This window comes from Ochotona princeps, chromosome 7 (assembly GCF_030435755.1).
Source record: "Ochotona princeps isolate mOchPri1 chromosome 7, mOchPri1.hap1, whole genome shotgun sequence".
In the NCBI taxonomy this organism is placed as follows: Eukaryota; Metazoa; Chordata; class Mammalia; order Lagomorpha; family Ochotonidae; genus Ochotona; species Ochotona princeps.
This window is the reverse complement of record NC_080838.1, coordinates 86,022,729-87,176,161: the sequence shown is the minus strand read 5'-3', so window position 1 is coordinate 87,176,161 and position 1,153,433 is coordinate 86,022,729. Positions and strand designations below refer to the sequence as shown.

General features: G+C 44.7%; 1 protein-coding gene and 1 pseudogene across 1 annotated transcript; both read right to left on the bottom strand.

Annotated features, from left to right (window-relative positions):
• Nucleotides 1-183,367: 183,367 nt before the first annotated feature.
• Nucleotides 183,368-836,282, bottom strand: CSMD1 (CUB and Sushi multiple domains 1). The gene is made up of 66 exons (XM_058666667.1): nt 836,134-836,282; nt 821,857-821,969; nt 769,711-769,788; nt 677,296-677,383; nt 663,692-663,816; nt 657,728-657,849; nt 594,437-594,540; nt 566,363-566,475; nt 515,988-516,170; nt 513,917-514,243; nt 511,705-511,899; nt 501,640-501,778; nt 498,845-499,032; nt 491,817-492,005; nt 483,599-483,715; nt 481,662-481,877; nt 474,533-474,721; nt 462,600-462,769; nt 458,148-458,304; nt 433,555-433,746; nt 433,060-433,186; nt 419,428-419,630; nt 398,306-398,497; nt 392,773-392,911; nt 388,802-388,989; nt 386,281-386,475; nt 381,407-381,523; nt 377,395-377,508; nt 375,890-375,985; nt 370,665-370,868; nt 368,973-369,097; nt 368,254-368,350; nt 357,131-357,235; nt 342,283-342,401; nt 339,826-339,895; nt 335,592-335,708; nt 327,286-327,495; nt 315,137-315,325; nt 304,436-304,613; nt 302,918-303,063; nt 302,126-302,206; nt 300,987-301,106; nt 294,910-295,098; nt 290,993-291,139; nt 289,497-289,685; nt 260,501-260,686; nt 241,144-241,338; nt 238,315-238,488; nt 228,187-228,360; nt 226,961-227,134; nt 217,346-217,534; nt 214,836-215,009; nt 214,077-214,259; nt 210,762-210,938; nt 210,052-210,231; nt 207,981-208,154; nt 207,592-207,765; nt 205,984-206,057; nt 203,809-203,920; nt 202,384-202,563; nt 200,864-200,908; nt 197,427-197,588; nt 195,977-196,089; nt 193,156-193,243; nt 186,523-186,655; nt 183,368-183,637 (listed from the first exon to the last, which is right to left on the bottom strand). Exons 1-66 carry the CDS (start codon nt 836,280-836,282, stop codon nt 183,478-183,480), a joined length of 10,032 nt encoding a protein of 3,343 aa, XP_058522650.1. The 3' UTR covers nt 183,368-183,477.
• On the bottom strand, nt 791,273-791,443 carry LOC118759080 (U2 spliceosomal RNA; annotated as a pseudogene).
• Nucleotides 836,283-1,153,433: the final 317,151 nt, after the last annotated feature.

The window sequence follows — 1,153,433 nt, the reverse complement described above, 5'->3', positions numbered from 1 at the left end:
TGCTGAGGCTGCACTGCTGTCTGCAGTCTTTCTCCCACTTCTGGTTGGAGCAGGTCCCAGGATTAGGGAGATACCAGGTGTCCTATATAGCTAGGATGTTGGTGGCATTGATCTTGCCGGAACCTGTTGGACCTTAGGTCTGGGTGCCACAAGGAGCTATTTTGACCCATATGATGCCACAGTCAGTATTATTTTCCTGTGGGACCAGTGCAATCCTTGAAACTCAGTGAGTTCTCGTGAGCTCAGCACATGCGCAGTTCATTGTTGTCCCCTGCAGTCGTAAAGCTTTTGCCACAATGTACAAAATGACACCTGATGTGGGGAGCAGAGGGCTAAAGCCACTCCTTGGATTTGGAGGGGCCATTGCAAGATGGCGGCTGGCCCAGGGCCAGGAGGCAAAGTTGGTCTCACCAGCAGGTAAACAAGAAGTCACAGGGATAGGCTAATGCCCTCGCTGCGATTATGTCATTGCTACTGGCCTATCACATAGCGCCAAGTGGACCCACTGGGAGAAGTGATTGGTGGAGAATGATATAAAAGTAGCCAGTAAAAGCTAGGCAAGGAGGACGATGACGAGGACAAGAAAGATGGAGAGACCATGATGGAGAAAGACGGGACGAGGAGAAGTACGGACAGGAAGAAGGGTGGCAGAGAGAGGCCTGGAAAAGCACGGAGGGAATCTAAGGCCAATGGGGAAAGGGGCAGCAGAGAGAAGGGTTCAAACGCAGCTGCTTTTGGCAGTGAAGGGTCCAGTTGTGGTTTCAGTTTTTCTCAGACCCTCAGAGTATGCCTAGTCATTTTAGTGTCACTGCTGGGTGGCGACAACCTGACATGCTGCTACTAGAGTTCTTGATCTGCTGGCCATCAGGTCTGAGGCTTACCCAGACCTGTCTTGGGTGGAACCTGTAGAATATCGTGTTTATGCAGTTCACTGAGTCAGAAATGAGTTCACTCCCAGCTCCATTTATGCTCACTCCTTTCCCTTGCCTTTGCCTCCTTAGACAAAATGGCGCCCAATTCGGCTCTAGGTGGCTGACTAGGCTGTGAAATCCACACTGTTTTTGCACTGCCCATCTGGAATCTGCTGCTTTGTCTCTGCTCCTGGTCAAATCAAACGGACCAGCAGGATGGACAGTTCTTTGGGCTCACCTCCCAAGCTCCCCATGAAAGTCCCTTCCCAGCTGGTTGCTGGTGGAGTTCCAGCTGGTGGTGGAGTTCAGATCGCCATTAGCTGAATGCCACTTGAGTATCAGTCACTGCAACACCACACCGTTATGTCCACTGCTTTCCTGTGTCTGTCAGTCTCCAGGTACCCCTCTGCTGTTGTTCTGTCCTCTCCTATTTCCTGGAATGTGTCCTCTCTGCTTCATCCTGATTAAATGTTTTTCTATCTGTTTAAATGTGTCCTTACTCTATTGTGCAATCTTGATTCTCCCCTAATGTGTTGAATTTAAACAGTGCACAAATGCAGTGTTGCTTTTATTACAACTTTGTGTCTAGATGGTAGATAAAAGGAAAATATTGGAAAAAAAGTCTTGTTAAATGCATTTTGACAGATTCATGAAAAAATATGCTCAGGTTCTATAGTAATGAAAAAATACAAATGAAAACCACAGTGAAGTTTCACCTCACCACAGTTTGAATAGCTCTCATCAAACAAAGAAAACCGTGAATGCTGACAATGATGTGGATAAATCAGAACCTTAATGCAGGGTTCATGGGAATGTGAAGGAGTCCCACCACTGTGGAGGGCGACTGGAGACCCGCACAGATCTGAAAGCAAATCCAGTCGTGTAAGGAGACCTCCAAATTAACACACCTCATCATGAGCTACTTCAAGTCCCTGAAGAAGGAGATACAACATACAGATAAATGATTCTTCCCTGGGAGAGAAAAAAATAGAGGAAGACTTTGGAGATGCTCAAGATGGTGAAAACACTCAATTTTTTTCCAAGAAAAATGTCAATGTCAAAATTGGAGAGGCTGTGTTTTGTCCACTTCCTGACGGCAGCATGCCCTACACCTACAGTTCACCTGTACCTGTTTGCCTGCTCTGCGTATCCCGGTGACAGGCCTGAAGCAACCCCAGGAGGAGGGCAGTGTGCAGACTCCCCCATCCACAGCAGGGCCACGTCAGCCCCTGAGTCCAGCTTTTGTAAGAACACTCAGACCGTGCTGGGGCCTTTGGGCCCCAGAAGCAAAAGCGGGAGGAGAGAGAGGACCACAGGAGCACCTCCAGCATTTCTGGTGGAATGTGTGATTATAGATTATAGATAAGGAGGCACTAGTACCTCTCTCTGTTTCCATACCCTGAAGGGGTCACCCCACTTGGATGGTTGAGACTGTGTTGGCCACAAGACAGAAACAAGTGAAGACACAAGGGAGGCTCCATGACTTAGTAAGCTAAGGCCCCTCCTGTGGTGACAGCATCCCATATGAGCATTGACTGGAGTCCTGGCTGCTCTGCTTCTGATCCAGATACCTGCTGATATCCTAGGAGAGCAGCAGAGAACAGCTTAAGGCCCTTGGGCCCCTGAATGCATGTCAGAAACCAAGATGAAGACATTGTCTCCTGGGTTCAACTTGGCCCAGTCCTGGCTGTTGCAGTCATTTGGGGAATGAATCAACAGATGGAAGCTGGCTCTCTCTCTCTCTTCTGCCTTCTCTCTGTAAGTCTGCCTTTCAAATAAAATAAACAAATTATTATTATTATTATTATTATTATTATTAATAAAGACATGAAGTTTGGAAAGTGCTAGATCAACAGAGTCTGCTCTCTCTTTAAAGCCTGCTGAGGAGACTCAACCCAGTCCACTGTATCCTACAGGATTTGTGGCCTGGGCTCCCTTCCTCTTGGGTCTGCAGTGATCAGCCCTGGGCTGTCCTTGGTCCAGCAGCACCCAGATAGATAGCACAGCAGCCAACACAACCAGATCTGCAGCCTCGTGAGAAGCTGGCCCTGCCTCCCCAATCAGACATCCCAGAGAGCCACCACACAGGCTGTATGTAAGAGAGTGGCCACAGGCAGAACCAGGGCCAGGCCAGGATGCTGAGGCATGTGCTGTGAGATTGGGTGAGGGGCCTGAAAGGAAGGAAAGACACAGCTTATGGGCCGTGATTCAGTGAGCAGAAATCAGCACCATGGCGCAAGACACAACTGCTGCACAATGGGAATAAACCACAAGTCTGAAAATGTAATAAACTTATATGCCCACTTTGTTTCTGAAGGCCCAGGAGCTGAAGGGATAATAAATACTTGCCTTGTAATTTGTTTTCTGGAAATAGACACCAAAGATATTGAAAAAAAAAAAACCTTCTGCTATTTGCATACCTAAGCAATAACTGGGGCAGTGTTGTATTTACTCCTCTTGTTTTCTGTGAAGGAAGTGTTACAAAATTCAGCCAGTCCAAACAGCAGGGTCCTGGCTGAACACATGGGATACAATGTAATCTGTTTAGTAGTGGGCAGAAGCTAACAGAATCTAAAGGTAAGGAAATGTGTGAGTAAAACAAGGGTTAGCAGACCAAGCACGCTGAGTCCTGGCATCAGATGGATGTCTGTGGTCACAAGTCCTGGTCCAGAATCCATTCAAAGAACTCCTGCAGGCTCATTGTTGTCTGGCAGCTGCAAAGAGGAGGGTGTGAGAACAGAAGGGCAAATGGTGGTGTGTCCATGCAAGTGGGGGGAAGCTAGTGGGGAGGGAACTGCACACACACAGAGCTGGGGGCAGAGAGGCGGAGGACGGCAGGACGGCCAGCTAGTGGGGAGGGAACCGCACACACACAGAGCTGGGGGCAGAGAGGCGGAGGACGGCAGGACGGCCAGCAGCAGAGGTCGGGGAAGCAGCATCAAATCTGCACAGAATGCTTGAGGAGGGACAAGAAGAAAATGCACATGGGCAGTGGAAGGATAGGAAGAGCTCTTATACCTGGAGCACAGGCAGAACTCAATAGCAGAGAACACGGTCAGAGAATGGGCTGTGACTAAATGACTCCATGACTGTGGAAGGATGCCACCTGGATGCCGGGAGGGTGCACACGCTGGCTGCCCCTCCTGTGTTGGTGGGAACCTAAGTGATGCTGCTGCTGTGGAGTTTCCTTGGACCCCATGCACACGGAGGTCACAGGAACCAGGGGCTGCCATGGCCGGTGTTTGTCCCACATCCATCGGTGATGGTGCCACGGGGCCGCTCATGTGAGATTTATTAAACACATTGCCCTCCCTGAGGGAAGCCCAAGCACCTGCTTCAACACAGGTAAACACTGTACCTATAAAGTGGTTGCATGCACACTGTACAAGAGTTCACGTGGGGACCGTCACTGCACAAAGCACTGGGCTGGGCTGCTGCCGTTGCACTCAGTGACGGAGAACAGGATTCCATTCATGGAGTGTCAAAAGATCTGGACATGGAGACGGATCCGGGCTCTCCACGGGTGGTGGAGGGAGGGAGGCTGGCAGGGCAATGGGAAGGTTTCGGGCAAGGATTTTCTGAGTGGGGTCTGGGACAGAGACCCACACTTGCATTATAGCAGTAGTATAAGCACACAATGATACATGAACTTTTTTTTCTGAATGAGAAAATATTTAAATGGAAATACTCACTGTTGACTTAAATAAGTGGCATGGGCAAATATTTTAAAAGTTTAAAAATTTGATATCATATTTGTTATATGTTCTGTATTTTTTGGTTGTTCATTCTGCAATGAAAGTTTGCCTATCTCTGTAGGTGATGAATACACACCATCTAATTCCAGCATTCCTACATCAAAAACATTCAGTAAAAAAGGAATTGAGGAGTCCTTTCTTTTAAGAAAATTTGATCTGCTCTTATTTTTTTTTTTAATTGGAAAGGCAGATATGCAGAGAGGAGGAGAGACAGAAAGGAAGATCTTCAGTCCAATGATTCACTCCCTAAGTGGCCACAGTGGCTGGAGCTGAACCAATCCAAAGCCAGGAGTAAGGAGCTTCTTCCAGGTTTCCCACATGGGTGCAGGGACCCAAGGCTTTGGGCCGTCCTCGACTGCTTTCTCAGGCTACAAGTAGGGAGCTGGGTGGGAAGCGGGGCTGTCGGGATTAGAACTGGAACCCATATGGGATCCTGGTGCATTCAAGGTGAGGACTTTAGCCTCTAGGCTATCATGCTGGGCAAGGGGTCCTTTCTTAACCTTCTAACACATCTATGTATGAGTTCCTCAGAAGGGAAAGGACAAATCCATAGCTTGGAGCTGCTTTCTTAGAGTGGCTGCAAGGAACACACATGCGAATAAGTGAGGTTTGGATGACTGGTCATCTATTAAAAATGTTTCAAACCTTTCCAGAATCCTTAGGATATGTATTTTTTCAACTCCATGTAGAAGGAATGGAAAATCCTTGCACATGGATGGGCTCCACTGATGTGCAGCTAACTGCTGTTTCTCTGAGAATCTAACACGTCCTGCTGTGTGTCACTGAAGTGAAAATAGCAACACCATGATTTTCGAGTAGCATTGAAGTCAGCAGTTTTGCTGCCAAGTTATGATTGGCAAGGGTGTGCTTCTCAGCCCCACATCTGTTCCTTTATTCGACTCCAAAATTGGCAGCAGAGCCTTTAAGCCATGGCCAACCGTAACAGGAGCTGATTAAACAGGAGCACTGCGCACGGAAGGGTCATGCAGAAAGGACAGCTTCACAAGCTGCCTCTTTGACTCCAACAACCACTGAATGTCCAGCCCAATGTTGCATTTACTATGAGTGGAATTTAGTGAAATGCTTACCCATAGGACCAGGGACAACAGGGCCGAAGGAGTATTCAAGGAACAGTCCTACATTCACCTCAGACATCCCGTTTCTCCTTGGATAAGCAGAAAGAGCTGGGTGGTCGTCCAAAAGTTCAAGCTGGGTCACCGAGGCATCATTCCTGCCCCAGCCTTGCTGAGCCACTTCTGAGTCTCCTGACCACTCATTGTCCATGTCGCCTAGCAGGGTCAGTAGTGCATCCGCTGAGTTTTCCTGGATGAAAGGACAAATGGAATCTCGACGCTTGAAGAGGTCTGTGTGTAGCACAACACCCATTAGGGAAGCTCAGGGAATCTCTGGTCTGCTGTCTTTAGATACCAGAATTTGATTTCTCATGCTGGTGATGTCCAGTTGCTACTGGCAGGGCTATGGGTGTGGGAAGGAGCTATTTCTTAGGGTAACCCTGGGACCTAGGCAGCCCTGAAAGCTTCTAAAATCTCCCTGAGAGCAAACACCATCTAAAAGACCAAGGGAGACAGATACAGGGAAGCTAAGAGTGACTTTAAGAAGAGCCATAGGAGTTCTGGATCTGGTGTCATTCCAAGGAGAAGTGGCTCTGAATGCTCCCACCCTAACCTTTGATAGTCAGAAACACAGACACCTGTTTGGTGCCAGCTGGTCTTGGCTTTGCCAGCGTGTAAGCTGGCAGTCTTTGGGCCAGGATTGACACATGTAGACTGCTGACAAGCGCTCACACTCAGACTGGACTACAACCCCTGCTTACGGAGCTGGAGGCAGGGGCCTCTTTATTCAACAAAGGGGCTGGTTTAGGATGATTCATTCTGGTTCAACTTACTGTTAGATGATGGAAGCAAAGGGATGGGGGAGTACGAGGAGGATTTTGTGTTGATTTTCTTCATCCTGTTTCTGTTCTGAATGCTCATTATCTTGAGCAGCATGGTACATGTATTGCTGAACCCCAAGTCTGAGAAGAGGTGAAGACAACATAGTGTGAAGGGGGGCTATGTGTCCCTGGAAGGAACACGGGTTGTTGAACACCCAGTGCAGACTTCCAGGGCACAGACATCCCCTAGAGGCTGGCACCCTGTGGAGCTCAGCTCCTCAGCACAGCATCTGACACAGTTGAGATCTATAATGTCCTTTAACCTTTTCCTTGAGCCCAAACACGCGGGACTCCCAGCTTTGCATGGTTATGAAAGACCTGCTCTGGTCATTGGCATTCTCCTCCGTTCTCAGTCACCAGCTCCCTACTGCCCAAACATGCAACAACTGCCTGGGAGGTGACCCCAAAAGCACAGCACCCTGGCTGTGCCTCCCTCTCCCCTACTCTAGGTTGACTTCCACACCTGGATGTCTAGCTGCTCAGGGACAGGTCTGCTTCTCCACACAGTTGCATGAGCTCGCCGTTCCTGATTCAGAGTCAGGAATCTGTAGCAGGCACACTGTGAAAAGCAGATTCACTGTGTTCTCTTTTCCTAGCAACTGTGGCCTTTATATTCTGGTGGCTCTCAATGATTTGATAGTCTTTGGGCAGATGTTTTACTCTTGTTAATTGCCTGTCCTTGGTCTGTGCTTTTGATGAGACATTGATATGAGCACATGACTGTGTGCCTGTATGAACCGTGCACAAGTGTATGTGAATGTGAGCATGTGTAGGTACATGAGGGCCCAAGCATGAGCAAATATGTACACATGAGTTCCCAAGTATGCCTGAGTGTGAGCAGGTGTGTACACAGGAGTGCCCGAGTGTCAGCAGGTATTAGCAGATGTGTACACATGAGTGCCAAAAGTGTGAGCAGGAATGTGCTCATGAGTTTCTGAGTGTGAACACATGTGTACATATGAGTGCCTGAGTATGAGCAGGTGTGTGTACATGAACTTATGTGAGTCCACACCCACAGAGGCCTTGCGATGACTGTTGTAGAGGGAACTTGGGAAAGGTGTAGTAGACTCAGCCGTTTGACATTGCGCTGACCTGAAACAGCATAAAATTTTGAACATTAGATTTCGTTTTCAGGTTATTGAAAGAAACACAAGCCTTAAAAGCTTCCTGGCATTACATTTTTGGCAACATTGTGAATAAACCATAAGCCAACCAAAGTTTCAAGGTATTCTTTGTAGGCTGACAGAGGTGTTTGTTCACTTTATATTCTACATGTCGGTATGCATGGACAGAAAGAGAAAAATGTTATATCCAGATCTTTATAATAAGTGTTTACTCAGTTCTGGTGTGAGCTTCCTGTCCTGCAACTGGGCATCCTGCCCCTCACTGGCTGGCCTAGGCTGCTGACCTGCTCCTCCCCTGTGTCCTATGGTGGACGTGTGATGGGCGGGGAGAAGCTTGGCTCTCACTGGCAGGGATGCTCAGGCTGCTGACCTGCTCCTCCCCTGTGTCCTATGGTGGACGTGTGATGGGAGGGGAGAAGCTTGGCTCTCACTGGCTGTGATGCTCAGGCCCCTGCTCCTCCCCTGCATTGCGTATGCACAGCTTTCACAGGAGGTGCAGAGACCTGGGACTTCTGAGTCCCCCGAGGCTCCACAGAACCTTTGAAGCTTGCACTCTTCGCACCATCTCCCCTTCACTTTCTGTTACTCTTCCTCTGTGGAGTTGGAGCTAAGTCTCTGTGTTGAATGCTGGATACACAGTGCCGTCCTGCCCTGTTCTGTGGTGTCCCGCCTTGTTGCAGCTTTGCACCTGTGCTCAACACATTCTTGGACCTCTATGTGTTTCCAGAACTCAGGTTGAGGTTTGTCCCAAGGGGATATTCTCGTTGGTTCTTTCCCTAAACACACAGGCACAGACATGTCCACACACAACAGATACACTGCTAAATTCATGCACGTCTTAGTCAGATATTTTAAGCCAACAGTGGAGGATCAGGTGGAGAATGCCCGTGAGCATTTCTGAGCCATGAACTCCAGAACCAACATTCTATACTGCTGGTCAAGGCCTAGCCCCCTTGGTGGGGAGCAGAAAGTGATAGGATGAAGACACTTACCCAGCAAGGCTCCTTTCTCCAGCCCATATTTCCTATCTCCAATAAAATCAAAGGAAGAAAATATATCTATTTTTGTTTTAAGATTTATTGTATAGGGAATGATAGGAAGGAGGAGAGACAGAGAATCTTCCATCCGCTGGTTCACTACCCAAATGGCTACGACAGCTGGAGTTAGTGTCTCCCATGTGAGTACAGAGGCCCAAGCACGGGGGACATCTTCTGCAGCCTCTCCAGGCACATTATAAGGGAAGTAAATAAGAAGTGGAGCAGCTGGGACGTGAATCAATGTCTATGTGGGATGTGGTGCTACAGGCTGCAGCGCAGTCTACAGTGCACAGCAGTGGCTCCTAATACTTATGTTCTTTAAACCAGATGCAAATTGTAATCATCTTGCCTACTTCGTCATTTTTCTGGAACAAAAATGAAGAATTCAGAAAGAAGTGCTTCGCGCTCTGTGGCTCCTGAAGCTCCTGAGCTCAGCTCTGCCTTTGGGGACTTGGGATAGCTGCAAGACCCCAAAACATCAATTCAGGAACACAGTCAGGGTGCTAGGAAAGCGGCCTGCAACCTCCTCCTCCAGCAGGCTCCCCAATCTCCCTGCTGCAACCACCCTTGACTCCGCTCTGAATGCTTTGTACCTACTGGCAGTGACTGAAGAGAGGTCCTCTGTCACCCTCTGATGTGTGTCCAACATGAAGTTGACTACTCCAATCATGTGGGGACATGTCAGCATCTCTACCCAGGTCTTGGATCACCTGTATAGTTCAGTGGAGAGGGAGGGAAAGAGAGAGAGAGAGAGAGAGAGAGAGAGAGAGAGAGAGAGCATACAAGTTCAGTTTCTAAGTTTCCACATGTCTGTAACGGCCCACAGTTGAGAATGAGGTCAGGTCAGGAGCTCAAAACCCAGGAACTGTGCCCGGCCAAATCTTGCAGTCAGAACCTTAACCCAGTTCTCCTGAATAGGTGACAGGGACCCGACTGTCCTGCACATCTCTTCTATCTCCCAGGATCTTCACTGGCAGGGAGCTGGCATCAGGTGGCAGAGCCAGGATTCCAGTCCAGGCACTGCGACAAGGGATATGCGTGCCTTAACAGCAGACTTTCAGTTTGCTGAAGAACTTGCACTTCATGCTGTTACCTGTGATGAATGCAGCAGCTCCCACTCACCAATAGTGAGCACACATTCCCTCTCTCCATACCCCCAAGTCTTGGCATGCTCACAGAGTACCTGTACTGGCTTACTGCAGCTGGATTGTCATTCCCCTGATGTTGAGCTGTTGAACACTTCTGCACATATCTGTTAGCTCTTGACTGAGGCTAATAGTCTTATTTATATTTATGTGTCTGTAAATAGAGACACATCTATAGGCATATTTGCTATTGAGTTGTGTGAGTACTTACATGTTTTAGGACAATAATCCACCATCAGATATTCATTTTGCAGTGATGATTTCCTGTCTCACAGGATGTCTTTGCCAAACAGAAGCTCTTTCCTTTGTGGCAGCCCCTCCTTTTTTCTTCTTGCTTCTGTTGCCTGTGCTTTTGAAGTCATACCTACTTAGCCATTGTCAACACTGATGTCACAGGGTTGTTTCCCATTTGCTCTTCAGTGCATTTTATGATTTTAGACCTCATGCTGGAGTTCTTAGCCCATGGTGAATTGATCTTTAGTAAAATGGCCAGGCATCCACTTGCGGAAAGGAGAGGCATACATGGGGAGGAGGTGTGTGGTGTGGTGCTGAACACATAACTTGCGACCTTAACATCCCGTATTGGAGTACACACAGGAGTGTAAAGATTTATGTTCTTGCTTGACCTAACATTGGCTTCCTGTTAACTACACTCCAGCTGTTGGCAGTGAAGGCTCAGCTTCCTGTTAACTACACCCCAGCTGGGGGCAGAGAAGGCTCATCTTCCTGTTAACTACACTCCAGCTGTTGGCAGTGAAGGCTCATCTTCCTGTTAACTACACTCCAGCTGTTGGCAGTGAAGGCTCATCTTCCTGTTAACTACACCCCAGCTGGGGGCAGAGAAGGCTCATCTTCCTGTTAACTACACTCCAGCTGTTGGCAGTGAAGGCTCATCTTCCTGTTAACTACACTCCAGCTGTTGGCAGTGAAGGCTCATCTTCCTGTTAACTACACTCCAGCTGTTGGCAGTGAAGGCTCAGCTTCCTGTTAACTAACTCCAGCTATTGGCAGTGAAGGCTCATCTTCCTGTTAACTACACCCCAGCTGTTGGCAGTGAAGGCTCAGCTTCCTGTTAACTATACCCCAGCTATTGGCACTGAAGGTTCAGCTTCCTGTTAACTACACCCCAGCTGGGGGCAGTGAAAGCTCATCTTCCTGTTAACTAACTCCAGCTGTTGGCAGTGAAGGCTCATCTTCCTGTTAACTACACCCCAGCTGTTGGCAGTGAAGGTTCAGCTTCTTGTTAACTAACTCCAGCTGTTGGCAGTGAAGGCTCATCTTCCTGTTAACTAACTCCAGCTGTTGGCAGTGAAGGCTCATCTTCCTGTTAACTACACTCCAGCTGTTGGCAGTGAAGGCTCATCTTCCTGTTAACTACACTCCAGCTGTTGGCAGTGAAGGCTCATCTTCCTGTTAACTACACTCCAGCTGTTGGCAGTGAAGGCTCATCTTCCTGTTAACTACACTCCAGCTGTTGGCAGTGAAGGCTCATCTTCCTGTTAACTACACTCCAGCTGTTGGCAGTGAAGGCTCATCTTCCTGTTAACTCACTCCAGCTGTTGGCAGTGAAGGTTCATCTTCCTGTTAACTACACTCCAGCTGTTGGCAGTGAAGTCTCAGCTTCCTGTTAACTACACTCCAGCTGACAGCAATTATGTCTCAAGTTCTTGCATCAAACATTTGTCGCCCTAGTAGGATACATGCAATGGAGCAAGTTTCCAGCTCAGATTTCATCCTGGCCCAACTCTGTCAGCCGTGGGCCTTTGTAGAACTGAGCAATGAAAGGGAGATCCCCTCCACCACCTTCTCTCTCCTTTTTTTTTTTTTAAATAAAAACTCAACGTTAACAGTGAATGGTACTGCAACTAGTTGGGGTGTGTATACACAGAATGGAACCAGAACCTCATCCTAAAACCTTGGAGATTGATGAATAGCTTCCTCTTGGATTTTTAAAATAGCATCCCACCATTGCTCCAACTCAGGCCAAAGCACTGCTGACATAGATGCATACAGGTAGTGAAAAACCTGTGACTTTCCTCTGCTCATTTTTCAGAAGCCAAAATACACATGAAATGCAATGATTTGAAATCTGGACTTGTAACAGCTCTGAATTTGTGTCTTTTTTCAGGAGCTGGAGTCTTCCATGCAGTTGCATATGAATTTCAGGGTTGTGTTCTATGTTTCTACAAAAACTGTCATTGGGATGTTTACAGCCACTGAATTAGGTGTAGATATTGGGTGGCTTGAACATTTGAACATTCAAAAGTCTTTGCACGAGAGAGAAAAAAATGGCCGACCATGGAGGGTTGATGTAAGGGGGAAGGCAGAGAGAGAGGGCCAAAAAGTGCCAGAAGAAGGAGCAAGTCTAGTTAAAAATAGTATAAGCAGGTGTGCGAACCTCCCAGGACACTGCGGAATCAACAAGATCCACGCAATCTGGAGAATCAACCAAAAATAACAACAACAAACAAACCAAGGCAGCGCTCGGCAGCTCGGCTTAGCGGCGTGGCTTGTCAGCTCAAAAAGGGTGAGTTAAGAACCCAGCAGGGGAAAGGCCGGCGGGAATTTTAACCAGAGGATATACAGGCAACTTTAGGAAATCGTTGCACATAGCCCATCCAGTGGCAGCTAGAAATTGCAGGAGTGCTGAAACCTCTAGCACTGGTGGCGATATTAATAACCTTGGTGGGACCCAGGCAAAGACAGGGACGGCTACCTAGCACACACTCCCCCATAATGAAACACCACGGTACCGGGAGTGCGCTAGGACCCTGAAGTGCAGTAGCCGGCAGCTGCAACAGCGAGGGTGAAATCCCCAGGATCACAGCTAATCTAAATTCTGGGCCAACCCAGTCCGGGGAAAGAGGCGGTGGAGTGGGGTCCGCCAGATCCTGTGCCTCAGACAAAAAAAAAAAACCAAGAGACCGAGACCGGGCGCCTAGGCACTGAAACCTGAAACCCAGAAGGGGAAGAAAAAAACAAAAACTCCCTGGTCCAGAAGGAAAACAAAAACCTAGGCCAGCAAGACCTCAGGCCACCCACTAGGTGGCAACAGAGGTCAAGGGTGAGAATCCAGCAACACCATGGGCCACAAGTATGGGACAGAATAAGAGAATTAGTTAAGTAGAAACAGCTAGTGCCACCCCAAAAAGCCACCATAAAGCCTGGTCAATCACAGAGATTACAGATGAAGAAATTGAAGAAGTCTCTGATAAGGAGTTCAGAAAAATAATTATAAAACTCTTCAGAGACAATGGAAAACTATGGGACGAGCTCAAAGATTTTGAAAGCCACATAATCACAGAAACAAAATTACTCAAAAACGAGATCCTAGACTTGAAGAACAAAGTCGAGAGCTTAGCCAACAGAATTACAGCAGCAGAAGACAGGATATCTGACTTGGAAGATTTCCAGAATAAAAGCAGGCAGATTATTAACCAACTAGAGTCACAACCACACAAGGTGACCAAGATGACCCAGGAGATGAATGACAACATTAAGAAGTCAAATATCAGAATCATGGGGCTCCCAGAAGGAGTGGAAAGAGAGACAGGCATACAACCAGTACTTGAGGAAATTATGCAGGAGAACTTCCAAAATACCTGGAACATGAACCCAATCCAAATTCAGGAAGGCCAGAGGACTCCCCACAGAGTTGACCCAAAACGATCCTCCCCAAAACACGTGGTAATCAAGTTACCCTCCAATGAATGCAAAGAAAGAATCCTAAGGTCAGCACGAACCAAAGATAAGCTTACATTTAGGGACAGGACCATCAGAATCACTGCCAACTTCTCAGAACAGATGCTCCAGGCAAGAAGGGAGTGGAACAAAATCTTTCAAGTACTGAAAGAGAACAACTGTCAACCAAGAATACTCTAGCCAGCAAAGATTTCATTTGTATACAAGAACGAAACTAGATACTTCCACAGCAAGGAGAAATTAGAAGAATATGCCAACACAAAACCAACTCTACAAAATCTCCTTAGACATGCGCTAATCCCAGAGAAGAAGGAAGCAAGCCATAAGCAAGGATGGCAATCTGGGAGATCTCAATAAAGTCCATCCACAGAAGCGACAGTCAATTACCAACAATCTCAAAAACACAGGCATATGGCACGGCAAAATTATACTTTCTCAATATTAACCCTCAACACAAATGGCTTAAATTCATCACTCAAAAGGCACCGATTAGCAGACTGGGTTAAAAATCAGGGCCCAACTATATGCTGCGTGTAAGAAACACATCTAACCAGAAGAAACTCCAAGAAACTAAAAGTGAAAGGGTGGAAACAAATATTCCATGCCAATGGATGAGAAAAAAAGACTGGTGTGGCAGTCCTATTCTCAGATGATATGGACTTCAAAGTAACGAACGTCAAAAAGGACAGAGAAGGGCGGTACATCTTCTTGAAAGGGAGGATCCAACAAGAACCAATCGCCATTCTTAACATTTATGCTCCTAGCCCGAATGCACCCAGCTACATGAAACAACTACTTTTGGACTTAAAGGGAGACATAGATGAACATACGATAATTCTGGGAGATCTGAATACCCCACTAACACCAATAGATAGATCAACGCAGCAAAAGCTCAGCAGAGAAGCCACAGAACTCACACAAACAATAGAACAACTGGATCTAGTAGATATCTATAGAATATTTCATCCTAAGGCCACAGACTGCACCTTCTTCTCAGCAGTGCATGGCACCTTCTCCAAGATAGACCACATAATAGGACACAAAGCAATTTTAACTAACTACAAAAATATCAGAATCATACCATGTACCTTCTCAGACCATCACGGAGTGAAACTGGAAATCAACAACTCAAAATGCCCCAGGAAACATGTAAACTCCTGGAGGCTGTACAATATGCTATTAAACGAACAATGGGTCAGAGAAGAAATTAAAGACGAGATCAAAAAATTTATGGAAACCAATGAAAACCCAGATACAAAAGTCCAAAACTTATGGGACACCGCCAAAGCAGTGTTACATGGAAAGTTTATTGCAATTAGCGTGCACGTCAAAGCCCAAGAAAGGCAACAAATGCAGGAATTAAGCACACACCTCCAGGAACTGGAAAAGCAACAGCGTAAGGACCTCACAAACAAGAGAAAACAAGAAATCATCAAAACAAGACAAGAACTAAATCAGAAAGAAATTAAAAAAACCATTCAGAAAATAAATGAATCAAAAAGCTGGTTCTCTGAGAGGATAAACAAAATAGATACCCCACTGGCCCGACTGACAAAGAAAAAACAAGAAAAAGCAAGAATTAGCAGCATCAAAGATGAAAAAGGCAACATAACAACAGACACTACTACCATTAAGGAAATAATTAGAAATTCTTACAAAGAACTATACGCCAACAAATCCGATAGCCACTTGGAAATGGAAAGATTCATAGACTCCCACCACTTACCAAAACTCACCCCACAAGCAACAGAAGACCTGAATAAACCCATTACCTAATCAGAAATAGAATCAATGATTAAAGACCTCCCAACAAAGAAAAGCCCAGGCCCATATGGTTTTACCGCAGAATTCTACAAAACATTCCAACCAGAGCTAACCCCAATCCTTTACAAGCTCTTCAAAACAATAGAAAAGGAAGCAACTCTTCCAAACTCATTCTATGAAGCCAATATCACCTTAATCCCCAAACCGAATAGAGAATTAACAGAGAAGGAAAACTACAGACCGATCTCCCTGATGAACGTTGACGCTAAGATTCTCAACAAAATCCTAGCCAATAGAATACAAAAAAACATCAGACAGATCATCCATCCAGACCAAGTAGGTTTCATCCAGGGAATGCAGGGAAGGTTCAACATAAGGAAATCCATAAATGTGATACATCACATCCAAAAACTGAAAAACAAAAACCATATAATAGTATCAATAGGTGCAGAAAAAGCCTTCGACAAAATTCAACACCACTTCATGTTAAAAACCCTAACTAGGGTGGGGATAGAACGAACAATCCACAACATAATCAAAGCAATATATGAAAAACCCAATGCCAGCATCATACCAAATGGAGAAAAACTGGATCCCTTCCCACTGAGATCTGGAACAAGACAAGGCTGCCCACTATCACCACTGCTATTCAATATAGTCCTAGAGGTACTTGCAGAAGCCATAAGACAAGACAAAGAAATCAAAGGACTCCAAATTGGAAATGAAGAAGTCAAGCTTTCACTATTCGCAGACGACATGATTCTTTACATAGAAGAACCAAAAAGCTCAATACAAAGACTCCTAGAACTCATACGAGAATTTGGCCGAGTGGCAGGATACAAGATAAATGAACAAAAATCAACAGCCATAATGTATGCAAACGGCCGCAAGATGGAAGAAGATCTAACCAACAAGCTACCATTCAAAATAACAGAGAAAAGTATGAAATATCTGGGAATAAATTTAACCAAAAGCGTAGAAGACCTTTATGAAGAAAATTACAAAACACTCAAAAAACAAATAGAACAAGACCTCAAAAGATGGAGCAACATCCCATGCTCCTGGATAGGCAAAATTAATATCATCAAAATGTCTATACTACCAAAAGCAATATATACATTCAATGCAATCCCAATCAAATTACCCACAGCATTCTTCATCGAACTGGAAAAAATGATACACAGATTCATCTGGAAACACAAAAAACCACAAATAGCCAGAACCACTCTGAAGAACAGGAACTTAACAGGGGGAAATCACAGTACCAGATTTATGGACATACTATAGGGCGGTGGTTATCAAAACAGCCTGGTACTGGCACAAAGATAGAGAGGAAGATCAGTGGAACAGAATAGAAACAACAGATGGAAACCCACACAGATACAATCAACTAATCTTTGACAAAAAGACAGAAAACAATCCAGGTAAATGGGAAGGTCTGTTCAATAAATGCTGTTGGGACAACTGGTTGATAGCCTGCAGAAACAAAAAGATAGACCCACATCTCTCACCATACACTAAAATCAAATCTAAATGGATAAAAGACCTAAACCTACATCCAGAAACCTTCAAACTTTTGGAAGAAAATGTTGGAAACACACTGCAACACTTAAGAGTAGGCCCTCACTTCCTAAAAAAGACTTTAAAAGCAGTAGAAATCGAGACCAAAATAAACAATTGGGACCTCATCAAACTAAGAAGCTTCTGTACAGCTAGAGAAACAATCAACAAAGTAAGAAAATAACCTACAGAATGGAAGAAGAAAACAACCTACAGAATGGGAGAAGATCTTCGCACATGACATAGGTGATAGAGGGCTGATATCCAGAATATACAAAGATCTCCAGAGAAACCAAAACACCAGAACAAACAAACTGCTCAAGAAATGGGCATGGGAAATGGGCAGACATTTCATAAAAGAACAAACCCAAATGGCAAACAAGCATATGAAAAAATGCTCAAGTTCCCTGGCAATAAGGGAAATCCAAATGAAGACAACAATGAGGTACCACCTAACTCCAGTAAGGATGGCACACATACATAATACCACCAACACTTGCTGGTGAGGATGTGGGGAAAAGGGAACCCTTCTCCACTGCTGGTGGGACTGCAGACTGGTACAGCCTCTATGGGAATCAGTTTGGCGAATACTCAAACAACTGAAAATCAACATGCCATATGATCCAGCAATAGCACTCCTAGGGATATATCCAAAACATCTCCTACACAAGAAACCAACATGCACGCCTATGTTCATAGCAGCACAATCTACAATCGCAAAAACCTGGAAGCAACCAAAATGCCCATCAATAGAAGACTGGATAAGAAAGCTATGGTTCATCTACTCTATGGAATACTACTTAGCTATTAAAAAAAACAAAATGCAGTTCTTTGTGGTCAAATGGGCCCGACTGGAATCCATCATGCTAAGAGAAATGAACCAATCCCAAAAGGTTAAATACCACAGGTTTGCCTTAATCTGAGATGAAAGGATGACAACTTGGGAGATAGTACCTGTATATTGTAATATTAGTGCAATCTCTAACAACCTGTATCCAATGCAATAACATAATGCAATATAATCTATAAAACAACAATTAATGTCAGAATACTTAAGATCTACATCGAAAAACTGTAAAACCTACTATACCCTCAATATGCTATGTTAATATGTAATGGGGAGGGAGTGCAGGGAAGTCTTTCGGGACCATAAAAAGAGTGAGGAAAAAGTACAATATAGCCTATCAAGATCAAATCTGGTAATTCATAGACAACAGACTCAAAGCAGCACTAAACAATAGTAAAACTACTATATCAAAGCATGAGGGGGGAATCGGGTGCGATCCTGACAACCTCTTAACAGGAGGTCATGTGCGTGGAGCAGGGGAGCACTCCAGAGTGGAGCAGGTGGTAAGGAGGAAGCTTGGATCCCAACCATGAAGACTCCCAAACCTTCACCACAAACTATTAATACGAGCAACAAGGACTATATCCCAACTGCCAAGGAGGCCACAGGGAATTGGATGCCCTCGGAGGCCGAGTACTCTGAGGTCACCCACCCCCAACCGGAGCTTGCGCAGGGGATGGAAGAAGTCCAAACACTACTGCGCAGAAACCAACGTCATTGGAAAGACAACCAGAAGCCCTGAGCGGTCCACAGAAACAGAAGAACAATAAACGTCCTTCGGGACCAGGGAGGAGAGCTTTCTCTGGTCCGAGCCTGGCTCCACCTCTGGACCCCCACCCTCCCTCGCAATGACCATCAGGATCGCTCCGAAAACCCTCATAGCAAACAATCATACAAACTAAAAAAACCTAAAATAAATAGACAAACAACAGAAAGTAGAGCTTGGAATCTGACAGGAAAGAACTGGCATGGATTTGCTCATGCCTCGCTGGGTGGGACACAAAGATTAGTCACTCCTCACCATGGTGTTGAGGATTTTCCCGCACACCCCCACCCCCAAAAAAATGTTCTGCACCTTAATTGTCGACAAATGTCTTGTTAGAGTTACAAGCCAGTCTAGAAATGGCTAAATACTAAAATGAAATAGACACGAGACAGCTGAATGGTACCTTATAGCCATTTTAAGGTATATAGCAGCCGGTCCTGTATATAAACTAAAATTGAAATGTCAATGAGCTAATCAGAGGTTGTGGTTAAGAACTTGCTGCTTCTTCTTCTTTTTTTTTTTTTTTTTAACATACTGGTTACTCAAAACCATGTCAATTCCATAGTGTTGCAAATTGCTGTTAATGTTATATTGGGACTCTTAATTGACTGGGATGATATTCTACCAGCTCTAACTTCGGACCAGAAATGGTCTCCCCAAGAAGCTGTTCAACCCATCTGGACAATAAGTAGCTGGACTCTATGCTTGGTATATGTTTGCAAGGAAAGAATCTTGATTGAATTTGAACTGTAATACTGCACCAAGGTGGAGGAATCCACCAGGGGGGAAGGGCGTGGGGAGGGGTCGGGGGATTCCCAGAGCCTATGAAACTGTCACATAATGCTAAATAATTAATAAAAAAAGAAAATGAGAGAAAAAGAAAGGGGGAGAGGAAGAAAAAAAGGCAATAAAAAATCGGAAGGTTAAAAAAAAGTCTTTGCACACGTGTAAACCTATTTCAGTTCTTTCAGCCATCAGTTTCAGACTGTAGGGTAGAGACTTTTGCCTCCTGAGCACGTCTTCACACTGTTTTAAAAGGCTTTGTTGCTAACTGAAGAGTTTCTTGGTGGCATATAGAGGTACAGCTGATACTGTTACGTGGGATCTTGTGTTCTGCAGTGTTGCCGAATCCATTTAGTGGCTCTAGCAGATTTTCATTTTGTTTTGTGGAGACTAAGACTGCTACGATGACATTCTGCCATCACCAGTTTTTCCTTCTTTGTGACGCTGGGACTCCCAGCACTGCGTGACAGAAGTGGGGATAGCAGGCTAGAGGAGTTCCTGGCAGCTCACCGAGTGGAAGCTGCTGTGGCCTGTCCCAGATGCTGTGCGTCTCTCGAGGTTACTCCCTCAGCATCTCTTTTGTCAGGATTTCTTAGTATCAAAGAATAGTGAGTGTTGAATATGTTTTCCCTGGATCTCTCAAGATCATCATGCTGTTTATTCTTCTCTTTCCCTTCACCATATTCACGTATTTGTGCATAGTGAGCACCTGGTCCTGTCCTCTCAAGCACATGTAAAATGTCCTCCAGGATGTGCTGGACACTGAGACATGAGGGTGTGGGGAGCTGGGTGCTAAAGCCGCTCCTGGGATCGGGAGGGGCTGTCACAAGATGGTGGCTGGCCCAGAGCCAGGAGGCAGGAGTTGGTCTCGCCAGCAGGTAAACAGGAAGTCACAGGGATAGGCTGTCGCCCTCGCTGCAGTTATGTCATTGCTATTGGCCTATCAGGTAGCCACAGTGGACCCACTGGGAGAAGTGATTGGTGGAGAACGGTATAAAAGCAGCTGCTAAAAGCTAAGAGAGGACGGACTGGGAGAGGAACGAGGGCCGGAGTGAGAGGAGGGGGACGACGAGGAGAAAGAGGGAGAAGAACGAAGAACGGAACGGGAAGAATGGGGCAGCAGAGAGGGGAAAAGGGGCTAAGATCTTCGGGTGGAAAAGCTAAGGCGTATGGGGAGGAAAGGCAGCGGAGAGAATGGTATAAACGCAGTCGCTTTTGGCAATAAGGGGTCCGGTTGCGGTTCTGGCTTTTCCCAGACCCTCCACAGTGTGCCTCGTTGTTTGTGTCGCTGCTGGTCGGCAACATGAAGCAAGTCAGCATATCCAAACTGCAATTTATAACCAGCACATTTATGAATGCATAGGTGTGAAACTTGAAATAAATCACAGGAGGAAAACTGAAAACTTCTAGGTACATGAAGACTGAGCAACACACTCCTAAACAGTGGGTTAAAGAAGAACTCAAAAGAGAAATCAAGAAATACTTAAGATAAATGAACAGGAAAACACAATACTGCAAAGCTTAGGGGAAGGAACGAAAACAGTCCTAGGGAATCTATCAATAACTCTGTCATGGAAAAGAGCAAAGTATCTCAAATAAATAAGAATATAACTCTACACCCCAAGAACCAGCAAAGCAACAAAAAATTGAGTGCAAACTTAGCAACAGAAGGAAGAAGCAGCAACCAGTGGAGAAATAAGTGGAGGCCAGGGAGGTAGTGGGTGAGGTGGATGAAGCTCCCACAGCAATGCCAGCACTCAAAACGGGTGCCAAGTCATGGGCTGCTCCATTTCTGATTCAGTCCACCAGTAATGTACCTGGAAAAGCAGTGGAAGATGCCCCTGCAGCCCTGTGGGAGATGCAGCTGGCATGTGGGCTCTTGGCCTAAGCACAGCTCAGTCCCAAGAATATCACATGTTGGAAAGTGAACCAGCAAATGAAAGAGAGAGAGAGAGAGCGTCCACCTCCCTCTGCAACACTGCCTTTCAAATAAATAAATTGTCGCTGCTCCCTCTTGTTGTCTTAGGCCTGAAATTTCCCCATATGGGCCACCAGTTGTCACCGACCAGCAGCGACACTAAAATGATGAAGCACACTCTCCAGGGTCTGGAAAAACAAGAACCGCCACTGCAACTGGAACACGAACGAATGAATGAACGAACGACCTTCTATTGCCGAAAGCGGGCTTATATACCGCTCTCCACCAATCACTTCTCCCCGTGGGTCCACTGGGCGCTGCCTGATAGGCCAGTAGCAATGACGTAATCGCAGCAAGGGCATCAGCCTATCCCGTGCTTCCTGTTTGCCTGCTGGCGAGGCCAACCCCGCCTCCTGGCCCTGGGCCAGCCGCCATCTCGGACCGGCCTATCATATGCGTGGGGTCAGCTCCGGCACACCGCTCCCCACAATAAATGTTCTTTGGGAGCAAGCATAAAATTGGACAACTTTTAGGTAAACTTATAAAGGGAGCAGAAAAAAAAAAAAAAACCAGCTCTACATGAAAGTGGAAATCTGGCCTGATGCCACAGAAACGTAAAGGATTGTGCAAGATCCCTGTGAACAACTGCACATCAACACAGTGGGTCATTTCGAGAAAAGGATAAATTCACAGAAACCTGAAGTATCCAAGATTGAATCATGAAGAAATAAATACATGAATAAACAAAAAAGCCAACAAACAACTTTCCAACAAAGAAATTCCAAGATGAAACAGCCTCATTGGTGAGTTCTATCAAATATTTCTAAATTTTTTTAAAGACTTATTTATTTTCATTGGAAAGTCAGATTTACAGAGAGGAGGAGATACAGAGAGAAAGTTCTTCATCTGCTGCTTCACTCCCCAAGTAGCCTCAACAGCCGAAGCTGAGCTGATCTGAAGGCAGGAGCTTCTTCTGGGTCTCTCACACAGGTACAGGGTCCCAAGGCTTTGGGCTGTCCTCGACTGCTTTCCCAGACCACAAGCAGGGAGCTGGAAAGGAAGTGGAGCAGTTAGGATTGGAACTGGACCCCATATGAGATCCTGGCACATGCAAGGCAAGGATTTAGCCACTAGACTATCACGCCAGGCCCACTATCAAATATTTAAAGAAAAACTAGCATCGATCTCTTTCCAACTAACTCCCCCACAGCACTGAAGAGGAGGCAGTGCTTGGAAATTTGTTGCTAATGCCAGCAGTGTCTCCATATAAAAGTCGGACAAAGATACTTTAATAGGAGAAAACCACGGGTCAATTTCTGTGGAAAACGTTGATGTGAAAATCTTCCAAATGCCAGCAAACTGATTTCACCGCACATTGGAAAGAGCATGCACTACAACCAAGTATGACTTAGCGCTGGGCTGCCAAAATCAAGTTTTTTTTTATAAGAAAATTCTGCTTAAGTTTTGTGTGTATAAAGATGAAACTCAGTAATGAGAAACTAATGTATCTGTTACAACCGTAATGACATGTGTTACAAAAATTCTGTGGGTGGAACTAAGGTTTAAAAATATGTGTGGCATGCAAAATATATGCATGGGTACTTCACAGGGCTTGTGGAAAATAGAATGGACAGATAAGAATTTTCTGGTGCAAAGCAATATTGATGCTTATGCTTGGCTTTCCCATAATACACATTTCCATAAAGGTGTTTGTTTTTAGGATTCCTCACACACAGGGATTTCCAAATCCTTTTGCAGCAGGGTGAACTGACTTTCTCTTCCATTTTGATGGGTGCCCCGCAGCAAGGAGTGGTAGCCAGTGAGGCTTTGTTCCCCCGGTGGCTACGTGATGGATGACTGTTAACCAAAAATTCTTTACACGTTGAAAATAATTTAATGTCTACAACTGTTTCAATATGTTTAATGCTTTCTCTTTCTTGTCTGCCTTGCATTAAGCCCAAAACTTTTTAGTACTTGATAGCTCATCATTTTTGCATATGAAATTAGTTGGATAATGTGCCCATTCATTCACTCAAACAATATCCATTACCTATTTGGTGAACTGGGGAAAAATACATAATAACTTCCCTTGCCCCATGCCTGGATTTGCAATGGTGTCCCATGAACCGGTCACACTGAGGAAGACAAAGTGGAGAGCAAATGGCCCAGCGGTGGCAATACAAGTGACTGGAGCTCACCTGTAAGTCACACGGTAGCCCTTGAGATGTACCTGCTAAAGAGGGGAGTGCAGACCTGGCTGAAGACAGCAAAGAGGAGGGGAAAAACCACCAAACAAAATACAAGATCACACCTGGGGATAAGACCTGGAGTTGTTGTTTTCTTAAGAGTGAAAAATACCCAAGGCTTGTGAGAATGCTGGGCATACCTAGTCTGTTGACTTACCAAACATTTTGGGGGGGTATTTTCTGAAAATACAGAATCAGCAAAGATTCCCATGAACCTTTTGCCTTTTGTTCCAACAGGTAGGATGACAAGAAGTTGGATGATTTTTGTTGCTCTAAGAAGTGAAAAACTTCCATCTTATTTCTTGCTGCTGCTGTTTCCTGGATTTATGGGAGAACATTATTGTTACCCTCCTTTATTACCAGGCAGGCTTTCTGCAATATCTGCCAAGCATTTGCAACTCCAGTTCCAGGGCTGAATCAAGGCAGCCATGAGAGTGTGAACAAGTATTGGAGCCTACCACCCCTCACTTTCTAACAAGTCTTCCACAGCTTTCTGCAAGGTTGGGCTTGTTGGTTGTGTATTTAATTTGTTTCTATTAAAAAAAATTTATTTATTTTTATTGGAAAGTCAGATTTGCAGAGAAAAGCAGAGACAGAAAGATCTTCCCTCCACTGGTTCACTCCCCAGGTAGACACAATGGCCAGAAGCGAGCTGATCTGAATCCAGGAGTCAGGGGTTTTTTCCAGTTCTCCCATGCAGGTGCAGGCTTTGGGCCACCCTCTGTTGTGTTTTCAGCCCACAAGCAAGGAGCTGGATGGGATGTGCAGCAGCTGAGACATGAGCCGGTAACCGTGTGGGATTTCAACTCTTGCCAGTCGAGGGGTTAGCCACTGAGCCATCGCATCAGGCCTGACTATGTATTTATTTTCAAATTCATATATAATAGCCTGATTTAGGGGCTCAAATCACAGGGATGGCCAAGAAAAAAACCTCTGTGGTGATGCATTCATAGCCACTGAAATCAATAACCAAATTCTTAACTGGAGTGTTACTGGAATTTCTCAAACTCTCTGAGAAACAATTCTTACATGATGAGGCTTACAGTGCTGTGTGCTGTTGCACCAGCATGCCCAGGTCTACAATAGAAGCGACACTGGGCAGTATCTGCGAACTGTCGAGATTGGAAAAAGTCACAGGAGAGGCACCCCTGCTAACCCTTCATTCCTTCAGATGTAGTGACAAGTGCTGATGGAGGCACTGTCTGAATTCCCCCAGCCAGGGCAGGCAAGGCTGGGCTTGCACATCACCCATCTGTGCTGACAGAGGCACTGCCCGAGTTCACCTGCTGCAGACCCCGCCACACACTCTCCCCAGGTCCTTGCTTTGCCCCCAAAGCGCTTCCCATGGCCCCTGGGAGAACACACAGATTGCCAGGATGCCTCTGTTAATCTGAAGAGTAAATTTGTGGTGCACAAAGTGGAGAATATCACACCTCTGTGTAAACCTTTCCATGATGCACTTCTGTGTATTGCATCACATCCCCTTCACGTGTACCAACAAGCAGCACCCATCCTCTTCTCCCTCAGTCTTTCTCCTCTGTCTATGGCCACAGTCCCAGCAGCTTCCACCGCCTGCAGGGTTTGCCCCTCCAACTCCAGCCGGGGCATCCTTAACTGGTGCCCACAGACCCCTTACTACCAGGGGTCTTTTTCATCCACCCCCATGACTAGCCAGAATATCTTACATAGCAACCTGTGAGTTCTCATGAGAAATCTCCAAGTCTGTGCCTGACTATAAACATTCACACCCAGGAAGTATGGCTGTTCCTCTTGGCTCTGAAATCTGGCACCTTGCTGGCCCTTCAGAACCCCGAGCAAGGCCTGAATGACTGGTGAGGAAAAGAGTAGAACCCCGCTTCAGTGAATGTCACCTGAGAGAATTCAGGCACTTTAGGAAGCCAAATGCAGGGTGCACCTTCCTGAGGGAGATGGAGCTGGCAGAGGCGTGTTCCAGGGAGGACAGTAGAGCCGCTTGATGATGGAAGTGACAGCAGCCGGACACCTATGATCCTGAGCCCAGATGTGATAACATGGTTTCACCTACCATCTTCCCAGGTCTCCTGTGGATCCAAGCCTGTCCATGGAACAGGCACCTAGAGGGGAGACAGGGAGGAACCCGGCCATGACCATTGTGACTGTTGGCTCCCTTACCCTCCCGTGTCCCAGGGCCTCTGACTACCAAGTCAGTTGGTGTAGTTTAGATGTGGATGTTCACCCACTTGAACAGCACGATGCATGTGGCCCAGGTGGCTCGGAGACCCCGAGACCAACAAGTCCTCCAAGGGGAGCTGGCACCGGCAGGCCCAGCTTCCATGTGGGGATCATCTCAGGAACAAGGACTACTGGGGGGAGTGTTCAGCCAGTAAGCTCTGATTTCTAACACCCAGCAGGTGAGGCAACTGTTAACACCCATCTCTGATTTCTAGAAGCATACTTGGGAGAGTGGATCCCAGTTCTTCCTACATGAAACATTAATGAGGCCTGGCACCATAGTATAGAAGGCCAAGCCTCTGCCTGCAATGCCAGCATCCTATCTGGACAAAGGTTCTAGTCCTAGCTGCTCCACTTGTGATCCAGCTCCCAGCTTATGGCTTAAAAAGCAGCAGAGGCCCAAGAGCGTGGGCCCCTGCACCCACATGTGAAACTAGGATAGAGATAGGGTTCCAGGCTTTAGCCTGGCTCAGCCTAACTCTGGCCACCGTTTGGGGAGTAAACTAGGAGATGGACGAATCTCTCTTTCTCTTCTTCTCTCTCTGCATCACTCTGACTTTAACTATGTTGAATCTGGGGACTTCTTGTCACACCTGCCACCTTTTGTTGCTGAAAACCGGTGGATCTGTGGCTCAGTTGCCAGGCACCTGCCTGCCTTGGAGGCTTCTTAGGGGTCATGGGCAGGCTTTGACCCTGAGCAGGAGTGAGGTCAGAGCTGCAGGACCCCAGACAGGGGCACTGGTTCTAGTCTTGGTGGCCCCGCTTCCTATCCAGCTCTCTGCTTGTGGCCTGGGAAAACAGTCAAGGACGGCCCAGAGCCTTGGGACCCTGCATCCATGTGGGAAACCTGGAAGAAATTCCTAGATCCTGGCTTCGGATTGGAGCAGCATCGGCCATTGTGGTCACTTGGGGAGTGAATCATCGGACGAAAGATCTTCCTCTCTGTCTCTCCTCCTCTGTGTATATCTGACTTTGTGATAAAAATAAAAAATAAATCTTTAAAAACAAAAAGAAAGACTGAGAATGTGTCAGCAAGTCTTTGCCTCATCTAGAATAACAGATTTTTCAAAAAATCTCTAATAGATTTAATAATTTTTTGATCTTTTAGATGTTCAACATTATATTTCTCAATAAATATGAAAAAGGATTTTCACAGAACATTCAAAGTCAAATGGTGACTTAAAACTGATGAATTGTGTGTGTGGATGTTACTCTGAGTGCACCTGCTAAGGAGCTATACAAAGTTATATCCTCACACACTGTGCACAGTGCCCACACGACCTCAGGTTCAGTCAAAAAACACACATACCAACTGATCGGTTCTCGCTTCAATAACTGGACTCTGTGCTTGAAATCACAGGCCCCTAGTTGGAATAGTTGACATTGCAAAATTATCAACTGACTCAGCATTTGCAAGGTGCATGAAATTCTTACAAAAATCTTAGCAATATGTCAGAAAAGACTGGAAAATTCATACTTAGAAGTGATGGGACTAGAACAGAACAATTTTGACAGGGTGAGGGAGGTTTGGGGAATCAGGCTGCCCCATTTTGAGATGTGAAGCTGTTGCCTGTGTAGCGTTGGTGGGGAGCCAACAGGCATGTCCTAGGAACACAGCAGAACCAACAGAGCAGTTCTTACTTGGTTGCAAAGATTATTAAACATGTATGTGCTTTTGGAGCAAGGAAAATATTTGACCAATGATGCTTGAGCTTTATAGGCAATGGGAGGGAGATTCTTGATCTAGATCTCACAACTGGTACCAAAGTGAACCGAATGTTGGCTGCACGTACAACTGTGGGGTGCGAAGCAAGCCTGTGGGGGAACAGCTGGGAGAGTCATGAAACCCATGGCGCAGAAAGACCAGGTCCAACTAGAGCTGACTGCCAGTGCAACAAATAACTCTTTCACAAGCTCTCAGGAGAGAATGACCCAGCAGAAAGCCACACTCTGCACTGGGAGAAGCTTGAAGACCACATCTCTGCCAAACGCAGATGCTCTCGACGGGGCAGGCTGGACTGACATCCTTGAGGTCACACTGCGTGAGGACAGATACCTGAAAAGGACCAGCCTCCTGTAAAGTGACTCAACTACTGGGAGAAGTTGGTGGCTGCCTAGGTTAGAGATGAAGGAGGGAGACGCAGGACTGAAGGGTAGCAGAAGGCAAGTCTTCGAGGTCATCGGCACATCCTGCATGCTGCTGTAGCGTTAGTTTCACCATCTACACCCGTGACAGGTGACACGAAGCACACACACTCAGTGTGCCCGTACTGATTGCCTGGTTGGACAAGGTGGTGTCGTCACACAGCATGCATTGGGGAGACTTGTGGAAGGCTGCTTAGCTCCTTGTACAATACGTTAGCAATCTCCTGTGATCTATTAGTGACTAACTCAGCACACAAATATGGAAACATTTTTTAGAAATATAAATTTGGAGAAATACTCAATTGACTTTTTGACCTAACCCAGACTCTTCTGACAATAGAAACAAAGAACGATCTATTCAATACCATCTTATTGATCATTGTAGAAATCGTTAGTTTGGATAGATTTTTCATCAGCCTCCTGAAACAGCCAGTCATGGCTCACTTACCTCAGTTTTACAAAAAAATAAACTACGAAGACAATATTGTTTGCCAGTCTGAAAACTTGTCACATGTTCTGAAAGGAGCAGGATGGTGGGGATGGACAGTTGCTTCCAACCAGGTGTGCGTTTTGGAGAGATCCTTTAGGCGGTAGAGGGAGAGCTAGCGTGAGGTATCCAACTCACTCTGCCCATCACCTGGTACAGTTAGGATGAGGCCTTGGCAGGTAAGTGGTCATCATTCAAGGCTCAAAGGGACCATAGGGGCCAAGCGTTCCTGGTGTTGCAAGGAAAGGTATGTAAGAAATCATGTCCCCCTACAACACCCGTTGGTTCACGAGGAAGACAGGCTGGAAACAGAACAGACCCAGCAATCTCAAGGACCAGCATGTGCGTAAGCTGATTGGTGTGACGGACGGTGTTGGACTCTGTACCAGCAAACTCATGCAAGAACCAGGTCTGGGATCATCTCAGGTGAAATTTGTTCGGAGATCCCTCCAACTGAACTGCTGATCTTAGAACCCCAACCATGAAGAGACTGTCAGCCAGTGGACTCTGAATAGGGTTCATCGCGATTGGAATGGCGAGATTGGCAGCAATCCAGAACTGATGAACTATCAAAACTGCTTGAGCAGGACCCTCGGAGCGCGCCTCCCGTTGGGAACCTGGGATGGGTGGGACGTTGGGTGGGGCTTTTCCCTTTGTTTCTCCCCTGACCCCAGATACAGGGAAAATGATAATATTAGTGTGGAAACAATGGTCTTACCCACTTTCACCCTATAGCCCTTGACCCTTTGTACCCTAATCAACTATGTAAGATGATTAAAAATTAATTTAAAAAAAAAGAAAAGAAATCATGTCCCCCTCCCCTGCAGAATAATCCTCTAGATGGGGGTGCTCCTGCAGGACATGTGAGGAAGAAGAAGGGCCTCACACTTTTGTCACTTTGCCAGTACTCTCAGGCACAAGAATCCTGGGAAGGTGAGTGGACCCTCAGCCCAGCACATCCCCTTCATAGTGCCAGCAGTGTGGCCAATAGCCCCTAGAATGGAAACAAAGAGCATCTTCCTTATGGCAAACCCCAACACAGCTGCCTCCTGCAGGTGAATGTCTTGGTCAGGTCCGAAGCTTGGAAGCCATTTGGACTATCAGTGTATTTTCACACACACACCCTGGTAAGGGGGCAGAGGTGGGGAGGCATCCAACTGGCAGCATCCATGTCCTGTCAGGTCCTTGGAGATGACTTGCCATTGATTGCATTGGACACTGGGTGTCACTGTTGCTGTTTTATAAGAAGCAATAATCTGTAGGAAGCAAGACCAGCTAAAGACAGCAATGGGCCTTTCCTGTTTTCTTATGAAATAAAGGGGCATACTCTGGCCTCCTGGCTTCCTAGTGACCTGTTTATGAAGAGCAAACCTGGAAAGTGTGTGCCCTGGGTAGTCTGTGCAGCAGAGCTCCGCTCCCAGTGCAGGAGCAGGAACGGGCAGGGCTGCACTTCGCTGCAGTGGACGAGGCAGCCTGCACAAGCACGAGTCCTGCTGTGAGAACAGAGACTCTGCCAGTGATGACAACTGGCATCTGAAATGACAGCATAGCTGCCCTGGGTGTGTCTCCGTAACGGATGAGCAGCGTGAACTGAGTGCCGCCACTCTGTACTGGCTGAAGAATCAGTATGCATCACACCACGCAGAATCCAAAATTTTCCCTTGGATTTGGACTGGACATGAATATGGCAGTTTCGGGGAAGTCTCAGAGGGTCGGAATGGGCCAGTACTTCTGTGTCGCTTGCTCCATCTCCTAGTTAGCTTCGAGGTGGTACTGGACCTTCAGGAAGTAAGTCAGAATAACCTGATGATAGCATGTGGCATAGATGGCTACTAGCCTTCTCAAAGGGCATTCACAAGAGGGTTTTCTCTAAACAAATTGAATCAACCCAGCCCACGTTTCCAAAGCACAGCTACTGAATTGACATTTTAATAAGTGAAGCTCTGTAGCTATTCATTACATAAAAAGCTAGTTATTAAAGCATGTTGTCAAAACATGCATTTAATTAAGCTCCATAGAATCATATGCAGTCATGGTTTGACAATTAATTCAGACACCTCGTGTCTCTCCTTTTCTGAGGCTTCTGCTCCAGTGTCGCTTGTGATGCAGAACCCACCCCTCAACAGAAAAGTGACCCTGCTGTCCCTTGTCCTGAGGCCCAAGCACTTGTCAGAACAACTGCTCAGTGGCCCCCAGGCAGGAGGTAAGAAGCCATGGCAGAAGGGGCCCCAACACAAAGTCAGGCATGGCCGAGAACATTTCCTGGAAAATTGCATTAAAACAAAATGTGCCTATTTTTGAAGCTGCCTAATGGAGTTAGTTTCCAAAAAATGTGGCTTTTATCAAAGCTTTGATAAAAAACATTGGTCTTCAGGCAAAAAAACAAAAAAAAGCAGCAACAACAACAAAACAACAGCAATCAAAACAAAACAACAAAAATGACAAGCAATGAGAAAAGCCCAAGGACAAACAAAGTGAGTTACCAGTGGGGTGGGTCTTTGGTCAGATTATGCACTTAGCACATGTGGGAAAACCTTAAGAAGAAATGGCAGGAGAACATGGAACAAGAGAGGTTCTATATAGTTTCCGAATGTGCTAGGTTTTTGTTTGTTTTCTTCTTGAATATTATGACTGAATTTTTGTCTTTCTCTTACAGTAGCAAATATAAATGAGCAACAAATGCTCATGATGTTGTATAAATACGTGGTGGCTAAATAAACACCTTTCATTTTCGGGAAGCAAATTATGGTGTTGGTTCCACCAGAACTTGAATTAAAGCTGTTTATTTCCATCTCAGAGAGCAGGTTCCAGTCCAGCTGTTCCACTCCGACCCAGCTTCCTGCAAACATCTGGGAAGGAGACAAGAGGTGGCCCAAGTGCCTGTTCCCCTGTTACATGTTTGGAAAACCTGCATGCATTCCATGGCTCCTGCCTACCCAATCTGGTTTTTTTTCAGTCATTTGGGAAGTGCACTAGTGGATGGGAGATTCTCTCTCTCTCTTTCTCTCTCCTGCTTTCACTGCCATATACTCTTCCCAATAAAGACATCTTAAATACTTGAAATGATTCTTGCCTGCTCTCTGATGACAATGGGCTTCTAATGATGATGAGATTACTGGACACCACGGACTACCTGAACTTTGTGTGTCAAACCAAAATACCCAGGATGTAGCAGGTTAATCCCCAAACTGTGGTGCCAGTATCTCATACGGATGTCGTTTTGAGTCCCAGCTGCTTTACTTCCGATCCAGGTTCTGTGTCTGGTCTAGAAAAGCAGCAGAGGATGGGCCAAGATCTTGGGCATCTGTGCCCATGTGAAAGAACCTGAAGAAGCTTCAGGCTCCTGGCTTTGGATCAGCTTAATTCCAGTTGTTGCAACCATTTGGGGAGTGATCAAATGGCTGGAAGTTTCTCTCTCTCTCTCTCTTACTTCAACTTTTAAAAAAGTAAACTCTTCAAAAATCCACAGTACTCAGCTCACAGTGAGATCTGCTACACGGGGGCTCATGGATAGGAATGAATTGAAAACCTGGAGTGTCTCTACATCTCCATCCGTGCCAAATAACCCCACAGATCCACCGCCTGGTGACCAAAGTCAGGTGCAAAAGCCTTCCTTAAGCACTGTGATCACCAGCACAGATCAAACATTTGTGTTCTTGTTGCTTTTTTTTTTTCTAAATAGTAGTTTTAGACATAAAATAAGGCAGAAGGTACAGTCCCCATTGAAATCATGTGTGAGTTTTCTGTCATGGTTGGCGGCTGCCTCTCAGAACACACCGAATACCGATTGTTAAAGAGAACAAATCTGTCCTAATTAAATGGGAGCCTTTACAGCATAAGTATGCAAATGAGCAGGGTCCATTGCGTAGAGGATGGCCTCTGAGCACCCAGTGCACCAGACAGAGTCTCAAAATTACCATTGTAAAATATTAATGTATGCTAACACATGCTTCAGATTGCCAGCTTTGGGTAAGAAAATGTGTTCTTGTTGTTTTTAGGTAGAATTATATTTTAAGCACTAAAGATACTAATCTTTTACCTACAAGATGAAGTGCAATTTCATTTCTGTCTCTCACCAATGGTTCTTTTAGTTGATTTTCATGAATAAACATTTACAGTGAAGTTAAATTTGAGTAAGTGAGATGCATGCCTATTCGGGTGCTGCGATTTTTGTTGCATTTTGCTCTTTGCAGCCTTGGCGTATGTTACTAAAACCTACAGAGAATTGCAAATGTAACTTTTTCTGAATTTATTTTTCTGTTATACCTGGTTTGATATTGAGACTATTAATGAGAAATTAAGAGAGGAAAGCTAGCAGAATTTATAGGTCAGATGCAAAGTACCTTTTAAAAGCAAGTGCAATTAGCAGAGAAGTCTGGCTCTACACCCAGGACAAGTGAGAGAGGTGAAGCTGTGTGGCTAAGCTTTAGAAAGTTCACCACAAATCTTCAAACGCCTCCAGTTACCATCACCGAGATTCAGATGGCTGAGATTTTACCATCACTGCTTGATGTCATAATCTTCTCGCTCACTTACGGAAGCTTTAACATGACTCCCGGACTCTGACCCTTGGGTGCGAGGCACGGCAGCAGGAGCTGTCATGAGCCGGACATTTGAACATACGACCATGGGGACGCGGCACTTGATGCTTATCTCTGACTTTCATGACTATCTCAAAAGCAACGCAAAATTGTTGGGTGTTTTCAATGAAACCAAGGGTGGCACCAGATGCTAGGCTGCGCCTCCACATCCTTTCACCACAGAGGGCAGTCGTGCCCAGCGTATTAGCACAGCCCTGGCTGGGGCAGACATCTGGTCTCATTCTGCAGCTCTACTGCCTTCTTGCTGAAATGTTTTACCACTCTCTGTGGGGTTCAGTTTTTAAATACTTGATCTCATTTCCGAGTTCCCCCACCTGTACCCTAACCACACACGTTTTACAGCAAGACAGGAGGGAGCACCTATGCAGGTGGTCTCATCTACCCACCAGAGACCTTCAGGTGTGACAGTCTGGTTCTCCTAACCCGTTGACAGCATGCCAGACTCATTGAGCCCAAAGCCCTCGCTGCACCTGCTCACAGCCCCTGCATATCCCAGTCAGCATCACATCACCTTCCCTGTGTTTGTTGGAGAAGCTCCATGGGACTCTCAGCTGGCCGTGGCATTGAGGGGCATAAATATCTGTGAACACAAAGCAGCAATGGGTCCACATACCTCAGTTCTGCTCTCCATCACATGAACAATTAGTTCCCTGGGAAAAAAAGTCTCACAAGTCTCAGTCCTTCTCTTACCTGATGCCTTCCTGACTAGCATGACTTGGACATGGGTGGGCAACAGGTCACCCCAGATGTGCTAGACCCTGAGAGACTCCTTACATGACATGGTCACCTGTTCTGTTGATTTTCCATTCTTTGTTGCATTCTCATGAAGACTGTGCAGGTAGGAACCTATGCAACTGAGGGAGGGGCCCAGCATTCAGAACTCCAACTCCAAAGGAATCAGACACTACAGCCCTGGGCATGCCAGATGACTGATGCCTGCTGCTTACACAACATGTACCCTGAAGAAGGAGCCAACACGGGATTTGCTTTGAACACTGGAGTTTTTCCTAGGATTCCTAGGAGGGTACTCATAAGATTTGTCTTCCTGATGCTGATGGGAGTGGTCCCTAGACTGGCAAGGATGGAGCTGAGACTAATGACATAGACTGGGCAGTTCCAGTGGTTGGGTTTACCAAGGAGATTGGCTTTTGATGGACAGTGTTGGCTAGCTTGCAGTCTGCACCGGGTCGTCAAGAAGTGGCTCCTGCAGGCCAGTTAAACAGCCCTGAGAGTGCACTGCTGGAGGTCCAAATGGAAGCACGCCACAGGGACCTGGGCCGCTCAGCACACCCCCTGGATGGGCATGCAGCACAGGAACAACAGGTGCTTGAGCAAAGTCATAGCTGGCACCAACCCTCTTCATTGTCTTCCCTCTACCCTGTCCTTCAGTGCTGGATGGGAAATGCAAAACTGAAAAATAGTTGGCAGAGGAGCTATTGGGATTCTCATCTGGCCCAGTGAGATGGAGCTGGGAGATAAGTTTTAATGATCTGGAAAATAAGGAAATTTGAAATATTTCATCTGAGTGCCATGAAGCTAATCTACCTTGGCTGAATTCTCAGTCTTCCTAACATATCTTTAAAATGGACACTGTTGCTATGAATGTAGAGAAAAAGGTTGAATGCAATTAATTTTACTGAAATCATGTAATTGTGAGAAACAGAAAATCAGTTATAGATAGACATATTTTTTTATTTCTTCTTTGAGAAAAAGGCCAAGTTTGAGAGTCTGTATTTTGATACCACTGGGGGAAATTGCATGTTTGAATCATAGCTCCTGAGACAAAACCTGAAGAAGTGTGTGGTTAGTCTGTGTGGAGCATGGACCAGGACCAGAAAGACCCTTTTCTGTGAGTGGCCACACAGGGGTGACACGTGCAGATCCCTGTTCCTGCTGGAGCCAGGACACACGCTAATGCATGTCCAGCAATTGTCCAGGAATGAAGGTGCTCTAAAGCAGGAAAAGTGGGAGACCTGTGCTTTCAGGCACGTGGGAAATCACCAACGCACGTGAACTCCACATGGATGCAGCAAGGAGCTTAGAGGGAAGACATCAAAGTCGTTCCCACTCCCAGGACTTTGGTTACCAATGGGAACTGAGTAGCAGTGCTCTAATAGCAGTTGAGGATTTGGCTGTTTCATGATGATACCTTTCTGGACCCAGTGAGAACTGCGGGAGCCTCTATTGATGGAGAGTGATTATTTGTCTTGAAGTCTATTTAAGTTTGTTTGAAACCTAGTTCTACATTTAAGGTATCAGCAGGGGGATGTAGAAAGTAATTTAATAATTGCTGAGTTCCTAGATGTTAGTTCCTGCTAACATCTGATACCTTGGATTTTACTCATATAAACACCACAGTAAGAATGCCCCTATGCGGGTACTTGGATTCCTGGTCCTCTGCAGCTACTAACTGCCAACACTTGACCTTGATCTGCAGGGAGGCAAAGCTGACACGTGCTCACCAGCCCACAGCAATTGCGAGTTGCTGCAAACTAAAAACAAAAGGAACAAGACTTGTGGGCTGGATGCTTCCCATACACACTGCCAAGACCCGGCCCTGCCCTGGGAGAAAACAAAGCACCACTCAGCAGCAGCAAAGAACGCCCGGGAATAAAAACGGCCAGCCTACATTAGCAGATGGGGTTTCTCTGATTTGTGACTGGGCTGAAGTTTTAAAATATTTTGGAGAACAAGTCTCAGGACCCTAATAGATGAGTGACAGGTGGAAGATTGGACCCTCACAGCATTTTCCATGAATGACTTACCTCTTTTTGTACAGGAATCATTAAATCTATTCTTAGAATTTCAACAGTTAATCTTCTTTTCCCCAAATCGTTGATTTGGATTTGTAAAGAGAAACATCTTAACTTGACTGACATTAATTTTGGAAGACTAGATATCTATGCAGAAGGCTAATGTGGATAAATCTGACCTCAAAAATAGGGGAAAATTAGGAAAAGCTGCTGTTCCACACAATAGTATTAACCTCCAAGAAATTATCTTTTCCCTCCCTTTGTGATTTTCTTGCTTTCCTATTTTCACCCAATGTAATGATGTGTGGAGCATTCTCTAAAGACACAATTTAAGGAAATACATTTAATTAGTTAATTTTTACTGCTATAAAGGGAAACTCCCTCCTCCTTCTTGTCTTTCTTTTCCTTCATTGACTGCCTGAGGTGACATGGTTTGGATTTACTTTAGAATCACAGGTGTAGTGCTCCACTAAATAAAGTCTTCAACAAATAAACAGGAAGAACCGCTGTTCCACAAGAAATTTAGGAGTGTTCTGCCTTCAAACCAGAGAGGGTCTTCCTAAGAAGCCGTTGAACTTGACTGGACAATAAGATGCTGGACTCTATGTTTGGTATATGCTTGCAATGAGGGAATCTCAACTGAACTTGAACTGTGGTTATGCAACAAGGTGGAGGAATCCACCATGGGGGAGGGTTTGGGGAGGGGTGGGGAGAATCCCAGTACCTATGAAACTGTGTCACATAATACAATGTAATTAATGAATAAATTTTTGAAAAATTAAAAAATAACAAAAAAAAAGAAATTAAGGGGTGATATAGACTATAATGAAACCCAAGATGTTAATTTCATTCCTATACATTAATGTTTTTTAATATACTCTGTATAGTAGCTATTACTGTTTGAAAAGCTGAAAACTTTTCAGTGAATGTATATATGCACATTCTAAGTAGATTCAGATTAAGTGATCAGAAATTGCTAGAATGTACACAGCCTGGTCACTCAGGTAATGTGCCGGGTGACCGTCACTTCACAGCAGTTCTAAGTCAGGACATTCACGGAGAGGAAGCGCATGGAGCTCCTAAGCATTAGAAAGCATCATCACCGCAGCACATTCAACAGTAAAATGTGAAGATTCCGACACGTGCCCAAGAGAAATGCCAAATTACCTTCAGAGGATTCCCAGTTAGAGTGACAGCTGATTTCTCAACAGAAACTCTATAGGCTAGGAGTCCAACTCCTAAAAAACAAACAAACAAATGAACGAACAACAACAAAAACTTACAAACAATAGTCTTCAATGTAAGTAACCTGAGTTTTCTCCAGCTGAAAGAGACAGGATGGTGCAATCAATCAAAAAGCAAGACCATTTATTTGGTGACTGCACCTTACCAAGAAAGAAGGTTACATACAGGCTAATGGTGAGAGTATGGAAAAAGATATTCCGTGTTAAGGAAATCTAAATGGGCTGTAGAAGTCATCCCAATAGCAGGGAAAATCGACTTTAGATTGCACAAAATTATAAGATGAAGAAGTTCATTATCTACTAATTAAGGGGTAATACAGACAGGGTAACTATGATATATGTGTGTACATCCAATGCCAAGGCACATGCCTGTTTAGAACAGATGTTAATAGAGTCAATGCAAATAACAGGGGACAACACTTCACTTTCATCAATGGGTAGAGTGCTAGACAGAATCAACACACATGGGCACTGATCTAGACGAGGTAGCAGTGTACCTGTCTTCAGGACAGTCTGTCCACAGCTGCAGAATGCTCATTCTTTCATTAATGCATGGAACGTTCTCTAGGATGGACTGTTACGATAGGCCATAAACTGAGCTCAACACATTTTCAGAGAAGTGAAATATGTGTCTTTTCTGACCAAACTGGAATGAAGCTGCAAAATGTAAAAACTTCTGAAATTCTAGCAATTATGCAAACGCCTGCAGAATGAAAGGCCCTGGAATGAACAGTGGATCACAGAAGAAATTTTAAAAAATGAAAAAATTCCTACAAACAAATGAAAATTATAACAAGACACGTGAAAACTTATGGGATACAGCATAAACAGTGTTAAGAGAAACTCTGCAGCGACTATGGCCTATATCAAGAAACTAGGAAAATTTAAAATAAATATTCTTTTTTAAAAAGATTTGTCAAAAAAATTTTTTATTGGAAAGTAAGGTATACAAAGAAGAGGAGAGACAGAGGAAGATCTTCCGCCCATTGATTCACTTCCCAAGCAGCTGCAACCACCGGAACTGAGCCAATCCGAAGCCAGGAAGCAGAAGACTTTTCGGGGTCTCCCATGCAGATGCAGGGTCCTAAGGTCTTGGGCCATCCTCTACTGCTTTCCCAGGCCACCAGCAGGGAGCTGGATGGGAAGCAGAGCTGCTGGGACTAGGACCAGCCCCCATATGTGATCCCAGCATGTTCAAGACCAGGACTTTAGCAGCTAGGCTACTGTGCCAGGCTTTCAAATCAATATTCTAACAATGTATTTGAAGGACTTGCAATACAAGAACAGACAAAACTCCAAAATAGTAGGAAAAAAGTAATAACTAAGATTGGATAATAAATAAAATAGAAAGAAAAAATTCAAAAGTGTGGTGAAATGAGTTATATATATATTTTAAAAATTAGACAGTTTATACAGTATATGTCGCACTGACCCCCAAATACTAAAATTAATAAAGTCAGACATGAAAAGAAAATGCTACAGTTATTAAGTAAATAAAAGGAATCATGAGAGCTAGAACACATACCTGTATGCCAACAAACTGAAAAATTCCAAAAAAAAGTATGTATTTCTGGACAAACACAATCTGTAAAAATTGAGTCACAAAGACATAGAAAACCTGAACAGTTAAATAATTGAGACAGAGCTTGAATCAGTATTAAAAACGCTCCAAGTAAACAGAATCCCAGGACCAGATGGATTTACTGTTGAATTTCATAAGTCTTTGAAGAACTAATTCTGATTTTTCACAATCTATACAGTTGAAAAGGATTTGATACTCCCCAACTCCTATGAGGCCAGCATAACTTTAATTCCAAGACCAGAAAAAGATAGAACAAAGAAAAATATGTACAGACAGATATCTATAATGAAATTAGATGCAAAGTTCTTAAATAAAATACTAGCTAATCAAATCCAACAATACATGGGAAAGATCATTCACCCGCATGGAGTGAGACTTATCCCTGCTATGCAGGGAAAACATAACTTATATAAACCAATACATGTGATACCTAACATGGCCAGATTGAGTAAAACTCATGCAATTATCTCAATAAACGCAGAGAAATTATTCAGTAAAACACAACATCCTTTCATGAAAAGAAAAAAAGAAGGAAATCTAAGTAAATTGGTATAGAAGGAGCATTTCTCAACGCAATAAAGGTGATATAGGACAACCCCCAACCAGTACCATAGTCAGTGGGGGAAAGTTGGAAGCATTTCCACTGAGGTCTGGAGCCAGGTAAGGAAGGCCACTCTCATCATGGCTGTTTAATATATAATTCTGGAAGTTTCAGTCTGAATTATTAGGCAAAAAACATCAAAGTGTACAAACTGAAAAGCAGGAAGTCATGATATCACTGTTTTTAGATGACATGATCCTCTCTGTCAGAGAACCAACGGCTTTACCAAGAGACTATTGAAACTCATAACAGAGTTTGGTAAAGTTTCAGGACATGAAATCAACACTCAAAAATCAATAGCTTTTGTATACACAAATAATGCCTGAGAAAGAACATGCAAGATCAGTTCCAATCACAATAGCTATCAAAAACTTAAATACCTTGGGTTAAGTTTAACCCAGGATGTGAAAGATCTCTACGATGGAAGTGACAAAACATTAGAGAAGAAAATCCAGGAAGACTCCTTGGTGGCCATGGATTGTAATAAAGTCATCAACATCTGCACTACTCAAAGTCTTTGCAGATTCCACGTGACCCCTCAATGTGCCAATGACATTCTTCTCACACACAGAAGAAATGATGCTGACATTCACGTGGAAGCACAAGACTGCACAGCGGCAGCAATGGGAACAGCGTAAGCAAAGCCGGAGCCATCACAAGAAGCAGACGTCAAGACATTCTACAGGTTGGTTTTAATCAAACAGCCTGATAGTGGCACAAAAACAGGAAAGAACAGAAGCCCCAGATTAGCCTACACCTGCACAATCGCCTGATCTTTGACAAATGAGTTAAAGTTGAACCCTGAAGAAAGGACAAGCCAGTGGACAAAATCAGATCTATGCAAGCGAGGGATGGAACAAGACCCCTTCCTCACGCTGTGCACAAGGACGACCTCACCAGTTCTGGGAATATATCCAAAGGAAGAGCAATTGGCACATGAAGAAGTGACCTGTAAGCCTGTATTTACAGCAGCGCAATCTATAATAGTGAAGATATGGAAACAACCCAAATGCCCATCAGAAGAGGAGTGGATAAAGAAACTGTGGTACATCTACTCCACATTAAAATCATGAAATTCTACCATTTACAATAAAGTGGCCCCAACTAGTGATCATTAGACTCAGTGAAACAAGCCAATCCCCAAAGGACATTCATATGTTCTCTCTGATATAAGGCAATCTTCAGGCAAAATACAAGATCAGTAATAGATACATAGATAAACATGCATATTCATAAGTCGTATTGAGGAACTGTATAGTAGAGACTAGCATATCAAGAAGTGAAGATATATTGCAACTCTATTCCCAAATCAAAGATGGACTCCCAATGCGGAAATTTCTGCCATTGCCTATAACTGCATATTTAGGATACACTTAAATGGCAGAATGATGGACTTGTGACTGTTGCTGCAGGACTCTCCCATTGTAACAGTACAGCAGAAATCATAATTGCAGGGAGGGGCATAGGGAAATAGGTAGAGAAAATCCATGAGCTTATGGAACTCTATCATAAAATAAATAAATTTAACAAAAATGATAACAGTGGATCAAGGATATAAATGTACGATCTGACACCATAGAATCACTAGAGGAAAACATTGCTAAAGCTATGCAAGATATTGACATGGGAAAATACTTGCTGGAAAAGTAACAGACCCAGAAATACGATCAATAAAATTAAACAAAATAGAGAAAAGAGACTACATCAAGCTAAGAAGCTTCCATACAGCAAAGGAAACACTCAGCAAAGTGGCAACTGACAGTATGGGAGGAAAATATTTGATAACTGATAGAGAATTAATATCCAGGATCTTTAAAGAGCTCAAGAAACTCGACAACAAAAGCAAAAGTTCAGTTAGAAAATGGCTAAGGAATGAACAAGTATTTTTCAAAGAATGAAATACAAAGATTGACAAATACATGAAAAAATGCTCAAGATCACTACCCAATATGGAAACGCCAATAAAAACCACAGTGAGGTTTCATCTCCCTCAAATTGAAATGACTGTCATCCAAAAATTGCATAGTAAACACTGAACAAGATGTGAGGACAAAGTTGTCCTAATGAACTGTTGGTGGGAATGCTAACTAGTATAACCGTTATGGAGGACAGTGTGAAGACGTCTCAGGGATCTGTAAAGACCTCCACTGCAAGATCCACTCATCTTATTCCTGGAAATTTAAATCGCCACATTCAAGTGGTATCTGTATCCTCGTGTTCACCCATTTCATACTAGCTTATTTATGGAGTCAACCCCAATGCCCATTGTCTGGTGGACGGATAAAGAAAACGTGATATGTATATACAGCACACAATGCTAACCAAACATCCAAGACAATACAACGCTGTCTTTTGCAATGAAATGAATGCAGTTGGAAGTCAGTATGCTCACGAAACAAGTCAGTCTCAAAAAGACAAGTGAATTTTCTTATCTTTATATTGATTATAATAAATATACAAACTTGATTGAAAAGCTGAGAACGTGTGTGTAGACAGGCTACAGAGCTATTCTAAGTAAATTTGGAATAGATGATAGGAAATGCCCGGAACGTGCCCAGCTTGGTCGCTCAGATACAACAGCAGCTACAACCGTCACTTCAATTCCAGGGCGAGCCAAGTGCACCGGCTGGAGCACAGCGCAGAGGGAGTGGCTGGCTACCTTGTCCTGGGCCTGGCGGAGCAACTGGGTGTGCGCTCCGGCCCTGGTGGAGGTGGCTGGATACCGGCTAGGGGCCACGTACTCTTTCCCTTGCCTAGCAGGCTTATCCGAGACTCGGTTCTGTGTAGGTCCGCGATGCTCTGCCTTGGTGGTGGACGCGGTGATGTGGCCTATGAAGACGGCCTGTGATAGCCGTCTGCCTGCACTTCAGCATCGGCCATTGAGTGAGGTGTCGAACTTCTCAGCTAGAACTAGAGATCTCATGGCCTTCGTGGGATCTGAACCCGAAGTAACTGCAGAACAGCTGTGTGGGAAGTGGTTAAAGAGGTTATATTTTGGATGGGCTATTTCAGTAGCCCCCGTGGTTTCACTAGCGGAGGTCGCACATTCCGCTGCACCAAGCCCTGCATTTCTCACCTATAAACAGGGTGGTGACAGTCGCTCTTTCTCGTTTGGGAGCTGCTCTGGGCTCTGAGGTGATTTATACAGGTCAGCCATCACCTTTGTTCCAAGTCCTGAACCTGGACATGGAAAGGATGGGAAGAATCGGAGAAAATGTCAAAAAAAAAAAAAAAAAAAAAAAAATCACAAGGCAATCCAGACTTGTATTTTCTGGTCAACTGACTGTGAGGGAAAGTTAGTGCAGTCCACGGCCAGGAGGCTCGGATGGGTCTAATACTCTCACGTTCTTGGAGAAAAATATGGCGAATCTTCAGGCCCTTGGCTGTCAGCATTCAAAGCATCGCACAGAAGCAAGCCTTGAGTGAGTCCAGGCAGGCCACGGCCTCCCAGCCAACCGGAAGGAGCATTTGGTGACCACAGTTCCCTAGGGATACAGGAGGGCATCTTGTTTGGAGAAATGCGGGCCGGGTTAGAGCCCTTCCACTGTGTAGGGCAGTTCTTCCATTTGGTGCGGTGATCCTGGCCCCCACTAGCTTGTATTCCAATGCATGTCAGCATTCAGTCATTCAGGCTTTCATCACGATAGCATGGGGTGCTTCTATTTTGCACAAGAACATCTTTAGGAAATATCAGTAGAAATGGAGAGAAAAAAACATGTTTAAACACCAGAGGGTAAAATTTTCCATAATGTTCTATGTTTCTCATACTGGAAATGGATTTCAGATTCTGAATAATCAATTCAGTGTGAATCATAATCCAAGTGGAACAGAGTTGCACAAGATTCAAGTGTTAAAAAATAGTTTCTTTACTTAGCCCCTGACTCAGGTGGTGGCTTTCTGTCCAGTGCAAGCAGCCTTTCCTGGTGTCTCCTCCAGTTTGTGAGTCGAGGCTGGAAGGGGGAGTGGTCATTGCATGAGGGAGGTCACTGATGGATCAGGTGGTGTGGTCGTTCCTGTCTTGGCAGGAGCGACCGCATGCCATGGCGTTGGTGCTTCTGTCTCCAGCTTCCAGGTTGGTCCAGGCATTGGGGACGCAGTGTCCCACTAATCCAGTAGAAGCCATGTGAAGCAGCACGTTTGACTCAGAGCTGGTGTGAGAAGGACAGTGAGCTGTGGACCAAGGGGTGGTGAGTGAGAAGCATAGGCCCTGCACTCTGGGTCGTGCCCGGCGGCTGACTGCTCATCAGTCGCTCAAATCCCCGCAACTGGGCCAGGTTGGAGCCAGGAGCTTGTGACTCCTTTGTCATCTCCCACATGGGGCCCTCAGCCTCAGAATGTGTTCTGTGCTTTCCCTGGATCAGAAGCAGAGCAGCCAAGACTCAAGCCAGCTGCCATGTGGCATGCTGGTGTCACTGGCTGCAGCTTAACTCCTCACTGCCACAGAGTCCCACATTTACACAGAAACATCTTATGTGAATGGGCTTCTCCAGGCGCTTCCTTTGTGTTATTTTACTGTATGTTGAAACTCACCTTTTCAAATATTCTATTTTTGAGACACTCTCAAATCCAATCAGTCATTTTCTACAATTTTTAAGGCCTGTTAATTTCACTAAAACTCCTCACTCACATGACCTGATTTCAAAGGGAATGGAGTTGCCTTCTCTATGTTTCTGTTCAGTATGAAGGTGTTGACAACTTCCCAGAGTTTGGGTACAAAATCACGTAGCAGCATCAAAAAAGATCCATGGACTGTCAGGAGAGAAGTGGGGAGCTTCCAGCCTTGCCAGAACTGATGTTTTCTCCCAAAGACCTGAGCACAGAATGTCAGATTCAGCACAATCTGGGATATAGTCTGCTAAGGGAACCTTCAGAGAGAGAGACAGGATGTTCAGTGTGCAGTAGAGGGGAACATGTGAGCTGGGACTCTGCATGTGGTGTGCGTGGGGTGGGGAGCAACCTGGAGAGCGCGGGTGCCGTGGGTCCTGGCCACAGGAGCAGGAATCCTCTCATTGTTGCTGCTCTATGGCATCCTGATACTATGATTAATTTACCTGTTTGATTGTTGATAGCCACTTGCATTGCAATATTGTTCAAAAGCAATGCTGTGGTAAGCATTCGGGCATAGGACACCTGGTATAGCCAGGGCAATATTACCAGTGTCTTTCCAGCCTCCCTCAGGCATACCCAATACAGAGAAGTACTGGCCATAGAGTGCCAGTCCTTTAAAAGCTCAGGATTCAGGCGGAGGATACTGTGTCTACACTCAAAAAACTGCCAACAGAATTGTTTTAATGAAGTTTGGGGAAAATTGGGCAGCATAAAGGAGGTATTGTATAGTTTACCTCTCTCCCATGAGTGTCAATATTTGCACTCAGAAAACAGAAGCAAAAACAATGGATTGGGACCAGTGTTTTGGCTTAGTGGGCTGCAGCCTGCAGTGTTGACATCCCATTTGTGGGTGACTGCAGTTCCGGCTGCCTGACTTCTCATCCAGCTTCATGCTAATGGCCCAGATTTAGGCCTACCCAGTCTGCAGTCCTTGAAGAATGATGTGTTGTGTTGGCTCTCTAGCCTCTGGGCTTTCCAAACAATATTAACCCCGTTTTTAGATCTTGGTGCTGACTGGTGGACTTCCTGGGGTTCAGTGACCCAGTGGATCCTGGCCTGACAGAGGGGCCCTCTGGGGTTCAGTGACTCATTGGATCCTGTGCTGACTGCTGGGTCCCCTGGGGGTTTCTGATGTACCAGTGTTGGAGGCCAATGTTGAGATCCCACAGAATCTTCTTCCAAAAGGACAGTACTTGGGGGAAGTCAATGAGGAGATGAAGAGTCTCCTCTCCACTGTGGATGCATCCTGCTTACCTCAGCAGCCACTTGATCGTGCTAATGTGCTGGACTGCTAACCAATCATCTGAAAGTTTGTTTCCAAGTCTCCAGCCTTTGAGTGCCAGGTTGAGAAAGGATCTCAACAATTCACTGAAGGAAGTAAGGTTATTTTTCTCACTCTAGGCTTTGGCGAGGAAAAAGAAAACACAACACGCCTGCATATTAAAAACACTACAACTTCTTACCAACTCACAAATCAACTTCATGAGGAGGTAGATTTTCTGATTTTAGAAAAGGATTCAAATATGATTTCTGTTATGTTACTGGCAAAGCTCTATGGGTTCTTCCCCACACTTGGTATAGAAACAAAAGCTGGGAATCATTTGCTCACAAAGGAGTTTTCTTTGTGAAGCTCGTGAGTGAATGTAAAGATAATGTTATATTGGGACTGTTAATTGACTGGGATGATATTCTACCAGCTCTAACTTTGGACCAGAAATGGTCTCCCCAAGAAACTGTTCAACCCATCTGGACGATAAGTAGCTGGACTCTATGTTTGGTATATGTTTGCAAGGAAAGAATCTTGATTGAATTTGAACTGTAATACTGCACCAAGGTGGAGGAATCCACCAGGGGAGAGGGACGTGGGGAGGGGTAGGGGGATTCCCAGAGCCTATGAAACTGTCACATAATGCATAATAATTAATTAAAAAAAATAAAAATAAAAATAAAAATTAAAAAAAAGAAGGAAGGAGAGTGTACCTCCCACAGTGAGGGAGAGACCCTGGGGGTTCTGGAGGAGTCTTGGGTATTTCAGGGATTCCTAGAATCCTCCTTTCTGGGCAGGAGCTGGCAGAAGACCTTGCCCATTGGTGGTCTCTCATCAGTTAGGAAATGGCTGGGCAATTCTTGTGCTGCCCACTTGAAGGTGTTATCCGCTGAGTAACAAATGATACGTTTCCTGACAAATAGCCTATGTGAAAACGTAGGGCAGTAAGATGGTGGCCCAGGGAGAATAGTCTCACAAGGCTTGCCCCTGGACCCGACTCAAGATTTCAAAAGATCTCACAATGTGCTTTCAAAATTGCGAAATAACTGGAGCGCACTCCATTTTCCAAGAGTAATGTTTCTTCGGGGCCCTCAGTAAAACTGTAATTTCCCAGGAGGACACAATGTCCCTTGCTCTGGAAAAATACACGTTATTTTTAGATTAAAGAAATAAGAAGTATTTTCTTTGTGACTGCCCCTACACCCTTCAAGTGACTGTGAAAACAAAGTGAAAAAAAAGTGCGAATTCCAACAGATGTATTCCCTAAAGCTCGAAACTCATGTGTTTTAGAATTCAATCTTGTCAACCGTTTTTTAGTTAAATGTTTTATGCCTCCCTTTTGTCTAGCAATGTATGATGTGGGTATTTGCATGATTTTAATTATCTGTGTGTTCTGTTTCATAAGTGGAGTGACGTGAAGTCCTAAGACCCTGTGTAGATCTGTATGGACGGGTTTTGACCCACACTCTCCTGGTGGAGTGAAAGCTATTGGGAGTCATCCTGAGAACTTGCCTGGATCTCAGGGGCCGGTGGAGTTCATGAAGGGCCAGCCTGCTGTGCCTTATGGGATTGCAACGGTCCACGTGGGCTCTCCAACACACACACTGGGAGGTGTCACTGGGGTGTCATTAATAGGACGCCTTCTCTGGAGCTGACATCTAGGCTTTCACTTGGAAATCTCTTCCACAAGTACAAAGCACCGCCTCTCTCTCTCGTAACACACTGTCTTCCAGGCTATGTGGCTGCCTGGGTAGCTAAGGAGACTCAGTAGACACTCCACTCATGCTGCAGACCAGTCCTACAGCCTCCCCTCTCTCTGGCTATTTCCTGGAGGGCACACCAGCCCACATCTGTCTGCTCAGACACCCTCTGGTAAGTATTTGGTTGTACTGAATTTTGGTTCCTTGAGAGGACTCTTTCAGCAACATATCTGTGCACATGTATGCAGGTGATTTCCACAGGTCTCTGTTTGCCTACTACAATCCCCATGGCCTGCTTGACAAGACTCAATGGAAGTTATCAAGAAAAAGCAGACCTGAAAAATCCAAGGTGCAAGTTATAGTATTGCAAGTAGTACATGCTGTTAAAGCCACATTCTGCTTGGCCAGTGGTCAGCTGTGACAGCCACATCCGGAGGGAAGCTTAGATGGCCCCCACTGCTCTACTGACAGTTCAAAGTACGGGGCTGGAGACAGCATCCTGGGGGATGTTAGAGCTGCCCTGCTTTCAGGGAGCAGTCGAACACCAGTCCCTTGGCTCACTCCTTTGACTCCACAGTGTTACCGACCTGAAGTCTGGAAGCAGCTGGTTATCAGATGGAATAATGAAATTATTTCAGCATTTAAATATGGAGTCCAGGAAGACGCCTAATTTGAAATGGAATAAGAGGAAAAATGGCAGACATTATGATCTTTTTATTTAAGTTCCCATTCATTCATCACTCAGAACTTAGGCTTTCTGAAAATTACACTATTTTTAGATAAGATTTTTTTTTTCTTCTCTCTGTAGAAAGAGAATCTCTAGCTGTCAGCTGCTCAGTTGGGCCCAAACTGCCAAGCTGTTGGCTCTGTACTTATGCTTTGGTTCAGAATGACATTGAAACCCTGTGTTTGCTTAGTTTATAAACTCCTATGCCACACACCATTTCCCACTGTCATTGCTATGTCAGGAACATGCAAGGCATGTCTGGTCCTGAGCTTGCTCTGCGACCGTCTCAGGAGATGCAGCTCTGTTGTGATGGTCATTGAATCTGTGATGCTGTGGGATTTAACTAACTGCATGGTTTTCACAATCTGAATCCTAATCCTTGAAGTTAGTCAGAATTCTTCATTTATGTTCCTGTTACTTCCAAAATTCAACAGTGTGTTGTATAGTTACAGCCAAGGTGCACACAGACAGCTTAAAGATGCCAGGAAGTGCCTCCTGCCTTGTGATCTGACCGGAGCGCTCATTAGAGACCTGCGCTCGCGCAGGCTGAAGATGGCAGGTGGATTTCGGGAGTGCTCAGCCTGTCCGCAGTCAAGCGCTTGCTTCTCCTTCTTGTCTCTCTCTTCATTTTTCTGATGGTATGCACATTGCTTCACACCCGTCATCGCTGACATTCCCAGCCAAGACTTCCATGTCCTTCTCCGTCTTTTACTTCTCATTCCTCTTTTTCTCTTCTTCCCCTCATTGGCCTGAGAACTAATTTAATGTAATTTTCCTAACATAAGAATGTTTTTCTAAAATTCACAGAAGACAGAATTAAAAGAAAAGCCTTCAGTACAAAAATTATTTTTGACATCCACACATTGTCTTCAAAATGTTAATGAATATGCACTTCACTAAGAAAAATAGCCATGTGTGTATTTGAAAAAAAATTCCTTCCAAATAACTTACCTTTTGATTCATTTTCCATGAACATCTTGAGGCTCCCTGGGATTTCCGGATGTTGGCGTGCGACACACTGACCCTCAGAAACAGCACATGCCAGCAAACGCTTTCTCTTACAACGAGATCTGGAATCAGTAGTTCATTAAAACATTTCTTTGCATGGTGGCTTAAAAGCACAGAGGACTGTCCTAGCTCCTAGAACTGCAATGACACTCCTGCTCCAAACACGATTTTTTTGCTGGTGCCACCGGGTTTTACAGTATGTAAACCTATGTGATTTTGATTCCATTTCTCAGGTTTCAGAATACCCCAATATATTTAGATTATTCGCAAAACTTGTTCTATTGGAAATATCTGTGATTTTCTTTTGGTTTGAAGACAAGTTTTTTTTTTTTTTTAACCCAACAAAACTGTTTTGTACTCTTGGTTTAATACTTGTCTGATGTTTCTTTCTTCACACTCTGCAATCCATTTCACTTCTGATTGATCTGTTTCTGATGAATTCCACAGAACCATGTCTTTGATCACAACACCTTGAGGATTGTTTCCATTTGTTTATTAATTTTTCAGTGTCTGTCTTGAGTCTCTTTGCTTCTACTTCCTTTGTATCTTTTCTTTTTCTTTGTTGGTTTCCTGCAATGCTGACCCTGGACCTCAGGGGTTTCCTCCAATGCCGGGATCATTTGCTCATTCTCTCCTGAGAAAGATGTGGGAGTGATGTGAAGCTAAGTGTGAGAAGTGAGTAGCCACCTGCCTGGGGAGCCCCCTTCGTGTGGGGCTGGGAGGCCCCTGTGATTGCTCAGTCTGCACACAGAGGCCACCTACCCTCCCCCACTGGATGATGAAACAGGAACTGAAACACCTGCTGTAAGCTGACTCTAAAGTTTCAGTAACTTCCTGACTAAGCTCCCAGTCCCCCAGTTCAGTGCTAAGCATCATGGAGTGGTCGTGGTGTGCAGTGACGTCACAGCAGTGTTCCTTGCAGCACAGTCAGCTTGAGGCCAGCTTTGTCTTGTCAGCAAGCTGTTTGGTGCCAGGCCAGGAATCCACACTGCCATCAGTTGGTCACTCTGCAAGAACTGCCTCCCAAGTGCCCACCCACCTGGAATGCATCTTGCCCTTGTGCACTGGAGAATCCCCAGCTCCCACTGTGACTGTACTTGGGCCTGAGGTTATGACAGAGCTGATTTACGGCTCCAGGATGATGTGTGGATCTCGCCTGATGGAAGAAGGGCTTCCTGTCTCTGCTGCTCCCCAGGGAGGAGACGGTATCTGCAGCCCACGAAGGGCCTTCCCCAGAAAGTGACTCTGGGGCGACCTGCACGTGAACTTCTCAGCTCGGCCCTCTGCCACCCCATCTGGAGCATTAAGGGACGAGGCGAAGCGTGTGGGTCTCTCGAGCAGGAGAAAGGAGAGAGAGGAGAGAAGGCTCAGAAAAAGCGTTCTCATCTTCTGAGAACTGCTGTTCTTGACAAGCTGTCTACCCGAGCATTGCTCTCTGATTTCTGAAAGTTAACAGCAGATGCTAGGCTCTCTCTGCTTACAGAAGACAGGGTGATGATGTGGTATTCTCCAGTGGAGATTGGTTCACTACTTCAGTTCACTTGAGTTCACTGTTTAGCTCTTGCCCAGCAAGAAAAGCAAAATGAACCAGCATCTACATTTTTCTGGAATTCCTAGGAATATAGGTAGTTTTACACAGGTTTTCTTTGATATTCCCTCTTTTTTTCCTGGATTTATCATTTCTTGTTTTTCTCCTCACTATCAGCTTTGTTTCTTTGTCACACACCAAGTACAAGTCAAGGTGTATTAAAGATTAAATGAGCAGGATTACACAATGCACGTACAAGTATTATGAGAAAACATTGCAATCTCATGACTCAGATATATAGACTATTTATTTGAACATTTTATTATTTGTCATTATTTTCTAGATACTTAATTTCCACACATCAGCCTAGAAGATGTCATCTGTGTGCTCTTCCATGTGAATCAATCCAAGTTGTTTCGATCCATTCTACATTCAGAGTTATTCAGTTTACTGCACCTTGGGGACATCTGATACGACAACCTTCTGTAAGACATGGGCATTTTTTGAGAAATGCAGGCACAATTTCTTTCAAATGTGGAATATTTTCATTGTTAGCACTAGTACGAAGAATGACTTCTCACTGGCTAATCTGCCATCCATCTAAATACTGGCTCCACACTCGGTCTCGATAAATATATATATAAACATATATTTATTGTTGATTTCAATTGTGATTATTTACAACTGAATTTTTTTATTGTTTTCTATTGGTAAGCAACAATAACAACAACAACAAAAAAATTCCAAATTTCATTGCTTAACATATAACCATCTTGGCATTGACATTTATCATAGAGATTACGAGATTGCTGGAGATGCCCACTTGCTGCCCAGGTGCCTGCCAAGACCCGACTCTGCTTGCTTTCTAGTTTCCAGCAATGGGCACTGTAGGAGGAGAGGCCATGGATCAGCCCATGTGGGAGACAGATTTAGCTCCATGTGAGTGGTTTCTGCTCGGGCCGACTACGCTGCTGTAGGTGTTTGGGGGAGTGAACCAGCAAAGGGAAAATCCCTCTCTTTCCGCTTTTCTCTGTCTCTTTTATTGTGACTTCAGAATAAATAAAAAAGCAATAAATACTTTAAAGTCCCCTGAATGGGATGCTGGGAATGTAACGGGACACTGAGGACTGGAGAATGGAGTTCCAATGAAGCGTGAAGTGTATGTAAGGGTTACAACAGCACCAGGAGCTCACCATGGCAACACACGACAGAATGCTGCAGTGGAAAACCGGGAGGTGACGAGGATCTGGCAAATCTGATATTATTTTAAAACTGAAGTTTATTTAACAAAAGTGAGATTTGTGAACTTTCCCCTCCAAATGTTCCAACGCAGTAGCAGCAATGTTTTATCCGGTTGCGATACAATGTGAACTCGGAAGTGGAAGCCATTAGGAAGACCACACTGTCATCGAGCCTTGTGGAAAAGGTGTGGGGTGGCACGTCTGCGTTCCAGCACCGCCTCCTGCGGCCCTGGCATGTGCCAGCTGAGCTTGCTAAACACACACACTGAGACCTTGGGGAAAAGAAAGAGCAAGCAAACAACAACACACAAGGATTACTCCACTGGTTAGCTTTAAACTTCCACAATAAATTATTGAGAAATTATGATGTGATGGGAGGATGTTCAGTATTTCATAACTGGGGAAAACAAATCAATTTTTAATCATCATCAGGTTGTAGTGAATTTCTCCCAGTTAACTTCCTATACTGCACTGTTGATGAAAACTGTTTTGATTTAATACAGTCTAGCTAAAGGGGTCAAGATGCTGAAATAAAAGTCAAGTTATCATTTAATGTAACTGAAGTGTGGTGTGTGTGGTTTTTCTTCAGTGCTATGTTAGTACAGCCATAAACTATCACTCAGCCTCACACATTCACTCACTCACTCATAATTCACTTATTTGACCACTAGCAAATCCTGGGGCATTTTAAAATGCTCCTGGAGAAAATTAAAGTGAAGTTTAGGGGAAGGCATTTGGCCTGGCTGTCCTGGTTCTGGTGAAGACAACACATTCCACATCAGAGTCCAGAGGTTCGGATCCTGGCTCCGGCTAGGTGAGGGTGGTTCCTGTAACTGCTTCCTGCCGCCAGCGTGGGAGGCCAGGGTTGACTTCTGTACTCCTGGATTTGATCTGCACCTGCCCTGGCTATGGCACGCACAAACGTATAAGAAAACTGAAGCTGAACAAATTTCAAGGTGTAAAGAGAAAAAAAAATGTCATAGCAGTAGATTCTGTCAGTCTCTGTGTCTCGTTATCTCATGAACCAATCGTTCAATGAAGAAACAAAAAGGTATGTTTGACACACACAAAAAATGGAAATTCATGCAAAGGTTTCGCAAAATCTGTGTGTCAGATGACACAGGGGATTGTTTGAGGAAAGCCAGGAGAGTTTCAGATACTCTCAGGCAGATAGGAGAGCTGGCAGCTGTTCTGTTTTTTAGATAAAAATGTGATTTTTGTAATCATGGACACACATGATTGCCAGTTCTTTGCATTTTCTGCAGCAAACCCAGGTGGCATCCTGTGGCTTGGGGCACCTTCCAGGGGGTCCCAGGAGCATAATCAGGTGGCATCCTCTGGCTTGGAGCACCTTCCAGGGGGTCCCAGGAACAAAGCCAGGTGGCACATGTGGCTAGGAGCACCTTCCAGGGGGTCTCAGGAGCAAAACCAGGTGGCATCCTGTGGCTTGGAGCACCTTCCAGGGGGTCCCAGCTTGAGCTTCCTGCGGACCTCTGCATTAAACTGTGAATCCTGACAGTGTGAGAGGAGTCACTGGGCCCTGGTGCAGCTCGGCTGCGATGTTCTTCGTTGTCTTTCCCTTTCAAGACCACTTAATATTTAGCCTCATGATGAATTCCCTGAGTTCTGCAAATGATAGCGCATTTAATAATGTTAATTGTGTGGTACGAGCTTATTGTCGCCATTTTGTACACCACGTAATTGAGGTCAAAATGGCAGAATTATCCCGTCCCAACCTGTCAATGTGGAAACGTTTATTTGCTACAAGTTTTTCTTCTATGTTATTTTATATGCAGAAGGTGACATTATTTGATTTCCTGCGATTAAAATGAGTTAATTGTTCACATCTGCATATCAACTAGCATTTGCAAATGTTTTTCATAACACTAGGTGGACCTATCAATTGTTTGGCATGGTTGCAGGCCAAAGTAAAAGCTAAGGCCCTCAGCCTAGCTATTTTTCCTTTCAAGATCACAGAAATATCAAATGCACCCATAGAGTGAAATGCATCAGGCTCTTGTCAGTTTCCTAAACTTTTCATTCTCTGATGGCACTGTAGGCTTGGGGTCAAAAAACTCTCCTGCAAGGGAGCAAAACCCTATGCCAATCTCAGAGTTAACTGAGGAAGACATCGAGAAAATGGGGCATACAGAATCCATAAGACTCATTTTAAAGATTCTGATCAACAATGAGAAGCTCATGCAAGAGTTCAAAGAATTTAACGAAGCAATAAAGCAAATCAAGGCTGATATATCACAAATTAAGAACACAGTAGAGCAAATTAAGAGTACAGTGGAGAGTCTCCAAAACAGAATGAAGCAAGCAGAAGAAATAATCTCAGAATTGGAAGGTATTTCCTGTCACCAGGGGGAAGCAAACAAAAAGCTGGAAGCAGAGCTGGATCAGGCCAAAAAAAGTATTCAAGAATTGAAAGACACTATTAAGAGGCCAAATCTAAGAGTTATGGGAGTCCCAGAAGGTGCAGAAAGAGAAGCTGAGTTTGCAAACGTATTTAATGAAATAATAAAGGAAAATTTCCCTAATCTAGAAGAAGAATTGGGAAACAAGTTGCAGGAGGGGCACAGAACTTCCAACAGGCTTGACCGAAAGTGATCTTCACCACAACATATGATCATCAAGCTCTCTTCAATTGAACATAAGCAAAAGATCCTTAAATGTGCACGTGAAAAAAATCAATTGACATATAAAGGAATGCCAATTAAACTCACAGGAGATCTCTCACAGGAAACTCTACAGGCAAGAAGAGAATGGAGTGACATAGTCCAGATTCTAAAAGAAAAAAAATTGTCGGCCCAGGATAACATATCCAGCAAAGCTTTCTTTTGTCTTTGAAAACGAAATAAAATTCTTCCACAGTAAAGAAAAGCTAAAAGAATTTGCCTCTTCCAAACCTGCCCTACAAATGATACTTCAAGATGTTCTCTTGACAGAGGAGAGGAATAGCACCTACCAAAACCAAAGGCAAACGGGAAGAACATCCCAGTAAAATGACAACAGAAGACTAAACCAATGAACAACCCATTGCTAAAATGACAGGACCAACGTAACACCCATGTATATTAAACTCTGAATGTAAATGGCTTAAGCTTAATCAAACATCATAGAGTAGTACACTGGATTAAAAACAAAACCCATCTGTTTGCTTATTGTCTGGAGGAGACACACTTCAACAAAGATTAGCGGAAATTATATCACATGGGTTTTGTTATTCTCTGTTAGTTTCATCTCTTCAAAACACTTTCTTCTGATTAAATCATTCAATGACTCGTATATCATATGGTAGCATCATTTTCTTTAAGAAGGTTCTTGATTTTCATTTCTTCAGCTACACATTAGTCATTTAATAGCATGGTATTTAACTTCTTGGTGTTGTTAATTTCTTTTTTCTTCCTGTTGTTGATTTTGTTTTGTGGCTCTTCATTTAAGGGGATGTATAGTAGCTGTGTAATGGAGACTGTCATATCTAGTAACATGTCATTTAACTTCAGGCATTGTAAATTTCTATTTGTTGATTTTGTATCATGACTTTTCATTTAAGGGGATGTACAGTAGCTGTGTAATGGAGACTGTCATATCTAGTAACATGTCATTTAACTTCATGGCATTGTAAATTTCCTCTTTTCTTTCTATTGTTGATTTTGAAACATGACTTTTCATTTAAGGGGATGTACAGTAGCTGTGAAATGGAGACTAACATTCAGATGTGAGGATGTAGTGTGGTATGCATTTCTGCTTCCAGACAAAGATGGACTTACAATGAAACTGTTTACTATATCTTAACAACAGGATTCTGGACTCTCTGCCATTGTCCAGGCCCGCAATGATGGACATATGACTGAGTATGAAGAACTATATGTTAGTAATGATATAGAGGAACTGGGGGGGGGAGGGAACTGGGGAGAGGATAAGGGAATATGAAACTGTACTATAAAATAATAATAATAATAAAATGTGTAAAAAATCATTTCTAACATATTAACAAAAAATGTGTCACATAATGCAATGTAATATATATATATTAAAAAAAGAAATAAGATAAAAAAAAAGAATGTATATGTGATGCTGCAGACCAGGAGTCATTGCAAATCCCATATGATGCTTTGATGGAGGAAATTTAATTAAACAAGGATAGTACACAGCCACCTATAATGTTTAAATATATATGTGTATATTTATATATTGATTTTTAACCCTATATATTTTTATAATTTATATACAATTATCTACATCTAACTCTATACAATATACATATTATATTTAATATATGTAATTAAACCAACCAACATAACATGTACACAGTGCATATACACATACATACATAGTGTAACAAAGGGAAAAGTCAAATGAATGCAAACACGTTCCTGGAGCTAACAAGTGTCTTGAACAGTTCTGTGTGCCTCAAGAGCACATTCGTTTGCGTGCTGTTATTTTCTTCTGTGATTCATTTTTCAAACATCACCTGAGAATACACAGACACAAAGACAACACGCTGCTCCTGGTTCCTGTCTTGGTTCCTGTCTCTATCTCCTCAGCAGGACTAATGTCCTGGTGTTTCACTTGTTGATGTTATGGGGAGTATGTGCACAGGAGGTGGCTGGGTAGTCCACACCAAAACAAACAGGATGCTCTTAAAGAAGCCACTGCTGCTATTGTTGCACATATGTGTGGGGTCCTGCAGCACTGCCTGGAACAGGGGCACTTGGAACAAATCAGATTGGGGGCCACGGAGGGCTTATTGGACAGGTGTAAAATGATGCATGGGGCTTCCACAGGCCAGGCCACTGCACCTTCAGGGAATCAAATGAGCAGGGACAGGGGGCAGATCAGATAGTCGGATCTGGAAGTCAAATGAAAGCAGAGTGCAGAGTCACTCTTGGGGATCAGGGCACGAGCCCCACATACTGACCATACGCAGCCCTGAACATGCTGGAAAGGAAGACATTAGATCATGTCTCCTCTGGAGCCCCTGGAAGAAGCACTGCTGCCCTCAACAGAATCAAGAGAATAAAGTGTTTTGTGTTGCTGTAGGGCATCAGGTGCACAGCGTGGGCAGCAAAAGGCAGAGTGGGACCCCACGTCTATTATGAATCCTTCAGCGTCACTGCTGATACAGTTTTCTGGTGAGTGGTCCCGGCAGGTGGGTGTCACACTGCAGGATTCACCAAGTTTAACTGCTTGTCACAGTCTAGATGCTCCTTGCACTCAGTTGCGAGTTTTGTTTTGTTGTGGGAGTGATGGGTTTTCATTTCTTCTGGATAAACATCCAGCAGCATGCTTGCTGGATCCCATGAACATTGATGTTTTCAGGGTGCAGACCAGACGTTTTCCAAAGTAGCGTTTTCAGGGTGCAGACCAGACATTTTCCAAAGTAGCTGGGCCATTTTCCCTCTCCATGAATCACCTGCACTGCTTTGTCAAGCACATGTCAAGCACATGTCAAGCACATGTCAGTTCTTTTTTTTTCTATTTGTTTTCTGTGTCCTAATTGTCTTTGTGTATCTGTGTGAGAATCAATTTGCGTTTTGCGACTTATAAATCAGGGTTTTTGCTTTAATATCTGTGACATCTACAGTATCCACAGGCTTGACTTCTGTTTCAGGTTTTCAAACGTGAGGGGCAGAGATCAGCCTGCAGACAGTGCCAACCGAGTAAGCTGATGTAGGCGAACAGCCGGTGCTTGCTGCCAGCTTGGTGGCCCAGCAGTGATGCCAGCGTCCCACACCAGAGCCCTGCTTCAATGCCCAGCTGCTCTGCTTCCCGTCAAGCTCACTGCTGATGGCAGTGGTTGCTGCCACCCACGTGAAGACAGAAGAGAGTTCCAGGTTCAGGAACTCCTCACCCAGCCCTGGGCAACTGAGGCCACTTGGGACGTGACCCTGTTACTAGAAAATCACTCTTTCACTTGTCACTCCGCCTTTTAAGTCAGTGAAATAAACCTTTAAAAAGAAGAAATAAAAGTGTTGTTTCACATGGAGGGAGGCATTTGATAAAGGCCAGCTCATATTTTGAATTCAAAGGTAATTCTAAGGTGTTCACATTATGATATAATAGCATACTTACTGTACTGGCATTTACTTGTGTCCTATTATGAAATAAAAAATTCCAGTTATGACATTTATCACCAAAAGTTCTATCAGGGGTTTTCCCTGATTCCTTCCAATTTTAATATTATAACTCATTGAACTTAGGAGTTTGATGTTCTGCTAGCAGGAGTTACACTATCTTTAAGCAACTGATGGGTATAATTGTGATTTCCAATAATATTATTAAAACTGAAGTCCTTCCAGGATACGGTTGTATATTAAACCTCAGGGAAAGAAATCTTATATTTCCTCAGCACTTTCTCGGGGACAAGCACTATGTTAAACACATGGATTATGTCATTTAACTTTTATGGAAGCCAATATTGCATTGTGTGTTCTACCCATTAAACTGGAAAAGACCAATATTTCTAACAGCATCTGGATCAATGTCACAAAATTAGTTGAATTACAAGACTCTGCATTGAATAAACCAAAAATTATGGAAAGAACATTACTGATAGAATATTAAGAGTTGTAAATTAAAAAAAATTATTCATTTTTTTTAGCAATTTCCAAATGACTGCATCCAGGGAAATATAAATAACTAGGACAGGAATTCTTGAAGCAGTACCTGGTGCCGCATAAAACAAGCACAGCAAATCCACCTGAAAGTGGAGCTATGACTGGCTCCCAGAGTCTTGGTGTTTTGGGAAGCTATGACTGGCTCCCAGAGTCTTGGTGTTTTGGGAAGCTATGACTGGCTCCCAGAGTCTTGGTATTTTGGGGAACTACGTGCTGACACCCCAAGTCTTCACACCAAGCCCTGGAAGGTTTAGTTATTGCTCCGTTTTCAGATGAGTAAACCAAGCTGTGTAACTACACAGCCCTGCCCTCATGGCACTGACTTGTAATCAATTTGACACATATGTAGTGGGAAGCACCGGTTTGTAACTGATTTTAAAGTCCCAGAACAGAAAAGTGTAGAAAACTAACCAGGATTGTGGTGTCTCCAGGTACGTCACTGTGTGCACACAGGCATCTCATGGGAGACCCAGCTGTTTTGCTTCCAATCCAGGTCGCTGCTCAGGGGGAAGCAGCAAGAGGAGCCCAATGCTTGGGTCCTGGTCACGTGGGACACCGGGATAGAGCTCAGAGCCCTTGGCTTCAGCCTGGCTCAGCCTCAGCTATTGCAGCCAGCTGAGGAGTGAGCCAGCAGACAAAGAATCTCTCTCTCTCTCTCTCTCTCTCTTTCTCTCTCTTTCTGACTCTCTTTCAGATAACTAAACATCTTTAAATGTATTGCCATTTTTGGCCACAGGTGTCTTGGAATGGGATGAGCAGGTTGGGCAGCATGAAGGGCACAAGGTGGACATCCCCAAAAGCCATCTGAGCTTGTCCCTTACGGAGACTGCTCTGAGATGTGAACCATGACCTCTGTCACTGGCAACATATGATGAACAGCTGCCAGGCAAAAAGAAATGAATTGATGGACAAATAGATAGGACCCTGCCTTACTGAATCTTCCTGTAATTTCACTCCATTTCAGGGGGAAAAGATCCCTTATGTTCACTACACCCTGACTGGTATGAAAGAAAGGCAAAATAATCCTGTGTTCATTTATCTGGCAGATTTCTACAAATGCAGGAAACAGAACAGTTGTAAGGTGAGCAAAAACAATAGAGATATTGAACACTATCTGAGGCAAGATTTGATGAATGTTGTGCTCCTTGATGGTGCTGACGCACACACACTGGCTTTTGTTTACCCAAAAGTCAACTACGTGGAAACTGGGGAGAATCCATACGTTGGATATCTGACATTCACTTCCTGTTACTCATAGAAGTGTGATTGAAATGATGTGCTGGAGGCATCACTGAGCTACAATCCTTGGTGCGAAGACCCTCAGCTGGGGGGAGCCATGCTGACAGGCTGAGCTGGAGAGAATCTTGGGGCCAGAGTGTCCACCTACAGTCCTCTGCACTGCAGCTCTTGGAGACACATTTCACAACTATTGTCAAAAGCTGAGTCGTTGCGAGAACTTATGGACAGACCTTTTCAAAGGTGACACTTCAGGGTTCTGAGCCCTGGTGAAGTCAGATGAAATGTTAAGGCCCCACAGTTAATCTGCACAGAACGAAGCCAGTACTGCTTTGGTTTTTCTGTGTTTCATAGTTTTCTTTATTTCTTTACACACACATGGGAGAGAAAGAGAGTAACAGAGAGCGCACCTTGAGGATGCCTCCATTTGGCAATCAGTGAGGTTTTCAGAATTTTGTTCTGTCTGTGAACATAGTCTGATAACTCAGGTAAGGGAGAGTATATGCAGAAACATAGAGTCTCTGACACACAGGAAAATGCCTCGGAGTGGCTGTCCATCTCTGATTCCACCAGAAACATGGACCAAGGCAGCAGGAGAGGGAGGAGGCCTTCACGTGACTTCACAGGTGGTCCTCACACCGCTGTTTCTGAGCAGAGTGGACATCACTGAAGGTAGCTGAGCCAAGGCTTGAACCATTTCAGAACCGAAGCATTCAGGACTGTTAAAGCAGTATGTTGCAGCCAATGTTTTCGTAGAGAATTTGAAGGCATTACTGCTTTGGCCACAAGTTGTCCTCACAAGCATGTCAGCATGTTAACTGATGCGGGTTCATTGCTCTGAGCTATGCCAGTCAGGATAGGAAGGTCTTTACTGACCCCAGCAGGTGCACTGGAGCTCCTTTCCTGCTACAAGTTAGAAGTGAAACAGCTGAGGCAGGTGAGCTGTCTGTTGCTGCCTGCACAAAGCCTCAGTGCTAGGGATGCCACCCTCATGTAGGTGGGCAGGGGAAGAGGGTGTTGGCCGCGGGTGCTACACTTGGATCAGGCACCAGTGTCCCAGAGGCTGTGCTGCTTTCCTCTGATGCAATGCCAGTGTCCCAGAGACTGGGAGTCACATGCAAGCATGTGCAAGTTAGCATTCCTGTACATGTGTGATGGTGTGTGCATGTGTAAGCAAGTATGGTGGACCCTCTGCATCCATGCACCATGATGCCATTTTCTGTGAAGCCGGTCGAGGCTCTCCCATGATGCCCGTCTCTGCGAAGCCTGCCGCGGCTCTCTCCAGTGTACACAGGCGACATTTCCTTTTCGAGACACAGAGGCTTTCTTTCTGTGGTCTCTGCATGATTAAACAAAGCTCTAGGTTAGGTAATTGCCCGTGTTTCTGATAATTCTGCATAATTAAGGCTAAGTGGAGAGGCAGCAAGAATGACGGCATTTATTAAGTGCTCTGCAGGTTTCTCTTTCCTCCTTGGGAGTCACTCCGGACTTCCGCCATCTTCCTTCCCAGAACTGCATGTGCTCGACCAGGTGTGTGTGTGGAGGAGTGGAGAGAACAGCTGACTTCCAGCTGCAGGTGGAGGACCTCCGACCTGCAGGACCCAGCTGTGGGTGTCTGCAGGAGAGGTACCTGGGTCTCACCAAAGGCTCAAACATTCTTGATAAAATCCACACCAATCCTCCTCCCACCAGGCAACAAACGCCAGCAACCCTCGACCCCTGACTCATTACCAAAGGCCAGTAGCCTCCGTCTCCCAACGTACTACAAACCCCAGCAACCCTACTGCAAGCCCCCAGCCCCCCTACTACAAGCCCCAGCAACCCTACTGCAAGCCCCCAGCCCCCCACTGCAAGCCCCCAGCTCCCCTACTGCAAGCCCCCAGGCCCACTACTGCAAGCCCTTAGCCCATGCCCCATTACAAAAACCAGCAACCCCAACCCCCATCCCATTACAAAAGCCAACAACCCCAACCCCCACCCCATTACTAATGCCAGAGATTGGCACCTGTGGCCCCAAGAGCCCCTCACTCCTTCATGGGTGTTCAAGCATGCTTTTTTGCCCAGTTGTACCTGTCTTTTTGCCAAGGCAATTTAGCAGAGAGTCACAGTGGGTGTGTCTGGCTTGGGGGCAGGCCCACATGGGGAAAGCAAGCTGACTCTCCCATAACACTGACATTTTGAAGGTTTTGAATATTCTTGCACCTCATGGTGTCGTGTGTACACCTGTACCTGCAGCTACAGGCTTCACATTGGGATCTTGGAGGTCACAGGACACAGAAAGGCCGCCTGTGCCCATGGCTTTCGTTTCGTCTCCTTAACAAAATCTTTAATGACACTCAGTTGACTCCAGATATGAACTGGTCTACCAGGGTTTCTGGCTCATTCTCCCCATGACAGTACACACCAGGAACACGCAACCTGTCAGCTGAAATCCTGGCACCTTTGCTCCATTTGAAAACTTCACTAGGTCAATGAGATAGGCTGCTGGAATTCTAGGTACCCAAACAGAATAATCTGTGTGGATAAGCTAATGGCTCCGGTAAACTGAACTTACTTCCCAGTCCCAGATATTGTGCTCACAGCGTGTTCTTGTGTTTCAAGGAAGTGCAATTTCCAAAACCTATCTTATGCTTTCAGAAGGTAAAATGATTAGGACTGACAAGCTTTCGCTGGACACAGTTTGCATGATACCATCAGGTGTGCTGCCAAAAGAGGGACCAGAGGAACCACAAGACACAATTCTGATGACAGACAATGACATGAAACAGCAGTTAAGCACATGAACCATGGAGAGTTCAGGGACCAGCAGCAGGACACTTCCACTGCTGGAGTGAGTACAATCAGCCGGCTCTTCTCAGTAAGTCTTCATTCCTCATTTTCATTTCATTTTATTTTATTTGAAGCAAAAAACAGTCTTTTTCTGACTTGGGCACAATAAACAACATTTCTAAAACATCATGGATGACACTTTAATTACCTAGGAAAGCATTGCTGTATAATGTGATATTTTGCATAAATATAAGATGGTATATCCAAGCTAATGTGTCCAACTTCTTCTTGAATTTCAAATTTTCCAATTTGTTTATGTATAACACCAAGATAAATTTCTTAGATGGTTGAAGAAAGAGCAGTTATGTTTATTAGACCCTGTGTTCTCAGAAACCTCAAGAGCTAATACTGTCCTTACTATTCTCATTTTGACCAAAAGCACTAACCTGAGAATGGTTAAGCAGCTTGCCAGCAACCCTTGCAATTTTTGTATGGTGAAACCTTTAGTTAAAATCTAAATTGGCGAAGTATAATAATCTGCATGGGAAGAAACACGGAACAGCATCTGTAATTCCAGATGAAAATAAGTATAAGCAACCATGACAAATGAACAAGCAGTCCTTGGCATCTCCACATTCACATGTCAGTAACTTTCAGAAAAAACGCACATGGAGAACACAGTGCTGTCTCAAAGGGTGTGGCATTTCCCCTAAGCAGGATTCTTGGTAGTTCAGGGAGCCTTTTTGCTTTTATTGTATACATGACTTCTTTTTTTAGCTTTTATTATAAGGTTAGATTTATGCTGTGCATATGAAGAAAATGCTGGTAAATGGTTCCACTTCCCGCCTACTAAAGCATTGACCCAACCAAAGCAAAACTGACTGCTCAGTTTATTATGTTCTCAGAGTGGAAAATAGGTGCTGGAAAGAAAAGGCAAAACCCCTTCTTGTTTGAACAGAAGCACTGGAACCCCAACTCATCCAGATGTTTATGTCCCAAAGCCGTGAGTTGATGCGACTTGCAGAGTGGATGGTGTGAGGGTGGAGCTCCGGGAAGGGTTGGGCTGGACTTGTCGGCTTACGGAGGAGCTGTGGTCTTGTTGTCTCTCATTGCTTGCTCCCAGGGGGCTGTGCCCTATTGACACACAGTCCCAAGAGTCCGTAGGCAGTCAGAAGCCTGTGTGACTATCAGGCAACGGATTATCCTGGAATAAAGATGTAGTTCTGTATGAGAGACAAAGATAATCAAAGGATCAACCTCAGCTAACTGGACAGAAAATGACTTTATTCATGGTGAATTTTATTAATACAGGTATACCCTGAAACTATGAAGGTTTTGGACACAATACAAAAAGAACTGAAGGTAAAAGGTTTGCCAGCCAATGCTTCCTTAAATTAATAGCTAGTGCTAGAACCCAGCTTCCACCTACCCACTCAGGGCTATTTGTATGAAAAATACACACAGACAGTCACAGACAGGGCTGAACGTTTTCCCAAGCATAGCTGTGGTTTACTGGTTTCCGCTGAGGAAATGCAATAATCTAAGACAACATTGCTGGCAAGCTGGTAGCTCACAGTGTTTGCCTGCCATTTCTCATTTGCCAGTGTTTCCAAAGCTGATAGATTTTTTTTTTTTGCAAAATATACTGTAAATATATGATTCTAAACTCTCCCTCAAGTTGACATTTGACAAATGACAAGTCTTACAAGAATAATTCTCTTAAAGATGTATGTTCAACCAGAAAGGTGTGCCCGCAAGGTCTGTCACACATAGACGTGGCAAGGTCTCTAAACCTATGGGTATTGGGAGATAAACTGTAGGTATTTATAATCAGAGCTGTTCTCTCTATGTGTGCTAAGTGAATCATAGAAACCAGTCATCTACCCAAGACAAAAGGCTCTTGGTTAGGCAAGTGCACACCGTAAGTCATCGGGAGAGGAGATTGGGGCTGCTACCGATGGATGGCAGTTGGGAGGGGAGACAAAGTGACCGTGAAGAGTGGGCATAAAATTAAAAACATTTTCATTTTCTTTGTCATTATTTAATCTTCTAGGGATTGTAATTGCACCAGCTGTTTCTATCAACAATAATATTTATCTAGGAAAAGGTTGCGTTTCTATGACCTTCATTTCATCCTCTGTGCTCCACTACATACCATTCAAAAACTGCCTCTGTGTGTGCTCCTTCCAGCCCAGTTTTGTCATTATTATCCCCATCCCTGGATTCAATTTCCTAAAATCTGTGTCCCCCTGACCACGCACTTTCCATCAGTCCTCCTTGCATTTAAAAATTAAAGTGGAAATGAGGAAATTATTACTGAATACAGTCATAGCATCTAGAATCAATACCCGGGAAGCAAGGCCTCATGTGCACAGTATCCAGACCCTTGGCTCTGATGTTGAGGTACACAGCACAGTGTCAGTGTCCAACTGCATGGCCACTATTCTCACACAGCACTTGTGTCTCACACACATTTTTCAACAGTAAGTCCTTCTGTTGACGGAGGACACCTGACACAGGTGATGTTGCACAGCAAAGGTGGGCTTCTCTGTGCTTCCTTATCTGTTGCAGAGACAGCGGAGGGAGTGGTTGGGTCCAGCAAGGCCGTACTGCCCGGGTCCAAAGCAGCAGGTACAGCAGGGAGTGTGTGAGCCCTGCTCCTCCTGCCAGAGGAACCAGATGGCTGTGCCCCTTTCCATGTCCACAGGCCTTTTAAAAATAACAGATCAATAAAGAGTCAGGGAGCCCTTTCTACCACTGGGGGAACCGGCTATGGACCATCCCTCAGCAGAATCACAAGGAGTCCGTAGAAGAGAATGCTATTTTCCATCATAAGTCCTAAAGGAGAGAAAAGCAGCTATGGTCAAAGTACTGCTATGTACATCAATTTAAAAATAAGGTAGCAATTCTACCAGTTAGTGTTGTGAAAATATACCTGCTTTTATTAAAACATATTGCCTGTGTTTTTCTTTCTTCTTTATATTTATCCTACTCGGAACTCCCCATGCTCACTGCCATTCGAATGCATCTACTCGGGGCGGCCCATGCTCACTGCTGTTCGGATGCATCTACTCGGGGCTCCCCATGCTCACTGCCATTCGGATGCATCTGTCAGCAAAGTGACTGGTTTTCCAGGTAGAGTCAGAGGCTCAGCTGTACAAACAGGGATGCCACCTGCTTATGCAGCCGGTTGCAGAGCCAACTCCAGGAATTACTTGTATCTCAGATGTATACCCAATCTAAGAGGAAAAATAGCCTGACATGAACAATTATTTGGGATCCTGATAATCTTACAACACTTCTCTTTTTTAGTACCAAAATTGTGAGTAAAAGCCTTTTAATGCTACTGTTGTCAGGGAAAACAACATATCAATGAGAGAATACATGTTTCACTTCCCTTTATGGATATGTATTTGTGATTCGGGAAGTGGAGGTGATCCCTGCTCTGTCAGCAGGACACACTCTTGGTTTTGTTTTCTTCATGTTCCTGCTGTTTCCTGTAGGTGCCACACTCATGCATCTCCTCTATACATAGACCTTCAGCTGACTCAGGCATGAGATAACAACTCTCACCTTTCTTTAAGTGAGCAAGCATTTCTGAAAAGCAGCCCTGGAATGCAGAGTTGTGTGCAAGCTACCATCAAGGGACTAGGCTTCATTGTCAAGCTGATTAGAACTCAATGTTTGCATCTTATAATCTGGACTCTATGCTTGGCATATGCTTGCTAAGAGGGAATCTCAAGTGAACTTGAACTATGGTTACACAACAGGGCGGTGGAACCCACCATGGGGGGAGGGTGTGGGGAAGTGGGGGGAGAATCCCAGTTCCTATGAAATTACAACACAATGTAATTAATGAATAAATTTAATTAAAAAAAAGAACTCAATGTTTGCTCAGCAGTGGTTGACAGCAAGGGACCCTGTGAAGACTCAGTCACACAAAACCTGCCACACAGAGCAACAGTTAGACCCAGAGTGGCAGTGCCAAGGTAAGAAAATAGGGGCTAGGGCCAAAACCTATGAGAGAGAGAGAGAGAGAGAGAGAGAGAGTCTCCATTCAACGAGTGTTCCTCAAATGATCAGAGGTCCAGGCTGCAGCCTAGAACATTCAAACTCCAGTCAAGTTTCCCATGTAAGTCCATGTGCTTGAGAGCTGTCTTCCGTGGTTTTCTCAGGTGGTATTAGCAGGAAGCTGGCTCGTATGTGGAGTAGCAAGAATCTGCACTCACATGCGATACTGGCATTGGAGGTGGTGGAGAGAATGACTGGGCCCAAGTGTGGTTCCTTGATGTGGTCATACTTCTTTAAAGATTTTCTTTATCTTTGTTGAAAAGGCAGATCAGATTTATGGAAAGATGGAGAGACTAAAGATCTTCCATCTGCTGGCTCATTCTCCAAGTGACTGCAGCAGCCCAAACTGAGCTAATCTTGAGCCAGGAGCTTCTTTTCCATCTCCCAAGTGGGTGCAGGGTTGCAAGACTTTGAGCCATCCTCTGCTGCATTTCCAGGCCTCCAGCAGGGAGTTGGAAGGGAAGCAGAGCATCCAGAACATGAACCAAAACCCATATGGAATCATGGCACTTGCAAGGTGAGGATTTAGACATTAAGCCATCACACTGAGCTCATGATACAGTCATTTTAAAAGCAATTGGAATGATACAGAAATGCCCAACGATTTTATAGGCATAACAGGGTTTGCTCAGCTACAGCATCTGGTGTGAAACCACACGATGAAACCAGACTTGCTTCGTCTAACATCTTTTGGTGGCGGGAAAGGGTAGTAGCCTGGAGTAAAACGCACAGAGTATGCTGAGAGGGTCAGCTGGATGGACGTTGCACCTGCACACGCCTGTGGACTAGCCAGATGGCTCCGAGGGGACAACATTCCTGATCTTGGACCTTACCTTCATGGTCTGGTTTCTCTGAGCCAATCACTTGGGCTCTGCACACACTGCATTCTAATGCCTTCCTGTTTCTCGCCTGCTCTTGACATTCCTACCAATGAAGCCATTCAGCCTGTTCTCACTCACGCCTGGCCTCTCATGGCCCACATGAGTCCTTATAACTATGCAAATACATAAGTTGGTCTTCACTGATACAATCTCACTGTGGTCATTTTGTTCTGTTGCGTCTTCCTGTGACGTGATGTGATGACGTGACATGATGACGTGATGTGCTGGGAAAAGCCGACACGAGCCCTCTTGTATGTGTGTTCTTATTGTTCTTGAAGCTGTCAGTCCGTGGTTAAGTCTGTTTTGACTGTAATTCCTAACTCCTATTTACTATGCTGGATCAGCCGTCAGAGCATCCCGGGAAGGCCATATCTCCTGGCTGACACATTCACCTGCGTCCTGGTGCCAACTGAGCATTTGCATACAGTGTTCTCCAATGGCTTCACTGAGGCGGTATTCTACTCATATTTTGTATATTTAAATCTCTTTGTGGTTTGTAGAAATTCTTCAAATGTTCATAGTAGGGGACTCAGAAGCATTCACTCAGACTCTGTCATCACAGAAGTTGGAGAAAATCCCTGGCAGAAGACCCAGGACCACGGCCATGGTGGCATGGAGGGGCAAGAGGAACACCATGGAGGGCCTGGCCACAGAGATTCAGGACCACTCATGGATGACATGGCCATGGAGACCCAGGGCCGCCCATGGAGGACATGGTCATGGAGACCCAGGACCACCCATGGAGTACATGGCCACAGAGACTCAGGACCACTCATGGATGACACAGCCACAGAGACCCAGGACCGCCCATGGAGGACATGGCCACAGAGTACCCAGGACCACCCATGGAGAACATGGCCACAGAGACCCAATACCACCCATGAATGACACAGTCACAGATATCCAGTACCACCCATGGAGGACATGGCCATGGAGACCCAGGACCACCCATGGAGAACATGGCCACAGAATACCCAGTACCACTAATGGATGACATGGCCACAGATACCCAGGACCACTCATGGATGACATGGCCATGGAGACCCAGGACCACCCATGGAGGACATGGCCATGGAGACCCAGGACCACCCATGGAGGACATGGTCACAGAGACCCAGTACCACTAATGGATGACACAGCCACAGATACCCAGTACCACCCATGGATGACATGGCCATAGAGACCCAGGACCGCCAATGGATGACACAGCCACAGAAATGCAGGACCAGCCATGGAGGACATGGCCCCGAAGACCCAGGACCATCCACGGAGAACACGGCCGTGGAGACCCACCTCTCACAGGTGTACTCTCTTTGGTCCAGGACAGGTTTCATGAGATGTGCACTGGATGGCAAGTCCTGCCACATGGGAAAATGTTCCAATTGTTGGATTATTGCAATTCTGAGTAAACATTACCCTCCCATGTTTCTGTTTATAAACTTAAGTGGATTCACCATGTTTGTAATTTAGAGCAGTGCTGTTGAGTTGTTTGGTTAGAAGATTTGCTGGACTATGAAAGACTTTCTCCAAAGCTTGAAACAGAAAAAACACTTCTCTGAAACTCGACAAAATGGGGTGCCACCACCCTGGTGCGACTCTGGGCCCTGGACTTGGCACGTTTCTTCCCGCCCAGCTGGGATTACCCTCAGGACACACCCACAAAGACCTGGGGAAGATCATTTCTAAGGTTTCTAGCTTTGTAATCAGGGATTAATCAAACCCTCCCAGCTCCCTGCTCCAGGGTAGTGCAACAACACCAGCCTTTCTCTTCCTCTTGGAAGATCTGTGGCTTGCACAACTAGGCAGGAGTTTTAACTGGACATTAATAGTCCAGCAGAACAAATTGCCTTACATGAACAAGTTTTATTAAAGCATGGATCAGTGACAAATGAGCCAATCAGGGTCCAACCAGAACACAAAAGTATTTTTTGTAAATCAGAGATCAGCCAATATGTTCTGTAAAGGGCCAGACAGTGACAATTTTTGTATTTGAAAATGAACAGGCTTGGTTACAGCTCAAATATGCCCCCATAGTGCTCAAAGCAGCTTCTAAGCAAATGCGTATGGCAATATTCCAACCAACCTTTACATTCCAGTGTAGGCTGCAGGCCGGGCTTGGCCTGCATCTTGTCATTTGATTACCTGTGATATCAAAATCACTAAGCAATGATGGGAGAGTAACTGCAGAGTGGAAAGGGAAGCTTCCACATGTCCCAGGACAAACGGAGGCAAACAGAGCAAGAACGCATTTGGCAGGGGCTCATATCCTCCAGAATAAAGGGGTTGACGGAGTCAACAAAACAGAGGAAAAGCTTCTGGGAAAGCAGGAACCAGCCAAGGTACCTGAATAAGCCAAGGCTGAGAGGAAGTCGGGCAGAGAGAGCTGCTGGGAAAGCCCGTTCTGAGGGGCGTCCTCTGCTCTGTCAGGGGCTCCCAGGGGAGCCTGGGTCTGGAAGGGCACACACCCGGCCCCGTGCAGGAAGAAAGTGCCCCAGGAAAACTGTCCCAGGACAGCGGTGCTGGGGTACGGGAAGTCAGAGCTGTCCTCTGCCACTCCAGGGAAGGGACACGCTAAAGCAGGTGGGTAAGAAGGACGGTCAGGACTAAAGGAACGAATGGAAACCAGGCTGAGGCTGACACCTGCATCAGTGTGGATCTTACCTGTGCCGTCTGCCCCCTGGCTTCTCTGTTTCAGTCATTTCCAACCCACACAGGAATAGATTATATCCCCCGCATCAGTAGGAGCTGGGTGCTCTGATGTCTAGCTTTAGATTTAGATCCCAGGGGCTCACAATGGAGCCAAGATTGGTTGATCTCAGTCAGAGGGTCCAGTGCCTTCCCAGGGACTTAATCCAAGTGAAATACAAATGAGTTCTTCCCCTTCACATGCAGTTGAGCAGAACTGGCTGACAGAAGAGAAGCATAAGGAGACTGCAGACTTACAGAACAAAGCCAGGGGTAAGCCACAAGTCTAGACAGGTGAAAAGACAAGCATAGCTGGAAGCAGGTGCACAGCCATGACTGGAGTCCAGTCTCTCAACACATCACCCTACTGCAGACTGATTCCTGCCCCAGGATGTTGACGGCACCAGGACCCACAGGACCCTTCTACAGCCACTGCCAAGGGACTAGCCTCTCTAGGGACCAGATGCAAATTTTCCATAGAGTTCTCATCACTGCTTCCTGCTTAGGCTCAGATTCTTTGAGCTGCTTCCAGAGAACGGAGGGAGCAAAGCAGGCCATTGCTGGTTAGCTAACATCCACTGTGCTTTTCGGGGGTAGGCAGAGGCACACCCCCAAGGAATTGCTCCTTGTTTGGTGACCCCTGGACTGCAGCTGGTGCTGACTAAACCTGAATTCTGAAACAAATGCGGGCTGACACTATCCCCTGCATCAGAGAGTGGGACACAGAACTTGGTCCTGGCCTTTTGCATCAGGCCAGTGGACGCTCTAGGGACATCCCCACAGGCCAAATGATGCCCAGCTCTTCCCAAAGTGTGCACTGGTCTCTGGTTTCAGTAATGCTGAGCCTGTCCTCTTTGGCCGAAAGGGAAGCCCAGGTTGTGTGGCACAGGGTTAGGAGGACTAGGCTGCGGTGTGTGAGTATGAGTGTGTGTGTGTGTGTGTGTGTGATTTTTGCAAAACAAACTGGCCTGTGTGTTGGGACCTCATTTTCAGAGAGCCAATGAGCTGGGATGAAACAGAAGAAAATGTGTAGAATTCATATTTTCTCTCCTGCGTAAGATCCTTGTTCCCTCTCCTGCATGGAGTCCACATCCTCTCTCTTGCATGGGATCCCTGTCCTCTGTCCTAAAGCCAGGGTTGCCTTCTTGTCTTGTCCTTGGACATCAGACCCCAGGCTCCACCACCTGAGGACCAAGGCCTTGCACCAGCAGCCCCTCTGCGGTCTGAGATAGAAATGGACACAGCAGGCTTTCTGCTCTGACATCTTCAGATGTCCATGGAGCGGTGAGTTGGTCTGGGTGGACCTCCCAGGTTCCAGGCCACAAGAGCCAGTCCCCTGCTGTCCTCTCTTTGTGTGTGTGCTATCACTCTGTGCTGCTGGAGAACTACAGCTCACACTTTAGAATCACTATACAATCTCTGCACCCTGAGGAGTGAGGTCCAGTTCACAGTGCAACAACCAAGAAGAGATGTAACATGAGGATTCTTTGCATTCTAAACTTAATTTCAACTTATTTAATTTTACAACTTAAGGTAAGACTTTTATACTGCCTTTGCTTAACAACAGGTTCACACCATTGCTGAAAGCCAATCATCAGCTCTGGTTAACCTTGTCACGCTACCTGAGCTGTCCTGGCAGCCTCAGGTTCTCTGCTTAGGAGCAGAGATACAGCTAGAGAATAAGAATGTGGATTTCAAGAAGTTTTGCTTTTAGAAGTGACATGAGAAAAAGTGGAGAAATATAACAGATTTCCCTTTCCATGACAACCCAAGGTGGTTCCCTGGCATAGGTCTTGGGCCTCTGCTGATGGGTGAAGCCTGGAGTTGCAAAGAGGCTGAAATAGCAGTGTTTCCAGAGGAGCGGCCGGCAGTATGGATGGCCCAGGACATTTGTTATGGGTGCAGAACCGAAATAAAGTTTGTGTGGCTGGCGAGCTATGAGCCATGACCAGGGGGAGTGTTTCCTGGGTGCACATACGGGAAAAGATAGGACAGAGTTCACAGACACACCTGCCAACAAAGAATGCGCTCCAAATTCAAGGTGTGATTCTGATTGGCATGTATTAATTCACTTGTTGATCACAGTAACTTTTTGACATTGCTTTGTGCTAGGTCAATTACCCAAATGATCTGAGGCCCAGAGACACTAACTAAGAGGTCACTATGAGACTAAATTGGATGTGTTTTGGCCAGGTGACAAACTGAAGGTAGGGAAATAACCAAAAGAAGAAACCCAATAGAAGGATGATATGAGGATGGAGGGCTGAAGAAAAACCAGCTGCTGGTTAACAGTCATAAGAACAATTAGATCCCAGGCACATCGTAACACAAGCACACAGAAGGTTCTGCACCCATTGGCTACCTTCAATGCTTTCCATTGTATACTGAGTCCATGCAGTTACATACACAAGCACACAGCCCTCCACCCTGCTCCCTGCCCCACCCCCAACCCTACAGAGAAAGCCCTGAGGTTTCACAGACAGCCACGGCATACCAAGAAGAGATTTCTCTCATTCTGAGAAAATTACTCCACCTGGAAATCAGCTGAACACACAGCAGTTGAGGAACCAGTAAGTGTGTGCCTGGCAAAAACTGAGCTGAGCCAGAAAGACACAATGGTTTAAACAAGAGAGAAAGAGAGATCATTCATTCCCTGGGTCACTTCCTAAATGCCCACAAAATTCAGTCCAGGTATCTCATGGGGGTGACAGCAGTCCAAGCTTTCAGACCATCACAGTTGACTTCAAGCATGCACCAGCTGGTTGCTGGGATCAAGAAAGCATGGCTGGGACTCCAACAAGGGCTGCCAGCCTCTCCGGTGGGGTCTTAGCAATGGGATTGAGAGAATGACTGGCACTCCAACCCAGGAACTCCAACAAGGGCTGCCAGCCTCTCCGGTGGGGTCTTAGCCATCTCCAAGCCTTCTCTTGCCTCTGTCTCTGTGTCATTCTATATGTGTCTTTCTGTCACACTCTCAAATAAGCAAAGAAGCAAATGAGTGGTGGAAGAATGGCGGCCAGGCAGGAAAAGTATGCCCCTGTGGCTTCCCTTTCAGGAATGCCCTCACACTCAGAGCAAGGGGGAGCAGTTTTGCTTTGCTCTGGGTTTGGAGAGAACCCAAAGACAGGCGTGAGTGGGAGCAAAGCAAGGGGGTAGACTGTCCAAGTAACTGCCCTGCTGCTGATGCATCCTTACTTGGGTTGGGAGACACAGATTTGCACAGATGCACACTGGCTTAAAGGCCTTGACATCGGCGACCTTACATAGTACGCTGGATAATTATTTTGAAAACACAAACAACAAAACAAAAACAGGAACAAAGCTCCAAATCAAACATGTCGGGCAAACTGGAGGGCTTTTGTTCTTGTGGCTGAGCTCTCTAGTGGATTTCTTTTGTAAAAAAAGTCAATAACAGAAACTGTGGGCAACAATAAATCACTCACACTGAGACAGAGCTGAATTAACCTTGCTCCTAACCTTGGTCTCTTTTTAGAGATGTTAACTTTTCCAGTTCTTTCCTGAAAGATGTAGAACCTTCAGGTAGACAGGATCTTTCATAAAAAAAAAAAAAACAGAAAACCAAACAGCAACAGCAACAGCATAAAATCACTGAAAAGTGAATTATAATGATGAAATTACTTGGAAGTTTAACATTTAAAGATTTATTTTTTATTTCTGGCTTACAGGTTTTGTGAGATGAATGGATTTAAAAGGTTAAAATCAGCAAATAACAGTTGCATGAATCTTCAAATCATGCAAAATTTGAAGATGGTTATATCAATATATATCTCTCAACAAAATTTATGATAAGGAAAAAAAAAGGAAAATATGCTACTCTCAGGCCAGAAGCAATAGCCTAGTGGCTATAGCTCTTGCCTTGCATGCACCAGGATCCCATCTGGGAACCAGTTCTAATCCCGGCAGCCGCGGTTCCCATCCAGCTCCCTGTTTGTGGCCTGGGACAGCAACTGAGGATAGTCCAAAGCCTTGGGATCCTGCACCTGCATAGGAGGCCTGGAAGAGACTCCGGACTCCTGGTGTCGCATCAGCATGGCTCCTGCCGTTGTGGCCTCTTGGGAAGTGAATCATCAGGCGGAAGATCTTCCTCTCTATCCTTCATCCTCTCTGTGTATTTGACTTTCCAATAAAAATAAAATAAATCTTAAAAAAAATGTGCTACTACATGCATTGTTTAGGGGAAATCATTATAAAAAGGGATTGTATTCCATGGAGTAGATGAACCATAGCTTTCTTATCCAATCCTCTGTTGATGGGCATTTTGACTGCTTCCATGTTTTTGCAATTACTGATTGTGCTGCTATGAACATGGGAGTGCATGTTGGTTTCTCATAAAACAAGTGTTCTGGATATATTCCTGGGAGTGCTATTGCTGGATCATATGGTATGTTGATTTTGAGTTGTTTAAATGTTCTCCATACTGATTTCCATAGAGGCTGTACCAACCTGCAGCCCCACCAGCAGTGGAGTAGGGTTCCCTTTTCCCCGCAACCTCACCAACAAGTGTTGTTGGTGCTTTTATTCATGTGGGCCAGTCTTACTGGCGTTAGGTGGTACCTCATTGATGTTTTAATTTGGATTTCTCTTATTGCCAGGGAACTTGAGCATTTTTTCATATGTTTATTTGCCATTTGGGTTTGTTTCTTTGTGAAGTGTCTGCCAATTTCCCGTGCCCATTTCTTGAGTGGCTTGTTTGTTTTGACATTTTGGTTGTTTTGTAGCTCTTTGTATATTCTGGAGATTAGCCCTCTATCACCTACATAGTGCGCGAAGATTTTCTCCCATTCTGTGGGTTGCTTTTTTACTTTGTTGATTATTTCCCTCGCTGTACAGAAGCTTCTTAGTTTGATGAGATCCCATTTGTTTATTCTGGTCTTGATTGCTATTGCCTTTGGTGTCCTGTTTAGGACGTCGGGACCTACCCCTAGATCTTGCAGAGTATTTCCAACATTTTCTACTCAGCTATTAAAAAAAAACAAAATGCAATTCTTTGTGGCCAAATGGGCCAAACTGGAAACGATAATGCTAAGGGAAATGAGCCAATCCCAAAAGGTTAAATACCACATGTTTGCCTTAATTTAAGATGATATGATGTTATGTATAACATGTTATGTATGTTATATGTTGTGTATAAACTAAAATTGAAATGTCAATGAGGTGGTCACAGAATGTGGTTAAGAGCTCGCATTTATTTTTAACATATTGGTTACTCATTACTATGTCAATTAATTCCATAATGATGTAAATTTTTGCTGATGGTATGTTGGAGCTTTCAATTGACTGGGATGATACTCTGCTGACTCTGCCTTCAGACCAGAGAGGGTATACCTAAGAAGCCATTGAACTTGATTGGACAATAAGATGCTGGACTCTATGTTTGGTATATGCTTGCAATGGGGGAATCTCAACTGAACTTGAACTGTGGTTATGCAACAAGGTGGAGGAATCCACCATGGTGGGAGGGCTTGGGGAGGGGTGGGGAGAATCCGAGTACCTATGAAACTGTGTCACATAATACAATGTAATTAATGAATAAAATAAATAAATTAATTAATTTTTTAAAAAGGGATTGTAGATGTGAGATTGAACAGAAACTACAATTTTTGGGTCGCTCTGCCCAGGGAGTCATAGACACTGACCACAGGCCACAGCCTTTGACTGGCTCCTCCAAGGACCCCACGCCTGACCTAGTGATGCTGACAATGAATGTGTCCATGTCCAGGTTTCCTCTTGGTAGAATGGGTCACCTCATTTTTCAGTGAGGAATGTAATGACAATGGTGATAGGGCTCTTCCTTGCCAGGCATCCAGGCTGTGCCTGCACGCTATCTTTCCCTCGTGCAGTTCGCTTGATGTGGCATTTAGTGGAGCTGCTATGACTATCTCTCCACTGTTGTAAGGATTAAATGACAAGGCCTGCCAGCACAGTGGCATAGCAGGATAATCCTTTACCCTGTGGCCCCAGCATCCCACATGGGCACCAATTCTGTGTCCTGGCTGCTTCAGCTCCGTGCTTATCATCTGGGAAGCAGTAGGAGATGGCCCAAAGTCTGGGGACCTTGCAGCCACTTGGGAAACCTGGAAAAAGTTCCTGGCTTTTGGCTTCTTGGGTCAGTGCTTCTCCAGGGTGCCACCTGGACGTCTGGTTCCATCAAAGGCAGACCCAGAGCCAGCCTGCTGACAAGTTCCCAGGCTACAGCTCCCCTGCCAGTCCCAGAAACCCCTTCATGAGCAGACATGGACACCAAGGGAGGACAGTGAGAAACCCGCCCAGATCACCTTATACTTTCACTGACAGCCAGTCTGCAAGAAGGGGCAAGTCGTGAGCTAGCTCTGGAAATATCTTCTCTGGCAAGCCTGACGGGGGACTCTGCTCCCCGTCCCCACTCCTGTAGTCCCCAGAGGAGCGACCCAGGGCATGTTTACCTATAGCATGGACCTCAATCTCCAAGTCATGGAGTCTCCAGCCTTTTGCATCCTCAGCATTTGATGCAGATCTGGCACAAAAGCCGGTTCAATAATGAGCAATTGAGCCTTCTAAGGTGTTCAGACATAAATTAAGGATTTATCAGGAACAAGCAAAAAGGAGCTATTGAAGGGGATATAAAATGTGCTGACAGAATCAACACCAGAGTTCTTTCTGGAACAATCAGAGTAAGGTTGAGTACTGAACTGTGGCAGTGGAATAGATGTGATTCTTTGTGTATCTCTTCTTCACTTCAGTTACTGAAAGCAACAACTGCCGCTGAGCAGGCAAATGCTCGATTATAACCAGCAGCACCCAATCAAGGTATCATTTCAAAGTAACTCAAGACACATAGCATAAATCAGAAAAGGATGACATGGAAGTTGTTTTAACAACATGACGAAAGTGTGAAAACAGCCCTCGCCAGAGGAAGTGAGTTGTTCCACATACAGTGAAATCTAGGGCTCAGAGAGGCAGAGGGAGCGAGGCCTGTGGGGAGGACAGTTCCAGGAGAATATGTGTGCAGGTGATCTGCTGCTAAGCCCAGAGTGCAGGGTCCACCAGGTGCACTTGAACCCTGGCTCACCGAATTAGCTGGCCTGAGAGGTGGTAGCAGCACGGATTTCTGTGATTCTTCCAGGGTGGAGGGATGTTTGGGGACTTGAGCCAAGGGCTGATTAGACAACCCACTATTGTCTCCACTTGGTGTACAGAAATGTGGAACTCTGGACGGATTCTATTTGGGGCTCCAGCCATGGGTCACATTTAAAAGTGTGGCAGGCAGGGCCGCCAGGCTCCGCTGTGGCCCTGCCACAGGGCAGGTGACACCTCAATGGAAAGAGCTCCCTGTGACTGGGGAGGGCTTTCTCCAGTGGTTGGCCCCTCGGACGGCGCAGGCAGTGCCTGGAGGGATGCAACACCGCTGCCCTTCCTTGTCCACTTGCACCGCTCTCATCACTGTTCCGTGTCATTCTCTCTGAGCGTCACATTCCAGTGATCCCACATGGCTCACAGAGTGTTGTCTTGTGTTACTCGTTATAGTGCTAAAAACACTGACACCACGGGCTCATAGATTTTTTAAAAGATCTTTTCATCTATATTGGAAAGGCAGACCTACAGAGAGAAAGAGCTGGAGAAACATCCTCGGTGTGCGGGCTCACTCCCCTAATGGTCACAATGGCCAGAGCTAAGCAGATCTGAAACCAAGAGCCAAGAGCTTCCTCCATCCTCCCACATGGGTGCAGGTGCTCAAGGCCTTGGGCTATCTTCGACAGCCTTCCCAGGCCACAAGCATGGACATAGATGGGAAGTGGAGCAGCCAGGACATGAACCAATGTCCATATTTGATCCTGATGCCTGCAAAGTGAAGATTTAGCCACTGAGCCGTCACGCTGGTCCCAGCAAGTAGCATTTGATAATAGAATATGAAGAGCTGTTTCTTGGGTTTCTATTGGTCAGGAAAATTGTATTATCTATTTATGTTCTTATCATAAATTTGTAACTGCAAAACATTTTATAAGTAAGCAGATTGATGTTATTTTAAAAATGTAATGTTCTATTTGTCATAGTTTGTAATAGTGTCTGTTTGACACTATTAATCGAATCAGTCTGTGATTTTTCTAATGACAAGAAATAAAATTTACTCATAAGCCTTGTGTAGTAATTGAGCTTAGGCTCCCTGACCAATGAAGAAAGGACATTGAGTGTAAACAGTCTGACAAGGAGGGTACACTATGAGGAATTGTGCAGAGCTCAAGAGGCCTGAGTTAGACAATGCAGCAGCCCCAGGGGAAGGTGCAGGAGTAGGCTGTCATTGCAGGTGCTGTTAATGGTGGTCATGTTGGATGTGGTGTCAGAACCCTTACTTTAGGACGCATCTTCAGCTCCTGCCTCACTGTGTCAGCTCCCAGATGTCCAAACCTCCTGCTTATGCAGAGCCGGGGCTTCCAGCCAGCAGCAAGGTCAGAGTGTCACCAGCACCCAGGAGCAGCCAGTGTCCCTGATTAGGACATGAGGGCAAAGGACAGGCCCACAGCAGAGGCAAACATTACATCTTTAACCATTGGGGGACATACCCCAGTTTCAGGGAGCAAACTTGAGGGAGCCAGCCTGGCAGTGGACATCGTACATAATGGCTTTTCCTGCAGGCTCTGAGACACAGGAAAAGGCAGTGTGACCAGCAAGGGCCTAGTCAGCAGTCAGGGGAAGTTTATCTTTTCCTGAGACCAAGTTCCTGCAGGGTAAAGTCTTCCTGGGCTGTTTCAAAAGACACAAACACTTGCCTAAGAGACCTGGTTGTTCCTGGCCACCTGGTAAGTTGAGACCTGTCCCAAGAAGCTTGGGGTTTCTACATTTTAAGTTAAGAGTCATGGGGAGCTCAGACAGCATGAGGACTGCAATTGCATGAGGTCTCAGGGCCTGGAGACTGCTCAGCCCTTCGCAGGGCAACAGAGTGCCCACCGTTCCCATTGTCTAAACACAAACTGGATCTCCCCCTTCGGAAAATGAGTGTCAGAAAAGTCGTCTGAAAATTAGACAGTTCTGGCTTGATTTGATGAATGAGCTATTTACAAATTTTTGGAGAACAGTAATGAATGGTAAGGCTTATTATCATCTTTTTTGGTAGAGATGCAAATAAACTTCATGTATTGGGAATGATAATGAAAAAGGTGATTTTTGGTTTTCCTGTGATTTTTTTAATTAATTAATTTTATTTGAAAGTCATAGTTACAGAGAGCTGTTCTATCCACTAGTTCACTCCCAAACAGTCATACCTGGGTCGGTTTGATGTTGGAAGCCAGGAACTTCCACCAGGTCTGCTATGTGGGGGCCCAAGGCCTTGGGCCATCTTCTGCCTCTTTCCCAGGCCATGAACAGGGAGCTGGATCAGAAGTGGAGCAGCTGGGACATGAACTATAGCTTGCATGAGATGTTGGCACTGCAGACAGCAGACAAGCTTGCTAAGCCATGGTGCTAGCTTCATGAAGCAAGGTGCTTTCCTTCAGGAAACAGTTTGAGTTAATAGAGACATCTCATCTTTCTTCCTTCCATCCCATAATCTCTGCTTAGCTCACTCCCAAATGACGTTGGAGCTGGTTTTAGTATCTTGCTGTTTCACTCAACTTTTGGTATGGGCTCATTTTGTATTTGCATGAAGTGATGATCTTAATCATTTGCAAATTAAAGTAAATCATATTTGTGTCAACCTATTTTAAATATGATGGTCTGCCAAGCTTCTAGGAAATACTCAGGAGCCTCTGTACTGACCGATCCAACTGGACACTGCTGTTGATTACAGAATACGTGATCTTTCTAAAGGGAGAGGCTGATGGCTCACAGCACAGCCCAGCATGTTCAGAATGCATGCATCACTAATGCGAGACTCCCTCTGGCCCCACGACAGCAGATGTTGTCAGTTAAAACCCATGTGTTCATTCCAGAGTGAGAGGAGCCCATTATGAAAAGTGTGAAAGTGATCCCATGATCGCCCCCACAGATTCCTTTAGTACCCTGTTGCTTTAGTGACAGAGTCCAAAGAGATGGATGAAATAACTGATAACTTAAAATATTACCATCATGGTGCTTAAAGAGATACAAGAGAATACAAACAGATTATTGAACAAATCAAGAAAACAGTGCAGGCTGCGAATGAGAAATTCAGTAAAACGTTCTTGAAAAGGAGCCGATAGGAATCTTGGAATAAAGAACTCAATAAACAAAGTAGAAAACATACATAATAGGAAATCCTCAGGAAAAAAAAAAAAACTTTCAAAGTGCTCCAGAGCAAATTTAGAAAAATTATTAAAGAATTAATAAAATCTTTAGGAACTCATGGAATGCTTAAAAAAATATTTTAATTGTGCAGATGCCTACAGGTGTGAAGTAAAATAGAGGCTTAGGAAACATTTCCAGTGATACAACAGCTGAAAACTTCCCCAGCCTGGAGAAAGTGTTGGCACTGGTTTGAGTCCAACAGCTCCAGCTCCCACTCAGCTTCCTGATAACAGGCCAGAGACGATGGCCCAAGTGCCACTCACATTGGAAACCTGGGTGGAGCTCCTGGCTGCGGACTCCACTGAGCCCAGTCTCAACCATCATGGCCACTAACAGTGAACCAATGAATGCAAAAATCTCTCTCTCTCTCTCTGGCCTCTCCCTCTTCTCACTCTGTATCTCTATCTTTCAAATAACCAAGTAAATAAATATCAATAAAGTGAAATAAGAGATTCTAACATTTTCAGTAGGCAAGCACTAGATCATTTTAGCAAAATCCCCATTAGAATCACAGCAGCTTTTTCTATAGAAATCTGAGAGGTCAGAAAGGAAAAAGATAATACATCACAGGAAATCATTGACAATCAAGTGTGTATTATGCAGTGTAGTTTCTTTCACAAAAAAAAAAGATAATAATAAGAAGAAAGGAAGACTTTGTAAGATAAACAGAAGCTAAAGGAGTTCCCCACCACCAGGCTGGCCTTTGAAAAGATGCTCAAGGGAGTCCTAGGTAGGAAGTCAAAAAAAAAGGAAGAAAATAAACCTCGTTGTCGTAGGTTTTTGACCCCGAATGCAGCAACCTCAATTCTTGTCTCGAAAAAAGAAGAATTTTCGTGCCGACACAGTTTAGTTTAAAAGCAAGATTTATTAGAAAAGCTGAGAAAGGAGACTCCCGTCCTAGTGACAGGAGGGAGCTTTGAAATAGAAAGGACCCTTACCCCTGCCATAGTGGCAAGAGGAAAAGTGGAAAAAAGAGACCTTTATTAATGGTGGGGAAAGCACCTTTTAAAGGTTTACTTCAAAGGGGCTCTCCAAGGACAAAAGGAAATTCCCTGTGCCCCTGGTATCTGGCTTTGGGGTGTAAGACCCCCCAACAGGGAAAAACCTTACCAATTGTCTCGAGAGAGTGAGTTTCCCCAATGACCACTGAAGACGAGACTTGATGCAAAAGCAAGAGGCTTTATTCGATCACCAGCGCGCTGGGGCCGGGGCCAGTTCCTCACGCAGGAGGTAGGCATCGACCCCAGTCATGGTATGGCATCATTTTAAAAGGCTAAACCAAGGCTAAAATCACAAAACCATAAAACCATAACCATGAACAGGGAAGGGGAACCCTAAGCAAAAACAGGGAGGGGGAACCCTAAACATAAACAGGGAGGGGGAAGCATAAACATAAACAGGGAGGGGCTATGCAATTAGGGGTGGAGGCTAGTTGCAGGTGCCCCTTATCTCACAGGCTCCCAGGCTCTATCATGAAACGTTCGTTCAACTATTCACTGTCCTTTACCTTCACTGTCCTTTCAATCCTAAATGTTCCTTTTCAGGGGCAAAAGACCCGACAGGTGTCAGACACTGGACATTCCTGGCCTTGGACATGTGAGTACTACTTCCTCTGGTCCTCTTTCTAATGATAAGGAGACCAGCCTGAGGCCCTCTCACACAATGGCTGGAGATAATGGCTGATACTTCAGGTGGGGAATTGATATGCTAATGTCACCCTTGTCCTGTGGAAGAGACCAGCTCTGATGAATCCAAGATTTGGTGGGGAAAATGCTATTTTATCTTTGAGAAGAAAGTGGCTCAGGGACCCAGAATGCCCTAACTGCCTACTACCCAGTCTGACTCCTCACACATCATGAAGTCTTTGGAAAGCTTAAAATCCACTAGAAACAGAAAAAGAAAATTACTGAAGACAAAAGTGGCAGAACCATGCCATTAGTTATCAATGATAACCTTGAATGAAACCAAACTAAATATTCACATGAAAGATACAGAAGGGCACCCTGAATAAAAAAAAAAGTGACTTATTTCCAGATAAAGATACAGACAGACTAAAAGTGAAAGTATGGAAAAGTATATTCCACTCAGGCACAGGTAGAAAAAAGCTAAAAGTAGACAGGAGTGGCTGCAGCATATGTGAGGCATAACCAACTTGTAATTAACACAATTCTATAATGATCATAAGATCAATGCAACACTATCCAGTGCCAGGAGCAAGGCAGTGTTGTAGGGTTTTTTGACCTCGAATACTGGAGCAACTTGTCTTGTCTTGCAGGAAAGAAGAATTTTCATGTGGACACAATTTAGTTTTAAAGCAAGATTTATTAGAAAAGTTGAGAAAGGAGACTCTTGTCCTAGTGACAGGAGGGGGCTCTGAGATAGAAAGGACCCTAGTCCCCTGCCATAGTGGCAGAAGTGGAGAAAAAAAGAGACCTTAGCCCTCTGCCATAGTGGCAGGTGGAAAAGTAAAAAGACCCATAACAATGGTGGAGAAAGCATCTTTTAAAGGTTCCCCTCAAAGATGTTTCTCCATAAACAATGAAAATTCCTGGTTTCCATGGTACCTGGCCTTGGGACAAAAGACCAGAAAGGTGTCACTGGCCAACTTCCTTGTTCCCTTTCTAATGATGAAGAGGCCAGTCTGAAGCCCTCCCCCTTGGCAATGGCTGGAGACAGAATTGGGTGGAGGCTTCAGGTGGGGAATTGATATGTTAATGTTGCCCTTGTCTCTTGGGTACTATGTTCCTGATAAGTTAAGATATGTACTTGTCTTGGGAGAGAAGGTAAGTTGTTCAGAGTTGTAATGGAAACTTTATTGGAAAATCCGCTCCTGGGCCCCCTTCGCACAGAGCGGAAGGAAGAGGGAGGTGAAAAGGGCAGCTGAGATATGTGTTGAGCAGTTTTATACTCCTCTAGACATGTGGGCAGGCAAAGGGGCTGTCTGTGCCCCAACTGTTACCAGAAATGCCCGGTGGGTTCTTTCCTCATCTTAGTATAGAAATAAAAAGCCGGGAATCTGTTGCAAACAGAAAAGTTTATTTGTGAAGGGACCAGGTGAGCAGGGAAAGGAGAGGAAGGAGAAAGCACCTCCGAAGAGCCGGGAGGTGGGGTGCCTCTCGAAAGAGGAGGGAGAGAGACACACCAAAGGGGTCTTTGGAAGTGTCCCAGGATTTTAAACCTTCCTTGACCCCTCCTGGTTGGGCGGGGACCTACAGGTAAGATGTTCCCCATTGGTGGTCTCAATTAATTAGAAAATGGGTGGGCAATGCTGGTGCCGCCCATCTGAAGGTGTGGCCAAGACCTCAGAAGACCTGGATGGTCTCAGTCCCCCCTCTTGAAATCCCACATCCTACTTCTGTAGGGGTAAGGGGCGACGATGTCCTCTGGCTACTTCCTGCTGAATCGGGTTGTCGTTTGGGTAAGGGGTCCCAAGAGGTGTGGGATTCACAGAGAGATGGTCTGGGTCATCCAAGCTGCTGTGGCTGAGGTTGGTCGTCATAGAAGTTTGCATGTTCCAGGCCACTTGGAGTCTGAAGACTCCTAACGGGAGAACAAACACAAGACAAGTTAGTAAACAATTTGCTGCATTGAGGGCCTTGGGTGGCGAGATGGGTGGAGCACATGGGAAGCACTTATCTGTTAGGTGCCTTTTTGAAAAGCAGCTTTAGATCCTCCAGTGCGTCCCAGGTTGGTTCTGCAGAAACTGGTTGAAAGGGGATGCTGACCTTAGACCATAGTCAATATCTACCCCAGGAGGGAAAATAACCTGGTACATCAGGGGCTGAGATTAAGCCTACAAGGACCTTCATCAATATATCTCATCCCCAATAAAGGGGTCAGTTTCTCTGGAATAACAGGGATGGAGTGCTAGAAGTGGAGATGTCCCCAAGTACACGCCTATGGCCAGAGATGTCTCAGTCACTTTAAATGGATCTCGGCCCAGGAGAGAAGGGCAAGGCAGAAAATCGAGCACCTGTGTCCAGCAAGAAATTGACCTTTTGAGAGCTCACCATCAGGGAGACCCGAAGCTCCTCAGTATGAACCCAGGTGGTAGAAGCCTAGATAAGAGTCCCTGGGACCTGTCACTGGGGGTCCTGGTCAGCAGACCCCTGCTCCCTCCGGAGCTGGGGACAGCCCATTTTCCAGTGATACCCCTTGCAGATGGGACATGGTCCCAGAGGAAACTCCTGGCCTGTGGTTCAAGGGCACTCCCTCTGAAAATGGCCTGGCTTCCCATAGTTGTAGCAACACCTTGAGGTTCTTTTCTCTAAGGTGGATGCACCCATAGTGGCCAGCATTTCACTGTGGCGCCTGTCTTTCTGCCTTTCCTTCTCTAAGTCTCGGTTATAGTAAACAGCATTGGCTGCCTGGATCAACTGGTTCAAGGAGGACTTATCAGGGTCTGGCATAAGCTTTTGAAGCTTTCTCCTGATATCTGGGGCAGATTGCACAAGGAACTTGTCCTTGAGGATCGCTCCACCCTCCACTGTATCTGGGTCTAAGTTGGTGAACTTCACAATTGCCTCATTGAGGCATTCTGGAAAGGTTATTATTGGCTCATTCTCCCCGATGAACAGTGGTGAGTTGGCTATAGTTTAGAGGCTTAACTTTTGCCCTTCTTAGTCCTTCTAAAATACAATAAATGAAATGATTTCACTCCCACTCATGTCTTTCATACTCTGGATCCCAGTTGGGATTCTTTTGGGGCTTGCCTCTGCTCCAATGGGGATGTTTGCCTTGTTTCTGATGCTTTTCCCCTGAGCTGCATAATAACTGTTTCCAGCCTCACGGGCCTTTTCCAGCACCCTCTCTTTCTCTAAGGAAGTCAGAGTGTTGTCTAACAGTAACATTACATCCTTCCAAGCTAGGTCATATACTGACTGGAGTCGTTCAAAGGTTTGTACATATTGATCAGGGTTGTCGGTGTAACTGCCCAAATCACTTTTTATTTCTCACTCTAGGATAAGGCCTAGGAGCCTTTTCCTTTGATGCCTGTGGATAAGGGGGACAGGGCTCCTCTGGATGAGATAAGCAGAGACTAGGTCCCTGTGGAGGAGGGGCTGAGGGAATCTCTTCAGGTGATTCCTTCAATAAGGGAGGAGACTATTCACTTGCAAATTATCTTCTTCCTTTGAATCTGAAATGGCCAACTCCCCAGTTGTCTGACTTAGGTTTTTTCCTATTCTGCCATTCTTAAGGTGATCCTGGAAGTGGAGAAACATTCGAATATAGGAGATTTCTACCCACCTTCCCCAACGTCTACAATAATTGTCCAATTCTGAAATAGTATGGTAATTAAGACTCCCTGTGGGAGGCCAAGCTTCACCATTAGCAAGGGAATATTTGGGCCAAGTCTTCATGCAGAAAAAGATCAAATCCTTCTTGCTCACAATCCACGAGCCAAATATGTCCCAATTTTTAAGGATACAACCAAGAGGTGTCCGGGAGTCCACTCGCGAATTTTGAGATCCCATCTGAACAACAAAGAGACAATGAACAGACTAGAGGAGACTTGCCCCCCTTCTCCCTTGTCTAGCCTATGCCCAAAGTGTATGTCAGAGCTGGGGGCAAGTCCAGTCTGACCCCGTACGCAGTCATTACAGGAGTGGTCCTGCTGTCTGCCGGGACAGGATCCATGAGCTTGGGGACTACCACTATTACCCCTGCCTCGCCCCGCCTGTCCGTGCCCATTGCCATTGTCTCATACCCTGTGCGCAGTCATTACAGGAGTGGTCCTGCTGTCTGCCGGGACAGGATCCACGAGCTTGGGGACTACCACTATTACCCCTGCCTTGCCCCACCTGCCCGTGACTATCTCATCTTCAGTGGAGGCTCCGTAACCTTTGGTAACCATTTCTCCCCCATGATTCTTTTCCTGAAAATCTAAAGTGGCCCCTGGAGTTGAGGGACATGACTGCTAATGTATATTGCTTGATCTTTCTTCTCAGCCTTCAAAATAAAAGCCCACAGAAATGTGCGTGATCTCAATATGGCTGAAAGTTGGCAAGACATGGAGCCTGCCTTAAAATAGGCTTACCCCAAAACAAACTGGGAAGTGGCAAGTTTCTCAAATTACCTTGAACTAGCTCTAGCTGATTTCGGAAATTTTCCCCATCTCAAAAGGAGGCAGAAAAGAATCACAATAGAAATGCAAACAGAACTTTGGTCCTAAATTCCTCAACAGCATTCTCCAAGCCTGCCCCTTCCTTTTCTATGGCTAGTTCTGGCTTCAAAGGTGATAAGATTACTACCTGGCTCAGGTTCCCTGGATTCCTGAAAGACTCCCTGTGGCTACTGGAGCTTCTAAGGGAACAATCTCCTAACAGCACAGATCCAACTGCGCTCTCCCATTCTAAGGCTGTTTGGGTTTCAGAGGGGAGAAGCTGCTTGGGTGATAGAATGGAGGGCTGCTTGGGTGATAGAATGGAGATGGGGGGGCAGAACAAAGGGACTGGCCTTTTCTTAACTCATCTGGAGGAGTACAGAGGGGTCGTCCAAAGCTCCGCATGAGTCACTTTAAGGGATCAACCCAAGTTGCACACTCGTGGGGGTGACCAGGAGTCAAACTGTTGTAGGGTTTTTGAACTCCGAATACTGCAGCAACCTCAAATTCTTGTCTCGCAGGAAAGAAGAATTTTCATGCGGACACAGTGTAGTTTTAAAGTAAGATTTATTAGAAAAGCTAAGAAAGACTCCCGTCCTAGTGACGAGAGGGGGTTCTGAGATAGAGAAAGACCCGTGCATGGGGGGTGTTGGGACCTTTTAAGGCTTTAGTTCAAAGAGGGGGTTTTTCCAAGGGCAAAGGAATTTCCTGGTCTCCAGGTATCTGCCTTTGGGACAAAAGAGACCAGAGAGGTGCTAGACAGGACATTCCAGGCCTTAGGCATCTGCATATTACTTCCTGCCCTCCTTTCAATGATAAAGAGATAGGCCTGAGACCTTTCTACACCTTGGCCGGAGGTAATGGCTGGTGCTTCAGGTGGGGAATTGGTATGCTAATAGCACCCTTGTCCCTTGGAAGAGACTGCTCTGGTGAATCTAAAATATGGTGGGGAAGTTCCCTTTTATATTTGGGAAGAAAAATGACTTGGGGACCCAGAAAACCCTAACTGCCTACCACCCAGTCTAACTCCTCTCACATCACCCCTCCTCCACCGAGGAGAAACCAGCCAGAAACGTGGCTGGGAGCTTGGCACTAGGGTACCCATTCCGGCGGTCGGCGTTCAGAATCCACCTGGGGAGTTTCTAGTCACGCAGAAGTGTCGCCTCTGCCAGAGACTGTCAGTCCTCCTCCAGGTTTCCTCCGAACACATGCACCCACGGCCTTGCTCCCGAAAGGAAATGGAAGGTGATAGGAAAGGGCAAAGAGGTGGTTATGTGAGAAGAGTTAGACTGGGTAGTAGGCAGTTAGGGTTTTCTGGGTCCCCAAGTCATTTTTCTTCCCAAATATAAAGGGGTATTTTCCCCACCATGTCTTGGATTCACCAGAACATGTCTCTCCCAAAACAAATGCATATTTTATCAGGAGTGCTTCCCCCAGGAGACAAGGGTGGCATTAACATATCTATTCCCCACCTGAAGCCTCCACCCAATTCTGTCTCCAGCCATTGCCAAGGGGGAGGGCTTCAGACTGGCCTCTTAATCATCAGAAAGGGACCAAGGAAGTTGGCCAGTGACATCTTTCCGGCCTTTTGTCCCAAAGCCAGGTACCATGGAAACCAGGAATTTTCATTGTTTATGGAGAAACATCTTTGAGGGGAACCTTTAAAAGATGCTTTTCCCCACCATTGTTATGGGTTTTTTCTCTCTAGCTTTTCCTCCTGCCACTATGGCAGGGGACTAGGGTCTTTTTACTTTTCCTCCTGCCACTATGGTAGGGGATAAATGTCTTTTCTATCTCAGAACCCCCTCCTGTCACTAGGGCGGGAGTCTCCTTTCTCAGCTTTTCTAATAAATTTTACTTTAAAACTAAACTGTGTCCACATGAAAATTCTTCTTTCCTGTGAGACAAGAATTTGAGGTTGCTCCAGTATTTGGGGTTCAAAAACCCTACAACAGTTTGGGTTTAGAGCCTCTGAAGGCCTAAACAGCCGCCCTTCCTTACACCACCCCCCTAATAATACAATCCCTCTGAAGGCTCGACCGTAGCTAGGCCATGGCCGGGGGTCCTTCGTGTTCGTGCAGAGCCATGGGGTGCCAAGCGTCACTTCCATGGGTGCAGTCCCACTTGAGGGAAGGCATACAGACCTTATGAAGTCTTCTCTCGGTTGAGTTGGGCCACGTGGCTCCCGTCTAAGTCTCTTTTTTTCACGCCCCACGTTGGGCACCAGGGAAAATATGTTACCAGAAATGCCCGGTGGGTTCTTTCCTCATCTTAGTATAGAAATAAAAAGCCGGGAATCTGTTGCAAACAGAAAAGTTTATTTGTGAAGGGACCAGGTGAGCAGGGAAAGGAGAAGAAGGGGAAAGCACCTCCGAAGAGCCGGGAGGTGGGGTGCCTCTCGAAAGAGGAGGGAGAGAGACACACCAAAGGGGTCTTTGGAAGTGTCCCAGGATTTTAAACCTTCCTTGACCCCTCCTGGTTGGGCGGGGACCTACAGGTAAGATGTTCCCCATTGGTGGTCTCAATTAATTAGAAAATGGGTGGGCAATGCTGGTGCCGCCCATCTGAAGGTGTGGCCAAGACCTCAGAAGACCTGGATGGTCTCACCAACTATGTAAGGAATGTCCATTCAGGTGTACCATTGGTCAACTGGAATCCTGCCAGGTTGGTGACATAACTGGCTCTTGTGGCCCCTCCTGTTCTGGGCTGAAGCCTGGGAGACATGCCGGGTCTGGAGCAGACCAGCCCCTCCAGTGCCATGGGCAGCCATCAATACTCACAATGTTATATCACTCAACCATCAAGAGCAAGCGTAAGGCACCCCGACAGGGAAAACCCTACCGTCTGTCTCAAGAAAGTGAGTTTCCCCAATGACAGCCGAAGAAGAGGCTTGATGCAAAAGCAAGAGGCTTTATTCGATTACCAGCGTGCTGGGGCCAGGGCCAGTTTCTCGCACAGGAGGCTAGGCATCGACCCCGAATCATTGTACAGTGTTCTTTTTAAAGGCTAAACCAAGGCTAAAACCATAAAACCATAAACCGGAAGGGCAAAGGCTAAGACCATAAAATCATAAACAGGGAGGGAGCCAGACAATTAGGGGCAAAGGCCAGTTGCAGGCTCCCAGACTCTATCTAAACTTAATCATGAGATGTTTATTTGGCTGTTCATGATCCTCCATTGAAAGCAAAGTACAGAAGACAAGAAAGCAAATTAAATCAGAAATAAAAAGCAAATTAAATCCCTCTGTCCTTTTAATCCTAAATATTCCTTTTCACAAGCAGGCATTGTGCTTCATTGCCTAATTGTGTGAGGAGTCAGACTGGGTAGTAGGCAGTTGGAGCATTCTGGGTCCCTGAGCCATTTTCTTCTCAAAGATAAAACAGCATTTTCCCCCGCCATGTCTTGGATTCATCAGAGCTGGTCTCTTCCAAGGGACATGGGTGACATTAGCATATCAATTCCCCACCTGAAGTATCAGCCATTATCTCCAGCCATTGTGTGAGAGGGCCTCAGGCTAGTCGCCTTATCATTGAGCATGTCTGACACTTGTCTGGTCTTTTGCCCCAAAGCCAGATACCAGGGGGACAGGGAATTTCCTTTTGTCCTTGGAGAGCTCCTTTGAAGTAAACCTTTAAAAGGTGCTTTCCCTACCATTAATAAGGTTTTTTTTTTTTTCCACTTATTCTCCTGCCACTATGACAGGGAGTAAGGGTTTTTTTCTATCTCAAAGTTCCCTCCTGTCACTAGGACGGGAGTCTCCTTTCTCAGCTTTTCTAATAAATCTTGCTTTTAAACTAAACTGTGTCGGCACGAAAATTCTTCTTTTTTCGAGACAAGAATTGAGGTTGCTGCTGCATTCGGGGTCAAAAAACCTACAACATAATCATCTCACAGATATGACTTTAGCCCAGAACCAAGATTTGTGAGGCGGGAGTTAGCTTTTCATTTTCTGTTCCTAGGGCGAGAGTGCTGACTGGCCATGCTGTAGGAGAGACGGAGAAAGGCATGAGTGGTGAGAGCAAGTCCACACTGCTGGAGCTGTTTCCAAGCCTGGTGTTGTAATGACATAGTGACCAGTCCCCCAGCCAGTCACCACCTGCAAGACGAAGATGTGGCAGGCTGATGAGATCCTGACTGCATACACACAAGCTCAGAGGTTTTGTTCTACTTTTAGGTTCTCCCTGAAAGGACACAGTCTAAAAGCGAGGTATTGCTGTCTGGTTGCCTCTATGACCTTGCATTTAGGGTAACAGCTGTGTGTGGAAAGCCTGTGGCAGAAGGACAAGGCTTACTTTTCCCGACACTGCACAGAATGTGGCGAGTCTGCTGTGCTTCAGTGGATGCAACAGCAAGCTCTCTGGCTCCAAGGGTTTGTGATTTTTGTTACAGATTGATTCATGTCTGCCCTGATGGACTCTGTAATCTTTGCACTAGAATAGGCTCCACCATTTCCCCAGGCTCCTAAGTAAAATGGAAGTACTGCTCACCTGCTAAACACACTGAGTGATGTCATGCATTGAGAGCAGAGCAAGCAGGCAGACTCCCTGCTGCATGACAGTGGAGCCGAACAGGAAGCTGTCGCTGACAGGCTGAGTGAAGGAAAGCTTTCTGTGTGCTGAGCCGGAGGTCGGGTCATCTCTCGCCCTCACCACATGTCAGGAAACCTGGGTCAGGGTGGGGGGTCTTAACATAAGACCAACATGCACAGCAATGTCCCAGAGGCACAGCCATCACAGCATGTCTGGGACTTCAGCTCCAGAAGATTTGAGCGTGCAGGATAAAATAGGGGAGCAGGACGGTTAAGATGTCACTTTGTGCAGCTGGTGTCGTAATGGCATAGTGGGTGAAGCTGCCATCTGTGAAATTAGAATTCCTTATAGGCACCAAGTTCTAGTCTCAGCTGGTCTACATCCAAACCAGCTCCCTGACAATGGCCTGAAAAGACGGTGGAAGGTGGACCTTTGATACTGGGCCCATGCCACCCTTGTGGGAGACCCCAATGAAGCTCCTGGCTCCTGGATTTAGCCTGACCAAACCTTAGATGCTGTGGACATCTGGAGAGTGAATCGGGATCGAAGCTCTTGCCGTAGCACTCTCTCTCTTGCACTAACTTTGCTTTTGTCCTCAGGTGCTCTTATTTCACATTAGAATTCTGGTTCTTGTCTGACGTCTGCGTCCACTCTGACTTTATGCCAGTGTGCCTGGGAGCCAGCAGATGACGGCTCAGGCTCTGGGTGCTTCGCTCAGTCTTGCCCATGTAAGAGATCTGAGTGTTGTTCCTGGCTCTTGGCCTCAGCCTTTCTCACTCATAACCATTCCAGGCATTTGGAGAGTGAACCAGCAGATGGGAGACATCCCTCTCTCCATTGTCTGTCATTGTCTTTCATGTAAATCAGTAATAAAACTTTGAGGAAGATAGCACAGACAAATAAAGATAATTCTCACTTCAGCCTTTGTTCCCCTAACATTAGTACTAGAAAATACAATATGGCTTTATTGTGGCTGTGAGGAGGTGTATGTAGCCTAAAATACAATATTCAAGCCATAAAGGTAAGAGCCTTGTTAGGTTTTTTTGATTAGCTTCTTAAAATTAGGCTTGGAACAATCAGAAGAAATTTTATGAAAAGTTGGAGCTACACGATTATATACCAAAAGGAAAATTATTTTAAGGGAGAAAGAAAACAATAATTAATCACTTGACATGAGTGCTAAAATGAACATTTATAATAAGCATCAATGCTCAAAATGAAATACCTGTATGAAAACAATTTTTAAAATACACCTTTAAGGAAAATTTCTGCCTTTCAATAACACATTTTAAATAAATAAACATTTTACCCCACATGGCCTTAAATGCTAAAGCTGCAAGAACGTATTTGTTTTTATAATAAAGCCATAAAAAAGGCAATTTTCCTGGATAGTTGCACATGTTTTTGTCTCATAGCTGTACATGCTTGGTAGGGTATCTCGTTAAGACATTTAGAAAAGAAATAAAAGTATAATTGATGCAAACTACGATTTCTAAGAATCTTAAGGGGAAATGACGTTTGCTTATTGTGAGCATTTCCCTGTCAGACATGCAGCATTTTGTAGCTCCTTTGAAGCTGGACATGCTTGGTGTGTGGACTCTGAACTTTGTGAGGGGTTGCTGGGCCCGGTCTCCCAAGGGTTAACTCCACAGCTTAGCTTGTTTCTCTAGGGGTAACTGGACAGGCACTCTTGGCCTGATACATTTAGCCCCTGGCTTGACCCCAAGTTCCCTCTTCCCTGCTTCCTTTTTCTTAAGATGCCCCCAGGGGAGCTTAGGAGTTGCTTGAGCATTGGGAAAATGCTGGGAGGAACTAGGCAGACTATAAAAAGGCAGGCCAACTTCGAATAAACTGCATTCTCTTTACAAGAATGACCCACTGCGTGTTGTCTTTTTTGTAACCCTAGTCCCTCCGCTCGACTCGGGGTATGCAGCAACATGGGCGTTGCCGACATTATTCCAAGCTAGGGGGCAAAACTGAGGTTTGCTCTTGTCCTGCAGATTGAAACACCATAGGCAGTTCTGGAGATGCAGATCTAGGAGAAGCCTTCTGCAATGCAACCAGCTAGCGTGTGCTATCAGGCTGGAGCTGGAAGCCACCAGGGCATCTCACAGACAGACATGGTGCTTTTCTACCAGTCAGGCCCTATTTAAACTTTGCCACCTGTCTGCGCTGTCCTGACTGCGAAGCCAGGGAGCTGAGGTAGTAGGTTGGTGATGGGAGTTCTTGCTTGTACTGGTGGTGAGCGGGCAGCACGAAGACAGGCAAGACAGGAAAACAGGAAGACAATTTTCCTGAAGCAAAAACACTGTGCTTGAACCTTTAGCACCTTAAGAGTGAAGGATGACTGTCCACCCAGGAACAGGGGGCAGTGAGTATGTGGGAAGAGCAGGAAACCCTCAGAAAGGCCTGGAGACGCACGAGGAAAGGTGAGTGTATGAGACATGGAGCCTCCATGCTACAGACTCCACATCTGATCACCACTGTCCTGTTTAAGCCGGAAGGTTCAGCAAGAAACCATAATAATGCTACATCCTTACTAATGAGTTATTAAAACTTTGAATGAGCTAAGACCTAACTGGAGAAAGCTGTGATTGACAGATATGCTAAAATGGGTCATATCAAATGAAGGCTCAGGGATTTGTTTTCAAACCTGATTTTTAAAATGAGGAGATTTCAGAATAATGTCCTAATGAATGTGGCTCTCCAGATCGATTTATTATGCATAACTTTGACAAATCGTTATAATGGAGTTAAGCTTCTGCTTCAAGAACATATTTAATTGAATTCTAAGAGGTCATGTTTCCTTAATCAAAAGTCTCTGGACACCCTCCTTGCTTATTCTGTGTGATTCTATTAACCCCAAGTTTGATCCGGGACAAGATGAGCTGAATCACAATTGACGTTTCCTATCTGTATCCCAGCAGGCTGTGACCCACTTCCTCAGCCCTTGCCTACCCAAGGGGAATTTAAAATGCTTAGTTGAATAAGACTGAACTCAAAATTGGTGTATTTCATCCTATGAGTGACATTTTTACCTCTTATTGGAAGATAGAAAAGTCTTCAATTTGTGAAAAACAAACCCAGTTGACCATCAGAACTGGCTAAAATGTACCTCATGCTGAACACCATTTGATGTGTGAAACCACTGACGGGTTAAGGGTATTAACCCAGGCAATGAATATAAACCAGTTACGGAAATGAATGCCACTTGAAAGCAAGTCAGGCTCCTTACCTGCTTCTGATACACCTACTCATATGATACTCCAAGAAATTGTCTCTCAAGATCAAAAACCATTTTGTTCTCTTTCAAAGATTCTTTAGCATACATTTAGGTAGAAGACAATGAGAAACAATTTTATTTTTTCTTTATCACTCAGTGAAGTTAGGGAATGATGGGTAGGTGCTAGTGGGTACAAGAGCAAAATGCCAGACACTTGGAGACTAAGATAGATGATACACAGAGAAAATGGCAAAAATGATAGAAGATGGGTAAATATTTTAACTAATGTTTAACTAAGTGACTCAGAAAGCAGTTTTACATGCATAAAATGTAAGGAAACCACAGGCAAGTGACAGGCAAAAAAGGACAGGTCAAAGACTCCAAGAAAACAAATGATAGCTGGCTTTGGAGGATGATGACAGATTATCAAACCTCAAGATCACGTGTTAGTCAACATCACTCAATGACATAAACAAGTTCTTAAGGATAACTGTGAGATAAAGCTGAAACTAGAAGAATTTTACTACACTGTGACTTTTTCTGTCACACAGTAAGATTCTCACATAAAGTCAAGAAGGGAGGTCCTTTCATTTTCCCAGGGACTCAATGAGCGGGCAGAGCAGGCAAGTCTGCTCTTCTTGCTTGGGGAACATAATATTTCTGTGATCCATTTCCATATGCCATCTCAAGTTTCTATTCTGTGTATGATGGAACCATTATTGGGGGAGACACTTCCCAGAACAGTCTTGCTGATTGAACTTCTACAGTGCATAACTCAGTGCCTGAGGCTGAGAGCAGGCTGCACTCCCCACTCCAGCTTCCTGCCAGTGTGTACCTGGAAAGGCAGAAGGTTATGGCTCACAGAATGTTCCTGTCACTCATGCGAAATACCAGAGATGAAATCTTGGCTCAGTGCCAGCGGTTGCAGGCATCTGGGAAGTGAATTAGTGGATAGGATGTCCTTGTTTCTTCCCATTCCCTTCTTGACTTTCTGGAATAAATAACATACAAAAAGAAGAGTAAGTGGCAAGTGAATGCATGCAAAAAAACATAATGACTGGCAGAAAATCCCTGGTTTTTTTGTTTCATTGATTTATCCTTTAATCCATATTTTTTTCCTGTGTCAGCATTTTATTTTTTTTCTTGAGATCTTTCTAAAAGTTTAGGCACTTTGCTTTCCCTGTCCTTGAAACCATGTCTTATTCAAACCATGATGTCACCTTTGTATTAGCAGAAAAATCTTAACATGCCTTTTGCTATGATATATTATCTTTTAAATTTCATGTAGTTATTTCAAAGGTGGAAAGAAAGAGAGAGAAAAAGAGAGGGGTGGGGAAGAGGGGGAGCACCATGGCCCACGGATTCATGTCCCAAATGCCTGTGTTTGGACAAAGGCTACTGCCTTGTGATAGGAACTTAGTAGATACCCCTCCCAGTGAGCGATTCCCCTGCCCTCAGTACAGACACCCAATCTCAGTGAGTTCCCTGCCCTCAGTACAGACACCCCATCCCAGCGAGCCATCCCCTGCCCTCAGTACAGACATCCCATGCCAGCGAGCAATTTCTCTGCCTTCCTGCATTATCAGGGAGTTGGAGTCAGGGACTGTAAGCAGACATCAAATTGGGGTACCTCAGTGTGGGGCACAGATACCCCAGAAGGCATCTTAAATGTCAACCCCATGCTATGATTCACATAAGAATCTAGAGGTGACCTTTACTTCAGTCGTTGTCCTTATAAAGTTTATATCAAAAATAATTTCCTGTACACACACAAAGATGCTCATATGACAGACATATCACTGTGTGTTTATTTAGATGATTTTCTTGTGTGTAGAGGCGCATATGCTTTTCCTACTGGACAATTACTTTCACCAGGGAACACCTGTCTTCTGAGAGTTGGCCTGACCCTTCTTCAGGGCAAGCTGGCCTACATTTGTCTGCCTGTTGGGCATGGTATTTTGGTACATCATCTGTGCTCACTCGCGTCTCAGTCAAATCCTTGAAATGCTCAACAATTTGATCCCTGCTGACTCAGCATATGATGACCGCGCAAACTTGTGGTTCCCGAGAGCTAGCCTGCCAGGTCTCATGCTGTGTGCACGTAACTCTGAAGCCAGCCCCAGCGAGGAAGACGTCCACCCAGACACATGGCACCCATCTCTGTGACTGCCCCCTCCGGCCATGTCCCCCAGGTCTCTTGGCCCTGTAGGTCTCCATCACCTTGTCTCTGCCTCCTAGCTTCAAGGCTTAGAAAACACGACCTGATAAGTTCTGTGGACAGAACAAGTGAAGTCCCCTACAGCTTTGCAGGCAGGCTCTTGCTGTCCATGCTTTCCTTTTCTGCAGATAACTGCACACAGTCTGCCCATGCTTTAAGTTATTTAGTTTCAAAGGCCAAGTCTGATAATCAGTACTTCATTTCAGTCAGAAACAGAGGCTCCTCAGAAAATGTCATTGGAATATTATGCAGCTAAGAAATAGTTGGGGTCAACTTTGGCAGTATGGGTGAGGTTGGAGAACACAATGCTAAGTGAAGGAACTCAGGAGTAAAATGACAAAATCCCACAGGATCCTAATCTAAGCACTGCACATTATAGACAAGTGTGGCAATATCACCCAGTGCTCTGTAAACTTATGCGGTTGCTATGTGTCAACGGAATGTTGAAATATTTTCTGTGGGATTCATGTGGTCTCTACCAAGCAATCAGAATGCTTTGAAAATGAACAACTTGTTGCATTTTCAACATGCATCAGTCTTTGCTCTGATTGGTGCTGCTCTGGGGAGTCAGCCATTGCCTTGCCTACCTGGAGACCCACATGCAAAACTGCAGGGGTGCTTCCAAATCCAGCTATCCTTCTACCTTAGTCCCTCAGAATAAGGAGGGAAGTTCCCAGCTCCTGCATACCAAAAGTCTCCAAGAGGGGGAATTTGCACCCCGGAAAATGTGACCAGGGCTCTGACCCTCATCATCTTCATCAGCAAATCCATACACTTAGAGAGACAGATCCCTCCATCCCAGCAGTATCCCTCAGGCCTGTCCTGGAGTGGGGTTCCAGGACAGTATTTTCAGAATGTCCTAACCAGGCAGAAATAGTGACAGCTGCACAATTCCTTTGTGACCACTGGCATTGCGGTTTTCACTTTGTCCTCTATGATTTCCAGTAACTGGCCTTACACAGGTCAGTGCAAACAAGGTGGACAGAATGGGCTGGGCTGGTACTGGATAGAACAAGCTAGGTTGAATGGAACTATATTAGGTTGGATGGAATTTGATGACATGAAGAGAACTAATTTCAATATCCCTTTTTATTATTTTTTTAAACATCTGGTTGTCTTTTACTTACAGAATCAAGATCAAAAATTCAGTTTTGTACAAATTTCAGCATTTGTTTTAAAAAAAAGCCAAATGCAATTATAGCCTATACTGGATGTGACCGCAGCACCCAACCAGCACATGTGAGAACCAGGAAGGGAAGGGGCAGAGCCAGTAGGGGGAATAAGGGGGTGGTTCCCTTGCTGGACAGCTACTTCCACTGGAGAGCATGAGCTGGGATAGGGGCAGACCAGACTAAGCAGGGTGTCAACATCTGTGCTCCTCATGTGGACTAGATCAGGGAAAAGCCAGGCTGGACAGATTATTCCTACTAGTGCAAGCATAAATTAGAGCGGGTAAGGGTTGTTTGGGCTTAGCCACAGCATCAGATGGCAGAAGCTGGCACTGGGGGCTAATTCTGTCAAGTCAAACCACAGAACCACCCTAAGAGTGCATAAACCGGGATTGAGAGAGACCTGGGAGGGAAATAGTGGCCTCTTCCCTCTTGGGTTACTACCCCCGCAGGAGGGCACAAAAACTAGGACAGGGACTGGGGTGGCTAGACAGAGAGGCACTCAACAACATCCGTGAGGGCTGGATAGTTGAGCTGGTTAGATGGAACTAAGCTTTAATACCCATTGACATGTACGAGAGCCGAATGGGGTGTGGGACAGACTGGACTACTGCTACACATACTGGCAAACCAGGGCAGGGGGCAGGCCTGGTGGGGGTTATTGTGGGTCGCTCCAACTAGGCTGCAGCTCCCACTGGTTTATGTGAGGGTCGAGTAGGTGCTGGGAAGAACCAGGTTGGACTGCAACACCCATTGGTTCCAGTGGAAGTCAGGGCCAAAAACAGAACCAACCCAGCAATTGCAAACACCAGCTGATCGTGGTGATGGACTGTGCCGGGCCCTGTGCTTGCAAGAACATACAAGAATCTGGGAATACTTCAAAGTTTCTTTGGGGATCTCCCCAATAGAAATGTCGGACTCAGAACCCTAGCCAAGAAAAGACAGAAGACAGAATAAGTCAATCAACCATCTCAGCTATATGTTGGCAGTGAAATACTGGGCAAATGGAGACTCTATGATGGACTATATCAACCAGTGGATTCTTCAACGACCTCATCGTGCTCGGAGTGGTGAGACTGGCAGTGATTCATAACTGGTGAACTATCAAAACCACCTAAGCAAGTATCTCAGAGCATGCCCCACATCAGGGACTTGGGGTGGGTGGGAAACTGGGTGGGGCTTCTCCCTCAACTTTCCCCTTTACCTCAGATACATGAAGGAAACAATATGGAAATAATAGTCTTACCCACTTCCCTATAGCCCTTGAACCTTTTTAACCCTAATTAACTATGTAAAGATTGCCCAAAATATGATAAAAAAGAAAAATAGATAATAATGGCTCCAAAATATTCCATATCAAAAATGATTCCTTGGCTTGTGTTGCAAGAGTTAGATCAGTTCTACCCTTTCTGGCCACATCTCCCATTCTGTTTCATGCCATACATGTGGCCCATTTAATGAATTAAGACTTCCAGGTTGCAGTTCAGTCATAGGGACTATCAGCATACTGTGTATTGTAAAACTTCTTTGAACTTCTTTGAGAAGAATTCAAATAACATTGAACAGAGGGAATTTTCAGAACATCCGCCAAAGTGAATATTCAGAGCTTCTGCTATGCATTTTAAGGAAGTTGGTCTATGAATTTTCAGATGAAAGACTTTGCTCAGGATCTTAGAAATATAAATATAGAAAAAGAGGAGGAAGGCAAAAGGAAAATCTTTGAGTTAATTCCATATCCAATAGAGATGAAAAAGGCACCACTGAGTTGAAAGACTAATTCCACCAGAAGTGCTTTGACCTCTCGTCTGCTTGATTGATGGAGAGAAACATCCTGGGCAGCAGCTAGAATCTTCCAACTCAGTGGAAGGGAAAACAAATCCACTCTCTAAATAGTACGTGATGGATTGTGGTTTCCTCCTTCTTTGTTGCGAAGTCAGGACTGTTGCTATGTGGCCAATGGGTGGACAAACTCAGATGCACTGAGCGGTAGACCAGCTGGTTCTGAGAAACTGCTCACCCTACAGGAATGGGACTGTGGAATCAAGGGGTAACTGCTACCTCTGCAGTGGGCAGGGCTGCTGCATTGTTCTCCTCCCAAGAGCTCTAGAACACCCCTTGTGCGTGGGTTCCCAGAGAACACAGGGAAAGCCTTTCCTCCTAGTTTCTTCCTGGAACCTGCAAGGAAGTCCTCCTGGAAAACATTTCTCCAGCATGAAAGAAAATATGTTTTGTTTCGTTTTAGAAAATGGCATCTTTCTGAAATACTGTTATAGTATTAAAAATGTGTGTATGCTATAGATTCTTTCCAAAACAAAGAAATAATTAAGTAGAGTATAAAACAACAGAAAAAACCAATTCAGTAAAAGACAAACAAGTTCAAGGAGTATAAAAGTCAATTGTCAACTCCATAACTTTCAGTGATATTAAACTAAATCAAATATTAATATTTATAGTACTTGATGCCTGATTTTGTTTCCTTATTTAAACTCAATCCCTCAGCAGTATGAGATAGAAAACATTACTTCAGCTTTTCAATTTTAAAAACATTATCATTTATCTATGTTGAAAGAGAGAGACAAAGAGCAAGAAAAATGAAGAGAATACTCCTACCACCTGCTCCAGCTCCCTGATGTCCACAATGTTTGGAGCTAGGCCAGGGTGGTGACCCAGAACCCAGTCCCTTGAACCAGCACCACTGCCCTCTGAGGTTTGCATCAGAAGGATGTGGGAGCCATGAGGCTGAGACAGACAATGAACGTATGTCCTCCCATGGGACACGGGCCACATAATCAGCTTCTGAGAGCCAGGCTCAATGCCACGCCACCGCCAATGTTCTCTACTTTGAACAAGCACCTCATTACTCTGAAAGTGCTGAATCCCCAAGAGTGATACTCCAGCTGATGCTGAAGCTGTACATTGTGCCCAAATAACAGCCACTAGTTCAAGACCCATTAGTTATTATCACCTTAAGTACCTGCATCTCACTGACTCGAAAGACAGGAAACATGACCAAACTGGCTAGCTCTTCCTGAATGTCTGTGTCCGACATGTGGCTGCCACTCAGTAGGCATTGGAATGGGCTCACTGGCTTCATGCCTGGGGACAATGTTCTTCTATCAAGAGAACCTAACTTCTCCAGTTCACACCTTCAGTTCTTTTACACACCGAGGTCAATGACGTTTACCTTCTCATCTCTCACTGGTAGTAATCAACTTGATCTGCTGCACTCTTAGCCCAACCGGTACTGGAGAGCAACTTGAGCAAACTTGGCACCTGTCAGAAGCAGCCTGGGCCTTTGCCCAGTGCAGCGAGGGGAAGAGTCCGTCTGTTTCCAGGAATCATACATGATCTGGTCAGGGACCACATCTGCTTAAACTTGATGGTTCAAGAAACAAGCACTCATGGCTTTGGTTTCAATTTGTTTCAGGTTTCAAAGAGAAAACCCATGTCTATCCTCACTCTTCTTTCTGAATAGAGAAGAGTGTTTGCCACTGTCTTGGTTTCTGTTGGGACTGCCAACATCCTCAGCCAACCATTCCCCCAACCCAACTTCCCAATTCCACAAGCAAGACACTGTGTGTTGTCCTAGTTCACACTCACACATGAATACACACATGCACAGTGAAGGTACTCACTTCTCACACACACATCTTCACATGCACACATGTTCATGTACACACATCCTCACACAACCTCACATACATGCACACACTCAGTCATAAACAACCTGATACCTCACACGTATCGCCCACTTTGAGTAACAAGATATCAGGGCTTCTTTCAGTCACATTCGATGAACTGGGGAACTACACAGCCCACATGCCCCTGCTCACAGCACACCTGAGTGGCGCGTCATTGCCTGTAGCCTGCATACAGCCTCCCCTGCTCCTTCTACAGAATCTGGCATCTGACAGGCACCTGTGTAGACCAAGCAAAGCTAAATGGGTTAAATCTCATCACACATTTTTAAAATTATGTTTTCTATGAGAAATTACTGTCTTTTTTAATCTGTCTCATTTCAAACAACACAAAAGCTTTTGGAAACGCATTCATTTTAAATTGGAGATTTTTATAGTAAAAATAATGAAACCTGATTAGAATATCTGATATGAAAATGTTATTGTATTCTTTAAGGCATGTTTGCAAAAACAATGATGATATTATGAGATACCAGCTACCAAATATTGATTTATAATATATGCTGGTGAGGAAATTTTCATATTGTTTATTTAGCACTTAAGGAACTTGGCTATAAGCAAAGCATTGAGATCTGGAAAGAATAAAACAAATCAAATGGAATCTCTGCACAAAGGTAGAGCCCAATGAAAGGAGATGGGGTCTGAACTGTCGGTTAAGATGTTGCCATCCCACAGGGTATTGCCTGCATTTGGTTCCTGGCTCTAGCTCCTCACCCGGGCTTCTGGCCAGGGCAGTCATGGGCAAGTAGTGGGCACAGTTCTGCTGGGGCAAACGCAGGGAGGCAGTGGGCACAGCTGTGGGCACAGGTTCCTGTCACTACGTGAGGGCTCTGCGTCAGGTTCTCATCTCCCAGCTTAGAACCAGGCCCAACCACAGCCATTGTGTACATCTGAGAAGCAAACACGTTAATGGTTGGATTACTCCCTCTTTCTCTTTTCATTTCTCTCTCAAAACTACAAAGTAACAAATATGAGGAAATGTAGTCGGTACGTGAGCTATAGAACCATGTAATGAGATGCTCACATGGGGAATCTAAGAAGGATGCTCACCTCAACGTCGCTAGCCTCTGGACCTTGCAAGGAACACAGGATCCCTTTCTCGACCCAGCCGTGCATGTGGCCCCACACCCCACATGTCTGGGTAAGGAGGGCTGCAGCGAGCTACCCATGTGGTGCTTACAACGTCATTAGGGGTAGGAAGCAGAAAGGTCTCAGGTTCCTGGAATGTTCTCGGACCCACAGATGCTCACAGAAGCTGCAACCCGGTAAGATAAAAGCATTTCACCCATTGCCAGTGTGAAACCGAGTGCTTCTAGAGAGAGCGGACAACAACTCGAGGTGAAAGTGTTACCATGCACCAAGGTGTTCCTCTCACAGCTCAAAACTCTCAGCCCTGATCCCAGCTCTGTAAACGTGGACAGGGCTGGAGTCGGGTTCTTCGAAGGGAGAATTTTGGATACGTGAGTCCACATGGATGGTGTCCTCTGGGGAAACTTGGACACAGGGAGAAGCCGTGAGATGATGCCATGAGGAGAGAAGCGGCACCTGAGAACTGGGCAGAGGGTCCCAGGAGAACCCGACAGCCGATCCCAGCTATCCAGCCTGCACAACAGGAGGAAGTAGCCTCCTGCTCTTGGAGCCGGCAGGCTGCAGCGCTTGTTCACAGCAACCCAAGCACAGGGACATAACCACATCCTGTCTGCCTGACACAGTGCACGGTGCCCACAGCACACATGCAGGTGACGGCCGCTTCGTTTGCAATGACACCAATAGACTGTGCTTTGTGGAGTAGAGCAAGTGTGAGAGCCACAGCCCAATTCCACCCTCTGCTGACACCGCCCAACCCACGGAACTCCTGTCAGAAGTTGCAGTAACTGCGAAAACCCTCGTCACCACCACCTTCTCATTGTCCCAGCCAAGCCATCCTCCCTGTGGCTGGATGCCAACAGCCCACCCCCCACTTGGGCCAGCTTCTGGGAGCCACTGGCCTTCTGTCTCATTGTTTGATGAGCACCTGTTCTGACCTTTGCTCTATGTGAGGGGTTTGGGATATCAGCTCAGAATAAAAGGCCATTTCATACTTCAAGAGAATTCCAGCCAATCATGGGTAACTTATCACACACAAGAACATCAAAAATAGGCAATTCAAAGTCGATACTTCATTAAGGGACAGACTTTATTCAATAAATCAAACTTAAATGACTCATCACTTATTCTAGCTATTTTTGGGGGGAGATTAATTTAGAGAATCTTGCTCAGTAAAGAATTTCTGAGAAAGCAAGTCCCATCCATGGAATATAATAGGGAACAACCCAGCATTGTTATAGAGCATCCTAAAGCTGTGATGCTTGAAGAGATGGCCATGATGTAACAGGTGAACACTTCTGTTGGCGCAGGCTCAGGGAGGAAGCTGAAAACCCGGCCTGTGAGATGACCTTGTCCTTATTCTCCCTCGGGCACCATGGCTGTCACTGGCCCCACTGCAGTCACTCCCAGCGTGCTGCACTACAGCCCTGCCCATGCTGCTCCTCAGCACTTCTCTCTGCAGCTGGGGTCTTAAAGGCCTCTTCTCCTCGATGTCCTTTCCTGGGGGCTTAGCTTCACATCTGTGCAGCTGTCTCACCACATCCTCGACACTTTCATGCTGCCCTGGTACCAGCTGTGGCTCTTGAGTGTCTGAACAGTGGCCCCTGCCTCCTCTGGGGACCCTGCCTTCTGGAGTCACTGACAGCACGGAGCCCTGTGTCCAGCAGGTCCTCGGGCTCCCTGCACCATCTCCCCGTATTTCATTTATGTTTCTCGACAGTGAAGTTGAACAACACAGTAGCATCTATCCAGGTCTAGGGGCGTTCTGTGCTTTCCACATGCAGAGGCAAGGCTGGCAGACACAGACTCCCTGCCAGGCCTTCCATGGTGTCTAGAGGCCAGTGAGCTGGCCTGTGGGGGAATGTGTGTTATAACACCTAATTCACAATTCCATACTTGGTAAGTTCTCTCAGGAGGGGAGCAAGGCATTGCCCCATATCCCAAGAGTGTGAGAAAAAGACACAGATGGGCTCAATTCAGAGAGTAGGTCACACACATTCCTGCTGCCTCCCTGCTCTGGGTGCTGCTTGCTTGCAGCAGAAGGGGTAGAGGGCGCTGCTCCAGCTAGATGCTCCTGGGAGACTGCCGAGCAGAGCTCACTGCACAGGAGTAGGGGGGAGAGGGGCATATTGGCTTTACATTGAGTCAATTTCTCTAAGTCCCTCAGCTCCCAGCTGCTGCAAGACACCCTGGAAAGGGCCCCAGCACTGAGGCTGAGCAGGGCTGACACCAAGTGCAGTGTTTGCTGCTCCTGGCTCTCCTGCCCCCCAGCTTGCAGGTGGACACACAGAGGACAAGCAGAAGGAACAAAGAAGGCAGCCCTTCTGCGGAAGGGGACCCCAAGAGTTGGAGCAGAGGGACAGGCCTGCATGTTGCCACACAGGACACAGAAGATGTGTTGTCTGTTGACTTTGTTTTGGTTTTCTGCTCTGGAAACTCCTGAACAAAAATTAGTTTCTTATTTCATTTTACCTTATGTCTTTTTCCACATTCATTGACATGTAACAAGATGAGCTTTGTAGAAATTCATTTGAATCAGAGAGGGAGAGAGAGAGAGAGAGAGAGAGAGAAAGATCACTCTCATTTTCTGGTTGTTTTTCTAAGTGCCCTGAATGGCCAGGGCCACACTAAAGCTGGGAGCCAGGAACTCAATCCAGGTTTCCCAGGTGAGCATCAGAAACCAGCTCCTCGGGCTCCATTTGCTGTCTGCCAGGATCCGAATCTCCCGGACAGTGGGGCAGGAGCCAGAGTCAGGGAGGGGACTAGGTCCTCCATTGTGGGATCCGTGGGTCCCAACCAGCAGCCCAACGGCTAGCCAAAAGCCTGCCGCATGACAGAGACAGGGAACACAGACTGACTCGCAGCGTTAGCTGGGAAAAACGCAAAACTGAAGGAGAAGTTCTGGCTGCAGGGGAGAGCTCGTCTCTGGATCTCATCCTCCCACTTCCCTGTTTACCTTCCTCCACTTGTGCAACCATATCCTCTGCTGGCCTCCCTGCTCTCTGCTGGCCTCCCTGTCCTCCCCTGGTCTCTCTGCTGGCCTCCCCGCCCTCCACTGGCCTCCCTGCCCTCCACTGGCATCTCTGTCCTCCGCTGGCCTCCCTGTTTTCTGCTGGCCTGCCTGCTCTCTGCTGACTTCCCTGTCCCCCGCTGGCCACGCTGTCCTCCGCTGGCTTCCCTGCTCTCTGCTGGCTCCACATACTCTCTGTTGGCCTGTCCATTCTGGCTTTCCCAGTGAGTTGGTAGCACATCGTGTGCTCTGCCCAGGGTCTGGTGCCTCTGCGGGCCTCTTCCTGAATGCTGTTACACCGTGTGTGCATGCCAAGGCCTTGGGGTTCACGGGACTCATTGGCGGTGTCCTGCATAGCCCAGTGTGAACGTGTTGCATTCCCACATTTTTCAGTCTGGATATTAAAGTACTGACACTGACGTGCAGGGAGCACTTCAATTGCCTGTTGTGTCAAATGCATTCACTTGCTTGTTTCAGTAACTTTTCACGTATCCATGCATTCAGAGGCCTTTAGGGCACCCCTGCTGGTTCCAGGCTCTGCTTTGTCATGAAGAGGATTCAACAAACAATACTTTAGTGCAGCAGAATCCTGCTGGAAAAGTGGAGAGCAGGTGGAAAGGAGTGTGTCTTCTTCATTCTTCTTCCAGAGGACTGTGCAACTGGCATCCATCTTCCTGTAATCACTGCCTGCTCCTCTGTGTCTTCTGCCTCTTGCACCTTGCTCAAAGCACTCACTGGAGGTTCTCTCGGACAATACTTTCTGCAAAATCAGAATCTGGAGGCTCAACACAGAAAGGCTTACTATATAACAGGGTAGGCAGTCTCCTGTTAGAATCCTGCTACAAGAAATATGTAGGCAAATCAACCATAAACATGTAAGTCCAACCCATGTGAACCCAAGTCAGGGTCGTTCAGCAGAGCCAAACCTGCAACAGCTCGCTCTTTCTCTCTCTCTTCTCTCTCTCCCTGTCCCTGTCTCTCTTTCTAATTTTACATGTTGGCTCCTCTCTGGCTGATTCTCCTATACAGGTTGTCTGTTCACAGGCTTCCCAGCTGTACTAAGCCTTCATTCTCCATTCTTCATACATAAGCAGAAAAGTATTTGTTCAAACAATATCTCTAGAAGAGGAAATGTGGAGTCCTATCCCAGGTAGAAGCCCATGCCCAGCCATTAGACCATAATATTAAAATTACAAAGCATTTCTCAGCCATGGTTTGGCTTCTGTCTACAAAAGATACTGAATTTTGTGTGTTGACTTTATATCTTGTAATGTTACCAAACTTTCTTATGTATTTCACTAGTCTCTAAGTGAATTTTTTGGTTCCCCTAGGATAGTTTGGCTTACTAATTTCCCAGTTGTAGTCCCGTGGTTTCTTTGACTTGCCTACTGATTTTGGCTAAGATTTTCAGAACTATATTGTGTAACAGTGGTGAGAGTGGGCATCCTTGTCAAGTCCCAGGTCTTACTGGAACTGCTTTCAATATTTCTCCACTTAATATCATGTTTGCTTTGTTGTGATATGGATTTGTCATATATCACCTTTGTTGTGTTGAGAAATGTTCCTTCTATACAAAATTTGCTTAAGGTTTTTGTTGTGAGAGTATTCTGTGTTCTATCAGGTGCTCTCTTTGCATCTAGCCATGTAATCGCATGGCTTGTGTTCTTCAATTTGTTCATGCGAAGCCTCACAGTTATTGGTGTGTATATATGAACTCTTCCTTGCATAGCAAGGATACATCCTTCTTGGTGTTGCTGAATGATCTTTCTAATGCATTTTAGACTAAGTTACATGATTTTTTAATTTTTTAAATTATTTTTTTGTTTGTTTGTTTGTTTTTTTTTTTTTTAAATGTTATAATTTGGTTTATTTGCAATTATAAGTTGGCTGCTCTCATTTTCTCTTTTTTTTTTTTTTTAATTATTTATTATTTAACTTCAGTAATTACATTGTATTATGTGACACAGTTACATAGATACTTGGGTTCTCCCCACCCCTCCCCAAACCCTCCCACCATGGTGGATTCCTCCACCTTATTGCATAACCACAGCTCAAGTTCAGTTGAGATTTCCCCATTGCAAGCGTATACCAAACATAGAGTCCAGCATCTTATTGTCCCGTCAAGTTCAACGGCTTCTTAGGTATACCCTCTCTGGTCTGATGACAGAGCCAGCAGAGTATAATCCCAGTCAATTGAAAGCTCCAACATACCATCAGGAAAAATTTACATCATTATGGAATTAATTGACATAGTAATGAGTAACCAATATGTTAAAAGTAAATGCGGGTTCCCAGCCACCTTCTGTGACCACCTCACCTATACTTCAATTTAGTTTATACACAACATGTAACATTCAAAACATAACATGTTATACATAACATCATATCATCTTAAATTAAGGCAAACATGTGGTATTTAACCTTTTGGGATTGGCTCATTTCCCTTAGCATTATGGTTTCCAGTTTGGCCCATTTGGCCAAACTGCTTAAAAAAGAAATTGAACAAGACCTCAAAAGATGGAGTAATATCCCATGCTCCTGGATAGGTAAAATCAATATCATTAAAATGTCTATACTGCCAAAAGCAATATATACATTCAACGCAATCCCAATCAAATTGCCCAAAATATTCTTCATGGAACTGGAAACAATGATCCAAAGGTTCATCTGGAAGCACAAAAAACCACGGATAGCTAGAACTATCCTGAAGAACAGGAAGTTAGCAGGGGGAATCACAGTTCCGGACCTCTGGACATACTATAGGGCAGTGGTTATCAAAACAGCGTGGTACTGGCACAAAGATAGAGAGGAAGATCAATGGAGCAGAATAGAAACGCCAGAAGGAAACCCACACAGATACAGCCAAATAATCTTTGACAAAAAGACAAACAACAACCCAGGCAAATGGGAAGGTCTGTTCAATAAATGCTGCTGGGACAACTGGTTGATAGCCTGCAGAAACAAAAAAATAGATCCACATCTCTCACCATACACTAAGATCAGATCTAAATGGATAACAGATCTAAACCTACATCCAGAAACCTTCAAACTTTTGGAAGAAAATGTTGGAAACACACTGGAACACTTAGGGGTAGGCCCTCACTTCCTAAAAAAGACTCCAGATGCAGTAGAAATCAAGACCAAAATAAACAATTGGGACCTCATCAAACTAAGAAGCTTCTGTACAGCTAGAGAAACAATCAACAAAGTAAAAAGGCAACCCACAGAATGGGAGAAGATCTTTGCACACGACATAGGTGATAGAGGGCTAATATCCAGAATATACAAAGAGCTACTAAACAACCAAAATGTCAAAACAAACAAGCCACTCAAGAAATTTTTTAAATTAGTTTTGCATGTGTGGTCATCAGGGATGTGGGCATTTCAGTTTTTCTTCTTTGTGTCTCTCTAGTTTTGGAATTAAGGCTATGCTGGCTTCATAGAAGTAGGGGAATTCAGCTTTTTAGTTGTTTTAACTAGTTAGTTTAAGAACAATAGGGTTTACTTTTCTTTAAAAGCTTTGTAGAATTCAGATGGGAACCATCCAATCCTGGGCCTTTCACTGTTGTTAGGATCTTTATTATTGATTCAGTCTCCATCTTGGTTATTGGTGCATGTTTTCATAATTCAATTTTGACAGACGGTATGTGCCCAGAAATCCATTCACATCTGTATTTTCCAGCATGTTGGCCTATCACTGTAAGAATTTCTGACAATTCCTATTTTTGTGTTATCCTTTACAATATCATCGTTTTGTTTTTTGAAAAAAGAAAATTGTTACAAGTTGCATTTAATTATACAGACAGATACACACTAGAGCAAGAATAAAACTCAGATTTGATGACAAACTCATGCTGTTTCCACAGTAGGCTGCTTTTTAATGCCTGATTATATTAACTTGGGTTTTCTCCTTTTTTTTTCCGTTGCTTGGACCAATGTTGTGTCACTACTTGTTATTTTATTTTTCATAAGCAAAACAAAAAACAGCTCTTTGTTTTTGTACATTTTTGTTTCAATTTTGCTTATTTATTCTCTGGCTTTAATCATTTATTTTCTCCTACAAATATTTAATTTTATTTGTTCTTATTTTTCTAGTGCCATGAGATACATTGTTAGATCATTCATTTGGTGCTTTTCCAACTTTTTTATGTAGTAACTATTTGATGTCACTTTTCTTCTTGACACTGCTTTCGTTGTAGCCTCTAACTTGGACATGTTATATAGTCTGCATTTCTCTGGAGCAGTGCTCCTGGCGGCGACACACGTTGTCTTTCTTATACCTCTATGCTCACTTTTCTGCATTTGAGGAAGCACATGCTACTTTTCTTTGATAGCTTTGTCTTTGTGTTTTAGTAGAGTGTCTGCCTTTTCAGGAGCTATCTGGAGGCATGTGATGGTTAGATATAGGGAGCTCTGGTCAGTGCTTGATATTGGGGCAGGAATCCAGGCTTACACCCAAATCGAGCCTGGCTGGCCTGCTCTAGTCTTCACTAATGAGGGTGTGATCACTTCAGCTGGTGTGATCACAGACTCCAGGTGATCAATGCCTGAGTGAGTCCACACAGTGACACACCCCACTCACACAGGCATATGTCCCACACCAAGGATCCTTCTACAGTGGCCCACCCAAGGCGCCCAGGGAATTTTCACCCTCTAAAGACTAAGTGATTTCCAAAACACATCTACATTCCACACCTTAGTGTGCCATCACAAAATTCCCGTAGTCAGAGTGTGCAACGCTTCCACAGGGATCAGGGGTCCAGTTTGAAGCCACTTGTCCACCCTGGCTCCCAAGTGAACCCAGGTATTCCAAGAGCCAGCTGTCTGTGGCTGTCCCACCTTAGAGAGTTGATTCCGGGTTCCTGGGATAGAGCCAGGGGGTGGGGGAAAGCATCTCCTTGGCCTAAGTGGGCAGCCTAAAGCTGCCAACCCCACAGGCCAGACCCCAAGCCAGTGTGGATCAGGGTTTTATCCCTCATGCACCTACTGCATGAGCCACTGTGGCTCTACTGCCTCAGCAAGCTGCAGCATCCTCCCCTGGTTGGAGAATGGTTGGAGAGCAATGTGCTGCCTCAGCCCGTGGTACACTTGGAACCACAGAATGTCATAGTGTCATCATTTGGGTGATGCAGCCACACAGAATCCTCAGTTGGAATGTATCAGTGAAAACTCCTTACTTTCAGTTTTGTGTCAACAATCATTTCGAAGAGGTCCTCTGTATTCTCCTGAAGTCAGGAAGTAGCACAAAAACTAGCCAAACCCTACTCACCTGGGGAGAAGAAAATGCTACTTTTTAGGATTAACTATTCTAGGAATTTAATTTCACGTCATGGATACTTTTCAGGTGAAACTCTGTTGTAATCATGGAGAAGATACACTAGCGTTCCATGCATTGGAAGTCAGTTTTCTTCAACCGCTGTTACTTCTCAAACACTCTGACTTAGTATTAAGAACCTGCGTGTGTGTGTGTGTGTGCTTACTGAACAACTTAACCTGACACAATCCACACCACCAGAGATAAGAGCCAGCTGGCTCTAACACGCTGGGACTGGCTCTCAGCTGTCTATACATGCTTCGTGTACACACAGTCATATGTATGTGTGATGTGCTTCTAGACTGTGAGTTCCCCCTTCAACATGTCATTCAATTAGATTAATTCAATTCAATCCATCATAAAAGAATCTCAACCTGTCAGGTACAAAGAAAATCTAAAACATTTGCATTTTTTCTTGCTTCTGAGCCCGGACACTTGCTGTCCATGTTCACCAAGAAGGAGGCTGGGGAGGAACAGACTCACTAAGAACCACCCTCAGACACACCAGAAGCTGCTGCTTTCCGCATGAAAGTCCTCACTCCCTTCAGAATGCAGACTGTTGGACAGTGGACATAAACTTATGACAGGGGCTGGCATTCAGTTAATGCCTCACTAGCTTGCCGTGTCAGAGAGCTGGTTCAAGACCGGGATGTTCTCTTCCAACACAGTTTCCTGATAATGCCCATGCGGAGGTCCTAAAGATGGGCCAGGCCTTGGACACCTGCCATTCATGAGGGAGACAGGTGGCATCTCTGACTCTTGGCTTCAGTCTGGGCCTCATGTGGCTGTTGTAGCTGATAAGGGAATTGGCCAGCATATGCAGAATCTATCTTTGTCACACTGTCTTAATGAGTAAATCTTCAATTTTTAAAACATTTATTTGAAACACAGAGAAGAGGCAGGAGAGGGAGAAATTTCTGATTGACTCCTCGGACGGCCACAAGCCAAGGAGCCAGGAGTTCTATCTTGGTCTCCTATATGTTGGTAAGGCCCCAAACACTTTGGCATGGTCCCCCGATTTTCCCAGGCCATTAGCAGGGATATGGAGTAGCCAATCCACAGGCCCATGTTTACATGGTATGGCATCTCCACAGGCAGTGTATTTACCTGCTGCCCCAGTTAATCATTTTATACAGAGATTCGTGATACAATTTTATAACCATATCTATATATTATTGCTTTGATAAAGAATTCCCCCCCCCCAAAAGAAACCCTACAGAATGTGTCAGACTCAAATACCCAGATCACTTATAACTAGTGGGATGATGACAGCGCATCATAATAAATGTGTAAAGTCATGTGCCATCCAAGGCGTTTGCCAGCAATTGCTACATCATCCTGTACTATGCATTTCTCGACTGAAACATAAGATTTGTACAATACTTAAACTTGGAAAAGTTGGGGTAGAAAATAGAGCAGAAATATCAACATCCTCTATTACTCAGACCCAGATCCAGCAAGGGTAAGATCATTGCCACATGGGTGGGGGCAGGGTCTTCATTAGGCACAACAAGGTAAGACCACTGCCACACGGGGAGGGGGGAGGATCTCCATCAGGCACAGCAAGGTAAGACCACTGCCACACGGGTGGGGGGTTCCCCATCAGGCACAGCAAGGGCAAGACCACTGCCACACGGGGAGGGGAGTCTCCATCAGGCACAGCAAGGATAAAACCACTGCCACACAGGGCGGGGGGGAGGGTCTCCATCAGGCACAGCAAGGGCAAGACCACTGCCACACTGTTGATTCATTCAAGCAGGACGAGGCTGAGGCTGTGCCCAAACTTTGCAGCCCAGCTTTGTCCAGGGCTTGGGAGAAAGGAGGGTGTAAAAACCACCTATGCAGATGGAGGCTTTAGCTCAGTGTGAACTTTCCATGACAGGCATGCCCGGACATGCAGAGGGGAGCAGAGGACAACGCTGAGGGACATGGAGTGTCCTCATAAGCAGCGTCCAAGAGGGGTGGGAATGGGGAGTTGGAGTCCACCATTTCTGGGCTTGTAAGGAACAGAAATTGAGAGAACATTCAGCTACCCTGGTTCTTAAGCCTCAGGATTTGATGAAAACATGTAGGGAAAGAGGGAGCAACAAGCAAGGGAAAGTGTGGGGCCCGGCCTGTGGCTGGGAAAGCAGTCGGGAATGGCCCAGAGCCTTGGGACCCTGCACCCACAAGGCAGAGACAGAAGAAGCTCCTGGTTCCTGGCTTTGGCTTGGCTAAGCTCCTGCCATTGAAGCCGCTTGGGGAGTGAATCAACAGATAGAAGATCTTGCTCTTCCCATCAGCAATGGCAGCTGCAACTTGCTCTGTCCCCCAGCCTTGGCTGGGCTCCCTATTCAAACCAGAGGTCTCAAAGTTGGCACTCACTCAAGCCAATCAGGATACAGTATTTTCTCCTCTAATATATATATATATATACACATATTTGAGGTATTTCTGTTTTACATATATGTATGTATGCATATACGTATTTCTTTCTGTCTTGAAAAAACACACTGCATTTTCATGTCAGTGATAAGCATTGATTATGGCCATGGAGAGCAATACAGATGGCTGACATTTTTCCCCAAAGCACTTGCAGCCTGCTCTGGAGTGTGATGGAGACTGGAGAAGAGGAAGCTCCCAGAGCGCGGTCAAGGCCGCCCCGTCTCAGGTGCCCGGCATGCATGTCTGCACACAAAGGGCAGACTCCTGCACCTTTCAGAGACCTGATGGCACTGGGCACCACTGGGATCCACAGCAGCAGGCATGCACTGGGAGGCAGCACTTCAGTGAGCCTGACAGCAACACCAGGCAGCACCCTTCTGCGAGACGACAGCTGGCAAGGAAGCTACTCTCACTGGAGGAGTGATAAGCAACGTGCTCGTCACGTTTTTCTATGTACTGTGTGCCTAAGCAGGGGACTGTTAAGACCACAGCAGGCATCTTGGGTATACCAAATGGGCTTCCCTCTGGTTGCTGTGTCCCCTGCTCTGAGTGAACATTGACAACACCTCACTTCTCAACGTGGCATGAGCTATGCTCACAGCCCTGGACCCTGTCATCTGGAACTTGGCTTCATTTCCAGTGGGATCATCCTGACAGGCTTGCCCTGGGTGACAACCCAATACTGCAGTCAGCAGCCTGGACAGCAGGGTCGGTGATGCACAGGAACTTCCGGCAGGTACACGGGGGTGGGTTTTCTCCATGCTGTAAGGGAGGGCAGGAAAGGGCCACAGTGTCGGAAAAGGGAACACCACTGATGCCTGCTCACCCATCATTAGTTAAGAAACAGTGCAACTCGGCACACTTCATGTTGTGACAGATAAGCAACAAGACTGACACTGGAAGAATATTCACAGGTGCTGCATTGCCCTTGGGGACACAGTGGATGCCTCACATTGTCTCGAAGTTCGCTGTCGTGGCCCTGGGCCTGAAGAAAACTGGCATCTGTACAAACATGTGCACATTCATGCAACACTCTCAGACTGAGCCTGCGCACACACACACACACACACACACACACACCCAGCAACATACAACAACCCCACGTCTTTGCACATTCATGCAACACTCTCAGACTGAGCACACACACACACACTGACACACCCAGCAACATACAACAACCCCACATCTTTGCACATCCATGCAACACTCTCAGACTGAGCACACACACACACACACACCCAGCAACATACAACAACCCCACGTCTTTGCACATTCATGCAACGCTCTCAGACTGAACACACACACACACACACACTGACACACCCAGCAACATACTACAACCCCACATCTTTGCACATTCATGCAACACTCTCAGACTGAACACACACACACACACACTGACACACCCAGCAACATACAACAACCCCACATCTTTGCACATCCATGCAACACTCTCAGACTGAACACACACACACCACAAATCACACAATGTAATACCCGCATACTGACACACACAGTCATATACAAACTCACCCAGCAACACACTGGAACACCTTATATCTTTACACATACTTGCACATACCTATGATATGTAATACTGTTTTCAGGGACTACTTCCTGCTAAAGAAGGAAAATTAAAAATAATGTAAAATCTTCTTATGAAAACCGTAATGGGCAGTTCTTCACTTCTCTTTCTAGGGTGATAAGATTTCATTTTGTCCCAAGATTGCTACTACTACCATGTCACCAGATGTGGACCTGATGGCCTTTCATTTGCCTTTTAGATGTGAATTTTGTCCAATTCTAATTCTTCAAAATAAAATGTTCATTAATATTGATACTACTTTATCTCATTATACAGTGTTGGGGATTCATCACAGTGGAAAGACCATACATGGATGCCAGTCAATTTTGGTTAAGTTAAAGTTAAGTGTATGAATAATAACCCATCTCCTTGCTTCCCGTGAGATAGAATGGAAGAAGGGTGATTTGCATGTATAAATGGCCATTCATTGCAGAAAAGCTCTAAAATGTCATTTAAAATATTAAAGATTCACAGGGAGGGGATCAAATAGCCACACATCTGGCTGACAGAGTGCCAGGTGCCATGGCACTTATTGTAGAAAGATTTCCATTTCACTAGATTAAACATGCATAGCAAATAGATTTAAACAATTGATTGAAATCAGAAAATGTCAAAGTTGTATTTAGAAAATTGAGTTATTTTGTTTAAACCAGTATTAAATCAAGGGAAAATCACGGACAAAATGGAATGATAATATATAGCTACATTCAGCTTGAAATTTGACATATGGTAACAGTTATCGCTAAATTACCCATTCTTAATCAGTCCTAAGCTGAAATAGACAATTAAACACAATGTGCTGCACAATTACATGCTTCATAGTTTAGGTGTTTGCCTGATTAAACAGTTCCTAAAATATCCATTTGCACTGGTTAATTTTATAGAACAGTCTACATGAAATTTTACCTTTTTTATATTTATCTTTCTAAAGTTATTTGCGTAAGGATATTGCCTTGAAGATCTGTATTCTATAGTAGTCATTACACTGAACATTTTAAAATTTCATTTCATAGAAAGTTTTATACTGAAGGAAAATAATCAAAATAAATACCTGATAATAAAAAGATTTTATACAGGAAAGAAACAAGATGCTCCATTTCTTACAGAATGCTAAATGTGTTAATACATGTCACATGTCACATGGACATATACATACATAATATATAGCATATGTATATATTATATGCACCTATATATGTGAAACTATGTACAAATACACAGACTCATAGTTTCTAACGAACTGTTACACATTTAGTCTCATATGGAAATGTGAGCTTATAGTCATTTACACTTTATATTTTTAGATATGATTTTTCTATACTGTGTATCAAATTTCAAAGGAAAATGACTTTCCCACTCCGAATCATTTAATTCTCAAGGTGGCTGCCCTAATAAAACCCATTGTACGTGTACTGAAACAGTACTTGGATGATACCAGAAAGTATATAAATACATTCAGGTCATAATAACCATTAGTCTTATGGAATGCTTCTTCATCTATCTTGCACTTTTTTAAGTCAATAAACTTTATTTCTATAAAAAAGATAAAGATTTTGTAAGTGACATACATACCTCATTTGATATTCTGCATGGCTGATGCTTCTCATCTCAGTGATAGTTTGCTTGTTATGTGATGGTGCTAGGGGACTACAAAATGAACATAAATAAACAGAAATTCCTCTACCGAGTGGCTGAAAGGCATCCATAATGAGACCCCGCAATACAGAATGCTGACCTCAATTCTGTCTCTTGTAAAACTACCATTTGAGAGAGACATGGAAATGAATAAATTGTCAGAAAAGGAAAAATTAAAATGAAGTGCTAACAGACATAGCCATAAAATGCCTGATTAAAGATTTTCAGTAAAGGGCCCAAGTGTGTAAATCCTTGCCTTGCATGCTTGGGATCCCATATGAGTGCTGGTTCCTGTTCAGACCGCTTCACTTCCATCCAGCTCTCTGCTTGTGGCCTGGAAAAGCAGTCGAGGACGGCCCAAAGCCTTGGGACCCTGCCCCTCCTTGGGAGATCTGAAAGAAGCTCCTGGCTCTTGGCGTAAGATCGGCTCAGCTCCGGCCATTTTGACCACTTGGGGAGTGAGCCAGTGGACAGAAGATCATTCTCTCTGTTTCTCCTTCTCTCTGAAAAAATCTGCCATTCCAATAAAAATAGAGAAATCTTTTTTTTTTTTTTTTAAAGATCTTCAGTAAAACATAGACAAAAGAAGAAATGTTGGAGTATCTGCCACGAAGAAGATGAGTGTGCACCATGGATGATCACCTTGTCTCTCAGAATCAGATCTCTTGTTTGAGCAGATGCTGGAAACAATAACACGTGGTATCTGGTACTGGTCTTTAAATTTGGAGAAAATGTGAACCTAAGTGGAAGTAAATTTTCTCTATCCCACTTGACATGAGCATCAAAAATTGCATCACTGCGACATTCTAAAGCTGCTGAAGAAACCAAAGAAAGGAAAGGAATCGACACCCAGGACGAGAAATGAGGATTAACAGACAATGAACAAGATGTAAACAAACACTAATATCTAATTTCTAATATCTAAACAAACACTAATATGATAATCCGCCATATGGCAAAGATTAGCAATGGTCAAAATAATTCAAACATGCCCTTTACCGAAAACAAGAACTGATGTCAAATTCAAAGACATTAGTGGGTTGGAAGAACGTATCTCCTAAAGATGTTTGTTAAAAAGTGTCTACTTCAATTTTAAATAAAGTAGATGTCAGAGAAAAGAAAATGGCTGGAGACCCAGAATGAAGAAAGGATCAGTCTTCCAGGAAGACACAGTGACCAGTGTCTTCACCGCAAAGTGCTCGGAGCAACACTCGACAGCAGAACGGAGAACTTGGCAAAATTGACAGCTGTAGTTGGGGACTTAATGCAACTAAAGCAAAAACCAGGTAGAGGACCATGCTGATGTTAAAAGATCTGAACCATACAACCGGCCAATAAGACCTGATTGTATTTATACCTACAGACATTGATACACTCAGGAAATGATAAGTGTCAATATCCACACACACACACACACACACACACACACACACACACACACACACACACACACACATATATATATATATATATATCAAGTCACAGACACCCGGGAATGATAGGATATGTGTATCTTTCAAAAACTCAGAGGCTATTGAACAAAACAAATCACAACTCAACCCATAAAACAAAATGTTTAAAATTAGACAAAATATGTTATATGACTATTTAGAATTCACAAAATCTCTAATAACATGGAAATTTAAAAACACTTATAGAAATAATTCATGAATAAAAGAATAAGCCTCACCCTCCATCAGAATGGCTCAAATTCAAATCACAGAGAGTGACAAGCGCTAGCAAGGATGTGGAGACAGGGGAACGCTTTGTTATTAGTGGGAATGTAGGTCAGTGTACTTACTGTGGAAAGCCGTGAAGATTACCTTAAGAGCCAGAAATACACACGTCGTATGACCCAGCAAGCCCATTGCTTGATGTAGACTCAAAATAGTTGAACACAAAATATTAAAGATATACTGCACCCCATGCCTGCAGTGGCAGTATTTATTATCAGCCAAAATTTGGAATCCATCATCAGATGAACCAATCAAGAAAATGTGTATATGTACAGGATGGGCTACTATTCAGCTACTAAGAGAGAATAGAATTCTACCATCCACAGAAACACAGCCAGAGCACACCGTGTTGAGTGAGATGAGTTGGACTCTGAAAGACAAATGCTGTGTCTTTTCACTTATATGTGGGAGCTAAAATCTAAACATCAAATGGAGAGAGAGAGCATGCAAGCGCACGCATGCGAGAGAGAGAGAGAGAGAGAGAGAGAGAGAGAAGGGGAGAGAGAGACTTATCACTGTTGGTATTAATCAAAACCATCCTAGAGAAAATGTACTTCCCATATCTTTCCGTGGTTATTTTCATTCTTCTTTCCTCTTCCACGTTGGAGAGATATCACAGGTCACAGGTCACAGTTACAGAGTGGGGGTTGATGATTCTCTTCTCTGCAATAAAACAAATTATTAAAGCTTTCTGCTTTGACAATTTGACTTATTTCTCTTAGCTATTAAGTCATTCAATTATTTATATTAGCATATATTCTCTATGTGTATTTAGCTTTTATTTTATACTTACATTTCAATACTGTCCTACTTATTTTCTTGCTCCAATCATTCCTTATTTGGCCACTAGGAGATCCATCAGGTGTAAAATTCTATACATTTCTTTTACAGTTTTTTCTCCATTATTATTATTTTATGTTACAGTTCCATAGACGCTGGGATTACTTTTACCCTCCCCTCATCCCTTCATCCCACACCCACTGATTTCCCTATATTATTAGAATACCATACATAGTTTTTCATAAGCAATCAGTCCATCACTGTGGAGTCAGTGGTGCTACCATTGCGCCACGAGGTCGGCCACACAATCAGTCCATCATTGTTGGCATAGACAATGGCAGAGTCCAACATCCTATCCTCAAGACGTATGGCACATTTTCGTTGGGAGTCCATTTTTGATCTGGAAGTAGAGATGGATACTGCATTGCATCTTCATATCTGGATATGACAGTCTCCATTACACAGTTGCTATACATCCCCTTAAATTAAAAGTCACAAAACAAAATCAACAACAGGAAGAAAAGTAAAAATTTATAATGTCATGAAGTCAAATAACATGCTACTGAATGACTAATGTGTCACTAAAGAAATGAACAAGAAAATCAAGAATCTTCTTGAAGCAAATGATGCTACTGCATGACCTATGAGTCAGTGAAGAATTTAATATGAAAAAATAAAACTGTTTTGAGGAACTAAAAATAAAAGCAAAAACATCAAAGTCTATGAGATATAGTTTCTGCTGATCTTTGTCAGTGAGATGTATCTCCTGTATGCAATAATTAGATGGGTTTTGTTTTATGTTTACATAAAATGGCCTACAAATCTATTACATTTGATTGATGAGTTTAAGCCATTTACATTCAGGGTTAATATGAATGGGTGGTCATTTGGTCCTGTCATTTTAGCAATGGATTGTTCATTGTTTGGTTTAGACTTTTGCTGTTATTTCACTGGGATGTTCTTCACATTTGCCTTTGGTTTGGGTGGGTGCTATTCCTTTTCTCTATCAAGAGAACATCTTCAAGTGCCATTTTTAAGGCAGGTCGGTCAGAAGCATACTCTGTGAGCTTTTCTTTACTGTGGAAGGATTTTTTTTTTCAATTTGCAGAGACAAAGGAAAGCTTTGCTGGTGATTTTGGACTGGCAATTTTTTTTTTCTTTCAGAATCTGTAATACGTCATTCCATGCTCTTCATAGCTCAGGAGATACACCCAGACCTCCATCAGAACCCCGCCAGGGCCACGTCACCTGTTGGGGATATACTGTTCTGTCTCTGCTCCTGGTTGAAGCAAACAAATCAGCAGAATGGGCAGTTCTTTGGGCACACCTTCTGAGTTCCTGGTGAACTCCCCTTACAGTCTGGCTGCTGGAGGAGCTCAGTTGCTGCTTGCTGACTGTCACTGCTGTATGGTTTCATTGCAGCACCATACCATTGTCTCCGTTGCTTTCCTGTGGCTTTCCATCTCCAGGTGCCCCTCTGCCATTGGCCAGTCCTTTCCCATTTCCTGGAATGCACACTTCCTGCTTCACCTTCCTTCTTAATTTCCCAAACTTTCTATAAGTTTTGACAAATTCATGATATTATGACACAAGCATACAGAATGATTTCATCATACTAAACATGCTCTCTGCTATACCTTTTTTGTTCCCTCAGATGAGGACACCATAAATCATCTTACCTACTGTCTTGCATTTTAAGAATCATATACACCTGAAATAATATAGCATACAACCTATTCAGATTTTTAAAAACTGTCAGAAATGCTTCTGCATGTCTTTTCATGGCTTGATAGGACAATTCATTCTCTTTTAGTGTTTAAGATTAGTCTATTACCTACATATGTAAGAAGGGTTTTTGCATTCACTCATCATGTAACATGTTGGTTGCTAACAACTTTCACTGATCAACAAAGCTTCACTAAACTCTGGTGCGAGTCTTGGAGGAATTGTGTTTTCAAGTTGGTTTCATGCACTCCGAGGAATGTGCTTGGTGATCGTACAAGCCCAGCTCTTCCTGCGAGGTACTAATCGCTGTGCTTGTGTGTCATTACACCCTCTGATCAGCAGTGAATGATGGTTTCTGTAGCTACACCTCTTCACTGCTGATTGTTTCTGGATGCTAGTCTGTGCCTGAAGACACGATGCCTGCTGCAGTAGCACGTTCTCTCGGCAGCTCTTTCCTCTTGTTGAGCAGATGTCTGGCAACCACACCACCACAGCAAAACACTGGGAAATGGGAAGTAGGACACACCCACAGCACCTGCAGGCCTGACAGCAAGTCTGAAGGAGGCATGGGCCAGCTCAGTGGGCAGCCAAGCATGTGTTCAAAGAATGGCCATCAACCTCAGACACAAGGCTGAGAGGACTCCATATCACTCCCATTGTTCATGAGCTTTATCCCCAGCAGTTCATCACATGCAATATGGCTTTATGAAGTCTGAGACAATATGCTTGAATGTAAATTCAGATTCATTGTTTACAAACAAGCCACTAAATGGAGAACAATGAGACACAGGAGGTGGGGAAAACACTGAATGTAGAGAGGTGGATCCAGATTAAAGACACAGTTACAACTTAGCTACCACCTGCAACATCTCCAATCCAGTTCAAACACGTCAACTTGGCATCATGACTCACAATGTCTGCATGCATCTGTGGCTGTGTGTGTGTTCACAAGTGCACCTCCAAAGCGTGGAGCTCACGGAACGCTCTGATACTGGGTTCTAATGCGATTTGTTACTGGCAGGAGCCAGAAGGTCTTGTGTACTCTTCTTATTTCCTAAAATGAGATTATTTCCTAACATAATCGTAGCATTTAATAAATCTGTTTACTAAATAAGGCAAATTTACATAATTAACATTATGAGGCTCACAATTTTAATGGTTTTTATAAAGTTTCAACAGTTCATAGGACAAAATAGATTGTTTTAGGGTGTCTTTATTTTTGGGAGGAGGGGTCTTTATTTCAAAGACAGAATTACAAAGAGAGGGAAAGTGAGAGGGGAAGAATCTTGTTTCACCTACTGGAACACCTCCAAATGGTCGAAATGCCATGGCTGGACCGAGTTAGAGACAAAATCCAGAACAACATCTAGTTTCCCTACATGAACATCAGGGCCCCAAGCACTCAGCCATCTTCCTGCAATACCAGGGAGTTAGAGTGGAAGCAGAACAGCCTGGACTCCAATCAGCTCTCACACAAGGTGCTTTAATCACAGGTGGTGGTTTAACCAACATGCCACAAAACCAGTTCTCTTCTATGTTTCCAAAAGAGACTTACAGCTTTCGTTTGTTCTTTTATTCTATAACAAAAAATGGTGCTGGATTTTTGTCAGTGGTGTGTTTCATGAATCACAATTCAATTTGAACTAAATAGAGTGGGATATATGTTTGAGCCTCTTCTATTCCACAACACTCCATTTCAACTTCAGGAGGTCATAACTAACATCACCACTATAGTTGTCATTACTAGCACGATCATCATAAAACAATCAACTGTAACTATAAATAAGAAAAGAAATCCATAAACATGAAGATAGCAATTTAGGATGTAGAATATCTGAAAACACCAAATAATGCTAAAAATGCATTTGAGGAACAGATGCCACAGCAGCTAGGACATGGTTTTTAAAAGTGGTACTGAGCAGGATGGCAGGAGAAACAAAAGTAGCTGAGAAGCAGCTCAGAGATAATACATGAAAATGGCCAAAAGTGGGCTGACTGCAAACACAGAACAAAGGAAGCTCTGGAGTTGCACAACTGGGGCTCCTAAGGAGGTAGCAGAGTGCTAGAAATCTGACAACTTGGAAAATTATCCATGATATGAGATGGTCAATTTAATGAAGGACACCCTTGAAGCTTTTTCGGGGAATGTTGGATAGGATGTGATGAGACTTCTCAGTTTCCCCATCACTGTTTCAAACCATGTTAAAAATGAGTAAGTGAGGTATTAGTCTGAAAAATATTTTAAAAATTCTTGGATAGAAATATCTCCTTTCTTAATGGGAGCATTTAGGAAAATTTAGAATGTTTTCTAGATGAAAAGTCAGGTTTTATTTAGCAAACATAAACTATCAACTAGAATATTCAATTTAGAAAATTATCCCTTTTCTACTGATATTCTAGTGGTAACAGTTTGACCAAAAATCTGTCACTGAAGCAACGTTCAATGAGTACAAGAAAAGTTGAGGTAGATAATTTGTCTAATTATAACATGCTATAATTACACATGACACTTGTGATAGAAGTGATAGACTAACGTGTAGCATAAATAAAATAACATTACATGAAAGTGATAATCAGAGACAGTAGAAAACCTTTGAAAAAGTTGGTTTGATAATGAAGTATTGCACAACATACTAAAAGTACAATTCATGACAAAAAAAATGACTCAAAACCTCGGAGTGTCAAAAACGTTAGCTCTGAGAAAGACATCATTGGAAACATTCACAACCATTCAACTGATAATGCACTGCTAGCCAAAAAAGGCAAGGAGATTTAAAAACCCACCCAGAGGAATAAAAAATATCCAATTTATAAAAGATGTGAAGAGATCCGCATTTCTCACCCATAAAGACATGCAGATATAAACAGGTGTACCGGATGGAGTAGCTTAGGCTCAGGGATTTTCCGTTCCATCCCACCTCCCTGCCCCACTGTTTCACCCTATATTTGAACAATAAAATGGTCCTTCAACAGCAGTCACAAGTCCAACGTTCTGCTGTTTAAGTGTATCATGACTTTGTGCATATAGACAACGGTAGGAAGTCCAGCCTCCTATTGCCAAGATATATTTTACAGTTTTGTTGGCAGTCCTTCTTTTATTCAGTAGACATGAATGCTGCAACGTATCTTCACCTCAGGGTATACTTGCCTCCATTATACAGTTCCTCTTGATAAATATATGCATATACATGTTTATCTGTACCAATTTTGTACTTTTCATGAAGGTTGCCCTATATCTGATAGAACATGTTTACCATTTTGGGACTGGCTTATTTCATTGAGATGGTATCTAGTTTGGATCCATTTTGTCGCAAATGGTAGAATTTCATTTTTTTAATGGCTGAGTAGTATTCCATAGAGTATGTTTACTGCAACTTCTTTATACATGTCTTTTTAAACGGGCACCAGGATTGTTTTCATTTCTTCACTGTTGCAGACTGTGCTGCTGTAAATATAGCATTATAGGTTACGTTCTTATATCCAGGTTTCATTCCCTTTGCATATATTCCCAAAAGTGGGATAGTTGGGTCATGCTATAGAGCAGTTTTCAGCTCTGTTACCACTCTCGATTCTGACTTCAGTAGAGTTGAACTAGCCTACACTCCCAGCAACAGGGAAGGAGGTACCTTTATCTTTGTATTCATGCCATCAAATGTTCTTAGTAGAATCCTGAATTTAAGCCTGTCTCACTGGAATTAAGTGGAAGCTCAATGTGGGGTTTTTTTTATATTTCCTTGACAGGTAGCAAGCCTGAGCATTTTTTCATATGTCTGTTAGCCTTTTGAATGTGTTCTTTTCTTGAGAAGTGTTCATTTTCTTTGCTCATTTCTTCACAGTGCTATTGGTCCTGCTGTCACTGAGTTTCTGAAGCTCCATGTATGCAGCAGAAGCTGTGAGCTCCACAGACTGCTTTCCTGCTGATGCACCATTACGGTGTCAGTGATGCATCCACACACCTCCCCTCCTGCTGCCTTCTTTACCACTTCCACATGACTCAATGAACATCACCTCCAAAGTCAAAAGGAGGTTACTAAAGCTGACTTTGTTATTAGTGGCTCATAAATAGAGATGTGCTTTAGCTTAATGTAAAATAATGGTCATTAAAAGAAATTTTGAAATCCTAGCCTACACTTCCACCATCAGTGAAGGAGATAACTTTCTCCCAATATCCATGCCAGCAGGTGTTAGTAGAGTTTTGAATGTAGACCAACCTCATTGGAGTTGGGTGGAACCTCAGTGTGGTTTTCATTTGTGTTTTCATGACAGCTAGGGAGCCTGGCATTTTTCATATGTCTGTTAGCCATTTGAATTTGCTCTTTTGGAAAATGTCTGTTCATTTCCTTCACCCATTTCATCACAGGGTGATTGGTTTTGCTGTCACTGAGTTTCTGAAGCTCTTTATAAATTGTGGATATTACTCCACTATTGGTTGTGTAGCGTGCAAAGATTTTCTCCCATTCCATTGGTTGCTTCTTCATTTTGTTGATCATTTCCTTTGCTGTACAGAAACTTTTTAGTTTAATGTAGTCCCATTTGTTTATTTTGGCTTTGACAGTCTGTGGTTTGGTGACTTTTCTGAGAATATTTCACGAATGCTTATGTCTTGTAAAGTATATTTTCCTCTAACAGTTTGATGGTCTCTGCAGATTTAGGTTCTTGATCCATTTAGAGCTGATTTTTGTATAAGCTGACAGGTAGGGATCTTGCTTCTTACCTCTGCAGGCTGCTATCCAATTGTTCCAACAGCATTTGTTGGAGAGACCAGGCTTTTTCCCTAGATTATTTTCAGTTTTCTTGTGGGCTCCCTCCTGGGGTTTCTATTCTCTTCCATTGATCTTCTCTGTTTCTGTACCAGTACCACACTGTTTTGATGATGACTGCTCTGTAGTATGTCTTGAGGTTTGGAATTGTGATATTTTTCCAGCTTGATTTTTCATTATTCAAGATGTTTTTGGGTATTCATGGTCTTTTTGGTTTTCCATATTTATGTTTTCAATATTTTTTCTATTTCTGAGAGGAATGCAGTTGAAATTTTGTTTGGGATCACATTGAACCTGTGTATTAATTTCATTAATATGGACACTTCTACTAATTTGATCCTTTTAATCCAGGAACATGGTAAATTTCTTCATATTTTAATGTCTTCTTCTATTTCTTTTTTTCCATGTTTTGCAATTTTCATCATAGATTTCTTCCATGTCTTTGGTTAGGCTTTCCTAGGCATTTAAGGTTCCTATCCACTATTTTAAAGGGAACTTTCGAAGCCATGGCATTATAGTATATTCTACTGCCATAAATTTATTTTTAGAATTTTTGTATTCTGTTTTCCTGCCAAACTCATTTATGAGTTACAATAGTCTCTTCATTGAGTCTTTGGTTCTCCTATGTAGATAATCATGTCATCTGCAAACAGGGATAATTTTAATTTCTCATTTACAATTTTAATTTCTTTTTCATTCCTAATAGCTCTAGCAAGGACTTCCAGCACTGTACTGAATAGCAGTGGTGAAGGTGGACATTCTTGTCTAGTTCCAGATCTTAACGCAAAAGCTTCCAATCTTGGGCCTGGCGGCTGAGGTCCTCGTCTTGAATGCCCCAGGATCCCATATGGGCACTGATTCTGGTCCCAGCAGCTCCACTTCCCATCTGGCTCCCTGCTTGTGGCCTGGGAGGGCAGTTGGGGATGGCCCAAAGCCTTGGGACCCTGCACCCACGTGGGAGACCTGGAGGAGCTCCTGGTTCCTGACTTCTGGCTCCGGGCTCCTGACTTCGGATGGGTGCGGTGGTGTCCATTGCGCTCACTTGGGGAGTGAATCATCGGAGTGAAGATCTTTCTATCTGTCTCTCCTTCTCTCTGTATATCTGACTTTGTCATAAAAATATTTTTTTAAAAAAAGCTTCCAATCCTTCCCCATTTTGTTTGTTGCTAGCTTCTAACTTTTCATGTATCACTTTGTGTTGTAGAATGTTTCTTCTATGTCCAACTTACTTAGAGTTTTTAGTGTAAAGTGATGTTGAATTTTGTCAAATGTCTTATCTGCGTCAATGGAGATGATAGTATGGTTTTCTTTCTTCAATTTGTGGACGTGGTGCATCATATTATTGATCTACATACGTTAAGCCATGCCAACAGGCCTTGGATGAATCCCCCCTGTTCTTTCTGACATTTTGTTGGATTCTGCTGTGGCCTAGAATGTGATCAATCCTGTTTGGGGGTATAAAGAAGCATATGTGCTCAAGAACAATGTGCAAACAAGACAAGCTGTGATGGCATAACCTACATCAGGAAAAGACCTCAAAGAGCAGTGTGTAACATCCTGCATGTGTATTTAAGGTGTTTTCTCGTAAGGAAAGCTAAGAAGCATCCCAGCTCTGCTGTGACACCCACAAGATGAGACTGTCTCTCCCACTTCCCTACCCTTGTTGGACACCTGCCTTTCTGTGTCCACAGAAAATCACCAGAAACCCACTGTCTTAAAAGAACAAGAAAAATCTGAATTGAGAGTCTAGAATAAAAGGCCAAATATGGGATCTGCCTGATTAAAAGGAAAAGTCCATGGATCAAGTTATGAGAACATCAGCTTTCTCTCTACCTGACTCCTATACATCTTTCAATGACACATCAAAGCAGGTGAATGGAGTGCTGTGCTTGCAAAAACCAAACCTGCTCATGTAGGCAAATTAGGTAGATGGATGGATGGATGGATGGATGGATGGATGAATGCCTAGGAAGACTGGAGACATATCTAGATAGATACAGATCTAATTCTTATTTATTATATGTTTTATAAACTATGTTATGTACATCTACATAATATACAGAGATAAGATATAGATGTAGAATATATAACTATATGGAAATATCATATAGATGTGTATTCACATCTAACATATATCCATGTGTAACATAGATGTATCTATTTAGGTAATACATATTTATACTGATACATAGCTACAGATATTTGGTAGAATAGAGAGGTGTGAATAGATGGATGGAAGAGTGGATTAGTGTGTGGGTTTTGGAACAGTTTGATGCATATATAAACAGATACTTGAAGGCCTTGTCATCAAGGACTAACCACAAAACAAGTTAATGAAACTACGTTCTGTTAATATCATGGAAAGTAACAGTTTTAATCACCTTTAGATTCTCTAAAGTGTGAGTTTAAAGTGAAAAAATTATCTACATGTATGAAAAAAACTTCAATATGGTTTCAGACATTAGTAAACAGAAAAACAATGAACTTGGAGGAAACAGACTCCACACAGAGAAGTGAAAGCAGAAAACAGAGCAAGCTGAGCATCACAGGTGTCTTTTGAAAGGTCAAAAAATAACACAGAACAGCGGTATCCGTGCACAAACACTCTCCCAAAAGGCTGGAAAAACTTTCTTTTTTTAAAAAAAAAGGAATACATTTGAGACTGTCTGAAAAGATAAAGTCAGAACTCTTAAACTACAGTGAGGAAATGTCTGTTAGAAAGCCCAACAGATCCCCAGCACAGTGTGAGAATGGACTCACATCAGAGCCTGCAGTTAGGACATATCAAAAGGAGCAGGAAAGGTAAGAGTTGAGACTGAGCAGAGCAGTTAATAGCCATACATACCGCCAAGCCCCAAGCATGGTTCATATCACTGCTGACAAGCAGGGAAATGAAACAATTTGTGAAGAGGCCTGATTTTCCCCCCTGGGCCAGGCTATAGCACCTGCTTTGGGGGGGAGGGGGAGTGGGAGAGAAAATGCCACCCCACTAATGGCTTTTGGTGTGAGCCAGAAACTGCTTTTTCATCTCACGTTGACCTCAGTCATGTCAGGATCTCAGCACACCTGTTACGTGACTAGACTACCCACACTGCTGACTTCCATGCAGAGAAGCCAACAACGTGTTAGAGCACAGGTGACAGTGCAGGGGACATGGCCATTCACACTGAGTGAAATTTCTCCAGCTCCCAAGAGGGATCCGTTAGATAAGATAGAATTCGGAACCTGGAACCGGCAAACTCCACATCCCTAATCAACAGGAAAGCAACTACAGAAAATGTGATGAATCTGCACCCTTCAGCAGCCTCATTAAGGGTCAGAAATCTCTGAGGGCAAAATGAAATGGGCCAGCTGGGTACCAAGTTAAAGGTAACAAGTGGGAAGAAGCAGTTCCCCTGCTCCATATAGATCCCACTCGCCCGTCACTCCAATGACTTCTCCCCCAGGAAATACTCCCCCTCACCAGAACTTGGGGTGATATCAGGAAGCTCCTCCCCTTCCCAGGCTCATATGAAATCTGGTAACACAGAGGGGCACTCTTACCACAGACACAGGATGGAAGCCGAAACACTCCTCCCGGCCTGCGCCTCTCCTATTTCAACCCCCTGTACTCCTGAATGTGGCCCTTGATGTGAAATGGCCTTCCACAGTATATAGCACTGGGCTTTCCTACATCACCGGGTGGGGCATGGGAGCAGGCAGCAGCTCCTCTGGCTGTGTATGTGATCTGTAGTGTGGGGGACTCGTCATGGCAGGTGTTGACCTCCTGTGCAGAGACAAAGTTAGAGTGATGTGGCATCCCAAACATTCCTGGATGACAGTATTGGCTTCACTTCTGGAGGGTGCTACAGTCAATTCTTTTCTGCCCAACCTAATACTCACCACTTAAATAAACTTAAAAAAAAAAAGGAAAATGTTTCTGAATTGAAATCAGTCCAACTATTCTATTTGGGACAAGTCTGAAAATTGATAGTCCTGGGTGGCCACACCTTGGGTTCTGTGGTGGGGAGGCACCACCCAAACAAGAGGGAGCCAGAATGGGAGTGATGGAAGCATCTGTAGAGAACAAAGAACCTCAGTATGGTGGGGAGGGGCCAGAGCAGCACCTGCAAGCCTGGTGAAAGAAAGATCCAAATGGAACACGGTAGAAATTACTGGAGAACAAAGGTCATAAGAAAGAAAAAAACTGATGGAAGTCACCAATGTGATAAAAATAGAAACCCAAGTCTAAGTGGAAGAGAAGTAAGGAAAACCCTAAAAGCTACAGAGTTATGCAGTAAGAGGACCTGAGGCTTCATGGTTACAATAAGCCAAATCTCCCACATCATACTGGGTCTGGCTCCAGCTCATCCTAAAAGCCAGAGCAGTGCAGCAAGGGGACCTGCAGCTTTGTGGTCACAATACCCAAGCCTCCAAATCGTGCTGGGTCAGGCTCCAGCTCCCGAGCCAACTTTTTTCTAATTAAGAGCCTGGAAGGCAGCAGCCCTGGCTCAGGTGACTGCCTGGACTGTGTCAAGGCTACAGGTGTCAGCCCTGGCCCAGCCCTGACTGTTGACAGAATTTGTCCTCTGTATCTGTGCTTAATGCACAGACGAATAAAAATTTAGGAGAAAAAGTTATTCAGGAAATGAAAACTTTCCATGTGTTGTATATAATTCAGCTATAGTAAACATTCTATTGACACAACAATGGAAATTAATAATGGTCAAAGCAAAATTATTATATGGCAGAACTTGAAGGAGAGATGGAATAGGGCAGGAGGGAAGAGTTGAATCTTCATTTTACACCTTTGCGATGCAGTAAATATTGGCACAACATGAAAATTAACAAGTAGTAATAAAATAAAAACATATATTCCCATAGATGAATTGTAAATGGAGACATATTCTGAATAAAGATACATTGCAGCTTATAACTCCACTCCCTGATAAAAGGAAGCCTCCCGATAAAATTGTCAAATGTATCTTGACAATAGATACTGGACTTTCTACCAGTGGCTTTACCTACAAAGTTATGATACACTTAAAGTGGAATGATGGGTTGCGACTGTTGTTGAAGCACTGTCCTATTGTAATAGAGGGGCGAGCAGTGTTGGGGTTAGAATGGGAGAGAAGACGGAATTCCTTTACCTATGAAACTGTATCATGAAAAGTAAAAACTAAAAAAGAAACTATTTGAGATTCTAAACACCAAAAGTAATATTAGTTATAAGGATTGAATATACTATCTTACAAGGTTTATGGCCTTTAAGTTATGGGCAAGTAACTTCCAGAACGAATAAAAGGCAAAATCAACATGAACAGTGAGGCAAGCACAGGATGACAACACAGTTGCTATAAAGTGTGTGTTCCCCAACCCTGATGTACCTCTCCAGTTTGAGGGTGAGCTGGGGCTGCTCTGGAGGGTAAGGCCTGCCAGGTTTGCCCCTCAGACCAGTGGGTCAGGTGAGCTGGGGCTGCTCTGGAGGGTAAGGCCTGCCAGGTTTGCCCCTCTGACCAGTGGGTCAGGTGAGCTGGGGCAGACCACAGACAGAGCAGGTCCAAAGCCATACCCTGCTAATGATTCGCCTGGTGATTGAAGTCCTGCTAATCTGAGGAGGGAACAGCATTGTTGCATGGGAGAAGCTTCTTATGGCAGGCCACAGCTCCACACAACCACGAAACTATCACTGTGTTTTCCTCCTGGACATCAGAGTCCCTTCAAGGCCCTTAATGTCATCAGCTGGCTCTACGCATAATTGCATGCCATGACAAATGACTGCGCAATCACATAAAGGTCACCTGATGAATAATGGAATCCTTCCATCTGCTGGCAAAGTGTCTCTTAGTGGGCATCGATTTCTATGCAGCATCGTTGAGACCACAAGCCTGGAAGCATCAGTCAGACTTCCAGTTCATGTGTACAAATGCTCATTCACCTCTAATTAGCTGACTGCAAGGTAGATTTGTAAAAACATGACCAGAACTGTGACTTACATGCTGAGCGTCCCCAGTCATTGGTTAACACAGGCAAGACAGAAACGACTCACAACACATTCCAGAGGCTCCCCAGGTGTCACTTGTAGTAACCAAGATCCCCAACACAAATAAGGCGCTTCATGTTACGCAAGATACACAGAGCATTAGGACTGTTGGATTCAAAATTAGTTTATTCTTCCTACGATATTTTGTAATACTGATGAAATAAGTGTTTCTTTATGAGATACTTTGACCAGGATTAAACAAGTTGAAATGAATCAAATAAAGAGGCTTACTGTTCCTATCCCATAGGAGACTGTCTCAATGTTTTCCATTTTTAACCCATCTAAGGACATTTCTTGTTCACAGCTGCAGAGGTTGTGCAAAACCGTGCCATGATTTGCAGGTCAGCGCAGTCAGTTCTTTCTTCCTGTTCTATTCATTGTCTTGCAAGTTGAGTGTACCTGGTCTGTAATGCAGTTCCCTGTGTTAGTGCTTGTTACAGAATTTTAACTCATTCCAATGTGATATCAATTGTCTTTGAAGAGAATAATTGCGGTGGCACAGTGGGTTACCTGACACCTGCAGTGCCAGCATCCCAAATGAGCAGCAGCAAGGGTCCCACTGCCTCACTTCTGATCCAGCTCCCTGCTAATGCACTTGAGCGCTGGAGGACGGTCTCGGTGCTTGGGATCCTGAACTCATTACGAGACGTGGATGGATTGCAGAGTCTCTGTCTTGGGCCTGGTCCAGCGTCAGCCATTGCGGCTATGTGGGGAGTGAACTAGCATGGAAGACACCTACGTCTTTTCCTCTGTCTGTAATCTTGCTTTTCAAGTACATGAACAAACCATTATAAACAGAAATATTAAATTGAACTTCAGTTGATTTAATACATAATTTTGAGTGGGTAATGTAGAACTCAAGAGATGTCATACGTGTAAGACATAAAATTTCACACATTCTATAATGTTCTTAACTTTCTAGCATCTTGATATGTCTGATGTTTTTAAAAAAAAACATGTCTTACGATCATTGATGTTTGACATTACTCTTACTTTGCACTTTTCCTTTTTAGTGGCACATGTGATATCACTGAAACGTGGAACCGTACTGACACAGGTCAGCGGCTTCCCAGCCTTGAATGATCCAGGAAGAGTCAGCGCAGCTTCTGCCTCCTGTACGTGCACAAATTCAGACTGCTTACACCTGGCAGCCAGCTTCCCTCTTCCTCCCTGTGTCTGACTTGTTCCACTTAACCCAGTGGCCTCCAGCTACATTTAATTTCTTGCAAGTCTTGGGATTTCACTTATTTTTTTCCACAGCAAGATAATGCCACATGGGATTCATCCCAGAGATGCAAGGAGGGCCCAATATAGACAAATCAATAAATAGAATACACCATGGTTACTAAATAAAGAATCAAAGCTATTGATTGTCTCAGCAACTGAAGAAAAAGCAGTTGATAAAATCTCTTGAAATTCAACCTGGAAAACAACAACTGTTAACTTTAAAAGTTAACAGACAAACTGACCAATCATGACTGTATAATTATATGGAATTGGCCTGAAATGTCTAGAAACCCTGAGCTGTTGAACCTCGCTCTTTTTCCCTCTTCTTTTGCCCCTACCGCGGTAGCTTTCGCTGCTGGTTGGGAGCCCTGTCTAAATAAACCACCTTTATGCGTTTGCATTAAAAAAAAAAAACAACTGACAAAAGAATTCAGCTCAACACAACAAACACTGTGAAGGACAAGCAGCCAACATCGCACTGACTGGGGAAGCACCAAGAACATTTGCTGTAGGATCCTAAGCCGGAAAACTATGCCCAATCTGGCCACTCTCACTCTCACTCAACACAGGACTGGGAATGTTGACAGGAGACATTAGGTGAGGAAAAAACTAAGGCTACAAATTGTACAACAGTCAGAGTACTCCTGTTTGTAGACATGATTCTGTACATGAAGATGCAAATGGAACTCTGGTAAGGTTGGTAAGAGTTGGTAAGATAATTCAATAGAATTACAAGAAACAAAATAAATCCTCAAAAAAACAAATTCACTGAGAAAGAAGCTATGAGAGAAGCCCCATTCACAACAGCTACCCAAAAAATAAATTTCAAAAAAGAAATATCTCCCAATTCATGCTTCGGAAGACTTTATACTGCTCAAATATCCATATTACCCAAATCAATTCACAGATTTAATGCAATTCCAATCAAGGAATTGATAGCGTTATTCACAGAACTAGAAAAAGCAAAACTAAGATTCTTTTTTTTTTTTGTGCAATTTTTTTATTATTATTAATTTCATTGCATAATGTGACACATTTGTTTTTATGCACTGGAATTCCCCCCACCCCTCCCCAAACCCTCCCCCCACCCCCACGGTGGATTACTCCACCTTGTTGCATTTCCATAGTTCAAATTCAGTTGACATTCTTTCATTGGAGGTTTTGACCAATCATAAAGTCCAGCATCTTATTGTCTTGGTAAGTTTTCTTGGTGAGACCATCTCTGGTCTGAAGGTAGAACCAACAGAGTATCATCCCAATCAAGTAAAAAACCCAACATAATATTTACAACCATTTACAACATTATGGCATTAATTGACATGGTATTGATTAACCAATATGTTACTAGAGAAACGCATGTTCTCAGCCACAACCTGTGACTTCCTCATTGACATTTCAATTTTGGTTTATATTTAACCATGTTCTATATACCTTAGAATGGCTATATATTGCTATTCAGCTGTCTCTTGTCTATTTCTATGTTAGTATTTAGCATTTTATAGCATTGAAGCATGATTTTGCTGAACCTGGTTGTTTTTCGGGTAGTCTAACTCTATAACTTTAACAGGACAAATGTCAACAGTTTAGGTGAACGGTTTTGGGAGGGGTGTGCAGAGAAATCCTCAACACCCCAGAGAGGAGTAACTGATCTTTGTGTACCACCCAGTGAGTTATAAGTGCATCCCAGCTGGCCGCTTCCTGTCTGTTTCTAAACTTTCCTAGTTGTTCTCTGTCTATCTATTCTAATTTGTTTGTTCATGTTTGTTTGTTGTGAGGGGTTTCTGGAGTAATCCTGATGGTCCTTACAAAAGAGGGTGGGGACCCAAAGTTGGAAGCAGGCAAGGGCCAGAGAAAGCTCCTCTCCCTAGTTCCGATGGAAGTTTACTGTTCTTCTGTTTCTGCGGACCGCTCAGGGATCCTAAGATTCTTAAGGAAACACATGACATTCATGGCTCGGTGTTCAGATTTGAGCCATTCTGACCTGGGAAGGCAACATCGTTATGTATTTTACCTGCATTTCCATGATGGCTAGTGATCCTGGACACTTTTTTTAGTATATTTATTGATCCTCCATATTTCTCCTTTTGTTAACTGTCTCCTGAAGTCCTTTGCCCATCTCTCAGCTGGGTTGGTGCTGAGTTTTTCGGCTTGCTGATATTCGCAGGATATTAATCATCTGCAGTTAGGTGGTCTGCCGCTCTTGTTCCCACTCTGGTGGCGGTCTCTTCACTCTGTGGATCTCTTCCTTTGCTCCTCAGTTCCACTTCTAATCCTTCCTGCCTGCCAATGCACACTGTGGGAAGCAGCAGGTGCCAGCTCCAGCTCCCTGCCCCCGCATGGGAAGCCGGGGCTCTTTCAGGCTCCTGCTTTTAGTGTTGGTCGACCCTCATCTGCTTTGGGTATTTGGGAAGTGAAGAATTGAATGGGAAATTGTCTATTTCAGTCTGTTTACTTTTCAAACAAATAAAAACAAATGTGGATTTTTAAAAAGTGAAATTCTTTCTGGAACAAATGATAATGACTCTATTCACTTGGCAGACAGCAATATAAGATACTACAGAAACCTGTGCCCCTGCCCCAAGCGGTCTCATGGCACCTACGTAAAGATTCTTGGCACCGCACTTGTTCTGCCCAGTACTGTAAGAGGTTGTTTTCTAGGTTGAATTTGGGATTTACAATCTTTTTTTATTTTTTTTTTCAGAGACTGAATTTAATAGCAGCTTGCTTCTTTCCTGCAGTCCTGCATAACCCTGGGCTAATTTTTTAAAATAGAATGTATTGTGTCTTTGCGAATGCCAGAGCAGAGAGGTAGGTATTGTGGAGAGAAGAGTCTTCAGTGAGTTCATGAATTCTGGGGATAAACATGCAAATCTCTGCACAAATAGCTTGCAGAGCAATGTGTGCTGTAAAAGGTAAACTCCTTGTTAACTTCTAAGAGAAAAGTTGCACCTATATGTGATTCTGGCCAGAGAAATGGTCCTGATTGTCCTCAGTAGAAGCGTGGACAAACAGGGCAGGCGAAGCATGCAGAAAAGCAGAACATCGCTATGGCTCAAGCTCAGCAGGCTCCCACTGGTTTCTGCAGCTCACCTCGTCCTTTCCGTGTTGGCTTTGCCAACTGCAAAGCCTAGCCCACTGACTCAACCTGAATTTCATATTTTCATCACCTTTTGGTTTTCATTTACTCTGCCAATCATAGGCCCAAATATCATTTTTCATGTTCTTAGAAATACAGATTTTAACGCAGCTGCTAAGATCCCAAGTCTAACGACTCTATGCTATATCTTGCATTTATTCAGGCAGTGGTCATGTTAATTCTTCCTGTTTGGTGTATTTATTGTCTTCCCTACCCAACTCTAGAATCCATCATCCCTTGCCTGAGCTTACTGGTTTTTTGGAGCATGCTGATGATACAGTAAATAAATCTTTCATCAAGTAGAAGATCACTGTGCACAGACTCTGGGGTGCATGCGGTGGGTGTGGAGGAAATAAAGGTGTGAAGAGAACTGTTGCATTGCAGGCAAGGACACAAGGAATTTCCTGCTGCATGGCAGGCCCAGTGGATGTCTCTGCATCCACCTGAAGGCAGCTCCACCTCCTTTTGCATGGACACCGGACAATACAGCTGAGAGTTCTGTAATCTATTTAGGCATTGTCTGCCACTGCAGAGTTGGTGCTTACTATCAATGTGAGCTTGGAAGCTGATGTTGCTGATAAGGTCTTAGCAAAAGGGCCTTTTACTATTCACGCTGTCTCTGCTGCCCCATTGATCATATGTTAATCAAGGATGTTAAGTCCCTAGGTGTAGTGGGAATCTATTCTTTTCTTGATCTTTAGGTCCCTCCTTCTGTGATGCACTTCCTCCCTTAACTGATTCAAGATTAAGTTGTAGAATGAGAATTGTAATAGGAATGTGTTATAGGTTGATATGTGCCATCTGTTGAGAACTTCCTGACCACAGGATTAGGATGGCTGATATCCTGCTTCAAAGTGAAACAAATGGCAGAATTATCCGTGGAAACACACACTTGACCATGGGTCAAGCTCTGTGCCAGAGCTTGTGACTGTTTCTGTATTAAGGGGACAGCTTTCTTGCATTGTCCATTATGATCCTGAATTTGTAGTGGTCCACTTACTTTCTCTACACCTATTCCATGCACCCTTCTCGAGTTCTGAATTCGCCTGGAGCTGGATTCTGGCATACAAATCCCAGATGAAGCCCCCATTCCCCTAGTGGCTGTGACCCCTGACCCCTCACTACCACGGTGAAGCCTGCTTTCCACTGCTATCATTCCTTCTGAGGTTGTAATCTTCAGAGTATTTTTAGAGACGAGTGAACTTCATATTTTTGAGCCAAACTCCTTGCTCAGAAGCAGGCTGTGATTTAACAAGGGAGGCAGCAGGCATAGCCACCTGTTTGATGTAGCAGCACTGACTGTGTCGGGGCAGCAGGAGTGGCAACACAGCCTGTTGCACTCAGACTATCAAGAAAACATTCTAAAGATATCTCAACTTCTGGTTTCCATGTCTTCCAGTCAAGTGCAAGATGAAGTCTCTGAGAGGCTTCCCATGATTTTTGTCCAAGAACAAACCAGTGGAAACAACTGTTGCTATGGTGCTCATGGATTTACACTCAAACTGCATCTGTTTATTCTTAAAGCATTTTTATAAATCTGGAGTCAAATGGAAATGACAACAGAAAACCAGCAGGATTCAGAGTGCTCTAAAGTTAAATACTTTATTCAGGGCTAGCTTAGGAGACATAATTCCAGAAGCTGGTTTCAACAGGGTATTTCTAGGAATTACTTAAGGCAAGCCTTTGGATCACTGGCAATTGGAATACCTTTATCCTAAACGAAGTCCCCAGGTTAGAGATCTGACTCCATCCCTGATTCTAGGTTCCTGTGGATGCTCACTCCAGGACATAGCAAGTGGCAGCTCAAGGATGTGAGTCCTGCCACCCATTGGAGGAGCCACCTGAGTTTAGGACTCTTGAATTTTGTCAAGCTGTGTCTGGCTGCTGTGAGTATTTGGGCAATCTGTGTGTGTGTGTGTCTTTCAAATAAAATTAACTTAAAATTAATTGCAAGCTGTGAGTAGAATTATCTGCTAAGAATGAATAAAATAATTCTGATAAACACAAGAAGACTCATCATGGTTTTTAGGTTTTGAGGCAATGCACCCACCACAGAGACAAAGCCCCACAGCTTCCATCGGAAGGACCAAAGCAGTTGCCTGGAGGGGCATCATGATACCCATCTGGGAAACTCCCCGCAGGTGCAGAAACACCCATAGCAGCACCCATAGCAAGCAGGTGGCAGAGGAACAATGTCCACCTGAAGAGCTCAGGGCAAGAATCTATTCCTCTTGCAGGGAGTGTCCAGAGCCCATTCTTTCAACACCTATTCCTCTTGCAGGGAGAGTGCATCACCTATCTACATAAGAAATTCCAGGAAATCTCATGCCTTCCCCTGCACCAGTCCATGGCAGGGGTGGAGAGAAGGGCTGTTAACTACAGCACAGACAGCCTGTGAGCAGTGCTACAGCACAGCCCAGTCCATGGCAGGGGTGGAGAGAAGAGTCGTTAACTACAGCACAGACAGCCTGTGAGCAGTACTGGCTGCACTTCTCTTTCTATCATAAACAAAGCACTATTTTGATACATTTTGCTCACTTTCTTCTGTCATCTGCTTTTGTTTGTTTGTTTTGCTATTTACTTAGTCATTTGATAGGCAGAAAGAGAGAGAGAGAATTCTATGCACAGATTTACTCCCCAAGAGGCTGTGATGGGTAGAGATAGGCCAGGTCAGAGCACGATCGCAGGTCCTCAGGCATTCTGGCTTCCACTGCTTTCCCGGCACGTGAGCAGGGAGGTGGATTGGAAGTGGAGCTGCTGTGTCCCACACCAACTCTCATGTAGGCCTGGTCTCTCAAGGGTTAACTCCACAGCTTAGCTTGCTTCTAAGGGGTAACAGAATGGGCAATCTTGGCCTGATACATTTAGCCCCTGGCTTGAATGCAAGTTCCTCTTCCTTACTTCCCCTTTGTTAAGATGCCCCCAGGGGAGCTTAGGAGTTGCTTAAACATTGAGATAATACTGGGAGGGACTAGGCAGACTATAAAAGATGCAGGCTGACCCCAAATAAACTTGGCATTCTGTTTACAAGAGTGACCCACTGCATGTTGTCTTGTGTTGTCTTGTGTGTTGTCTTTTTGTAACCCTAGTCCCTTCGCTCGGCTCGGGGTACGTGGTGACGCAGGCGTTGCTGACACTCTCAGATATGGAATGTCAATGCTCCCATAAAGTCTTCTTGACTTGCACCTTGTTTCCTGAGTGTTCTATCCAGGCTCATTGAACATTCTGTAACTTTGGTGTGTTCTCCTTCAGCAGGCATACACGATAAACACACACTGCCTGAGTCTGTAAGGCCTGCAGTTGCTGACTTGCAGGTCTCAGCTCCTAATGCCCCACCCCATGTAGACCAGCAAGCTGGGCTTCCTTTGTTGTTGGTGGGCATCAGGCTGTCCATACCTCCAGATCACCTCTAAGGCTGCTGCAGGAATATTCTCAATCCACTCACAGTCCTCAGTCCATTTAAGTAAATCAGAAACCTCATGGGGACATCTGTCTGGGCAAAGCAGGGGAGGGACTGATGGGTCCTGTAGAAGCTCAGGTCCCTGCCTCATCTGCTTGTTCAGTACTATGAGCAATGAACAGTACATGGACGAACCTTTCTTAGCCTTCAAACTAGCTAGAAGCAAGAACAAAAAAGTCTTTAAAAACCCACAAAATTTCTGTTAGTTATTTAAAACAGTTCAAGTTCTAGCTCATACAATGTTACGATATTATTATGCTCAGCTAATTCCTGCAACCTGGTTCTTTATGGTGAGCCAAAAACACCAGATGCAACGAAGTATCTTAGGAGGTTTATTCCAGTGGGGCAGGAATGGGGTAGAGGTGGTGGAGATCAGCAGGGGGGTGGGTGGGGAGGAGGGAAGGGAACATGGAGGCACCTGGGCCCTTCATGTTTAGGTAGGCCTGCAAGGTGTGGGGGGTGGGATTGGGAGGGATTGAGGGCAGGCCCCAGGGGATTCCTGCCTGCAGGTGAATGCCTAGGGATGACTGGTGAGTGGGCGGGGTTGGGGAAGGGGCTGGAAGATTGGGGGTGGAATTCTCAGGTGAAATGCAGGGTTACATCTGATTGGTCGATGACTGGATGGCGCAAATTTCGTGAGCTGTGAGGAAGAGGAAATGGTGCCGGGCCCAGGGTGAGATGTTCGAATAACTCTTTACAATTTCTGTCTGTTGTGAAGAACTTCTGATGGATCTGCAATGAAGAGCCAGTGAGGAATTCTAACCACTCTCCAGCCCAGATCTGCATGACTAATGTTTCCAAGGTTCCACTGAGAAGGAAAACTTAGCGGAAACAAAGTTACTCCAGCAGTTGTAACAGCTGTGGGACCCCTAATGGTGGGGATTGGGACAGTGATCATGGGGCCAACGGAGGAACTTGGTCTTTGATGTTGGGTAGGGGAATGGAGGGAAGGAGGAGGACAAGTACAGGTGTTCAAAGGGGCTGCCTGACCTGCCAGTGGTCAGCCCAGCTGGACATGTGGGCTCGGTGGTAATTTGTGACCACCACTCAGATGCTGGTTGCCACCTCCTTTCAAGAAGGTCACACCTCCTCCCAGATTTGTATTCTGGAGTCTAATCGCTGTTGCGAGGGCGTTAGAAATGGGACCTCTCAGAGTTGGACTCTGAAGGCTGCTCTGCTGTTAACGATAGAGGATACTCTGCTGGCTCTGTCTTCAGACCAGAGAGGGTATACCTAAGAAGCCGTTGAACTTGACGGGACAATAAGATACTGGACTCTATGTTTGGTACACGCTTGCAATGGGGAAATCTCAACTGAACTTGAGCTGTGGTTATGCAACAAGGTGGAGGAATCCACCATGGTGGGAGGGTTTGGGGAGGGGTGGGGAGAACCCAAGTATCTATGTAACTGTGTCACATAATACAATGTAATTACTGAAGTTAAATAATAAATAATTTAAAAAAATTAAAAAAAAAAAAAAAAAAGAAAAGGGCTTTCAGAGAGGCTTCAACCAGGAACAACTTACTGCCCCTTCTGCCATCTGCCACATGGCTCTCCTCGCATTGTCCCACCCAGCCAGCAGAGAGCTGACCTCATCAGACATGGAAGCTGTAGGCAGTTTGGTCTTGGAGTTCACTGTGAGAAAGAAGTGGCTGTTGTTGACAGACTACCCTGACTCAGGTATGGTCTTACGGCATCCTGGACAGACTGAGACCACCAGAGACTCCCGAAGCATAGGGCAGCGAGTAAGGAAATGACTCTCTGCCAGTGTTATGGGACTGCATGTTCAGCATCTCATACTGGAGAGCGCATTCCAGTCCCAGCCGCTCTGCTTCAGATCAGCTTCCAATGCACCTGGGAAGACAGCAGATGACAGCCCAAGCCTGTATGTCGCCGCCCCTCACCCCATGTGGGAGACCAGGGAGAGTTCCTGGTCCTTACTTCAACCAAGCTCAGACCTAGCCTTTGCATTCATTTAGGGAGTGAACCAACAGGTGGTTCCTCTATCCTTCCCTTCCTTCTTTCCGGTGCTTTACTTTTCAAACAGGTAATCAAAATCGTAAACAAAAGAAAATTCCTGATTGCCTAAGTTGCATGTTGACGTCTCAATGGAATGAATTAGTCACTTTGGCTATGCTTAATCAAACAGGAAGTAACATCATATGCAAAGACAGTGTTTAAAATGTTACAGGGTGTGCAGTGATAGTTCACTGTGTCTGCTCTAACAGACTTAATGCCCTGCTTGCCATGGAACATGGACAGGGAAATAGCTCTGTCGAGTTTTGCTGGAGGTGGTCACTGTGCATGGCTTGGAGCATTCCATTTCACGATGAGACAGGAGGCGGTCAGAGTGGGCCCTCGGCTTCTGGTCACTGGCTGTACTGGCCGTGTTGTGCGAGGAAGGGAAGATCTGCTCCTGGCTGTGGGCATCGCTTTCTGCCAAATGGACACCTACATGCTTGTGGAAAATTCACTCCAACGTTCTCTTCGAAAAATGAACAAATAGAGTTTAGCACTGTGGCTTTTGGTATAATTTCCCAAGGAGTGTTTGCTCTTTCACTTCAGCTCCAGTGGCTCAGGGTCTGAGAGAGGGTGGGACGTGCAGAGGCCCAGCAGCCGTCCCAGGTGCTGGCTGACCACTGTTTCCATCAAGAATTCCTCACAGCTGCTTCTGCATGCTCCAAGAATATTTAAAAATTGGTGTGATGATGATAGACGGCTACATTATAATTAAATAAGTTAGGGAGATGACTTCGAATTACTTGCTGTGTATTAGTTGAAGATCTTTCAACCTCAGGAAACAGGAAAGGCCGATCAACATCAGCTGATAACTCGAAGACATGCTCTGCTTCATGAAAAACAGTGGCCACCAATTCTTTGCCCTGATGCGTGGTCCAGCAGCCGGCCACTTCCGGCCTTCTGTTCTGATGCAGCTCTGCCTTCTGCGGCTGTCACATGCCCATGCCACAGCCTGGGCACAGGACAGAGGGAGATCATGCCACAGCCTGGGCACAGGACAGAGGGAGATCATGCCACAGCCTGGGCACAGGACAGAGGGAGATCTTCCATGCACGAGTTCACTTAGAGAATGGCTGCCGTGGCCAGAGCTGAATCTATTCAAAGCTGAGCGCCAAGAGATTCTTCCGGGTCTCCTACATGGGTGCGGGGGCACAAAGACATGGGCCATGCTCTCCTGCCTTATCAGGCCACAAGCAGAGAGCTGGATGGGATGCGGGGCGCCGGCATTAGAACTGGCGCCCATATGGGGTGCCCATGCAATAGGTGGAGGATGAGCAGGTCCTACCATTTCCAGAGAAGGTATAGTGTATGTATTCCTCTCTCTCTGTCTGTCTCTCTCTTATTTTCCTCTCTTTCTCTGACTCATGTGCTTGTGTGTGTGTGTGTGTGTGTGTGTGTGTGCATAAGGATTTTTGATATATTACTATAATAAAAAGTAAAATGCTTCAATAAATGTATTTATTATACTGACCCCAATTGGACTTACAGTACATTAATTAAAACAAAAATCACATAATACCCCACAAGTGTATACAATGTTTACATGATGGCTAAGCTGTTTTTTTTTTTTAACAATGACCATAGATAAAAAATCTAAATTACTTAGTATTAATTTAAGCTTCCAATTCATTCAGAGTACCATGACAGAGCCATGCAGCTGGGTCCTAAAATCTGTTGGACTGAGTTGGCTGTGAGTATTCGAGGGGTGCAGTATGTGAGTATCCCAGGGGTCAGTGTGTGAGCATCCCAGGGCTGCAGTGTGTGAGTATCCCAGGGGTGCAGTGTGTGAGTATCCCAGGGGTCAGTGTGTGAGTATCCCAGGGCTGCAGTGTGTGAGTATCCCAGGGGTGCAGTGTGTGAGTATCCCAGGGGTCAGTGTGTGAGTATCCCAGGGGTGCAATGTGTGAGTATCCCAGGGGTCAGTGTGTGAGTATCCCAGGGGTCAGTGTGTGAGTATCCCAGGGGTCAGTGTGTGAGTATCCCAGGGGTCAGTGTGTGAGTATCCCAGGGGTGCAGTGTGTGAGTATCCCAGGGGTCAGTGTGTGAGTATCCGAGGGGTGCAGTGTGTGAGTATCCGAGGGGTCAGTGTGTGAGTATCCCAGGGGTCAGTGTGTGAGTATCCCAGGGGTCAGTGTGTGAGTATCCCAGGGGTCAGTGTGTGAGTATACGAGGGGTGCAGTGTGTGAGTATCCCAGGAGTCAGTGTGTGAGTATCCCAGGGGTCAGTGTGTGAGTATCCCAGGGGTCAGTGTGTGAGTATCCCAGGGGTGCAGTGTGTGAGTATCCCAGGGGTCAGTGTGTGAGTATCCCAGGGGTCAGTGTGTGAGTATCCCAGGGGTCAGTGTGTAAGTATCCCAGGGCTGCAGTGTGTGAGTATCCGAGGGGTCAGTGTGTGAGTATCCCAGGGGTCAGTGTGTGAGTATCCCAGGGCTGCAGTGTGTGAGTATCCCAGGGGTGCAGTGTGTGAGTATCCCAGGGGTCAGTGTGTGAGTATCCCAGGGGTCAGTGTGTGAGTATCCCAGGGGTGCAGTGTGTGAGTATCCCAGGGGTCAGTGTGTGAGTATCCCAGGGGTGCAGTGTGTGAGTACACGAGGGGTGCAGTGTGTGAGTATCCCAGGAGTCAGTATGTGAGTATCCCAGGGGTCAGTGTGTGAGTATCCCAGGGGTCAGTGTGTGAGTATCCCAGGGGTGCAGTGTGTGAGTATCCCAGGGGTCAGTGTGTGAGTATCCCAGGGGTCAGTGTGTGAGTATCCCAGGGGTCAGTGTGTGAGTATCCCAGGGGTCAGTGTCTGAGTATCCCAGGGGTGTAGTGTGTGAGTATCCGAGGGGTGCAGTGTGTGAGTATACGAGGGGTCAGTGTGTGAGTATCCCAGGGGTGCAGTGTGTGAGTATACGAGGGGTGCAGTGTGTGAGTATCCGAGGGGTCAGTGTGTGAGTATCCCAGGGGTCAGTGTGTGAGTATCCCAGGGGTGCAGTGTGTGAGTATCCCAGGGGTGCAGTGTGTGAGTCCCTCAGGGATGCACTCTGTGAGTAGGCCAGTGCTTTGATTTCCAAGCAGTTGTCTGACACCATGTTCACCCTTAAAGGGAAGTAAATTAGGAAATGCAAAGCAATGATGCCCAGTGCAAAACCTCATCAGGAAACATTTTTCACTCAGATAATTTTAATATTGGCACCACTCTGGACCAAAAGTAACTATTTTCATCTGTTGTGATAGAGTTTACCTCCCACTATGGGAAAGCCATGAAAAAAACTGTTAAATATATTTAAGGTACATAGCATTTGTTTTGATTTATTTATAGGCAGTGAAACCGCTATCCTAATCAAGTAAATTAACACACCCTTCAACTCACATCATTAACCTTTTTGTTGTATGAAGAGCACTTAAAATGTACTCTCATCGCAATAACTGCCGATGCTTAGCGCACTGTGATTTAGAAAGCGATGTCTTCTGGTGTCTTAAACTCTATCTCTTGGTTTTCCAAGTGGGTTGCCATGCAGGGTATGTATAAGCACATTCTAGGCCCGTGGCTGGAAAATGCCAAGAGATAGGAAGATGACTCCTTTAACACTAGGCTCTGATGCCTGCGTTCCTCTAGGCAACAGAGAACCATGATTCTCGGAAGCCTCCCTGAGGAAGAGAATGCTAAGTTCATGGGATTCTCCGTGCGTTTCCTCACGAGGGAGCCTGCATGTGGACTTACATATCAGATCTACTTATATGTACCTAGCCACACCGTTCTCATCAGTTCAGTTCTTTGAATGTTTCAAAAACTGAACCTCTGAGTCTCTGAAAGTTGCAGGTGGCAATTTTTCTTCTACCTCTGACATTTTCTCCTTTACCCGTTGCATGGCATTCTTACCAGGTGTACCAAGACTCACAACTGTGTCCAACTCTAACCCTAACCCAAACCCTAGGCAGTGAGTTCCATTTGTCAGAAGCTATTTACCAGTCATCATCAAGAAAGTGTAAAGTGCAGTTGGGCTGACTATCCTGGCTGGGGTTCACCACAGAGGGACCCCACACCAGGCTAACCAGGGGGACTGTGCAGTGAGTACGGACATACTGAGCAGGCAATAGGAATGTCCTCAAATCCCCTCACAAGTGATACCAGTGGAACTCTTGGAATACCTATATCTTTTATTTAAATTTTTGAATTTTATGGTATGATTTTGTAGTCTGAGATCCACCCCCCAAAAAAACCTCCCACCCCTGACAGATTTTCCTCACATTGCTACAATAGTATAGTCCACACAGAGTCATGATTGCATCAGTCTGTTATTTAAGTGTGCCCCGACATTTCTGGTACAGATAATGTCAGACAGTCGAGCATCCCACTGTCTACACATTTCCAACAGTTTCATTGGGAGTTCATCTTTAATTTGAAAGAAAGCATGTATGTTGCATAACGGATACCTATATGTTGACCTTAGATTTGGACTAAGATCACACTGGTTCACCTACTTCTTACTGTTTGTTGTTTATAGTACCTGGCATTTTGTCAGTCAAACATCTACAAATGGCTTATGCATTGGGAAGGAGTAACTATATTGAACAATGTCTTTTTCTTCAAGCTCTGTTTGTGAGGACCCACAGGTGCTCAGCAGGCATGGGTGGTATGTCCTCAGGTGACTCACTCACACTCCAGGCATTCTGTCTCTATGACACCTGCTTTGCTCCTGCGGAAATTTGGCTGTGATAGTACTTCGTAGCGTTGTTTTGTCCGTGTTATGTATCATCGTTGCTTGCCTGTAAAATATTGCATCTCACTTTTCTTATTCACTTTGTGGATGTTTGAGATGTATTTTTTTTTAAATTTTTGTATAGAAGGAAGTTATAATCTCATCTGAGAACCTGGCTGTTTTAAAAGAGTATGTATATGTTAGCACAGAACAAAATGTTTGGTGAGTTTTACCAATATTTTGCTCATGAATATTCATATATTCTTTTAACACAATTCCTTTATTTTCCAGAAAGTTATAAAAATTTGGGTGGTTGGACCAGCATTATGATATAATAAGAAACATTGCCGGTGATACCTTAGAGTCCCACCTGTTCCACTTCTGATCCACCTTCCTGCTAAGGGTCTGGGAAAAGTCATAGCAGATGACCCAAGTGTGTTGATTGCACCCACATGGGAGACTTGGATGAGGCTCCTGGCTCCTGGCATTAGCCAGGCACAGTACTTGATGTTGTGGCCATTTGGACAGTGAATCAGTAGATGAAAAAATCTCTCGGTCTCTCTGTCTCTCCATCTCTCTGTCTCTCTCTGTCTCTCTCTCTCTCACACACACACACACTTTCTCTCAATAACTCTTTCAAATAAATAATCCTTTAAAAAATTCTGGTAGTTTATTTCTGAGATCCACTGAAAGTCAGACATTTGTTTTACCTAAGGTCTCTTAATGGTCATTTATTATTTCTTGAAAGCCAAGAGAAACACAGGGAACTTCACATTTATAATTTTTATTCCAGGGTAGGGATGCGTCAAAAACAATTTATTTCTAACCTGGTTATAAAGTGGAGACATTACTTCAGAGCAGAGTACATTTTACCTTCTGGAGTCTTGGCTCTTGGGAAGATTAGCATGGAAATGCCCACAGCAGGGCTTACTGGACATGGTCTCATGGAGACCCTGACAGCTCAACATTCCAATTTGTGAATGTGCTACAATAGCATTGAATATAAAAAAAAATGCAATCAGCAAATGCTGTCCAAATTTACAGTGTCAGCATTCTGCATTTACTCTGTGTAATTCATTTCTACAAACAGCCAGGCATCCAGCCTGCTGTGTCCCAGCTTTGAGAAAGTCCATGAGACAAATCAGACTTGTGGGTTTAAGCTGTGCGGCTTGATGCTTTGATCCCGGCATGCTTGGCGACTCCGCTGCCACAGCAAGCACGTCTGCACCCCTCCACTCCCTGTTTCCATTTCTGTTCATTTTGGGGTGAAAACACTGAAATCCATCCTCTCAAGAAACTGCAGTTGTGCACTATCTAGCATTCACTGCACTCGAAGACCACCCCCAGGGCCACCGACTGGACGGTTGACCAACCACCAGTCTAGAAAGAACTTGAGAGACAACAGAGGCATGCAGGTTGAGTCCCAGAAGACTAAATAAAGAAATGGCCAGAAAGCCAAGGCTTTGGCAACTGGTTCTCTGCCAAGCTGCAGGAAAGCTTTTTTGTTTCTCATTACAGGGTTCCATTTGAGAGCTTCTTTGTATAATTTCATCCTTTGTTTGCAGGAAATTGTAACCCTCTTGGGGAACAGTGGTTGTCATCTGCTTTATCTTATTAATTAAATTCTAATCATTAACAGCAACAGCAGGAAGTGGGTCTCCTATAGGCTAACCAGCACACCAGGTTTTGGAGTCTAGCTCTCCTTCCGTAGATGCACCAGACACTCACAAGCAAGGTGTGCATGAGTTTGGCCGGAGGGCATCTTCATGCTGAGGTGAGAGGCAGTGGAATGCCTGCCTGGTTAGGAAGATGAGTTTTCTTTGAAAAACTAGTGAATGAAATAGAAGAACATGGGCCTGAATTGGTTTTACCAGCGAGTGGAAGAAGTGATTTGGGAAGGCATAATGTATTTCCACTCCCGCTTTGCTAAAAATATGCACACTTTGGGGTAGGCCTGCTGGAAGCTATAGCAGGGGATCATTCATCCATTGTAGCACGATTTGCTTCATGACAAGTTTTGCGTGCTCATAGCTTTAAAAACATTTTTTGTATCTCAAAAGGAAGTTCTATAAAACTGCAGGGTTTTTTATTTAACATACCAAGCATGAATTTGGACATCCCTGATGAGCTGCTTTGGAGTGGGCATTAGCTTTTGCCTGAGCTCTCCTTTAGAGCCCAGGTATGCCCTTGGCAGTGCAGCCCTGCTGGCCTGTGAAGAACTGTCCGATTCTCAAGGGGACACTGCCTAGAACATGGTGCACAGGGAGAACACAGGAGCAGGACAAGAAAAGGAAAAGTTGCAGTCATGACTGTTGGAATTCTAAAATGCTCTCGGAGGGAGAGCAGGTAGCACAGGGCTTAGGTGCACACTGACCTATGTTTCTTTGGATTCAGTTCACTTTCTTTTCATAGGTAGTGTTTTCCAAAACTCACGTGCTGTATTCCAGTCTCTTTTCTGTGTGATCAGTTGAGTACTGATGACCTGGCTTGCATTCAAACTCAGACAGCACAGGCTAGTTGCCAAAACCACTAATCCAATGCTAAAGTTTTCAGCAGAAAGGACGTGAGGTTATGTGACACTAGAAGAGCTCTTCATGACAGAGAGCCCAGTGCCTTGCCGAGTCACGCGGGCCACCACCTGCCGAGGACGGCTGCTGTAAGATTAGCAGCACTGGGCCTCACCTGGGATGCTAAGGTAGAGGACTGTGGCAGCGCTTCAGGTGGAGGAGACCGGGCTCACAGTGCTGTGAGGAAGGCACAGGTGCTGCTGATAATATAGCTCCTCTTCCGTCTCACTAGGGACGGGGGAATCTCTCTCTCCATGTTTATTGGGTTCATGACAAGTTCACAAATAGGGCATCTTTTTAAAATTTTTTTTTAATTTATTGGAAAAGCAGATATATAGAGAGGAAGAGAAAGAGAGAAGATCTTCCTTTTGTTGATTCACCCCCTATGAGGCTGCAACAGCTGGAACAGTGCTGATTTCAAACCAGGATCCCAGAGCCTCCTCCGGATCTCTGACGTGGGTGCAGGGTCCCAAGGCTTTGGGCCGTCCTCAACTGCTTTTCCAGGCACAAGCAGGGAGCCGGATGGGAAGTGGGGCTGTCAGGATTAGAACTGCTCCCATATGGGATCCCAGTGCATGCAAGGTGAGGACTTCAGCTGTTAGGTCCCCGTGCGGGCCCGCAAGAAAGGCATCTTGAAAGCTTCCTGAGAGTGAAGAGCTTCGTCTTCCAAACAGCCAGTTGTGCTCTGTGCCTTCAGGACTTGGGGTCACATGTCTGTGCAGGATCTCCTCATTTCACTGATGAGTTTATACTTTGGGGGTCTATTGTAAATGAGGTGTTTCTTCCAACTTATTTTCTGGCTTCTCATTATTTTTAATGTAGGAAGCATATGGTTTCTTTGTACTTGTTTTATGCTTCACTAATTCACTGATTTCCCAATTGTTTCCTCATTGAGCTTGCAGAAGCCATTATATTTCATCTGTTTTCTGCTTTCTACTTTAAAATGTCCTCTCTGCTTTCCTCCCTGTCAGTGCCCTGGCTGCGCAGCTGCAGATGATGATGGTAACAGCGGCAGATCACCAGGAGGCGCCATCGAGTTCTGTTTGCACTAACACACTGCCAGGTCATCTTCATTGGCTTCGGTGTCAATGTGGAGACCCGTGGACTTACAGCAGCACTTAGAACAACGCAGGATGACCAGCAAGTCTGCTCGAGCCAGGATGGCGTGCTCTGTGCTCCAGCAGTTACAACAAGGCGCCCTGGCCCCACCAGCATGAGCAACATGGTCAGTAATGTCCACTCACGGGAGCAGATCCTGCTCCAGTATTAATGTATTCCACATCACAGGTGTGTAAGAAGCAGTTGGCCAGGCAGAGTGCATGGGATGCTGTGCCACAGGTCATGGCAGCTTAGAAGACTCCCTGTCTGCATTTCTGTTGTGTGTAGCCCAAGGACCTTCCCTGCAAGGCCAGGGAGAGAGGCCACTGTTGGCAAGGGTGGCCAAGGAAGAAGGCGCTCAGCACACGGGGCCCACTGACGGCCTCCACTGTTTTGAGACATACAGCGTTTAGGCCACCCACTTGAGGGACTCCAGCATTACACCGGGCATAAGTGAGTGCACACCAAGAACCAAACCTACTCAAGTAATTTGCACAAATCCGAGACTCCTTGTTATTAAGACTATGGGGCTTATAGAGGCAGGACTCTGGACTCTGTTCCTAAGTGACTAGTTATTCCGTCCAACTCACACCATCTAGAGAAGGAACCATCAACCAAGGCCATGTTGGGGCTGCCGCTGCTCCAAACGCTGTATCACACACTACACTCAATGTTTGGAGAAGACCTCAACTATTTACTTCAAATCCTCCCCATAAATGGCATTAACATGCTGAGAACCTTCAACGTCTTCATGGTAGTGAAAGGAAAGTTGCTTCTAGCTCTGTAGGCAAAAGCAAAGAGTTGTGGGTAGTGAGTGTGGGGCAACACTGAGCAGGATCCATGCACTCTGCCAAACAGAGATGACAAAGGGGAGACCCTGGGGCAGATTCCTCCAACTCCATTCTCACGCTGTTGATTAAATTCTCTTCCCTCAAAGCCCAGGGTCTTGTGTAGTTACAGTCCATTTCGGAGACAGAAACTCCATTGGCTTGGATTTGGCAGGTCCATTTGTCAGTGTCATGTGTGGTTTGCTATATCGATTCAACTATGGGCTCCTTGCTTTCCAAGATTGCAATAAATCAAACACAGTGCACACACCTAGAGAGGTGTTTGGGTGTTTAGGTGATAGGGGTTTTCTGCAGGCTTCTGTGTCCAATCTGCAATGGATACTATGGGGTAACTGTGAACATGCGTGCGTTTATGGATTCAGTACAAATAGATTCTCCATGTGTCTTTGTTGGTAATGACCTCAAAGGCCTCCATGCATCCTCTTTAGGAAGATTCTTCAGGAGAAGAATAAAACCAACCCGTAACATCTGCCATGATTTTGCCAGAGCTTAGAAATTTCTCATTTCTTATTGCATTCTTACCTCTCAGAAAGGTAGGTCATTCACAAATTGTTTTTTTTAAAAGATTTATTCATTTTATTACAGCCAGATACACACAGAGGAGGAGAGACAGAGAGGAAGATCTTCCGTCCGATGATTCACTCCCCAAGTGAGACGCAACAGCTGGTGCTATGCCAATCCGAAGCCAGGAACCAGGAACCTCTTCCGGGTCTCCCACGCGGGTGCAGTGTCCCAATGCATTGGGCCGTCCTCCATTGCTTTCCCAGGCCACAAGCAGGGAGCTGGATGGGAAGTGGAGCTGCCGGGATTAGAACCGGCGCCCATATGGGATCCCGGGGCTTTCAAGGCGAGGACTTTAGCCGCTAGGCCACACCGCCGGGCCCATTCACAAATTGTTAAACGGAAAACTTGTGGTGCTAATATTCCAAAACCAACTTTCAAAGGTGGGACGCAGACTGTGCAACTGCCACATGGAAGGTGGCAGCTGTGGGCCTCCCTCTGCAGCTCACAGGGTGCAGTGCGCCTAGCTTCTCCTTCACACACGTGTTCAAATACAACCAAACGTAGGGTTGGCAAATTCTTGAGCCGTTGGAAAGATGCGGCATTTGTTTTCCTTTATTTGTTGGCACACCGGAGACTTACAGGTAACTGCTAGGACACTTGATATCTATGTGAAGATCTGGTTTTCAACAGCTCCTTTCTTTCCTTTAACACTTTGACTGAATCAGTTATTCTATACATGGAATTGGGACTAGGTCTAGGCTGATTTATATGGAAATAGTACATCATTTTCTCTATAAACATGCATCTGGAGGGATACTAAGGAGACTGTTGGACTAAGGAGGAAACTGGTTACCCTCATTCCATCCCTTAGTCTAAGGCAGTCAGAGCAGAATCCGGTCTGAGGGAATCTCCCAGTTCAAACTCTGCTGTCTTCTTCATTGCTTATCCCACAGTTACCTTGGCAGATTTCAGTGACTCAAACCATGCTAGGATGCTGATGGTTCTCGCAGTCCATTCTGCCAACAACAACACAAGGCTGTCGGAGGGAAAGTTCTGGGCTTTAATTGAATAAGAGGAATTGCTCATGGCCAAGCATACTTGCTTCAGACAATTGATTTTGTCGTGTTTGCAGGGCAGTTTATAAAGATCTCAGAACACTATGAGGTGGACTCCGGTCACAAGATTCTTGAAATGCCCACCTCTGGCTGTGCGCAGCTCAGGGGCCAACCACTAGATCCCTGAACCTTCTGCTTCACTCTTATCATCGTGCAGAGTCCCCAGAGTGGAGTGGATCTGCATGCCTGCCCAAATTCAGAACACTCCCAGACTCTAATGGCACATGTGTTCTATGCCTTCAACAGACACAGTTTCCAAAATGAAACTGTATATTTCACTTAATCCGGTTTATCTCTGATTAGAAATTTTCTTTAGGATTCAGTAAAGTCAAATAGCTACCTGGACAGGTAAAATGGAATGAAATAGCATGTATTACTGTACATGGATGAAGAGGGCAGATATTCTCGCCTCCACAGGAAAAACAAATACAAACATTGACAAAACGATGATAGCTGACAAACAGCTGAGAGCCCTGGAAACTGACCAGGAGTGACCTAGGAACCTAGGAGGCTGATCCAAGCAAAGTTACTGGACTGTGGCTCAGAGAACAGAATTTGAGGACCTCACTCCAGAAGCACCCCTAGGCTCTATGCTACATACAACAAAACTGCTTTACCAGGAAGACACTGACCTGGGAACACCTCACAGCTTTGGCTCCAGGAGCAACGCACAGGTGTGGGGCCAAGACAGTGGCTGCAGTCCAACAGTCCTGGAGAAAAATGTGTGAACTCAGCAGACATGAAGTCAGAAAACATGGAGCAGCTCCTCGAGCCTGCCAAGCCTTAAGGTGAGTGCAACCATGCTATAAATTCAAGGGAATAGAAATCAGAAGAGTACAGAACACTCCCCCACACCTATGGCATTGGGGATCCAAGACTTATGCTTCAGGGTGCCTGAGCGGGGTAAGAAGGTGACAGGGTGCCAAGAGGGTGAGTCAGTGACTATCACCCTTCACACTACTAGTGAATAGCTGCCCTCATGCCCTCCACCTCCCATGAACCAGGGAAGCTGGGTGGGAGACCACAGTGCCTGTGTTTAGCATGATCCTAAACACGGATGCACTGGAAGCAAGAAGCACAGTTACCATGGTCTCTTCCTGCCCACCCACCCCAGCCCTCAGCTCTAAGCAGAGCACCTTGAAAACAGACTCCAGGCCTCCTACCTGGAGAAAACACAGAGAGACATCAGACCTGACACCACCAGACCCATCATAAAATCTAAGCTCCCTGGACCTGGCTCCCTTGACAATGACCACAGACTGAGCCTTTGGACCCTCCATAGCCACGTGACCCTTCAGAGAAAAGCAAGAGGCAGGAAGAGGAACAATACAGAACTGTGGTCAGTGTCTGGCCTGCTGTGATGAGCTCCAACAACAGAGGAGGCCCAAGGGCCTCTATCACCACACTGGGGCTTGCACATAGAGCCTCTTGCCATTCATACACCAACCAATCATGGATATGGAAAACTTTGGGGCTCAGGCCATTCAGTAGTGCTACAACATTACAACACCTCAACAGGACTTAAAGCAGCCCTTAGCTCAGTGCCATCTGATACTGAGTAGCCTAAGAGAACATTAGCAGCATGCTCAGAATTTTCAGAGAGCAGGCACAACACAAGTAAGATGACAAAGATTGGGGGGGGGGAGTAGAATTTCTATCCATCAAAGGATCAGTGACATCATCTATCAACAATATACAAACTTTCAGTCAACCAAGACCTCACATCTCCAACAAAATCAAGTATCAGACAACAAGCAATATTTGCCAATTCTTGAGTGCAGAATTTAAAGGAAGAGGTTTTAAAAAGGCTCAATGTGACTTAGGGAAAGATGGAGAAACAGAAGGAAAACGTGACTATAGGAAAATGAGATGCAAATCCTGATACACCAAGAACTTTAAAAACACAAGAGAAGGTATAGACAGTAGATCAGATCCAACAGAAGAAAACCTGTAGATCCAATTTCATGATATTTGAGAAGGTAGCCAGAGGAGACGAAAAGAAAAACCCAGGATGAAGAAAGCTGAAGGGCACTTTGAGCCAGCATCAAAGAGCAAATTCTAAGTTGTTGGGGTTCAGAATGGATCCAGGGACACCAATGCTGTGGAAAGCAGATCCAAAAAGATAAAAACAGAGAATATGCAAATCTAGAGAAAGATTCAACTGTTCAGACAGTGATATCAGCAACCTAGAGTCAAGTTTAACTCAGCCACACTACTCCAAGGAATACTGCAATGAGCTGTCTGAGGAAAAAGAGCCGATTCTCAAAGCTGTAGAGGAGACAAATGGCATACAAATCCAACTGATCCACCTGACGGCCGACATCTTAGCAGAAACCCCACAGGCCAGCAAGAAAGAGAATAATCCTTTAACAGCAAAAAAACCAAACCACCCAACCAAGAACACTGCACCCAGCAAAGCGATAAACTAATACCACCATGCACCTTCTGTAAGACATGCTAATGGCCAGCAAAGCCATCAACTAATACCACCAAGCACATCCTGTAAGACATGCTAATGGTAGTTCCTCAAATTGAAAGTGAAAGATGCTAAATAGCAAACAGAAAATAACAGAAGATAGAAAATTCACTGAGTTGACAGCCTAGAAATAAAAACTTCCAAATGATCCTTGATACAGGTGTTAAGACTACGAATTAGGCAGAGTTTTCTTTTCAATAAATAAAATGGGAAAAAGACTTGTCCACATGTGCATGAAACTAGATTCCTGTCTTTCTTTATGTGGGAAATCAATCTGCAACAAATCAAAGATCCAATTGTAAAGCCTGAAACTACAAAATAATTAGAGCAGTGCTTCAAAATATTGTAATGAGCAAAGATTTTATAGACAATCATTTTATTTATATAATATTTAATAAATGTAAATAAAATATTTAATATTACTTTTTAATAAGATATACTAAAAGTTTAATAAATACTCATTTTATATATAATTCCCCCATAGGAAGGAAATAAAAATGAAACAGACCATATGGGCTCCCACTAAACTAAGTGGCTTCTGTAGAATGAAGGAGCCAATCAACGGAAGAACGGGAGATTGGGTTTTCAAACTATGTCTCTGACAACAGATTTATACATGCAGTATGTAAGGAAGTTGCACATTAACTAGTTACAATATGGGCATTAAGTCTGAATAGATATTTTTCCCACAAAGACATACCTGAAAAAGGTACAAGATCACTTGCATTATGTTGACAGAAACCAAAGCAGAGTGAGAGACCATGTCACATTAGTTACAATACCTTTTATGAAAAAGCCGAAACAACAAGAGCTGGTGAAATGTGGAGAGCAGGGAATCCCAGCACAACATTGGTAGTACTGTAAATTAGTGCAGCCGACGTGGAAAACCATGGAAGTTCTCAAAAAAGTTGAAATTAGAACCAGCCTAGGATAGAGTGATGCCATTACCAGGTACATATGTGTAGGAAATGGAATTGATCTGTGAAAGAGATAGCTTTAGGCCCACGTTTACGGCAGCATTATAGCCAAGCAGTAGATAGAAGAAAATCAGATAGACAAGCACACTAGAATACTGTCATCATAAACATGATAAAGCCCTATCATTTGCAACAGCATGGAGATCATTACGTTTACTGAAGTTAGCTAGGCCAAGAAAAGAAAGTACCACAAGGTCTCCCTCATATGCAAATGTAGAACAGATGCCCTCATAAACTCTGAGAGTGGAGTGGTGGTTAGTGCAGTCTATTTTTACCAGGACCAGGGTGGGGAAGAGGTTGATGAGCAGTACTAAGTTATAGATAACAAAGAAAAAACCCTGGTGTCTTATGGTGGAGTTGGGTGACTTTAGAAAGCAATACAATACTCCATGTGCTGTTAAGAAAGGAGGAGAAAAAAAAATTTTTTTTTTACTCCAAAGAATCAGATGTTTGAGAATATAGTTTTGCTTATCCCGAAGGAAAAAGCATGTGAACTCACTCAATACCACTCTTAGGCTCGATACACAGAAGGGAGTAATTGAAATGTGAGACATGTGGGCAGAGCATCTGGCCCATCGGGGACTGCTCATGATGCTCAAAGTCTAAAAAGACCTTCACCTTACACAAAAGTTAGCTCCACGTGAATCAAAGCATAAAAATAGAGCTGTTGCAAAGGAGCAAAGTTTTCAATGATACTGTGTGTGGCAATGATTGGTTGGATATGATACAAAAATCACAGACATAGGAATATTTAAAATTGTCTTGTACAGAATCAAGGAGAAAATATTTGAAAATATAGATCAGATAAAGAATAAATATCCAGAATACATAAATGACTCAAGCATAGTGACCAAAAACCAATGAAAGGATGTCCATGCCCTCTTATCAGAACAATGATTCAGGAAATGAAAATCAAGAAACTTCTTGAAGAAAATGATGCTACTGTGTGATCTATGAGACCTTGAAGAATTTAATCAGAAGAAAGTGTTTTGAAGAGAAGAAACTAACAGAAAACAACAAAACCCATGCGATATAGTTTCCACTGATTTTTGTTGGTGAAATGTGTCTCTTCTAGACAGCAAATAGATGGGTTTTGTTTTTTAATCCAGTCTACTAATCTATGACATTTGATTGAGTTTAAGCCATTTACATTCAGAGTTTAATATGTATGGATAGTACGTTGGTCCTGTCATTTTATGAATGGGTTGTTCATTGATTTAGTCTTGTATTGTCATTTTGTTGGGATGTTCTTCACATTTGCCTTTGGTTTGTTGGGTGCTATTCCTCTTCTCTGTCAAGAGAACATCTTGAAGTATCATTTGTACTGTAGGTTTGGAAGAGGCATATTCTTTTAACTTTTCTTTACTGTGAAAGAATTTTATTTCATTTTCAAAGACAAAAGAAAGTTTTGCTGGATATGTTATCCTGGGCCAACAATATTTTCTTTTAGGATCTGGAATATATCACTCCATTCTCTTCTTGCCTATAGAGTTTCCTATGAGAAGTCTCCTGTGAGTTGAGTTGGCATTCCTTTATATGTCAACTGAATTTTTTCACGTGCACATTTAAGGATCTTTTCCTTATGTTCAATTGAAGAGAGCTTGATGATCATGTGTCTTGGTGAAGAATGTTTTTAGTCAGGCCTGTTGGGAATTCTGTGCCCCTCCTGGATCTTGTTTCCCAATTCTTTCTCTAAATTAGGGAAAATTTCCCTTATTATTTCATTAAATATATCTGTGAAACCAGTTTCTCTTTCTGCACCTTCTGGGACTCCCATAACTCTTATATTAGGCCTCTTAATAACTACACGTTAGTCATATAGTAGCATGTTATTTGACTTCATGGTTTGTTAATTCCTTTTTTCTTCCTGATGTTGATTTTGTTTTGTGGCTTTTCATTTAAGGGGATGTATAGTAGCTGTGTAATGGAGACTGTCATATCTAGTAACATGTTATTTAACTTCATGGCATTATAAGTTTCTATTTTTCTTTCTACTCTTGATTCTGTATTATGACTTTTCATTTGAGGGGATGTACAGTAGCTGTGGAATGGACACTGACATCCAGATGTGAGGACACACTGTAATACGCATTTCTACTTCCAGACAAAAATGGACTTACAATGAAACTGTTCACTGTATCTTGACAATGGATGCTGGACTCTCTGCCATTGTCCATGCCCGCAGTGATGGACGATATGACTGTGTATGAAGAACTATATTTTAGTAATGATATAGAGGAACTAGGTGGGGGTGGGCTGGGAATTGGGGCTGGGATAAGGGAAATGCCAGGAGCCTGTGGAAATGTATCATGAAATGATAATGATAATAATAATAATAAAATGTAAAATGTGAAAAAAAAAGAACAATGACTCAAAACCAGGGTTGATGTTGGTAAAACAGAAAGGTGGAAATAACATGGAGAAACTGGAACTTTCATTCTTTGCTCGTGGCAAAGGAGGATGGAAGATAAGCCTGACAGTTTCTCACAACCTTAAACCCTGAATTGCCTCATGTTCCAGCAATTCTGTCCCGGGTCTGTCCCCCTGAAACACTGGAGGCAGACGCAGGTGTTTGTAGACCAGTGTTTGTGGCAGTTGTTCATAGTCACCAAATGGAGAAACTACCCACATCTCCAGCACTATCAAGAAGTGAGAATCGTTATGTAATATACAGAAAGATATTATTCAGCCTGAAAAAGAACTATACTTCTGCTCCATGTTCCAATGTGGATAAACATTTCACGTGCAGACGATCAGCCAGAATCAAAGAACACACATATCCTACCGTTTCAATCTTGTAAGGTATGGAGAAAAACAGCATTCCTAAGGATGGGAAGCAGAATGGTAGTGAGGTCAGCTGTGGCCCAGTGGGTCCAGCCACTGCTGGAGATTCCTGTTCTCCATTGGAGTGCCACTGTCTGGCCAAGCTCCCTGGAATCCAGCGTGGCTCTCCGCTGATGCATCCTCAGCTGCGGCAGGAGCCATGGCCTGCCCAACTCCCGTGAGTCTAGTCTGGCTCCCACTGAGGCAGCCTCAGCTGTGGCAGGTGCCATGGCCTGCCCAACTCCTGTGAGTCTAGTCTGCTCCCCGTTGATGCGTCCTCAGCTGCAGCAGAGGAAGGCTCAGGTATTTGCGCACCTGCCATGCGCAGCACACACCCAAACAGACTTCCAGGTTCCTGGCTTTGGGCGGACTCAGTCCTGGCCAATGTCTCCATTTGGGGCACGAACCAGGAGATGAAAGATCTTTGTCTCTTCTTCTGCCTTTCAAGCAAGTAAGTAAATGAATGAATATATATCCATTCATTCATATGCATATATAGTGTGTATATATAATACATTTACATATATAAATCACAATGTTGGTTACCAAAGCTGCTGAGAGTTGGGGAGACAGGGAGTGGTTTATTAGTGTGTGTAATATCTGAGTAAACTACAAAGTTTTGGGAATATATATTGGGGGTAGTTACACATTAGGTCACATGTAGTTAATGCTTCTAAATCATATGGTTAAATGATCAAAATATCAATATTATGTGTCTGTTTTACTACATCACCCATGTACACACACACACACACACACACTCTCAATGTCCATACTCAGGAGAAAAATGGTACTTTTAAAAAAAAGAAAACTCCCTCTAAGTTGGCCCAGATGCTTAATTGAGCAGAAAATGTCTTGGGAACAGCTGTGGTAAATATGTCTCAGCATTAGGAGAAACCAGGCTTCGTGGATTAAAGGGGAATACTACGTGACTCAGCAAGCGTGGGATCTAGGATTTAAAATCATGACGTCCCCCGGTGAGCCACTGCCTAGCAGATCCCAGTGGGTGCGAACCTGAATGGGACACCTCAGCAGCCAGAAGGCTTGCATGGGAAGGTAAGGGCAACAGCAGCTGAGAGCAAAGTGCAGGTGCTGAGGGAATAAGGAAAAATTAACTGTTACCCTTACAGTTAATAATAAGAAAGCTCTAAATGCAAGTTTATTCTTTTAGGATCCTAAAGTGAGTACAAAGAGATCACAACTTCTGTGATCCGTTCCCGTGTGACAGTGAGTGCTGTGGTTCTGGGCAGCAGCCACACACCTGTGCAATCCACATTTGCCTGAGGGGTCCTCTTAAGGCAAATGTCCTTATGCCTGCCCCCCGCTGAGAATTAACTCGCCTGTAAGCAGGAGGTGACCTGCTAATGAAAAGCAGCTTTCTCTGGCCAACACCAAAGCCAGGAAGGCTACCAGAATCCAGAAATGTTCAGTCCATCTTGTGGGTTTGGCACAGCGTGGGAAATGAGGAGTGGAAAGAGTACTCAGCTCAGCTCCACAGGAGTGAGTGCCCCCTAGAACCACCACGCTGAACCACAGGAGTGAGTGCCCCCTAGAACCACCGCGCTGAACCACAGGAGTGAGTGCCCCCCTAGAACCACCGTGCTGAACCACAGGAGTGAGTGCCCCCTAGAACCACCACGCTGAACCACAGGAGTGAGTGCCCCCTAGAACCACCGCGCTGAACCACAGGAGTGAGTGCCCCCTAGAACCACCGCGCTGAACCACAGGAGTGAGTGCCCCCTAGAACCACCGCGCTGAACCACAGGAGTGAGTGCCCCCTAGAACCACCGCGCTGAACCACAGGAGTGAGTGTCCACCTCTGACCACCATGCTGAACCACAGGAGTGAGTGCCCTCTAGAACCACCGTGCTGAACCACAGGAGTGAGTGCCCACCTCTGACCACCATGCTGAACCACAGGAGTGAGTGCCCCTCTAGAACCACCGTGCTGAACCTCAGCAGAGTTCTGTGTTCACCTCTGACTGCTTCCAGGCAAACCGATGTGTCATGACTTCCTCCATTTGCGTCGAATGTGCAATCTTTTTAAGTTCTGGAATGTGGGGTTCTGCCAGAGAGTATAGATCTCCGTGGAGTTTTTAACTGCTTAGAGCATCTAAATAGGAAGCAGGTGCGCCAACACGCAGAGCATGCTGTGACCGAGGCCAACCCCTGGCCGGACACAAAGACTTGGGTCTGGCTTGACGTTGGTACAGTGGCTCTGAGCAGGAGTCATCCCAGCTGGGGCCTCCTTCCCCTCCCAGTCCTTGCCTGAGTCCTCTCAGGAGCACCTATCCTCCTGGGCTGAGGAGGAGTCAGGTTCTGGGAAGCCAACTGGCTCCAGCTGGGACCCTCCTCACACACCTTCCATGGCCTAGGGAATTCCAGAGACACAGATCAAAGTATTCCTTGAGGGAAAATTCACAGAGGACAAAACTACTTCAGGTCCCAGATGGACAGGCCCGTTTCACAAAGCAGTGCTGAGGTGATGTCAGATGCCGGATGTTATCTGTAAAACGACTTCAGCATGAAGCAAATGCTGAGCCTGGGAATACAGCGAAAGAAAAACTGAACCCTAGCCCAGGAAAAATTACTTAGAGCAGCTAAATTTCAAATTAAAAAATTAAGACTTATTTTATTTTATTTGAAAGGCAGAGTAAGAGAAAGAGAAATCTTCTGTCCGCTGATTCAGTCCCCAAGCGGCTGCAGCAGCAGGAGCTGGGCCGGCCAGCACCCAGGAGCCTGACAATACAACTGGGTCTCCAGGGACGGTGCAATGGCCCAGGCACTTACACTGTCTTTTTCTCAGGAAGCAAGTGGGGCAGCTGGGACTTGAGCCAGCGCTCGTGTGGGATCCCAGCATCGCGTGTGGCTGCTTGGCCAACTGCTCCACAACACCAGCCCCCAAAATCAAAATGCTTAAAAAGCATAGTTGCTGTATTCATTTTCCTTCATTAGGTGTATATATTATGTCAATATTTCTCCATATTTCATTGGATGATCATTTTAAATAACAGGAGTGTGCATATATGTTCAATTCAAAGATCAATTATGACTTTATCATTAGGAAATAAAATCATAATGTTGCATAGCTAATTCCTAAATTCACTCTTCCTTTACCCACTTAGTCATTCTAGGAGTGCGAGGGTGCACATCATGTCGGTATTTTCACTTCCGAGGATGCAGTAATGAATCACACAGCAGTACTGCATTAACTGAAAGATGAGGGCAGTAGCAAGCAAACACACAGCGATGTCCTGTGACAGGAGTTACAGAAGGAATCGGTCAGCAAGCACTGGCAGGTGGTTCCTGGGGAGCTCTGGACTCGGGCAAAGACTGGGAGGACCCCCAGAGACATGGCCATGAGAGAAGCAAAGGGACCTGCAGGCCAAATTGAGGGGACAGAAGCCTAAAGAAGCAGCAGAATGCAGGACCATGAGGAAGCCAGTGGGGTTGAAATGATGCAGTCCAGGACAGAGGGAGAGGTGAGCCGTTTGCTGGAGCCAGAGTGGGAGCAAACCACATGAGGGTCCATCCCTGGGGCAGGAAGGCCTTGTCCACGTGTTCTGCAATGTTGGGTGACTAGAATTCAGAAGGGCAGTCACAGAAGCCAACGGACACACCAGGAGGCTCCTCGGATCATTAGGTATCTGCTTGGAATGCGTGGCAAACACGGGGAGGGGAATGTATTCAGTGCACACCTGCCTGTTAATCCGCAGCCGTCTACCCTAGCACCTGAGTCAGTGGTGAACAGAGCATCTCCAGCCATGTTACACAAAAACTAAGTAACCTGACACGCAGCACACAAATGCTGGTGTGCTGTTGAGTCCTCATTTGGGGGGTCCGTAACCCATACCTGAGTGTCTGGTTTCCATCCCAGCTCCAGCTGACAGCTAGGCAATTATACCTCTGGCCCCCAGCTGGGAGACCTGGCTTGGCTCCCTGGCACCCAGCTTGGGTCATCTGATCTAGTCCTAACGTTGTAGATGTTTGGGAAGTGAACTAAGCAATGCAATTACTCTGCCATTTTGTTTTCAACTCAAATTAAAATCAAATAGAATTTTGACAATATTTAAAATATAAATTTAAATAGTTACATATTTATATTTTATAGTTATATATAGATATACTTATGACCATCTTATATGCTTTTGCATAGTTATATAATATATAAATGCATATAAATATAAAATAGAAATTTTTAAATATAATTTTTAAATACATAAGTATTATTTTTAAATGTAACATAACACAGATTACTTAAATTATTAAGAGCGAGAAAGCTGTATGGGTGGCGTATGGTCAAAAGCAATGGGAGAAATTTAGCCAAACTGATCTTGAATGAGGATCACTGCTTGGAGAAAATCAGAGCTTGAGGCAGTACAATTGATATCCAGGAATATTTGTGTCCCAATGAATAGCTGATATGGAAATGGCATGAGAAACCACCTAAAATGTTAGTTGATTTGAGTGTGTCATTGGAATGCGGTAAATCCCCAACAGTGAATTTGCTTTCTGTGTGCTTTTAAGTCTTTGATCGGGTGGTGGCAACAGGGCAGAATGGCACTTTTTGTTAGGCAGCCGTCAAGAAGGATTTCTGGCAAGACTGTGAAGATCCTGTTGATAAACTCAGGAAATGGGCAATACTGGGATGAATCAGAGGTTCCTCTAGCAAATTCTGAGCTACCAAGAATGTTGCATGGATTATGAATGCCAGGGACACGTGCGAAGTCAGACTGGGGAGGCTGATGCGGCGTGGGTGAAAGAGCTGCACCAGAGAACAACCTTATCTGGGTCAATGCACACTCAGTAGAAAGCCCAGCCACAGGGGTCGACATCACCAACTCCCATGACAGGTCAAATGACAGGATGCAGCTCTGAGCCTCAGCATGTCAATCAGAGAAGACGGGCCCAAGCTTCAGGGCGATTTCATATGGAATTGCTGAACAGAGGCCGGAATCACAGCCCTGACACTTGTATTTCTTAGGGTTTATTTATTTGGAAGGCTGAATTCAGAGAGAGAAATTTTTTATCTGCTACTTCAATCCTCAAATGGCCATAATAGTCGAGGCCAGACACGACAAAAGTTGGGAGACAAAAGCTTCATCCTGGCTCTCCACAAGAGTACAGGACAGAGTACTCCATCCTGGCTCTCCACATGGGTACTGGGACAGAGTACTGCATCCTGGCTCTCCACATGGGTACTGGGACAGAGTACTCCATCCTGGCTCTCCACATGGGTACTGGGACAGAGTACTCCATCCTGGCTCTCCACATGGGTACTGGGACAGAGTACTCAACACTGCAATGTGAAATGGTCGCCTACCTCTTGGGTAGTTCTCATGTTCTTGTGTGGCGCCTTGCACTGTCAGCCACAATCATGGCTTCTGAGTCCTGAAGCAGCTTGTGTGCAACCAGCTATATAAGGACCCCAACACTGCCTTTATACCTTCACGCAAGTTCTCCCAGTGTGTTGACTCAATGTGCTCTAAGCTGAGCTAATTTTACTCCATCTTGTTCAGAATCTGCCTAACTGCTACAGTTCTTTTCATTGTAACTGATAAGCTACCTGTGATTCAGAAGAGCTTGGTTCATGCAGTAGGCCTGCTGCTTTAAAACGATGGTGACATGGGCCCAGACCCACTCGCGGTGGGTAAAGAGGCAGGCAGAGCTGGGGTTTCCTCTGTAGACCATGGACCATTAAAACTTGCTGCCAAACCACCAGAAGCTAGCCAGAGCAGAGGGGAAACAATCAAAGCTGTAAAAAGAACTGAGTCAAACTAAGAAAACTATTCAAGAATTAAGAGATAATATTAAAAGACCAAATATAAGATTTATGGGAGTTCCAGAAGGTGCAGAAAGATAAGCTGGGTTTAAAGCTGTATTCAATGGGTGCGGGCCTTGGAGACGGGGGCAAGTGCCGCTGCTCACAGTGTGGCGGCTGTGGGGGTGCCCCTGCCGGGTCGGACCCAATGCTGGGGCTCATGCCAAAGACATTGCCGCAAGGCAGTGAACGAGTCCTCTGCCTCCCCCAGGACCCAAGAGAGCTCTTTCCTCAGGGTAAGTGCGCCATAAGGGAACTTGGGAACTGGGTTAAAATTCCTAGCTCCACCCAGCTGCTAATATCTTGTGGCTGGATGAGTTTGGGAGGGGTTCGGGCCTTGGAGACGGGGGCAAGTGACGCTCCTCACAGTGTGGCGGCTGTGGGGGTGCCCCTGCTGGGTCGGACCCAATGCTGGGGGCTCATGCCAAAGACACTGCCGCAAGACAGTGAACGAGTCCTTGGCCTCCCCCAGGGCGGCCAGTGCACCATGTGGTGCCAGGCTGTGTCTTCTGGCCGCCCGGCCAGGGAGCTCTGGGGTATTGGTTGTTTGAATCGCTGCTTAGGTAGCTCCAGGTTGATCCCACTGTGCTTCTGGGATCTCAGTCAATCCTTAACATTCCCAATGGCGGTAACTCTTCCTTTGAAGAAGTTGATAACGGAACAGAATGTACTGGGCAGGACTGAGCAAACCTTAGCCTACAAGCAAAACTAGAAACCAGCGTGGAGCACAGGTCATGCCAAGCCTTTCTCTGGCACCTACTGTTCTATTTGTGTCAAGGACACTAAGCCACACAGTCTAAGGCAGAGGCCAGGACAAGTGAGGGACTGAGACAAGCTGAGTCAGAGCAACCACTGGCAGGCGCATGATCTGCGACTAGGAACAGGCCCAGTTGGGGAGGTAAGGGGACACCTTAACTGGGTTGAGGTTCCCACCAAGGGACGTGTGTGCTGGAATGGGGTTGCGTTCTATCTAGGAAACAGTTGCAATCTCCCGAGGCACTAGTGTGGACTGGGATTGGATGCACCAGGCCAGGCCAGACCCCAACATCATCTGGTGTCCTGGAGAACCAGGGTGGATGTGGGACTGATTAGGCTGGGTCTCAACCCCTTACTGAGCCATGTGTGAGCTGTATGTGGGTATGGACGAGCCATGGCTGGGCTGAAACATCCAACAACAAGAACCAGAATGGGGTGAAAGCCAGCCAGGAAAAGCCACTGTTCCTGCTAGGACATGAGGTGAACTGAATAGGACTGGCTCAAGGACTCCCTGGTATGCACAAAATCTGGCATTGGGAGAGGTTCTGATGGAGGAGCCTGGGCAACTCCTCTGGCAGGACACAGTCCCTGCAGGTAAGCGCAAGAAGCATGATAGGAAACAGCCCAGAATAGGCCATGGAAAGTATGCCACTGGCATACATCTGGCATGGGTCAGGGGCAGACCGGGCTGAGTTGGTTCATGTCATACACTGATAAATCCAAACACCAGAACAGAGTGTGGGTCGAGCCGGGACTGGTCGCGACAAAACCAGTGCACACTATGGAACACTAGGGTGAGGTTGACTGTACTGGATTTGACTGCAGCACCCAACCAGCACACGCGAGATCCAGGAAGGGAGGGGCAGAGCCGGTGGGGGGATTAAGGGGCTGGTCCCCTCACCAGACAGCTACTCCCACTGGAGAGCTTGGGCTGGGATGGGGACAGACCAGACTAAGCAAGGCGGCAACACCTGTGCGCTGCACGTGGACTAGATCAGGGAAAAGCCAGGTTGGGTGGATGATTCCTGCTGGTGCAAGCATAACTTAGAGTGGGTGAGGGATGTTTGGGCTTAGCCACAGCATCAACTGGCAGAAGCTGGCACTGGGGACTAATTCTGTCAAGTCAAATCACAGAACCACCTGAAGAGTGCATAAACTGGGACTGAGAGAGACCTGGGAGGGAAATAGTGGGTTCCCCCCCTCTTGGGTCACTACTCCCGCGGGAGGGCATGAAAACTAAGACCGGGGCTGGGGTGGCTAGACAGAGAGGCACTCAACAACATCCATGAGGGCTGGAGAGTTGAGTTGGTTAGATGAAACTAAGCTTTAACACCCACTGACAAGTACAAGAGCCAAATAGGATGTGGGACAGACTGGACTAGTCTGCTATACATACTGGCAAACCAGGGTAGGGGGCGGGCCTGGTGGGGGTTATTGGTGGTCGCCCCGACTAGGCTGCAGCTCTCACTGGTTGATGCGGGGGCCGAGTATGTGCTGGGCAGGGCCAGGCTGGTCTGCAACACCCATTGGTTCCAGTGGAAATCAGGACTGAAAACAGAACCAACCCAGCAATTGCAACCACCAGCTGATCGAGGTGACGGACTGTGCCGGGCCCTGTGCTTGCTAGAACATACACAAATCTGGTCTGGAAATACCTCAAAGTTTCTTTGGAGATCTCCCCAATCGAACTGCTGGACTCAGAGCCCTACCCAGGAAAAGACAGAGGACAGAGCAAGTCAATCAACCATTTCAGCTATATGTTTGCAGCGAAATACTGGGCAAATGAAGACTCTATGATGGACTGTGTCAATCAGTGGAAGACCTCATCGAGTGAAACTGGCAGCGATTCATAACTGGAGAACTATTAAAACCATTTGAGCAAGGATCTCAGAGCATACCCCACATCCGGGACTTGGGGTGGGTGGGAAACTGCGTGGGGCTTCTCCGTCAATACCCCCCTTTACCTCAGATACATGATGGAAACAATATGGACATAATACTATTACCCACTTCCCTATCCCCCTGAACCTTTTTTTTTTTACCGTAACTATGTAAAGATTGTCAACAAAAATACAAAAAAAAAAAAAAAAAAAAAGCTGTATTCAATGAAATAAAGAAAAACTTTCCTAATCTGGAAAAAGAATTGGGAAGCAAAATACAGAGGGGCACAGAACTCCAAGCAGGTTTGAGCAAAACTGATCTTCATCACAGTACATGATAATCAAGCTCTCTTCAGTTCAACATAAGGAAAAGATCCTTCCATGAGCACATGAAAATAATCAGTTGACATAGAGCAATGCAGTTAGACTCACAGCTGACTTCTCACAGGAAACTCTACAGGTCAGAAGAGAATGGAGTGACATATTCCAGATTCTAAAAGGAAAATATTGTTGGCCCAAATCATGTACTCAGCAAAGTGATGGAACAAATTTGTATTCCACGTTTTACACAGGGGAATATTTATGGTTAGAATAATAAGATTATCCCATCATCTACTGTGATACTGAAAGGCTAATTCATTTTACATGAGACAGTGGCCAAATATGAACAACACTTAAGGTGGGGGCTTATTAGAAATAGTAAGATTGCTTGGAAGGAGTACATTACTGAGGATTTATGTAATCATAACGATAGCCATGAAATGCTGAGTGATGTGGGACAGCGTAGAAAATGTAGGCATCACAGGCTGTTGATCTGCAAACCAGCGTGAAAGTGGGACTTTGAACGAGGTTGTTAATTTTAGGAAGGAAGCATTTTGGTGCAGTGAGCAACCACATAGACTCCAGGAACCTCCTTCTTACAGAACAGAAATCATGAGATTGAAATCCTTACACTAAAAATCATATACTCTAATTTTTGCATGTTTACATTTTGGTAAAAGCCAAAGATTTGGAAGCAAGAAGTGGAAACCGTTCTCCTTGGACTGAGTTACAATACAGGCTGGGCAGGAGATTTTTCATTTGACAGTGGAAAACCTGAAGGGAGTCGGGTGCATTGGGAGGGGAACTTTGGATAGATTGTGGTCAAAATTAAGCTTAAAACAATAAGCTCTTCCAAGAATGGCTTCTTTCCACACCTTCTTGTAGTGGCAGAAAGGAGGCAAACTTTCCTGACAGTTGGATATTTGATGTTTGGCTTACTTGACAGTCTGAAGGACTGGTAAACCTTCACTAACTCACGATGATTCTGGGTGTTTTGTCAGTCCATGAAGCCTACAGGACCTGGGGGAATCCTGTATGCTTTTGTTGTTGCTTTTCCCCTCCCCACCTGGACAACAGCAAAGGCAGGGATGGTTTCCACACTCCGCAGAAAGAAGGGTTTCTCCACAGGACCCCAGGAGGTGTTCCACGGTCACGGTGCATGTGCTGTGCTCCTGGGCACCCAGGACCGTTTTGGTTGGGGAGGTAGTCTCACACAAGCCTCGTTCTCTCTCCCGCCTCACAGGGATCTGCCACGGGAATACATAACTACAGGAATCATGACAAACCCACATAGCCTTTCTCAAGACATCTTGGTCCTCTTTAACCTGCATCCTGATCTGTTTGTTAGGGAGAGGTGTGTGTGTGGGGGGGTTGATTCTTTTTTAAAAAGATTATTTGAAAGGCTTACAGAGAGACTAAGAGAGAGAAGGGCAGATTTTCCATCTGCTCCCTGACATTTTAGGCAGCCTCTGTGACTACAAGCTGGGCCAGCCACAAGCCTTCATCTCGTATCCCACACGGGTAGCAGGAGCCCAGACGTTGGGCCATCCTCTGCTGGGCAGAGAGCCGGATCAGAAGTGAAGCAGCCAAGACCTGAGTATTTCCTGTGTACAGGATTGGAATAAGGATTGGTTGTCTCCTTTACAATTTAAAAGAGAAAACAGACAAAAGAGCTTGTGAGACCAAAGTGTCATACTTCTGTTACACGCTGTTAGTTCCTGCACAGAGAGTGCTTCTGTTTAAAGAACAGAAACTCCCCTGGCAGGTGGTGCACAGAAAACATTTTTGTTCCAGCCCGATTCTGGCTGATCAGTGCTCCTCCTTTTTTCAATTAGCAAGAGCAGCCAAAATATGATTCCAATCTCTCCCACAGAATGAGGAACACGGCACAGCTATTACTGCCGTTTTTCTCTTGGCAGTAACAAGCAGTGGCATTAGAGAGAGAGTGGAAGATCAAGGCAGAGGCTAATGGCTGCACAACCAAATGAAGAATTCCTTCCACTTAGAAGCCTCTGCCTCCGTATTCACGATCTTCTGAAATACAGCTTGCAGGAAAGCCAATGAAATATTTGCACAAAAGGTCTTTACCATCCATGCTCTTTTAGCTTTCATCAGGAACATCCTTTGTCTCATGATAAACAAGCATTGGGATAGGTTCCATACCTTCTGTGGGTTAATATAATAATAAAAAAGGTGTAGCTAAGCTCACACAGCAAGACCATCCTATCTGCAATGTGGTTCTTTCGAACTTTGAAGACACACTTGGGGACCACATTCCCGGGGTTGGGGGGTGACGCAGCATGGGAAGAGGCCTCGCTGGGACCTGGCCCTAGACACTCAGCTGCTCTCTCGCTATCACTCACTGACCACCTCCTGGCCTGGAGGCTGCTGTCGGCCCAGTGACCATGCAAAGCACATGTGTAAGAAGTGTCCTCACCGTAAGATAGGCAGCCCGCGCTGATGTGTGCAGCCAGGAGCCCCAGGCTTCTCCTGTGCAGGCAAAGCAGGAGTCAGCTCAGGGAGTGGCAGGAAGCTGATTCTTCACAGAGAAGGTCACAGTTGACCTTTAAGTTAGGGTGACTCTTCGCAGTGGGTGACTGCCATCAGTTTGGGTCAGCACCTTCACCTTCGACTGCCATCATTGTTTTAGTCAAGTCAGTGCTGATCATGAGAAAGAAGATAGTAAACCTCATCCCATCTGTTAAGTAAACTTCAGTAAAGTGTGATTTATGCACTATCAAAATAATTATCTGGATTTTTAAAAGCATAATTGAGATCTAACTTAAGTGATGTTAAATTAACCCCAACATGTAGTCCAAGGAGATTTAGTAAAAGTCCTGATTGTGGAGCCCTTGTCATTAGACGGTTGGGAAGATAAGCAACAGACACAAGGAAAGGAAGTGCAGAGAGCTTGTAGGAATACAGTGTGGATCTCTTGCACTCGCAGTATAAGCCCTTAGTGTGCTGTTCTTCAGGGTCTCTCCTGAGACAGTTCCTAACTGCAGGCCATCCCTTGGCCATTCCTTGCTTCTCTTTGCTGGTGAAGTTGCTGGTGATATGGACGAACCCCATCTGTTTGATCCATTCACCACTCCACCTGTGTTGTCTATAGCTTGGGACACCATGGAGAGGGCCGCCATGAGCGTGTGCAGGGGACACTCCACATGTGTTGTTTGTGGCTTGGGACAAGGCTTCCTTGAGTGTTTGCAGCTGTTTGTGGCCTAGGACACCATGGAGAGGGCCGCCATGAGCCCATGCAACACTGCGTGAGAGCACCCACCGACGTTTCTCTCATGCACGGGACAGAAGGTGAGTATTTAAGTTACCAGGCGACTCGTAAACTGATTTCCAAACTGGCTCTACGGCTTATGATTCCCCCCAACGCACATGAGGACCGCAGCGCCTGGGAATGGCCCCGCCACTCGTGAGGGTGAGGCAGTGCAGCAGCGCTTCGTCCAACAGGCTCGTGCACCTGGAAGGAGAATGTTACAGATGTGCGTTTGTGATTCCTCCAATCGTGTGCAGAAGAACAGGGTATGTGGAGGGGAGAAGAACTCTAGAGCAAAACTGAGATTTTGCATTGTGACAACTAGATTTGGTAGTTGGAAAAGATAATCATTTTACTATTGTTTCTTTTAAAACTCTTACAACAAACCTCTTAACACATGGAGTAAAGGCAATTGCAGCACCCACGGTCTGTCACTATCGTCAAACCCAGGTGCTCATGGATTACATTGGCCTTCATGCAAGTCTGCGAATAATGGTTTCCCACATTTGACAGACTGAATCAGTTCGAGATTTCATGATGTCTCCTGACTTCGTTGTATTGCTACAGGGACTTCATAGCCAATGCTATTGTGAGTGTATAGCATTCCATTTTTCTAATTATACCTTCGATTCTGTGACATTTCCTACAGTTGACTATTTATTCTGCTTGCCTTTTTAATTTAGCATTTCAACTCCATGTGTGGAAATCTATCAGTCTTTCAATTTGGTGTGTGGACTTGGATTGTGTTTTTCTTCACTGAGCTTGGGGTTTTTTTTTCTACTCATTTATTCATTAATTACATTGTATTACATGACACAATTTCATAGGTACTGGGATTCTCCCCCCTTCACCCCAAACCCCTCCCCCATGGTGAATTCCTTCACCTTGATGCATAACCACAGCTCAAGTTCCGTTGGGATTCCCTAATTACAGGCTCACACCATACAGAGTCCAGCATCCCACTTGTCCAGTCGAGTTCAATGGTCTCTTAGGGAGGCCCTCTCAGGTTTGAGGGCAGAGCCAGCAGAGCGTCACCTCAATCAGAAGCTCCAACATATCATCAGCAACAATTCAGGTATGATGAGGCTGGTGCAGAGTCCACTGATTGACATAGTCCATCTTAGAGTTTCCCCTTGTCCGTTTTTCGCTGCAAACATATAGCTGAGGTGGTTGATTGATCTACTCCATCTTCTATCTTTTCTTGGTTAATGTTTTGATTCCTCCATTTTGTTCAGGGGAATCCCCAAAGAAACTTTGAGGTGTTCCCAGTCCAGGCTCCTACATGTACTACTAGTAAGCACAGTACTGAGCTTGGGTTTTTAGAACTCATTTTTTTCCTTAGTACAAGTTGCAGTAGCCCTTTGTGTTAGTCCATGCATTTTTTTTCTGAATTATGCTCAGGTTATGCACCTGTGGGCCCAGCATCTCTCAGCTCGGCAGCACCAGTGAGTACCGTGGGTGCTCTCCCTAGTCTCTCTGTCTCAGCCTGGCAGCCCCACTGAGTACCGTGGGTGCTCTCCCTGGTCTCTCTGTCTCAGCCTGGCAGCCCCACTGAGTACCGTGGGTGCTCTCCCTGGTCTCTCTGTCTCAGCCTGGCAGCCCCACTGAGTACCGTGGGTGCTCTCCCTGGTCTCTCTGTCTCAGCCTGGCAGCCCCAGTGTGTACCATGGTGCTCTCCCTGGTCTCTCTGTCTCAGCCTGGCAGCCCCAGTGTGTACCATGGTGCTCTCCCTGGTCTCTCTGGGTGTTAGCAGTGTGTCAGTATCTTCCACTTGTTTACCGCCAAAGTGGCCCTGTCACATGCTGACACGACAGACTCCCTGGCACCTTACCAGTAGTGTATGCTTCTTGCTTGTACAGTTAAATGTTGGCTTGGATGTGAATGCCTAAAAGCATAAAATATGTCTGATTAAATAGTTATAAAAGTTGCATTGAAAGACTTACTTAAAATTGTTAGAAAGCTCTGAGATTTGAATCTTACTCTTAGACTTGGGTTGCAGGTTCCTAATAGAGCCTGAGATTGTGTGTGAAGAAGAGACTCTGTTTTCCTACCTGTAACTAAAGGCAAATCTATAGGAAGCTACAATAGCCACTTCTAAAACTGACATAGTGGCAGCCACAGCAGCATATGTTTTATTTTTCATATTCTGCTAAATTGCTTTCTGAGTAATAAAAGCCATGTGCCAGCACCGTTCGGTATTCACAGTGGCATGTGCTATTAGAATGTTCTACTCTTATTTCAAAACATCTCCTGATCTTTAAACACACACATGAATCATTTCCCAGAAAATAAGGCATCATGACTTCCTCGCACATTATTTTTTCAACTTTTTTTCTGAGTATTTCTGTCTAATGAGGAACACCATAACATTACTGCAGTCCAGACTATAGTTTAAGTGAACTGCACTCATGGTCTATTTGCTGCATTCTCCATCCGCAGCTGGCCTTGTTGCCATCGTGGTGGAGTGTGCGTGTATTTGGGCAGATGTCTTTGGGAACAAGTAGGTGTGTCTATAGGAAGTGTTACTTAATGTGGAATAGCTGAGTTGAGAGAATGCTGATCTCTGCACTAGACTGACCAAAATGTCCTTCACAAGGCTCCATTCACACCCTCCCCAGGAATGTGACAATTCCTATTTATTGACCACACTTCTCCCACACATTTGTTTCCAAAGGTCTGCTTTTTATCAAACAATTAAATGAAGATACAGAATTAATATTTCAATTTTGCCTTTACTGAATATTTTTAAAACAGTTGAGGGCATGTGTGGAGGTGCAATAAGTGAAGACAAAGCCACATCTGGTAATGGTCCCCACATCTGGTAATGGTCTCCAATCAACTGTTCTCTGATGCAACCAGGTTCTGTTCGTGCTCCCCCAGCAGAAACTCTTTTCTGACGGTTTAAAATCTGCAGCCAATCCAGACAAAATTTACCCAGTAAGTCCATTTTGTGCAACTAAAAAAAGAGTTTGTAAATCTGGGTAATATACAAACATCATACGTTTATTGTCTTACAGTTCTGAAGCTTGCAAATCCCAGGACCAAGATACCAGCATCTGCTACTGGCTGTCTTGGTAGAGGATGCCCCCTGGACCACCATGGCCACTGGGCAGTGGCAAGGACTGATCAACTGAGCAAAGAAAATCATGAGGGCGTATCGATGGTTCCTGGGATGTGAAGGTAAAGGAAAAAATCCTGAGTAGTTGTTTTTATAATATGCATTTTGCACGAACCTTTGGACTCCTCTAGTGGCTAGCACATTTTCCAACATCAGGTGGCACAGTGACATGCCAAGGGTGGAGCCACACGGATTTTTCTCTTAGTAGCTTCAGAGCACATTAGTCATCTGTGTTGCCACGTGGTGCAGTTTCCTGCAGCTCTGCAGGGAAAGGAGCATGCATTAGCAGAAGGCAGGAGAGGCCCACATTCTACGCCTCCAGGTCTCTTGTGAGCTGGCCTCAGGATGCTAGCAGGCCTGTTGGCCTCAGCTCAGTGGGGGTGTTTGCACTGGGTTCAAACTCGTCCCCATCCTGTCCCTACTGTTCCCAACAGAGCCTACTACATTCAGCTGCTGAAGGGTGAACTCGCTGAGCAAATCAGCATCGTCATTGTTACTGGTTCTTAGAAATGCATGATCCGAAACCATATGTGCTAAATAAAGGACTTGTGCTCCGTCAAGTTTGGGACTGCAGGTTCCCAGAAAGACTTTCTTGGAATTTCTGATTCTTACAAGAATCTCATTGATTTTATTTTTCTTGCACCCAGCTTCCTCCAACCACCCCTGAGCCTGGAAGGGGAAGCTGTGCCTCAGGCCCTCCTTACAGCAAACCCCATAACCTTGGGCTTTGTATTCCTCAGCATCCTATGACACAGACACCCTTCCCTCCTAAACAGTGATAACCCTCAAACAGGGCATGTGCTGGGATGCATACCTTCTGATGGAGCCCAAGGTGATGGTGAGTGCAGACGGGAGTTGTGCAAGCAGATCAAGTTCAGACGAGGCAGATCCTGGGTGGGGCTCTGTGAGGGAGATCCTAGTGTCCTCCTAGGAGGAGGAATCAGAAACTCTTCCCTCTCTTCCTTGCAAGCACATGATACAGGGTCTCCTGCAACTAGGCAAGATCCACACCAGACCCTGACCACACTGGACCACCACCTGTGAAAATGCCTGTCTCCCTTGGGCCACCTGCTCTGTGCTATTTGGTTGTAGCTCTCTGAATCCCCCTTTATGGGTGTTCCCTGGTGATCCCTTCCAAGTTGCGTCCCAGATGCTCATCTCACAGGACTGGGAAGCGTTGCTGAGGGCAAGCACCATGTCCCCTTGCCTGACCACCTGTGGGAGAGCAGCATATGCTTGGTTCTCCTTCAGTGTTAGGGGGTCAGGCTGAGCAAGACCCTAAAAGGCGGCAACATTTTGCAAGGGTTCGGTGATACGACGGAGTAGCATAGCATGTCACACTGAGGGGGTATCAGCTTTGCCTCTATAAGTCAAGAAATACTGCATAAGGCAGCTGCTGAAGACCAGAATGAACCACCACAGTGCAGTCACCAACCCAGAAAGCCCACTGCTCTGGTACGGAGGGACCAGATGACCAGCACTGAGCAATACTGGCAGAAAGTGAGCCCCTGGCAGGAGATACATGCCTACTTCTAGCTTTACTAGCAGCCACTTTCTTTTTTTTTTTTTTAAATAAAAGCAATAGGAGTGTCCAACCAATGGCCTAGTGGCTAAATCCTCACCTTGCATGTGCTGGAATGCAGTAAGGATGCTGGTTTTTACACTGACTGCTCCACTTCCCATCCAGCTCCCTGCTGCGGGAGTCCAGCTCTAGCTGAGCCCGGAACTCGAGAAGGGTGCATGGATGAGGTGCAAAGAGGAATGAAACGGACCACTGTGACTCCAGGATCATAATGGACAATGCGAGAAAGCTGTCTGCCTTATCTGTACAGAAGCAGTCACAAAATCTGGCACAGACCTTTTACGTCATGGTCAAGTGGGTGTTTCAAGGATAATTCTGCTGTTTGTTTCACCTTAAAGCAGGATGTTATCCATCCTGACCCTGTGGTTAGGAAGTTCTCAATAGATGGTGCATATCAAACAGTAACAAATTCTTACTACAATCCTCATTCTACAACTTTGTCTTGAATCAGTTAAGGAAGGAACTGCATCACAGAAGGAGGGAGTTAAAGATCAAGAAAAGAGGGGAGAATAGATTCCCACTACACCTGGAGACTTAACACCCTTGATTAGCATATGGCCAATGGGGGCAGCCGAGACAGCAATAATAAAGGCTCTTTTGCAAAATGGTATCAGCAACATCAACTTCCAAGCTCACATTGGTAGTAAACACCAATTCTGCAGTGGCAGACAATGCCTAAATAGATAACAGAACTCTCAGCTGGGTTGTCCGGTGTTCATGCATAGGGAGGTGGAAATGCCTTCAGGTGGATGTAGAGACATCCACCGGGCCTTCCATGCAGCGGGAAATTCCTTGCAGCCCTGCCTGCAATGAAACAATACTCTTCACACCGTCGTGTGTTCCACACCCACTGCACAGACCCCAGCACCCTGCTTGTGGCCTGGGAAAGCAATAGAAGATAATTTAAAGCCTGGGGACCATGTACCGTGTGGGAGACCCTGAAGGCGCTCCTAGCTTTGGATGAACTCAGCACCAGCCATTGTGGCCACTTGGGGAGTGAACCAGCAAACTGAAGATCTTTCTGTCTCTCTCTCATTCTCTTTGTAAATCTGCCTTTCCAATAAAAACAAATAAATCATTTTAAAGTAATAGGCATATTAATTTAGGAAAATATTACTTAAGAAATATATCCAGAATATTTAAATATAATATTAATGTAAAAAATTAAAATTGATTTTATATTTTACCTTCTGTTCATGAACTGAATTTGTTTTAATTTAACCTGCATCTTGTAGTCACAGCAGTTCTCAGTGTAAGTGGGCAGGTGGCTGTGTGGCCACTGTTTTCTGTGTTGGACTAAGCAGGTCTTGCTATAATAGACAGTATGCTTTCCTGATGATAGATTTCAAGGAATCGTAGTTAAAACAAACTCAACGTTCAGTACTCACTCATTTAAATTAAATTCAGAGCATGGGGTGATATGGGGACTCCATGATCTGTAGGAGGAGGTCCCTGGCATGTTATTCTAGGACCTGCTCATGGCCTGTGATGGCTGTTCCCAGGTCAGCATTTGAATTCAATATGCATTTCTTCCAGGAGTGTTAGGGTCTGGTTTTGTCAATTTCCCATGAATGACAAAGAGCAAAAGCAAGCAGAGTTTATTGTTCCAGCATGCTGGGGTCAGCCAAGGAGGGATTGGACCCCAAACTAGCAAAACGCTAGAGATTATATAGGCCCCCTTTTGGCCATCATACACATCTTTCAAACACAGCAATCAGCATAAAGGCCAGGTGCAAACGGTCCACTCCATTCCCACACACATTGTCTTTAAGGCCCTTGGGTCTAGACAGTTCATTCTGATCCCACACACATTATCTTTACGGCTCATCCTGTTCCTGGGACCAAATGATTGTGCCACTGTCCTCCTGCACCTGGGAGCATTCTATAGATAAGGCTTGTAACCTGTTCATGAGAGGTCACAGAGGAACAACATTTATCGCTAAAGTGGAGTTTTCCCATGATCCAGACGCATCCCGACCTAGCAAAGCAGCAGCTTCTTGGCACAAAGGGGCCTAACATTGCCTAATGCTAACGTTCTAACATTCTAACATACTAACATTTTACTAGCACTCTAGCAAGAGCAAAGACAAAGAGCTGATGGACAGTTTACCACAGCTTAAAAACACCTGAGACTCACTTGAATGTGTCGCTTATGGGGCACCATACACGACTCAGATGCCACACTCAACTCTGGTGTGGTGTTTGCTCTTGAGAGCTAACAAACAAAGAAAGGAAGAAGTAGGAGCTTTTGCCATGCACACTTTCCTAACAGGATTAATAGATGAATGAAACCAATAAACTGTGGCAAAATATTTTAATCTTTACTTGTATGCTTCTATTATCTGGAAATATCTCCCTCCGGGTCACCTGAGTGTGTACTCTTCAAGCCTTCTCTTCTGATAGCAAGCAAGGATGCTGTCTATTGGAGGTCACTTCTCAGCAATTTACCTTGCTTACGTAAATAACAATGGCATCTGAGCTGCTTAGAGCATGTGCTGCTCTCAGTGTTCAGAACGTCCTTCTAAGAGATGATACCTTTAGCTGAAACTAACTGGCAGACATATAGAAAACAAAATGAAATATGAGAAGTGTTAAAAATTCAATGTTCACTAAAAGATATGATCAACAATTTATCTTTCTAAAACAGGCAAACATTAAAAAAATCTACTAATATTGTAGAGAAGGTAACAGCATATGTTTCCCACCCAGCACACAAATGGTGAGCATATTTCCACTGAGTCTAATGAGCCTAATTCAAACGATCCCATATACAGAATTTATGCAAATAAAATAGTTGAATCCCCCAAACAGAAGTAAACTAATGGACTGATAGCTTGCATAAAAAGTGGCTTGGATTTTGTAAAAACATTATTTGGAGGAGGTACTTTTAATGTAAGTGAATTATAAATTATAGGGATGCCTACACTCAGTAATGTTTTAATAAACAATGTACACAAACCAGCTCAAGAATTCTACAAAGTATGAGAACTCTCCCAGTGTGGTATGGTTATGTGATACAAAAATTATCCAGTCCTAGAGTCGGTGGGCTTGGGACACTCAGTGACTTTGATTCTTCATGTCAATAAACATAATTAAAATGTCATAGGAATTTCCAGGGAGCAAACTGTAGTCCCAGATGACCTCACAAAGATCAGTCAGGAAACACCTAGAGGAAGTGACATCAAGATGAACACATATTGTTAATATCAACTTATTTATTAGAGTAAGCACTTTAAAACTCTGCAGCAGAAGTATATCTTTGTTCTTCCTCATTAAACTCAAAATCGTATAAATACCAACATTTCTGAGACACTGCTGTTTCCCTCCTTAACTCAGAGTTCTTCCAGTCCTTTTAGGAATAAGTGGTTCAAGAGGTGTGCATTTGGCTTATTGGTATGGACAACAGGTACTAAGTCTGCATCCCATCTCTGAGACCCTGGGTCCATGTCCAGTGCTGACTCCTGACCCCTATCAGTATAGACAACGGGTACTAAGCCTGCATCCCATCTCCGACACCCCAGGCCCACGTCCTGCACTGACTCCTGACCCCAGCTGCTGCTAGTGAGAACTCTGGGAGGTAACAGGTGATAGTTCAAGTATTTGGGTCCCCGGCATGCACATGGAAAACCTGGGTTGAACCTTGTTGTGCTTCTGTTGTTGCTGTTTGTTTTTTGATCCAGCCTGGACCTGGCCGTTACAGATACTTGGGACATGAGCCAGAGGGTGGAGATCTCTCTTTCTGTTCTCTTTTTGCCTTTTTAAAATAAGCAGGGCCGAGAACATGGTTAAGAACTTAAGATCGGTGGTCAAAGCATGTGATTCCAGGTGCTTGCCCATCACTTACAACGTATATAAATTTACATGTGGATGTCCACCTGTCCCAGCATCATTTGTGAAAAGATTGTCTCTCTCCTCTGTGTTGCCCTTCCTCCCTGGTCAAAAATCAACTGAGGAAGCAACTATAGATGTATCAACTGCTTTGTCTTACGGCCTGTCTTCTGGAGATGTGAGCTTGCTAGCACAGAGTTCTGACATTGATCCAGCACATCATGGGATTGTCCTGTACTGCCCGAGAAGGTTACACCTGTGAACTCTGTGGCTTTGTGGGAGCAGTGCTTGGCACTAGACACAGATCTGTCACAACAGCAAGCAAAGTGGAGATTCATCTGTGTCCAGCTCTCAGACCACAGCAGTGCAGTTAGATCCAGTCAGAACAGGTGACTTGGTCCTGGAGTGTCCTGCTGCCCCTTGGACAGTGACAGGTGGGGTTGTGACTGAATCTCCCCATCATGAGGCAACAGGTGGGGCAGGGCTGGGGATGACACCAGTGACAGTTGAATCTGCTTGCTGAAGAAAAAGGAACCCCAAAAGGTGTGGAGCTGTGTGTAGGATCCTGCGCTGTCTTGCTTGGTGAGTCTTCTAACCCTAGTGATCCTCTGGTACTATAAGAGCATCCCCAACAATACTGTGAGACAGATAATATGTGCTTTGGGAAAGAATTGGTGCTTGCAATGGATTGAAGGCCAGAGAGAGGGATGAGAGAGAGAGAGAGAGAGAGAGAGAGAGAGAGAGAGAGAGAGATCTTTCTGCTGTCTTGGTCCCCAAATGCTCACCACAGCCAAAGCTGGCCAGACCAGGCCAAAGTCAGAAGCCTGGAACTCTGACTGGACCTTGCAGGTGAGTGGGCAGCCATTCTGTACTGCCTCCCAAGATCATATTAGGAAGATGTAGGACTGAAAGCAGAGTAGCCAGAACTTGACCCAGGCCCTTCAGAAGAGGAAGTAAATGCCCTGAGTGGTCACCTAACCCACAGCACTACCCTATTTTGGGTCCATCTCAGGCTACAGTAAGAAGGTGTTGGACACATTGTCACCACAATAGTCCACAGCAATGACTGTGAGAGCCACTCAGGCACTCTCAGTTTCTTAGAGGATCTACAATTGAGAGCATGCTGCTACCTGCAGAGCACATCGTATGTAGGAGGCAGGTGCAAGGGACCAGCCTTAATTACCAATCATCTTCCAAGATGTGTTGTTAGGAAGGTATCTTCAAAGTAACGTTTTCTGGAGATCTTAATGTGTACAGAGAGAGCCAGTCAGTGTAGAGATGCTGAGTTCAAAGAAAATTGTTAAATAATTCTTGAGATATTAGAATATTGGGACATCAGACTAATACGGTATGTCTCTTAAGAACACTTTGCAGTAATTACACTATTAAGCAAAAATGAAAACAAAAATATATGAAAAAACATGCAAAATGATAAAGACATGCATGGACATTTTAACTTCAGAACAAGGAATAGGATGAATTGAATGACTTATTTTTCATGAAGAACAGACTTTCAGAGAAAGAGAACCTGATGTCTAATATTAGCTCCTCCTCACTGTGCGTCCGTCGGGAAGCTAGCCACCTCTGAGCTTTTGCTTCTGCATTTAGCAAATAAAAGCAGAAATATCTGCTTTGCTAGAGATGACAATTCCTTGTAATGCCTGCGTGTCCTTCAGTGTCTCCAGCGGAGTGGTCCTCAGTGGCAGCTGACTGCCATGGTACAAACAGGCCAGTGTGCAACCCAGATGCCCAACTGTGCTGCCAGGTGGCTGTGTTTCCTTTTGCAGTCCCTTGACTCTCAGGGTCAGGAGCTATTGTCCCGCTCAGCCTTAGGACATTCAGCATGGAAGGGGGGTCTTGGGTGGCTTCTACAGCACTGTCTCCTCTTGGCCTTCAGATGACCATCCTTGGGACATCTTGAGGTGTGTGTTTGCTAGGAGCTGCTCTGTGAGTCTGTTGTTTTCTGCATTTCATTGTTCACTGGTGTAAAAGTTCCCAATGGGGCTCCTAAGTTAGACAGGAGGGGAGCACAGATCTGCAGATGGGCTGCAGAACCCAAAGGCTTTCATCGTTTTCCATGCAAATTATCAGCATGTGTGTGCTTGTCTGTGCCGGCATGTGTGTCCTGGCTGCCCTGGTACGTATGTCCTGGCTGTGCTGGCATGTGTGTGCTGTCTTCCCTGGTATGTGTGTGTTGGTTGCCCATGCGAGGCTCTGAGCCTGCCTCCAGGACCGCCCTGTGCCTGGAGCTAAACACAAGGCTCCAGGGGAAGTCTGCCCTCCCTCCCTCCCTCACAGAGCCAGATGGCACACCCTCATGCTCAAGGGGAGCCACAATGAAATCACACACAAGGTAGAAATCTAAAATTAAATATTTAATTAGAACTCTGATTTGCTTTAAAGATAGGTGGCATTGCACAGGCTATATTACACTCTCATTATAATTTTTTTGACAAAAAAGATACTTTTCATTTTTAACAGGCCACTTTAATATTAATACATGTGTAATAGGGTCATAACTGAAAATCAGCTAGTGATGGAACGTTGTACATTATTGGGGAAATTACAGTTTTTATTGTAAAAACATTTATTTTTTTAACAATTTACCTACATTAATCAAAAAATTACAGCATATTTAATAATTTTACAAATTCTTCATAAAAAATATATCTCTGTACAAAAAGGTCTTTTGCACCTACTTCGTGACAGCAGCGCGAGGGCGGGTGTGGGAGGGGCAGCCGGGGCAGGGATGACGATGAGTTTTCCTGATCATTATGCCAGCGTTCTTTTTCCCCCTTTTTTATAACAGCATTTTTATTGTTGTGTACAAAATATCTTACAGAAGAAAAAAAAATTATTGCAGCTAGCCTGAAGGAAGGCAAGATGTGTGACAAGCAGCAGCTTTGGACAGCTTGGAAGCAGGCCCCCTGTCCTGGCATGTGCCCTCCTGTCCTGGCATGTGGCCTCCCGTCCCCTGGGTGATGGTCGCCTTCGAGACCTCATCCCTCACCCCTCCCGACCGCCCTGCGTGTCCCCCAGCGCCTGCGGGCGTCCCGGTCATCACGGCACACACCATGGAAAGAAACTGGGCAGAATTCCCATCAGAGGATGTCACTGGTCTGTAGTTTTTAGTAACATGGTCCAAAGTGACAACGGTCAAACCGTTGGATTTGCACACAAAGGAAAATCACCTGGTCAGGTATGTGTGAGGGTCCTGCCGCTTGGGGAGCGGACAGCGTCACTGACCGCAGGCAGGCCAGGGTGGAGAGAGCAGGGACTTCAGTGGGAATTGCAAGTCAGCAGTTTGCACCTGGTCTGAATGACTCCAACTGAGATCTGTACAGTATATATATAGAGAGAGATATACACCTAATGTGTAGATGACCCTGTTCTCCGCATGCTCCATGGCCCCCATGCACCCAGGCACCACGTGGGCAAGGTCACCCGGCCACCTTCGGTTTGTATCCGGAAAGCTTGAGGATGTATCCCCAGGGCAAGGCCGAGGGAAGCGACAGTGGAGGGGTTGGAAGCAAAGAGCTACCAAAGGTTCCCATCAAAAGGCATGGGTTTCAGAGAACCGCCTTCAACCCACTGCATGGCTTTCCTTGCTTGTCACTTCCAAAGAGGCAGGAGGTGGAGACCTGACAGAGCAGGTGTGGGTCTGCGCCCAGTGCCAGGCGGGATGGGCCCTGCTGCCCTACACACAGTTAGCGCTGGCCATGTGTGGTGTGTGTGTGGGTGGACGTGTACTCCAACACCAAATAACAAAATAAGCATCATCTTTTCAAAAATATTTTTATCAAACAGTAGAAATAAAAATAAACATGATCTTCAGGTTGAGTATTTTACAGGAACATTCTCACGGTCACATCTTCGGCTCTGTTTCAAGTTGATCTGCACGGGGAGACACCTATCTTGCTTGTGTTGTGACTTACAATCAACTTAGCATAGGCTTTAGATTTGAAATCACTGAAATTGCCTTTCCTTCTGCAATTATAAAGCAACAAATGAAAACAGAAACACATGTGTAAATTTCCCTTGCCTCCCAAGGAGCGCGTGATCAGTCTGATCGTGAACCATGCCCGCTGTGTTAAGGTGTTCCTGGTAATCCCATCCATCCACGTACCGCCAGGGAGCAAGGGCGCAGCAGAGGGAAGGCTAGGCTGTGAGCCGCAGTCAGCCAGTTCAGGAGCTATCTGAACTCAATCTCTACTCACACTGCTCCATGGCTAACAGCCCCTGCTGCGAGTCCCACTGCCACACAGGAGGACAGGGCTAGACATGTGCCTGCAGGATGTGCCGTAAGGGAAAGAAAGCAGAGCATAGAAAAAGGCCTCTGAGGCTTCCCCGTCAGTGATGGCCTTGGGATGAATTCAACGCCTAACGCAGTGGACACGAGAGGCTCACTCCTCAGCTGCTGTCGTTTCAAAAGAGCCACACGCGGGCCTCTCTTCCCACTACTCGGACCTACTCACTGCTGGAGGGGAGTGTCACTAGCATGGTGATGTGGAAGGGTGTGTATATACATTGGAGAGTGTGTACCAACCCTGTGTGTGGAGTTTCATTGTTTTAATCAGAATGTGAGTCATTCGTAACACACTAGTGCAAAAAATTGTGCATTAAAAACTCTGCAATAGAACAGCTGACTGGAAAATTTGCAAAGTTCCCTGGGACTGGGCACTCAGGGAGCGCTGAGGTCCTTGCTGCCTGTCGGGTCTCAGAAGGGACATGGTGTGTGCCTCCACTGGAGCGCCGTCTTCTGTAAGGAAGCTTGTCTGATTCCCAGAGTATTCCTGCTCTCGGGATTTGAACAAAAAATGAAAACAAAAACACGTGTCGTGGTGCTGCCACTGTGTCACCACAGCCAAGCCAATGACCCCACGTGCCCAGGAGGCTCCCTGACCACATGGGACACACAGGTGCAAGGCGCCAAGTGCCCCTGTGGCCCTGACCCGCATTCTTCCTCGGGTGTGCCTGGGTGTTGAGCAGGTGCGGTGGGCGTTCAGGATCCGCTTTGGGAACAGACGCGTTGGTGGTTTGACCCTCAGAAGACAGCTGCATCTGAGCAGAGGCCCCACTGTGCTGGCCGGGGGTGTGGGGGGGCTGTGGGAAGGGCGGCTGCAGCGGGCAGAGGAGGCGGCGGTTTCTGGCACCAGAGCAGTCACTGCTTGTCCGTCGGAGGTATGGCTATGAATCGTCCTGTGAGCACTGAGGGCTATACCACTGTGCACACCGTGTTCAGAGTTGTGTCAAACCGCACGGCCTTGGCCTCTGTGGGCTTTAAGTTTGTGTCATACATGGGGTTTTCAAAGGATGCTTGTCCATTACTGTTCTCATGGCCAGCATAGCCGTTGTACTGAACTTTGGGTCTTGTTCTACAGGAAAATAAAGAGATAGGTGATGAGAATGCAGAATTCCAGTCATGGTGGCTGATGGCTGGAGCCTTAGGCAGGGGCTGAACCACTCAGAGCAGGAGGTGGTGGCTGGAGCCTTAGGCAGGGTGAGCCACCCAAGGCAGGAAGTGGTGTGTGCAGCTGGCCATAGCTTGGAGGGTGCACAGCTGCATGCCTGGCATACTCAACCATTCTTAAGTTGGTTGTTGAGATGGCTGAAATGGGTTTTAAGAACTGGAAGCAGCTGTCCACATGTAGGGATTGTGGATGCTCCAGAGGCGGAGTCACGTGGACCACGGCTTGGGCATGGACCTGTCACTGCTGGGCTTTGCCATCCTGTTAAAAGCAGGATGGTGATCATGACACCCGTCTATGGGCCGGCTCAGGCCAAACTGACTTGTATGCTTTTTTGGGGGGAGGGTCACTGCCTTCCTAACAGTCGCTATATGCTATCTATGCAGAGCTAACTATGAGCTTATTTACAAAAAAGACACTATGCCCATTATCAAGATGGTATCTCCATTTTCAGTTAAAGGAAATCTTCTCTTTACAATCACAACCAGAGTGACTGAGTGTTTAGATCAAAAAAGGTGTGAATATATCTGTACTAATTTCTCTCTTTATTCCAGAAGAAATCAGGGTTCAAGGCTGTACTGGGTGATATGCACACTAGCACATATATGGCTCAGTGGTGGACATGGCTGAGCACCAGGCTGTGCTATGGCACACAAGGCACTCCTCTAAGAACACAGGCAGGCAGCACAGCATCAACATGCCACTTCCCAGCATCAGGAGCAAGCTTAGATATTGAGCTGGCAGCATATTCTATCCAACATTAATAAACCAAGGATGTGAATGAGGCCACCATCTAGTCACATTGGCACATCGGCCATCTGCACACGGACAGCTGGCCATGTGGATTGCCACTGGGTTGTCCTCAACAGAACAATTCCAGGGAGACTCTGATTGAACAGAAGCGAGAGCCAACCAAGGACGCCTGTCAGAGATGTGTTTGTCTGCCAAGGCACTGGGGACCCACAGGCATGTGCCTTCCGTGCAGGGAGAAGGAGCCCTGAGCCTGTCAATGGGCCCCGGGGTGCCTGATATGCAACCATCCACACATTCCCCAAGTGCTCAGAAGCCATGCTGGCTTGCAGTTTTTGTCCAAGAATGGTCTTCAGCTGTGTGCAGGAGGCAAAGGCTGCATCCTTCCCGGAGCTGAGGCCAGTGCTCTGCTCCAGGGCATCACACCTGACTGCAGGAGTTTGCTGTGAAAGGCTTGCCGCTTCAGACACTAAAGCCATGAGGTGCAGGGAATGCCCCCAGGGAGACTTAGTTTAAAATGGACATGGTATCAGAAGTTACCTCTACTGTGTGTATCAGAATAGGTACACAGTACATACATACACACCTGAACACAATCATATGTACACACACATTCAAACGCACATGTGTGCATGTGGGAGCATGAATGCACCATCACATAAATACACATATATGCATGCACATACATACACATACATGTGGGGGCACAGTCTTTCAAAGGACAAGAGACCTGCAGACTGTGCTGTCTGCCTCTGTGAACCAGCCCAGAGAGCCCTCTAGATGCAGTAGCTGGCCAGCAGGGGCTTCAAGTGCCTGCCTACTGACTTGCAACAGCAGGGACACATCTGTAAGAGGCCATTTTACTTCCACTTTTATTTTCTGTCTTTTCATTTATTGAAAGGCAGAGGGATGTGGACAGGGTGGAGGAGAAAGGGAGGGAGGGAATGGGGGAGAAAGAGAGAAAGAGAGAGTGAGAGAAGAGAGAGCGAGAGCAAGCAAACTTTCCCTTTCCTTGGAGGTGACACAGAAGCCACAAAACACAGATGAACTTGCATCAACAGTGAATTCCTATGTAAGTGTCTCACTCCAAGGATGCTCATGGCTTGGAAGAACTTGAGACAACAGGTGTATTTTGCATTGCACCCATTTAGGGAAGGAAAAACTTCCAATTGTAGCGTATCATAGGAGCAAGGGAATGGTATTTTGAAGAGACATTTGAATGACATTTTGGACAGAAGAAATTTGAGGCTAGAGCATAAGAGAAGTGTAGAAAAAGGATACTCTTTAAAAATAATAAGAGAACTAAAATAGATAGGCTGATCATTTGTAAACATTGTCTCACGTTTCTTTCATTGAATTATGTTTTTAGCATAGTACACAAATGCAACTAATATAATTATGCATCAGCATCCTTGTTATTCTTTACTTTTTAAAATAAAAACAGCAGAAAACACACGTTAAAGATGCCATCTCATGACCTATTTAAAAAATAACAAACATTGTCACGTTAACTTTTTATGTAAAATCCAGGATTAAGCAGAAGCACATATTACTTAAACAGACATTTACGTTTTGTATACTTGAACCTTATTCCAGGGAATCATAATCGTAGCTTCCACAAGAGGACTTCAGAGCAGACTGGCCTATGCTAAATTCCTGCAGAGCACACAGAATGTATCAGGGCTCTGGAATGTGTAAAGCATACGGAGTGAAAGTGGGCGATCACTCCACCTAGCTTCCTACCAGAAGGGGGTGTACCACCTTCATGTCCTGCCAGTGGGACAGGAACCTGCACATTCTTCCTTACCCCAGTCACTTTCTAGTCACTCAATCTTTTACAGCTCAGATGCGCCCGACAGAGAGCAGGACAGCAAACACATGAAGGGTCAACCACAGTCGTTCCCAGGTGCTACACACAGACTATCAGCGATGCAAGCAAGCATACTACACTGCAACATAGAGCAGTTATGTGTGTGAGTGGGCGCTCCTGCCCGCACCCACACCACGCACACTGGCCCTCTCCCCAGGGGTATCTACAGTACCTGTGTTTGTAGAGGTAAAATGCGAACCCTGATAAAATCAGAGCAAAAAACGGAACCAAGATGGCAGCTGCCACGGAGCCACTGCTGGTGCCCTGGTGATGGTTTGAGGATTCGTGTTCGGAGCTCGAGGGATCTGGAAAAGTTGGAGTTTGAGGTTACTGGCTTTGCTGAGGCAAGGAACGACCTGGGATGAATTCCACAGAACTCAACGACGAGATGGAGCTGTAACTCCACAGGAACCAGCGAACATCCTTCCATGAACATTGTATAGCTATTTCATGACCCATTCCCTACCATGCTCAACAACACTAGGAGTGTGGCTGTGCAAGTGGAGCTGTGTTTTCAAATACAAGCTCATGGAATCCAGGAAGACCTGCTGAATGCACAAGGGTATTATTGTCTGTTGCCTATTTATATTCAATAGCATGCAATAGCTGTGTTTGCTGTTTTCTCCTGACCAGGGCCAGACCAGTAAAATCCCAGATTTTGTAAATATCTTAGTTTTCTGTTTGAGTAGCCTTGCATCTTCCACAAGTGAACATACTGGTGAAATTAACTTTGATCTGAGGTAGATTCCAAAACTGATTAAAAAGTTTAGAAATCCAAAAAGCAAAATAGCTAATTTCATAATGCAAGTTCCCATGTGGACAGAAAAGGATGCTCACCCGGGCTTCTTGTCCCTTACCAGGAGATGGGGCACTATGAGCTGTGTCCTGTGTGTGGCACTGAGAGCAAGCCAAGCACTGACATTCCAAGCTAGCACACTATTAAGGCACCACTGCCAAGGAGAGTGCTGGTTCTTAGAGTTTCGCATATGCGTTATGACTCTGAAGTGCGTTTGGCCCAGTTTTGGAGAGATACCCGAAGCCCCTGTGTACTGGATAATGGCTGGAGACACCTGAATACAGCAGTCGGCCGGAAGCAACATGATTCTAGAGGCCTCTCTCTAGAACTTAAAGAATGTCCCATGTGACAGGGAAATTTGAAGTCACTGAATTTCATAAACTATAAAAAAGGTAAAGAAGTATGCATTAAAATGTTTTAAAAACCCACAGAAAAGAATGCCTGTGTGTGTCAATTTTACAATCTATAGACTTTTCATCTCTTTGTCACACAAATGCTTAGGAATGCCATTGCCCTGCAGCTTCAGCGACCTGTGAAATGGGCACCCTTCCACTTGGCTGCTGTTTGTAGCCCTTGCCTACAGTTGCACAGAGCTCTGGAATTCATTCTTTGTTACATGCTCAAACCTTTACTTAGGGGAGCACACAGCCTTGGCTATAATGTAAATGAAAAATATGTTGTCTGAAAATTTTTACAAAAAAAGAGTGGTGGGAGAAGAGAGGGAAAGAGAGAGGCAGAGCATATTGTTACATATCTGTAGTTGTACTTTAACTACATTTGATTTATTTTTACATTAAAATGAAGTAAAATACACTTAAAATAGCACTGCTCATGTCAAAATTCCTGAAGCTTCACATAAAAACAGATAACTGTCGGCCACTTGTGTCAGCAGATGGGGGATTCTTTCTGCTTTCCATCTTCAGGTTAAAAACAGCAGGCCTAGAGCCAGGCTTTGTGAGCCGGCTGTACCTTGCTGCGAGCCCCCAAGGCTTCTTGTAGGCAATGTGCTTACAAGGTCCTCTCCACGTCACAGCACCCGGGCGATGGGCACATGAGCTGAGCTGAGTCAGGCACACCCTCCCCACAGCTGAGCATCCTGGGACAGACTAGAAGCTATCTCACTGGTCACCAGCACTGCTGGGTCTCTGGGAAAAACATCAGTGTTTCCTGTTGGTGGATCAAGTATTGCTGGGCAGCTACTAGGAGACCCAGAAACTGGGTGGGGCTGGGAAACAGTGAGCATACAGTTGGTGCCCTAGTGCACGGCCCGTGTGCCCTTCCTATGAGCAGGAGGTGTTTGTGCCTCTCAGAACAACGCCTCGCATGTGGGAAGCGGGTACTAGATCCCTCTCTCTTCTCTAGAACATTGGTTTCATGAAGCCACGGTGATTGTGATCCTCAGAACATGCAATAGAATCCAGAATGCAACCAGTGCCATACAACTGCATCAAATTCTCACTGACAAAATTCTGGAAAATCTGTATGTCCCAGGAACTAGCATATCACACACACAACAATAAAAAGGAGGGACTTACACTAGGAAATTATTATGCTTCCTGAAACTCCTAGTGGTTTCTAGTTATTTACCCAGGTTTTAAGATTGTAAAGGGCAATATGTGCCATGGCTGTACCGAAGATGGCGCAAAAGGATGTGAGAACAGATATAAAGGAAAGTGAAGGCAGACAGCCACGCCTTTGCCATAGGTCTGGTCTTCCTCTCGAGGTTTTCAGTGTCCCTGCCACAGTGGCCTAGCAGGGCATGCAAATGTTTCCCTGCCTCAGTTTTCTGAGGGCGGAGAATATTATCCTCCATAGATGTGAGTGGATCAAATTTCATGATCTGTACAACAGACAATGTGCCAGATATAACCAAGTTTATTTAGTTGGTCTACTCTAAAATATGCTTAGGCTGCTTGCAGCCATTCTCTGAGTAAGTCCCTCAGAGGACATCTAATTCACTCAGGGTCCACTCTAGGCTCTGCCTCTGGGAACTGGGGCTGTCGGTGTCATCCTCTCCCCTCCCCGCTGTCCCCTATGATCTCCTGAGGAACTCATGGAGCACTAGAGTGATGGGGGATCACCAGCAGCTGTGGCCCTCCTCCCTCTCCAGTCTTCACCTTACTGTTTCCCACAGCCCTCCCCTCTGTCCAACCAACGAACCAGCAAGAGTGCTTACTTACTTTACATCTACATTTCTCTGCTTAACAATGGGCAGAGCCTGTATTCCTGGCCATTAGCCTGCTTGGTCACATTACAACGGCACATTATGGAAAGAAAAGTATGTGCACTACCAATCATCCACCCAGTGTGAGTGGGCAGTTCGAAGCTTGCTGTTGTGCTTGGGTGGTGTGACCATCACTGCACTGCACCTTGGAGCATTCTCACACCCTGCAGAGATTCACAACGCCCACATCCCCACCTGCAGTGCCACTGGAGGACCCTGCATGTCCAGCAAGTGCTGGATCCAGGCGGTTCAAACAGAAGGAACTCTCCAATGTGGTCATCTGTGGCTGGCCTCTTTGAAATAACATCTAGTTTTCAAGCTGAATCAAGGCAGGTATGCATTAACAAGTTTCTGTAAGTTGAGTCTCATAATACTAAGGGATATTTAACTATATAAAGCTATTTCATCAATTATCATTTAATGAATATTTGTACTGTTTTCATTTTTTTGCATTATGATAATACTGCTGTAAGTATTTCTATGCAGGTTCTGGGGAACATATTTCTGTAATTGTGGGCTCCTCTCTTAAGACACATGTAAGAGTGGAGTTGCTGAATCTGAAAGCCAATGCATGAAAGGAATAGGGGGACAGTGACTGCAGGAGGACCTGCCTGGTCCCCGTGTGACTGCAGGAGGACCTGCCTGGTCCCCGTGTGACTGCAGGAGGACCTGCCTGGTCCCCCTCTGTGACTGCAGGAGGACCTGCCTGGGATTCTGTGTGACTGCAGGAGGACCTGCCTGGTCCCCCTCTGTGACTGCAGGAGGACCTACCTGGGTTTCTGTGTGACTGCAGGAGGACCTGCCTGGTCCCCGTGTGACTGCAGGAGGGCCTGCCTGGTCCCCGTGTGACTGCAGGAGGGCCTGCCTGGTCCCCGTGTGACTGCAGGAGGACCTGCCTGGTCCCCGTGTGACTGCAGGAGGACCTGCCTGGTCCCCGTGTGACTGCAGGAGGACCTGCCTGGTCCCCGTGTGACTGCAGGAGGACCTGCCTGGTCCCCGTGTGACTGTAGGAGGACCTGCCTGGTCCCCGTGTGACTGCAGGAGGACCTGCCTGTTCCCCGTGTGACTGCAGGAGGACCTGCCTGGTCCCCGTGTGACTGCAGGAGGACCTGCCTGGTCCCTCTGTGACTGCAGGAGGACCTGCCTGGTCCCCGTGTGACTGCAGGAGGACCTGCCTGGTCCCCGTGTGACTGCAGGAGGACCTGCCTGGTCCCCGTGTGACTGCAGGAGGGCCTGTCTGGTCCCTCTGTGACTGCAGGAGGACCTGCCGGGGTTTCTGAGTGATTGCAGGAGGACCTGCCTGGGTTCCTGTGTGACTGTAGGAGGACCTGCCTGGTCCCCGTGTGACTGCAGGAGGACCTGCCTGGTCCCTGTGTGGCTGTAGCATGGCCTACCCTAGTGTCCTGATGCTCCCTGGGAAATCGTTCAGTGATTCCCCTGGGCAGCTTTCTTGTTTCCCATTCCTTTACCCGGTGTCTGACTTCCCACTTGTCTACACAGTGCTGCCCCAGACTGGACTTTGCGACCGTGGCTATGCTGCTGGCTGGGAGTCAGCAGTACCATGTGTGTTGGTCAATAGCTCCCTGACTAATCACTCTCCACACCTTATCTGTAGGCTCATTCACCAACAGAAATGTTCATTCCAATTCTCTGTACGTTTTCCCAGACTTGTCTGCCCAAGTATTGTGGAGTCAGGAGTTCTTTGTACATTCTGGACACCAATTATTCATCACATGATCTGTTTTCATAGATTTTCTTTCTTTCTCTTTCTGCGTGGACCATTCTCTTTTAATTTAGAAACCGATTTGTTGTTGATTTCCTTACATAAGCTTTTGCATAAAGTTGTTGTTCAGATTAACTTGATTTCAACAAAGATGATCTTTTTTGCCTGTCAACTGATTGGGAGTAATTAGCACGATGTTTATTTTTAACCATAAAAAGGAATCTGCCATAAACAAATGGTTGTTGTGGAAGCATTACTTCACCACAGACTCTTATACTTAGTTGAATGGGAGACTTGTTTAGGATTCAAGTTATTTCATGAATCAAACTGATTCTGCAGGCAATAAGCTCATCATCACATGGGAATCAAGATTATTCATTAAAGCACGGGGTTGGCTGCCGCAGCGTGCCCTCAGGAGGAGGGAGGATGAACTCTGCGCTGCCTGAGGGTCCTCTGTGCTTGTTCTCTCACGCCCTCAAAGTTGGCACCACAATGCATAGCTCCTCCATTTAGTAGCACTGCTTGGAGTGGTGCAAATGTTTTATGAGTATTTAATCTTATTTATTTCAATAAACAGATCAGTGTCCATTTACCTGGGACTCCCAAGAGCAATCAGTTTTCTTTTTTTTTCTAACATATATTTTTATTGCATTTCCTTTTTTAAAAAAAACTAATTACATTGCATTATGTGATACATTTTTTTATGCACTGGGATTCCCCCCACCCCTCCCAAAACCCTCCCCCCATGGTGGATTGCTCCACCTTGTTGCATTTCCATAGTTCAAATTCAGTTGACATTCTTTCATTGGAGGTATTTACCAAGCATAAAGTCCGAAATCATGCTTCAATGCTATAAACTGCTAAAGACTAAAATTAAAATAGGCATGAGACAGCTGAATAACAATCTAAGCCATTTTAAGGTGTATAGAATACGGCTGAATGTAAACCAAAATTGAAATGTCTATGAAGAAGTCACAGGTTGTGGTTGAGAACCTGCATTTTCCTATTAACATATTGGTTAATCAATACCATGTCAATAAATGCCATAATGTTGTAAATGGTTGGAAATATTATGTCGGGACTTTAAATTGATTGGAATGATACTCTGCCGGCTCTACCTTCAGACCAGAGATGGTCTCACCAAGATACCATTGAACTTACCACGGCAATCAGTTTTCTAAAGAGAGATCATGAGTGACAATCCTCACACGGCCACCTCCTCCTGCTCCTAGGAAAGGTAGCCCTGCTCCCCAAGATAATGAATATGCTACACATCTTAAGTAGTGCACACAGTATAGCAGAGACCGTGTGCAGAGGCCAGAGGAGTGTGTGTGGTATGCCGTGGTGGCAGTGGGCAGCAGAAGGACATGTGTGGGCAGGGGTTCAGCCCCTGCGCTGCTCCCAGCTCAGAGCTGCCCTGGGCTGTCTGAGTTGCCTCCAGCGCCGGCCAACTCAGCAACTCCTTCGTTGTGGCAAAGGCAGCCCTGCTCCGAGCACACCTGAATGCTGCCCTAAAGCCACAGACACAAGATTGCTGGGTGAAGAAGGACTGTCAGGATGTACCTACTAACAGCAAGCACGCAGTGTCTGCTTACTCCCAAGCCAGAGCGACCTTCTCAAAAACCTCACCATTTTAACCAAAACAGACTTTTCTGCCTCACTCTGGGCAGACACCTGCTCCTGAAGATCACAACACACATTTCTTGGCCACTTATTAAGGCTCCATTTTTTAACTTTAAAAAGATTCTTAGTTATCTTTGGGTAAATACAGTTTGTTCAATTTTAATTGGGTCTTGCCTTCAATTTTTCCCCATTAATTTGAGTAAAGCTCTTGATGTGTCTGTGATGTTAATTACAGGTCTGACAAGTTTTTACTATATTATTTCCAGTTTTACACTTATGTTGTTATTCAGAATGCACCTACTTTATATCCTTGTAGGATATGTTGGTGCCTCCCACTATTTTTTGTTTAATACATATTTTAGAGTCCTTTCCATCTTTATCAGCTCAGTAGCTGAAAGGCAAATAGGCCCTTGCTAAGGAAAGTTCCAGAATTATTTACCTTGCCTTTCCAGCTTGAATTTTCCAAAGTCCTTGCCATGCACGTCCCCTTGGAAAGTGAACCCTCCTCTCTCAAGTCCCGAGGACACCTGGTGTGGAAGGAGAGAGAGAGGTGTACAGCAGGTTACGGCGACGTACTGCTCATTCACCCAAACACAGCTGCTGTAGCGTCTTCAGCTACAAGGTCAACAGTTGATCTATGCTACTCCTTCTAATAACACACCCACAGTTGCAACTGGACATCAGTGCAGACGTGCACCTCAGTGGACATGAACGTGCCCAAAGTCTCACTTCGATCTCTAAATTGGTGGTAAGCCTCACAACACAACTGTATGCTCACACCCTTTCGAGGGCCACACGAGAGCTGCTACGTACAGAAGCTGCGTTTCCTTCAGTCAGATCCTGCAAAAGAGCGACCAACTGGCAGGGGAGGGTGTTGGAGGACATTTCAATCTGGTTCATCTGGAAAGACCGAGAGTGTCACTGCGGCTGCCAGGGGTCTTGGGAATTCTTGCTTGCTCCACACATGCAGTGGACACGCACTGACAACCCAGAACCTGGAGCGGATTCTTGTTTTGTTCCAAACAGCAACAAACTTGTTGCTCCTGGCAACTTTATTCTCATCTCAGAGACTGGATTTCTTCTATTGAAAATAAAAGAGGGGGGTACAGGGGCAGAGACAGGGATGGGTCAGGAGGAGCGGGGGCGGAGCAGGGACAGGCAGGGCAGGGGCAGGAATGGGACAGGGCAGGGGCAGGGACAGGCAGGGCAGGGGCAGGAATGGGACAGGGCAGGGGCAGGGATAGGCAAGGCAGGGGCAGGGTGGGGACAGGGCAGGGGCAGGGACAGGCAGGGCAGGGAAGGGCAGGGAAGAGCAGAGGCAGGGCAGGGCTGGGGCAGAAGGGGCAGGTAGGGCAGAGACACTAAGGCAGTGGCAGCAGCAGGGACAGGCAGGGGCAGTGCAGGGACAGGCAGGGGCAGGAAGGACAGCGAGAGGGCAGGGCAGCAAGAGGATAAGGCAGGGGCAGGTGTGGGGGCAGAGGCAGGCAGAGGCAGGCAGGGGCAGGGCAGGGGCAGGCAGGGCAGGTTTAGGGTCAGAGGCAAGACAGGGGCATGGCAACAAAAGGGGGAGCAAAGGAGCAGGGTGGGGCACGGACAGGGGCAGGTGTGGGGCAGGTATCTGGCATGTTTTTTATAAAGATGTATTTGTTTTTATTGGAAAGTCAGTTATACAGAAAGGAGGAAAGAGAGAGAGGAGGAACTTCGTCCAATGATTCACTCCCCAGTGGCCACAACGGCTGGACCTGAGCTGATCCCAAGCCAGGAGCCAGGAGCTTCTTCCAAGTCCCCCTCACAGGTGCAGGGTCCCAAGGCCTTAGGTCATCTGACTGCTTTCCCACGCCACAAGCAGGGAGCTGGATAGGAAGCAGGGCTGCCAGATTAGAACTGTTGCCCACGTGGGATCCTGGTGCATTCAAGGCGAGTACTTGAACCACTAGGCCACCTGGCTGGGCCCTGGCACAGTTTCAACACACACTCGCGGTGCATGCGTCCTGTAATAAGTGTCTCAGTTTAGGCTCCCATCTCCAGCTTTCTGCTCACGCTCACCCTTGGAGGCAGCAGCTGCAGGCTCCAGTGCTTGGCATCCCTGTCACCCATGGGGGAGACTGGGAGGGAGTTCCAGGCTCCTGGCTTCAGCCTGGTTCACCTGGGCTATTGTGAACACAAACCTATAATGGAAGACCTCTCCTTATGCTTCATGGCTCTGCCTCATTAATTAGTTCAGGAATCCATGCCAGGTGCAAGAGTAAGACTGCTGCGTTTTCAAGGTCAGACACACAACCAAAACTCCTCAGCCGCCCTCCTCCCTGCACAGGCACACAGCCCAGACTCCTCAGCCGTCCTCAACCCTGCACAGGCACACAGCCCTGACTCCCCTAGACGCTCTCACCCCTGCACAGGCACATAGCCCTGCCTCCCCTAGTCACCTGCCCCTGCACAGGCACACAGCCCAGACTCCCCCAGCTGCCCTCACCCCTGCACACACAGCCCTGACTCCCCCAGCTAATCTCCCCCTGCACAGACTCACATCCCTGACTCCCTCAGCTGCCCTCCTCCCTGCACAAACACACATGCCTGACTCCCCCAGCTAATTTCCCCCTGCACAGACTCACAGCCCTGACTCCCCCAGCTGCCCTCCCCCCTGCACAAACACACATCCCTGACTCCTTTAGTCTCCCTCCCTGCATAGACACACAGTCCTGACTCCCCCAGCTGCCCTCCCCTCTGCACACACAGCCCTGACTCCTTAGCCGTCCTCACCCCTGCACAGGCACACAGTCCTGACTCCCCCAGCTGCCCTCACCCCTGCACAGGCACACAGCCCAGACTCCTCAGCCGTCCTCACCCCTGCACAGGCACACAGCCCTGACTCCCCTAGACGCCCTCACCCCTGCACAGGCACACAGCCCAGACTCCTCAGCCGTCCTCATCCCTGCACAGGCACACAGCCCAGACTCCCCTAGACGCCCTCACCCCTGCACAGGCACACAGCCCAGACTCCTCAGCCGTCCTCACCCCTGCACAGGCACACAGCCCTGACTCCCCTAGATGCCCTCACCCCTGCACAGGCACACGCCCCTGACTCATCAACCATCCTCACCCCTGCACAGTCACACAGCCCTGACTCCCCTAGATGCCCTCACCCCTGCATAGACACACAGCCCTGCCTCTCCTGGTCACCTGCACCCTGTACAGACACACAGCCCTGACTCCCCCAGCTACCCTCCCCCTGCACAGATACCAGGACCACAAGGACTTACGTAGCCATCCAGGCCCCAGTTGTCATTTTCAAAGTTGCTCACAAAAATGTCCGCTGGGCCTTTAATCTGAGAAGCCTTCAGGAGTAGGTGTGCCTCCTCCTTCTTGTAAACTCCTGTAAGAGAGCCAACAGTGGTATGCTGTGCACTCATGACAGAGCCACCCCTCCACTTGGTATGGAACATGGCACAGAGAATGTTATGTCACAGGCAACAGAAAAGTGAAATCAATTAACATCTTACTCTAAAATGTTTTGTTTCAGTAATTTTTCCCCTGAAGATATCACTACATATTATAGTCCTTTCTGCTTTGAATGGATGTGCTAATTTCACTATCTCTGTTTCACAATGAGAATAAAAGGAATATAAATCCAATTCTGACAAAGGAAAACCATTTTTGTAACTACAGTATATTGCTAAGGACACAAGCATGAGACCCTGAGCGCCATCCTGCCTCCTGACTGTGAGCAGCGTGAGACAGGACTGCCTGGCCAGAGACGCAGCATGAAGCGGCTCAGTGGTCCCACCTGTGAGCGGCCCTGCCTGAGGACGGTGGCTACCACTGTCCGGAGAAGAAATGTGACCCCACGGGAACCCACCAGACGGAGGAATCCGGGAACCGAACAAAGATGGACGTGAGACAAATGCTGCTGAGCCCGGTGCTGTAGGTGCTGAGCCGAGGGCTTCCAGGGCATCGCCTCGAGCTTCCCCACAGAGGCGGGGATGGACTCCCAGGGACTCTGAGCTAAGTAAGTTTCCAGCACTGCAGGGCAGAACCTGTGACTGATTCATGGAAAGCCCTAAGCCTTTGGCAGTTAATCGGGGGGAACAGTAAACTGTCGGAGAAAGTGGGGACAGTTACAGGACAGCGCTGGACTTGGGCTTGAAGGTGAGATTATGCTTGTTGGCTAGGAGTGTGTATGTAGGATTCTGACAGCAAGCTCAATGCTGCCCTTGGCCATGACTTTCTAGGTCACCTTAGGAAAGCTACTTACTATCCCAGGAATCTTGCCTGCTCTAAATTGGGAGGAACTTCCTTAACCAGAGTGCTGACATAAGACTACCATATGGTGAGCATGGTAGGATACACTAAGTGTGCAACATGGTGCCTGGCATGTAAACCAGAACTGTTGCTACTTCATTCATTGTAATGACCAAAAGCATCTGGTGAGGAGCAACTGAGTTCAGGAAAGAAGGTGACAAGGGTGACATTCGTGGAACACATCTGGATGCACATTTCAAACCTTGTCCTCTGCGTGCACAGATGTGAGCAAGGTACTTGTGACCACTCCAATGGGATGACACTGTGACCCTGCATGGCTGCTTAGAGGCAGCAGTGAAAACAGAAAATGCCAAGGTCACACACCACACCGTGCATTCAGTGAGCTAGACTGCCCATGAGCCAAGGCCACGGTCCACTTCTGCTCACCCTGCCACATTCCTGCCGGCTTACCTGTCAGTTTCAGCTCCACCTGCGAAGCTGCTGTGAAGGTCGCGTTCACCTTACTGCTGGTAGCGTTGAACCAGTCCACGACCAGGGTTGCGAGCTGTCTTTTCCCCAAATGTTCATAATATCCCTTCCACACAGAAGTGACAAAAAACACGTCTGAAGGAACTGCAGAAGGAAGGCAGGAGACACGCGTTAGGGCTCACACAGGGAGGCATGCCAGCATGTTACACTCAGAAGGCACAGCGGTACCCAGCGGGAGTGAGACAAAGGTAGCCTGATGCTGCATAGCAGTGGCGCAGGAGCAGTGCTACCGTGCTGTGCGGGGAGATCTGGTACTTTAACAGAGAAGGCGTTCAGAGGCCTAAGTACAGCGACTTGGACAGGCCTGGCAAGGCCAATGGCCAGTGCTGCTCAGGTTCAGTTTTACTGTGCCCAGATGTGCATCAGACTGATCCATGACATCAACACTGACATCTCCCCATCAGCCACGTCTGCTCTTAGACAGAGGGCCCCGTGGCACTGACAAGCAGCACCTGTCAGGATCACCCTGGCCTCCACAAGCCTGCCTTTCCAGGCACTGCCTTGACCGGATGTGCGGAGCTTGTAAAGACAAGGGTATTTTGTTTCTTCAGATTTTTATTATAAGTTGAGCCAGTCTCCCGCTTGCTGACTTCTTCATTCCACTTTAACCTTGCATAAATGTTCCAACACGATCAAGAGTGGTGGAATGAACAATCTCCCAAACCTCCCCATCTCCATCTCCATCTCTCCTTAAAGCTCACCGTGTATGTGGGACAATAACAACATGAAGGCCAGATAAGTTCCTGTTCTCACTCTTTTCAAAAATCCTCAAATAGTATATCTTTGCTGATAAACATATAAAATGGTGCATTTCCACAAAACTGATGTAAAAGTGAAGAGTGTTCTAAGGAAAAACAATGACACTGATGATGGTACGAAGGCGCACACTGCTTTTTGCCTCCAGATGTACTTGACGCGCGTGATTAGGTAAGATACACTGTAAGAGGATTAATCAAATAAGCCGTCTGATGTGCCGGTAGCAGTGAGGCTCAGCTTCTGGCCTAACGCACCTCCACAGAGCCACCACACTTCCTGGGAATGCACAGGTGCATGGGGCCCTGGGCTTCTCTTCCCCTCTCTCTACCTGAGGAAACCTGCAGGACTCGGCCCAGCAAGGAAGGGGCTCCTGAATCACAGCTGCAGTGTCCATCTTCCTAATGTTCCTCAAATAAAATCAGTGACAAGTGTTGAGTCCAGTGGCTAACACAGTGGCTTATAAATAACAGACATTAGATCTGTCTGTTTACCTAGCAAGGGCCTTGGGAGACTCCTGTTTCAATCAGCAACACCCAGCTGGTTTGTTTCTCTTAATAGACTAGCCTTGAAGAGGGCATTGCTCTAATCAGAATTTTCACATTCAGCTGGGGACACTACGCATTGGCTCAAGCCACTCACTGCAGTGGCCTGTGCTGGCATGCCCCAGGACTGGGCCCTGCCTGATGGAGAAGAGTGAGGGAGACCACAGCTTTGGCAGTAGATCTCTTACGTGCAAGTGTGGCCATCAGTCATGCTGGGGGACTATGGGTTTGGACCTTTGTTTTCTGACTTGTTGCTGGTATGGAACAACAAATGGCTGAGTCACATTAGGGTTTGTCACCCTAATAAAGAAGCAAGTTTAACTAGCAAGTCCCTCCAGGAGGAAAATGCTTGCTGCTACAAAAATACATAGATATTTCAATATCTGAAGAACAAAATAAGCAAACAGAAAGATGAACAAAGAATAAAAACAAAGTTTCTTTCCGCTGAAATAAAGTGTTCCTGGAATACAGAGTATTGCCTTTTGCAGTTGATTTAATATTCATGTAATATTGAAATGAGGTGAGAGTTTTTTAATCCCTTCACTGTGGAGGGTGTAGAAATTAAATCTGTTGGTTCATTTTGCCTCATCTAAGAATTAAAAGTGAGGGGTCAGCATGATGGCTCAACAGGCTAATCTTCTACCCTGTGGTGCCAATATTCCACCTGGACTCTTCCACTTCCAGTCTAGCTAGCTATCTCTGCACGTCCTGGGAAAGCAGTGGATGACGGCCCAAATCCTTGGGACCCTACACTCACATGGGAGACCCAGAGGAAGCTCCTGGCTTGAGACCTGGCCATTGCAGCCATTTGGGAAATGAACCACCAGATGAAGACCTTTCTGTCTCCATCTCTCCTTCTCTTTTTAATATTGCCTTTCCAATAAAAAAGATTAATCTTTAGAAAATGAATTAAAAGTGAAACAGTGTCTGCCTTAACAACAGTATAGACTCTCTTCATGTTGGCCTCCAAACAAGAGCTTCATGTCCAAGCAACCAATGAAAAACATGATTAAGGAGAATACTAGACAAATAACCTTAAATATTTGCAAAAGTTTTCTACTTCTGGAAACAATAAACAAATAAGCACACTTGATATAAATTAATGTAATTTGGAGACAAAGGTTGTTTAAATTTTTACCATGGATTCAAAATGGCAGAGGGTTTCCAGTACGACAAAGGGATAAAGGAGTGCATCATTTAAGTGCTTTTCAAGGTAATTTTTTTGTAAAAAATTTTGTTCAAATTGGGAAGGCAAATTTACAGAGAGAAGGAGAGACAAAGATCTTGCATCTGCTGGTTCACTCCCCAAGCAGCTGCAAGAGCTGAGAGGATCTGAAGCCAGGAACCAGGCCTCAGGAACCTCCTCCAGGTCTCCCACAGTGGTACGGGATCCCCAGGCTTTGGGCCGTCCTCGACTGCTTTCCCAGGCCACAGGCAGGGAGCTGGATGGGAAGTGGAGCAGCTGGGACCCAAACTGGTACCCACATGGGATCCCAGCACATGCAAGGCTAGGATTTAGCCATTGAGCCATTGTGCTGGGCCCTGTTTAATGCATCTTACAAGCGCTGACACAACACAAAGCCGCAGTTATCAGGTTAGCATGCCACGGCTGCCTGATTGACAGATGGGCTGGAATAAACAGTGGGTTCCGTCTTTATGCTTTCTGAGTTAACAACTTTCGCTGTGCAAATGCCTCATTTCCAAGCTCACACGTGTGGAGAAGGGACTGCAACCCTCTTTATAAGGCTCTCCATTATACCAGGCCATGTTCCCAAGGCCACACACACTGCAGCCTGGTCAAGCGCCCAGGCAGATATGCAAACAAAACTGAGAGGCAACACCAGAGGGCTGCCTCCTGGTGGTGTGATGGTGTACTGCTCTGAAAGACCACTCTAATGCAAGGAATTGAGATGGGCACAGACCCAGTCGAGTTTTGTGTAAGTTGGCCGTGGACTAGTGAATCCAAAATTCCAGTGTTAAAAATGGTTTCACTGTACAGAACAGAGTAGAGAACAAATGACTTAATTCGATGGAAATCTGTAACTGTTCTGGTATACAAACCTGGAGTTTTAGTAACTGTTTCATTAACTTCTCTCACTCCTTTACCTACAAGTAAAAAGACAAATTATCATTTTCAAAAGCTTATTTTTGTATAAGATTGAAAAAAAAATGTCAAATTGAAGCAATTTTCCTTTCTTCAATGTTTAAAATGTACCAAGCATGAGGAGCGTACATATATGCTTCGTAAACCCAGATTCACGTGGAGGCTTGTCTGTGACGGGAAGGGCCGCGTGTGCTGGGAAGACTGCCAAGGGCGGTGCCACAACAGAGAGCCTTGCAAACGGGGTGGCTGGGACCACTTGTCCAGCTCATCTATCCACGTGCACTCGCCACTTGCAATCAGGGTGATTGGGCTGCCTTCTAGCTACGTGCACTGGCTACTCATGGTGTTACAATGGAGAGCCTTGCAATCAGGGTGGCTGGGGCTGCTCATCGAGCTATGTGCACTGGCCACTGACGGGGCTACAACAGAGAGCCTTGCAAACAGGGTGGCTGGGGGCAGGGTTTTATTTATTTATTTATTTATTTATTTTGGCATGCTATCGGGGATATCCTGTCCCAGACAAAAAGGCAATATTTAAAAAGCTAAAAATTTTAAACTCTCTTAGACTTCCAATCCCTCATATGAGTGGATGACTTTTTAAGTCAATATTGAAGCCCATTAGATTGTTTCATTGTATTTAACTTAGTCCATCAAGTTAGATTTAACTCACAATCCTTTAGCATTTCTACTTTTATATCGAACTGCCAATTACTATTTTTCAAAGTCTCAGTTCTGCTGACAGGGAAGGTCAGGGAAGTCCGTGTTTCTCAAGAGTCCCTCACTTGCACATACAAAAAGACCCCAGGAAACTCAAAGCAAAGCCACTGGCTTTCTCACAGTCCATGGCTGTGTGCCATACGGCGCTCGACGCATGCCCACACTAAGCTGGGCTGGGCATGTGCAGTCTGATATCATGAAAGCTGACCCAGAGTTAACACTCTCATTAGCAAATTCACACAACTGTGAGTAATCAGTGCATCGTGTCCATGTTGATTTCTTTGGTAAATCAAAAAGATGGATCAGAATGAAGCACACATGATGAAATACTCAATCGCCAAACACTTGTAGTATTAAAAATACCACAGGTAGCTGACTTCACATGATCTCAGGTATTCAGTGCTGTCTGTCCAGTCTCATTTAAGAATAGAGTTTTCTGAAAATGCCCGACATGTTATTTTCTTTTTGACATGGGAAGATTTCCCTCAACAAGGTGGCTTTCCTCTTGGGCTTCCAACATAATTATAGAGCACTGAAGTCTGCAGGTCTGCTGGTCGTGCCTTCCAGGATAAACCCTGCTGCCCATGCACACACAGACACATTGCAAGTGCACCTGGGCATGGCCCAGGCGGTGAGAGCAGCAGCATCACTCCCACTGAGCGATACCTGTGCCCTCCTCAGCCTGGGTACAGCCTCGAGGGCAGCAACGCTTGTCCTTGTGAGTTAGGAACATACTTTCACTCCTTGGCTGGTAACTTACTTTTACAAACAGGTGACTTTCCTGTCCATTTCATGTCTGCTTTACATGTTCTGTGCTCTGAGCCACCTGCGAGGAAGAACCCAGGGTGGCAGGTGTACACTAAGGTGTAGCCGAATGTAGGGAGATCGATGGCTCGCACGTCGGCATGTGCTGGGGTTTCCGGCTGTCGGCAGGCGTGAGCTGGAAAAGCACAGACTTCACTAAGAAACACGGAAGCTCTGCTCACTATACAGTTAGCATGAGAGTCCCAAAAAGGGAATAGCAGCAAAAGTGTTTGAAAACGGATGTGATTATAAAGTTAGTGCATGTGTGTGTGATTTATGAATAGAGATTTAGAATGGTGGTCATAACTATGAAGTTACATAATGTATGGAACACCCTTAAAAGGTAAGTTTTATAAACTCAGATTCGTATTTCCTTCAAACACATAATTATGAATAAATGAGATTATAATGGTTATTTTATTTGAAGGAGCTTGAATTATTAATACAAAAGCCAAAATTTTTAATACTAGTTTTAAATGAACTTCTTGAAGGCCCCTGATATCTCAAATGACTTCATTTTTTATAAAGTTGACATTTTGTGTCTAAATAAAGGACATGGAAATTACAAAACAAATTTATAAGTTTTAAATGGGACAGCAGTTGCTTAAAATAGTGACAATATTTCACATATTAGCAAACATTCAAGCTGCCAATATGGTGAGGGCCTGTTATGAGTTTATTTCTTTTACACACATACATATATCCTATCCATACATAATGTGTATAATGACTTAGTGAAATTAACAGATTCATACCTGGCAATATTTACAAATACACAAAAGCACATCTTATATTGATTTTTACAGAACAGTCTACTAACATTTTTATAATTAACATAGGAAGAGTGACATGTGGCATTTTCCTACATTCATAGTCGATGGAATGAATGTCTCATGTACTAATATCACGTGTAACATCTTGTTAATTCTTATCAATAGGCACAAAATGAAATCTGTTTCTTTAACTATGATATAATTATATGCAATTTGAATCTACAGTAAGTGTAACAACTTAAGTACCCCACTTATTTGATACACCCATTTTCCAGGTCACCCTCGGATGTCAAGGCAAGGACTAACGTCTCCTGAATTTCAAATCTCATTTGGGTGTCCAGGCATTTCTCAGACATGAGTGTACCTCAATGTCACCCAGAGGTGGCTAAACTAGAGAAGCCCTCTCACCCCTAGTCCCGCCTGCCCCTTTCGCCAGAGCGAATTGCATGCCTGTGTGCCTTGAGAAACGGCTTCCCCTCTGGACCCAGCTGCCTGTGCTAGGAGCCCAAACTGCAGGACAGAGGAAGAACAGGATGAAGGAATCCAGCTAGGCCAGCTTCTCACTGTTCCCCATGACCACGAGCAGCTCCCAGACACTCTGCACTTACGTATGCATTCTGTCTGTATCCCACTCCATGTCAAGTTGGCCAGGCAAGTTCGCGTTGTTGAGCCTTGGATATGGTAACCCTTTCTGCACCTGAAAAACACTGTGCTCCCCACCTAGAGGCAGAAAGCCAACACAGGATTCAGAGTCAGGCAACCTCCTGCACCTGCCATGAGAAGGGTCTGTGAGGAGGTGCGACCTCCTGCACCTGCCATGAGAAGGGTCTGTGAGGAGGGGCGACCTCCTGCACCTGCCATGAGAAGGGTCTGTGAGGAGGGGCGACCTCCTGCACCTGCCATGAGAAGGGTCTGTGAGGAGGGGCGACCTCCTGCACCTGCCATGAGAAGGGTCTGTGAGGAGGGGCGACCTCCTGCACCTGCCATGAGAAGGGTCTGTGAGGAGGGGCGACCTCCTGCACCTGCCATGAGAAGGGTCTGTGAGGAGGGGCGACCTCCTGCACCTGCCATGAGAAGGGTCTGTGGGGAGGGGCGACCTCCTGCACCTGCCATGAGAAGGGTCTGTGAGGAGGGGCGACCTCCTGCACCTGCCATGTGTGGGTGTTCCAGGGTTCCTGGGAGAGGAGGGGCGACCTCCTGCACCTGCTTACTGACATCCCTCATCCCACACAGTGACCACAGTAACTCCAGGATTCAAAGTCACAACATCAGAGATCCAGTGACTTAATGGATTTTTAGGAAGGTCAAAGTTTTTATTTTATGCTTCCTTGCCTCCCATTTTAAGATAGTGCTCCGATATTAATGGAACTATGAATGAGCATTTTATTCAAAATCAAAGGTAAATTCCACAGTGATGTTCCTTGTTGCAATCCTTTACAGGGCTTTCAGAGTTCTCCTGGAAGACAGCTGCCACAAGCAAACTTAGAGCAAAACACTAGAAGATATTTCTTCTATTTTTCTCCAGAATGTTCTCTTACTGGCCCAATATATTAAGTCTGTGGGTGAATTCTTCAATGTCTAACTATTCAGAAACAGGTGACCTTGGTTTGGGAATTGCCTTGAGTGTAGCTGAGAAGCACTTGAGATTATGCATGCCTGCAAACACACATTTATACGACAGTCACTACCGTAGTGTTGAAAACACTAATGGTTATCCTGATAGTGATAGTAAAAACACATGTGGAATCCTCGCTGAACGAATCTTATCTGGGAAAACGTAGAAACTATGGCCTATGAAAGTGGATGTTGTCTCTGATATAAGACAACCTTCTTGCCAAATATGAGGTCAACAGATATGTAAGTAAACATGCATGTACATATATTCCTCTAGAGGAACTGTATGAGGGACTATCATACTGAGAAGTGAGGTTACAACACAGTATGCATCTCTGCTCCTGAATAAAGATAGACTCCAAATGAAACTGCTAAATCTATATTGACAATAGGATGCTGGACTTTCTACCATTGTGTATACCCACAATGTCATGCTACACTTAAATAGCAGAAATTATGGCTGTTATTGAAAGATTATGATATTATAATAGTACAAGGGAAATCAGTAGGGGAGAGGGAACAAAAAGGGAAAAGGGGAAACCCCTGAGTCTATGGGACTGTATCAAAGGAATTTTTAAAACTTTTTATATTATTATTAATTACATTGCATTATGTGACACAGTTTTATAGGTACTGGGATTCCCCCCCATGGTGGATTCCTCCACCTTGTTGCATTACCACAGTTCAAGATCAGTTGAGATTCTTTCATTGCAAGCATATACCAAGCATATACCAAACATAAAACTTGTTTTAAAATAAAATGGATATACAGAGGCCAGCATTATGGCACAAGGGCAAAGCCACTGGCTACAATGCTGGCACTCCATAGAGATGCTGGCTTCAGTTGCAATCCAGTTCCCTGCTACTGTACTTAAGAAAGCGTCATATACTTCTTGACTGTTTGGGCCCCTGCCACCCACGTGTGAGATTTGTGGATAAAGTTCCTGGCCTCTGCTTTCAGCCTTGGCCAGGCCTGGCCATTGCAACTGTTACGGGGGTGGGGTGGGCACGATGAGCTAGCAGATGAAAGATCTCCCTCTCTGTAACTCCGACTTTCAAATTTAAAAAAAAATCATAAATAAATGGTTAAAAACATAAAAAATAAACATACACATTTAAGTGTCAACTATGCTTTATATTTTGAAAACTGGTGAAATAAAGTTAAGTACCTCATATCCTCTGGAGCTGTTCTGTACTCCGAAGTGAGGAGTGCCAGGGTCTGGGCAGCTGTTATGGGCAGGATCTGAAAGGCACGAGGGCAGCCATTTCAGTCCCTGCAGGAAATCGAGGCTATTTTTCTAAATTCTAAACAAAATTGAGACTTTTTTTTGGCAAATGTCCAGGTTTCTTTTGTTGAAAATTAAAAAAATAAATAAAACTGGATGATGTTTTTGTTTATCTTCCAAACATCTTCTTAGACTTGCTCCTCGGCTCATTTTCAGACTTTCACAGCTTGCGTGTCTATTCTTTCCTACGTAAGAATGAGTGTGATCTACTCTCTGGTTTGCTTTCTGACACGTGCATGTAGCTGGTGAATGAGTCGCCTCCCGTAAGTACCTTCGGGTGTGTAACAACCCAGTTGCTCTCCATCTCTTTGGGTCTTCCACTGCATTGTTCCAAATGTCTGGCTGCATTTCTTTCCAGATTTCAAAATAAAGAGAACTTTAGTCCTTGCAAGAGGAAGGACCTTGGAAATGCACAGTGACCTTTGCAAACGCAACATCCCCGAGTCTTCGGGGATTCCAGCTGCCACAGGAAAACAAAGCAGGGAGCTCTTCACAATTGGCACCCCAGAGCAACTGACTCACCATGGAAAGAACAGTATTTTTAGCACAGAAATTGTTCCCATGGGCTAAGCATTGTTTTAATTAGAAATAATGCTCCTGTTATTTCTACTATTGTCCTTATTTTAAGTAGATATCACTCAATTATTCAGAAATTATTCAGGATTATAAATCATCACTGCTCACTGCATATTTGCCAAAGAAAACACAGCAAGGTGAGTCATCAAAATGAACCCTGAAAGATCTAGTGCTCTGTTGTGTCAGGGTAACCTGCCATCTGCAGGGTGGGCATCCGCTGTGGTACTGGTTGGATTAACCACTGTGGTACTGGTTGGATTAACCACTGTGGTACTGTGGTACTGGTTGGATTAACCACTGTGGTACTGGTTAGTGTGCCTGGGGAAGCACTGGAAAGGCCCAAGTCCTTGAGGTCCCGTCACACATGTGGGAGGTCTGGATAGAGCTCTAGGCTCCAAGTTTCAACCTGCTACAGCCCCGGCTACTGTAGACATTTGAGGAGTGAACCAGGGGACGGATCATCTCTCTCTGTGAGTCTGACCTTCACATAAATAAATATTAAAAACTAAGACAACAATCAAACTTGTGATAAAGCATCAGCTGTGCCGACTCTGTAATGAGGCTCACTTGTGGCTAGGACAGGAGCCCTCTCTTAGCTGTCCACAGTGCAGCGGCCGCTGTTAACCGCCTGCTATGCAGGTGGCAGACCTCAGCAGTGAGGCTCATTGGGGCTAGGACAGGAGCCCTCCCTTAGCTGTCCACAGTGCAGCGGCTGCTGCTGACCGCCTGCTATGCAGGTGGCAGACCTCAGCATGAGGGTGAAGTCACATTAACCAGTTTCTGTCTTAGAAGAGCCGTGTTCAGCATGGCTGATTGCTGCACAGGCCAAGAAACTGTGCCTATAGGATGTTCTCTATTGGCACATTATCAGCCTAACCCCACAGGGCCCAGTTTCAGGATGGTCCCAGCAGTTACCAATGCAGATGGGCTGCACCCCACTCCAGGAGCCATCAGCTTGGCACACTCTCCGGGAAGAGCCCACGAGGATGAAGGGAGATTTGCACTGGAAGAGGATTTCCGATTTGTAGGTAAAGCTCTTGCCACTCTGCCTCCCCTCGGCAGGGGTGCCTGGATCCCCGCAGAACACAGCTAGGGAAGCAATGAAAGAAGTCACATCACATGTGCCTGGGTCAGGCTAGACCCCTGAATATATCTCAGGAATGCCGCTAAACCTTTCGGGTCAGCAGTCACCTTTAAGGAAAGCACCTGTGACAGGCACACATGACTGAGTGCTGCTGTAGCTGGGGCCACACCTCCCTGTGCTCCCCCCACAGGCTGTGCCATGGGCTGGATTCAAAACTTACGCAGGCACTGGGGGACCTCTCCCTTCCATACGCCGTGCCCTTCGCAGGAGAGGATGGCCGAGTGAGAGAGCTGGTAGCCGTCCACACAGCTGTAACTGATGCTGGAACCCCAGTGGAAGTCGCTGCCCTCCACTCTCCCGTTGTGCACCTGCGGAGGCTGGCTGCACAGCACAGCTGTTTCCAAGAGCAAGCAGCATCAGTCCATGTTCCAGAGCATCCAACATGACTCCACTACTCAGGTCACCCATGCTGCCACCCACCTGAGGTACACATGGTGTCTACACAGGCAGTTTTAGCAAGGGAACTACTGAAGAAGTAAATAAAATAGCAGTTGGACATGGGCCCTTCCCCAGCTACTCATACTCTCCCCATCTACGCTTTCATGTGCCAAATAGTCATTGAGAGTGCAAGTACCCTAACCAGAGAGCAGGAGGTATGAGTCAGCTGACAAGCTGGGTGAGAACTGGGAGAGAGGTGTGGGCTTGTGGGACTCGCTGGCCATGCCATTTCTGACAAGTACAGGGAACGTTAGGAAGATGAGCACAAGCCTACAAAGGCACATATAAATTCCTCAAGTCCAGATCACCTTACTGGAAACTTCCACCATCCCACTGAGCAGGAGCTGTCCAACATAGAGTGAGTGACATTCACCCTCAGTAACGTAGCACCTCTTAGGTATCAGGGCAGTGTTAGGAGTTTCAAGAGAAAGAACACAGAGATCCTCAACCTCCTTGGAGAGAAAGGAGGGTAGAGTCCATGTCACAGGCAAGGGAGAGTTTGAAGCTTGTAGGTTACCAGAAACCAACAACAAAAACCCATTCATACAAAGCCGTGGTCATCTTGAGCCCAGGGAAGACCCCACTGCCTCTTCCCTGAGGATCCTCCACCATGTCGGTGATTCATAGGCTCCCTATCTAATACAGTGCCTTGATGTCAAGCCCCGGCCCATCCCTGCCCACCTCTAGTACACCTGCTCACAACACCTGTGCAACTCCTCCTTGGAGCCCTGGGGTCCTGACCATGGAAGTCCTCACTCCCGGAACCAGCTGCTGTGACACCCTCCAAGAGCCCCCTGCAGCTCTTCCACCTATCTCAACATTCCCACCCCTTGGTCCACCATTGTCTTGGCCTGGAATTAAAAGACACTGCAGAGCTCTGGTCTTCTGCAAGCACAGCCTCTGGAAGAGGCAGGAAGAGAGCCATGTCCTGCTCTCCGACTGAAGGCCGGAGGCTATGGGGTATTTACCACATCTCTCTGTGGGGCAAGTTTTTCCATCTGAAAATCAAACTCAAAATGTGAGGGTCGAGCTTTGGATGTGGCAGCTCAGGAGATACGTAGTGTGGACACATCCCCCAGTGGAGGACGTTTGTTCAAGGCCAGGCTCAGCTCTTCATCCCCGCCTCCTGCTTTGGGCTCCCTGAGAGGCCCTACGGATGGATGGGTCCCTGCCAGTCATGTGGTGCCCCAGATTGAGTTCCTTGCTCCTGGCTCAAGCTGTTCCGGGTATGTGGGGAGAGAATCAATATATGGGAGATCTCTGCTGCTCTCTTCTGGTCTTTAAAATGAACGGATTAGTTAAAACATAAAGCAGCGTTGCCTTGTGCCAGGGTGGCAGCTAGGTCCAAGGAAAATGTATTGATAAAGTCCTGGGAAGAATTTCACAAATCCATGCTCAGCCCTACAGCCACCAGTGTCCCCCAAGAGGAGGAGGGGAGGAAGACAGTGGGACATGTCCACCGCTCTGAGACACTGTCAGGATGCAGCTTGGGCTCTCATGGCTGAGATGCGTGCTGGCCTAGTCAGCTTTATTTCCTTCACTGCATTTTGGTGCCTCACTAATTGCAAACAGATAGATAGATTGATAGATACATAGGTAGATAGATAGATAGATAGATAGATAGATAGATAGATAGATAAAGATTTGATGTCGAGCGATTTAGTGTGGTAGTGTGTTCTCGAGGTTCCTTGGCCCATAGAAAGGCTGTGTAAATACAAAAATGCAAAAGGAAGCAAAATGTCAGTGCTAAGCCATGCTGCACAGGCCCACAGGACTGGCCAGTGGAAGCCCACCTTTGCAGAGGGGTTTGCTCTGGTTCCAGGAGCCGTCTCGGGTGCAGCGGATCGTGGAGCCTGTGGCAGGCTCCATGAGATAGCCAGGATTGCACTGATAGCTCACAGTCTTGTTGAAGGTGAAGTCGATCCCAAACTGGATGCCATTGGCTAGTGTGCCAGGATCCCCACAGCTCACGACTAAGGGAAAAAGCAACAGAGAAAGTTACAGCCAGACACAGGGCAAGCGGCGGCCTCTGTCCCAGTTCACCATCCTGGAGCTTCCCTCCACAGCAATATACCAGGGCTGCTTCTCTTTGCCTCCTCCTCTGCTCTTAGGAACACTGTCTCTGGAATCACCTATTTCTGCTGTTCTGGTGAGAGCCTGTGTGACCCTGCCCAGGTTCAAGGAGCTGGGCTCAGGACAGAACATGTTACCGCTCTGTAGCCCAAAGGGTCTCCAGACAGAAAGGTCTTGGTGAGATCTTTCAGCCTCCAACTAGAAGCTCTAAGCAGCCTTAACCACATAACATGGTGGAGAACTTCTACACACTGAACAAAGAAACTCCAGTCAAACACAAACAACTCACACCTGTAGGTTTTCTTGCTTCACTGTGCGATAAAAAAACAAATAACAAAGCTCTTGAAAGTCACAATTCCTGCTTCCCCTTGTCACAGCAGAGGGCATTTACCCTGCTATGCCAGCATCCACCATGACACCAGTTACTCACTCGTGCAGTCTGGAGCCGTGCCCGTCCAGGTGCCGTTGGCGGTGCAATGCCGAGTCATGAGCCCTGCGGTCTTATAGCCCTCCCAGCAAGCGTAGATGACCGAGCTGGAGAAGAGGACGCCATCGCTGCTGAGGATCATGCCGTTGGCGGGCGTGCCGGGGTTCCCGCAGGACACAGCTAAGAAGGAAGCACACGGAGAGGCGCCTGTGACCTCGGCGGCCATGACCGCAGGGGACAACGTTGTCCAAGGTTAGCAGGAGGCCAGTTCACAGGAAGTCATCGCCATGCTACACTGTAGGACTCATGGGCTGCAAGCTTGGAAGCTGTGTCCTCGCACTGTCCTCTAAAGTGCGTGACTTCCTGTCACATCAAGACAAGAACGAGGGCACTTAAATTCAAAGCTGTGCTAAACTGGCGTTGAGCACATTGTTTACACCAACACAGAATCCTGGTGACCACATTCAAGCAGATACATTGCACGGGCAATTTGGAAGCTGTCTCCTGTGTATGATTGGCTGTGTTTCTGAACTCAGGGCATGCCAGACTCAGTGCTCCATCTCAGGGTGAATTCATTTTGGAAAATAGAGAGTGCCTGAGGAACCCGAGTGGTTATGCTTAAGCGGTTTTGAAATTCATCTCCTTTGTGACAGCAAGGCGATAGCCAAGGTGATTGGCCTGGGGATGGCTCTCCTTACATCCTCTTGAACTGTATCCTCAGGCTTCCTACAAGCTTTCAGGCCCAACGCTGCCGGTCAGTGCTGTAGCTCATGCCAGGCTGTGTGCGCTCCAGCTGGCTGACTGTACCACAGCCCCTGGGTATATTTCAGGATGATGCTTCCATTCAGTGATTTTTCTTTGATGTTTTCAATTGAGCAAGGTTGTTATTTCTTTTTACTGTATCATTTAAGGATACAATAGATGAATAAAGAGTGCAGTGCTTGACTGCAATTTAATTACATAACTGAATCAGAGGACTACCTAAAACTGACCAACTGGTTTAAAATTGTTCTTGCAAAGTTATTTGTTCCACTTCCAAACCTAGTCTGAAAACAAAATCTGCTCAAAAACATGTTAGTACATAGGCTGCAAAGCTATGTAAGCTTTGAAGTGATTGCACTGGCAATTTGTGAGATTCCTTGCCTTATCAGCATGAAAAGTGCTTGCCCAACTTTGCAAGGTCTTAGCATTGTGCAGCGTAGTGTGGACATGCCCAGTTCTGTGTGGCACAGCATTTTGGAAAAATATTGTCAGCACTGCAAATTTTCCTGACACTTTTGTTAAAAGATTTATTCATTTTCTTGAAAGGCAGAGTTAAAATGAGAGGGAGGGTCTTACACTGTAACACAGCGAGTATTGTCACAACCTGTGATGCCAGCATCCCACACTGATCCCAGCTTGAGTTCCAGCTATTCCACATCATCCGGCTGCCTAACAATTCCCCTGGGACAGCAACACAAGGTGCCCCATGTCCTTGGGTGCCTGCCACTCTTGTTGGAAACCCAGAAGAAACTCCTGGTTTGAACTTGGCTTCCCTGGCTGTTGTGGCCATGTGGAAAGTGAACCAGCAGATGGAAGACTCTCCATTTGGTTCTCCTCTGTGACTCTGGTTATCAAATAAACAAGCAAAATATTAATAAAAACAATTGTTTCTATGTTCCCATTTCCCTCTCTCTCTCTCTATCCCATCTTCTCTTAACATGCATACATTTTCTAAAATATTTGCAAATGCATTGTAGACATGTTGACCCTTCACAGTTACATATCTCAATGTCATCACAACATCATCAGTAGACCCTGGAATCGGACACTGACACAATGTGTGACCTAACACACACTCATGACCTTCTTCACTTGAGGTGGGTGAACAGTACATCATCACCTGCTCTAAAGACTTCTGTGCTATTTCCAACCTCTGCGGCAACTCAAGGTCAGAACCTGCTGCTCCAACAATGTCATGAATGACTCCCTTTGGCCCAGGGTAGGACCTAATGTAGGGCCACAGACTGGTTAGATTAGAACCTTGGCATCTCACAGACACTCAGACCTTGGCCTGTCTATAGGCGTGCAGGCAGTGAGTTTGATGTGGAATGCTCAATTTTTCTGCTGCCTCTTCATGACAAGATTCAGGTTGTGCCTTTTGGCTGTTCTGCTGTAGAAGCAATGGCATCTTCTCAAGGCACATGCCATGTGTTTGTAAAAATAAGACTACTCATTGAAGATACTTACTGTGGAACAGAAAACCCCCAGTGCTAGGCAGAACAGTCTCCTGTCATGAAAATTGTAATTGTAATCATATCTCAAAAAAGCAGGTATAAAACATAAAAGTTAGAATTTGAGTAAAATAAATCTACTCCTTTATTGTCAAATGCTTTAGGCAGCTAGAAAAAGATAATCTTGTAATTCATAGTCCCGAGTGCCACGGCTGGTAGTAGTTGATCATATTTGGTTTACTAAGGGCCTAGTCTTTACAGTTCAGAGCGAGACCTGCTCATGCATCAAGTGTTTATGCACATGCTTGTGTGTGTGCCACAGGCATGACTCCATAGGGGGTTACCATATACCTATGAGTGTTGCATACATCGCACATGTGTGTGTCCATGCCAATGTGGATACGTGTTATCACATATGTAGGCATATTCATACATATCCTGTACACATTGTGACATATGTTTATTTCTGTATATATTTATGTCATATGCATTCTCACCTGTGTGTCTATGCATACATATGCATTTGTACATAATATGCATGAAATACATATATAAATCCAATATAATCTTGACTCTAAATGAGAATCAATATACACACATACATTTGCTAACATATGTAGGCATTTACAAGTTTATATTACAAAAACTCACATACATATATGCATATACAGCATTGCTTCTTCATATCTGGAATTCTGTGAAGATAATATATAATATTGGATATATACATACTACTTTCTACTTATCAAACATGTTACAAACTAGGAGAGAAAAATAATCATGATAAGACAAGAAACACTTAAAGCTTGAGGAGCCTTTATTTATATTTCTTATTGCAATATTGTGTGAGTTTATAAAGTTGACCAAATTACATAAAAAGTGTTTCATATGTATCAAACACATATATAACAGACCCTGCCAGCAGAGTCTCTCCTAGCACCAAGCCATGACGGCAGTGGTGTGCTCTCTGAGGTGTGTCCAGGGGCAGGTTTAATTGTACATATTGAACACACCTCTGGGGTTGCTGTGGAGCTTTTCCAGCCTTGTTCATAATACGTTCCACAGTCTAGCTTCTCTGAGACACTCCTGAGTGCAAGCTACTCACCCTCACACACAGGCTGCAGTCCTGACCATGACCCGTTGCCCAGGCACGTTCGCTCGGCGGAGCCCCTCAGTTGGTAGCCCACCTCACAGGAGAAGCGGAGGAGACTCTTGGTCTTAAACTCATCCCCAAGCCGAGATCCATGGGCTGGGGTCCCTGGGTCACCACAGAATCCAGGATTGTTTCCTGTGGAAATAAACACAAGTGGCCATGCACAGCTGCATTAACCTGGACACAAGCTGCTGAGCTTGAAAAAAGAGAAAAAACGCTGAACAAAATATTCAACATGGTGTCAGTTGTATGGAATTCTGGCCATCGGACAAGGAAGCTTTCTTTAGGATGAGCCAAAAGTGCAAGAACATAAGACATTGTTCTTGTGTTGCTAACCAATTTGGCCTATTAAACTGCCATTGTGAGAGTAAATGTTGCACTTCTGGCAGCAGCATAGGCGAATACATGGTTGTTCCTGGAGGGCTGGAGCAGGCAGTGGCAGGGAAAGCAGGAGCAGGGGTGTGCAGTGGCAGAGGAGAGGAGGTGAGCGGAGTGGGGAGGAGGCAGATGAGAGCGGAGACTATACACAGCCATGTCCAGAAGTGCTAATGCACTGAAATGAATTCCTATGAGGGCAAAATGTGGAAAAACTGAGAGGAAGCAGAGACCAATACAGCACCAACCAGGGCACCTGAGCAGGGAGGCAGGGACATGCGTCCCTGGCCATGGGGGCGGGAAGTGATGGGCAACTGTGTTGGCAGCAAGCCTCACCTGTGCAGTGGGGCAGGGCCCCGCTCCAGTGACTGTCCTCCTGACACACCCGGGTGCTGTTGCCCACGAGGCTGTGGTCCCCGCTGCACGTGTAGTGAACTGTGGCCCCATAGGTGAACCGTTCTCCAATCAGCACAGCATTAGCTGGGACCCCTGGGTGTCCACATGATATGGCTTAAAGAAGATACAACACAGAGAGGTAAGAGAGCAGTGTCCCCCACGGCCAGATTCCAGAGCAGGTGCCCCAGGACAGTCCACAAACACTGCCCATGAAAGACAGAGGCGCGCAGTGGGGGTCTGACCCCGTGGCAGTCCCTGTCAGAAGAAACAGCAATGTCAGCTTGTGCCACTTCTCCAGTGCTCGGTTACAAGGGCAGAGGAGAGGCCAGACAGCAAGCTGCCTACCAGACCTTAACACACGCCATGCTGAAGGCAGGACAAACACACGTGATTTCCAGGAGGAAGTCACTAGCCTCAGTGATTCCACGCATGCTTCACTGGTTCCAAATGGTCAGCATCTCAAGGACCCACCCAAAGTATCCCCACCATTTCTTCAGGCAGCAGCACGGTCACACACTGTCAAACTCACTTTGTCTGCAATAAATGTGCCTATGAGGACTGTTTTAGCAATTTCTTTCTAAACAAGTAGCTGTCTAAACTGTGTAAGTAAAAAAAAATGACAAACTTCTTTCTTTCCTCCCCCAATCACATGATAAAATATTCACTGTTTTTCCATCCAGTCCCTTAAAATTCTCCTGAGTCAGTTCCAGTTTGTATATAAACGTCCCTTGAAATGGCACATTCTGGCAGAGTTGACCTCTCCTTCTTTTCCCACAAGCACCAGCTTCCTGTTAACACTGGTTATTTTTATGCAAAGAACTAACTGGACTGAGGCTAATGATGGAGTGGTCACAGACCATCGACTAGATGGCCTGTACGGACTGCCTAGGGTCACCAGTGACCTGAGAGCGGGAGTGAGAGTGTCATGTATCCCTGGGTCCCATCAGCCTTTCCTGCGTGTCACACGCTGACACTCCTGTCTGCCTAGCACATTCCATCTACACAGAGGAGCGCATCAGACTGAATCAGAGACCCAGTGGGGGAGTGACCATTGGCAGGCAAAATGTAAGAGAAAAAGAAAACCATCAGTTAAACAATGACACAATGGAGTGCCTCCCAGGCCTCTGCATCCGCGCGTGAAGGCAGCACTGGTGAGGACGGCTTCTGGACACACTCAATCCACCAGGGCCTGTGCTTACTCTCACTTTCTCTCACAGTTCTGTAGCTACAGGGCTTCTCCCCTTTCCTCCTCTCTTCCCTCCCCGCTGTCCTGGGCATTTCACAATACGTGCCTGAGTTTGCAATGTCGTGACACACAAACACAGCAGAAAGCTGCAGCTGTGGGTGCAGCTGAAGGGTGTCAGCATCTTTACACAAAACAGCGCAACCATCTCAGAGGCCAGGGATGACTTCAATGAAATGTGTTGGAAAAGCTGATGTTGAAGCGAGGTGCTCACACATGTGCCTGCTACCTCTCCTTCTCCATGGAAATTAACTCCATCGTTAAAGGGAGAATTATTTGAGATGTTTCCCTGTAGATTCAGGGGCCTTGGGAGAAATCCAACCAGATCATTCTCCACCTGCCCTTCCCCTAGGCTCCCCTGGGAAAAGGTCAGCTGGATGAGCACTGCACGCGTGCATCGTCCCCTCGGTCCTCTATGCAGGCCTCACGGTCTGCTTGCTTCATCAACATGGAATGTGTGGAAGAAAATGAAGTTTGGATTTCAAGGGAGGCTCACAGCCTTTGCTTGATTATCAAAAGGCCAAAGCAATGAACACCTGTTCCTCTAATTCAGACAAGGTCTGAAGAGGATGAGTCTCCTGGAGCTGGTGGAAACCGAGAGCCTGGCCCTGATGCTGACGTCTCACCACCTGTGATTTGGTGTGCTGTGGAAAGCCCCTCTGTTTCACAGCCCAGCATCCCGTCCCTGATTCCTAGCAATGCACTAGGGGGGCACTATGTCTTTCAGTATAGCCACCCCTGGCTGCACCTGAGGTTCTCATGAGACCCATGTGGGCCTCCAGAACTCTGCATCCTGCTGACCATGGATGCTGGGTCACTTGATGCAAGTCAAACTGCCAAGTCTTCTCCTATGGTTCTGGACCTGGGACCAGAGACAGTGAGGGATCTGGAACCACACAAAGCCTGTCCCCAGGAGTAGCAGCTACTCAGCAATAAGCACAGGCAGATGGGCTGCTGTAAATGGCACCCTGAGGACTGGGCCAGGAGGCCAGGTCTGTGAGCACTTTGGGGTTCCTTTTCCCCTTAAAGTGAACCTGAGCTGCATTGGGTGCTTTTTGATTCTTAAGAACTAACATAATTGGCAGTTGGAGAGACAAGGAACATTAAAACCCAGCCCTTTTCCTGAAGCTATGACAAGCGTAATGTGTCCTGTCCTGTTCCTTCAGGACCCTTGTGGCATGGACACACCAAGATGATGTCCACTCACCCAGGCACTTCGGCAGAGAGCGGTCCCACAAGCCACTTGCCGTGCAGGTCAGGGCAGATGACCCCAGAAGGTAGAACCCTTTCTTGCAGTGGTACATGACGCCCACACCATACTGGAAGCTTTCTGGGAAGCTGCGTGGCCCGTGACGCACGGCGTTATCCACAAAGCCAGGGTCAGAACAGTTCACCACTGCAAGACAAAGCATCCAGTTTAGACCACGGCCAGCAGACCAGGACTGGGGGTGCAGGCTGGAAAGGCAGTCAGATTCCTAGTGTCCATGTGAGGGCATCACTCCGAGCCTGTTTCAGACCCCCCTTGGGTGAGTTCTGCTGACTGTCCTTGGGTTATGCGGTTTCTAGCAATACCCAACAGGAGTCCTGTTCCCATGGCCATCCTAAGTGTCCTGCCTGAAGAATTTCCTAAAAATTCCAAAATTTTTTGTTGAGTAAGGGTGCATGATCTAAGAACAATGAGGTGCCACTGATTAGAGTGGACTGCCTTAATTAAAGTGTGGGGTGTTTCAGGGAGTGTGCAGCATAGTCATGAATTCATCTGCACCACAAACACACACGTGCATACAAACAGGGTCCTCTGTGTGTCAGTGCTTTGACCTGTATTCATGTAATATCAAATGCAAGGAAAATGACATTTCTTCTGTTGACAGACATGGGGGTGCAGCCAGGGTCTTCAGTGAACTCCATTTCCCATGGGAAGGGCCTGTCAGTGATCATGCTCTGTGGCTCGGCTGTTACTCTTAAAGACACCTACTAGACCAGATGTCTGTGTGTCCAGGCCAGGGAAGATATTTTCTGGGTGCTCATGTGCCCAGGACAGGAAAGGTATCTTTTGGGTGCTCATGTGCCGAGGACAGGGAAGGTGTCTTCCTTCCTGGTGCCCATGTGCCCAGGGCAGAGAGGGTGCATTGAGCCTGTACAGAGGTGCAGACGAGGGCCAGGGGAGGATGGTTTTATTTTCGGACCCACCATGCCAGGGCCTGAGGCAGTTGCAGCCAGGCTGCCCTCGCCAGGTATTTCTGGCTCAAGGAGGCCTTCTCAGGCAGGTGTCGCCCACTGTGGGCCCCAAGATGTGATTCTGGAGCAGGCAGGATGTGGGAGGGCAGCTGGAGCTCTAGAGAGCCCTGTGGGAGTGGGAGAATGGTGTCGTTTGTAAGTAATCCTGGCTTTGCAGAGGAATGTCTCAAGGTCTTCTGGCTGCAAAACAAGACAAGTAAACACTTCCGTGGTGCCATCCTTCCTGTTGTGTGGTGGTGCAGGAAATGTACAGGGTCACTAAGTAGACATTCAGGTGGGCAATGAGCACCACAGGACAAGGGGTGCTGACAAACAAGCTGCTGACCACAGTGAGGTTGAGTGTCCACTGTGACCCTTCCAAGCAAGCCTGGAGAGGAGCCTTGTCTGAGACTCCAAGGTGGAGCAGGAGCCATTGCCCATGTGAGCGTGGGCCCCAATGCCTGCAGGACAAGCTGCGATCTATGAATGATTCACACTGGGGCTCCACAGCCACGGCTGTGACCCTCCCCATGCATGGGCAGATGCACATGAGAGGTGTGATGCTCTCATCACAGAGAATCTGCTGGAACATTTGCCTGCTTTAGGATTATCTGGAAGGGACAAGACGTTGTTGAGCCTGGGACCTTCACACCCCCAAAATGCAAGAAAGCTGGACAGCAGCAGGGGCTCTGAGAGCGCCACCTGGGGGGAGGTTGCCAGTGTGCACGCAGACTATCAACTATAGTGCTGCATGCACCTCCATCAATAGATCCGGGACAGTCTTTCCTCTTCACCCCAGGCTGCATCAGAGACACTGCAGGCAGGCCTAGCCTGGCACGTTGCTCAGAGAATGCTGAAGCTTTGCAATTCCTTGCTGCAGACTAGGGTGTGTGCAGGGGCAGCATGCTGGAATATCCCTTAGTGCCCAGGCAGGCCATCTGCATTCTTCCTGCTGTTTTGTGTGCAAGCAGTTTTCACCTCAGCAGTGGTGCAAAGAGGCTGGCATGATTGACAGCTGGGCTGTCAGAGGTACATTCTAACAAGAGGCCATGCCTTTAAGCGGTGTGGAGATGGCAGGAAGGTAACGGTGTGGGGTAATATAGGGTGACAGCTGGCCCTGCCTAAGCCACCTCCTGCCCTTGTCTTGTGATGCAAAATCAGGTGTAAGGGAATGAATCAGGAGACCTGTGGGAGGTTTATCTCAGCAGCTTACCCTCAACCTGCCTGGACCTGGTTCCCAGGAGCCCAAACCTGACAGCAAGCTGAGCTCAAAATACTGACGGCTTACATACTCAGCCCAGCAAGCAGACACACTGAATGCGCTTCATGAATCATCTTGTGTATTAAGGCAAAGCGAGAACTTAATATACTGCTCAGAGCCAGGTCCAAAGTCAGGGAGACTATTGTGCTGGGAATAGGTAGGATTTAGGGCTCCTGGTGATGCGGCTGTTAGAGAGAAATCAACGCCAACATGACAGTATCTCTCGGTGCTGTCACCCCTCATCCTTTGTTCCTGTAGCCCTCCACAATACTTCACACATTACACATTAAATCCTTCACACACTCCGAATGCTTAACAATGTCTTTAAGAATGCTTTAGTTGGCATATAAATGTAGCCAAGGGTCTGAGCTCTTAGGATCACACTTGAAGGATTCTCTTGGACAATGCCAAGGACCAATAGAGCCATGAGATCCAATTATTGGCCTCTTCTCGGAGGGTGAACCTGTAGATGGCTGATGAATGAGACTTGGGGACTTTGCGTTTCAGAATTGATTGCTAATTACTTGAGCTGTCCTGTCTGTCCCCTTGACTGATGGCTTTCCTCCTGCAAGGCTCAGGCTGGAGGGCCGACGGCAATGATTCATGAACTCCCTGTGATGACAGATTTCAATTCCAGCTTCCCCGTGGGCCTTTCAAACAGGTCCCGAGCCTCCTCTCACACACGTGACCATCGGCACCCTGCGACAGAGGGCAGCGTGAGTACATGACGTGGTCTGACAGCTCCTCACTGTCTTGATTGCAGGGGCTCTGGGCTGTCAGACCACGCACCTCCCACACTAACCTCATAGATTCCTATGCATGAATTGCATCTAGGTATTTGGTTTAAAAAAAAAAAAACACTTCAATGATGTTTAGCTGATTCAAGTAATTCTGAGTCCTACCTATTGCTCTCAGAACACAAGAAGTAATTTCTTACATTAAATACACTATATTTCTCTCATGTATCTTTGTTCACTGCACTTAGTCATTAATCAAAACATTTAATATAATGAATTGAAATGGCAATCTCAGGCATTTATATAGTTTAGAGCCTCTGCAGTGAACTGTGCAGAATTTAGCTTGAACATCCCAAATCTTGGCTTGCCACAGAAGCCCCAGACCAAACCCTAGGCTGCTTCTGAGTGTGCATACAGCATCATGTCCCTGCAGCGCATGCTCTCCAGTTCCTGTGGCCCACCCTTCACTAAGAGCCTACTTCCCTGGGCCACTAGCGCTGTTCTTGGAGTTTGTTTGGAAAAGGAAATCATGGGGATGAATCTATTTTAATTTCAGACACAATTCCTAGGCAAACTGAAAAGGAAACAGGAAAAGTCAAATTAGACTTGAAACATGGAAAGCAGTGGACATGATGCTTGCCTGAAAGTTCCATGGCCAGGATTCAGTCAACAGGCAAAACACACTGCCCTGATTGGAGGAGGAGCCTGCTGTTCTGCAGCAATCACAAGGGAAATGACACTGACAGCAAGGGGGCTAACTTCATCAGGGCCAGTGGGTCCTGCGGACACAGGGCCTGAGGAGGGCAGAGAGAGGCCAGGGTGCTCACTGACAGGGGCCTGAAGAGGGCAGAGAGAGGCCAGGGTGCTCACTTCCAGGGACCTGAGGAGGGCAGAGAGAGGCCAGGGTGCTCACTGACAGGGGCCTGAAGAGGGCAGAGAGAGGCCAGGGTGCTCACTGACAGGGGCCTGAGGAGGGCAGAGAGAGGCCAGGGTGCTCACTGACAGGGGCCTGAGGGGACCCTGAGAGGCCAGGGTGCTCACTGACAGGGGCCTGAGGGGACCCTGAGAGGCCAGGGTGCTCACTGACAGGCGCCTGAGGAGGGCAGAGAGAGGCCAGGGTGCTCACTGACAGGCGCCTGAGGAGTGCCCTGAGAGGCCAGGGTGCTCACTGTGGTCCCAGCAGATGCCTGTCACTCAGGATGCAGCAATTTCCTGTCACTTCCAGTGGTGCCCAGAGAATGGCGACATGAGTGCGTCAGTGTGAGAGCCCTTATGCTGTTGAGATGAACTACTCAGGGCTTTTTTGCTTTCTTGCTGCTGGGGAGTAGTGGCTGGCATAATCTTTGAGCCACCTGCCAAGGGGAGGCACAGCGGCTGGAAGGCCAGCTTTCAGCTAGCTCCACACTTTGTGCTTAGAAATAAAATAGGTGCAGGCCTGAACTTGACCTGCCCCTTTACTGACATCTCCCACTACATGGAGGGTTTCATCCCCAGTTTTGAGAATGCACCGAGGACTGTATACAGCACATGGCCTCTAAGATTGGAATTTAAGAGCTAACTGTGAGCAGAGATATTAACTCGACAGAGCTTTACAAGTCTGCAGGGAACATCACGGTAACATGATCACTGCAGTGAAGCTACACAGGAGCAGTTAGTCCCAAACGACACAGCAATAGCGTAGAGAGAATGTGAACCTCGTGGTACAGGAGCAGATACCGAATTCATTAGGCTTTTGCCCATTTGCAGGAAGCCCCGAACAATGTCCTGTGTCAGCAGCTCGAACCCAGTCAGGAGCACGGAGCTACACCACATCCTGAGTGTACCTGGCCCATGGGGCCGGAGAGCAACACCCCAGTGGTGCACCCTGTGTTGTGATGAGTGCCCTGTTTGAAGACACACAGCCACTTGTAATGTTGGCCAATATTCCTCCTCCATCACCCTCACTTGAAGCCTGCATTCCTCCCCAAAAGGCTGAAAACCAACTCCCAGATTTGACGCAAAAGCAAGCAAGGTGTCCTGGGCTCCTGCTCACACCCACCCAGCTGCACGCCTCCAGGTCCTCTCTGCTCACACACATCCCTCTGCCTCCTGAGCAGGTGTTTCCATTTCTCCCCAAGTGCATTACTACTAACATGACATGAAGATTTCCTGACATGGGCCACAAATAATTCACATAATTGTATTTTACTTGTCTTAGGGTAGAACATGGAAGCATATTTCTCCTAATATTAACAAAGTCATAAAGTCCAGTTGGGGAGAGTTACTTTTTAGCCTTCTGTTCCTTTGACTTGCCAAACTATGGGTATATTTTTCTGGATTTTACTGACAGCAAAATAAACAGGCAATATTATGACACTCACTCAGTAGCTGAGATTTAAGCATAAAGGCATGTAAGTGAACTCCAGGAGGCATTAGATTCTGATTTAAGAGGCATTAAACTTGCACCGAAGGAGGAAGCGAACTCTGCACAACATATGGCTACATGACATGCCGTTTTTAAAGATTAAGTATTGGTTACGCTTAGGTCATACATACAATCATATGTAGATGATATATGGAAGAGCTGTACGGCGGTGGACATTGTGGCACAATTAAGTCACTGCCTGAAATTCTGACATCCCGTATAGGCGTTATTTGTGTCCTGGCTCCTCGTTATCCAATCCAGCTTCCTTCCAACACCCCAAGAAAGCAGGAGAGAATGGTCCAAGTGCTTGGGTCCCTGTCACCCATGTGGGAGACCTGGGCACAGTTCCTGGTTCTGGGTTTTAGCCTGACCCAGCCCAACTGTTGCAGCCATTTGGGGAGTACACCAGCAAGTAGAAGATGATTATCCTAATACACTCTCTCTCTCTGTCACTCTCACTCACTTTCTGTCTTTCAAATAAATGAAAAAAGCCATCAAGACAGTCAGCTGCAGGATGACTTGGAGATTTCTGTTTCCCTAGGACCCCAATACCAAGGTCTCAGCCCCAGCCCTTGCTTCATCAGCTGTATGTGGCAGAGCAGCTGTGTACCCAAGTGTGCTTGTGCTTACAAGGCAGAGTGGGTGAGGCTAGGACAGACCCCTTGGCACAGCTCTGTGGTGCTTGCTGAGCCAGCATCTCAACAATCAACAACTACTTAACTTCTGTCCTCTCTGAAGGCAAGTTCTAAGAAGGGGGGCACAGATACAGGCATGCCCTTCATAGCTGTACAAAACACACAATTCTGAGTGTACTCAGTCCTTTCAGAAATGAGCACACTGTGTGTCAAGAGGACACTTGTCTTAATATCCCAGATGATGGCCTCCCTGCTGAATTCCCCGGGTTGTCATAACATCCTAAGGTATGAGTCAGCAGTGCCCAACAAGGCACTGGAAAAGCAGTGAACACTTAATCAATGTTAAATTGTATAGGCCAGTTTTGGGGTATTGATGCAGAGAGCTTTAGTTACCCCAAAGGGATTGGGACACAAGCAAGGCTGCATCCCTGTGGGCAGACACTGCACACTGAACTTTAAGGGTGTTCACATTCCACCATTCCTTTGGTTGTATAATTTCTTCATCCCTTCAAGGGTGGGAAAAACAGTCTAATCTCTGCCTAACCCTTGACAGCTGCATGAAGCAAGAGGTGGACACTAAAGCTGTTGTCTCTCCAGGGCCATTGCAGACCTCATGTGCTCGGCACACACGTGTGTTCCAGATGACAGCATGTGGAGATGAGGGGTGAACTCACTCATGTCTGGTTCAGTATTAAGGAAACATGTATACATAGACATGTGTGTTTAATCATGGTGACATTTCTTTTAGTGCCCCCATCCGAGAGGCAAAGTTTCCAGAGCAAGTGCTGGGGCACAACAGCTGTGTCCCAAACTACAGTTCCTCATGATGCTGTGCACAATGGCCTAAGTCTTGCCAACCATGTGGGAGGTCTTTCCCAGAATCTGAAGGTGTGTTGCTACACACACTGGTTGGATTTCCACATCATTTTTCTTGTCCAGAGTTAGTTCATGAATCCCCAGGGTCATGGCAGTGATAGCCAAGGGCGCTTTCTGTGGGCCAGCATCATCCGCCTACTTCTGTCCATATGGAAGGCTTGTCGTCAGAACACAGCACTAGAATACAGCGTGGAACCAAGGACAGAAATGGATCCTACCTCCCAGTCCTTCCCCATGCCGAGTGAGTGTGTGAATTTCTCGGAAGTCTGTTTCCAATACACTTCCTCATTAAAAGAAAGTGTGGGACTGAAGTTTACTCACATTGAATGACACTTACAGGTCATTTTGGACTGGCTAGACCTAATTTTGTTGTGGTTTGCAATTTTTAGTGTATTTCATTTGTTTGCGTGGAGAGAGAGAGAGAGAGAGAGAGAGAGAGAGAGAGAGAGAGAGAGAGAAAGAGAAATATTCATTTCCCTGAGCGGCTGGTGACAGCCAGAGCTAGGCCAGGCTAAAGCCAGAGGCAGCAGTTTCAATGGGAGGCTTCCCTCAGCTGTGGGGCTCCAGCTCCTTGAGACACAATCTACTACCTCCGTAAGTGTCCACTGCCAGGAACTTGGCATTGCAGGGGGCATGTGATTCTGTCCTGGGCACTCTGAGGTGAGGTGTGGGTTTTTCGCATTTTTAAAGACAAGTGTGCAGGGGATGTTAGGATGTGCACTGAAGCTCCCTGTGAGGACTTGAACTCTCGTCCATAACCTTTGTAATCTAATTCTGGCCTGGAGTTCCCTCACTTCATTGAAAGTGATGTATGAACTCAATATGATACTATCTAGCTGTAGTTTGGACAGCCAGAAAACAGAATGGGCAGGTCATAGGAAGCAACACACAAAGTGACTAGGATGTGTGTAGTGATCGTCCATGAATAATCATTGTGGATTATTGTACTGGTTCTAAAATTAACAACACATCTAAGATAGTGTCTGACAATGTTTCTGAGTGAATATTAAGGTTTATTAATGTAAATTGATGATAGGAATTATTTTCAAGAGTGATGCTGCCTTGCAGTGGCTCCATTCTTGTCCTTTAAACAGAAGCTGACTCTGGAAGAACTGGTCTCGCGCTGTACACTCATTCAGGGATGCGGGCGAGGAGGGAGGGCTCCACAGAGGAGAGCCAGTTCCACACTCATCACAATCCTCATGCTATATCCCTGATATGTTAGAGCTGAAAACTAGTGTTTTCTGACCCAAATGTCTATGAAAACATGCACAAGTAAAATGTACCAAGTATACCACTGACACTAAGTCTCCAGGGAAAGGACAACTTCACCAAAAATATGGAGCAATGTTTTAAGACCCATTAAAGAAAGAAAGAAAGGGAGAGAGAGAGAGAAAAAGCAAAACAAGAATGAGAGGAGATTGCAAAGGATGTCGGCTCGCCATGGGGACAGCTATCTACTCAGCTGGGACTTGGATCTTCAGGCAGCGGAAGTCGGCCTGCTGAAGACACAGGTCCACCCTCAGGAGCACAGTGAGCTGTTGTCACGGAGATGTGATCACGCCACAGGCAGAGCATAGCAGAGGTTATTTCTTTCCACTCCTTACTAAGTGACAGAGGTCATGGGAGCCCTAACTCATCCCAGATCCTTCCCATTATCACAGTGACCATATTGTCCAAGAGCGAGCGGAGGAAGAAGGAAAGAGGCCACTCCTTGCTCTTCTTTGAGGGAGACTATGTTTAGGCAAATTGAAGCTGTTGTTGTGGCAACTCTGGCTTATGGGGTTGGCACCTGCCAGGGACTTCTGCAGAGAGAGGCTGTGTCCTCTGTAGTGAGCAGCCCTGGTGCTTGGCACTCATTCTCCTGGAAGCTGATCCACCCTCACCCTCACTCCTTGTTCTGACTATGGCTGGCTGAGTAAATGCTTCATCAGTGCCTTGGATAAACCCCTGGTGTCAGTATTTCAATAGAAAGTGGGATTAGCAGGTCTTCTGGAGCTTTGAACTTAAGCTAAGTACTGCAATTTCATCCTAGTACCAGAGCTCTGTGGCTGCACAGGCAACTCAAACACAGCTACAGAGAAAGCTGTAGACTTGCATCCTGCTGCTGTCTCCTTCAGCAACGGCTCCCTGAGTCCACGGATACGAGGGGAGTACTTGACAAGCTCAGGCTTTTCCTCCCTTCTTCATCCTCATGCATGCTACACCACTGATGCAAGCAATGTTGTCATGGGAACCACAGTAAAACCTTAAATATCTCAAGCTTAGACATCTAGAAATGCAGAAACAAAATTGCAGAATAGAATTTTCTTGTCAACTCAAGATTGATCAAAGTCCCTACGATGATTCTTAAAGAAACGAATCCAAAGTACATCGTTGCCATCTAATAGCAGTGAGAGCATTGTAAATGCACTTGAGGGCCAAGGAATGATAAATGCAGTTAGGTGGCATGAAGGGCTGAGTGGTGAAAGCAAACAGAAGAGGAGTGGGTTGGTTACAAGGAAGAGAATTCCATTTCTTGTCAGTTAAATAGCAATTACACAGACACGGGTGTATTACTCTCAGAAAATTTGCACACTATGAGTAGGAGAGCTAGTGCAGCCCCTGTGACCGAGGTGCACCCTGCCCTTGACTTCAGTGATTCCTCAGCCTGTGCCTTCACATCCACCCCATCCCCCAGAGGCTGTCCTACCTCGGCAGGTGGGCAGTGGGCTGCTCCACTGCCCATTGCTTCGGCACTGGGCTCTTGATGCACCCTGTAGCAGGTAGCCTGTGTTGCAAGTGAAGTTGACCACGTCATTGAGGTTGAACTCACTGCCATTGGTGTAGCCGTGGGCCGGGTTTCCAGGGTGACCACAGGTGATGGCTGTGGAGAAGGAAAGGGCAGCATGAGTGCTAGGTGTGAAACAGGTCATGCCATCCCCTTGGGCTTTCCCGGTGGCAGACTCTGACTGGGGGGGTGTTGGAGTCATCACTGCACATGCTCCATCCCCTTTGGAGGGGACACTGGCAGCTTGGGGTAATATGACAGCTGTGGACAACAACCACTTGTCCCAGTGGCACACTGCCTGACATGACATGCATTTGTGGGATGCTTCCATGTTCCAGAATCATGTTAAACATCATGAGATCAGCAGAATAGCTGTACGTGTTCAGATAATGCTGCCTTCAGGAACGGCTACTGTATGTACTTTTGACATGCAGTGAACTGTCACGTCCTGTAACGGCAGGACAGAGCTGCGTGAGATCCGGCAGTGGTCCCTCCAGAGCAGAATCATGACAGTGATAAAAGTGGCACTTTGCTCCCCTGTGCACCATTGCCCTGGAATTACACACACAACACAGCCCTGGCAGTGATAATGCCCACAGCCTTTGCTTACTTCATGTGAGAGCAAAGCACACAGTGGAAATGCTGTCCATTTAAGACAACTTCTGACACGGAGGATGCATACGCTCTACTACTGGCGGAAGAGGGTAGAGAGAATCACTTCATTCACGCTCACCACCTCTAGGGACAAAACCACGTCCTCATCAAAATGACAGCAAAGTTAAGGTGGGGGCAGTGGCTCTCCCGAGGCCTACAAATGTGACCCTAGAGCCAGGCTGGACAGGGTCTCCATCTCACACATCACCACACAGTCTGTCCTGTGACGATGTTGAGGAAAGGAACCCACGGCACCCACCCCTTCACCCACTGAAGTGAACAAATCAGTCTGCCTGAGCCAACAGGAGCTGAAGGCGTGCACTGCGGGTGTGTGAAGGAAACAGCCTGGGCAGAGCAGGGAGCCAGTGTGGAGCCAAGAGTGCTCGGTGCACAGGTCACAATCAGAGGGATGAGCGGCTCCTGTCACAGCTACAAACTGAAGAACCAAGAGCCGAGGAAGCCTCTGCCAAGCAGCAGCTCAGCACAGAACTTACGGACACAGACGGGAGTTTGCCCGGACCATTTGTGGTCTTGCAAGCAGATCCTCACGGAGGTTCCCACCAGCCGGAAACCGGGGTTGCACTGATAGACCACCGTGTCCCTGTAGCTGAAGCCATCGCCACTGATGTGGCCATTGACGATGGGGTCTGGTGAGCCACAGTGGCCGGCTGCAAGCAAGCAAGTCCAAGCTTAGATATTCAAGAGTGCAGAACTGTGAAAGCGAGACACCCATGATTCATTGTTTACTGACAGTCATGAATGATCTTGAACACACAACATGGAATTTCATGTTGAGATATTTTATATATATTTGTATTTTCTGCATTATTATATAATATATATTCTTTATCATTAGCTTTTTTCCCCCACTTGTCTAATGTTTCTGCAACAACCCTACAGTAAGTTAAATGAAGCTGGATCTGGAGTTCAGGGCAGAGAGCTTTCTTGAAGCTGGAATAGACTCAGCAGACAAGTAGAGGCTGGAGCTGAAATGAAAGGGTTCTGTACCTGCCTGTGGATCAGGCATCCACTGAGCAAAGGAAATCCAAGGACCACTTCAGGGGACATGAGAAGGGTTGACGCAGAGGGAGCTAAGACCTCAAAAAGTCTAATCCAGCCTGGTATCCCAAAAGCTCTAGTAGGGAGCTGCCAGCTGGGGGAGGAGTTTGGGAGGCTTTGACTTCTCTAGGCCCCAAGAGGACGCCCGTGGTTGGCACTACGTGCTGCAGAGGAGATGCGGAAAGGCAGGACTTAGTTCTCAACTCACGACAACTCTCCTGTCCATGTCTGTCCTTGCCTTCATCCACTTCCTCCTTCCTTCTTGCTTCCTTTCTCTTCATTCAGTTTCTCCTCTGCTCCCTCCTCATGCATGGAAAGAGTGTCTTACTAAATGAACAGAGCAGTCGCATTGCGAATAGCTCAGGATAAGGTTCTGTGTCTGGGACAGGTGAGAAGAAACATTCATTACAACCCCTGAGTCCTTTTTTCAGAGATGCGCAGAGAGAGCTAGAAAGGAGTCCATCAGATGTGAACTCCCACTGCCACTCACGTCCCTGCGAAAAGCCATAGCTGTCACACACCCAGAGCCTGAGCGAACTGCACAGCTGTCAGGATCTTTGACTTCCTCTCAACCTCATGCTCCTTGAGGAACTCAAGCTTGCAATCTGTATCTCTTCTGAAGACAATTTCAGTATGATTGTGTTCTCTGGATTTCCTGCTGGACCCATGATCAGCAAGGTGAGGCTGTGATGGGGAGAGCTATATTTAGAAGTTCATGTTTAGAAGCTGTGATGCTACCATCTAATACGGATCGCAGTTCATGTCCTGGCTGCACAACTTCCAACCCAACTCTCTGTTAATGCACCTGGGAAAGCAGCAAAAATGGCTCAAGTCCTCGGGCATGGCCACTCACGTGGGAGATCCAGATGAAGCTTCATCTGATCCAGACATGAGCATGATTTGGCCATGGCCACTGTGGCCGTTTGGACAGGGAACTGGCAGATGGAAAATTTATTGTCTTTATCTCCCTCTCTCTCTTTGTGTGTGTGTATGTATCTCTCCTCCAAGCCCCCCAAAACAACTGTACAATGTAAATAAAGAAAGAAATTTTCAGAAACAAGAATCTCCACAGTAGCTCTTGTCTGGTGCACAGCCACTGCAGATCTCAGAGGGATATGCTCTGAGCACGTCAAGGAAACAGGAAGTGCTTCCCAAAGCCACCTCAGTTACTTGAGTGGTTAAAATGAGTGGTAACAACATCACACCCTTAGCTAGCAATCTGAAAATATGGACATTGTGGCTCCCCAGTCTAACTTGATGTGGGCATGTGGATCCCCACATGGCTCAGTGTGGACATGTGGTCACCTACATGACTCACTATGGACATGTTGTTCCCTATGTGACTCAAGGTGGACTTGTGCTTCCCTTCGTGATTCAATGTGGACTTGTGGATCCCCACATGGTTCAGTGTGGACATGTGGCCCCCTACATGATTCAGTGTGGACTTGTGGATCCCCATGTGACTCAGTTTGGACATGTGGCCCCTACATGATTCAATGTGGACTTGTAGATCCCCACATTGCTCAGAGTGGACATGCGGCCCCCTACATGATTCAATGTGGACTTGTGGATCCCCATGTGACTCAGTGTGGACATGTGCTTCCCTACATGATTCAATACGGACATGTAACTCCCCACATGGCTCAGTGTGGACATGTGGCCCCCTACATGATTCAAGGTGGGCTTGTAGATCCCCACATGGCTCAGTGTGGACATGTGGCCCCTAACATGACTCAGGGTGGACATGTGACTTTCCAAGTGACTCAGAGTGGACATGTGACTCCCCACATGGCTCAGTGTGGACATGTGGCCCCCTACATGATTCAGTGTGGATTTGTGGATTCCCAATCTGAAGCCAATAGACAACTTTCACTTTCAAGGCCTCAGTGAGTTTCTTTTACAACATTCAAACTCTCAAAGCAATAATATGCTGTCCTTAAACACAGAATTTTGCTTATTTTGAAAAATAAGATGCCAAGGTGTTGTGGAAGGAAAAACTGAATGGTATGTAATTAAGTTTCTATCGCTCTATCATGCTCTGGTATAGCCTTTATACATAATTTTTAACATCCATACTGGAGTCATGGTTTTGAGTCACAAAGACACTGAGTGGAAAGCATTTTTCTGATTCCAATGTCAGGTTGGTGTTAAGCACTTCTGTGCTTCTGCAGGGTCTAGAACATGTCAACCATTGCTAAATATTTGCTGATATGAGTAGAAAGAAAGCAACTTTGATTCTTGACACTTTGTTCTCCACATAACTCCAAGTACATTATCTGCTTTGCACTCTCCTTTACTGGACAGGAATAGAACACCCTTTGCCACGGCTCAGCAATGCTCCTGGCCTGGTGATTAAGACTTGAATGCAAATACAGAAGAGACAAAGCACAAACCTCTCTCTTAGAGGTGATTTCTATGACCCAAAGGGTGGCAGAAAGATGCAGAAATTAGAAGCTTTTTACTTCTTGGCAGTATTTAGTTTTCTCTAAATGTGGGAGCATGTAAAGTTACGTGAACTTTACGAAGAGGGTAGGCACTTGAATCTTTTCAGTTTAAGACACTGTGTGTGTCACACTCCACTTCCTGTTAGTTTGTCTATCTAGAGGAATTCAGTTGTTACAATTCTTTTGTGCCTGAACAATAGAAGCCAGGGTAAGCGACACTACTTACTGGAAACTTGAAGATAAAGGAAAGACAAGCTCATTTGAGGTCAGTGCTGGCCACTTTAAAACAAACTAACTAGTAACTTAAATGAAGCCATGCGACTGTGTGGTGGATGTGGCACACCCTGATCCCCGTCCTCGGGGTGTTTTGATTTAATTTGTGTTCCCTAGTTTATTTTTTTCCCCAGGACAGTTGGCTTCAATTTAAATAGAGGTCACCTAATGTTTTCCTCAGGCAATTCTGTAGCAAAAACAATCACACTAAGGATATCACAAATCCTGGATTTCTTGAGAAGTGTCAGTTCAGAAATTGTCCTATTAAAGCGTGCGAAGAACATCTTGGGTACTAAGTGTCAAGGTCATTCCTTTTACCCTTGTATCACTTTCTCTCATCAGTTTATTAGTATGCTACTAATACAACCTGATAGCATTGGCAGGCAAGTGATTAAAGAATTAGGAGATGCTGTAAAATTGTAGCTGCATACTTCACATTTTTTCCCAATTCAATATATGTAAACAGGTAGAGCTGAAGAAATTGCTGAAGTTTTAATTCACACGCAAGTTAATCTGATTACTACCACAACTTTAGAAGTTTACTTGTTTAGTTCTTCGCTTTTTGTGCAATTCTTATGCTGTACAGAGAATAATTTGTCAAATGCTTGAAATTGCTACTGAGAGAATGAGAGGCAGAAGCTGTGCTCAAAGCCAGGTGCTTGGTTCAGGGTGGATACAGTACAGCACTGCTCCATGAGCACCTGCTCTGCAGGTCAACACCCAGGCCAGTGGAGGCAGTACGTCCTGCGGGTCACAGATTCTAAGGCGCGTCAATAAGCAAGCCAAGCTTTCTAAGAAGGAAAATTTGTACGTTCCGCTGCACAAGTGTTTTAGAAAAATTCTAAATTGTTCCTAGAGAACAAAACATCATCTCTTTGCTCCCAGTGCAGAACTTGACCATGTGTGGTTCCTGCAGTGTCCTAGTGTCATTCTTGGTTAGTTTGTTCCAGAATTTGCCTGCACCTCACAGTATATGCAGGGATAGGATGCCTTAAATGGAAGGAAGGTAGCTGAGTGCTTTCTAGAAGTAGATAGATGTGTGGAGTTTTAATACTGGTAACAGGATCAAGTTTCACTTTTCCTCTTATTCCAGAGAAAATTTCTACAGCAATGGGAATGTCTGGCCTTCCTGTTCTAGGACTGACTGCCTCCCTTTATGTGGAGTCGGAGCTCTAAGGGGAACCATGTCACCTGACTCCATCACCAGGCGTCCTGCACACACACAGGCACAAACCTGGACACACGCCTACCCATTCTCCCCTGATGTTGCTTACCAGCATGCCGCCTTGCCAGGCACCTGTTCCATCAGCACCAGTACTATGTCCCAGTCTAGAGATTAGAACCTCTCTACAGCAAGTCTATGGACCAAGCCATGGATCCTGGCATTGGTTTTGTGATTAATGCTGCTTTTTGCTGACTGTGAAGCACTACACACCCACATGTCCTGAATGTAGGAGACTGGCTGTGTCTTTTCATGCTTCTCTCCCCGGACAAAGGTGGGGTGATTTGGGCAGCAGATTCCAAAGTCAATTCTTAAACTCTTCTTGATCTTTAACAAACAGTAGTGAAAGGTCAGTTGGATCAGGTGCCCTCCTGTGCAGGGAAGACCATGACGAACAGTCAACAGCAGCGGATGTGTGCAAATCTTCACATCTGTGCACATTAAAGGACATATCTGAATACTGACCAGCAATGAGACTTATATTCTTGTCTGACTGAAATTGCTTGCAGCAGCCCTAAGCAACCTTACCTGCATCACAGAAAAATGTAGCATTGCCAAAGTGTATGAACTCCTTCTGGGTAGAGTCCTTGACTGTGTGGTGCTTCCTACACGACACATAGTGAGCTTCTGGCCTACAACATGATTTGCATCCTTTGGAGATGAAGGAAGTCTGTTGTCCACCTCTCTACATACCTCCAAACTGTGTCATGATTTGCAGTCTGATCTTTTGTATACGCCAAGCAAAAATTTGTATCTGAATTGCATCTTCCTGTGAATGCCTATATAACAGTCAAAGCTTGGGCCAGACCTACTCTTTGCACGCAACCTTTGACATATCCTAAAGTGATCACTACCTATTTCATGAGACACAACTTTCCTTGACATTCAGGGAACCTACTGTTTGTATTATCTGTTTAAAACACTCAGACTCCCAGAAATTTTGTTGTTTCACTATGTTTTGACTTCAACAGGTGGCATTCTACTTTCCCTTGCCTCTGTATCCTCACTGTCAGGTTGTGACAGCATAAACAGTGCAACGCTCCAGCAGCAGGACTCAGGAGTTCCCTGGCACATGGATGGCTTTCCACGATCCTGGCGCCATGTTCACCAGGCTGTCCTGGCCCTGAGCCTGCAGGAGACTTCCTGACAGTTCCCCCTGTGTCTGGGGCTTCAGCTTCTACAATAATTTTGTCCCATTTCCTCTGACTGAGGTTCCAGCCACCAGGAGTGACCTCCTATGTTCTCTCTTCTCTGAGTCTCGGACTCTCCTATGGCTACCTGGATATTTAAGGTTGTTTGCTTCTATCTCCATTTTGCCATTTGTTATTCTTGATGTTCCATTAAAGATACTTGGGTGGCTAGTGTCCTGGTGCAGAAGGCTGAGTTTTTGCCTACAGGGCCAGAATCTCACATAGGCACCGACTCATGTCATGGCTGCTTCATTTCCAATTAAACTCCCTGTTAATGCCTTGAGAAAGTAGTGGAGGATGGCTTAGCCACTTGGGCCCTTCTCCCACGTGGGAGACTCAGATGAAGCTCCTGACTCCTGGCTTCAGATTGGCCCAGATTGGCCCAGCTCTGACCATGATGGATTTTGGGGAGTGAACCAGTGGATGGGAGATCTCTCTGAGTTTCTTTCTCCAAAACTCTACCTTTAAATAACAATAAAATACATCTTTTTTTGAAAAAGGTACTTTGCATTTAGCTTATTTCTTCGATGATAAATTCCATAAAAAGAAGTGCTGTATCTTCTTGGTCTTCAGACACAGCAAAGAGGGAAGAGCCCTGGGGGATTATAATTTCTGTTCTAATGTCATCTTTTTTTGCTATATTATCATGTGAACCTTGCAAATAATATTAGTTTTATTCTCCAAGAACTATGGAAAAATACAGCTTAAAATCTTGTTTTGTGTCATACCATCTAGCTCTTTTAGCCACATGAATGTCACCATGATAGTCAGTTTATGAGAGAATTCATCTCCACAGAGGTCATTATAGTGTAGCAAACGCAAATTTCTTTCAAATAATAACACAATCTAATAAAAACAGAAAGTGTTCCCTCTGTGGGAAATGTCTCTATCAGTGACATCTTGAGTGCTACAGATTAAAGAGGTAATGAAACGGGAGAGATGATAGGTTGTAACGTGTTGAAATGTCTAAATGATACAAATGTTATCAAAAGATTAACGTAGGCTTCGACCACAGGGGACCTAGCTTATAGATATACAACCTTTTTCAAGTGTGTGTGCTCTCTGTAGGGTTCATGGCAAATTACCACTGGGAAGATGAGCGGAAGAAAATAATTAAGGGAGCGTAGGAACATATAGCTCCCCTGACACATTAGTAGCTCCTGATCGACTAGCTATGGGGTCAGCACTCCCAGCGCTTAATTCTGCAGCCCAGTGAGAGCTGTAGCATCCTGGGATGATTGGTAAATTAGAATGCTTCCTGCATAATTTGCAGACCCTAGGAGACCCCATCAAGACATCACAATGACAGCACAGATTAAGTATGTGTGGCACTTCTACGCGAATACACTCTGGCTCCCACACCCAGGCCTGTGCCTCGGACAGAGCTATAGTGAGCTTCATACACAGGCTCCACACTCTCCTCGACACAGCCTGGATTCCACTGCTGAGTCCAGGCAGGAAACCTCCCTCCAGTCCCTAAGCGCAGCATTCTGCACATTCGTTACAAGGTTCAGCTGCGACACACTGTCAGCTTCCAAGCTCTTCCAACTCCACGGCTGGAATCAAACCCCTGTTGGCAATCACTGGAAGCACTGGGAAAAGGATCCACTTCCCACAGAAATGAAGGAAAAGATTATCCTGGTAGCCCTCAAAACAAAATGACACCTCACCCGCAACTTGGAAAAATACTGGCCAAATACTCCTGTATCATGAGTACAGGCAGTGTTGTGGACATGAACTCAGTAAGGTCGAGTCCCAGGAAGGGGCCTCCTGCCTCTGGCAGTGCTGGGAGAACACCCTGTTACACACATGCACAAGGTGCATTTCTTATGTGGTGTCTAACTGGACTGTTTCGGTGTACTGTGTGCACTTTTAAAAAAAACAAGGTTTGGGCCAGACGGCATGGCCTAGCGGCTAAAGTCCTCGCCTTGAAGGTGCTGGGATCCCATATGGGCGCTGGTACTAATCCCGGGAGCTCCACTTCCCATCCAACTCCTGGCTTGTGGCTTGGGAAAGCAGTCGAGGAGGCCCAATGCTTTGGGATCCTGCACCCGTGTGGGAGACCTGGAGGAGGCTCCTGGTTCCTGGCTTTGGGTTGGCATAGCATTGGCCATTGCGGTCACTTAGGGAGTGAATCATCAGATGGAAGATCTTCCTCTCTATCCCTCCTCCTCTCTGTATATCTGACTTTGTAATAAAAATAAATAAATATTTAAAAAAACAAAACAAAAAAACCAAGGTTCGGGAACCTGCACCACTGACGTCAGCACCAACCTCAGATCCGGCCTGGACACAGGCATCCTATCAACTCTGCTGCCATTTCTCTGCTTCCCTCCAGACACCAGCACTGATCCCCAGGGGGACTTGACCGGTCCATTAGTGCTGGCGCTGGGTGAAGCACAATGCCCACAACTGGTCTACTGTTCATCTTACACCTCATCGAATTGCACATTCAAAAAATGGCTGTGGACTGCTTTGTAACCTTTCTGCAGGCCCAAAGCACATTCAAGTTTGCTAAAAAAACCCCTCACAGTCTGTGTCACCATGCCCATTGCAGTAGATGCACATGGGTTCTGGGACAGCCCATGTAAATGATTTCACACAACTGAGATGAAAGAAAATTTGCATGTGGAGCAGCAATCGGGCCAACTCAGCCTCACTCACCCACGGGGCCAGAGTTCCTTGCTCGGATGTTTTGATGTCATAAATTCTCCTCACACGCACATTTGAATTACTTCATTTGGTAAGTGGATGGGAATTTTACATTACTTTCTAACATTTTCTGATGCATTTATTACTTTATTAATGAGATTTTAAATCCATCTGCCAGTGTCATCTTCACTTGTTCAACTAGAATCATTACCAGGTGCCTCCCAAAAAGCTGAGTAAACCTTGAATTTAGACACACTACTTCTAATATCTCAGCAATATCAAGCAAAAATGCAAAGTATACAGACTCAGATTCAGTCTTGTGAAACTGTAATATGTGAGCTCTTTATAACGACACATGTTCAGTCATCTAAAAGGTATGTTTTGGGCAGGTGTGTGTTACGCAGCATCTTGGCATGTCCATGCCCCAGAGTGCTGGTTCAAGACCCGGCTACTACTTCCACAGTTTCCTACATTTGCGGAGAGGTGTAAAGGGGCTGCATGCAGCAGATGGTTGTCCAAGAACTTGGGTCTCTGCACTCATGGAAGAGCCCCAGACGGAGTTCCTTGCTCCTGCCTACTAGTTTCTGACTAAAAGCACGTTGCTAACTGTGCTGCCTTAATACTTCTGGACAGCAAAGACAAACTAAAGAGGCAGCTGAGGCCCTCTGCTCTGCTTCTCCCCCATCATTTTAACGTCAACTTCACTGAGTAAATCAGGTTCTGATTTCAGAAAACAAATATTAGTATTTTTATGGTCTCTGACACTCTTGTTTGTTCTCAGCGCCTGGTGGATTTATCCTTCAGGACTCTAACCTTAGAACCATATTTCACTGTCTTTGCTTGCAGATTGAATGTCTTCTAGAACATCCAGTATCACTGCCCCTGTGTCATTTCCCAGTTCATTCTCACTGATGTTTTGCTTTGGTGTAGGCCACCTCTTTCACCACCTGGTATGATACAGATTTCCTCTGAATTAAAAAAAATCTTCATCAACTGCTTGTGCATTAATATAAGTCATTTCCCCTGTGACTATTCATCCCCACAGGGTCCAGGTACACCTGACGGTCGCCGAGGGTTGTTCACGTTGGTGAAAACCCACACTGATCCTCAGCAGGGCTGGTCACAGCAATGGCAAAGCGGAAAACGAGGGCAGAAGCAAAGTGATCACAAGACAGATAATCAAGGGAACCGGAAGCCGCATGAGCAGGGCCCGGTCCTGGGTGGGCAGGGAGGCAGGCAACACAGCTCCAGCTTTTCCTTAGTCACCCAAACTGTCACGATGGCATAGGTGACACACACAGTGCTTTCCTCCCAAGAGATTAGATCGTTGCAAAAAACACAGAATTCACTTAGCAAACTAACTAATGACCCTAGCATTAAAAAGCCTGTGTTTCACAGCTAAGCTGCCTTGGTTTAAACTAGTGCACATTACACTTTTAAAACTATTGTGCTTACATTGATTTAGATTAATATCACTTGCATTTGATCACCCGATTTTTAAACTGGTAGAAAAACAAAATGCACAATGTTATCAGAGTTATTTTTTTGTGCATGTTAACTTTTGATGGCATTTGAGTGTGATTATATTCTTGGCACTCTTTGAAATGGTTTTTATGTCACTGAAGGCAGTAATGAATTTCATTGATTGCAAAGAAGTCCTACTGCGAATACAGCATTGAGAACCTGGGTAGGGCTTAGAAAAACTCTACTGAAGTGCTTTCAGCAAGACATCACATTCATTCTCATCATAATTTGAAGGTTGATTTGAGTTAGATAAGTTACCCAGACATCGAGTTTCAGTTCCGCTCCAGAGTCCATTTGCCAAACACTCCCGGACATGAGAGCCCACGAGGGTGTAGCCGGTGTTACAGGTGAATATAGCTGTGGCTCCGAACACTGTCAGTGTCCCAATCTTGTTCCCGTTGGGGGGAAAGGACAGGCTTCCGCACGAGATCACTAGAAGGAGAAGGGGTAGCGAGCATTAGTTCAGGCTCACTCAGGGGCTGATCAGCAGTGTCAGGTCTCTTTAAAGACAAACAGCAGACACATCTGCTTAGTGGGTGACTCACCAACCCTCCAGGAGCTTCCACCTCCAATATTGCTGTTATTTTTTTATCCTTTGCCCTCACAAGCAAGCTAACATGTTCTCAAAAAAGGATACAGTATCCAAATGTACTGACTCACAGGCATTTGGCTACCTGTCCACTTTTCTGTCCACATAAAAACCACAAGTGGTTTGCTCGTGGACATCTAGGACAGCCATCAGGAATTAAGAATTGTGAGCTCTCTTGATTATAGTCAACCTGTGAGGACAAAGAGATGTAGCAAAATCTAGGACATGTCCCTTTCCACAGTGGTGCTGAGTGTTCCTGGGGTGCCCTGCATCCAAAGCCAACGCAGAACAGGCACAGGAAGCTACAGCTTGTGCAGAGCTAGGCTCAGCCAGTGTCACCTGGCAGTGCCAGAATGAGAAAGGACCTACTGAGTGAATGTGTGAAAACCGTATGCACTGTTCCAATGAACAGAAAACCTACTGCATGTAGCTTGGAGGTCAGTTCGTGTATTTCAGCAGGTTTTGTCACAATTAGAGACAGCGGGCTGAATTTCCAGGACACAGGTAGACCCAGCTGTTGGGAGCATTCTCCAGGGCCCTCACTTTCAACATATCCTGGATGCCTGTCAACTGCTCCCAGGCCTTCCAGTTTCTGGAGCTGCTGAACCAGTGCAATGTCACATTTTGTGCCTTCAGGAACCATTGCTAGCTTATTTGCTGTGCCAAATGTTAATGAATTTGAGTAGATCTTTACAATCTGTTAGGGGACTTTTGTTAAGCCTTTTTCCAAACACAGTGTAAACTTCACTTTGACCCAGGGTATTTAAAGATTCGTTTGTAGTCATTTGTGATACCAAGATTGATCATGTGTGGAAATGTCAGTGTTCAGCAGAAATGAGTACAGATGCGGTTATATCCCTGTTAGAGGTTCCTAGGAGTCCCTGAGCTCTGAGCACAGCTTCCTGGGACCCTGGCCACACAGTGTGGTGTTCCCACCTGCACAGGCTGCACCTCTGAAGGCCCTCCCCACTAGGAGGCACCACAGCTCCTGGCTTGGGGAGAGAGCTCAAGGTGTGAGAATACTAAAGGACCATTTTGAGTGTGTTCAGAAGACTGAAAAAGGCAGCCATGCAGAGGGGATGGTCTTGTCCATTCTGTGACAACACAGATCTCTGAAACTGAATTTCTCAACGGTGAATACAAATGCTTACAGAATGGAAAGCTTTAGAGTCCAAGGTTGTGACCCAGCAAATGCCCACCTGGCATGGCTCTGCCTTGACACACAGGGAGAGTGGGAGTGAGTGTTCAGAGAAATGAGGACGATCTGAGAAAGCCACGCTGCACCTGTGTATCTGCAGGAACTCTAACGCGTGCCTGACAGATTCTGCACTCACTTTGAACCTGACCAACAGAATGCTGGCTGGGAGTGTCTGAAATAGGCCAAAGGGATCCCGTGATAGCTTGAAGGGTAGAGTGGTGTGTGGAGGACTGGCATGAGCAGGGGGAAGGTGGTCTTTCACCAGGTGACAGAGGCTCACTTTACTCCGAGCCAGCTCATCCATCAGTCACACCAGGACATAGCATGAGGGATTCCTTAATAATCAACCTGCAAAGTGGCCTCCAAACAGGGCTACTATTCACCTTGACCATGAAGATCAAGGGCTCCAGGAAGCCAGTGACTCTTGCTATATTTGCATTTGTGTTCCGGGAAGAGCTTGTAATACTTGTCTATTTAGCAGCTGTTTCATTAAAAATGAAATTAAAGCTGTGATCAAAGATAGCTCCACAGTCCTTCTTTTGTCTGGCTCCTTTTCACTCTGGTTTCTTCTTTCAAGCTGCATGTCCTATCAGTGTTGCACTGTCTGATGACTTGTTCTCATGCATGGGAATTCCCAATGAACAATCAAGATTGTATATTAAACATGTCTGGATCAGATAGAGCTTTGAACAATGCTGGTGTTGCTTTATTATTCTGTTTATTCATATTTATTATGAAATCCAAAGTCTTTGTTGCTTATCTTGTACCTAAGAGAATAACAATCTCCTTTTTTCAAGACAGTCATTATTTCAGAACACAATATTGTCAGCACAAACACTGCTTCCCACAATCCTAATTAGAACTTCTGAATAGCCAGCAAGCATAATGACGGTTAGCTTCTCACACACAGGCCTATGATTCTCTTTGAAGTGACTGGGGAGTATGTGAGTATTCTAATATTTCAAAGTTTACAAAATCTGATCAGTAACAGGGAAAGGCACCAACACACCATCCAGCTGTCACAATCCAACTGCACCACATCAAGACACAGGAGGAAGAGGAAGGGGAGGAGAAGAAAGGGAAGGATGAAAAAGAGGAGGAGGAAGTGGCTGAGGAGGTGAAGGAGGAAAAAAAGATGGAGGGAAAGAAGGAGGAAGAAGGGGAGGAGAAGGATGAAAAGCAGGAATTGGACGAGAGGGAAGAGGAGGAAGAGGATGTGGAGGAGGACAAAGAAGGAGCATCAACAGGAAGTGGGACGAGGAGTCCTGGGTACCCTGGAGGCGGCTCCCAGTTCACTCACCTTTACAGCTTGGTCTCTCTTCCCCTGTGTTCCACGTCCCATTGGCTTGGCACTGGAGGAGCCTTGGGCCCTCCAAGTAGTAACCGGGATTGCAGCTCAGGAGCACTTGAGCCCCATACTCATTCAGCGAGCCTGCGACCAGCCTCCAGATGACGTGCTCCGAGAGCTGAGTTTCAATGGCAGGACAAGGTACCGCTGGAAGAGAGACACACACTCAACATCAGCATCTTGTCTCCAGGCCCGGGCCAGGCTTGCTTGCAGTGTCCAGGGTTAGCTGTACAGAACTGGCCATGATGTGAGCAGAGGTTGTCACCCATTCCCTTGGGGCATCGCTACTGTACGCATGGCCCTGTGACAAAATCCCAATTGTAAGATGCATTCAGTCACATAGTTGCCAGGGCACTGCCAATCATGCCCTGGGTCAGAAAGCTAAGGGAGTAATTTACTTGCACCACGGCAAACCAGGGCAACTCACCTGCCACTAACTTAAAATGTCGTCAGGGTAATGAGCACATGCAAAATGCAGACATGCCTGTAAATTCTTCTCTCTCCCCTCTCAGGGGCGTGAAAGTTGACCATGTGATTGAAAACCAGCTTGACTTCCAGTTTTCAGGAAATATGGTGTTCTCATTATTCCTTCGCTCTGTAGCATCCATGTACTCACACACACACACACCATAATATCTCTGCACATTGCTTAGTTTATAAGAACACAGATGTATCTAGGCACATCGCATTAATTCTCCTAAGGAAAATAATCATATTCTAGAGGAGTAAAATCTATCCTTGCTTGCAGGAGACTTCTGGATTGTGGCAGCTATTTAGTAAACCTAAGCAGTAACCTTTGTAATAGAAGTTAGTAGTTGTGGTACTAGTAATTGAAGGTATGTTACAATATTAGCAGGTGGGTTGCAAGAGATTTAGGCATATGCTGCAAACATTTGCAAATTTTGGAGTACGTATAAATTTATACCTCAAAATCTTGTTAAATTTAAATTTGCAAATGCAGGAACCGTCAGCATAATATTAAATGTGAAACTTCCTTAGCTAACACCCATCACAATGGATTAACCACAGCAGTGAATAGATTAATGTATATATTTACTGGACCTGGAAGAATCAGACAGAACGGTTTTTACGATCACAATGCAGTTCCTTAGATTCTTTACAGGCTTGTTATGATTGAATCAGACACATCAGGGCATCACAAAGGTCTCATTTAGTTTCCTTGCAGTAACTCAGTACTGCCACATGCAAACACACTAACAAAAAGGCCTTGTAGGATATGATGACAACAATAAAATCCATGAGGCTAAAATAGGAAAAGTACTCATTTTGCTCTTTTTGGGAAATTTTTGGTATAGTAAGTATTCTAAACTTATATAGATATTCCAATGTTTTACCTAATGATGGAGTTTTTTCTAGCCAGGACACCTGAGAATTGTAGGCATGAGCGCCACTTCTTGCGAGTCTTTAAACTTCATATTTTAAATAAGATGCATTTCATTTCACCAATCTAAGAGGTGGTGGAATGAACTTGATTGTAGCATCTTTTCCAATTTATATTTTTGTCAAGGATTTCACTTCAGTTTCCAACAGAACTGGATCTTTTCTGTGGATGAATACCTGGGACAGCAACAACTCCCACGTTGTCCATGGTGACCTCTTCACTCAGGTCAAGGGTCATTTCAGGCTCTGTGTTACAGGACTGAAAGATAAATGCCTAAAGATTTCCTTTCAAAATACTTGCAAAATTTCCACTGCTGGATATGGGAAACAAGCGGCAGCCTGCTGCGGAGGAGGGGGCTCAGGCATTTGTCTGCAGAGTCAGCACGTCTACAGTGCTCTGGGAGTCCCCACACATACTTGTCCTGGTCTTTGTGCTTGACTGAGTCTCTGTCCTCTCAGGCAGCCATGACTTTAACGCTGTCTCATCTTCAACAATGCACTGGTAAAGCCGTATGCCACCTGCTGAGCCAATCATCGGAGGAAGATCCCAATTTCAAATATCCAGATGGCCAGATACAGTTTTGTCCTTCTGCACATTTTCAGTGAAATCTGTGACTATCCCTAGCACAGAAGAGATACTTACACACTTCATGTAAAAATCTATTATTCAAAAGAGACGAATGCTGGCGCCAATGTTACTGTTACTTTACAATTTGTAAATGTAATCCCTTGGAAAATTTATCTAAATGGGTCTCTAGCAGAGAAAATAATTTCATCATAGCAACAGATCTCAATGGTTTGAATAAATAATTGTCTATATATCAAACAAGTATATTGGCAAAAATGATTTCAGTTTGCCTGCTAAAGTGCTGTTGAAAACACAATAGTTGTCCCAATAGATGCCAGAAGGAAACACCAAGTATGCATTAATGTTGTCAATTTTTTCTTGTTTTGTGTTCTGGACATATTTTCATTTTGTTTTCTTATTTGATGGCAGCTTCTTTTGTGGATTTTTAAAGATCATTTATGTTAATAATTTATGGAAACACACAGAAAATGCACAAGTTGACATTATACATTGATTGATTTTTGGTTTGCGAACCCATTACTTTCTGCATTGAATTGGCTTTCAAGGTGTGAACACAGTGTGTGAACAACAACCACACCAACACCCACTGAAAAGACAACGCATGCTGTCTCAACCAGTAGCTCATTCCCTCTCTCCCCAGATGCACATTTCTGCCCAGGAAGAAAGAATGCCATTACATTTATGACTTAAGTCAAACTTCGAGTACTATGGATCACTGTGCATATCTTGCATTTATTAAGTAGAACTGCATAATAGCCAACATTGTAATCCTGGTTTCAACATTGTCCTGTGACAGTATCAATGTGTAGGTATTTGACGATGGTAAGCATTTGGTTTGATGTGTCTTTCATGGTACCCATGGACTATCTTATTTTTCCTGATGGCGAGCACTGTGGCTGTACCCCACTGCTTGCTTTGGCAGTGGAGCACTGGGAGTGTCATTTACACAAGTCTGTATGTCTGTTCTAAGAACAGGAATGTTGGTTTGTAAGCTCTTTTCACTTTAAGTGGGTTTTTCTAGACTACACTCTAACCAACAATGGAGTAAAGATCAAATTGCTGACCGTTTTTGGTCAAAGCCAGATATCTTTTCTTTCTGGGGCCTTTGCCTAACTGAAGCTCATACAGGTGGCTTCCAGAACACAAAAAGCTGTATTTATGTGGAATAACCCATTTCCCATGTGATATAAGGTTCAACTAATTATGTAAAGAAATCGGCTTCCTCACGGTGCTCTTCTCTCATCTTGGTCAAAATATTCCCTGGACGTTTCCCTGGTTCTGTATTTTCTACCACTGATATCCCTGCCCTTCCTTGTACAAGTGCCATAGACTTTTAGTTCTAATGCTTGAATGGTGACTCAGACATCAAATCCTGCAGAAACACACAGGCCCTCCGTGCAAAGCAGATTGAGGGGTCTGGGAGATGGGGAATGCTGAGCCCCTGATCTTGGGTGAAACACAGCTCGATTATCATTAAGAGGTGGGGGTGACTGCATTTGGGGGGCAGGTGCCTGGAGGCAGGATTGCTGGATCATGAGGTAGTTCTGCTTTTTAATTTCTCTAGAAACCTCCAAGAAACTCTCACTTCACAAAGATAATCACACTTCTGTGCTTATTGCAGTATTTTTTGCAAAAGCTCAGACATGGAATCAATGTGCCTGTGCACCAGTGAATGCTTACGTACCAATGTACTGTGAACCTTACTAGAAACCAATGAAATCCTGTGGATGAACAATGAAGACATTGGTAAGTGACGTTAGCCAAGCATGGAAAGAAAAACTGACCCCCCCCAAAAAAAAGGAAAAAACATTTTATAATGGAACTTACATGCCAAATCTTTCACAAAGGAAAAGAAAGAGAGTAAACAGACAGATATAGAGAATAAGAGTGATCCTCAGGGCAAGGCTCGGGGGAGGACACAGAAAAGTGGTTACAGGATTCAAAAATCTGTAGGATGAGCACATTTAGAGGTCTTACGCACAGAACAGAGACTATGGTAGAATAGTACTACACTCTACATGGGGTCTATTCTGAGGAAGTCGACCATAGCTATTCTTCCTACAAAGTGAAAGAGTAAGCGTGAGGTGATGGGATGTCACCATTTTTCTGTCTACCATACCCTGTTACATCACATTGTATATCTTTAGTGCATACAGCACAAATAATTTAGAGCTACTCGGATCTGGAGACTGATATTCATCACTCACAACATGTTGCGTGTGACTGGCAGTTGGAGGCCTCTGCTTCCTGGCCCCAGGTCATCGCACCTGTGGAGTCACAGGTGGGTTCTTGCACCTGCTGCTGCTCACAGCTCTGCACAGCTTTAGGTGTGTGTGAATCCTGCTCTAGATAGCCATTCCTCTGCGTGTGATGGCATTTAATTTCACTCCATTGGTTCTCACAGCCACACTGAGGCAGGAAATATGAGAATGATTGCTATTTTAAGAGTATTTATTTATTTTACTTGAAAGCCAAAATTATTGAGAGAGAGAAGGAGACACACAGAGAGATCTTCTATCCACTGGTTCAATCCCCAAGCATCTGCTCCATCTGGGACTGAGTGGTCCAAAGCCATGCACCAGGAGCTTCTTCTGGGTCTCCTGCTTAGGGCTTAGTCCATCCTTTGCTATTTCATAAGCCATTAGCATAGAGTTAGATCAGAAGTGGAGCAGTTGGGACATGAAACTATGCTCATATTAGATGTGCACAACACAGGTGGAGGGTTAGCCTGAAAAGCCTCGGTAGTGGTTCCATTATTTTCATTATTTGTCTTTCACAAACTAATAAACAGGCTCACACTTGCCCAAGCAAGGTAAGAATTCCCCACGGCGCAACCCAGGCTGGTATTTGGTGTGGATCTCGCTCCTTGACCACTGGAAGCAACACAAAAAATCAGACTGATTCCTTCATGACTCCAACGAGGAACACCACGGGTACATTTGAACTAAATTAATGAGGATTCCAAACACAAAAGCACAAAAATGCCCAACAGACAAAAAACACTTTTTGATAAAAATGCCTACAAGTCTGGGAAATATGGAAATGTGCTGAAAAAATAGTTGCTAAAATCGTATATTTCAAAATAATTTCTGAAAATATTTATTTGTTATTTTTTTGGATGGCAGATCAGATTTACAGAGAGAAAGAGACACAGAGAAGGATCTTGCATTTGCTGGTTCACTCCCCAGGGGCTGAGCTGATCTGAAGTCTGGAGCCAGGAGCCTCTTTAGGGTCTCCCAAGTTTTAGGACATCTTTTACTGCTCTTCCAGGCTACAAGCAGGAAGCTGGAAGGGAAGTGAAGCAGCCAAGACATAAACCAGTGCCCACATGGGATCCCAGCAACTGCAAGGTGAGGATTTAGCCCTTAAACCATCATGCCAGGCCTTAAAATAATTCTATGTGAATAAATTTCTAGGTCAAGTTCAGCAAAATTTAATTTGTTTTAAAAAAAAGCATGTGTCCCTAGTTTGATATTCAACTTGCCAGTTTATCTGATATTTCTCTTATTTAGTTTTGAGAAAATGCAGCTTTCTTTCCTTAACTGTAAGGACAATGACTATCCTGGAAGCACTTTCCCATCTCGGCACTCAGTGCAGTCCCTGCAGCCCACTCCAAAACGTTCAACGTGATAAACACGGGGCTACCTCAAAGAACAGGACTAAAAGGTAAGCTTATTTTAGTACAAAACTGTCGCCGCCCTGCAGCGACACTAAAATGATGAGGAATCTTGAGAGTCTGGAAAATACAGGAACCGACTGCAACCGGCACACACACACCGAATGAACACAAACACAAACGAACACACACACCGAACGAACACACACACCAACGAACACACACCCCGAACGAACACACACACACCGAACGAACACACACACAAACGAACAAACGAAAAGCCGAACCAAAAAGAAGGCGAACCAAAAAGGTTTATTGCCGAAAACGGGCTGCTTATACACCATTCTGCACCAATCACTTCTTCCCGTGGGTCCACGGGGCGCTATCTGATAGGCCAGCAACTGTGGGGGGCATTAGCCTATCTCTGCGACTTCCTGTTTGTCTGCTGGTGAGACAAATCCCGCCTCCTGGCCCTCGGCCAGCCGCCATCTTGTGACCACCTAACATACATGTGGGGTGGGTCGCTCCCCACACAAAACATTCTGAAACACATGTGTGGTTTCCTTTTTTATAAATGTGCCTTCCATGTACTTTTTGAAGACCTATCAAGGGCTTCAGAAGGTCTTTTGGAAGGTTTTTTTGCACCAAGATAAATTTATCTTTTAGTTCCATGTTCCACGAGCTTCTGAAGAGTCCTAGGATCACAGGATGGTGTTAATGTGGGTAACACATTTTGTTCAGACTCTCTGAATTCCATCTTTTTTTTTTAAAATCAGATCAGATGAGAGCAAGTGCAAGACACAGTTTGAACAAATGACACCATTCTATGACTTTCGCATGTTTCCATGAAAACAGAAAATACTTTGCATATTACTCAAAAAAGTGATGACTTTCAATTTTGCCACAAGTGGTTCTGAATTACGATACAGTAAGTCAGCCGGTGGCAACACAGGAAGGCTAGCTGCTGCTTTGTTGAAAATGTTCAGGCAATGGAAACGCTGCCCTCATTAAGAGAAGCTCTTTGGCATCCACTCTTTAAATCACAGACACTTGTCATAAATCATCTGTGAAACGCTCTTCAGCCTCCAGGTGTGGGATGCAATTGTGTTTTTGTTTAAAACATTGAATTTTGCCATGTCATAGCATTGCGGGTAAGCATTTTTTACCACCACATTATGTTCAAGCATATGCAATTAGATTTGTAGAATGTTGATTGGCAATGTGAAAGTGAGCTAACTGACCTCACAGTTTCTTCACACTGTCTGCTAAGTGGACAGGGGTCGCTGAGTGGACACTTGGCAGCGCCTGCCCTGGCACCCTGGCAGCCTAGAGCAGGAGGCCAGCTGGGCTGGAGGAAAAGATGGATGTGCAGAGATCAGGAAAAGCCAGGATGCTGGGACTCTCTTCACTTGCGTTTTCCCTCATTTGTCTTGAACAACCTGCAAAGAATGCCCTTCAGGTAGAGTAAGTCCAGAATTTGGGGGGATTTTAAGGACAAAACTTGCTTGTGAACTTTGTTAAAACCTTGGTGCTACAGCACTTGAGGATGATACACATTCATTGAAATAACAACGATCGTTGGGGGACAGGCTCCAAAGTAGACTTGCACAAATAGCTCACAGGCTCAACAAGATAGCCACTGGTTCTGTGTCACACTCACAGGCTCAACAAGATAGCCACTGGTTCTGCGGCACGCTCACAGCTCACGTGATAGCCACTGGCTCTGCAGAGGTGCAGGCAACATCTGAGGGCTGGGGTTCCTGGCCAGATCTGCACCCTGTGGCACAGCCACATTCCTAGTTCCTGCTCTTTCTCTGGCTCTTTCCTCATTCTTGTCACCACAAGCTTTTCCAAAACCTATGAGAGGCCAGAGGGTCCTTATGGGTCTTTTATTGTTTCAGAAATGTTTAAAGTTATGGATATTGAGAGCAGACCATCTACTATTGCCAATATCTACAAGGCCATGATTCACTGGATTAGCAGAATGTTGGACTTGTGACTGGCTGAAGGACTATGCTATTGTAATAATACGGGGGTAGTGTGTGGGGTGATGAGGAGGGAGCAAGGAGAGGTAGGGGGTAATCCTTATACCTACAAAACTATATATTGGAAAGTAATAATAGTAAAAAAAATAGGAAAACTATGAAGTCATGGATAAAGAAAGCATTTCTGCCTGTCGGAACAGTGGCTCAATTGACTAAATCCTCAGCCCACAAGGGCCAGATCCCATATGGGCACAGCCTGCTCTGCCAGCTGTTCCACTTCCCTTCCAGCTTCCTGCTTATGGACTAAGAAAGCAGTAGAGGATGTCCCAAGTCCTTGGGACCCTGCACCAATGTGAGAGGCCAGGAAGAGGCTCCTGGCCCCTGCCTTTGGATTGGCTCAGCTCCAGCTGCTGCAACCATTTGATAAGAGAGCTAGCTGATGGAGGATCTTTTCATCTCTGTTTTTCTCTGTAAAATCTGCCTTTCTAATAAAAATGAATACATTAAAAAGAAAGAAATTAAAAATTAAGAAGAAGGAAAAAGAAAGAAAGAAAGAAAGAAAGAAAGAAAAAGAAGAAAGAAAGAAAGAAAGAAAGAAAGAAAGAAAGAAAGAAAGAAAGAAAGAAAGAAAGGAAGGAAGAAAGAAAGAAAGAAGCAGCATTTGTGATGCTTGAATGGGCCCCAATCTATTTCCTTTCTGCAGCAACGTGAGTTCCTGAGCTTTAGGATTTAACTTATGAACACTATTTTGACAGCATGATTGCACACTGACAGACATGTTACTAATGACCAATTATGATAGGAATTTGGTGATCACCAAAATCAAATTTAAAGTAAGTTTTAGTTCCAATAAAAAATGAGCCTAGCTTTATCCTTTTATAGCCACAGAAGGGATTTACTTCAAAAGAAGCATGGTTTCTGAGAAAAGAGTTACAAAATATCCAAATATCCACATCTTATGGACAGCCATGATGAGAGCAGTTACTTGTGAGTAGGAACTGTCTAGATATTAACCCACAAAGTGGCAGCAATATAAGCCCGTGTACATAGGAATATACCCAGGCATCACAAATGCAAGTTCTTCCCTCTCTCCCTGCATTGCCTCCCACCCAGCACTGGGTAAGGAAAGAGGGGACAAACAGTGGGTTCTGGAACAGGGCCAAGTCCAATTCTGGCTCACGGTCCCAACCCCACTGCAGCCCAAATGTGCCTCAGGATGTGTCCATCTCCGTCAGCCTGCCCCTGCTCTGTTATCATTACCCAGGGTGTTGTAGCTGACCTAGCTCCGCCACCCCTCGGGCAAAGCCGGCCCTGGAACTCCAGCTCCAGCTCCATTCTAGCCGTGGGAAGAAGAGTTTGCTTAAAACTGTGGAAGGACCCAACCCCATGCCCCACGCCTCCTCCTTCCCTCTCTCCCTCTGCCTGTTCCCTTCTCCCTTGACCATGCACCTGAGCAGAGGACTCTCTTCTTCCTTCTGCTTCGGAGACAGCTGCCTTTCTGTTGGGATCAGACCTCCCAAGGGAAACACCGGTGGGACACATGCTCATGGATCTAATCCAACTATGGACCTGTGCCTTCCTGGACAGAATAAAATCTTAAAAGCCTCTCTGAGACTTAGACATTCTGCACCAGCCTGTAATTGCCAAATCTCCACTCTGAAGTAGGCAAGATGCCTGGGATTCTCTGTGCAAAGAGGAAGAAAACAGATTGAAAGAAAAAAAAAAAAGAAAACTATCAAAGCGAAGGCATTCTGTGCCTGCTCAGGCATCCCATGGACTATTCCATTCTGAGCATGCTGTGGGGTAGGCAGCTAGTTCAGGGTCTCAAGCTTGGAAGCCACTCATCCCACCACCTAGGTGTTTCCTCCTGCCCACCTGTGATGCTCACCTATCATCACCTGGAACCTGAGAGGGGGCGGTATTATATTGCTGTGCAATCACTCCCCTCACAAGCCCCCATAAAGGTTTGAGATAGGGAGGGACTCGCTCTCTTGGTCACATACTTCTGTCACTCTGATCCCTGACCTCCCCATTACCTGCTTATTCTCTGGCTTTCTTTGGACAGACTCCAAAAACAGCTCCTGAGCATGACCCTGTATGTCTGCATCCCTCACCCTCTGATCACTGCTGGGGCAGAACAGTGAAGATGTTAATGCTAAGATGCTATTTCTAATTTGTGTACTTCCAAGGGTCCCAGGAGAGGTAAGCCCTAGTAGTGGTGGAATGTGGATAGAAAAGCCAGGGAAAGGTGAATGTTTGCAGCTTTGTAAGTGTATCTGGTTGTTTGCTGTATGTCTCGTTGTATAACTTATGTTGTTGGGGAACCTGGGAAATAGGTCTTCAGCTTAATGGATGGACTTCAGGGTAATGACTGTTTGCTCCTCTTTGGGTTTCAATTGATTGGATAGCCATATGGACTTGTCATTTGATAATTTCTAGTGGGCTCTGTCATCAACAAGCTTGGTTAACAGAGACTCCTTAATATACCCTAGACTTGTCTGGTGTGATCTCAAACCCCGCAGCAAGCAGATTCCCTGATCCCAGTCACAGCTTCTACTTCTGACCCAGTTCTTGCTAATGCCTACTCTGGAGGCAACAACAGTGGTTCAAGTAGTTGCATCCTGAGCACTCACAAGGGCAGCCTGGATCCAGTGCTGGTCATCTGGCACTGACTTGTCCAGTGCTGGTCACCTGACACCAACGGATCCAGTGCTGGTCACCTGACACCAACTGATCCAGTGCTGACCACCTGCTACCAACTGATCCAGTGCTGACCACCTGACACCAACTGATCCAGTGCTGGTCACCTGACACCAACTGATCCAGTGCTCGTCACCTGACACCAACTGATCCAGTGCTCGTCACCTGACACCAACTGATCCAGTGCTGGTCACCTGACACCAACTGATCCAGTGCTGGTCATCTGCTACTGACCGATCCAGACTCTGCTGAAGGGGGCGGGGGTTCTCCAGTAAACCAGTACAGGAGCTCTCTCTCCCTCCTGGCATTCTCTTTCCCTACCTATCTATTTATATCTCATTCTATCTCTATCTCCTTACCTCTCAAAAAAAGCCTTTAATTAAAACGTAATAATAATAAATTGACAGCGTCAGCGCCGCCCACTCTGAGTCCTAGAACAGCAAGTATCCATAATGATAGGTATAACCATCTACCATATAAACCTAATGAGGCCAGCATCTCCAGGTTGGGGATAGTAAATGTTGGCAGTCATCAGTGCCAGTTAGTCTCCAACACAGAAGTGCAGCTGTCTGCCTAGATGCAGGGAAGGTGGCAGAGCTACCTCAGCTGGCCCTTGACTTCCACAGACTGGTATCTCCCAGGGTCCTGGGCCCCTCTACCCTCCACATTGGTGTCCCTGGGGCCTGGGTCCCTCTATCCCCCCACATTGGTGTCTCCCTGGGGCCTGGGCTCCTCTACCCCCACCAACCGGTTTCTCCCTGGGACCTGGGCCCCTCTTCCACTACAGACTGGTGTCTCCTGGGGCCTGGGCCCCTCTACCCCACCAATTGGTGTCTCCCTGGGGCCTGGGTCCCTCTACCCCCACAGACTGGTGTCTCCCAGGGACCTGGGCCCCTCTACCCCCACAGACTCATGTCTCCCAGGGACCTGGGCCCCTCTACCCCCACAGACTGGTGTCTCCCAGGGACCTGGGCCCCTCTACCCCTACAGACTGGTGTCTCCCAGGGACCTGGGCTCCTCTACCCACACAGACTGGTGTCTCCCAGTGACCTGGGCCCCTCTACCCCCACAGACTGGTGTCTCCCAGGGACCTGGGCTCCTCTACCCCCACAGACTGGTGTCCTTGGGGCCTGGGCTCCTCTACCCCCACAGACTGGTATCCCTGGGGCTTGGGGTCCTCTTGCTCCTGCCTCCCCTTTCAACAGGAGACACCCCTCAGACAGGAAGGGGAACACTGAAATAAGTGGGGATCATGAAAATCTTAGGGACTGCTTCTCTTCTGTCTGCCAAAACTTTTTCAAAATTAACATTGAAAAATTCACACATCAAAAACATGAACTTTTCAGACCCTCAGGCAATATGACTTCTGCAAGTTTTGATCATTATGGACAGAAAGGGACAATCAAAGCATGAATACACCAGGTAGATTTTTTTAAATAAGAATGGATAAAAAATCAATTGCAGATTTCACTGCTTTATGGACATTAACAATGTCAGAACATTTTTTAATTTAATTCCCTATAGGAAAAAAATGAAAGAAATGTTTTGTAACATTTTCCAACAGCTTGGAGTATGTTGAACTGTTCAACAGGAGTACCAATGCCATAATATTTTTGTGTGCTTTTCTCCAATACATTTTTTTTCTAATTTTTACAATATCTTTATTTAAATACACTTATTTTCTGACATAAGAGAAACTTTGACTTAAAATATCTGCTGATGAACAGTGATGAGAGTAGAAAATACAATACTTATTTTAATCCTCAGCTCATAAACTCCATCATGAGAAAATAAAGTGGAAGAGAGGTAACATCTGTTTGGAAAGATAAAGAATTTTCTTTTTCTTCATTAGAAATGAGAAGCTCATATTGATATCTATAAATAAATCCTGACACCTCTTTAGGAAGAGGTAAGTTTTATTTTATTTTATTTTTGACTGATATGAAAATGACTGAGTGACACATAAAGAAATGAAGAGCCCCTGACAGAGGGTGTCACACACTATGGCTAACACTGCCTGCACAGGTGGGTCATCATCAGATCACGCCAACATAAGGCAGGCAGTCATTAATTGAGCACCCACACTTGCAGCAGTAGAAAATAAAATCACTGTCTAATAAAATAAATGCTTTGTGAGTACATCCTTATTTTCTCATTTAATTGGCAATTTGATATTAATGTAGAATAAGTGAACTTCATTTTACAGGTGTCACATTTTCTAAGGTCTCATAGATTATGAATGTTATGTAGTATCATGAACATCCTGAGAAAATGGTTACATGGCTTACTTAGGTTTTTTTCCTAAATTTTCATTTTCAATGCATATTATTAAATACAATATTGGGTTATTTATTTCTTTTAAAATATCATGAATGATGTACATCTGAAAATACTACTTTTGGATACAATGTGATCATAATATTTTAAAGAAAGCACAATTTCTGTAGAGACATTTATCCCAAGAACTCTTTGGTTACAAAACTGTATCTCAATTTTCCTGTAAAAGCTTAGCATTACTCTAGGGAATACAAATATGAGCGTAGTTATATTTATAAAACCAAGTAAGTCAAATGTCCAATATAACATTCCCCAGAATAATTGGTAGTTTAAAATAATTGCATCTATGGGGTGAGGGAAATGACATGTCAGGCTAGTCCTCCCCCTACAACATCAGGCATCCCACATGGCTGCCAGTTCGTGTTCTGGCTGCTCCACTTCTGATCCAGCTGCTTATGGCTTGGCAAAGCAGTGAAGGATGGGCCAAGTCCTTGCGCCCCTGCACCTGGAGGGGGCTTCTGGTTTCTGACTTTGGATTGGCTCAGGTCTGGCCATTGCGGCCATCTGGGGAGTGAACCAGAGGGTGGAAAATCTCTTTCTCTCTCTCTGTCATTCTTTCAAATAAAAATAAATAAATCTTTTTAAAAACTTATTGTGCAAACAGGTCTTTAAAAGCATTTAAAATCATTTAATTTCATACATGAATTCCTCACAGCCACAATGCTGTAAGAATTTAGGCATGGCATACATTCTTTGGGACTATTCTGTTTCATAGATGTCTGTGTTGTGCCTGAACTGCACGCAGCAGCAGGCATCTGAGCTGTGACCCCAGTCATTTAAGGGTGCAGGGGCTCAAGCACATCCCCAGTATTAGGCCCTAGTGTGACTGAGTCCTTCCTATCGCAGTGTGGAATGCATCGTTGGCATCAGAAACTCCTTTCTTCACATTTTCCTGACACGGCTCAGGAGGTCCATTCATTCATTCTACACTGATTCATGAACATTCAGGAGTGGACAATGCATTGTTGCCTCACCTTTGTGGCCCTTATCTCAGACCTGTTATGCAGGTGCACACCAGGATGCTGGGGTCAGAAGTGAGCCCAATGAAACAAGGCTGCAGTTACCAGAGACAGGCACACATTAACTCTTTATGGTTATGCTGCCAACTGATGAAAATACAAACGGTGCACTGATTTTTGCAAGTGACATAAAGTAGATGGAAAAACCATATTGAAAAGAACACACTTGACTCTGAAGAGCTGAATCTAACGTAGAATAACAGATTCTATAAGGACATTTTAGTTAAGTCTCAAGTTTTCACAAGTGAATCACACAAGTGAAGATTGTATACTTGCTGGTTTAGGCACTGATGGCTTTGTCACTATTGATGGTGACCAGAGGAAGTCATCATGGGCTGGCAAAGGGCCTCCAGTACTCCATGCATGTTCATATCTGACATTAGGATCCAGGGTTCCCTCATCATGTGTTTGTATGTTGGCACCATTGGCAAACCTGTTTCCAGGACCTGCATCAGGCACAGGGCACAGGCAGCCATCAGGGTAAAAAGAAGGACAGTGATGAAGGACAGTCCATGGGCGTCTCAGGGTCTTTGTGAGCCAAGGCTCTGACATGACCTCCAGTATGGTCTTGAAAGTAGGTGGTAAATAGCCTTGCAAGACAGAAGTGGAGATGGACCTTTGCTGAAGTACACAGGAGTTTCTTTCCCTTTGATGTAAGAATGCGTCTTAGATTTTAAAAATGTGTCTAGAGATCACTGCACTTAGATCAAGTGGGGAACGGACCTATCTTGCCCACTTTCACAAATGCCTTAACTGGAATCCCTTGTCCACCTGCATTAAAGAGCTTTCAGGGGTCATCTGCACAGCCCTGTGGCAATGATGACTGCAAAGTGGCACCTGTGGCTTTGGGTCTCTGGTGACCAGGCACCACGGGGCAGTAGGTTACTTCACAGGCTGCTGGGGACTCAAAGGCTTACTGTCTGCAAGACATTGGAATTGAGCTTGGCATGTGAAGAAAGCAACTGATTTCATGACACTCCAGTATAATTATTTGGTTTCAGATAGGATGATCTTTATCAAGACATCCAATGAAAACCCTAGTAAGTGCTCTGTTTGGAAAACACAAATTGCAGATAAAGCAAACAACACAAGCACTTCCTAGGCCAATATCTAAGGGGCAAGAGGGCCTATGTGGACCCTAAAATACTGTACATACACCGTGTGTTATATCAACACATTATTAATACACATACATGCATGGGCACTTGGCTTATTTGTTTTAAAAACGTATTAATATAAAAAGAGCAGATTTCATGTATTCTGTAGATGGAGCTCCAAGAAGACAACCACACCTCCATCACTCCTGTACATATATATCCATCTCTATTAGACAATTATAGAAACTTGAAAACTGTTTCTGACCAACACAGTGTGAAGGGAAACTGACCTTGGGGAAATGCATACATGTATATATGCACAAGCATGTGCAAAACCATGCATAGAATTTGACATACACATGGATACGCATGTGTGCATGTGTTCAGTTTTCCCACTTCAGCCCTTTCATCAATTAAGGATGAAGTTGCCTCACTCAGAGCTTTTGCTTACAGCAGACGTGAAATGCCAGCTCTCTGCAGCCACCCTTCAGACTCGGTTCTGCATTAAGCAGTCAGCACAGGCTTGCTTCCTGCTTGCACACAGCACATGATGCAGATCCAACTGTCACCTTGTCAAACTTTCACCCAAGACATGCGTCCAACAGCCTTGCCATGCTGTATTGGATGCTGGCATGCAGCACATCTCCAATGATCCAAATCCAGTCCCAGTAAATAATTAAAATGAGACAAATGAGCCTCCAGACTCAGCCTGTGAGAGATGCGTGAGCAGGAGAAATGCAAATGGAGACGTGGTGCCTTCTGCCAGTCGGTGAACCCACAGGGAAATGCTCTCCTGTTAGCAGCCGTCCAAACCGACCCAACCCGCAGAGCTCGAGACCCTCAGCCTTATCCACATGTTACTGTAACTGTTACAGAAATCTAACCAGCTGTTTCCTACTGACAGTGTACAGAGAAATGTGTCCTTGGGAAAACACGTATTTAAAGAACTTCAGAGTGACCAAATCTCTACTAAAACAGGAGGCTTTATTCTTACTCTGCCAAATTTCTTTAAATTGTATCATCTGAATAAAATAATCCCTGAATAATAGTCAAGTGGATTTCTGAGCCTTGAAATGCCAAGGAATGTAATGAATACACATATCTATCTTCAATAAACTTGAACAAGCGTTGGGAAAAAGTGAGTGTTCATTTGGAAGTTTGAGGATTCTTACAAAAATGCTAATGAGGTTTTTCCTTTTTGCTATGAATGCTATATTTATTTCCTTGTATCACTGAACAAATAGTGATATAAAAATGGACTCTAACATGAAAATTGGCTTTTTGCTGTTTAACAGCCTTTTAATTGAACATACTGGGAAGTGATTTTGTTATTTAATTTTATTCATTATAAATTTAAAGCAATTGTACATCTAAACATGCATTTTGAAATCAAAATTTCAACTGCATATATAAATGAGACCATTTTGCGTGCTTTAAAACAATGTTTTATGCAAGCACAAAATACTTCTCCTAATGTGCCATTTCCCTTTGAATTGCAAAAGGTCCCTAGACATAAATATACATTGTGGGGAGCAGGGTGCTAAAGCCGCTCCTGGGATTGGGAGGGGCCCTTGCAAGATGGCGGCTGGCCCAGGGCCAGGAGGCGGAGCTGGTCTTGCCAGCAGGTAAACAGGAAGTCACAGGGATAGGTTAATGCCCTTGCTGTGATTACTGGCCTATCATGTAGCGCCAAGTGGACCCACGGGGAGAAGTGATTGGTGGAGAACGGTATAAAAGTAGCCGGTAAAAGCTAGGCGGGGACAACTACGGACAGACGGACGGACAGACAGATGACAGATGCCGACAGACGGACGGATAGATGGGACGATGATGACAGACGGAGGGACTGGGACGACAGACATATGGATGGCAGACGGAGAAAGATGGGATGAGGGAGAAGGAGGACGGGCTGGAGGAAGGGTGCCAGAGAGAAGAAGCGGGGAGGAAAGCTTAGACCAATGGGGACAGGAGCAGCGGGGAGAAGGTTTTAAACGCAGCCACTTTTGGCAGTGAAGGGTTCGGTTGCGGTTCCGGCTTGTCCCGGACCCTCAAGAGTATGACTCGTCGTTTTAGTGTCGCCGCTGCTGGGCAGCAGTGACAATATTTGTTGTCCTTGGAGCCAGGAGCTATGCTTTACATTCCAAGTAAAGGCAACAAAATGGCATTTGCTGTTAGAATAAGAAACATACTGGGGTCAAGTGTTTCCTTTTTATGTGTACATGCTATATAATAACACAAAAGACTCAAGCGTCATGAGAACTAATAAATCATAGTGCCTCAGTACCAGGGGGGCCCTGCAGGGTCTGCCCCCCTTCCCAGGCCACTCAAGCCATGCCTCCTCCCAAAGTTCACAAGTATTAAACAAGCACATTTGTAAAAAGTCATTCGAACCAAGCAGGAGGACAGAGGGGTTTTAGGATTAGTTTTAAACCTATGAATAAAAACACGGTATACAGGGATCCCAATACATACATGGACACAGGATGCTTATGTGAGGCTCCATACATACCCCCAATACATGCATGGACACAGGCACCCTGTGTGAGGCTTCGTATGTACCCCCAATATATGCATGGACACAGGCACCCTGTGTGAGGCTCCATATGTACCCCTACACAACCCACAGCTTCCCCCCTCCCTTGTTTAAATGGTGAACTCAAGACAAATAGTTTGGAAATTTATCATCATTACCTTAAGGACTCTCAGAACATTTTTAGCAAAGTAGTACCCTTTTTTCCTCTCCACTTTTCTTTTAAAAATTATTGTATTGGAAGGACAGAGAGAGACAAGGATCTCCCATCCACTGGGTCAATCCCCAAATTCATCAACAGCTGAGCCTGAACACATGTGTCCCCTGGGGTAGCATAGCAGAGCACTGCTCATGTCTCCAGCGGAGCATGTGAGCAGGGAGCTGGAACTGGGAACTGAGCTGACACTTGAGCCAAGGCACTTGGAAATGGGATGTAAGTGACCTCACTGTTCCCAATCGCACACACACACACACACACACACACACCCCAGTGCCAAGCATCCTCCTGCAGGACACACACACACACACACCTTTATATACTACTGGCTTTCAAATTGGGAAGCTGGGAAGCTACATTCTTTCTAATTTTAGGTGAATTTTAATTTACTTTCAATGAAAATCGTGCACATTTCTAATGTGCACGGATGCTTCTGTGGGATGCACAATAATATGTCTTTGTGTTCAGCTGTGCGTAGATGTTTGTTGTGGGGAGCAGGGTGCTAAAGCCGCTCCTGGGACAGGGAGGGGTCGTTGCAAGATGGCGGCTGGCCCAGGGCCAGGAGGCAGAGCTGGTCTCCCCAGCAGGTAAACAGGAAGCCACAGGGATAGGCTAATGCCCCCCGCCCCCGCAACACCTGGCCTATCATAGCGCCAAGTGGACCCAAGGGGAGAAGTGATTGGTGGAGAATGAAATAAAAGTAGCCGGTAAAAGCTGGAGGCGGACAGACAGAGGAAGACGGACAGAGGATGGACGGACAGACGGACGGAAGGAACAGATGACGAGGACAAAGAAGGACAGGGAGGGTGACGCAGAGACAGACTGGGGGGCAACGAGGAGACTGGGGAGTGACGAGGAGAAAGGCTGGGGAATGAAACAGAGAGTATGGGAAGAAATATGGGAGAAAGGGTGGTGGAAGAAGCAGGGAGGAAAGCTTAGACCAATGGGGACAGGACCAGCAGAGAGAAGGTTTCAAACACAGCCGCTTTTGGCAGTGAGAGGTCCGGTTGCCGGCTTTTCCCGGACCCTCAAGAGTATGCCTTGGTGTTTTCAGTGTCGCCGCTGCTGGGCGGCAGTGACAATTTGTGTCTTTGCATCACATGCTTTAACATTTTCTAAGATGAGACTTCCAGAATGAAGCTGCCATAACAGCTTTCAGGACTAGATGTCCCACTTCACACATCCAATTAGTGCTTTCCTAAGTAGCTCTGAGTAAATTAGGCACTACATTGGATCGCAAAGAAACACAAACCAGGCATGGGCTGAAACAGAATCTGGTGCTGTGCTTTCAATGTGGTGCATGGAGCACACCTGCTGGGGTGAATGCCACGTGGTGTAGGCACCACAGGAACCAATGGCACACACCTGACTGACTTCCAAAGATACAGGGCTCAATTTAAATGGCCGAGGGACTCCGTGTAGACTAAACTGGTCTCAGTGTCACTCCATGAGAGAGGCCACATCCACCCCAAGTATGGTGCCCTGTGCACACTGGGCCCTGCAGGCCTCACCCTGAGGCAGCCCTGTGCACACTGGGCCCTGCAACCCACTCCCCGAGCCAGCCCTGCGCACACTGGACCCTGCAGCCCTCACTCTGAGACAGCCCTGTGCACACTGGGCCCTGCGGTCCTCACCCTGGGGCAGCCCTGTGCACACTGGGCCCTGCAGCCCACTCCCCGAGCCAGCCCTGTGCACACTGGGCCCTGCAGCCCTCACTCTGAGCCAGCCCTGTGCACACTGGGCCCTGCAGCCCTCACTCTGAGCCAGCCCTGTGCACACTGGGCCCCCGGACCCCAGCCCTAATCCCAGGGCACTCACGATTGCAGGCAGGTGGCCTCCCTCTGTTGCTCCACTGTCCGTCCTCCTGGCACACTGCTGTTGCTTGCTGCCCGGACTCCAGCTTAAAGCCCTCGTTACATCCATAGGTCACTTTGCTGTCCAGTGTGAACTCGTTGCCTGCAAATGATCCATTCCCTGGAGATTCTGGGATGCCACAGGACACAGCTGGGAAGACACAGAAATGAGCAGTTTTATTTTTGTGAGATGCTTACTCCTGCTGTGCGTTCCTTCGCTCACAAGTGTAAAAATGGCTAATTGTGTTTCTGGGATGTGCTGTAAGTCTGTATATTACCCTAATCCTTATCATCAACATTTTTATTTTTTAAGACAAGATATCCCACCCTCCTGCAGATGAAGGCTCTAGTATCTTCCCCCTGCCCCTCAATGTCCTCTTCCCACTTTGTTTTCTATGAAGAATGCTGTTAAGTCACAAACAGCTGACGTAAAGTCACCCACACATCTGTAGAAAACAGGACATCCAGGGACCAGGGGCACAGGTGCAGCACTACCAGGGCATACGAGGTCAGGATACACAGGTGCAACACCTCCAGGGCACATGGGGACAGGGGACACAGGTGCAACATCTCCAGCGCACACAGAGGTCGGGACGCACAGGTGCAATAACTCAGGGCACACAGGGGTCGGGGGAACAGGTGCAACACCTCCAGGGCACACAGAGGTCGGGGGAACAGGTGCAACACCTCCAGGACACACAGAGGTCGTGACGCACGGGTGCAACACCTCCAGGACACACAGGGGTCAACAGGCACAGGTGCAGCACCTCCAGGACACACGGGGGTCAACAGGCACAGGTGCAGCACCTCCAGGACACACGGGGGTCAACAGGCACAGGCGCAGCACCTCCAGGACACACGGGGTCAACAGGCACAGGCGCAGCACCTCCAGGACACACGGGGGTCAACAGGCACAGGTGCAGCACCTCCAGAGCACACAGGGGTCAGGAGGCACGGGTGCAGCACCTCCAGGGCACACTGGGGTCCAGAGGCACGAGTGCAGCACCTCTAGGACACACAGGGGTCAGAACGTACAGGTGCAGCACCTGCAGGGCACACAGGGGTCAACAGGCACAGGTGCAGCACCTCCAGGGCACATTGGGGTCCAGAGGCACGAGTGCAGCATCCACAGACTGACTACCTTCAAGGTGATGAGACATGGGATGCCTAGGAAGTGACTTCCAATGAGGAAGGTACAGTAAGATGCAATACAGCTTTCTTGTCAAAGGTGAGTTGGCTGTACATGTGTGGGCTCACTTCTGGGGTTTCTATTCTGCTCCACTGATCTTCTCTGTTTCTGTACCAGTGGCAGACTGCTTTGATGACCACTGCTCTGCAGTATATCTTGAGGTCTGGGATATTGACTACTCTAACTTGGTTTTCATGTTTCAGATTAGCTTTGGCTGTTCGTGGTCTCATGTGATTTCAGATGAACTTTTGTATCATTTTTTTCTATTTCTGAGAAGAATGTTGGAATTTTGATTGGGATTGCATTGAGTCTGTATATTACTTTTGGTAATATGGTCATTTTGATTATGCTGATCCTGTCAATACAGGAAGATGATAAGTTTCTCCATTTTTCAATATCTTTCTATTTCCTTTTAAAATGTTTTATAGTTTTCATCATAGAAGTCTTCCACATATTCATTTAGCCTAATTCCTAGTTATTTAAATTTCCTCTCTGCTATTGTAAAAGGGACTGTACTTACAATTTCTTTCTCAGCCATGGAATTATTTGTGTACACTAGTGCCATCAATTTGTGTTCATTATTTTTGTATCCTGCTACTCTGTGAAAGTTTCTTATAAACTCCAAAAGTCTCTTGACTGAGTCTTTTGGTTCTGCAATGTAGAGAATCATGTTATCTGCAAATAAAGATAATTTCAGTTCCTGATTTCCAATTTGGATTCATTTAATTCTTTTTTCTTGCCTAATAGCTCTGGCAAGGACTTCCGAAAGTATACTGAAGAGTAGTGGCGACAGTAGACATCCCTGTTTAGTTCCAGATTTTAGTGGGAAGGCTTCCAATCTTTCTCCATTTAGTATGATGCTGGCATTGGTTTTTTCATATATTGCTTTGCTTGTGTTGTAGAATATTCCTTCTATGCCTATCTTGCTTAGGGTTTTCAGCATGAAGTGGTGTTGGATTTCATCAAATGCCTTCTCTGCATCTATTGAGCTGATTATATGGTTTTTACTTTTCAATCTGTTGATGTGATGTATCACATTTATTGATTGGCAGATGTTGAATTATCCCTGCATGCCAGGGATGAATCCTGCCTGGTCCGGGTGGATGATCTGCCTGATGTGCTGTTGGATCCTGTTGGCTAGTATTTTGTTGAAGATTTTGGATCTATGTTCATCAAGGATATTGGTCTGTAGGTCTCTTGTTCTGTTGTTCTCTGTCTGGCTTTGGTATTAAGGTGATAGTGCCTTCATAAAAAGAGTTTGGAAGAATTGCCTCTCTATTGATTGAAAAAGCTTGTAGAGGATTGGGGTAAGTTCCTCTTGAAACGTTTGGTAGAATTCAGCAGTGAAGCCATTTGGTCCAGGATTTTCCTTGGTTGGGAGGGTCTAAATTATTGATTCAATCTCAGTCCATGTTATAGGTCTAGTTAGATTGTTAATTGCTTCTTGACTCAATTTTGGTGGATTGTACGTGTCCAAAAATCTATCCATCTCTTCTAGGTTTTCTGAGTTGTTCCCATATAGTTGTTTGACAAGAAAACTGAAAACAATTACAGGGAAAAAGCCTGGCCTATTCAACAAATGCTGTTGGGATAATTGGATAGCAGCTTGCAGAATTAAGAAGCAAGACCTACACCTGTCACAGTTTACAAAAATCAGCTCTAAATGGATCAAGGACCTAAATCTACACCCCAAAATCATCAAACTATTAAAGGAAAACATAGGAAGCATGCTCCAAGATACAGGGCCAGGGAAATACTTCTTTAAAAGGCACCAAAAGCACAGGCAGTCAAAGCCAAAATTAACAAATGGGACATCAACTAAAAAGCTTCTGTACAGCAAAGGAACCAATTAACAAAGTGAAGAAGCAACCAACAAAATGGGAGAAAAATTTTGCACACTGCACAAGTGATAGGGGACTAATAAAAAAAAAAACCCTGTAAAAAAATGGGCAACGGAAATGAACAGGCATTTTACAAAATAATAGATTCAAATGGGTAACAGAAATGTGAAAAGATGCCAGGCAACCTAGTCAACAGGGAGCTACAAATGAAAAACAGGTTGAGGTACTATCTAACTCCAGTGAGGCTGGCCTACATTCAACTGTATATTAACAACACCTGCTGGTGTGTATGTTGGGAGAAAGGTACCGTCCTTCACTGCTGGTGGGAGTGTAGGCTGATACAGCCACTGTGGAAATGGAGCGTGCTTGGAGAATTGCAAATAAATCTGCAATATGACCCAGCTATCATGTTCCTAGGTATATACCCAAAAGAAATGAAAACTGCATGTGAGAAGGGGGTCTGTAATTCTGTATTTATGGAAGGACAATCTACAATAGCAGATGTGGAAACAATCCAGATACCCATCCAAAGAGGAGTGGTTAAAGAAACTGTGGTACATCTACTCCATGGAATGTTACTCAGCCATTAAGAAGAATGAAATTATACCCTTTGCAACTAGATGGTTTTGCAAGTAATGGCCCCAACTAGAGACCATTATGCTCAGTGAAGTAAGTCAATCTCAAAAGAACAAATACTATATCTTTCTTACATAAAGAAACCAACACGCAAGGTACAACTTCAATGACCCATTCCATACTGGAGTTTTTTGGCTGCATCCCATGTGTTTTGATGTTTTTGATTTCTGTTTCATGTCTTCCAGATACTTTCTTTTCTCTTGTCAAATTCATCACTGGCTCATAGATTATATGATGGAATCAGTTTACCCAAGAGAATATTGTGTTTTCTTTTTGTCACTCATGCTTTGGTTACTCAGTGGTATTGTTTTTTCATGGTGCTGTAATTTTGTTGTTGTTGATGATGTTGTTGTTGCTGTTCAAATTCATGCCAGCTGTTGACTTTATATCGTGGCTTCTTATTTATGGGAATGTACAGTGATGGAGTAATACAGACTACCATATCCAGATGTGGGGATATAATGCAATATGCATCCCTGCTTCCAAATGAAAGATGGGGCTCCTGGTGAAACTGTTGGAAATGTGTAGATAATGGGAAGCAGGGCTGTCTGACATTACACCAGCAATGTCAGAACACAACTAGCAGACTGAAGGAATCATGACTCCTTATTAAGGACTATTGTAGCAACGTGGGGAAAATCTGTTGCAGGTGGGAGCTTGAGGGGGGATTCCAAGTCTCTACGAAACTGTACCATAAAATTAAAAAAATTCAAAATAAAATTTTAACAACAACAACAAAAGATACAATGCAGAGAGATATGCCCTGCCAAGGCCTGTGTGAAACATTCTTCACAAATTTCAACGTTTCCACAAACTTTTGGGAATGCACTTCCCTGTTAAACATAGTCATCCTACTGCAGACAAAAGTGATCAGTTCCATGTTACCAATTCCAGAAATGACACAGAAGGTTCAGGTGAGGAAGAGGAGTTCCCTACATCTCACTCTCACTCAGCAGAGAAAGGATTTGCAAAAACTACAGGAAGGGCTTCACTCAGAGATTACTCAAGGCATGGATTTACATTTGAAAGTTGAACATTTTTCTTGAATTGAGCCCAATGTGAATATACATGCAACACACCAGTGCTGGAGGGACTGAGGAATGAGTTCCTATAAACTTGTAATTTATAAAGTCAGAAAGAATACAGCTGGCCACTGGCAACTCAATGGTGTTCCTTAAAACCCAAGTCCAAGGCTTGCTGATGAGTATGTGTGTGTGGGGGGTGGTTGTACCAGGGGTTGGGAGGCTGTAAATTATCCAGGGTTCTGTCTCTGTGTGTTTTGTGGTTTTAGTTTTTCGTCAACACATCATGAATTAGAGAATGAGAAATGACCAAGGAAGTAGAAGCAAAATTAGTGCTAAGAAAAATCAAGCTTCACGGAAATCCAGGGTCAATATTTTTCTTGTTAATTCTTTTGACCATCTGAAAGTGTGTGTGTGTGTGTGTGTGAGAGAGAGACAGAGAGAGAGAGAGGGAGGGAGAGAGAGAGAGCATGCACTATAATAAACCAGTTGCACTAGATGCCATGTGGACAGAGTATTTAAAATATTCTGTTACAATCTGGGTGTCCATGGTCCTGTAGCGTACCCCCTTGAGTATCCTAACTAACAACTGTTTGATGAGACTAGAGGTTAGTCAATCCAAAGCGAGCCATTGAAAGGTGGAAGATGTGAGGACACAGAGCTTTTCCCACTGCAACATCTGGGGCAGAGTCAGGCAGATGCCAGGAGCTGGAAATCTCTTCCACCTGCTGCTTCTTGCGGTGTGTTGGTAGTAAGCTGCACTTGGAGCAGAGCCAGGATTTCAATCCTAATCAGCATGCTGACTGCTGGATGCAGTACCCAGCCTAGTGGGCACCCAGTGCCATTGTTCCTAGCAAGTAATCTCAGGCTGATGAGATAAAGGTTGTGTCTTGCTAATTCAAAGCATTCATTCACCTACTCCCTCATTCTCAAATCACATGTGGCCCAGGACCACATATTTACCCTTGCGTGACCTTCTGTTTGAAGGCCCCAGGCCTCTGAATCAATCTGGCTTCATGACCTTAGTTAATTAATCAATGTCGTCTCCTTATGTCCTGGTTACAAATATCTACACCAGAAGGACATTTTTCAGGAAGAAGTAAAGCCACATGCATAATCACTTAATATTCAACAAATGACAGATTATTACCATCACATGTTTGTGTCTAGATTTATATTTACACAGAATTAACACTTCATTCTACTGCAAATAAAGAAGTGAGTTGCATGGATATTAAAGAAAACAGTCAGAAGTTAGCTGGAGTATTTCTTTTCTAGCAATAAAGTGTTGAGATGCATGCAGAGATGTTTTGCATGAACCTACGGAAGATTCCCAGTGTATCTCATGAAGTTTCGTAGTTTGCTTTTCAGACACGGAGTGGAAGATGGACTTTGACCTCCTGGGTCATGGGTCTCCTTAATACTGTGGTCTTCTTACTTCCGCCAGTGAGGCTTTCAAAGAGGAGAGACACCTGCCCTAGAAGGCTTAAAAACCTTCCCCCATTTTTTTCCCTTTTCCCTTTAAACAGTGGTTCTCTGTAACTTGGGAAGGTTTTATTTTTCTTTGATAATTCCCACACTTCAATGTCAGCCTTCACGTGACCATGTGACTTCCTTTTTTTTTTAATCTTCCGGACACTCCCTGATTCTTGGAGCTTCAGTTCTCCCCTTTCAGCCTGTGAGTTGCACACCCTGACATCCACTTGGCCCACATCAGCTGCCTATTCAGGCTCCCCTTGAGTGCTGGTTGCCAAGAGCCCAGGTAGAATGCCTTGGATCGCCCTTGCTCCATCCCTGCTTGTTCTGACAAAGCTTGTTCTCTGAAAACTCTCTCAGAGCAAGTGAGGCTTGGTGTTTAAGTCTCTTCCCCTTTGTTATGCTGCCCTGATTTGGTTGGTACTACTCACTGCTTCTTTGCAAAGTGTGCTCCCTCAATCAATAGTCACAGAATGAACTCCCCAGTCATCCATGATCTGCCCTGGCACAAAAGACTGAGGGGACCAGGGGGTGGCAGGAGCACCTTCAGGGTGAACCACAGAGCACAGAACACTCTACAATAGACTGACAATGACGGCAATCACAAGGCACGGTCATAATCAAAAACACTGAGCTGACCATCTGCTACATTAGAGGCAAAGCTAAACAGAGAACTACGGACACTCTCAGGTGCAAGGAGACAGGGAGTAGGTAAAGTGAACCATGCTGGAAGTACATATCCAGAGACAGGCACAGGCCACAGTGACCCACAGGACAGCAGGGAGCAGCTGGCCAGCCACAGGCCACGGTGACCCACGGGACAGCAGGAAACAGCTGGCCAGCCACAGGCCACGGTGACCCACAGGGCAGCAGGAAGCAGCTGGCCAGCCACAGGCCACGGTGACCCACAGGGCAGCAGGGAGCAGCTGGCCAGCCACAGGCCACAGTGACCCACAGGACAGCAGGAAGCAGCTGGCCAGGCACAGGGCCATTGTGACCACAGGACAGCAGGAAGCAGCTGGCCAGATACAGGGCCATTGTGACCACAGGACAGCAGGAAGCAGCTGGCGAGCCACAGGGACAGAATGACCCACGGGGCAGCAACTGGAGTCCCCACTGAGGTTTGCATTAAGTCCAATGAAAAACCAAACTTGATCACATCCAGCTTCTCAAGCTTTAGTCCCTACATTGCTAATGATTCTTAAATATACACAAAATATGCATGTATATGTGTGTGAATGTTCCAGGTAGGTATACATGTAAATATCAATTTATGAGCACTTAAAATATGAATGCACTCAATTATTAACTGTAACTCACCATATACTCTCAGGGTCTATACTTGTTTTGTGTTTATAATTTTTTGACATCAATAATAAAAATCTGTTTGGTGAAGTTTAAGTAGAAAAACATCTTACACATCTAATTCACATGTCATGGATTGTTTAGTTGAAATACAAACAGCTATATAGGAAGTACCTTGATCTAAGCCAGAAAAAATTGGTGTAACCAAAGGTTCCTGATTTCCCATCTGAAATCAATTTTTATCAGCTCTTAACTCTGAGCATGTGTTGTGGATACTGCTTTGAAAGAATGAGTGGTTAGGACTAGTGTGGTGTCACAAAAGGTTAATCCTCCCCCTGTAGAGCTACCAAACTTGCAGGGTGCTAGTTTCTGCCTGGAATGCTCTGAGTCTAATCCAACTCCCGCTTATGGAAAGCAACAGAGGATGTCCCTAAGCCTTGGGCCCCTGGACCACTGTGGGAGAACTGGAGGAAGCTGCTGGCTCCTGCTTCAGATTGGCTCAGCTCTGGCCACTGTAGTCATGTGGCGAATGAGCCAGCAGATCCCTCTCTCTGCCTCTCCTTCTCTCTGTAACTAAATCCTAAAAGAAAAGAAAAGAAAGGAAAGGAAAAGGAAAGAAAAGAAAAAGAATGGTTGCAAAAAGAAAATGACATGCTTAAAGTAAGTGTGAGGATCTTCTCACCCAAAAGGAAAACTAGGTGTGAACGAGCACAGGACTTTCAGGTCTGGTGTGCCCACTTGTCTTCCGATGCTAGACAAGCTTTCACGTTTCCATTCCCTTCCAACAAGCTCCGCTGTTCCATCACAATGAGCTCCATGCCGCTAGATCTTGATTTTGCACTCAACACTTCCTCCACGCCCTCACGTGAGTGAGTTAGATACTGTGCAAGGACCAGCACTGTCACCGTCACACAGGAGGAGCTAAGCAAGCCATCACCAGCACTCCTTCTGTTCTCAAGCTTGCTGTCTCCAACTGCGCACCTGCCTTTCAGGAGAGTTCTCGGTGCTCCCGGATTAGCAGAGTACAGGAGGAAGAGCAGCAAGGGGCATTCCCTGTGCAGACGGCTGGGGAAGACTCCAGGATGGCAAGAGGACAAGGGACGCTCAGAAGAGGACTCCTGCCTAAGAAGGCATTTCTAAGACACAGGGAAGGCTGAGCAGTCACCTCCTAGCATTTAGGGCAATCTGAAAGCCTGGTTCTCAGTGGACAGCCCCTGCAAGGAGCAGCTGTGTGAAGCAGTCTCCCTCCACTCTGACCTGTGGAATGAGGACCTGCATTGTTCAGTTAAAATGCAAATCACACGCTGAGAGTTCATTTGTTGCAGAACACAGGGCTTAATTTTTTCAGCTCAAAATATGTGTCTGCTCCCATCTATTGTGTAAATCTCACAACTGTTTTCGCTATTGGTGATCAACTTGTGGTTGCTGCAATTTTTGCTTTATTTGCTAGACATTGAGAATACTCAGAGGAAAGCTTCCATACACTTGCTTCTTTATTTGCTACTTTTCTGTTGTTTTCTTTCCTGGTGTTCTTAGTTCATCACCTTGTTTTGTTTGGGTTTGGTTTTGGAGAGTTCCTTTAGCCCTGGTTTTAAAGTAGATTTGTATACTCGCAGAAAATTCTTACTTTTGCTGTGTTTAAAAATGCTTGAACTTTGTCTTTATTCCAGAAGGACTTTCTCACTAACTGCAGTTTTCTGGATCGATGTTTCTTTCCTTCCAAACATCTGAGAAATGTGGAGTTATTCCCTCGCTCCCTCAGGGTTTCTGATGGAAAATCTCCCCTTTGAATCCTGCCTTTATTAGAGGTGAATCATTTGTCTCTTTTGCGATGTTCAACACCCTGACATTAGTTTCCAGAAGTTTGACTGTCTTGTCTACTGGTCTCAATTCATTTTGGTTTCTGGCATTAAATATGTAGATGGATGTAAACCTGGCAAGTTGTTTCTGGGAGTTGGCAGCCTCTCTCCTCTCTCCTTTTCTCCCTGTCCACTCTCCTCTTTTCCCTCCATACCTCCTATCCCTAGTCTCCACTCCCCATTTCTTTTCCCTCCATACCTCCTGTCCCTAGTCTCCACTCCCCATCTCTAGGATGTGAGTGGAGAGATCTCTGCTTAGGGTCTGTGGCTCCGAGCACTTGTTCTTTGTGTATGTCTCACTGCTGCTTGAGTTGCTCTGGCTTCAGATTCACCTGGCCTCTGCATTCTGCTGTGGAAGCTAATCACTGAGTCTTTTGTTCCATTTACTGTATTCTTCAGTTCTAGTGATTCCGTTCCATTTCCAGAGACAGGTCTTCTATTGCTTGACAGTGTGTGTAGGCTCAGAATTGCTTCCTCAAGTTTTTGTTTGTTTGTTTGTTTCCTGAATGAGGGCTGCTTTGAAATCCTGGTTTTGGGGAGTCCCCCTGCTGCTGGTCAGCATGATGAGAATGCAAGCTGCCTCTGTCTCCATGGTGGGATGAGTGGGACCTTCTCCTTGCTACTCCCCGTGTGGCCTCCAGTGATTGGGAGAGAGGGGCAGGAACAAGTCTGACTCTGCACTCTGCTTTCTTAGACAGCGATGCATCTGAACAGTGGAGTCCAGTGTACACAGTGACTTGTAATGTTCTGTCATGAGAAATAACATTTTCCTCCAGAGTTAGAGGATGGCATTCCCCAGAAACGAGCAGGAGAGCACAGTTTTCCCTTTCCTCACGGTTTATCTCTTGGCACCACTGTGCGTCCAGCAGCACCAGTCACGATGTTCCTGAAGAAAGCTGCAAAGTGTGCAACTCCTGCTGACTGCTGGAGGGGCCAGCAATGATTTCCCAGTCATTGTGACCCTGGACTCGTACAGATGGTGATGCCCAAGGCCTACTGACAATGCAGACCGCAGACTCACAAGAGGAGTTGGGAGGGACAAGTTCTCACTCACCCTCTGGATTTTCAAAGTTACCTGAATCAGAACAGTATCCTGGCATCTAATGACCAACAAAAACGGCAATGCCAAAAGTCTTCCAAATATATCATGTGATTCAATTTTGAAAATAGCACAAGGTGTGGATTTAATCCTTATTTTTCTAAGAAAAGCTGGCCCTAGAGACATGAAACCGCTCAGTTCTTGGGAGTGGCGATTGGTTGTCCTGGGGCTTGGATCTCAGAGAGACCAATGCCAGCATCTTTCTTTCAGTTATTCTGTCCTGTCCATAGATGCTACCTGCTGTACTTCACTGCATTTTTACTTATCCCTATTCCTAACACCCAAACACCTCCAATTCATCAATCAGAAGTGCACCTTAAAAACACAATTCTGAACATACAAAGGCCACACTGAATTTGAACACTGATGGTAACATTCATGGGATGTTGACTCCATTTCGTTTTTACTGTGATGTCCCAACCAGCTTTAGGAATACTTTGACACAGAGACATGGCACCTGAGGATGCCAGCACACAGTAGCTACTGATGCTGTGCTGAGTCAGGGCTGAAAGTGCCACAAGCAAGGACTGAGTCCTAGAGTCACCTCCTCCATGGCCTGCTCTTGTATCTCTTTCAGGGGACTGCACACTCTCGAGGGTTCAGAAGACACACCACAGCATGACAAGTACCCTCCCAGCCCTTGACTTCTGGGAGGAGGGCAGAGGTTCCTGAGACACCAAAGCAACAGACAGTGTGAATAATGCAAAGCAGGCAGGTCTGAAACAGAAAATGTGATTCAGCAGACAGCTTCTGAGCCTCTCCACGGTGTGCAGTGCTCCGTGGCCAAGATGCTGGGAAGGAGGGTCCAGGAGGGCTGCACACAGAGGCTGCTGTGTGACCAAGCCCCAAGGAATGTGCTGAGGAGAAGCTGCCACAGGAACTGATTTCTACCCAGAGAAGTCATAAGGAAGCACCGGTGTAGATGATGAAATAAAACCAATGACCTCTTAGGAATATGAAAGAATCAAGTGTCTGAAGAAGGCAAGCTGAGAGGACCAGAGCAGAACGAACACGTGCTGTTGGTAAAGGGACCCGTGTCTGTGTGGCCACAGTCTCCCAGGTTGGAAAGGCTCCTACGCCTGCTCTTGGGCACATAGTGGCTCTGTGAGCAGACAAATGACTTGGTCTGGTTGAGCCTGAGTTTTACTACGTGCGAAGTAAATCAGAAACTAAATTAGGGGCTAGAATAATGGCACCGTTGATCACGGCACCATTTGCAATGTTGACATCCCACATCTGACGGCTAGTTCCAGTCCCCACTGCTCTGCTCTGGCTCCCGCTCCCTGCTAGTGTACCAGGAAAGGAAATGGACGATGCCCTAAGAGTTGGATCCCTGCCACCGATGACACCCAGATTCATTTCCTGGATCCTGTGATTACTTGGGGAGTGAACCAGCATGAAAGAGCCCAGTACTCCTCATCTCTCTCCCTCAACCCTCCACTACTCAGAGGAATCCTCAGGACTGCTGGGCTGTGTATTCAAAGTAACAAAATGGTTGCTACAATAAATGTTATCTCATGTGTGTTCAACTACCATAGTTCTCTTGTAAACCTCAGCTATGATATCTACTGCATGGCCATTAGGATGAAGGTAGACAGGAAACAGCAGGCAATCAATATTTTCCAATTTTCATCCTCTTTCAATTAGAGGAGGAAAAATGAGGTAGGCAGGAAAGATCAGGTTCTTATTAAGGGCATGGGATGCTAGGCATGCTTTCAATAAATGAACTCATAGATCTAGTACATTCTCAAAACCACTGACCTGGGACTGGCTACACTGTAATCAAAACAGCAAACAGGATATACACAGGGGAAATGAGTGTGCGGCCCCAGGGAGGAAGACTGTTGAGGATGTGACACTGACAGCATTGGGAGAACCAGGCCTGGGAACGGGAACCAATGTCACGCATCAGCACACTCACAAGGAAAACAGCATTCATCCAGAAGGCGTGAGCAGGATGCTCAGACATTCTTCAATAAGAGTTCAAGCAACTGCCAAACTCTCAACCAATGGATACCGCAGACAAACTCAGAACTTTTTCTCAGGATCACAGAAGTAAAAATCTTTTTTTCTTTTTCTTTCTTATTTTTATGACTAGGGCATGAACATATCGGAAGGGAAAAATAAGGGGGAAAAAAAAGAAAAAAAAACTGAAGAAGAAAAGCCTGTGGCATTCATACTGCATAGGATGTGCCTGCTTCTTCTCTTCTCTGAGTCAGACTTGCCAGCTGCTCACTGGAAAAGTAAAAACCCATGGCCATGCTCAGAACTTCCCCAGCCATCTAGGTGGTCAATGAATTCCGGTCACCCAGTTCCCAAACCAGGCAGTTAATCTGCCTTTGATTTACAAGAAAAGAAAGAATAGATAACAGACCGATACATCCCTATGCAGTAATAGGTAGGTGCAGGCCGAATACATGATGATAGCTGATAAAGACTAAAACAAATGAGGAATTTCTTTAGCGATGAGCTGGAGTTTAGAGATTATCAGCCACTCGGGTGGCCAGATTCTTTCTCAGCTCACTAAAAGAACCACAGGAACACTTACTAATGACTGATCACTTGCTTAAACAGACATGATACCACACAGCCTCTCTAAACAGACTCTGCAAGGTCGATTACTAAAGCTGGCTGAGCACCCACAGGCACACGGGGCTGGACAGTCCTCTACTCCAAGGACTTCACAAGGCTTCTCTCAGTGCTTCGAGCGCCTCGGGTCCCTCCACTGCTAACAAACCAAGGGTTTCAGAATTCAGCCGCCAGTGTGAGCTGACACAGCCGAAGATGCACCACTATGGACTACCCCATGGCAATCTTGACCTTCGGTGTTGTGGAGACCCAAACATGGTCAGACACTGATTAAGACAACACGTGGGGGTGGACAAATCAGTGAGGTAACAGCTGAGACAGATTCTTTTCTGCGATGGACAGACCAAGTGGTCAGCGTGAACCCACTCTGCAAGAGGTTGGAGGCAAAGCAGACCCTGGTGATGCCTAATCCTTCGCCAACCACAGCTGCTTTGATACTTTGTCTCAGTTTCTGGAGAATTTCAGAAAACAATAACCACTAGCTTTTCACCTGTGAAGGGGTCCTGCCAATTCATGGGTGAACTCTGATTATTATGGACCAGGTCAACAAGTGAGCAAGGCAAGCCCCAAAGACCCGGAAAACAAGCTCACATTCAGGCCTTAACTCTCCACATTCTTCTGGCAAATACTTGGAATGAAGTGGCAGAAAAAGCTCATGTGCAAAGACCATGCCTCCTGTGTCTGGGTTACCCTCGTTTATGGAGTAACCCACAAAGAGGAAGCAGATGTGCAAATGTCCACCAAGGTTTCCAGAGGTAGACTGGGCTGTCAGTCTCTTAGTTCTGTGTACAAAGATAAGACCGGAGCATGGCACAGTGCAGCAGGACATAAAAGCCAGTCCGTGGAATGAGAGGGTCCCCTTCACACACATGCACACATGTGAACAGGTAGGTAGCTGAGTCCCCAGGCCAAGAACAAACCCTTTGGCAGGTGTCCAGCGTGTGCCTACGTGCACCTGGGCAGCAGTGTGGTCCTGTGCCCTGCACCTTCTCCCTCACCCCTCTGCAGCTTTCTTGCTTGAAATGTTTCCTGGGTTGGCCCAGGTTTTCTTTTATAAGTAAAATGTTGGCTGCAGAACACTATTTCTTGAGGTTGTGTAATGTAGAAGACTGCTAGGATCCACGCGTAGACAAGCATGCATTCCACTCATGGGGAAGCCACTGCCAAGCGAGGAGGGAGACGGGATACTCCTGGGGCTTTGCCATGTGCAGACGCTGCCTCCCTCACGGGACCAGTGCAGACACCACTGACACACACGTCAAATGGCATCGGGCAGTGAACTTAACGGAGACGAGTCAGCTGGTTCTGTTCTTACATGATCATGATGGCATCTGGACTTGGCTGAGACATGCTGCTGACAGAATGGTGATACAATTTGCTCACTGATTTTCCAGAAAGCTGCATCCACTCAAATTCAGAATGGGTATTACAATTTTGTTTTTCCAATTTGATGACTATGAGAGAAATAATGTTACCTGAGAGTGCAAGTTACTCTCGTGCCAAAGGCCTGGGATTTCATTTTTTTTATATTTTAGCTGTGAAATATAGTTCCTTTAAGCAGGACATTACACACATGCATGCATTCATTTACTTTCATGTAATAATGTGACTTCTTCACAGTGGGGTGTATAATATGATCAGGCTGTCAACTCTGGGAGTTCTTGTTGAGAATCCTGAAGTTTCTTGAAGTTCTAGAAGGATCTCTGGTTTTGTTTCTAACAAAAAAGCAAATGAGTTCTATGTGAGGCTGTAAGGGATGGATTTCTGAAACTCAAGAAATCATATGCAACAAAGAGAAGAAAATCTGGAACTAGGAAAGCACTGGATGAATACAACAATGACTCTTTCAAGGGACAAGAAGAAAATGCTAGCATGAGAGGAGAGGTAACTGTGCTGGCAAGACATGGGTATCTGGGTAAGGGTCAGAAATTGACAAGTCCAGAGACCTTAATGGTCCAGGATGTATTGATGAAATACCATATGGGGACATGGGAACCGCCAGACATTTCTCTTTACGTATTGCTGTGAGGAAATCATGCCCTGGCTGGAAGGGTGGATGTCTCAGTTAGGCGTTTGGGGCAGCAGGCCATTCCTGCTAGACGAGCTCTGAGTGAACTGGTGGGCACAGGGAATTTATGGGAAAGAGTCCATTATGATGATCCCTGCAGACCTGGCCAGGTGTGGAATATGAAACCAACTGAAACCTTGGGCCAGCCGACAGCACACATACCATGAACTTAAGTCAACAGCAAAAATTTTGACAGTTAAACGTTACCACCTACAAAACATAGCTAAGTACAAACTCTAACATTAAAAGTTAGGAACCAGTTGGGGCAGGCACTTGCCGAAGTGGGAACATGCACACCTCCTGCCTGAGTGCCTGTGGTTATGTTCTGGTCTTGCTCTCCATTCCAACTTCCTGCAATTGCACAGCCTGGGAGGCAGCAAGTGGTGGTTCAGGTATTGGATGCTTGCCACCCCTGTAGCAGCCATGGATCCAGTGCTGGGCTCCTGACCTTGGCCAGGCCCTGTCCTAGTTACTGTAAGTACCAGGTGTCCGTGTGCTTGTCTCTCTATGCCATCCAATAAATAAAAAAAGCTCATTGTCAGAAAACCAGTACCAGAATAAGCTGATAAGCTAAGGAGCATTACATTAAAATGATCCACAAAATGGTCACCAAATTTTCTATGTCACTTTATTGTTTTTTAAGGTTTAATTATTTTTATTGGAAAAGTCAGATATACAGAGAAGAGGAGAGACAGAAAGATTTTCCATCTGCTGATTCACTCCCCAAGTGGCCACAATGGCTGGAGCTCAGCTGATTCAAAACTAGAAGCCAGGAGCTTCTTCCAGGTCTCCCACAGGGATGCATGGTCCCAAAGCTTAGGGCTGTGCTCAACTGCTTTCTCAGGCCACAAGCAAGGAGCTGGATGGCAACCAGGGTGGCTGAGACATGAACAGGCGCCCATATGGGGTTCTGGCATGTGCAAGGTGAGGAGATTATCCATTAGGCGATCGCTCTGGGCCCCTCTATGTCACTTTCAAAATGCCGGGGAGCATTCCACCCCCAGGGAAGGTTTGAAAATGCAGGTACTGTGAGTTGTCTCCTCTATGTCTCCTCAGTTGCAACCCCAATGTCTCCTGTGTGGCTCTCATTGCTTCCTTATCTCAGTTTCGAATGGACTGTGGGGGCAGGTGAGGCAGAGAGGCAATGAGACCAATTCCAACCTCCTTGTTTCCACCTCTAGGTCAGCAAAAGGAAACTACTGACCTCAGCAGAGTCACCGTTAGGCCAGGACCTGCTGGGTGTCTGAGTAGCTGCCCAGGCACAGAACATGCATGCTTCTGAATGTGTGTTTTTGAAAATCCCTATGTCAATTTCCTAACAGGTAATTAAATATTGAAAGCCAGTCATCCAATCAGGTTTGTAAAAATGGATGGCGCCAGCACACACAATTCCAATGACAGCTCCCAGTGTTTGATAAAACCATACTAAAACTCATGGTGGAAGAAACACAAAGATCCCATTCCTAATGAGGAAGCTGTGAGCAGTGGCCACTGCTAGCCCTCGCCCACGACTGTGCACAGGAAGTCAGCACTCCAAAGGGAGCCCTGATTGGACATGTCTCATACAGAGATGTCCTAGAGGAAGGCCCCTGGAGTTTCATTTGGGAACCTCAATAATTACCCAATGATTGACCTTTAAATTACTGTGCAGTCATCAAAGAAGGGAACATACAGATGACTTCTTCCAATGCAAACTCATCACACAAAAACAAAATGTAGAGGCTGGCATTGCGGCAAAGTGAGATAAGCCACTGCCCAGGGTGCTGGAATCCCCTGTTAATGTTCAGGCCTCACGTGCTCCACTTCCAATCCAGCTAATGTGCCTGGGAAGGCAGTGGAAGCCGACCTAGGTGTGAGGGTCCCTGACACCCTCGCTGGGAACGGCATATGGCGCTCCTGGCTTGGGCCTCTGGGGTGTGATCGAATGGGAGGAATCCCAGCTCTTGACTCTCTAACTCGGCCTTTCACAAAACACACATATAAACAAATGCACAAATAAATATTTTCTAAAACAGTGAGACCAGGATTTAGCTGTGTAAAAAAAAGTCCCTTCAGTTCTATAAAAATAGATCAATTTTAACAGGAAATTGAGAAGACTTTTCTATTCCATACTATTGAATTTCAATTCTATACTATTAAAGATATCTACAAATCATGTGACTCACAAATGGTTAGCAATTATTGCATCAAGAGTTGGGAATTAAATGGAATAATAACAATACAAGGAGAAGCAAATATGAGAATGGAAACATTTTTAAAATACATAAAAAAGATAAATTATGAAAAAATAAGTAGTTTTCCCTGATTGGCAATGAAATTGCAAACACATTTTGTGCTTTTGCTTTGCTTGTTAAATGCACACGGGTGAAAGAGATGGATAACTGTGGTTTTTCAGCTGCTGAACACTGTTACTATGTTAACCCATGCTTATTTAGGGTGGGGATCCTGGCCAGCCTTGGGGTGCAGGTGTGGCTCCTGCTGTGGGAGTGAGCTACTCTCTCCTTTCCAAGGGCCCTCCGGAGTGGCATCACAGCTGCACCCCTAAAGTTGCCTCCCTAATTTTCTGTCTCAGTGAATGATTCATTTCATTTTGTTAATACTTATTTATTTACTTATTTGAAAGACACACAGACACACAGAGGCAGAGAACTTGTGCTGGCTAAATCTCTTCCCAGAGGGCTACTTTTGCTGTGGCTGCACTGGGCCACATCCAGGAGTCTGGAGATTCACCTGGGTCTACCATGAGATTGCAGGGTGCCATGCAGTTGGGGCCACCATTTGCTGATGTCCGAGGCATATTAATGGAGAGCTGGATCAAGTTAGAGCAGCCAGGACTCCTAACCACTGCAAACAGTGGCTTAGCCTTCCGTGCCACAATGCCAGCCCTGACCTCTTTATTTTCAAAGCCAGCAGCAAAGACAACTCTGGCATCAGAGTGTCCTCTCCCAGGAAGAACCCTGTCTGCCTAGGGCTCCCCTGTGTAGGTCCACCTGCTAAAGGTAACCTCACAGCACCATCTATGTCACAATGGCCCTGCACAGGGGAGCCCACCCAGGCAAGCAAGCTTCAGGAATGAGGTCTATACAAGTCTGACTGGGGAAGGACAGAGTCACAGAACACAAGAACCTCACGGTGATATACTCTCAGAGACGGCAGAACAGCTGCTCTCCAGCACACTGGCCAAAGAAAGGACAAGGACACTGAAGGAGCTTGCTAACACTAAGTCTGAGAAAGAGATCAAGACTGGGGCTGGATGGGACAGAATCCCTGGATGCAGGTATGTGCCCACTGATTTGTCCCATCAGCATTGGTCTCCACCTGTCAGCCACATCTACCAGATCAGTGAACAAGAATCCCCTCCCTTCCCCGCCCCAGAACCACAGGGCGAGGAGAACGAAAAAGAGGCTCTACAAGGACTATAGGGTTGAGAACATACGAGAGGAGAACAGGACAGGGAACCAGGCCCCCAGAAGAGACAGAAGGTCTTAGGGCAAGGTAAACTCTTCCCTGACTGGAACAGACAGGTGTGGGGTGGGCAAGGCCTGTGCCAGGGGCAGAGAAGCTCCAGGGAGGAGTGCAGGTGAGGCCTGGAGGTTTGCTGACCAGCAGTGCTGTCCAGGAGCACACAAGTCCAGAAGTGACCTAAGGCACACCCTGACAAAGGTGAGCCTGCAAAATCAGCTGTGCATGGACACACATGGTCTGAGGAGGACACTGGGCAAGATGCTGGGGTGTCAGATCCCACACACCAGCCGATGGGGCCACAGGCTGGGGCCCTATAGTCAGAAAGTAAAGAAGGAAGGCAGGAAGGAAAGAGGGCAGAGCCATGTCAGAGCTGGACCGGCAGCACCTGCTTGCCAGGAACACTGGAGAGCAGGAGCCAGTGACTGCAATGCCAGGAGGCAGAATGAGAAAGAGAGTGATTGTTTTGCAGAGAAGCAGCCATGCTCTCGGCCAGAACCAAGCACCCATGGAGCTCAGACGCCAGTACTGGCCCTGTGCAGGCCAGGGACAAGGTGGAAACAGCAAGGGCTCCTCCTGAGTTCTGCTGGATGGGCTGCAAGACAGTCTTCTCCCCAGCCTGCTCATACCGCCATTGACTGTGCCTATGTGCTGGAGACACACATCCTGCCAAACCTGAGGTGTGTGCACACGAGGGTGCAAGGTCTCACATCCTAACACTGAGGTGTGTGCACACGAGGGTGCAAGGTCTCACATCCTAACACTGAGGTGTGTGCACACGAGGGTGCAAGGTCTCACATCCTAACACTGAGATGTGTGCACACGAGGGTGCAAGGTCTCACATCCTAACACTGAGGTGTGTGCACACGAGGGTGCAAGGTCTCACATCCTAACACTGAGGTGTGTGCACACGAGGGTGCAAGGTCTCACATCCTAACACTGAGGTGTGTGCACACGAGGGTGCAAGGTCTCACATCCTAACACTGAGGTGTGTGCACACGAGGGTGCAAGGTCTCACATCCTAACACTGAGGTGTGTGCACACGAGGGTGCAAGGTCTCACATCCTAACACTGAGGTGTGTGCACACGAGGGTGCAAGGTCTCACATCCTAACACTGAGGTGTGTGTACACGAGGGTGCAAGGTCTCACATCCTAACACTGAGGTGTGTGCACACGAGGGTGCAAGGTCTCACATCCTAACACTGAGGTGTGTGCACACGAGGGTGCAAGGTCTCACATCCTAACACTGAGGTGTGTGCACACGAGGGTGCAAGGTCTCACATCCTAACACTGAGGTGTGTGCACACGAGGGTGCAAGGTCTCACATCCTAACACTGAGGTGTGTGCACACGAGGGTGCAAGGTCTCACATCCTAACACTGAGGTGTGTGCACACGAGGGTGAAGGACTCACATCCTAACACTGAGGTGTGTGCACACGAGGGTGCAAGGTCTCACATCCTAACACTGAGGTGTGTGCACACGAGGGTGCAAGGTCTCACATCCTAACACTGAGGTGTGTGCACACGAGGGTGCAAGGTCTCACATCCTAACACTGAGGTGTGTGCACACGAGGGTGCAAGGTCTCACATCCTAACACTGAGGTGTGTGCACACGAGGGTGCAAGGTCTCACATCCTAACACTGAGGTGTGTGCACACGAGGGTGCAAGGTCTCACATCCTAACACTGAGGTGTGTGCACACGAGGGTGCAAGGTCTCACATCCTAACACTGAGGTGTGTGCACACGAGGGTGCAAGGTCTCACATCCTAACACTGAGATGTGTGTACACGAGGGTGAAGGTCTCACATCCTAACACTGAGGTGTGTGCACACGAGGGTGCAAGGTCTCACATCCTAACACTGAGGTGTGTGCACACGAGGGTGAAGGTCTCACATCCTAACACTGAGGTGTGTGCACACGAGGGTGCAAGGTCTCACATCCTAACACTGAGGTGTGTGCACACGAGGGTGAAGGACTCACATCCTCTCACTCCCTAAAACGTGTCCATGAGTTTGCAAATTTTCATACCCTAATACTGAGTTGTTGTGCGCATGACTGTGTAAGGACATGCATGCTAACACTGAGGTATAGCACACGAGGGTCTAACGACCTGCATTCCCTCAACCCCTGAGATGTGTGCACACAGGGTGCTGTGTAGGTACCTTCATGCTCTATAGGCAGAGGAATGCTGAGGGACTCCTGTGCACGTGGACAGAGCACAGGCCTGCCACCTTGATGTTGGTTGGGTGGATGGGATTGTCCTCTGCCTGTTGCACAGCCAGGGAGCCTCTCTCAGCAGTCGCCTGCCACCACCCAGCAGCTCTCTGCACTCTGAGCTCTTGACCACGCTGCTTTACAACCATCTGTACCAGACCCTGACCAAAGCCTCTGCCCCCACTCCGCAGGCTCCACCTGTGCCTGCAGTGTTCACCCTGGCTGGCTCAGCCACTCCCACCCAGGGAGCACTGTGACCTGCAAGGCCCTGCATTTGCCAATGCCCCGCTGCACAGCAAGAAGCCCATGTGCTTGTCCAGTAAGACCAGCCTGCTGTTTGGTGTCAGCTGTCGTCACCTGTGCACAGGATGCAGAGCGCTCTTCCTGCCTCGACATCCTTCCCCATTAGAGGAAGCATCGGTTCAGGAACCATTCTTTCCAAACAAATGCCCATTCTGGAGTGAAAAATTCTGGGATGTATCCCCCTGCCAAGAGCTCTTACCCCAACCCCCACCTTTCAAAGTTCCAGAAGTGAGAGGACACGTGGTCCTTCCATTCGCCTTTGAAATACTCTGAGTACTCAGTCTCAGGCACATTAAACTCTGCCCCGGGCTTTTCTTTAATGAGAGAAGCAGTTCATCTCTATTGGCACTTGTATCCGCAGGCCTCAATTCCCTCATGGTAAATGATCACTTCATGTGTCCTGTTCAGCTGCTTGTCCTGGAGGGTCAAGGACTCCATGTTGCTACCGCTACACTCGAAGACCGCCCTGTGTGTGCCTTCCACCCACAGGGTCACAGACAGGGAAGCCTGGAGCTTGCTTATCCACAGGATGTAGGCTAAGCATGAACGGAAGGAACTCATTATTTACCTTAATGAATAAACATGCTAGGTTATAGCATGCAGTAGAGAAAAAAAATGACACGTTCTCTGGCTACTTGGGGAGAAGGCAGGCATCGTGTGCCCTATTTAGCCCCACAGCTGGCCCTGGCTCACAGAGGCCAGGAGTGCCGAACACTGACCCAGGCCAGCCAGCAGCCTGCTATGCTCAGCTCACAAGCTAATCGCAAAAGGCCATGAAAATGTACAAACCAAGAGTGAGAGAGAGACTGGAGGGCGAGCACAGGCCTGAGATAGACACCATGTGGTGCTGTGGGAAGCCTGTTTGTTCTGAGAGTCAATGCCACTGACTTGATGGCCCTGGCCATGCCCTGACAGGTGCTTTACAGAGAGGGTGTGTGCTGCGACTGTGCTGTTCGTATCAGGGGCTGCTCTCACCTGGTGCTCTGCTGAAGGCTTCATGCCACCCAGCGTTTTCACTTCATCATTTGGGCACAACAAGTTGGGGGCACAACAAGTTGGGGGCACAACAAGTTGGGGGCACAGCAAGTTGGGGGCACTCTGTCTCCACGTCCGGACGAGAAAGTTCACCCTCAGTGCAGTGCAGCCCCCTGTCCTGGGTGGCACAGAGGACCAGTGCTGGGGACAGAAGGGCTGTTGCTGAAGGATGGAGTTCCACTGTGTAATCCGCAGCCCTGCCACATGTTCCAGACCCCTTTACAGTAGGGAAGGAAGGAGGGATGAGTGTCCAGTGGGAATGGGATGTCTGGGCTAGTATGGATCTGATCATCTGCAGTGTGGCTGCCCTAATCACGAACATGTAGCACAGCATTTAAAACTCCAGAAAATTGGGCCTGGTGCAGTAGCCTAGCAGTTAAAGTCCTTGCCTTGAATGCACCGGGATCCCATATGGGTGCCAGTTCTTGTCTTGGCAGCCCCGCTTCCTATTAAGCTCCCTGCTTGTGGCCTGGAAAATCAGTCAAGGACGGCCCAAAGCTTTGGGACCCTACACCCGTGTGGGAGACCCAGATGAAGCTCCTGGCTCCTGGCTTCAGACTGGCTCCATTCCAGCCATTGCGGTCACCTGGGGAGTAAATCCATGGACAGAAGATTTTCCTCTCTCTCTCTCTTTCTCTCTCTCTCTCTCTCTCTCTCTCTCTATATATATATATATATATATATATATATATATATACACACACACACACATATATATGCACACACATATGTATATGTATATATGTATATGTATATATATATATCCAACTTTGTAGTAAAAATAAATAAATCTTACACAAAAAACTCCAGAAAATTCTACTTACATAGCCTAGATCTAAATTTGTCAAAGCACTGCATTGCTGTCATGACACACATACTGATAATTTTATAGAAACAAATAACTATGTGAGTACAGAACAAGAGTCGTAGCCACCTAAGCACCAAACACCGTAAGAGAAAGGTGCTTGGATTTACAGAACAGCCCCGTTCCTCAGGCTTGAAGCCTACCCCACTGTGATTCCTTGAGGTGCATTTTCTGTGGGTGCTAGTCTGAGTCACCATGAGGCACAAGCAGTTCCCCACACAGCCCTTCTCATCTACCTGCCAGGCTGGCTCCGGTCCATGGCATGCACAGAGCTGCCATCAGCACAGATCTCATCATCGTGATGTTAAAAGCAGAGACTCAACCATGTCATGCGCAGAAGGATTGTGCTGGCAAACATAAGAGAAGAGTCCACCCCGAGGAGAAGCTGCAGCTCACAGAAGACTCAGAGAACCACAGCCTTCACAGCAGCTCCTCTGAACACAGACACCCTGATGCAGTGCCACAGGAAACAGTGGCTCAGCGGGATCTAAGCATTAAGTCATGCTTCTCTACAGGTGATGCGGATTAGCACGTGGACAGGCAAACAGCTGCTCAGTGCAGTGCCCTGCTTGCCGGCGGGACACTAAGCTTGAAGGACCAAAGGGTCTTGGCACATCAAGGAAGAGAATACAGAGAGGGAACTTTGGGATGAGCCCTGTGAGATGCGGGCAAGCCCAGAGGGACAGCTTGCAGTGCTCCAGGACAGTAACAGCACCTGGCAGGCTACATGATTTGGATCTACTGATTAACTTGTGTGGTCACAAGGCCTTGAAGAAGTGGAGACGCCTTTGTTGTGGGGAGAAGCTGGGCATCACCACTTGGACTGCTATGATCCTCAGCGAGGCCAGAGGCTGCGTCCCTGCCCCTGCCCAACACCCAGTGGGCAAGGAGCCTTCAGAAGGCTGCATCCCTGCCCCATGCCCCATGCCCACACCCAGCTGGCATGGAGCCTTACAGAGGCTGTGTCCCTGACCCTGTCCCTCGCCCAGCTGGCATGGAGCCTTCCGGAGTCTGCGTCCCTGCCCCTGCCCGACACCCACACCCAGGTGGGATGGAGCCTTCCGGAGTCTGCGTCCCTGACCCTGTCCCAAACTCACACCCAGGTGGGATGGAGCCTTCACGAGGCTGTGTCCCTGCCCTTGCCCCACGCCCACACCCAGCTGGCATGGAGCCTTCCAGAGGCTGTGTCCCTGCTCTTGCCCCACGCCCACACCCAGCTGGCATGGAGCCTTCCAGAGGCTGTGTCCCTGCCCTTGCCCCACGCCCACAACCGGCTGGCATGGAGCCTTCTGGAGGCTGTGTCCCTGCCCTTGCCCCACGCCCACACCTGGTTGGCATGGAGCCTTCAGGAGGCTGTGACCCTGTCCAACACTTAGCACTGGTAAAGAGCCCTCAGGAATCTATGTCTCTGCCCCTGCCCGACACCCACATCCAGCTGGCATGGAGCCTTCCAGAGGCTGTGTCCCTGACCCTGTCCCTCGCCCAGCTGGCATGGAGCCTTCCGGAGGCTGTGTCCCTGCTCCTGCCCCACGCCCACACCCAGCTAGCATGCAGCCTTCAGGAGGCTGTGTCTCTGCCCATGCCCCATGCCCACACCCGGTTGGCATGGAGCCTTCAGGAGGCTGCATCCTTGCTCTGCCCCATGAACACACCCAGCCTGCATGGAACCTTCCGGAGGCTGCGTCTCTGCCCCTGCCCCACGCCCACACCCGCTTGGCATGGAGCCTTCCGGAGGCTGCGTCTCTGCCCCTGCCCCATGCCCACACCCGGTTGACATGGAGCCTTCACAGAACTTGGAAGCCTCATTCTGCAGTCTTGTGTGGTATTCTCTGTCACTCTGAGAGGTGCACAGCGACATTCCCATTTCACATGGAGATCTGGACTGTTAATGAGGTCTCTATCACAGAACCCTCTCCAGTCCTAGAGCCATACAGGATTTCACTAAGAACCCTCTTCTACAGCACCCCCAGCAAGAGAGCCATGGGAAAGAAGAACAGAGAAGCTGTGTCGGGGCAGCAAATCCTCTGTGGTGCAAACATGTCATTATCAGAGAGAGAGCCAAGGGAGCCACAGGTTGAAAAGTATGGATGTTTTTTTTCTATTTAAAACATTTACCACTGGCTACAGGTGACAGGAGTGGGCCCACAGTCTGGCAGGCGCAGGAGCAAAGACTATGTGACCAGGAGTTAGAACCTGGCAGGACACAACCCAGCACTCCAGGCTTCACAGGAAGTTACCTGTGACATCTCCGTTAACATCCAAGACGTTCTCCAGGACATTAAAGAAGGAAAAAAGATCTTCTTGCAGTTGGGGAATGCACATGCTGCATTTATTCTATAATCCAACACAGAATAATACTCAAATCACTAAGGAAAATGATAACATCAAGTGAAGGATAAATTAAATGTCACATTTATCAACTCATACTTTAAGCTTCCAAAGCCACAATGAGATATTTGTCTTTTTATTCATTTATTGTAAATTTTTATTTTTTCAATTTCCAGTTCTCCATTTTCAAAGAAAAAGAATTAAAATAACTATGATGACTTTTGTGTGTAGTAAACATTCAAAAAATTCAATAATTGCATCGGTTACTAAATTTCCAGTGATCTCAGATGCCTTCCACATGACAGATGACAGGATTTTTAACCTCCATTTGTTCAGATATAATCTGCTGTCCCACAGCCTTGGACATTCCTTATTCTGTGACAGAACTGTCTAATTTGAAATTTGCTGCAACTGACAACGTTTTTAAAAAATTATCATGATGTCATTCATTTGAACTGATCCCTATAGAGATTTTAAAACCCAAATATCTCTTGAAAAACAAATAATGTTGCCCACGACCTCTGAAAGTGTGCCAGATCATTGCTGACTTACTGAGAGCTTAAAAATCCCCGCTGCACAGCTCTACCCACAGGCCTGGACACAGCAGCCAGAGCCACATCCAGCACCTCATCCTAGGCGCATGGTCTGTACTTCAGCACGTACAACCAAGCCCTCCCCGCCTGCCAAATGAAACAGCGTGGGCAGCCCAGGCTCCGTGCCTCACAGCTTGACACACTGTCACTGGGGCCTGCTGACCAGATGGCCTAAGTATTTTCCCTGTCTGTTTTCTTGCAGAACCTGATTTCATGGTATTTCTCCAGGCCGTTCCTGGTTCACACGCATGTGTCTACAGCCACTGGCCAGGTGGGACCCACAGCGGTCATTCCACGCCCTGGCGAGCATCTGCCTTCCTAAAGTGAACACTTAATTGCCTCAGTCACAGGACAGAGTTAGAGCCACTCACTGGAGCTGACCCCTGCTGAGACCTGTCCCTGCTGCCACCCCCCTCCCCCTGCATCACAGCTTCTCCATCTCCAGCTCAGGTGTCCTTTCCTGGGACATGCAACCATGGCCTCCCATGCCACCTCCGCTGTGCGTTGATCTGCTCTGGCCTTCCATTTTAGGGAACTGCTGTCCCACTGGCTTGTCAGTGTAGGAGCTGGGTCTGTGTCTAATCTTTCTTCGTACCTTCAGTTCCTGTTTAACGAAAGTAGGCACAGCTTCCTCAGTGTGGTCTAGGCTTCATATCTAAACTACAAACACTGCAGAGGAAAGCTGAACTCGTCAGGGCTGGTGTGTGTACTAAGAGCAGGGAGCCCGCAGGCATGGCTGTATCAAGTCCCAGCTTGCCCCCCAGCCAAGGTCACCTTCTTTCAATGCACACCCAGCTGTGCAGCAGGTGACAGTCTGTGGGTGCAGGAACTCAGGAATGAACTAGAGGAGGGGAGTTCTCTGCATCTCCCCCCACCCCACCCCCACATTCTGTCTCTATGCATTTCAAATCAACAGGTGAACAATTAAGTATGCCAAGAAGTTAGACAAAATTGTTCCAAGTTGCATGTTTAGTACAGATGTGAGAGTTGGGGAAACAAGGTAAGGTGACGCTTGAGTTGGAATCTTTTGATACTGTATCTTCTCTTTCACTGATGTTAGAATTCTCTTTCCCATGCAGAGCTCAAAGAACCAGAAAGAGGCTCCCTGACTTTTCTTATTCTGTAGCGTTTTGATTACAACTTAGGATAACTGAGCTGTAATCCATCCACACACATTAAAGCACTAATTTATGTATTAATCTATTCTAATTTTAATTTATTTTCTCTTCTTGAAAGGCAAAAAGAAAACCACAGCCTGTCTGCATCTGCTGTCTCACTCCCCACACATGTGTAACAGGCGTGGACAAGCTGTGGCTGCTGAGACCAAGAACGTACAGCCCCATGCTTGCTGCCCAGGTGGACGACGGCCCAGCTCTGGGGTCCTTGCATTCTCCGTGACTGAACGGGGAGCTCCTGCCTCCTGGATTCTGACCCAGCTCTGGCTGTTGTCAGCAACTGGAGAATGAACCAGAGGATCAAATATTTCTCTGAATAAACAAATACATCATTATTGAAAACAGACTTACCAATAAATCCCTCTAGACATCATTTTATTCCCTCTCAAGTGCTCACTGAAAGAACGGCCACCTCCCACCATGCCATCCATATCCGTGCCCTTGAGCACTGGGAGGACAGCCCAGCACGTGCCTCCTAGGTACCCTGCAGCCTCACTCCTCACGTGAAGACCCCTTCTGTCACCTGTTTGCTACTGCCTGCAGAGCACACTCACTTTGAGTGCTCAGCCTCCAGAGGCAACAATTTCAGGAACGCCTGCTGTCTGAGCCCTGAGTCGTGGTTGGACATGGTCATGGGAGCTGTGTTTCTTGTCATGCCAGCAGGGACAGAGCGCAGAAGCTCTCTGAGGCCTGACCACAGGGTCCAGGCTGCTGCTGGGCTCAGACCTCGTCTTAGGAGCCATGTTCCTTGTCATGCCAGCAGGGACAGCCCACAGATGCTCTCTGAGCGGAAGCAGCAGAGCCCTCCTCACAGCCCGACCCCACTTCACTGTCACGGAGCAGAGCAGCTGCAGCACACGCGATTCAGAACTCCAAAGGAAAGGGCAGCTCCATTCATGTCTGAGGACACATCCTTCCTGCCCCTGCACAGGCAGAATGTTAGCAACGCAAGCTCAGTGTCTGATCTCAGACTTCTGGTTGGAGACACAGAAAAGAGTGACAGATGTCTGTCACTCTTTCAAGGAGCAGCACCAGGAAAGTCTGATGCAGCTCATGAAAAGACAAAAGAAGGCAGCCACAAGCAGACCCACTCACGAGCACACTTGAGCTCAGGAGGCGACAGAACAAAAGCCTGCAGTGTGCCACTGGAGCACCCCGCTGTACTGGAAAACATGCTTCTTACATCCCCACAGTCCAAAGCAAAGTCCATTTTAAAAAGCGGGCAGTCTGCAAATCCGATTCTGAACGTCCTCAGTGCAGATGACCAAAGCCAAGTGAGGGAGTTCACATCCTAAAGAGTGAGCTTGCCAAGTGTTGTAAGGAAGGCACGTCTGTCACTAACGCACTATTTCAATTATTACAACTATTGGGAAAGAAAGAAAGAAAAAGATGCCATTGGTCTTACTCAGAGGATGCTTGATTTTCCTTGGCATGTGTTGAGTATGCGTGTGTGCTAGAATAACTCTGCCCAGCACCCAATGTGGGTGAGCCACTGTCTGAATGTAAGGCAATGGCATGACACAGAACAGGGTGCCCAGAACCCAAGGTGGGTGAGCCACTGTCTGAATGCAAGGTGATAGCATGACCCAGACCAGGGTGCCCAGAACCCAAGGTGGGTGAGCCACTGTCTGAATGCAAAGTGATGGCATGACCCAGACCAGGATGCCCAGAACCCAAGGTGGGTGAGCCACTGTCTGAATGCAAGGTGATAGCATGACACAGACCAGGGTGCACACTAGGAATGTCTGCCAGGCCTGTGGCTTATGTTCTGATATAAAGCAACATTCAACATTTCCTTATCTTTTATCCAGAATCACTGCTTCTCTCTGTTTCAAAGCATGGTATCAAAATAGGAGCAAACAGTATGGCCCTGGGTTTGGGACAGAAAGACCCTTCTTACCATGGCAGAGCGGCATAAGGGAATCCCAGCGGTACACTCCCCCAGCGTCCCGCAGGCAGGTGGCGTTGCTGTGGCCAATCATCCGGTAGCCAGGCTTACAGAAGTAATGCACTCTGCTGCCCACTGTTCCCGTGGTCCTGTTGAAAACGCCCCCGTTCTTCAGGGTGTGCGTAACACTGCAGTAAGGTGCTGTGGGCACACAGACATGTAAGTCACAACTCAGGCTGTGGCACATCAGGTGGAAGTGCTGCTTGTGGCGTTACATCCTGTACTGCACAGATGCCCCACTGCCAGTCCAGCTGCTGCAGACACACCAGGGAAAGCACCAGAGGATGACCCAAGTGCCTGCTGCTCTACCAGCCCGAGGAAGGAGCTGGTTGGAGGTTTTCTTAGCTGGTTTCACCTGGCCCAGTCCTGGCTATCGCAAGAGTTTGCAAAGTGAATCAGCAGATTAAAGTTCTTTCCCTCTTTATCTCTCTCTCGCACTCTGTGTCTGCCTTCACATAAACACAGTCATTCAAAATGGAGGTGCAGACATTTCCATGGGGCTTGAAGACCACATCCTGTACCAAACTGCTTGAGCTTAGGGCCCAGCTGTGCTGGTTTCTCCCTAGTGTTCACCTGGAGGCAGAAGTGACAGATCACTAAGTCCCTCAGAACAGCTGTATAGAGGACCTTTGTGAATTCCCAGCTCCTGCTTAGTGTTCACCTGGAGGCAGAAGCGACAGTCAGGTTATTGAGTTCTGGGGCCAGCTTTATGGACGACCTTTCTGAATTCCCCGCTCCGGGCTTCAGCCAGGCTCAGCCTCAGCTGTAGACAGCTGGTAAGTGAACCAGTGAATGGAATCTCTCTCTCTCTCTCTCTCTCTCTCTCTCTCTCTCTCTCTCATGCACATGCATGCACAATCTTCCTCATGAATTACAGTCTGGACAGTATATGCAGGAGGGTCAGATTGTGTTGATACGTATACCGTAGATCGAATCAATCATAAACACAACACATGGCTTAACTGCTAATTAACTTAAATAACTGATAGTGCAGAATTATTAAAGTAAATGTAAAAATGACAATTCACATTTTGACCAGGAAACATTTACTTAAATGTATTTACTCTGTTCATATGTGCATGGATATTTGTGTATAAATATGGTGTGTATGCATAAATGCAGAGACCACACACACACACACACACACACAGCCATTCAAGACCTTGTAAAAGCCTCGTGCTTACACAATAAAGAGCCCTATTGGGATCATGGCATATTACCTACAGGGACATGTCTGTTCTTTATGGTATGTAACTCAATGTTCAACAGATTAGCAATAAATTAGAGGAATATGACTTAAAATTTCCTAAATTAACACCATTAAGAGTGATTGTCTACCATACTGTTTCCATTGCAATTAATTATTAGCCATCAGGAATTAATTTAAAGTACAAGTTGCTATTTAGATTCTTCCTATTGAATGAGGAAGAGCTTGGTCACATCCTCACCTGCGTACCGAATCTTGAACCCCTTCTTGGTGGTGGCGTGGTCGGTGGACCAGCGGAGATACAGCTGATGACTCCTGCTGGTGAAGTTGGACGGCTCTGTGTGGTTGCCACTCAGGACCACCAGCAAGGGGCTTTGTCCCGAAGAACCTAAGTGACACAGAAAGCAAAAACGTTCAGATGCGGGCTTGAGAGGAAGGGCCCGCTAAGCAGGCTGCTTGGAGCTTGTGATGCAAGCAGAGTCTGGGCATGTCGACACGGTTTATATGTGTTCAGAGGATTCCAGGGGCCAGCATAATAAGCATCTCTTCTGATAAACTTGAAACCGGCTAACGCAATTTCGGGTGTCTCTGCTGACTTGATAAAACAATGAGTGAAAAATGAAAATTAGCAGTATTTATTCTACCCTAGAGCTGCTCTCACCTTAACCACAGCAGATATCGCGTGGGTATCACCTGAAAGCACCAACTGTACCGAGCCCTCTAACGCCCACCATCTGCCGCGGCGGTGACTCTGACGGAACAAGGGCTTACAGCCCAGTCTGAGGCTTTGGCTCGTCACCCCAAAGGCAGAAAAGCTGTTCCTGCCATGATCTTCACAACCTTCACTGGCTGTCTCTGTCAAGAACGTTCCCTCTCCTTCTGAAGCAAGCGCTGGATGCTTCTCGGGCATTCCCCAACTGCCAGGACAGCCATTACTAAACGAAGCAGGGATTACTGAAGGCAAAGTCAGAGCTAAGCATCCAGGCAAGGCTGTGTGCAGCATGGAGAAGCCTGAGGCAGAGCAGGGTTCACATCCCAGGCGGGACAGAGGACACAGACTGCTCCATGTATCCATGCGGACAGTGAAGACTTTAAATCGTAGGAGCTGCTTCTTTCTCAGATTTTTCCGCCTAATATTTTCATACCACACTTTGAAACAGACACAGCAGGCAATGGAGGCTGCAGAATGAACCAGTGGCCGATGGAGTACCATGTACTTACACAGGAAAGTGCGACCAGCTGTGCAACACGAACAGAAGCACACCTTAGCATGATCCCTTTGTAAGCAATTCAGGTGGATCTAGTGAGTTCCAAGGCTCGGATTCACAGACATGATTTACTTAGCAAAAATAAGAGTCTGGTATCCTTTCCTAGTGGTTAAATTTTTGGCACCAACTACTGATGTGAAGCTGGGAAAAATTAGAAACGCCACGAGAAGGAAATAAGTTTACCTAACATCTACATTAATGGACTAGATATGAGTGCAAAGTCATCTTTAAAACCAAGGTGAGCAGGTGTCTCTCATTGCTGCTGACGCTACACACTGCATCAGGTGAGGTGGCACCTTGCAGATCTCTGCCTACTACCTGGTGGGCATGACTCACAGCTTCCCTACCTGTGACCACAGCTTCCAGCTGTGCATGCAGAATGTGACCTGTGATGTGACTGGAGGGTCTAAAGGGACAGACGTGCCTTCTAGCCAATTACAGTGTCATTGTTGCGTGAGAGGACTACTGGGGAGCCCCCTTCTGCCTTCTCCTTTCCTAGTCTATATAAGTTTGTACTTGCTTTACAATAAATGGCCCTGCCCATCAGACTGTCCTCAGTGGTTCTCGTGCCTGAAGAAGAACACTGGCTCGCCCATTCCATTGGTGGTCTTGGGGCCTACCAGCAGGAAATCCCTCTAAGAGCACCTGCTACAGCAGTTATACAGCTGGTGTTCACGCAGAGCTAACAGGAAAGCACGCTCCACGACTGTGTACCTACAGTCAGAGCGTTTCCACTCTCCCCAGAGCTGGAGGGCACAACTGAGGCCCCTGTCTGACATGTTGGAGACTTAATCCCCACAACTTCAGAGTGGCACTGTGAGAGAACTTCAAAAGCTCATGAAAAAAAGTGGAATTAACAAGATAACCTTATTTTGGTTAAAAAAATGCACTTGAATCCCACCTCTAGTTTTCACATAATGCACACTTTCCATGAACTTTGTGAAAATCCCTCTTGTGTTTGAACCTTCATAGAGACAAAGTTTACATTGGCTGACAAGGTGAAGTGTGATCCAACATGGCCGGTACCTCAGTGAAAAATGGCTTTGGGGACATAGTCGCATAGAGAAGGACCCCATGGGTTGATGAGGCAAGTGGGCACGGTACGAGCCCAGGGCCATCGGTAGACATGGTCCCTGTGGTCTGGCACATTTGGCAGCAGAACAACAAGGCACAACTCCGTTCAAGGCCCTAGTCCCACTTTGCATGGCAGACTTAGTTACCAAACCTGGAAAACTGGCTGATCAGGGAACAACACTCAAGGCCATGTCCAGATCACAGGACATCCTAACCCTTCCCAAAGATCTGGAAACTCTGCTAAAGGGTGGAGAGGATAGGTGTGTTTTGCTTAAATTAACAACTTGTATTCTGGGATAAAATAGCCCTGGGGAATGACCTGACCAAACTATATGAGTTTTATAAATTTAGGAGCCCAAAGAGCATCATTCTAAAAGAGAGAACTCAAGAACAAAGTGTTAGGTATCCTTGACTCAGTGTTCAGTCCCTCACCAATTTCCATCTGTTCAGTGATGCATAAAACACAAACTTCCAGAATTATTCTTTTTACTGAATTAGTTTAATTTTGTTTTATTTTAAAGGCAGGGAGAGAGAGAGATATTTCATCTGTCTTAGTTCACTCCCCAAGTGTCCATAACAGAAGAGGCTGGGTCAGATCAACGCCCAGAGCCAGGAATTCCACCTGGGCCTTCCATTCAGTGACACAGACCCAAGTACATCGTGGTTGACTGCCTGGAGCCATGTTAGCAGAAAGCTACGCTCGAAAGTGAAGTTGGGACACAAACCCAGGCACCCTGAAGGGGAAAAAGCATCTCGGGCAGTGTCCTAACTAGGCTCCATGGCTTTTCCTCTAGTAACACTCCTTAAAAGCATATGGAGGGCCTAGAGTGGTGGCCTGGTGGCTGAAGTACTAGCCTTGAATGCGCCGGGATCCCATATGGACACTGGTTCTGATCCTGGCAACCCTACTTCCCATCCAGCTCTCTGCTTGCTGCCTGGAAAAGCAGTCAAGAATGGCCCAAGGCTTTGGGACCCTGCACCTGCTTGGGAGATCTGGAAGAAGTCCTACCTCCTGGCTTTGGATCAGCATAGCACCGGCTGTTGCAGTCATTTGGGGAATGAATCATTGGATGGAAGATCTTCCTCTCTTTCTCTCCTCCTCTCTGACTTTGCAATAAAAATAAAATAATGTTTTTTAAGAAAAGAATATGGGGATGGTGAAAGGCCATGTTTGTGGCACAGCAGGTGAAGCCAATGCTTGGCTTTCATATAAGAGAGCCTGGTGGAAATGCTGGCTCTGACATGCCTAGCTCTAATCCAATCCTCCTCCTAATGGGCCCTTGGAGGAGCAGATGATGACCCACATGTCTAGATCCTTGTGTAGAGTCCCTGGCTTCATCCTGTCCCAGGCTTGGCTGTTGGGGGCATTGGAGGAGAGAACCAGCACACGGAAGACCTCATTATTGTCTCTCCCACCTCGGTCACTCTGTATTTCAAATAAATAAATACATTCATAGAAATAAAAGCATCTGGGAGTATTTTTTAATCTCATGGAAATTAGGATGGAAATAAAAGACATGTCTGTTTTGGTGCATGAAATTGAAATCACTCCCAGTTTTCTCCTGATATAGACTGTGTGACAACCACCTAAAGCCAAGGTGCTGTTTATAGGAAAGGGGCTTAGCCATAAGGCCAGCAGCCTTGTCGCCAAGAAAGCCGCTGTCACCCAAAGGAGCACAGCATGTCCTGGGTGCCCATCTTCCCTGAGACATCAGCTCTATGGAGTCTGATGATGGCTTCAGCCCAAGTACCTTTGTAACCTTTGTCCCTTTACTGCAGTGTAGGTCACTGTTGTGCAAAGAGCCAAGAATCTTACCGTCAAATATTTCCAGTGCATCAAACTGCTTTTCACTTTGAAACGTTTCTATGAAGATGGTGATGTTGAAGTTTGGTTCCACTTTGATGCTCCAGGAGCAGGTCTGGGAGTTGAAATAGTTGCCAGGATACCCAGGGCTAAGGATTACACCAGAGGACTCTGTCCGCACTTCATTAGCTGGGCACTGTGCTGCAGGGAGAGGGGCCAGAAAGGTTTGTTCTAACATGGTGAATCCAGCTGCAAAAGCAGTGTTCTAGTCCTGTATGCACATGCCAATGAGAAGCCATTTTGTAGAGTTCTAAGCTCAGGACAAGAGGCCATCACAGCAGGTGACCAGCCTTTTGCGTTCACTAGCCTCATGCAGCGTTCCCTCCACGCTGCATCTCCCACCCCCGCATGTTCTCTGAGATTCTGTTACATCTTAATGCACAGTAAGCAGGTGTGCTGTGGACTTCCTCACAGGGACCTGGGTTTCCCAAACATATGCAAATATAGACCTTGTCTCTTCTGTACAGCATTACCAAATTCTCATGAATTTGATGTGAGAAGGCAAATCATACTAGTCAGGTTCTTGTTCGTGCTGGAATCTTAAAGGTTACATGATTTATAAGTTTTCTTAGGAACCTGAGGATGGGATGAGTAAAGATCTGGCCCCAAAGGCATGTTTCACCCCTGGATTCTCCACATATGCAGCAGAAGCTGTGAGCTCCACAGACTGCTTTCCTGCAGATGCACCATTACGGAGTCAATGATGCATCCACACACCTCCCCTCCTGCTGCCTTCTTTACCACTTCCACATGACTCAATGAACATCACCTCCAAAGTCAAAGGAGGTTACTAAAGCTGACTTTGTTATTAGTGGCTCATAAATAGAGATGTGCTTTAGCTTAATGTAAAATAATGGTCATTAAAAGAAGTTTTGAAATCCTAGCCTACACTTCCACCATCAGTGAAGGAGATAACTTTCTCCCAATATCCATGCCAGCAGGTGTTAGTAGAGTTTTGAATGTAGACCAACCTCATTGGAGTTGGGTGGAACCTCAGTGTGGTTTTCATTTGTGTTTTCATGACAGCTAGGGAGCCTGGCATTTTTCATATGTCTGTTAGCCATTTGAATTTGCTCTTTTGGAAAATGTCTGTTCATTTCCTTCACCCATTTCATCACAGGGTGATTGGTTTTGCTGTCACTGAGTTTCTGAAGCTCTTTATAAATTGTGGATATTACTCCACTATTGGTTGTGTAGCATGCAAAGATTTTCTCCCATTCCATTGGTTGCTTCTTCATTTTGTTGATCATTTCTTTTGCTGTACAGAAACTTTTTAGTTTAATGTAGTCCCATTTGTTTATTTTGGCTTTGACAGTCTGTGGTTTGGTGACTTTTCTGAGAATATTTCACGAATGCTTATGTCTTGTAAAGTATATTTTCCTCTAACAGTTTGATGGTCTCTGCAGATTTAGGTTCTTGATCCATTTAGAGCTGATTTTTGTATAAGCTGACAGGTGGGGATCTTGCTTCTTACCTCTGCAGGCTGCTATCCAATTGTTCCAACAGCATTTGTGGAGAGACCAGGCTTTTTCCCTAGATTATTTTCAGTTTTCTTGTGGGCTCCCTCCTGGGGTTTCTATTCTCTTCCATTGATCTTCTCTGTTTCTGTACCAGTACCACACTGTTTTGATGATGACTGCTCTGTAGTATGTCGTGAGGTCTGGAATTATAATTCCTCCATCTTAATTTTTATTCTTAAGGATAGCTTTGGATATTCAAGGTTTTTTGTGTTCCCAGATAAACTTTTGTATCATCTTTTCTATTTCTGAGAAAAATGTTGGGATTTTGATTGGGATCACATTGAACCTGTATATTACTTTTGGTAATATGGACATTTTGGTGATGTTGATCCTGCTGGTTGAGGAACAATGTAAGTTTCTCTGTCTTTTAAAGTCTTCTTTTATTTCTCTCTTTAATGTTTTGTAATTTTTATTATAGAGGTATTCCACATCTTTGGTTAGGTTCATTCTAAGGTAGTTCAGATTCATCTACACTATTTTAAAGGGGGCTGTACTTACAAGTTCTTTCTCAGCCATGGGGTTATGAAATATATGGGTAGTTTTGTCATAGCATGTATTTTCCATAAACTTCTTGAAGACCTGTCTTGTGCATGGATTTCATATTTTTCTACCAAAACATTTTTTTAAATAAAAATATATTTTATTAACATTTAAGAAGAATTTTTAAGTTTCTAGCATGAACATGAGGTAATAAGCTTTTCTACACGCTCAGTATCCCATTGCCCTACATCTCATATTGGCAAATCTTTTACAGCAAATGAACGCCTCCCAACAGCCTCTTTGTAGCCATTGCACTCTGTCCAGTCCCCGCTACTCCAAAGTCTGTCTGCAGAATTAGTATTGTTTACATGTTAGCTCCCACACGTCAGAAAGAACATGTTGTATTTGTGTCTGTATTATTTCAGGTAAAAAGGTGTCATTTTTGCTGCAGAGGTCAGCTGAGCAGTATTCCATTACGTACACAGACCACATTTTCTTTATGGATTCACTGGACTGGGGGCACCTTGGCTGATGCAGGTTTTAACTAGTGAGAGCCATCTCCCAGACACAGTGAGTCCACAGGTTGCGGGCATATGCCTGAGAGCAGGATTTCTGGGTCCATAAAAACAGTGTCAATATGCCTATTTCTTAGTTGTATTTCCACAAACCTTTGCAAGTGCCCTTGTCTTATGCCCACTGACATGTGAGGAAGCCGTATTTTCTTAGGGATGGTTACAGAATGCAGACTGGAGTATGTCTCTCTCTGTCTGCATATACAGCCAGCACCAGAAGTGGAGAGGCCCAGGCCTTCCTGGACAGTACAATATGGGAGCTCCTTATAGTGCTGCTGGGAATGGGGGCCTGGGAGATTTCCTCTGCAGTGACCATGAGAGATACCATATACAAAACTTTTTCTTTCTTTGAAGTCATACATGTTAATTAGCACTTAAGTCTCGTGTACTTCATAGAGTTTGCAAACTGCAACAAGTACACAGGCAGCCACAGCACAGAGCTCGTCTGGAGAGCTTGGATCCTCACGATGTCCTGTTCCTTCGGCCCAGACAGCTTTGTTGATCCTGATGTCAGTGCCCGCATCTGCAGTCCCCATCTTCTTCAGGACACACCTGCATGTCCCTTGGAGTGCCCGCAGGGCCTGCTTCTTGATGCCCTCACCATGGATACACTGCTCGTTGCAGATGGTGGACTCAAGGGTCACTACCATTGAGTAGATGACAGAACAACCCTCCCTCTTCTCACTGGGCTTCTTAGCTTGAATCAGCGCCATCCACCAGGCCATCCTTAGCATGATGCTTTCATCTTTTACAGAAGAAAAAATGAGAATATAAGCAGTCATCTGCATGATTTTCTTGCAGCATTTCATTTTCCCAGCATATGTATTGTTTCAGTGGCATATATGAATCCATTTCCCCAGCAGCTGAAATACATCAATTTCATTCCCCATCCCTGGATCCTGGGCGCACTTGCTCCTCCGTGTTCACTGCTGTTGCTAGGGGCAACACCCATGGAGAGGCACAGCTACCCAACACTGCATGTGCTGTGGGGGAGCTGCTTGTTTCTCCAGCAACAGTCACATAGTAGAAACTGCATCTCCGTGGGGGTGACGCGAGCAACCTCTCTCCAAAGGGCAGCCCTGCCGCAGCATCCCGTCAGAAGCATTTCCGGAACTAGCCTGAATCTTCAAGACGCTGGCGTGGGCCTGGAGCCACCTTCCTTTGCACAGTTACCCCTCAGGCTTAGTTTTGAGGAAAAATCAGGTGTGGAAATAAAAACTCAAAGCACATTACTTTAATGCACTTGCAGATTCATCATCAATCTTCTTCTTCTAGAAAAGCTTCTCTTCCCTTGAGGGAAGAAAGTCACTTTCGTGACGCCTGTCATTTAGTCATCCTAAGCAAGCACAGGGATTCACGCAGGACCAAGAATCTAGCTGCTGTGTTCAGAATCACTCGGAGAACAATCTGCTCCCCACCTTTCCCCAAAGCAGGAAAGCTGCTCCTCACAGAACCTGTGACAGCATGGTTGTAAAGTGTGAAGGCACAGAAGTAAGACCAAATGCAATCGTCATCAAGGATTTATTGGAAGTTTTGTCCCCACTTGTGTCAACCAAATCAATCGAGTAACCAGATTGCTTAAGGAAGACTGGAAGTGAGCACGGAAGTGGTTAAAGATTCACTAAAAGTTGTCTGGCCTCCTGTGTGGTTTTCATCAGGGAGTGATTTGGAGAACAACAGCCTTAAGCACTCTGTTTAGTGGAATTTACTGCAGGTGGCAACCAAGGCGCCACGTGGAGGGGTGAAGGCGGTGTCCAGAGGCTGCTCCTGCAGGGGTTGTGGGGTTCAGGGGCTCTAGCGAAGCCACACACATGTTGCTGATTTACTCTGCTCTTGGACTAGGAGCTACCTGTACTGAAATAAAACCTCAGTGCATCCAGGCAGACCACACAGCTTCCCCCACTGACCCGTGAACAAGGCCTTTGCCTGAATGTCATCTACTTTGGGAAACACAAGGCAGTGTTTATTCGAGTTAAACTGTAGTTTAGGCATCTTCCCTTGTTGAGGAATCTACCTGCATGTGGCTCGGGGCTGCTGTCATGACATGGTAAGTACTTGTCCCAAAATAGTGATGCCTGTGGTGTGGCCCCTACTTTAGAGGCAGGCAAGGGATTCTGGGGCCCTGACCTGTGAGGATCCCCTGTGGGGCTGACTCCTCCATCAGGAGCCGCTTCCCTGCACCTGCTGCTTTCATGCCCGTAGAATCTGATGACATCTCTCGTGCCTCCTAAGCTGTTTTCAGAGGTTGAAATCTGCTTCCCTCTGTAGGGGAGGCTTAGAGTCTGCCTCATAGCATCATGAGGACATACCAAGTCACCTGACAGACAGCACAGGTGGAACTGCTGGCAAATCAATGCTTTCACAATACAAGGGAAACTGCCTTAGATAAAATGGACAGTGAACAGCACAGAACATTCGAGGCGATACGTCGTTTCATGTACACTGGGACTTTACTACAATGCCTGCCTCACGTAGCACGTACAGGGATTAGCAACATCTCCAGAGCCAACTGACACAGTCACACTCTGTCTTTAGGGCTTTTCTTCCTGTGGCTTTGTTCTCCCAAATGAACGACAATATCTAGACCCCTCACAACAGAAGGCCCCAGTGCCCCAGACATGGCCTCCACATGACTTGGAAGTGACACAATGGAAAACTTTGGAAAGTCTCCTGAGAGGGGAGCCAGTGACCTGAGTTAACGGAGTCATTCGAGTGCATGCACAATTTTTTCCACATTATTTTCTTCCAGTGGTCCTCCAGAGTATTGTCTAGCGAATGAGACCTTGAAAATGACCGAACCATAGTTTGACCTACTGACTTGAGCAGCCTCGGATCTGGTCCTAGTATGTTGCATTGTCTATGTTCTTGTGAAACGTTAAGATGTGTGCGTGTTCATGCATTTCACTTCCAAAGCAAACTCCAAACCGGCGTGCTGTTTCCATGCTGAACAGTTCAGGGGCAAGGGCAGCAGTGCCGGAAACCTGCCTTGAAATGCAACAACACAGCAGCTGCGTAAACGGCAGACAGCCGCTGGGAGTCGTGCACTGGTCTGCAGCGGTGTAAACAATCCTGCAGGACCTGGTCTGCAGCGGTGTAAACAATCCTGCAGGACCTGGTCTGCAGCGGTGTAAACAATCCTGCAGGACCTGGTCTGCAGCGGTGTAAACAATCCTGCAGGACCTGGTCTGCAGCGGTGTAAACAATCCTGCAGGACCTGCTGATGAGGTCCTTGCATCTTCATTCTACAACCATTACAACTTTGTCTTAAGTTTGAGAATTTTCAAAACCAAATTATTTGAAAAAAAACTTCCTAATGGGTATAGTTCAGATTTCCCAGGGACAGTTGAAAGTTTATCAGGTATTTCTGCTCTCTGGTGACTGTCACCACAATGGGGTCATGACACAGAGATTAAAGCAAGCCCACACGGAGCAGGAACCACTGTGCAAGGGAGTGTACCTTCGCAGGTCGGGAGCGAGCCTTCGAACTGCAGCTGGGAGCTGGAGCTGAGCTTGCAGGTGAGCGTGTCACTGCCCAGCAAGGTGTAGCCAGGACGGCACTGGAACTTCACAAAGTCTCCTGAAAGAGTGGACATGACATGTTAGGAAGCCGGGCTTTGGGACACTCCCTGTGCCACCACACATGATAGCAGCAGATGCTCCTTCACAAACGAAGTCAGCCTTAAGCCAGCTCTGCTTTCTGTGCCGGTTGGCTCAAAAACAGTAACATATTACACTCTTAACGTATAAGAGATGCTATCTGCAACCTCTCGGATGTTAGTACAGATCACGTGGCAGGCTTTGCTTCCTTGGTCGACGCTTGCCATTTCAACAAGGTTACTGTAGACTAGGAAGACACAAGGGACTCCTGACAGGCTTGCTGTGGCCTTGGCCTCATCTACACGTTGCCATCAACTAAGACATTCAGAACGTAACAGTAAGTGTGTCGTGGAATTTTGTTAGGGTTTGGAACAGCAGGACCGTGGAATGAAGTATTTTGAATGGAGACTGAGGAGCTCTGACCACAGCGATAACACTGGAAACATGCGCCAGGACTGCCTAAGGAACAGGGCAAGATGACGGCTTCATGAATTAGGCCATTAATGGAAATGGTAAACCAGATTTTCTAAATACAATTATTAAACAACTACCATTTTTACTCCCATTTCGATTCCCAGGTCAAGGTTACATGAATCACTCTTCTATTCACAGTAATAAAATCCTTTCTGTTATATGAACTTATTCCCAGACTAAACAAAATTACCTGCTCTGACAACTTCAAGTAGCAATCCATCTATGCCCTATGAATCTATATACTATCCATCCACCCTCCATTCACCCGCCTTTCTGTGTAGTAAATGCTTTAAGGAACAATAATGCTTAAAATGACAAAATGACAAAAACAGAATTCAAGCTGCAATGCAAGCAAAACAAATCACACATCTTTGCAAGGCATGGTCACTATGTAAGTCCCTGCCATGCTTTAGCACAGTCTTCTCTGACAAACAGCCTCACATCTAGTTTGAGTAATCGCTGCACTTTGGGTTGGGCAGGAGAGACCAATCTGATCTCCTGGTATTGCAATACAGAAAACTTTACCTATTTCAAAGTCCTCATCCTCAGTAAGCATTTCCGCTTGTGGGACCGCAGGTGGGGGCTGGCACTTCCTGAGCTGAAATGCTAAATGATTCATTAAAATTAATAATAATAATTACATGGACTACATAAGCAAAGTATTACAAAATCATCCCTCTCAAGTCATTACAATGCACAACAACACTGAAATCCATGTGCTTGTAAATTATCACACAAAATTCTATAGGATTATTTAGTGGCAGTGAATCTTAAAAGTTCAAGAAAAGATTTTAAAAATCACATAATTTTTTATTTAAAAACATGATATGTTAAATAAACCTGTGACAGGAATTCTCCAGGAGAAATGACCAGACCATGGCTTGCCCGGGGCTCTCTGTACATCTGATGAGATCCTGCCTGTCGGTGTCCTGAGGGGCGCCCCCTTGTGAGATCTGAGGCACATGCCCAATGCTCTTTGTTACTTAGAGTTAACTGGCAAGATGCAGAGAAGTTTGACCTTGCTTCACTGGCTGTCACTTGCTATTTGCTGTAACTTCAGCCAGGAGAGCAAATCTATTCAAGCATGGCACCAACGGGTAAAACTGCACTTCAACATCTGTTGGGATAGACCCCAAACATACACCAGAACAAGGCCTGTGAACTCTGTAACTAGCACTCCGGGATTGAACAGCATGGGCTTTCTAAAGCTGTAGAACCCTGCAGTGGGCTCTGGCCTGGGGGTCAGAGACCTGTACTACAACCATTGCCATGCCCCTCCTCCCTCCTCTGGGCCGGGCCACGGCACACAGCACGCACCATGGAAGTTGAGGACAAAGAAGCCGCCGTTGGAGAAGTCGCTGTGGAACCTGAGCAGGACCTGGCTGGTGGAGCTGTGTGCTGTCTCAAGCGCTGTGTTCCCACTGAAGACTCCGAGTGGGGGGGCCGTCTGGTCAGGCCCATCCCTGTGAGGGCAGAGAGGAAATGAGGTTGGGGTGGGCAACCGAGCAGTGGTGGCAGAGCACCCAGCTCCTGACAGGCAGGGGCCCCACAGCCCAGCTCCCACACGAGGACCAGAGGCTGGACCCACGGGACCACTTATCAGCTCCCTCCCCTGTTTCTGTAATTCCAAGTCTAATCTCAGTGATGTCTAACTTTGGTGACATTTATGAAAACCTTGAGAGATTTCCATTAATCAATATATTTTTAAATCAGCATGGATGAGCATTCTGACAAGAGCCTGTGGACACTGGGCAACCATGAAGGCCTTTGGAATCCACCTTCTCATTCTGTGGCTTAGCTGACATAAGATGGCTGCCACTGGGGTTAGGGTTAGGGTTTTAGTGCTGCAGTGGCTCAGGCCAATGGAAAACCTCAAGCTCTTGTTGATCATTCTCACCCCTAGTGGTCAGGGCATTGTCATCCCCTTCAGGACCAAAGCTGGACTCTCCCGATGAGACCCGTTCTCCCTGCCAGTGACCCCCAGGAAGATCCACAAAGCTCTGAGAAGGAAGTCTGAAATCCTTATGGCAATTTTCAGGGTCCTGTACCACCTGCTGCTGGTGTAGGTCACTTACCCACACCCACACATTCACGTACCCCATACATCGTGCCCTCACACTCATACAGACACACAGTACAAATCCCAGACAAGGCCAGGTCTGCCACCTTCCCAAAGGCAAAGGGACACATGGCTACACGTGTACAAATCCCAGACAAGGCCAGATCTGCCACCTCCCAGAGGCAAAGGGACACATGGCTACACGTGTACAAATCCCAGACAAGGCCAGATCTGCCACCTCCCAGAGGCAAAGGGACACATGGCTGCACGTGTTCTTTTCTTCAGCATTTCCCAAAGCTTCTAGAAACACACACACACTGAAGGATGTGGAGGCAGATAATCCTAGACATTAATTCTTGGCTTTTCCTAACATCTAACAAAACTCATAACATATCCCATAAAGCCTTCTCCACATCACCGGATTTCATTGATAAATCCCTTTTTTAATACCTAACTACAAGAGGAATAACTTCTATTGTCCCACAGCACGGTCGGATAACCATGCTTGACAACTCACTGACTATTTCAGGACAGCTGTGATAAGAGATCTGACTGTTCCAAGCACAAGGAGGACCTGGTCACATCTATCAGCACCCCTGTGCATGTGGGCTGAAAGCCACACTCCACTGCATGCATATGCACGACCTCTGTGTGCCCATGAAAGCTAGACTTAAACAATAAAGTGAGCTCTGACTAGTGAGTCCAGATCTGCATGCAGTGTGCGAGCCCTGAGGCACTGGCCACGGTGCAGGGGCTGGACTGGCAGGTTCTCTCACCACACCGCAATGTAGTCGTTCACAGCCTCCGTCTGCAGCAAGGTGAAGTTAATGTAGACACCGTGACCTGGCGGCACAGTGATCAGCCATGTGCAGTCCTTCAGGATTGGGTACTCGTCCGGAAACCCGGGTGAGTAGATGGTCCCGTTCTGAGCTGTCACGTTGTAGCCACAGGGAGCTGCAAGGGGACACAAAATCAACAAGCCCAATGCATTCGATGGTTAGGAAGCAGATCACAAAACATTACTGCCTCCAAAGATGCTTAGCCAATAACTTGAATAGAACAACCATGAGATAGTTTTGTGAGTACTTTGTCAAAATCCCTCACTGATATTTTGAAAATTTTACGAGAATAATGCTTCCAAGCTAAGCCACCAAGGTTTCATTTACTGCTTTCTCCAGGTCATCAAAATTCCTCAGGGTAAAGTCCTTCCCATGTAGTGAATTGAAATCCTGAGGCAGACATGAACAATAATGGGGCCCACAGTGTTCTGGACTCGCCCACACAAGGGACCCAGCAGGATTGGGAGCCATGGGGATGACTGGACGGAACATGGGTGAAACTGGGACAGCTCGGCTTCTGGAAGCCCCAAGTAACCCACAGAATAGAAGCAGGGCTTTGCTGAACCACTTCTGTGGCAGGCTTGTTTTGGAGAATCACTCCGATCTGTACTTTATAATTTACTGTTGCTATGGCAGTGATCTCGTCTATCGAAAAGTGATAAAACACAAATGAGTAGAATGGTCTAAAGACATACTTTAAAAAAATCAGTTGTAGTTAGCACATCAGGAGGACTGAGGGACAGGCCCTGAAGTCAAACTCAGTGCCAAGAGATGTTGGGGAACACTTGCTGCTGGAAGGATTCTAGGGGTCCCTGTGGAGGAGAGAAGAACGGCCCAACTGCAAAGTCGGCTCTCGCAGAAGCCAGGGTGATCCTTGCTGAGCAGCAACCCTCCACAGAGGTAGTAACAAGGGGCGACAGGCTCATCTAGTCAGAAGCCAGATCAATTCAGTGGACGCTCAGTGGACGTGGGTCAGTGGAGACGCTCAGTGGACATGAGCATGGACGTGGGTCAGTGGAGACACTCAGTGGACATGAATCAGTGGAGATGCTCAGTGGACGTGAGCATGGACGTGGGTCAGTGGAGATGCTCAGTGGACATGAATCAGTGGAGACGCTCAGTGGATGGAGCGTGGATGTGGGTCAGTGGAGACGCTCAGTGGACGTGAGCATGGATGTGGGTCAGTGGAGATGCTCAGTGGACGTGAGCGTGGACGTGGGTCAGTAGAGATGCTCAGTGGATGGAGCGTGGATGTGGGTCAGTGGAGATGCTCAGTGGACGTGAGCATGGATGTGGGTCAGTGGAGATGCTCAGTGGAAGTGAGCGTGGACGTGGGTCAGTGGAGATGCTCAGTGGACGTGAGCATGGATGTGGGTCAGTGGAGACGCTCAGTGGAAGTGAGCGTGGACGTGGGTCAGTGGAGATGCTCAGTGGACGTGAGCATGGATGTGGGTCAGTGGAGATGCTCAGTGGATGGAGCGTGGATGTGGGTCAGTGGAGATGCTCAGTGGACGTGAATCAGTGGAGACGCTCAGTGGACATGAACGTGGATGTGTGTCAGTGGAGACGCCTCAGGGGCTTCCTGTACAGTTATCACCAAGTCGGAGAACACAGGCTAACAAGCTAGGGTCTACAAGCCAGGAAACTGCGCACAGGGCACCCCTAGACTCTCAGTCCTTCAAAGGGAGTCTGCAGAGACCACTGTTTTCATGTCCTGCTCCTGATGTCCCGTGAAGATGCCCCTGCTCAACAGTCCAGCCTGCATGGGGAGCACAGCTGCTCCCCACCTCAGTCTGTCCCTGCAACCTGCAGCCTAGATGGGAGCTGTGTTGCAGAAGATGAGGTTGGCTTCCAGGGTGCCTGGATGCTGAGTCAGAATGTTGCTCCGTTTCTTAACCGATTTCCAGAAAACGCCACCTTGGAGGTAGTGATGGTGGTCTGACCACACAGGAAACCTGACTGGAACCCCACGTCTCTGGCTTGGGCTTGGCCCAGCCCTGGTGGTAGAGGTGACATTCTCTCGCTCTTCTCTATTGCTCAGCCATTTATGTAGATTAAAAATAAACAGTAAACAAGTGAGCTCAACCCAAACACCACCACCTCCACGAAGTTTTCCTAGGTTGTCTTAGTCTCTTAATTGCGCACTAGTCACTGGTTATAATTAGCTGCCATCTGTCCCTCCCTGTTGGACTGCCAGCTACCAGAGGGCAGAGACTGATTCCTCTTTACCATGACCAAAGTGACCCATTCACTATCTCAGGCCAGGATAAGCTTGAGTCACTAGCTAACAGGTGAACCAATGAATCCATGAAACGACCAGCAGAAGATACATTAGCCATAAACATACTGAAGTGATGAGGCTGGTGGGCCTTATCTGTGACGTGATGTCATCCATTTAGGGTTCATGTATGACTCTGAGGCTTTCTTTTTGCACATGAATCAGTTCTGTAACCGTATCATTTCTTGTAGAGAAAATAGAAAGGAAGACACATGGCCCCCACCTCTTCAAAGGCAGAGCCAACCACAGGGCGATTGCCTTGGGAGGGCACATCCCTGACCTCTCGCCTTCTCTGCATTGCTAAAAGCTTTGTGACTCTGAGCAAGTCAGCTACCGCAGACAGAATTCACCATGCTGTTATAGCACACATTCTCTTGATCTCTTGTCCAACAAGTACATCGTGAGGGCCAGCCCAATGCTTAGACTGGGGTGGGGCAGTGACTCTGTGACATCACTGTGCTGTTCTGCAGCTCACTAAACAGACAGTTCATTCATGTGTCATACACCCACAGCCCCAAGGCCCCATGGCCCCACATGCTCCATGGTGGTCTCATGAGATCCCATCGTATTGTGGTGACCCAGCCATCCTATTTTGTGTGAGTCACTCTGTGATGGTCATGCAACAGTAACACCACCTGCTAGTGCATTTCCCAGAAATGTTGCTGTGATTAATGTAGGACCAAAGAGAGAAAACACAACTGGGGTGACAACGATCGAGGGAGAGAATAGATCCTTTTATTGTCACATGAAAGAGGAAAAATCCCACTGCCCTCCTGCTGGGAAGTCTAGATACAAAGCAGAAAGGGTCCTGACAAACACATCACTTTGAATCTCCAAGGTCCGCTCCTGATCTTCAATCAAGCTTCCAAGAAGGCATCAGATGTGTGTGTGTGTGTGTGTGTGTTTAGAAGTGTGTGATTTCAGGGATATTTGTGTTTTTAGAAGTGTGTGTGTGTGAGACCTTCAGAGGTGGGCATGGCTTTCAGGATGTGTGTGTCTTTAGAGGTAGGAATGACTTTCAGAGGGGTGTGTGTGTGTGTTTAGAGGTGTGTGTGGCTTTCAATGTGTGTGCATGTTTTAGAGGTGTGTGGCTTTCGGGGTATGTGTATATGTTTAGAGGTGTGTGTGTGTGAGTGTGTGTGTGTGTGTGTGTGTGTGTGTGTGTGTGAGAGAGATAGAGAGCGAGAGAGAGAGAGAGATTTTCAGAGGTGTGTGTGGCTTTCCTTCTCTGGAGGCATCTCCAGACATTGCACCACAGAGATCTCCCTTGGGAGCACAGCAGGTGTCTTCCAGTTTCTTCCCTGCCTTCCCCGGGAGGCACAGGCTCCTGGCTGCAAGAGCATCCGTGCAGCACTTGTCCCAGCTGGGAGGGAGAGCGGCCTGCTCTCCTCCAGTCCGGCAGGCCACAAAGGAAATGCAGTTCTAAGGACGGACACAGTCCTCCCCCAGTGCAGACCAGAGGCATACTCAGTTACGTATGCCTGCCTGGGTGTGAGTGCTAAGAGTTAAGAGTCCTGGTTAGAGAAAAGATGATGATGCAAAGCCTGGTTAAGCAGAAAACCTTCTCTGTTATTTCTGAGAACATTTCTCTAGAGGGAACTCTGTAAAAATGATGAAGCTGCATATTTTGACCAAAATCTAGAATCTGAGGTTGAAATTAATGTAGGAGTGCCCAGCTTGAGTGTCACATCCAACGTGGTGCTGACTCCTGGGCCTGAAACACTGCAGTGGCCGCTACCCTGGAGTTGTCACCGCTGTGTTTGGGACGTGCTGACTCCTGGTGACGCACGCGCGCGCGCACACACACACACACACACACACACGGTGCTGGGTCACATGTGAAGACAGAGCCAGGGCAGACAGCGCAGGGGTTAGTGGGAGAGGCGGAGGCCTGCTCGAGGAGCTGCAGGTACAGGCTCTCACTGCTCTTCACTTCAGCTACACTTAGAACCACCAGTGGCACTGGGACTTCTCCTTAAGGAGATTTGTAGGATTACACCAATAACTCTGTAGAAACTCAAAATTGTAACTCCATAAGTATCACCAATCATTTACGGATGGCTTTTTCTAGGTTTATATGATGATTTCTGCTCGAACTTTAATAATGTGAGTGGAGGAGAAAGGAAACTGATGGGATTGAAAACCCAATAAATACAACTGGCATGAGCATGCATGCATTTTACATTCTCATATTAACACAGCCAAATGCTGAGTGCTTCAACCCACCCACTGAGTACGGACCGTCTTTCTCCTGATCTGACTGCTGTTTCCATTGAGTGATTTTCAGATAAAGACATGCAGGGCACTTTATCTCAGGAATTGCTGTCTGGTAACGGAGAGTTTCACAACAATATTTATGAATACAGTTAAGAAAAAAGAATTCTTTTGTACTCATATTTAGCCTGAGCCATGAAGAAAGGTTATTTTTACTTTGACCAGTTTGACATTCATCTTAAGAATATGTACATTGTCATATATTACCTGGATGGCTGGGTTTTTTGTCTCAATTTTGTCAACTATGCTTATAAATGTGAGAAACTCCGAGAAGCCACTAATGTACCTTCTGCAGTGAGTCCACACAGTGATAGACTGTCCAGACAAGTCTAAACCTCACCCACTCTAACGCAAGTATGAACAGGGCATCCTGGTAGGGCACAAATTCTTACAAACAAAAACGAAAATAATACCTTAAGAGTATATATAATATATAAGCATCGACAAAATATATAAACTAGTCAACACAGTATTTACACTAGTCAACAAGATATTTAAAACTTTAAAACTATGTTTGTGGACCCAGCATGGTAGCCTAACAGTTAAAGTCCTTGCCTTGCACGTGCAGCAGAATCCCATATGGGGGCCAGCTCATATCCCAGCTGCTCCACTTCCCATCCAGCTCCCTGCTTGTGGCCTGGGAAAGCAGTCGAGGATGGCCCAAAGCCTTGGGACCCTGCACCTGTGCGGGAGACTCAGCTCCTGGCTTCAGATCAGTTCGGCTCTGGTCACCACGGCCGCTTGGGGAGTGAATCATCGGATGGGAGATCTTCCTCTCTGTCTCTCCTCCTCTGTGTATATTTGACTTTCCAATAAAAGAAAAATCTTATAAAACATATTTGTAAGTGTGCATGCGCATTGTATTATGTAATTACATTTCACAAATCAAGAAGCCATAGCCTTCACCCTATTTTAACAATTACAGAACATTTCAATCTTAGTTTTCCGTGTGGTTGTGGCACTATCAGAAAAAAAAATGTCTTGAATTTCTCATGTCACATTCAGAATGAACTTATAATTTGTTTACCTTGATACATTTTTTCCATTGGAGTTTTAAAGAATAGGTAGACTACACTAATTTTAAGTCAGATTCCTAAGAAATTTAATATAGGGTACTTCAAAAAAGTTTCTTAAGAAACTGAATTAAAAGGCACGTTTATTTTGATGTGAAATGTTTACAGATTCATGAACAATTTTTAGACCTTTTTCATGAACCTCGGGACTATTTACACACCTGGATTTCAGAATAGTTCACCCCCAAATAAATGTATCTTCGAATTCTCTTTTCTGTGACCTTTAGGTAGCGCACTGTGTAAATGGTGCGGCACATAAACAGAGACGGACTTCAGGCACATGTGTAAAGAAAGGTACCTGAAGAACTAGGATTCTTGAATGCTAATCAGAACAGTTTGTTTTTGAAGACAGAAATTGTCCAGATTATCTATTTTTTTCTGATGCTCTTTGAACCGCACAGAGACAAATTTTGAAGACAGTTTTCAATGCAGTTGCCTTACATATTAGTCAGGAACCGGACATTATAAATCTGAAATGACACACCATGGCTGTTGGAGTGTCCTGCAAATGACCCTGTCCTAAAGGTTTGGTCCCCAAGCTCTTGCATTAATGGATTAATGCTAGTGGCTAACGGTTCAGGCTGTAACTAATCCAGTTACAGTGGTTGTCAGAGGTGAGCACTCTGGGAAGTGACTGGATTGGGTCTGGAGGGCAGAGACAAAGCACAGCAACGTAAAGGGAGACCACCTGGACACAGACTCCAAGCATGCTGACTGCTCCCCTGCCTCCTGCTTCTCCACAAGTCCCAAGCACACACACACCTGAGCTCCCAAGCACACTGCACACACACCCCTGAGCTCCCAAGCACACTGCACACACACCTGAGCTCCCAAGCACACTGCACACACTTGAGCTTCTAAGCACACTGCACACACACACACACCTGAGCTCCCAAGCACACTACATGCACACACACACCTGAGCTCCCAAGCACACTGCACACACACCCCTAAGCTCCCAAGCACACTGTACACACCCCTGAGCCTCTAAGCACACTACACATACACACCTGAGCTCCAAAACACACTGCACACACACACACACACACACACACACCCCTGAGCTCCCAAGCACACTGCACACACACCCCTCAGCTCCCAAGCACACTGCACACACACCCCTCAGCTCCCAAGCACACTGCACACACACCTCAGCTCCCAAGCACACTGCACACACACCTCAGCTCCCAAGCACACTGCACACACACCCCTCAGCTCCCAAGCACACTGCACACACACCCCTCAGCTCCCAAGCACACTGCACACACACCTCAGCTCCCAAGCACACTGCACACACACCTCAGCTCCCAAGCACACTGCACACACACCCCTCAGCTCCCAAGCGCACCACACACACCCCTGAGCCTCTAAGCACACTACACATACACACCTGAGCTCCAAAACACACTGCACACACACACACACACACACACACACACACCCCTGAGCTCCCAAGCACACTGCACACACACCCCTCAGCTCCCAAGCACACTGCACACACACCTCAGCTCCCAAGCACACTGCACACACACCCCTCAGCTCCCAAGCACACTGCACACACACCTCAGCTCCCAAGCACACTGCACACACACCTCAGCTCCCAAGCACACTGCACACACACCCCTCAGCTCCCAAGCGCACCACACACACATGACCTGCTGGTCCTTGGGGAAGCAGATCCTTTCCTTTTTGACTGATACTTCAGAAGTTATTCCAACATGAAAGCAATACTGAACACACGATGGTTCTTAAATACTTTACAGGACCAGTGCTGTGACATTGTGGGCAAGTGCACCACCTATGAGGCTAGCATCCCATATGGATGATGGGTTAAGTTCAATACAGTTCCCTGATAATGGCCTGGGAAAGCAGCAGAGGATGGCCCGGGTCCCTGGGCCCCTTACCCACATGAGCAATCCAGGGAGCTCATGGCTCCGGGTTTTGATCTGCTTCTCTGGCAACTGAGGCCATTTGGGGAATGAACCAGCAGAAGCAAGATCTTCCTCCCTCTCTCACACTCCTCTTCATGACACTTTCAAAGGAATAAAATACATTTTTAAGAAGAGGAGCAAATGCTTTGTATAGTGGATTTGATTGACTTTTGGTTTCCTTTATTAACTCATGTTCCAGGACTCTGATGTATTGTTTTGTTTATGACCCTCTTGGCAGGAAGGCAGACACCTGCAACAGTCCTTCCGTGGTAAGACTTGGCCTTGGGGGTCCTGCCCCTGGGACACCTGCAACCAATAACGATGTGCCAGGTAGGATCCCTGCTGGCAATTTAGGGACTGAAGCAGTGGACCTCTCTTTCTCTCTCTCTCTCTCTCTCTCTCTCTCTTTCTCTCTCTCTCTCTTTCTTTCTCTCTCTCTGTCTCTCTGCCTCTGTCTCCCATGCTGACTTTTAATTTAAAATCATCACTCTTTTTTTTTTATTTGGAAGGGCAGATATACAGAGACAAAGGGAGACAGAGAGAAACATCTTCCATCCACTGGTTCACTTCTTCAAGTGACTGCAATGGATGGAACTGAACCAATCCAAAGCCAGAAGCTTCTTCTGTGTCTCCCACATGGATGCAGGGACCCAAGACCTTGGCCATTCTGCACTGTTTCCCCAGGCCACAAGCAGGGAGCTGGATGGGAAGTGGAGCAGCTGGGCAGGAACTGGCCCCCATATGGGATCCTGAGACAGACTCAATGCAATGATTTAGCCACCAGGCTATCACTCTGGGCCCAGAGAAGCATCAGGCTTAAAAGAACAAACAGAAGTGTTGCCCAGTAAGGTGTGCTTTGTCTGGAAAAGAATCACAGAATAGCCGACAGGGGATCTTCCTGTGATATGAGGCTGGGCCCACCTGCCACGCCAGACAGACCCAAATCAGCAGCATTAGGGACCCTGCAGCCTGAGATCAGCCAGAGGACTCACCAGGCAGCAGGCTGCAGAGTCCCAGTGGAAACTCCAGGTACCACATGCCAGGCAGCCCCTAAGCCTGGGCAGCCCAGAGAGCTGCCGGGTGCCCTGCTTGACACCAGCCAGTTGCCTTTCCCCTGGAAGATTCCCTCTCACTCAGGTAACCCTGAGTACCATGGCTTTTGGTGAGCAACCCAGATGAGTGTCCACCCAGAGCCTTGTTGGAAGTTGGGGGTCCCTGGGTTAACTCTGGGTGGCACCAAACACCATGCAGGGACTGAAGAACGTGGTGTAGCCTTCCAACAGTGCTACACAAAGCTCGCTGGATTTTGTTATTGTCACTAAATCTAAGTCAACACAACCACCTCTGCATAAGAAGGCTGGGTTTCCAAAGTCAAGATCAAATTAAATATTTATTCTTTCCTATCAAGCCAAGTAATCTGCCATAAATAAGAAAAATAAACCTGTGATTATTTCAAAGTAATTTGTAAATATAAATGCATGAGTATTAATTTTAATAGCGCAGTACTAAAGGATTCTAGGAGTGTTTGCACGGAAAATATCAGATGGGCTCCTGCTATGGTTTTACAAAGTTGATTTATCAGATGCTGTTTTACATGTAATTAAATGAGTGTTAGACTAAGAATGGGTTTTTCTAACAGCTGCCAGATGGCTTCAGAGAAAGAGGGGATACCAAGCCCCGCATCTGGACCCTGGAACTTCTACAGTGAAAACCCAAGCACAGCCAGATCGCTGCCCCTCCCTGGTGGGAGGTCAGAGGTTGTCACTTCAAAGGGTCACATTGCTGTTCACTGCTTATTAAAAAAGACTGTATTCAAAAGGATGAAACAATAGATTTATACCTTTCTGATAGTCTTCAATTTTTTTTTAAAGATTTATTCTTTTTAATTTTTATTACAAAGTCACATATACAGAGAGGAGGAAAGACAGAGAGGAAGATCTTCTGTCCGATGATTCACTCCCCAAGTGACCGCAAAGGCCGATGCACCGATCCGAAGCCAGGAGCCAGGAACTTCCTTCAGGTCTCCCACACGGGTGCAGGGTCCCAAGGCTTTGGGCTGTCCTCGACTGCTTTCCCAAGCCACAAGCAGGGAGCTGGATGGGAAGTGGGTCCGCTGGTATTAGAACCTGTGCCCATATGGGATCCCGGGGCGTTCAAGGCGAGGAGTTTAGCTGCTAGGCCACCATGCTGGGCCCCAGCCTTCAATTTTAAAGAGAACTTTATCCAACTGTTTTACAGGGAACTAGGATAGTTTCCAACTGGTCATCAACATGGGCATTCCATAGGATATACAGCCCCGATTCCTGTGGAGTGGGGGCACCCAGGGACAACAGAGCCCCTTCCTGCTGCCCTGGAACCTGACCCAGGCCTCACCTCCTGTACAGCCCTGATTCCTGTGGAGTGGGGGCACCCAGGGACAACAGAGCCCCTTCCTGCTGCCCTGGAACCTGACCCAGGCCTCACCTCCTGTACAGCCCTGATTCCTGTGGAGTGGGGGCACCCAGGGACAACAGAGCCCCTTCCTGCTGCCCTGGAACCTGACCCAGGCCTCGCCTCCTGACTCTCCCTCACACTGCCTGGCCTGGCAGTCAAGTTAACCCTGTTTCCTCCCATCTGGGGTCTCTTCCATCTCACACCAGCAAAAGCGTAGGCCCTTCCAGGGCTCACCACCACAAACGGAATTCAGTTTTCTGAAACTGAGAAACAGGGATCACTGGGGACTTGAACAGATATGCCCAGAGCCCATCCCACTCACCCTGCAGGCAGGTGCTCTGCTGACCCCTTCCCCAGTGGCACCCTCTCTGCACCTGCTACCCAGCCTGCCATGCTCCTTGTTCATGCTCTTCAGTGGCCTCAGTACCGTTTATCAATTTTATTTTAGCTTTGTAATTTCCTTGGGAGCAAGGGCTGTTTTTTTTTTTTTTTTAACTTAGTGGTTTATGATATTTGCTGAGTACAAGAGATACCCTGTGAATACTGGTTGAATCAAGTAATTAATCATTGCCTGGTGGTTCCTGGCTGCCTCATACTCTATTCCGTCATGACCGGTCTGCTTGGCCCAAAGGGAAAATCATGAACCTACCGTCACATCGTGGAAACGGGTGGTTCCAGTTTCTGTTGATCCCATGCTGGCAGGTGAGCACAGGGTGTCCAATCAGGATGTACCCAGGATAGCACTCGAATGATATGGACTGCCCCACACTGTAGTCCGAGTTGATCATGTACCCGTTCTGGAATGGGGGTGGGTCCGGGCAGTTCTGTAACTCATAGGCTAGAAGAACAAGCAGACAAAACACTGCTCAAAAACCAGCAGCTGCATCGCAGGAACAGAAGAGGGACAGTGTCAGCAGACTCGCTTTCTGTATACAAATTTGAACAAAAGTCTTTCCCGAGTTGTCCATGGACACCCTGACAGAAACAACAGCTGGTACGGCCAATAACAGAGCTGCCACCATGCACATCTTACAAACACCAGACACTGCGGAAGGGGAGTCACACTCACGAAGCAGAGTTCTGACGTCAGCCTCACAAGACAAGCACCCAATGTGAACTGATTTCTTTAAGTTACACATAAAAATAATAAGGCCCATAAATAAGACTCAGTGAACCCACATCTGAAAATCATGTGAAATTAAGAACCACCAGCACCCTAAGGCTTTCCGACAAGCAGAGGTTTGTGCAGTCATTGGGTCTTCAACCTTTTCAGTGCAATCAAAATCAGGAAACCCATTCCATGCTATTTTTCCTAAGCAAACAGAATTGTAGAATTACTAAGCCAAGAAATCGCAGGTACAGCTTTTACAACATAAAGCATCCTGTGCTATTTTTTTTAAAGATCTATTTATTTTTATTGGAAAGGCAGATTGACAGAGAGAAGGAGACAAAAAGATCTTTGGTCTGCTGGTTCACTCCCCAAATGACCACAATAGTGGCTTTGTTCTCTACAACAGCAACAGGAAACAACAGGGTCATCCTTAAGGATACAGCCGTCATGCTCGGGGAGCAGCTTCGGCTAGCGCTGTGGGAATATCAGTTGTCACAGAAACCTCGTGATATGAGGCAAGGAAGTGTCCTCCCTAACTCCAAAACAGAGACGCTTACTAAGTCATAATCACACCGATGGAATCCCAGATCTCTTCAACACATTGGGCACAGAGGAGAGCAAATACTCTGTTCTTCCACTGCTGGAGACTTTGCATTAGCCAAATTTTACAGGAATTACACACATGGTACACATATATATTAGTCATCATGTATTTACTTATTTCAAAGACAGAATAACAGGAGAGAGAAATCCCATCTGCCGGTTGGTTCAGTGCTCAGCGCCTGTAGCAGCCACAGCTGAACCACGCTGAGGCCGGGAGCACTATGCAGGCCTTCCCCAGAGGGTGCAGACCCAAGCGCCTGAGCAGCTCTCATTCATTCTCTCTTGCAATGTGCATTAGCACAAGGCTGCGTCAAGCAGAGTCACATAGGACTGGAACAGAGAGAGGGCCTCTGACACTGGATGTGGAGATCCCAGGCAGACGCTGAACCTACACATGACAACACCCAGTGCTCACACAGGACATCTGGATTTTATGAAGGAACAGTGGATGAAACTGAGCACTTTCTCATCCAGTCAGTGCCTTCTCTGGTGCATAGAACTCAATATGGAATGCAACATTGTGGCACAGAGTGTAAGGTTACCGCTTGCAATGCACTGGTTCCTGTCCCAGCTGCTTTGCTTCCAATCCAGCTCCCTGATAATGGCCTGGAAAATGTAGTGAAAGATGGCCCAAGTCCTTGGGTTCCAGTCACCTGCTTGGGAAAGCACACAGAGCTCCTTAACCCTGGTTTTGGTCTGGCTCAGCTCTGGTTGTTACGGTCACCTGAGGAGTGAACCAGTGGATGGAAGATCTTGCTGTCAGTTCCTCTCTATCTAATGTTTTCAAGTAAAACACTCGAAGATAATTTACTGCCCAGATGGTGGCTGGTTCAGACCTGCCAGCTGAACAGCAACATCAGCAGCATTTAACAGACACATACATTCACACACCTGCAGACATAGTGAATTGTGATGTGCTACATTTCCTTAATTCCATTTTGCAGTCTGTTTGGATACTTTAGAAACCACAATCCAGTCTTCTTTAGGGGCACATGAAACTAGGATTGTAGGAACGGACCTTTCCTGCTGATGTAATTCACCCATATGAAAGGGAATGAAACTGAAATTCAACCAGTTTTCTTTCAGCTTCCACCTCCAGGGGCAGCTTCCACCTCCTGCTGACTGGGTGTGGCAGAATCAGCCACTCACAGACTGAGGGAACTGGAAGTCTTCTATCATCCGCTATGGTTTCAGGACCACCTACAGGTGCAGGAGAGGCACCAGTGGGTCTTGATCTCAGAAAGTCTGTACCCTCCTTCAGGAAATAGACACAAGTAAGTCAACAAGTGGTTCTCCATGAAAAATTGCTGTGAGCTGAAAGAGAAGACTGAAAGAGAAGCAAGGCAGGGTGGTGGCAGCAGGGGTGATGGGTAGCAGGTGTGATGGACAGCAGGTGTGATGGACAGCAGGGGTGATGGGTAGCAGGGGTGATGGGCAGCAGGGATGATGGGTAGCAGGGGTGATGGGCAGCAGGTGTGGTGGGCAGCAGGGCTGGTGGGCAGCAGGGGTGATGGGCAGCAGGTGTGGTGGGCAGCAGAGGTGATGGGCAGAGGGCTGGTGAGTAGCAGGGGTGGTGGCAGCAGGGGTGATGGGCAGCAGGTGTGGTGGGCAGCAAGTTTGGTGGGCAGCAGGGCTGGTGAGTAGCAGGGGTGGTGGCAGCAGGGGTGATGGGCAGCAGGGCTGGTGGGCAGCAGGGTAATGGACAGCAGGGGTAGCAGGGGTTTCAGGGAGCAAGGATGGTGGGCAGCAAGTTTGGTGAGTGTCGGGGTGGCAGGGAGCAGGGGTGGCTGGCAGGGAGTAGGGGTGGTGGGCAGAAGGGGTGGTGGGCAGCATGTGGGGCACCAGCAGGGGTGCCACACGGTGCTGCCTAAACTCTGAGCTGGGACTGCGACTCAGCCTATTTACGTGCGCAACTGCCAGGTGGGAGGAGCTGACCACAAAGGGAGATTCTTCATGTGTGTTACTTGGGAATGAATACATTTTGAAAACTCAGAGCCCATTTCATTCTTTGCCAATCCTATCTCAGCAAAGATAATACTCCCAAGTCCAAGACTTGTTTCAGAATCCTTTTAAGCATTTTCAATGTCAATTATTTTGAATACTGAGTTAGACGCTATGCATCAGGCACACTACGTCCAGATATTCTAAACATGTTGTCTAATGGACTATTTCGCTACTGCAATGCTAATATCAGTATTTCACACATGCAGTTATTTAAGCCACATTATCTTTTCTTAAATGCCTTTCCCAAATCTGAGTTCACTGTTACACATTACACGTGAGGCATGCATGGTTATAAAAAATCATACTAGAATCTGCATGATAATAAAACAATAAAAAGAATTGTTGGTGTGCTAAAACATGGATGAATTTTGGAAGATTTGTGTTCCCTGCTGCTCCACACAGGGGCAAGGAGTTTTCCCTGGTTGGCTTTGGGCACAAGTACCTGTGAAGCCAGCTCCAGAGGGCTGCGGCCTAACATTGGGCTCCTGGCCTGCAGGTGGAGCCAGCTCCCAAGGGCTGCGGCTGATGGCTGGGCTCCTGGCCCACAGGTGAAGCCAGTTCCACAGGGCTGCGGCCGAACACTGTGCTCCAGGCCTGCAGGTGGAGCTGGCTCCAGAGGGCTGCGGCTGGTGCCTGGGCTCCTGGCCTGCAGGTAAAGGGGCCTCCCTCACCGGCTCTGCACCTACTGTCAAACATTAGCTCCGAGATGCTAATTTAAATATATAAAATAGCTTAAGAATTAAAAGGTTAACCAGAAAAACTTCCTTAGTGTTTGCTTGATAGGTTGCAATTTCCAGATTATTTTTCAGCTGAAGATCTTCCATTTGCTCATTCCCTTGCTTGACAACAGAGGTCGTATCTGCTGACTCAGTCAGATTTGCCAGTCTTATCTTTGAAACACGGAATTAAAGAGAGAATCATCAACAGAGAAATCTACCCCTGAGAAGCATAGAAGGACTTTGAAGAGTCTGGCAGAACAGTAGGGACCCTGGTGGTGGGCTGACTGACATCCCAACATGATAACTGTGGGGTGAGGCCGCAACCTTGAGTTCCAGGAAGGTTCTGGGGGAGCACAGAACCCAGTGTGGTGATAAATGAACCAATAAGGTTCCATGACTCACTAGAAGGCTGCCACAGCTCTGACGGAAATGGACAGGCCAAGACCAAGGTGCCCTTGCTTCTCATGTCTGGAATTCCCATGCAGGCCTTCAGGAAAGCAACCTGGACCCAGCAGGACACAGGTGTGTGGCTGGCTTGTGTGTGGGGGACTGGGCGGGGCCTGAGGGAGCAGAAGGCTGAGATCCATGCGTCTACTCTCAGCAAACCCACAGCGTGGAAAACCATGCCCATTTGGATCCTGGTTTCCGGGGGGAGGGGAACCACAGGGACTCAGGGTACTCCTTGGCTTTGGATGCCACTTTCCTGCATTCTCTGGGGATGCCCAGGAGATGATGGGTGTGGCCATACAAGGCACCTCCCAGGGGCTGGTTTTTGGGAGTGAAAGCAGCTTCTTTATACACAATCTCCTATGAGAGCTTAGGTCAATGCTTAAGTAACAGAGGATGGGGCAAGACCCTTTGATATTTCCTGGCTAACCCTGCCTTGCTCAGGACATGACCTTGCAGAAAAGCTCAGCCTCGTACACAAAGCACCCTTGTCTCATGAGTGCCTGGTGCATTCACTGCCCCAAATGGGATGAGTTCTGAAGCCACTCACTCTACACACAGGCAGCATCACTGCTCCCTTCCTGAGGGGGAAAACCTACCATCACCACCTCAGCCTCTTTACTCATCAGTGCAGTTCAGGCAACCTCACAGTCTCACAAGAACCATGATGAATGGGTGGACTCAGCATGTGCCACTCTCTGCAGGGCCCGGTCTCCCAAGGGTTAACTCCACAGCTTAGCTTGTTTTTCAAGGGGTAACAGGATGCACAATCTTGGCCTGACATGTTTAGTTCCTGGCTTAACCGCAAGTTCCTGCTTCCCTGCTTCCCGTTTATCAGGATGCCCCTGGGGGTCTTAGGAGCTGCTTGAAGGGTGGAAAAATACTGGGAGGAACCAGAGAGTATAAAAGACAGGCTAGACTTCAATAAAGCGGCATTCTCTTTGCACGAATGGCCCAGTGTGTGTTGTCTTCTTTGTAACCCTAGTCCCTCCGCTCGACTCGGGGTATATGGCAACGCTGGCGTTGCTGACAGCTCTCACTAACACATGGTGTTTAACAAGCCAAGTGACAGCAACAGGAAAACAGTGGGCCTTTGGACTAAGATGTTTCCACCTCCTGTGGTTGAGGCACTAACAGTTCTCTTCCAGGGTTCAGCACTGGACAATCCCCTTTGCTAAATGGGTTTATGCTTTCAATGTAGGAATGTGCTGGGCAATACAAAGACCCAACTTCAATAAGGTTAACTTCAAAGACCAAAAGCAAGGCACTCATGTTCCCACACAGCAAACCCTCACGGCATTATGATAATCCATTCCAGTGCCCAAACCAACACAGGACTGAACAACTAAGACAGTGCCCAAACGCTGTCATCCCAGATGTGCAACTGGGAAAGTCTCTATTAAATTGTGTATTTTAGGGACCAGCATGGTGACCTAGTGGCTAAAGTCCTCACCTTGAATGTGCCGGGGTCCCATATGGGCACTGGTTCTAATCCCAGCAGCCCCACTTCCCACCCAGCTCCCTGCTTGTGGCCTGGGAAGGCAGTGGAGGACAGCCCTGGGACCCTGCACTCGTGTGGGAGACCCGTGTAGCTTCAGATCGGCACAGCATCAACCGTTGAAGTCACTTGGGGAGTGAATCATCGGACGGAAGCTCTTCCTTTCTGTCTCTCCCTCTCTCTGTATATCTGACTTTGCGATAAAAATAAAAATAAATCTTTAAAAACTATGTATTTTAAAGGTAATGACAGAGAGATGGCGGGAGGGAGAGAGAGTGAGAGTAGGCCCAAATGCTTATAACACTCAGGGCTGGGTCTGGCACCAGGAACTCAGCTCAAGTCACACATCTGTGGCACAAGGGCCCAAATCCCTGTGATCTCATCTGCTGCTGGCCAGGCTGTGTGTTCACAGGAAGCTTGACTCTGGAGCAGAGCCATGAGCAGACACCCTGATGTGGAAGCCTGCGATGCCACCCAGCCACGGCGCAGGTACTGAGCCTGACTCCCACAGCAGGAAAGCTGTTGCAGCATATGTTCTCACACACTGATTCACCTCGAGTGTGTCATGTGGCGCCCAGCGCTACCATGCAGTCATCTCTCCAGCATCACTATATTTCATATGAATATCTAGTTATAGTTGATAAATATCTTCATACACTCATCCATTTTCCTGTTCTTGACTTAGAAACAGAGCACGTGAACTTGATTTTAGTTTAAAAACTTCTGCATAAGTCATTGAACTTCAAGACAGATATGTGCACTGGTTGCATTTTTATCTTCTTGTGGCCATAAATAAATGTCAAAGCCCAAGAATAAGGCACGCAATGCAGACATCCCTGAGAAGGATGAGACTCGTGTGCATGATGGAAAGACCCTCCTGGGAACCGTAATGACGCCCTCGGCTTAGAAACCCCCCCACGAACCAGGGGAGGCTGCTGCCGCTACAAATCAGAACGAAGGGCCATCTCACCAATTCACAAAGTGGATAAAATGATCAACACTGACAAACTATCGTTAACTTTCATCTCTGGCAGATAGAAGGATCTACAAAAAATTAGAATTCTGAGCTTATAGCTAACTATATTACCTTTATCACACATATATGATTTGGGAACACTTTTTAAAGGTGGATATCTAGGGTCAGGTGTCCGGTATAAAACCTTTGCTTCACCAACCAGCGATGCAGCCCAAGTGAGGACTGCTGAGTCCCAATGCTCTTGGTTGGCTGCTGACAGGGGCATGAGCACAGGGCGGCTGTTGGATCCTGGATCCCACTGCTCTGCAAGGGGCCCTGTTCCAACAACATGGGACTCTTGCCCATGTAGGGACACAAATTCTAGCACATGAGAGAAGACTGGGCAGGGAAAAGTCACCTGACAACAGGTTCCAAATGCCAACAATTTAAGAATTATATCACCTCTTTTGAGCCAGCTATGGCAATCACATGACCCTAGTCTTCAGATCAGCGTAAGTGGCAGATTTTGAAAACGTAGATTTGGCCTAAAGAACCCTACCTGGAAAATATCAAGGAAAAAAAAAAAAAGATCCTGAAACATATTTTTACTGTTTTAAATGCTTCAAATATGGGTCCCTGTAGACATTTTTTTTGCAATGCCAATGAGGAAGTGAAAAGCTGAAAATGGGTGAGATGTCACAGAGTTATGAATCACTGAGCTGAAGTGCAGCTAGTGGCTTGTGATACACAATGCTGCATGTTGTTCCTACTGCTCAGATGTCAAGCTCAGGCTAACTGACATATGGGAAAGCCGCTGAGCCGGATTGAACGGAAGCTACGGGGTGCAGTGTTCACACTGTGACCGACCCTCCTGAAGCAGGACGATGCAAGCATAGGATCCTAGACATCAGAATGTGAAAGTGGAGAGGGGCTCCACCGCCCAAACCCCAGGCATAGCCAGCAAGGGCGACAGTGTGACACAGCACACTGTGACACAGCAGTGCTCAGACTGTACCTCCCTGCTCAGCCCCTTTCCACCCTGCTTCTCACCCGCTGAGAGGAAGATCCTCCGTTTGATGGTTCACTCCCTAAGCAGCCACAATGGCTAGAGCTGAGCCGATCCAAAACCAGAAGCCTCCTCCAGGTCCCCCACGCGGGTACAGGGTCCAAAGGCTTCGGGCTGTCCTCGACTGCTGTCCCAGGCCACAAACAAGGAGCTGGACAGGAAACAGGGCTCCTGGGATTAGAACTGGTACCCATATGGAATCCTGGCGTGTTTAAGGCTAGGACTTTAGCTGCTAGGCTATCGCATCGGGCCCTCTATGCTCTAATTCTAAGCTGATTGGACCCTGGGCAATCACATCTGTTAGTTTGATCTGATCAGATTCTGACAGTTGTTAGAGAGGTAATATTTTAGCAAATATTGAAAGAATCAATAACATATGTACACATTACAATCCAAACATAGCAGAACAAATCAAAGGAGTGTTTGAGATTCTAAAGAATAACCAAAATAACCAGAAAAGCTTGTATGTTTTCCTGTTTTCAGACAGATGTTGGCCTCCCTCTGGACGGGTGGGGCTCAGCATGGAGGAGGGAGGATACGTGCTGGGGAAGGGTAACTCCGGTCCCTGGTCCAGGCCCGAGACCTGGGCTCTGCCTGTACTGCCAGGCAGCATCTCAGTCTGTCTGTTCCCCAGGCTTGCTAGTGAAGCTGGAATCAGGGTGGCCTGCTTTGCACCTGCCTTGAGGGCTGGTGGAACGCAGTGTGGGACTGCTTGTTGGCTGAGTGACTGGGACAGCTGCTGATGTCTGCAGACTACAGTAGCAGGTAGTTCCAGAACAACCACAGTGGCCCTGGGACAGACGGAGGGGTCACAATGGGCCCTCCCTGGGAGAGATAGAGGGATCACACCTCCCTGGGAGAGACGGAGAGGGTGATACCAGGTGCTCCCTGTGAGAGACAGGGGGTCACGCTGGACCTTCCCTGTGAGGCGGAGGGGTCATGCCAGGCCTCCCTGCAAAAGGCGAAGGGGTCACAGAGCCCTGGGGTTGCCCAGGTTCAGGGCAGCCCCTTACATACAAATGCAGAGGCATTGGCTATGTGTGTTTCTGTCAAAGTCCAGGCTCAGGGAGTCACACAATTGCTTCAGCAGCTTCCTGAACATGGGGTGTGTGAGTTTACCTGTGACCCAGAGTCAGAGGTGCCGCTGGTAGCTAGGAAACATCCTCCTGCAGAGCTCTGAAAGCTAACGGCATCAGTTTGAAATCATGTTCCATACATTCGCATGGGCACCAACACACCTGACTCGGAGCATGACCACACGCCACCAGGGCTGCACACCTGTTGTTGGCTTAGCAGTTTTAATAGCAACTTCTGCATTCAGTAGGGATTAAGACAGACTGAATTCAAGGAAGCTTGTAGCTCCTGGGGTGACAGAGATGGAGACAGGGGCATAGGCCTGCAGGGACATTGTGCAATGCACTGATTGACAGGGATACAGGAAGGAAAGCTTGACAGGGAGAATGACTGGATCTGAGGGACGGATGCTTTCAACACCCACACAGTCCTCGCGCTCCAGGAAGGCTGGAACAGAGCCACACACGCTGGAGTTACCAGACACACATGCTGATCATGCTCACTATAGCCAAGAGTGCAGATAATACGTGGGAGAACATGTGAGGGAAGTATGAGGGACGCCCATTGAGCCCCGGACATCAGGCTGTCACCTGGAGGACACAAGGAAGCAGGGGCAGAAAGGACGGAGCCAACAGGACAGCAGAAAAACTGAGGGACTGTGTGCATCCTGTAGCTACAATCAAGCAGTGGGAGCCATGCCTGGTGTTGCAAGGGAGCACAAGCCAGGAGGCCAGCATGGCATACACACCGACAGAAATAGAAGACGATGTCACAGAATGGCCAGTAAACGCCAGGCAAGGATGGACAAGAGCCAAGGAAAAGGTGTGGAAATCGGCAGTGCTGGTACAGACTAGCCTTGGGGATACATTTATCATAAAATAGAAGCTGGAGGGCCTGGCACAGTGGCCTAGCGGCTAAGGTCCTCGCCTTGAACACTCCAGGATAACATATCATTGCCAGTTCTAATCCCGGCAGCTCCACTTCCCATCCAGCTCCCTGCTTGTGGCCTGGGAAGGCAGTCGAGGACGGCCCAAAGCCTTGGGACCCTGCATCCGCATGGGAGACCTGGAAGAGGTTCCTGGCTACTGGCTTTGGATCGGTGCAGCATTGGCCGTTGCAGTCACTGGGGAGTGAATCATTGGATGGAAGATCTTCCTCTCTGTCTCTCCTCCTCTCTGTATATCTGACTTTGTAATAAAAAATAAATAAATCTTGAAAAAAAATAGAAGCTGGAGCCCAGCATGGCAGCCTAGGGACTAAATCCTCTCCTTGAGTACCAATCCATGTCCTGGCTGCTCCACTTCCTACCCAGCTCCCTGACTGTGGCCTGGGAAAGCAGTATAGGGTGGCCCAAAGCCTTCAGACTCTGCACCCATGTGGGAGACCAGGAAGAAGTGCCTGGCTCCTGGCTCCTGGCTCCTGGCTTTGGATTGGCTCAGCTCCGGCCACTGTAACCATCTGGGGAGTGGACCAACGGATGGAAGATTTTTCTCCCTGTATCTCCTTCTCTCTGTATATCTGCCTTTCTGCTAAAAAAAAAATAAAGACAAAATAAATCTTTTTAAAAAAGTAGAAGCTGGAAGATCAGGAAACAAAGATGCCTTAAATACAACATATCAAGAGTTGAAGAGAGAGAGAAGAGGGGAGAGGGAGGGAGGGAAGATAGGAGAGAGAGAGAGAGAGAGAGAGAGAGAGATGAGAGCTCACTGGAGACAGTGCTTAGAAAAGTCCACTCAGCAGGTAGTGGCTGAAATCCTAGGAGAAGGTAGTCCTGATGCCATGCCTCTGTGACAGTACAAAGAGAGGGAACAGGCACAAATGGGCTGCCTGGGGGAGAAACAGGAAATAGGCACAGGTCTAAGTGGACCTGCCCCACCACCCCTGCAGGGAGTTGCTTTTGGCCTGGAGTTCCCTTTGAAGAAGTGCAGGTTCTGTTGAGGAAGGAGGATGGGTGAAGGGCAGAGTTGAGGAGAAGCAAGATTGGGCACAAGGCATGGAAAATTCCTGGCCATTGCTCAGCGCCACGGACTTCACTGCCTCTCTCCCCTCTCGCCTGAAAGTCTGTGTTTACATTTCCAGCTTCATGGAGGAATCTAAGTTCAAACACCTGAAAATTCCACAGGAAAAACCAGCTTCTCAGTCACAAGGTATTAAGTTCTGTTTCTGAGGTCAGGCTGAGGCACTGGGGAAAGCAAGTGATTCAGCCATGCCTGAAAAAAATCTCCTTGGATTTGGCATTCTAAACTTTGTTTGATTGAACAGTATTCAACAAAAGGCCAGCTAAATTATTTTGTGTGTAATGAAAATGTTGAACTCTTTCATGTGTCAAAATGGCTTTGACAACGGTTGGCTCAAACTTTTCTTAAGAACGTTCACATTTGAACGGAGGAACAAAGGTTCAAGTTTAGACGCTGAGCTTTTCTATCATCCTGGCATAACCTGAATGTGCTGAGAGCAGGACATGCAGCCTAGCTCTGCTGCTGGGACCACATCCCCATGGCCAAGGGACTCTGCCTCACCCTCGCCCCTTCCCAGCCCTCCTCTGTCCTGAGACTGGACAAGTGAACGAGGGAGGCTGAGTGACCGGGATTACATTCCCACGGCCGAGGGACTGCCTCACCCCTCCTCTGTCCTGAGGGAATTAGGACCAGGACACGCAGCGAACAAGGAGGAGGCTGAGTGACCGGGATTACATTCCCAGGGCCGAGGGACTGCCTCACCCCTCTTCTGCCCTCCCCTGTCCTGAGACTGGACAAGTGAACGAGGGAGGCTGAGTGGCTGGCAGGGGCTCTGACATCACCAGAGAAGGTGGGGTGGGAAGGCAGGGAGTGTGAGCAGATGTAGGGCTGCGCCTGACTGCACGCCTCCAGTCCCTGCCTTCATTTCGCTCAAGGATGGCCACGGTGAGAAGCCATCTTGGTACTAAAGGACACTCCTGTGGTGGGCATTTGGCATGAAGGTTGAGGCATCACTTGAGTACTGACATCTCCCAGCAAGGTGTCTGGGTTTGTTTGAGTCCTGGCTCCACTTCCAATGTCATGGTCTAACTGTGCACACCCTGGGACTCAAGTCCCCACCACTCACGAGAGGCTAGGGTTGAGTTTCTGGCTTCTGGCTTCCACTTGTTCTGTTTCTGGCTACTGCAGACTTTTGAAGGAGAAAAACCACTAGAAGGGAGCTTGATTCTCTCATATATATATATATGCCCTTCAAATAGGTTTAAAAGTATACAAATGAAAATGCCTTAACAATCTGCTCAGCTGTACACATCGGCCCTTGGAGGTGCGAGCCGCGAGTTGAGGGTTGCCGGGCACTCCTCACCTTGGTACAGGAGCTTGAAGCCTTGCCTGTTTTGCGAGTGGTCACTGTAGAAGTGGATGAGTGTCTCGTGCGTGGTGCTCAGCAGCGCTGCCGGCAGGTCGCTCCCACTGAACTGCCCGATCATCGGGCTGCTGTGGTGAGGGCCGTTCTGAATCTCAAGGTAGTCATGGTTTGCTTCCGTGGAGAAATTCAGAAACTGGATGTGTGCTCCTATAAAAACAAATGCACAATTAGTTACGTTTCATGTCAGAATGTGCAAAGTCAACACTCAGCAGGAGCGACAGGAGCTTGACCCTGCTGTGAAACAGGGCAGCTCAACAGTGGAGAGCAAGAACTTGCGGTTACAATGGACTTTGCCCGTTTCTTCTCTGCCTGGACCATGAACTCCACCCATGGAATCCCTTGGGCACCTGACATTGCTCCACAGGGACGCGGGTCGCAGGGTAACTAGAGGATGGTGCTCATTGGCACGCATGTGCAGGAATAACACTGAATATTTTCCATGATAAGGACCACAGCTGTGAAACAGCAGGGGTGAGCTGAAGGGCTCCATGTTGAGCTGTGCTCCATCTTAGGTGAGGTACCCCCACACCTGTGAGTGTGTAACCTGGCTGAGAAAACACATCTTGGTTGGCAAGGATGCTCAAATACCCTGATCAGGTTGTTGAAGCATGACTCAGAAAAAAGTGAGTTTCATTTGCCTTAACAATAAAGGGTACAGCAACAAAGGCTTATGATGTTAGTGATTAGTAGTTTTTCATCCCTAAGGTAGTTCCATATTAGCTCAGTTCCCCTAAACCCCTCCTGGTTTGTGTATTTTTTTCCCACCATAAACCTGCTGTTTTGTAGTCCAGGATCAAAAGGCCATCAGGCATGAGCCCTCATCCACTGCCAGAAATAAAGGGTTTTTTTTTTGTTTAAAGATTTATTTTATTTCTTATTGGAAAGTCAGATATACAGAGAGGATGAGAGACAGAGAAAAAGATCTGCTGTTTGATAATTTACTCCCCAAGTGACTGAAATGGCCAGAGCTGAGCGGATTCAAAGTCAGGAGCCAGGAGCTTCTTCCAGGTCTCCCATGAAGGTACAGGGTCCCAAGACTTTGGGCCGTCCTCAACTGCTTTCCCAGGACACAAGCAGGGGGCTGGATGGGAAGTGGGGTTGCCAGAATTAGAGTCGGCACCCATAGGGGTACCCAGGACATACAAGGCAAGGACTTTAGCCACTAGGCTACCATGCTGGGGCACAATAACGGATCTTCAAATCTTAATCAGTGTGTGTTCCTCTGTATTGGCTTCCTTGGGTGTAACAGCCATGAATGGTGTGCTATGATCCTATGCTACAACATCTGCAGGATAGCAACAGCTTCAGCAAGGATGAATCAGTCCATGCCCAAAAGCCTGTAATAAACTTACACGGTGGCTTTCATCCTTCCCGAGTGTCTCACCATTGCACACAGCATCTATCCCTTTATAAAATGACTACCTTCAATTGTGCTGCACATACAAGGATTGCCACTAATATTGACAAGTAGCCCAACAAGATGCATTGACTGTAAATCACAACCCAGTGACTGTTACAACTCAGCTTCCAGATATTGAAATACAGCTGCTCCTTCTGGTGGCATATTGATCTGTGGAGGAAATATGCTTTGGCTGGTAATTCAGTATAAGTCAAAACAAAAAATAAAGGTGATTGTTATAGTAGTACACGATTTTTGAAAGCATTGTTTGACTTATGTAACTTATACAGACCTCCAAAACTATTAGCCTTTGTATAAATTAAATTGCATAGGAAATCTGTACTGAGTATGTACGAGCTTCAGAATGTTCTCCCAAGGAGTAAGGACAACTCTGGGTTGTTCTTCACCTGTTTGTGATAGATGGTATATATTTTAGCTTTGTCTTCAATTATGTCTCTTACACTGAAAAAGTTAAAGATAATGCTTACATTCTATTGAAGGGTAAATGCAGAAAAAAGAAGTCTACATGTAAACCCATTTTCTCAGGAATTAATGGGAAGAGAGATTATCAGAATCCAGCAATCAGTGAATGAAGAAAGAGGAAAAGAGGGAGAGAGACAGAGAAACAAAGACTAGTGAAAAATCAGTAAAACCTCAAAGCATTCAGTCACACAAGTAAAACCATTTCATTGGGAATTAAAAAAGGGGTATGAAGAGGACCAAAGAGCAGAGAACGGCCTTGTCCGACCAGCTCCACATCTCATTGGCCAACAAACCTCTCCCGCACAACCACCCAGCAGAGTGGCCAATCCCGTCGGCACACTACAGAGATGAGCAAATGGAGGCTCAGCTAAAACAGGAGGGACAGAGTTATGCCCAAGTCTGACAATCCCCACTCCCTCAGATTCCATGATGATCAGAGAAGATCTAACAGGAGCTTATGTTCCACCACTTCCTGCAGTGACCCAGTTTGTGCTACCGTTTGGCTAAGGAGAGGAAAGGAACAACAAAGGGAAATCAGATGTAAAACTTTGGAGCAGGCAAAGGCAACGATTAAGTAAATAAAGATTTTGAGCAAATCAATTAGGCTTTGGGATGTTATTTAGGATGAAAGGTCAAATTCACATCAAATGGACACACATTGGAGGTGGTCAGGAGGTTTGCAGCACTGTGGATATCAGCTGGACGTAGAGTGAAGGGTTTGGTCCTCAGAGTCCAAGGAGAACGGCTCTAAGAGGTAAGCATGATGTTTAGGTGTGAGCCGTGGGGAGCAGACTGGTTGTTTGGGTGGAGCCAGTGATTAAGTCCCGACAGCATCCATAGGCACACCCATGCCCTGTTTCCTGTCATGTGACATCTCTGCCTGTTGGACTCTGCCAATCAGAAAGTCAGTACTGCACAATGAACCCACCGTGTGCCTTCATAATCAAGAATCAAAATATACTTCTTCACAGAGCCAGAAGCTACAAGTGCTTCTTTATGGTGATGAAAAGCAAATTAACACATCCAATCTAAAACTGTCCTAGCCATTCTGATACATGTATGTTTTAAGGACATGCAGAATGAATATGGTAAAGACAGCAAGCATGGGTTTCAAACACTTCCCACTGAAATAAAGATGTTGTTATTACCTTTCCATGAGCTTGCACATAACTAAGTAACCAAGAAAATAACTCCCTAGATTTAAAAATTCTATAAATATATGAAAATGTCAAACACAAGAATTGCTCTTTGTTGAATAGTCATCTGTGACCTGATTGCTGTTGTGTTGTTTTTCTGAAGCCCAGGAAACAGTGGTTTTTGGTCACAAGAAATTGTGTAAAGAGAGGAAGAAAGAGAAAATGGTAAAGGAGCAACGGGGACGGTGTGCTGAGAGAGCTAGTGGCTGCAGTCCAACACATGTGACAGCTGGCCACTCAGTCACTCCCCGGCCTGCTCCGCCTCCCACTGCCAAGCAGAAGCACAGCTCCCTATTGCAGCATGGCTAACAAGTCACATCAAAAAGTTTCCCTTCAATTGACAAATCACAGTAAAGCATCTGTATATGAATCCATGTGCATGCGTGTGTGTACATGAATCCATGTGTGTGTATGCGTGCGTTTATGCAAGTGACACATTTAAGTCACTAAGCCCACATGACATAAAGCTCCAAATATCATCACATCTGTCAAAAAAGACACTGACAGGAGCAACTCGAACAACCTGCGGAGCTCCTGACATGTCTACTGGTGTCCCAAAACAAAACCGGAGTAAGCCATGCTCATTTCAGGTATGGACAACTCAGACGTATCTAGAGACACGTAAAAGCTCTGTGAAGAGCTCTGTGAAGTGAAATCAAGGCGTAAGAGGTGGAGGGCAGGGGTGCGTGCTGATACAGCAGGGTAAACTTCCCCCACCACTACGGTGCCAGTATCCCATCTGGGTGATGGTCCGCATCCCAGCTGCTCCACTTTCCATCCAGCCTGGGAAAGCAGCAGGGTTCAAATGCTTGGGCCTCTGTACCCACATGGAAGACCCCAAAGAAGTTCCAGGATCCTGACTTATGATCAGCTCAGTTCTGGCCATTGCAGCTACTTGGGGAATGAACCAGTATATGGAACACCTCTCTCTATTTCTTCTCTCTCTGTAAAAATCTTCCTTTCAAATAAAAATAAATAATTTTTTTAAGTGGAGGACATTCAAGTTCTCAAAAAGTGCCAGACATGGAAAAAGCAGGCGTTAGCTGACACAGACTTGAGCTTCAAATGGGGACAGAATTATGACAATTGTAATACTGTGAAGAAAATTATCATTTTAAGCTGGATTAAGTGTTAAGCTATATATCGAACCACCTAAAACAGATCAGGAATTCGAACAGGGCCTCACTCTAATCTGGCTTAAAATAGAATGACTTTGCTATCTAATTTTCAGCAAATTGTGTTCCATCTGGCATCATAAAGTCCAAATGAAGGGATTAAAATAAGCATATTCCAACTATCCACTCTTTTATCTAAGAATATTTTAAAACATATTATTACAACTAGAAAGCTAATCTGAACGCTGATCTTTTATGGAATTTGTACAACATATTCCCAACTCAGCTTCGGGTACATACTAAGATTTAGGTGACAGTGACTCCCCTGCAGAAAGGGTTTTGCTTTGGGACTTCAGCAGAATTTTACAGAGGAAAGCAACATGACTTCACCATTAAATCCCCATTTCCATCCTTTTCAGTCGCAGAATTTGCATACATTAACTACTCCATTGTGTTTGTCCTAAGGGCAGGAAGCATTCAGCAAAGGTGAGTCATGACAGAACTAATCACACATTTTCAGAGATCTTATCCCTAAGTTACTACAGGGTCTGTAAGCATGATGGTTGGGTGCAGCATTAGAGTTCTGGCAAGGCAAAGAAATAAAACAAGGGTAATAACAGTAAAAATCTCTTTTTCTGTGAAGTGTAGTATCATTACACACTCAAGGAAACAAAGACAAAGTCCTGCTCACGAAGCTCTGCCGAAGCAACTCAATGTGGCCACCTGGGTCTGTGACAAATCATGGCACCCAGGTCTATGACATAACATGGCACCCGGGTCTGTGACACAGCATGGCCATCTGGGGTTTCCACACAACATGGCACCCGGGTCTGTGACACAGCATGGCCATCTGGGGTTTCCACACAACATGGCACCCGGGTCTGTGACACAGCATGGCCATCTGGGGTTTCCACACAACATGGCACCCGGGTCTGTGACACACATTCCCACCCGGTTGTGTGGAAAGGAAGAAAACCACATGAAATGACAGGAAGGTTTGCATTACCTACTATAAACTATTAACACTGGAATAAAGCCTTTTTTTGGGCCATGTAGTTGCAAGACTTTAAAACTGCCCCGTGAGACCGATATTTTACTCCATTTGTTTTCAAAATGACACCAAAGGCTCTAAGACCACATTGTAGTCATTAAGGGAGTGAACCAGCAGATGGTTCACTTTCTTTCTCGGTTTCTGTTTCTGTCTCTCTCTGAATGTCTCTCTGTCTCTAATAGTTTCTCACTCTTCAGGAAAAAGAGGTTATATGATAAATCACCCTACACACGTATTTACACTTGTCCATACAGTCATATATACCCAGTTACCCTACATACACACATCAAAGCTACATCTGAAGTCACACTCACATGTACCCATCACACTCCCGACACATAGTAACACACCTACACACACACAGTCAATCACATAATCACACTGACATGGACCCATCACCCTCCATACACCTACACACACACATAGTCACCCTCAAGACCCACACAGTAACACACAACCACATAGTGACACATGGACCCATCACCACCCTACACCTACACACAGTAACACACCTACATGCACACACACTCACATACAGTCATTACCCTACCTATACTTACACACCCACACAGCCAGTCACATAAACCTACTCACACCATCCGCACACTGCAAGACTTCAACCCCTAGAAGAAATCTAGGAGGGTGCAGGCAGGAGTATCCACGCAGCAGGTGGACACTCAGGAGGCACTGGGTTACTATGCATGCAAGCCTTCCTCGCATCCAGAGGAAGTGAATCACCCTGTATTTCCCCCACTTGTTTACGAGGTCCTCGTTGTGGCCAAGGCAGTTCCTGGAGGAGTACTGACAGCATTAGGGGAACACCCGCCTTGCTTCCCCTGGGAAGTAATATCCCAGGACTCCTCCAAGGTACTCATGGGAAACAATATAGGCATTCAAACAGGACATAGACAATCATTGAAAGATACCATGGTCAATTTGCTATACTCCTGGGTGTGTGTGTTTGTGTGTGTGTGTGTTTGTGTGTGTGTGTGTGCATGCTGTTTTGTAAGAAACCTCTGGGGTACTTGGTTGAAAGATGTAGGTCCCAGAATTCCAAAACCTTCTCCGACATATCCAAGGGCAGGAACCTGGCATTTGGCAGGAGTTGGGAGATTCTGGGAATTGCTTGCTACAGGGATAAGGAAAATGCTCAAAGGAAGGGACTTAGGGTAAGCTATCAGCTGAAAGGCACAGATGAGCCTCAACCTGCTGGTGAAATGCAGCAGAGCTGTGCCTCCAAGTTGGAGGGTCAGACCCGTGACATCAGCAGCATCCTGGGCAGCAGACAGGCCAGAAATGATTCTGTGATAGGTGTCCGAGACGGAGAGAGGTTGTGGAGGAGGGTGACTGTGTGTCTAGGTGTGTTACTGTGTGCAGGTGTGGGGATGGTGATGGGCAACCAAGGAGAGTTTCAACAGGACTGATTGGCTGGAGAGCGTCCAACTTCATGGGAAGTTTTCTCAGAGTTCACAAAATTCCCAAACATTATTGAAGTCCTTGAAAGAAGTCCTAGCAGGCAGAACAATTCCAAATGCTCACCATGTGGGAGATGGTAGCCCCAACTCCCACCCCAGCCAAATGTGCCTCATCACTCCTGCAAGTGCCTTTATAGGCTGCCTACCCCAAAAAAGGCAAACTGGCTCCAGCACTTTATTCTGAATCCTCATTGTGGATATTAGCACACAGGACTTCTTAGAATTCCCTATTCTGGGAAAGGACCAGTTTTTCAGAATAGCTTCTGTCTGGCATAGTGTAGAACCACAGCCCCTGAGCATGGGGAAACAGGAAGTACACGGGGTGTATGAGTTAGAAAATACAACAAAATGGCCAAGAAAGCCTGGGGCAAATACAGGGCTCCATCATCACCGTGTGCTAGACATAGCCTCCCCACTTCCTTGCTCTATTCATTAAGTCTCAACTCTTCAACTCTGCAACTCGTTTTAAGGACATAATCTTCATTCCAAAATGACCATGAATAGTAGAGCTGTTGCTCTATTGAGGTCTTCCAGGTGTCTTTTATGTAGGATGAGGAGACACGATGGGTTAATTCACGAACTAACCCATTGTCTCTTGGTGCTGCTCCACCAGCCTTCTCTTGCTGCTCTAATATTTCACATTGCCCACCAGCTTTTCCACCTTCACATACCTGACCCTGCCTGCCAAGTCCTGCTGTTGTCCTGGGAACAGCTTGCAGATGCTCTGAAACTTGAAAGCCACCCAGTGGTACTCAAGTTGATTTAGGACCTAAGTCCTCTACTGCTCTGCTTGGGCCCTCCCTGAGTACCTAACTTGGTATACCTGTGGAATGTGCATCAGAGAACTCCACAGCCAGGTAACCCAAGCAAATGAGCTAAAATACAAGCAACAGCATGAGGAAGATGGGAACAGGTGTGACAAAGTACTAAAATGTCATAGACACAGTCCAGAACACGCCAAGGACACAGAGCAACTAAAGTTATGAATGATTTCAGGTACAGAACACAAAAGTTTATAGCTTAATAAAAAATTCAGGAAACTAATTAACACAATATATCATCCAAAGTCTAAATATATATCTTATATTCAATTTTAAAAAGTCACAGCATAAAAAATAAAAAAAAGAAAAACAACTTCAAAACCACCCAGAAGAAGCAGTAGCCATTATCAATGAGAAGGATGACAAAGGTGCTATTGGCAATAAAGTGACTGATAACTGAGTCAGGCATGCTGCATTCTGCACTTCATGTGCTTCTGTATCTTCATTCAGCTAATTCAATTTGCCTTGGAAAGAGTTGCATGGCTGAATTGATTTTGCAAATAGCTCTCTGTTCTCAAAATTGTTCTGCCAAAGCTGGATTTGAATCTGGCAGCCACTATCAATGAATGATGATCCCATCTCAATAGGATAAGCTCAGCTAGGGTCTGCCAGAGAAAGCGGTGAGCAGGTGCCTCATGGAGAAGGGCTGGGGGACAACGGGCTGGGGGACAGCGGGCTGGGGGTGCGGTACATCTGTACTCACCATAGCCGACAGGCAGCATAATCTTCCAGGTACAGTCCAGGTTGTTGGGGTAGGCGCCAGGGAAGCCGGGGCTCAGGATTGCTCCACCCATGCTGTGCAACGTCCCCCCACAGGTGGCTGGAAAAAGACAAGGCCGTCAGCCCTGTGGGTTCCCGCTGCGTTCCAGGGGGCCTCGGAAGCAGCTGCCCTTATAGGCAGGGCTAAGCAAGACCACACGGTGATGACTGCTCAGTCCTGATGACCACTTGGCCTACCATGCGGTGTACCTGGGGCATCCACCAGCCTGACTCGCCCTTCTCAGGATGGGCTGCTGGACAATAAAGTCTGGATTTTCCAAGTGGACCTGCTGCTGTGCAGGGCCTTTTGGCTCAGTGGCAGGCGACACTGATGACCTCCTCATTGCCCACAGTGCCAAGGTCATGCACTGCACAGCCTCAGCTCTGACAACCAAAAGGTTGACACTGCAGCTTGGCCCATCTCTCCATAAGGAAGCCCTGACATAAGAAGACTAGGAAATGTGCCTGAGTCCCAGACTTGTTCAGACATGGCACTACAAGCTCCAGAACCCGTTTGTACTAGCACATTTGTTTGCAATTTCAGAATGCAGCTAGTGCAGGCCTCTCTCCCCAGGAAGTCCTGTGCTGTCACACTAGGCCCCTCTACCATGATGACACAGGGCTGGCTTCATCACAGACCCTAACACTCAAAAACTTTCCTCTAGCTGGAATTCATCTGGAAATCTCCCCTGACATCAGGTACTCTGACTTACTACCAAACCCAGAACTCATGTGCATTGTAAATTTGCATGCCTGAAATTAGTGCATGGTCTGAAAACTGCCTTGTAATGATAACTTGCAGGTTTGTAATAGACAAGTGAAAAAGATCAAAGGCCCCCAACTCCTTTGTGCACAGCTTAGTAGGCTAAGCTTCTACCTGTGGCACCTGCATCTCGAATGGGCACTGGTTTTAGGCTCAGCTGCTCCACTTGGAATCTGCTCCCTACTTAGGGCCTGAGAAAACAGCAGAGGATGGCTCAAGCACCCAGGTCCTTGAACCCACGTGGGAGATCTAGAGGAGGTTCCTGGCTCCTGGCTTTGGATCATCTCAGCCCCAACTGCTTTCGTAATTTGGGAAGTAAGCCAGCAAAAAGAAGACCTTTCTCTCCGTCCTTAGGTATCATCGCCTCTCAGATAAAAATTTAAAAGGTCAGGACTTAGCTCTTGGGAGAAGATTTCAGTAAACTATGCCTATGTAAATAACCTGCCTTTCCTCCCACAAGCCTCCAGTGCCATGGTGTCTTTACTCTGCTGGTTGTAGCAAATTGACAACAAACACCAACTGAAACAAGCCTGAGCATACAAAATTTCAGGATGTGACCATGTGTGACATATGAAAATGGTAGTGTCATCTTTTCTAAATCACAAAACAAACAAGCTGCCTTCGTCAGGAGGCCAGGTAAAATAATTATATTCATACACTAACAATGCAATGTCAGGCAAACCAGTGTTTGTACATCTACTGCCAAAGGCCCCTGAGACCTGTGGTGGAGCCCCCCAACTTTTTTTAGTTATCCAGTTGGACACATTTCCTGTTGGGGTGGGTTAGTGTGGGCCACCCTGGACCTTCTGGTCTGGTGCGTGTGGTCATTGGTCCAGCCTGGCAGCACAGTCTGGATTTCACATACTGTAAGATAATGAAGAAGTGGAACGTAAAGCTACTTGTGTCGTGTGAACTGTGACTCCAGGAGAGTCGTGGGCAACACTGGTGGCCTTCAGGGTGTGACTGCTAAGTGCCCCACGTGGAAGGGACATCTGGAGGCCTGTGAACACACCAGTGGATCCCAGGGTTGGATCCGAGTACACTGGTCGTGAGTCCTGTTCCTTCAGAGCTCTAATGCCAGCACTGAGGATAGACATGCACAGGAAAGCCATTTCTAAAAGTGTCAAACTGATGAAAAAAAACAGGAAAACAAATGACCAATAAAGATGATATTTCCAAAAAATAAAATAAGACTTGAGTCCTAGCATGATTTTTTACCAAAGACAAATGAAACAGTGAGGATCACACTCAGCTCTGGGGGCGCCCAGTGTCTGTCATCAGGGGCCCCAGAGAGGCGCCAATGTGAGAGATGCAGCCAGGGGAGCCTGGAAGTGCCCCTGCCTCCAGACAGATGGCATGTGACTTTGTATTGACGACGGCATGGGCTGCTCCTGCCACTGCTCAGCTGAAGCCCTGAGAGGACAGGAGCGAGGATAAAAAGGGAGCACTCAGTGTGGCCGCCACCTGCTTGTTGTCTGTGGGGTGGCTGAAGGACTGCACCCCTAGACTTGCACATCTTTCTGGCTCAGAGTTCGTGCGCAGTTCCACCTTCTTCCCAGGGTGCACCTGACAGCTGGCAGTCAGGACCTCATGATCTACAGCCACCCCCACCTATGAAAACTGGGACATGGATTTCCAGGTACTAACAAGGGAAAAGCTCTCTCTGTGGAGTTGTAATCCTAATGCTCTAATCCACCAGTTGGCATTCGACTGGAACCAGGGGTTGTTCACGCTTTTCACGCTCTTCCCTGCATGACTGGGATTTATCACGCGCCAGGTGACAAGCTTTCCAATGAGAAGTCCTTGCTAAACTTTGTCAGGAACTTCAGAAGCTGCTGTAGTACACTGCTCGTTAATACCCAGACATGCTAATAGAAGATGGGACCAATTCTATTTTATTGCTGTAATTACGTTCAGAGAAACATTTCATTGACCTGGTATACATTACCTTGATGGCCTCTGTCTGATACCTGTTGGGAATGTACCACATTACAAAGTAAAAAGTGTTTCTGTTCTCGAGCCCAGAATTGCAAAGCAGCGGCAAAACAGGTCTGTGGCCCTGAGCATCGGTGACTGTCCTGTCCTTTTGAATCAGTCCCAGTCTCCCAAGTGCACCTCTACACGACCCCCTCCATGCAGGTGGGGACCATTCTGGATGGTTAGGTGCACTCACAGCTAATCTCCACACAATCAGATATTGGGCAGTAAGGCACCATTCCTCGTGTGAGAACAGAGAAGTGTGCTCTCCCGCAGGAGTGTGTCACAATGGTGGACAATTTGTTGGCTTTGCGAGTTAGCTGTTTCATTTCCTCCACATACAATCTCACTCAAGAAAGCTAAACCAGGTGTGCATAAAAATCCCGGGCACCTAGCATTTGCTTGAGATGTGGGACATGAGGTTGCCAGGAGACCATGGAGCAGAGAACCAGCTGTGTCACTCTGGAGACGCACAGGCTCCTGTGTCCTGGGCCAGCAAATGACTCTCGGCACCTAGAAGGATGTGTGAGGTTTAAACCGTGCCCACTTAAGCCCACGGACTGCAACACTTTCTTAGAAAACCCCTCAGGCAAGCCAGCCGGGGCTGGCTGAGGTCAGCATCTGGGAGGGGAAGACCCTGAGGCCTAGGGAGGCAGTGGGAGCCACCATGACCACGGGGCTGCTCCTGAGACAGCAGCAATCTACAGTGGCTGTTGCTGGGGAGCTCCAGTTCGTAGCCACCTGCTACACCAGCAAGTGTGGACAGGCGATCCAGGCAAGCGCTAATCCCCAAGGGCCCAGGCAGCTAGAGGTCAGATGACATCAATGGAACTTTTCTCTCAGGGGCAAAACTCTCAAGATTGCACGCATGCCCACTACTAGTGTTTTACTATTTGGAAAAATGAGAACACACACACGTGTGCACGCCCATGCTGAATTAGAGCAGACATGAAAATGTTAATTAAGTAAAGGCAGGGTAGACATTGCTGATCTCTGCCAACCTCATGCTTATGACAAGACGGTCAAAACTCCACATGGACAAGGCAAGAAAAGAGAAACCTAGCACGGGGGTGCCGTGCTGCCCAGGCAAGCACGGGGCAGAGCCTGTAACAGTGAGTGCTGGGCAGGGGGTAGAGAACAGACAGGAGAGCCAGGGGATGGAAATTTACTTCCACACTGGCTGCCAGGGGTCAGGAATCAACGTCCACACTGGCTCTCTCAAGGCATGTTAGAGCCTGTGGAGCTGACCGCGACTTCAAGCCGAAGCAATGTGTGTTGCAAACTGCAGGCGGAGTCCTGGGGAGTGAGGGAGACTTCCAAGCCAATTTCCAGATTTGTATTTCAGGCACACCAGCTACATGCATGTGGGTATCTCTGATGGGCAGAGGGAGCCTTGCAGACACAGGGTGCAGCCTGCATTCACAAGCTGTGCTCTTACCGATGCAGAGTGGAGAGGGGTAGTTCCAGCGACGGACAGTTCCAGGCATGCAAGAAATGTGAGAGCGGCCCTGTCAAAGACAACAGAACAGCCTCACACAACCGCAAAGCTAGGATTCAAACATTCAGCATTTGTGACAGCACCTCTATTGCATTTTTTGTCCTTTTAAAAATGACAAATATAAACATTCAAAATTCTGTGTCCATTTGCAGTTTTATAATGAACCATAAACATCCATTTTCTTTGACAGATGGTACTCCTACCAGGTTCCTATCTTAATGCTTAAAGAAGATGCACTGACTTAGACAAAGTATGTCTTTTCTTTCTTCAGCATTACCACGTCCAGCTTTCGATCTGTGCGGATGGCCATGCTGAGGAAATGGCGGGTATTGGTGGGAAGGGGTGAAGCTGGGTAGCCCACGGCTGTGTGTTGCCAGCATGGGGCTGCCAGCCTGGTGGGAGCAACAGGATGACCCTGCCAGCCAAGAACTGCCATCATGCTTCCTTCTGAGTGGGAAAAGAAGCCTGGCCATTTCCTCCACTACCCCCACAGCCTAAAAGGCTAAGCAAGCCAACACCTAACAAAGGATCATTCTGGGCAATCAGTTAATTCTCGGTGCCAGAATCTCTATCCTTGAAATACAGGATGCTTCCGGCTCTGAAAAGAACTTCCCTCCTGGTCTGTGCCTTGTACAAATTAGACAGTAGAACGTGGAACGCAGAGAGCTTTTGTGCTTAAACTCCTCCTAATTAGGGAGGGGCAGCCAAGGGGTAACCAAGGTGGTCACAGTACGCTTGCACTTCTGGCTTGCGTGGCTGGTTAGGCATCTCTCCTATTCTTATTTATCTCACTGGTCTCTATTTTGCCATGAGAAAACAATCCGTAACTCATGGTGAGTGGTCCACAGCAGATGGGACCGCATCAAACAAGAACTGCATTGATAATGCAGTTATCAATGGCTAACTGATTCCCTGAGCTCAAAAACATTTCATTCTCAATTGGTCCACCACAGACCAAATTTATTCACACTTCTTGGTGTTTTAAAAGGTGGCTCCAGTACACAGAGAGAGAGACAAGGTTTATCTTTTAAGAAGACATTTAGACAATGTTTTAGTTCCTGTAGTTCATCTTCTGTGTATATTCATTCTCTGATCTATTAAGTTATCTTTAACAAGTTTGTTTAGGAAGTATGGATAAACATCAAGTGCAAAACCTGTTGGGTATTTATTGAAGACTTCCAGTGGAACAGTCACTTATTACCAATTTGCGTCATTTTGTGCTACTGAAACATCTCAGGTGAGTGAAATCTTGGAATGAATCAATGAGATAGGATTCTTTGTACTTACTACTTCCTACCCAATGGAATTTCCTTTGTCTGTTAAGGAAACATGAAAGCATGAAGAAGGCGGAGACCACTAGCAGGAATCACACATCCTCCAGCCTCTGCTGGGCCCGTGAAGACACAGTACCAGCGGCATGGCCTGCGGCTCTTCCCAAGCATCTACATCTGTAGATCCCCTGTGCAGGCTAACCCCAGAACAAAGCTTTCTCTGCAAGGGGAGCTCCAATGGAAGCAGGCTGCCTTGCCAAACATGTTAATGCAGTCATCGAATGCAGGGCTGTCAGCAGTTTTTTAAAAATCCCAAATCCTCCTTTACCCCTGGGAATCACAATAGAGGCTTGCAGACTCTCTGAGAAGTTGCCAAGAAGGAAGCATCATGGCTTACACAGAACAGAGTTGGGGAGCAGGCTGACTAGGTGAGGGACAGTGGGTCAAAGGTCTCCATGCCCAGGCTGATGTCAATCATCCACCCCTTAGGAGAAAAAGCTTTTTTTAAAAAAAATTCTTCCTTTTCTCTTCTCTGAGGTCTGCAGAAAATAGCGCTTATAAAAATGAGCAATAGCGCCAATGCATTCGCAGCCGTCAGTGACTACAGAATCCCATCTGAACATCACCCAGCTGCTTCACCTCCAGGTTCCACCTCTCTGCTAATGCTCAAGCAGGGCTGCGGAGTGCTCCCATGGGAGACGCAGGTGGAGCTGGGATGCTGGCTTGGGTCTGACCCAGACCTGGCTGTTAGAGTCTTTCAGAGAGTGAACCAGCTGATGGATGGCTTCTCTGTAACTCTGCCTTTCAAACAAAACCAACAACTCTCTCCTATTTAAAGGATGCTAAAAGAAACTGCAAAGTCACATCAACAGGAAGAGGACAAATAGCCACAAGTAAGAGCAAGCGTTGCAGTGTGAGAATCTGGGGGCAAATAGAAAACATATTTGGCATGGCATCCATTACTGTGAACATCAGTGCACAGTGAACTGCAGCAGCCACTCCTGAATGAGGAGCAGGATCGCCTGTGTGCCTGTTTCAGTCTGACCTCTCTGGAGTCACAAGCTGGGTGTGCTTGACCCACCCCGGGACTGCCACGTTGAACCTGTGCAATCACCAAGAACTCTACCTGCAAGGTGTAGCCCGGCTCACACTGAAAGGACAACACGTCATTCACCATGTAGCGACCTCCTATTTTGATGCCGTTGCTGGGAAGCGCTGGTTCTTGGCATGCGGCCAGACCCACAGCTGCAGGAAAGCAACAAGACTGGGAATTACACAACACCAACAATATTCTTATTTGAATAACAAAACAGAGATTTTTCTACTGTTCTTCTCCCATATCAGTAAACAAAGGCTCTAACCTTTTCCGTTGTCATCCTGCCAAAAACAGGCTCAGTAACATGACATTAGAGGAATGAGTTGTTTCTCAAATATTAACTGGTGAATTTCCACTAGGCCTCGACTTACCACTTGTCTACATGAAGCTGCTTTCACATTGGTGTAAAGCGCTCAATTCCAATACATGTATACTTCACAGCTCCTTCATAGTTGACTTCCTGCTTCCTGCAAAGCCCTATGGTATTACTGTCTTAGTTTTGGACTTTCACATACACAATAGCTGCCTTAACAAAAAAAATCACAATGTGTTCTGAGTAGAGTTTCCATCCATAAAACATGAGGACAAAAACAGTTCCATTCACTCTCCATGTCTCTATTTCTCTTTCTCTGCCTATTATTATTGTTATTATTATTATTATTATTATTTTATGTTATAGCTCCATAGGCTCTGGAATTTCCCTGATTCCCTCCCCAAATTCCCTCCCCCCTACAATGATCTCCCTATATTTTTACAATAGTATAGTTCTTCATAGACCATCATAAGTCCATCATTGTGGGCATGGATGGTAGAAGACAGTCCAGAATCCTATGGTCAAGACAAATTTAACAGTTGCATTAGGAGTTCATTTTGATCTAGAAGTAGAGATGTATACTGCAATGTATACTCACATCTGGATATGATAGTCTCCATTACACAGTTACATCTGCTTAAATGAAAAGCCACACACAATATCCACAACAGAATGAAAAGCAGTAATTTATAACACCATGAAGTTAAATAACATGCTACCGAATGACTAATATATCACTGAAGAAATGAAACAGAAAATCAAGAACTTTCTTGAAGAAAATGATGCTTCTGTATGACCTATGAGTCAGAGAAGAAATTAATATAAGAAAAACAACATTTTGGAGAAATGAACATAAAAAAACATCAAAATCCATGTTATACAGCTTTCACTCATCTTTGTTGGTGAGATGTGTCTCCTGCAGGAAACAGACAGATGAGTTTTTTTTTTTTTTTAAATCCAGTCTACTAATCTATGATGTTTGATTGATGATTTTAAGCCATTCACATTCAGGTTTGATATAAATAGATGGTAATTTTGTCCTGACATTTTAGCAATGGGTTATTCTTTGTTTGCTTTAGTATTCTGTTGCTATTTTACTGGGGTGCTCCTCACATCTGCCCTTGGTTTTGGTGGGCATTATTCCTTTTCTCTGTCAAGAGAACACCTTCAAGTACCATTTTTAAGGCAGGTCAGGCAGAGGCATACTTTCTGAACTTTTCTTTACTGGGGAAGAATTGTATTTTCAAAGACAAAGGAAAGCTTTGCTGGGTATGTTATTCTGGGATGGTAATTTTTTTTTCCTTTGAGAATATGGAATATGTCGTTCCATTCTCTTCTGGTCTGTAGAGTTTCCCTCAGAGGTCAGCTGTGAGTCTAATTGCCATTCCTCTATATGTCAATTGAGTTTTTTCTCATGCACATTTAAGGATCTTTTCCTCATGTTCAACTGAATAGAGCTTGAGTATCATGTGTTATAGTAAAGATTGCTTTTGGTCAATCCTTTTGGAAGTACTGTGCCCCTCCTAGATGTTGTTTCCCAATTCTTTCTCCAGATTAAATAATATATTATTTCATTGAATTCAGCCATAAGGTGAGCCATAAGGTGAGATAGATGTGTTTTTCAAATGGAGCTGCATTGACAGGAATATAAAAGGTTTGTCAATCGCAAATCATTTCTTCCACTCCTCCAATGTGTCTCAAAGAAACAGGAGGAGGAAGATAGGGTTCTCTAGAGTAGATCAAGTTTTTTATGTTGTTGCCATCCTGAGTTTAAGCTTAGGTTTTTGCACTACACACACACACACACACACACACACACACACACACACACACACACACAGAGTTTACCAGATTAGTGAAGCAGATTGGGGCAGGGTAGATGAGTAGGAGTCTAGTTAATTCACAGCAATCCCAAGGAGGAGTGGGAAGAAGAAATCAGTGTAGTGGTGTCTGTCACCGTGGCCCCACACGCCACAGGACACAAGCTACCTGCCCTACCCACAGGGTGATCCTTGTGTGTGGACACATTGGGTGGCAGACTCCCTCTGTCCCAGTGCCATCTTGAACTTCGCGTAGCAGAAACTCAAGTTCTAAGATGACAATGATCATTCAAGGGTGCAAGGGCAAGGATGGGGTCAGCATGACTCCACATGCAGCCTGCTCCTGCAGCAGGTGCTGGACTTGTCAGTGGAGCCTGGATGGGCATCTCTTTAAGACCAGGGTCCAAGGCACTGCTTCATGCTGCCTATATCCACCAGGCTTGAGCCAAATGTACACAGTGCTCTTAATGCACATAGGATGCCTGTGGTCCAGTGATTTGTGTCTGCCAATAGATGGAGGTCAAGAGAAGGCTCCTTGGTTGTCAAGTTGCAGATGGTTCCTTCAGGGGAAATTGCCCACCTTTGCTGCTTCAGTAAGCTGAGAGCCAAGTCCCCTCCTTCCCCATGTGAGAGGCTGAGGCAGGTGCACACTCTGGTGCCCAAGCCAGGTACACCAAGTCAGGGCCTGAGTGCCAACCCTGCCCCAGACCTGTGCTTGGGTGTATCACCTCTGCCACTCCTCACGAAAGCAGGAGAAAGCAGAGTCTCTGCTCATGCCATCTGAATTGTAGCTCTGAGAATCCCTCCATGTGGAATGCAAGCCAGTGGGAACCACTGTAGTGGTCTCAGGCCTCAGACACACAGAAAATACATGCTATGGGCAGGTGCGAGGTGTGTCAGAAAGTCTTCAAAGTTGATCCAGACCCCCAATGCAGGGATCAGTATGGTTGCAGTAGGTGAATAATCAATGCATATGCAGATGTATATCCTCATACCCACCTACACATGTATATAACCATGTACACATGTACCAGTCATATAGTTACATACCCACATATCCACATGCCCATACACATGTTGACAATATACACCTACAGGTGCATACACACACAGGCACATATACACATGTGGATACCATACACACACTTGCCACAGTCATGAAGATGCACACCCACATACCACATGCCCACACTTACTCATGTTGACGCATGCAACTACAGGTACATACACACATGCACATACACATGTATATACACATATGAATACCCACATATACATGTACCACAGTCATGTAGATATACACCCACATATCCAATGCCCACACATACACATGTTGCCATATACACCTACAGGTGTATAGACACACAAGTGTATACACACATATACACATGTGAATACCCACATATACACACGTGCCACAGCCATGAAGATGCACACGCACATATCCACATGCCCACACATTTACATGTTGACATACACTCCTACAGGTATATATATATACACACAGGCACATACCCACGTATATACACATGTAAAATCTCTTTCTATTTAAGGGGATATGTTATAACTGTGTAATAGAGACTATTACATCCAGATGTGAGGATACAATACAGTATGCATCTCTGCTTCCAAATCAAAGAGGGACTCCCAATGAAACTGTTGAATGTATTTTGACAATAGGACGCCGGACTCTGTGTCACTGTCCATACCTGCAATGTTAGGATACATTTAAATAATAGAATGATGAACTTATGACTGCTTATGAAGGACTATACAATTGCACTAATATAGGCGAAATTAGTGGGAATGTTGGAGGTTTTTGGAAGGATGAAGGGAAATCCCAGAGCCCATGGAACTATATCACAAAATAATGAAATGAATAAATAAATAATAACAGTCTCAAAAACCCACAAATACACACATATAGGTGTATATGTATACACATATGGATGTACAGCCATATACCTACATGCACATACACACAAATATGCACGTATGTAGAGGTGTGTACACACACACACGATGGATGTCCAGATACATACACATACATACAGATGCACATCCACACGCATAAGCATGCAGATATATGCACATGTACAAATACATACCTAAATAAATGCATACTCACACATATACATGCACACGCATATAGATGTATATATTCCCTACACACATATAAATGCATATCCCTACATGCAACATACATATATATAGATATTGGCAGATTTATACACACAGATGTAACCACCTACAAAATGCATGTATTCATATACACATGGATATTCCCCACAATATACATATTCATGTACACAAGCACACATATTCCCTTATACAGATGTATTATCCCTACACAAACTTCACCTAGAAAATGTACACTTCTTCATATGCAACATAGATACAAATGTATTCACAAAGAATGCAAATGTGCACCTGTAGGTGTACACACACATACATATCAGCAGTTAAACAGCTTGGCACTACATTTTAGGATAAGAGGCTTGTTCTCCAATTTTGAAAAGAAAATTATGTCGACCACACTCATTAATGTCGCTACTTAAAAAACCATTTCAGTGCAAAAAAATCAGGTAAAGATTCATCATTTTAATATGCATCCTGAAACAAAGTGCTGTTGCTAATCTCTATAGAATAATAAAATCTCTATAGAATAATAAAACAAGAATTGCACTGAAGTTCAGATCATGAGCTAGAAAACATGTGAAGGAAGATATCAAACAGTTCCGTGGGTAGAACTGAAGTGAGGCAGACAGCAGACGAAGGAAAGGTCAGATACTTCAATCACACGGATGCAGACATGAACTCGCCATCCTGAACACTCAGACCTCTAGACATGCTCCTTAATGAGCCCCTAAATCTTCATCACAGCAAAGATTATCTATGGGGAATCCTCGTTAATCAAATACTCTCCCAAGAACAGGAAAGGGAAACTTGTAGCTAAAAAAGACCTTATCCTTTCCATAAACTGTTCACAGCTTCATCACACACAGTAACTGCTATTTTTATTTCTTCCATTTGTTAGATAATGGGGTCTCTTTAAAGTACAGGAATTGTGTTTCCAGGGTGACAAAAAGCATTTGGAGTGAACTATGGTGTTTCTCTCCCTCCCTCTCTTCTGGAGGTTCACAAAACATGAATATTTAAAAGATGCCAAGGATCCCACAGAGATGAATGCTTTTCAACCCCATTCATCTTCTGGGCTGCAGAAGTCCATTTTCTGCAGGACTGCTTCTGCTGTGCACCACCCATTCCTAACAGGGAAGAGAATCTACAGAAGTCTGGAGAATCACTGATTTTGCCCGGCATGCCCCCTCCCACCCAGGGCTTTATCCCATGTGGCAAAGCCAGGACAGGGCACGGCCCATCACAGGCCAAGACTCCGATGCCTCATAACATGCATTGTGATGCCACTCTTCCACATGGCTGTTGGCACAATCCATGGGAGAAAACCTGCACGGCCACGAGGATGGTCTTCTTAATAAAATGAGGCAAATGTAAACCATACCATAGGCCAAATGATCATAAAATTGACTAAATCAAATAAATTCACAGAAGAATTATTTTAGTAAAACATAGCTACAATGGTATGGATTCCCCTTGTCTAATATCCTGGATCTGGATTTAGTCAATGTGGCTTCATGGGCAACAGCTAGGTCTTTTTGCTGCAATCCTGCCTCTGACTGCTTTCATGGAGTTCATACAACTGAGCATAATTGCCCTCATTTGTGAGTGCACTATTTATAGGATACTATCCTGTCTTCAGAATGGAGAAGTGGACACTTATCTCCAGGTACTGGATTATTATAAGCATAGTGTTGTTTCAGGGAGATGCGGAAACAAGAGACTACTACGAAGCAGCTTAGGCTGAACATCCATGTGATCAGAAGCCCAAGCACTGGAAGCGCACACACACACGTCAAGCAACGTGCAGAAGCAGGCGACACGGCACATCTGATGCTATTTCTAACTTGATGAGCACAACTTGTAAAAGCCTACACTAACCACATTGTCCAACGAGAATAACAAATGTGTACCTTCTAGCTAAACATATTCTTCATTAACCAATTAAGAAACACTTTGCACAGTAATAATGTAAAATGTATTTTAATTTAGAATCCTGTGTTCAGAGATGGACACTGTGGTCCTGCCTGTAAAGCTACATCCAATATTGGAGCATCTACATCCAATATTGGAGCATCAGTGTGAGACCCAGTTTCTTGGTGTTCAATCCAGTCCCCCTGTTAATGCGCCTGGGAAGGCAGCAGACTGTCCAAGCGCCTGAGCCCAGGCCACCCAGGCAGGAGGCTCCAGTGAAGCTCCTGGCTGCTAGCTTGGGCCCAGCCCAGCCAAAGCAGTTGTGGCAATTTGGGAAGTGAATCAGCAGATGGAAGACTCCAGTCTCTCTTTTTGTGATTCGGCCTTTCAAATAAATACATACAAAAATACCCTGTTCTTTGAATAATATCAAGTAACACGCCGCCTTTCAACAGTTTAACTTTCCTTTTACAAAATGTAAAATTTGTCAGAAAAGTGGTGGAACAGGAACTTCCTCCTGAACACTGAGACACCACCACAACAGAGAACACACAGACCAGTACTTGCTTAGCAATCCACAAGTCCATAAAGCAAGTAGCAAGCTGTTCTCCAGAGAGTGCTGGCACTCACTGCCCCAGCACCCTTCCAGGCACAGCACAGCCTCTGAGGGGAACAATTCCCCGCTGGTCCCATGGAGAGAGAGAAGAACCTGTGCCTAGCACTCCGACTCTCGTGTGCTGCCCACCTGGGCAGCGCCTCAGAGCGGACGCCACTCAGGGCCCTGGGTTGATCTGGTGGCCAGTCCTCACCCTGGATTTGGAGCAGTTGGGAGGCTGAGTGAGGCTCCTTCCCTTCCCTCCTCCCTTTCCCCAGAAACAGGAGGAACAAATAGAAAATTTGGAAACAATGTAACACCCAATTTTTCTCTCACCCTTGATCCTTCCCACCTTAAGCATCTATGTAAACATCATCTAAAATAAAAAAAATTAATGAAACATAAAGAAAAGAAAGAGGGGCAAAAGGCTATAAGTCAAAATCTAACAAAAAGATAACAGGAATTCTTCTTTATCTGTAACTATTTCAGATACAGATGGATTAAATGCCCCAATTGGAAGACAGAAACTGAATAAAGAGGACATTAACTGGGATAGAACAATAGGCTGTCTATAGTGCTTGCATTCTTGCACCAGCATGGGAAAGCCGGAAAAAACTCTTGGCTCCTGGCTTTGGCGGCCCGGCCATGGCTGTACCTTTCATTTGAGGAGTAAACAGTGGATGAAAGTTCTTTCTCCTCTTTTCATCCAACCCATCCCATAAGCCCGCCTTTCAAATAAATAAACAAACCTTTTTAAAAAATATAGGTATAATTTCCAAGAGGTGGCAACTGCCTAGATAAGACGAATTAGTGTTCAATGGGTATGGGGTTTTGCAACATAGAAAAGATCCAGAAATCTGTTATGTAACATTAAAAGTTTGCTTAATACAACAAAACAATACTCAAAACAAACTTTAAAACTCAATATTATATGTTATAAATTAAATAAGGAGATGAATGCACATGAACTCTATGACCAGATGCCTGGCATTATGGCTACTGGCTAATTCCTCGCCTTGCAACTGCTCTGAGCCTGTATAGGCTCCAGTTCATGTCCCGCCTGCTCCACTTTCCATCCAGCTCCCTCCTGCTTGTGGCCTGGGAAAGCAGGGGGGATGTCCCAGGGCCTTGGGACCACACACCTGCTTGGGAGACCTGGAGTAGGCTCCTGGGTTCGGATTGGCTAATCTTCAGGCATTGTGGCCATTTGGGGAGTGAATTAGATGATATCTGATATCTCTCCCTCTTTATCTTTTCTTCTCTTAAATTACCTTTCAGTAAAAATAAATAAATGTTTTTTAAAAACAATGTAGGGCAAGAGCCACAAACTCCAGATTTCTACAACACCCTAGACCTAGTGAGCCCTGCAGTGGTTCTCCCATGACCCACAGGATATCCTGTCCCCCGGCGTCACTCACACATTCCCACACAATCAACAGCATGTGCAGGAAACTCCAAGCAGGCATTACTACCACCAACTGATGTTAAGAAGTAACCCACAACTGGACATGAACAGCCCAAGCAGAGGTTAAAAACCTCCAGCACCCCCCCAACAGCAGATTTTTATTCACTCAGGGATTTTAAATGTTTAATCACCAAAACACAAGATTCAGTAAAATCCAAATCCTAAGTATTTGGATATTTATAAAATTTGAATGATGATATGATGTTATGTATAACATGTTATGTTTTGAATGTTATATGTTGTGTATAAACTAAAATTGAAGTATAGGTGAGGTGGTCACAGAAGGTGGCTGGGAACCCGCATTTACTTTTAACATATTGGTTACTCATTACTATGTCAATTAATTCCATAATGATGTAAATTTTTGCTGATGGTATGTTGGAGCTTTCAATTGACTGGGATGATACTCTGCTGGCTCTGTCATCAGACCAGAGAGGGTATACCTAAGAAGCCGTTGAACTTGACGGGACAATAAGATGCTGAACTCTATGTTTGGTATACGCTTGCAATGGGGAAATCTCAACTGAACTTGAGCTGTGGTTATGCAACAAGGTGGAGGAATCCACCATGGTGGGAGGGTTTGGGGAGGGGTGGGGAGAACCCAAGTATCTATGTAACTGTGTCACATAATACAATGTAATTACTGAAGTTAAATAATAAATAATTAAAAAAAAATTTGAATGAAATTCTGCTTCTCTGTTTCACCTCCCTCAGAAGACAGCTTTGAGTGTTTTGAGCAAGGTAAGCATGTTCCGGAGGGTGTTACTGGGATCAAAGGCACAATCCGCATTCCAGAAAACAGCTCTCTACCCAAACACCCTCCCTCCATTCTTGTGGCTCCGCCTCCAACAGGCTGACCAACCATCTCTAGCTGTCACATGAAGCTACACTCCTATGTCTGCTGTTGTTGATGCCACATGGAGTCCCATAGCCCCTGTGGACCTTGTGGCAGTGGCTGCCTGATGCCCCAAGTCCCTCTAGCCCCCTGCAGCTGGTGGCTGACCAGCAGCTCACCAGGTCCCTCCACACCCCTTCCCTACATAAAACCCTGCAGGACTCGTGACTGCTGACCGCTGTTAGAATGAAACCCCAGAATTTGAGGAGTTGCACTTTCTGACTCTTGCTCATGAGGGTTTGTCCTCTTTCCTGGCTGTGTCCAGACCTTTTTATCTTGGTGTTCGCCACTGTGTAATGCCCTTGCGTGCAGGCTTCCCTCTCCAGGCAGGCTCTGGGCGCTCACTGGCCTGGAGACAGGAGCCAAGACTGACATCATTGGAAACACCTCTGCTGGGCTGGCAGCAATCAAACCTTAGCAGGGAGACCTGAGTAATGACCAGCGCCCATGGGAGAAATTCCACAGGACATAGGGTGCAAGGCTATCCACCAAACTTGGGAGTCCAAAGTTCTCAGGAAATTTTTGAAATGAAATCAGAGAATCTGGCTAGTCAACCAACAGGTCATAAAGAGGTAGGTCTCAGGAGGGTGCTGAACTGAATAAGCGTGCTTACATGCTCAATGGGGGCTCACTTGCTGGTGGGCAGAATACTCTGGGCTGCCATCCCTGTGTGCACTCAGGGACAGCCCTGAGCACTCTTGGGGTGGCTCCATGCCTCCTCTGTGTGTGCTGCACTCACTCAGGATGGTAAATCCTACTGTGTTATTGGTGGGATACAGTGCCATTAGAACAAATAATGATAATAGGCCTGCTTTTTTTTTTTTCTTTTAAGGACTGAGGTAACTATAGTGGGATGACAGAAGTTGCCAATATTCAGTAATGGCCATGCCGCAATAACAATGTGTGGCACTTTCAAAAGGCATAGGGCACCACCCACAATCAGTCCTCATTTCAACACTTCCTTCATTTTTGAAAGGCAGACACATTGATAGACATTTCCCATCTTCTGGGTCACTGGCAGAATGCCACAGCAGGCAGCGGGGCCAGCTCAAACCCAGGATCCCAGACACTCAGCCTGGGTCTCCTTCACGGGTGGCAGGAAGCTACAAGTGGGAGTGGAATTGGCTCTCAAACTCAGCATATCTTCATGAACATTTCATCCAAAGCAGCCGCAAACTCCTGGCCCAGCGTGTGTGCTTGAGAATTCAGTATGCAAAGGAGCTGAAAATACAGTTCATGCTGAATCCCCAAGGCCAAGTCTGAGAGGGAGCTCTTGAGACACCCATCCACCTGAAAGATGGAGACGATGTCCTCACCTGCTCAGCTGCCTGCAGACATGTCATAAATGAACACGTCATGGTCCAAGGCTGTGTCAGGGCCAAGCAGATCTGTGAAGAGAACGGCATCACTTCCTAGAAAGCCTTTCCTACAGCATCACGAGCCAATGGGAAGCCTTAGGACAGTCAAAGCTCATCACTCTGCGAATCACTGCATCATGTTTCATAAAAAGAGTTACATAAATCTGCCACTGGATATTTTTCTTCTGATTCTGTAATTTTTTCTCTTGATTTTATTGCCAGGAAATTCAAACACAAATTTAAGGTCCAATAATAGCAATTAAGCTAGGTGATCAATGTATTTAAATCATTCTCTACAGTTTCTTCTAAAATTTTATTCTCCTTGTTGTACACTCTTTCTTAAGAGACTAAGTTCCATCAAATATTTAGAGGAAAGATAGGCTACTAATATTTTCTAAGATAGACAAACTTATTCACTCTATAACATACCTTTTTGAGTCAGATCATACTCATTTATATTGCTATTTTCACTATAAATCTAACAATTACATGAACACATATAACAGACTTAATCATGTATGGTAATATTTGCACTTGTATGTAAAAGCAGTAGTAACACTATGTCCAGATAAATCAATAACTATAAAAAAGTAAAAGCCTGAATAAAATCAGTTACAAAGATAAAACTTTTCAAAATTAATTTTACAATGATTTAAAATCATTTAATGAACAAAAATTGAGAGGCAACCTCAAATCAATACTATCTTATTTAGGAATATCTTTCAATGCAAATGATAAGAGTCGCTATATTTAGTATTCTATTGTTATTACTAGTTTTTCTCATAGTACCAACATTATTTTTTTCTTTTTATGATAATGACAAATCACAGACTTAGACCACTGGCACACTCCTGGCACACAGAGTGTGTGGTACCACAATGTGATTACCGCACCCCGCCCCAAATTGACATGATACCTGAGAACCACATGATACCCATGAGAGGGCTGCTGCCATCAGTTCTAGCTAAAGCCCTCCCCTTCTTGGAGTCTGCAGGCCAAAAGGCCTGTGCCTTAGACGTGCATGAACTGTGGCTGCCATGTGGAGCAGTGTCTACTGCTGGGTCACAAGTTGGAAAAGGGACAGATGTCTAGACTAGTTATATGAGAATACCATGTTATTGTTCCAGTTACAGAACACCAGATTCCTGAATTAGTTACAGTATAACAACATTTTTGTAACAGTTAGACAGTAATCATGTCTTTTTGCACTTGTTATATTAGAATAACAGATTTCTGTAACAGTTAGAATACTAGTTATAGAAGAAAAGCAGATTTCTGTACCAGCTAGAGAATATCAACAAATTTCTGTACTAGTCATTGAACAACAGATTTTATTCTTAGTTATGGTGCAACAGATCGCTAGTAGTTTCAGAAGAATGACTAATTTCTGTACCAGTTAAAAAGAATCTGTATTTGTGCTAGTTATACAAGAATGACACATTTCTGTACTATTTACGGGAGAATAAGATTCCCATACTAGCTATATCAGAGATTTGTGTACTAGTTATGAAAGAATGACACATCTCTGCACTAGTTTCAGAAGAATACCCAATTTTTGTACCAGTGAGAGAAGAACAGTAGATTTCCGTATTGTAGATACCTGAAATCCACCCAGACACAATGGCCTGTTGCAGTCATGTGCCTCCCAGGGCATGTGCTAGTTCTTTTGGATCAGCAGAGAATGCTGATCAGGAAAACATCTGTGGGAAGGCATGTCCAACAGCCAGCCAGAGCAGAGCTGTGCGGTGCTGTGCTTCGGTACTGACTGAACCAGATGAGGACTGAGCCAGTAGCAAGGTCGAAGCTAGAGGCGAAACCTGGTAAGGGACTTTACGGTACTAATTTTGGAACACTCGCAGTACACACAGGCCCCGGGGATCCAAAACATTCTAACTAAGTGAGGCTCAGTCACAGCTGAATTTTAATAAAGATGGCTAAAAAATAAAATGCCTGGCTGTTAAACAACCATCTCAAAGTATCTAAAAATCAAACACTTTTTAAAAAATCGTAAGCAATCTTTAATGAGATCAAACTTTCAACTTGAAATATACAGGGAATGGAATTCTGTAATTTATCTGTGAATATCTCTGGCTTTTCTGTGTTTGATGAATTTGTGAGCATCTGTGAGTTGGATAGAAGATAAACAGATAACTGCATTAAAATGAATGCTCCAGAAGGCCTTGTTGAGAGCTAGCCTGAAAGTTAATTTTAGTATTCATGTAACTATCCTTCAACTGGTGCATTCTCAAAATCCTTAAATCCCCAGAGCTGTTTTAAAATGCCTGTTTTTTTAAGTTAAAATAGAGCCACTGTGAAATCTGTATTCACTGAGATATAAGAATCTGCAAAACAAAACATTCCTCACCTGAATCAGCTCAACTAAAGTCATGACTTTTCAGAACCAAGCAGGGGACCTAGGTGAGGTTACCAGGTGGTCACAACTCCAAGGCACAAGACACTCTCTCTCTGTGACATCCGCACAGGAGTCCAGGGCCAGGAGGAGAGGCCAGCTTCCTGTGAGCAACTCTCTGGAGTCAAAGGGGCTCATGGAGCTCAGAGACCTGACAGCAGTCCTTGCTCCCCTCCCAAGGGACGATGCTCTGCAGACACAGTCTGAGAAATGTGGACAGCCCTGCCAAAGTGTTGGTGATGCCAGGATAGGAAGCACAGGCCGGCCCTCGATCCTGCAGGCAGGGACCCATGGTCAGCAGCCAGCAGGCCCTGGACTTCTTGTGGCCTCCTGTCATTGCAAAGGGTCCCTGAGGGTCACCTCAGTGAACCCAATCCTGCATGACATGGGGCTACTCCAGGGCACCATGTGGATGGCAAGTCTCTTGGCAGCCCAGGTCAACAGTCCTTGTACAATTGTAATGTTGATGGCATCAATGTTAATTCTACAAACAGGATGCAATCCACACTACAACTTCAGCATAGAAGGTTAGACCAGAGGCAAGATTTCCTCTTAATCTTCAGGGCAGGGACTATCAGAATGTGTCAAAACCACTCAATGAGAATATATTAAATGACCCATGTGGCCATTAGCCAGATTAAATCAGACTTTGAATTCTCCATTGTGGTCCAATTGAGTGAGTCTTTCTCTTAAAGACTCACACTGACTGGGAACACGATGGACTGCAGTTTCTCTTGTTGATGGAGCTGAGGCCTGCGGGATGAGGGACAACTGTATTCAACCATCCCCACAGTTAATTATTTCCTTGGCACATCTTTCTATGAAATATGAATGAACAGCCAGAATCTGCAAAGTGCTTTTCAGAAAGACAGTCTCAGCCATCCACTCCAACACTGCAAGAACTAGTAATGAATTTATTAACACTCATGAATGAGGCTTATATTTTCCATATAGAAATGTTTTAAAAAGTATCAAAAATAGCACATTTTTTAGACACATCCCATGTAAACAACATCCACAGAATCATCTCATACTGTCACCAAAATGTTCCTATTCATATAAATTGGAATAAACTTGCATACAAATGCCAGTAGCACTTAAGGAAACGAAAACTTGAAACAGCCCCGTGGTTTGCATCTGTTTTTAGACTGTTTTTCATCAGTAGGAAATCTGGCCTTTCAAAAGCATGCAGGTATCTACAAACCAGCAAACTGTTTATCTCAATTCCAAAGATCAGGCATTAAAGCTTGTTCATGCATTTGCCTATTTGCAAGTGCTTATTAAAGGAGATGAATATCAACATTAAGCACTTTTAGTGCTTGAAAACGTGTCCTAAAATAAACCTTACTCTCATAGAAATTCTCACTCTGCTTTCCCAAGGTTTACCTGCATAATCATACGCCAAGCAAGATCTGTGAACTTGGCCTTTGCCATCCCATTCATCAGACTATTAACTCAGTCTCACATCCATTTTTAAAAGGTTACCGTCTCCTCCACAATGCCGTCTCCCAATTAAAATGAATAATGCACCAGGGCCGGCTTGGAAGTGATGGCTCCGTGCTAGTTCTTATTTGAACAGCTTTGGAGGCCAGAAACAGGATATGCAGATGACTGTCATCTCTCTGGAAATTACGAGTTTCTGGTTTTGGAGGCAAATATGAATATTTATCATCACTCACCAGAACACCAGAGAGATTACAGATGGTTAGCTTTTGTGTTTTTTTGTTTTGTTTTGTTTTCTACTACGAACACCCTGAAATTATAGCAGTTTTTATCTAATTATTCCAGATACAAATTGTAACATTTCCCCATTCCTTAGTCTTTAATAACATGTGTTTTAAAGGACTCACTTTCATACAGTCTACTTCACCACAATTTGAGAACAATGTTTACTGGAGAAACGACTTATTTTTCCTTCAAGAAGCTTCCTCCATTTAAGCACATGCATTGAAGCAGAAACAATGGGTCTTACTTTTGTATTCTAGGCGGAAGCCAGCTGCTGCCACGCTGATGTCGGATTGGAAATGCAGGTAGAGCTGGTTGGACGTGCTGTTGAGCAAGGCTGGTACTGTGCTACCTGTGGGAGACAGCGGGGATAGACTGAGGGTCATCAGGCAGCCCCTTCTCTGCAGGACCGCCCAGGTCACTCACTGACTACTGGGAACCCTGCTGGTGTCTCAGCTTTGGCTTTGCTAGGGATACGTGCAGCCAATCTGTTTTTCTCTGTGCGCTAAAAAGTGACTCACTGTGTCCTCTGCTCTCCACAGATGTGTGTGATACCTCTGATTCCCCCAGGAAGAGGGGCACCGACTCTCAACAATGCAATCTTCTGGATTATTCTTTATTTTCTTTTATATGAACAAAGAAGGAACAAAATGTGAAACCCAAGTCAAATATCAGGGGAACAGCAGTCTAAATGCTAGAGCAATGCAGCAGTGCAAGAGTGACTTCTCGTTACACAATCCCTTTCTGTTCCCCTTGTGACTTACGCTGAGATATGAAATGATTTCAACCACATGTGTGTGAAAAAGACCATAGATGCTCATCTTTTCCTCAGTTTTCCTCAGTTAAAAAGATTCGATCTGTGTTACCAGAAGCAACACATTATATGAGGGCTACAGATCCAAGGATAAGTGTGTCAAAGAGGTAACGGGGAGTGGGGAGAAGTGCTGAAGAATACAGAGAAGTTGTCACCTGAAAGAGTGAGATCTTTGTTAAGGTTCACCACACTATGAAAAAATAATTAGCTTAAATCGCTTATTTTCCCAATGTGTCTGTATGTTTGCTATAAGACTGTATTGAAACTGACCTCTAAATAAGAAGCATGAACCTGTACTACCCGGAAGCCCACACACTGGCCCTACCCAGCATGCTTCCTCACTTGGTCTCACTCACTCCATCCTTCCAACCTCTCAATCATCACCCAGTGCCTGCCAGCATACCCTCAATCGGTATGTAACAATAAGCTTATGTTTCCCCGTGTCTGATTCTTTCCTAATCCAACTCAGCCACAGTTTGGCAGTCAGAAAGTTCTTATAATATTCCATTTGTGGTGATGTTATGTTACCAGTCTGATAGCCCTGGAGTCATTTCATGGTTAAATCTCAAACTTCTTCATTTTGCATAGAGACCCTGTAGGATCTGATGTCTGTCTACATATCTATTTTCTTCTCACTACTTTCTATTTCACAGCTCACATTTTTCTCATGCTTATAGACTTGAATTATCTTTCTCTGCTCCCCTGAACTACTTTGCCTTTCTTAATCTGATTTCTTTCAAAATTCTCCATTTAATTCCAAATTTATGCCCTCCACACAGCAACACTGTGTCCACCACAGAAGAATGACTAGACAGGCACAAAGCTCCAAAGAGTTGAGTTTGACTGAACCATCTCAGGGAGAAGAATAAATCAGTCCTGACCTACACACATGGAGCAGGTGGAATTGTAGTTCCACTGTTTGTTTTTCCCATCACTTGCATGTCTTCCTGGAATCTATGAAAGAGTCACCAGTTGATTTCCTAAATCATTAAATACTGGTTATTGCGTGCCTTCGATGTGTGCATTCCTTCTGCAAACAAAAACTTATTTTATTTTACAAATGGATAATAGCTGTAATTCTTCCAGCTTTCAACAAAATTCCAAACCAACTTCTGTAATCTTGTGATACCTGTGGTGCTGCGTCATTTAGCCTCTGTGATTAGGGATTTCTTCCTTGCCCTGAGGTCCTCATCACTGAATGCTGTATGCGCTCCTCTCCCCACACTCCCCAGTCCCAGCAGCTCCAAGAGCCTGGGCAAAATTCAGACAGAAGAGTACTTGTCTGTGACCTGGAAATAAGCGCAGCCTTTCCAAGTGCAGCAGGCTACCCTGCCATCCTGTGCCAATGCAAAGGAGCAAGAAGGTTTTTCACACACACTCCTTGTCATCCCCTACTCAGGCTTTCTGTGTCCAGTCTTCACTCCTGTGTGTCTGCCTTCAAATACTGGAGCAGGTGAGCCAAAGCCATTGGTGTCTGCTGCCTCTAGATCTGAAAGGTGGACACATGAATCTTCCTTGAAATGACCCTGGCTGAGAGGCTAGTGCAAGAGATGTGTTAATATCACACCAAGCTATCTGGTGACAAAGCAGATCCATTTTTGTTGGTTCCAATTGGAAGATGCCTTCAGGACTTGTATTTAAACTCAGATTTGCATAGAGAAACTCTCCCCTGAATTACAATGTTTCACATATTTGAAAATGTACCATCATAGGAATATTGGCATTTTGGGTAAGGGAAACTCAAATTTTCAGTAGAATATGTTTCAGAAGAGGAGTAACAAGAAAAATTGGAGGCAAAAGAGAATTTTAGATCCATACCTTAGAGATTGCATGTGTGTTTGTGTGTGTGTGTGTGTGTGTGTGTGTGTGACAGCTTTTGGAAGTTGGATCCCTGGGAGATTTAGAGAATTTTCCTTCAACCTATTTTGTATGGCTTCCTTAGGTGAGACACCAGTTTTAAAAGCTAATATAATTTTAGGACTAAATTACTAGTGTACTAAATTAACACATTTCACAGTAACACTGAGTGTCCACTGAGTGAGCAACACTTACAGACTCCTTGCTGATTAATCTCTGTTCTTTGACAAAGGCTCCATGCACAGATGGGCAGATGATAGGCAGACAATGAACAGGTAGGAAATGTTGGAGACTGAACCAGTTACGGCAAATAAGCAGGGAGTCTCCCTTTACTGCTTAGTGCAGACATGATAAAGAACATTTCAGGAGATGATGCAGTGCAGATGAGGGGTTTGCACAGTGATCTGGCCTGCTTCTCTCACAAGCGCATTCAGATGTTCTCCTCGTGGGGCACCCACGAGGCCTTGAGCAAAATGGGAGACCAATGATGGCAGAGAAGGGAGGCAGGAAGCAGAAGGAGCATTCACTTTTCACTCACGGGTATGACCCAGAACCCCAATGACCTCAAGATGAAAGAGACTTCGACCGAAATCATACATTATTACCTATTGTGTTTAACTCAGCATTGTCTTACCTTAGCATTAGTGGATTGTATACTAAATGTGTTGCTATGCATCTAACTGGCATAACCAGGTAAACCTTTCATTGTTCTGTCTGCACTGTTTTTATTTCTTGGTTTCTCCCATAAATATTGCACACCCCACCAATCTCTTCAGGTAACCAGAATCATTTCAGTAGTTCTTTCTTTGTTTGCTTTGCACCTGTGCGTCCCTTATCAAGGCCTGGAGAGTCACTTCAGCACCCAGGCTCCAGAGCAGGACAGCAACAGACATTTTATCTGAGTCTAAGTACTTGAATCTCCTTCTCAGACAGAGATCTATTCTTGGGTCCATTTCCACCCCCATCCTCTCTTTAAGAAAGGAAATTGTATCTTCCACATTACAACTATTTATAACTGTATTTCATTATTCTAGGGCACCAATTTTCAATGCAGCCATTCAATGCCTATTGCTTGTCATTTGCCTATGGTAGCTGTATTACTGTGGTATAAGAAAAAAATCTACTTCCAACTCTAGCCCAAATTCTATATTATAATACAACAATATAGAGGTTAGGGCCTAGAGCGGTAGCCTACTGGCTAAAGTCCTCACCTAGCACACACCGGGATTCCATATGGATACCAGCCTGATGACAGCAGAGAAGGCAGAACTTGAGCAAAATCCCATATAGATACCAGACCAATGATGGCTGCTCCACTTCCCATTCAGCTCCCTGCTTGTGGTCTGGCAAAGCAGCAGAGGATGGCCCAAAGCCTTGGGAACCCTGCATCCATGTGGGAGACCTAGAAGAGGCTCCAGGCTCCTGGCTTTGGATTGGCTCAGTTCCAAGCAATGCAGCCATTTGGGGAGTGAACCAATGGACGGAAGATCTTTTTCTCTGTATTTCCTTCTTTCTGTGTATCTGCCATTCTAATAAAAATAAATAAAGCTTTTAAAAAGTTGTAGGGTTGACCTTTTGGTGATTTAGACGTTAACTGCTGCTGGGGCTGTCTGGATCCTTTGTCGCAGCACCCATGAGCTTCAGCTAGCACTCTCCCAATCCAGTTTCCTGCTGACGTTGTATCTAGCCAGTTGATGATGGTCCAAGTACTTGGGTCACCCTCACCCACGTGGGAGGTCCACATGGAACTCTGGAATCCTGGTGTTGTCTTGATCAACCCCTGTTTCAGTCATGTGAAGGGTGAGCTATTGTATACAAGTCTGGACAGTCTCTCTCTTTCTCCCTTTCTCCTCCCTGTGAGCCTCTCTACCTTTCAAATAAATAAATAAATAAATAAATAAATAGATAGATAAATAAACAAATACACAGATAAATACATAAACACATAAATAAATAGATAAATAAATAAATAAATAAATAAATAAATAAATAAACAAACAAATTGTTTGAAAACTATCATGCCTTGTCTCCGACCAGCAGCGACATGAACAACGAGACACACTGTGGAGGGTCTGGGAAAAGCCCGAACCACAACCGGACCCCTTATTGCCCAAAGCGGCTGTGTTTATCCCTTTGTCTCTGCTGCCTTTATCCCCGTCGGTCTTAGCTTCCCCCCCTGCTTCTCTAGCCCTCTCTGCCGCTTTTCCAGATTCTTGTCCCTGTACTTTTCTCAGTTGGTCCTACTGCTTTATGTCCTGCTTTTGTACCCCTCTCCGCTGCCTTTCCTCCCCATACGCCTTATCTCTTCCACCCGAAGATCTTAGCCCCTCTTCCCCTCTCTGCCGCCCCATTCTTTCCGTTCTGTCCGTCCTTCTCCCCGTCCTTCTCCTCGTCGTCCCCCCTTCGTTTTTAGAGGCTGCTTTTATACCGCTCTCCACCAATCACTTCTCCCCGTGAGTCCACTTGGTACTACCTGATAGGCCAGTAGCAATGACATAATCTCAGCGAGGGCATCAGCCTATCCCTGTGACTTCCTGTTTACCTGCTGGTGAGGCCAACCCCGCCTCCTGGCCCTGGGCCAGTCCGATGGCCCTTCCTATTTCTGGGAGCCCACTCCCCACATGCCTGTCACAGATGAGTAAATGAGTTATACATGTGGAAGCGCGTTGTGAACTGCCATGTCCCCTCTAGATGTGTTCATTAACCAAGCAGTTGGCTTCATGAATCACAGTCCTGTTTGCACTTCTGTTATGAAATACATCTCGCAATCCTACCTGCAGCCTTGGCTTCTGAGGCCCCAGGTGGCAAACAGAACAAGCAGTCAGCCATTAGCCAGGAATGCCTGGCAGCATGCTGAGAACCTCAGCATCCACAGCGTCTAAGCCCAGCTGGACCAAAGGCACAGCTGCGCCTCTCTGTGCAGGGCCTTTCCCCTCGGCTCTTCTCAGAATTGACTAGGGAAGGAAGCTTATTCCCAACATACACAATGCAGCTGAGTAATTTTTTTTAATACTGCTACAGGTAGAATTTTGTTTTATCTCATTGCTTTCCTGACCTAGATAGGACAACACACAACAAAGGAAACAAAAATTTTATAATTGTCCCTGAAGATCCTACTCTCAGTAAACCAATATTTACTTCTCTTTAATATTGTCAGATACACATTCATATGCATTTTGCTCTATTTTATTCACTTATGATGTACAAACTGCCTGCACTCAAAAATGATTTTATGTGACTTACAATAAACGACCTACATAGGTGTCCTAGTGGAAAAGAAAACTCAAAATATTAATTTATTTGAACTGTCAATAATTTCTCCTGACTTATGTTCCCTCCATACCTACTCATTCTCCTTTCTTTTTACTCTACAACCTGTAAGGTGGATTTAATATCACCTTCATAAATATTTTAATGAGTATCACAGGATCTAAAAATGCTTATTTATACTTAAAATATTCAAAATTTATGGCTGAATTGTCTCTTTTACAGAATTCATTTTAAAATCATTTCTAACTTGAACAAAAGTTTCTAGTACCCAAAATACTGGTATATACCTATGATCTCTCTTTATGTGATATAACTTACCTACCTCTATATCTATTTATTATAATTCTGATGGTTATATTTGTATATAATTTGCATAATATGCCTATAAAGAACATTTTGTTCCAAACCATTTGTAAACTCATTGCAAGCACAGTGACTTATTTCTTCTAAAATTGTATCATACATTTCTTACAGCAAAACAGTTTTCAAACGACAATATTGACACCCAGCCAACACTGCCCCTTCAATCTGCAGCCCTCATGTAGATTTCAACCGTCTGCCAATGATGGTTTTGTACCCAAGGACTCCATTGAGAATCTCTGTGGGAACTCAGTGCCAAGTCCCTTAGGTTTTCTCTGTTCTACAAGAGCTCCCTAGTCCTCCCTCATCTTAGCACTTGTGAAAAAATGCAGGTCCATTTCTCATGGAACATTCTTTTGCACAACTGAACCTATTTTGGTCTAGGTAAGGAGTGCAAATGGACAATCCTCTGGTGAGGACATCTCTACTGCTGGCTCCCAGTCAGAGCAGAGGCAGCTGGCAGGAGCCAATCAGTGCCAGTGTTTCAGAGACACCCCAGGAACTGCTACACATCCACCATGGTGGGAGCACACCACAGATATCGTAAAGTGGCAAATGAAAAGGGATGCTCTAGGCATGTCTTGCCTCTTCATCTGTGATCATGCATGAGTCTCTTGGCAAAGGAGGTGTCCACACAGTGGAACCTCTGTGCTCATTGCTGTTCTTTATACTGAGTAAGGGATGGACAGGCACCCAGAGTGTGGATGCTCTATGCCTCAACAACATGCTCTTCCATTCATTTTCTTCAGTAATTTATTTATTTACATCAGTTTGCTATTTTATACTAATGCCTTATCTTGTATTTCCCCCCTGCCATAGTTTTGGAGTCAGCGTGTCTCTAAGAAATGATGGTCCCTTTAAGGGATGATGGTTTTCACAGAGATACTTAAGAAACAAGATTTACTGAGTAGAGTATCTGAAAAGAGAAAGGTGGAGAGCAAAGTATCTACACACACAATTTCACTTGTGTTTATGGTTGTGTGCATTTTAAATTCATGGGTTTTGTGCTGGAGTTGTGTGGCATCTAATGTCACTGCCTGAGATGACAGCACCCCTTATGCACACCAGTTCAAGTCTTGGCTGACCCTTTGATCCAGCTAGCTCCCTGTTAATGTGCCTGGGAAGGAAGCAGAGGACACCACAGGTACTTGAGTCCCTGCACACCTTGCGGAAGACCTGGAGGACAATCCTGGCTACTGGTCGCAGCCTAGCCCTGCCCTGGCCATCACAGCCACTCGGAAGTGAACCAGAGGATGGAAACAATTTTTCTCTCTTTCTCTCTATCTGCCCCTCTTTCTCTACAAGTCTGATTTTTCAAGTAAGTAAGTATTTAAAAACAAAACAAAACCAAAAAAAGCCTGAGGGCACAATATTGCAACTCAAATCCAGCACAGGTCTGTGAAATCTCCTGATGAAGTGTTAGTCATCTTAGTTCCTGTAAACACACTATTGGAGTCACATGACAGCATTAACCAATAATGCATTCCACAGAAATGTCCTCATTAGTAAGTGAAACAAATACATACAGAAACACAAATTATCAGAAAAGTAAAATGGCTTCTGCTCATCTTTCTAATATGTGGTTGCTACACAGTCTGATCCTATTCCCACATGCATGGAAGGAAATTTTGAAATAAATTTTTGAATTTTCCCAAAGATGTGAGGGTCTTTGCCATCTGTGAAGGCTCGTCTGACCCTCTGTGTTTATGACAACTCTGACTCCTAGGCTGCTAGGTCACATTAACCAGCTGGGTGAAGAGTTGGCGGCAACAATGCCCATGGTATCGGCCCAAGCCCCAAGCTCTCAGGAGGAAAGGTTGGAGAAAATAACGACTGGACCTTAATGCTCAGGCATGCTGCTGGATTGGCCTCCACCACAATGTGCCTGGGAGGTGACACACAACAAGGCCAGGTGAGTTCTGTGTCTGGGATCCTCCAGGAGTTGCAGTCTGAGTCCCTTCCCCTGGCATCTCCTGACTTGCATCCTTGATGACTGCAGTCAATGAGAATCAGGGATTGGTTGTACAGCCCGGTGAATGACTCTGGAACGTAACAGGATCCCAGGAGTCGTGGCTGACAGGCAGCCAGTTTCCAGTATGGCTGGTGGCCTAGAAACCTCAGAGCTTATAACTGGTTGGTTCCAAGGAGAGATGTGTGGAGAATTAGGACTGAAACATGAGAAGTCATTGCTAACTCCAGGAAATCCATGTTAGAACTGTATTTCAGGGATACACTTTCATCAAATGTTTGTTAAAAAATCATTTTCTTCTCACTTAAAAAGTCCAATAAGAGAGGGGGTTATCTTTGTTTTAATCAGTATTCTTGGTCAAATGCCACAGGAAGTGGCACAGGAAGTGGGCTTACCTCATTTATTATGGTGGTTGCTAACACTATGATGTCATTTCCCGTTAACATTGGCCACTCCCCATGCACCTGCCTCAGCTTTGCAGAGCTTCTCTGCTGCTGCTGCATGTGGTGTTATTCAGCTCTATAGGTATGTGTGAGCACACGAGGTGCGAGACTTAGCAAACCCTTTCCACTGAAAAACCCTAGCCTGAAACATGAAAATGCATACTTGAAGCCCGGTTGGAGAGTGGCCATTCTCCAGGGGGAAGCTTACTAGAAGGTTGCTGAGTGTGAGCTGATAAACACTCAAGAGATGTGTTTCTCAGACAAACAGCAACAACGGGCACTGTTAGCTGAGCAGATTTTAGTAATTCCACACATAGGCGATATGATAAGTGATAGGAGCTGTAAATGACACATGGAGATAAATGTGCATTTTCAAACATTTAAATATCTGGCAAGTGAAATAACACACTATGTGAAAATGAGCTCTGCAGGTGTCAATTCGATACACAGCAGACATGAGCACAGAGGCTCATGGGAAACTTCTTACACAGCTGACGTGAGCACAGAGGCTCATGGGAGACTTCTTACACAGCTGACGTGAGCACAGAGGCTCATGGGAGACTTCTTACACAGCTGACGTGAGCACAGAGGCTCATGGGAGACTTCTTACACAGCTGACGTGAGCACAGAGGCTCATGGGAGACTTCTTACACAGCTGACGTGAGCACAGAAGCTCATGGGAGACTTCTCTTTCTCTGGATTGTCTGAACCTTATTACTCTGCTCTCATGTTTTCATTTTTTTCAGAGTAGTCCTCATTTTTTTCAGAAAAAATTAGGCAAATCATTACTTTTTTTTAATCCTTTGCTACCTGTGAAACAACTGATAATACAACCACAATAAACTGCGTCACCTACACACATGCCTTACATTGTTGTGTTAATGAAACGGCTCTGTCCTTTACTTCAAACAACGAACATGGTGCCTGCTCTGGGGGTGGTATTTCAAAGTCAGGCATGAAACTGAACTGTTCTAAGAGATGCAGTCAGGTGACGTTCACTTTTGAGATCAAGCTTGCTGGACTCGGCTTCGCTTTTGAGGTAAAAATTTCAGAAATTTTAAATACTACAAAGACAAATATTGGTCATTAGTGATACAACATCAATGAGATGTGAGACAGGCACTCTTCTCACCCAGCACTGTAACTAGTGGTGGCTATATGGACAGGCACTGGTCTCACCCAGCACTGTAACTAGCCGTGGCTATATGGACAGGCACTGGTTGTACCCAGCACTGTAACTAGCCGTGGCTATATGGACAGGCACTGGTTGTACCCAGCACTGTAACTAGCTGTGGCTATATGGATAGAAACTGGTTGTACCCAGCACTGTAACTAGTCATGGCTATATGGACAGGAACTGGTCATACCCAGGTCTGTAACTAGCCATGGCTATATGTAAGATCAGACAAGAGACCTGGGTCATGCACAGTGGGAGAAGTAAATCAGATTGTGGTGGACATTCTAAATGCTTCTCTATGGAATGAACAGAAGTAATGCAGTGTCCCCTGTGTTCCCAGGGAGGATGTTGTACAAGGGAAAAGCAGACTAAGCAGGGAAGGGGTGACCCCTAGACAGTTACAAATTTGTCGTGCCATCTAGGCCATTTGTACAACATCTCATTCTTCATTAGGGAAGCCAGAGTGACAATAAAACCAAGCTCGACTCTGTTTTGGTTATTAAACAAGCCTGGTAGTCGCACTGCTAGCAACCATGTGGATGACAATTGCACAGGAGGTGATGGCATTATGGGTCACTGCCCCTGTGCTGTGCTGACACCTGACACAGAACAGAACTGTGTCACCTGTCAGGAGGCAGCATGACCTGTTACGGCAGAAGCCAAGGAAACCAAGAAGTGAGAAATACTCAAGGTGATGGAAGAGCAGGCTGGGGTGTTGTGAGAGAACGATCGTGAAGGCACAGGTACAAGAAAGAGTGGCCAAGAGCAGACTGATGCTTGTCTGCAGGTTCAGGCTGGGTAATCGAACCTGACTGCAGTTCTCCTAACAGACAGCTGGACCCCATGGAACAGAGGCCCCACACACAGGCTGACTGCCCCACAGGCAAACCCTTAAGATACCTCATCTCTAGAGTGTAGAATCGTGGGTGGCCTCCTCTTCAACTGAGCTCCTTTCCTATATCCCCCTCCCAGTGACAATAGCCTACTGCCAGCCTCAGGGCTGCCATGTGTACCGGCTGTGTCTTCTGGCATAGGCGGGGTACCTCCTGCTGACAGAGGCTCCCCAGCTCTGGGCTGGGCCAGGGGAGTCCTGTGGGGAGTCCTGCAGGGAGTGGCCACCAGACATCTTCCCTCACTGAGGGACCATGGTCTAGCTGGCACACGGCGGGCATAGAGGCTCAGGGAGCGCCCACCAGGACATGCTCCCTGAGGGTCTGTGGTCTAGCTGGCATGCAGAAGGCATGAAGTCTTGGGGAGTGCCCACCCAGATGTGCTCCCTCCCTGAGCGTCTGTGGTCTAGCTGGCATGCAGAAGGCATGGAGTCTTGGGGAGTGCCCACCCAGGTGTGCTCCCTCACTGAGGGCTCACAGTCCAGCTGGCATGCAGTGGGCATGGAGGCTGGGCCACCAGGACATGCTCCCTTACTGAGGACCCACAGTCTACCTGGCATGCAGCAGGCATGGAGGCTGGGGCTACCCACCTGAGAAGCTCCCCAGTCTCGGTGCTGACGCGTCGCCTCCATCATGGATCTCCAGGGAGTCCCAGTTCTGTTCTGTGGCAAAGCTGATCACCTGAATCTGCCCAGGTATAAGGTCGAGTTAAACTCCAATTTGGGGTGAGCAAAGTGAGTCTGAGCAGAAAGGCTTGGACATGACTCAGACACATACCAGTTAAAATGTATGGAGACAAAAAAGGACATAAGCCCTAAAAGGGGGCATCCAGAAATTTCTCTAAGGGGTCCTTTGAATAGGCTTAATTCAGGAGTTGGTCCTTTTTTATTCCAAAAAGAGAAACATGATTGGGAAGATTTTATAGGAAATAGTAACAAAGGAGAAATACCACAGTCTGTAAGTGAAGGAGAAATATAGTCTGTAAGTAAGTGCTAGGAGAGTAGGGTGGGAAAGAGCTCAGGGACTCCAGTGGGTTCTGGCATGCTCTAGCGGGCTCTGGCGAGCTCTGGCAGGCTCCAGTGGGCTCTAGCGTGCTCTGGTGGGCTCCACTGGGCTCTGGTGGGCTCTGGCAGGCTCCAGTGGGCTCTGGCGGGCTCCAGTGGGCTCTAGCGGGCTCTGGCGGGCTCCAGTGGGCTCTAGCAGGCTCTGGTGGGCTCCATTGGGCTCTGGTGGGCTCTAGCGGGCTCTGTGGGTTCCAGCTGGCTCCGGCAGGCTCTGATGGGCTCTGTTTCAGCCCCTGTAGACTCACCTGGATCCCCGACCCCTCAGTGACTATGATCTTCCAGACACAGTTGAGGTTGTTTCCATACGGCTCTGGGTAGCCTGGAGACAGAATTGTCCCTCTCCGCTGGGTGAAGTTGCCACTGCAGGGGACTAAACAGAATCAAGTTCAACAACGGTGAGGTATGATGAGGCTGCAGAGACCTACTGCTGTGTGATAGGCTAGGGGAAGCTTGACAATGACAACCACACTGTAAATGGCATGACCAGCCAGGGGAACATTCAGTCTGTTTTCACAAATTAGCGACACCAGTGATTCTTATCTATAATGACATTAAGTTTCAGAGTTTCTCCAAGGAAAGTCTGTACCCAGCACATCTGTGAAATGACCCTGTGCAGAAGGAGCATGGCACCCCTGACAGCATGGATGGGGCTGCTGAAGCAGCTCAGCCAACAGAAGAGCTGCTGACAATGAGTAATGGATTCAGGGCTAATCACGGGTGCAGGGTAGGTTTCTATACAAAATTAAGCAGATTAACCAATAGGGCCGTCGCCAATCAAGCTGAATTAACCTATTGCTCTGCAAACAACCTTTATCACAGCCTTACCAGGAGGGCAGCACACAATAATATAGCAAATCAGCATGATAATGAAATGATGTTGCACATCCAAGAGTTTAGAGTTGGTGGCATACTTAATATATAGCAGGAAAGCAACCATGTTTCATCCCTGTTAATGTGATGGCTTATGTTGTGAAATGAATATTCTTAGGGTTTAGGTGCTCCTTAAGTGGGTAACAAGTGGACGGGCCAATGAGTCCCAAGTACAATCCACTCAGGTGGATGGGGCAATGAGTCCTGAGTGCAATCCACTCAGGTGGACAGGGCAGTGAATCCCAAGTGCAATCCACTCAGGTGGACGGGGCAATGAGTCCCAAGGGCGATCCACTCAGGTGGGCAGGCCAGTGAGTCCCGAGGGTGATCCACTCAGGTGGACAGGGCAGTGAGTCCCGAGGGTGATCCACTCAGGTGGACGGGGCAGTGAATCCCAAGTGCAATCCACTCAGGTGGACGGGGCAGTGAATCCCAAGTGCAATCCACTCAGGTGGACGGGGCAGTGAGTCCCGAGTGTGATCCGCTCAGGTGGACGGGGCAGTGAGTCCCGAGTGGGATCCGCTCAGGTGGACGGGGCAGTGAGTCCCGAGTGTGATCCACTCAGGTGGACGGGGCAGTGAGTCCCGAGTGTGATCCACTCAGGTGGACGGGGCAGTGAATCCCAAGTGCAATCCACTCAGGTGGATGGGGCAGTGAGTCCCGAGGGTGATCCACTCAGGTGGACGGGGCAGTGAGTCCCGAGTGTGATCCGCTCAGGTGGACGGGGCAGTGAGTCCCGAGGGTGATCCACTCAGGTGGACGGGGCAGTGAGTCCCGAGTGTGATCCGCTCAGGTGGACGGGGCAGTGAGTCCCGAGTGTGATCCGCTCAGGTGGACGGGGCAGTGAGTCCCGAGTGTGATCCGCTCAGGTGGACGGGGCAGTGAGTCCCGAGTGTGATCCGCTCAGGTGGACGGGGCAGTGAGTCCCGAGTGTGATCCACTCAGGTGGACGGGGCAATGAGTCCCAAGTGTGATCCGCTCAGGTGGACGGGGCAGAAGCACTGAAAAGCAGGCATGCACACTGTTGGACCCTCATGCAGGGACTGCACCTTATGGCTCCCACTCACCCACACAGCTCGGGATGGTGTCATTCCACTGGGCCAGCGCGTTGGGCACAGACTGACAGCGGATGGCTGTGGAGCCCTGGAGCAGATATCCTGGGTTACACTCAAATCGAACGACGGAACCAGCTGAAAACTCAGAGCCAATTCTCCTTCCGTATCTGGGCTCAGGGACAGAGGTGCATTGGGTGTCGCTGGTACGAGGCACAGCTGGGGGAGGAACACACAACTTAGCTGTCTATCTCTTCGCCAGAAATCAAAGCCCTACACTACAAAAGGATCTGAGTTCAATAAAAGTTGACATCAACACAGAAATTCACAATGCATTGGACAGTGTCTGCAGACAACAATTTGGGGTCATTTTCACATTTACACCAAGTACTCACGTCAAGCTGAGGCCAACTCATTATCCTCATTCCAGAGGAGAACAAATGTTGGAGAACTGGCACCTTATGAGGACTTGTTGATACTGAGTTGCATGCAAAATTCTGTGCTGAATGGTCTTTGTAAAAACTGCATGTGTGTGCTCTTGACAAAAATGCGTTTCTCAGAAACAAAAAATCAGTTAAGTATTATGATTCATGCCACTTACAAGGGCAGGTAAATCAACCCAGACATCTCTCAGCCTGGGAAAGACTTCTAGCAAAGGAATTCTAGATTTCTACCTTTTCATCCAATTTGAAAAAAAGTGCCTCTTTGTTTTTAAGAAGGCCTTTCAATGAACTGTGATGACATGAAGTCACGAATGCCAAGGGCAGCAGGTCTTTGGAGGTGAGCACTGTGGTACAATAGACTGAATGAGACTATGGGAGATCTCTCTCTAAAGCAGAATGACAGGAGGGAGAGAGAGGGGCCATCGGAAGGTTCTGTTAAGGGAAATGTCTGAGACAGTGCGGAGCATGAGGTTCTATGGAAGTTAGGAAACTGGTGGTGTGGGTGAGAATAGAATGTCTGTTTAGGTAAGCAGAGTGTAATCGGAGAAGTACGGCGAATGGCCGACTGGCAAATGGAGTACGGCACACTATAGGAGGCATGAAACCAAAACTTTGCCTGAATTTCACCTTGAAATACACATTAAGTCCTGTAATTCACTAATTCTGGTGTGGAAGGTTATTCTGAGGGGACTGAGACCCATCACATTCAATATAGAAACAGATACACAGAAATAGGCAAACTATACAACAGCTTCCTTCACAATGATGGGGAGATGCACTAATCAATGATGATGCCCACATCCTGGACTGTGTGCACCACACAGACGGGGAAGGAGGGGCTACAGCAAGTGACTTCTTTTCCTTGGCCATTGACTAACATCTGCTTTAGAGTGAGCAGGAGGGAAGGTTGTGGACTCCATTTGAGTTGCCTCTGTTGTTGCCTCTTGATTCCAGTGTTGATGGCAATGTTACAAAGCAGGGAATGTGGACCCCACCCAGGCCACCCACTGCAATGCAACATAGGTTCTATATTTTTCATACAACAGAACCAGTGGTCTCTTCTAAAGCTGCAAGAAACAGACTGTATTGGATCGCCCAGAAATGCTTATGCGTGACTTTTGACTATCAAAGCAATCTAAAAATGCACTGATGTTAGGCACAAAGCAGCCTCTACAGAATGGCAGAAATCACTCAAATTCATTTAATAACACCAGCTGATCACAGCTTCTGCCAGTCTCTGCTTGATACAAAAATGTTGGAATCTTGGAAAGTGGAGGGGAGGCTGGCCAGGTTACTTCTGCTCTGGACAGTCAGCATTTCTTGGAGCTAGGAAACAGGTGAGCCAAACTTTTGTATAGTTCTTAAGTGATTTATTTATTTCAAAAGCAGAGAAGCAAAGTTATAGAGGAAAGATGAGGGTATAGGGGGAGAGAGGGAAAGGAGGAGGGAGGGAGGGAGGGAGGGAGAGGGAGGGAGAGAGGGAGAGAGAGAGAGAGAGAAAGAGAGAGAGAGAGAGAGAGATATCTCCCATCACTCCCCAGCTCGCCACAGTACGCAGGGCTGGGTTAGGCTAAACCCAGAATCCAGGAACTCCATCTAGGTCCCCATGTGAGAGTTGGGGCCCAACCACTTGAGTCAACAGCCAGTGTCTCCCATACACATTGGTAGGAAGTTGGTTGGAAGCAGAGAAGATGGACTTCAAACCAGGCACTCTGATACCGAATGGAGGGGTCATAAGCATTGACCTAACCTGCAATGCCCACTGGTCGGCTTGATACTTAGCAGAAAAGGCACGAATTATGACTTCTGAAATGTGTTTCTCACACATTTCCAGGGATGTTTGTTCCCTCCTGCAGTAGAATGTGTGATTGTGGCTCAGGACTGGAGTTATAACTGTTCTAGTTTCCCTCATACTTGGATCAGATGATTTTTCAGGGCAGATTCTCACGACCTTACTTCTAAAGTCTACTTGACTCACGGATGGGTACAGAGCTGGCCCTGGGGCCACAGCGATAGAGGTTAATCCAGATGGGTGCAGATTTGGCCCTGGGGCCATAGCCAGAGAGGCTAACTCGAACAGGTGCAGATCTGGCCCCAAGGACACAGCGGTAGAGGTTAACTCCGAGATGGGTGCAGATCTGGCTCCAAGGCCACTGTCATAGAGAGTAACTCCAAAATGGGTACAGAGCTGGCCCTGGGGCCACAGCTGTAGAGGCTAACTCTGAGCTGGGTGCAGAGCTGGCCCCAAGGCCACAGCTGTAGAGGTGTTTTGTTAATACTGAAACTCATGATTCCTTCCAAACCTGGGGCCCTGTGAATGTGCATACCTTGTGTTCTGTTGCACCAGGGATGAACTCCCCGAGTGGTCCTGAGACAGCACCACCCCACACGGAAACCCAACTCTGCATTGGCATCAGTGCATCTTCTCATAGATAAATCAACACTGAGGAGCCTGGAAGCAAGGCGTTACAAGTGGCCCTGGCTCTCAGCCCTCGTGGGAGACCAACAGGTCTTAACTTGTGCTTGCTGCCTGCTCTGGCTTTTCATTAAGTAGTGTGGAAAACAATTAGACGAGTTACAGAAAATGCTGACACTCAGGTTAATGAGGAGATTGACAACAAGAGTTCAGGGAGATGGGACCATCAAGTGATAGTGTCCCTGCAGCACCAACTAGGACATCCTGTGGGGACAGGGGACCAAGGACCAAGCACTACAATGTTGGCACACCTAGTGCCATATGCACGCTCTGCGCCCTGGACTGCACCCATGAATTTCATGGAAGTGTCCAGCAGTTCTTTATGTTGAACTGCTTGTTGACATGGATTCCAGTTCCTATAACAACAGACATCCTAAGGTTACTGTGTAGCTTTTGCCTTAATAACTTGGGGATGAACGAAGCTGCGAGGGGTGTAGGGAAGCACTCCTCAGAAAACATTTACACAATGCAGTCCCGATGACCTCTGGCCTCCAACATGACCACTATCCCCCAAGAAGTAATGCTGAATTCACCTCTTCCATTGTATTTAAAATGTTCCTTGTTGTGGTGAGTGATCTGTAAATTTCATTCATAACCCTAATTCTTTTAGTCGAAAGGATTTAGATTTGGTTGAAAAAATAAGGTTTTGGGGAGGGGTGGGGAGAACCCAAGTATCTATGTAACTGTGTCACATAATACAATGTAATTACTGAAAAAAAAATAAAAAAATAAAAAATAAATAAAAATAAGCAAATGTCGAAAAAAAAAATAAGGTTTTCGCATAAGCTTACCAATAGGAACAAGCAAGAGAAGATGATATAAAAAGAAGTTATAAAATATTGAGAGTGTTGAAGTCATTATGCATTTTTAAGTACAAGGAAAGTAGGTTCCTTCTACAAAATATTTTCTACCTTTCTGTATTTTACATATTTTAATAATAATGCAGTTTCAATGTAAAAAATTTTTTCTAAAATCCAGCTTCAAAGGATAGCATCTTAAGATGTCCAGACAATGGTTCATTTACATGAAATATTTTATCTGATTATGTTATTAATTTTCTAAACTTCATCAAAAACAAAGGCAGCCTTTTTTGAAGGCAGATAATGTCAGCCCCTTGATGTTCCCTAGGAGAGAAGATGTCGTTTAATGAGGCAGTACTCTTTCTATGTTACACTACTTGTACTTTGTGAATTTGCTTTTGCAAAAATAATATAAAATTTACTGGAAAGTAATTTGGCCTAGAAAGAGGTGATTTTTTTTTTAGGTTGGCCATTCTGTGATCATTCTAATGATTAACATCACAGATGATTTACATTGTAATTATCTTAAATACAACACATACCACCACAGCATTGCTTCTAACTTCACTGCTTTGTCATTGAAGCCATTGCCACTTGAGTGGGTTAGAGAGATTTTACCTGCTTCCAGCTGGCCAAGACTCAATCTCACCCTATTATGCCTCAGACATCTTTAGGCTGAAATCTGAAGGGGGTTTTAGAGTGAAACGTTTTGAGGGTGTAGATCTTACAAGGTGAGAGTATAACAAGTGATCTGTAAACAATAAGACATTGTCATTCTACACATTTATATATATTTTTTAAATAATGAGGTCGGAGCCAGTTTTTGCTGAAATCCTCAATCAAGGAAAAAAGGCAATGTCAAGAAATGCTTTCAGTCCAATTCTGAAGGAAGCTGAGTCGTTTTATGGACCATGAAACCTTGGAAGCCCAAGCAGTGCTCCTTTAGCTCAGCAGGTGAAGGCAGGTGGTGACAGTCCCTTTCGGGTCACAGCTGCCCGCCCCACTTTCCATGCCTGACTACTCCGTCCTTGGTGCATAAGCCGTCGCCATGGGGCCCTTCCCACGTGCATGTGAAGGATGGGCGACGAAAAGGCAAAGAACAGAGAGAATTCTAGTTTTCAGAACTTTTGAGCAATCTCAACATAATTTCCAGTAGTTTCCAGATCCAAAGCTAGGTACGGATGAAGAACTGTTAAAGCAGCAACCGTTGCACGGCCAGAATGGTAGGTTCACAAGTGATCCGTTATGGTTACCTGTTTGGTTTTTGTTTGACTTCCCTTTACAGTATTCTTATTTTTTTCATTATTACTATGTTTTAAAACATGCAAAGTACACAACGTGGGTTACATGCCTTTCATTGATCATTCACGATGACAGAAACCACTGCTAAACAGTTGACTTGAGAAAAATATTGAAGTATGTTTGAAAGCTTTTAGGACGTCATATTTCATTATCTGGAAGTAACAGAGCAAGCCATGCAACGGTCAGCAGTGGATTGCACTGGCCATCCGGGATTCTTACCTTGGTAAACGAAATGAAACCCTCGTGCGGAGGCACCACTCTTGGCACTGAACCGCAGCAAAATCTGATTGGATGTTGCCAGAGGCAAAGTTTCACCTAGAAACAAAAACAGAGCTACCACGTTGGCTGCAGAAGATGCACAGCACTGTAGTAGATAAAAGTGTTTGGGGATCACAATGCCAATATGGAATTTCCCATTCAATCTTTGAACCTTAAAACAACAACTTTGCTTGGGTATTTAAGACAAAACATTTTAATGAAAATTTCTTATTCATTTCTATGAATCTTAAATATATTTAACCTATTATTAACATTTAAAGGAAACACCAGCAGGATTATTAATGTGTAACACAAGAGTAGTTCAAAACACTTGTGTAAAATGGAGCTCATTTGGTACAAACCATGTTGAATTCCGGCAACATGGAGGGTCTTGCAGAAAGTCATAGAAAATGCATACTGTGAAAAGGCTATGCAATGACTCCAGTTTACTGTACTGAAGTAAAGTTATCTTCTCCTTCTCTATTCCAAGCACTGTCTGAAGTCCCCTTGTAGAGGAGACAGGAATCTAAGTGCTGGGTGAATTGTTCACTCAGTGACAGCTTAATTTGGTAATTACTCTCTAGGATTTTTACATAAAACTAAGAAAATGTCTCTGAATACCAAACTTTGGAAAAGTTTTCTGTGTTCAGTATGCATCAGTCTCCAGACGGAGAGGGCCTGTGGGTTGTAACTCTCAGAGCCGGTTCCTGAACTTGCAGTTCAATTGTCTATATGTTCTCATGCCTTCCAAAACACAGTTGCAAGGAGCAATGGCAGAAAACAACAAACCATAGGTGTTAAGAATTTTGACTGCTAATGAAATCACAAACAATTGGAAATATCCAAAGCTTTACCTTAACCAAAATTGTGGTATGCATGGTTAGTGCTACCTGGCAAATTTGCTCAGTGAATGGCAACCGTACCGGTACTTGCAGAAACAGAAGCGACAACCATGACACAGGCTGCAGCTCACTCGCTGAACCACATCCGTCCAACGCAGTGCTTCTCAGGGTATAGGTACCCAGATGTACCTGCACCCACACATGCACACTCAGGTATGTAGTGGCATGCATTAGATTTCTGTACTATATATTAGCAGATTTGGAATGATGCAGACCAAAATTTTAATAGTCTCTATCCAGGAGGAAGATTAAATAGCACAGAACAGAAAATAAGACAAAAAGAGTTCATTAATTTTCCTTTTTGTGGTATTTGCCTCTGTTATTCAGGTGGATATTATATTCTTCAAAATCACAGAAAGTAAAATGAGAAAAGCAGGCACATGGAGCAATGTTAAATTGTCTATTTAAAATAAATTTTAAATAAATTTGTTAAAATAAATTTCTACGAAAATCCAGGTATGTCTAAATTTCCCATTCATCAAAAATAGAAAGAAAGAGGCCATTTAAAGCAAATCAGCCAAGCATTCCAACAAGAATTCCCGAGTGAGCTCTGTGGTCACAGACCTGAGTGAGAGCCAGAGAGTGAGCTGAGCAACCGCGCCTGAGGGTGGGTCCCGTCAAACAGCTCCGCCAGGTCGTTGAGCGCCGTCTGGAAGTAGGCAAACTGCCCAAACACCACTGCAAGGCAAGGGGCAGCAACATGGGCATCAAGGCCGGCAGTGTCCACTAGAGGAGGTACTGTGCGCGTGCTTACTGATTCCTGCAGTTGACCGTTCTCCTAAAATTCCTCCCAAAAAGACTGACTCATTTTATCTGTTAACATTTTCAATTGCATTAAGTTTTTCCTTTTGATTTTTTGTTACGTAATGATAGGAGAAAACTACTTTGAGTTTTTTTCTAATCATGGCATAGAACCAAAATAAATTTGGGATAAACCAGCTTTTGTACCTGAATGATTAATCTGGCCCAATGCAGCCTGATTAACTGATTAACTAATTAATCAATTAATCTGTATACAGGAAACAGTGGAAAGTACACTGCAACCCAAGAGTATTTCCTTGTAACCAGGCAACAGAAGCCAATCAGAGGCTTCAAGCTGCCAATCACGCAAGGTCATGGTGATGGGTCCTTCTCCATTCGCTCTCCCTCACGTGTCCTGAAGCAGGTTTGAACCGTCTTTGGTCCCCAATGTTTCAGCTCAGCTCTACAGCTTCTTGCAGGACAAAACCCATAAATTTTACTTCATCTGCTTTCAACATCATACAAAAAATTCATATAACTGAAAATTAGTCTTTTTTACCATATAAAATGAGTGGAGAAATTTACAGATCTTCCATTTATTTTTTAATAAGTGACAGTTTAGTCAATGAAAACACAGCATATGAGTCAAATTGCATGATGAATTTGATGGACAATTTAAATTTTTCACAAAAACGTACTACAAAGCTACCTACATTTAACATAGTGACAAATTTATATTACTACATGTACTCCAACAGAAACATATGGTAGATATTACTTATCATGATTGAAATTAATCTTGCTTACAGATATTTAAGCTGCATACATACCTCCTACAAATAAAACATAACAGCACATTTTACAATGTCAAGATTAATCATTATTTATATATTAGAGAGGGCTTTACAATCTTCAGAAAGACATCTATTTATAGGCAATGGACGATTAATCCTTGCCTTATACATGCTAGAATCATTCTAACCTTTCCTGAACAAGGTTTCAGCATGACAACGCTGTGTGCGGTGGAGGCAATCCAAAAGCTCTCTGTCTCCATGCACATTGCATACATGTGTACACCACAAAGGTAATTAATATACACACACAGATAATGTGTCTTCTACTTTAGACTTCACAACTTCCTGGGGGAAGAGTACAGGAGGCATTAGCCTCTGGACTGCCCAAATAGATAGCGTGTTCTAAAAACTATAGTTCAGGTGTTGGAGAAGGGAAGGGCTATAGGGATTCCTCCCCAGTGCTACTCACACAACCCTCCCTCTCCACGACAGTCACAGAATCATTAAAGTTTATCATGCGAAGGGCTCAGTGCTTGCATCGTTTGATAACAATGTATCTTCTTCAAGAAAACACTTGGCAAGTATCATCTTTATGCTATAATAAACATGCTATTTGCTATTATAATGCTATTAATAAAGAAACCAATAAGAAAGTAGCTGTGTCCCAGGACTCACACTGTGATGAGTACCAGTGCTTCCCCCCAAATAAAGCTCCAGGACACACAGTCTCAGCACTCAAGGCTGAATTCACTCTGCAGAGAGACCCAGCTCCTTGGGGCTGAGCTCTAGCTGTGGCTGACACCGAACCCCTGAGAAGAGAGCATGCCCGAGATGAGCAATGTGCATGGAGGCCCTTGCTGCCACCAGGAGTGAGGAGGCCACCAGAAAAAAACACCAAAGGACTCTTTGGGTGTGGCAAGCGCCACTGCTGGCAGACTGTGCTGCGTCATGCAGGAGACACATCCCAGCCAGTCCTTCCAGAAAGCTTTGTCTCAGAATGGAATATGAGGGAACACACAGATCAGACTGTTGGAAGTAGCCAGTATGGCCAGGAGTTTGTTGGTTTGGTCAACAGTCCCCGCAGTAGGGGAGGGTGGGAACTGTAGTGCAAGGATCTGGGCAAGTCGAAGCACTCAGGTCCCAGGAAGGGTATGAATTGGGTTACAAGGATTGCCTTTCATTCTTCTGAGTTACCACTTTCAGCTCAATCAAATTTCTTTTAAATAGAACATGACATCTGTGTCACTGAACCTTTCAGATTAGGAAATTATAATCACTATTTATTTTGGCTGCAGCATTGCTCTAGTGAAAATTAAAATCACATTGTAACAACAGCACCATTTTACACCAAACTGCGATTACACACTGCTGCTGCTATATTCTATTGACACAAATCTACTTCTCTTATATTCATAATGAATGGAAGAAATACTAACTACAAAGTAATTGGATGAATGTTGTTAAGCATTTAGGTTAAAAATTAAAAGTTTTTTTTGTTGAATAAGGAATTAAGGGTCCAGCTAGAGAATCAAATCTGGCATAAAAAAGTTGAAATCTAAGGGTTTTTTTTTCCACTTAGATAAGAAGAAAGCCCCAACTCACCTCTCTTTTCCCTGAGAGTAACAGAATTGTTTCCAATTCCCTCACAAGATACTAAAAATGATCCACTAGTGTCTGGGGACATTGACCTCTGCTAGGGTGTCTACTGATTGTCAGGTTAGAGACTCTAATGAACACAGCAGGCACTCACGTCCACCCATCCTAAAAACACATCTGGGTGACAGGCCACGTGATACAATATCCAGATGCACTACTAGCTGTCCACAGCACGCAGAGAGAGGGCACACATGAGGCCAGAACAAGGGCTTCTTCACTCTGCATGTCCAGCACACTCTGTGAAAGGCACATACGAGGCCAGGACAAGGGCTTCTTCACTCTGCATGTCCAGCACACTCTGTGAAAGGCACATACGAGGCCAGGACAAGGGCTTCTTCACTCTGCATGTCCAGCACACTCTGTGAAAGGCACACCTAAAGCCAGGACAAGGGTCCCTCCATCCTGCGTGTCCAGCACACTGTGTAAGGCACACCTAAGGCCAGGACAAGGGCTCCTCCAGCCTGCGTGAACAGCACACTGTGTAAGGCACACCTAAGGCCAGGACAAGGGCCCCTCCAGCCTGCGTGTCCAGCACACTGTATAAGGCACACCTAAGGCCAGGACAAGGGCTTAGCCTGCGCGATTAGACTCAGAGTACAGTGAGACCACTGACATTGAGTCTCCCACACGTGAATTCATTTGTGCTATTTGAAATGCTGTGTCTTAAATAAACTTTTCCATTACAAGTCCTCCCTTCATTGTTCCTGAGTGGGTGACTGCTACTTGAAATAGAAAAATGAAACTATTGGCTATGTGGGGTTATGAATTTTATTCCTGGGTAAGGAAAAATAATATATAATTTTTGAGGCTATTATCTGCTTCAACTCAAAGAAGTATTCAGAACAAGGTGATTTTTTTTTCTGGCCATGATGGTAATCATTGGGCAGGTACACCCACACAGGCCCGTCCTGCAAGGAAGTCCTTTGGGAAAACATTCTGAAAGGCAGCCTCGGTTGGAAGCGAGGTGGGGGGTCATGGAGTGGGGCTTCTCTGGGCGACACAGTCAGGACCCCTCACTCACAGTTCCAGTGGCCTCCAACTAACTCCTGAATGCCATGCCCATGGTGCCCTGAGAGGTGAGCAGTGGTCTCTGGGCCCATCAGTTACTCTATGACCCCTTGATACAGAAAACAACCAATTGAAAGGAGACCTGAAGCAGAAAGCACAAAGCCCTGACTATTCCAGATCCGCCTCCCAGACGGGAATGTCAGTATTTAGTCCAGCATGCAGTGGACCTCATCTAGGGAATGCTTAGAGCACCAGTCACTTTCAGGGAGTTCCTCTACCCGATCGCCATTTTGATCTATTCAGGGCTATAAAATCAGTGCAATGAACAAAATAAAAACCAATGCCGAAAAAACATGACACATTAAAGAAAGTCTTACCGAATTCCTTTGGTACAGTGATTGAGTAAAGGCAGATTTGACCAGCTGTGTAGTTGTGAGGGTAGTTTGGTGACAAAACTACCCCTTCTGATCCCGTGTACTGGCCTCCACAGGGAGCTGCAAATGACATCAGCCAAGAATTAGGTACAGAATCATCCAGCCACTGCAAGTGATGGGGCAGTCGCCTGAAAAAGTCACACACCTATTCGGAAATTAGCAAAATATTAAAATCATAGTTTACCTTATTTCAGGTAATGGAAAATGAAAATAAAGGTTATCCAACTTACAGTAAAGGACTGATAATATTTTCAAGGTCTTTCTCAGTCATTGAAAACCACTGTGAAAATAGCTACGTAACAATATATCAGATTTGGGAAGATAAACAACTAACTCACCTTCACAATGCAGAAAGGTCTGGTTGCTACAAACTGGTACATGAGCTTAAGAGATAGAAAAGGTCAACTCTGCTTGCCATTGTCATGTTAATACAGTATGGAAAAGGCAAAAAGAAAATGTTTGACTTGTTCAATTTTGTTTGCCTTAGCTTTTCTTCTCACGGATTCAGAGAAATGGCATGGTGATAACTAGAAATACTTCAAGGGTCTCTTTCTAGGAATGCAATTTCAAGTTGAAGGCGCTGATCTTGTTAGAAAATTAGGGCAGATAAAATGAGTGTGTCTGTGTGAGTGTGGAAGTGTTTCTTGTGTTTCTTGATAGTTTCCCCTTGATTATGTCACTAACAACTTTGGTATAGCTCTGGATGAGAGATTAGAAAAAGCACCATTGCACATATATTCAATACCCATTTTGATAAATCCCAACATTTGCATTTCAGATTTAATGTAAACTACCAATATTTCAATGCCTCATGTTCATGGACAAAGGGTCTGCTCAAATTATTGAGTACCTGGACAGAAAGTACTTTCAGTAATTGAGAGTTTATATTTCAACAGCTCATTTCTTCTTGATATGACAGTTTAAAGCATTAACAAAATAGAAATTAGAGGTAATGTGTTAATTCTTTGAATATCAGTTAACACACTCTTAGATCCTAATTAATGGACAGAACATTCTCCATGCTTCTGAACCCCCTTAAAACATGCCAGTGCTAAATCTAAGGCAACTCTAATGATTTGTCAAGAGATTTTCCAAATCAATGCATTACCATGGCTTCCATAGTATTAAGTCATATTTTAAAGGTGAAAGAAAATCAGCTCAGATATTAAACAGCTTTGCTCTGTTTATGACCAACGAGTAGAGTTTTACTTAAATAAACTAAGCATACTTCTCCTGCAAATGTCTTCACTTAGAATTCATTTATCGTCCTAAAACATATTGAATTTGTTTTAACAATTTTAAGCAGCAAAGTTTTACTTGAGTTTTGGCTGGAAGGCGTTTCTTTATGCTAAGTTCCAAAGCCAGTGGTCCCCAGTGACACCGTGGTACTCATTTTCCACTTCAAGCTCAACCATACACTCTGTCAAAATATTCCAAACTTAGCTCTTCTTTTTCCTCAACAGCTAAAAGTTCAATTTTTAAAAAATAAGAACAGATTCTTGAATGTAAATTTGTTTTCCTTTAGTTCAGTCCAAAGATGCAAATAAATCATTTTACAAAGACCTATAAAACTTACCTATTTCAGTTTTTAAACAAGAATGGTGCACAAAAATTGAAAAAATAACCATGGGACAAATATGTGATGGTCTAATTATTACAGACCAGTATGCTCTATTTCTGAAGTGTAATTACCAAGTCTCATTCTGTTCAAGGTTGAGATCACAAGCTTTACTCCATGATGAGAGAACACTTAGAACTCTTCAAGGAGGAAACGTGGGAGCACTGGTTTTAGGAGTGTGCCTTCTTACTCAGCTTCCACGGACAGGCACTCGGACCACACAGCTTGTTTCAGACGCACTAAATATTCTTAAAATTCTCTAAGATATGTGGGGATCATTTATTTAATTGCTAGTTATTCTGTTCATGTAATAGTATTAAGCTATAAAGCCCACATGGCTTTTCTCATGTTAAAAATGACTTTATAGTAATGCGAAAATAGAAGAAAGATAAGTGCTCACTGCATTCTAATTACTATTGAACAAATCATTTTTAAGATGAGCAAAGACATGCAGGCAGCATTCACTGCAGATGGTGTAACAGCCTTCCTAACCCATTTAACTAATTAGAATTTAGCTCCTATTTAAAGAAAAGCAAATTTAATAAACAGAAAACAACTCCCACCAACAGAAGCCATCCACACCCATGAAAGGAACTTTGTAATTTTCAATTTTTGTTGCAATTATTCTACAGGAGGCAAAGGATAAACAGGCATGGAAAACTTACACCATGCGTCTGAAGTGAACTGCTCCAACACGTACTATGGCCTTATCAAAACAGCTGTAACAGAACAAAACTCTGCAAGTTGGTTGGGGAGCTGAGGGTTCCTGGGCAAGGATTCAGGTCCACGCGGCACTGAGAGGGCCCCCCCCACACACTGGAGGAAACCTTCTCTACCCATATTCTGGACAATACCCAGTTTTATTCACTGAGTTCTGGAAGAAGTCTGTTCTGGCGCCTACGCAGTCACTGAAGTCAACAAGGACTTCCCACATTCTCACGCAGAAAAACCAAACTCCAATTTAAAGTTGGAGTGTACCTGCACTGCTTCCATGCGGCCTTTTCCAATATTTCCACCAAGCCTGAAGTATTGTTACTTTCCCATACAGACTGTAATGGATTTCACTGCAAATCAAGATCCCTTATTTTTAATACTAGAAAGCTGTGTTCCTTCCCCAAATTTTCATGTTCCCCATGTGGATTCCTTCTAGAATCCCTTGAGAGCTGCTGAAGAGACATGAGCCCACCAGGGAGTATGCCCATCATTTTGTGGGATGCTAGGTCGATAGATAGACAGACAGATAGACTGATAGATTTTCAACTCCAACACACATATTGTAAACATGTATCTCTGTATGGTGTTCTCTTGTCTGTCAGGGTCTGGAAAACACTTGCATGGACGTTGGTCTGACGCCTATGCTGAAGGTTCTCATCACTGCCCTGTCTATCTGAAAATGGTTATTGAAAGTCACATCCATGCAGAATGGGGTTTGTCACTTACTGAGCCCTGAGAATGCTGCATTTAACCCCCTTCAGAAAGTCAGACTCAGCTGAGGCCTGCTGTCTCACCAAGGCAAAGGGAGGAGCTAGGAGTCTTCGCTGTGGCAGACACCATGGGAGGCTTCTGGGTCACACCCCTGGGCCCTGCCTATCGCAACCAGCCCTCACCCCAGAAGACGGGGTACCATCTGGTCATTGCTTCAAGAATTCGTAAAATGATAGTAAGCCCTTTCAAGTCTAGATCATTACTGGAGTAACAGTAAAAACCACCAGTATTTTAAGTATACTTATAATTAAGATATAATGTCCATTAAATGCCTATAAAACAATGAATATATGAAGTTTTTATAAGAAAATCTCTTATAGCTACAAATTCATTAAGCACAACCGTATTAGTTATGAATAAGAGTTGGACAAATATGGCGATTCCCCAGTTGGAGGAAGAGGAGATCCAGAGGAAGCAGTCATGACTGTGCGTCTACATTCAGGGGACCAAAGGAAGCAGTCATGACTGTGCGTCTACACTCGGTGGACCACAGGAAGCAGTCATGATTGTGCGTCTACACTCAGGGGACTATAGGAAGCAGTCATGCCTGTGTGTCTATGCTCGGTGGACCAGAGGAAGCAGTAATGAAGGCACATCTACACTCGGTGGACGACAGGAAGCAGTCATGCCTGTGTGTCTACACTCTGGGTGAGCAGCTGAGTCCAATCAGGGCCTTCCTGTGCCCAGCATCCTCTCCACCCTACCACTGCAGGGGGGCCTTGTCCTATCTGTAGTAAGATGCAGTGATGAAAACCTATAGAGATTGATCGTGTTTGGATAATCTCAGGACACCACATGCTTGGGGAGACAGGATTCTGAACCTGTTACAAGGGACATAGTAGGAATGTATAAATACAGGAAAGAGAATATAATGGCTGTATCAGGAATACATAAATGAATCTGCAGAAGAGGATTACACTGAACCTGACTGGTCAGTTGGACAGCAGGAAAAGAATGCAACGCCATGGGCAAGACAGCTCTTCCTTCTCCAGGCGTTCTTTGCCCTCTAGGACCCCTGACATGGGGGAAGCATCCGTACTGACACCTCTATAATTATTATTAGAGATCAAAATATGAAAGAATAGGGAGACTTAGGATGCAGCCATGAAAAATCATTTAACTTCCCCCTAATGGATTCACTGCCACTAGCCATAAGGACCGGTGTCACCTGGCTGCAGGGCTCTCCAGGCAGCCAAGGTTCCTTGGAGACATGTTGAATTTGAAGGCAGAAATGGCAAAACATGCAAAGCAATCAATCAATTTTGCATGCTTCTTGATTTCTATTTGCTTGTCTAGGTAGACCCAAATTTTGAGAATTTTTTAATGTTAATCTTAGATTTAACAGATGGTTTCATTAATCCAATCCCTAAATACGGACATAAAATGACAGTCTCAAGGCAAGTTGGAATATTCATTATATATATATACACATACATATGTATGCATATATAATATAGATGCATCTTATATGTATAATTTCTATCCCTAAAATATTTTATAAAGAATGTTAACTTATATGCTGATCAGGTTTAAAACAGCCCTAAATGAAAGCCAACGTGAGACAGTGAGGAGCAGAATAGCAGCCCTCCCCAGCACGGGGTGAGTTTTCCCAGGCTCAGTATCTGACTGTCCAGTCCAGGGCTATTGTAGCCCTGATCAGAGGGACAGTGCCATGGTGGGACAGCAATGCCCAACAGCCCCAGCCCACACGCACCACTGCAGGATGGCAGTACACCGTCCCAGGATGGCTTCCCATCGGCTCCAATCACACACGTGATGGATGAGGGGTCCACGATCTTGTATCCAGAGTCACACTGGTAGGTAACAGTGGAGCCCAGCTTGAAGTCAACTCCAATTCTTGTCCCATTCATTATATTTCCAGGGTCAAAGCAAGCTTCCCGGGGTTTCTCTGCAGAGGAAATAAATGCAGACACCATCACTTGGTCTCCTCCAGAGATCTACTGTATTTAAACATGCTATATACTGCATCTACCATGGCAGCATATGGTATTTAATAAAACATACTTGATGTAGTTTGGCTTATTATCTATAGCCATAATTGGAAAATGCTTTGCACAGGCTTGTATTGGTTATGGCTAGTGTCCAAGCGAGTTGTGTGGACACTGGGACAAGCAACCTAATTCCTTCAGTATGTGTATTTATATACTACTGGCATTTATCTAGGTGTTTCGCATGGTAGCTAACATGTTGAAATTCCATATAGAACCCACAACATTTATTTTGTGCAAATGCAAACCAGATAAACAGAGTTGCAGGTACTTGACACATTGCTCATCTCCCTGTTGCTTGCAGATCCATTCAATGCCATGTGCTGAGCCTGAGGTAATGGCACCCAGGCTCCATCATGTTAGCTTATCCTGTAAACAAGGAAGAAAGCCTTAGCACCATCCCTGGTATTGGCCTGTGGTGGACACTGGCCCTGAGTCTGGCTCACTCTTACCTGAAGCAGTACCATTCTGCTGCTCCGTGTTGCTCACTTGAGCTTGCCATGGCAGGTGTATAATATCTGAACCAGCTCATGATGACATGCTGCCTACCCAGCTGCCAATGCTGGCTGTTCCGTGATGATCATTGATACTTGTCTTATTTAAACTGCTCACGTTCCCTAACTAGACAACGTCATGAGGCACGTGTTTTGCTGTCATTGTTTCTTCCACTTCAAGCCCCAGGAGAGTCCTGCTCTGGACGGGGAAGGACAGGATAGGCTGAACCCTGCGCTGCTACACAGCCTGACTGCCCTGTGGCTCATCCACCACAGTGTCCTGAGCCTTGGCCCCGAGGCCAGCTCTGAGGGCAGCCGAGAGCTGATTCTCTGCCTCAAACTACAGCACCATCACTGCAGATGCCCCTGGGCAATATTGAAAATACTGCAAACCATTGCTCCTGCTTACACGGCAACACCACTACAAGAACATCCAATCCAAACACAGTCTGTCTGTTGGTCCTACCACATGCAACAGCATTCCACATGTCCATCATTCACTGAGCCAGTGACTGGCTTAACTTGAGACAGCCCACTTTGAGGAAATCACGAGGTGCCCCAAAGGGCCAAGATGGAGGACATGTCTCTCGCCTTAATGGGGAGTTTTGTCTGTTGATTTGGTTTCCTTTTCTGGTTGGCTTCTGTAGACCAGCTTCTGTTGTAGTCAAGTGTGCTGTAGTGAAATCCTGTCAATAAGGAATTGCCTGATGCTATAGCAAATCCTTCACAGTGCAGTGACCTAAATGGCAGAACATGCTGTCCTCTGATTGCTCAGGTGCACATGCTGTCATCCACAGTGAAGTGCAGGTTATTACATGCACAGAAATTGATCTTTTAAGGAAAACTGAAAGATATATCCCTAGGAGCAGGATAGCCGGGTCATATGGCAGGTTTATTTGCAATTCTCTAAGCGCTCTGAGTCTGATTTCCATGGTGGTTGTACTGTCCTGCATTCCCACAAGCAGGAAATGAGGGCACCTTTCAGACTCTATGGAATTGTACCATAAAATTTAAAAAAAATCACAGAAGGAAGTTTAAATCCACTAAGTAGGAACAAAGTCACACAATCCTTCTTTCCTTCACACTTTTTCTCTACAAGTTGAATATAAAATTTTAAATCATTGCAAAGGGTTTTATTAATTTTTAAATTAAACATTCAATTATTTAATCCTTTCTAATATGCACTCTTTGTTCTCATGACACACGTATTTGAAAATATGTATATATTTCCATGAACTCAACAGCAACATGCGTGTCTTCTCTTGGTGTCAATGGCCATGAGGGTGACCCTCTGTAATGCAGGGACATCTCTGCCCAGTGCCAGGCTCCGGGAAAACAGATCTGCTGGCAACAGAAACCATAGGAGGGCAACTGACACGTTTCCTCTGAAACTGAGCTACCCAGATGTCCTACCGTGTAGACATTCTGAAGAGAACGATGGCAGTAAAATACACCGAAAGTATCTCTGTGGGAATACCAATCAGCATGCACACGTTAAACGGTTACAAACGTGGACTGGAATTCCTCGGGATTTGTCTTCCTTCAGGTGAGGTGGGACTGCTTCTGTGGGATTTTCTTTCTCCTCCAGAGCAGGGCTCTCTCCCCAGCAGATGAGCCACATAGCTGCATTTTATCTATTACACAGACTGGCAAGACGTCATGCACAAGTTTGCACTGAAAATAATACTATAACACAAGTTACTTCCCACACAACCCCAGCTGACCACAGTACCTTTGAACTCAATGGCAAAGCCCGATAGGCCCACGGAGGCGTCACTTCGAAATGCCAGGAAAAGACTGTTTGCGCTGCTCTCAATTCTGTCTGGGGCCTGAGAGCCCTGGAAACTCCCGATGAGGGGACTGTTGGAGTCTGCCCCTTCATAGATGTGCAGGAAGTCGTAGCTGGGCTCCATGTTGAAGCTGCCAGGGAAGAAGAGCAAGGGTGATGCGCAACGAGTGTCCATTCCCCTGGTGTTGCACGTGCTCATGTCACTGTGTGATGCCATGAACTACTGCATTCCATCCGTGCTAACCACCAACAGCATCGCACAAACACTCTGCTTTTCGATAGAACATTTTAACATTAGTATAATCAAAAAGTTTGGGGTAACAATCATCAAAATGTTAAAATAGCCACAAGTGTCACCCACATCAATTACAAAGCATAATCCAGTGCTTTGTGTAGTGTTAATCACGATCCGGACAGCAGACAAGGAAGACAGAGAAACAAGATACCTTGTCACAGGCACACTATGTCTCTCCTGGACCTGGGAGTCAGGAAATGGAGTTCAAACGAGGCTCAAAGAGGATGAATTCTCACTGATATTTGCTGTGTATGTGAATGTGCTTACTATTAAGAAGGTTTAGCCTCAGGGTTACCTTTTTGGGCAATTTCTAAAATTCTTGATGTGTGGCTTTGCTTTAGAAAGGGACTCGCTCCTTCCTGCAAGCACGCAGGTCATCTGTAGCAGGACTGTGCTGGCACACGGGGGCGCCTTCTCACACAGGTCAACTGTAGCAGGACTGTGCTGGCACACGGGGGCGCCTTCTCACACAGGTCATCTGTAGCAGGACTGTGCTGGCACACGGGGGCGCCTTCTCACACAGGTCATCTGTAGCAGGACTGTGCTGGCACACGGGGCGCCTTCTCACAGCAGGCGTCACTGCACTGAGTGTTGTCTTGCCTCTGCCCTCCATCTGTCTCTCCTCTCCTCGCCCCTGTGTCACTCTGGAGCCACGGCCCACACCCAGGACTCTCAGGGGCAGGACGTGGTCCTCACTCTAGGTGATGTGAGTCCTGACGGAGTATATACATACATGTCACTCACACACATACATCCACACTCTCTCTCTCACACACATACATGCACACATACCACACACACACTCACACATATACAAACATGTACACACACACTCACACGTGCACTCTCCCATCAGACACTGACCATCTCTAACTCTGCATGTGATCAGACTCCACTGAGACAGCAGAAGAAGCACCAGCTGATGCTCACCTTTCTTTCTTTCTTCTGCTCCTGCGCTCTCATGTCTCCTAAGGCCTCAATGGGGACAGCTCCCTCCCCTTGACATGCTGAATGACAAGAACCAAGTGTATTCTGCTTGTGTTTTGTTGTCTGAATCATGCTATTTAGTAGCGCTCGTTTTTCTGGAGACTCGAGTCTCTGAGACCAGAAGGTCCCCACTGCGTCCTGCCAGACACTCAAAGATGGGCCCCTGGGGCCACCACCGGCCACATACTTCCCACATCCCGCTGATGTCCAAGATATGCTCACATATATGAACACACACATATACATATACACACTCACAATGTGTATGTGTGTGGGGGTGTGCATGTGTGTGAGGCCCCCTGGAGGATTCACTAAAGGATGTTGAAGCAAGTCTCTTAGACTGCTTGACAAGCTCTGGAATGAAATCAGAAATGAAGGAGATGCAAAGCTTGGAGCTACCATGCACAGTAACCAACAGGGACTGCGTGGGCCAAGTGGAGCCTCACTGAAGTCAAGGAGTTGTTTGGAGTACTTCCAGGATGGCATTAGTATAAAGTCACCTTGTTTCTCTACTATCTGGCATAGGCAATCATTAGTAAAGACTACATCTTGAGCGCTGAAAAAACTCAAACATGCAAAAGACACACTTGTCTCACGTATTCGCTGCTCTTTGGAACACACGATAACTCGTGGAGTGGAATTTGTGCACAAAATTACGGAATATTGTGTTCTCTTTCCCTCTGCTCCTGCATATCTGCACAGGCCTCAGCGGTCTTCGAGGCATCTTCTCTCTGGGGTCACATGTGGGTGTGAGCCCCACAGCTGGTAGGAATGTGACAGATGCCCCTGGTCAAAGACCCCAAGCCCCAGCAGGAGGCCCACAGCCAGCGCATGCTCCACATCCGGCCCCGGGTCTGTGCTGGATGCCTGTCCTGTCCCCAGAGCACCCTGGATTGAGTCTCACTCTTCAACAGGGCACCTTGCAGGGCCTGGGCAATCCAGCCTACATTACAAGCTTTTGTGCCCCCACCCAGAACTCTGACGGCCCCACCACCACATCAGAGCCAGTCACAAATTCCTCAGAGGAACATGCAAAGGGCCCGGATCTCAGCAATGGCAGGTGTGTCAAATGGCTGAGACATGAGGTCAGTCAGCAACTCACAGACCCTGAGAGCTGTGATACACTAGGAGAGTTGGCATTCCAACCTTCTTCCAGGCAGGGGCTTCAGGTGCAGGACAAGCAACATGCATAAAACTGCCCTGGTATTGTCAGACAAGCTGCGTTTCAGGGGCCTTGATAACTGGTCCAAGACCAGGGGACTGGAGGGAATTCTGAGAAGGCACCCTGTTCTGTTACTTTTAATCTCCCAGAACCAGAGTACCTGCAGGTTTTGAGAGAGACAGTACTAGAATATAACATTATCAAAAACCACAAATAAACCCCAAAATACAGCCTATAAATATTCACTAGTTTGGGAGGCAGCTTGAGTGGCATAATGAAGCATTCGCATGGCTGGCATGCCACTCTGGCATCCCACACAGGCATGGGTTCACGACTACACTTCTGATTCCACTGCATGCTAAGCTAATGGAGAAAGCAACTAAAGATGGCCTAAGTCTTTGGATCCCATAGCCGTGCGGAAAGCTGGAAGAAGCTCTGGGCTTTGCACTGGCCCAGCCACCTGGGGAGTGAACCAGAGGACGAAAATTCTTTCTCCTCCTCCTGCTCCTCTCTATGTAGTTCTGTCTTTCAAATAAAATAATAAAATGACTCTTTAAAAATGAATTATTCACACTTTGGTAAACTTATAGCAGTTTTGTAAATTCAGGAGATGTCGGTGGATCTTCCCACTGGAGATTCAAAATTACAGGTAAATGAATTCCCCCAACTTGGATCTCGTCAGGAGCAGAACACAGTGGAGGCAAGCTCACAACAGCCTTGAGCTCAGAAGTGAGGAGCTGTGAAAGGAACCCTGCCCTACTGACAGGTAAACCAGTCTCAGGAACACTCTGCCTTGGTAACCAAGAGATGAGCAGAAGGGTCGGGAATACCACTTATCTTGTCATATTCACATAGTCCCATATCCAAAATATAATGTTGGACATCATGGGATTCAGTAAAGTGGGATCATCACAGGCCTTGGATTAATCATATGATAGTGTTGTATAATTTATGTGCATTGGAAAACATGGTATTTGAACTTTTATGCTCTAGAAGCAAGTTTTCATATTTTAAGACTGATGTCTACTGGTTCATACTTTATAGCAACTAAGTGTGAGGGAGTCTTCATGACTACTGTGATGGCATATCCAGTGCCACCTGGGATGTCAGCCTGAATGCTATGGAAATGAAGGCATTCACTGGCTAGCAACCACACTAACTGTATTGCTGCATTGTTAGTGCTTTGCCTAAGTACTTTATAAATTGAGGCTTTCATGCAGACCCTGTTGTGTGGATAGCAAACAATAATTCAGAGTAACTTGTGTGTGCCTGTTCATAATTGCGATAGCCCTAATCAAAGCAACACACTCCCAGGCTTCTCACTTTGCAGCCAGTCACACTATCTGTTAGACATAAAACCCAGGGCTTCCTCAGATGTAAAACTGCAGACTGGGAAGTGACAAAGGAAGGCATTTCTGGGCGTGGTACTTGAGATCCTACCAAGACAAGAGGTTTGGAAAGAGATGGTACCTTTTGAATATCAAGGCAATGACAAAGTCCGGGTTCACATTGATTCTCCAGTCGCACTCCTTCCCAGGAGGGTAGGGCTGAGGGTAGTTGGGCGACAAGATGACACCTGCAGGGCCTGTCAGGTTCCCACCGCACGCAGCTGCCGAATAGCAGAATTCCCAAGGGCATGGAGGAGAGAGAAACAGGACAGTCAGTGTGGAGTGAGACAGCATGGAGGCCTTCAGAAGGGGTCCATCACCAGACTACTGGGGCTTCCCAACGCAGGTGCAATGCTAAGACACAGACAAGCTGCATGCTTTGTGGAAGTATTGATGAATTCTAGCCTGGTACAAGGTCCTGCCTTCCACAAAGGGAGAATTGTCACACTTTTGGCAAACGAAAGTTTCTTCCTGTAATCTTAAATGTTATCCAGTTCAGCTGAACAGGTCACTTAATGGGAACAACTCCCGACTTGCAGCAGTACACAGAGGAAACATCCCAGAACACCACCTCACGCCTGCTGGTTCTTGGGCCACTTCTTTGGGTTACAAGTAATTGCTTATTTATGCTAGAATGCATGTTTCCTGGGGTATCAACACCCCTCTATGATGGTTCACTCTTATGTCTATGTTCTCCTATATCTAGCATAATACCTGGATCACATTTATTACCCAGAAAATTCTTGCTTAAAAAATGAATCCATTTATCCAACATTTCACACATCCTCTGGTTCACACAGAGCCTGCATTATTTCTTCCTACACTTCAAAACTGCAAGAAATCACCGAAAATCGAATTGACATTGAGGGATAAATTAAGGAACTGAGATAGAACATTGACATCTAAAAAATTCTGTCATTATAATGATGTTTATGCATTATTAGAAAGACTTTATATGGTCTCAGTCATTTTACCTTTTAATACCATCAATTACGAATTAAATGTGTTTGAGTTTATGTCAGGCATACACAACAATGCTGTGTAACAATCCCCATTGTTGTTTCAAGGCCAGTTTTTATTACTGAATTTGCAAATGCTTTGAACTGTTCCTGTGAGTCTCCATCGCACAGCAGGTATCACAGCTTTGCTGGGCTCACAGACACGTGTTTTGTTTTTATCTACAGATGAAGATTCCGGGTGCGGGGTTAGTTACATCACACACTCTGGAGCGCCACCAAGTTGTTTCACCCAATCACCATAAATAAACTGCAACGTGCCCTTAAAGGTAGTCACAGAATGTGGTTAAAAACTTGCATTTATTTTTAACATATTGGTTACTCAATACTATGTCAATTAATTCCATAACGATGTAAATTGTTGCTGATGGTATGTTGGAGCTTTTAATTGATCGGGATGATACTCTGCTGACTCTGCCTTCAGACCAGAGATGGTATACCTAAGAAGCCGTTGAACTTGACTGGACAATAAGATGCTGGACTCTATGTTTGGTACATGCTTGCAATGAGGGAATCTCAACTGAACTTGAACTGTGGTTATGCAACAAGGTGGAGGAATCCACCATGGTGGGAGGGTTTGGGGAGGGGTGGGGGGAATCCCAGTACCTATGAAACTGTGTCACATAATACAATGTAACTAATGAATAAATTAAAAAAAAAAGAGAAAAGAAAAAAAAAACCTACAAATCTTACTTCACATCACTGATGGCAAATACATTCCAGAAAAAAACAGTGGTGGGGAAAAGATCTTAATTGTAGACATTTATATCAAATGGGAAAACATCCGTTTAAAAAATAAAAGGAAAGAAGGTGCAAGTGTGGGCTTCCTGCTCCGTGGGATGGATAAGCCCTCAAATGCTCATTTCACATCCTTAAAAAGGAACTTTTCCAGAAGAACAATGAGAATAATTTCAGTATTTTTGTGATAATCTTACAATATAATAACAGGCAGATTTATGGTACCACAATATTTACAGTTCGTTTCTGTAGAGGCAAGCCCAAGAGTCATAGGATAAAATTTTCATGCTCACACACAGCTCATTCTGTTTTTCCCCCAGTTTGTGACTTTATTTTCATAAGCTGTGTGGACACAAGTGTCTAATCAGCTCTCGCAGGACGAGAACTCCAGCAGTGGGTGCTGAGAGGACTGGAGTGCAGCCCGATTAGGGAGGAAGATGGTACCTAAAGGTCTAGAGGGTTTTACACCCTGTAGGCTTTGCAAGATGAAAAGTGACAGATCCGGGACACTTGCTTTAGGCTGTGACCGGCCGGGGACGTTAAGGGATTTGACTGAAATATTGCTTTAAAGGCAATACAGGGATACTGTCTTCATGCTGCGTGTAGCAGGAGGCACTTTCCACAAGGCGACGGAGGGAATTAGGAAGTTGTGTCTTGTTTGTTCTGTCTTGGAGTCTGGTATTCCTCGTTTTTGCTTCACTTGGCAGCAAAATATTTGATAGGGTTAGAATTTACTAGAAAATGCAACTCAGAGACTGGGAAACTCTTGGAAAGGGACTTTCTCTGTTTGGAGTTAGGAAAATAAAATAAAAACAATAGCCAATTGAGGAACCAAGGGGTAAAAAGGCACGCCTGTGCCCTGCTTCGGACGCCCCCCTCCACTTCTCACTCCAGCTTCCTCATCATGGGCACTTAGGGACGAAGCTCGTAATGATGGCTCAAATACCTGGGACTCCATCACCACAGGGAGACCCCAACTGTTCTCTGGAATCTTGGTTTCATCCTTGGCCCGAAATGCTTTGAAGCTTTTCAGAGAGAATTAGTGGATGGATTTGTCTATTTGTCTCTATTTCTCTCTGTTTCTCTAATCTCCCTTTCAAGTAAATAAGAAGAAAAAATCAAGTGAAACTCTGAAATAAAAGAAAAAAAGGGTGGGGTACTTGTGGCATCCCAGGAAATGGAAAATGCGGAGATATTTGAAGGACTCTGCACAGAATAAGGAAGTAGTGAGGTCTTCAGATCTGGAGACTGAGTGCTTGCAGACACAAAGGGAACAATGTTTGCAGAACTCTGCAAAGTATGAAAGACAACTGCCTGAGCCAACCACCAGCAGAGCTCACAGCAGGTGACTGCTGTTGGACACAAGGGATCCCATGCAACAGGGGACGGCCCAGACACTGAGCATAGTCAGCCGAGTAGGCAGCAAGAGGGACTCCTCCAGTAAGAAGAAATTAGCTTGTGGATCAGGAAGCAATGAATTCAAATGACCTATGGCCCCAAGAGAAGGAGAAGCTCGGCAACATGCTTAATTTGGGTGCCAGACATTTGAGAATCTGAGAAACAGTGTTTGTTGAAACATGGCATTCATCAATGGTTGTGCACGTGTTTGTAACAAAGTATGTTTGTTACAACTGTCTTTGACATAGCTCCCAAATGACAAGGGACTGGATAAATCATCTTGGTGGACCCCAGGTCGTGTAGGTTCATGGTGGTACGTACAGCTGCGCTGCAAAGGGAGTGCGTCAAAACAGGAAACAAAAGACGCTCACTGGTCAACAAACGCAGTTACAAAGCATTTCTGCACATGCTGCCCTTCGCAACACTTGGCAGATGGCAGACACATTTGCAAGATCATTATAGACTGCATTATGTATTCATATGTTAATAGCAATTGCCCCCAAATAAGCAACGGGGCGTTTCCTGCTGTAGACACTTCTGCAGCACACACACACATCTTTCTTGATAAAGTGGCAGAATGATTTAAAAGTGTGTCATGGGCCCGGCGGCGTGGCCTAGCGGCCAAAGTCCTCTCCTGGAACGCACCGGGATCCCATATGGGCGCTGGTTCTAATCCCTCCCGGCAGCTCCACTTCCCATCCAGCTCCCTGCTTGTGGCCTGGGAAAGCAGTCGAGGACGGCCCAATGCATTGGGACCCTGCACCCGCGTGGGAGACCTGGAAGCTGTTCCAGGTTCCCGGCTTCGGATCAGCGCAGCACCGGCCGTTGCGGCTCACTTGGGGAGTGAATCATCGGACGGAAGATCTTCCTCTCTGTCTCTCCTCCTCTGTGTATATCTGACTTTGTAATAAAATAAATAAATCTTTTTTAAAAAAAGTGTGTCACATTTCTAGAAACTTGTGTGAGTGCTAACACATGGTTACATGGGACTCAGCAGATTTCCACAGAGGACATATGCCTCTTTTCTCAGGGAAAAATTGATGTTGGTATTAAAAGATATCTTACACAGTCCCAAAATACATTACCGTTGTTCCATTCCACAATCCCTAAATGAGTCAGTGGGGTTAGTTGCCATTTAACTGCCCACGGCTGAACTCTGCTTGCACCTGGAGCTGTTTCTGTTTTCAAGGGATGAGAGTGGTCACCTACTGGTCAAAATGAAGAACTAGGAGATAAACGAACCAAGACTATAGATTGGTTGGAAAGATGGCCACACTTCTTAACTAGGTGTTGAAAAGCAACATTTGCTTCAAGAGCTCAGCAGACAGTTGCGTTGTTTTTGAATACTTTCCTCTGTAGGCTTGGTCCTCTTTGAATATTGGCCACTGGTCTAAAATGATCGTTGCATGTACAGGTAATTATTCCACCTTAAATAGAAACACGCAGGACTCTTGCACGTCTCTTGAAAACTCTGCTTGATATGACAGGCATGAAGCAATGATTACGGGAGGTAGACAGGGCATAGACCCCAGTCTACGCTGAAGCAGGAGTGCATCTGGACTTCTGTGAGGTTTGTGATAGTAGAAATCCTCCCAGGAGAGTAAATCCCCTCACGGCGCCCCTTTGCAAAAACAGCCAATCCACAACTACCATTTCACGACCACACCTTCCCTTTACACGTTACAGTTCAACTTCTTAAACAGATTATGAAGATGCACTAATGACATTGTGACAGTTCATTAAAGTACGAAAGTTTGATCGAGTCTTTTTATTATATTATGATGGATTACTCTCGGCTAGCTATTTTATGGTAAAATACTTACTTGGATAAAGAAATCAACTGCAGGAAATTGCAATTTCATATAAAAATGTATATTGCCCTGATCACCTTGATGGATATGCAAATCAACATCTGTACAATTGCTACCTTTTTAATAAGGCCAAACTATAAAATTTTAATGGATTTTAGAAACAAGTCTCAGCTTTCATCTCCATTTTGTCATTACTACTTCAATGTCTAGTTTGGGCGTTTTATTTAAAATGCGCTGATGTTATAGGGGAAAATCTAGGAAGAGAAAGCACTTTTCAGAGAGTAGGTTTTTGCTTAAGGCCATTTTCCATATTAAAAATGAGAGCAGCAATGGTATGTCACCAATTTTGAGTCACCTGGAATTTGAAATTATAGTAATTTGCTTGATCTATATTTATACAAGACTTGCTAAGGACAGGAAATGCTAGATAAATGTCAGTTACTATGCATTAACTAAACTACTTCCTTTATTTCCCCTAATAAAATAAAGTTCAAAGGTTTGCAATAAAACTTCAGGAGAGTCTCGGAGAGCCCAGGGACGTTAAACAACCTCTTTGGGCAGAGTTCTGAAGACCTGACCCCTTTGCAGAGCACTTTTAATAGCCACACAGTCACTTCCAGCAATTCAAGCCCTGCCTTCTACAGCACGGTACCTATGCACGTCGGAGGGTCCGGTTGCCAAAAGAACCTGTTGTTCTGCTGCACACAGGTGACCTTGGCTTGTCCTTGAAGCTGGTACCCAGGATCGCACTGGAAGGTGATGGTGTCGCCTGGCTCCCGGCTGTCCCCATAACGGGTACCATTCTGGGGCATCCCTGGGTCGTTGCAGGTAGACGCGACTGATGCTGAGGGAACAGACACCACAAGGTTAGTAAAAGTGGTTCCTACATGCCTACATGTGAGGTGTAAATGCAACCTATGCTCCCAGGGATACGTTCAATAACACGAATCCTGAGTGTGTTCACAGTGAACTTAATGAAATCACAGCCAATTACAGACCGCTTCACGACTGTCACCCATGCAAACACTAGCTGCACACATATCCATATGCACTCCTCTAATTGTACCTTTAGCAATAATTTAATGAAAACACATACTTAGAACTAACCGATCTCAACCAACCTTGAAAACAACAAAACTGGGGGGAAACAAAGGTCTTAAAATCTGCCACTGCAAGTGACCAATCACCTTCATTGTCATTCCAGAGACAAGGAAAGGGGCCAGAGGAGACCACTGGTCAGCCTCAGCCAAGACAACATAGGTCCCATGGGGGCCATCACCTCGGCAAAATGATCAATTACCTCATTTCACATCCAAAGGGCGTGCACACTACATTTTCACAACACATTGTATGGTCAACTAACCTTACAAAAAGCTGTATCAGCCATGTCTCAGTCCTTCTGGCAACAAATCAGCCGAGGAGAGGCTGACATCTGCCAAGCAGGTACTGAACATTGCATGCAATGTCCCTAACAGCATGTTGCTCTGACAGCCCCCAGCTGTGCCTGCCCCCCAGAGGCCGTGCACTGCTAGGCGATGCCTCCACACATACAGAACATTGTGCCCAATGCTCCTAACAGCATGTTGCTCGGGCAGCTCCCAGCCATGTCTAGCCACCCAGCGGCCGTGCACTGCCAGTCCATACCACAAGAAGTATAGAACATTGCTCAGGCAGTTCTAGCCATGCCTGCCACCCAGCCAGAGACATCTCCCTCCAGCTCAGACTTGGTATCGTGGTGCAGCCCTCAATGCCGGCCTTATACTAACAGGTGCCGGAAGGCAGAAAAAGAGGTTACTCCCACCAATTCCTATAACACTAAGGGCTGTACATTATCAGAAAAACTACACCAATACCCCGTAATAATCCCAAGCTTAGAAATTGAAAAATTTTAAAAACTTCCTTTCTTGCTTTCAGCTTAAATAATGAGCTCACTGCCCCTGCCCTCTGCTCAAGTACATTCCTCTTAGGGGCTGTGTCGAGGCAAGTCAGGCCTTGTGTCACACCCAGGGTGAACCTGCTGCATTCTGCCCAACAGAGCAGTGTCACATCCAGCCTAGCATCCTGCCAGTGCAGATAAAAGGACCTAGAGTCTTTGCTCATTGTTTTTGCTTTGTACATTCAGGAGTCTGGTTTGGTGCAGAGCCAGGTCAAGGACATGCATTCATCTAGAAAGGCAGGAGTTGGGAAGACCAACCTCTACTGCATGTGGCTGAGGACACTTCGTAAGAGAGTCGGAGTGGACGGAGTGAAATATTAGAGGACGCAAGCCACAGAACCAAAGGCCTGACAGAAAGTGGACCACACTCAGACATCAAGGTTCCGCTTCACACCCAGGCCCGGTGCTGAGAACTTAATTAGCACCAACAATCTCTTGAGCACACTGCTCTTCAATGAATAATGGGAGAGACCAGTCCTCAAGCCCATTGCCAAGACGCGGCTTGAGTACTGGTGGGCTGGTCTCCCTTCCCCATTGCCGGCTGAGCTGAGGGCAAAGGCCATCTGAACCTATCGCTCAGTGGTCTCCGTTACGTCTGTACAAGCATCTACCGCCTAGCAAGAACTGAATGAGCATCTGTGCTGCCTGCTTAGGATGTAAGAAACAGCATCATCAATGCATCAACACAGAGACAGCCCTGTGACTGCTTCCCCTGCCATCCCCCTGCACTCCACATGGCTCCATGTTGTCACTCCTTGGCTTCCTGACCACTGTTGTTAACACTACACATCCTCACAGCTGCTGTGTGGGCTCCCTGTCTCCTAGGCTGTAACTGATATTCACAGCACCACACAAGTTCTGGGAGTTTTCTGTCTCTGAGTCAGTGTGCTCAGGCATGCCTCTCAGGCTTACTGTCAGTGCTGTGTAGTTTCTCACTGTGTGTCTATGCCACCTCCTGCCCACAGGCACCTGAGCCACATCCCTGCAAGTCACAGGAATTCTTGTGCATGTGGCTGCTCTGCACATGACCTCCAAATAGAAAGGAGAGAGAGAGAGACAGAGAGAACATGCTGTCATCCATTGATTCACTCCACCAAAGCTTGCAATGATCTGGCCTAGTCTTGGGTCCAACTCGGACCTGGAAACTCAATGTAAGACTCCCACGTGGAAGCTGACTGCCTGAATCATCATTGATGACTTTCAGGAAGCTGGAATCAACTCAGGTACTTCGATGCGGTACACCCTACCAGGCTGAGCACAAACCCCTCAGGTGGTATTTTTAATTCAATTGGAAATCCTGCTCTCTAATGGTTGAGTTGTAGGAAAGCCACTGTCTCCTCCCCTCTGTTGGATTAACCAAAACCATCTGAACTTGTGCTGTGTGCGCAGTCCTGCTGTCCTCCTCTTCTGTTTGCTTTGGTGCTGGTGGGTTCTTCTACCTTCATTTCAATTCATATGTTGTATTTAAGCAACAGGAATATTGGTCTGTATTCAGTTATAATATCTTTCATCTCCCAAACCTTAGAACAGCTTAGTTTTTATTGCTTCTTCATGATTGACTAATTGCGTCAAGTCTTACAGTTTTATTAAAAGAATAGACATTGTCATTACCAATTAGCTATCATTAACTTTATACATTATAACATCATAGTGTTTTATATTGTTGAATATTATTTGTATCTTTGTGTTCATCAATTTGCTTACTTTATCTTCTTTCTCTTTTAATCTCACAGCTTTTACCTACCATAATTTTTATATTTTCTAAGCACCTTTTTTCTCTTGTAAATTTCATTTAGTAAGAATATGTGACAGTTCGGATTTTTTTTTACAGATTTATTTATTTTAATTAGAAAGGCAGATATACAGAGAGGAGAGACAGAGAAGAAAATCTTGTGTCTGATGGTTTACTCCCCAAGTGAGCGCAATGGCTGCAGCCATGCCAATCTGAAGCCAGGAGCCATGAGCTCCTCCGGGTCTCCACACAAGTCTCCACACGGGTGCAGGGTCCCAAGGTATTGGACTATCCTCAACCGCTGTTCCAGGCCACAAGCAGGGAGCTGGATGGGAAGCAGGGCCGCTGGGATTAGAACCGGCGACCACATGGGATCCTGGCATGTGCAAGGTGAGGACCCTAACCACTACACTATTGCTCCAGGCCCGAGTTCGGATGATTTTTAAACATAACCAGCCACTCATACAGTACATTGCTTTCTATTCATTCTTTATTACTTCTGAGTGATTCCTGTGGTGTTCCACATGTGATGATGCCATCATTGTGTAGACAATGTGTGTGACCCTCTGACGCTGGCACTGTAGCCACAGTGACTTTTGGATTTGAAGGCTCAGCTACCCCAACGGGGCTCACATTTGATTCTGTGATGTAGCAGGGACAATACAAGCCTTCTTCGCACCTCCTAGATAGCATCAGTTCACCTAAAAGCCAGTTTGTCTTGGTCAGTTATATACCTAAATGGACACAGACATCATATCTACATCTCTATGTATGTCCATGTGTATAACTATTTCCATCTGTCTGCCGACTACAATATCCACACACACTGCACCCAGTCAGGTTAGATCCATATCTGTCTCCATGCCCATATGCACACCCATATCCCTCACTATATTTTATCCATATCATATCTTTGTCTATATGTATATGTATATTGGGACCCACACCTATCTACTTCAATATCTATACATATACATATGCATAAGTGCAAGTATAGGCAGGACTTTAGACACATCTACTTATAGATTTGCACCTCTATCTAAATCCATATCTGCTGTCATAACCACAGTAACATTCATATTCATATCAATCTGTGTCCACAGCTATGTGTGCCTCCTTATGTATGCCTCCAGCCACATCCCCATCTGTAACTACATATGTTCTTTCTTACTCAGAGTACAGCACCCCAGGAGGGTAACAGTGTCTGATCTTCTCCCGTTGTATCTCCAACATCAGAGAAGCTCCAGACTTTGCTTTACTTCCTAGGGTCACACGACTCAGAGCGGAGTGCTCCTTGCAGTTCTAATAGTGTATTAACATCTTCTGGAGTTCTAATGGTGTATTAACATCGTCAACAGTAGAAAGGCACTGGGCTTCCCTTGTCTTCCTGGGTCACATGACTCGGAGTGGAAGCCGGATGTCAGCAGTGGTCGGCAGCGGCTGCCACACAAAGCCAATCTCCGTGGGTCACATGACTCGTAGTGGAAGCCGGATGTGACCTGTGGTCGGCAGCGGCTACCACACAAAGCCAATCTCCGTGGGTCACATGACTCGGAGTGGAAGCCGGATGTGACCTGTGGTCGGCAGCGGCTGCCACACAAAGCCAATCTCCGTGTTTTACATGACGGAAGCACTGTGGAATCTTCATTAGGATACCTTTAGAAAAGCTCAGAACAGTTCCATTCTGTATCTTTACTATGTGTTCACTGGATGGATTTTCAAAGGGTTTATTACAATATTGGGAGCAGAGCCCCTCAGTCCCAGACACAGCTTAAGCATGCAGTGTGATATCCAACACGTCACCTTTCTCATTACCATTAGAGCATTCGTGTCATTGGAATGCAGAATCCCCAGTGGAGATGGAAGGGATGTGCTGGTTCCTGCACGCACTCTGCAGCAGCAAGGAAGCTTGGCAGATTGAGGAAGGGTCACTGCTGGGGATGTTGGCACAGTTTCCATTTCCTCCGGGAGCTGCGGGGATGGGCACACACTGGCACAGTTTCCATTTCCTCCGGGAGCTTCAGGGATGGGCACACACTGGCACAGTTTCCCATTTCCTCCGGGAGCTGCGGGGATGGGCACACACTGGCACAGTTTCCATGTCCTCCCGGGAGCTGCGGGCATGGGCACACACTGGCACAGTTTCCATTTCCTCCGGGAGCTGCAGGATGGGCACACACTGGCACAGTTTCCATGTCCTCCCGGGAGCTGCGGGGATGGGCACACACTGGCACAGTTTCCATGTCCTCCCGGGAGCTGCGGGGATGGGCACACACTGGCACAGTTTCCATGTCCTCCCGGGAGCTGCGGGGATGGGCACACACTGGCACAGTTTCCCATTTCCTCTGGGAGCTGCGGGGATGGGCACACACTGGCACAGTTTCCCATTTCCTCTGGGAGCTGCGGGGATGGGCACACACTGGCACAGTTTCCATGTCCTCCCGGGAGCTGCGGGGATGGGCACACACTGGCACAGTTTCCATGTCCTCCCGGGAGCTGCGGGGATGGGCACACACTGGCACAGTTTCCATGTCCTCCCGGGGGCTGCGGGGATGGGCACACACTGGCACAGTTTCCATGTCCTCCCGGGAGCTGCGGGGATGGGCACACACTGGCACAGTTTCCATGTCCTCCCGGGAGCTGCGGGGATGGGCACACACTGGCACAGTTTCCATGTCCTCCCGGGAGCTGCGGGGATGGGCAGACAGGGACAGAGCGAGCATGTCCTGGCAGAGAAGGCATTGATGGCAGTGCTGTTCAGGGTGTGTAACTCGTAGCTAGAACATCATGAGATCTGAACCATAAGGCAACACTGACAGCAGAGTGAATTTCATGGGCTTCAATCCCCAGAATCACACAGAAACAGCACCTGCCCTGAGCTCCCGTGTCACCTGTGGCCACAAGCCTGCTTTCCTGCTATGCAACGCTCCTGTAAGTTCTAGCACTAACTAGGTCCGGTTCACAGCAAGGTTCCTCTCTTCAAACAGGGACAAAAACCAGTCGTAATAATCAAGTCCCATACACATGTACAACATCGTCCACTGGGCTGCCTTTCAAAAACAAGGCAGTCCTCTGTCCTTCTCAGACAAGTGGTCATGTTCACATCACAGTTTTAAGTAAAAGGAATATTTGTTTTTCAATTTGTATGAGGGGACTTCAAAAACTGGTAAAAAAAATTGGATAAAAATAGGTTTATCATGGTATAACACTTCTTGAAACATATGAATGATTTTTTTTTCAAAATATACTTTTCCATCAACTTCTTGAATTCCCTTGATGGGATTTAAAACTATTTATAGATAAGTGCAAAATGAGGCAAGTAGATGGCCCAGCAGTTGAGACTGCCTGGAACACCTGCAATCTATGCCAAAGTGTCCGAGCTGCTTGCTTCTGATCACAGCTTCCTGGCAGTGTGCACCTTGGGGGACAGCAGGTGACACTCGAGTGTCTGGGTGCCCTTAACCCACACAGGAGACCCAGGCTGAGTTCCTGCCTCCAACTTTTGGCTGGGCCCCCACCCTGACTGGAGCAGGCAATGGGAAGTAAACCACCATATGGAAGATTTCTTTTGTCTGTCTAACTCTTTCTTGGTCTGCCTTTCAAGTAAATGAAATGACAAATCACCTGAAAATTCAAAAAGTAAATAGTTCTAAAACAATCATTATATAGTAATAGGCATACTAAATATACCATTCCTTAAAAGAATCTGTAAAATATGGAATTTAAATAATTTAAGAACAAAAATTTAGAAAGCAAGCCAAAGAGAAAACAGAGAAAAAAAATCTCATTCCAATTTTATAACCCTACAGATTTTTTTATCAATTCCCTATATTAAATTTTTGACATTTATTAAAATCACACTTTGCACACTAGTTAAAATTTAATAGTGGTACCAGCCACGCAAACCATTTTTTTTTTTACAATTTGTTTATTTGAAAGTAAGACTTACAGGGAAAGGGAGAGAATGGGGAGAGAGAGAGAAAAAGAGTTCTTTTATCCACTGACTCAGCTCACAGATGATTGCAACAGCCAGTGCTATGCCAGGCCAAGGCCAGGCCTCATCTAGGTTTCCCAAGTGGGTAAAAGGGGCCCAAGCAGGTGGAGTGTCCTCTGCTGCTTTTCTCAGACCTTCAGCTAGGGGCAGAATCAGAATTGGAGCAGAATTTATTTTTAGGATTTCCCCTACTCCACTTCTGATTTTCCCTGAACCTGTGGAAATGCATTGGAGCCGCTGGGACATGAACCAGCAACCCGACAGATAGCAGCAGTTCAGCCAGCAGCTTTACAACGTTATGCCACAACTTTGGCTCCACAAATCATGTGTTCTGCAGAACTCATCTCTTAGAGTCAAAAGGAGCATGTGAACTTGGACAAGCACCTGCTAGGGACCCTGTCTCATTCTCTGGACTTACATTGCATGTTACTGTGGCAGGCTCAGAACTGTTCCTCAGTGAACAAACAAAAAACAAATAAATAAAAACAAAACTTGTGTATTGTTATCTGAGTTTTATTTACTATTGGTTAAACCAGTCTATCCTAAATTTAGGTAATCACGGAGCACATTTACTCCAGAAAGACCTCTTAAACTTCCAAGCAAAAGTGCCCAGAAAACCAGCAAGTGAGGCAGCAGGTGCACTAACAGTTCTATGTCCTTTGATAGTGTGAGGGTTTCATCAAGTTCGAAAGTAAGCTTTCAAATTCCCAGTGGAATATCATGATAATTTTGCAGCATGCAGGTAAGACACTAGGTCCTCCTGAAATCTGTGCTTTGTAATAAACAGCAGCCCTTTACCTGCAAAATCAACCGGACTTCATGCCAAGCATGTGAGAATGGGGCTTTTCAGTGTGTGTGTGTGTGTACATGGACAACAGGCATGGATTTGCTTGTATGCGTTCAAAGATGACTTGACATTAGCAGTAAGTCATAAACCAAGACTCACTCAACTTGGAGTGAACTCCTAACCCTTAATGGTTTTCCTTTTAGAAGTACAAAATAAAAATAAAAAGGTTCCAGGGTATCAAGAATGGTTTTAAATAAAGTAATAAGACATGGCTGGGTGGAAACAACTACGCTGTGAGAAAGCGCTGGCCAGGTCTCTGAAATAAATGTTGCCTTTTTCCTCTGGTTATGAACTGTGGGAGGGTGTTCACTGGGGCTGGGAACAGGGCAGAAACTGGTTTTCGAGCTCCAGGTCACAGCAGAGTCACCAACAAAGCCAGCTCCTCTTTCTCCCGTGACTGTGTCTTCTGTGGGTTACATTCTCCTTTGACTCATTTTTCTCTTAAATACTTTTTGTCCAAATGGGGTTTTGGTGACTGACTCATTCTCGTTTCTCGCCTAGGAGATGGAAACACTATTTCTAGCTGCATCGCTCTTCTCCCTCGGTTACTTTAGAAGACGGAAGGCACCACTCCTGAGGCCATCAACCGCGTCCCTTTCAATGTCCCACGGGATCACCTGCGATATTTCAGATCATAAAGGCACTTGCTGCAGGCGCACTGGTAGCTAAGGGACTGTCCTGCTGCCTGTTCAGCTGCATCCAGCCCAGATAATCCAAACTGCTCTGGTTCAGAGCAAAGCACACAGACCAGGTCTCCCACAGCACAGGCAGCCGTGAGAGCAGCGAGCGCCTGCGTGAGGAGGAGCTCTTGGGGATTCCAATCTCATGCCAATTAAAATAATCCTTTGATACTAAGAACCATGTTGCTATATCACTGCAATGAAAACTAAGGTGTAGGCCATCTCCTATAAAGTGCATAAAGTCTTCTTTGCATGTTTCCTGACGTCACTTAGACACACAAACACCTGTGCAGTCTGCATCCTGGGGCAGCCAACCCATGACAGAAAACAAACACAACTTGCATCTGTACTGAATATGGACACAGCTATTCCTTGCTATTATTCCATAAGCTCTTTCCTGAGCCACTGATTTAGCACTGACATTGTGTTAGGGGTTACAGTGATCCCTGGGGCACAGGTGTGGGCTGAGGAACTGTAGAGTGGCTGGTGCCATCAGCCCCGAGGTCCCCACCCTCCTCCTCTATCTCTCTCTGCTCCCTAACCATCTGGTCTTCCTCACAGCTTCCCCACTGCCTCTTCTATGCTCTCCTGACTTCTGTCCAGTGCTCAACCAAAGATATTCTTTCTAAAACACAAATGTTTTAGAACATCTCTCTCCAGTGCCATGGTGCAAACAGGAAGCCAACATGCAAAAGCTGACACATTTATCCATGCGAACTGTGCCAACCAATGGCAGTCCTGGTGGGAGAATTCATCATTTGCTTTGAGTTTCAATTCCTGTAAAACAAGATGTCACGAACTCTAAGGCAACTGCAAGAGCCTGCCCCAAGCTGGACACTGGTGGTCTCCACTCTAAATCTCACAAACATTAGTGGGTCAAGGGCACAGTCCCACTGCCACCCACTCCCTCACAACATGTCCCTGGCCGGCTCTGCACCAGCCAGCATCACAGGAAGGGCAGCCTTGGATGTGGGTCAACCCGAGGCAACCTTCTCAGCAGTCTCATTAAGATAGGGAGGATTCCCATGCCAACTTTCTCCTTTCAGACTAGTATGATCTGGTAGGGGACTCTTCAACCCTCGGACATAAAATTCACAAAAGCAAAAATCAGGGTTAGCTAAAAATATGTTTTTATTTCCCAAAAGTTAAGCAATTGCTAAAAAGAAGGCCCTTTTGGGGGCTGGGGGTAGGCATAGAAGAAAGTTGCACTGCACCCCCCCACAATTATCACATTCATGGATTCAAAAATGTTCCCAACAGCTCACAGTCTAGGTATACAGAAAATGTCTGTAAATGCATTTGAATTTCTGCTGTGTGGGGATCAGATTCCTCTGGGAGGAGATAAGAAAGGATTAAAAGGGAAAATTTGAGTATACTGGAAGGTGTCGCATGCCAGGAAAGAAGAGCACAGTACAGAATGTGGGAGTGTGGCAGGCAACTGGTTGAGATTTCATGTAATAGTTGGTTTTTCTTTTACTTCAGTGCTCATCTTTAACACATCATGGAGCACACCCATGACCACTTGTTTTCACACTATCTGGGCCTGGCTGGCACCGCTGGCATTGAGATTTGGGCCAGGGATGTGCTGGCATAGTTCCTGGCTCCTACGGTGCTGTGTGCCCAGCGCCAACAGCTTGGACACAAACCCTTTGCATGTAGTTTGCAAAACATTTGTCTTAGATTTTTTTTTTCTGCAGTCCTCCCTGTTTCTGAGTTAAGGCCCTTGAAAGTAAGGTTCATCAACTCAAGCCTCAACTCTATCAAAGTCTAGTGATCTGGATGGGAACACGCTGATCCTGCGTTTTGGAAAATGTCAAAAGGCCTCTGCCACCACAGACGCATGCTCACTGTGACTTTATTGACCACAGGACAGAGACTGTCAGTGGCACAAGCCCCTCATCAGAAAACAGACATTCTCAACCACACTCTGTATTTCCCAAAGCAATACATGAGGCTGGAATAAAATACCAAACTCGAACACCCACCGCTGAACTCAAAAGGATCATTACTTTAAATATAAAAGGCAAAGTTTTAAAACTACTTGAAAATCCTCAAGATTTTAGCCGAGGGTTTTTGGACATGTCAGCAAAAGCACGATCCACACAAGTAAAAAACAGTAAGTTAAACTCATTCAAAATTTACATAAAACATTTTTCCTTTGCAAGGAATTTTATAATGTGTACGGAAAGACCAAAAATGAGTGCTGAAATACACATGTCTACTAAAGAACCAGTGTTACAATGAGAACTGAGCAGCTTTCGATATCTAAAGTAATCACAGTTAAAAAACGAAAAACTAGAAAAGGACATGGGAGAAAATGGGCTGAAGGACTCCCCATGGGAGCACGGGAATGAAAAGGTGCTAGAAGTCACTGGCCATCAGGTCGGGGAGGCAGCATGCGCGGCCACCCACGGTCAGCACAGCTCAGCTAATGCAGATGCCCATGGCACCTGCAGACGGCACGAAGGAAGTGGGGAAACCTGAGCGGGTGCAGCCATGCTGGCACACCGGCGGACAGCTGGAGACCAAACATGGGCAACTGGAGGGCACACATTTAACCCAGCCACTACACTGCCAGCCATTTTGCCAGAGAAACAAACATGCAAACACTCCTCATGTGTGTTCACAGAAGCTTCCTTCATAGCTCACGCCAGCGGGAAACAGTTCAGGTGTTCTTCAGTGCAGGAAAGATTAGAGAAAGTCATTCATCCATTCCACAGAATGCTATGTGGGACTGTAACAGGACACATGTATGAAGAGGAAAAAGTGAATAAATTGATGTGTATGACAACAATGCACCTCCATGCATGCACGCCCCAGGAGACTGCATTTGCCTGTTTCTCTTCATAAACTGCTCCTGAATCAAAGAGAATGTGGAGACAGAGGACAGAGGAGTGGCCACCAGGGGTAACAGAGGAGTGTCCCAGCAACAGGGATGTGCCTGTAAGAGGGCAGCCTGAGGGACCCTTCTGCTTGTGGACATCAGTGGTGTCCATGTAGATGCCTGGCCTGAAGACAACGCAATCCAGTTTTACAATCGGTTACTATCGTGGGACAAAGGGTAGAGAACACACCGTTCTCTTGCTTTACTTACTGTAACTACAGGTGAATCTCCAATGATCTCAGAACAAAAAAGGAATGATTTTCTCTCTCTCTCTCTCTCTCTCTCTCTTCCTCCAACTTGAAGTTACTCATTTGAGTTACACATGGGGAGTGCAAAGTATTTTATTTCCAAACATTATTTTACCATACCATAGTCTATGAATACATATTTAAATCTAAGAGATTAAAGATTATCAGGGATTACCCAGAGTGCCCCTTCAGGAGAGGAAGCTGTGTGGTGGTCAGGGTTGTATGGTTCTCAGCAAACACTGGCCAGCATAAACATGCACAGTATCCACTGCCAGCATTGCCCCCTGCTGGTCAGAACAACCAACCTCCCTCCATGGTGCTGGTTTAAAAGCTTGATTTTACCAAGGCTGTCACTGTGAGAGGACAAGGGCAGAAGAGGCTCCCCAGGACACAGACAGCAAAAGCAATCAGTGTACAGTCACTTGCAGTCTGTGGAGGCGTAGGATTCAGGCAGGAGGGTAGACAGGAAAGAGCTGCCAGCTCAAGAAAACATGGCACACTCTGAACGGCCTGGCCTCAGAGTTCTTTGTAATGATGCTTCAGAGTGAAAGATCTGCTTTTATAACCTGGACATCTAATGGACATTTAATAGCTATGTAAAATGTCAGGAAGGAATCTATCATGCATAAATTTAAACTAAAATCTATAGTTAAGGAATCTCTGGTATGTAACAGAAATATATCTCCCACTTTGGTTTTGCACAACAGAGAATATGTGTTGTATTACAAGCAAAAACACTGAATTCCATAAAGCTTTTATACTAATTAAAATATCCAATAAATATTCAATAAATTGGCATCACAGCTATTAAGCTAAGGAAAAAAATCCTCTCTCTTTACATGTTTTAACTTTTGAATTCAGTTACACTTTACAACGACTGGTTTAATTTTTTCCCCTGTGGATTAATCACGTTTTATAGTTTATCTTTTTTAATTACTTATTTTACTTCATAGCCATGAGTTACCTAGGAAGAAACGGTGGAGAGAGATGTCTTCCCATTAGCTGGTTCCCTTCCCAAATGGCTACAGCAGTCAGAGCTGAACCCCTCAAAGCTGGGAGACAGGAGTTCCTTCGTGTTTGCCATGTGGGTACAGTGGCCCAGGGACTTGGGCACACCTCTTCACTTTTCCTGGCTGTGAGCAGAGAACTCAATTGAAAGGGAAGCAGCTGGGACTAGAACTGGCACCCATACGAGATACCGGAAGTGCAGGCAGCACTGCACTGGCCCATTATTGTAACATGGAATTTTTGGTTGTCTCAAATCATCGGAGAGACTGATTATTAGAAAGAAAGGTCCCTTTCAGGTCATAGTTTCCCATGTCTTGCAAATAAGTTAAACAAATCTGTAATTGTGATACATCCGTACTATATGGCTGCACCATGCCAGCACAGAGATGAACGATGCTCATGACACTGCTCATTAATTAATTACATCACTTATCTTAATTAAGCTGTGAAGACTGCACTCTGCACCAAACTAACCCTTCCTCAGTACATGCATTGTGAACACTCCGAGACAAGACCAACATTGGCAAATTTGCTTTCATCATGTCAAACATAGATAGACATTTGTGGGGAACATAAGTGTGTTTGCCCTTTTATGTTTAAAAATAGTATACTCTTTAAGGTTATTTTAAAACACTTAATGTCTAGTAGAATGATAATATTTAAACTTTCAGTAATAAAACTCACATTTTGGATGAAATTAAAGTTTTCATTTAGTGATTTAAAGGCTCCAATTTCACTGTAATCTATGAAATCAAAACCAAGTCCAAAACATCAACCAGAAGGAAAATGCATCATTGATCGCATCAATGATGGCTCAATGATCGATGTTATACTGAATGGGGAGGAGTGGAAGCTTCCTGTCAGCTCCTACCAAGACAAGGATGTCCACTATCACCTCTCTATTCAATACAGTGGTGGATGTAGGAGCAAGGAAATTAGGGAGAAAAGGAAATTGACATTGGAAAGATGGAAGTAGAAATGTCCATGTTTGCAGAGGACATGAATTTTTACAAATAAAAACATCAATATTCCACCAAAAGTGGCTAGAATTGATAAACCAATTGAATAAAGTTGCAGGTTATCATATGAACATGCAAAATGCAGTAGGATAATTATACACAAATAATGATCTTGCTGATAGTGAATACACACAAAAATAAAATACCTAGGGATACATTTAATCAAAGAATCTTTTATAAGAATTATAAAAGAAATCAACAAGATCACAAGTAAATGGAAAGATAACACCTTGCTGATGGTTTGGAAGAACTAATATTATTGAAACACTCATACTACCCAAAGCAATCTATAGATTCAATGGAATCTTTGTTTTATAAAAAGATTTAATTTACTTGAAAGGCAACTAGAGAGAGAGCTTTCCTTCTATTGGTTCACTGCTAAAGTGGCCATAAATGTCAGAGCTGGGCCAAGCTACTAACTCCATCCAGGTCTCCAGAGTGGGTGGCAGCAACCCAAAACTTGGGCCATCTTCCACCATTTTTGTGCAAACATAAACAGGGAGCTGGATTAAAAATGGAGCAGCCAGGACCCTAATGGGTGCTTATACATGGACACCACAGATAGTGGCTTAACACACTGTGAAACAATGTGAACTCCATAGCATTCTTTATAGACTTAAACAATTAAATTCCAAAATTTACATGGAGCTACAGAAGACTAAGAATAGCCAAAACTCATACGTGAAGTGAGAGAGAGAGAGAGAGAGAGAGAGAGAGAGAGAGGCTGGAGGCATCACAGCACCTGAAGCCAAAGCATAATGTCAAGCAAGCTATAGCAACTAACACAACATGTACTGGCAGGAAAACCAGCGTACGCATCAGTGGAACAGGAGAGACAGCACAGGAAGTTATCCATGTGCATACAGTCAACTGTAGTTTTGACAAAGATGCCAAGAATATACACTGGGAAAGGTAAGTCTCCAAATGGATGTCTATTTGTAGAAGAACGGAACAGGAGGCATATTTCCTCCACAAACAATGATCAACTAAAAATGGATGAAAGACCTACATCTAAGACCTGAGACAACAAAGTTTCTGGAGGGAATAGAGGAGAAACACTTCTAGACATTGTTGTAGTTGGTGAGTTCTCGAATGAGGCCCCCAAAAGCCATGTGACAGAAGCAAAACTAGATCACAGATATTCTATGCAAGTCAGGATCTTCTTCACAAGAGGGGAAACAAGGAATAGGGTGGAAAGACAACTGCCAGAATGGGCCTGTGCATTTGCAAGCTACTGAACTGACAAAGGATTAACATTCAGAAACAACACCAACTCAAAAATCTCAACATCCTGTAAGAAATGGGCCAGGGATCAGAATACATCACTAAATACCATCAGCCATTAGGAAAATGCAACTCAGAACTATAGGGAGCTTTGATATCATCCCTGCAGATCAGTGGTTACTAAGAAGACAGAGAGGAGCGCTCACTGTGGCCTGGTGTGCGAGGGCGTCATCACTTCAGTCCTAGCAGCCCGTGGGAGTGCCAACTGAAGCACTGGCTGCTGCCACCTCCAGTCCCAACTCCCAGTTCACACACCCGGGGAAGGGCAGACAGCAGCGCCAGGGCTCCAGCTGCAGCCACCTTGTACGAGACCAGCCCAACCAGTGTGGTCACTTGAGGAGGGAACCAGTGGATGGAAAGCTGATTTCACTCTCTTTCTGTAATTCTTCGTTTTAAATAAATAAATCATAGCATACACATGCACACACACACATAGAGTTGAGACAACAAGTAAGAAATATCAGCAAGGACGTGGAGAAAGAGGAATGCTTAAGCAGTGTTGGTGGAAATAATACAGCCACTGTGGGGAAATATTACACAGACTTACTCACAACTAACTAACTGACTGACTGACTGACTAATTTGATATGGAACTAGCATGTGATTTGGCCATCTCACTACTGTGAAAATACCCAAAGACAAAAATTCATTGTGACGATGAATGATTAATGCAGCACGGTTTACAACAGCCAAAATACAGAAACAACAAAAAGGTTTCCCCATCAGATGACAGGGCAAGGAAATTGTGCTAAATGCACATCATTAAATACTACTTGGTTATAACGAAGAACAAATAAAGATGAACGATGAAACTAAAGGACAGTCATTTAATTAGTCCAGCTGCAGACAGTCACACACCATGCTTCCCAGGGCACCCTCAGATCTGGGAGCCAACTAACATAGATAGATAGACAGATAGATGAACGCCTCAATATTAACAAGGAATGTTGAGTACTTAGGGTTAGGAGAGGTAGCAGGGAAAAAGGAATTTGGATTGCAAAATTAGGAGATGCTAAATGATGCTTACTAACTGTGACAAATATACTAATATATAAGATGGCAGTGATAGGGGAAATGGGACAAGGGGTATGTGTACTTTTCATATTACAATCTCACTATTTCCATTTTCCACATTTAAAACAACTCTGAAATAAAATTGTTAAATAGCAAAATAAATAATAATCTGTCTGTATTCTCAGAAGATGCTTTTCTAAACATCCACTCACAGCAGAAGTTACAGGTAAGCTAATTATCAGCTTCATAGTAGGTATAAACATTAAAATTCCACGCTGGCCTAGGACAGGTAAGGGGAGCACATGATTGCTTGGGCTCCTGGGACACGCCTGCAGGTGCAGCATCCTTTGCTGCTGACTCAAGCTGTGTCACTGACCCAGTGTGTCCCTCACCTCAGGGGCTGTCGCCATGCAGGGAACCTGTCACGTCTGGGCCTAAATGAATGCCCTGAGCCTCAACATGCGTGTTCTCTGTTCCAAGTCAGAACCACACGCCCTGTGCCCCTTCCTGCCACGTGGCTGCCAGGAGTATCTCACAGTGGTTCGCCGGAGCAGAGATGTGAGGTGGCAGGCCAAGGCAAGTGACAAAGATAATAGGAAAGTTGGGGCCCAAAATAAATACTTTCTTGAGATGTACATCTCTGGAACAGGGAATCAATCACCCAAATTCCTGTACTGAGAAAGAACCTGCACATGGAAGTGTTCTGTTTCTTATGAGGAAGGGCCACTGCATCAAAACTATTGAGTAGTGGAAAGGGTGCAGTGTCCTGACAGGGCCTGATTCACTAGGAAGTTGTTGCCAATAGTTCAACATTTATGTCTGGAGTTATTCAGCCAGTAATAAGCAGGAACGTGGCTTCTGCTACCTATTCTACAACTTCTATAACAATTTATTAGTGTGCACAACAATATCTGTAGGCATTCCTGGAGCATTTTCTGTGACTATGAACTTTTCCATACTTCAAGTGAGTTGTTTTATGCCCTTATGTTATCTATCATGTTGATAGTCTATGTGATACATTATCCATATTAATGATATATGCATATATAAGAGACCCCTTTCTTGAATGGATAAAACTAGCTCACTATCACTGGTAACGCAGGAACATCTGAGAAACAGGTGAGGCCAGAATGGGCCACCTCAATGAGAACGTAACTAATACCATGGGAAACGTTTGTCCACCACTGGAACTGACATTTGATGTCAATCTACCAAGCAGTTGCTTTGGCAACAGAAATCACCATAAGGATGGTGAATGTTAGTGACAGGAAACAAAAAATACTTCACACACGGAAACCTGAGTAATTACTAGGACCAGTAACTAAAGAGTAAGAAATAAACCATAAATCAACACAACAGTAAGAAACAATAGGAAAACCAACTCAAGAAGTGATGATGTGTCCGAGCTGGGATGGAGACAGTCAATGTGGAGTTCAGGACCAAGTCTCTTCGACCTCTGCACTCTGGGATATTCAGTCGTGTGCGGGGAGTATACGGAAGAGCGAGGTGTATGACTCATGGCTTAGGGGTGTCACACAGCGATTGGTAGAAGGGGAGAGCAAACAGCAGGTGGCAGAAAGTGGGGGACAAAGTCCAGGGAGAGGAAGAAACCCCCAAATGGAGAGAATACCTGTCCTCGTCAAGCATGCTAGGCGAGTGTGAAGGTAAAGAAGCACACAGAGTTGAAGTGAACTAACTGGAGGCCACTGAGACCAGAGAACTTCCAAAGCTTAGCTTAGCTTGGTTAGATTTGCTCTCTATTACAGTGGCTTTTCTTGAACTTGAACTTAACATCATGGAACCCCTGAGATGACCCTGCAGCATCTGGCTGAGTGGAGACCTGAGTGATGTGGCACCCATGTGAGGAAGAGACACTAACAGGGACCAATGGGCTGGAGTCGCATCAGATAACAGGGCCAGCAGATAAAGAGAGAACTCTTAGACATGCTGCTTTCATTGCTTTTGAGTGTATGTAAGATGATCAGTCGAGCTTACTTCATCAGCATCTCAGTGGTCCACAACACAGAAGAAAGCTGCAATGGAGAATTTTGCAAGTACCATCTTACAGATATTTGCCCAAGCCTGGGAAAGAACAAATTAGGAGGGCCCAGCGGCATGGTCTAGTGGCTAAAGCCCTCGCCTTGGGTGCACCAGGATCCCACATGGGCGCAGGTAATAATTTTGGCAGCTCCACTTCCCATCCAGCTCCCTGCTTGTGGCCTGGGAAAGCAGTCGAGGACAGCCCAACACCTTGGGACCCTGCACCCGTGTGGGAGACCTGGAAGAGGTTCCTGGCTCCTGGCTCCGGATCGGCGTGCACCGGCCATTGTGCTCACTTAGGGAGTGAATCATCAGACGGAAGATCTTCCTCTCTGTCTCTCCTCCTCTCTGTATATCTGACTTTGTAATAAAAGTAAATAAATCTTAAAAAAAAAGAACAAATTAGGAGGAGGAGGAGGCTAGGGCCAAAAAAGCATTTCCCCAGGACATCTGCCTCTGAGGGCAGCCATGGGACAACAGTGAGACAGGAAGAGACAGAGAAGAATCCAGAAAAGGTGAGGAGAGTCCATGGCACTGCAGTGGTTAGAGACCATGGAAGATGCACCATGTCCTCCAGTGTAGCATTGACCCAACAAAAGCAGAAGCGTCCTGCACAGAGGTCAACCAAGATATGGAAAGGTCATGGGGCAATTTGGAGATGAGGAAATGCAGGCACTGGACAGTCAGACCTGAGCATGAAACAGGAAGGTGGTGGTTTTCTGTGCTCACTGCAGAGTCCAAGTGATGCAAACACACTGAATGCTGGAGGAACACCCAGCCTGGGTCTTCACACACTAGAATGGACATGCCACTTCATCAAATGTGCTGCATGCACGAATCAAGAAAAAGTGCAATTTTCTATCTCTTGTGCCTTTCCCTCAATTTGTCATCTATTCACATAAGACAAAAACCAATCACAGATGAAATTCCAATGGGCCACACAAAGAATGGCAATTAACACACTAAACCAACACCGCAATTCCAGGCAATTCAACACACACTGTTCTTTTGTCCATCGTGGGCCAGGTGACAAGGGGCATCGAAGCCAAGCGTGCACATTGGCCTGGCTCTGCTCATTCTGCTGGCATGGGGACTCCATCCTCAGAGCCCAGGAGCAAGAATGAGAGTGCTGAGGTTCTGGCTCTGAAACTTGCCCAGCAGTCTCACTGGATCCTCACTGCCCCCACTGCCACTCTCCCCTATCAGTAATCCGCTGTGCCACCTCTTGTCTTATGAAGAACAAGCCATGTTCCCCAAAGGAAAAGACACTCTTAAATTACCTGTCAGGGCTGCGCACTGGGGAGTGATGTCTTGTCACCACCCACTCACCACAGCATCTGTGGAGACCTCAGTCACACAGCAGCCAAGCCAGGCAATTGGCAGCTTCCCAGGGCTGGGTCAGCAGTCCCTTCTCACAGCAGAAGCCTCGGCAGAGGTTTGTTCAGGCCCTGGCGTCAAGGTCAGTTCTGTGTGTTGAACTCCATTTTCTTGTGTAACATGCATGATTAAGTAGTAATTAAGTGTGAATGAAAAGTGTTCCACTGACTACAATCCACATAATCACAGCAGCAGCGCTGGCCAGACAATACACCTTCAGTGCACTTTCAGCATCAGGCCAGACTGTAGCTCATTTCCTGAGAGGAGAAAACTGAGTCTTTATGGGAAAGCAGAGCTCAGATGCAGAAAAAGAGCACTGTGAGATCCACGGGTGGCTCCAGCTGTGGCCGTGCGACACGACGCCATCTGTCCATCACACAGCACAGAGGAGAAGCCAGTGCCTTGCCATGCATTGTCACATAACCTGCTCTGAGGTTATTTTCAAATTAAGGAAAAAATGACAACATTATAGAATGAGGACTGTCACTGGATGCAGAATAAATTATGCTCTTTCAAGAAAAGGCTGTTCAATATAAAACAAGGAAATCCCAACTGCCTTGGTGTCAAGAAAGGAAGTCCTAAAGTAGCATCAATTCATAAAACACAAAAGTGAAAGGGTGAACAAATGTTCAGCCTGAAACAAGTGCTTGTCATGCGTCCCTTGGGAGGCAAAGCACAGTGTAGCAGCAGGTACTTTGCCAACAAGCAGGACGTGAGCTCTCATGACAGGGAAAGGATTAGCTCTTAAATATTGATTAGCTCAGCCTTTACTGTTGTCATTTTCTGAAGTCAATCTATTACAAAGCAATCCCCCAACAGGGGATGACATGGTCATCTAAGGCTTTCACAAATCACACACCTGGGAATTTCCAAGCATGCCCACTTAGTAAACACTTGTTAAGCCACACTATACATTATGATGAGAAATACAAAGATTTCCCACCCCCAGGTAGTTAGGCACAGTAACATGGAGATAAAAAGGCAGGATGTCCTGAGTGCTCCAACCGAAGCACTCATTGCTTGAGAGCCGACTGTCAGTCTACTCTAGGTAGGCTCTGTGAGGCTGAAGCCACAGGCTCTACAAAGTCTGCAATTCCATCATGAGTAGTAATGGCTCAAGTACTTGGACTACCTTCTGGTGCTTTCTCAAGTGCATTAAGAGGGAGCCGGCTGAGAAGGGGGACCACCAGGCCCAGGCTGGCACTCTATGAGGTCCCTGTGTCGTAGGAGAGGCTGCGCCTGCTACACTGCTGTGCTAGTTCCACAACCTAGCGCATCAGAACCCGTGTCACCTAACGGAACTCTAAGGGCACAGATGGAAGTCTTGTAGCCCTAGCACTCTGCACTGGCCACTTTGCTTCTGGTCCTGTCCCCTGCAGAGAGAAAGCAGCAGAAAAACAGCTCCTGCCATCCATGTGGGAGGCTGGATCGAGTCCCAGGTCCCTGGCTTCAGCTTTGCCCAGCCTTGACTGTTGTAGCTCTTTGGGGTGTAAAGCAGCAGCTAGAAGCTCCCTCTCCGTGTTCTTACTCTTCCCACGCCCCCTTTTTCTTTCTCTTTCTCTTTGGGTATCACTGTTTGTCTCTGTACCGCCCACTTGCTGCAGTTCTGCTTTTCAGGTAGATAAATACACCTTTAAAATAACGCCCAGAAGAGCCCTGTGTTTACCAGACAAAATGCAGACACGAGAGAGCAGCCACTGCATGCACCTACTTGAGAACTGGATGGAGAAGCCGGACTTGCTGATGAAGAAGTCGCTGTCAAACTGCAGGGTGAGCGAGTTGAAGGTGCTGTGGATGTCACCAGGGAGGGCCGAGCCACTCCACTCCTTCAGCAAGATGTTGCTGTCCACGGGGCCGTCCCAGACTTTGAGGATGTCATGTGCCGTCTCGGTGTCAAAGACAATGAAGTGTAGACTGCAAGGACAGAGCAGAACCGGGACTTAGCAGGCATCACAGCTTCCTTCTCCGCCACAGGTACGTGCACGTGCTGTCCACTGCACCACTACAAAGCCCTGGAATGTGGGCCTTGGGCGTACATGACAGCTAGGAGTGAGGGGAGCACAGAGTACAGCGGTCAGTCGCGCTGTGCAAGCTGGAACCAAGCCCACACTGCTGCAGTTCATCCTGGACGCAGGGAGGGCTGAGTGCAGGGCTCTGCCTGGGATTCACAGCTTTCCCAGAGCTTCCTCCTTGGAAGCCAGGAAGTCATCCCTGAGGCGCACCACCAGGTAGCAGCACACACACCTGGAGAAGGATGAGCACCTGAGGTGCTGTTACCCAAGGCACCTGGACCTTCAGCCCTCCACACAGCTTATTTGCAGAAACAAAACAAAGCAAAGCAAAAATAATTGAAACACCCACACCAAAGCATAAAGAATGATGTAGACCACTTCTCTAGAATATTCTAACATGCGCCCACAAATTGCAACCACTGCTCAGAGCATGGGAGCCTGGTTTGGCTTGGATACAGGAGTTTTCACTTGCTATTCCCTGAACAGCAACTGTGAGGTGACATAACCACAGCAGAGAAGGCTGGAAAACTGCTCAGAGATCTCCCATTTTGTGCAAGATGCATAACCACCACAGTATCTACCTTGCCCTGCACCGGCACACAATGTGTACAAATGTCCAGTGGGACACGCTGACCATGGAGAACCTGCAAAATGCAGCTGACCCGTGGCCTCCACAACCACCAATGCCAACATGGGTCCCATGGGCTCCTTGTCTGCTTAAAACCGGATTCAGAGATGCAGCCACATCTCCTACCAGAGCTCACAGCCATGCCTCCTGCCACGCCCCCACTCCCATCCTGCAGGTGCTCCAGCACCCAGCTATCACTTAAGTTTCCATGCTTCTCGTTGAGGACACACCACACTGCAGGTTGAACCACACAGTAGACACCACTATGGAGTGCAGCAACTTCCACTGTGTTCTTTCGTATCTCTATTAGCATGATGTAATTGTGAGGCTTTATAAAACAAAGTGCGGTAATTTGAAACGTATCCAATGTGTGGTGACCCACTAGGATAGTTTCCATGGCTATGATTTTCTTTTCTTCCTTTTTTTTAAAGATTCATGTATTTTTACTGGAAAGGCAGATTTTACAGAGAGAAATTCCATCTGCTGACTCACTTCGCAAATTGCTGCAATGACCAGAGCTGAGCCAATCTGAAGCCAGGAGCCTCTTCCCAGTCTCCGATGTGACTGCAGGGTGGCAAGGCTTTGAACCATCCTCCACTGCTTTCTCAGGCCACAAGCAGGGAGCTGGATGGGAAGTGAGGCAGCTGGGACACGTACCTGAGTTCATACAGGATGCTGGCACTTGCAGGAGGAGGATTAGCCATTGAGCCATCATGCTGGCCCCCACAGATATCATTTCTAAGAGTAAGGCACTAACTCTAAAAGCAATGGAGAATTTTGTTACTTTGTTCCAATCTTGGAATTTTGCTTGTATTTAATAGAATGAATACTGCTTTAGTTTTCTAGCCCATCCTCCACTAACACATCAATAATTTTTACTTTCTAGCTATGGCAATCAGTGCCACAGTGGACCTTCTACGTCGCAGGCTTTCAAGGCTGGCAACACAACAGAGAAAAGTGAATCAGCTTGCTGTCCCTTGAAAATACTGCGTTCCTCACAGCATGCTTGTGCCCTCGTTGGTTCACCGTTACCAACACGTTGTACCGTCAGACCAGCAGATGCAGTTGGATGGCTGTGGAACGGCAGTTTGTATATGCTTGAGCATCCCTGAGATTGGTCATTTGTTTGTGTCTATAAGACATTCTTGTTTCAGTAGAGTTCAACAATTCATTCAAAAAATTATCAAATTCAACGAATTTATCCAGGGCACCAACTGTGTGCCCAACACACTTCCAGGAACCTGGAATACATCAGGCACATGGAGAAAGAACCTTGCCCTCAACCAGCTCCTATTGTGAGACAAAGATGCCAAGCTCAACCACAACGCATGAGTAAGGAATACTGCAAGGTGGCACATGGTAAACACAACGGAAGAAAGAAAAATGTCAGGCTGAATGAGGAGCATCGGGAATGTCAATGCTTAAGGTTAAGTCATACTAAGGTGACACTTAAGCAGACTTAAAGGAGGCATGAGTTGTGAAACTGTACATGAAGGAAGAGTTAGGCCCAATGTGTGGGGAATTTCCAGGAACCCAGTGTAGCCACAAAAGAGAAACCGGAAGAGGAGCCAGAATAAACAGGGCTTGTGGGCTCTCATGAGACCTCATTTCTGATGGAGGTGGCTGTCAGTGTCATACTCTCAGAGCAGCAGTTACAACACCTGTGGTTGTAACGATTTGTCCTGCTGACAAGAGCTAGAGAGCACACATCAGTGGTGCAGGGTTTTTAGTCCATTTGGCAAGATGGGCTAGACAAGAGCGGCCACTGAGAGGGTGTCCCATTCCAGATACAGGTGGAGGGAACAGAAGAGATTGGATGAGCTGTATGAGAAAGAAGGTTCAAGGTCACACTAAGACCTTGGGATTTCTGTTGACTTCTGTTGAAGACACTAGAAAGGGGGATTTGCCACCAACCCAGCCTAGAAAGGGTGAGAGAGGGCACTCTGTCTTTGGCCTCAGAGTTGTGGCAACTGATGGACATGGAGCAGAGAAGGTGTGCAGGCTGCTGGGTGTGCAGGCAGAGCTCTGGAGGTAGTGCAGATGGAGGTGCCCGAGCTGTGCGCTTCTGGCAGGTACGTGGTGCTTGCCCGGGGGTGGGTGGGGAAATCACTAAAGGTCCCCGAGCAGAGACTGGGACCCCAGGTTGTGAATGACCTACATGCTCCAAGCATTTCCCCTTTTTAGGATGTATTGTTCACCTCTTTAATTATTGCTGCCATATTGTATTTTCTTTTTTTTTTTAAGACATTTTTATTTTGTTTGAAAGTCAGATCTACAGAGAGAAGGAAAGACAGAGAGAAAAATTTCCGTCTACTGACTCACTCCCCAAGTAGCTGCAACAGCTGGAGCTGAGCCAATAATAGGAACCAGGAGCCATGAGGTTCTTCTGGTCTCCCAGGCAGACACAGGGTCCCAAGACCCTGGGCCGTCCTCGACTGCTTTCCCAGGCCACAAGCAGAGAATTGGATGGGAAGTAGGGCACTGGGACACGAGCCTGGGCCTATATGGGATTCCAGCATATGCAAGGTGAGAACCTCAGGCACTAGGCCACTGAGCCAGGCCATGTATGGTATTCTTGCTGGAAAGTTTTGTTCTAATGCCTTCTAATGCATTTAGAAAAATCCCTGTTTATTTAATAGGCTAGGGCAGCTTTTGTCTTATTCTCTTACGTTATTGATTTTGAAAAGTATTAACTTCTGTAAAATTTTTATGGCATCTATTTGCCTACAGAGTTGTTTTTAATATATTAATGATATGAATTATAGAATTAAGTTCTCAGTTTTTCTTATGCTCTATTTGTCTTATGAAGTGCAAGTTATTTTAGGCACATTAAATAAGCTGGACCATCTTCTTAATTGTTTTCTTTGGTGGGGGAGATTTTTCCAAATACTGTATACTGGCATCAGATAATCCATTATTTTCTAAAATTCTCTAAAGTGCAATGTCTACTGTAGATTTATCTCTGTTTCCAATATGAATATAAATGATCTGAGGTCCCTGTACTTTATGTCAACAAATAGCAGTTGTATCCTCAATGGCAATTTTTTCCTGAATAAATGTTTGCTTTCAAACTGGTTTTATTGTTTCACTCATTATTCTACTGCACACATTTTCTGGAATGTTAATGTTTGAATATACTCTGATACTAACCTTTTAAAAAATGCCATTAGCTCAATTAGGCTTTTCTCTAATCACATCATTCTTTATATGCATAATAACACATAATAATATATATAATATAATATAATAGTAAAATGCATCATATTATAAATTGAACTATTAATATTGTATATTGTTATTTTATTATAAATTATTATAAATTAACCTATGATTATTCTATATATTCTAAATTAAGCTATTAATATTGCAAATATTATAAATTAAGCTATTAATACTGTATATTATTGGAGGACACATCTGTTACCTTTTTGTTATGGATTTCTACTTCTGTCCCTTTTGTCAGGATGAATGGTACGAAAGATTGCATCTTTATTTATTGAAAGTTGTTACCAGTATTTAATTACATTTGTATGTGTTGCACATTTACTTGAACAGAATCAGTGCTTCTAATTATGTCTCATGTATCTTTCAAATGAGATTAAAACAGGTACTTCAAATTTTTTAGGAACTTCCTAACTCACTATCTATCTGATCCATAATTTGTACAAATTAAGAGTATGATATGTACTCACCAATGTTTCTAGATTCTCCAACATTTGCCAGTGTATTCATTTTGAAACTCTGTTACTGGACACAAATTCCTATTATATTCCCAGTGAATATATGTTCCTAAATAATATATAGCAGTATTGCATGTATTGAATAATAATTTCACAGCAGGTGCCTCTACAAAGGACTTAAATGGGTTTGCTTATCAGAATCAGCACTTCCAAGATTCCTTAATTCTGGTCTCTATTGTTAAAGGACTCCTTCAGCAGGTGTGTCAGGATATGCTAATCTTTCTCCTCTCTATTTATTTGGCTGTTCCTTAATGTTCTCCTTGTCTAGTGTTTGTCAGTCTTACTAGAACGTGTCTTGGCATGCTCTAGTTTTTACCCAGTAAACTTATAAATGGAAAAATGATACTGTCCATCACATCTAGGGTTGTAGGTGAGACAGGCACCTGTTTAGTCACAGTCATCCATGTGGCATCATCTAGGGTTTTCTAACACATGCATAGTACTTAGAAGGAAGGACAAAGATGCTGCTCCTTGAACTATGTATAAAACGGCTTGCTAGAAAACATACATTATCAAAATTGACTCAGGAGATCAATTTAGACAAACACAGAGAAATAATTCTCAGATTTAATAAAACTATTTAAATTGATAATAAATTGAAGATTTCAAGCAACAAAGGAATTAAAATTCAGTATATACTGGTATGCACAGAGACTGACATGCTGCAGAGTGCAAATGCAATCATAAAATCTTGTCTCTATCTTGTATCAGTAAGATATTAATTCCAATTTGTCTTGTCGATTTTTTTGAAAATTTCTATTTTTTAAATTATGGGTTATGTTCTTTAATTGAAATGTCTGTTAAATGAGAAAATAGCGAAGACTTCGTGTTGGAGACCGGACCTGGAACAACAGGATCCTGAGTCCCAGCAGCACCTGTGCTGATCAACGTCCACCTGCCGCACCCAGCTACTGACAATGCAGGGCAGACACCTGCTTCTCCTATTACCTAAGGCAATGTCATTGTACATCTAGAAAAGATTAAAAATCCACAACTGTTAGAATTCAGGGAAACAAATAAAAATACACCACTCACTCTATATAGCAGCCATAAAGACAAAACGAAAAACAGCATTTAGGTTAACACCAGAAAGCACCCAATAAGTAGGGAAAATTCTAACCACAGATGAGGTGACTGTCCCACAGGAAACTCGGAAGCATTGTTGAAACAAATTTTGAGCGATCTAATAAACAACAATGGACCAATGGAACATATCAAAGATAAGAAATCCAGGGATACAAGAGGCATCGGTTTTCTCCATATGGGCCCAAGCAGTGTGATTTCAGTAACAGTCCCCAAATACTCTGTGGAATATAGCAGATGTTTCCAAACTTAATACGGTAACACAGAAGTTGAAACACAGCTCTGGTGATGTATGTAGAAAGAACACCAAAAGATTGTAGTACCAGAAGGCAGGAGTTAACAGTGAGAATCAGTAACAAGGACAGGGAAGAACACAGTGGCCGGAGGCAGGAGTTATTGTGAAGTGTGTAAGTAACAAGGATGGGAAGGGGCTACACTGAACACAAAAATACGGACAGATGAACAGAGCAAAGTTCAAAAACAAGCATAAATAGGCACAGTTGACCAAATTTTTAAAGAAGACTTGGGTTTCTCAATAGTCTGCTGAAATTCAGTATAGACAAACACCTTTGACCTCCACACCACGCATGAGAAGACAGCCCGGATCGATCGGAGATGTAAACGCAGAGCTAAAATACATGCAGAAGACAGTCCGACATTTTATTTTATTTTTTTAAATTATTGGGCAGCAATAAGTTTTAATATGTAGTTTTAAATCTAAGAATAACCAATAAAACATGAAAGCACTTCAAAGCACTCATGAGAAAAATGAAATCAGAAGTTTATTTTTTATATAAATTTTTTTGGAATATTTGAAAAACTTTTTCTCATAAAGCATATTTCTGTAAATGATTTTTAAGCTCTTCATACGTGACATAATATATTGTAACTACAGATAAGAAATTCACTCACATTAAATGAAAAGTCAGTAAAAATAAACGTGACTCATTGGAATTAAAAAACTTGTGCTTAAGAAATCATAATGGGGTGCCCAGCATGATGGTTCAATGGCTAAGTCTTCACCTTGCATGCACGGGGATCCCATATGGGTGCCGATTCCTGGTCTATCTGCCCCACTTCCCTTTCAGCTCCCTGCTTGTGGCCTGGGAAAGCACCAGAGGATGGCCCAACGCCTTGGGACCCTGCACCCATGTGGGAGACCTGGAAGAAGGTCCTGGCTCCTGGCTTCAGATCAGCTCAGCTCTGGCCATTACAGGAAGTGAATCAGTGGATGGAAAGTCTGTCTATCTATATGTGTGTGTGTATACACATATATATGTATTTATATATATGTGCACTTTTTCTGCAAGTCTGCCTTTCAAATAAAAATAAGTATAATTTTACAAAATCATGCTGAAATTTAAAACAATTTAAAAACAAGTGTATATGGTATTAATTATAAACAATTATATAAGCAACAAATATTGCATTTGTGATGTATAATAACAGAAATGAAGTAAAACATGAACAAAAGATGTTCTGTGGTCAAAATGAGCAAAAATTTCAAATTGGTATTTATAAAAGAGGATACTCCATGGCCAACAAACTTATTACAAAGCATATATGTTGATTATTCCTCAGAGAAATGCAAATAATAATTGCACAACACTAGAATTACTGGAATGAAAAAGACAGTCCTCAGGTGGTGTACTTGGAAGTCTCACAGCTCTTCTGGCAGGTCTGACACTGGGAGAGCCGATGTGGGAAGCTGTCTCATGGAGTCAGCCCCAGCTGAAAGACTCACCATACCCAGACACTTCAGTGCTTGGTGAATGGCGCCCAAGAGAATGTGGCAAAGATGTGTTCAACACAGCACCACTGGCAGTAATGCCAGCCTGCAGCCAACAATGCAAACAGCTGTCAACACTCAGAAGGACACGTGGATGGACATGAGAATCTGCCCACATTCATGAATGCAGACTTAAGAGAGGATGACAGGCACAAGCTGTGGCAACCCAACTCATCCTGTGTGGTGTTTGGTTTCAGCACACTTGTCTCACGCTATTCGTGAGGAGTGAGGATGCAGCAATAAACGTGGGGTCCTGATGACTTCCAGTTACTGGTGTCACAGGGATGCTCATTTAATGATAAAATGCACCCCGATAATTAGTTCAGGTTTATGAACATTTGCTGCATGCTGGTGAACAGCTCATGTGGACAAACAGGTACCCTGATTCCATAAGTTTTATCCAAAACCTGACTCCAACTGAAAACTTTGCAAAATCTAAGTAATGATAATGTAACAGCCATTATTTTCATGAAAACAGAAGTCGGAATGTCAGATGGTATACCACTAGGTGGAGGGGTTAAAAAGTTGAATAGGACTGTCTGGCATTGTGGCATAGCACATAAAGCTGCTACCTACAACACTGGCATTGCACATGGGTGCGAGATCTTCTCCTGGCTGCTCCACTTGCAGTCCAGTTCCCTGTTAATGGCCTGGGCAAAGCAAGAGAAGGTGCCCAGGTGTTCGGGGCCCTGCCATCCACACTGAAGACCAGGGTGAAGCTCTTGGCTCTGGCTTTAGCCTGACGCAGCCCTGGCCTAGCCCTGGATACTGCAGCCAACTGGGGAGAAAACTAAGACATGGAAGATCTCTCTCTGTCTCTCCCTCTCTCCCTGTAACTCTGCCACTCAAATAAATAAAATAAACCTTTAAAACAAGGATGAATAAAGTATGGCACCCTTAGGGGACTAATAGTTGAGTCAGATAATCACACACCACATTACACGGTGACAGCCACAGCAATGCTATGGACAAGGTATCAGGCGGCACACAGGATGGGTCCTGAGTCTGCACTGCTGCTCAGGGAAGGCTCAGGAAGCAAGGGGTGCAGGACAGTGGAGTTTCAGGCAAAGCAAAGGACACACAGTGTAATCTGGAGGCTGTTCCTAGGGATGGAATGCACACACACGCCCATATTCATACATCAGAAAACCAAACATATAAAAGCTGCAAACGAATGCAACAAAATCTTTTATTTTTTCTCATTAGATTGTCAGAAGAGTAAAATGATCTTATCCAGTCTCAAGGAGACTGTGGATCCACTGCATTTTCATGTATTATTCGTGGTCATATCTACCGTTCTTGGAATAATTTTGTAATAACTATAAAAATTCAAATGTGCACACACAGCAAGTCCAGCTAAAAATTCATCATAAAAATATAGTGAAGGTGATATGTTGGAAGGATGGTAGGATTATTTACAACAGTGAAAAATCCGGGAGCTCCTTCTGGGAGTTATGTCCCCAAAGGCTGTTCTGTAAATAAGTCCTGGTGGTGGGCTACTCTTCAGCAGCCCACCAGGCTGGGACAGAGCCATGAGAGTGGGCACAAACCCTACCATGTTCATTACCAACACAATCGGCAAGGCACTGTAATGTATGACAGTAGCTTCCTAAAAGTAATTAAATAGATGCACAAACATATCCATTTACATGCATTTATATTAGCAAAGAAAAACATAAAAACATATACATCTGGGCCCGGCAGCGTGGCCTAGCAGCTTAAGTCCTCACCTTGAACGCCCCGGGATCCCATATGGGTGCCTGTTCTAATCCTGGCAGCTCCACTTCCCATCCAGCTCCCTGCTTGTGGCCTGGGGAAGCAGTCGAGGATGGCCCAAAGCTTTGGGACCCTGCACACATGTGGGAGACCCGGAAGAGGTTCCTGGTTCCTGGCTCCGGATCGGCACGCACCGGCCCATTGCGGCTCACTTGGGGAGTGAAAAATCAGATGGAAGATCTTCCTCTCTGTTTCTCCTCCTCTCTGTATATCCGGCTTTCCAATAATAATAAATCTTTAAAAAAATATATACATCTGACTTTCAATTACATTTATTTCTGAGGGTAGGATTGGAAGAAGCTACTTTTAGTGTTTTATTGTTACACAACACTTCATTATTTTAAAAATTAAGAAAAGTGGAAGCATTGGAATGCCAAGGAAAGGAGCTTGGATCCATCCTGTGCATAATGAATTTCAGTTTTTTTTAAATGTTATGTGTAATGATCATCCTTACTTAATAGAACAATTTGTAGTAAGACACATGAAAATGTTCACATATCATTTCATGCAACAAATGATATTCTGATAATTTATCCTAAGATATTAATTATAAAAGGTAAACAGATATTATTTACGAGAGTATATGCTATAGGATTATGAATAACATCAAACATTAGAAGTAGCATAAACAGGAACCAGTTTTGCAGCACATCTGATTAAGCCATCACCTGCAATGCTGGCCTGCCATACAGGCACTGGTTCATGCCACTTCCACACCAGCTGTTTGAAGCAGCCCGGGAATAGCAACACAAGAAGACGGACCAATGATTGTGGCAGACCCAGATGGAGTTCCTGTCCATCAGCTGAGGCCCAGGACTCTGCAGGCAGCCCAGCAACAGAATAAACAACTGGCAGGCCTGAGGACTGAACTCGCCCTGACCTCACCAGTGCCTGGAACAACAACAGAACAAATCCAGGGCACGTCGCCTGAGACTGGCATTGTCCCTCCACACAGTCACCATCTTAAAGCTCTGCCTAGAGACACGTTTCTGACTCTGTCAGGAACTGGAGATGTTCCCTGAAGCAATTCCACCAAATGCTATTTCCTGTGGACAGAAATACACTCACAGTGAGGATGCCAAAAGAATGTACCTGCAAAAGACCAGCTGAAGGTACTAAACATGTGAACACACACACACATACACACACACTTATATGATACACAACTTCCAGGGCCACTAGCTAAAGATACACACAATATAACACCTTAATCACACAAGTCACAGCTGTGGTGCTCAACAGCACGAGCGGGGTCCTGCAGGGAAATGCTTAACTAGCACCTGGAAGGGGACATCTAGTACTACACCTTGTTATTGATTTTCAAGTAAATCCAGCCCAGATGGTTGTTTTATAGTGTGTGTTCGCATCAAACAGCTCCTCCAGACCCAGCAGCCCCACAACCTCCACCATCTTGGGTCCTCTATTCCTAGTACAGAAAGTTATAGTAACATCTGATCAGAAACTGCTCTGTGCCTCAACAGCATGACAGTCGTCCCCAAGATCACTGACCCAAAGTAGTGAAACCATACTCACATTTTTCAAGCTGCTATTTGTGAGTACAAAAAGTCTGCATTTACAACCTTGAAGTCCATTCATGTTAACTTTCCTAATCTCTAGACTCATGGTAGTATGAATGATATATTACTTTTTCAAAGTAAAATGTCAATTTTAAATATTGATCCTTCCTTTTTAAGGAAGAAATTCATGCCTTAGATTTAAAATATGCATTTTAAAATGTTTTAAACTTTAGTTTCACCCCTGAAAGATACTGTGAAACAAAAACTGCTCCAGGACAACACGTGACACACACTATCCTATGCCAGAATTCTAACTGATAAGACTCAAAGTCAGTCCACATTATAAAGTTGTATATTTTCTTGTTACTTCAAATCATTCTATACTGCTCTCTGGGATTTATAACACAAGAAAAAAACATGACAACCTCATAAAAGAAATAAATTCTATTTATATAAAGTCATTCTGTTAATTATACATAATTATTGCAAGTTTTACAATCAAAAAAAGTGATATTGTTTTTTTGGGGTTTTTTTTCAAGATTTATTTATCTTATTACAAAGTCAGATATACACAGAGGAGGAGAGACAGAGAGGAAGATCTTCCGTCCGATGATTCACTCCCCAAGTGAGACGCAACAGCTGGTGCTGCGCTGATCCGGAGCCAGGAACCTGGAACCTCTTCCGGGTCTCCCACATGTGTGCAGGGTCCCAAAGCTTTGGGTCGTCCTCGACTGCTTCCCCAGGCCACAAGCAGGGAGCTGGATGGGAAGCGGAGCTGCCGGGTTAGAACCGGTGCCCATATGGGATCCCGGGGCATTCAAGGTGAGGACTTTAGCTGCTAGGCCACGCCGCCGGGCCCAGTATTGTTTGTATATTACTCAAAATGGTATACAAGAATCCAAAGAGTTAATATTTGGTTCCCAGTGCTGTGCACAACAGTAACTCTGCATCCTTAATGAGCATGGGTTCAAGTCCTGGCAGCTCCTCTTCCCATCCAACTCTCTATTAATGCACCTAGGAATTCAGAGGAAGATGGCCCAAGACCTTGGGACCATGCTACTGACATGGGAAACCAGGCAAAGCTTTTGGTTCCTGATTTATGCCTGACCCAGCACCAATGACTGTGGCCATCGGAGAAGTAACCAGCAAATAGAAAGAAGATCTCTCTCCCTCTCCCTCTCATCGTGTGTATTTGTGACTCTTTCAAAGAAATAAATGAAACTTTTTAAAAATTCACATTTTTTAGTGAAAAAGGTGATTTCATTGATTTTTATGGGAATATAGAAACTTTGTTACTCAAACACCACATATATAGATTCAGATACATAGAGATACAGATATGGATATAGATATAAATTATAGATATAGATATATCTGAATTTATCTGTTATGAACACGTTGGCACCGAAGGAGCTACTACAAAGGAGTGTTTGCACCAATTGCACTGAGGACTAGTTCTTGCTTCTTTCTCTGGAGTCTGCCTGAGGCATCGCCCCCTCGGCTCCCCGCACTCCCCAGACAGCACCGTGACTGTGCAGACCAGAGGAGGCCGGCATTCCAGGAAGAACCACCGGAGGGACTGCACATCCCCCCGGCCCCGTGTAGCTTTCACTCAGTTACGCAGCTGTATGGCAGATGAGTCCATATGAGCTATAGCGCGTGATGGATGGGATGCCTTTATGAGCAAGCAAGGATGAAAGCCCCTGACGTGTGTCCCTCGTCCACACAACACAGGGTGTCATCAGGACTATGGTGCAGCGCCAGGGAAACCTGAAGATGCATGGCAGGTGCACACAGGCTGCAGGGGGCTGGCATCCCTGTAAATGAATCCTGTAGTGAAACTTAAGTCCAGCACAGGAGAAAGGAGCTGTTAAGAAGTGTCGTGGAGGACAACGACCTCTTCATAGCACAAAGGACTGTAATTAAGGAACTGACTTTACAATTACCTTTTGTGTTATGCACCACTGTTTTGGACACAGACTTCTGCCTAGAACACAGAGAACTCACTCTAAAAATACCACTTTCTTTAGCTGAAGAAACACCATAATAACTTGGTATGTTCAATTAAAACATAAGAGCTACTATTTAAATGTACATTTTTCTGCAACTTTTAATGGCTTTCTTTTAGATGTGTAACTTTAGGTCACACTAGCTTGTTGGTCTTGCTACACTGGCATTTTGTAAATGATTACACATTGCTTTTCCATCCTCATCAAGCTGCTTGCTCCTGGGCCTTTATTCTCTTCCCAAGGCATGGTGGCATACTTTCTCTGTATTATTAGCTGGAGTCTTGTCCAGTATGAGTTGGCACAATTGGCAAACACAACTCCCAAATCTGTCAGCTCCTCTCTCAAGCCTTCTACCATGATGAGCTGACCACATGGACAGAGGCTGGGATAGGGAGCCACCATCTTTCCCAACATCCCAGCTTGGCCTCCACACTAAACAGCGGTCATCTTGGACTACCATGCCCTAGCCAGGCTCACCCAGATCAGCACTGCTCAGGTAACTCAAAATGTCGTGAACAGATGACTCACGGTTTTACCTACTCATTTTTCAGAGAGGGAGACTAACTGGTGCACTCACTTCTTTTTTGCTTCCATTACACAGGGCTCAATGCAAAAGCCCAAAGGAATAGGGAAGCCAGGATGAGAGGTAATGGGGAATGGAGCGACAGGTGTTTGGACTTCTTCTGCGGGTCAGAGTACTGAGCAGGCAGCTACAGCATGGCCGTCTCTACCACAAGAAGAGAAGAAGCCTCGGTTCCCTGACCCCATGTAGTGGGACATCACAACTACCTGATGGTCTTCCCAGGGTCTGCCTCTATGATCCACGTGCAGTGCAGGTTGTTGTCATAAGGAGCTGGGTAGCCAGGGGACAGGATTCGTCCTGATGTGGCCGCGTGTATCTGGCCACCGCATTCCGCTGCAAAAGACACAGAAGAGGGTGTCCACTCTTGGGCTGTTTTACAAATGACCACCATCATGTCTGCGCATCTATGTCCATAGGAAACAGTCATGGTTCGTTCTCCTGCCAACCTGTATCCTAATGAAAGTCTGTCTGGCAGTTTGAGTGCATGCAGCCATGAAACATATATGTGATCCTTCCAGTCTGTGGTTTACTGACCACAGCACGGTGATTGAAATCTCTGCTTCATATCTGCACATGCACACACATGCACCCACAAACACATGCTTCAGGATATCTAAAAGCCCACGCTGGAAAGACCAGTAAACCCCCACCCTCTGCTTTGGCCTGCCTCTGTGCAGTGGTGGCAGCTGGCTCCAACTCACCAAGGCAAGAGGGCAATGGCTTGTCCCACACTCTCCGGTCTCCACTCAGACAGGTCAAGGTGCTGCTGCCATGCATGGCATACCCTGGGTTACAACTATACAGGACCACGGTGTCGGTAAAGTGACCTTCATCGCGGATCCTGTAGCCATAATTGGGGATGCCTGGATCCTCACACTTGACAAGATCAAAACCTAAAAGAGAAAGGAAAAAGAACAAGTAGAATTTTTATTCTTACAGCTAGATATACTAGTTATACATAGAGGTTAAATAAGGGCAGACAGGCTGCAGCTAAGAGCCCAAGTTCAAGTCTCGGGCTGGGTTCTAGCTCCAACTTCCATCTAAATCACTCCTTTGGAGGCAAAGGTGAGGGTGCAAATTTGTGCATTCCTGCCACTCACATGGGTACGCTGGAGTGAATTTTGGCCTCATGGTTTTAGCTGGTCTAGTTCTGGATGTTGGAGGCATTTGGAGAAGCAGAAAGAAGATGGGAAATATGTCTCTATCTGCCTTCCTAGTCCAGGTCAACAGAACTCCCAGGATAGATGATTGCACTGATGTTGCCAAACAAAGCTGTTCCATGCTAGAAGACTAGGCATGTGTGCAGTGCTGGGAGCTGTTCCCTCACTGCGGCGTGTGGAGACCAGAACTGAGTGTGTGTGCCATGCTGGGAGCTGTTCCCTCACTGCGGCGTGTGGAGAGCAGAACTGAGTGTGTGTGCCATGCTGGGAGCTGTCCCCTCACTGCTGCGTGTGGAGACCAGAACTGAGTGTGTGTGCCATGCTGGGAGCTGTCCCCTCACTGCGGCGTGTGGAGAGCAGAACTGAGTGTGTGTGCCATGCTGGGAGCTGTTCCCTCACTGCTGCGTGTGGAGACCAGAACTGAGTGTGTGTGCCATGCTGGGAGCTGTTCCCTCACTGCTGCGTGTGGAGACCAGGACTGAGTGTGTGTGCTGTGCTGGGAGCTGTTCCCTCACTGCTGCGTGTGGAGACCAGAACTGAGTGTGTGTGCCATGCTGGGAGCTGTTCCCTCACTGCTGCGTGTGGAGACCAGGACTGAGTGTGTGTGCCATGCTGGGAGCTGTTCTCTCACTGCTGCGTGTGGAGACCAGAACTGAGTGTGTGTGCAGTGCTGGGAGCTGTTCTCTCACTGCTGCGTGTGGAGACCAGGACTGAGTGTGTGTGCCGTGCTGGGAGCTGTTCCCTCACTGCTGCGTGTGGAGACCAGAACTGAGTGTGTGTGCCATGCTGGGAGCTGTTCTCTCACTGCTCGGTTTAGGTATCTCTGAGGACAACTGCATTTGTTTTAACATTTTCAAGCACAGGAAGAATTCAAACTTAGGTGGAAACAGAAGTGGGAACCTCATGTGGCCCCTCAGGAAGTCAGTTAGTAGATCATGTAGCAGTTCAGCAGCATCATGGCATGTCCCGCTTTGTTTCACATAGCCCTGCACCAGATTCCTAAGTGATTCTTATCTGTAGCCTAGCCCCACGTCTTTAGATGAAATAGATTCACTTCACTGCCATTGGTTGGGGCTTATTTGGTCATTCCAGCATTAATTTTCCCAAATTCACTGGACTGAAGAGGATTTGTTTTCCTGAAGCTTCTCATGTTTGGGCTGGCATCACGGAGCAGCAGTTTAAGCCTCCACACGCAGTGACCACTGGACTTCAGGCTGCTCATTTTCTGAACCAGCTTCCCGCTAATGCACCTAGAATGGCAATAGGCAACCCTTTGGGGCCCCAAAAGCCACTTGGGGGTCTTGATGGAGTCTAGACCCCTTGCTTCTGCTGGCCCCAGATCTAGAAATTGTTGCCATTTGGGAAATGAACCAGAAAATGAAAGACACATACTTACTCACTCTCTCTCTTTTGAATAAATCAATACATCTTTTAAAAGCAAGCCCCTCCTGAGGAGTAGTAATCCATGCACAGTCACAGCTGGAGTCCCACACTGGACATGATACTGACATGCAACCTGTACCAGAAGCCCTGGCCCTGTTCCCTGAGCCAGCACTATGGTGTCCGGAGAAGCATGAGTGGCCTCTACAGATTACACTGGCCACCCCAGCACTCCAGATGGACGTGACTGTGTTCTTACAGCAAGTTTAGACTGCACCTCAACCTCACAGCTAGGCAGCTGGGTCCCTCCACAAATAACATGAGAGTTGTTAAGTGTTTAAACAGCAACACGGAACTATAATCCCTTAAAAGCATCAGCATTGCCTTTCAAGTTTGATGAAATGCACTGACTTGATGGATATGTGAGACCTGGACTCTGAAAGGACAGCATACAATCTTAGGATACAAAGCCAGTGCTGTTTCAGGGAAACGCATACTACAGCTTCTTAGACTCTGAAGGTTTTTTTAAAGATATTAATATTACATTCAAATCTACAAAGAGAATCCTGCATAAAGGGAGTTATTTGTATGCTACTGTGAATTTGAAAGTCGCTGAGAGTTTTGGTGGAGTGCTAAGGAAGCAAGATTGTAAAACGACGGAGGCTCCACCTTCTCCTTCTTGAAGCCATTGACCTGGGGCAGAGGTGCTGACTCTGGCTTTGCTTCAGGTTGTGCAAACTTAAAAAAATGATGCAAGTTTTATGTGCCAAACAAAGAATGATGGCAGAAACAACTGACACTTGGTCATTTAGTAATTTCAGTGCTGCTGTTTCCACTGGTTTCATAAATCGCTAGCACAGTAAAGATGCTATAAAATGAATGTTCCCTTTAAGGCAAGCTCCGAACTGCAGGTGGATGAAAATACTAGTGCACATCTTTTGCAAGAATTTGTCTTCATATTTTTTTAAGATTTCCACCCCTTCTCCACTCTAAGTCAAACAGGAGCTCAGGATTATAGACAAACACTTCTTTCTAGAGAGGCCTTCATTGGAAGGGCTGTGCCCATGTCCAGGCCGAGCCAGGAAAGTCAGGGAGAAAAGGTTCCCTCCTCTCTCACCGTCCCTGCTGAGCAGAAGGCGTGCCTGGCTCAGGCAGCTTCAGGCTCCCAGGAGAAAATGCTTCTTCTCATCAGAGGCTCTGACAGCCTCTTCTATGAACACCTGGGAAATCCTGAAACTTGCACAGGAAGAAGCAGCTAATTCTCTGGGGTACTTTAATTAGGGGTGTGTGTGTGTGTGTGTGTGTGTGTGTGTGTGTGTCTTTTTTGTAAAAATTTTCTTAGTAATCTACAAAACATTGTCATGTACAAACACACACATATTTACTTCTTTGTATTCAGAAGAAACAAGACCTTATCGACCAACTGTGGACTCCATTCATTTGCCATTACCTGGAAAGAAAACGGGCCCAAGGGGGACTCACTGCTGTGAGTTCCCTTAAGAGGTAAAGTTGATGAGTCAGACCCTTAACTGGCAGGTACACACAAGAGTCAGGTCTGGGATCACCTCAGACAAGGTCTCTTTGGGGATCCCCCCAAGTGAACCCCTAGACTCAGAACTCCATTATTGGGGAGAACTGCAGGATTGGTGGACTGACTGTGGAGTATGTCAGAAATGGGCCTCCTCAGTGGCTAAGACAGAGCTGTGGATGGCATGCCCAGCAGTGGACAATAAGCCAATGGATATGGCAGTCCATTGGGAATACAGAACATCTGGTGCCATAGCAGAGGAAGGAAGACAGAATAAATCGGCACACTACCCCAGCGAAGTGATGACAGCAAATATCAGGGTGAATGGAAACTTTAGGGTGCGCTAAGTTAGCCAATGAACCTGGGAGAGATCTCCTGGTCCCTGATTTAGTGAGACTGACAGCATTTCAGAGTCATCAAAGCCATTTAGGTGAACCCTCGGGGACCCTGGGTTGATATCGAATGTTTTTTCCCCATCCCCGGGTACTGGGGTGGTTGAGAAGATGGTTGCAGCTTCTCCTCTTCTCTCTCCCTTTCCAGAAAAATAAATATTGCAAACAATGGTCTCAGCCACTTTGCCCTAACTCTGGATCCTTCCCACCCTGATCAACTATGTAAACACCTCAAATTTTTTTTAAAAAAGTTGAATAACAGTGAGTTCTTGTGATGCTCAGTTTGCAAATGCAAATCAGTTTCATCAAGAATGAGGTATAGGTGAGGTGGTCACAGAAGGTGACTGGGAACTCGCATTTACTTTTAACATATTGGTTACTCATTACTATGTCAATTAATTCCATAATGATGTAAATTTTTGCTGATGGTATGTTGGAGCTTTCAATTGACTGGGATGATACTCTGCTGGCTCTGTCTTCAGACCAGAGAGGGTATACCTAAGAAGCCGTTGAACTTGACTGGACAATAAGATGCTGGACTCTATGTTTGGTATATGCTTGCAATGGGGGAATCTCAACTGAACTTGAGCTGTGGTTATGCAACTAGGTGGAGGAATCCACCATGGTGGGAGGGTTTGGGGAGGGGTGGGGAGAACCCAAGTATCTATGTAATTGTGTCACATAATACAATGTAATTACTGAAGTTAAATAAATAATTTAAAAAAAAAGAAATATAGCTATGGTAATCAGAATAGCCAAGTCTCAATGACACACACACAAAAACAGGCCAATTGAACAGAATACAGCGTCATTTGAGAATATAACATATTGAAGAGGAATGATTCAAATATTCAGTCTTTCTCCTATTTTTTAAGAAATGATATCTAACAATGTTAGAGAGAATACAAAAGAAGAGAGAAGGATCACAAAGGATAAGGGAGAGAAAGGAAAACCACCGATAATCTGTATCTCAGAGTTTGCAACCATCTTCCATGCTCACATTCTCCTCGTTATATGAATGTCTTCATAACTGTAAAAAGGAATAAGTACATTTTTGATTCTTCATCAAGCATTACCCACTTCAATGCAGGTATAGTTGTTTTTTCAGGTGTTATGATTGGCATGGTTCTTACCATTCTTAGTGTCTCATGTTTATTAGTGCAGAGGAGTATAGATCACCTGGAACACTCTCTTGTGTACAATTTCATTGCTTTCCAATTTTTCGTAATGTAAATTGTGCCATAATAAATATGTCTTTTCAAGTAAAAAAAAAAAAAAAAAGAATGAGACTCTGGGTGCAGTGTGCTTTGGCCTTTTAAACTACTGAGTCCTGGCCCCTCTGCTGGTGCTGAGTTTCAAACTGGTATCTTAGCCACTATTTTCCATGTCTCCCGCATACTGGTTTACTAGTGATGGCAATACTTTACGGTACTGGAAGCAGAACCAATGGAAAGATGCTTCAAATCTTCCAAAAATAACAACAGTACACAGGATGTACATGATATTTAAACTTTAATGTGAAATGCCGAATCAGTTACCCCAAGTATTTATCTGTTTCTCTGCAACCATCGTATTTGTGTAATCAGATCAGTCATCACATCGTTATAAACTAAGCCACATCAAGAATCACAGCAGTCGATCCTGAGGCATTTCATAATTCTGAATTCATCAAATGAAGCCAAGTCTTCACTATTTGATGCAGTCTGTTCTTGTGCAGAAGTCCCAGTCATTCCTAGGGTTGCCATCCATTCCCATCCTAGCATTTGCATGGGAGGACACCAATCACTCTAGCCTCCATTAAGGTATTGCCAACTGAGGGATGTGGCATCTGGAGTGACTCAGCAAGAGCATGGAAGGGTACAGAACCCAGGAACCCACCCTCCGTCCAGCCAGTGTCCTGGAACACACCAAAGCAGGGACTAACCCGCCCTCTGTCCAGCCAGTGTCCTGGAACACACCAAAGCAGGGACTAACCTGCCCTCCATCCAGCCAGAGTTCTGGAACACACCAAAGCAGGGACTAACCTGCCCTCCATCCAGCCAGAGTTCTGGAACACACCGAAGCAGGGACTAACTCTCCCTCCCTCCGTCCAGCCAGAGTTCTGGAACACACCAAAGCAGGGACTAACCCGCCCTCCCTATGTCCAGCCAGAGTTCTGGAACACACCAAAGCAGGGACTAACCCGCCCTCCCTCCGTCCAGCCAGAGTGCTGGAACACACCAAAGCAGGGACTAACCCGCCCTCCCTATGTCCAGCCAGAGTTCTGGAACACACCAAAGCAGGGACTAACCCGCCCTCCCTCCGTCCAGCCAGAGTTCTGGAACACACCAAAGCAGGGACTAACCCGCCCTCCCTATGTCCAGCCAGAGTTCTGGAACACACCAAAGCAGGGACTAACCCGCCCTCCCTATGTCCAGCCAGAGTTCTGGAACACACCAAAGCAGGGACTAACCTGCCCTCCCTCCGTCCAGCCAGAGTTCTGGAACACACCGAAGCAGGGACTAACCCGCCCTCCCTATGTCCAGCCAGAGTTCTGGAACACACCAAAGCAGGGACTAACCTGCCCTCCCTCCGTCCAGCCAGAGTTCTGGAACACACCAAAGCAGGGACTAACCCGCCCTCCCTCTGTCCAGCCAGAGTTCTGGAACACACCGAAGCAGTGCTGCTGCCTACTGCTGTCACACTGGGTTCAGAACTCAGGAGCACCACGACACATGATAATCAAGCTTTCTTCATTTGAACATAAGGAAAAGATTCTTAAATATGCAAATAAAAAAACAACTGACATATAAAGCAATGCCAATTAAACTCACAGGAGACCTCTCACAGGAAACTCTACAGGCCAGAAGAGGATGGAGTGACATATTCCAGATTCTAAGAGCAAAAAATTGTCGGCCCAGGATAACGTACCCAGCAAAACTTTCCTTTGTCTTTAAAAATGAAATAAAATTTTTCCACAGTAAAGTTAAAAGTATATGCCTCTTCCAAAGTTGCCCTACAAATGATACTCAAAGATGTTCTCTTGACAAAGAAAAGGAATAGTACCCACCACAACCAAAGGAACATGTGAAGAACACCCCAGTAAAATAATTACAGAAGACTAAATCAATGAACAACCTATCGCTAAAATGACAGAAATTACCACCTATTTGTATTAACCCTGAATGTAAATGGCTTAAACTTATGAATCAAACATTCTAGATTAGTAGAACGCTGGATTAAAAAACAAAACCCATTTATTTGTTGCCTACAGGAGACATATCTCACCAACAAGTATCAGCAGAAACTCTATCTCATGGATTTGGATTTTTTTGTTGGTTTCATCTCTTCAAAACACTTTCTTCTGATTAAATTCTTCAATGACTCATAGATCATACAGTGGAATCATTCTCTTCAAGAAAGTTCTTTTTCATTTCTTCAGCGACACATTAGTCATTCAGTAGCTTGTTATTTAACTTCATTGTGTTGTTAATTTCTTTTTTTTCTTTCTGTTGTTTATGTTTTGTGGCTTTTCGTTTAGGGGGATGTATAGTACCTGTGTAATGGACACTATCACATTTAGTAGCATGCTATTTAACTTCATGACACTGTAAATTTCTATTTTTCTTCCTGCTGTTGAGTTTGTTTTGTGGCTTTTCATTGAAGGGGATGTACAGTAACTGTGTAATGGAGACTGTCATATCCAGATGTGAGGATGCAATGCAGTATGCATCTCTACTTCCATACTATATCTTACTATATCTCTGTGCTATTTTCCATGCCCACAATAATGAACATATTACTGTGTATGAAGAACTATACTACAGTAATGCTATAGGGGAACGCAGTGAGGGGGAGGGAATTGGGGAGGGGATAAGGGAAATCCCAGGGCCTATGGAATTGTATCATAAAATGATAATAATAAAAAGAAATAAAATTTTAAAAAAGAACTCAGGAGCAGCGTTTTTTTGTTGTTTTGTTTGTTTATTTGTTTTTTTACTTGGCTCTCAAAGTATTTATTATTGGTTTTGAGCCAAGAACTTCATTGTGCATTACGAGTAGAGCTGAATGAAACAAGGCTCCCGTTTTATACAGTCGGGTTAATTACATAAACAGGAAGATTAACAGCTGTGGGAAAAGGCAGAAAATACTACAGCAAAGGACTGGATGAAGGTGAAGAGAGGAGAGCACAGGGCTTTACAGAAGAAATAAAGTGTGCGTGGGTCTGGCTGGATACATAGACCAAGTCAGAATCCTACAGACAGAACATGCTCGACACACAAGTGTTCAGAGCCACTGGAGCAGGTGATCCTCTTACCTTGCAGGAGGGTGAGGTTTGTTTTTTCCAACTATTCATGTTAACTAAGCAAGGACTAGGGTGAGGAGGGCCCTGGATGAAAGATAGAAAAGGACTTTCCCATGGGAAAGCCCATTGCAGACTAGCGAGCAGCACAAGGAGTAGAGATCTCATTGGGACGTGATGGGAAACCAAGTAGCAGATGCAAGTATGTGCAGGGAGATGATCAGAAGAGAGACACCGGGAGGCCCGCATTGATGCTTCTTCAGCAACAGCAATGAGCCTACAGCAGCAGAGTACAGGGGCTGAGCGGGGTGAGAGTGGGTGAGGTGGGCAAGCTCGCAAGCCGGGCTTGGAGCTTGACAGGTTCCTGCAGGCTGATGGCCTACCTTGAGCAGACGAGGCAGGAAGAAGGCAGCTGGTGTGCCAGCTGCCGTGAGGAGAAGCACGTGCCCTCCTGGGCACACTGCTCCGGTGCTGTTTCAGATAGAATGCTGGATGAAGCCACAGAACCACAGAACCCTGTTGATGACTTCCACGAAGGAACTGAACACATTGCAGTGGTTAACAGTGTGTCGTGGAGGATAAGCAGTGACAAACACCATCTAACATAGCCACGAGCCAAGCCAGAACACCGAGAACACACGCGGGCACTGACCGTGAGACTCGAACCTCTGTGCTCTCTGCTATCTGAGACCCAGCTTTCCACCAGCAATTCTGGTCCCTTGTTAAATTTCTTTCTTTGGGGCCCAGCACTGTAGCCTAATGGCTAAAGTCCTCACCAGGATTCCATATAGGCACTGGTACTAATCCCAGTGGGGAGATCTTCCTCTCTGTCTCTCCTCCTCTCTGTATATCTGCCTTTCCAATAAAAATAAATAATTTTTTAAAAAAATTCTTTCTTTGTAGACTGGGAGGTCAAAGGCAAGGTCAACACCATACTCATACATAATCAAAACACAAAATGCTGAAGGGGAAGACTTATTCTTACCATAAAAGTCAGTATTATACTTTTAATTATGATTTCTGCTTCATGACAGAGCCAGTGAAATCAATGCGAGGGCTTCATCTACTACTTCATTTTTAGAGCTGCAATATATTTGAGAGGATGATTTCTTAATATACCTTGATCCAATATACGGATGGGTATAACATGAAAGAGAGAAAATCTTCGCACAGCTCTCAGGCTCATGCTCTGACCCCTGCATTCACTATGCATTCACCCTGCCTCACACAAGCTTAAAGTGCCTCCTCTGCCCCCCCCCCCCGCCAGAGGATTCACAGTCCGTACAGTGTGAAATAACATGTAGCAGTTAACACGCTCCATGGCTGAAGGACAAGTCCTGTGAATCCCACACACGTGTCCCATGGTTCCAGATCGCATCTCCATCTGCAGATGCAGGCCTGGTCCTGTGGACTGCTGGGGCAGCGAGTGCTCCATGCAGGGGAGGAACGTCCCTGCTGGCCTCGGGGCCATGCGGTAGCACAGGGCAGCCGATGTGCAGACAGCCTCGCACCCAGAGACAGAGAAGGCAGCTTCCATATGAGCTACCTGTCCTCCGCCAGGCATGCTGGCATGCTCCTCAGAGATGCTTCCTGCAGGGATGTGAGCACGTGGTTGTGTGTGCCCTGGGGCGCAGCAGTTTCCAGCAATGCTGCAGGACCCCTCTCCCCAGCCTCCCAGCCTGCCACACAGCATGGAACCTGATGACCTCCACAACGCCTGGCTAAACAAGGTGCTGGGTTTCTCTGCCCTTCAGACAAGCCAGCAAGTAAATGCCTCTCCAAAGAGCTCCCGCTCTCCTGTTTCATATATATAAATGTACCTTAAAGATAATGTTTCAAAAAATGAAACTTGATAGGCTTTTATTTTAAACCCTGATACTCTAAACTTGCTTATAAAGACCCTTGATACTTCTAATTATCCAAACAGCCAGCACTGACCTAAAAAAAAAAAAGCTGCTGTAAGCATCCATGCTAGCATTCAATCTTCATCAAATGTGATGTCCAAATCACACAATAGCTAAAAATAGCATGAATGTAGCGTTTGGTGTCTTCTGAAATTAAATATCAGCACAGAGAGAGCCTATCCTGAACAACAGGTGGCAAATGCTATAGTACTGACACAGGGCAACTCAGTGAGGGGGGAGGGAACTGGGGAGGGGATAAGGAAATTACAGAGCCTCTGGAACTGTATCATAAAATGATAATAATAAAAAGAAGTAAAAAGAAGAGTCCCCACATTGTAAACCAAATATCGTAACCGGAAAACATTTATAATACTGTAATCTCGGGCCCGGTGGCGTGGCCTAGCAGCTAAAGTCCTCACCTTGAACGCCCCGAGATCCCATATGGGCACCGGTTCTAATCCCAGCAGCCCCACTTCCCATCCAGCTCCCTGCTTGTGGCCTGGGAAAGCAGTCGAGGACGGCCTAGAGCACTGGGACCCTGCACCCACGTTGGAGACCTGGAAGAGGTTCCTGGTTCCCGGCTTTGGACCGGCACAGCACTGGCTGTTGCGGCTCACTTGGGGAGAGAATCATCGGACGGAAGATCTTCCTCTCTGTCTCCCCTCCTCTGTGTATATCTGACTTTGTAATAAAAATAAATAAATCTTTAAAAAATATTGTAATCTCAACCTTCACAAATGGTCACTTTCAATATTTTACATTTTTTAAAGAAACAACGTATTTATAAAACTGAATTTGAATTTTAAAGGTAGGGATATACTGTTATTTTAAGATTTGTATGATTTTATTTTTTATTTAGTTTTAGACACATAGTTTAAACCATAAGAAACCCATTCATTTTAAAGTGGACAATGGAGAAAGAGTGTTAAGAAAACAGAAATGAGCTATTTTTAAAATATCATTTATTTCTACTGTAGGCTTTTCAGTATAGAGTTAAAATTTCCATGGTGGAAAGATCTGTAATATTTACATTCATATTCATTTGGTTTTAGATAGAAATATCCAAATTGAAAACTCACGTTTCAAACATATTTTACTGTCACAGAGAAATACAAGCTGGGGCTCCTTCCTTATTGTCTGTCATGGATATTGGGGCCTAATGGCGGTTTAGGAAACAAGGACACAGACTGCGCCCAGCTTCCAGGTGTGTATGTCTGGGAGCAAGCTGGTGAGCTGCAAGCAGGAGTGACGGCCTCTTACTGGATGAGCATGCTACCCAAAGTTCATGGGACCTGCACAGTACGAATAAACCATTGCCTGGCAGTAACAAACCTCCCTGCATCCAAAGGAGCCTATCTGTAACTAAGAAGCGCAGGTGCAGTCTCTGCTGGCTGGGGCTTCAGGCTGCTGTGCTGATGCCATCACTTGTGATACACAGAATCATCTTACAGAAAGTGAAGGCCTGTGTGGCAGGAGCCCCACCTGAGGGCAGGAGCTCTGGAGCTTTCCAGGGTGCAGTCAGCAGGCTGCTTCCTTGGAGCAACCCCAACTTCAGACTGTCCTTCCAAGCGTCTGTAGGGGCACGGAGCCCAACAGGCAAGGAGACCTTTGAAGGACTCTATCTGCTCCTGATACAGTCCAGGGTCCCCACTTGTTTCAGCCCTGCAGGACTCAGGCAGTGGGAAGGGGGCACTCATCCCCGGCCTGGCGCTTGGGGCTGCGTCCTCACAGTGTTCTCTGGGTCTCCTGATTCTTCTGCTTCCCCAGGGCCTCAGGCAGTGAGCGACAGGTGGCACCCTTTCCTGGCCCGGGGCCTGGGGGCTGCCTGGTATCTCTTTGGGTTTCCTAACTGTTCAGCTTCCCTGGGGTTCCATGGGAACTACAATGCCTATTTATTCCTCCCCCACCAGGGAAAGGGGGGTTTTATAAGCAAAGCAAAGGATTGATGGAAGCATTCTGAGCTCCTCATCATGACACACCATCTAAGTGTAAGGAATTATCCACAACACTTGAATTTATCGCTGTTGCTCTGATTCATATGCTGCTACTTTTATTATCCTACAACTATAAATACAAAGGACGTGCCTCATTCTGGGCGGGAATGTGCCACCACAGGCAGTGTGGTGAGCTCATCAATAAGCAGGAAGTGATAGCCACAACCAGACCATGCCAGCACATCACGGTGGCAGGAAGTAGGGGTGCTGGTGCTCCCTCTCCATATCTCATTCTCCCTAAGACTTTTGCTGAGTGACTGCCATCCATCTGCCTAACTGCGGGGTGTGAGTGGCAGTCATCTTCGCACGGCTTGGTCTTGGACCTTAATGGATCAGACCACCCAATACCCGAACTTCGGGGTAATCTAACCCCATGGTACCCACAAGCCACTGTCCCTGCTGCCTACACAGGGACACATGAAGGTTCATGTACCCTGGGCCCTGTGCTGTGCTTAGTTGCAAAATCACACAATGCAGGCAATCAGAAAAGTTCCACAGATGCTGTGGATGCAAGCAGTCATAGGAGAGCGGCACATTTCCAGGACACCCTTAACACTCAACTGCACCTCTCCTCTCTTGTTGGCTGCCTGTGAAAGTGACCACCAGGTAGGGGGACCTGCCCTTGATGCAGCGCTCAGCATTTGTATGCCTCTGGACACATCTCCAGGATACCCAACACAACATCTTGAATGGCCTTCACCTCTCCTCTCTTGGTTGTTATCCATGAAAGTGACCACCGGTTAGGGGGACCTGCCCTTGATGCAGCGCTCAGATGTCTGTTCCCTCCTATGCTTCCTAAAGTGGTCAGGTTGGGTCAAAGCTTCCCTCCCTCCCAGGAACATGCCACCCTTCCCTGCTTGCTGAGACAGGTCCTGATGGTGTCACTAATGGGACTCCGATGAGCAAGGTCTAAGACTCTGGGCCTCTGAGCCAGGCTCATAGGCCTCCTCACTTCTGCTCAAACCCTTCCCTGCTGCAGGCCCAAGCTCCATGCTTCCGCCAGTCCTGGTCAGTCGGCAACCTGAACAACTTCACATTCTCATTAGAGCTGGAACAATTTCTTTCACTTGCTGATTAATAATTTTACAACTATTCTATGCCTTTAAGTCAGGAAACAGGTATTTCACATTTTAAAAACAAAGTGAGTAAAGATTGAAAGAAATAATGACACGAACAGTCAGCTTGCAGCAGGACAGATAAATGACTTCTTCTTGGTAAGAGGACCACCTCATGCAGGTGTTGCTTCTTCCTGAAGTGCAGGACTATTTCTGGAAGTTTCTTGAATGACAGCATTCCCTGTGCACAGAGGTTATCTGTGGATTATACTATTTTGGATCCTTAACCATTAGACAAGAAGAATGCACTGGATTGTGATAAATCAAAAACTCCGCCACAGAGAAATTTTTTCCTGTGTAACCTGCCTACACAATAATTTTATTTCTGATAGCACAGATTCCTGATAGGAAATGCTACAGTTTCTAAATGAAACTCTTGACCATGAGTGTTAGTTCTTGGTATTCACTGTTGAATGGTGTTAACCGTCTCTCTTCAGAATCTTTGCAAATTCCAAGCTCAGTATTACCAGTTAATTACCAGTTACCTCCATATTTGTTTCATATCCTTTAGTTCAATGGGTTGGCAATGGGATCTAACAAATGAAACTTTTTCACATCAGTGTTTCGAATATGTTCACATAACAAAAACATGTGTTTGACTACGGTGTCCAGCATCCAAACAGTCCACAAACTTCCTTAGGTGAGTCTGAACCTTCATCTATTTTGTCCCATGTTAACAGCATCTCACTTGTCATAACTCAGGATAGCAACTGGTGCAGCAGCTAAGAACCGCACTGAACACTCTCCTCCTCTGTCGGAGAGCACAGCTCCACTTCCAGCTCTGCCCCCGACTCTGGATTCCTGCTAGTGTGCACCTGTGAGCAGCAGAAGACCGCTCAAGCCTTTGGGAGACCCAGATGGAGTTGCTGGCTCCTGGCATCACAGTGGCACAGTCCTGACCCCTGTGGCTCTTTGGAGAAGGAAGCAAAGGATGGCATAACACGCTTCATTCTATCTCTGCCTTTCAAACAAATACACTTCTTTTAAATTTTAAAAAGCGAGTGCTGCAACATATGCAATAAAATTCAAAATGAGAATCAAGATGAGCCGGGACTCATCCTCCTGGTATTCCTTTCAGACAGGTGTACAGGTACCTGAGTGTCCAACCTTCTGCACCAAGGGTCTCTGTGAACCTACATGTCTAGGATGGACTAACTCAGCAGTTACCAGTTTTTATTACCTCTGAAGAACAACAGGCAGGAACCTGTCACCATTTCTCCTAACAGTTTAGATTTCATAGCAATTGGTGGTATCATTGGCCACCCTTAGTTTTATTTTACACCCAAGTTCATGGCCTTGGGTTGTGTCTCTCCGGATGCTTTCTTTCTCATAGTTACAATGATGGCCAATGACATATTCATCAACTCTGGCTGAGGAAAACAAGTAGTAGTGTGACTCAGTCTCAAAGTCTCCCTAAAACATCAAGAAAACCACTGACACAGTTAAAAGTTTTTGTGGAAAGTTGATCAAAGCTACATGATCAGTAAGCCCTGGCTGACTCCAGTGGGGCCAGGGGGTCATGACATCCGTTGCACGTTACAGGTAGCCTAGGACCCTATCAGACAATTCTCATACTACTGCAGAAGTCAAGCATGCTGTGGTTTCATGGGATTCTCTGCAGCCTTGCCAACTCTTAGACATTAGTCGTGATAACATGCATTCCTGAACATTAGGAAGTATGAGAATACATTTAGTTAGAAGGCAGGAGACAGACTTGCATGGCCATGTCTGCCTCTAATTTGCATACTGAAGTGGAGTAAATCCACTAAGCAGCGCTCCATAAGTTAGTTACAGCATATTGTCTGCCAGCCTCCCTCCAGAGCTGGGAGAAGATCTAAGGCAGCATCGCCCAGAGCAGGCTTAAATCTAAGGCTTTCACAGTGTGGCTGATCTATATACACAACTGCAAGTCTTCACAAGGCTGTCAAGAGGTAGGATGGTGACACAGATATTAGGACACTCTTAGGTTCAACACCTGACCCCAGTTCCTGACCCCAGCTTCCTACCAAGGCAGACCTTGGGTGGCAGCCATGATGGCTCAAGCAGCTGGGTTCCTGTCCACTTCGTGGGAGCCCTGGATCAAGTTCCTGGCTGCCAGTTTCAGTCTTGGCCTACCACTGGCTTTTGTGGACACTTGGAGAACAGAGAAGCAGATAGGAGCTCTGTGTCTTCTTGTCTCTTGGATTCTCAAATAAACTAAAGTAAGGACATCGTGCTTGACCCAAGCACTTCCTTAATGATGTTTAGTAAAACTATTAAGCATATATTTCATGGATCTCTCTATATGAAACGCCTCCCTTGTTACGTTTTGATTAGATTCCTCACAGGCTCCTTGATGCAACCGCCTAGTTGTTGTGTCCCAATGCATGCTCTATTGTATTCCGTCTGCTGAAAGCCACTACATTACAGAATGTACATGTACAACATGATTCTGTGGGATTTCCTATAGAGGCAAAGGCAGAACTCTTAACAGTAAGGTGCAGTTGATAAAGAAATAGACATGCATGTCTGCAGTCGTGGGTTGGAATGGTTTGCACATAGCAATCCCAGCAGCCACAAGGGTGACGAGAAGGTTTGTTGTTTGATTCATTCTGTCTCTTCACAGCGCAATAAATCCTGAATACACAATTCTAGCGTGTTCTAATATGCCAGTTTTTTAAAATATTAGATTGAAGCTGTTAGAGTTCAATTTATTGACTTCCTTTGTCTTCACAGCTCAATGTCACTATATTGACCTTGAGAACTCCTGTGAGAATCATTTCAGTGGCAGCCCTTGCACTACAACCTGGCTATAATATAGTAAGTGGTCTGCAGCTCAACATGAGGGAACGGAATTCAATATTAAAGCAAAGAGAACTAAGAACTATGGGCCACGGGGTTAAGTGTAAATACTTAGAGGTTTAAACATTGGTTCCCCTTGTGAACAAACTGTGAAACACGAAAGCTTTGTGACTTGATCTCAAGATCCAAGACCCTGCTTCCTTCTGTCCCTCCTGTGCACCTGGCACTCTGATGCTTCTTTTCTAACATCCAGCTCCTGCAACTGGGCTGACTTCCAGTCTCTAAGTGACAGATCACTTCATATTTTTAAGGATTGACTTACTTGTTTGCTTTCAACTAAGAAGGAGGGAGGAGAGAAAGAGGAGGGATGGAAAGAGGCAGGATGAGAAGGAGACAGAGGGAAAGGGAGGAAGAGAAAAGGAGGAGGAGGGAGGCAGGAGTGGAGGGAGGGAGGAGGAGATTTTTCATCTACTGGTTCACTTGCCAGATGACTAAAATCCCAGGGCTTTGGTAATGCTGGCAGGGGCCTAAGTATACAGGACATCTTCTGCTGCCTTCTCAGGTGCACCAACAGGAAGCTGGGTGGGAAGCAGGCAGCCACGACTTGAAGCAGTACTCCCATATGACATGCTGGGCTTAGGTAGCAGCTTAGCAACCCTTGTCACAATGTCACATGGACACTGGGTCTCAGAGTCCCTCCAGCAGACCAGGGTCCCAGTGTCTGTAGGGCATTGCCCTCAAACATGCACAGGAGTGTGTCAGCTTCTAAGACCCAATCCACAGTCATCCGTGCTGCTAGCTTAGTCCTGTAACAGAAATGCAGTGACTGACTAGAGCCATTTATTCTCCCAACATCAGTGTTCTGTTCCTCTAACCTACGTGTGTCTACTAAGTCTATTTCCAGCATCTGAGTCTCTGGTGTGACCCCTGCCTGTCTGAAGTTCCTATAAGCAAGGACCTGAGCCATCCATACTGCAATGATACCCAGACCCCAGTCATCCACCTTGGCTCAGCATCTGTCTCCCACTTTATCTTCTGACCCCGGAGAGTAGACTACATCCTCTACCACCTGTCAGATATAGGACCACATGGCAGACACTCAATGCCAAATACTTGCCCAAAATATCTTACAAAATTCTATTTGTTGTCAAACCTTTCAAATATCAAGTGAATACTATTAAATAAGCCTTTGTCTTAAGACCTAATGAGAAAAATCACTCTTTTGGCTCTCTGCTGTTGGCAATCATCAGCTTATATCCCAGTCTCTCCATATCGCACATCTTAACATGCTATGAGTCTGTATGCTAAAATCTCCTGTCATATCAGAGCTCAGCAACAGCAAACAAAGTGCAAAGCAGATGGCATTCATGGGAAATCAGCAAAGCAACACAAAGTGCCAAAGAAAAACCTTTCAAGAACATAGAAGTAAACAACTTGAATTAAGAGAGGGAGATATTGATTGAATAAAAGACATGTCGGGGTTAATACTGTAGCATAGCAAGTTAAGCCACTGTCTGCACCTCCAGCATCCCGCATCAGTTGGTTCATGTCTTGGCTGCTCCACCTTCAATTTCCCTTCCTGATAATGTGCTGGGAAAGCAGCAGAAGATGGACCAAGTGCTTAGGCTCTTGTTACCCGTGTGGAAGAATTGGGAGAAGCTCCTGATCCTAGCAGCTGTGGACATTTGGAGGATGTAGCAGAGGATAGAAAATCTCCCTCTCCCTTTTCCTCTCTCTCTTTCCCTCTCTCCATTGGTGACACTGCCATAGAATAAATAAATAAATAAATATTTAAAAGATAAGGAAAGTTATAAAACCCTTTTACTGACATCCACAAAGCATTCACTATATCACTTGTATTCATTATATGACTCTTTCAAAATAAAATTGCACAAATGTTTCTTATTACAACTGGCCCAGTTATAATAACTGGAAATTATAAATTATAAACCTGAAATTATAAATTTTCCAAGAATTGCCTCTGGTACATTAATATCTACTTAAGAACACAATTGTCCTCAAGGTTTTGTATTTATAAACTACACAGTGACAACAAAATCTCACATGATGAGCTGCCAAAGCAGGTCATGGCTCCAAAGCTCCTTTATGGTACAACACATGAAGAAAATTGAGAAGGCAGTGAATTCTACTACTGGAATGCTACAATTTCACTCTAATCCGGCATGCTGATATGTTACACAAAAGAATGTCTAGGAAAGTTGTAATGTATTCGTTATCTATACGACTAGATGGTAGGAACTGCATTTGTGGTCTGCCACTTAGAAACATTTGCAAAGAGGAACACCCTCAAAGTATGACATCGTCCTTTTCAGAACATCAGTCAATCCCACATAAGGCCATCAGCTACAAACTGTGTCCATGTGCACTGCACACTCCTGGCATCTCCGGGTTGTCTCAGCACTTCGAGGTGTGGTCTCAGTGACTACATACCGTGTCTGTGCACACTGCGCATTAATGGTATCTCCGAGCTGTCTCGGTCCCTCCATCTGTGTTCTCAGCAGCTACATACCATGTCCGTGCACACTGCATGCTCACAGTACCTGCTGTGGCAGCGCCTGGTATTTCTCGCTAGCATGTGTACACTGGGACACTCTTTCCTTTACAAGGGTGCATTCAGAGTTAGTGTCGCCGCCTTCCTGCAAGCATGTCCTAGAATGGGACAAGAGCCTCACACACCCCCAGCCTGCATAAGCTTTTCTCAATCAGCCACCTGTACCAAATATCCCTACCCCACCCGCGAGTCACCAAGGCAAATGTGGGATGGCAAGCAAAGGGGCAGCAGAGCACGGCCAGGGCACCCACTGTAAACGCCCTCTGGCTCTAAGACTGGGTGCCACAGCAGGACTCTCCCCGTGCTGTGAAGCCTGCTTATGGCCAGATATACACTGCAGGCACCACCAGACAACAGTGCACAGCCTGCTCAGATCAGCAAGCACCCTTGTAGTCATTCTCTAAATCCAACAAGGGATGTCCAGAATGCAATTTTTTTAAAAGATTTATTATTATTGGAAAGCCGGATATACAGAAAGGAGGAGAGAGAGGAAGATCTTCCGTCTGATGTTTCACTCCCCAAGTGAGCCGCAACAGCTGGTGCGCGCCAATCCGAAGCCAGGAACCTGGGACCTCTTCCGGGTCTCCAACGAGGGTGCAGGGTCCCAAAGCCTTGGGCCGTCCTCAACTGCTTTCCCAGGCCACAAGCAGGGAGCTGGATGGGAAGTGGAGCTGCCGGGATTAGAACCGGTGCCCATATGGGATCTCGGGGTGTTCAAGGCAAGGACTTTAGCCGCTAGGCCACGCTGCCAGGCCCCAGAATGCAATTTTTGGAACAGTCTCCCTTCCCCTCTGAACAGCAAGCAAATTGACAAGAAACTATGCTGACTTCTCTATCAGCGATGGTCTGCATCTGTGCAAAGTGAGCTGCTGATGACGGAGGGCAGGGAGTCAAGATGGTGCAGGTGACTCAGGCCGAGCCTGCTGCTGCCCTGCACTCGGGCACCTCATGAGCCAGGCCTGCGAGTTTGCCAATGGCCAGTGCTATGTGTGGGCAGTCTCCACACTCACACTCCTGGTTCTGTGATAACCACAGCGAAGAGTGGTGCAGCGGGACTGACAGGCAGTGGATGGTTTGTGTCCACATTAGGAAGCTCTGCACAAAATGCCCACAGTATCAGCAACTTGGACTCACCAAGGGTTCCCACCAAGGGAGCAGACCCAAGCTTGGCTGTCCTGATTCACCTTGAATGCTTACAGCCATTCACACAGTACCTTATGATACTTCCACCCTACCAGGTTGGAGGCTGGGGCCCAGAGGTGCAGAGTAACTCCTCGGAATTTACACAGCACAAGTGCCTCCGTCTGAGGCACTCTGTCCCCAGCCAGCTGTCTTCCCACTTCCTTCTTGTAGAGCTGTGTGTTGGAGTAGCATATGTACACAGAGCTAGAGGTAGTTTCTGAGCACAGAAAACACTTCTGCAGTCCCACACTGGCATCGCTGTGCACAGTCCCTGGAACAACCTAACTGAGGCACTGTCTCCTTTCCTTCTCAGCTGTGCCGTGGAGGGCGGCTTTCCTTCACACATTGTTCCCTTGCATCTATAGGACAGCTCATTATCATTTCAATGGGCTTCTCTAGCACCAAATCAGGCATCATGCAAAAGTTCTACCAACAAAACACATGCGCTATCTACCAGGCCCATGGCCTCTGGCCCACCAGGGCCAGCCCTGCCCATCTCACGGGTAGTCAAGTTTCGAACTGGAAGAAGGAGAGCGGGAGGACCACCCTTCACTACCTTGGGCATCCCCCTCCTCCGCGTCCTGCTCTTCCCACATGGAAGGCTGAAGCAACCACTCTCAAACTCATACAGCACTGAGATGCTTTCAGACAAGAGTCATAGGTTCAAGACACAAGTTGAAGATTCTGGAGGATCTGGTGGCTAGGATTCCATGGAGTTAGGAATTGTAGTGAAGGTGTCCCTCCTAACCTGATCAGTGTGGGGCAGGCCACACAGGAAGCCTCTTGTCCACAGTATTCTGGACATATCCCTGGTGCCTGTCCCTTGCCCCATGGTCTGGGCCAGAAAGATACAAAACACAAGTGAAACTCAGTGGCCAAGGGTGACAGCTGCTTTTCCAAAACCTCCCAGGATACTTCTGCAGGTCAGATACCTCGCACATGCATTGCATCACAGGATCACATGACTTCCTCACTTAGAATCACTAATGCAGTCAGTCTATGCGAGCTTCCCATGGTTCACCTTAATAAATCATCTCTTAGCTGGGAGAGCTGCAATGACACCAAAGCCTTAAGAGGATGTTGCTGGTATCTGCTGAATCAGAGTGAAGAGTTAATGAGATAAAGGTGAGGACACACTGAAAGGGAAGTAGGACTCGGACACCTTGGATGGCCCCTGCAAATTCTTCGTGATGTGCATGCCTGTCCCTCCAGGCCATGAACATAGCTTTCTCCTGCTCCTTCTGCTTTAGGATACACAGCACATGCTACCTGACGACTCAGTTTGTGAAGTCTGGTGATCACATTTCTGCTCCAGTCTACTGTGTTTGCCTGAATTCACAAAGTTTTCTCCAATTGTTCTCAAGTCACTGATGCACAGGTGACAGTGAGGAAACAGCCTTTTTGGGACCTTGTCACCTACTGGGTGCTGGAATTTATACCACTATTAGGTCACCCTTTTTAAGTCCCAGCTTTCTCTGTGATGTCATTGGTCAAGTACTATGAGTGAGTCTGCCTTGGTGTTGCCCAGCCCCTCTATTTGGTTTTCTAGGGCCTCTAAAATGAGGTCCCCCAAAATCCAATCTTGTTTCTCCATTTCTCCTTGACATAACCTCCATTCAGCGTAGACTTTTGTATTCATGCCTCACAGGTTCAATAGTCTCATGTGTTTTCCTGGAGACTGACCCTCCTACCCTGCGAATTCTAGGCCAGCTGGGCTGATGACCACTTATTCAGTGGCTATTTAGATGAGATGTAGTCTCATAAATTAAGACTCCCTCTGCGGACCTCACATTTCATTGGTGGAAATAAAAGAGGTAAAGAGGAAATATAAATAGGTGTTTGGATGTATAAGCAGAGATTGCTGTAACCTAGACAGCAAGGCCTTATTAGCAGAATGGCACTTCTACCTAATCTAGAGGAACAGTGGGATTCTAGAGTCTTCAATAATTGCCCTAAACAATCCTCAGACAACCCTAATTGCTACTTATCAAGCTAACTCCCTACCCCCTGCCCCATCTGTAGAAATCCTAACACATGAGAATTACCTTTTATGACCAAGGAGCCATACAGATTTTCTTTAGGAAGAGGATCAACTTAGGTAAAGAGGACACATTTTATGTGTCAAATTTAAGATGTTAAAGATTGAACTCAGTAAAAGGTATGAAGAGCCAAACGCATCAGTCCCTGCAAGCCAAGGTCATGAACTGGCTCCTTCAACATGCACAGCTTACTTCCACAGTTGAGAATATGATTATATTTCATTTCTATATAGCAATAATAGTCACATTTTTAGTGATCAATGTTTCACAAGTGCTAAATGTGACTCCTAAGTCACATTTATTACTAGAGACCATCGTGTCTGCCTTATTTCTCTCTCCCAAGATTTATTTTATTTATTTGAAAGTCAGAATTACAGGGAAAGGGAGACTTGCTGAGAGACATACCTTCCATCCACTAGTTTTCTCTCAAGAAGGCCACAATAGCAGGGCTGGGTCAAGCTGCAGCCAGGAACCAAATTTCATCTGAGTCTTTCTTTGTGTGGCAGGGGCCCACGCACTGGGAGCAGATTGTGCTGCTTTCCCCAGGCCAGTAGCATGGAACCAGCTTCAAAGTGCAGCAGTGGGGATGCCTCCTCCTCCACATGGGATGCCAACGAAGCAGGTGCTGGTTTCCCTGCTGCATCACGATGCTAGCCCTAACCGCCTTTGCTCCTGTGCTGCTCCCTTCATTGAGCACATGGATATACAATCCTACTGAACTAGGGTACTTGCATGTGTTGTTGTTGAACTTTCAATTTAGTGGGGCAATACTCTTTTGATAATGATGCAAACTAAAATATGTTATCTTAAAATCTAATAAATGAATAAAGAAAGGGAAGAAGGAGGGAAGGATGGAAGAACAGGGAAGCAGGGAGGCAGGAGGAAGGTAATGCCTTTGCGTTCTTACAACTGTATTTATGAATTACATTGAATCTGCTCTCTTTGTACTAACAGTGTATTAACTCAAAATATAATTAAAAACACAAGAAAAGGCAAAATGTGTTATATCAAAGAAATAAAAAATAAACAAGTTTGAAATAAAACATGTTTTAAAATAAAGGCGCACTTTTTATGTTTTACTTTGCTCAGAAAACAGTAGCTGCCTAACAAATGCATATTAACAAACATGCATGTTAATGAACATGCTTTATTCCAATCTGCACCAAAGGCAGCTTGGCTGTTTTTCATTTTCAGTGCCTATAGACACCTACACGCTTGTTAAGCAGCCGTGATGCCTATCAAAGTCAGCTCATACAAAATATTGGAAGACAAGCTCAACAAGGTTTAGCTTAGAAGAATCTAGATTTGGATTCCAGCTAATATGCTGCCTGTGAGAAAATGCAGGAAAAGAATTAACATTTCAGTGACTTGGTTTCCAACTTTGGAAAAAAAATATAAAAGGAGCTACTGAACAGGATCTGGATTGGGATGAGATGTGAAATGGAAAAGTATATGTGAGTATAATTTTTTGATTGATTTCAGAAAGTTTCAAGCATTCAATGACCTACATTTTACTCTGGGAACATTTTTAATTCACTCATGTACATACATTTATAATGGATCTGGATTATCTCAATACTAAATATTTCCTTACATAAGTCAATTACTTGCAAGAACAATTATAAAAACTTTTGAAAATAGTTGAAAGTGGTTTTACATAGTCTTAAGCTTTACTCATTTGTTCCAAATATTCTCTAACTATTTCTCATTTCTAACTTATCTTTTAGAGAAGTATATTGGATTCATGTGTAGGACTGTGTTTTGAGAGTTTTGAGATTTCTTCAGCTTAATTAGTGTTTAAATCTGAGAAGTCAATGAGAAGTTAAGACTATGGAGATCATATAGCCATCAGTACCATGAATTCAATATTGTAAATGTATTTCCCCACTGGGTAATAATAGCTAGTCCTGGCTATCAGATACTTTGTATGAAAGGCTTAACTGCCGAGTGCCTATGCTCTTGTGGTACAGATGGACTGTGACACAGGCAAGAGAGACAGTCACTCCTACCAAACAGGTTAGGCTAACAGCAATGATGCTCAAAGTATGCTGAGTGCCCAGGACAACCATGAAGTCACCACTGGAAACTGGGCACACAAACCAGGGGACAGTCCAGCGACCTCTGCTCTGACCTTGTTATGGTGAATTCCAGGATGCACAGGTTTCCTACTGGACACTTTTGCACAACTGTGATAATGCCAAGGGTTGCTGCAACAAGAAATTGCTGCAACAAACACTGTGGACTTCTTCTTCCAACCCAACTCTGATTTTGTGCCCACTAGTTCGGTGAGAATTGGTCCCCTGATGACTACAAACATAAATGCAAGTTGAAGGTAAAGACAGAATTGTTGAGACCCTGAACTGATCAGCACACATGCTGTGGGTATATTGAAATGTCACACTATACCCCCCAAATATGATCAATTAATGTTGATAAAATGTTTTACTTAAAAAAAATAAGTGTCATTCCAGCTGTACAGAAGTCAGAGATGGAATGTGTTTATGCAGACACATGGTTTGTACGTGTCACTTATTCAGATACACTCCTGCTCACAGTGTAGACCACTGGCTCTAACCGTGTCACTTATTCAGATACACTCCTGCTCACAGTGTAGACCACTGGCTCTAACTCTTTCATTCATGAACACATGCATATGTGTCAGAGTACACTCAATCACATTCAATATTTTTAAGCCAGAGACTCTTAAGTGCCATGACATGCTTTCCTTTTCATGTCCAGTTATTTTAGTATTAAACTGTGAGTACTTCTAACTATCTAAACTTCAAACTACCATTTTCTCATCATGCGTCTAAATTTACCATCTGGTCAACAGTGTATAGAACTACAGTGCAACTCATAACCCAGCAGGTGTCAAGGAAACCAATCAGTGTTCAAAACTGCTCACGTGAGATAAGGGATAGAGATACCCACGCACAACCATCAGGACGACACCTGGTGTACTCACTCGTATAGGTGAGCTGGAAGCCCTGGTCGGTGTCTGATCCATTGGTGTTGAATTCCAGCCACAGGTGATTGGAGGTGCTGTTCAGGGTCAGCCCCAGGAGCTCATTCTTGGTAAAGGCTCCCAGTGGCCGAGATGAGCTGTCCTTTCCATCGTAAACCTAAGGAAATCCACAGCGTGAGTGTCCCCATACCCTAACTGTGCTCTTATCAGAACATTCAAATCTTCAAGAAAAAAGAATCAATTAATATGAGTGAAACTGACACCCTGGGATCTATTTATTGTTCATAACCCAATGATTTTCTCTCCTGATTTACTTTCTGGAATTCTTCATGTGTTATTGAAAAAATTAAAAGGCAGAATGAGAGAGGAAACTGTCGTTATGTTGTTAAGACTGTGTCTATAATCTACATGGAATCAGCTCTTCTCACATTAGTTTAAAAAAGGAAGAAGGAAACAAAAAAGCCAAGAGGACGGTTAGTGCTGCTGAATCTTCTCTACTGTTAACCCTACAGACAAGTCGGCATCACGTCACAGTCATGATGTTCAAGCCCTCCTTGCCATCCATATCCTGAGAAAAGATGTCGACGGTGGGGAGGCTGGGAAAAGGGTCCCTGGGAAATCATCACACAATTCCACCACTTTTCATTCTGTACAGTGAAAACCATTCTGAAATTAAAAGTTAAAGAGAAGCAGCAAGGTGAAGTTGAGCAGTTATTTGCATTTCCAGGCTCCATGACCTTTCTTGCTGTGTCCCTCCTGACTATGGAGTTTAGAAGCTGGAAGAGGGCGGCCGTATTTTAGCCAGGGATGTTTTTGACCTGCCAGCAAAGTGAGAAAATACACTGTTCCCCCCAATCCTGTGTGGATGTGAAGGAAACTCGATACACTAAAATCTGGTCCTATTCCACAGTCTGCCTGAGAAGACAGGCTTGTGGCTTTTACAATACAAGAATCCCTCCTCAATAACAATAGAGCCATGCTGTCTTCCTCTTAGGTCCTCAGTGTCTGGCCTTCTCCAATACTTGCGACTCGATTGGTTACAGTAAGGATGTGGACAGCAAAGTGGAACATCTTGTTTGGGCCAGATGTTCATGTGAAACAGAGGATCATTTCAGGGACAGGCCCCCATCTTTGGGGGGTGATAGGAGCCAGTCCTTGCCCTGGAAAGGGGCATGAGTCAAGATCCAGGGGCTTGGCCTGGTGTGCCTTCCTGCAGTGTGCTTCCCTTGCGGCTGAAGTTCGGCTGGTGAAGAAGGCACTACCCCCCAGAAACTCAGAGCCTGACGAAAGCAGAGCACTTGTTGGAATAGTAGCTGACCACAGTGTGGATGAAAACGCATCACATTATGCCAAAGAACACGTGTTTCTTGATTTAAGAAAGACCATGACTAGCCTCTGTTAAGTTTTCCGTAGCTTCTTCCAATATCTGAATATCTTTTTTATACTTCTTCCTCATACATGTTCTCTTGTTCCTTTCCTCTCTCTCCTCTTTTTTAAAGATTTATTTATTTTATTGCAAAGTCAGACATACAGAGAGGAGGAGAGACAGAGAGGAAGATCTTCCGTCCGATGATTCAGTCCCCAAGTGACCACATGAACTGGTGCTGTGCCGACCCAAAGCCAGGAGCCAGGAACTTCCTCCAGGTCTCCCACATGGGTACAGGGTCCCAAGGCTTTGGGCCATCGTCGACTGCTTTCCCAGGCCACAGGCAGGGAGCTGGATGGGAAGTGGAGCTGCTGGGATTAGAAATGGCACCCATATGGGTTCCCAGCGTGTGCAAGGCGAGGACTTTAACCACTACGCTATCACGCTGGGCCCTCATCTCTCTTCTAACAAATACATAAACTACATATGTTGCACAATAGACTTCCACCTGTAATCATTAAATGAGAAAAAAAAACCCTTCAATACGTGTATGTAATCTCATGCTGGCATAGTAGGATCAAGTTGTTTCTGACTTCATCACTCAGAGCTACTCAGAGTTCTTGCTTAATGTATGTCTCCATTAGACACAGTGTGAGATTTTATCCAAGTGTAAAGCAGAGTTTGAGTTCAGAACAATTTGGATAAAGGGAGGTGGCCAGATCTCCCCAGAGGGTTCCTCTTAGTCCACTTGCAGGCCACTCTGTCACCCAGTGGTGGAATCCTTGAGTTGAATTCCTTCCGAAAAAGCACCAGGCTAGCCAGGTTCTGCAGGAAACTCCTCCTGAGCTGCAGTCCTGCATGTCCAAGTGCAGGGCCTCGCGGGGCTCTTCTCAAGGAGGAAGCATGTTTGTGGAGCCCTCTGGGTGTGAGAGGACTACAGCAGCACGCAGCACAGACTTCCCCAGGTTTGCGGGGCTCTGTTAGAGTCGGCCTCTGCACCCAGCACGCGTTCCCTTGCCAGCACTCTCACCGCAGTGGCGGTGCAGCTCTCACGTGGCTTGTCTATGTGAAGTAAGGAGAGGCCGTGTCTGTGCGTGGAGGGGCCATGCACACAACATTTAGTTCATGGCTGAATTTCAGAATGCATAAGTGAATCAAAGGGAACAGAATTTGTGCTCAGAAGTCAAGATAATTTCACTCAGTCTTTTGTAAACACTGAGCTACACATTAGCATATTCAATAAAATACGTGCCTACAAAATATCTTAAAATTTCATGTGACTGACAGTTTCTCTGCAAGTAAAAACAGCATCCACACATCACCTTTTTGCCATAATTAAAAAGTTTGTACTGCCTGCAGATGAGCAAGATACTTCCCTCTGTTTCCAATTGTATTGGTCAGGGTTCATTTTATGCAGTATTGCTCATTCCTCACCTATGCCAAAGTACAGTTAAGAGTTACTTAAAAGTTTTCTTTTAAGGCTTACTGACTTCTAAATTTGAAGTTATCAAAGAATTCAGAATACACTTAGGATCTAACATTACTTTTTTATGTTAGTAGCATTATGCTAATTTCCTGGCTGAAAATCACTTCTTAATTACAGTACTTCACACTGCCAGCATGTGCATTTAAAAGACAATTCAAATGGAAGAACAGTGAGAATAAAATCATGGTACTATATCCTGGCACTGAAATGAGTCAGTGTGGACATACGAGGCAGTCAGGTACTTGAAAGGTTCTCTTGACCTGCGCTCACCAGGTCTACCGAGGTCAAGGCCAGCTCTTCATGGCTCAGGGATGTCACACCAGGGGTTTCCACCTCCTCCCTTTTCATGGGCTGTGTGCATGGTCCCTTCACGCTGAGCTTCAAGTCAGTTCTATCTACTGAATATAAGACGACCAATCCCATCTGTGAATCCATGTATATGTAATTACAACGCAAAAGCCCTAGGACTTTGCAAAGTGAACCCTCTACGGCTACGCATGGGCATCGTGCTCAGGGCAAACTGCTTCCTTCACACCAGACCAAGCAGGTGGCTGAGGTGGCAGGGCCACGGCTTCCCCTCGTGCTGCTTGAACCCTTCTCTTTGCATGCGCTGGGGCCAGGTCACCACGGTCCTTTCCCTAGCTTCCTGAAGTGTCCAGATTTCTTGACACACTTACATGAGATGGAAACTGTTATGGATTCTAGGGCATTTAGAGTTGGAGTTTGTATTTTGTGAACGCAGACAGAATTTGGGTGCCTTGCTGTGTGCTGGTTTCTTCACATGGGCCCCGCTATGTGTGTGCTCCAAAGGCAAGATGGAATTGCTTCCTTTCTTACATTGCAGTCTGTTCAGCTCTCAATGTTGCGACCACATTTAAAAGGGGGAATTACTGTGGAAAAGGAAGCTGAGTGCCCTGCATGTTTTGATCGTCGCTACTATATGCTAGACACAATGAGGAAAACAGCCACATGAACTATAGGATTGAATTCCCAAGACTGCCCTTAACTAAAACCACTGCATATTCTCTTACATGAATAATACCAAACATTCAAACCATCTTGTCAAATATATGACTAAAAAAAGTTAGATTGAGGATTGCAGAGTTATCTCAAAGTTTGCACCTGTTCTATCATGTGCACTCCACTGAACTTGCCCAAATGCACCGCAAAAATAAACAAAAAATGTATATAGAGATACACAGGTTAATCTACATATCTATATTTAGTACAGAGATGGTGTAATGCCAGTGCCGTATGATAAACGGGCTCATGTGCTAAGCAGATGGACGCAGTAGGTGCCGGCTAGCTTTGAAGCTAGAGAGGGCTAATCCAGTCCTTTAGAGGAACAGACAGTGGGGGAGTATGGTAGATGGCAATCGCATGAGAGGACAGGTGCTAGGCAGACAGACGTGTTGGGTGTTTGCTAGCTTTGGTGACAGGGATGGTTAATACAGGGATGGAAAGGACAGTGGGAGAGTATGGTAGGCCAGGTACTAGACAGATGGACATGGTAGATGACTGGCAGGCTGGGTGACAGCGAGGTGAGTAACACGTGCCTTGGGAAAATGGGGTGTTGGGGTGGCAGTCAGATGACTCTTACCTTGAGAATGTCACCTTCGAAGAGCTGAAAGCTTCGGGCTCTGAGATGAATCCCCTTGCCCGCCTCTGTCTCTATCTTATAGATGCACTCGTGGTTATTATCATAGTTTGATGGGAAATTTGGGGACAATAACGTTCCCTCATTGCCTCTGACACTCGCACCACATTCAGCTAAAAAAAAAGGACATTGAGAAAGAGTATTCAAAAGTAGACTTACTGATTTTAATAGAGGAAAACTTCAAAGTTATGAAAGCCCTCGGTTCTGACAGGTCTGCTACGCATCTTGTGTTCATAGATTAACATTTTTTACAGCTTACCTAAGACAGAGAACAGCTATTTCATTCACCCCCTTTTTAAGATTTTCTCACTTATTTGAATACAATGACCTCTCCTTCCACAGAAGTAGCTTGCTGTCAAAAAAGACTTCCACAAGAAACTAGACCCTGCAAGCACTGTGAGCCCCTCACTGTAGCTCAGGGCAGTCTCCGCCTTGCTGCCTCACGAAATGTCCTCTGTGCCAATACTGTTATGGCATGGCTGCAGCTTTCCTACAGGGATGCATGAAGGGGGACCCGGTGATGGGAAAACCTCTGGGCTACTTGGGAATGCATCTCAGCCTTGCATTCACTTTCTATCTCAGATGGTAGAGTGTTCAACATCAGTAAATGCATTCTCTCCCCCATTTCCACCTGCAAGAAAGCAAAGCTGATGTCCAGGTTCAAACGTGCATAAAACAGCATGCCTTTAACCAGGGTGAAAGTGAAAATTACCCCAGCGGCACTCCTCTCTAATTCCCGTCAGCTCCAAGAAAAATTACCCAATTTCTCACCTGTGAACATGAGCGTGTTTCTGATCAAAAACTTCAGCTCTAAAATTCTGTGAGTTCAGAACAGCTCTGGTTCGTGAAGTTCACACACACACACCATGCACACACACACACACACACCACACCACACACATACTCACATCCATGTGCAAGTGAAAAGAGCCACAGGATTCTGCAATGAGTTTGTCATATTATGATTTTTAAAGTTTCAATATCAAGTGTAGTAATCAACAGAATAATGATAAATGTGGAACTGGATATCTGAAAAATGTGCCTTATGAAGTGGGAGAAGAGAAGGACTGAGCTGTGCTTAACTCAGAGTTAAGCTGAGGTACTGTACAGATTCTGAATGCCACTTCTGTGTCAACCCTAATACCGCTAACATCACTCCTCTTTGTCAATTAACAAATCCGTTCTGTAACAAGTCCTGATACCCAGCTTTCAGGACAGAGGGGAATCCTGTGGTTTTCCTGTTACTGCTGCTAACACTGTCCCAACATGGAAAGAAGTGGGAGATCATCAGGGAGGACAATGGCTCAGAATTTGGGTTCCTCTCTCCATCCCAGGCTGGGCCGATTGTTCCTACTGGTGCAATCTACAATTAGAGTGGGTGAGGGTTATTGGGGCTTGGCCACAGCATCAGCTGGCGGAAGCTGGCACTGGGGGCTAGTTCTGTCAAGTTAAACCACAGAACCACCTGGAGAGTGCATAATCCGGGAGGGGGAGTGGCCTGGGAGGGAAACAGAGAGCTCCTCTTCTTGGGTTACCACCCCCCATGGAGGGCACAAAAGCTAGGGCAGGGGTTGGGGTGGCTGGACAGAGACCCACCCCACAACATCCGTGAGGGCTGGGTAGTTGAGCTGGTTAGATGGGACATGGTTCTCATGCCCATTGACATGTATGAGAGCAGAAGGGGATGTGGGATAGACTGGACACACATATTGGCAAACCAGGGCAGGGGGCGGGTCTAGTGGGGTTATTGTGGGTCGCCCCAACTGGACGGCAGCCCCCACTGGTTGGGCGAGGGCCGAGTATGTGCTGGGTAGAGCCAGTCTGGACTGCGGATACCCATTGGTTCCAGTGGAAGGTGGGGCTGAAGACAGAACCAGCCCAGCAACTGCAACCACCAGCTGATTCGGGGCGATGGACTGTGACGGGCCCGGTTCTCGCTGGTACATACAGGAGTTTGGTCTGGGCACATCTCGGAGAAAGGCTCTATGGGGATTTCCCCAGTCGAGCTTTCAGACTCAGAACGCTAACCATCAAATGACAGAGGACGGAATAAGTCAATCAACCACCTCAGCTATGTGTTGACAATGTAAGTGCTGGGTAAATGGAGACTCTATGATGGACTATGTCAATCAGTGGATTCTCCAGAGACCGCATTGTGCTTGGAGTGGTGAGAGTGGCAGCAATTCAGATCCTTCGAAATGTCAAAAACACTCTACCAGCTCTACCTTCAGACCAGAGATGGTCTCCCCAAGGAACTGATGAACTTATCTGGACAATATGATGCTGGACTTCATGCCTGGTAGATGCTTCCAATGAAAGAATCTCAGCTGAATTTGAACTGTGGTAACGCAACAGGGTGGAGGAGTCCACCATGGAGGGGGGTGGCTGGGGGTTTGGGGAGGGGGGGAATCCCACTGCCTATTAAACTGTGTCACATAATGCAATGTAACCAATAAAAAACAAACAAATAAATAAAAGTTTAAAAAAAAAGAAAAATAACTAGACAAGAATTTTTAATTGTATTGTGGGAAAATAAAAATAATTTTAAATCATGAAAAAAAATAAATCTTTAAAAATAAATAAATAAATAAAAAATAAAAAATGAAAAAAAAAAAGCAGAGCCCAACCAGGCCCTGAAGCGGGCTCGAGAAGGTGCAATGAGAGGGAACCTGGGCTGAACACACGGAATTGTCGAATCAAGAAAACATCAATGAGATTTTGCACTTTTTTTAAAGCCACCGTGATACCTGCTATTACTATCTGAGTACAAGCACATGATTATCTAATTATAATAATCATTTAAATTATGTTTTAAAATATTTTGTGGAGAGCGAGGCAAGTGGTGTGTTTCATGCCCAATCCATGGGCTGTGGGACCCAGCCCTGTGTGCTCGTCCCAGTGGGTCACAATCCAAGGCTGAGAGAAAGGGGCTTTTCTCGGAGAATGCAACAATTGGCCTTTAAGTAAGCTCCATCGGGGTGGGGAGCTAGGGGCAGAAGGGGGAGAATTACACTGAATGATCGCAGACTGTTTTACGAACAGTGTTCTAAAAATAAAAGCCATAATGAATGGAGGGCAGATTGAGGCAGCACGGCAATGGGGATCTTTCCTCTGCTTCACAGAGGTGTTGGGGGGCCCAGACCAATCACAGTGGGAGCTGACTCAAGAAAATGGCTGGATTCTGACAGCCAGAACATAGTCCAGTCACCAACATCAGGAAGTTTTATTTAAAGTTGAATGTGATGATTATCCATCAAAAATACCACAAAGCTAATTCAGGGCCTTTTAAATCTGTTGTTTAACTGACTTGGAAAGAATTCATGTAATCAGAGGTGAAATATGCTGTTACAGTACTGAGAAGTTGCCTTCGATCTGAGAGAACCTTCCGAAGGAGTCTTCTGATGGCAACAGCTGAATGGGCGGAAGCACAAGCCATGTTGGGACAAGCGCCTAGCCAGGGCAATGCAGGATGGGTGAGTAACGGTGCAGGCTTCGGGTTACCACCAGGTCACCAAGACGCTTTTCGTCTTTCTTGGTCTCAAGGAAGACAGAAGGGACTTGGAGACAAGGTCGGTCACTCTGATGGAGCACATGCTCACCCACAGACCACCCCGACATCCCTGCAAAGCAGGTTTCTCTCCTGACCACGAGGGCTTTCCTAGGTGGTGCCCGGAGTGGTCTCTGCTGCTGCCAGCCAGCTGCAGCCCCCTGTACCACCTTAGGTAGGATGGCCTTCCTCTCTGGCTGTGCCTTTCTCCTTCTGGTCTAGGCCATCACACAGAGAACTGCGAGACTCCAGAATCTTGGACTTCATGGGTCGAGTCAGCCTGCGGGAAGGCTGATGTCACAAACTTTTCTAAGTTCTCTGCATTCATTAACTTATTAATACTTGCAGTAAACTTATGTGACAATTCCATAAAACTCATTTTTAGCTGAACTGAGGCACAGAGCAGTTTGTAAACAAAGCATCTTCTCCAAGGTCATGTGGCTAGTACAGATCATAGATGTTGTACCAACTGCCAAGTTCTAAGGACCTGAATCTCAACTTTCTTTCTATGCTGCGTAATAATAAATATACTTCTTAATTTAAAAGTCATAATATTGCTGATAATTATAAAGCCAGAATAATTTCAAATGTTCCAGAGGAGCACATGTCCTTAAGGACTTTTGTATGCAAAATAGAAAATAAGAAGTTACTTCCAACATTTTGTGGAAAATGGAATTAAAGGATTATTTGAGTGCAAAAATTTTGAAATATATAATCTCTTCAAAGTACTCATTTTCATGCTATGTACTTTCCATGAATGCTTTGAAGACTTTTCATACAAACTGAAGGGGAGAAAGTAATTTGGTATATCATTATATTAACAACTGGATACTAGCATTACTTTTTACATTGTAGATTATGACAAATGGTAGTAATTAAGTCTAACACTAGTAAAAATAATAATGGTGAAATTAATTGACATCCCTGAATGGACCGTTAAGCCAGTAGCCAGCTTCTAACTGCCCTGTGTCCCTCTTTACACTTGACCCTCAGAAGGAAGGTTTCCTACCAGCAGTGGAACGTCTAAGTTATCACACAGTAATAACCCACTGGTTCAAGACGCTTATATACCTGCATACAGACACACAGCAACTGTACACTTCAGTTTGAAAAGGAAGGTTCCCCCACTACAGGACAGTATGGTGAAGAACTCAGAAAACAATGTTTCGTCTCCAATTTCTCCTCCAAGAGTATGAAACTGCTTATACAGCATTCATCAAAAAATATTTTAATATATGTATAATAAGTAATAAATGCAACTGAGGCACACAGTACATGCACAATACATGTTTAAAAATATATACAACATATATCTTCAAAACTTCTGGGAAGAATATAGCATTAAGTTTATTTTTTCAGTTATTTCTTTTTGAAAGTTACAGAAAGAGAAGAAGAGACAGAGTGAGCTTTCAGCTGCTGGTTGCCTCGCCAGGCCTGGGCCAAGCCAAAGTCAGGGGTTTTAGCAAAGTCCTCCAGATGGCTACAGGATATCAAACCCTTGGGCTTTTCCCAGGGCATTAGCAAGGAGCTGAGTCACAGTGGAGTGGCCAGGACGCTAACCAGCCACCATATGGGATGCCAACAAGGCAGGCAGCAGCTTTGCCCACTCCCCCACAGCACTGCCTCCCATCTTTGACATTTGTCCTGGAGTTTGTTTCTTGCACTTCAGGCACTGTGACTGCCCTGAACATGTGTTGTCCTTGTTGTCATCACTGCTTCTCTGCTCATATCAACAAGCAAGCGTGATTCTGCTAAAGACAGAGCATGTGTCACTGCATGCTCAGGGCCTTGGTGGTTCACTCTTCTCCAGTGCCACCAAACCTATGGGGAGATGCAGGGTGGGCCGGGGAGAGGAGAGGTAGGGGTGGACGGGGAGAGGAGAGGTAAGGATTGAAGTGGAGAGGAGAGGTAAGAGTGGGTGGGAGAGGAGAGGTAGGGGTGGGCAGGGAAAGGAGAGGTAGGGGTGGGCAGGGAGAGGAGAGGTAGGGGTGGGCAGGGAGAGGAGAGGAGCGGTGGGCGGGGAGAGGAGAGGTAGGAGTAGGCGGGGAGAGGAGAGGTAGGAGTAGGCGGGGAGAGGAGAGGTAAGGATGGAAGGGGAGTGGAGAGGTAGGGGTGGGTGGGCAGGGGGAGGAGAGGTCAGGGTGGGTTGGTTCGGGAGAGGAGAGGTAAGAGTGGGTGGGAGAGAAGAGGTAGGAGTGGGCGGGGAGAAGAGAGGTAAGGATGGAAGGGGGAGGAGAGGCAGGGCTGAGCTCACTCATGAAGGACACAAAGCACCGTGGGAGGCAGTCACAGGCAATCAGCTGCAAACATGAGATGAATGAGGCCCCAAAGAGCTTGAGGCAAGGACATGCGTGGAGGAAAGTAAAAGAGGGTGCAGCTGAGTCCTGAAGAGCCTGGAGTGCAGGCACTGTGAGTGGAGAGGAGTATCCTGCACATTGTGAACAGGTACTACGACACTTGCAGGTTTGCTATGCTCCATTTCCTGTTGGACTGTGTGATGATGCTGACCTAAACCCAACTTAGGCAAATAGAACAACTCCAGAATGTAGGTACCTAGACCAAGCCCATTCTACAGGAGGACACTGAAGTAAGTTGCTATTACATATCGTGTTCAACACCACAGAAGGGGGAGTGGCAGGGCTAGGAGTTGAACCCCAGGCAGACTGTCAGATACTGTTCTTTGTTAATATATGACATTGATAATAATTAATTGTAGTTAAAAATGTTAGCTGCTCCATGCAGGTGGTGTGACTTTTGACTCAAGACAAAGTTATCACTCTGAAAAGGTAGAGATGTGAAGCAGTTTGAAAAGCATCTCTTCTGGATATTTGAAATGCTTCTCCAAGAAACTTCTGGAAGATGGAATTGGGTGCCAGCACTGTGGCATAGCACTTTAAGCCTATGTTGCCAACATTCCATCTGCGTGCTGGTTTGAGTCCCAGCTACTCCACTTCTGATCCAATTCCCTGCTAAGGTACTTAAAAAAGCAGCAGAAGATGGCCCATGGCCTTGGTCCCTGCACCCAAGTGGGAGACGTGGAAGAAGCCCTTGGCTCCTGGCTTCTGTCTGGCCCAGCTCCAGCCATTACAGTTACCTGGGGAGTGAATCAGCAGATGGAAGAAATCTCTCTGTGTCTCTCCTTTTCTCTCTGTAAATCTGCCTTTCAGATTAAAAAAAAATCTTCAAAACATAGAAAATAGAATGAAAAGTGAAGTCAATTTTGGTGCAAAAATATTTGAAGCTTTTCTACAGGTTTTGTGTATGCAGTTCTTCACATGGCTTTCCGGAGTAGCCTTCATTTATCACAAAGTTTCCTTTGATAGGATGCTATCTGGAGGCATATACCTCAACTTAATTTTGTTTTCTAATTAAATCTTGTGTACAAAATTGGACATGATACAATATATCTCATCCCCAACTCTGCAAAGATTTGTGCTTAAAATCCCTTCTATTTGCAAACTGAGTATATCCAGCTGTATGTTCGTTGCAGAAACATTGAAAAGTCACTTGTCAGTTTTTTGATGGCTCATTTCATTAAGATAGAAGGACATAGTCTACCAAACCACTTAGCTGTGTCTTATATGGGGAACACTGAAAGTAAGCAAATGCTTCATCTTCCTGCATTGAAATCTCCATTTTGTGCAGCTCCCGGTACATTATACTTGAAGTATGTTCTTTGAGTGGGGCTCAGGGCATGATGGGATGAGGACATGGGCACCATGGATGTGATAAATACTAATCAAAAATATTGCTCATTTGCAGATAAATTATAAATATAATTTCACATCTGAGCATCTTGCTTTCATACCTAAGCGCTTGTCAGTGTAACTAAGTGGATGTACCTCACTGGAAACACCACTGACCGTGTGTCACTGATGACATTGCACTCACAAAGCCAAACAGGAAAACGTGAAATTCTTCCTTCGTAAAATGCAACAACTCGTGTTTAAGCATTAACTTTGTTCATTTTAGTTAACTGGGAAGATTTTTTAAAATCTACTTAAACTACAGCTGTTTACTATCTGCAGTAAACATATGTGTGAACCTATCATGCTATGAGGCACAGTCATTACTCTATGAGCCTTTCATTTTTGGTAAGGTACATTAGCTCACAAATTCTAAAAGCAGAACTTTCATTGTCAACATGATTATAAATTGAAGCATTGCTTCATGAAATAATAATTCCCAAATATGGGATCTTTTTGTACCTTTTATTCATAAAAACAAACTAAGTTTATTTCTGAATGTATCACCATAGTCTTTGGCATAAGTAGATAAAAGATAGAAACGGTAACCATTATTAATAACACTCCTCTCAACTTTAAAAATAATAAAGATATAAAATAAGAAAAAAAAACAAAAGCATTAAAATACATTAAGAAAAATGAGAGATGTCCAGTAACCCCTCCCCCAACTATATCCTGGAGGAGATTACCAGGGAAAGTAAGGCAAAAACATGATAAAACACATGCTTCAAAAATTACAACATGAAGGGCAAGCATTTACTGCACTAGTTTTAAGACATCTCTTATAAATATCCCTTCCCGCAGCCAGTAAGTGCCTTGTTTTTAAAAGTTTTTTCAATAATTCACTTAGTGTTACTGTAAGATGAATGAGTTCAATTTTCCTTAATATGAAACAGTTCCTCTTTTGCAAAAAATTTACAGAAACTGTAATTAAAATTGAATCGTCATTTAGAGTTTTGCAGTAGAACTAAGTTAATTGGAATTATGCATAGAAACAGTAGAAAGCAGCCAAGTGACTGTTCTGTACTCCTCTGACGTGCAGTCACCTACTTGAGAAACTGACTACCTTCAAGTAGGACACTTGAGGAGACACAGGACCACAGCCTGGACACCCGCCACAACCAAAGTCCAGCGGCCAAAGCCCCAACAGCGTGGCCTACAGGGATCAAGCTATGTTCAGTCTTCAAGGTTAGTATTACCGAGACCACTAGAATGCTGCTTATTTGGCTATAAAACAATACGTAAACACAATTTAGCTTGTCAATACACTTTTAGAGTCTGAGTCTATTACTGAAGTTACAGACCCATTTGAAGAACATTGAGGCTCTGCAACTCCTTGCATTTTACAAAGAAATACCTTAATATGCTGGCTGTATGTAGAAGTATTCAACGAGCCTGGTGAAAATCTTTGAGGGCCCTTAGAAATTTCCTAAAGTTGTCCAAGGCATTAATTTGCAGTAAGTGCTTTCTAAGTGTTCTTTAAAGAGCACAGAAATAGACAATGGTCTAACAAAGAATGAGGGGTGGCAAAAATATACTGCCTTTCTATTTAAAGCCAAGTTAATTGTAGTTCACTTAAAAAAATCAGTAAATCTTGCTCAGAATAAAAATGTATATTTTTAAAAATGTACCAGTCTACATTAAAACACAAAGAATTTCTAAGACTTGCATAAAATGATTTTATTTATTATCTTCAAATCTTTATTATTGGATTGAATGATACTGATTATTCATTAATAATTGATAGCAATTAAAGTTTGGGTTTTAATATTGTTTTAGTTTTGTTGTTTCACTTTAACCAAGAGCTAAAGAAAACAAACACTATAGTTGACATACAGAAATACTGTTTAAATAGAATTGCTACAATGAGTTACAGCTGAATTTCATTTAGTGCTAAAGAAAATTTAATTAAAACAGAGTAGCAGCAGAATGTTTTGCCTCACTATGTCCCTTTGAAATAGGGGGAGCAGGGAGTGCCAGGTGCTCCGCCCTGGTTTGCTGGCAGTGCAGATGCCAACGTCAGAGCCTGGCTGGAACCCCACGTTAAGGTGCTCCCACCTCAGGCTTTTGGGCAGGCACCAACAGCCAGGTTGGGCAGCTCTTCATCTGCCTTCAGGAGTGAGAGCATGAAGGGTACTGCAAATGCCATGACGGGCCACACCGGGAGTCCAGGTGCTTCCCGGGGGGTGCATAGCACAGAGAGCGCAGGAAGCTACTTCCATAAGTGCATACAAAATATCCTAAGATGAATAACGGCAAAGAGAGAAGGCACTTGACTTCCATGTGAATGAACTGAAACAGACAGACAGAAATCTGACGTTGTCTAGAAATGCACTTCAGGACAGACAGCACAGGGCGCGAGTGCAGAGAATGCTCGTACGCCACTGACGTTCTTTGGATGCCATCTGCTTTCTTGGATATGGACTTGTGACTTCTCCCTGGGGTCAAATCATTTTCATTTCTACAGTTCTACACTTGATCTTAGCCAAAAGGCAGAGAAGCGATGTTTCTACAGTTCTAAAGGAGAGGATACAGAGCATCGAGACGTCGGTTTTCTGAGATCAAAGGATAGCTCTTGAGGGAATGTGTCTTCAGTAGGATGTGGGATGTGGCAACCCCACTGAAAAAGGGTTGACAGCCAACAAGAGGGCACAGAAATGGGAATGACCCCTCCCAGGGCATCTGCCTTCCGCTACAGGGCAGAGGACAAGGATGCGAGCCTGAGGGTCAGGGACTGTGCTGGCCTGAGGGAGAGAGACACTCGCCTTGGAGCTTCGCTGGAGCCAGGTAGAGGAAGATCTGGGGAAACTGCTGGAGAGCCCGGCCCAGGCCCATGATGCCGAACCTGGTCTCTGTGAGGCTGCCCACTATGGAGAGCAATGCAAAACATGTTCTTACGGGGCACAGCTGATGGGGTTTGCCATTTGGATGGATCATGGTGGGAACCATCACTCCCAAGTCAGTGGGGGAATGTCCTGTTGCTGGGGAAATCCTCTAGAGAGAAACAAGTGGATTCTGTCCCCAGGCTGTGTTTAGGAAACGTCTGAGGAACCTGACTGGGGAGCCATGAAGCAGGTGAGCCCTTCAGAACTTGAAAATAAGTTAAGCAAGGAGAATTCAATAAAGGCAGCAATCTGAGCCTGGCGCATGGGTCAACTGTGGGTTTTAGGAATACCCAGCCCTGTTTTTGTACAGGTGTCTGGCGGCAGATGGGTTAGAAGCGGAGTCAGGAAACACCAAGCTAAATACAACAGGCACCCGTCTGTGTGTGCCTGCCCTGCAAGCGCAGGAACGGAGAGCAGCATCACAGGCTCTCCGACCTTGGCTCAGCTCCCAGGGCCCACAGAGGCACCCAGAATGGCCCTGGAGCACGGCCCAAGTTCAGTAAGGACTAACTGTTGCTTTGACTCCTGTTACCCATGATCTCAGATTCCAGCAGCTGTAACAGTGCGGAGGTGATGTGTCGAGATGAGAAGGAGCAGCAGTCGAGGAGCCCCGACACCTACACGTCACCCTGTGCTGCTTATCTGGGGTGAGGCTGTGGTTACTGCAGCAGCCAGGGGTGTCTGCAGAGAATTCTAACTGGTAGTGCCTTGGGTCATCAACAAAACGCTCAACCTTTCCTGTTGAAACTAGGGTTCAACATGCATACCCACTTCTCAAGCAAACCTCAGATCCCTGAGCAAGCACCACTGCAAGAGAAAGCTGGCTTACTGGAACGTAGAGACGTTTGTCCAGCAGGACAGAGAGATGGCTTGACACAGGCTCACTCATTCCACTTTTGTTTTGGAGTGAAGGGCTGACTGTCTATCACTCCAAAAGCAGACTGAAGCTGGGGTCACAGTTATTCCTAACTACCCATGAGTCGGAGAGAAGTTGGCTCTGCAGGGTCCCTGCTCCTATCCATCCCCCTCTCCACCACCGGCTGAAAAAGTCAGCTTGTCAGACCTTGCCAGGTGTGCATGCAGCTGGGTAAGGTGATGCAGGATGCATCTGGCAGAAACCTCAGTTTGGAGGAAAAGTAGCCACTAAAATCAGCAGGTTCCAAATCCTAAATAAAAATATCCATCAGTGTTTGGGGTTACCTCTTGAATTCCCCCCAGAACATGCTGAAGATTCAGCATTCAGTGCCTAGAACACCTGGCATGCTGGAACAGGCAACGGTCACCCAAACATTTGGATCAGCTTGCCAAAACAGCACACAGGCCTTCCCGGTGTCCCCACCACAGTGCCTGGGAGCTTCGCAGCTTGCCATCAGTGAAGCTGTCCTCACGTGTGCTGCCATAGCTTGTCTGCCGAGCAACCTGTTTCTTTTGCTCCTGTTACATGTACAGACACATGTCTATACTTCATAGAGACGCTGAGTGGAGCTTCAGTTTCACCCCCAGTCACAGAATTTTAGAGCTGAAAGGCACGAATCCTACAGATGGATTAGGAGGTCTCCATTGCAGCAGAGCCAACAGATGTCTACCCAGGACCCTGGACCGAGCCCTGCCCTATCACATCTTCCCTGACTACTCCCTCCCTGGCTAGCCATGCCCTGTCCCCATGGATGAATGAAATGAAAGCGTGTGACCACCTACCCACACACCTTGGCAGAGGTGCACTCCACACACGGCGGCCCCCACCCAGGCACGTAAGCTTGGTTGCACCTTCTAAGCGGTATCCTGGGAAGCAGGTGAAGGTCAGTGCATCTCCCACTCCAAAGTGGAAGCCGATCCTCCGGCTGAAGGCAGGCACTCCAGGGTCGTCACATGGCTCCAGGTCGTATTCTGAGATGTGAAGACATAGGGTCATGGGTTGGAGCCTGGGGAAGCACTCAGCCACCACTCAACCAAAAAGAAACCAACATCAACCATCTCCCCAAGATTGATAAAGCACCTTGCTGTGCTTTCTACAATGAACTTTTGTACAATAAAAAAGCATGAGGTGAGAATTTAGAAAAATACAGACTCACGAGTGTCACATATTTTAAAAAATAGGAAAATTCATTTCAAAAGTGCCACTGTGAAAAGGTGGATTTATTCTCCTGACATTTATAATTGCAAAACTCAGCTACGAGCCCTCTGCAAGGTGCTTTTTGATAAACAAGACACGGAGCACAAGATAAAAGCAACATCAAAGGTTTGTGATGAAAGAAAGCTTATCACAGCCAATTTTACCTCTAAAATACACCCCAGTCTGGAACAATGGCATTTTCTCTGCATATTTTTTAATCTACAAATCATACTTTATTGAAATGTGATAAGAAATATTCTGTGAATAACAAGAAATTTCTATAAAATGTTCAGGAAGAAAGTGCTCAAGAAATATAATTTTAAAAAATATTAACTGTGGAAAAGGTAAGCTGCCTGGCACATTGTTGCATTTGGGGATTGTGTCTTCAGAATCTCAGCCCTCACAATAACCTTGTGCCTGTCTTGTTCTTTGACATCACCGTTCTCTGGTTGTTACTGGTTCCTGGCTCACAATGGAGCGATGTTAGAACCCAGATAAGTGGCAGATGCTGGAATCATACTTTCTCATGGTTTCCTAATTCTCTAGCACAAGTAATCAGTCAGTGGTATCAAAAGCCACACCATGTGCACAGGGGAAATTTCAAGAGGAAACCGGCAAGGGGAAAAGCTTGTGAGAAGGAAAGCACAGATCAGCTAAAACACAAGGTTACTGTACAGAAGAGCAGGGACAAAGTCCACTTTCCAGACTGGACGGATGGCAAGAGCATATAAAACTGGGCTGGTATTTCTTCAAAACACACAGACTTCCCTGGACCACCTATACAACCATTGTTCCCAGCAACTGACTTTTGGGTTCAGTATTTTCAATGAACAGAGGACATCCAAGCCCTCATACTTCCCTTCACCCATTTGGGGGACTTGATTCTTCTGGTTTGTGTAGTAAAACATGAGGTTAGCCAGGAGTCCAAGTCCTTCTTTGTGGTGCCTTCTGCTGACCTCCCTGAGCTCCTGACCACTCCCAGCCACATGCTTGGAGAACATCCAGAGGCCAAGAATCTACTCTGGCTCTTATATTTAAACAAGGCTCTTCATTTTACAAATGTACTTCAAATTTTACCCATTATGCATAATCAATAAATTAAAAATATGAAGAATACCACTTAATGGAACCCAAAAAAGCTTAAATTCATCACACACAAATAATGATATATTCTCTAGAGAATAGTGAAACGAGAATGCTAGAATCCAAGGAGCTTTATCTCACATCTGCGTGGCACTATTATGCTTCAAGTGGAGAGAAATTTCTAATATCAATTCAAATCATACATTGTCTCTTAAGCCTCTGAAAGCTCTTGTCAAGTTTGATGGTAAATTGATGTTCTTATAAGCTATAGCACCGTATTTCATAAAGAATCATGATCTTACGGATTTTTGTTTTGTATATTTTTTTATATCAGAGTTCAGATTATTTTCTCTAACGGATACCTGTGGGACTGGACAATCTGATACAAAACCATGAGATAAGAAAGAGTGTATTAGTTTTATCCACTTCTATTAGGTTATATGAGGATTCTCTATGTAAACTGTGACATTCACTGTTGAAAGATGTATATTCTTTCTGTGCTTGATGCCTATGGGATTCTATCATCTCTGCAACTCAAAGATGTTATTGTAGAAATTACCCTGCTTCTTTTCATTCTTCAATTCTTTTGGTTTGTTCTCTTCAGTATATAAATGCGTGCTGTCATCAAACTGAACCAATGCCCTGCTTCCCAGCCACCCGTCAGCACACATACTCTGGGGGTATGCATGAGGTAAGGCTCCCTCCTTCTCTCCCACTCCCCTCCCCAAAGCTATGTACCAACACCCCACCTCCCGGCTCCATCGTCAGCTGTCCCCTCTTGTCACTGTGTAGCAGTGTTGTCTCCGCATGCACCTCAGAGCCCCTGAAAGTCCTCCCCTTCCTCAGAACTCCATAGTCAGCTGTCCCCTTTTGTTGTTGTGTAGCAGTGTTGTCTCCGCGTGCACCTCAGAGCCTGTGAAAGTCCTCCCCTTCCTCAGAACTCCATAGTCAGCTGTCCCCTCTTGTCACTGTGTAGCAGTGTTGTCTCTGCATGCACCTCAGAGCACCTGAAAGTTCTCCTCTTCCTCAGAACTCCCTGTATTTCCTGTCTGTTTCCAACCTCACTTCTCCTGTGTCACTGACTTTCCCATCTTATCTGCCAACTTGGATTTTCATATTTCATCCCCAAATGCTCTACAGCTCAACTCTAGCGCACCAGCCTTCTGTTGCCACAGCAACTCTATGGAGTAGGGGGGGCTTTTGACCTTTTTCTTCAATGCGACTCTTCAGTGAGGACATCCAACAAGCTGTCTTGGATACTGTTACAGGTGCAACAGGACTTGTCTCCCCAGAATTTATGCAGACGGTAAACTCTGACGTCTTCATGTTGGCGGTTGATAGGTTAAGGGTAGAGGATGGATCTAATGGTGGCAGCTATGTGGCAGAGCCAGTGGGAGGTCTTTAGGTGAATGGAGGTTTGTCCTTAGGGATGGTTCTCTTGAGGGTCACTTATTACGGCACAACTAGTTCAATCTGTCTTCCTCTCCTTCCTGGCTCACCACATGGTTATTCCTCAGTATCCATGAATACCAACATCCAGAGCTAGAGTCACGCAGACCATAGGTTGATGAAAGGTAAGCTCCAAATTATGAGCTGAAATAAACTGTTTCTTTTCCAAAAGCTCATTTTGGTTATCCTAGTGAAAGTAATCCAAAGCAGACAATTACATATAGCGGGACTCTCCAGGTAGATAATTACACGTCTTCCTTGCAAACTTGTTTTAGTCCCTGTGTCTTTCATGGAAAAGGTTGTCCTGGCTCACTCAGGCTGGAAGTCCCCACCTGCTCTGTGGCCCACTCACACTGGGAGCCCCCATCTGCTGTGTCACTTCCACCACAGGTTCAATTCCAGCCCCCTGGTCAACTCTGTTCCTGCAACATCACAGTAACTGGACTCGCTAAGCCTTGCTACCTCTTGCTGGGACGGTCACAACAGCCTTCCATCAGGGTTCACACACCTGTCGATGACCCCTGACAGAGCACACCAAACTTGCTCCAAACCTAACACTCAAAATGCACATCAAAAGCAGGACCTATAACCTCACACCCCAGCATCCCACCATTTGTGCCTTCATTTCAGAGCGCTGGCCACCTTGACCTTCTTATCCATCCCTAACTCATTAGAACATACTGACTGTTGCTCTGTCTCTGCCAAGGAGTCCACTCACCTCCAGCTTGCTTGTGTCTCACACCTCAGCTCATCAATCATCAAAGCCTATCTTGGTAAGTCTAAACCATGTTCCTTCTCTCCTATATGATCCACTTTGCATTTTCTCACAGCATCCTCACTGTTACCATTGCACTAACAAGTCCCAAGGAAGACTCCACAAAGTCTGTCAACAGTCTTAGATGCACTACGATGTATCAGGGTCTATAGCAATGACACACATCCCGGAGACATTGAGTAAATATTCAGTGACAAACAAATCATAGTAAAAGAATTAATACGCACTACTGTTTCCAAGGCACTGATGATTTAACAGTGCAGGAAGACACTGTGCCTTCATTTGAAAATCCATGGCATAGTGAGGCAGACATGCACAGAAAAACAACATTAAAAACCACACAGAGCTGTGCTATATATATGGCTCGGGTATTCCCTCCAGAAGCTCATGTTGAGATGTTACTGACAAGAGGTAGTTGGAACATGCAAACATGGTCTTGTAGAGGGATGGACGCTGCTATCACAGGAGGGTTTCTGGGAGAAAAGGACACATGCAGCCTGGGTTCCTCTCCATGTCTCATGGGACTGCTCACCCCTCCTGTGTGTGGCCCAGCACAAAGGCCTTGTCAGGAGCCCTGCCATACTCCGGGGCTTCCCAGCTTCTACATCATGAGCAAAACAAGTCATTTTCAGTCTCGGGTATTGTGTACGAGCAGCAAGAAGACCTATTAACATCATATGGAATTCCTTATGAAAATGGAAGAAAAGAGTTCTGCTCAGGGAGAAAGCAAAGGTTGTGTACCTCTAACAACCCTGGGTCTGAAAGGAAGGTGTTTTGATGGTTTAGCATAAGGAAAGGACATTCTAATCATGAGACACTCAGGTATGCAAAGGAACACAATGGCCCAGGTTCTCACTTCGAAAGAGAATGACTAGGAAAGTGTGTGAATTTATTCTAAGTCAACACTCAAGAGAAAGAAATAGAGCAGATGTGAGAACGCAGCTTGCAGTACACTTGGTAAATGTCAGGGCCTGGTCACAGACAAAGATACACAATGAGGGTGAGCCCAGGAAGCTTTGGTCCTCAACATCCCATTAGACACCTGCGGGGATGTTGGGAACCACTTCCTTAGTAAGGTCTTGTAAAAAGACAGATGTTAACTGGACTAACAGGAAAGAAGGAGGACATAAAAAATTGGAAAAAACATTTTTGGTGAACATAATCAAAGTTTCCTGTGGATAAATGCTTTGTTTCTAAAATTAAGTTGCCGCTTTACACACACTTGAATAATGAATTCCATTGTGTTAGTGTCACTGGTGAGCATTTACAGCTCAGTTCCACGGCAAAGGAAACCTTCCATGAGCTTCTCAGGAATATACTTTCCTTGAAAATTGGTTTGGCAACAAAAACGTGCTTTTGGCTTTTTAAGGTTGCCCTGTACTTAGCGTGTGAATGCATAACTGTGGTTGCAGCTGCAAGCTTCATGTACTATTTTCTGTGGACTGGGTGCCAATCAACAGCAGCTCACAAGCTGCCACAGGTCAGTTTCAAGGTCCAAAGGTATTTTCAGAGTGGACCCAGAGAGCTGGGAGGACCCAGAGCAGAATGTTTTGCTGCTGGCAGCTGCTCACTTGCTCACAAACTTGAGGTACAAAGAAGCGAGCTCTGCAGTCCTTGTTTGACTTTTAGAAACATCCTTGGGTTGAACTGTACCCCAGATCCTGGCAAGTTGATACCCAGTGCAGGGGTGCTGGAGGGGCACGGTCCCGAGGAAGGCTGTCACAGAAGGCTTCAGGAGCAGGGTCACCCTTTCCTCCCTGCTGTGTAAGCACACAGTGCGTGGCCCTGGTCCTGGGCCTCTGCCTTCCTCATGTGACGGGGTAGGAAGAACTCGTCCCCAGATACCTGTACCTTTTTCCTGGGTTTTCCCCCAAAACCTTGAGGAACAAGTCTCTGTTTCCTGTGAATGACCCTGTCTCAGAGGCTCTCTCAACACCAAAGGGCTTCTTGTCGGCCCTGGGTTCAGAATTGCCGATAGGGCAGCATGAGCAAGTCTCACCCAGAATCGTGGGAGGCATCCACAGAAGAGGAACAGACTTACACTGCCGCAACTCTCCTTCTACAGAGGAGGCTGTTGAGACTCTTTCTGGATCAGGATGAAAGCTGAGAGAGGAGGCAAGGTCTCGTGAGGGTGCAAATTGAGATCCACCAGGGCAGAATACAGCAAGGGAGGGATTTAGGTATCACTGTGGAAAAGACATACGTCTTTGATATATAAAGTGGCCAATTTCATGATTAGTGCTGATTAAGCCAATTTTCCAAGAAATCAAGTAGGCTGTCCTGAACGCTCCACTTAGGCAGTGAAATAGCAGGAAAAAAAATCAACACAGCTAGATGAAGATGAATGGAAACTGGCCAGAGCTAAAGAGAGTGTGGATGAGTTCAGAACCTCTTACAATCTCTGAGAAGACAGCATTTAGCACTACAGAATGTTAATGATCACGCAGTATTTAGTGGGTAATCATTAAGTCCCTGCTTTTTAGAAGCTGTGGGAACAGAGCTGCTGCAGCCAATGGCAACCCTGCTGCGAAGAATCCATTCAGTGGAGGAGATAACAGTGCCAAACAGCCCAACTCAAGTCACAAGCAGCACTGATGGGAACATTCAGGAACCAGCTTCAGAACACTCCCTTCCAACCCAGCAAGGCAGAACACGGGGAAGCCTTTAGTTTAAAGCCTCCTATACACATACAAACTGACATCCACGTCGTTTGTGAGTAACCGGGCAGCAGTACTGCCTTCCTGCTGAAGAGAAAGGTACATGAAGTTGCTAGAAGAGCTATTTCATGTGCACTGAACTCTGCATGCATACAGGGTCAAGTTTATTGTCTTTGTTTGACCTGTTTCCCAGGTGTGCAACCATTGTTTCCCAGGTGTACAATGTTATAGAACTACACAAATTAAACAATCTAACCCATACAGAAAGTGTCTGCAACAATACAAACATGACACTAATAAAAACTACACATTGTAGCCACAAACGAAAAAGCTGGTTAACCCCAGCCCTGTTTATGGCACAGTCAAGGAACAGCTCATGTGGACTATGTGAGACCCATTGCGAGCATCAGCATCCACTGACGAGTGAGTACTACACAGCTGGGAAAGTCCAGGTGCTGAGCCTTCCTCTGAGAACTAGCACTGGTGAACAAAATGTGACAAGGACTTTGCAGTAGAAAATAGCTACGCTTACAAACTCCCAAGGATGGAATCATGCAGGGCGAAGTGGCATTTCCTGGCTGCTAGATGGGTGTCCTCACAAGAGGCCTCAGGCACCTCACTGGTTGCCAATTTGCTACCTCTCGTTCTCTCTCCCTTTCTCTCTCTTCCTCTCCCCCATCTCCCTCCCTCCCTCATCCACCCTACCATATTATCACTGCCAGAGAGAAACAGAAAAAGAGACCAGCATACCTGAAAACGTGATATTGAAGCCCTCATAGGAAATGGAGAAGTCTGATATGAAGCGAAGCTGGGCGGTGAAGTTTCCGAACAAACCTGCCTTAATTGTGTGAGGCAGAACTGACCCCGTGAGCCTGGCAACTGGCTCCGAAAAGCTGCCATCCTCTGTGATCAGCAAATAGTCATGGGAACTCTCCAGGTGAAAGGTGTGGAAGGTCATCTGTACCCCTGAGGAGACAGACCAGGAACAAGAGAGGCACACACACACACACACATGCACACACACAGTGGAGGGGAATTAGAGAGCGAGAGAGAGAGGTGGAGAGAGAGATGGAGTAAGAGAGAGGGAGAAAGAGAGGGAGTGGGAGAGACAGAGAGTGAGAGAGAGTGAGAGAGACAAGGAGAGAGAGAGGGAAGAAGACGCAGGGAGATATATATAGAAAAAGACAGGCAGGGAGATGGGGGTCAAAGAGAGACGGAGATAGAGGAGGAGAGATAACACAGAACAGACGCCGTTGGCAGAGATAAAAGAAGTAGAGACAGAAACAGATAAAAGATTTAGAGACATAAATGAAGATGAACAAGAAGAAAGGGAAAGAGAGATCAGAATTAGTCGTTGCCAAAATAATTTTTCTGGGTTTAAGAGGGATAAAAATCTTGGGTCCAAATACTAAAATAACACTTTAATATATTAGCCTATCTTGGATTTATGAGAGGAAAACCAGATAGAATTAGGAAGCCTTTAGAAGTGTAGGAGAGAAGAATCAGTCAACAACAAAACAAATAATTACTAAATCATATATAAGTAAACAGAGAATTAGCTTCGTAGATACAGATGTATATGTAGATATAGAAATAAGGGAAAATATGAACAGAGTCATTGATATGGACATAGCACTCACACGGATGAAGACACAAATAGCTATGCAAACATGAAAAAAATTATATACTTGTGGGTATGGCAACAGGGACCTGGGTGTGGTGAGTGTAGGGGGATGCAGAAGGACAGACAGGGACCTGGGTGTGGTGGGTATAGGGGATGTAGACAGACAGACAGGGACTGGGTGTGGTGGGTGTAGGGGATGTAGACAGACAGACAGGGACTGGGTGTGGTGGGTGTGCCATGGATGGACACAGGTACACACATGGACAGAGTCCTGATTTGAACACACATCTACATGTGGACAGCAGTAAAAAGGTAGACTAGGTTTAGCTGCAGGAGCAGATCTGGATACTGAATTAGATATGGAAGCAGAGGTTGACACATGTGTCTGTTTGACTGTAAAGATGTATGTGTGTGAGTCTCAGCTTGGGCAACAATGTGCATGTAGATAAAAACTTGGACACAGATCCTTATGTGAGTACACAGAAGGCAAGGATGTGGAAGTGGTTGCGGGGAAGGTATCACCCACCATCGGATTTTAGCACAGCTATGAATTTTCACAAAATGTAAGTGTTCCTCATCTTCACTATTCTCATCTATTGAATAAGAATCTTAATATATGCTAAGTAAACAATATATTATGTGTGATAAAATAGGCAAACACAAAATGCAAAAACAAAGTAAACACAAAACTAAAGTTATCTCAGAAATGAGATGTTTATCTAATCATATACTTCTTTTTATTTCATCAGCACTCATATTTTATTTCTCCAATGCCTCTATTTATCACCATCATGTCTAATTGCTAAGATTATATTAATGTGCATTTATCTAGTTTGCTCTACTAAATACAGAGCAAGCCTAACAATTTACTCGGGGTTTAGCTCCAATGTTTAAAAGATCATTTTTATTTCAAAATCTTATTTAAGAACACAAATTGACAGCTGAAAATGTTAGGAGGAACTTGCTCATATTACATGTTCACACACTGGCATGTCTTTCTCCGTTCCCATACTCTGATCTCACTGATTATTCTGTCAAGTTCCAAACCATGCCGGGTTCTTACCCTTCCCATGGGGCACTTCAATGGTCCACGTGCAGTTGAGGGAGTTTGGATAAAAATCTGGAAACCCAGGAGAAAGGATGGTCCCACTGCTCCCATGGATGTAGCCTCCACACAGGGCTGAACATAATAAAAAGAAAGGATTAAAGTTTTCATGTGATTAACACAATAAAGTACTTCCTAATGGCATGGAGTCTGTTCAAGGTCTAAAGGATTTGGAGTTTTTCACCTGTTACAGACCGAGCAGATCCTAAGGTGTCCCTGGCTAAGGGTAAAGCCTGCCTGTTCATAGACAGGTATTCCACTGGTAGAGAACCGTGCAAACCTCACACAGAACCAGGCCTCACGGTGAGCTGCAGGCTGTGGGCTGCCAGGGAGTGCCAGGGACACTGCCAGCTTGCACTGCCAGGAGCTGAGGTCACAGCAGATCTTCAGGTGTTGAAATTCCCCACAGTAATGTCGCCTACATTCAAAACTAACTCAGAGATGCATCTTGAAAACAGTATTTTATTTATGTAGTTTGAAAGACAGAGAGACAAGAGGCAAGAGGCAGTGTGCAAGAAATACTAACAGGGACTCCATCTTTCAGACCTCAGTAAGGTTGATTTGAATATATCTGACAGACCTGGTTCTGCAAGCACCACGGATAGAATCCTGATGTTTGCTTGCTGAATTTTCTAACTTTGCACCTTGAGTCCTTTCCCTCTTTGCAATGAATGGAACTTATCTGAAGTGCAGAGGCAGTGGTGCCCACAGAGCAGGAGAGGTGAGGGCCCTCAGTGCTCCTGGAATGAGGCCATGTCTCCTGCACAAAGACACCATTCATGAGCCCCTCAGGGACATCTTCTCCATCCTTCTGTGTATGTTATTTTCAGTTCCATTTGTTTAAGATAGATATGATTAATTCTCATCAAATAAGCAATCAGCTGGATAGCATTTTTATTTTTTTTCTCATTAAGAAACCAGTCTGACTTATATCTCATAAAGGTTAGGGTCAGGGCTAGGTATTGCAGTAACAATATTTGAGAAAGAATTAGTTTCTGACAGCTGTGAGGGGACTCATCATATTCACTAGTAAGTCACTTTTCATTAAAAACACACAGGGAAAGGTTTACAAAATGAGCAAAATAGAAACATTTCACCATGAGTGTTGTTTTCTTCATGAGTGTTGGTTTTTAGCATGGAACCTAGGCTTTATGGTGAACGAGGGAATAATCTCGCATTTGAGATTAGTTGGTCCTACAAATAATGACCAGGCACCTATTGCTCTCAGACACTCTTCTTGGCACCAGCAAGATGAGAACCAACACAAGAGACTCCGCCTGCTCATACATTCTAGGTGAAAGACCCAGCGTTAAACTTCTAACTAGAGAAATGATGATGACAGCACTAAACAATCACAGATAACTGTGAAGAAAGCTAAGCCAGAGACAGAGGAAAGGCTGAGCTAAGTCCTTGAGGGGTTTGGGCCTCTGGCACACTCAGAGACACAGCATTTAGAAGGCAGCCTGTGAAGAACTTGCAAGAGACAAAGGAGCAGCCTCTTGTCTGGGGAAGTCTCAACACCAGAACAGGCCCACTGGGGTGGGGTCAGAAAGGAGTCCAGCATGGCTCTGAGTACAAGAATGAAGACGAGAGAGGGTAGACAGCAAGAGATGGACCTTGGGCTGACACCTCACCGCCTGCTGCTTGGAGAGATCCACAGGGCACGAACAACCAGTGGGAAGCCCCAGTGAGAACATGTTGTGAATGGAGAAGCCATGAGCCACTCCATGAGAAAGACTGGGCATTTGATAGAGAAGGAGCCAGGGAGGCCCCAGAGGTCCTCAGCCTGGTGTGAACTACCTGAGGATGAAGTGTCCTTTGAGAGAAGCAAAGTGGGAGGATGACCCAGAAGTATGTGTCTGTACCTCAAAACTGGCAGTGCTATATAAACTGATCAAAATCACTTCACGTCCAGCTACACTAGCAGTTCTAACAGTCACCCATCTTACTTGAACTGTCTGCTTAGATATCATCCAGAACAGCAATGCGAGCAGATATTCTGGAAAGCCTGACCATTCCTGAAGTTATCCCCTCCACAGACACAGCACTAGAAAGCTCCAACACGTCTCTCAGGCAAATCAGCAAATCAGGCAAAAAGTTGCAGATAATCAGGTCTGATGCATATCCACCCTCCTGTGGTGGCAACATCATCTGATGAATAACCTACGGACACTCTTCAGGAAGTAGCAATACCCACAGACACTGCACATTCATTGTCCAGAACTCTGAAATGACACCCTCACCCAAAACTGAAGACAGAGAGGGGCTGTAAAACAGCTGACTGAATTTATTGTCCACAGATACACAGATCTACCTTCTTTCAGTAGAACTACAACTGCAGCTGCACATAATTTGGATTTCTTTAATTTATTTTTTCATGGGCTACAGAGTCCCCACCCCTGTACAGTTAAAGTAAAATTTCACTTTTGCTTCCCTTCAGCTATAATATCTTGAGTTTTACATCTCTATCTATATTGTATTCAGCATCAAAGGTCCACAGGTGTTATATCCGAAATCTCTTGGATGGGACTGACATATACAGGAGCGTGGGGAGGGAGAGGAGTGTCATCTGTTGAGATCATCTCCCAGGTGGGTTGAATTCACCATCTAACTATTGCTCAGGTCTGGTCTTTTGCCTTGTACTTTTATCCATTCTTCCATTTAACCATTTAACCATTTAACCATTCTTTCAAGTTTATTACCATTTCACAGCCACTGCTTTATGCTCTGGCTCATACAACAATGAGTAAGATGGAGAAGTTCCTCTTTTTCAACAGGTTATATACAAGAAGGGAAGGAAAATAATGTTAGGAAATCCAAAACTAGATTCAAAACTAAGATTCAGGTTCACCCTCCAAATTCAAAAGAAAGTCAATGTGAGTGGAGCACTTTGTGAGCACAAGGCAGCTGAAAGATGCATGTTGGTGTCCATTCCCAGGACGATGGATAGACAGCAAGCAAGTGCTAAGAGCTCAGAGGGAAAGCGAAAGCTTAGAACCCGGTCACTGACAGGCTGCAGCCAGGGCTTCTGTTGTTAGTCCATCCTGGGTTTGCCGCATTCCTACACACCTGCCCAGTGAAGACCCCCTATACCCTGTGGATTCTTGAGCTATGGTCTTCCCACTCCTTCCCCAGAATCTCTCCACACATTACCATAGTTTTCAAAAAAACCCTGAAGTTCTCAGGATTATTTAGTGTCTCACAGAACCTAGAAACAGGAACAAAGATTTGCAGCAAGAGTTATTGCACGCAGATAGTGTCCCTCTGATGTCCAGGATGGCAGTGGCAGAGAGCCACAGGTGGCAACAGACTCTATTGTCACATGGGAAATAACACCCGCCATTGCAGTTTCAGCTCTAACTCAAGGCTGGAGGGCTCCGGAACTCATATTTTAAACATGGACCTGGTCTTGAACCAGAAGAGAATTTCCATTGGCTTGCTCTGTATCTCTGTATCTCAGTGTTCCTCTGTGCCTCCTCCTGCTTCCCAGTGCAGCCTCGATTAACCCCATTGCTACTCATGCTCATGGCTGCTTTCAGTCTTGCTCATCTAGGCATCTCCCTTAACTAGACCAGCATGTGAAGCTATCATTTACTCTCCTTCACCTTTTCCCTTTTTTGTTATAAAATACAAATACGTTCAATCTACAGCAAATATTAAACTAGGTCATTTTTTAGTATCAGTAGAACTCACGGATATTACATGTCCTGCAGAAGTCACAGGTTTCCTTCATTCTCTCACTGCTTTATACTGCAGCCATTGTCTCAGAAATATCAAGCAGAGATTGTAGCTTTAGAGGGAGGCAACTTAAAACAACTCAGTTTACAGGGACTCCAGCCCCTCTCCACGGTCCCCCATCTCTCAGAGACCCTGACTCCAGAGAGTGAGGGCTTGTGGAACTTCTCTCACTGCCATCATGCACCCACATCCTCCAGGCTGCTTCTCCATCTGTCCTCTCCAACACACACCTCAAAAGTTGCCTCTTACAGCTTCTGGACTCTGTAACGTTTCTATCCCCCTCTCCACCATTTTTCCCCTTGTATCCAGTGAAGTACTTACTTCATCACGTGGTTCAGACATATTTCTCCTCTCCCCACATAAATGGACTGTACACCCTTCCACTGTGTAGTTAAAAACTCAGTGTTTTCCAGTGAATGCTTTTGTATTCATGCATGGACATATTTACCAAAGAAAATTTCCAAAATTTGTCTTGTATTTGTCCTCTACCGAGTAAGTGGAGGACAATTTACTCCCGATTTGTACCCCATTTCTTCAGAATGTGAGTGTGCTGAGGAATATTTTAAAAGCATCAATGGATACGATCGAGGTGAGAAAGCTCCTGATGGATTTTATTATTTATCGTGATGACATAATCCATTAATTCTCATTTATTTCTTCGTCTCTAGGAGCTGAGTTATTACAGAGCTAAATGTCCTATTGATCGTTTTGTTGCCGCAATAAAAACCTGCTGATGTTTTGATATTGCCGACGCTTTGAAAGGGCAACCAGAACAGTTATTGTCTTTGAATTAAATCAGTCATCTATGACTAATAAAACTAAGACATCAAACTCCACAATCCCCAAAAGTTGGTGTGCCTGCCTATTCATTGTCTCTGACCCAAACATTCACTGTTTCCTGGAACATCTTGCACTGTAGTCAATCAAATAGTATACTATCAATCACCTTTAATCTAAAGATGTAAACTTTAAATTTACATAAACTTAAATTAGTAGACAATAAAGAAACAAACTGTCCTAAAGTACAAGCTATCTTTATCGCCTATGGAAAATGCCAAGCCAGTAACTGCTCTCCTTACAGCAGGAAACATTTCACACAGCCAACAGGATTTTTCAAGCTGCCCTCACTCATCTGTCCTAAATCATCTCCTATTGTGCATGCTACCAGGATTCCACTGACCCTGCTTAACTCAACCTCCAGGGAAGTGTGCAATGTTTCCTGCCAATCAGCTCCTAATGGTTTTGCTCATTTCTTCTGCCACAGGGTGTCAGACCCCAGGTGTGCCTGTGTGTCAGACCTCAGGTGTGCCTCAGTGTGTCAGACGTCAGGTGTGCCTCAGTGTGTCAGACCTCAGGTGTGCCTCAGTGTGTCAGACCCCAGGTGTGCCTCAGGGTGTCAGACCCCAGGTGTGCCTCAGTGTGTCAGACCTCAGGTGTGCCTCAGTGTGTCAGACGTCAGGTGTGCCTCAGTGTGTCAGACCCCAGGTGTGCCTCAGTGTGTCAGACCCCAGGTGTGCCTCAGTGTGTCAGACGTCAGGAGTGCCTCAGTGTGTCAGACCCCAGGTGTGCCTCAGTGTGTCAGACCTCAGGTGTGCCTCAGTGTGTCAGACCCCAGGTGTGCCTCAGTGTGTCAGACCCCAGGTGTGCCTGTGTGTCAGACCTCAGGTGTGCCTCAGTGTGTCAGACGTCAGGTGTGCCTCAGTGTGTCAGACGTCAGGAGTGCCTCAGTGTGTCAGACCCCAGGTGTGCCTCAGTGTGTCAGACCTCAGGTGTGCCTCAGTGTGTCAGACGTCAGGTGTGCCTCAGTGTGTCAGACCCCAGGTGTGCCTCAGTGTGTCAGACCCCAGGTGTGCCTGTGTGTCAGACCTCAGGTGTACCACAGGGTGTCAGACCCCAGGTGTGCTCAGCACATTTGGTCCCTTGTACACACAAGAGACACTAACACTGACTTCCCAGATCCTGGCTCTAGTCCTGCTCAGCTTTGGTTAGTGAAACAGCAAACAGGAAAGCTCTGGTTGTCAATAAACAATATACACATACACGCATTATATTTTTTTTTAAAAAATCTTGTATTCATACTTAAAGCCCTAAGTTTTAATACTTTTAGCATAGTTTAATCAATGTGTATCATCTTTACCTTTTTAACCTTTTTAAAAGCAGTCAGATACACAATTTGATCAAGCTTGTGTAGAAATAGGACATCTTTCTGCTAGAATTCAAAACGATTTTTGAAAGTCTAGTTCCTAAACTGGCAAAATCCATTATTAGATTCTCTCTGTACTATATCCCTAACCATTGTCCAACATCTGTACCTTCCCTTTATTGTCTTCTTTATCCTGAAGGCTCCCAATGCTTTGAAGCCACCTGGACAGCCTTTCCACGTTATCCTAAAAGAATGTACATTGTATCTGCTTTTGTCATTTGCTCTGCCAGATTAGCTTTTAAATGTTCTAACATTTCTCTTAAAATAATACTTTAATTAGATCTTATGGAACTTAAAATTTTGCAGGCAAATTTTATACTTAAATTTAAATCTTCCAATCTAGAAATATACTGTTTCTGACATTAAGATAACCATTTGTGTTCTATTATGAATTGCTACATTTTTGAAACAAGAGTTTATATTTCTTCCTAGAATTTTCCAGGCTTTGTCTTTTTTCCCTCAGATGTAGTTACTATTTCTAATAAGCTTTTTTCATGTAGTAAGCCATTGCCCATGACCATACTAAAATCACCAACACAACAATCATGATTAAAAGTTCAAGAATCATTCTTTCTAATATTTATGATTTGCAACGTTTTTTTAAGTTGCTGAGTTGGTAGGGATCTCTGGAGCAAAGTGGATAATTCCCTGTCTTGTTCTTGATCCCACGGGGCTTTTGAATTGTTTCCCAGCCAATGGTGGCAATGTCATCATCTACACTGGTGAAGGTGATGTGTTATTTTAGACTTCACTTAAGGTCAGCTGTAAAAGAAGGAGGATAAAAATCCACGTATTTTCAGAAAGTGGAGACAGAACACCGTGCTCAGACTGTCACCCCTTTTCATGTGCTTTGGAAGGCTCCCTCAGGATAGATACTGTGGCCCATCCTGAGGGTGAAGAGTTCCAAGGAAGACCTGCCTTTGTCTTTCCGGCGGATCAGGGCCACCACACTCCCAGTCACCGGGCCTGTTCTGCATCCAGGTCCCCCGCTTCCCACCCCTCCTTGCTCAGATGAGCCGTCACCCCCGCGCCCACTCTCAGTGGTCTCCCTGGCTTGTACACAGCCCATCTGCCCACCTCCCTGCCTCTGCCCTGTTCCCACTGCACTCTTCAGATCCAATTCAGCCTCCAGCTCCTGCAGCTGTTCGACCTGAACTTCTAGGATCACTCCCCAAGCACCAGTTACTGCTTAGGTTAAGAATTCAGTGGCAAAGGTCAATGGCCCTTAGAGGTTCATATTAAACATAACTGTCTCATGAACCCTGCTATCTGGAATGCAATATTTTAAAGATATCAAGATTTTTAATGAATGCTTACAGTATGGTTAAAAAGAAGTGCTTATAATCTATAAAGGGCACTGAAATGGAACACACGCACACTCAAAAAGTGGGATTATTTGGGGGTTTTATTCTCTAGTCAAAGGTAAAATGTGCACTTTTTTTTACAAGCAAACACAAGTCCATTTTTACTGTAGGCATCCACTGCATGGCATGACACAGGGCAGTGCAGGGACATGTGACCATGGCACGACACAGGGCAGTGCAGGGACATGTGACCATGGCATGACACAGGGCAGTGCAGGGACATGTGACCCTGGCATGGCATGACACAGGGCAGTGCAGGGACATGTGACCATGGCACGACACAGGGCAGTGCAGGGACATGTGACCATGGCACGACACAGGGCAGTGCAGGGACATGTGACCCTGGCACGACACAGGGCAGTGCAGGGACATGTGACCCTGGCACGACACAGGGCAGTGCAGGGACATGTGACCGTGGCACGACACAGGGCAGTGCAGGGACATGTGACCGTGGCACGACACAGGGCAGTGCAGGGACATGTGACCGTGGCATGACACAGGGCAGTGCAGGGACATGTGACCCTGGAGGGTGCCATTTGTGTCTGAGATGCTAAACAGCACAGCTGCTGGGGCAAAACAGTAGATCACATGAGGCAGGGCCACAGAGGTCTGTGAGAGGCATGTTCTGGGGACAGTGCAGCTCCAGGGCACCTGTGAGACCAGAGGGAAGGTGCCACTGACCACCTAGGATCTCCATGCCACATGGTATCTTCAACAAATGCCATATGCAATGATGACACACACAAGGATAAGTTGGGTTGTTCTGAGCGTGAAATTCAGCAGCACATAATCCCACATTCATTCGTTCTCAACAGTTACTCTCCCGCAATGAGGACCTTGTGCAGGCAAACTCCTCCAAGACTTGACCTACCGTCACAGCTGGGAAGTGCGTGGTTCCACTGGTGGCTGCGGTCACACACCAGGGGCTCATCTTCGCTCAGCGTGTACCCTGGGTCGCAGCTGAATGTCACAGTGGCCCTGATGCCAAAGTTACTGCCGTGCCGACGACCATTCACAGGGATGCCCGGGTCCAGGCAAGAGTCTGACTCGAGAGTCACACCTACATGCACAGAAACACAGTGCGTGAGGGCCTTCCTGGTGACCTGGGAGCATTAGCAGCGAGCTCGTGCCTGGCCATCACACACTGGCACACAGCCGCCCCCTAAGGACATGCAGATGCCCACTCTGCTTAACAGAAGACATCTCAGTCCAACAACCTTAAGTAACTCACTGATTTCTATAAATTTTATGAGCCTTCATTGGAAAAAGAAATCCATGGACTTCACTAAATGAAGTCTGAGCTGTTGCTATTCTCTCAGTCCTGTTTGCTCTCTTTGTCCAGCTGGGTTTTGTCAGTCACTCTCTCATGTGTACGCATACCCATGGCACACACACAATTCAGTCTGAATCCTAAGACTGCATTCCATGAATCCACAGAGTTTCAAAATTCACGCTCTAGTCAGCCACTTTTAAGAAGCCCAAAATTACCCTATATTAAAACATACAAAAAATAAAATGCCGTATAAAGAAATTATGCCATTGTAACTGTTTCTTTTCTCTGTCTTTCACATTTACCTAGAATAGCATGAGAAAGTATTTCAAACAGTTCACAGGAGTCAGGTATTTAAATCATGGATCCCACAGCCACATCCCAAGTCACAGTGCCTGGGCTCAGCCCTCAGCTCGGGCTTCACACCCACCTTCCTGCCAGTGCAGATCCCAGCGGGCAGCAGGGACATCTGTTACCAACTTGGGAGATCTGAAATGCTGGTTTCATACCCTACTCTGCTCTGTGCATTGCACCTGTTTGTGGAATGAACCAAGGAATGGAAGCACCTCTCTGTCTCTGTCTCTTTGTCTCTCTCTCTCTCTTGCTCTTGTTCTTGCTCTCTTGTTCTCGCTCAAATAAGGGCAAATTTTAAATAAAAGTTTGTGGGAAAAGAATCACTTTTATCTTGATGAAATAAATTAAAATGGATAATTTTAATACCATTAGTATGCACAGATTCCAACTTTTTGGATGAAAATAAGCTTATCTTTTAATTTTATCTTGTAAGCTTTCTCAAGTGTGCTCATGTATTTTTGAGGATGAGGATAAGTGGAATGAAGGAGGCAACTGAGCCGCAATGTGGCCTGTGCAGAGAAATACAGTCCTTGCTGAATTCTGGACTGCTCTCCCAGGAAGGTTTAGGAACCTAGATTGAAGATCTGGAGTATTAGCTGAGATTTAAATGTTCTCAGCTTTCAGACTAACATGTCGCCCAGGGAGATCTGTGGGGTATCATTGATTGCTGCACGAATTTTACCAAAGCTTCTGTGAGACAACTAAAGATTTGGTCAGTTGTGCCTATGTAATGAGCTGGTAGAAATTAAGCAGACTCTACACCAAGTGTGGAATCAATGGCAACCAGTCAGTATGCATGGTGCACAGAAGCTGGAGGTGAGGTCATCCTGCCAGGACCCTGCGACCTTAGACGGAGAACTGCAGGCCTTGAACATGTCTCCCTGGACCCTGCGACCTTAGACGGAGAGCTGCAGGTCTTGAACATGCCTCCCTCCCTGGACCCCGGGGCCACAGACGGAGAACTGCAGGCCTTGAACATGTCTCCCTGGACCCCGGGGACTCAGGCACAGAACTGCAGGCCTTGAACATGTCTCCCTGGACCCCGGGGACTCAGGCAGAGAACTGCAGGCCTTGAACATGTCTCCCTGGACCCCGGGGACTCAGGCACAGAACTGCGGGCCTTGAACATGTCTCCCTGGACCCCGGGGACTCAGGCACAGAACTGCGGGCCTTGAACATGTCTCCCTGGACCCCGGGGACTCAGGCACAGAACTGCGGGCCTTGAACATGTCTCCCTGGACCCCGGGGACTCAGGCACAGAACTGCGGGCCTTGAACATGTCTCCCTGGACCCCGGGGACTCAGGCACAGAACTGCGGGCCTTGAACATGTCTCCCTGGACCCCGGGGACTCAGGCACAGAACTGCGGGCCTTGAACATGTCTCCCTGGACCCCGGGGACTCAGGCACAGAACTGCGGGCCTTGAACATGTCTCCCTGGACCCCGGGGACTCAGGCACAGAACTGCGGGCCTTGAACATGTCTCCCTGGACCCCGGGGACTCAGGCACAGAACTGCGGGCCTTGAACATGTCTCCCTGGACCCCGGGGACTCAGGCACAGAACTGCGGGCCTTGAACATGTCTCCCTGGACCCCGGGGACTCAGGCACAGGACTGCGGGCCTTGAACATGTCTCCCTGGACCCCGGGGACTCAGGCACAGAACTGCGGGCCTTGAACATGTCTCCCTGGACCCCGGGCACTCAGGATTCTGAAATCAGAAGACAGGGAAGATCACGTGGGATGTCAGGAGGGTGCGCTCTTGCAGTGCACCAAGGCCTCTACAATAAAGGAAAATCAGTCTCCAGGGACGAGAGTCTGCTTGGACGGAGAACTAGCACTGCATCTGCCAGGTGCTGATGGAGTTTCTCTCCCTTCCCACCCCCAGTCCTGGCAACACAAAGACAACCGTGCACCCACAGATTTCCATTGAAAGCTAGAGAAGTCTTTGGATTCTGTAACACTGCTTCTTGGCTTTAAAATCATGAGAGTATTTTTTGGGGGTGGAACTGATAGATTTTCTTCTGCTAGTCTTTTGTAAGAGAAAGGACTAACAGCATTTACTACTTGGTGAAGAAAAGGAGCTGACTTTGAAAGTCACCCATGAGCGGCTTGTCTTAAGTCACAATTGACAGGAACTGGGTGTGGTCCCGCTGGGAACCTTGACAAACCTCTTATCCAAGGGAGAGGTGGCTTCCCTGAACGCCTTTTATTGGCCATGGCATGGAGGCCACTTTTTACTGTCTCATAAATGCCTTGAAATATACTCAGTTATAGAAAAGGAACCAGGCCAAGAAATTATGCTGGTTGGTCATAATACATTTTAACTGTCATTCTAGAGTAAGTCCTTGCCTGTCCCTCACCTCTCTTACATCTGCATCCATGTGGTAGGATGGTGGTGTGTGAGACCCTCCATGTGTTTATCTGTGCATAAACCCAGCTAAATGGGACCCATTACCACTACGTCCCAAGTGTTCTTCACTCACAATCATAAAAAGATCACTACAACCCACAAAATGACCTGTGAGCGCATCTGTTTGTAAACATACAACCTGCTCCTTAGCCTGTCAGACATGTGGATAACATAGATGACTCCCACGGAGGTGTTTTCTAGTGAGTCTCCCTTCTTCCTTCTAATAGTATTGGAAAGCATAATTCTGAGAACATATTCAGGAAATGCTTTACAATGAAATGCTCCAAAGTGAAACAGAAAACCTGCATGCATTGGAAAATGTAGTTTGTAATTCTCCAACATTAAAGCTATTTTAAAATAGCAGCTGAAAGATTGGCCAATAAATAAAGAGAGGATTATTCCGTAGGAACATTTCAGGTGTGTTTATGTAAAGAAATGGTGCCCCCTCCCTCACAAAGAATGGAGCAATGTAAGAATAGGCTGTGACTGGACACCTTATTAGAGCAATGACCACAGGCCAGCCGGGGCACAGAGCAGAGCTGGGCTGAGAGCGGCGACCACAGGCCAGCCGGGGCACAGAGCAGAGCTGGGCTGAGAGCGGCGACCACAGGCCAGCCGGGGCACAGAGCAGAGCTGGGCTGAGAGCGGCGACCACAGACCAGCCGGGGCACAGAGCAGAGCTGGGCTGAGAGCGGCGACCACAGGCCAGCCGGGGCACAGAGCAGAGCTGGGCTGAGAGCGGCGACCACAGGCCAGCCGGGGCACAGAGCAGAGCTGGGCTGAGAGCGGCGACCACAGGCCAGCCGGGGCACAGAGCAGAGCTGGGCTGTACAGGTTTCCCTAGGCTTCAGTCTGCACTTCAGCAAGCCAAGCGGAAGTGAATAATGCTCACAGCAGCCTACGGCCTCTTGTAACCCCTTTGCCAAGGCCAGCAGCCGTCCCTGCAATCTTTCTGTCTGGAGAACACTGGTAGTAAGAGGGATCATTAGGAGCTGGACCAGCCAAGTATGACAGCAGGCCAAAGACAGAGGGGCAACAGTACGACTTGCAAAAGGCATAAAGACTTTGGCACATGTCATTCATGTGTCACAGGCAACAGATTCCTTGAGAATTTCTTCATGAGCAGATGTCAAATCTTTCAAGTGTCAGCAAGGTGGCTTTGAAATAATTCCCTGCAGGATGGCACGCACATGCAAACTTATAAAGGGTTCGTTCTGTCTTTCCCACATCATCACCTTTCCATACTCTTCTTTCCCCCTCCCTGTGCCTTTCTCTTGGCCCTCTCCCCCTGCAGCCCTGAGCCCAGGCCCTCTCAACCACCGTAGGTTCTCTCCTGGGACACGGCCCACATCTACCACTGCCGCACACAGCATCACCTTGAAGGCTTGGTGAAAAACCCAGCTTTCTGGCATTCACCACCAGCTTCCTGAATCGCAACACTGGGCCCAGGGCTCAGGACTCTGCTGAGATGCCTGTGGCAGAGTCCGCCTGCTCTGCAGGACAGCAGCCAAACCAAGAGCCACCTGTGGGCACGGGGCTCACAGGGAGTGCCTAGGCCCCTCCACACCATGGGATGCAGCACAGGCCTCCAGAGCATAGAGCGCCCTCAGACACCCATTAGGGAGAACACCAGCCAATGTCACTGCTCTGCAAGTCTGGGCTCTTTCTTATAAACACCACATCCTCTATCTCCTTTGTTTCTGTGGCTTTGATGATGAATCAATGAATAATAGGTGAGAACAAATCAAGGAGCAACATGACATCCCCGAGGGCAAACGTTCTTCTCCAATAAAGCTTGCAGACTTCGACTGGAGGAACACAAAATATGTTGGACTTTTTGGAAAGATCTCCAAATCTTACCGTGTGAGAATGCAGAGGACTTTAGAAAGCGGAGCTCTGAGGATGTGTAGAAGGGGGATCCCCACCCCCAACATACACACTTACCTTAACTATCAGGTGGCAACTCTGCCTTCCTTCTGTTCTACTGTTTTTTTATGCATTCACTTATGAGGCAGGGAGACAGAGAGACACACTCTCCTTCTCTCCTGCTTCATGTCTAAAATGCCCTCCACAAGAGAACACACTGGGACTCCACTGCTCGCAGCATCACCTGCTACCTCCCACCGTGCCTATCTGCGGGAAGCTGAGATCAAGAGAGTCAGGACTCCAGCACACACCTTTCTGTCTGGGCTGCAGGCCTGCCAGGCCTACCTTCACCGGTGCGATGGGCAGTGGTGCTCTTTTCCATGGAGACAGAGCTACCTCCATAGCTTTTCAATAAACAGAAGGAAAAGAAATGCTCAATTTCTAGCATGTCTAGAAGTGTCTAACACAGGGCTCCCAGTGCACTAAAACAAAACCACTGTCTTGGTGGACGTGTTCTTCCTCCTTCTGATCAAATGAACAGTGCCAGCGAACACTGCTCTGGCACCACCCCATTCGAGACACTGTCTTGGTGAACTACTCAGCACTTGAGGCACAGGGCAACTGAAAGAACCCCCAACATATGATTTTTCCAATTCACTTCAAACAATAAAGATTTTCGGGTGGTCTGCTGAGTGAATTATTTGCTCACTGAATTACTGCCTACATATGTGGGACTATCATCCTGTGATACTAGTGACGATGAGACACTAATGGGAAGCTGTGAACAGACTCTCATTCTTGGATTTTCTAGAAAGAAGAAATGAGAATAGCCTGCTTCCTTAAATGAGTTAGATGAGCAAATTCAATTCCCTTGCCTGCATGTGGCCTCTGGGATACATTTACTCAAAGTAGTCCAAGCAGCCACAGTGAACTAAAGCTGCTCCAAAGAGAAGCAACCTGGGTGCTGGCTGTCGCTGGTGCCTGGCAACGTTGTTCTCTGATTTCACTCTCTTACTGGACTGGCAGGACCTGTGCTGTGTGCAGGGTTTCACACACTCCCAAGGCTGCAGGTGATGATGTACTGCTCCAAAAAAAAGTCATTCTGATTGGACATGAAAACGGAAGGAAGCATAAAGTGCTTATGACGCTAAATCTAAATTTTGAAGATAATACCATGTATATGTAAGAAGCATGACTAATGGCATTGAGCTAAATCTTGAATTCCCTATAAGTCAGTAAGAGCCAGGATGTTGCTATTAGAATTTTGAGTATCACACTCTTCGTTCATCCACAGCCACACACAGTCTTGCACACACAGTGAGTCCATCTCCGTGTGATTATAGGAACATATGAGGGAAAGGAACTTGCACAGAAGTGACTAATCGGAGGGAGTGCAGGGAGGTAGAGGCCACGTGAAGAGCAGAAGGTGACACAGGGAAAAGGATATCACGTAAAACAAGCCTTGGGACTCAGCACACTGGAGAGCGCTCCTTTTGCACACCTGGAAGACCACACATGTGCTTGAGTGCCTAACCAGCATGTCAACATCTGTTATACTCTAGGAATCGTCATTGGGTAGTACTTTTTATAGTTTCTATATCAATTGTATTTATTTTGGGGAGGAAAAAAAATCCTGCCAAATAAGGGCTGGGTCTCTCCACCTAGAAGTCGCCATTGGGCAGCACTTGGTTGGGCTGTATTTCTGTCTTCTCTCTTTCTGTTTTTTCTGTAGCCAGGGAAATGCTCATGGCTGCTAACAGATCCACCACATCCTGGCCCTACTTGGCTGTAGACCTTCCCTGTCCAGCACGCGGGGGTAGGACTGTAGCTGTGCCTCCTAGGACACTTGCTGTCGGCAGCAGCAACTGAGCCCACGGCATTCTATGTAAACATGAATGTGTGGTCGACCACGAAGGTGAACTGCTGCGAGTCCCAGGACCCCTCGTCCTGGGCTCCCCAAGGGAAAGTGCCCGGCCCAGGCACGCGCGGGGCCACTCACTCTCATAGTGGATGAGGAAGCCCACACTGGAGCGGCTGTTGTCGGTGGTGAAGAGCAGGTACATGAAGTTGCCAGTGCTGATAAGGAACTGTGGCGCCTGCGTGCCGTGGTACTCTCCAATCAGCGGCGAGGACGCAGCTGGCCCGTCGCGCACCTCTAAGGTGTCATAGTTGACTTCAGTTTGGAACCTGTCAGGGGCGGGAGCCAGAGAAGAGGGCCAGAGCTGTGTCAGTGCCTTGCACGCCACTGAGGATCCTTCTACAAACCTGGATACACTCCTGCTCCAATCCATGAGAGCCACACACCCAGAATCCCGCAGGCTTCCCGCACACTCTGGTAGCAAGGCAGATGCCAGGAGCAGCGTTATGGAGCTTTGAGACAGACCGCGAGCCTGACCAGCTTTCTTGACTGGACCAACAGGCAGGCACAGTGATCAGCAGGTGGTAGACGACAGGTGGCCAGAGAGGACAGATAGCAGACAGATTCGTCAGTGGTAGACTGATAACAGAGGGTAAACAGAAGAAAGCACAAAGATGGGCGATAGCTCTGCAGTCTTCAATCAGCCTGGTCCTCTGCTTAACACCATCATGAGGCCCGAAAGGAACACACTGAAGACAGGTGACGGCTAAAGGCAGACGGGCTCCCAGCACGTGGCACGGCTCCCAGTGCTCTCCAAGGCCCAGGAGCTCTCTGGGCCCGCTTCATTCTCAGCAGCTCCTGCAACGCACTATTATCAAACTGAGTACAGTGCTACTTCAAGAACCAAATGATACTTTAATGATCTGAAAGATGTTACAACTGCTTCCAGAAGGTGCTTAACGCCTCTTGCGCTTCCAGAGAATCTGCCCAGGATTACAGTGACATGAAGCTTCAGCCACTTGGGCACTTTGGTGCCGTTCCAGGCACTGGGGTAATTTCTTAAATGGGTCTGTCTCGTCCTCCCAGAGCTGACCTGGTTTCTAAGTGCCTGATTCTGCCTATGGGGAGCAACTTTAGCATCCTGAGCCTGACTCACTCAGCGCACGAGAGCCAAGGACCCACACAGGAGCCCCGGCACCTCCCACGTGCTGTCCTGGATAAAGACAGAAAGCTGCCTCAACACCCTGGCTTGAGCTCTTCCCGCATCTAACTAAGGGACACTCCTCCAGGTGCCAACAGAAAAATTCTGTATCCTTTAACTATTTTCCTTGCAAGTAACAAGACTGGCACCCTGAATCTCATCCTTCATAAATAAGGACTGGCTGAGCACTGGCTGAGCACAGGGCGTGTGTGCAGCGCTAGAGGGCGCAGAACCCCAGGTTTGTTTCACAACTCCAGGCCAGTTTTGAAAGACTGTGATTTCTCCAATGTCTGAGTTCGAATTCAAGGAGCCTGGACAAGCATACCTGTATGCTTGTCATATCCAACTCTAGGAGTGACGGCAGGACTGACCCATGGAGCCTGTGGCAGCCGGAAGGTGCCCAGGACAACGTTGGGAATAAGAGGTCTCAAGTGCTCATGAAGGGGCAGCCAAGGTAGAACTGGTCACTTGCATGCCCGGCCTTGGCGAGGACTGCAGCTCACAGGCTTCAGCTGACGCTGCGCTTAGCACCTCATTCTCAGAAGAGCTGTTTACTGTATTGGGAGCAAAAACCTCCAGTTCAAAACATTAGGAGTTTCAGGTAGTTAGGAATGAATTTAGAAAAACATCAGAGTGAAATCATTTTGGAGACAAAAGAATAGGAAACTTTGAGCGTGCCTTCCTTCAGGTGAGTGAGAATGGAGTGCTAATGATTTGCACGCAGCCAGAATCCAAAACTGCTACTGTAGCAGCTGCCAGAGCCCTCAGCTGCCCAGCTTGCCGAGCAAGGGAAAACAAACGTGAATGCAAACCTAATTTACTAAATATTTACATTTAATTAAAGTTCCTAGTGATTACTATTATTTACAGAAATATATTCTCCAATATAGTAGACACACAAAGCAGAGTCCCTTTGTTGCTCTGAGAGATAATCCTGGGAGACATCACTGCCACCCAGCAAAGGTAAGCAATACACTGGATAATAATTTTAAACTGAAACATTTCCTAAGATGACACCACTCCTGTGGAAATCACTCCAGCCTTAACGTGTCACTGTCAGAAAATGACTGAAAAACACAAGAAATATAGAATATCTGGAGATATTCCAAAATTCTGAAGATTAGAACAGAACATTACCTAGGAAAACGCAGATCATGGTAGAGGAAGCACAAAGTGTGAAGCCATAAACAAAATGCTTTCTGACATTAAAGCTGTTGTGCCTTTCAATCATCTTACTGTGTTCATTCTGATCCTGCAGGTTTCTCGTGTTAGATCATCAAGTGCTTTGTCAGACAGCTACGTCAACACACGTGTGGATATAGCATCACTCTTATGATGAACACATGATGGGTCTGACACACCTGTTGCCATCTCTGCAGCCACCAGCAGGTGTCACCAGGCAGGACAGGTCTGTCTGCTCCCGCCGCGGCCTTTCCGGGGCCAGCAGCTGGAGCTGCCACTAGGGGCACTGAGATACCATGAAGAATTTCTTCCTCTGTTCATCCTAAAACCAGGGGAAAATCAGGGAGAGTCCCCTGAGATCGCCTCATTCTGCAGGGCAGGGAAGACCACGGGCTTAGTGGATAACATTCCTGAGCAGGTGTCTGTGTTTCACTCAGTGAGCGCCTCAGGGGACCCCCCCGGAACCCCTCCTCTGTTCTCAGCTTTGATACCCATGAACTTCAAAGCAATGTGGGCCTCAGACCCAAAGAAGAAGGAAAGCTTTCTTTCTTACCGATCAAAAGTGATTTTGATAGAGTGTCCAGGTTTTGCCTCGATGATCCATTCGCAATTTAAAGAGTCTTTGTAATACCCTGGCCATCCTGGAGGCAGAATGACCCCGCTGGCAGCAGTCAGGTGTCCACCACAGGGGGCTGCAGGAGGAGGCAAAGTGGAGGTTGGAGAGTCAGGCCTGATGATCCCTAGAAGGCCTTAGTAGAATGGGATCTACCCCCGGGATTACAGGCCTAATGTTCTCATTCTTCAAACAAGACGAGTGCCCCTAAAGCAGGAGTTCACTCAAAGTGAGGCCTCTACATTACACACATGGGCATTTCTCAGGGAGCCAAGCAAGTTCTTTCCCCCAACGATCTCAGTGCTGAGAGGTGCACATGGAGGCGCTCACTATATCATCCGTCAACCTCAAGAGGGACGTAGCCCCGGCACCTGTATTGCAGCCACATTTGAAATTCAACCAATACCAACTTGGGAGCAAGTTTAGAAGAACCTCACATATGGAATTTAAGTACTAGGAGAGATGTATGCTTATTCATTTAACTAAAATGATTTTCCCCATACAAATGGAGCCATAGATGAACGTCAGGAAACTAGACAGCTTTCAGTCAAATTCTCTAAGTTCCATCTGAAGGGGTGTGCAGCAAACAGTAGACAAGGCAGGCTGCAGAGATGTGGGCCCATCATGCGCTCCTGGGTCATGTAGGGGAATAGCTGTGTTTCACACTGCACCTACATAGATTTTTCTACCTGGATGCACTTTTTTTCTTCAGATTTTTATGTTTTTTTTTTCTTCCCACAAAGCCTACTGCCATTGATAAGCCTCCTTGTGAATCTACAGATATCAAATCACATATATGAAAATGTACTGAGATAAGAAAAATAAGCCCTTTAGCAAATTCTTCCATTTTATGGAGGAAAAATGGTGGCATGTATCACCAGGCTGGAGTACGGTCAAACACTGCAATGCCACTGATATATCTAAAAGGGAAATAATAAGTTTACAGTGGAACATTAACATTTGGAAAGCAGGGCAAAATGTATACATAGAATGTAATTTAAATTGAATGAAAGAAAATTTCACTTAGAAAACAGTGAGGAAGAAGTTTTTAAATTACTAATTAACTTTAGTAATGGGTAAGTCCTTAAATTTTATTTATAACATGAATAATCATATAGTCAAATGGGAAAATTCATTTCCACATTCTCTGAAGTAATATAACAAATTATATTTAGATTCCTGCCTAAGTAAAATTAAACATACTAACTTTACTTATTTCATTTTCAATGATCTAAATATACTTGCCTTTACATAGAGGAAGCACAGAATTTTAAAAATTATATGATAACATGAGGCATTATTCATGTTGCAAGGGGAGATATTTTCTAGTAGTTTCATTTCCTACACAAAATTATGAATTTTCTTTGATAAAGGTTTATATTCCTTGTGAGCCAAGCATTCCTTGGAATGTGGCTGAGTTGTCACACATCACCAGTTTTTAAAAACATACCTTTATTAGTAAGTTAGATTTACAGAGAGTGGAAGAGATACAGAAAGCACGTTCTTCCATGTGCTAATTTATTATCCAAATGGCGATGACGGCTGGAGCTGAACCGGCCAGGAGCCAGGAGCCAGGAGCTTCTTCCAACTCTCCCATGTGGGTGCAGAGGCCTGAGGATCTGAGTCACTGCTGCTTCCCTAGGCTATTACCAGGGAAGAAGATCTGAAGTGGAGCAGCCAGGACTTGAACTGGTGCCCCAGGGCTGTCAGCACACAGCACAAGAGGCAGAGGACTCGCCTTTTAGGCCTAGCACCAGCCCCGCCAGTAATTATTTTGCTAATGTACTGCCTTTACATACGTACCTGCCTCAGAACTCGAATGGCTTTATCCTGAGGCAATCAAGATTTTATTTTTGCCAGGACTGGAGGTCATGCTGACTCTAACACACTCCATGGGACCCTTAGCAGCATGCTCAGCGTCGGCTGGGTGACACTACAGTGTCAGGTAACCTGACTGCACAGCCACTCCACTGCAGAGGCTCAAAGCCACAGGCCCTGGGCAGGGGAGGAAGGTCCAGTGTAGGCAGGCACTTGGGCAGTTCATGCCATGGCAGGTGTCATGCCATAGCACGCTGTACAGTCACCAGTTCAAGTCCTGGCTGCACCATTCCAATCCGCTTCCCTGCTGATGCGCCTGGGAAAAACAATGGCGTTCGGGGCTCCTGGCACAGCCCTGACTACTGTGGCTGTCCTTAACTGTATCAACCAGAGCTTCCAGCTTCCAGGGCTCCAGGAGCTACTTCCCAACATCCCCATAGACAATACCCTGATGGCAGGCAGCAGTGGGAGCTCCAGGAGCTACTTCCCAACATCCCCATAGACAATACCCTGATGGCAGGCAGCAGTGGGAGCTCCAGGAGCTGCTTCCCAACATCCCCATAGACAATACCCTGATGGCAGGCAGCAGTGGGAGCTCCAGGAGCTGCTTCCCAACATCCCCATAGACAATACCCTGATGGCAGGCAGCAGTGGGAGCTCCAGGAGCTGCTTCCCAACATCCCCATAGACAATACCCTGATGGCAGGCAGCAGTGGGAGCTCCAGGAGCTGCTTCCCAACATCCCCATAGACAATACCCTGATGGCAGGCAGCAGTGGGAGCTCCAGGAGCTGCTTCCCAACATCCTGATAGACAATACCCTGTGGGAGGCAGCAGTGGGAGCTCCAGGAGCTGGTGCCTGTCATTCCCACAGGAGACTTGCTTGGGTTCCAGGCTGTCAACTCTGGACTGGTCAAATACCACCTACTGTGGACCTCTGGGCAACAAACAGGTGGCAGGTATGTTTGTCTGTCTTTATCTCCTACCCCTCCCCCAACCTTGCCTCACTTTCTCTCAACCAGGCACTCCTGTGTGGTATGCCAGCCTCTCAAGCAGCCACCATGTCCTTTCCGACGGTCTTAGCAACATGCTCTCTCGCCTTTTTGCCGACACTGGAGGTACTAGAGACCCAAATCCCCCTGGGAGCATGGGATCTACTCAGTCACAGTCTGCTTACTCTAAGGATTCCCCTTCCTGGGGCTGCTGGGGACTGTAGGACTTAAGGTACACGGCTAATCAGAATAGATTTTACTTCCTAGTCATTTCTTGTGGTTGTTTATTATTACATATTTATACAAAAGTAATTCAAAAAGTACAGGAAGAGAATTTAAAAGCATAGTGCTATAAAAGTTAGAAATTCATACATAGATTCACAATATGCATTTTTTGTGAACTTTTGAGGATCTCCTGAAAGCAATGTTTTGTCTTTCTACCCCAATAAATGTCTCTTTTAATTCTATTTTCCACACTTTTTGAAATGCCCTTGTAGCTTAATTGGAATATTATCAGAGCATATGACCTACATTTATTTAACCTGTTGTAATTCATTTCAAGCACATTATAGAACTGATAGAAAAAACAGTAAATGTACATTCTCTAAGTGGTGCGCGGCCCTGCATACATCTCTTAAATCCAGTCTTTTGTTCTGTAGCTCGCTTCTACATTACCACTTGGTTTTTTTTCCATGCTGTTCTGAACCCTGCAGGTCTTTTGAGCAGGTGCATTGATTAGGGGACCTGGTTAGCCACAGGAGGGTATCAGCCTCATCTCGCTGAGACTCATTTGCACTTGGTAATTGGGTTTTTCAGGCAGGTATAGTTCCAGATCTCACACCATCAATTATTCTTCTCTGCTAAGGCTGTTCTCCCCAGATGGCCAACTGCTGGGGTTTCCTCTGAGTCCACCCAAGGGGTTCTTCCTGTGGACATTTCGTGAGGGTCCCTTCCTCTGGTCCCTGACTGTGCTTCCTGTCCGCTTTCACCCCTTGGCCAGGTTCCCCTGCAGCTAACCCTTCAGCTCCTCCCACATCTACAAATGGCAGCGGGATAACAATGCACATGCAGAACCAGGGCCAGCAGAGGAGAGAGTCAGGTTCTGTCATTCTAAAACCTCTCTTGTGTGACATTTTCTCATGTAAAATGAATGGCGATCTGCTTGCTTAGAGCACTGTTCACAAATGCAACTCACTTTGCACCTTATTAGAATTGTCTACTGAGCATCCCACTTGCATTTACTGACCTATTTCTGGAGGATTGAAAACCAGTTAACTCTTCAATGCTTTATAAAATTCAAAATGTAAAGTCATGCATTTAAAATATGTAAGAAAATAAACAGAAATGAAAATTCTGTCCTTATCTTCCCAACCTTCAGTTAACCAACTTTGCACACGCAGACTGCTGCAACAGTCCTAAAGCAGGAGAACCAGGGCATCTTGTGGAACTGGGACACACAGACATGGCAGCAGAAGCAGCGGGCAGCAGTTGCTCCTTGGTGCAGTGGGGCCAACTCTGGGCTGGGGCTGGGGTCCTTGGGTTAATGCTCAGTATTTACATCCCTGCTTGGGAAGGCTGTGGGTGTGGCCAGAGGATGTGAAGACACAGCAGGTGGCAGAAACTCTCACTTGGATGTTGAATTACGACTGACTCCCCCATTGAATTACGAAAAACAATCAAAGCTTGTGGGGAGCGGCCCACCCCCCACACGGATGAGGGGCTTCAAGATGGCGGCTGGCCGAGTGCCAGGAGGCGGGATTTGTCCCGCCAGTAGGCAGGCAGGAAGTCACAGGGATAGGCTAATTCTCCCTCGCTGCGATTGCTGGCCTATCAGATAGCACCCCGTGGACCACAGGGAGAAGGGATTGGTGGAGAACTGTATATAAGCAGCCTGCTTCCGGCAATAAAGCTCTCTCTGCATTTCAGGACAATGCACTCAAATGGCATTAAGCATACAGTGTGAAGACATAGTTTGCTTGAGAGCTGCCTGTCAGCCTGATGGTGACAGGCACCTTTTCGTCTCACACCTTTTCGTTTGCCCTCCCTTTTTTCGTTTGTTTGTGTGTGTGTTCGTTCAGTGTGTGTGTGCCAGTTAAAGTGGCGGTTCCTGTTTTTACCAGGCCCTTGAAATTCGTTGTCATTTTAGTGCTGCTGCAGGGCGGCGGCAAAAGCTGACACAATGCAATTGAGGAAAAGAAATCACTCATAACACAAATCAACATTTTAACATTATTTTCTGTGTTTTATAAATTGTCACAAGTCACTATTAATTATGTCTAAAAAAAGTTTTTTTTCTAATGGTATTTCAAGCAGCCTGGCACACAGGCTAAACTGGCTAACCTCTACCCTTGTAAGTAAAAGGATCCCTACTTGGTGCCAGTTCATGTCCCAGCTGCTCTGCTTCCCATCCAGCTCCCTGCTTGTGGCCTGGGAAAGCAGCTGAGGATTGCCCAAGGCCTTTGGACCCTGCACCCGCATGGGAAACCTGGAAGAAGCTCCTGGTTCCTGGCTTCATATCAGCTGAGCTCCAAACAGGCATTGTAGCCATTTGGGGAGTGAACCACCAGATGAAAGATCTTTGCCTCTCTCCTTGTAAATCTGCCTTTGCAATCAATCAATCAATCAATTAACCTTTTTATTTATTTATTTTTTCACTGGCACTTCCAAAGGTTTGTGGAGTTAAAACATAAGTTTAGAGACAAACATGGTTGTGCAGCGGTGTAACCAATTCTGAGTCCCGGTGTCCACATTCTGCCCAGCTCTCTGATAACGCGCCTGTAAAGCAGCAGGTGTGGCCCAGGATCCTGGGCTCCTGCTACCAGGATAGGAGAATGAGACAAGCCCCCGACTCCTTGCTTGGACCCGGCCTGGCCCGGGCCATCGTGGCTGTCTGCTGAGTGCACTAGTAGATGGAAAATTGGTAGATGGATCTCTTGTTCTCGTTCTCTCCTGTCTCCCTGTAGCTCTGGCTTTTAAGTAAATAATTCATGTAAATAATTTATTGTAAAAATTTGAAATTCATGTACGTAAGGGGGCTTTAAGAATTTTACTATGAAACAAATTACTATGAGTTTGAACTGCAAGTCTACAGTTTTATATTCTCAATAGTGTGACAAAAAAAAGTCTTTCCATTCGGGCCTTGGGATCGGGGGGCAATTGCCGCTCCTCACAGTGTGGCGGCTGTGGGGGGTGCCCCTGCTGGGTCGGACCCAATGCTGGGGGCTCATGCCAAAGACACTGCCGCAAGGCAGTGAACGAGTCCTCGGCCTCCCCCAGGACCCAAGAGAGCTCTTCCCTCAGGGTAAGTACGCCATGAGGGAACTTGGGAACTGGGTTAAAATTCCTAACTCCGCCCAGCTGCTAATATCTTGTGGCAGAGTGAGTTTGGGAGGGGTTCGGGCCTTGGGATTGGGGGCAAGTGCTGCTCCTCACAGTGTGGCGGCTGTGGGGGGTGCCCCTGCCGGGTCGGACCCAATGCTGGGGGCTCACGCCAAAGACACTGCCGCAAGGCAGTGAACGAGTCCTCGGCCTCCCCGAGGGTGGCCAGTGCACCATGTGGTGCCAGGCTCTGCCTGCTGGCCACCCGGCCAGGGTGCTCTGGGGTATTGGTTGTCTGAATCGCTGCTTAGGTAGCTACTTGAGTCAAGGACACTAAGTCACACTGTCTAAGGTAGAGGCCAGGACAAGTGAGGGACTGAGACAAGCTGAGTCAGAGCAACCACTGGCAGGCGCATGATCTACTGCTAGGAACAGGTCCAGTGGGGAGGTAAGGGGACACCTTAACTGGGTTGAGGTTCCCACCAAGGGGCGCGTGTGCTGGAATGAAGGCTGCATTCTATCTAGGAGACAGTTGTGGTCTCCCAAGGCACTAGTGTCGGCTGGGATTGGATGTACAGGGCCAGGCCAGACCCCAACACCATCTGGTGTCCTGGAAAACCGGGGTGGATGTGGGACTGGCTAGGATGGGTCTCAACCCCATTCTGAGCCATGTGTGAGCTGTACGTGGGTATGGACGAGCCATGGCTGGGCTGAAACATCCAACAACAAGAACCAGAATGGGGTGAAAGCAAGCCAGGAAAAGCCACTGTTCCTGCTGGGACATGAGGTGAACTAAATAGGGCTGGCTCAAGGACCCCCTGGTATGCACAAAATCTGGCATTGGGAGAGGTTCTGATGGAGGAACCTGGACAACTCCTCTGGCAGGACACAGTCCCTGCAGGTAAGTGCAAGAAGCATGATAGGAAACAGCCCAGAATAGGCCATGGACAGTTTCCCACTGGCATACATTTGGCATGGGTCAGGGGCAGACCAGGCTGAATCAGTTCATGCCATACACTGGTAAATCTGAGCACCAGAACAGAGTGTGGGTTGAGCCGGGACTGGTAGCGACAAAACCAGTGCACACTATGGAACACTAGGGTGAGGTTGACTGTACTGGATTTGACTGCAGCACCCAACCAGCACACGCGAGATCCAGGAAGGGAGGGGCAGAGCTGGCGTGGGGATTAAGGGGCTGGTCCCCTCACCAGACAGCTACTCCCACTGGAGAGCTCGGGCTGGGATGGGGACAGACCAGACTAAGCAAGGCTGCAACACCTGTGCACTGCACCTGGACTAGATCAGGGAAAAGCCAGGCTAGGCGGATGATTCCTGCTGGTGCAAGCGTAACTTAGAGTGGGTGAGGGATGTTTGGGCTTAACCGCAGCATCACCTAGCAGAAGCTGGCACTGGGGACTAATTCTGTCAAGTCAAGTCAAATCACAGAACCACCCGAAGAGTGCATAAACCGGGACTGAGAGAGACCTGGGAGGGAAATAGTGGGTTCCCCCCTCTTGGGTCACTACTCCTGCGGGAGGGTATGAAATCTTAGACAGGGGCTGGGGTGGCTAGACAGAGAGGCACTCAACAACATCCGTGAGGGCTAGAGAGTTGAGTTGGTTAGATGGAACTAAGCTTTAATACCCACTGACAAGTACAAGAGCCAAGTAGGATGTGGGACAGACTGGACTAGTCTGCTATACATACTGGCAAACCAGGGTAGGGGGTGGGCCTGGTGGGGGTTATTGGTGGTCGCCCCGACTAGGCTGCAGCTCTCACTGGTTGATGCGGGGGCCGAGTATGTGCTGGGCAGGGCCAGGCTGGACTGCAACATCCATTGGTTCCAGTGGAAATCAGGACTGAGAACAGAACCAACCCAGCAATTGCAACCACCAGCTGATCGAGGTGTTGGTCTGTGCCGGGCCCTTTGCTTTCTGGACCATACAAGAATCTGGTCTGGGAATACCTCAAAGTTTCTTTGGAGATCTTCCCAATCGAACTGCTGGACTCAGAGCCCTACCCAGGAAAAGACAGAGGACAGAGCAAGTCAATCAACCACCTCAGCTATATGTTGGCAGCGAAATACTGGGCAAATGAGGACTCCATGATGGACTGTGTCAATCAGTGGACAACCTCATCGAGTGAAACTGGCAGCGATTCATAAGTGGAGAACTATTAAAACCATTTGAGCAAGGATCTCGGAGCGTGCCCCACATTCGGGACTTGGGGTGGGTGGGAAACTGGGTGGGGCTTATCCCTCAATATCCCCCTTTACCTCAGATACATGATGGAAACAATATGGACATAATACTGTTACCTACTTCCCTGTACCCCCTGAGCCTTTTTTTTTTAACCGTAATTAACTATGTAAAGATTGTCAACAAAAATACAATAAAAAAAATAAAGTGCATGGATAATTTAAAAAAAAAGTCTTTCCTATAATCTTGCTAATAAAGTAACTTACTATTTTCTTGGAAAATCAGGTAGACAAACCTGTTATTAAAATTTAACTCCAAATTTATAATTTGATAGAATTTACTGAATTTTTTCAAGGTTTGGGTTGGTATTAGTATAACCATTATTGAAAACCATTCAGAGATTCCTGAGAAATATGAAAATAGATTGACCATATGTAAGAATTATCTGTATCCACATGTTCATAGCAAGTCAACCCACAATATTAAACATATGGAGTCGACCTAAAAGTCCGGCGACTGATCACTGGTAAAGCAATTGTGTGTGTGCACACACTGGAGGTCTACTTAGCTGCAAGGAAAGCACGAAGTACTGTCTTTCACAAGAAGGATGCAGCCAGAAACCATTATGCTCAGTGAAGTAAGGCGTCCCTGAAAAACAAATGTCTTGTAGATTTCCTGATTTTTGGTAACTAACACACAGAGCTTAAAAACCTAAAGAGTCACAGATATTAACATGCTGAGATGTGTAGTTCAGTGCCTCCATCTATATTTTTCAGGAATGGTGTTTTTTCTACTTACTACTTGCTGAATTTTTTTTTTTTAATTTGATGGAAGGTTAACCTTGTTATAATAAAGTAACTGAAGAGTATGCCATTGCCAATATCAAAAGAAAATAGGAAATGAAAGAGGAGGGCGGGTGGGAGTGAGGGAAGGTGGGGGGCATCACCATGCTCTTGAAGCTGTACATATCAATGACATGTCAACTGTCCCCGTTATATAAGTCACCTTATTTATAGAGAGGAACTGAGCTCACTGTGCATGGATTACTGCGTAGGTGAACACTTTGAAAATGAGTCATAACTAAGGGCACAATATCATTGTCCTAAATTGTTTCTGATTTATTATATCAGCAGAAATATCAAGAAGAAAGTTACACTGTGCTTTTATTAAGTTCCATGAGAAGAAGAGAAGTAAAACTAAGTTGTGGTCACAGGTTGGACTGTGTGCCCTCGGAGTTCTTATCGCAGTGACTGGCAGTGGCCACAGAGCCACCGTGGACATCAGGGACCTGCTGGCTACAGGGACTGTCATCCAGCATGTGCAGTCCTTGTGAAGCGGGAATCTGGACACAGGGAGAGGAAAGCGTAGGGGCAGCGCCTTGTGGACAGAGAGACTGCAGTCAGGGGCTCTGCATGGAGCCCCACAGGGCACAGCCAAACCAGCAGAGAGGGGAGGCTGGGACAGGTGTCCCCTGCTGCATCTAGAGCAAACAGCCCTGCCCATGCCTGCTCTGGAACCCTGCCCTCCACACTGTGTTCACGTTTCTGCTTGCTGAGCAACCCTAATGAAGGAGCACGGTAAGTCTGCACAAATGAAGGGATGACTTCATAGAACGCAGGGGTGGGGGCGGGGCAGGTGATGGGGCTGGAGGTAGGGTGGGGCAGACGACAGGGTGCTCACCTTCACAGCGCGGCACGGTGGAGCTCCAGACCACGTTCCCGTCCTGCAGGATGCAGGTGATGGACTCAGACCCCTGGGTTTTCACAAAGCCATCATCACAGTGGAAAGAGACTGAGCTGCCAAGCAGAAACCTGTCGCCAAAGCGCCGTCCGTTAACAGGGATGCCGGGGTCGTGGCACTCATTTTGGCCAAATGCTAGAGAGAAGGAAAAGAATCAAACGGGTGGAATGTATTAAATGAGAAGGAAACTAAGCCAACTTATAGGGCAACTCTTGTCCAATTTTCATTTATATCATTAACAGATTGACAAATACATTAAACAACTAGAGTATCAATGTCAAGACACAGGGAGAAGCAGAGAGAGCAGCTGGGTACACAGATAGAATTATCATATATTCAGCGTTTGATGGTTTGCACAGCACTTTCCATCTGCATTTAGCAAAAGTGAAGCAATTTGGCTGGAGGGTACAGGAAAGCATTTTGTTTTGGTATCTGAGTTATAGTACTGTTATTTCTGCCTCTTACATGACATTGGTGACACTGGACAGACTCCCCTGATGAACCCCAACTATCTTTGTTTAAATATAATTGAAGTAAATACTAAATTCATACCTCAGAATCATCATAACACCAGTCCTTATTGGTATATTCTAAATCAGTGCCTGATAGACATAGGCAGTAAGTAAGCGATATGTCAGTATTGGTCAAATTAACATTTCACTTTAGTCCCTCTACAATTAATTAAAGCAGATGTTTTATCAAGTGCTTCTCAAGTGAGGAAATTCAGAAAAAGGAAATTAGTTTTGTCAAAAGTCACTAATTATATTAAAATTCTGGTGTTCTAATACTTCGCTTCTGAATTGTAAATCCTAAATCCTTTTTACTACACTCTTGCTGCATTGAGGAAAAAAGGTGAGTGGATTGGTGGGTGATGGATTGACTGCAGATAGATAGACATGTGGATGGATGGATAGATGGATGGATGGGTGGGTGGATGGATGGATGATGTGTGGATGGACGGTGGATGGACGATGGATTGATTGATGGAAGGATGCATGGATGGAAGGATGTGTGGATGGACGATGGATGGATGAATGGACAATGAATGTGTGGATAGATGATGGATGGAAGGTTGTGTGCAGAGATGTGTGGATGGATGTGTAGATGGACAATGGATGGATGGATGGACAATGAATGTGTGGATGGACAATGGATGGAAGTATGTGTGGAGGGATGTGTGGATGGATATGTGGATAGATGTGTGGATGGAGGAATGGACTGATGTGTGGTTGAATGGATGGGCAGATGGTTGGATGGATGAATGTAAGGAAGGATGTGTGGATAGGTGTGTGGATGGATGTGTGGATGTGTGGATGGAGGGATGTGTGGGTCGATGGATGGACATGTAGATGGATGGACATGTGGATGGATGGACATGTGGATGGATGGATGGATGTGTGGATGGATGTGTGGATTAGAGTGTGGATGGATAGATGTGTGGATAGGTGTGTGGATGGATGTGTGAATGTGTGGACAGATGGATAGAGGGATGGATGGAAGGATGGAAGGATGTGTGGATGGATGTGTGGATAGATATGTGGATGGAGGAATGGACTGATGTGTGGCTGGATAGGATGGGTAGATGGTTGGATGGATGAATGTAAGGAAGGATGTGTGGATAGGTGTGTGGATGGATGTGTGGATGTGTGGATGTGTAGATGGATGGATGGAGGGATGTGTGGATCAATGAATTGATCTGTGGATGGATGGATGGATAATGCATTAATGGACAGATGAATGTACAATTATATGTATGGACAGACAGAAGAATGAATAGATGAAATGATGGCAGATAGGACAGATCAATATTTGGATGAACTGGTAGATGGCTGAATGATTTATTAAATCCATGGCTAGATGAATGGACAAGTGAATTTATGGACAAGGGTGAAGGAATGATGGACAGTATAACTGACAGATGTCAGGTGATTATATAGATATTTGGACATATAGAAAACCAGAAAGACTGAGAGATGATATGAGGCCAGGTCCACTACTATATGGGTTGTAACTTAAATAAGTCTTCATAACGATGCTGTATATTTTGCTACTCCCACGAATTTGGCAACAATGAGATAACAATTGAAATCCAAATCCATATATGAGTTTCAGTATGGCAGCACAGACACGGTACTCATGCAGGTGTACTCACTGGTGTACGTGATGTTGAACCCTCTGCCAGTGGTCGAGTGGTCAGACTGGAATTCCAAGCGCACTACGTGGCCACTGCTGGCCAGCTGGGCAGGTACCTCGTTGCCAGAAAATGTCCCAAGGACAGTGATATCAGAAATGCCATCATCCTTGACTGCAAGGAAGTCAAACTGAGGCTCCACGTCAAAATCATTGAAGACGAGATGGATCCTACTGCCTGGCTCAGAGATAATCAGCCAAACACAGTTCATGTTGTTCCCATATTCCTCGGGGTAATTGGGCGACAGAATAATGCCAGATGAGGCCGTAAAGTTGAAGAAACAGGAAACTGTGGAGACACAAGTTTGCTTTCAGTTTTGCACATTTCCCAAGAACTGAGATAAAAAAAACCAGCACCACAACCCGGATAGCCGCCCACAGCTGTATGTGGTAACGATGGTTTGGCAATTTTAAACCTGGCCATTCTGGAGTGCAATGACTCCTCTCCCCAAATTTTAAACAGAATATGTCGGTAGCTTACGCACACCAACCACAGGCTATTTATAAACAGTTGCAGATTTTCTGCTTAAAATGGTTCTTTCAAGTTGTCTAACAACACATGCTTAATATTCTAATCCCGAGTTGTAGCTTCCTGCCTACGTGATAGAATGCTATTAATATGGAAAGACAGGTGTGGATTCTAAGAAAGTATTCTGTCTGTTCCTATATGATATCTTTTCATCTAATATTTCATGTGTCCTTTTAATGTGCATTTTTGAAAAATTTCCTTTAATGTATATTCTGTTTAAAATTATAAAGATAAATGAATAACAAATGAAATCAGAAAGTATGCTATAGTTGCAGAAAATAAAGGTCTTTGAAAATTTAATTATATGTGTGTGTTTAAAATTCACATTTGAATAAGTCACATGCACCGTATACAGGATACCTATGTCTTACAAACATACAGACACACACACAGACATAGACACACATGCAGAAACATACAGAGACACATACACAGACATACACACAGACACACACAGAGACACACAGAGACATACAGACACAGACATACACACACGTAGACATACACACACATAGACACACACATACACACAGACATACGCACACACAGAGACACAGAGACATACATACACACATAGACATACACAGATGTACAGAGACACACACAGACACACACAGATGTACAAATGCACACAGACACACAGATGTACAGAGACACACACACATAGATACACAAACAGACACACACACACACAAGACAGCACGTGATTTTTCCATATTTGGCAGGAGCAACTGAGCGGTGTAGCTGAGAAAATGGTCTTTCTGTTCCATGGATTTTCTCATTTCCTTTCAAGCTCTGGGACTTGTAATTACAAGTGAGAAGATGTCCTTCACGAGTGGCTCTGAAGGCATCTGCCTTTCCACGTGAAACTATCTCCATGAGCACCCTGTTCTCACGCAGGCCTGGCTGTGCCAGGGCAGGAGGCCCACAGGCAGAGCTTCGGGACAGGGACACACATCACAAGGCCTGGGCAAGTGTTACCGAAAACACCGTGTACTTCGCAGGAGACAGAGTCTGCTTTACTTTGTCTAGTAGACGAAGACATGCGTTTGTGTTAAGAGTAGAAAAGTGGGAAGTTAGTGTTGGAGGAAACCTTGGCTTTGGGTGTATGCATGTGCAAGTATATCCACCTGTGTGTGCTTACATGTGTATCTGTGTATATGTTTGCATCTATGCATATTTGTTTATATGTGTGCAGGTTTATGTATCTGTGTGCATGTGTACCTGCATAAGGTATGCACGTGTGTATGTATGTGCATGTGTGAATGTTTGTGTTGAGAGGGAGCACTGCCTCCTGCCCTCCTCCAGGGCCATGTCTATCTCTCCTTGCTGCCACCCTGTGACAGTTACACACGCAGCTGTGCTTGTGTGTACATCCGTGTACTCTGTGTGCTTGTATGTAGGTGTGTGTGTGCGCGCACGCGTTGTACAGTAAATGCTCCCCTGGAAGCTGTCCTCCCCCAGGGCCAGGCCTGCCTCTCTGCTGCCACCCTCTGGCACTCACACACGCAGGTGGGCTTGTTGCCGGACCACTGGTTGTTCTGCTGGCAGGTGATAACCCTCTCTCCCACCAGTTCAAAAGCCGCTTGGCACTCGAAGGTGAGTGTGTCTCCGTGGAGGAAGCTGTTGCCAGTCCGCTTCCCATAGGCAGGGATCCCAGGGTCCCCACAGCCTCCCTTGTCAATTTCTGCAAGTGGAGAAAGTAAAGGAATGCCGTTAGCTCTACAGTCCAGACTACTCACTGATGCATTCATGCGGACCTAAACACTGATTGTGCAAATTGTGTAAAAGTGTCCTGAGTTCAGCCAACATTTAATTACCAAAGCCACAGAATCTGAAAATTAAACTTGAGAGAAAAGTGCGTAATTTATTTTCTGTTAGGGCACACACATGGTGACACAGATGCACTGTAGGCGTTAAATGTAACAATTAACAGAACCATCTGGGAACGTCCAGTAACTTATCCCCAGTCCCTCGTATGAAAATATGAATAAGATGGTTCACTTCTCACTGAATATTTAGATCAATGTAATGCATTTGGAAATGCTTTCCCTTAAAGGAATGCTAAGACTCAAGCATGAAATGGATGGCTATATCTATGGTCTTTAGAGGCAGATGCCAAATGTCTTTCACTAAGACAGCATTGAACTCAAGTGCATCAAACACTTCTCTGATTCATCAACTAAAATATGCTATTTGTTTACTCCTTCAACACTTGTTTTACATTTAATAAATGTTATTTGGCAGCTAATTAGGTATTCGGCCCTCTTCTAGGTAACAGCACTATTTGAGTAAAAATGAAAAAAAAAAGTTTTAACTCATGGTGATTACATTTTACGCAAGAAAATACCTTTTTAATTTGGGCAGGTTAAAAACAGAAGAGAAAAACAGCCTGCAAAGCAGATCAACAGGCCAACCTTTCGCCTTGCAGCTCTGGTTCTGACATCCCATGAAGATGCCAGGTACTGTCCTAGCTGCTCCACTTCCTGTCCAGCTCCTTGTAATGACCTAGGAAAGCAGCAGAGGACACAGGCCTTGGGCCCTGAAGCCAGGCCGGAGACCTGGAAGAAGCTCATGACTTTGGATTGGTGCAGCTCTAACCACTGAAGCCACCTGGGAAGTGAACTAGTGGACAGATCTTTCTCTGTCTCTCCTTCTCTCTGTAACTCTACCATTCAAATAAAAATAAATAAATCTTTTAAAAGCTGATGTAGATAATTGGCACAATACTTAAAATACCACTTGGGAAGTATACATCCCATATAAGAGTTCCTGGGTTGGAGTCACACCCAGCTTCCAAATCTAGCCGGGTGCTTATGCATCCTGGGGTGCAGCAGATGGCTCAAGCACTGGGGTCACTGCCACCCTTCTGGGAGACCCAGCTGGGTCGTGCATTCCTGCTGCAGCCTTGGCTAATGCAGGCATCAGCAAGTAAGCCAACAGAAGGCAGATCTCTTCCTGTCAATTTGTATGCCTTTGAAATAAATAAAGAAGTACATTTTACAAAAACAACAACAACAAAACAACAATAATAATAATGAAGAATGTGATTCACAACAGTTTTGTTTTGAAACTGCCTAAAGGCACATCAAGAGAAAGAGAGAGACTGGCAGTGTTTGTGCCTGGAGAAGACCAAAGGCAAGCTTCTGAAGACACCAGTGTCTTGCAGCTGACAAGGTAGGAGGGATGAGGGCGGAGCTGACATGGGGGGCGGAGCTGGGCTCCTGGCTGGTGCCGAGCAAAGCGGCAGGGACGCTCTTACAGCTTGTGGATGTGACCTGTCACCACCTGAGCCATAGTCGAACAATCACTGTGCAGGGAGAGGCATGACTTCCAACCAGCACAGGGAGTTTTGCACAACACGTTATCTCCAACTCGCGTCCACCCTTTCTCTTTCCTTTTTCAATAAAGCCTTCAGATACACACTGCTTACTTGTTGATGTTCTTTTTTGTCTTTTGGCTTTCCTTCTGAAGTCTTCCACAGACTTGCTGAGACCCCAAGAAAATTCAAATTTATGCTTTATGAGAAAACTACCCACTCTCTCATGAGCACACCTGTAATGTGTGGATGGAAAACATGCAAAGGGCAGCGTGCGGCCCCAGGGCACACTCACAGCTGATGTGCAGGCAGCAGGTGTGCAAGGGGCAATGTGGTGCCCCAGGGCACACTCACAGCTGATGTGCAGGCAGCAGGTGTGCAAGGGGCAGTGTGGTGCCCCAGGGCACACTCACAGCTGATGTATAAGCAGCAGGTGTGCAAGGGGCAGTGTGGTGCCCCAGGGCACACTCACAGCTGATGTATAAGCAGCAGGTGTGCAAGGGGCAGTGTGCTGCCCCAGGGCACACTCACAGCTGATGTATAAGCAGCAGGTGTGCAAGGGGCAGTGTGGTGCCCCAGGACATACTCACAGCTGATGTGCAGGCAGCAGGTGTGCAAGGGACAGTGTGGTGCCCCAGGGCACACTCACAGCTGATGTATAAGCAGCAGGTGTGCAAGGGGCAGTGTGGTGCCCCAGGACACACTCACAGCTGATGCATAAGCAGCAGGCATGCGTAAGATGTCCCGAGGGATAACATACAGGAAACCACTCCCAGCTGTGTGCAACTCCAGTTGCACTATCATTTCTGCCAGTCCACCCTGGCTCTCCCATCTAGCCACAGAGGTAAGACACACACTGCCTCCCCTTTCTCTCTCTACACAGACCTCAGCAAGTCTCTTCCATGCTGATCTGCTTACTAACCTTCCTCCAGGCCTCAAAGGGCAGCTCTTTTAGATAGATTCTGGACGTTTTGATGGCCTGGCTTTTTCTCTGGTCACAATGTGTAAGCTTTCTCAGACCGACACCCATGTCATATCTTTCTCAGCTCTCAGTACTTAAAAGACAGCATGCATGGTTCTGCCTGCTTATTGGATGCTGGCCCACACACAGCTGCACAGTTCTGAACTAACACACAGGATTTTTTTTCCTCCCCAAAGAGATCCCAGCTCCTGCTTATTTCTTCTGTCCGTGACTAATACTGTGAACAACACTGAATGGCTCCGTCTTCTGGATCTGCAGAGGGAGCAACAGAGCAAGTCCTCGTTCCTACATGCTGGTCACAGCACTCAGCAGAAAACAACAGCAAAGAGGCATTTGCTCTGTTGCTGTCCTGTAAAGAACACAAATGGGAAAGCGAGCGAAGCCGTCAGCCGGGACAGTCCCTAACTCAGGACAGGAAGAACTCCTGCGCCAAGAGGAGACGAGACAACACACAGTGGTTTTCAGATAGCAGAAACCCAATGTCCTCTGGGCTGTGGCCCCAGGAGAGGCACGGGTGGCCCAGAGGCATCAGCAGTGTGAGAGGCACGAATGATGCCATGCTGCTCAGACTCCACCCGACCCCCAAGAAACACATGCTGTATTGCACCACACAGGCTTTGGAGTCCAGGTGCAGAGGAACACCACCCACCCTCCCACAGGCATGCTGGGAAATGGTCCGTTTAGACTGCTCATTGATGTCTCATAGTGACATGTAATGATAAACATGGGACATGTATGATAGAAGTGGGACTCCAAATTACAGCTCCTAATTTAGACCGAAGCGAAGACATATCAAGTGGGGCACCAAAGTGGACTTGCTGTGCTTTCCCACTCAGGGATAATCACCCACATGTGATTTGCTGATTTAAGGACTAAAATAAACACAAGAATCAGTTGTAATAAGACCAGCTACCCAAGTCACAGCATAAGGCAAGCAACCATTAGCACAGGTGGCAGGAACCTGTGGCAGTCAGGAGGGCATGACATGGCAAGCAGAGGACAGCAGCTACGTTGGTCAGCCCCACCTGCTGCCCTTCTCAGTGTGTCTAGTGGGCTGACCAGCAGCACATGGGCTGCCACCTCATGTCATGGAAGGGCTGATGGACCCCAAGGTGGGCAGAAAGCTGAGCATTCCAGATCCTCACGGGGAAGCCAAGTAGACTTTTTACATAGATGCACATTTTATTTTCTTTCCTTAATTTTCGTTCAAGAGAGCAGTTTTACGTTCACAGTAAGTAGACTGGATGGAGCAGAGTGCCCTTCAACTCGGTCTCTCCCATCGGCCACAGCCCCACAGAAGGCACTTACTCCAGAGTCCCTGGAGTGCACGGAGGCTTCACAGTTGGCTAGGGATTTTGTGGGTTTGGACGGAAGTATGCTGACATGTGCTCCCGTTAGAGCAGTCCCAAGAGCCGGAGCACTACCCTCAATCCTCAGAGCTCTGCCAACCATCCTGCCCCACCCGGCTCCAGCAGGCCACAGCAGCCCTGGACAGCCGCTCCTCCTCTCTGGGCTTCTGCCTGTCTTGCCGTCCACCTGTTGCTGTGGGTAGAGTCGTGCAGTGAATGGTCTGGCCTTTTCCCACATGCTTCAGTCACAGTCTGGCTGAGCTGTTCATCTGTAAAAGCTTCCCTGAGGGCTGACCCAGTGCTCTCTGCTGTACCGTAAGGCCAAGCCTGGGCTTCCCACTTCTCAGGGACCAGGATGAGCAGCGTTACAGCTTCCCAGGCCCTGCAGAAGTTGACAAGTTCAAAGAGTTTCATTGTAAAATACCCGGGTTGCCTCACATTTAGTTTTCTAAGATAGTTGTTACAAACTTATCTCTATTTTTATTTCTGTACTCAATATGTTATTATTTCCAGGAACTGAAAAAAATATGGAAAATGGCATTAAAGTACACAGTTTGGTACAAAAAATTGAAATTTCCCCAGATTCTAAGTAATACCAATTTTCCATGAACATTTTGAAGGTGTTTTGCATGCAACCAAATACTGTGCATTCAATATGCTGAAAGTAAATATTCCGTGCTCACTTTACTTAAGTTTACTCTATAATTGAAACAGACGCTGAGGAACATACAAGTTTTCTTGGCGAATTTTTCAGCTTTCCCCTACAATTAGGCACAACATTTGGGCCCTGGATTATCCAATTATCTGCTCATCAGAGCAAACCCCAAAGTGCTTGCAGAGAGGATTGCTGGCACTTTCTGCAGGCCTCGTTATCAGTCCACGCATGTACTCCGGCCTGACATTCCATCTTCTTACAATCACGTCATTTCCTCCACGCATACAAATGAGCAACATGGGCTACCCCAAGCAAGCAGTCACCTGGGAACCACACTGACCACTCATGTGGGTTGAGCTGCAGTCTTTCAAAATTCTCACATTGACTCCCTCATCTCACAAACTCAGAACATGAATGCATTTCAAAAAAGGGCCTTCGAAGTTACTCAAAATGAGGGGATGGTACCCTGGTGTACAGGCTAACCCTTTGCCTGCGGCACTGGCATCCCACACAGGCACCAGTTCAAGTTACAACTGCTCCATTTCTGATCTAGCTCCATGTTTGGGCCTGGAAAAGCAGCAAAGACAAAGAATGGCCCAACTCCGGGCTGCTGCATGCATTTGGGGACTGAATCGGTAGATAGAAGACCTCTGTTGCTGTCTCTCTTTCTCTCTGTAACTCATCATTTCAAGTAAAAAATAAGTAAACCTGTTAAAAAGAAAACATCAAACTGAGGCCGTCAGAAGGGGCCCTGAATCAGCCTGCTCTGTGTCTCTGTAAGGAGGAGGAACACGGGGGCAGAGGAAACATCTATGCAAAGTCACAGCAAGTAATCACATCCACAAGTCAGGGAGGTAGCCTTGCAGGTGACCGTGTCTGCTGTTACTTCATTGCCAGGCTTCCTGCCTTGAGGAAGTTGTGGCATTGTAGCAAAACAGTGTTGTGAATCCTACAGGAACTGAGTGATGTGCAATTAGGCTACCAGCTTCGGGAATTGGTACTTGATTCTGTGCAGCCACTCCTCTGTGGCTACAGCTCCAGGGCTACTTGACCGTAACCTTGTGCTGCCTCCATGGCCACACGAGTCAATCTGCACTGCACCCATGCCCCTGCCCAGAGCATCCACACCCACACATCCTGACACTTGGCTGCCCTGAAGAACGCTAGCCAGGACAATGGCTATGTCAGGATGAACAACGTGCAGGGAAAAGCTGGAAAGGAGGAAGTCTGGCATGGGAACCGAAGGCACAGCAGTGTGCAATCAGAGCAGAGGATGGCAGCCGAGCTTCCAGCTACGTCGGTGAGCTGTGAGCGCCCTAGGACAGGTTACAAGCCAAGTGGTAGGATCTGCAGAAGAACCTTGCCGGTTCTTTAGCATTACCATATACCCAGAGAGAATCCTTCCCAGACCAGCTATTTGCTGAGAAAGGGTGGAATAGCAACCAGCACTTCCTGTCTCCCTGACCTGTCCTGAACCATCACTCTGAGCCATGGTTTTGCTTACACTTCTGTGAGTAGGCCTCCCTGGGAGAGGTACAGAAACCTACACATTCCTGGGGGGTATGTGTCCACCCAAATCTCCACCACCACAGAGTGAAAGATCTCTCACCCACCAGTTCACTACCCAAATGTCCACAATGGCTGCAGCTGAGCCAATCCAAAGCCAGGAACCAGGAGTTTCTTCCAGGTCTCCTATATGGGTGCAGGGGCCCAAGGTCTTAGGCAGTCCTGCACTACTTCCCCAGGCTGTAAGCAGTGAACTGGATCTGAAGTTGAGCAACTGGAACACAAAAGTATGCCCATATGAGGTGCCAGTGCTGCCGACGAGTATTAATTCTGTGCCACCACACCACCCTCTGCTGCCTTCTGGAGTGGTTTTCTTCGTCACTTTTTTCCTTGCTCCCATGTCTTACAGGATCCATGTCCTTGCTGTGAACACTTCTTCCTGCCCCTTCTGTGTCAAGCACAACATGCACTGTCAGCTTCCCTACTATCTGGCACTTGCAGAGACGCCTGCTTCGCACAGGGCTCCAGGTCCCCCTCTCCCTAGCGTCCACTGTGTTCTGTTCCTTGTGCACTTGCAGGGATGCCTGCATCGCACAGGGCTCCAGGTCCCTCTTTCCTTAGTGTCCTCTGTGTTTTGTTCCTTGTGCTCTAGCAGAGACGCCTGCTTCGCACAGCGCTCCAGGTCCCCCTCCCTCTAGTGTCCACTGTGTTCTGTTCCTTGTGCTCTAGCAGAGACGCCTGCTTCGCACAGCGCTCCAGGTCCCCCTCCCTCTAGTGTCCACTCTGTTCTGTTCCTTGTGCTCTAGCAGAGACGCCTGCTTCGCACAGGGCTCCAGGTCCCCCTCCCCTTAGTGTCCACTGTGTTTTGTTCCTTGTGCACTTGCAGAGACGCCTGCTTCGCACAGGGCTCCAGGTCCCTCTCCCCTTAGTGTCCTCTGTGTTTTGTTCCTTGTGCTCTAGCAGAGACGCCTGCGTCGCACAGGGCTCCAGGTCCCCCTCCCTCTAGCGTCCACTGTGTTCTGTTCCTTGTGCTCTAGCAAGTCCTCCACTGGTCACTGGTCAATCTGCAGCAGGTTTCCAAGTGGTCACATTGCAGGTGATGCTTCCACCATTATTATCATCACTACATTTGCCACGTAATGACACTGTATTGCTATTGGATTCTAATTCTGCTTGGCAAATTATATGCATTTATTTTGCATAACATATTTGGAAAAATTGTCAGAGTTAAGTTACATAACATACACAGCACCTCAGATGTCTTTACAATAACTAAAACACAGTAGTAGGAACTTGCAACAATGTAATATAAGCTGAATGATGACAGTCATCCTGCCACACTGAAGACCTCCTGAACTCCTCAGTCGGTTCTGTCCTTTGAGCAACTTCTCATTGGAATTGTCCTAAATGAATGCTGAGAAAGACAAATCCATGTGTGCATTCATAACCACACTCCTTCCTCATCACACACTCACTTGTGAAGCACTTTTCCAAACTCTAAGTAGGCTACATGGACTGTAAAAAGAGGCTGTGGGACTCTTGCTGTGGCAATAGGTAAAGCTGCTACCTGTGGTGACCCATTTCATACAAGTGCCAACTTGTGTCCCAGCTGCTCCGCTTCAAATCCAGCTCCCTGCTAGTGGCCTGGGAAAGCTGTGAAGGATGGCCCAAGTGAATGGGTGCTTGCAGCCACGGAGACCTGGATGAAGCTTTGGGCTCTCGGATACCGATGAGCTCAGCTCTAGCCATTGCAGCCATTTGGAGAGTGAACAAGGAGATGGAAGATCTCTGTCTCTCCCTGTGTGACTCTATCTTTCACATAAATAAATAAATCTTGGGCCCAGCAGCGTGGCCTAGCGGCTAAAATCCTAGCCTTGAAAGCCCCGGGATCCCATATGGGCACCGGTTCTAATCCCGGCAGCTCCACTTCCCATCCAGCTCCCTGTTTGTGGCCTGGGAAAAGCAGCCGAGGACAGCCCAAAGCTTTGGGACCCTGCACCCGCGTGGGAGACCCAGAAGAGGTTCCTGGTCCCGGCATCGGATCAGCATGTACCAACCCCTTGCAGCTCACTTGGGGAGTGAAACATCGGATGGAAGATCTTCCTCTCTGTCTGTCCTCCTCTCTGTATATCCGGCTTTCCAATAACAATAAAATCTTTAAAATAAATAAATAAATAAATAAATAAATAAATAAATAAATAAATAAACCTTTTTAAAAGGTAGCAAAAGATAAAGTTATTTTGTATTGTATCTAATCAACATGTGTGTTATGAAGAAGAATAAGCTGACCTGGATGATTCTCATTTCTTCAGAGGATTGGCTTGAGCCCAGTCACCATGTGCTCCTGGCCCAGACAGAGGATGGGACCTGACTCTTAAATGTAGGAGAGGTAGAACACCTTGAAAGCATTGCATTCTTTACTGTTAACACAGCTCTGCTGTTTGGAAATAGTCACATGACCCTGAGTTTTTATGTTGTCAAGTTTCATTTCAGAAACTGAAATTGCCAGAGTTTGGGTTAAAAATAATGTGGGGAGAATCAAGATGGCGGAATAGGGTAAGGACACGTTTATACAGCAGAAAAACATTCAACCAGGATGAAGCAGAGAGGACATATTTCAGGTTGTAGGAAAGGACAGAACAACAGCAGAGGGTACCTGGAGACTGACAGACACAGGAAAGCAGTGGACACAACAGTGTGGTGTTGCAGAGACTGATATTCCAGCATGGTGATCTGAACTCCACAGCAGCTGGAACTCCGCCAGCAACCAGGTGGGAAGGGACTTTCACTGGGAGCTCGGGTGGTGAACCCAGACAAAGAAATGTCCATTCTGCTGGTCTGTTTGATTTGATCAGGAGCAGAGACAGAGCAGCAGATCTCAGACGGGCAGTGCAAGAACAGAGTGGATTCCATAGCCCAGTCAGCCCCTTAGAGCTGAATTGGGCTCCATTTTGCATAAGGAGGAAAGGGCGAGGGAGAGGATTGAGCATGCACTGAGCTGGGAGTGAGCTCATTTCTGTCTGGGTGAACTGCAACAACGTGGCATTCTACGGGTTCCACTCAGGGCAGATCTGGGATAGCCCTAGGATCTAACGGCCAGCAAATCAAGAACCTTAGTGGTTGTACGGCAGGCGCCATTTTGGGCACTGTGGCAATAGCTTTGGGACTGCAGGGGACAACAGTGAACTGCGCATGTGTTGAGCTCACAAGAACTTGCTGAGGTCCTGCAGGAAAATATTACTGACTGTGGCAGCCTATCAGTCAAAATAGGTCCGTGTGGCACCCAGACCTAATGTCCAACAGGTTCCCGCAAGATCAGCACCACCAACAACCTAATTAAATTATAGGACACCTGGTGTCTCTCTAATCCTGGGACCTGCTCCAACCGGAAGTGGGAGAAAGGTTGCAGAGACAACAGTGCAGCCTCAGCACGGTATCACAGGAGGTGGTGAGTGGTGAGCCAAGAGCTGGGGCTGAGGAGACCACAGTGGAAATCTGACATAAGAACCCAGAACCGGAACTCGCTGGAGGTTGTGGCACAAGTGGCTGCAAGGAAAAAGGTGTGTACCAACCACAATAAGTAAAATCGCATTGTAGCCCTGTGGGTGACACAGCTTAGAAATCTGCCCCAAGGAGAAGACTCTGCTAACCAGAAGTACAATGATCAAGAGCAAAAGAAGACATAGAGGCACAATGAATATTACCGAAAACTCCCCTGCAAAGGAGCAAAACCCTATGCCAACCTCAGAGTTAACTGAGGAAGACATCGAGAAAATGGGGCACACAGAATCCATAAGACTCATTTTAAAGATTCTGACCAACAATGAGAAACTCATGCAAGAGTTCAAAGAACTTAAGGAAGCAATAAAGCAAATCAAGGCTGGTATATCAGAAATTAAGGACACAGTAGAGCAAATTAAGAGTACAGTGGAGAGTCTCCAAAATAGAATGAAGCAAGCAGAAGAAAGAATCGCAGAATTGGAAGGTATTTCCTGTCATCAGGGGGAAGCAAACAAAAAGCTGGAAGCAGAGCTGGATCAGGCCAAAAAAAGTATTTAAGAATTGAAAGACACTATTAAGAGGCCAAATCTAAGAGTTATGGGAGTTCCAGAAGGTGCAGAAAGAGAAGCTGAATTTTGCAAATGTATTCAATGAAATAATAAAGGAAAATTTCCCTAATCTAGAAGAAGAATTGGGAAACAAGTTCCAGGAGGGGCACAGAACTCCCAACAGGCCTGATTAAAAGCGATCTTCACCACGACATATAATCTTCAAACTCTCTTCAATTGAACATAAGGAAAAGATGCTTATGTATATCATTTTACATCTGTTGAAAAAATGCGAATTTTTGATGGAGTAAGAATAGAGAGACATGGGTCAAGTGTGAAGGAGTCAAGAATGTTGTTGCAGAATGTGTGCTTCCACAGAATTTGCAGAAAAGGCTCACTGAAAGGATCTTTCCATAAGCATCACATACACAGCTGTAATTCTGACAACACAGTCTACTTTAAGCTCTTCTAAAATAGATGTAATGCTATCAGAACATCCTCACATATTGCCACACACGCTGGCAATTTTGACGAACACTACGTCAAGACCCATCTTTGCATCTGTTTGGAAAGATAATTAGCCCCCCAATCTACTTTTCCCCCATTTCTCTATGAAACAGTCTGGACAATCCACAATGAACAACACCGCTGAGTGAGCTGAGTCAGCCACATTGCCCCACATATATAACCACCTGTGTAGTCACCATTGGACAGGCTTCGGGATTTCCCACTGGGGAAGATTTAGGATTAGGGCAAAGTCTTCCTGATATGCTACATTTGCGTTTGTCTTGGGGAGCACCTCGCCCTAGAACTGTCGGTCATGTGATGAGAACATGCTTTGAGCTAACGAAGCTCTTCCTAATGTCTTTGTTTCTCACCATGTGGACACTCCAACTCATGCCCACTGTGCACATGGCCCCACTCCTCCCATTTCAAACAGTCAATTTAGGCCTACAAAGACACACACATAAAAATCACCTTAACTCATTCTAGAAACCTACAAAAGAAATAATATTCCCTTACACTCCAAGTTCTTTTTGTCAATAGAGAAGTAGTCGCTTGCATTGTCTATTAGAGCAACCATTTTAAAATATAATTCATTTCTGTATAAAATTATTTTATTTTTAAAAAGATTTTTATTAGAAAGTCAGATATACAGAGGGGAGAAAAGACCAGGAGGAAGATCTTTCATCCACTGTTTCACTCCCCAAGTGGCCTCAAAGGTTGGAGCTGACCCGATCCAAAGCCAGGAGCTTCTTCCATGTCTCCCATGTGGGAGCAGGGTCCCAAGGCTTTGGGCCATCCTCTACTGCTTTTCAGGGCACAAGCAGGTAGGTGGATGGGAAATGGGGCAGCCAGAACAAAAACCAGCACCCATATGAGATTCCAGTGTGTGCAAGGTGAGGACCTTAGCCATGTTTAGATTTTAAATGTGCTCATGCTACATCTATGAATAGGGGCTTATTCTTATGCGGATGACATCATATACAATTAGGACATACTACAATCCAAATAAAGTCCAATATACTTGGCAGATACATGCACATATTGCCAAATTTAGCCAATTTAGCATTAATGTCATTTTCTCTGATCAGGAATTCTAAGAAACAATGAACCAATGGCTATGTTGGCTATGTTATTACATCCAGCAAAAGTCTGCTTTCATGTGGATATGTATGGCTTAAACATTGTATCTCATGACCCATAGAAGAGGAAAATTATATTATTTTTATTAATAATTGTAGATCCTTTAATTGCACTAAGTGAAGGAATACATTTTATTTCCAAATATCACCCATGGCTTACAATTAGAAACAAAATTTCTTGTTTATTGAGATAAATAAGAATGTGAGTTCATAAGCTATATAATGGCATCACTTCCACTGCCATAATGTTAGTCCATATCAGTTCATATTATTTAGAAAATACACATTTTTAAATACATTATGCAGGCTCTGGGAGGAGTTGTATGTTCTATGAACTACGATTAAACACTGGGCTGCTACAGAACTCAAGGGTGGGAACTGCCTGCCCAGTAAATCCAGTGTGTCGGGGGAGTGTCAAAACAGAAGGGAGCCCTTAATTATCACTCTTGGCTTAGCTGATGTCCCTGTGTGTCCTTCCCTCCATAAATTAATAAAGAAGGCTTTCTTCAAGTGCTCTCTCCTGTGGTACAGGTACCACATCGAGGCTGGATCACTAGGACCAACTGAGATTGAACTGATCAAATAAGGTACAGAGAACCCCCAGCATTCATGGTCATCACTATTGAGACTGGGTCTACACCATGTCAAAGGACTCCAGTATCCATGTCATCTCCTCTGAGTGCTGGGTCTACATCATGTCAAAGGACTCCACTATCCATGTCATCTCTACTGAGTGCTGGGTCTACACCATGTCAAAGGACTCCAGTGTCCATGTCATCTCTACTGAGTGCTGGGTCTACACCATGTCAGAGGACTCCACTATCCATGTGTTCTCCACTAAGTCATTTCCTCTGAGTGCTGGGTCTGTACCATGTCAAAGGACTCCACTATCCATGTAATCTCTACTGAGTGCTGGGTCTACACCATGTCAAAGGACTCCAGTGTCCATGTTATCTCTACTGAGTGCTGGGTCTACACCATGTCAGAGGAATCCAGTATCCATGTGTTCTCCACTAAGTCATCTCCTCTGAGTGCTGGGTCTGTACATGTCAGAGGACTCCACTATCCATGTCATCTCCTCTGAGTGTTGGGTCTACACCATGTCCACGGACTACAGCTACCAACAACTACCAAAAAGAAAATGGAATTATTACAGGAAAACCAAATTCAAAACTAACAGTGTCTTCCAAATCTGTTCTCTATTTCTGCAATTTTCTTATAAACAACTGCAAAGAAGGTCCATGCACTATACAGTCCTGAGAGCTGGCACCTCAAGGTTTCCCAGATTCCATTCTAAATGACGTTCCTGAGGCCCCAAGAATTCCACTGTCTGTGTGACATGACTGAAATGGCTTCTTGGGTCATTTCATGTTTCAGTTACCAGAAGTCACTAGTACACAGAGTGAACATTGTACTGTTTACATCAGACTGAGAGATACTTTACAACACTCTGTGGTTCTTTATCGGCTTGTTTCTGCAACCTTGTATTACTTTAGGACTGCCACACTTGATGTCCACTAACACAAAGAAAGCACATCTCAGTTATCTTCCAGGCATCAGCTTAAGTCCCTGTTCATCCTCATTGTACCATGAGCAGAAAACAACAGAAGTACCATGCTGTTTTGATTCCATCCTCGGGCAGTGTCCGGGTAAGGTGCTGAACTAGCTGTTTCAAAACTTGCCAACTTACATCCTTGCCCTTTATACTGACGTGCACCTGACAGATATAAAGAAGCTGGCAGTGAGCTTCAGCGAATGTGAGCTGCTAAACTATACCTCTTCTAAAATGCTGGGTGAGCACCACTGGAAACAGGCAGGCTTCACTCTGATTTAACGTTCCAAGGCCACGCTAACTCATTTCAAATTATAGAATGCCACAAGTAGAACTAGAAGCACATATGGAAGACACGGAACCAGAGGCAGACATGGTTCAGTTTTATAAAAGCCAAAGTTTACAATAAGGAGATGTCTCAGGTCACTCTTTTATAATAGCTAAAGTAATTATGCAAAATCACAATTTCAATACTTGCTGATTCCATCATTTCTTTGCTTATATCTTTGAAAAGTTTAAAATGAAACCTTATTTGGTGAAAATGTTTAACGAAGACTAGGGGAAAAGAGAAATGCCTGTGCTAATTAACGCTTGGCTATGGAGATTACCTTACACTCATCCTTGGCAACTTTCCATCAGTTCTACCTGTGTAAATCGTTAGTGTTTTAGTTGTATTAGATTTGGAACCATTTATTAGACTATGCTCTGCAAATCCAACATTCCCAGCACATGTGGCAGTCCATGTCTGGAGAGTCTGGTAACTACACACCACTTTTAGTAGACTTTTTTTTTTTTTTTAAATTCCATGGTTAGGCAAAGCTAAGCGTGGAATGCACTACTTGGGATCAGGGTGAGTTATTTTAGCCAGCTGTTGCCTCTAATGGACAGCTTTGTGCCTCCTAGTCACTGCTGTCAAGGTGTGAGTTCAGCAGCTGTCCTGCACAGGGCAGGGGACCCACAGCTGGAAGTGGCCCAGGGAGACTGGGAACGGCTAACAAGGTAAAGCGGTTCTGGCATTTAGAAAGGGACATTAGCACAGACTCGTGTCAAGAACCCGGCAATGCTGTCAACTTGCATCACTAGGTTTGTTTAGTATAGACCTTTTCTAATCAATGGATTTTTTTTACAAAGTAAGCTTTATATTCCAGAATTTGAAATATGAAATCAAATTTATATGAAGCTACATTTGTTTCAAAAGTCTCAAATTCTATTAGAGGTTTGGGGTTCTGCAAAGAATACTGAAGACGTGCACAGCAAATCATCTGATGAGTGGACACGCAGATGCACAGCTCTGAGCCAGATCTGCTCCCTGAGACAATTTAGCAGAGGTCAGCCACCTGTATCCAATGCCATTTATGGCTCAACAGAAACCTCAGCACAAGCTGGGATCTGAACCTGCCATGAGCAGTGAAGTAACTTCAAGTAGATTAAATCACTACAAAGTATGTATCTCGAGAATGTATTCCCAGAGAAAATACCCAAATGAAAATACAGGAGAAACAGATCTTACATGTGGTCACCCAAAGCCTGCACGTTGGAAGATCAATCGCAGCAAACGTCATGAATGCAAACAAACTGCTAGTGAATGTTGTCACAAATTTAGACAAACCGAAATCCAGCGAACACTTTGGGAAACCCCTGGACAGCTGTTGAAGAAGTCAAACACACACGTGGAACATGCCACAGCGCATGGCAAGAGACATGGAAACACAGGACAGCTGCTGTGCAGTCTCCCTCAGGACAAAGAAGCACGAGGGACTCTCAGGGCCTTGCAAATTCTCACCAGTCTGACTGTGGAAGGACAGGTCTTCTGCACCCGTCAAACTCTATCAAGTGCAAACTTTCTCATAGGTGTAAGTGAGTGGTATGTGTTGCATTAAATGGACTTCCACAAAATTGTTCAAACATTTTCAATGGAAAATCTGTCATGGAATAAAGCTTACTGGGTGCTATATACTAATGTTTTATTATTTATAATTTATATCCTGTGTATATCCTGTGTATTTATAATTTATATCCTATTACTGACAACATAGGCTTTTGGCTTTTCAAGGTCACATGCAAACTAGCAGCCCACAGAATCAACTCCACTCACGCACCTTTCCTGGGTGGACTGAAACACTGGTCGCTGGTTGAGTCTATATCACTGGTAAGGATCACTGTGTGTGTGTAAACCCATGCAAACATGTAAATACATGAGTTGTGCATGCACGTATTAGAGAATTGCACATCTACTTTCCCTCCATGCAGCAGTATCTGCTATAAGGAAGTGGTGATGACATGATTACCACCAGCATTAATATTAGCATTATTTAGTAGATGTTTACCATGGGCTGTGGGAGTTGCAGCTCACTTTACATGTGTCCATACATATTTTTATTATTTTATTTTTATTGGAAAATCAGATATACAGAGGAGGAGAGACAGAGAGGAGGATCTTGCATCCTTCGGTTAACTTCCCAAGTGACTATACTAGCTGGAGCTGAGCTAATCTGAAGCCAGCAGCTCCGAGCCTCTTCCAGGTCTCCCATGTGGGTGCAGGGTCCCAAGGCTTTGGGCCATGCTGGACTGCTTTCCCAGGCCACAAGCAGGGAGCTGGATTGGAAGCAGGGCCGCTGGGATTAGAACTGGCATTTATATGAGCTCCCAGCACATGCAAGGCAAGGGCCTTTGCCACTAGGCTACCATGCTAGGCTCGCATCCAACATTTTAAACTAGATTACATGACCCCTGGGACAGGACTTGGATCTTCCTGGGTTTTCCTTACTTTTTTCATGCCATGTACACTATTAGACACATAGGGGTTGTATAATTAATATTCACAGTTTTAAGAATTTCTATAATTTCAAGAAAACACATTTTAAATAAAATATTTGGGGTACAGAATATATGTAAATGGAAATTAAAGGAAAAATCATATAAACTGTTTATTCTTCAGCATTGACAGGCAATACAAATATATTCATAACACCAAGACTCATAGGTAACTTTTGATGCCTGAAATTTATTTTCATGTGTTTGAAAGATGATGAGAGAGAAATCTCCTGTCAGCTGGTGCATCCTCCCCCCTCATACTTATAACACATAGCTGAGACAGGACATAGCCAGGAGCCTCACCCTCAACTGACGTCTCTGCTGTAGGTCCTGCGACTCAGCTGCCTCTGGGGTCAGCATTATCAGCATGCTACACTGGAAGTTGACCTGGGATTAGCCTCTGCACTACAATGTGGAATACAAGCATCCCAGGCTGGGTCTTGGCCACCACACCAGACACTTGCAGCTTTTGAAGAGAATTATGGCCAATTTATTGGCTACATGCATTGCAATAAGAATTCTAGAAAGACTGACATTTCCTTTGATGACTGAAAGCTAATAATTGTTATCAAAATGACTTGCCTTTCTATACACTGTTATGTCCAGTGACTTGGCCTTGTATTTGTCAGAGCACCAGCTGTACATGTGCAGACCCGGAGAACAAGTCCACTTAGACACTGAATACATGCACCAGTAACTGAGGGCGTACAGACAGGCTCTTCTGACACCAGATGACATACACAATTTACTTTAAAACGTGGGAACAAAAAAGAGAAAAGCATTATCTACTGTAAGATCATGGTGAAGAACGGTCATTTAAGAAATGCATCTTACCACTCACAGTTTATAAAGCTGCAGAACCACACCTTGGTAACACAGGACAGTGTTCTAAAGAAGCAACACACAAAGCAGGGATTCACTCTCACTGGTGATGTGCCAGGAACCGGAGCTGCTCTGTTCCCAGACTCCCTCTGGTTTTCTGCAGGGTTTCAGGCTGTTTACAGCTTGTTTCCACTTTCCAGGTTAGGAGCTAAGCAAATGGCATCTTTTATTTTCCCTTTGCCCCTATAGGAAAGGTCTTCTCCCTTGCTTATTTGCTGTGGAGCCACGTGTAGTCAGCCAGTTACCATGGACTTCACTTCCCAAGACCTCATAGTGCAAAAAAACAGAACACTAATATTCTACTTCTTTCCCCAAGTTTCCAAGTTTGAAGTATACATTCACTGGCTTTTAATATCTTCATGTGGTAGAGATAACAGGAGATCATCCACTACATAATCCCAGGCCAGAAAATCTGGTTGTCAGTGCTGGATTCGGGAGTTCGGGCCTGGGATCCCTCTCTGCACAGACTGTTGGTTCAGGAAGCCACAGATGTGCCTGCAGCTAGAGCCACGGATTCAGCGCCTCAAAGGACCACTGGACCAAGCCCCCCTCTGCAGACTGGAGAGTCCCTCTTGGGGGCACAGCACTGAGGCATTCCTGTGGCAAATCATGGACCGCAGGACCAAGCCCCCCTCTGCAGACTGGAGAGTTCCTCTTGGGGGCACAGCACCGAGGCATTCCTGTGGCCAATCATGGACCACAGGACCAAGCCCCCCTCCGCAGACTGGAGAGTCCCTCTTGGGGGCACAGCACCGAGGCATTCCTATGGCCAATCATGGACCGCAGGACCAAGCCCCCCTCTGCAGACTGGAGAGTCCCTCTTGGGGGCACAGCGCCAAGGCGTTCCTGTGCTTTTGCATAACCGACAGCACCCTCCGTTTGCTGGGCAGCCATCCTTGGCTCACATGTTAGTCCCAGACTCAAGGCCTGAGATGAGCCCTGATTATTTCCATCACAGACGAGCACCCTGCTGGCTTCTTGGGTGTTTACCTTTAGATGAAGCCGTAGGAGTAAACCGCTGAGACCTTGTGTGTCTGGGCCAACACACCTTCAGAACGCTGCATCTATAATCTGTTTAAAGAGCTTGTTTTTTTTTTTTTTTAACCTCATTTCATCTTCAGGTTGATAGAATGCCTAATGTAAAATTTATCCAGTCATCAGTAGATGTTCTGGTACTTAATGGCAATGCTAAAGAGCAAGCAGATTTTGTAGATTTTCCAGAAATTTCCTTTAGAGTGTTTATAAGAGATATCATCTTTCCAACATCCACTATTGATTTTAAGCCTGAAATGGGCTGGGCAGGCAGCTAGGTTAGTGTCATAGTCTCCTGCCCACACCCACCATATCCCTGTATGGCCCATGCAGGAGTGTGATTTCCTTATCTTTGTAATAAGCTTTGGCACTTCATAACCCCAACCTTGAAATACGCATTAGGCCCAAATCTAGATGACAACAAGTCCAAATTAGCAGGTGTTAGCCCTGAATTTTGACCCTGACATTTCCACGTTTCCTCTTCAAAAGGGAGATATAAACGTGGAGAACCTGCATTCCTGGGAATCCTGAACACAAATGCATTCTATCACTTCTCCAGCTTAAAAAATAGAGTTGGCAAGAGGCAGAGGTGCACCAGGCCCATCCGTGTGAATGCCCCCCTAATGGCTGGTCTGATTTCTCCCCATTACCCCTGCCATGTGGCCCTTGGCTTCAGGACTTTGAGCACCTGTAGACATTTGCCTAGTCCCTCACCTCTTCACACTCACAGTCCCAAAACTTCTTGCTTATTCTTGCATCAGGCACAGCCCTGACAGAAAGTAGCAAGCCTCTGAGCCTTTGACAGTGGGGCCATCTTGTCACCTTGTCACCCCAGAGAACAGGATCTGCAGGAGTACATCCTTTGCTGCTTACAAGAGAGGAACCTGGGGGCTAAATGTCCTTTCTTCACTCTGCTTCCTCCCACTTCTGACCGTACAGCTGCCCTCCTTGGTAAACTCAGTAAGAAGCCCCAGAACAAAACACCCAGGGATGCTTCACACCTATGGAGTACCATGTTCCAAGGAGAGGTGGGGAGCCAGTGAAGGCACCCACAGCCGACCTGTGCATCCCCAACACCTGGCCCAGCCGAGGCAGTGAGGAATACAGGGATGCCCAGTGTCTGCCCAGGCATGCACTCCCAGTACCGGGCACAGTTCAGGCACACACTCCTGGCACCTGGCCCAGCCTAGGCACACACTCCCAGCCCAGGTAAGCATTCCCAGCACCCGGCCCAGTGCAGGCACACACTCCCAGTACCGGGCACAGTTCAGGCACACACTCCCAGTACCAGGCACAGTTCAGGCACACACTACCAGCACCCAGCCCAGTCCAGGCAGTGAGCAATACTAGGATGCCCAGTGGAGGGCTTGGCTCTGAGTCCACAGTCTTGCATTTAACTCTATCAGTCTGTTCTGGAACTGCATAGTCACGTGCCTCCACTCCGGCCTCCAACTTTGACCCACAACTCCCACACAGCATAAAGCAATGGAGTATCTCCCTTTACAGGCAGACAGGGCCACTGCCTTGCACACGAATTCAGGGTTTCCCATAGCATTGTGACAGAGCAGTGTCTCCGGCCCTTGTTCCTGTCCAACTCAACACTTTCCTGGAAGACCTTCTGCAACCACATACCCAAGGCCTCATGCATTTTAAGACATGATTGTTTTATACAACTCTGAAAAGGAACATGAAGTGGTGGCATGAAGCCTTCTTGCCCATAGGAGAGATGCTGGAATGCAGGGACTCAGCTCCTCAGTGCATATGTACACAGTCACACCCAACGCTGAGTGGCTTAACCCCGTGAGTGCTTCATGCCCTTTTGGCATTTCTGAATCTTGCTAAGTCCTACATGATACATGCTTGCTGCATGCGTCTCGCAGCCGCAGCAGCCTCTGCAGGTCTGGACATGGAAGACATGGCCTCCGACCTGCAGGGATTTGTGTCACGACATAGACAACAAGCATTTTTAAGGACAACACTGAAAAACTCACTTCTGTGTTCTCAGAACAAATTCATTAAGTGACTACAGATTGTTGTCAGTATGTAGACACGATTAACAACAGGCTGGTATGTAAATTTCACCATGATGTCAGTCACCATCTCCTTGGCCTTTTTATCTATTGATCCTCAAAAAAAATTTTTTTTAAGTGAGGCTAAATAAAATACTGAGAGCAGAAAATATCTAAAATGCGGATAGGAACACTAAAGTAGGCAGCTTGAGAAAGTGGCTTATTGCCCATTTGAAATGTGGAGCTTAATTCTTATCTCCGGACTGTGGCTGTCATGCTGTCATGCATCAAAGAGCTTCAAAGACTGAAGGGCAAAGTCATTTCCTTTGCTTGATCCTCATAGTTGGGAGGGAAAAAAATCAAATGCTATTGTGTGAATTTATCATAATATTGTTCAAGGAGAAAACTCATAAAAGTCCTATCTGTTGCTCACTTGATTTGATGTATCCTTGTCTAATGCCATCATTTACCCAAGACAGGATAAGCATCCCCAGTGACAGAAGTGCTCTCACCACGCCAACCCCACTCCATTGTTATTGGCCTCAACTCAGGAAATCTCATCTCTGAGGCAGAGCTGCCATTCCTATCAGCCACACTTGGGGATCTGCACAGTTCTGACTTATCTAAGCGCTGAATTACATAGGCTATGTAACCTGTAAACACAGTTAATAGAGATTTACTCCAATGGGGCAACGGCAAACAAGCTCAACCCAAGCTCTTCCAAAGGCCTCCTCCAGGAAGTTCAGAAGGCAGAGAAAACATGCAGAGACAAGTGTGTCACAGAGGACAGAACAACCAAGAAAGGATTTATTGTAGCACACAAGACTGTGATAGGGCCAGGCACAAAGGCTCACTTGGCTAACCCTTCCCCATCAAATGCCAGGTTCCTATACAGTTGCCGGTTCGGGTCCTGGCTGCCCCACTTCCCATCCAGCTCCCTGCCTGTGGCCTGGGAAAGCAGTAGAGCACAGCCCAAAGCCTTGGAACCCTGCACCTACATGGAAGACCCTGAAGAGGCTCCTGGCTTTGGATTGGCTCAGTACTAGCCACTGTGGCCTCTTGAAGGAGTGACTCAGTGGATGGAAGATCTTCCTCTCTGTCTCTCCTCCTCTCTGTATATCTGACTTTACAATAAAAAAATAAGTAAATCTTTTAAAACAAGAGTGGATGTTTAGGTCCAAGTTTGATTGGCTATAGCCTAACATTGTTTGAGCTAAACTGCAATTTGGGAGGACTGCTGACTTATCAGAATTTGTAAGACACAGTACAGACGGATTTTAAGTAAGCTCTGTGCAATAACACTGCAGCAGCCCAGCCCAAGCCCTGGAGCTGGAGTGCAGGGACACAGCACCAGGGAGATTCTTCAGCAGCAGCCCATGGGACCAGAAGGCGCTTCCACCAAGCGTAGTCCCACTGCTCCGGAGCTCCCAGTGCCCACCAGTCTCCTTACTAGTCCTACTATGTTTGCATTTCAGACCATCACAGACATGGCTTCTCATGGCCAAGGGCAACTGGCATCATGGGCTGAGGCTGTGTGCGCGTCAGGTGCACCTGGCTGCCCAGGTGTGCTGCTTTGCAGTGAACGTACCTGCAATGCTTAACCCCAGCCTCTTCACTGACATCTTCACTGTGTCCATGGGACTGTGCAAATGCAGGTGCTGTAAGCATTCCTGCTTCTGCTCTCATGCTGTCTGAGCACGTAAGTCTCCACTTCTCTGAGAAGTGCAATGAGGCCCTATGACAGCTGCATGCCTTCTGGAATTATCTACCAGGGCCTGAGCCATTTTGCACTCTCATCAGTCATGTTAAGCCACCTAACTTTTCTGTGTATTTCATAGCACTTGATGGTGCCAGTATTTATGGACCTGTCTTTTTGCAGATGTTTTTGTAGGCATGTAATAATACCCCATTTTTTTTTAAAGTTTAGGGTTTCAAGCCCTTGATGCAGATGGTTGGTGTTTGCTTCTATTTTTTTGGATAGGGATTGGGAGCAGTTGGTCCTAAGTCTGTGTGTGTGTGTACTACTGAGTTTTAGGAGTTCATTGTGCAGGTTGAGTGTGTCTAACTAGAACAGCTTGGAGAGACAGGTGCTGCAGATGAGGAAATGCTTACAGACACACAATGAGAAGTCTTGGGGATGAGACCAGAGTGTAAATACAACAACAATCTGTCTCATATCCCCCTGTGCACATAACCTGTTTACTGTCATTTAACACAGTGTGTTCAGTGCTCTCATGGAATCAGTGGGGAGCGAGGGGATAGGGAGGGTGCAAGGGCAAATTGCTGAGCCTACGGAATTGCAGCATGAAAAACGAAACAGAAAGAATAATCTGTTTACTTAAAAGGTAAGAGTTACAGAGAAAAAGGGAGAGATGAATACAGAGATCTTCCATCCACTGGTTCACTACTAAGATGCTGAAATGGCTGTCATGGGGACAGACCAAAGTCAAGAGCCTGGGACTCCATCTAGGCTCCCTCGGGGGGTGCCAGGGGCCTGAGCACGTGGGCTATCCTCCATTCTACTCCAGGAGCACCAGCAGGGAGTGGGGTTAGAAGCGGTGCAGCAGAATCACACTCAGCCCGCTGTGTTAAGTAATGCTGCCACCTCCATATGAAGTTTAGAATGAGTTACCATTTTATCCATATCTACGTACAATTTTATTGGTGTTTTTCTAATAACTGTTTCAAGCTGTGTATAACTTAAAATTGATACCTTCAGTCAATCTAGTTTTCTAACACATAACAGTAAATATTAACCTCCATTCATATTTATCCTTCCACATCATTAGATAATTTTTGTTGTACAAGTCCTAGACATGCTTGCAAAGATTCCTACCCAAGCTTTCCACTGTTTTTAATGACTAAAATGGTATTTTTTAAATTCCTTAGTGTTTCAGTGTCCACTAGCGGTGAATAAATAAAACCACAGCAGATTTTTTGTTTACCCATCTTGAACCCTGTGATTTTCCCAAACTATCTCATTGGTTCCAAAAGTTTATCTGGGGATTTCTCAGGAATTTATAATTAGACAATGAGGTCATCTGGAAGCAGAGTCTGCTTTATTTCTTGGTTTCCACTTTCTGTGGCTCTTCTCTCTCCCCGCAGCTTTCTTACTGAGATCTGCAGGCACTATGCTGAGAAAGAGAGGTGCAAGTGAGGGTCCCGCCCTCCCAGTTTCTCTTCCTGGAGCTCTGTTAGCTGCAGTGTTGACTTGGTTTGTTTTGCTTGGTGGACACACAGTTTATACATGACAGAAGGCCTTCTACGACTCCTCTGGGACTTAGCAGGTTCAACAGTGACCTCAACAGTGATATCTCCATCGCCTCTTACCTGGACCAGAGGAATGTGATCTTATTTGAAGGGGGTCTTTGCAAATGTAGTCTAATCCAAAGACCTGTGATACAGCGATCGCCTCAGGTCGAAGGGGTGGGCCCCAATTCTAACAGTTAGTGCCTTTGCAAGGGACACACAGTGGGAAATGCACAGACCCAAGGCAGGGCCAGGAGTGACAGGCTCACAGTTCCCAGCAGGGTGGGGCACGACCAGACGTGAAGCGAGCCTGGAGGAAGGGCTGTCTGACAACCTCTCGGCTTGCCTCCTCATCTCCAGCTCTAGGCAGCAGGCATTGCTGTTTCTCAGGTGGCTGGGGTTAATTTTCTTGGAAAACTGATCCAGACACTGAATACTGCCAAATGTTCTTTCTGCATTGATTGATGTGATTATGAATATTCCTTCTCATCATGTGAATATGCTGATTGCATTAACTTTCAAATACTGAACCAGTCTTACTTTTGCATGCAACTCCATATGGGCATAGTATATCATTTATAAATAGTTAAATTCTATTTGGAAATACCTAATGAGTGATTTTTCTATTTTTATGATACTACTTGTCTATAATTTTTTCTTTATAATAACATCTTTGCTTAATTTTGCTATCAAGGTAAAGTGGTCTAATAGATTAGTTGTCAAGTGCTTTGTTTCTGTCTTCCGTGGGGGATGGATGGCTTTCCTGGAGAACACATGTGTGCAATCATGTGGTGACTGCAGTGAACAGGCACCTGTGCTTCTGCCCTGGACATCACTTGAGAAAGAAAGTATGTGGACACAGATTGCACAGAATCATGTATGGATTATCACACATGACCTCTAGTTTCAAAACACATGGAAAACAGATGTACCGGGATATTTCTGCAAGAGTAGGCTTAAGACAAAAGATGAGAAACAGAATACTGGTAGAGGCTGATTCAATAAAACTGTGCCCTGTCTGCCTACACAGTGGCTAAGGTGCAGCTGAAGTAAAGGTATGAAGGAATGGGGGAGATACAAGGAAAAACTAAAGGAAATCAGAATTCATTAAATAGGGGGAAAAAGTAGAATTAAAATCTAAAACTTCACCTCTAGGTTTAAGTAAGGAGGTAAAATACACATGAGTTTGCCTCAAAAAGATCATGAAAAAGGAAATAATTTCATTTTGGTGTAAAAAGTTTGAAATATATATATATGTTTAAAATCATATATATACATATATATATGTAATTTCAGAATATACATTTTCATGAACCCTTTGAAATTCCATTAATGTGTATGTAGGAGCAAGAGAGACAGATCAAGTGTACAGATATGTCATGTTCCAAGTGGAAGAACATAGCTTAAAAATGTTAGAAATGGGAGAGGTCACAGTGGATTGAGGTACCACCACTTGGTAGGCTCCCAGCCCATATCAGCACGCCTGCATCCAAGTGCTGCTCCTCTGCATGCTCATGTGGCTGGGCGAAAGGGTTACTGTCCCCAGGGCAAGACCCAAATGAAGCTTTTGGCTCTGGGTTTCAGCCTGGCAGCCTGGCTCATGTCAATCAAGCAGTAAACAGAAGATTCATACTCTCTCTCTCTAAATACACACACACACACACACATATATAATACAATATATATTATAATATATAATACAATATACACACATATATAGTATATCTCTCTGTAATTATTTCATAACCTGATTTTACATATATTTGATTGTAGAACTGTGGAAACATGCAAATATTTTTAGTTAGTTATGAAGCAAGTCAATCTAATTGTGTCTATTCCATTCTGGACGCCAAGGTTGATGCAACACACTCACACAGTCCCCTTTCTTGATCCTCACTAAAAATCCATCAGGTAAATGTAGGGATGTCCACTCCACAGAGAGTTTTTAGCAAGTGAAAATGACCTGCAGAGGACGGTGGGCTCAACCCAGAGCCCAGCATGGGCAACACAAGGACGCATGGCTGCAGGGTTCACAGCTCTTTTCACCATGCATTTGTCCACAGCACAGAGAACCTGTGGAAGCAGCATGAAGCCTCCATGGACAAACAAGGAGAAAGCAAGAGAGGAGCACAGCTGGGAGGCAACCGCAGTCATCCTGGGTGGAGGAACAGGGTAGCCAGAGAGGGGGCACAGCCAGGAGGCGAGGGAAGTCATCCTGGGTGGAGGAACAGGGTAGCGGGGGGAGGGGGCGATGCAAGAGCATGGTACAGACCAGGGCCCCTGACTGAGCTCACTAGAGCTTCAAGACTAAGAACAAAGCCAGGTAAGTCTTTAGAGGATAAAACTTTGAAAAACGACACTGAAAATAACACCCAGTGGCAACTGAGGGATTATATCCTTGAAAGAGAGAATATAATTCAGGCTGGTATGCTACAGAAAAGGAAAAAGCATAAAATTTAGATCCATCATCTTGACTGCAAAGAGATTGTAGCAGAGGAAACAATGCAATGATGGCTGTTTTGAGCACACCGGTGGGAGAGCAGAGTGTGATGAAAAGTCAAAAATCCTGTCCTGGGCCCCAATGGATAATTACAGCTGTGACAAGAATGTGCACAGTTTGGAAAGATAACAGTATACTTGAAATGGTCTGAAAACTAATCTGAAAAGTTTGTTGAACTGGCATTGACTGCAAGAACTGAAACAGCCCTAGCCTGGGGAGTTAGGGACAAGGAGAGTGGGAAGGGGCCACCTCCGGGCACAGGCTCCTCCCTCGCAAAGCTCCAGCACTGAGAGGAGAGGCCAGAGAAGAGGAGTCAAGGCATGTCAGATGGCACAACCCACTGTAAAACTCCATCTCTTTACCCTTCTAGGTGGTTCTGCTGCCAAGGTGGCTTCCCAAATGCACTCAAGGAGTCCCAGCTCCCAAGCGTGCTGTCACGTTTCTGTCTTCATCCTGACAAAGCCCCACTTGCATGGATGTTGAAACAGAGGCCAGGGACTTGGTGGCCAGCACATGCCTTGCTGCACAGTCAGGACAAACCTCAGAGAGAGTGAGCCTGATCTACAGGCAGACCCAGCCTGCTCCAGCGAAGGCCTCACTCTGTGTGGATGCCAGAAAAACTGCTTCAAAAATCATCTGGTCAAAATAAGACAGGAAAATCTGACATTTCTTGAAACTGGTTTTACTTCTGATGAACTAGCTCTGAGATAGTCTAGGGCTTAGAATCCTGATGCCTGTTTGCTAGAAGTTGCTAGAAATGTGAATACGTGTTGGTGGTGCTCCATGTAGTATCCTTAATACATTTTCTTCTAACTTCAAGCGCTAATTGAGTTGCAGGAAGAAAGGAAATAATTAGCATGCCTTCTGCTCACTCTTGATGACTTGTTAGCAAAGGAGAGGGAGATGTAAGGAATACAAAAATGGGTGGAATGCAAGCTCATTTTCAGGAAGGGAGAAAAGCCTTAATAAAGTCAAAACGCTGCATAGCATCAATTGTTCTATGCTGAGTCCCTCATTACTAAAGGGATTAAGAAAACATCAAAGAAGCTATAGAAATGATCAAAGACCCAGAGGCACCGATAAGATGAAACAGCAACTAAGTCACTCTCCCACCCTCACAGTAAGGGAAACAGCAGTGTGGGGTTCCTCATGTCATGATTTCAATGGGTTAAAGCTTTTAATGACATAAGATGCTAATTTTAGCAGTAACGATAAATAGCTGAGTCTCACAAAAGGGAAATGCTAGAAACAAAACACAACAACAAAAACCAGAATGGCTTGGACTCTGCCCTGAGAGGCTCTACCTCAAAGGGTTTCCAGAGGCAGTGCAGCCCAAAGTAGAGGAGCAGGGCATGCAGGGAGCCGGGGAGGGCTGGGTGAGGCGCAGCACAGAGCAAGGCAGTGGGGCCACTGCTCAGCTTCTGCCTTGGGAAACTGCCCTGCTCCTGGCCCACAAGCCTGCTTCAGCCTCAACTGTCACATCTGCCTCAATAACAAACACAGGTCACTTGGGAGTCCAGCTTGCCTCAGGGCATCCTAGCCTCAGGGATGCAGGGAACACTCAGCATGGTCAATTACACTCCACCACTGTTTGGAAAGATGTTGGTCATTCTGAATGGACAATCAGATTCTTCATAGTCCTGGACCCAACAGTGGTTGGTGAGGCCTGGCTGGAGACATGCCCACCGAGAGTCCTTCTTGGGATTGAGATGCAAGCACAGCAGGTCTCTACACTCTTCTGAGATGAACTCAAGGGGCAGTGTTCACCCAGAAGAGCTGGAAGCTGCTGTCTGCATCAGACACACAGGCAAAGGGCCACACTGGGACTGACAGCTGATCTGTTGTTCCTAATAGAGATAAAGAAGAAACTGGATTGATAGAGGGAAATGATGCTGCTGCAGTGAGGCTGGGCAGTCAAGGGAATCCGTACGGGGAAGAGCAGAGTAAGGACACTGACCAAGAGTATGGCTCAGCATCCATGGGGGAGTCCATGCAGCCAGGGCTCAGGCATTGGCCCCAAGAGCCCCCTGGAGTGGGTGCTGCCTGCACGTCTTGCTCTGAGACTGACACAGTAGGTCCAGAGGACGATAACTGCAGAAGGGCACATAGGCAGGCTCTGCTTGTTCCTCAAGCAGTGGACTCAGTGCCCCGAGACCCAGCGAAAAGACGCAGCTGTGGGATTCATAAGGCAAGCTGGAGGGACATGGACGTGCAAAGCAACTGTGCTAGGTCCCCAAGCTCTGATTGAAGAACCGCATGCCAACCAAGGATGAGAGCCTGCATGAGGCTCCGAGCAGGTGTCATGGTTAACCCTGGATATGTGCAAGAAGCAGAGCTTGCCAGGGGCCTAGAGAAAAGAGCACAGCAAAGATGATCTTTACATATTTGAGGCAATCATTGCCAATATCCTAAACTCCTTTTAAAATTTTTTAATTATTTTATTTTTAATATGTATTTATTTGAAAATCAGAGTCACAGAAGAGAGAAAGAAAGAGGAAGAGAAGCCTTCTATCCATTGGTTCACTTTACAAATGATCACAATGTGGGGCTTGCCAGGCTGAAGCCAGCAGCCAGGAGCTTAATCTGTGTCTCCAATGTCGGTAGCAGGGACCCAATCACACAGGTCATTTTCCACTGCTTTTTGTAAGACATTAACAGGAAGTTGGATCAGAAATGGAGCAGCCAGTACATGGACTGGCTCCCCATATGTTGACCATCATAGGTGGTAGCTGAAACTACTCTGCCACATGCTGGAGGCACAAGTCTCATTTTAAAAGACATGGTTTTAAAGATCACTTTTTCATCTTTCCACTAATTTGGAAAGAACATGCAGGCATCATCCTGTTCCAACTGAAAATCCTGTAGCCACAGCAACAGACATCTTCTTCCAAGGAAAAAATGCAAGAAATAAGGCGAGATGCACTTGCAATGGACGAAAGAACAGAGAGCAAGCGCATGCTAGCAGGCAGGCAGAACCGTGCACTGCCACAGCATAGGAGGCAGGCAGACCCGTGCACCACTATGACCTAGCAGGGAGCCTCACCATCCAAACAGGCAGGCAGGCAGACCCGTGCACCACCATGGCCTAGCAGAGAGTCTCACCATGCTAGCAGTCAGGCAGATCCATGCACCGCCACGGCATAGCAGAGAGCCTCAGTGAAGTCTCTCAGGTGTTCACCCCTGCTTCCATGACCCATGGTCTACACCACATACAGCAGCATTCAAAATATTATACTACAATTCTGAAAATCGGAGACAGGGCATGCTATTTTTAAATTTTGCATTAACGAGACTCGCAAGATGGCCGACATAGGAGGAAGACTGTGAGGGAGCTCACAGACAGAGAGGACTAGAATGTGACAAAAGCGTAAGTGGAGCAGCATAGAGCTACAGGGAGAAGAACGTGAAGTTCCCTGGACAGTGTGGAGCCAAAAAAATCCACACAACCCGGAAGAGCAACCAGGGAAAAACAAAACAAAGGGCAGGGAAGACGGCTTTCCACTCCTGACCTGCTGAGTCACCTTTGAGTGCAGCCGCTGAGAGCCGCAGTTGACCCGCAGACCTCAGGACCTGCAGACGCTGTGGCCCTGAGGACCAGTAGTGATCAGGACCCGCTGGCACCTGCCCACCCTAGTCGCCAGGACCCACCAGGACCTGCACCCGCTGCAGACATCAGGACCTGAAGTCATCAGGACCCGTTGGCATCTGCCCACCCTAGTCACCAAGCCCCGCCAGGACCTGTACCCACCTCAGTCTCCAGGTCCCATTGGGACCCGCCAGGACCTGCACCAGACACAGTCGCCAGGAGACACACCCGAGGTGAGGGTTCCCACCAGAGGAAGAGGCAGACTGCAAGAACCTGAGGTTTGAGTGAGTTGGGTGGGGACAGTGGTGGGTCGGAGGCTCCGGGAGTTGGCCCCCCAGGGGCATGCACAGAGCCTGAACACCCTTGGTGCTCATCTCCCCGCCCATCCCCCCCCGAGACTCCAGCGTGTAGGGACACAGGGCGAGTGCCTTGAAACTGCCAAAACTGTGTCTGGGAGGTGACGCACAGTGGTCCTGTGTGCTGAGGAGAAAGGCAAAAGGTACACTGAATACTCCCCCGTGCCTTTCCTGTCTGGCACTCAGCTAGACAGTGCTGTCCCACAGGAAACCGAGCAGGCCTCTGGGCTGGGCAGTCCCGTGCTAGCGCTGGGGCGGTCGGTCCCCTGCAAGCACTGGGGTGGGCAGACCTGCGCAGGAGGAGCTTCCAGAGGGCACCTGGAACACCCCACGCCCTATAGTCCCGTGCTTGGGAGACGCACCAGGAGGGCACTGTGGACCTGCGTGCAGGAGGTGTTCCCAGAGAGCACCTGGAACCTCCACGTCCTGCAGTCCCTGTTACTGGGGACACACAGAGAAAGCACCTAGAATCCTCTGAGCCCTGTGATCCCGCGCACAGAGGGCGCACACAGAGAGTGCCTTCACTCCCCCACGCCCTGTGGCAGCATACCTGTAGGGGACGAGCTGAGAGTGCGCTTTGAATCCACTGGGCCCTGGAAGTGGCGCCCTGAGGTCCAGTGTTCTGGAGACGCACCAAAAGTGCCTTGAAAATTCCCACACCCTGCTACTCCACGCCTGCAGACTCCGATCTCTACGGGATAGTGCTTGGAGACCCCTCAGTACACTGGTGCCTAGGTCTCTCAAAAAAGAAACACTAACACAATGGGAAGAAATACCAGAAAAGGTAATGATACAGATGAGAGAGCCAACACCCTACCAATAAAGGATCAAAAGCCAATGTCTATTTCGGAGATGCGAGATGAAGACACAGAAGATCTACCAGACAAGGAATTCAAAAAAATAATGTTAAAATATGTCAGAGACAATGAGAAGAATTGGGAGGACTTCAAGGAATTCAAGAACCACATAGTCGCAGAAATACAACAAATGAAAAGTAAAATTCTTGACTTAGAGCACAAAATTGAGAGCCTAACCAACAGAACAAATACAGCAGAAGAGAGGATCTCTGAAACGGAAGACACACAAAACGAACATACCCAGCTCATTAAACAGCTGGAGACAAGTCTGAACAAAGCCAATAAGACCATACAAGAAATGAAAGACAACCTCAGAAAATCGAATATTAGGATTATTGGCCTTCCTGAAGGAGCGGAAAAAGAGTCAGGTATGCAAATGGTGCTCGACGAAATTATACAGGAAAACTTCCAAAACACTTGGAACATGAACCCAGCCCAAATCCAGGACGGTCAGAGGACTCCCAGCAGATATGACCCAAAGCGATCTTCACCCAGACATATGGTGCTCAAGTTCCACTCCAACGAAGACAAAGAAAGAATCCTAAGACAAGTACGAAGCAGAGAAAAGATCACATACCGGGGAAAACCAATCAGAATCACTGCTGACTTCTCTGAAGAGACCTTACAAGCAAGAAGAGAATGGACAAAGATCTTCCAAATCCTGAATCAGAACAACTGTCAACCAAGAATATTGTACCCAGCAAAGATCTCATTCGTATTTGAGAACGAAATCAGATACTTTCATAGCAAAGAGAAATTAGAAGAACATGCCAGCACAAAACCAGCTCTACAGAATCTCCTTAGAAATGCACTAAATCCAGAAAAAAAGGAGGTGAATCATAAGCAAAGATGGCAAACAGGAAGGTCTCCCCACTAAAGTCCACACAAGGAAGGGCAATTACACAGATATCAACACCCACAAAAACAAGTATGGCAGGGCAAAATCACATCCTCTCAATTTTAACTCTTAACACAAATGGCCTGAACTCACCAATCAAAAGGCACAGATTAACAGAATGGATTATCAAACAGCACCCAACTATCTGTTGCCTACAAGAGACACATCTAACCAGAAGAGATTCTAAGAAACTGAAAGTGAAAGGTTGGAAACAGATATTTTCATGCCAATGGACGAGAAAAAAAGGCTGGGGTAGCTGTCTTAATTTCAGATGATGTGGACTTCAATCTGACACACATCAAAAAGGACAGGGAAGGACATTATATATTGGTGAAGGGACTGATCCATCAGGAAGTAATTACCATTGTGAACATATATGCACCAAATTCAAACGCACCTAGCTACGTGAAGCAATGACTTACGGACTTAAGGGGAGACATAGATATGCACACAATAATAGTGGGTGATCTTAACACCCCACTAACAACAATATACAGATCAACAAAACAAACACTCAACAAAGAAACAACAGAGCTCATACAAACAATAGAACAACTGGACATGATAGATATTTATAGAATTTTTTATCCTAAGGCCACAGATTATACATTTTTTTCAGCAGTGCATGGCATCTTCTCCAGGATCGACCACAGGATCGACCACAAAGCAAACCTAAATAACTTCAAAAAGATAGGAATCCTATCATGTACCCTCTCAGACCACCACAGAATAAAATTGGAAATTAGCAATTCAAAATGCCCCAGGAAATACAGAAACTCTTGGAGGCTAAACAATATGCTATTAAATGAACAATGGATCAGAGAAGAAATTAAAGATGAGATCAAAAAATTTATGGAAACCAATGAAAACTCTGACGCAACATTCCAAAATTTGTGGGACACTGTCAAAGCAGTGCTACGGGGTAAACTCATCGCAATTGGAGCTCATGTCAAGGCCCAAGAGAGGTGCCAAATACAGGAACTAACCACACACCTCCAGGAATTGGAAAAACAATAGCAGAAGAGCCCCACACACAATAGGAAACAAGAAATCATCAAAACAAGGGAGGAAATTAATCAGATAGAAATAAAAAAAAAATGATACACAAAATCAATAAATCAACAAGCTGGTTTTTTGAGAAGATAAACAAGATAGACACCCCACTGGCCCGACTGACAAAGAAAAAACAAGAGAAGGCAAGAATTAATAGCATCAAAGATGAAAAAGGCAACATAACAACAGACACCGCATCCATTAAGGCCATAATTAGAAATTACTACAAGCACTGCACTCGAACAAATCAGAAGATCACCAAGAAATGGAAAAGTTCTTAGACTTCTACCACCTGCCAAAACTTAGCCCAGAGGCAACAAACGACCTGAACAAACCCATAACTGAAGCAGAGATTGAGACAGTGATTAAAGACCTCCCAACAAAGAAAAGCCCAGGCCCAGACGGCTTCACTACAGAATTCTACAAAACATTCCGAACAGAACTGACCCCAATCCTCTACAAACTCTTCAAAACAATAGAAAAAGAAGCAACCCTTCCAAACTCATTCTATGAAGCAACATTACCTTAATCCCAAAACCGGACAGAGAACTAACAGAGAAGGAAAACTACAGACCTATCTCTTTGATGAACATTGATGCTAAGATTCTCAACAAAATCCTAGCCAACAGAATTCAAAAACACATCAGACAGATCATTCATCCAGATCAAGTAGGATTCATCCCTGGAATGCAGGGATGGTTCAACATCCGGAAATCCATAAATGTGATACACCACATCCAAAAACTGAAAAACAAGAATCACATGATAGTATCAATAGATGCAGAAAAAGCTTTCGACAAAATCCAACACCACTTCCTACTAAACACCCTAACCAAGGTAGGCATAGATGGAAAAATCCACAACATAATTAAAGCCATATATGAAAAACCCAACGCCAGCATCATACTGAATGGAGAAAAACTGGAACCCTTCCCACTGAGATATGGAACAAGACAGGGATGTCCACTTTCTCCACTACTATTCAACATAGTCCTGGAGGTACTCGCTGAGGCCATAAGACAAAAAAAAGAAATCAAAGGAATCCAAATGGGAAACGAAGAAGTCAAGCTCTCACTATACGCAGATGATATGATTCTTTATGTAGAAGAGCCAAGAGACTCAATACAGAGACTGCTAGAACTTGTACGAGAGTTTGGTAGAGTGGCAGGGTACAAAATTAATGAACAAAAATCAACAGCCATAGTGTATGCGAACAGCCCCAAGATGGAAAAAGATTTAACCAGCAAGATACCATTCAAAATAACAGAGAAAAGTATGAAATATCTGGGAATAAATTTAACCAAAAACGTAGGAGACTTATTTGAAGAAAACTACAAACTACTTAAAAAAGAAATTGAACAAGATCTCAAAAGATGGAGTAACATCCCATGCTCCTGGATAGGTAAAATCAATATCATTAAAATGTCTATACTGCCAAAAGCAATATATAGATTCAACGCAATCCCAATCAAATTGCCCAAAACATTCTTCATGGAAGTGGAAACAACGATCCAAAAGGTTCATCTGGAAACACAAAAAACCACGGATAGCTAGAACCATCCTGAAGAACAGGAAGTTAGCAGGGGGAATCACAGTACCAAACCTCTGGACATACTATAGGGCAGTGGTTATCAAAACAGCGTGGTACTGGCACAAAGATAGAGAGGAAGATCAATGGAGAAGAACAGAAACATCAGAAGGGAGCCCAAACAGGTACAGCCAAATAATCTTTGACAAAAAGACAAACGACAATCCAGGCAAATGGGAAGGTCTGGTCAATAAATGCTGTTGGGACAACTGGTTAACAGCCTGCAGAAACAAAAAGATAGATCCACATCTCTCACCATACACTAAGATCAGATCTAAATGGATAACAGAACTAAACCTACATCCAGAAACCTTCAAACTTTTGGAAGAAAATGTTGGAAACACATTGCAACACTTGGGGGTAGGCCCTCACTTCCTAAAAAAGACTCCAAAAGCAGTAGAAATCAAGACCAAAATAAACAATTGGGACCTCATCAAACTAAGAAGCTTCTGTATAGCTAGAGAAACAATCAACAAAGTAAAAAGGCAACCCACAGAATGGGAGAAGATCTTCGCACACGACATAGGTGATAGAGGGCTGATCTCCAGAATATACAAAGAGCTACAAAACAACCAAAATGTCAAAACAAACAAGCCACTCAAGAAATGGGCACGGGAAATGGGCAAACACTTCACAAAGGAACAAACCCAAATGGCAAATAAACATATGAAAAAATGCTCAAGTTCCCTGGCAATAAGGGAAATCCAAATTAAAACATCAATGAGGTACCACCTAACGCCAGTAAGACTGGCCCACATGAATAAAAGCACCAACAACACTTGTTGGTGAGATTTCGGGGAAAAAGGAACCCTACTCTACTGCTGGTGGGGCTGCAGGCTGGTACAGCCTCTATGGCAATCAGTATGGAGAATATTCAAACAACTCAAAATCAACATACCATATGATCCAGCAATAGTACTCCTAGGAATATATTCAGAACAATTGTTTTATGAGAAACCAACATGCGCTCCTATGTTCATAGCAGCACAATCAGTAATTGCAAAAACATGGAAGCAACCAAAATGCCCATCAACAGAGGATTGGATAAGAAAGCTTTGGTTCATCTACTCCATGGAATACTACTCAGCTATTAAAAAAAACAAAATGCAGTTCTTTGTGGCCAAATGGGCCAAACTGGAAACCATAATGCTAAGGGAAATGAGCCAATCCCAAAAGGTTAAATACCACATGTTTGCCTTAATTTAAGATGATATGATGTTATGTATAACATGTTATGTTATGAATGTTATATGTTGTGTATAAACTAAAATTGAAATGTAAGTGAGGTAGTCACTGAAGGTGGCTAGGAACTCGCATTTACTTTTAACATATTGGTTACTCATTACTATGTCAATTAATTCCATAATGATGTAAATTTTTGCTGATGGTATGTTGGAGCTTTCAATTGACTGGGATGATACTCTGCTGGCTCTGTCTTCAGACCAGAGAGGGTATACCTAAGAAGCCGTTGAACTTGACTGGACAATAAGATGCTGGACTCTATGTTTGGTATACACTTGCAATGGGGAAATCTCAACTGAACTTGAGCTGTGGTTATGCAACAAGGTGGAGGAATCCACCATGGTGGGAGGGATTGGGAAGGGGTGGGGAGAACCCAAGTACCTATGAAACTGTGTCACATAATACAATGTAATTAATGAATTAAAAATAATAAATAATAATAAATTAAAAAAATTTTGCATTAAAATGGTTAAAGTCAACAGATTTTACAAGAAACTTTATTTTAGAATGAATTCTGTTTCACTTCTTTCAAAATTTTTGAATGCAAATCAACAGAACCTCTATGTAATACTGGTGCCATTTCTATTTCTCTCTTATTGTCTTAGGCTAGGGTTTGCAGTCCAATGGCTTGCCCAAGTCACACACAAACCCAGGCTCTCTCACTGCGTAAAGGACACACAGGGCTGAGGCAGTTGATCCTCCACTAGGTCGTCTCTTTCTCCACAGGGAAGAGAAAAACAAAGAACTCCCAATGCTCAGGTCAGAGAAAATCTTAGAACACACTTGGAAACTCTAGAGAGAAACCGTTGTTCAGATCTTGTGGTCATCACAGCTTCACCGCTGTGGTGTTGGGGTTAGGGAAGAGCTCAGAGCCTTCTCTGCATCTTCCAGGAGGTTTTCCATCCCCAAGTGGGTCATTAGCCCTGTTCTGAGAAGTACCAGACCCATTGCTACACTCTTGGCTGTGCAACCTGCTGGTCAAGGTCTGTTCCAGTGAAGGGGAGGGACCATGGGGCCTATGTTCTGTTACCTCCACTCTGATATGGCCTAATTCTCACTGCCTGTCCGTGTTAGGACTGCCAGAGCATCTGGGCAACATCCATCTTAATCCCGATACTGACAGCCACCCATGAGGACCCGTACTATTAACCCACCATTGCCAATCAACAGCACGATCACCCACCAGTCACCTAGCCATGTCCCCTAAGAAAGTTCACTTCCTCACACTGTTCAAGTGCTTGGGCCCCTGCAGCCACATGGCAGACAATGAAGAAGCTGCAGGCAGGGCAATGAGCCAGCAGATGGAAGATCTTCCTGTCTCTCTCCTTCTGTGCATGCAATACTGCCTTTCAATTAAATAAAATAAAATCTTTTAAAAAAGAAAGTCCACGTTCTTCTAAGCATTGGTTATAAACATGCCCCTGCAATTTTCTAATGGAATTGGGAGAATTCTCAGCAGCTAAGGACCATGAGATACATGTGCGCATGTACTGTGGCGATCCATTTGGTGTCATTTCAGACTTTGCAACAGGAGTCACTTCCTGGACAAGGCAGCTGTGTTCTGTCCCAGGCTCACATGGACATGGTCTTGGGGCAAAGGGTGGTTCCTGACTACAGGCAATGGTCTCAACTGCTTGTGCTTATCCATTCTAGAATCTGCTTCTCATAAGAACTAGATAGTCCTCAAACTGTTGGTTTTCATCCTTTACAAAGTTAATAGAAAAGCCAGAATCAAGATGGCGGAATAGGGTAAGGACACGTTTATACAGCAGAAAAACATTCAACCAGGATGAAGCAGAGAGGACATATTTCAGGAAATAGGAGAGGATAGAACAACAGCAGAGGGTACCTGGAGACTGACAGACACAGGAAAGCAGTGGACACAACAGTGTGGTGTTGCAGAGACTGATATTCCAGCACGGTGATCTGAACTCCACAGCAGCTGGAACTCCGCCAGCAACCAGGTGGGAAGGGACTTTCACTGGGAGCTCGGGTGGTGAACCCAGACAAAGAAATGTCCATTCTGCTGGTCTGTTTGATTTGACCAGGAGCAGGGACAGAGCAGCAGATCTCAGACGGGCAGTGCAAGAACAGAGTGGATTTCACAGCCCAGTCAGCCCCTTAGAGCTGAATTGGGCTCCATTTTGCATAAGGAGGAAAGGGCGAGGGAGAGGATTGAGCATGCACTGAGCTGGGAGTGAGCTCATTTCTGTCTGGGTGAACTGCAACAACGTGGCATTCTACGGGTTCCACTCAGGGCAGATCTGGGATAGCCCTAGGATCTAACGGCCAGCAAATCAAGAACCTTAGTGGTTGTACGGCAGGCGCCATTTTGGGCACTGTGGCAATAGCTTTGGGACTGCAGGGGACAACAGTGAACTGCGCATGTGTTGAGCTCGCAAGAACTTGCTGAGGTCCGTGATTGCTGAGGTCCTGCAGGAAAATATTACTGACTGTGGCAGCCTATCAGTCAAAATAGGTCCGTGTGGCACCCAGACCTAATGTCCAACAGGTTCCCGCAAGATCAGCACCACCAACAACCTAATTATATAGGACACCTGGTGTCTCTCTAATCCTGGGACCTGCTCCAACCGGAAGTGGGAGAAAGGTTGCAGAGACAACAGTGCAGCCTCAGCACGGTATCACAGGAGGTGGTGAGTGGTGAGCCAAGAGCTGGGGCTGAGGAGACCACAGTGGAAATCTGACATAAGAACCCAGAACCGGAACTTGCTGGAGGTTGTGGCACAAGTGGCTGCAAGGAAAAAGGTGTGTACCAACCACAATAAGTAAAATCGCATTGTAGCCCTGTGGGTGACACAGCTTAGAAATCTGCCCCAAGGAGAAGACTCTGCTAACCAGAAGTACAATGATCAAGAGCAAAAGAAGACATAGAGGCACAATGAATATTACCGAAAACTCCCCTGCAAAGGAGCAAAACCCTATGCCAACCTCAGAGTTAACTGAGGAAGACATCGAGAAAATGGGGCACACAGAATCCATAAGACTCATTTTAAAGATTCTGACCAACAATGAGAAACTCATGCAAGAGTTCAAAGAACTTAAGGAAGCAATAAAGCAAATCAAGGCTGGTATATCAGAAATTAAGGACACAGTAGAGCAAATTAAGAGTACAGTGGAGAGTCTCCAAAATAGAATGAAGCAAGCAGAAGAAAGAATCGCAGAATTGGAAGGTATTTCCTGTCATCAGGGGGAAGCAAACAAAAAGCTGGAAGCAGAGCTGGATCAGGCCAAAAAAAGTATTTAAGAATTGAAAGACACTATTAAGAGGCCAAATCTAAGAGTTATGGGAGTTCCAGAAGGTGCAGAAAGAGAAGCTGAATTTTGCAAATGTATTCAATGAAATAATAAAGGAAAATTTCCCTAATCTAGAAGAAGAATTGGGAAACAAGATCCAGGAGGGGCACAGAACTCCCAACAGGTTTGACCAAAAGCAATCTTCACCACGACATATGATCATCAAGCTCTCTTCAATTGAACATAAGGAAAAGATCCTTAAATGTGCACGTGAAAAAAATCAATTGACATATAAAGGAATGCCAATTAAGCTTACAGGAGATCTCTCACAGGAAACTCTACAGGCAAGAAGAGAATGGAGTGACATATTCCAGATTCTAAAAGAAAAAAAATTTTCGGCCCAGGATAACATATCCAGCAAAGCTTTCTTTTGTCTTTGAAAACGAAATAAAATTTTTCCACAGTAAAGAAAAGCTAAAAGAATTTGCCTCTTCCAAATCTGCCCTACAAATGATACTTCAAGATGTTCTCTTGGCAGAGAAGAGGAATAGCACCTACCAAAACCAAAGGCAAACGGGAAGAACATCCCAGTAAAATGACAACAGAAGACTAAACCAATGAACAACCCATTGCTAAAATGACAGGAACAATGTAACACCCATGTATATTTAACTCTGAATGTAAATGGCTTAAGCTTAATCAAACATCATAGAGTAGTACACTTGATTAAAAAATAAAACCCATCTGCTTATTGTCTGGAGGAGACACATTTCAACAAAGATTAGTGGAAACTATATCACATGGGTTTTGTTATTCTCTGTTAGTTTCATCTCTTCAAAACACTTTCTTCTGATTAAATCATTCAATGACTCGTAGATCATGCAGTGGCATCATTTTCTTCAAGAAGGTTCTTGACTTTCATTTCTTCAGCTACACATTAGTCATTTAATAGCATGTTATTTAACTTCTTGGTGTTGTTAATTTCTTTTTTTTCCTGTTGTTGATTTTGTTTTGTGGCTCTTCATTTAAGGGGATGTATAGTAGCTGTGTAATGGAGACTGTCATATCTAGTAACATGTCATTTAACTTCAGGCATTGTAAATTTCTATTTGTTGATTTTGTATCATGACTTTTCATTTAAGGGGATGTACAGTAGCTGTGTAATGGAGACTGTCATATCTAGTGACGTCATTGAACTTCATGGCACTGTAAATTTCCTCTTTTCTATTGTTGATTTTGAAACATGACTTTTCATTTAAGGGGATGTACAGTAGCTGTGAAATGGAGACTAACATTCAGATGTGAGGATGTAGTGTGGTACGCATTTCTGCTTCCAGACAAAGATGGACTTACAATGAAACTGTTTACTATATCTTGACAATAGGATTCTGGACTCTCTGCCATTGTCCAGGCCCGCAATGATGGACATATGACTGAGTATGAAGAACTATATGTTAGTAATGATATAGAGGAACTGGGGGGGGGAAGGAACTGGGGAGGGGATAAGGGAATATGAAACTGTATTATAAAATAATAATAATAATAATAAAATGTATAAAAATAAAAAAAATTTTAAAATGTTAATATAAAAAAAAACAACCAAAGTTAATACAAAAGCCTGCTAGCCAGCCAGCTATCTTCACTCCCCATTGTAAAAGGGATTATTAAGATCAGATACTTTGGGTGCAAATTGGAAGCCCCCAAAAACCCCCAGTCCAGGTTTCTTGGCAGGTGTCCTTCGTTAAATCCTCCCGCAGCCCTCACCAGATGACCCCCGGTTGACGTGTACACCTCCAGAGAAAAGCAGGAAGGGTAGGATTCTACAAGCAATTAGGTTAGAGGAACACGGTGAAATGTTTAAAAAATGCACCTGAACAAAGTCATTGGAGCCTGAGAGACAACCAGGAGCACACGTTCTTCATTTTAATTATTCCCCAAACTTTTTTCTCCATTCAGAAAGATTTGCAGCACTTTCATTCCTGGCCCATTCAAAGATGCAGAGGGGAGCGTGCCTCCCACACAGCTGGCCAGAATGTGAGCTCCGAGGTTCCTCTCTGCTGCGGGATTTCCACCACATCTTATCTCAGTTTACTTCGAGATGGAACCTTAGGCTGTGAGGATAAATGTTACAAAGGGAGAGTGGGATGTGGCTTAAGCAAACGGGCCACCAAGCCTAGAATTTAAATGTCACGTTGTTACATTAGAATTTGATGTTCTTTGGCACCACCTGTTCTCTTGGCTCACACTTGCTGATAAATTTAAATATGTAATAATGGCTTGTCTCACATTAGGAAGAAGCAGTCATGTTGGTAATCCAAACATGAAACGAAACTCAGAGAAAATACAGAAATGTGAAATAAACAGGGTTCCCCAAAGAAAACATTTTCCTTAAAGAGCGGGAGATTACTTTAAGTCAATGCTCTATGCTGTTATCTTTTGCGTTGATTCATGTGGGTATCTTCTAGGTCCCTAAATAAGCCAACTGAACTCTGTATGAGCTAGAGGGGAATAGCAACAACGATTTAGGACTGAGGACTTCCGTCCATGGGCGAGCAGCTGGCCCCATGTTGCAGAATTCTCTGCTCTGGAACAGCCAGATTCGAGAGTCACAGAAAGCCAGAAAGATGCTGTGCTGACCACTTTGCCAAGCTATTCCAAAAGAACTGGAATGGCCTAGCACCATGCCCTGGGCCCGCATGAGACCACAAAGACTGAAGTAAGGCAGAGCTTGGCTAAGATTTTGGGTATCCGGCCTGACTTCACTAACCGAGCACAAGCACAGAGCACCCAAGAGCAACCAGCTGTCCAGCCCTGTCCTGTCCAGAGGATCAGGGACAGATGGATGGAAACTGCTGTACGGCCACAACCTCCACCAGTGTACCAACAGAGACGGAGGGACAGAGGCAGGTCAGAGTGGACTGGAGCTGTCTAGAAACAGTATCTAATGCCATTGAGAATGTTACTTCACTGGAAAACATAACCATTGAGCATTAACAGGAAGGAGAGCAAATGTTGACCGGAAACAATGACCCACAGAGAAGCAGAGAATGTGGCATTGCAAGAGAGTGAAGAAAGTGCCATCCTGCATCTGGGAGACCCCTGAGTCTGGGAGTGGAAGAAAGAAGCACGGAGGTTGGAAACTGGTGGCTGAGACTCTGTGGGCTATGAAAAGGCACTAAATGGCTTTGGGCAGAGTGGGCACTCCATGTCCCCCAGGACACAGTGACCCCAACTTCTCTGTCAGGGATGTGGGGCTGACTCCAGGACTGAAATTCATGGATCCACCAGCCAGAAGCATCTGTTCCCATCCAGCTCAGAACATGCCTGGGAATCTGGAAGATTTGGGGGACTGTGTGACCAGCAAGAATGGCCCTCACCTGCTCCTACTGCCCAGGCATTGATGGTCCTCACACAGGTGGACTCAGACTCATGCAGGAGGCATTGCTGCTGCAGGTCCTGCCCTAGACCCAGGAATGGGGAGCACTTTACACCCAGGGAGAGCATGTATCACAATTGTAGGGTCATGTCCTGGGGGCTAGGAAGGGAGAGCACCTTGGACCCACTGAGAACATGTGTCACCACTACAATGTCCCGGCCCAGCACAGGAACAGGACCTTTGTGCCCAATGAGAGCATGCATCACCATTACAGGGTCATGTCCTAGGAGCCAGGAAGTGGGAGCACCTTGGACCCAGTGAGAGCATGCATGCTCCTGGGACTCTCAGAGGACACTAGGAGCATCACAGGGAACACCACGACAAGCACATCTAAGAAGAGCAGAGTGATCAGTGGCTAGGGCTTCCCCAAGAGAGGGCCCGGGACTATCTGCTGTACCATGGCGAACAGAGGGGCTAGCAGAGGAGAGGCACATTGGGACCCGGCAGAAAAGGAGGACAGGCACCAAGCAATAATCCTGCTTTTCCTAGTAAATGACCCCAGAGGCCTTGGGTGCTGTGCTCAAATGGGTGGAAGTGGATGGAGCAAGGGCTGAATGGTGCAGTCCTGATCTATCAAAGGAAGGGTGCCTTGTTCATGGTCAAGGGTGCCTTCTCTGCCTGCTGGGGACCCACAGCCGCCTACTTCAGGTGTGGTCTCTGGGGCAGTCCATCTCAAGGGTCACAAGTGGCTCACCTTGGTGAGCCATGCCAGTTTCTGATCTCATGGTAGGGTCAGCAAAGACACCTGATATTGGTCTGATTTTCTGTGTCTCCTCAAGACTTGGACCCTGAAACCCAGCTGCCAGGAAATGGCCACAGGAGGTAGGGGCTCTGGGAGATTTTCATGAGGGTGGAAGCCTCATGGGAGAGCTTCGTGCTCCTATAGAAAGAACTACCGAGAGTGCTCCCACCCCATCCACCCCCAGAGGATTCAGCAAGCAGCTGTTGCCTGTGAACATCAAAGTTTCCCCAACAGATGTGGAAGTTGGAAGCTGGTGTTTGCCTAGAGTTTTTCCAGCATCCAGAACTGTGAGAAACATGCTTCCTTTCTGCCTACGCCTGCCAGGTGCATTCTCCTGTTATAGCAGCCTGAACGGGCGGACCTGTCACACCTCCCTCAGTCCAGTTCTTTCCCTCCTCCCCCACCGTCTCAGTACATTCCCACCCAGAGACATCCATCTTGGAATCTGTCACAGATAGATAGCTTGGATAACTTGTCACAGATTTAGCCCAAAAGTTGGCAAAGGTTTTTAAGTCCACTTGTGATGTAAAGTTATATGTATGTGGAAAAGAAGAGACGGATTGTAGATCTGATACTTGACTGTGAGACTCCTTAAAAGAATGGCTACAAGCAGCAACATCCACCTCCTGTTTAAGTTAGAGGGATTGCTGCCATACACACAGACCTCATCCTTTGAGAAACTAGAGTCACGGGTTCACTGTCTATACATGTCAGCAAGCTTCCACCAGCTCAGGAGCCCTATCTGATGCCCCCAGCTCCAGTTTCATCCCACCTAAGCATGCAGTTGTTTACCAAGAGGATGAGAAAGAAACAGGGCCAGTCACATGGAACAAATCCCATTCCACTACATGGGGAGAGGAACCTCTCACAAACCACCAACACATGCCACACCAGAGGTCACCATGCTAACCACGAGCCCTTCAATATGGAATGACCCCATTAGCAAGGCAGCACACCAGAGGTCCCCGTGGTGACCATGGAGCCCTTCAATATGGAATGACCCCATCAGCAGGGCAGCACACCAGAGGTCCCCGTGGTGACCATGAGCTCTTCAGTGTGCAACGATTCCATCCCATTGCTCAGGAAGGCAAAGTCCCTGATACATTGTTTGACACTTCCACAAATTATTCCTGGGTATGGGAGCCATCTCTGTTTCTGGAACAATGATGCTGCTCTGAGATGATTTATCTGAAATTATTCTTAGTGTGAGCCCAAAATAGGGCTCGTTTTCACCACACAGCATCACATCACAGGGAAACGTTCCCTTAATTTGCCCCCTGCTAAAATTTAAATCACTGAAGAAAATCACACAACGCAGGATTTGTGAGAGCTCTGCTCATCAGCTGGGCGATGAGCTCTGACTGCATGTGATTTTTTTGCAGCAAAAACTTAGTTCAGAGTTAACCCACTTCATTGTGGATACAGAGCTATGAAAACAGCCGCTGCCAAGGCTGCAAGGCCATGATTATTCGAAAAAACACTCAGGAGCTGGGCTTGCTCCTGGCCATCACTGCACAGGCTGGCAGCCACGCTGCAGCAGAAGCCAGGCCTGGGGCGTGTCGCTTACGGCTTCAGTGTGCTGTGTGCTTTCTCAGGCAGGTCTCCTTTCAAACCCATCCCTTCTGCCTAACATTTTAATGGGGGTTCTAGAGTCTGTAAAGGCAAGACAGGATTGAAAACATTTTTTTCAACCTTAGTAGCTATTTTCATAATTTATGATAGAAATTTTAAGACAGAGAAAAAGGAAAGTCTGGCCTAGTCCATTCTAACTCCTATATAGTTCTGAGACTAGCTCCAAACGTGAATTCTACACACATAGAACAAATATATTATCCATGCAGATAATAAATATACATATATAAATTGTGCATTTGTCTCTATATACATTACAGTGTATGCTAGTCTCAATTTTAATACGTGGAAATATTGCCTTATATAGCTATTCTGCATTTAATCACACTTTTATCTTTTGGGATTTTAAGTGAATTGCTTTAAATCAGACACTTTCTTCTGTATCGATGTTTTAAGCAAAGCTCACCTGCCTCCGATCACTCCCTCACACACACCTAATCACATTAAAGATCTCTCTCTAGTTCTGCAAACTTTCCTATAAATTTTTCCAATGATTCTTTACTGTATATTATCAATGAACATGATCTAGACAGATAGATGTATATGACACTATGAAATATCATCATGCTGACCCAAGTGCTAAACTACCTGGCTCATGTGAGTTTGCATCGGAGGTGGCTGTACTAGATTCATCTGTTGGCTCCTGCGGCCAATTTGTCACATCACTGCCTGTGTCTTACGATTCCATGCGGAACCGAGGACTTTGCCTCTGCAGCCAACTGCCATAAGATAAACAAAGTCAGCATCTCCTGTGCTCATCAGGAGCAGATGGGAGGGACTGGAATGTCTACTGGAAGCACAGGTACAAGCTGACAGAGAGAAGCCTGAGGCCCCCATGCTCCGGGGGCATGGAAACAGAGGGGAATCTAAGATCCCGGGACATGGAAACAGAGGGGAATCTAAGATCCCGGGACATGGAAACAGAGGGGAATCTAAGATCCCGGGACATGGAAACAGAGGGGAATCTAAGATCCTGGGACATGGAAGCAGAGGGGAATCTAAGATCCTGGGACATGGAAACAGAGGGGAATCTAAGATCCCGGGACATGGAAACAGAGGGGAATCTAAGATCCCGGGACATGGAAGCAGAGGGGAATCTAAGATCCTGGGACATGGAAACAGAGGGGAATCCATGATCCTGGGACATGGAAACAGAGGGGAATCTAAGATCCTGGGACATGGAAGCAGAGGGGAATCTAAGATCCCGGGACATGGAAGCAGAGGGGAATCCATGATCCTGGGACATGGAAGCAGAGGGGAATCTAAGATCCTGGGACATGGAAGCAGAGGGGAATCTAAGATCCTGGGACATGGAAGCAGAGGGGAATCTAAGATCCTGGGACATGGAAGCAGAGGGGAATCTAAGATCCTGGGACATGGAAGCAGAGGGGAATCTAAGATCCTGGGACATGGAAGCAGAGGGGAATCTAAGATCCCGGGACATGGAAGCAGAGGGGAATCCATGATCCTGGGACATGGAAACAGAGGGGAATCTAAGATCCTGGGACATGGAAGCAGAGGGGAATCTAAGATCCTGGGACATGGAAGCAGAGGGGAATCTAAGATCCTGGGACATGGAAGCAGAGGGGAATCTAAGATCCTGGGACATGGAAGCAGAAGGGAATCCAAGATCCTGGGACATGGAAGCAGAGTAGAACATGAAGCGGACACAGGCTCTCCTCTCCTGCTCTGCAGTGCATCCAGGGCAGGAGGGTCTCCGTTCCAGCAGACAGTGCCCAAAGGATCAGAGAACGTGAGCATCTCAGGGTATCTTTGGATCCAAACATCTGAGGACTCTCAAAATGTTCTATTCTCCTGAAAAACTTCACGATAGTCTTCTGTCCCGGGGAGACCAGATGAGGAAGGCTGCAGTAAGGTGGCAGTGCCAAGCCTGACAGATGTAAGTGCTGGCTACTTGGTCAGGATGGAGTCTCCAACATAACTATGATCTGATAGAGAGGCTGATGGGATACACAGGCAGAGTAGCTGCAGCCTGAAGAATGGATGTTGATTCCAGGTGAGCTGCCACCTGCAGGGAGAACTCTGGCAAAACCTGGAAGGAATCCTGCACAGCCACAGCCTCCTGTAAGTTAGCAGGGGAACCTCAGGGAGTCCACTGCTCCTTTAGTATTGCTCTGCGGAGCTTACAGGTCTTGCTAGAAGTGCTACTCGCGCAATGAAAACAACAAAAAACACCCTACTTTATGGAAAACTTGGAAGCTAAGAAAGGAGCATGTATCAGCAAACAAGAGCTTGCCTTTCCTGAGCTCTTACTTCAGATATTAACAGCCCTAGTTTAAACTCATGAGATTCAGACCAGAACCTTCTGCACCAGGTGCTAACCTTCACCTACCCTTTCCTTTTAATGAGGATCTGATACATAAAGTTTCAATGTATGGCAAAGGTTCTCTGAGGGCCAGGCCCCTAGTCTGTGTCCTTAATATTTTGTTATGTTCCAGTCATATCAAAATAAGTTAAATTAAATGGGAATGCCAACTGTCTCTTTCCTGATACTAGAAAACATCAGTAACTATATTTTAAGTCAGGCAGCACACAGCTATTCAAGTATTTGAGCATCATCTTCACAAGTGATTTGTAATTTATTTTTCATCGTGAGCTTGGTACAATGTTCTAGAAATACCAATTTTTAGAATGTCTTCTTTTGATATATGCCCTCAGTACTTTCCACTCTAAAGTACTTGATTTGTTCCCCTGTTTTAATTTTGTTTTCAACTGTGCAATATTGCTTGGTTCAAAGATAATGCATGGCAGTAATTGGTAATATCTCAAGGATTGATGACTACCCGTGTTTTCAAGGCATCTCCAATTTTAGTTATTAATCTATTGAGAGCATTCAGCAAACATTGATTAAAGTTCAATGTAATTATAATTAATGTGGCATGGGCATCAAACTGAAGGATGACACATGGATGAATATTCACATTTTAACGGAGAATACTTACCTGAGAATCCCTTACCAGCGAGGGACCCATAGTTTAATGAGGATGCCAACTCCTCTGATTGTACTAGCATCCTTCGAGGTGTATTCCTCTACTATTTAGAATGAACTCACTGCAGTTTGCCCTCTTTGGAAGTATCTGGTATTTCCCTGAGACTTTTAGAGTCTTCCAACAGCATCAGTAGGTGTAGGCCGTGTGGAAATATGATGCCAGCCCTAAGCTTTCTCCAAAAGCTGCACAGTCACAAGTCCAATGAAAGGTCAGATCTAAAATCCAAATGTCAGGAACAATTGCAGCTGCGTTTTAGCCCTAACCTTTAAATAGAAGGTAAATATAATCTTTGGTTGTAGCATTTCTTACTGAGGGTTCCAGTACGCAGAAGTCCACCTCACATTTATAAAGATCCTCAGTCCAGGCTCTCTCCTTCCCACACAAACAAATGGAAGAACACACCTTGATGAGTTGCATCCACACCCACGAGCTCAGGACAATCCCGCCTGCTGCACCTGCTCTGTGGGCTTGGCAGAGGCATCGCTGGTACCCGCCTCATTGGTGTCACCAGTAACAATCTCTCACTCTGCTTTTTCAATGCCTGAAAATACTTGTAGTGCACATCCCAGAAATACGAGCACAGTGTCACAGCATTCAGTCACAAAGCGAAACTAAGAATAATAAAATCTGATTTTCAAACTTACTACATACACACTTAGATGTATAGAAAACAATGTGGTGGAAGACCATTAGGACCATAGCCATAGGGCAGTGATCCACTGTAACACCTGGACAACTGACTGTACCTCCCACAGGAATATTTTTATTTCAATAGTCAAGGAGTCATTCACATAGCAATCGGGTTTCTGTAACTTGAAGCCGTATAAAAAGCTCAAGACTACAAAGAAATGAAGCTTAGATTTGGAGTATTTAGGTTTGGTTTACTGACATGTACAAACACACAGAGAGGGTAGATCCGGGAGGGTTGTTCCAGGGCCCTGGGGGCTAAGGAAGCGGCAGCCTCACCCACAAGGCAAGCACCTTCCTGGGAGAATCCACAGGTCACCCTACGAAGGAAATTATCACCGTTAAAGTTGTGCTTCTTGGGCCCAGCATGGTGGCCTAGCGGCTAAAGTCCTTGCCTTGCATGTGCCAGCATTCCATATGGCCACCAGTTCTAATCACAGCAGCCCTGCTTCCCACCCAGCTCCCTGCTTGTGGTCTGGGAAAGCAGTCAAGGACGGCCCAAAGCCTTTGGACCCAGCACCCACTTGAGAGGTCCAGAAGAGGGTCTGGGCCCCTGGCTTTGGATTGGCTCAGCTCTGGCCACTGCAGCCACTTGGACACTGAATCATCAGATGGAAGATCTTCCTCTCTAACTCTTCTCTCTGTATATCTGACTTTCCATTAAAAATAAATTAGTTTTTTTTAATGTGTTTTTTGAGCTACACTTCACATCACAGCAGTGAGCTTCTCACACACCTGCCTGCCCACTTCTCCCTGACAGTGCATTCAACAAGCCTGACGCAATTTCCTCTCAGGACTTGGTGAGTTCTTTCACGCCCCCCCCCACCCCCCCCACCCCCGAGGCACCAACCTTAATCTATCGCTTCTTCAACAGGGAATTTACAAAATCCCTGAGAACACTATCAGGAGAGAATATGCATGCTTTTCCAAATAACAAACAACATTTAATCCCATTTTCTATGCATTTTTGCAACCTGAATGTTTTAAGTCATTTTAGGCTAGTTAAGTTACTGATTCTGCATTTCTTTACATTTTTCACTTATCCATAATCAAGTAAGCAGTTTTTGAAAAGCTCACTCAACGTGACATGGCCAATAATCCACAACACATTTGTGTTCTCAACTTGCTTTTTATGTCTACTACCATTCTTCATCCTGAAAAAAAACAAAGAGAGTCTACAACAAGTTGTTGGGCTGGCAGACACAGGACAACCTGTGTTTGAGGCAAACAAAGAGGAAGTCTGGGCCACAGGATGCGGACTAGGGTCCGGATGCCTTCAGAGAGCCACTCACGCGTCAAAGCGAAGCTTACAGCACGGAGGATGATGCGCCGCATCCACAGTGACGTGTGCATCAGAGTGCCTCTTACCACATGCAGGAGCTCTCACAGCCAGGCTTCCCAGCCCTCGCCACAGAACACTGGTTGGCAGATCCAGGACCTAGACTCATGCCATCCAGTAACATTTCAAGAGAGAGAGATCCCAGACATCCTAAAGGCAGTGCCCCTGCTGGCCTGGCCCTCGGTAACCTCTCTGCTGCCCAACTGCACAGTGACTCACCAGGAGAAAATGTGGCAAAATGTCAGGTAAGGGAAGCAGGAGACAAAATGTGGGAAAATGTTGTCGCCAAACTCACAAAATCCCCAGCGGATTCACAGATGGGACGTTGGGTATTCAATCAGGTCAGGACCACTGCTACATGGAACTTCAGGGGCTTGCTTACAAGCAATCCCCATTTCACGCTCAGATCCTTTCCTTAAGAGCAGTCAAGAACTCATCACTGTCCCTTGCCCCAGTTGTCTACAGTTGTACCAGTCTCAGAATCAAGCCTTCAAAAATTAAAATGTCTACTTGCAGAGTGAATTTCAAGCAGGCCTTACAGAAGTTGCAAACACTCAGCCCCTGCTTTCAGTGTTCCCATCTCCTAGCCTCATGTGCTTGTAACACACACACTCCACTCATTTTAAACACAACAGAGAGGATTCCAAGCCTACCTTGGTAAACAGCTTTAAAGCCAGGTGAGCCAATGCTGTCGTCAGACTGCAGGTGCAGCCACATCTGATTGCTCATGCTCACGATGAGATCAGGAACACTGGACCCCGTGAGTCTGCCAGAGGGGAGATTTGAAAGCCATTAGTGAAGACAACAAACAGCTCTTCTGTGACCTTGAAGTGAACAACTCTCCCTTACAGAACCCACAGCTATCTAGACTGTTAGGACTGACACATCACAACCATTGGCATTTTACAGTAACTGCCCTAACCTATCACTTTGCATTTCTACCTTGTGTACTAAAACCAACTGAGTCCCATGTCCCTGAAATGGAACCAAGGGGCTTCCAAAATGCAGGGCGTACAGCACTAAAACTGGGACAGTACTTTCAAAAGAAAAAAATGGGACCACTGGCTGTGCCGGACTGGCAGGTGCTGTGCCCCGCAGGTGCTGACTGCTGCTATGTGTTGCTATGTGAGTTTACGGCACTCAGCACCGAAGGGAAAGCACTCCCCACATGAGAAATTGTGCCATTTCCATGGATGCCTCGGCAGACATTATCCTGCATGTTAATCACAATATCTCTTTTAAACATATATTAGAGGTAATCACACGTTCAGAGAATATTGAAAAGAAGAACAAACTGCATAGCTGAAATGGATTTAGCAACATTGATTGAACTTCCCCTCTGCATATTAATGTTCCGGTCAGACCAAGTGGAACTCTCAATGGAGCATTCACTGTGCATTAACAACACCGACACACAGCAGCTGCTGTCAGCCAGTGAAAAGAAACACTAAATCCATTGACTGCAGTCAGCATGCTGACAGAAAAGTGTGTGGAAATAGGAAAAGTATAAGAAAAAAAAATCAATTCAACCAAAACAAATGTTCCTGATCAAAAAGGCAGCTCTGGCCTCAGCCAAGTCGCTCCAGGAATATGAACACATGGTATGCCCCGTCCATCACCTTGCTCGGCTCAGCCCAACGCTCTTCTTCCGGCTGCCCTGAACACCTGATTCTTCAAGGCAAGAACAACAACTGTCACCCCGAGAAGTAAGCCCCGCCACACAAAACACACTGAAGAGAACATTCCAGTGAAGGATGTGTAGCCACTAAACACCAATTTCTTTCAGAAAATGCATCTTTGTTGGCAACATTGTTCTTCTTTGTTAGACTGTTGCGGCTGCTTGTTTGATCCCAAGAGAGGGGTTTGCCTTCCCTGTTCATACATTACATTGAAGTATAGCAAATCAGAAAGGGTGCTACACAGTGACTCAAGGCAGCTGGTGACATCACATGGCTCAACAGACAGCAGCCAGCCAGCCCTGGCTCAACACGCAGAGGACTACCAGCCCCCAGCCGCGTGCCAACCTCCCAATCACTGCCCTGTGATCCACCGTGCCTGAACAACATTATTTTTACCCACTTCAAGTAACGTTTCATGAACGAAATTATACTATGTAAACTCTGTGGATAAATGTTATGTTGATGAAATTTATTCATGCTTTTGTATTCCTATTTTATACACTTTAATTTCTGCCCTACAAGATACCTAAAGATGTTCTCTTGACAGAGAAAAGGAATAACACCCACCACGACAAAATGCAAATGCGAAAAAATCCCAGTAAAATACCAACAGAAGACTAAATCAATGAACAACCTATTGCTAAAATGATAGGAACAAATTACCACCCATACATATTAACCCTGAATGAAAATGGATTAATCTCATCATTCAAATGCCATAGATTAGTAGACTGGGTTTAAAAACAAAACCCATCTATTTGTTGCCTCCAGAAGACATACCTCACCAACAAAGAACAATGGAAACTATGCCTCATGGATTTTTTTGTTGTTAGTTTCATCTCTTCAAAAATACTTTCTTCTGATTAAACTCTTCAATGACTCAGAGATCATACAGCAGCATCATTTTCTTCAAAAAGGTTCTTGATTTTCATTTTTTCAGCAACACATTAGTCATTCAGTAGCATGTTATTTAACTTCATAGTGTTGTTAAATTCTTTTTTTCCCCTTCCTGTTGTTTATGTTTTGTGGCTTTTCATTTAAGGGGATGCATAGTAACTGTGTAATTGAGATTATCATATCTAGATGTGAGGATACAATACAGTGTGCATCTCTACCTCCAGACAAAGATGGACTCCCAATGAAACTGTTTACTATATCTTCACAATTGGATGCTTGACTCTTTGCCATTATCCATGCCCACAATGATGGACATATGACTGTGTATGAAGAACTATAACATAGTAATGATATAGGGGAACTCAGTGAGGGGGAGGGAATTGGGGAGGGGATAAGGGAAATCCCACAATCTATGGAACTATATCATAAAATGATAATAATAAAAAAAAGTAAAAAAGAAAAATATTTCTTGCTTAATTGCAAAATACTGAGATATATTTTTTGTTTTTCTGTAATTATTTCTGAATATTTACACATTAGCCATAGAAAACTAACATTCTTTACATTTATTGAAGTGGGCACTGCCAATTTGAAGTAAGTCAGTTTTGGCAAATGTTCAATGTGACTTAAATTCTTAATATGTGTATGATAGTTTTCTTTCAAACTTATGACTGAACTGGTAAAATCTTTATCTCATAGAAGCTTGATTGCTTTTTCGATTATAGGAGAAGTGGGTTAAAAAATCCCAATTTATAGGCCTGGAACAATTGTTCAATGGATAAATCCTTGCCTTGTAACTGCCAGGATCCCATATGAGCATCGGTTCATGTCCTGACTACTCTACTTCCCATACAGCTCCCCGCTTGCAGCTTGGGAAAAAAGCAGAGGGTGGCCCAAGGCCTTGGGGCGCTTTACCCATGTGGGAGACCCGTCAGACGTTCTTGACTCCTAGCATTACATCGGCTCAGCTCCAGCTGTTGTTGCTGCTGGGGGGTGAACCAGCAGATGGAAGATCTTTCTCTCTTCGTCTCTTCCTCTCTGTTCTGCTTTTCCAATAAAAGTAAATACATTTTTAAATACCTCAATTTATAATTGTGAATGCTTGTATTTTGTCTTGCAGTTAGTTCAAATTTGACATTTCATATTTTGAGAGTATGCTGTTATTAAGAGCTTACAAATTTATGATTGTATTTTATTCGACATTATCTCATTTTTTATTTCAAACAGATATTGCATTAATTTGCACTTTAAATTATGATTATAAAATGATACAAACTTTCCTTTTACTGTATTGTTCTGACAAAGGATATCTGTTTCTCTCCATTTCCTTTCAACTATTCCATGGTGAGGCAGACATTCATATTTGTCTCATGCAAACATATGTTGTTTTATTTTATTTTCATCCCATCAGTTTGATCTTTTATTTTGAATACCTGGTAGTCCTTCTTCATTCTGACACTTGCCTTCCTGGGTTTCAGCAACTTGCAGAGAACCAGAATGCAACAGTACTGAACAGGGAAATCTAGAAACAATTCACAGGTTTAAAATTGTGTCCCCTTTTAAATAGTGTGAAGCAACCTGCTGTGGTATGATGGTGTCCCACTCAGGAACTGAACCACCACTTGTCCAGTGTGTCCAGGCTGCAACCTGATCCACTCACCTCCCCACCTAGTCCTCACCTGGGTCCAACTCAGCCATCACATCTACTGTCATCCTATCACAGAGCTTGAGTTCTGGTGACTGTAATTTTACTAAGCAGTGACAGCATGAACACAATGATGCTTGAACTTCAGACATGTCAAACAAACAGGTTTAACTTGCCTCTTCTAAGGAATAATGTCTAGGTCCTTGACCAGCAAAGAATAAAAACAAATCAGACATTAAAAAATGGATAGGATAAGCACAGCATTTGGGAGTATTTCATAGAACCCTTAAAAAGTGAAATGAGACGTTTAATTTGGCATGAGAACTTTGAGCATCCCATGCCATTTCCTGTGAGTCAGTTTGCCGGAAGTTTCTAAAGATCTGGGATAGATTGGGTCCCATTTGCTGTTTCAGGCATCCACTGAGCATCTCAGAACAGACCCGCTAAGGTTTAGGGTGACTGCTTACATACTGGTGAAATTCAATTCACTTTTTAAAACTAATTTTAACTGTCTGTTGCCATTTCCCAGGGCTTCAAAACTGGTATTTTGCTTTCTTCGAGGTAGTTTTATTTATATTGAAAAACTGTTCATCAGCCATATCTTTGTTTTGATGAAAAGAGTAACTCTTATGAAATTTTTCTCCATATTTGTTGTCAGGTTTGGAGATTCCTAGATGATAAGGTTTCATCTTCTCTTTCCCTTGCTTCTCAACTCCAAATTCACAGATATTTTCTATAAATATTATTCCTTCATTTCCATTTTTGGCATAAATTTGAATATTTTCTACTAATCTGTTACCCAGTTCAAACCACATATAATGAGTTCTTTCCTATATTTCACTTTTTGAATTTCCATTTCACTCTTCACTGCCAATTATAGTTTGCTGCCGAACACTGTTGATCATTTCTTTTATTTTCTTAAATATATGAATTGTAATTTTGGTAACCTTCCCTATTTAATGGCCATATCTGGGCACTTCCTCACTTTCTGCCATCTGCCTGTTGGCTTGGAGTCATCTGGCTCTGTTTTTGGAATATAAGGTTGGTTTTGCTTAAAGCCAGATTTGTGCCCAAGCTCTTACAGAAGTGCTGGACACTGTTGAGTCCCCCAGGAGGACTGACTCTCCCATCTGACTCTCAGAGCAAACCTTGCCATGACATGGGACCCTGTATATCACCCTGGGGGACTCAACATACTCCTTGTTAGCCTGCCCAGCAACAAACCGATTCCCAAACTCCTGCTTTGCTTTCTGGGTCCCTGTTCACCATGGTTTTGCTTGGCATCATTGCTCTTCATCCCAAAAAAGACAGGACTGGGAGAATCAATGAAGGATCAAAGCCAAGAGGAGCCAGTTCTGTTCTCTACAAATCTCTCTGGTTTGCCGTCTCATCCCTGTGAGGTTGGACAACACAGAAGTGTCTCCAGCATCCTGCTGAAGTTGAGGTGACTCTCCCATCCAGGAGTGTTCGGAATGCTGGATCCTCCTGACCTTGTCTCTGTGCAAAAGGTCAACACCCGCCATGATGAGTACCATGCATGCGCACACTGAATAGCTGCTGTCTTCTCCAGTCCCCCATGCCGAAGAAGGTCCAGAGCCATAGGCCCCGGGTGCCAATTTCCCTCATGTGGTTACCCTACCACATGGTGGTAGTCCCAGGCCATCTCCCTCCAGGGAACAGTCCTTCAGATTCTCCTTTAACAAAACCTTTTCCCTGAACTAAAACTCTCCCCTCTCTCAACCTCAATCATAGCTTAGTCTAACAATCCTTTAACATCCTGCAACCTTTTGCGGGGACTCAGCATCCTACATCCACTTTCTTCTGATGACAGAATTTGTTTGATCACAATGTTCTAGAGCGAGGATCAGCAAAGTTTCCAACAGAAAACTATTCATGGCACATAAGAATTGTCCATTTTCTACCTCTTCTCCCTGGATTTCTACCTTCTTTATACAATTCTCCTTTGCACAGAAGGGTCTGTGTTTCTATTATTAGATTTGCTTTCATAGCTATTTTCTTCATTTAAAATCTATGTATTTGAAAGGCAGAGTAGCAGAGAGGAAGAAAATCTAAGAGAGAGATCAACCTACATTCCACCTGCTGATTCTCTCACCCAACAGGTACAACAGGCCAGGCCAAGATGAGGAGCCACGAATTCCCTGGAGGCTCATGGGGAAGTTGGGGGGCAAGATGAAGGAGCCATGCAAGGTCATGGGTGGGCAAGATGAGGAGCCAGGAACTCCCCTGCAGGGTCATGGGTGGGGGGCAAGGCAAGGAGCCAGGAACTCCCCTGAAGGGTCATGGGGGGGGCAAGGCAAGGAGCCAGGAACTCCCCTGCAGGGTCATGGGGGTGCCAAGATGAGGACCCAGAACCTCCCGTGGAGGCTTTTGGGGGTGGGAGTAAGGAGACATAAATTCCCCTGAAGGCTCATGGGGAAGTGGGGAGGTAAGATGAGGAGCCAGCAACGCCCCTGCAGGCTCATTGTGGCGGGTAAAGACTTGACTTTCTCTTTAGCTCTGTCTTTTCCACCTGATGGACACTGGCTTGCTGCCCCAGGCCCCCCCCCCACCCGGGCAGTTGGAGTGTCCACAGAGAGAACTCTTCCATCAGCACGGGCTCCCTGCTTCTTATAGCCCAGTGCTGTTTGGAAATCGCTGGCTATACCAGGCAAGCTGCTATGTGGAGTCCAAACCTCAGGCTCATACTCCAAGCTTCTGTCTGACCACAGCTCAACATCCTCTAAGTTCCACAGGCTTGCACTGACTGAAACTCTCTCTCCTGATTCTTGGGGACTTTCACTGAGGCCAGCCTGGACAAACTGGGTGGCCAGACCCTGTTTCATTCTTTTCAAATGCGGCCTATCTGACTAAGCTCCCATCTAAGATGAGTCCGCATTTCCTACTTTCTGACAGGGGTGGTGCTGATTTAGTCAGTCCCAGACTCTGTCTTATGAAGTCAACAGCACACTCTTACTCTGTTTGCCCATATTCCTTCAAGCTACAGACTGGGGAAAAAATCTTTTACTTCCCTCACAGCTGATGCAACATCCCATTGCTGAAAACCTGGGAGATCCTCACATACTTCCTGGGTCAACAAGATAGGCCTCCACGTCCATGTGTGTGAAGCACTGCAGTTTGCACTGCATTTACCTGCCAGTCAGTCTGAAGTTAGTCTGCAAGCTCAGCTGGACTGAATAACCAATTCCAGTCCACACTGACATTCATCCTGCCAACGTCCAATTAGACTTACAAGTTACTTTCCTTTTAAAGCTCATTTTAAATCTGATCCCATATGGCTGACGTATATCTGTAAGAGACTGCAGGTATAGATGTCTGTGCATTTTAAAAATTACTTAGGAACTAATATTTAACTTTTCACAAAAGCCCAATATATTTTATAGACAATGAATTTTAATTTTGAACTTTCTTAAATGTTATGAATTTTTTTGTTCTGTTTCAAGTTTTCAGATTTATTTTCCTTTGTCATCACTGACATTTTGTTTAAGACAAAAAGCAAATAACAGGGACTGGTGCTGTGGCATAACAAGCTAATCCTTCACCTGCAGTTTTGGCATCTACGTGGGTACCAGTTCAAACCCCACCTGTCGCACTTTCAATCCAACTTCCTATTCATGTCCTAGAAAAGCAGCAGCAGAAAGCTCAAGTGATTGGATGCATGCAACCACTCAGGAGTCCCTGAAGAAGCCCCTGGAGTAGCTCCTGGAGTCTGGCTGTGGGTTTGCTCAGCTCTCACCATTGTGGTCACTATGAAATCAACCAGCAGATAGAAAATATCTCTTCAGCTCCTTTCTCTATGTAAATTTGCTTTTCAAATAAAAATGAACACTTTATTTAAAAAGCAAATAACACCCTTTGTAGCTGTTTATCAATTTGAAACAGGATTATTTAATTTCTAAATGAAATACAATGGCAGCTGGCTTTGATAAAATGAAACACTTTAAACTCTCTCTATAACACAAAGTTTTAATTGCTGCTTTGCAAACAGATTTATTGTTTTTGTTTTTGTTTTTCCCCCAAATCACCTCTATCTATAGTGCATATTGTTTTGATTTGGACTTTAAAATAAAGTGATCCTTAGGAAACACTGAACGACTTACATATTTGTTAGAAAACAACATGGATTTTCCTTCTGCAAAATGCATCCTCTTGTAGCTCCCAGCTCCCTATCACATCCAGTGGGAATCCCTGCCCGCCCCACGCACCTTCTGCTTCAGCCACATTCACCACAAAAATCAACATTCTCAGCCTCCAACACAGAAATCCCAGTGTTGAAGGAAGAAGGCCCTGTTCTCTGCGGACAGCAGTGAAGGGGTCTTCAGGGATCTCTCAGATACCGTGAGGCCCCCACGCTGCCGGCAGCTGAGCTCCCTGCCCTCTCTTCCTGGGCTGCCGGGGGACCTGCAGCCACTGCACAGCCTCAGATGCAGCACAGCAGCCCTCCCCACCATCTGCTCCTTCAAAGGCTGAGCTCCCAGCAGGGCAAGTGTATGTCTCCTTGCCCTTTCATTCTTGCCCCTGACAAACAATATGCACATTGTTTTGCATAAATAAACTCATAAATCTAAACAGAATAATCCACATTGCAATCATTGCATATCTATACGTTTAAATCTCTTGGGCTTTGTTTTCTTTTATTTTTTTAAGCAACACATCAAGATTTATTTTTATTGCCCTTCAAACTTTTGAGAACCAGGATATTTAATTTGTTTCAATATGTGCTGGAGAAGTCATCTAGTATTTTCTTCAGATGTCTTCCCCACAAGTAGCTGTGCATGTCAGTTCTCAGTTTTTTGTTTCTTCTCATTGATGTTAATATTCTAAAACACATGGGGAAGCTTGAGACTTATTGGTGCTTTTTTTCTGGGTCAAATTAAAAAGACAAAAAGAAGTAAAGTCTATCAGGAATCACTCACACTACAGATTCCATATGCAGTACTTGTGTCAAGGTAAGAAGACAACATCACAACCAACATCAGAGGTTGTCAACAGTGTTGTACACACATCGGCATCTAGATTATTATATAGTGCATCCTAGTATAGAATGGTCTTCTCTCTACTATGCAACATTGCTGGCAAGAACAGCAAAATCACTCAAATAATTACACGTAGGCTGGCTTCTTGTCACAGCCACTCTTCTAACATCCTCCAAGGGATCTCACCCAGGAGCCAGGCAGAGCCTGCTGCTCCAGTACAGGAGCCCACATCCCTACTGTGCTTTTATTACCTTCTCTGTGATCCTTTCGGGGGGGTACCCTCGTATGAGCAGGAAGCTCAGCTCTGCCGATGCCATGACCTCTCCTTCAGGGCCTCTGGAACACCTTTAGACTGTGTGGTCCAGGGGAAGGGAATTCGGTGGTAAGGTTGAATGTCAACTCACCGAGGTCCTCTGTTAATGCCTCTAAACTCTCATAATTTCCTCCCGTGGACATCCAAGATGACTGTGAGGTTGAGGTGGGGTTACTCTTGTGTCCACAGCAGTAAATCTATACTGCTTAGGGAGTGCTAGGCTCTCTGGCTACTCTTAAACAGCCCAGAACGACAGAGAAGTTGTGGCCTCCAACACAGAGGTGAGACAAGCTACTTCAGGGATAAAACCTAAACACAAACCTAAGGCTTTGCTTTACCTTCCGTCACATACAAAAGCCTTGGTGCTTTGCAATATGTTGCATTTCTGTGACTTTAACTGAATTGCTCCATGTCTCCATCAGCTTTCTCACCTATGCAACAAGGAAACTATATCAAACTGCTGTGGAAGCTGACTTCTCTTTCCAGCAGCTGTCTGCGACAGGCCTATCTTGCAGGTAGCTAATGCTGCTGTTGCACTGAGGTGTTACTCATGACTTTCAATGTCAGTGTGCTAAGCACTTAACCACATAGGAGAACAGTCTTTTGCTGAAGTGTTGGCCCCTTTCTTACAGTTGGGTTGATAACATCTCTGAACTAGTCCAATTTCTACAACAGCAAAAAAAATCCTTGAGGCTGCACACTTGCAAACAACAGCAGGTTTATTCATCTCACGGTACTGGAGATAAGAGGTTCAAGGCCAGGCAGCCCCTGGTGTTTGGCTTCTGGTGAGGGGCTCACAGCTGATGGTATCACGGTGGCAACAAGTACAGAGGATACCACACAATCAGGCAGGAGGCCAGAGAGGAGGAGCCAGCCTCACTCCTGCATAATCACCTCTTTGGCAGGAACTAACTGGAGTCTCTTGAACACTATGCCTGGCCCTTCCATGAGTAGCACTCCCAATGAACTAATTATCATGTCCTGCAGTCCTGTCACCTCAATGCCATTACACTGGGAGACTGCACTTGAAACACATGAACACTTAGTGACACTGTCAAACCATGTCACATGGAAATGCGGCAAAAACATTGAAGCTTACGAGGCAGTGAGTTTGTGATGTTTTGGTTGTTATAGCTTCGCCAGCATATATGAGACAAATATCACTTTATCTCTTTTTTTCTTTCTATCTTTTAATCTGCATGAAAGCAAGTGTGATAGAAAGACAGAAAGCTCTTCCATCCATTGGTTCACTTCCCGGTGACTGCAAGAGCCAGGGTTGGGCCTGGCAAAAGCTGTCCAGCACTTCAACTGTGTCTCTCACATAGATGGTGGGCTTGCAGAACATCTCAATGTGCCTTGGAAAGCACTGGGTGAAGGCACAGCAATTGGGTTCATGCTTCCAAGAGGGAGACCTGAGTTGATTCAAGCTTGCCCAGTCATGGCCACTGTGGGCATGTGAGAAATTAGCTGAAAGATGGAAGTTCTCCTGTCTCTTCTCCTCTCAAATAAAAAAGAAAAGTGAACCGGATTCAAGGTCTTACCTTCAATAAGACACACCTGCATTCCCTCCCACGTGCTAGAGATTGTGGAGTGCCATTCATTTAATGCACTGACTCTACCTAGAAGTGCTGTACGACTTGTTTAATACACTGTTTATAAGTGATGTGCTGCTCATTTATTACACTGACTCTACTTATAAGTGGTGTATTACTTGTTTAATATGCTGTTTATAAGTAGTGTACTACTCATTTAATACACTGACTCTAGTCATAAGCGGTGTACTGCTCATTTAATATGCTGACTCTAGTTATAAATTGGGAAAATGGAAGGAAATCACTCCTCATAAGAGTGAAACTGGCCTAAGTGGAAACTACTGTATAATTATAGTATTTAGTGTCCATTAATAAAACGAATTCTTCAGAAACTATACCAAATGCACAGGTATCCAACTGGCACAACAGGGTTAACACTGTTAGAGCTGGATCAAGCAAGGAGAAATGAAACCAAGGAGGCACCTGCTCATGCCTCGGGCTAGGCCATTCCTCTCACAGCTGCTGACAGATGGTGTCCAGCAGATTCAGGGAAGTCCCATACAAGGTCTTGGGAGAAGCTCGCATACACAAGGCGCAAAGGCGAAAGCCACAACTTAACCAAGGCAGGATGGATTTAGATTCTGAAAGATTGTGCAGATCCGTAACCATCCTACTACCGACACACTGACAGGTAGTGAGGTGCGTTACAGGTAGTCTGTTTCCTCAGGACCCAGGTCAGCTACTGGTCTGTGTTAGTGCCCAATGACATGTCCACACTGCAGATCTGTAGCACTACAGAGAGCCAGGGCAGGTGCGAGAGGTGGGACTCAGACGGCCAGGGCGAGGTGACCCAGAGAAACAAGAAATGGCTTTCCTGCATGGTAATCATATTATTATAAAAGTGGAGACACCCTATACAACACAGAAGTTGTTATGGCTTGCCACTGGCAACAACATGGAATTAGAGCACATTTTAGGTAGCGTCAGCTTTGGCTGAGGCGCAAGCTCCATTTGTAGAGACCTTCATCAGCTGGGCCAAGACCCAGTCCCACCAGCTAGCAGGGAGAGCAGTGTGAGTTCTGTCAACCATGTTCAGTTTCTCCTTTATACTGTCAACCAGTGTCAGAAAACAAAGCCTTTCTACATAGAATTGGGGAAAAAAAACCCTAATCCAAACCTCTCGATCTTGCAGATCAAAGGGGAACATTGTAAGCTTCAGCCCCACATGGGATTAGTCTACAAAACCTTTCATGGGCAATGGCAAGACTATTTGAAAGCACATAGCCAGCTATTCCTTTTGGACATGAAAATCCTTAACTACTTCTCTCCACAAAGCACAAGTTACAACTCTCAAACTTGCATGAATAGCACCAGCACCAGAAGACACCTCCAGGGACCAGAAGAAGAGAGTTAGGCAGGTTTGGATCCCAAGACAAGAAAACAGCACAACATAGAAGGCCGCCTGGCCTTGCTTGTTTCCCAGCTCTGCCCTTAAGAATCTTACGCTTTTGCAGGCCACAGCTGTAGTCCTTTGGCCTCCCACTCCAGCTGGCAGCACAGCCAGGGCCACGCATGGGGAGCCCCATTGACGTTGGGACTGACAAAGCAAGCACAAACAAGGAGAAAGGCAAAGCCTGCTAGAGAGATGCAGCTGCAACAATGGCCTGATCAGAAAGCAGTTCTGCCCCTGAAGTGCTGAAGCAAAGACTCCCTTCCCCACAGACAGGTGGAAGGGGTGGGACAGGCAGGTGAGGTACCGAGAAGGGTCGAGCAGCCCTTCAACAGCAGCAGACATGTCTCCCCTCCCACTTATCCTACCAAACTCTGTCCACTCAACCTGCACCTGCAGGACCAGTGGGTACATATTTTGATCCCAGGCCACCATGCAGACCACAACAGAAAAGAACTTAAAGGTTCAAACTCCAGCCCCACACAGGCTAACCCCACATTCCAAGAAGCTAGAAGCAAGAAGCTACCCTGCTAAAAGACCTAAATGGTGCTCAGAATTTCCTAACACGACAGGCAAAGCAGGCAGGAAATAATCATCATAACGAGCCAATGGATATCATATCAGATCTTCAATGGGATAAGAGTCAACTGACACCAACTGAAAAGAATCAAAAGTTGGAATTATTCATAAGGGTTTCAAATCATTTTTAAAACCCATCAATTATAAACCCCAGAGCCCTCTGGGACTAAAGCTACATACATACACACACACACACACACACACACACACACATATCTCAACATTTACCCCATGAGAGTTACAGAAGGAGAAGGGAGTCAGAACAAGACTGAAAAAATACCTAAAGCAATCACTGTGGAAATCTTTCCAAGCGTGATGGACAGGCCTCTCCCTAAACTGATCCAAACTCACTGTAAGATGAATCTTTTAAAAGCCAGAGAAAAAGGAAAAACAAGAGAACAACCAAAGATAAAAATGTTACCTTTTGGGGACACTGATTTTGACAACAATAGTTTCTCCCAAATTCTATCTTTAAAGATTGTTCCTTTTCATAAAAATAATACTTTAAGCATCTCAAGCAAACCATTTATTGCTATAATTCAAGGTAGGTAGCAAACTACCCTTACTAATGGGCCTCAGGAGTTCTTCAGAAAAAAGCAAACCAGAGGAGGATACTTGCAGGGCCTGGAAGGAAGAGGGGGCAGTGTCACACTGGAACAGGGGGCTATCCAATCGACTCTTCTGGGTTCCATGAGTTCTAAGAGTCACACAGGTGATGGGAGTCAGAATCTAACTCTCTGGTTCATGTGGAAGTGATTCCTGAAGCTGGGGAGGACAAAGGCCCTCCATGCCAGAATGCTTCCATCCTTCACCCCATAGGGTTGATGCCGACAGTCGTGGTGCTCACAGGGTCTATACCCAAAGCACTGTGCCAGCGAAGGTAGCCATACGACAACAAAACTGCAAGTGTGACCAAAGTAAGAATCCTAGATGATCTGCTTGTGGTCTGGATGTAATCCCAGGTGTCCATGTTGGAAAGGATGTGAAGTGGGCCCAGTCGCCCTGAAGACAGGCTCCAGGGAAATATGGCCACAGCCCAGGAAGAGGATCTTGCCATTGCCCAACAAGAAATTGTGTCCCAGGCACCTTGATCCTGGCCTAGGAAACCAGACAATAAACGTACCATTTCTGCCTACATGCATGTATCAATTTTTGTTATTTTAAATCACTAAGTTTCTAGAAACTTGCTACAACAAAGACAGCAATAAAGACACCAGCAGGTGGTTAAATATCACATTTCATTGGTAGTTACTTTGAAAGCCAGAAAGAAAAATATAAAGACACCATAAATTAATCAAGAGAAAATTTCCAAAAGGTCCTTCAATAACCTATAGGGAAACCATAAAAAAGATATAAAAGAAGAAAAATCCTATAAAACAAACAAGACACAATAAAATGGTACTAAGAATTTTTACACCGTAACTTTCTTATATCTAGACGATTTGGTGTACCAAAAAACGCAGGCAGAATTAAGTGGATAAAATGTAAACCAATTACTTACTTAATAAAAGAAATGCATTTCAGTATCAATCATACAGATTGGTTGGAAGTAAAAGATTAAAAGTGATATGCCATGAAAATACAATAATAAAAAGGCAATGTGGCTACATTAGTATTGGGCAAAATATATATTAGAGAAAACATAATTAGTAGAGGTAAGGCGGGAACTCACCTAACATAAAAAAACCACGTTTGTCAGGAATATATAATAATCATAATGGCATAAAAAACATACATCGGGGTTTTAACTGCAGGAAATGCCAGAAAAGCTGAGGGCATGAGATGACAAACCCAGAAGCAAACTCAGAGGTAACCCAACACCCTCAACTGAGGAGAGCATCCAGCTGAGGCACACAGAACTCCTCATGAGGCCTCCCAATGAGACAGGAGCCAGCTGAGGCACACAGAACTCCTCATGAGGCCTCCCAATGAGACAGCAGCCAGCTGAGGCACACAGAACTCCTCATGAGGCCTCCCAATGAGACAGGAGCCAGCTGAGGCCCACAGAACTCTCCATGAGGCCTCCCAATGAGACAGGAGATATCTGAGGCACACAGAACTCCTCATGAGGCCTCCCAATGAGACAGGAGCCAGCTGAGGCCCACAGAACTCTCCATGAGGCCTCCCAATGAGACAGGAGCCAGCTGAGGCGCACAGAACTCTCCATGAGGCCTCCCAATGAGACAGGAGCCAGCTGAGGCACACAGAACAACACTCACAATTTTCAGTCTTTTTTCCAACACTGAGCAAGGTGAGTCATATCCCGAGCCAAGAAACTGAACTAACATCTTTAAATCAGAATGTATTGTGCTACGAAGAAATCAAACAAGAAACCAATTAGAATGTCTGTGAATATGGAGACTGAGAGTTTTCTAAACAACCAATGATGAAAAAGGGAAACCTTCTGTGAGATAAAACAAAAATGCATAGAAATGAAATTGTACACATAAGAATATGTCAGATGCAGCTAAACCATTGCTAAGAGGAAAATACATAGCAGTGAATGACTACTTTAGATGCAACAAGAAAATGTATTATTTAAGTCCTAACTGTAAAAATTAATCAGATAAAACAAAGCAAAATAAACATGGAAGGAATTGGAACAGCATGAAAATTCTTTGGAGAAAGAGTAAAGACAGAACAAAAGCTGTTTCTTCTAAACATCAATGGAATGGACAAATTTTTAAACAGAGCAGAAGGAAAGAATAAAGATGATCAATGTTCAGAATAAAATGCCAGACATAGGTACAGATGATACTAAAATAATACGGAAATGTGAACAAATTTAAGTTCATAAATTCATCAGCTTATAGAAATAGACTGATTCCTTAAAAATGTCAAACAACCAAAAACTCGGCAAAGATGGGACCATGAGAATAGTCTTGTAACTACCATAGAAATTGATGAGAAGCTAAAGAACACTGATGTGATGGCTGATATTCTATACCCTCCCCCCAAATCAAAGCATTTGACAAAACATAGGACATATGCATTCATGCCTATAAGACTCCACACGGCATGAAAATAAAATAACAAAAATAATGAAAAGCCAGGATGGTTGTCCTGCAGATGTACACCTCTTGGGTCTTTAAATAGATTTGATGTTCCTGATACTCTATTATCCCCACCAAATGAAGCATTTGACAAAACATAGGGCATATGTATTCATGCCTGGAAGATTCACATGGCAAATACATCAGTTTTCTACGAGTGGATCAATGGGTTTAATAAAATTTCTATCACAGTCACCGCAAGATTTTTAAGTTAATTATTTCAGCTGATTTGAAAGGCAAGGAAACAGAGTTGAACTGACAGAGGAGAAATAGATGGGAGGGGAGGGAAAACCACCTGCTGGTTTACTCCACAGATGGCCTCAACAGCTGGGGCTGAGCCAGGCTGCAGCCAGGACTTGGGAAGTCAGGCCAGTTCTCCCAAGTGTGTGACAGAGTCCAAATAAATGAAGCCATCAGCTGCTAACAGCCAGGAGGAAGGCATTCGTGGGAAGCTGGACTCAGAATCAGCCCAAGCACTCCTGAAGTGTCTGTGGGTATTGCAGGAGCTGCCTGAGCTACCGTGCCAAAAACCTTCAACAAGGATTTTACAGAGACGCAAGATGTGATGTCACCAGTTCTAGAACGGCTCAAGCATGCTTACTCGTAAAGAATAAAGTATGAGAGACCACTTGCCAGCTGCAGTCAACAGTCCTGTGTGATAAAGAGGACTAGACTAGCCAGATGAGCGGAACAAAGCAGAAGACCCAGAGCAGATAACCAAAAGTTGGGGAGTGATTCAATGGAGGACGGGGAGACTGCATTGAGATGTTGAGTCACTATACACACCCAGTGAAAGGCACAGGGTGAGCCTAAGATATGGCTGCACCTCACCCAAAACTACTGCATAATGGCTAATAGATTGAAACACAAAATGTGAAACCACAAAAAAAAAGGAACACTAGGAACACTAGAGCCAGATGTAGACTAGACACCATAACAGAGCAGAAAAACACATCAACGAGATTCACGAGACTTTGGAGCCTTTTCTTTCTAAAAGCACATACTAAGCCAAAGTCCAGCCTGAGAGAAAACAAGATTGAAACACCTATTCTTCAAAGAGTGAGTATGTTGACTATACAAGACTGCTCCTACTGAACAGTAAAAGCGAATTAAATACCAAAAATATCCAATTAGGAAATGAAAAATTGACATAAGAAGCATTTTGCCAAAGGGGAATACAGATATCCAGGAATCCCACGAGAAGTCATCTTAGGGCCAATGCCATGAGGGAAGAATGAGCCTAACTCACAGAGGAAACAGCGTGTACATGTTGGTGCAAAAGAGAAGACAGCAGCCAGTGCTGGGGAAGCGGGGGAAGCTAGGGCATGGGAACCCTGCAGGAAGCTGCACAGAGAGGCGTCTGGGCAACAGTGCACAGCTTCCTACAAAACCAGGCATGTGACTATCACATAAGCACAGCATTTCCACTCCTGCGTACTGCTACGAGGGAAATAGGAAGTTCGTATTCCCACAACAGCCTATGCCCCAATGTTTACGGCAGCTATTTTATGCTGCTTTTGGCTTTTTAAAAAGTTACTTTCCAAGATGCAGCTTAGTAGGCATGGGGATTCCTCTCTCAACCCTCCTACCATTTTCCCCACATTACCGTAGTAGTATAGTCCCTTAAGAACAGTTAACTTTCTGCTATTCAAGTGCATGATGGCTTGGCAGATATGGGCAAGGGTAGAAAATCTAGCATCGCATTACAAAGGTATACTGAAACGTTTCATGCAGAGTTTTATTTTGGAGCAGGGATGTTCACTGAAACTCTTGTTCACTTCCTGGTATGCTAGTCTCCGTTATGCAGTTCATCTATGAAAACATATGTGTACACTTGACCACCTTATCTATTTATTTTGTATTTTGCATGAAGGCTCTCTTATATCACAGAGAGCATATATTATTTTTTCCTTTTGGGACTAGCTTATTACACTAAGCATAATGGTCTCCAATGGGACTATTTTGTTACAAGTTGCATGATTTCACTCCTTTTTGCTGCTGTGCAGTATTCCATAGCAGATACAACATGATTTCTTTATCAACTGATCTGTGGATGGGCATCTGTGTTGTTTGCATGTCTTTCCTAATGTGGCTTCAGCTGCTATAAATATAGGGTTACAGGTCGCTTTGCCATGCAGATTTCATTTCATTGGGGTATATTCCCAGGAGTGGGATTGCTGGGTCATATGGTAGATCAGTTCTCAGTGTCTGAGCGCTCTCCATCTGACTTCCACAGTGGCTCCACCAGTCTCCACTCCCACACGCCTTCAGGCCACTCTGCACACTACAGAACTAAGGATCACAACTCGAGTTACACAGTATTCTCTCTTCACATTCAAGCATTCACCTTCCATAATGTTTCACTTAACAACAATCTTTGAGGGTAAAACATTTATGATATGGAGGCAGGGTGGCTGTCCTACACATGTATGCCTCTTATTTCTTTAAATGAATTTGATGTCCCTTCAGAAGTACAACTTGGTTTTGAGGTTAATACCAAAAGCAAACAATAAGCAATGTCAAATGCTTCTGACAATGGATTGCAAAACACATCCCTAGCTCTTCAGGTCAGCAGTCTAGAAACAAAGACCGGCTCCTTGCAGTGAATAGCTGTAGTGAGCAAATGTAACAGCAGAACTACTAGAAAGGGATTTTGTTGTATCTGCCTGCCTGGACCCCATCCTGTCCTGCACAGGAGCTGTACTGGGCTAAGTTTCCCTTAGGACCTGCGGTTCTGACCAAAGAGAACTCAGTTCCCAAAGATGGCGTCCATGCCCCAGACCCTCGGGTCTCTCTACCTTTCCAGCCAGTAGCCTTCACCCAAAGTGTCGGCACCCAGTGGTTCCTGGTTCCCCACTGAAGGGGCTGTAGGCAGAGAATGCAGATCACACAGGCGTCCACAGAGAGACCTGGCCTTGCTCAAGAACTCCTCAGGTCATAATGGAAGTTGAGTAGTCTAGTCTACCTCAGTCCTGGGCCTGGTTTCACGGAGGGTTCTGGGGTGCTGCCTTGGTAAACACCCCTACATTATAGGAGCCTAACCAGAATTGGAGGAAGTTAGGCCATTACTGTCAGGTACACAGGGAACATTCTGCTCAATGATCCTACTGCTCAGTTCCAACAGCAGGGACTGATTCAAGGCTATGCCAAAGCAGCATATATACCTATTTTTAAAAAAATACATTTATTTTATTTTATCGGAAAGTCAGCTATACAGAGAGGAGAGACAGAGAGGAAGATCTTTCACCCTTGATTCACTCCCCAAGCAGCCTCAAGCCTCAACTCAGAAGCAAGGAGCCAGAAGCCAGGAGCCTCTTCTGGGTGCAGGGTCCCAAGGCTTTGGGCCTTCCTCAACTGCTTTCCCATGTGACAAGCAAGGAGCTAGGTGGGAAGTGGGGCTGCCAGGATTAGAACCGGCACCCATATGGGATCCTGGACATGCAAGGTGAGGTAGGCCACCAAGCCAACCCAGTGAGGGAACTTCTAAAGTTCCTGTGACCAACTGAAGAACAACTGATTGGATCTACAGGTCTAGTTTACAAAACAAAGAGAGGCCTTTCCAGGGAGGGATGTGGGAACTCCCATAGTCTCAATGTGAGGAGTGGTTTGAATATCAGTCATGGAGACTTAGACCATGCCATCTTGGACCCATCTTGGACCCGGCACCATTTCCTGCTTCTCCTCCCCACAGCTCACAAAACTCAAGCCATTCTGGTTATCCACCAATCAGATGTAACCTGGCGCCTCACCTGAGAATCTCACTCACCAATCTCTCCGACCCCTCTCCCTAGTCCCCACTCACCTACCTGTGGCTCAGATAATCTCAGTCATCAGTTCCTGGGGCCAGCACACAGACCACACAGCCCCTCTCTTCTCCTTCCCCCTCTCTCTTACCCTCCATTCTCCTGGCTTTTCCCTGTCCTCCTCCATCTTGTCCCTCCCCTGTCCTGGCATCCAAGATCCTGCCACCCTGGCAGGAAACATGTCCCTTCCTGTTCCTCCCTCGCCCCCCACTCCTGTAGCTGTCCCTACCCCATTGGAATAAAGGACCTCCTAACACCTCATCATGTCTGGGATTTTGACTTGTGGCAAACTAATCCTGAAAAAAGGACTTGACTGTGTAACAATGTTAAGAACTTTAAAACTTTGAGTTTAAAACTTAACACTCAAGTCAACTCCCTTTTGCTGTTGAGATGTAAATTCCTCAAACATTCTTCCCACGTGCCTAGCCGACCCTCAGTCTTGAAAAGTCTGATGCTGTTAATAAACTTTGGACCTTGGCCACCAGTCCGTAGTCCTCATGTATGATTACTGGCTCTTTGCACCAAGTCCACTGCAGAGGACAGTAAACAATCACCCACACGTAAAGATGGCATCATCAGATTGAACTACAAACAACCATTCTATGAATTCAATGTTACGAGGAGTAATTTCTTTCTAAATTTTTATTTGTGAGTGAGAAAAAGACACTCCTAGATGAAGAGAGAAATCTTCATTTACTGCTTCATTCCCCACATCCCATTGCAACAGCAACTCTGTCAAAGGCAGGAGTCAGGCGCCCTGAATCAATGCTTCCCACAGGTTTGCACTGCCTGCCAGGGTCAGCGTTAGCAGGGATCTGGGGTCACAGTCTCCACGAGACTCATTAGGCATCAACCTCAGCTCTGGACACTGTGCCCTCCAATGTTAGTCATGGGCATCCTAAGAGCATGTTAGTTACTAGGTTAAATGCCCACACCAGTAACGTAAATGCTAACATAGCTTGTGTTAAATGCTAAAGCAATCTTGGTGTATATTTTCTGAATTCTTTTTTTTTTAAAGATTTATTTATTTTCATTACAAAGTCAGGTATACAGAGAGGGAGAGACAGAGAACAAGATCTTCCATCTGATGATTCACTCCCCAAGTGACCGCAATGGCCGGTGTTGCGCTGATCCAAAGCCGGGAACCAGGAACCTCTTCCAGGTCTCCCGCACGGGTGCAGGGTCCCGAAGCTTTGGACCGTCCTCGACTGCTTTCCCAGGCCACAAGCAGGGAGCTGGATGGGAAGTGGAGCTGCCGGGATTAGAATCAGTGCCCATATGGGATCCTGGCGCATTCAAGGCGAGGACTTTAGCCGCTAGGCCACACCACCGGGCCCTATTTTCTGAATTCTTAAAAGTTACATAAATTCTGAAGATCTCATTCAACCATTTACTACCATTGTCTAATCATTGTTTTTGATAATAAAATCACATCAACATTTTGATACTAATAGTGCTATATATTTTTAAATGAGTTGTAAAGAGACATTCATTTTTGGGTGGATTTCTCGAGAGACATGAATGACTTAAAAAATGCCTACAAATGCAACAGAAATACAAGAAGTGATATTTTTCTAAATACAAACTTAATTAAATGTAACATTAGAAATTGAAAATTGTATTATCATTGTTACTAATTTATATTGCTAATTTTTGTACCCTGGCATTTATACTACCAGGCTAATTCCTCCACAGGACAAGAAATGTCATTTGTTCTCTCCACCTCCTTCACCTGATGTGTCTTGCCATAACATTTGTCATTCAAGAGCCCCCTCTTCAATGAACCAAACAAAGCAGCTCTTAGATAACAGACTGAGAAAGGAGAGGCAGCCAGCACAGAGGTGAGAGGAACCCAGTCCAGGTACCAGTCGGTGTTAGCGCAGCTCAGGGATCAGGCTGCTGCCAGAGACAGTACAACCTGCAGGCAAGCATCAAGAGCCTACATTCACAATGGTATGTTTGCTGTTAAGTTCTAACTAAAACCCTAAATGTGCAGAACACAAAAGCAGATGTATTCACATCTTTATTCTGGACACAATCACCGACTACTCTCCTCCCAAGTACTGAAAGTTTAGAGACTCCACTGCCACCACTTCATGGCAGCATCCAAATCTACAACCCTACGGCTGTTCAGCCAGCTTCACTAAAAGGAATGATGCTTGCTTGCAGAATAAAGAAGCCAGACCTGCACCTGCCACAGCATACAAAGATGAGCTCTAAATGGATCAAGGACCTAAAGCTACACTCAGAAACCATCAAACTATTAAACGAAAACATAGAAAGTGATTTCCAAGAAGTAGGAAAAGGGAAATACTTCTTAGAAAAGACAACAAAAGCACAGTCAGTCAAAGCCAAAGCCAAAGCCAAAATGAATGATTTGGACTACATCAAACTAAAAAGGCTTCTGTACAGCAAAGGAAATAATTAACAAAGTGAAGAAGCAACCAACAGAATGGGAGAAAATTTTTTGCACACTACACAAGTAATAGGGGACTAGTAGCCAGGATTTACAAAGAGCTTCAGAAACCCAGGGACAGAAAAAAAGCAAACAAAAAAAAGAAACAAATCTGTAACAAAATGGGCAAAGGAAATGAACAGACATTTTTTGAAAGAACAGATTCAAATGACTAACAGACACGAAAAGATGCTCAGGCTCCCTAGCCATCAGAGAGATACAAATGAAAACCACATTGAGGTACCACCTAACTCCAGTCAGATTGATTTACATTCAGAACTCAGCTAACAATATCTGCTGGCGTGGATGTGGGGAGAAAGGCACCCTCCTTCACTGCTGGTGGGAGTGTAGGCTATCACAACCAATGTGGAAATCAGTATGGAGAGTGCTTAGAGAACTGCAAATAAACCTGCCATACGATCCAGCTATCCTGTTCCTAGGAATATACCCACCCCCAAAAAATTAAAACTAAATGTGACAAGGGTATCTATAATCCTATATTAATAGCAACACACAGTCTACAATAGCAAAGACATGGAAACAACCCAGATGCCCATCCAAGAGAAGTGGCTAAAGAAACTGTGGTACATCTACTCCATGGAATATTATTCAACCATTAAAAATAATGAAATTATACATTTTGCAACTAGGTGGTCCCAACCAGAGATCATTATCCTCAGTGAAATAAGTCAATCACAAAAAGGCAAATACCATATGTCCTCTCTAATATAAGGAATCCATCATACAAATTGGAAAGAAGAGTGGTGGAGTGATACACACTACTATATACAGAAGTGAGGACACAATGCAACACGCATCTCTGCTTCCAAACAAAAGATGGACTCCCAATAAAAGTGTTGGATATAGCTAGACAATGGGATGATGGGCTGTCTGACATTGTCTGTACCAGCAACATTGGAGCACACTTAAATAACAGGCTGATGGAATTGCTGGGGTCCGTGCAGTGGGCGTGGATGGCACCAAGTTGTGAAGAGAACAGCTCCCCCTGTTTGGCAAGGCCCAGGGGAGCTTCCAGCTGTCTGGCAAGGCCCGGGGGAAGTCTCTCTGACCACCTTGACGCTATGTCAGCCCCTGACTAAATGGACACTCAGGCACCCCACTAAGAATTCTGTAATCTATTGGAGCATTGTTGTTTGCCCCTGTGAGATGGTTTTTGCAACCGATGTGAACTTCAGAGTTAATGTCACTGATAATATCTTGGTGAGTGGGTCTTTGACAATTTACACACAGGAGCACAATTAAACCCATGCCATTTTTGGACAACTTATTGGGTGCTTAACCATTGCCTCAGAATTTGGCCCAGACATGCAGCACTCCTTCTGGGAAGGGGCTTGAAAATATCCTAAATATTAATGCAAGTGATGGGAGTGAGAGCTGAAACTGCTATGGCAATAAATATAGTTATTGTTATCTCAAAGGCTAGCCTGTCTTTGCAATTTTTTGGAGCATAGAAAATGTAATTATTTTAGCTGCTTTTATAATTTTTAGTTAGAGGAATTTAGGATGTTTTTATTAAAGAAAAATGCTTTTGATTATTGTTTCATTGTTCATGGGGTTGTAGAGTCTACAATTGTAGGGGGATTTAACATTTGAAACTTTTGCTTTAGATTTTACATTTTTTCCCTTGTAACCTATTTTCCCATTAAATAATAGGTAAATTGTAGAAACAGAAATGCGGTAGGAATGTACTAGTGATTAGTAGGTAATCGCATCTGCCTTGGCCTTGGAGTCCTGGCTGTCGCTCCATGGCTACTGTTGAAGAATGAATAATGGCTTGCTTTGAAGAATATGAATACAGTATTTTGCAGAATTATCTTTAGGGGCACCTGCTTAGCCCTGAAGCGCAGACGGAATGACCGAATGTCTATACATGAACCCTTAGTCTTGAAGTAAAAATAGTACAATTAGTTGTTTGTGTAGAAGCTTGTGATGTGTCTGAGTAAATAAAAAGGACAGCTTTTTCTTGAGCTGCTGTGAGAACGCACCAAGTGACAGCGTCCGTGTCTCTTTATCGCCGACTCCACGCACCCTTCCCGAGCTCCGAATTCGGCTGGAGCTGGACTCCGGCATGGAATTGTAACTTTTTATGAAGAGTTGTGACATTATGGGAAAAATCTATGGGGGGCAGTGTGGAAAATGAGGGGATGGGAATCCCAGACTATACAAAATTTCAAAAATACTTAAAAAAAAAGGAATGATGCTTTTGGTTCAGGACCAGCTAATAGGAACTGGCGGGGGGGCCTTCTTGGTCACTCAGGGCTTTTCCTCATGTTGGCTGCCAGTCCCAGTGGAGGGCTGGGCATTATAAAGTGCAGCCTGTGCTTGCCACTCCTGGTTCATCATGAATTAATCTAATCTTGCGGCAGTCAATACCTGAGGGAAGTCAGAGAAGGCACGGTCCCTCCTCACAGCTCTGCAAATTAAATCTGAGAAAATCTCTAATATGTATTCTTGAAAAGTGTTCAGTAGAGATTTGTGATGTAAATTATCTAATTTTCTATTAAGTCTGTCACTTGGTAGAGCACAACCTGGACCCATCTGTGTGTCTCTTGGGAGGGGTGAGGGATGCAACAAGGAGGCTATGCCCAGTTATTCTGTGTGCAGCCAAAGCTAAGAAACAAGGAAGCCCCTCAGGGGGGTTGGATCTCCAAAGGCATGTGTAGCATCCGCTAGTTGGCTTCCAAACATTTTCTCCCTCCAAAGGCTCGCCACACAATCCAGATCTGGCTACACGACCACAGGCTATCCTCCTCCCTAAGAAAGGAAGCCATACGGGCCTGGCACAATAGCGTAGCGGTTTAAAGTCCTCTCCTTCAACGTGTCGAATCCCATATGTATAGGGTTCAGGGACAAAGAGATCACTAAGTCACTAAGATGGCGACTAACAGTCCAGGTCACTGGCGGGCAAAATGGCGGCCTAGGACAGAGCCCTGGGCGTGAACCAGGGCAGGAGTCACGTAGCTCCAAGGAAATACTGATTGACCAGGGCCATCTCCCCCTTACCTACCCCGGCCTATGGGAGGTGGCTTCCGCAGTCATTCTCCTGGTAATTGCCTCCTAGTTTCTCCCCTTCTGGAATTCCTGAAATTCCCGGCCTGAGGCTATCCCTTACCCTATATAAGAAATTGAATTTCCCTAATAAATCAGAACTGCTTAGACAGAACCCCTGTCCGTCTGTTTGTCTCTCGCAGGCCGGGAGCCTGGGTGGCGGGCAGCAGGCTCATCCCCTCCGGCAATGGGGCATTAGAAGAATCTGTGGGGGAGACTCCTCACATATGGACTGCGGTTCTAATCCCGGCAGCCCTGCTTCCCATCCAGCTCCCTGCTTGTGGCCTGGGAAAGCAGTTGAGGACGGCCCAAAGCTGAAAGAAAAGAAAAGAAAAGAAAAGAAAAGAAAAGAAAAGAAAAGAAAAGAAAAGAAAAGAAAAGAAAAGAAAAGAAAAGAAAAGAAAAGAAAAGAAAAGAAAAGAAAAGAAAAGAAAAGAAAAGAAAAGAAAAGAAAAGAAAAGAAAAGAAAAGAAAAGCCATAAAGCAGGAGTGTAAGGGCCAACCACGTTGTTTGTGAACTTTTAGTTTACTCATGACGCATGTCATCCAAGTCCACTGTTCCATGCACTGCCCGGTGTTCCAGTGACCCCGACACAGCTGTCATTTCTTCAGCTGGCTAGCAGCTTCCGACAGAGGACAGTGTCAGGCCGATGCATTCTCAACGTCCTGCCTCTTGCAGAGGCCAGCTGGGTGCAGGGCTTCTGTTGCCTTCTGGTGCTGTGATTCAGCTCCCTCAGGCATCATGGCAGGGGCTCGTCCCTCTCCGCTGCAGCTGACTAAATGCCCACTGGTCTTTGGTGCCTGATGCATCCCAGACGGTGTCTTGGCATGATCTAGTCAGCTGTTTAGTTGTTCATTTATGGATTCGAGCTACTGATATGGGATCTAATAACACTTATGTCACTGTAATACATAGCTTACCATTACTTTCTTAACCAGAAACAGCATTTAAAAAATGAGCATCTGGCTGCAGCTCTTTAACAGTAACCTCAGGGATTTCACAGGCTCTACCTTGCTATGCTTACTGCTTAAATTCTGCATTTATTTAAGGACTTCCGTCATGTAACTAGGCAGCACCCCTTCCTCAATCAGACGCTCTGGCAATAGCAGAGCGCCCTGTATGTGACTTTCATCTCTTAGCTCTTAAAAACATGATTTCATTTTCTCTCCTTGCCACTGGAAAGGAGAGTTGATTACATATATGTTATGCCATGGATGCAGAGGTGGAAACTCCACTGCCGCCCTCCTCGCCTGTGTGCTTCAGCCATTGTACCTTGCGCCAGCTCTGCCACAGACTGAGAGGTGGCTGGGAGCCTGCCAGAAGCAGAGACATAGGGGAGGACTTGCTATGTTTCCAAATGAAAGAAATTTAATTTTCACCTAGTAATTCTGTAGGAAAGAATAATCGTTTGATGAAAGTGTGGGAAAGCAGAGCCCACTGCGCTCCACTGCAGTAGAGGGCAATGTTTCCCTCAGTTTCAGGGGTACAACTAACTGGGAAGGCATAGCGAGGTACATAACAGTGGTGCTCACCTGGAATGTCTCAGACAATGTCTGTGCAAAGAATTGCATAACATACACCCACTACCAAAAGCAAAAGAAAGTGTATTTAAAAGTGAGGACTCAAGGAGAATCAGTTAGAGATTGGTCCTGTCCACGTGGCGTAACACAGACGAAGGGAGCTGGGAAGCATCTCCAAGCTGGCAGCACCTGCCTGGGCACAAAGTGTGCACTGGAACATGCCCCGCCACCCACTGGAGCTGCTGCTTAATCCTGTGTAAAATGGGATGTCACAGCCTGGTAGCACACAGGTGCATGGTGAAGACCACAGGGATGAGATGTACCGTCTCAGTCTCAGCATGGAGAGCGTAAGGGCAACAGCCCTAAAGTCAAGCACACCAGACAGCTAGTGACTCCACAACAAACCAAACAAAACTTCCAGCACACTACAAAGCTGTAGTAATTATCAGACCAAGGCCCTGGCAACAAAAGGAGCACACAGACCAATGGCAGAACAAGGAGAGCTCAGAAATTATTACATAGAGCAGACAGACTTTTGATAAAAGTGCCCAGAAAATGTACTATGAAAAAGACAATCTTTGTAATAAATGGTGTTGGCAAAAAACCCACAAATACTGGATTATATACTGTAAAAGAATGAAATTAGACCCCTGCCACTCAACCTATACAAAAATCAACTGAAATTGGATCAAACGTCTGGTTTTCGAAACCTGGGACAATGAAATTGCAACAAGAAATGTCATTGCAACAATGGCAGATGATGACTTCCTGGACAAATGCTCAAACTACAGACAACACGAGCAAAAAGTAAACAAAATGTATCATTCCAAACCCAGAAGCTTCGTTTGGAGACACCCAAAAAAACACACACTTTCATAGAAGCAAGCTCCCCATCCAGCAAAGCATGAACATCCAGAATCCATCGGCTATTGAAAACATACTGAAAAATGAAAAACGCAATCCAATTAAGAAATGGGCAAAGAACTTGAACAGACAGTAAACGCTCACCATCACAGACCTCAGGAAGACGTGAATCAAATCCACAGTGGGATGCCACCTCTGGGAAAGGCTGCTGAGAACACACCTTCCGTGGGTCCCGGATAGTGACTGAGGGACAGGACACCCTGACGCTACACACCAACAGAGTCTGTCGTCCAGACCCTGCCCGAGGAGTGGCGGGAACAGAATCCTGCAGGTCGGGCTACAAGGCTGACAGGGAGTCCACAGCACATCCAGGATGCCTCAGCTGGACACAGATCCTGGCCAGCTCCAAGGCCAGCACGGCGAGGGACCCCCACACTGCCCCTCCACAACCCTGGTGCTGACACTGCAGTTCCACAGAACGCACTGCACATTAATTCAGCAAGTGTCCGCACTTGCAGAAAACTTGGTCCCTTCATAACACAGCAAAATGGAAATGGGTGCTGCGAAGGCAAAGTTGGCCTGGGAAACACATCATTTCCTCTTTCTACCTTCCTTGCCTTCTGCTTTCTTCGCTTCACCATCAGACAGTTCATTAGTTCATTGGTTTTAAGATTTGGAAAAACAACTTCCACAGACAGAAGAGAAACTTCAACAATCTCTCAGGAAGAATTGCATTGGAAGCCACCAGATGAGCCTCATGTGGCACTTACTAAATTCCTGAGGTGGATCTAAAAGGCAGCAGCCAACCTCAACTGCCTGCTGTGCCTGCCTGCTCGACTTGCATGTGGGAACAGGTGCAGGGGGCATACTCACACATACAGGACGGATCTTGTGTCCCCCACTCTTCCTCCATCCCCTACTGTCAGCGTGTCATACCCTCGCTCCAGTTCAAACTCTTCAAAAGCAAGCTTGATGACCTAAATCCAAGGCAAAACAATAGTTACTGTCTATGACTTATGCATGGCAAACATAAAGTTAAAGTGTTAAATTTTACTCTGTGTTTTCAATGCCTTTAGATTTATGGCCAGGTAGATTTTAAGTAGTTATAAACCGTATGCATTTGAGAGCCTTCAATTACACAATTTTATGAAATGCAAAGTTGCTACTACCCCCATGATATTTACTATGATGTCTAAAATGAAATTAAACTCATCATGTTTTAAATCAAATGTCTATTAAATTTATATTTTGAAAGTGCTTGGATTAATTAAAAGACAACTCAATGATAAGCAAAATAAATACTGATGATAGTGAATGAAACATATTTTAATTTTTTCCAGCAATCTGCAATTGAATTTTTAAGCTGTCTGTACCCATTTCGTGAAATTAATCTCAGTAACACAATGACAAAAATTTTTTTCAGCAAGAATGTTGCCTTCTATGCTTTAAAGCTTTGAAGTGATGTGTCCTTTGTGTGATAATCAACACTTGGTCACATGACCAACACCATGACAAATGGGCAGGAGCCTGTGTTTGATGCACTGATACAGCAGAGCTCTTTATTATCTGTCAAGTACATGATGCTTTTCTCACGAAGGAAGGAATAGTTCCTACAGTGACCAGTTTTACGATCAACTGGAAAAAGTGGTCAAGACATCTTGAAGTCCTGGCTAACGGCGGAGCAAGGAAAGTGCCTCGGCAGAGAGATGACAGATGGGTGCACGGGTGAATGCAGGGAGGGAGAAAATAGAGAAGACTGAGAAAGAATCAAGAGCGAGGGGTTGCAGGAGGGAGGGAGGGCACAGGAGGGAGGGACACAGAGCAAGAAGGGTAAAGGCCATTTTAATGGCAGCTTTGTCTCAGTGAAGCTGACACTCTAGATTCTGGTTGAAAACCATCAAATGCAGGCTTGCTAGAAGAAGCAAGCATGTCATGTCGGGGGAGGCCGGACCTCCCACCACAACTTGTTTATTGTGTGAAGTTGGAAGTGACTCTAAAAAGGAGCTGTCCTACACAATGCTAATAAAAATATTAATTTTGCTACTTAAAATTCTTACTGAAGTTAGTGACATAGTCATTATAATTTATAAAAAGACTAATGTTTCAAATTGCAGTGTTTGTGTGAATTCATGAACTTAGTCAATCTGATTTGAAGCAGGTGCAAGGGTTGATAGCTACTGCCAGACAGTATCAATATTGCATATTAGACCTACCACCTGACGGCAGTTTTGTGTCTATATTTTTCTCTCTCCTGGCTCTATTTATGTGACAGTGGTCCAAAAATTAGGGATTAAAAGAACCAAAGAAACATTGATGAGACCTGGTGGCTTCTTATCCCCCCCTTTTTTTCCTGACACATTTACTGAGTCTTAACTTGTTTTAACCCCTGGAGTGAAGGCATGATAATTCAGGAATGCTTGAGGGTCACAGTCAGTAGATTCCTAATGAGTCACCAACGGGGGTTATTCTGCATAAATGGACTTTCATCAGGGGATTGGCATGGCCACGCTGTCTTCCTTTCAAGCCAAGGCAAAGGTTGTCTGAGGAAATCTCGGTCAGTGTTTCATGTCAACAGTCAGCACACTGTGTGCAACAGAAATCTTTATGCTATCGACCTTCAGCAAGCACCAAAGATTCCCCAGTTTGTCAGAATGCATAGCATTTCAAAGGTATCTGTGGCTGCAAAATAGAAATATGGATATTCTTGAATTCAACGTGCATGTCTTCACAGTGGGATGTAGTCAAAGAGGCTAACCAATCATGAAGCTACTGCGGTAACACACTAACAGGTGAAAGGGGTAATGATTTCACCCACTGGTGTCTTCACCTCCACAATGCCCTCCCCTCGCCCTGCAGGTCTCACTCAGCTAGGACTGAACCCCTGGCTTTGCACTTCTGCCCTTCCAACCCGACTGTACATGTCTCCCACACTTGGATGTGTACTCCCGACCTTGTACTGCTGACTCTGCACCTCTGGGCCTACATCCCCTGACCCTGTCCCCCTGACTCTGCATCCCCCGACCCTGTCTCCCGCCCTGCAACTCTGACCCTGAAGGTCTCCTGCGGCTGGCCCTGCAGATGGCCTCTGTCATCTTCCTGTCTGCTAAAGGCTCCTCCCTTGGTATGAACCCATGATTGCTCTGACCGGGCACCCTCCTATCTGTTCCCTTCAGAGCCTCTGTCTCTCTGAGCTCATTTTGACTAGCTTGTCCTGAACACCACAGGGCTCAGAGGAGCCCAAGGACGGCATCAAGGCTGCTCCACTGAGGGCAGGCAGCAAGAGCCCACCCACAGGAGCTCATTTCCTCTAACATGCCCCCAAAGTGAACTACATGAATCCTGGGCATCAACGCATTTAGAATTCAGGAGTATATTATGGTGAATACAAAATATTCAAAGAACTTATTGACATGAAGATTTCTTAATGACGGCATATAAATCTTTCTCCTTTTCAACCTCAGAAACAAACATCAGATCTGTGAAAATGAGTGTTACAACTGAACTGTGGGTGACTGTCAAAACAAGTTCTTGCTGTTTGTCATGCAGTCACTTGTCTGCAGGAAGGCGGTGGTGAGGGCCTGTCCGCCAGCTCCCTCCCTAGGATCCAGATTCCACACTCGGTGATGCCAGCTCCCTCCCCAGGATCCACATTCCATACTCGGTGCTGCCAGCTCCCTCCCCAGGATCCACATTTCACACTCGGTGATGCCAGCTCCCTCCCTAGGATCCACAGATTCCACACTCGGTGATGCCAGCTCCCTCCCCAGGATCCAGATTCCACACTCGGTGATGCCAGCTCCCTCCCTAGGATCCACATTCCACACTCGGTGATGCCAGCTCCCTCCCCAGGATCCACATTCCACACTCGGTGATGCCAGCTCCCTCCCCAGGATCCACATTCCACACTCGGTGATGCCAGCTCCCTCCCCAGGATCCACATTCCACACTCGGTGATGCCAGCTCCCTCCCCAGGATCCACATTCCACACTCGCTGATGCCAGCTCGCTCCCCAGGATCCAGATTCCACACTAGGTGAAGCACAAGCACATTCCCCACACATATTCACACTGGTTTTTATAGCGGGAAATTTTTTTTCTTTTCCTTCTTTTTTAAAAATTTACTTAATTATTTAATTGACAATACAGTTCGACAGGCTCTGGGATTTTCCCTCCCCCCACCCCTAATGCCCTCCTTCCACTGATTTCCCTATATGATTACAATAGTACATAGTCCTTCAAAAACAGCCATATCTCCATCATTGGCTATTTAAGTGTATCCTGACATTGTAGGTATGGACAATGGCAGAAAATCCAGCATCCTATTGTGAAGATATACTTAACAGTTTCATTGGGAGTCCATCTTTGATGTGGAAGTAGAAATGTATACAGCATTGTATCTTCACATTTCAATATGATATTTTATGGGTATTTTTAGAAATGATACAGCATATGAATTTGAAACCATCAAACTATTAAAGGAAATCATAGAGTGCACACTCTAAGACACAGAAATTGGGAAAAGTTTCAAAAAGACACTAAAAGCACAGGCAACCAAAGCCAAAATAAATAAATGGGACTACATCAAAATAAAAAGCTTCTGTACAGCAAAGGAATTGATCAACAAGTAAAGAAGCAACCCCAGAATGGGAGAAAATCTTCACACACTATACAACCAATAGGGGACTAACATCCAGGATTTACAAAGAGCTTCAGAACCTCAACAGCAGCAAAACAAGCAACCCTGTGAAGAAATGGGCAAAGGAAATGAACAGATATTTTTCTTTTTTAAAAAAAGATTTATTTATTTTTATTACAAAGTCAGATATACAGAGAGGGGGAGAGACAGAGAGGAAGATCTTCCGTCTGATGATTCACTCCCCAAGTGAGCCGCAACGGCCAGTGCTGTCCCAATCCAAAGCCAGGAACCAGGAACCTCTTCCAGGTCTCCCATGTGGGTGCAGGGTCCCAAAGCTTTGGGCCGTCCTCGACTGCTTTCCCAGGCCACAAGCAGGGAGCTGGATGGGAAATGGAGCGGCCGGGATTAGAACCGGCGCCCATATGGGATCCCGGTGCGTTCCAGGAGAGGACTTTAGCTGCCAGGCCACGCTGCCGGGCCCCAGACATTTTTCAAAAAACAAATTCAAATGGCTCATAGAGATATGGAAAAATGCTCAGGCTCCTAGCTATCAGGGAAATACAAATAAAAAACACATTGAAGTTCCACCTAACTTCAAAGAAAGTGGCCTACATTGTGGTACAGTGGATTGTGTTGCTACTTGGGACCCACATTCCATATTGGAGGACTGATTCAAGTCCAGGATATTCTGTTCAAAACCAACAACCTGAAAGTGCATCTGGAAAGTATTAGATCATACACCAGTCAACTGAGTTCCTGCTGGCCACAGGGGAAACCCACTGGAGTGCTGACCCCTGGATTCAGTCTGTCCCAGCTCTGTGAGTTCCTGCTGGCCACAGGGGAAACCGACTGGAGTGATGGCTGCTGGATTCAGTCTGGCCCAACTCTGACTGCTGTGGCCATTTGGGAAGCAAATGAGTACATGGAAAATCTCTCTCTCTCTCTCTCTCTCTCTCTCTCTCTGTGCCTTCCTTTGTCTCTTACTCTATTTATAACTTTGCCTTTCAAATAAGCAAAATTTTTAAAATGAGTGCTATTTTGCTATCTGAATCGGAGTAATTTGTTTTACATAATCAATTCTAAGAAAACCATTTTTTATAAAACCTCCACATAAAACCTATTTATAATTTTCACCATACTACATTTCACTTGCTTAATTTCTCCTACTTTACTATCTTTCCTTTCCCGGCATACCCTATCCCTGAACATGGTGCATATGTACCTGAGACTTAATCCCTTTAAATAAATTTTGCCATTTTGATAGTCATATATGTGTCTGTACTTAGAATGCTTTTTAAGGTAAGAGGCAAGAGCCTGGAATAGAGATTTGTAGACCCAACTTAGCCTTCAACAATTAAGACCCCATGTGAAGAAAATAAAAATGTAAGAAAGTAACAGAAATATGTCATTACATGGAACCATGGATTAAGTGAATTATATTTGAACAAACACATATCAAAATTACTACATTTTTTTCTAGGGGCAGAACAGAACCCATGAGGGAATAAATTGACAAGAGTCACCTCAAGGAGATTTCTTTCAAAACTAGGGATGAATGGGTTAAAGAAAAGCACATCCACTAGAAAGGAAAAGGCATTAGGTTGATAAAAACATATATTCATTTATACATATTAAATCAAACATTTAAACAAACAGTAAGTTACTGAACCATGGAGCCCAGTGTGGTCTCAAAAAAGGTGACTCCATGTGGGGTAGCTGACAGGTAAGATGTGCTGTGGGGGTGGCCAGGAGGCACCTGGAACTCCATCGACTCGGCTGCCTAAAGTCTAGGAGAAACTAGACTCACATACACCTGCAAGGGCCGGCTCGTCCACTGCCTGTCCCATGCCATCTGCCTTCGGGGGCTGCGGCAAATTGCCTTCAGAGGGAGGCTGAACTGTGTCCACTTCTTACCGCCCATACCTGTGACTATCAAAGGAAACTGAAACAGGAGAGAGCTTGGGCTCTAGCAGCTGTGTATGAGTGTGTGGGACACTGAACTACATGACAAGTTTACATTGGTGCAAAAACAAAGTATGAAACCCACTTGTAGTTTTCTCATGGACTCCTCAGCGGAGGTTCTTGGTGGGCAGCAGTGGTGCTCTTGCCTCTGGTTTTGCTGGACTCTGAGCACTCCTCTGAGGAAGTGCTTGCTGGGGTGGCAGTGGCAGTCCTGCCTCTGTTTTTTCGGCTGGAAGTGGGAGGGAGCAAATGCCTTTGAGTCACTGTTCTGCCCAGAGTAGTTGTTACAGGGATAGCTCACATGAAATCCATTATTCCTCCTTTGTTTAGTATCAGTGACCTTTGCAAGCATCCTCATGCCTGCTGAGAGAAAGCACGCTGACCTGAGCGAGCCCATGACCAGTTCAGAACAAACACAAACGTGCAGGCACAGCCAAGTTGTTTGGGAGAAACAACAACAACAGCACAAGCCTGATTATCCCTCCACCTCCAGAACAGCTGGAGGACAAGAAGGAGGAAACAATGATTCTAAGAGTTGGTAAGGTGTGGCAGTGATTCGCTTCTTACGGATATCTGCTTATTAATCCTTATGATTATTTAGTCTTAAAATTAACATCATTATTAAAGGCAATTAGTCCATTTGATGCTCAGCAACTGAACTCAAATCTTGGCTCTATTGTGTACAGGCGGAGTGATGTGCAAACTTGACTGATTTAGAGAATTCTGCTTAGTCATAATTAAACACCAATGTAGGATGCTGTAAGAACTGGACCAAAGCATACTGTATACATAGCGTCTACCATGGAACACAGCATACAACCTTCATAAATGTTGATTATTATTTCTACTAAGAAACACAGAAATCAAACAGAATTTACCCAGTTGAAAAGCCACCACTGAAGTTGTTTAGTGAGAACTCAATCACAAAACATGATAACATTCATTTAAAATCTTGGCAGAACTAGAAAATCTGTATAGTGCTTTTCTCCTGGAAGTAAATAGGTAATTTCTTTTCTTATTCATTTCATTACTAGAATAATTTTATGTCACTAGTGGTCAAAACTACAGAATGAAGAGATCAACAGGAATGAGGCAAGACACTTTTCGTGTGATCACTGAACAACATTTTAGACTGAGAGCAGCTTTAGATTCCCTGATTAAATTAGCTACTAAGCTTCAGCTCATTTCCAGCTGAGCTAGTATGAAGACATTTCTCTAAGTCTCAATATGTGATCTACATTCTCTAGCAGCACTATAAACAAAAGAAATGAGCATTACATCTAGGTTAAACAAGGGAGAATTCCCCTGTGATCCTCCACTGATTGTTTCTCTACCACGGAAATTGCACAGGTGAAGGGCTAACCCACCATGGTGGGACCCCAGACAGGTCAGGCCAGTCACAGCTACATGAGAGGAGGGGAGTACTCACAGGCCCTGCTCAGGAAACAAGTGCAGCCCCCAGGAGCTCAAGCCTGAGCAAGAACCTCTGGATGCAAGCCCAGCCTTATCCAGGCCCAGTCAGCGGGCAGAGGGCAAAGTCCTTCGTCACCTATCTGTGCCTCACCGCTTTCTCCTGGGGGCGGGGTGCGGAGATCATAGCTGCTTAATGAGAGCCCCGATACAAATGTTCAGGAAATAAGGTAACATCGGCACGTGTATATCAAGAAAACATGACTGATGTAGAAATCTGGAGAGTTACATAAAAGAGACAAACCAAGATGAAAGTTCAAAACTCCGTCAGGTACCACATTGACTTTGTCAGTATTTCCCTACCTATAGCTATATTAAACTGTCCTGTAATCATTATGATCCATTAGCTAAGCCAATTTTGTCACAACAGAAGTAACCCTCTGCTACTAAGCTGCACTCAGTACAAATGTCTGACACTGCTGAACCCCTGAGGGGTAGCAATGTCACAGCGTCACATTGCAGCCTCCTTATCCCCAACATGAAGGCTTGGGTTATTCTGTCAAGGTCGTCCCAATTTCCATAAGGTGCTACTTTTTTCACAATTCTGTTTCTGTGCTATCACTCACATTTAATGGGTTCACCAGAACATTGAGAATATATCACTAAAAACTAGAGAGCCGCATCTTATTGAAAGCAGTAAGTGCTTAACTACAAGTGCACATCAGTTAGCTCCCCAATCAGAGAGCAGTGTTGGCTGTGAGTTAAAAGGTCAACCTCTAACCTACGCCCCTTGCCCTGAGTGAGGCTCAGGAGTGAAGTGCTAGACTCAACTCGGTGGTCATGGCAAACCCAGTGAAGTGACAGGGCAGAATTGAGTCGGCCTGGCATTTCATACTCTCCCAGGTGCATTCTCTATGCAGAGGGTGAATAAAAATTGCAGTTGCATCTTTCCAATTTGTGAACACAAATCCTGAACCCTGTTACTCTCTAAATCCATAAGCCAATGCTGAGGATCGTGAACGTGACTTAATTGCGAGAGAACACCTGATTTCCACTTATGGAAATGCACAGCTAGGGTCCAGCACATTGGCTCAACTGGTTATTCCTCAACCTCCAAGTGCAGGCATCCTATATAGGTGCCAGTTCTTGTCTCAGCTGCTCCACTTCCCATCTAGCTCCCTGCTTGTGGCCTGGGAAAGCAGAAGAGGATGGCCCAAAGCTTTGGGACCCTGCACCCACGTGGGAGACTCAGTAGAAGCTCCTGGCCCCTGGATTTAGTTTGGCTCAGTTCTGACCATTGTGGTCATTTGGAGTGAATCATCGGATGCAAGATCTTTCTCTCTGTCTCTCCTTCTCTCTGTAAATCTTTACGATTAAAAAATATAATTTTTTTTGAAAGTACACCAACCCCTAGTCTTGCTGGATCAGAAATTGTGATGAGATACAGCAAATTGTGGTTAAAGAAAAAAGGAAGGAAGGTAAGAAGAGAGAGAGGAGGCCAGCAGAACAGCGGCTCCTGCTTCTCGGGCGCCAGGAGACAAGCAGCCGCTTTTCTACGGACTGGGATCCTGCACCTGCTTTGACCTGTGCTTCATCCCCTGAAGCTGCTTCCAGTCTCCTGTTGCTGTCCTTCACAGAACAGACAGGTGATCTGGAGATGCTGACTGTCCAAAGATACTTTGTCCTTTGGAAGTCAGACTTCCTTTTGAAATGCAAACTCCAACTTAGGGAGCCTGACCCAGCACCACCAAGCAAGCTCAGAGAGTCTCAGAAGGTGTGGAGACACGTTTGACAGGAGAACACCTGGACATTCTTGGAAAAGGCTCTGTGTGGGAGCATGTTGCCATCTGTTCAGCAAAATGCTGGCACCAAAGACACCACAAAAGCTGCTGCTGCCTTTTGTGCTTATTAACACCCACAACACCACAACAGGCTAAACTTCCTATACACCACCTCAGTGCAGACACCGGGGCTGTCCCCACAGTGTCGCCAAGCCAGGACATGCTCAGATTCTACGGACAAATGATGAAGCCAGAAGTAACTTGACTAGAGGGTGAGGGAAAGAAAGAAGAATGGAGGGATGGAGGAAGGAAGGAAGTAATTTATTTTCCAAGCAAGAAAACAAGCAGGGACTTATTAAAGTAAGTGGCTCTCTCCCAGAAGCTGCCAAAGCCTATGTATTCTCACTGAAGCCATGAAGGCATTTCCTCCCAGGAAGGACAAGAAATGACCAGAACACACAGCTGCCCACTACTGGAATCACCAGGAGATTTAGGAGATTTCAAATGTTTGCCCTTGGGCATTCTAACACTCCAGGTAGGGTCAAAGGCTTCCCTTGAGGTGTTCAGTATCTGGCTGTGTCTAAGGCAACACTGCCAGTCTCACCTAAGTGACTACTAACCAGTCATGCAGTGTGGAATGGGTTCAGGAGTCGCTCGCTGTGCATGCTGATGCTGAAGGTTGCAAATGAAGCCTCCTAGCTGTGCACCACCTAGGAGGGATTCACCCCAAACTCCATGGTGCCCCCAGCAGCTGGGTGCTTGGATCCAAAGCCAAGGACTGGCTCACCCCAAACTCCACAGTGCCCCCATCAGGTCAGCTGAAGGACAGAGCTGAACATGTAGATTAGGAACACAGAGTCCAGGTTTGAACTCAGTAAGAGGTGCAGTAAGAAAACAGCACCACAATGGTCTCACCACAAAACCAATCAGGGCAGAATAACAGGAGAATGAGGGAGCAAGTGCAGGCCATGTTAACAGGAAGGAGACACAGGAGCAGACTTGATGCCACACTTTCCTTTTGTGACACGGATGGCCACTTGTCCTACAATAGCACAGCGCTTCCAGGAGAGCCATGTGCTTAGCTCCTCCCAAGCAGGGCTCAACCTCCCGCCTGTCAAAAACAAGGGGCTCAAACCAACCTCCCTGTAATCACTTCTGATCCATCTTGAAGTCATTCTCCCTTCTGAAAGGTCCTTATATGAGGAGAACTTCCCTAGGGTCTGTTTTCTTTGAACACACACAGACATCTGACAGGTGTTTCTGACCTGTGATCTTATCTCTCTCAAGCTCAGTCTGTTCTAAACACCACGGGACTGGTTCTCCATAAGACTGTCTCATCTTGTACATTCACTGCCACGTCATCAGCTCCTTCTTCATAACCCTTAATGCTGAGGATGCTCCACCCACTGGTGATGGCACTTCAGGGCCTCAGAAGGATGTGCTCGGGTCCAATCACCACACAGAAGAAACTCACAATGAACCAAAGGTTTCCAAGGCTCTGTACTGGAAAACAAAGGGCTGCAAAGTCTTCATGATGCCCACAGCACAATCAGCATGGGAAGCACAGAAGTTGATGACAGAGTCCACTGTAACGATGACATGTGTTTGAGCTCTGCTGCCAACAGAGCCTGGACAATCGTCATTCTGCACGATACATTGCCCATAACCACCTGACCCATGCCACGTAGGACACTGTGCAAACCTAGCCTCAAATAATATGAAAAACTCCCCATGCTGAGCCTCCTGGAGAGATGGACAGTATCAGAGCAGCCCAAGAGGTCTGTGTTGCATTCACAGTCTGAGGGCAGTACAGGACGTCCTACGGAGACTGCTACCTCAGCTTGAATTTCCAGATAAACCTAACCAAAATTCTAATATAGACCCAAACCTCCCCTAAGTGACAGTTCATCTCTGCTGGCCAATACCATCTTCATGACCAAAACAATAGAGAATGTGACACTACAAGAGGAAATCCATGTGGTCGAACCCTAACAGCCCACTGGGTGGTGCTTTTAAGATCCAGAAAAGGAACAGCCACTTTTCCTTAGGACAGCTCCCCAAGCCCCTTGGCTCTGTGATGGAGCTCAGCATCCAGAGCTTCCAGGAGCCGATTCATTCCAGAGTCAGTGTTGCTTGGTTGCACGGATTGTGAGGATTTGGGGAACACGTCAAGTATGGCCCACCTAACCTCTGAAAAGCTTCAGCTTTCAGCGGTGCTCAAGCCCACTGCCCCTTGAATCAGGAGTGGATGAGGATGCATCCATCAGTTTTGCAAAGCAGCAGCTAACACATGTGTAACATTCTACAGGTAAGAATGGAAGGCTTGGGCTTTGGCAAAGAGCTGGTTTTCTGGCTCAACATGGGGCTACACACACTCTGGCATTTCCACAGATAACTACATAATCATTGCATAACTCTACAAACAACCTGCAACCACTGAAATTCAACTTTTTTGTTCCTGGGATAAAATAAAGGACTTTCATATTGGAAAGTTCTGTGTCACAATCTGGAAGTTACAACATCCGAGATTTCTTTAACTTTTATTACTGTATTCATACTATTTAAGAAACTGTTTATCATCCATTTTATCACTATCACAGCACAATTATATTAAAAAGCACAATTATATTAAAAACATATCTGAAATGTTTTTTTGGAAATTGACCAGCATAAGTGGCATAAATAATGATCATTTAGAGATCTAGCACACCAATCCTCTGCCTGCAACTTTGGTGTTCCATGTTGGCACTAGTTTGTGTCTTGGCTGCTCCATTTGCAATCCAGCTGTCTGCTTATGGCTTGGGAAGGCAGCATGGTATGGTTCAAATCTTGGGTTCCTGTACCCATGTAGGAGGCTGGCAAGAAGCTCCTGGCTTCACATCAGCTCAGACCCAGCCATTGTAGCCATTTTGGGGAGTGAATCAAGGGCGGAAGATAGCGTGTGTGTGTGTGTGTGTGTTTCTCCTCTCTGTAAATCTGCCTTTCAAATAAAAAAAATTTTGATTCTTTAAAAAATAATAGTCACTTAACATTGATGTTTAATAAATAAATTACTTGGCCTTTTTGAGGGAAAGTAACAAATTCTGTATAATTGGATTTCTTTCACTTTAACTCACTACTCATCTCATGACTTTTTGCAACCCAAGTCTCCATTTCATACAGATGTTGTTGGATATTTCTTGTTATCACTTGCTGATGTCACACAGAAGCTAAACATAACACTTTTGAGTTAACTTTGTGACCTTCTTTGAGTTCACGCTGTACATGATCTTTTTGTGGTTAAACAGCTGAAATACACACTACAACATCATGTACCTGGTAAAGTACTTTTTCAAGAAATCAGTGACACACATTATGAAATTTTGTCACTGTTCTATGATACACCTGTTCATATGCTTATAATATGCGTTGGTGAAACAAATTCATGGATAACTTTTGTATCTCTAAAACTACTTCTTAAAAATAAAATCTTAGCATACAAATGAGACAGCAAGTAGCAGATTTGAATTTTAGCATACAAATGAAACAGCAGTTAGCAGATTTGTAATCTATCAAAAATATCTAACACCTAACCTTGAAAAATGATCTGCACATTTTAAAAATGACTCGTACTGTTACATTCATTTTGAATGCATGTCAAGAATCAAGATTTAAGGAAATTAAATGTCAAATTCCTCTGACACTCATATCCGTTCTTCCTATAAGTAGCAAGGCTGCCCCTGGGCTCTCTGGATTCTAGGTGTAGATGCTGGTTTGCAATCTGAGGCTGCTGCTCACCTCCAAGAAGGGGCAGCTCACTGCGGTGCAAGATTCAGGGCACTCTGTGGCCCTGGAAATCACAGGAATCAGCCACCCGAAACTGTCAGGAGAGGATCCACAGGATAGATCCTTGTGCAGACATAGCCACGGGGCGAGGGCACGAGGGCCACTGGTTAGCAGGATTTGATTTGCCCATCGTCAGTTTAAGATGCCTTGAATATTTACAAGACTTGGGGCTGTGTTACATGTGCTTGGCAGGCTACCAGAGGAATACAGACTAAAATGATATATCAACAAAAATAATTACATGTCCTATGGGAAAATGCAGGCTTTGACCAACATTCATGGATTTCTGTGATATATTTCCCGAACATTTGGACACATTCAGAGTGTGCCATTACCCTAGATTCTGGCATGGATTATTGTACGTACAGACTTAGAAAGCAGAGCAAACTCTGTAAGACATCAACATCTCGGGGTACAGCTTGAAATAATTAGTGCTTAGTTATAACAGAAGCCTAAAATTATAGCGATAAACAGTAGCCAGGATGCAAATTTTGCCTGTGGATGCCATTTAGTGTCTTATCTAAGGGCTGTCTAGGTATCTCTGTGGATCCCATTTAACCCCCCTCCCCTCAACTGAGAACAGTGGAGTGCAGACAGTCCAGAGACCTAGCTGAGGCCTCACAGCTAACCACGGGAGGAGCCATTTGACCACTAGGTCCTCTGTCTAAGTCACTAATATCATTTATAAACTTGAATTTTGCTTTTGCAAACACAAGCATTCCATCACATTTGAAAAAGCACATTATGTGTTGGACAGCCATTCATAGTTAACAGGCTCTGAGAAACACCAGGTGATGGATCACAGATAATCTACAGACTCTCAGTGCATCACGTGGGAAGCCTTCCTTCGCGCTGAGAAGCCACGCAGTGTAATGAGGAATGCTAGGATGTAGCACAAGTCATGGGTTTTCACACTACTTGTCTCTGCTGGAGAAAGTGCCTTCACCCACAGAGCCACTGTTCCCTCCTGGGAAGATGCAGCAGCTTTCACAGTGTTACTCCCACAGGACCCCTGACAGATTGGAACCCCAGCAGCCCACTCCTGCCTGACCGCTCTGTAGTGACCATGGGCACTCAGTGTTCACAGGAGGTGTTTCTATGAGGCTGATGCCAACCAACTACAAAGAAACAGGCTTGATTAGGTCTCCTGAGGCCAGCAGCAGCTGTGCAGTATGACGTCAAGAGGACGAGTGGGGCACCCCTGGGATCAGAAGGGGACAGCCGGGCCTGCTTCTCACTGCCATGGGGATTCTCTTCAGTGGAACCCCAGTGGTACTAATGCATCCTCAGAACTGACAGTGAATCGGCTCTCTGAACAGGAGGAAATCTTAGAAGACGCAGGCTGTGAATTCTAAGTAAGATCCTCTAAGACCTGAGAACAGACACCAGACAGCCCCCATAGAGAGCTCTGACATCATACTCCTGTATTCCTCTGGACTGGTGATCATTCTTTACTACTGAACATTATGACTAGTGATTCGCTAAGACCGTGATATAAAGCAAACCATGTTAGTGAAAAAAACTTTAAGGATAAAAAACAAAGATAAGGAGGAAGAAGAGGGCTTTGGAGGAAAGACAGAAGCTTATAGAAATGTATCTATGAAATGCATGAAATCTATTATCTTTATTGATTATTCTTTTATAAAGAGAAAATGTGACTTTCAGTAAGATGACCAATGATGATATCTACTACAAGGTCATGTCTACTTTTAGGGAAGAAAGAATGGAAATATGCTACAGTGGGCACAATGCTGCATTTTTCTTATTCTATTTTTTTCTGCATCATTTGAATTTTCTTCAAGAATATGTGCATTTTTTAGTAAAAGACATTCATGTACAATAAAATTATTTGATTTTGTGAAAGATACAGGAGAGCTACAAATCCTTCTGGAATGTAAATGCAGAGCCACACACCAAGATCACGTAGGAAATGACCATTTAATCATAGACATTTCAGACACTGTGGGGACCAAAATGATATCCATATCAATAGCATAATTTTGGAATTATAATAATATACAAATATTATTGCTTTTTGTTAAATATCATTGGCAGCTCAAAAAAAGAGCTAGAAAAATGACTAAGCTATCAATCATTTCCATAAAGTAAAACGCAATATCCATGTAAGATTAAATTATAATGTAGCAATACAGTGTTTCAGAATAACTCACATTAGAGTTGATGTAAGGGATTAAAAAATGGAAGGAAGAAACAAATGGGAAGAATCATGCAAACAGACTCATGCCCTAAACATAATCTGAGTTTCTCATGTGTTTCTCTAACTGCTTGATGTCTACAGAGCTAATCACATTCCTCCACATTTCCGTTTATTAGAATTGATCATTAGGGGGAAACAGCATGCGAACTTCAGACAATCAACCTCGTTAATACCGTTAATCTATCCATTCACTTCAGTAGCAGGACAGCTGCAGTGTTCACAAGGGATCCATAGAATGCCTATCATGACATCTCCTGTTCTATTTGTTTCAAAACAAGAATTTTATATGACATATTGAAATACAAAGTAGATTTTATCTTTTCAAATATTTTTTTAATATGAAAATCCAGATAGCAAGGTTGGGATTTACATTTGTAAGAGAGAGAGAGAGATCTTCATCTGTTGGTGTACTTCCTAGATGACCCCGAGAGCCAGGAGAGGGCCAGCCCAAAGTCAAAAGTCTAGGCTGTCTCCCTTGTGGGGGCAGGAGCCCAATCACTGGAGCTATCTTCTGCTGTTACTGGCAGGGCTCCAGCTAGGAAGTGGAAAGCCAGCATTGAAGGTGGCAACTTTATCTGCTATGCTACAACACAGACCTGTCTTAATAATCTGTAAGCTAGTATTTCTTTCCTTTTGTTCCAATTTATGTGGCATTTGCTTCTCTTCTGCTTTTAATTTTTATTATTTTATTTATATAAGATGAACCACCTTCCTGTAATTCACAATGCAGGTTAAGGAGCACAGTGACATTTCACACCCTCCACTCGCTCCTCCCCCATTCCTTAGCATCCTCCTCCTCCTTGATTCAATTTTAAAGAAATGTTTACACTGACATGACTTCTGTTTGCTTCACAATCACAGGCTGAACACAACTCACTTTTATTTCTATTGCAACTTGTAAAAGTGCTGCTTCTAAAACCAAAGTTAAGTACTTGTATTTTGTGTTTTATTGTTCCCTACTCAAATATTTTCATAATGTACAAATTAGGAAAGAAAACATGCAAAATTAATGAACTAAAACTTCCTTACACACATGATTAATTATCCTTAAAGGGCAAACTTATTATCTCATTTTCTTCTCCAGCATCTGAACATTCTCCCCCAAACAGCTATGTCTTCTCAATGAGTTGTTCCTGTCTAGTTTTTCTCAGTGCTGGTGGAAACAGCCCTAACTGACTTTCTCCCAGTAAGCACAGTTTTGTTCGACCACACTTCCTCTCTGCCTGCCCACTGCAAACCCTGCATTAGTCACCACCAAGGTGCTCATCATGCCTGGCGGCTGACCCGGGTGTCCACGCAGCCTCCAGACAGCCATGCGCACAGGGCCAGCACTCAGCCTCCCTCTCTTGTGTCTCTTCTCTGACCTCATGCCTGATCCTCACTGAGTTTCCAAGCCCTGGAACTCCTGGCTCTCTCCACTGGATGCCTTCTTCCTTCTAAGTATCTAATTGTAATCCATGATTAATTTTCATGTATAGTAACATCCTGCTTGAAATTCTTAATTCTGTATGTAACGCTGTTGTTGAAGAACCAAATGGGTTCTCTTATCAGTAGAAGATATCTTCAGTTGAAGCTATAACTCCTTGTCTTAAATGCAATGTATAAATGTAGCATTTAAACATAGTGCTTGGGCCCGGTGCAATAGCGTAGCAGTTAAAGTCCTCACCTTGAACGTGCCAGGATCCCATATGGGCACCAGTTCTAATCCTGGTGGCCCCTGCTTCCTATCCACTTCCCTGCTTGTGGCCTGGGAAAGTAGTCAAGGATGGCCCAAAGCCCTGGGAACCTGCACCCATGTGGGAGACCCAGAAGAAGCTCCTGGCTTCTGGCTACGGGTTGGCTCAGCTTCAGCCATTGTGGCCACTTTGGGAGTGTACCATCAGATGGAAGTTCTTCCTCTCTGTCTCTCCTCCTACTCTCTGTATATCTGCCTTTCCAATAAAAATAAATAAATCTTTAAAATATATATAGTGCTGTTATAATCATGCACACACTTGGTTATTCCATATCAGGAAATTCTTAGGATACTGTCTGTCAACATTTATTTTGCTTGTGAATCAACTTCTCAAAGCTATAACATTTTACATGACAGTTTTTAGATCTGAAATCCTTGATATGTACAATTTTCACCTAAAGATAAGATTTTTGATCTATTAACTAAAACAGTTAACAATTTAAAAAAAATATGTGCAGAGAAAGGGAGATCTATATTGAAAGGTTTCTAATGACTCCGTGTGTCAATTTACCAGTCTGGCAAATTACATGCGCCTTTATGTAAAATCTAGAGCCTTTTGATTATGCAAGAGCAAACACAGAGTGACAGAATTTACTCAAATTTCACTTTCAAGAGTGTCCTTCTGACCCCCTCTGCAAAGAATGAACAATGACCGAGTAGTTAGAAATTACAACAAAAACTGAAAGTGAGGATGCAAACTACCCCCGCGTCGCCTGCAGACACACATGATCAAACTACCCCCTCGCCGACGCAGACACACATGATCAAACTACCCCCGCGCCACCTGTAGACACACATGATCAAACCACAGAAGCCCGTATGTCCTTCAGAAGGATGGGAAGCAACGCACAGGAAACGGCAGAGAAAACATGTGGAACACACTTCAACACTTCTTAAAAATTAAATGTGCTGATGGTATGTTGGAACTTTTAATTGGTCGGGATGATACTCTGCTGGCTCTATCCTCAGACCAGAGAGGGTATACCTAAGAAGCCATTGAACTTGACTGGACAATAAGATGCTGGACTCTATGTTTGGTATATGCTTGCAATGGGGGAATCTCAACTAAACTTGAGCTGTGGTTATGCAACTAGGTGGAGGAATCCACCATGGTGGGAGGGTTTGGGGAGGGGTGGGGAGAACCCAAGTACCTATGAAACTGTGTCACATAATACAATGTAATTAATGAATTAAAAATTAAAAAAAAATTAAATGTGCTGCCCCCTGCAAGGTGCGATCTCTTCTTACTCCAATACCATTCATCTCAGCAAACGATAAGCATTTCACTTTTTTTTTTAAGATTTATTTATTTTATTACAAAGTCAGATATACAGAGAGGAGGAGAGACAGATAGGAAGATCTTCCGACCGATGTTTCACTCCCCAAGTGAGCCGCAACGGCCGGTGCGCGCCAATCCTATGCCAGGAACCAAGAATCTCCTCCAGGTCTCCCACGTGGGTGCAGGGTCCCAAGGCTTTCGGCCGTCCTCGACTGCCCTCCCAGGCCACAAGCAGGAAGCTGGATGGGAAGTGGAGCTGCCGGGATTAGAACCGGCGACCATATGGAATCCCGGGGCTTTCAAGGCGAGGACTTTAGCTGTTAGGCCACGCTGCCGGGCCCTAAGTTAACTTTCTAACCTAATTTACAGAAGTCATGAAACTAGATAGGGAGAAAACAGTTTCATTTCAAGTGTTTATCTTAGCATGTCATGGGATGGTTATGAACTGACTGAGTAAACTGAAGAGGAAGTATCCAGTTACAAACACCTGCTTTACAAAATGAAGAGAAGAACCACTCTGGATTTCATTCACACAAACCGTAGAAGGAGAATCTAAGAGCAACAGACATTATGATGCAAGGAACAGAGTGGGTGCAGAGTGGGAGGCTGCAGGTGCAGCAGAGCAGTGAGCTGGGTGTGCACCACGGCACCACGGCCCACGTGCAAGGATTTCAAATGCTCCCAACACAGAGTGGATATAAATGCCTGAGGGAATGGATCTGCTAATCTTCCTCATCTGATTACTGCATATTTTACTGCAAATAAAACATCACATTGTACTCAAGGAAATATGTACAAATACTATGTGTCAATTGTAAATGAAAATAATAAAATGGGAAAAAATTACTTCAACCATAAGAAGTCCGTAACAGAGGACAGCCAGGCAAGCACCTCTTAAGACAACAAGCAGAGAGAGACTCGCAAGATGGCCGACATAGGAGGAAGACTGTGAGGGAGCTCACAGACAGAGAGGGCTAGAACGTGACAAAAGCGTAAGTGGAGCAGCATAGAGCTACAGGGAGAAGAACGTGAAGTTCCCTGGACAGTGTGGAGCCAAAAAAATCCACACAACCCGGAAGAGCAACCAGGGAAAAACAAAACAAAGGGCAGGGAAGACGGCTTTCCACTCCTGACCTGCTGAGTCACCTTTGAGTGCAGCCGCTGAGAGCCGCAGTTGACCCGCAGACCTCAGGACCTGCAGACGCTGTGGCCCTGAGGACCAGCAGTGATCAGGACCCGCTGGCACCTGCCCACCCTAGTCGCCAGGACCCACCAGGACCTGCACCCGCTGCAGACATCAGGACCTGAAGTCATCAGGACCCGTTGGCATCTGCCCACCCTAGTCACCAAGCCCCGCCAGGACCTGTACCCACCTCAGTCTCCAGGTCCCATTGGGACCCGCCAGGACCTGCACCAGACACAGTCGCCAGGAGACACACCCGAGGTGAGGGTTCCCACCAGAGGAAGAGGCAGACTGCAAGAACCTGAGGTTTGAGTGAGTTGGGTGGGGACAGTGGTGGGTCGGAGGCTCCGGGAGTTGGCCCCCCAGGGGCATGCACAGAGCCTGAACACCCTTGGTGCTCATCTCCCCGCCCATCCCCCCCTGAGACTCCAGCGTGTAGGGACACAGGGCGAATGCCTTGAAACTGCCAAAACTGTGTCTGGGAGGTGACGCACAGCGGTCCTGTGTGCTGAGGAGAAAGGCAAAAGGTACACTGAATAATCCCCCGTGCCTTTCCTGTCTGGCACTCAGCTAGACAGTGCTGTCCCACAGGAAACCGAGCAGGCCTCTGGGCTGGGCAGTCCCGTGCTAGCGCTGGGGCAGTCGGTCCCCTGCAAGCACTGGGGTGGGCGGGCCTGCTCAGGAGGCGCTTCCAGAGGGCACCTGGAACACCCCACGCCCTATAGTCCCGTGCTTGGGAGACGCACCAGGAGGGCACTGTGGACCTGCGTGCAGGAGGCGTTCCCAGAGAGCACCTGGAACCTCCATGCCCTATAGTCCCTGGCACTGGGGACACACAGAAAAAGCACCTAGAATCATCTGAGCCCTGTGATCCCGCACACAGGGGGAGCGCACAGAGAGTGCCTTCACTCCCCCACGCCCTGTGGTAGCATACCTGTAGGGGACGAGCTGAGAGTGTGCTTTGAATCCACTGGGCCCTGGAAGTGGCGCCCTGAGGTCCAGTGTTCTGGAGACGCACCAAAAGTGCCTTGAAAATTCCCACACCCTGCTACTCCACGCCTGCAGACTCCGATCTCTACGGGATAGTGCTTGGAGACCCATCAGCACACTGGTGCCTAGGTCTCTCAAAAAAGAAACACTAACACAATGGGAAGAAATACCAGAAAAGGTAATGATACAGATGAGAGAGCCAACACCCTACCAATAAAGGATCAAAAGCCAATGTCTATTTCGGAGATGCGAGATGAAGACACAGAAGATCTACCAGACAAGGAATTCAAAAAAATAATGTTAAAATATGTCAGAGACAATGAGAAGAATTGGGAGGACTTCAAGGAATTCAAGAACCACATAGTCGCAGAAATACAACAAATGAAAAGTAAAATCCTTGACTTAGAGCACAAAATTGAGAGCCTAACCAACAGAACAAATACAGCAGAAGAGAGGATCTCTGAAACGGAAGACACACAAAACGAACATACCCAGCTCATTAAACAGCTGGAGACAAGTCTGAACAAAGCCAATAAGACCATACAAGAAATGAAAGACAACCTCAGAAAATCGAATATTAGGATTATTGGCCTTCCTGAAGGAGCGGAAAAAGAGTCAGGTATGCAAATGGTGCTCGACGAAATTATACAGGAAAACTTTCAAAACACTTGGAACATGAACCCAGCCCAAATCCAGGACGGTCAGAGGACTCCCAGCAGATATGACCCAAAGCGATCTTCACCCAGACATATGGTGCTCAAGTTCCACTCCAACGAAGACAAACAAAGAATCCTGAGACAAGTACGAAGCAGAGAAAAGATCACATACCGGGGAAAACCAATCAGGATCACTGCTGACTTCTCTGAAGAGACCTTACAAGCAAGAAGAGAATGGACAAAGATCTTCCAAATCCTGAATCAGAACAACTGTCAACCAAGAATATTGTACCCAGCAAAGATCTCATTCGTATTTGAGAACGAAATCAGATACTTTCATAGCAAAGAGAAATTAGAAGAATATGCCAGCACAAAACCAGCTCTACAGAATCTCCTTAGAAATGCACTAAATCCAGAAAAAAAGGAGGTGAATCATAAGCAAAGATGGCAAACAGGAAGGTCTCCCCATTAAAGTCCACACAAGGAAGGGCAATTACACAGATATCAACACCCACAAAAACAAGTATGGCAGGGCAAAATCACAACCTCTCAATTTTAACTCTTAACACAAATGGCCTGAACTCACCAATCAAAAGGCACAGATTAACAGAACGGATTTTCAAACAGCACCCAACTATCTGTTGCCTACAAGAGACACATCTAACCAGAAGAGATTCTAAGAAACTGAAAGTGAAAGGTTGGAAACAGATATTTCATGCCAATGGACGAGAAAAAAAGGCTGGGGTAGCTGTCTTAATTTCAGATGATGTGGACTTCAATCTGACACACATCAAAAAGGACAGGGAAGGACATTATATATTGGTGAAGGGACTGATCCATCAGGAAGTAATTACCATTGTGAACATATATGCACCAAATTCAAACGCACCTAGCTACGTGAAGCAATGACTTACGGACTTAAGGGGAGACATAGATATGCACACAATAATAGTGGGTGATCTTAACACCCCACTAACAACAATAGACAGATCAACAAAACAAAAACTCAACAAAGAAACAACAGAGCTCATACAAACAATAGAACAACTGGACATGATAGATATTTATAAAATTTTTTATCCTAAGGCCACAGATTATACACTTTTTTCAGCAGTGCATGGCACCTTCTCCAGGATCGACCACAAAGCAAACCTAAATAACTTCAAAAAGATAGGAATCCTACCATGTACCCTCTCAGACCACCACAGAATAAAATTGGAAATCAGCAATTCAAAATGCCCCAGGAAATACAGAAACTCTTGGAGGCTGAACAATATGCTATTAAATGAACAATGGATCAGAGAAGAAATTAAAGATGAGATCAAAAAATTTATGGAAACCAATGAAAACTCTGACACAGCATTCCAAAATTTGTGGGACACTGCCAAAGCAGTGCTACGGTGTAAACTCATCGCAATTGGAGCTCAAGTCAAGGCCCAAGAGAGGCGCCAAATACAGGAACTAACCACACACCTCCAGGAATTGGAAAAACAACAGCAGAAGAGCCCCACACACAACAGGAAACAAGAAATCATCAAAACAAGGGAGGAAATTAATCAGATAGAAATAAAAAAAATGATACACAAAATCAATGAATCAAAAAGCTGGTTTTTTGAGAAGATAAACAAGATAGACACCCCACTGGCCCGACTGACAAAGAAAAAACAAGAGAAGGCAAGAATTAATAGCATCAAAGATGAAAAAGGCAACATAACAACAGACACCGCATCCATTAAGGACATAATTAGAAATTACTACAAAGCAGTGTACTCCAACAAATCAGAAGATCACCAAGAAATGGAAAAGTTCTTAGACTTCTACCACCTGCCAAAACTTAGCCCAGAGGCAACAAACGACCTGAACAAACCCATAACTGAAGCAGAGATTGAATCAGTGATTAAAGACCTCCCAACAAAGAAAAGCCCAGGCCCAGACGGCTTCACTACAGAATTCTACAAAACATTCCGAACAGAACTGACCCCAATCCTCTACAAACTCTTCAAAACAATAGAAAAAGAAGCAACCCTTCCAAACTCATTCTATGAAGCCAACATTACCTTAATCCCAAAGCCAGACAGAGAACTAACAGAGAAGGAAAACTACAGACCTATCTCTTTGATGAACATTGATGCTAAGATTCTCAACAAAATCCTAGCCAACAGAATTCAAAAACACATCAGACAGATCATTCATCCAGATCAAGTAGGATTCATCCCTGGAATGCAGGGATGGTTCAACATCCGGAAATCCATAAATGTGATACACCACATCCAAAAACTGAAAAACAAGAATCACATGATAGTATCAATAGATGCAGAAAAAGCTTCCGACAAAATCCAACACCACTTCCTACTAAACACCCTAACCAAGGTAGGCATAGATGGAAAAATCCACAACATAATTAAAGCCATATATATGAAAAGCACAATGCCAGCATCATACTGAATGGAGAAAAACTGGAACCCTTCCCACTGAGATATGGAACAAGACAGGGATGTCCATTTTCTCCACTACTATTCAACATAGTCCTAGAGGTACTCGCTGAGGCCATAAGACAAGAAAAAGAAATCAAAGGAATCCAAATGGGAAACGAAGAAGTCAAGCTCTCACTATACGCAGATGATATGATTCTTTATGTAGAAGAGCCAAGAGACTCAATACAGAGACTGCTAGAACTTGTACGAGAGTTTGGTAGAGTGGCAGGGTACAAAATTAATGAACAAAAATCAACAGCCATAGTGTATGCGAACAGCCCCAAGATGGAAAAAGATTTAACCAGCAAGATACCATTCAAAATAACAGAGAAAAGTATGAAATATCTGGGAATAAATCTAACCAAAAACGTAGGAGACTTATTTGAAGAAAACTACAAACTACTTAAAAAAGAAATTGAACAAGACCTCAAAAGATGGAGTAACATCCCATGTTCCTGGATAGGTAAAATCAATATCATTAAAATGTCTATACTGCCAAAAGCAATATATACATTCAACACAATCCCAATCAAATTGCCCAAAACATTCTTCATGGAAGTGGAAACAACGATCCAAAAGGTTCATCTGGAAACACAAAAAACCACGGATAGCTAGAACCATCCTGAAGGGGGAATCACAGTACCAGACCTCTGGACATACTATAGGGCAGTGGTTATCAAAACAGCGTGGTACTGGCACAAAGATAGAGAGGAAGATCAATGGAGCAGAATAGAAACACCAGAAGGGAGCCCAAACAGGTACAGCCAAATAATCTTTGACAAAAAGACAAACGACAATCCAGGCAAATGGGAAGGTCTGGTCAATAAATGCTGTTGGGACAACTGGTTAATAGCCTGCAGAAACAAAAAGATAGATCCACATCTCTCACCATACACTAAGATCAGATCTAAATGGATAACAGAACTAAACCTACATCCAGAAACCTTCAAACTTTTGGAAGAAAATGTTGGAAACACACTGCAACACTTAGGGGTAGGCCCTCACTTCCTAAAAAAGACTCCAAAAGCAGTAGAAATCGAGACCAAAATAAACAATTGGGACCTCATCAAACTAAGAAGCTTCTGTATAGCTAGAGAAACAACAAAGTAAAAAGGCAACCCACAGAATGGGAGAAGATCTTCACACATGACATAGGTGATAGAGGGCTAATCTCCAGAATATACAAAGAGCTACAAAACAACCAAAATGTCAAAACAAACAAGCCACTCAAGAAATGGGCACGGGAAATGGGCAAACACTTCACAAAGGAACAAACCCAAATGGCAAATAAACATATGAAAAAATGCTCAAGTTCCCTGGCAATAAGGGAAATCCAAATTAAAACATCAATGAGGTACCACCTAACACCAGTAAGACTGGCCCACATGAATAAAAGCACCAACAACACACTATTGTAACCTGGAAATTCTTTGTTGTCAAAATTTGTACTGTAAGTTGAGGCAAACAATTCAACCCCTATTGACAGGATATTGTAAATGACTAAATTGAGTTAATACATCTTTCATTTATGTAATGTCAGCAAACGCTTGAATTTTTTTTAACCCTCAATTATATCATATTACTTGATAGCTACTTTTTTAACCTTTACAGATGATTGAGATGTTTAAATAAAGTACATTCATATTTTCCCTGAATTCTTTATTTCTTTTTTTAAAAAAATATTTATGTATTTATTTGAAAGTCCTACAGAGAGAGGGAGGGAGCGAGCGATGGATTTTGCCTACTGGTTCACCTGGCACATGGCAACAATGGCCATGGCTGAGCCAGTCGAAGTCCAGAGCCAGGTGCTTCGTTCAGTTCTTCATGGTATGAGTGGGGTGCCAAGCACCTCAGCCACCACCCACTGCTTCGGTAGCCCATTGGCAGGGCCTGATTGTAGGTGGAGACCCAGGACACACACCTGTACCCATAAGGCATGCTGCTGTCACAGGCAGCGGCTCTGCTACTAGCCAACAAAACAAGCCCAGGTAACTCCCTATTTTTAAATGCTATTCTAATTGCAAAATGAGAATCCTCAAAGTGCTGACAAGTTCAAAAACCTCCTCCAACATGATTCATTTTCACTTTGCATTGCTCACTATATCTTCTATGCAATATTGTGCACGGCACTATTTTGAGAATAATTTTCCACTAAGTGACAATTTATTGTCAGCAGCCATCATTTTAGGAAGACTGGTAGAGAAGAATTCTGAAGGAGATTTTTACCCCATATACAAGGAATAGATTTGGGGATAAGCCATAAGGATGCACATTTTGTGTGTGTAGCATTGTGTGTCCATGTGTGTGTGCCCATCTTCAGTTCTTCACACAATATTCAGCTTTGGGCATTTTATAATAACAGCATAAGTCAGATGCAGATAAGCAACTCCAATCATCTAAAACTAACTTTAAAGCTATCAACTTACTCATTTTATTTCACTACCAGAGTAGTTTTCAATAAAATTAGTTATAAAATGTAAGCAGAAAAGAAGGCTTAGCACTGGAGCATTCTGTCTCTTGGGATCTGAGAACAGCACATCAGTCACGCTCAGTGTGAGCCTGTGCACCCACACTTTGGAACACTCCCTCATACGGGAGGCAGCAGCTGCCCTGTACACACCACAGGCATGTTGCTATGAACACTTCGCATTCGCCACCAATCAAGCAAATGCTCACAGCTTCTCCAAGAACATGACGCCATTTACTTTTTTATAGTTATTTTTGTCAATCTTTGATTTTAGAAACACAGGCAAAAATTGAATTTGGGTCTCTGACTCTACGTGCACTGTCATAGACTTATAGTTGCTATAGTTACCGGAGCATTCCCATTTATAAGTCCTTTTTGAACACATGGAGGCCTGGCCTTGGTATGCCTCATAGCACAGGTGGACCATCAGCACTGAGTATGACTGTGACCGGTTTCCCTCTGTAATACAGAGCCGAGTAAGACTGAAAGTAGCTCCCATCGTGCATGTGACATTAATCCCAGGAACTCACAACCTGTGGCTGTGACCAATTTTGCTTAAAGAAAATCATTTTGTTCTGCCACGACCGGGGATTGCAATTTCCTTTACAGAGACTCTGGGAAGTGAAGGAGATGTTTCGATTAGAGATGAGCTTGCTTTCCTGTAGCCGTAGAACCTGTGTCCTGGAGAGAAGTCACAGATGAGCAGACGTCTGGGAGCAGAGAACAGGGAGACACTTCAGTCTCACATCCTCAGCTGCCCAGGGAAAACTCGGGCAATGCTCTGTGACATCTTCCTGGGAGCCACTGGCTTATTCACCCTCTCATTGGAACATAACCATACTCTGAACCACCTTCTGAAGGCATTCAAATACTAGTGAATTTGGGCACTGTGGCCTAGTGGGTTAAGCCTTGGCTTGGCAGTACGAACATTCCAGGGGTGCCAATTCAAGACCTGGCTGTTCCACTTCTAATCCAGTTCCCTGCTCATATACCTGTGAAGGCAGCAGGACATGGACAAAGTTCTTTGGTCCCTGCACCCATGCAGGTCTCTGGCTCCTGGCTTCAGCTCAGCCAAGCTCTGCCTGTTGTGATCACTTGGGGAGTGATCCAACAGAGGTAGGATATCTCTTTCTCCTTCTCTCTCTGTAATTTTGCCTTTCAAGTATTTTTTAAAAAATTTTTTAAATAAGTTAATTTGATGTTACTTAATGCACAATGGGTCTGTTAAAAAGCATAATGTAGGGTCTGATGTGGTAGCCTAGCAGCTAAAGTTCTTGCCTTGCACGCGCCAGGATCCCATATGGGCACCAGTCCATATCCCAGTTCCCCCATTTTCCATCCAGCTCCCTGCTTGTGGCCTGAGAAAGCAGTCCAGGATGGCCCAAAGCCTTGGGACCCTGCACCAGCATGGGAAACCTGGAAGAAGCTCCTCACTCCTGACTTGGGATTGGCTCAGCTCTGGCCGATGTGGCCACTTGGAGAGTGAATCAGCAGACGGGAGATCTTCTTCTGTTTTTCTGACTTTCCAATAAAAATAAGTAAATAAATCTTTTTTAAAAAGCACGATGTGCACTTGTGAAACACCCTGGGATACAGAAATCCATGTGGCCCCAGGCACTGAGTCCCACATGAAACAGATCTGTCTGCCAAGCCGCCTGAACCAGCGGCTCCCTTTTCCAGCACAAGCTGACCCCGTCACACACTGGGGATACAGCAGGCGTGCACCTGTGTCCTCAGGCCCACACTGCACAGCATCAGCCAGATTGCCCGGCCTTCAGTCCAGGGATATCGCTTGCACTTGACCTTCCCGGGGGACATAGCATCACTGTGCACAGAGGGCCCTTGGCAGCACTCAGGACTTACAGAGCAGTCAACCAGGTTAAAAAGGAATTAGCATTTCCACTGAGCAGGGCAGCATTCCCAGAGCACTCTGGGAAGCAGGATAAGGATCAGAATTTAATTCCAAGGTAATCATAGTCATATCCTAGGGATCAAGCTCATAAAAATTCACAAGCCGAGCTACATTATCATTGACGGCAGGGCATGGAGAGCCATCCCCGAGATAAGAAATGCAGGGCCACGCCATTGATGGTCTGCTGAAAATGTTCAGGAAACAGAGGGGTAAACTTGTCACCAGGACGCCACCTTGTAGTGTAAGCGTCTCTCTTGACATTCCATCCAGCTCATCGGAGCACCGATCAGTGGCATTAAATGCTGCTACATTCACTCTGCCCACTACGAGCCCTCCCCAGCGGCAGGGCAAGTGACTGGGACATGGGCGTCCCTGAGTGGGCTTGGCTGCTCCCACCACAGTGCCCGGGGCTGAAGCCCACAGTGCCCACGCCACAAGAAGCATAGCAAACAGGCCCCTGGCACTCCTGAGTCACCTGACACCACTCTCCAGCCTCACCGTCACCCACCCATTCCTGGCAGAGGAAAACACATCACAGAGCATCCAGACTTATCCAAATCTGACCACTAGGCACCTCAGGCTGCTGAAGTGCCAAGAGTCGCTGGCTCAGATCTGCGAGCACGTGTATTCTCACTGCAGACCGAGTGGCCTGCTGGCGTTCACAAGGTGGAAACCAGGATCTGCGCCGAAACTGGGGTCACCTCTCTAACAGTGACGATAAATGACTTGCTCCTGCTCAAAGTTGTTACAGAATACAAATTGTGTTAAAATGCACAATTATCACAGAAGAAAACAGAAAAGGCATCTTATTTCACAGAGGGAGAGTGTCTACAATTCAGCTTTTGAGCAATGGCCTCTCTCACCCCCTTGTGTCCGAATCCGAGCAGCAGGGCCTGAGTCAGGGTCCATACATTTTACACATCAAGTGGCCGCTGCTGCCACGCAGTTCGGGCATTACAGGTCAGTGAGAAGCCAGTGTCACTGCAGAGTCTGCTCTGCACCCAGCGTCATCCATGAAATATGCAGCCCAAGCTCCCACAAATGGTGACAGGCCCATGGACCACAGAGGAATCATGGTGCTGAGCACGCTGCAAGTGTGGGGTTGCCCTGCAGGGAACAAAGCACAGACCCTGTCGCGTTGGCGTTCAGTCCACCCTCATGCAGACACACTTAGTGTCCCCGTGAACTTCCACCCAGAAAGAGGCCAGGTGCTGCTCTCCGGGGGAAAAGGGATTGGGAAGCTCAAAGAGGTCACAGGCTACTCTAGCCCCGAAAGGAAAAAGGCAGAGAAGAAAAGCATTAGTGAACTGGCCGTGAGCGGTCACTCAAGTGCTGGTGGACTCCTCCTACCGTGGGCGGTCACTCAGGTGCTGGTGCTGATGTCATTCTTCCGGCTCTTTTCTCACTGGCTACACCTCCTGCACTCTGTTCTGCTCTGTGGGGACCAGACCCCAAATCAAAGCCACAGGACAGCTGGCCTGGGCCAGTCGGGGAGTTGGCTGAGTTGCTGTTTTGCAGGCCCAGTCACATCGTGCAGGGAACACACGGAAGTGGAGAGAGGAGCCCCTGACTAAAGGCCGAGGAGTGCCATGGACGCCGTGGATACTCACGAGGTGGGGTCAGACATGACCTACTATGCACTGAGGACAGTCAGGAACCACCGTGTAGCACATGTTATAAAGAGCTGTGAAGTCTGTTATACATGGCCTTACTGCAGAAAATAATGCCTGGTCCCAAATACACAGCTCACCATGATTGAATCAGTTTATATGCAGCCAAATGGACATCACACTATCTCACAAATACATACAATTATCTGATTACTAAAAATAAAGCTTTTCTTACGAACTGGCTTCAAAGCAAAAGTTCCCTCCCTAATAACTGTGTGTCCTTTAGTTCATCACTGAACTTCTAAGACTGTTTGGTAAAGTAAAACATTATGCTCTGAGCCATGGCAGCCAACACTCATCCTCTGCGTAACAGACGGTAGCTGTTCTCTCATGCTCTACTCTCCACCTGACCCCAAGCTTTCTTTGGATCATCACTGTGCTGAAGGTGCCTTTGTTAGGGGTGTGTGTGTGTGTGTGTGTGTGTGCACCTGTGTGTGTGGCGAAATGAGCGATGGAGGCTTCAGGAGAGGCCCTATAAGGAGGAGTGGGATTCTCCACTAGGACCGATGTCTCCTCACTGGCAGGTCTCTTGTGCAAGTCAGGTGACAGCCACACTCCAGGGTCAGCAGAGAAAACAGCAGAGGACTCTGCGAAGCCAGTGTCAGCACCGTGGACAGTCCCTCCACAGTTTCCTATCTGTGGAAATGCCAGGCCCATGGGCTGCAGAAGCACAATTTCCTTTTTGCCTGTACTCACTGCCAAACATCATTCCTGACTGACAAAGGGACAGTGTGAAATATGAAGGGAAAATTTCAACTAAAATATCAGGCCCTTCCAAAAGGCCAATGGGAAAACCTGCCTGCTACATGGTTTCCCTTACATAGCAGATTTGAAATTACCAAATCGCAGAGGTGGAAAACAGATGAAAGGTTCCTATGAACTGGCAGCTGTCAGGTTGGCATTGGGGGTCTTACACGTCACTCTTGAGAAAGGTCTTTGTGCTGAAAGCAGGCCTGTGTCCCTACAGAACTGCTGTGTGCTCAGACGGCACGGGGCTAAGCATGCGCACACGCAAGTGCGTGGCAACACAGATGAGGCGTGGGTGACTCTGGGCTTCCTCTCGCTGCCCCCAGCCCCAAGTCCTTGGTTTTGAGACAGGACCCCAAGCTGGGAGTGGGGAGCAGAAACACAGCAGTGCTGTTCATAGTCCATCTCATCCTGCTAACCATTGTTGGTGTCCATGTCCGGGCAGGATGGCTGCCCTTGGCCAGGGGCCACGTCCTGCATCACGGGATGGACAATGGCAGCCGGAGCCTCCATGTGCTACCAGCCCATGGCTCTCCTTCCCTGGTCCCCAGCGACCCAACCCCTCTGCACCCGGCCTGATATCCTTGGGCTGACATCACCCGAATTGGAGAAGAACTGTGACTTTGTCATCAGGATGACGAATTATTCTTCATTGTTAAGCGGAGTGACACTTCACTTCCACGACTGCTTCTCATAATCCAGTCATAAACATTCAAGTACCGAGTAGACATTAGGGGAAGTGATGTGCATGGATTCCTGTTGAGTAGTCATGTTCTCCCATGCCACAAACACTTCCTTTGTTTGAAGTAGGTGAAAAGTGTGAGTCAACAAGAGACCATCCAGTGTGAAAGAGCAGTGAGCAGTGCTGCTCCTGCAGAAGCAGGGCGCGTCTGCCCCAGATCCAGCCAACCCCTCCCACCACTCTTCACCTCTCAAGGCCTGGACACGGATACAGTGTAGACGGCATCCCCAAAAGAGCTGGCAGAATTTCTAGGCTCAGGAACCGTACACACCATTCAGCCCGAGTCTCAAACACAAATTTGCGTAAACTGAGGATTTTGATCTCTCCTGCCTGATTTTCTGGATGGTTAGGTGCCCTAAACACAGAGGTTTTGAAAGCCTGAGAGCCTGAACGAGAGGCTGTGAATTTATTGAGACTCCTTCTTCCCTCAAACTGAAAACTGATGGGCAGAAAACACCTGGATAAAATTATTTCTTGAAATAGTTTTCTATTTAAAAAAATGCCAACTTAAGTTTTGATATTATGTATGTATTATAAATATGTATTTCATTTGCAATTATCTAGAAAATACGGTAAATAATATAATTGCATGTCAGAGGAAAGTGTGACAATGACTATACATGCAAACTGACAGTTCTTCAGTAGCCTGGAATATTATCACTCCCAAGAGTTTTAGATAAGGTTCATTTTAGGAAAAGCTTCAACCTAGACTCTCTCAGTCGAATGTATCAGTTTCCTTAAAAACTGGACTTAGCATTATTTCATTAAAACATTAAATCATGTAGTTAAGTTGATATATAAGATATTGATTCAAATTTTCTCATTTTGTCAGGAGTGGTATTATTAAAATGCAAAACGGCACCAGCTCATATTTTAAGGCATTCCTTTTCCATGGTCTGTGGCACAGATGACATGAATGCAACATAAGCAATTTTAAAGTTGCAAATGACCTAAACATTTAAAAGGTCATCCAACTGTACAAAATTAATTTAAGAAATGATTAATGTAACTGCTTCCTTTTAATAAAGGGATTAGGGAAGCAGCAACTGATGCATCCAAGAAGAACAGTTTTATAAATTTTGTTTATTTTTATTTTATCTAAAGTGCAGACAGCCAGAGCAACAGATAAAGAGACAAGGGGACAGACAGAATGCCTTCCAAGTCACTGGCTGTTCTGGCAATAACCCTAGCAGGATGATCTGGTCTAGGGCAGAAACAAGACCCTGGAATCCATGCTTTGTCTCCCAACACTCTGTTTGAGTCAGTGCTGTTCCTCCTAGCATGTAACTTAGCAGAGCCAGGACTTGAATCCTGACATTCCAATCTCAAGCTCAGTCATCCCAAATACCAGCTTTGCGGCTTTGCCGAATGTCTGGTTCCAAATGCAAGCACAGGTCTGGGTTAGAGGCAGAAATGTAGCTGTGTGATCCAGGCTCCAACTACGCAGATGTGGGATTCTCCTGCAGTAAGAGGACCCCTGCAGAAACCCACAGGTGCCGATTTGCATGGCAACTGGCCCCAGTGCAGCCTGTGGTCCGGGAAAAACCCCAGCTCCATAGAGGGCGCCTTAACCCACACAGCCTCAAAGAAGCACCTGGGGATCTTGTTTGTTGGTGCAACGTGCAAATAAAAACTAAAATTCACACGCATTTCTTTCCTGGTTAAGCAAACCTTTCCTTGGATTGTCCCGCTCTAAGTATTCTGTGAGTGTGAACACCTAATTGTGTATCCACACAGTAAACTAACAGTGTAATAAGCAGGAAAGCAGAGAGATTTGCTCATGGAAAATGACAGCCCTTTCACCAGAGAAAGGACCCTTGCAGGTACACACCGTTATAGTTTGGAACACAGCATCTTTGTCAGCACCGCTGGAACTCCATACCCACAAGTTCTGCAGCTGTGGAAGACACCAACTGGGATTGTCCCACTGTGCCAGTGCCTATGGTAAAGACAAACAGACTTCTCCAAGCATCCTTATCTAGACAACACAGCACAGCAGTTGCTTTTTTTTCAAGATATATATTCATATATTATTTACAAATAACCTAATTTTTATTATTTTATGAAGCAGTTCCATAGGTTCTGGGATTCCTGTTTTTATAGCATTGAACTGTATTGGGCATTGTAAGTAATGCAGATAACAAGGTATATGGGAGAGAGTACAAACATTAAACCACTGCACATAAAGGATGCATGCTCGGGGACCCAGGTATCACAAGCTTGGAAGCAATGGGATCCTAGAGTCCATTTCCCAGATGCAAAGGGATCACTGCAGTTTGTTTCTAACACCAGCTCCAGTCAAGCCAATCAATCAATGTAATTCATAACAGACACTGCTACAACAACAACCATGAAGGCTACATGTGAACAGTTCCTATTGATTACTGTTGGACACAACCAAAGCACACAGCACACTGTCCTACATGGAGCCCTGCTTCTCATCAACGGGAAACACCTACAAACCGCTGTATGGCATGCATACTTTCAAAGCGTAAACTTTGGTGGCAAAGACTTCTACAATTCTTCAACATTAGCAGCTGGTGACTTTTCTGATGTAATTCTAAATGAACACATTGTTACGGGAGATAGATCAAGCATGGGATGATTACACAGACAGCAAATTAAGGAATTAAATTAAGTGCCAGAAATGCTTTAGAAACAATCAATCGGCTTAAAACCACATGCCTTCAGCTTTGCAGCTGCCTTTTTTAAAATAAAATATTGATTATAGCAGGGACAGGCCCTGTGGTTCAGGAGGTGAGGCTGGCCCTCTGGGACCTGAATCCCACGTCAGAGTCACTGGGAGACCAGGAGGTGAGGCTGGCCTTCTGGGACCTGCATCCCACATCAGAGTCACTGAGACAGAGACCAGGAGGTGAGGCTGGCCCTCTGGGACCTGCAGCGCACATCAACGTCACTGAGAGACAGAGTTCTGCCTCTCACTTTTCAATCCATGATCAATACTTCTAATGAGAAGCCCAGCTCTGCCTAGAGACCCGGCAGCTGCTTCCTCCCACACAGTAGGAGCTTCAGCCTTGTGAACATCAACTCCAGCTCTTCCCCGATTCAGGGAACCTGCAGGACACTCGGCTTCCAGAAATGCAACTACTTTACAGGCCAACGGACGTAGAATCATGGGAACCTGTCCTTCTGAGCCCAGCTGTTCCTCCCAGCACGACGTGGCTGCACACCACAGCTCACTGCTAGGATCATATCAACAACTTTGTGGGCAAGTGAAATTAGAAGGTGTCTTTGGTCAAAAATAATGCATGTACCAACATTGGTGGTTTCTTTTTTCCTAACCTGTATTTCTCAGAAGTTTAGAAGCCCCAGCACATGTGTGGATTTCTAAACTCTCACATTGCCTTTGTGGTCTGCCTTCTAGTGTTTGTGCTCCAAGGAGGTTTGCGGGCTGATCTGAAGGAGAATCCCAAGCAAGCGCTGCTCTGTGGCGCTGGCTGCAGCCACGCCCTGCCTACTCACAGGCGCTGACCACAGCCTGAGGAGCAGTGTCTCCACAGAGCCGCTGCTCAGAGGTCTGCGATCTGAACACACAGCTCTTGGATGTACTCAGGAATTAGTAACGCAAGTCCTGGAGCAGCTGAACTGCTAAGGGTGCCCAATACCCACTGAGCAAACTGTCTTCAATGCAGCATATTTCATAGGACTAGTTTGGCCTTATCTTAACCTGACCCCTGCGTTAGGCTGCTGGTGTCCCACCCCATTTGGCACTGACTGAAGCCACTCTTGGAGAAGCAAGGACTCCCTCAGATGACAGCTACACATGCTGGTTGAGTGAAGCCAGCCAAGGGCCTCCTGTTTGACGAGCAGAGGTCTCATTATTTTTCCCAGACGGTTTCTTTGACAATCAGTAATAAAATCACACCTAAGACTGGAAGCTCAGTAAATGGTGGTGTTCCTCTTGGTGATTAGCAAGACTAAACCCTGTGATTTGGAATTGTGAACTGCCACTCCCATCTAGTGGCAGTGGTTGGAAGTGCTGTCTCAGCAGTGAGAGTGACCCCTTGCCTTCCAAGCAGGCTTCCTGCCCCACACTCCTTGTGAAGCACACACCTACAGGCCAGAGCGGTGGCTGTGGTACCCACAAGGGAACCTCTCCTGCGGCATCTGGGATGGAGTCAGGCATGCACCATCTTAAGACAGCTGAGCACACAGCGTTTCAATAGCTGCCCGGGTCCTGCTATTCTGGTGAGAAACCGAAACCTAACATGGCTATCGCAGAGTTTAGGTGGAAGCCCGACCCGCAGCATTGTGGAAGCAGAGGTCAAACTCGTTCCCATGTGACTTAGAGCCTGATTGTCTGTCTCCTGCTCATTGTTCCGTGTAGCTGTTTCACACAACCTAAGGTATAACGTACTATGACCAAAGGCTAAACCTGCTGCGTTCCTGCAATTGAATATGTTTCGTATTAGATACTTACAAAAGTTCACAGAAAAACAGAAAATAGGTTAATTTTGTTACAAATTGCTTTTGGAAATCTATGCATGTAAGGAGTCTTCATCAAGTTCATGAAGATGCGTAGTATGAGAAAAAAAACTGCATGGATTTTAAGTTTTTATACCAAAATAAATTCATCTTTCAATTTACCCTCCCAAATTTCTTAAAGCCTTTTTAGATGACCAAATAAATCATATAATTGCAATGATTCTCTAGAAATCATAAATGTCTGGACAAATTCCACATTTTAATGCATTTTTGCAAGACTATCACTAATATTTGCGTATTTGCTTAGTCCTACCATTTCAATGACAAAATGATGTAAGCCGCATTTCCTTTCCTTAATTTAGCCAGTATTATTTATTTCAGGTAAATTCCAGATTGATTTCAAATATTTTATATTTCTACACACTATATTGATTCACACATTATCAAGAATTAAAAATGTATATATTTCAAACTACTGAATTGCAGCTGGAAATTTAGGACAAGAAATAAAAACCACTTCACCAATTAGAGATGTCTCATCCATTAACACTTGGCATAAACTTGGTCAGGTATTAAAGATTCAATAAATGCTTTTTAATTAATTCGACAGCCTCCTCTGTTTCTTTGCTGATGGTCCTTCATTTCTCTCGGATAGAGAATAACGAACACTTCTTCCATTAAAGCTGTTTATTCGCCAAGGGCAGTGACTAATTCTTCCATTCATCACCTTCTAGTTAAAGGAGAGGGACTGGGCTTCTGCAATTCCATGCTGAGATCTTTTAAGCAATGTGTGCACAAACCAGTGGCCAACGGCCCTATTCTATCAACACAGGTTCAAAGAACGTACTTCAGGGTACTACACCAACCTGTGGAAACTGCAATTACACACCAAGTGCTAGGTGTACACTTTCCCTTGTAAACTCAGCAGCCGGCTCAGAGTCTACCTCCCATTCTCACACAGGGACCATCTGCAGGGGCCAATCAGAGCTCACCTGGGATGACCCCAGCAGGCCTCAAGCTTGCCCCAGGTGCCTCCCATCTGGCGTTGCCAGCCTGTCCCCATGCCCTTTGCTGGTTTTCCTTCACACCATGAGCAATTCCTTGGCAGTCTTGCAGCTCCATGGTAATACCACAGCCAAGCCCACACATCCCTCCATCTATGCTCAGCACTGCCTCTGCCCTGGGTCCTGTCCTCCATCTCCCCGTGTGCCTCACCCACAAGCTGCTCTGCTCCACAAACGCTGCACGAGCCTCTCAATGAAATCAGGATAAAACTCAAATGCTGTGGGATGCCCTGGAATATGTTCAGGAACTGCCCCCTTCTTTTTTCAAAGAACCACCTCTCTGCCGTCTTCACCCCAATAACTCAGACAACGAAGTAGGTAACAGCGGTGAAAGCAGGCCTCTGCATTGCTGTGGTCTCCGACTGCAACAACCTTTAAGTGGCTGCTTCTTGTACATGCTGAGCCAGGATGTAGGTGCTGGGCCGCGCCCGGATCTCCTTCCCACACTGTGTCAGTGAATGCTGCCAGCAGGTGTTCACGATTGTTTCCAGCTGTAGGCCTCCGTGTGCGAGATAATCGGCTGTAGCAATGGAGATCTGTGCTACAGATCCTAAGCAGAGTTGGGCATACACCAATAAGGCCACGGATAAGCACAGAAGGAAGGGAACCTAGATGGAACCTCTTGGATTGTACAAGGGAAAGGACAGCTGGGAGCCAGAGGTTCTGCTACTTGGTGCACCTAGATACAAGTCCCCAAACAACTCTTCGTCAAGCTCTCTATTAGGCCATCTTCTCACATTCTAAACTGTACATAACATGTGACATAATCATGTCTAAAGTTAAAACTACAGTGTCAGGAGTGTAGCCTAATGGTTAAGAAGCAATTTAAGATGCCCAAGTCCCACCCTCAAGAGCTTGGGCTGGCTATGCTGCTGGCTCCTGAGTCAGGCTCACTGTGAGTACTGGTACAGGGAGGTAGAGCTGCTGACTCAAGCCGTGAGAGAGGAGCAGTTTGAGAGCACACCTCTCGCCTTCCTTCCCGACCTAGTATAACCTGTTGCAAGCATCTGAGAAGCACACTGTCTGCTGGGAGCTGGCACATACTCTCTCTCACACACATTTTTGTTCCTGCTCTCTTTCAAATAAATTATGCTGAAACAAATACTTAAATGCATAGTACTTTAAAAACAAGAGTCTATGAATCCTTTCTTACTGTAAAAGAAATCGCAGAGGAAAGAAAGCATCTACAAAAGAGGAAGGGCAACTCAAGGTAAGGGCAAGTGTCCCTAGAAGTCCAGTGGATCATTCAATTGGTTGATACAAAAGAGGAAGGGCAACTCAAGGTAAGGGTAAGTGTCCCTAGAAGTCCAGTGGATCATTCAATTGGTTGATACAAAAGAGGAAGGGCAACTCAAGGTAAGGGCAAGTGTCCCTAGAAGTCCAGTGGATCATTCAATTGGTTGATACAAAAGAGGAAGGGCAATTCAAGGTAAGGGTAAGTGTCCCTAGAAGTCCAGTGGATCATTCAATTGGTTGAATGATGAACCCTTAATTCAGACCCAGTTGTTTCACATATTGGCCACAACTGGGATTCTGGTCAGGTCTGTGTCTCAGGTGGAAGACTGAGGCAAGTGTGATGGTGGCAGTGTTGTGCGGAGCACACTGTGAGCCTCAGGAGCTCCTGGACTCCAGTCAGACTGTTCACATTCGGAAACTAAGCTAGTTGGGAATAGCACAATAGACTTGTCTTGGCAAAAGTCTTATCCAGTATTTTGGACTAATCTGAATTTTTAAAAGTATCATTAGTTTATTTGAAAGTCAGAGTTACAACCAGAGGAAGAGACAGTGTCAACTGATTTACTCTCCAAATGACATCAACAAAATCAGCTAGGCTGGCCTGAAGCTGGGACCCAGGAGCCTCTTGCGGGTCTCCCACACGGGTGCAGGGCCCAAAGCCTTGGGCCGTCCTCCACTCCCTTCCCAGGCCACAAGCAGGGAGATGGATGGGAAGTGGAATAGCCAGGACTAGAAAGGATGCCCAGATGGGATGCTGGTGCTGCAGCTGAAAAGTCAGCTTGCTATGCCACTGCACCAGCCCCTATTAATCTGAATTTTAACCAACATCTCCTATTTAACTTGCATAAAGTGCACTATTCATATTTCCAACAGGAGTCATATTAGATACTAATATTTCTTCTTATAAATACCTGGAGCTCTTTTCTTTTGGGAGAAAAAGAGCTTTCTTCTGAAAGCAAATACAGTGCAAAAGAATTTTAATCACTGGTAATGATCTATTTCCAAATATATGCACACACACTAATTTTTTTGGTCTCACATCCATTAAAAAGCTCAACAAAGACTATTTTATTTTGATGGAAATTCTTTTAGAGTGTTTTCATTAGGAAATATTTCATTGCCTGAAATTTTGAGTGACATTAATATTAAAACTTTCTTCTTATTAACTAACAAATACTTGCCACTTCTATACTGAGTTCCTGTTTTCTCTTGGTTCTCAAGCTCTGAGGATATGGATACATTCATAATTTTATGGCACAAGCACAGTTGAACACCTGCTCTGTTCTGGATACAGTGCTAGAATGGGACAGAGAGCAGTGAGTGAGAAAAGATGTGTTTGCTGTTCTTGCTCATCACACAGTGCAGAAATAGGGGCAATAAACCAAGCAGTGACTGCATCCCATGGGACAGGAAGAAGGTAATTGCCAAACGTATGACGGGTAGGGAAAGAGGTGTCTGCTGCGAGCAGGTGAAGACAGGATGCCTTGTGGGGTACAGTTCTCTGGGCGGATTTGGAACCATGCAGTGTTCCCACTTTCTTGATGATACTGTTTTTCAATAAAAACGTGTAGAATGCCCTGGAAAAAACAACAACCTGAAACAGGGAAGGACCTACTGGGATGGCTGGGCCCTCATCTAGTACCCGACGAACAGTAGGCCCCTCATTCTTTAGCCCAGCAGAGCACTTTGTCCTGAGTTAGAAAACTCAGTCTGGGTTGCTTTCTGGGGTTCCCCAGATGTGGCTCAGGGGAGCCACGTGCATTGTAGATTTTACCCGCCCTGCTCTTACCAGCAGCTCACCATGTGTGCACAGCTTCTGCCACCCCCTGCTGCCCTTCTAGACTAAGGAGCCTACTTTGGGGAACCTCGGTGATTATGCACTCTCTTACCAGGTCAGTCTGATAGGCAGTGTATGGTGGATGTACTCCACAGGCAGCGAGCAAGCAGGTTCTCAGATGAGAGATCATCAGGCAGAGAAAAGGGCCTGAGAGTAAAAGTCCCGACACCACAGTGTGACATGTTTGGAAACTGTGGTGCAAGGCAGGGCAGTGTGGGGTGTGAGATCAAAGGGGACACACGGATGGCCTCAAAGGCAGACTTGGACTTACCAGGACTTCTGGCTTTTACACTCTGAGGCACGGAAGGGTTTAAGTGAAAGACTGGTGGAAGCTAACCTTTCAGACACACCAGTCGAATTTCAGTGTTGAGCACAGATGAACAATAGCCAGGGTAAAAACAAAAAAGCGAGTTGGAAGAGATTTGCAGGGGTGCAGACATAACCTGAGGTTATGAGACCTCGGATTTGTGCTCGAAGTGGGGCATGCTGGGACGAGAGACGGAATGGGTTGTATTTGAATTTTCTGTGGGGTAGTGGGGTTTGGTGGGACGAGAGATGGAGTATGTGATATTTGCACTTGCTGTGGGGTGCAGGATCTGAAAACAAAATACACAAAACTGGTACCTTTCAGGTTGGTTTACTAAAGAAAATGGTTTCTATTGCCTCATAAAAGTTTGTGGGAAGAGCAGGTAGGCAAGGAGAACTCTGAAACTAAGAGGACTCTGGGGAGAAGTGTAAATAGAAAATGTTTGAGAAAGGGTTAGAGATGATGATGCAGGACCAGAGCAAGCACCGGTGGGGGTAGGAATGACTGAGAGGACGTGCAGCACTGGACACTCTAGTGTTTCTGGAAGACAGAGGGACCCTGACAGAGGTACAGTAAGAGCAGCAGGAGACAGGTAGAGGGGCAGTGTTCACAAGTGGGTAGTGACCTATGGCGGCCCCAGTCAGTGGCTTACCCAAACACAAAGGCCATGGCAGACAGGCCAACATGGGAGGGGAGAGGAAACCACACCTGAGTCAGACTCCACTGAGGATCTTTAAATGCATTCCTACAGTTACACACCTCTCAGAATGTGCCATATACCAGACTGTGCATCGGTTCATTGTGGTGACTTCTAAACATGACATGTGGCAAAAAAAATCAAGGGTGCCAACTCTAGGCCTGCGGGCAATATGGCGAGGTAAGCAGTAGAGAATTACCACTTCGGTGTCATTCCCCATGCTGATGCACACTGGCCACGAAAGAACGCTGTGTGTACCAGGAAGGTATTTTATCACAGGCTTCCCAACAAGTTGGTAACCCAAGTCATGCAGCTCACTGTACCTCGTTGGTGGAAAAAAGCCCATAGAAATCAGCTTTGGCAAAACTGAAGACACTTAGCACAAATCATAGCTGTTTCACAAGTGATATTGCTGAGGACTTTAAAGAGCTCTCAGAATTTTAGATGCAATGAAGTCACATTCTAGGAATAGCTTCAAGAAGCAGTACAACAACTGACTGTCCCTAAGGCACAACTGAGCAGTTGGTGCAAGTTCAGTAATACGACATGTGAAATTACCATGAGGTTAGACAGTGACTCCCAGGCCAGATGCACTGGGACAATCTCAAAAGATGAGTCCTTGGACCCAGCACCGTAGCCTGTCATGGGGGCACTGCTTCACATCCCTGATGCTCCACTTCCCTTCCAGCTCCCTGCTTGTGGCCTGGGAAAGCAGTCAAAGCCTTAGAACCCTGCACCTGTGTGGGAAACTCAGAAGAAGCTCCTGGCTTCATATCGGCTCAGTTCTGGCCACTGTGACCGCTTGGGGAGTGAATCAGCAGGTGGAAGATCTTGCTCTTTGTCTCTTCTTCTCTCCGTAAAGCTGGCTTTCCAATAAAAATAAATAAATCTTTAACAAAATATATTGGTCCCTCCAAAATTATCTTGGTCAGCACACCTTGATCATAGGATAACAATAAAGATTTCTGTAGTCAACTGTAAAAACAGTCTTTTTATTAATGTCACAACCTGTCGGAATTAATATTACAAATAAGAGGAAAATTACAGAAATCTGTTTTTTGGCTGTGCGTACTTGTGTCAAATAAACCAAAGACGAGCATAAAGTCAGTGTTTTCTCTTCACAACTACAGGCCAACTCTCTTAGAGCAGCTGTGACACTGTCGACTCTGCCAGCTGCCAGCAGCTGGGTTCATGAGAATCCTGCCGCTAATGAGAAGAAAACCCTGACATTGCCGCATGTTCCTTTCCTCACAGAAAAGCTGACAATGCTACAAAAGATTATTAACTTTATAAAACAAAGACATATTTACTTAAGAATCTTTAAAGCGTCTGTGAAAATCTGAGCCCATCTCGAGTACACTAGGAAATTACTGAGGATAAAAAGGATGCTGCGGAACGCAGCCTGAGCAGTCATTCTCCACCACAGGGAGCTCTGAGCGCTTCCTGGAGAAGAGCGTTCAGCTGAACCTGAGCGGAAGCTGGGAAATCAGCAGTAAAAGGGAGTGGTGAGATGTGCCTCCAGCCACTGCGTGTAGAAGGCGAGACGCCTGCAAGTCAGAGGAGCAGTGTCTTCCTCCTGCTTGTAGGACTGGGAAGGGAGATGCCCTCTCTGTAGTTTGAATAAACAAAGCATAGAGGAAGTGGATTCACTTAAAACTAAAGCAAGTGACGGGAAAACGTACATTTCTTAGACCTTGATATAAGATCTAAAAGAGTTGATGGATGCATGTCCGACTCGTTTTTAATGCTAACACTATTTTTAACTGATAGATACGATCATGTGTAATCACTGGGTAGTAAGTGACAACTGGATGGACTTATACATTGCATCATGTTCAAATCAGGGCAAACATCTCAATCTACTCAAACACGTACCATTTCTGTATGGTAAGATCATTTACAATAACTCATTCTTGCCTTGTGAAAGTATTTTGACAAATTATCATTATCTTGAGTTTCCCTACTGTGCAATGAATCAGACTGTTTTTCTTTCTCACCTGCTCATTTATAAGTCTCCATTAATCAACCTCTCCCAACCTCCTTCCCTCTCCCCAACTGCTGGTAACTGCCATTTTACTCTCAATGTACATGAGGTCAGCATTTTTAGACAGAACATCAGTGAAATCATTCACTGCCTATCTTTCTGTGCCTGCTTATTTCACAAAACATAATCACCTTCAGTTATATCCACATTACAAGTGAATGGATGTCATCTCTATATGGCTTAATACTATGTTCTTTATTCAAGTCAACTGATATGCATGTAGGTGATTTCCATTTTTGGCTAAACGGTGGTGACATTTCACTTCTCTTGCATACACATTCAGCAGAAGGATGGTTGGTCTACATGAGAGTTCTAATTTTGCTCCGGAAGAGCCTGCACACTTTCCTACAGTGGCTGCCGTAATCCACCCTATCAGCAGGTGCACAGAGCTTCCCTTTTCACCTCACCCTTGCCAAAGCTTGCTCTCTTTTATATCTCTGATATCAACCAAACTGAGTGGATTGAGGTCATGTCTCACAACGGATTTTATTTGGATTTTCCAGAGGACTAGCAATACTGAGAGCTTTTAATCCTAATGATCATTTGCATACCTTCATTTGAAAAGCATCTTTTATATATGTTGTGTATTTTCAAGTAATTTTTAAAATTTCGCGTATGAGTCATGAGAGTGTGTGTGTGTGTGTGTTTCTGGAAGACAGAGAGACCCTGATGGGGATATATATCTCCCAGTTATTAATACCAGGCTGGATGTCTACTTTGACAATATATCCTCCCATTTTGTAGTTGGTCTCTTTATTCTTTGGGTTTTCTTTGCTGTACCAAAGTGTTTTAGTAAGCTTAAGTCCCATTGTCTGATTTTGACTGGTTCTATATTTCTGGAGTCTTACCAAAAGTAAATCTTCAATCAGATCTAAATTTACTGAAGCATTTCTCTCTTTTCTGCTGGTAGTGTTGTGATTTCATGTCTCACATTCACGATGTTGAGACATTCTATTTTGGTTATTGCATATGGTCAAAGCTCAGAGTCCGGGTTGATACTTCTGCACAGAGTGTAAGTGTCCCAGAATACTTTATTGATTTTCTCAAATAAATGTGTTAGAATTTTTACTAAAAATTACATGGTCATCGATGCATGCATTTATTTCTGGGTTTCCACTCTGTTGCACTGGTCTATATGTCATCAGTATCATGTTGATTTTACTATAATATCTTTGAAGAATAATTGTCATCAGGTAAGATAATGATCTACTTTGTTCTTCGCTCAAGAGTGCTCTTCAAGTCGTCTGTTTGTGGGAATTATAGCATGTAGGACAACAAAGTTGTTTTTGAAACTATTTTATTGATTTGAAAAGCAGAGAGTCTTGCGGGAGCTTATCTCTCTGCTGACTTGCTACTCCTAAATAACAGTCAGCTCTGGGACAGGTCAAAGCCAGGAGCCTAAACTTCATTTGTTCGTCCCTGGTGAACCATCCATGTATCCCAGGGAAGCGTACGATAAACTGTCCTGTATTTTGGGAAGTGTCTGACCAGGTGTCTGATAATCTTTCAAATGTGTTGTTGGATTTGGTCTGCTAATTCTTTGTTAGGGCTGTTTGAATCTATGGCCCATAGTTTCCTTTTCATTATGGCCTTGTCTGCTTTTTGTAACAGGGTAGTATAGATCTTACAGAATATAGGTCTTATAGAATACATTTGGCAACATTTTCTTCAAATTTATGAGATAATGAAAGAATTGATTCTTTAAACACTGGTGAGATTAAGCAATGAAGTCATGTGTTCTGGACTTTTCTTTAATTGGTAATTTGTAATTTTACTACTTCCCACTGTTGTACTCACCACTCTACTTAGGTTTTATACTTTTTTCAAGATTCTGTTCCAGTAAAATATACATGTCTAAGCATTACCGGTCTTTCTTGAGTTCCAAATTTATGTTATCTAGTTGTTTGTAATAATCTTTAATATTCCTCAGTATTTCTGTGTTACAAGCTGCAATCTCACCCCTGACTATCCTGATGTTACTTCATTTTACTTTATCAAATCTACCTTTGTGAAATTTTAATTCTTTAACTTCATCTCATTTTCTTTTATTAGATTTTCATTGCTATTAGCATTTTCCATAATGTAGTTTTGTAGATACAGGGATTTCCCCTTGCTCCCCCTTTCCTCCTGCCCCATTGTGCACCCCCCCAGCAAGTCTCCCCTATATCATAATGATAATGGGACAGTGGTTAGTAACAGTTACCAGTTTGGCATTCGGTTTTTCAGTGCATCATGGCATTGCAGGTATACACAAAGGTAGAAAGTCTAGTGTCACACTGTCAAAGTGTATTTAATTGCTTCACAGGAAGTCCTCCTTTTATTCAGGAGCAGAGATGCCTACTGCAATGTATCTTCACTTCCTGGTAGGCTGTATTTTGCATGAATGCTGCCTTATATCAGAAAGAACATATGATATTTGTCCTTTTGGAATTGGCTTGTTTCACTGAGCCAGTCTCTAATTGGGATCATTTTGTTGCAAATGACAGAATTTCATTCTTTTTAATTAATAGCTGTTTAATATTCCATGACTTTACTTCTTGATTTCCTCTAATTTGGAATGAGGTTTGTTTCTGTTTTCCAAATTCTTGCGTAAGCAGAAGACTTTTTGGTATCTTTGTTTATATACATAGTCACTGATTCAAACTTCATTTTTATTACTGGTTTTCATGGATTTTACAAGTTTTTCCATCTGTCCTAAGACTGCTTTTAATTTTCGTTTAAATTCTATCCTTGGTCCATTGATTGTTAGAGAATATGTTGTTTAGCTTCCATGCATTTGCACGTTTTCCAACGTTTTTCTTTTCAAAATTCCACTGCGCTTTGCTCAGAGAAAATAGGCTTTTTTCCTTGTTTTGATTAAAAAACTTTACGTAAAATTTGAGAAAAAACAGAAAGGAAAGAATGTCATCAATTAGAGCAAGCAGCACTGCTACACTGGGGAAGTCATCCCAAATGCTGGGGTCCAGGTTTTCTCTATTGTCTTTATTTCCTTTTGTGCCCAGATTCAATCCAGCAGCACAGATTTGAAAGCCACTCCTTCTAAAACATGGACATGCTACATGTGATCACGTGTCTCTGCTCCATTCTCTATGCCTTCTCTCCTTTCCTCTGAAAACAATGGAAATTAACAATTCCCTGAAAATTAACAATAATGGGAATTCTAGAAAATAGGCAAACATATGCCTATTTATATATATTTATAAATATTATAAATATATTTATAATATTTATATATATTTATAAATATTATATATGTTATATATTTATATTTATAAATATTATATATATTTATAAATATAAATAGCATAAATATATATATATTTATATATTTATATATATATTTATATATATATAAATATATTTATATATAAATATATTTATATATATTTATATATTTATATATATATATTTATATATATATATATATTTATGCTATTTATATAGCATGCTCCTAATGAACAGTGAGATGTAGGAGAAATCAAAAGGGAAATCGAAAGAAAAAAAAACCCATGGAATGAATGAAGATGGCAAAACTATATCCTAAAACTTATGGAATGCAGCGGAAGTATTGTGAAGATATAGGTTTATAGCACTAGTGCCCACAGTAAGCAATTAGAAAGGCATAAAAAATGATCAACACATCTCAGGTACCCAGAGAAACAACAAGAAACTGAACACAAAATTACTAGAAGGGAAGAAATAATTAAAACTAAAAAATAAAAAAAATTGATATATCATTGGCCTAACTAACCAAGGACGGTATAGGGAAGAACCAATCAATAAAATCAGAGATAAAACAGGTAATTTTTACAATGGATACCAGAAAAAATTTTAAAAATCAGGAATTACTACAAACAGATACATACCAACATATTGGAAAACCTAGAAAAAAATGGATAGATTTCTGGACACTCATAATCTGTTAAAATGGATCCATGCAGACATAGAAAACCTAAGTATATCAATAACCAAAACAGTGATCAAATCAGAAATACAAAACCTTCCCAAAAAGAAAACTCCAGGATCCATGGATTCAACACTGGATTTTACCTATCTTTAAAGAACAACTAATTCTAATATTTCTTATACTGCACAAAATGACTAAAATGGAGGGAATCCTCCCAAGCTTCTTCTATGAGAAAAGCACCACTTTAATTCAGAAACCAGAAATACTTAGAGCAAATAAGAACTCAAGACCAGTAACTCTGATAAATACATATGCACCAAGCCTGAAGAAAACACTAACTAATCATATACAAGAATAAACAGAGTGCATTCACCTGGACCAAGCAGGATTCGCCCTAGTATGCAGATTGTTCAACAAACGCAAATCAAAAAATGTGATAAAACACATTAATAAATTAAAACATAGAAGCTATATGATTGTCTCAAAAGATGCAGAAAAAGCATACAATAAAATACAACAACTTTTTATGATTAAAATCTTAAACTATTTAGATATACAAGAAACACTGCTCAATACAAACAAGGCAAGATATGACAAACCCAGAGCCAGCATCTTACTAAATAGAGAGAAGTTGGAAGCATCTCCACTAACATACAGAAACAGAAAATGATGCCATTGGCACCACTGTTATTCAGTATGGTTCTGGAAGGCTCATCCAGAGCAATGAGGAAAGCAAATGAAATCAAGCCATGTTATCCGTGTTTGCAAACATTTTCCTATACATAGGGCAACCAATACACTGCACTAAGAGAAAACTGGAATTTATTCAGATAATTTAGTGGTGTGATACAAAATATACACACAATCAGTAGCACACACACAACACATGGGCCACAGACAATGTCATGAGAAAGAACTTGTAAGATCACCCCCTTTTATAACAGCTACAAAACAAGCTTAAATACCTTGGAATAATTTTAAGCAAGGTGAAAGTGAAAGATATCTACAATGAAAATTAGAAATCACTAAAAATATAGAGACAAGAAAATGGAAAATTTTTCCATTTTTGTGGTATCTTCAGGATATAATATAATCCAATCCAACTTATAGATTCAATATGATTCCAATAAAAATACAAGTACATTCTTCTCAAATACAGAAACAATGTTAAAATTTATATGGGAATGCAAGAGATACTAAAGAGCTTATGCAATCATAAGCAAAAACAAAGCTAGAGGCATTCAAAACTTATTACAGGGCAGTTATAATCAAATTAGCCTAGCATGTGCACAAAAATAGACATGCAGATCAATGAAACAGAATAGAAAATCCAAAGCTAATCCAGACATCTACAGGCAATTACTTTTTGATAAATGTTTTGAAATCAATTCCTGGAGAAATCACAGTCTCTACAACTAATGATGTTGGGAAAATTAGATCCATCTCACACTGTATGCAAAAGTCAATTCAAGATTCTTTAGTCAAGAGTCTAAATCCATGACCTGATAACATCAAATGACGACAGGAAAACACTGGGGGAGCTCCACAAGAAACAGTCAGAGGCAAAACTTGCTTGAAAAGACACCAATGCTCAGGATCACTAGCCATTAAGGAAACACAAATAAAAACCGCAATGAGGTTGTATCTCAACCCAGTTAAAGAGGCTAGCATCCAAAAATCACAAAAGCAATGTGTCCTGGTGAGGACAGGGGGAAAAAGGTAGCTGTTGTGGGGAGCGAGGTGCCAGAGCCGCTCCCAAGAATAGGAAAGGCAGTCGAAGGATGGCGGCTGGCCCAGGGCAAGGAGGAGGGGTTGGTCTCACCAGCAGGTAAACAGGAAGTCACAGGGATAGGCTGATGCCCTGGCTGTGATTATGTCATTGCTACTTGCCTATCAGGTAGCGCCAAGTGGACCCACAGGGAGAAGTGATTGGTGGAGAGCAGTATAAAAGCAGCCGCTAAAAGCCATAGGAGGGGGACGACGAGGAGAAGAAGGATGGGGAAAAGAACGACGGACGGACGGAACAAGAAGAACGGGGCAGCAGAGAGGGGTAGAAAAGTTAAGATCTTCAGGGAGAAAAGCTAAGGCTTACAGGGAGAAAAAAGCAGCAGAGAGGAGTACACCAGCAGTACAAAAAGAGCAAGACCTACGGAGAGAAAAGTACGGGGACAAGAATGGGGAAAAGCAGGAGACAGGGATAGAAAAGCAATACGGCCTACAAGGAGAAGAAAGGGGAAAAAAGCAGCAGAGAGGGCTAGAAAAGCAGCAGAGAAAAACTAAGACCTTCGGGGAGAAAAGCTAAGACCTACAGGCAAAAAGGCAGCAGAGAAGGAGTATAAAAGCAGCCACTTTTGGCATTAAGGGGTCCGGTTGTGGTTCTGGCTTTTCCCAGACCCTCCAGAGTGTGCCTCGTAGGCAGTGTCGCTGCTGGTCAGTGAATCCTGTTGCTGGGCGTTTAAATTACCATCACAGAAAGTTGTACGGGAGTTCTCAGAGATCTGAAGCTAGATCAACATGACCCAACCATCCCACCACAGGGAGTTTGTCCAAATGAAATAAAATTAGAATATGAAAGAGTTATCTGTACTCCCATCTTATTGCTGCTCATTTTCCAATATCTAAAATATGGAATAAGCCCAGATGTCCATCAACTGAGGACTGTAAAAAGCAACCATGATATATACACTATGGAATGCTACTCAGTCTTAAAACAAAATGAAATTCCATATTTAGCTACAAAATGGCTGCAACCAGAATCCATTATGTTAGTGAAATGTGTCAGTCTCAAACAGACAAATACTATGTTTTCTCCATATGCAGCAACTTATATAGAATAAAAAAAACTTATCTAGAATAAAAATGTGCAGGAATGAAATGGTTATTTGAGGTTATGATTGTCATTTTTAGCTCATATTTACAGTCCAGTGGAACTCTGCTCTTCCTACTTTTATGCCCAATGTTTGGTGGGGAATTAAGCCTACAAATCTGCGGTTTGTTAACATTTAAGAAAAGAACATCAAGATAAAAAAATTTAAAACTTAAAAAGACTTCTGATTTACAATAGGAAAAGTAACTTTTTAGGAACAACATAAATCATAAATATAAACATGTTTAAAAATTTTTTTACTGCTTCTGATTTCTTGATAATTTCAGAGAAAGGAACACTTGGTAATTACATATGCCTAAAAGACAGATATCATGTTTTCTTTGATTTGTAGTAATGCAGTAATATAGAGTACAAAAAACGTGAAATACATGAATGAAACTGACTTTCAGACATTTGATTGTTGTTTATTGCCCTCATGCATACTCCAGTAGACGAGTAGCTTTCTACTTCCTGCATGTTGAAGTGTTTTTAGTGGAAGGTTAATTTTACTATCAAGTATGTTACTGCAATAAAAAAAGCAAAAAACAAACAAACAAAAAAACAAGTGGGGACAGAAAGTGGGAAGGAGACAAGCATTATTATAGGTTTTGTATAGCTATTAACTATGTACAATTATACATATATTTTATATAATTTATAATTCATATATAATGTACATATTTCATATAATTCACATACATAGTTTATATAATTACATATTTATATGATTACATATATGTAATTGTTATATAATTACACATATAAATACATATAATGTACATATCACATTATATAATTTCATGTATAATGTATAGATTATGCATAATTATATAATATATAATTTGAGATGATATATTCTATACTATATATTAAGTTATGTACATATTATGGAATTATACAGCATATTGTTATATAATACATATATTAGACATAAAATCTACTTATGTAAAAATAATCACTGTATTGAAGTAACAATCACATATGATGGCTAAAATCATCCATCCAAACCAACATACACCACATGGCGCTTGGTTCAGCACAGGGCTGGCCTGGCGGAGCTCACTGCATACCAACGGCCAAGCCTGTGAGAATCCATGTGAGGTACACACACGGTGCACTGGGCTTGCTGAATACAGGTGTGCCGACTGTCCCCAACAGGGATTCCTGCCATGATTCTGAATTTACGAAACACTAAAGCTAGATGCATGTGACATCCAAGGCTGATGTATAACCTAAACCTATACTTGCTTAGTGTGACATGTAACAGCCAAAGTGGATACATAACCTAAGCCTATACTAGATTAATGCCTTCTTTAATGTACTATAAAGTGGGGGAATTTTGTTAAGAGATGTGTGCAAGAGAGATATTAGAAAATATCAATTCAGTGATTACAACTTCTCTGGAAGAAAACAGTAACTGTGGTGTCCATTGCATCACTGCATACGGTTGTACAGGTGGTAAAGCCGTTAGATAGTTGTCAATAGGGTGATTACAAGGATGACAACAATGGAAGGTATTATTGTAACTAACTATATTTTAGTATATCCACAGTGCAACTATTCTGAATCTATTAAAATAGGTGTAGAAAGTAAATACATCAGGAAACCTGGAGAATTGTTCATGTTTCACCAAGCAAAATCAAGTGACTAGCACAATTGTGCTGTAGACTCTGATTAGAAAGCATTAGACACACGCATACACACACATACGCATATGCACACATACACCCCTACAACATCTTCCTGGTGCAGCTACTGCAATACAGACTCCAACAGAAACTTGTGCAGCACAATTCACTGTGTTTGAAGAGTCGGGGGTGGACCTCAGATGGACTTCACGTTCTCCACCCTGGACTGCCTCTCACAAAGCAGTGTACTAGGCATGCCTATGCTTGGTAACAGCCTATGCTTGGAAGTTCTCCTGGGCTCATACTGTGACCCGATTGCTTCTTGCTCATTTGTAGGTCTGTGATTTATGACAGAAGTGATGTAGGGAAAAGCAGAGACAAGAAGTCTTTGACGAGAGAGTAGCACCTAGAGGCTGGATGCTTTGCTTTATAGGAGCAAAGACAGTAAAGAGCTGTGGAGGGTACAGACACATGGTTGAATGCGGGAGGAAATGTCCTAAAACCAGCTTGATGTGGAGTTTGGAGATGGTGACGTCATCGCTTTTGATGCCTTAGAAAATGAGTGCTGTGGTATAACCAGAGTAGGGCTGGAGGAAGAGGCCGGCATAAGCAATGTCTCGAGGTGCGGTATAACCAGAGTAGGGCTGGAGGAAGAGGCCGGCATAAGCAATGTCTCGAGGTGCGGTATAACCAGAGTAGGGCTGGAGGAAGAGGCCGGCATAAGCAATGTCTCGAGGTGTGGTATAACCTGAGTAGGGCTGGAGGAAGAGGCCGGCATAAGCAATGTCTCGAGGTGTGGTATAACCAGAGTAGGGCTGGAGGACGAGGCCGGCATAAGCAATGTCTCGAGGTGTGGTATAACCAGAGTAGGGCTGGAGGAAGAGGCCGGCATAAGCAATGTCTCGAGGTGCGGTATAACCAGAGTAGGGCTGGAGGACGAGGCCGGCATAAGCAATGTCTCGAGGTGTGCTATAACCAGAGTAGGGCTGGAGGAAGAGGCCGGCATAAGCAATGTCTCGAGGTGCGGTATAACCAGAGTAGGGCTGGAGGAAGAGGCTGGCATAAGCAATGTCTCGAGGTGTGGTATAACCTGAGTAGGGCTGGAGGAAGAGGCCGGCATAAGCAATGTCTCGAGGTGTGGTATAACCTGAGTAGGGCTGGAGGAAGAGGCTGGCATAAGCAACGACTCGAGGTGTGCTGAGTGGCATAAGCAATGTCTCGAGGTGTGCTAAGTAGCATAAGCAATGTCTCGAGGTGTGCTGAGAGGCTGGAGCATGTAGGGAGCTATGGGGTGACATATGACAGGACTGAGGGCAGAGAGCAAGGCAAGGAGGGAGGACACAAGGGCTAATGTGGGTGGAGCTATTGATGCACCACTCACATGCTGATGAAATCAACAGCTTCTGATTCCTGCAGGCACATCCAAGTCCAAAGACTAACTGACCAGGACAGACAACCAGCCAGTGGCTCCTGTGGCATTTAGGGCTCTCTGAGTGTGTTCAATGGAATGTGGCAAGCATCAGCACTTCCACAGGCGAAAAGATTGGCAGGGCAAGAGAAGTAATTCTACAAGGTGAGCAGCAGGGATTTGAAGAGTGTCCCATGCAGGCAGGAGGGGAGTGGTATATCGGGGCAGCAGGTAAGAGTGTTGGCTCTCAGGGGCCTTCTGGGAACATCTTTACCTGACAAGTGGAGATGGGGTGTTGGGGTCAGGGCTATGAGGGGAGGAGTGCACAGCCCGTGAATCAGGGCTGCTTGGAAAAACAAACCCTGAAGCATGTGAGTGCAAACCTCATGCACTGCAACTTGCAGGCAGGGTGGCTCCACTGGAGGAGGCTCTGCAAATGTGGAATACAAACCATGAGAGGCGGTACCAAATAGGAAGCAAACTCTAGGCCAGAGCACAGAGCAAAAGGGAAACCCCTTGCTAAGGGTGAGGGGACTGTGGTGTGGGTGCGTACAGGCAGAGCTCTGGGCTCGCGCCAGGCTCTCCAGAAGCTGTGAGAGCATCATCTCAGGGCAGAGCCACAGTGCAGTCTGCCTTCTGCCCTGAGGATGCAGCCAGACACTCCTGCAGGGGAGGGGAAGATCGCAGGCTAAAAGGTTCCAGGATGCAGCCCCATTCTCACCTCTGGTCTCTGAGTCCCGACTGGATCCAAGCAGCAATGACTTGACACAAGCATGCTTCACTGAATCTTTCGTATAACCATGTCTTGCTTTCTTTAACACCATATCAAGATAATCTTATTTTACATTTAAAATGTAGCTGTAGGTATAGACATTTGCATTTGATAACTTTTAATTCAAATGTCAAAGTTTTTTTTAAACACATGCTCAATATAATGTGAGTTTTTGCCTCAATTGCCATGTACTTTAAATGTGTGTGCGTAATTAGGTAGAGAGAGATGTGACTCCACACTGAGTGGAAGTGAGTCAGGTTCATTGACAGCAAACCCCCTGGATTCTCCAAGGGTGCACACAAGGTCCCAGTTCTGAGACAAACACCTTGTCATGAAACTGGTGTAGTTGAGATGCTCTCCTTTCTACACAGGGCTTCCACAGTTAACCCAATGTGACATTAGAACAGCTTCCAAATGACAAACACTTAAATAGAACATGTTCTCTACTAAACAGAGATAACCAAACGGGCAACTGACAGCCCTCCCCAAGGACACAACAGGCAAGACGGCAGTGTAACTAACAATCACTTCACCATGATTTTACGTTAGGAATACATCCCTGCCTAAAACTTACAGTAGCAGCAATTACTTCGAGACAGGAACTATCCACAGTGAAAAAAGTCATGAGTGGGATTTGTACAGGCCAACCATTGAATTCAGCATACACAGTGTAATGAGATCAGGTAAAACCTAGAAGTGTCACTGAGGGATGAGTTACCACCAAGAAGCAAAACAGGAATTCCTTTCTCAAAACAGTAAAATTCTATACTGAACGTGCAGAAACTTGAGATCACTCCACGCACACTAACATAGAGCGACGTGCAAGTGGGCACTGCAGCATCTCCTGGGAATGTTAGCACTGATCGAGGCTGGATGTTGAACTCCTTTTGCCTCTGAGTCAAAAATGCTGCTGCATGTCAGAGCACAGACCCTGCCAGAGGAGTGAACCAGGGGGCTCGCTAATGCTTCCTTCTATATCACAAGCTTAGGTCAGTGCCAGGGCTCTCAGTGCATTTCACACTTCACTCTAAACCCATGGAAACATTTGCTAGGTCATTAACACAGTCTTTCAGTTGCACATGTCAGCACACCCCTTACAGAATTCCTCAGACAAACAGAACATAGGCTCCAGAGCCATGGAATGTTCTCCATGTAGATCAGCCTATCAGCAGAGTCCATGGTCAGTCCAATAGACCAGCCCCGTGTATGGCAACCAGGAGATGGGAGGGTGCCTGAAAGTATCCACACTGGAGCTGCAGGGCCATAAGTGTTCCTGGGGAGCATGGGGAAATAGTGTATACATCTGAAAAGGCTTTAGTGTAGTGTGTCTGGCCAGTTTTACCACTCAGATAATGTGGAGTTGCAGCACAGGGGCCATGGAGCCCGATATATGCATTGCTTACACAAATTTAACACTGCTCTGCAACTCGTGGCTGGTCACCATTACAGTCACCTACTCAGTCCCTTACCCATCCTGTGTAACTCTGGGCACTGACTGGAAATGCAAACAAGGGTAAGACATAGGATTGTAGGAAAAGACTATTGAAACAGCATATTTGTTTCAAATCTAGGACTCATAAACCACACCTTTAAGAAATCGTCTCCTAAGGAATCCAGAAATCTGAGCATTGGTTAGCATTGCCTCTTACTGCTAGATTTCTTCCTTGCACTGAGAATGCGCGCAGTGTGGGATGGTGTTTTCGCCACTTTTTCAGCAGGGAAACATAGCACAGCTGCTTCTTTCTGGGAATATTTTCCTCGGTGTCCTTTACCAGGTGACTTAGGGACTGAATTATATGGGCAAGTCGGAGTCTGGGGCTATTTCCTACTCAATTACTGATTTTCAGATAATAAGATAGATGGTCGACTCAATAAAGAGCTTGCTGTCTTGCAAGAAGAGTGGAAACATTGGTATTCCTCCCACAACGAATACAAAGGATAGAGGAGGCACAGGAAAGAGGGGTTCCTGATCACCTCTGACCCATACAAAGGATACAGGAGACACCAGAAGGCAAGCAAGAGAAAGCCAGTGTCTTCCTCATCTCTAATGGGAAAGGTTATCAGGGTGCTTGGAGATGCCCAGCAACCTCGGGAAATGCAGCACTGAGTCCTGCGGACACTCAAACAACAGAGACCAGGAAACAGAAAATCAGTCCCTGGCATAACAGGATACTACTCAATGCGGAATGAGGAAATTGAGAGATACTGGCAAGAGAAGGGGTACTAATCAGGAAGTGGCAGGGACTCATGCTGTCAGACGCCTGTGGATGTGGGCTGGCCATAGCATAGATACTTCCTGACTCACCCTAAGCCTCTCTCATAAACTGCCTTGTGGGAATGGGCTGGTCAGAGACTTTCCCTCAAATTAAGAAAACGTTAAGTCACAGAGGGAATGAGATACTGTAAATAATACAGTAGTTGGAGAAAAAACACAAAGTGATATAGTCAAGAAAGTATTTAAACTTGTACTTCGTAAGGGTGTTGACTGGGAAGGCTGTTGACTAGGACGGAGACTACAGAAGCGCAGTTGAGCTGGTGCTTGCATGATCAGCTTCATACGCTGGAGCACCAGATTGAGTCCAACCATTCCACCTCCAAGCTCTAGAAGCCAGAAGACGGGTCCAAGTGGTGGGGCCCGTGCCAATCAGGTGGCACCTGGATGAAGTGTTTGGTTCCTGACTTTAGCCTCGTACAGTTTCAGATGTTGAAGAAATTTTCAGAGTGAACCAGTAGATAGAAGATATTTCCCTCTCCCTCTTGCTGTCACTCTGAATTACACAAATCAGAAATCTCCGAGAACACCTCTCAATAAACTAGGACTAGAAGCAACATACCTCTACACAATAAAGAGCATTTGCGACTAGACAATGTGGAAGACATGAAAGCTTTCTAAGATTTGCCTCAAGACAAGGATGACCACTTCCACTGCTCTAATTCTATAAAGCGGTGGATCACCTAGCCAGAAGCACAAGGGTTAACTGCACAATGGAGGATGGAGGAACCAGGGAGAAGGGAGGATAGGGGAAAGGCAGTTTCACGGCTTCATATTTTTATAGGGGTAAAAAATCTAGTTAAGGGCCAATATTACATAGAGTGGGCTCACCCATTGCCTGAGATGCCACCATACCATAGAAACACCAGTAGAAGCCCTGGCTACCCCACTTCTGATCCAGTGCCCTGCTACTGCAGCTGGGAAAGCAGCTGAAGTGGCCCAAGTGCTTGTCCCTCCCACCCGTGAGACATTCAGCTGGAACTGCAGGCTCCTGGTCAGCCCCGGCCCAGCCCCAAGCACTGTGGCCACTTTGGGGGAAAGAAGCAGATGGAAGAGCAATCTCTCTCTCCCTGATCCTTCTCCCTCTCCCAACCTCTTTGTAACTATACCCTTCAAATATATAATTTTTTAATATCAGATTTTACTTTATAGTAGAGTAACTACAGATAATAAAAATGTACTATATGTTTCTAAAAAATGTATACATACTGGATTAAACTATTTTGAATATTTATACAATTATTGTTAAATATTCTCCTAATTTGCTCAAACTGACTTGCATATTGCACAACATATCCTACTGAAACAGAATTTGCCATCTCATAAATATGTATAATTTGTATGTATTAGCTAAACTTTTTGAAATTTAAATTGTTATAAACATTTTAGTGAATAAGCAAATAAGTCCTTTACATTTTACTAGTCATAAAACTAAGTAAAAAAACAAAATATGAAGATTACAACAAAAACTGCTTTACATTTATGAACTGAAGAGATGGGCAGCCTCCCTTCTCACCTTCTGCACACACGTACACACTCTGCTCTGGGGAAACAAGTCACTACTTCCCCATGAGCATCAGGGTTCATGCCTTCATCAATTTTGAATGCTTGAAATCACTGGAATTTGCTTTCTTTGCATTATTTGCATGAAATGAAAATCAAAGCATAATAAACCTGGGGCCTTTTCCTCAATCGCTTACTTGAATTGCTTGCCCTTCTCTACTTCTATAAAAAAATCACTGCACAGTATAGATTTTAGTTTACTCACACAAACAAAATCTAAATTTTAAAGTAATTTGAATGCAAAGAAATACTTTTTTCCTATGTCTGTATAAATGTATTACTGTAAATATAAATCAGATTAAGTAACAGATAATCTTCTACTGAAAATGGATGTGATGTATGGCTGTGGTTTTCCCGTTCCCAAGCCTGTGTTAACTCAAACCCGCGTCTCACTGCTGCACAATGATCCTTCCAGAGCAGACATAGTGTAACACTGCTCCTTTCTGCTGTGTCCTACACCAACACCAAACTTACTTGGAGGATAAATTTTTTTTCTTAAGATTCATTTATTTTCATTGGAAAGGCAGATCCACAGAGAAAAGGAGAGACGGAAAGATCCTCCCACCGCCAGTCTACTCCCCAGTAGCCACAACGGCCAGAGCTGACCTGACTCAAAACCAGGAGCCAGGAGTTTCCTCCAGGTCTCACAAGGGTGCAGGGTCCCAAGGCTTGGGGCATACTGCTCTCCCAGGCCACAGCAGGGCAACAGACTGGAAGTGGAGCATCCAGGACATGAACTGGTGCCCATATGGGATCCTGGCACATTTAAGGCGAGGGATTTAGTCACTAGGTTACTGCAGCAGACCCGGAGGATAAGATGGATAAGATTTTAGGATTTTAGTCTTATTGATCCTCACTGAATATGAATAGAACACAAACTTCAATAAAATGGAGAAAACATTGGAAGAGGATAAAGGAGGGGAAGGAAGGAGGAGGGAAAAGAGAAGAAGAGAAAGGATAAAGACAATCGGGCAGGCAACATTCTAATTAATTTAAATTGATCATATTCTTTATAAGCCCCTCAAAAGTGTTTGCTATTAATAAAGTGAGTAGCCATTACACTGGGACTTAAGGAGGCCAAACAAGTTGCCTGAGTTACACACCCAGTGAAGGGTAAAACTAGAATTGATGCAGTGGAGTCAAGTTATAGATACTGTCCCACCACGTCTAAGCCACCAGTCACACTGACTGACCACCAGCCACACTGACCAGCTGACCATCACTTTCATCCAGGACATTTCCAGTCAGCCCCATCACTCTTGTCCTATCAAATGCTTGAAAGTTCACTATGTAGGTAAAGATAGGAGTGTACCCAACTCAAGACGATGGCTTCCTGCTCGGAAGGAGCATGGAAACAGACTTGGGGTATACTTTAGGGATAGCCTATTAGTCACAGCATTTTTAAAAGTTTTTTATTTTTTATTTTTTATTTTTATTTTTATTTTTTGCAGGTTCCCTAGGCTCACATTTAAACATCTGATTTATACCTTTCATTTAATTAACAGTTTTTAATATCAACATAAAAACTGCTTGAAAGTTGGTGCTTTCCTATGTTCAGTTGTTCTTGAGTATCCATGGGGATTTGTTCTAGGACCCATGAGAATTCCAAATCCTCCAATACTCAAGTCCATCATATGAGCTGGTGTGATTTGCATAGAACCTCCACAGTCTTATAAACACAATGGTTTCTAGATTGCGTTAGTCCCTAGTACAGTAGAAATGCTGTAAATAGAAGTCATGTTGCAGTATTTAAGGAAAGATGACAGGAAAAAGTTGTCTGTACACAGTCTTACTTTATCCCAAGTGTAGGCAGATGCTTAAATCCAAGGATCAGAGTCATTGTGTATAGGTCAGTGCTGGGTGGATGCATACATGCTCACATATATCTGCAATCTATATATTTACAATTTTGATATGGAGTCATGCCCTTCTCATTCCAGCTGACAATACGTGTACAAGTCTTACACGTGTGCCTACCTGTCCATGCATACACACACTGCACACTTAAGAGGGTTCAGAAGAAATCTAGTCTCCCAGGATATCCAGTATGTTCAATGAAAATCCTATGAATACATTTTTGACAGGATTTGCTTTTTACTTCCTATAAACTACAGTTCATCAATACCATTTTCTTTCTCAGGAATCTGATCGCATGATTCGTTATCTGAAGACAACCAGATTGCTGAATCAGATTTACAAGCTCACATATTTATGAATGCCTATAACCACATTAAATATTGTCACTCACATACCAGAATACCAGGCAGGAGCTTGGATTCTTTCATAATTTCTTTCATAGAGCATGCTTTTAATAGTTTTACCTAGTGAAAACCTGTATTTCAAGTATTCCTTTGAACTTGGTATTCTATGTGCCATATTAAGAAAGGCCCTACGAGTCTTACACTGAATATGTTGTGAGAGCACTAGCTACATACTTGGCTATACAACAAGCAAAGCAGAAGCAAAAAGACGAGAAAAACATATAAATCACCAAAGGAGAGCTAATGCTGCAAAGTAAGGACAGTATATTAACTAATCTCTAATTATCAATGGAAATTACTTTCAGTGTTCTGTAGTTTTTCCAGATCAAACATGCATAGTATCACACCCAAATGCTTCTCTTCCAGAATTTTCCATGAATGCTTCCGAGAACAGTCATTGCCTAGAGACTTTTATATGACTGTACTCTCTTATGCTCAATTTGTAATAGACCTTCAACACTATGCACTTAATCGGTAAGCCCGTTTATTTGGAACATCTCCCAAGGAATCAAATTAAGCCTAATTATACGTAATGGCAATGACTGGTGCTTAATTTGGATGCTAATTCTGCTTAATTGAGATACCTTCAGGTGTCTAAGTGGTGCTCAACCAAGAGTACTGAGTGTGTGTGTGTGTGTGTGTGTGTGTGTGTGTGTGTGTGTGTGTGTGTGTGTGTGTGTGTGTGTGTGTGTGTGTGTGTGTGTGTGTGTGTGTGTGTGTGTGTGTGTGTGTGTGTGTGTGTGTGTGTGTGTGTGTAGGTGAAGGAGGAGGAAGAGAGACAGAAAGAGGTGGAGAGAGAGATATATGGAGAAAGAGAGATGTTGAAAGAGTGAGATGGAAAAATGAGAGAGATGGAGAAAGAGATGAAGAAAGAGAGATGGAGGAAAAGATAAAAAAAATGGGAATGCCATGATCCTTAAGAGACAGAGAGAGAGAAAGAAGAAGAGAGAGAATATAGTAACTGGGAATGCCATGGAGTAGAATGGTGTTGATATCTCAGAGTTAGCTCTTGGAACTCCTTAAAGGCACTTATTGTAAGATCATTACTACTACAGCTGAGGTTAAATCCACCTTCCAGTCACCTTGATTAGAACGTCACACTGAACACAGCTTTCTTTGGCCACATTCCTCTTATTGCATGTCATTATACCTTATTTCTGATTTCATCTACTGAGAACACACTTCACACTTGTGAATTCCTACTTTCCCTCAATCAGGCAAATCTATCTACTTGGACACACAGCAGGGACTGTGATTATGATTAAAACCAAACCTGTCTCTCCCCGTAAATAACAGGTTCCCAGGGTCTCTTTTTGGGTGAAAGCAAGGGAGAACATAACTTGCTTCAGATGATAACAATTTTAGGAATACAATAAGGGCATCATTAGCATGTGTGCAGGGACAGTGGGCACAGCCAGGCCTCCCTTCTCTGAGAGAGTACTAGAACACCTATTCTTCTTCTTCTTTTTTTTTAAATTTTAGATGATGTTTACATAGTCGATCAGGGTGGGAAGGATCAAGGGTTAGGGAGAAGTGGGTGTGGTCATAGTTTTCAAGCTTTCTATATCTTTTTCCCATTTCTGGGGGGGAGAGGAGAGATAAGAAGATAGGCCATACCCAACTTCCCAAATATCCCAGTACCCGAGGATAGGGAATGACCACCCAATATCAACCCAGGGTCATGGTGCCGCATCAGAACACATACTCTTATGGCCCCTTTCAGCCACCCACAGTCATCATGGCCCCTCTGTCCCCTCTCACTCACTGCCCTACTAGGACTAGCTCTATGGACAAGCTAGAGGTTGGATGTTATGGTAACCAAGAGAGTCAAGCCTGCCTTAATTCCTGCCTCTTCCTCTCTGCCCATAACTGGCTGAACACTTAGTCTTATTTTGTGTCTGAACTATTTCTGCAATGGTATTCCATCCACACCCTATGGCTCCTGCTGCATTTAGACCTCATCCTCTTTCACAGCTACATCACAACAGCTTTGAATCTCCTCCTCCACATCCCCAGAAATCCCCACATCCCCTGAGATCCCCAGGCCTTTGAAATTCCTCCTCCACATTCCCTGAGATCCCACACACACCTAAATCTCCTTCCCTACATGGATAATTGCATCTTTGCAAGTATTTACATCTTCCTTATCTTGGGCTCTCCGTCAAACTAGACCCTCGATTACAGTCCCTGTTTCACTTGAATGTGATCGCAGCAGGGAGGGTTGGGTGCTCAGAGAATCCAGGCACAGAGAAGGAAGCTTAAGCCTCAGCACAGGAAGTGCTTGTTAGCCCAACCTCTGCTGAGCACCTAGGGGAGCTGCCTATTGTTCCAGGTTTGGGTTGTGTCACGTGATGAGAGAGTTTCTGCAACTCTTGAAGGGCTCAGTGGAGGAGCCCTTGGGCAAGACCTATGAGCTTCTGGGAGCACAGGAAGCCATAAATCAGGAAATGGGCTGGTGTGGAAAAGTAGGGAGAGAGGTGCTGGGAGCAACCCAGGCCAGAACACAGTATTGGAGGTGGCCTGGATGCTACTCTCCAAATGGCTTTCCTGTTTTCAATTACAATTTATATTGAAATAAAACTTTTTTTTTTTTTTGGCTTGGAAAAGTAATGAGAAGGCTTTGTAAGTAGCTATCAAGCAATGATGCTTATTCTAGTTTTCTCAGGCTTGTTTGTTATCCATTTTCATGCAACAGAGAACTGTGATATAAAGGAATGAGAACAGGAACTGAAAAACAGTAGATCCTTGGCAAAAGCTGCACAAATAAACCACTGAGCTGTTTATATGGAAAAATACATGACTTGAACTGATGTAATTGATATCCCAGGGTACAACGCAACTCTCCTATATTGAGATGCACCATGGGGTCTCAATCCTACCAAAGGCAGCCCTCAGATTTCTCAGTGTTTAACAAGAAAACCCTCTGGAACCTGGATTTTTACCCAGTTCCACAAATTAAAGCCTGTACTTTCACATAAATACTAGCTGTAACTAAAACAAACAACTCGAAAGGCATTTGGAATGAAAATCTTACTGAATTTAAAACCAGAACTGGTGATTTTAAATAAGAAAGTATTAGCAGCAAAACAGTAAGTGGAAAATAACTTGGATTTGTAAGTTTAAGCATAGTATAAATGCATTCTTTTTAACATGGATTATGTTAGTGGAATCCAAACTCAGAATGACTTTCTATCTTTTTTGTCATTGTTGCTGTTAAAAAAACCAAGTTACATAAAGACACCCCACTTGTTTTTGGTTGCTTTATTCTCTATTGAGCATTTACATGGAGCTCAAAGTCAACTGAAGTAATCACAGCACATGAAACCTGTCAGTATGATTTCTTGGACTTTAATTGAATTTAAAAATCAGTAAGGAAGAAGAAGGGTGGGCGACAATGTGAGATTTAGTAAACTTGTTCATCTACATCACAACCTACATGGAGTTGTCTATTTTAAATAAATAAATAAGTAAATAAAGTGTAATAACATAAATCAAAGCTTATGAAGAAATAACTGGCGTCATTATCTTTTATTACCCTTGGAGAAAATGCATGTTCTGCCTCACGGTGTAGGACAGATGGCGGAGTGCTGACTTACTTACTTCCAGAAGAACATGCAGAGAGTACGATCAGAAGGCAAACATGAGTGGCTGTCTGGACAATAGTATGTAAAATTTTTCCCTATGGATGGTAGAAACATTTCTAGCATTTTGTGGTGCTGTACAAAGTCCTACAACATGTGAGCAGGCTTCTGAAAGCATGGATGCAGCCTGCTGTGAAAGATACATACTTATTTTGTTTGAGACTCACGCTGCTTTCCAACCAGTGACAGACAGCAGTACAGCACAAGCCTTCTAGTTCCACAGCAACACCTATGAAAGCATGGCCTTTGCCGACTGTGTGTCTTCAGGGTGGGGAATGCCTGCCCACTGGGCCGCATAAAACCCATGAACTCCTGGATCCGGCCCTGACAAGGCAACCACAGGTAGGACTTCCAATTCAATAAATATATGGCAGGCTACATTTGAAGTAAGTTTGTATGACCCATAAATGATGCTATAAAAATCCAGTGGCCTTGGCAGAGAGCAGGTCCCTACCCTAACTGTTGACTAAGCTGGGTGCATGGTCTGTACGGAACACGTGGAGGTGGGAGGCGAGAGGTGGGAGTTTACCTTGTCTGGGTCGGTTGTTGTGATAACCCACACACAATGTGCGTTGTCTTCATACTGCACCGGGTAGTTAGGCGAGGTGATGACCCCACTGGGTCCACGCAGGTTTGATCCACACGTTCTAGCTGGAAACACATAGGGACACTATTATTTACTATGACATTCCCTGAGTGTGGTAAAGATGTAATTTTCATATGGAACTTCAAGCTAGGTATGAACCGAGCATGACAAACAACATGGTTCAGAGACTAAAGAAGACAGGTGAATTTTGCACAGCATCTGTGCCCCTGGTGAAGAGCTGCAGTTCCAGTTGGAACACTTCACTGTATTCTAAGATGTCACTGTTCTAGGCATCAACTGATAACAGCACTATGGATAATGTAAACACGAAATTAATCTGCTTCAAATCCCTTTCATTAAAAATCTTGATACGCATTTAACGGCACAGATTCTGCATATGCAATATTTGTACAGAAGAGTGCCTGGCGCGGACAGCCCAGGGCGGCAGGGCTAGGAGCCCGCAGTTCGCCTCCCGACAATGTCACACTCCAAGGGGCACCGAATACACGCTTCCAACCCCCGCAGTCTCATCCTTTCCAGAACAAATGGGGGTAGTGGAAAAGAAGGTTTTCAAGTCTCCTGCAAGCTTTGCAATCCATCCTAAAATCACCTCTATAAAACTCGTTCAGCACAAGGAAAATAGGAGCTTAAAACTTGGTAAAGAGCTTGTAAAGAAATAAAAATGGTGGCTTCAAAAGGAAAAAGAAAATATTATTTTGTTTTTCATCTGAAAGATGAAATGAAAGATCAATTGAAGCATAGAAAATGCATAACTCAGGAAATGAAACTCAGTTTGGGATATAAAACATGTTAATTGCCCTCTTCCTTAAGACAGGAGGCTATTTTTCCAAATTAATAGATAATCTTTAGAAATCTAATATTAGCCTGGACTCAATATTAATAATTTAAATGAGGTTAGAGAAAGGAGCAGAAGAAACTAATTTCACGACAATGAATTCGCAGAACAGAACTTGTGCTTCATTGTGCTGGGACATTGAAATCTGCACACGCATTCAGGGATCACCCAGTGAAGGACTAATCCTAACCTCAAACCACCTTTCTTGGGCACAGTGCCGTGACACAGCAAGCTAAGCCACCAGCCTGTGATGCCACCAACCCAACTGCATGCCAGTGTGAGTCCTGATTGGCCCACTTGCACTGCAGCAAGCTTTAGGTGCGCCTAGGAGAGAAGCAAATATGACCAGGTATCTGAGATACAGCATCCTTGTGGAGGACTAGAGAAGGCCGCGGGTCCAACCCTGGGCGGGACTGCTGCGGGTCCTCCTGTCCACCCAGCACTTTCTCTGTGACAGCCACTGGAGAAGATTTCTGCCCCTCCTTGTCTGTTTTCTTCCCTTATTCTGGCACAGACTCCTAACTCTGAAGAACTCTCTTAGGGGAGTAAGAATGCTTCAAAAGCAATCAGTTTTTTTTTCCAAAATTTCTTCTGACACAGCAACAACAAATCCTTTCTCTTCCTTGTAATGCTAATCTAGATCTCCATGGTAGAACTGCAACTTCCCGATCTTTCCTTATTTACCTGGCAATCCTCGGTATCAACTACAATGCCTGCAGGCTGATATGTAAAAACATGACAAGACCACACAATTTTTAAGTCACATTGTATTTACAGTTGAAACTATTATCTAAAACGAACCTATAAGCTATTGAGAATTTTTGTTTAATATCAGTATTTGCTGTCCAAATGAACACTTCTTAAATACAGATGGATAAACTAAAACACAGCTGGATAAGCTACGGATTTTTCCGGCCCTGGAGGTGTCTTGTCCCTGTGAAGGTCAGAGGGCAGAACAGAAGCATGGTCACTTCTATCCTCCTCTGCCTCACTGGCCAAATAGTCCATTTTAGGAACTTGCTCTCAGCAAAGCTCAAACTTCAGAGGTGATATTTTCCCAAATTATTTTTGCCATCTTTAACACCCGATTAACATGAAATGCAATATGAGAAGAGTGCCATATTAAGAAATACATTACTGTCAATGACTGAGTAAAAGACTATAAGGAGAATAAAATATTTTCCCTCACATAATCTTTACATAAAAGCATAAAACTTAGGAGTCTGGAAGCAACAACAGAAATTTCTCTAAATTCATGTGAATCCACGAGTTAATTTACATGTATGTGTTTCTTTAAATCTCTGAGATGATAACTACATAATCCAATCAACTATCTAAACTATCACCTAACTTTCATCCTGGCCCTGTACTCTGGCAGGGCAGTCAACCTGGAGATGTAAATGCTGCTTCCTGATCTCCAGGCTGCTTTCCCCCGGGTCTCGGCTAAGGACAAGGTAGTAAGTTAGGGGCCCTTCTAAGGGGCAGCCTGTGACCCCTGCAGGCTCCAGTGAGCTGCAAATGACACCTCACCTTTCACCCCTGAGAGCAGTGGAAAACACTCAGCTCAAAGGCCAAAGGGCAGTGGGTTTTACACCAAGGCCTCTGCACCTGTCCCAAGCCAATCCAGGGAGAATGAAATGGAACCCAGAAGACCAGGCTGGAGACATACAAAGATACAACCCTGTTCTTTTCCTCTTCATTTAAAAAATAATCTACTGGCAGCTAAACATACTTATACAATTTTTAAACAGCTCATAATGTTTTACCCTGCAAAAATATCATAATAGTTGTTTTCATATCCCTAAATGAAGTAAGCATAATTTCAAACAAAATCACTTGTATAATTACCGAGCTATGACAACCATTCATGCGTTCAGTAGCAGCAAGAAAAGGTAACGTTCCCCAGTTCTCAAAGCTAATTAGCTAATGCAGGCATCGGCACCCACCCCGTTCCCAGATGGAAGGCCCCCTGTGACGCAGGGACACTTACCAACTACTCCCCATCCAGTAGTCCTTCCCTGGGAAAGTCTGAGGCCCTTCATGACAAGCAGACCTGAAGAAGCACTCTTCCCTGAGACACATTTAGGCCCACGGGATGACAATGCTTGCACCAAGGGCATTGTGTGGGACCCGATAACTCCACAAGTTTATAGTATGTGGCAGAAAGAAGCAATGTAAGATCTGCTTTAAGAGCCAAGAGTGAGTCAGGAAGTTCCAAACCTCAGTGATCCTTCTTAAAATACTATTTATTATGGTAATAGTGTGGAGTGAAACACATTTGCCATATGGAACTTAGAGATAATACCCCTGAGGACTCTACTGAGCAGCATTTGAAATATTGCTAAGTTTTGTATTGCTCATCTTCCCATAAGCTTTAGAGATCTAAATGGATCTTTTTATAGAAAATCACAAAGGATCCTTGTTTTGAATTATTTTCAGCTCTTCTCTAAGTGAAGAATCAGTCATTCTAATCAAGAGGAGACACTACAGAAGGAAAAGATAATTAACTCAAGATTGGTAAAATTTGCCAAACTGAAAATTGTAAGGACTGTAATTGAAGAGAGTAAGTTCTACTGTGAGAAATACAGGCCAAAAAGCAGGTTTGGATTGCCCTCTCATCCTGCACTCAGGAGAAGGCTGAAGGCACTCCGCAGCTGGCAGTGCGTGGGCACACAGGCCGGGCACTCTGCAGCGCTCTGCCGTCCAGCTGCACACTCCTGAGCCCTTGGAAAGGGGCTTAGCTGAGAGGAGGCAGGCCACCACCACAGTGCTCACGAGATTTCCATGACACGGTGTTTTAAAGAGCAAAAAATGCAAAAAAGTGCAAAAAGTCTAATTATTTATCTTGAGTATATGCTTACATGATAATATTTTGGGTATTTGGGTTAAGTAAAACTCATCATTACGATAAAAATCGCATGTTTCTTTCTGCCATTTTTTCATCTGGCTACTGAATATCCTAACACTGAACAGAGAGCTGACCCTGGATTTCCAGAGGGCAGTGCTGTCTAGAGCCATCTCCAAGTGCTCTGCCCGTGAAGCCCTGAGGTGCAGGCCACCTGCCTGGGAAGGAAAGAGCGGATACCTGCGGAAAATTTCTGGTCTGAAATCCGACTTCCTAGAATTATACTAAAAACAGCAAAACCATCCAGGGGACTTTCACTTTTCGCTCCCAACAAAGCCGTTTTAGTCATTTTTCTTGCTGGTGGGCAGAGGGAATACAGGGCCCAGGAGTCCAGATGGCATGCACAAAAACATGTCCCTCAGAATTTCTTCTTTATACATGTTTGGCAAAAACGGACTACAGGAACTATTCTCTCAAGAATTGAATAGCGGAGGCATCAGATTTCTTTGTAGTTACTCAAGCATGCATCTTGGTCCTCCTGGGCAAGAATCTAGCCTGATAGAATGTTAGAGATTATGCAGCTTGCCTTCAGAGTTGCATAGCAGAGGCATCAGCTCCCTTTGCTCCTTACTCAAGCACTCATCTTGGTCCTGCTGGGATGGAACTCCAGTCTTTCATCAGCTGACTTCCAGTTAGAGATTATGCTGTATACCTTTTACTTCCCAAGGGACTTTCAAAGAGGGCTCAGACCTTCCTTTGGAGGGAGACGTGTGCCTGTGGACAGCAGCTCCGATCATTGCCAAGAGCCAGTCCTGCTCACCGCCGCCCTTCAGTCCTTCAGAATGAAGGCTCCCAGGGCCAGCTCATCTATTCTGGAAGCTGTCTGCACAGCTCTCTTCACTGTGCTGGATTTTTCTCTGCACAGACGATGATTCTCCACACTCAGGCCTGCTTGCCAGGGTCCATGTGCCAGCAAGTATGGAACTGAACGGGACGGCGGCTAGAAGATCTTGCAGGGGGACATAGTGTCTATTATACAAAGCTGTAATGGAACTGTTCTGCGGGTGTGGATTCCAGCCTCCTACAGGCTGACCACACCACAGCTCCCTGCTCTCAGGGAGACACCCCCTGGCCGTGTCCTCAGCCACCAGGCCTCCGGGCTTCTACAGGATGACCACATCTTAGCACCCTGACATCAGAGACACCCCCTGGCCATGTCCTCACCCACCACTAGGCCTCCATACCTACAGTAAAGGGACCCTTGATTGCCAGTTCTCTGATGCAGTTCTCCTTGCTTTGATGAAGTTGGAGATAAGAGCATATTTAACACTCACTTCATCTCAATGTGTGACCAACCCTTCACATCCTTTGTAACCAAAGGCTTACAAGTATCTGTGAATCTGCTCACTGAAGCAGGCTATGCATTAGGATGAAATGCCCTTTTCTTTGCTCCCTATCCCTTCATCGACTTGTCACCTTCTGTTTTGTCTTCAAAGCAGCCTTTCTGTACAAGTTAGTAATGGACAACATTGCTTTTGGTTTTATTAATTTCCCCTATTTAACGAAAATGGTTTCCTGCTAGTTTCACTGTTTCTATGATTCTGACAAGTTCATACAAGGATAAGGAAGGAAGTAAACACTTTCATCTTTGTTCATTTCATGTGTTTTCCTTGGAATTTGTGATGATAATGATGAATGTTTTGCTTCAGCAGTTATTGCTAAGGCTGGTTTATGATAACTGATTAATGAAAGCATTATTCGGAATAAGCCTAACAAACTCCCTTTATTACTCACACGTTTCAAAGCAAAGAATTGAGTCTCATTGCAATTGAAAGGTGAGAGTCCTTGGAGCACCACAAAGCTTCCTGAAGGCTCTGGTTATGTGACTCATCATACATATGAATGCTGTGGGCATATATATAGGCACTCGGTTATACTGAGCAAGTATGAGCTCAAATTATTGAATTTGTTCATATCTGTTGAAAATGTAAAACAATATGAATGCCTTTGGAATTGTCTGTCTCCTAGCAAATGACAAAGTGGTATTTCCTTTTTAACCCATGTTACCAAGAAAATATATGTTTTCTAATGTTCTGCTTTGTCATGGAGAATGCTTTACACTTAAGGCTCATGGGCATTCAGCACAACATGCCAAAAGTGCAGGAAATAGATGCGTCCCCCGCTCCCCCCACGGCAGGAGCCTTACCTCTGCAGATGGGCCTGTGGTCACTCCAGGCAGCGAGTGTCTCAGTGACCCTCTGACATGTGATGCTCTTGGAGCCCTGGAGCACATAATTGTCCTCACAGGAGAACTGCACACTCGCACCAACCCTAGGTAGATACAGAAACAGAAAACCAGATCAATCCATCAGCAGAGGGGTTGCTCCATTGTAGGGAGTGAGCACTCTAAGAGACATTAAGCTACCAGACCCGATTTACAATCTCGCGACGCAGCGAAGGATTCAAGAACAAAATGCCAGGACTGGGACTTGGGTCCTGCCACCTCCGTCGCTGAACACACTTGAATCTTCTCCCAACAGAGAAAAATAGCAAAGCAGATCTCATCAAGTGTTGTTGCTTAAATGAGAACATGTACATAAAGACATTTTCTTTTAACAAAAAATCCCTGTTGAATGCCATCCCCTGTAAGGAAATATCTTGGAAAAACCAAGGGATGAGAACATCCTATGTAAAAAAAAAAATGAGAATACTTTGTTACTGTCAAAAACAGTAGCTATATATTAAAAAAAAAGACACTAGTGATAGTTTATTTTAGAAATTCGTCCTGTAGGAAAGGAAGCATTTGTTTTAGGAAATAGAAATTCATACAACCTAGAGTTACAGGAAAAATTGCTTTGACTCCAGGGCAGAATCTGCAAACACGATGCTTTAAGGTCATAAACACTAACAAAACATTGTCCCAGCCTAACAGACAGGTGCACAGGAGGTGTGAGAGACAGGCAGCAGGCTCAAACACACCCAATTATCTCTTCTGGACCTCCCATCTGTCACTGAGTTCAGAGAGGTTTTATTTACTATTTGACAAGAACGTTGCTAAAGAAGGCATTCCACTTCACTTTTCCTTCTGATGAATTTTGTATTTGTTGTTGAGGAAATATGAACGAAAAAACATAGCTTGGAGGGAAAAGATACAGTTTTCCACATAGATGACTATAGTTAATAAGTGAAAAATGATACAGGGGAATTAAATGGTGTTTTGCTTTCCTGCTCATTGAAAAAGTATTCATATAAAGTGTCACAGCAAGTAGTATTCAAGTTACATGGCTCTGACATTCCCAATATTTTCCATAGAACATGCTCTCTGGGCATGGCTGCGGAATTGCAAAAATCATTAAATTAGGGTCAAAGCAGGTGGAATTTTTGGGTTAAATAAAATCAACTTTATTTTCTAAAGGGACTTCTAAGCTTAACAAACTTTTTACGGAAGCAGTTAGTTCGCCTATTTAGGAGAATGGAAAGTATGCAGAACATCCTATTTTTCAAAGTAGCAGTGTGAAATCCAAATCCCAGACGTGATTCCTACATTCACTGTTGGTCATCAAAGTTCCTGAAGACAGCTGATGTGCAGAACAGCCTTCCTCTGAGCTACAAGGGATCATAAAACACATCTAAAGATCCTGCTGGAAAAACAGCTAATAAAACTCAGTATTCTTTATTCCACGCCTTCATGGCTAGTTATTTCAAATTGTCTAAATTTTTGTTTGCATGGTTTTGCTTATTCTTTCAAACCATTTCATTGAAAATTCCCTATGTTCTAAATACTACAAAATGCCGAAGGAAATTAGAATAAGGAAGTGGGAATCCCATGAAGACAGAATAATTGGCAAAGAAGAAAAAAAACCGTAATGAAACATCAAGAATAAATAAACTAATCAGACATGAAGAATATGAAGGTGTCATAAACAGGGACAAGCATTTGAACACTGCCGTTGATACTTCGGGCATCTTTGGACATATCTAAAGGCCTGAGCTTCAATCCAAGCTCCAGCTGTGATTCCAGCCTCCAGCTGTGCCCTCTGGGTGGCAGCAGGTGATGGACGGCTCAGTTACATGAATCCCTGCCACACTCACGAGAAGCCTGGGCAGAATTGCCAGTGGCTGAACATCTGGGGAGTAAAGCAGCAGACAGAAAGCTGGTCACTCTCATGTACTCTTTCTTTGGCTCTTTACTTCTCAAATAAAGTAAATAAAATATTTAAAAATAAACAAAATGGCATATCAATGAGGTATGCAGAATTGGAATTAAAACATATGTTTTCTTTAAATTTGATCTTATTTGGTTTTTGAAAAAGATGCATTTATTTATTTCGCTGTGAGAGTTACACAGAGGAAGGAGAGAGGGAGATAGAGAGCGGTTCTCCATCTGCTAACTCACTCCCCCAGATGGCTGCAATGACCAGGGTAAGCCAGGAATTTCTTCTGGGTGTCCAATGTGGGTGCAGGGGTCCAAGGCCTTGTAACAACCTCCACTGCTTTCCAGGGCTATTAGCAGGGAGCTGGAATATAAATGGAGAATCAGGTCACAAACTAGTACCCCATACAGGATGCGGCACTGCAGGCAGAGGGTTAACTTGACACACCAGGCTGCCCAGTCCAAAACCTAAGATTAGGTTAACATTTTCTTAAATAGAATGTTCCAGGAGTGGTTAGCAATGAGGCTGTGTTTCCACTAGGTGATCACTGTATTCAGCAACAGAAACAAATTAGTCTACTTCAACAACACCTCTGTTCCATGCGTGTTTTCCACACATCCAATTGATATTCATTTACTCTTAGCTAATTACATTGTTTTGAGACTATCAAGAACTTTAAAACTCCAAAAGCAAAAAAGACAAAATCATATCACACTAAAAATCTTATGCACATTAAAGGAAATTGCACAGCATGAAGAAACAGCCTACAGAATGGGAGAAACCATTTGTACAACACACCTGATAAGAAGTTAATATCCAAAATATATTAGGAACTCATATATAACAGGAAAACCAGGGAAAATCATTCAAAACCTAAGTCAAGGACCAAAGAGAACACTTATCCAAAGATGGACAAAATGCTAAAAGAAACGTGAAAAGACCCTCAGCCTCCCCAACGAATAAGGGGACACACACCAAGCCCACAGCAAGATCTTCACAAAGAACTAAGCAAAATGAGACAAGACCCGTGGCTTCCCAAATGAGTTAAGGGGATACATATCAATCCCACAGTGAGATCATCACAAAGGAAAAATGAACATAAATGAGAAGAGCCACTATGGAAAGCAGCAAGGGATCCCTCAAAAGAATTTAAAATTGGGGTGCTCTAGTCACGGGCCTGGGTAAGTGCCTAAGGGAACCCCGATGCTCTCCCATGTCAGGCAGCACTTCCCTCTGCAGCCATGGTGTGCAGTGCGGCTATGAGTCCACCACTGTATGAATGAAGGAGGGATGTGGTACTTGTATGCAAAGGGATACTGGTCAGCCTTGGAGAAGAATGGTCTCTTGCCATTTGCAACAACGTGGATAAAGATCATGTTTGGACAAACTATCTGGCACTGACCAATAATGCATGATCTGGCTTATTGTGGAATCTTAAAGACTGGAGCTCCCTGAAGAAAGCAGGATGGTGGAGGAGAGGAGATTACTGTTGAAGAAAGATTCTGTTTCAAATGAGTAACAGTATATGCTCAGGGGATCTTCTGTACAGCATCAAGGTTATAAGTAAGTATATTGCCTATCAAAAAACTGCTGAAACAAATTTTGAATTTTCTCACCACCATAAAAATGTAACTTTGCTTTATTTAGCCACTCTAAAATGTAAACATATTCCAAAATATTATAGTTTGTTATGAAAACCATACAATATCACCAAGCTTTGACTAGTTGATCTTTCCCTGCAACTGTATATTTTTCACTAAAAATACTGGCAGCCAGAAATGCTCTTTGTAAGTAACAGAAATGCCCAACAACAGCATTGCGCTTAACTAAGTCATGTTGGAAATATGTGTAATCACAGACTGTTACTACATAAGAGGTGACTGTCAAACCATACTGTGACATAATAAAGAAAATGCATCTCATGCAGGAACAGACCTGTGCGTCAGATGACTACGATCTGGACCTGCACCCAGGTTTCAGGAAAATGGGACAACCCATGCTCGAGTACTAAACTTAGAAGTGTACTTAAAAAAAAAAAGATTTACTTATTTTTTTGCAAAGCTAGATAGACAGAGAGGAAGATTTTCTGTCCGCTGATTGAGTTCCCAAATGACCACAACAACCGGAGTTGAACTGATCCGAAGCCAGGAGCCCAGAGCCTCTTTCAGGTCTCACACATCGGTGCAGGGTCCCAAAGCTTTGGGCCGTCCTCAACTGCATTCCCAGGCACAAGCAGGGAGCTGGATAGGAAGCGGGGCCGCTGGGATTAAACCGGTGCCCATATGGGATCCCGGTGCTTTCAAGGAGAAGATTTTAGCTGCTAGGCTACCACAGCGGGCCCATAAGCGCACTTTTATGCTGTCTTTCAAACTTCCTCATCACTCTATGATGGGTTGCACATTGTGGCTGCCCACCACAGCTGCCTCGCTAAGCTCAGTCCCTCTCCACTGGTATGCACTCTCTAAAGACAGCCAGGTGCACACTGAAGCTTCTCCAGACTTCAAGCGTGCAAACCATTACTAGGAACAAGCTCTTGTTTTTACTGCCAGCCAGCAAGTGGAGCCAGGCAACTGCAGGGAGAAGTCATTGCAATGCCTGACGGCTGCGGCCGACAATCCAGCCCTGAAGCCAAGGCTCTTTGTTTGTAGCCAGTTTAGGAATGATTTCAATTCAAAAGTCCATGTGCACACTCATCTTCAAAGACAAACCAAGCTAATTCATAGATTTATAAAGACTGTCTTTGAACAAGTATGTATTTTATATATATATGTGTGTATATATATATATATACACACATATATAATATCATTTAATGTGGTTTTCTGGAGAGACTCTTAGAAGAAAACTCTAGAAAAAAAATATTAGTACCTTTCCAATGTCTAGTAAATTTAAACATCTTAATCATGCTGCTAATTTTAGCTGTGTGTTGGTCGTTATGGAGACTCAGGCTGTGTAAGAGCCAGTGTATTATGTATTGATCACAAAGAGCCAATGACAAACTTTGAGTAAAACAGTAAAGCCGGACAGTTTCATTTTTCAGCTGGATAAAAAGGAAGTTATATTTCCACTCTGACGCCTAGCACTGTGAACAGCTTGTCAGGCACAGCCCTTCGTATCATCACCATCTACTTAACTTTATCTCCCAGCCGGAGGGTCTTTCGAGGTGAAGAGCCTGTTCATAAAGATGGCTGACTTTCAAAACGCACTATTTCTGAACAAAGTTTTCCTGGAGGATGACTATTTCTGGATTTAACAATGACGCAATATTTCAGGGGGAATATCTGAAATGAATGAAAGAGGAAGCTGGAGTTCAAAACAGGAGGCAGACTGACTGTCTAGAAGGCTAAGCATGCTACTCTACACCAAGGATCACAGCTAACATCACTTGCTCTGGCCCTGCAGGCCAGCCGCCAGCACTTACAACCTAATGAAATCGATGGGTTTGTCCAATGTAACGAATTTTCTCCTGGGACCCTTTCTGCCTGCATAACATTAGGTGAAGCGACAAACAAATGTGTGTTCCAGGTGTTACATTATGGAATATATTTACAGGAAATGTAATGGTGCATCCCTGCCCATTCCTCATTTCCCATAAGAGCCAAAAACCTAGGAGAGCAACCAGAAATGCCAGCAGCAGCAGGCAGTGGGAGAGAGAGAGATGAGAGGGCAGGTTGAGGAGCTTCTTGCAGCCCACCACACCCTGCCTGGAGGACACTGCCAGGGAGGAGGGCAGAAAGGAAAGGGCCGTTGCAGCCCATGTATGGAAGCCCAAGAGGCCAGCCCAGTTTATGGCCTTATGGGGTAGCCCCCGATCTTTCAGCGCAGCTTCTACAGGGTAGAAATGGAAGCTCCGGCAGCCTGCAATGAGATTAGCAAATCAGGACACAGCTGAGAAAAGGCCAGAGACCTGGAAGACAGCCCCCTTTGCATCGGACAAAGGCAGGTTAATGACAAGGGTGGGACAGGGACAAAGCCAGGGCCAAAGGTCTGCCTACACCACTGACCATGGTCATGTCCTTATCACTCATCCTTCACTTCAGAAACCCAGGGCTAAGGAAGACCAGTAGCTGATGTGAAACTTAACTGAGAATTTTTTGACTTCAATTTCAATGTGAATAAGTATAGTTTTCCAACTCAGACAAGCATAAATCTTGACAAATGAATTAATTATCATCAAAGTGCAAAAGCATTACTTTTGAACATCTGAGTTTACTGCCCTCCCCTAGAGGTAGCTAACTCTTCCAACACTGCTGCTCTCCTTGCCTGGATCTCCCGTGTGTCTTCACTGCCCCACCTGCTTTTCTCTCCACTCTTTCTCTACACTCCCTTCCCACTTTCCTATATTTTGTAATGATTAATAGGAATTACTGCCCCATTAACAGAATCAGTTATGTGGGTAATTTCTGCAAGAAGATACTAAAGATACTAAAGAGGTAGCTGGAACTACACAAGACTTCAATGCCAGTGGCCCCCAGAACAGCAAGGCAGGCAGAAACACTGCTGGAAACAACTGTGGGGTCCTTCGATGCCATCAAAACTTTTCTATCAGCTCTTAGCCCTAAGCAGCCCAGGCACATTCAGGCTTTCAGAGAACACATGTAGCCTGAACCAAACGAGGAATTTACTCCCTGCAGCTGCTCTGCCCATCTACCCATCAATAAAGCTGAGAAACAGAGGTTGCCACAACCTCCTGTTCTCCCTCAGACCCCTGCCTCTGCCCCGCAGACTGCAGTGGGGAAACAGCTGAACGAAACTCCCCTGCTCTGAATGCTGGATGACCAGCCTCCCAGGCACGCAGGGCAGGCTCTTGGTAGAAGGACATCCCACAGGTGCTGAGTGGTGTGTTAAAAAAAAAAAAAAAAAAAGAAAGAAAAGAAAAAACATACATTGCCATGGAGTTACTTAAGGAAAGTACTTTTTTTTCATGTTTGTTTTTACTTTGTTGAAACTTTTGCTTTTTTACTTTGTTGGAAGTTTTACTTAGTTGAAAAGGTAACAATGATTACTGAAAGAAAACTACATTCGAGTTGGTCCTTGAAAGAGCATAGCATATAGCTGTTTTCCAATGTAAGCATATGTGGGGAGACACGGAACCAACGGTCTATCAGGTCCATTGGACATCTGCTGTTGGATGTGTCAGCTCTGTCCTCTTAATACTTACATATTCATTCTAATTCTAGGAAAGGGATCCTGGCCAGGCTTCCCATTCCACTGTGCACCTGCTCTGGGCTGCTGTCACACTTGTCTACTGGTCGCATCCTTCCTTGGGGCGTCTCTCTCCTTGACACTCAGCCTAGGACAGAGGGCTCCTTTCCCTGCTGTGCCTCCCTTTTGCTCTCTGCACATTTTCTCAGACCTCAGCACAGCATCTTTAAGAAAACTAAGAAAGTAACCAGTAAATGAAGACTAACTGGGTTCCAATCCTCCTGGGAGAGAAAATGAACTCTAAGCACACTTGAGGGTAAAAGCAGAGTTCCTATGATCTCCTGCTGTCCATAGACCTGGCCCCTGGCTTCAGCCTGCTCCAGCCCTGGGAGTGAGCCAGTGTACACACACACACACAGCCTTTTAAATAAGTAATCCCTAGTTATTTTAATCACCCTCATCCTAAACCTTCACGTTCCCAGGGGCTTGGAACAGTTTCAAATACCATCTCTGATCCTGACCAGATATAGTACTGTCTTCTTTCAACATTCAGAATTTCATAGTTCCACCCATAAGGCTACTGTGTCTTTCTGGACATAGATGGCACATTCTCTCTGGCACAGGGAACAGGTCGCATGCCAGAACGCAACCCCAACTTTCTCATTGCTGCCACGGCTCACTCCCTCATGTGATGTTATCTGAATTTGTCTATGTAACTTACAACAAGTTCTAATTGATTACACTTTACCTTTTAGACAGCATCAGAGAGGAATAATGCTGCCAGAAAACTGTCCCCAAGCAGGTTTGGATTCAAGCAAGAAATGCTTACATTTTAGGTTTCCTTTACTTTTAATACTTTATAGATAATGACAACACTAATATTCAGGTTGTCTATGCAAAAATTTAGAGAAACAGAAAGATAATGTAAACAAAATCAGATGAGGTATATGTTATCAGCCTAACAAAGTGAACTCTTTAAAAGCAAAAACAGCCAATTAAACAAAATTGCGATGCAACTACAAATGAGTGCATCCTGACCATGCCTTTCATTGGTTTGGATTATATGTTAGTCATTAGCTTTGACTATGAGAACTTAGAAAGCACAGGATTGCCCTTCATTTAAAACAGTCACAAGAAGATTCCAAAGTGTTAGGAGCAAGCATAGACTCCTTCTTCCCAAACAGCAACAGAGAACATCAACTCGCTCTGTGTTGAACAGTTTCACACATCCCTGCGTCTAAATCACGAGGGATCTTTGCATGGCGGTGGTCCTTGGTTTGCAGTTGAACAGACATAGGTTCTGTGGTCAAAGGTTAATAGCATATTTCTTTCATCAAACATTTTCCCTCATTTTAAAGCCAGCAGTGAGTCATTGATTTGTTTGTTTAGTTAGTTATGAGAGAAAGAGAGAGAATCTTCCATCTTTCCATCTATCAGCTAAGCGGCCAAATGCCTGTAGCAACTGGATGTGGTTCGGGTCTAAACAAGGTGGGAAAAACTCCATCTGGACCCCCCAAGTACTTCGGGCATTATTCTGCTTTGTTAAATGCGCACTAGCAGGAAGACAAATCAGAAATAGAGCGAAACTTGAACCCAGACACTCTGATATTAACTCTGGGTTCCTCAAGTGATGTCTTACCTTCTATACTAAACACCCAGCTGTGCAACCTCAACTTTTAGATTGAAAAGATCAGTTGGTGCATATCTTGCCAAGGTGTGGCTCAGAAATCCCTAATGAAGGATACTGTTAGAGGGTATTCTAAATCTAAATCACTTTAAAGCAACACAGAGATGTTAAACACCTCGTGTATTGAGTTGTTTTGTCCACTGAATACATAAAAGTCTCATTAAGGAAAGCTAATTGTGACTTAACAAGAATAAACACAACACCTTGACATCCGAGGAGATAAAAGCACAAAATTCACTGTCACACAAGGGAATTAAAACTATACATTTTAATAAATTTTACACTTAAATATACAATGCTTTTCCTGTTGGCATTGAAGGCTGAGAGTGGTCTAGTTGCTTTCTTTCATCAGACATATTTTCATTTGAAAGAAAAAGTTATTGTTGATAAGACTTTCATGTTCCCCTGACATTTTCATTACAAAATGTATAACTTCAAGGAAAAATTTGACAAATTTATGATCAATGACTAAAGTTGTTTACTAAAAACTGTAATTTTTAAGAATTACATCTGCCACTTGGAAGAGGACAGTTTCCCAGTGCTTAAAGTTTTGTTTATTGAGACATTTGAAAGAAAATTAGGAAGTGTAATTTTTGTATTGCATATACAGAAATATTTGAAGAACTTTTGCAACTCAAGGAGTCATTGTTTGGCAAAGGATCAATGTAAGATGGCAAAAATGAACAAATAAATAAATAAATAAATAAAAAGTTGTACCAATGGCTTTTATTAAAGAAATGTGAAATATTTACCTCAATGGTTTAATATTCATACTGAAGCTAACATCTAATAAGATGTAATTTGATAACTATTGGTAGAGTATCAACAAATATATATGTAGCTATTTGAAGAGGTTATTAAAATATTCATTTTTAATTGTATCATGAGAAGGATGTCTGAAAAGGAAAACAATGATTGTAAAATTACTCAAAAACACAGCAAAACAATTACATGTATTAGAGAATTCCATGCATCGCATAGGTGGGAAATTCTACAAGGCAGTAGAGATAATACAGAAAAGTCACACTGAAATATTAGAAATGAAGAATTCAGTTTCAAATATATACTACAGTGACAGCATGAGCAGTATATTTCATGATTCAGATATACAATATGTAAGCTAGAATACAAGTCTTCAAAAAAAAATCTCAGATAAAAAAGAGTATTAAAAAAACTGAAAACAATGTTTGAGATCTATGTGATAGCATCAAATAACCAAAGCAAAATGACTTACAAAAACTCAATGAAATAATAGCAGAACATTTCTCTAATTTGAAGAAAGAAGTGGAGATCAAAATATAGGAGGTGCAGAGAAACCCAACATGTACGGTCAGAAAAGATCTTCACCATGGTACATTATAGTCAAACTTTGGAAGCAAAACATACAGAAAAGAAAGTGACAATGTGCAAAAGAGAAACAGCAGTTTACTTTTAACGGGAATGAAATCAGACTGACAGTGATTACTCAGCAGAACCCCTGCATGCTACAGCAGAATGAGAAGACCAACCTAAACCCTAAGCAAAACAAGAGTTATAGCCCAGAATACTGTATCTAGCACATCTCCATTTTACAAATAAGGTGGAACAAAACTTTCTGAAACAAACAGAAGCTGGGAGAATCTTCCATCACTTGGCTAGCCTGGCAAATGATGCTCCAACCCATGCTGTTGCACACAGAAACAGAGGAAGATGAACATCACGAAAAAACATAACGGCAGAAACCTCCCAAAGTACGACAGACATCCAAAGCAAGCAGGAGGAAAACTAAGGGGCAGGACTCAGTCATTATCGAGCATGAATGATGGATCAGAGGCAAGATCCACCTGCATGCTGTCTCTAGGAAATACATGTCACCAACAAAGACACAGACTGAAAGTGAACTGGTGGGAAAAACTCGTCCTTGCAAAGCCAAACCAAGCACTAACAGCCACCTGCCAGGCAGCGCACATTATACAAAGAAGAAAAGCTGTTACAGAAGAGCACGGCAATCAAGGGATGGTCTAATAGGACGATGTGACCATAGCAACTGTACATGCAACAATGGCAGGACAGCCAGATGTTGAAAACAGATGTTAATGGATCAACGGAACACATAGACTCCATGACACTCATAATGGAGGACTTCAGCATCCCACTTCTATCACTGGGCACACCATTAACTGCACAGCTAATCTACACTATCTGTTACAGGAATGTAACTGATGCATAACAAGCATTTTCTCACAGTTGCAGAACACACATTTTGTTTATTCCTGCATGAGACTTTCTCTAGGATAGACCATATGCTAGGCTTCAAAATAACCAAATAGATAACAAAAAAGAATGATTTTTACATTATGTATCTTTGCTGATCAAAGGCCATGAAGCTGGAGATTGATAACATAAGAAACTAGGAAGTATGCAAACACATGCAAGAGAGAAAGACGCCCCTGGATGGATGGGTACTAGAAGAAACTTAAGAAAAATCCTAGAAACAAACGAAGATGATAATATGCCTCTCAAAACTTACGGGGTATAGTGAAAGCAGTGCTAAGTGGAAGGTTTATAGGATTTTAAATAGATTTAATTAAAACAGAACATGCAACAACTTGAATATTGAAGCAGATATATGGATCATGCTATCCCAACAATAAAAACAATGCTTTAGGAAGCCTCGTTAGCACAGTAGGTAGCGCGTCAGTCTCATAAAAACAATGTTTTATTGGTCACAATAAAATGAAATAAAGTTGATTTTAAGGTTAGAAAGATGATATCATCAAGGATAAATGGGGCAAATTTCACAGCATGAAAGACATGCATTTAAAAGGCCTCACAATTTGAAACATTTATGAACTCCATAACAGATTTTCAAAATATGAGGAGTTGTAAAAATCATTTGTGAAAAATATGCAGCATGGTAAAACTATGCATAGACTACATTTAAATAAACTTCTTTTAAAATTACATTTTCTATAAAATATTGAAGTGGCCACATAAATGAAATTATATAATAAATCCAAAATAATATTTTAGAGAATTCTACAATTTTAGTGAAGAGTTTACTTGTTAATCAATCGATCAATAATAGAAAAACAAATCAAATGTTCTATTGATGATCCTAACAGGGCCATTTTTAAAAGATTTCTTTGTTTTTATTAGAAAAGCAGATATATAACTAGAAGGAAATACAGAGAGAAAGATCTTCCATCTACTGGTTCGAAGTCAGGAGCTTCTTTCAGGTCTCTCATGTGGGTGCAGGGTCCCAAGGCTTTGGGCCACCCTCTATGCTTTCCCAGGTCACAAGCAGTGAGCTGGAAAGGAAGTGGAGCAGTAGGGACAAGAACTGGTGCAAACATTGTATCCCAGCTCATGCAAAGCAAAGATTTAGCCACTAGGCTATCTATCACGCCAGGCCCTTAACAGGATCTTAATGTCTGCCAACAGTACCATCAATCAGTTTGACCGTTGCCCATCAGGGATCACTTTCCTCTACTTCCCAGCAACGAAATAAATATTTTTTTCAAGTGAACATGAAATCTTTCCCAAGATAGAGCATACTATGTGGACATAAAATAATTATGGATTCCTTTGAAAGGATTTAAGTCACACTGAGTGCATTTTCGATCCAATATTCTTAGAAATATCTCAGAGATTTGGAGTAACAGTGCTTGAAATCAACAATGGGACAGGTAGTCAGATGGGGAAAAATGTATTCTGCAGCACATGAACGGAGCACACAACAGCCAAAGCAATGATGAGAAGTCAATTCAGAGCACTAGACATTCACATTGGAAAAGAATCAATGCTTTAAACTACCAGCCTCAGCGTTAGCCTGAAGAAACTAGAAAAAGAATGCCAAAATAAGTTCACAGTAAGCAGAGGAAAAAAAAATTAAAAAGCAAAGGCCAATGAAATTAAATACAAAATAAATCATCAAACCCAGGCTCCTTGTCTCTAGCCACTCGATCCCAGTGTAACTATGGGACTCTGCTAGGAAGGACACTACCAGAGGTAGCTGTTTAGTTGAGGCCTCTAGAACCATGAGCCAAACGTATTGCTTTTCCTAACTCATCCGGTCTTGGTTCTGTGTTATTGGCCACAGAGAATGGACGAGCACGAACCACTTGATGGCCATGCTGGACACAATTTCATGATTCCCCAGTCTTTAAAAACTGCCATCACCCTCCAGTCTCACTAACCAACAATTCTTTCCCACTCTGGTGATATTTCTACGTCATTTATTTTTCTCATCACTTCAGTAGCTTCAATTTTCTGTACATATCCTTTTTGTTTTTCAAAATGGGTAGATGACAAAAGTAAGCTATGTGCTTGCTTCTTTCTATTCTGATTTTTCAGCTCAGTCCTAATACTAGTAGCAGGCTTATAAGGTAGACAATGCTAAATTTCCTGAATTAAGAAAAAACATGAAAAATCTACAGTATTAGCATTATTGTAATCAGCACTGCAATCCTGATGCAGTGACTGAAGACAGCTCATAGTTGACCATAACATAATCACAATAGCTTTTAATAAATGTTATTGGTTGCTATATGCCTTCTTCACTTTAAAATTACATTTAATTAATCAATTATGAGCTTAGAAGTGTTCACTCTAGTTTGAAAACATCAAACACATCGAAATATGGAATAAGTAGCATTAGAAAAAGGAAAACAATTCCCCAAGGACAAGTTGGATGATGTCCATTTAGAGGCAATGCTGTACTGCAGGGTCTCACCTCCACCAACAGGATGAGATGGAACTATGACGGCTCACACATTTACTTGAAAGGACACAAGAATTCAATGAAAATGCCAAGCTGAAATTACATAGGATTATATCTCCTACCTGAAGTCGGAACCTGTTCTTCTGCCATTTTCTGGAATTCCAGGGTCTGGACACATGTCAGAGACCAAGGCAACACCTCCTTGACTCACTATAAAGAAAAACATAATTAAATATTGTGCCTCTGATAAGGAAATAGCTAGAAGATAAAGCTATAGCTTATGGCTTAAAATGTAGTTTAAGAACTAAGAGAAATCAGCCACAGATATTTGTCCTTTCTTCTGAAAGTCAAAAAGCCTTTCTCAGGGCAACAATGACAGCATTCTCTGATCGAACTCTCTCTTGTTTTAATGAGGTCAAAATTTGATTTTAAAAACCAGCTCGTTTGACTATTACAGCCACTGTTGCATGAGGTCACGGTTAAGAGTTTGATGGAAAATTAGCACCATGCAAAGAATGCCCAAACTTATTCCAAAGAAAGCCTTTATTCATCCTCCAAGGATAAAAATGAAGACGACAGTCATCTGCTAAAACATGCACAATTGGCATATTGAGTACAATGACCGAAAACATTTTAAACTTTGAATTCACATATCATTGAATTTAAAAACTGCGGCTTTCTGTGCAAACATGTTGAGTTCCCAAGCCTACTCCATTAAAAGCTCTTTTTCCTGTTGGGATTTCCCCTATCAGAGAACAGTTTCTATAGAGATTGTCATTCGCATGCTACCCAGAGTGAATGCAACTCCGGCCCCACTCCAGCACAATGTAATGTGTCATTCAACGGTACCCCTGTTTCTCTCCAGAACTTTCAGTGGAAGCCTTTACCATTCTTGTTTGCTGTTATGCAACAGGAAGTCTAAAGAAATGCTTTTGGGAAACATTCCTGTTGCTTACAAGAGACAATGCTCCTGGTAATCCTGACCCCATCCAGACCACACATGCTTCTGACCCTCCCTGGAACTACTGATGCCATCATACTGCAGTCCAAAACCACAACAGCATGAGCGGGCCAAGAGCAGTCCTGAATCAGGACACTGCCTGTCCCTGCGGAGGCAGAGGGCTCACTACTTCAGGAACCTGTGGCAGCTGTGAACAGGCTGTTGGATGACTCCCAGGTTAGGTAAAGCGCAAGCATTCTCACACGGAGTATTCTGTGGTTCAGAGCCTCAAAGCACCTGCACAGATGCACAAGCCCTCAGACAGATTTCATAGCTCCATGCCTGGGCAGACAGCACACTTCTACTCCATTTTATCTGAACTATGCATAAACCTAAAATTATTAAGAAAATTTTAGCATTTATACTGTATGAATTAGGGATAAATGGTATATGGACATAATCCTTCATTAAATATAAAATTGCCTCATAATAAATTTATTTTTAGTAATTACTTCACTAGCTCAAATTGGTTAGCATGACATCTAATGATAATTGCTGTATACTATACCAAATGTATAGAGTTAACAATGTTCTTCCCTAAATACATTTTTTTTCCTCAGAACAACTTAAACAGAATCTAGCAAATTGGACAATAATATCAGTAATTAAAGACAGGGGACATTCCACCTTCATCATCCATACAGACATTACAAATTTAACTCTAGAATAAAATGACTTTGTAGAAGTTTCCAGAGAAGCCAGTTACAGATGGACAATAACCAAACATGCCCAGTAAAATAAACAATCAAAAAAAAAGCCTCATACAGAATTGTAGAAACTCCCACATTGTTTTGGACTTCCTATGATTCACACCCTGCATGGTGTGGCACAGAAAACTTCAGAGAAAAAGGCCCTTTCCCACCTCTTATCTGGGGGAAACAAAAGCAGAAGAAAACGGATTTGCAGCATCTTGGTTTTTTTTTATATATACTTTAGTTCTTTATTTTTTTAAGTTACATTTTTGACAATCTTTACATAGTTAATTAGGGTAAAAAAAGGTTCAAGGGCTATAGGGAAGTGGGTAAGACTATTATCTCCATATTGTTTCCTTCATGTTTAAAGGAGGGTATTAGGGGAGAAGGCCCTTAAAGTGGGGACTGGCTTGCATGACTCCTAACTCAGCAGCGGGACAGTCTCAGAACTGGGATGCCAAGACGGAACTTAGGGAAGCTAGGGGCACATGCAGTCCACTGCAGGAGGGCAGCAGCGCCACGGGGAGACAGCAGGGAAGAAATCAGGCAAAGGAGGGGTCTAGAACAACTAGGAAACCTAGTCCCAGAAACAGTGAGGGGAGGCGGTAGTGTCTGCATGGCACGGACTTTTCAAAGTGGTGGGAAGAGAGGCAAGAAGCACAGCTTAACTCGACTAGAAGACCCCACAGTCCTTAAGCCTCCCCTCCTAGTTGATCTCAAGGTCAAGAGACCCACTGCTTAGGAAAGAGCTCCAGAGAAAACCAGAAAAAAGAGATGCTTGCTTTTTTTTCCCCACAAATACTCAACTTTTAAATAGATATCATAAAACTTTAAAAAAAACATGGTCTATTCATAGGAGAAAAATGAATCTCTAGAACTACTCCAAGAAATGCATTAAACTGCCTCGAGTCTTTTAAAACAACTGATTTGAAGCCACGGTGGTTTGGAAATGTCTCCATTGGAGCAGAGCCATAAATATATCGCTAGAAGAAATCTGACAAACTCCAGGTCAATAAAATGGGTCAACGACCATGTTGTGATCAAATTTTTGAAGTACAAAAGAAGAATCTTGAACCCAGAATAAAAAGACTGACTTGTCAAAAAACAATGGTGCCAATAGGTTTATAAGCATTTCATCAGCAGAAATCTGACAGGCTAAAAGACAGTGAGATAAGCTTGTGGCCTGAGAAAGCAGTGGAGAACGGTCCCAAGCCTTGGGAGGGCTGGAAGAAGCTCCTGTTTCCTGGATTCAGATTGGCTCAGCTCTGGTCATTGCAGCTATATAGGGAGTGAACTAGCAGATGGAAGATCCTCCTCTTTATCTTCTTTTCTCTATACATCTGACTTTCCAGTAATAAATAAATAAAGTTCTTAAAGGGCATTGGGATGATAAATTCAAGTGCTGAAAGAAAAACACTGTCCATGAACAATTCTGCAGCCTGCATGCATGTCCCTCAGAACTACCACAGACAGTCCAAGGCATTTCCAGCCCAGCTCGTGGCATGGGAGTTCCTTCAAAACAGACCTACTACTGAACTGCAGGCACTAAAGGGGTTTTGTGAGCTGGAACAAAGTGACAGGGGACATTAACTTCATGTCACCTGGGAAAGGTCCCCAGTGAAGGCATATGCATGTAGAGTAGTTTTACAAATATTCTAGTCATTTTAACTTACAACTCAGCTGTTTAGTTCCTAAAATATTTAACAAGACAATTATAAACCTGCACTAGTAGGCATGTAACATGAAGAAGTAATTTATGACACAAATAGCACAGAATAAAAAGAGAGTTGTATTAACTTTAGTTTTTGTAGACTAATTTCAGATTAAAATGTTGTCTTTATTTTGGTATGCTATATGTAATATCTATGAAAATCACAGAGAATGGAATATGGGTTAAAGGAAAGGGATGGAAATTACAGTTTGGCACTCCAAAGATAATCAAAACTCCAGCTAAGCAGAGAGGAGGGTAGTACTGGAGGAAGCAGGGCTGGTGGGAGCTCTAACACTTACACAGGAAAACATTCCTACAAATGCTGTCCTATAAGCACTTGGATAGGTGGCTGAAACTCTTTCCTGCAGGACTTACAGATGGAATTATGCCCCTAAAACACAATTTATACGTTAGCGTCAAACCCTAGTACCCCATGTTGTGGCTATATTTACGGAGGGGCCGTTGAGACGTTGTGCACCTTTAAGTTAAAATGAAAGCCTTGGGCCCGGTGGCGTGGCCTAGCAGCTAAAGTCCTCGCCTTGAAAGCCCCGGGATCCCATATGGGCGCCGGTTCTAATCCTGGCAGCTCCACTTCCCATCCAGCTCCCTGCTTGTGGCCTGGGAAAGCAGTCAAGGACGGCCCAATGCATTGGGACCCTGCACCCACGTGGGAGACCTGGAAGAGGTTCCTGGTCCCGGCTTTGGATTGGGGCGCGTACCGGCCTGTTGCGGCTCACTTGGGGAGTGAAACATCGGACGGAAGATCTTCCTCTCTGTCTGTCCTCCTCTCAGTATATCCGGCTTTCCAATAACAATAAAATCGTTAAAAAAAAGAAGTTATAAAATGAAAGCCTTGGCAATGGGTCTAACCTGATGTTGCTGAAGGTTTTCAAAGAGGAAGTTAAGGCAGAAATGCACAGAAGGAAGACCCTGTGAGAGAGGCCTCAGCAGATACCAAACCTCCAGCCTCCAGAGTGCTAGGAAAGCAAACTTCTGTTGTTTGACTCATCCTGCCCAAGGTACCTAGTCATGGAAAGCCTTCACTAATCCACTCCTCAACCAAAATGCACACAGATTGGGGGAATGGATCAATGGATCAGGATCCAACAACGTGTAGTCCACACGAAGGACACAAAAAGACTGGCAATGAGAAGAAGTGAAATCTTCATGTAGGGAAAGTGGTTTCCAGTGGCTGGAGGGAAACAGGAATGTGGAATTACACAGAGGTGGGAACGCCCAGCAAGAGGTCCACATAATACCAGCAAAGTCATGTGGTCTGACGTGCCAACAAAATAATGACTGGTAATTAAAATAAACCTATGGCATAAAGATTTTTTGAGTTGCATAATCTTGTATGACTAGATATTGATATTACAAATATCCAAATGGTTTGGTGCAGAAAAAAAATGGCTTGTCACTTCTTAAAAGGTTACCGAGTCTCAACTGGGTGGGTATACTGCGAGTTTTCTGGAGATGGGTGGTACTGATGCAGCTACAATAGTTTGAATGTACTTAATGGCATAAATCATACACATACATACTTATATAATACTATATTATGTATAATATCTCCACTATTCTGGTAGCTCCACTACTTTTTCCTCCACTATTCTGGTTTCATAGTTTGTACCATGCTCTAGAGTAGGGTATAGTTTCCAATCAGGAGTCAGTGGTCTCTCAGTTTGTTAAATTTACTTCCTAAATACACTTAGCTTTAACAATCTCAAACAAAATGTGTCTTTCACCATCTTTGTGTGTGTGTGCCATCACCAGCTAAGTGTTTCCCACAACTATTCATTCAAAAGAGTTGTTGCTGCAGCAAATGAGAATTTGTTGCCCATGAATGACAATGGCTGGCTTTTGTTATTTTGTTTATTTTGCTTTTAGCAGAAGCCGCCTTTTGTAGCATGGTGCTTACTTTCCTATGCTATTCCATTCAAACCAATCTAAAATACAGCATCAAGGCCTAAAGAACTACTTAAACATTTTGTTTCCTAATTTTTCTCACATGGAATTGTCCTAAAAATACGTAAGAGAAGCTGGAAGAAGGCATTCATGTTAAATTGAAATACTTCAGATCTTGACAAGATGATCCCCAAACACACCTTCTTTTGAGAAAATGTGCACTTAGCTGGAATTTATGAGCGAACAGAATGAATTAGACAAGCCTGACTGGGTTGCAGATGTGAAACACGAAGAAGAAACCCATGAGAGAGTAGATGGAAAACACCGCCGAGCTAGGTGCTTAATGTGAGAAGAAGACCGAAAGGGCATGGAGACAAACGCTGCACGCACAGGGAAACAACAGACCATAAACTCCAACTGTTCACTCCATCTGCACTGTGAACAGTTAGTCCTTGCAACATGCAGCTTTACTTAGGAAAGCCATGCTGCTCAGTTGACACCAAGCAATATCTATGGGGCCTTAGAGGAACATCTCCTAGGGCCTTGAGACACCTCGTTAAGTCACTTATTCTATACTTTTCTGAGTTCTTGACACAGGCAGTCTTTACTATGTCCTTCCTTCCTAGCATTGCTTACACCGTAGGCCGCAGGTTCAGATATGTTGTGCTGTCACATTCCACGAAAACACCTGCAGAAGAGTCACTGGGTTTTGTGCCATTTTTAGTCCAGTTTTGTTGAATTGTAACTTCCTGCCATCAACAAACAGGCCATAGATTTTAATAAATGCATTAAATTTCAGTCAATGCATTGAGTTCAAAATTCAAAATCAGAAATGCTGAATATATGGTTCATCACACAGAATTTGCAGTAAGGTAGAGTATGAATATTATAAAAGTTGAGGATCAGTTACAAAGCAGGTTGTTAAACACTGAGTGGGTTTGGATTTAAAACATGTAAGCTAATTAGCAGATACAATTAAGTGAATATTTCAAAGCATAGTAATTAACAAAATCCCCTTAATCTTCACAGAACCTTATGGGAAATAAAGAGAAATAAGAGAACAGGCTTCCCCATCCAGCAAGCCTGTCCTTTAAGGAAACATATTGTAAACACGGACTAACCCAGCAAAACTTTCCTTTGTCTTTGAAAATGAAATAAAATTCTTCCACAGTAAAGAAAAGTTACAAGAATATGCCTCTTCCAGATCTGCCCTACAAAGGATACTTAAAGATGGTCTCTTGACAGAAAAGAGAAATAGCACCCACCAAAACTAATTAGATAAATGTGAAAAACATCTCAGTACAATAACAATAGAAGACTAAATCAATTAACAACCCATTGCTAAAATGACAGAACCAAATTACCATCCATTCATACTAACCCTGAATGTAAATGGATTAAAGTCATCAATCAAACATCATAGATAAGTAGAATGAATTTTAAAAAATAACAAACATCTATGTGTTGCCTACAGGAGATAGATCTCACCAACAAAGATCAACAAAAACTATATTCATGGATTTTTCTTTTTCTTTTTTTTCTTTGGTTTCACTTCTTCAAAACATTTTCTTTCTCATTAAATTCTTCACTGACCCATAGATCATACAACAGCATCATTTTCTTCAAGAAGATCCATGATTTTCTTTTCATTTCTATAGCGACACATTAGTCATTCAGTAGCATGTTATTTAATTTCATGGCATTGCAAATTTCTATTTTTCTTCCTGTTGTTGAATTTGCATTATGGCTTTTCATTTAAGTGGGTGAGTTGTAATTGTGTAATGGAGACTATCATATCCAGATATGAGGATACAGTGTAGTATGCATCTTTACTTCCAGATCAAAGATGCACTCCCAATAAAACTGTTTACTATATCTTGACAATAGGATGCCAGACTCTCTGCCATTGTCCATGCCCACAATGCTGGATATAAGACTGCTTATGAAGAACTATACTTCAGTAATAATACAGGGGAACTCAGTGGGAGGGAGAGGGTTGAGGGTGCTTGGGGAGGAGGCAAGGGAAATCCCAGGACTTCTAGAACTGCTTCATAAAATGATAATAACATTAGGGACCGGTGGTGTGGCCTAGCAGCTAAAGTCCTCATCTTGAATGCCCTGGGATCCCATATGGGCGCTGGTTCTAATCCTGGCAGCTCCACTTCCCATCCAGTTCCCTGCTTGTGGCCTGGGAAAGCAGTCAAGGACGGCCCAATGCATTGGGACCCTGCACCCACGTGGGAGACCTGGAAGAGGTTCCAGGTTCCCGGCTTTGGATTGGGGCGCGCACCGGCTGTTGAGGCTCACTTGGGGAGTGAAACATCGGACGGAAGATCTTCCTCTCTGTCTCTCCTCCTCTCTGTATATCTTTGTAATAAAAAAGGAATCTTTAAAAAAATGATAACATTAAAAAAAGAAGTAAAAAAAAAAAAAAAACAGTATATATGTGTCTCAGCTGGATCCATCCTGAAGCAGACTGCTAGGCTTTGAAAGCCTGAGAGTCCACATTTGCTCATGCTTGCAAAACAGACCAGAGTGTGGTCAACCTTACTCGTGCTTACTTACCACCTCAGCAGCAATGTCCAACTCATGATGACTTTACATAACCGACAAGCCATTCCAGGGTGTCTGTGTGAGAGTGTGTGTGTGTGTGTGACAGTGTGTGTGTATGAGATGAGGCATTACTGCGGAATTCAGACTTTTGCTGGAATTGGATTGGAACAAATCAACATTTACATTTTTCCTTTAATATTCAATATACTCAATTTTGTTTTGGGAAAATTTCTGTGTAAGCAAGAATGAAACATGTGCAAATTACATCTCTCTAAAAACCCAATAACCTGATTTGGTGGTGGTTTCCAGGAGTACACTATTTTGTTAGTGAAATAATTTTTTTCATAGAGTTGTGTGAATCAGGATTATTTCAATGCAGATAATCTTATGGCATGTTTTTATATGCATGACAGAATTTTTGGTAATTCTCTTTTTCTACTGAATATTTATAGTCTTAGCAGTCATTGGTTTTAATCCCAAAACAGCAAATTATTGCTTATGAATTCTAGATAAATCAGTAAGAAATGAATTGCTGGCATTTTGGATGATAAATTCTTTTCATCAATTCCACAATAGGGATTTTTTAAAAGTTTCTTTAAAAAAAGATTTTTATTAGAAAGGCAAAGTTACAGGGAGAAGGAGAGACAGAAAGAAAGACCTTCTATCCTCAAATGGCTATAATGACTGGAGCTGAGCTTATCCAAAGCAGGACAGGTGCAATTCCCCAAAGCTTTGGACCAGCCTCCACTGCTTTCCCAGGCCATAAACAGGGACCAGATGGAAAGTGAAGCAGTTAGGACAAAAACCAGTACCCTTACAGCATGCTGGTGTTAGCAGTCTAGGATTATCTAACTGAGCTATCATGCCGGCCCCCACAGTTGGGACATTAAAGGGATAGTTTACAAAGAACCAATGGCCAGAAACAAACTTTTGGGTATGTAATGCTCAGATATCCTATTAGTAGAATTTAACTGGTTTTGCACAACTTGGTAAAATATAAGTAATGCTTCTGAATTCAAGAAAATGTTCATGTACACAGTATACGTGTATTCTCATTTTATGTTTATGTACATTTATGTTTAAATAATATATATAGATTATATATGTGATTATTTGATAGATTAATTAATATATAAAATCTTAAGGCCTCTATTTGTCAACACTAACGGCCTTTATTCTATCATTTAGCACTCTGCATCCAATCTGCGGGTATTGGGTTCTCTTCCTGCTAATGCATACTCTGCAAAGTCGCAGGGTTGTCTCAGACAGCCAAGATTCCGGTTACCCACTCTGGGAGGCTTGTGTGGAGTTCTCAGCTTCTAGCTTTGGTCTGGATTTGGCCTTGACCATTTTGGGTATTTGGAAAACGAATCCATAAATGAGAGCTCTCTATCTATGTCTTTCTCTTGGTCTCTCTCTGCCTCTTAAATAACATATCAATTAGTCCAGAAAACAGAAAATATTAGCTCCACAGAAAGCTTGTCTAATAAGAGTTCACCAGTGATTTCAGAACTGTGTATAGCATATTCTAATATAATAAATGTGATATCAGCATGTTTTATCTATTATATATTATTATATATACAATTAAATATTTAAATACATCAATTTTTAAAATCAATGATATTACATATGGATATATTGTCTACTATACATTTTCATGATGGAACTCATTCAATATTTTATAACTTCCTTATACTTTAATTTTTTTGTAAAAACATCTATAATGTTTTTCATTTTGGACATTATTCTATTTATCTAAGGTGAACAAATTTCATATGTTTCACAATACAGATTTGGGGACACAGTGACATTTCTTCAACGTACTTTTTGAAGACAGAGAAAGACAAAGAGAGCTTCCACCCACTGGTAGCCTCCTCCCGTGTCTACAATTGCACCTTCTATGCCAGTGTCAAAGCCAGGAGCCAGGAGAGCCATTCAGGGGTGTGTGGCCGACGTCACTGCTGCCTCCCAGGGCTTGTATTAGCAGGAACCTGGACTTGGGAGCTGGAGACAGGCACTGAGCTAGGTCATCTAATGTGGGACCAAGCTAAACCACCAAGTTAAACCTCAGTTATGCTGCATAAAACCTGGGAGGCATTAAGTATTATCTGAAATTTTGAATGTCAAGTAATCAGCTCAACCCCACAGCCTGAACTATATACTAGGCTGTGTCACATGAGGACTTAGTGAGGAGCACTTGTCCTCCCCTGAAACGTTAATGGGCAGCACTACCTGAGAGCTTATCTGGGGGGCACATAGGAGCCTTCCTATCACATTCTCACCTAGATTGTCATCAGACCACATTACATGGGGAGCCCGTGGACACTCCGAGTATTGCTCAGTAGAAAAGTTATTATTAGGGCAGGCACAATGGCTCAACAGGCTAATTATCTAACTTGTGGTACCAGCATCACATATGGATGACAGTTTGTGCACTGCCTGCTCCACTTCCCATTCAGCTCCGTGTTTATGCCCTGCAAAAGTAGAGAAGAATGACCCAAAGCCTTGGGACATTGCACCCGCTTGGGAGACCTGGAATAGGCTCTTGGCTTCTGTCTTCAGAACAGGTCAGGCTGGCTGTTGTAGCCATGTGGGGAGTGAACCAGCAGATGGAAGATCTCTGTCTCTTTTTCTCTATAAATTTGCCTTTGCAACAACCATCACCAAAAAGGTCATTACTACAAACATGTGCTTTGTTCCATTTTATTTTGAAACAATTTGGTCTAAATCATCTAAATATTTGGGTGTTGGGTTTGTGAGCACTTCGGGTCGGGGATCTATCGGGGCTTAGGTTACCTGGCCCGGGTACTTGGACTCGCCTGTGAGAACATGTTTCAATGAATGGAAAAGGTGGAGCAGTGACATAGACCCTGTTGTAAAAGATTATGGCAGCACATTTGGCGCTATAGCAGAAGAAGAACAGAACTAACTGAACAACTCCCCCAAACAAAGATGACAGTAAAAAATCTCAGTGAATGGAGCCGTTGGACATTGGGAAGGTGACATCATCCTCGGATCCGTGAAATTGGCAGCATTTCAGGACTATCCAAGCCACTTGAACAGAATCCTCCGAATATGTCCACACGGAGATTCTGGGTTGATATGTGATGGTGGTTCTTCATCCCTGGGTACTGTGTCATGTGTAAAGTCGTGAGTGGTTTCCCCCTTTGTCTCTCCCCCTCCCCCAGGAGCAATAAGAAGAAATAGAAAATTTGGAAGCAATGATTTCACCCAATTTTCCCTAAACCTCAATCCTTCCTACTCTGATCAAATATGTAATTGTTATTAAAAAATAAAATTTATAAATTAAAAAATAAAACAAAGTCAAATGTCCATTCATTTGCTATATGATTCCTAGCCTCAGTTACATTTCATCAAAGAATGTTCCACACACAACTTTAACATCTTAAAGATTAAGGAGACAGAGCATAGGCCACAGTGGACAGAAATGCTGGAGGTGAAATAATGCTATTCAGAAAGAACTGTTTATTTTTTACGCAAAAAAGAAAAATAACTTGAATAGTGTAAGCTAAGACCAAAAGATAGAACTTTAAAATTGTGATTAACAATAGCCAGGATTTATTACCGGGAAGATAAATAAAACTAGTTACAAATCATGTGTTTTCCTTTAGAATTAACTAGATTGAAAGTTCTGTTTCTGTAGTGTTTGCTTCCTGTTTTGTATTGTAGTATACTTAAATGCTGGCAAGGTATGTTAACTTTTTTTGAGAAACCTTCTATTACATGAAGGAAGTACAACTGAAATAATTATTTTTGTATGTTGAGTACTCAAAATTTCCATGGAAATACCATTTGAAAATAGAAACAGCAAGTTAATTGTGACCAGTTCCATTTAGCTATTCATCATTGGCTCAGCAAAATATCCACTGAGCACCCAGCACAAAGAGGCCCTGTGTTCACCTCTGTTGGAGTGCCCGTCTTCCTGGCATGTAACAAGATGACTGCGTGCAGCAAATCCCAAGCAGCAATGCCTCAAAGAAACAGCCACTGTTGCAATGAGATTAGGTGCCACAAAGGGAAGAACAGAGCACCACTCAGGGAGAAATGGTGAGGACAGCTCTCACATGGGATGGTGGAGGGGATCCATGAGGGGAAAGAACAGAGCACCACTTGGGGAGGTATGCTGAGAACAGAGCTCACATTGGGTGGTCGACCAGGTCAAGGCTATCTCTGAGGGGAGAAGAGTCTAAACTGAAAATGAAAGATGAACTGAATTTGTCTGAATGTGAGCAGGAATAGCAACCCTGTTAAGAGCACAGCACAGTCAAGTGTACAGGATGATCCAGAGCAGAGACATAAGAGAGTCACAGCAGAATCATGGCACTGATGCTTGAGAGCAGCCAGGGTTAAAGTGAAGGCCCCCAAGAACGTCTAGAGAAGGACCAACATGTGTGTGCACAGGCCTTTGGCCTGGCCTCTTCCCAAGGACCAGCATGAGGAGCTGAAACAGAGGCAGACTGAGGAAGAGACTCCCACAATAGCTCCGACAGGAGGCAGTGGCCTTGCACAAGGGCACACTGACATGGGGACAAAACCCAAGAGATCCTGTGGTTGGTTTTAAAGTGAAGAAACTGGGGAAGTTGCAATACTGCCCATTGTGTTGGAAACGTAATTGAAGGGCAGACTGAGGATAGAATGTGAAAATTTCATTTCTGGTGTGCTCATTTCAGATGCCTACAAACAACTCTGTCCTCAGCATACTGGTGTAATCTTTTGGGAATGTCCACCCACATTCAGAAGAAATGATGTGTTATAGAAGCCAAGTGGGTATCACAATGGGATTGAAAACTGGGGCTCAATGGTGGAATTGCTCCAGAACACACACGTTCCCCTCCTCCCTCCCTCACTTCTGCCTGAGATGGCGCATCACCCACATCTCTGAGGTCCTGGCTTCTGAGCACATGCGTGTCATGTTGACGGGCACTGCCACAACTGCCTTCCCTGGTTAACTGGGCAATCTTTTCTGCCTGCTGCTGTAATTGACCATCCTGTTCACACTTCACAGTATTAGAGGTGGCACTGTATGCTTATACCAGATATAGAGAAAGCCCTGTGATGGCAGACTGGTTTCTGTCTCTAGGATCTGCATGGTAGGAAACACCACAAAACAATCCACATCTATAAGGAGCATGGACAGTTGAGGTCAGGAACAAGCAGATGGAGCACTGCTGGAACAAGAGTAGGCATGAGGGTGCAGAGTAATGGAGTCGGGAGGCCAAGAGGAAGTAAGCCAATGAGGAAAGATCCCTCTGCTTGGTCATCGGCGGGGTGAATATTTGGTGGAAGAGCTGAGACACTAACAGGGCCGGGATTCAGATCATGGCTGTTGTGCTCCAGACTCCAGCTCTGTCAATGCACACCCTGGCAGGAACAGGCTGTGATGGGATTGGTTAGATGCCTACCACTCCAAGGAGAAACGCAGACTGACTCCTAACCTCAGCCTGATCACTGGGAGAATCCACTCTCTTCCCCCCCTCTCTTATGCCATGTGTGCATGTATTTCTGTGTGTTTCATTGTATGTCTTTCAAATAAATACAACATTTTATAAGGAGTCATAGGAAATGTCTTCATGTGTACTCATGGTAAAGTCAGAGGAACTGATGGTGTCGGATACAAGAAGGGATGGCCATTTTGGGACACATCTTGAGGGCAGCTCTTGCTCATGCATAGTATGCTCACAGAGTCCATTCTGAAATGAGTGGAGATTTTTTCCCTTCAGCCGCTAACATGCATGCATGTGGCCTGAAATATGTGATCTTTCAAACATGATATCTCATGTGCCACAAACAATGGCCCGCATGGCCACCTGCAGCCCAGATGCTCCGAGACTCTCATTGTGTGCTGGGAGACAACACTCGGCCCAGGTATAGCCCTGGGAGAAGTCTTGCTTCCATCCCTGCTACTGACAGAAGAAAGTCGTTCCTCTACCACTAGGATTCTGTTATTATTGCAGTTTGTATTGCCAAGAGGCGAAAGCTGAGCAGGCATTTTCTTTAATCTTCTTGGCAGAGAAAAATAACCTAACTTTAACATTTAAAGAGATGTCACCATCACCACTGTACTTCTTAGGTGACAACATTCTCTTTAAGAAATTCAGAATTCTGGAGTCCCATGGTTCTGGGCCGCTCACTGGGGACAGACCACCTGCTAGGTGTGGTCAGCTGTGCTGGGCAGGAGTCATGGACTCTCAGTTACGATCCTGCTGTCTTGCTGGGTTTTCCATCCCCACAGCCCCCTCCTTCTGCCCTCACTGTGCTCCTATTCTACAACAGAAGACCTCCCCTGGGGAACTACCAATTTATAGGAGATTATTATTGTTTCACTGAGACACACAAAGAGCTTTTAGGAACACTTTCATTTTACTATTAGGACAGGACCTTACATCATGACAGGTGGCAGACACCAGTATGGGGCAGGGAAGGTGGGAAGCCTGCTTGGATTTTCCTTAAGCCATTTAAACAAACAAACAAACAAACAAACAAAAAAGATGATTGGGAATCTACTGCCTAAAGGTAAATTAATTATCCTGGAATGACTCAGAAACACCAGAAAAGCCAAAGCCAAGTCTTCGTCCACTGGTGGAACTGATTTCTGTCCACCTCTGCTTGCTTCCTCTATGCAGGTGCAGAGAGGGCTGCCTGACCTTTCAGAGAGGGTGCCTCGGGTGAGTGACCCTGCTTTAAGGACAAGGCTTGGGGTATGGGAGAATCCAGGATCTCACCAAAGGCTGTGCAGCTCACAGTGCCACCTTTGCTGTCAGGGTCCATTTGAGACTGCTGTCCTTAGGACAAGTCATTTTTTAATATTCATTTTTACTTTTATTACCAAGACATATATATGAAGAAGAGGAGAGACAGAGAGGAAGATCTTCCATCCATTGATTCACTGCCCAAGTGAACCCAAGTGGTCGGGGCTTAGCTGACACAAAGCCAGGAGCCAGGAGCTTCTTCCAGGTCTCCCATGCAGGTGCAGGGTCCCAAGGCTTTGGGCTGCTTTCGACTGCTTTCCCAGGCCACAGGCAGGGAGCTGGATGGGAAGCGGGACTGCCAGGAATAGAACTGGTGCCCAAATGGGATCCACGTAGAGCAGTCTGCTGTCAGTACAGACAGAGAAAGAGGCAATGGAGTGTCATGTGGCACAGGAGGGTCCCGCAGCTGCACTCACACAAAATTGCTTTTCATTTTAGCCACCTCACAGCTGTCCTTGCTTTGAAAAAGTGTGCTAATTTTTACTAATCTAAATATTACCCCCAGGTATTTTCCAAACTTAAGACAGGAAAATATGGCAGATAAATCTGAAAACCTTCAATTATCTTTAGGTTAAAAAGGAAAACATGATACAAATCATTGGCCAGTTTTTAATGACCATCCTTTAGTTAATTATGGCATTCCATAAGATCTAATCACCTGATACTTCACACAGGTTCACTGGATGCTTTACATGTAAGCAACTATTCTTTTTTTTCAGATACATTTTTAGTGGAAAAGCTATATATATATATTTTTTTTAGACAATATTGACATAATTAGGGTAAAAAAATTCAAGCACTACAGGAAGATGGGCAAGACAATTAGCTCCGTATTGTTTCCTTAATATATCTGATATTAAAGGGGATTTTAAGGGAGAAGCCCCACCCAGTCTCCCACCCAGCCCAGGTCCCAGATGTGGGGCATGCTCCGAGGGTCTTGCTCAAGTGGTTTTGATAGCTCAACAGTTCTGAATTGCTGCCACTCTCACCACTCCAAGCACGATGAGGTCCTTGCAGAATCCACTGATTGACATAGTCCATCTCAGAGTCTCCGTTTGCCCAGTATTTTCATTGTCAACATATAGCTGAGGTGGCTGACTGACTTGTTCTGTCCTCTGTCTTTTGATAGTTAGGGTTCTGAGTCCAGCAGTTCGATTGGGGAGATCTCCAAAGAAACTTTGTCTGAGATGTTCCCAGACCAGATTCTTGTATGTACTAGCAAGCACAGGGCCCAGCACAGTCCATTTCCCCGATCAGCTGGTGGTTGCAATTGCTGGGTTGGTTCTGTTTCCATACCTGTCTTCCACTGGAACCAGTGGGTATTTGCAGTCCAGCCTGGTTCTGCCCAGCACATACTTGGCCCTCACATAAACCAGTGGGAGCTGCAACCTAGTCGGAGCGACCCACAATAACCCCCACCAGGCCTGCCCCCTGCCCTGGCTTGCCAGTATGTGTGGCAGACTAGTCTGCCACACATCCCCTTGTGCTCTCATACATGTCATGTATGAGCTATATATGGGTATGGATGAGCCGTGGCTGGGCTGAAACCTCCAACAGCAAGAACCAGAATAGGTTGAAGACCAGTTAGAAAAAGCCACTGTTACTGCTAGGACAGGAGGTGAACTGAGTAGTCCTGGCTCATGGACCCACTGTTATGCGTGAAATCTGGCACTCGGAGGGGTTCTGATGGAAGAGCCTCGGCAACTCCTCTGGCAGGATACAGACCCTGCAGGTAAGCGCAAGAAGCATGGAGGGAAACAGCCCAGAAGAGGTCATGGAAAGTGTCCCACTGGCATACATTTGGCATAGGTCGGGGGCAGACCAGGGTGAATCAGTTCACATCATCCACTGGCAAATCCGAACACCAGAACAGAGTGTGGGTCGAGCCAGGTTTGGTCGCAACAAAAGCAGTGCACAACACGGAATACCAAGGTGAGGTTGCCTGTGCCAGATGTGACTGCAGCACCCAAGCAGCACATGTGAGAACCAGGAGAGGAGGGGGCAGAACCAACAGGGGAATAAGGGGTGGTTCCCTTGCTGGACAGCTACTCCCACTGGAGAGCATGAGCTGGGATGGGGGCAGACCAGACTAGGCAGGGCTACAACACCTCTGTGCCTCATGTGGACCAGAATAGGGAAAAACCAGGCTGGGCTGATATCCTGCTGCTGCAATGTACAATTAGAGTGGGTGAGATTTGTTGGGGCTTAGCCACAGCATCAGCTGGCAGAAGCTGGCACTGGGGGCTAATTCTATCAAGCTAAACTCCAGAACCACCTGGAGAGTGCATAATCTGGGAGTGGGAGTGGCCTGGGAGGGAAATGGTGAGCTCCTCCCTCTTGGGTTACCACTAGCACAGGAGGGCACAAAAACTAGGACAGGGGCTGGGGTGGCTAGACAGATACCCAACAACATCCGTGAAGGCTGGAGAGTTGAGCTGGTTAGATGGAGCAACTATTCGTTAATACTATTCTTAATACTATAAAAGTATCATACTTGATGATCACAGAGAGAGAATCTTATTTTATAGCTCTGTAGAACAGAGATAGGCAAATCATTCATTAATAAGTTTCATGTGAAATATTGAGGTGAATAAATGAGTCCCTAGAGAGAGTTTTAATCTTGGATTACCACCAGCACCCTAAAGGACTAGCCCAGCAGGTTTGCGTTCTCCTAACTCTGGGTCACACTCAATTCTGCTGCTGACTTGCTCCTGAGCTCCAAGTCTCAACAGATCCTCTTGGATAAAGGCACCTTGGTTGACCTGCAAGCCTTGGTTCCAGCCTGTTTATGCCTCTGTGTGATTAGATGTGGGGTCTCTGGGTCAAGTAGTGTCAGAGCATCCTCTGGGCCTCTGGATGGAGTCTAGTTAAAACCCTGAACATCAAGTCACATGGGAGCTTCCCTGGGTGGGCTACTCCAGGCACGGTGGGAGAATTATGGGCTGTCCACATGACTCCACTGGAGCAGACAACTTGAAGGTTGCACCTGCTGTCTCCTGGGCTCAGCCCCAGGTGCCTTTTCTGTTCTTTGGTTTCAGCCTTATCCTTTCAGCATTGCAATGAATAGCCATCAGAATAATGGCTTGTCTGAGTTTGAAGAGCCCTTTGTTGAACCATTCAACCTGAAGGTAGCCGTGGTTACACTTGATGGCATTATTGCAATCTAAGAAAGGAACAGCTGAACTCAAGTGCATGCTTAAATACTATGTGCACCATGGACTAACCAGTTCGACAAGGGAGGACACATGATGGAGGTCACATCCTGAGAAGGCAATTCTCTTCAGAGGGCTGGCTCTGTCAGGCTAAGTTGGACCCAGACACGTTCTTTACTTCCAAGCTGCTCTGCACCTGCTTCCTCTCACCATGGGCTGTTTCATGAAGCCTTGGGGGACTACCTACCATTGACATCAGGCTGTGAGCCTCCAATCCAGCACCTTTCCATCACAGGTAGTATAACTTAGATATTTTAGTTGTTTTGTTATAATAAAAAACTGACTGAAATGTCAAACATTAATCATCCACAGCCTATCTTTGTACACATTGTGCAACTGTATAACAAATGCTCCACTTTGTATCTGTTTTTTAAAAAATTCTATTTATTTATTATTTTGTTTATTTATTATTTTGTTTATTTAATATTTTGTTTATTTATCTGCCGCTTTATTCTCCAAATGACCACAGCACCCAAGGTTGGGCCAGGACACAGCAAACAACCTGGCACTCCAACCAGGTCTCTCTCTCATACAGGTGAAAATGCCCTGGTGACGTGGTCCACCATTGGATGTCTCCTAAGATAAGCATTCTCTAAGGCTGGAACTCCCACCCAAATACCCGAAAACAGAACAAATGCATTTCAAAGGAATGTGCTAATCATTGCACCAAATATCTACCCCTACTGGCTGCTTTTCTTTCTATCAAAGTATGAGCGGGTATCCTTTTGATTATATTAAGCCAAGCTACGCCATTTGTCCACAACATCATTTGTTCTTAAGGGATACACAAGTAAGTTAACAGGTCACAAATGATGACAGAAATCTATCAGGGACCTATGGCATACATCCATCGCATCTTGGCCAGATGATAATGTTCAACCTGAGGAAACTGTTGCTTCCATGGTGGGCTTAGCTGGGTCAAAGGGGTGAGAGAAAATATGCTCTTACATGTTACCTACTATAATCTTCTTGATCATTCCAGCTTGACTAACAAAACATGCAAAAGTACCTGACAGGAAATACATATCACATGGTTTGCTTTCTTATATCTTAAGACAATATTTGAAAAGCCATAAAACAAAATAAGCAAGAAGAAAATTACTTATCATTTAAGGGGATGTATAGTAACTGTGTAATATAGACAAGCATTCAGATGTGAAGATACAATGCAGTGTGCATCTCTACTTCCAAATCAAAGATGGACTCCCAATGAAACTGTCAAGTATATCTTGACAATAGGATGCTGGATTCCCTGCCATTGTCCATACCTACAATGAAAGGATACACTTAAATAGCAGAATGGTGGACTTAAGACTGTTTATGAAGGATTATACTATTATAATAATTTAGGGAAAATCAGTGGGGGAGAGAGGATTTGGGAAGGGAGGTAAAGGGAAGTTCTAGTGCTTATGGAACTATATTGTAAAATAAGGCTGGATATCTGATACTTCTTATGTACAGAACAAGAGTCTAATCACTTTGAAGCATACAGCCAACCCTCATAGCAGTCCTTTGGAAAACATGATTCACCTCCAGCACAGAAATGTTACACAGCTCTTATAAACACACATGCCTGTTTGCTCAAGGAGCTAGCATGCAAGCCCAAGCAGAATGGTTCTCACACACAAATCCTTCCCCCGGCTTTCTTTCCTTGTATTTCTCCCCATGCATGAACCTACTGAAGCCAATTCTATTTCTAACAATTGACTTGAAGGCATCAGTAACATGTGTCACATAAACAAATCATGTGCAAAAACATTGTTCTCTGAGGCCAGTACTGTTTACAGTTTCCTCCAAGGAGATTTGAGCAAGAAAGCAGCCGTAGGTTTTATCGTGGGGGAGGTAGCCCCCCGTTACCTCCAGGCTTGATGTACTGACAGCTGGAGAGCTGCTGGCTGCACTGGGATTCAGGACAGAAGAAATCGGACGGAGAACTGTTACTTCTTCCTGAGTAAGTTAGGGACAGATGAGAGCCTGATGGAGCAGTAGTCCATGCAGGCAGGCCTAGAAAGGACACGTCACTCTGGAGGCTGAGAAGCAATGGAGAGAGAGAAGGCAGCCATGACCTCCATGCCCACGCCTCAGGCAGATCCCACCTGCAGAGATGGCCTTGGCCAAGCCCTTGCCCATCAGGGCTTTGGTTCCAGAAAAAGCCCTGCGACTCAGAAAACCTCTGGGGGGGAGTAGGATGGCAGGAAGGAGAAACCTAGAATAGCCTCAGATTAATTTTGTCTTTCGGCAGAATGAGGCCCTAGGGATTATTTTAGGAAGTAAAAAAGTGTTATATTTTTTAAACTCCCGTGGTTGTGAAATGACATTCGTCCCAATGTACTTTCTTCCAATTTACAGTTGGCATTAACTTCAGCCACTTCCAAATTGTATAAAATGTAAAAATGTAAAATAGTTCTCATTCTAGCAAGAGATTTGCACAGTCCTACTTTAAACCATGCCGCAAGGCTGCTGGCTTGAAGGAGGAAGAGGTGGACAATGCCAGGCCTGAGAGCCCAGTGCTGGACCCGCTCAAGGCTGGGAGAACTTCTAGAGTGCATGCGGAAGTCCAAAGATGTCCATTGTGTTTATTCTCATCTGAGCAATGTTTTCATTAGGAAAGTTCAGGAAGAAAAGCAATTTGAAAAAGTGAGAAAAGAAGTCATTTTCATCAAGAATTATGTATAGAAACAGTTTCATCAACTGTACTAAGAGAAAGAAAATGACAAATCCAGCCATAACCTTGACTGTCTAATGAAGTAACGTTCGGGTGACCCCAGGGCTTATGAACTATTCAGCCTAAAATTCAAAGCAGAACAGATGTAGCAAGGTCAGGAGATTAAACTTCCAACTCGAGCCAAATGATTTACAACATATCTCATATCTTTAAGTCAAAATTTTAGAATCACCTAATTATTACAAATTCCTTTGAACTGTTATTTGTATTCCTTTTCTTTGAAAGTCAGGAAGGTAAAAACTTCCAATTTTCTCATTTGAAAAATACTTCAAAACATAAACAAAATGATGCATATAAACCCTAAGGCAGTAGACAAATGTCATAATCTTTTTTTCCCCAGTGATTTTTCTTTTGCATTTATTCAATAATTTAGACACCTTCTATTTATCATCTTTAAGCTATCCATCATATTTTCAGGGTAATGGATGTAAAACAAAGATTTATTCATACTTTACTTCTTTCAGCTCAGAAATTTTTCCACGTTTCATACAATGGTAAATTGTTGTGTTCTTTTAACCTTTTCAAAAGCTGTATGTAGATTGTAATTGTGCTCATTTGGCTCAACCTTTGAGCAATACTTTAAGATAGGACCTCATGTGCCCTCTGTACAGCTCCTTCATTCCTGTCTCTCCCTGCCCTTCATGCCTAAGATGCTGTTCTGAGAGAGCTTAAGGCTGGAAGCTGGGGTGACATATGGCAGCCGGGAGTAGAGATGTCGATATGCTGAGGACAGCAAAGTGAAGAGACTGAAGTAGCCTAGAGCCTGATAAATTCATTGAGCTGATGAACCAGTTTCAGAAACGCCAGCCTCCAGGCCTCACCATCAAAGTCAAGGTTAAGCGAAAAGAAATCATCTGTCTGTAGATACTGAAGTGTCCTAATAAGATGTTCACAGAAACTGGTGCCACAGAGAGAGCAGAGCAGCAAGGCCAACCTTAATGCTTGCTTTCATTCATCCCGCCTCAGCTCTGAAGCCAGTGGTCGGTGGCAGGTAACTGACGAGATGAAAATTAAGTAGGTGATCTTCATATCGGTTCAAGATTAGACCCTCTTGTACCCTCACTGCTTTGGAAAACAGAAAATACATTCTCCATGAACCCTGCTGTGGGACAGCTGATCCTCCATGAAGCCCCCAATTTGAGAGCTGGCCCTCAAGAATGCCAGCTCTGGCTAGGTCCATAGCCTTTGAACGTGGCCACAAATTTTGCCTTGGAAAAGGACACTGCCTTCCAACTGGAAACCAGCTCTGTAGAACCTGCTTAGGTTATTCCTGAAAAAAGTTATTGGTCCTGGGCAGACACACAGCCTCTGAGTGGAGAAGTTATGGTCTCCAGGGCTGGGGCTGAAGGATGGAAGAGAGTTTTTCTCTATAGAAGCCTTATGTTACTATTTGCTTTTATCTCGAGTCACAGCTGCCAGCAGAGATTACTATTAGTTACCGTTTGCTGGGTTCATCCTTAGGAAGGAAAGGTAATGAAATTCCATGTGAAGTAAGGTTTGTTCAAAGTGTGCCATCCTTGAAAATCCCTATTTTGATCTCAGGCCTGTCTTTCAGGTTTTGCTGACTAATGGCCTCGGCCTCAGGGCTATTAGCCATTGCTTTACTGGGCTAAATCACTTCTCAGAGCTTCTGTCTGGCTTCACCTGTGTGACCCATACAGCCACACAGCAACTTGTTCAATGGAGAAAGCAATACCGAGGTCCCTCTCTACACTGAGGAGGCAACATTGAGGTCCCAGAGACAAAACTAAAGACCCAGAGGGGCTGGCATTCCCCTCCTGCTGCTGCCACTCACAAGCTGCCAGAGACCCACATCTCGGCCAAACCCACATATCCCGCCTTTACTTGTAAGGGGTTCTTATCCGACAGGACCTGTACACATTTACAATAGAGCACATCTTGTTCTCCCATGCAAACTGACTTATTTCAGCACACAAGGGAGTGCACCAAGCTGAGAAAGCTCTCTTTAAGCATCTCAATTACTGGCTCCAACTGCTCAAGGGGTCATAGCATGACTTCTGAGAACCCCAGGACTCAAGTTCCTGAAGGAATTCCAACCATCTCCTTTTCTTGTGAAAGGTAAGCCAGAAAGCCACAAAGGCTCCAAGCTCTCCAGAGGCACATAGAAACTGAGCGTCTTCCCTCCTGCCACTCAGTGCCTGAACGCGGTCATCTCCTGGATCTCCAGCCCAGCTGGGCTGCGTCCCTGCCCTTGGAGGTGGAGACTTCCGCCAGGCTCTGCTTCGAAACCCATCAAAACTTTCCTATCCTTGGAAGAGCTAACTCAGTCAGGTTTCAGAACAGAAGCAATAGCTGCAAGCCTGCTCAGAGCAAGGTCAAACCTGTGGGTACCAAGTGCAGATGGGGAGAGAGCTCGAAGCCCAAGGGTCCAAGCGCCAAAGCCAACTTTGTGCCTATGAGAGTCTGCAGGCCCTGTTCCCGTGGAGTGTCCCCTCTGCGTCCTAGTCCTCAGACACAGGAGGCAGGACGCGGGGCTCAGGACCCAGCAATGCGGCGGTGTAAAGCCGCATGCACAGGTAGCTCACAATGATAAATGAAACCTAATGTGAGTGACTTGACGCATTCACACAAAATAGAACGAAACGTAAGTTTACTTTCATGTAAAATTTTTAAAACCTATGCATGGGATGGATACATGTAAAAGAATTTTTTGAAGACTGCTTATGTGCTTGGCTATCTTTATTTTCCTACAATAAATACATTTCTGAAGGTGGAACTTGTGGTGTAGCCGGTGGAATAGCCACCTGGAACACACGTCACACACCACAGCTCAGGTACCTTCCAAGCCAGGTACCAGCCACTGTGCTTTTTTTTTTTTAACAAGATTTATTCTATTTTTATTGGAAAGCCAGATACACAGAGAGGAGGAGAGATAGAGAAGAAGATTTTCTGTCTGTTGATTCACTCCCCAAAAAGTCACAATGGCCAGAGCTCTGCTGATCCAAGGCCAGGAGCTCAGAGCCTCTTCCAGGTCTCCCATAAGGGTTCAGGGTCCCAAGGCTCTACCGTCCTTGACTGCTTTCCCAGGCTACAAGCAGGGAGTTCAATGGGAAGTGGGGCTGCTGGGATTAGAACTGCTGGCCATATGGGACCCCAGTACGTTCAAGACGAGGACTTTAGCCACTGTGCTTCTCATTCAGAATCCTGCCACATGAGAGGCAAACCCAAGAAGCAGCGGACGACGACGCAGGTGCTGGGGTTCCTGCTGCGCACCTGAGTCGTCCAGACCAACTTGAGGACCCTCGGCCTGGCTCAGCGCAGGTTGTTGTGGCTCTCTGAGGAGTGAACCAGTAGGTGGAGGATATCTACTTCCTGTTTTGCCTTTCAAATAAATCTTTTTAAAAAGAAACTCTTAATTCTATTTTTTCAACAGACTTTATAAAAGAATTTCTGTATCCACAGCGAGTGATCTCTCAACCCCCACGAGTGACTTGTTCGTGAATTCCCTGTAGATATCACAATCTGCCATGCTCAAATTCCTAATGTAAAACAGCTCCACATCTGCACACCAGCCAATCTCATCCTCAGGCACAGCATAACTCATCTCTGGAGTGCTTAGAAACCCTGTTACACACACTGTAAGAGTAATTGTTATGCTGCATTGTTGGAGAATAACAATCCAAACTGCCCAAGAGCAAAGACAAAGAGAAGACTTAGCACTCTGCTAATGAGACTGGGAGAGGGATGCCTGCAGGGGTGGGATTTGAACTAAGCCTGCAGCCCGAGGGCTTGCAAAGCCACTGGGAAGATTCAGTTTCTATTCCCAAGGAAATTCTCAAAGCCATGGTGGCAGCAGCCAAGGCAGCAGTAGTAGGTAGAAAGGTACAATCTCAATATTTTTCTTCCAGCAGAAACTAGGGGCAGGAGGCAGCAGGTGTCTCAGTGATGTCCCTCAGCTGCCAGTGCCCCCAGCCAAGTGTGATCAGGACTGCGCCTGGGAGTCTGAGACCAGCCTCCTGAAAGCACAGCTTCTAGAGCCAGACGCCCGCCCAGGTACACCAGACACAGAGCCTTACATGAGCGCTAGCTCTTCACATACACCTTCCTTGGGTATTGGATTTGTTACAAAGTATGGGAGAGGGAGAGAGAGAGAGAGAGAGACCTTCAACTGAAGGTTTACTTCTAAGATGCCTGCAATGTGTAGGGCTGGACTGGGCCAAACTTCTTTCTAGTCACCCCTTGGAGTGGCAGGGACCCAAGTACTTAAGACATAACCTGTTGTCTCCCAAGGTATACACTAACAACAGGCTGGATCAGAAGCAGGGCTGGGTCTCAATCTTAGTCACTCTAACACGCTGTGTGCTAACCCCTGGAAGCAAATGCCTGTCCTTGCTTAGTTAGGGCAGTAATAACACAAACCATGTAGTGCTCTCTATATAATGAGGCTTCTTTTCTTCTTGAGAAAAAATAAAGATGGGTAGAAGCAATGTGGACAGAGAGGATGTCAGAAAGAAGACAGACAGGACTAGATTCCAAAGGCTGCCAGATCAGCCATTAGGATGAAGTTTCCGCACATCTGTTCACTCGTCCTGGACAGGAAGGACTGGCGATGCCAGCGGGCCATCCTCCTCCCACCTGCTGCTCTTCCTCTGCCTCAGGAAAACCCAGCCACCTGTTAGCAGTCTTCAGTTGTAACCCTTCCCTTCTGAAACCTGCTTACTGCCAACAAACACATCTAGATCAGAGTTCAGCAAGGAGAGATAGACCAGAGCCCAGAGTTAAGCCATCCAGGAACCCTAGACTCTTCCAGGCCCTGCAAACTGCCAAGCTGTGGTTCAAGAGATGAAACACAGAGGAAGCTGTGAGAGAACCATCATGCTAAGAGACCTGTCCTGAGAGGGGAGCCTCACAGAGCAGAAGCTGAGTTTGAAGCATCTTGGTGTGCTCTGGCCTTGAGGAAGGGCAAGTCCTCAGACAGCCACAGGAGACAGATGTCCTAAGGGGACTAGGGACGCCTGTCAGGGGAGTGCCAGGTAGCTCCGGGCCACACAGCTACATCGTGAGAGGCAGAAGGGGCTCTTGGCCCCTTGGTCTTCTTGGTCTGAGCAAAACAGCATACTGAAAGTAAGATGTCCACTAAAATAGGTTATTCTACAAGAACTGCCACTCCATTAATTGATGAAATTTTCAGTACAGTAATAGGGCAGTTTAGATGTCATATATTTTACCAAAAAAAAAAAAAAAACCTTTCCTTTCACTCATAAATTTCCTTGTCAAAGTATCCTAAAACATAATCAGGGAGACTTAAAGGAAACTAGGTGCAGTTAGATTTATTGATATTCATGTACAACATCATGAATGGAAATATGCTTAATTCCCAAAGAAGAGATTAATTGTGGCATAACTGTGTACACATCTAGAGCCAGAAAACAGCATTTTGGAAAAAGGTTGTCAACATTGAGAGCACTCAGAGCATATAAAAATGCAAAGGAAACAAAAATCATACAGCTCTTGTCACATCTGAATAGAAATGACAAGCACATCAGAAAAAGCAAGACCAAAGGCCAAAGCATTAACTGCATGCTTTCTGCATTGTAAAAATCTTTTATTAAATACTGTGTGCTATTTGAATTCCAAGTTTTCTATGCATGCATTGCTTTGCAATAAGAAACCACAATAGTAATCTATTTTAATTCAAAAAATGAAGAACCTTGCTTGAAAAATGAGGGAAAATAGCTTCTATTAAGATACTCATCATTTCCTTTTCAAATGTAAATAAAGTCTGGTTCAGCAGTGGGGACGGAGAAGCGGCCTCTGCAGTGTACACCTCTTTCCTAATGCTCGCAGCATTGCCCGGCAGCAGTCAGGGCACCACTCACGGGAGTGCACACTCCACTCCGAGGGCCAGGCAGGCCCGCACATCCCTGGCCTCCTCAGCGCTGCTTACAGGATGTGTCCTGTCTCAGAGCTCTGCAGAGCTGTTCCCTTCAGAATCAAGTCCTGCTGTGGACTACCTCCACCATCGAGTTCTACCTCCTGCTTTATAGCTCTCATGACCTGGCCACAACCTTGTTTGCTTTAATGCCAGTGTGTGAGTGTGTGAGTGTGTGTGTGTGTGTGTGTGTGTGTGTGTGTGTGTGTGTCTGAGTGTGCACAGGCCTCACCTCGAGGACCGGAGTGGGTGAGGTAGGCTAAGCAATACGAACATTCCTCACTAGTTACATTTCCTGTTTCAGATTCAGGGCTGCATGGGCATAACTGAAGGCACTTGGTATCTTTCCTGCCACTCCTGGCCATGTGCTCTCGGTGCAAACAAGCATTTCTTCTTCTTAATATTATTATTATTATTATTATTATTTTATGATACAATGTCATGGGCTCTGGGATGTCCCTTACCCCCTCCCAAATCCTCAACCACCCCACTGATTTCTCCTAGATTTTTAGAGTAGTATAGTCTTTCATAAGCAGACCTAAGTCTGTTGTTCTGCTATTTAAGTGTATCCTGACATTGTAACTATGGAGTCGATCTTTGATTTGGAAGTAGAGATGCACACTGCATTGTATGGTCACATCTTGACATGATAGCCTCTATTACACAATTACTATAATCTTCTTAAAAATCCATAAAAAGGAAGAAAAATAGAAAATTAACAACAGCATGAAGTTAAATAACATGCTATTGTATGATCAATGTGTCACTGAATAAATGAAAAATAAAAGACCTTCTTGAAGCAAATGATGCTACTGTATGACCAATGAGTCAGTGAAGAAATTAGTAAGAAAAAAATATTTTTTAATTAATGAAAATAAAAACAAAAATATAGAACTTTTAAAGATGTAGCAAAAACAGTATTGAAAGGGCTATTAATCTTCTATTTTTCATGTTGCTTTATGTCGAGAGAACATATAAGATTTGTCATTTTGCGATTGACTTGTTTCACGGAGTATAATGGTCTCTCATTGGGACCATTTGGTTGAAATGGTATGGTTTTATTCTTTTCGATGGCAGAGTGGTGTTCTATAGAACAGAGGTACCACAGTTTCTTTATCCACTTCTCTTTTGAGGGACATCTAGATCGTTTCTATGTCTTTGCTATCGTGGATTGTTCTGCTGTGAATACAGGATTAAAGAACCCTTTCTCATATGCAGATCCCATTTCCTTTGGATACATTCCCCAAGTGGCACAGCTGGGTCATACAGCAGGTCAATTTTCAGTTTTCTTTGCACTCTCCACATTGACTTTCACAGTGGTTGTAATAGCTTCCACTCCCACATCCTTTCTCCCCACAATAATGCCAGCAGGTGTTGTTAGTAGAGTTGTGAAGGTAGGCCAATCTCATTGGAGTTAAGTGGTTTTCATTTGTATTTCCATGAGAGCCAGGGAACCTGAACATTCTTCCATGTGTCTATTAGCCATTTGAATTTGCTCTTTGGAAAAATGTCTGTTCCTTTCCTTCACCCATTTCTTCCAGGATTGTTTGTTTTGTTGTCGCCAAGTTTCTGAAACTCATCATAAGTCCCCCTCTACAGGCTGTGTAGTGGAAAAGTATTTCTTCCTATTATGATGGTTGCTTCTTCACTTTGTTGATCATTTTCTTTGCTGTACAGAAGCTTCTTAGTTTGATGCATTCCCATTTGTTTATTTTGGCTTTGACTGCCTGTGCTTTTGGTGACCTTTCTAAGAACTTTTCCCCAATTCCTATATCCATAAGAGAATTTGGCAGCATAGCAAGATATAAAATCAATGAACGCAAATCTATGGTGCTAGTATACCCAAATAATTCTATGGCTGAGAAAGAAACTATAAGTACGGCCACCTCTAAAATAATAAAGAGGAATCTTAAATATCTTAGAATTAAGCTAAAAAAACATCTGAAGACCTCTAAGATGAAAATTATACAGAAATTTTAGAGATCTACTATGTTCCCAGATCAGCATGATCAACATCAAAATTTCCATGTTAGCAAAGTAATATACAGATTCAACATGATCCCAATCAAAATTCCAACACTATTCTTCTCAGAAATAGAGATGATAATACAAAACACAAGATACCACAAATAGCCAAAGCTATCCTGACGAATAAACATCAAGCTGGGGTTTGGAGGGGATGCCCCTAAGCATGTCCATCTCTGCCCTACCTTACAGAGGTGATCTCCCTGCTCTTTGTGAATCCCACAGTCTGGGTCTACCTTCCCTAAAGTCAAATTCTTCAGAGGGGCCCTGAGAGTCACCCATGTCACACAGTGTTGGGGTGCTTTTGTTATCCGATGACCTCAGTGTGAGGCAGGATTGTCCATGCAACAGGGACCCCAACAGCCATTGAAGGTGTAGAAGGCTGTGAACTTGGCTCTTCAGTTTCTGAGACTGGAAAACTACCTTGGATGTCTGTTTTGACGTATGGAAGACACATAATGATTCCCCTGAAAGAAGTCTTTGTATATACAAATAGAACACATGAACCCAATGTAGAAATATGGGTCTGGGACATGTTAGATAAACCTGGTGTATCACTGGGAACTGTTAGCTCATTCTCATCTGGGCACCTGTGACTGCACGCACAATGCACATCCATCTCTGTGGTATCACATTAAGAACACCACATTACTCTTCAGGAATCTTATATCATAGCACAATCACATGTGGTTCCTGCCAGGTCTCTGCCAAACGCCATTGCCATGAGACATCACCGGACCTACATTAGCCACAGTTGATGTTTTAGAACCAGGATCCTGGCCGTGCAGCCAGCCTGAGACACGTGCCTTGTCAGGGACTGGGAGGCCACTGCTGTGAGGCTCTGCAGATTCTACTGAGTCAGCTCTCAAGATATGTGCTTCCATGCAGCCAACACACAAATAACAACCCAGGAGCACAACTGGTTCCCAACCAGCAAGCTGTCTCCACTGATACAAGAATCAGATCAGGGATCATCTCAGATGAAGTTTCTTTGCAGATCCCTCCAACTGAACTGCTGATCTCAGAACCCCAACCATGAAGAGACTATGTCAGCCAGTGGATTCTGAAGAGTTTTCACCACAATTGGAATGGTGAGATTGGCAGCAAGTCAGAACTGTTGAACTATCAAAACAACTTGAGCTGGATCCTCAGAGCATGCCACACATCAGGGACCTGGGATGGATGGGAGGCTGGGTGGGGCTTCTCCCTTTGTTTCTCCCCTGACCCCAGATACAGGGAAGAAAATGATGATTATAGTGTGGAAATCATGGTCTTACCCACTTTCCTGTAGCCCTTGACCCTTTGTACCCTAATTAACAAAGTAAGATTATAAAAAATAATATTAAAAATTTTTTAAAAATTAAAAAATAAAAAAAATCCATCAATGATATTGAAGATTGTTCATTATTAATGGGTAGCTTATTACACACTATATAAATTATCAAATTTTGGAATTTACTTCATAAATTTTAACCTATACACATACTTGACATAAAACAATTTAGCCCACTTCATTGTGCATGGCCTATCTAATCAGTATCACATCTCAATATATTTTTAAAAGAAACTTAACAACCATAAAAAGCTAAACAGGGCCGGTGAGCTTCCTTGTGAGACATGGAGGTGAGCACTGCTTCACCACTGGTTTTCTTTTTTTTTTTTTTTAAAGATTTATTCATTTTATTACAAAGTCAGATATACACAGAGGAGGAGAGACAGAGAGGAAGATCTTCCATCCGATGTTTCACTCCCCAAGTGAGCCGCAACAGGCCGATGCACGCCAATCCGAAGCTGGGAACCAGGAACCTCTTCCGGGTCTCCCACGTGGGTGCAGTGTCCCAGTGCATTGGGCTGTCCTCAACTGCTTTTCCAGGCCACAAGCAGGGAGCTGGATGGGAAGTGGAGCTGCCGGGATTAGAACCGGCGCCCATATGGGATCCCGGGGCGTTCAAGGCAAGGACTTTAGCCGCTAGGCCACACCGCCGGGCCCTCACCACTGGTTTTCAAAAATGAAATTAAAACATCAGCTTTTTTGGGTGTATTTTTAAATTATAGAAACACATTTTACACGAGCATTTTGCAAATCCCCTTCTATGCTGGAATTCTCCATTCTTTCTGCACCACAGTAAATTGACCTTTTATTCTGATTCTCCATGAACTCTTTCTGAAGTTTCTTGCAATTTATAAGTAGTTACTATCCTTTAGTTGAATCAAATCAGATGTAACCAAAAGAACAGAGATGTTAAAAACCTGAAATAACAGGGAAATTCACCACAGAATCAACCACACACTGGGACAAATTCAAGCTTAACTTCTGGGAACAATGGGCTAAAAGTACTTCCTTTGCTCCACTGTGTTCTCACAGACCATGTGTTTGGTCATCCTAACTATACATAATGCTAATAATCAAAGGATTGAGAAGTTGGGTGTGAGCATCTAAGAGCAAACTCCAATCCTTCCCTAGAAGCAGTGATTCGAGTGTGCTTCCCCTGGAAAGAGCACCTAGGACTTCGCAGACACCCTTCCACTGCACCCTGCTCACAAGTGCAGGTTGCTCTGTGTTGGTCTCACGGTCACTCCCTTCCCGTGAGTGTGCATCAGCTGACACTATGCCTCACTGCCACGTGGCCCATGGAAGCTCCTTTCCATTCAACACTCACTGCTTCTTCTTCTGTAGGCCTCTGGTTTTCCTTCGAGCTCCTTTCCTGCTTCAGTCACTTGACTCAGACATCCCTGCAGGAACTGGTTTTAATTTTCTTAGGCTCTATCCTAGAAACCCACCTCCCTCCTTTAACAGTGCCAGGGCTGCACTGGAACATCCTGGGTTCTATCTGCAAGAGCCATATCAACATGGCCATCTCTGCCCACTGACTGCCATCCTCACAGCCACCCCATCTTGACAGGATTACTGCAGTAGATTCCTTGCTAGGCTTGTCCCTGCTCTTTGTCATGCATTTTCAACACATCCCAGGTCTCTGTAAACACAAGCCAGATCTCATCCTTCCTTTTTCCATATGCTTAAAAGAATTCCATTCACACCTTGAGAAAAATCAAAATCCTTGCTTTCCTTCATGGACCAAATGAGAGCTGCTTTGCTACATTCATCAGTGACAGCCCTTGGTGTTGGTGCCTCTGTTACCGCCCACGCACTCCAAGCCTCAATGACTTCACAGCTTCTTAGAACTGTACTTCTCCACTCTCTCCACAGCCATGAGACCATAGGGTCCCAACACCCGGCACTCTGTCTCCTCACTCCCCAGCTCATTGCACTTGCAGCCTGCAAGCCATTGGATGTACACAGCATATACTTGCTCACGTCTGCCTCCCTCCCAAACACGCAATGTGATGTGCTGGAAGACAGGAAGGCCATCTTCTCTGCTCTCTATTCTGCTTCCTGAACCCAAACAGTGCAGAATCAATAAGTAAATATTACTGAAAACTAAAACCCTCTTCCTTCTTAAATACCAGAAAACATAATTAGCCAACTTGGCACCCTTGGTATCACTCAGGTCTATGGAAACCCAATGAAATACACTTAAAACACCTTCTGTCAGAGAACAGCATTCAAGAATCATTTATAATTCTCCATGGAGACACTTTACCAACAAAAACACTTTGAAGTTACATTCTTCAAAATCCCACATACTCTTGAAACATGTAGCTTTATAAAATTTAGTTCTTACATTTAGTTGTTAAAATTTAGCTCTTAAAGACATTTAGTTTTTAATCTAGAACTTTTTTTTCATTTGTATGACTCACAAACACCTAAAGTAGGATGGAGAGGGAGAATTTACAAGAATGAGGTTAAGCTTTGGGGCCCCCAGCTGTGTCAGGGCCAGTTTAGAGGCTACCGGCACAGACTACAGCTCCTAGGAATGCCTGGCCACATCTCACTGCTGTCCCACATGGGCCGGACACTGACTTGGCCCCCAGAAGTGACATATCCTGCTTAGGCTTAATTACATCTGTATTTCCCTTCTTTTTCCTAGAAATGACAGACTGCATCCTGACAGCACCAGCACTTGTTCTTAACATCTGAAACTGACAAACCTCATTTCACCTCTGACAACACACAGTTGTCTCATAAAGCATGGGATTGGGACATAGATTGTTGACATGAAAACCTTATGTCATTTCTTACAGGGCCAGACATGCCACATCCTGTCACATGCAATCAGTATAATAATGCACTATTTCGATAACAGGTGGGCATTGTCAGGGGACAGTGTGGCCAGCCCTCTGTGTTTCATCAGTACACAGGCACACACAGTACACACCACTGAGCACTGCATTCTTCTCAAGAGTATCTTCATCTTAACCTTCATTTTGACTGAGTTATATGCACACTGGACTTGACATACAGCCTCAGACATCTGGCCTACTGAAGAACATATCCAATAACATGGCCACCTCAGGGCTGAGATGGCCACGTCTCACCTCAGGACTGAGATGGCCACGTCTCACCTCAGGGCTGAGATGGCCACGTCTCACCTCAGGGCTAGGATGGCCATGTCTCACCTCAGGGCTAGGATGGCCACGTCTCACCTCAGGGCTAGGATGGCCATGTCTCACCTCAGGGTGCCTGGCTGGGCTCCTCCTCCTATTCCAGCTTTCTGCTAATTTAGGCCAATGGTGACAGCAAGGGTGCTAAAAGTGATGGGGTTCTGTTACCTGTGTTTAGATCTGGATCGTGTTTCTGGGTTATAAACTGAGTCTAATCCAGTCAAGCCATCATGTGCATTTAGAGAATGAACCAATGAATGAGATCCCTGTCTCATGAACAAATAAGTCAACAATGAAAAGACATTGTTAGACAAACTTTGGGTATGAGAAAGCACTTTTTTGAAATTATATTTGTAATAGAGCTTGAAAAGATTCATATGTGTGCCAGATGTGTGAAGTAACAAGGGTATATATGCCTTCAGGACTAGAGGAGGAAACCATATATGGCATGCAATGCATAGCCATAATTTTAAAAAGGCGAAGCTAAATCTCTAATTGTAAGTGAAGATAAAAATAGGAGGCTGATGTTGTGGCACAGTAGACCAGCTGCCACCTACAACACCACCATCACACATGAGTGCTTCCTGGAGTCTGGTGGCTTCCCTTCTGAACCAGCTCCTTACTAATGTGCCTAGAAGAGCTGCAGAGGACAGCTCATATCCTCTGGTGTTGTCACATACACAGGAGACCTGCGTGGAGATCCGGGCTCCTTGGTTCTCTCAAGGCTCACTCTTATGGCCATCTGGAGAGTAGAACAGTACATAGAATACTTATTCTCTCTTATGAGTTTAACTCAAGAGCTTATCCTCTCCGAGTCTTGGCCATATGCAACACAGTTATTTTATAGAACTAATTCTTAAATGATCATGTAAAATCCCAATATTGGGATTGGCACTAGGCTGAACAGTTAAGAAGTCTTAATCCAAGTCTGAGTACTTGGATTTCCATCCACCTCAACCCCCAATCCTGGCTTCCTTCAGATGTGCGCCCTGGAAAGCAGCAGATAATGGCTCAAGGACCTGGACTTAGGCCACACACAGTAGACACGGGACACTGCTGAGCTCCCAGCTCCAGCTTGCACAGACCCGTTGTCATAGCCATTTAGGAAGTAAACCAGCCGCTGGATGATATGTCTCTCTTTCAAATGTAAATTAAATAAAAGTTCACACTCCAAAGTTTTTGTTATCATAAAACAAAGCAACAGCCTAGGACACTGAAAGGCTGGGTGAATGCATTGATTTTCCATTCCTTTCAACACATTTCTTTCATAATTATTTATACTCAGCTTGTCTTCAACTCATTTGGAGTGCTTTTTTTTGTAGTCCCTGTTCTGTAGACAAATTAACTCTGCTTAAAAAAAAAGCTTCCTCTGTTGATACAGCATGCCATTAAGCTTCAGAATTCTATAGAGATTGAGCACTATGCTAAGTCTGTTTGACCTAAATACACAAGTAGCTAGGATCCAAATGTGCAGGACATGTGCAGGACCAAGGGTTGACTCAGAGAGGTTGGTTGCCACCTGCATATAACTCCTCAAGGAGGGTAGGAGGCTGTGAAGCAGCCAATTTGGGATGGTATTCACTGGAGTCTGAAATACTCAACTGATGAAGCAAGCTGCTAAAGCGCAGTCATCCATTCTAAACTGTTAACAAAATAGCACAGAATTGCTCATTAGGAAATTAGTTATTGTGTTCTAAATAAAGAGAAGTATGTTCCGATGGCAAGAAGAAAGAATCTCCCAACATTTTCAAGTCAGGGCTGGACCCAAGCTGACAGCACACAGGTTGGATCTCACCTTCCAAAGGAGCAGACACAGGTATGACCAATGACTGATCTTCGATTGCAACTGGAAGCAGAGAGCGGGGGGGGGGGGGGGCAGGGGGGATAACCACGCAAAAACTATCATGGATGGTTGCCAGTAGGCTTTCAGAGGACTGGGGGAGGGAGAGGAGCCCAAGCGACAGCAAGCTCAACCGGTCAGTTTTTAGGAACATAAACTTTCACGACTCAAGACATGTTGAGGACAACACTTATTACCCAATACCCAAACGTTCCACACGAAAAAGAAGAGGAAAATTCTACAGGGAAAATCACTTCTTTTTGTCTCCAACCAAAATTTAGGGTTTAAAACATTTTCTCCAGTAAGTGAAAGTAAATCTTTAAAAATGAATTCAATGAATAGTGAATAATCATGCTTTTTTCTCAACTGTATGCTTTCCAGTCTTCTTAAACTTCTGGTCTTCAGGTCAATGACATTTTGGCTTCAAAAAAATCTTACCAGAAATTTATAGTACATGTTTTTACTTACAACAGCAGAAAATTTTTGGAATATGAAAAATATAATGTGGTTATTTTATGCTCCAGATAGTCTCTTTCTGCACGCATGTGTGAAGTCTGTGATATTCATAGTCATGAATAACACGCCCAAGTACATTCACCACACAAGAAAGGTGTGCTGCTAGTCAGTGTGGCGTAAATGCTCTAGAATGAGGCCAACAGTGCTCAGTATTGCTGAGGAAATCAGTACTTCTGCTAATATCTAACATGAGATAAAATAGAGAATACTGTTACAAAACCCTATGTGATTTTAGAGTAATGCTGGATTTCGTAAAGTTACAAAAGGCATCATAACAGATTTCCCTAGAGAAATACACAGATCTAACATCACCTGCACCAATTTTGCCAAAAATGTTTCTTAGTATTTAGAGGAAATACTGAAGGAAACATGACAGGATTCCCCTCCAGAGCAGGCCCAAACCACCACCTGAACACACTTCCTTAGGAACTAAACCAACCCTTTATGAACCAAAGAGACAGCAGATATGCCAGATGCACATAGGGGAATAGGAGGCCCCAAAGGAACCCACTGACTTTAGTATCAGACATCACAGATAGGAAAAATGACAAACTACACGGCAAAGCGTTTAAATGACTGTATAGATAGCTAAAGGGATGCTTTCTCTGTGTTAGAATGCTTTATTTGTCATGATAAGGCTCCTTAGGCTCAGGGATTTCCCTTCCACTCATCCTCCTCCTGCCCCCTCCACTGTTCTCCCCTCTATGATAGAAACAAAGCGAACACAGACAGCGAACCAATGCATGGTGTGAATGAGAAATCCAACAAAAGAAACAAATAAATCTTAGTGAGAAACAACTTGATAAATAGAATCTGCAAGTGAAAACCAACAGGTTAGTTTGAAAGAAATCCTAGTAAGGTGAACAGGAGACTTTCCATCAGAAACCTTACAGACTCAGCACGAACGGTGTGAGATCTTGCAAGTTATGAAAAGAAGAAAATGTCAGTCAGGCACACCTTGCCCAGGCAAGCGATCTTTCATAAATGAAGTAGTCAAAGACCCTAGAAGACTATATATACATATCTATATATCAGCAGAAGCTATTACCACCAGACCAGCCTTCCTGAGGATGTCAAGTGTGATCAAACTGAACAGAAGAAAGATGAGGCCAGCACCACAGCAGACAGAGATGCTGCCTGGAATGCCATCATCCTATCCTGGCACCAGTTTGTGTACCAGCTGCTCCAGTTCCGATGTAGCTCTCTGCTGACTGCCTGAGAAAAGCAGTGGGAGATTTCCTGAGTGTGTGAGCCACAGTCATCCTCATGGGAGCCAGGGAATATAAAAGCCACTGACATTAGGTGAGTCCCACTCTGGCTGTTGCCACCATCTGTGGAGTGAACCAGTAAGTGAAAGATTCTTTTACACTTTCAAATAAATAAATATATTTTTTAAAGATTCATTTATTTTTATTTATTTTATTTATTATTTATTTTATTTATTCATTTATAATTTTTAAAGATTCATTTATTTTTATTGGAAAGTCAGATATACAGAGAGGAGAGACAAAGAGGAAGATCTTCCAACCGTTGGTTCACTCCCCAAGTGGGAGCAATGGCTAGAGCTGAGCCAATTCGAAACCAGAAACCCGGAGCTTCACTGGGTCTCCCACGCGGGTATAGAAACCCAAGGCTTTGGGCCGTATTAGACTGCTTTTCCAGGCTGCAAGCAGGGAGCCAGATGGGAAACGAGACACCAGGATTAGAACTTGCGCCCATATGGGATCCTGGCACATGCAAGGCAAGGACTTTAACTGCTAGGCTATTACGCCAGGCCCATAAACAAAAATTTTAAAAGAAAAAAGTGAAAAGGTTGATTGATCATTTCTTATTAATGTCTCTCATTATGAAAGGATGCAAATTCCCCAATTAGGAGAAGCAAGGTGACTTAACAGAGGTAAAAAGAGTATCAAATGATAAACTGCCTAGAAAAAGCTCACATCACAGTGAAGTTACACACAAGTTGAGTGAAATAGAAAAACATTCTATGCCAGGGGCAAACAAAAACAAGTTAGAGTCACCATGCCAATTTTGGCTCAAATAAGTATTAAGACAAAAGCTATGAGGAGAGGCAAAGGCGAACGTTATAATCAGGGATCAATGCAAAAAGAGATTACAATATTGTCGTAAGCAATGTTGGAACATCACGTTATTACAAAACATACAGTGTGATATATAAAGAGATGGATAAGCTCCAATACGATAATAGTGGAACATTTAAATAACACGTTTTTACTGATGGATAGATGATGATACAAAAGAATCAATGAAGAACTCTCTGAGTTAAACTACAATACAGACTACTGCAACCTACCTGACATTGACCGAAGGCTCCGGCCACCCAGCAAACTGTTTAAAGACAGACTGTATGTTATGCCACAAAATGAGCCTCAGGACACCTCTCACTGGAAAAATACCATCATACATACTTTGTGATGAAACTGAAATAAAGACAGAATTCAACAACAAAAGTTGGAATTTTTACATGTAGCCTAATAATGTGTTTGCAAAGGTGGAAGGCATTATTAAAGAAACAGGTGCAGAGTGCCATGTAAGACGCTGCTGAAGACTTCCCCAGCCCTTATCAGAACAGCTGGGTTTCTCTCCTGGACACCCTCCTGCTGCAGCTAATGCACAGGGGACAATGCTGAAGGGTCAAGACTAGGGTCCCTGCAACCACGTGGGAGAGCCAGGGGGAGGCTGGGCTCCCAGCTCCAGCCTGATCCAGGCATATCTCTTATGGCATTTTAGGGGGTAAATCAGAGAATGGAAGATGTCTGCCTAACTGCCTATCTGCCTTGCAGGTAAGCTAAAATACTTAAATGTCTTAAAAGTCTGTGAATAAAATAAAATAAAATAAAATAAACATTTATATAAATTGAATCAAAAGAGAAACCAAAGGCTAATAAAAATAGAAACATGAGGCCTGCATTTGAACACTGTATCCCATATGGATGCTCGTGGCATAGCTGATTAGGACATCGCATATAACACTGCATCCCGAATGGATGGGGGTTTCAATTCTGGCTGTTCTACTTCTGATCCAACTGAGAGACCCGGATGGACTATAAGGATCCTGGTTCTTGCCTGGTCCAGTCCTGGACACAATGACCATGTGGGGTGTTAATTGGTGACCCAGATGGACTATAAGGATACTGATTCATGCTTGGCCCAGTCCTGGCCACAGTGACATGTGGGGAGTGAACCAGTGAATGGAAAAGCTTTCTCTCTCTGACTCTCTTTCTCTCTGTGAATCTGCCCTTCCGGTAAAAAATACAATAAATCATTCAAAAATTGACACAGCAGAAACACAAAGAGCCATGAAGAGCTACTATGAACTACTATAGGCCAAAAAATTGTAAAACTTAGAAGAAATGAACACATTTCAGGTAGATGTAACTTGCCAAATTAAATCATGACGACTGTGGGAATGAGAAGAAATGAATCAGACTGCACTGATGATCAAAAGTGTCCCACAAAGAAAGCCGAGGAGCTTCTCGGCTGCATTTATGATGCCAACACTAACGTTTTTCAGAATGTTCCTGATAAGTGAAAGGGAGGGAATCTTTCCAAACTCGTTTGACAAGGCCGTTATTACCTACAATATAAAACCCAGTGAGAATGTGACATTCACAACCACATGAAACTCTGTAGATGGCTATCTTTGAGGAGTAGTAATGTAAACATTCCTAACCAAAAGCCATCAAGTTGAGTTCATCAGTCCCTCAGAACTACCACTCATCCTGAGCAAGCAGCATTTCACCCAGGGATGCAGAAATGGTTCAAAGCACACAAAGCAAGAACCACATTACATCATCAGAATGATGAATAAGAATTAAATGACCATTTCCATAGACGTGGAAAAGCGCTCAATAAAATTCAATACTCATTCATGACAAATGACATGAACAAATTAGGAATGAAAGCAGCATAGTTCAACACAATAAAGGCAATATATAATAATTCCACAGCAAACATCATATTGAATATTTAAAATCTAAGCACATTTCCTCTAAGATTTAAAACCGGGCAGTGATGGCCACACTTATGGCACATAGACAATATACTTAGAATTTTTTTTCCAGAACATTAGGAGAAACAAATAAAAGTCATACCATTAAGAAAGGAAAAAGTGAAACTATGCTGATTTGCAAATGACATGACGATATAGAGAGGAGCTGGAGGACTCAGCCAAGAGATTAGTTGAACTAGAATACAAAAAATAAAATACTAAAAGATTAGCTGAAAAAGAATACTGTGGGGAGCCATGCAGTTGGGTCAGATGGCATGGGTCTGTGAGGAGCACCGCTCCTCGGTTAGCAAGGCTACGAGGAGTTTTTGGCTGTATGGCAAGACTCAGCAGAATGTCTCTGGTCACCTCATTGCTGCCTCACCGTACTGTATGGACACTTAATCACCTCTCTGATGTTTCACAGAATTCTCCTGAGGGTGTTGTTGTTGTTTTCTGCTAATGCGAAATGTGTCTTGTAACTGGTATAACACCTCAAACTGATCAATCACGTTATGATAAAAACATCTTTAGCGACGTAAGGCAATGACACACAGCTAAAAGCATACAATAGTACAATTGAGCCCAGAACATCTCCAAACATCCTGTTATGTGCCCACCTTTGTCCTGAAGTTTGCCCTAATGTAAGTAATGCTTTCCTTAAGAAATGGCTTGATAATAACTTGGAACAGATGGCAATCATGGAGATACAAAGAATTTGTTTACCATGCGCCTCGAACTGTTACAACACATGATATGACGCATTATGGTTTCTCACCAAGGAAAGCAGAAAGTATATGGGGCATCTTCTAAAGGGAGACAAATGTGAACCCCCCAAAAAATGGCTCAAAATTTCTATCTTATATTGGCACTTACATTTAGAGAAAGAAAACAGCTTATAAAAACATATACCTTATATTGACACTCATATTTAGGGAAAGAAAACAGTTCACAAAGATAAAAGAAGTTTCTTGTACAGGCCCTCTGTTTGTAGATTGACTGAGCTGCCCTGATCCCTTTCACTGCCCTTTAACAAAAGAACAAAAAACAATTGAATCTGCACTAGGTGAAGGTGGTGGTAATTAATGCATGATCAATTATAAGATTTAATAAAGAATATATGTTATATGTTTTATAAATTCCTTTCATTTATGATCTTTCCTTTTAACTGTACTCTTGATATTTTAAGCAATATTAGTTAGTTTGTGTTTAGTGAAAATTGATTTTGAATATAAGTAAACCACTTGTCGCTATGTAACTGCATGTGCTGCCAAAGGTGGAGTTCCTGGCTTCAGCCAGGTCACTGCAGGTTTCAATGAGTAATAGCTTGCTGAAAATATTTTCTCTGAAGTAAAATAATAATAATGTTTTTTAGGATTGATTTTGTAATTATTCTTTTATAATGAAGTAAAAATGAAATAATTGGATGTTGTGGAAAAAACTTGTGATAATTTACGTATAAATAAAGAAGGCAACTTTTCTGAATTGTCCATTATGAGCATCATGCCATAGTGGTCCATGCCTCCTCTGCCTCTCCGTCCTACCTGCTCTTCATATCTTCTCGCCAATCCACGCATCCTTTGCAAGTTCTCAAGTCAACCGGAGCAGGTCTCCGGTAGAATACAAAAAGTTGAACAGTACCAAAGCCACACGCAAAAATCAGCACCATTGTTATACCCCAATAACTCACTGTGAAAAATATTAGAAGAGCAATTCCGTTCATCACAGCAACCAAAAATACAAAATACCTGGGAATAAATGTATTCAAACCTATGAAAGTCCCTTATACTGAAAACTACAAAACACTAATGAAGGAAATTGAGCAGAACACAAAAATGGAAACAGGTCTCATGCTAATGAATCAGGAGAATTAATATCATTAAAATGCCAAATTACCAAAATTGAAAAACAGTCAATAAAGCTTCCTTCAAGAATGTTAATGTAATTCTTCACAATATACTATATATATATATAGTATTCACATGAAAACACAAAGGAATTCAAATAGTCATGAAAAGCTGAGACACTGTGGTACCACATTTGAGGAACTAATTTAGCTCTCATAGCTCAAAAAGATGGCATTGGGGTAAGAAAACACAAATACATAGGCCTGTATAGCAGAAGAGTTACAGAAATAAATATGTACTCAACGGAACAATTGCCTTTATAAATGTATTTAATGACAGACTGAAGGAATATAACTCTTTATGAAGGATTACACTACTGTAACAATTGAACATAAGAAAAAGATCCTTAAATGTGTACATGAAAAAAATAACTGACCTATAGAGGAATGGCAATTAGACTCACAGCTGACCTCTCACGGGAAACTCTACAGGCCAGAAGAGAATGGAGCTATGTATTCTAGATTTTAAAAGTAAAAATTGTTGGCCCAGGATAACACACCCAGCAAAACTTTCCTTTGTCTTTGCAAATGAAATAAAATTCTTCCACAGTTAAGAAAAGTTACAAGAACATGCCTCTTCCAGATCTGCCCTACAAAGGATACTTTGAGATAGTCTCTTGACAGAGAAGAGTGATAGCACCCACCAAAACCAAAGGCAAATGTGAAAAACATCCCAGTATAATACCAACAGAAGACTAAATCAACGGACAAACCATTGCTAAAATGACAGGACCAAATTACCACCTATTCACATTAACCCTGAAAGTAAGTGGCTTAAACTCATCACTCAAATGTAAAAAAAAAAAAAAAAAAAAAAAAGCATCTATTTGTTGCCTACAGGAGACACATTTCAAAGATCAGTGGAAGCTATATATCACGGATTTTGATGTTTTTGTTTTTAGTTTAATTTCTTCAAAACACTTTTTTTTCTCATTAAATTCTTCACTGACTCATAGATCATACAGTAGCATCATTTTCCTCAAGAATGTCCTTGATTTTCCTTTGCATTTTGTCAGTGACACATTAGTCATTTGGTAACATGTTATTTAACCTCATGGCGTTTTTATTCTTTCTGTTGTTAATTAGGTTGTTTGGCTTTTCACTTAAGGGTATGTAGAATAACTGTGTAATAGAGACTATTGTATCCAGTGGCATGTTGTTTAATTTTATGGCATTGTAAATTTCTGCTTTCCTCCTTGTTATTGATTTTGTTGTAGGTTTTCACTTGGGGGCATGTATAGTGACTGTGGAGTGGAGACTGACATGTCCAGATGTGAAGATATAGTGAGGTGTGCATCTCTACTTCCAGATCAAGGATGGACTCCCAGTGAAACTGTTGGGTGTGTCTTGACAATGGAATGCTGGACACTCTGTCATCGTCCATCCCTGCAATGACTGATGTATGACTGTCAATGAGGAACTATGCCATTGTAATGATATGGGAGAACTCAGTGTGTGACTGGGAGAGGAGAGGATTTGGGGAGGGTTTTGGGAAATCCCAGGGCCTACTGAACTAGATCATAAAATGATAATAATATTTGAAAAGGAAAAATAAACAGATCCTTGAGAAGAGACAGTTTCTTCAACAAAAGACTCTGTTAAAGCTGAATAGCCACATGCAAAACATCAAAATAAAAACCCTACATCACCTCTCAGCGCTTCCAGAAATCAACTTGAAAAGAATCAGGGATGCAAACGCAAGAAGGAAGCCACAAGATGACTGGAATGAAACCTAGGAGGAATGCTTCAGCACAGTGTCCTAGGCAACCAGCTTTTGGATAAGATCCCAAAGCCACAAAGCCACAGGAACCAGAGCAGAAATGGACAAATGAGAGTGTTTCAATCTAGCAAGCTTCTCCACAACAAAGACAGCAATCAATACAGACACAGCACGTGGGAAGCACTCACAAACCATTCATCTGACATGGAGTTACTACACAGGAAGGTGAAGAGCTCAGACATCTCGGCAGTAAAATAACAACCAATCCAGTTAAGAAAATGGGAAAGTGATATGCGTTGGCATCTTTCGGAAGCAGAAACACAAGTGTCCAAAAAAGACATGAAAAAAAAAAAAAAACGTTTGTTATCACTAGCCATCAGAGTAAAATATATCAAGACCAGACATAATTTCATCTCACTAAAGCTAGAAAGGCTTTATTCACAAACATGAAAAGAGCAAGTGCTATTAAAGATGTACAGAACAAGGAACTAGAACACACTGTTGGTAGGCACATAATGCAGCTGCCTCTAGCAGCGACGGAGAAACTGCTCAAAGAAACACAGCTCCATTACATGACCCAGCCAGCCTACTTCTAAAGCAGTATCCAAAGAAGCCAGCACATGAGAGAGGCCTGCTCTCCTGCGTGGCCGGCATCTGTGCTCACAAAACCCAAGGTATGAAACCCACCTGTCTGCTTTCTACCTGACGAATGAATGGGTAAAATCAAAGGGAGGGGCCAACCTGGCCCCACCTTACAATGGTGGCACTCCACGTTACATTACAAGCACAGATCCCAAGTACCACTCTGCCATTGTGTCCTGGAAGGCCGTAGATGAAGGCCTTGGTCCTTTGACACCCAATGAGCAACCTGGAAGGAGCACTGGCTTCGTCCAGATCCATAGTGGCCATCAAAGGAACTAATGAGGCGCTCCAAGATTTGTCTCACTACGCTCCCCTCCTCCACCCCCATCTCTCATTCAAATAAGTAAATCTTTAAAAATGTGGTTTGTAAACACAGCAGAATATTATCCTCTTACAAAATTACGAATCAACTCCTGATATTCACAGTAAAACTGATGGAATTAGAGATCATATGCTACGTTAAACAAGCCAGACACAGAAATACAAACATGTACTCTGTCTCATATGTAGAAATATAGAGCTACTAGACATGTTGGTAGAAGCCTGAAGGGCTGAGGAGTGCTGTGGTGACTGGGCATCCTTGCCAATGCACAGCAGGTTTGCTTCAACAGGTCCTGCCATTTCCAGCAGTGTGATGATGGGATGCTGGCTCACCGTGACAGAAAACACAGCAGCTGCTGGGCTCCAGAGCGCAAACACAAGGAAGACAGATGGGAATCCTGGTTGCTGACATGGTGAGGTTGAGATATCACTCTGTATCCCTTAAAATCTGCAAGCATTGCACATAATCCCAAAGTTAAGCAAAGGAAAGGTTAGAGGAAAAGTTGCATATAGACTAAGTGCAGACAAAAGGTATCCAAGCTATAAACACAACTCTCACCCAAGGTGGAGCCAAGCACTGGGCAAAAGAATCAGGATTAATAAGGGTAAACAACGTTCCTCCAAGGGCAGGTGTCGCCACCGCCCAGCAGCGGCCACACTAAAACACCGAGTCATACTCTTGGGGGTCCGGGAAAAGTTGGCAACCGGACCATTCACTGCCAAAAGCGGCTGCGTTTAAAACTTTATCTCCGCTGGGCCCGGCCTGAACACGCCGGGATTCCATATGGGTGCTGGTTCTAATCCCGGCAGCTCCACTTCCCATCCAGCTCCCTGCTTGTGGCCTGGGAAAGCAGTTGAGGATGGCCCAAAGATTTGGGACCCTGCACCCTCGTGGGAGACCCGGAAGAGGTTCCTGGTTCCTGGCTTCAGATTGGCATAGCATCAGCCGTTGCGGCTCACTTGGGGAGTAAATCATCAGATGGAAGATCTTCCTCTTTGTCTCTCCTCCTCTCTGTACATCTGACTTTGTAATAAAAATAAATAAAATCTTTAAAAAAAATAAAACCTATCTCCACTCTGCTGTCCCCATTGGTCTGAGCTTTCCTCTGCTGCTTCTCCAGCCCTCTTTCCGCCACCCTTCTTCCCATATTTCTTCCCGTACTTTCGGCTGCATTTCTCCGTTCTTGTCCCATCTCTCCATCCTGCTTTTGCTGCTTCTGTCTGTATCCCTCTTTTCTACTTTCTCTCCGGCACCCTTCCTCCTGCCCGTTCTTCTTCCTTCAGTCAGTCTGTCCGTCCCAGTCTCCCCGCCTAGCTTTTACCGGCTACTTTTGTAGAGAGCATTAGCCTATCCCTGTGACTTCCTGTTTACCTGCTGGCGAGACCAGCTCCACCTCCTGGCCCTGGACCAGCTGCCATCTTGCGATGGCCCCTTCTATTCCGGCTTTTCTATTCTGGGGAGCGGCTTCAGCACCCCACTCCCCAAAGGCAGGAGCACAAATACACACATAAAGAAACCAAGAGGAACTTGTCAGACCTAGAAACCTAGTAAGAGGCAAAGCCAGTCAGGATATGGGGCAGGAGTCATGGGTGGAGCTTCAGCTCCCACATGACGCATCCCTGTTGTCCTGAAACCAGGAAGCAGCCTCCTGGAACCCCAAATCTGAATTCAACACTGTGCTTCTGGAATCCCCACCATCCACAGGAAGTCTCACTGTGACCATGTACCTAAAGATAAGGCACCTACAGAGGCATGGGCCCGATAAGATCACCTGGGTCCAGCAAGCATGGCGTATTAGGTGGCTGAGTGACCCTCAGCTCGTCACCTCAGAGGACACACCAGGCCAGATGGCTTTCAGAGGAAACAGAAGCCACTGTGTAGGGGCACAACGCTCTGGGGAGCCAAGGACATCTGTTGGACTCAAGTGAAGACACTGCAAATGGAAGGCAGCAATACTCAAGCCCCACAAGAGAGCCTCCACTGCAGCCAAACCTTGCAATAGCACTGCTTCTGCAAGCTGTGAGGTCTAGGAGCCCAGAGTGCAGCCATAGGGTTGAGCACAGCAGAGGAAGCCTGGCTGTGGGGTATATGGGGTAGGATTTTGAATCCTGGGCATTCTCTTTTCCCTTCTTCTAATTAAAGATCCACAGTGTAGTAGTTGCTGGGCCTCTCCCCTTGTATTCACAGTCTCTTACCAACTGACTGTTTTTTCGCCATCGTTGGGATAAAGCAGTTCTTTCAACCCGGCATGCCACATACCTGGGAAATATTAACTGCCCTGATGCTCATGAAACATGCCATGCCAGCTGCTCACGAGGCACCTCCCAGAGTGGAAAGGGAGTTGCCAGGACTGGGCTATGGGGAGGACGGGGGGTGAGGGTTGGTCAACAGATACGGACTTTGGGCTAAAATTTTTTAAAAATCCCCAAAATCTGGTGTTTTCTCAAAAGTTAAATACGCTTCTTATTAACTAGGCAGAGCAGACAAAAGAATATATCAGCAGAGGAGATGGAAAGGGGCAAGAAAGACTAAGCAAGTTTCCAGAATTCTCAGTCTGTGCCCTGGGGAGCAAGAAACATCCACGAAGAGGCGTCTGCAGAGCGAGGCTGGGTCTGGCACGCACAGCTGGCTCAGGCCCACTGAGGAAGAATCAGGGAAGGAACTGGAGCAATCCCTCTCAAACTGGCACTAAATTAGTAAGGAGAACTAGAGGCAAATAGGCTCCAAGTGTATGACTCCTCTGCCTTTGCCTTCTCTGAAGACTCCCTGTGCTGGCAGCCTAGCTGGGTAGGAGCTTTGGGTTGGTTCTTGTGGAAGAATTAGCTCTCTGACAGTTGCATCACTGAACCTATGTAGAGTAAATAAATAAATATATCCTCTTATTAAAAGAAAAGGAAGTAATTGTAGTGAAAACGGAATGAGCCTTTTCGCCACAGGCTAGAAAACGAGCCTAGCAGTCTGTGCATGCAGGAAATAAAGACCTGGAGGCGTTCATGAAATCTTGATGAAGCTGTGAGCTTAGCGCAGCCTGCACTGTGGACTTTCACCTACCTCCAAAGCAGACAGAGCCAGCTCTGGGTCTATCATCTCATTCTGCCTTGGGATATTTAGTCAACAAAAGGAGAAAGTAGGTTAAGTAAATGCAACCACATGGCAGCCACACATCTCTGGCAGTTGCAACAGCTGTAGTACAGAAGTACTGTGTGTTCGCTTTGTGGCTCAGCCAGGTCTTACAGACGTTTGTCCTGGGACGACTGTCCACCCATCACCGTACGGTAGTTTGACCTCCAGAGAACTGGTCCATAATCATGTTGTAAGCTGTCAAACACAGAGATGATGGCACCAACACACCAGGTCCTGTTATAGTTCCCTGTCTATTGTTTTTCCACCTTCCCAAACACAGTGAGCACTAAATAATTAATCAGGAGTGGTAACCCCATCTATGCTCAAGGGGAGATTGAATATTTGAAAGTAAAGCAATTAAATAACAGAAGCAAATTTGGAGGCAGGATGGGTATTTTTGTAATTATTCTATTTGTTATAAACAGAAGGAGGCATTCATGAAAAAGACAATATCCCTTCAATAGTATTTTGAAAAATACGTCCATTGAATTGGGAACTACTCACCTGAAGCCATAACTTTGGTCCAGACAAGAGCAAAACAACCTGAACAAACTCAAAAAGCAAATGGCAGTTTGCAAAATCCAGTCCTCTTCCAATGCAAAACTACCACAACACTAAAAAGCCAGAAAGAGATTCTAAAGAGAAAAATGTTGTTTGGGCTCACAGTTAAATTTCCCTGTAAACATTGCTGCGGATCATATGACCTCTTTTAGAATGGTGACATAATGGAATCCTTGGTACTAGGCACCTGCTGTCTTCTTCCTCTTCTCTCTGGGATTCTTCAACCTTACATTCCACGTCCCAACATTCACCCTTATATTTCCTCCCTGAGTTGCTCTTCCGCCTGCTTTTCAAACATCAGTCCCCTCCAAGATCCTATCACCTTCCTTGTCTTCTTCACCCTCCTTGGATCACAGAATTCACAGATCTGAAGCCTCTGTTGAAACTGAGGAACACAAGATGTGCACCCCATCTCTAAGTGACCATCTGCAGCCACATACATTTCCAATCGTCATCAGAAACACTGTCTTTTACTGCACAAAGTGGACAAGTTGTACATTTCTATTTCCCTTTCAGAGATAATCAAATAATTGTAATAATAACACTTTGGGTGAATGAGATCTTGCACCCGCTAAAAAACACACAGATTTTCCTAGGCAATACAATGAAAACTTTCTTCATGAGCACCAATTAATATGCAAGAAAATATCAACATGAATTCCAAGTGATCCAGTTCATCTATGCCCCCATAAAACATTACATCCTTAAATGTCAACATAAAGGCACACTCTATCTAATTATGACATCTCAGCATGTTTTGCCAAATTTATCCTACAAGACAAAGTAAATATGAACCAGGCCCACTGTCATGCAATAGGCTTAAAAGCTTAGGGAGACACTGCGGTACACTTTGCTCTGATGAATTCCTTGAATGCTTTTCAAAACCGATCCACTCATTTAAAGCACAAGTTCTGCTCTTAGCAAGGACAGAGGCAATGTGAGCCTTCATCAATGGACCCCAGGCACCTGGTGAGCTTGGAACAGTGGAAGCACGGGAAGGAGACTCACTCCTCTACTAACTAATACGGAGGGCTTCCTGCAGTGGGGGAGATCAGACCTAAACCAGGGGGACTCACCCCCTAGAAAAGGGGGTTGGGAAGTGTCCCAGAGAGAGCTGCCGGTGCTCCCCACACTGGGTGCTCCTGCCTTCAGATGCAGGGGTTGCAAAAAGCCAGACAGGTTTCACAAGCTTTAAAATCTTGTGACATGCTGATCCTCAGACTATAGCACATTCTCTCTATGGAGCAAGCATCGGTAGAGAAGGTAATGCGGGGATGGGAACAGGTGGAAAACCGGAGTTGAGAGAGAAACCCAAACCCAAAGAGAACAAATGGAAAACTGAAATCTTCAAGCTCAATCTACTTTCTCTGGAAAATTTTATTTTATTTTGCTAGGAGACACACTATTCAATTATTGATTATTGATGAGCACTTCATACACAGACTGTACAGGGCAGGATGAAAAGGTTCCATGTCTTGAGACCGCAGGCACACAGGCATGTAACAGTGATCACAGCCCAGCCTCAGCATCACTGCTGGGGAAAGCCCAACAGTGTGTCAAAGCCACAGCAGCCGGGCTCTCAGAATGCAACACCAGAAGATACCCGGTGTAAACTCACTTCAAACTTAACACTCATCTGCTCAAAAGGAAAAGGTGAAATTGCAAAGCTCTGTAGAATTTACACATTTTTCTTATTCATGATTGCATTTAAGTACATCAGCCATTGGGTCTCACAGACTTACAGAAATGGCTTTGTGGTAACATTGTAATATTTTAATTTTTCATCATGACAATCTTGAAACTAAATTTTAGCAATGTTATGGTCAGTATTCATTTTAACTTCCCCAAAAATATCTTTTCATCAATTTATTATTATTTCTCTAATTACTTCTTAATATTTCTCTAACATTTCTCTTAATTGTAGGGAATTGTCTGAATGCTTTTGCTTTTAATGTTTCAGTAAGAAATTACTTTGCTGAACTATCAGATAATGCCTCTGAAAAGTAAGAATTCAAGGTCTAATATTAGTATTTAATAACATAATGGACTTAAAAGTAAGTTTATTTTGGTACAAAATTTTGAAATCCATGTATGGCATTTTTCTAGGTTACATATGTCCCATAAGCTTTTTAAAATTTTTTACTACTAATTTGTATTATTTTCCATGACACGGTTTCTTAGGTCCAGGGATAACACCCTCAGCTCCCTTCCTCACTGTTTCCTCCCCATAAAACTACGATTGTATAGTCCTTCAACAGCAGCCACAAGTCCAAATGCTCTTCTTTACGTTATCATGATATGATATAGACAAATGTAGACAATCTAGTCTACTATTGCCAAGGTCTATTTCACAATCTCATTGGGATCCTCCTTTTGTTTGAGTATAGAGACGCATACTACAACGCATCTTCATTTTTTAGTATGCTAGTCTCCATTATATAGTTCATCTATATGTTTACCTATAGCTGTTCTGTATTTTGACTTAAGTTTGTTTATATTAAAAAAGACTATCAGATTTGTTCTTTTGGAATTGGCATATTTCACTGAGCATAATGGTCTTCAGCTGTGATCACTTTTTTGTGAATGTACAATTTCACTTTTTTCAATGGCTGAGTACTGGAAGCTGTTCCAGTTTCTCCATCCACTCGTCTTTGGGCAGGCATCTGTTTTGTACCCACGTACTTGCTAGTGTGGACTGTGCTGCCATAAAACTGGGAGAAGTAGGTCACATCCTTATAGCAGATTTTGTTTCCTTTAGATATATTCTCAGGTGCAAGACAGCTGGGTCATACAGTAGATCAATGGAACAGGATAGAAACCCCAGAAGGAAGCTCACACATGTATAACCAACTAATCTTCAATAAGAGACTTGAAAATAATCCAGGGAAAAATCCTGGTCACTTCAACAAATGCTGCAGAAGAAACAAGAGCCCCACCTGTCACCTTATACAAAATCAGCTCTAAATGGATCAAAGACCTAAATCTGCAGCCAGAAACCATCAAAGAATTACAGAAAAACATAGAAAGCACTCTCGAAGATACAGAAATTAGGGGCCCGGTGGCGTGGCCTAGCAGCTAAAGTCCTCGCCTTGAACACGCTAGGATCCCATAGGGGCGCCAGTTCTAATCCCGGCAGCTCCATTTCCCAGCCAGCTCGCTGCTTGTGCCCTGGAAAAACAGTCGAAGATGGCCCAAAACCTTGGGACCCTGCACCCATGAGGGAGACCTAGAGGAGGTTCCTGTTTCCTGGCTTCAGATCGGCACAGCACCGGCCGTTGCAGTCCCTTGGGAGTGAATCATTGGACAGAAGATCTTCCTCTCTGTCTCTCCTCCTCTCTGTATATCTGACTTTCCAATGAAATAAATAAATCTTAAAACAAAAAATATAGAAATTAGGAAAAACTTCTTAGAAAAGCCACCAAAAGCACAGGCAGTCAAAATCAAAAAAATAAATAAATAAATGAGACTACATCAAACTAAGAAGCTTCTGTACAGCAAAGAAAATGATCAACAAAGTGAAGAAGCAACCAACAGAATGGGAAAAAAAATCTTTGCACAGTACACAACCAGTAGGGGGCTGCTATCCAGGAATTACAAAGAGTTTCAGAAACCCTTTGAGAGTGAAACAAACAACCCTATTAAGAAAAGGGTGAAGAAAGTGAGCAATCATTTTTCAAAAGCCAAATTCAAAGACTAATAGACATAAAAATGTTCAGGCATCATAAATATTGACGAAATGCAAGTAAAAACCGCAGTTGGGTTCCATCTAACTCCAGCTGGACTTGTCTACATTGAAAACTCTACCAGCAACACCTGCTGGCATGGATGTGGTGAGAATGGACCCTTCTTCCCTGTTGGTTTAGGCTAATACAGGAACTATGGAAGCCAACACAGAGAACTTGCAGACAACTGTGGCTGATCTACTCACAAACTTTTGGAGACCTCTGTGTATTCTTCTGACTGACTGCAGAGTTTCCAACCACCACCTTTCAATGCAGCAGCACGTGACTAGCCTAATATTGCATGCATCACCTCTAAACAAAGTTTAATTTCCTAAATGTTAACCTAATTATTTACAAACATTTTATGTAAGTAACACATCAATCCTTAAAACAAATCTTAACTCATGGATTTTAACTTGTGGTCAGTCCAGGAAATGCCTCTTAAAGAATAAAATCATGCACTTTGGACTGGCAGCGAGGTGTGGGTAGCTGAAACCTTATACATTTATTTTTAAGGCCTTTTCAGAAATTGATAAAAGAGCCCTATATTTCATAGATGACCATCTTGATAAATCAGGTAGTTATTTTTACAATTTCATTTTTGGACTCTGATCCAATTTTCCACTGATCAAATTTTCCACCGTTATATGTTTAACTTGCCTCAGAGTTTCAAACATTTTATAATTCTCTGCAACTCCATTTAGTGTTCAAATCTTTGAAACACATACAACCACCCTCACATGCACCACCACACATACACACATGCACAATACACCTTCACATATATATACACTTACACACACATCCACCTACATACATACACAATACCCTCACATACACACACACTTACAACCACACACTCTTACATACAGCCACATACATACACACATGCTGAATACCCCCACATATACACACACTTGCATACACACACACATGCACACATGTCTTCCAGATGTGAGAGTCATGGTTATTCACATCAACCATCCTGGAATAATTCTAAATGATATTTCACCTTGGCACACAAAAAGAGAAAATAAAAATAAAATGGTGCTTTTGGCATTCCCCACTCTAGAAGAAAAGTTGGGAGGATGTGTTAAAGCAGATAACAAGAAAACAAGTTATTTCTATTAACCATAGGGGCTTTTCAAACAAGCTCGAATCAATTTCAAATTCCATTATATTAATTCCCATAAAGTTCCTATGAAAAATATTAGTAAATATCTTGAATTCCAAATATACGATAGAACAAGGGAGTAACATCACAAGGCATAAAATAAAATTCCCAAGTGAACTATAGAATTGTAGCTTCTTTAGAGAAATCACATCATATAAACATAAAATACAAAAATGAAATTTGCAAAGAAGAGTGTATCTTGGTTGTGTAGCCCAAAAGAATGACAATAATTCCAAAAGTTGAGGAATGAGGCAGACCAGCGATTAGTCCCTAGGAACAATAAAGCTCTAATCAGCATGTTTTTTCAGGGGCAATGATACGAAATGAAAGACATCAGAATTGTAGCGTGTGTGCCAGTGGTGTCATGAGTATACTGTGCCCTTTGGAAGGAGGCTGAGGTTGCTGTGGTGTGGGTCCTGGAGCCAGGCTATCTTTTCTATGCTTCAGATTCTTCCCATTGCCTCACATGGAACAATAGGAACAGTGGTCTTGTCTATTCTATGGGGAAACGGAGAGGACAGAAGAAGGAGTTAATGAGCGGCAGAGGATCTGCCCCAGACCAAGTGGCCAGCACACATCTACTTTTCCCATGGCTGTGAGATCAACCGAGCAAACATAAAACTTAGCAAGCTCTAAGTGCAAGCTGAGGCTCAAGTTGTTGGTGTCTCAAAGTTCAAGTGCATTGGATGAGACCCTGAATCCATTTGAAGCAAATACAGTCTCATTGGCACCCAAGCTTTGCCTCATAGAAGTTTCTGGAGGGAGCACAGATGAGGTCCACAGTGGTGAGGAGGTGGTGGGTGCTGGACAGAGATGACTGAGCCACTGGCATCTGGTACACCCAAGCGTCAAACCAGAGCCACTGGGAGGACACAGAAACCAGAGCTGCAATGGTAACAAGTCTTACAGAATGAGAGGCCTAGAGCTTGTGTGCTGAAAGAACAGAAAAGATCTGTACAGAGAGCCTGCAGAAAAGCATATCCACACCGAGGAGCGACAAGCTTGAGACATGAGGATGTGAGAATGGTCCAATGGTCTAATGGGGTACAGCACAGGGGAGCCTAAGGTGAGCACGGTACAGCGGTACAATGTAGCACAACAGAAGAGAACTTGAATGAGAGTAGCACAATGGGGTATGGCAGAGGGAGCCTGAGGGGAGCACAGTACAATGGTCCAACACAGTACAGCAGACAGGGACCTGAGGGAAGCGTGCTTCAACAGTACAACACACCACAGCAGAGTGGAGCCTGAAGGCAGCCCCCATGGAAGGCGGCAATCCAGCACTGTAGGCCTTCTGTAGATGCTGTGCAATTGTGTATACACCACGGAACAAGACAGGATGCTCACACATGACAGGGCTACTCCAGGAAAGTAGTTTCTGAGGTCAAAGCTGTGCACAGCCGAAACTGCTTTATGTTCACAGTGAGTTTCACAGAGCACCACACAACCAACCAGAGCCTCATTTCAGAATACGCAGGCTGTGTTTTCCTTCTCACTCTCACACAGCAGCTGAATAACTGGTACTACTTATGTTTCTGAAGCAGGTGTGGTATCCATTCTCTCCCCCGTTTCCAAGCACCTCAACGACTGATGAGTCTGTTCTGTCTTCCAGACAATAAGGAAGGAACATGTGCTCTGCTACCCTTTGTGACACAGCCAGCAGCACGGTGGGCTGACAGCTTCTAACCCATCTGGAAAGCAGAAGGCATTGAAACCACCACTGTTCTAATAGGGCGTCGGACATGGCTCTCCTCACGGGAATGCGGAAGAGCGCCTGAGAGCTTAGAGATCATGTGGCAGTTACAGTCTGACCAGATGGGGCTTATGTGATGGTTGTCTACACAGGGGTGTTGGAGAGCCACAGACACACGGCCGTTCCTCTGTCCTTAGACATGCATATCCAGGCTTCAGAACGGAAAATTGAGTCCAACTCTGCTCAAAATAAAAACACTTGTCTTTCCACATGAAAATATCGCCTGCACCAGTTCTGCTTGAACTCACCGAAGCAGCTTTTCTTCCAAAGCCATGTGCCTTGGAGAAATGGAACACCAATCTGCAGAATGTGTTCAGAGAGGGGGCAGAAGCACCTAGTTCTCACCAGGAACAAAAAACAAGAAGGGCCAGAAATGTAGATTTTTTTTACTTGTATCATGGACTCTTTATCTGTTAACCACACTCTTTCAATGACTGCATACAAAATCACCAGTGTTTTTTCTCCTTCCTATTATATCAAGAAGCTGTGAACAGCTGGCCCATCATCTCATCAGGGTGTTGAATACAAATATCTAATTAAGAAGTCCAGATTAGCATCTGAAATGAAAAGCACATTCCGGCCCTGTTGGTGCTTTCCACAACGCTTACCAAGAGAGTCTAGAGTAAAATAGGTATGAGCCTATCCTTAGGACCACACCTGATAATTTAGTCAGACTGAGTCTCAGTATCCAAAACTCCAGGAAAATAATGACCATTTTCAGAGTTTTATTCTGTCTCCCTGTGCATAAAGATCTCAATATATTTCTCAAAAGATGCTTTCCAATTTGCATACACACATCTCAGATACAGAGGGAGCATCAAAAACTTCATAGAAACTTTTTTTTAATCATTTAATTCCACTTTGTGGAAGCATTCTCTCATGTATATATGCATGTAATAACATATTTTATATTTTATTTATAGACATATACAATTTGAGACTACTCATTTGGCTGATTTTTGTAACATCCCAACCATAGAAACAATCTAAAATTTAGAAGAATTTCCTACCTCACTTGGATTTTACATCCTAAATATTGATAAATACAGATGAAATCAATGGTTGGTATCATATTATGTTTTTGTTTACCTTTAACTTCAGAATATTGTTTTGGATGAATAAAAACACAGTTTCAGTATCTTGATTTCCAATCTAATTTTAGTGATGTAATTGATCAAGTGAGCTCTAAATAACTCTTGGGAAAAATCATAAAAAAAATTTAAGTAAAACTGAATAATCCAGGATCAATTCTGGAGCTGGTGGATACGATCTGACTTAGGGTAAAAACATCACTAGAATGCAGGCGGGTGTCTTTCACTGGCAAAAGCCTGAAGTCAGAGCTGTTCCAGAGAGCAAACTTGGCAAGTCCCCACTCGGGAACTGGAGACCACGTCCATTCCTGAACGCAGGGGTAGTTTCTGCCCCTCACGTCCTCGGTGATGCCCTTGCTGGCCCTCATGCCCTCCTTTCTAGCCTCTCCCCCACTCATGAGGATTGGAGTGCATTATCTACTTCAAAAACACTGAAAAAAAAGTGAATACTTCAAAAAAAGTGAAATAAAACTGGCCATTTAAAAATGCCTATTCATGGTTGGTGGGAATGTAAACTGACACAACCATTATGAAAGGTCATATGGAAATTTTTCAGAAGTCTGAAAATAGATTTGCCATATGATCCACTATCTCAACCTTTGGAATTTACTCAAACGAAATGAAACCAGCATATGAAAGTTATTTGTGCTTTCATGTTGATAGCAGCTCAATTTACAACAGCTATCATATGGAATCAGCCCAGCTGTCCATTGATAAATGAGTAAAGAAAACGTGTTTTGTGTGTGCATAATATGGTATATTTACAAATGTGATATACATACAAGAAAAGAATGAAACGCTATCTTTGGCAACAGAACAAATGCAATTGAAGACCACTATGCTTGTGAAATCAGGCAGTCCCAAAAGGACAAATGTGTCTCCCTGATACAAGGTGGTTAATACAAAACATTATCAGGGTGAAGCTAAAGGCTGAGGAACAGCAGTTGCTCTACTTTTCATGTAGAACATTCTGGTTGGAGTTGCATGAAGCCTATGATTATAAGGTAAATTAACATTATGTTGTTGAAAAATTAAAAGGAAAAAAGAAATGAAGGCGGGGAGGATTGACAGAGGGAGGCAAGTACGGCTAACTTTTACAATTGTACTCATAAAATCCATGAAATCTGTTCTCTTTTCATATAGACAAATTTTAAATTAAAAAAGCTCTGACAAACAGAAGTGTCTATTTAATATCATCAGGGTTGATGTCTGATTTTGATGTAGTATGGCTACCATACTATAAATGGACAAACCATGTTCATACAGGCTACATTCATTTATCCATTCTATGTTTTTTTTTTTTTAACAAAAGTAGGAATTGTACGGTTCTGAAGGTACCAGGTGGAACTGTTGTGGGGTGCAAGTGAGATTACACCAGACATGTCTAAGGTTTATTAAGGAGTCTTTATTAACCAAGCTTGGTGATAACAGGACCCACCAGAAATAGCAAATCACTAGTATATATGGCTATCCAATCAATCTTAACCCCAAGACAAACAAATGGTCATTACCCTGTAGTCCATTGTTAAACGGAAGACCAATGTCCCAGCTTCCCCTAAGTTATCCTAACAGACATACAACGGATACCCTGGACACACTTCCAAAGCTGCAGCCATTCGCCTCTCCTTGGCTTCTCTGCCCAATGCCACTGCTGCTAGGCCTCACCTCTCAAACTCCTGGTTGTACACAAATTAGAAATACAAAGCATCTTAGCATTGCTATCTTCATTGTTCTGCCCCAGCAGTGAACAGAGGGTGAGGAATACAGATACACAGGGGCCATGCTCAGGGGATACCTGTCCTCAGAGGTACTGGGGAGGCCAGGAGTCAGAGTGCTAGAGCAATGGGAGCACATGACCGAGAGAGAGACCCACCTTCATAGGGGCTTGTGCAGAGAGTGGTTACATAACAATGCAATACTGCCCCCTCTTAGGTGATAGGTGAGCATCACAGGTGGGCAGGAGGAAACACCTAGGTGGTGGGGGAGTGATTTCCAAGCTTGTGACCCTGAACTAGCTGCCTACCTCTCCACAGAAGGATGCTCAGAACTGCTCATTTCTTCACTACGTTAACTGCTACAGAGTTCAGTGTTACTCCATGCACCAGGCCCTGTCACAGTTGAGGGTCAATGCTAAGGGGCTGTTCTTGAGACAAACAAGCGAACGCGTAATCATATCATAATGTACCCTGTGTTGATATTTAGGGATATAGAGGTGACATGTTGGATGAGAGGAAAACCAACAACCACGGATAGGAAGTGGGTAAACAATGGTGAGGGGGCCCCTTGTGCAGAATACTGCTGGGGTGGAGTCTCAGGTGCGTCCAGTGTGTGCTGTCAGGTGGGTGTGAGACAGAAATGAAAGCATGTCAGAAAGGCATACAATGAGCGGTCTTAGACCGGGTGTGTGCTGGAGGCACGCACACCTCAAAGTTAAGTGTTATTTGTCTATTTTTCAGGATAACTCAGCCAGCTGCCGTGAAAGTTAAAGAGGTGGATGATCACTATTTGAGGGTAGAGTTGTCAGAGTTCAAAGGAAAGGGAAATTGCCTGATTGAACCTAGGGAGTCCTGGCCTTGTTTATAACCATAGTGTTGTAGGACTTTTCAACACGAGACGCAGCACCAACCTCAGTCTTTGTCTCACATTAAAGAAGAATGGTCATGCAGACACACCCTAGCTTGCAAAGTATGGTTTATTTAGTAGAGAAAGAGAGAGCTCCTGCCTTAGTGACAGGAGGGGACTCCCAGGGAGGAAAAACCTGTGTGCAGGGGATGCTACATCTTTTAAAACTTCACCTCAAAGGAGTTGCTTCAAAAACAAAGGAAAATTCTTATTGCTATAGTACCTGTCTCTGAGACAAAAGGCTCAGAAAGGTATTATGGTTAACTTCCTCAGTCCCTTTCTAATGATAAACTGGCCAGTCAGACACTAACCCGTCCGCAATGGCAGAGCTGGAACTGGACAGGCCCCTATGCGGGGAGCTCATAGGTTAAGTTTTTCCTTGTCTCTCGGGGAAGTGTGTTCTCAGGGACCCAGAAAACCCTAACTGCCCACTATCCCGACTGATTCCTCTTACAGTAGGGGATGCAACTTGGGACCCACACACTGGAGCATGGATGCAGTGAAGGCAAGAAAATCTGTGTTTGCTGTACCCAACAACAAGCAGAAAGGTATCTGCTGAAACGACAGCATGATGGGGCTTTTGTGAAGACAGTGTATGCTAACAATCCTGCAAGCTTTGCTCACTGAACAGGTGATTTCTCTAAGCACATCACAGGTAAGCAGAACTACTTGTTTGGCTCTTAGGGTGTTAGACCTCCATCCTGGGGCCATCTGGCCTGATTAAAGCAGGTGGAGAGGAAGGGACGGTAACCCAACACTGACCGTTGTCTCACTGACACGGGCAGTGAGCTGACAACGGGCTGTGACCTTGCCTTCTCCGTACAACTGATAGAGCAGCAACATGCTTGTGAAAGCACTAACACGGAGAAACATGAACTGTATCTCTACAGCAGAGAGGCTAGACGAAAGAGAATTATGAAAGGATGGCAACAAAGATACGTTTAAGTAGAAAGATTGGAAGAAGATATTGAAACTCACTAAGTTATAAGGTAGTATAGGACAGAAACTCATTTTTCTATTGGAAAGGCAGATTTACAGAGAGATAGAGAGACAGAGAAATCTTCCATCTGCTGATTTACTCCCTAAGTGGCTTCAAGGGCCAGAGCTGAGCTGATCTGAAGTCAGGAGCCAGGATCTTCTTCTGGGTCTCCCATGCAGGTGCAGGGACCCAAGGCTCTGGGCTGTCCTCATCTCTTTCCCAGGCCACAAGCAGAGAGCTGGATGGGAAGTGGAGCAACTGGGGCATGAACTGGTGCCCATATGGGATCCCAGCACATGCAAAATGAAGATTTAGCCACTGAGCCATCGCGCTGGGTGGCCCCTATTTTTCCTACTTTTGGATCTGCCAGTGTTCTCTTACATTGCCTCCATAAAAGCCGTGATCCCTTCCTGGCTCATTCCTGAGGGCTGTGCTAAGCATGGGCTTTGTTTTCCTGGCTGCTGAGGGTGCAAAGCTGCAGGCTGGATTTCAGTAAAGGACTTCACCGGTACTTACGTCCAGCTACGCCTTTGCTCGTGCTTACTGCTCTGTTCTCTGCTAAATACTGAGAATGCACATTGCACATTACAAATTGTCCAGTGGAGGGATTTGATATTTTTAGGAAGAAGGGACAGTCACAACACGAATTTCAGGAAAATGAAAACCATGATGTGGGAGACAGCCATTTGCTAATCAAAAAACTGTGTGGCAGACACTTGCTGTGCACCTGCTAAGGTTGAGAAAGAAACCCCAGGCAGGCAGAGGCTGGGCTAGGATCTACCCATGTCAGTCCCTTACGCCACAGTCCTGAGGCCTTGTGTCAATGCTAGGGCTGATACTCAGTGCTGGACCAACCATCACAGTCCAGAGGATACAACTCAGCCCTCTGCCATCCATCAGGATGAGGCCGTGCATCTGTGGGTATGTTGGAGATTAACCATAGGCATAGGTAAGTGTTCAGCATTCAGGAACAATTCCGCACTTCTCTGAACAATTCATGCCGCTGGCAATCTAAGTGTTTGCCGACTCTCATGGTTTCCTTAAGCTCAGGCATGCTCCTGCTCTTTTGCTGTGTGCTGAGCTCCGGGGGGGACTTTCTCACCAGCCTGCGGCCTGCTGCAGTCCCACTCAGGGGAATGGGCTCTTGCTTGCTGTTGGTCAGAAGAGAAGCCCTGCGTCTGAGCTCCAGGTCTCTGGTTCTTCACCCTTGTCATAAAAGCACCAGAGCCAGCAATTATGACCCCCTCTTGCAAATTCTAGGACTTGAGCATGGTTTCCCACAAGAATTCTATGTCCGTGACTTCCCTAGCAAGCATCAACTTGGCAGCGGTGCCTGTGACATTTCCAAACCTCAGGCAAGATCAGCCCAGGCCTCTGTTGAAAATACTACCAGGACCGTGCTCATCACACTGAAGGAAGACTGTGGCCAGTGGCCCTGTGCCACCTGCTCCTCAACCAACCTTTCCCCTCACTCCTTCCTCACTTCCCACATCACCTGTTCTTACTGCCTGCCACTCCAAGCAGATGCTGTAACACACAGCCAGTGTGCACAAGGATGTTATGCATGAAGCACAACCACTCATCCTTTCTGGAGCGTCATTCATAACCACACATTTTTATTTAATGTAAATATCAATCAAGTGTAGACCTTATACGAATGGTTCCACATCTTTCATTTTTTGCATAGTGCCCAGTGTGCCCGGCTGTGCATGTGTGTGCATTTGCAGTTGCATGGCTTTGAAAACTAAAAATCAAAATCTGTCAAAGTAAACAACAGGTTGCATAAATCCCAAAGAAAAAAATGAATTTTTTTTCCATTACATGAAAAATAGAAGCTTCAAAAATGGTTGATACAATTTTGAAGCTGTTTCCCGTGTCTACTTTTACTTCCGCTTTGCCTTAGTCTGCAGAGTAAAATCTAAGGACCGGGATCCTACAAACTGAAGGGCCTGTGATCTGGTCATAAGAGTCTAAGAAACTTAAAAGTTTACACTAACCTGAGGGACGTTTAACCCTGTGAAAAAGTGGCTGAGAACTGTCAGGTTCTCCTAGCAGTTACTGCCCTCAATGGCTGACAACTGGTCATCTGAACCCGTTTAAGCTGCACTGCATGTCAGCGTTGGAACCCGCCATCTCATTTCCATCCCCACAGCACAGAGCTTGGGGAAGGCAGGGCTGAGCGTGGGGTGTGCTGTGTGTGCTTCTGCCCTTGAACATTTACATCTGTGGATAGGGCAACAGGGCACTTACATACAGAGCCATGGATGCTCCGATGCCTCCATCCCCAATGATGTGCGAAAGCTGCAGGGGGACTGCTGGGGGTCTTTTCCCCTGGAACTTGCCATTGGCCATGGAGGGAGTATTCACAGCACACAAGTGGGGAATGCTGTCATGAAGCTCTTTTCCTCAGAGGACTGTGGGTAAGCACCAAGCCGCATGCCATCAGATCTGCCAGATTTGTAGCCAATGCCCTCCTCTTCCAACTACCTGCGGTGCCCTATCCCAGCTGAGCCAGTGCTGTTCACCTGCTCCATTCCAGTGCTCGGAGAAAAGAGGCTCTGCTAGGTACTAACTGAATATGTGTCTTCGCTTACAAGTGCACACCTCACACACTGAATGTCTGCAGGTGTTCAGTAAGCACCCACTGAGTTGATCATGAACAAGGGGATCCACATAGAGCAGGACACTTGGGGAGGCGCTCTGCCACTCATTAGATTGACAGGTCCAGGACTCCAATGTTAGGCAGGGCTCCCATCCCACCTGCAGCTGCGCATGAACCAGATGAAAGCTTTCACCTGAGTTCTCCTACGCCTTTCCAAGTACCAGTCCTCTGCAACCCAGCACAGCGGGCGTGCTGAAAATCAGGTAGGTACTGAACAACAGGGATGCTCATTCTGCATGCAGTGCCACGGATGTGGAGACGAAAACATTTAACCAAAACAACTCAGGGCTCAGCTTCAGACACCCAAGACCTTGGTGCTGCCCTGTGAGGCTCACAGGCATGGCACAGGAAAGGATCAAGAGACTACAGTGTTTCACACACAGCCTGACTGCTTCCTACACACAATGTTAGTTCCAAAGTTAACTGTAACTTGAATATCTCAGGTAGTTTGACCGGGGGCACTGGCAACTTATCTATAAAACATTTACAGAGAGAGTTATTTTTAACTTCAATGCAATCAGCCACTTGCTGCAAGACAGTCTCGAAACTGTTGGCTGTGTCCTCAGAGAGCCGCAGGTAGACTTACACAGGAGGCACCTGTGGGGCACACGCAGGCCCAGCACATACAGCATGCTAATGCTGTCAGTGGACTGATGGTGATAATGAACAGCCTGAGACCACACAACGTCCCAAAGAAACCAGAGCTACACAAAGAGGTTATACTATAGCTATCTCCATGTTTTTGTGTATGTGTAATCAATTTCAGTTTATTGAAAACTGATGAATCACTGAAAATGCCACAGATCTGTTATATAAAAAAATCTGTATTATGCACTAAATTAACAGATGAAGACAACAGAGCAGAAGCCGTCATTTTCTAAACAGGTTCAATTTAACAGCTTAACAATTTAATAGAGAAAACCATCACAATTATGATCAATACTATAAACAAACAAGCAAACATTCAGTTTTCAAATTTTTTTTTCATTTTATTTTGAAGGCAGAGAATGGAGAGGAGGCAGAGAGGAAGGAATAAAAGGAGAGAGAGAACTTTTATCTGCTGGTTCATCCCCACCAAAGCACACATGATGATGTAGGGCTGCACCATGCTGAAGTCAGGGGTTTGAAACTCAATCTGTTCTCCCCAGTTGGAGGCAGGCTCCTGAATACCTGAGCTGTCTGCTGCCACCTAACAAGTTCACACAGATGGAAAATGGAATAAGAAAACTAGGCAGAACTCAAACCAGGTACTCTGATATGGGATGGGCATTATTAACTATCAGGCTCCAAACTTAGCTTTGATAATTCCTTTAAACGTTTGGGCATTGTATCTTGACTTGTTAGCAAATTGAATAGCATTAACAAATTGTTTACCATGTGCCAAGTACTATAACGAGTACTTCCAAAATGGTATTCTGAGAACAGATGCTTAGGGCAACAGGGCATGGCTTGTGGTTCCTACATCCCTTGTCATGAGACATCATTTCCACCTGCCTAGCAGGTGCCAGGTGAAACAATTTGTCCTTGCTGCCCACACAGAAGGCCTTGGTTGAATTTCAGACTTCTGGCCCCTGCTTGGCCCAGCCCCAGGGGTTACAAGTATCTGGAGTCAAAACAGTGCTCAGCATATATTTGTCCTTCTTTCTTTCAAATAAATAAAACCGCAGCGCCATGACACACCAGAAGGGAGATCATGTCATCCCAGGTTACAAATCCCGCTAGTAAGTCAAGCAGACTGCATTCCCTTTGGCTGGAGACAGAGTGGAATGACTGCCCCCACTCTCTGCTGACAGCTCCCCCTCCACAGCTCATCCTGATGAGACTCTTCAGGAAACAAAAGGCAGAGGACAGCAACACACACCCACTTCCCAGTAGTTCAAAGAAATCCCGAATGCTCAGAACTTAGCAGGATACTGGACACTAAAGACCAGCCTCTACATTTAAAAAAGACGATTGCAGGATTTTACATCCTAGAAGCTAATGACCATACATAACACACTGTATCTTAGGGCTGCACAGACAGGCAAATCAAAAACAACACAAGAATGAAAGTTCCTCTCCCTGGACAGGCCCCCTGTGCAAGGATCTAGATTACAAGAGGATGCTCGGCTACTGCCCCCGAGAACTGTGGCCAAGAACCTCCCCCTCCACACCTTCTGTTCAAGATGGGCACTTTGACTGCCTGGGCTCTTCATGCAGGTGGCGGCATTCACCACAGGCCCTTTAGTGGTTTCTGTTTTCATTTTTGTTTTTGTAATTAACTGATGCCTTTGAGAAGCAGCCTGCCTCTTCCTACTCCCAATGGCCAGATCATTTCCATAATACCCGGAAGAGCTTGGATTGTGCCAGATCAAAGTCAGAAGACAAGAGCTGAATGTGGGTCTCCTGTGTGAGTGACAGGACCCATTGTGGCACTCCATGAATCTTTCATAATTACCCTTTAGCATACTGGCAGGACTGTGCCAGCCCCTGGTCACCTGGGTTTCTGTGCTGCTCCCTGACTGCTAGGCAAGTGACAGTGTTCTGGGTACCCTGCACCCTTGCTGCTTACAGACCACATGAGGAAGATATTCACAAAAGTCTGTGCATGCTTATTCTGGGGCAAAGAAACACGAAGTGCATGCATGTGGAGATGCTGAAAAAAAGGTCATAAAGAATACATGCTTAAAAAGCTGTGCATGGGTCACAAAGCATTGTTGCACAGAAATATACATCTTTCAATACAATTTCCATGAACTTTTTAAAGTCCTCCGGTAGCCTCAAGTGGAGACTCCTTAAGCATGGATGGAATCGCACTTTTGCTTTGCCTGAAAACTCGTGGTACCCTAGTGGGTGCTCAGAAGCACACACGCTTATTTACTTGTTGGCTGGTTTATTTTACCCTTAAGCATTGCATTGGAAAGGCAGCACTGTGATGGCCGGAGCTAGGACAAGTCAGGAAGCTGGGATTCCTTCCTGGAGGTGGGGGGAGAGTGCTGCCATGACTTGCCACGTGCAGGAGCTGGGTGGGAGCTGGCTCAGAAGTGGAGTAGACAAAACTCAGAGCACACACTGGGTGCCGGTCTAAGGCTGTCTCCGGGAAGGACCGACTCACACATGGCTGTGGGACATTCCTCATGCCCGGTGCATTTATGACATGGTGCACATTTCTATCAGCCACAGGTCATAGAAATAGTCCTACAAGGGTCCTTCAAACACGGATGTGAACCAGAAGGAGCAAATTAGGCCATTGCACTGTGGAAAATTGCAAATTCCACATGATGCTTTCACAGCATGCCTCCTACCGGAACTTTCTAAAATATCTCATATAAATATAACAAAAACCAAAATGGAATTACTCTTTCAAATGTGAATGTGTGGGTCTGGCACAGTAGCCTAGTGACTAAAATCCTTGCCTTGCATGTGCTGGAGCCCCGTAAGGCCGCTGCTTCATGTCACAACGGCCCCACTTCCCATCCAGCTCCCTGCCTGCGGTCTGACAAAACAGCTGAGGACGACCCAAAGCCTTGGGTCCCCATGCCAGTGAGGGAGACCTGGAAAAAGCTCCTGGCTCCTGGCTTTGGATCAGCTCAACTCCAGCCACTGTGGCCACTTGGGGAGTGAACCAACAGGTGAAAGATCTTCCTCTGTGTCTATCCTCCTCTCTGTATGCCTGACTTTCCAATAAAAAAAAAAAAACAACTTTTAAAAATGTGAATGTATACTCTAAACTCCTCTTCCAGAATCTGTCATTCTAAATAGTCATGTACCAAAATGACAGACTTTAGTCAGCAATCCGAACCTACTAAAATGTCATTCATGGACAGGTATGGTCGCTACAAGGGGAAGCCCTGTGCTGGGATTCCAGAGGGCGGGCTGTTCCAGGAAGGATACAGGCCAGCTAAAGCAAAAGGAGGTGCCACATCACTGAGTGGCTCCGGGAGCGCCCAGGAGCAGCCCCCTCCTCAGGCTGGGGAATGTCTACCTCAGGAGGACCTCGGGTGAGGTGCCACAGCAAGTGTCCCAGTGAGTGCTCCTGCAACCAGGTCAGGGGACATTCACCTCTTGTGCCAGCACTTCAGAGATGACACTACTGACCACCTGAAAGCCACACTCCCACTCAGAAAACACACACAAGTTCTGATTTATTTGTAATTAGCAAATGACATATAGCTCCATATGTCAATGCAATTCTAAAACCCAGATCAACCTGGCTATCTCCAGTCCACCTTATTCTTCCACCCTCAAATGTTTATGTCCATATAGCTCCTTTTCCTCATGCAGAAGAAGAGGGCAAGTTGCTGGAGAAACCAAGATACTTACTGGACAGCCACCAGTGTCCACTAGCTCAGGACTGCTGCAGAGCTCACCTGCCACAGCCCCAGGACCCACCAGGCTCACCTGAGACCACAGCTCAGCTGCCACAGCCCCAGCAGGACCCACCAGGCTCACCTAAGACCACAGCTCAGCTGACACATCCCCCAGCAGGACCCACCAGGCTCACCTGAGACCACAGCTCAGCTGCCACAGCCCCAGCAGGACCCACCAGGCTCACCTGAGACCAGGGCTCAGCTGACACATCCCCCAGCAGGACCCACCAGGCTCACCTGAGACCAGGGCTCAGCTGACACAGCCCCCAGCAGGACCCACCAGGCTCACCTGAGACCAGGGCTCAGCTGACGCATCTCCCAGCAGGACCCACCAGGCTCACCTGAGACCACAGCTCAGCTGACACAGCCCCAGCAGGACCCACCAGGCTCACATGAGACCAGGGCTCAGCTGACACATCCCCCAGCAGGACCCACCAGGCTCACCTGAGACCACAGCTCAGCTGCCACAGCCCCAGCAGGACCCACCAGGCTCACCTGAGACCACAGCTCAGCTGACACAGCCCCAGCAGGACCCACCAGGCTCACATGAGACCAGGGCTCAGCTGACACATCCCCCAGCAGGACCCACCAGGCTCACCTGAGACCACAGCTCAGCTGCCACAGCCCCAGCAGGACCCACCAGGCTCACATGTGCCTCCAGAGTTGGCTGCACCCTGTGAAGCAATCCTTGGAATCCTTAACCCCAGGAGGCAAGACTGACTTGCAGACACCACCCTGCCTTTTGTTGTCCCGGGCTGTTCCTTCTGGACACTACCACTGTGGCTACCACTTTTCTAAAACAGCTATGTGCGTTGTGATTCTCTGCCTGCGAGGAGTTCAAAGTTCACCTCTGTTTTCTGGAGTGTGTTCTAGGTGCCTGACAACATTTCCTAAGTGGGGGCATTTTAGCACTGTCTGAAAAAGATAGCTTAAATTTAAAAAAGAAAGAGACAGAGAAAAAGGAAGGAAGGAGAGAGAGAAAAAAAAGAGAAAAGAAGAGAAAAGAAAAGAAAAAGTAGGTTTTTGAAATGATTTCTGTGTGAGGTCTTCTATTGGAAATATTTGCAAACTCCTTTACCATAACACCTGTAATTACCCTGGGAAACTGTCACACATTTTCCACTGCAGACACAGAAGGCATCAGTGAATACGAAGAGCTTGCCTAAAACCATGTCACATTCCAGCCTGGGGCTAGAGAACTGGAATCCCATGCTATTCCTCTTCAACCACACTGACTTTGCTTAGCTTGATATCAAAATACTTTGCCAATAGTTTGAAGATATAAAGGACATGGATAAATCTTAACCTGTCACTTTGCTTCTTTTTTTTATTCCATCTTTTTTGCTAATTGAAATGCTTCCAGAGGGGCCAGTGCGGTGGCTCAACAGGCTCATCTTCCATATTGCAGCACCAGGACCACATATCGCTGTGGTTCCTGTCTGGCTGCTCCACTGCAGATCCAGCTCTTTGCTTATGGCCTGGGAAGGCAGTAGAGGACGGCCCAAGTCCTTGGGCTCCTGTACTCACGTGAGAGACCCAGAATAAGCTCCTGACTCCTGGCTTCACATCAGCTTAACTCCAGCTGTTGCAGCCACTTGGAGAGTGAACAAGCAGATGGAGGATCTCTCTGTCTCTCTCTGCAAGTCTGCCTCTCCAATTTAAAAAAAAAGAAGAATCTTTAAAATGGTTTCTAGTGATTTGGGGAAATATAAAGTTATTGGTCTCATGTGAGGTTAACAGCAGTGTTTATGTTTTAGATTAGTAATGATTTACCCTAAACGTGGGACATAAATGACATTAAAAAGGATTTGTCTGAATGATTCTTTAGTACCTAATGTTCTACATTGGAAGTGGATTTTGGAATGTGAGGAAGCAGTTGGCTGGAGTTCAGCACTAGACTACCCAGGGAATAACATGTTGTCAGAGTTCCTGCTGGACCCATTCCTTCAGGTTTAAATGATCTTCTCTTAGGAGGAGACACCGTAATTAATTCCAGGTTTGGAAGTAAGCATAAAAGCTCTACTCATCATAGATGAGTTTTAAAACATGGGTTTAGGGTAGACACTGGGTATTCTGGTGCCTCTGCCCAGACAGCACTGAAACTGACTCATACAACCTGAGGCTGAGCTGCCAAAGCGACATCTTTGTTCTTGACTTAGAATAGAAAGGGAGACACAAGACCCAGTGGCCTCAGGGCTAACTGTGCCCCTCTGGAATGTTGAGAGCCTGCTGCCTGCACCATTACACCCTGGGGAACCTGCTTGAGTCTTGCATCACGAAGCGGCTGGCTGGCACAGGCTGAGCTCATTCCCGCAGCAGCAGAATAGGCTTCTTCTGTTTAGATTCCTGGATTCCGGCTGGTGGCAGTGCCCTGGCTGAAGCTTTGCCATGCCCAGGTGGCTGCTGACACTATGAGAGTGACTGAACTTGTCCCAGGTGATCTGCTCTTTTGTAGAACAAGGAGGCCTCTTGTGCATAAATTATAAGACTCACTTCTGCTTCATTTCCTTTCTTTCTGCTAGAAACCAGTGATGGACATGCCACCCAAACTGTGCACTCACACATGTGAATTAAAAACATTTAAAAAAATTGTAAGCTGTTATTGAGCTTCACTCTGACTCTTAGCAGTAGGATGTGACATTCTCATGTGAACACTAGTCACTCTCCCTCTACCACGAGGAAACCCACGCTCTGCTGCTCCAAGGAGGACACAGAAGCAAAGGCCGGGCTGCACAGACTCCTCTCTAATGGATCTCTAGGCCACTCCCTCTGCCATAGCACACCTCATCACACTCAGGACCCCCAGGCCACATCCTCTGCTTTAGCACACCCCATCACGTACTGGATCCCCAGGCAATGCCCCTCTGTCTTAGCACACTTCATCACACACTGGACCCCCAGGCCATGCCCTCTGTCTTAGCACACCCCATCACACATCGGACCTGTCTAGAGTAGTATCCTTGAATTGACTCCATTATCTGTAATGACCATCAGAGATACATGCGCAGGCTCACTGAGGTTGCACTGCCAATCACAGGCTTGAGTGACACTTTGAACAAATGAAGAAGAGTCATGGCTGAGAAAAGGTACCCCCAGAAAGTTGCACACACAGAAAGCTGCAGCTTTGAGCTGCGCATTCCTCTTTCTTCCAGACAAACCCTGTGAGCTTAAATGTCTCTCTTGGGTACTACTCAGAGAGTTCAGCCAACAAAAATAGGGTTGTCCTGCTCAGTGTCCTGCACAGCAGCAAGGCCCGCCGCACTGCTGAACAGCTGGCTGCCTCAGGAAGCTCATAACTACCGTGAAGATGAGGAGGCCTTAAGTCATCCTCCAGCCTATCCTGAACAGCACCTGATGTACACTGTGCCTTGGGTTGCTCAGGAGGGAAGGCAAGGATGCTGGCTGAGTGGCCACTGCCCCATGCTGAGCTCCGGTTGCACCCATCACTGCCTGCCCATACATGCTGTTCATCCCTCTTCCTCCTTGTTTGCCTATCCGGGTGTGAAACCTCCCTTTCAAGCCTGAATTTCCATGCAAGACAAATGGATGTCTTTTCCTCCATCTCTGTTTGTTGACAAGGCAGTTCAGGATATTACAAACATTGGGCACTTATTCTGTTTATCTTTTTAAAATGACTACATAGTTTTCATCGAGACCTGATTACCTAGCATATATGATTACCTAGCATGCATTGGACACTATACATACTCGTACAAGTGAATGAACCAATCATATAATCTATCTGAAAGCACAATTATAAATGCAATGTAAAAGAGGTATGATGCACCAATGTAAACCCAGCCAAGTCTTACAAGGGTCTACAGAAAGTTCAAACATCCAGTGATCATTGTAAGGAAAGGAGAGGGATTCCCTTGCATTTGCATTAATTCCTGTAGAACTTGATTCTTTTTCTGTGTGCATTTAGTTCAATAACTTGGATTGTATGCCTCAGTATCCTAATAAAACGCATGGATGGCAACTCCATTTCAGAAGGATGGTAACAGTATTATTTTCAGCATGATTGTCCTTCAACAAGTTCACAAAAGATATACTTTAAAAAAAAAGTTTTTCACTAAAATAAACTTATTTTTAAGCTAGTCTTTCCAGGAACTTCTGAAGTGCTCTCATGTATAAAATCTAGTTCTTCTGCAGGTGCTTAGCAACTAGCAGGTATCACCACAACTATTATTTGTACAATGAAATACTGCAGAAAAAACACTCTGCAAGTACATAAGAGATTTTTTTAGTGAATTGGAATCAAGGAAACTTTGGTAAGATTTCTCTGGGTTACTCTACTTTGCTCTTTTCAATCTAACAAGACTGTGACATGACAAAGGCTCTGACATGCTGCAGAGAATGGTGACTACATCAAAGCAGCTGTCCTGGAGAAAGATCAATACACGGATCAATAATACAGTAAGATGGAGAGTCCAAAAATGGGCCCAACCAAAATTAGTCAAGTGACTGTCAACGAGGCTGCAAACAACAGCCTTCAACAAATGGTGCTAGAATGACTGGGCACCCACAGGCAACAAGGGAATCGAGAAACCGACTTTAATCGAATCTGAAATGTTAACTCAAAATGGATCACGCACTCAAAATACAGAATTATAGCCCTCCCAGAAGAGATGATAACCTTGCATTGGATAACTGCATTTTATCATTTTAACTGTAAAATATCAGTTATAATTCATAAAATGTGGTAATCTGGAGTTCATTAAATCAAAAACTTGGGATCAATTTTGTGGTATTACCAAGTGAGGCTCCCAGCTGCAGAGCCAACATTCCATGTGAGCACTTGTTAGTGTCCCAGCTGCTCTACTTCCAATCTAGCTTCTTGTGAACGGCCTGGAAAAAGCAGAAGAAGAGAATTCAAGGGCTTGGGCCCCTCTCATCCATGTGGGAGACCTGGAGGAAGTTCTTGGCTTTGTGCTGGCCCAGAACCATCTATAGGAATGAACCAGCAAACAGAGGATCTTTCTGGACCTTTAACTCTGATTTCAGAATAAATATTTTTTAAAAATCAAAAACTTCTACATTGCCAAACATTATTCCAAGAGAATGATTAGGCAAGTCACAGACAGGAAGAAACTATTGGTAAGAGACTATTATATTATCTAAAATAGAAAAGAAACTTCGAGAATTCAACAATTAAAAACAAATGAAAATAAAAGCATTACAAATACTGAATGCTTCAATAAACAGAATAAACAAATAAGCAAATATCATTCTGGAGTTTCAAGTCAGAGCAGTGCTGAGACACCAGTGCATAACTGTCAGACTGGCTCCAATCCAGGGGACAGACAGCAGCAAACACTGTGATGACACAGAGCAGCAGAAACAATTATCAGTGGTGGAGATGCAAACAAAACGTTCAAACATTTTGGAGAAGTTTGGCCATTTGGTACAAAATTAAAGCTATCATTACCTTACAATCCAGCAATTGTTTCTTGGCTTTTACTCAAGGGAGTGGAAAATGTTTCATACTAAAACTTGTACTTGATACAGTTTATAACAGCTCTATTCATGATTACCCAGAGTACAAAGTCAAACATTTCTTTCAGGAGGTTAATGGATAGATATCTGTGGTTGTAGCAATGCCTGGGTGATAGGTTATTACTTAGCAGTGCCTAAATGGAAACAATGAGCTCTCAAGCCATGAAAGAATGTGCAAGGGCCCGGCAGCGTGGCCTTGCGGCTAAAGTTCTCGCCTTGAAAGCCCCGGGATTCCATATGGGCGCTGGTTCTAATCCCGGCAGCTCCACTTCCCATCCAGCTCCCTGCTTGTGGCCTGGGAAAGCAGTCGAGGACGGCCCAAAGCCTTGGGACCCTGCACCCGCGTGGGAGAACCCGGAAGAGGTTCCAGGTTCCCGGCTTCGGATTGGCGTGCATCGGCCTGTTGCAGGTCACTTGGGGAGTGAATCATCGGACGGAAGATCTTCCTCTCTGTCTCTCCTCCTCTGTGTATATCTGGCTGTAATAAAATGAGTAAATCTTTAAAAAAAAAAAAAAAAGAATGTGCAAGAGCCTGAAATGTGTGCTATGAAGTGAAAGACGTTGGGTCTACGTGGCAAAGTGCTGCATGATCCCAGGTAGGACATTCTGGAAAATGTAGCATGATGGAGAGGATGAAGAGCCCTGTGTCAGCCAGAACCTGGGGAAGCAGGAGTTGAACTGGAAGCACACAGAAGAGGTTCAAGGTACTGCTCTGTGTCACACTCTAATGGTTGACACAGGTCACTTTATTTGTCCAATGCACAGAATTCAAACGATGGACACTGGGTGATGAGATATGTCAATGCAGGGTTACCCACTGCACAAAATGCACCCTCGGTAAGGAACGTTGACCGTGGAAGGGTTGGAAATGCCAGAAGAAAGGAATCATGTACCTTCAACACATTTTGCTGTGACTAACACCATCCAAAAAAAGATGTATTAAATGAAATTATCAGGAAAATAAGTACTCAAAACATGAAAAAGCTACACAGATATAGCTTGGGCTAGGAAAGAAATTAGAATATTAGCTATTAAGATTTAGCTGGTAAAACTCTTGTCAACTCTGGAAATAAATCCTTATTAATTTTGTTCATTTATTTCAACCATTTCTCAAAATCATAACTTTACTAAGCCAAAATAAATGTAATATTTATAGAATTTTAATATGTTGTAAAATTACTTATTGTTCTAAAGGCATAACTCAAGGATGCAGGAATAAACCAGATCGGGGGCATAATGCATATAACAAAGAATAAAATGCAGGGTTCTTAAACCAAAGACTTCCTGGAAAGCTTTTGCATGGGAGTTTGGAAGAAACAAAGAAAATCCTGACATGGGAGAGGAAGAGAAGTGAGGAAGGCCTGTGAGTCAAGTGCAGACTGTAAACATCTGAAACCTTGCTTTCCACAAACTATATTATAAATATAAATTACAATTCTGAAATACCAGACACAGCACAAGACTCAGACACTTGCTTAACTTAGTTGATTATGTTAATTGTAGTATCTGTAGCAATGTGATTTGCAGAAGATTTTGTGTGTATGTCTCAGCTGGTTATGTCTTTATGCATATGTTGATAAGTAGAATAATTTCACAGTGGGTCTGCCTGAAACGGCTTAGGAGGAGTAAATGAAGTGACAGGTGTGTGCCAGCATAAGGCATGTGCCAGCACATGTGTCTTGAGGTGTGTGCCAGTATACCTATCAGGTGTGTGCCAACACACGTGTCAGGTGCATTCCAGCACACGTGTCTTGTGGTGTGGGCCAGCACAGGCGTCAGGTGAGTGCACACGGCAGGCATGGGCCAGCACACGTCTTGTGATGCGTGCACTGCAGCTTCCTGAGCTGCTCTCCTCACTCTGGTGTGCTGGAATTTCTCCATCTTACAAGATGAGGATAACTGAAACAAGGAAACTTTTTGAAGTTAGAAAGCACGACTTCACTGACCTCACTCTGAATACTGTTTTGGAACCGTGTGCCACATTTATTCTCATTTCATATGCGATCATCTAAGGAGTATCTTAGATAGAACTCTGATGAATATTATAGTCCAACTATGAAATGAGAAAATAATAGTAGACAATGCCATGGTTAAAGACAATCACAATTGTGAGGAATGTACTACAATCCCTACTGTCTCATTCATCCAGAGCTGAGTCCAGGTCAGTAGTGGAATTCTGAGACCTCTGTCACAAGTCTGTGAGCAGCAATGGACAAGGCGAGCCTGGCATGGCTAGCATTCTAGCTGACTGTGTTCCAAGGAGTACGCTAGCGTACAGCATCCTCAGATGCCAGTGGTTCTGGTATAGAATGAACAGACTCCTGGTACATTTTGAAACTGTTATGAGTTGATAACCAGGGATTACTGGGACATGACTGTTCATCCAGGACATTCCAGTTTCCCTCTCCTTGGCGATATGGCATTCCACGGGCCACTTCCTTGCCATACAGCTAAGCACAGCTCCTCTCATATTAAGTATCACTTATCCAAAATGTCTGGGACAGAATTTTTCTTTAATTTCAGATTTTCTCAGTTTTTTCCAGTTTTGCATACATTTGTATCTGCCTATAGATGCAGACAAGAAGGTAGGTAGAGATACAGATAGAGACAGCTTACAGATGGGAACCAAATCAGAAACTCATTTCTGCTTTGTATACTCCTCACACACAGCATCTAAGTGTTCTTAAGACACTTGGCTTTACTGCATACTGCTCTTAACCCACTTCATGTTTTTAATGCCTCTGTATTTTGGCCATGACCTTCTCAGTATATGAAGATACGAGGCCATGTTTGGAAGTCGGCACTTGTGGCATGACATCAGGGCTCATAAAGTCTCAGGTTAGGAACATTTTGGATTTCAGATTTTCAGAACATGCATACTTAACATGCTGTGCATCGGCATGTGCTGATGGCATCTCCTAGAATCCTCTCCAAATCCTATCCTCTGAAGGACAGGAAGAATCACCAAGCAGCAAGCCGAGGCCAGGGGCCGGATGGGAGTTTGCATCATCTATGCAGAGAACATGCCGTGGTTCCATCCCCATGAGCTTAGGATGTATGGGAGCTCTGGCTGAATACTTTCCTAGCACATCACAAAGACACCAGTTCAAGGCAAAGGACAATATCCTGCATGCACATGATTCTATTAAAATTACATAAGCAACGTGCTATAGAATGTCTCCAGTTAAGTCGTGGCCTATGCATAAGGAGGATGCATATGCTTTCCAGAATTCTTGCTCTGGCAAACATTAAATAATAATAAACCTAATTGAAGCAGGAAATCAAAACTTGCCAGTCTGGGAGAAAGTATCTGAAAGCACTTTCCTCAACCCATGGCTCCAGGCCTGGAGTTTAGGGAGGTAAAGCGCCAGTCCTGGACACACAGGTGATGAGTGCTCGCAACGTGGCATGTCTGTAAGCAAACCTGGCAAGCATATTTTCTTAACTAGATTTTATTCAAGATTTATCCATAAGGTGGCATAACCCCCTTAACTTGCTTTTCTTCATGACAGAGCAGTCAAGCTGCAGGTGGTTTGACTGGGAGTTCTATGCAACCCACGGCTGATTTTATCTTTGCTTCTGTTTATACTGAATCAATTTAATATGTTTTCTTGGGCCCGGCGGCATGGCCTAGCGGCTAAAGTCCTTGCCTTGAAAGTCCTGGGATCCCATATGGGCGCTGGTTCTAATCCCGGCAGCTCCACTTCCCATCCAGCTCCCTGCTTGTGGCCTGGGAAAGCAGTCGAGGACGGCCCAAAGCTTTGGGACCCTGCACCTGCGTGGGAGACCTGGAAGAGGTTCCTGGTTCCTGGCATCGGATTGGCGCGTATCAGCCCCTTGCGGCTCACTTGGGGAGTGAAACATCGGATGGAAGACCTTCCTCTCTGTCTCTCCTCCTCTCTGTATATCCGGCTTTCCAATAATAATAAAAATGTTTAAAAAAAATTTAATATGTTTTCTTGTCGAGGATGGCGCAGTTGCATAGCAAGCTCGCTCTCCACCTCTGATGCTGATATTTCATATGGGTTCTGGTTTGTGTCCTGGCTGCTCCACTTTTGACCCAGGTCCCTGTGTGTAACCTGAGAAAGCAGCGGAGAATGGACCAAGTCTTGGGTCCCTGCACCCATGTGGGTGACCCAGATATATTTCCTGGCTTCTGGCTTGCGATGGGCTAAGCTCCAACACTGTGCCCATTTGGGCAATGAACCAGAAGATGCAAGACTTTTTCTCTCTCCCTCTCTTTTTCTTTCTGTAAGCCTGCCTTTCAAACAAAAATAAATAAGTTTTAAAATATTATTTTCTTCTTATTAGGCCATCCAATTTAACTTTCAAAGAGTTAAAACAGTTTCACTTTTAAAATATCAAAAATATAAGTTTTGAATTAGATATTTTAGTTGCTGAAATATATTCACTTTTAAGCGAATGCCACAATGAAATAAACCGAGTCACGTTATTGTGTGGACTCAGGTTACAGGGCTTGTACCAACACAGTGTTCTGTCCCCAAATTGTTAGTTCCATGTCTGCACCCCTTCCCTTCATCACTCAGGGTGCCTCATTACAGAGGAGGCTAGGGCATCTCTGATGGTAATGTATATAGCTCCCCTTTGGCTACAAAGCATTTAAGTGTTTGGTATTCCAAACACAGTGCGCAAGATCTACCTGAATGAAGTGCAGTGTGGCCCCTGCCAGCCCTGAGGGAGAGCTGCAAGAAGCTCCTGGCTCCTGGCTTCGGCACAGTCCAGCCCAGCCTGTGGCTATCAGGGAATGAAAAGTGGACCAATGGATGGAAGGTCTTTGTGTGCCTCCCTCTCTATAGTTTTCCCCCTCAAATACATAAGCAAATCTTTAAAAAAAAATCCCCCTTTAGTTTATCGAAAATGTGGAGCATCTGTGATGACTTTTAAAAATTCAGAGTATGCCACATGGATGTTGACAGACAGAATTTGAACTTGGATCATAGGATTTGGGATTTGGTGTATTTTGCTGTGAAAATCCTCCCTAGCACGTGGCTGTCTTCCACAAGGATGGCCCCTGCTAAGGGACTGGAGCCCACACTCTTTCCCTGATGGCACAGCTAGACCATGGGGATGGCGTGCTCTGGGTCACACCACATGCCAACTCTGCCACGCACTCTGCATGTGGCTCAGAAGCTGAGTGACAGCTGTCACATCTGCCATCTCCCTCTGCAGTCAGGCCTCACCGTCGCTCCCCGGTGGGCTCCACTTCACATGCAGCAGCTGTGACCCTCACATCTGCAGCACAGGGGCGGAACCCTCGACATGCCCTTGGTCACTGTGCTGAGGAGCCGCACACTACGGCATGCACAGACCTCAGCGGCCTGGCAACGCTGCCAGCACGCACCTCTAACGGGGGACTAGGGGCTCCACGACACCCCCACACCTCCTGCCTTCCTGTCCTTCCTCCTTCTTTCTGTTGTTGTTTAACGTCTGAGAATATTTAAGGTCTCCACTACACTGAGAGCCTTAAGCATTCACTGAACAAGAAGTTGAACAAATCAAAAGCAAAAGACCTTAGTCCCGCTGTGTATTACCTATGTGAGATAAGCAGAGATGGGCAGAGACCAACACACACTGAAATACATTGTAATCCACACTGTGTCACACAGAGTCAAACTGGGCAGGCAGTGAAGACTGTTAACCAAATGCCCATGACATTTCTAAGCAAGTCAAAGGCCCAGTGTTTCAACAGAGTCTTCCTCTGGTGTCTGCAGGAGGCTGATTGCAGCAGCCTCCCTCAGCCGAACCCTGCAGATGCACGATCGTGAACATGCTCACGGTGCTATCGCAGGTTGGCACCTGCAGACACATCCTCCTGTGTGTTGCACCTCATCCCCAGTCACTCACAACACCAAGGGCAGCACAATGGAGGTAGGGGTTCCATTTCATTGTGTAGGGATCAATGATGTGGAAAACCGTGTGAATTTTTTCATCATACAGAGTTTACAGCCACAGGATGGGAAAGACATGGGCGTAGAGGTCTGAATGTATATATCATGAACAAATAATTCTTTCCAGTTATTGAAGACAGCAACAAAATGGTAAAATCAGATTAAGTGGAAACCTACTATTTTTTAGTAGGGTCTGTGGAATAATGACCTAGCTATAGGCTCCAGTTCTATACTGAGGAAAACATTCACTACCCCAACCCCATTGTTTCGAGGCAAAAAAAAACAAACACCAAGATATAAAGTTTTCAGAATATTCACAGGCAGGTAGCACGGCAGCACAGCCAGTAAAGCTACCACCTGTGGTGTTGACGTACCCAGTCCCTTGCTGCCCTGCTATGGGGTGCTGACGTGCCCAGTCCCTTGCTGCCCTGCTATGGGGTGCTGACGTGCCCAGTCCCTTGCTGCCCTGCTATGGGGTGCTGACGTGCCCAGTCCCTTGCTGCCCTGCTATGGGGTGCTGACGTGCCCAGTCCCTTGCTGCCCTGCTATGGGGTGCTGAAGTACCCAGTCCCTTGCTGCCCTGCTATGGGGTGCTGAAGTACCTAGTCCCTTGCTGCCCTGCTATGGGGTGCTGACGTGCCCAGTCCTTTGGTGCCCTGCTATTGGGTGTTGACGTGCCCAGTCCTTTGGTGCCCTGGCTGCTCCATTTCTGACTCAGATCCCTGCTAATTGCCTGCAAATAGCTTGAGTTCCTGCCCCCTCACACCCTGTGGGAGACCAGGACAAAGCTCCTGATTTCCGGCTACAGGAAGGCACAACCCTCATGACCTGGCCATTGTATCTGACTGCGGAGTGAATCAACTGACAGAAGAATTCGTCTTTCTCCTGCTATGTAATTCTGCCTTTCAAATAAAAAATAAATCTTAAAAAAGGAGAATATTTTTAGTTATCATGTAATAGAAATTGAGAGATAAAACAAGGGAATCAAAAAGGACTTCTGGAGCCTGGTGCAGTGGCCTAGCAGCTAAAGTCCTCGCCTTGAACGTGCCAGGATCCTATATGGTCACTGGTTCTTGTCCTGGCAGCTCCACTTCCCATCCAGCTCCCTGCTTGTGACCTGAGAAAGCAGTGGAGGACAGCCCAAAGCCTTGGGACCCTGTACCCATGTGGGAGACTTGGAGAAGGTTCCTGGCTCCTGGCTTCGGATCGGCACAGCACTGACTGTTGCAGTCACCTGGGGAGTGAATCATCGGACAGAAGATCTTCCTCTTTGTCGCTCCTCCTCTCTGTATGTCTGACTTTGCAAAATAAATCTTCTTTTTTTAAAAAAAAATTTATTCATTTTTATTAGAGCCAGATATACACAGAGGAGGAGAGACAGAGAGGAAGATCTTCCGTCCGATGATTCACTCCCCAGGTGACTGCAACAGTCAGTGCTGTGCCGATCCGAAGCCAGGAGCCAGGAACCTCTTTCGCTTCTCCCACGCAGGAGCAGTGTCCCAATGCATTGGGCTGTCCTCAACTGCCTTCCCAGGCCACAAGCAGGGAGCTGGATGGGAAGTGGAGCTGCCGGGATTAGAACCGGCGTCCATATGGGATCCCGGGGCTTTCAAGGCGAGGACTTTAGCCGCTAGGCCATGCCGCCGGGCCCCAAAATAAATCTTTTAAAAAATGATTTCTGTGTATGTATGTACTTTGAGTGCATGCTCTACTGATAATGTGTGAAGGGGATTACTATGTTTTGGTTGCTATGCGTTTGTTGAGCTGTTGGCTATATGGCATGTGTTATAAGACAATGAGTAAGTGTTAGGTTTGTACATGTATGTTGTATATATAGATGCATGCATGCTGGGTGTCTGTGTGTGCATGTGTATATGGCCCTACATGCATGTTTGGCATGTCCGCATGTATGTGCAGGTTACACAATCAGAGTAGCCCTCACTGCAAAAGTGAACATGATACAGAAATGTGGCATCCCCATCAGACAGGGTCCCAGATCTGGAGCAGGATCACTCTGCTAGGCATAGACATTGGTGTTTGAGTCTCTAAAACATGGCTCGCAGGGCATGTGCCCAAAAGGTGAATGAGATCAGATGGCGCAGGGGAAGCGACTTCAGAAATTCATGATCAAGAGCTGACTCCAGCAAAACAGCTGAACCTGTGGAACTGTGTGCAGGAAGAGGCTCCCTGTAAGCTTCTGTTTGAGGAATCCTCAGTGCAGACACAGCTGTGAGCCAGAAGCAGGGCAAGACTGTACGGAGGACTGGGCCTGAGGCTGCGTGGTAGACCAACCAGAGAGGGGGCAGGTGGGCCAGGCCTTGTAAAGCTATTGTGGTGGACTAAGGTGGGTCAGGCAAAGGTGGGGGCACAGTCACCACAGCCTCAGGAAGTTGCACACGACAATCTGACGGGCATAGGGGGACAGACAGGTACAGTGGCTGTAGGCAACAGGTTGTGGTCTGACTACAAACAATAAGGAGAAAGGAATCTGTTAGACTGATCCCAACAGAGACAGCGGAACAAGAGACAGAGGACCCAACTGTCACGGTGTTCCCGGGCACGGGAAGCACGCAGGAAGGAGCTGCAGGCCAAAGCAGCACCAGGTCACCGCATCTCGGTGACAGGAGGAGACACATGGCATTCCGCCCTAAGTGCAGAAGAAAAGGATAGCGGCCACTCAGTGTCCCTGCAGGCTGCCATGTCTCACGCAGAAGAAAAGACTGGGACCCGCGCGAGTTTTAGAAGCTGATCAGTAACCTGACCAAACCTGGACGGGCAGCTGGAGGAGGCAAATGGGCTCGCACTCCTGCTGCCCACCAAGCAGGAAAAGCAGGCCCGTTATACCAGTGGGTGGTTCTGCTCCTGCACCTCCATATGCCTGCGTGTGCCTGTGTGCACCTGAGGATGGCTGCCCATGTGTCTGAAGTGCAACGATGGGAGGAGTGAAAAGGATTAATCAAACAGACTTTGAAGACAGAAAATAAGGTTTCTTAAAGGTGCGGTAAACCTTTCCAGACTTTAGTACCTTAGCAAGGATATTTGCCCAATTAAAATTATGTTATAATGCAGAATATACAAATTCAAGTCATTTAACTAAAAACACTGCATACCCTATTAAAATGCGGAGAAGCAACAAAATAAAAAAGAATTATTCAAATTGCCCTGCAATAAAACACACTTTAGTTAATACTCCTAATAGATTGAATATTAATATGAAAATCTTGAGAAATACAAGTATAGCTTTATCTGTCACTAATTAGAGTTTACCAGAGATGTAGAAAGGAAAATAATAGAGAATCTATTCATTTGTTTTCCAGGAGATAAAACAAAATTATTATTTTGAAGGATAACAACACTAGAGGCAAATTTTCATAAATTTTACAAGAACATCCAAAGAAAAGATTTTCATCATTTGCATTGTGAAGAGGAATGAAAAAAATGAGTTATTCATTCAACTCTAGCAACCTTAAATATGTCCATGTAGTGTGAATAAGGTGAAATACAAACCTGAAGCCAGGTCCAAACAGATGACAAATTATTTTTACATGGATTCTAGCAAACTGAATCTGAAAGTCAGTCAAATGGCAATTTGGTTGTTAGGAGAGGTTACTGGGGACGTGTAGCCTGCACATACTCAATGCAGAGTGGACTGGACTTCTATTACAGATCACTCAGAAAATATTTCACCGCAACGGCATTTCTCCCACATTCCACAGAAATCATCAACTTGTTTTGTACTTCATATATTCACCGAATACATGTAGAATTATTTGAATTCTTCCATGACACTAAAATTAACCCTGTCAAAGAGTACACTCATGTTGGCAGCACCTGAGCTCATAACATCCAAGACAAGGAATCTGCTGAGATGTGTACCAGCAGACGAGGTGATAAAGAGATTGTGGTACATATACACAAGGGAACATCACTAATTCTTTTTTTTTAACAATCGCTAATTCTCTTTTTTAACATCACCAACTCTTTAAAAATGAACGCAACTGAAGACCATTATGCTTAGTGAAATAAGCCAGTCTTGAAAGACAAATACAATGCTTTTCTTGATTCATTGTAACTAAAATATAGAAGAAAAATATAACATGAATGAGCAAAACTGAAATTCAGAGATTTGTTTATTGTGTGATTCTAAGTATTTTCAAAGTATGTCACTGTAGGGCCCGGCGGCATGGCCTAGCGGCTGAAGCCCTCGCCTTCAACGCGCCGGGATTCCATATGGGCGCCGGTTCTAATCCCGGCAGCTCCACTTCCCATCCAGCTCCCTGCTTGAGGCCTGGGAAAGCAGTCGAGGACGGCCCAATGCATTGGGACCCTGCACCTGTGTGGGAGACCCAGAAGAGGTTCCTGTTTCCTGGCTTCGGATTGGTGCGGCACTGGCCATTGTGGCTCACTTGGGAAGTGAATCCTTGGATGGAAGATCTTCCCCTCTGTCTCTCTTCCTCTCTGTATACCTGACTTTGTAATAAAAAATAAATAAATTATCCCCTTAAACTGCCACCCACGAGGAGGCCTAGAAATGTGTCCCTACGCATGAGAAAAATGCAGCGATTCTCAGTTGTCAGAAACCTAAGGACAATGCTAGAAGCTCTCCCAGGTGCACAGGCACACAAAACAGTCGTGACTACTTCCTTGGATGGAGGACATGAATCACTTCTTGAAAAACTCCTGAACTTGAATTTTTAATTCAAGTCATAATTTTCTCAAAAATAAAATTAAAGCATTTCATGGGGATGTCACACCATTTACATAATTCTGTGTGCCTTTCAACCTGGTCTTTGCAAACACAGCCAACTGAAAAAAGCAAATTGAATCTCTGCAAGTGAATTTAACACTTGTAAATTTTAATGCAGAATACAGCACTTCATATCTCCTAACTCAGCATATCCATCCTAAACACGCCCCTTCCCACACTTTCCCATCTTAAACTTTGGGGCCAGCATACTGCACAAAGATGACCACTTGAAGTGCCAGCGTCTCACATGGGCACTGATTTGTATTTCAACTGCTCCATTTACAACCCAGCAACCAGCTAACACGTCTTGCCAAAGTAACAGAGAGCAGTTCCTGCCACACATGTGGGAAACCTTCTGCTCTAGGCCTGTCCCAGCGAAGACCACAGTGTAATATGGGGACTGAACCAGAAAAATGGAAGATGCCTCCCTCTCTATCTCTTTGTAACTGTACATATAAGTAAATAAACTGGTTTTTTATCTTTTTTAAAAGATTTATTTATTATTTTTATTGGAAAGTCAGATATACAGAGAGAAGGAGAGACAGAGAGGAAGATCTTCCGTCCGATGATTCACTCCCCAAGTGAGCCGCAACGGCCGGTGCTGCACCAATCTGAAGCCAGGAACCAGGAACCTCTTCCGGGTCTCCCACACAGGTGCAGGGTCCCAAATCTTTGGGCCATCCTCAACTGCTTTCCCAGGCCTCAAGCAGGGAGCTGGATGGGAAGTGGAGCTGCCGGGATTAGAACCGGCGCCCATATGGAATCCCAGCGCGTTGAAGGCGAGGACTTTAGCTGCAAGACTACGCCGTCGGGCCCAATAAACTGTTTATAATAGCTTTATTTTTCTTCTCTGGTATACGATATCTTTACATTTTTCTATGCTTCTAATCTCTTGTTACGAAAACAAGACACTGAATTCAGGGCGTATGATCATACTATACTACTGAGTATAGATATTTGCTGTAATTAAATCATCTCAATGACTCTGATTACTTTCACAATACTCTATTGGGAGATGACAACACCATCAGTCCATTTAAGGCTGCAGTTGACCTAGCAAAGCAAAATGTGTGAGCCCAAATGTACAGTGCCAAGCTGCAAAGAGAACATTTCACTTGTACTCCGCCTTCCACTCACACGCTCGCTGAACTCGCAGGTGAGGCTGGGCTGCAACAACCCAGCCAACAGGCCCAGCGGACCATGGTCCTTGGGAACATGGCTCTGCCCTGCTCCTGTGCACTCTCTGGGTACATGTGACTGCATGCCAACGTGCCTACATCATTCTGCTGCTAAGAGAACCGAGAATCCATGGATTTTATCTGCCTGATGTCAGAACTGCTCAATAAAAAACCAAGTCTTGCAAAGTACCATGGAATGATAGGGGAAGCTGACAGGTCGGGACGGCACATCAAAGCAAAGAACCCATAGTATGCAAAGAATGAATATCCCTAAAACCCAAAACCCATAGAAGCTGCACACGAGAGTACCCCAAACTGACCACATGACGCAAAGGCTCCATGGATGAAACGAGCGTGGCTCTTCCAGGTAGGCGATTCCACACAGCCATGAATCAACAGTGGACTGCTGATGGATGGAGCAAGATGGGCAGACTGCAAAGGAACTGTGCTGAATGAGACTGCTACCCACAGAAGACTGCATATTGCATAATGTATATGCCATTGCCAAAACTTAAAAAAACTGTTTCCGGTTGATCAGGTGAAGATGGACTGTGAGAGTCGCAGCCCTCGGTGATGGTGGTGGTCACCATTGTTACCCAGTGGCATAGAGCTGCACTCCGCACACAAAGCTGCTAGAACCTGAGCAGCTTCAATGAATTTTCCTAATGTCCATTTTTCTAAGCTTGTGCAAGATGTTATCACTCTCAAAAACTGAGTAAAGGGTTCAAAGTCTCTTGCTGAATTTCATCAGTTTCCTGTGAATCTATATTCAATTCAAAACAAAGAGTTAGAAAGGCTGGCTACCATTTAAACAATCTGAAGGCAAGGGGATGGGATCAGGGCTGGTGAGGCAGCTGTGACGCAGGTGGGTGATCCCCACAGCCTCTGGCCTGGGCCCACCCGAGTCAGTGTCTGAGGGGTGTCTTTCCCCTGGGCTTTCCCTGAGGGTGGAGTAGCTCCCTGCAGCCCCCAACCCTCTGTTACATTACCCACATTACAAAACACAGAGATTGCCTTTCTGAGGGCCAACACCAACACAAACACCAACACCGCTTGGTTGTTATCAGCGGATTCATCCTGACACGGCTGCACTGCGAGAGCGCATGAGCGAATGTGGGGAAACTGGTTTCTGCTGGGAGATGGAGGTCAGCTTATAGCTTATGGCTCTGTCATTGGACAAGCACTCAGAAACTAACCTGAAGGATCCTTTGGTCTGCTCTTTGTGCCTTTCCGATGAGTTTGAAATAACGTGATGGACTGAGAGGGAAGGGCACTTCCTCTGTGCTCCCTTTGACCTCCCCGTACTTGGTGTCTGACGCTGCTCACTTCCCTACTACTCTGTCCAGGCTCCTTAGCGCATTAGTGCAGAAGTGGTTTCCTGTGCGTAAAATGCAGACTCACGTAACTGGTACAAGAGCTATAATGATTAATCAACGCTGTCTTTGGGGTGTCTGATTTTACTCACTAACAAATGCCTGGCCCACGGGAGATGATTAAAATGCTGCACTGCCTCTCCGTATCATTGCAGCCACACCCAAGTACCAATAACCCCAGAGGCCTCCAGAGCGTCAAGGGTATTTTCCACTCAATTATTTAGAAAAACGGTTATTTTATTTTGTCAAATGTGATCAAAATTCACATGATATGTTGTGTTTCTAAAAGAATAAACAACCACCAAGCGAAGACCTGTCTACTTCTGTGAGGTCTGTACTCCCCTCCCCAGGAACTTTTCCGAGTTCATTTTAAAAGAAGACAATTTTAAGTCAATTTGCAAAGTGAGTTGTTCTGTTGAATTAATCAATTGCACTTTATAATTGCAAACTGAAATCGTTTAGAAAGTATTTTACTTCATGCCCAGGCTGCAACTCAAATAAACTGTTCATAGCACAACCAGGCTCTATCTTGCTTTACATATTTTAATAGCTTCTCTTTTTTCCTGGATATTTACAAAATTATGTATGTAAATAGCATGTTGAATAATTGATGAGGGACCTAGTTTTACTACTTGTCACCAGTGATAATATTCTCTGCAAAATGTCTCCAGCTTGCCTCACAGCAAGACAGCACACAGCATTTAAAAAGATAGGTTACTCCTGCAGTCAGAGGCCTGTTTAGAATTGGCAAGCATAATTCACTCACCTGATTGATGATGTAATATCTACAACCTAGAATGCTCACACTACACTGATCTGTGTTAAGGAAACAAAGATGTTTAACAACTGCCATGCTCTGTGTTATTGCATTTTAGGGGATAAAGTAGATTGAGGTTTTTATCCCTCCTGTTTTATTAAACCTTTATACAGCTGCTAGAGGTTAATGGAGCTATTATTTTCTCCACTGTCAAAATTGGCTTCAAAGCCAGATCTAGAGCACTCGGCACCTGGCATCCAGCACGGAGGGACAGGCACTCCTTTGTCTACAGCAGGTTACAAACCCAGTGGACATGTGGTATCCATATTGTGGAAAGGCCCCTGGAAACAGCCTGAGGGATGCAGGGGCTGTCTGTGATAATACTCTATGGTACAACAGGTGCTTTTGATGATGAGTAAAGTGAATCAGTTAACTATCACGATTGTTCCCTTGGGAGTTACTAACAGAAAAATATATCTGGGGGAATTGTGGCCCTGATGAAAACACCAGTAGGAAATGATTCTGGAATAAAGTTTCAGGGCTTGAAATGCAAAAGGCTGATGGGCTGAGAGCGCAGAACAACCTCAGTTCCCCTGGCAGCCCTGACTCTGAGGGCTCAGGACATCAGGGGCCCAGCTTTATGATCCTCCTCTTCCACCCCCTCTACCTTCATCATTATAGTATGCACCATGCTGTGTATTTCTGCAATTCCTCAAACATCCTCCCATGACAGGCAGCACGGCGCAGCCTTCAGATCAACAGCCGATGGATGCATTCAGCAGCTGCAGGCAGGTCGTTCAGGAAGACTGCACATTCAGGATGTGGCTTCCGACTGACAAGAGAGTGGATTCATCCCAGGTGCAGACTTGAAGATAAAGTCATCTACTTTTCAGTTTCTACGCTGCCTTCTAGGCAGGGAGTACAATGACTCATGGGGTGACTGTACTCGGTTTTCATTGTTAATTATTCATGCTTCTCCCATGGAATACATGTGCTTTTACAGTAGGCATGATTTCCTCAACCAATGAAATGTTGATAAATGACATTAAGCAAAGACTGAGAGCTTAACGTGAAGACTACCTGCTGACCTGACACGCTTGGAGCTCTGAGAAACATTGCTCCAAAATATTTACATTTGTCTGAAAGGTATTCATCCATGTTCTGAACACCTGTAGATCATGGTCACCTCGAGCAAAGGAACACATTCTGGTAAGCTCCATTACTGCTCTTGGAACTTCTTCAACATGCATCTGCGGTAGGCATGCAAGAAACCATGAGCCCAAAGACCTCCATGAGGAAAAGCCAGGCTGACTGTAGCGAGGTGCATACAGCACTCCAGAACTAAGCCATTCAGTCCTCCACAGTGCTCGTCTGGCAGGAGCGGTGGCAGAAATGAAGAACAAGGCAGGCAAAAGCACTGACGGGCATGGAGTTTATACCGAGATCCAAGACAGAGGAGGGGAAACAAGAAGTCAATAGCATCTTACAAAGAAGTCTCTTCTCAGGAAGCTCACTAATGTGGGTATTATGAAAATACCATGCAGGCATTTCAAAGTTAGTTTGTCACAAAATAAATACCTTTTGATTTCATCTTTTCCACAAACTTTCTGGCATACCTCAAATATATTTTAATAAGTGAAAATGACAACATGGAGCCGGGATAAAAGGCTGAAAGAACTCCTAGACTGACGAGAGGTGTGGAGATTCAGGGAGAATCTCCACAGAGGCAGGCCTGATGAGGGTGGGAGATGAAGAGGTCTGTGGTCTCTGTAAGGATTTGGATCTATGTGTGCTATGATTAGAAGTCTGTGGCACATGAAAAGTGTATGAGGATGTGACAAGGAATGAGACTGAACATTTTTGCATATTGGGATTTAACTCAAAAAGAATAGGACTCAGCTCTGAATTTTATTTGCTCTTAAATTATTCCAGATTTAAGAAAAGTAAAATCCTGGAGATAACACTGACTGGACATGAGCAGCATGGTTCCGGGGGGATAGAAAGTCCTTGACAATGGTGCATTTCAAAATATGGGTGAAAAGACAGCCCAACATCTCAGTGTTCCAAAAGCAGTGACAAGTGTCCATAGAACTGGAGACAACATACAGCAGTGAGTCTAAAGGCAGATCCACATGGCTTAAAATGCTCCCTTCCAAACAATTATGTCCAAGACAAAAGGAAACCAAGCATGCAAGTAGATGCTCACTGCAAATGATGTTTAATCCCTGGCTTTCCTTTAATAGCAGACTGTCTGGAATTTGGGGATAAATATTAAGGCTTTGCTTCTGGTGTTTCCAAGATGCAACAAAAAGGTACTATAAAGTCTAAGGACAAGAAAATAAATGGTTTACAGGTGGAAATGCAATAGACTCCCAGGAATGTTTATTTCCTATTGTTCTGCTACTTTCCTCAAGAGCTTGTAAGACAATGTCTTTTATTAATTTCCCCACACTTTGAAAATTTTGATTAAACAATAATTCTGAATCAACTGTCCTGTCCTGTTTGGGCATCACCTTGTGAATGCAAATGCCCACACATAGCACGTGGTCTTTGTTCATCTGAGTGAGTTACAACAAATCAGTATCGAATTGCTAAAGCCATTTCTCTTTAACTTAACCCACTGGCAAAACTCTAGCTCAAAAAAAAAAAAAATCAAGGTTTTTGTTAATCCTCCTCCTCTCAGTAGATTAGAATGGATTATCTGGCCTGAAAGTCCCTACTCGGAGGGCTGCTAAAATGCTCCTGTGTCAAGGAGCAGGCCCCGAGCAGAAACACTCCCATCTGTTAGAACCATCGAAGATCACGGAATGTTGTCATCACCACTGAAGATTATCTAGTGCCACTGTCCCACTGACAGTCACCAACTACAGTTACCGTCACTGCAAAGCACGTACCAGGCTTCCTCATCACCACTGAACATCATCTAGTGCCACTGTTCCACTGACAATCACCAACTACAGTTACCATCACCGCAAAGCACATACCATGCTTCCTCTTATCTTCCCTGCCACATCCCACGGTTTAAGTAACCTCCACTCAAACTTACTAAATCCCATAAATGCACACTCTTCTGGACTGCATGAGGAAATTGTCCTATGTTGCACCTTCCTGCCTAGGAGGTGAGTCATGCCTCAGCCCAGCACATCCATACTCTATGCGCTGCCCTCCTGTTCCCCACCTTGCAGTCACTGAGTTAATCAGCAGAGGACACAGCCTGAGCCTTCTCAGGTGTACAGGAAAGCAATGCAAAATACTAAGAGATTGCAGTCTCATTCACACAAGTCTAATGACAGTGAATTGCTATAGTGTTGTATTTATTAGTTATCATTAACCTTCTACTGCACTTATTTTATGAACTGAACTTTAACCATGTAACAGAGTTCAGTACCACTTGTGCTATCAGGGTTTTCTTCTGGGTCCTGGAGGACATTCAAAACTGAGTCAATCTGCTACTGACATGGTGTAATTTCATGTGAACATGGCACCCCAACACTCCATGACTGCAAGGCAGAGGGAAGCAGCTGTCTGAGTTTATTCCCGAAACCATTCCTGTTGAGAAATGCCATCATCTATGGTACAATCTTCCTAAGCTTGAAACAATTAGAAACTTAGTGCTGAGACAGAGTCAATATCTTCATTATCACTGGGGCTTTATGGGAATGCTCCACCCGCCCACACTGTGAGGTTGATGTCATGATTCTAAAGCAGAATTCAGCCAGGACTCCTCAGTTCAAGAAGCACATGTGAGAGAATCCATGACTTTACTCTAAAGAATCATATCTAGCAAATTTCATTCATTCATTGAGTCAGTCAGATGTATTTACTGAGCACTTACAAGCGGCCTTCAAAAATGTCACGGAAAATGCATATTATGCTACAACTGTGCTTGGATTTTAAAACCATTTTGCATCAAAATTGTCTTTGAATTACGCTTTTCATAAATCATTTGAAAATGGAAAGCAACAGGCAAAGACCTAGTAGTGAAATCTAGGGAAAGAAGTTCCTGCAGGGTTTTCTGAAAGGACTTCTGACCTTTGGCTTTTGCCCTTGGGAGCACAGCCAGCTTCAGGGGACTTGCAGGCAGACAAGCCTAGTCATTGTCCCGGCCCTTGTTGGTGCTCCCAGCTGTGTGAGGCCCAGCTGTGTGAACTGAACCAGACTCACAGGAATGGACAAAGTTCAGAGCAGGGCCCTCGCTGCCACTGTGTCCGTCTGTGAGACGGGACATGACAATAACAGCATGAAGATCAAGGCAGAATCAGAGGGTCATGTGGGGAAGGAGCTGACAGCAATGTCAGTCAGACCTATGTTAAGTATTTCTTGTGATCATGTTCTCACATCCTCATAAAACAGCCTTAACTAGAGAATAAACACAGGGGTACTTCAAGGAGTTTATCGGAGAAAATGAAATCAAAAGATGTTTTGATGGAAAAACTATTGAAAGCCATGTGTAATTTTCTTAGAATGCTCACGTTCCGTAACATTTTTGAATACTCCCTCAATACATGAATTTCAAGTAGTTATCGCAAAAAAAAAGTTATGTCAGAATCATGTTGTACAGAGTACTTTTGGAGAGCTATTGTATCTAGCTCTAGGGAGATACAGAACTGCTGGGGACCCAAGTTCCCTGAATGGCCCAAAATGTAGGAGTGGCTCTTCACTCCATGCAGATACACAGCTGTAACACCAGCAACAGAAATCCTCATTGAAAGTGCCACTACATGCATAAAAACACATAAGTAAATGCCAGGGGCTCCCTGGAGCTCTGGCAGGGGACGTGGCACCCTGACCTGTGTCCTCTAGCAGCCCTGGCCGCCATCTGCTCTGCCAAGACAGGCTCCTCTGCACCCCTCATGCTGCTTCTCCCAGCCGTGCTTACAGAGCGCCCACTCCACGTCCCAGCCACAGTGAGCAGTTCACAGACACTTCGGTTTACCCGCTTGACAATCCTACCAAATGGTGGTGAGGTTAACAAATAACAGGCACTGAGCTGGAGGAAAACCTAGACCTTCACAGTCTCTGGCTTCAAACCCTCGTCCCTTCCTGTAGGAAACATTTCACTTGGCTTTCTCAGTCGCACGTTTCATAGAAGCAACTGATGGCCACCGACCGCACTGCTGATCAGTGGGGGGGCCCGCAGTTATTTCAGTTTCTCATTTGCTCTAATGAGTAATGCCCAGGTCTGACAAATACAGTTTGGCACCATTAGGAAACAGGCAAAACTGCTTCTAATATCAAATAAATCATTGCACATCTGTCTTTATGTTCACAGAAACCCCCCCAAAATCAACCCCCTCCAAAAATCATTTGGCATGAATGTCACCCTGTCAGGTCCACGCAATGCCCGATTGGTTTAGTCTTGGGCTGATACTGACTGACTACAAGGGCTCCGTGTAGAATTCCAGATTGCTTCTGGAGGTTTTTAGTCATGGAAATCATTTTCAAAATTATTATAATTGCTATAAAATTATTATAAAATTACTACAGCTCTCCTGTAAGGAATAAACTGAACTAAGCTAAAAACAAAAATGGTAAATCTCTTAAAATTCCCATTTTTTTCCCTCTCTGTGTCTCAGCTGCTTCTGTAGTCTTTGAATTTACTTTTCTGTAGAGGGTCCTGGTCACGATTCCACAACGCAGGTTCACTATGGACCCTAAGATATCAAGCTGCCAGAAGGAGCTGGGGATCCCACATCTCCAGACCACATTCCAGGCTGGCTCCGTTTCCTTCCCCCAGGTGTCCCAAACAGCCATGAACTAACATTACTAATGCAGGAAACCCCCAAACAGGTATATTGATAAAACTGTATAGGTGAGTCCATACTGTGGACTGTTTTTATTCAGTAATTTTAAGACTATTGTCATGGACAAAACCATATGCAGAATTCAGTTATGACTTACAGGTTAAAATAGAGCAGTGGACCTCGGGAGCTCAGAGCTCTCCCATAATCTACCTTTACAAAGTGCCAGGCAGTAACAGCCAGCTAAGCTATGGAGACCCAAGAGCCCAGCCCTGTCAGAGGAGGAAGAAGCCATCAAGGGCCAGGAAAGGCTCAGAAAGTGTTGGACACAGCAGATGGGCCACACTGGGGGCCCAGGGCTCCAGAGGGGTTGTGGATCTCCATTGGCAGGTGTGGGGAACCTTCTTCTGCCAGGGCTCATGTGGATATTTACATCAAGTGCTTGCTACATAAAATCGTCAACTTCAAAAATCAGCCTACTATGGCTTATTGAATTCTGAGTCCCACTCACAGACCAAATAATTCTGTAGGTCTTCTACAGCCTAAGGTCTGGACGTATCCCCCCTGCTCCCGCGAAGGGACATGTGAACCCCTGGGACTGCGGTCAGGTGAGCTCCCAGGGAGGCTCCAGCAAAATCAGTCCACAAGGTAAGAGCCAACCCCTGGCAGCAAAACCAGGAGAAACAGGGCCTTTGCAGGGGGGGAGCATGGATGTCAGGATGCCGGACGCATTTGCCGGAAAGCACAGGGCCACTGGAAGGGGCTGGATCCATGGGCGGTGGGAGGTGGAGTGGGAAGAGGAGAGGAGGCCGACTGCAGGTGCAGAGGGCACTGCTCCTGCTCCAAGCCAGGATCCCTCAGGCACAACAAAGGAGGAGGGTGGGACCTGTCTCCAGATCTTGCTTTCTCTTTAGAAAGACAATGGCCTTGCCCAAAGCTTTACATTCACATTCTTCAGGCAACCAGTGGTCAAAACTTTTTCAGTGGGAAATTGACAAAATTAAACTTTTTTTTCTAAAGAAATATCAGCCTGGTCTATGTATAGGGGTGTGTGTGGGAGGGAGTGTCAGGAAGCAGAAAGAAATCAGCCCAGCACCCTTATTCAACAAGGACTCCAGCAGGCCCAGCCTTAGCCCTGAGGAAGGCACACAGATTGAGATTCACTGAGGCCTGGAGTCTCTGTGTAAATTAGCTCAGTGACTGTGTGTGCAGGCAGTGGCCATGGGAAGAGCAGTTTATACAACGAGTTCTGTGCAGTCCCATCCTTCCTGATCTTGCCCCAAAACCAGTGTACAGAGGTTTACACTGCGCAGGGCAGGTTCACGCGCCTCAGCCAAAGAGAAGCTGACTTACACACGGAGTTCTTGTGGCTGCTCTCCTTGCTCGGAAGCATCTTGACCCCTCTGGACTTCAGTTCAATCGCCTTTTTCACTGCAAGAGACAAAGTCCAGGCATTAGCAGGTGAGTTGTAGGGCCTACCCCAAAGGCACCCTCATGATGCTCTAGTCACAGGCCCTTCCACCAATCCCTGAAACTAAGACAGTCCTCAGAGACTACTAACACAGGCAAGTGATATGAGAGTTTGCAAAAGACGCTGCAAGGCCAGGAAGCAGCAAGACCACAGCACGCAGGGTCAGAAGCTCAAAGAAACACTTGGCAGTCTGCCTCGCAAGCTCCCACCCATCTGCCATGACAACTGGCAAACCGTCCAGCCACTACTCAGTCTTAGCTCCTCAAAGCACTCAGGCACATGGTGCCTTCTTGATTTTTTGTGTCCTTCATAAACAAAATGTGTGTGTGTGTGTGTGTGTGTGTGGTGGGGAGGTAGCATATGAAGGAAGATTGGCTTTTGACAAACAAGTCAAGCTAAAAAAGGAAGGAAGAGTCCGGCAGGACCAGAAGACGTTCTCCCTGCTGGCATCTAGATGTGGACTTGGGCCTGCCTTTGTCAAGGTGCCGGGTTGCGTGACCATGCCTTCACCACATGGATGCCCAGTGCCAACCCAGCTCTGGCCTTAGCCTCGCTCCCCAGCCCCAAGGGCCTGCACCGCCTCTCCTCCCTGCTCCAGGGGCTTGGCAGTAGCCTCCAGCCCCTCCTGCCTGTGCAGCCAAGAGCACCGTGAGCCTGGAGGGCAGAAATCAGGACAGACTCTGATGCGTTTGGTTTCCTGGGACGTGCAAGTGAAAGGCCAGGCCTTCGCCCATGGAACAGCGCAAGGTGCTACCAAATCCTTTGGTTGTCACTAAAGTCAATAATAGCTCTGTTTTTTCTTTCAGAATAAACTGAAAACTGGTTGCCACTGTCCATCAGTATCACACAAAAGCTTTTGAATTCAAAGAGAAATAATGCCTTCCTAAGGGGGTTGGCGTTTGCTTTCCTCATCCAAGGGATCACTGGAGGAAGATCTTCCTCCGGAAGAGAACGAACTGAAAGCACCTTTCAAGAAACAGGATTCACCATGCAAGAGGCTCGCCCACTGATTCAAAAGGTCAGCTCAACCCAGCAGGTGTCTCAAGAGAGGGGCCGAGGGTGCAGCCTCCCTGGACTCAGGGGTGTCCACGCAGCTGAGCTGCGCTGGGAGCAGCAGAGGCTTCGGCCCTATCACCAGGATCTTGTAGGGAGGCCAGGCCGAGTCTCGGGGAGCTCTGGAGGTGCTAAGGCGCCGGGGACTCCAGGTCAGCAGCCATTGGCTGCTGCTCTCGGTGTGGCGTGGAATACTCTGGTTATGGGCAACCTCAAAGGGCAGAACGCAGTGCCACGCCTGGCCTGAGTCTCCGCAGGATTCCAGCCACGCACGCAAAACTCCCGGACACCCCACAGCTCAGCAGCCAGGCCCTTGCAAGAACGACCACCGCTGTGTCCGCGCCGCACCTGGCTCAGGGTAGCGGCCACAGTGAGGCCTCCAGGGCCCGACTGGGTCAGGTGGGCTCTGCCCTCAGAGCGGAAAGGAAGGGGCGACCCTTCCCGTCGCACCACCTCTAGGAGCTGTGCGAGGTCAAGGTCCCTGGGTCACGGATTAAACAAGCTGGGGGCGGGGGTCATAGCACGTTTCAGCTGTGCCAGAAAGGACTCAGCCGAGCTAGACCCCGGGAATGAAAGCAGGAAGGGGCTTCGGGCACTCGGAGCCCTCTTCCGGGCAGCAGGGCTGACTCAGGAGGCCACCAGGGCACCTGCGGGGTCCTGGCAGCGCCATCTCACCCTGGGCTCCTGGTCAATCCCGCGTGGCGGTCACTGCTGAGGCGGCCACAGCCTGCGGCCTCTCACGCGCCCTCGGCTCCTCAGCGCTGCCCACTGCCCACCGCCGGCCCCTCCGCAGCCGGGCCCACGCGAGGGAGCCCAGCAGCCCTGGCCGCCTCAGCCCATGGCACTGTCCCTGAGGCCTCCGCAGAGGGGAGCCTCAGCCCACGGCCCTTCCCCAGGCCTCCACCTCGGCGGCCATGGAGGGGCTCCTCAGCCCACGGCGCTGTCCCCGGGCCTCCACCTCGGCGGCCGCGGAGGCGCTCCCCTTGGGCGCATGCGCACAGGGTGGCGGGCTCGCTTCCGGCCCTGGAACCGGACAGTGCGCCAGTGTGTCTGTTCCCCAAGGGTGCTGACACGACTTTTGTTCGAAGTTATTCATGAGTGAGAAATGCACACAACTGAACAACGAACAGAATCACTCGCAATAAGATAATGTTTATACCTGAAGCAGAGGTCACCCCACAGAAATAGGGCGCCAGCTTCAGGCTGAGGAAGGTAAAGAGGGGAGCCGGGCACCTGGCGTGTCCTGAGGTACGGCCCCTCAGGACTACCTCGGTGAAAACCTGAAGAGTTCCAACATTCCATCCCCTAGCAAATGAGGACTGAAGGATCCTTAAATTTCCAGCAGGTGTATTTTTTACTGTTTCGTCTTCCCCCTTGTGTTCAGATTTGCTTCAAGTCAGCCCATTCTCATTGGAGAGCCCTGGTTTCTGGCAGAATTGAAAAGACTCAAGAAAAGTAGCAATCAGAAAATGGAGCATCAGGATGTTGAGCTGGCACCCGTATAGGATGCTGGCACTGCATGTCCTGACTGTAGCCACTGTGCCACACTATTGTCACCGTCTCTCCAGTTATTTGATTCATGTTCTGCCCATTGTTTGGTTTGGGTGGCACTCTAAACAGAGTGAGTCCCACACTGATTTCCTCTGGTTAATGTCTCCATAATCCCGATGAACAGTTCCACCCTGACGTGCTTACCGGGGTAGGGGTGGTGATTGTGAGTGTTCGGGGTGCTGCTAGTCAACAGATACACAATTCCAGACAGGAAGCACTGAAAGACATCTGGTTTACACCCAGGTGGCCGTGGGTGACAGCAGCGTGTCAGCAACTTGGACATTTTGAAAGCTGACTTTGTAGTGTTCTCCCCACAAAAGCAGAACTAAACCGAAGAAGTTAAAGTAGTTATCATCTCCTTTCTCTTAAAAAAAAAAAAAAAAAAAAAAAAAAAAAAAAAAAAAAAGCTTGGGGAATAGAACAATTCTGGGTGAATAGTTTTAGTTTAAAGATAGAAAAGATTGAAAAACACAATACCTACCTACTCTAATTTTATTATTGTTGTTGATGTTGTTGTTGTTATTTATTGCTATTAGTTGTGCAGCTGGATATCCTGTCCTCTGTTAGTGGTTAGGTGGTTTGAAAAATGGTTTCCTTGGTTGGTTTTAAAATTTAGGGAAACCATTGCTGCATAGGATTCATGGTGATTTTTCATTGTCGTTTCTACAAAGTACAACCAAATTAGGAGATGAGTACAAACATTCCTGTTCACATTTCTCTCTCTCTCTCTCTCTCTCTCTCTCTCTCTCTCTCTCTGTTTCTCTCTTTCTCTCTCTCTGTATTCAGGAGAGGCTGACGTGTCTGTCATTGCTCCTATATAAGCCACTGCCCCCTCAGCTCTCTCAGAAGAACTTGGAGTATCCACAAAACCTGTAATACCATCTGATCTCTGCTAGGAACCAAAGCCCTGTCTATACTCTTTACAGCTCTTTAAAATTCTCTTACCAGATGACATGGCTCAGCATCCATACCCATGACATGACTCAGCAGCTATAACTGTGACATGACTCAGCATCCATACCCATGACATGACTCAGCATTTATGGCAATGTTTTACCTACAAAGGGGAGCTCAGAGCATTCTAAACTAAAAAAAAAAAAATGTAAAATGGATTATAACATTTCTAAAATTCAGAACAGCAGCCTGTTGAATGATCATATTGTAGGGGAAATGTTCACATGTTAAAACACTATTGAATTTGAAGAATGTGGCTTTTCACACAACTCTATTAGACATTCTCTTTACTGAGATCTTCATAAATTCAGCCGATTCCCATACTTTTTTCAATCTTTCTTCATCCTAAAATATCTGTTTAGGTGGAACTCCAAAGCCTGTTCATTAAAACTGATGGCAGCAATGAGGAAATTCTTGAAAAAACTTAGTCTGACAAGGAATCTCTCCACTCTCTCTGCTACTTCTAACTATTTACAAAACAGCAGATTTGAAAGTTGTGTTACTTTGGTGCCCCAACTTAGGAAGTCCATGCATGTGAGGTTTTTCAAGAAGTTCTTGGAAAATGTGAACTGGGGCATTGTGGTGCAGTGGATAACATGACCACCTGTGATGTTAGGATCCCATATGCGTAGTGGTTCAAGTCCCAGCTATTCCATTACCAATCCAGCTACTTCTGATGTGCCTGGGAAAGCAGAAAAAGATGGCCCAAGTGCGAGGGATCCTGTACCCATGCAGCCAACACAGAAGCAACTTCTGGCTCCACAGTTTGGATGCAAGATCTGGATCTCCCCTTCTAACTCTGTCTGCCAAATAAATAATCTTAAAAAAATTTAAAACTAATTATAAATTAAAGATTCCTTTGCACCAAAAAAACCTTTTATTTAATTCTGTTTTCCTGTGAACTTTCAGGAGCCCTCCAATTACTGTGACACCTCATGCTCAGAGTCTTTTGTTCTTTAACTTACTGTGTCTTACATTTATCAATAGCTTCAATTAAATTTGACAGGCAATTGCACTCAATACACTAAAATATTTGTATGTATAATGCCTTTTTACATGTCTAATTAATTTTAATATTTCAAATTCTATTATATGTATTATTTCTTTTTTAAAGATTTATTTTTTTTTTAATTGGGAAGTCAGATATACAGAAAGGAGGAGAGACAGAGAGGAAGATCTTCTGACCAATGATTCACTCCCCCAGTGAGTGCAACGGCTGGAGCTGAGCCAATCCAAAGCCAGGAACCAGGAGCAAGGAGCTTCTTCCAGGTCTCCCATACAGGTGCAGGGTCCCAAGGCTTTGGGCCATCCTGGACTGCTTTCCCAGGCAACAAGCAGGGAGGTGGATGGGAAACAGGGCTGCCGGTGTTAGGACTAGTGCCCATATGGGATCCCGGGCATGCAAGGCAAGGACTTTAACCACTATGCTATCACGCCGGCCCTGTGTGTTATTTCTTGTACTGGGAGATAACAGTGTTCTTCAGATTTCTTTATTGGTTTAAAAGAAAAAAAAAAATTTTGTGCTTTCTTTACTTATCAAAAGATAAAAACTTGAACCCTTTAGAAATATCTCAAGGTTTTGTCAACCTTTTCCATTTTTAAGAGAAAAACAAGTGTCACAAAATGTGCACCTTAAGGGTTTAAAATTGTTCATATTCTTTTACTTCTCATATAGTTCTTTTTTTCTGGAAACATTTACACTATCATCTTTCATCAATTGTTATTACATTTGGATTTAGACTTTCATTCAAATTATTCAATCTTTTTTTTTTTCTGTAGGTCAGGTTCTTCCCCTCTCCAATCTCCCTTTTCAAACTGTCTTAAATTGCATTCTGGGATATATTTTGGAAGATTAATCACCATAATTCAGATCACCTTATATATAAATGTTAATTTAAATTTTTAAAATGTGCCCAAATATCTCCCCAGGTGAGAAGACCAAGTCTAACACCACAGCATTGACAGAGGTTCCTGGGCTCTGTTGCTTGCTAGGTCTGTGCCACTCCTGTGGGCTCACCAGGGTGCTCATGTGAGCCAAGGCCGGGCTCCTCAGGACTGTGCTGTCTTCATTCTTTTTCACTGTCTTCCTCCCTCCCTCCCTCCCTCCCTTCTTTCCTTCCTCCTTCCCTTCCTCCCTCCTTCCCTCCTCCCTCCCTCCCTCCTTCCCTCCTCCCTCCCTCCCTCCCTCCTCCCATCCTCCCTCCCTCCCTCCTCCCATCCTCCTTCCCTCCCTCCCTCCTCCCTTCCTCCTTCCTCCCTCCCTCCCTACTCCCTTCCTCCCATCCTCCTTCCCTCCCTCCCTCCCTCCCTCCTTCCCTCCCTCCTTCCCTCCTCCCTTCCTTCCTTCCTCCCTCCCTCCCTACTCCCTTCCTCCTTCCTTCCTCCCTCCCTCCCTCCTCCCTTCCTTCTTCTCTGTGTTTCATGAGGGCGCACCAGTGGATCCAAGCAGGGCATAGCCAGGCTCAACGTGACTTTTTTCTCTACCTTTCTTCCTCCGTCCCTCCCTTCCTTCTTTCTACAATACATACATCTTATTCCATGTCCCATTTTTGTGTGCTAAGACATGAGGAAAATCAAAGAAATTAGCAAGGTTTAAGCATGGAACCCTTCCATGGCCACCTGAGCTACGCCTGTCTCCTTTCTCTACTTTTCTGTGGGGCAGGAAACTGACCTTCTCAGACAAGTGTTTTCCCCTTGCTTCTCTTCTCATTCTCTGCCCAGTCTGAACCCACCCTTGGCAAGGTCACTCATAGAGCCCTGGTGCCGTTGCCACCAGCCTATCCTGTAGGGTCTCCTCTTCTTTCCCCGCTCCTCCCAGAGCAAGGGGCTAAGCGTTGTTCTCTGATTCCTTGGGATCAGTGTTTAGAGTCTCCTCTCAGCTCCCTTGGTCACGAAACGGGTACAAATACCACAATTATATGACAAGATAGAAATTTTAATAATACAAATTAGGCTTTCAAAATGATTACACATTGAGCACTATGCAAATGTTCTCTATGCGCCCTAGTTAATTCTATCAAAAAGCTAAGAGTTGTGCAACTATTACAATTATTTACACAAAGAAGACCCAGAAGTTCAGTCTTGTCTCCTAGGTCACAAAGCTTGAAGTACAAGACCCGCCAACACAACCCTCTGGGGGTCAGACGCCAGGAGGGGTCTGACCACATGCCTGGGGGTTCTACCAGAATATTACACCACATCCTTTTTGAGGAATATCATTTATTTTTTCTTCATACATTCAGAGTTATAAGTTTAGAAACTTACATATTACATTGTTTAATTCAATAATTACATGTTGGTAAACTTATCTTTCAGTAATGCGACATTTTTTAAATTCAACTGACTACTGTTTACGTAAGAAATCTCAGAATGAATTTTTATCTTCTTTGATAAAACATCTATTAATCCTCTAAGCTGATGGAGATGTTGAGACAGACACTTGGGTTGTACAGAATAATATTATAAATAGTTGTTGTGCTTTTCTTTTAATACTTTTAAATGAGTGGTCAAGATATATTGAATTCCTTCACTACAAAACAATAGCGTTTCTCCTCCATGTTGTACCTTTGTGTAAATGCTTTACACCATCTCACTCTCCAGTTTCACAGAGGTAGTTAGTCCAGCCGGCTTCAGACAGCCCTCCCTGCCAAGCAGATGTAAGAGGATCTTCAGGACATTGGATTCACCAGGCTTGAGCTTTATTTCAAGATTCAATGTATTTATTTGAAAAGTGGAGTTATAGAGAGAACAGAATAAGGGAGACAGAGAAGAAGAATAGAAAGAGGGGGAGGAGGTGGAGAAAGTAGAAGAATATGAAGAAAGAGAGAGAGGGTTTGCTTTAAACATTCTGGTTAAGTCTCAGTACAGTTGCAATGAGCAGGGTTTAGACCATCATCGCTGCTTTCTCAGGGGCATTAGCAGGGCTCTGCATCTGAAATGGAGGAGCTGGGACTAGAACCAGGCTCTGCAGGGGAGCATGTCACAGGAGGCAGCTTAGCCCACTGTGCCACTAGGATCTGGCCCCAACTTTGACTTCCTGTCACCATCATTCCACAGTTTGCATGTTATTTTATAGGGAGCCTGTTGCTGTATCTATTTTAAAGCACAGAAATTTTGCTATTGTTTCCTAGAATGTTTTGACCATAACACAAGAAAATATTAGTTATTCTTTATTATTATGAAATTTTATAATGCCCTTGAATAGCAACTCTTGAGGAAAACCAAAAGCCAAGTTGCAGAATCTAAATTAGGAAAACTTCATGTCTATGTTTAAAACAACAAATGTGCTTTTCTAAGTTGAAAAACAGATCACCTGTTGGGAAGTTAGTTTAGAAAAGTTCTTTTTTCTTTTTTGAAATTGCATATACTTGGCAATATCAATAATTTTATTGATAATCCTTGTTGACTTGCTACCAAGATCTTTTGATCTATTAAGAGTATAAAATTAACACAGAAATATTTTATAGCAAGAGTTATATGACTGTGGAAATAACCATGTCAAGGAAATGTGAAGGATTAGTGTGGGAATATCCACAAACACTTGGTGATTGGACTCTTTGCCAACTCAAAGGTAATTACAGAAAAATGCTGTATTTAAGGAAGGCAATTAACTTTATTCATCCCATGTGTGCTTGGCCAATCAGCGACTCTATTTAAATTGTGTGTTTTCTGTGATTTACATTTTGACACAAAAGAACATTCCTATTCAACTTGGAACAAGTTGGGATTAAAAGATTATTTTACCTAGCTTTAATAAGGATTTGCTGGTTTAGCCCAGAGGAATTGCTTCAATCATTCTACCCAGAAAAGTTGGCCTGGAAGGATGCAGGAGATAAGGGAGGGAGAAGAAAGGAGCAAGAGGGTAAGATGAGGCAGGAGCCGGCTTGGCTCCTGGGCACAGCTGAAGGGCGTGAGGGGACAGTGAGGAGGCCTGACAGTTCAGGCTCTTCCAGCAGACACTGCTTCTGTTTAGCCCTCTCCTGATCTGCACGTGACTGCCTCCCACGAGTTTCTGCTGCGATTTCCCACATTTACCCCCGGCGGTTATCTGGGGCCATTTCGCTTGCAACAAGAGTTTTACAAAATGTTGGATTCCTTAAAAAGATCACTTCAAGGTCGGAGACAGAGTCTACTTCTGGCAGTTTCCGAAGCAGTGAGTCACAGCCTTGGGTTCTCACCACCAATGGAACAAAGGGCCTGAATCCTCAGGTGCTGAGGTGCTAGTTCCTGATACCTGCTCAAAGTAGTTAAGGAAGAGCCCAGGGAGGCAGGCGCTGTGTGACTCCGGGTGCAGCTGCAGTCATGTCTCCTGGCACACGCGGTGGACACTCAGAAGAGCAACTTCAGGCACTGTGCAATGCAGGACTCTGAACACGCCCTCTGTGAGCGCAGGCCACTGAGGTACCCCGAGTGCTCTATGCCATGGGACAAGCCTCTGGCTGTCAGCTTGGCGTGGGCCGTTCTGAGAACACCATTCATGTGGAGTACACAAGGTTGTGCCCACCGTGCATTCAGGAGTGCTGTTGGCCTGTAGAGGGAAGCCCCAGCTTCACTTGGGCTAAAAGACTGGCACTTGCACAGTGTGGATTTTGAAGTTAGCTATGCTATGTAGTCGCTGTTCTGATCTCTTGGCGATGCCACCTGCACAGGTTCACTTGTCTCCAGTTCTCAGACTCTTCAGCCATTTGTGAACATGGGCTGGTGTGCAGGGGAGATCTCTGCTCTGGTTCCCGGCAGCCTGCAGCTGTGTCGGTTGGAGTCTGGCTGCCTTCCGTTCTTGCTTCCTGCTGACGCACTTGGAAAAGCAGCAGCAGACAGCCCAAGGGCACAGGCTGCTTCCTCCGTTGGGAAGCATCACCGAGTTCCGGCTCCTGGCGCAGCCTCAGTCCTTGTATCCATTTGTAGAGTGCACCAGTGGATTGAAGATCTCTCTCCCCCCACCTCTGTGTTTCAAATGAATATTTTTTGAAATAAAGACAATTATCACCTACCTCGTAAGGTAGCTGGGAAAGAGCCTGCAGCAGCACTGACCCCTGAGAGTTATGCGACATGGAGGAAAAGGGAGGCGTATGCAGTGCTTGGCTGTGTTGAAAGGGGAGCATTTTTGTCACCCATTCTCAGTTTCTCTGTTGAACTTCACTCCAGAGAAGGAGCTGTGGCAAAAACAATGGAAATCCTCTGGGAAAGGTTCCTAAGAATTAGGGTCATGTCTCAGGATTCTCTTTTCCAGGAGAAAAATTAGTACAATCACAAATCAACACATTTTCTAGTAGAAGTGGGAAGTGGAGGGACTGAACGGTTGTGACATCTCGTGGTGCCACACCTGCCTCTGCTCCTTGCAGGTTTGGCAGAAGCCAATCAGACGCCAGCATCGGGGTCAACTCTTCCCGTGGTGCTTTCTGACGCAGTAAGTGTTGTCAATCGCGAATCCAGGACAACCATTCAATACCTGCTGCTCCAGACCCTGTGCTGGTGCCGTGCAGCAGGGCAGTCCAATCACAAAGGGTGGCACTTCACAGTGCCTAACCCCGGTGTCATTGGGGTCAGTCTTTCTTCTCTCCTGAAAAGAGTGACAGCATAGTCCTTGTCTGTGACCCGTGGAGAAGCTGAAGTGATAACCCAGAGCCTGTGGGACTTGGTTCACTGGACATCGATGCAAGGCTTTGATTCAACAACTTGTTTTGCTCAAAGCAGCCCCACAAAAGGGAGAAGCTGACAATCGTTTCACTTGAATAACTGCTCTGTATGTGCGTGTGTGTCCACATATAGGGTGGTTTGCAAGCTGTGCTGAAAACATCCGTTTATTTTTCTAGTCTGCATGATTTTCTAAAGAATGTTCATCTTTCTGTCTTTGTAAGCAGCACAGCCTTCGAGCCTGGGGAATGGGCATTTGGTAGGGAGAACAAGGCAGGGACAGGAGGACAGAGTGCGGGCAGTGCTGCCTGCTCATCCCGGCTTCTTGGCAGCCCAGGGAGAAGCTGAGGGGCACCCCCAGCCCTGGCAGCCCACTCGCCCAGAGGTTGCCCTTCAGCTTCTGTCATGACAACACAGTGATCTGGGGCCTGGCACAAGAGACCGATTTTGAGATTTTTTTTCTTTGTTTCTAAGTATTAATGGTGTTTCAGCTGTAAGCTGTTTCCATCCTTCCCACTTCAATTATTCTTAGTTTGTAAATACCATTATTTTGCTGTTTTCCCACCGATGCTTTTGGAAAAGCTTCATTAATTGCATTAAATGACATATTAAATCAAAGTTAATGTGGTGAAGAAAAGAACTAAATTGTAAATTCTTTACATGGGAATAATAAAATTTCTCTCTGAATGAACACCCTTTTCTTAAGCCATCTTTGAGAAATTAATTACAGGGACTTTTCTGAGAAGTGTATTCTGAAGAAAACAGCTGCGAACTAAGAGTTTGTCTAGTCAACCTACACAGGAGCTGGCTCATCTACCCTCTGCCCTCAACCGTCAGCAAAACCCTGCGCAAGGCTGGCCACACGACACAAGGGTGCCAGGCGTGCAGGGTTCCTCCGCCATCGCCAAAACCTGCTCAAAGCAGGCCGCAGGATCTGGGGTTACCGGCTGTGCTGCATACCAGGGTTTGTCAGAAGCATAATCAAGGTGTTATAAGAAATAGGACCTAAAGATCAACTGTCTTCAATCTGGAGAAACAAATATTGCATGGAATCCCAACACACACAATATCCATAAAAGCTGAGAAGCTGAAAGTGACTTCAGTAGTTTGAAACCACAGCAGCTAAGTAATCAAAACAGCTATCTTTGTAAATTACAGTTTTTCAAAATGACTTACTATTTAATTTTTCTTATTTTTATTTTATTTGAAAAGCCTGACCACTTTGGTGCACTCTTCTGTTGTGAAAAAAAAAAAAAGAGCTGTTATCTTTGCCTCTAATTTATAATCTTTATCGCTAAAATATTTTGCTAATGATTTGAAAAGGACCATGGTGACAGAAGTCCCCACTAGAACTATTTGTTGCCGGCATAACGAGTGTGTGTGTGTGTGTGTGTGTGTGTGTGTGTGTGTTAACACAATGTCCTGCCAATTGCCCTGGAATAGTTTTTTCTGGCTTAGAAGACTATTTTGCGTTTTAAGTTTTCTTATTATCTAACTATGCAAAACAAATTTTTTAAATTAATTTTATTTCAAAGACAGAGAGAAGAATGAGAGAGATCTTACGTCTGTTGGTTCTTTCCCCCAGCTACCTGAAAGCTGAGGACAAGCTGAAGTCAGGGTCTAGCACCACCTTCCATGTTCTCCCATGGCTGGGGAAACCCAAGAGCTTTAGCCATCAGTTGCCACTTGGGGTACTTATTAGCAGAGAACTAGAACTGGGACCTGGAGCCAATTCCAGCATCTCAAACCAGTGTCCCTAGTGGCTACACCAAATGCATACCCATCCCTGAGACAGAAGTTTCAGCTTTGCCGTACAGTCCGAGCAGCTGGAAGTGAAACTGACCCTCTGCAAGGGAGAGCATGAGCAGGTACAGAAAAGTAGGACAACTTTAGCCTTGTCGTTGGCATGCCCAGAAGACATGGAGCTAAGCACTTGATCGCAGGGGAGCCTGTCACCCAAAGCTGGGCTGGAGATCTGGACAGAGGAACTGTGAGGGTGGAACAGCAGACAGGAGCAGCTCAGCTGCAGCTCTCAGAGCCAAGCAGGGACCTCCAGGGACATGTATTGGATCAAAGCTGTCTGCATAGTCATACTAACGCATCACTTGGTTATCTCACTATGAGCACAGGCAAGAGTGGGTAACACTGCGGAGTCTTCAGCAGAGCAGAGAAAGAGGAATGGAAGTGACGAAGGCTGTTAGTCCTGTGGCCGGTCCTCTCACATCCTGCTGGCTGGTGCGGAAGTCCTTACAGAGCGTGTGTGCTCCATGACGAGGCAGCACTGGTCTCTTAAGATTCCCTTAAGTATGTGTATAATTCTCAGATGCCAGACAGTAAGTCACTGCTTCTTCATGGAGCATCCCCTTGCATTTAAAACATGCATGCACTACAGTGAGTGCTGTAGTTTCCATTTCATATAAATAAAACAGAGTAGCACTCCCTTATCTGTGGAGATTATTTCTCTGGTACAAAATGTCATATATATTATAATGATACATGTTCCATCTACATTCCCTGATTTCTTTCATGAACATACATGTCCATCATAAAGTTTAATTAATGGTTGGCACAGTACAGGCAGCCATCTAATGTAGAAGATATTGGTTAAGATGTCTCTATCCTGTATTGGAGTCCCTTGGGTCTCACAGGCTGCTCTGATTCCAATCTCCAACATCCTACTAGCACAGATTGTTGGAAGTACTGAGTGGTGACTCAAGCAACTGGCTTCCTGCACCTGCAGGACAGGCCCTGGCTTCCTGCACTGGCAGGACAGGCCCTGGCTTCCTGTACCGGCAGGACAGACCCTGGCTTCCTGCACTGACAGGACAGGCGCTGGCTTCCTGCACCCATAAGACAGGCCCCAGTTGTGTTTTGGCACTGAGCAGCTGGGGAGTGATCCAGCAGATGGGAGCTCTGTCTATGTGCTTTTCTCTTTCACCCAATCTATTAATAGCAAAGTAAGAGCACAAACAGTAATCAGAACAGGGCACTTGTACCAATCTGTAGCAATTTAATAGCAATTAACTTTATGTCTGTCTCTAAAAATTTCCTATTGCACTGCTCTCAACTTTCTGATTATGATGATGATGATGTGACTTAATACAATACCTATGTGATGTGGGCAAATGAGGTGAACAATGTCAATGCTGGTGAAGAACCTAGATGTTTTCTGCCTTTTGTGATTCTGCCTTAATGGCTTGGCTGGGGGCTGTATGAACTCCAGGCCTGATAGTCTACATGACACCCGGCAGGACACCTGGCAGGTCACGGAGACAGACCACTCCTCAGGAAGGAGGTACCTGGTGTTGGGGGCTGTGTGAACTCCAGGCCTGATAGTCTACATGACACCCGGCAGGACACCTGGCAGGTCACGGAGACAGACCACTCCTCAGGAAGGGGGTACCTGGTGTTTGATAAAATCCACCGCCCTATAGCTCATCAATTTGTACTTTTTGAAAGTTGCTTGCTTCAAACCCACCAATAGAAGCCTGCTAAATCATGACTGTATAATTAATAGCCTGAAATGTATAAGAACTGGGGGGCTTGGGCTCGCTCTCTCTCTCGCTCGCTCTCTCTCGCTCTCTCTCTCTCTGGCTCACGTGCTCTCTTTTTGCCTTCCCTGCGGATCAGCGGCTGCCCCTGCCCAGCCCAGCCATGTTGGGCTGGGAGAGGTGGCTGGGAGACCAAAGTTAACCTGAATAAACCACCTTTATGCCTTAGCTCTGACTTCAGACTTGATGATTATCTGGGGATTTCAAAATCCAGCACAGCACTGGGACACAGTATAAGGCTAATGTGTAAGGCTCACTGGAGCAGGGATGCCACGGCTAACAGCTGTGAGCTGTGCACAGTGTGGGTGTGTTAGACACAGGGGAATTCACACCACAAGAATGAAGCAAGAGGTAACTGCAAACTTAAAACATATAAGTCATTTATTTCTGGAAAGTTCTACTCTTAGATTGCATTGAACACAGATAACTGTTATCACAGGCAGGGAAACCACACATGAGGGATACTCAGTTACACATAAACTCAGGGCCTTGGAGCGGCAAAAACTTGACATATCTTGTTCTGCAGGCCAGACCTCCTGGTGTGGCTCACCGGGTACCTGGCCTGGTAATGACACTCGGGGCTTTGGTGGAGCTGGCTTCCCCTTAGAAAGCCTAGGAAAGAACCCTCTCCCAGGGTTCCCGGTCATGGCGAAGAGTCTTCCCTGTGACTCTCAGGCCAAGGTCGGCCATGCAGTTATGCTCAGTCCCTGAGGCTCACCTGCTCCTTGCCCAGGGTCCCTTCAGCCTTCAAGACAATGGGGACCCCAGTGCGCAATATGCCCAAACAGGGACTCTCCTTTCCAGGGCTTGTCAGGTGACATAAGCCCACTCAGGGCCATCTGCTCAAGCCATCTGAGCCTACAAGATGCACTAATCCTGCAAGCCGTAAATGAGCTGGCTTGTTAACGGGAGATGCGCCTTATGTATGCGTGCACCTGTGGGGGCCAGTTGAGCTTTGTCCTTGTCACACGGAGATATTTGGACACTCGGACATCCAATCTTTGGTGATATTTATTTAGAAATAGTAAGCTAACATTTTTGAAAAGCAAATGGATAGTATTTTTGCTAATGATGAAAGCTAAGTGTGCAAGCAAATGTTAGATTTGTGGGCATGACCTTTACATAACTTCTTAACACTTAAGACTTTTCTGAAAATATCAGGGGTGATATTAGCAAATGTGATTTATTTAAAGACATTCTCCTATTTTTGATGAAATTGACACTAACATTTGAAAAAGCTAAATAACTCATGGAAAATTTTAAGCAGGACCTGCACACGACCTCCTTAGAATCATGCATAGATTAAACTTTATTCAAAATGTAAGGCAGACCAACGGAGTTCACCACCTTCCGGTACAGGAAGGTCATTCCTGTGGCTTTATATTGCACACTGCAATCACGGTTGAAGAGACAGCCATGTGTTCAGTTCAGTTTAGTGGGCTTTAAAGAAGAATGTCTGTAAATGCTTCCCACAAACCTCCTGTTGCATTCTCCTGTCATCTGTGTGAACTCTGACTGCTCATTGACTTCTGAGAAAATACCAGTGGGAGATGATAAAGTTATAGGCTTAAGAAACCAGCCTCTTCCAACAGCCAGACATAAAAGCTTTTCAGAGATGTAACACAATACAGTACTTCACAGCCCTTTCATTTTTGCCTTCTGAAAATAGTTATTTTCAAAAAACATAGAATATTGACTTTAATTGGGGTATTGTCACTTTAAATTCAAAGCCACGCATTTAAATATTTCCGTGGGTATCATTATTGCTGTGTTGAATGCTAATAACCTAACCCACAGAAAATGAGCTTTGGCATGTTTGATAATTTTCAAAAAGGTCCTGAATATGAGGGATTGGGTTCGTCCAGTCGTTCCGGAGCACAGAGTCAGAGAAGGGGAAAGAAATGAACACTGTGTCCCCCACACACGCTCAAGGAGGACATCCATGCTGCGGGCGTGGGCTAGAGTTCAGGAGGTCCATTAGCTGAAGTGGCAATAAGAAAAAAAATGGTATACTTTTTTCCCTACTAAGCAATACTTGGAAAAACAGTATTTTTCTTCTTCAACATAGACAAAAGGCCATAATAGTTGTTAATAGTACTTTTCCTCAGCTGAAATCAGACATTGCCTGATTCTATAAAAATCAATAAACAACACCTGCTGATGAGGATGCGGGGTAAAGGTACCTTAAGCCACTCGTGCAGCCACTGTGGAAGTCAGAATGGAGAATACTCAGACAGTTGGGAACTGACCTACTGTGTGACCCAGACACCCCACTCCTGGGAACACGTCCAGAGGAAGTGCAGCCTGGGTGGGAGGGAGCAAGCGGCAACACTACGCTCCTAGCAGCACAGCCCACAGTGGCAAAGACCTAGAAACAACCCAGATGCCTGTCAGCAAATGGATGGATGAAATATTAGAGATTTGAAAATAGTTATTGCAAGTTACATTTGCATGTAACTTTTTGACTCAGGATATCAGCTCTTTTTAGACATGTCATGGGTCAAGATTAAAAAATAATCACACAGATTATTTTAAAAGTCAGTGATAAATGTCCCAATATTCTGGTGTTTTTGGTTCTTGTTGCTTATTTTATGAATTCACAAATGCTATCCTGAGAAGAGGCCTGCTAACTTCTTCACATCTCATCACCTTGGTAACATCTTAGACAACGTCTAGCTGAGAGGTCAGGAAGGTGAGTGTTAAGTAGATGAGTTCGGGAAGGAGCAGGCATGCACCCTGGAGTAAGGAGCTTGCTTCCTGGAAGCACAGATGGGGCACAGAGAAACACCACCAGGGCGGCGCCGACGAGGCTTGGGTGTTGGACACTGGATCCAATGGATTGCAAGAGAATGTGATCAGGGTAAGTTCTCCTTTAGTAACAGGATGAAGGCAACACTCAGAAATGAAGAGATAGTCAAGCCCAGACATGACTTTGCAAATGTTCATTTACAGGAAGGGAAGAAGAATTAGGGTTGTAGCTGGATGAGATTAGAAAGACAAGGGGGTGTTTTGGGAGGCGCTTGTAGCGAAGGGGGTGCCGGCTTACATTTCCCATCCTTATCTCTGCCAGTCTGTTTGTATTTAATGGGCATGATTGAGAAGAAGAATGCAGCTGGATGGCTTAGGACAGAGGATCCTGGGGAAAGAGTGCCTGAACGGTACAGTGCAAACTCGGAAGGCTGGGGACCAGCCACCATGGAGCTGGGGAGCAGGCAGAGTGGGTGAACTTATGGTCGGGGTGTGAGCAAATTCAGGAGACGTGGAGGCCCCTGGCTTAGGGCCTTGTAGGCCTATGCCTCAGACCTCTCCTCACACTCACTGGCCTCATGTTATGACTGCATCCACCAACTGTGTAACACTCCCAGCAATGGAGACCAGTCTCCTCCCTTTATTCTGGGCTTGACCTAGTCACTCAGTTGCAATGAAAAGGAGCAAAAGTGTGGTGGTGATTGTGTGTGTGAATAGGGAGACCAGGTCATACAAGGCACTGCAGTCCCTGAACTCTATTGGATTCCCTCACCACTCAAGGAGTTAGCTGCTGTGTCATGAGGTCATAGCAGCAGCCATGGAAAAGTCTACCAAGGAAGGAGAGGGCTGCTTTTCCAACATCCACCAAGACGCTGAAGGTAATAACTGTGGGATAATTTCTAATGTAGCGATGGAGTGCTATCTGTCATACTAAAAAGGATGAGATAGGATTGTGGAAATGGCAGGGACGGACCATGTGGGTTGGGTGTGAGGCGTTAAATGGAGGCTGTGGGGCGTTTGCCAGCAGATTGCTCTCCTGCAAAACTGTGCCCTATTCCTGAATCTTCACGTGTGGAGAGAAGCAGGAGCCCAGGTATCTGTGCAAATGTTTCTGGGGCATCAGTACTGGGCAGTCATTGCCTTGTGACTAGACACCATAGGGTGACATCAGTCTGTTCTATTCCTAAGAGTTGTGATGTTTCTTTAGCCAATGGTATCTGAAACATTTTCATTTGGGAAACAGGGAGACAGACCGACGGACAGAGAAGTATCCCATCTACTGGTCACTCCCCATGTGCCCACAATAGTCAGAGCAGTGCCTGGATGAAACCAGCAGCTGAGAATGTCACTGGGGTCTCCTGTGTGGGTGGGACCAGAGCCTACAGGGGCAGGAAGCTAGGACAGAATAAGAAGTGGGGCCAGGACTCCAACCCAGATATCCTGATGGGAATGCAGGTGTCCTAGGAAGTGTCCTACTGGTGAACCCAGTGCCCATCTCACTCACAAGTTCTTTCATTATTGACAGAACTTTCTGGCCTATCCCTGGCTTCTGAGCCTTCCTTGTAACTCAGCCCTCTGATGTAAGTAGACAATACCATGAGTGCCTAGTGTGTTTTAATGCTCAGTTTCAGAATCACTGGCAAGCAGCCCAACTGGGTCCAAAGACAGAGTGCCTGTGCTCTCAGGAAACTCCAGACAACCCCCGTCTGGTGGAAGATGCAGCTGACAAAACCCCCGCTGGCGTACGCATCTGCAGCAGTGAGTACACACACCACCAGGAAACATGGTAAGCTCACTCCCAGTGCCTGCGCTGGCGCACTGGTAAGTGCACATCCTCCTTGCTCTCACTATGCAGGCAACAGCATTTGGTGTCCCCTAACACGCTGGTACTCCACAATGCCCTTTATTATCCACGTTTGTAATATGCAGCATTGTAGAAAAGGGTTTCCTTTGGAAACAGCCACTTTGATACAGCTGTTTAAATGTTTCATTTTAACACTAATTTATTTAAATGATTACCTCTGATAATTATCACAAAGGAAAAAGTTAATTCATGCCTGCGGCCCAGCTGGCACAGCTGTCCAAACGCCTTGTGACTGCAGAAGTGCTGTATGCCCCTTCACTGGCAGAGAACCTGTGAGTGAGGGTGTGCCTGAATTGTTCCTTGGTTAGGTTTTCCCTTCCCCATGGACCCCCCAAATGTCCTGGGGCTTCTCCCATCTCACATGCTAATGTAGAGAGATGCCCATGTTGGCACTTAAAGCTAACCAAGTTTGGAAGGGAGAGCAAGGTAGATGGAGTAGGTAGTCACAGTGACACCAATCTGCAGCAGTGACGCCAATCTGCACAGCTGTCTCCACATCAAGACACCCTCACGGGAGCTGGAGGGAGACCAGGTGGGAACCCACAGTCCCTGGCTGCACTGGAAGCATGAGAGACACACGAAGAAGACACAGGGGAGTTGCTGCACCACCCTTTCCCTAGCTCCAAGCCACGTACTTCTATAGTTCCCCCATGACAAAAGAGGTAAGTCCACACCTTGGGATTGAGACCTGGACCTGTCGACCACTATAAAACCACTGCCAGCCAGGGTTCCCCAGACCCCAACTCCAGGCCAGTGCCCGTAGAATGAACCCCTACACCCTTCATGGTCAAATCATGGGACAGAACCTCTGCTCCTCCAAGCTGTAGCACATGGCAGAACATGACTCCAGGTGCTGGGAATTCATAGAGGATTTTGCCTAGGAATTCAGTCCTGAATCAATTATGGGAAAATCTAATACCAGGGAAAACTTAAAGATTTTTCTGTTTGGGGAGGTGCCCGCATTGCATAGAGACCTGTGCACTGGTGGGATGCACTCACTGTGGTCTGTACTGGCAGCATTCTGTATGGACCAGGAATGTATTCATGACACTGCACCTGACACTGCATGTCGGTAGAATTAGTGCAGCCCAACAGTGTGTCTGCCTGGGTGACCATGGAATGTTTAAGTCATACTTCCCTGCCCCCTGACTTCAAGAGGGTAACAAGAGCAAGACTAACTGCTTGGAACAGGACACAGAACTGAACTCAAGGCTGTCTTGGGATTCAATGGTGTCTTTAAAAACTCAACACTGACATATTGATATTGTAACACAGTAGGTAAAACCACCCCTGCGATGACAGCCTCCCTAGAGGGCACTGCCAGTTTCTGTCCCAGCTAATGGACTGGGGAAGTAGTGGATGACAGCCCAAGCCTTTGGACTCCTTCCACCCAAACTGGAGATCCCAAGGGAAGTCCTGGTTTGTGCGTGTTGTTGTGGATCATGGGAGTGTGAATCAGTGTGTAGAAGATTACTTCTCCTGTCTCTATAATTCTGACTTTCAATACAAATAAAAATAAATATTTTAAGGAAAGAAAACCCCAACACTGCACAAGTCTTGACCGACCCTGTCCTTGGGCCAGCACCTGAAGATGGAGCTCTGGACTTTGCTGGAAGGTAGGTGGAGTCCTCCAACTCCAGCCTGACTTTCATTCTAGGCTGGGTAATCTGTGATTGTTACAGTAGTCTAAGAGCATGAGTGTGACAGGGAGAAAGCATATTCAAAGAGAGAATAACAGAAAGCTTCCCAAGCCAGAGAACATACAACTATGCAGGCACACTCCATGGTCACCAGTTACATTCAGCTCAGCCAAGTCAACATCAAGACAATTTCCAGGCAAGCTTTCCAATGCTATGCACAAAGGATTTTCCAAGCTACAGGAGGAACAGAATCAGTAACATATGAGGTGTCCCTATTCATGTGACTGCAAACGTCTCAGAAGAAACCTACACGGGTCAAGAGAGAATCGAATGAGACCTGCAGAGCACTAGAGGGGAAATAAAATCTTCCAACTAAGAATGGAACACCTATCCAAGACGTGCTTTTGGTGTGAAGTTGAGATCGTTCTAGGCAAACGAAGAAAGTTGGGATTGATCACAGTTTGATGAGCTGGGAACTCATGAAACTGAAAGACAGAAGTGTTAACAAGTAAATGAAAACAGGAAATGGTAGGAAACTCACTGAGCAGACACCAGAAGTAAACTCACCCACCTACAGCCAACTGATTTGTGACAAACTATAGGCACAGGTACTGGAGAAGTAAGTTTCTGTGCAATAATTGGTTTTGGGGAAATATAATAATATAATATAATATAATATAATATAATATAATATAATATAATATAATATATATGCAAAACAATAAAACTAAACTTTTTCTAAACAAAATGAACTCAAAGGTTAAAGCGGTAAAGTAAGACCTGAAAATACGAAATTACTAAAGGAAAAAAACTCACAACATTGGACTGGACAAAAAAAAATTTGTGTAGAAATCTCCCAAAGCATAGGAAATAAAAACAAGCAATGATGTGGGTTTCATCAAGTTCAAAGGCTTCTGCAAAAGAAATGATCAACAGAGTAAAAACCAAGAGAATAAGAGAAAATATTTGTAAATTGCAGCTTACAAGGGATTAATAATCTAAGTATAAGGAGCTCAGTGCAAGAAAGTGATGCAATTCAAACAATTAATATGAATAGATACTTTTCAAAGCCTTATATACAAACGGGAACATGAAACACTTGCCATATTACTAATCAGAGAACTGCAAATTGAAACTTCAGTGAATTATCACCTCACTCCTGTTAGAGTGGCTACTCCAAATGATAGTAATATTGGGGAAAGGGGAACTCTTGTATTATACCAGTGGGGTTGTCAAGTTTTATTGCAAAAAACAGCATGAATGTTTAATTATCCTGTTACCAGCAATTGTACTACTGGCTATATATTCAAGAGTAACCAAATCAGTGTCAAGGAAACAGCTACAATCTGATGTTTATTGAAGCACTAATTAAGAAAACTAAGAAATGAAATAAACCTCGTTGGACAACTAACTGTTGAACATATCTTAAAAAGTGACATAATTACACGACAGTCAGTCATAGAAAAGAACAAAATCCTATCATTTATGACACCAAAAATTTTATTACATCAAGTGAAATAATCCAAAGAATGACAAGCACTGAATGCTCTCTCCCTAGTCCATATTAAACTGATAAGAACAGATACTACACTTGATCTTAGCCAAAAGGCCGAGAAGCGATTCCCTAGTCCATAGACTGTAAGAGGATTAATGTCAGAGAAAGTATGAAAGCAATGATATTTACCAAAGGTGATGAAGCTATGCAGCAAGGGGAAGGCGCCAAGCAGAGGGACTAAGTTAATGTTAGGACAAAGGAGCTGTGGTGTTTGGCAATACAACAGGGGAGTGACACATGACCATGATGTAATACATGTAATTTTTAAAAAGAAAGGAGGAGTTGGAAAGTTTTCCACAAATAGAAATGGTAAACATTTGAGAAAATGTTTACCTATAATGAACAGTGCACAAAGCATGTGTATATTGAGACATCTATAGTATCCCATCAATTTATGGAATTCTTATATATTTATATATTGATTTAAAATTATTGGGCCCAGCACAGTAGCCTAGCAGCTAAAGTCCTCAACTTGCATGAGCCAGGATCCCATATGGCAACCGGTTCATGTCCAAGCAGCCCCGCTTCCCAGCCAGCTTCCTTCTTGTGGCCTGGGAAAGCAGTAGAAAACAGCCCCCGTACTCGCCTGGGAGACCTAGAAGAGGTTCCAGGCTCCTGGCTTCGGACTGGCACAGCTCTGGCCATTGCAGCCAGTTGGGGAGTGAATCAGCACATGGAAGATCTTCCTCTCTGTCTCTCCTCCTCAATTATATCTGCCTTTCCAATAAAAATAAATAAATCTTAAAAAATTATTGACAGCCTGTGTACTGTAGATAGAAATGTAAAATGGAATGCAGCTGCTATGCAAAACAGTATCGAGTTCTCTCAAAAAATATAATCTAGCTACTCCCATATCAATCCTTACAAAAAAATTTAAAATCTATATTAAAAAGAATTACTCAACACTCATGTTTGCAGCATACAATAGCCAAGGGGAGGAAATGATCCAACAAAGTGTGTTCTGTCCATGTGGTGTAAACACCTCAGAGCCTTCACTGTAAGATCCTGGTGCCTGCTACACCAGGAATGAACCCTGGGACATTATGCCAGTGAATATGAAAAATAAGCCAGTCACAAAAGGAAAAATATTGTTACAATTCCAGTGGTGTGAGCTACTTACTGCAACTCTCGGGAGGGGGGAAGGCAATGCGGGGAACTCGGTCGTAAAGGGACCTAGAGTTTCACCTTTGTGGAACAGGCAATGTCCAAAGGTGCAGAGGTGCAGGGCGGTGCTGACTGCCAGCAGTGTGGGGAACGGCGCCCCAAAACGGTGCCCTTAAGCCCTGTCAGTGTGGTAGATTTTGAGTCATTTTTACTAAATCACAGTGATAGATAGTAACTAAAAATTGATGAACCACCTCACTTTCCAAATCAGTGTCACCAGAAGCTTGGCCCTGCTCAGCAGTGCGTGGTAGGACGGTCTGCACATCCATCCACAGCAGCCACACTCTTTCTGGGGACCACCATCCGGGAGTGATCCTTTGGGAAACAGTTCAAGCAAAGGAGGAAACAGAATCAGATTTCTTGTAGCCTTGCAAACTGTGCAAGCATCTGGTATCTGGTGAGCAGCCCTTGGAGCCCAAGTCTAGCTCTTGGTACATTTCAAATGCCAAATATGATAATGTGCATTTAAAATTCTGCCTAATAGTGTCCCTTAATTTTTCTAACATCATCATACTGCTGATAAAAATAAGCAGTGCAAGGCTACCTGTGTCTAAATATTTTCAGACGTGTATCTACTGCATTTTTAATCACTTATAAAATAATGAGAATTCATGTTGCTAATGTTTTAGTAAGTTTAAGCTGATGTGATGTGAGGCAGCTGTCCTTTGGGACAAGAACTCTGAGTCAGCAACACCTCTACTCGAGGCTCTGGTAGTAATTCTCCATGTGACCACAGCACGCCAACCCACAGAAGGCAGAGGCAGGACTTCACCAGAGAATCTTTCAGAAAATTATGGTGTTGACTCTTTGGCAAATCCATTCATGCCAAGATCTGCTACTAATCACAGGCTGCAGCTCTCATACAAGAACTCCATGGTTTTAAGGTATGTTGGTGCCCATCGTTACTATGATGACTAAGGTTTTGCCTTCAGATTATCTTCATTCATGGGCAGGCACACACACACACACACACACACACACACCATGGAGGGGAATGCTGCCTAGGAGCAGCTTGGCAGTGCACCTTGCACTTGGAGCTTCAGCTGCCACTCACTCCCCTTAGCCTCACTTGCCCCGAATCTGCAACATTACAAAGGGATGCAGCAGCTACCCTGGGAGTAAATGATCCTCATATCCCTGGGATTGACGGCAACAAGGTATCCCATGCCCTCGGTCCATGAGGACAATGGAAGTCACCACGAAGCAAGCACTTCCACCCATCAGAGGGGCAGGTCAGAAGGCTTCACCCCACAGCTGCGACTCCAGGGGCAGCATGTCTCGGTGAAATGGGCCCTCCGGGCTGGCCTTGAAGGGTCCTCAGCTTTGTCTTGCCTCTTATGACCTCCAATGCCAAGGCTTCCTGCTCCTTATTGATCAGCACTGACAATGGACACCCATTCTGACGTCATAGACAAACAATGGTGTGGATCACACTGGACATTGTCCTAGCCAGTGACCAGCTTTGTGTGCCATATGCTTGCAGCCCCTCCAGTTCTCCTCTCGATTAATCCCTCCTTCACGTGGCTTTGATTTCTTGCTAGCAGATGGGTCTTCACCAACTTTCACCCACTCACAAAGGCACTTTCTCCTTCACTATCTGGCACTATCTCTGCAGATGGGAGCAGGCTTGACTGTCAGAACCGAAACTCAACCAAGCCAAAGTTATGATGTGTTCTGAGTAACATTTCCTATAACACTAAGAGGAATATGCCAGAGGGGATAAGAGAAAGTGCTTTCAGAGAGTACAATACCTAGAAAAATTATGGCTCTAACACAATTCCTTGCCAAAAAATTGTCTTAAAATATTTTAGGTATTTTTCAAATAATTCTCTCTAGGTCAAAGTAAATTTGAAGCCAACTCCAGATTATTAATGCAGAACTCATTAATATTTCAGTGTACATCTCAGAAGGATTACAATTCATTCAGGATGAAGTAGTTGCAAAAACACTTTAATATATTAGCACAAAACATTCCCTCACGGCATCAAAATATTCAGTTAGAATCAAAATTGCCACAGTGGTCTCATTTTTTGAGCATCCCGTGATTATCTATTCAGGATTCAAGTACAGTGCAGACTCTGAATTGGCTGCCACATCTGTTAATTATGCTTGGAAATTCTATAGGCTCTCAACCAGCTTCCTTCCTCTCCACGCCACAGTTGACATCTCAGACACAATGGACTACTCATTTTTACAGAAATCTGTAGGTAGATGTTGCAAATTGCTTCTGTGAAGTTGTTCATACTTGCATTATGCTAGAATATCTTGGAAATTGCCAGGGAAATAAACCCTTAATGAGACGTGGGTTTGATTTTTGGGGGGTGGGAGGAAGAATCCTTTACACATTTCTACACTTCTTTTTGGAAGAGAACAGTACATGGCTTATCCTTCTGTCTTCCATGTTCCTGGACTGCAGTCTGAGCTTGGGAGAACGGCGGATGTCCGGCTGAGACCCCATGATCCTCTCTTGGCTGCATTAATCACGGTAGCTGCAGCTCACCATCCCTCCAATGCAAATGGAAAATTTGCCCAGGAACAGTGTAGCCAACAGGGCAGGGTTGATTATAACTCTCGTGAATCTGCAACAGGTTTATGAAAGGGACACCATTAAGGGGAAAAAGCCTGCAACTGAGGCACGGTGCTCAGTTGGCAATTCAGGGTGCTGAGGTGGGAGGTGCTATGAAGCGCAGCAGCTGGCCAGCACAGAGCTCACACATGCAGGCAGAGCGGCAGGCATTGATCAGTAACAGCAATGACGCAGCTCTGGGATGCTTCTCCCCACCGCGTGTAAGCTTCCATCATTCTTCCTACTTGGAGCTTGAGGGAGCTGCTGCTCAGAGTGGGTAAATCCCTTGCTGGAGAGAAAGAGTTGAGGTCTCCAGGCAGACCACTGATCCCTTCCCTGGGCTCAGGGAAAACACCACCAGCTGCAGCGGAGGAAGAAAGCGCAGCTTCAGACAGAGACTTCATTCCTGTCATGGCTGTCCATGGAGTTCTGCTTCCTGAGACCAGCAGAGCTTAAAGAATGTGGTTACACCAGGGAAAGGCAGATCTGGCAGTGGGGGTTAGAGAGTGGGGCAGGGTGTGGAGCTGCAAAGAAAGCCCCAGGCAAACCCCAGTTTGGGGTTACTGGTGGCCGTTGCCTAGGGAACAGAACTGCTCCTGGGGGACACTGGCTCTGAATGGCAGTCATTTTGCCCGGGGCCATCTTGCAGGGCAAACCCTCTTTAGCAAAGCTTAAAATCTCCCCACTGGACGTAACCTTGGATGCCTTGCTCCTGGTAGCGAAGCCCTGAGCACCTGCTTCCAAGGACATTTCCAGATTCACCTTTCAAAGAAAACAGACCACAAGCAAGTTGTCCATGGCTCAGCACAGGAGAGAAACCATGCAAACAGAGTGGTTCCTCAGTGATTTGGGAATGGTCTGCAAAACACATTTTTACCCAGGCGTATTTATTTTTATTTGAAAAGCATATTTATAGGAGAAGGAAAGACAAAGATCTTTCATCACTGGTTCACTTTCCAAATGGTAATAATGTCCAGAGGGAGCCACTAACATGGGTGCAGGGGTCAAGGACTTGAACCATCCTCTGCTGCTTTCCCAGACCACAAGGAGGAGCTGGAACAGAAATGGAGCAGCCAGGGCTTGAACTGGTGACATACGGGCTTCCAGTGCTGCAGATAGAGGATTAGTCAGATATGCCACTGCCTGGCCCCAGAAAACACATTTTAAAATATAATCTGTGACACCAGATTCATGTTTGCATACATCACAACTACTGCTTCTCCACTAATATAAAGTCAAAGACAAAATTCAACATGGCTCCAATCAAAGAGCATTGTTTGAGTTTATTGAATAGGACATGGAACACTTGGCTTTGGCTCACTTAGCTATCTGCCTCCTTGGGCAGTTATCTGCCTGCCAGTGGACCAGTCTACTTGGCTGAGAAATGGACTTACAGACAGGCTGGCTGTCAGGAGTAACCGTGGTGGTAATAGGAAGTGTTCAGGGACTAGATCTAAAATGTCATTTTTACCACAATATAAAAATATGCTTGTCCTTATTAGTCTTGCCAATTTTATTTCCTATTTATTTATTTTGAAAACAAATATGGCTTGCCTAGTCTATGCCTGTCATTGCCTTCAGTTTTGGAGATAACAGTTGTTAGCAAACAAGACAGAAGTCCATGAAATTTTATGGCTTTCCACATAGGAGAGGTGAATAGACAATAAAGAGCTAAGTAGATCAGCACAGCGCCTGTGCTGCGGTGGGACTCTGTGTACCTTGATGAAAGGGAGGATACAGAGTGAAGGGAAGTGTGATCAGCGTGCAGCAGTGGAGTCGAAGCCTACTGAAAGCATGCAAGGTTCTCAAAACATCCATGGGAATGTACCTCGCGGGCCTGGTGCCATGGATGAATTGTCTTGCAAGCACCAGGATCCCAATTCAGCACTGGTTCAGGCCCCGGCTGCTCCACTTCCAATCCAGATCCCAGCTTGAGGCCTGGGAAAGTAGTAGAGGACGGCCCAAAGCTTTGGGACACTGCAACCACATGGGAGACCCTGAAACATCTCCTGGCTCTTGGCTGTGGAATGTCTCAGTCCAGGCTGTTGTGGCCACTTGGGACGCGAACCAGTGGATGGAAAATTGTTTCTCTCTGTGCATCCTTCTCTCTGTAAATCTGCCTTTCCAAATATATATATATATATATATATATATATATATATATATATATATCTTTTTTAACTCTAACTCTTTTTAAACTTTTGTTCTGTTGTTGATCTTGTTTTATGGCTTTTCATATAAGGAAATCTATAGCAACTGTGTAATAGAGACTATCATATCCAGATGGGAGGATACTATGCAGTATACATCTCTACTTTCTAGTCAAAGATGGACTCTCAATGAAGATGTTAAATATAGCTTGATAACAGGATGATGGACTCCCTGCCATTGTCTGTACCTGTAAAGTCAGGATACACTTAAATAGCAGAATGATGGACTTATGACTGCTCATGAAGGACTCTACTATTTTAATAATATGGGGCAATCAGTGGGGAGGGGGAGAGAATTTGGGAAGAGGGTAAAGGAAATTCTAAAGCCTATGGAATTGTATCATAAAATAAAAAATAAACAAACAAGATACAACACATAGAAAAACAGAAAATGTATATTATGAAAATATCATGCATGCATGGATTTCAAAATTGCTAACATAAACTTAATTGTATACACATAGACCTTAATATTAAACAATCCTCATCACATACTGATATGGTTATACTGGCATTGGCTCTGCTTTGGCTCCAGTTTCTTGCCAATGCAGACCCCAGCCAGCAATCCTGCTGGCTCGAGTCATCGTACTCTGACCTCCCACATGGAAGACCTGGGTGCCTTGCGCTCTCTCTCTCTATCTCTCTCGCATTCTCTCGCTCTCTCTCTCCTTGACCCATCCCTTATATCTCACTGTCTAACTTTTGAACATTTTTTTAAATCTCAGTTTCATTTTCCCACAACTTTTTGAAGTCTTCTTGCACAACCTTTGTATTTTCGGCACTGTTGTGTGCATTTCATAGATGGCAGCTCACTGAAACACTTGAACAGCAACCTAACATGTGGCTTCTGCAACTGGTTAAAACACACATAGCTGCAGAATTGCCCCAGAATCGGCTCATCTTGCTTATTGTAGCATCTGTAGTCTTGCTTGCTTGCTTGCTCACCTGCCTGCCAGGTAAAGGCCACCAAGACATGTTTTGTTTTTTTTTAAAGCTCACTGTTAGACAAAAAATATCAAAATCAAAACCAAACAAACACACAGCTCACTGTCCCAACAGCTCTGGCTGTCTCCTTCAGGCCCATTCTGAGTGGGGGCAGTCACCAGCTAGATAATAAAGGCTCCCCAAATGCAAACTGGCTTCGGTGGTCTTTTGTAGGGTATGCCCCATAGCAGAATCTGACTCTTTCTCATTTGATCACAGAGATACCAACAAGCACGGTCTAGGCAAACTTCTGGGAAAGAGAGGTATCAGCCAGGTCACACAAGCAGTACGCAACAGACCCAGCGGGTGCTGTGGGGGAGAAGCCTGTGCGAGGTGTTCCTCCTGGGTCTACTGCACAGACTCCATCACGAATCCAGCTTGGCTGATTCGGGACAGCTGTGAAGTGACCCATTTCAGGTGGATGTGATCATGAGCATTAATTTATGTAGAATGAGCATGTAACTACCACAGTTATGCGTTGCGTTTTGGTCTTAAATAGAGGACAACAGGACTTTCGCTAGTATACAAGTTGCATTTCCCACCCTTATCACAGACAATGTTAACTGAAGAAGCATTCGTGGATTTTCCGCTCTCTGGAGATAAGCCGATCAGTGGTAATGACCTCTTAGTTCAGCTTGCTAACTCACAGTGGCTTCTTTCAGGCGGAGACACAGCCGACCTCACACCTGGTTTCTCTAGTGCAGCCTTCCTGTCTGAATTCTGTCCCTCGTTGTGCAACAAACCATACTCATTTCTACAATTCTTTTAGTGACAAATAAGTAGAAAAGACTTTTGAATCGAATGATCCAGTGACAATGAATTTTAAAACGCCATTCGTTTGTCCTGTCTGTGGCCAGCCTCCCTCTGTCACTCTGACCTCTGCTAGCAGTGTGTTTTCTTCTTACTTTCCTCCCTGTATGGGGCAGTTTAAACACTACCAACAAAATGTGCCTGCTTGGTTACTAAGCTTTTCTTAAGCTACTTTGGAAGACCGGACCACCAGTGTACACTTTTGAAGAAAATCGATACAATTCCTTTTCTGACTTCCACATTAGGCAGTGATATTTAATTAAAGACCCCCTGCCAGCATCCACTGCTCCTAATTACGCATGAGATCATCTGAAATCAGCGGTAAGAAAACAAGGCCTGCCAGGAGGGTAGCATTCAGAAACCACCGAAATAAAAGCCTTTTTGAACCTTTTCACAGGAGAACTTGCTTTTCAACACTAAAGGTAGATGGTTGTTGTTAGTTATTTAAAACAGTTCGAGTTCCAGTTCATATGTTATTGCTATATTATTATGCACAGCTAATTCCCACAACCTGGTTCTTTACCGTGAGCTGGAAACACCAGACGCAAGGAGGTATCTTAGCAGGTACATTCCAGTGGGGCAGGAACAGGGTGGAGGTGGTGGAGATCAGCAGGGAAAGGGAAGGAAAGCAGCGGGAGGGAGGCCAGAGGGAGAAGGGAGAGAGAGCCACACCTGGGGCCTTTTTGTCACTCAGGTGAGCCTACAAGGTGTGGGGGCGGGGGATTGGGAGGGCTTGAGGGCAGGCCCCAGTGGATTGGTGCCTGAGACTGTCACAGGTGATTGCCTAAGAATGACTGGTAAGTGGGCGGAGCTGGGGCTGGGGCTGGGAGATTGGGGCTGGGATTCTCAGGTGAGATGCTGGGTTCCATCTGATTGGTGGTCCACCGGTAGCTAGACTGGCATGAATTTCGTGAGCTGTGAGGAAGATGAAATGGCACCAGGTCTAGGGTGAGATATTCGAATAACTCCTTACAGTTGTCAAGGGGGTTTTCTGTAAGAAACAATAAATTATCTGCAAGAGGTTGCAGATGAACTTAGGGGGGAGCTAATAAAGTTGACGTGGGCCATGTCATCTTGTCTGATGTTTGGAAGTTCCCAACATGATGCCCAATGATGACTCTCATTTTTGTTAGTGTCTAGATCGTAGCATTATTCAGATCACAGCAGTTTCACAAACTTAAGGACATTTAGTACACATGTATAAGGAAACAGTTTTTATTCTCCAAGTTCATTAAATGCAGAAATCAAACAATGATAATCAAGAAAATACTAACTGTTGTATGAAAACTGACATTGGTCAGAAGAGTCCAGGCTTAGCTTTTTCTATGTAGATTAGCATTTCTCTATAGCTTACAAGGCGTATGCCTACAGATGTCGGACGTCAGCAGCTATAATGTGGACAAAGTACATGTGGTGGTCCACACACATTCCATTTCCCTCAAATGTGTGTGGACAGTTGAGAGAGAAGTTAGATTGGGCAGCAGGCAGTTAGGGTATTCTGTGTCCCCAAGTCATCTTTATTTTTTTTTTCAAATATAAAAGGGTATTTTCCCCACCATGTCGTGGATTCACTGGAGCATGTATCTCCTGAGACAAGTGCATATTTTAACATATCAGAAACATGCTTCCCCAAGAGACAAGGGCAACATCAACACACCAATTCCCCACCTGAAGCCTCAGCCCAATTCTGTCTCCAGCCATTGCCAAGGGGGAGGGCTTCAGACTGGCCTCTTTATCATTAGAAAGGGACCAAGGAAGTTGGCCAGTGACACCTTTCTGGCCTTTTCTCCAAAGGCCAGGTACCATGGAAATCAGGAATTCTCCTTGCTTGTGGAGAAACATCTTTGAGGTAAACCTTTAAAAGATGCTTTCCCCACCATTAATATGAGCTTTTCTTTTCCACTTTTCCTCGTGCCACTATGGCGGAGGGCTAGGGTCTTTTCCACCTCCTGCCACTATGGCGGGGGGTAAGGTTCCTTTCTATCTCAAAGCCCCCTCCCATCACTAGGATGGGAGTCTCCTTTCTCAACTTTTCTAATAAATCTTGCTTTAAAACTAAACTGTGTCTGCATGAAAATTCTCCTTTCCTGCGGGACAAGAATTGAGGTTGCTCCCGTATTCATGGTCAAAAACCCTACAACCCAATGACTTGAAGTCAGTACGTTGTTAAAGGCTGAATTTTGATCATGACCATCCAAAACATAAGCATCAATGTCTGTGACGAAGTGTCTGGTTCTTTTTTGATTTTTACCTGGGGGTAGGGAGGTATGCTGGACTCTGGAGCAGTGGGGGATCTCTCCCAGGGGACTCAACTCATGGTAACAGCGAGCTCAGGGAAGACCTGAGAGAACCCCTATGCTCGTGAGGTCCCTATGGAGTTCACAGATCATGTAAATGACATGATATTGTCAGCAACTCTAATTCCAAAGACGTATTCAAATTCAAAGATAGATCGAAACACTGTGTGTTCAAAAACATGTTCTAAATCTCAGAAACCTTCAGTAATCGCGCGCCCCTTCTGCCCTTGGCTAGTGGGCACATCTGCAAACACAAACAGGATTCTCAAATAGAGCCTGCTGTCTCCCATCCCTTGCTTTCTGCACGTTTCACCCAGCAAGGAGTCATTTCAGGATGCTGAATGTTACTGCGTGAAAGTAGCTGATTGTATAGATAAAGGTGAGTTGTAAATTAACAATGTGATGAGTGTTTACAGCCTCTGCTGCCAACCAGATCCCTAGGAATGCTCCTCTTCCTGGCTCCCTCGTTTCCTAGGCCTCTTAGTCTGATTAACAACAGCCCATAGCTTATAGTCCTTTGGAAAGGGTGTTTGCTCAGCTGTGCAATCCATGGGGACTCTGTAACTGTTAGATTCCTGCATTGCAAGATGATGCTGTGCTTTTTTCTTGCCCTCTTTTCTGTTTCAATTGCTTTGCTCTTTGCCACATGCAGTTCTCATGGAGAAGATGGGAGAAGGTTTTGGAATTCTGCCTGTGCACAGTGGACCTGAGTGGAATATCAAGAGAGACAATTAGGAGGTGATAGGAAGGGACAGGGAGATATGCTCACCACAGTGCCAACTGTGGTACCCTACCCAACCAAGATGCCCCTGAGTGAGAGATGCTGTATTACTCTCTTGGCCCCAAGGAAACACCAAAGTCACTAAACACCCAATCCCCTTTGAGAGATACCGACATTCAAAATCATGCATTTATGTAGATGCAGTGAAATAGATGCTGAGGCTCAACCACCAAACCAGAAAAGGGCTTTTGCATTTATGGCTAGAAATAGTTTCATCTAATTTAGTGGAGAAGGTATTTATTACCACGGGTTTTGCCATTGCTATTTTTCCTAGGCAAACATTTTGAGCACGGCTTTTCTATGAATAAATATCATGTCTAGCATGTATAAAATAGGAAAAGTCCTTTCTCTAGAAGAACAAAAAATACATACAGAACAAAATGAAATTTTTGAGCATTCAGTGAATTGTGCTTTTTATGTAATCTTTCCATTTGAAAAGCAGAATGACATAAGATGCAGAGATGATGGAGGGAGGAGGGGGAGCTGGCTTCATTCACTGACTCACTCCCTAAATGACCATACACCCTGGGTCCGTCCAGGTGGAAGTCAGGTGCCAGGGACTCTTTCTGGGTCTCCTACTGGGATGGCAGGCCCCAGCTGGGCCAGCTTCCCTGTTTCCCCAGGTGCAGTAGCAAGAGGCTGAATCAAAAGTGGACTACCCAGGGCTTGAACTGGAACTCTGTCACGAGATGTGGGCATGACAAAATGGTTCAATGTTCTGCGGCATGACACCGATCCTGTTTTATGTAATTTTCAATACATGTCAAGAAAGCTCATTTCTCCTGCTTATTTTTCATATTCTTGCTTCTTTTTTATTTATTTTTACATTTTATTATTATTATTATCATTTTATGATACAGTTTCATAGGCTCCTGGCATTTCCCTTATCCCCTCCCCAAACCCCTCCCCCCAACTTGTTCCTCTATATCATTACTAAAATATAGTTCTTCATACACAGTCATATGTTCATCATTGCGGGCATAGACAATGGCAGAGAGTCCAGCATCCTATTGCCAAGATATAGTGAACAGTTTCATTTTAAGTCCATCTTTCTCTGGAAGTAGAGATGCATACTACATTGTGTCCTCACATCTGGATATGTTAGTCTCCATTACACAGCTACTGCACATCCCCTTAAATGAAAAGTCATAATACAAAATCAATAATAGAAAGAAAAATAGAAATTCACAATGCCATGAAGTTAAATGACGTGTTACTAGATATGACAGTCTCCACTACACAGCTACTATACATCCCCTTAAATGAAAAGTCATGATACAAAATCAACAAATAGAAATTTACAATGCCTGAAGTTAAATGACATGTTACTAGATATGACAGTCTCCATTACACAGCTACTATACATCCCCGTAAATGAAAAACCACAAAACAAAATCAACATCAGGAAGAAAAAGGAAATTAACAAACCATGAAGTTAAATACCATGCTACTAAATGACTAACGTGTAGCTGAAGAAATGAAAATCAAGAACCTTCTTGAAGAAAATGCTACTGTATGATCTATGAGTCACTGAATGATTTAATCAGAAGAAAGTGTTTTGAAGAGATGAAACTAACAGAAAACAACAAAACCCATGTGATATAGTTTCTGCTGATTTTTGTTGGTGAAGTGTGTCTCTTTAGACAGCAAATAGATGTGTTTTGTTTTTTAATCCAGCGTACTACTCTATGACATTTGATTGAGCTTAAGCCATTTACATTCAGTTTAATATGTATGGGTGGTACTTAGGGCCTGTCATTTTAGGAATGGGTTGTTCATTGGTTTAGTCTTCTGTTGTCATTTTACTGGGATCCTGTTCCCATTTGCCTTTGGTTTTGGTAGGTGCTATTCCTCTTCTCTGTCAAGAGAACATCTTGAAGTATCATTTGTAGGGCAGGTTTGGAAGAGGCAAATTCTTTTTTTTTTTTACACAAAGTGGCATGTTTAATATCAAAATAGGTTCTTAGGTTAAGTTTACACATGCACATATACACACTGTATGAGACATATACAAAGGCTTCTGTTTCTTGATATCAATTAGGGGTTGGTTCCAGAGCCTCTACAAATACCAAAATCCATAGACATTCAAGTTCTTTCTATAAATGTTTTAATACTTGCTGATAACCATCCATAGTTTCAATCATCTCTAGAATTGCTTATAACACCTAATAAATGTGAAACATGTAGTTTTTATTCTATATTATTTGGAAAATAATGACTGACCAAAAAGAAAAATCAATACACTTCCAATACAGATTTTTCCAAAAAATATTTTTGATCCAATGTTGATTAACTGCATGGAGGTAGAAGTTGCCAATACACAGAGCTTATTGTATTATAAAAATATTGCTATGCATATACTTATAGGTACAATCATGCTTACAGATGATGTATTCAGCCTTGAACTAGCTTCTTGAAATATGTTCCTAAAAATGCTTTTAAATTTATTTCTTTATTTTTCTTTTATTTATAGCAAGCTTTATTTTGTTTGGCCTTTACTGTCTCCACATATAATATCCTTTGTAAATTCTATTTAATCCAAGGTTTCCAAACACATTCAAGACAATGGGTTTCTATTTTGTAGCTTCTCTGACACTTCGAAAATGGTAAAAATGGCAAAAGAGAAAATGGGGAATATGAAAGACCTATGAAGAATGGTATAAAGCTTACAGGCATTTTCACAAATAATTTCTGTGGGGCTGGTGACTACATGTTCCTCACACAGACTGTGTTTTTTTTTTTAATTTGGATTTTGAATCAGAGTGGGAACTTTTTTTTTCTGTTCCATGAAACAAAATAAGCCTTAATAGGGCTGTTTGGGGACATACAACCAAGAGCCAAACAGATTTTTCTCTCTGCCCAATCTTGCAATTGATTGAAAGGTGGCAGCAATGATAATATCTACCTGATAGAGAATACATAAAACAGCTATAATGGAACTGATTTAGAATAAAGATTATTATTTATTATTAGCACTACTATTGCATTAGTTATAATCAATACCTAATTCATCTAAGTTTCATAATTAGACTCTCCCAATTAAAATTCAGTGCTTTACAGATCTTCATTCAGTAAAATGTTACAGACACTGAATTGCCAGAAATCAGATGATATTTGTAGAAAGTTATGTCAATAATAAGAGGTCACCAGTAAGTTATTTCACAATTAACTATAAAACTTCATGGAAAGTTGTTAATACACAAATGAATTCTGAGACTCTGAAAAGGATTCTAAAAAGTAGGTTCAGATTGGCATTATTTGGTGACAGTAAGAATCTCTTGGGAATCCCCAGTTAAAACTGGACAGATAAAAGAGTGTGGGAGGAAAACTGAATCTAGATATTTCTTAGTTTAAATGCATACAAAGTCTTTAATTTTTTTGAATAGTAACTAGCAAAAATATTTGGTATTTTTGTATTAACATCTTTCCATGAAGAGGCACATTCTTTTTTTTTTTAAAGACTTATTCATTTTATTACAGCCAGCTATACAGAGAGGAGGAGAGACAGAGAGGAAGATCTTCCGTCCGACGATTCACTCCCCAAGTGAGCCGCAACGGCCAGTGCACGCCAATCTGAAGCTAGGAGCCTGGAACCTCTTCCGGGTCTCCCATGTGGGTGCAGTGTCGCAATGCATTGGGCCATCCTCGACTACTTTCCCAGGCCACATGCAGGGAGCTGGATGGGAAGTGGACCTGCCGGGACTAGAACTGGCACCCATATGGGATCCCGGGGCTTTCAAGACCAGGATTTTAGCCGCTAGGCTACGCCGCCAGGCCTGAGGCACATTCTTTTAACTTTGCTTGACTGTAGAAGAATTTTATTTCATTTTCAAAGACAAAAGAAAGCTTTGCTGGATATGTTATCCTAGGCTGACAATTTTTTTCTTTTAGAATCTGGAATATGTCACTCCATTCTCTTCTTGCCTGTAGAGTTTCCTGTGAGAGATCTCCTGTGAGTTTAATTGGCATTCCTTTATATGTCAATTGATTTTTTTCACGTGCACATTTAAGGATCTTTTGCTTATGTTCAGTTGAAGAGAGTTTGATGATCATGTGTTGTGAAGATCACTTTTGATCAAGCCTGTTGGGAGTTCTGTGCCCCTCCTGGATCTTGTTTCCCAATTCTTTCTCTAGATTAGGGAAATTTTTCTTTATTATTTTATTAAATACATTTGCAAACTCAGCTTCTCTTTCTGCACCTTCTGGGCCTCCCATAACTCTTAGATTAGGCCTCTTAATAGTATCTTTCAATTCTTGAATACTTTTTTTGGCCTGATTCAGCTCTGCTTCCAGCTTTTTGTTTGCTTCCCCCTGATGATAGGAAATATCTTCCAATTCTGAGATTCTTTCTTCTGCTTGCTTCATTCTATTTTGGAGACTCTCCATTGTACTTTTAATTTGCTCTACTGTGTTCTTAATTTCTGATATATCAGCCTTGATTTGCTTTATTGCTTCCTTAAATTCTTGGAAATCTTGTATGTGCTTCTCATTGTTGATCAGAAGCTTCATAATGAGTTTTATGAATTCTGTATGCCCCATTTTCTCGATGTCTTCCTCAGTTAACTCTGAGGTTGGCATAGGGTTTTGCTCCTTTGCAGGGGAGTTTTCAGTAATAGTCATGTGCCTTTGTCTCTTCTTTTGCTCTTGGTCATTGCACTTCTGGTTAGCAGAGTCTTCTCCTTGAGGCAGATTTCTAAGCTGTGTCACCCACAGGTCTACAATGTGATTTTACTTATTGTGGTTGGTACAAAACTTTTTGCTTGCAACCAATTGTGCCACTCCCTCCGGCGAGTTCCAGGCCTGGGTTCTTATGTCAGATTTCCACAAAGAACTCCATAGGCCCAACTCCTGGCCTACCACTCACCACCTCCTGTGATACTGTGCTGAGGCTGCACTGTTATCTCTGCAACCTTTCTCCCACTTCCGGTTGGAGCAGGTCCCAGGATTAGAGAGACACCAGGTATCCTATATAGTTAGGTTGTTGGTGGCGCTGATCTTACCGGAATGTGTTGGACGTTAGGTCTGGGTGCCACACGGACCTATTTTGACCCTTATGATGCCACAGTCGGTATTATTTTCCTGTGGGACCAGTGCAATCCATGGAACTTAGTGAGTCCTCGCAAGCTCGGCACATGCGCAGTTCACTGTTGTCCCCTGCAGCCTTAAAGCTATTGTCACAGTGTACAAAATGGTGCCTGATATACCACTACTAGAGTTCTTGATCAGCTGGCAGTCAGGTCTGAGGGCTACCCAGATCTGTCTTGGGTGGAACGTATAGAATGCCACGTTGCTGCAGTTCACTGAGTCAGAAATGAGTTCACTCCCAGCTCAGCATATGCTCAGTCCTTTCCCTTGCCTTTGCCTCCTTATACAAAATGGTGCCAAATTAGGCTCTAGGGGGCTGACTGGCTGTGAAATCCACCATGTTCTTGCACTGCCCATCTGGGATCTGCTGCTCTGTCTCTGCTCCTGGTCAAATCAAACAGACCAGCAGGACGGACAGTTCTTTGTGTGGGTTTACCTCCCAAATTCCCATTGAAAGTCCCTTCCCACCTGGTTGTTGGTGGAGCTCTGTCTGCTGGTGGAGTTCAGATCACCATTAGCTGAATGCTGCTGGAGTATCAGTCACTGCAACACCACACCTTTGTGTGTGCTGCTTTCCTGTGTCTGTCAGTCTCCAGGTACCCCTCTGCTGTTGTTCTGTCCCCTCCTATTTTCTGGAATATGTCCTCTCTGCTTCATCTTGATTAAATGTTTTTCCGTCTGTTTAAACGTGTCCTTACCCTATTCCGCCATCTTGATTCTCCCCAGATTCTTGCTTCTAACAAAAATACTTGAATATGAAGAACTACAATTTTCTTGTGAAAAATAATTACATAAATATTAACACATGGTTCAAACCCAAAGGCAAATTCCTAAAGAATCTCCTAAGCAATAACTTTGTTTCACAAGAAATGAACTTGGAAATAGACTTCCAGGGCAAAGAGACTTTGAAATTACTCCGAATGGTATGGTGGGTAGTGTTAAATAGTAAGTTACTGATTTCTTATTAAAAAAAATTAGCAACACATTGTATAACTGTGTGAGATTAATGGGCAGAATTTTTTTTGTAAAAAGCAGATATTTTATGTCAGTGGAAATTAAGAAATCTCAGAAGTCACCAATAGTGACATTGTTCGTTAAGCAATAGTAGCATTTCCTGAGAAAATCAGAGAAGACAGAGAAAAAGCAGCACCATAATTGTCTTAGATGCACATGTATTGTTTTTAAAACTTCTCTTTGGTTTTCCAGTTTCCTCTGAATGAGCAAATGAAATATAAAGAATTTCTGAAAAGTAGGATCACAATCTCTTACAGAATTAAAAAGAAAGAAGTAAAAATGATAGTTTTATAGAATTTAAATTTTATACTGCAATTTTCTACATAGCAACTGCTTTTACATGAACTTTAAAAAAAGCTATTCCAACTATTTCAGTAATGTATTTACTCCACAGAATAGCAGGAACTTTCATCAACTAAGAAAATTGTAATCTGTTAGCTTTCCCAGGAAACACTTACAGGGGAGATTCTGTGGATATATTTGTCATTGTCAGAAATAATCATAACATGATCTGTGTGGAATGACGACCCATCCTGTGGAGGGGAAGCTGCTTCGCTCCAAGGTTGTGGTTGGGAGGACACTCGTCCCCACCAGTGGTCTTTGCTCCCTTTCTGTCAGCACCCTGAGCTACAAGCGCTGATTATGCTGAAATTACTCTTTCATGGACAATGACACATTTTTCCCTTAAAACAGTCATTTTGAGTTACCATTGATCTTGTACCGGTTAGTACTGCTTTAGTTTTAGAGAGGTTGTTGGTCTGCTGGTGCCTACTGGTTACTTGAATCTTACCCAGAAAACTAATTTTTAAAATTTTCTTTTCACGTTATTTGAAAGGTAATGTCATAGAAAATCACAGAGCCAGAGATCTTCCATTTGCAGATTTTCCCCCCAAATCCCTCCAAGAACCAAGGCTGGAACAAGCCAAAGCTATGAAGCAGGAGCTTGGTCCTGGTCTCCCTGCTGGATTGCAGAGGTCCAAGCTCTTGAATCCACACCTGCTTTCTCTTCATGTGCGCAATGGCAGGAAACTGGATCAGAAGTGGAGGAGTTGGGATTCAAACCCAGACAGGTGCTCCAATATGGAATATTGGAGAATAATTAATACCGTAAGTAGCAACTAAGTCATTGAGTCAAATACCCATATTGACTTGGAAAACTTTCATTAGTGTCTGTAGTAGACATGGAAGATACAAAACCAAGAGGATGATGGTCCAAACTCAACCCTCCGAGAAGCATTCAGGGCTCTGTCGAATGCATGCTTGGTCTTAACTAGAACACCACCAGCTGGTCAGGCTGACACTGTGCAGTAGCAAGGCTCAGACCTTACTTCGTCATTTATTTCCCTCTGTTGTGCTATAATTCCATCTCTCTGTCATTAGGACATCCAACATATTTTGCTTCCTTTGTTTACTTTCAAGAAATCAGCTCAAGTTAAAAAAAATCATTTTAGTAGAAAGACCTGTGGAAATAAAGCTTCTTCATTACAACTTGCAAAGACTTTGCTGTATAGGTGAAAATGTCAGACACTGCAATTGGCTGGGGAGGTTGTCTGAAGATCAGAAGCTCCAGTTAAATACCTCTAGATCATTCCAGCGGGCTTAGGAAAGACCACCCCATATCTCATGAAGCCACCAAGATGTAGATCCTATAGATCCTTCCTGTGGCCCTAGGAGAGAATGCCCCTCGTCTCTCTTGATGCAAATCCTATAGATGAATGAATGAATCAATCAATAGACCTGATAAATCCTTCCTGTCGCCCTAGGGCACAGCATCACACATCTCATGAAACCATCATGCTTTACAGTGCAACTGCCCAGTGGAAATAAAAGGCAAACAGGAAAGTTACTTAGACCTTTCAGTAAAAAACAAAACAAAACAAAACAAAACAAAACAAAACAGAAAAAATGATGTAACTACAGTATTATATTCATCCCCAGATATTCTTCCAGGATGTAATGGGTTCCAATGATTTTTCCTATTGCTTTTGGAGTTTGGCCTATTTTATACCTGCAGTTTATCCATCTGAACTCCCCACATCCTAAGTGCTCAGTATACTGCACACCTAGGGGCTACCATGTGGGGACAGCACTCATTTAAGTAATGATTGACAGTCATTACTAGTCAAGGCACTGCTAGTCAAGAGTCCAGTGATGGGTGAAAGCTCAGAGCTGGTGCAGAGTCTCAGCAGTGGAAGACTGCACAGAGTCAGTGCTCAGAGAAGGCTGTGTGCAGAGCAGGCAGCGGACAAAGCAACAGGGCTTCCTGCAGTCTGGGGAAGGCCAGGTGGTCGCTAGGACCCAGGGAAGGCCAGGTGGACACGGAGGACCCAGGGAAGGCCAGGTGGATACTGGGGACCCAGGGAAGGCCAAGTGGACACTAGGACCCAGGGAAGGCCAGGTGGACACGGAGGACCCAGGGAAGGCTGAGTGGATACTGGGGACCCAGGGAAGGCCAGGTGGACACGGAGGACCCAGGGAAGGCCAGGTGGATACTGGGGACCCAGGGAAGGCCAGGTGGACACGGAGGACCCAGGGAAGGCCAGGTGGATACTGGGGACCCAGGGAAGGCCAAGTGGACACGGAGGACCCAGGGAAGGCCGAGTGGATACTGGGGACCCAGGGAAGGCCAAGTGGACACTAGGACCCAGGGAAGGCCAGGTGGACACGGAGGACCCAGGGAAGGCCAGGTGGATACTGGGGACCCAGGGAAGGCCAAGTGGACACTAGGACCCAGGGAAGGCCAGGTGGACACGGAGGACCCAGGGAAGGCCAGGTGGATACTGGGGACCCAGGGAAGGCCAGGTGGACACGGAGGACCCAGGGAAGGCTGAGTGGATACTGGGGACCCAGGGAAGGCCAGGTGGACACGGAGGACCCAGGGAAGGCTGAGTGGATACTGGGGACCCAGGGAAGGCCAGGTGGACACGGAGGACCCAGGGAAGGCCAGGTGGACACTGGGGACCCAGGGAAGGCCAGGTGGACACGGAGGACCCAGGGAAGGCTGAGTGGATACTGGGGACCCAGGGAAGGCCAGGTGGACACGGAGGACCCAGGGAAGGCCAGGTGGATACTGGGGACCCAGGGAAGGCCAGGTGGACACGGAGGACCCAGGGAAGGCCGAGTGGACAGTGAGGACTCAGGGTTTGAATCTGTGGTGCAGAGGCAAGTTTAGGGAATCAGAATGCAGTTTTCATGAGATCACTTAGGAATATATAACAAAATTAAAAAAAAATGCAGAAATGTCTGAAAGAAACTAAAATTGGGTTTCCATGTGTCATGACTTAATTTCACAGAGGGGAGCAAGAGACCAAGAGAAATAAGTGGGTCATGAACTGGGCCAGGCCCCAGAAGGGCAGCGTTACGCAGTGGGAGAAGCCAGGGGAGCATGAGGGTCAGAGTTCAGGTGGAGTGTGGAAACTCTGAAGATCAGGAAGTTAGAGAGGCCATAAGGACACGCACGGGTCGGCTAGTAATGTCCCAGCAGGACACAAAGGGACAAGTACTTGCCAGGTTGGTTCTCTTAGGATGCTTGAGAGTGTGAGAGGAGAGGAGGAGAATGCATGAGATGCAGCTGTGCAGGTGTCCTGGTCCAAACCCTCGCATTGACCATGGCAGACAGGCAGTGAATTCACCCAATCCTGCAAACAGGCACGCTCCCTGCAGTGTGCATGCAGGTTGTCAGGAGGCCTGCGAGAGTCTACCCCACTGGGACAAGCAGCATTTGACTTTAGCATCGAGGAATTATTCACTGCAAATGCGACAGATAAATCAGATGATTACAAAGAGATTTTCACTTAACTCCTGTGTTTTGCTGTATATTTATGTGGCACACAACATTGTTTTCAGTCAAAGCTTGACACAGGTGCGCCTTACAGATACACGGAGCACCAGTGTTGAGCAGCTGTGCCAGCGGTTCCTGCTCACAGTATTATGTGGGGGGTGCTTCCTGGAGACACAAATAGGAGGGACCTGTGCGGCTGAAGTGGGTCAGCAGCGCCCACCAAGTTCTCATGTGGTATGATACATTCAAAATGTTAACCATCATTGTGGACATGCAAACTGAACCACAGCCCTAAATATATTTGTGTAGAAAACAAAATTATCTGTGTTCTAGCATCAGGGTCATGATCGTGGAAGCGATGCCTCCCGCACCTGTGGAATCCTTTCTGCCCACCCAAATGATGCTCTTCTATCATTTTCTGGACCCTGATGCAGGTGGGTGGTATTGCATTGTTGCATAACCACTCCACTTTCAAGCCCTCATAAAGGCTCATGATTGGGACGGGCATGTCTCCACTGTGATCACACTCCAACTCTTGGCCTCCCCAGTACCTGCTTGCTCTCTAGCTTCCCACAGAAAGACTCCGAGGACAGGTAGCCCTGTGGGGTAGCCCCTGCATGTCTGCTTTCTTCACCGCTGTTCACTGCTTGGGTGAGTCAGTAAAGATGCGATTGCCAAGATGCTTCGTATTTCTAATTTGTGTACTCTTCAGAGCTCTCGGGAGGTGAAGCCCAGCAGGAATGGAATGTGCTCAGAGAATCAGGAGGAGGTGAATGTGTACAGCTTTCTGTGTCCAGGCTTTTCGCTGCAAATCTCTTAGGATCATTTATATTGCTGGGGAAGCCAGGACATCAGTCTTCAGTTTAGTGGACAGGTTTCACGGTAATAACCATTTGTTTCTGTCAGAGTTTTGATTCAGACTGGATTGCCATAGTGACTCTCCATTTGATAATTTCTAGTGAGCCCTGCAACCACCAAGCTTGATTAATAAAGACTCCTTAATATAGCCTAGACCTGTCTGGTGCAATCTCTCTTGCACTTTGCATCTGCAGGAATAATGCTGATCTCTTTTAATGTTTGTTGACACGGGGGAATTACACACAGCGCACAGGTCAGAGGTTAGCTATGAACCTTGTACGGAGGGAAATCTACAGAAAGAGACACGACACTTGACTGCATGAAGAAGCCAGCTGTGATGAGGGGAGCCCAGGATGGCAGCTTTAGGCTGAAGGAAGGAACTGCTCAGGTGCCTCTTTGCAGTGGATGTGCAAAGAAGGCACTTGCTTCTAAAGGCTGGGTGGGAGCTGGAGCCGTCTGGATCCTCTGAGGTTTCAGAGTCTCTGTGCAGAAATGAACCCACCACAATGCAATCATCACTGTTTTCAGTCGGCACCACAATCAATGTTCTGTTGCGGTGTACTTCAGAACCTGTTTTTAGGCTACACCTGGATACCCGTAGTGAGTTCCATTTACTCTGGGGAGCCGTGGGGCTGTTCTTGCATAAGAAGCATGAGCTCCTGCTGGAGGGACTAGAGCCTGGAATGACAAGGTAGCTGTAGGCATCACGAAGTCCCCTGCTGGGGGACTTACTTTCTGGGTGAATTAGCGCATGAAGCTAAGCTTTCTTGTTCCAGATGAGTGGCTTGTCCCAGATACCAGCAAATGTTAAGTTGTGCACCTTGTGGACTGGGATGCCCACTGCTCTGCAGCCTGGGTTGACCTATAGATTTCTACTGCCCCATGAGGCAAGTGACAGTCACAGCAGCTCATCCACCTGGTTGGGGCAGCAGCAGGCAATGCGGGACATGCCAGACCTGCCTAGCAAATTCCTCAGTGTACATCATGCTACTCTGTGTTGGCAGCCCCTGCACAATGTGATGTCTGTGCCTGCAAGTTTGTGCGCATGGCTGATGACTGGGCCTGCAAGACGATGGGCGTGTCCAGTGACAGTGTTATGAATGGATAAAGTGAGACAGAGTGGCTTCTGCCTCAGTTTTATTCAAATGCACAAATGCACATCATACAAAGCCAGGTTACCTGGTGAGTGGCAATCCTCCTGGGAGGTTCAGCTCTTGAAGGCTAAGAACCTAGCATCTCCCTGTTGCTGCTAAACATCAACAATTTTAAACAGTTCTGATTTACAGGATGACAATGTTCCAGGTTGTCTTATGTCATCCTTAGCAGAAGGAAAGATAAGCTAAAGTAGTTTTATATTGTATATAAGTAATCATTTTTTGTTATATTATTAATGCAAACTTATAACTTTTTAATAATTAGATCAATACACAGAAATATAAAGGCTGAAGTCAGATGTGCATCAGGGCCTACAATTTTATTTATAGCATTAGCCTACGGTAAAATTACCTTGTTACTTTCACTTCTCTAATCAGGAAGATTTTTCTAAAGAAATATATTCTCCAGGCCAGGGCAGCAGCCTACTGGGGAAGGCACTGGCACCTCTTAGGAGAAGTGGTTCCAGTCTTGGCTGCTCTGCTTCCTGTCTATCTCCCTGCTGATGTTCTGGAAAAGCAAGAGTGGGCACCTGAAATGGTTGGGCCCCTCACCACCATGGGGAACCTGGAAGACGCTCCTGACTCCTGGCATAGGAATGGCCCAGCTCCCGCTGTTGCAGTCAACTTGGGAATAACCAATGGATGTAAGATTATGGAAGATTTCTCTCTCTCCACTTACTGCCTTTCAGATAAGCAAATAAGTCCTTTTTGGCAAAAAAGAAAAATTCTTACTTCAACATGAACTAATAAATTACTCTCAAAGTCTACTCAAAATAATTGCTACTAAAATGTAACCACATTCTCTAAATCTAATTCTTAGTAGATGCTAAAAGTGCTTCAAAATACAGTTTTAACTCCACGGTTACTTAATACATTGAGAAGCCGTTTCCCCCAAAATACCAGACCTCATTTCCCTCCCAGACCAAAGGTACGTAGGGTGCCTGGGCAATGCAGGGCAGCAGCGAGCCTGGACCAGACACAGTGTGGCCCAAGAGGGCACCCAGTTTGTCCTCTGAGCCACAGAGCAGCCCTGCAGGCAACTACCGCTGGGTGCCGTGAACCAATTCACAGTCTTGATTCAGATAGGACCTCAGCCCTGTGGAGCAGAGTGTGGCTCCTGGGGTGGGGTCAGGTATGTGAAACTAGAGAGGGGGATTCCGAGTCAGGAGGACTGCCTGTGACTTCACAGAGGGTGTCAGAGTGACAGTCTGTGGAGCAGCTCACGGCGTGTGCAGACAGGAATCCAAGCATCATGCTATTTCACATCCCATCTGGAATTCCTGCATCAACTCCGAGTACACGCAGCTGCCCTGGCTCGCCTCTCTCATCCCTCTCCTCCTCATCCTCCTCAGAGCTTCATCAACACACAGGGCTCTCTGCGACTTGACATTTGTGCCCGAGCTTCTCAGCTGAAATACCTCCGCCGCAGCAGTAACTATCCTGACTCCCTGACACCATGCTTGTCCTGCTCTAGGAAATCAACCAATGAGAAATCGTGTTTCCTCAATGAGAAGATTGAAGATCTGGGTTTACTAGATGCACCACAGTTCTGTCCTGGGCACTGTGTAGATGCTGTACATATTGTACCTGGGGGCAATGATGCTCTGCGCATTAGTGATCCTTGCTTCCCATTTTACAGGACAGAAAACTGAGGCTAACAGTTAAGCTGGGGCTTAATCCAGGACCATGGGCCTCAAATTGTCCATTCATCACTTTATTTGAACCAAGATTCTCTACTTTCAACCTGCGTCCACTCTCCTACCACTCAGGGCATGCTGTAATTTTGGAACGGCAAGTGTCAGCTCACAGCAGTGAGAGCTGGGCCCCGGCCTGCACAGCGGCTTCCTCATGCTTGGCGTGTCTGAGCAACATGTAAGGGCACATCTGTAAGGGACCCTCAGACTTCCTCTTTGCAACTAGCACACATTTCGAACTCCTCAGCTCCACCCTCGACTCTCATGCTGCCTACCATCTTCACTTCATATCTGTCCCCCAAATGAGAACATGCTACTACAAGCCTGTGCACAGATTGTCCAGGACAGATGCCTGCATGCACATACCAGCCAGAGGGGACTCGTGCCTCCGTGCTTCCCGACCATCACATTGCTTTAGCCAAGACCCACCCACCCTTACTTCCACAGCTGTTTTCTGGTTTCTGCTTGGGCACCTGACTGACACACTTGTGACTGTGAATGACAACTGTTTTAAACCACTGCGCCTTCCATTTTGCAAAACATGTGGTTGCCCTCAAAGGCAGAAGCTCTTGCCGAAGATGGTGGCACCACTGGGGTCCAGCGGTGGGCAGTCGAGGAGACTGGCGACACTGAATGAGAGGCAGATGTCCCTGCCTCTCACGGCAGAATGCTGTTGGCTGGGTTGCTCGTGACTCCATTTTCTGGTAGAGAGAGGAAGCTTCCGGTCTCCACATTCCACAGTGCCATGGCATTTTGGAGGGGGTCTACAGACACTCCCGTCTGGCAGTATTTGCGTAAAGGGTGTTTTAAAATGTCCTTTTTTTCAGGAGATGGTTACATGTCGTTGAAAAAACTTCCATGTTGTAGCGCTCTCGCTCGCTCGCACTCGCTCGCTCTCTCTCTCTCTCTCCCACACAGCGAGCGAGAGGGAGCAGCACAATGCTCTGTCATACAACTACACAGTCGTTCAGGTCCTCGGCCTTCACAAACATGAGTCATACAGGATAGGCATCTCCACATCTGGTTCCTTTTGTTTGGGGTTCCATCTCTACTATTCTCCCACATTGCTGGCTGTGGGACCAGTTCATCCTTGTTCTCGCCTCTGCAGTCTTCTATTGTTTGACCACGGCTTATTTCTCTAATTAATTCTCCATTGATAAGCATTCAAGTAATGTCCAGTAGTGGACAAACTCCTTACTCATACACACCTAACCTCCCAGACACGCAGCTGGAGTTTCAGTTCTGGGTTTGAAGGATGCTGATGGCAGCTTGGGATCGGAGTATTTTCCTAGAGAGGTTTTCACCTGACACTTCCATTAGCCATAGGGAGAATAGTCATTTTGATTTCTTTCTCTCTCTTTGAAGCTGGGGCACCAGGCATGAAGGCTTACAGCACAGGTGAGAGCTCTTACACCCTAGGGCAGGGGCTGCTGCCACAGCACACAGGACGTTGGCTTTAACGCTGTTAGAGAGCTGGACCGGTGCAGGGAGATGGATCACATTGCTTTTACAGTGTAAGGCAGCCAGACACACATGGCCCAAATGTTGTTGGCTTAGAAGAAGCCCTTAATGAAAATCTGAGGCAAAACTCAGACAGTTGGGACACATAGCAGGGCTTCTTATCCAAAATAGCAAAAGTACTGGGGTAAGCAAGTGGCGGCAAACTTGTTCTGAAAGACAATAATGTAGCTGTTTTGGAAAAGTGATATTGTGTTTCTGATGTATATACGTGTGTGTGTGTGTATATATATATATATATATATATATATATATATATAGAGAGAGAGAGAGAGAGAGAGAGAGAGAGAGAGAAAGTTACAGAAAGACAGAATTTATTCTTCCATCCATTGGTTAATTTCCCAAAAAGCCACTATGGCTGGAGCTGAGCTGAAACTTCTCCCAGGTCTCCCACAAGAGTTCAGGGTCCCAAGCCCTTAGGCCATGTTTGCACTGTTTCCTCCAAGTGCATTAGCAGGCAGCTGGATTGGAATTGGAGCAGCCAGTTCATAAATCAGCATCCATATAAGACATCAGCTCTGTAAGCAGTGGCTTAATCCGCTGTGCTACAATACTAAGACCAATTTATGTTTCTTGAAATTGAATTTTGTTTTGAACATTTGGCAGTTCTAAAAATTGTGTCAATATCTAGTGTGAATTCCGTGGGCCAAGGAGAGGTGATGATGTCTGTTATTAAAAAGTGGGGTGCCCAACAGACGCGGCTGGCTCTGCAGAATGGGGTGGGGCAGGGAGGAGGGGGATGTGTGGTGTCCTCCACTTGTGAGTCAATAGGAACTGCACATGCTGTAGGCACCAGACACTAGTCCAGGTGCTGGGGCAGCATTTCTACTGCCCCAGACAAAGCCCATCATCACTGTCTCCTGGGGCCGTTGCTGCCACAGGGAGAGCTCAGGCACCTGCGCCACATGTCACAGAAAATGTGGGACTCAGAGAATGAAGAACATTCATCCAAATTAGACTTAATCTGGGGACAGGAAGCTCTCAGTCCCCTTAAATACAGTTTAGTAACATCAAAGTGTTCATTCCATAAATATAAACATCTTTATTTAAGTAAAAATAGAAAGTCAGCCCTTGGATGGAACTGTAACCTAAAAAGCAAGCTAATGATTACGTCAACACAAGCTTCCAAGCTGGGCTTTGATTTTTGCCTGATTTATGGGAAGGGGTGTTCCCTATGTAAACTGGAATCTTATCACAAACACTTTCTTTCAGAATGATTTATCAGTTACAGAAATCAATTGGAATTTCATTTTGTGAAATTGTGTTCTTATAAGTAGCCACTAAACCCATGTCAAATGGGATCCCAGCACCAACCTGCTCACAGAGTAGAGAAGCCTTCACATTTTTAAGATTAATGTATGTTTAGAAATTCATCTTGTAGACTTCGAATACGTCTAGATGATGGATCATGCTAACAAGGCACTTCTCTAATTATAATTAACGATGGAGGCAACATATAAAGAATGGGCTCAATTTTCAGCTGATTTAAAGAAATAATGTGCCCTATATAAATCTATCATTCAACAAGAGCTGAAACCACACGAAAGATACTGCAAATACATCAAGTGGTTTCTATTGCATTGCCACTTTTTTGTTCCTAGCACCGGGCTAATTTCAAAGTGAATGTCTTTGAGGAGTGGCAGCCACAGAGCAGTTTTCCTTGCCACTGCTGCTGACAGGACTTGGAGACATGAGTGGAGATGTGAAGGGCCAGGAAGACTCTGTTAGCTGTCCAGGGAATGAAGAATCTGGAGGTGAAAGTGTAAAGCAATAAGGAAAAGAGCGAGGAATATTCTAGGGCAGGGGCTATTTGATTGAGCTAACAAAGCCCTGGCCTGTTGGATAGCAAGGCAGCTCGCTGTGCTTTGTCTCCCACAGCGCCCTCATGTGCATTCCAGAGACAGTAACTGTGGCCATGTGGAGGCTATCCTGCAAGAAAGTGGGACAGCTCATCCCTCTAGAGCCCCAGGGTGAACCCGACCTCTCACAGGCTCTCCAGTGCCCTCTGGACTGTTTCCCATCACCCTGCAGGAAGGCTGTCTGTGAAGACAAGGTGTCAGGGCCACCTCTGCCCTCCACAGCCCCAGGGTGAGCCCAGCACCTCTGGGTGCTGTGTCACAGGCTCTCTAGTGCCCTGTGGGCTGTTTCCCTTCTCCCCGGGAGGCTGTCTGTGAGGACAAGGTGTCAGGACCACCTCTGCCTTCCACAGCGCCAGGGTGAGCCCAGCACCTCTGGGTGCTGTGTCACAGGCTCTCTAGTGCCCTGTGGGCTGTTTCCCTTCTCCCCGGGAGGCTGTCTGTGAGGACAAGGTGTCAGGACCACCTCTGCCTTCCACAGCGCCAGGGTGAGCCCAGCACCTCTGGGTGCTGTGTCACAGGCTCTCTAGTGCCCTGTGGGCTGTTTCCCTTCTCCCCAGGAGGCTGTCTGTGAGGACAGCTCCTTTGTCAAAGGGTGGCATCCAGTCCTGAAGCCAGAGCTTTGTCCAGTTGGAGTCTTCGCCATGACTGCCCCTGCTGAAAGAGGAGCGTGTGCTACTGAAAGGGAGGGCGACTTCCTCCCTCCCTGTCCTCATGGTCAGTCCCAGGACAGCTGGAAGCCTGGCTTTGGTCTCCTTATATTTTATTTCTTTGAAGTTAAGTAAAGATCATTCTATTAATTATTGCTATACACACATATGCACATACGTATGCATCTTTATAAAATATATACACATCATAAAATTTTAATCAAATATATTAAATGTATCTTACCTATTTCAATTATCTGTGATATTTTAGTTCTATATAGATTTTAAATTACATAAAAAGCATATTTTTGCTGGAAATCAATGGTTGGCACAGACACTGCAATTATCTACTGAAATGTTTCTTGTTGGGTCATTTATAATTTAATATTCCATATATAACCTTTCTCCCATCATAAATTAAATGAAAAAATGCATTGATTAGGTTTCATAGATGAAACAAATATTTATTTTTAGCCCATACATCCATCAATTAATGAGTTTAAGTTCAGCTAAAACTTTAAAGATAACTCTCAAAATATAACAGGACCAGTTTACTGTTATTCTGTCTACTAATGCCTTGTATTTTAAAATCACGGATGACAAATGCAAAAGCCCAGATTAATACAGAGAAACCTCAACATTTTCCCCAGACTATAGGTCCTTCCCACCCACGTTGCCCCTATGGGACCCTGCCTCTCATCTAACTCTCCCTTCTGTCCTTTGTTTGAGCTAATGTCAGCGAGCAGCCTTGACTTAAATGAGACGCAGACTGAAGCTAAGTGAGGGTACAATGGCTTCGTTCCCCACTCTGTGACTTCAGGGCGATGGAGAACTAGGTAACATCTTGCAGCAATGCCGGCACAGTGAGCTAGACCCCGTTCATGCTGAGGAACCACACATGTTTTGTTGGCAAGAATCTGTCCCTGAATTCTGGGTCAGGCCATACTGTGTGGCTGTATGTGACCAGGCACTGGACAGCCAGTGACCTCGTCCTCCTTGGCATACCATTCCTGGCCTTGTATTGCATTCCTGTGGGAAAAATGTGTTTTCTTTTTCTATTTGTTGTCCAAAAATGACACAATTAAGGTGCTATGTGTTTTTAGAGGTGAAAGATAAAAGATATTCATGCCAGCTTGTCACTGACATCTCTAGCAGTAGTTTCCCTTTGCATGGTGCCTTCCATAGGGCTATTTATCTGCCCTTCTCACCTGCTGGTTCCATGAGCAGAGGGTTACTACCCTGCCCCGTTTGGGATTTCCAGAACAGTGTGTGCCATCCTGATGGGCAGGTGACCAGCATTAGGGGAATTGCATCTCTAATGAAACCATATTCTCAAAGTCCAAACTTGGGGGGGCATTTTCACACTTCTCTTGATGAGGTAGGTTGTTCAGGAAGGGTTATCTTTAGTTGTATTATCTTGTATTCATGTCATCTTTATTTGTAAATGCAACTGAATGCTTTCAGTGAGTTGTTTTGTAAACTGAATTCTATCATGATATCAATGAGACTAGATGATTAGTAAGCACAGGAAAAGATGAAATGCTATCCAGTGGCAAACATGATCTACAAAGAGAACAGTTCAGACTTCAACTATATGCCCATGGTTTCAGATGCTCCATTTTTGTCAGCTATCTTAAAGGTGTACTGTGTATAAATGGCTAAATCAGGTGGCTGGATTTATATGATGTGAAGATGATTTAGGGCTAAATGTAAATATACATTTGTGTATTTTCATGTTATAGGTTTTTTTGTCTAAATAAAGACATTGACTGGATACCTATGGGTATTTACTGGCTAGGTATAAAGTGGGATTAATTCTAATATACATTTATTCAAGCTTAGCAAGAAAAAGAACGTATGATGCACAGTATTAGGAACGGGCCTTGCCAGTAAGTTGCCAGTTGTTGCCAGTATAATTTCCCAACTAAACTGCTCATAAGAGAGATAGGACAGGTTACCAAGCTCATCTCATCTCTTTGTCTTGCTGAGCAACATGCTGAGGCCTCTGAGTTAGGAAGAACAGAATATTTTCAGCGACGTACGAGGGAACATCCTACCTTGAAACTGAGCATTGAACCCTTTGCGTCGGTGATTGCTGTCAGACGTGAAGTGCAGCCGTAACCAGTTCTTGCTACTGATAACGGGAGATGGAAGGTTCATGCCCGTGAGCCTGTAGGAGACAAAAAGGACAGCTTGTCAGCCAACAGGGCAAACGCTCTGTGCTCTGCCCAAGGTGAAGCTGTGTTACTGACAGGTTTCATGTTCAGATGCTTCCAGCTATGGCAGCTTGTTACTGGCTGTCAACACCAAAGCCATTCAGAGTCCTATCCCTACCAAACACAGCATTGCATGTTTCCCTGATGGCGTGAAGGCTTTAACAGGTGTGACCCACCATGAGTTCTTCTAGGAATGTTGTCTGCCTTTTCATTAGGTACTCAAAAGGAAATCATACTCAAGAAAGAAATAGGCAAATGACAAAGTTTCTGCTCTCTGTGATTCAGCGCTTAGAAATCCCATTCACCCGAACTGCAATCAAACTAGGCATCATACTCAGGTTAACATGCAGTATTTCCGGCATCCAATATCCAGGTTTCACAACCAAGCCTTTTTTACAAAGTGAAAGAAGAGGAACATTTACAAGATCTATGAAAAGAAAGAGGGACTTTGAAATGCACTGACGTCATGTCTTAGTAGAGGAGTGCACTAATCTCCAGAAATCAGTTCCATCTCTGTGGAGTTGTTTGGAATATCCAGTCCACTCTGCATGTGGCTTGGCATCAGATGAAATTTCCTATTTCTTTTTCTAATATGGGATTTGCCGTGTCCCTGCTTGGCATGAACAGCTCTTAGATCACAAAACAATTCATAGGTGTTTACTCAGTCTCAATTATTTTCAAGTATTTTTGTTCCACAGTTGTTTAAATGAGTTGGAAGCTGTGGCCACGAACAAACCACCACACTGTATCAAGTGTTTAAAAGAGATGACACAGCTGCACACTTACTCATGTGCAGTAGTGTGCTCCATAATTCTGCATTCCGACTGACAGTTCTAGGTTCAACACGATGTTTCTGGAGTTGATGAGGTGTCAGTGTCTCGCTCACATGTCTGGCAGAAACCTGAGGAGCTCCAAGCCTTACTACCCTGGAACTCCACAGGCACATGGGCCAGCTGGAAGGTGTTTTTTCATGCCCAGGGTTTGTTAGGCAGGTATTGGTTCACATCACTCCGCATCTCATGTCTGGTGGGAAAGCAGCAGCTAAGGATGAATGTGTCACGCATTGAGCTTTTTGATGTCAGGGTGCTCAGTTTCAATTGTCAGGATTTAAAATGCTCAGTATCCATTTAAAGCTACAAGCCAAACCTTAACTGTGTCCAATCGCAACAGTGTTTGTGTCATGGTTTGAAATCCTTTCCCTAGAAGGACTACATGGCTGAGACCTGCTACTTTATGTGGATTTATGTAGCATGGACTGGTGACAGCTGAGCGACTGGCCACAAGGCCCTGGTCTTCAGCCTTTTTCTCTCATGATGAGATTGTGGGCCAACTTGGCAGGTCACTACACACTGAGCCCAACACTGATGAAGCGCAGGGGGAAGGCAAATTCTGGACCTAAACTCAGTCGGTTCAGTTTCCCTCATGCACATTCTGAGCTTCCTGCAGCAGAAAGGTCTGTTTGAACACACACATACGGCTCTTTTTTCATTGCTGCTCATGTTCTTGTAAGAAAGCTTCAATATCTTTTAGCTCTATTGCCAGAATTCTCAATGTCTAAAGTAAGGCTAGGAATCCTGACAGAAATGAAGTTTCTATCCACAGTGAGCTGATTTTATTATAATGTGAATAACACTGAAGCAAGAGCATGGTATTTCAAAGACCTTCCTTGTTATATGCTCGATTAGATTACTATAGCTGAGTTTGAGTGAACAGGGCAGTGTGGATGTAACACTCACCCTGCACGATCTAGATTGAGTCCACAAAGCACAAGAAAATTAGTGTATCTCTCATTTGACTTTCACCCAAACTGACAAGGTGATACATGTATGAAATGCTTTAGTCTCCTTAGGGTTGCTCACTGAAGTTCTGTCTTGATAACGTTAATACTTTCCAGTTTTCTCACCGTCAGAGTTAACAAGGTTCACCACCCACTGCTGCTATGGTGTCCTACACAGAAGCAAGTTGGCCTAATGTTGGAGCAAGACTCAAAGGCCTTCAGCGTTCCCAAAGGTGTCCTGGAGAATTGCCCACAACGCTGACTCCACGTTTTTCAAGTTACATAAGTGCAAGTGTGAGCCACCAATAAAGACTGCTATCAACATGTTAGAACTGTACGTCCAAACCCTGATGTCACACATGGGGAAAGCATGAATGAGGGTGGCTACTTGAAAAAACACAGTATAGATAGAGACCAAAACTTGATGGTGCAAGTACTTGGAGCAAGCCAACTCAACTGGCCTGCTCAGTCTTGTTCAGAAGAGGGCACTGTGACTTCAAGATTCCCATGCGTCCTACATTTACTTCTAGCAAAAGCAAAAGTTTATGCAATCCTTAGAAAGAATTGAAGTTCTCAATTGTTTGAATTGCTTAATTTGATATTCTTGTGTTGTTGTGGGCGGGGCTTCCATATATACTCATACTCATACACTTACCAGTATTTGCAGACTAATCTTTTTACAATTTTATTTTAATTGCTATTTGGAAGGCAGAGGTAGGTCTTTCATCTACTGATTCTATTTACAAGTAATCTTAACAGCCACGACTGGACATGGCCAGAATCAGGCACTGGGAATGAGATCTAGGTCCCATGCATGGCAGCAGGGACTTAACTTCGTGAGCTGTGGCCTTCTGTCTACCAGGGATCTCGAGCTAGGACTTGAATGTGGCCACTCTGACTTCTAGAAATTCCATCTAAGTGTTCTTCTCTGCTGGACAACAGCTCCCTCCTTGACCCAGCGCACTCTGCACAGCCCCGAGAGGCGACGCCAAGAGCCCTGCTCAGCTTTTCTGGTGACTTGGTCCAATCCCATTATTGATCACTTTCTCTATGCAGTCTTGCATTGTCTACACGTTTCCGCAAAAATGAATTTCCCACCCACGAGTTCTCCTCTGCCTTCAGTCATTGGCGCTCCCTGCTCAGATGGACAACTTTGTTCTCAGAGCGTCCTGATGCAGCACCCCGCCTGCAGCTGCAAGGTTCTGAAGCTTGGGCCTCCTTCTGATGCCTGTTGCCTGCTGCTTTGTCAGGGAAGGATTTCAACTGTGTCTGAGGGGTTGCCCCTGGCAACGTGAGCTCCAAACTGCATGAGTGCCTGGGAGGGATGTTTGTAGAGAAGAAATCAGTGTAGTGAAGACCGACCCAAATCACAACACATCCCCTTCTTGAAAATATTTCGGCAGAACTACGACATTAGAGAAGAAAGTCAACTTTCTGAGCATATGAGTGTAAGATTTCTATGACAACTCCAACCGCCTCCCTGGACCCCAGCAAAATTTCTTATTGGCCCCTGTGGTCTTTCCATAGTGACGGAAGAGGACTCCCCAGGCTGTCCTGCACAGGGCCCAACTGTGAGCTCGGTGTCCTGTGCACAGGGGACTGTGGAGGACTGCCCAGGTCATCCAGTGCACTGAAGACTGAGGAGGACTGCCCAGGTCATCCAGTGCACAGGGGACTGCGGAGGACTGCCCAGGTCATCCAGCGCACAGGGGACTGCGGAGGACTGCCCAGGTCATCCAGTGCACAGGGGACTGCGGAGGACTGCCCAGGTCATCCAGTGCACAGGGGACTGAGGAGGACTGCCCAGGTCATCCAGTGCACTGAAGACTGAGGAGGACTGCCCAGGTCATCCAGTGCACAGGGGACTGCGGAGGACTGCCCAGGTCATCCAGTGCACAGGGGACTGCGGAGGACTGCCCAGGTGGTCCTGCAGGTTCGGTGCTGCGAGTCTTCCCTCTCCCCCTCTCCTATTTTCTCTTTGTTATTTTCAGGATTCCTTCCCAGATTTCAACCTTTTCCAACAGAGCTGACTCCTTGGCTGACCCAGGCTGCTGCATTTGCTTCTTGCCTCTCTGTGGGCGCTCACTGTGTTGTGTACATGCTGACTACTGACTGGACCCTGAGCCCACAGAGGTACAGCAGGCCACATCCCTGCTCCTTGGAGGACTTGGTGTCTGGCCATATCCCAGTCAGCCATTTGCAAATGGCTTCCTTACTGCTGTTCTTGGGCATTATGCATGCCACTCAGGGCAGAGAACCCAGATTATCTGAGGGAGGTACACACAGCTGCTCTTCTGTTCTTCCCACACACCGTGGCTTCAGTGAGGCAGCTGTGCAGCTGCCAAGGTCAAGTCAGGTGTCTCTCTGTGGTATACCTGGAGCAGCGGGGGAGCCCATAGAGCAGATATAGATGTCAGGAAATCCAGTGAGAAGGTTCTTTCTCTGCCAGGGAATGAATCCAAAGATGACAATAGGGCATGCTCCAGATGAGACAAGAATGCTTGAGAGAAGGCCACAGAAGTGCCTGAATGTTAGCTAACGAGGAGGTAGAAATCAAGCAAAGGTCACACAGAGAGGACCCTATGCTAGCTTAGGGCCCAAGCCTGGGAAGGAGCTCCAACAGATGGGGAGACCACTGTGGCAGCCACCTTCTTCATGGCAAAGTCCAATGAGGTTCAGGGCTCAGCCTCTGCATAGGTTTCCCTGTGTTGCTTAGGGCAGAGAGCAGGATCCGCCCCCAGTCCCCTCTGCTCTCCATAGAGAAGGCCTGCTTCACACGGCTCTGGAATGCACTGCTGCCCAGGGTAGGGACCGGGTCCCCCCTGAACCCCCTCTGCTCTCTGTGGGGGAAGACTTGCTTCACACGGCTCTGCACCACACTGGCAGCAACAGCCTTGAGTGCCAAGACCCAACCTGGACACATGTCAGTGATTTGGAAAACAAAGCTTCTAGGCCTGTTTCTAATCCTTTCTTCAACGAGGCATACCTTTTTGCTGCTATCAGTGTGGACAGGTGTCTGAGGCTCACCAACAGGAAAATCCATCCTTTGCTCCTGATAATTCCAGGACACTCATGACTGCTCATGGTTGGCACCAGCCAAGTGTATCCATATCGTCACTGTATTATTTATCAAAAGTGTCTATAAATGCAGATGTCTACATTAAATTTGCTACTATGATACTCTAAGACTGATAATAAACAGAACAAACTGAAAGATGCCGCTGCAATTCTGGAACACTGAGATTTTCTTCTTGGATATTATTGTTCCACAGTATATATCATTTAGGGCTTCATGCAAAACACTCCTTTCCTTAATCTTGGACTAATATCAGGTTTTATTCTAGTTCTGGTCAGGGATCCAGACTATGTGAGCTATCATCATGGCAACCACTTCTCCCATCAGTTGATACAGTGACACCTTGTTCTACCTGCTAGGAAAAACTCTGCATGAGTCATGAGTGATGGCGATATATACACTTCATGCACTGATCAAATCAGGGAGTTGGCTTTTGCACCTCCTTATCTTGCTCTGTTTTGACAGTCATCTAGCGTTCCCTTTCTTAGTCTTCTTTTAATATCGTGGGGGGACTGGCATTGTGGCAAGATGGATTAGACTACTGCCTGTGACCACTTGGACATGGCTCCACTTCTAGTTGTTACTGCTCTTGGGGAGACCCAGAAGACAGCTCACATGGTTGGCTCCTGCAACCCTGTTTGGGGCTGTATGGAGTTCCTGGCCCTAGATTCACTTGGCCCAGTTTTAGCCCTTGCATCCATCTTGAGGAATGAAGCAGAGGAGAAAAGACCTGTCTCTTACTCTCCATAGCAAAATTTAAGTATGTATTTGTTTCTATTTGAAAGGCAGAGTTACAGAGAGATCATCCAACCAATGGCTCACTCCCTAAATGGCCACAACAGTGATAGTTGACCTGTCCAAATCCAGGAGCCAGGATCTTTTTCTGGCCCTCCCACCTGGGTCCAAGGGCCGAAGCATTTGGGCCTTTCTCTGCTGCCTTCCAAGATCCTTAGCCAGAAACTGGAGCAGAGTTAGAGCTGCCAGAACTTGAACTGGGGCCCATAGGGCATTCCTGCTATGCCATGGTGCTGGCATCTGAAACTGTGCCTTTCAACATGGGTTCCTCCTGAAGAAGAGGCATTAGCACGGGGAGAAGGAGCTTGTTGAGATCCATAGCACAGTAGGCCACCATAGTGACTATGACTAGAGGGCTGACGCTCCAAGAAGGGAAATATTCTAACCAAATTGAATCCTTGCCCATAAATCAGCGACAAGATAAGCTATAATCAAAAGTTATTTCTAGTTACAGTAATCCTGGGAAAACTTAAAACATACTAAGGAAAATCTTATCAAATTAGATAAAACCTAAATGAAATATATGGAAAGGCATGCTCTAGTACAAGAATGCTGCAGAAATAGCTAGATCCAGTACCAGCTCCCAATGACATGCTGGACTGCTGCTTTTTTTTATATACAATCAATAGTACGTAGTAACTGAGAAACAAAGATGGAAAAGAAAAATGGAAATCATCTCCATGTAACAAAACTAAACCTAATAGTCCGAACGGCTTGCTACACAGGTATGAATACACACAGATATTTAATAGTATATAATTATTGGGATGTCATTTAAAAATCATCATTTTCTCATTAAGAATCCATCAAAAGTCTTTCTTCACCAACACCAATAATCTGGATACAGTGTACTATCCTACTGGACATGCTATGATTTATTATCTAATGTCCCAGTATTGCAATTTGATCCTCTGACAGCCTGATGAATTTTAAAGCAAACCACCTTATCACGGGTTTGTTCTGAATCATCACATTTGTTTTCTAGGATCAATTCCTAGAAGCAAAATATATGAGCCAGAAGGGAGCTCTTCTTCATCACTGCTCCTTAAACACAGGCTGAAAAGTTGCTCTGAAAGACATGTTTCCCAGGGAGCATTTGGTTTTATCCCATGAGTTTAAATTTTGATAATGTATTGCCTTTATTGTGGATCCAGCTCAAGCACCACTTTCACGGTGTGCCTCCATCATCTGACTGTCCTGTTCCATCTCAGAAGAGGGCTGTCCACATATCTGCCTCTTCCAAGGGGTTAAAACTTGCAGAGCAGACCATGGCTTATGTAGGCGTTAAGGACCTCTGCCTCCTATTTCTGTCAAGTCCCAGCTATTTGTTTTCAGATAAGCATCCTGCGAATGCATAGCCCGAGAGGCAGCAGGTCGGTCGGGGATAGAGTGCTCGGACCCCTGCAACCCACGTGGCAGTCTGGCATGGAGTTCTACCCGGTCAGCAACTTTGGCACCAAGTCAAAAATGTGGGCCATTTGGCGGTGAGCCAGAGAATCGTAAATCTGCCTCCACTTTTCAAGAATGTCTGGATGGAAGGCAAGGGGGAGAAGAGGAGGGGAAGAAAGGAGAGAGGAGAGAAAGAAAGAGGGAGAGAGAGAGCAATGGAGGCCATGGCGTATGTGAACATAGGACTCCACTGGCTGCCTCTTCTCCTGGCTACAAGGAAGCAGCCATCGTGGAAGGCTCATAGGGAAACTGTTTCGAAGCTCGTCTTCCTCTCAGGACTGTCAGCCTCAACTTCCAGCCCTCTCCGTTTCCTAAGACTAACTGTGGGGAAGGGGGACGCCTTTCCCCTCCCTGCAGCTAACAGATTCCGCCAATTGTGCTGTAACAGTTTTAATCACTGCACTTTAGCAATTCGTCCAATGAAATTGAAAACAAATTGTACTGATTCAGATTTTTCCTCAAAAATATGAGACTAAATAGATCATTTAAAGACAGCCTGATACATTTATTTTGCTAGTAGGTAACAGAACTTTCCCCCATGGATATCAACTCAGGAGTGAGTGAGTGGGTATATGTGTATGTGTGAGTGAGTGTGTGTTGTGAGTGTATGTGTGTGTGCATTGCTGGGGACACCATAAACTACTGGGAATTTCTAGTCTAAATATTTTGGACCATTCCATCCATGTGCAGCAGGGATCAAGCACAGAGGAATTAGGACTTCGTACACTTTTTAAATGATTTCTAAGCTTCCCAGTGCCAGCTGCTTCTGGATTGAAAGTAGTGTTTGGTTCCCCTAAGGTGTTCTTGACCTTGATTGCCTGGCAAGTCCAGCCTCTCCTGTGTGGACACTCACTGCCACACTTTGAAATCAGCTTGTGAAAGCTACATATATGGAAGTTCTCATCCAAAATGTTGCTTGCAAATGATACTAAAGTCATTGTCCCTGGTGCTGAAGGAGGACCTGTGTGCTCACAAGTCTGCAGAGCTTCCGGGGCAGAAACGCAGGGGCAGGGAGTCTGATTGACAGCAGGCAGCCCAGAGTTCCCCTGGGAAATGCAGCAGGAACACAAGTCTGCTTGGGGTGTGGCATGGCGGACATGTCTTAGAACAGCAGAGGCAAGATCTTCCTCTCTGTCCCTTCTCTCTGTAATCTAACTTTCCAATAAAAATAAATAAATCTTTAAAAAAACAAGTTCAGCACCTTCCACTTCCTGCATTTCACAGAGGATACTGAGAACCTCTCCCTAAGGTGAAAGGATTAATCCAACGTGTCCTTCCCCGTCCCTTCTGGACCTTGCCTCGCTCACTTCAGTCTGCCCCAACTCAGATCTGACCCAGATAGGAATAAGATAAAAATAGTGAGATGGATGCTCCACAAGCCTGCGTTGTGGCCAGGGCCCGTGTTGACGCTGCCTGCTGGCGTGAACCCAGGCGGCGGCTGAGAGGGGTCGCATCATCTGCCGCCAGTCCCCGCTGTGTGGTTAGGGGGATTTGGTGTGAGCTCCCTGCATGGTTAATGAATGTTTCCTGTCCTCCGAGCACTTCAGGAAAGGAGAACAGAGTCTAAATCTACTCTACACATGCTGGATGCTGCACATGGCTTGTGACAACCACATGAGCCCACACTCCGCAGTGCACCTGCAGCTCCTCCTGCATCGTGCCTGCTTCAGGAAGTCCAGGAGACTGTCAGGCTCATCCCAGGCAGGCACTTGTCCTTGCTCTTCTTGATGTTGCAACTTCAAGAGCAAGGCCCCGGAATTCTTCCTGATTCACACATGGCACTTTCTGGTGAGTCCCTCCGTGGCAGACGGAGCAGCGAACCCTCTGAGGTCTCTCTTTGAGCACACAGAAATCCCTCAAGGACATCACCCTCCTAACCTTAGCACCTGCCTGGGGCCCCATGGTTGGGCTTTCATAGGGGCGTTTTGAGTAGACACCAACTTGCAGAACATAACATATCCTCAAGAGATTTGCCAGTAGAATGTCCCACATCCCCCTGAACACCCGACGTTGCAGTTCTAAAAGGCATGACCTCAGAGTTGTAATTCAGCCAGAATAATTCGTCCTCATCGGTGGCTAAAGTTGATTACAGGGCAGCCTGTGGCTGTGAGCTTGATCTGCTTTCAGTAATGAGTGCTCTGAGACCAGAGGACAACAAACAGGCCATGAGACAAGGCTAGCCCTTACCCCGCAGAGCGCCAGTCCACCTTTGTTCTTCAGGAATACTCCTGGAGCCAGCACCTCACATAAAATGGATTGGGAAGAGGACAATACTGACGTAAGATAATAGACAAATCAGAAGACATGTGAGAATGCTAACAGAGTCTAAATCTACTCTGCACATGCTGGATGCTACACATGGCCTTAATCCATTAAACCTCCATGTAGCATATATTATTACTGTTTTATTAGTACTACAAATGATAAAAAGTAAACCTGAATTCCTTGAGGCAACATAGTTTGCGCATTTTCACAAGGCAATACGAGCCTGTTCCTGGAATAATCCATTCCTTGGGTCTTAATTAATTCGTTTGTACATATTGCTTTCTCCTCGATCTTTAACTCCTGTGCTCTATTTTCATAAAATACAGACTGACTCATATGGCTTCTTGTCTAAAAATTGTTCACTGTTCATCCCTTCTTAGACCTGAAAATGAGTTTTCTCACCTCAGAAAGTCAATTCAAGACATTTGTGACCTAGTCCTACCTGAAACTCCAACCTTATAATGCTTTCTTATCTACCAAGATTTAGCTCAAATGCCGCCTGCTCCATTAATCCTTATAGGGCTCCCCAACCTCCTAAGCATTTCAACAGATTTGGAGTTTTGGTAGAGAGCACATGGCACAGGTTATCAAACGTGTTCAGTTGTTTGTGTGTCTGCCTGCTTTGTTGAAGAAAGTTTCTGTCTGCTTATTTTCCAGCTCTGCCTTTCATGGTGCCTTGGGAGCTGCATTGTTGGTGAGTTCACAAAGCCTGGCGCAGACAGAACTAGAAACAGATGGGGCAGGGGGTGGCGTGATGACCCAGCTGGCTAAGCTTGACTCCTGGAAGTGACGGAATCCCATATGGGTGCCAGTTCATGTGCACGTCCCATGCAGCTCCCTACTTGTGCCCTGGGAAAGTAATAGAGGATGGCCCAAGTCCTTGGAACTCTGTACCCATATGGGAGACCTGCAGGAGGCTTCAAGCTTCAGATTGGATTAGCTCTGGCCTCTTGGGAAATGAACTAGTGGATAGAACATCTTTCTCTCTCTCTCTCTCCTTCTTTCTGTAAACCTGCCTTTTCAATAAAAATAAATAAATCTTTTAAAATACACAAAATAGCAGGTGAGTGTGGTATGCATCTCAGGGCTGCTCTTTGACCTCTCTTCATGGCTGTCCAATGCCGTCTTTTCTGCCTTGCCCTAGTGAATTTTCAGTTGCAAGCCTATCTCAAATTCTTATTATGTATTTTGAACTACGACACAGAACTGGCTACTTCTGAGAAATGAGTTTGACCAGTGCAAAAGATAAAACAAATAATGACTTAATTTCTGCTAATTAGACTGCAGTTTTTATGAAAAGATTTATATTTGCTGTTTTAATGAATACAAACACGGGTCACACAGGGTCAGTGTATAAACCATGCTATTAATTTATTCATGCAACACTTAAGTCCAGGAAAGGTTTATGAAAGGCTTAGACAAAACACGGCAAAACAAGTTGAAAACAAATTATTTTTAAACATTGTTAAGACTTAAAGAAACACGAGAAACACAAGAAACACAAGATGAACCCAGAAGAAAAACTATGCCTTAAAGGTTTCAATACACTTCTTCCTGAACATTTGCACACAAAGAATTGAGGGAAAATGTGGATTACACAGATTTTAAGACGTATTTTTTTATTTGATAGGCAGAGTGGTAACCAGAGAAGGACACATACAGAGATAGCCCCACCCACTGCAGCATTGTCCAGAGGTCTGCAACAGCTCGGCATGGATCAGCCCACAGCCACGTGCCAGGAGCTCAATCCAGATGGTCCATTTAGGAGGCCGTGCCCAAACACTGGGCCTTGCCTTCTGCCCCAGGCGCAGCACCAGGGAGCTAGACTGGAAGTTGAGGACACAGAACCTGAACTAGCACTGTGACTAGGAATACAGGTGATTCCAACTGGTGGTTTAACCTGCTATGCCCCAGGATTAGATATTTGACTCAAAGTACACATCAGCTTCTTTTTTAAAGAGTGAAAAATAAATCCTTGCCAATTATGCATATGACTAGGACACTAGCTAAGGTCATGAATATCTCCAGTGCGATTTTAACCTTAAAGTCAGAGTGAATTTTAAGAGAAGCTTTTAGTATAATCACCCTATAATATAGACTCTCAAGCTTGTGTTGCCACACTCATCTGACACTAGAAAATCAGTACATACTCACAGCATGGCATACAGTCACAGAGTTCACTGTCAATGCACACCCATGTTGCCATGCAGGCCAGTGCACACACACACTCACACAGCATGGCCTGCAGCACAGAGTTCACTGTCAATGCACACCCATGTTACCACACAGGTCAGTGCACACACACACACACACACACACACACACAGCATGGCCTGCTGCCAGAGACTTCACTGCCAATGCACACCCACACTACCATACAGGTCAGTGCACACACACCAGCACACTGCAGCCCACTGTACACTCACAGGGAAGGCAGCACCCATGACTGCCAGTTTGCACATCACCACACAGGTCTTGCAGACTCACAGTGAAAGTGAGGGCAAGGGAGAGGAACGATAGGATGCCATATTACAAAGTTCCAGCTCTTCAATAATGTCTGTCAATACCATCATATCTATAGATTTGTGAATTATTTTTGTTTCTCTTCTCTCCAGGAGCTCGCAAGTGGATACTGGGTATGACATCTTCAAAGAGCTACCCCCTGCCACTAGCAGATGGTTCCTGACCCTGGATCAGCCCTGGATCTCCTTTGTAAATGTACCCAATCTCAGATGTCACTGACATTCTGGTGACACCAAGTCTGGGTGGCTAGCTGGGTCTTCTTCATGGAACTAGACACAGATCCATCTGCCTCCTCAACCACTTAGCTCAACGTGTTGTCATCCACATGGAACAGTCATCCCTCTGCTCTGGACATTTCTACATCCGCCTGCACCTCTCTCGTCTTCCCCTTCTTCTTCTCACGCTAGTCATCGGTACATTGTACAGATTCTACCTTCAAATGGCTCCCCATCTAACCAATTCCCAACACCCCAGCAACATCCTGTTCGTCTCTGGATGGATGTCAAGGCCTCCTTCTATTCTCACCCTCTTCACTCTATTTTTGGCACAATAGCCAAATAAATTGCATGAAACACCAATTAGATTCAATTACATTATTGATGAAAACTATTCAACAGTTACTTAGAGTAAAGCTAAAAATACGAGGGCTCACACATCTTCCCATCACCGACTCCATGCAATTTGCCGAAGCTTTTAGTTCCAGCCACGCTGGCTTCTCGTTCCCCCTAGACACACCAAGGCCTCTGCCCAGAACCCACATGCTCTCACAGCGGGTGCCTTTTCCCTACAGGACTTTCATCGCACCTTCTTTTCAGTTCGCGTCTGGCTGTCACTTTGTTCTCACTTTCCCCTACCGCAGTTTTCCTTACTTTGCTTTCGAGGGTCATTATCTAGATAAATCACAGACAGATGCAAATAATAGATAAATAATATATGTAAATAGGTGATATAGATACAAGAGAAACATGAAGGAGGGATGGATGATGTAAGAGTGCCGTTAAGACAGACTACACGTATCAATGCCAGTACGTAGCTGGTGCACAGCATCCTATTTGAACATGAGCTCCTTGCAGGCTCTTGTCTGGTCTCTGCTTAGTGCATGGATACATACTCCATGGATATTTGTTAACTGCGTGGCTGATCTTGCTCACACAGTGCTAGCTTTCATTGACCCGGTCACTGCAGGACGCTTGTACCATTCCTCTTATGCGAATCTCCAAGCCACCAACTTTCTCTGGGTCTGAGGCAGCCATGAAGCCAGGGGTGGCTTAACCTTGCTTCCTTGCTTCCGTGGGCCTGCTTTTTCCAAGCCTGTTGCACACAGTCAGAGACAGGCCAGCTTCAGGAGTGGTGCTGAGCATGAGATCACCCCACCGCCATGCTGGTGGCAGCATGAGCTTTACCAGGAAGCTTCCTCCACATGCGAAGTCTTCAGCCCCAGGCCTGCTGCCTCAGAACATCTCTGGGTGTGTTCAGAAGCCTTCCATCACCAGCTAGAAAAAAGGTGAACTTGGAGAACCACCGTCCTGAAGCATGTCTTGAAAAAGGCTCTGAGAATCCATTTGGATCCAGTGGCCACACGTGTCAGGTGCATTAGCGCACAGTAGAGAACACGGGCATGCCTGCAGCCGCCTTGGCCTGAGGGCTGAGCACACCTGCCTGGGCTGCCTGCCAGCATCTTTCCCTTAGCGCTGCTTGTACACTCAGGGCCGGGGATGCCATCACTTTATTAGAAGCAAAGCACGGAACTGAGTTCCATTTTTCACTCTGCTCTGTTTGTAAGTGCCCTTGTCTTACCCAGGCTCCTGTCGCATGGCACTGTGGTCACCACCGTCCTTAGCTGCTGCAGAAGTAATGCCCTGTGTGCGTGCTCTCAGCCATCACCACCATCTTTTTTTTTTTTAAGATTTATTTATTTATTTGTGAGTCTAAGTCACACAAGTAGGGAGCGGGAGGGCGATAATCCACCTGCTGTCCTACTTCGATAGCCAGGTTCGTGGCCAGTTAATGACACCATCAGCCTGGAAACAAGAGGTCTCCCACACGAGCAGCAGATGCCCAAGGAGAAGAACCTCTTTTTGCTGCTTTCTCCAGGCTGTTAGCAGGAAGCTGGACTGAAGCACAGCAGCTGGGACATGCACCAGCTCTAAAGTGGAGTTCTGGTGTTAGAGGTGGTGATTACATGCTAGGCCCATCCCACCAACACCATCTCTATCGTGTGCAGAAATGGTACCTGACGAGCAGGCTCTCTCTGCCCAGCATCTTGTGAGCCTTCCTCACAGAGGAGAGCTTTGGTGTCATGGTCTGGGCCCCATTTTCCACACTAGCTTCTGGCCCGTGTCCTTCCCGACCGCAGCTTCCCGCAGTTTCTGAGCTATCCATGGCTCATGTCTGTGTTCCAGAATCATTAAAAAATCATGGGAGATGATGAAAACAAGCTTAAACAGTAAGGTTAAGCACAATTGCGTGTGATTAGGTGTCCTGACCCTGGCTCCAGACCCCGTGTTTCTGTTGGACATGTCTGTTATTTCTTGTTGAACACATGGATGAGGAAACATGCTCCTTGAGGGATTTGAACCAAGGTGGAGCAGGTGTTCCCTGATTAAGAGCAACCTCTGCACAGTGCAGTGTCTTGGAGGAAGGCTGGTGGGGCTTGTGCTGCTCTGATGGGCAGCACCCTCACTAGGCTAAGCCTGGCATGATGCCAGAACACCCGCACGATCAACAATCCCGTAACCAATTACCATCCTCATTCTCCTCTCAACGTAACGCCGCGTGAAGACAGTCTCTGCAATGACTCCTTTTCTTCAGAGAAATCGGACATTTTCTTGACACCTGTGAACATGGCACGTCTGCACACCTCACCGCAGGCTGTCTTCCACACGCCCTTGCCAAGCCAGGGCAATGTCCACCCGAGAGTTTGAGGAACTGGGCTTGATATTTTCTGTTGATTTTTTAAATGTCTTTGTTATTTAAAAATAGCAGTGTTATTGAGACAGTCTGGTACTGGTACAGAAACAGAGAAGAAGATCAGTGGAACAGAATAGAAGCACCAGAAGGGAGCCCACACATATACAGTAAACCAGTATTTGACAAGAAAACTGAAAACAACCCAGGCAAAAATCCTGGTCTATTCAACAAATGCTGTTGGGACAACTGGATAGCAGCGTGCAGAATTAAGAAGCAAGACCCACACCTGTCACATGATACAAACATTAGCTCTAAATGGATCAAGGACCTAAATCTACACCCAGAAACCATCAAACTATTAGAGGAAAGCATTGTGCCTTTCAAATAAATAAAATCAACCCTAAAAAAGACAATGGACCTGGTGCAGTAGCCTAGTAGCTAAAGCCCTCATCTTGCACATGCTGGGATCGCATATGGGCGCCGGTTCACATCCCCACAGCCCCGCTTGCCATCCAGCTCTCTGCCTGTGGCCTAGGAAAGCAGTCAAGGATGGCCCAAGGTCTTGGGACCCTGCACCCGTGTGGGAGACCTGGAAGAGGCTCCTGGCTCCTGGCTTCAGATCAGCTCAGCTCCGGCCGTTGCGGCCACTTGGGAAGTGAATCATCGGATGGAAGATCTTCCTCTCTATCTCTCCTCCTCTCTGTATATCTGATTTCCCAATAAAAATAGATAAATATTAAAAAAAAATAGTAGTGTGGCTAGAAAGTTTAGCAACTATAGATTGAGAAGGACCTGAAACAGACCTGGCAGACAAGTAACAATCCAGACGACAGAAAGACACTAAACCGCCATCTTGTATTTTAGGGTTTCATTTTTTTAAAAAAAAAAAAAACCTTCTGATATTATATTCTGATTTCATTAAATACTTGATGCAAAATTACCCTGTGAAATGAGCCATGCAAATTAGCAGTAAATTATGCCGAAAATCCAAACACAATTATGGTGGTGAATAACTTGATATTTTAATAAAGTATGTATGACTACAGTTGATAGTTTAGGTTATGCTTGCATTATGTGTGGGGTTTAAAATGTGGACAAACAGGTGCAACAGGGACTGCGTATATTCATATGCATATACATACAAATACACGTATATATATATAGAGGGAGAGGTGGGGGAGAGACAGACAGACCCCCCCACACACAGGGGTCTATGAGGGCTCTATGAAAACTCAGACAACAAACCTAAAAGACAAGCTCATCATGTTATAAAACAGTTGTGAATCCATGCTTGAAAGGTTATTTTAAAAACCCCAATTTTTTTTAAGATTTTATTTATTTTTATTGGAAAAGCGGATATACAGAGGAAGATCTTCTGTCCGATGGTTCACTCCCCAAGCGGCCACAATGGCTGGAGCTGAGCCAATCTGAAGCCAGGAACCTCCTCTGGGTCTCCCACGCGGGTGCAGGATCCCAAGGCTTTGGGCCATCCGCGACTGCTTTCCCAGGCCACAAGCAGGGAGCAGGATGGGAAGCAGGGCCGCTGGGATTAGAACTGGCGCCCATATGTGATCCTGGGGCATTCAAGGCAAGGACCTTAACCGCCACGCTATCACGCCGGGCCCTAAAAATCCCAATATTTGAAAGCAGTATCCTTCAAATAACCCCATGGGTGATGCATGTTGTGAATACATGTGCTCACAGGCATCATTTTTTTCGTACCCGAATAGACTCTCTCTTATTCCGGTTTTCCATCCACTTTTTGAAGTATATTCATGCACATAAGCTTCTGGTATTTGAACACAGGCTCTTTAAATGTCTATGCAAAACATTCTTTGTGTCATTCTAAGTCCTTTGGTCTTACGACTCCGCATTACCTAAGTAGGTCAGGTCTGATAGAAACCTGTGCCATCTGGATGAAATACAATACACCCAAATCAAACATCACAAGTTCAGAGTTGATGTCAGCTTTTCTCTCCGTATGTAAGTGCACAGCGATTAATCACCTCAGCATTTTCTGGTTCTTTCATGCTCAAAAACACTACAGATGAGGCTAAGAAATTAGTCTGCATCCCACAAACGAGCAGACTGAAATAGCGGTTGTTCTTTAGAATGAAATTTTAGCAGCACTGCAAACAACCCAGAGCCCGCCCGAGCCTTAATGATCTCCTTTTAAGAACACATTATAAGCACTGCTGACTCAAAACTAAAAGTGGATTTCACAACTTGAATGGCTGAAAATTGCACCCTGGAGCCAATATCAGAAACCGTTCTATTAAGTCGATTTTTGTGATAATATTGAGCGGTATCAGTAATGAGCATCCACAAGCCACTATTATCAAATTCACACATGGTGAAGTACATCGAATAATTCACTAAAATGCTCGCCAAACTGGGCGTCTCTCCAGCTCCTGGGGTTCATATGAAACATCATCTCTGCTCTCTGCCCTGCCAGCCGCGAGTGCAAGCCTGGAGCCTGCTGAGGCCTGGGCAGGGGCTTCACATGCCAGGCCCCTTCTGTATCTGGGCAATGTGCTTACAGAGAGCTCGGGCAGCTCCTGGTGTTCGTCACAGGGCTGTCACCTCAATAATCTCCTCCACTTACTGGATATTTTGAGATTTACAGCCTTCCTTTCAGAGGAGGTCCAGAGAACTTAGGCAAGCCCATAGCTTCCTAAATGTAAAAGGACTTAAAGGATTGCTCTGCTCGTGGCCAAAATACACGTGACAGTTTTTTGTGATGGCTGCAATAAAGCATTTCACAGTGGGAAAACCCGCCGGACCAAGCCATGAAGAGCAGAGCTTGCTAAAACCTGCTGGGTGCCACGAGGAAAAGTTGGAACCTATTCCCACTGCCTGGTCATCTGCAGCCCGTGCTACCCAAGACGAGTGACAACTTCACTCATGGCGCAAAGCTACTCCAAACAAAAATTGTTCAAGATCTTGATAGTACCTGCTCTTTTCTATGAATCAGTGTGTGTTCTATCGATGAAATATTCATGCCTGCACTACATCTTTTCACACATTGGGCGTGGGGGTTGAGCACTAGGACCCATGTGCTCCACTCAGGGTCAGCATTGTGTTCCTAGAGCACCAATTTATGCTCTGTGGCTAGGCTTGCAGCCAGCAGGGTGAGGCCAACGTGGTGCTGTCACACTGCAGTCTGAGCAGAACCCCTGCAGCTGCCCCGGGAGTGGCCCTGAGCTGGGGTGTGTCTGCATGGCCTTTCTGCCCACGTGTGTTTCCTTCCTACAGAGACAACATCCCAGTGAGTGTCCACTTGCTCCTACAGTGTCAGGCACCTGGTGGTTGTCCTGTGGCGGGTCTCCAGTCTAGGGGAGCCAGGGGGTGGCTGTGGACGTGGTGGCCATAGTGGGATGCCAAGAATTGGATGGGCACAAGCGGACCGGTGGTTAATGCTTCCCTTTCTGAGCCCGGGGTCCCCAGTTTGCTCTGCGGGCTTCTTAGGTCCATGTTGTCTATCGGGCCTTTCGCAACGCAAGTTTTCACCTCTGTTCTTTCCTTCAGGCCAACAGGTTCCATTGGCAAAACCTGCAGCCTTGCCTGCGAGGACAAGTCCAGAATGAGTGGGTAGTTATGGGAGATAAAAAATGAGACAGAGGTGTCATGAGTGTGTGCCTGAAAGCCTTTTTGTCCACGTCACCAACCCCAGATGGAAGACAGCAAGATGGAAGCAAAGCAGTAGCTGCTGTCCAGGGGCCATTCAGGGCCCTGCCTCACTGGAAGCAAGGGGCATTGGCTGGCTTCTGCTTCCTTGGGAATCATGTTTTCAACAGACTGCTGAGCAACAGGAAGGCCTAACTGCGTGTGGTTCTTTAACATGGAATCTGCGAACTAAGGATAAGCCTGTAAATAGTGTCTTTGACGGACAGACTTTCACTGTCAGAGGCAGAAATGTATGGGAAAACTACAGAAAGCCCATGGGAACAGTGGATCCTGACTGGTAACAAGTACACTCCATGGCACAGTTGCTTGACATGTTGGTCCAGACTTCACAGCCCACGTCAGAGGACTTTTGAACAGGGTTCAAAGCCCAGCCCTGGCTCCTGCTAACACGGAACCAGGAGGTAACATGGCTTCCTGCCGTTCCCATAAGAGACCCAGGTACAGTTTCCAGTTTCTTGACCAGCCTCGCTGTCTTGGGCATTTGATGAATGAACAGATGATGGGAGCTCTGTTTCTCAATTAAAAAAAAAGAAGACAATGCATAGTGTGAGACCCACAGCCTTACTACTGTTGCCCCGTGTTACACAGCAGATGAACCCCACTTTGCCATGTTCTAAGACACACACTTGTACTGGGGACCCACCATGCCCACCCCCAACCTGCGGGCCCTATCACTTCACTTTGTGCGCATTCATGCCAAATCGACGATTTCTGACACCTGCGGTTTAATACTTTCCTACTTGTACTGCGTGCTTCCCCTTCTCTGTCTTCTCCACGGACAGCAGGTGGCATGTGGGCTGTTTGGCATCCTCAGACAGCTTATGGACAGCCCTGGGGCTCTGGGACTCACACAGCAGCTTGAGCGCGAACCCATAGGTCAATTGTGTGGATGCCACCCAGGCGAGACCCAGGACAAAGCTTTGCATCGCATGCGCATGGAATGGGGCCTAGCCCCGGGATAGCCTCCAACAGGTCAGGACAACCATGCTCTTCCCCAGGTCCTCATCCCTTTTCTGCTGGAATTTCCCTTCTTCTTCTTGCTATTCATATTCTTTCCCCTTGCAGAAGACACCTGCACATCAGAGCCCCTGGGGCATGAACGTGGCAGGCAGCAGCCCCTGCCAGCCAGCTCGTCTGGAAGCACTGACCTTCTCCTTGCAGGATTGCTGAGCGTGGGCCTCTTTTCTGAAGTCAGGGTTAGCTCCTGCAGCAGGAGGACCTGTGCCCTACCCTCCACAGGCAGGCCACTTCACCTGCCAGTGCTTGACCTCAAGTATCTGTGGAGTAGTGACCACCACAGCACATGGCTCACAGAGTTCTTGTGACAATGGAAAGGGGTAAATGCACTTTGAATCCCCTGAAAGGCACGGGAAAGTGTTTTTCAGTGACAAAGTCATTTGTGATCAACGTCGTTGAGGTGCAGCTTCTCACAGCACAGTCCTTCTGCACCTGTGAGCAGTGCTTTCTAGCCTGTTCACGCTCGTACCATCTCCTTTGGGAACTTTGTTTAGAGACACGGTACACTCACTGGCAGCCACATCCCAAACCCTCTCCGCAATCCCACACAACCTCTGTCCATGCCCTGTCCCGGAGACTTGGCTGTTCTGGCCTTTTTCTGTAGGTTGAATCACACATATGTTCTTTTGGAATTTAGCATAATGTTTTCCAGGCTCACTGCTGTTTTTGCAGTAACAATTATGCATTATCCTTATTTCTCTTGCTCTGTCTGGTGGATACATGGAGTCAGCAAGCTAGCACTGGGCCCAAAGGAAAGATGCAGGCACTTGATGAATAATAATTTTGAAAGGATGTATAAATAAACATCCATTCCAGAACCCTGTTAGATTTATAAAATTCTGAGCTAAATATTGTTATTTAAAATATGTTTTCTTGCCTCCTTTTATCCACTGTAACAGTAAATAATTGAAAGGGAGGGAATTCTTCCAAGCTCCTTCCAGGAGGCCAACTACACCATAATCCCCAAACCAGACAAGCATACGACACTAAGACACAACTGCACATCGAGTTTCCTGATTCACACAGATGGGACAATCCTCCACAAAATCCTGGCTGATCGAATCCAACAACACATCACAAAGATGACACACCCGAACCAAGGGAGAGCTACCCCTGGTAAGCATGGAGTGTTCAACACAAGCAAATCAGCAAATGTCCGGCAACACAATAACAGACTGAAGAACAGAAATCACAGGATTGGCTCAAGAGACACAGAAAATGACTAGATAAAACACAACACACGATTGTGACAAAAACCTTAAGTAAAACACATATAAAAGGAGCATTCCTCATGGCAAACAGCTTCAGCACATGAGACAGTAACTTGTACTCCTTGTTTATAGCAGCTCACATCACGATGGTTAATATATGAAATTAACCCACATGCTCATTAAATGAGGATTGAACAATGAAAATGTGATAAAAACACGCACACACACACCTATGCATACACTGTGGAATATTAGTCAACCATGAAATAGAATAAAACCCTGTGTTTTATGTTATTTGTGAGCAAAATTGATAGTTTGAGATTTGACTGTTGTTTTTAGTCTATATTCCTGAGAGACACGCCAATGGAGCTGGCATGGTCACGGCCATCACAGCCTCTGGGCTGCACAGCACTGGGCTTGTGTGAAGATGGTAGTTACTGGATGGCTGGGTTTGAATCCCGACCCTGATTTGCGAGCTTAGAGCTGTTGGCAAGCTATTTGGTGTCTCCCCACCTTGGTGCCTCCCCGTGTAGTAGGTCCAAGCAAGGCAGCGTCAGCAGGTGTCAGAGGCTTGTCTGTAAGCGGCTCAGGGGAGCATCACTCAAGTCACCGGGAAATAGCTTGTGAGGAGCCAGACTGTGGGAAAGGAGTCTTCCCAGTGATGGTTCTCTCTCTCTCTCCTCTCAGCCCAAATATTCAGGCCTCTCTGGACTGAGGGTGCTTGTGAGATCACAGACCTGCGGGACAAAAACAGGATCGGGCGTTGTGTTCCATAGCCTACACTCTAGGGGCAGAAAAAAAAAAAGGAATTTACCAGCAGGCATGTGCACAGGTGTTAAGTTAACCATGACCTAAGGCTGAGGGACTAGGGGAATTAGTACTAAGGGAGCGTTTAAAGGGGCCATTTGAATCTATTTGCACAATGAGAGAAGCAATGACAAGGGGTTGTTGAAGGAAGAGGAGGTGCTGCGTTGAGGAGGGTGGAACACATAGACAGAGTAAATGATGAGAATGATGAGCCAGATGCTACAGGGAGACAGCAGACCAAGAACTGAAGTCCAAGGACAGGTGGAGCCAAGAAGTGGAAACACTAAGACTGTCAAGAATTTTTCTCCTGAATGCATAAGTGCTTTGGGAAACCTCAAAGTCAGTAAAACAGGGATAGTCACAACTTACAACCAGTAGAGATTGACAAGAATTGGATGTGTTGAAACTGGTTTGCATAATCCCCAGGATGAGTAAGTTTGGCTCACCAGAGGAGCACAGACTCACAGGCTTGGGGTAAGCTGGGATGTCAGATCTATTGTTTGACATGTAGAGACTGAGATACCACTATGACATCCTAGTGTGTCAAGAGGGTGGACTTTCAGACATAGAGATTAGAGAGAGGTGAGACTGAAGCCAAAATATAGAGCAGTTCCCAGGGAGGGTACTTGAAACCACAGTTTGGGTGACCCCGTTTTAGGAGACAATGGAGAGGAACAGGATCCAGCACCAAGTTTGGTGATTTCAGAGGTGTGAGAGGAGACACCTTTAAGGACCTGAAGCAGTTGGAATGGTCACAGTGGCCAAACACATTTGAGTAAGCCCTAGAGACTGAAGATTTCCAATATGGTGTTCCATTGAGTTATGTGGAAACCACAGTTGGACTTGTTGGCCTAATTATCAGTCAGTGTCTTGGTCCATTGGAGCAGTGCTACTATTTGTACATTAGTTTGTGTGTCCCCAGTGATCCACATGTTAAGGGCTTAATCCTAGGAGCTTACCCTTTGTCTGAGAATAGGGTCTTCAGAAACTACTGCATTTCATTAGGTTTCTAGGGTGTTGTCCAAGATCAAATCAAGATGACTTTATAAAAAGACCACATAGAAAGGTCATGATCAACTCGTTTGTTCTCTTCTTCTATCCCAGCTCACCATGGGACCCTCCTTTTGCCAATCTCCACCATCTTCATCATGTGTCAGTGCTGTCCAATGACCATCTGTGGACTCTGAACCTCCTGAGCAGGTGTGGCTCCAAGTCTCCTGCTTCATCAGTTGGCGTCAGGGCTGTTTCCGTTGCAATTACAAACATATTATGAATACCAAAATAATGAAGAGAGTGTGGCTTGTCCTACAAACATCCCTTTCATACATGTAGGAGGCACAAAGCCCCAAGACAAGCATCTCTGGATCTAGAGAAGGCTCAACTCCTTGCTTTTAGATGGCTATCTTCTTCCTGCATCCTGACAGGGTAGAGAGCAGACTGTGGGAAGTGGGGCACTGAAGCTGCTCCTGGGATTGGTAGGGGCCGTCGCAAGATGGTGGCTGGTCCAGGGCCAGGAGGAGGAGTTGGTCTCGCCAGCAGGTAAACAGGAAGTCACAGGGATAAGCTAATGCCCTCGCTGTGATTACTGGCCTATCATGTAGCACCAAGTGGATCCACGGGGAGAAGTGATTGGTGGAGAACAATATAAAAGTAGCCGGTAAAAGCTAGGCGGTGACGACAGATGGATAGCAGATGGAGAAAGATGGGACAACAGAGAAGAAGGATGGGCAGGAAGAAGGGTGGCGGAGAAGAGGGATACAGACAGAAGCAGTAAAAGCAGGACGGAGAGACGGACAAGAACGGAGAAATGCAGCAGAAAGTACGGGAAGAAACATGGGAAGAAGGGTGGCGGAAAGAGGGCTGGAGAAGCAGCAGAGGAAAGCTTAGACCAATGGGGACAGGAGCAGCGGAGAGAAGGATTCAAACTCAGCTGCTTTTGGCAGTGAAGGGTCCAGTTGCGGTTCCAGCTTTTCCCAGACCCTCAGAGTATGCCTCATCATTTTAGTGTCGCTGCTGGGCAGCGACGGCAGACAGCCAGGAAGAAGCTCCTCTGAGTCTTCTCTGGTTGGTACAAGCACCCCACCACATGGCCTTTATTGTCGGAGCTGTAATGGCCTCCCCAAGTCCCCACCTCTTCCTTGAACCTTGGGGTTAGGGTTTTAGTAAATGAATGCTGTGGGTTTGGTGGTGGGACAGCATCTAGTCCACAACACCGAGATAACAGTAGGGAGGTGAGGACCAGCACCGTGTGTGCTGATTGAGGTCTTCATTCTGGGTATGACAGCACAGGTCAGGAGCAAAGGTAGAAACAAACAGAACAAAACACCACCAAAAGAAAACATGGCTCCAAGATTTTACATTCCTGTGTTGAGCAAAATGTAAACAAGAAAACATGAAAGTCTGTGGGTTGGGAAAAGACCTATAAACAATTTCAGAAAATAAACAAGTTTTTGTAGAAATTCAAATCTCAAAACTGTGGAAAAACAATCCAATGTCGATGCTCTTGACTTTCAAAATCAATTAAGCAAGTAGGCAGGCAGGATCCTTACATTTTGTGGACAATTCATGAATTTCAATCATTTTTCTAGATGATTTACAAGTGTACATGTGGAAAACAAAATGATGATTAATTAGGTTTGATGGCAACTTATCATAAGCTTAAATAGCAATTAAGATAACATAAATAAATGTGAATATATGAGAAGATACTTGTCTTCCAGGTATTCAATTAAACATGGAATTGTTGTGATTCAACTATGTAATTATTTTTATTCCAAGGAAAGAATGACAGCTATGTTACAGTAATTTAGCATTGCTAAAAAATAGAAGGTTTTAGATATCTAGACAGCTGTGTTTGATTGGTAAGAGGAACACGGACTACGTGTGGGAAAGCGACACAAGAAATGTTCGAACTTGCAACTAGCACCGTTTAGTACTTTGAAAGGGATTGTGACAGCACGGCCTTATTTTGAAAAATAGGAATAAACATTCTAGAAAAGAGTATTAGGATGTGATAAAGTTGATTTTGCTCAAATCAAAGCCTGACAGTGTGGGTGTCAAACTGGGCTCCGACTTGAAGAAGTGGGGTACATTGTAACAGATACCACAACAACACTTGACAATTATCTTCTTCCAAGTGTAGAGTTTTTGGATCAGCAGTTGTCATCCGTTGTCTGACATTTCATTTCATTTTCAGTTTCCCACTGCTCCTTCCTTCCTCCCTTCCTTCATTCATTCAATAAGACCACAGGGCTTATTGAGGATGAGTTGCACCCTACACAAATCAAAACAGCACATTTACAGACACGATCACAGCCCTGCATGGCACCCCGTGCATCTGCCACATCTGCAGGGCTTGTGTGGTTTTCCGTGTTTATCACGGCACAAGATGCTGCTGTGCTCATGCTTGCTACACAAGCACTTGCAGAGGCCACTGAGCTGTGCTCTTACGCCGTCATTGGAAACGCCAGAAGTAACATTCTGCTGCTTCCAGAGACCACCAATTGCCTTGGCTCATCTGCCATATTGCAAGTCCACTTCCATGGTCAGAACCCTTGTTCCCTGCACATTAATATTGCCTCCACTTGATTCTTCTGTGCACCAGGCAGTGCAGAATCAGACCTAGTCCATCACTGGCATCAGCCAATGCCAATGGTGGATGCAGCTGCCTGCTCAGTTCCACTCACAGCCCCATCTCTTACATGGTGCTACAGCCTAGCTCAGCCCACCCCACCAAAAGTCTGGTTCTCACACACACCAGGGAGTACCATGGCCTAGTTGGGGCAGCCCCCATCACCCCTACCAGGTCCACCACTAGCCTTGATTTTTGTGTGTTACAACATGATCTGAGGTCTAGCCTAGCCCGTCCCACATCTCATTCAGCTCTTGTGCACACAGATCGGTGCTTTATCTTCTCTCAGCCCAAGTCACTCTCAGACTCAGCCACACATATGCCAGTGGGTACTGCTGCTTTGTCCAGCCCAGCCTGCCCCTAGCCCAGGCTCTTGTGCTTACCAGTGGGAGTAGGTGCAAGATCAGGGCTGGGAGCATGCCTGGCAGGGGACTGTGACCATTTCCTTGCTAGACTGAAGCTCCCACAGTAATGGGGAAAGGGGATAATGGGGAGGGTGAGAGGGGAGGGCCAAGGGGGAATCCCTATACCTACAAAAACATATCTTGGAAAAATAACAAAAATGATTTTTTTAAAAAAAGAAACTAAAACAGGTCCTGTACAGTGACTGCTTCTAGCCTGAAATACAGAGTGGAGTTGGCAAGGTACCAGGACGTGATGATGACGGCTGGAACAGTGATCACAAGCTTCCAGCATGTCAGGATGATGATGGCTGTGAGGATAAGGCAGCCAGGGCAACAGCGAAATGTTTTTTTTTTTCCTCTAGGTATGCAAATACATATCACAGTGCCAACCTACCACACTAGGAGAAGGCGGCAGTTGAAAACTTTGTGCCCCCTAGCTTTGCTTTAATCTGATTCAAAAACAGGTATCTTTAACAGAAACACCACAGCTTCTCTGAAGAGCATGACCTAGCCGAATAACTGCAGAGCCAACTGAGGTTGGTGTCTCAGAAGCCAAGAGGCACGATTGCACCCTGAACCACGAGAGACCTGTGCAGTGGAGACTCATGTAGGCAGCTTGTGTTCGAGTTGGACACTGTCTCTAATGTGTCAAAACCGTCAGGTGGTGAGAGCATCACATCACATCTGCCATTTTGGCTGAAAGAAGATGGTCAAAAATATTCTTCCCAGGTCAGCACAAGGAATGTGTGCTTCCAGATGCTGCAGCATCCCCGCAGCCTGGACCACCTCTTAGTAAGATTTGTTTCTGCCCAGAGAAGAATCCATCCATAAAATCAGATTCTAGGAAAACTCTGGACCTTGGAATCAGAAATTTATGGCAAACATTCTTCTACATTGTTATGTAAGTTTTAGATGCATTTAAATACCTTTGGTTGGAATGTAAATCCCATGGCAGATTACTGTTTCGGGTTAGAATTGTGTCTAAGCAGAGCCTGCAAAGTGGTTTTCATTAAGGCACATACATTTACACGCTTAAGTCCTTGTATAGAATTTCTTAGGAGAACGCCAAATGACACGAGGGGAAAAAAACAAGTTAAAGCAAACCTATTTCTGTGTTCCCCACCATTTCCCAGCTCTGTGCTGGCAGGCAGTAGGCAACACAGTTTTTATAATTTAAATTTTCATTTTTGTAGGGAGATGGACAAATTTATGATTAACTTTTCAAAATCTTTTGTTTTCTGAAATAGTGTCACTTCTCAGATTTCCAATTTCTGTTTTACTTCTAATTTTCTTTTTTTACATTTTATTATTATTATTATCATCTTATGATACAGTTCCATAGGCTCCTGGCATTTCCCTTATCCCCTCCCCAATTCCCTCCTCCCCCCACCTAGTTCCTCTATATCATTACTAAAATATAGTTCTTCATACACAGTCATATGTCCATCATTGCGGGCATGGACAATGGCAGAGAGTCCAGCATCCTATTGTCAGGATATAGTGAGCAGTTTCATCATAAGTCCATCTTTCTCTGGAAGTAGAGATGCGTACTACATTGTATCCTCACATCTGGATGTTAGTCTCCATTTCACAGCTACTGCACATCCCCTTAAATGAAAAGTCATAATACAAAATCAATAATAGAAAGAAAAATAGAAATTTACAATGCCATGAAGTTAAATGACATTGCTAGATATGACAGTCTCCATTACACAGCTACTATACATCCCCTTAAATGAAAAGCCACAAAACAAAATCAACATCAGGAAGAAAAAAGAAATTGATAAGACTTCTAATTTTCTAAAACTTCAGTGTTTATTGATGTCCTCTGATTTCCTCATCAAGGACTACTTTCTAGTAGATCCCATGATCCCAAAAGAACGAGGAGCACCCACAGAGATTAAACCTTCAGCCCCTGAGATGGTCAGCCCCCGCCTTCCTTACTATTCCTACCACATGTCTTCCATTGTTTAGAACAAATGCCCACAAGATCAGGTTTAGGAAGGAAGACCTTTCTACATCAATGTCCAGGCATTGTTGCATAGTTGCGTATGATTTCTGTCGTTGAGTTGGGTAGTGTGCAGACCAGTTACTCCAGAAGAGGCACCTCCTCTGTCAGCAGCCCACTCTTCTCCTGTGCCAGTCATCTTGGGCAGCAGGCTAGGCACGGGCTAATCCACACAACGGAAGCTGTGCCCATGATCACCAACTGTGCCTCAGCTAACACGGATGGGGAAGGTCCTGGGGGAGTTTCTAGCAAGACACACATTTCCTGATGTTAACCTCTGTGCTGTCTGTGCCACCTCTTATACTAGAAGTGGAATTTAGATAGAGAAAAGTAAACAACTGCCCTATTTTGACCTGTGTCCCACAGAGCATTAGGACACTGAGCCCTTCCCATTACAGCGTCTGCCTGCCGCCCAGTCACACCTGGGGCCCACACCCTGCAGGCCAACCTCTGCCTTAGGCATCTCCACCCTGTTCAGGATGTACCTGCAGAGGGCTTGAGTTGCCTGTCACCATCTCTCTGTCCTCAGGCTCACCCCGACAGCAGGGCACTGGACACTTGCATTTCCTCTTTGAGGTCCCCAGTTGCCCAGAGCTCCATGGGTGGCGGCTTTGGCACCGTCTGTACCAGGCTTGGGGTCCGAGTCCAGGCCTTGCTTGCCATCAGCCCCCAGTGGCAATGGCCAGGCAGGCTGTCTTTCTATTTTTAGGTTTTTCATTCCAATCTGTTCATTCAGCCCGAGTGCCCACGACAGCCATTTAAATCATGTCATTTTCTATTTCTTTCCTCTTAGGAAAGTAATCCATTTCTTACTTATCCGCTTTCATGAATTTTGTCCTGTGTCTGTAATAACTTCACTTTCTAATCTCACTCTACCAAGTGGGCAGCTGGTTCAGTCAGACCTTCGGTCTGCCTCCCTCTGGTGGGGCTTCTCACTTCTGAGTCTGCCCAGACTGCCCTCCTGTTAAGGTGACAGCTCCTTCCTGCTGCTGGGCTTGGCACCCCATGTAATAACCTGTTCAAATGACGCCCGGAGCCCGTGCACCTACTACTGCTTCACCATGCCTCTGTTCAAGACATGTGAAAGGGTTTGCTGTTTGTTGGTGGTTTTCTGCATGGCTTATCCATGTCAAGCACTTTCTATGGAAATGAGACCACACCTTGAGGACAGAGAGCACACCTCCTGCCTGTTCTGTCATTTCCCCCAGGGCCCTCTGCAAAACGCTGCTACTCTCCTACCGCTCCCAGCTGCAGCAGAGATGGTGTTGCGGCAATGTCTCCTCCACTCTCTCCATTCTCTGGTCAGGCTCAGCCTGGTCAGGCTAAGTGGTGGCAGAAGCTCGGGCTCCCCCTCGTGGCTCCTGAGAAACCAGCATCCGGGCTTGCTCTGGGTCCAACTGATTCACTGTTGGTGACTGACTTGTGCTGGAAGCTTGGAAAGCATTGGTTTAAAGGGAGCAATTTTGGTCCCAAACAATTCCTGTCTTCTGGGGCTGGGATTTGGATGTCTTATATCTTAGTATTCCAGACTTGGAGGGATTAAAAACACTCCACCTGGCAAATCCAATCTGAAGCTGAGAAGCTGGCGCCTGCTGTGCTGCTGTGTGTCATCCGTCTGGACTGTGAGGGCTCACCCCAAGGCTGTGGCCTGGCACGCTGTGCTGTGGGGTGTGGGCTGGTACTGTGGCAGTACTGGGCCAAGCACAGGAGCATACATTTCACTGTCTGTGCTGTGGATTGCATGGTGTTGCGTACCATGAAGCTTTCCAGTTTCCAAAGGATTCACAACTCACTGCTTCCTGTATTTTGTTCTGATTTATTGACTAAGGTTTAATATTTTTACTTGCAAAATAAGTAAGTGATTATTTCAGTTATTTACAACAAAGAAAAAGCTTGAGCGGCTGCCTGCAAATCTAAGGAAACCTGCCCAGGCAGCAAAGTGTATGTCTACAAAGGCTGTCACCCAGAACAATGGAAACATGGCTGAAATAGCTGGAGCTTTCATCCTAGCAGAAACGTCACTGACGCAGCTCATGCTGCTCTTCCTTACGAAGCTGCTCTGCTGCAAATATTCAGTGACACCTGCTCTGGTCTCACCTGTCCTCACCTTCTGCTGCTGTGCGCTCTTACAGGTGGCTGGCCCTTCACCTGCGATGACCTTCTGCAGGATTTACAAAGGTTCACATGGGATTCCATCTGCAGGGGTATCTCCAGCTTTTGAAATTTCTGGTAATGTTTTTCATGGGAGTGATAAAACCAATCAGACTAAATCCTAAGAGACTGTTGAGATTCTGTTGTTTTGGCCTAAGAAAGGGAGTAGTGGTGGGAAAATCCCACAGCCTTCAAGAACTAGCAACATCCGTTCAGAAACTGGGGATAAATGTTTTGGTTAACATGGAGAAGCAATGAGCTGCAGTTGGCTCCTCACAGCTAACGATGGTGCTCGCTAAAGTCAGCACTGGATTGGTGACCACTGGCAGTTTTCTGTACACATCTGCCATCATAAAGAACGCTGGGCATGACGCTGAGCTTGAGCATGTCAAACTCATTGCTCCAAGACTGGCTGGAGAAACACACGAGAGTCCACATCAGCACAGCTACTCATTCCATTAGGCCCTTCAGAAATGGTACAGCTCTACAAGTGTTTGGATCCCTAACCTTCACCAAACACAAAAATCAGCTCAAATTGGATCAGACCCTTGAACTCAGCAGTCGCCAACCTAAAACACCTAAGAGAAAACAGGAGTTTATCAGGCATTCTTTGAGAAGAAACCAAAGGCAACAGAAGTCTACAAAGCAAAGGCTCAGTTTTGTGCTATAAAGTTTCCGCCAAGAACTGTCAGATGCAGCCTGCACCAAGGTGTGTCTGACAAAGGTCAAATAGGCAAAATTTATGTAGAATCCACAATGACTCACCAGGAATAGCAGAAACATTTGACATTGGGCAAAGGGTTGCAGATACTTGCCTACAGAAAATAAACAAATGCCCAACCAGCACAAAAGGATGTTGGGCATCACTTGTGGTAGGGGAGACAAATTTTAGAGACTCCAAGAGACAGCACTTCACACTCGTTAGGAAAGCTATAATAAGATGAGCAAACAAGCATTGGGAAGCATGTTGAGAAATTGGAACACTCACACATTGCTTGTGGGAAAACAAAATGGTACAGACACTTTGGAAAGCAATTTGGCAGTTTCTCAAATGATTGTTACCACATCACTAAACAACTCACTCCTAGTTTTCTAGCCTGAGAGAATTGAAAACATAGTGAGAGAGAAAAAACACCAGTATGCAAATACTCATAGCAGTGCTATTCCTAACATTCCCAACATGTAAATAATTCAGGGATCTATCAATTGATGACTGATATACCAGATGATACAGTAGTATTTAACAATAAAGGGGGAGCAGTGAGGCATGCTATGGCATCAGTGGACCTTAGAAACACTACAATAAATGGAAAAGTCACAAAAGAGATCAGGTACAATGAGATTTATGTCACACTGCAATGCCTTGTGTGGGGCAAAGGACGGAATCAAAGTGACTGATACTAGATTTCTTGTGATGGTGAGCAATGAAATAATCCTACAAAAATCCACTGAGTTGTACATTAGAACGAGTGAAGATTCACATATAAAGATTGATCCTAAACCATCCAGTGCAAATATATTCTGAGGAAATGCAGCCCAAAGATTACTATTATTATAAAAGAAGCCTATTAAAAGTCAGTTATAACTTATAAATCCTGAATGACTTACATTGTAGAAACATAAATTGAATTTGGAAACTCTGTCCAAATTTACAGCAAGTGTAGGTTGTTTGGGCTTTGCCACAGCATCAGCTGGCATGTGCTGGCATGTGCTGGTACTGGGGAGAAATCCTGTCAAGCTAGACTGTAGAACCACCTCGATAGTGCAAGATCCAGGACTGGGATGGGTCCAGTGGGGAAACTGTGGGCACTCCTCTGATGGTCTGTAACTCCCATTGGTGAGTATAAGAACCAGGGCTGAGGACAGGCCTGACTAGACAGGCGCTGGCACCTACCATTATGAGTGTGAACTGGATAATGGGGTCAATTGGGTTGAACGAGGCTTCAATGACCATTGACGTGTATGAGAGCTAAATGGGATGAGGGACAGACTGGACCGGTCTGCTGCACACTCTGGCAAGCACAGGAACCAATCCTGGGGGTGGGTCTGGCAGGGGTTATTGAGGGTTGCTCCAAGTATGCCACAGCTTCCACTGGTTTATGTGAGGGTCACGTGTGTGGTGGGAAATATTGGACTTAGCAGCAACATCCATTTATTTGCATTAGAGATGTGGCTGGAGACAGAACTGACTCAGCAACTGCAGCTACCAAAGTGTATGCAGGCTAAAGTGGGTCACAAACTGATCCAGACCCCATACTGGCAAGTGCACACAAGAGTCAGGTCTGAGATCACTTCAGATGAGGTTTCTTTAGGGTTCCCTCCCCAACTGAGCCATTAGACTCAGAACTCCAACCATGGAGAGAACTACAGGATCTGTGGTCTGACTGTGGGGTGCAGAACTGGACCCCCTGAGGGGCTTACAGAGAGCAGTGGACGGCATACCCAGATGCACATGGAGGATATGGCAGTCCATCGGAGACTGCAGAGGACAGCTGGTATCATAGCAGAGCAAGAAGGACAGAACAAATTGGATAACTATCCAAGTGAAGCTTGACATTAAATACCTGGGCAAATGGACCATGTCAACAAATGGCCCTTGGAAGGATTTCCTCATCCTTGGAGTGGCAAGATCAAGAGCATTTCAGAACAGGAATCCCATCCTTGGGAGGACAGCGGGTGGCTGTTCCCATCCCTGGGTGCTGAGGTAGTAGGGGTGCTGGGTGCAGCTTCTCCCCTTCTCTTCCTCCTTCCCACAGATACAGGAGGACGATAAAGAAAATGTGGAAATAATGATCGCATCCACTTTCCCTGGTACTTGACCCTTCCCACCCTGATCAACTACGTAAACATCACCAAAAAATAAAAGACACAAAAAAGCACTATAGCCATTATTATAATAGCTCCAATGTTGTACATTCAATTGCATATGCTTCTAAATATATGTAATTATACGACATCATGTTGCATTTCTAAACAACTCATCATTTTGCATTTTATACATTGTTTTCTATCAACATTGATAGCCTTAGGGCTTAGCCTTCACTTTCTTCTTGTGAAATTGATATGTGGCCACTTGTTTCCCACAAGGGGAAATGCATTTAGCAGACTAATTTTGCCGGCTACTTAAGGTCTAAAATACAGATGTGTGTGGACTGTAATTTACTGACTTTCTGCCCAATTCCAAATCCATGGTCATGAAGCAATCACACTGGGCTGTCAGTAGATTCTTCTTAAAATGTAGGGCTTGATGTAACCCAGGGAAATGGGAATTTTGTATGGGTCTACAGCAAAGAAAAGTTTGGAAATAATCAGGAAAAAAATGTTGGTAACAATCCTGAAGTGTGGAATATCTATTGTGTTCTGTAATGATAAGCAAAGCAGCATCAAGAAAGAACATTTAACAGCATGACGAAGTGGTATTTGCATCTGTCTCTATCGCAATGCTCTTCCTTTTAACACACTACTGCCTTAAAGAAGGACTTCATTCCAAATACGTGCACTTCTATCGTGCCTAAAGCAAAGTGCCCCACTCCCATTCTAAAGATAATTTTGAAAGGACTATGGTGTCCTCAGTCCACCATTGGTGACTGGTGTATCATTGGGTAGAAAGATTTCTATCACACAGAGCTCAAGTTTAATTAGCAGAACCTGAGTAGGGAGGCTCCAAACTAAACATCTAACCACACAGGACAGTATGGTCAAGCAGTCCATTCAAGCCGTGACATCAGTCCGAGGTAGCCCTTTGGAGGCATGATGAGTCTCAGATGCCCCTGAAAGAGCAGGGTGTTGGGTCCCTGCGCAGAGCAGCCGAGGCAGGACAGCTGACTGGGAATGGCTGAGGTGCAATGGGGCCAGCACAAAATCTCGTGAGACTCCGTGTTCAGAAGTGTGGATCTTACTCAGCTTGAGATGGGAAGTCACTGCTGAATCCTGCTCCCTACACAGGCATAATCCCAATTTCTTGTGCAAAATACCCCTCTGCCTGCTCTGATGAGAATAGGCCACTCCAGGAACCACAGCAAGCACAGTGTTAGTTAACCATGATTACAGAAAGAGGAGCTTGGCCTTAAGGATGGAGTAGTGGTGATGGAAGGAGATGCAGTAGCCCACTGTGCTAAGCAAGTAGCATGATATTGTGTTTAAGCAACTGTATTTAAGTAACAGGTGCAAAATATTAAAATACATAATTTTGTATTCTGAGTCCATTGAAATTCTAATGCATCTTAAAACAAGAGGGATCAAAACGATACAGTGCCTTTAGCTGGTAATGAAGGGGCAAAAAGACGTTAATTAAAGTTTTCTATAGAAAAGAAAAGTGCTAATTTCCTGAATCTAAATGGGTAAATACAATGGGCTGTGAAATATTGCATTTAATCACTTTGTTAATTTTAATGGTTTTAAAGTAGTTACACACTATTGACTATGAATGGAATTAGTAAAATGCAGCCACAGGCCCAAATGCTTGACTTTCCGTATTTTGTAATCTCTTTATCATAATAATACCCCTTCACAATAACATATGCACAAACCTCAAGCTAGGAAGGGATGAAAAATGAAGACTAATGTCATCAGGACTGGAAACACATGCACATGTTTCTGTAAATTGCCTCAAACGGATCATCTCCACATTCATGAGTGCCAAGATTCAGGTTCATCACCTCGCTCTTAGTACCTGAGAGCTGAGGACATGGTCAGCAGTAAAGACCTATTGCAGAGTTTGAGGATGTGATTTCTCTGCCTCTGCGATCAGAGGGGAGGTGATGGACCCCACAGCCCTACAGTTCACCTCTCTGGCCTCAGAGAGTCCCCACTGGCAGCCAAGCTCAAACTCTTGACATTGGGAGAGTTGAGTAGATGCTGTGCAGTCTCCACGGTGATGGTCATGGAGGGAAGCAAGACTGGGCACCAGGGCATCAGCTTCACAGGAAAGAAGTGTCCCTGTCCCAAACCAGGTCCCCGGTGTCACTGGAAAAGACATCATCATTCCGGCATGACTCCCGCATGTCCTGGGATGCTGTCATCACATCCTGTGACACCAAGAGCACATGGGACGACCCCAGCATGCTCCTATGGCAGAAGGAACACATGAGAAGAGCCCATCACACCCCTCTACGTTGCCATGTCCCAGTAACTCCAGGCTCACACTTGAATTAGAAACCCTGCCTCCAGGAAAGCAGCCCCACAAGGGGAGAAGCTGCACCCGCCCACAGGGCACTATCATCTTAAGAGAGGAGATGCGATTTTCTTTTGACCACCAACATTGCAAGGAAAGAGGCCAGCATCTCTTTCAGGGCACCAGCATCAGAAAGGAATACTTCCCTGAGGAGCACAGAAGCACCGCTGAAAAAGCCACCACCTCGTCTGACATCTGCTTTAGGAAGGGAAGACAGAACACAGGAGGTAGCTTACAGTGCAGCACAGCATACCTACCGGCTTCTTCTATTTTCCTGCACTTTAAATTTCCAATGTTCGGAGAAGATTCTGTACCAAGACACACACTCTTCCCAGGAAAGCTTTCCTGAGTGTTTGCGGCACCTTCCAAGAGGTCACAGGCTAACAGTGGCATGGAAGGAAGGGACTCACACACCGATGCCACACCGTCTTCAGCCATTTTTCCAGCTAACTGCTGCACTGTTGCTCAACATGTTTTGTCGCCGCCCAGCAGCGACACTAAAATGAGGAGGCATACTCTGAGGGTCTGGGAAAAGCCGGAACCGCAACTGGACCCTTCACCGCCAAAAGCGGCCACGTTGAAACCCTTCTCTCCTCTGCCGTGTCCCCGTTGGCCTTAGCTTTCCTCCTTGCTGCTTCAGCCCTCTCTCCGCCACCCTTCTTCCTGCCCATCCTGTCCTTCTCCGTCATCGTCTCTCCATTTCTCCGTCGTTCTCGTCCGTCCGCCATCTGTCCCTGCCTAGCTTTTACCGGCTACTTTTACATCATTTTCCACCAATCACTTCTCCCCATGGGTCCACTTGGCACTACATGATAGGCTAGTAGCAATGACATAATCGCAGCGAGGGCATTAGCCCATCCCTGTGACTTCCTGTTTACCTGCTGGTGAGACCAACTCCACCTTCTGGCTCTGGGCCAGCCGCCATCTTGCAATTGCCCCTACCAATCCCAGGAGAGCTTTAGCACCCCGCTCCCCACAATATTTGCACTGGGACTTCACCCTCCAACTACCCCTCAGGACCAGACTGTTCCTCTGTGACAATCCAGGCCCTCACAGCAGGTGGATGTGGGCTGCTGCACGTCCTTGAATTCCACATAAGACCATCTGAGGCTGACAGGTGCACTGGGAGTTTTGTTGCATAAAAATAAGCTCAGCAGTTTAATTTTCATGGGAAACAAATAATGTGTTAGCTTAGTAGCCCCTGATGTTCCCTTTGGTTCCAATGCTTCATGAATGCAGAAAAGCAGTACAAATCTGGTTGTCATGTGACATGCCTCAAGTCTACATTTCAAGAAACACTGCTTGGGGTTTCCTTGTTTTCCTTCCATTTTACTCTCGAGTCATGAAGTTAATATGGGTTGTTGTCATTGTGCACTTGGGACTCGTTTTCCTCTTCCCTAGTGTGATGCTCTGTAATTCCTTCAGTAGTAGCTTCTTGAAGCCATGCAGGAAAATGAAAATGGTAACTTGCCATCACATGCCTTCAAGCTGTGTGGTATCATAGCACTGTGCATGATTCTCAAGCTCTCTGAGAAGGCCACAGTCCTGCAGTCCTGGGACCGATTGATGCTCTCAGCTCCTGCACAGAGCCTTGGTTTTCTGAGTTCAGAGACATACACACTCGTACAGCTACATGGACACTCATCATAGAAAGCTAACACATGGAGATCTCTTGGTGGGAACAACATCACAGCAGTCACTTTTAAATCTTGATAGTTATCATATATGTATCATACAACAGTCTGAGCTCTTTAATGATGTGTTTAAATACTCACAACAACCCAGTGAGAGGTGTAATCTTAGTATATTGTGATCAGGATTGTGGCACTTAAAACTGAGGAGAAACAGGTAGCTTTATGTCAGTTCCTTTAACTAAGAAGTATTTATTTGATTTACATAGTTAAAATGACTCAATGTAATAATAATAGTACCAAGAGATTGAACATAATTTAATCTAGTAGTAGGTATTTCATTTGCATTAATCGAGTATTTTTACTTCTAATTTGTTTGGATAAAGGGAAGCGATTCTACATGTTTCGTGTAGAGTTTCAAGAACATCACGGTCCTTACCTCTCCCCTGCTCCTTCCTTGTTTTTATGTTTAATCCGCCACTAAGTGAAGGAGCTAGTATTGGCTTTAATTGCTAGCTAAGATTTCCTCTAACTGGTGAATGTGGGGACTTAATCTAGCCGCTAGGTACTGCTATGCAGCGGAGCAGAGGCCTCGGAAGCAGGAGGCAGATGGGTAGCTGGGGACTGAAGCTGTAGCTGCATCATTTGCCTCCACTGGCTTTCCCATCTGGGAGGGGGGACGGTTTTTAAACAGAGCACATTGCCTGAATGAAAGTTTAACTTTGTTCACAGCTTTGTTCTCCCAAGACCTTCTGAACTGGAACTCTTCATAAAAGCCAGAACATTGATAACCCACACTGCAATATCACTGTGCTTTTCATGCTTTGATCAATAAGCTTGGATAATCTATGAAGGTTGCAAGCAAAATAAAATATTCAGCTCTGTACTTGACAAAAGAGAAGTAACAGAAAGTGATTAAACTGGGAATGTGACCAAGCCCTTTATAGTATTTCAATACTGTACTTAGCAGCAAATGTGCTATTTTTTTCCCTAGGTATAATGAAAAGCAAAGATCAGTAAGTCAGAAATGTCAAGTTGCCTTTGAAACGTGAATACAGTGTTAGTAGTGTAGAGATGAAATAGCTGCTAATGATATGTTAATTGGTTAATTGCATTTCGATAACATACTTACAAAGCTCCAGGTTCTTCATGCTGAATGACATCACTGTTTTCAGTAAGCAAAACTGGATTTCACTCACCTACACATGTCTCCATATTAACTTCGGGCTGTTGTTCCTGTCTATTAGAGGAAGGTCTTGGGCGATCTGTGTTTAGTGCCCTGTGGTGTTCAGAGACAGACAGCCGGTGCCAAGATGCTGCCACATTTGTAACAGAATCACTCTAGTTTCTCAGGAAATGCACAGGGCAGAACAATGCGCTTCTGGCCGAGCACAGTAAGAGGCCGCGGAGTGTGTGAGTGCAGTGACCAGCCAACAGCATTCAAAGCCTGTTGTCTGTTAGTCAACATTTTAAACTCACTAAGCAGGACAACAGGTACTCCACACTGCAGTTTTAATGCTGTGTGACTGTTAAAACTAACTTTGTATGAAAAAGATGGAGCATCTTTCTATCTGATTATTATTTATAGTCCTTGCTGATTGTCCTGCTGGACTACACACTTTTTAAATTACTTGCTAAACTCTGTTAAATAAAAGAGCCTCAAAAATTAACAAAAAGATTACATTACAAGGTAATTGTAGGCGGGAGAGTCACTCCCTGGACGGTGCCCCCGTGCTGGAGCGTTCTGTCTTCTGCAGGAGATGCCAAGCCGTGAGTCTGAGGCAGGATCACCTACAGTTGTCACTCTGTTTTCACACCACCTGGCCACGGGAGCCACAGCAGTTTCTGGAAACATGGCTTGATTATGTAAGACAGGATGCCCTTCAGCCTTGACATCAGATTGGCTCTCTGGAACCAGAATTTTCTCAAAACCAAGAAACACATGCGGCCTGTTAAACTTCCTTTTTCCAACAACATCTGGCTGATGTAATATAGCAATAGATACACGCACAATCAAAGTTTTTACAGTCATTTACTATGCCAGGAAAAGGAGTTTTGCTTTTGCTGCTATTCCTGTGTTACTTTTAGTTTCTCAAAAGTAATGACAAATCTTGAGTGAGATTTTTGAAGTTGGCATAATGATAGATGCAGCAATGATTAACAAAATGTTTTTTCCATTCCAGAGAAAGCTTATTGGAGTGACTGGTGTTGTGCTGAAGTGGGTAAGGCTGAGCCCTGCAGTGCCAGCATGCCTTGTGGGTGTAGGTTCAAGTCCTGGCTGTTCTGCTTCTTACCCAGCTCCCTGATGATGCTCCTGGGAAAGCAATGGGTGCTGGTTGGAGTGCTTGGACACTTCCACCACATGGATTCCATAGTAAGCAGACAGGAAAATGTCCTGGGAAATGCAGACAGCAGGAGGGTGTTGTGGCAGGTGCTGCAGGCCTTCTGCCTCTCCTGCCACCTGTCAGCTCACTGTTGCTCAGCTGTGGGGCTGCGCTGTGCCTTGGGCTCCCAGCCTGCCTTTCAGCTCACATGCACCTTCTGTTAGAGTCCCCTCATCCTCGCTCTCAATCCCCCCACACGCCTTCACATTATCTTTTGTTAAAGGGATTTTTCTTCCATCACGTCTCTGCTTAAATTTCACTTCATTAAAGCTAAGCAAGCAAAAAACACCTTCCTTCACCACCAGGACAGGTCGGCACTCCTGGCATAGCAGAAAGCAAGACATCTTTCAAAACAGCCCTTCAATAGTGATGTTTAATACTTTGCCAGTATTTTCTCTCGGAGCTCTGGATGTGGATGCAGGGACAGTGACTCTCTGTGTAGCTTGTGTCCACGTGTGAGTACAAGCCAACTGCTTCCACAGCGTGATGCTTTAACAGCTTTGTGCCAGAAAGGAGTGTGTATTTTAGCTTCCGTTGCAATGCTTGCTAAGACACATGTCACTTCCCCACCTCCAGGGTGGTTCTGTCCGCCCCAGGTCAGGTGGGGGCCCAGGGTCCTCCAGCACATGTCCAAGGCGTGCTGAAGCAGCCAGGTTGGGACCACACCATGAGATCCACTGTCAAAGACAGGTAAGTCTGTGTGGGGGCAGAGAAGAGGGGTGTTGACAGAAGAGGAAGGCCTGGCTGGCAGGTGCTGTGCATTGATGGTGAAATGCTCTTGCTTCGCAGCACTGAAAAGGGAAGACTGCACATCGCAGGGAAACTGGTGGGAGGTCTACGCCACCGTGCTGTGTATTTGTATTTCTCTCTTTGTTCTTATCAGTACTGACCTCTGCACACACCAGATTTTACCTATGCAGGGTCCGCTTGACTAATCTACAGTAGGATCAGACACACGCCATCTCTGGCGACCTCATGCAGGCCGTGTCTGTAATTCCATTATCATGCTTATTTGATTATCTCTGTAAGTACTTTTCTTCTCATTTATTATGACTTCTCTTTTATCTCCAAGTGACTGTCACAGAGCCTGGAATGCAGGAGGTGTTCAGCAAATGAGATGTCTTTCACACCACACACTGGTTTACATGAGCGGTATTCAATCATGTGCTATTGGTCAGTGAACCACATCAGCTGGCTGGACCAGGTTTTACAAACTTAGGAGTGTGCCAGGGTTACAAGATCCATGGGCTCCGTGCCAGCTTTAAACTCAAGCTCTTCTGGCCCCAAAGTCAGAGAAGGCACTTAGGCTTCTGGGCTTTTGTTTTGCTCTCTGAAGCAGGGATAAGGGTGGCATCCCGTGTTGGGTGGGGATGAGGGCCCTGAAGCAATGGCGGGAGGCTCCTCGGCTCTTTCACGTGGGTGAGAAGCTTCCTTGAATTCTTTGGAACATAGACATTCTACTGTGACTCTTGTATGCTGGCCAAATTTATTGAATTCTGTCCAATAAATATCCTATGGGACTGTTAACTATGAGCTGTTCTTACATTTCAGTTATTTTTAGAAAGATGAGAGTATGTGAGTATAAAAACTAAGAATAATTGAGGGAGATGGAAGGGGTTTAGTGGAGACAGGTTTTTCAACATTGGAAAGTGCTAGCCTACTATGAATTTAGCAGTGTAACTTTATTACAAGTAATCAAGATAAAAGCACAACTTCCACCTCTGGAAACACAGAACATATCAGAGAATGGCTTATCCCACTGGAGGCTCATTTGCAATGAGCTACTGTTTTTTCTAGAGTGGAAATATTTTACCTGCATTGAGTGTCTGTGGACAGTTTCAGCATGATTCTCTGATTCTGAGGGAACTGTCCAGTCTGTGCAGTCACATTCACCTAGTCATGCCCAGGCTACGGTCAAGGGTAATACCACTCCTCCTGCCCAGCCTACGGTCAAGGGTAATACCACTCCTCCTGCCCAGGTACGGTCAAGGGTAATAAATACCACTCCTCCTGCCCAGGTACGGTCAAGGGTAATACCACTCCTCCTGCCCAGGCTACGGTCAAGGGTAATAAATACCACTCCTCCTGCCCAGGTACGGTCAAGGGTAATACCACTCCTCCTGGCCAGGTACGGTCAAGGGTAATACCACTCCTCCTGGCCAGGTACGGTCAAGGGTAATAAATACCACTCCTCCTGCCCAGGTACGGTCAAGGGTAATACCACTCCTCCTGCCCAGGCTACGGTCAAGGGTAATAAATACCACTCCTCCTGCCCAGGTACGGTCAAGGGTAATACCAATCCTCCTGCCCAGGTACGGTCAAGGGTAATAAATACCACTCCTCCTGCCCAGGTACGGTCAAGGGTAATACCACTCCTCCTGGCCAGGTACGGTCAAGGGTAATACCACTCCTCCTGGCCAGGTACGGTCAAGGGTAATAAATACCACTCCTCCTGCCCAGGTACGGTCAAGGGTAATAAATATCACTCCTCCTGCCCAGGTACGGTCAAGGGTAATACCACTCCTCCTGCCCAGGCTACGGTCAAGGGTAATACCACTCCTCCTGCCCAGGCTACGGTCAAGGGTAATACCACTCCTCCTGCCCAGCCTACGGTCAAGGGTAATACCACTCCTCCTGCCCAGGCTACGGTCAAGGGTAATAAATACCACTCCTCCTGCCCAGGTACGATCAAGGGTAATAAATACCACTCCTCCTGCCCAGGCTACGGTCAAGGGTAATACCACTCCTCCTGCCCAGCCTACAGTCAAGGGTAATACCACTCCTCCTGCCCAGCCTACGGTCAAGGGTAATACCACTCCTCCTGCCCAGGCTATGGTCAAGGGTAATAAATACCACTCCTCCTGCCCAGGTACAGTCAAGGGTAATACCACTCCTCCTGCCCAGCCTACGGTCAAGGGTAATACTACTCCTCCTGCCCAGGCTATGGTCAAGGGTAATAAATACCACTCCTCCTGCCCAGCCTACGGTCAAGGGCAATAAATACCACTCCTCCTGCCCAGGTACAGTCAAGGGTAATACCACTCCTCCTGCCCAGGTACAGTCAAGGGTAATAAATACCACTCCTCCTGCCCAGCCTACGGTCAAGGGTAATACCACTCCTCCTGCCCAGGCTACGGTCAAGGGGTGATCCCACGGCCACAACTCCTCCTGCCCGAGGCCTTGGAGGGTCAGGTGTGTGCGTCATTCAGCTCATTAGTGCCACCATCTGTGCCCACACTGTATATACAGTGTTAGGTTCTGGTCTTCCATGGAGCATGGTGGAATTTCATCTTCTCCACAGGATTTGAATTATAAAATACAAGGTTTGTGGCATAACAGGTGTCTCCGGATGCCACAGGAAGAAGGCCTTCCAGGAAAAAAGGTGAGCCCAGTGTCAGGCAGAGACCCTGGCCCCACTGCCTCTGTGAAGCTAAAGCCCTCCCCCTTCCTTCCTTTCCTCCCTCTCTGTCTTCTTCCCTCCCTCTCCCCCTCCCTCCCTCCCTTACTCCCTCCCTCCCTCTCCCCCTCTTTCCTTCCTATCTTCTTATTTTTGTTTTAATTTCTCATGCTACACTTTTACAGGTTTAGGGATTTCCTTTTACACCCCCTATTTCCCCCAACACACACTGTTTTCCATGTATTATTACAATAGTCTAGTCCTTCAGCAACAGTCACAAGTCCGTCATTCTGCTACTTAAATGCTTCATGACATTGTAGGTATAAACCATATTAGAAAGTCCAGCATCCTATTGTCAAGGTAAATTTAATAGTTTCATTGATAGCTTTTTAAATTTATGTAATTCAATTTGGATTATGTTTCTGATCAATAAAAACCAAAACGATCTTAACAAAAACACACATTGATAAACATCACAGAAAGACCTTTACAATAGTCCTTTGTATTTCTTAAACCCTAACTATATGGTCCGGCATGGGGTAGCCAAGAGGCTAAAGTCCTAGTTTTGAGTGTGCCAAATCCCATATGGGCACTGGTTCTAACCCTGGCAGCCCCACTTCCCATCCAGCTCCCTGCTTGTGGCCTGGGAAAGCAGTTGAGGATGGTCCAAGACCTTGGGACCCTGAAGCCCCACCATGGGAAACACGGAAGAGGCTCTGGGGTTCCTGGCTTCGGATCGGCATAGTTCCGGGCATTGCGGCCACTTGGGGAGTGAATCAGTGGATGGGGGATCTTCCTCTCTGTTTCTCCTTCTCTCTGTATGTCTGACTTTCCAATAAAATTTAGAAAAAAAACCCTAAGTGTAAATCATGAACAGACTGATTAGATTTCTTGATTAGTATTGAGGCTGATTTGTTGAATCTTGGTGAAAAAAAAAAATTCCGTGAAATACAGGTGAATCGGTAAACTTTGAAAATTTTCTCAAGAGAGAAAAACACCAATGTGGGTATTTACCTATGCTTATATTTATATGCATATTCAAATAACCATAAACGTAAGCTATGGCTTTTTAATGATGCACAGAAACTACACACACACTAGTTTTCTTCCACAAAGACTCCAGAAAGGATAACAAGATCACGCCACACTGATCTCTAGGGACTGCATTGCCCGAGGACAGTTTCTGGGTTTTGCCTGCAGGGGGCGCTGTATAGGCACCTTCCATGCTAGCTGAGATGACACTATGATGGATTCTACGCTGAAATGCTCTAAAACTTGAACATTAACTAAAATACTTGGCAATGAAGTGACTGGGTTAAAGCAAGACATATTCCCTTTATTTTGACTATTTCTTTTTAGCCAATGTGTGATCACCTACCTATATGTGATCAACAGATCAAGGGCTAATCTGAAACTCAGCTCTGTGCTGGATTCTTGTTCATGAGAATACAGATACCCATACTGTGCAGGACCCGGATGGAGCAGACATGAATTGTCAATCTGTGCACAGGAACTGAAGGCATTGCAAAACAGGTGAGTGACAACAGTAGCTCTATTATCTGTGAACTCCACAGGACACACACCTCCAATGCTTGCTGCTTTAATTAGGCAAGGGTCAATCAGTAGTAGCCATTGAATTAACTATCTTTCCTTTGAGGTTGCTAAGAGTTTCAAAGCATTTATTCAATCAGTCTGTGAATTAGGCAACAAGGAGCAGTTTAATGACATGCCGGTTCTTTGGCGGCCGTGATAATGTGTTTTGTCCTTTCTGATAACGTCAGATATCTATCATGGTAAAGGGAAGAGGCAGTGCAATTTCTTTGGAGGAAATGTGAAATTAACAGGCTACTTCCCAGAGAATGGTGACAGCATGTAAAGATTGGCATGACAACAAAATCCTACTGTAAGCCATCAAGGTCTGATCCCTTGGACATTTTTCCACATTTCCATTAAAACTGGCACATAATTATAATCTGAAAATATTCATGGCATTTGGTTCAGCATCCTTGCTAATAAAAATGTGGACCATACCGTATTTTATCATTCAGATAGTAGATTAAGCACAGTTAAGTGCAAATGTGAAAGCAAACATGCAAATACAGTCCCATGAGAGTTTAGATCTGTGGTCACAAATGCCATAGCGACCTTTGGTTATGAAACAAGATTTAAGGTAAATAATTCATCTAAGAGATTTTTCAGGCTGCATTTCCTTGGAGTCATGTTTAAGTATATCGTAAGCCAAGTATTTAGTAGTAACTTTGTGTATGTTGGGAGTTTTGCATTCACGATGTTTCAGTATGTACGTGGAAATGGACACGTCTGGCAATGAGTGTCAGTCAACATATCAGGCTGAGCAATCTCTTCCCACGAAATAGAACAATCTAGTGTCTGAAAGTCATCAAGAATTCTGAGACAATTGTAACAGTGAATTTTTCAGGCCTCCAGTACTCAATAGTAAAGATATGATTTACTTCTAAGAAATTCAAGTGGATTAAAAGCCGTGTTTGCCAGTATTCAACCCTCCACTCTTTCTTAATTGAATGGTCCATTTCCAAGAGACGGGGAGGACGCATGAGCAAAGAGTGAGAGGACACAGCATCATTCCACGGGGGGTTTCTGCTGCCGTCTGCACTTGAACTACATTCAGCTTCCATCAAACTAGAGCTGAATGGCAGGACATTATCACCCTCACTTTCATTGCTGTTGTTAACCAATCTGTGTTCTTAGAGCTTTTTCTGACAATCCTTAGGATGTAAAATGCTTGATTCTTCCCTGAGAATAGAGCAGTTTAGCAGATTTGTCCTGCAGAATTCAAGTGGCATCGGGATTAAACGGTTGATTACTGTCCTGTAAAATGTTTGCAAATGCTCTACACAAACATGTAGAGATCTGAGTTTCTTTTCCTATCTAGATGTTTATATCCCAGACTCCTCTGGTGCCAGAGCTCATTGGCATGTGCAAAATGCAGGACAAATGGAACTCATCTACAACATTGTATGTTGACCAAAAATGAGACTTTGCTTACATTTAGCTCTGGGAATCTGTGCCTGCATCATTGCTCTAGAAGGCACCTGTTCTTACAAACCTGGACCTACTTTCTGATCAAGGACATTTGGACTGCACACTGCTCTTGCTTTGATAGACCACGGCAGGGAGCCAGCTTTAACATAAACGGGTTTCAGGCCCCAGAGAGAAAATGGGCCTTCCATGCTGCCTGAGCACAGGTGTGCTTTCAGCCGTGGGTGATGCGGTCCTGCCCCCTTGGGAGAGGGGCTCTTGTCTCTGGTGATGGAGACCAGGGTCGCTGCTGGACCTCCCCCAGGGCACAGGGCAGCACTACAGATAATGAGGAAACCAAGGCAACATGCGAGCAGTGCTGCCATGGAGTCCCTCGGCTCAGCACTGTGGTTCCCACGGATTTCACAAAGGGCTCTGCGGTCTGACACATGGATCCAATGTGCTCTGCCACAACTCTGTCCAGCTTCGCATTTTTCATAGTTTCATACTGACCCTAGATGCTATGAACAAGTGTTTCTTCCAAAGTAAACTTGCTTGGATTAGTGAGAAAATAAATTCAAAAGCTTTAATACTTCCATTCATTTTAAAGCCCATTGTTAGATAGAAGTGATCCTTGAAAACACAATGGTCTTCACACTCACACTGCAAGGCCAAAACAGCTGCACTGGGCGGTGATGGAGACTGCAAGCGAGCAAGGGTGAGGACAGGTGGGCTTTCTCCTGGTGCTCACGTAGCACCTGCGTGGCCCAGGAAAACAAGGAACACGTGTTTGGCATTTCTCTTATGAATGTGTGGGTGGGAGGCAACATGATGATTGACTTTCCTTTCAGACGAGCAGAGAAACCCATGGGCTTTGCAGAAATTGCCGGTGGAGGTTTGGTCAATGCTCCAACAGAAGGAAAAAGAAGGGGAGGGGGCACAGCTTTGTTTTGGTTCAGCCCTAAATGGAATCTTGCATCTTGCGAATTCCTTAGGGGTGAGAGGATGCCATTAAAACTTGCAAATGAACAAAATTCTGAAATGAGTAGAGAGTAAGTATGTTTACAGGGAGCTATTTTGCTGGCCCCTTGGGTTTCTGTGTAGACAGGGAACACATGTGCGGTCATGTCTCAACATGATAGCAGACGAAATAAGAGGGAGGCATCTAAGTTTTGCAGAAAATCCCTCGTATTTAGAATGATGCAAGATTAGTAGTGATGCGAAGGGTCTGCCAGAGACTGGTTTTAACCAAACCCATCTGGCCATGATCTACCAGCTTCCTGTAACTGCAGTGCCTTCCCTGATATGGGATTCCTCTGGTTCTGTTCCTGTGAGCTTGGAGATTCTCGCTTGGAAACAGAAGGTCAGAAAGGCACATTGTTCCTTTGATCTATGGCAGTGAATCCGCAATGTGTCTCCAAAGGCTAAACTCTAGCCTTTGCATCACAGCGTGTGGCAGTGAAATTAGACCAGCTTGGCTCCACACTTATTACACTAAATTATCATCAAGAGCAAATGGAAAGACGAAAAAGAAAAAAATAACTCATTGGCCTAAAAATTTCATTTATTCCTCCAATGGGTTGGCCTGATAAGAAATCACTATAGAATCAAACTTTAAAACTGAGTTAAGATGCTCTGCATTATTAGGACGCCCTGGGTCAGTCTTCTTCATGGAAATTGTTTGTGTCTCTGATAAATTTTCCTATTGTATTTTTTTCCCTTCTGCTAGTGCCTTCGACTTAAACAATGGCAATTCTAGCTCAGATCTCTGCTCAGTAAGAGGCCAGGAAGCATGCAAGCAGAGAGCATCACCTGTGACGGGGGGATCCTCCTTGGTCTCAGGCACCAAAGGCAAACCTGGAAATACAGCAGCTGTCCTTCGCTCTCGGGTTTTCCTCAAATTCAGAGGTGATGTGAGTATGCCTAGCAGCCAGTCACATGACAACATGAAGATTTTTTTAATGGATCAACAAGGACTGCACTGTATCCCTTTTGAAGCAACATTTGTCACTCTGTGATGCAACATTCCTGACCGCTAGGTGAGCTCCACTGCCCTGCACTTGGGGAATCTCCTAGCTGAGGCGGAAGCATACTTGGCTGCAGGTCTCTCTCACCCACATCAAACCCAGGCTCACTGCAAGGAGCAGGATGTAGAAGCACACACCGGTGCCTCTGATTTGGGAAGAGCAGTTCTGTTGGGTGTTATTCATCGCCCACTGATTTCTTCTGAGTAAACTATGTTATTTTTTTCCCCTTGACTTTTCTTTGTACACAGTGACACAAGGGATAAGCTGAAACATACACATGAAAATAGACCCAAGCCTGCTTCCAGCTGTGGTGTTAGGAAAGGTAAGGGGTCTGCCTGGTGAATGGGTACAATGGCAAGAAAGGGCAGAGGTGTCCTTGGGGAGATGTCTGACCAGACAAGACCTGCTCTTCATCTTCCCTTGGAAGGAAACCCAAAGTTGTCATACTTCTGTGTTCACAGGAACAGTTTAATGGTATCCTCAAGATTCACTTGGTGCCTAGAAAAATGTCCCATGTATGCCCTTTAAAAAACGAAAGCTCTGTCTCCTGGAATTTTCTGCCTCTGTTTTCTTGGCAAGCATCCTACACTTCAGAATAAGCAGTTACAGGGAGATAAGAGTTGGGGCATTCGACGTGCCTGGGTTGCATTGCCTCAGTTGGACAAGCTCCTCCTGGCAGCCTCGGAGGCGAGATCCACCCACGAACATCGCACCGTGAACTGTAAGGCAGGGGCAGGTTGGCCTGGTGGCACCTTAGGTAGGCTTCATACACTCATTTTCAGCCCTCTTCCTCAGCCTAGACAGAAATTCTCAATCTATCTCCTTAAGGCTTGTCCTTTACAAACATGTGCCTAATTCAAACCCGGGTCCTGCTTCTTTTCTAGCTTCCTGTTAACACAGGAAGTGATGGTGCAGATGTTTGAGTTATTGCCACCCACAAAGATAGCACTCAAGCGGGCCTGGCCCAGGCCACAGTTTCGTAGGCATTTGGGAAGTGAACCAGTAGATTCAGGAAATTTCTATCTCTGTCTCTCAAATAAATAAACAGAATATATTTATTTTTAAATAATTTGTAAGACCTAAATAAGTTTTCACAATACATTATGAAAGTTGTATTTTATTATCTCTGCCTGTAGCTAGTCTATACGGTTTGTTGTGATTGCATGGAAATCTGCACGTGTGCCAGTGCCCAGCAGCCGCAGTGCCACACTTCCACGGTGAGTTCACGGCGCATTGGGTGCGGCTGGCTGAACTGTCAATCCAGAAAGGGACAACACTGCTATTAAGTATTTCAGTATGCACCAGCTGTTAATTAAGAGAACTGGCCGGCAGACCCTGACTTTGCCCTCTGAGATGTGGGGATGGACACAGGGCCTGCGGAGGTGCAGCGGTGTGGCACACTGGCCGGTGGGGGCAGCGGCAGGGAAGGCCCCTGACCGGGAGCTCTCCTTGGGCGGGAGCAGCCCTGCCTTCACAGAAGTGGCTGGCGGCACAGCAGATGGCACAGAAGCGCAGCCTCAAGTTTCCTGATGGGCAGAGTCCGCAGTGAGACCTGCCTGCTTCCACCCTGTCCCTCCTGCCCTTGAGCCTGTATTGAACGCTTGCTGTTGGTGAGAAATGCTCCCCTGCCCTGACAAGCTTCCTCACACAGCATTCCTGCAAGGGGATGGCAGTGTAGACGCCAGGGGGTTGCACACAGAAACCCTGTCCGTGTAGGACCTGTACCAGGGATAGTCAGTTACACTGATACTTGTCAAAATAGTGCAGTCACTTTCAGGAAAGGAGAAGTGATCACCTAGGCACAGCAAGCCAGCGGTGAGGGGTTTGGGGAGGAGGGCAGCGGATTCCTTCAGCTTAGGCTTGCTCAGCAGCGGCCCTTCCCTGCGCACGCGTGCTTCCAGCAGCAGGCAGGCTCACGCCACAGTGCCCTCTCTGGCACTCGCTCTTGGCCCCAGGGTTCAGCAATGGCAGGCATCATAGTTCCCCACAACATCACAGACATTCACAATTCTGTCCTTGGAGGCATTCCTGAACTGTCCCATACGTCTTCAGTTTTTGTGTACACAAAAAAATTTTTTTTGAGAGGCATGCTCAGATCTCTCATTTTTCAACTGTTCCTTGAATTCTTGAAGTATAGCTAGTGAACAGATTCCTCGAGGAGCCACGGGACTCTCACTCACACAGGCTCAGTTCCTTGAGCGGGTGGATTTGTGTTATCTTAATCGCTCCCTCCCAAACAGCAGGACGTTTTTGAAATTCTACCACCAAACATGTGGGAGATTATCAAACTGTACATGGGTATTTCCATTGGTTAATGGAAATAGATTCAGGTTATTTTGGTGTCAAAATAATGACATTCATGCATAAACTTGTTTGAAATCTTCTTACTTACTTATGTCTTTATTTATTTGAAAGACTTTGGGCAGGGGCAGGGAGGGCAGCAGAGAGGGATCTGCTGACTGCTGGTTCACACCCGGGTGATACCGGTGGGTGCTGGGCTGGAGAACTAGGCGTGTTTCGGAATGAGCGTCTGCTTCCCAAAGCCACATGCGGTCTCCTCCATGCCCTGACACTGCGTTTCACTAACATCAGTCTGGCCCTCTGCATCTGGCGCCTCCAAAGCAGGGAACAAACGTCAGTGCGTGCCAGTCAGGTCTGTGTCGGCTCCTGTATTCCCATCTACCTCCCCAGGGTAAAACCTATTAAGGCTGACCTGTGGAAAGACATGTTGGCAGTGCCTCCCTCCTTCTTCCCCATTTGTCAGATCTCCCTCAGAACGTCCCAAGATCCACAAATTATAAAAGGCCCAATTGGGTCTGGTGCAGTAGCCTAATGGCTAAAGTCTTTTCCTTTCACACACTGGAATCCCATATGGGCACCGTTTCCAACCCTGGCGGCTCCACTTCCCATTCAGCTCCCTGATGGTGGTCTGGAAAAGCAACTGAGGACGGCCCAAAGCCCTGGAACCCTGCACCCACATGGGAGACCTGGAAGAGGCTCCTGGCTCCCAGCTTTGGGTTGGTGCAGTTCCAGCTGTTGCAGTCATTTGGGGAGTGAATCAAGGGATGGAAGATCTTCTCTCTGTCTCTCCTCCTCTCTGTATATCTGATTTTCCAATAAAAATGAATAAATAATAAAAGCAAAGGCCCAACCTGCTCAAAATCTGTACTTTTGCATGTGTTCCTCTATGTTGTTAGCTGGTCACACCTTTAAGTTTATTTTCTCTCTGATAATAAACTCAATTTTGCTGTGAGTCTGCACCCTGTCCCCCCTTTGTTCAGCATCACTTTGCTAACAACACCCAACCTGGGACTTGCACATCTGTGACGGGGCCCGAGTGCCTTGGGCAGCACACACTGCTCTCCCGGGTGCATCAGTAACAGCTGGATCTGAAGCAGGGCACCTGCGGCCAGCACTCCCGAACAGGAAGCCAGCATTCCCGGGGAGTACTTCATTCACTGCACAATGCTATACATGTTTCATACCATATGTTTCATTTTTTAGAGAGTTGTTTATTTTTTATTGGAGAGGAGGAGAGACAGAGAGTAAGATCTTCTGTCCATTGACTCACTGCCCCAAGTGATTGCAATAGCCGTAGCTGAGCTAATCTGAAGCCAGGAGCCAGGAGCCTTTTCTAGCTCTCCCACGAGGGTGCAGGGTCCAAGAGCTTTTGGCCATCCTCGACTGCTTTCCCAGGCCACAGGCAGAGAGCTGGATGGGAAGCGGGGCTGCCGGGATTAGAACCAGAGCCTATGAGGAATCCTGGTGCGTGCCAAGGTGAGGATTTTAGCACTAGGCTACCGTGCTGTGTCCTGTTTTCTCTTTTTAAAAGATCTATTTATTTATTTGGAAAACAGAGTTACAGAGGGAAGAAGGAAGAGATAGTGAGAGAGAAGTTTTACATCCGTTGTTTCACTCTCAAAATGGCCACAATGGCCAGGGATGGACCCCAGGCATCACAGATTCCACTGAGTCTCCCAAAGGGGAATGACGCCATAAACACTAGGTCGTCTAACTACTTCCCCAGGAACATGAGCAGGAGGTGGGACTAGCAGCGCAACAGCCAAAACTCAAACCTAAACTGGGATGCTGGCATCTTCAGGCAGTAGCTTTATCTTCTATGCCACATCATCAACCACATGCGGTGTGTTTTCTAAGAATGGACTGACATGCCTATACGTTCAGTTTGCAAGTAGTACAAAATATCAACATTCTTACTGTTTTAATTTGAATATCTAGATAAAGAACAATACCAGAAACTAAAATAGAGATTTCAAGAGAATTTCAGTATAATTTCAGCATGTGTATTTTAGACATCCCAAGCTGTGTAAAACAGGTAGGGTAAGAGCCGCTGGGAAGCCACCAGGCCTCCGACAATTAGTGATTCCCTGGCCTTCCAGCAGACACCTGCGTGCCTGCCCCTCATTTGGTCCTGTTGGATCTGGGCACCCACCTGCCTCACCCACTGCCCTTCTGTGCTCCACTCCATTTTCATCAGCATTTGAATTCTGTTCTTCACACTGAGTGCTTTCCGATGGAGCCATTGACAGCTGGAATTCTTTGGGTTTAGCAGGGCATCAAAGCCTGCATGGGGGCTTGCTGAGACTAAAGAGGGCATAAAAATGATTCATGCACTAAGACTACACGCTTCTGCTTAGATTAGTCTCGTACAAATGAGCAGAGCTGATGGTATAGTTCAGATTTAGTGCACCCATGGTTGAACTGCAGTGACTTCCTGCGGAGCTGATAAATACAGATTCATTGATAGTCTATCACCTTGATATGCCACCTCTGAATCAACTCTTTCGTGTACTGACCAGGTTCTCTTCGGTTGCGATGGCTGAGTCAGCTGAATGAAATAATTCAGCATGATTATTTATGGTTTCCGTGGTCACAGAAAATATCCTAAGAGAAATAAATTACCTGTAATATCATGAGCCATTTATAAAACATCAGTTGTTCCAAAGATATGAGATGTTTCTGTTCCTACAGCCTGTTTGAAGAAACTTTCACAAGGTTTATGCAAGTATATCATACCCCCCCCAAAAAAATATACAGGGATACCAAAATTATTTGCATTAAAATCAACTTCTTAACTAAAACTATTTCTCCACAAGTGTTTTAAAGTGTGCTCTTTTTAACTTTTTTCAGAGAAATGGTGACTTGAAATCTTAGTGTGTTTTGCTTGTTAGATTGACAAATGCTGATGACTTCCAACTAGTTTCTTGTAACATTTCTGGAGTTCTCTCTCCTGAGCCCTCGTTTTATGGGTACTTCAGGGATTCAGTCATCTGTGAAGGCTGAAGAGGATGGCATTGGATAAGATTCTCCATTGCCACCTGCCCAGCTCGCGGGCCCACCCACCTTTTCGAGAGCTGCATGAGCCAGGTGAGAGACTGTGCTCGGCTTAATCTAGAAACAAGAACAGGTGCAGTGAGAAAGCAAGGGAGGAGCAGCTGGTGCCACTGTGCCTCAGCTCCAGGCGGCACGTGGGGAAGGACTTCTTGGTCAGCTGGCAGAGCCCAAGGAAATTACATCTAGTGCTTAGACTGCAGGGCCTGGAATCCAGTGGGCTGAGGGATGACCCCACCATAACCTCAGGCAGCGAGCCTGGGGAGGCCCCACTCACAGAGATGTTCAGTAGTAATGCAAGCACAGCACTGAACACCACTGAGCAAGGAGACACATCATGGCTTCCGAGGAAGGGAACGTTGCATACAGTACCTGCTCCGCCATTTCCTGAGCCCAGCCCTGAGCCAAAAGAGATTTCACTCAGTGGCAGGATGGTGAGCAGCTGGCCCCTGCGAGTTGCAGTCACACACCAGAGTCCTGAGCACTTACTATCAGGCCAACTTGAAGCTTGCAGGCCCTGAGCTCAGTGTGGGAGCTACCAACTTAGGATGGCACCGTACTGTCCTGGACAAAAAAAAAAAAAAAACCAACCAACCAACCAAACAAACAAAAAACCTGTCATGCTGTACTCTAACCTTCCCCCAAGCTCTTGCTGCAGGAGACTTCTTGAGGCTTCTCAAGTTGGAGAGCTGCTTCCAGCAGCTCTCAGAGCCAGGAAGCACCAGCAGGTCATTGTGGCTGAGAACTGCACGGTACACTGAGCATGCTGGAAGCAGTCCGGCCTGCAGAAGCCCTCAGAAAAGTTGAGCAGCCCTGCCCACTGGCTTGCTGCCATAGGACCCGGCCTGCTCCCTGTACCCTCAGCCCAAGGAAGGTACAGAACAGCCTGAGCATCTCCAACCACAATAATCCAGTCCAACAGAACAGTGGCCTCACTCATGGCATTAGGGAGCAAGTGGGAAGCCTTTTACAGCTGAGGCCCCTGTGACTGGAGCGGGCCGACCTGCTGAGCTGCTGTGGCTCAGAGCACAAGCTGAGCAGCCTGTTCTTCAAGTCTGGCTTACAGCAGCACAAGGAAACACAGGGTCAGCCCAGTGCACCTGCTCAGTGTCCCAGAAGAAAGCTGGGCAGCCCTTGGCGGCTCTGCAAAGCCAACCATGAAATTCTGGGATGCCTGGATGTGCTGCACCTGGGACTACTCTATGGGAATAGGTCCCCACATGTCTACCAATCTTGCTGCACTGATTTGAGGCTGGACACAGATATGTGTTGCAAACCTGCAGGGTAGGCCCCATATTCACATCATCTGAAAAATGCAATGGGTACCTGATACCTAAAATCTTGCACTTGAAGGCATATTGTGCATAGAGCTGTCAGGGAACCAGCCCCACCTGGGGGAACTCTGTCTGTACCAATATTGTCTGGGTCATAACAACACCATTGAAAACAGCTCATAGACACTGTGCTAGATTGCCCACCTAGAACTTGAGTCTACACAGTAGACTCAACCCACGTGGTTGATCACACTGTGGGGAGAGTCTTTGATGAAAACCAGGCTACAAAATAGATGGAAGCAACTGATATGTTGTTCTTGACAGCTACTGGAAGCCTGCAAAAGTGAAACAACATGACGCCTTCAAAGAAACAGTATCTTTTGAGCAAGGAAATGAACATTGGGCCTGATGCTGTGGCACAGCACATTAAGTGGGCACCTGTGAAGCCGTCATCCAATGCAATCACAGGACTGAGTCTTGCCTGCACACTCCTGATCCAGGTGGCTGTGTCCCTGGGAAAGCAGCAGAGGATGGGGCAAGCACGTGGGCCCTACCAGCCGGTTGGAAGACTGGCCTCCGCCTGGACAAGCCCCAGCCACTGTGGCCTTTGCGAGCGGAATCAGCAGATGGAAGGTTCTGTGTCTGTCTCTCGAAAAGATAAACAGAAAATCCAAGGTTCCATCCAGGCAAGGATACTAAACTGATCAAAGCTGTGCTTCAGAAACCCAAAGGAAATAACGAGCTTCCTTCAGCAAGCACCGAAGGACTTCATCACCGTGCGTCTGGCCCGGCCAGAAACAGAGCTGGGAACCCCTCCCACGCTAGAAGTGGAGGGCAGATAGCTAGCAGCAGGGAAGCGCCAGCCGCACGATTCCTCCAGTCAAGTCGATGCTTGGAGAAGAAAAGCACAGATGCAGATCATTTGTTCTAAACTGTTCTAGGTTTCAGCCAGGGTGGCTTTTCACCCGTGTTAGAACTGTTGTCTGTGCTTTCCCCTTCTTGTGCTCACTGCATTTTGATATTATAATTACATAGGTCTCTTTATATGAGTTGTGGGGGGAGGTATCTGCTCCTTACTTTCCTAAGTAACTCATTACTGTACTTTGTTTCTTAAGTGTAGTAGACCTCACCAAAAGTATGTATAAATAATTATCACTAGGGAAGTATTTAAAACTGAATTATTCAATGCTTATTAGGATATTCTATTTTTTTCCTTTTCTGAGAATTTTCCTAATTTGTGGTTTTGAACAAATATGTTTGACCCAGTAATCCCAGTACATTGCTCGGGGGCTGACACCAATGTATCAGAGGTGCACGCATTTCCCTGCTTACAAAGGAAGGATCCTTCACCCTCAGTGTCCAGCAACAGGTGAACGGGCACAGAAGATGTGCTACACACACCTAATAGACTGGTGTTCAGGCTCAAGACCGCTGTAGACCATGTCACTTGAGGGAATATTCACGAACACGGAGAGCATGATGTCACATGAGATAAATCAGGTACAAAAGACAAATAGCACCTCTCCAGCAGGGTGACAAGCCTGCAATAACATGTCACATAATCCCAAACAATGTAGATAGTGAGCACAGAGAAGGGAATGTTTGGGGATGAGATAGTGAGCACAGAGAAGGAAATGTTTAGGGGATGAGATAGTGAGCACAGAGAAGGGAATGTTTGGGGATGAGATAGTGAGCACAGAGAAGGAAATGTTTAGGGGATGAATGCTGATTCCTCACAGTACGTCACATATCAGCATATCATGGTGTACCTCAAAACACAGATTGCTGTGTGCTAATGTAACATTTCATTTAATTAACTCTTTTATTTCCTGCAACGATAAACTTTGGCAGTAATGTAAACTAAAAAAACATGTCATCTCACAAATCAAACAAAGAAGGAAGGAAGGAAGTGAAAAAGAAAGGAAAAGGGAGGATAAGAGGAAATGAAAGAAGAGAGAGAGAAGGAAGGAAAGGATAAGAAAGGGAAAGGAAAAGAAGAGAGTGGAAGGAAGGGGAGGGAGGATGGGCTCCCCATGGCATCCTTCCGAAGGGGAGGGAAGGATGGGCTCCCCATGGCATCCTTCCGAAGGGGAGGGAAGGGAGCATGGGCTCCCCATGGCATCCTTCCGAAGGGGAGGGAGGATGGGCTCCCCATGGCATCCTTCCGAAGGGGAGGGAGGGGAGGATGGGCTCCCCATGGCATCCTTCCTAAAGGGAGGGAAGGATGGGCTCCCCTTGGCATCCTTCCGAAGGGGAGGGAAGGGAGCATGGGCTCCCCATGGCATCCTTCCGAAGGGGAGGGAAGGGAGCATGGGCTCCCCATGGCATCCTTCCGAAGGGGAGGGAAGGATGGGCTCCCCATGGCATCCTTCCGAAGGGGAGGAAAGGGAGGATGGGCTCCCCATGGCATCCTTCCGAAGGGGAGGGAGGGGAGGATGGGCTCCCCATGGCATCCTTCCGAAGGGGAGGGAGGGGAGGATGGGCTCCCCATGGCATCCTTCCGAAGGGGAGGGAAGGGAGCATGGGCTCCCCATGGCATCCTTCCGAAGGGGAGGGAGGATGGGCTCCCCATGGCATCCTTCCGAAGGGGAGGGAAGGGAGCATGGGCTCCCCATGGCATCCTTCCAAAGGGGAGGGAAGGGAGGATGGGCTCCCCATGGCATCCTTCCAAAGGGGAGGGAGGATGGGCTCCCCATGGCATCCTTCCGAAGGGGAGGGAAGGGAGGATGGGCTCCCCATGGCATCCTTCCGAAGGGGAGGGAGGGGAGGATGGGCTCCCCATGGCATCCTTCCGAAGGGGAGGGAAGGGAGCATGGGCTCCCCATGGCATCCTTCCGAAGGGGAGGGAGGATGGGCTCCCCATGGCATCCTTCCGAAGGGGAGGGAAGGGAGCATGGGCTCCCCATGGCATCCTTCCAAAGGGGAGGGAAGGGAGGATGGGCTCCCCATGGCATCCTTCCAAAGGGGAGGGAGGATGGGCTCCCCATGGCATCCTTCCGAAGGGGAGGGAAGGGAGCATGGGCTCCCCATGGCATCCTTCCGAAGGGGAGGGAGGATGGGCTCCCCATGGCATCCTTCCGAAGGGGAGGGAAGGGAGCATGGGCTCCCCATGGCATCCTTCCAAAGGGGAGGGAAGGGAGGATGGGCTCCCCATGGCATCCTTCCGAAGGGGAGGGAGGATGGGCTCCCCATGGCATCCTTCCGAAGGGGAGGGAAGGGAGCATGGGCTCCCCGTGGCATCCTTCCGAAGGGGAGGGAAGGGAGGATGGGCTCCCCGTGGCATCCTTCCGAAGGGGAGGGAAGGGAGCATGGGCTCCCCATGGCATCCTTCCGAAGGGGAGGGAAGGGAGCATGGGCTCCCCATGGCATCCTTCCGAAGGGGAGGGAAGGGAGCATGGGCTCCCCATGGCATCCTTCCGAAGGGGAGGGAAGGGAGGATGGGCTCCCCATGGCATCCTTCCGAAGGGGAGGGAAGGGAGCATGGGCTCCCCATGGCATCCTTCCGAAGGGGAGGGAGGATGGGCTCCCCATGGCATCCTTCCGAAGGGGAGGGAGGGAGGATGGGCTCCCCGTGGCATCCTTCCGAAGGGGAGGGAGGATGGGCTCCCCATGGCATCCTTCCGAAGGGGAGGGAAGGGAGCATGGGCTCCCCATGGCATCCTTCCGAAGGGGAGGGAAGGGAGGATGGGCTCCCCATGGCATCCTTCCGAAGGGGAGGGAGGATGGGCTCCCCATGGCATCCTTCCGAAGGGGAGGGAAGGGAGCATGGGCTCCCCGTGGCATCCTTCCGAAGGGGAGGGAAGGGAGGATGGGCTCCCCGTGGCATCCTTCCGAAGGGGAGGGAAGGGAGCATGGGCTCCCCGTGGCATCCTTCCGAAGGGGAGGGAGGGAGCATGGGCTCCCCGTGGCATCCTTCCGAAGGGGAGGGAAGGGAGGATGGGCTCCCCGTGGCATCCTTCCGAAGGGGAGGGAAGGGAGCATGGGCTCCCCGTGGCATCCTTCCGAAGGGGAGGGAGGGAGCATGGGCTCCCCGTGGCATCCTTCCGAAGGGGAGGGAAGGGAGCATGGGCTCCCCGTGGCATCCTTCCGAAGGGGAGGGAAGGGAGCATGGGCTCCCCGTGGCATCCTTCCGAAGGGGAGGGAAGGGAGCATGGGCTCCCCGTGGCATCCTTCCGAAGGGGAGGGAAGTGAGGATGGGCTCCCCGTGGCATCCTTCCGAAGGGGAGGGAAGGGAGGATGGGCTCCCCATGGCATCCTTCCGAAGGGGAGGGAAGGATGGGCTCCCCATGGCATCCTTCCGAAGGGGAGGGAAGGGAGCATGGGCTCCCCATGGCATCCTTCCGAAGGGGAGGGAAGGGAGGATGGGCTCCCCATGGCATCCTTCCGAAGGGGAGGGAAGGGAGCATGGGCTCCCCATGGCATCCTTCCGAAGGGGAGGGAAGGAAGGATGGGCTCCCCATGGCATCCTTCCGAAGGGGAGGGAAGGGAGCATGGGCTCCCCATGGCTCCCTTAGGATTGTGTCTCTGAGCTACTCTCAGTATTATAGATCTTAATCTTGCTTATCAAGTTTCCTTAAATTTTAGCAAGAAGAGTGATATTTCTTATGCAGAAATCTTAGGGAAGAGCCATAAAATGTCTTTGATTTGTATGCAATTAATGTATTTTTGAAACTTATCATTGAATTGACATTTTTTCACAATAAAGAAACATGTGCTTGGCAACATATTTGTCATTCATGGCTAATTTAACATAACATAACATAACATAACATTACATAACATAACACAGCCTAAGCCTCCATCAATGGAATCCTGTCTGTTGCTTTGCTATGCTCCTCATCTCTTTGTGTTTCATTTGGGATTGGAGGCATTTTGAGGCACATGGTGGAGATAAAATCTCTCTCTTCCTGGTATTTGGATGGGGTTGGTTTCAGGGCCTTTAGGGAGAGCCATATTCGGGCCTCACTACCTCTCTCAAGCAGGTGGGTGTGAGCTATCTGTACCGGATCCCCTGAGCACTGAGTCAGGACTAAGTGATTGATGGTGCCTTACACAATGTGAATTGTTGTGTACTTAGCTGTCAGACTGCCATGCTGGGAGAATAGCAACCCCCTCCCCCATCAAAAAAAAAAAAAAAACAAGTCCCATGAGCCTTTCAACATTTATGGTCCAAGCAAAACCCTGGGACTGTGGCCTGCATGTGTCAGAGACTATGCCTGAGGCTTGCAGGGCTGTCGATTCATCTGAAAGGGAAACTCTGCAAAGCCACTGGATCTGTTCCTTGACTAGATTTCAGCAAACTTGTGCAACCTAAACCTGGGAGCACTCAAAGGTCTCCAAGCATTCTAAAATTTTCCAAGAAGTAGCAGCAACTTAGCAGGGAATTGTAATCTTCCAGTAGACGCACACAGACCTCACAATCTTACAACCTTTCCTTTTCTTTGCTGCCTGCTCCTCTCTGATTGCAGTATCTGATACAAAGCACTTCAAAGGATTTGACATACCCTCTGAGGGTAAAATACACTAGTGATTTTCTATGTCATGATGAGGAATAGTGGGACATATTTCATTAATATGTTTTCTATTGAGTACATATTTAAATATCATAGATAAAGCTAATAAATCCATTTATTTGAATTAATTCAATCTATTAGTTTATTCCTTTTAATTTGGTTACTAGGAAATTAAATTCACACATGACTCACAACCTATTAGACAGCATTGCCCTAAGGTCTACACTGATGCATGAGTTAAATGAACAAATAGCTTTAATCATGAATATTTTAAACTGAATTCTGAAACTGGGTTTACTAAAATGGAACTCCTTAGAGATTCTAGGACTCTAGTGTAGTATGAAATCAGTGCTGGGTATGATTTTTCTTTAAAAAAAGTTTTTAAAACTTGAATGTTGGACTAAGCAGGCTTATGTTCTTTCACTGAGGGAGCCTGCACTGCAGTTCTGGCCCTGAGTAGATGGCATTTCTTCAGGTCATGAATCTCCAAGTTCTTATGTAGGGAGATATGCTGGCTAGAGGGCTGTCTTTGCCAGGACTTGTGGGTTTGGTTGTAGAGAGCTTGCTGACTGAGAGAGCAGTAGAAGTAGGTGAAAACCAAGTCCTAAGATTTCTCCATCTTGGGATTCTTCAGAGAGTGCTGGAGCAAGTTGATGGCTGGGGCTGGCAGGGGAGTCTTACCGCTGACAAGAGGGTGGGCCTTAGGATACAAGGTATTGGGTGCTTTGAGCTCCCGAGGGACACAAACACTACAGCAACGATGCATAGACTACTTACAGAAAAATCACTGCTGAAGAAACTTGGAGGCAATCAGAGAGGCCTGGATTCTTAATATCTTTAGCATTCTGGGGTTGATCCAGATTACACAGAATGTGGAGACTTGAATACAATTTAAACATGAGATAGGCATATAATTATAGGCTCACTGCACAGTAGGGCAAGATTGGAAATCAAGATGAAGCAATCAAGGCAGACACACAAGACTTCAGTTAGAGGAATTCTGAGTAAAATTGAATCTATCATTTTAATTAGTCTTTCAACTTACTAATACCCTTTGTCACTATATTCTTCTTCTTAATCTGAAATTATGTGTATCGCCTTTCTGCTGGAGGCCCACCCAGCTATACACAATTGCAACAAAGGCATGGCCATGAGGAAGCTGGTTTGTTGTCATGATAAGCCTTTTTGTACTGGTTGAGGTGTTGCTACAATTCAGGTCAGCTCAGGCAAGGATCCTCCAAAATTCCCACCTCAAATCATGAAAGAAGGTTGTAATTGTCTGAATTTGTGATATGAAAGGCGCATAAGAATTCTTCTCACTTGGAAACAGGTTTTATCAGCTCTAAATTGATCAAGGACCTGAATCTGCACACAGAAACCATCAAACTATTATAGGAAAACACAGGAATCACTCTCTAAGGTAAAGGCATTGGTAAAGACTTCTTAGGAAAGTCACCAAAAGCACAGGAAGTCAAAGTCAAGATAAACAAGTGGGTCTACATTAAACTAAAAAGTTTTTGTACAGCAAAGGAGATGATCAGCAAAGTGAAGAAGCAACCCACAGAACGGGAAAACATCTTTGCACACGACACAACTGATAGGGGACTATTATCCAGGGTTTACAAAGAACTTCAGAAATCCAGGGGCAGTAAAAAGAACAACCCTATGAAAAAATAGGCAAAGGAAATGAACAGATATTTTTCAAAAGAGCAAATTCAAATGGCTAATAGATGTATGTGTATATATATATATATCTATCTATATATATATATAGATAGATATATATATATATAAAGCTCTCAGGCTCTCTAGCCATCTGGGAAAACAAAAACAAAACCTGATGTTGCACCTAACTCTCATGAGATTGGCCCACATTCAGAACTCTAACAACACCTGCTAGCGTGGATGTAGGGAGAAAGGTACCCTCTTTTATTGCTGGTGGGAATGTAGCTAGTACAACCACCATGGGAAGCCAGAATGGAGAGTACCGAGAGAGTTGAAAATTGATCTGCCGTATGACCCAGATATCGCACTTGGAATATCTCCAAAGGAAATGAGATCTGCATATGAGAACGGGATCTGTAGTCCTGTATAACAGCAGCACAGTCCACGATAGCAAAGACATGGAAGCAACCCAGATGCCCATCAAAAGAGGAGTGGATAAAGAAATGGTGGTACATCTACTCCATGGAATGCTACTCAGCCATTAAAAAGAATGAAACACCTTTTGCAACCAAATGGTCCTGACTATAGACCATTATGCTCAGTGAATCAAATCAATCCCAAATATCATATGCTTTCTCTGATACAAGGCACACTACATGCAAAATATGAGATCAATGGCCCTTTCAATACTATTTTTGCTGCATCTAATGGGTTTTGATATTTTTGGCTTTGTTCTCATTTCTTCAAAATTTTTTTAATTAATTTCTTCACTGACTCATAGTTAATGCAGTTGCGTCATTTGCTTCAAGAATGTCTTCAATTTTATTTTTCTGTTTTTCAGCAATCCATTGGTTATTCAATAGCATGTTTTTTATCTTCATGCTCTTGCAAATTTTTCTATTTTTCTTTATATTGTTGATTTTGTTTTGTGGCTTTTCATTTAAGGGAAGCTATAGTAACTGTGTAATAGAGACTATCATTTCCAGATCTGATGATACAATGCAGTGTGCATTTCTGCTTCCAAACCAAAGATAGACTCCCAGTGAAACTGGAATGTATCTTGTCAATAAGATGCTGGACTCTCTGCTTTGTTCAAAGCTATAATACCAGGATACGCTTAAATAGTAGAATGATGGATTTATGACTGTTTATAAATGACTATGCTATTGTAATAACATAGGGGAAATCTGTGAAATCACAAAGTCTGTGGAAGTACATCATAAGATAATAAACTAAACAAAAAATCAAATTCTGCTAGAATTCCTAATTGCTAACTTCAGTGCAAACCAGTAACATGTATTTCACAGGAAGACAGTCACTTCCTGAACTGATGGTTCTGTCTTCACCTGTTCCTGCCATAATTGTTGAGTCTTGGAGGTTAGGGGACCTTGCACGTTACTGCAGATCAACGTTTCTGATGTGAGGCTTACAGGTATCTTATGCTGTTCTTACTGTTCCCTGGTTGGGTGATGTCTGGTACTGGCTCAGCCAAGGCTCTTAGCTTGGCTTCCCTACTTTGGAATCTTACTTGGGGTTCCGTCTCTTCACAACCTGTCACAGTGTGACTTGATATGAGGGAACAGGTCAGATCGTGCACCTGAGACCTCAAGTTCACACATGGCTGGTGGCAGACACTGAAGACAAACTCTACGGCAACAGTCTATGAGCAGGCAAAAGTCTAAGACCAAGGTCGAGGCCTTTGGAGCAGGGTCCACAGCTGGGCAGCAGTCCAAGGCCTGCAGGGGAGGGTCCACAGCAGGACAATGGTCCTAGACCTGTTGGAGAGTGACCACAGCTGGACAGTGGTCCAACGCCTGCGGGGGAAGGTCCACAGCTGGGCAGCGATCCGAGGCCACAGGACTGTGTGCCTTAGGGCATCCTCGAGACAGTCACATACTGACTTCTGTACCGGGGTTGCACTGCTACTCCCTGCTCACCAAACACTGGCTAGTTTACCTGGGACATAGCTATCAATGTTTGTTCCACGTCACCTCCTGTAATTTGACTCTTTGAGATTGACCGCCTTCCACGGAGAAGGGGCTTCCTCTGGCTGCCTGCTTCTGTAGTCTTTGTCTTGTGTCTGTCTCTTTGCTTATTTTCTCAATTGCATACCACGCCCTCTCCAACCCTGATCAAACCATGCTGGTCACGATAGTGCTCAATTTATGTTATAAATAATAATATTTGGAGAACTCAACTGAAATATAATCTTGATTTCTAACAGTGCCTCCTCTACCATAAATGGACTCAAAAAGAAATCTTGCATCTGCTGGCATGGTCCTTGGTTCTTGAACTATCACATATTCTTTCAGAGAGGAGGAATACATTTCCGTTTTACACGGACTTTCCGTCCATAACTGAAATAAGCAGCACTCCATACTCTTGCAGAATTATATTTTAACCACAAGCGGTTTGGGATGAAAGACTGCGTAAACAGAAATAATCAATCATAAATAAAGACAATTATTTAAAGAGACTGATCCAACAGCGCCTGTGGTTAGCAAACATATTTACCTGGTTGAAAAAAGTGCATCATATTAAGATATGATTTCAGTAGTGACAATCTTACTGGGCCACTCCGAATGTGATTCTCAGCTTATAATTCCTCTGTGATATCTGGAATCACCACAGGTACTGTCATAGTCCTGAAATGTAGTCTAGTAGCTCAAGGCCCAGATAAAATTTCAATTACCTTAATGAAGTGAACTATTCTTATGGAACTAATCTATCTATAAAAATCCTCTTCAAATACAGCATCATGTTTGAAAGGAAAATAAACCCAATTTATTGACTTGGTTGTGAATTTTGTAAGGCTTTATGCTGTCAACCTCCTTATACTTCTCCAATCAACAATAATGAATAATTGAGTGGGAAAAGACTATCTTGTGAATTACTGCCAGTTACACAAATATGAAACCATAAACATTGGCCCACTGATTGCTTGCAAGCTGTGTCACAGAAGAGTAGTTCTGATGAGGTTCTATCCCCAGGGGTTCACGCTAGGTGAACAATACAGATAAAAGAGAAACTAATGCACACCTCTTTGCATGAGTATATGAATATGGGTGCCTGTTACAAAGTAACATCCTTGTGGCTGGCAAGATTTTACACCTATATGAGCTTCTGTATGATAAATTCCACCTCAATGAGCAATCTTGCCACAAATTGCTTAATTACATCCTATACAGCATGCTAATGGCCCATATGGCATTACCTGGGAATGTCCTAATTGAAAGTCACTTAACATTTAGAAAGACAACCCAAGTTTATCCGCCATACACTCCTTGACATTCCTGGCTAGAAAGACACTCCTGCCTCATGAAGAAAACAAATGCTCATGCTCAGAATGTTCTGGTGCCTCCTTCCAACGTGCTTGTTTTCATTTTTGAACACCTGGCTCAGCTTTCACTTAATTATAATGCAGCTATAATTAAGGCTCTGTTAGGATTTTCATAGAACATTCAGTTTTGAGGAAATTGCACTAACATATTGTCATATTCTAACAGTCTACAACTTAGAATTACAAAATGTGAAAAAAGAAATAAAAGCAGAAAACCACAGGAATGTGGAAAAAGAACCTGATCCTATCAGGGTTTCCCAACAGCTAGCTATCCTTAACACATCTTCTCCTCCCAGCTCCTATCTCTCATGATGCTTCTTACAGAACCTCTGAAAAATGTAACGCTATTTCCGTCCATCTCTTGTTTCCAAAGGTGGTTTTCTAACTGCTCCCGTGTGAATAAATTCATCCCACTAAACTCATACGGGAGTTTAGTACTCAAAAGCATTTACTAATGGTATTAAGAGAAACTTACTGGGACAGTAGTAAATGTAGGAGTGGGACCTTTGGGAATGGCCTGGATTAGTTGTGGTGGAGTGCTTGGTGGCATCTTTGCAAGGAGGGGGTGGAGACTAGACACAGATTTGCATGATGATTGGTCTCCTGCCATGGACTGCCTTGGGCTGCCTCGCTAGCCTGCCAGCAGGCAAACCATCACCAGATGGCACTTGGAGACTTCAAATCTCCAGAATCACATGCCAAAACAAGCAACCTCCATTATGGTGCACCTGTCTTAGACATTTTGTCAAAGCAAAAATAAAACAAACAGAAACCCCATGGCTTAATGCAACATCTAGTCTCTCCTAACCTTAGATTCTAGTTCCTCTTGTTCCACGTCTGTGGTCTGTAATCTCCCTGCTTCTACAGAACCAGATGTTCTCTGCGTCACACCTTCCAGCCCCATCCTTTCATGCATCTGAACCAGAAAGGCCTTGCTAATGTCAATAATATTCACTCCCTTTCCACCGCATCTACTGTTAAAATAGATTCCGCACACTTGGAGGGAAGCCCCGAGGTTTTGTCTAAGGCCACAGCTTGTTCCCTGCAGCAGCTTCCAGCTGGCCTGTCCCTTCGTCAGCACGCTCTCCTCTCTGTTTTCTACACAGGGCTAGACATTTCTTCGGGGCTTTTCCTCAAGCAGTTCCTGTATTTGCAATGATTCTTGCATGCCTAAGTCCTTGCTGTGCAGAACTTGGGCTAAATGTCACACCCTCAGAGGAAGTTCCCAGTTATCCTTTCTAGAAGAGCCAGCTTGAGTGAGGTCAACACCTGTCTGAGCTGTGAACGCAGGTTCTCAGCAGAGCCCCTGTCCCCATGTGTGCTTGGGCACTGGGCATCCCCAACTGCACGAGGCGAGGAAAGCGTGCGTTTTTCCCTTGCTGTAACCTCAAGTATTAAGAATAACAAAAACTGAATAAAAGGTTAAGAATAAGCAAAGATCAAGTGTGTTCTATGACAACATTCAGTTTAAAAAGGCTTCAGCCGTTTCTTCAGCATTTCTCAGGATTGTCAGTGCATCCTGCAGTTATAGCTCCAGTAACATGGATGTTGAATAAGGTTTTCCAAAACTCATGTGAACTCTAAATGCCAGTGGAAACTGACAGGCTTGGAAAGCAGTGCTGTGCAAGCAACTGTCTTCCGAGACTTGGAGTACTTGTTTTTGAAAACTTTAACACTTCCTTTTGAAGCAAAATACTATTCAAAGAAAGAACTGTGTTTCCCTGGTGTTTTCATTTGTGTACCTGCTATCATTTTTACTGGGACAATTAGAATCCAGATTTAGTTCTGCTAATAGTTATTTTAGACGACTTTTGACATATTAGTTCACCTCAAGGTCCAAGATTAGAGTAATTTCCGTTATTTCTTTGGTTTATGCTTTGGAATTTTTCATCAAGTCTAACAATGAAATGGAGTTCAGATCACACAGAATAAAACAAAATAGAGAAAAGACATACACGGTGTCCGTGCTGCGGGCTGAGCCTGCCCCGCTGCTGCCTGGTGCATCGGTGAGCACCTCTCACCGCTCTGCGTGGTCTGCTCCAGGGAGCTGGTTTCTACCACACACCGGCTCCGGGGACATGTTTAATGCTTGAATCTTGCTCTGGGCTCTGTGCACATGAGCATCAGGGTGGCTTGAAGACTTTCAGATCCTTAGGACTGTAAGTTCCTTGTAAGTGAAGGACCAGAGTGAGTCAATGCTGAGAAAAAAACCAGTTATCCATGCTGGCCAGCATCTAATTTCCTTGGGGTTCATTTTCAGATCATGTGGAAGACTCTGAAAATTCCTCCTCTGTCTGCACACTTTTGTGGTTGTTCACAATTATTCACAGCACATGATCTCAAGGTGAAGAGGGCGGCACACCAGCCAGTGTGATAATGAAGTGGAATTCTTCTGAGTTCTGCCTGCTCCTGCCAGCCAGCCTGTGCGTGCAGTGTCTACCCTGAGGGCTGCTGTTGGTGGCAGCCAGAGCTCTCCCCTGCTCCCGAGGGTCTCCTTTCCCTCGGTGCTTGCCAAGCAAACGATGGTGTTTTCTTCAGCAAACCCTTCAGCCTGCTGGCTCACCAGAAACTTAGTAAAGATCAGGACCTGGGACTGGAACCTTTAAAGAAAGGTCAAACATGTGAATATCTAACAGCATCTGGAACGGAATGCTGACTTTAGTCTACAACTGGGAAGAAACTCAGGAGCTGGAGACTTTACACTGGTGAGTGCGCTTTTTTCCCCCAAGGACATATGTGAAAAGTTGAATTAAAAAAAAAGTGTTGGGTGCAAAGTGTCTGTTATTCTCCTCAGGGGAGCTGCCTGGAGAGCTGCGTTTCAACAGGCTCCATCTGTCTCCTCTGGAATTCGGAAATAGCACGTGCAAGCTTGTCTGCAAGACACACAGACACATGCTTGGAATTGCCACTCAATGACCAAAGGATCACCAAAATCCCACAGGGAAAGATCCAGAGATCCTGTGAGCACATCAGGGGACTGGAATCCAAAATAAAATAAACCCACAATCAACCTGACAGAACAGACACCATGAGGAACATGTTATTTAATCCTCCACCGTAGTCTCTCCTACGACGGAGCATCCCAAACGCTCAATTATTCTCTTTCCTTGCCCTGTTTACAGAATTTCCTCGGAAATGAGTCGATGACAGATTAAAATTGCTCCCAGAGAAGGACGTGTCTGGCATGCTAATGTGCTTACTGCTGAAAGGAGGGTGAGGTTTCAACACTGGCTTCTTAGACAACCCTGCCCCTTTTGCTTGCAAGTGATGGCGTGAGAGGCTGCCCAGTTTGCTTCAGGAAGGCTGTCGCTATCTGCCGAAACAGCACAGCTTCTGTGCAGTTAAAGGCATGCTAACCAGCAACCATGAGCTGTTGTGTACTCTAGTTACAGAGTTCAGTCACGGGAGTTCCAGATCTTTCTAGGCTTCTGGATGGTTTTCTTTACTGCATCCCTATCTACTGGTCTCCCATCGCCAGTGTCTCCTTACTGGTGAACGTGCCGCAGGCGGATCCCCTAGGTGTGGAGGTGGAAAGCCACAGTCCTTGAGGGTTATTATGACCCAAAGAACGAAAAATGAGGAGATGCAAACACAGCTCTGTGGAACAAATCCATTGAGATCTCATCTCAGATTCTCTCCTGGGAATTTTTTTTCTAATTACAATGGATTTACATTGATGTTTCTTAATCAAAATTCATAGTATAAAATTTCTGTTTAAAACATCCACATAGTCTCTTACTTGCGGTGTCTCAATGGAATTATTTTCAAATATTTACCTGAAGTTCTTTGATAAGTCACAGCTAAAAGCATGAGATTTTATTTTGCATACTAAATATTTATCCACTTTGTTTCCCATTTGGTATTCCTGGTGTTTTTCTTCTTATTCTTGGTGTTTGAGAGGGAGAGCCCTTGTTACCCAGTGGTTCACAGAGTAGCTGCCCTCGCCACCCAGGTGTGGGTCACCACCGGGCTGTGGGCCGCCACCTGCGTCTGCCCTGGCAGGAAGCTCCAGGCTAGGGCACAGCTGTGCCTCAAACCGTTCTTCCAATGTGGAAGGTGACCGTCTTAGACCTGGTGGGCTCCATAGCCACTCCACGCGAAAACAACCCACAGCAACAGCAGCAGAAGTGTGTGCATGAGTGTGCCATTCAAGGGCTCACGAGAAAATTGAGCTTCGAGGACCCCAAACAGCACAGATACTTGGCTGTGTTTCAGGAACAAACAAAAACAGGCCTCATGCATTGCTAGGCTGCTGGCCTCTGCAGCAGGCTGCTATTAGTAATTTTCCACCTGATCCGGGTTACAAATACCTATCATAAAGATAATATATAAATCTATTTGTATGTTACAAAGGCAGACTCATGTGGGCTATTCTAAAAGGAAAACCATATGGATTGAGCAACAAATAGGAGTTGACTATTTTCTTCCTTCTTTGAAATAGTCTGCTAGTTTTGCATAAATAATTGAAAAGCTTGTACAATGTTTTAATTTTCAGGTGCCAGTTATGAAACCAACAGCACTGAAATAGTGGGACTGTGGATTGGATCGTGTTTGAATCCTTTTGATGTCTTTAGAAACAACTTCCTCAGTGGTAAATTATGGAATGGTTGGTTTCTATTCTTAAATGTTTTAGGAAAGCATGTAATTGGCAACAACTTATTTGACACCACGATTAAGAGACTGTGTCCGTACTGTAACCCAATCTTTATGAAGCACATTGGCAATATTTCCATTTCATCAGTACCAAACTGATTTCTGAATATTTCTTCCATTAGATCTTCATATATCAATTTACACTGAAAACTCCCAGGCAACTGTATAGAAAAGCTCATTAACCTGCCATTTTCATAGTTCATTACAGGATGGGTGTTGTGGCTCAGTGGGTCCAGTTTCCATTTGTCATATCCATGGCATTGAGCAGAGTGCTGGTTTGAGTCCTCATTCCTCAGCTGCTGCTGATGTGCACCCAGAGGGCGCATGTGTTGTCTCCCGTCTGCGGGTCTCCGTCACCCACGGGTCAGACCTGGCTGGGTCCTGGCTTCAGCCACACCTAGCCTCTGGCCGACACATGCATTTTGTTTTCATTTTTAAAATTTTTTTGACAGTTTTGACATAATAAGGGTAAAAAGGTTCAAGCACTACAGGAAGATGGGCAAAACAATTAGTTCCATATTGTTTCCTTAATCTATCTGATGTTAAAGGGGATTTTAAGGGAGAAGCCCCACCCAGTCTCCCACCCAGCCCAGGTCCCAGATGTGGGGCATGCTCCGAGGGTCTTGCTCAAGTGGTTTTGATAGCTCAACAGTTCTGAATTGCTGCCACTCTCACCACTCCAAGCACGATGAGGTCCTTGCAGAATCCACTGATTGACATAGTCCATCATAGAGTCTCCATTTGCCCAGTATTTTCATTGTCAACATATAGCTGAGGTGGTTGATTGACTTGTTCTGTCCTCTGTCTTTCAATAGTTAGGGTTCTGAGTCCGGAAGCTCGATTGTGGGGATCCCCAAAGAAACTTTGTCTGAGGTGTTCCCAGACCAGATTCTTGTATGTACTAGCAAGCACAGGGCCCGGCACAGTCCATTTCCCTGATCAGCTGGTGGTTGCAATTGCTGGGTTGGTTCTGTTTCCATCCCTGTCTTCCACTGGAACCAGTGGGTGTTTGCAGTCCAGCCTGGTTTTGCCCAGCACATATCCGGCCCTCACATAAACCAGTGGGAGCTGCAGTCTAGTCGGAGCAACCCACAATAACCCCTACCAGGCCCGCCCCCTCCCCTGGTTTACCCGTGTGTGGAAAACTAGTCCAGTGTGTCCCACATCCCCTTCTGCTCTCATACATGTCAATGGGTATTAAAACCTTGTTCCATCCAACCAGCTCAACTCTCCAGCCTTCACGGATGCTGTTGGGTGTCTCTCAAGCCACCCCAGCCCCTGCCCTAGTTTTTGTGCCCTTCTGTTGGGGTTGGTAACCCAAGAGGGAGGAGCCCACTCTTCCCCTCCCAGGCCACTCCCACTCCCAGATTATGCACTCTCCAGGTGGTTCTGTGGTTTAACTTAACAGAATTAGCCCCCACTGCCAGCTTCTGCCAGATGATGCTGTGGCTAAGCCCCAACAACCCTCACCCACTCTAATTGTAGATTGCACCAGTAGGAATAATCAGCCCAGCCTGGTTTTTCCCTGATCTGGTCCACAGGAGGCGCACAGGTGTTGTAGTCCTACCTAGTCTGGTCTGCCCACATCCCAGCCCAAGCTCTCCAGTGGGAGTAGCTGTCCAGCAAGGGAACCACCCCTTATTCCCCTGCTGGTTCTGCTCCCTCCCTTCCTGGTTCTCATGCCTGCTGGTTGGTTGCTGCGGTCACATCTGGCACAGGCAACCTCACCTTGGCATTCCATGTTGTGCACTGCTTTTGTCGCGACCGAACCAGACTCCACACACACGTCACATGCATTTTGAAGAGTGAACCAGCAGCTTGAAGCTTGCTTTCTGCCACCCTCCCTTTCAGACAAAAAAAGATGATATTCACCTTTCATATTTTAATTGTGCTGTACTTTTTCTCACGAAACTGCTTACTATATATGAATGTAATCATATTATTGTTACAACAAACTGATGATTGGAGAAGGTGTCACTGACACATGTTTGCTGTCTGTAGTATGTGGACACAGCCTGGCAGGTTGGGGCTTCACTCTTAAGCGATACCTGTTAGGATCCATACATATTCTTGTGGAATTCCCCAGTATCTGAAAGCAAAAATAGGCTTTCAGTGGTCTGGTGACGCAGTGCACTGGATTAAGCCACTGCCTGCCATTCCAGCCTTCTACATGGGAATGTTGGTTCGAGTCCCAGCTGCTCCCCTTGCATTCCACTCCTTGAGAAGGCTCCCACAAGGCTGCAGAAGATGGCCTAAGCACACCAGAAGCTGACACTCCCCTGGGATGCTCAGCTGGAGATCCAGGCTCCTGAATTTGGTCTGACATCCGATGAGAAAGTTAACACATGGGAAACTGTCTGTCTCTGGCACTCTAGCCTTCAAACAAACGGATACATGAAGCTTTCAAATAAGTTTTTTTTTTTTTTCCTCTTGGAGAAAATTGCTGCAGTGCCGAAGCCTCTGAGCTAAGGATCTGCGAAGGGCATTTCAGAACAAGTGCAGAGGGAATCTCGACATCACACCGACTTCAAACCACGTCTCACTGGGAGGAAGACACAGAAAGGAATGGCCAAGAGCAGCTCTACTGCAGAACCTGAGGTTTTCAGGCACTTAGGAAATGACCTTCGCTACATAAAATCTGACCTCCGCCAGGTGAGCGCATCCACTCTAGGAGCAGGAAGTTCCTGCAGTAACCTGGCTCTAATTATTACCGCACCTTACAGGATAAACAGACTTGCATACCTCCAGAAAGAAATGAAATCGATACAAAACCCAATCAATCGTAATTCCTTAATTCTGTGATCGGAGCATCTTGACTTTTTTCTTGTTATTATTTAAGAAGTTCGGCCATAAACTCGATGGAAAAGTTACTTAACCCTGAGAAATGTGTTTTCACAAGACAGAGGAAGTTTTTCCAGAGTGCAAGAAAACTAGATTGCAGGCAGCTTTCATTTCTACATCTGAGCCCTGGCTAGAGCTATATCCAGTCGCTGGAGGAGCCAAGACAAATTGAAATAGTGTGTTCCTTGGTCTCACATTCCTGTCTGTGTACCAAGTGGCTGCTGCTCTGGCTGTAGCAGAATTCACTCCTAAACTCATACACACATCTAAATGCCAAGGCTTTTATTTTTCAGTATTTTAATTGCTTGGTGTCAGCACCACGATGTGGCACACTGAGCCTTTGCCTTGAGTGCCCGCATCCCATATGGGTACGTTTTGAGTCCCAACTGCCCCACTCCCAATCCAGCTCCCTGCTGAGGTATCTAGGAAATCAGTAGAAGGTGGCCCACGTTCTTGGGCCTCTGCATCCAGAAGAAGCTCATGACTCCCAACTTCAGACCAACCTCGCTCTTGCCATCACGGCCACTAAGGGAGTGAATCAGTGGATAGAAGATCTGTTTTTTCCTCCTCTCTCTGTAACTCTGCTTTGCAAATAAAAAATAAGTAAATCTTTAAAAAAAAGCTTTACTTAGCCAATATAGAAAAAGAGAAAGAAACATATACAGAATTCCCATCTGCCGAGCTACCCCTTAAAATGGCTTCATGAACCAGCCTTTGGCCAGGCTGGCGCTGACAGATACAAACTCAGTGGTATCTCATGTGAGTGCCAGGGATCCGACCAGCTGAGGCATCACGTGGACCCTCCCACAGGTGCATCAATAGCCAGCATCTAGAGCTGGGACTTGGTTCAGGTGCTTAGTGTGGAATGTGGGAATCCAAACTGGAATAGCAACTGCAGGACCAGACACCTGCTTTCGATGTCTTCTGTTAATGGCTGATGTGTAATTTGCTCATCTGGGAGGTAGCCCTGTGACTGCTCTTCAGGCCTAGGAAAGGAGCTGCTGTGAGAACTGGTTTTAAATGCTAGGTTTGATCCACTTCTCCTTGGCTTGCCATGTGATATGCCCTCCAACATGAACTTCAAAAACTGTAATACAAAATAGCAAGTTCTCTTCTCCTCTGAAGAGGCTCCTTTCTCGTGTTTTAGTTCCAGTAGCGAAGGTCTGAGTGAGGAGTCATGTCCCACAGGCACGGCTGCTCATGACAGTTAAACATCCAGGTACTTATTCATTAGTGTGGTTTGGAACCTTCAGTAGAGTGTTGGAACTAGAAACAAATTCCTAACCTGGGGATAGGAAATAGCTGTAAATATAAATGTTTTCCTAGGGCCTGCGAGTCACTCCACTGGCAGTAGATAGTAAGAGGTGCAATAAGAAAAGCATGGAAAGGAAACGTGCAGGGAGGATCCAACAGAACACGGGCTTAGGTGTCACGCATGGGCCTGGCGTGGGCGTCCTGACCCTGTAGGTCAACACAGCAAGTTACAGGAGCATGAACAAGGTATGGCAGAAGACAGGAACGCTATTCTTCCCCTGCTGTTCCTGGGGAGCTCCAGTCTTCATGTCAAAGACTGAGAGAAAGTACGTCCCTTCGCATTGAGATTTTGGGAGAAAGAAAACTTTGGATAGAAAGCCAAGTTCTCTTTTGCCTTAAATGGGATTGCATTATTTCAAAACAAGGTCCTGGCAAGGTGGGTGTTGTTGATGGTATTTCCTCATTCCCCTCTTCTTTTTTTAAGATGTATTTATTTTTATTTGAAAGGCAGATAAGCAGAGAGGAGGAGAGACAGAGAGGAAGATCTTCCGTCCATGGATTCACTGCCCAAGTGACTGCAACGGCTAGTACTGCGCCGATCTGAAGCCGGGAGCCAGGAGCTCTTTCAGGTCTCCCATGCGGGTACAGCATCCCAAGACTTTGGGCTGTCCTCAACTGCTTTCCCAGACCACAGGCATAGAGCTGGATGGGAAGCAGGGCCACCGAGATTAGAACCAGTGCCCCTATGGGATCCCGGAGCATGCAAGGTGAGGACTTTAACCACACTGCTATCGCACCCGGCCCCTCTCTTCTTTTAATATATAGAATGCTTCTCGGTGGCCCTGCTTCCCATCCAGCTCTGTGCCTGTGGTCTGGGAAAGCACTTGAGGATGGCCCAAAGCTTTGGGTCCCTGCACCTGTGTGGGAGACCTGGAAAAGGCTCTGGGTTCCTGGCTAGGGACTGGCTCAGCTCCTGCCATTGCGGCCGCTTGGGCAGTGAATCATCAAACAGAAGATCTTCCTCTGTCTCTCCTCCTCTCTGTATATCTGACTGTCTAATAAAACTAAATCTTTTATAAAACAACCAGAATTCACATCCAGAATTCCGTTCACCAACGGCTTTTCTGTTCAGAGGTACAATCTGAACTGAACAAGGTGAACTGGAAACGATCCCTTTTTAAAAAGAAGTTTGCAAACTGCTGATGATCATTGCACTCACATGGGCCGCTTAGTTGATTGTAGCTGGTTTGCTCGAGCGGGGAAGATGCTGGTTTGGGCAGTCATGTCCAGCCTCATCCTGACTCCACTGACCACCAGCAGGGCCCTTGGCAGGTGATGCTCACGTGGGTCTGACCCCATATAGCTGAGTTCCCAGTTCCCAGGATGGGCCCTGGCCCAGCAAGAGCAGCTGTGGGCTTTTGAGGAGTAAATCACCAGGTGGAGGTCCTCTCCGGTCTCTCTCACCTTGCCCTCTCCCTGACTTGCAATAAATAACGTTAAGATCGGCTGCGGCGTAGACATTTGACATGCAACATACTTCTCTTTGCTGGTCCAGTTAATAGCTCTAAATCCAAACAAGAGAAAACTTGACCTTTGGATCAATTTAGCATTTGAAAACTTGAAGGGAAAAGAAACCTTCTGATCAAATATCCTATTATCAGATTTGAGTTAGTTAAGCAAAGCCCATGACATCAGACGAAAGAGAAAACACAGCTTCTTTCCACACGGGCTAAAGTATTAGGTTTCAGAAGCAAGCTCAGGATTCTTCTTATCTGACACCCACTCCCAGTGTCTGCTTAGCAAGTATCTGTGTGGGTTGCGATTTGTGCACACACAAGTGGCGACTTATGTGTCAACATGCCTAGGCCACAGAGCTCAGATATTCCCGCACTGTTCTGGATGCTTCTGTGTGGTTGTTTGTGCAAAAGGTTGCTATTCAAATGGGTGGCTTGCATACAGCAGGGCTAGGCTTAGTTGTGGCGGGCACATAGGATCAGCCAGGGCATGAGCAGAGCAACAGGCAACTCCCCTGAGCACGAGATTCTGTCCTTAAATTGTCTGCAACCTGTCCCAGAACCTCCAGCCTGCTGGTCTCACCTAGTTGTGAACTGATTATCTTGTTAGAATTGCTTTTGCTGTTTTCTCAATTAGTTCCTCTTGCTACATGTGAGGGGACTTTAGAAAGTTTATGGAAAATGTGTGGATTATTAAAATACATAGATGTAGTGCGCCACGAGAAGTTCAAAAGCAGTCTGTGTGAACTTTCTGAAGCACCTTTACACACACATTCTGTTGCTTCTGCTGCTCTGGGGAACTAAACCACCTCTGTTTCAAAAAGGACAGGTGAGCTTCAATCTTATTTATGTAGCCTTTTGTAGATTTCGGGTGTGATTTCATTTGGTGACATTGGTTATAACAACAACAACAATAGCTTGTAGTGGATAACCGACAGTATCCTGAAATGTTTGTCAAGGTTCGAGGAAAAAGAATAAAGGAGCACATTAGAATCACGTGTTTTAACTTTGGGTAAGAGAACTTCTTCAACACGCATGAGCAGATCAATGCTTCATACTGAAACTTGTAACAGGCCTCAGTTGATTCAAATGCTCCAGTGCCCTGTGACTGTCTTAATAAGCTACCATTGAAAATAGGACAGGTGCAATAGAAATTTGTTTTTCTAATTCTGGAGATGGAGGCCTAAGGCTGTTGGCTACCGGGTTTCTGTGGGGGTCTCTCCAATTCATGGGTGGGTGTCAATGCCCTTACCTTTCTCAGCATGCCAGTCGTGTTGGGTCAAACCCTGCACACATAACCTCATTTTAGCTTCATTCCTTGTTTAAAGAGCCAACGTGCACATGGTGACATTTTCAGCCGAAGAACTCTAGGCAGACATGGTTCAGGCCCAAAACCACATCCAGGAGCTGTAACTTGCTGCTGTGAAGTGGGTTCATAAACGACCATGCCCTCTAGCAAAGCCTGGCATGTTTTAGCAGTAGTGGAGTAGACAGCAACTGAAGGCCTCTGTGCCCACTCAGAGGGCATTTCAAAGTTGTCACAGAAAACAGAATTACTGAGAACTTCAATTTGGTCCAAAATTTTGAAATCCATGCACTGGGTAGGTTTACAAAATATTCAAATAAATGTATAATGTGAAGTCAGTATGCATAGATTTAAAAAAATATGCCCTTGAAAAATAAATATCTTTTTATTGCTTTTTTTCCAGCACCTTTTTGATCTCCTGTCACTTAGGTGATCTTGAACTGCCGTGGGTTGCAATAAGAATCTAATAGTAGAAATCTAACCATTTTTTCTTTAAATATCCATTGTCTGTGTTAGTGAAAAGACTATTGTTAGGATGTAATATATTAACAGTAGAATTGACATGATTACATTTTTATTGGAATTTATAAATATTTCCTCTACGATTTAAAAATTATTTTCAGTCAATCAACAAGTTATTGGATGCCTACTTTGTTCAATGGAATGGGGATTCTTTGTGTAAATGAACAATGCAGCTTTATCCCTTGCCTTGTTCATGGATTTTTCACCATCAGAATGGTGGTTCTCGTCTAGCATCAAGGGTGTTTTTGTGACAGGCACAGCAATGTGTGACCTGCACTTCCGCCACTTGCTTCAGCCCTTCCGTCTTGAACAGCCACTTTGCTTAAGAATCGAGCCGGTAGGGAACCCTAAGGTGCTTCACGAAGCGCTTGGGAGCTTAGGCATGTTGAGACATTAGGTAAAATGGTTCCATACTGCTCATCATCAGTCATTGGTAACCACTAAGGAAAGACTAACAGAATCCACGTGTGGATGGGACTGTCCTCTCCAAGATGCGCAGGACTCCTGCACTCCTGCAAATGCGGGGCATCTGAGAGTCTTGTATGATCCTCAGAGCACTCCTTTCGTGGTTCTGCCTGATGTTTCCCTGCAAATATGCATGGCAGGGGCTCCATGGATTATGATTCAGGATCTCTTCAAATGGGACACAGACCAACCTGCAGCGTTATTCTGACCCTCAGACACTGTTTCCATGAAAGAAGAGAACATGTTTCTTCCCTTTATTAGCACCTGTTAGATACCAGTTTGTTTACCAAGTTTGTTCCAAATGCTATTTTTATAAATCTAAGTTTTCCTACAAGTGGCAGCACTAACAGATTAGACAGATACTCTCAATTTATTCCTAGTAATAATTCATAAGTAAAGGCAAAGGAGATTTGAAAGCTATGGAATTCCCATTGTTTTACTAATAGGCTGTCATCTAGGTTTTACATTATGTAAGATATTAAACATTTAATAAATTCTGCTTTAATGGCTTCAGAATACCAGGTTAATCTAAACCTACCAAATTTTATGAGGTAGCCGATGTGTTTATTCAATAATTATTTATGCGGTGATTCGGGGATGAAATGGTGGTACTTGTGCCCTGCAGGTTATATTTCAAGAGAGGAAGAGGAGCCATGTGAAGAAATGGCTATGGGCACTACTGAGCATGCGTGATAGTGGTGGGAACCCACCCTGAGCTGTGGCCTACCTATGGCTCATCCATGCAAAAGCACGTGCATATATGTATGTATGCATGCGTGTGTGCGTGTTTCACATGTGTGCATCCATGCGCAGGTGTGTGTCATTGTGTCATTTACCAAATGGTGCCATTCGCTCCTCAGTTCTTGGCTGTTGGAGTGAAGCTTTAGGACAAAAGCTAAGCTTCACTGACTAACGTGAAATGAGGAGCTCAACAGGCCACTTTCTGGCAACTTGACACTGTTAAGTTCTGCAATGAGAGAATGAACCAACAGATGCTGGCAATTGGTGTGTATCTATCCAACACCTACACAACACAGACACACATACCTACACACACCACACCTATACACACACATACAATGAACTTTCTTGGAAAATTTCAAATTGCAAAATTCTTAATAATTTTTCAGTTTTATTTTGAGCTATCCTGAAAATTAAACATATAAATACACATCTTGCTGATGAGTGTGTTTGTTAACCCCTTTCACCGTACTTTCACTTTGTGATTGTCTGTATGAAACAATGTAGAATAAGCAGCTGTCTTGACATTATTTCATGGTGGAGACCAAACATGAGAATAACCATTCCATTTGGAAAGTTCTTTGGGAATTTGTGGGAGCATCTAGGGATTTACAAATTTCCCCACTGTACATATGTTGATTAAATGGATCATCCCCAAAGTCATCAGATCCTAGCATTAATAGTGATACCAGAATTAGTTTTTCAAATTTAAAACAAAACAAAAGCAAAAACGGGATTTTTAGTGGTTATTTTAGGATTCACTGACTGAAATACATAATTCTAATACAAAAATAATTCTCTATTAGCTTTAAGGTTACAAACTATATTAATTACAAAATCCCCATATACTGAAAATCAATATAAGTATGTTCATCAGTCTGGCCTGGGGTTCAGCCTGAGTCTGCCCAAGTCCCCGTCTCATATGTAGTTTTCACTTTCTTTGCATATATTCCTAGGAATGGGACAGGTGTGTCATATGGCAGGTTTATTTGCAATTATCTAAGCACTCTCCGTACTGATTTCCACAGTGGTTGTACTAGCCTACTTCCTACCAGCACTGAAGGAGGGTGCCTTTCTCCCCACATGCACGCAGCAGGTGTTGTTAGCTGAGTTCTGAATGTAGGCCAGTCTCACTGGAGTTAGGTGGTACCTCAACGTGGTTTTCATTTGTATCTCTGATGGCTAGGGAGCCTGAGCATCTGTTCATATGTCTGTTAGCCATTTGAATCTGTACTTTTGAAAAATATCTGTTCACTTCCGTTGCCCATTTCATTACAGGCTTGTTTCTTTTTTTTTTTTTCTCTGTCCCTGGGTTTCTGAAATTATTTATAAATCCTGGATATTATCCCCTGTGACTTGTGTAGTGTGCAAAAATTTTCTTCCATTCTGTTGGCTGCTTCTTCACTTTGTTAATTGTTTCCTTTGCTGTACAGAAGCATTTTAGATTGATGAAGTCTCATTTGCTTATTTTGTCTTTGACTGCCTGTGCTTTTGGTGTCTTTTCTAAGAAGTCTTCCCCCATTCCTATGTCTTTGAGAATGCTTCCTATGTTTTTCTTTAATAGTTTGATGGTTTCCTATACAGGTTTTGCTGCATCCCATGTGTTTTGATGTTTTTGATTTTTCTTTTCATTTCTTCCAAATACTTTCTTTTCTTTTGTTGAATTCATCGCTGGCTCATGGATTGCACTGTGGCATCATTTTACCCAAAAGGCTTTTGTGTTTTGTTTTTGTTACGCATGCATTGGTTATTCAGTGGTGTGTTTTTCGACTCCATGGTTTTGCAATTTTTTTTTTAAATTTCATATATGTTGTAGACTTTGTTTCGTGGCCTCTCATTTAGGTGTAATAGAGACTACCACAGCCAGATGTTAAGATCCAATGCAATATACATCCTACTTCCAAATCAAAGAAGGACTTCCAATGAAACTGTTGGACATATCTGGACAATGGGATGCTGGTCTGTCTGACATTATCTGTACCCATAATGTCAGGATATCCTTAAAGAACAGACTGATGGACTTATGACTCCTTATAAAGGATTAGACTGTTTTAACAATATGAGTAAAATCATTAGGGGGTGGAATTTTAGGGGTGGGAAAATCCCAGATCCTATGGAATTGTACCAAAAAAATTTAAAAATTTTCACAAAAAGCAAATAAAATAGGCAAACAAACAAAAGAAATGTATTGCTTTTAAACACTTGAGATTATAAATGTCCATTTCAATGCTGTTTTGATACATGTCAGGAATAATGAAGTTCTAGTTATTAATTGTAATTCCTTCAGTGCTCCAAGAGCCATGGACTGATAACTATTCCTACAAGAAGGGTTTTTCTTCCCGTCTTCACCACTTTTGGGATGCATTCCTATTTTTGTAGCATGTGAAAGGAGTGTCAACAGCCACAGCCCCTAGTCCTCAGGGCACCCACCGCCTCCATCAGACTTCAAGAGGATTTGAAATTAACACCAAAGACGTCTTCACCAAAGTGTCAACATTTAAATTTGGAAAAGAGAAAAACGAAGTTTAGTTTTAAAAATGGCTTTGTCAGTTTTCAAAAGTGCTGTAGCAGATGGGTATTGCCCTACATGTAAATACACTAGTTACGTACACTTTCACACAGTTTATGAGAAAAGTCTAAAGTTATAACAGTTGCTGAAGATATTTTGCAGAAGCATCCTGCTAGCAGGCGTTCTTCCTGCTGCACGGAGCATGCGCATGGCAGAGCTTGCATTCTCTGCGCATTTCCCTGTGGTTTTACAGTCCCTGCGTTCCTGAGTCAGTCAACACACCCAGCAACCCAGCTCCGCTGCCTTCTCTGCTGACTGGTACCTTCCTGCCTTTCCTGTTTTTGTTGAAAACCTTGCTTCCCCACCCCACTTTTGTTTTAATGAATTGAAACCTATCGGTTGACAACCTATTCCACTAACCACAGTGGAACTGATTGACTGCTGGTGAAGCTTTATGTGCTTTTTTTTTTTAATTTCACAGCATGGAAATCTTCGGAAGACTTCAATTCTTGATTTGCTGATTTAAAATGTATAGTGTGTCTACTTTGCGCAATTGTGAGGAATTTAAGGAACTCAAAATCAATATTTAAGATACTTGCTAATCACAGATAAAAAGAATGATTTACGGTTAAGACTTTTGTAACTAAACAGAAGCTACAAAAATACACAAATGCACAGACAACTGAAAACTAGTGATATTTCTATCAAAAATTAAATTACTGATTGGTTCATTCATTGATTTTAAAAAAACTAAATCAAAAACACTAACATGCTACATCAAGTTGGAAGCCAGGTTCTTGACTAAATTGATTTATCTATATAATCAGTAATTTTCTCCTTTAAAATAAAATAATAATTATAATAACAACAACTAGGTCCTGGTGTTGTAGCCTAGTGGCTAAAGTCCTTGTCTTGAATGTGCCGGGATCCCATATGAACGCTGGTTCTAATCCTGGTGGTCCCTCTTCCCATCCAGCTCCCTGCCTGTGGAAACAGTTGAGGATGGCCCAAAGCCTTGGGACCCTGCACCCATGTGGGAGACCTGGAAGAGGCTCCTGGCTCCTGGCTTCAGATGGGCTCAGCTCCAGCCATTGTGGCCACTTGGAGAATGACCCCTCAGAAGGAAGATCTTCCTCTGTCTCTCCTCCTCTCTGTATATCTGATTTTGCAGTAAAAATGAGCAAATATTTAAATAATAATAATAATAATGATGATGATGACTGAAAGGCAAGAACTGGGGGAGAGCGAGCATGTGGGACCGCATCCATTTCTTCACTCTCCTAATACCGTCAGAAGCTGGGACTGGACATGCCGATGTTGGCAGCCAGAACATGAGTCAGGCCCCCATCACAGGAAACCAAGCATGTGGGTCACCAGCTTGGCCTCCTAAAGTTTGTGTTAGCACGCAGCTGTCGTGCGTCCAACTCAGACACTCCAGCAAGGGTACACAGATCTTAACTATTATTTGCACTAGTAGGCAAGATGCCTGTCCTGGAAGGTTTTAGAAATGAAGATTAACACAGTTTTGGAACTGTGGAATGGGATGGATACTGCATGTACATCTAGGAGTGCGACTGATATGACAGTTTATTGATGCGGCTCAGAATCCTGCTTCCCGTACTGCCTGGTGTGGCTAGGCCTGCTTGATTCCTGCTGTCTACTGGCAGACTCTAACACGCTGCAGGCACTGGGTCAAGTTTGTGGGCCGTTGACACCCACATGGGAGGTCTGTGTTGAGTTGCCTGCTTCTGACTTTGGCCTAGCCCAGCCAAGCTGTTGCAAGTATTTAGGAGTTCACTAGTAAACGGACAAACATGTGTGTTCTCTCTCTTTCTCTGGCTTTCAAATAAAATGAGATTAAACAGTAAATAAAAACTGGAGTATCTTACATGGAGTAGAACTTCCACTATATCCAGAAAGACAATGACGGTGAGAAGTGTACTCTCCATGCCAGGCCCGATGTCTGGAAGCCAGCACTGGGACTGTTTGCTTCCTGTTATCATAATACGCCTATGTAGTACAGCTGCCATCCCATTTTAACGAGAGTGTCTAACCTTCCCTTATCCGCCATTTTTACTACAAAGGCAGTGCTTGGGAATTAAACCTGATATTTACTAAGGAAAAGTCTATTTTTATCTGCTACTTGTCCTGAAGAAGCAGGGTTCAGCCATCAAAGACCCTCGAAGCATGCCCTACATCCGGGACCTGGGGAGGGTGGGAAATTGGGTGGGCCTTCTCCCTTGATATCCCCCTTTAAACATGTAGGAAACAATATGGAAATAATAGTCTTAACACTTTCCTGTAGCCCTTGAACCTCTTTACTCTAATTAACTATGTAAAGATTGTAAAAAATATAATAAAAGAAGGAAAAAAAAAAAGCAGCAGGGTTCAGGTGAGCCTGTCAGGAACCCCAGGCAAGGGAATGTTCATGAATGACGGGCTGCCGATGGCCAATGAGTCAAGCAAAATGAGTACCAACTGTGGTGGATCCATCGCCAGTCCTGGGGTGGCAAGGGATGACAGATTCTTGCCCAAAGCCCTGGAGGCTCAATTTTCTAGATGTTCACAGACTTCACACTCTGACAAAATTGTTGAAAAAGCAGCATCCGGGGACTCTACACTGTGATCCATAGTCCCAGCTCTAGAGAGCTAATTTATAGGCTTCGTGAGTGCAATTTTTTGGTATTACGGTGAACTGTAACTTTATCATTTTTAGCACAAATGTCACAGGGGGAAGATTGATTTTTTAACAAAGGAATATCTAGAGACCAACGCCATTTAACAACTCACCCAAGGAACCCTGCTAAGTGCAGGGAGAGGAATTCTGAGCAACATCCTGACTCTACATTCAGTTGGTGGAAACTGGGGCCTCGCCGTGTCATCGCGTCCACTTCTGACAGACACGTGACCTCGTGACCTCTGCTACTAATTCTGATCAAAGCAGCCTCTGCCAGCTCAAATACACAGATACTTTTTGGGAGGGAAAAATGTCATAAAGGTTAATACTAATTAAAGCAGCAAACTAATTAATACTAATTGAAATAACAATTCCTGAAATTCTGGTTGATTCTTCCCTGTGCATTTAAAACTAGGTTCCAAATGCTAAACTTCCATTATAATTAACAATAACTTAAAAACAGCAATGTGCACATAATTCAGAAACTTCAAGTTTAAAATAGGTTCTTAGCATGTAATTATAAAATATAATTTAGTAAGGTTCTCCTATGAATACTTTTTGTAATGATGTTTAAGAATGTGCAAATATATTTGAAAGCAAGTATAATCAATTACAAGGTGAGAACATAGACACTAATATGAAGTAGGAAAAGAGTTTCTAGGAATTAGGAATCAAAGACAATTAAGGAAACAGTGCAAGTGAACAGATAAACACATGCAGGTTTTCATGAGCCCGACTGATCAGTTAGGTGACAGACAAGTAATTGGGTTACTGCTCTGTTCCCTGGTGTGTAAAATGGAACAGGTGGGTCTGTTCATGGGGCCGTTGTGTAAGACTAATTGGGTTAGTGAGTAAACACTCAACTTTACATTAACCAAACAACTCACGAACACTGCAGTTAATACAGCAGCACATATTTCTCCAGAAGGGATAATTGCTTCAGCTAAAGAACTAATTGTCACGTGTGGTTTTGGCAGCCCTGCAGATCACAGCACTGTCTTGGATGCAGAGATTCCAATGCAGGGTGGCAGTCAAGCTCCGAGGCCCCTGAGCTCCTGTAACACCCTGCCGCCTCGCACAAGGGCAGGGTTGAATTTCCTTCTGACTAAACAACATGTCACAGGGTTAGAGCTGGCACCATGATGATTCAGGGCAAGAGGAAGACATGAGCAGACCTAACATTTTATGTAATTGCTTGACTGTCAATTCATCAAGTGGCAGTTTAAGGGCAGGTATTTGTAGTGACCATAACATTACTGTGTGGGACACCTGCCTTCCACACCACAGTGCCTGGTTCAAGTTCAGCAAACTCCACCTCGGACCCAGGTTCCTGGGAGTCAGCACTTGCTTCCTAGGCACTTGGAGTCCCTCCTACCCATGGGGGAGAGCTGGAGTCCTGCACACTAGGAGAGCTGGAGTCCTGCACACTAGGAGAGCTGGAGTCCTGCACACTAGGAGAGCTGGAGTCCTGCACACTAGGAGAGCTGGAGTCCTGCATACTAGGAGAGCTGGAGTCCTGCATACTAGGAGAGCTGGACTCTTACACACTAGGAGAGCTGGAGTCTTACATACTAGGAGAGCTGGAGTCCTGCACACTAGGAGAGCTGGAGTCCTGCACACTAGGAGAGCTGGAGTCCTGCACACTAGGAGAGCTGGAGTCCTGCACACTAGGAGAGCTGGAGTCTTACACACAAGGTGAGCTGGATTCCTGCACACTAGGAGAGCTAGAGTCCTGCACACTAGGAGAGCTGGAGTCCTGCACACTAGGAGAGCTAGAGTCCTGCACACTAGGAGAGCTGAAGTCTTACACACTAGGAGAGCTGGAGTCCTGCACACTAGGAGAGCTGGAGTCTTGCACACTAGGAGAGCTGGAGTCTTACACACTAGGAGAGCTGGAATCTTACACACTAGGAGAGCTGGAGTCCTGCACACTAGGAGAGCTGGAGTCCTGCACACTAGGAGAGCTGGAGTCCTGCACACTAGGAGAGCTGGAGTCCTGCACACTAGGAGAGCTGGAGTCCTGCACACTAGGAGAGCTGGAGTCCTGCACATTAGGAGAGCTGGAGTCCTGCACACTAGGAGAGCTGGAGTCTTACACACAAGGTGAGCTGGAGTCCTGCACACTAGGAGAGATAGAGTCCTGCACACTAGGAGAGCTGGAGTCCTGCACACTAGGAGAGCTAGAGTCCTGCACACTAGGAGAGCTGGAGTCTTACACACTAGGAGAGCTGGAGTCCTGCACACTAGGAGAGCTGGAATCTTACACACTAGGAGAGCTGGAGTCCTGCACACTAGGAGAGCTGGAGTCCTGCACACTAGGAGAGCTGGAGTCCTGCACACTAGGAGAGCTGGAGTCCTGCACACTAGGAGAGCTGGAGTCCTGCACACTAGGAGAGCTGGAGTCCTGCACACTAGGAGAGCTGGAGTCCTGCACACTAGGAGAGCTGGAGTCCTGCACACTAGGAGAGCTTCACTCTGACCATCCCTGGTTGTTACAAACATTTAGAGGAGTGAATCAGCACATGGAAGATGCTCTCTCACACAAATGAGTTTAAGTGGAGTCTACGTAGGTTAACCTGACATAATTATAGGAGCTCCCTGGAAGAGTTCCAGTTCAGGAGAGGAGACACGTCCCTTGCTGTTCACTGGGAAGATGCATGGTGGGGAAGTCATGGCTGTCCATGGCCCAGAGGGCCATGCTGTTTGCCACAGCTAGCCTGACAACTGAATGGGGCAGAATTCGAGCCTCAGAGGGGGTCAAAAGTCTACAGATGCTTGTAATACTGCCCTGCAGGAGGTCGGGAGGGCACCAGGCTAGCAGAGGCCAGATCTGGCCAGTGGCAGGCTTTAGGTTCATGGCCTTAGGTATCCAGGATGAATTACGTGTGTCTGATTATAGTTAATACATATTACTCTGGCTGATCAAGTTATTAACAATAGTATATGAAGGCATCTTTATTTTCTGAAAAGCTATCCTGAACTGTGATATGCAGTTGTGACATACAAGAGATAAATTCACATGCACACACACACATTGTATGTATACATAAATGATAAATATATACTGTGTCATTTATACATAATAATATAGACACATAGTTTATGCTGGTATATACTAAATATATAGAAAATTATATACATATACATTATTATATATATACATACAACATGTAAGAGATAAAATATATCAAATATATACAGAGGAGACATATATATTCATATACATATGCACATTTGCTTATAAAATTATCTTCATGGCCAATTTTACAATAATGTGGTTTAACACTGAAGATTTTCCTTCTGTATAACTTATGATCACTGTGGTGGTATATTTCTCCTATCTCTAAATACAGAACTAGACTAGGCAGTTGTATAATACTCGGGTTGCTAAGCTGGAAGAAAAGAAACCTGGGTTAAGAGAATTTTTTAAAAAGTGAAGTTAGGGTTAGCATTGTAGAATATTGGGTAATGCTGCCATTGTCTGCAATCATAGCATCCCACGGGGTGTCGTGTCTAGTCCTGGCTGTCCCACTTCCACCTCAGATCCCTGTTAATGGTCTGGGAAAGCAACAGAACATGGCACAAGTCACACTTTGGTGGGACACCTGTGTGGAGTTCCAGGCTTCTGGATTATGTGGGCCCACTGGGACAGCCCCAGCCGTTGCGGTCATTTAGGGAGTGAACCAGCAAATGTATGATCTGTCTTCTCTCTCTTCCTCTCTACCTCTCCCTGCTTTGCAAAGGAATAACTAAATATTCTGTTTTTAAAGTGAAGGTAAATGAGGAAACATCTAGGACACTCTGGAAGGCAAAAGGCAGTGAAAAAAATGTTGACAAAGTATCTGGAAAAACCAACACCCGCAAACGGATGTGACTGAGAACCAGGTAGAAGCATCAACACCCATGTATGGGTGTGACTGAGAACCAGGTAGAGGGTTGAGAGTGTGTCTCTACACCAGGTTGAACCACTGAGAATGAGGTGAACAGAGCAAGCACGGGTAAAGTAGTAAGAAGCCCGTGGGCCTGGGATGCTGTAGGCCCGGGATGCTGTAGGCCTGGGATGCTGTAGGCCCATGGGCCTGGGATGCTATAGGCCTGGGATGCTGTAGGCCCATGGTCCTGGGATGCTGTAGGCCCGTGGGCCTGGGATGCTGTAGACCTGGGATGCTGTAGACCTGGGATGCTGTAGACCTGGGATGCTGTAGGCCCATGGGCCTGGGATGCTGTAGACCTGGGATGCTGTAGGCCCGTGGGCCCGGGATGCTGTAGGCCTGTGGGCCTGGGATGCTGTAGGCCCATGGGCCCAGGATGCTGTAGGCCCATGGGCCTGGGATGCTGTAGGCCCGTGGGCCCGGGATGCTATAGGCCTGGGATGCTGTAGGCCCGTGGGCCTGGGATACTGTAGGCCCGTGGGCCTGGGATGCTGTAGGCCCATGGGCCTGGGATGCTGTAGGCCTGGGATGCTGTAGGCCCATGGGCCTGGGATGCTGTAGGCCCGGGATGCTGTAGGCCTGGGATGCTGTAGGCCCGGGATGCTGTAGGCCCGTGGGCCTGGGATGTTGTAGGCCTGGGATGCTGTAGGCCCATGGGCCCAGGATGCTGTAGGCCCATGGGCCTGGGATGCTGTAGGCCCGTGGGCCCGGGATGCTATAGGCCTGGGATGCTGTAGGCCCGTGGGCCTGGGATGCTGTAGGCCCATGGGCCTGGGATGCTGTAGGCCTGGGATGCTGTAGGCCCATGGGCCTGGGATGCTGTAGGCCCGGGATGCTGTAGGCCTGGGATGCTGTAGGCCCGGGATGCTGTAGGCCCGTGGGCCTGGGATGCTGTAGGCCTGGAATGCTGTAGGCCCATTGTCCTGGGATGCTGTAGGCCTATGGGCCTGGGATGCTGTAGGCTCGTGGGCCTGACTCTCCAGGTGAGGCAAGGAGGATCATCCTCGGGATGTGGTACTCCATTCTATGTAGTGGCAGCTGCATTGCACCAGATCAAATGCCAACCTTTGTGTGTGTCAGCAGGTAAGAAGGCTGCAGGGCTAATATGAACAGGGAATGTAGACACTGCTAATGTCTGAAGGATTTCAGACACACAGTAGCCTCGGATGTAAAAGATGGGTGGGATGAAGGACATGCTGAGTATTATTCACACTAGAACACAGGGGAACAGAACCCTATGCCTTAAATGAAATGCTAAAATACAATGCCAGAGAAAAGAAGGCTAGTCCGGTGAAGTATAGCAGTGTGCGGAGAAGATTTACAAGGCAGCTTTTCAAGGGGCTGAGTTCTCTTCCGCAGGTGCTTGAGGAGAATCCAAAGAAACTCAGCAGTTGTCTAGTAAGAGATCACAAAGCTGTGGGAAACTGATGAGAGTTTCATAGACTCATTGCTATGTAAGAAAATTCGGAGATTTAGAAATCAGGAAGACAGGTCCTGCTGCGAGTGAGAAATCTCACTGAAGAGCTACAGATAAAAAACATCAAAGAACTTGAAGATAAATAAAAAAATCAATAAAATTAATAACGGAAAAAAATTAAATGTCTAAATATGGGATGACATACATTGAAACATTAACTGCTCGGTGAGATAATAAGTTTTACAGAGAAAACATGAAGTAGGGAGGACTGACTGTGGTTTGTGTCCCAGCTGCTCCTCTTCAGACCCGGTTTCTTCCTAACGGGCTGGGAAAGCAGTGGGATATGACCCAAGGACACGGATCCTTGCACCATCATGGGGGGCCGGGATGCATCTCCTGGCTTCGAGTGTCTCCCAGCTCCAGCTGTTTTAGCCATTCGGAGAGTGACCCAGTGGTTGAAGATCATTCTCCCTCTCTGACTCATCTTCTGTCTGCCATTCTGCCTTTCCAATAAAGTAAATAAATCTCAAAAAAAAAAAAAAATGCAACGAGAACCTCAGCAGTTGAATCGAGCAGGAAAAAGCAATATTGTCAAATGGAAGACAAGTCTTTGGAAATAACTGAAAAATCATGAAGAAAGCTTTTGAGATTTATGTCACAAATAAACAGTTGTTTGCATTTTGGACATTTCAAAATGAGTGAAGAAAAGATGTAGACCTACCTGCTGAGTGAAGTCATTGATAAAAACATGTTCCAATTCTTGTAAAAGATAAAAATATCCTGTTCCAGGGAAATCAAACACTTGAATAGATTGACCACGGAAGAGACTCTCTTCAGCATATTGTCATCAAATTGTGTGAGGTTTCAAGAAAAAAAAGGCCAAGCCATTTATACAGACACCCCCCTCATCAACTGAAATCTTACAGGTCAGAAGACAACAGAACAAAGTATTCGAAGCTTCAAAGAAAGAGAATTGCAGGCAAGAAGACTGAATCTAGCAAATGAATCTTTCAACATGAAAGTGAAATATAAAGATATTGTATGACAGTTAAGGACCATGTAAGAAACGGTTAACCGCGTCCCACATTGTGAGTGGAAAGATGGCTAACATGATGCAACGTGAACGTTCAGATCCCAGCAACAGAACAAACACAGGAAATTGAGGAAAGCCCAGCAGTTTCCGCTCATGTTGCTTCATGCGCCCTCCATCTCCCCTTCCTGAATTTGCTGCACTCAGTTACGTTTTTCTCTTTTTCCATCTGTAGTTCCATGACGTTTTCCACTCCTTGGATGCTGCATTAGGGCTTTGTTAGTCCTTCCAGAAGAGTGAGAAAAAGGCCCTTCTCTACTTTCCAAAGGAACACATTTTGCATTAGTTATTCATTAAATAGATTCAGCAGTGAAACTATTCAAGCCCCAGGGAATAATTCTAAAATTAATACAATCCCTTAAATATATACACAAATATTTTAAGCTATCTTTTCTTAATTTATGTCAGTTTTCTGAGTTAATCGTTTTCAAAAAATATGTACCTTTCACATATGCTACCAAAATTATTGGCATCAGCTTGGTATATTTTTGCATAAGTAAAAATAGAACCACAGTATCATGTGGCGATGCCACTGTATAGCACATTACTCTGCCCAAGCCATCCCATGTTGGTACCAGGCACACTAACAACAGTACGAATTCAAGCGAGGTGTCCAGGAACAGATGAATGGATAAAGAACATATACTACATTCTACCTTGAAACGAGTTGACATCCTGTTATTTGTGACAACATGAATGAATATAGAACATGTTCTTTTAGGGATCTATGCCAGCCACTCCAATGCATGTGTGTACTCTCACTTATGTAGAATCTCAAAGTGCTGGTATCAGAGGTTGAGAATAGAACAGGGCCAGCAAGGGGGCAGAAGGCAGGAGGCGAGGGTGTGAGTGCAGTTAGAGTCAAATAGGAAGAACAAGTTCCGTGTTCCATGCTCAGATAGGATGACTATCACTAACAGTGACACATGGCTCAGAAATCACCACAGGATGGCTTAATGTTCTCAACCCAAAAGCAACACGTGAGACCAGCACTGCGGCACTGCAAGTTAAGCAGACATTTCTGACACTGCATCCTGGACCAGGGTACACATTCAAATCCTGGATGCTCCGCTTCCAACCTGGCACCCCACTAGTGCACCTGGGAAAACAGTGGAGCACAGCCCAAAACTTAAATTCAAATGTGGAAGAAATTATTTTAATTGCTACATATTCCCTGAAGTGCTTAGTAAATTCAATGGAAACATTGATTGACAATCTATTTATGCAATCACAAATGAGTATACTACCTCCCACGAATGGTTACTATTTAAGACATGTATGTAATTGTCCAATTTTTACCAATCATAACTGTTACCTACCTTATGATACTACAACTGTTTTCTTCTGTTAGAATTTCATTTTCATAGATTATGCATGCAATATCTAGTTCTACCGACTTTCTGAGTGAGTCAAGCTCTGTGTAGAATTTGTTCCCATTGGGCATTATTTGGACTGCATAAACTTAGAGTTCAACCACATTAATTCAGCACTTTGGGAAAACCATCTTATTTGCTTGCTTTATTGTTTGCTAAATCTGTACAGGTTAGCTAAATATTGAATCCCAGAAGTAGCTTATTAAGAGTGTTGATAATATCAACGTGTGTCAATCCCATCTCCTCCGCTTTCTGAGATCTCGATGAGCATGAGCACAGTTTTGCATCACTCACATTATAGTCCTTTTGATACATGCAAGCTTGATTGTTCCTAGTTAATAAGGAAGGGTGAGTTGGAATGCACAATCATCCCAACGCTATTCACATAGTGCAGCCTTAGAATATGCACATGTGGGAGGGCATTCTAATCTGCCCTGTGCGATAAACTTTTCCCAGGGTGTCCCCTTGGGGGAGGAGTCAGCATCTGCTCCCTGAGTCATACAGGACTACTGCCCGGATGTGTCCTGGAGCCAGGGCACATCATTTCTTAGCAAAGTCCTGACGGACTAAGCTTGGCTTATCAGACCTTCTGCACCATAGGGAGACCGAGCACAGAATACACGATTCTCCACCAGCCTGAGCCCAGTGCTGAGGGGACGGGTAACAGTGTGAGTCAGCCCACGCAGTCTGGCTTTGTGACCAGACTGCTGGGCGAGATTCAGGCATGGCAGCTGACCTGGAAATTCAGTTACACAGACACAGGTAGTATTTGATCAGTTTGTATTTGCAGAGGGAAATTTTTTTCAGGGCAGGACGATGATTATAAATGTCGGAACTAATGTTATGGTGCAGGAAACTGTCACCCACGACAGCAGGAACCTGTTAAGAGCGCTGGCTGGGTTCTGTTCATCTGCCTGAGGCCTCGCCAACCATGAAGACCAGGAAGGAATTCCTGGCTTTGGCCTGGACTATCCCCAACGATTGAGGCCATCTGGAGAGCAAATCAACAGATCAAAGCTCCATCTCCAGTTATGCCTTTCAAGTAAATAAATGTTGGATAAAGAGAAGTGTGCAGTGGAGGTTTCCTCTCTACCATATTTTGTGCAGGAAAAGTGAAAGCTATTAAGACATAATGTCTTTGTCACAGAGATAACTAAGACAAGATCTTCCACTAAATAAGTGGGAAATGATGGGATAATCACTGTAGCTCCGTGAACAAAGTGCCAGAATTGTGCAGGAAGGACTAATTAATTGGCTTGACCTAGATGGCAGAATTAAGGCAAATACTCACAAATGGAGTAATAATTAAACCAGGCTTTTAACATCAGGAGATTTTTTCTAATTAAGTGAGGTGAGAAGGACATGGCAAGTTCTTTAAAAGATGACAAGGGAAAGTTCACAAGTTTTACAGAGATGGAATAACAGGTTATAACTGAATTGTGATAGAAGTCCAAGGCTGAGCTTACTAAAACTTCCAGTCAAATGTAACATTCATGCGTGTGGGGATCCCAACTCCAACTCACTCAAGGTCACAGCCCTGGGAATAGAAGAGGCTCCATCCAAGCTCGTGGTGCTTCATGCTGTAGCTGGGGGCCAGGCAGAGATCACGCGGGAAGATGGGATCTGGATGTTGGTGTCACTGAATGGAACTTTATGACAGCTCTCAAGTTCTTCATAATCTTCAGTGCCATGTGCAAGGACTGCTTTGAACATAGAGCCAGGCTGAAGATGTGTGGAGAGATGGATTAAAATGAGAACTGAAGAACAAAGAGTCGTATTATTTAATACAACATCTGGAGTCACCTTAATCAATGAGAGATGACCTTTTTTTCTTACACTTATTTATTAGTTATTTTTATTGGAAAGTTAGATTTACAGAGGAGATATAGAAAGATCTTCTGTCCGCTGGTTTACTCCCCAAGTGGCCACAACTGCCCTGAGCTGATCTGAAGCCAGGAGCCAGGAGCTTCTTCCAGGTCTCCCACATGGTTGCAGGGTCCCAAGGTTTTGGGCCATCCTCCACCACCTTCCTAGGCCACAAGCAGGGAGCTGGGTGTGAAATGGTGCAGCCAGAACGCGAACCCGTGCCCTTATGGATCCTGGTGTGTGTAAGGTAAGGACTGTAGCCATGAGGCTACTGTGCTGGACCCAAAATGTTCTTATATGAAACCTGGGATATGTTCACATTTTAAAGAAGAGGAGGGTTAGGAGTTTGGCCCAGCAGCTATGTCCCTGCTTGGGAACTGCTTATCCCATAATTTTGCAGTTGAGTCCCTGGTTCAAGCCCAGTTCTTCCACTTCCAATGCAGTTTCCTGATAATTCATATACAGAGAGGCTCAAGTACTTGGGTTTCTGCCACCACGTGCCTGACATAGATTGCACACAGGACCCCTGCCTTTATCTTGGCCTGGCCCTGACTGCTGTAGCCACTTTGTGAATTAACGAATGGATGGAAGATCTCTCTGCTTTCTCTGCTCTGCCTTTAAAAGAAAATTACTTTTTTTTTTAAGTAAACTTCCAGTTCAAGCCTGAATTTCATGTCAGGTTCTCTTGGTAAAATGGTTCTTTATAAGAGTTCTTGGAGAAATAATTGATTAGATTTTGATGTCTATATAGCTGCCACATGACAGTAGCATAGTCAAGTTTCTTAGCTGACTTTCACCAAAGTTGTAAGGGACCTTCAAAAAAGTCAAGGAATACGTGTAGTATGAAAAAATTATGCATGTATTTCAGTAGTTATGTAGCAAAATAAACTTATCTTTTAGTTTCATTTCTCACAAACTTTTTGAAGTAGCCTCACGTGAAAAATGTCTTCATCAATGGCCTGATGCTTTGACTGCTTAAATCTACCTGCTTCTGAAGTTCATAATAACAATGATGTCGTGTTTTTCTTGAACAAAGTCTGCAGAGTTAGGATGGACATGATCAACGCCTCAGATTTTGTTAATATTAATCCAGACCTCAAAGGTTGTCCATTTTCTAGAAATGCGCCTGTTCCTGCTTGACCTTGAGTCTGTAACAATGATCCCAAACGCTCACTGCTTGATCCTGAGTCTGTAACAATGATCCCAAACGCTCACTGCTTGACCCTGAGTCTGTAACAATGATCCCAAACGCTCACTGCTTGATCCTGAGTCTGTAACAATGATCCCAAACGCTCACTGCTTGACCTTGAGTCTGTAACAATGATCCCAAACGCTCACTGCTTGACCTTGAGTCTGTAACAATGATCCCAAACGCTCACTGCTTGACCTTGAGTCTGTAACAATGATCCCAAACGCTCACTGCTTGACCTTGAGTCTGTAACAATGATCCCAAACGCTCACTGCTTGACCTTGAGTCTGTAACAATGATCCCAAACGCTCACTGCTTGATCCTACTGCCTCTTCTTCAGCTGGATCTTTGCTTCATTTCACCAACAAACACTAATATGTCATTCAGCGGTAACTCCAGCCAACTGTAGCAATCGAAGGCTGACTTAATTTTAAATAAAGCTCGTAAAGCAAACTGTTAAATATGCATAAATGGAATATGCTAAATAGAACTTACATTATTTTTTTGCAGATGCCCAAAGTCCTGTTTGAGAAATTATATTCCTATATAGATTCAATGTTGTCATTATAATTTTAAGGAAGGTTTGTTTGTAATGCTCTTAGTAAAATAGTTCATAAATTACGCCTCATTTCTAAAGTTAGGTTACGGCTCCCATCCTGAAAAAATTATGTAAGATTTAAAATTTTTAAAGTATCACTCCTGATATTATTAAAAAAAATTATGTGACTTGTTTGCCACATTTTAGCATCTACAGAGAATTCCAGTAAGGCCAAGTTTAATTTGAAGAGACAAATTCCCATATTCACATATGGGTAGGCAGCAGCACAATCAGTGGACTCAGAAATAAGGACTGTGTGAGCCCTTCTATCTGACGTCTCCGCAAGTCCCTGAGCCTTGCCTTTACACGCTCACCCTAAGAGGATGTTCACATGCACTGTGTGACTGACCTCTGTCCATCGGAACTGTTTGGCTAATAGTTTTTGAAAAGTCAGAGAATGATGAAAAGCCACTGCCTGCTTCTTGGGGCACATCATTCAGCTCCATTCACTCTCATGTCTTTATTTCTTTTAACATCTAGTCAAGGAATGCTGTGTTTTGTCAGACCATTTGGCTCTTCTCTTTATTTGTATAGAAACAGGGAATTTTTTTTGCAAGTGTCTTCGGAAGTGATACTATAATTTGGGTTATAAAAGTAGTGAGGATATTGACTAAGCAGAGAGGTCTGGCTTTTATCCCTGGTTTCTTTAACACCTGGCAGGGATCTCTGTGTTTAGACAGGGTGTGGTCAGGGTAGACTGCAGGATGAGAATGGCTACACCTGCCTTCTCAGTCTGCGAGCTGCCATACCAGGAACAATAACTGTGTGATCTAAGTCATTAGCGCTAGGTATCCATTCGTCCTACCTTTGGGGTTGACTTTCAACACAGTGAGCCAACCAGTCCTGCAACTTGAATGAAGCCCTGGGCAGCCATCACACATGATACTGTAGCTCAGTGTATCCTGACTCCATGGCAAGAGGGAGTGGAAGCTTCATGCTGGGAGCGCTCTGCACCCCCCGCCACAGTTGGGCATACAGTGCAGTTAGCAGTCTGGTTCTGGAAAGCCTGCCAACACGCAGGCGGCACTTGACATAAGGGTGGTTTAGTGGAGGACTGCCCCCTTAGATTTTGTGGATAGATGAATGATGGATATAGCCAATACTTTCCAACAGCAGTTTTCTTATTGATTTTATCCAATTCACAAAGAGTGTACAATAGAGCATTGTCGGCAGGTGAGAGACCCGCAGGAGATTGTCAGCAAGCAGTGGCATAGTTGGGGATGTATTCTCCAAGTGCTGCCTTCTCTGCTACTGCCAGAACCCTCTAAGAACACATATTTCTCAAACTGTTGCTCTGTAGATATGTCAAAAAAGCACAAACAGCTTTATAACTTGCCTGTAGCAGGAAAGCACAAGGTGATTTTAAATAGTATTTATTCCTTGATATGAAAGGGGAGCTAATGGTTACATCAACGAGTGCTGTTTTTCTCTTTTTGACTATATAAGGGCTGCTGTGGGGCAGTGGCTTAGGCTGCGGAGTGAGATGCCCAACACTCCATCGTGGAGTGCTTGGTTCAGATCATGGACACCCTACTTCATATTCAGCTTCCTGCTAGGATCATTCTGGAAGAGAGTGAGAGCTGAGGGCTCAAGTGTTTGGTCCCATGTGACTATTTTGACAACTTGGGGATTTGTGGGAGAAATATGTTCTCTCTCTCTCTCTCTCTCTCTCTCACACACACACACACACACACACACAAAGCACACAGATTAAATAAAGAAGGAAAATAGGAGAGTTGAAATTATCTGATTTCGGGTACCTTTTATATCAAATATAGTTTGGGTGGGAATTCAGTAAAGATATCAGAAAATGCAAAAATGCATCATTCATTACAGTACTTGTCAAGAATGCTTTAAAGCAATTATTACTAGCATTTTTTACAAAAATGAATCAGAAACTAAATGTGGACATAACAGCAAAGTCAAACCTTGAATCTGTATCTGGGTAAGAATCAGTAGAGAGAACCTGCAAGCTCACACTGCTACACTGCCCTTCACACTTAGGTACCCAGTTACTTGCCTCCCAGGTCTTAGGAATAGGATCCAGTCATGAAAGTTGCTTTACACACCAGTTTAGCCATGGAAATTTAGGTTACAAATGGCATTATCATTTTTTCTCTAATATATACTCTTTGTTGACATGCTCAGTATGCCTTGATACTGGTTAATCTGCTGAGGATTCCAGAGAACAAGACAGATATTAAAGCTTTCCTTGCAACAGAAGCAGCTCTTAGCCTGACCTGCACCTCCTTGCCCAGCGTCCACTCCCACGGCCAATTCTGCACACTACTGCTATCAGGAAAATATTTCCTCCCAGTTACCAGGCCTACCTGTCACCTCATCCACCACGGGTTCTCCATTCTCCCCATAAATATCTTGATGATCAAGCTCTGGAGTTAATGTTCAGGCTCTGGAGCCACGGGGAATACACTGTGATCTAAGTGACAGCACAGTTTACACAGTCTTGGCCTGAGTGGCCCAACTTGGGAGACTGTCCATCAACATCACATACGCTCCTTAGAGGTCTGTGTCTTGACCTCTGACATGCCCTGCAGGAGGGCTTGGGAGGGAATCCTGTGCAGGTGTCACTTGGAATGGGCTTCTCAATTAAACATTGGTTTCAGAGCTGAAGAGAAGGTGTGTCCCCTTCTGTGATTTTCACTCCCATGGATGAGTTCATAGCCCTCTTATTTACACATCCAGGAGAGACCTCTTGGTCTATTGCAATGGTTTTCCAAGGAAGCAACTCCCATGGTTTGCTGACTCAGTGCATGAGCTGGCTCCTTAAGTGTCTAAGTGAGACGATACCAAGGCTGGCCCAGTGTGACCCAGGAAGCTGCAGGTATCGGGATGTCTCATTGACCCTAAGCCTACCTATAGCTGGAAACACAGATCCCACCATAGCTATCCTCACATGGCCCTGGTGTCAATTCAGAGGCCAATACCAAGATTCTGGGTTCCGTGTGTGTGTGTGTGTGTGTGTGTGTGTGTGTGTGTGTGTGTGTGAGAGAGAGAGAGAGAGAGAAACAAGGCAGCCTTTCCAACCTTACCAATTACTAAATCTACATTGTTTTTCCTTCTTACCCTTTCCTTTGCCATAAAGCAACATACATAAAAAATATTCTAGTTTTTCAGTTTCTAATTTTGTTCACTCCATCCAGTTCTAAATTGTCTTCCAGCTCCACCACATCACAGCAGGGTTTTGCATGTCTCAGTGCCAGGACACCTAGTCATCCCCTCAACCCACCTGCGCACAGCTGCAGTGTAAGGAGCCAGGATGACTGCTGCCTTTCAGACAAGATCCACACCCCTGCGGCCAGTCACCAGATGCCTCCAGCAAGCCACCTCAATGGCCTCTCCAGGTTTACGCTTCCAAGTGGCCTCTGCACTTCGTCTTGCTGGAGATTTTGTCACTTGCCCCCATCATCTTCTCCCGGAATAACTATTACTTCCCATAATCTAGATGCAATTCAAGGGTCACCTTTTCCAGAAGTTAAATTTTTGATAACCATCAAATTCACATAATTGTTGAGACCGGTAGTATCGTTAGCATTTGTATTTGTAGTATTATCTACTTATGTAAGAATTTACTTATACATATTGGCCTATCTCTCCCTATTTGTTGGATAAACAAAATCATGTAACATACTCTTGGTTATTTGCATTCTGTGTGGAACCTGCAAAACAACTGATTATGGAGTTGGAGAGAGAATATTGCTTCCCTTAATGAGGTTAAACCCAGAATGCTAGCTTCATAACACAACATCACCATAAAGTCAAGCCGGATTCTATCGGCCACACCTTTTAAAATTTTTGTTATTGTGTCTGTCTTAGCTCGTTCAGTCAGACAAATGTGAGAAAACACTTATAGTGTGTAATTCATAAATGCACTTGAGGGCTGGGATTGAAGGATAAGTCTCTAACAGGTTCTAGTTCAATAAGGAAGCATTTTCCGGCTCATAAATGGTTATCTTCTCATTATGACACCTCTTGAGCAACAGGAAAGGCACACATTGAAGTCTCTTTTATACGGCCACCAGTCCTGTTAGGAGAGGAACTGTTCCAACTCATCCCTCCCTAGGGGCCCTGATTCTTAATGGTTACACACCTGCTGGGAGGCTCTACCATGTGAATATGGAAAAAACACCAATATCCAAACTCAGTGTTGTGAATTCTTTCAAAGGAATATTTCCGAAGTCTGACATCAAACTCCATCTTTTTGCTAGTTTTGTTTGCATTTCAATACTGCAAGCCACAAAAGCACACAGCATATAGGTATGTATATTCATCATGTATCATGAATAACTCAATGACATCAAACAGTCTATGGCTAAGAAATCTCTTAAGATGAGAGAACAAGAGATGACAGATTCCAAGGAAAACAAGGAAATGGAGTTGCTAACTATATAATTTAATCAATCCATGCTGAATTCATGAGCTGAAACATTACAAAATGTCCTGTAAGAAATTACAGATATTGTATGCTAATTAAAATTTTAAATAAGGCAGTAATTTTAATCACAGATGTGGAGCTCTGCCTAAAAGATACTTTTATATTAGCTTTTTTAAAGTTAAAAAATCAATAATCTATTGTAAAGGGAAATAGTCATGATTTTCAAAAATTGAAAAAAATGTAAGTAGAAAAGCAGACTTTAATTTCCCTTATTTCTTTTAGTTTCAAATATTATTATACTATAAGATTACATATTTTCAGAACCTTATGTAAACCAGTCTCCAGAGTTTCAGTGTCTTCTTTTCAGCTTAATTCATGGTTGGAGGAGATCCATTTTGTAATTGTGTGTTTCGGAGGGGGCGTGTGATAGGGGTACATGTTCACATCTTCTAAAACATTTCATCTTATTTGAAAGAGAAGGACTAGAAGTGAATCAGAAGGAAACAATCGGAGAGAAAGAAGCAGAGAGAGAGAGAGAGAGAGAGAGAGAGAAAGAGCCATCCTCCCTCCACTTGTTTAGTCCCCAAATGCCCGTAAGTGAAAGACTGGACCCAAGAGCTTGGAGCCCACAGCAGGCCTCCCACGTCGTGGCAGCCCCAGCACCTGGGTCACACCAGCTGCACTGCTTCCAGCATGCACACGCAGGAAGGTGGCTCATGATCTGAGCAGCCAGACCTCGCACCAGGCACGCTGAGAGGGCATGAGGACATAGCAAATGGCAACTGGGGTACTTTTCCCGCACACTTTTTACATTAAACACATCTTCACCTTATTTGTAATGCTTTTGGTTTTTTTTTTTTTTTTTTGTCTTGGTTTAGCCAACTTCATAGACCCCTGTTTATTTCTCAGGCAATCTTCTCAATGTTTAAAAAAGGGCTAACAAACACTATTTACTAGCAAAAATTCAGGTTGTAGTTTATCATTTTCCCAAAAGCTGACCTTATCTCACTAATTGATTAAATGTCTGCTGAGCTACCACTCCACAAGAGTGCTAGACTTAGGATGACATACAACTGCTCAATGGGGAAGGCGTGTGTGTTCCCGTTGGAAAAGGGAGAAGGCCCAAGAAGGGAGACAAGGCAAACGGGAGACAGAGCAGAAGCAGCTCGGAAGCAGAGAGGGGTCGAGGACATTCTGGTGAAGGAACACGTCCAGTCTTTGGGCCGGGCGCATCACCGTATCCCACAGGCTTCCTACCTCCTACGCATGCGTGGACACAGCTCTGGTGAGGAAGTGCTGGTCTTCTGACTCTTCTAACTCCTCCAAGGCCTCTGCTGTGCAGACATCACCCTAGACAGACCTAATGTCAGCTAGAGGAAGACTAACTAGGACAGAAGCCTGTAGTGAAACCAGAATGGAGCTGCCTCCTGACTGGAGGGCGAGCTTCTCTCTGGAGTCGCATCTGCACATTTGCAGGTGGGCTGGCGTCTGCTGCCTTCGGCCCCCTGAGGTGCTGCCCACTCTCCTAATTTGCTAGGCAAGATGTGCTTAGTTTTATTTCTCAGTCTACACCAAGAGTGTCTTGGTCATTGTGTCTAACGACGGTTTCTATTAGTATTCCTGCCACTCACTCCATGTGTTCAGTTCCCTGGGGTGGGGATGCACCTTGCAGTCTAAGATCTTGGAAAACCACAACACCCAGGAGTCAGCCGAGAAAGCAGGAACAGTCAGAGGCTCCTGTCTCAGCACCTCTGAGGGTGGTGAGAACTGACACACAGACACTACTCCTAACTCTATCATCTCTGGATGCTCTTACAGGTGACAAGCGGCTGTGCTGGGGAGTGTGCTCTCAGTCCCTGGGGTCCCATCTGGCCCTGATCAGGTCTGAATGTGAGAGTGGAGGTGCCCGGTCACCGAGCTGCTGGTGGAGATGAAGGTGATCAGAGGCCTGGGGCGAGGAGGAGGGATCTCCAGGGACATACGAAGTAGGAATGGGGAAAGGATACAGGCAGCATTTATCAGCACAGTGCCACTGTTGGCTGCTCTTATTAATCCTGCTCATGAATGCCGCATGCAGTCAGACCTAACAGATGCAGGCTGTCTTCTGGAGTTTGACGGAGCAGGGACTACAAGCAACAATTTCCCTTTCCCCAGGATACACCTGATGATGGCTGATGCTATTGGTGAGGTCTCACATTTTTTTCAAGTCAAAGTCTCCTGTTTTATACTTATAACCATTCTTCTTCTGGAAACTTTGAGCTATAAACACACATTGCAGTTTAGTGGTATTATAAATAGTGATATTTACAAGTAATGTCAAAAACACGTTAATTAACTCCTCATGTTTCTCTCTTGTCTGGCAATGTAATTAAAATGATGAAGCCGTTGAACTTGACTGGACAATAAGATGCTGGACTCTATGTTTGGTATACGCTTGCAATGGGGGAATCTCAACTGAACTTGAACTGTGGTTATGCAACAAGGTGGAGGAATCCACCATGGTGGGAGGGCTTGGGGAGGGGTGGGGAGAACCCAAGTATCTATGTAACTGTGTCACATAATACAATGTAATTAATGAAGTTAAATAATAAATAATTAAAAAAAATGATAAAGATGAAGAAATTTACCATGCTCAGTATTCATGTTAGAGAGACAAATTTCCTACATAAAATATGATAATATTTTTGAAAAACAAGTATTTTTTAAACAGCATTCTTTTTTTTTTTAAATCCATTTTATTGCATTGTTGTTGACAATCTTTACATAGTTAACTATAGTTAAAGGAAAAACAAGAAAAAGAAAAAAAAAGGTTCAGGGGGATAGGGAGGTGGGCAATGCTATTATGTCAATATTGTTTCCATCATGTATCTGAGGTAGAGGGGGACATTGAGGGAGAAGCCCCACCTGGTTTCCCGCCCACCCCAAGTCCCGGATGTGGGGCATGCTCTGAGATATGTGCTCAAGTGGTGTTAATAGTTCTCAAGTTATGAGTCGCTGCCAGTTTCGCTCGATGAGGTGGTCCACTGATTGATATGGTCCATCATGAAGTCTCCATTTGTCCCATATTTCGCTGCCAACATGTAGCTGAGATGAATGATTGTCCTGTTCTGTCTTCTGTCTTTTCTTGGTTAGAGTTCTGAGTCCAGCAGTTCAATTGGGGAGAGCTCCAAAGATACTTTGAGGTATTCCCAAACCAGATTCTTGTATGTTCTAGCAAGCACAGGGCCCGGCACAGTCCATCACCCCGATCAGCTGGTGGTTTCAATTGCTGTTTTGGTTCTGTTTTCAGTCCCGAGTTGCACTGGAACCAATGGGTGTTGCAGTCCAGTCTGGTTCGGCCCTTACATCAACCAGTGGGAGCTGCAGCCTAGTCGGGACAACCCACAATAACCCTCACCAGGCCCGCCCCCTACCCTGGTTTCTTGAGCTTTATTCAAATAAATGGTTATACAACTCCATACATACACATTTATGAGTATACTAAAGATATTACTTAAGGCTTAATTTTACAATACGGAAATGTAAGCTAAACGAAGAAGTCATGATTCACAATTCGAACATTTTGCCACACTTTCTGAACATCATTTGCGATTACCTGTAAACAACATTTTTTGATGAATATATACTAGGAGACTGCTGGAAGTGGTTGGCTGAGCCTGGGCATCGCCACTTTCAACATTTTAGCAGAAAACAGTGCTATTGGTGTTTTTCTCTTTCCAGCAGCTTTCCAGTGCGTGGGATGTTCTCCATGCTGTTAGGCTGGCACAATAACATTGTCTGAGTGCGCACGTGGGCATGTGGCATTAGCATTTTATAGACTGGGTGTGTCCTGACGCTGAAGGGTCTCCTTTTCCCTCGAAGGACCTGTGTGTCTTCTGATTTCCCTCCCTCTCTTGTAGGGGACTTGGGGAACACTAGATGTGCACATTGTGTGTCAACATACACAGGTCCTGGACACAGGGAGAAGCCTGACAGCGACAGGGTAGCGGCATCCCAGAGAAATCTGTCAGCTGTGGCTCACCAGCCTGGAAGCTACATGTGTTTGATGACAAAAGATTCTAATTCCGTGTTAATGAAGTAAAAGTAATGTGGTGCCAGAAATTTCCAAGGACCTCAATTCTGCCATAAAGACAAATGCTTTTCATCTATTCACTGAACGTATGTATACCTGGAGATGTGGAAAACACCATGAGATTTGAATGGCTGTGAATCAGCTAATATTATCACATCTGTGTATTGATATATTTGCATGATTGTGGCTTAATTGTTATTTTACAAGCCAAGTTTTCCTTTTAGATTATTGTGGCCAGTTTTGATGCTGTTCCTTCAAAATCTCTTTGAAAACAGGGATTGCTTTGAAATGATGGAAAAATGCTCTTCTCATACCGAGAGAAGGGTGACTTTGCTGGTCATGTGTTTTGCTGATTGAGTACAAAGATTAAGGGGTTCATTAATCAATTAACAACTCAACAATCATCTAGCTAGCTTGAAAATTGAAACCTTAGACTTACTTAAAAGCTAAAATGCTGTACCTTCTGTATAAAAGAACTTGACTCCCAGAATCTTAACACTGCTTTGTCACAGTGTTAAGTCTAGATTCCTGGAACACACCTTTACATGTCCTGCTGCCTGGTTATGTCACGTGGGGCACCCCAGACTCTCAGACCCCTGTGCTCCCCGCTCCAGTCCAGGCAGGCGCGGCAGTCCTCTCTGAGCCAACCGCCCAGTGACATTCATTGAGACCATTGATCTCTGGTGTCCCAAGGATCCAGATCAGCAATCCTGCACTTGGCAAATATCGGAAACTCAGTCCCATCCAGCTTTTTGCCTGTCCCACATTTGCCTTGGGGAGGGGAATATACTGTAGCAACACGCAGACCAAGGATGGGGAGAGGGGACAGAGTCCATACCACTCAGGCCCATCCCTGTGACATGTGACCCTTATGCCGCTGGCATCACCAGTTTCATTTCCCCCAGCATTTCATCTCCTATTCAAGTGCAAATCCACAGGGTGTTTTTGTATCACCTAGACTCCAAAGGTGGGCAGCCATGCATAAACTGTGAACTTGCACGAGGCCATCTGTGTCTATTCAGAAGAAGGGCACTGCTTTCCCTACCACACAGCAGGCACTTCCCTGGGACCAATGAGTCCCCAGTGCTGGTTTCTAGCTTGAATCCCATTGCTTAGATTTCCCAGAGCCCAGTCAACTTGCTGCCTGAGATGTCTAAGAAATCCTTCAAAGACATCCTTCTCTTGCTCAGGATAAAGGTTTGAATCATCCTTGGCTTTCCTACTTCTCTCACGTCTCACACCCAATCCCCTAGCAGTACCTGCTTGCTCTATCTTGTAAGCATACACCCCCACTCTCCTGTCGCCAATACGTCAGTCCAAGCCACCATCCTCTCCCATCTAGGTTCTTGAACTCACCCCTGCTGGACCCTGTCACCTCCACTGCTGCAACAGCTTCAATTTAACACCAGCACAAGAATCGGTAGTGCCCAGGTAAGACTGAAATTATGCCATGTCACACTGTTAATAATCAGCATGATTTCCCAAAACCTGCATGTGCACAGAGGCCTGACGGGTCTGTAGATGGCCATCCATCCCTTCCAGGCACCAATGATCTTGTTCTCTAGTCATATGCCTCTTACCCTAGCTAGGTGCTGTGCCCATTCCTTCCCACCAGTGACCTACGCTCAGCCCTGGCTTCCCAAGAATTCCATGGCATGCTTTCTCAGCTGCCAGGTCTTAACTGTGCTTAAAGCACACCCATATGCCTCCTCTTTTGTGCTTCTCTCATTACACATATCATTTTACACTCAGAATATGCTGGCTCCCAGGCCCTGTACAGCTGACAAATCTGGGTGCTACATTTATCTCAGTTCTTTCTTCAGGGCCTAATATGTCTATTGTTTGGCTTTAACTTACTTATTCCCATGTGGCTAGCAAGGGATAGAGTTTCTATCTGCTTAAAATCCTTTACAGATTCTTTTCGAACATGCCTAATCTTTTTTTTTATTAATTATTTTGCATTATGTGACAGTTTCATAGGCTCTGGGAATCCCCCCACCCCTACCCACGCCCTTCCCCCCTGGTGGATTCCTCCACCTTGGTGCAGTATTACAGTTCAAATTCAATCAAGATTCTTTCCTTGCAAACATATACCAAGCATAGAGTCCAGCTACTTATTGTCCAGATGGGTTGAACAGTTTCTTGGGGAGACCATTTCTGGTCCGAAGTTAGAGCTGGTAGAATATCGTCCCAGTCAATTAAGAGTCCCAATATAACATCAACAGCAATTTGCAACATTATGGAATTGACATGGTTTTGAGTAACCAGTATGTTAAAAAAAAAAAATAAAAAAAGAAGCAAGTTCTTAACCACAACCTATGATTAGCTCATTGACATTTCAATTTTAGTTTATATACAGGACCGGCTGCTAGATACCTTAAAATGGCTATAAGGTACCATTCAGCTGTCTCGTGTCTATTTCATTTTAGTATTTAGCCATTTGTTGTGTTGAAGTATAATTTTGCTGATCTTGGCAGATTTTAGGATAATCTAGACTGGCTTGTAACTCTAACAAGATATTTGTCGACAATTAAGGTGCAGAACATTTTTTTGGGGGGGGGGTGTGCAGGAAAATCCTCAACACCATGGTGAGGAGTGACTAATCTTTGTGTCCCACCCAGCGAGGCATGAGCCAATCCATGCCAGCTCTTTCCTGTCAGATTCCAAGCTCTACTTTTTGTTGTTTGTCTATTTATTTTAGGTTTTTTTAGTTTGTATGATTGTTTGTTTGCTATGAGGGATTTTCGGAGCGATCCCGATGGTCATTGTGAGGGAGGGTGGGGGTCCAGAGGTGGAGCCAGGCTCGGACCAGAGAAAGCTCTCCTCCCTGGTCCCGAAGGATGTTTATTGTTCTTCTGTTTCTGCGAACCGCTCAGGGCTTCTGGTTGTCTTTCCGATGATGTTGATTTCTGCACGGTAGTGTTTGGACTTCTTCCATCCCCTGCGGAAGCTCCGGTTGGGGGTGGATGACCTCAGAGTACTCGGCCTCCAAGGGCATCCAATTCCCTGTGGCCTCTTTGGCAGTTGGGATATAGTCCTTGTTGCTCGTATTAATAGTTTGTGGTGAAGGTCTGGGAGTCTTCATGGTTGGGATCCAAGCTTCCTCCTTACCACCTGCTCCACTCTGGAGTGCCCCCCTGCTCCACGCACATGACCTCCTGTTAAGAGGTTGTCAGGATCACACCCGATTCCCCCCTCATGCATTGGTATAGTAGTTTTACTATTGTTTAGTGTCGCTTTGAGTCTGTTGTCTATGAATTACCAGATTTGATCTTGATAGGCTATATTGTATTTTTTCCTCACTCTTTTTATGGTCCTAATCTTAAGTTGTTTGCTCACTGGAAAGTCAGACATAAATCTATATTACATAAAATACCATATATTGGACACATGTATATTAATGAAAAAGATTATGCAGTATCACACTCATACTGTGAAACATGAAGGAAAATAAATATAATCCAAATTATCATCTCCATAGTTCTATGGTTCTTCCATATTCTGTTTTCTAGCTCTTTCTACACTTGTTTACAAGTACTTCTGTGAAACTTTACCATGGTTACATTTTTGTTTGATGATTTTTCTTGTTTCAACATGTAAAACTACTTTTGTTTGTGTGAATGTGTACTAATCCATGACGTGGTTTAACTAATTCTCTTTTATATTTTTCTTATTAATACAAATTTTTGAGTATCTTCAATTTTTATAGCAAATATTTCACTGAACCCTTTAATTTGCATTCTAATTAAAACAAGAAAATGTATTTCTAGAGTGAGTTCCAGAAAAATAAATAAAAATACAAATTTTACCAAGTAGGAATACTGAGTTAACCTCTCAGATAGTTAAACTCATTACTTGAGAACACAACATAGGGCTCTGGAGAAGCAGGAATTGAGTGGTGGAAAGGAAAGAGAACATGGCTACCCACAGGCGCCCAGCAGGCAGGGCTGGGGGTGGGGGAACTCTGGTTACTTCCCACAGGCGCCCAGCAGGCAGGGCTTGGGGTAGGGGAACTCTGGTTACTTCCCACAGGAGCCCAGCAGGCAGGGCTGGGTCAGGAGGAACTCTGGTTACTTCCCACAGGAGCCCAGCAGGCAGGGCTGGGTCAGGAGGAACTCTGGTTACTTCCCACAGGAGCCCAGCAGGCAGGGCTGGGCCAGGAGGAACTCTGGTTACTTCCCACAGGTGCCCAGCAGGCAGGGCTGGGGGTGGGGGAACTCTGCCCAGGTCTCCTGCAGGACAGGCAGGAGCATAGTGACTCAGTCACCAGGACTTCCTCCCAAGGTCTACAGTAGCAGAAAATCTGGATCCGGAGTCAGAGTCAAAAGTCGCATCTGGGTATTCCAATAAGGTACAAGGGCTTGTCAGTTGGCTTAACACCTCCCCTAAATCACACTTACACTTCTGTCTTTCTGTTCATTAAGCTTTTGAAATATCCTCATCGGAGTGATTAAAAATAACATTTTGTGGTTTCTAGAAAATTTTTCCATTTTTTCTGGAAAAATGAATTCCAAATGACCTTTCTTCTGACTAAACTACTAGTGACGTATGCTCTCTGCCACTATTAATAAACATAGTTAATAGAGCATAGTTAATGCTCTCTGCTATAGTATCCTATGGCTCACACAAGTTTATGTTAACATGTAATGCACATACGCAGCCCGTGAGAGACCACGTGGTTCACTTAGTCCATGTAACATTGGCCGATGCACTACTTACTGCACTTTCAATGTTCATATGACTTTTGTCTGCATTTTTATGGAGATATCTCAACTTCTGCCTCTAAATCCCCATCAGATGATGACTACAAGCAGTAACAGCAAGATAGAGCAGCCTAAGAGTCCAACTCAAAACCTCGGAGAGGCTAAGAGTCAGAGAAAACGGTGATGCTTTGTTTTGGCTTATTAAATAATTGAAATAAAAATATTTCAATTTGAGTGATGAATGATTAATGGATTATTTCACATCTATCTTTGTAAGTCTATGTAGGTCTCTTGAGCATTTTTGCATATAAAAAGGGACCTTTTGTAAAATGACAAATACACATTCTTTTGCCTGACATCCTGAATTGCTGTGTCAGTGGCTATATCCAGTGGATAACAGCGGTGAGATGATCCGTGGATTGTGGGCAGACAGAGTGACAACAGAGATGGGCTTCACCCACTGGCCACCTGGCGGTGAGCTCTGGGGTCTTGGGAATCTGGAATTACTGCCTAGAGACATCCATAGAGTATATGTAAGTGAGGTATGAATCCTGAGGGACACTCAATGACAGGGCTTCTGTACTTGCAGGCAAGGGAGGAGACCTTGTGGTTTGGAGGGGAGAGGCTGGGAAGTCTGTGTGGGTCTGGTCTGGGATCACTTCAGATGAAGTTTCTACGGGGATTCTCTGCAACTGAATTGCTGGACTCAGAATCCCAACCACGGAGAGGACTGCAGGTTCCCTGGTCTGACCGTAGAGAACATGTATCAGAACTAGGCCTCCTCATGGGCTTGGACAGGGCAGTAGACAGCACATCCAGGTGCACATGGAGGATATGGGAGTGCATTGGAGTCTGCAGAGGACACCTGGTACCACAACAGAGGACGGAAGGCAAAACAAACTGATCAATTGCCCCAGCCAAGTGTTGGCAGAGAGTAACTGAGCAAAAGGAGACTCCAAGGTGGACTATGACAACCAGTGGATTCTGGAGTGGTAAGATCAGGAGTAATTCAGAACTGTTGAACTATCGAATCTTCATGAGCAGGACCCTCAGAGCATGCCCTACATCAGGGACCCTGGGGTGGTGTTGGGTGGCTGTCCTCCAACCCAGGGTGCAGAGGCATTTGGGAGGCTGGGTGTGGCTCCTTGCCTTGTCTTCCTCCATCCCCCAGATACAGAAAGGGATAAAAGAGAACGTGGAACTGGTAACCTCACCCACCTTGACCCTAATCATTCTAATCAACTATGTAAAACTCTCTAAAAATAAAAATAATTAATAATTAAAAAAGAAAATCATTGCACTCAACAATGAAATCTCTACATCCATCGAAACTTCATTCATGATAACAAAAGCCAAGTAATGTTGAGAAAGTAAGTAACTCTGAATTTGAGGAAAATTTCTTTCTTTTGCCTCTGTATGGTGCAGATATGACTCAGAGCCAGTCACTATGAGATTGAGTTGTATATAACATTCCCTATCTACGCTCTGTTTCGTCATTCTCCAGCAACGCGTTACAACAATCACACAGGCAATAAACTGATGTGTCTATTCATTGGATTCACAAATGAAGAACAAGGATCCATTATTGTTTAGGCAACCAATATTTCTAAATGTTGGAGAATTTACAAGAATGTGTGAGAGGACAATTACTTTTTTTTTTAAAGATTTATTTTTTATTACAAAGTCAGATATAAAGAGAGGAAGAGAGACAGAGAGGAAGATCTTCCATCCGATGTTTCACTCCCCAAGTGAACCACAACGGGCCGGTGCACGCCGATCCGAAGCCGGGAACCAGGAACCTCTTCTGGGTCTCCCACGTGGGTGCAGGGTCCCAAGGCTTTGGGCCATCCTCGACTGCTTTCCCAGGCCACAAGCAGGGAGCTGGATGGGAAGTGGAGCTGCCAGGATTAGAACCGGTGCCCATATGGGATCCCGGCGCGTTCAAGGCGAGGACTTTAGCTGCTAGGCCACGCCGCCGGGCCCGACAATTACTTTTTTAAAAAAGATTTTTTTCTGTCCATCTTGTACTTCTGATGATGGCTTTGATGATGGGATAACCCAGAACAATGGCAACGTCTTGTGAACTGGCACACAGCTCTTTTTCATAGATCCACTATGGCTTTGCTGGTAGGTTTTAAGATTTATTTATTTTATTGGAAAGACAAATTTACAGAAAAAAAAGTTCACTGTCCAAGTGGCCACAAGAGCCAGAGCTGAGCCAATCCAAGGCCAGGAGCCAGGAGCCAGGAGCCAGGAGCTTCCTCCAGGTCTCCCATGCAGATGCAAGGTCCCACATCTTTGAGACATCCTTTACTGCTTTCCCAGGCCACAAGCCAAGAGCTGGATGTGAAGTGGAGCAGCCAGAACATGAACTGGTACCCATATGGGAATCCATCACATTTCATATGGCCTGATTGTACAGTAAGATATTAAAATGATGTGTAGTGTGTGTTTCTTTGTTGTAAAAATTTCCTAGTCCTCTTTAAGTCTCATTTAAATTAAATGTGCATGATTTATCAAGGTGACTTTGGATACAAAGTGGATACACAGAAGAGTAAATTATGATTTTAATAGTAGCATGGCTAAATGGAAATGACTATTTTAATAAACCACTTGTAAATATCATGATACTTTCATATTCTTAGGGGTAAATTTAATAAATGACATGTAAAAACTTAATGTAGCAACTTATAAATCATTCTGATGGAAATGAATGCAGATGTATGTCTAATTCCATATAAACATCCGCCATGTTTATGCATTAGGGCAGACACAATTATGATTTCAACCCAACCTCAACCCAGACACCAAAAAAGATTTGCTTCTCTTTTGGATTTTTGTTTTTTCACAAACTTACAAGCTGATTCTAAACTTTCTATGAAAATTCAACACATAGTACATACAAATAGAAGAAAAACAATATTGAAGAAAATCAGAGTTCATGAGCATGTGTTGGTGTCCTAGATGGTGTGGTGTTAGTACGGGATAAAGCTTATCTCTACCTGTCTACAGGGTTGTCAGGTTGGAAAATGAAAAGTGACATAATGAATTTCATATTCTTAAATAAATAAAAAATAAACAAAAATCTAAAAATAAGTAGGCAATTATTTCAAATCAAAACTAGAAAAGATATTAATAAATAAAACCAATAATAGCCTATTAATTATTTAAATGCTTATTAAACTTGAGAAATTGTTTTCATACTTTTAGCCTGGGCAGTCAAAAATATCATCATAAATAACAAACACATACTGAACGGCTTTATTTATGGTGCAAAGACATCTTACAAGTTACTGAGGGTCATCAGAAGGAACAGAAAACCAAATTGAACTAATTCTCAGCAAGATTAATCAATCCAATAAGCATGCAATCATGTGTTCAACTTTAAAGCTACAAAACAAAATCTCTATAACAAGAGAATAGTATAATTCTAGAAGGATTCCATGAAAATTTGCAGGGATGTGATGCGGATATTGCTGAACATGTGGAATATAAATTTCATAGGACACAATATTTGAATAGTAAAGTTATGTTGCAGAAGTATCAGACTCTCTGCACAAGTTAAATACAGATATACACTGTGAATGAACAATACCACTCTGATGTAAATCCAACTGGTAATAGATGCATTCATTCTTTCAAGAAAGTGGATATATTATCCTAATATCCATGCTGCAATGTTCAAGGTGGTTCTAATTTCAGTCACCACAAACTGAAAATTATCTAACTGTTCATCAAGAGACTAAACTGTGGCTTGGTCTCACACAGAATACCATATGATAATGCAGATGAAATCATTAGAGATGTGCACAGTACCATGGGTGGATGTAACAGATGTAGAAGCTACGGTTTCCTTCACAGGAGACGTGAAAGCATCCGACTCAGGTGTGCTGTCAGAGCCAGCTAAGTGGCTGCGGCTTGTGATTTGAACAACATACCAAGGTCTTTGGGGGTGATGCTCTGACTCCCAAGCTTGAGCATAAATGTCAGAAATGATCAGTTGATGAAAATCCACCAATACCTCTGTACTTGTGCAGATTTCTATGTTTGTATTTTATTCTTGTGAACTTACTCAGAAAATTGGCCAACAGCTGAAAATTCCTGATGCAAGTATCTACTTATGTACAAATATTCTAAGAATCTATTAAGTACACAATCAAGAAATAGACATTCACAACCTCACATTTGGAAGCTCAGGATGTGGACTGAATGTACTGGACTCAAAGCAGCAAATCCCCACGTTAGGCATATGACCTGTATGCAGTTGGTTGACCTTGGTCTGGTTAGTCTCATGTTCAATACTGGAGTGTTTCTGCTCTATAGACTTACTGTAAGAACTGAATAAGGTAACTTAAGATACACAGTGCCTTGAACATTAAAAGTCAGCAAATGCACCATCATCTATTGGAAGGACAAATTTGCAGTGAGCTTTCATGTGAACATGTATATAGAGAGTCACATCCACATTCCTTGGATGCCAGGATTGTTATCTTTTCCTTTAGGTGGAGTTCTATATTGTCCATATAATTTTTTAATTACTAGTTTACAGTTTAGGTAATAATTTAACTGGAAAAGTATCTTGCACAATTGGACCTAACTTATATAAAATCTGTAGGTGAATGTTGATTCCAATCTGATTATTATTCATGTCTATTTTGTGTGCTTTAAGATAGGATGCATAGGAATTACTCATTTTTGCTTCTCTAAGTATGAGTGAGAAACTTGTTGCCATGGAAAGTATTTTAACATTAAATGTCTTCAAATTGTGACACCCTATGATGAACTCTGCATGACAAACTCATTGTGTATTACTGGATGTTTTAAAAAAAGATTTATTTAGTTTTTATTGGAAAGTCATATCTACAGAGAGAAGGAGAGACAGAGAAACAGTTTCTCTACCTGTTGGTTCACTGCCCAACTGGCTGCAATGGCCAGTTGAGCTGATCTGAAGCCAGGAGCCAGGAGATTCCTCCAGGCCTCCCAAGAGGGTGTAAGGTCCCAATGCCTTGAGCCACCCTCTATTGCCCTCCCAGGCCACAAGCAGGGAGCCAGCAGGGTAGTGGAAGTGGCAGGACACAAACTAGTATCCATAGGAGTTCCAGCCCATGCAAGGTGAGGACCTCAGCCACCAGGATACCGCACCAGGCCCATTGCATGTAAGTGGATTCTTATGTTTGATGGTGTCTATTTGCTGAAATTTATATTTAAATCAATAATACAAACTGCTGTGGAATCCTTTACTTGCTGGTTTGTGAATTTTGCAACGTCTGAGTTTACGAGGGCATGTCAAGATTGAGATGTCCAAGGTCTGTCTTTGTGATCCACCTCTAGGTATGCTGGTTACGACCTGCTGAATGGGACGAGGGCTCTGGTTAAGCTGGTTATGGCCTGCTGAATGGAACTTGGCTATTGACCATGACAGTGGGCACAGGACAACAGGGAAAGGAAACTCTCTCCTTGGAGAGGCCTCAGTTCCCTTACTGTTCCAGGGAGCCCAGTCAATCTGCTGGACACGGAGGTGTGCCAGACAGCAGGAGCTACTGACACAGAGGTGAACAACAGGAACTCACTCTGTCTTTCTGAGGGAACGTAGAGGCAAGACAGCAGTGAGCCCAGGCTGTGTGATGGACTACCACAATTTAGAGCAAGGCGGATTTCATCCCCTTCGGAAAGGTAACCATTCAAAAGAATTTTTTTATTGAAAATCTGAGAACACAAAGGATGAAGAGAATGCTGTGAAGAAAAATACTACAGTAAAAGAATCTTGATGTTCATAAAGAGCAGTTCAGTTTGGACTTCACATCAATGATGATAAACCTAGGCTTCAGAGCCATCAGATGGCAGAGAGCCAAGCCAGAGCTTCACCAACCAGAAAAGGTGACAACAGTGGAGGTGCTAGAGCAGGGACTAGGAGATGGGGCGGTTCTTCAGGGGTGTGGTCTGGCTGTGGAGTGTAGGCGTGGACAGCAAGCCTACCAGGAAGCTGTGACAAGCAGAGTCAGTGGGGACCGTGTTAGAGTAAGGGCCAGAGTCTCAGAGCGTGCTGACATCCCGTTAGTAGCGAAGAAGGAAATGAGAGCACCGGCCAGAACAGAGGGAGTGGATGGTGGGAGGATGACCAGTGTGCTCGGGAACAGAGATGACTGTTTTGATCATGATTCAGGAAACAGGATTTAACAAGAACCTGTGGATAAAATTTCCATGAGTATGTTAAATAAAACATTACCTTACTGGGCGTCTAAGGCTGTTTATACACATACAGGTCAGATGTGTTTATCAGGCTCCTAGTCAACAGTTTTATTAGTAATTGGTTTTATTAGGAATCCTACATAAGTACACAAAAGTGTAAGACCTCCCATGGGAGACTGTTGATTTGATAGTGCTAACAGAAAGCCCTGAAAAGCAGTCAGAACCAGATGGTGCGTGAGTTAGAGGAGCAAGCTGACCTTTCCGAGATGTGTCAGTATTTATTGGCACACTCGGTGTCACTTATATTGTTAAATGAAAATATAAAAGCTTAAAGCTGCCAGTGCAGTGGTTATAAGGAAAATATCCATTCACAAAATACTATAAATTACTGGAACAAAGCTGAGATCCAAACTTTCAGTGTTCTTGGGTGAAAATAAGCTCCTGAAGAATGTCAAGTGTCTTTTCCCTGAGAGCACTCCTGAAGAAAGACTCGTTCTCCTGTCCGTTAAGACAATCAGGATGACATCACATAACATCTGGATTGGTCTGAGCAGCACTTGCTCTGCAAATAATTCTCAATCTGCCCTTGACTGTATCTGCATTTCTTGCTTTCTGCTCACCTTTTTGTTTTTGTTTTTTTCTTATTTCTCTCCCCATCTTTCTTACATGAAAAATTCATATGGGAGCTCATGGCCTTTGAGCCACACTCCCACGCACAGCCTGAAAGCCAGCTCATTTACAGCTGGAAGCTGGCTTTCTCAAATGGCCAACGGTAGAAAAGGTTTCTCATCTGTGCAGAGTCTCTGAGGGCAGAGCAATTTTCTCTTTTGTTGGAATTGGTCTAGATCTGAGTGAGGTCTGTTGCCACTGTGAATCAGAACAAAAATGGTAGAAATCAATAACTCAGGTTATATGCTCAAATCACTCCAGTAACATCACTGTAATTCCAATGATCTTTTAACGGAAGCTATTACGGTCAATCATCATCTGCCAATCATGGAAGTAGAGATTTACAGTGCCGTCTGCAGCGCGTGCACACATTACAGGATGGAACAGAAAGTCCTTCCAGGCTTCCGTGTTACACTGTGGCAGGTGTGTTGCTGGACAAGGCTGCCAGGGTGACAGACAGTAATGTTACTATAGTCAGTGCAGGCAGATTGGGCTGCGGCTCTCACAACTGCTGTTATTGAGCAGAAAGTTCTGTGTCATTAGCTCACACCCCTTCAGCTGGTGCCATTGAGGAAGCTGGCATCACCCTTGTTCTCAGGGTGTGATACTTTACAAAGTGAAGATGTAGCCCCAACAATACATATGAGGGAAGAACATACAGAGATCTAAACCCAGTTCTTACAGCAAGTTTTCTGCCTGCTTGACTATTCTCTTGCTGTTGTCAACAGAGTTTGGTTTGGGAGCTCATGTCACATCTTGGAGGCTGCCCTAAAGTAGATCTGCCCAGAGACACTCATTTCATTGAGATACATGAACATTCAGTGCTGCACCAGTCGGCTCTCAAAATCTGCTGCCAGTCAACCACAATGCCAGACTTTCGAGCCTCTAGGAATTAGACGGAACGCATGGCACATGGATTGAGTGGTATTCTAACCCTACAGAATGCTCTAGTTGCTTAAAATCCCAGATGTATTCAGCACCGAGAGGGCAGGGCAGTCCAAAGTATAGAATCATTTTCTGCAGCTTCCATATCAGAGGCATCTGGGAAGTCCTGGGCCCAACCTCGTCTGAGCCCAGCACATCTGTCCAGAGAAGTACTGCGAGGAGCAGAGGCAGCGGCCAAAAGCACGTGAGGACATGATTACCATCTGTTCTGACTAGAGCCTCCAATTATCACATGATGATTGGGGTGCTCTGTAATCTAGAACCCCAGTTGTTACCAACGAGTGTATGCTGAAATCACCTATTCTCAAAACTCAAGCCCACACCTTCTCCTATGCCAATGGATCATGAGAGCACCAGGAACCTATGTTTCATGAATTCTAGCTAGCTCTCACATTAACAGGAGAATGGAAACCCTGTTCTGTCCCTTGGCTAACACCACCTCCACGCGCAGAAGGCATGTGTAGGACACCACCTGGGCTGGGGTGACTGCTCTTCTCTGGAATCAGAAACTTGCAATTCATGTCTTGTCTCAGTAAAGGAAATGACTGTGCTGTAACATGGAGGAATTACACATTTCAGGCTTCCTCTATCCTCCTGTGACCAGTGACGAAAACAAAGAACACCAGTGAGTAAACCCTCGATGAAGACAGTTATTTGAATGGAGGACACAGGCACAGGGATCTTTATCTGATTATGATGACCTCAGCATCTGGGAGAGAAATCTGAGAGCACAAAAGAAACCGCAAACTGGTGTGCGGTTAGCATTTATCTGCAATGAGAACGAATGGCTCCTGGCCAACATTGGATGGCATGTGTCACATCATCTGCACAGTTCAGCCTCACTCCTACGGGAATGACAGCAAACTTAGCAGGAAAGCTTAAAATCAGAACCTAAAAACAAACTCAGGGTACTGACTTAGAGAAATCTGATCATTAAGTAAACACACCCGAATAATGAGTCCTTGCCAATACAGACTCTGCCTTCAGTCTTAAATTCAAGATGTGTTCGAAGAATGGTGATAACATAGCTGGGAGCTATAAACAGATTTGATGGAGAAGCTCATTCCAGTCCATAGAGAAATTGTGTGTGTGTGTGTGTGTGTGTGTGTGTGTGTGTGTGTGTGTGTTAATGCAAGGTTCATGTGAAAAATGCATAATTAAAGAGGAGAGCCATTTAGGAGATGATTATCAAATGAAACACAAAGTGCTGTGCTAGCCCCCTCCTGACCTTGGCACGCCTCCTGTTGTATCAAGTACCAGCTGGAGAAAGCTGAGCTAATAACGGACCAGCTGCATCAGCTAGCAAGAACGCCGTGATGCAAGCACAGTCAAGGGCTCCATCATGTCAAGTGTTGTTCTTGCTATTTGGAGAAAGAGAGAGAGAGAGACAGAGCTTGACCACAGGGACAGAATGGCAATGGCCTTGCTCTCTGCAGACTGTATCAGGCCTCAGGACAGGGAGCCGACACACACATAAAGTGTTTGTTAAGGAACAGCTGTTGTAAAAGAAATTGAGAAAAAAATTCCTTTGTTTCATCTTTGAAACATCTTGTTTCAGTATTAGCAATAATTTTATCCTAATGAAATATATATCATTAAACCCTTTAGTTTTATATAAAGATTGCTGTTATCAATTATATTCTATTGAAATGGAAGTTTATCACTCATAACCAGAAGTGTTCCTAAGACGATTTTGCAATCAGTGTAGGCCATCAGCTCAGGATGACCCAGCAAGTCACAGCCAGGGGGTGGCAGGCATGGGCCGCTCCTCAGTGAGCCACAATGTCCCGACTCCAGTTGCATCATCTCAGAGAAATCATTTCAGTAACTGTCTCTGGTGAGGCCTTTACAGTTGAGCCTGAGGGGGAGCGGCCGTGGATGCTAAGAAGCCATACCATCTGGCATGTCAGACACAGAAACCCCGCTCTGTACTCCAAGACTGGGCTCGCTCCCCACTCCACATGGCCGGGCCAGGGCAGGAGTTCATTACTGCAACCCCGGTTCCAACATTAAAAACCATGGTGGACACTCAAGTAACCCCAGAAACAGAAAACTTTTAGCCTTTCCAAAGATAAAATTACCTTCAACTCATAAAATTATATTTAATTTCTTATATAGAGTTCTGGAAATATGAACAAAGCAAAAGTCATATGTTTATCTGCTGTATAGAGATGTAGTAAAGTTCCCCAACCCCAATTTAATGAAGTTATTTCAAATGAGCCTCATCCTGGGGAGGATTTCAAGGAATCTGACGAGAACATATCCCCAGACCAGCAGGGGTGTCTGGTGTTCACGCTGCTGCAAAATGTTGGTCTTGAAACACTGTGATATTTGTGTCACAAGGACCTTCCTGTTTAGTGACTGGATACAATGAGAAGCAAGCAGAGCCACATTGCCCGGGTGTGTGACAGGCTCTGGGGTCTCTCTCAGAGGGTTCCCCAGCGATGCGTGAAGCTGACACTGCATACACATCCTGGGGGGCGGGTCTGAAGGTCAGCCCATGCTGAAACAGATCTTGAGTACAGTCAAGGCACTTTCTCACCATACCATCCGACCTCGCAGGTCACACTACTTGGCTTTGAAGTTGAGTTTAGCTCTGAAACTTCCCAACTGTGACTTGGGCACACCAATTATTACTAAGTGCCTCATGTTCTCATTTATAAAAGGCATTAAAAGTTGAATAATACAGATTCTTCACATTGATTGTTTCTACATATAATTTACAGAATGCCATACTTAAGATTGTGACAATCTCCAATCAATATCCAAAAGTATGACATCAAACATTTTATATTAGCACATCACAATACTAATCACTTGAAAGCAGCAAAACGCTGTTCAGGTAGGCTATTTTTGGGGAAAGCTGTACTATGATCACACCTGCAGGTCCTTCTTCACATTGAAGCAATATGGAGGTTCCATACATGCCCTAAGACAATAATAGCAGGAACAAGGTAGCAGCTTAAAATACAGGACACATTTAGACAGTTCCTAGCAAACACTTATGTTTCATGAGGTCACACTAAAGAGCTGAGGTCAAGCGTTTACTCAGATGCTTGAACGTCCAATAATCCAGTACCACAGCCACACATCACTCACTCACTCACAATTGCTAGGAAATGAAACGGTCCTCAACCGACCTCTTCAGGGAGGCAGGGGGGCAGATTCTTGCTTCCTGTGTCTGGCCACTTTACCCATGTGCATCAGCAGAGAAGTACAGGACCTGACATGTAGGAAGCCCAGGCCTTGGTGTTCTGTGCAGGCTCGTGCACCTACTGGGCATTGCAGTGCCCACCCAGGGTGCACGACAGCTTACGTTTGCGGAATGTTGTAAACACAAGTCGTTTTATATGCAATTGGCTTAGACTCTTCTCTCCCGCTCCAGCATTTCTTCAGGGAGCTCTTGGGTGCCCGACGCAGGTGGGGCCAACGGGATCTGACGGGAGGTGAGCGCTGTACCCACATGAAGGGGCTTTAAAATCCATGGGTGTGCACACTAAGAAAAATCTCTGCAAGGATGTTATGAGGCTCTGCATCCACACATCACATGTTAATTGCGTTTCCACCTACCCTTTCAAGGGTCTGCCTATGCATATTCTGATGTGAACGCAGCTTGCCCGTATGAAATTCACCATTGGAACTTCACTTGCTTTTGTGGCGTGTTGGGGAGGTGTGATTAGGTCATTAAGAGGGGGCGACGCCTTTTTCCTAAGAAAGGTTTGTTAACATCCTAGAAAGCAGGCAGTTGCAAGATGAGGTGAGTGCTCCCATGCCACTCATAGCCCTGTCATGGGGCCCTCACCAGGAACCAAGGTGATGTGGCACCACTCTCATGGACTTTCCAGCTTGCAGCACCAGAGCCTAAACAGTCATCTGTCCATCATCTATTGCTCAGACTCAGCTCTTCAACTCTAACATCGGAAAACAGACCATGGCACGCTGTTTCTGGTGACATAAATGACTAATACACTTATCATTCATTTTCCCATAAATACAGTGTGGTGTGCTCTGTGAACTGCACAGGCTCCCCATAGCCAAGAGCCAGAAGCATCAGGGTGTTGAGAACACAATCTGTGTGCTGGAACCTGAATGGTGGATGGCAACGCACAGAACCTGACCCACGTCTGGGGACCACAGGGCACAAAGTACGTGTGTTGTTATAGTCACAGCCCAGGTGTCATCCTGAGGATAGCTAGTCAGTAACAGTCACACGATGAATAAAATAACAGCAAGGATGCCTACTAAAGCTAGCATGACTTCTGTTCTCACTGCAGAAGTTACAATGCTGCTCTCCTTACAAGGGCAAGTGATCCAAGAATATCCTAAAATAGCAGGACTGAAGTGAAAGAGTGAAAAATTCAAGCAAGCTTTTTGTTTGTTTTTGTTTTGTTTAGCCTTTTTTCTTAGATCTTCAATGTTCATATTTTTCAACTTTAAGATTTTTTTTATTGGAAAGAAAAATTCATAGACAGAAGTAGAAACAGAAAGAACTTTCATCTACTAGTTCAATCCCCAAACAGCTGCCATGGCTACAGCTAAGGTGATGTTAAGATGATCCAAAACTAGGATCCAGGAAGTTCTTCCCGGTATTCCATGTGGGTTCAGGGTCCCAAGGCCATTGTCTGCTGTTTCCCCAGGCCACAGGCACGGAGCTGTGGGACACAAACTGGTTTCCATATGGTCTCCAGTGCTTGCAAGGATAGGGATAGCCAATTGAGCCATCATGCTAGGCCTTATATTTTTTAATTTTTAAAAGCATGTTCTGACTTCTTGGCTTACTCTAAACTAGGCTCACTTTCAGAGTTAATACAATAGCTATAATTGTACATATTTTTCATGGAAGATCCTGCAATTTATTATAATCTCTCTCAGTAGTAATACAATTGAAGATATTGTAAAATCAAAAACCAACACTGTGTTCTACAAAAAATCATCGGAGGTTTCATCCAGACTTCACACTCCTGTGGATCTGCATGAACTTGGGTTTGTTCATTCGGAGGAGTATTATCATGTATACTCCATCCCTTGCTGATGGTGCTACCATTTATCTAATTGTCAAAAAATAATTCTAAGAGACATTTTTGTCAAAATGCATCTAAAATAAGTTTTCCACTGTCTATTGATTTGCTGTCTGTATGGGGCTATTTACAGGAAAATAAATGCCGAATGTTGAAATGGGCCGGCAGCATTGATGAGAACAAGAGAGGCTAATTGCAAAGAGCATCGATCCCTTCTGCTCCTAACTCCATGAATCACTTCCTTGATTAACTGGAATTACTGAGAAAGTGTCTCCTGCCGCCATGTGTCAATTACACGTGCACATGGCTGTTAAATATTTACGTGCCCTGATTTAGATTCACTAATGCTGATTTGTTCTGGTTTTATTTAAAAGGAACATTCTTTTCACACCTGTCTTATAAATCCCAGAAAATTACAGTGGGTTACTGGCATTGAAGACTGTGAGCTGTATAGGAGAGTTAATCTCCATAATGATGAGACGTGTTAGAAGAAGATCCAATCTCAAATCTTCCATTTGGCTTGAAACCAGCGTGTGGGAGGTTCTTCGTGGGTGTTTCCTGGGTAAATGGTTCGCAAGGAGCGTAGCCACGGTCATCATAATGAGGTATGCAAGGCTTCCTCGACATATTGATTAAATGTGATTCATGCCTCACCTAGACTTTGGCTTCATCTCGAAATCACAAACTCAAAAATGCTGTTAAGGTTTCCTATATATTAGGAAAATGGGTTTTAATTAAAATAATTGATTTTTATAGTAATAGTGAGTCACAGAGAGAACAGGTGGTGCATGCTACTTAAACGGCATTTCATAATTTAACATGATGAAATATTTCACTAACAGATCCGTGTTGGAAGTTACAGCAAAGGCAATGAATAACACTAAGGAAATGCTTATTTTATAGACTAAACAGGATTCACTGGATGCTATTTGGGTTATTTTAAATCTAGTATTATACTTGCAGATCCAGACACCTTGTTAGATCATGGAAAATGGAAAATCTAGATGCTTCGGCCTATAATTAACATAGGTGTGCCTACTCTTACTACATAAAAACACATTAAAAGGACATAAGTACATCTGATGTGTATATTCCGACTTACATATCCAAAGATGAAATGTGATCTTTTTGAGAAAGATCCTATAGTAAGGTTTAGAAACTGCCACATGCCATGTAGAAATACAGTTCATGACTTTGCACTTGGCTGCTAATCTGCCCATGCATCGGTTATTTCACTGCTTGACTCACTCCTAGCTCACTCATTCAAGACTGATTGACTGCAGTCCTCTTTCTTCATAGTGTTAGCTGCTCCAATGGACTCCTTAGGGTTCACGCCTTACTAGCAGGGTGAGCATCACCCAAGCCAGCTGAGTGTACATGCAGGCTCATGAAGCTTCTTCCCTGCAATCATTCTGGTGACACCCGGGCAGATGGCTCTTCCTCTGCCAGTGCAGGAAGGCCAGCAAGAAGAAGCCAGAGTGGTAGAAGAGCGACTTCAGTGAATGACTTCCAGATGAATGCTCCTCAGCCCAGCCCAGAGGGGTGAGCTGAGCAACAAGCTGTTAGGTTGAGTTGATGTCATGCTGAAGAAACAACAGAGAGATGACCTGCAGACTCCCGACCTTGGAAGTCCACAGCCTGGTCGGCAGCACCAAAGGTCCTAAAAGCACCATTCCTGACCCCACCCTGCAAGAAATTCCAAAACATCAATTCCAAGGGTCTAAAAACTCCCTCAGAAAAACTGATGAGTAATAAAGGTCAGATAAAAGAGTTAAACAATAGTGATTGCTCTAGATGTGGGAAATCTTACAAAGGTTTCAAGCCAATGGAGAGTTATAGGAAAAGCAAAAATCAAATGCTACTGAACAATACATTGAATCATGTATGTAAAAAACAGAAAAATGGGTCGAAATGGTAGGCATAAGGCCTGAAAGGGTGGCCACACATCAAATTTGAAATAATATTATGTTCTATTTACTTTTTAGAGACTTATTTCTTTGAATGGCAGAGTGACAAAGATTGAGACAGGGAGAAAGAGATTTTCCACCAATTGCTTCAACCGCCAAAATGGCCATGGTGCCTGGGACTGATCAGGACAGAGTCTGGGGCCAGGGACTTCGTCTGCATCTTCCATGAGGGTACAAGTGTCCCAGCAGAGGGGAAGCCTTGCCTCCTTAAACACATCACTAGGGAGGGAGCTACCTCATGTGAGCTGGGATGCCAACACGCACTCTGATATGGGATTCAGTGTAGAGGGAGCTCAACTTGCTTGGCCACAGTGCCAGCCCAGAATGAAGACTATTTTATTTCTGATTGTCAACTTTATTTTTAAAGCTACTTATTTATATTTTTAAAAAGTTCAGGAAGAGAGACAGAGAGAGAGAGAGTCAGAGAGAGAGAATATGCTTCATTCCTCTGGTTGACTCTCCAGGAGACCACAATAGCCAGGTTTGGGGCAGGTTGAAGCCAGGATCGAGACATGCCGTCCTGGTCCCCAGATGGGTAGTGGAGCCCTAGCTACTTAGGTTAACATCTATTGCTTCCCAGGTGTATTAACTGGAGGATGTGTCAGAAGCAGAAGAGCCAGGATTTGAAATGGCACACTATTATGGAATGCCAGCATCACAAGCAGCAGATTAACCCGTTGCACCACAATGCCACTCCACAAATGAATTCTGACATTTGTTTTTCTAACAAGATAACCCCTAGCTCACAAATCACTTCATCAGTAATCCTAATGAAATTTGCGTAACGTCACATCCTGCAGAGGATGCTGGCTGGCCATTGAGCTTGAGCAGCACAATCACCTTCTGGATCCAATTTTTTCTTATTTGCTAAAGGAAATGATTGTAAAAAAACTGTCCTAATGTAATTCTCAGTGGAATCTGCACTCCTAACTGTATCAAAATCCCAAAGGACAGTCAGTGCTTCTAAAGTGAAAGTCTAACTTCCAACACCGGGTAATAGAAGAAGGATGGTAGGAAGCTACCAAGAACAGGAAGCTGTGGATGGACCCTGACCTCTCAAGGCCTGACCCATGACCTGACCCATGAATTGACCCATGAGTTGACCCAAGGTCTGACCCAAGGCCTGACCCAAGGCCTAACTCATGTTCTGAAATACTACCTGACCAAGACCTAATCTATGACCTGACCCATGAGCTGTCCCAAGGCCTGACCCATAGTCTGACCCTTGACCTGATTCATGACCCAAAGCCTAGCTCATGTTCTGAAACACTACCTGACCAAGGCCTGACCCTTTACCTGGCCCATGAGCTGACCCAAGACCTGACCCATGCATTGTCCCAAGGTCTGACCCATAGCCTGACCCAAGGCCTGACCCAAGACCTAACCAAGGCCAGAGCCATGACCTGACTCATGATTTCACAGAAGACCTGACCCATGGCCTGATCCAAGGCTTGACCCATGACCTCACACATGACCTGACACATGATTCCAGTGACAAAGATAAGCACTACGTACAGTGAAGTTACATTTGTTGGTCAGGTTTTACTCACACTAATGTGTGCAATGGGTATCGCCCAACATTTGTGTCTTCTAAACCAAAACATTTCTCTAGAATCTTTCTGCTGGTTAACTTTAAAACTAGGAATGTGAACTGGATGTGTATAAAGCGCAATACTCACAAGCAAATACATACAAAAGTATATCTGCAAACAATTTTTAAAATAATGTGCAATTTAAAATGGACTAATCTAGTGCACATTATGAACAGAAAAATCAGTAGCATTTTTAGACACCAACAATCATCTTGCTGAGAAGTGATAACACCAATACCGTTCAAAATAGGCACTGAAAACTTAAATACCTTGCTATAAATTTAACTGAACATTTGAATGAAAAAAATGCTAATCAAAACAAAGATTTAAAAGGCACTAAAGTTGGAAAGACGACCAATGCTCGTGGTCTGCAAGAGCTCATGTTACCAAAATGTTCACAGTGATGCACAGATTCAGGGAAATTCCGATTTACACGCCGGTGATATTCTTCACACAATAAGGGGAGACAATCCGAAAATCCCAGTGAAACATGAAAGACAAAATAATCTGGAATAACAAAAGCACTAGAAGCACCAGGACGGCAGATTTAAAAACACACCGTGGGATGACAAAAACAGCATGTTATCCGAAAAGCAAGTCAGATTAACTGGATGAAAAGAAGGTGAGAAAAGGCAGTCTTTTCTTTTTCCTTATTTACATAAACAGAACAATTTCCATGGAATTTATATACACAATTTTAATAGATGATGCTACTTCTCACTTTGGAGTTCATCATTTAGAAATCTGAAATAAGAGCCTTACCCTGCGCATCTAAGTAGATCAAAGACCTAAACTTAAGACCAGTGACTACGGAATTAAAAGAGGAATACAAAAGTAAAAATTTTAAGACTGTGGCATAAAACCCAAAAACTACATTCCAGAAAAGCAACAACAGACCAATGGGATTTTATCAAAGTAAGAAACTCCTGCACAAAAACAACCAACAGTGTGAAGTTGGGACTGACAGAATGTGAGAAAATGCTTAAAAACTATGAATAGAACAATATATTGATAGTCAACTTATTTAAGAAATTCAGCAACAATTTAGTTAAGAAATGGGAATAGGATCTGTACAGACATGTTTCAAAAGAAGACATGTCTAGTGAACATATGAAACAAAATGTCCAGAATAGCTATCCACAAAGAAAAGCATATCAAATCCACAAATACAGTATCACCTCACTTCAGGAAGAAAGCCTACTGTTGAAAGTCAAAAGGTAACAAATGCAGATGAGCTGCTAAGGAGTGAATTAAAGCGTCAGGCCTAGGGTTATAGCTTTTTTCAGAAAATTAAAAATGGATGCACCCTCAAAAACAATACAGTTCTATGATTTGCTACCAATTGGTGGAACTGGAGATCATTTTGTTAAGAATAATCTAAAAGCAGAGATAATGATTCCACTCATTCTCACTCATTTGTGCTAGTACAGGAAGAAGGCACAGCAAACATACTTCATATTTGATATGTAGATATTAATACTATTATCCCCTTATTTGTTCTTTTTGATCTTTTTCATGAATCTCAGATTATCTGACATCATTATCCATTCCTCTAAAATTTTTTCATCATCATAATAATTACTGTTAACATTATTGTTATAAAATACCCTTTTCCTGTTCAGAACACACATGTTTCTCATGGAAACTATTGCAATGACCATTTACAAAACATCTGTGATCTTTCATGCCTTCCTTTGGCCCAGAACTGTCATTTGTTCACCTGCAACTTATTGCTCACTAGCTTCAAAGTATTGAAGTATAGCTACATACCTCCCATGAAATTTTAAATGCAATAAAAGTGAAGGTGTGCTGCGATACAGTAGATGTATCGCATTGTTATATAATCATAAGATGAAAACACAGCATCAACATCCAGTCGCAGTGGCTGGGGCCATGGCATGGCTCGGCCTCCCCCCTGCAGTGCCAGCACCCCAAGTGGATGCCAGTTTGATTTCAGATGGCTGTACTCTTGATCCTGTCCTCTGCTAATGGCCCAGGAGGACAGCAGAGGATGGCCCAACTCATTTGGCCCCTGCACCAATCACTTCTCATTCTCTTTCTCCCTCCTGTCTCGGTAACTCTACTTTTAAAATAAACATCCCCCTTCTAATCTAGTCACAGAGAACTACTAGGAGGCACACAGGTCCCAGTTACAGAATGTTCTTGCCCTTTCAATGAAGTACATGTACACAAACAATATCAGAAGGGAACTGCAATCCAAATTCCCTCCCCTGTAATCTCTTCGCACGTGGCAGAGTGTGGGTAACTACAGGTGATCATTCACCTCACAGTCATCAATGACAGCTTATTAGACAAATAGAAAAGTCTCCTTTATATTGAGAGGAAAGAAACATGGCTTGGATAAAACCATTGTAGGAAACCTGAGACAAATGATAACTCATTATTTGAATGAAATAACTGCAACCAATCAGCTGCTACTTAACAAACATGTAAGTAATGTTCTGCTATGTTGCAAAGTCTGTAATTTGGAGGAACAAGTGTCACAACCAATGGTATTATGAAGAATGCAAATGTGTGACCTATCACCAGCTAATTTGAATATTATTATAGACTTAGCATCATAAATGCATTAAGCATAATGTTCCAGAGAGTACTTTGGGATCTATAATATCTCTCAGTGGTTATAATAAACATAAATCTGTATGTACTGAAATATGGAAGTGATGAGAGATAGAACGAGGGGCAAGGCGTGTAGTACAGCCGGTTGCACTGCTGCTTGCAACAACGGGCATCTCATCGCGCAGTCCCAGGGTGAAGCCTCGTGGAGCCATGTACAGTCCAGCGCCATGCTAACATTTAGTCCTCTGAGTTGGATGTGGTGCCTGCTCCGAGCCCAGTCCAGTCCAGCCATAACTATTGTGGCCAGTGGAGAGTGGAGCAGAAGGTGGGAGATCTCTTCCCACATACCCTCCCCATCTCTTTGTGCTTATGTGTGTTTCTCTCTGCTGCGCTGCCTCACTAATAATAAAATATTAAATATGAAAATTAAAGATGGATTAAATCTAAATCTTTATTAATTCAAAAGTGAGTTGTATCAGCCATCCTGAATCCACACACTATTTAATCATTGTTGATTTGTTGATTCAGAGTTCAGACTAGACAAGTGACTACACTCCTGGGAAGAAGAACCTAAAAGTTTTGTTGCAGTTGAACCATTATAAAAATGTGAAGCAACTTTCCCTAGGATGCCAGCACCTTCCCTAACTTCAATCCATAAGTCATCAAGTATTTATTGATTGCTCAGGAGGTACCTGATGGGCACGATGCTGTGCCAGCCACCATCAGGGTTACGGTAATAGAAACTGCAGGGGCTCGGCCCGAGGACATGATGTAGCCCCAAAGGCCTTCCTCAGAATATACAACAGCAACAATGCCAAACAGGACAAACATCAGCACTGGCCTGTATTCTGGAAGTCACACGTCTGTGTAACAATCCAGTAACAGATCAGTGCAACAGGGGTGCAGCAGACTTTAATTTAGCATATTGAGTAAGCAGATATACATTTATATATACACATGGAAATGGAGCATATATGCGTTAAAATGTGTACACACATACATACACGTGCATACTTCCTGGCATAAGTTAGGTAAGGAGGATAGGTCAATATCATTTGCAGTCTATGGAAGCAGAAGCGACAACGATGAGGAGAGAAAAGAAACAAAGGAGGGGCACGATGTCAAGCAGATAAGAAAAGGGAAGGTTCATCTCCAAGCTTCCAGATTTCAGAGCTGCTTGTGCAAGGGATGTCCCTTCTGAGCAAAAGCACATTTCCCACCGGAGTCCCTGTCATGGCGGGACCTCCTGGGATCACCTGCTGGAGGATGTGAATTAGCTGGGTGCACCAAGAACACAGGTGTTGATTGGAGGGATGGTGTGAGGCCAAGGCAAACCTAAAGGGACAGAAACTAGACCGTGAAAGACCTTGAATTTAGGTTCTGTGCTATGGGGCTGGATTTCAGTGAAAGGATGTGAAGGAGCTTGATGGAGTAGGATTTGTCTCCTAGAAACTGACGTAACTTAAGCAAGACAACTCTTCAAAGGAAAAGGTCTTGGGCCTGGCGTGGTAGCTTAGCAACTAAAGTCCTCAGTTTGCATGTGTGAGAATCCCATATGGGCACCAGTCGGTATTCCCTCTGCCCTGCTTCCCAGCCAACTCTCTGCTTGTGACCTGGGAAAGCAGTCAAGGACAGGCAAAAGACTTGGGGGCGCTGCATCCATGTGGGAGACCCAGAAGAGGCTCCTGGTTTCGGATCGGTCCAGCTCCAGCCATTGCAGCAGCTTGGGAAGTAAATCATGTTAAACCTTTCTCTCTCTCTTCTTCTCTGTATGTCTGACTTTACAATAAAAACAAGTGTTGGTCCCGGCAGCGTGGCCTAGTGGCTAAAGTCCTCGCCTTCAACGCCCCAGGATCCCATATGGGCACCGGTTCTAATCCCGGCAGCTCCACTTCCCATCCAGCTCCCTGCTTGAGGCCTGGGAAAGCAATTGAGGACGGCCCAAAGCTTTGGGACCCTGCACCCGCGTGGGAGACCTGGAAGAGGTTCCTGGCTCCTGGCTTCGGATCGGTGCAGAACCAGCTGTTGCAGTTCACTTGGGTAGTGAATCATCAGACGGAAGATCTTCCTCTCTGTCTCTCCTTCTCTGTGTATATCTGACTTTATAATAAAAATAATAAATAAATAAATCTTTAAAAACAACAACAAAAAGCAAGTGTTCTTTTTTTTTTTTTTTTAGAGGAAGATTTCTTGTAAGCATTTGGGATAATCCCAAACTGAGAAAACCAGTACCTAAAGAACTATGCTGGCGGTGAGAAAAGTGACTGGGAGATGATGCATTCAAGTTCTTGGGGGGAAGTTGGCAACAAGTTAGTGTCTGGCTAACTCATACGAGAATACCCCTGTTGTGAGTCCTGAATCTACTCTGAATCCCAGCTCCCTGCCAGTGCATCCCCTGGAAGGCAGCAGGTGCCTGCCATTCATAAGAGAGACCAGGATTATGTTCTTGCCAGCAACTCTAGGCTAGGCCAGTCTGAGCTACTGTGGAAACTTAGAGGGCGGACAGGTGCACAGCAGCTGTTGTTCATCGTTCTGCCCGAGAAAGGGACAGACAGCAAACCTATGCAGGGACAGTCTGGAGCCAGTAGGCGGCGACTGTGGGTATCTCAGAATGATCTTATCTTCTACCTGAAATGTCCATTTCTTACTTCAATTCCTTCCTTCCAAAGCATGTCCAGGACTGCTTCAGAGAATGGTTCTCAAATGCAAAGTTATTACCCCCTGATTCCCATCCTTAGATGGGTCCCCTTCACTAGACTAGCCAAGTGATCCTGCAGCTCTCGGAAGCCAGAGCCCCTTCCACACTGCCTGGCCCTCCTGCGGAGTGTGCAGGTTCTCTCCCATGTCTGCCTGCTTGCATGCTTGTCTCTTCCAGATCTAGTACATAATTAAGTAAAGTCACATCTGTGAAACTCAGAACAAAAGCGTAGCCGTGGTGAACATGATTGCCACTGTTGCCACCACATGGTTAATGGGGTGCTGCTCAAGCGTCGAGGTCCACACTAACACACACACTCTGGGAGGACAGGAATGTACTAAGAGCTGAGGCTCGCTGCATGCAAGAGCAGGATTATCAGCTGGCTCTTGACAGTCCTAATTCCAAATGCTTCTCTGGATTCTTCTGCAGGTTTAGTGAGATTTCTCTGACTTTCTAGGCTTCCACTGTTTGTGTTTCTGCATCTGTCACTGAATTATTTCCTCTCTTGAAGCTTCAACCTAAATTTCAGTCGGAGTTTCTTGATAAGAAGTAAAAAAAAAAATGTTTTTCTCCTTGGCTCTGGCACCGTTCATGCTGAAGTCAGCAAAGCGTTCTGCACTACTCGCGCCCCACATGCGCACAGGCAGTCACCTGAGTCCGGCCACGGCAGTTTCTCACCGAACAGGACACCCTTTCAGCAATCATGGGAACAAAGGCCCTCTGATTGTTTCACTGCGGCCACCACACTGAAGCAGCATCTGCCGTGGGCACACAGAATGTAGTTTGCCCAACATAGTCATTGAATTCTGAAACGGCAAAGAACTGAACACTGCTCTTGATGCTTTGTTATGTGAACAAACCAGCATGATGCCAGGCGTCCAAGTGTGCTGCATTTTTAAGCCCCTGAAACGTGCACAGGTATTCGCTGGCTCTGGTGTTCCACTCCATTATTTTAGATCCCATGCCATCATGCCCAGCCAGCAACAACAGGAGAACGCATATTCAGTGCCTACCTTTGACTACGAATGACTGTGCTTTGTAGTCTCTCCCTCTTGTGCTACTCCACTTTCTGTAGATTTGTCCCTCTTGACTGTTGTTACACTGCGGTCTCTATTCTCCTGACCTTGTCAGAGCATGTGACTTGAGTCTATCTCCTCCAGTCCTGACCTGTTTCCATCTCCTGACCCGACATGCCTCCAGCACCAGCTGCAAGGAACAAGGAGCGCCCAGATGACAATAGCCAAAGATCCCTGAGTTCGGGACTTTGGCAGCCTGTACTCATGCTTAAAAGAGCCAAATGCAACCAACATATGGTCTTTCTGAGGAAAAAACAGCAATACCTGAGCACAAGACCATGCTGTGAGGGAACCAGAGTGTTGTGGGCCAAGGGGGATGAGCCAGAATTCCAACACTGGTGGCGACTGAACCCGACAAAAGCAACTGCTCTGCCGCTATCCAGGAGTCAGTGGGTGGAAACTCTTCCCATCGTGAGCATAAGCCTAATCAACCTCTTGATTGCACATTGGCTTCCGGCCATTTTCCATTTGCTGGTGAGGCAGAGTAACAACATTGGGCTACGACTAGAGTTGTAGAACAGCACTCAGTGATTGCAGCCCCTTCCCTGCTTGCCCTAGGTAGAATCACTTTCAAAACTTCAGCTTTTCCTTTGCTTGTAGGGATGGGGAGAGCTATTACGTTCCATCCTAGGGGACCTTTCCTGCTGCCACCAAATGTCTCTTTCTTGGATGCATTTGTTAAACCGTCTGATGATTATTCACATACTATCAACTTTTCCTCCAAAAGGACCCAAAAAGAAGCTTCACATTTGAATCTTCATTTTTTTTTTCAAAAACACATAATCTGAGACATATTCCATCTCTCAAAGGCACATTTTTCTCATCAGATAAAGTACAGCTGTCTCATGTCTGGGGTTTCATGGGTATTCATTTGCACACCACACTGTCCAAACCAGTGGCTAACACCAACATTATTTCATCCAGCTGTCCATCATCGCTGTCTCCAGCATGACCTCTTTCCCTGTTTGCAGTCCTCTGGCCCTCAACTCCAGCACGTTTTGACCTGGACACCCAGTTCTTGCCTCCTTCCAGTCCCACAATGAATGTGAGGTTCTATGCTATTTGAATGGTTTGTCCTGAACCCCCTGGTTTGGTAATTTCTGCTGTTAGTTCAACCTGATTGAAAGCTTGTCACCAGTGTTTTGGGGAGACTTACATGAATTCTCTCTGCGCATTGAAACATAGTCCCAAGCCTCCGTGTGCTTCCCATGGCAGGGCTGCTGGGATTCACGGCCCGAATCTGTCCTGTCTGGCTAGTGCTGGTTTCCTTCCTGTGTCTAGTCTGTGAGTGTTAGAATAAGCAAACTTGTCAAGAAAGAAACATGTGCCTGACCTACAGGGTTCAACAAAACAATCACACTACATTGTTATCATAATCTTTACTGGATCAGGGTATTAATATTAATAGGGTATTACTATGTCAATTATGTAAAATGTAGCTCTCGAGAAAGCCTGAAGTTATATTATTGATAGCAGAGAAGCGTGCTTTTCACATACAGATGTAATACTCTGGCATTTTACTCTCTTTCAAACTTTTAACTGGTAATAGATTTTTTTTCCGTGTTAGAGCGTTTTTTAAAATAATGACTCACTGCAGTGTTTGGGAAGTCTGTGAAATGTTCAGTTAATAAATTTCCTCTTACTTACAACTTATCCCAAATATCTTAATGTTGAGAAAGTGTATCGTTTACTCTAACTTAAAATGTCGTCAACTTTCAGAATGGTGTCATCACCCTCTCTCAGTTAATCTTTGAGAGTTAATTTTAAATTTTATTTTCAGTTAGGCAGAGTGATGGAGCGATGCATGAGCAGAGACAGAGGAAAGTGTCCCTTGGTCTGCAATGGGCAAGGCTGAGTCTGACCTCTGGGAACTCAGAACTCGACCCACATCAACCATACTGCTCCAAAGAAATTAATTTGTGGAGCCACCACCACCTTCAAGGGTTTGCACTAGCAGAAGGTGGGATCGGAAGCACGCTGGATCTTGATGCCAGTCTGTTTCCTGTCCATGTTGCTGTAGTTTCTAAGAGCCTTCAGAATTCCCAGGCAGCCCCTTTTCTTATTATGAAGTTACTAGCACTTGTCACTTGCATATGACAAATAGCACCCTGTCACATTCCTTCTAGGTATGCCTTCTTTATAGGAGTAATGCTTTTGTAGAAATCTACATATTTGTTTATGATTAACAAGGTACCTCAACCACGCATTATCTTTGGATAAATGCATAGCTGACTTTATTGTAATTCAGACTTTTGCAGAAGCGGGGTTCTTTTTATTTGGAAGTGCCGTGGATAACAGGAGCTGAGTTTTGATAAAGATGACTTTACTTTCTTAACAGTGCATACATTCTCTCTAGTAGATAGTCCCTTCTTATTAACACAATGACGCTAATCTTAGCGATAGAAGAGATGTGACGAATCTCCTAACTTCTTACCTTGACAGACTTGTCAGTGTTTATGCAAACTAAATGAAGCCAGCAGCTAGCACAAGCTTTGGTTTGATTCCCAGCTACTCCCGCCCAGCTCTCTGCCAACGGGCCCAGGGAAACCACAGTGGACGGCCCACATGCTTGGACCTCGACTAGCCACAAGGGACCTTGATTAGAATGCTAGGCTCACAGTCTCATCCTGGCTCAACAACTGGCCCCTGTGGCCATTTATGCAAGAAATTTATGGATGGAGTTCTCCCACTCTCTGCCATTGCCTTGACTTCTCTCTGGCATTGTCTTTCAGTAAATAAATAAATCTTTTAAAAAATGTGCCTAGGATTGTGTATGTTATGAAAGAAATGGCCGACAATGAGAAGGCCTTTACTTAAAGGCCTATGCTCTGAAGGCCTGGAGGACGAGGCCTCCCCAGCTGTCCGCTGAATGATACATTCATCTCTTTGTGGGAACACAGCACAGAACCCTATGTAGAGTTTCACCTGCACACACATTGGTGGGCCTTCCAGGACTGAATACCCCCTGGTACATGCTCCCAACCTAGGCAATGACTTTTGTTGTTACAGAATTCACATTTGTTTCTATTTTTACTTTGAACCATGGGACATGCTTTAAAAAAAAAAACTGGCTTTAAAAAAATCTTCTTTTTAATTGCTCTGCAGAGCTTCTCTTGGCAACATGAAACAACTCTACTAAAGCAAGAACTTAATAGCAGCCCAGAGGTCTCACAGATATTATTAATACACCTTCCTAAGGCACCTAACCTGCTAAGCGGCCTTGTGAGAGAGCCTAGTTTTTCTTCTGTTATTTGAAAATGGTTGCCCTATGTGAGCCCCAACAAAATTTACAGTCCTCGGCTATCAGTCATGGAAGTACTATATTAACACGTCCCCAAGAGAAAGATCACTCATGCATTTCTGTTGCTCGGCAAGCTCTGATAGGGAAGATGGGTCGTAGAGGACGGCAGTGGTAGCATCATCCATTCTCCCTCACACGGGGAGGCGAGGTGACACATATCCACATCTTTGGAGAGTCCTGCTCACCCAGAGAGCAATGTGAACAGAAGAGAGGAGGACCTAAAAGAACACTCAGAGTAAAGGAGCAGAATATGTCCACTGTTCTGTTTCCCAGAGACATGAAGGCCACCACCATGGTAGGGTGGCCACTTTCCGCAGATAACTGAACACCTTGAAGGAGCTGTCTTTTCTTTAGGTAAAGGAACGCACTCTAGTCTCCATTTCTGTGCCCAGGGGCTGGACAGCACTGAAGAGCAAGTGGGGATTCCTAGGGGTGTCTTCTGACTCCTCTCCAATTGGGACACCCCTTTCTCAGAGCTTGGAGTAGATGTTTTCAGCCAGATATGTGGGGAGGTGGGACCCCCTTTCTCAGAGCTTTGGGGTAGGCACCTGGAGTCAGAGGTGAGGGGAGGTGGGACACCCCTTTCTTGGAGCTCAGGGTAGGCGTCAATAGCTAGAGGTGTCAGAGGGAAGCTCCTGACTTGGGAGCTGACAAGAACTCTAGGCATTTGAGAAAATAGTTGTGTGATAGTGCTTGTACTAGCATATCCTATCTATTCTACTGGAAAAAGTAGAAGTAACAAATGCAAATTAACTGAAGACTAATGCTGCTCTTCACTCTTCTGGGACCCTAACGGGACAACAGAGGTTGACGGTTTTGTGGCTTGGAGAGATCCTGGCTGTCTCTCCCGTAACTTTGTGCATTTGATTCTCATAGAGCAGGCATCCCTAGGACAAGCATCCAATGCAGTTGTGGATCTGGGCAATGGATCACATAAGCATAATTTGAAAGCTTATTTGAGACATGCTAGTCTTATCCGGAGTTATGTTAAATATCACATTGAAAATGCCACAAAGTTAAGAGTGCTAACGAAGTACTGAAAACACACGCAAGCTCAGAGGCAGGTCCCCGGCTGCGTTGAGAATCTGAGGTGCTCAGGGCTGGCTCTCCTGTGAGTCAGTGGCGCTGGAACTGGAGCCCTGACACTTCAGCACGAGTGACAAAATCGCTCGGAGGATGGCTTCTTGATTGCTGGGACGACTATAAACCCTTTTGTAGAGTCAAGAGACTTAAGATCATGGTTTATACAAATATTTTATAAATCTGAAAAGGGAAGCTAATAAGCTGGGTACTAATTTTAAGAAGTAGGGTTTCAAATGGTGCACTCAGAAAAATTGGAACAGGCATTATCATAGAGGCATTTTGTTCAGGTTCTAATACAGCAAAAGACAGACGATTTTAATATAAAGCTACCATGTTAGTAAGAAAACAGACTAACATCGTTAATTATATAATTTATTTTTTCTTTGTTATTCGGCTATGCTTTTACAGGCCATTAGCAGTGTAGAAACACGAACATTCTGGTGCTGCCATAGTGCAGCGCCTTCTCGCCAGAGTACATAATTACAAATCTAAGTCGTTATTAGAGAGTGCACCTAACTTGCTAAATTTCAGACTAATTCCCACCTTTATTGGATGAGATGAATTTCAAGAGGAATGGAAAAAAAATAATAATGCTTCTTACACACCAGCTATACAATACTGTGATTAGCTTGATTGATGTTGATTAGGAGTTATATTTTGGGCTTATCCCTGTAACTATTTGAATGCAAACTCAGCCAAGCTCTATTTTTTCAGGGGCTGCCCAGAGAGCCTTCTGGGGAAAGTCTAGAGCTCTAGAATTTGTTAAGGCTGGGCCATGTGGGTAAATTACCTTGGCAACTGTAGTTTACTGGACACAACTCCTATGAGGCAATCCAAGGGCCCCAAAGCCTCCCAGGAAGATCACAGGAGGCAGGTTTCTGCTTCCAGGTGGTCCTGGGGGGTCCCTGTATTAGTCTTACTCCTTCAAGCTCACACACTATTCTGAAAGCCCTTGTTTCCATTATTGTAATCATGGTCTTTTTGTCATTTCTGTTTATAGTATTAGCTTCTTTTTACTAAAGGTCCACATGACAACAGCTGGTCTTACATCCAGTTTGTCCCTGATCCAAGCCAATGAACGTGGAGAATTGCTGCTCATAGTCACACCTTCCCAAGGTACTGCTTGTCTGAGTAGCCACAGGCTTTCTTGAGGCCCCAATAAACCCCAGAACCTGCCCTGCATTCTAAGCAGTTTCTCCTTCAGAGTCATGCTTCTTAAATCATTTAAACTTGTATCCTCTTTATAAATAAACTCAGCATTTTTGCTGCCATAAATACAAAATTTATTTTCAATTTTGATTTTTCTCCACAACTTTCATCAACACAGTGAGCTTTGTTCTTGGCCTCATTTTAAAAACTGTTCTGTGTCATGAAATTTTCCCTTACTTTCCCCTTCTGGTGATGGCTCCAGAAGGAAATGAAGTCAGCTTATGAAAGAGTGACCGGAAGCCACATGCATATGGAATCTCAGTTCACAGTGAAGACATTGAATTAACTGAAAACTGGATAAAGAAACATGGTATATGTACAATGGAGTTCTACCTAGCCACAAAGTAGAAGGAAATCTACTCTGACACCAATGGATGCAACTTGAGATAACTATCCTTAGTGGGAAAAAAAGCCAGGAAATATAAAACAAGTTATATTTTCTCTGATTTGTGGTAGGTAAAATATACAGCATAAAATTAAAAGCTCAGCTCAGTAGCTTGGTGAAATTGTTTAAAGCATCACTGCTCACAATACATATATTCATATGTTTTCTTACACTGCATTTAATACTTTCAGACATTGTCAGCCTTAACCCAATAAAATTCGTAATTTGCCCAATTCTGAGAATGACTTGTTTTCTAACTTACTCAAATCTGAAATTTCCATTTACAAAGAATTAGTGATGTCTTCATAGAAAGTTCATTTTCACTCTGATTTCACACTTTCCCTGGGGAAAGCATCTACTTGAGAATCCCACCAATGAGGCAAGAGGCAGTGCACCAAGGGTGATGGTTTCACATTCTGAAAAAATTCGTCTGATGCAGATGAGGCCTTGCTCAGGCAATGGGCATGTTCACCCTCCATGCAGCCAGAGCCATCTGTTCTCCCGTGGGGCAAGAGGGTATAGGACGTGATGATCAGTGTGTATGGTGTAGCAGCAATGACACTCTTCAATAAGAGGGTTAGACAAAAAAATGGGACATGATTGAAATGAGAAGAGGTGGAATACTGTGACTTTCCTGCTTGAAGACTTTTTAGATTCCAGTTGGACACTGAGCAGGAAAATAGGTGGGTGTGGGAAGAGAAGTGACACCAGAGTGAGGAGTTCAATCAAGGGCTTATAAAGGACCTCAGTCTGTGAATTGGAGCAAACACCAATCCATATGACAGAAAAATGGGATGAGAGGTCAAAAGTAAGCCTGGAGAAGAGACTCCTGTCTACTGTTCTAAGTTAGTGTTACCTGAAGGCATTAATATCTGGCTTGTGTAGACATGGTATGGTTTGACCTTTAAATTATCCACCATGAATGTTATGTGACGGAGGTATTGGACAAGGCTATGTGAAGAACACATGGAGGCCCAGTATGATGGTTCACTTGGTTAATCCTTGCCTGGAAGTGCCAGCATCCCATATAGTTGCAAATCCATGTCCCAGCTGCGCTGCTTCCCATCTAGCTTCCTCATTACGACCCAGGATATCGGTGAAATATGGCCAAAAGCCTTTAGTTTCTGTACCTGCATGGGGACACAGAGGAGGCTCCTGGTTCATGGCTCCTGGCTTTAGATAAGCTCAGCTCTGGGTGTTGAAGACATTTTTTAATTAATTCTTTTATTTTGATAATCTTTACATAATTGATTGGGGCATGAAGGGTCAAGGGCCACAGGAAAGTGGGCAAGACCACTGTTTCCACATTAATATTATTGTTTCTTTCTATATCTGGGGTAAGAGCAGAGATAAAGGGAAAACCCCCACCCAACCTCCCACCCAGGCTGTTGAAGATATTTCAGGAGTGAAACAGTGGATGGAAAATATTTCTATCTTTCCTTTGTATAAATCTGACTTTTCAATAAAAAAGAAAAAATCCTTCCAGAAAAGAAAAAATGAAGAGCGATCAGTTGGTGAATGAGGCAGTTATCCAGGGAGAGAAAACAATGGATGTGGGAGAGGAAGTGGCCATGGGACATGGAGAAAAAATAAACAAACAAAAAAATGCAACATGATGGTATGGGAAACATTTACTGATGGATGCAAAGATTGTAGATGTCAGAAAAAGAAATGAGCTGTACAACTAGGTAAACAGGCAACGCTGGAAAAGAGTGTGTTTTGGGGGGGGATGTGTGTGATAGTGTGATAGTGTGATAGTACGTGATAGGGATTTAGATAAATAGAGTTCTGAAGCACGTGTGTTGTAACCATCAGTAGGTGTTGTGAGGAAAGTTGGATCTGCCAGCTAGGGATATGAACAAACAGTAGAGTTGAAATAGTCGTTTGTGAACTCATCACAACTCGATGGTATTTGGAGTCACCGTTCCAGTTTTTCAAAGCTTCATGTGAGGTCCAGCTACCTGCTAAATATAGAAGATGCAAGGCAAATAGGGAAGCAGTGAGAAAACAGCAAAGGGGAACAGATATTCAAGCTGGAATAAAGTTAATCATGAGGATGTGTCCCTAGAGAAGAAATGAGCATACAATACGAATGGGTAACATTGGTGATAAACAACACGGCCCTGACTCCCAGTGGTTTGGAAATAGAAAAGATCAAGCCAGATATTTTCCATTGCAGTGTCCAAGGGGTCCAGGTAGGGAGGACTGGAGATCAGGCCATGGAAATGTCAAAGACAGCCTTCAGGAAGCACATGTGCATGCATACCCAGGTAAGGCTGCACTTGGGAACGACTCGGTGAGAGGATGGGCTTTTGAAGAGGTATGCAAGTTTAGCACATATAAAAGAAGAAGCAGGCCTAGCACCGAGTTGATTGGAAATCATTTATATTTCAGAGGGAAAGAGACAGCTGAATGGCATTCCTGAGAATGCAGACACCATGGGGTCCTGAGGCTGCCTGGGGCGTTACCTGAGAATGTACAGATAGACAGACAGATGTGTAGTCTGTGGAAAGGAGTGGAGAAGTCTCCAAATCCAATTCTGCTGTGAATTATTAGGTATGACCAAGCCTTGTGAAGAGGAATCTTGTATATATAACAATAACAAAGTATGACTTTTTCGGCTTGCCATTGAGTCTTGCAGTCTAGTTTCCACAGTTACAATGAACATTGCCTAATCATGGAAAAGTAAATTTGAAAAGCAGTACCATCGTCCCTGAAACAACCTTGCTTTTTCATAAGTGTTAAGCAGGTGCAGATTAGCTTCCTTAATTCAGTTTAGCTTTCAAGGTGATGAACTCTTTTGTATGAACCCTCACTCTGGACCAGTTAGCCCCTTAAAATGCATACTATAGTGTCTCTTCTTTCTAAACTAAAATTTTTCAAAGCATTGGGCAGAGTCTTTGTGCGCTGTTTAATTTTAGACAATAACTCAAAAGCAGACCAAAACTCAACTGAAAGCAGAGGAAGAAAAGTGTGCACAGAAAACGCAGTGTTAATGGCCACAGTCTACACAGGCGTCCAGGGCTCAGGGAGTAGCTCCCAGCTACTCGTGAGAGAACAGATTTGATTGCACCATTGAGACAGAAGACAAGCTTGAAGGACTTAATCCAAGTCCTGAGTGACAGGCAACAGAACATTGTCTTCCTTTACTTAAATGTTGAAATAATCTTAGGTGGTATAAGTAAGCAAACACAGAAAATTTGTTAAATTTGATCAAAATATTCATTAAAAGGAAATAAAAACACCATTTGAATGGTCACATCGTATGTGTTATTCTAGACAGAACTGCATGAAGTGGCTCCGGACTCTGGCCAACAGGCTGGAAGCTCTTACGGGAGGGGTGGAAGGTCGACAGACTCCAGTTGGTTGAGCAACGTCGCCACAAACAAACAAACAACAAAAGCAATGTAACATGGCTTTTCTGAGTTATCTTCTCAGGGCGCCATGATTCTGCCCACAGAACAACAGGCCAGTGCATTTCAATGAAAGCAAAACGAGAAAACACCGAATGCTCGGTGACTTCAAAAAATCGAAGGCAACAGCACCATGATGAAGCACTGCCAACACACACTTTCATGTGGAGTAGGGGACTCGTAAAATAGAGGCACTGAGGAAATTTCTGTCATCCGGAGCCACCTGGTGCTTGGAGCTAACTGACAGGTTGATATGACGATTCCTTTGGGAATAGCACTCTTATGCACACTACTTAATTCCATGAGGAGAAAACTCCCACCTGCTAAAACTATTTTTAACAAACTAAAATTGTCTTTATGTGAACTATGCCACTTCCTTACTTTAAAAGCACTCTTTCCTCTGATTTTCTGGCTAATGGTGAATAAATTCCCACCTAGGCAATCTCCTACTATGAATGGACGTTAATTGTGGATATTGACGTCCGTGGCAGAAAACTGAAAGAACAGTTAATCCACGGGCATCCAACGCCCACACCTCAAGATATACTACTGATGCAATTAGGACGGCTTCCTTCCAGAGTCAACAAAAACATGGAGCAACAAGGGGTTATACCCCTGCATGCATTTTAGTTCCAATTTCCAGAAAATATTTGAGTTGGCTTCACATGTTTTCCACTGCTGAAAAATCTGTTACAAAATTAGATGTTGAAGGGCAATACCTAATACCTCTGAGCCCTTACATTTTGAACCTGCAGACAAATTACGTGCATAATAGCAAGATTCATTTGGCTTTTTTAAATCATTTATTTATTTTATCATTGGTGTAGGTTTTTTCCCTTAAAAATCACCTTTGTAGGTGTGAGTGATGTGCAGAAAGATACAAAATTGACTGCATATGACCTGGTGAGCTTGCGAATAGGAACACCTCCATCAAACCATCGGCTCTAAAGCCCTAGGTCCATCCATCACCCGCAGGTTTTCCTCCCGCTCCTGAAATCGCTATCACCATCATCACTGATAGTGTGGGGGTGTGTGGTAACAGCACCTAACCCCGGCTCTAACCCGGAAAGCATCATCAGCTGTAAGCATGGCACTGTGTGTACACCAGACCTCCAGAACTCACCCCTTCGCTTGCTGGGGATATTACAGCTCCTCCCCTCAAGGCATTACTTCCACATATGCAGATGTTCCTGTGTCATGAATCAACATGTGCATCACGGCAAAATAATTCAGTGTAGCATTTTCTTAATGGATGTTTATAATGGAAAAACCTAATACTGACAAATATTTTAAAAAGAAGAGCACAGACTTATTTTTGAAAAGATTTAGGGGGGTGACAGAGATATCTCCTTATCAATTATAATTTATCTTGCTATTGCTTATAATTATATCATAGTATGTGCTATAATTATATTGATGTGTTTTATATTTGCAGTTTATTTTCATTACTTTAATTAAAGCATGGTCAGTTCTTTTTACACCTTTTCAAATCAACTTCTAATTTTTCATTTACCACTATCCGTCTTGTCTCCATGTTCCCTTTGTCTTATGTGTTCGTCATCATGTCTTTCCCTGTGTTAGTGATGACCTTCCAGAACATTCTGACTAACTGTGCCCGCACTCTGCCCGTCGAACCCTGTGCTTCATGCTACACATTAGCTTCTTCTCACTTCCGCTCACCTCCCTTTCACATAAGACATATTTGCTGACAATAGACTCCCTCAGATGTTGTTTGGGAAAATTTCTATTTTTTTTTCTTAATTTCTGAATGGTAGAATTTTTCTGTGTATACCATCATGGAGTGACTTTATTTTTCCCCTTCAGAAGCTTGAATACACCCACATGCTCCCTCCCGACCTGCAGAAATCTGCTGTTCTCCCAAGAAACAGGTTACTTTTCCTTGGCTGTTCATAACACCCTCCCTGACTTTGCTGCCAATTTAACGTACCACAGTGAATGTGTGCAGTTCTTTGAGCTTCAGTCAGCTGGGTGTTCACTTCCGCTTCAGATTTTGTGTGTTCTCTTGCTCTGTTTCTTCTCAGACCACCATAATATACAAAGCGATTTACTTAATGACGTCCCTGTGTCCTGTAGGTATTCTTCATGTTTCACTCTGTTTTCTTTTGGTCCTTTGACCTACTGTATATCAGATGATCTTTTCTTGATTTTATTAACTTTTTAATTTTACTTGATTGAGGATGCTGTTGAGGTTTTCTACTGAATTTTTAAAATTAGCCACTGTGCTTTCCAGTGCTAGAGTGTCTACTTGGCTCTGGCTAATCTCCTATCTGAGACACAGAAAGAATAAAGTAGGTAGAGGCATAGACACAGACGAACATCTCATCTACTGGTTAAGCTGGGACTGGAGTCAAGTCCAAAAAATTCAGTACAGACCTCCTGTTGATGAAACAGGAATAAAATCACCTATCTTTTTCTCTCAGTTTCCAAAAATATTTTATACATTGGATTGTATATGCATGCATGTCTCTGCAAAAATGCAGTTAATATAAGTGTCAAGTAAATGGTGAACATGAATGCATTTGACAAAAACAAAGCATTTTAAAAAGAACTAAATGTGCATTAAAAAAGCTTCTTTAAAATGATACTTAAAGATAAATGTAAAAATGTCCAATGTAAAAAATGAGATAAAATGACATGAATCCTGAGCAATTCCAAGGTTTAATTTTTATTAAACGTTTTGAGTTTATTATGGAAGACTTATGTTTAAACATGATAACAAAAATAATAAAAGGAGGGTAAATAAACTATTTATGGATTTATTTGCCTTTTGAAAATTTACATTTCAATTAATTATCTAAGAAAAGAATGTAAGAATAATAATCATGTAGTAAAACTAATAGAGAAACAAAAATAGTAGCTATAAATCAAACAGCTTGATAATGACAGCTGCTGTGATAGAATGTCACATTGATATCTAAGTGTCTTCATTTTTTTCTTTTAATAATTATGCTTGAGTTGTAAACAAATAACTTCTTTCCCCATCTGCAGAAATAAGACAGATTGGAGGAGGCAGTATGCATCAGTAGAAGCTGCCGTTGCTTCTAAGAACTTTTGACTTAACTGGATCTCTTTGTAATAACTGACATATGTGTGTGTATCAGTTCTCCATCACCCCGGAGCACTCAGACACCTTTCCCAGACGCAGGCTCCACCTGTGACAACATACCCAGATATATTGGCAGATTCCCTTAACTAAGGAAAGCAAAATGCCATTCACAAAATGGCCAACGCATGAATATTCACAGATACAGGTGTTTCAAAATTGTGTCTGTCCCTTGGTTGTCCATTCTTGATAAAGTTTGACATTTTAAACCTGTTTTCAGAATCAAATGTTCTCACCTGCCTCCTCACGCAAGCAGGCCCGGTCCTCCTCTCATCTCTGCAGCTCTACTCCTGTGTTCCTGTTTCTCATCATCTTCTCAGGACACAAAAGCAGGAAGAGGAATGTACCAAAATAATGCTAATTGATAAACACAAGACTGTGATTTTGTGTGATACGGCAGTTCAGTATTATTAAGTGGTAAATCCCAATTATTTTTAGTCTCTGTAAAATCTCAGTGTCACTAATGTTTATACACATTAAACAGAGACTTGAGAGAGCTGCCCAAGGTATGGGGATATGAGGCCCTGTGCACCAACAAGGTGCACTGCAGAGCACCTGGGCAGATGAGTACAGCCAGAAGGTGACTGGGAGATCTCTGAGCACCACCGCACCTGCTCCTGGCTTTGCACATCGCAAAGGCACTCAGGAAAATCCTCCACGCAGAAAAGAAGATGTACGTAACTTTTTAAATCCTAAATGTTGTTGAAAAAAGTAAAATCACCATGAACCATGGGTGATCTGTCGTTTTACCTTCCCTGTGAGAGAAGAGGACTCAGCAGGTCTGGGTGACACACCGGGACCCACTGTAGGTGTTGGCTATGGTGGGACCCTGAGACAAACTGTGGAAAGTTAAATTCATCAACTGGCAGGCCCTGGGGGCTTGGTTGTGTCTCACAAGATGGAAGATGCAGTCTGTGAGTGCTATACTTTGCTTTAAAAGTAACAAATGTGATCTGAACGGATACTTACAAGAATGGCAAAATAAGGTGTTGAATTTTTAAGCATTAAGGTGTTGAATTTTTAAGCATTATGTTGAACTTTGTGCAAGATCTTTTTCTGAAGCTAGCTGATGGGGACACAGACCCAGAGTGAGTGTTTGTGTGCGTTTGTGAGGATTCTCTCTGGCTCTAGATACATGCCCAGTGCAGTGCCGGGCCTGGGCATGAGCCCCGTCCCTGGGGATGCACCCGGCTCCTATGTTTGGTCAGGTAGTTAACAACTGAAAACAAAGGACAGAGACAACCCAGAGATCTGCATTTAGGAGCAAAAGACAACAGGCATTTTCAGAGTTCGACTACTTATCATACTGCTTGAAGTCAAACACATTTCACAAAAAATAAGCTATAATGCTTGTACATAATCTGATTCAGTTCTAAGTAGGTTTAGAACTAAAATTAATCAGTTCAAAATGTCCTGCAGAATAAATCATGTTATTTCAAGGCGCAAATGAGCCATGTTGCTAACTGTCCACGGAGAAACTTGCTGCCAGGTTCTGGGATATTTGCCTCCCCTCCTCGGATAGACTGCCAAGTATGAGGTGGCTGCTGTAGGCTTGCGAGGAAACTGCAGCTACACTTGTTCTCCACCTCCAAACCTGCGCACTCAGTTGCTCACGACTGGATAACAAAGCGAGGAATTCATTCACAACTTTTTTTTTTTTTTACATTCTGTAATTTTCAGGAAGCATGGCAGAATTCAGAGCAAATGGAGGCAATACCTCATGATTTCGTTGCTTCCTGTTTAAATGTCCGACTGATTTACTCCGTTTGGAAAAGCAAACAAACAAAAGGAAGTTCAAATCCCTGTTTTCCAAGGCAGATCCCAAGAGGCATTCTTGGGTCTGTGGAGCCCCACGCCAATCCCATTTACATGGAGTTCACTTGTTATCTTCCTTTAGCAAGGGGCCAGCTATGATGCCATCAGATTGTGACATCAAGGGATGTCACTTCCCTTGGTATCAGTGACTTTAACCCCTTATCACCTGATGCTAAAGCTTCTTCTGGTGTTCTGGTCACTTGCAAGACTGGTCGGTTTCCTTTTGAGCTGAGACCTCCAGTGACGGCATCACGAGGCTTCCACCTGGATACAGCCAGGAGGTAAGAACACATGGGCCAAGAGCCAACTTAGAGCTCATTCAAGAATTCTCAGAGAACCAAGTGATATTTCAGCTCGTTATTTTAAATGCAGAGATGCACTGGAACATGTAGTTTGACTCTGCAAGGATCACAAGGAAAGCAAAGGAGCAAGGGAAATTATAGAATCCAGATATGACTGTTCAACAAAAAGAGTTGTGTTTTTCCTAAATTAAATTGGTATTGATTTCAGTGTAGAACCCAGGGCAATGCAGACACTGTCATTTTCCTACTTCAGCATTGATTTCATCAGAGGCCAGGGCCACCCTAAGTGGGTCTATTTGAGTCACACACATTGAGGAAAATCTTGTTGGGATGAGCTAATCATTGAATTTCTGCTGAGTGCAACACTCAGGGAAGACTTGCGTGCTGTCCCCTCGCTTGGTCCCACATCGTTGCACAGTCAAGAATGAGAACTCTTGTGAGAGTGGCCACCTGCTGGGGGTCCCAGGAAGCTTTGCCCCTCTGTTCAGCATGTGCTCACTCTGGTTTTGCAGACAGAGCCTTCCATTCCATTTACAACCTGCGGGATGAACATAGACTCTGGGATGTGGTGCTCTCACTGTGACATATGCCACTGCACTGACATTTCCAGTGGTATTTGGCTCTCATAGCGTGGTAGAAGCTGGTAATCAGAACTTCATAAGTGGGGTCTTAACGCTAAGTCTAGGGGAAGCAGCAGATGGTCACCTTATTAAATCAATCAAGCCACACAATTAAAGTTCAGTGTATTGCAGTTTAATTAGTACTGTGGCTAGTTAAAAAATCTACAAACAATGTCATATTTCACAAAACATTTATGTTGACATTTTGTGTACCATAAGGGATCTTTGAGGAACTTGTCCAATAAGCTTTGAAGATAGCTACTCACTGTAGTTTGACATTATGGCAAATTGCTTCCCCAAAATGTTGAGTCTAATTGCCACTGATAACAAACTTAAATGTAACCGATGCTAGCTCTTCATTTGAATTATAGATTTACAATAAATGATATTATTTTCTTCAATTAAGCCATAGCTTTTCTTTCATATTTTGTGAAGTCCCAAGTTCTTTCATAGAGAACCCAACCTGATGTTGTGAAGAGACAAAACCTGAGAACAGAAAGGTTGTATGCTTTTTTTGCTTTTTGTTTCATTAAATATTCAGAGAAATTTGTAGATGTTTCACAAGTATAAACCAGTAGAGAAAATTTTATTAACAGCAAAATGTGATGTTTCTCTAGAAAGAAAAAGACATCTGTAACACATGCCCTGATAAGAGCCATTTTACCCCATTTCAGAGATCTGGTTGCATCCCCATCCAGTTGGTTCCTGGATTGGCATTAGTACAGCCTGGGAGGAATCAGCTGATGACTCAGCTCCTTGGGCCCCTGATGCCCACGTGAGAGACCAGAGACCTGACTCAGCTCCTTGGGCCCCTGATGCCCACGTGAGAGACCAGAGACCTGACTCAGCTCCTTGGGCCCCTGATGCCCACGTGAGAGACCAGAGACCTGACTCAGCTCCTTGGGCCTCTGATGCCCACGTGAGAGACCAGAGACCTGACTCAGCTCCTTGGGCCCCTGATGCCCACGTGAGAGACCAGAGACCGACTCAGCTCCTTGGGCCTCTGATGCCCACGTGAGAGACCAGAGACCTGACTCAGCTCCTTGGGCCCCTGATGCCCACGTGAGAGACCAGAGACCTGACTCGGCTCCTTGGGCCCCTGATGCCCGCTTGGGAGACCAGTCAGACACCTGGCTTCTGCCTCAAGTTGACCCAGTCCTCAGTATTGAGAGCATGTGGTGAATGAAACAATGGATGGAAGAGAAATTTCTTTCTCTTTTCTTTTCTTTTCTTTTCTTTTTTCTTTTCTTTTCTCTTACTTTTCAGCTTCATGAAAATCAATATATTTTAAAAAGTAAGAATGAATATGAAATATTTGAATTTTCTTCCTAATTTGCTTGGCTCATATATCTGACTTATATGTAATATGAAAGTATGTTTATCTAAAACACCCTGTAATGGTAAATTTTTCTTAATCTCCTTTCACTGGAAAGCTTGCTAAAAAATCATATGAAATAGAATTTCGAATGGGTATAATATGTTTATTAAAAAGTTTTTTCATTCACTTTACAACACACCAATCTAGTACTTTGCTCTTTGTGACTCCTAATACAATGCAAATGCCAGGTAGTTGTTAGGCTGTGTTGTTTAGGAAAGAGGACAAGAAAACAGCATGGGCATCACAGACTGGAGAAAGGGCCAACGCTGCTGGCTCTGTGGTCCGGGCCTGCCTCGGGCGGTGCAGAGCATCCATAGGTTGAAGGTATTTGGAGATGAAAGTTGTGCCTGCATGGGTGATGCCCATGCTGTTTTCTTGTCCTCTTTCCTAAACAACACAGCCTAACAACTACCTGGCATTTGCATATGCAATTGCTACATCACTTTACACAACAGATGTGAGAATTTGGCACAAGGATTGGCCAATGGGTGCCCTGGAAGCAACACCTGTGCTTACTGAGAGGTAACTTGCACAACTACTATACATTGTGCTTAGAGTTTAAAATGAAACAATGAGGATTATTTTAAAGAATATGTAGAAGAGAACCTAAAGTGCAAGATTTAAAACAATCAGAAATGTCACAATGAAGCTGACTTCATAACTTTGTAAGGATAATGAAATAAAATACTGACTAACCTGGAATCTCGATTCTGTTAAAACCTGCCCAATCAAGAAGAAAAGGCTGATGAATAAACTGACCACAATTATCATCTGTTCTTCATTGATTTAAACCACAGCCAAGGGCTTACGCTGTGTAAGTGGCAGTCGCACCAAACACAGAAATAAGAGGAGAGAGACGCATGTCTCACGGTGCATGAATTTACCATCTGTTACTCAGTGAGATATCTAATGACCATAAGAAGTAATTGTTCAGCACACTGCAAATCTTTCAAAGTGAGTGAATATTTTCCCTCAAATATATTTTTAATCATTAGTAAAGGTGATATGCCAGGGCTACCTCAGTGAAGCCTTTATGGCATGCTTATTGCTGGATGTGATGGAATTCATCAAGCCAGCCACCATGCATATCCTGCCATCTTTGTGACTCAAGAACAGACTGAGAGTTCGACCCTGGTAAATTCCAGCAGTTTATCAGAAGCTTGTCATTGCAGCCAGGAGAGTGGAAAGCAGCTGGGAGTGATGTTCGCTAACATTTGCTAGGACACAAATTCAAGCTCAAGTGACACTTATCTCCAAGGGGAGTGAGGGCTTAAACTCCCGTCTCAACTCCTCGATATTTCTCATTGCTCTGACTTGTAATTGCAACAGCCTCATTTCTAACATGTGAAGTAACACTCATGTGTCAGAATCAAGAGTTTAGAGAAGCAAGAATATGACACTTAATTTTCTCTAAGAAAATTCTGAATTATGACAGAAAGTTCCAAGAGACTGCAGAAAACAACACAGTGCAATTTGTAGAAACTTTTCAGAGGTATTATGTTTTAGTGTGGTCCAACTCAGTATAAACTTTGTGGCATGATTCCATTTATATTCTAGATTTTCATTGTTACTACTTACTGCACATCCTTCACATACAATTATGGTTTCTATATAACATTATCATGTAATTGTGCCTTTTATTCTTGTATTGCAAGAGCCTCACATGAAATTCTGGTTAAATTACAGCTCATACAGGATGCTTGGTGATTTAAGAGTTCTGATCTTCATAAATCTCAGGGTTTTTTCCTTTCTGTTACATCTTAATTTACTATGACCTTGTTTAGTCAAAAACATGATTTCAAATTTTTCACGTATAAAACCCACCCGTTTACAAAACAACTTTGTGAAAGTTTTCTTTCATCAGCCACTTACTATATGCCAAGGACGTAGAAGATCTCATGGGCAGAATGTATTGAGTGTGTGCATAATATAACACACTAAATGAATATGAATATTTTATTAACTTCTCAAAAAAGAATTAGCTCCAGGCACAGATGGGCTTCTGTTTACAAGACTTTACTAAATGGGAACAAGAAGCTAACAAAACATCTGACTTTTCTTCCAAGATGTGGAAACAAATGCACGCTTAAAATTTTCTTAAATAATTTGAGTTTTGACAGAGAAATCAAAGAGTTTCAAAGTGAGTACTAAAGTCAAAGCTTGGTCATGAGGAATGTAATCTATTAGGGAGTGTTCTGGTCTGGGTATGGATGAAGCGACAAATTGACGGACTTGTGCAATGATGTCCTTCGGGAAAGAGCAAACCTGAAGAGAGGAGACCCTAAGCAGAGAACTTGGAAGGACATAAAGGCAAAGTTAATAATTTGAGATGATTGATGCAATTATCACTTCTCTGAGTCTGTGGTAATTTCTTGGATATCTGGGTATACCCAGTAGTCAGGGTTGTAATTCTATGGTCACCAGCACAGGTGTCTTTGAACTGTTCTGTTTGCCACAGTTATTAGGACATCATGAACTGGGGTGGTTCAAAAATAAATGTCCAATGTATTCAGTGAAATCACCGTTGTGCCCCTGTGTGCCCATGGTGTGTTCTCTTTTTCAGGAAAGGTTGTGTATGTGTAGTTTTGTGTCTTTGTGCCAATCCACAGGTAATCTAAACCTTTTTCCTTTTGCTTCTTGTATCTTCAGGATTTTCTACTGTAACTTCCCCATTTTAAAATAAAATTCCATATTAACATCCAATTTCATATAATTTAATTTGGAGTTTAATTTCCTCTGGCTTGTTGAATTGTTAATTTCCAAAATGACCAATTTAACCAGATCTATGAAAATGTCTTGTTTCGATCTGAGTTCTCACATTCTGAAGTGAAAATTGATGTTACATCTTGTGTAATTCTCTGATTTTGGATAAGCTGTTAAATTCTTAATATTTCTATGCAGCAAAATGCCAGATTTTTCTGACTCCCGAACCTCTCTGTTCCTATTGCATGCAGGTGGTGGGGTTGGATGAAAAGGGGCAATAACTCTAGGCATTACTTGAATAAGTAGAGGGCGCTAGGAAGCGTTTGTCATGCCACTATAAGACGGTTATTAAAGGGCATAGCCTTAGCAAGAACGGCAGTTAGTCAGGTCATGAACAGATCCAAAAGTGGGTTTTCTTCTTCTCTTCAACTGACCAGGTAAATTCCTTGCATATTAAGTGCTTCAGAAGGGTTTTGAAGGGTGCCACATTATTTTACTACTGGAGAGAATGTTAGAGGATCAAAGTTAATAATAACAAAATGTTTCTAACCAACCTGATGCATATGAAATGGGCTGAATTCCAGCTACTTATTGTATGTGGATGATAAATGCATTACGTTTTTATTACCATATTTTTAAAGGACATGCTTAGTAGCTGTTTATCAGTGCAAACGACCCAAGGAAAAAGGATGATCATAAGGTCCTAGTGTTAGTGAATGCTGTCACCCAAGCAATGTGCATGTGCTTTGTGGAATTCTGAAAATACCAGCCAAGTGACGGTACACAGCTATCATATCTCAGATAAACACTGAAGCTTTCTGTTAGAATGTAATTCATCATGTAAAAAACGAAAAACAAAAATAATAAGCCTTCCTGATATTAACAGCAAGAAGAAGGGGTCTTGGATACAATGAAGAGTCTCATCACGCTCTACCCCACTCCCCCAGCCCCAAGCAGTGAGTGTCTTTGTAAATTAGACTCCAGACATTTCTGTCAAGTATAACAAGTCTATGGTAATCAAAAACAAAGAAGTGAAAACCCTGCTTTAGCTGCGGACCTACTCAGTTTTGACTAGAATGCCATGAGACTCTGCGCTAACTCATGCATGGGTTTGTCTCTCTTCTGGTATAATTGATTCTGGCTTGTAACAAGGCGGCATAAACATCCTCTGATTCACTTCTCTGTTCAGTTCTCTCCTAAACAAGAAAAACTATAAATTTGTCCCAATCACTGAGACAAAGCATCTTTTTGCAGAGTGATGGTGTTCAGGAGGAAGCCAACATCTGGTACTGATGGAAGGCTACCCTACATCTCACCAGGAACTCACTCAAAATAGCACCCTCTAGTGTTCAGGGAGACACGGAAATCCAAAGCCACCCCATCCATAACTTGATTTCCATTTGTCTTACTCCATTTCCCTTAAGCTGTGACTTCGAAATCAACATAAACCAGCAATTTAGACCCACTCTTAATACATCACAGTGAACCATCACATTGTTGGTCACATTATGAAATGCCTCGTATGGTGACTTCCGCCTGATGATACTAAACCATGACATGTAACTATGGGAGACCACTGTAACTGAATTGCCTTCCGTACTGTCAGGGATTGCTAAATTGCCTCTTCAATACACTGAGGTTTTAATAACAGAAAGCCTACACAAAATGTCACAGATGCATCGCTATTCAGAAAGCACATTATATCATGATCAGAGGAATTAAAAAGGCCATCTGGAAAAAGGACCCTCCTGTTGAAGTGTGTGAACTGAGGATGCTGTGTAAGTAGAATGCTAGGACTGATGTTGCTACAGAGAACTAACACATCCCCTCACCTTGACACTATAGTGAGCACTTTGAGTGTGTTTGCTCTAAGGTTCCTCGGGTTTATGGTATGGTCTCTGGCAATAAAGCAACTGTGGCTGAATGTGCACCAAACATGGAACATGGGTTATCTAGACTAATCTGGGATCTAAAAGTTCGCTGAGTGTGCTTTAATTGCATTGCTTATTTTGGATCTCAAGTTTTTAAAGTATATGGAATCTGAGAATATTTGTGCTGAAATGCTCCAATTTTCAATAGGGTAGGTAGGGTTCCCTCTGTTGGACAACAATCACCTTCCATTTCCTCCAGCAAATCTGCTTTTGGGTTTTAAAAGTCACACAATGCCAACATCATACTAAATAGGGAAAGGCTGGACACTTTTACAGAAAGATCTGGAACTAGACAAGATGTTCACAGTCACCACTGCTATTCAATAAAGTAGTGCAAGACCTTGCCAGAGCTATTAGGCAAGAAAAACAGGTTAAAGAAATTCAAATCGGAACCAAGGAATTAAAAGTATCCCTATTTGCAGATGTCATGATTCTTCACATAGGAGAACCAAAAGATCCAATAAGACAATACTGAATCTCTTAACAGACTTTGGCAGGGTAACAGGAAACAAAATTATTGAAAGTAAATAAATGGAACTATTATACACAAATAACCCCAGGGCTGAGAAAGAAATTGTAAGTACAGTCCCCATTAAAATAGCATAGAGGAACCTCAGATATCTTGGAATTAGCCTAACCAAATATGTGGAAGACGTGCATAATGAAAATTGCAACACATGTAAAAATGAAGACGTTAAAAGCTGGAGAATCCTTTTGTTTCTGCAGGCTATCAACCAGTTGTCCCAACAGCATTTATTGAACAGACCTTCCCATTTGCCTGGATTGTCGTTTGTCTTTTTGTCAAAGATTATTTGGCTGTATCTGTGTGGGTTCCCTTCTGGTGTTTCTATTCTGCTCCATTGATCTTTCTCTCTATCTTTGTGCCAGTACCAGGCTGTTTTGATAACCACTGCCCTATAGTATGTCCAGAGGTCCAGAACTGTGATTCCCCCTGCTAATTCCTGTTCTTCAGGATGGTTCTAGCTACCCGTGGTTTTTTGTGTTTCCAGATGAACCTTTGGATCATTGTTTCCAGTTCCATGAAGAATGTTATGGGCAATTTGATTGGGATTGATCTGAATGTGGAACATGGAAGCAGCCAAAATGCCCATCAGCAGAGGATTGGATAAGAAAGCTATGGTTCATCTACTCCATGGAATACTACTCAGCTATTAAAAAAAAACAAAATGCAGTTCTTTGTGGCCAAATGGGCCTAACTGGAAACCATAATGCTAAGGGAAATGAGTCAATCCCAAAAGGTTAAATACCACATGTTCGCCTTAATTTAATATGATATGATGTTATGTATAACATGCTATGTTATGGATGTTATATGTTGTGTATAAACTAAAATTGAAATGTCAATGAGGTGGTCAGAGAAGCTGGTTAAGAACTCACATTTACTTTTAACATATTGGTTACTCATTACTATGTCAATTAATTCCATAATGATGTAAATTTTTGCTGATGGTATGTTGGAACTTTTAATTGATTGGGATGATACTCTGCTGGCTCTGTCTTCAGACCAGAGACGGTATACCTAAGAAGCTGTTGAACTTGACTGGACAATAAGATGCTGGACTATATGTTTGGTATATGCTTGCAATGGGGGAGTCTCAACTGAACTTGAACTGTGGTTATGCAACAAGGTGGAGGAATCCACCATGGTGGGAAGCTTTGGGGAGGGGTGGGGAGAACCCAAGTACCTATGAAACTGTGTCACATAATACAATGTAATTAATGAATTAAAAAAAAAGAATAATAAAAAAAGTAGAAGAAAAAAAAAGCTGGAGAATCCAATCAGGTTCTTGGATCAGCAGCATCAACATCATAAAACTATCCATATTACCAAAATTAATATACAGATTTAATGCAATCCCAGTCAAAATCCCAACATTCTTCTCAGGAACCGTGAAGATAATACAAATGTTCATCTGAAAACACAGGAGACCATGAATAGCCAAAGCTATCCTGAAGAATGAAAAATCAAGCTGGAGGAACCACAGTTCCAGACATTAAGACATACTACAGAGAAGTGGCCATCAAAGCAGTCTGGTACTGGTGCAGAAACAGAGAAGATCAGTGGAGCAGAATAGAAACCCCAGAATGGAGCTCCCACATATACAGCCAACTCTTCTTTGACAACAGAACTGAAAATAATCCAGGGGAAAATCCTGGTCTCTTCGACAAATGCTGTTGGACAATTGGACAGCAGCCTGCAGAAGTAAGAAAAAAGACTCCCACCTGCCACCTCACACACAAGTCAGCTCTAAGTGGATCAAGGACCTGAATATGCATCCAAAAGCCAGCAAACTATTAAAGGAAAACATAGGAAGCATGCTCCAAGGTATAGGTAAAGACTTCTTAGAAAAGTCACCAAAAGCACAGGTAGTCAAAGTCAAAATAAATGAATGGGGGTACATCAAACTAAAAAGCTTTTCAGCAAAATAGATGATCAACAAAGTGAAGAAGCAACCACAGAATGGGTGAATATCTTTGCACACGACACAACCAACAGTGGACTAATATCCAGGATTTAAAAGAGCTTTAGAAACTCAATGACAGCAAAACAAACAACCCTGTGAAGAAGTGGGTGAAGGAAATGAGCAGACATTTTTCAAAAGAATGAATTCAAATGGCTAATAGACATATGAGAAATGCTCAGGCTCCCTAGCATCAGGGAAATACAAAGGAAAAACACAATAAGGTTCCATTAACTCCAATGAGATTGGCCTACATTCAGAATTCTACCAACGACACCTGCTGGTGTGGAGGTGGGAGGAAAGGTACCCTCTTTCACTGTTGGTAGGAGTGTAAGCTAGTACAACCACTATGGAATTCAGTATGGAGAGTGCTAAGAGAACTTAAAACAAACCTATGTATGACCCAGCTATCCTACTTCTGGGAGTGTATACAGAGGAAATGAGATCTGCATATGAGAATGGGATCTGTAATCCTATGTTCACAACAGCACACTCTACAATAGCAAAGACATTGAAACAACCCAGACGCCCATCAAAAGAGAAATGATTAAAGAAATTGTGGTACATCTACTCCATGGAATACTACTTATCCATTAAAAAGAATGAATTTCTACCATTTGCAACTGAGTGGTCCCAACTAGAAACCATTATGCTCAGTGAAATAAGTAAATTCCAAATGGACAAATGTTCTCTTACAAGGCAACCTTCACCCAAAATGTAAGATCAATTGCCCTTTCAGTACTGTTTTTGCTGCATTTCAAGGTGTTTGATATTTTTGTCTTTACTTTAACTCATTCAGAAAAAGTTTTTGGTTTCTTATTAATTTTCTCCCTGACTCATAGGTCACATAATAACATTATTTGCTTCAGGAAGGTCTTTGATTTTCATTTCTTCAGCGACACATTGATCATTCAGTGGCATGTTATTTAACTGCATGTTGTTGTATATTTTCTGTTTTTGTCTCTGTTGCTGATTTTTTTGTGGCTTTTCAATTACAGCGATGTATAGTAACTGTGTTGTACAGACTATCACATATAGATATAAGGATCCAATGTAGTGTGCATCTCTGCTTCCAAATCAAAGATGGACTCCCAATGAAACTGCTGAATGTATCTTGAAAATAGGATGCTGGAACATCTGCCATTCTCCATATCTACAGTATCAGAATACTCTTAAATAGCAGAATAAATGGACTTAGGACTGATTGTGAAGAACTGTAATATAGTATTGTAATGATGTGGGAAAATTTAGTCAGACAGCAGGGATTTGGGGAGGGAGGAAGGGGAATTCCAGAGCCTGTTGAACTGTTTCATGGAATAACGAAATAAATAAATAAATTTCGAATATTCACACAAAAGTGGCATGAAATGCTTACAGGTCAGAAAAATGAAACATAAATCTACTAATTGTTTTTGGCTATTTTGGCTGAACTTTTGCTTTAATACATTTTGAAAAGTTTTGCTGCTTTCCTTACTTTATTGTACATAGGGCAATGTTATCCTTCTCTGCTAAGTGTAACTAGCGGGTGAAGGATTTGGGTCCTTTGGCAGTATTGTGGCAGGGCAGGTCGACCTCCTCCTGTGAGACAAGTGTCCCACAGCAGAGGCCAGCCCAAGTCCCGATCACATATCTTCTGGCCCTGATGAGGGCCAAGGGCTTCTTGCGTCTGTGCCTCCCATATAGGAGCCGGGAACGGCGTTTCCACCTCCAGTCCTTGAGATGGCCTTGACCTGGCTGCTGCAGACGCTTAGAAAGTGATTGGAGGACAGAAGACCTTTCAGTTCCTCTGTCCCACTTTTTCTGTCATATTGATTTTAAAATACATAATTGTTATTTTAAAAAGGAATTCTGGTATTCAATAAACTCTATTTTGTTTAAAGTTGTCAGATTCTTTAAATTTTATTGGGCAAAAACTAGACTTCTAGCAAATATTATCAGGAGGTGAATGTATTATAGGATATCAAATATTTACACAATCTCAAAGAGTATGATTATTACTCTTGAAAAAGAAGCGAATGGTCTGTCTATGATGGGAACTGGAGGGGTGCAGAATAACTACATGATCCATTTGACGCTGAGTGGGATAGTTCCAAGGCATATGCCAAATTTTGAGTTATCCTAGCAAAACAGGACCTAGAATTTCAGTAAGGAGCTGAGTTTGGTAATTATACTGTGATGAAAGAAGCCATGTCTGTTTTTACTCAGAAATGTCAAAACAAAATTTATATAGAGAAGTAATAATGCAAATGGATAAAATGATATTTGGGGACCTTGTTGAAGAGCACAAGAGACTCTTCCACTACTTATACAACACTTTTGTAACTCTTGAAATTATTTGAAAATTAAAAGTTGAAGTGTTTCCTCGCATCAATTCATTTTAATTACTCATATTTATCTCATTCAAAGAAGACAGAGGAGAAAAATCAAATCTCTTTATGCCCTGGATAATTAATGTATGTATAGTGCCTTGCCTATTAAAGTGTAGCATTTGTTAACAGGATTAGATATGTTCCTATCTATGGCTGAGTATCTTACAAATAAGTGAGTGGGCAGGTCTTCACATCCAACTGATGAGAGAAGTTAATCTGGAAACTTTGCTGTTAAGGTTTGTTTTGTCCTGAAAGTCTTGAGGTTATCTGATCACTCTAAACTTTACGTTAGGACTTGTCTGAATTTCAACCATGGCACATAGAGTTAACCATTTAAAGCATCTACAACATTTAAAATATGTTTGTGACAATTTTCAGGTATGTCAAGAAATGTCGTAACTTTTTAAATAAAACCAGTGATTTGAGCTGGCATTGTAGCACAGTGGGTTTGTTGGCATAATATCTGGAGTGCCCTTTTTGAACCAAGGGATCTGTTTGCAATCCAGCACCCTGCTAACGCAGCTGGGAACGCTACACAGTGTGGCCCAGGTACTGCTACATTCTTTTGGGGATTCTCTCTCTCTGTCTCTCTCTCTCTCTCTCTCTCTCTCTCTCTCTCTCTCTCAGCATGTTTTCCTGTAAACTATGCATTCAAAAAAAGAAAAGTGAGCTATTTTAAAAATAGTGTATTAATTGGGGTGGTAGAAAATGATCTATGTTGGAAATACCATAAGACATCTCTTTTTAACAAAATCATAAAATAGTTATTTCTTCTAAAACATACCCTCCATTATTCTTTTTCCAAGTATCTGCATACTTTATTTTCAATTATTTGCCCCCAAGATCTATTAAATACCACTAGCTTGTCAAATCGGCCTCACCCTGGAGAGCTGATTCAGACTCAGCTGCACATTCTGCTCTAGCACCCACTCGCCTCAGCTGCTCTCTCCCATTGTGGAGCAGCACAGGAATTCCGGGTCTGACGTGCAACCCCCAGAAGCAAACGTAAGATTATATTTCTGGGAGAGGAAAGAGCTGTATCCTTCCTAATTCCCCAAAATGTGATCTGGGATCAGAAAACATAAAGAGGCTTGCAGAACTCCAAGTGAGTTCTGCATAAGGACTAGCCTATGTGAAAAATGAGCTTCAGTAACTTGACCTTGATGAAAAAAAAGCAAAGCTAACTACTTATTTTTAAAAATTATATTTACAGATGAAATATGGATGTAAGCAGGATAATGGATTCTACATTATGTCGATAAATGGGAAGAATCACTAGATCCATGAGATTAACCTGCATTAATTGTGAGCACAAGGGTGTTGGTTATGCTCACAATGTTCTTTTAAAGACAATAAACCCTCAGTCTAAATGGAGGGCTTTCTGTCTCTCGCTCTTTTTCAGAAATGCTGCAATGTACTATAAAACGTCTCAATAGTGTAAGTACTACAATTTCCATAGTTTTATGGCTAGTATTCTATGTATTGCCCATTTTTGAAGTATTTGCTGATGCATGTGAAATCTGTTGATACAAAGAATTTTGAGAGACAGGCAGGTTAAAAACAATCTATTAAAAATTCAAAATTAATATCACCATCAGGCAAACTAATGTACTGGTTAATTGAAAGCATTAACTAGGCCTGATGTATTAGTTTACTCAGGTGAAGTGACTAGATCTTTCATCAGCATTGAACGCTGATTTCTTGTCCTTGGGGTGCTAGGGAATGGACAAACAAGAAATGAGCTGGAACGGGAGATATGAAAGCAGATGAGAAGCAATTTGAGACTTCGCCAGGCGACTAACATGAAGCAGAAGGGGAGGTAAACACTGTGTGCAGTCCATGATTACGGCACACTGTGACCAGATCCACACAGCCATTCCTGCTTCGACTGTGACAGCCATTTTGACTTCTTTTTTTTTTTTTTTTTTTAACTTATATATAACTTGCAAGTTTTATTTTATTTTATTTTATTTTTTTTATTTATTTATTTTTTAATTTTATTTTAAATTCATTAATTACATTGTATTATGTGACACAGTTTCATAGGTACTGGGATTCTCCCCACCCCTCCCCAAACCCTCCCACCATGGTGGATTCCTCCACCTTGTTGCATAACCACAGTTCAAGTTCAGTTGAGATTCCCCCATTGCAAGCATATACCAAACATAGAGTCCAGCATCTTATTGTCCAGATAAGTTCAACGGCTTCTTAGGTATACACTCTCTGGTCTGAAGACAGAGCCAGCAGACTATCATCCCGATCAATTAAAAGCTCCAACATACCATCAGCAAAAATTTACATCACCATGGAATTAATTGACATAGTAACGAGTAACCAATATGGTAAAAGTGAATGCGATTTCTTATCCACCTTCTGTGACCACCTCATTGACATTTCAATTTAGGTTTGTACACAACATATAACATTCATAACATAACTTGTTATACATAACATCGTGTCATCTTAAATTAAGGCAAACATGTGGTATTTAATCTTTTGGGATTGGCTCATTTCCCTTAGCATTATGGTTTCCAGTTTGGCCCATTTGGCCACAAAGAAGTGCATTTTGTTTTGTTTAATAGCTGAGTAGTATTCCATGGAGTAGATGAACCATAGCTTTCTTATCCAATCCTCTGTTGATGGGCATTTTGGTTGCTTCCATGTCTTTGCAATTACTGATTGTGCTGCTATGAGCATAGGAGTGCATGTTGGTTTCTCATAAAACAAGTGTTCTGGATATATTCCTAGGAGTGCTATTGCCGGGTCATACGGTATGTTGTATTTGAGTTGTTTGAATGTTCTCCATACTGATTTCCATAGAGGCTGTACCAGCCTGCAGCCCCACCAGCAGTGGAGTAGGGTTCCCTTTTCCCCGCAACCTCGCCAACAAGTGTTGTTGGTGCTTTTATTCATGTGGGCCAGTCTTACTGGCGTTAGGTGGTACCTCATTGATGTTTTAATTTGGATTTCCCTTATTGCCAGGGAACTTGAGCATTTTTTCATATGTTTATTTGCCATTTGGGTTTGTTCCTTTGTGAAGTGTTTGCCCATTTCCCGTGCCCATTTCTTGAGTGGCTTGTTTGTTTTGACATTTTGGTTGTTTTGTAGCTCTTTGTATATTCTGGAGATCAGCCCTCTATCACCTAAGTCGTGTGCAAAGATCTTCTCCCATTCTGTGGGTTGCCTTTTTACTTTGTTGATTGTTTCTCTAGCTGTACAGAAGCTTCTTAGTTTGATGAGGTCCCAATTGTTTATTTTGGTCTTGATTTCTACTGCATTTGGAGTCTTTTTTAGGAAGTGAGGGCCTACCCCTAAGTGTTCCAGTGTGTTTCCAACATTTTCTTCCAAAAGTTTGAAGGTTTCTGGATGTAGGTTTAAATCTTTTATCCATTTGGATTTGATCTTAGTATATGGTGAGAGATGTGGGTCTATCTTTTTGTTTCTGCAGGCTATCAACCAGTTGTCCCAACAGCATTTATTGAAGAGACCTTCCCATTTGCCTGGGTTGTCGTTTGTCTTTTTGTCAAAGATTATTTGGCTGTATTTCTGTGGGTTCCCATCTGGTGTTTCTATTCTGCTCCATTGATCTTCTTCTCTATTTTTGTGCCAGTACCAGGCTGTTTTGATAACCACTGCCCTATAGTATGTCCAGAGGTCCGGAACTGTGATTCCCCCTGCTAACTTCCTGTTCTTGAGAATGGTTCTAGCTATTCGTGGTTTTTTGTGTTTCCAGATGAACCTTTGGATCGTTGTTTCCAGGTCTGTGAAGAATGTTTTGGGCAATTTGATTGGGATTGCGTTGAATGTATATATTGCTTTTGGCAGTATAGACATTTTAATGATATTGATTTTACCTATCCAGGAGCATGGGATGTTACTCCATCTTTCTAGATCTTGTTCAATTTCTTTTTTAAGTAGTTTGTAGTTTTCCTCGAATAGGTCTCCTACATTTTTGGTTAGGTTAATTCCCAGATACTTCATGCTTTCCTTTGTTACTTTGAATGGTATCTTGCTGGTTAGATCTTTTTCCAACTTGGGGCTGTTAGCATACACTATGGCTGTTGATTTTTGTTCATTAATTTTGTACCCTGCCACTCTACCAAACTCTCATATAAGTTCTAGTAGTCTCTGTGTTGAGCCTTTTGGCTCTTCCATATAAAGAATCATGTCATCTGCATATAGTGAAAGCTTGACTTCTTCATTTCCCATTTGGATTCCTTTGATTTCTTTTTCTTGTCTTATGGCCTCAGCGAGTACCTCTAGAACTATGTTGAATAGCAGCGGAGAAAGCGGACATCCCTGTCTTGTTCCAGATCTCAGTGGGAAGGGTTCCAGTTTTTCTCCATTCAGTATGATGCTGGCATTGGGTTTTTCATATATTGCTTTGATTATGTTGTGGATTTTTCCATCTATGCCTACCTTGGTTAGGGTCTTTAGCAGGAAGTTGTGCTGAATTTTGTCGAAAGCTTTTTCTGCATCTATTGATACTATCATGTGATTCTTGTTTTTCAGTTTTTGGATGTGGTGTATCACATTTATGGATTTGCGAATGTTGAACCATCCCTGCATTCCAGGGATGAATCCTACTTGATCTGGATGAATGATCTGTCTGATGTGTTTTTGAATTCTGTTGGCTAGGATTTTGTTGAGAATCTTAGCATCAATGTTCATCAAAGAGATAGGTCTGTAGTTTTCTTTCTCTGTAGGATCTCTGCCCGGTTTTGGGATTAAGGTAATGTTGGCTTCATAGAATGAGTTTGGAAGGGTTGCTTCCTTTTCTATTGTTTTGAAGAGTTTGTAGAGGATTGGAGTTAGTTCTGTTCGGAATGTTTTGTAGAATTCTGTAGTGAAGCCGTCTGGGCCTGGGCTTTTCTTTGTTGGGAGGTCTTTAATCACTGATTCAATCTCTGCTTCAGTTATGGGTTTGTTCAGGTTGATTGTTGCCTCTGGGCTAAGTTTTGGCAGGTTGTGTGAGTCTAAGAACTTTTCCATTTCTTGGTGGTCTTCTGATTTGTTGGAGTACAGTGCTTTGTAGTAATTTCTGATTATGTTCTTAATGGTTGTAATGTCTGTTGTTATGTTGCCTTTTTCATCTTTGATGCTGTTAATTCTTGCTTTCTCTTGTTTTTTCTTTGTCAGACTGGCCAGCGGGGTGTCTATTTTGTTTATCTTTTCAAAAAACCAGCTTTTTGATTCGTTGATTTTGTGTATGGTTTTTTTTATTTCTATCTGGTTGATTTCCTCCCTTGTTTTGATGATTTCTTGTTTCCTGTTGTGTGTGGGGCTCATCTGCTGCTGCTTTTCCAATTCCTGGAGGTGTGTGGTTAGTTCCTGTATTTGGCGACTCTCTTGGGCCTTGACATGAGCTCCAATTGCGATGAGTTTACCCCGTAGCACTGCTTTGGCAGTGTCCCACAAGTTTTGGAATGTTGTGTCAGAGTTTTCATTGGTTTCCATAAATTTTTTGATCTCATCTTTAATTTCTTCCCTGACCCATTGTTCGTTTAATAGCATATTGTTCAGCCTCCAAGAGTTTCTATATTTCCTGGGACATTTTGAATTGCTGATTTCCAGTTTCATTCCGTGGTGGTCTGAGAGGGTACATGGTATGATTCCTATCTTTTTGAAGTTATTTAGATTTGCTTTGTGTCCTATCATGTGGTCGATCCTGGAGAAGGTACCATGCACTGCTGAAAAAAATGTATAATCTGTGGTCTTAGGATAAAAAATTCTATAAATGTCTACCAAGTCTAGTTGTTCTAATGTTTGTACGAGCTCTGTTGTTTCTTTGTTGAGTTTTTGTTTTGTTGATCTGTCTATAGTTGTTAGTGGGGTGTTAAGATCACCCACTATTATTGTGTATGTATCTATGTCTCCCCTTAAGTCTGTAAGTAGTTGCTTCACGAAGCTAGGCGCATTGGAATTAGGTGCATATATGTTCACGATTGTAATTACTTCTTGATGGATCAGTCCCTTCACCAATATATAATGTCCTTCTCTGTTTTTTTTGATGTCTGTCAGCTTGAAGTCTAGGTCATCTGAGATTAGAACAGCTACGCCAGCCTTTTTTTCTCGTCCATTGGCATGAAATGTCTTTTTCCATCCTTTCACTTTAAATTTCTTACAGGATTTTCTGGTTAGATGTGTCTCTTGTAGACAACATATAGTTGGGTGCTGTTTGATGATCCATTCCGTTAATCTATGCCTTTTGATTGGTGAGTTTAAGCCATTTGTGTTTAGAGATAATATTGAAAGGAATTGGTTTTGGGCTGCCATGAGTGTAAGTATGCAAGTGTGTATTTGCGACTATTAGAGTTCTTGATTGGTTGACTTTTCTTGTATGGATTTTAGTGGGGAGGTCTTCCCATTTGCCATCTTTGATTTTGGTTTGTATTTTTTCTTTCTGGGTTTAGCACCTTCCTGAGGAGATTTTCCAGAGCTGGTTTCGTGTTGATGTATTCTTCGAGTTTCTCTTTACTGTTGAAGTATTTAATTTCATTCTCAAATATAAATGAGAGCTTTGCTGGGTACATTATTCTTGGTTGGCAGTTGTTTTGTTTCAGGATTTGATAGATTTTACCCCATTCTCTCCTTGCTTGGAGCGTTTCTTCTGATAGGTCGGCTGTGATCCTGATTTCCCTTCCCCTGAAAGTAATCTTATCCTTTTTTCTTACTTGTCTTAGAATGGTTTCCTTGTGTTCACTTGAAGGTAGCTTGAGGACCACATGTCTGGGAGACGATTTGTTTGGGTCGTATCTCCTGGGGGTTCTTTGCCCTTCCTGGATTTGTGCTGGATTTATATTTCCAATATTCTGGAAGTTCTCCTGTATTATCTCATTGAGCACCCGTTGCAAGCCTGTCTCCTTTTCCACTCCTTCGGGAAGGCCTATTATTCTAATATTTGATTTTTTGAGGTTGTCTTTCATTTCCTGTATGGACCTATTGGCTTTCTCTAGATTTGTCTCCAACTGTTTGATGAGCTGCTGCCTTTCATTCTGATTGTCTTCCAATTCTGATATTCTGTCCTCTGCTGTGTTCATTCTGTTGGTTAGGCTTTCAATTTTGTGCTCTATATCGAGGATTCCCTTTTTGATTTGATTTATTTCTGCAGTGATATGGTTTTCGAATGCCTTAGACTCTTCCCAGCGCTTTTCACTCTCTCTGACGAATTTCATCATTAGCTTCTTAAAGTCCTTATCTGATAGTTCCTCTATGTCTTCATCTTGCATCTCAGATATTGAGATTAGTTTTTGGTTGTATTGGGAGGGAGTGCTTGATCTTTCCTCTGGGTCATTGCTTTTTCTGATACTTCTCCTCATTGTGTTTTTGCTTCTTGTTGTTTTGAGATTTTAGCGGTGATTCAGCTGAGCCGGCTCTGGTTTGGGGTCTCCGGCTGAGCCCAGCAGGGCTTACTGCCTGAGTCACCAGCTGCTTTCAGGATCTGTAGATCACAGCCCTGAGCTGGGTCAGGAGGCTTTGTGGGCCAGCCCCAGTGCCAGGCCCCTTCCCCTGTGGCTCCCTCTCAAAGGCAGTGCCCTACAGATTCACTCTGCTGAGCCGCGCCTGGGCTTTGGGTCACAAGGCTAATACAGCGGGGGTCTCCGCCTCAGTGCTGAGCGGAGACTCTCCTTCAGGGCTTGAGGTTAGCACAGCAGGGGCTCCTGCTGCTCGAGTCTAAAATCCCCAACCCCGGCCTGTGCTGGGCTGGAAATCTCTGCGGCCCCAGTGCCAAACTCGGAAGCGCTGCTCCGCTGAGGGCTGCAACACCGCAGGCAGGTCTTTCCGAGTGGGCTCCTGCTGGGAAAACCTGTCCGGCCAGTTCAGCTGAGCCCGCTCTGGTCTGGCCTCTCTAGCTGAGCCCAGCTGGGGACTCTGCCCTGAAGAAGCCACTTCCTCAGCTGCACTCTCTCAAGGGTAGAAGCGGATCTCTGAGAGGCACAGAGCCCTTGAGGTGAGATGTGCCCCCACTAGTCTGCTCCTCTGCCCAGGACGTGAGGCCCTGTCGAGCGTTGCCCAGCCTCTGGGGCTCAGGGCTAGTCCAGCAACAGGATCCACTGACTCTCCCGCAGCCAGTCCACCGCTCAGAGCCAATACGGGGATCTCTGAGCCCCAGTCCCACAGCGCCGCTCCTGTTCCCTCTGCACTCTCCCTCAGCCGCTGAGCAGCGGGTAGGCAAGCCTCTGGGAAATCTCCCCTGCTTTTCCTCCACTTCTGCAGGGATGATGCACCCAATGATCAGTCCAGTAGCCTCCTCTGGGGGCTCCTGCCTTCCAGGGGACTGGTGCCCCTGTCGGTGTGGGCGCCTATCCTTCCAGCCGCCTCTGTTTTCCCTGGGGCGGTTGAGCCTCCGCCGCCTTCCCCCTGCCTGGGATCGTGACTCACCAGGTTTCTCGCGCGTGCTGTATTTTCTTTCCTACTTTTTGCGGCTGTTCCTTCACGCTGTGTAGATCTTCTTGCTTTAGTGAACTCCAGTGACCTTCTCGCTCTTCTCCCTACAGTTTCGCACCTCCTGGCCTGTTTCTCTGCTGGATCGGCTCCCCTCCTTCCCTACTCCACCCTACACCAGCTCTCTGCAGTCGGCCATCTTTTTTTTCTAAATCAGCCATTTTGACTTCTAACTCAACACGGTTCAGAGACTTCTACGTTCCACGCCTGACTCCATGCTTTTTTTTTAAATCACTTCCTGCTGTGCTGACCCCATGCAGTAATATGGGGGGATATTTAACTTTATTTCAAGATCAATGTGAAGAGTGAGCACAGCCAGAAACGGTTCCAGTGCTCACACTAGAGTCCAGCAATGAAAGGAAATCACTGCCTTGAACAAGCATGGCTTATACTAGATGGTGAATCTTGGTCTTGCTATAGGCTCCACATTCAGGCGCACAGAATACTTGGTCTTGTCATGTCCTGCCAGGTGTTGGGAAGACCAAGTTTACCTTATTGAACTACCTCCTTTTCCTTATTGAATTATCTCACAGTTTTTTCTTCGAAAAACAACTTTCCCACAAACAATGGCCTTCAAATACTCATGGGGATTGGAATTAAAAAGCAATGTGAACATTCTATGCACCATTCCAGGCTCCCATGTAAGTGCCAACGTGTTTCTGAATTTTCTCTGCTGTTCCTTTGAACAATTCTACACACCTTGATTTCTGTAGCTCAGTAGTAAGCCTTCAGATTGTGCCAAACTACAAAGTCTTAAAAATTTGTTCTTTTAAAAAATCATTTGGCTATTCTAGATCCACTATAATTTCAAATAAATGCTACATTCAGTATATCCATGTTTAGCACATAAAGCAAGCCCACCGAGCTCTTGATTGAAATTGTGTGGATCCCGCAGACGATTTACAGGTGGTTAAATTTCCATCTTATAAATGTTTCTTATTCATATGTGGGACAGAGCATACCCCTTCTGATTGTCTTCTCTTCCATTCAAATGTTTTGCAATTTCTTGCAGCTATGTTTTTGTAGTTTCAGCATATTTTGCTAAATTTATTTTTAAATATTGTATATTTTGAGTCTGTAAATACCATACAAATCAAGACCCCATGTTCTAAGTGGTCACTGTTGGAACTGATTTGCACTTTGGCCTTGGACTGGAGATCATTGTTAGCTCGCTTGTTCTGCTGTTTTGCAAAAGCTTTTTAAATCCAACACAGTTATAGTATCATATAAATGCTGTTGCTTATTTCTAATCTCTATATTTGTATTTTCTACTTCAAAAACTAGCCAGGAATCTCCTAACATACCAACCAGGACTGAATTGGTCACTTTAGACCCGATTCGCATATTATGAGTAGAAATTTAGGCTTTTATTTGCAATAAATCAGCTGTTGAATTTTCACAGGATCCCTCCAGTGTGTTAAAGAAGTTTCCTTCAGTTCCAAGTCAGATGTGAATTTATATCATAAACAGACATTGATTTTTTTTCTTTTTTTTTAAGATTTATTTTATTTTTATTACAAAGTCAGATATACTGAGAGGAGGAGAGACAGAGAGGAAGTGGAGCTGCCGGGATTAGAACCAGCGGCCATATGGGATCAAGGCGAGGACCTTAGCCACTAGGCCACGCCGCCAAGCCACAGACACTGATTTTTTATCAAAGGTCCTTTCTGATTCTTTGATACAAACAAGTGGTGTTTTATTTCATTTAAGGTGATTAATATTGTGAATTACATCAATCGTCATTTCTGGGACCAACCCCATGGTTAAAATATATTATATTTTAAAAAAGTTTCTGGACTATTTAATATTTTGTGAAGTGCTTTGTGTTTTCATTTCCATTCTGTTAGAAACAGTCCATGTTTCCACTAGTATCTGTTTTGACATAGGCTATTTAGAAATGCATTAAGTAGTTTCCAATTACAATATTTCAAAATTTTCAAGATTTTACTGTGGCTTTCTAACCTAATTATACTACAGTTGGTGAATATAATTTCATTAATATTATACCTTTTACATTGACTAAGTCTTTTTCAGTGACCTAGGATATAGTTTGACTTGGAGAGTACTTCACGTGTTCTTCAAAAGATAGCATATCCCGCAGCCACTGGAGAGCAATGTTTTCTAAATGGTGATTCACCAAGTTAGTTCATAGGGCTGCCCGGACTCCCACATGCTCATGGATGTGTGTGCATCTCTCCTATTAACGATTAAGTCTGTTGAAATCTTCAGCCACAACTTTGCCACTGTACATTGCTTTTTATTTCCATGAAACTTTGCCTCATCGGTGCTTTAATATTAAGTGCACAGACCTTTAAAACTTAAATCCTCTTAGTGAAGCAATGATTTGATGAAATTGAAATGATTACCAATTGTTTTACTTTATAAACTTCACCATTTTTCACAGTGAGGACACTTTGCATTCACTCTGCTACTATTTCTCAGGCACGTGGTTATGTCCCCAGTAACTAAAGCCCCGGTGTTGTACAACAGAACTCTTGTGCTGGTTCCTCCTCTTTGGCCGAGATGCTGCATTCTCTTCATGACCTCTCTCCTGATCTCAGAAGTTCCAAATCCTGGAACCCCCTCCTACTTTTCTGAACTATCTTTCTTTCTAAAGCATTACTTGCCTAAGTTGTAAAGAAGCCGTTTATCTTCAAAGAGGAGGGATACTATGATGCAACAACTTAAATGAATTAAAATCTACTGCACAGCTAGCAAAGAGAAGCCAGTAACAAGGAGTGTGTCTGCTACGTAGACACTGCTGGTGCTGAGAGCCTGGGAGAAGTCGGCTTGGCAGGTGATTTCATGTGCCGCACTGAGAGAGCAGGGACAGCGAGAAAGGGCAACTGGCCAAGGAGCAGTTCTGCTAAGGCAGCCCCTGATGTGTGCTCCAGACCCTAGGGCCTTCAAACCACCAGCACTTACCAAACTTGTGCAAAACGCCACTTGCCTCTGATAGGTCAGCAGCTAGGACACAAGCACTGAAGCTCTTTCTTTCTTTCTTTCTTTCTTTCTTTCTTTCTTTCTTTCTTTCTCTTCCTTCCTCCTTCCTTCCTTCCTTCCTTCCTTCCTTCCTTCCTTCCTCCTTCCTTCTTTATTTTTCTCTTTCTTTTTCTTTTTTTTAAAGATTTATTTTGTGTTCATTTCAAAGGCATATTTATAGAAAGAAGGAAATACAGAAAAACAGATCTGCCTTTTGGTATACTCCCCAAGTGGATGCAACAGCTGGAGTTGAGCTAGATCTAAAGCCAGGAGTCAAGAGTTTCTTCCGCGTCTCCCATGTGGATGCAGGGTCCCAAGGCTTCGGACCACCCTCCATTGCTTTCTCAGCCCATACATAGGGAGCTGGATGGGGAGCAGAGAGGCCTGGACACAAACTGGCACCCACATGGGATCCTTATGCATGCAAGGGAAGGCTTTAGCCTCTGAGTCATTGTACTGAGCACAGTACCAATGTTTCCTCAGAGATTTATTCTCTCATGCTCAGATCCAGGTTGCATCTTCAGGGAGACTGCAAACCTGCAGAGGAAGGTATCGGGCGTGAGGCACTGTCAGGACATACTCTCGGGACAGCTTCCTGTGGACACTGACAGAGGGACACACCCAAACCTGCAGAGGAAGGTATCGGGCGTGAGGCACTGTCAGGACATACTCTCGGGACAGCTTCCTGTAGCACACTGACAGAGGGACATGCCCTAACCTGCAGAGAAGTGCCACCACTACAACTCCTGAGAATTTTGTGAGTGTTGCTGTCAAACCAAAGATATGACAGAGTAACTGAAAGATGCAATTTCAGTGGAATAAACCAGACACCTTGCATAGCTTTGAGGTTGATGTGGGATAGACAGGCAGCTAGCTGGACAAGTGAGGATGGATGATCCAGAAGTAATTGGGTCTGTGGAGCCTGGACTCCCAAGTCCCTACTGCTGCTGCTGTCCATCACCTGCGAAAGACGTCTCCTACCCTCTGATGAGCATGCTCATCTGGGAGCTGCCCTCAGAGGACAGAAAAGGACTGAGAGATGGAATACCACATGTTCTGCAGGGGACCTCCCCTGGTGGTGCTGAGCAGAAAAGGGAGGGAGATAGCTGGAGAGAAAGAGAGAGAGAGGGAAAGAGAGAGAGAGAGAATGAATTACCCCCAGGTTCACAACCCTGATGACTGCAATAGCTGGAGCTGGGGCAACTGAAAGCCAGGACCTTCCAGATCTCCCTTGTGGGTGCAAGAACCCAAGGACATGAACCATCCTCCACTGTTTCCCCGTACATTGGTAGGGAGCTGGATCCGAAACATTGCAGCCTGGACCTGTGCTGGGGCCCTGATGGGATGTTGGTGCAACAGGTGGTTTTATTTACCATGGCAGCTCTATGCCTGCCTTTGTGACACCCATGTTTTTGCGGAATGGACCACGTCCTCTCTGCCCCCTCCCTATACAGGTATTGACCCTCCTTATTGGGTAAGAGAGCTTTTTGGTGTCCCTTTCCTCCCAATTTGGGCCCTGTGCTGGGCAACCCACACTTCTGCATGAATGCAATTTTGTTCCCTCTGGTCTGTAGACAGTAAAAGTCTCAGCATAGAATTTCAACCTCTGTGGGAGATCACAGCCCATCTTAAACATTGGTGAGTTCACGGCCCACTTCAGTGACACCTAGACATACCTATGGGAAGTAGGAATTTTCTCAGCCTTTGGGGTCACCACAAAATACGAGCTGCCCAAGTGTTCACAGGCAGTGCAGGGATTCATTGACGGAGCAGTTAGTAGCTTGATGTTTAAGCAAAAATATGAGATGAAAGAAGTGAAATGCCTGTGTGATACTCTCCAATTAAAAAAGCCATTAACAGCTTCACCAAAAATTAAAATGAGAATAGTACCAGTCAAGCTGCAGCAACAACAATGAAATATCAGCAAACCTCCAGAGTCAGGGAGCCAGTGCAAGCAGGAAGCTGAAAGGTCCTCCGTCTCCGAGGTGTGAGTGATGGGGCTGCTCCTGTCTAACTGCAGCACACACCGCCCTTCTGCGGCCTGCATCCACTTAGTGTCAGGTGCTCAGCAGGCTACAGTCTCGGTACAAGTGTTTTGCTTGCCCACAGCAACATTGCGTGAAATATTGAACCGTTGCTAGGCTGGAGCTCAGCGGGAACACATTTGATCTTTTCTTTCTTTATGGATAATGCTTCCCCCAACTCTTTAATAATGCATTCCTGAGAACAAGATAGCATTTCTCTTCAAAACCTAATTAAGGTTTTTCCATGTTTTTATCTCTTTACCATATGACAAACAAACATTCCATGGTATAAATGTATTATTTAGTCATAATAACTTTAATCACATTAAAAATATTATGTTTAGCAGAATATTTCTTTAAAATAAATTTCCAGTTCATTTTTGCTTCAAAAATCACCAATAAACATAAAGATATTTCAATAGTTATGTTGGATGCTGAATTGATAGTCAAACAAGCTTAAGTAAAAAAGACATCTTTGATCATTTAATTATATCAAGAACATATTTTGATTAATCTTTACTTTTGATTTGCAGAATTCATTACAGTAAGATTATTTTTACAGCTTTTTTCCCATTGGGAACATAATTCTCAAACTGATGTTTGTGTACAATTGAACCTTTATATTTACAGGAAGGAGAAGTTATCTCAAAGTTCCATCTTTAGTAATCCGGAGTTTAGGCTAACACCTGCTGTTGGAGATGAGACGGGATTGGTGGGCGTCTCACAAGTGGTGACTGCCCATCTGGGCCTGGCTCTCCACTCTATGGGGTGCCCTGCCCTCTCCTGAGGCACCAGCCTACTGCCACACGCACGGGGAGCCTTCTGCAGGCTGTGTCTTGTTTTAGCACATGGGGAGTGGTGGTGGGGAACAGGGTCGCTGAATCTCCATTCTATGCCAGGAGCAAAAAGTGCTGTTTCTTTTTCTGGCAAGATTTCTAACCCCTTGAATGGAAAGAGCTAGATCTGAGCTCTAGAAAAAATGATAAACACGATGACATGTGGAAATGTAATGTGTGTCCAAAGGCAGGAATTGTCATATAAAATCAGTTAAATGGAATGAAATACATTAACAATGGAGGGTGATTCTTAAAGAACATTTATAGACAATTAAAACTTAAAATGGATATGTGGCTTATTAACACTTAAGACATTTAAAAATACACTGATTGGTTGGGGCTCGGCGGCGTGGCCTAGTGGCTAAGGTCCTCGCCTTGATCCCATATGGCCGCTGGTTCTAATCCCGGCAGCTCCACTTCCTCTCTATCTCTCCTCCTCTCAGTATATCTGACTTTGTAATGAAAATAAAATAAATCTTTAAAAAAAAATACACTGATTGGAAATGAGGTTCTTCTCTGTGGAGACCAAATTAATGGAATGGAAAATAGATGGAAAATAATCTCCAAATATGGAACAAAACAAATGTGAACACCTGCCAATCATGTTAAAAGACACAGAATATGCTGGAAAAAGAAAAAAAAGTTAATCAGCTTCCAAGGTTAAAAATAAAAAGAAATCGTGGAGAAAGTATAATTATAAAAGTAATAGTTTTGCCTGATTATAATTGGAATGACTTATCTATTGAATGTGCCACAGTTTTAAAAGGAAAAATCTATTGGTGTATGGCAGCAAATTCTCACCTTCCTTGAGTAAAGAAAAGCAGTGCTTTTCTAGACAGAAGGGGGGAGGATTCCTTTGGGATTTCTGCAAGTGTGAGCTGATAAACCCCCAAGGTCACAGGGGGTCCTGCAGGTGACAACGTTTTCACCCTGATCTCTTTGTCACTATTATTATCTCAAGAGCAGACAGGAAAGTTTTCGGAGGCTATAAGATGTATGTTGTGGGGAAAATGTACGTCGTCCCTAAAAGTGAAGTCCTATTGTCTGCTCTTGGCCCACATAGAACACAGATTTATCTGAATCTCAGATTTTTTCCAAATTTTTTTTGCAGGAAAGTATGTTATTTCTATTGATATGCAATGGAGTTATTGTGTAAATTGATTCTGAAATGCCTCTTTGAAGTCTGCTTTACCTTGTAATATTGGTAGAAAATTGTTTAGATTTATGGAGGGAGAGGCAGCCTAAAGAGATATTCCATCTGTTGGCCCATTCCCCAAAAGACCATAAAGCTGGCCCAGGCAGGAGCCATGAGCCAAGGGCTTCGTCCAGGTCTGCTACATGAGTGCAGACACTCAAACCCCATCTCTGCAGCCTCCAAGGCACAGAAGGGACGATCTGGGTAGGAAGTGGAGCAGCCAGCACATGAAACACAACCATAAATGGTGTTAACCTCAAAGGCAGGGATTTTACCTGCTATATCAGAACACTGGTCCCAGTAAAAAACGTTTAAGATTATGAATCCACAGCTTTGGGAAGCAGGTAGGGGAGCTGCAATGGGAGTGGGTACTTAAATCTTTCCTGGAGTATGGAGCAGATTTGAAATTAGCAGGATGTGATTGTTCCACAAGTTTGCACAAACATTGTTGATTTAGACTCTTCACGCTCGTTAATTATATATGGAATTCCTTACCATAAAAATGGTCAAGTACTTAATTACTAATCAAATTATTATTAATCAGGGAAATCAAAGTTATCTTGAGTGGAATGAAAAGAGAAAAAAAAACTAGGCCATAGCAGAATGACTGATTCAGTCAAAATTGTATTAAGAGAGCCATTTATATCCTAAGTGGCTTTGTTGATAAAAATGAAAGAAAATGTAAACAAAACTACATTTTTCCAGTTAGGCAACTGCAGACAAAGGATAATGGAACTGGTTTTTTCATTAAATATTTGTGTTTTTTTATGATGTTCATATAGTTGAGAAGAATGCATGCCCAATGTTGACCACTAATTAGTGTGGAAAGGAAGGAGAATTAGGGGAAAGTGAATGAGACCCTTATTTCCAATTTTTTGTTTTTTTTTTTTTCTGTATCTACAGGAAGGGGGAGAGATAAGGAGAACAGCCCACACCAAGTGTCCTAACCTCATCAAAGCCTGGGGATGGGAAACGGACACCCGATGTCATCCCAGGGTCCCCGATGTGGAAAATGCTTCAGGGGTTTTGCTCAGGTGGTGTCGATAGTTCTGAAATGCTGTTGATTTCGTTGCTCCAAGGAAGAGGAAATCCTTCTAAGGTCCGTTGGCTGACATAGTCCATCTCAGAGTCTCCATTTGTCCAGATATTTGCTGTCAACATTTTTGCTGAGTTGCCCGATTTGTTCTGCCCACCCCCGCCCCATCCTCTGCTGTGGTACTAGATGTCCTCTGCAGGTCCTAATGACTGCCATATCCCCTATGTGCATCTAGGCATGCTGTCCACTGCACTGCCTTAGCAACTGAAGAGGCCCAGTTCTAACACATGCACTCCAAGGTCAGGCAACTGATCCTGCCATTCTCCCCATGGTTGGAGTTCTGAGTCCAGTAGTTCAGTTGGGGGGAGATGCGTTCCAAAGCTTTGACTGAGGTGACCTTAGACCTGACTCACGTGTGTGCTAACTATTGTGGGGTTCAAATGATGGGACTGGTTTTGTGGCACATTTAAGTTGTTTCTTGTCACACCAGCATCTTATAAAAGAATCAGGTGAGTCCCAGTTGCTCCATTTCCAATTGAGCTCATTGCCAATGTGCCTGGAAAAGCAGTGGTAGATAGCCCAAATCCTTGAGTTCATGTCACTCACGTGGGAGACCCAGCTGGGACTCCCCACTGCCGACCTATGCCTGCCCAAAGCTGTCACAGTCCTTTCAGAGGTAAAACAGTACATAGAAGCTTTCTCTGTCTCTCTCTGTCACTTTGTCTCCCCAGTAAAAATATTTTAAAAATAAGTAAAATGATTTGGTGAATCAAAGCCATATTATCCCAAAGACAGATTAGAAAACAATAAAATAATAAAGTTAACAAAAAGAAAAAAACAAAATCTGATTATTTGAAAATATATCAGACCTAAATAAATTATTATGGCAACTTCCAAACACCACTTACAAAAAATAAATGAGTTAAAGAACTTACATCAGGCCATAAAATTGCAAATATGTTAGAGTAAAAATCTGGATAATATATGATTAGTATAAGAATTAAAGAGAAGTTTTCCACCTGTATTAAAAAAAAAAAAACAAACTCCAGAAACCATGAGAGAAAAAGCGGGAAAAAGCTATTTAGCCTTATATATATTGTGCCTGAATTTTGCTTATTAGTGTATTATACTGTACTTAAGTGCTGATGAATAGTTGTATATTCACAGGCAATGATCATGTCAAGTGTTTGTTTAAAGCCATAATCCTACACAGAGCAGACACCCCTGCTGCCAGCAGATGTGCAGATTGAGTACATGCGGGTCCCCTGGGCAGTGTGGGGACTTGGCCCTGAGAGCAGCAGTTTGTTTACTCAGGTCTCTGCCGGCAATGCAGCTGCACTTGCGATTCGGGTGGCTGGGCCCAAGCAAACCCGTTTCCTGCTTCCAGGGCCTGCAGAGCATCGCATGGCACAGCCACACAGGAGCCCTTCTTGAGGGGTCATGGGGATCCATCCTGGGGAAACACTTGGCCTCCAATATCTGATTCTTGCTATTTTCAAGATGAACCATAGGCTGAGCCAAGTCTCCCCGTGTTAACTTAAGCTGTGGAAAGAATACACTACACTATTCACTATGTAAAAATGAGAAATGCCCCCTCATTCACTCACAGCTTCCCTAAGTCTGATGCATAAGTTCTGTTCGAGATTCAGGTCCACAAGCAAAACAATTGAACTTGGAAATCAAGCAGCCTCCAGTCCTAGCATGTCACTGTCTTTCCTCTTATGGGGAGTCTAGCATTGAACAGCCGTCAAGTCAGTACAAGATTTGGGGTTTGAATGCAGTGTTCCGACATCACATACATCAGTTAAGTCACTAGCACCTCTCCATGCCTACATCCACATATCTCACCATCCTCTGCTTGACAGCTTCCTTTCCTGCAGCTGCAACACGTCCCAGAGGCCAGGAGCCTGGACATGAAGGCACCACACAAAGACCTGGCCATTGACAGGGAAGAGGCAAAGGCAAGCCTCATTCTTGCAAACCCTAGACTACTGTTTTATAACTTTCACTTTGAACATTAAATGCTTTAATTTATTCAACTCCCCCCAAAAACAAGTAAGCAGCAAGATAAAGATGGTAAGATGTGAGAAGCAGGCATTCACCTATATAACTTTAATCGAATCATTGTTGAAATTGTTCCTAGTTACCAACAGCATTCTAGAACTGTATCCCTCTGACTATGGCTTTATACTCATATAATTCCTTATTAATCCATCCAAGCATATGTTCACGCTTTATCCACTGATAATTTACTGGCATATTTACACATGGTCAAACATAAATTATGCTGTAAAAAGAACAAAAATAAAAATGGATCAGAAAGTAACTGAGAGTCAGAAGTAGAGTATTGCTTCTTAAGTAGCAAAGATCTTACATGATGGCCACACAATGGACTCTCCACACTTCCCGGAGGAGTACTGGGGAAGACACTAACACAACATCAGTTCCTGGGACACCCACATTCCACACTGGGGTACCTGGATTTGTCCTGGCTCTCCATATTCCATTTTGGCTCTTTGTGATAACATATTCGTGGAGAGACAAGAGCTCAAGTAATTGGGAGACTCAGAAACGTCCATGGCTGGAGGCTTCAGGCTGGCTTAGTCAGGATATTGCAGGTATTTGGGAAGTAAACTATTGGAAGAGAAATCTTTCTCTGTCTCCTCTTTCTTTCTTAGTTCTCAAATAAAACGAAAAAATAATTAACAGGAGGAATATGATGGTGGCTTCATTAAAAACACATTTGGCAGGATGTGTAGACAAAGCTGTGTAGCCAATGCCATGGGATCCAACAGTGCTACAAAGGTAACTCAGTGCCGTCCCTTCATAGTCCCACGTCCAATCGTCTGTGTGCCTGCCCTGAGCCACCCCTTTCAGGCTCCAGAGCTATGGCTGGGAGGCCCGGGCATCCTTCCTGTCCTGCGTGGACCTGTCTGCACCAGCCCAGCAACTCTGCCTATGCACCTCAAGCTCACTTTCTCTGTACCCAATTTTCACTTTCTATTACAAACTGTACTTCAAACATGTAAAACTGGAACATGAATCATTATGACACTGGCTTTTGTGTCTCTCTCTAAATCAGTGGGTAAGTTGTCTGCATATCCCACATCTTAAACATTATGACTACACAGACAGGCTCAGCTGAGGTTGGGCAGTGGTGGGCAACCCTCAGCTGGAATCTTCTGTGCTCAGGAATGCTTTCTTCTGCTGGTTCCAGGCATAGCCATTGTCCCACTCCCGTGTGTGGGGTTCCCAAATGTATTCAGCTTGAGAAGATTTTCTTCCTGCAATTGTGACTCTCCCAGGTGATGATCCTATACAGAGCTGTGGCATAATTCCACACGAGCCAAGATTTGTCAGCCCTTGGCCGTGAGTCCTGGGGACAGAACCTGAACGCCTGTCCCCAGTCTAAAGTACCTCAGAGCCAGTGATTGAGCAAGGAAGTGAGTGAGGTCCAATGCAGAAGTGAGGAAATCCCTTAGGACAGGAGATCTTTCAGCAGAAAGTGGGGAGCAGAATGAAGAGTGTAGGCTGAGACATGGCCTAGCAGGCGCCCCAGTGACCACGCCCACGCCAGGAGCAGCTCTGCTGTGCCCCACCTGTATGCAGCAAGATGTGCAGCGACCAAGACACTGAGCAGCGAGGCTCTCCTACAGCTCCCACACTGCGAGGAGAGGGCGGCCTTGTCTCCGATGACACACATCCGGCTGGAGCATCTCTGGCCCAAGCTTTGGGTTTATTGTTTCTCTTAGAACAATTAATTCAGTTTTTGACTACTGTACAGTTTCAGGATTCACATCAAAATGGAATTCTTACCCTGCTAACTTATTTAAGAGAATGTTTGCTCCCTAATGATTTTACAATATCTTACCAGTATTAAGTTTCAACCTGAGGTGAATGTTTCATCATCTCAAATTTGATAATCATAATATTTGTGACTTCTAATTTGCCATTTATAAAGTTTCTATTATATTACATAAAGTTCAGGATTTGAAATGCGTGTCATTCTATTTTCAAATATTGAAGCTGGGCTCTATACAAGTATCAAAATAAAACTATATTCATATTGCAATTTGCTTCACAATATATGTAACAACCTAAGTCAAACAAAACCTTAACATTTTGAAACTGAAAACCATCTAAAACATTTTCAAATATTTTTCCTCTTTTTCTTTTTATTTAAGTCAAGACGGTTTAAGTGTTAGTTGGCTCTTGACCTCCTAACTTACTCTATCTTAAATTTCTCTTTATTAAAAAGTTTGTATAATTCAAACATACTAGTCAAACAAAAAGACCTGAAACATTACCAAAATGTACAAAGAACTTTTATGTTTGAATAAATTATTTTCATTAGTGGCACAGTGTGAGGCGCTTGCTTGAATAACTTTTTGTCACCGCTGGAAAGAAGCCATTTCCATGAAAGCAGTTATACATAAGAAGTGGGAGACAACCAATTTTCATCTTAAGGAATCAGTATTAAGTCATTTATTTTTTAAAGGACTCTATAAATCAGAGTAATTTGGTAAATTATGGTTTGTGTCAATGTACACTCCTGGATTTTCAGCGTTAACAGGCTGCGACGCAGAGGCGTTAAGGGAAGTGCTGCAGCCACAAGGAGGCGAGAAAACGCCTGGGAGCTGAGCAGAATGCTGCTCATTCCAGCCGTCACTGGGGCAGGCTCTGTCCTGCCCCAGGTCTGAACAGACGTGGAGAGCAGCTGACACTCTCTCCGGCCTATGGGATTTCATCTCTGTCACATCTCCGTGAGGTGAACACACACACACACTTCCAACTTAAGTTTCCTATTCACTCAAAGTCTGAATGAAATGTTGTAGCTAGCCGTAACAAAAACATTGACATTTCACTAGTAAAGTTGAGATGGCATTCTATATGTTAAAACTGACCATAAATATAAACAAAAATAACTTTCCTGAGACGATAATTCATGTATTTGTCTGAAAGGTCGAATGGCAGAGGGGGAGCGGGAGGGCGTAGTTGAAGAGGCAGAGAGTCAGAGATTCCCACTTGTTGGCTCACTCCCCAAATGGCTGCAACATCCAGCCCTGTCAGGGACTTGCACACCCACCACCTGCTGCTTCCCAGCCCTCCTTCGGGGATCTGCATTAAATGTAGAACAGCTAGGACGTGACCTGTATATCCTCATGGGCCGGCCTGCCAAGTGGCAGGCAGTATGGTCTGCTGTATCACAATGCCTACACAAGAAATTCATTTTTTAGAAGTCTCTTTTAATGGACTTGCCATTTTTTTGATCTTTCAAAAAAAATAAGGATGTACCATGTTCACAATTACATGATATCTTGCTCTTCATTAGTGGAGTTTCTGCTTTAAAAATACTGTGCTTTCCGAACCTCAACCAAGAAGAGACTATGTCAGCCAGTGGATTCTGAATAGGTTTCATCGCAATTGGAATGGTGAGATTGGTAGCAATTCAGGACTGTTGAACTATCAAAACTGCTTGAGCAGGACCCTTGGAGCATGCCCCATGTCGGGGACCTGGGATGAGTGGGAGGCTGGGTGGGGCTTTTCACTTTGTTTCTCCCCTGATCCCAGATACAGGGAAAAATGATGATATTAGTGTGGAAACAATGATCTACCCACTTTCCTGTAGCCCTTGACCCTTTGTACCCTAATCAACTAAGATTATTAAAAAAAAAAAAGAAAAAAAGAGAATACTGTGATTTGCACACATGGATCCCTTGAGCTTTTGTGTTTATACTCATCATGTAATTCTTGGACAACAGCAGCAGATTCCCAGGCCATGTATTTTCTTGTTTGAAAAAAGGACAGGATGACAGTTCCTACCCACGATGGCTGTCAACTCTAAGTGATCAAGTATGGAAAGTTCTCACCCAGTGCCTGGCACATAAATATTCACGCACATTGATAAAGCTTTATGTAAAAGATTTTGTAAAATTGTTTGCATAGACATTCAAATTATTACATAGCCTATACACACAAGCCTGTAAAGTGTAAGCCCTTCTTCTACTCCCCTCTCTCTGCAAAGGAAGTAGAGCAACAGGGTAAGACGCCAGGTTAGGGTTGCTGAACTTGGACACAGAAGGTAAAATCCTTACCATGGCTATCAGTTAATCCCTCCAAAATGACTCAAACCTAGAAGCAAGAGATTTCTTTACCATGGAGACAATTTCCTCCATGTTGGCTGCGTTTGCAAGAGTTTCTATGGATAAGCATTGAACAAATGCATTGCTATACAGCGAGAGTTCTGTGATGGTGCTGAGTAGATCCCTGGGTGTGTACTGCTTTTAATTCTTTAAATACAGCACTGATTGAGGAATATCTCTGCACTTCACTGGCAATGTCTCAGAAGAATGTCCTGTGGCCTCACCTTGCACAGTGGGCTCCTGGGCTGACTGATTTCCCTCCGTCTGTGCTCAATGCTGTACAACTTCAGGTCGGTATAGGGAGGCGTGGGTGATAAGTGACAGGACAGACAAAACGACACTTGTCTAGTCACAGACCCTTCCACTTGTATGGAGTCCAAGAATCTTGGAAACGACTTTGAATGTTTTACCACAGCTGCTTTTGGTGCTGTAGGAGGAAAAGAAGTAGCAGCATGTACGAGGGTTGATGGTTTCTGAGGCAGGCTGTGCTGCCAGTTTCCCTTCTGTAAATTCTAGCCTGAGCTTCAGTCATGCACTACTCATAATCATGATGAGCCTACAAGGTCTCAGAGGGTCAAGAGCACATGCTGAATTCAGTGTTTCTGTTGTCTCAGCACAGATGGTGTCTTGAGAGTATGGGTAGGCACAATCACACACACACACACACACACACACACACAGTGAATGTGTGTACAAGAACATGTAGCCATAGAAATAGCACACATGTACATGCAAACTCATATATATGTATATATACATATGCATTCATATACACAGACACAAGCATCATGAAGAAGTATGTAAGAATACATGTACATACTCATACACACAGACACATAAAATGAACAATCTGGTAGGTGTGGAATTGAGTGCCAAGAAATAGATTCTCTTTATGTCAAGTCTACACAGATTCTCATTTAAGCTGTGTCACAGTGAACACATCTGCTTAGTGTACCTTGTCTTTTTAGGAATTAATGCAAGACCAAACCACACAGGGAGGACAACAGGGACAGCTGGATGGGTGGTGAGTCACTTCAGGCTGGGCTAGAAGTATGTGGTTAGTACCATCCATGGGGCCATTGGCTTTGGAAGGCTCTGCTCTGATTGGGAACCTATAGTTAGAGGTGAGAGAACCAATTGTTCATGTCCACATTCCCTTTTCTTGGCTGAGAATGAACAGAAAATCCTTCATTTCAGTTCACTCTCCGCATACAGGTTTTCCTGGTGCTGCCTGCCCAGAACGCAGCTGATGTCTGCCTGGCAGGAGTCCTTTCTCAGATGACTGTGGCAGTTCACTGCCTCCTGGTTCACAGATGACCACGTGCGCACGAGTCAGCCTTTTTCTGGAAAAGTCCTTGTGGACAAGTTCACTGTGCACCTTTCAGGCACTTCCTTACCAAACATACAGAGAAGACCCCTTTCAGAGCCTCACCCAGCCGTGACCTTTCCCAAGGGGACAGGGATGTGGCACTGCCCAGATCGCAGGATGACACAGTGCACTCTGTAGACAACCCAAGAGATAATGGTCTCTGATGCACTCAGGTGCGAGGCCCAGATGGAGCTCCAGGTCCCTGGCATTGGCCTGACTTAGCTCCCAATGTTGGAATGTAAACTGGTGGATGAAGGATCTGTGTCTGCTGCAGACACATGCCCCTGGCTGTCTCCACTCTCCTTCCCTGGAGTGTTCTAGACTTTCAATGATGATGAGTCTGTCAATGCACCTTATTATTCTGAGTCTAAAGGACATGGAAAATAATAGCTAACCAAGTAGCAACAATGTCTAATTCTGCCCAGGACAAAGCAATCACACTGGCAAACACGATGATGGCTTTGGCAACATGCGCAGATGCTAGTTTCTTGAAGCCAGGCATTTCTAGCGGGAGGAAAGCTGATCTCAGGTCGTCGTGTCCATCCAAGGCTGATGGTGAGTACTGACTTGATAGAGAACAAATTTCATAATGGTGAATTTTGGAACACAGTGAAGATCAGATTGAAGAGGTGAAGGATCAGCTTGGAAAGCAAGGAATCGCACAGAGGTATGGAGATGAACAATCGCAGATGTGCCTGGGATGTGTGTGTGGCTCTGTGCAGCACAGCAGAGCTGAGCTTAACCAGCCTCTGCTGGGACACCCAGAAGCATGGTCGCAGAACAGCATGGAGAACAGAGCACCTGGCTTTGCTACCTTGTGTTAGAGGCCACCTTCCTGGAGTGGAGCTGCTTTAGGAAGAAGAGCTTGGATGATAACAAGCTGATATTGGTTCCCCAGACACTTTCCTCTGCCATCACCACTGTTCTTACCCCCAGGGGATTCATTTCTTCTGTGTTTTTTTTTCCCTCAAACCCTCAGATGAAACACAAACAACACAAGGGGATGGACGGTGTCTCCTGGGGAAGGGAAGCCATTTCTTAGATGCTTTGCAACCGTAGGAAGACAACAGTCCCTGGAACCCAAAGCCCACTTTCCCAGGTTGAAGACTGAAGGAAGATGCTCTAGAATCTGGGAGAGCACCAGGGAAAAAAAAGATGGCAAAGTGACACTGCATTTGAATCCCTGTAATAACTGCACTTAATTCAGGCCTTTTGTTGGCTCAAAAGCATGCCAAGTTATGTTATATGTCCTGTATGTGTACAGTGTTGGAAAGACTGAGTGGTATCCCTGAGGTGTCATTAAGCCTGTGCCGAGAACACCGTTTCCTGCTCACTGAGGTCTGGGGATACCAGAACTATGGTTAGCAGCGGTAAAGGAGCAAGGCATGGATGCCACCATGACACACAGGTGCATTATCCCAAAAACAGGAGAAAACATTAGCACGCCATGCAGCATCTACCTGCACATTCATGTTTTTGAAACATTTTCTGAAAAGATTTAAATAACGTCTTTCATTTCTCCTAATTATTGGTTAATACACATCAGGCATCCTCATCAGCACCCACTCTGAAGCTCCCTGGAGGGAGGAGCTCAGACTTCTGCATGCTCTGCATCCCTATGATATTTAGAAGGGACCAAGCCTCAATTGTGCCGCAGGCTGCTAGGAGTACTGCCTGCTCCATCACTACTGCCAACCCTGGAGGTGACTGTGTTGTAGCAGATAAACTAGACTGCATTCAGCGATATGACTGCAAGGCAGAGAGTTGTTCAGATGGTACTTCTAGAACTGGTCTGAAAAAGAATGGTCGAGTCAGGGAGGCTGCATCTCACCCAACTTGCCAAAAATGAAGTCAGTTTAAGAAACTCCAAAATGCAATAGGAAAAACTGAAATGAAGACCCAAAATGTCATTTTCTGTGATGTCACCAATAAGCACTGTTGAAACATCAAATGATTTTGAGAATAAAATATACATTTGCAATTGACAATAAAGGTGCAAATGTATCCACATGTTAATTCACTGAAAGCAACACCTATGACCCTTCCAGGGATGAGAGGATGGAATCTCTAGGTAGAATAAGACTCCAGAAGAGAACACCTAGGTAACTGCCCAATGAGAATGCAGCATTCAGAGCAATCAGCAGAAACAACAACCAACCAAACACAAACTCCTTTAACTTACATAAACATCCTCACCCAGAACTGTCCCCCAATCAGGGAAACCCAGTGGGTCAACATTTGATTATCTGACATAGAGACCATTACAGCTTTACTGGATCCGTCCTTCTGAGCTGCTAGCCTGTGAGGTGCAGTATGTCGATCCCCGCTCTCAAACTCAACATGTGCTTTTCGTGGAGGTCTTGAAATGAGCACACATGTTGTACAATGATGACTTGTACATGACATTAAACAGTTGAAGATGGATCCGTGAAGAGGGGCATTTTCTCTTACAACATAAATGTATGTACAATTCATTTAATCAATTAAGAACACCAATACATAGTAGGTCTAAACTCTTTGAAATACTCTTCCTCAGTGTGGAGGTTCTGTTACAGAGACCATGAGTCAGTAACGTAAGAGAGGTTCGTTCAGAGGCAGAACCTTGAAATACCTGTGATTGGGGAAGGACATGTTCGTGGCTTCAATGCCACAGCAAGGGCCATAAGAAAAGCCTGCCTCTCTGCTGATGCCAAGAGGAGCTGTATGAAAGAATTACAGAAATGCAGTTAAGGACCCTGAAGCCGAATGTCAGCCTTTGCAGACTGAAGTGTTGCTATGCCCACAGCAGCCTGACAAATGCAGGAAGCAGGGAAGGCAGCAAGAATTCTACAAGGAACTACTGGTGACATAAATGTCCCATGGTCCTCTGTGAGTTTGTCTCATGATTAGCCCTTGATCCTCAAGGGAATCCTGTGCAAATGTGTCTATGTGGCAGGCAAATCCCAGCTCAGTGCTTTGCTACAAGAGTGGAAGCTCATGCTGGCAAAAACAGCTGTGTTGCTAAAAGAGCCTTGAGTGGCCACAGCCCGCAGCACCTTCCAGGCTTCTGTCCAGGTCATTTCCCTAACATGGCCAGGGGCAGCTCCCACCACCACGAGGTCTCTGAAGGGCTACAGGCTGCAACTGCCTCTCCAGCTACCCCATCTTTTCCAACAGAAATGATTGCTTTGCCCACTTTTCTTACACAGGTTGCATGTGAGTTTACAGGATCATCTGTCCCTTTCTATGGTTTGTGATTGCTGTAATACAATCACAGGTTTAGAAATTTAAGTAATCTGAAAAACCAGAATTCCCATACCTAGCACTGAATGTTAAACAGAAGGAAATGTGACTCAGTAAAACTTCTTCTCAAGTACAATGATTTTGTGTGGTAGTGTTGACATCGAGGATTTCTCAGTGTTCAAAAAATGGCAGGAAGAATGAGTCAGCTGTGCTTCCTGAATCTCACGTGAATTCTTGCGATGCTTATGGCCAAATAAATTAGTGGATTTTTGAAAAGATTTTTTTTCAATTTTTTGTTGGACAGATATACAAAGAGGAGGAGAGACAAAAGAAGGCCTCCCCTCCGCTGATTCACTGCCCAAGTGGCTTCAATGGCCAGAGCTGCACCAATCTGAAATCAGGAGCCAGGAGCTTCTTCTGTGTCTCAGACATGGGTGAAAGTTCTCAAGGCTTGGGGCAGTTCTCAGCTGCTTTCTCAGGCCACAAGCAGGGAGCTGGATGGGCAGCAGGGCCACCAGGATTAGAACTGGCACTCACATGGGATCCCAGTGCACGCAAATGAGGACTCCAGCCGCTAGACTAACACGCTGGGGCCAGTTAGTGAATTTTTGAAAGATAAAACAATATATGCATTTTCATAAATTCAATAAAAGTGATTAACAAAATAGACAGTAGAAATAAACATGAATGCTTTCTGGCATATGAATAATTTGAATCCTTTTAAGGTGCTGTGCACCCTCTTAGTAGAGAGATGTGATTTTACCATTTAGTGAAAGAAAAAAAAAAGGAATTTCAAATTTCACATGGGGCTGACCATTGATTAATTTTTCATCACTGGTTACATTTAGAATTCCATGTAATCAGTAATCTCACTCATATAAATTACATTTTGTATACTCTTGCATTAGTTACCCCAGATCAGAGAAAATACATTTGTCTTGTGGCACATTGACAATTTTTCTGTGTCCCTGCTGAAGTTTTGACTGTGACGTGCTGTGAAGATAATTATGACTTTGTGGAGACATGTGTTTCCCGTATTGGAAAGCCCTAGCTTTCTCCAAGGTAGGGAACTGAAAAAAACTGAGAGTTTTTTTTTTTTTTTTTATGTTTCCTCTTCTAGTTCTGATTTTCTTCCTTTTGTCTCACCAAGTCTGTTGTTGCAGCCTTCCACAAAATTTTCTATTTGAAATATTCATGTCAGCTTTGGTAATACTTTAGTTTTATTTCTCTTCAGTAACTATCTCCCAGAAAAAAATTTCCTTCCCTATCATGTATGAATTTCTTCCTCTCATCTATTTTTCTTCTCTTTGGTTTTGAGTAATTTTATGATCATTCCTTTCAATTCCTTCTCAGGGATTTCATCAGTGTCTTCATCATCACAGTCTAACATTGGCGTCTTGCTTGTTTTTTGGGGGTATCATACAGTTTTGATCTAGCTTTCTTCTACGTTGGCATTTTGTCTTGGCCATTTGTGGGAAGGCATGTTGGTTCTCTCTCCTAATGGTCACTGAAGCGCGTCTCTGGCTCTGTGGCTTGTCTGCTCGTTCCATGGGTATCCGGTGCTGTGTACGGCCAGGGAACTCCAGAGATGCAACCAGCAGCAGTGGACACCCAAGCTGGGAATGGTGCATCTACTCTTCTGTTAACAGGGGGAGAATAGGATCATTCTAAAATGATCAAAACCTTACGTTCTCTACAACAAGGTGATCCATGCTCAGAATAAGCCCACATTGGCTGCACATCCAACCCCCCATGCAGGCACATAAACTGCCTAAGGGATCTGTGGTGTCTGCAGTGTGGGCATGGAATCTTCTGGAATGCCCACTCTGGCACTCAGGGAGCTCTGTGTGCTGATCAGCCAGACACCCTGCACAGCCCACTCAATGGCCTGAAACCACAAATCCTCATCGTCATGACTTGATCTACTGTGAGGTTCCCATAGTCGCAAGAGCAGAGCGTCCACACATAGTCCCACATGGAGCCCTGTTCATGGAGGAAGCAGGGGCATTCCCACTGCCAGCTGCCTGCTGTTGATCCGCAGTGGCAATGTGAGTCCAGGTGCCTGTCACACAGCTGGAGAGAAGTACAGACTCTACATTGTTGGGGACATGGTTTATCCCTCCAATAAATCCTTTACTACTTGTGGCAGGAAGTACAGCGCCAACTAAAATACTAAAAATAAAGCTATTCCAAGTCATAGAAAATGTTGGAATTCTAACTTTAAGAATTAATTTGGGGTGTTCATATACTTGACCGTTATCTCACAATTTCTATTATTGAAAATAGAAAAGGAAAAATCATATAAAGATGAAAACTAGAAAAATCATCAGCTAGATGAAAAAATATAAAAATAGTGAAACAAAATAAAAATGAGGTAAGAGTTTTTTGATACAGAAGCAGAAAATCGTAATTTACTGCATTGCTGTGTATTGAAAAAGAGCGTCTGTTTCTTCCACTCTACCTTTTAGCAATGAGATTACTGATGCTTGTTATTTTGTCACAAATGCTTATTTTGCAAGATATGTCATTCTTGCCGTTATACTTAATGGCAAGAAAAAGTTAGCAAAGTTAGCATGGTGTCTTTCTTTGTGAACATGAAAGAAGGTTAACCGTAAAGTTCATACGCTGCTTCTCAGGCCCTGCTCCACACCAGGCTTCCCCACGCGGGTTAGGAGGAGCGGGGGCTCCTTCTGGGTCCAGGCTAGGCGCCCCGCACCACAGCAACAGCGGTGTTCCAGCTGCAAGTCAACACTAGGACTCCTACCGGATTGAATATTAATCCATATGTGTGGATAGATACTACACACACATATACGTATTCAACTTTTTGCATTTACAACATTGTAATCAACACACTCTACTAGTGAAACATAGTGTATTTTTTACTGAAATTCAAATTCTAGTATTTCTGAAGCTGTTTAGCTTTTGTTTTATTTATGAACTATTTTTTTCTGATATCTTCTTTTTTTTTTTTTAAAGATTTATTCATTTTATTACAGCCAGATATACACAGAGGAGGAGAGACGGAGAGGAAGATCTTCCATCCGATGATTCACTCCCCAAGTGAGCCGCAACGGGCCGGTGCGTGCCGATCCGAAGCAGGGAACCTGGAACCTCTTCCGGGTCTCCCACATGGGTGCAGGGTCCCAAAGCATTGGGCCGTCCTCGACTGCTTTCCCAGGCCACAAGCAGGGAGCTGGATGGGAAGTGGAGCTGCCGGGATTAGAACCGGCGCCCATATGGGATCCCGGGGCTTTCAAGGCGAGGACTTTAGCCGCTAGGCCACGCCGCCGGGCCCGATATCTTCTTTTAATTTGTATTTTAATTAGTTTTCAATATAGCAAATAGGATTTATTTGTCCAATTCTAAAAACATTGGGCCTGGTGTGATAGCCTAGTGGTTAAATCCTCGCCTTGGATCTGCCAATTCCAAATGGGTGTCAGTTCTAATCCCAACTGCTCCACTTCCCATCCAGCTCCTGCTTGTGGCCTGGGAAAGCAGTTGAGGATGGCCCAAAGCCTTGGGACCCTGCACCACCTGGGGACCTGGAAGAAGTTCCTGGCTGCTGGCATTGAATCCGCTGAACCTAGGTCACTGTGGCCACTTGGCGAGGGAAGTAGCAGATGGAAGATCTTCCTCTCTGTCTCTCCTTCTCTTTGTACATCTGCCTTTCCAATACAAATAAAAACAAATCTTACAAAGAATTCAATAAACGTCCCAATCCCCGTCTTTCCTGCCTTCCTCTTTCCCTCCCATTCTCCTTGCTTCTGCCTTTCTTGCATTTTTTTACTTTGTGATATATCATATTTTTAATTACAATCAAAGCCTTGGTATTTCTCTAAAAAGAGAAAAGAATAAAGAGTTAGTTTAGTGGGAACTTTTGTCAAATTTTGTTTTATGCCTCTGTGAACCGAATAGTTAAGATTATAGTACTGCAGTTTAGTGACTTGGGTTACTTTACAATTTATTGTAATAAGTGAACTGAAGTTGTTTATTGTTAAAAATGGTATACAACCCAACAATCCATTTCTGTATTAATACATCTTAGATGAATATTGTTAGAGGCTGAAAAACTCATTCTTATCAATTAGAATACTTTGGCGAAAAAAATCTAAGAAGGAAAACCCAGTCAGTATTATGTTTCTTACCTGCCCATACAGAAGGTCAGGAAATACATTATCTTTCTGAGGCCAGTGTCTTGGACAGCGCAACTGATTAAAGCAGCCAAGACTGCCTCATTTAAGAAATCACAGCAGGTTCCCAAACATGACCGCTGATTTCTTATATAGTTAATACCTGTTTGTACATGTATGACTGCACTCATAGAAGTATATGCACACGTTTGCATCCCCTGAAAGTCCAAAATAATTTTTCATAAAATATTTTTGTTGTAATATTTGGTATTTGATTTTTAAATAACCTTTCTACTTTATCTTGTTATTTAAATATTGTTTTATTACTAACAATAAAAGGAATTCAATAAATAACTTTTGAAAGAGTAAGGAACTTGTGTCCGTATTCCTACTTTGGTATACAGCAATGTACACACATTGACTGCTGTGTACTGAACCTGAGCTGGGCGCCACGGCTTGGCTAGACACCTGGCAACATGCCTGACTGTAACTCCTGCTTGTAAGATGCTAGCAGAGCAGCAGCTGTGTGAGCAGGGGCACGCTGCACCCACACTGCAGGGAGGAATTGAGTTCAGTTGCTGGTTCTCCTGTGTGGGCATGTGCACAGCGAACCAGTAGACACGTGATTCTCCCTCTTTTTCTTTCTCTCTTTCTCTCTTTCTGTCTCTTTCCAAGACTCTAAAATAAGAATAATGAAAAATTTTCTTCAAATATAGTAAATCTGAAAAATATATTAAGCAATGATATCTTGTATGGTAATTGTTAGTATTCTCTGGACATGTAAATGGTTTTGCCTCTAGTGACAATGCACACATAGTTTTCCACAACACCACTGCTCATTACACAAGGGACTTTCAAAACCTCATGGAGAATGTGTATCAGACAAATCTATGCAAATCTGAGTTTTAAAATTTTTTGAACTAAGTAAGTTACATTCTAATTCCCTTTTTCCACAAACCTTTTGTGGTATCCTCATAAGTATTTAATGGTCAAACTGTTTTAAAAATAATATAGCTTTATGTGTATTAATAATTCAGTCATCCATTATAATTACTTATAAAGCATCTACATTGGGATGCCATATTTCCCTAAAACAGTTTCATAATTGCAATGTTAGACTTGGATATAAAATGCATTTATTTTACATTGACTTAAATTGTTCAAAAACACATAAATTTTTTTGCTATTATACTAAAAATCCCTTGATCAGAAAGAGCAAATCCACCTAATTTGTAAAGAAACTAGAGTTTTGTTTTCATAATGCTTGAATTGCTTGCAGTATTTAAAATGAAATACACAGAATGGTTCAAATGTTATTTGAAAACTCTGCTTCTTTCCAATGATATTTATTCCTTACTTTTAAAAGCACCAGCTCAGAGAGCTGAAATGGCTGTGTATGCTTCTCTATGACACACAGAAGCATGGTGCAGAAGGCAGCAGCTCTCAGCGCCATCACAGGGACACTGCAGATGAAGTGCCTGATACCCTCTGGCCCCAAATCGTGTGCCACCTTTTCCTTTTTTCTTCACTCACCAACTGGGCATCACCCAGAGCCCTTCCTTGCCATTGTCTCCACTGTAGCTATGACCCTTAACTTGGAGGGCTACAGGAATGAATCAGACAGGTATGCCATCCTTGGCTTTGCTCCTTATAAATACTGACATTAGAAATAGCTAGGAGAGGGCCCAGCAGCATGGCCTAGTGGCTAAAGTCCTCGCCTTGAACGCGCCGGGATCCCATAGGGCGCCGGTTCTAATCCCGGCAGCTTCACTTCCCATCCAGCTCCCTGCTTGTGGCCTGGGAAAGCAGTCGAGGACGGCCCAAAGCTTTGGGACCCTGCATCCATGTCGGAGACCTGGAGGAAGTTCCTGGCTACTGGCTCCAGATCAGCACAGCACCGGCCGTTGCAGTCACTTATGGAGTGAATCATCAGATGGAAGATCTTCCTCTCTTCCTTTCTGTATATCTGACTTTGTGATAAAAATAAATAAATCTTTAAAAAAAATAGCTAGGAGAACAGGGGTTGGTGCATTTTTCCTACTGCTTAGTTACACAATATAATTTGAGGTAGTATGGATGGATATGAACACCAATTGCAAAAAAGAAACATTCTTTCCCTTTGTATGATACTAGTTAGATAGCACACAAGTGTTTTGAACCATCAGCTGGGATATATCCGCAGGTTGATACAAAGTCAGACACTAATGCATCACTGTGGCCTGGTTCTCATTTCATGAAGTAACACAGAGATTCTCTCTTCCTAACTGATAATGAGCTGCTTCTGCCAGGGGCCGACAGCCAGCTGTGTCCCATCCCCGGCAACTTAGGAAGAGGGTTCCGAGGAAAGTAAGACTCTGCATTCACAGCTGCGCATGAGGCCTGATTCAAGAAATGCTTCACAGAGAGTTGATTTAAAGACCATGGATAACATTCACATTATTCTATGAAAAAATTGGTGAAAACCATGAAAACATATAGTCAAGGAGTCAAGAGTATTCCCAGATCATGCATTGGAAATATTTGCGCACTTGTATTTTTTTGTATTTTTGTCATTCAGAATCATCATGCTCATATATAATTGCAGTTTCTGTTATCACCTGTTATTTCAATGATAAAAGATTCTATTTTCATTTGTCACAGATGAGTGGATACAGCAGCCTTACAGAAGTTGCTCTACATCTGTTTTATCCATCATTTTTTTAAATTTAAAATATTCAAACAAGAAGAGAGATCGATTCAATATTCACTGGCAGGAATCTGTATTTCACAAGCTAGACATTTTGCCTGATAGTAGTAAGAACAGAGAATACCCAGTAATTATAGAATAGAAATGCTATAGCAATGAATTATTACTATTTAAAAACTAAGGTTTTAAATATGACATAATTGTGAATCACACATATATACTGATTTCATGAATAATTTAAATGCATTTTTAGATAAAATTACATTAAATTGCTTTCACCTGTCTGAGCAAACTCATGCTAGTTATCTCACATATTCGATTTTTTGATGAGTAAAACTGCAAGGTAAGTATTACAGGGCTAGGAACACAGTTATCTTTAAGTTGCATGTTATTCTGCTGGCCTGAGACAAACTGGGAGAAGCCTCATCCACCTTTTGTTTATTAGTTCATCTGTTTCCAGTGTCTAGAACAATGACTAACACATGACTGCAATCTGTACAGATGCTGAGGAGCACCCACACAAGAGAGCCATCTTCACAATCAACAGCCAGTGAGACCATGATGGATCTGCTGAGTCAACGCCGCCATCACTCTGTTAGCTTCCTGACCACCTGACCTACACATGCAGCTACTGCTCCGAGTCTGTACGTACTAACCTCTTCGATATGCACAGGCACCCGTGACGTGGTCACTATCGATAGTATCAGTCTATGGATGATGGAAACGGGTACCAACTGGCCTGAGACTCTTGATGAGGGTCACAGGCCCTATGAATGAACATCTGTGACTTCTCGGGGACAAAAACTACTTTACAGCCACTGGAACTGTCCCTGGCGTGGATCGCTCCACACCTCAAGGCCTCTGGCGCTTCCCATCTAATTCTCGGGGAGTGCCCTTCTGCTGTAGTACACAAAAACTAGGGGTTTGAGCAGCCTGCAAGTGAGTTACTAACACATACAAATCCCTGACTCCTAGAAGTTAGAAATGCTACAACCCGAAATTCTGTGCTTCTCATTTTTAGTATTGTTTACCTAGTTATAATCCATAGTTTTGTCTATTAGCCATTTTCATGGTTAATTATTTCTATGACTAAGAATTTAGGGTAAGACAGTGTTAACACAGGAAGTGAGGGGAGGGTGATTATGCTCTTGAAACTGTACCTATGGAATATATAAGATATGCTCTTTTAACATTAATTTTTTAATTAAACAAAAAATGAAAGCAACCCGATAAACAATTTAAGACTTCCTTGAATTATTTAATGCATCATATGTTTTTTTTTTAAGATTTATTTATTTTCTTACAAAGTCAGAGATACAGAGAGGAGGAGAGACAGAGAGGAAGATCTTCCGTCCGATGATTCAATCCCCAAGTGAGCTGCAATGGGCCGGTGTGCGCCGATCCAATGCTGGGAACCTGGAACCTCTTCCAGGTCTCTCACACGGGTGCAGAGTCCCAATGCATTGGGCCGTCCTCAACTGCTTTCCCAGGCCACAAGCAGGGAGCTGGATGGGAAGTGGAGCTGCCGGGATTAGAACCGGCGCCCATATGGGATCCCGGGGCGTTCAAGGCGAGGACTTTAGCCACTAGGCCACGCTGCCGGGCCCCATCATATGTTTTTGTCTGCAATAGTCCCATTGGAATAAAAACCCTAGTTTGGTAACTGTTTTAACTTTGTTGTTTTATTGAAATGTGTGAATTGGTGAAGATATCATATGGCATATATTTTGAAATGAAGTTAGCATTGAGGTATGTGTATGTAAAGAAATTTCACTCTGTTTTTGGTTGGCTTGTCTCTAAGCCTTTACGACACTCAATTAATAATAGCCTTGTGGGTTACTTTTTTCCTAAATTTTATGTGTATGCTTTTGTTTTAAGATTGTTTTTGGAAAGTCAGACATACAGGGAGGAGGAGAGACAGAGAAGATCTTTCATCTGCTGATTCACTCCCAAAGTGGCCTCAAAGGACAGAGCTCAGCCAATCCAAAGCCAGGATCCCGGACACTCTCCTGGGTCTCTCTCACAGGTGCAGAGGCCCATCTTCGATTGCTATATCAGGCCACAAGCAGGGAACTGGATGGGAAGCAGGGCCGCCAGGATTAGAACAGGTTACCCATATGGGTTCCCAGTGCGTACAAGGTGAGGATTTTAGCTACTAGGCTACCATGACATGCCCTATGTGGATTGTCTTTTTGTCCAGAGTATAACCTTGATGCCTTTAATTGTGTTCATACTTCATATTCAATGTTATAGGCTTGTTGCTGTGAACCGTCAAATCTGGGGAAACTTGCACCCTGAAGGAAGCCTGGGCAGTAAGGTTTGCTGTATACTCCACTGAATGCCCAGTGCAGATGGGCACAGCTGTTTTTCTGTGGTATGGACAACTGCAGTTTGGATAGATAGCAGGTACGTAGGAAGTTGGGTGTGAAGACACAGTGGTACCTAGTCAATAGCATTGCTCAGCATTAATATTCTACAACTTCGCTGAAATGCTCATGGTTGATTTTCCTAAAAACTCCGGCAGTTTGTGCTGACATCTCATACTTGAAAGAGGAGATGTTTGTGCCCTTTGTAAATCAGCACTCTGAAGCATTGCCTTGGCTGCTGGCTTAAACTTCCTTCGTCACTGCCTGCTTGACTGGTTCTCTCCAGCACTAATGCTCTTCATACCATTTGAAGCACTTTTTTAAAACCTTTGAAAACGTTTTGTAAATTATGTAATCATTTATGAAGTAGAGATAAAGAAAGTGAGAGATGGTTGTCTCATTCACGGATTCACTCGACAAATATCTGCAAAGATGTATTATGCATGGTCAAGGCCAGGAGCTGAGAACCTCCCCTATCTCACCCACATAAATATCAGAGACCCAACAACTGGATCCATCCCAGGTCTTCTGAAGGGACGGGCAGGCAGCAGGCTGGGATCCAGCACAGGTCCTTGGAAGGGACGGACAGGCTGGAGGCTGGTCTCCATCCCAGATCTTCAGAGGGATGGATAGGCTAGAGGCTGGAATCAAGAGCAGATTCCAGGTCATGAATGTGCAGCCTCAGCATCTTAACCATCAAACGGAAGAGTAACCTGTCCATTGGATTTTGAGTCACACTATTTCTTTCCTGACTTTTATTGGCATTTGTGGGTATTTTTTTGTTTATATATTTCTTGTTATATTATTCTTGCCTCCTCAAGGGCAAGAATAGATTGTAGTGCCTAGAAAATTGGTTAAACAATTTCAATGAGATGTGTTCAGGTACACGTTTGGTTTAAGCATCTGAACTCCTAAATTGAGAAGAAAATGTAATAAATTTTAGCCACATTAAAATCTCACTTTGCAAGTATATTTAAGGATGAATATTGGGTCCATCTGATCTTGAAGTAATTTCTTTGAATCATGACATGAGAAGTTTTTATTTTCATATAATAGTTTACAAATAGTTTTACTACCTAGAGCCTGTTTTTATGATGAAGACAAATATTATTAAGAAAGACAGATGTCAGGTATATTATGTTTAGAGCTTTGTACCCAAGATTAAAGTGTTGTCCGTTGACTGCTTCGTCTCCGTCCCTTACTTTAGTTACCCGATTCAGCTTGCTCCAGATAAAAAGCTTTCTGAAAAATGAGACACAGGCTCATAAGAGATCAATGCCAACAAATTTAAACTCCAAACTTCTAAAGGAACTGACACAGAAAAGCATAATTTTATTCCACACTGTTTAAACAGGTGGTCACCTTACTTCACAGTTTCTTTCCGAAGTAGGTGGGACTCCGCTGGTGTCACTAACAGTATCATCAGTGTCCACGTGATGTGCATGGCATGAGCCTTTTATTTCAACAGCAGAGCAAATCCTGACACAGCTGGATCCCTGCCAATCATCTCATTGCAGACAAATACTTTCTGAAATCATATTAACAAGTTTAATGTTTTAAATGTTGCCTGCATTAAATTTCAAAATTTAAACCAGGCCTGAAATTGTGCCAAAATAGGTCAAACCACTGCCTGGAGTGCTGACATTCCAAAAGGGCATGAGTCCGTGGTTTGGATGCTCCACTTTCAAGCCAGCTTTCTGCAACCGGCATGAAAAACACCATGTAAGATGGCCCTGACATTACGTGGGAGACCTAGAGCAAGTTCCTTTCTCGTTGTCTTTGGCCAGGCCCAGTGTTGGCCACCAGGGCACTCTGGGGAGCAAACTAGCAACAGTGAGATTTCACTCTGTTCCCTCTCTCTATGGAACTCTGACTTTAAATGAAATAGATAAATCTTTAAGGATACAATAATATATAATTTGATCAGAAAGTTTATCAAGAAATGCAATTAAAAACTAATGTGGCATGGAAATTGCATGAGGAGGTTAAGATGCTATTTGGAATGCTGCTACCTCAGGCCTTGAATCTGGGCTCTGTGACTGACCCAGCAGCCTCTGCAAGGGTGCCTGATTCGAGGGGCTGAGTCCCTGTGCTCCTCAGGGCTGCACCCCTAGACCGAGTCCCAGGTTCTTGACTTTGGCTTGGCTCATCTCTGGTTATTACAGTCATCTTTAGGGAGTGATTCACCAACTGAGAGCCATATCTATGCGCTTCTCTCTATTTGACTTTTAAACGAAAAAGAAAAATAGTCACTTGGAACCTGAAAACAATGATGCTGGAACCCACTATAGACACACAGAGTGGTGTCAGGGTCAGCAAGTTTTCCATCACACCTACCTGACATGAGTCTCACGAAGAGCCATGACTGGGTAAATGATGTGTGCAAGGACAGGCATGGACGATGAACGGCCACTTGTTCTGCATTTTCTGCCCACCTAGAATTTTGAGGCTTTTCTTCCAGCTTAGTTTCTGCATTATAAAAGCCACAAATGAAAGTTTCATAATTAACATTTTCTTGATCTCCCTAATTCAAGTGCTCTGCAAATACTTCTGAGATTCTAATCAGTTAATAGATATTAGGTCTATTGTAGCACTGATTAAGACTCCCTGCTATAGTTAAGGCTTTCCTACATGAGGACGCAGCTATCGTGAGGGGTCACAGTCACGCACATCTCTGCCACCACGGACAGAATATCCTGTTGCTAGCACAGCTCCCTAAATCTGAGAAAGTCTTGCTGAACTAAGAAGAATAGAAAAGGCTGTATTTTTTTTCACTTATCTGAAATTTGATGGTTTGGACCGGCTTAAAAAATCACCTGGGAAAAAATTCACACATAATTTGCTTCCATAATTTTACCTTCAGCTCTTCAGAGTATCAAACTTTATTATTATTACCCTGTGATTCTAGAGCAATACTCAGATTAAATTTTATTTTCAAATTTGATGCTAACAACAACAACAAAAAATATACTAGTCTTGGAGGAAGTTTAGAAGCTTCTCTCTCCTATTAATGAGAGGATGATAAATTGCCAATGTTCCCTTTTTATCATGGGTGCCTGGAAACATCAGAGCTTTTGTCTCCCCAATTCTGTCCATCTCTGCTAACGGTTAATTCATTTGCGTCTTCTGGCTTGTGTATTCTATTGCTTTATGTCTCTCTGCTCTCTACAAATTACCGGAAATAATTCTTTAAAATATGCAATAAATACATTAAAAACATTTAGAGAATGGTAATTTATGTCTGTTTCATTTTAACCACATCAGGCATGCAGATCTGGTGGACATCTGCCTCACATTGCTTCCTCACGTGACAGTGTTCTGCTGCGGCAAGCACTAAGCCAAGAGGTTGTGAATGCTGGTGTCCACAGTTCCACGTCAAATCAGTGGGCATTGACTGGGAGGAATGTGGGGACAAGCGGGTGAACAGCCTGGCTTTTGCAGAGCTGCTCCTCAGAGGAGGCCATGCGAGACCCAGTGGTCCAGCAGGGGGCGCTCCAGCCTCGTGCCCTCCCCACCACCTCTAACGTCATCTTTGCCATGATCCATGTCCTGCTTTGTCGGGAAGCACATACACTTTTTACATTTCATTGATAAAGTATTCATCATTCATAGACTCGTGAAACTCCTGTTCTTCCTGTTACTCGTCTTGGAAGGAAGCCTTCTACCAACAGAGGCAGCACTGTCCGAAACCTGAGAACGTGACTGCAAATGTAAGCAATGCAACACACTCTAAAACTCAGCCTGGAATATACACATGCAAATTCGGCAGAGGGCTGGGAAAATACGGCTTCTCCTAGGATCTAATGAATAGAGGCATGGATCTTTGGGGGCGGGGAAGACCAATATGAATGGAAGGTGTCCCCAAGGCAGGTGGCTTCACTGCCTCTCCCCTGGTGCTGCTGGAATCTCTCTGGCCCAGCCAGGCTCTAAGGATCACTAACCGAACTCTCTGATACTGGTATACACAATTTATCCCAAGCATGCCACAAGCACGCATTGTGGTGTTCACGCTTTGAAGGGAGAGCTGCTTCCTTTTGGACATGTCCTGCTCTCTGGCTCCCTTCCCAGAGCTCCCATTAGCCTGAAGGAAAGGAACACAAGACAGGAGCGGTGAATGGCTTCACATGCGTTTGATCACTAACCACTGGTTCTACTGCTGCTGAACAGCATTTTTGAAATTTGCAGTTTACAACCACCAGAAAATGAGAAAAATTAAACAAACGAAAGATATCCTGCAGTACCTTAGCCACGAGAGGTCTCTTCCAGATGTACACAATGGCATTTAAACAGCAGACAGTCAAAGCAGATGGTTCAACTTGAAACAGTTAGCCAGGCACCTGGGTTCTCTCCTTACGTTTTATAGTTCCAGTCAGATTCAGACACACCCTGGCTCAGGCACAGAACAATCTCAATATGGAGAGGAATATGCTCAAGGTCAGGAAATTTAGGGCATCTTACTTTCTATGAGTGTATTGCAATGTGGTCTAATTTTTTTCCCGTACATTGTGCTGGAGGTGCCAGGCAGGTATGGCCTCTTTTGATTGCTACCACAGGGTACTATAGAATGGCTAATGACAGAGGCAGCAAATAGCAGCAAATCTGTAGAGTGTAAGTGGAGAAGGAACCCAAGTGGTTAGCAAATGCACATTTAAATCATGAACTATGGAGAGTGTTATAGTCTAGAAATGTGTACGTTGAAGCTGTAATCTGTCAAATGATGCTATGACGAGCCCAGGCCTTAGGGAAGTGAGTAGACGTAGCAGAGGTCATAAGGCTTGCTGCCATACTATGGGATTATGTAAAAGAAAGAGACACTGAGTGCTCTTGTCACCAAATGGGGCTGCACAGACAGCAATGCATCAGGGATAGGTCAAAGACAGTCAGCCAGCCTCTGGAACCATCCTGTAAAACACCCAGCCTATGGGTTTCGCAGCAGCACCCCTAGCTCAGTGCAGGAAGATAACTCTACACCGTAAGGACTGTTCGAATGGCACTGGATACCAAGCACCTGGGATACAGAATCATTTGATCCCAGTACTGAGAGCTGCAGCCTTGGGCCACACTAGCACAGGCCAACGTTAATGCTGAAAAAATATTTAATCACACAGTTGAGACACCACATGTCATATGGTATTGCCTGGGTTCCACTCAGTACCCTAACTCCACCTTTTCCTCTGTATGACTCTGGGGCAGAGTGAGGCTGGCTTATGTAATTACATTCCTGGCACCATCAAAGGAGGCCTGGATTGAGGTTATTGTTCAAAGATTTCGCTTCAGTCCTGACTCACGCCAAGCCAAACAGGGATTTTGGAGGGTGAGAAAGCATTTTGGAGCTCCCCTGTTTGCCTCTGAAATTTAAAACAAAACGAGCAAACAAACCTGGAAGACAACTCACTCCTATAGGATGGTTCAATTATTTAAACAACATTTCAGAAAAGTAACACCTTCTTTCCTGATGGATTGATTTTATGTTTTATTTCATAAACTAATTTCTTCATTGCATAGGTCTTTAAAGTTTATGAAATATTTTATAATGCGATTTCATGTTAGGTATTTTAAACATGACAAGTGCCACACATTTTATTATCAGCCACTGGCACCTGTGAGAACAGAACCATGGGATAACTGAACTTCCACTGCACTGGGATGTTTTAGAACCCTTTGTCACGTTATAACTATTCCATATCAGGAAGAAGTAGCAGGGTGTTCCTAAATTCCAGGTTTCCTGTGGGGTGTTGTATGTTGAGTTATTTCTAGTAGAATCATATGATCTTGGCACTCTTTCTCAATGTTTCTACCTTTCACATTTGCTAAAGCATTTCTGACCTTTCTTACAAATAGCTCTCTCTCTGCATTTTGTTAACCCTGAATTTGCAGCCCCTGTTTCCTACTTTTCTATTTAGGTTGGAATGGAACTTCTCTTATCCAGCCAATCTATTCCCTCTGCCCAGCAATGCTAACCTGTGTTCTATTCTCCAACATCATATCCCCTCTCTCCCTACATGACCAAATTGCTTCCTTTGTGAAAAAGGCCACACAAACCAGGGTTTCTGCTGATCCTCTCAGTGTTTTGACTCCATGATACTCTCTTCTCTAACAAAATTTTCCTCACATGAGACTGTGTTGAAAGGATCAAGGGCCTACAAGCCCCACAGTCCTCCTTCATGCTGCGGAAGAGGCTAGCTGAAAGCTAAGGGGACATTCCTTGGCCCTGCAGCATCAGTGCTGGTGACCCCGGAAGTTAGTTAGCAAACAATTTTCTACTTGGCGAAACTCCCAAGTCTGGGATGAAGACAGATTCTGCTTGCAGCCTGGAGCTCCACAAGTGTGCTGAAGCAACTTAGAAGCTCTGGTGGGATTTGACAAAGGGGGTGGCACCCATGCCTGGGTAGGAGCCATGACTGTCCATAAGCAGATATACCCTGACTGCAAATTCCTTCCAGTTTATTGCTGCTTGCATAACACCTGCTGAAATATCTGCAGAAAATCCAACAGGGAACTTCTACAAAAGTACATGCTAGATGCAGAGAGAAGGGGAGGACAGGCTTGATCCAGTAAAAGAAAAATGTGTAACTGCCTTTGCCTAATTCTACAATACTACGTTTCATAAAGCATAACTCAAGTTTTCTCAAGTTTGGTGAATCAAGGTAAAAATATCCTCTAAGAGTTTTTATTTACCTCTCTTCTCATAATAACTTTTATTTTCACAGTGTTCCAGAAAAGATCGCTGTAATTTAGTCAGTATGCAAGGGGCAGATAACTTCTGATATAATGTGCTTCTAGCTTGTAACATTCCAGAGCGGTGGGAGTGGTTAGAGTCACGTGCACCTGTTACAGTCAGTATTTGTGCGAGGCCCCATTACTTGTGAACTAGTGAGAACACACACTGGTCTGAGCTAACAAAGTGTGTAGATTGAAATCCTAATCTGTTCAAGACATGATGACCTGTGTGGTAGTCGGCACTTCACACTCTTCACTTTGTCACCCAGAAAACAGAAGTCATGATTGTATGGATCCCCAGGGCACTGGGCAGAATCAAGCGAGCTAATAAGAAAGCACTTGCAACAGGTTCTGTCCACAGGATTGATTCACAAATCTTAGCTCAAAACTCTTGCTGTTGCCACTGTTAAACCCACCACAAGAAGCAGAAAACCAAATCACCACACTTACATCTGATTTAATCATTTTGAAATTCACCTGCTGTTAAGAAACAGTGCTGATGCAAAAAACACTTTAGATATTGTGTGTTGAGAGGTGCCAGAACCCACCCGGAAGTGAATGCAGGCAGCCTGGTTAGCTCCAGAGAAAGGGCATGTGAAAGTCGTTGGAGACGGAAGGAAGGGCTGAAGCAGAGAGATGGAGAATTCAAGAGGGAGGAGTGTGGAAGTTACCCCCGTACCAAAGACAAGGCTTGGTCCTAATATTTTCTGTCCTTGTCCTCACAAACACATGCAACCCAGCAATGTTGTGTCGACTATGAAGGTAAAAAAAGCAGGACCGAGTAGTCAGCAACCTGAGACAGCACGCTGAGGAAGGCAAAGTTGAGCCAGACAAGCACCTAGGTCTAAGGCTCCTTCCCTCCTTCCCTCCAGGCGTTTAAATGACTAGCCGTATACCCTGATGCCTCCTCCATATCAGCACTGTTTACATCTCCTGTGTCTGTATTCAGTCACCCAGGAGTACAGGGCATTTGGAACAACAAACCTAGAGATAGGGCCCTGGTCAGCGGGGGCTCTTTGCTGCTTTAACTCTCCGTTCAATTTGTGTTTCTCAGCAGAGACCATGCGAGAGACCATGCTGAGTCTGCTGTTGTGGGAACTCCTATGATGACTACACATCCACTCTTCCCTCAGGGAAGCTCGGTGTCATCCAACGGAGCAGTCACAGCTCTGAAACACCCAGCTGAGATTTCAGCTCAGCGGATTTGCAGACCCACTTGGGCAGCATGATCTGTGGTGAAGCCGCCCATAGAGCCAGGGGCTGGTCACGCTGAAGGCACCCCTCCCACCTTCCTCACACGCACTTCCGGCCTGCTCACATGCCACTTCCATCCTCAGATGCCACTTCTGTTTCCTCATCCCGTATCTGCCCTCCTCACACACACTTCGGCCTCTTCCCTCCTCATGCTGGCCGCCCCGTGCCCGCCCCGTGCCCGCCCCCTGCCCACCCCCGTGCCCGCCCCGTGCCCGCCCCGTGCCCGCCACAGTTCTCTTGTCTCCTCTCCTGGGGTCGCATCTCTCTTCCTGCTGCGTGGGGGCCAGACTCCCACCAATGGGGAGAGTTTTGCGATGCAGGATTAACACTGATGCTCCTCTCTGTCCCTGGGAGGGTAATCCTGATGAAGAGACATGGCTCAATGTGCATTGCCACCGGCGTATTATTGCTCTCAGCATTAAGTACAACATTTTGATTGTTCAGTTAACTATATTAAGAAATACAGTATTTTGATTTCTTAATATTTTATACTTACTATAAAATATAACTGAGTTATGATACAAATAGCAAGATTTCTTTCACACTCAAAAATTATTTCTTGGTTTCAGGCTTAGTATCCATGTTATACACATACACAAACATACATACACGTGTCCACCACATGTGTGGATATATGCATGTATGTATACCCATAGACATCTGTATGACTGTAAGTGTGTGTACATGTGTTTTGTGTATATGTGCATTGTATGGGTACATGTGTATCTAGGTATGTAAATATGTGCATTGTATGTGTCTGTAAAAGCACACAGAGAATACTGCAAGCAGATAACAGAAAGTAAGAAGAAATCGAGAAAGTAAGGAAAGGATTAGGTTGAAGCCTCGAGAGTCAACACTTCCTTGCAGGCTTTGGAGCAATTCACACAAAGCCTTTTAATAACTGCAAGTTAGAATTGGTGACAATTGAGAGAGCTGGGCTGTTCAGAATCCGGAGCTCAGGCCTTTGGGTGGGACGTACCTGAGTGCTTATGCCTGGAAGTGGGGTGGGCGTGATGGGCTCACACAGGGAACTTCTCCAAGCTCCCACATCACACGCAGTCTGTGCAATTCTGAAGGGATCTGAGAAGCAATGATGCATCAGAAATCACCCGAATGTTAGACTAATGTTATGGTAATGTTATGCTAATGTTATGCCTTGTGACGTGCAAGCTCCATTTTCTGTGAATAAATGAATTTTTAGGCAAGTGTAACTGTTTTGATTCATTAGAGTGACATGATATACTTTTTAAGAATAGTAAATAAATGCACTCTTCCTTTCTAATCTAACACACACACACACACACACACACACACACACACACACAGAGTTTGGCCAGAATCACACCAAAGGCTCCAATAAGCCAGCTCAGCCCACTTTGCACCTCTTCTTTTCCATAGCGCAGCCTCACGTCACGGAAGACCCATGGTGTCTGAGCTCCTGATGCAGCTGGGCAGCAGCTCTCACAGTCACTCTCCGGACCTCACAGTGGCACCTGCCTCTGCCGCTGGGATTTAAATAACTCTCTCCATGCTCAGGCTTGGCCCTGCATTTGTAGGGCCAACAGATCATTTTTTTTCTGTTTCGTTTCATCTTGCTCTTTTGCTTGGGACATTTCAAAAGAGTTTGCATGATCCAGTTTCTCTTCTTCCTTAACTCAAGCTTAAACATTTCAGTTATAGTATCCTAACTGCAAGCCACTTCCACGACATCCCTGTTTCCCAGAATTTGGGTTTTCTGTTACTTCCTCGCTTTCATGCCCCACCCCAAGTCATGGTCACGCATCATGGAGCTAAAATTCAGATCACCGGAGGTTCCTTGCCTTGGAACCTTTCAGGAAAGCGCCTGCCGTCCTACACTGGTGGGAAGGAGTGACAAGATACAGGAGGGTGACCGAGTCCCTGGCCAGAACATTAACGTTTCCTCTGTGACTCCTGTTTTAGACATTCAGCTAAACACTGCCTAGGGTGTTGCTTAAAATGTACTCATTAGAATGTGTTCATATTTAAAAATGTGATGGTTATTTGCTGAATGCAGATTTTAATATGTAATGTAGATTTATTATTTTAAAATAAGTTTTATTTGAAAAGATCATTTGTTTCACTTTCCCTCGGATAAAGCCTGAACTCGCGGCAGTGTCTTGTAGCAATGAACAAGTGGGAGCCTCTTTGGTCCAACGACGGGGCTGCATTGCCTTGCCCCTACTGTTCAGCTTGGGTAACACAGGGATAAATGGCAGGCAGCAGTGGTTACTTGAGAATGATTAATGCTTGGCAGATACAATGTCTCCTGTGGAAGTTACCAGTTGAAGCAGGAGGGGTTCAGTCACCTACAAACACCTGCATCCCATAAGGTGGCTGGGTTTGTTGGTGACTTCTCTGCTGGGATCCAGCTCCCTGCTGATGCACCCGGAAGACAGCAAGTGCTGGTCCTGGTAGTTTAGCCCTTCCCAACATAGGACATGTAGATGAACTTCCTGGTTCCAGGCTTCAGCCTGGCCCATCCCTGGCTGTTGGAGCCATCTGGGATGTGAACCAGCAGATGGAAGACCTCTCTTTAATAAATAAATAATAAATACATAAATCTTAATCTAAGGAGGCAGTGTGTTTTCAAAAGATCAGTTTTTTTTTTTTCTCTCATTTGTTTTCAAATCAGTGTGCGAACGTGGGGGGAGCTCTGGGGACAAGGTGAGCTCCAAGGCAGGTTGGCTGTTTTCTATGCCTGCCTAGAGCAGTGTAGTTCAGCCCCCATGACAAGTCATGCTTGCTGGCGGGCCCATGTGTGAGCCCAGTGATATTTCATTTAATCCATTGATGCCTCTTATCAATTTTGTGAATCCCTGTGTTAAAATATGGCTTGTTGGCCACAGCTGCCACCATACAATAGATTGCACAAATGACTTTTAATTAAAGGTACTTATTCTATAAGTCATCTTTTGGCCTCATCATTCCCATGGCATTGTCGTATTAATATCACACAAAAGGAAAAACATCTAAGACAAACTACTAAGATGAGATTCCAGGCACAGGTGAAGAAGTTGAAAGTTGGGCTTAATTTCAGATAGTAAAATGGTACATGGTTCTAATTCTTCCATGGCCTTTTCATGATGAAGGGCTGGGTGGTAGGATACGCTTCACCATCAGAATCAGGAAGTGCTCCTGGCCTTCCTGTCCCTCAGGGCTTCTGCTGTGCGTGACTCAGCCTGTCTGGAGCACCCACTACTGCATTAAAGGACAGACAGGCAGGTGTCCTCTACATGACCTGCTGGTAGCCTTCACAGCACACAGCCTCCTGCTGCCCTCAGCCTCGTCTCCGGTCAATCTCCTGGCTGCTGGTGGCTTCAACTGTGCCCAGACAGCATCTGCACCACAGGCATGGTGGGGCAAGCTTCCCAGCGGAAAAGGCGTAGAGCTAAGAGGATGCCTACGAATGTCACCCATTGAATCAGAAATCCCTCAAGGAGCTGCAGCTGGACTCCAGGAATTTCTCTTGCTTTGACTATCAAGTTTAGGGCAGTTGTCACATTTCAGGGGGTAAGCTGGGCTCGTTATTTTTTGCCCCAACCAATCAAAAAATGAGTGGGTCACATTTATGTGTATAGAAGACATAAGAAAACAGCTTGTGACACCTTCGGTCCTTCTATTCTGATAGACTCACAGGGAGCAGAGCTGAGTCTGAAGGTAGAGTGCCTGCTGTCCGCTGAGGCAGGGTGCTGAAGACACTGTTCTGGGACCACTGAGTGTGAGCTGCCTTTTTATCTCCACTGCTTGCAGTCAGAGAGTATGTGTGATGTGCTTCTATTCAAAGCAAACCCTGCTGAAGTCTCTTCCCTGGGGCTTGAGGGCTGTAAGGACCACAATTCACCTTAGAGGCTTGTTTTTCTCATGCATCCAATGGGTGCCTCCGCATCGTTAGGTGCTAAGCGGGGCTGTATGCACACTTGTCTGAAGCTGAGCAAATATCAGAGAATATTATTGAATATAACCTTCAGAGAAACACATAATCCAAACAAGTCACTAGAAAAATGGCATTTTGATTAGAGTTTAGGCAAAGGGCTTAAATAAATGTTAATTATGTCCTTGGTTGTCTAGCTAGTGGTAGAGACACATGAACAGCAGGAACGCACGTATTCCCACGTACCCGAACACACACAGAGAGAATGCTGGCTTGTGCACTGCCTGCTTCCGGAAAAATGCTGACGCGCTTCATTCAGCGTTTTGAAATAAGATATTCAAATTTATCATGAAAACTACACACAGAAATCTACCCAGCCTGGTCAATTGGTAGCTCTGGGACCCTGCTCTAGCTTTCACAGCTGTTCTTCATTTATGCCATCGCTTTTCCACAGGACCCATCAGGATTAACTTGTTCATAGGAAGTCAAGATCACAGAAAGGAAGTCATATTGAAAACCAGCCGGCTGGGGAAGGTCAACATGAGAAAGCTAAGGGCCACCCGTGTCCAGGACGCTGAGCCAGCACCGGACAGCAGGAGGCCATCACAAGTCCTGCAAGCTCTGTGGAGCAGTGAGTGGCCCTGCACCAATGTTACTACCTTGCTTTCAATAAATGCTCTATGGCTGTGCCAGATTCTAATGATTGGTGGAAGCAGTTGCAAAATTTTTGGTAAAACAAATTCCAAGTCAACAGAAGCTCTAAGAGAAGGGGGGCTTTCTCACCCTTCCCTGTTGGGGGTGGAGAGATTGATTGCAGGGAGTCTGTTACTCAGTGTGTGCCTCTGTAATCCTCCCTCATTAGAAATCAATTATACCCCAAGTCAATTATCAATTAAGTGACAAGGTGGGTAAACATTGCAGGCATTAATTGACCCTTCAAGGGTTCTTTGAAGCTCTCTCAGCTTCTCCAGTTTCTTTGAAGTCTTGTTTTGACTTCAGCAACACGTTGATTAGATTGATTTAATAGTGAAATTGTGCATGGTTAATAGGAACAACATAAAATGCAGTTACAAAACATTTCTTGCCCCTCACTGTGTAATCCTGCCTAGTCCAGCTTGGTGATGTGGTAGAGTTATGGTGGTCAGTGAAAAACTGACCCTGACCTAAAGATAACACAGAATATCAGATTCTCACACGAGGTTGTCACATACAAGCGTGAGACAGATCAGCCAAGATGCGTGGCTGTCTTACTTCTTCCTGGGGTGGCAGGCTCAGGGTCTGTTGGGGCTTCGTTGCTTCATGCACACTTCTATACCACAGAATACCGGTGTAATGCATGTTAGCCTTGCCAGGGCAACTACACAAGCGCTGGACACTTGCTGTTGAAAAGCAGACAGGAGCTTGAAGGGCAAGGAGGGGAAGGTGGACAGGAAGGTTGGCCCCTTTTGGATGACTTGTGAATGGCAGGCCACCCTGGTGGTCCAGCGCTAAGATATTTAAATCAGAGATTATACGCACTTAAGTGCTCCTGGGGTCACATCTTACGTCATTTCTTCTTCTTCACCTTTGCTCCTCTATCCTGCATGCACTTTCTTCAGATGATTCTTGGAATAGAAGTGGTGTGCTTTAAAGAGAGGGGGTGTTGTCTCTGTTGTTTCTTGCTAGAGCCGTGCACCCCTAATCCTTTCAGCCGGGACAGTTGGCTAACACTGGAGAAACTGGACTTCCTTTCTTCTCGATTTTTCTAAAAATTAAGAGTGACAGGCTGGCCATCAAATAATTGTAGAAAAAAGACACAGGAATGTTTGGCTTGCTTTGCAACCACACACTGTTTTTTAATTGCAAGAAACAAAATCAAATCAGTGTTACCAGACCATGTTGCAAAGTGAAGCTAAAATGGCAGCTCTCTATTAAAGTCGGGTACTGACAAGAAGCCAATCTGGAAAAATTAGAATCTCACTAGGAAAAGAAAGCCTCAGCCTCATCTGATATGCACAGAGCTGATTAGATTTAAATCACTAACTCACCCCACACTCAATATACAGATAATTTTGGCACATGACATCACTCACCACATTTAGACTGCCTGTACTGTTGCCATGGCAACTCTGACATACAACATAGCTGAGTTGGTAATTTCACTCCAAATTAAATGAAAATAAAGCTAATCCTATTATTGGTCTTAACAATTTTCCAAGTAGCTTCTACTCACAGTGCCTTTGGTTGTATATCCTGTCTTTTAAAAATAGATCATTGAAAAATTATGTGTGTGCGTGTGCACTCCCTCGGCTTCCAGCCTTCGCGCTGCCTGCCTGCCGCTCTGCTGACCTTGTGTGCCTGTGAGAAGAGCTGCTCTCCACCCACACTGCCCTCTCTGTTCGCCTCACAATTCTGAGATTGGTGAATCTCCTGAAGATACCAATTTGGGCCATTAAGCATGGCAGACACTGTCACTAAAATTACAGTAAAAATCTTTTTAAGACAAGTCACGTTGTGCTTTTGTATAAATCTTAAGAGGGTGCTTCAGACAATTTTGTTTCATATTTTGAATGTGTTCGTGTCAGTTTCAATAGTTATTTAGGAAAATGGTCTCCTCTTGCAGCTTCCCCTGGAGTGTCTGAACACTGCGGATTCCATTTAGCAGTCGCCCTACAGCCCAGGTGTGACATTTTTATTTGTCATCATGACATACACTAAGTATCACACACAGCATCCACTGCTCAATTGTTTTGCCACTGGCCCCTCTCCTCCAAGACAGTCACCTCTTCAGGTCCATAGAATTTAACTTAGACTCCAGTTCTTTCCTGGCAGGGTAGGGATGCTCAGATCATGCTGCCTTTGAGGGTGCTGTAGGTAAGACAGGACGTGGAAGTCAGAAGTACTGAGTTCAAGTTTCAGTTCTGCCACTGTGGGGTTCTCCATTCTCTCTGCATCTTTGGGCATCACATGGTCTCCAGCCATAACATATGAGGCTGGGAAGGGGACACTGAGGAATGATACACATGGGGTTTCTGAACCCAGAGAGCAGGGCAAGTCACTGAGTGCCAGCTGAGCCGCAGTGTAACTCTGGGCCCCTTCAATGAAGGCTGCTCAAGCGCGCACCTGGAGCCAAGTGGCAGCAGTGCTGTGAGGACCAGCTGGCACAGTGGGAGGTGCAGACTCTTGCTGAGAATACCCAAGGAAATACTGCAGTAATTTCAGAGAGCTGGAGACAGGCTGGCTGTCTGAATGAATGCAGGCGTGAAACACAGGTGAACTGTCCAGCAGCGATGGCAGCACTCTCTCCAAGGAGGATTGGCCACTTTGCCTTCCACCTGTGAGTGCAGTTGCCCTAGGACATTGCTCACATATCTGACTTTGCGGAGCAGCCCAGCCTCACTCTCGCAAGTCGAGTCTCCCATTGTCAAGCTGCTTGGGCATAGCAATAGGTGAAGCTGAGAGAAAGCGATGGAACAGCTTGTTCGGCAAACGCCGTCAGTGACTGCACTGCCAGCCACCTGCCTCCCAAGCCAACTCGGCAGCTGTGCAGCTGGGCATCACTCACACTTTGAGGATCATTCCTTGGGGAGGCCTCTCCAGTCAGTCACGTCATCTGTGAGACCTGGTCATCTACAGTAATTTACTTTTAAAGCTAGGAAAGTTTTAGATAACCACATTCTCCATGATGAACAGCAAATAAATGGATAAGAAGTGAGTTGTACAACCTTCTAGCTTGTCCCTGAGTGGCAGAACATGGGGTGGACTCCAGGTCCTCTCTACCCAGGTCAGGGTCTGTTCCCACTAACACTGAGTTGTAAAATATGAGATGGCGATGATTTCAAAAAGTGTTTTGCAATAGAATATGACATAAACCAAGCAAAAGAACATACTTGTTGATCTAAAATTGTCATGCAGATTGAACAAAGCTTGAAGATTCAAGATATGCAACTTCCTTTTCCTTTTTCTTAATCTGATCACACCATACAAGAACAAACACAAAAAGAGAAAGTATTTATTCCTGAATATAAGTCCATTGTTTGGAGACTTGAATTTCTGAAAACAAAATGAAGCGTAAGTTTAATGACTAGTTTAAAACAGGTGGCTCTATAAGATAAGGCTTAGAACATTTGACAATCTATCCTTCGGTCTTGATAATGAAATGCACACTCCAATCTGTAAGATTATTCGCAATCACTGCTTTTCTCTTCAAACAACACAAGCGTAGCTAAAGTTCCTTCTATTACCCTTCTTAGTTTGCTCATAGAAACCCTTATGTACGATCCTTGAGGGGAACCTGATGTATATAAATGAAGCAGCTTTGAAGTTCTAAGCAGCTAAATAATGAAAGTGAAAAACATTCAACCCACAACAAATTACTTAGAGATAACACGTACGCTTTCCAACAAGTATTCTTTTAATTCTGCTCTCTGTGCTTAAAGATATGCCCAAAGTTAATCCTGCATCCCACATCACCAAAACCAAATAGACTGTAATTCAGTACATCCTGATGTTGTGTCCCAACACATCACAAACGCAAGAGAACTGGGCATCTTCGATCAGTTACACATGCCTAGTGAGTCAGTGCTTACATTAACTTAGTTTTTCTTTGATATGTTGAGGCAATGGACACATCTGAAGCCAGAGACAAGTAGGGCATATCCCAGAGGAAGGAAAACACAGCATAAACACAAATCTAAGCAAGCCTGCCAAGCATGGTCACAGCAATGCACACACACTGGCTTCCGGTGAATTGACCACAGTTCAGTCCTGAACTATGCTGGGTCACGTAGTAGCTGCCTCAGTATTTCTTTGAAAGAACCCAAGATGAGGATACAACAAGATGAAATGCACCAAAGGGCTCTCCAGCTCCAAATCCTAGTGCAGAGACCTCTCAGAGCTAGTCACAGTGCAAACACCTCCTACAGTATCCAAAACATCAAAGGAAAAAGGAACATCCACGTTTGGCCCAAAAGCTCAACTGCAGTCGCTTATACATCCAAGCAAGGAGAACCCAGGCAAGGCAACCACACAGGATGGATGTGCCTCGTCCCAGGACTTACCAAATGGAAGGTGCTTCTGTGCCACTGATCTCCAGGAAATCGTAGCCTTCCTCCAACTGGAAGTCAGTGAAGACCAAAGCAATGGTGTCCCCGGGCTCTGCCAGAATGGTCCACGTGCAGTCAGCATTGTTTTCATACTCGGAAGGGAAGTGAGGGCTGGAAATGGAGCTGCTTGTTCCTCTCAAGGTCCCTCCGCAGGCGCCTTCGGCTGGGAGGAGAGAAGCAAAGAACAAGCCCTCCTTAGGATGGCTTTGTGCACAGGCCCATCCACTAGCTCACTGTGCACCAGCCTCAGCTAGTCTCTGAACCAACTGGGACATAGCCCACCCTGGAGGAGGATCACTTCTGATTGGTTGACTTAGCTCTACTGAAAAATCTTTAAAGTAGGAAACAGTGGCATAGTGCCCTTTTTGGATTTGAATAGAAGAAACTAAAATTGACAAAATGAAAAATGAGATGCATTGTGTCCTGTTCTTGCAGGTTCAATGTAAATATTCCCCTCTAGGGAGATGACTAGACAGGATCACTAAGACAGACACTTCCCTGTAGTCTTGATGAAATAACTGTGTAGTAGTATACATGAGTACTCCCAATAACAATGTGAATTTTCATGTGTGACTGTAAAATAGATACATGCATAACCCTGATTACAAAATATAACTTATTACTTAGATTCTACAATTTCTTCTGATTTCAGTGTGTTGCCAAAGTTAATTCAGTCAAGTACACAAAAATTAATAGTTGCAGGGTTAGTCCTGCGGTGTGCTGGGTAAAGCTGAAGCTTGTGGTGCCAACATCTCACATGGACACTGGTTCTAGTCTTGGTTTTGCCACTTCCAATCCACCTCCCTGATATGTGCCTGGGAAAATATCAAAGGCGGTCCAACGACTTGGCCCCTGAACACTTGTGGAAGATGTGGAAGGAATTCTGGGTTCCTAACTTCAGACCAGCCCAGGTCTGGTGCTTACGGCCATGTGGGAAATGAAGCAGTGGATAAGAATTCTCTCTCTCTTTCTCACTCTCTCATTCTCTCTGTAACTCAGTGTTTCAAATAAATAAATCTCTTTTTAAAAAAGATTTATTTAGTTTTATTACAAAGTCAGATATACAGAGAGGAGAGACAGAGAGGAAGATCTTCCATCCAATGATTCACTCCCCAAGTGACCGCAATAGATCCTGAGCCGGAAACCAGGAACCTCTTCTGGGTCTCCCACGCGGGTGCAGAGTCCCAAAGCATTGGGCTGTCCTGGACTGCTTTCCCAGGCCACAAGCAGGGAGCTGGAAGGGAAGTGGAGCTGCTGGGATTAGAACTGGCACCCATATCGGATCCCAGAGCGTTCAAGCGAGGACTTTAGCTGCTAGGCCACGTCGCCGGGCCCAATACATCTCTTATTAAAAAGAGTGATTTGTTTAACTATTTTCTTTTTATATATTATCTTCTTATTTAAAAGTTAGAGTTATAGAGAAAGAAAATGAGAATGAGGTTCTGACTTCTGCTTTTGTTTGGCCCAGTCTGGCTACTGTGTCCATTGGGGAAGTGGTCTCTCTCTGCTTTTTAAACACATCAATGAATTTTTAGAACCATACATTTCTACTCAAATGGATTTAAATCTTAATTTTGTTTTCCCATTATTTTTAATGTCTCCTCATATATACAAATATAAATGTAAAAATAGTAATGTCAGTTGACAAGTAAAAAAATAGTTTCAATCAGTACCATCATCTTAGTTGCTAATTCTCGATTTATTCGCCACTCTCCAAAAACAGTTATTTCCACAACATGAAGTGTGAGATGGGGTCTGTAACAAGCGATGGCAAATTACTACAGACTCTCACAATATTTCTTAGAATAATTTGATAAGTAAGGGATGTGGCTGATTTTCAGTATAATCAAACACTCAATCCCACACTCCTGAAACACACTTTCAATACATTTAAGAGGATATTTCAAACATTTGTGTGTTCACACAAACAGGTGTATTCATCCTCAATCCCAACAAGCACCAAGGACAGAGCCAAGGATATATTAAGTTTCTGTTCACAATTGCATGGTTGGTTATAGGTGATTGGGTATGACCAAAGAGACAAATATGCCCAATAAACATCATGTGATTGGGAGCAATCAAGTGCCTGCACAGCATGGGTATGGCTGCACTGCATGTTTGTGCATGTTATAGATGAGAAGCAGACACAGCTGCTGTTTGTACACACCCCTACACCAGGCCACAGAGTTTCCCTCAGTGGTAGCTTGTACAAATGACTGGGTCTCTTCCTGAGATCCTGCCTCAACATTTGATAGATCCGCCATTGGCTGTGGGGCATGTAAGAGTGTTGGGCAGTGAGCCAAACAGTGCATAATGAATAAGAAGTGGAACCTGACCAACACATATTCCAGCTTCTTTTCACGTGATGGGAAACTCTGAGATACAGTTCACATCAAGAGAGATTCTGAATGAATTCTACCAGGAAATAACTATACTCTTAATGCACAATTGTTACGTCTGTCCTGCCCCAAAACCTCAGTTTATAACCCAAATATCCTCCAAAATCAATTGGTTCACCCGTTCTGGATCTCAACTCCCACACTATAAGGAGACTCAAGCTGAATTTAATTATGATCTGTGTGCAAGGTAGATGTTGGGTGCCAAGCCAAGTTGTGAGCAATTCTCTTACCTACCTCTGCAACCTTGATTGTGCAACTTTGCTACTGCACTACATCTGTTACACTTCTTATATCATTCATACTCATCGACGGCAAGCTGAACCAGTTTCAGTGCAAGCTTTTCCTTAAATCCTGAGTCTGTCCCTATCCTATCACTCGAAGAATGCTCCCCTGATAATATGCTTGATGCACCTCAGAGACAAAGGAATGCCCTTAAGCGACTACACTCCATAGCAGATTGTGGTTCCTTTTATTAGACACAGGAGTAAATTAAGATCTTTGACTTCATATTGCAGATTTCATTTATTTTTATGTGCTACATAAAAATAACAAAGAAGTGTGCTTCATTAAAATATCTGACACAACTGAGCTTCTCCAGAGAAGACGGTGGCATCTACAGGAACAAGGGTGACTCAGTATTCTGTGGAAGCCTGAGCACTGTGCGGAGCTGGTGTCCTCTTTCTGGCTTTACAGTACTAAGACGCGGGTTTTCTTATGGCTCAATAGTGTCTTTTGATGTTGCTCTTGTTGTGACTTTTAAGAGCAGGAGTAGTCATGGTGATGTCTTGTTTTAAAGAAAAAACATCTCACATTTTGATGCCTTTAGTAGGCATATAAAGAACAGAGGACCACCATGCAAGTCTTGGTTATTTAATTATATCACCAATTTAAAAGGGAAAATGTTGAGAATCTCAGAGACAGCACACAAGCAAAAATTCGCTTGGCTCTCACTTTGTCTTCGGAGTTAGCAAATGTACATGAAGACTCAGACTTTGTTGAAGAGCTGCATATACACTGGTTTTGCATAAGTTTGTGGGAGGGAATTTTTGGAAGAGAGATCCCAGAGCCTATGGAATTGTACCATAAAATTACCAATAAAATGGAAGAAAAACAAATGATGATAATTATCTAAAAAAGTAAAATGAACACACTGTGTTACAAAAGATTGTTAGAGGAAACCGGGCGGAAGCTACTTTCTTCCTGAATTGATCAGTGGGAGTTAGCACTTGGGTCACAACCCTCCAGTCTTGGTCATTGGACACGGAGGACTGCTGGGGATTGTATCCCCATGGAAGCTGAAGAGCTACCTGGCTTTGCATGGTACCTGCCTCCTCTCCTCTCTGGGGACTGTGGTGCGGAGTGTTCTTTGAGGGAAAAGTGGCATCTAGCAGAAAGGTACTAACCTGAATGACGTGAGTGCTATTCCTGGTTCCATTCGGTGACATTACACAGAGCCTTTCAACTAAAACTGCTGTTTAAATGTATTAAAACATAGGGGAAACCTACATGAGGCATTTTCCATAATCTGCTTATCTAAAGCAATTTAAAGTAACTACAGTAACTACACTATTATTTAAAATTAGTTCTCACCTTGATATATATTACATGGGTATCTTTCTATAAAAATAAAATTAGGTAAATAGACTTAATACTTAGGGAAGAGTTAATAATGTTCTAAGCTAAAACATTTTATCTATAAAAACCTAACATCAGTACCATTAGTTATACTTCTATGTTGGTAGATTTAACACTTTTGTAACCCTAGGAATAACATTTTAATTAGAAATATGAATGTGTGTGCCAGATACAACTCAAATTTTTTACAAGATGCATTACCTTGTCAGAGTGATAAGTTTATGCTATGAAATATATATTTCTAAGCAGGCTGGACCCATGATAAAGAAAAACTAAAGATAATGTAAATACATGTAAATGTGCTCCCACTGCATGCCTTATTTCCGACCATTCATATCTGCAGCAATGAAGACAAATACTTCCCTGTAATTTATTTACAAGAACTCCACAATCAGAGATGGTGCGCTAGGTTGAGAAGTGACATGTTCACAGACCCTTGGCAATCTTAATACTATCAATACTTAATGCTCTTAACCCATGTATATTAACAAATACATAAGTACAGACACACACATCCACACACACACATACATATACACACAGAGAGCCTGTACAAGTAATCAACAAATAAATATGGTAGATACTTAGGGAAAAATCATGTTTTATTTTGTAAGTGTGTATTTTGTAAAATGATGATCCTCAAAATTATTGAACCAAAGGGATGATTATTTGTTTTATTGATTAGTCGTAACATTTATTTCTCTAATTGAAATGGACACAACACAAAAAAATCCTATCCTTTGGTTCAGCCCACAGCATCCACACTCTGATGTTCAGGCACACTGAAGCCAGGATTTAGAAAACCCATCAGCTTTCTTACAGCTGTGGCGTGGACCCAACAGGTGAGTAGACATTTGCTGCTTCCCAAGATACAAGTAGTCAGTTACCCAGAACTGGAAGTATTGATGGAGAGTCGGCTATCGTTGCTAGTTAACTAGGACTGGAACCATGATCGGAAACTCTGCTATCATTGCCAGTTAACCAAAACTGGAAGCATTGATGGAAAGCCTTATATGGAATATGTGTGTCCACAGTGATGTCTAAGTTGCTATGCCAAACACCTGCCATGGCTTCATTTTATTAGAAACTTGAAATGATCTGTAGACAGAACACAGCAGATGTTCTTGGAAGGAAGGTACAGAAAGCTGTGGCTTGTGCAACTAAACATGGGCAGTGGAGGGTGGAGGGAGGGCAGGGCAGCTAAGCTTGTAGTTCTCTAGTTTGCAAAGGGATCTGTACTGTATGCACTTTACACATGACACATGTGGAATGCATGATTCAAAATTCCCAGAGATGACATTGGTTGTAAAAGGTAATTCTCAGGAAGTTAACCTAAGTGGAAAACAGCTATCCACCTTGTGCTGTAAGATTTATGTTCCTAGGACTGTTGGTGGGGGTAGCAAAACAGTCACTGCATGTGGGTGGGATTTGGCTTCACAACAAGTAACTATCAGAACAACTATTTTTTTTTTTTTAATCTGCTTCCCGTAGCTGGCATTATAGCATATCAGTGAAGCTGCTGACGGGGACAGCAGCAACCCTATTTTCAGTTAATCTTTCTGCGAACAGCTTGTGAAAAGTAGTAGACAATCACCCCAGTGTTTGGATCTGTGCACATGCTGAAAGCCTGGAAGGATCTCCTGGCTCCTGTCTTTACACTGACCTGCCTAGGCCACTGCAGCCAACTGAGAAGTGAACCAATAGACACAAAACATCTCTTTTCTCTCTCTCTCTTTGGTTTTCTTTTCTCCTCTGCCTCTTCTCCCTCCCCACCATATCCCGCCCCTTCTCGCCCTACCCTCTCCATGTCAAAGTAAATCTGAAATCACAATAAATAGATATGACTTAAAATTTCTGCTTCCTATATTCAGTTTTCATATAATCTTGCATTTGAAGAAGAGATTGCACAGATAAAGAGGCTTAAACACCATTGAGTTAATCCAGGAAAAAGAGTAGGCTTTTAAGATGTGATTAAGTCTGTCAATTTTGTCAAGTGGGGAAAATGATTCAAAAAGCAAGCAGACATCAGAGTGTAGGATTTCCCTTTGCCAGAGGAATTTGGGTTTTTAAAAAGTCTTGCCCTCCTTCTGTATTACTGTCATATTCTTTGCCTGGTTATTAACTTCGACAGGAATTTACTGTGTAAAGATGAAAACCATAGAATACAACCAATACCACTTAGGAATATATGTCGCAACATGCAATCAATAAAAACTGAGTCATGTAAACATTTAACAAGACCTGTGATGAACATGGGCTGGGGTCCACAACCAGGTCACCTTGGCATATTTTTCATGAATGCCCACTAGTTGTCCAGTTAGCTTTCAAGTGATCACTTCAAATTTTATAGAATTCCAGGTATACAACTGGTTTCATGGCTTGATTTCAAGTTTTAAAATTATATAGTAAAATAGGAACAAAATAGCACACAAACACAGACATACACATCTCCTATCTAATTTCTTACACTAGAGGTATCATTTACTGCGTTACCCCACAGGGCCGATAAAAGATTGAATATAGGTATAATTCAGAAATCTGATTTTCTGTGTTTGGGTATGAGTTTTGAGCTTGTGTAACTTTTAGAAAGTTTTAAAAAATTGTTATGCCTAGAATGTGTTTTCTGTAAAATGAGAATAATAATGTTATCTGTTTATGGGGTTATGGTGAGGGTTGGATGATCAAATAACTAAATTTCTGGCATGTATGACCTAGTCAATTAAAAAAGAAAAATAATTAGTGTCATTTTTCTCAGAGCAGTATGCAGAGGGCAGTTTTCACTCAGAAGAGTAGCCATAAACTGCCCTGTGTTTGGTGCTGTGGGTAAGGCTGCTTCTTCCAGTCTCCACTCCACCCTCTCTGAAAGCACAAAGAGAAACCCATGGCAGAATTTGGCCAGGGCCAGAGTGAGAGCATCCAGGCACAATCTGGGCTCGTTCCCTGACTCTGCCTCTGTGGGCTGAGGGCCTGCTAATGAGAACCACTGCAGGAAGCTCAGTTCCTACGTCTCCACTGGTCCTCCAGACTTCACACGCTGCATTCCACTGACCACCTGCCCCGATCTCTTGCGAAACCTCACAGCCCTCCTATTAGATCATCTGAAAACCAAGGAGGAATATCAGTTAAATTTCCAAGTTCTTACTTCCCTCTGAGATATTTCCTCCAGTTCTTCCTGTCATACAACCTGCGTGTTTGGGGATGCCTCAGTGTGAGAGGCTCCGAGGGAAGGAAGGCTTTGCTTCTTGGCCCCTTTTCTGCTCTTATAGTGGCAGAACCCTTGGCCACCTGTATGCATTTCTCTGGTGGTTGTCAGAAACAAGCACTTGCTTTTGGGTGGTTATCTACATAAGCCTCGTTTATACATTGATTTCAACAACTGTGCAAAACAGCTGGCACATTGGTGTGGATATCATCAATAAGCTGATAGCAGTCAGTGTGGTGGTTTTTCCCTTTGCTACTGTTCCAACCAGCCAGGACCTTAGAAGAGGCAGCAGATGTGGCCTGCTGACCTCCACCAGGGCTCCTGGACCTTCTGAGCTTCATTAGATCCCATTTCAGCTCTTATCCGCCAGCCTGTCCTGTTTTCTTTTCCATTTCCTCCTCTGTACAATTACTAAATATTTTTTTAAAAAATTGCTTTCTGACTCTAGTCACCCCATCTGCCATTTCAGTTCTTAATGATTGCAACACCACCAGGCAACACCTGGGATGCCTAGTTAGTCGTTCTCAGTCATGGACTATCCACCCCCCTTGGGTTCCTCATTGCCAGCAAGGCACACTTCACACAGCTACCATGCCAGGCTGTCCTTAAAGAGCTGTATGTGATAATTCTAGAACTGCATATATAGGACTAACGTGCTTTAAGGTGTCACCTCTTCACTTCCCTCCCTGTGGCACTTATGTCATCATTTCTCATTTTACAATCCTGAGATTTCCTAGTCATCACTGAAGTCATCCTTCTTCCAACACAGCTCTGCCATCTTTAGAATACATAAAAGCACTCCATGCTCCGGTCTGGTTCAAGTCCGTCCTCACTCAGACACAGACACACCGACAAGCCTAAGCGCATGGCCAGAACCACAAGCTGACTGTAAAGCATGCCCATGCTTCAATTTGACCACTTCTCCTGCACCGAATGCCTTTTGGGGGGCTCCCCCCATTTAGTCCATTCTTGGTGCTCTAACAACATCTTTCCTTCTTCCTATTCTTTTTCTGGGAATCTTGCTTTATTTTTCACTGAGAATACAGAAACAATTAAAAGGGGATTCTTGCAGCATTTCCGCTGGTTTGATCGCTGATCTTCTGTCCCATACACATACTCTTCCTGAAAATGTTTCTTTCTGGAATATTTGTGTTCCAGTATTTGGGCTTTTCCATCTGTTGAAGTTTATGTTGCAAAGCTTTTCCAGTTTATACTTTCTGCAGGGCTGTACATCTAAACATCCTCAAAGTCAACGTTCAACAAATGGCTGAAAACCAGCTTTCTTTTGAGTTTGGACTCCACCTTCACCTTAAGGGTACACATCTACCTCTAATGTTACGATCTTAAAACCCCCGTCATCCAAATGTCTGTATTTACAATCCCTGTCTTTTCCTTGTTCTGCTCTGACACGCCCGGGTCAGGATCTCTACTCCCTGGTTGATGAACCCCGTTGCCATCCAGTCATTAGACAAAGAAGTCCCCTGGCCTGTTCCTAGCACAGCTTGTGCAGACTCTACAACATTGGACCATCACTCACTTCATCCTCAAGGTATATTCCTCACTGTACTTTTTGAAGTTTTTATATTTTGAAATAGTTATGAATTCATGAGAAGCTGCCAAAACAGTACAGAATTGTGCAATCCTTCCCCTATATATTTTGCCAGTTGTTATATAGTGTATAGTTATCAAGCCATATGGAGATGAAGACTTTGCAGTGGCATGGTACAAGTCTGTGGTTTTTATGTCATTTCATCAGGATCTTGTTTTTCTTTTCTTGCTCTCCTGGATTTCTGCCATGTCCCTGAGAAGGCCTTAGCTCCCTCACTCATCTCGCATCCTGTGTCCTTCCTTCAGTGCCAGATATGCAGTCTCCCAGCCTCATTTCTTTCTGACTTTTGAGATGATATCTAGTCTTTGTTGTGGGCCGACAGTTTACCTCACTAGTTGAGACTCTTGTGTCCCCTATCAGGATGCAATTTGGAGCCTAGTTCCTCCATTTCCAATCAAGCTCGCTGCTAATGTGCCTGAGAAAACAAGAGAGGATGGCTCAAAGTACTTGGGGCACTTCCTGCATTGGCCTCAATAATGGACACGTCAATGGGGTTCCAGGCTCCTGGTGTTGGTCTGTCCCATTCCTGACTGTTGTGGTCATTTGGGGACATAGAAAAGACAATTGAAAGCAAATTTTGGCGTGACTGTGAATCTACCAGAATCTCAGGAAAAGGAGCACTAGCATTAGGAGCGAGTGGAATCATGTCAAAATGAGGATGGCATTGGGAATTTATTCAGGAAGTTTGCAATGTATAAATCACATTCCTAGAATCCTATTCTTAGGAAAACATTAAATGGAAGAAGTAAAGGCAATGCTATATGCTCAGAGACACTAATTAGAGCAAGTTGTGTAGAAGCAAACATTGGAAACATTCATTATGTTCAATTACAGGCAGAGAGATAACTAATAATTAGTGTAATGCTGAGAATAAAATTTTGTCAATTAGAATCGAACTGTGCAATTCTTTTCCCACAGGGGAGAGTATGAATGTGATAGTTCCTGGAACGCCAGCTTGTAAGCAGCCACGTTGGAGATGAGCCGGCTTCCTTTAGGATCATTTCCTTCCATGCCAACTCCCCAGTGACGAGTGCACTACTAAAAGCAGTTACTGGTGTCGAGCAAGTGGAATATCTCATTCCATCTTTAGCAGACCTGTGAGATGAAAAGCAGCACCAGTCCAGCTTCACAGACTTGGACCCTAAGGCTTTGCAAGAAAGGAGCTTATTCAGGATGTTGCTGGTGTTGTATGATGCAGCTGGGAGCTCAAGGACAAGGTCCACACTGTTAAACACTTCCTGTTACTGCCCATAACAGTCAGTGGCATTTGCACGGGACCCAAGCACGTTCATCCTCCATGTACATGGCTCCATGTCTAACAGGGTACCTGCACTAAACACCGTAATGGAGAATATGTACCATGGTCCCCAGAACTGAAAATTACTATGATTTTTAAAACTTGTTGCAAAATTGTATTTAATGAAACAATGTGAGTAACACTATTAGCAGAAAGCCTGCAGCATAGCAGAGAAGCGAAACACAGAGACCCAGGTAATATTGATATATTTTTTTCAATAATTCTTTTTCCAATTTGTGGTAAGATTTATATCAGAGCTGCTTGTTGCACAGTATGCAGGAAAAATGCTTGCAATTGGATTGCCTGAAAACGACTTGAAGTTAATTTAAGGCTATGTTTTTTAGAAGCAGGCTGTTCCATTCAATCTCACTTTGCTTCGCTTGGTCCTGACATGACAGATCATTTCAGGCCCATTCTGCAATGTAACTGGCAAAAGTACAGCTGTGTTTTGAATATCACAGGACTGCCAGGCACCCATTAGAAGCACAGCTTCTCCTTCCCCACCTTCCCCTGCCCCTTTGTCACGGGCAGAGAAAGGCTCTCCTGGCGTTTCTGGAAGCACTGCCAACTGTAGTCACACCACGTGAGCTTGATCAATGCATGACCTGGCAGGTTTAGACATCTCGGAACACAGCAGAGGAATTCAATAATTAGCATGATTTAGTAAAGAAGGCGCTGTTCCTGGCATCAATTCTTTGGTAATATCTTTGCCATATCTTTTCTCTGAGAAAACAGAACAGTCCTCAGACAGATAACATAAACCAACTCTTATAAAAGAAGTTAAGACAACCACTGTGTCTTATAATCTCAAAAGTTTCACATAATAGTTACAGCCTGTTTTAAGACATGTAGGTCAATGTTGATCTTAATTATGCACGGTCAGATGTGCAGAATCTTGTGTAAGCTTTGATTGAGTGAGAGCCTGTGTTCTCAGGGCTTCCAGAACATGACACCAAGAAGCAAGCAGACAGACAGCAACTAAGCATGCTTCTTCCCATTGTCCCCAGGGAGAGGGCAATGCGAAAGCATGGAGTCAGGACTGGCCTTGTTACCTCCTGGACATTGTTTCCAGCCTCCCGACTGGGATTCCTCCACTGGACGCCTCAGCGTTCACAGGATTCTGAGTTTCCCATGAAGAGCATCTCATAAAGCCACATGCACACTTCTGACACACTGCCCCAGGAAGTTCCTTTCCTACCACCGTGGAGGGTGACTTCAGGGTCTACTTGGGCAGGTAAAGGGCCTCATGGAGAACCTTTCCGACATTACTTCTGGGTGAGGGTGTTCCCCAACCAGAGGGGCCTGGCTTGTTTACAAGAGAGTCTGGAGTCAGAGTGTAGAAGATCTGCTCTCCATGTGGGCAGCTTCTTCCCATTAGCCCAGGGCCCTGGAAGAGCAAACTTCAGCTGGCACACCTGTCTGCTCCTTCTCTGGGCATTGGAGCACCAGGGCTTGTTCTACCAGCCTCCTAGTCTCCCCAGTGTGGGGAATAGCCTTAGCAGGTGTGCTTAGAAGCTTGCACCAACCCTGGACAGACCTGCTGTCCAGGATGCAGATGGCTTGTGTGACCAGCCCAACCTCCATGGCTGCATGACTTGAGTGTGATTAACCCCCTCTCCTGGGCGGTGTCTATAACTGTTTCCTGTGTGTGTGTGTGTGTGTGTGTGTGTGTGTGTGTGTGTGTGTGTAGGTACCTGTGAAGTTCATGGGAGAAGACAGCACTGCTACTCTTACAAGGTGTCAGCAGCCCCTGGTGTGTCTGTATTTGTTCACTTAGGTAAGCATCTCTGGAAAACTCGCAGAATTCACCATATTCTTGACTCCTAATTCCCATTTCTCTTTCCTCTGGAGTAATATACAGTTACTTTAAAATGCCTTATTATATGTAAATGGAAAGTGAAGAACATGTAATTGCTGGCTGGCCACCTGTCGGATGCACCGTGCATCTTTTATAATCTCCTCCTGACTACAGTGGCTCCCGCAGGGCTGTGAGATCAGCCAGAAGTAAGAAGCCCTCAGCATCCTCAGCCCATTCCCCAGGGAGGATGCTGTGTGCCTCAGCCTCCCAGGGACAGGGGCAAAGAGGGGAGGGATGAGGCTTAACTCAGTCCAAATAATGGCTTTTCCCAGAAGAGGAAAACTGTTTTCCTGAGAAAATAGGCCATTGTTTGCTTTGTTTTCTCCATGTTTAACTTACTCATCAAGATGTAGCTTCAGAAAAACAGTTTGCCTTTAAGTAAAACATTGGCAAGACCCTATAGCCCTCTGAGCTGGACACTCTCTCAGGTTAAGTTTATAACGCAGCTTTTCATTTGAAAGCTGGGGGCTGCCGGCAGTCTCATCCATCACGAGCTAAGCCAGCAAGTGTTGTCAGTACTCGGTCCCAGCCCTAGGCCTCCTCAGAGAACACTCTGGAGCAGGCACCCGTACACTCCCTTGGGCCCACAGATCCATGGGCACACTTGCACCTGTACTGCAGCGGGTGGTGGGTAGGAAGGGCACACGAGTACACGGGCCTTGAGGACGGGACCAACATCACTCACTTGAGTTTGTGGACAGAATGATCCAGACGGCCAGGCTTCCTTTACCCTGCCCAGATGCTGCAGCTCAAGAAGAAATTGCTGCTTTAATTTCACGTAGTTAAGTTCTTTTCCTTCAGATCTTTTGCTTTTTTTCTTATAAATTAGAAGGTAACCAATCCTGGGATATGGGGTGAGGGTTCCTTCTCCTGGCTCCTGTAGGAGCTCAGGAAGACCACTTCCTGGCTTAGGTCTAAGACGCAGGAAGAGTTAAACACGAAACAGGCAAGGCTATTGTGAAGATTAGTAACAAGAAGTGAAGCGTGCGTGCAAAGTGACTCTTGGTGGTAAGATTAGCCCTCATTTTGCAGCGCTTCTGAGAGTCCAAAAGCCGGTGTGATGTGCCCAGCACTGCTGTCAGCTGAATCCAGGCACACTGCCCGAGGTGTGAGCCTCTGAATCTACAGGTGTAACACTGTGCTTCTAGCCTCTTCTGTGCCGTTACATGGATGTGCGTGTGATTCAGAGGCGGATGTAATGTGGTCTGTAGCCCAAGCCGTGTGGGTCCACCCCTCACTAGATTTTCATTTTGCCTTCTGCCTGAGCCACTGATCATTCAACATCTCTCCTTAAATTATCCTGGCGGGTTTTTATTCCAAAGAGCACTAATATCACAGATCCTGTGGCTCCTGTGTGTCTCTGTCCACCCTGTTTGTCACACTTGCTGCGATAGCTCCAAAATACGAAGCTACTCCCAGGAGCGAATGGGAGAGTGGTGGTCCTAACTGACAGCTTCAAGACATCCCTGAGACGACTCCTTATCATTTACCCAGGTTAATGCATTCATCAGTTTGAGTACCAAGGGTAGGGACCTGCCAAGGACCACATTTTATATATTTACAGCATTCTTTATGATCCATACAGAATTATCAACTTTAAAATTGGCCTGCTGTGGGTTTACTGATTTTCATTTCTGCTGCAGTTGCTTTGGCAGGACCAGAGCAGATGATCTGATGGTCCTTCTGTGGCTTGTGAGCTGGATGTTCCTCACTCTATTTAAGAGCTCTCCCAAATGAGTGCCTATACACATCAGACAGTTGAGACTGGAAGGATCCACTCTGGTGGCCCAGCTGCCACTTCAGGGCTTGTAAATGCTGGGTTTCTCATGGCCAGCCCTTTGTTCCTCCTCTGTCCATGGTGGAAATTTCACAGCACGTACTTCTCCTTCTCCTTCCGCTGACACTGAGTGTGAGATTTCTCCTGCACTCCTGCTTTTCTGTTCATGGCACAGTTTAGAGGTGTGTGACCTGTAGGTCAGAAATCCTGGATTCAGACCTCTGTTCTGCTCTCGGCATGTCATCACCTTCAATGGGCCATATGAACACAATGCAGGTAGTGAAAGAGGCCGACGGAGTTATCCCATGTGATCACGGTATTATCTGCTGTAACCAAGAGGTCCCAGGATTTTACCAAGGCCGTCTCCCTGAATCTCCCTCATTTTTTTCTATCATGTTTCAGGCACATGCCTTCAAGCTGTTTCTCTCTCCACTAGTGATTCTGTGTCTCCTTCAAAGTCTTCCCTGTCTTCATTCATTAGACCCTGGTGTCACTTCTTCCCAAAGCATGAGAGCATCTGAAATGAGATTCTTTGTGAGAGTCTTTCCTGGGTGCATCAAGAGGCATTCCCCCTCTTACCTTTTTCCAAACTAACTTTAAGATAGACCCCTGCTCTTGTCCTGTTTGGCACAAATATGTCTCCAGAGTTGAATAGTGAAAGCGAAGAATGTGACTCAGAAGGCACAGATCTGTGTTTCTGACCCCTTCTCTTTTCCATCCTTACAGTCATCAGGAATCTGTGTGCCAAGCTCCCCATCGCAAGTGAAAATGAAATCCACTCAGAACATCTGAAATCTGTGTGCATTAACAAGAAAGAATCACAAGGAACATGTCTCGACATCTGAACTGAGCAGAGGCATCCGTGGCTCCCGAGAATGGCTCAGGGGACATGTGTCCTCCGAGGTCGGGGTAAATGTGACACATACAGTGGACACTGGAACTAGTGTTTACAAAGACTGCAGACTGCACTGTCCATGCCTTTCACTGAGAATACACGAACATGGCAACTTTGGGCTGTGGGAAGTTTGAGAATCAGTGCCATCTGTATATTTGTTTTGGGTCTATGTTTTACTTTTTATCTTTGAGAAGGGAGTGTTTCAGGGCCCGGTTAGACTCGGATTTGTGAAGGCTCGTTCCTGAGTGGTGCTTGTTGGTCACCTGGTGTTCTGCCAGTTCGAGGTCACTTCAGCAGCTGTGCAGGTTACCCCTCCCACTGTGAAGAGACGAATGCCACGGGGGCAGCTGATAAGACTGTTACTTCTGGGATTCTCATTTCTTTGCAATTAGCACAAGATATCATCAGTAATCTTCCAGGATTGAGTTAATTCAAGAGCTAGGTAGCTAGGTCTATTCCTGAAGTCCAATAGTACTACTCTGAACTATGATTTAATGTATGAATATGCAAATGCATGCACAGGTTCATGTTAGTGTGCATGTGAGGTACACATATGAATCTGTACATACACATATTTATATATATGTATGTGTATATATATACAACTCTGTCATTTTCATTAGTAATACAGGTGTTATGTATGTTGAACAAGCACATTGTTACTTAACTCTTATTTGTTTCAGATTTTAGACAAGGAGAGGGTGAGTTATTTATTGGATATATTTAATTTCAGAAGGGATCAATGCTGTACTTCAAAAATGAAGCAATTCTCTACAGATTCTGGAAGAGAGAATCAAAGCCTTTCATATAAGATATAAAACTGAAATTACTAGAAAAATGGGATTGCTTGAAATGGTTGGTGTGGGGAAAGTTCTTTTTAGGCTAACATCTCACAAATCACGGGCAATAAAATGCAATCTGACAAGGGGCTACCACCCAGATGTACTCAAGAAACCACAGAGCAAGCAGAGAAATAAAAAAAGGAAAATGGTTCTAACAGACACTCTCTAAACAAGATTTATAATGCACCACATGATTTTAAAATGTTCAACATCGCAATGAAGGAAATGCAAATCCAACCTGTAATGAGATAGCACTTAAACTGGCTCTCTCCGCGGGGCAAAAGGTACTTATGAGGTTGGAAAGCAAGGGGCACCCTCTATACTGCAGGTGGAATAGGAACTGGTATAGCCGCTAAGAGAAGCTGAGCGAAGTTCCCTCAGAAACTAAACATAAATGGGTGGTGTTATGGTACCATAGCGTGACTCACCACTTGCAATGTAAGGCATGCCACACTGAAGGGCTCTGCTTGAAACTCAGCCCCCAGCTAACGTGGCTGAAACAGCATCAGAGTACTGGCCAAGTATGTGAGCCTGGGACATTCCTGTGGAGAATGCTGTTGGACTTCTGGTTATCAGCTTTAGCCTGACCAAGTCCAGACCACTCTAGTCATTTCAGGCGTGTACCAGGAAACAGAAGATTTCTCTCCCATTCTGAATACTAAACAATGAGCTATTAAGTTGGAGAAATGAGCCAATGGCTATCAGAGAGAACAGAGTTCATTTATGGCAATGCTTTAAATAACTAAGAAGGAGAAGAGACCTGAGTTATTACACTAAAAATATATATGCCTTGAATCAACGAGGGAAAAATAGGAGAATTGAAATATTTAGATGAAGCAAAAAGGTGATTGTGACCAACTGGGTCTATCATGTTCCACTGCTGCTACTCTTCTCCCTACGTTCCCAAGTGATCCATCTTCTTCCGTTTCTCGCAGTGAGGTCAGCCACGTGGTTGAGCTCCCATGAAGCTGTGTGTAAGGGATCGATGCCAACATATGGACGATGTACCCAAGACTCCCCCTCCCTCACTTCTCCCTCAGGCAACTGGCATTAAGTGCATTATTCAATATGTAGAAAAATCTATCTCTTATCAGAAGCAGGACATGGGAAATTGAAATGATATAATAAATTATCACTCATAGGAATATTCCAATTAAATTTTTAAAGTTTAAAATTAGTATATTAAAAAGGCAACAAAGCAGTAAATATATAACTATATTTTATAAAGGTCCCCAGAAGTGTCAAAATGTTACTTTGTCCACAGTTACTTGTATGGAAATGTTGCTTCTCCTAGTGCATCCTACTGTGACACTAAATGCTTTAACTACAGACTCGTGTTACTTAGAGTGAACAAGTTGAAGCCAAAGCCAGGTTAGATAGTTGGATCTGTAACTGCTGTTCTGCAGTGGCGTGGGCAGACAGGTAAAGCAGATGTCAACTCAGTTTGAAACCCTACTTGCCAACTTTTACTGCAGGAATCATCAAACTTAATTCAGCTCCTTTTCAAGGTGATTTGAGGTACAAATGTCATCACACACTTACAGTTTCAGCATAAATTTCTGAGTTGTCCTCTCAGTATGAATTTGGATGGATTTCTACTGTACTTCATGTGAACAGTACATGCATTACTAATACAGGTCACTAGGTAGTGTAGCATGTTGTGAATAAGTTGTCAAGAGCTATGACTGCAGGTCTCTCAATTTTGAAAGAGCTTCTAAGAATTATTTTCTCAGGCGTAGTTAGAATATGCAAGGTGCTCCTTCCCATGAAGAGTCAAGGCAGGTACAAAAGTGGTTCTCGGAGAGACAGAGCCTGGATCTGAAGTGGGCTAGAGAGGGACTGGGTCTCCATCGCTCCTGATGGTGCTCGTCCTTCCCAGTGTGCAACTATGCCCCATTTTCTGGAGCTTAAATTAACCTTGGATTTACCCACATGCACAAATGTACATGCATTTTTCATGGAATTCATATGTGAAGTTAGGCCATTAACATAAGATCAGGCTAATATTTACACCATCTAGGGTTGGGACAATGCAGAGGCTCAAGGGAAGTGGTCCAGCATTTCTGAGCCTCCCTGTGGCTCCCCTTTGGCGTTTGCTTTGCTTGGATGCAAGGTTTCAGGCTCAGGAGGATTTTCTGGGTGTGGACACTCCTTATTTCCTTTGTCTATTTGTGTTTGTCCTCATAAATCTGCAGACAGTGGACTGGCTTTTCTGTTCTCCTCTCCAGAGGAATCATAGTTCTGCCAATCTGGAACCCAAAGGAATTTACTACACATTCTTGTTTCTAACAAGATGATGCAGTAATTTGCAACTTACTAGTAATGTAGGAAAAACACAAAACAAATTATGATGGCATTTGAACTGTGGCTTGCAAGCATTTTTCACTGATATCATCTGTTTCTTCCTTCCCTTATTTATATTTTCTTTCTAGTCAGACCTCAGGGTGAAACATTATGTATCTATAAGGGCTATAGGAAGCCTTGGCAATGATGGACAATAACTGAGGTAAAATCAAGCAATGTGGCATACTTCATGTTAAGTTCAGTGATAGATGACAATGTGACAGATGATTGCATCTCTAGAAGAACGGCTGAGCTCTCATCAATGAAGAGAAGACCATGTAATGTTGATTTCCTATTTAAGGAAACATTTGATTTTCAGGGAAAACTGACTGAACCGCTATTTCATCATACCACATGAAGTATGTGCTTCTATCACACAAGGGGACTTGAGATTGTTCATGGGAAATGGAAACAAAACACAAGCTTGTTCTGTGGCAGAATTTTTGGAACACACACAAAAGTTTTTATAATATGCATTTTCATGAACTTTTTGAAGATTCCTAATAACTCTCTAAAGGAAACATACACTTGGAACCCAATGCTGTGGTTAAATACCGCCATTCAGGGTGAATGGCAAATTACTACACAATGGTAAAGAGCCATCGTAAAAAAAAAAGAACTATTAAGTAACACTTGTAAGAATACACAACTATTTCTCTTAGACATGCCAGATCTTCACACTTATAAGAACTCTGTGTGTGTGTGTGTGTATTTATGACCCAGAAATCTTTTCTTGGTCACTTTTCTGCCTCTTGATCATTCAAACAAAGTGAAAATATTTAAATAAGTAAAATTTTAAAAATGAGTAGAGAAGCCGGTGTTTAGCCCAGCAGTTGAGTCATTGTTCAGAACATGTCCACTCCTCATCCCAGACTTGGTTGCTCAGCTTCGAGCTCAGCTTCCCCTTAATGTGAATCCTATGTGGCAACAGGGCAAGTCCTGGGCATCCCCACCCCCATGTAGGATGCCTATATGAATTTCAGACTCTTGTATTTACACTGGCCCAGCTGTTACGGTCATTTGGAAAATGAAACAATGGATGGAAATCATCAACCAACCTACTAATGTACTCTTAGCTCTCTGTTTCTCGATAAAAATCTTTAATAAAAATTTACTCATTTTTGAACTCATTGGTTTTCTTAGGAAAGTCAAACCTTGAGATTAAGTTTCAGTCATGACACAGATTAATCTGAAGGTTAAAAACTTTTATCAACTTGCCCCAAACTGTCAGTTATTCAAGAAAATTGATTATCATTTTATGGCAAATCACAATGATGAACCTTTGAATCAGGACTTCTACTTTTGATTACAAGGTCTAACATAAGGAACCATTCAATGGGAGGAACCATTCAATGGGAGTGTTCATGAACATGTGTACTCATCTTAGTGTCAAGAGGAATCAAACAAGGACAAATGAAATGAAGACAATGCCATCGGTTTGGAGGATACATGAACAAGTTGCGTGCTTTTACTGATGGTGTAGCATCTTTCAGAACATGTCTGTCACTTTCGGGTAGAGAGTAAGTGGCATCCTGGTGTTACACCCCGAGTCCCACGGGCCTTACCTCTACAGAATGGAGCAGGGAAGTCCCAGGACGCCCCATTTCCGGGGCTCACAATGCAGGTCAGCACCGCGTGGCCTTCCAATATGTAGCCTGAGAGACAGCTGTACCGGATTTTGTCGCCTATGTTGAATCTCGTCCCATGCAGGACTCCCTTCAATATTTCTCCAGGATTTCCACATGTGTGACTTGGTAGAACTGTTGGAAAGAGAAGAAAAATATGTGAAGGAAAATGGTGTGTAGAGACCCACTTCTCAATCAGGCACTGTGTTGGACTGACAAAATGACCACTCACTCATTCAATCAGAGGTAAAAATAGGTACACTTTGTCAGGAAAAAAAAATATATTTCTGATTATTTTGAAAGACAATATGCGGCTTCCTAAAAAAAAAAATAAACAAAGAAAATAGACCCACACTATTATTCAACAATCCCAGTACTGGGCCTACATCAGGAAACGACCTCAGTATGTTGGCAAAACATCCATTCATGGCAATCACAGCAGAACCAGCCAAGACGCCAGTGGCAGACAAGCACAGTGGCAATACGAAACACAGTGGAACATTGTCACTCGTGCCAGCCTACCTGGGTCCAGCACATCCTAAGAGAAGGAAGTCAGACAGCAACCAATAGTAAATATGCTAACATGTGGACACCCTCAGTTGTGTGTTTCCTGATTATGATTATTTTCATTAACTTTCAATGATACTTCTGAAAAAAGGGTCACATTTAGAAACAGTATATATCTGCATGAATTGTTTCTTCCAAGACTGGCATGTTGGAGGACACCTACCAGGCTTTTAAAAACCTGCCTGCAAAAGACACCCACATGACCCTTTGTGAAGAATCAGTTTTCCCATCCACTTAATAGTTAATAATGGCCAAAAACACTTTTGAAGAAGTTAACTGTGGAGCAGGTGATATCATTTGCTTTTGATTGGAACATTCGGCACCACTCTGTAATATAGCAATGCATTTAATAAATCATTACTGCCTGTGAGTTTCAGTAAGATTCATAATGAATTATCTGGGTAATAGTAACACATTTAAAGAAAGCATGAAGCCAAAATGTGCTTATGGAATGGTGTATAATATATCCAGGAAGTATAAAATTGCCCTGAGTGATGCATTGTCTTAGGAAAATACATCATTAATAAACATGAGTATATCCTTAAAAAGGCTTCTGATAGAGCCCACAAATATCTGGCTCTCAAACCATTCAACATCATGTGTCAAGTGGTGCAGCTAAAGTTTGTTTTCCCAGGGTAGCAGACTGCTCTGAGCCTCAGCAGAGGGCAGCCACCAGTGAATGCTGGAGCAGAGGCAGTATGGGGACAGAGAATGACAACCTTGGGCTGCTCAGGCCCCTGAGTGCCGGGGCAGCTACAGCAGCGGCACTCAGGAGGCCGACCCTAGTCTGCTCAGGCCCCTGAGTGCAGGGGCAGCTAGAGCAGGGGCACTGAGGAGGCCCACCCTAGTCTGCTCAGGCCTGAGTGCCAGGGCAGCTACAGCAGGGGCATTGAGGAGGCCGACCCTAGTCTGCTCAAGCCCCTGAGTGCCAGGGTAGCTAGAGCAGGGGCACTGAGGAGGCCCACCCTAGTCTGCTCAGGCCCAAGTGCCAGGGCAGCTAGAGCAGGGGCACTGAGGAGGCCCACCCTAGTCTGCTCAGGCCCGAGTGCCAGGGCAGCTAGAGCAGGGGCACTGAGGAGGCCCACCCTAGTCTGCTCAAGCCCCTGAGTGCCAGGGCAGTGGCAGTGCCAGAAGCGAGTGCTGAATGGAAAGTGCTGCAGGGGAAGGGAGGATGCCAACCTTGGGCTGCTTGGGCCACAGAGTGCCAGGGCAGCTGCAGCGTAGGGAAGGGGTGGTGCAGCAGGAGGGAGGAGGCCCACCCTGGGCTGCTGGGACCACTGTGAAGGTTCCCTGCTGTGCTCTTATCACGTCTCTCTTTCACATCCTGACAGTGACAGTAGACTTGGCAGGGCACTTGTCAACACTTGGCAAGGCAATAGTTGCAAGAGACAGAGACTGCAATGGACAGGAAACTAAAATTAGTCCCTTTAAACCTGAGTATCCTGGACTTTTACTGGAACCATCTTCTTGGGAGTTTTAAGACATTGCAGGTTTCCAGCACCTATCCCTTATGCCTGGAGCATGGATTGAATTGTGAGTAGCTGTTAGCAGGTGTGTGATAAATGTACATCTGCTCTATGACATGATATCAATATGAACACAAAACAGTACTTTTTCTTGATATATTACATACATTGTAAGGGATATTTTTATAGCTTATAACCATTTGAGGAATAGGAAAAAATTTGCAAAACATTGAACAAAATATTATATTGCAAATAGTTAACTTGTAATATCAAGTTAGGTTGTCTGTACACTGGCTGAAATATGTCAGCAGACATCAGAAGCTTAAAGAGAATTAAGAATGATAAAAGCCAGGTTGCTCAGTAAATGGCAGAAAGTGACTGAAAAATTACATTTAAAATTTTGAAGCTATTGATTGACATCACAAAGTTAGAAATTTATCATCTAAAATAAGCATTTCTGTTTTCCATCTATTTGCTTTAAATCTTTTTGTTAAAATTTGAATGCAAACAATGGCAACACACCAATAATTATAATTGATATTTAGTTAGAAACGATATTTTCAGTAGAAACCACATTGAAAAGGGCACATCATGTTATAAAGGCATCAGCAGTTTCCCTCCAAAATATCCATAAATCGTAAAAAAAAAAAAAAAAAAAAAAAAAAAAAAAAAACAGAATCAATGACAGATTCAAGGCTTAAATGTAAGACTCAGGCACATAAAAGTCTGAAAGGAGAATGCAGGTGCTGATAAAAGCACATTTAAAACCATGTGAGTCGAACACAGTCACCACTTCTGCTGATTTCATTTTAACTGATGTCTCACCATTTCCCTGGAGAGCACATGTCCCTTTGTGCTTCCACAGGACAGATGCACACGGAGCATTTAGTAAACACTTATTGAATTGACTTGAATTCCACTGTCTATTCCCTTTAATCCTTCCTTGCGCGATGGATAGTCGTTTCCCATCAATGCTTCAAGAAAGATAGGCTCATTGAAGAGATGGGAATTTTGTGCTTGCAGCATGCATCTGGTGGTGTGAAAAGATGGCTTGAAAGGGACTCTGGGCACAATCCTTTCCTGTCGTGGCAGCTTTCCATTAGACTGTTGAAGCCATGTTTGTACACCCAGGGCTGACAGCATGGCTTGGTGATCTATAAGCTCACGTAGATTGCACCCATAGCACTTTTGATTCAACAAGCACATACATGCTCACAATACAGTGACTTAATTGGACTATCACATCGCAGCTTTAATCTTACTGTTGAGATAATAACAGACGTCATATTAAATCCCTGATAGAAGAGTTGGCACATCCCGACAGTACAATAAAACACCACATGTTTGCCTTAATTTAAGATGATATGATGTTATGTATGACATGTTATGTTATGTATGTTATATGTTGTGTATAAACTAAAATTGAAATGTCAATGAGGTGGTCACAGAAGGTGGTTAAGAACTACTCATTACTATGTCAATTAATTCCATAATGATGTAAATTTTTACTGATGGTATGTTGGAGCTTTTAATTGATTGGGATGATACTCTGCTGGCTCTGTCTTCAAACCAGAGAGGGCATACCTAAGAAGCCATTGAACTTGACGGGACAATAAGATGCTGGACTCTATGTTTGGCATATGCTTGCAATGAGGGAATCTCAACTGAACTTGAACTGTGGTTATGCAACAAGGTGGAGGAATCCACCATGGTGGGAGGGTTTGGGGAGGGGTGGGGAGAACCCAAGTACCTATGAAACTGTGTCACATAATACAATGTAATTAATGAATAAAAAAAAAAGGAAAAAAATGTGGCTGAAGTTTAAGGGCTCACGTGACACAGATATGGATGTTTGAGCCCCTAGCACTGATGTGCACGGTCACATACTGCTTGCTGAGCAAGGGCTTCACCCCATCCATCCTGCCCCTTGGGGGAGTATTGGAAAATTGTGTTGCATGATTTTCAAAGACAACTTAAAATCAGTTGTATCAGTTGTTATAGTTTCAGAACCTGACATTTTCTGTCTTTTCTGGGTACAACACATAGATGTTGAGATGGTGTACTCAGGGAAAAACAGTGGCAGCTTTTGCATAGGTGCTAGGGGAACACCTCCACCACGAGAAGATGTGGGACTCAGGCAGGAAGTGGCTGTGGAGAACATGTGTCGAAACTTAAGGTTTGGCGAATCACAACAGAAGCTCTTACAGAAAGCACTGTAATTTGGTAAGACTGCAGACACTGGTGTCAGATAAACTTGGGTTTCTGCCCCAGAAAAGGATCGTGTGGTGTTCAAGAAATTATGGAAATTGCATTTTCCAAATCTTGCAAAGAGGAATGAGAACTCACATCTATTTGGGAGTTGTTGTGAAGAATAAATGAGGACATGCAAGAAAAACAATGGGAAGGGCCCTTGGAAGAGTTGAAGAGCTTCCTAAGTGTCAGTAATTTTAAAGTTATGTCCCAATTCCAGAGTATCATGCAAATTTTAGGGAAATAGTATAATTTTCAAATTATATGGAGAATCTATGACATTACAATTTCAGTAACAACAGAATTAGGAGAAAGGATAAATTGTAATCCGAATCGATCTTGGAATGTAACATAGTTGTTACAATGGAACCTAAGGAGGCAGACACCATTCCTGCTGTGGATGGCGTGGACTGGACTTCGCTATGCCACTCCATTCTGCTCATACCTGATCATCATCACCCACAATGCCCTGCGAACCCAATTCTGTTCCAATGGTTGATGTAGATGATCAGAACATAGCAGGAAAGTACTGTTATTTTAACATCTTATTTTAAACGATTTTGAATTTACAAAACAAAACTTGTGAGGTGATGATAAGTTCTTATTAATCGCTCTTTCCTTATTATTAACATTTCATTGATATATTTGTCATAATTAATGAGCAACATTAACATTTCCCTTTTTTTACTCAAACATTTCCTGTCCCACTCCTCAAAGCTATATTAATCAGCATTGTGTTTAGATTGAGATTTTTCCTTTTCAATTTTCATATAAAAGGGGAAGCATGGTATTTCTCTTTCTGTATCACTCAGTGGACAGTGCAATGCACATTTTAATATAAACTGCTGAATAATTTTGTTGTGATTTTACTAACTGATACTCATTCACTCCCGTGGCTCTAAACTAAAGGCATATATAATATTTCCTTACTGCTACATCCAAGAGTAATCTGGCCTTTGCCAGCATCCAAGCTACAGGATTTAAAGCACACTAAGAATATGCCAGAGAAACCAACAAGAGGCAGTCCAAATACTTGGGTTCTTGACACCCAAATGAAGATCTAAATGAGGTTTCAAACTCAGGCTTTCAAACTGACATGGCCCTAAACTTTGCAATAAATTGGGCACTGAATCAGTAGATTGGACCTCTGCATTCTTCCTTTTTTCTGCTTCTTTCTCTTTTTTCCTCTCTCTTTCTTTTCTTCTCTCTCCCCCTTCCTCCACTGCATTACTCCATGTTTGAACGTGCCCTTACCCTATTCCGCCATCCTGATTCAGGTTGGTACTATAACTGTCTGTAAGAATGGTTTTAAAGTTTTCTACACATGCATTCATCTGTGTCATTTCTGGATCACTTTGTTTTTAAAGATTTATTCATTTGGAAGCAAGAGTTACAGAGACAGAATTCTCATCCATCTGTTCATTCCACATAGGCTTGCAGTAGCTCCAAGAGCAGCTGAAGCTGAGAGCCTGGCAGCCAATCCAGGTCTAACACATCGGTGGCAAGGATTCAGTTATATTAACTACTACCTACCTCCTCTGAGGTTCTAGGTAATTGGGAAGCTGCAGCCAGGAGTCAGAGCTGGATCCCAGTCTAACACCCTCATCTAGGATATTTGTTGCACAAGTGCTAAGCCAAAACCTACTCCACATTTTCTGTAAATATTTCCAATATCCTTCTTTGCACAGGATTCAGAAATCTGAGCCTCCAAAATAAACTTATATTGCAATTCCATTTTCCACTAGCTGTTTGAAGTGACCTTGTGTAAAGTATGTTGGATGATCCTCAGCTGCTTAAAGACAAAATACTAATATATTAGTGGGCTTTTGACAAGTTTGATATAAAAGCCATAGCACAGTAGCACAGAAAGCCACTAGATAAAGGAGGTACCTATGACCTAATCTTTGTTACACAATCAGTGATACAGAATAACAAATCAAATAACAAAGCAATAGTGCAAGAGCACAGGGTGACTGATAATGTATTAGATCAACTCTACCAGTGCAGAGTACAGCTGCCGAACTAGCAGAGAAAAGGAAGCAGAAATGTACCCCAATGTCCAAAGAATGTCAGAAAAGAATGTTAAAGGAATATTAAAGGAAGATGACAAATACCAATGAACAACAATCACATAGATAATCACATGAGATGTGAGTGATGTAAGCGTCACCCACAAAACCCATTCATGATGGACAAAAATTGAAAAAGCAATGCAATACGTAGTGTCTTTAGAGGAATACTTCAGGAGTGGGCAGTCTGGGCAGTGCGTCATGCTCTCACTTGCAACGCCGGCACTCATGCCAGAGCACCAGTTCAACTCACAGCTTGTTGGTAAGGCAGCAGGTGGCAGCTTCAGTGCCTGGGTCCTTGCCCCCATATGGGAGACATAAATAGAGGGCAACTGCTGGCACAGGCCCGGATCTATCCTGGCTCTTTATGAGTGTTGAGAAGGACCCAGTAGATCTCTCTCTCTCTCTCTCTGTCTCTCTCTCTCTCTCTCTCTCTTTTTCTTTCCACCTCCCTTTCCAATTACTCTGTCTTTCTTTTTAAATTATCTTCTTATTTTTAGAAGAATGTATATTAGTACATTAGTGTAAAATGCATAATTATTACAAAACAATTTTTATCAGTTCTGATATTTCTTTTTTTAAGATTTTAATTTTTTCAATTGCAAAGTCAGATATATGGAGAGGAGGAAAGACAGAGAGGAAGATTTTCTGTCTGATGATTCATTCCCCATGTGGCCCAAAAGGCTGGTGCTGTGCCAATCTGAAGCCAGGAACCCAGAACCTCTTCCAAGTCTCCCATGCAGGTGCAATGTCCCAAGGCTTTGGGCCGTCCTTGACTGTTTTCCTAGGCCACGGTCAGGGAGCTAGATGGGAAGTGGAGCTGCTGGGACTAGAACTAGCACCCATATGGGTTTGGGACACATGGAAGGCGAGGATTTTATCTTCTAGGCTACCGTGCCGGGCCCTGGTGTTTTTAGTTTTATACAAACAGAAACAAATTTGAAATGATAGTTCAAGTGGACAGCATAAAGATAAAGAAAACAGGCCAGGCTACTATTAACCACAAGGGACTGTGTGGCTGTGTCGGTCTCTCTCTCTCTCACACAAATACACGTGATATTAGCACAGAGATCCGGCCAAGGGTGCAGAGGACTAGATGAGGGTGAGTTTAGCAATAGGTATGACCATGTCCAGTATCCTTTCCCAGTGAAGCTTCAAAACATGGAACTGTGGCTATTATAAGATAAATCCAGGTAAATTTCCACACTTTTAACATTCAAATGTGCAAGTATACTAGAAATTGAGTGAACAAACAGAAAATGTAAACGCATTGTCAATCAACTTTTATTATTTTGTGGCCAAAATAGATGCGGATGGCATATTGTAAAACGTGAGCTAGATGAGGACAATGAGACATTGAAGTTGTGGGGCACACAGAAAAACACGCTGAGGTCCGAGTCCCCAGCGTAAAATGTACTGGCAATAAAAGAAACAAAGCCACAAGCCAACCATGTGTGCCTTCTCATGAGAAACCCAAGAAGCACTGGAAACAGGTCTGAGTAATTAATAAAATAATAAAAAAGTTCAATGATAAGAGCAAATAAAAAAAACAGTTAAAGAAAGGGCAATTACACTTGAAGAACTAGTTCTAAAAAGCAGAGATAGAAATGCTTGACAAATACATTTCAGGCACTACAGATCAAAACCACAATGAGAAATCGTCTCACCCCTGTGAAACTGGGTGAAAGGCAAGGAAGAACACCACACTGGGGTGAGGAAGCCCGGGAGAGGAGGTCCCTGTTCACTCCACTTCGGAGATGAAGAAACCGGAACAGATGGCCTAGTGCATAGTGACCTCAGGATGTGAGCTCAGGTGCCTGGCCTGACAGTTCTGCAAAGCAGCCCAGCCTGGTTTCCAGCCTCAGATGAGAGTGTGACCTGGTGCACAGCTTTACAGGACAATTAGCATGCATTTAAATATGTATGAGGGGACTTCAAAACCATTGTAGGGAATGCAGCTGAAAGAAAAGTTTATTTTCTCGCACAAAGGTTTTGACATCTAGGTATAGTTTCTTCATTAGACTTACTTGCCTTGGAGTTTTTCCAGACCCAACTATGAACGGCTTTTGAGCGGTTTGCATGTTTAAATCCCCTTTCCTTGGAAAGTTGTGGAGGTAATGTATCTATGTGACAATGCAACCTACACAGTCATGCATGTTTTTGTTAGAAATTACCAAACCTTACTCACTCATCAATGAGCCTTATAAACCATGTTTGTGTTCAACATAATCTGACTTCATTTTACAAAACAAATATTAAACATAAATAATGTCTGTTTCCCAATTCTCACTGGAAATTCTTCCTCATAAATGCATACAAAAATTTCTCAAAAGTGTATGCAGAGCGGTAATTTTCAAAACTTCCTTTTGAGTGTCACTACTTGTTTTCCGCGTCTGAATTCCCAGGAAGTGGAATTTATCACCTCTGGTTCAGATAGGGTTTTAAACTTTTTTAGTTGAAGTCCTGCATCTCAAAGAGAATTGCTAATACTGCAAAATCAAACAGTTTCCCTTACACAGCTCCTGAATCCGCCCATACTTAGGACTCACTTATGGGATTAGAGTGAAACCACCTGCAGATGCAGCCTGAGATGGGCTGTGTGGCCAGGACTAAGGGGACCAGGGAGCTGGAAAACCCCATCCCCAACCTTGCTGAGAGCTCCTTGGCCCCACTTGACTTCCTGGTGTGCAGTCTTGGGTTGAAGTAGAATTATTGAAACAGAAAGCCAGACAGAAACAAAGAAAAAGAAAAGAAGAAAGAAGAGCAGGCCTCCCACTGTGTATCTACTGAGAACTGTAACCCCCTGGGGATGCAGCCCTTGGTCAGAGCTGAGCCTCCAGGAAGGCACCGGCAGCTTCCCAGAGCCTGCACCAAACTCTGCTTGGGTTTGAAGAGTCCAAAGTCCAGACACAGCTTAGTGAACACCATGTGTTGGCATGGTCCTGGAGCGCTGATCAAACACACAGCAGAGTTTAGTTAAAAAATAAAGGCTAAAACCCTCTGGCAGAATTAGCAGCACTCCACAACTGCAAAGTGAATTCCCTCCGTGGTTGTGGTGTGGCTGCCTGATCTAGCACAGAGCACAAAGAGGCCTGTGGTAGAAACACAGTCTGTTTGTGCCAGCCAGCCTTGTCAGTTCCCCTGGATGTGCAAAGCAAGTCTGGACATGTGGGGCTCACATGAAAAGTCTGTACAGCTCCCAACAGGATAGCTTACCTGTGGTGGCAGCTGCCGTGGAGAACACAGGACATGGTATGGGGTCTCCCAGACCCGCGGAAGGAATCACCCGACACTGGCGACCTTTTTCAAGAGTTTTATTCTCCTCTCCAATCAGGCAGGATCCTCCTCCACAGGAACTCTCCCTGGAAACAGGCAGGATCCTGCTTTTCCTCCGATTCTGACTCTCCGTTTAAAACCTTCTCTCCGCTGCTCCAGCTCAGCTTTTATCAGTTCCCTATATAGTTCACCTGCTGGCAAGGCCAGCTCTGGTTGTTTCTCCACTTTGCAGAGCAGCTGCAGGTCCTGGCTTCCCCGGGGCGCGTGGTGAGTAGTGCCGAGAAATTGGCCGCAGCTGCCACCACGGGGCTTTTTTCAGCTCCCCGCAACATGGGACAGTCCCAAGAAGCACAGAGCTTGCTGAATACGCTAAGGCCAGCGAAGAACACCGGCCTGCATGGGGCACTTACATGTCTCAGGAACTGTGCTGATTGCATTCAGGTGTGTACTGCTGTTACACACCTTCTAATGTTATATACACATTGCTCACAAGCCTTTTATACCAGCTCTAGTTTAGGTGTTTCTCCTGCCTTACAGTGAGTGGTGATGGGCTCACTGCAGGGCTCTGCCGTGCCCAGTGTCGGACCATGGGCTCACGGCAGGGCTCTGCCATGCCCCAGTGTTAGAATGCAGGGTGTTGGGATGGAGTGAATGGTTGCTGCTCCGTCTGCACCTCCACATCCAGTTTGTTAGAATTCCAGCACACTACATTAGCTGTGTGCACTCGTAAGCAAAAAACTCAAACTTTTTTTTCCATCTCAATGCACAACAGCAACCAGGGAGAGAGATTGAAAGGAGCCCTGCAGAAAGAGGAAATGAGCAACAGCCATCATCCTGGAGTCAGAAGCAGCCAACACATCCGTGCTTTGCCCATTACACAATGCTCCAAGAGCGAGAGCGCACAAGGCTCAGCTGAGCCCTGCAGAGCCACACGTCCAACGCACCGATTCTGCACACCTGGGGTATGACCTGACTCTAGTGTATCCTCCCTGTGAACTCTCAGCAATCCCATTGTAGAAGCTGAGAGGACAAGGGAATGAGGAGGATTTAGAACCTTCTGGACAATTGCCCTTAGTGTTTAGATGAGAGACTATTAATGTCTTAAACCAGAGAGACCTTTTGGGGGCACCAACAAGGACAACTCAGACTAAGAAGAGGAGCATTCACCCTGGGGCGTCACGGCGTAGCCATGTGGTGGGTAACACCTGGAATGCAGGCAGATGGGTTATTAGAACATTGACAGCAACGAGGACACTGTTAAGGACTTGGGATATCAAAGTGTTTTTTTTTTTAATTTTCAGTAAAAATATTTATCACCTGCCTTGTATATAACTGCCAGCATATTAGGTGAATGACATTAGGCTGATATCACCACTCGAGCACATATCTCAGAGCATGCCCCACATCCGGGACTCGGGGTGGGCGGGAAACCGGGTGGGGCTTCTCCCTCAATATCCTCCTTTACCTCAGATACAAGATGGAAACAATATGGACATAATAGTATTGCCCACTTCCCTATCCCCCTGAACCCTTTTTTTTTCTTTCTTTTTCTTTCTTTAACTGTAATTAACTATGTAAAGATTGTCAACAACAACACAATAAAATAGATTTAAAAAAAAATAAAGACAATTTCAATATGATTTTAAGCTCTATGCACAAAATGCAGGCCCTTGCTGCCTCTGCACCGAGGCAGCCCATTCCCAACCCCCACTCCCTTTCTTGGATGCCTCTGCTGGGAGATAGGCCTGTCGGCCACAGTGTTCGGCAAGTTTAAGCTTCTGTAACATCCACCTCACAGCCAACATTGGGACCAGTACGTCTCCTCACACACATCTCTGCCTCCACAACCAGAGACCTCACTCTAGCTCCTGATCCTGGCAAGAATTCACCTGGCAATTGTCATGGATTTGATTTGTCTTGCCCAGAGTGCCATGTAAATGAGGTCCTACATCAGTTGAAAAGAGGAAGTTCAATTCAAATAGCTTTCCATACGCAGCACACAGAAAGTACAAGATCATCTTGAATGCCATATGGACATCACAGTATTTGGGACTTCTATAACTGGGTGCTCATACTTTTTTTCCCAGTTTACTTATCTATTTATTTGTAAAACAAAGTTACAGAAAAGAAAAACCAATGGGGAGACATCTTTCTTCTGTTGCTAAACACACCAAGCAGGGAGATGGCTGGGCAGTGGGGAAGCTAGAGCAGCCACCAGCCTTCATCCATGGGGTACCAAGCACAGACAACAGCTTAAACAACTGCATCCCAACTCTGTCCACCAAGACTTCACATTTCTTGTAAGAGTATGTCTTAAAGTTCTAATTTTTACAAAATATTCAGTATCTTTCACTAATGGTTGAGGTTAATCATTGAGTAGATCTGAAGTTGGATGTTATAATAATACTAGAGAATAAGCTGGAGCAGGTGAAAAAAGCCGTCTATGTATGCATTTCCTGAATCATCTCTAACGTTGCCTTCAAAGATCAGGGGCCATTGCAGGCACAGGCTCCCATGATGGCCACTTCCTCGAGAGTGGCCGTGGTTGCCCTGTTGCAATGTCGGGTCCCAGCTGCAGAAGTCTTTGTTCCGGATTACACTGAGGGTTGATTTCCAGTACAACCCCGACTTGGGACACCATGCAGGCTGCAGTACTTACCCTAGAACCATTTCAACTTGTGAAACAAAATTCACTAGTTATGTCTATTTTTTTTATCTGAGCATGAGGTCAAGCAGAGAGATGTAACTTTCACCTTCTTTGCAGAGAGATATGAGCGAGGGGTGAAGTTGAGGGTTTCAGGGGGAGATGTCCCTTGCTTTTCCAAGTGAAAACTGAGCAGTGTCCCAGCTAGACTCACCTTTACACCCAAATTACTGTGTGGGAAGGAAAGAAAGATAATTCAGTCATGAAATATGTCTGGGGCACATAGTTGTTAGGGAGCGCATCGCTGCTTGTGGGGCAGGTGTACGTGGATGTGCGTGCAAGGTATTTTCCTAGCAGCCCATACACAGTGTGTGACAGGAAGATTCCAGCCATGCCTTCTAGGACACGTCACAGAATGAACACAAAGTGAGCAAAGAAGCCCAGTGTCATGGCATCCTGTGAGGATTTCAGACTACACCTGCTTCAGCTGGATGTGCAGTGATGGGACCAGACACTGTCTCCCCATCTGTTTATCAGCAGCAGCTCAGCTCACCATGCAGAAAGAAAACAATAGCTGTGTGATGTGCAAACGCACGCCTGTTTCCTGAGCTCTGGGATTCCCCTTAAAATCAATAAAAGCACATAAAGGCATTGCTGATTCACACCCAGACTGCCCTTGGCAGCATTAACTGTCTATATAAATGTTTGTGCATGTCTGTGTCACACACAGATGAGACACTGAATCCAGAAGTTTGAACGAATACCGGTGAGATTGTCAGTGATGCATTTGACTTAGTTGTGTACATTAAAAAACAACAGAAATATGATTCCCTTTAGAAACAACTTCAAACGTTGGCTTCTTATATGTATTTAACTAGTGAAGAGTGACTGTTTAATGCAATGATTGGTTAAAAGTTTTGAAATAGAATTATTTGATAAAATAAATATAGCTTATGCAATTTTGAAAACATTGTTTTTCTCTAGAGATTTTCTTAGTCAATAGTCTATTTTATTAAAAATTTCCTCTTCATAATTAGAAATTTCATAAGCCTAACCATTAATTTATCTAATATGTAATTTAGACTTACTAAATATTCCAAATTCACATCAACCTTGTAAAGATGCTGCCAATAAATTGTATGAAATTGTTACATAAAACATTTCATATGAATAACTGTCAAAGTCTCACATTTAATTATTCCGGAATTTAATGGATATAAGTGAGAATTGAAAATATTAAAATAGAAGCAATTTAACATAATTACAGATGTTATCAAAATAACGATGTGAAGTGTTTTAAGTTAGTGTATTAACTGGGCTTGTGCTGTTAGGCCCAGGAGGCTGGTTCGGTTTGGATAGAAAAGGTCTGTGGAGCAGCGCTCTTGAGGGAAGACATGCGCAGTAAGGCTGGTTGTCCCTTAGATGGCCAGCACTACACAGAAGCTGGTACTGCTCTCCGTCAGCTTTCCTACCTAGAATCAAACAGTCTTGTAGATGTAGGTAATGAGTAATGAGCATTAAGACTTTAAACAAAAATATGCAAATGATTCCTAAAATGCACACAGTCCCCCCGGATTTCCTTCCATGAAGGCTTAACTCAACCACAACTTCTTGTTCAAGTATCAGTGAATTTCTGATCACTGTTGAAGATCCAGGAGCCTAGGGTTCAGAAAGAGCTGGCAGTGTCCTAAAAGGAGTGAGGACATGGTGGCAGCAGAGTGGGGGAGAGAGAATGTGGGATGGGATCTGCCCCGGACCCATGGGGGGTGGCGGTTGGTCTGGGAAGTACCTGTTCCTCCACAGAAAAAATGTAAATTAAATTACTGGAAAGTATCTCTATTCTTGTGGGGTCATACAGGAGCCTGACCAAGAGGACAGGGGGCAGCCAGGACTGGAATCAGAAAGATGCTGGCCACTTTAGACGAGAAGATATAAAGACAACAGATGCAAAACCACCGTCTCAGCTTCATTCTTTCCAACATGACATACAATCCCCCTGATAGGGTGGAGAAAGAAGTGAAGATGGGATTTCAGTGGGCAAGGAGGGCAGAAAGAGAGATGCATTCCACAGTCCTCATTGTGACCAACCAGGATGGATGGAAGGCCTCCCAGGGAGAGCTGTCTCTGGCATGCTCCGTCCTGCTCTGTTCTGGGAAACACGAATGCAGTAGGCAGACTTCTGCAGGCTTCCAAACTGTGGGGATGTGTTCAGAGGCAGTGCTTCTACAAGCATGGCACAGGTCTGGCTCTGCCACATGGGAGCGGATCCTTGAAGCTGGACCCCAGTGTGAAACACAGGCGTGACACATTGCCAAGCAACATTGGCAATGCTTCACATTCAAAGCGCCATAGGAGCAAACGGGGCTTCAGAGAGAGATATGCATTGGGGCTCATACAGCGGACTTCCTTAATTCCCCTGTGCTCTTGTATGTGCGCAACATCCTTAACTTCCCCCCATTTACAAGAAGCCAGCGGAAGCAGAGGGTTGGGAGAGAACAGACAAATGGGTTGTGGGCGGTGTGGGACAAAGGAATGGAGCAAATAAAGTCTGCAGAGTATACACTTCATATATTACGGAGGCTGGAGTCTCCACTCTGATCAGTTAGGTGTTTGCTTAGGAGACAACAAGCTCCTTACCCAACAAAATGTGACCAGTGTGCACAAACCTGCAGGCTCTCTATCTACAAAATGCACAAGACATGAAACGGACCACTGGAGAAGTACACTCTCACTATGACAGGTCCGTTTCCCATAACCTGACAGCACTTGAGCATGCGGACAGTTCCTGAACAAATGCATTACCCATTAAGGACTAACACATGGTCATCACCTTAGAGGAGGCAGAAATCCCTGCCATTTGAGCATGGCACCCCTGGTGGGGAGGAAAGCTCTAAGTGATGAGAAGCTGGGACACTGTTTGCTGTGGCACCCTCACATGCCAGGCATGCAGAGTGCAGCCCAGGGCTCCCAGCAAGGGTTTCACAGGGGGAAGCGTAGTGGTGGGAGTACCCTGTTCTCCTGGACCATCTTCTATTTAGATAATGGAAATACAGAAAAAAAAATGTTTGGTATCCTTCATTTGACAGCTCACCTGCCCAAGTAGGTGCTGAGTTCATTTGTACAAAACCACTAAGCAAGAACATAAACTCTTCACTTTTACCCAAGTTTTTTTATTTGTTTGTTTTTTAAGATTCATTTATTTTTATTGGAAAAGGCAGATATATAGAGAGAAGGAGAGACAGAGAGGAAGATCTTCCATCTGATGGCTCACTCCCAAAGTGACTGCAATAGCCAGAGCTGAGTCTATCCAAAGCCAGGAGCCGGCAGCTTCTTCTAAGTCTCCCATGCAGGTGTAGAGTCCCAAGGCTTTGGGCTGTCCTTGATTGCTTTCCCAGACCACAAGTAAGGAGCTGGATGAGAAGTGGAGCTGCTGAGATTAGAGTCAGTGCCCACATGGGATCCTAGTGTGATCAAGGCAAGGATTTTAGCTGCTACACTATTGCGTTGGGCTCAACCCGAGTTTTAAAATCTTATCTGCTGAAGTAGTAGCATGCAGCTGGAAGTGAATGTTTCTGCAAATGTGAGCCAGTGAAAGCATCCTCAAGGAGCATCCCAGGAGGCAGGTGGTAGCTTAAGTCTCCTGACTGCCTTGCCATCAAGCCATCAGGTCGTGGCTTCCTCTTTGCTCAGGTCACACGGAATGGCATCAATGGGAAAGGCCTGTCCCCTCAAAGTCATAAATGAGCTTTGATTTATACAACACTCACCTGTGAATCAGGTATTTACATACAGAGAACCTGGTTTTAATGCTTCTCTTGAATTCGTGTTATTTAGGTTGTCACATTTTATAATTAGGTATATACTTAAATACTTAACTATTTGTGCTTACATATGTACTTTCAAGTGTGTAAAGTGCAGTTTAAAGATAAACTTGGAGCAAAAAATATGTTTTGAAATCCCTTCAGGTTGTTTATAATCTGTATCCTCCATGAACTTGTCAAGATGTTGGACAGATACGTAAATATGATTTATATTTCAGATCATACAGTTTGTCATTGAATATAAACCTAAAAACAATGTGGGGTAATTTTAACCAGATATCTCTAGGAATGGTTAAATAAATCTCTGCCTCTGGTCAGACACACTGCAATAAGAATAGTTTTAATACTTGCTTTGATTGGCAAAGTATGCTAGAAAATGGTGTTTATGCTATTACATGATTCCAAAATACAACGTAGTGAACATTTTATTATTTTTTTGTTTTTAAGATTTATGAGAGAAATCTTGATCCTCTGGTTCACTTCCTAATGAGCGGTTCAAGTCAAAGCCAAGGCACTGGAGCTTCCCTCAGGTCTCGTCCATGGGTGACGGGGCTTTCCGCACTGCAGTCGCCACCTGCTCCCTCCCAGGATAGGCAGAGCAGGTGGGAGAGATGACTGTGAAATGGGATGGGGGCACTGCAAGTGGTGACAACTTGCAGAGGTCCCATGGCCTCGCCAGCAACGAGCATTTTAAAATTCTAGTCCCCAGTTTTTATTTTTAGACCTTTTCTTCCTCTTTAAACTACAGTCTGCTGATTTTTTTTTTTTTTACATAAAACCTTGCCTAATAGAAATCATTCCAAATGTCTTATGAAAGGCAATAGCCCTAAACACATAAACAACCAGAGTGCAGTTAACATTTCAAGAACAATTGACTCTGTTTGGAAATATTTCTCCATGTTACTTGATAGCTGGCTGAGCTTCTAAGTTTAACCGGAATATGGCTAGTATTCATCAAAGTCATGGATAGTTAGAGTTTATGGCCTTAAACTATGCAACATTTTTCATTTGGCAAAAGAGCTGCAGCATAATTGAATGAATATACTAGAGAAGTTTTTTCCCATTGGGTTGAGCATGCATTATTTATCCAAGGGCCCTGACACTACTTCAAAGTACAAGTATGCTGTGTTTATGGAAGTGAGGGTGGTTGATCTTCTGCCCAATACCGAGAGATGTACGTCTAAGTCCACGAGGCCAGCCAGCTCCTGACAGCCAGGATTCTGCACAAGGAAGTTTTTCGAGGCACTGGAGCATCCTCTCTTCCTGTACAGAACACGTAGCACTGGAAATCTTACAATTCTCACTATCATTATGAAGAAAACCAGACTCAAGTCTCTCAGTCTTATGCTTTGTGTTCTAGGATGTTCCTTCTTGCTGTAGCATATGCAAGACCGATCAATATTCATACCACTCACTGCACGCGGAGAACTGCACCAGCAGGAGAAACAGCCAAGAATGAGAACCTATAATCAGCCAACATAGAGACTGATGAAACAGACCCCTGTCCAACACTAAGACACTAACAATATTCCTAGTTGAAGAGAGAGAAAAGATCAGGTCTGTTGCCTCTCACACACAGGCTAGAGATTTGGGGAAAAAAGCAAATAGCAGCCTTAGATGATAACTAGATTGCTAGGGGACTCAGCTTCTCTGGAATAAATGAAAGTAAAATACAGAAATCACCTCCTGTACTGCCTTCCTAAAGGACAGTACACAGAGGAAGATGAAGCAGCCACTGGAAGAACAAGGATTGGGCACAAGTATACACTCATTTGGCTGCCTCCAATGAGGCTAAGAACACACAGGGAAGGGACTGCCACCCCCTGCAAGGTTAGTGGGGCCAGGAGGGTCAGCTCCTCACCTGCCTGGGAATTCCCAGTGATCATCTCTGGATCCAATCAGAAGACCAAATCTGGGGTCTGGAGATGAACTCCCACCACAGTTCAGACCCCACCCTCCCAGCCATTGCTCAAGGATCTGCTGTGGCTGACCAGTCACCCCTGTAAGCTGTGTTACCTCTTCTGAAAGACGGGGTGATCAATCCTGGGCAGAGCTGACTCCCTTCGTCTTACTCTCCTTTGCACAAATGTAACCCTACTTACTGGCTGTTCCCATGGTGTTCTGCCAACTACCCCTTGGCATCACTGATATTGTGTTCTCTGAAGATACAGGGGCATGGGTGCTTGGCACATCCAGACTCCTTCAGTGTGTTCTCTGAAGACCTGGGGCACGAGTGCTGGGCACACCCTGACACCTTCAGTGTGTTCTCTGAAGACCTGGGGCACGAGTGCTGGGCACACCCTGACACCTTCAGTGTGTTCTCTGAAGACCTGGGGCATGGGTGCTTGGTACATCCAGACACCACAGAACAGAGCGAACACTTTGAGCTTTAGAGTTGCTGTGGTGTACCCATCAAGAAGGACTTGTACAAATATTTGTACATTTCTCTGAAATTGTAAAGAATCGTTGTATCAGATGGTAATTGTCTTCTTGAGATGTGCTTGTGCACAGAAGGAAAACAAAGTAGATTATAAATAATCATTCTTGGTGAATTTGTTTTCGGCTCATCCAGAACAGCAAAATTGATGATGGTGCCATAGCTCTGCCATGTGCAGCGTGTCCCTGCAGGGTCCCCCATGCAGTCCCCTATGGGAAGCTGAGTAGGAAGAAGTAGCAGGATGCTAGGTCATGATTTGGTGTGTGCTGTGTTATCATTATCTGTACAAAGAAGAACATCCAGAGATGGCAATTATGAAAGCTGAGAGTCTGCCCAGAATGCCTTGCTGTACTTTTCTTTTCTTTCTTTTTTCCCAACTCACTATAAACCAGATTTGAGACAAGGAATATTTCCTAGTAAGGTACAATTTAGAGAATCTGACACAGATTATTCATTCAAAGTAGGTTTGGGTAGAAAATGACGTTTGCATATTAACATTTTGGCTAAAAGGAACATTCTTTACGTATGTATTAGTTCTTTTAAAAATTGCAATGGTTAAGGGGTGCAATGGTTGCACTGACCCTGTTGCTTGACACTCCTGCTCCAATAGAGGCATGCCTCTGGATCCTGGCTGCTCTGCTGCTAATCCGACATCCTGCTAAAGAATACTTTGGGAGGCAATAGGGGTTGGCTGAGGTGATACTCCTGTGGGAGTCAGGAATTGAATGCCAGGCTCTGGGCTTCCTCCTGAGCCAGTCCTGAATGCTGCAGGCCTTTGGAGAGTGAACCAGCCAATGGCTCAACCTAGTAATCCATATCTCTCTCTTTCTGTTTGTCTGAATTTGAAATAAAGTGATAGACAAAATAATTGCTTATATTTTCAATGCACTTGAAGTATTTTATTGGGAAATTTACAAGTAACTAAGGCCAGAATAATTTACAATTCCAGCTAGCATCGTTGGTCACTAATCAGTTTTTCTAGTCATTCAAAATAAAGTTGCTATTTGAAAAAGACTCCAACACATCAACTATTTTATAATGTGAAATATGAAACTTTTGACACTAAACAACACACAACAGTAAGAAAGGCTCATATTGTATTGGCAGTGGAATGTGCAGTTTCCTGTAAACAAAGCAAGTGAAATGCAGACCTATGTGAGACTTCTTGTTCTTTGAGAGCCAGTGAGTATTTCCAGAAGCATCCGTAGAGTTACACAGGTGCAAGGGGGTGGGGGTGGACAAACTTCAGCTAATAGTGGAAGAAACTGAAGAGGGCTATTCAAATTATGCCCTACTTGGAAAAGCTTGTGTGGCTGGAGGACTGTGTGTTTGCAGAGTTGTAACGAGGCTATGAGCATGGGTCAGATGTGAGGAGAATCTTATGTGTTGCTCGCGAGGTTTAAGACTATATTACACAATGAGGATTTGAGGCATTGAAGCATGAAACATAGGATATATATAAAATCTCATTCCTAACGTAAGAAGAAATCTTTCAATTCAGCATAGCCCATCAAATAGCATAATTTAAAAAATCAAAATATAGCTCAAGAATTATTTTCCAGTTGCTATTGAATTCTAGCGAGTTCTTGTAATAATTGAGGTAATCACACAACACATTCACATAAATGTATGGTTTCAGGAGGACAGTGAGCTTGTGACTCCCTAAAACATCCAGTGTGTAAAGAGCAGTTAGTGCTGCTGCACTGCAAGACGCTTTACCATCAAACCGTGCTTCTCCATACGGACCAGAATACAACGTAATGAGATTTTGTAATATACATTCATCGTATAAGAGGTGCAAAGAACTCTGCTAACGGGCACTGAGTTATATACCTAGTAAAATATGTGCAATAAACCAACACATCCAGAGTTTTATTAGGAACTGTTTTTTGTAGGATTTGCAACGTGAGTTTTATCCTTTCTTCAAGCACCAAGTGATTCAGGAGGAGAACAGCTGATTCTGTCAAATCTATCTTTGTTTTCCTTTATAAACAGCCTTTTCTTCCCCCTAAAAACACCAAGATAAGAATTTGTAATGAAGTTCGACCTAGTAGAGGAGTAACACTTCCCAGGCAGACGCTGCGTGGAGACTGTTGGTGACAGGAAGGCCTGAGATCACCTGCCCTGACCCAGACACAGCGTGAGACTTTCCCAAAGCCGAGGACAGTGGTGACATTTTGGTAAGATAAGTTTACCACGAATTCTTTAAAGGAAGTACAGCTGAATTCAGGTAAGCAAAGACTGTGATTAGCCCGGAAGCAAATGCATCAAGAAGGGTTTTTCTTTTTTGCCACTTGGAAAAACTGATAAGAAGTGAACAAAATTCCAGGATGAGACACCATATGACAGAAAAGGGTGGTTGAACTGCTTACCTCTGTCTTCTGAAGTGAACTTCTAGGGTATTTATGAGAAAGCGTTAAATCCAGGTGCTGCAGAGGCAGAAAGGCATGTCTCTCTACTTGTCCCCTTTCTAGCCGCCACTCCTGGGCCTTGGCGCAGGAGCGCCTCGCGCGATGGCCACAGCTAACTGGTCTACTCAAAGCCATGCTGCTCTTTATTTCCTCCCTTCAGATTTCCCATCCAACATTTACCCCTATATTATTACAATAATAGAATGGTTTAGTAACACTTACAAATTGAACAATCTGACATTTACACATACCATGGAATTTTAGTACAAACAATGAGAGGAAATTTAGTACTTTATTTTCAAGGTATATTTAACTGTTTTACTGGAAGCCCCGTTTTGATTACGGAGTAGAGATGCCTACTACAAAAATATGTTCACTTTCTGGTATGTTAGGTTTCATCACACAGTTCATCTGTGAATATCTATTTATATTCTTATTTAATATGTATACTTATGTATTATATAATAATATATGTATACTATATATATGTATACTTGTTCATCTATGTAAATATTTGTTATGCATTTTGGATGAATGTTTCCTTATGTCAGACAGAAGACACAATCTTTGTCCTTTTGGGGTTGTCTGATTTTTCTGAGCATGGTGGTCTCTGGGACCATTTTGTAGCAAATGGTAGCATTTCCTTCTTTTTAATGGTTGTGTAGTATTCCATGGAGTAGATGTACCACAGCTTCTCCATCCATTACTCGTTTTATTCATATGCTGTAGAACTCCACTGGAAAATTGCCGCATTTTCACCGTGCTCCATCTTGAGCCTCATTTGTAAGGAGCACAGTCATATGCTTGACAGTAAAAGGTCTGCTTTGCCTTTAGGAGTTTTTGCTTGTTATCTTGAAGCCAGGATTTAAAAAGCCATTTTATGTATAATTTCAATACAGCAGTACAATTGATAATAACAGACTGATCAAAACATCAGTACTTGTAATGTTTAAAAGCCATCTGGAGCCACCCATGTCGCATACAGCGGTGTGGGAATGAGTTCCTCCTCCACCTCTGATCCTGCTTCTGGGCAGTGTGTACTCTGGGCAGCAGGTGGTGGCCCATGCAGTTCCACCTGGTGGCCGCAAGGAATCTTGATGGAAACAGCTGATGCCTGCACAGAGTGTCACTGTCCCATGTAAAATACCTCTTGCATCTCTAAATATTTGCCTTTCCAGGCGTGAGCTACAGCAGCCACTTTCACTCCAGAGATCTGCTCCTGCTCTTCTGGGGAGCTCTGGGTGAGCTTGACTTGCAGTTCCAACACCAGCTGTAGGAGCCTGGCACTCCGTCTGTGAGGAGTTTCAGTACTGTGTTTTCTCTGTGCTTTAGAATAATTTATGTTAATCTAATTTCAAATTCATGGACTCTTTTGTCATCTGCATGCTTGGAGACCTGTGAACTTGCTTTGCTTTTTCAATTTCAGATTTTATATTCTTCCAAACCTGAATTTTTACTTCTCATTGTATAGTCTCTATTTCTTGGCTAATGATTCTATTCCCCCTTTTAACAACATTGCTTTCATTACTTCCTTAAATAAAGTTACAACAGCTTCTTTAAAACCCAAGTATGTTTACTCTAGTCTCTCAAGGATTTAACTATTTCCCTTCCACTGGCTTCAATCCAGCATTTTCCCTTCTTGAAAGTGAGTATGTTGGGTGATCTGTCATTGTTTGTGGAATTGTAAAATTTTGGTAGACTCTGGGTTTTGTTAATGTTTTCCAACCAAAGTGTCGACCAAAACTTTCAGTTTCGGAGTTTTGAGATCATTGATCTATTCCTTTTAAATTATTTTGGCAGCAGTTAACTTGGTCACATTTGAACCAGAAATGCAGCCATTCAGCAAAGATGCTGTCTCATTCAGTTCTGCTGTCTTCAATAACCATGACTGGACTCTGCTCTTATCTTGCCCAGTTCAGAACCACAGTTTTTGGCCTCCACTCTGGCCCTCTCCTTCTTGGGATTCCTGAGTCAGTTTCCAGTGACTAGAGTCTGTGGTTCAGAGAATGGGTGGACGCTCGCTGTGAAGGGGCATCTGCTCTGCACTTCTTGTAGCATATCCCTGGGCTGTAGGCACAAAAATGGGCAATTCTGCAGCCATAGCTTGGCTGTTCACTGTCCAGTGTTGCCAGTGTGTGGGATCTTCTTCCATTTTATATGTCTTTTAACGTTTCATCTACAGTTGCAATTACAAAGCAATTGGTCCAGTAGGGGTGTGGCCATCCCCAATTACATTTTTACGTAATAATTTTTCGTTCACTCTCAGAATATATCTGCTTGCATCTGACAAGAATATATACATATTAAGTTTGAAGAGTACCTACATCTCTCCTTCCTTCATTCCTGTATTCCTTCCTTCCTTGTATTCAATGTTTCAAACTTGAGGCATAATCATATCACTTCATTTCTTATCAGTTATGCAAATCATTTTGACTTTCAAATTTGTAGAGAAGTAAAAGTGTAATCTATCATGACTACAAACTGCATGGCCCTGAGATGGAGTCAACCTGAGCACCCGAGGTCTGAGTTTATCTTGTTCTTTTAGGGTACGGGGAAGATGTGTGCAGTCGTGTGTTAGTGTCGTATGTGTGTAGTTTCGACTAGGTCATCTTCCACACCATGGTTTCCGCGGACGATTCCAACATCCAGGATCTCGGATTACAGGAACCATCAGCTGTGTATGACTTTGGCTGCACTCCTGCATTGGAAACTTTACAACCACACTGTTTCTCACAGGAAACCCACAAGGTTACAAGTAGCAGAAAACCCATTTTACCCAACAACAATGAAAAGTTAGGGAAAAAAAAGAAAAAACAACTGTATGTTTTTCATGAAGGTACTAAGCTTTTATAGTGAGCCGTAGTTTATTTTTTAAATCCTCGTAAATTCTGTTTGAGGCACTGGGCTTGTTGTTTTCCCATTGTTTACTAAGCTTTACTTGCTATCACATCATTGTTTTAGAACCGGTGCATCACAAACATATTAATGTTTTCCTTTTAGAAAAATCCAGATTGAACATTTCAAAGAAAGTTCAGAACAATTACTATTTTAAAAAGATTTATTTATTTTTATTACAAAGTCAGATATACAAAGAGGAGAGACAGAGAGGAAGATCCCCCGTCCGATGATTCACTTCCCAAGTGAGCACAACGGCAGATGCTGTGCTGTTCCTGAGCCAGGAACCAGGAACCTCTTCTGGGTCTCCCATGTGGGTGCAGGATCCCAAAGCTCTGGGCCGTCCTCGACTGCTTTCCCAGGCCACAAGCAGGGAGCTGGATGGGAAGCGGAGCTGCCGGGATTAGAACCGGTGCCCATATGGGATCCCAGGGCGTTCAAGGAGAGGACTTTAGCCATGGTGCTAGGCCCTGAGAACAATTACTTTTAAAAATGCAATAGGTACCTTAGATGATGAGAATGAAAATCTGGGCTAAAATTAGATTTGAAAGGAGAGTCAGGAAATTTAGCTGAAGTAATTCAAAATTGAACATTGGGAAATTGACAGTTCTTAGTCACACAAGAGCAAGGTCGTACTTAATGAAGCTACAAAAAAAGTAAATGTGGAAGAGGCTGAGGGAAATTTGGGGACTATTTGTTATTCTGTGTGGATTGCATGCTAGAAGGCTATGTTGTGCTCATTCTCTGGTTGTCCTCATCCAATACTCTTTCAGAAGACCTCGTAAGTGGCTTGGAGCCAGGTGGCCTAAAAATAGCCACATGCTCGAGCCTGTAGTGGCTGGTACAGTAGCCTCCCTTTTTACTGTTCAACTGAGTAGGTAAAGTGGAAAGAATTGGATTCTAAAGCATTTATTCTGGGAAATAATTCCCTGACATATTATTTTTAGATTGTTTATAACAACCTGCTAACATGCAAATATATGTTACACAGCAGTTCTGTTTTCTATTTCAGAAATTTGTGCCTCACATGAACACCTTTAATAAGTTTTAGTCTCAACATTAATTGGTTTAAATTGCTTTAACTATTGATATCTTAGATCATTCAGCAATATCTTCAAAATGAAATCTCAATCCCTACAAGTATTTTAAATAACTTAATCTGTAAATAGTTTGAATGATGGAATTACTAATAAATAACTACCGTAAAGGATTTATGCTTGGTCTTGTTAATTTTGCAGTACATGAAAGAAAAACACAGCTGTAGCTCCTACTTCCAGATATTTAGCTTTGTTATAATATTGAATTATAACTACTGAATTTATGAGGTAATCTACTAAGCCAGCATAAATGAATTTCAATTTGATTGCACCAAAAATGCATATGTAAACATTATGTGTACCTTACATGGTGAAATTATTTTATATAATTATTTCAAATTAAAAGATTATACCACAATTTTTCTACATAGGAGGGAAGAGAAAATGATCTTATCAAGACGGCCATGATTTGAGTCGTCCAAGTTATCAGAAAAAAATAAATAGAAACTACACATTTACAAAATTTAGTATCAGAATGTGAAATTATCCATTTTGTGAGGAAACCCCAATAAAAATTCCAGTATTTGTCTCACCAACATATTTACTTTCTGGAAAGATCTTTTTGCAAAAGTCTCTGCTCCATTCTACAAGTCGCTGATTTGGTTATTCATGGATATCAGACTCGGAGACAGGACTCCGTGTAGGCATTGCCGTGGGAAGACAAAGGATCACCCTTTCCATTTCCAGATCACCAGGGCAGAGCTCCCCTGGGATCCCATCGGATCAAGTGCCTGGCAACGGCCAGTCACCGAGGTGCAGGAAAGGTGGACAGTGCAGTTGCGCATCATTGGCACAGAGCATGGCGCGCTGACGCTCTCTGCGATGGTCACGGCGTTGCGGGACCACAGCCTGGGATCTTCTCCTAGGCTGTCCAGAGGAAGTTTATTTCTCTATGTCCTCAAGGCCGCGGTCATTCACTTTGCTTTTTTTTTTTTTTTTTTTTTTAAAGATTTATTTATTTTCTTACAGCCAGATATACACAGAGGAGGAGAGACAGAGAGGAAGATCCCCCGTCCGATGATTCACTCCCCAAGTGAGCACAACGGGGCCAATGCGCGCCGATCCGGATCCGAAGCCGGGAACTCGGAACCTCCTCCGGGTCTCCCACGTGGGCGCAGGGTCCCAATGCATTGGGCCGTCCTCAACTGCTTTCCCAGGCCACAAGCAGGGAGCTGGATGGGAAGTGGAGCAGCCGGGATTAGAACCGGCGCCCACATGGGATCTCGGGGCTTTCAAGGAGAGGACTTTAGCCACTAGGCCACGCCGCAGGGCCCGCGGTCATTCACTTTGTAAGATACCTCGGCAGGTTTTTGTTTGTTTGTTTGGTTTGGTTTGGTTTTTTTTTTGCGGGGGGGTGGAGTTGTTTAGATAATAGACACCTCAGTGTAACATTTTTGGTCTCACTTCCTAACGTTCTGTATATTCTAAGGCAGACCGCTCAGTCAGTGCACTGAGTGGATGATTCTACTGCACTGCATTGAGGGCATTTTCAGAATTATTGAACACGGCCTTGTTGGGAATTCTGAGTATGTTTACGTTTAACAAAATAAGCAAGGAAAAATGTTTCTGAGCAGAAGCATTTCCTTTCCTGTAGCATCTTAAGTAAGTATAAATGATGTTGGAGACTAGTGGTTCTACCTTAAGGATTAAGAATAATCTAACAGGGGTTAGCATGATGGAGCAGCAGGATAACCCTCCACCCAGTCGCACTGGCATCTCATACGGATGCTGGTTCTTGTCTCAGATGCTCCGTGTCCAATCTGGCTCTCTGATTATGGCCTGGGAAGCAGCAGAGAACGGCCCAATTCTTCGGGACCCTGTATCCACGTAGGAGACCCAGGAGGAAGCTCCTGGGTACTGGCTTTGGGTCAGCTACCTTTGGCTGTTGTAGTCATTTTGGAAGTGAACCAATGGATGGAAGACATTCACACTCCACTCAGCCTCCAGGAGTCTTCCATCCACTGGTTCACCCTCCACATGACCTCCAGCATTGGGCCATGTGAGAGACAGGAGCCAGAGGCTTCCTCAGGGTCTCCACTGTAAGGACAGGGGTAAAGCGTAGAGCCATGTTCTGCTTCTTTCCATCAGCCTTAGCAGAGAGCACAGTCAGAACTGGACTAGCTGGCCATGCTCGTTTTGGATGCAAGCACTGAGGGCTCTGGCTTAATCTGGTATACCACAATGCCACACCCATCCTGTCTTTTTTTTTAAATGCCAAAACATGTTTTATAGCTGCTAACATTTACTAACGTAAATGTCTTCTGCCAAAAGTCTTGTTACAGTTAAAGTGCTAGGAATTGAAAATTTAAAATGTCATATATTCCCTTGGAGAATATAGCTAATTGGTAAGATATTAAATAGTGATTTATTTATTTCTTATTCTTCATGGTGGAACTAATCTATTATTATTGTATAACTCACACTGTATTAGAGAAATTGCCATGATTTGTGAGTCATTTTAAAGCAATGAGTTCATTCTGTAGACATAAAAATTATCAGTGAAGACACAATGTGTCTATTCTCAGTATCTCTCTGTTGTGAGGTTTCCAGATAATCCAATTTCCACAGGAGGTTATAATAAGCAGTAGAACCTTTTACTTCATCTTTTTGTTTTTAAGATTTATTTTTATTTATATTGGAAAATCAGATATATAGATAGGAGGAGAGAGAAAGATTTTCTGTCCATTGGTTCAGTCCCCAGGCAGACAAAATGGTTAGAGCTGTGCCGATCTGTAGCAAGGAGCCTGGAGAATATAGCCTCTTCCAGTCTCCCACTTGGTGTAGGGTCCAAAGGCCGCGGGCTGTTCTCGACTGCCTTCTTAGGGCACAAGCAAGGAGCTGGTTGGGAAGTGAGGGTGCCAGTTAGAACCGGTGTTCGTATGGGATCCTGGTCTGTGCAAGGTGATAACATGCAAGACTTTATCCGCTAGGCCACCACATGGGCACTCTCCATCTTCTTTAAAAGCAAATGTCTCTTTACTTTCAATTTATTTGAAATGGAGGTCCTGACAATCAGAATAAACTCTCCACTTTATAGTAGTAGTATTTTATTAATATGTCAGATGACCAATTATACATTTTGGAAAAGAGAGTGTTCATTTACATGAAAACGCCCAAACATAATTATTTTCACTTCTGGGTAGATATATAGGTAATTAAAAATACATTATGGAAAGGTGATTTTAGACTTCCTTGCTTTGCTCAAGACCATAATTTTAACAAATTCATGATTTTAAGTATTTGGGACCTGGCACAATGGCTCAATGTCTAAATTCTCACCTTGAAGCACCAGATTCCACATGGGTACCAGTTTATGACATGGTGGGTCCACATCCCATCCAGCTCCTGCTTATGGCCTGGACAAGCAGGGTGGAATGAGTCAAAACCTTGGGATTCTGCACCCACTTGGGAGACCTGGAACAAGCTTCTAGCTCTTGGTTTTGGATCAGGTCAGCTCTGACCATTGTGGCCACCTGGGGACTTAAAGCAGCAGCAGATGGAATATCTTTCTATCTCTGCTTCTCTCCACAAACCTTATCTGATTTTCCAATAAAAATAAACCAATCTTTAAAAGATGCTAGGTTTTATGATTATTAGAAGTAAAAAAATGTAAATATCACTTTAAAAAGATTTCCCAAAACACCATTTGCTAAAATATTTAAATAAAAGTGCGAATGATCTCTTTCAGTTTAGAGAAGTCTTGTTAGTGAACAGCCACCCATCCACAAGGATGCTTCAAGAGCAAGGCTCTCCACAGCCTGTTCCAAGCAAAGCGTGTAACCAGACACTGTCTTTGCTCTGCCCTTTCTCCATGTCCCCAGTCAAACTGGGCACAAGTTTCTGTCTCCCAGTCAGGGTACCTGACACATCACAATATGGGCCATGGTACAGAACAAACCAAGTCTTTACTTCAATACCAAGCTTAATGAGTTCTCTTTCATTATTTTGTCCCTCTTCAGTGACAGAAGAACTATCGCAAAGAATATCTTTCTTTTTGCACCTTATAATATGCACATGTGTCCACGTGTTATAAATAGATGGACAGCAGCATCTGTGACAAATCTCATACACAGGTAACAGTTGTCCCTAAAGTTCCTCGGGTGTTTTAGCAATCCAATCCCTGCTGATAGCACAGCAAATTTTAGCACAAAACAACTCACTGTGAAACATACAGCACTTACCATCAATATAGTTTGGACAAGCAACATAAATCAACATATGCATTTTAAGCTAAGGTATATAATGAAATCTAGAAGACATGATGCTTTAGACAGTTACATGCAGTCGTGAGGACAAGGAATTAGCACACTGACCAAGGGAACATTCTCTGGGACCAGCAGAGAACCCCACAGGTGCCATTGACTCACTACAACCCACTGCTGCTGTTGGTCCCTGTACCATGTCACCTGTAGCTGCTGGGAATACCCAAGGATGATTCCCAAGAGACCGTCCTATGTGGTCACCTGCAGCTGCTGGGACTACCCAAGGATGATTCCCAAGAGACCGTCCTATGTGGTCACCTGCAGCTGCTGGGAATACCCAAGGATGATTCCCAAGAGACCGTCCTATTTGGTCACCTGCAGCTGCTGGGAATACCCAAGGATGATTCCCAGGAGACCGTCCTATGTGGCCACTCAGGTAGACGTCACCTACAATGCACAGCATTTTCATCAAAGCTGATTCTGATGCTTCCTGAATTTTAATAATGTGCATAAACATGTAATTTAATTTTGAGTCACGGTAGTTATCAAGATGTGTCCTCCCACCCATTGCTTATAGGCATGGTCTTTGTCACCCACACATTAAAGTGATCTGTTTAAGACAAAATTGCCACCCTTATCTAAAATAGCACTGTGCTTCTCAGCTTCTTCCTTTCTGGGTCCATGATCATTCTGAGAATCTGGAGCACGAAAGGCAGATTTATTTAATCAGTTCTACATTTCCTTCATTTTCTAAGTTGCAAAGTTTAATTCTTGCTTCTTATCCTTCTCCACATTGCCCTTTATTCTTCCTCCCTTACTGCAACCCTATGACCAACTTTTTCCAGCTCTTTCTAAAAATTATCCTCACTGTGTTCCCTGGGAGTTTTCAGAGACATAAACCAAACTGAGCCTAAATACCCTCCTTTCTCATTTCTGATTGGTAATTGGCTCCCAGTATGGCAATGTCCTTCTAGAAGACCTTGCTGTCATCATAAACTCTCTTCTTCAGCCACAGCCACCCTGCATGTGTGCCCCTCTGCTCTCAGAGCCCTTTTTCATCTCACAGTTGGAAAAATGTGCTATTTCAAGAAATGCAATCTACCAGTAGGGAGAAAGCAAAAATATGTTCGCAAGAAATGCCCATACACCAAAGAGAAAATCTTTAAATAATTCACGTGCAAATGCTATAATTATTTTGAAACTAGCTTACAGATTTCCAGTGAGTATTCAGCTTAATATTTCAACTCTTGCCTACATTTTACTTCATTTTCCCTTTTAATCATCTTCTTATGCATTTATATTTATTACATAATTGAGCCATAAGTTGATAAACTCAGTGAGTGGTGCCATTATGATGAGGTTGATGCTCAATATTTTAACATAAAATCTTGGGTGTGAATTTCAACATTTTTAGTTTTCTTGTGGGGGGAGCTGGGTTTCACAAGCAATTCCAACTAAACTTTCAAGGTGTAAATCGTGACCTTTTCTGTTCAGAGACAATATTTTTAAACTCTTCATTCTTGCTCGATTACATTAGAATGAGCTGGTAGATGTTCAGTGTCGCCGCTGTCGCTTGACTTTTGCCCAGAGTCCAGACACACAGAGGCAGTGGGCGTGTGGTGCATTTCTGGTGTGAGATTCTAGACAGGAGGGATGAGGGCACCTCATCCTCAGGGTTAGTTCAAACAAGGTGGAGTGGAAGGCCACTGACATTCCCTTACCAGATTGTGTCAAAGGGGAAAAAGGTACATTGGTAATCAAATACAGGATAATGATTTTAGTTATTAAAGCATATTTGCTTACCAGTGAAATCAACCAAATACATGGATTTGTAGACCATGAGCAGACAGACAAAATATGAACATCTCTTGAAAACACATTGTATACACTTTCTGTGATGTGTCTTTTAATCTTCTGTGATGTCTATTTTGACTCTGGATTAAAATGGGAAATGGAACACCATGAGGCAGTTCAGTTTTTCTGAGTTGTGTCATAACAATGGGGAAATGATTATTGTGGCTCTTAAACAGTGAAGCCATCTGCAAATTTTGTCAAAGCTTTGGAGGTCTTTGTTGATACACTTTACTTAATATTAAATGCAATGTTTAGGGAAAACATGAGAAACTTTCTTCATTAGGAATTACTGAAACTGGCCCACAGACATGATCATTCCAGCTCTCCTGTGAGCTCAGTTAAGTTTATTTACATAACATTACTTGTTTCCCACAGGATTGATAGCCCAGTGGTGAAAAGTAGCAAAGGGCAGTTGATCCCACGTTCCACCAGCTCAGCTGCAGGCAATATGACAGTGAGTCAAAGTGGTGGCCAGAAGCGCTGTAGTTTTAACCACAGCATGCATGGACTGGATCACCAGATGAGAGTTGCCCTCTGTTGTTTCTCTGTCAGGCATCTCCTTACGGAGTTCTGTGTCATTTAAAAGTCAATAGAAGTAGGTTTAGACATGTGTTTTTGTTTTATTTATTTTTTTTCTTTTCCATTTATTACAAGGCTGGCTATGGGCCTGGTTAGAAAGAATCTAACATTACTGCAGTCTGACACTGCAACTTTGTGTGTGTGTTTCAAGATTACTATATTTACTTGAAGCACATTGTGAGAGGAGAGAGAGAGAGAGAGAGAGAGAGAGAGAGAGAGAGAGAGAGAGAGAGACCACCAAATATTTGAAATATCTGAAGCAAGGACCTCCTTCTGGATCTCCCACATAACGAGGGACCCAGGAACCTAGACAACCTTCTACTGCCTTTGTAGATATATTAGTAGGCACGTGGATCCAAAGTGGGGCATCCAGGAATCCGACCAGCATCCATATGGGATGTGAGCACCACGGGAAGAACATGAACTTTGTCCGTGTTTATAAGCCTTGCTATCTACATGGGGCTCAGCCTGAAGTCCCCGAAGAAGCTGTGGCTTTTCGTGGAACTTTTCTCTGTTTCCTTCTTGCCTCCTCCCCAGTAGCAGTTGTCCTATCCACCCATCATGACTGTCTGGTGTTAAACAAGGGCACATATTGAGCAGGTACCACTCTCGAGGTTAGAACATTCACAAGAGTAAAACAGGGCACAAGCAAGGATGAGACGGGTTCCAGAGAGACAAGAGTCAGCATCCTACAAGTTGATACTATGTGTAGTATTACCTCTATCTAGGGTCCATTTGTATTTACTGCAAGCCCAGTTTTGTAGGGAAGTCACCTCAAGGGAACATAGAAACAAGACTTTGACCTGGCTTCCGCTCAGTGTCTGCTCAGAACCCCTGTTCTTTCCATGTAAGATTGTCAAGTATAAATAAATAAGCAAAGGAATTGTCCCAACTCTTACATCTTACACAGAGATTGGCAATGCAGCTCTGGGGAGGAATGGATTCAAATGGAGTGAAGCTTGCTGGGAGATTTTGGCTGGCGTCAAAGCCACCGTGATATTTACAGAACATGGAGGGATTGATCAGGATTTGCACAAACCAGGGAGAAGCTGCAGAGCCAGGGCAGAGGCAATAGCATCTGTTCAGAGTTGAGTTTGGGAATGGGTCCCTGCAGCGCAACAGCAAGTGACTCACAGGAAGCAGCCACGAGCGGCAGGTTGGGAACAGGCAGTTCACCTGGCACAGTGCCCTTCTTATCTGGAGTTTGTGCTGTGATGTGGGTGCTTCGCCAGACAGGCTTTGGGGGTGATTGCATTTGTCTCCTAGCCACTGCCACCATGAAGCCCCTTTCCATCAACCAGTACCTGTATATCGAGCAACTCTCACCAGCATTTCCCTTACTGTTGACCAGCAGCTTATTGAATGGTGTTTTTCATTCAGCTTACTTCTTTTGCTGTTAGATATTGTGTTCCTCATCTCCTTAAATGTCATCAGAAACTTCAAGACTGAGCCAATGTCTTATTATTATTCTGCATGCTGCTTACACGCCAGCTCATCTTGTGCTAACAGGGATCTATCCATAGCTACTCCTTTTCCACAGTCATTGGGGACAAGGGTCTAGGAAATGCTCTGACCCTGAGCTTGAGTAAGGAGGCTTTGCCTTGTGAAAATAAGTCATTTATTTTATTTTGGGTAAAACAAACTTTGAGTTCTCCACTGGTCATTTGCCCCTCAAGCATTTCACTTTATTAATCACACAGTCTTTGATTTCGTAGGCAGCATTTTCACATAATGCAGTCAAGAAATGCAACAAGATGTTATGAAAGCCGCAAATATTGGTTTATGAATTCCTGGACAGGTAAGCTCTTAGTACCAGGATAAACTTTAGCTATCCTCTATCCTGAGAGTCCAGGTTTTCCAATGAATGTGTGGGTTCTTTGAAAAGGCAGACGCATACACTCAGGCTTTTTCCCCCTCAAATTTGAATAGCACCCGAGATAACCGACAAGTCAGAGATGACAGTGTTGCTTCCGTGTGTGTTACAGGAGACACCTGGCCAAGGCACAAAGAAGCCTCTCCAGCTCCAGCTCTAGGATTTCCCTGCGGTTTAGCTGTGCGCAGATCAGAACTCTCCGGAGGTGCGTACTCAACGCTGGAAGACAGAGAGCAAGAGAACCTAGAGAGGCACAAAGGTGTTTACCCAGTGGACAGTAAAACAATAAATCTCACTTTTTAAAAAAATTATTTATTTTTATTGAAAAGTTAGATTTAGAAAGAGAAGGAGATACAGAGATGAAGATGTTCCATCTGCTGGTTCACTCCCCAAGTAGAACTGAGCTGATCTGAAGCAAGGAGTCAGGAGCTTCTTCTGAGTCTCCCGCGTGGGTTCAGGGTCCCAAGGCTTTGGGACATCTAGGACTGCTTTCTCTGGCCACAAGCAGGGAGCTGGAAGGGAAGTGGAGCAGCTGGGATACGAACCAGTGCCCATTTGGGATCCTGGCTCATGCAATGTGAGGACTCTAGCCACTAGGTTATCATGACAGGCCTTCTCATTTTTGGCCTGCATTTTTCTCTATCAAGCTAATTCATTTGTCACTACCCCTAAACTTTATGGCTATCACAAAAGTAGATATCCTCATTAATGGTACCAACTGACAGGATGTCACCACCAGTGGTGGATTGATGGAGTCATTTTAGTGTGTGGTAATTGACATATTTAAGGTAAATACATGGGTTTTTGCAAGTATGTTGCTTATATGTTAATAATGTAGATTTTTAAAAAAAGATTTATTTTATTTTTATTGGAAAGTAAGATATACAGAGAGGAGGAGAGACAGAGAAGCTCTTCCATCCACTGATTTACTCCCCAAGTGGCCACAACAGCTGAGGCTACTCAGATCCGAAGCCAGGAACCAGAAGCTTCTTCCGGGTCACTCATGTGGGTGCAATGTCCCAAGGCTTTGGGCTGTGCTTCCCTGACTTTCCAGGCCACAAGCAGGGTGCTCAATTGGAAGCAGTGATGCTGGGACTAGAATCAGCACCTATTTGGAAACCTGGTGCGTGTAAGGCAAGGACTTTAGCCACTAGGCTACTGTGCTGGGCGCAAGAATGCGGATTATTTTTTTAACAGAACATCCATAGAAAGTGAAGAAAAAGCATTAAATGGCATCTTCCCTCCCCTTGAGGCTGCCCAGGGTGGTGATTGGTAATTACTCAAAGCTTAGTGGATGTGGGCACAACACAATTTGAGTTCCCAGTGATCTCCCGATCCTATCAGTTCTGACTTCTACTAAAAGTCACTAATTTCTGGGCAGTGTTTCCACTTGATAAGAAGGTTTGTAAGCTTGTGGTCAAAGAAGTCAAACTTGGCCTGATTAAATAAGTCACAGAGAATTTGATTTATGAAGTCTTGACAAAATTATGCTTTTGTTATTAACACTGTTTTTTTTTTTCCTAGAACAACCCCGTGAAACCATGGAGTCCTCCGAGAATGACAGCACAGAATTATCTGTGATCCTTCTACCTGCTTTGAAATTGGCAACAGTCTTCCCAAGCATATATTCCACAAAACAAATGAAGGGATGTAAATTTTCTGATAGGTCAAAGACATAACAAACAGAATTCTGAGACTAGGGTGCTGTATGACCAGGAGCAGGTGCAGGGCAGTGAGGGGCAGCCTGGGATGGTAAGTCAGATGGAGGCAGGCCGCAATGATGTCGCACTCCCCTGGGATGGTTTGGCGCTATAGTCTGTCACTTGTGTGACCTTTGCGCAATGTTTAGATATACTGTGTGGTGTTGAAGAATAATTTGTGATAATCTTTGGAATTTGGCCAAGAAATCCAAGGTTGGAATAATTTCATGTTTCATTAGGTCAGGGAAACTCGGGTCTGTCAGCCCAGCACCAGGCGGGACCTGGTTCAGAGGCTTGGGATCCTTGCATGATCCTTGGGAAAACATCTGGCCTTACTCTAACTCAGGAGCTTTTAGCCTTCTCATTGCTAAAGAGCTCAAGATAGTGCTGGCGAGTTTCTCTGAAGAGAGGCAGGCACAGAAAATTCATCTTGCCCAGGCTGCTCAAGGCAGTGCCAGGTCAGACAGGCAGGGGAGGAGAAAGCCAAGGACGCCTCTGGTTTGCCTGCAGGAGCAACAAGTGGCCAGCGGTGACAGCACTCCCTCAACTCCTCCATGAAAGCGCCTCTGTGCTCTGGTTCGGGATGCTTTGTCACAGGTGCAATGCCAGGGTTTCAAGAGTGTGAAGCGACAGTTCCTAAATGGCATCTAGGCGGTCTGTTCAATCACGTGTTCTTTCTGTCCTGAATGGGTAACTTCGGCACACTGCTCATCTTTTGTGCTGTTGCTCCAATAGATTTTTTCCAGTCTCACAATTGACATACCCAAGGATAGAGCCACTCACAATACATGTGTGTTCTTTGCAAAAGCAACTTCAGATTTCCAAAGGCAGAAATCTACTAGAAAAAGCTAGAGAGGGTTCATTCATCAATGAGACGCAGTTCACAATTTTTATAGGTCAATGCTTCATTTTTTACATCCCAGGATTCAAATTATCTTTATTCATATACAGAAAGACATTGACAAAGAGCAAAAAGTAAAGAAATTCTGTCTGTTTCTCTTCCTCTATGCAGTTCTGTCTCTCACATAAATAGATGAGTAAGTAAACACATATAAAGAAATTATGGGAGTTGAATGTTTGGTCTAGCAATTAAACTGCCCATCAGGATGCCTGCACCTCACAGGAGAGGTCAGGGAATCAAGTGGTGACTCTGTCCTTAAGCACAGCTTCTTGGTGACATACGCTCCAAAGCAGCAATTTTGGAGCAAATACCCGAGCCCCTGCCATGAAGGTTGGAGGTCTGGATTGAGCCCCAGGCTCTGGCTGAGGTTTTGCCATTCCTTGACTCTTGCAGGAATTTGGGCAGCAAACCTGTGGGTGGGAGTACTTTTCTTCATTCCTGCAAACACACACGTCATTGCCAGGATTTCACGCACAGAATGCATCCCCATGCCACCACACCCAATGGCGCATGTTTGCAGTGGCTTAGGCAATAAGTAATACTTAGACATACTTGTCCAACCATTGTTTAAACCTTGATCTGTTTACTTGACAGTGTAGTTGAAATACTCCGGTGTGCATGTGTTAACTCTGACGTTTGTTTTCAGTACTGCTGCTCAACAAAGCTCTGAGGCCACATCTCTTCAGCTCTCTGACTTGACTGTCCCATCTGCCATAGCTGGTAACGACACACACTTGCCTGCTCTAACTCAGGGGTTGCTCAGAAACAGAAACCTGCACCTGTAAGGCAGAATGCACTCCACAGTCACGTGCTTCATGAGAGAATGCAGAGTCCAGTAACATGCCTGCTGCAAGCATCCTAGGATGACTTACAATAGGATAACTGAGAGAGAGCCAGATTATACAGTCTGGAGCCAACATCATTTAGATGGCCGCCCCTAATCATCTGATACCATCAGAGCCAAAAACAAAACAAAACAAAATACACTGGTGTTTGAACTCAAAATTTAATGAACTTTTTATTCATTGTTGTGTAATGTCATAATTTTGGCATTCCATTTGACTGTTTAGATGTTAACTTTTACCAATTTTACTAGTCTTTTTAAAGCATACAGTGCAAAAGATGACCTAATAATTGAAAATGGTTATTTCTTTTTTAAGCATTGTCTTGAACTTCTGCCACTGGAGAAGAAAACACTGACTACTATAAATGGCATGGTATTTTATGCCATGTGATGAAGGTTTAAAAGTTACCATCATCTCTATGTGCCTGGTGAGACGGTTAGAAGCAAGCCAGTAAAGGCATTGCCATGCTGTGCATCTGAAGGTTCCTGCAAGACTCCAGCTGGGATTTCATGTCCCAAGTGAGGAGTGTCAGGACCTTCGGGAGGTGACCGTGATGGGCGTCAGGGCCTTTGGGAGGTGACCGTGAGGAGCGTCAGGGCCTTCAGGAGGTGACCCTGTAGGAGTGTCAGGGCCTTTAAGAGGTGACCGTGATGAGTGTCAGGGCCAGTTCTAACCCCTGGTGATCCTTCTTGCCTCCTGCCACGTGAGAGCCACACTCAAGGCATCATCATGCAAGCAGAGAGAACAGGCCCTCAGAAGACTCACCACTGGCCTGGTGATCTTCCATGTTGCAGACTGCAGAAGGCTGAGGAGGGAGTCTGCGGGATGTGTGAGCACCATCTTTGTTCTTAATGGAGCAGAAGCAGGGTAAGACAGAAAGACAGTCAGACAGGGGCTGTGCAGCCAGTCTGCAAGCCACCTTCTGCAGTTTTCACTTTGCCACAAACAGGCATCTCTGTGGTCCTCCTCCCATGCAAAAAGAGTCTGAACTCATGTGAGAATGACAGAGAGGGACTTCTTAATGTGATCATCGGGACTCTGAAACTACCCGAGCTCAGAGAATGAGGTCACCAGGAGGACACCGAGGTTGTCCAGCAAGAGAGAAAGAAAGAAGAGGGCTCTCCAAGGGGGAGAAAAGAGGAAGAGATTGAGACAGAACCTCAGAATGAAGGGTGAGGCCTCAGCTCACAACAGGAAGGAGATAGAATCAATAACCCTAAAAGTAGGCTCCATGAAGAGTCTTGTTACCCCACTCAGCCTGCGCAGTAACCCACGGGCAGTGATGAAGCCACAACCTGCACACAGAGCCACCTCTGGGAGGAGTGAGCTCCCTGTCACCCCACTCAGCCTGCGCAGTACCACCCATGGATGATGAGGGGGGCATGACCTGAGGGCAGTTCTGGGCTCAGAACCCACTACCGGGAGGAGTGAGCTCCCTGTCACCCCACGCAGCCTGCTCAGTACCACCCTTGGACAGTGATGCAGTCAAGACCTGAGGACAGTGCCACCTTCGGGCCACCCATGGATGATGACGGGGTCATGACCTGAGGACAGTGCCACCTCTGGGCTCAGAACCCACAGTATCTTTGCTGTTGTTTTAGCTGCTCCGTGATTCTGCAGCCTTAGGTAAGCGATGAGCACACCACAGTTCTGAACATGGCCGTGGACACGCTAGTGTAACCCATGAAGAGCGTGAGAGCCAACAACTGTTGATTTCCACATCTGTTCCTAAGACACATGGAAATTCTCTCTATAATAGATAAGTACTAACCCATTAAAAATGCAACAAATTTAAAAGATTAAGTTACGGAGAGTGTATTATCCGATCTGATTAGCAATCTGTAACAATTGCATATTTACAAAGAATCCCCATATTTTGAAATTAAATACAACATTATTAAATAGCAATGGAAGAAGGGCATTATGACAGGGAAAGTTGGAGAAAATGTTCAGTCTGAATTATCATAAAAATGAAAACATAAAAATTTTCAGAATTAAAGTGAAACAGTGCTTACAAAAAGAGAAACATCTACTCTTGAAAGCTTATATTCTAATAGAATAGTATCTCAAATAATTATTTAAAATTATGTTTTAGGAAATTAATAGGGAAAAAAGAGAGAATTTAACCCAAATGAGGATATGCAAGAAAATAACAACTGTGAGTTCAGATTTTTTTTTTTAATTAATGGAAAATTGGCAAACCCATCTGGCATTCCTTAGGTGTACTCAGTTGGTGAAACACTGTCTGTCATGTTCAGTAAAAAGAGACATCAAGTATAGCTTTGAGCATCAAATAACAGACGATTCTACAGATTGAACAAAATTGAAGTGGCGTAATAAACATTTGGAAATATGTTTGCTAAGAATCACAACTTATAAGAGACCATCAAAGATCTGAAAGTGACACCAGATGAGAGCATCTGTTAGATCAGTTATGAAATGTATTGTTCCCATTTATTTATTTGTTTATTATTTTAATTATTTATTTTATGATACAGTTCCAAAGTCTCTGGGATCTACCTTTACCTGTCCCCGATTGCCAATCTTTTATTACAGTAATATATGATTCCTTCAGAATGAAAGTCATGGCTCCGAATGCTCTCACTGGGCAATTCTTTGAAATATAAGGAGCAACTTTCCTCAGGGTAAGTGCACCATGAGGGAACTTGGGAACTGGGTTAAAATTCCTAGCTCCGCCCAGCTGCTAATATCTTGTGGCTGGATGAGTTTGGGAGGGGTTCGGGCCTTGGGTTTGGGGGCAAGTGCCGCTCCTCACAGTGTGGCGGCTGTGGGGGGTGCCCCTGCCGGGTCGGACCCAATGCTGGGGGCTCATGCCAAAGACACTGCCGCAAGGCAGTGAAAGAGTCCTCGGCCTCCCCCAGGGCGGCCAGTGCACCATGTGGTGCCAGGCTTTGCCTGCTGACCGCCCGGCAGCAAACTCTGGGGTTTTTAAAGATATGTTTGCTGCCTGGGGACACCCATGACTAAGTCCAATTTTAGTGTAGGTGAGTAGTGAATCTTGGGTGATTCCCAGTACCAGGGTCATGGAAGTTTTAGGCATGCGTGGGGACTGAGACCTGGTGGTTTGGAGGGAAGTACCCAGGAGACAATTACGGTTAGTCAGATACACCAACCCAATTCTGAATATAGAAATGGCCTGATTGCCTAGAACATCACTGATCGTCACACACCAGCCCACACCAATGCTATGGATGGGGGCCTCTTTGGCAGTGATGGGTACCATTACCCAACTGCTTGGTGGAATGGTGGAGTGGTCACATTTGGCAGGGTCAAGACTCTACCCAGCACGTGAGAAAACTTGGTCTGGGGGTAGAATCTATGGGGTTGTGTGGGCCCAACCCTATGGAAATACAAGTTCCCCTGGTTAGCTCGCAAACTGGGGTTGGGATGGACTAAGCTAGATGTGACCATGCCACCTGCCATCACACATGGGTGCAGGAACCCAAAACAGTCAGCGCAGGTCAAGGCAGCAGCACCTGAAAGTGCATCCTTTAATAGGATGTGGGCTGGGCCATGCTGCCACTGGAAGAGGACAGAATGGGCAGGGCTGAACAAACCTTAACTCACAAGAAACAACAGAAATCAGGTTGGAGCACAGGTCATGCCAAGTAGGTCCTTGCACCTACTGATCTGCGTAAGACAGGGATGCTAAGCCACAGCATCTAAGGGGTCAGGACAAGTGAGGGGCTCTACCAAGTTGAATCAGAGCAACCACTGGCCTTCATGAGATCTAAGGCTGGGAATAGAGCCCGGTTGGGCAGCTAAGGGGATACTCTAGCTGGGATGAGTTTCCCACCAATGAGCGCATGGGCTGTAAATGGGGCTGCATTCCAATCAGGGTACGAGTGTAATCTCCCTTGGCACAAGTGTGGACTGGGAATGGAAGCACCAAGCCGGGCCAGACTCCAACACCATCTGATGCTCTGCAGGACCAGGGGAAATGTATGACAGACTAGGCTAGGTCTCAGCTCTTACTGAACCATGTGTAAGCTGTATGGGGGTATGGAAAAGCCATGGCTGGGTTGAAACATCCAACAATAAGAACCAGATTGGGCTGAAGAACAGTCAGGAAACTCCACTGTTCCTGTTAGGACAGGAGGTGAACTGGACAGGGCTGGCTCATGGATCCACTGGTATGCGCGAAACCTGGCACTGGGAGATTTTCTGATGGAGGAGCCTGGGCAAATCTCTGGCAGGACACAGTCCCTGTAGGTAAGCGCAAGAAGCACAATAGGAAACAGCCCAGAACAGGCTATGGAAATTATCCCACTGGTATACACATGGCATGGATTGGGGGCAGACCAGGCTGAACCTGTTCACATCACCCGCTGGTGAGTCCGAGCGCCAGAACAGAGTGTGGGTCGAGCCGGATTTGGTTGCGCCACATACTAGTACACAATAAGGAATGCCAAGGTGAGATGAGCCGTACCAGATGTGGTTGCAGCGCCCAAACAGCACATGTGATAATCAGGGGGAGGAGGCAAAGCTGACAGGGGAATGTGGGCTCCCCTGCTGGACAACTACTTCCATTGGAAAGCGTGAGTCGGGATTCGGGCAGATCAGAATAGGCAGGGCTGTAACACCTGTGAGCCTCATGTGGGCTAGATAAGGGAAGGGCCATGGTGGGCTGACTGTTCCGACTGGTGCAAGCAAAAACTAGAGTGGGTGAGGGTTGGTTGGGCTAGCCGCAGTACTAGCTGGCAGAGGCTGGCACTTGGAGCTAATTCTGTCAAGTCAAATGCCAGAACTACCTGGAGAGTGCATGATCTGGGAGTGAGTGTGGCCTAGAAGGGAAATAGCGGGCACCTCCTTCGGGGCTACCACTCTCATTGGACAGAATGAACACCAGGACAGGGGCAGGGGTGGCTGTATAGAAGGGCACCTGCCAGTAGGTGTGTGGGCTGGATAGTAGGTTGGTTGGGTTGAGCTGGGCTTCAATGCCCATCGACACGTGCGAGAGCTAAACAGGATGTGGGACAGACTTGACAAGCCTGCAGTGTGTACTGGACAGCATGGTAACCAGGGTAGGGGGCAGAACTGGTGGGGGTTATGGGGAGTCGCCCCAACTAGGCTGCAGCTCCAGCCGGTTTCCGTGAGGACCGAGTATGAAGTGGGCAGGATCGAACTGGACTACAACACCCGTTGGTTCACGAGGAAGACAGAGCTGGAAACAGAACGAACCCAGCAATCCCAACGACCAGCATGAGCATGAGCTGATTGGTATGATGGACGGTGTCGGACTCTGTACTAGCAAACTCGCGCAAGAATCAGGCCTGGGATCATCTCAGATGAAGTTTCTTTGGAGATCCCTCCAACTGAACTGCTGACCTTAGAATCCCAGCCATGCAGAGACTGTCAGCCAGTGGACTCTGAATAGGGTTCATTGCGATTGGAACTGAGAGATTGGCAGCAGTCCAGAACTGATGCACTATCAAAACTGTATGAGCAGGACCCTCGGAGCGCGTCTCCCGTTGGGGATCTGGGATGGGTGGGAGGTTGGGTGGGGCTTTTCCCTTTGTTTTTTTCCCTGACCCCAGATACAGGGTAAAATGATATTGATGTGGAAACAATGGTATTACCCACTTTCACCCTGTAGCCCTTGACGCTTTGTTCCCTAATCAACTAAGTAAGATTATTAAAAAATGATTAAATAAAAAAAGAAATATAAGGAGCAAAACTATACCAATTATTTTCATAATATTTTAGAAAATGAAAGGGCAGCAGAGATTGACCAACATTTTACACAGTTAACAATCTTGGTCACAAAAACTATCAGTGTTACAGCTACAAAATAAAATACAAAGATGGAAAAAATTATAGGCCACTAACTAGAGCAGACAAGAGAAAAGCCATTTAAAATAATAAGAAAAAACAAGCCTAGCAAATTCTAGGGCAGATGTCTGCCATAAAGGTTAAGGTGCTCAGCAAGATGTTCCTCTCCCAACTCGGGCTGCCGAGGGTGCAGCTGAGGACAGACTTCAGCTTCCTTTTGAGGCGGACTCTGGGGGCAGTGGCAACCAGGCAACGGGGCAGGTTCTTGCTGCCTGTCTCTCACACATGGACTGCAGTGCCTGCTCCAGCTTTCCCCAGCAATTGCAGGCTTTTTTGTGGAATGACCCAGCAGATTAGAATGCACAGCATGTCACCTGCGCACCATTATCTCTCAAAATTAGTAACTCAAATGAACCACACGCGAAAAAGTGGCCAGCAAATGTCTTTGCACGCACATCTCACATTTTCATTGTATCTATGTATCCACCAGATTTTCAATAGGAACAGGTATAAAGGAAACTGGAATAGAAAGAGTTTGAATATCTCCCGTAGTCCATTACCCTACAATTCATCATTGCGTTTTATAAACTCTGGCCACAAAAAGAAAGGGTAGGGCAAACAATTGGGTAATTGTGAAATCTTTGATTTACATGGGAAAGCATAAAAGTCATTGATTTGTTTAAAAAATACTGAAGTTACAGATTAAGCCAGTAATTTAAATACACACAAATATACCTATTTAAAGTCCCTTGGTGAAGTAAAGTGGTGCCTTATTATCTTCAGATAACATTCACTAAGTTTGCACAGTTCCATTTCCATCTTCCTCCTGTGTCCTGGAGGAGAAAGCCTGTGAAGGGTACTGGGGAACCTAGGCCTCAATGGACCTGTGTAGAATCAGGGGATATTCTATCAGTCCCTCCTCACCTGCTTCAACACACAACAGTCAGGCCATTGCTGGAGCCCTAAGAAGGCTTCAGGAACTGGCGGTGATTGCACATTGCTGGTAGCCAAGGGAGCCTGTTTGTGTGGCCTTATCATCCCCCAAACAGTTCTGTTATCTCTCAAAGGAAAACTATTGCCATAAGATTAAACAACAGCAACCTTTCCCACACAGGTACAGCATGGGACACTAGGAAGGAAACCATAAACATGGCAGATGTGTGACGGCAAGCTTTGATTTTGCTGAAGGACACTGTGTTCAGTTCTGTGAGAGTAAATCTAAGAAAGGGAAGGCGTTTAGGAGCCAGGGAACAGTGCCCTCCCCAGGTAACTGCTGCTGGAGTGGGGACACTACTGGGAGCCCAGCCTCCCAGACCCAGCAGAGCTGCTGCTCCCGGAGCCTGGGGCAACATGGAAAAGCAGGTCCCAGCTGCAAGTCCTCATGAACTTTCTGAGCCTCAGGCAAACTGAATGGCATCGCACTTCTGGAAGGAAGTCGGGCAACTAACTCAGATGAATCAACAAATGAAAAGACGGTTGGAAAAGAAAATAATTTTAAAAGATGTATTTACTTGTATTGGAAAGGCAGACTTACGGAGAGGGAAGGAGAGACAGAAAGGAAGATCTTCCATCTGCTGGTTCACTCCCCAAGTGGCTACAATAGCTGGAGCTGAGCTGGTCTGAGGCCAGGAGCCAGATGCTTTTTCTGGATCATGCTATGGGTGCAGAGTCCCAGTGCCTTGGACCATCATCTGCTGCTTTCCCATGTCACAAGCAGGATGCTGGGTGGGAAGCAGAGCAGTCAGAGACACAAACCTGTGCTCATCTGAGATCCTGGCAGGTGCAAGGTGAGGATGTATCCACTGAGAGATCGTGCTGGGACCTGCTTAGCAAATGTTTTCATTGTACATGCCTCTCGTGCTCCAAGGAACCACTCTTTTCTATTTGGAGACTTTATACGGTTTCGAAAATGGTGTGATCACGCATGCTGTTTAAAATACCTTGGGTTTCCACTATTTTCTCTTCCATTGTTCACAGATAGCGTTGTAAGATGACCAAGACTGGATGTGGGGGTGAAAGTTGTAAACTCTGTCCCTGGGACTCTTGAATGGACCAAAGGGACCTAGACTGAATGGGAAAACTCAGCTCGGGTTGACACGCTACATGATTCCACTACACATTTACTACATGACCCCAGCATTTTGTAAAGCATTCTGCAGGTGGCAAAGTGGACACAGTATGGACCGGATCTGTCCATTTCTTGAGCTGTGAGATATGAAAGGAGGGACAGCGAAAATGCCTGTTACAGGTGTCACTTCATATCAGTGCAGTGAGAGAAGTGTTTGGTGACTTGAGTGTCCCCATATCTGTCATGGTTATATCCTTGTACTCGAGTGTTACGGGACATTACCACTGGGAAAGTGTGCACAAGAATCCCAGCGTGTTGCTTACAACCACAAATGAATGCACCGTTGCCTCAACACAAAAGAACTGATTTAATAAATTAAGGCCTAACATGGTTTTATCCAGTATTTTACAATAAACAGGAATAAACATGCATTGTGAACTCGTGTTAAGTAACTTACTGATTCTGTAGTGCTAATGCCACTCTTTCCTAAAAATTATCCTGTGAGCTGCAACTATACGTGGACTTAAGATGCAGATGAAAGATGTTATAAAATTATTAATTTATCTAGATACTGGAACCAAAGTGATGCAAAGAATTGGAGCACCCCTCTCCCACGTCTTCATCAACTGCTATGATAAGACCCCCAGAAGCTATGAGCAGCTGCTGGCCGCACCAGCTGACCAGAAACAGGAACCCAATGTCCCTTTCATGAAGCTCTGTCTCAGGCTGAAATCTAAACTTTGAAAGCAAAATAGAGTTTCAACTTATGCACACCTCGCACACACTTTAGAAATCGCATTTTCCTGGGACACTACCATGGCTGTATTTAATTTCTTCTGACTGTAACTTGGCATGGAATCCGCACTCTGTGCATTTACTCAGGCACCTTGAAGTCTGGGCTGCAATACGGCGTGGCCCACACCATTAAATCCAATATCTTTTCTCAGTGCAGATTTACTCTGTATAAACTAAGATCAGACTTTAGGCTTTTTCTCATGCACCAAGATACAGCATTTCTCTCAGTCATTCATCCAATAGTTTTCAAATCCCCCAAAGACTAAAGAAGCTTGGATTTCTTCAGGGACCCCTGCTCGCTGAGTCCCAGTGTCAAACTTTACTGAATTTGCTGTGTCTTTTTCACAAGCATGGTTGACCTATGCGGTACATGTCTTACCTAAAGTCAAAATGGTGCACTCATCTTTGTCAGATGTCCTCATATTCCTCACAGTGTGGGAGGGTGAAATGAACTTAAACTCTGAGTCATCATACCTTGGCTTGATGCTTTTAAAGACAACCTGCCAGTTGCTGTGTGTTGTAAGCGAATTTCCCTTTGCTCTGAGCTGTTGCCTGTTCCTGCATGCCATGCAAACACCAATGGGTACTCAGCAGAACCAGGTTCCGCCCCTGCTGCTGGCCCTGCCCCTCTTCACCGGGCTGCATACCCTCAGCTCATGCCTAGGTGGATGTGCACAGACTGTTGTTCTGCCCTATCAGGTCAGCTCAGCTCAACAAAGCCCAGGGCTCCAGGGGAACCTCCTAGGCTTCCTCCCCAGCAGCCCTGGGCAACCTATCCCGCCCAGCTCTGGTTACTTCCCTCACTTGTGGGCATTTTCCAGGGGTTTTCCTTCTGCCAGGCAACCCACCTGCTTCCCCAAAGCACCACTTAAGCCACCACACAACCTCTCTGCTGCTTTCAGCCATGTGCCTGCCCTGTAGTTGTCGGAGCCAGCAGAAATCATCAGAAGTCAGTTCCCTTTCTTTTTTTTTTTTATTAATTACGTTGCATTATGTGACACAGATTCATAGTCTTTAGGATTCCCTCACCCCCCCGTGCCCTCCCCCCTTGGTGGATTCCTCCACCTAGCTGCAGTATTATGGTTCAAATTAAGTCTAGATTCTTTCATTGCAATCATATACCAAGCATGGAGTCCAGCATCTTATTGTCCAGATAAATTTGATAGTTTCTTAGGGAGACCTTCTCTGGTCTAAGGTAGAGCTGGCAGAATATCATACCGACCAATTAGAAGCCCCAGCACAACATCAATAACAATTTACAACATTACAGAATTAATTGACATAGTATTGAGTAATCATTATGTTATAACAGTGCAAGTTCTTAACCACCTCCTGTGATTACTTCATTGACTCTTCAATTTTTGTTTGTACTCAGCACCAGCTGCTATACTCCTTAAAGTGGCTATAGGGTACTATTCAGCTGTCTCGTGTCTGTTTTCATTTTAGTATTTAGCTGTTTATTGTGTTGATGCATAATTTTTGCTAAACTCGGTAGATTTTAGGATAGTCTTAAACTGGCTTATAAATCTAACCAGGCCTTTGTCTACAGTTGAGGTGCAGAACAGTTTTAGGAGGGGTGTGCAGAGAAATCTTCCATACCCTAGTGAGGGGTAACTAATCTCTGTGTCCTATCTAGTAACGTATATGTGGATGCACTCTGATCATTTCCTGTTTGGTTCGAAGCTTTCCTTGTATTTCTCTGACTGTCAATCCTATTTTTTTTGCGGGGGGGGGGTGCTCCAGGGCGATCCTGATGGTCACTGCAAGAGAGGGTGGGGATCCAAAGTTGGAACTAAGTAAGGACCAGAAGAAGCTCCTCTCCCTAGTCCCGAAGGAAGTTTGCTGTTCTTCTATTTCTGCAGATCCCTCAGGGCTCCTGGCTGTTGTTCCGATGACCTTGGGTCCTGTGAGGAAGGATTTGGGCCTCTTCCATCCCATGTGGCAGATCCAAACGGGGCTGGGTGACCTCGGAGTTCTCGGCCTCCGAAGGCACTCCAATTCCCCGTGTTCTCCTTATCTGTTGGGATTTAGGCCTTGGTGCCCATACTGATAGTCCTTGGTGAAGATCCGAGTCTTCAGGGTTGGGATACAAGCCTCCTCCTGTCCACCTAAATCACACCTCCCCCAAACCACACTTTGCAGTTAAATGCACAGTTGTCCTCCCACTGGCTGATCTCTATGCCCAGGCATTGGATCCCATCACCCTCACATTTGCTCTGAAGCATTCTTGAGTTTTTCTGCTGGCAACCTCCTCTTGTCACTATCCTTGTCCTCCTGCCACGCTCTACTGGGCTCTCCATAACTTACCCTTGTTGGACCCATTAATCTCTGACATTCTCTCATTTTCCTTCTGATTAATTCCATTTGTGTCCCATCTAACTTAGTTTTCTATATTTTGCCATTTTCTCTTTTTGGTTAAGTTTACTCCCCACTCCCCATTCACTCCCTACCTCATCATCAAAGCCCTCTATGTATATACCATCTTATCCATTTCTATTTTCAGTCATCTCTTCCAGCTAAGAAGCAAAACCCAAGCCCTCAACCAGGGGCAGGCATCTGGCTTACAGATTAAGATGCACTTAAAATGCCCACATTCCTTGCCAGAGAGAGAGTGGGTTGGATGCCCACTTTAGGCTCTTGGTCACCATAACCTGTTCGTGAGAACATGGGCGGCAGTGTGTGAATAACTGAAATAATTGGGTCCCTGCATCCATGTAGAGAAACCCACGTTAAGTTCCTACCTCCTCTCTTCAGCTTAAACTAGCCCCAGTCTTATAGGCAATGAGCAGTGGATCAGCAGACAGGAAAATACCTGTTTGTCACCCACATAAGTAGAAAAGAAAACTCTTTAGAGCTTTTAAACCAGTGTGAGTATCTATCACCTGTCATCCCATGCCTCCCACCTGTACTCTCATAACTCTCTCACATCCTTGACAGCACAGGTGTTCCAGTGGTGACCACACTCGGCTTTCCCACATTCTTGCTCTAAATTCCTCCCTCAGTCCATGCAATTGGCCTTCTGTACCCAAGGCTCATGAGGACTGCCCTTACAGGTTACAATCTCAGGTTACTCTCAGTGATGCCACTCACTTCTCCACCCTTCTGGAATCACCCTATTCTTGGCTTCCCTGACTCCACTCTCCTCTAACTACCGCAACCCCCTCTTATTCCACCATCTATTCGGTTAGCAAACATTTCTTCTGCCATCTTTCCTGACGCCCATGATGCAATCTTATGCCTGCTGTGACCTGTCCTGGCACTTCCAGCCCACCACCCTTCAAGGAGCTCCCTGTGCATTCAGTAGGGTGCCTGCGGTTCTTGCTGAGCATGCACTTGCCTGTTGCTGCCATCACGACTTTGGGTTACACAACACTGGGCAGGACCCAGGAGATGTCACCTGTGAGTGAGCCCTCAGGGGTCACAGTGCTGCCGATTTGTCATCAGAGCTCATTTGGAAAAGCACTGCTTTCTTTCATGCCCTCACACTTCACGAGGCCAACCTGGGTGGCTGTATGCCTGCCCCACTTCCTACAAATGACAGGATAACACGAATCTTGTCTGTATACCCTTTCCTCCAGAATTAGCGCGGCACCCACTGGTTTTAGATGCTCCTCAGAAACTCACTGGTTGGAAAGGGGATAGCTGCAGCCTGTCTGTAGCACCACAGCCTTCAGTGAGAAATTGTTGCCACATCTTCTAGGAAGGAAATGAGTGGCAGGCATTGACACGCATTCAGTGTTCCACATTGTTTGCCTCTACTTCACTTCAATAGAATTTGCAAGAATATAGACCATACTACCTGTGACGCATTGCATGACCCAAATCTACGGCATCTTAGTCAATACAATATGAATTTTGAATCTTACTCATCAGTTTTTATACTAGCTCTTTCCAGGGCTAAAGGGGGAACCAAAATTGCAATACACATTATTGCCAGGAGTAAATGTGAAAACGTTTTGCACTGAGTTGGGCAAAGTTCACTGTAGCTGACACTGAGTTGTCAACCATGCAGGCGACTATTTCTAGGAAGCACAGTAATGACACTGCCCATCTTGGGCATCACCTTTTAAGGGAGTCTCACTTGTCTACAACACTAATCCGCTTTTTCTGGCCTTTCTGAGAACAACGGCACATCACCATAATTCACAGAAATCAAGGATATAATGAAAGCCAAACTACATTTAAATTTGTAGATATTTATTTCTTGCCTGGCTCTGAAAGCCTGTTATGAGGGGAGCCCATGCATGACAGGCATGGTATCTGAAGTTGTCCTTTTGCTTTAACTGGTCTACACAGCACCTGCTCATCTTGAAGAATACTTCAGACTTGCTGGGAAAGCTATCAGTGCAGCCTTGTGTTCAAGAAACGAACATTCTACGTGGGGAAACTTCAGGCAATGAGGTGCAGTTTGTAGAGAACAATAAGCATGAGTCGCATTATCGGTATGTGCTAAAAATGCTTTATAAACTGCCAGATTGTGCACTCCTCCACTTTAATTACCGCCTGGGTCCTGGTCAGACACATCTAACTTTTTTAAAGACAAGAATGGGAAAGGTTTGATACATAACACAAACAAAAGTCTCAAAATAACTCCCATTACCTGAGAGAATATTTATGAATATATATGACTCCTGTGCCATCCCAGGGTCATCTCTTTTCACAACACATGAAGGACATGAGGGCTGTGGGTCTGGACTGCAGGTCTGAGCTAAAACCTGCCAGGATCCTAAACAAGGTTATTGAACTTGGAGTCTGTTCATGGGAATCCAAGTTTGAAAAGATGAACATAGACACGTTCACTTCACTTCTCTTCACGTCTCATGACCTCTACACAGTACATATCTGCTTGTACATGTTTGTATACATGCATATAAAGGCATATACGTATATGTGTGTATGTTGAAACAATAAATATGAAACATGAGGTAGATTATAAATGATTGCCATATGCTGTCTGGCTAACAGCTTTCTGTAAGTCCTTCTTTGTGTGGGATGATGAAATAGTACTTGAAGAAAGGATACTGTGAACAGAACAGAACAGGCCATAACTGCGTCCTCACATCAAGAGGAGCACACTGAGAACGGATTGGGCAGACGCAGACTTTTAAAAAGCAAGGAATAAAATTGAGAACAGTTTACAATTCATTTCTTATTCCATCAATGTTGAGTTGTACCTGAAGAGATTCTACCATTGAATGAAAAGTATTCATGGAAGAAGTCTTCATAAATGTATCAAAAATTGATTTTAATGCACTGCTGGGATTGCATTTCCACTCAAGTTACTATTTACAATTTTGTTCCACAGTTACAAAACAAACATAATTTTAAGCCCTCCTTTTAAAAAGGGCCGGATTGTGTTCTGCAGGGCTGGGTGACGGTGAGGTAATCCTGCATATGTGTTCCAACTGTGGCAACACACTCCACCCTTCCCCTGCAGGTGGAACTTCACCGTGCATGCATCCCGTGGTGTAGTAAGGGAAGACACAGAGCAAGGCACCCAGGGTGGGGAGTTCAGATACAGCACTTAGCAACATCTGCACAAGTGCAGAGAAGCTGTTCACAGGTGGCCTTATCTGGTGCAGATAGACACACATACTGTGTATTCAACCTGCTTTGCTTTGTGGTACCAGGTGAGCACAAGTCCTAGGAGAGTGCATATTCACAAAATGCAGTATGTGGCCATGGAGAAATGGATAATGGAATCTGAGCAAGATGAGTATCAACATTGTGAGAGCTGTACAGCTGTTTCTTTAGAGATGCCATCAAGACAGAGATCTGTGTAAACTCTGTTGGATGGTATACACATCTGAAAGGAGCTCCTCTTAGAAAAGCTTGCATCTCAGACCCAGGGCGCCTTCCTTTCCTCTACACGTCAAACTCAGCAGTGCACAATTGGCATGATTTTGACTGCCCTGAGAGAGAACTTTTTCCTAAGGGTAGTGTGGTAGAAGCTCCACCAAAAGAACTGTCACAAAATCGAATGGTGTAACAGCCATTTCGTGAAAACTCCTCCAGATCACTCCTGATAAAAGGGAAAAGTAGACCAGGTGTCATCAGTGTGCAACTTTACCGCAGTCAGAGTCCAGGGTACCTCCTGCCTGGGTGTCCTCTGATTGGGTTGTGGTGGATTCCCTAGGGAGGGAGATGGTGCTCTATACTCCATGAGGACATGGTGAGTTTGCCACTGGCCTCCACATTAGTGCTTGGCAGAAAATTCCCCCACAGCTTTACGCCAAGGCTACACAGGACAGAATTCCACCATAGTCCTACAAAGGACAAAACACCACAATAATTACACAGGACAGAATTCCACCAAAGTTTTACATCATAGCTACACAGGAAAAATTTGAGCACAGCTCTATACCATAACTATGCATGACAGAATTCCATGCTAGCTCTATGCCATAACTACACAGAAGAGAATTCCATCATAGCTCTACAGAGGACAGACTTCATCACAGTTCCACAAAGGACAGAGTTCCATCACACCTCTGTAGCAGATGGAATTCCATCATACCTTTGTGCAGGACAAATTTTCATCACAGTTCCACATAGGACAGAATTCTATCACAGCTTTCACTAAGTCTTGTCTTTGACAAACTGATAATTAGGCATAAAGTTTACTTTTAGGAAGTGTATTAAAAATTGAATGTGGGGAACTTCATAACAAGTTTTAAAGGAATGGAGTTATTTTCTTCTTATGCTGCTAATAGTAATGAGTGTACCATACGGATCACTTAGGAGAGGGCCTGGGATAGCAACTGCAGTGCGTCCGTCTCTGAAAGTCCCTACCAGTCCTAGAGTTTTCATTAATCTTAGCTTAATCATTGTCAAAATTATTAAAGTTTCATATTTTCTGGAAAAACGTGATTGTGTATTTTCTCACATCACTCCATGTTTTGATGAACATGATCTCTTGCATAGATAGTTATTGTAGGTGGGTTTTGATGATTGACTTCCAGTTTTCCAAGCACAGGATTGGCATGCTTATGTTTAAATTAATTTTTCTCTCTCTCCCACCATTCCGCTCTCTGTGCAACAATTAGCTTATATACAGAGGGTGGAAGATGTGGTAAAGTTTAAACATGTTCCCTTTTGAATATTTTAAATACATAATTATCTCAAATACCCTTGTGCTTGAATTCTCCAGTCATAAATTACATAGCCCAAATTGAGTGTTTCCAGGTTTATAGTCACAAGTAAACAGAAAAAAATTAATTTTACATCATGTAAATATTTAATGTATAATTTACATATATTTACATGCTGTTTGCTAATTAAACTGAAATCCCATTTACATGAAAAAATTATTTATCCCTATAGAATTTAGATTGGCCAGCTTTTAATTTCCATGAGGTAAACACACACGGAGGCTCATCATGAAAGTTCAATTTTACATTGAATAGAATATGCTTAGAGAACCAGGACCCAGTGCGGTAGCCTAGCAGGTAAAGTCTTCACCTTGCATGCACTGGGATCCCATATGGGCACCGGTTCTAATCCCAATAGCCCTGATTCCCATCCAGCTCCCTGCTTGTGGCCTGGGAAACCAGTTGAGGATGGCCCAAAGCCTTGGAATCCTGCACCCACTGGGAGACATGGAAGAGGCTCCTGGCTCCTGGCTTCGGATAGCCTAAGTTCCGGCTGTTGCGGCCGCTTGGGGAGTGAACCAGCAGATGGAATATCTTCCTCTTTGTCTCTCCTCCTCTCTGTATATCTGACTTTCCAATAAATAAAATAAATCTTTAAAAAGAAAGCCAAATGATAGCCCTGGTGTTGAGGCAGAGAGACCTGTTGAGGATGGGTGGAGTACACCCTCCTGCCAACATCAGGTGTGGAAGGCAGAGTCACATCCTTGCTTCTTGGAGTCGCATCCTGCTCTTGTGAGGTGATGTCCAGGAGAGGTCAGGCTGCACCGTGGCCACGTTGCCCTATATGAGCTAAGCGGGTGACACCTGAGGCATGGTCCATGCAGGGGTGTGGTAGCACAGAGAGATGCCAGCAGGGACATGGACAGGGCCTGCTGGGGAAATGGGAAAAGGAAGCTTCCGGGATGGATTTGAGAAGCAGGCCTGGGATACAAGTAGCTGGTGGATTTCTGTAGGAAGTGAGGTGGATGGGGTGTGGCTGGAGCAATGGTGGGAGGTGGAGAATCAAGGGTAGGATTAACTGTGCTGGAGAAACGCTTCAGGTGCAAGACGTCTTATGCAGCTACCATCCCACACCGGAGACACACTTGCCAAGTGGCTGTGCAGTGAAGGCTCTTGGTCAGCAGGAGTAAAGAAGACAAGGCACACGTGTTGAGAAACAAACGAGCAAAGACACACTTGCCAAGTGGCTGTGCAGTGAAGGCTCTTGGTCAGCAGGAGTAAAGAAGACAAGGCACACGTGTTGAGAAACAAACGAGCAAAGACACACTTGCCAAGTGGCTGTGCAGTGAAGGCTCTTGGTCAGCAGGAGTAAAGAAGACAAGGCACACGTGTTGAGAAACAAACGAGCAAAGACACACTTGCCAAGTGGCTGTGCAGTGAAGGCTCTTGGTCAGCAGGAGTAAAGAAGACAAGGCACACGTGTTGAGAAACAAACGAGCAAAGACACACTTGCCAAGTGGCTGTGCAGTGAAGGCTCTTGGTCAGCAGGAGTAAAGAAGACAAGGCACACGTGTTGAGAAACAAACGAGCAAAGACACACTTGCCAAGTGGCTGTGCAGTGAAGGCTCTTGGTCAGCAGGAGTAAAGAAGACAAGGCACACGTGTTGAGAAACAAACGAGCAAAGACACACTTGCCAAGTGGCTGTGCAGTGAAGGCTCTTGGTCAGCAGGAGTAAAGAAGACAAGGCACACGTGTTGAGAAACAAACGAGCAAAGCTTGTGTACAGGGAAAGAAATGTGAAGAACGCTTGGAAGTGTATTTAGGGACCTTGCTATGGTGGAGGGCCAAAGATGGAAGGTATGTGAACCAGACCGACAGGAGGCACTGGTAAGCTGGGGCTAACTGGAAAGAAGGTCTGAGAACTCTGCCCTAGTTTGCTGGTGGTAGAGTTGCTCTTAGCTTAGCAGTTGCGACATCCTTGTCCGTAGATTTAACTCCTGGCTCTGCTTTCCTGCTGGTGGTGTAAGTAGCTGGGTTCCTGCCACTCATGCCCCTCGCTAGCTCCCAGCTCATTCCTGGCTGGTGTAGGCATTTGGGGCATGCCCCAGCAAAGGACAGCTCTCCTGTATGTTCTGTGTCTTGAACTGTTTCTCTTTGCCTCTCAATTTAAACATACACACGCAGGGTGGAAGAGGTGCCCACAAGTACATACACCTTCAGGTTACCATAGCTCAGCTCTAAGTCCATGACAACATGGATTTCAGTCACTGCAGGGAAAGCAACACACAAGAAGAACTGGAGGTGTTAGGAAGGGAGATACCGGGTGGCTGACACAGGACATCTGGGCACTGCCTCCTTCCTGCCCTTGGCTAAAACTCTCCTCTCACTCCGGCCTGAGTCTTCTTTAGACATTAAAACTTGCTCGGTTTTCCTTGCTCAGCTCTGTTACCACCTGTTCTAATATTTGCATTGCTTCCTGTAAGACTTGATTCCATGCACTGATACAGAAAAGTCATATGCATACAAACATAAATATCACGGTTTTTCAGTAAGTTATGTCCATCCCACGTTTCATTCTGAAAGCTACATACTTTTCTAGTGGCTTGCTACTTTCTGACATCTGATGAGAAAGGTCCCCACTGTTACCTAAGATACTTTTCTTTTTTAAGAATTGAGAGTAGATTAACATGAAAGAGTCAAGCCAACCTTATGAGTAACAGCAATACCTCCTTGCAAAAGTGCAGGTGCTGCAAAAACGAAGCCGTGGAGTGGGACACGCTGCCCAGCGCTCAGCAGGTTCCCACCCTCACGGTGCCCCATAGACTTCTAGTGAGGAAGCTCTATTCAGCCAGCTTGTTTGGAGACTTTTCATGAGTGTTTCTATCTGTATTTGTGCTCTACACCTAGTTAGAAGCAAAACACTACTACTACTACTACGAATAATAATTATTATTATTATTCGTAGTAGTAGTAGTTTTAGTCTTGGGCAATAAAGAGCCCACACCTTAAACCCATTTGTGGTTTCCGAAGTTTAACATTAGGAAAGTGTAGGAGTACAGTGCCCACTTCGGGACACTTGGGTCCCATGTTAGGGCTCCTGGGTTCGGATTCCGACTGCCTTGCTGATTCCATACTTCCACTTCTGTTGATTCAATAAAGAAGACTGACTCCCCGCCACTCACATGCAAAACGGGATTCAGTTTCTGTCTCTTCAGTTTTGCCTGACCCCAGGTGTTACGTGTATCTAGATTCACTTCTTTGGGAATCCTCCTTTTCTATATATCTGCTCTGCAAAGAAAGACATGCACACACACAGAGCTCCAGATATAGACACAGATTTAAAAGTAACTTGATTGCTTAACACAGGTTCAGAAAAATAAAGGCAAAGCATTTCTCAATTAAAACCAAACGTATCAGAGATTTGCGAGTGATTACGAAACAGCTTGTTTCCTCTAGGTTTATTTAGGACAGGCAAAGGCTGTTGAGGAATGGAAGTCTTCTGATGACGCTGCAAACACAAGGAAGCCCTGGTTTTCCCTGGTGACTCTTGGGCCAGCTGGAGTGACAGAGAGCAGGACGAGGGTACCTGTGTGTGTGAGTGGCCACAAGCTGGAGTGACAGAGAGCAGGACCTGGGCACCTGTGTGTGTGAGTGGCCACAAGCTGGAGTGACAGAGAGCAGGACCTGGGCACCTGTGTGTGTGAGTGGCCACAAGCTGGAGTGACAGAGAGCAGGACCTGGGCACCTGTGTGTGTGAGTGGCCACAAGCTGGAGTGACAGAGAGCAGGACGAGGGTACCTGTGTGTGTGAGTGGCCACAAGCTGGAGTGACAGAGAGCAGGACGAGGGTACCTGTGTGTGTGAGTGGCCACAAGCTGGAGTGACAGAGAGCAGGACCTGGGCACCTGTGTGTGTGAGTGGCCACAAGCTGGAGTGACAGAGAGCAGGACCTGGGCACCTGTGTGTGTGAGTGGCCACAAGCTGGAGTGACAGAGAGCAGGACCTGGGCACCTGTGTGTGTGAGTGGCCACAAGCTGGAGTGACAGAGAGCAGGACCTGGGCACCTGTGTGTGTGAGTGGCCACAAGCTGGAGTGACAGAGAGCAGGACCTGGGCACCTGTGTGTGTGAGTGGCCACAAGCTGGAGTGACAGAGAGCAGGACCTGGGTACCTGTGTGTGTGAGTGGCCACAAGCTGGAGTGGCAGAGAGCAGGACCTGGGTTCCTGTGTGTGTGAGTGGCCACAAGCTGGAGTGACAGAGAGCAGGACCTGGGCACCTGTGTGTGTGAGTGGCCACAAGCTGGAGTGGCAGAGAGCAGGACCTGGGTTCCTGTGTGTGTGAGTGGCCACAAGCTGGAGTGACAGAGAGCAGGACCTGGGTACCTGTGTGTGTGTGAGTGGCCACAAAGGCCTTCGAGTCCAGTCATTCCAGGGCCAGGCCAGGCCATCTCCCTGGGGGACTTCTGGGTTTGACCCCACAGTCATCTAGGCCCCTTGTCTAAGTGCATGATAAAAACAGACTGGAACCCAGAGAGGTAAGCACGTACTCCACCTAAGAATCAGTGAGGTAGTTCAGGTGGGCTCCAATTTCTAAGAAAGCTAAAGATTAAAACAAAAATGACAATTTGAAAATTCCTTCTATTTTTCAGCCACACAAGGATAACTTCGGCGAGGCTGATTCTGGGCAGTTTGGTGTCTGAGAACTAAAGATGGCTCACCAGTGTCTACCCTGTTCTACTGGTGAGTACATGAGTCGCCAGTAAGGGCCCCTGAATAGCCACTCATCTCACATTTAGTCATGGAAGACTAAAGCTGTACTTCAGATGCCTTCCGGTATTACAGCTGAAGTAAGCACCACTGTGATGGCCTGGTGAACTTGGCAAGTCTGTTATCTCAGTGTTTGTGGTCAAGCAGGGAAAGCACTGCACTCTGCAGGTAAGGGGGGTGAGCCACAGGCGGTGGGCTCGTGGATCCAAGAGGAGCAGCCTTCCTGCAGGGCTCTAGCCTTCTCACCTTTCCTTGGTGGCTGCAACTGCACATCACACATGAATGCCTGCTCCCTAGGAAGCAAGGCTCTCCTTACCCTTCTCATTCTTGAAGTTGAGGACTTGGTTTTCTTGTCTTTCTGTCACACATACCATGGTACGGCGGTCCCTACCACATGCTTAACAAACCACTGCTCATTAAAGGCATCAGCAGCCTTGGGAATTGACAATTTCCTGTTTGTGGTGCACAGACTAAACTCTCTATGGGAGAGGAAAATGGGGAGGGAGAAGGAGGAGGAGTTTGGAGGTAACCCTGTGCCTATAAAAATGTACCACAAAAACAATAGTAATAATCTTTAAAATATGGTGCTGGTACACTTATTTCTATTTGTTTTAAAGATTTTTTTTATTATTATTGGAAAGCCAGATATACAGAGAGGAGGAGAGACAGAGAGGAAGATCTTCCATCCAATGATTCACTCCCCAAGTGAGCTGCAACGGGCCGGTGTGCGCCAATCCGAAGTCAGGAACCAGGAACCTCTTCCAGGTCTCCTACGCGGGTGCAGTGTCCCAAAGCCTTGGGCTGTCCTCAACTGCTTTCCCAGGCCACAAGCAGGGAGCTGGATGGGAAGTGGAGCTGCCGGGATTAGAACCGGCGCCCATATGGGATCCCGGGGCTTTCAAGGCAAGGACTTTAGCCGCTAGGCCACGCCGCCGGGCCCATATTTCTATTTGTTTTAGCTGACACAGTGACAATGTCAGACAAGGAATAATGCTTCTCTCCTACTACAGAAATGAAACACACACTATATGGAAAATTACACAAATGATTGCTTCGTAAGGAAACTGATAAGTAGTAGTTATAATAATTCATTGTAACTAAAATACTACATTCTCTTCATAGGATTTATTGTTTATGGTAAGTATAATCCAAGCCTCAAGAAATCTGTATATTTAATTCAATATGATTTGAGTAGCACTTCAATTGTTCAAGTTATTTGAGAGAGGAGCTAACCAGAAGACAGGTGCTCAGGTACCAAGGCAAAGTAACATTTACACAGTTTGAGGGAGATTGGGTCCCGGGAAGAAATCAACACAACATATGAGTAATAACAGGAGGAAAAAATGTGACTGTGAAATTCTGGACAAATAAGTGAAAGTCATTTGCTGATCTGCCGCATCCGCGGCGACTCCACCGCTGCATCCCTCATCACTTGGAAGTTACACAGAAAGCAGCATCACTGGAAGGTAAGACGGAATTGAAGTTCCACACAGCTTGCTTTTGAAAGCTTGTAAACCAGATGAGACTCGACTCCGTAAGGGCTGATTCTCATGTGGGTGCAATAATTTTTGTCCAGGTTCATATAATATCCACTTAAACTTCTTGTTAAATCAAAGATTCCAGCAACAATGACTGCATTAAGGTTTTCTTTCACTAATCAGATTTTATATAAAAGCTTTATAAATTGGAATAACAAGCATTCCAGTTTTAGAATGGAACTAATTTCAACACAATTCTATGCACATGCTTTGAATAGGGTTTAATTATATTACAATAAATGCAGTGTGCTTCACATGTGCTGGCATTTAGGAACAACATGCTGGGGATACTGAAGGAACAAGGTCTTCCTAAAGCGCCACACTCGGAAATAATGTGTCTCATCAGAATGTTAATATTGATTCCTTTCCTAAGGACAACAATTTTCCATAAATGTACTTGTCACTTTTAGGGTCATATAACATCAAATGTGCAAGAAGCACCACACACAAACCGCTTTGTTTGCAGAATTTATCATCCTTGTGCCAGACTTAGAGGGCAGTTGCCCAGACGTGCCCTGATCCACAAAGATCCAATGGAGTTGAATTTAGAATCAGCAGCTTTGGGCGTAAGGAATAGGAAATCGACAGCCTTAAGAAAAGACAGGAAGTGCAGCTGGAGACTGGCCCTGCTTCTCGGTGGTGGAGTTGCAGATTTTTGCTGCTTTTGTGCAGTTTCAGATTTCCTCTCTTCAGAGACTGCCCTCACGTCTCTGATTTCAATGGCATTATGTTCTCTGGTCTCCATTTTCAGGAAAGGATAGAATTGTAGTGATTAAGATGATGTCATAGAAATGAATGTGTTGTGTCTCAGGTTCTGTAACCAGTGCCAGTCCCAATCTATTCACACTCAAGCAGTGGCTAGGCACAGGAGCTCAGCCCATGGATCTGTGGTTTGAGGTGAGTAAGCGAAGAGGTGAGGTGGCACTCAAGCTCCACGAGCCCTGGGAGAATTGATGGACTTAATGTGATCACACTTGTAGAACCCTTGGTCTGATTCCCACCCACGGAAGTGCCCAGGCTGCAGAGACAATGGCATCGAACACCCAAGAGCAGGTGATAGATTTGCTAGAGGAAATAAATGTTTGACAATCCAATTCAAAATTGTTAGTGCAAAATGGATATATACCATCATTACATATATGGTCAATGAATATCAGATATGGGACCCATAGAACAGCTCACAGAAGCAATGACTCAATAATGACGTTTACGGAAGACAAAATATACCAGTTATCAAAGTGGAGAGTTAACAGCCAAAAATGTGTGTGTAGCAGCTCTGCTTCCTCATGGCACTCCCTCTTCATTTGTGCCCATCTCTGAAAACACTGGATTTTTTTGTCCTCGGTTATGGCCGAGTCTCATTTACTTAAATCCTCAGCTGTGGGAGTACCTGCACACGCACACGCATGCCCACAAGTATTTCCCTCTCTTCATCTTTGATTCCGTATCTCCCAAGACCTCTTTTCTCACAAAGCCCGGGGGTCAAGCTCCCTAGCAAGCGTCCTAGTGAGCTAGTTCTCAGTGACCATGCCTGAGATGCCCGTCCTCCCGCTCAGCTCCCTACAGCTGGCCAGTGTCATCCACTGAGCTCCGAGGAATCCTGACCATGTTGGTGAACACTCAGTGTACCTTGGAGCCAGCTGCGGTGTACGCCCATCAACTCACCAGCACTTTAGTTTGTCCCCTTTTTCTGGGGGTGGGGAGTTATTCCTGAGTTTAGAATAACCCCCTGCAACAGCAACAGCAGCCTATCACTTCCTTCCCAGGCCTGTCCACTCCCTTCCCTTCCTACAAGATGAACCTTCTTCTGGAACAGCCCTCATGCCTTTCCTGGGTCCTGCTATGCGTTAAAGGAACACAGGATCTTTGCAATGCCTCACCCACAGGCAATGGCTTTGGTCTTTGTCCAGTCCTGTCCTACCCACAGTGAGACAGCCAGTTTGGGCTTGCTCCTATTCATGAATCTTTCCCAATCATTCCATATGGCTTTTTCCTACTTAGATCTGCAAAGTATCATTCATTTGCTTTTGCTCCTGCTTGCTTACTCTGTGGGAGGAAACGCAATAAGGGTACACACTGTAGTCAGACAGAACTGGAGGATCCTTGTGTTCTCATGCTAAAACATTTCTGCTTTCCCAGTGCCTGATTCTTGTGTGTGTGGTTCATGACATTGCTGGTTGAAGAGGATCATGATGTGGCGTGCAGTGTCTGCCACAGCACTTGGTGAGGCAGGAACCAAGGAGCGCTGACTCCTGTGTCACTTGCACATCCCGAACCATTTCTACCTCCACTTCCACCTTGCTGTGCTCCCATCCAGGCAGAGCTCTGGGATCTGTATGCAGAAGCAGAAAATGGTTCCCTTGCTAGAATCTCTTGATATCTCTTACCCTTGCTCAGCCTCGAGCTCATCAACTGTGAAGTAAACTAAAAACGCCTGCCTTGCAAAATGGCTGAAGGGTCAAATGGCAGAGGACACAGTGAGAGAAGTGCAGTCTGGCAGAGACAGCTCCCACCATGATGGAGGTGAGGTTGGTGGCAGGATGCTCAGCCCACCGTGAAGGAAAACTTCATTCTTCTGCAAGGTTGCTTTCTTCTTCCTAACCAATTCCTAACTTGCTGTCCTAAAGATATATGGGGTATTACCTAAGGTCATCAGATAGTACATGTAGAGAATGGCATAACAATAACATTAGTTAAAAGGGGAAAAAAGTAGCGGGGACCAGAATTGTGGCACAGTGGGTTAAGCGGCTGCTTGTGATGCTACGAATCAATATTGAGACACTGGTTTGAATTCTGGCTGCTGTATTTCCGGTCCAGCTCCCTGCTGATGTATCTGGTTGGTAGAAATGATGCTACCTTCATACATGTGGGAGACCTGGGTGCATTCAAGGTTCTTGGTTTTATTGGTGCACCCCAGCTCTTACAGTCGTTGGGTGACTAAGCAGTACATTGGAGATCTGACTCTTCCTCTGTTCCTGTAACTCTGCATTACTAAATGTTAATTCATTTTAAACAGGAGAATACCTGTACAGTGTACAATGACAAATTTCAGAGAATAAAATTATAAATCATAAGTAAAAATGCAAAATAAACCCTCCACTATACCAGAGAGTCTGTATATTAGGAAGATAAAGTTCCTCATGAGTCACTCTAACAGCACAGTACTGAGTTCTAACATCTCTGGGATGTCTCACCTCCCAGGTCGACTCAACCAAGATGGCAATGCCCTTGGGCCCACATAACCATCCCTGCTGGGTGGCTGGGTGCACGACTCCACCCCCATGGTGTTCTCTCCCCACTGCCCTGCCCCTGAGAGGACACGCGCTCTCCATTCTGCAGCCATCTGGCTCTCCAGCAGTCATGGGGTACACGTAGGACTCTCAGAATGCATGTGTACACAGAGAACTGCTTACACTTCTAAAAGCATGTCATAAAACATCCCCACCCAGAATCTGGAAAGACCTCACACTTTGCTGTGTGCTACTTTAAGCCTTTCCAAAGAGGAGTTTGAGTGCCGGGATGTGAACAGAAGCCAACGAGGAGTTATTAGAGACCTTGACTCAGAACAAAGGCAACTCAGGCTGGTGAAGAAGAACTTTGCTTGTTGCTGGGCACGTGGCTCCAGACCAAATGGAGGGTGGCCTTCCACATCTGCAGCCTTCATGAAGTGAGGTTGAAGGTCCCCTACGTGACACACAACCTTTTACATGAGCTCCCTGTTAACGGCTGCACCATGGCACAGAGCACCCTAGGGCCTCGTGGGCACACATAGCTTTGCACGCCTCTAGGGCTCCTGGCAGCTGCTCCTGGTCACTGCTTCCAGATGGACAGAATTACCAGGGAACATTCTGGCATCGGAAGGGCTTTCCTGTCCTTAACTCTAATGTAACACTCTTGAAATGCATGGGAAGTCAGCCTGAAAGTAAAGTGAACCCAAGGTCCTGTGAACGGCTTCTTGGCTTTATCTTCCTGTGTTCAGTGACTTCTCATGTGATTTTAGGACCAAGGTCCCTGGGTATCCTTATATTTTAGAAATACACAGAATGTATTTGTTTTTATTTACATTATAATTTAAAAATAATTGATCAGCAAAAATGAAAACACAGTAGTAGCCTTTTCTCCTTATTTTAAACAAAAATACGAAAACAACTTTTTTTTTTTCCTACAACAGACACTTGACATCGGCAATTCAGGAGGTTGTCCCCCTGGAGAATGCACACCCTGATTCTGTCATCATGCATTTAAGAAGGTTCTTGGTCAATTCCAGGCAGATATCAAATCTGTCAGAAGAGGGGCAGCATTCTTTGAGATCTTGGTGACAGCAGGGAGGGTTACAGCCATGGAAATGTCAGCTCACCACAAGAGGCCGGCACCAGGCCTGCAAGAAACCATTCTAACAGGACTCATATCCACACAAATGCTTTTCCAGTTAGCTTGTATGTGGTCAAACTGTAGATATTCCAACATCAGGCCATCTGCCAGTGATGTTGGTAAGACATATTAGAACTATCCTAGATAGGATCTTTGTGTCAGAACAACAATGAAGTGTGGTGTTTCTTGTCTGTGCTGTTGAACCATGTCCCTGTATACCCTGTACTGGTCTGCTAAGGGAACAGCTAGCTCCAGCCCTGTGCTTTTAGCTCTGCTTTTGTTTTCCCCAGAAAGGTTTATTTATCTGTTTGAAAGGCAGTCACACACACACACACACACACACACACACACACACACGCACACAGTGGGCGGGGAGGGGAGAAGAGAGAGAAAGATCTTTCATTGGCTGGCTTACTCCTTAAGCAGCTGCAATTGTTAGCACTGAGCTGCCCTAAAGCCAGAAGCTGGAAGCTTCATTTGGATTTCGCACATAGGCTACACAGGTCCCCAAGCACTTCAGCAACCTGCACTTTCTTCTCAGGTCATTATCAGGGAGCTGAATTGGAAGTGCAATAGCTGGGACTCAAACAAAGGCTACAGAGGTCCCCAAGCGCTTCAGCAACCTGCACTTTCTTCTCAGGTCATTATCAGGGAGCTGAATTGGAAATGCAATAGCTGGGACTCAAACAAGTGGTTATCAAGGATGCTATGGAGCAAGTGTTGATGGTTGAGACCCTACATGTAACAGATACATAATAAACAAACAGAAATATTTGTATTGTAATGTTACTACTTGTGTCAGTTTAGCTGATTCAGCTAGCAAGAGTCAGGATAGGAGACTATGGCCGTGAGATCTGAGCTGATGATACGTCATCCTAAGAGCAGCTGAGACTGTATATGTTGGCTGCCTCTGAAACAAGAACCAGTGGCTTCTTCAACCAAACACTAACGGAAAAGAGATGGATGAAGAGGAAGACAGATACAGATGGATGAATGAGTTGATAGCTAGTTAGATGGATTGGTAGGCTGCTCCATGAGAATACATATATATGTATATATATATATATATACATCTACATATATACATACATATATAGATATCCCTAACGCTAACCCTGTACATATAAGCTATTATATAATATAGATAATATATAATCTGTATGTTCTTGATGAGTGCAATCTGTGTTTTGAATTCCATCTTTCAAATCACTGTTAGAGAGTGAATGCATAACATATTTTATTGAATAACTTTTAAAAAACTTTTCCTAAACCTTATTTGCTTTCTCTGTCAAGAGGATATCCTAACACATTTTGCATAATAATCAGCTAAAGGTCTGGGCATTAGAACACTTATTGAATCTTTAGGAGCGTCATACAACACTGAAACATTACTATCTAGCCCACATTAAGACATTTAATTTAGAGATTTGTATAGCCTCAATGGTCTTTAAATGGAGTTAGGCAACTGATACCTAAAATTCTCACAATACGATCAGAAAGTAAGCAAATGTTCAACGGAAACTATACATCCTCTGTCTTAGATCTGAGAGTGACAAATGCCAGTGTCTCCCATGGTTTAAAACTTGCTTCTACAGAAAATGATCAAGGGTGTAAATCCCATGGTGAGTCCTGATAGAATGGCCTCACCCTAGGCAGGGTCATCAGACACTAGATCACTCAAGTCCTCTGCCACCCTCTCCTGTTCTCCCCACAGTGGAGCTCCAGGGGCACTGGCTTCTCTGTCTCAGCATGGGTCTAATCTGGCCTAACTGTGTCTCGCTGGTTGTCCAACTTGCACAATTGAGCAACTCACTTGACGCACACACGACATGAAATCCTGACCCACTGTACACACCAACCTGTGCCACATGGGCTGAGTTCATTGGCTCTTCAGTAGCAACAGTCACAACTCAGGATTGCAAGTGGTATTCAGATCAGTCTCCAGCTGTATGTGTGTGTGTGTGTGTGTGTGTGTGTGATAATCAGCTTTCCTTTTGGGCTCCTGGATAGGAGTCACAATTGGTATTCCCATTTTGTTTCTTCAGAATTAGCACCTGTTACAGTAGAATGCATGATGCATTTCTCTCTCTCTCTCTCTCTCTCTCTCCCCCCCCCCCCCCCCCCACACACACACACATGCTACAGTAAAGAATGTGACTCTTGTTTTAACATTTAATTGCTGAAGGCTTTGGAAAGCTCACCTGCTTTGTTTCCGTCCCACCTGCATCCTTACAGACTTTCCCAAAGCCCTATTTCTTCCTTCTCTGCTGTGGGTGGAGGCCTCCCCAGTGACCGTTCCCTACTCAGAGCCTCTCATGAGGCTCACCCAGGAGCACAGCATCCCTTCTGCACTCTCTTCTTGAATCTTTTCCTTCTGCTGTCAGCACAGTTTTGGACGCCAATCCTGCCCTAATGAAAGACTCCAATTCTATCAGCAACACTGGCAGTCTCAAACTAAATTTTCGTGGAGAGTCCTTCCTATGTTGATAGGGCAGTCACCATTCCCCCACCTGTCCCCCACACATGCAAGCACATTTACCCAGGTGTACACACATACACATCTGAATACACTCCCACACAAACATACACACATACCACGTGACAGTTGAGAGCCATGTCTCTACTCACTTTTACTTGTTTACAAATCTTGCATCCCCAAGATGGCTCAGAGTCAATTCATAATTTTCTAAGAAGTCCATTTTTTCTGTTGAATGGTTACTACAGGAATGCATGGAATCAGTACAAAAGGGCATTTTGAAATGAGAGAGGGTGGAATTAGACTGAAGTGTCATACAGAAGAAGGCTCTCAGCTTCAGCATTGTGAACAACTGGTGTTTCTGGGCAAGTTCTCACCATCACAGGCAGACCCAGGATTAAGCAGGTCAGGGTCTGGGAAAGGCAGAGGAATCGCTTAGCTGCCTGAGAACTGGGGCTTGTCTTTCATGATTCCCTGATGCCAAAATTTCTCAGTGGCCACCTGACATTTCCAGGACATTTTTTTTTTAATTTTTTCTTTTCAGCCCTTCAGTTTAGCGCCACAGTAAGTTATGGAATAGTAGCTTAAACATGTTTTCTCATGGCTGTTGTGAGCTTGCCAATTTTATCATAATAGAACATTTTCACTTGGAAAAAAAGAGAGGAGCATTTCAATTAAAAAGTACATTAAAAAATTGCTAGAGGCCTAATTTCAGATTGCCTGGCAATGAAATTCGAAGTGAAGGCAGCGAGTGAGTGTTCTAATGCTCTCTCCATTAGCTCCCTAGACACAGTGCACAGACTCTAATAATGTGGGAGTGCAAATCAGATTTCTCTGCAAGAAGAACATTCATCCCAAGTTATTGCCAGGGGCTAGAAAAGCCCATATAATGTCAATGGGAGCCCAAAGATTCCATCAAGAGCTGTGTTTAATTATAATGGTGGGATTTTAATTATAACTTAATTCCTCTCTATTGTGATTCTAATTCAATTCTGCAATCATGATGAAATGAGTGTGTACATTGTTGAAAGTATGAACAATAAAAAAGGTATGAACAATAAACTGGTCTACAGAAATGTGTTCTTGGGGAAGATAATTCATTTTTTTTCAATTCATTTAATTAAGCATGGTGTTCCACTATGAGTGCCCGGATGCTTACTGTTTGGCAGGAGCAGACAACAGTGCGTAAGCGTGATCACAGTTTGTAGGTGAGGAGGGCTAGGGAGTGACATCACACCAGGTAGCAGCACTGGGGAGCAAGTGCAGCATGGTGTGCATTCCCACAAACATGCTTAGTTGTCACACCAGATAGCCAGACTGCCCTGCGGTAAAATCACCCACAGCCTTCTGGGTCTCAAATTATGAAAACCCTTCACACCAGTGTCACTCTGAAGCATGAACAAGTGCCTCTACTCAGAGATTCAAAGCTTGCCACTGGCATAGGCCACACCCTTTGAATTTCTTGGGGATTCATAGCAGAAAAGTGATGGCTTGGTCCCCCAGACCCTAGCTCCAAAGGCACAGCTCCACTCTACCCCTGCTCCTGACCTGAAGCAGCCACAGAGCCCTGCCTGAATGAAGGCAACTGTGCATAACCTGGTTGCCTTACAGCTCTTCTACCAGGTGTGCTATACCAAAGCAGCTTAGAATTTGAGACAAGCCAGAGAGTGAAGTGGTAAATATTTTATGCATAAAAATATGTGTAGGGTTTAGGAAAGAGAACCTTCTGATTTACTACAAATATCTCTAAAGAGGGGAGACCTCCAGACCCAAGGTTCACAAAAGCCCGGGCTCTATGGTTGGATCACAGGACTGGGGGAGTAGCCCATGGATTTTTCAACAGGATGTGCCCAGACTTAAATGTGTGTATCTGTTATCAGGGCACGGCGTATTCCAAAAAAAACTACCCACAAGACAAATGACATTTAAATCGAGCAGGTAAACTGTAGAATACAATGCTGCAGGGATGTTCTGGTAAATATTGTAAAGTTCTTTCAAATATATTTAAAATTCTATAGAATTTCTACTAAGTAACAAAATCTATAGTTTCTGTGCTCTATGTCATTTCTTCATAGACTTGTCCAACAGAAACACAATACAAGGCATTGAAATTTCAAATTTTAAAAGGCCACATAGAAAGTTGAAAGGTAAGCTTGGTTGTGGTGGTATGTTTTGTTTCCCAAATGTTTACAAATGTTTGATAAGCATTCACTAGGCCAAAGTAACAAACATGATAATTTGTATCTTTTTTTCTCACTAATGGTCAAGGGCGAGTGTGCAACCTGTACACAGTGACTCTCAGGTTTGGCATCCGGCATGTTGTGACCAGCATTGGTATGGCTGGGAGCCAGCATCTTGCAAAAGTAGCTCATTTCTAGAGCAATAGACATGCTCTGGTGTCAGAGGGATAGAAAAAGCCTCCGTCGCCTTGGGTCAAGCAGTCCTGAATGTCTGAACATCGCGAGTGAATCAGCTCTAGTCAGGGCATCCCCTGGTGAGCTTTATGAACAACAGAAGAAGAAATTTCCCGAAAACCACCCTGTACCATCCTGAAGACCTCCACAGTCATTGTCTGTGCACATCACAATGTTATCGTAATAGGACTAATGAAGAAACAAACCCCAAGCAGGTCTGCAGAACACAAATGCAATCAACCATCTGAAGTGCTCAATTATTGTTCTCAGGGTAGGTCATCCACAGGCCCTAGCATCTTGGACACAGGTAAAGAGCCATAAAGGATCGTTGCCAAGATGTGAGCCCTGTTCAGTTGGATTCCAAGGTCTGGGTTTTCCATTGATAGGCACTGCTTTGCTGACAAATCTGGAAACCAAGAGGCTTTCCCCAGGTGAGTCAGATTCTGAACAGATATCATTGAATAGCATGCATTCCTTTCTGCTCCAACTTTCTCACCTCATGGCAGAAAATGCCTTGAGGGACACCCATCTGTGCGGAAAAAAGGTGTTTGAAGTCCTGGGTAATCATTATAAATGAAATAGATATTTCAAACACCAAAAAATTCCATGTGTATAGAATTGATCGATATCTGGGCTAGTTTTTAGGCTGCCAAGTAGTACCCCCTGACTTCTAATTGGAAGCAACCATTTCATGAGCAGATGAGAGAATCAGTGCTCAAACAGCATGGACAATGAACGCCCATGGAAAGCTCATTTGAAGTGACAATCCATCACTCGTGTCCAGCAAGGCATGGGAGCTTGGCAGCCTGCACTGTCTGCAGCGGCTGCTGGGAAGAGAGTGAGCCGACCCCGAGGCTGTCACCTGGCTGTGCACGGTTCCTCACTGCCTGTTGCCCATGACTGACGGGCAAGCTGGCCATGGTGTGTCCAAGCATGAACATTAGCACCCATGAGCTCAGATGGAAAGCCAAGTAAACAGTGACTTTTTTGTTGTCCTCAATAAAATTTACAAGAATAACATTTTCATTAAGTTTCCACATCCTAGGGACTGCACATGGTAGTAAAAGCAGAATAGAGCAGCAAACTAGAGAAAGACACAGTGGAACAGTCAGGATTGGGATTCTATTATGTTATGTCATACTTGGGGGAAAATAAGTCAAAATCATCTAAAATAGCCAGTATAGATGGAAGTTTCAATTTAGGTGTGTTCAGTTACTTCCAATCCTGCCAAATGACCTCTGAGGGATCTTGACTCTCACACACAAACATCAGGTGTCAATTGGTGATCTCAGTTTGGAATGTTCCCTGCAGGACTTTCTCTGTCATATCTGCAGCCAAGACTGCTATACCATTCAGTCTCCAAACAGGAAGGGTTCCCCTTGGAAACATCTGGGTTAGAGGCAAGTCATTACTGGAAAAATGCAATTTTAATATGATAATCCATTTGCAACCCCAACTAGTTTTTGCATGTTTCCTTATTTGCCTCAGAGCTACCTGTTAGAGGTTTCCTGGGACAGCAGATTGGGGATGTGGCCCTGGTCTCAAAGGGTCCAAAGCAGGTTGCTGGAGTTTGTGCATCTCTGCACAGTCAGGTGGAGATGATACCGAGGGAAGGGCGCACATTGACTTTCCCTGTGGACCCCTTGGTGTCTGGCCAGACTACTGAGCAGCGGGACATCTTGATTTTTACCACAGTAAGCTAACATGTAGCGTGCAGTGCCCACAGCAACTTCTCCTTTGGACAGCTCAGGCTTTGGCCTCTTGGTGGAGCTTTCTGCTGTAACAGAGGTAGTGCCAACTTGCAGGAAATTACAACAAAATGAATCCTGTCACCTGGAGAAATTGCCCATTTAGGTCTATTTATGGTTTGTTTTATTTAAATTCCTCAGACCAAGTTATCATTTTTATAAATAAAGTGTTTCACAGTATTCCTGGATTGCATTATGTAATGACCTATCCCTCTAGAAGCCCCAGATATGATCAAAGTTTCATTCAGTGAGGGGTTGGCTAATGTAGCCACTGTTAAGTTATTCTATCTTTTAGTGCTATTTGGACACAGAAAAGGGTCATGGAAATAGAACTACAAGATACAATCATTTACTTGCAAAACATTGAAATACACACATAGATATTCATAATCGGCATTTTCCACAACACTTCTGAAGAGCCCTCAGAAGCATCGATTTTAATAAATTTTGGCACTGGATTAAATCATCACTTAATGCCACTTTCTTTAGCTATTTTAGGTGCCCTCATACAAGGGTTACATGACTAAGTGGGAGCATTGCAATGACCACTCTATTTCATCTTGCGACAAAGTTCTTTCATTCCTGTACCCATATGGGAGAGTTCCTGACTTCTGTTTGCCCAGCCAATAGTTGCAAGCATTTGGGAATTAAACCATCGGGGGGGCGGCGCAGATGAAGGGAGGTAGGTCGCTTGTTAGAATTGTACCTATGGGTTGCATGAGATTTATTTTATTTATTTTAATGAAATTTTTAACATTTATTTTTTTATTTGAACAGCTATACTACAAAGGAAAAGATAGAGAGATACTCTGTCTACTGGCTCATTCCTCAAATGGTTACAATAGTTGGTGTTGGACCAATCAGGAGCCAGGAGCATTTCCTCCATCTCCCATGTAGATGCAGGGGCCCAAGGACTTGAATGATCTTTGGCGATTTTCTGGAAGGCATTAGCAGGGAGCCTTATCAGAAGTGGAGCAACCAGGATATGAACCAGCACCCATATGGAATGCTGGTGTTGCATCCGGATGCTTAGGCTGCCAAGCACTCACCCTTCAATAATTTTTTCTAAGAATGCAGAAAGTATTGGCTTTTAACATTCCTTTGTGTTGATATCAGAGACATGCATTTTCCTATTAGAGTGCTGATATCATATTTAATTTTTCTGCTATGTGCGAGATGCATCATAAGGTAATACAGCTTCAAGAACACCTCATGGGTGAGTGACTCGGGGTTCTCCTTTACTGCTGAATGTGTCTGGACTCAACACATCTTACTGAGATTTGGCTGTCCCGGGGCCACAGTGCAGCACCGAGCAACCTTGGAACAACCTGCCAGGAGCTGGGGGTCATTCCCATGCCCACCTTGTGATGTAAGAATTGCTGTGGTTACCTTTACGGTGTGAGAAGGAAGGGCCACAAACATACTGCTGGAAGCGCTTCCTCTCTTCCCATCTGTGCTTTTTGCTGGCTTTATTTGCTCACTCTGGTTACTCTAGATGGGATGGTTCCCGGCTGCTGACTTTACTAATGTTTTTGCTTCAAGTTTATTTTCATGCGTAATTTTTATTTCTGTTTTTGTATTACAGCCAGTTGGTTTGTGATTACTAAAAACTGGTCAAATTATGTGAGTGAAAGATTGTAATGGCTGAAAAAAAGGATTCTGAAAATAGGTAATTGAAACAAACAGAATGAGAAATAAAAGCAGGACAAAAGCCAAGGCTTCAGTTTCATATGCATTTTTTATGATTTTGTTGATACTGAATCGTTCAAAACTAAATACAATTCCCAGACTTGGGACATCTGGGTCACATGGTAAATCTATTTTCAACTCTCTGACAAATTTCCAAATTATCTACCATAATGTTTGTGATAGTTTACATTTCTACCAACAGTGGAATAGGGTAACTTTTCCCCACATCCTTATTAATGTTTATTAATTTTTTTCAGTTTTAGAACTGAAGCTTCATTGTTTTATTTGCATTGCTTTGTTAATAGAAATTCTAAGCACTTTTTTTCTGCTCTAGAATTGATCCAAATAAAGTGATATTAGCATACAAGAGAGGCATTTGCATTCCCATGTTTATTGCAGCTCAGTTTGTAATAACTATGGTATGGAATCAACCCAAATATCCAGGAATGGATGACTGGATATCAGAGAATGTGGTCTGCACACCCTATACTCATTCATAAGGAAGAATGAAATGGATGCACATGGAAAACATTGTGTTTAATGAAATAAGACAGTACCTGAAACACCAATATGTTTTCCCTGATCTATGGTAACTAATATATAGAGTACAACAAAATCCAACCCGTACGAGCAAAATTGGCACCTTGAGGTTTGATTACTGTTTGTTGACCCTGTTTATACTCTTTCAGAATGGCAGGTTTTTTCTCACTTGTTTTTTGGTAAAGCCTGTGATTTGTTAAACCTGTGGTCTGAAGTGAAGCAAAAGTATGCCATACTAAAACAAGTAACAGAAGAGACAAAGCGTGCCTGGAACTACTGGAACAATTTATGTACATTGCCTCCCTCCGAAAAATGTCTCTTTTACCTTCTGAAATTCAAAGGAATTTATTAGAAGTAACTTGGTTGGCCAGTTCATGGGCCCTCTTTCTACTTCAGAGTGGGACTGAAACAACGCTGTCATCTCCTCCTGTTTTAGATGAACCTACACTCAGCACCAGGCAAATGAATGCAGGAAAGTGTGTTCACTGCATGTTGTGATAACCCTGGTGGAAAGTGTGCTCACTGCATGTTGTGATAACCCTGGTGGAAAGTGTGCTCACTGCATGTTGTGATAACCCTGGTGGAAAGTGTGCAAACTGCATGTTGTGATAACCCTGGTGGATAATGCACTTGATGTGTTCTAAGTCATCACTTTCTGATCAGCCACTGAGCCCTCTACTAACAACACTTGATAGTTATGGTCAGGAAGCTTCATTAACATCGCTAAGGGAAATACTATAGATGCTGAGCTACAAGGACAGTGCAGGACCGTGCAAAGAATGTGCAGGCCTGTATCAGGCAGATACAATCTGAGACAACACACTTGTAGATCACCCTGCATTGCAGCTTAAAGGTGGAGACAGAAGCATGCAAATGTAGCAAAGCGTAACAGAGGCAGCACATTTAAAAGTTGTTCGAAAAAATGTATCTCAGTGTATCCAAGGCAACTCTTAGAGGCAACTCTTAGCAGGTAGATAGGAAACATAAGATTGGACACAGGGTACATGGAGTAGGTGAGTCAGCTGTGCCCAATCCCAGTAGTTATTAGGTAAAATGAAATAAGGCCCTAACATTGGCTAGGCATTATACTAGATTAGAAGGCTTGTGTTTTTGTGAGTATGCAGGACTGGTAAAAATATCCCTTTCCAGATTGTTAGTATAAATCCATATGCATTGGTAAATTTATGTTAGCAGTGAAGAACAACATTTGGCATGAGACTCACAGCCAGGCCTTGTACCAGTGGCCAAACCTGGAGAACACCACGTCAAGACAAGCCCATAGAAGAGGAAGGGCCACTGGGCTCCGTACATGGACAGGGACAGCATGCTGCTTAGACACAGGAAGGTTCTGGAAACAACCTGCATCGACCATCATCTGGCGGTGTCTATCAAGACAGCAGCCGTGACCTGAGGCACAGCTTCCAGTCCTGTGTGCAGGGCATGACCTCTTAGCAGCTGGAAAGACTCCCGGAGTCCAGAGCAGAGGAACTGTAGGAAGGGTTCGTAGGCAGCACTTTGGCAGCCTTGGCTCTATTCTGGCTCCACCTTCATTTTACAGGGATTGGGCCACACATAATAAGCACAACAGACAACAAGGGGTAGAAAACCTGGCTTTATCCTTTGGGCTTGACTTTTTACTTGGCTGAAGAGGACCAGGCTGATAGAAGTATGAAGCTTTCTGATGGCCTGTGGTTTCATGTTGGAAATTATCCCTATTTGCCCTGAAATATGCGCAGTGACATTTTCCATAAGTGGTCACAAGCAACCTGTACAAAGGTCCTTTAGGAAGTATATTAAAAAAAACAAGATAATATGGACAAAGTATATACAGGCAAAATGGACTTTTCATTCCATTCTTTCATAAACTTTGTGAAGTTCTTGGACATGAAGTTGTCTTTAAAAAATGTCTCATTTGCTAGTTTCCGGGTGTGTGGGTTTCATCATCAAGTAACACAGCAGAGCTTCATCTCAGACTTGGCTTTGTGTGTCAATGAATTTTTGCTTAATTAAAATTTCACAGGCTCACCATATTTGCCAAGGGTTACCACACTATATTTGGTTCCACTTATTCTCATACTTCTTAAAATTTAATAAGTGATTACAACTGTGACAGATTTGTTAATAGGAATGAAGCAATCAACATAAATGTAGCCGACCTTTTAGCTTCTTTGCACACAGAGCTAAAAAATGTGTACAAATATCTGCTTATAAACACGAACAAGAACTTGGAATTTTGAAGGATAATAAGCCGAGAGAATCTACTTTCAAAAAAAAAAATAAATGAAAGCAAGTGTAAGATCGCACCAGTTTGAAAGAAATACTAGTATAGTGTCATCTGTCCTTTTCTTTTCCTTTTGCTTGTTATTGGGAAGGCAATTTACAGTGAGAAGGAGATACAGAGAGACAGATCTTCCATGTGCTGGTTCACAGCCCCAGTGGTTGCAATAGCTGGAGTTAGTCAATCTGAAGCCAGGAGCCTGGGACTTCTTACAGGTCTCCCACATGTGCACAGGGTCCCAAGGCTTTGAGCGTTCTTATACTGCTTTCCCAGGCCACAAGCAGGGAGCTGGATGGGAAACAGAGCAGCCAGAACATGAACCTGGGATACAGACGCTTGCAAGTTGAGGATTCAGCCACTGAGCCATCAACCCTTGCACTATAAGTTATTTTCTAATTTACCTTTGTACCTATGCTTTGAAGGAAGAGCGAGCGTAAAAGAAAAAAGCAGAAAATACAGGCAGAAAGAGAGAGCAAGAGAGAGAGAGAGAGAGAGAGAGAGAGAGAGAGAGAGAGAAAGAAGGAAGGCAGGAAGGAAGGAAGAGAGGGAGGGAAAAAGGAAGATCTAGATTTCTCTGAGAGTCTCTTGCTGTTCTGAGTGAAACTCTAAGCTGGCCCTCAGGAGTGAACACATGGGAGCACTCCCCCATGATGTACTCCAGGACTACTGAATCGACTAGAGTATGCAGACATGCATATGTGTACACGTGTGTATATAATATACTTTATCAAATGTGTTCCTTTTAGACTAATATTATAAAAGTAGATGGACATATTCACATAGAAGTCATATTTACAATATATAAAGGATCTCTATTTCATCCTTTTCTCTTTCTAAAAAATATTTATTTATTTTTATTGGAAAGTCAGAGAGGAAGATCTTCCATCTGCTGATTCACTCCCCAAGCGGCTGCAATGGCTACAGCTGAGCTGATCCGAAGCGAGGAGCCTAGAGCCTCTTCCAGGTCTGCCACGCAAGTGCAGTGTCCCAAGGCTTTGGGCCATCTTCAACTTCTTTCCCAGGCCACAAGAAGGGAGCTGGGTGGGAAGTGGGGCCGCCAGGATTACAACAGGCACCCATATTGGGATCCTGGCTTGTGCAAGGTGAGGGATTTTTTTTTCTAATTTCATCATTTCCTGAGAGATTAATCAATCAATTCCTAGTGATTTCCCTTTTTTATCTGATAAGATTCTGCCACTTTAATTTTGTAAGGGTGACATACTGGTTTTCCATCTTACATTGCTTAAAATGTGGCAGCTTATGAGGTTGCCGTGTATGAGGTACGTGTAATGACCCAGAATTATGGGATTGCTTTAACTCAGGAAGGCAAATTAGGAATTACTGTTAGCAGAGTACTTACCACAAGCCAAGGTACACATGCACATTGTCTTAACAAACGAGAACAACCGCCCTCTCAGTGGGGAGTACGGCGCCAGTGGTGAACAGTACAAAGCCCAAGCACAGGTAAACGGAGCATAAATGCGAAACAGAATCCTGAAGTGTCCACTGGCTTCCATACACCTGTCAGCCAGCCTGCCTCATCGAGACAGCCAGAGCTTCCTCCCCTACACAGACTCAACTGATGAACCACTCGTGGAGGAGCCATGGGAAGGGTCTGGGGGATGAAATGGGCATAGCTACGGGGACCTGCAGTAATCTTCAGGGTGACATGCACTCAACAAACAGCCAAGTCATCTGGGTTCTTCCCACCACTCTAACAGAATTTTCAGAGATCTGAAATGTGGACGACTTGCTGCAAGGCAATTCCTGGCACAGCCTAGAGTTGCCAGAGCCACCAAGGACTCAGAAAGCTCGGCCGGGCTCCAACTTACATTGTACTCAGGCCTCAGGCCTCACGGTGAAGACCGGCAGGGACTTGTCACTGAGAAATAGCAGGGACCACTTTTTCTCCTCTGCTTAATTATTAAAAGTGTTGCTGCAGGGATAAGAGCCCTGAGATCAGGGGTAGCGACATGACCCATCAGGGCCAAAACACAGAGAGGGAAGGCGGGCAGCTCCTCCCCAGCTGTCTCCCTAGTTGCTCCTGTGGGACTTCTGGAGGGGGGTGAGTTCCGAGGTAATCTCCTTAGAACAGACTAACAGACATTGCGCAAATACGGTTCCCTGCGGTACCAAACGTGACCACAAAGGAACGGAAAGGATGAAAGGACAGGAGATTAAGCATCATGCAGACTCACGTCATTTCCTCACATTTCTTCCTGGTGTACCTTGGATTTCAGCAGATTTATAATTCTATGTAAAACATCACTTGGGAGCCCTGCGCAGTGGCCTGCTGGAAGGAGCCCGGGGAGCAGTGCAGGCAGAGGGCCTACAGCAGCTGAGCATGCTAGGCAGCTCGCGTGTGGCCAGCACACTGCTGCCTGGTCAACCAGCCTCAGCCTCTGAAGGGCTCTGCGGAGTCAAGCAATGGAGAGGACCTTTGGGCTGTCTGTCAGTGTCGCTGGCTCTCAGACTCAATGTTAATGATTTCAATATTCACATGACTGCCATCACCTGTGATATTCCTTTGCCTTACAGTAATGGTGAGAAGTCGCATTAGCAATGTCCTCTCCCATCCCATTTAGTGTTCACTGCCACCCTAAGAAGCAGAGGGTGATATTACTATTCCATTTAACCCGTGCAGACCCTGAGGCATCACGGAGTGGGAGGGGCACATGAGCTGCACAGCCAGGCACTAACCCAGGGTGCTTGCATTTGAACAGGTAGGTGTATATCAGGGAAGCACTCCTGGACTCATGGGAGGGCAGCTCCTCCTCTGTCTCAGGAGAGGTCTGTATCTTCATTGCTTCAGTTGCTGAGTGCCTCGTCCCCTGTGTCAAGGCAGGAGCTATGCAGTAGGAGAACCAAGCATTTCTCTCTTCAGGCAAGGTTCGGTCAAAGTCCCTAATTTCACAGTGTTTAATTTTCCCAACTCTGTCTGGCGCTGTTTATGCCACAACCCTTTGATTTCAGCTTCTCGTAGAGTAACTCTGCAGCCTTCTCATGGCGAGGAGCAGACCCTGGACCGAGGCTGCATGCAGTGTGTATGGGATTCCACCCTGATCCCTAGGAAGTGGGGTTTTGTTCCACTCTCTCTCTGCCTCGTCCTCCCTCCTGTTTCAGTACCCAAGCTTTGCCAGTGCCGGAAGCTCTGCACAGCTCCTGATGCCAATCGGGCAGGTCATGGCATTTTCAGGAACCACACAAAGAAAGCCAAGTGCTTTCCTGAATCTTTTACATCAATTTCCTTTGGATTAAGTTTTCTAACCTGTGAAATTCTGTTGCCCCCACTCTCTGATTCCTCTTGCCCCCGTGGGTGTGTGGCTGTCACGTAACCCTCCATGATCAGACTGTGCCTCTTCCGGTCTTACTCAACCTTCAGAATGCCATGCTCATGGCCTCCTTAGGGCCTTCCACCACAGTGCCCAGAGGTCAGCTCTGCACTTCAACCAAGGATCATCTGGAATAAAAATGCTCAAACCCAGCTCTTTCTCACTGTGGATATTCACTAAACCGTATTTTCAATGGTAATTTCTGTTGTTCTTATTTTAACTGTAGGAAATAATTTTCCTCTTAGATTGATATAACTGTATATTTCCTAATAATCAGTTTTTCATATGAGCTACAAATTAATAATTAATACTTTAGTAAATACAATTTAAAATGCTAGGGGAGATCCACCTCAATTTTCATTCATTGCATCTCCTGTTTGGTGGGGGGGTGGGAGGGTGTAGAATCAGAACTTACACTTCTGTGGTTCAAAGGACAGATTTTCATAGATAATTGTGACAACTCTAACCAAATTCATTCATGGAATGAAAACATGAGAAGTGCGTAGAATCACAGATGAATACCACTTGGCTGCTTGTGAGTCACTTTGTCAGGTTCTTCGCTACAGGAATGAAGGAAGAACAATGCGCGTAGGAGCCCGAGTTTGTTGGGAAACACAAAGTAACATTTCTCATTGGCCTATTTGTTATTTATTTATGCAGCTAAAATTTGCATTGGATTTCCTTGACATGGCAATAATATCCCATTCTGACGCCTAAAACTGCCAGATTATAAAAATTTCATCTATAGGCAAGATTTATTCATTGAAAGGTTCAAATTGAACAAAACACTGACAAGAATATAAATGATACTTTGGCATTTCCTATAAAATATATCTGCTATTCATGCTTCTTCTCTGGTATGTTGTCTGAAAGTGATTTTTATCCATAGTAACTGTGATTACTAAAAGGAGCAAAATGCTATTGATTCATATTCACTGCATCAGAAATGGGTGGTATAATTTGTGTATTATTTGTATAACTTATGACAAACCCAATGAGCATTCAAACTGTATCTGGGATCTTTCATAATAACCCATAGCCATTTTTAAATTAACATGCTCAAAGATATCATGTGGATGCTCTATAAAGTCACTCAGAGGGACACAAAATAAGGCATGTCTGAGTGCAAAGAAGCAATTAATCCAAATATAGACAACACATAATAGAGAAACTTATACGCAATAAGAATAAAAGGAACATATATTCTGATTTTCCTTTCTATAAAGATTACATGTAGTTCATAAAAACTGCAGAACATGGTGACTGTCTAACAGTATTTAGAGAAGACATTTTGATAGAGATCATTTGATTAACAAGCCTGGAAAAACAAGTAATGCCAGGCATACAACCATATTGATGGCTTCCCCTAGGACATACATAATTTTAGAACACTGGGCAGCAGGAATGGCTCATGTGTCTGTAGTGTGCCTCACACATGGATCATGGATTTGATGCTCCCAATCTTGCTCATCTACTCTTTCACCTCCTTATCTTCTTCAAGGTTTGAGAAATCTGGAAGAAAGGCCACCCTTTAGGGGTTATTTGTGAAATAAATTTATTCCATTTCAAGTATGCTGGGGATATAAAGAAGAGTCATCAGAACTATAGAGAATTGTAGCAATGAACATAGGAAAAGATCATCACTTGCAGATATATGTTAAGTGCAATAGTCAACCCTCTTTTGTGGTTTGGGACATTTTTATAGAACGTGGCTTAAATCCATATTGACATTCTCATCACTGTTATGCACAAGATAGCTTAAGGTTGTAAAAGTAAATCTTATAGGTAGTTCTTTAGAGAAGTTTCCTTTAGGGAAGAAGAATAAAATCTTGGCCATCGCTTACTTTGGCTGTACAACTGTGAAGATGCCCGACTTTTAAAGCACTATGCCACTATCATCTAAAAAAAAAATATAGAAGGTTATAAGCTATATTACAAGGGTTTGAAATATTTAATACTCAAATAACAGGACTCAGAAACTTGTTTTTGAGCTTAAACTCTTACCTATAAAGTAAGAGAACTACACTGAAGAAGAATTTTGAAAATTTAAATGAGATTAGCTATTAATAAAGAATAATTGGCTACTATTATTGATATAAACTGTAAAACTGCCTTTATGTTTTAGTGAATTTACAAGTTGTTATACATTTATTCCCTTTATTTGAGTCTGTGTACTTTAATAAGGTTTCCCCTCCGTGGGCTTCGATCATGTCTGCTCACACAGCATGCACACTGACGTGCCTGCCACAATGTGTAAGTGGGGTGGACTTCCCACAGCATGTATGCAGGAGTGCAACTCCCACAGCGTGTATGGCCGGGTGCTTCTCCCATAGTATGTACACTGAGGTGCCCCTCCCTAGGGACTCCGAGTGACTGCACTGGAATATAGGGACTTGAGAATTGACTCGTTATAACCACATCATTTAGGTCAGTTCCTGCCCAAAACACTCAGTATTTGTGTAAGAACAAATATGTACACAAATACACACGGAACCCATTGGGACTCGGCAGGGGGATGTCCACCTTGGCCTGAAGCAGAGAGGCCTTGAGGGCAAGCAGTTGGCGGCAGTGGGCCCTGGACTCCAGCCTCCAGAACTGAGAGGAAGCAAGCTTCTGTTTACAAGCCACCCAGTCTGCAGCTCCTTGGGAACTCACACACACCCCAACAAACCAACCTGTCCATTTCCATCCTAGTGCCTGAATCTAGCTCTAATTTAAATCAATGTTTCCACTCCATCACTTCGACTGGAGCCAACACCATTTCTGTACTAAATGGGTGAGGAGGTTCCTCACTGGCATTGCTGAGTTCCTTATACCTGTCCTCAGCTGTTCTTTACATGAAGCTCCTTAAAGACTTATTTTGCCATCAATTTGTATGTGGTTTTGACTGGATGAAGTCCTTCAATAGTGTGGAGTTGCTCTTGGATATCGTAGCAGCATTTAAAGTTATGGGTACTCCTCACCTCCTCATCTGTCCTCCACACCCCCAGCCCCTAGATATCCATATCTGATACTCCATTCCTGATGTCTTCAGCTTGGCGTCTATTGGATCCACTTGGCCCCGGTCCCTATTTTCTTTGGAATTTACTGGGGCTTTAGAATTCTCTATGTTCTCAGAATACTTTCCACACAAACATATTTTTATAACTAACAGTTGCACAACTATTGCGATACCAGGTCCATTCCTGCTTTTAAAAATTAGCATAATTAGAAAGAAAAGCATGCTACGTATCCATGTTTTTTTTTTTTTTCAAATCATTAGGGCCAATGTTAGACAAATTATACTATTCCATGGAAATGCTTCTCCAAAATTGATAAATGATAGTGAACTGAGCTTGTCAGTTAGAAATTGAGGAGAATGAAAGCAAAGGGTAAGAAAGAATATATACAACCAAAATTTCAGCAAAGATCAAGAGAATTCAGCTAAAACACGCTTGCAACAAGAAATAAATAAAGGTTAAAGGGGAAGTTTAGTAGAACTGACGAGAGGGTCACATTATCTTTGGAGTATAAGAAGAAACACCGACATTTCTGGTATTTTCAGATCATTTACCAGGCTATCATTGAAAGCTATGCCATTTATCCTAGAAATAGTTAATGATAATAATCAAAGTTAGGCAGCATTGAATTTCATGCAGTATTATCATAAATGTATTAGCACTTTCCTTTTAATTTTAATCAATTAAGGGGCATGGTGTTAGGAATTAAAAATATTTTGAGTGCTTTCAACCAGGAAATCTAAAATATAGCTATCTTCCTTGCAGTGGGCTTTTGAAAATGTTTCTGAATGCAGAATTGAGGGCCTCATAGGTATTGTTCTTCAAGTGGTTCATGAAGTCTAAATCTACTTAAGGGACATCATGTGATGTGTTAGGGTGGGAATTCACCGTGTGATGTCCAAATCAGTGTAAACTGGCCTAGCTCTTCCTTTCTAAGCTCTGTAGTGATTTCTTTCATCAAGTATTAGGTGCCTCTATTTTAAATTTTGGTCAAAATAAAATAGTTGTGGAGCCAGGAAACTTTGAATTGGCACAGCAAATATCCAGTAGAGACTTTCCACACGCCACCCCCACCACCCACTCCAGGAAGGACGGCTGCACTTACAATATTGTTTCCTTAGGAAAGACATAAGATGCACAAAAAGCTGTGTGAATACAAAAATGGGTCAAAAACACAGAGATGAGCTGTGGAACAGGGGCCTGTCAAATCACAATCTAGAAACATTTAGAAACACATTCATTCAGCTCATTCTTTTATCTTCTGGAATTAACCAGAATCTTGATCTATTGATGATAATAAATGTCTTTTACTGATGAACAGTAAACTTGATTACCTGATCTTGACTGGACATTCATATTAAAATTTCACATAAGATTGGTTCTCACAGCCATTCTCCTTAAAAAATAATTCCCATAAATATCAGCAAAAAGAAAAAAAAAATCAGTGTATGCTATAATAATAGTGTCCAATGAAGGAAGAACAGTCTTAGCAAAAAGAATCACTTCTAGTTTATAAGTTTTTTAAAGATGCCACCTTCAAGGTGGGCATGAGCTTAAACACAGTTCATCAATTTTTTATTGTTTCCTCCATTTCCAAGTGATTTTCAAAAAGAACAAAATACAAATTGAATTGAAAAAGCTTAGCATCAGATTTTCCTTTAATAAAATAGAATATCTGCATGTATCAAATGAATTATCTATAATGTCAAGCCGAGTCTAATTAGAAAATTCCTTTATGATTGATTTATGTCTTAGAACCTGAATGTAGTTATATACATTTTTTTAAAAAGATGTGGGGCTGGCGCTGTCACCTAGTGGCTAAATTCCTTGCCTTGCACACACCTAGATCTCATATGCATGCTGATTCATGTCCTTGCAACCCTACATCGCATACAGCTCCCTGCTTGTGGCCTGGGAAAGCAGTTGAAGACGGCCCAAGGCCTTGCGACTCTGCACTGCCATGGGAGACCTGGGAGAAGCTCCTGGCTCTTGGCTTTGGATAGGCTCTGCTCTGGCCTTTGCAGCCACTTGGGTAGTGAACCAGTGGACAGAAAATCTTCCTCTCCGTCTCTTCTCTCTGTCTATCTGACTTTTCCATAAAAGACATGATTTAAAATAGAGATGCATTTATTTTTTATTTACAAGGCAGGATTGCTGAGAAAGAGAGATTAAGACTTGTTAACCAGTGATTCTTTCACCAAATGTTCACCATGGTTGGGGTTGGGTTGGTTGAAGCCAGGAGCCAAGAGCCAAGGGCCAAGGTGCAGGAGAAGGACTTGGGCCATCATCTGCTGTTTCCCCAGATCATTAGCAGGGATCTGGATCGGAAGTGGAGGGTCTAGAGCTTAAACCAGTGCCTATGTGGTTGCCAGAACTGCAGGCAGAGGTTTAGCCTTCTGCATTACAGCAATTGCCCACTTTATAATTATTTGTAATACTTTCTGCATCTTAATGCATTTCATGATGCAAAAGTGTCCATTTCTAGTGCCATGCCAGCATTCAAAGGTTTTGGAATTTCGAGTGTTTCAGATTTCGAACTTTTCAATTGGGGTTGTTCAAACTGGTTTATGTGACTATCATTGGTTACTGAAATGACTGTATGTGAATTCCTTGAGTTTTATATCAGTTCATAGTATTCCATGATTGTCAAGATTATAAAAAGGAGTCCTTACCCCATCGATTTAACTGTTTATTACCATTGTGTTAGAGAGGCTTGCCAGATAGAGCACCCCAGCAACTCTTCCTCCCAAACTAAACATGGACAGCAATACACAGGAGACCCATGATAAAGCCACGATGGATGGGATGGTCAGAATAGACCAACTGTGGTGCAATGTCCCCACTGTGCTGACTACAGTCAGTTGTCCTTTTGGGCCCACTTTTGTGATGTTTCTACCCTTAGCCACCTATTTTTAGTGAAATTTTGAAAACACAACAGACAATATTAGCTGCATCATACCTTCAACAATGGCTTGTTCTCTTTCCCATCTTACAGTCTTGCCTAGATTTGTCTAGGCAGAGAAATCTAACATTAACTCCTACTGATGTTTCTAGTCTGATTGCGCAAACAAACCAGATGCATGGCCAATTTCTTTCTAACCAAAAATAGTTATCTTGAAGACAGCTAAAACAAATTTTTAAGCCCACAATGACCTGCTGAAAATGAGCATTAGGTTAAATAGTTACCGGAAGAACAGGAAGAAGATCAAAAGTTATGCCTGTAATTAATGACGAAGTTAAATACCCTGTCAAAATAGATACTGCAAGAAATGTAATTATCAGGAAAGAATACCATACACTTTTTCCTTTAAAAAGGTTATGGCAGTGTTTTAATTCCATTTGTATTATGTTCTCTTTGATGGATGCAAGATTCATGCTACTTTAATTAACTAGAACATAAAGAATGAAAGTGACTTTACAATCAAATATTAATAAAACACCTTTACATAAGCTGGCTCAAGTTAATCCTAAAAATAAAAAAGAGTTAAAAAAAGCATCCATTCACATGAAAAAAAAAAAGAAAGAAACTGAGGTCTGTAGCGGTCAGGCCGTTCTAAGTCACCAGGCCAGGCTGGTGTCCAGTCCTGTGAGGTGACTCTTCACCACAACACCACGGAGTCAAGGTCTAGGAGACATTCACAATGCCAACCAATAAATGACAAACATATTCTAGCAATGATGCTTAATGAAGGCAAACTGTCCCTCATCTCCTGACTTCAGAAATTCCAATAAACTCCAATCCTGCCATTTTCCAAGAAAAAAAAAGAAATGTATAACACATTGGTAAGATTACTAATTATACTGAATAAAATACTGTATTGCATGATTTTCAAAATTTTATACAACATATTAGTGTAAATTTTTAAGGGCAATTTATGTTCTATAATAAAAAATGCTTTCCCCTTGAAATCACAGGACAACTCATTTATGTTAGATGTCATATTCTTCATTTATCTCTTGAAACTCTGAACTGTTGTTTAGGTTCTGGTCTTGGCTCTGCCACAGCCCAAAGGACAATGAGCAGGTTTAAAAAGCATCAGAGAGGCATGTTCTCTTGTGGTAGTGAGCTAGAGGGAATGAGGACTCCAGAGAACAGCACACTGGGCTTTTCACTCTTCCTGATCACAGCCAGTTTTACATAACATTGGGAGCACTCACATCCTGCATGGATGTTGCACTGTGGCCTGTTGTTCCACTGCCCACTCCCACCCAACTCCACGCAACTCTGCTAGTGTGCCTGGGAAATGAGCACAAGATGCCCCAAGTGCCTGGAATCTTGGAATCAAGTGGTAGACCCAGATGAAACCTCGAGCTTCAATCTGGAGTAATCTTGACCTTCGTGGCCACTGGAAAGTCAACCAGGGGATGAAAGATCTCTCTCTGTATCATCACAAATCAGCTCATTCTACATCTGTGCAGTTGTGTGAGAAAGCTTTTAGCAGACTGACATCAACTTACACCCTGAGCAATTCAATTGAGGGATAGAAATTATGGCTCCAGTAAGTTTCTCCCTTATTTCACTAGATTTTCAAATTTCTCTAACCTTCTTCACAAATTAAATAAACACAAATTTCAGATAGCATGGAATTCTGATTTTTTGATGCTATGATTAAACACAGAAAATTTTACTTCATGCTGTCAACAATCATAGGGTCATGTTTGCAATGAAACATTACACCTTTCTTTTCCTTGCCTTCCAGTGGGTCAGGATACCTGTGTATTTCATTGGTTTATCTTTTTCGTCACCACAAATGACCCAACAAGCCCCCAGACACCTGCTTGGAGAGATCTACCAAGACAGCTGGATTTGTGCACTCCATGTTCTCCCCAGAGAGAGGCAGGCAGGACTCCCCAGCAGATCCCTAGCTGAGGGGGAAAGGAGGGAGCTTGGGGAAGGAGGGCCCACTGACATTCCAGCCCCTACACCCCAGCTTTGTATGTTTCAAGGTTGGAGTTCACTTCTGCACAGATCTTTTATTTTCCTCATCCTTTGTCTTGCTCCTCCCCTCCTCATCCTTTTCCTAACTGTTGGGAGCACTGTACCAGTGCCCTGCCCTAAGATGGCGCCGAGACTGTTGTCCTCTCGGAGCTTGGCGGTAAACAGGTTTCAGGAAGTTGCAGAGGATTGGTTCAAGGTCTCATGAAGTCTGCGTGGTGTGCGCGTGATCAGAGTTGTGGTTGGTGTGCTTACTGCGTGCCTTGGTGACCTTTAAGTGGATTGGCTGGAAAAGAGAATGTTCTATGAGGATTTGGGGAAGGGAGCTTGCTTTCTGCTCTTTGCTTTTGCTTTGCTTGCTTAGCCTTGCTTTGCTGCTCAAGGATGTGCTGTGGACAGTGGCTATTCCCTTTTTGCTTTGCGCTTGGATTTTCTGTTCTTTTATTTTATGCTGCTTAATTAATAAAGCTTTGTGAAGAGATCATGTCATGTTGGAGTCTTGCTCGCGGGACGAGGGACCCCGATACCTAACTACATAATTTTGCCCCTATCTCCCTCCCCCACTCTCCTTCCCTAAACATTAAGTAAGCTACTATTCTATGCATACATGAATTATTATAAGAAAAACACAGTAAGGATATAAAGGTTGCTATTATCATTGATGCCATCAGTTATCACAGAGAAGTCATAGTTATTTCCAAATATTGCTTCCTTATAGGGTTAGGAGTAACATAAGTTGTATTCAGAGTTCTCAGGTGAGGATTGCTCTGGTACAAGTGGAGGGGTAGGAAGGGAAGTAAGCCTGAATGCAGCCAGGTGGAGCCTGGTCAGGGATGCCTGAATGTGCCCAGTGCTTTTCCAATGGACAGAACAGCTATGGGCATTGGAATCATAAGTCCAAGGGGGTGGGAGTCTCTGATGCCTTTACTAGTGATTTAGTGAATTACTTGACCAGCTGGCAATGTTTGACAAGCTTGATGTCTTTTTCTTGCTGCTATGCCTAAATATATACTTATGTTCATATACTTTCTACAGTTGTCTTGTCTCTTCAATTCACTATTCTAATGTCATCACAAGATAATTTCCTGTTTCCCTATTAATGGTCAGAATTCCTCAAAAGTTAATCCCAACTTTCTTTCTTTCTTTCTTTTCTTTCTTTCTTTCTTTCTTTCTTTCTTTCTTTCTTTCTTTCTTTCTTTCTTTCTTTCTTTCTCTCTCTCTCTCTCTCTCTCTCTCTCTTTCTTTCTTTCTTTCTTTCTCTTCCTTCCTTCTTTCTTCTTCTTCTTTTTTTCCTTTCTTTCCTTTTTTCTTTTTCTTTCTTTTCTTCTCTTTTCTTTTCTTTTCCAACTCTCCATAATTTCTATAGTGATGTTCTAATCCCATAGATCGTTTTTAATTTTCCCCCGTCAGGTCAACTTTCTAGATGCATGTGTGCAAACATTTAACCTGGAAATCTTAGCATTCGGTTAATTAAAGACCATGTATGCCCTTCTGTGTCCAAACCCCACCCAGTGCCTTCATTCTCTCTCTCATTCTCCATACATCTCTCAATTTCGCTTCACAGATGCAGCTCTTCCTCCATCTCCTTCACCACATAACCTCATCCCCAAATCTCCCAGCCCACAACCTTTCCTTTTTCAATCCTCTGTCCACTCTAGGGTAAGGTGATGATGACAGAAGCTTCCCTGGTCATTACATTGTGTGTTTCATTTAAAAGAAAAGCCTGTCACTGCCTCCCTCCTTTGAGCCCTAGAACGATCCCACTCTCATGCCCATTGTACACAGTCCTCTTTGCCTTCAGTTCTCCCCGTCAAACTGAGGCTCAGGAGAATTATTAAGGGCCTTTTTAAAACATTTGCCCACGTGGAAACATCTTCACCCTGATATTCTCTCATCCACAGCTGTTTCATCCACCTTCCGAGGATCTGTTGAGGGCAACCAGTTACTCAGGTAGAATTCAGATCTGACTACATTATTCCTCTGCTCATGGTGCTGCTTATGGTCATCCGGTGAACCTGCAGAACTGTGAGTGGGTCCATCAAAACCTCTATGTAATCTTTCAGAGTTTCTGCCTCTCACCAGACTATGATGGACACAGTGGACAGTATTGTGTTCTCTTCTCTTGCTTTTGCTGATTGCATAGTTGCAAATGTCCTGTGCACCCTTGTTTTTCTTGCTCCCATTCACTTGTAATGCACAGCACAGCAAGCTCCTCGTGGGCCTCATTTGGGCAGGTGCCAGCCAGTGCTCTGGGCTGCTTCAGCACTGAACATCATTCCGGTCCATTTACCGAGCCTCCTCCAACGTATAATAAATTTGCAAATATGTGCAGTATTAACTATGCAAAGAGTGCTGTTTCTCTGCTGGACGTTCTGTACACAGTAACGTGGTCGTCTTTAGACCACCACATGGCTCTTAATTTGTTTGAGGATATTGAAGCACAGATAACCCTGGTAATTGTAGGTGGCACTGCTGTCTAACAATGGTGGAGAACTCGCAATGCACAGGTCTTTCAGGTACACTAGCATTGTGATCTGTGGAAATCTCCATCGCTTTGGCTCTGTTGTTTCATTTCTGTCTTTAACAACTGACCAGGTGGCCCTTCTCACTTTTGTACACCATGCTACAGAAAGCTCCTATCATGACAAAGACATATCATTGACACACATGATTTTTTTAAATTTACAAATAACAGCTTATTGACTGCATGAAATTATTTACTTTAAACAACTCTTAATTCACCATATATTAACTTCGCATTCTATATTATTTGCCTTAGGGGTGAGATTCCAGCATGTGAAAGTCAGTGTTTGTAGTACAGTTGATAATTAAAGAGGATCAGTTGTTTTATTTTTTTTCCTGCTGTTTTACTGGAGACTTGAATAATTAAGAAGTTCCATTAGCATAGGAGTGAAATATGTGAAAAGCATTTTTTAAAAATCTAAACTTGCAATATAATTCACCATTCAGGAGTAAGATTTGGGAATTACTAGCTTTGCACAGGAAAGACAATGAAAGGAGGAATCTTTAGGGTGTCACATTCAACACATAACCAAAAATAACAAGGAGTTCATTCATGTATCAGTTAGAACATTCGTTTTCATCTATCCCTGGTACATCATAACATTTGCTATGGACGGGTGCAACATTTGCTGGCAGGTACCCACTCAAGTAACCGTATATTAGTAAGGCTGTAATGAGTACTGTGGTGTGACTCAAGATTGTCACCAGGTTAACATCAGTTTCCCATGATTAGTCATGTCACCCTGGTTCTGATTTCTTAGACTTTTTCTGATCTCAGGCAGTGTGTACCTGTGAAGAATATACCAACAACATCCACATGACAGTCTCCTCTCCCAATCTTGGATGCTCCTCTGTAGGCAAATGTGAGAGGCCTCAGAGACAGAAAAACCTTCTCTGAGTCAGTATTTCTGTCCACATTGTGATGGAACTAATTTTCTTTTACAATTTTGAGATTAATCTACCTTGATACTTGCTAAATTCACAAGTTTTGTAAAAAAGGAGCAGTTCTGGTTGGATTCCAAGTTTATTAACATTTTCAGAAAGTAAAATTACCAATTTTATTTTAAGGTAGAAAAGCATGCTTTTTCAAATAGCTATCATATAGTATTGACTTTGCATTTGTGGTAAATAAGAAATAGAAAAACAGCAGCTCATTCTAGGGGTGTTTGTCCATCTCAGCTGTCAGACCTTCTCTGGTACAAGATTATACTAAAAATGCAATCATTTGGCTAATGCGTAAGAAATGTAAGCACAGCCTTACATATATTAAAGGGTATCTAGTATTGGAGAATGAGGGTCTTTTTTTTTTTAATTGTCATGTTGTTTCCAAAAAACAGTTTCTCATAGGCCTAATAACAGATGAAGCATACACTCATAGGTAGAGTGGGGCAGGTGTTTGGTCTAGGGGTATGGATGCTGGTTAGGTCACCTGTAGCCCAAATCAAGGAGCCTGAGTTAGGGCACCTCTACCCCATGTCAGAGTAACTGGGTTAGGGCACTTCTACCCCATGTCAGGGTGCCTATGTTAGTGTGTCTCTAGCTCAAGTTGGGGTTTCTGTTTTAGGTCATCTCCACCCCATGCTGGGGTGTCTGGGTTAGGGCAACTGTACCCCTGAGTGTGCCTGGATTAGGGAACCTCTAATCCATATCAGAGTAACTGGGTTAGGGCACCTCTACCCCATGTCAGGGTGCCTGTGTTAGTGCGTCTCTAGCTTATGCCAGGGTTTTTGGATTAGGTCACCTCCACACCATGTTGTTGTGCCTGGGTTAGGGCACCTCTACCCCACACGCGGTACCTGGGTTTCACTGGAGCCACTGACTGTCCACTCCAGCTCCCCTATCACAGGCTGGGGAGCCCTGGGCTGGGCTTCCCTGCCCTCAGGTGTGGCTCCCTTCTCTGCTACAGGCACTTGGGCAGTAACCAATCTCAAAGGAGCTTCCTTTCTTTCTCCTTCTCTTAAATAATTAAAGTAACAAAAAATGACCTTGAGTCATCTGTTGAAGTATTTCATCATACTCAGAAAACACCAGATGTTTGAACATTTTTATTTACTGTAAATGAAAGGGGCTTTCAAATGAGGAACTAGTGTCAAACTGCAACTCAAAGACCAATAAAATGAACACATGAAGAAAACAATTAAGCTGTGTAGTATTTTCCTCTGTCACAGCGGAGGTTATGGGAAAAGAAGGTATCTTTCTGTAGGAATCTGTACACTGGGAAGGAACACTCTCTCCATGAACCACTCATTCTGGGCAGTTTTTCTCTTCCTTTTTGGACATTGGTGAAGAGCAGTAACTTCATCTTGTAGTACTGATTCTTATTAACCGTCTTCCACTACAGATAAATAACCATCTTGCTCCCCACAGCTTGTAGGTCCCACTGAGATCCTGGAAACTCTGCATCAGTGTGCTTTCTTGCTGGAGGCATATTTAACACATGACTGATGGTTAAGGCTGGTGCAGATGCTCAGAAGTTTCTGGCACCTTCAGAGTGTACAAGCCTGAAGTCCGAATGTGACTCATAGTGCTTCTTTTCTGCAGCAAGTTCTAACTGATTCTCAGGCCAGAGTCAGACCCACTGAAAGGATGCTTTTTGTATTTTATGCTTTGGCAACTTGATTCCGCAGGCTTTTCTGATTTTCTAACAGGAATCTCAACCTAATACAGTGAGCTCAATCTAGAATCACGTGATTCGTGATGGCTGTCATCCCATCGTTAACCTCCTCCATGATCATGTTGATACTCAGTTGTCATTTCCATTACATGCAGAGGCACTATCTGTAAGAGATTAGTAGGTCAGGAAGACTTCATTAACTGGCATCATGCTACAAGATCAAGCGTTCTCCCATTCCTCCTGTATCCCCTTCTTGTGGTGTACCAGCAAGAAGGTGCTGATCAGCTCCTGACACCTCAATGCTGCACTTCCCAGAATGAAGAGTCAGTATGTTTCTAATGAGGATATGATGTTCAGTCACATGAAGAGTTGGATCTCTCTTGCTAGTATGACCTATGGCATCAGTGATTCACGATTTGAAAATATTGTTTATTCTCATGCTTTCAAAAGAAAGAAAACACCGTACTTTCATCTCAGTTCATTTTTCTGATTGATTTCATTTATTGAATTATTGTTAATCTTTCTCTGCCTAATCTATATATTAAGTAGAAAAAAGAAAAGTACAAGGTTACTTCAAAAATTCATGAAAAACGGAGTTAAAAGATAAATTTGTTGTGGTGGAAAAATTCTGAGATCTACAGAGTTTTTCCACGATGCACATCTTTTCATGAATTTTACAAATTCTTTCAATGCATGAATTTTAAAAAATGCTCTCAAATAAACTTATCTTTCAATTCCATAAGCTTTTTTGGACAAATCTCAGATTTTTGTGCTGCTCACACTTTCAGGTTTCCCTGGATATCTTGGGATAGCACCCCAAGTAGTGAGAGAAGTTTATGTCATCTGTGGAAGCAGCACAAAATGGATCAAGACAGTGAACATATAGTTTTCCCGTAGTCATCTATGTAAATATGCACCACAGTATGTCTCCCATTGAAAGTTCTGGTCAGGTTCTGTTGTTTCTTGTTGTTCACTATCACATGGCCCAAGAGGCAGGGAAGCCCTGTGAACTTGCCCCCTGGATCTTTGTGACAAACAACGTGTCCAAAGCAACTTTGTGCCAGACACTTCAGACTTCAGGCCAGAACAGCCATGCAGAGTGGAGCCCTCCACTTGAGGGTAGGAGAGAGTGGAGGTTGGAGATCTGTACCTTCACTTTCTCTTCCTTTTTGTATCCACACTTGACTGGGGAACATTCTAGCAAGGAATGATGGGTGGGTACGGTGCCTGTGCTGCTTGACCAATAGTCAAGTTACATGGTACGTGTTCAGTCAGGACAGCTTGGAGGTTCTGTGATGCTGGTTAAGGTTCAGATGAGGATCAAAAAAAAAAAAAAAAAACAAATAAAAAGCAAAAGAACGCAGAAAATGGTCTGTCAATCAGTGAATTGAATGATGGCATTTGTTGTTGAGTAATAGAGTCTCTACATTTTTAAAATTAGATTTCCCTTTTCTTTCTACTTTTCATCTTTTAGACACATTTCTAAAAGTTTTTCTAAATAGACCGCTTTACAACTGTTAATGACATAATGCATATCAGAATGTAATTACATTGCACAGACATAATAGTTTAGACATGGGCCATAAAAATGCACAAATCCTTCCATTCAATTACTAAGATGCTATTAAGGGCTTACATCAAGCACAGGGAGTCTTGTACCAAATTGGGCACTACAGTTTAAGTGGGTTAAACTACATCCTGTAAAGTTAGACTGCCGATATTCTCTTGCTCAGACTTTTTTGATTCTCATTTTTTTGGAGGAGACAGTTGCAAGTTATAACAGTCAATAAGGAATGATTTTTTCAAAGATTTGCACTGAAGTTTCCTTTGAAAAACACTGGCACTTCTGCCACAGAGGAATAAACCCTGTGCAGGTTGAAATGTATCTATAAATTAGGCTGCCAGCACCCTGAAAAATTCTCTTGAACTCGTGTGGTCCAGCACATTTGACGTGAGATCAATCGCTCATTAGACAAGGTACCTGACTTCTGTAATCATGCTCTACCCACACTAACTAGGAGCTCAGCATGCGTGAGGTGCAGGAATGAGCACTTGGCTCAGTGGTTCAGCCTGACCATGTTACCAATATACCACGGCTATGGATGAACTCGGAAACCATCGATCATTGCAAGTTAGACTAATGCTTCACCGGTGAACTGACTCTGGAAATAATGGCCAAGTTATTTGGAAACAGAGAAGTTTGGTGAATCTCTATCAGAAGCCAAATCTATACTGACACTGCCAAGTGGAAGGGCAACAGAAGTCATGGTAGAACTCTCCCAAGCCAACCCCCTCATCTCCCTTGCATCTGTGGAATCCAAGTTGTCTGTTCTAATAAGTGTCAATCCAAATGTTGGGCAGTGCCAGCAACTCTAAGCTGACCACATTGAAATATGATTAGCTGGGATGTTGTTGAGTGCAAAGTGCAGAGAGGACCCCATTTACTATGTCATGGACACAGTTGAAGGGTTGCAATGGACCCTCTAACTCCATAGAAATGAGTGTTGCTATGATGAACCCACTTTAACTTCAAGTTGGCTCACTTGACCAGCACCTGCCCCAGCTGTCAATCCTCCCTGTCCATCAACCAGGGACCTTCAATATCAGATCTAGAAGATTGGCATCTCCCCTTCTTCATTATCTCAATGAATTCATCTCTCTTCATGCTTATCAGTTTGAAACCCACTGGCTTCTCTGCAGCTACTCCTTATGCCCAGGGTATCTTTTCCACGTTTTGTGCTCAAATTTCCACACTTTATTGCCTGATGCTGCGTTCTTGCTCGGTGCTTCTGGAGAATAAGTACATCTGCACATGCTCAGTGCCTCACCAAGTCCTGATCTTCACCTGGGCCCATTTCTGAACAATAGTGATAACATTGATGGGCATTGATTCACATCAATGACCCTGGTGTGTGCATGATATCCTCAGTGTTGTGTAACTACAAACATCATTGTCTTCCTGAGATACTTAGCATCACCCATTTCATAGTTCAGAGGAAGGCTTTGAATATTACATAGGCTAAAAACTTGAGCAAATCATCAACTTTGTGTCTTTCCAGTTGGAGAATGATCTAATTATTTTTTTAAATTCTAAAGCGAATCCTTAAATCCCAAAGCAAACAATCTCATTGCCTGAAGCCTAGCTGCCTGGAGTTAGGGTCCACTCATTTTTCTTATTATAGCCTCAGTAGTTCTCCCATAACTTGATTTCTTGCTTAGAGAATAGATCTTTAAACGCAGATCTATGACCGTTTTCTAACGCTATTATCTACAAAAAGAACGATAAGACAGATTTGTAGACATTGGTGAGTCTGGAGTTCTGGTTTCTGTAGACAATTTCCTAGATGTTCAGGCAATCTCCTAGATACATACTAAGTTTGTCACAAATTGAAGCAAATGATTCTCCCTACCATAGCCAGTTAGAACTGGATAGACCCTTCACCACAAACTATTAATACGAGCAACAAGGACTATATCCCAACTGCCAAGGAGGCCACAGGGAATTGGATGCCCTCGGAGGCCGAGTACTCTGAGGTCACCCACCCCCAACCGGAGCTTCCACTGGGGATGGAAGAAGTCCAAACACTACCGTGCAGAAACCAACGTCATCGGAAAGACAACCAGAAGCCCTGAGTGGTCCGCAGAAACAGAAGAACAATAAACATCCTTCGGGACCAGGGAGGAGAGCTTTCTCTGGTCCAAGCCTGGCTCCACCTCTGGACCCCCACCCTCCCTTGCAATGACCATCAGGATTGCTCCGAAAACCCCTCATAGCAAACAAACAATCATACAAACTAAAAAAAAAAAAAAAACTAAAATAAATAGACAAACAACAAAAAGTAGAGCTTGGAATCTGACAGGAAAGAGCTGGCATGGATTGGCTCATGCCTCGCTGGGTGGGACACGAAGATTAGTCACTCTTCACCGTGGTGTTGGGGACTTTCCTGCACCCCCCCCCGAAAAAAAAATGTTCTGCACCTTAATTGTTGACAAATGTCTTGTTAGAGTTATAAGCCAGTCTAGATTATCCTAAAATCTGCCAAGATCAGTAAAATTATACTTCAACACAACAAATGGCTAAATACTAAAATGAAATAGACATGAGACAGCTGAATGGTACCTTATAGCCATTTTAAGGTATATAGCAGCTGGTCCTGTATACAAACTAAAATTGAAATGTCAATGAGCAAATCATAGGTTGTGGTTAAGAACTTGTTTTTTGTTTTTTTTTTTTTTTTTAACATACTGGTTACGCAAAACCATGTCAATTCCATAATGTTACAAATTGCTGTTAATGTTATATTGGGACTCTTAATTGACTGGGACGATATTCTACCAGCTCTAACTTTGGACCAGAAATGGTCTCCCCAAGAAACTGTTCAACCCATCTGGACAATAAGTAGCTGGACTCTATGTTTGGTATATGTTTGCAAGGAAAGAATCTTGATTGAATTTGAACTGTAATACTGCACCAAGGTAGAGGAATCCACCAGGGGGGAGGGGCGTGGGGAGGGGTGGGGGGATTCCCAGAGCCTATGAAACTGTCACATAATGCATAATAATTAATAATAAAAAAGAACTGGATAGACCCATATATTTATATTTCTAACCCGTGCAGACTCAGACTCCCAAGGTGAGGCTGTTGCAGATGTGTGTAGTGAAAACTCAACGTCTTGTTTGTTCAAGATGTCTTCTGGTCATCTCCAGAGGGAGTGTAGGAAAGAAGCAAGGTTCAGGTGTGCCCTTAGAAGGGCTGCAATCCCATCACAAGGATGTCACACCTGTAACCTGATTATGTCAAAGGTACTGTCTCCTGAGGGATTCCATTCTGGGGAACGGGTTTCTAATTGGATTTTGAGGGGACATAATCATTCACTCCCTTACACTGCCCTTGAGATGGAATCAATGTGCACATTCCTTTCCTAAATCTAAATCAGCACCATGAACCTTTCCATTGTACCTGTTGTTCTCCTGTATAAACACTATTTTATATCAGTTTTCTGTGTTCCTAACAGTAGACATAAGGATACATATATGCAAATTCATTGAGAATGTGTAATGTACAGTTTGCATTCCTACAAAGGGACACTTTGGTCAAATGGAAACACTGTGCTATTTAAGCAATGAATTCAGTGGCTCTGGGCAAACGTTGACTGATACTTCTTTACAAGTACAAAGAAAAGTTATATTCAAATTTTCGTATACCTGCTTGACTATAGGATGCTGGGCTTTATATCATTACCTGTATCTACAATATCAGGATACATTTAAATAGCAGAATGATGAACTTGTGATAGTTGTCGAAGGACTATACTTTGTTATGATATGGGGGAGAACGGTGGGTGGGAGGGTAAATCCTGAAGCATAAGGATCTGTAGCACACACACACAAAAAACACTTACAACAAAATTAGAGCTGCAAAGACAGAGAAACAAAGTAGCAGAGACAAAGAGGGCTCTTACATCTCAAAATTGCCAAAGTAACCAGGGCTAAGCCACAGCTAGTAGCCAGAGGATTCACCCAGCTCTCACAAGTGGGTGCAGGGTTGCCAGCTCTCAGCCATCTCATACTGGGTACTAGACACATGAGGAGGAGCCTGGATCACAAGTGGGTGCAGGGTGGCCAGCTCTCGGCCATCTCACACTGGGTACTAGACACATGAGGAGGAGCCTGGATCACAAGTGGGTGCAGGGTGGCCAGCTCTTGGCCATCTCACATTGGGTCCTGGACACACGCGTAGGATCCTGGATCACAAGTGCATGCAGGATGGCCAGCTCTCGGCCATCTCACACTGGGTCCTGGACACATGAGGAGGAGCCTGGATCACAAGTGCATGCAGGGTGGCCAGCTCTCGGCCATCTCACACTGGGTCCTGGACACATGAGGAGGAGCCTGGATCACAAGTGGGTGCAGGGTGGCCAGCTCTTGGCCATCTCACACTGGGTCCTGGACACATGCGTACGATCCTGGATCACAGGCGGAGCAGCTTTAACCTGAGCCTTGGCCTACGTGGAATGTCAGTGTCACAGGCAATGACCTCACATGCTGTGCCACAACACTGGCCCCGAACAATATTTTCGAAAAGTATATGAAATGGCTCCTGTACGTGGAAATACAGATATATGGGGAGCTGCTATTAAATAACTCAGATTTTATAATCTTCCATTAAAACCCAAATTAGATGCAGAATGGGAAATGAGCAGTTTGTCCTTGCAGGCTTATAATCAGGTTGCTCAGCACTCAGAGGGCTGGGGTGATGCTGAGGGGCAGCACAAACCCTGTCTACACTGCCTAAAGCAAGAACACTCTGCAACCAGCCAGGCCTTGGTGAACCTTGCTAGCTACGCAAGGGCCGGTCTACGGAGAAGTTCCCATTAAAATGCCCATTTAATTGATTCACTCACTTTATAAATTAAAAGAGTAATGATTGGTATTGAAACTGACCTAAGTCTATGCTAACGATCAGTAATCTATCTCTTGATGTTGTGTTAAGTTGCAAACAACAGGAAATTCTGCACCCTGATAAACATGTGCGGCCCCATCAAAGAGAAGCCAGGGAGGTTAATGGAGTCGCTTAAAAGGACCCGGGCACTGTATTTAAAAGCCACGTGATAGTGTGGGAGAGGGAGGGAAGGGAAGGCAAATCAGCAGTGGCTTTTAAGCAGAGTGTCTTTTGGAAAGCACACATCCAAGGAAAAGGACTGGCAGCATTACAGGGATGTGCCACGCTGCCTGTGTCTCTACCACAGGGTTGGCTCCATCGTAGGACCCTTTCTGTCCTTGCTGCCCTCCTCAAGCCCTTTTCTGGGAGCTCCCAGCCTCTTCTGTGTCCCTCCCAGGGACAGAATTTTGAAATTCCCTGCATGTGACTTTCTGATTCCGTACTGGATGCCCCCTCCCTAGCTCGCTCTGTTGGAAGGATAGCACACTCTTCCCTGTGGCTGGCTAAGTCAATTCCCTAAAATGACTGTAAAGGAGGATTGGTCTTCATTGGCTGAATATAGAGGAGGAGTTGAGCTTTGCAAGCAAAAGGCTTCATGTAGAATTCTAACTTCTCCCAACAATATCCAAAGTGATCATCATGAGGTTAAGTCTGATTATGCATTCACAGCTCTCTTTGGACCACACACACTTACTCTCTGCCTTGTTATAGAACCTTTCATTGATGCTATAATTGCAATTCAGTTGTGAGATTCTGGTGACCAAGAAAAATATTGTTAGACATGAAAGGGGCAGTTGGGAAAATCTAGGACATTTGAAATAGTGACAAGATATTGGATTCTATATCTAGTTTGTCAAACGCGTTATGGTTTAGAGCAAAGCTAGTTGTGAGATCAAGGTAATTAAACTTAATTGTGTGACTTCTCTCTGTCACAATTAACTGGGGGAGGGAGGATGGAATATGACATGAGCAAGGTGCATTTCTTGGTCCTTACAATGGGTAGCTTCCCTCCTACTTCCCTCCTACATGGTCAACAGGACCATGTTTAGGACCATGCTTTACAGGTGATGAAAACATAAGTGGTTCTCCCATGTTCACACAGCTAAATTAGTTGCAAAACTGAATTAAATATCTGGGTTTTCTGATTCTTGGCCCGGGTTCTTCTTCCACTATCCTTATCCACAAATGCATATTGTCAATGCAGGAGAATCATTTACAGTGTGGGATGGCTGCTCAGATATCACCTTGTCAACTCCATTTCCAAGAGATGCAACAAACATTGGGAGAAAACAGTCATTCATCTGTCAAGAGTGGTAGGATTTGTCTGCCTGACTCTAAGTGGAGAGGCAAGACCTGCAGGTGTTTTTGTGGTTGCAGATACTCCTTCTAGTGCAATTGGGGTTCTTCAGTGCTTGCATTAGGCTTTGCTTTAGCAGGAACGTTCCAATGCTTGGAGGGACACAGTTCCTATACTGAAATTTTTATATAAAAACATTATGAAGCAATGTCCCTGACTTGTTAACTTATAAAGTGGTAGCTGAGACACTTTTTAATCTCTGGATAATATATTACACAGAAAACATTCAAAATAATTCTCACTCTAAAGGCAACATGCCACAAGTTATCAGAATATGTGTGTGTGTGTGTGTGTGTGTGAGGGAAACAGTCGAGTTGAGCTACAAATCTGGTTTTGGACTGGATGGAAAGAATCCTGTGCACACAGCCACAAGAATGATGTTCTAACCTCCCTCAAATCCTCCAAGTGTATGTGTGTGCTTTGAATTTCTCTGTAGGCATATTCATGGCGACACGTATTTGCTGATACACTTGAGACCATATGCAGGTGTATTTGCACACAGAGGAATTAATATTAAATAAGTCATATGTGTGTTTTGAAAAGCTTTGTGAACAGTTTATACTTCCCCAAATTGACTCCATTTTCCTCTTGTGGTAAAATCAATAGCTCTGATGTTAGCAAAGATAAAACACCTATTGTAGTATCAAAATGATTTCTAACATCTCATTATGAGTTTTTGAAGGCAGTATTGTTCCTTTTCACATGAGGAATTAGTAAGAAATAACTCAAATGGAGGGAGGTTTTGTGCTGTGGAATTCTGAGTGCAGTAATTGTTGATGAGATTGGAGACACTGTGGCTGCTTACTGCTGTGGCACAGGGGGAAGCTGCAGTGTGACTCCAGCATCCACACTTGGTCTCAGACAACCGGAAGGAATTAATTCCAAGAATCGCCCACAAAGCAGTAGATGTGTGAGTTTTTTATATTAAAAAAAAAAAACACTATTTGCATAAGTCCTGCATGCTGTCAGCAGCACGCTTTAAGGCAGCTCTAGCTGATTCAAAGCTACTACAGTGTGAGGTCTAGGTAAACACTTGTTCTCATCTACTGTTAAAAGAATAATGACCAAAAAAGTGTATGCATTCAGTACAGGGCAATTTTGCCTTTCTCCAATGACCCCTAGTATGTAACCAGGTGAACCTGTAGGTATGCAGGGAGAAATGTGTGTGTCTGCATGGGCTTGTATTCACTGAATTCATGTGTATGTATATACGTATATGTCTGCATATACATATGGGCATGTGTGTTTGTGTGCATTATTGGTGTGTATGTATGGGATGTGCACATATGGAGGTATGTTTTTAGATGTGTACATACAATGGTGTTAGAACGTGTGTGTGTGTGTGTGAGGGTGCCTTATGAGTTGGTCTGCGTTTATGTGTGTATGTGTTGCTGGGGAGCCTCCCTCTTACTGCGTGGGCGTCACCATTCAGAGGCTGTTTGACAGCAACAGGTGCCCTCACCACCTCCGACCTCTCACCTGGGGCAGGGGCTTCTCAGCCTAACCAGGGCTGTGGCTCCGCAGTTCTGTCTCCCAGCATCCTCCCTGCATGTGCTTGAGATGACTTTCTGTGAGAAAAAATCTTTTCCCATTTTCACCTACTGCTTTGGGTTTCATGATAACACATCAGTAAGTTCTTGAGGGAAGATATATTCCCTAGTCTAGGGTCTTGAACCTCAAGTTTTGCACCATTGTAATTTTTTAATATGCTCCACTCCTCTGCTCCTTTTCTGTCTGGTTTTGAGAGCCCGGCAGCCCAATACCAGAATGCCTGTATTCAGTCTCTGTCTTCTCCCCTTGTCTAAGCCTAGACTTGCTTTCTCGCAGCACCTTGGATGCATGGAGAGGAGTCGGTACCTGCACTCTAACCCCATCCCCCACTTCTTTAGTTAGGTGGAGATCATGACAGCTCTGGGGGAAGCGGTGAGGCTGTTTCGGGGCAAACAAGGATGGAGGGATTTCATCCTTAGTCTGCCTTCCCCAACATCACCCGGAGCGGTGAGTCAGGAATCCCAGAGTGAGAATATCCTGGAATTCCTAACTCACTTCCCAGCTTCCTTTTGGTCCAACCCTATCTGTGACCTGCATTTGTGGAGAGAAAAAGTGGACAGGAGATCTTTGCTGCTCTGTTTCTCCTCTATGGTTTCAAGTGAAATAAAACTATTTATTGTTAATGGTTGGCACTGTAGTATGGCGTCTCAAGCCATGGTGTTCCATGTGGTGCTGGTTCAATTTTGGCTGTTTTGCCTCCGATTCATCTCTCTTCAACATGCTTGAGAAAGCAGCAAAGGATGCTCGAGTGCTTGAACTCCTGCACTAACAGAGAGCACCCAGACGAAGTTTCTTGTTTCTGGACTCTGACTATCCCAGCACAAGCCATCATAGCCATCTGGGGAGTGAACCAGCAGGTCCCCTGTACCGCTTCCTTTCAATAATGAAAAAATCTTAAAAAAAATAAAAAATTGCTTAGAAAGTCAATTTGTGGCATTTAATGCACCCTTATCTTCTGAAAAGATTTAAAATCTAATTTGTTGTCCATTTCTATTTTAAAAGACAAAGAATATTTAAGTTCAATTCAATAATTATGAATTTTAAATATTTAAGATTATAGTTTCAAGTAAAAGTAAGATTTCAGGAAATATATAAGTATTATCTCTTCTGCATCACAAATTTAAATAAGCATTTCTCTAATGACTAATTGCATTACTTACTACAGGATACACTAATCGCTAGAAGGTGGAAACTCTTCAGAGATAAATATACAAAAATAAATAGCTGTCAACTTTCACATATTAAAAAAAAACAAATTTAGAAATTTTAAGTTATGTTAAATTGACCTAAAGGTACAAAACTTGAGATTCAAGACCTTAGACTAGGGAATATATCTTCCCTCAATAAGCAACTGATGTTTTCTCATGAAACCCAAAGAATTAGGGGAAAATGAGAAGGGACTTTGCTCACGCACAGTGATTTAGCCTTAGTTTGCACGCGACCCACGCCTGCACGTCTGTGGGTGGCTGGCTATTGTAGATGCCCAGTTCTGAGTGCACGGGCAGGGTTAGGGCGGCCAGCTGTGTCATCCCCACCTGCAGAAGCGGGCTCCAAGAGGCTCGCACAAGGATGGCACCAAGAAGGCACCCATCAGTTGCATTGCTGTCATGTATAAATAGCCTGCAGAAGTTCATGGAAAAGCACATGACTTTTACTTTCCCAGGATTGTGTTAAGAGCCCGGTGTTGAGCTTAGGATCCCACGCTCCCTGCTCTGGAACTCTTGTGCCTGAGCTGTACTTTCTGTGACATAATCCTGGATTTATTCGCCTGGTTTTGCTAAAGGCTTCCCTTTACTTTTGATAGTATTGGAGCTGGAACATTAGACAATAATACTAGAAACTTGCAGCTTTATATACTGTCTAAAAAGTCTCAGACTCAAAAATATGTAACTAATGAGAAAAATAACCAATC

What these genes read in the sequence shown, in the direction of transcription:
- CSMD1 (XM_058666667.1), bottom strand. Translation starts at nt 836,282, where the DNA reads ATGGATAGCTCAGAAACTGCGGGAAGCTGCGGTCGGGAAGGACACGGG. An exon ending in GTTCAACATCACGTACACCA is followed by an intron (nt 511,900 to 513,916) that starts GTGAGTACACCT and finishes CCTTCTCTCTAG; the next exon opens with CATTTGGCCAAAATGAGTGC. An exon ending in AGCCGGGCTACACCTTGCAG is followed by an intron (nt 339,896 to 342,282) that starts GTAGAGTTCTTG and finishes TGTCTTTGACAG; the next exon opens with GGCCGCTCTCACATTTCTTG.